We start from the raw sequence: 1153433 nt of genomic DNA, 5'->3' as shown, positions 1-1153433 counted from the left end.
TTGGGCCTGACAAACTGTAGATGGGATAATACAGTGACATGATAATGACATTTAAATTAAATTTCAGCTTGCTTTTAGCAGGCTATGCAGCTGCTGAGAGTAATAAGCTAATTTAAAAAGACAGTGCAAGCGTAAGTGTTTTAGTCATGAGAAAGGTTGCTGAGTATGCAAATGAATGATAAAATTAATTGAGATTTATTTGATAAGACATGACTGAGGAATTTATGATTTTACATGAAAGCCGCCTGATATAAAGTTCCCAGAATGTATATGTCATTATACCCTCTGTTTTTTGATGTTACCTGCCAAACATTTGCTAAATGTCTCGGGAACATTATACTGATGCAACTCATTGGATTACAAGGCCCTCAATAGCCTACTGTAGGTCTTTTGCTCCTTCACCCAAACTCAAACCTGATCACAAATATAGGATAAAAGTCAAGCATTTTTTTTTGGGGGGGAGCAATCCAGATGGACTTCATATCAAAACAATGCTGCTCTCTGATCAGCTTGTGCTCAATCTGATGCAACTTTTTGTCATTGCTTTTTGTTTGATTGTTCTGGTCTTCTTGGTATCTTAACTGATAATACCCAAGTTTAATATAGATACACTTTAAGCCCAGTGTATCTGTAAATGGGATTCGTAAATTACCAAGAATGCATATTATCTCTTCACCAATAATTTGATGAATATATTTCCAGTGGTGTCAGCTATAGCTCAGTTGGCAGCACTCACACCTCTGAACCAGGTCAAGTCCCATTCCAGAAGTTGTGAGAACAGTTTGTGCTGCCACTCAAAACCAGAGTCAGGAGTCACATGACACCAGTTTATAGTCCAACTGGTTTATTTGAAATCATAAACCTATGGAGCGAAGTCCCTTTGTCACCTGAGGAAGGAGCTACGTTCTGAAAGCTTGTGATTTCAAATAAACCTCTTGGATCATTACCTGGTGTCGTGTGACTTCTGTTTTTGTCCACCCCAGTCCAACACCAGCATCTCCACATCATGACTCAAAAGCAGTACCAAGGGAGTGCTACACTATCAGAGGTGCTATCTCTCAGGTAGACACAAGATATTGTAAAAACAATGACTGCAGATGCTGGAAACCAGATTCTGGATTAGTGGTGCTGGAAGAGCACAGCAGTTCAGGCAGCATCCAAGTAGCTTCGAAATCGACGTTTCGGGCAAAAGCCCTTCATCAGGAATAAAGGCAGTGAGCCTGAAGCATGCTTTATTCCTGATGAAGGGCTTTTGCCCGAAACGTCGATTTCGAAGCTACTTGGATGCTGCCTGAACTGCTGTGCTCTTCCAGCACCACTAATCCAGAACAAGATATTGTAATACTATTTTATAAAAATACAGGAGTAATTTTCCTTGCCAATGTTTATTTCTAAATCCACATCACCAAAACTGATTGTTTGACTTTTTTTTGCATTTCTGTTTTTGGGAGGATTCCATTTCCAAACTGTTTCCTATTTTGCAACAGTGACTAAACTACTTTATTGGTTGCTTTGGGATATCTTCTGGTCATGAAAGGTGCAATAAATTTCAACATTTTTTCCTTCTCTTTGTCAACCATTTTCCATGTTTAATGTTTTTAAACCTGCAGCATTGCTATTGAGGGATTCATAGCTGAACTGGCTTCAAGTCTGCTTATACTTATGCTTTTATACATTAGTAAATGAAAGATTTCACACAAGGTTGTTTCATTATATATCTATGTACAAGTTCCACAGTACAGGTTGATTTAGGATCCAAATACCACAATCGATTTTCAATAAAAGTTGCAACTGATCCAAAAACAATTCAGAACGAAGCATTGATTCCCAACAGAACAAAACAATATATATTTGTTTTGAATTTTTAGTGACTGATTAAACTAAGATACCTCCCATTCAGTAGGCAAAATCTTATTGGGGTATTAGTTTGATCCTAACTGCATGTTTTTAAATAGCAGAACAGATATACATTCATCAAGATTTATCAATGTCTGATTAACACAATTTAGTTTTAATTGGCTCTTAATTTATGTGAACAATCTTGAAGTATGACATAGAGGGAGCTCTTGATTTGTCTAAACTTGGTATAGTTTGGATGATTGATACGGTCTGACGTCACAACAAGTACTGTATTATTTTGGATAATTGGTAAATTCAGCAGCCTTGCTGGCTAATATTTGACTGGTGTCCAATTTTCTTTAGAATTACACCAATGGCCACCACGCAGTTGTATTGCAATCTGCCACCTTCATGCTAGGTCATCCTGATTGCTGTACTCCTGTTCTCTCATGTGAGGCAACATAATGGCTTGTCATTTCTGTGCTGTAAAGAGGTTTCCTTTTAGGGAGTAATCAGTTTGAACACGGCTGACGACAACATGTACAGCAAGTGGTGCCCACTTGCCTAATTAGTCCAGCACCATCATTTATCTATGCATCTGTTAACACTGTGCTCAAGGATGAGTATAAAGGTACTCGGATGAGAATTCAAAAATACAATTAAACTTTGTCTTTAAAAATAAAAAGGAATGTAGTATTTAATAGTAAGTCTGATTAGTGTTCAAGGTTACTAAAGTGATATAGAGTCAGAGAGTCATAGGAAAATGCAATTTAAAAATTTTCATCTTCTACCTACTGAGTGTCTGATCTCCATTTTGGGGGATACAAATCAAAGGAGAAACATACAGGCTGTAGTGGTACAACCATCACTGGCTAGGGAGCCAATACCAACATGGCCACAGTACTTCTGGGAATTCCTTTAGGATTAAGGCCTGAGTAGGGAGCATGCTCATTACGGTCAGGGTTCCCACCTTCACTGAGTCATATTTTCTGTGAGGTATCATGGTGCAGGGTGGAAATTGCATTGAAGAATTGCTGGCTAATCAGAGGGCTACTGCCAGTACTTCAGTGGAGCCTGACAAAGGATTTTTACTGGAATCTCTGGTGAGTAAGGTGGAATTGTAAGTTCCTGTCAATTGAAGAAGGGGTCACAATCAAGGGTGGATCAGTTTATATCCCAAGAGTTTTTTTTTGTATCAGCAGATCTCTCCATCTTTCCCCTATCTGCTCGGTTTGGGACAAATGTCAAGAAACAGGGCAGCTCCAGATCGACAGTGTTTTTTGTTGGGTGCACAACAGGCTTTGAAAGATAGTAGTACACAAAGGATGCTAACAAATTCTGGGGCATCTGCTGAATAGTAAGTTTCATTGGTTGACATATTGTCAGGTGTACCAAAGTACAGTGAAAAGCTTTGACAGCTTGTGGTAAGTCAGGGACAGAATGACATGTGTAGGACACCATGACATAGGGGAGGTAATTAATGCACTGAATTTGGAAGGATGTGATTTGGTGAGAACTTACTGGTCCTTGTGGCAAGAAAAGCCTTCCCAAAATGTTGATGCAGCTCAAACAGAGTCAAAGGTCAGCCACTTCCATGTCAACTCCATCCAAATTAGTGACGGCCACTACCTCCCGCATACAATATAGATGTCACTTTCTCTTACTTTAGTATATCTTGCAAACTGTCCTGATGCAGGCAAGGTATAAAGTTTTGACAAAATATTTCTCTTTTCAGCAATGCTCAACTTCCCTGATATGCCTCAGCCTTTTATTATATGGACTTATGTTTGCAAGTCCATGAAATGGATTCTAACTTTTTTTCTCACGGTACATGTACAAACCATAGCACCATATTTCCTGGGATTTTCTATGTAATTGCTGTTTCTTCTTCTTGTTCTTATTGTGTCAGATATTTTGGCGAAAGCAAACCCGTGAGTTTGAAATGTCTTAGAATATGGGAATAGATGATAAGCAAAAGCTAGAACCAGCAGAGCTGAATTGGTGGGGAAGAAACTTGGATGAAACAAGACACTAATTACGTCTGCCTGATTAAGCATCACTTCACGAAGCCTAGATTGATGTTGCTCAGCATTAGATATTTAAATTAGATGACTTACAGTGTGGAAACAGGCCCTACGGCCCAACAAGTCCATACCGACCTGCCGAAGAGCAACCCACCCAAACCCATTCCCCTACATTTACTCCTTCACCTAATACTATGGGCAATTTAGCGTGGCCAATTCACCTGACCTGCACATCTTTGGACTGTGGGAGGAAACCGGAGGAAACCCACGCAGACATGGGGAGAATGTGCAAACTCCACACAGACAGTTGCCCAAGGCGGAAATTGAATCCGGGTCTCTGGCGCTGTGAGGCAGAAGTGCTAACCATGCCACCCTCATAGTGAAGACCGAGAGTAAGAAAATTATACAAGGAGACACCAGGATGTGAATGTAGCTGACTGCCAGATCCCTTTGAAGAAGTCATGCAATTGAAGTATGAACCGATTAGACCCTGACTTCATTATCCCATGTTTTAATTGTCCAACAATCAACAGCCATGCTTTCAGATGTCTAGTGGTCCCAAAATTTTGGAATCTCTGCAGCTGTTTCTTCTCCTCGACCTGCCTTTATGACCGAACTTTTGGTCAACTAACTTAATATCTCCTTACTTGGCTTTGTACTGAATTTTGTTTGATATCATTCCTCTGATACACTTTGGGCTGCTCCTTTAAATACATTATAGAAATGCAATTTGTTGTTGTAATTCACAATCTCATAACTAATTACAATCTCAATCAGGTACACTGTTGAGGTTTGTCTCAACGCCCTTTTTTGGGCAATATTGCAAAGGTATTTTATTAATAGACTTATACAGCAGAGAAACAGACCCTTCAGTCCAACTCGTCCATGCTAATCAATTTTCCCAACCTAAACTAGTTCCATTTGGCCCATATCCTTCTAAACCTTTCCTATTCAAATGGCTATTTACATGTTGTAACTACCTGCATCCATCACTTCCTGTGACAGTTCATTCCTCATATGAACCACACTCTGTGTGAAAAAGTTACCCCCAGGTCCCTTTTCAATCTTTCTCCTTTCATCTTAAAAAAGATACCCTCTAGTTTTGAAATCCCTTACCCTACAGGAAAAGATCTTTGCTATTCACCTTATCTATGCCCCTTGTGATTTTATAAACCTCTATAAGGACACCTCTCAACTTCCTATGCTCCAGTGAAAAAATTTCAGTCTATCCAGCCTCTCTTTATAGCCTCAATCCCTCCCATTCCAGTAATATCCTTGTAAATCTTTTTCTTCACCCTCTCCAATTTAAACCTATTGTTCCTTTAATAAGGTGACTAGAACGATACACAATACTCAAAAAGTGGCCTCACTAACATCCTGTTTAACCGCAACAAGGTACCTTAAATCCTACAATAAGTTGTCTGAGAAATAAAGGCAAGTGTGCTGAATGCCTTCTTAACCCCCCTGTCTACCTGTGGCATAACTTCCAAAGAACTACATACCTGAACCTCGAGGTCTTTCTGTTCTATAACACTACCAAGTTCCCCACCGTTAACTGTATAAGTATCCAGTCGAGAGTGTGGTGTTGGAAAAGCTCAGCAGTTCTGGCAGCATTGGAGGAGCAGGAGAATCAACGATTCGGGCATAAGCCCTTCATCAGGAATTCTGGTGGGCGATTCAAATTTGATTCCTGATGAAGGGCTCATGCCCAAAACATTGATACTCCAGCTGTGTGACCGGCTGTGCTTTTCCAGCAACCTACTCTCGACTCTAATCTCCAACTTCTGCAGTCCTCACTTTCTACTGTATAAGTCCTACCCTTGTTCATCTTAGCAAAGTGCAACACCTGACATTTATCCAGTGTAAACTTCATCCGCTACTCCTCGGCCCATTGGCCCAATTGATCAAGATCCCTTTGTAATGTTAGATAACATTTTTTAAATATCCACTATACTCGCAATATTCGTGTCATCCACAAACTACTAACGACGTCTTCTAAGTTCTCACACAAATCATTTACATAAATGCCAAACAATAGTGGGTCCAGCACTGATCCCTGTGGAACACTGCTAGTCATAGGCCTGCTGTCCAAAAAAAGCCCTCCACCACCACCCTCAAGAACATTCAAGCCAGTTTTGTATTCAATTGGCATGCTCTCCTTCAATCCCATGTAATGTAACTTTACTAATTATCATCCCATGCAGAACATTGTCAAAGGCTTTACTAAAATCCACATAGAAAAAAACTTTTGGTGAAAATAAATTTACAGATAACATCTGATTAGCATGTTGCTGGGTGATTCAAAGATTGGGGGAGCTGCAGATAGCGAAGAGGGTTGCCAGAGGATACAGGCCTGAGAATTGTGTAAGGAAATGGCAGATGGAATTTAAACAGGACATACGTGAGGTGATACGTTTTGGAAGATCTAATGTGGGAGGGTAATATGAAGTAAGTGGCAGATTTCTCAGAAGCATTAGCAAAGAGAGAGATCTAGGTATGCAAATTTACAGTTCTCTGAAAGTAGCAACACAAGTGGATAAGGTGGTCAAGAAGGCATGCTCGCCTTCATCAGTCGGAGTATTGTGTATAAAAATTGGCAAGCCATGTTGGCAACTGTATGGAACTTTAGTTAGGCCATATATGGCACACAGTGTATAGTTCTGGTCACCATATGATCAGAGGATATGAACGCTTTGGAGATGGGACAGAAACAGCATACCAGGATGTTGCCTGGTATACAAAGTTATGAGGAAAGGTTAGACAAACTTGGTCTGTTTTCACTTGAAGGTTGAGGGGGCAAACTTAGAAAAGTACACAAAATTTTGAGAGGCATGGATACAATGGATAGTCAGAGTTTTTTTATCCTCTGGATAGAAATATCAATTACCAGGGTCCATTGGTTTAAGGTAAAAGGGAAAATTGAAAGAAGGTGCTGGAGGCAATTATTTTACACAGAGAGTAGTGAGTGCCTGAGGTGGGTGGTGGTAGAAGCAGATACAAGAGCAACATTTGAGACACACCTTGACAATGTATGAATAGGCAGGGAATAGAGAAATATGGACCATGTTGAGGCAAAAATGTTTTAGAAAGGCATTATGTGTCCGTACAAGCTTGGTGGACTAAAGGGCCTATTCCTGTGCTGTACTGTTCTTTGTTCCTTGAAACATGATTCTTTTGAACAAATGTTTATGGGCAAGTGAAGTTAATTGGTATCTTTGCTATCAATGGATAGGCACTCATGCAGTGTAAGGTCAGAACAGAAAGATACAAATTTAAACCTGTAGCCATTTGAAACATGATTTGGAGGAGCAGGTGTAGGACTAGGGTGGACAAAGTTAAAAAAATCACACAACACTATCAGGTTGTAGTCCGACAGGTTTATCTGGAATCACTAGCTTTCGAAGCACTGCTTCTTCATCAGGTGGTTGATGAAGAAAGCTAATGCTTCCAAATAAACCTGTTGGACGATAACCTGGTGGTGTGTCATTTGAAGCATGTTTAACTATTCTGTGTTGCATCATTAATTTGCACTCAGCTGTGCCTATGAATAGCTTATGATTTCTGCTAGCTCCCAGCCATGTACTTACAATTCAGAGAATATTTTGACGTAGTAGAGAACACCTTGTGATAGCACAGGTTGTTGCTGCACCTGGGCTTGAAAGCTCCTACCTTATTTCTCAACTTTCCCTTTCCAGCGCCTCGAACATTTGACTGAGTTGTGTCTTCATGTATTAGCATCAGCAAGTAATGTCTGTCAGCTATTGAAACAATGCAGATGGTTGCAGACAAGCAACAGCTCATTTGCATTCTTCTGTTCTCACACCTGGATGTGTATATATAAGTCATTAAAGTTAACAGGACAGGTAGAGGAAGCGATGGATTAAGCATTCAGCATTGGATGCTTCATAAATGGAGGCAGAGTACAAAACCAGGGCGTTTATGATGAACTTATATATGACACTAGTTAAACCTTAGCTTGACTATTGTGTACACTTCTGAATGGCCTCCTTCTGCACCATATCAATTTTATGATTCTGTGTTATGTGAAACAACATGCAGCAAAAAAAAATGTCATTGGACGTCATGTTTAGAATGCTGCAATTTCATATTGAACTGACTGCTCTGTGTATTTCGGCTCCAGAAACACATTTTCCAACAATAAAGCGAGAAGTATGGTATGTGACAAATGATTTCACTGCAAGAAATTACAAGATGATAACTTCAGAATCCTACTTTCATGAGCTTTGTTTCAACCAATACTTCTGATGTGTGAGTTTTGTATCTCTTCCTGGAGCCTTGCATCTCTTGTGCTTGGCTGTTCTCAAATGGAGGTTTGGCTTAGCTCAAACAATTAGCAGAAATTGAAAATAATGAGAGTGATTTCACAGAGAAGTGAAATTTAAGACAGAGAGGTGCAGTTCCCTTAGACTATAAGACCATAAGACATAGGTGCGGAAGTAAGGCCATTCAGCCCACCGAGTCCACTTCAACTCCACTTACCCGCATTCTCCCCGTAGCCCTTAATTCCTTGTGACATCAAGAATTTATCAATCTCTGCCTTGAAGACATTTAGCGTCCCAGCCTCCACTGCACTCTGCGGCAATGAATTCCACAGGCCCACCACTCTCTGGCTGAAGAAATGTGTCCGCATTTCTGTTCTGAATTTATCCCCTCTAATTCTAAGGCTGTGTCCACGGGTCCTGGTCTCCTCGCCTAATGGAAACAATTTCCTCGCGTCCACCCTCTCCAAGCCTTATTCTTATAACATGGAGATGTAAATTCCCCATTTTATTTTCATGCCAGTTTCTTTGCTAAATGTAATCAATTGAATCATTGTTTGTTTAAACATTTGAAAAAGATGGTTTCTATGAGGGTATATTGTGTTTGGAGAAGTTGTACAGGACTCTGTGTTGGGATAAGAGCAGTTGGACAATATTGGTATTTATCAAAGTGTTATAAATTTAAAAGTGGGGATTACACCAAATATTTAAATTTGCCATACCTTGTTTGAGATCTTGAAGATGAGAGATTGTGCATTCAGACAGGTTCCTGCACAAAAAGCAACGCTTTGTTGTATGAAATTTTCTTTATCATGCCACAGGTACACCACAATAACACTGGGCTGGTAAAAAGTCACAGCTGGCATATTGTATTTTCGATTGCAACTTTTAGTCTTGCTTGGGCCATCAAATGTCCCTATGACCTCACCAATCATCTTCAGTTAGATATTAGCCAACACAACATCTGCTTTTTTTTCTGACTCCATGTATCACATTGCTCTTCTCCACCATTGTCAAGTGTTATTTTAATCAGCATCACTGGGAATCACACTTTTAAAGGTAAAGTTGCCATTGTCCCAGAAGACCATAGGACGGCTAGCTCATTAGAGAGACATGACTGGTGATGAGTTTAACTTCAGGATCACCATATCACAAGCAAGGGACAAGTTGAGAAGGTTGGACCTTCACAGAGACCTCAGATGTTTTGGGAATTTCAACCCACACTGTTGATGTTACTGTGCATCCCAAACCAGCTATTCAATCGCCTGAGCTAATTGACCTTACCATACCTTTAAGTAGCCTCCTAATAACTCTTCTCGACAACTGTGCTTTCATAGACATCACAACCATTTATGCGCTATTACCATTTAGTGTCCACCCTTGCTTAGCTTTCTGCAAAGAACCCTTTTATATACATGAAAAATGAACAAATTATTGTGAATTGCCATTACCATGTATCAAAGCAGAACAGGAGTTGCCCAAAAACCAGATATTTGTTTGACTTGTGCTTATATCATGTTGTCCATGTGCAGGAAAATCTAGCAGTCAACATTTGACAATTGTGATCAGTTGTGAGGAGTGGGGATCAGGCGTAATTCATGCTGTCAGATTCAATCTGCAAATAAAGCGATATGTGATGTATAAACCTGGCAGCACAAACAGACCCAATATATAACATTGTAAAACTTGATTTGGATTTAAAGTGATGATATCAAAACTGTGGCTGTGAAAATGACAGAAGAATTGAGAAGCCATATCCAAATTGGTACACAAGTCAAATTATATTGGGTTCTTTCTGGAACACCCAATTACACCCCCTCAATCCCATCTTTCCAAATGCTGTCTCAAATTTGTTTCAACTCTGTAGTCCTCCTGATGTTACATTTCATGTATATAGGTGATCTAATAAGTTCTTTGGCACTTGAAACAACTTGGTGTGGAATGATGGAAGAAACGCTGCTGAAAATGTGTTGCTGGAAAAGTGCAGCAGGTCAAGCAGCATCCAAGGAGCAGGAGAATCGACGTTTCGGGCATAAGCCCTTCTTCAGGAAGGCATTACGTCCAAAACGTCGATTCTCCTGTTCTTTGGCTGCTGCCTGACCTGCTGCGCTTTTCCAGCAACACATTTTCAGCTCTGATCTCCAGCATCTGCAGTCCTCACTTTCTCCTCAACGATGGAAGAAAGCAAACTTTTCAGTCTGTTCACTCTGAACAAGGAAAAATAATTGGATTTATACAAAGAACCCCTTGCAGGGATCCAGCGTCATGACATTTTGGTGTCAACTTGACTAATTAGGTCAACAGAATAACTCCTGCCTGATCATTCTCTCAGCCAACAGATGCTAATCTGCTCTCATGATCTCAAGTGAACTACAGCTTTAGATTAATGGTCTATAGATTCTGAGCGGTATTTTTCTGGTGTGATTATAAGTTGATTTACACCAGCACTTGTGCTAATGATGAACAATCTCAAACCAGAGGCAATATTAGAAAGCTGACCTGTGGGTGATCACATAAAAAATTCAGAAGTCATGGTACAATTCATGTACTTTACATTATTGATGCCAGTGACACCCAGATATTGTCATTATAATTAAATTAGCATTTCTTTTAATCTTCCATAAGATTTGTTAATTTGCATAGAATGATCTTTGACTCGTTTTATTCATGCCACGGGAATAAGAGAGAAAAAATTCCTGACTGCACACAGGTGTTCTTGCTTTCAGAAGCTGAAAGAATAAATCACACTGCTTTTGAGGAGATCTTTCAGTGAATGTTTGCTGTATGTTTAATCAGTTTCTTCTTCTGCTTTCTTGTTTACATTTTCAATCTATTAGGTGCAAAGTCAAGATAATAATGAAGCTTCTTGTGTGTCTTGATGATTTTCAAGCCACTGCCAAAACGTCAAACAAAAATGTGTATTTCTTCAACATTTATACATTTTATATATTCTAGGTTTATTTCAAAATACAAAAAGGACATAACATTTAAGAATAAACAATGAAGTGGAGCAACTCAAGTCATTTGACGATATTTTAATTATACCTTGTGTCATGTCACACTGAGGTAGTGCCTCGGCAGTCAAGCACTCGTGCTCCTGAAGTCATCACAAGTGGGAAAAAATTTAGACAAATTATTCAAAGTCCCCAATGTACCTGACTGACAGGTTAACTCAGGTTAAAAGAAAGCACTCTTGAGGTTTTTGAACTTAACAAAAAAAAAACAGTTCATTATGAACACAGTCCTTAACCAATGGCAGTTAGGAAATATGAATTGCCAACTTATAATTGACTTAAACTTTACCCCTTTCCTCCTGCCAATTTGAACTTTGTTTTTGAAGAAAAGAAGGAACCTCAACTACATTTTAGTGTGGACAGTGTAAAACAAATTTCTTGCATGCAGTTTGGGTGGATGTCACTTTTTAAATCATGCAAAAGCATAGGCCATTCAGGAGTTTCAGATATCTTCAATTGACCTGTTTGAGACACCTCTGTTTCAGGTGGGACTTGAACCAGGGCCTCCTGGCCTTGGGCAGTGTAATACTTCAAACAAACTGATTAACTGTTAATGATTTACTTATTGTGGGTGGGCTGCCAAAATTGGCATCTGTCCACACTTTATTGTGAGTGTAAGTGCGGGATGGCTGGGAAGGTTTTGAGCTAGCTGTGTGACAGACTGAGTCTACCAAAAACACATCTGGAATACAAATGTAAAATCCAGTTGTTGCTTTTGCTGCCCATTAATGGCGGGTTTTACAGGAAGGCAAGAATCAATGGTCGTGAACAAAGTACACTGCGCCGCTAGTCACAACGAACATTGGTAATATAATACATCGCACTTGCTGTCATGTCATCTTAGATTCAGTTCTATGCAGAGCATATCTAGCTCTTCTAAGGAATACATTAATTTGATTATTAGTGATAAAGTTGAGATTAAAATAATTTCCATTATTGAAGGAATGATGTTCTTTTATCTCACTTCAGCACAATGATAATAAACCTACCCATGGTTTATACAATAAAGGTGACAAATCTGGCAATGATTTCAAATAAATTCATTACCAGGGAATGTTTCTATAGAAACATTTTTTCTCATAACTGAACATGATTCCATTATCGATTGACGTTACATCAATCTTGAATTGACTTGAGTGAATTGTTTGAATATTCACAATTCTAACCTTGAATTGTAATGCAAAACTTGAAGGCTTGGCACCTAATAGGTTAAAAAGCATTGATGTCAGAGTGTTAAGCTGGGAAGGGGACAATGCATAATTAAAAGTAGTACTAACAAACAGAAGATAGGAATAACAAAACCTTTGGAAACACAAAGGTCAAAAGCAGGTCAGCTGGATCAAATGATGCACAAGAAATGCAATGTGAATTAGTTCAGAGGCACACAGAATATCAGTTGGGTGGATTAATATGCTCGCAGAACAATATTAATGAGCTAATCCCTGTCAATAGTACAGGAATTTAAATCCATCACAGACATTGCAATAAATTCTGTTCATTCTGTAGCAGTGTCAAACAAATGGTGAAATGTAGCCAACACATCTCTTCTAAGTTTAGGGAAGAGACCTCTTATTGATCCAGTTATGTTGTGAGTGCATCCCTGGCAAAGCCAGTGTTTACTGCTCATTTAATATTTGCTCTTGAGAAGGTTAAAGCAAGTTGCCTTCTTCAACACTGTACTCCATGTGATGTAAATACCCTGGATAGTCCTGTTGCCGAAGGATTTTCAGGAATTTGATCTCACAATAACGTAGGAGGGCCAATATAGTTCCAAGTCTGCTTGGCATGTGATTTGGACAGGCACTTGGAGATGGTCATGATCCCATGCACTAACTGCACGTGTATTTTGAGATGGTGGAGGTCATGGTCTTGGAGGAGGAGTCTTGGTAAGTTTCTGCAGTGCATCTGTACCTGCTGCCACTGTGAATCAGGGTGAAGGGAGTGGAGCATGGCTGCTTTGACCGAGATGGTGTTGAACCCCTTGAGTATGTTGGAGCTAACTCATCTCGACAGGTAGGAAGTGTTCTATCACATTCCCAATTTCTACCTACAGACAGACTTTAGGGAGACAGGAGATGAGTAGCTTATCACTGAATTCTAGCCACTGACCAGGTTTCCCACTGTATTTACTTTCTTGATCCAGTTCTGGTGAATGGTGACACCCTTAGAATGCTGATGATGGGGATTCAGTGATGATAATCCCTTTCAATGTCACAGGGAAATGAGTAGATTCTGGAGTCATGTCCAACAGTTGTGTCCCAATGCTCTTTGCTTCCTTTCAGGCCAAATACAAATGATCAAAATTCATTTAAGAATAATTTCTGTCTGAGCTTGCCTTTAGTGACAAAAAGATAACTTTGACAACACGTAGTAAGACACAATATTCACGTCACTTGACCCAAAAGAGGATGACTTTGCTGTTCATGTTCCCACGATGATTTTAACCCATGTGGCTGTTTTTATTGTCTTATACAACACACGGAGAAGGAGAAGGAAACGTTCTTCTCTGATGTGTAGTAAAAATTCTGGCAGTGCTACTTCAGTGAACGGGAAATGAATGTTAATCAGAATTTAAATGTTGAGATGTTGGTCTAGCGCTAATGCATCACTAAATGGAGTGATTTTTTTGTGCTCTGATTCAGACAATTGCTTTTAGTACCAGTTTAGCAAGAAAGCTCATAAAATTGTGTCCCTTGTGTCATCTGAAAATGTTTGTATGTGTGCGTGTGAGATGAACATCTGCACCTCTTGAAGTAGAGCAATGTGTTGCTTTGGAATTTGAGGGTAGAAAGTACAGTCGATAATATTTTGCATCCTCTTGGGTGTAACTTGTCCACCCCAACAATGCAAGACATGGTCACTGTGAACTGCAGCCAATTTTTCACAGATGAGTATTTATTTTCCATTAACATCATTTTTATCGTGATAGTAAGTAAAAGTAACAATAATACTCTGAAATTAGTCTTCATTCTGTGAACTTATTGGAAAGAAGATTGGACATGAAAAGGTGAAAGGTTGGCTACTGATTTCCTGTAGGCCAAATTTGTGTTGCTGGTTTAGACCAATGTAATACCCTTGATGTACTCATACCCAAGTTTCCCTTTCTCTACTTGCTGACCTGTTTGTTTTAACATTGTCAAAATGATGGACAGAGCAATTTGGTATGTTGTTAATCTTTCATATGATAGCATCACACAGCATTTCTACTCCTTGGTCAGCATTCTCTAAAGACCTAATAAATTTACTCCTGCAATGTATTGTTTTTCCTAAAGGAAATAAGACAGAGATTTTGCCCAACAGCACTGTTGTCTTAATGCGCCTATAACACTAGTCACTCTCTTTAATCTTATAATCTACTTGGATAATGCAGCACACTTTCCATTTCTAATATAAAGGAGACAGTTACATTCTGGTGGCTGCCTATTTTACCAAATTTCCTTTTTGTGAGATGAAAGATGTAGTCGTGTAATGATTGTCGATGCATTGATCACCATTTTCGGTTCACAACAAATTGTATCCGACACCTTTATGCATTTCACTACGACACTCTCCCAAGCAAAGTGCAAGAAACACAAACACAAGGGTTCATAGCAAGATACTATATTATTGAGTCCAGCCAAGGTCATATGATATGGCAGTGAACAATGTCAAGATCTGCAAAGAAATAGATAACATTTTAGGATTGCATATCCTCAATCATTCATACAGGACGATGACTCAGATACTGGAGTGATGACTGAGATAGTGGCCATATCAGAAAATGGCCATTCATTAATGATCAATGATACACATCCATCTATGTGACTGCATACTACAGCATAAAGTAACACCACCAAGACATGGTAATTGTATAATTGTATCTCCTTGAATCCTACATTCACCAAGGCATTATCCAAATGTAAGGAGACAATGGGTGGACTTTTTCCAGCCCTCGCGTAGCAGTGGTGAAACATTTGAGGGAATATGCCAAGAATGTAAAATCAAATTTGCAGTGTCAACAAATTCGTCCAATTTTCCCCTGAAGATTTTAACAGCTAGATAAGAACCTCTTGAGGAAGCAAGAGGGACCAAATTTCCACAAGTTGGCATCTCATGATTTAGACACTTTAGGAGAATGGTCCAAGAAATGGCTGATGATATTCAATGTGAGCAAATGCGAGGTCTTGCACTTTGGGGAAAAAAAACACAGGCATGGACTATTTTATAAACGGTGAGAAAATTCATAAAGCCAAAGTACAAAGGGATCTGAGAGTGCTAGTACAGGATTCTGTTGCAATCTGCAGGACTTGCAGGTTGAGTCCGTGGTTAAGAAAGCAAATGTAATGTTGTCATTTATTTCAAGAGAGTTGGAATATAAAAGCAGTGAGGTGCTACTTAGACTTTATAAAGCTCTGGTTAGACTCCATTTAGAATACTGTGTCCAGTTTTGGACCCCCACACCTCAGGAAGGTCATATTGGCACTGGAGTCAGTGAAGATTCACATGGAATGATCCCTGGAATGGTTGGCCTAACAAACGATGAGTGGCTGAGGATCCTGTGATTGTATTCGTCAGAGTTCAGAAGGTTGAGGGGAGATCTAATAGATATGTACAAGACAATGCATGGCTTAGAAAGGGTGGATGCTGGAAAGTTGTTTCTGTTAGATGGGGAGACTAGGACCCGTAGGCACAGCCTTAGAATTAGAGTGGGTCAATTTAGAATGGCAATAAGGAGACATTTCTTCAGCCATAGAATGATGGGACTGTGGAATTCACTGCCACAGTGGATGCGGGGATGTTAAATGTCTTCAAGGCAGAGATTGATAAATTCTTAATCTTGCAAGGAATTAAGGGATATGGGGGAGTGCAGATAAGTGGCGTTGAAATGCCCATCAGCTATGATTGAATGACAAGAGTGCACCTGTTGGGCCATTTGGCCTTACTTCCACTCCTATTTCTATGGTTTTATGGTCTTATGGTCATACTTAGCTAATTTTACCTCATTTGTGTGATTCTCCAAGGTTCCTCCTCCCTGTGGACACTGCACTGATTCCAGTGGGTAACTTGTTCCACACGGCCCGCATTTGGTGCTGTAGTCTTCTTTGTTGGTCTTGAGGAAAAAGGACTTCCCTCCTTTTAAGACTTCCAGGTCCCTGCCTGTGAACTGAGGGTCACAGCGTCCTTCCTTTGCCACATCCTGGAGAATAGTAGTCAAACAATAGACTTGCAGTGGTATTTCCTGCTGAAGTGGTGTTCAGCTAGGACTTAAAATGATGCCTGCAGTATCACAGCAGAACTGCCCTGGCATCGGCAGGCACTTCTGTCTCTGCCACTACGCGATTCAACAAGAAGCCTGAATGCATGACACATGAGGTTTGCAGCAGTGAATTGTATGAGAACTGGTGCCATTATACATGGGGGACCCTCTTCCCACAAAATGAGGTAACTAAAAAAATGGGGAAATTCAGCTCAAAATACAATATGCTTGTTTCCTGGCATGGGTTACCATTCTTTAAATGAGAAAGGGGTAATGTTGTATTCTGGTACAAATTCTAGACAATATAGCCATGGTACCTTTAAGACAATTGCATGACATGAGACATTGCAGTATTAAAGTTCACCTTTGCCTTCAATAATGGCATCAGTATTATATTTTCAGTCATCCAGTTACGTGTGTGTGTCATGTACAGTCATATCATTCAAAGTACAGATTATATATGGAGACCGTGAGGCCTGCAGATGCTAGAGATCAGAGTCGAGAATGTGTTGCTGGAAAAGCACAGCAGGTCAGGCAGCATCCAAGGAGCAAGAAAATCAACGTTTCGGGCTGGAGCCCTAGAATATAAACGTAAGTCTGTAATCGTGTAACCCGGTTTATGTTGTTACAAATCTTCAAGGTACCTGTTTCAACAGAACTTGAAGGTGTAGGTTATGTGGACTAACTTACAGAAAACCATAAAGCACATCAATTAATAAATTACAAGGGTGTGAAGTCTTAATCCTTGATGAATTTAATAATATATATACACAGACTGATACCAATACCACTTCAGATCACATTCTAATTTATAGAGGTTTATAAAATCATGCGGAGCATGGATAGGATGAATAGACAAGGTCTTTTCCCTGGGGTGGGGGAGTCCAGAACTAGAGAGCATAGGTTTAGAATGTGAGGGGAAAGATATAAAAGGGACATTATGGGCAACTTTTGTACACAGAGGGTGGTGCATATATGGAATGAGATGCCAGAGGAAGTGGTGGAGGCTGATACAATTACAGCATTTGAAAGGCATCTAGGTAGGTATATGAATAGGAAGGGTTGAGAAGGATATGGACCAAGTTCTGGAAAATGGGACTAGATTAGGTTAGGATGTCTGGTCAACATGAACGAGTTGGATTGAAGAGTCTGTTTCTGTGCTGTACATTTCTATGACTCTATGACTCTATAACATCTCTTCACCAAGTCCCCATCTATAGCAAGCAGATTTCACACTAACTGTTGTTAATATATCACTGAATCCTTATAGTGTGCAAACAGGCCATACATCCCATTGACTCCACATCACTCCTCCAAAGAGCATTCCTCCCAGACCCCACTCCCCTACCATATCCCTGTCCCTCTGCATATCCCATGGCTAATCCACCTAGCCTGCATTTTGAAATATGAATGCAGTGGAAAAGTTATTTTAAATGATGCTTGATAATTTGCACCTGTTCAAGCTCTAATTACTTTGTGAATTAAGGAGATAGTTGACAGTTTGCGTCATAATTACATTTTTCAAATTATCTGCTTTTGCATTCATAGTCAAATTATAAGTTACTCTAGTAATCAAAGCTTTTGCACATTTAATCAATATAATGGAGCATCTGCACAAATATTTTTTACACTTAACATGACTAAACTATATTATTATTAAAGCAGTGGACTATGATTTGTTTATTGATGCAAACATGATTCAGAATCTGATTTCCATGTGTCATTTCCATATCTTGGATATGATTGTTAAAATTATAAATGAAACATGCCTTTGCTTTGTTTTTAATATGTTACATGAAGTATACAGGTTGAATTGTGAGCAAGATGCTAATTTACACAGTCGATCATCATCCCCTTCTACTTTATCAGCAAGTTAGCTACACCTGTGGTTTGTAAGGTTTCTTTTTGAGTGGCATTTGTCAAAGTATTTTTATGTGCATTTCCACCCCATTTTGTAGCAGACTCAGGGATGCCTAAAATAGGTATTTTGAAAGGTCTCATTACATATTTTAGTCTGAAGGACTTGTGGGTATCCCATTGTTCCTGCCAACTCCTTTCCCTGACATTGGAAAGATCTGGCAGATGGAGTACCTCTTATAGAAAACCATTAAGCACATCAGTGGATAAATTACAAGAGTATGATGTCTTGACTCTTGACGAATAATGTTAATATATGTGAAGTTATCCATTTTGGTAGGAATAACAGTAAAAAGGACTATTACTTGAATGGTAACAAATTGGAAATGCTGCTGTGCAGCGGGACCTGGGTGTCCTTGTGTATGAATCACAGAAGGCTGGTCTGCAGATGTGACAGGTAATTCAGAAGGCAAATGGAATTTTGTCCTTCATTCCTAAAGGGATTGAGTTTAAAAGCAGGGAGGTTATGTTACAGCTGTATAGGGTGGTAAGGCCACAGCTGGAGTACTATGTGCAGTTTTGATCTCCTCACTTGCGAAAGGATGTACTGGCACTAGAAGAGGGTGGGGTGCAGCAAGGGTTGACGAGGTTGATTCTGGAGATGAGGGGATTGGCGTATGAGGAGAGACCAGTAGACTAGGATTATATTCATTGGAATTTAGAAGAATGAGGGGGGATCTTATTGAAACATATAAAATTATGAAGGGAACAGATAAGATAGAAGTAGAGAGGATGTTTCCACTGGCAGGTGAAACTAGGACAAGAGGGCATAGCCTCAAAATTAGGAGGTAAAGATTTAGGACTGAATTGAGAAGGAACTTTTTCACCCAGAGGGTTGTGAATCTGTGGAATTCCATGCTGAGTGAAGTAGTTGAGGCTTTCTCATTTAACGGTTTTAAAGCTAAGATCAGATTTTTTTGAACAGCAAATGAATTAAGGGTAATAGTGAGAAGGCAGGGAAGTGGAACTGAGGCCTCAAAAAGATTAGCCATGATCTTATTGAATGGTGGAACGGGCTCAAAGGGCCAAATGGCCTACTCCTGCTCCTGGTTCTTATGTTCTTAATATTTGCTCCTGCAGCTGAGACATTCAACTGTATTTGGAGCGAAAATAATTTGTAGGACCTCTTTGTAACATGTTGTTTTCTCTTCCTTTCCTCTTCATTTTCCCTCAACTAACATAACAGATTTTTAATGTGATACTTTGGCATAAAACAGCTTAGTTTATTGGTTACCCATGATGAAATTATTGACATCAATGGAAATGAATGTTTGGTTGTTTCTCTGAATCGGGGCTCATTGGGCAATCCTGGTTCTAATGATTGGCCCTCATGAAAAATGCCCATCACCCAATGAAATTCATTTTTTGTGTGTGTGTGTGAGAGACTGTTGACTAATCCCTATTATTTATGTATAAAATTCCTTAGATGTCTGTTGTAATTTCAATGACACAACATAAGTAGGCCTGAACTAGGACACCTGACTCGTTACTTTTCTCCCTGATATTGAAGTGGTAAGTACAAGTTAAAGATATAAGCAGTAGGTCACATTGTAACTTCTGCTAACAGCCTAAAGCTGAAATGAAAATCTATCAGGAGCTTTTACAGATTCAGTGTCCACACTGTAGTATTTCTTGGCTAAAGGTCCCAATGCACTTTTGTTGCAGCCCTGTTGGGACTGCAGTATTACAATCGCAGTTACAGTGTGAGCTGCTGCTTAAGCTCTGCTTTGTGGTTATCATTGCAGTTTTACAGAGCAGATATGCTGGCAATTTGTTTCAGATCAGCTCCTGCTTTTTTTTTTCTCTCAACAATATGCAGTGTTGTGCAGACCCTGTATGGAGTTCTCCCTGCATGGCTATGGTTTGATCAGACTAGGGTTTCTCAGATTTTTTTTGCACCCAACTTCAGTTTCCACCAAGAAGCTCATTACATAGGCAGAAGTGGATACTGCAGATGCTAGAGATTAGAGTCAAGATTAGAGTGCTGCTGGAAAAACACAGCAGGTCAGGCAGCATCCGAAGGGCAGGAAAATTGACATTTCGGGCAAAAGCCGTTCATCATTACGTAGTTTGAAGCAGAAACTGACAGATATTTGTGATGGAGTTATTGCTTGTCTTCAGTGTTATTTCTGCCATGTTATCACTGTTCCTTCCGTCTGTTGCATGTAAATATACACATGCAATCAAATGGAAATATAATAGCTTGAAAGAAACTTACTGTGTTTTTCGGTTTCCACTGGAGTCCCGTTCAATATCTTTAATGGTGTTGTGTGAATATGTGTATGCAATTTAGGGAAAGTCTTGCCTCAACTCAAGTAGTAGTGAGTTAAAAACAGCAGAAAAAGTACATTTATTTTCTTCCCTCTGTATTAGATGTCAGTTCCAGTTTGAAAGGTCACCCAGCAGTTTGCTCATGAAGAGACACAGTTCAGAACACAGTGGAACGCATTGATAACTCATCTGTTTGTCTTTCTTTTTATTGTCCTCATTCATAGTTCAATGATTTAGTCGGTCTCCTCTTACAATGTAGTTAAAATTTGAATTCACAATGTGTAGCTTACTCTGACCATTCATTGTTAAATTTAATTTAAAAGTACAATGTTCCAAATTCAATTGCAAAACTGGTCATGGCAAACCTATACGTATTCTGGATCTGGAGTCGATCCTTTTATTTGGTAAATGGATTAGAACAGGCGGAGGCAGAAATGTAATTGGACTGAACTTTAGCTACCAATCGAGGTGATTCAAATTAAGAAATTTCCTAACTCAGGAGATCCACCTCAGTTGAAGGTCACCATCGCTTTCAGTTTTCACTTTGAGAAGACAGGTACAGGATACATGAGCAGATGTTACATGGTAGACAAGCCAAGCTGACTGGTTTGAAGGTCATCCCTCATTTCTTTGGAACTTTGCCCCAGCTGTTTTAGAAATGATTTTTCCCTCGAGCCCCCATACCAATCCTCCCCTTATAGGTGATGTAAGGTGCCTGACTTATATATACTAATGTAGGTTATTTTAGAGTTTGTATTTTGAACTTGTGATGATTGTGTTTTACTCTGAGTATAAGGGAGTTTAGTACTTAACTTGACAATGATTCTAGAGCCACGATTCAAAAGCAATATGTGACTGGGGCCCTCCTGGAGTGATAATATTTGTATTGTAGAAGTTTTATAATTGGAGATAACAGACAGAGAATGGCATTACTTTGCTTATGATTCTATCCTGCAATCTTAGAAAAGAAAATTCATTCTCAGAAGGATCACAAATTGATTTGTTTTTCTTCTATAGAAATATCCCTAGATTGGAAAGCTTGTGTGCAGTTTGCGACCTGGTTGGAGTCAGATGTAAGAATCATTTCTGCTGGACAAAGTAGTTAGTCAGAAAATTTAAAATTATATTAACTCAATGTAAGGGTTTTAGTGTGAACATTCCAGACCAGAAGTGTTTGATTAGAATCCTGAAGGGGTTACTTGAAGCTGACAAGATTTAAGCTCACTTACATAAAGAATCAAGTAAAAAGTTATAAAGTATAAAGCTATCAAGCTCTCAAGACTAGAGATAAAATAAACAGTTTAAACTATGAATGTGATAGGAAGAGAACTCTCTCTCTCTCTCTCTCTCTCTCTCTCTCTCTCTCTGCTAAAGTAGCTGCTGTAAAGTGATGTTGGATATTTGACGTGTATTTTCATAGATTCTTTAAAACTTGGGTAAAGCTTTATAATTACCAGCTCATATAACCCTTGGGGAACGTCATAAATTAATTCTACTCAGACTGCAGGTTTGAATGATAAGGTTTTGTTTCATACCTGAACCTAGCAATCAAAGCAGTCCAGCAAAGCTTTTTATTAACTGTAACAGTTTGAATCTGCTTTTTTCCCCCATTTTTAAGGGCTGAGGATATAAATAACTTTGGAGCATGACACTTAAAGAAACATCATTGAGCTTTCAAGAGCATTTACATCATGTCCATAAATTTCGAGTTCTGTAACGTGGGTTAATCGCTTAAGACAATGAAATTACTAACTATACGAACTGAGCACGAATTTCAACTGTCCCTGCTAAATTCAAAAACAGAAATTGCTGGAAAAGCTCAGCAGGTCTGGCAGCATCTGTGGAGAGAAATCAGAGTTAACGCTTCAGGGCGAGTGCCCCTTCCTCAGAATTCTCTGCTGAATTTACGTTTTGTACCTGTGTGGTTCTTGCCCTACCCCACCCCATCCACCTTTCAGAAAAAATAACGGCAGACCTCTACATCCAGGTTTTGCTCACCATTATTAAAGAAATTTAAAATCAGCCAGATTCAATAACAGTTTGTCCTTACTTCCATATTATTGATCAAGATGGATAAAACATTTTACTTTCAATATCTTATCTGCCAATAACAGTTAATCCATGAGAGTATTCAACCGAGAAGTGACTATACATTATTTTGTGTTGGATAATAAAGAAGATGATCAATGGTTGGGGCATTAAGTATAAGAGTCAGGAAGTGATGCTGCAACTTTATCGATGTTTGATTAGGTTGCACTTCACATTTTGCATTCAGTACTGGTTATCACACTCCAGGAATTGGGTGGAGGCTTTGGAGAGCATGAAGTAGAGGTTTAGCAGTTGCTATCTGGATTATAGGGTATGAGCTGTAAGGAGAGGCTAGACAAACCAAGGTTACTTTCTCTGGAGCAGCAGAGGCTGAGGGGAGACCTGATGAAAGTTTAAAAAAAATTGTGAGAGAGACGTAGATAGGATTGGCGGTTTGAATCTTTTTTCCAGAGTTGACATGTCTAATACGAGGGGTCTGCATTCCAAAAGTGAGAGTGGAAACGTCCCAAGGAGATGTTAGGGGCAACGTTTTTACACAGTGGTAGATGCCTGCAATGCACTGCCAGGGGTAGTGGAGGCAGATACAATAGGGATATTTGAGGGGCTTTTAGCTAAGCATATGGCAACGCAAGAATGGGGAGATATGGATCATGGGTAGGCAGAAGGGACTAGTTTAACTTGGTGTCATGTTCAGCACACCATTGTGGGCCAAAGGGCCAGTTCCTGTGCTGTACTGTTTGATGTTCTGTATGTTCTATGAAAGCAATAACATCACAGAAAATCTATAATGCCAATGGGAGATGTTGTGTAGGATGTTGGATGCAACCCCAATCAGTGAATGAAGAAGTACTTATACAGTTTATTAACATTCTGGTTGCTTGTTCTTTTGTACTTTGCCTCTTTTCTTTCCAAAAACATGATCTATTTGTAAAATTTCTAAAAGTGCTTTGCAAAACACTTTTACTTGAAAATTCAAAAGAAGCCATAAACTGCAAACTTGTTTCCATAGAGCATGTTTCCCTCTAAGGAAACAGTTGGTATACTCTTCATAGGAACAACATACGTTCAATGTCAGATAAATCATTTCATTGAAAATTACAAAATGTGCAATAGAAATAAACTTTGTCCGCAAAGGATGTTCAATTCTGAGGTGCCTTAATACATTTGTCAGCCCGAGGGCTTCTACAGTTTCCAAGCCCTCAAGTACAGTGACTGAAATGCTTTAGATAGTGACCTTTCCCTTGTCAATGTTCCCAAAAAAACATATTTTATTCATCCAATCTCTGAAGTTACATCATGAAACAATTCCACTTGATAATTGTACAATGTGCAACTAAATTCAACTTGTCTGCAGACATCATGTTCCACTCAATATGATTGTAATACTCTTCATATTTACAATATACATTCCATGTCAGGCATACAGCCCAAGGGCAGGTATTTCAAATTGAAAATTACTTTTGTAGGGATTCTACTGACATCTGCGGTGAACCCAACTCTTGTAAAACTCAAATAATGCAACTTACCTCTCTGACACATGGTTAATCTAGTTGTAAGAGCATAAGGAATTGGAGCACTTGTGGGCCATTCAGCCTCTCAAGCCTGGTTTGCTATCATTCGTAAAGTTATGACTGATCTACCAAAGGCCTCCACTCATGTTTTGTGCCAGTTCATCATTGCTGTCAAGTCCTTAATATTTCAAAAACCAACTGCCTTATTTTAATTACTTCTTGTGATCTAGCCTCCAAAACTCTGAGGCAGGGAATTCAATTTTTTTCAATACTCTCTGAGAGAAGACATACCTTCAGAACTCCATTTTGATTAGATGCGCCCTTATTCTGTAAATATGTCCTTCAATTCAAAATTTCCACACCCGTGAAAATGTTTTGTCAACACATACCATGTCAAGCCCCCTAAGAACCTTGTACATTTCACTAAGTTTACCCTGATTCGTCTAAACTTGAATGAATAAAGCTCCTATAATTGTGCTAAAATGAATATATGGAGGACAGATCTAGCAATTCAAAGATGATCACCCACAAGTTGGCATCTACTAAACCTGTGCTACACTTCTTCCAAGGCCCAATATATTCTTTCTAAGATACAGTGTCAGCGTCATGAACTTCGAACTCCAGCTGTGGTTGAACCATTGAATTATACTATTCTCGCAGCACCTTCCCCCCTTTATATGTTAATTGGCTTGTGAAGATCTTTGACTCAGAAATCATATGTTTGGGATCATGTATGTTTTCCTTAAGATGTCTGTAGAATTCATAATCATTCCTTAAGGGTATTTGAAAGGATATTTTTAGAGGTTGCATCAATTGTAATGGAATAAATTGTACCTTTCCTGGATAATAAAAGAAAATGCTATTTGTATGACCTTCCATCCTTGATCCATAAACAATATCAATGAAAGGGAGGTAAGTTAAGTTATGGTCATGCTACGGCTAGGTGCACAGGTGATTCTGCAGAACACGATAAAGCAGATAGAGACATGAAGAGGAACAAAGATAGTTCTTGCATGAGATTGATGTTTAATTTGTTCAAAGGGAAGCAGAAATTGTTGGAGGCAATTTGTAAGCTAGCATAAAATAGCCCAAAATCTTTGGATTAATACCTGCAGCAGTAAGATGAGGGTTTGAGAGGACATTCATTGCCAGCTTAAAGACTTGGATTGAGATTGGGGTGAAACCGATCAATGGATCTTCTTTCCGTGGGCCTAATAGGGTCAAAGCAGGAAGCTGTTGCCTACTATACAAAGCCCTGTCAATGTGATTAAATTCCTTTTTGCAATTAAACTTGCTACAAGACACCAGCACATGATTCTGCCCAGAATATTCTTAGAGTGGAGAAGATGGTTGACAAGACTGTTGAAGTCAAAATTAGCAAGGATGACAAAGGGTTAAAATAGAATGGAATAGAATTACCAGGGGTAGTGACTATGAAAGCTTATAAAAGCATTTTAACATGCAACAAAATTACAGTTAATGTTTTGTCCATCCATACTTAGCACAAAATTTCTTGATTATCTGAGAACATTAACTACATTTTGAATTTCCAGGCACAAAGTCTGTACTGAAACATGTGAGCTCATTTGTTAACTTATCTTTGCCATTCAATTGAAAGTAAACTCTCCTGGGGGATTCTGTTTTCTTATTCCATGGACTGTTTTTTGAACACCAGTTGTTTTTGTTTTGAAAAGACTTCTCCTAAGTATCTTCTTTAAATCAATCAATCATAGATCAGTCATGATTTGTCTTGGGAGCACCATTATTTGGGAATATCATGATCTTTGTAAGCAGAGCATTTGCGGGATTAGGAAAGCACCAAGTTTCATTTCAAGTGCGTCCTTTCTAATTGAATGACTGTATTCTGAGTTTTCCTCAATAGGATCTTGAGGTATCGTGTTACTCTCTGTCACAAACAATTAGCTTCATCAAAATTCAGCAAAATGCATCATTTTACACGCAATTGAATTTTGTCAGTCAATTCTTAATATTATTTGTCCTCTGGGAAAGAAATTAATAAGCAATTGCTTCACCTTCATTGCCCATGTGATAAAATAAAACATGTTATTGATCAATAGTAGTTATTTTTTGTATATTTTTGCTAAATTCTCCAATACTGTAATTAGAATTAAAATTAATTTTATGTTGAAATCAAAAGCTACTTTCATTAGATGAAAAAAACATGTTAAAGTTTAAAGCTGATTTTAATTTGAGCTGAATTTTAAAATTGTTCCTGTATAAGGACTTAATTTCTCAATCCTTACCCCAATCTCCTGCTCTACCCAGCTGCAGATTTTTTTTTATTTCGATAAGCCATAGTGTGAAACTGCATCAACAGGAATGTTGTGCTGTAGAACCCTAGAATTTTATACTTTGCTTATTGCTTTGTTGCTAAAATTATATCAGTGTATTCAAAACGTAGCAGTCCCTGTATTTTTGCAGCCTCATTGTAAAAATGCATTGTATAATAACAGTAATTTCTCTTTCCCCCCGTGCCCAGAGACTCTCTTCCCACTCAGTTACCAGTGACTTTCTTTCCACACTCCTCCCCAATTTCTCCTCGCCACCCCCTCCAGTTACAGGTACCAGACCTGGAAATAGAGAAGCAGCAAGTAGGGTGTGAGAGAGGCAAGGTAATGAGGTTGCCAGCATAGGAATAAGTATGGCAAAAGCATGGAGTCTGAGCTGCAAGTACGACTGTGAAATGGTTACTGAAAATGGCAGAAGTGATATAATGGCACTTTTAAAATTACATTCACCATTGCATTGGTGATGTTATAAACACGAAGCACTGGATAGATCAGTGTTAAGCAAGGTATTACTATGTAGTTGTGTTCAGACCATTATTCAGTGGTAATGAAAGATTTAAATTTTGTTACTGGCTTAATGCTAAAATGGATAACAATAATTGGAACATGACCAAGAGTCAGTCGTAATAATCATGCCCAAGGTGCGAATAGTCTCGTGTGTTAAAGCATAAAGTCATACAACATGGAAACAGACACTATAGTTCAAATCATCCACACCAACCAGACAACTCAATCTGACTGGCATTTGCCAACATTTGGCTCATATCCCTCTAAACTCCTCTCGTTTGTATACCCATCCAGATGCCTTTTAAATGTTATAATTGTACCCACCTCCACCACTTCCTCTGGCAGATCATTCCATACATGCACCACCCTTGCATGAACAAGTTACCCTTCAGGCCCTTTATTATTCTTTTCTCTCTTAATTAAACCGATAACCTCTAATTTTATACTTCCCCACCCTAGGAAAAAGACCTTGGCTATCCATCCTATCCATGCCCCTCATGATTTAATAAACTGCTGTCAGGTCACCCCTCAGCTTCCAACAGTTCAGAGAGAAAAGCCTCAACCTATTCAGCCTCTCCCTCTAATTCAAACCCTCCAGTCCAACTTATGTTACACCATCTATCCGGGTAAGACTTCAAATCATTTTCTTGAAATTTTTTCCCTCTGATTTTGGTAATTTTTGGCACGAAGCAGAGATTTTCAATTTAATCAATCCCTCAGTGGATTGAAAGTCATCCTGTGACCTGCTAGCTTGTCTTTCTTTCCTGTCAGATTTTTGCAAGTCATGTTGTCTGATTTCCTAATAGCTTTTTAAGTTTCATTTCCTTTCCTTCTGTCTCCTCTTTCCATTGCACTTTGCCGTTCATTCTTGTCAATTTTGTTTTTCTGTCTCTTACCTTTCATTTCTCTTTCTCTTCTTCCAAATCATACTTTTTAATTTCCAACTAAATCTTAGTTACTTCTAGCTGTGACATCTCAGAATCAGAAGGAGACAAACCTGCAATTAAGTGTTGGCTCATCCTAATGAAATCCTCCTTTTATTTCTACCTCAAAGGATCTGTGAACCCTCTCAGTTTACCGTGATTCGATGATTTCAAATAAATCACTGATCTATCTTCTGCTTCCATTAAACTCTGAGCAACACTCAGACATTTCAAAAATCCAATCTATCAAATAAAGTTCACCAGAATGCTTCTGCTTTACTTTCAAAAGCTCCACATAATTGTTTCATTTAAAGACACATAGATCCTTCTTCAACTCAATGAATTCAAATCCCAGTCAACAGCTTTGTTAAGATTCCAAATTGTACTACTGGACAACAGAGATCCCTAAATCATATAATTTGTTACAATGAACTCAGAACAGAAATTGACTCTCCTCTTTTAAGCTCTTTTTTGGACAGGTGCAGCAAATATTTATTTCCCACACGAACCATCACAAAATGTAGGTTGCTATAAAATCAAGGAGGCAATTACCAAGTCTTTTCTGGATGAAAGAAAGGAAGCGTTATTATCTACAAACCCCAAGAAAAAATAATAGATGTGCATCATCAAACAAACACATACCAATAATGCACTTAACAAAGGAACATTGATGGAGATAAAGAAAAATAAGATAATCTAGCTTATTCTAGCTTATTGGGTTGTTAGATTTTTAATCTAAGGACATTCTTGATTAATTGTTCCCTTGTACCTGCAGCAGAATCTGTAGATATTTCAAGTTCTTAGAAAATGCTTGTTTCCCCAATTTGATTTTTCACAAAGTACTGTTTGTGAGAGGATGAGAGAATTAGGCAGGGAGAAATAACACTTCCAGCTCTTTTCACAAACTCTTTTTCTCCCCTTTTTCTCTGCACTACTGCTCAAAAGCGACTGCTGAAATATAGTTCAGTGTTTATTCTAGAATCTAGCTCCACTGTCTTTCCAAGCTAGCTACCTGCAAGATGAGCCTTTCATCTCTAGTATGTGAAATTATCATACATGTGTTAATTAAACACAAGGTGCTGGTTTCTGGACACTGATTTAGTTGCCTGGTTTTCACATCTTCAGATAAAATGTTAATTTCATTGCCAGTATCTTAATTTATTTCACGTGTGTCGCACAAAGCTCACCTCAGTCGAAGGGGAAAGTGAGGACTGCAGATGCTGGAGATCAGAGATGAAGAGTGTGGTGTTGTAAAAGCACAGCAGTCAGGCAGCATCTGATGAAGGCTTATGCCCGAAATGTCGATTCTCCTGCTCCTCAGCTGTGCTTTTCCAGCATCACACTCTTCGACTCTTGCCTCAGTCTGTGTTCAGGTAACCATCGCCTCCATTTTTGGTCTTAGTTTTTGAAAAACAAAGAAACAATTTTCATCTGTGAAATCTTTCACATATAACAATTACATAATGGAAATTAAAATTGGATCGTTCATATTAGTCACCAGTATAACGCATTAAATTCTTATCTCAAAGTCATCACGATTAATGCCTCATTAATAGTCTAGTAGTTTTTTTTTGTAATCATTCCAATCTGTTCTACTATTTCAAGCATTTTATGTGAATTTTTAAAATTGTCCGAATGCAGCTGAGATTCACTGACAGAGTTACATTTGATTTGGCTTCCGAATCACCTTTGGTCATGCAGCGTTGATTCGCAATAACAGGGAGTCAATTGCACTGCTTTGCTCAATTAGCCGCATTTTCTGAATTTTTAATTCAGCTCTCCAACCAGATGAGGAGGAGATGCTGATTGCCTCTCGTGCCCATGGATGTTACTGCACAGTGTAATTCACCAGTGTTTCATCCAAGCTCCTCGATAAGAGCGAGCGTTAATAGCAAAGACTAATTACATCAAGGAGATGAAAATGAGAGATCATGTTGAAAATTCCGCTCTATCCAAAAAACATTAACAAGGATGATTGGAGCTTTAAAATCTTTTTAGCTTTAATCTCACTGCACACCTTCCGCTGTCACTGCTTACACTGAGAAATTGGCAACATTAATATTTTTTGGATTATCTATTTCCTTTTTCTGTTTACACACAAAAGCATTGGTTGAAATTTCCTGGCAGTAAATGTGAAATGGAGGGGATTACTCTGGAGTTAAACCTGAACAGTCTTCAGTTGGCATCGGTGTAGCAAGCTGATCAATCAGCAAATCATTTAGCTTTTTCACACCAACAGATATTAAATTTATGATGATGTTTGCTGCAGGAGTTCAATAAATAAATCAACACTGAATATGCCAATGCTAGAGGGAGCACAAAAGTGAAACTTCAATAATTGCACTGCACATAATAAGATCCAGCACAAGAGAGATTGGTCCAGTTTGTTCCTTTGACGACAGTGGTTAAACTTTATGAACATACTCAAAAAATTAAATAAGCTTTAATGAGTTTGATGTTCAGAGGTTGATCTAGGTATTAAATAAAATAAATGGTCTAGACAATTGTACTGGAATGATCCCCTCTTCCAGTTAACCTTCAACCTTTAGTTAGAAGCAACATAGGGAAGGCCAGTCTTTATTGCTTAGTTGCCTTGAGGATAAGAGACAACAGTTAGAATGAGAGTGAAGTTATGAGGTTGCAGTTTTCCTTCCCTGAAGGATCTTGCTGAGCCAGTTGTATTTTACCAAGATTCTATTAGCTTTTATGGTCCATTTCAATTTTATGGTCATGACCAATTTCCCAAATTACTGCAGCAGCAGTTAAACTCAGAATCTGTGCGTTGCTTGTTCAATACCATAGCAACTTGCCTCTAGTGTAGCAGTGCAGCCTTTGGCCATCTGAGGAACAGAGTTTGATGACACAAATCTAAAGCCTGGCTCCAAGCTCATGGTCCACAGGACAGAAGATGTTAACTTCTGTATATGTTGGAGACATGGAAAGTGTGTGCAGCTGACATCTCAAATCCTGAAAGAAATATCATCAAACTCCTGCCAATCCTATAACAGGATAAACATACCAATGTCACTGTCCTCCAGTGTCCTGCTTGTCTACTTTGGATTCCAGCATCTGCACTTTTTTTTTGTTTCTAACTGTCTTCTTTCAGGCCAACATCCTCGGGATAACATTACAGTTAAACAGTTGTAGTTAGGTTTTGGAGGCTGGGGGGTGGGGGAGTGGGTGGTATGGTGTGGGTGGACCACATTATCTGTATGCCAATAGGAAACTTCCAAAGCAAGTTCTCGACAGCAAGGTCCATCACAGCAAGTGGGAGGGCAGATAATGTGCTTCAAGGACATCCTCAAAACCTCCCTGGATATCTCCACTAATTCTTGCAAGGCTCTTGCTTATGACCACTCAAACTGGGGAAGAATGATCCATGAAGATTTCAAGCATCTCTCATCATCCAGGATGGAGGTCAAACATGGTGGGATCGTGTGAAACCCTGAACAACCCTCAGTTCTTCCATCAGTACATGTCCCATCTGTGACAAGCTGTGAAGATCCAATATTGGACAATAGCAATCTCAGAACCTAAGAGGGGAAGAAACACATTTTTGATCTTCAGTGACTGCCTAAGAAGAAAATGTCCATGTGTACTTGAGAACATTGACTTCGAAAGGTCAGAAATGCACTGTTGGAGTGATCCAGGGGAGTTAAGCATGGATGATTTTGGCACTCAGACTTGGACTCCATGAGGGTGTGGATCTCCTGTTTCACCCATGGTTTCCAGTTGGGGAACATTCAAATTAACTTCAGGACACGTAATAAAGTGTGTCGTGGTAGGGATATACTCAGTCCACTGAATCGAAGCAGTCCCAGGAAGCCCTTCTGTTGCCTCAGACCAACCCTGCACTACTTTCTGTACTGGGTGGTTCAAGCTTCAGTTTTTGCTTGTAAACCAGAAGGAGGAGCAGCACAGTGTTGTGATCTGATTACCAAAATGCAGGAGGCGGGGTGGAGCAATAGGCATCTGTAGTTTTCTAGCTGAAGAAGGGTCACTCAACCGATATGCTAACTCTGATTTCTCTACACAAATGCTGTCAGACCTGCCAAGCTTTTACAGCAATTTGTGTTTTTATTTCTAATTTACAATGTCCTCAGATCTTTTAGTTTTTATTTGGTTAAATAGCAATGGTCAGGGATGGTCTGACCTCTGCTGTAACAGGAGATGTGTTGCTGGTATTTCGGTAGTGTGATTGAAGTCACTGGCTATGATGAACAAGGCTTTGGGGTATTCTATCTCAAGACTGTTTGTAACATTGTATTCTGCATGTGTGCTCTTCACGTCTGCACGTGGTGAGATATAGACCACTGTCAGGGGAACGGAGGTGAACTTGTACGGCACATAGTAGGGGTGGCACTTCACTGAAAGATGTTCTAGGTCTCGGGAGGAGTAACTTGCCAGGGTCACCATATCTGAGCACCAGGTGGTGTTGATCAGGAAACAGAGCACACTACTAACCATCAAGGATGCATCACTCTGTGAAATCTGTTGATTGAATGCAGCAGCAGACTGACAGGTCAGATGTACATTTTCGTGATAATTGTGAGGTAAGGTGTGCGATCATTCATTAGAGTGTTGCTTTTAATCCAGCTGCATATGGATTTGGTCTGTGTCTATGAAGAGGCTTCATGATGACCTGACAACTACTTCTCTAGCATTGATGGTTTCTTTTCAAAAACAGAGCAAGAGAGAGAGACTTCCTGCAGCATAATGGGATCCTGATTTCACTGAGAAAGATTTTGCGAGGAAGCAAAGTAAATAGCTTTCCATTAGGTTTCATTCTCACTTTCTCAAAATTGATTTTGGTTTATAATTTCAATTTGGCAGTTTTTCGGAAGTCTTGGTTGAAGTTAAGTGTGTAAGATATCTCCCTAAAAAGAGGGAGGTGGTAAGATAGAAATTACCTCAGTGTAAGATTTAGTTTGAAAGATTCAGACCAGAAGAGTCTGATTGAAACCCAGAAAGGTTTGCCTGAGGTTCAGAAATCTAAGTTCAGCTGTCTGAAGAATCAGGTAAGAGGCTTTCAGATTCTTCAATCCAGGAAATGGAGTCACAGCGAAGTCAAACCTGTTGTGTTATCAAGAAGGGAATTCTCTCTAGTATTTGAGTATTGTAAAGGACTGCTGCTGCGATTAATGGATTGCTTTCTCATATTTAAAACATTAAATTTGTTTCATATGCAAATAGTATGGATCAATGTTCCATTGTTCTATCATCAGATCTCTCTCAGGTGTATTGCTTGGCTACATTTCAGCAAATACATCAGGGGAATTTTCCCAGATGTAATGGCCAATGTTTATTCCTGAACCATTGAGTCACGCAGTGTGGAAACAGACCCTTCAGTCCAACTAGGCCAGGCCAACCATGTTCCAAAAGTAAACGAGTCCCATTTGCCTGTGTTTAGCCCATATTCCTCCAAACCTTTCCTATTCATGTACTTATCCAAATGTGTTCTAAATGCTGTAACTGTACCTATCCTCACCACTTCCTCTGGTTGTTCATTCCACACATGAGCCACTCTGTGGAAAAACAAAATGCCCCTTTTGTCCTGTGTAAAACTTGCTCCTCCCACTTAAAAAAACTATGCCCTCTAGTTTTGAACTCCCCACTTCGAGGATAAGAAAACACCCTTGCTATTCAACTTTACCTTTGCCCCTCATGATTTTATAAACCTCTGTAAGGTCAGACCTCAACGTTCTACAGTCCAGTAAAAAATGTCCCAGCCTATCCGGCCAATTTTTGTAATTTAATCCCTCCATTCCTGGCAACATCCTAGTAAATCTTTCCCAAACCCCCTCCAGTTTAATAATTTCATGTCTATAGCAGAACAACCAGAACTGTACACAATAGTCCAGAAGAGGCTTCACCAACATCTTGTACAGTCTCAATGTGACAAGAGTGGTAAATGAAGGCAAGCGTGGTAAATATTTCCTTAACCACTCTGTCTACCTGTGACACAAATTTTAAACAATTATATACTTCAATCCCTAGTTCTCTCTATTCTACAACACTACTGAGAGTCCTGCTATTAATTGTAAAAGTGCTGCGTTTGTTTGTTTTAACAAAATGCAATATCTCATATTTATCTAAATTAAACTTAATCTGCCACTCCCTAGCTCATTGATCAATTGATCAAGATCTTTGTAATCTTGGATAACCTTCTTCACTGTCAACTATACCACCAATTTTAGTGTCACCCACAAACTTACTAACCCATGTATCCTATATTCTCATCCAAATTGTTTACGAAAATAACAAACAAAAGTGAACCCAATACTGATCACTGCAGAATACTGCTAGTCACAGGCCTTCAGTCCAAAAAAACAACCCTCCACCACCAGCCTGTATCTCCTACCACCATACCAATTCTGCATTCAATTGGCATGCTATCCCTGAAACTCATATAATTAACTTTACTAACTAGTCTGTTATACAGAACTTTGTCAAAGGCCTTACTAAAGTCCATATAAACAACGTCTACTGCTCTGTCCTCATCAACCTTTTTGTTACTTCCTCAAAAAAAACTCAATCAACTTTGTGAGACATAAGGACCTTGCTGACTATTCCTAACCGCTCCTTGCCTCTCCAAATGCATGGAAATCCTGTCTTTTAGAATCACCACATCACTAAAATAAATAATTTCATCCTCATCATTTGATGTTTGAAGAGCTTGCTATGTGCAAATTAATTGCTTTATATCCAACATTACAAAAGTGACTGCAATTCAGAAAGTACTTTTTTGGCTATAAAATGTATTTGCAATGCCTTCAATTCGGAAGGATGCTACATAAATGAAACTGTTTGTAATATACTAAATTTGTGATATTAAATTCAGCACTATGAATAATGGGGAGTTAGTTCACTTGAACATAGAACAATACAGCACAGAACAGGCCCTTCAGCCCACGATGTTGTGCCGACCATTAATCCTCATGTAAGGTAAACCTAATGTACGAACCCTCAAATTTCTATGACCATATGCATGTCCAGCAGTCTCTTAAATATCCCCAATGACCTCGCTTCCACAACTGCTGCTGGCAACGCATTCCATGCTCTCACAACTCTCTGCGTAAAGAACCCGCCTCTGACATCCCCTCTATACTTTCCGCCAAACAGTTTAAAACTATGACCCCTCATGTTAACAATTTCTGCCCTGGGAAAAAGCTTCTGGCTATCAACTCTATCTATGTCTCTCATTATCTTGTATACCTCAATTAGGTCCCCTCTCTTTTTTATTCTAATGAAAAAAGTCCGAGCTCAATCAACCTCTCTTCGTAAGATTAGCCCTCCATTCCAGGCAGCATCCTGGTAAACCTCCTCTGAACCATCTCCAAGGCATCCACATCTTTCCTATAATAGGGCGACCAGAACTGGACACAGTATTCCAAGTGCAGTCTAACCAAAGTTTTATAGAGCTGCAACAAGATCTCATGGCTCTTAAACTCAATCCCCCTGTTAATGAAAGCCAAAACACCATATGCTTTCTTAACAACCCTGTCCACCTGGGTGGCAATTTTAAGGGATCTATGTACCTGCACACCAATATCCCGCTGTTCCTCCACACTGCCAAGAATCCTGTCTTTAATCCTGTACTCAACTTTCAAGTTTGACCTTCCAAAATGCATCACTTCACATTTATCCAGTTTGAACTCCATCTGCCACCTCTCAGCCCATCTCTGCATCCTGTCAATGTCCCACTGCAGCCTACAACAGCCCTCTATACTGTCAACGACACCTCCAACCTTTGTGTCGTCTGCAAACTTGCTAACCCATCTTTCAATCTCCTCATCCAAGTCATTAATAAAAATTACAAAGAGTAGAGGCCCAAGAACAGAGCCCTGTGGAACACCACTCACCACTGACTTCCAGGTAGAATACTTTCCTTTCACTACCACTTGCTGTCTTCTATCAACCAGCCAATTCTGTATCCAGACAGCTAAATTTCCCTGTATCCCATTCCTCCTGACCTTCTGAATGAGTCCACCATGGGGAACCTTATCAAATGTCTTACTGAAATCCATATACACCACATCCACCGCTTGACCCTCATCAACTTGTCTAGTAACATCCTCAAATAACTCAATGAGATTTGTGAGGCATGACCTGCCCCTCACAAAGCCGTGCTTACTGCCTTTAATCAAGCCATGCTCTTCCAGGTGGTCATAAATCCTATCCCTCAGAATTCTTTCTAACAACTTGCAGATGACAGACGTGAGACTTACTGGTCTGTAATTGCCAGGGATTTCCCTATTTCCTTTCTTGAAGAGAGGAATTACATTTGCCTCCCTCCAGTCCTCAGGTATGACTCCGGTGGAGAGCGAGGATGCAAAGATCTTCGCAAGCGGCGAAGCAGTCACATTTCTCGCTTCCCAAAGCAGCCGAGGACAAATCTGGTCTGGCCCTGGCAACTTGTCAATCTTAATGTTTGTCAAAATTTTCAACACATCAGCTTCCTCAATCTCTATCTGTTCCAGCATGCTTACTTGCTCCTCAATGGTTTCATTCACTACAAGGTCCTTCTCTTTAGTAAAGACACAAGCAAAAAGCTCATTTTGGGCTTCCCCAACCTCCTCAGACTCTATACACAAGTTCTCTATGCTATCCCTGAATGGCCCTACTCTTTCTTTGATCATTCTCTTATTCCTTTGTGTAAAATGCCTTTGGATTCTTCCTAATCCTTCCTGCCAAGCCTTTTTCCTGCCCCCTTCTGGCTCTCCTCAGACCATTTTTGAGCTCCTTCCTCGCCTGCCTGTAATCCTCTCGAGCTGAGCAAGACCCTTGCTTCCTCCACCTTACGTAAGCTGCCTTCTTTCTTTTGATGAGAAGCTCCTCCGTTCTCGTCATTCAAGGTTCCTTTATCTTACCCCTTCTTGCCTGTCTCAGAGGAACACATTTGTGCATCACCCACAACAACTGTTCCTTAAACAGTCTCCACATGTCTATAGTGCCCTTTCCATGGAGCAATTGCTCCCAGTCCATGCTTACCAAATCATGTCTGATAGTATCATAGTTTCCTTTTCCCAAATTAAATATCCTCTCATTGTGCCTGCTTCTCTCCTCCTCCATAGCTATGTAGAATGTGAGGCAGTTGTGGTCACTATCACCAAAATGCTCTCCCACCGCAAGTTCTGACACCTGCCCTGGCTCATTGCCGAGCACCAAATCCAAAATGACCTCTCCCCTCGTCGGCCTGTCAACGTACTGAGTTAGGAAACCCTCCTGAACACACCTTACAAAAACAGCTCCATTCAACTCTTCTGCTCGAAGGAGGTTCCAATCAATATTGGGAAAGTTAAAGTCACCCATTACAACAACCCTACTACATCCACACTTTTCCAAAATCTGCCGACCTATGCTTTCTTCAATCTCCCTGCTGCTATTAGGGGGCCTGTAGTAAACCCCTAATGAGGTGACTGCTCCCATACTGTTCCTAATTTCCACCCATACTGACCCAGTAGGCAGACCCTCCTCGACAATGGTAACTTCTGTAGCTGTGATACCCTCTCTGATTAGCAGTGCTACACCCTGTCCTCTTTTCTCCCCCCTCCCTATTCTTTTTAAATGTTCTAAACCCTGGAACATCCAGCAACCATTCCTGCCCCTGAGAAACCCACGTCTCTGTTATGGCCACAACATCACAGCACCAGGTACTGATCCACACTCTAAGCTCATCACTTTTATTCCTGATACTCCTTGCATTAAAAGAAACACACTTTAACTGATCCCTTGGTTCTTTCCCAGAAAATTCCTTCCCACTGGCTGCGCTACCTCTTGCTATTGCCTCATCTCCATCAACTCTCACCACCGGTATGTAGCTCAGGTTCCCACCCCCCTGCCATACTGGTTTAAACCCTCCTGAACCACTCGAGCAAACCTTCCACCCAGGACATTGGTCCCTTTCCAGTTCAGGTACAATCTGTCCTTCATGTACAGGTCCCCCCTTCCCCAGAAGGCATCCCAATTATCTAAATAACTTCCCTCCTATACCAGCTGCGCTGCCATGTGTTAAACTGCGCCCGCTCCCTGTTCCACATGGCACCAGTAGTAAACCCGAGAACACTACTGTGTTCGTCGTGCTCTCCACCCTAACTCCCTGAAATCACTTTTTATATCCTCGATCCTTTTCCTGGCTATGTCATTGGTGCCAGTATGTAACACGATTTCTGGCTGTACGCCCTCCCCTTTTAGAATCTTATACACCCAATCAGAGACGTCCTGAACCTTGGCATCAGGGAGGCAACAAACCTTCCGGGAATCCCGATCCTGACCACAAAATCTCTTGGTTTGTTCAAAATGTAATTAAAATCTTAGATTTGTACAGTGATATTCACAACCTTACAATATCATCAGATAGCGAGTGAAATACTTTGGAAGTGAAGTAACTATGGGATGCCTTTACAAATATCAGATAATTCAGACAAAAATAAACAAAGATTTTCAAGGACTTCCAGGAACACAAATGTTTTTGAGCAGCTTTTCTTTCACACTGTTATCTTTCTTAAAATAGTTATTTTTTTAAATTCTCCTATTTGTAAAATAAGTACAGCATAACAAAAAAAGTTGGACTGTCTGTCAGGAGCTAAATTAAAACCTATGTTGAGGTTTTTTCAACTGTTACAAATATCTTGAGCTTCAAGCATGCTTTCCCAAATTTTTTTCTGCATGTGCAGTTATTATTCAGTCAGTCTTTTGTTAGACTCACTTAGAGTAGAGGTTTTGGGTGATGTATGATTGGAGTTCTTTGTCAGTGAGTCCATTTCTTAGTGCCCATCGGATCAAATTATCTTTAGTCTTGATTGAACTCCAACTGGAACATCGTACTCCATTAACAAGCAATCTGCCCTTTCCTTTGCAATCTACTACAGTTTGGTACATTAAGTGAAGCTTACTCGGACATGACTGTTCTGCCAGGCAACATGCATTAGCACCACGAGTTTAGAGTAAAAGTACTTTTCCTGGAAAATGGAACACTCAGCAATGTGTCATTGTTCACCTACTCCAACCTAAAAGGCTTGCTGATTTGTTGGAGAACAGTAAGAAGGTTTTTTTTTGCCAGGTTCAATAATTCAAGCTATCCTTTTTACTGTTTACTTCAATTGAATGTACTTCCATTTCTGATGTTGTCTAACAGATTTAAATATTTCCAAGTAACATGGCCCCTTTGCCCTTGTGCAGTACAAAAGTATTTTCTGCTCTTCCTTTGCCAAAGTTCTTTCTATTTTAACACAGATGCACTGACTGTAATGAAAATGGGCTTTTTGCAGTGTCTTCTGCTGAAACATAGCAAACGGAGAAATAGAAACTGGAGTAGGCTAATCAGCTTCTTCTAGCCTGCTCAACTATCCAATATGATCATGGCTGGTCATCCAACAAAGTCTCCAGATCCTACTTTCTCCCCATACCCTTTGATCCCTTTATCGTTAAGAGCTAAATGTCTAATTCCTTCTTGAAAACATTTCATATCTTAGCATGAACTATTTTCTGTGTCAGAGAATTCGACAGGTTCACAACTCTTTTGGTGAAGATATTTCTCCTCATATTGGTTCTAAATTAACTCCCTCATATCCTAGACCCCTGATTCCTGATTCCCCCTCAACACTTCCTGTGTTCTCCCTGTCTCATCCAGTTAGAGTGTCATAGATTTTTATGCGATCTCTCATTCTTCTAAGCACCAGTGAATATAGCCCTAATTGATCCAGCATCTCTTCCTTCTTCTGATAAATCAGTCTGGTAATTTTTTATTGCATTCTCTTCATAATTGGAACATTCTTCATCAGATTAGGAAATGAAAACCACACACAATACTCCAAGTGTGATCTCACAAAGACCCTGTACAATTGTAGCAAGACATTCCTGTTCCTAAGCTCAAATCCTCTCACTTTGCAAACCAAAGCACCATTTGTCATTTTCATCACCTCCTGCACCTGTATGCTTCCTTTCTGTGACTGGTGTACAAGGATGGTCAGATATTGCTGCATCATACCCTTTCCCAATCAATTGCTGTTCAAATAATAATCTGCCTTATTGTTTTTGCGACCAAAGTGGATGACGTCACATGTTCGGAAATTAGGTCTCTGGTCTCAAAATGTTAAATCTGCTTTCTCTCCGCAGATGCTGTTAGACGTGCTGGGTTTCTCCAGTAGTTTCTGTCTTTGTTTCTGCATCTTCCCTCTTGTCTGTTGTGCTACTCACTACTGTGATTAGATGCTATAAAACAGCTTCCACTTTGTGAGCATCAAGTCAGATTTTAGGGAGCGTTTTAAATTTTGTTTATTCTTAAAATTGAGATTGACAAATCAACCATGAAATCCTTCTGTTTAAACCAACCCCTCATGCAATGGTCCCCTCCTCTTCTAATTTGAAGTTTTTATTGCTTTATTACTCTTTCCCTGAACATTATTTAACCAAGCATTCTCAGAACAACTTGTGTATATGGCAGAATTTCACATTTGGGGCTGTGGACTCACTTGAGTATGTAATTTCTGAAGGGTTTGCCTCCATTTGATGAACTCATCTGGTTATCGATAGACCTGAAGTGGGACTTCCATGACCAGAATTTTGTTGGAGGTCTAACTGGGTTCAGATTGACAGCCATTGTAAGGGGCTGAGACCACAATGGGCAAGTGCTTTGAATAGGCAAGAAAGAGATTGGCTGTGGGAGAGGGAGGGAAAGTCTATAGTGAGCATGTCTTTCTCCTCTCACTTGTCTGCTACCATTCCATTGTGTAAAAGCTGCCACGCAGATCCAGGGATGGCTGGCCTCCTACTGCCCGTTAAATCTCAGCAGTGGAGGGATGATAACTTAAGGATCTTTATCAGGCCACAGATCGGCAGGCTACCTGATAGCTCCTCACCACTGGCAGAATTGGGATGTGTTAAATGGCAGAAGGTGATCAAGCAGTTAAGTAGTGGGCTTTGCATCCTTTGCATTTTATGTTGTCTTCCACCAGCCTATTTTACAAATCAGGTGATGTCTTCAGGAGTTGGAATGTGGGCTTGAGAATTTCCCCCCTAAACCTTCTGACATCTTCACCACCACCTTCTCCTTTATGACCCCTCCTTAAAATGTTGACCAAGGTTTTGAATCATGGTTCCTTCTTTATGTCTGTCCATTTGACCTAATGACTGAAGTGCTGTTTATTGTTGTAGATTATGGACCTTTGTTGGATGTCACTCTGGAAGGATCCTCAAAAATGTGAAGTTGTTTTATTGCTTAAAATAGATGAAGTGACTCAGTATTGAATTCAACAACTTAAATTCAGCATCACAGAACTTTTAAGCATGTGACAAAAATTTGAATTGATACATAATTAAGAGATTTTGAATTAAATCAGCCCAATTTGATATGAAACTCCTGCTTCACCAACATTTAACCTTCACTTTACCCATGGTGATGTTTTCAGAAAAAAAGAATTCCTGAGCGAATTCAATTTATTTAAATTTGAAGCTGCAGTAATTTGGTGATATATTAACTGGAATTAAGCAAATCATCATAAGTTAATAAATTCCTGGTCTTGATTCCCATGGTTATAATCCACTACAATTTTATACTGACCCACTCAGCAGATCCATCTTATAACTGCTTGATGTCTCTAAAGAATATTTGCAATTAATTATAGGGTTGCTTGTTTGGAACTGGCAGCACTATAATAAGTTTCAGTCTATAAAAATATGGTGGAGAAAGTGAGGACTGTAGATGATGGAGATCAGAGCTGAAAATGTGCTGCTGGAAAAGCGCAGCAGGTCAGGCAGCATCCAAGGAGCAAGAGAATCGACGTTTCGGGCATGAGCCCTTCTTCCGGATTCCTGAAGAAGGGCTCATGCCCGAAACGTCGATTCTCCTGCTCCTTGGATGCTGCCTGACCTGCTGCGCTTTTCCAGCAACACATTTTCAGCTATAAAAATATGATGAAAAGATGAGAAATATTTGCAATGTCATGATCAGATCACCAGTACTTTGTAAGCTGAATGTTGCAACTGGTGTTAAGTTGAATTGCTTCATATAATGCAAATTGTCAGAATGATATTAAGTGTGGATGATTGAGTTTTGAATTCCATCATCCTATTTGATACCAATGATTTAATGGACTAAATTTTTAAAAAGAGAACGAAAAACACCCACTACTGTCACAGACATTATAAGTGACTAAATTTCAAGATGAAAAACAACTAACTAAGCTAAAGTTAGCATTTTGTCCAAATGCACTGAAATCATCCAGCAGGTTCTGTCCTGCTTCCACCGATGGACGTGCGAAAAGGTCTTCATCTCCTATGTGCCTGTTTTTATTTGCGTCTTTGAAATTGCTAACATATTGAAATAGTCACATCATCTGTACTTATCAAGTTTACAGACAATTAACTTAACCATGGAAATACACAATTTGAATCTGTTGCTTGTGGCAGGGGAGAAGATGCACTTTTGAACTGCAGAACTGTAAGGTTACAGACCCCTTTTTTGGTCCATCAAAAAAGAAAAAAAAAATGCCTAGTAACAATAAGGTTTTAAAGTAAACATCAAAAGCTCAAAAGATACTGCAGTATTTGCTATGGCTGATGGTCTAAGGCACTGACTATACAACCATGATCTCAGGTAAAACCTTAAGTTTCAAAACATCCAAAACACACGAAATGTGTCAATTTTTAATACTAATCACTATTCCCTTGGCATCTGCATCCATGTCTGTTTATGAAACTGATCAATGGTGTATGTTTAGCTTCCTAATCAAATTATTTTTTTCTCATTGGTGTCAAAGTATAAAATTGCTGTTTCGTGAACTCAAGAAAATCAAGATGGTTCCTTACTACTAGAGTAGGAAATAATTAACTCCATTTCAATTTGAAGGAAGGAAAACCTCATGCCAAAAAGATCATTAATCTTTGGTCCAGCCAACCAGAGCAGAGAGTGCTGATTGATCCCTCATCTCCTGGATGCAACAAAATAAATTGTAAGGTTTAAAACCCTGAAACAGTAGCAGCAATCCAGTGGTACAGGGAGTTGATGTGGTGTTGGGGAATCACAAGGCGAGTGAGTGGTCAAAATTATGCCCCTTCATCTCTGGGACCTGATTTTTGCCCAGATGGAACAATAATTTATTTTCTCCTTCTTGTAATAACCTATTGCTGCCCTTCTCATCTCCTTGTCCATAGTTTTTAATCAGAATCAGAAGTTACAAGCATTGGCTTGGAAGGGAAATTTGCTTGGTTGAGCAGCAAGTGTTATTCTGGACTTGTAATAGTAGCAATGCTATGGTAGACTTGACAGTTTATGGTCATACTGGAGTAAGATCATGTCTACGCTCAGGTGACCACATTAATAGGCTTTATTGAATAGAGTTAAAAATCACACAACACCAGATTATAGCCCAACAGGTTTAATTGGAAGCACTAACTTTTGGAGTGCTGCTCCTTCATCAGGTTGTTGTCCACCTGATGAAGGAGCAGCGCTCAGAAAGCTAGTGCTTTCAATTAAAGCTGTTGGGCTATAATCTGGTATTGTGTAATTTTTAACTTTGTACACCCCAGTCCAACACCGGCATCTCCAGATGATTCAATATAACTCGTTACACGGGTAAGTAAGCAATAGACAATAGACAATAGACAATAGGTGCAGGAGTAGGCCATTCAGCCCTTCGAGCCTGCACCGCCATTCAATATGATCATGGCTGATCATTCCCAATCAGTATCCTGTTCCAGCCTTATCTCCATAACCCTTGACTCCACTATCTTTAAGAGCTCTATCCAATTCTTTCTTAAATGAATCCAGAGACTGGGTCTCCACTGCCCTCTGGAGCAGAGCATTCCACACAGCCACCACTCTCTGGGTGAAGTAGTTTCTCCTCATCTCTGTCCTAAATGGTCTACCCCGTATTTTTAAGTTGTGTCCTCTGGTTCGGCACTCCCCCATCAGCGGAAATATGTTTCCTCCTGCCAGAGTGTCCAATCCTTTCATAATCCTATACGTTTCAATCAGATCCCCTCTCAGTCTTCTAAACTCAAGGGTATACAAGCCCAGTCGCTTCAGTCTTTCAGTGTAAGGCAATTCTGCCATTCCAGGAATTGACCTTGTGAACCTACGCTGCACTCCCTCAATAGCCAGAATGTCTTTCCTCAAATTTGGAGACCAGAACTGTACACAGTACTCCAGGTGTGGTCTCACCAGGGCCCTGTACAGCTGCAGAAGCACCTCTTTGCTTCTATACTCAATTCCTCTTGTTATGAAGGCCAGCATGCTATTAGCCTTCTTCACTACCTGCTGTACCTGCATGCTTGCCTTCATTGACTGGTGGACAAGAACACCCAGATCTCTCTGAACAGCCCCTTTACCTAATTTGATACCATTGAGGTAGTAATCTGCCTTCCCGTTCTTGCCACCAAAGTGGATAACCAGACATTTATCCACATTAAACTGCATCTGCCATGCATCTGCCTACTCACCTAACCTGTCCAGGTCACCCTGTAATCTCCTAACATCCTCATCACATTTCACCCTACCACCCAGCTTTGTATCATCAGCAAATTTGCTAATGTTATTGCTGATACCATCTTCTATATCATTTACATATATTGTAAAAAGCTGCGGTCCCAGCACGGATCCCTGCGGTACCCCACTGGTCACTGCCTGCCATTCCGAAATGGAGCCGTTAATCACTACCATTTGTTTCCTATTAGCTAACCAATTCTCTATCCAATCTAGTACTTTGCCCCCAATACCGTGCGCCCTAATTTTACTCACTAACCTCTTGTGTGGGACTTTATCAAAAGCTTTCTGAAAGTCCAGGTACACTACATCCACTGGATCTCCCTCGTCCATCTTCCGAGTTACATCCTCAAAAAATTCAAGAAGATTAGTCAAGCATGATTTCCCCTTCATAAATCCATGCTGACTCTGTCCTATCCTGTTACTATTATCCAGATGTGCCGTAATTTCATCCTTTATAATAGACTCCAGCATCTTTCCCACCACTGAGGTCAGACTAACTGGTCTATAATTTCCTGCTTTCTCCCGCCCACCCTTCTTAAAAAGTGGCGCAACATTAGCCGCCCTCCAATCTTCAGGAACTGACCCAGATTCTATTGAACTCTGGAAAATAATCATGCTTTCTGGAATCATCAAGATGTAGGTTCCAGTCTCATTTGATCTGATATTCCTTAGCACCTATTAGAGTAATGGCACAGTTAACCCTTTAGTCCACAGTGACTTTGGTATCAAGAGGAATAACTACACTGTGAGTTTGCAAAGTATGATCACTAACTCAAGTCCTATTGCTTGCCAAGGCCAACAAAATTATGTCTGTATATGTTCCATGGTTTCCCAATGCTGTTTGTGTGTTAGTTTTGGGGATAAAAAAGAGTTTTTGTGGAATCTTAAGTGGTAACATAGTTCATCAAAATATGATCTGAGTTCTTAAATAAAATGTGATTGCTAAACAAAAAAATAATCAATTTCCAAATCTGTTTTACAAGGTTACTTCAATTGAGCTTTGCTACCCACAAAATAAAAGTAAAACTTTTTTTGGTGTTTCCTCGAGTTTGTATTTTAAGCCTGTTGTGCAGGCAAATATATTTCAAACACTTTCACTGTAATCGAATTGTAAAACAATTAATAATCTGAGTATGTTAGGAGAGACTTGAAAAAAGGGCACCACAATCAACCTCTATTGCAAGGTGCCATCCTATCTAACTCAGTTTTTTGATTCGATGTTATTTAACTGACATCCTAAGACATGTGTTTCAGTCAGATAAATCACACGATTTAGCTGCTTTGCTTTTTATCAAAAAATTATAAATTTATGTAAATATGATGGGTTACTGAGTACTGAGGAATATTAGCATTGGAATTTTGCTTTCATGTTTATCGGTACTAGAAATATGACTGGTTTATTCCTGGCTAAAGCAATTCAAGAATTTACTCCAGCGAGCCAGTGAAGTACAGTGAATGCTAGAGATTGAAAACAAAAACCTGAAGTGCTGGAGAATCTCAGCAGGTCTGGTAGCTTCTGTGGGAAGAGGAACAGAGTGAACATTTTGAGTTCGATATAGCCCTTTCTCACACTTGAAATGTTAACTCTGTTTCTCTTGCCACAGGTGCTACCAGACCTGCTGAATTTCTCCAGCACTTTCTTTTTTATCTCAGCTCAGTAAGTAGTTGCTTTGAATTATTTGGATTGAGTTTTAATCTGTAACTTGTTGCTTCATTAAAGTAATACATTGCCTGTAACCTCCTTGGGCTAAGTGCCGGAGATAAAGAAACTGTTTCCATCCCTGGTTCTTGTGAGTCTCTGCTCAAAGAGCTCCTGAATATGCTGTGCATGTCCGGAATAAAAATTCTCAGATAAATATTGATAACTCTTGCTTGTAAGATTACAACTTTAATTTCTTCTGATTTTTATTTATATTTACTCATAGGACATGGATGTCATTGGCTGGCCAGCATTTATTGATTGCTCCTAGTTACCCTTAAGAAGGTGGTGAGAAAAAAAGTGCTGGAAATCACAGCAGGTCAGGCAGCATCCATGGAGAGAGAGCAAGTTAATGTTTTGAGACTAGATGTCCCTTCATCAGAGCTGACGTGAAGTGTGGACGGGGCAGCATTCATGCTATAGTGGAGGTGGAGGGGTAGTTGAGGAATAGAGGTATCCTGGAAGGAATGGTCCCTGTGAAATGCATGCAGTGGAGTGAGGGGAAAAGGTGTCAGTTTGTGGCACTCTGTCTGAAATGTTGGATGATGATCCTTTGAATGCGGAGACTGGTTGGATGAAAAGTGAGGACAAGGGGACTCAATCACACCTGCCCTGCTGTGATTTCCACCATTTGTTTTTTGTTTTTTGTTTTCAGTACATATTCAAGCATCTTCAGTAATTTGCTCCTACATTGTGTTGAATCAATGGCACATCGCTTGTTGGAATGTCCATCCTTGAGAAAGTGGTAGTGAGCCCTTCTTGAAATGCTGCAGTCCCAATGCTGTCGATAGACCCACAAAGTTTTGTGAGTACCAGATGAGCCCTCCAGTGCTGAAGAAAATCAGTAGAAGTCATGGTGGTCACCTCTGAAGTGGACAAATAATTGATTCAATGATAAATATAGCAATTTAGTTAAATTGGGTGTTGATTTATTTTTAATATGGTCACAAAATAGATGAATATAAAAATAATCCAAGTGATCCAAACAAAAAATGTGTGAAGATTTTGAGGATATTAATGGTACCATGTTTCACTTGTTGTACTAATTGAAACGTTTTGGCTGTTTTCCATTTCCTTTGTGCAATGTATGTTTCTTTCTTTCCATGTTACCATCTGTTGAAGCACTTTCCTGTGTTTACATTTCTGAGATTTTTACACCGTACTTCCTCACAGTGTCATTTGTGACATTTTGCAAGGAAGGAAATGCCCTTGAGCGATCAGAAAGGTTAAGCAGTTTGCACTTCTTTGCTTGTTCCATTGACTGGAATTCTTTCCAACACTTGGTGCTGTTCCATTCTGTGAACAGAAACTCAAAAACAGAACAAAGATAATTAGGTGCATAGCTGGAGGTGTACCACCATAGTAAGGAACCCAGCTGAGTGACCAAACAGATAGATTTGCATAAACAAAGCAGATAATTATGATGACGATCTTTAAACCCAAAGGTATGATAAGTAACGGCGGAATATCCTATTGCCCAGTGTTGTTTTATGAAGTATTTGAAGGTTGTTTCATCTTAAAACAGAAACGTCTCGGAAGTACAATCCTAATTCATTTGGCCAAAGAACTGTTCACGGACAAAATGTACAAAAGTGTGAGTATTGGCAGAACGATTACTTGCAAAAGCTACCAGTCATTTTTTTTGTCAAGGTGCATTCATGTTAGGACTGAGCCCGAATACCGTTCCATTGTCCCTATCAAGAGATGTGTACACTTCTTAATCGTTCGAACTTCAGCCTGATCCAACCTTTCCTTGCATCTTCTCTCTTGTCTACAGAAAGCTTTGAACATGGGAGTTGGAGATAGTGGAATGTAGGAAAATTGAGGACAGTTAATATAAACAGAATGGTTCAATTTTATAAGGAAGGAAAGAAGAGAGTTGATGTATGCAAGTCTCTGAAAGTAGCAGGAGAAGTAGAGAAGGCTGTTAGAACATGTAAAAGATTCTTGACTTTATATATGGGGGCGTATAAGTTGTACTAAACCTTTTATAGGCATTGGTTTGGCTTTAACTGGGCTGCTGCAGCCAATTCTGGACAGCAGACTTCAGGGAGTATGTAATTGCCTTTATGCCAGTGCAGAGAAAATTTCATAAAATACTGAACATCAGTTTCTTGGAGTAATTGGAAAAACTGAGCATTGGCAAGTCGCCAATTAAGAGCGATTCTAGCTTGATAAACACCTCACTAATACCATATCTCACCTTATTAATATTCAACATCCTATCTTATTAAACCCACCAAGCTGGACATCAAGAATTCTCGACGTGGAAGTCAACATGATGGCTTCAGCTCTCTTCCATGTTGCTCAGCACAAAATAGGATCTTGGGGCTCAAGGTATGGGCACCAGCTGCTTGCACCCCTCGCCAACAGACATTGGCATCTGACATTTGCCAACTCCCTCATGGCCATCAAGACACCTCTTTGATACACCAGCAGGGTGCATAGGAAGCACAGACTTACATCACAGAGCGCACTGGCAATTAGCATTCAAAGGCTGCTGCAAGGACACTTTGTATTCAGGGACAGGCACTCAATTCATGGATTGGACCGGACTGCATCTCACAGTTGCTTGCTTGCTTTTCTAGCATTTGCTCACCTGGATTCTCAAAGCATTCATACCTTGCCTCACCAGTTTGCACCATCACACAACCAGGCAGTTAGCCTTGCTGGTCAGCTGTCCTCGGTCAAGGAAGCAAACATCATGCTTTGTGGCAAAAAGGCCACGTCAGTCTCTGACCTCACCCGCACCGTGTGCCTCCAGCTCACTCAAGCCGGCAGCTCTCTCATGGAGTCAGGTTTGATGGGGATCTGGCAATGCTTATGGGCTTCACTGGAAGGACTATCAGGAAAGAGGATTTGGGTGTGGAGGGCCTCACTGAAATGCAAAAGCTGGAAACCTTTCATCTCACTGGAAATGAAAACTACGCAATGGGAATGAAAATGGCTGCACCCTTGTAGTGGGCAGGGATATCTCCAAAACTGTGGGGGACATAGCTGCAGAACATACTGGTATGAGGACCTTTAGAGGGGAATAACAAATCCCTGGTTGGTCCAGATGTGCTGAGGAGACAAGTGAACCATCTTCAGCTTGAACTTCAGCGTGATGGTGGCAGGTAGAGGTAAAGGAGTTTGGAGTATCCTGTGAAGGGACTTTAGAGAGGCCTGTGAATGGGTGCATTCCTCATCTGACTGGGTGCCTCCGGGCAATGCCCTGTCTCCTTGTGATGAAGGGACCCCTGGAGTATGATCAGGTTCCCTGTGCCCCTCATATCATCCTCTGTCCTAAGGATCAATGGCTGGGGTGCTGGTGCGCAGGTTTGTGCTCCTCTCCAGCAGATCCTGAAGGGGCTGGACCTGGGTTTCCATGGCAACTACTCACTTGTCCATGGAGGAGGCAGATGGTTGCATGAGTTGCTGCACTGGGGCAACCTCTGAGCAATGAAGGCCTTTGTGTCCTCCATACTTGTTGCTACTTTTGTTCCTCCCTGGTATTGAGGATGAAGTCTTAGATTCTGGATTAGTGGTGCTGGAAGAGCACAGCAGTTCAGGCAGCATCCAAGTAGCTTCAAAATTGAAGTTTTTTGAGCAAAACCCATTCCTCGTTTACCTCTCTGAAGTCTTAGGTTGCTGACTCCACTGCTCCTCTCTTTCATTGGGCTGAGACCATGCCTGGTTTCCAATGTTCCTCCGAGTGCCAGTACTCTAAGGTGTTTCTTCCTAAGTCTGCTACTGAGCTGTTGCAGTTAGGTATTGTCCCAACTTGTGCTCCCAAACCTCCTAACCCTAAGATTCCTGATGAGGTGTCAGTATCTGAGCTGGAAGAGAGTGCGGGAGGGAGCATTGCAGATGCTTCCTCTGATACTTCTGTGCACTTATTGTCAGAGATCAAGGATGTGACTTGTGGTAGAACTGCAAATGGTGGATATCCAGTCAGTACCTGCATGACATAAGAAAGAGAAGGTGTTACAGCCAGTGGTTAGAAATGGTGTGCAATAAATGGCACTGACAATGGGGTTACAGTGTAATTGAAGAGTTTATGTTGCTCTGTTGGTGGAGAATGAATGTCTCATCATCCTTGAAAGAGTAGTCTTGGTTTTCTCTTGCGAGGATCCTTTTGGAACTGAGGGGTTTAATGTGTTGCTAATGGCTGTTAGTACTGCAGCAACAGATCAGCAGTTGTTCAGAGGGACTGAATAGCCATTGCAAGGGCCATGCAGAAATAGTGATGTGGAAGGTTGCAGAGGTTGAGGGAAGATGTTCAGGCAATAGTGAGAATGGTAGACCATGAGCTATGGTGGGAGGTGGTTACAGAGACTGGGATAGATTAAATGTGAGGTAGGTGAGCAAAGAGTTCCATGTTCACCTTGGCAGAGTGGTGACGGTCATTGACCTTTTGACACATGACTGACTGTTCCTCAGTACCTTAGAGACCACACTGACCTAGGTAGCAACCTTGGATCAAGCTTACCAAGGTGTGGCAGCATGGCCTACTCTGCTGGACCTCCAGGAAGAGCAACCTCTGCTGGAGAATCAGCGTGATATGTTCACCTTCTGCAGTGTGTTCACATACTGGTCAGCAATGGACAGGGCCGCTTCAGAATGCCACTGCTACAAGTATAGGTATGCAGCAGCTATTTGAATGTGGCACAGGCACCAGGTAACTTTCTCTGTAACTTTCAGGTACGACTGAGTGTCCCTGCCTCGAATGACCACATGATCGCATAAGGAGGCTGTCATGGAAGCTAAATGCATAATAAATAATGTAAGATACATAGGATTGTCTGAGAAAAGGCCCCAGGGTCTATGGAGGACAATCTTCCATGAAGCTCACAAAAATTGACACCACCAAAATCTGGGAAGGTTCAGTGATTTGTCTCCCCAGAAAGATGGCCTGACTGACAGAGCAGCACTCCTCAGTACTGCACTGGAGTAACAGCATAGATAATAATTTTAAGTCTTTGGAGTGGGACTTGACCCTACACAGTCAGGACAAACATGGAGCTGTTCACATTAAGCTGTGAACTAACTTTTCAAATTCTGGATCCTGGCTTTTGAAAACAGACGGGTAGGGGCTGGAGCATTCATAAAGATCCCATTAAGATCCAATTAATTCCATCTCTGCTGTGCAGGAAGATTTGAGCAGATTGAACAACTTGATTGGAGATCCTTTCAAAGTGAACCATTATTCTTTAATAATTATGACTTAAATCACCAACCCGAAAGAAAAGTTTAGGATATATTAACGGCCTATTCATAAAAAGGACAACAAGAAAATACATTGTCTGACAGATGCTTTTTACGATGGGATGTTGTTTAAATATCAGCCATATAAATAAGTTTGCTAAATATTTGTTTTCAACTTATTATTTTAGTGTAATACAAAGTGTTCAGCTAAAGGACAAATTACTCTAACAACTAATGGTTGGGCTGTTGAAATATAATTCAATATCATAAATAATTTTACCTTTTTTTTCCAATGGCCAATTCCTGCCTGTAATTTCTCATCATTTAACCTACAGATTAACAATAATTTTAACCAAAATGTTTTTCTTATTCATAGCCATTAAAGATGTTTGTTAGTTAAAAGCATTTTGGCACTAATTAATTTACAACTTGTCATAAGACTTGCTTCTGCTGACTTCCTAGTAACCCTTTCATAATCTTAGGACCACCCTCATGAGGATTGTTATGCTGAGACTTGTTATGACCAGGTGAGAATGGGGGGAATTACCTCCCCTCTCGTTAACTCTCTTGGTTAGGCACAAAATTATTTTTATTTCTTTTCAATGCATCTATTTTGCATTTGAACAAAAAATGCAATTAACTAGAACTCAATGATATAGTCAAGTTTTAGAATCTTCCTGAATGAAAGAAAGATAGACTTTCCTGCTACCATTCTCTTCCCTTTCAAAAAAACTGGAAGAATATCTCAGACAGACTGGAAAAATGTAACTGTCCTTCGACTCATTGAGGTGCGACATTGTTAACCTGAGACCATAGCTGTTTAATAGTTGACTTGCATCCTCATCAGTAATGGAAATAATAACACTGTAACACTAAACACAGGTGTTTTTTGTTTCAAAGTCAAAGTTGTACTGACAGAGAGAGAAGTCTACAAATTTTGAATCTTAAGTGTCTTTTGAGGTATTAGATTTTAAACCTGAGGCCGTGTTTGATTAAATAATTGTTGGCTTTCATCTGTAAAAGAATGTGTTGTGATTTTGAGTCTTTGATGAAGGATTAATTCATCAATTTCCTTTTTTTAATGACAAGGCATTGTTTTCTGATATGACGAGAGAAATAGGCAGGGAAAGAAAGTTATAGTTCTTTTCACAATTTTCTTTTTCTTTTTCTTTTTCTCTGTCCTACCGTACAAAAGCAAATGCTGAAATGTAGTTCAGTATGTACTCTTGAGTCCAGTTCCATTGTCTTTCCAAGGCTGGCTAATTAGCACGTGAATCTTTCAGCTCCAGTAAATGAAATAATCGTAAATAGGTGAATTAAACATGAATTTCTTGACATTGACTCACTTGCCTGGTTTTGATGCCTTCAGATAAAAGTGATAATTTTAATGCAAACAACTTTATTTTTTTCCACATGTATCACATGAGGGTTAATTTAAAGCTAATGCAGAGGTGACCACTGCAACCATTTTTAGTCCATAAGAGTGTACAACAATCAGTTGATGAAGATTAAAAACCAAACGTATCCACTTCGCATGATTGGAACACATTGATGTTGTAGAAATCTATTTTAAATTGTATTAATTATACTATAAAACCAGCAACTGTCAACTTCCGAATGTGCATGTACAATTGTTTCAAAGTTACAAATTAAAGTTTTATTTCTGGTTTCAATCTTCCATGGCTTTCCATCCTGATGACAGTAGCATTGCCACATTTACACTGCATCACTTTTATCAAAGTCCTGGAGAAATGGAAAACAAAAATATAGGAAGAGACCCTTTTCAGGATTAAATATCAGGAGATGTGTTAGTGGCTCAGTCTTCTTAAAAAAAAATATTTTCCCATGTTTGGTTTAAACAATAATAATTGATGTAAATTTGTGAGTCATGATTTTATAGATCAAATCATAGATTACATCAATGGGCCTTCTGTGAGACTGACAATGAAAGTAATGTCTATACATATTGAACAATGAACATAGAACAGTACAGAATAGTACAGGCCCTTTGGCCTTTGACGTTGTGCCGGCCTTTTATCCAACTCTCCGATCAGACTCATTGGATTAATGAGTATTGTAATCATGTTGTATCATTTGTTCACATGAGCCTTAGGAAGAGCAGGTAAGAGTCCTAAAAAAGCTCCATTGACTAACAATTTTTCTAGGATTACTTGCATACTCTTGACATGATGTTATTTTGTTCAACACACACGACTTAACTCCAGATAATACACAGGAACAATAACCTGCCACATCACTATACCAAGTGATGTGCTAACATTTTCCTTTGATGCAGTTTATACCATCAACTTGCTGTTCATTGCTCCTTCTGCATAAGAAACTATGGATATTGTCATGGCCTTCTCTTCCTATTCTCCTATCAGTACATCTTAGAGATAATTCCATTCAATCTTTGTATTCCCATCCTATCTGGCCTTTGGCCCAGTTCATTTCTGATCACTTCCTGTGAAGTGCTGTGAGTGATGTTTCTACTAACACCAGGTGCTGCCCTCAACCAGTGTGTGATCTTCTCCAGTGACTGCAGGGTTACTTCCATGGAGATGTTACAGGAGGAAATACTTATTAGCACTTGCCTCTCTATTTTCAGTTTATTTACTGACATATTGAAAATCATATCAAAAAGCATTGTGCATAATTTTATCTGAAGCATTGGTCCTCTAGAAATAAACAGGCCATACAAGCAAATAATCAAACTGATATACTTCTAACCCAAGCAGAAGTCTTGTTTTTTTGGTCTTTACTCAGCCTTTAATTTGAAGATTTTTTGAGAGAACCCAATGCTGTGCTTATGAAAGATGGTTGGCCTGCAAAACTATGATCATTTCAAGTTAGTTTTAAGTAAAATTCTGAGTTATTTTGGAGAAACAGCAGTTTTATGAAATATTCCGCTTTGCTTATTGATGAGAATTGTGCTGGCCAAATCATATATTCTCTGTCTACACTTCCCAACTATCTGTTTTTCCAGCTACATTGTTAGTTGTATCACGTACTTTCTGTAAACCTTTTTACAAATTTGCGCTTTGCAGGGATTCAAATTATGTCTTTGTTTTTATTATAGTTACTTCCAAAATGTTTAACAATAACTCTAACACTTTAAATTCTTCTTTAACATGCCCACTTCCTTAACATTTGGAGTGCCTTTAACAAATTAAACCTGTCAACATGCTTGTTTAATGTATTCCTTCATGGGATATGGCATAGCTGGGAGAAAGTGAGGACTGCAGATGCTGGAGATCAGAGTTATAGAGTCATAGAAATGTATAGCATGGAAACAGACCCTTCGGTCCAACTTATCCATGCCTACCAGATATCCCAACCCAATCTAGTCCCACCTGCCAGCACCCAGCCCATATCCCTCCAAACCCTTCCTATTCATATACCCATCCAGATGCCTCTTAAATGTTGCAATTGTACTAGCCTCCACCACTTCCTCTGGCAACTCATTCCATTCACGTACCACTCTCTGCATTAAAAAGTTCCCCCTTAGGTCTCTTTTATATCTCACCCTAAACCTATGCCCTCGAGTTCTGGATTCCCACACCCCAGGGAAAAAACTTTGTCTATTTATCCTCTCCAAGCCCCTCATGATTTTATAAACCTCTATAAAGTCACCCCTCAGCCTCCGATGCTCCAGGGAAAACAGTCCCAGCCTATTCAACCTCTCCCTATAGCTCAAATCTTCGAGCCCTGGCAACATTTTTGTAAATCTTTTCTGAACCCTTTCAAGTTTCACAACATCCTTCCGAGAGGAAGGAGACCAGAATTGCATGCAATATTCCAAAAGTGGCTGAACCAATGTCCTGTACAGCTGCAACATGACCTCCCAACTCCTGTACTCAATACTCTGACCAATAAAAAGAGTCGAGAGTATGGTGCTGGGAAAGCACAGTAGGTCAGGCAGCATCCGAGGAGTGGGAGAATCGACGTTTTGTGCATAAGCCCTTCACCAGGAAAGGCACAACTGGCCAAATAAGAATCTATTGCCCATCTCCAATTGCCTAGAGGATAATTTAGAGTAAACTATATTTCTGTTGGCCAGACCATGTAAGGATGGCAAATTTCTCTCACTAAAGGACATTAGTGAACCAGCTGATTGGTAGTGCCTACATGGTTGCCTACATGTGACGAGCTTTGTATTCCAGATTTTTTTACTGAAATCAAATTTCATCATCTGCCATGATGGGATTCAAGAAATTTCTCCAGAATTGAAACCAAGAGGAGGTGGTGGCATGTTGGCAATGTTAATAGACAAGTAATCCAAAAATTTAAACTGTTTTCTGGATTACTTGTCCATTAACACTGACAATAAGCCACCATGTCCCTTTAATTTCAATTGGCAATGGACCTAGTGAGTTCCCACATAGAGTTCACATGCCTTCTTTGCCCAACACCAGCTTGCACACTTAAAGACCTCAAAAAGATTGAGTGTGGGTGCAGGGTGACCCATTCGATGTTGTCCAAATCACAATAAAATTCCAAATAGGGAAATTAGGGATGATAGGCAGCGAGATAACCACTTGATGGATTTTACATACACCAGCACCTTGAAACAAACTAGTGGAAGAATGGAAAATCCTGCCTATTATGTCAATTTCTAACAAAAATGTTGGTCAATGTGATCAGTTTTAAGGAACATTTTAGGGAAAGCAGGTGAATGGAGTTTGTAAGGTTTACTGAAGGAAATCCAGAAATTAAACTTTAGCTGTCGAAGGCACAGTTGCAGTTTAATATCAGGGTGGCTGAAGAGGCCAGCATTAGAGGAGTACAGGTATCTTGGAGTGGTATGGGTCTGGAGATAATAACAGAGATGGAGAAGGGCAAGGCAATGGAGGGATTTGAAAACAAATTTGAGAATGTTCAAACTGAGCCAGAGCAAGTTCATCTTGGGCTGAGAGGTTAACTGCTCTTGGTGTCCATTTCGACATTGTCAGAGGTGTATCAAAACAGTCAGTGTTTTGGATGTAACAAAAGCACAGATAAAGCTTTTAGTAGCATGTGAGCTGTGGCTGGATTAGGGATATTAATGTTATGCAGTAGAAATTGGAGATCTTAGTGATGCTGTAGATACGTTTATCTTGGATAAGTTACGACACTGATATTATGAACAACCTGATTCAGACTTGGGGATAGTTAATACAGAGACTTTTGGAACTCTTGACAAAGGAGTAGAATTTATGACAGAAACTGAAGAAAGTAGTTTTTGTGCTCTCAATACCTCCTGTGCATATATTCCTGCTCCCTCCAGTACTTGATAGCAGGTATGCAATCTGTTAATTTAAAGGCAGTGAGGATGTGGAGGCAGGCAAAAGTAAGCTAGAAGAGATAGACAACCCTCTATCCAAAATCCTGAAATCCAAAAAGCTCCAAAAACCGAAGGGTTTTTTTGGTGAAGTTTTAATCTCATTAACAAGGTTGTTTGTCATGCAAACAGTTAACCCAACTTCACATCCACTCGACGTGTGTCACTCAGATGCCACCTGGGTGGGTATGGCCCAGCACTGGCAGGCCTCAATTCTGTCTCAGGGCCCATTACCCAGTGAGTCTGCTGTTCGGAAAGTTTTTTTAAAAAATTCACTGTTGAACTGTCACTTATTCCGAAATTCAAAAAACTCAGAATTCCAAAACCCAGCAGGTCCCAAGTGTTTCGGATACAGATCGTGTACCTGTGTAAGGTTCCATCAGTCTACATATTGAAACTGTTGTGTCTTAGAAAATGTAGCATATCAATCAGCATCAAGATGGTGCTAAGCATAGATCTTTGGGATGACACCAAAGACAACTGTGTGAGAATGGAAAGAGAAACTATTGTTGGCAATTCTCTTGCTGCAGTTGAATACATAAGAACAACCCAGACAGGTGCGATTGTACTCACCTGGACACAGTGGCGAACTGTTGGAGGAGAATGTTGGAACCAGCACTATCAATGACTGCAAATAGCACAAGAAAAATGTGGTGGAAGAGTTTGCCTGTGTCTCAGACATGTTGAAATGTCATTTGTGGATTTGATAAAAACCATTTCGATACTGTGGCAGGAAGAGAACCTGGCTGAAGGGATTTAACTGTAAGGTTCGGGGCTCAAACTTCATAGCTTAGAGAGGCAACAGGCAATGTTGAAGGCCTTGCTGGAGCATCTGTTTGCAAAGATGGAGTGGTAAAGTTTTTTTTTTCTTTGAGGAAAGGAGTGATGAAAAATGTAATATGGAGAGGGATAGAACCTCTTGTGATATAGCAATTATGTCAAATAGTGAGAGAGACTGGAAGTGACATTGGGTAGTGAATAGTTTAACACAAATAAGACCACAAGAAGTCAGTACCTTGAGGGTGAGTAAAATAATAGAGTAGAAAAAATATTGCTATTTTCAAAGGAGATTTTCCAGCTTGTTAAATGAAGTTTTTTTTTGTTTTTTATGCTTTAAAATGAATTTCGCGTGTTGGGAGCTATAAAATGCTTGTTCTGCAAGTTGTACTCTAGGCCTAGATTACAAAGGGATGTATTGAGTATGTAAGACCTGAAAGAGACGCTTCAATGTTTCTGTGATGTTTGCTTTGATAACTCAATACTCTTGGGCCCTCTGACAGAGATAACTGCCTATAGCCACGTCAGAAGTTCACAAATTTAACCACCGAGTTACAGATCATGCTGATCATGAAAAACTCTGTGATATGTCTGTGTCCAGTGTTGTCTATCAGTTTAACTGAATAATTGTACAGGAAAATCTAGTTGCAATTTGTTGCAGACGTTTTAAAACAAAATTGTTGATATACTTATGTTCATCTAAGATTGTTGCAGCCTTATCTTTATTATTTCTGTTCAATATTACTTGCAGTGAATTCAAGTTAGTAGTTCAGTCAAAAGCAAATGTCCTTTGAGCAATGAGTTTTCATCTGATCAGGGAAAAGTTGAATTATTTGCAAAGTGGTTTGTCAATAAATAAGCAATGAATTAGTCCTTTGAAATCCTATGTCACAAAATGGATAGGCTAATCTTAAGAATAAAGGATTTGATGGTCAAATAATATTATTGCTGGACTATTAATCTAGAGACCCAGGAAATGTTGAGGACAGTGGAATTTTAATTTGATAAAAATTTAGAATTAAGACTCTGATAATGACCATGAGATCGTTGTCAGAGAAAACCCATCTGGTTGACTGCTATCCTTTAGGCAAGGAAACTGCTATCTTTCCCTTGTCTGGCCTCCATGTGACTCCAGCCCCACAGCAATGTGGTTAATTTGTAACTGCTGTCTAGGCAATTAGGTATGGGCAATAAATGCTGGCATAGCCAGAGATGTGCACAAACCATGAATGATTTTTTAAAAAATGAATCAGCTTGTTTGGTTGCATGTTGGCCTTGTTACAGACATGTTTATCAGCTGGATTTCATTGCAATGGTTACAGCATTACCAGGGCATACTGTCTTGGTGGTCAGATAAAAACCGCACAAACACCAAGTTATAGGCCAACAGGTTTACTTGGAAGTACTCGCTTTTGGAGTGCTGCTCCTTCATCAGGTGGTTGTGGAGTATAAGATTGTAAGACACAGAATTAATAGCAAACTTTATCTGAGTCTTACAATCTTATACTCGACAACCACCTGATAAAGGAGCAGTGTTCTGAAAGCTATGCTTCCAATTAAACTTGTTGGACTATAACCTGGTGTTGTGTGATTTTTAACTTTGTACACTCCAGTCCAACACTGGCATCTCCAAAACATGTCTTGTTGTCATGTTAATGCCAGCTCTGTTGAATTTAATTTTCAATATGTGGATTGATTACCTCTTATAATAATATGTTAGCTAATTAATTAAAACAATAGAATATGACAGAGTAAAAATAACTGTTTCTGCTTTAATTGTGTTGGCATCATAGACAAATATCTTTATTCCATTAAAATTCCATGGCCAATGCTAGCTAAACCAGACATAGCTTGCTGGAATGGTAATCCTGACAAGGAAACCATTTGGAATTAATTTGAAGATTTTAAGTGGTGGAGCTGTAAATATTTCCTTGGCACCTTGGTCCATTGTGATTGACCTTGAGAAGAAACATTGCTGACACGCTGCCTTGGAAACAAATGATCTTTCCTTTAGTTTTAATAGATGGCAACCTTGTGTCGTTGCAGAAAGGCAATTTGGCTCACCTTCCTCTACCTGTTTTATGTATGATTCACAGAAATGACCTTTTCTCTCTTCTATAGTAAAGCAGAAAATACTGAGGGTGACACGTTATAGGAGAACCTTGTAGGACTCTGAGCAATGTTGGCTTTGGAAAGAGATCGAAAAAGGTTGTGTGAGAAGTCTCCTTTGGCCTTTCTCAATGTTAGGAGTCACAAGTCACATTTACCAACAGAATTCCAGAAAATGAGACAAGGTTCTTGCTTAAGGAATTACAAAGTGCCTTATAATGAGGATTATTGCTTATATACCACCCAAATTAACACCCAGTCTTGCTTCAGTAATTTGCACTTTCTTCATGCACCAATTGGAAATTAGTTGCAGAGAAATCCTACCATGAAGGCCAGCGTAGCTATCTATAATAAAGTTTGCTGCCAAAACTCCATGTTGGACACTCAGCGCAAATATCTCAGCTTATCATCCAGGGCAGCAGCTACGTGAACTTTATGTCTATGGACTTCGGCATATGATATATGGTAGCCGTGTGTGTGTGGTGTGTGTGTGTGGGTAAGAGATGGGGTTTGGTGATAGAGACTGAGAGAAGATGTTGCATACAATAGTCAGAGTGATAGAACATGAACTACGCTGGAAAGCGGATGCAATGGCAACTTGTGAACAATTCAATGTTGAGCAGAAATGAAGCAAAACAATGCACTTTCCAATTGGCTGGGCAATATGCCATTGAATTTCCATACACATAGACTTTGAAAGAGCAAAGAGCATTTATGTATGGGCTGATATCACGTTTTAACACTCAGAAGATCCATTGTGCGAACTCCACACAATTTCTCCAAAGTGGGCTATATTTAGGGGTGGCACAATGGTTAGGACTGCTGCCTCACAGCACCAGAGACCCGGGTTCAATTCCCACCTCAGGCAACTGTCTGTGTGGAGTTTGCACATTCTCCCCATGTCTGCGTGGGTTTCCTCTAGGTGCTCCAGTTTCCTCCCACAGTTCAAAAATGTGCAGGTTAGGTGAATTGGCCATGCTAAATTGTCCATAGTGTTAGGTGAAGGGGTAAATGTAGGGGAATGAGTCTGGGTGGGTTGCTCTTTGGAGGGTTGGTGTGAACTTGTTGAGCTGAAGGGCCTGTTTCCACACTGTAAGTAATCTATTCTAATCTATATTCACACTAAAGACAGAGCATCATGGCAAAGTATGGTTTGCTGTCATGAAAAATGTGGGGCTTTTCATATAGACATGTATATGCACACGGATACGCACATACTGACAAATGCACACCCACCAGCAGACATGCACACCCCTACCTACTTGTGGTCCACCACTCAAAGTGCCCTGCTCCTGTCTAAGTGATCATGGCCCAGGAACATTGCGCATTCATTCACATTTGATGCCCATCTGTGTTCAACAGATGACTGACCTGCTGCCCTCGTGACTGCTGAGAGATTCTGTGGCAGCAGCACTTACATGATGGGACCATCCCAAATCAGTCCTCCACATTTACCAACCCCTTCATCACATGTCCATGGCCTCCTGGTCCTTCATTTGTGATTTGTAAAATTCAGCCCAAAATTTTCATTCTTTATTTGCAGAATATGTCCTCTCGCAACACTTTGCTGCCAATCTCATATTTGTTACTTGGAACTTTTTAAAACAAAATTTTCTGTCCATTCATGTTAATATAATTAGAAACTGTACCAAATGCTCCAAATACATTCATATTAGTTCTTCTGAACATTAGTGTCACCTTGGATTCCAGTGCTAGACTGGAAGAACCTGTTCGCTTTGGCAACTGTCGGTGTTCAATATGGTCACCTTCAATATTTGATTTGCTCAGGCAGCCAGGTTATTCTCCCATAGCATCTTATTTAACCAAGTGTGTATTTGACACCTCAATGATCTTTTGTTTTGTACCTAAACAAAGGAAATGTCAGTTGAGTTTATTTTATGTTGATGCATGCCAAATGGAGTGTAGATTTAGATTACATGAAGCTCGCAATGAAATGTTCTGCATGCTACAGCTGATATTGCAAAGGATACGCATATTTGCCAGCCCTACTGAAAATAGCTGATATTAAACTACTTGCATGAAAATTAAAGGGAAAAGAATTTATCCCTTCTATAGAAAGGAAATCGTTGCAGAGTATGAGTGTTGTGATGGAAAAAAAAAATCACATTTCGGGAAGTTTTTTGGCTTACACTCATCAGTGCATTTTGCTAGAATAGCAATTCAAAGGTAAAACCAATGTTTATACTGTATGAGAAGAGACTGCTGATTGGTTGGCAAATGGACTTTGGCAGGGATATTCCCATGGAAATATGTGACCATTATTGCACTGAACTCAACAAAAAAAAGGTGGCCCCCATTTGCTGGTTCATTTCTCATTGTGATATCCTGCCAAATCAGTGGCAATTTATCTGGTCTAAAATTTAAACAAAGCCTGTTAACTGCTAATCTTCAATAATGGCTGCATTCTCCATGGCAATGTCTGTAAAAATTAGAGTCCACTTTCCAACCAATTAGCATACTCCTGGTAGTATAAATGTTGGTTTCCCCTTGCATTTGCATTCATGCAAAATATCCTGATCAGTGCAAGATGAAAAGCTTCATCAAGATGTGTTTTTATTTCTCAGCAGTACTCAAGTTGCTAAATATTTGAAAGCCCCCATGTTGTAGGCCAGGCCAGACCCCCTCAGAACTTTACAAGAAAGTCGCCTGGTGTACAGTAGATATTCCAGGAGTGATGCAATTGGTCCAACCATTTAGTTTTCAATAAAACAGAATTTATTTGCAAGCTTACCGAATGAAAAAGGAGCAAAAGAGAACAAAATACAGAATAACTTAACCTAACAGGTTATTCCTACTTAATGTTGCTATTTCAACTATTTGCAACATTCTCCATGAACAAGTTTGGGCAAAAAAGGAGAAAATGAAACACAGGGTCTTACAGGAGAGATGTCACAGAGATTCAGCATGGAACACCTTCTTCCATGGAGCTGTTTCTTTGATGACCTGCCTCAAAACTGACTGACTGCTTTCTCTGCACACCAGACTGCTCAAACCAAACCAAACCAAACCAAACCAGAGAAAAACTGAGCTAGGAGAACTGGCCACTCCTCTTTCATTGTTGAAGTGTTTTTTTTTAACTTCCCCAAATAGATCAACTCAGACATTTCAGAGCCTGTGTCTTTGTAACCTCCTGAAAAAAAATCAAGGAGAACCATAACCTTGTTTAAGGAGCAGCATCATCTCAACTTAGTAGATTTTTGTCTTCGTAATTACTGATTGTTACCATAAGAGTTTGTTGAGCAAGCACAAAATCCTTTAACAAAGGAATTGATGCTGAAGTCAAAATCAATTTGCCTGAAACTCTATTGTTACACAGGACCAGCATCATTGGGGTTAGGGGTTATCTCATCATTGGGTTAGGGGTTATCGCATCTTCTGGGAATGTTCCAACTTTTAAAAGTTAGAATTTGTGGTAATTGAACTACGTCAGAATGTAGATGGAAATCATTTAATGAAAGTTTTCAGTTACCCCCCTTTACTTGGTTTAGTTTAATTTAACACTCCCCTTCTTCTGACCTTGCCCTTCAAAATTCCATTACGTACTGACCTTGGATGATAATCTTTTTTTTTATTCTGTATGTGGTGAGCAGCACTCAGAACCTTTCACCGTTTATTTTTAACCTTACAATACATTATCCAGTACACTACCCTGTGCAAATAAAACACAAAGCCAGCTCCATGGAGTGAAGGACATATCTCCACAAGGTACCGAGATAAGAGAGACTAATGCATCAAGGTCTGAGTCAAGGCTATTTGAAAACATTTCAGTTCCATTCTTGTCTCCACTGTAAAGTGTCAACAGTCTTGCTGGCTTTTACTAAATCAGACATCTGCCTATTCGGTGTTACCGATTCACGGGATATAAATAAACTACTGACCCTTGACTTGCATTGCAATTTTTAGTTCTGCTTTGGGTGGGGGAAAGGAATCAATGAATAGGAGAAATGAGGACAGGATTAACTTTAGAATACGGTTTGAAAAATTATTCTCCTACCTTTGTGGGCACATTTTCCCAGAATGATATTGTTTGCTTTCTGTCTTTATCATTGGTTCCCTTGAGAAGTACTCAAGTCACTTTCTATTTTGAAAGAATTCTGTTGCTATTTGTACCTGAGTATATTAGGTGTAAGAATATAAGAACTAGGAGTGGCATAGAAAATTCAGCACTCCACCATTTCAAATGATGGTGGCTGATTTCATCACAGCCTCAATTCCAATAACTTGCCATTCCTTATGACTCTTCATTTCATTGCTAAATAACATCAGTCTGTCTCCTCCTGAAACTGACTCAATGTCCCCGCATCCACCGCACTTTGGGGTGGTGAGTTCCACAGATTCACAGCACTTGGGGAAATAATTTATCCTCATCCATATGTTAAATCGTCTACCCCTTACCCTAAACCTATAACCTCTCGTTCTAGATTGCCTCGCATGGGAAACATCCTCTCTCTGTCTGAAACAAAAAAACAGAAGTTGCTGGAAAAGTTCAGCAGCTCTGGCAGCATCCATGAAGAGAAATCAAAGTTAACTTTTAGGGTCTGAGGAAGGATCGCTGGACCCAAAATGTTAACTTTGATTTCTCTTCACAGATGCTGCCAAGCCTGCTGAACGTGCCAAACTTCCAGCAACTTCTGTTATTGTTTTGGATTTAAAGCATCTGCAGTTCTTTCATTTCCTTTCTATGTCTACTTCAGAGTCGATATCCACATCAGTGTTTTGCAGCATGTTTTCTTCTGATAAACTGGACCACCATTCAGTGATATATAGTATGTAAGCCTCTTGCTTGGCTGCACATGTAAGAGTGCGATATTCATAGAATCATGGAATCCCTACAATGCAGAATCAGGGCATTTAGCCCATTGAGTTTGCACCAACCTGCCAAAGAGCATCCTGCCCAACCCCCCCCTCCCCCCCCCCCCCCCCCCCACCCTTATTCTCTGTAATCCTGCATTTCCCATGACTAATCTACCTAACCTGTACATCTCTGAGCACTATGGGCACTTTAGAATGGCCAATCCGCCTAACCTGTATATCTATGGACTGTGAAAGGAAACTGGATCACTTGCAGGTGACCCACGCAGTCAAGGAGAGAATGTGCTAACTCCCCATGGACAGTCACCTGACAGTGGAATCAAACCTGGGTCCCTGGCGCTGTGAGCCACGGGCACCCATGTTATATGAACAAAGAGCAATTGCTGATGCAAATATGATAAACCACCCTCTACTTTGTGTGTTACCTTTTGTTTTTTCAAGGTATATTTTCTTTCAGCTTTTCATGATTTCTTCGAAGACAGGTTCTCTCCAATGGTTGCACTGAACTCACCAGCAAAAGATGAATGACTTAATTTCTTGCTCTGTGTCAGACGATGGGTAGCTCTGCTGGCTGAAAGATATCCATAGAGTACTAAAATTAGTTCAAATACGATACACAGTTTTATTTTGAATTATTTTTTCTTTGTCTCCCTCTGTGAAACTCAGCCAACGAAGGCAAAAACTTCTAATTCACAAATGAATAAAGCCCCACATGTTTTATCACAGCAAACTATACTTTCTCAATGATGCTCTGTCTTTGTGTAAATATAGCCCACATTTGGAGATCTAGTGTGGAGTTCGCATAATGGATCTCCTGAATGTTAAGAAGTAATATTAGCCCATATAGAAATGCTATTTGCATCAAAATATATGTGCATGGTAATTCAATGGCATATTGCCCAGCAGTTTGCAAAATGGTCCATTTCTGCTCAATGTTGAGTTGTTCAGAAATTGCATTATTTCTTTTTCAGTTTCAGCCAGTCAAATTATCTGAGAACACAAATATATATTGTTTTCTTGAGAGAAAGGGTCTGATTGCTTTACATTTTATAATGTTGGCGCTTGGCTTGCTGGGCACCAGGTCAACCATGTACACATTGCAGAGTCTGGAGCCAGTCATACTTCTTCGGATCTGCTTAAAGAGATGAAGTATGGCAGCAGATAAGGAAGTACAAATTGTGTCAGTATGAGTGGAAAGTTGTAGCTCTCTGAGAGCTCTGTGATTTTGTTGAGTTTACAGTTGGACCATCGATATTTGATTGCTGGCCAATGCAAATACACCTGGCGACCATGCAAATATACTGAGCCAACAATCAATTGATGTTGAGGAGAGGAGCAGTTGATGTTCAGGAATGAAGAAATCCCTTTTCTAGTTTTTGGGTCAAGGTTTGGCAATAATCCTGTCACATAGTCAAAGTGCCAAGGAAACACACCCTGCAAAAACAATATGATTGATGTGACATTGTATAACCATTTTCTAAACAATGTCATGCACATCCCAGAATGCTCAAATATAGTGTTATGCATATAATAAGAGGTTCTGGCATTTATTTCTATACCAATCTCTCTTTTGAAAGATAAAACACTTGTTAGAAAACTCGACTAGAGGTCTTGATCAGAAATTCCATCTCCCTTCTTGCAAATCCAATCTAACTACATGGGGTTACAGAAGTAGAATTAAAAAGATGCAGAATAACACATAAACACACTATTTAGCTCAGCCAAGTCAAAAATCCCACGACACCAGGTTATAGTCCAACAGATTTATTTGAAAGAACAAGCTTTTGGAGTGTTGCTCTTTCATCTGATAGCTAGTGGGTTAGGATACCTTTGTATCCATTGATTCTGTCCAACTCGGTACCTGGCAAAGGAGCAGTGCTCTGCATGGACTTTAACTTGGGGTCATGGGACTTTCAATTTCATCCAGAGTTTTGATCAGAGTGGTTCTGGGAAAGCACAGCAGGTCAAGCAGCATCCGAGGAGCAGGAAAATCGACGTTTCGGGCAAAAGCCCTTCCTCCGAGGAGCTTCTTGCTCCTCAGATGTTGCCTAACCTGCTGTGCTTTTCCAACACCATTCTGATCGATACTCTGGATTCCAGCATCTGCAATCCTCACTTTTGCCTCGTTGATTATAACCTTACTGCGAATCCTCTTGCAAGGATGCCTACCTTGAAGAAGTTTTCCTCCTCTCTCCACAAGAGTCTCAGTGAGTCTCTCTTTCACTGCAAACCCCAGGTCATCTCCTCTGCCCTGAAGCTCTTCAACCATGTACTGAAACAGACTCGCGACTAGACCCACATTTGCTTCCTCAGTGCCTGCCTCTGTAACCAACTGATCCCACTTGGATTTTGGACTACATTCAACCCAGCACAGTTCGGAACTGAACAGGACAACCAGTACAGACTACAGATTCAAAAACCACTAGAAACAGTTCTCCTTCTGGATCCTCTGCTCCACACTCACAGCAATGGGCCAGCACCTAACCTCTCTACAGTCGGCCCTGCCTCAGCTGAGGGCCACATTCTCTCAGAACTGCAAAGGACCCACTCTGTACTATAAATAATTCATATTCTCAACAAACAGTATTCAACACCACCTCAAACATCAAAAACTGAAGGTACAACAAACCTTTACACACCCACCTCCAAAACCAGCGCTCCTCAAACATTCCAGAAGATTCCCCCGGCCTCTGGAACTGCTCGGATGCCATTAGCCATGTGGCTGGCACAGCTACCATCCCCACGATGATCGATGACACCTCTTCCGCCACCATCATGGCCACTTCCACAGTCACTTCCGCCCCTCATGATTCCTCATGCACCACATGTGACATCATTTCCGCCCCCCCCGCCCCCCTGCATCATCACTGACGTCACCCGTTCAGCGACTTCCGCCCCCTCTACTGCCATGTTCACCACCACTCACCTGCCTTCTGCTGACACGGCCCCCCACAGATCCCACTGTCACCATCCCCGCCCCCTGAGGGGAACACCACCCTTCTCATGACTCCACCCCCATTACCCCCATTACCATCACTTTCTCACTTCTTGTCCTTGGAACCCACCACCTGCTTTCATGACCCCAAATTACTGACCACCCGATTTCTATTTGTGTTCCCATGTTAACTAACATTGCTCTGGTCCTCTCTCTTTAAGGGTTGTCCCTCTCTCTTGTAAATCATCATAACTCACCTCAAAAATAAAAAGTTCTTTGATCAATGTACTTGCAAATCATCGATCCATATCCAACCTATTTCTTGTTTGAAGTTTTTGAACCTGTTATCGCCTCCCAACCCACTGCTTATCTTTCCCAGAACTTCTTGTAAAACCCCTCTCATCAGATTGCTTGCCACAATACACAAGCCCTCATAATAAAATCACAGATATCATCCTCGATGACAGTGGCATGAGTAAACTATCAATGCATAAAATGTCTCAAGCTCTGTTCAGTCTTATAGTCACACCATTCTCCTCCAATGCCTCTCCATTGCTGTCTAGCTCAGTGGGACTGCTCTCATCCAATTCCATTCTTATCTATCTAAGTATAGCCAAAGTATCAATGGATTCCATTTTCAACACTGTATCATTACCTCTGGTGTCTCACCAAAATCTATCCTTGGCCCATTCCTACCTCATCTATATGCTCCCCCTCAGTGACATAATTTGAAAGTACATCATTAGTTGTCTTATATTTGCTGATGACACACAACTCCTCTTCCTGATTGTCATCTCTTCCATTCCTCCAAGTTGAGAATTGATCAGACTGCCTATCCATCATTCAGTACTGGTTGAGCAGAACTTTCCTTCAATTTAATATTGGCAAAACTGAAATATTGTTTCTTGTATCCACTTAAATGCCATTTCCTCGGTCTCGACTCTATCGCTCTCTCTGTCATTTTGAGTCTAAACTAATCTGTTTACAATTCTGCTGCAATTTTTGACCCAAGATGCATTTCTGACCACATTTTAAAGCCATTGCAAAAATCATTTATGTCTACCTCTATACCATTGTCTAACTTTGCTCTCGTTTCAGCACAGTTAGTGTTGAGATCCTCATTCATGTCTTTGATACCTCTATGCTTCAAAATTCCAATGCACCCCAGACTACTCTCCCACTTTCTACTCTCCGTAAACTTGTGATCAAAAATGCTTTTGTTGCTGTCTTATCTCACACTGAGTCCCATTTACTTCTTACTCCTATGATCTCTGACTTCGACTCTGGCTTTGATTTTAAACTTCACAAAGCCTTGACCTTGTCCTTCCCTATCTCTGTCATCTCATCCAGCCCCACAACTCTTCGTGCTTATCTGATTCCTACCACTGCAAAGTATTTGGACTTTTGAGCATCCTTAATTTTAATGGCTCCATCATTGGTGTCCGGAACTTCAGCTGCCAAGGATGAAAGCTCTGAAAGCCCTTCCCCAAACTGCCCTGGCCCTCTGTGTCACCTTTTATTTCCTTGAAGGCACTCATTAAAACCTAGTTCTATGATGAGGTCCTCTGACCTAATACCTTACCTATGGCGGGATGTCATATTTTGGTTTAAAATGCTCCTGTGAAGCTACTTGATATTTTTTAATACATTAATCATGCCATACAGATATAACTTGTTTTTGTTGCTGTTAATTGTGAACGCTATTGTCATAAGTCTATACTTCAACTTACTTCTTTCAAATGATATTTCAAAGCAACAAAGCAACAGATGGGAATTGACAAGGACAATGCTCCCTGATAGATTATAAAATATGGACTGAATTGTACCTCTAACTTTCGGATTCTGCTTTCTCCTCCAATAGGAATTGGTACACTTCAGCAAATGACTCACTTGAACCTTAAACAAGTTGAGCCAAGGAGAATATTCCTATTGCATTTTATCACTTTACTTGCTTATCTTATCAACAAATAATATCACACATCTCCCTGGAAACACATATCAATCCAGGAATTGCCAGATATTACTTTGTTTGAGAATAATTTGTTCAAATCGGCCTCCTGCCAATATGTTCTTTGATTAAAGTCTCCTGATTTTTCCAATTTTGTCTTCATTTCTGAAGTATTGCTCTAAGGATGCCAAACAGCTTCAGTGTCCCATAAGGTTTGCTGTTATTCGTGAATGAGGCTTGACTGTGATTGCTGGATGGTTCTTATGATCACAATAGGATTTCCACTAATTCCCAGTTTGCTTTTTGCCAGTATCTATATTTTCATTGCAAAGACTCAGTCCTTCAACTTACTGCAATATCACTGTGAAGACAGCCTGTGATTCAGATCTCATTTGTTATCAACATTCATCCATGGTATAAAGTGGCTGGTTAGTTCTGTGCTTCTGGAGGCTCACAGTCTTTCCACAATCATAACATGGTTGATGATGAAAAAGACAGAGCTTGTTGTTTGCATGTAGTGCCAAGGATTTGAACCACACTAAAGATTTAATTGTTGCTATGTCATAAAATGCAGAGAGTGAATGGTGTTGATTTGAACTTCTGTGCTCTCCAATCGGTTGAATCTACTTCAGGTCAGCATTTAAAAGCAGTCCCATTGACGTCAAATGACTGAGAAAGATTTATCTGTGAGTTGTGACCCTGCTGTTGTCATTGGGTCATTGCACGTGACATTGTGCCTTCATTCAGTAAATATTCATTCAAGAACCACAAAAAAGGTTCAGTGTTGGATTATAATTAACTGTAACTTATATGTATTAATAAATCACAGGAAATAATTTTTCGAAGTCTGAGTGATGAGGGCTGTGGCAAAATGTGTGACAGAATTGTTCTTAATTGTCGAGCTTGTTTGCAGAGTTTGGCAAGATAGAGTCAAATATGAATGTGACGCATTGGGTTGTTAACAAAGCATTTAATGAGCAATAATGCCCTTTAATTAGGAATGCATTGTAGTTTAATGAGAAACTTGACATCTCACTTTTTAAAAACGTAAAAAAATAGAATGACATGCTCCAAATGTTGGCATGGGCCTCACCAGACTTCGTGTCTAATGAGAAAACTCGACATGTTAAATGCAGAGCTGAGATTCCCAAGAGTATTTGAAGACCAGACTCTGCAATTTCTCCTGCTTCTGAATAGATGTCTGATATCTGAGAGTGGCTATGGCTGGAGAAATTGGAAGTGAATATGTTGGCATACTAGTTAAACTCTTGGAGAGGCTGTACAGCCGGAGATCTTTGGGGGAACTTGAGTCGCTGAGCAAGGTTTTAGATTAAGGCTCAAGATGGGATAGTCCTCAATTGGTAAGTTACTGGGTGAGAAGGGTTGAAATGGCTCCCTTCAGTATTCACCCAGTCTCTCTGTTTTTGCAACAGCATTCTTTTAAAAAAGGCATCTTTCCCTTATAGATATGTTTCTCCCAGAGCCAAGAAATTTATGTTTTGGAAGAACCCAACTGAACTCTGCTTTCATGAATAAATGAGAAAATGAGTTTATTAATTAGCGAACATGAGAAGAAATAATAATGTAACACACAAATACACAGAAATGCGAAGTCATCCAAAAAAAATAAAGGAAACATGAATCTGTCTTTCTGCAGGCTTCACGATGAGTACATAGTGGAACACTGAGAGTCGAGCAGTTGATCTCAAGATTATTAGCCTTGCAGGCTAGCCATAATCATTTGGTTTGGGTCCTTTCTGAACTGGCTACCTGGCATTTGGAATGATACAATCCTTTACCTGCAACACAGTAATGACAAGTGGATGGTTCTTTGGCTCTGACTTCCAAAGCGCACCAGCACTTGAACTCAGACTACAATACAGAAGCGTCTCAGCCCACCAACACACTCGAACAGTGTTGAAGCTCATTTATTTTTGAAGTAGAAAATGCAAATATGTCTCTTGCCCAGACTCCTGCCTTTTCTTCTACCCTGTTCAAAATCTGAGATACTCACCAGAGATAACAGTCAGTTTGCGGTGTGCTTCTTCTTTTGAGCCTTCAAGTGTGACATTCTAGAAATTCTTTCCTGACAGCCGCTGAAATTATATCCGCAGTCTTTTTAAAACTGCATCTGTTTTTTTAAAAAAACACACCAGTTGCAATTCAAAGTTCAGTACATTCATAGGTCATGACAACAGATGCAGACTTGCAACTTAGTCTTATGATTTCAAGATTTTGTTTTTATTATAGTTCTTCTACTCTCACATAAAGCAAGAACCAAAAAAAGTATTCAAATTAAATGAATGCTACTTTTATCCCCCCCCAGTCTGTTGCCTTTAAATCACTGATAAGTTCAAATGCAGTCTCTAGTGGAAATTTAGATTGATTGAACAGAAGATGGCACTGATGGTTATTGTTGCTTGTGATGGTTATAGCACACAAGATGGTTGTCCAAGTTAGTTTGGGATTTTACCTGCAATGATAAGATTTACAGATAAAGCTTTCTAGAGCCTTGTGTACCAGTTCCAGCTCAGACACAGTGATCAATATGCAAGCTGTACAACAGCCTCAGTCCAGTACGTGACTAGGAAATGGGATCAGCCCAGAGACAGATACTTTGCACATGGGAAGCAAAGTAGCCGCAAGTATTCAATTTTTAAAGATCATGAAAAATGGTGATGTCAATTGAAAAACACGATCCACTTATTGTTTGCTTTTTATAGTTGGCATTGCAAGTTGAAAAATTCAATCTCCATTTTGAAATTAAAGCGTATTGTTCACCAAGTTAGTAAGGCAGAAAAAAAAAGGAAGTGCAATAAAAAAGAAGGAATATTGAATCAATTACTAGAGAAAGATGAAAGACCGAGTGAGAAAGTTGCGACGGGAGTTAGAAAACCATACCCAGCAACTGGATTGAGGCAGTATACAATATGATAGACAAGTTAAACTTTGGGTTTAACAGTCACTCAGTTTATCTAAACCACCTGGGTTTGTAGTCACATAGAGACAGCATATTTCCCAGTGGGAAGATCAGCAAGTTACAATGAGCTTCTCTTGAGATTCTTCTGAACATTCAATTTTACAGCATTGCAACCTGAATACTGATGCATGACATAAATAATGGCGGAGGTGGAGTGGGTGGATAGTGGGAAAGGTTGTATAAAAAATGCATGTTCAGATTCAATGCAGGCAAAGTTTACTTTTCCTAGGGCCAACCTTTCATTTAGCTTCATTGAGTGGCGGTACCTCACTTTTATTTAAATCTATCATTAAGATAAAACTGAAAACTGTGGCAAAACAGAAATATTGTTTCTGATATCCACTTAAATGCCATTTCCTCGGTCCTGACTCTGTCGCTCTCTATGACATTTTGAATCTAAACCAATCTGTTTACAATTCTGCCACAATTTTTGACCCAAGATGCATTTCTGATCACGTAATTTGCCACCAGTTCAAGGAAGCAAAGAATATTTTGATGGCAAAATACTGATGAAAGTAAAAAGCAAAGGGTTAACAGTATACTGTGGTTAGTTTGAAAGCTGTTCAATAGACCCAGTTTGCATTTTATGCTGCATAGCAGCAGCAATCAAAACAGTACATTTACCACTTGGTATCATCAAGCAGCATTCCATCTCTCACTTAATTAGACTATTCCTAACTATGATGAGGTTTGTTATTTTCTGACACACAGTCTGTATTTTCCACCTTTTTAAAAAAAAATACTTTGTGACAGCCATTTATGCAGATATAATAAAATCCGAAAGAAATGTAGATGCTGTAAATCAGAAACAAAAACAGAAATTGCTGTAAAAACTCAGCAGCTCTGGCAGCATCTGTGAAGAGAATTCAGAATTAACGTTTCAGGTCTGGTGACCCTTTCTCAGAATTGTTCTGAAGAAAGATCACCAGACTCAAAATGTTAACTCTGATTTCTCTTCACTGATGTTGCCAGACCTGCTGAGCTTTTCCAGCAATTTGTACAGATATAATATTCTAAGAATGTAGCTGTGACTCAGTTGTTTGCACTGTTGCCTGTGTCAAAATTGTTTTCCCTTGTCAGCCAATCCAGAGTGAGAGATCATAGTTTTAGGCTAAGAGGTGGCAGATTTAACACAGGTGAAGAGGAATTACTTTTCAAAGGATTGTGAAACTCTGGAATTCACAATCCCTGAATGTGGTGATCGACAAGACACCAAGTAAATTTGAAAAGGAAATAACTGGATAAAATTTTAATTCATGTCTGGTTAAAGGGTTATCAGGAGCAGGCAGGAAATGTGAGTTGAGACCCAGGTGAGATCAGCCATATAGCAGAATCGAGGGGCTGAATTGCTTACTCCTGCTCCTGGTTCTTTTGTTCTCATAAGGTTTGGATTCCAGTTTCACTCCAGGGATTGGAGGTTGGGTAAAAGGCAGGATTGTGAAACAGGTCAGTGCATCATAATTTTGGGTCAAAGACGGGATACATCTCTGCATTGGGGGTGACATTTCCAGAGCTGAATCAACAGCAATGGAGGCTGCTCGCTCAGCGATGACAGGGGATCAACTTTGCACCATTAAATAAAAAAAAACAAGCGCTGCCAATACTTAACAGGTGTGACAGCATATTTGGAGAGAGAAAAGTGGAGTTAATGTTTCTGACTGTTGTAGTCCCCATGAACTTATTGGAGGAATTATCGCTCAAGGAGGCACCACATAACAGAGATTCCCTTGAGGAAAAATTGAGTTAATATTTTGACTGCTGACTATTGCTCTCATAATTAAAGGGCTACTTTTAAGCAGATTGAGGGATCAGTTGTCAGATTCCTCACAGAGTGCCAAGTACAGCAGGTGTCTGGAAGTGAAGTACCACAATTTGCCTGAGGAGCCCTCAAGGCATCTTGTCTTCACCCTCCAGAGCCACACTAGGGCTACATCTATCAGTAGGCAGCAGCTGCAGTCTATCACATCAATGAGATTTAGCTTCTCAGGGCTGACCTTGAGGTCCCCATGAATTTATTGGAGGAATTATCTCTCTAGAGGCACCAAATAACGGAGTACCCTTGAGGTACCCTCCTGCAGCAGCCATGCTAACCTCTGCTGGTTGGGCTGCTCTCCTTCCAAACTGTTAACCTTCTGTTTGGGCTTACCCACTGTCCTTAATGGATAGCGAACACAAAGGGAGCGTCCAGGAAAATTCCCTCTATGGTTGTTTTCAACATAAAAAAAATTACTTTTTGATCAAGCTCCTAGTCATGTGATCGAATACAGATCTCTGAATGTAAATATTTGTATGTGTTTTCTGACACTCCTAAGAAACCGATTAAGACAATTGATAGAATTAAAAAGGCTTGGTATGAGTTGTTTTTTTTTTGTAAAGCGATGCTTTCCTTTGTACCATTCAGCCTTCCTTTCTGTCATCCCTTTCTTTCCTGTCTACCTGTCTCATCTCTCAGTGAAGTTAGAGATATTTACCTGCTGTAAACTGAGGGCTTTGTTTCTGTAGCAGTGCTGCTTCACAGGAAAGGAAGATTAAACCTCCAAATGGTGATTCAAAAAAGGACTAGAGTTTTAAAGGTAATTTATTCACAATTACTTTGCATTGAATCTGACTTCTGATATAACACTTTGTTAACCTGAGATCTTGGGTTGAAATCAGCCCAACTAATTGGATAAAAATTCATCTTTCATGGAGCAGTCTCAATTTCAATTCAAGAAAGTTTGATACCGGAGCACAAAATTTCACACTGATTGGTATTAAACTGAGAACATTACTTCAAGAAGCCAGAAAGGTGACTAGATTGTCAAACCGAATTGTAATTTAGAAACATTTTTGTGAATGTTCTTCTGAATGTGGGCAGAGGATATGGTTCAGATTTAGCTAAAGGGCAGTGCCAAGTGGAAAGGGCTTTACATATCATGCAAATTATGATTTGGGTGTATTTAGTAACTGAAGGGAAACAAAAGAATCAATGACTGTGATGGAATACTCCTTATCTTCCTGGATGAGGACAGCTCCAAGAACCCTCAAGAAGTTATACATTAACTCAGGCAAAACAGCTTATCCACACATATTCTCTCCCTCCATCACCAGAGCACAGTTACAGCACTGTGTACCATCTACAAGATGTATTGCAGAAATTCACCATGGCTCATAAGAGAACATCTTCCAACTCCAAGACTACTCCCACCTGATAGACAAGAGCAGCAGATAATGGGCAGCAGATACATGGGAACGCTACCACCTGCAAGCTCTCCTCCAAGCTACTCACCATCTTGACTTGGAAGTATGTCAACATTCCTTCAGCGTCACTGGGTCAAAATCCTGGAAGTTCCTCACCAACAACATTGTGGGCAGACCTACATCAAATGGACTGCAGTGCTTCAAGAAGGCAACTCCCCAGCACATTCTCAAGGACAACTGGAGATGGTCAGTGTATGTTGGCTCAGTCAGTGATGCCCATCCCATGAATGAATGTATTGGGACTGAGTGTTGATTAACCCCCGAGACACCCAGAGTGATGGAGAAGATGGCTATAGAGATAGTTGATAAATTAGTAAACACTTTCCAAAATTCTTTCGGCTCTGGAATGTGTCCTGCAGATTGGTAGCTTATAAATATTATTCCACTATTTAAGAAAGGAACAAAGAAAACAAACAGGGAACTACAGATTCGTCAGCCTTGTGTCTGTAGTAGGAAAAATGCTATTGTAAAGTTCATTATTATAAGGACATGATAAATGGACATTTGTATGAAAAAAAATCTGAATGGGAATAAACAACATGGATTAATGAATGGAAAATCATAGTTGACAAACTTGTTGGGGTTTTTTTTAGGATGTTTCTAAGGAAAATTGATAAAGGATGATTGAACTATGTTTGAATTTTCAGAAGGCTTTCCTGATGTCTCCCACAGGAGATTGGTTAGCCAAGTTAAACTGTCTGGCATAAGAGATAATGCACATGCACAGATTAAGGATGGCCGAACAGAGAGAAAACAGAGACGGAATAAATGATTGACTGTCACATTGGCAGACTGCGAATAGTGAGGTACAGTAAGAAAATGCTCTCGGGCCCCTGAAAATCAATAATTTGAACTTGGGAACCAAATGCAATATTTTCAAATTTGCAGATGGTACAAAGCACAAATGAAATTGTGTTGAGAAAGATGTAAAATGTTTTCAGGTGGACTTGGATAGGCTTAGTGAATGTGTGTATCAATTGGAACTGGAAAAATGGTGGGTTATCTACATTGGCTGAAAAACCAGATGTAAATCTTAAAGGGTTGGAAAATGTAGATGAATCCTTGTCAATAAATCATGAAGATTAATACCCAAGCTAGTTGGAAAGTTTATGAGATATTAGCCTTTATCACAAAAGTAAAGGAGTGGTGAAGTCTTACTTAAGTTCTGTAGGAACTGGTTAGACTGCACCTGGAGTACGACACACAGTTTTGGTTTCTTTATCTCAGGAAAGATATTATTGCCATATAGGAAGTGCAATACAAGTTTAGACTTGTTGTCAGGTTGCTGGATCTGCACTGTGAACGCAGCTTGAACAAATTGGTAGTCATGATTTGGAGATGCCGGTGTTGGACTGGGGTGGACAAAGTTAAAAATCACACAGCACCAGGTTATAGTCCAACAGGTTTAATTGGAAGCACACTGGCTTTCGGAGCGACGCTCCTTCATCAGGTGATAGTGGAGGGCTCGTTCGTAACACAGAATTTATAACAAAAATTTGCAGTGTGATGTAACTGAAATTATACATTGAAAACTTGACTGTCTGTTAAGCCTTTCATCTGTTAGAATACAGTGATAGTTTCACTTCTTTCATGTGTAAATCACCATTGTTAACAGCTAACCCTCGAATGCAATTGTGCTAGTGTGCTTCCAATTAAACCTGTTGGACTATAACCTGGTGTTGTGTGATTTTTAACTTTGAACAAATTGGGCCTGTTTTCTCTGCAGTTTGAAGAATTCACGAAAACCTACAAGATACTAATGAGATAGGCAGGGTTGAATCAGGTAAGATGTTTCCACTGGTTGGGGAATCTAGGTCAGAGGTGCAGTTTCAAATAAGGAGGATGGCATTGAGGGTCTGAGATGAGCTTTTTATTACTCAAAGAGTGAAGACTCTTTGGAATTTTCAGATCCCTTTGGGCATTGTGGGTTTGCCTGCAACTCATGGGCTGCAGCAGTACAGGGGGAACAGCTCACCATCACCTTCTCGAGGGCAAGTAGGGATGGGCAAGGGACATCAGCCTGCCAGTGATACCTATGTTCCATGAGTGAATCCAGAACACTGTGGAAGCTCAATCTGTGAGTATGTTTAAAGAAGAGATTGAAAGATTTTCGCTTATTAATAGCTTGAAATGTAATATAGGGATAGCCAGGATATGGAGGTGTCGGTGTTGGACTGGGATGGATGAAGTTAAAAATCACACAACACCAGATTATAGTCCAACAGATTTATTTGGAAGTACAAGCTTTCAGACCACTGCTTCTTCATCAGGTAGCTACCCGATGAAGGAGCAGCGCTCCGAAAGCTTGTACTTCTCAGTAAACCGACTGGTTAATAACCTGGTGTTGTGTGATTTTTAACGATGTAAGAATCGTGACCATAAAAGGCTTCAAAGAGTTCAATTAGCCTTGAGTATATGAAATGATGAAAGAGGCTTGACAGGCTGAGTAACTGACTCCTTTTCCTATGTGGGTGCCTTTGATGGGGAAGTCGAATTTACTGCAGCGGCCTTTTTAACGTGTCAAACAATCATGGTGCTGAAGGATCTGAAATTTTAATTTAGTTACATTTTATAAAATTAGTTGTAATAACAGTATGACTGTCACATTTGGATTGGGAGAGTTGTTGATTGGTGTTGGCACTGGGTTACTGGAAGTCATAGAATCATACAGCATGGAAACAGACCTTTCAGTCTGACTTGTCCATGCTGAGCATGTTTCTCCAAACTAAACTTGCTTGCCCGCATTTGGCCCATATCCCTTTCTTCTTCATGTACAAGTCCAAATGTCTTTTAAATGTTGTAATTGTACCTGCATCTATCACTAACTCTAGCAGTCCATTCCACATAAAAACCACAATCTGCGTGAGAAAGTTGCCCCTTTTAAATCTTTCTCCTCTCACCTTAAAAATATGCCCTCTTGTTTTGAAATCTCCTACTCTCGGCAAAAGATATTTGCTATTCACCTTCTGCCAAGAAAAAACTTGCTTGAGCAAACTTAATTGGTTACAGAACAATCTAGAATGATTACAATGCGGTACACACTTGTGACAAATGGCAAACTGTTTTTTGAATGAGATTTCCAAAACTGCTTTCCTTGTGATATTTTCATGTTGCTTTTGATCTATTAGGTTTTTTGATAGAACAATAACATTATTTTCAAAGCATTCATTGTATGCTGGGAGCAATCGTGGCTTGTTAAGCCAACTGACCATGTCTTCAAATCCTCACCTTAGGAGTAGTACAGCAGGTTGGACATTGATTTAAACCTATACATTGATCGCAGATTAATTTCATTTTTCTTTAAATCATAGTTTTTTTTCTTGAGGATCCTTTGCTGAAATTTACAGATTGGATCTTGTGGTCAATCTCCTTTTCGATTCTAAGATAAAGAAAACAATTGATCTGTAGCAAGCAATGATGGTTTGAGATAGTTTTCTTTCAGGTAAGACTGGTGAAGTAACGTACTGAACTGCTGATTGCAAGCTACAACAATGAATATACTGTGTGTGAAAATGTGCAGTAAAGACGATTCAAGTTCTTCTGTTAAGTGTATCACTATTAATTTACACTTAAGACATATGACGAAGTATATTATCACTACTAACACATTAATCTGCTATCTTTATCACAGTCCTGTATTGTTGGTAGGTTTTGGCATTGTGTTCCTTATTTCTTAGCGACTTATTTTTGCATTTAGCATTCCACTCAGTTCTGACTTTTCTCCTCCATTGTCTGGATTCCTCCAATGTAATTACAACAATATCATCTCCAAAGCTTGCTCCAATCAACAGTGGAATGGCATATTCCCAGAGCGTCTCATTATTTTGTACTTATCTAAAAAAAGTGACAAGATTAGAAATCATTTTTCAAAGATTCATTATAATCATAATGAGCAATGATGTGAATATGGTTTAATGGGAACTATCTAAACCCATCCAGCTCTTATCTTCCCTCTTTGAATTGCAATCCATCCATTTCCTTCGAATAATCAGATTCCCTAGGTTTCATAGAATTAAAGTGGGAAAACTTGGAAATCACTTATACCAAAGCCACCATATTAAAAACTTAAAGCTTAAATAAGATTTTATTATTCTCTGCTTTTATTTCAGGTTGCACAGTTCTCTTCTTTGTCAAGGTGGTCTTAAACTCGTTGAAGGAATGTTCATGTCGAAAGTGAAGCATTTTCTTTCCTCTGGCATTGTCCAATCAATTGAGAATAGAGCAGCCACATTGCCAATGTTTTAAAGTAAAGGGCAAACTAAATGACTGTGAAAGTAATTGCTGCTTATTGTTGACTTGTATTTTTATGAACCAGAGAATAAAAGATGCACATAGAGGCCAGGGACCATAAACAAAGTTGAGTTCAGATGAAAAGATGCATTCCAGAAAAAGACTATGTTTCTTTTTCGGTTTGTAGAAGTCTTCATGAGCATCAGAGTTTGAAGGAAGACATAACCTGTTTTAGCCATCCAAGGCACCAACATAGGAAAAGGAGTCAGTTACTCAGCCTGTCAAGCCTCTTTCATCATTTCATATACTCAAGGCTAATTGAACTCTTTAAAGCCTTTTATGGTCACGATTCTTACATCGTTAAAAATCACACTACACCAGGTTATAATCCAGCAGGTTTACTTAGAAGTACAAGCTTTTGGAGCACTGCTCCTTCATCGGGTAGCTACCTGATGAAGAAGCAGTGGTCTGAAAGCTTGTACTTCCAAATAAATCTGTTGGACTATAATCTGGCTTGTACTTGCCCCAACAAAATTTCTCAAACTTAAACTTCGAGGAGCATTTTCACTGAATCAATGATATATTCAAATTCCCATGCATACCATTGCTTAAGTTTAGACTACATCATTTCACATTGTTTCCTTAAGGAAATAAATGGGGAAACCTCGCATTTCATCAAACTTCATTCAGCTCAAGTTTCAGCCTCAAGATGAATTTATTAATGTTATGATATGAGTCAGTTATCAGCTGACATCTCCTTTGCTTTCGAATCAATTCCCAAATGATAATATATTGTGAACTTTCATCACAGCATATGCAATTAAAAGCATCAACTAAAATACCTCAATTGGCTCAGACAATCAAACAACAGGTAATTAATTCAAATTACACTCTAATATTACTGGAGAAGTCAAATCTCAGGTTGAATCCTTGCCAGATAGACTATAAGTTTTAGTTTTGCAATTAGGTTATCACAGTTGGAAGTCCCTTAACATATTCAGACTAGGGATATGTTTATTTCACAAAATGAGAGAAAAACAACAAAGCTACATTTTGACAAAGTGGAACGATCTTATCATAAACAGGAAAGATTCAACTTTTCTCCTCTAACAATATCCTTTACAGGCACTCAACCCCACTGAAATGTCACTTCTTTGTTCGCTTTCAATTTTATTTTGCAGCTGACAAGGTTGCAAGCGTTTCCTTTTGGTGACTTGCAACACTCCCACCAAATATGATTCTGTCCTTTACTGTCTCTCTCTGAGACACACAACAAGCTAATTCATTAACTTCCCTTCACTGAACGCTAAGAAAAAACACAGGCTTTTTTTCAGTCCTGCCCACTTGGATGGCTAAAACAGGTTATGTCTTCCTTCAAACTCTGATGCTCATGAAGACTTCTACAAACCGAAAAAGAAACATTGTCTTTTTCTGGAATGCATCTTTTCATCTGAACTCAGCTCTGTTTGTGGTCCCTGGCCTCTATGTGCATCATTCATTCTCTGGTTCATAAAAATACAAGTCAACAATAAGCAGCAATTACTTTCACAGTCATTTAGTTTGCCCTTTACTTTAAAAAAAACCTTTACAGCATCGAAAAGCAAAAACTCATTTACCTCTGCTTTAGAATCAAGTTCCAGAACAATAATATATTGTAAACTTTCATCACAGTGTATGCAAATTAAAAGCATCAACAAAAATACCTGAATTGGCTCAGACAATCAAACAGCAGGTAATTAATTCAAATTACACTCCAGCACACAATTTCAATCTTATACTCCAGTGCAATGAACAAAGGCCCCATTAGCCTCTCAGAATGGATGGAATTATCAATTGGCATTACGTATTGTTATTTTTCCTCATGTAGTGGCAATATATATCCATTAACTAATATCACAAAAACAATAATGCCTCCTTGTATCTTGCAACTTTGGAGAATTATTAACTCCAAATTTCTTGCACCCACATCCACTTTCTTGTCTTTGCGATCTGTTTGTTCTTCACCAGGTGCATCCCTTGGTGACATTTATGCTTCCTGCCTGATCTAGTGCTCCTGTTAAACCCTACTAATATAAGGAAAACAACCAGGAGCTGGCTATGGGATTCCTTAAAGCGCACCCTGAGCTCTGTGTACCAATATCACCTAAAGTAAGTCATTAGCAGTGTCCAAAGCCAGCTCCTTGAGCTGTATAGAAACGATGGGATGAGACTCCATTTCTCAGCTTATCATTTTGTTCTTTCCCTCACTGGGGTTGCAAAGAGAATGTAGTAAAGGATGAAATCTGTCACAGTGATGTCATTGTCTATTGTGTTTTGTTTTGGACAAATGTAGGCAGATATAGCATGTCAAGGGAAAATGCAGAAATCCTCAATTCTGTTTTGCCCAGTTAAATTTGATCATTAACAATGAAAATGACAACAATAATAGTGGTTTAGCCATGCACTAAGCAATATGGTACAAAACACCTTATACCAAATACAGTGAAATCTTCGTCAACTTAATGCCAAGCACCATTCTTTAGATATATTTGCAGTTGAAGATTAGTATTCTGGTATGAACTCATCAGACTTAATACATCTACCAGATTTTTGAACAACAGTTGCGAACTTCTTTGACTATCAGGATGATTGTTGTGGAAGTTGATTCATTGAATCAAACCTGCCATTTGTTGGCTGTATACCCAGAGCACCATTTGATGCTGCCTTACTTTATCCATGATGAGGCTTGCTAAAGTGACTGTTTGATGCAAGGTGGTTGTCCTGATCAGTTAGGCTAACCCCAGTAAGACCTCCCGTCTCCATGAAATGTTGCTAGTCCTTAATTGATTGCAAAGTCTCATACTTTCTCTTATTTTTTTGCATATTTTCAACATAGTAACTGATAAGCAGTAGCCAAAGAAATAAAGTGCAGAGACTATCCAAACCTCACTCCCCCAACTCCCCTATTGTTTTCCCATTTGAACAACATAGGTTGTCCTGCCGTAATGCATGTTTCAGCACGGGTTGGCTGTAATGCAAGTGACGAATTGTGGATTTTGTTTGGAGAATACAAATTTTGTAATGAATGGGTACAACAATTTTCTTTTAGCAATCTTCTACAACGTGATTTTCTGCAGCAGTTTTCCGTAACACAATTTTCTACAGCACAAGGCTGCAGAGGAACACATTATAGCAGAACAACCTGTAAATGCACAGTAAATGCTGAAGTATGCTTGCAAACATCAGGAGAATTGAGATCACATACTGAGTGGCACTGCTTTTACGAATATTTAGTTTGTTAACCAAAATTGCAAGTGAGATGACCGCTCGACCAGTATTTGGTACCAGGATAGGGCTTTTTGAGGTAGTTCACTCCCACCAATCCTCCTTTGTCTTTGTCTTGGGCCTATTTCAGAATTAGTGGTAGAAGATACACCACCATGAAGTACCCACTGAAAAGGCACAATTCTTAGATAACAAGAAGGTTATTTTCATTATAGCAATAAGCGTAACTGTATTTGGTCAGGAAAAATTACTAGGACAATTAAAAACAAAACAAAACTGCTGCTGCTGAAGATCTGAAACAAAAACAGGAAGTGCCAGATAAGCCCAGGAGGTCTGACAGCATCGGTGAAGAGAAACAGAGCTTGCACTTCCAGTCTGATATGACTGCACAATGCTGCCAGATATGCTGAGTTTTTCAAGTACTTTGATTTTACTTATTATTACTAGGACCTTCAGCAACTTGTACAGATACGTCTCCCTTCAAAAGCAAGTCTGGAACTTCTTGTGTCCATCCAGTATGAACTGTGTATACATCAATGAAATGTAGATGCTATGTAAAGTGAACATTAAGTACTTCAGAACCATCCCCTTATGGAACTACTACCGTCAATGAAAAGATTCTAAGGAAGGGTGGAGGAATAAAACAAAGAATTAAATTTATGCATCTAGGGATAGGTAAAGGTCGTGAGATAACTAAACATCACTGGCAAGACCAGTATTTATTGTCCCATATGTAATTGTGTTTGAACTAAATGGCCAACTCGACCATTGTGCAGAGGAGAATTGAGAAACAACCATATTTCTGAGAGTCTGGAAAAACGTTACTGGTAGACTAAGTGAGGATTTCCTTCATTAAAGTGGGCATTAAGGACATTTTCAAGGACAATTGATGATAGTTTTGTGGTCCCATTTACTGAGAGTCATTTTCGATGACAGTTTATTTTTATTGATTTAGTTTAAATTTCACCAGCTGCCCAGGGTGGAATTTGAACTCGTCCTCAGTGCATTGGCCTGGATCACTGGAATACGAGTCTTGTGATATTCCTACTTCATCACTGTCTCCCCATAAATCAAAACAGAAAAAGCCAGAAATGACAGACAGGCATGATCTGTGGGAAGTCAGGATACTTCATGCCTAAATTCCCCTCCAGGACTGCAGGATATTTTACAGGTTTCAATGACTGCAAAATATTAGTCTTCAACTCAGTAGCCCGTTCACAGGTATCATTAATGAAATATAGAATTGACTCTTAAGTTTTGATGTTAAAGTGGAAGGAATATTGACATCTCAAAACAAATCATGTTCTGCTCAGTGGATCCCTTCCTTATCTATTTAATATCTCTTGAGAGTCTCTTGTGCCACTATTTGATCAAACAGCAAGTTAATACAAGAAACTAATGGATCTATCACTTTGATTTCATTTGAAGGAAAGTTCCTGAAAGGAATCATTAGCTCCATATGACTTTGTGGGAAGGAAGAATCATTGGAGATTCTCAATGTGGCTTCCCAGGCAGGTTAAATTATTTGAGCAATTTGGTAGAAGGTATCCCAATTGACAATGCATAGTGTCTTCTGAATCACAATGTACACAGTAAGCCACTTTATAACTCCGAATTACCAGAAAGATTTTGGGTCAGACAGGAAATTTGTTGCATTTTATAGCTTGAATGGCTGTTACTCATGGTAGGGATTCTGTGTGGGAATTTTGTATATTTAATGCCGAGAGAGAAAGATTCTTGGTCGGGGAATTCAAGGGCCACAGGGGAAATGCAGAAAAGTGGAAGTGAGGAATGTCAGATCAGTCAAGATCCTGTGGATTGGCAGAGCAGGCTGAAGAGGCCAAATTATGTACTCCTATTCTTATTTCGACTGGCCTTAAGATCTTATGGCAGATTGAAATCACTGGAGACCAACAGAGTTTCATGATCAGATTATTGCTGTTCATTATCTAGACTAAAATTCTATATGAAAGAATTGAAGACACTGTGAGTTTCTTAAATGATTGCAATCCTTGGAGTGTATGGGCACCGACAGTGCTATTAGGATGGAAATTCAAGGATTTGGGCCCACTGACATTAAAGGAACAGTGATATATTCCAATCAAGATGGTATGTGGATTGGAAGAGAACTTCCAATGTGCTGGTGTCCCCATGCATCTGCTGCCCTTGACCTTCAGCTGGGAGAAAGTTTGTAGAATTGGTTATACTTTCTTTTGTTTGCTTCTTTAAGGAGATTACATGGGGCTTGGTATATGAGGGGTGTCATAGTGGGGGAGAAGACGTTGATCAATCTTTGGCAAGTTTACATGGGTAGGGGCTGGGAGGATTTCCAAGCCCAGTATGATTGTTTGAATTTAGTTTTTGAAAAGTAATCATTATCAATCAGGAAAGTGAAGATAAGGCTGTTTCTTTGTCAGACAGCATCACATTTTAACAGATACCCTTCGGGGAAAGAAATTTGTCATTACCTACGTGGCCTGTTTATGACTCCTGTTACACGCAAACATGATTTGACTCTAAACTGTCTTCTGAAGTGGCCCAACAAGCCATCCAGTTGCATCAAATCAGAGATTTTTTTTTCTGTCTCTTTCCAGGGGAACTACAAGCGGAGATTAATTGCTGACTTTATTAGTGATTCACAGATCCTGAGAATTAAAAATAATATTATCTGCTGAGTATGCTTCATTTTCCATCCATCCGTTTTACATGTTATTTTGCCTATATCAGTACACAGAGCTTTTTGAATGTTCTTTCCACACTTTTCCATTGAAGATGTCAATGACTTCTGACCCCAGCAACATTTCTCACCAGTGGTAAAAACACCCGACAATTCACAGTTACAAATAGTGTAAATGATTTGCCACATTGTCAGTTTAATTATTTCACCCTGCATAGAAATGTTTCAAGTTTCAGACTATAGATGCAAATTTTTGTTTATAAAAATCAGAATATCAGTCCATTCACACAGCCTGGAGGTAGAAAGTAAGCTTGACCATTTAATTATCATGTTGCTTCTAAGCAGATGAGCTTCGCTGAGTTTGCCAAGTGAGATCACTTTCCAGAGCTCCATTTTACCTGCAGTATGTTACCACTGCACTGCAGCCACCATAATGCACTGTCACCTATGTATGTAGCAGTACACACACAACAAGAGAGAGAAATTGAGCACCTGTGAGGTCACTGTGATGGGATTTGTTCTTAACTACAAAGCTAGAATATTGTGATGACAAAAAGTAATGGTCTGATGTTTCCATTGACTGTGAAATTGCATTTGCTTGTATTCCTGCTTTTAAACTGACAGCAATGGAGCAATGCTCAGCAAAACAGGGAAAGCCAGATGTTACTGAGAGAGATTTCCCCATGAAGTGCACCGTCGAGGTCATCTCCAAACAGTGACCAGGCCAAAGTCACTGAACTGATGAGAAGTTATCTTTTACAGAATTAATCTTTCGATAGAATCCCTTGAAAAATATTCTACCTTTTTCAGTAACCTGTAAGTAGGTGTTTAATGGCATTCTATTCAAGGGATTGCTCATGATTTAGTAAACAACAATAAGTTTTGTATGGCCTCATTTCTGTAGAGATAAGAATGTTGGAGCCAAGAATGCTTTGAAATATTTGGGAAGGCAACTGGACTGTTAATGGAGAGACCCAGCTAATGTTCTGGGGACACAGGTTCAAATGCCGCCACAGCAGATGGTGAAATTTTAATTCAACAAAAATCTGGAGTTATGAGTCTAATGATGACCACGAAACCATTGTTGATTGTTGGAAAAACTCACCTGGTCCTTCAGAGAAGCAAACGGCCATCCTTACCTGATCTGGATTACATGTGACTCCAGACCCATAGCAATGTGGTTGACTCTTCACTGCCCTCGGCAATTAGGGGTGGGCAATAAATGCTGGCCTAGCCAATGTCTTCCCTTATCTTGTGGATGAATTTAAAAAACCCTAAATCTTGAGGAAATACATTCAGCGATGAATATTTCAGGCCTAGATGAGCTGATGTAGAGCAGGTGTTATGGCGATAGGGATCTTATTGATAACTTTATTTATGTTATTCAAAGTTCATCTCTGGCTCAGAGATGACACCAAGGATATTTACAGTTGGTCTCATGTCTCAAACAGTCTCTGAAGAAAGGGATGGAGTTGGGAAAAAGACTGCAGCAGTAACCAAACTCCTTGCTTAATTCAGGATATTTCTGCTTATCCAGAATTGGATGCCAAACATTTTGACAATTTACAGTCAGCCAAGAAAGACGCTGGTTAATTAGAACTGGGCGCAATCAGTGTAAATATTGAAGCGTATACTATTTTCATATGATGTGACCAAGGGTCAATACGTAGATGAGAAATAGAAGTGGGCCAAGCAATCATCCCTGGAAATCACCAGAATTAACAGTGCAAGAGTTGGAAGAAAAGCTATCGCAGTTGATTCTACTGCAATTACATGAGAATCGATTATGTCAGTTCCAGTTGGCAGGAGACATTGAAAAAATGATAGAAGCGGTGAATTGTATCAAAGTACGCAGACTGGCCAAGAGTCTTGAGGATAGAAAATTTTTCATGGAGGATGGCATTTGTAACTTGTGAAAAATTTCACTCATGGGACATGGTTAATGGCTGGGCCAGCATTTATTGTCCATCCCTAGTTGCCCTTGAGTAAGTGATGGCATGCTGCCTTCTTGAACTGCTGCAGCCCATGTCCTGTAGATAGACCCATAATGTTGTCAGGGAGGGAATTCCAAGATTTGGGCCTGCAATAGTGAAGGAATGGCAATATAATTTCAAGTAAGGATAGTGAGTGCCTTGGAGGGCAACGTGGTGACCCCATGTTTCTGCTGCTCTTGGTCCTTCTAGATGGAAGTGATTTGGAAGGTGCTGCTGTTTTGGTTCTGTAGCAGGGTTTGAAATCCCTGTGTGGTGTTCCAGGAAGAATGAGTACAATCCTGGGTGGTGAGAACATGGTTAACAACTTTAGAAAGGAAAGGAAAGCAAGAGATAAGGTGTTAATTTTCAAGAATGGCATGTTTTTGAGCAGAAGGGAAAAGACAATATACTGGAAGGGAAGGGTAAAGTTTCTGACAGAGAGTAATTAAAATGGTGTCCAAGAGGGTACATTGAGTTGTCAGTGGTTCATTGGGCTTGTGGGAGCATGACATGAATTTCATGGAGTATGTGAACTCTGAGAAGATGTGAGGTAGAAAGATAACTGTATGAAGCCAGGGTAGAGTAGGTAGAAACATCAGAGGATGCTTGTCCACTGATCTGGAGAAAGGCATGGAAGTGACTGTGTGGGCTGAGCAGTATTCTTAGGGACAAAGAAGTCTGAAACTCCTCCATGTCTTGGAAGTGAGGATACAGAGCCCAGGAAAAGATGGTTTCTAGCTGAAGAAACAAGCGAGAAATTATCATTGTTTTCTAAAATGGTCTTGTAATAATCAGAAGAATTGGCAGATGAGAGCAAGACCCATATTGAAATGGTCCAACAAGGTCTTACAGTGAATAGCTGAACACATCTGTTTGAGTCTATATCCATTGTAGTTAAGGGATTGAAGATGAGGGACTTAAAAGGGAGCAATCAATATGAGAGAAAATATTGGTTTTAATGGGAGCCAGGGCATAGATTATGGGAGAGTAATTGAACAGTATAATGATTACAGCAAGCCGATAACAAATAGAGTAAACAATTAGGATATTGACAGTACAGCTGTGAACTAATTTGGGGAACATGCCGTCAAAGAGCAGATACAGAAAGAAGTAAGGTTAGAGGTGGAAGAGGAATGCAAAGAAATGGTCAGAGGTAGCTTGATGTGATTGACATGATCAGTGAGCTATACCACATGCTAATTTGAGTGTCCATGAATATGGGTGGGAATATTGTATACGGGGATGCTGGGATTGCAGCAAACCCCAAGGAAAGAGAACACGACAAGATGAGACTTTGAGCTGTAGTGCAAAAGATTGCAAATGTTTCAAGAGCTGCATTGCAAGAACATAATTGGAAACTTGGATTCTGATTTCGATTGATAACACTGATTTTTGACAGAGTTAATTGATTAGATTTGTAAATGAGTGCTTATTCTCAATAAAGGCTACATCCTAAAGCTTTATTCTAATGACACAGCTGTCCCATTGGTACTTGTACATCCTCTCCTATCATTGTTGCTGGCATCAGAATGTGTTTAAATGTTAATTAGGCTGATTGGTTGGAGCTAGAGTTGGGTTATCACAAAGTAACAATTTCCTGTTGCATCCTCGGAGGGAGGCAGGAGCATTGTCAAACAGAAAGTTTGACAAAATGCCAGTTCTAATGCTCTAATAATAATGGTCCCTGTCAACTTTGATAAAGTTACAAATCAATCACAATATAGGCTTTAGCAACTTTCATTATAGATGAAGTGATTAAAAATTATTCTTAATTTGTGATACTTCAGCAAGAAAAAAGTGTGTTAAGCAATGATGATGAGTATTCAACTTAGAAAAGCAAATTCTTTTGCTTTGAAATCAAACCATCGTTTCTCTTGTATTTCACCAATTGAGGCAAAAAAAAAAGCTCAGAGTTGAGACAAGATGTATAAAGGTTTTTCACTTTTCATTTTACAGCCTTAAAAAATCTTGCACGTTTTAATGCCCACAGAAGATATTTGTCGTTTGATCATTTTTGCTGCATGGAATCAGACTCATCTCTCCCTGCAAAAGTTCAAATATACAATTACAAACAGCATAGGTTGTCCTTGATAGATATATTTTTCAATGTAGCAGCTATTAACATGACAATGCAAAGGTTAGTTTAAAATTGATCTTCTCAATCACTTTTTTTCCTGTTTGATATTTAAAGATGGGTTAACGTACATGTTTAAGTAATAATTGCTTCCTTTGCTATCTACTTTGGATGGTTACCATATAGACTATATGCTGATGAATAAAGAAAGAGAACCTAATTGTTGGTGCAAACTTTTAATTAGTTTGTTTGGTTTTCAGACCTTTTTCCCAATATCATTCCTATATTAATAACTAGATCATAGGTTCTTAACTCGAATATCTTGAATGAATCAAAATCTGAAATATTGTGTTGTACTATTTCTAAGTTAAAAACAAACCTTAACTTCAAATTGAAGATCATTTCCTGAGGGAGAATACTGTAAGTGGACAACATCATATTTTGTCATATTTGAAGAATAAAACAGGGGCAGCACCTTGGCTCAGTGGTTAGCACTGCTGTCTCACAGCACTAGGGACTTGGGTTCGATTCCATCCTCAGATGACTGTTTGTGTGGAGTTTGTACATTTTCCCCATATCTGTGTGGGTCTCCTCCAGGTGTTCCGTTTTCCTCCCACAGTCCAAAGATGTGCAGGTTAGGTGGATTGGCCATGCTAAATTGCCTATAGTGTCTGGGGATGTGCATGCTGGGTAGATTGATCATGGAAAATGCAGGGTTACAGGGATGGGTTTGGGTGGGATGCTCTTTGGAGAATCGGTGTGGATTCAATGGGCTGAATGGCCTGCTCTTAAACTGCAGGGATTCTAGGACAAAGGTAATATGTACTGGTGCACACACTTGGTGGAACTTAGCTTCAAGATGAACATTCTTGTGTTAGATCTTCAACTTCCTTTTTGTTGTTTCTTCCTTTAGATCAATTTGCTGATTCAGCTGTCTTTTTAAAGTTCCTTTCTGTTGTTTTGAAAGTGGTAGAAAAACAAATTCAGACAGTAACATGAGACAGTACCCAATCTTGATATGAGCTGCAGGGCAACTTATGATTTTTATCAAAAAGGATCAAGTGGATATGGTAATTTCTTGAAAATACATGCTTCTCTCACAAATTAAGTCAGTAACTCAAACCTTTTAATTGGCTGGCTCCCTGCTCCTGACTGTATAATAACTGTTTGAGGAATAGTTTCAGTAATTGATTTGTTTTCAAAATGGTAATACATTTATTAAAATGCAATGACTGTGCTTGTCCATATTTTGACCTGTTGTTTGCAGTCGATTTGCCTCAAACACAAACCTAGAGCAGCATTTGTCCTGCAGGGCCCAAGCAATGCGTCATTTGGAATTCACTGTCTGATCAGATGATGCATACAGTTTCAATAGTCGCCGTTAAAAGAAAATGAATTGAGATGTGAAGCGGTGAAAGAAAATGCAAGGAAATGGGGAAAAGCGGGAGAATTGAGGCAAACTGGATTGCTCTTTCTTGTGCTGTTCTCCGATTTTGTGACATAACATTGATTGTAAATGGTATCAGGCTAATGTTACTTCAGCATATATGCAGGGTATGTTAACTCTATCCCTTATCTGCAGCAATATCTTCTATAAATTCTGAGTAGTTGACTGATGTTTAAGTTTTTGTCGGAACTTCATTTGCCTACCTCAGCAATGACTGAGAGGAAGTACATGGCAGCATGAGATGATGAGGACTGAGACACAAGCCTGTTGGAGGATCTCACTATTACAGAATTGCAAACTCCCCATTCTGTTCATACTTCTTTCAATTCGTGCAATCATAGAATCCCTACAGTGTGGAAATAGACCATTTGGCTCAACAAGTCCTCACCGACTCTCTGAAGAGTATCCCTCCCAGACCCATTCCCCAACTTAATACTTTACATTTCCCCTGACTGATGCACCTAGCCTACATATCCCTGAACACTATTGGCAATTTAGCATGGCCAAGTCATCTAATCTGCACATCTTTGTACTGTGAAAGGAAACTGGAACACCCGGGGGAAACCCATACAGACACTGGGGAGAATGTGCTAACTCAACACAGACAGTTGCCCAAGGCTGGAATCAATCCCAGATCCTTGGCACTGTGAGGCAGCAGTGCTAACCAGGGAGTCATTATGTAAAAACCTGACCAGGCAGAAGTGCTTAGTCCTGAAAGGCTAATGGACTTACAACAGAAAGATGGGACAATAAAAGATATATGCACATTCAGAAAAGGAATCATAATCAGAAAAGAAATCGGCATATATTCCTGAGGGTTATTATCTTAAAGATAGAATCCTAAGACAAAAATGGAGACTAAGACAGTTTAGTAGAGAGGAGAAATGGGCGGAAGTGCACCAGACTGTGTTGCCAGTACCAGACAGACAGAAGGTGTTATGGGTAGCACATGAATTACCAATAGGAGGTCACCATGGTAGGAGGAAGACTCAGGCTAAGTTGCAAAATCATTTGCTTTCAATGTCTAATCACTTGCATAATCCATAAAGAAAATCTTTTTCACCTTCAAGGTTTAACTACATTTTACTGGCCAGAAAGAGCTAGATGATTGGGAGCGGGTCTCCCTTTTATAACTGTGGATCATCTGATGGATCTATCAGACCATAAAAAGTAGATCATTTAACCGATCGTGTCCGGTCTGACATTGGTTGAGATCATGGCTGATCTGATAATCCTTAAATCCACTTTCCTGGCTTCTGCCCTTAATCTTGATGCCCTAATTAATTAAAATTCTGTCTGTCTCAGCCTTGAATCTACATAACAATCCAGCCTCAACAGCCCTCTAAAGTAAAAAAATTCCACACGTTCACTATCATCTTCGAGAAAAAAAATGGTCTTCATCTGTGTCTTAAACAGGTGACCCCTTACTCTAACATTATGCCTTCTGGTCCTAGACTCTCTCACAAGGGGAAACATCTTTTCTGCACCTGCCCAGTCAAGAACATTATAGCAATGTACAAACCATTCGGCCCTCGATGTTGCATCAACCTGCAAAATCAATCTGAAGCCTATCTAATCTACACTATTCAATTTTCATCCTTATGTTTATCCAATGACTATTTAAGTTCCCTTAATGTTGCAGGCGGGGATTCCATGCCCTTACTACTCTCTGAGTAAAGAAACTACCTCTGACATCTGTCCTATATCTATTACCCCTCAATTTAAAGCTATGTCCCCTTGTGCAAGCCATCACCATCCCAAGGAAAAAGGCTCTCACTGTCCCCCCAATCTAATCCTCTGATCATCTTGTATGTCTTAATTAAGTAACCTCTCAACCTTCTTCTCTCTAATGAAAACAGCCTCAAGTCCCTCAGCCTTTCCTCATAAGACTTTCCCTCCATACCACACAACATCCTGGTAAATCTCCTCTGCAACCTTTCCAGTGTTTCCACATCATTCTTATAATGCAGTGATAGAACTATGCGCAATACTCCAAGTCCGGCCGCACCAGAGTTTCATACAGCAGCAACATGACCTCATGGCTCTGAAACTTAATCCCTCTATCAATAAAAGCTGACACACCGCATGCTTCCTTAACAACACTATCAACCTGGGTGGCAACTTTCAGGGATCTATGCACATGGACACTGAAATTTCTCTGCTAATCTACACAAGCTGGAATCTTACCATTAGCCCAGTACTCTGTATTCCTGTTACAACTTCCAAAGTGAATCACCTCACACTTTTCTGCATTAAACTCCATTTGCCACTACTCAGCCAAGCTCTGCAGCTTACCTATGTCACTCTGCAACCTACAACATCCTTCAGCACTGTCCACAACTCAACCGACCTTAATGTCGTCCAAAATTTACTAACCCATCCTTGTCCACCATCATCCAAGTCACTTACAAAAATGACAAACAGTGGCCCCAAAGCAGATCCTAATGGCACATCCTAGTAACTGAGCTCCAGGATGAACATTTGCCACCAACCACCACCCTCTGTCTTCTTTCAGTTAACCAATGGGCAATTCGTAAGTCCCTTAAGAATCCTGTATGTTTCAATGAGGTGTCCACTCATTCTTCTCAACTCCAGTGAATGCAAGTCCAAACTACTCAACTTTGTCCATGCCTGGGATCAGCCGAGTGAGCCTTCTCTGGCCTGCCTCCAATGCCGGCACACCATTCCTTAGTCAAGGAGCCCAGAACTATTCACAGTATTCCAACTGTGGTCTGACGAATGCTGTGTATAATTTTAGCAAGTTATTTTTAATTTGCGAATTCCACTACCTTTGAAACAAAAAACAATAAAGAGACAAATGTTTCAGTCCAAATTTATCATTTCCTCTTACTAAGGAGGTTTAAAGCAGGGATTTTACATCAAGCAAAGCCATTTTACATCTTTATATTTTCAATATGATATCTAGCACTGAGTACAACTGCTTTTCATTACATTTTCCAATCCTTTATGTCACTAATCTGGCTTTTTTGCCAATGCTTCAGAATTTATTTCATAAGACTTTCTGCCTTCCTTTTCCTTGTTTTATTGTCAAGAAACTCTGAAAATACTCAATCCCCCATGTGTGTTCTCAATCTGATAATTTTTTTCAAAGCAAGAATTAGTATGTTGTTTACAACAGACTTAAAGGCCAGCATTGAGCTAACACAAAAGGGAAGGGAACATTCCAGTGTTCAGTGCTTTAACTGTTCTGGATTTTAGCTGACTCTCAACTTGCTTGATGATTTACACCTGTGGATGGAGCTAGAGAGTTAAAATAATCTGAGAAGATTCCAGAAGGAATATGGGCTTTGAGCTGGTGAACACATGTTGAAATCTTATAAATTCTGAGATGTTTGAACATATTGTAAACACAGTTTTAGAACTGCAATTAAATTACTCTGAAATCAATGAAATCCAGCAATCAAATGAACGCTTCATCAGAATTCCTTGGGAAGGCAAAGGCAAGTGCAAAGATTCCTACTAAGAAATAGAAATGTAGAACAATACAGCGCAGAACAGTTCAGCTTCTCCACCTGTTGAACAATGCACGCCATGGAGTCAAACAGCATGGAAACAGACCCTTCAGTCCAAGTTGCTGACCAAGTTTGCCAAAGTAAAGTAATGCCACTTGCCTGCATTTGTCCCTTACCCTTTCCTATTCATGTACCTGTTCAAAAGTCTTTCAAATGTTATAAACGTACCTGCATCAATCACTTCCTCTGGCAGTTCATTCCATATTTGAACCACATTCTGTGTGAAAAAGTTGTCCCTTCAGACAATTTTATTTTTTTTTCTCCTCCGAGCTTAAAAATATACCACCTAGTTTTTAACACCCCCACCCTTGGGAAAAGACCTTTGATATTCACCCTATTTATGCCTCTCATGATGCTATAAACCTACATAAGGTCATCTCTCAGCCACTGACCCTCCAGTTAAAAAGGTCCCTGCCTCTACCTATAACTCAAATCCTCCTGTCCTGGTAACATCTTAAAACAATTTAATGAACCCGTTCCAAGTTAATAACAGCCTTGCTCAAGCACAGTTACCAGAACTGTACAGAGAACAGGCAGATGGAGATCAAGTGAGGTTAAGTTCTGGTTGTATTCAAGGAGGTAAGTGCCCAAATGCCCTGCTGTCCATTAATATTCAGATTTAGTAAAGACACTGAAAAGTGCCTATTTTGAACAGAAATGCAATATAAGTCAGGAAAGAAAGAAAAAAATGCCTTTTGAACAGGTTACAAATGCATTAATTGGGAGTGAGAAACATATAGATGTGTGAGGTTCATGATCAAAGTTAGCTGCCCCTTATAGATTAAAATCACACACCACCAGGTTATAGTCCAGCAGGTTTATTAGGAAGTGCAAGCTTTCAGAGCACTGCTCCTTCATCAAGTCGCTCCTATCGGAGCTGCGCTCTGTAAACTAGGGTTTCCAGATAAACCTGTCAGACTATAATCTGGGGTTGCGTGATTTTTAACTTTGTTCAGCCCAGTCCAACACCGGCACCTCCACACCATGCCCCTTAGAAAAGCATTGTGCTTCTAAAGATGAATGGAAACACTGGAAACAAGCTGGCAAAGCAATTCTTGGTTATGATAAAAAGTGTATTATTTATGGGTATTTTGAAAGACAGTTGGAGGCAATGAGGAATTTACAAGAGCAAGGGGATGTGACGAAAGGCAGTTATAGGAAGGGAGAAAAGTCACAGATACAGTCACATAGATGGGTTAACTCCAGGAAAGGTAAGAGAAGAAGGCAGGTAGTCCAGGAGTCTTCTCTGGCTATACCCATTTCAAACAAGTATGTTGTTTTGGAAAATATAGGGGGTGATGGATTCTCAGGGGAATGTAGTACAAACAGCCAAGCTCCTGGAATTGAGACTGACTCTAATACAATAAGGGGTACGTCAGATTCCAAGAGATCGATTGTGTTCAGGGACTCTCTCGAGAGATGTTTCTGTGGCCAGCAGCGAAACATCAGAATGGTGTGTTGCCTCCCTGGTGCCAGGATCAAGGATGTCTCTGAGAGGGTGCAGAATGTTCTCACAGGGGAGAGGGGCCAGCAGGAGGTCATCATACACGTTGGAACGAACGACATAGGAAGGAAAAAGGAATGAGATTCTGAAGAGAAAAAATAGAGAATTAGGCAGGAATTTAAAAAAGGAGATCCTTGAGAGTAGTTATATCTTGATTATTCCCGGTGCTGCGAGCTTGTGAGGGTAGGAATAGGAGGATGGAGCAGATGAATGCATGGCTGAGGTATATGGGAGAAGGATTTTGGATCATTGCAATCTCTTGGGTAAAAGTGACCTGAATTGGAAAGGGCCAAATATACTGGCAGGAAGATTTGCAAGAGCGGCTTGGGAAGATTTAAATTTCTAAGGTGGTGGGGGTGGGGTGGGAGTGGTGCAGGGTTGGGACCCAGCCACATAGTGAGGAAAGAGTTCAATCTGAGACTGGTACAGTTGAAAAAAGAAGCAAGTCAAACAGTCAGGGCAAGTTGGAACAAAGCAGACATCAAGGTAGGACTGATAAATTAAACCACATTTATTTCAATGCAAGGGGCCCAACAGGGAAGGCAGATGAACTCAGGGCATGGTTAGGAAAATGGGACTGGGATATCGTAGCAATTACAGAAACATGGCTCAGGATGGTCAGGACTAGCAGCTTAATGTTCCAGGATACAAATGCTACAGGAAGGATAGCAAGTGAGGCAAATGAGGAGGGGGTGTGGCGTATTTGATAAGGGATAGCATTACAGCTGTGCTGAGGGAGGATATTACGAGAAATACATCCAGGGAAGTTATTTGGGTTGAACCGTGAAATAAGAAAGAGATGATCATCTTATTGGGATTGTATTATAGACACCCTCATAGTCAATGTGAAATTGAGAAACAAATTTGTAAGGAGATCTGTTATCTATAAGAATAATAGGGTGGTTAAGGTTGAGAATATTAACTTTGCAAACATAGACTGGGACTGCCATTGCGTTTAGGGTTTAGATGGAGAGGAATTTGTTTAGCATGTACAAGAAACTTTTCTGATTTAGTCTTTGGATGTACCTACTAGAGAAGGTGCAAAACTTGACCTACTCTTGGGGAAATAAGGCAGGGCAGGTGACTGAGGTGTAAGTGAGGGACCACTTAAGGGCCAGCGACCATAATTCTATTAGATTTAAAATAGTGATGGAAAAAGATAGACCAGATCTAAAAGTTCTAAATTGGAGAAAGGCCAATTTTGATGGTATTAGGCAAGAACTTTCAAAAGCTGATTGGGGCAGATATTCACAGGTAAAGGGATAGCTGGAAAATGGGAAGCCTTCAGAAATTAGATAACGAGAATCCAGAGACAGTATATTCCTATTATGGTTGTAGGAAAGGCTAGTAGGCACAGAAAATGCTGGATGACTAAAGGAATTCAGGGTTAGGTTAAGAAAAAGAAGGAAACATATGTCAGGTATAGACAAGATGGATCAAGTGAATCCTTAGAAGAGTATAAAGGCTGTAGGAGTATACATAAGAGGGATATCAGGAGGGCAAAAAGGGGACATGTGATCGCTTTGGCAAATAAAATTAAGGAGAATCCAAAGTGTTTTTACAAATGCATTAAGGACAAAAGGGCCCCACAAAGATCAACAAGGCGGCCTTTGTGTGAAGCCACAGGAGATGGGGGAGATACTAAACGAGTATTTTGCATCAGGGTTTACTGTGGAAAAGGACATGGAAGATATAGAATGTAGGGAAATTGATGGTAACATTTTGAAAAATGTCCGGATGACAAAGGAGGGAGTGCTGGATATCTTGACACACACAAAGGTGGACAGATTCCCAAGACCTGATTAGGTGTACCCTAGAACTCTGTGGGAAGCTAGGGAAGTGATTGCTGGACCCCTTGCTGAGATATTTGTATCATCGATAGTCACAAGTGAGGTGCTGGAAGACTGGAGGTTGGCTAACATGGTGCCACTGTTTAAGAAAGTTGGTAAGGACAAGCCAGGGAACTATAGACCAGTGAGCCTGACCTCAGTGGTGGGCAAGTTGTTGGAGGGAATCTTGTGGGACAGGATATACGTGTATTTGGAAAGGCAAGGGATAGTCAACATGGCTTTGTGTGTGGGAAATCATGTCTCACAAACTTGATTGAGTTTTTTGAAGAAGTTACATAGAGGATTGATGAGGGCAGAGCAGTAGACGTGATCTGAATGGACTTCAGTAAGGCTTTCCACAAGGTGCCCCATGGGAGACTGGTTAGCAAGTTTAGATCTCATGGAATACAGGGAGAACTAGCTATTTAGACACAGAACTGGCTCAAAGGTAGAAGACAGAGGGTTTTGGTGGAGAGTTGTTTTTCAGACTGAAAGCCTGTGACCAGTGGAGTGCCACAAGAATCACTGCTGGGTCCACGACTTTTCATCATTTATATAAATGATTTGGATGTGAGCTTAAGAGGTATAGTTAGTAAATTTGCAGATGACGCCAAAATTGGAGGTGTAGTGGATAGTGAAGAAGGATACCTCAGATTACAATGGGATCTTGATCAGATAGGCCAATGGGCTGAGGAGTGGCAGATGGAATTTAATTTAGATAAATGTGAGGTGCTGCACTTTGGGAAAGCAAATCTTAGCAGGACTTATATATTTAATAGTAAGGTCCTAAGGAGTGTTGCTGACCAGAGACCTTAGAGTGCAGGTTCATAGCTCCTTGAAAGTGGAGTCACAGGTAGATAGGATAGTGAAGAAGGCGCTTGGTATGCTTTCCTTTATTGGTTAGAGTATTGTATACAGCAGTTGGAGGTCATGTTGCGGCTCTACAGGACATTAGTTCGGCCACTGTTGGAATATTGCATGCAATTCTGGTCTCCCTCCTATGAGAAGGATGTTGTGAAACTTGTGCAAGAGTTCACAAAAGATTTACAAAGGTATTGCTCGGGTTGGAGGATTTGAGTTATAGGGAGAGGCTGAGTAGGCTGGGGTTGTTTTCCCTGAAGCGTCAGAGGCTGAGGGGTGACCTTATAGAGGTTTATAAAATCATAAGGGGCATGGATAGGATAAATAGACATCGTCTCTTCCCTGAGGTGGGGGAGTCCAGAACTAGAGGGCATAGGTTTAGGGTGAGAGGAGAAAGATATAGACGAGACCTAAGGGGCAACTTTTTCACACAGAGTGTGGTACTTTTATGGAATGGGCTGCCATAGGAAGTGGTGGAGGCTAGTACAACTGCAACATTTAAAAGGCACCTAGATTGGTATGTGAATTGGAAGGGTTTGGAGAGATATGGGCTGGATGCTGACAGGTGGGACTAGATTGGGTTGGGATATCTGGTTGGAATGGCCGAGTTGGACCGAAGGGTCTAATTCCGTGCTGTATATCTCTATGACTCTGTATTAATGTCATTTTTCTCAAATTCTATTTCAAAATAGAAGTGGCTGTTAATTGCTCTAAGGGTTTTATTTAAAACAACAGATCAGAGAATCCTTCTGGACAGCGACTCAATTGAGCATTTGTCAGAGAGCAGGTGACATCAGATGTGTTCGTGGAAAGATGTTTACATTGTTCGGTTTTTAATAGAAAATGAAAACATTTTAACTCATTAGCTATATTCTGATTCAGATGAATCTGGGACTGAGCAAGATTTTCAAAGAAATTAGTTCAGAAAATAAAAAAGTCGAGTTCAGATGCAAGTTCATTTTCTCTGCTTGAAGGGCAGTTCAGAAAACTAGTCACACAAGCAAAAGGGTCTAGTTGGCAAAGTTTCTAAACCAGGAGAACTTCATTAGGAATTTGGAGGTCATTAGAACTGAGAAAGTTTAAGTTCTCATTTTTGTGAGAGGTTCATATTGGTCGACCTTGAGTAGACTTTTCTCCACAGTCCACTACATAGAACCTTTAAGGAGTCAGCTAAGAAGAATCTTAGAGTTGAAGTACAAATGTAATTTCTCTGGACTTGGAGTCGCTTTAATGGATCCTGTTGGGAATACTTTGAAACTTTGTTTTGCTGCATGATTTAAGAGAATTCTGTCTTCTTCATGTAAATAGCTTATTTGTTTTCATTTCTTCCTTTGTGTAATAAAAAATATCTGCAGCCTTGTGTGATTGTATCAGTGACTAAGGACCATGTTAAGTAACTGAACAAAATAATCTATTAAGCCAGGTTTCACTCTGGTATCTGACTTGTCCAGTGATACCATCAGATGATAGCATAATACGGTACCTATTTCATTGATAAAGTAATTTAGCATGGACAGCAATCCAATAGCAATGCCGCAATTCAAAAAAAACATTTGTCAGTATTGATTAGTGCAATCAATTTCATATGCAATGTTAATTGCATAGTTGTGGCTGGTTTAAACAAACAAAAAATAGTCCTTTTGAAAAGACTGACATTTTCTGAAAGACTTAAGTAATTGACCATCAGACTATGTCCATTACCCCAAAATTGAATCATTAAACAGTTTTACTCTTGTCACTTAGCATCCCTTTGACTATAATGAGTTCTGTGACATTTGAAGAAATCATTTAAAGGGCCCCTGAACTTTCAGATCATATTTCAGAGACCCAGCATGCAACTTGTTGATGTTTTAACACAATCATGTTATAGATCACAGTTTCTTCTTCAGTGCTTCTAATTAGGAAGATGAGAATTTGTGTTGATTATGCAGAAGCAGAAAGTATCTCCAACTATGCATGAACTGATAATCCAGAGCAAACTTTATCAGCAATAGCTACTGTTCCAGAACTCTCTGATGCTGTGATGCTGCCTTCTTGCGTATTTACAGAAACTTACTACTTCACCTAAGTTTCAGATGAATATCATCAGATACAAACCTGAAATATCATAAAAATAGGGATATTACTTCAAGTTGTATCTGATTTCACTTTGTATGATGCATGATATTGATACAGTGACGTTTGGCAGTTTGAGAACAATGTCCTTTTATTTCCTCTTTCCCATGTGTTTGAATGCAATCTGGATAATTGGGCTGAAAAATAGTTTCCAGATTGTTCTGTGAAACACATTCGGACAGCCTAAACTTGTTTCTTTCTGGGTATGGATCCCGAATTAAAAGTGCTCACATATATTGATGTTATTTGGTTTGACTTATTGTTGTCACATGTGCCGAAGGACAGTGAAAAGTTTGTTTTGCGAGCAGTACAGGCAAATCATAGCAAACAAGGATATGTACATCAGAGGGTGCTTAGACAGAGCAGGGCATACAAGGTTAAGACTGCACAGGAGCTGCACAAGAAGAAGACCAATATTAGATTTGAAATTAGGTCCATTCAGCAGTCTTGTATTAACAGAGAAGCTGCTGTTCTTGAATCTGTTGTGTATGTTCAAGTTTCTGTATCTTCTGCCTGATGGAAGAGGTTGGAAGAGAGTATTACCGGGGTGTGAAGAGTGTGAAGAGTCTTTGTACAGAGTGTAGATAGAGTCTGTAGATGGAAGGTTGGCTTTTGTGATGTTCTGGGCAGTGCACACAACTTTCTGTAGTTTTCTACGGTCCTGGGAAAGAGCAGTTACCGTACCAAGCTGTTATGCTCCTGGATAGAATGTTTTCTGTGGTGTAAAAGTTGGTTAGGGTCCTTATGGACATGCCAAATTTCCTAAGCCACCTGAGGAAGAAGAGGCATTGTTGTGCCTTCTTGATTATCGCATCTTCATGGGAAGTTCAGGTCAGATTATCAGTTATTGTCACTCCTAGGAACTTGGCACTCTCAACCCTGTCCACCTCAGCTCTGTTGATGTAGAGGAGCCTTCCTCCTCTCTTCCTGAAGTCCATGATCAGTGCTTTTGTTGAGCTTACATTGAGGGAGAGATTGTTACCATTTCATAAGGTGCATCTTCTCAAATTCTAAAGTGTGAGTCATGGTACAACGATAACCAAATATAGTATTTAACTATTCACCATTGTTAAACAGAGCTTGTTCTCACTATGCTATTGCCAATGTCCATCTATTTCACTGTTGGATGTATCGGTGGATTTCAGAAGTGATGAACTACAATCAATTCTTGCAGTTAAAGGCACACAGCTTTATTTGCTATACTTAAGTATTGAAGAGTATGCATCTGCAAATGTTAGGAAAATAAATATCTGTATCATTAAAATGTCTATTTTGAAAAGTGCTTCTGTGAAATGGGTGGAACACAACATTACTCTTATCAACGTTCTGGGGACAAAATTCTGTAACCACAGGGATCAGCACATCCTACATTCAACCATTACCATCAAGCCAGGAGATCAACCCTGGTTCAAACAAGAGTGCAGGAGCTTATGGCAGGAGCAGCACAATGTGTACCTAAAAAGGAGCGTTAACCTGGTAAAGCGACAATAGAGCACCACTTGTAAAGTGAAAGCAGCATGCCCGAAACAGGACCATGTGATTTCACAACCAGCAGATAGATTCTAAGCACTGTTGTCTTGTTACATTCAGTTATGAGTGGTGTTGGACAATTCAACATCTAACAGGATGTGATTACTCCACAAATGTCCTCATCGTCAATGACGGCCAAGTCCAGAATATCAGTCCAAAAGATGGAGCTGAAGAATTTGCAAACACTGTCAGCCAAAATTGCCAGATTGACTTGGCTGTCTTGGCTTCCCTCTGAATTCTACAGTATCATAGGTGCTAGTCTTAAATCATGTGCTATCAACAATAAATGGCTGTTGACACCAGATGCCTCAACAACTACTGTCCCTGACAGCGTTCCAGCAATAGTACTTAAGGCCTGCACTCCAAAGTTCATTGTGCTCCTCGCCAAGCTACTCTAGTACTGCTACATTTCAGGCTGTTCCAATAATTACAAGCTGCTATTGTGGAAAATGTCCAAGTATGTCCTGTCCACAAAAAGCAGGACAAATCCAAACAGGTAAATTGCCATCCTGTAAGGTTTTTCTTGATTGTCAGCAAAGTTATAGAAGGTGTCACTGACAATGTTACCAAGTAGCACCTACACAGTAATATAGAAACTTAGAAGATCATTACAGGAGTAGGGCATTCAACCACACAAGCCTGCTCTGCCATTCAATATAATCATAGCTGCTCATCAAGTTCAATACTTTTATTACACCCTTCACCCATATCCCTGGATCCCTTGAGCCACAAGAGCTCTATCTATCATCTTCTTGAAAACACATAATATTTTGCCGTCAGCCACTTTCAGTGGTTCCTGCTCAATTTGTGTTCTGCCAGTATCAATCAACCCTTGATCTCATTACAACCCTGGTCCAAATATTGACAAAAGAGCTGATTTCAAGTAGTCAGGTGAGAGTGACTGACCTTGACAACCCAGGTGGTATTTGACTGTGTATGGCACCAATGAGCAATTGAAATAAATGGGAATTGGAGCAAAAACTCTGGTTAATGAGCTCAAAGGAAAATGGCTGCTGTTTTGGGGGTCTAATCTTCTAAGTCCCAGGACATTGATGCAGCGTTCCACAGGTTAATGTCCTAGGTCCAACCATTTTGAGATATCCTTTCTGTCACAAAACCAGAAATGGTGATGTTTGTGGTGATTGTGCAGTGTTCAGCACCATCTGTGACTCCTCAGTTGCTGATGCAGACCATTTACATATGAAGCAACACCTGGTCAAAATACAGGCTTGGGCTACTGAGTAACAAATTTTGTTAGGCCACAGAAGTACAAGTCAATGTGCATCTCCTGTAGAGGGAGAACAACCAATTCCCTTGACTTTCAATGACATGACCATTACTTAATCACATGCCATCAACATTCTGGACATGATCATTGACCAGAACTGGACTGCACTCACCTTTCATTTTGAGTCTTGAATGTCATAAGAGGAGTTCAGAGGCTGGACAAGTAAATCCCCTCCCGAAGCCTGTCCACCATCTGCAAGGCATAAGTCAGGAGTGGGATGGAATACTCCTCTCTTACCTGGATATCTGCAACACTCAAGAAGCTCAGCACTAACCAGAACAAAATAGCATGTTTGATTGATACTCTCTCCACCACCTTCAACATTCATACTCAAGATCACAGATGTACAGTGACCGCAGTGTATGCCATCTTCAAGATGCATGGCAGTAATTCGCCAAGGGTCCTCCTTCACAGCCAGTGATGTCAAACACTTCAAGTGACAATGACAATAGATGCATGGGAGCATCATTCGGTCAAGATCCCTCCCTCATAGCACTGTGGGTGAAACCATACCCCACATCGATTTAATCCACAAAGACTGCAACAGTTCAAGAAGACAACTCAGCACCAACTTGTCAAGGGCAGTTAGGGATGAGCATTAAATGCTGGCATCGGCAGTGCCACCTACATTCTGTGAGCTAATAAATTTGGGGAGAAAAGGCCATCTAGCTATGACCCTTGAACAAAACTAAACGGAAACATGCTGGAGATGAAAATCATAATGAAAAAAATCTCCTAAAATGATTTCAAATCTTTAAGACATCTGCCCTTTCTCAATTGGTGCGTGTCTTTTAATATGCAGTTATTAAAAAAGGTACATTAAATTTGATAGAGATTCTTTAATGCTTTGCAAGATTGAGGTAATTACATCAAAGCAAATTTATGATCGGGATATCTTTTCAATTAACAGACTTAGATTTAACCCAAATTCAAAATCAGTTTTCAATGAATAATGTTGACTGGTGCCAGTTCTCCAGTTTGTGAAGCAGCGTTTATTCTGCCAGCCCAGTGAAGCATACAAACAGTACGATTTCTGGAAAAATATGCAATATTTCAAGCATCACATTATGTCCGCACAGAATGACTTTTATTCTGAAGTCTTTCAAGTAGCTCATGATGCTACATTCAATATATAGGAGAAAGTGAGGACTGCAGATCAGAGTTGAGAGTGGGGTGCTGGAAAAGCACAGCAGGTCAGGCAGCATTCAAGGAGCAGGTGAATCGACGTTTCAGGCACAAGCCCTTCATCAAGAATGAGGCTTGTGGGTTGGGAGTGCTGAGAAATAAATAGGATGGGGCTGGGTGGAATGCAATAGGTAGATGAAAGTGGGGGTGATAGGTCAGTAAGGACGGTGGAGCAGATAGATGGGAGAGAAGATGGACAAGTCAAGAGGACAGTGCCGAGTTGGAGGCTTGGGACTGGGATAAGGTGGGAGGGGAACTGAGGAAACTGGTGAAATCCACATTGATCCCATGTGGTTGCAGGGTCCCAAGGCACAAGATGAGGTGCTTTTCCTCCAGGCATTGGCTGGTTGGGGGTTGGCGATGGAGGAGGCCCAGGATCTGCATGTACTTGGTGGAGTGGGATGTGGAGTTGAAGTGAGGAAGAGTTCACTCTATTTGTAGTACGGATAGGTGGAGCCTTCCATAGATTTGGGCTGATAGGGTGGGTAAGCAGGAGAAGTAACAACAGCCAGCTCGATGATTTATGTCAAACAGTATGGCACTGGAAAAGCACAGCCGGTCAGGCAGCATCTGAGGAGCAGGAGAGTCAACGTTTCGAGCATAAGCCCTTCATCAGGAATCTCATTCCTGATGAAGAGCTTATGCTTGAAACATCAACTCTCCTGCTCCTTGGATGCTGCCTGACTGCTGTGCTTTTCCAGTGCCACGCATTTTAACTCTGATCCCAATCACCTGCAGTCCTCACTTTCTCTAAGCTCCTTGATTTATGTCAATCTTGTTGATAAAGAAATCCATGACTTTTGGTCAGCCTAAGAGAGAGTGAAAATTATAGAGCAGGGTTGTAGAGGGAAGAAACTCGAGGTTTCATTGTGTTTGCTCTCTGGAATGTTCTTGATGGGCAAACATGGTTTTGGATGTGGAGAGTGAGGTCCAATAGTGTTTGATGTTTTCCAGGAAGATCTGCTGACAGATGACAAACACCAGTTTGTGCATCCCTCAGACTCAAAATTAATAACAATGGAACCATACACATAAAAATATTATTAAACTGTGAAAACAAAAAAATGTTGGAGATCACAGTGGATTGGACAGCATCCATGGAGAGAAAGCAAGCTAACATCTTGAGTCTCGATGGCTCTTCACCTTCATTGTCCATCATCCACGCTACCTAATTAGATGCCCCTGTTCCCACTCTCTCCCTTCCATCATGAAATAATTGTAGGGGTCAGTTTATTATACAACAGCTCCCTGGTTCTGACAGTAAGCTTATGTCGTGAGATGTGGTGTGGTGAAAACACAAGGCAATGCTTCAGAGGCAAAGGAAATTCTGATTTTATTAAAACAAGCAAAATTGGGAATATACATAATCCCTACCAAGAAAACGAATGTTTAGTAATAAATATAATGCTCTGCATCAAGTGAATTGAGACTTGTTGTGACGGCTACAAATTACAGAGAGCGATTATATTACTGGGAGACAGGGGAAAAGAGAAAGAGTATGAACACGAATGCCAGAATCCTATCCCCTTCCCTGGGGAGTGCCCTGCACCGTCGGCCCTGAAACCCACCTTTCCTACCCTATCTCACTGAGGTGGGACAGTGGGTCTTGATGACATCATGCTCACCCCCGAAGTGGCTTCTGTTGGCTTGAGCAGTGGTGGATGTCTCTGGTGCTTCCCTGGGTCGGTGTCTCAGCTCTCCAGCCAATTCTCGTCAGTACGTGGAGGTTCATGGATGAGAAGATTGCTCGGTCTCCTTCTTTTCCTGAGTCTGTGACTAGCTGTGGCTGATTCTCGTGATGCTAGCTGTACCACTTGTTGAACAAACACCAAAGATCAGGGTTCCCCAGTTATACTGACTATCAGTTTCCCTTATCTCTCGTCAAATCTGGATTTGATCACTGAGCTGTTGTTTCTCCTCTCGGGGCAGAATGAGCTTCCTGAGTATTAAATGAGATGTGAATGGTTGTCTAATTTAGATTAGATTAGTTTAAATTCCCCACAAGATGGAAACAGGCCCTTCGACCCAACAAGTCCACACCTACCCTCCAAAGAATAACCCACCCAGACCCACTCCCTGATCCTATGTTTACCCCTGACTTGGCAATTTAGCACAGCCAATTCACCTAACCTGCACATCTTTGGACTGTGGGAGGAAACCAGAGCACCTGGAGAAAACCCACGCAGACACAGGGAGAATGTGCAAACTCTACTCAGACAGTTGCCTGAGCTGTGATGCAGCAGCGCTAGCCACTGAGCCACCATGCTGTCTCAAGGTAAGTGGGTTACCGATAGTTTTGAATGTCCATTATTTCTCTTCGATGGGTTGAGGTTAAGGTATTGCTGATAGTGTGATGGCCTTTCCATTCAAAGGCAAACAGGTTTGCATGTCGTACAATGGTGTAGAATGTTCAGTATTTCTGAGTCTGAGCAAATAATTAAAAGTTGAATGGTTTTGTAGTTTTGTAGGCTCCGGAATGTCTAATTTGTTTGCTCTGCAGGCTGCTGTTCATTGTTTTATAGCTAAGGCATTTAAGGGGGTCTTCCTTTAGCCTAACAAGCTTAACTCCTGTTCCAGACAGCTGCCCCTCGACTTGCACATTGCCTGGTCTGTCTCAGAGAGAGAGCTCAGTGACTCTGAGTTTAAATGTGAATTTCACAAACTCATGTCCAAAGTTCAGAGGGTTTTTAATTCAGGGTGTCTGATGGGAATGTTTGCCCCACCTTACACAATCCACCATTGTTTCCCGCTTACCCAATCTCCTGTTCCTCTGTAGATCAGATCAAGGTTAGTGAGCCCTGTTGATGGCTGGACTGGTCTGGACTAGACTAATGTGCTCTGGGACTCAGGCAATCGAGTTTTGGATCATCTTCAGTTTAGGTGATAACTGTGTGAGGCCAGTCAGAAGGGGATTTAAGCAGCCAATTCTGAAGATCATGAGGATATAGATGAGGGTTACAGCAGCTGATGAGTCAAGACAGGGGTAATGTAAGTTACTGGGAAGTGGGATCACATCTATTTCCTCTTATGCTGTCTCCAATCTCATCTTGTCCGTTAGTGATATCACTTGCTTCCCAACACTTGCTTCTCAGCAGCTGACCATTCAACCTCCCTTCCATATTTGCTGATGTTGCAAACCATCAAGTGGTTTGCCCTTTTCAACTCTGCTCCCATCAGCCCTCTCCTGAGGAGACGGTTGAACCAATGACAGAGACAGGTGCAAAGAGATGAGTTTAGAGGAATGTATAGGAGAATGAAAGAGAGACTGAGAGCTTCATGGAGCAAATTCCCAATCTTATGACAAGGGTCGTGGCAGGCATAGCTATTGATTTTGGAAAAGTGAAAATTGCAAATGTTCAAAATGACAGAATTAGGCAAGTGCAGGTCTCTCGCATGTTTATTGGTTTAGCAGAGAATGCACTGCAGGAAAGGGAAAGTTGACAAAGATTTCCAAACAAGAATGAATACTTCAAAATCGAGATGACCTCCTAGATGTTTATAAAATCATGAGGGGCATGGATAGGAAAAATAGACAAAGTCTTTTCCCTCAAATGGGGGAGTACAGAACTAGAGGGCATAGTTTGAGGATGAGAGGGGCAAGATATAAAAGCGACCTAAGGGGTAAATGTTTCATGAAGGGTGTGCGTGTATGGAATGAGCTACCAGAAGAAGTGGTGGAAGCTGGTTCAATTGCAACATTTAAAAGGCATCTGGATGAGTACATGAATAGGAAGAGTTAAAGGGATATGGGCCAAGTGCTGGTAAATGGGACTAGATTAAATTGGGATATCTGGTCGGCATGGACGAGTTGGTCTGAAGGGTAGATGCTGTACATCTCCATGACTCTGTGGCCAAAGTGGGAGCAGATCGAGGTTAGTGAGCCCTGTTGATGGCTGGACTGGTCTGGACTAGACTAATGTGCTCTGGGACTCCGGCAATCGAGTTTTGGATCATTTTCAGTTTAGGTAATAACTGTGTGACGCCAGTCAGAAGGGGATTTAAGCAGCCAAATCTGAAGGTGATGAGGACATAGATGAGGGTTACAGCAGCTGATGATTCAAGACAGGGGTAATGTAAGTTACTGGGAAGTGGGATCACATCCTAATGTGTGTTACATAAGATATAGTAATGAAGAGGTGAATTTTCATTGCTGCACTCATTCTACTGATGTCACAAACTGTCTGTGCATAGAAACAAGGAGTTTTATTTTAGCTTTTGAAGGGAGCATATGTCTCTGTACCAGATCTCTAAGGTCTGAGTCATCATGCCTGATCAAATGTGTTCTTATGCTAGAACAGACCTTCTGCTGTAGATACTCTATAGCAGTGCATCCTGTGCCATGAATTGTGAGGTAGGCCCAAGAAAAGGAAAGGCAAGGCAGGATTGTGGCAATGAACTCCCTCAAAAAAACTATTGCTGAGTACCATCTACTTGTCAAGGAGCAAATGCTACATGGTACAGGTTGGTCATCTGGGAAAATGTAGTTTTGTAAACAAATGATTGAAAATTCATTTTGGGGTCAAATATGATGTCAAAGATACTCACAGTCTGATTGACCTCTGACAGATTCCAGTGAGAGAGATGGAATCAATGGCTAGGGAATGGAGTTGAGATGAGGGCCAGTCTTCCTAAAATGCACTTGGAAAGAATTTCTCCAGTTCTGCTGTAGTCTGAGAATGTAGAGATTGGAGATTGACAGCTGCAGAAATTGAGAGTTCAAAAGAGCAGCTGTAAGTGAGGCGGGAGATAGTTTTTCTTTTCCCAGATGTGGACACAGAAGGCTTTCTGCATTTGAATCCTTGAGTAGTATTTTCACCACTAAATCAGGAATTTATGTCTTTAACTTGATACGAAGATTTGGGCTATTAATCTGTACTGTCATTCAGTACAGTATTGAATAGTTTATTTGGTATCATTCTTCAGACGATACGATGTCTGTGAGGGGTATGCAACCTGAACTGTTCTTTTTGCGATATATTATTTATTCGACAGGGATCATAGTGGCTTGCTTGGTTATGAACTCTAACCCTGCGATCCAAATGCTGATTATGTTTCATTAACATAAAACCCACATTAGCTAACATTGAATCGATTAAAAATGAAGCTTAAATAGATTGCAGGAGTCTAATTTTGTAACTGCTTTAAACTTGAGATGTTTTTAAATGACCTCACAGAAAGGATTTAGAATTCATTTTTAGGAAGAATGGTTGGCTTTGAATGCTGGACTTGATTATGTTGGTATAGGCACAGGTGAGAGTCTTTTCATTGGGCAAAGAGAGAGAAATTTTCACACAATTCCAAAGCAAACAAAGCTAAAAGTTGTCTCTGTCAAAAAAAAATTGTCAAGAGGTACAAAATACTGTGTCAATGCAACCTAATTCCTGGACCAAATAGAGTGATATACAATATATTTTGTTATCATACATGGCTGTTAGCTTGGAGCAGTAGTGACAATGACATGACTAACTTAATTTTCATGTGGAATTCAACACTATTGAAAATAACATGCACTTTTTAAGAATAATTTAAATGGCGAGCTACAAGGTATAAGGCAAGCTAAAGCCACTTCATGGTAATGGAAATAGACAGGAACATGAGAAATAGAGAATAAGCTAAAGCTACTGAAAAGACGATTCAAGAGAGGAAGCATAAGAACTTTGTACATCATAAAGATCACTTGAAATACACCCTTATGTGAAATTACGAAGGTTAAAAACAACCCAGTTTTATTCAAGTGGCAGTGGACAATATGGTGATGACTTTTATTTAGTTTCGATGGATAATCTGTCCTGGGTTGGGGAGCTGCTGTCAGCTACAATATCCTGCAAGGCAATACTCAAAGTGCGTCAAACTGCATTGGTGGTATTGCTGTGGTTTTGGTAAAAGTGCTTATCAAATGATATTTGGAGCTGTATTGGATGCAAAATCAATGAGTTCAGCAAAATATGTCCTCCTAGAAGAGAAGATTGAGAGAAGATTTGTTCAATAATTAAAATCCTTCAACAAACACAAATACCTTTGACAGCAATGTGCTCTCTTCACCACTACCAGAAGGACAAAAGTAGCAGGTCCCCAAGGGTGGAATCACACCTGGGACCTGGTTCTGTGAGGCAGCAATGCTAATCACTGAACGACCATACTGCCTATTTAAGCTGTCAAACAGACATAAACTATTTCATAAGATTTCAAATCATGAAATATGAAGCAGTAGAAATTTCTTAAAGTAACAAACTGAAAACACATGCTGCCAGATTGACTGACTGCAATGGTGAACGCCAAACAAGTAGACTGATGTTGGACTCAGGACACTAAATTTCAAAAAGACTGTGAGATTCACAAGTGACTCTCAATTCAGGTGACCCTGTAAACCTCCACAATTATCTAACTTTGCTCCCAATCTATACCCAATGTTCTTGCTTTGTTGACATGCTCAGGTTTCTACATCCTTCAATTCTTTTTTAGCATGTCAACTGAAAGAAAAGTTAAACCAAGGTACAAATTGTGGTTCAAACGAGCAGAAGTCTGGACCTAATGTATTTGACAATTTTGTTTTTAGTGTCTTTCAACTATTTTAGATATCTAAGAACCAAATGTTAATCTCAACTAAGAATTATTTCATTCCATTTGAGAGATCAAGTTCCATTTCAGCATATAGCTTTACGTAAATAGATTGAGTTAGTCATTCCAAACTATGGGTTAGATCGGATAAGTATAAATTAAACTTTGTTTTCCATATTGTGATTTACAAACTCAATAATGGAAAAAGAAATTGACACAATGTTGCATTTTACTCATAATAACAAAAGCAAATAAGTTAGTCCAGAGCATGAATGTTTTACAAGGAACAATTCATTATTGTTAAGGGGAACAGAAGTGGTAGGAAAGGAAAGCAGATGGATTAATATCCATCCACAAGCACGCTCTCAAAGTTATATATCACGTCAATTTTCTTTACTTGTATGCAAGTTAATTTTGGAACGGATGAGGAGGAATGAATGAGACAGGCTTTATGACACATATTAGTGTTCATTCATTTTTGTTGTCATGACAGGTCATTCTATAATAGTAATAAATAGTGTCATGATGGGTGGCTTTGTTTTGTTCTAGGTATGATAGATAACTCAGTTTTTTTATCCCCCCATGGCAGTTGTTTCACTGGTGCCATTCATTCAAGTCTTTGAGAAAAATTGTAAAGTTGAAGTTACTTCCACTTGATTTTGAAATGAACTAAAACTGAATCAACCTTTTCTTTTCTCAATCAGGAAGATTAACAAGGTGAACGTGATCTATGAAATGGGTTGGAGGAAATTGGCAACATCTCACCGTGCCTGAACTTTGTTGCACTGACCACGCAACAGTTCAAACTGATTTTCTCACTTCGCTGTCACTTCTACTTGGTTTGAAGTGAAAAATATTGATCGTATTTTCCAAACCAATGGAAAATAAAAAAAAAGTACAATGGCTAAATTAATTCTAAATCTGTTTTGCATGAAATTTATGTTGACATAAATATTTTTCACCCTCCTTGTCTCATGATGAGAGGTGCTATTGTTGATGGTGCAACATTTCTGGCCTTCTTTGAAGATTTAAGGCTCCTTTCTGTCATCCCTCTGTTTGCCATTTTGGCACAGTGCACCAAAAATCAACTCAGCTCCTCCTACTATCTTGCCACTCTATCAGATAGTAATGAACATGACATATTGACAGACAAGAGCAGCTGCATGCAAAGTTTCTATTCAGGTCTCCACCCATAGTACATTTAATAAAACTGTATCTGTTGTATTTCTGGTTTTCTTCAACAACAAATGGAATTGTGCAGCACAGAATGGGCCTTTTGGCTCACCACACCTGGGACAGATCTTTAAACTGCTATCCTTTTCATTCCAAGCCAAACTTCTTAGATAGCTGTGCAATATTCTTTTGTATCCAATGTAAATGAATTGTTCAGTTTATATTCCAACGTTGTGGTTAAAATAAACACACATGACGTGTGGAGTCATAGAAAATTCATAGAGATCCAATTGTCCTTTTCTGACCAATATATGAACAAAATATAAGGTTGCAAGGCCACACCACAAATTAGTATTGAGGCATATCATCTGTCGAGCCACAAAGCTCCATGATTCCTTCTGACTCTAACCCAGACATGAACTATTTATTTTCTCCTTTATCATCTATAATTGAATGTACTATGATGAGAAAGAGATAAAGGCTGTGATTGCAGTCTGTATTAACTGAACGCTAACTTCGTAGAATGAGTACTGTACGTTTGTCAGGGCTTGGCTTGAGAAAAACCCAGATTATCGCTCTTATAAGACATTTTAAAGAAAGTTCAGGATTTCCTCAGTTTCTGATAATGCTTTGAATTAAAGCTTAATCACACCTGCACTAACCACAGAATATGAAATAATACAGCCGCCAGAAAATAAGAGTTCATTCTTCTCCCAGGCTCTGGAGAATATCACCAAATCTATGGTTGATATTAGAAAATAAGTTATGAGGAGAAAGTATTGTGTGGAAGTAGAAGACAAAAATTCAATAGTCAATGTGTGGAAATGATAAATATTCTGGAGGCTAGTGAGTAATTGACCTTCCAGAACATTTTTGTGGATGCAGGCATTTAGTGGATGTAGACGAATTAGCTTGTTGCGAACAATTATTTCAAATATTATTTTCCTCTGGTATTCTATGTATTAATAATCACAACACCAGGTTATAGTCCAACAGGTTTAATTGGAAGCACACGAGCTTTCAGAGCGACGCTCCTTCATCAGGTGATAGTGGAGGGCTCAATCGTAACACAGAATTTATAGCAAAAATTTACATGTGTGATGAAACTGAAATTATACATTGAAAAACTGATTGTCTGTTAAGCCTTTCATCTGTTAGAATACAGTGATAGTTTCACTTCTTTCATGTGTAAATCACAAAAACTTTTTTTTAAGAAGTTGCACTCTCGCGTTAGCTGTTAACAATGGTGATAGCTAGACATTATGTTGAAGGTGTTGGCCCCGAGTTCTCTGTCTATGCCATGATGTTTAGATTGATTCTAATCTAAAAAGTGAGATAACAGAGTTTTACATAAATTCATGCAGTTTTTGAGCTCAGAGTTTGACATGAATGCATGCAGTTTTTGAGCAAAGTACAAAGTAACTCTGCAAGTACAAATTCACCCCTCAAAATGTATGTGTCCATGTGGGTCTTTGTGTGTGTGTGTCTGTCTGGGGTGGGGGTTGTGAGTGTGAGAAAGTTTGTGTGTGTGTGTGTGTGTGTGTGTGTGTGTGTGTGTGTGTGTGTGTGTAGTGAGTGCAGAGTGTCTTAAGTCTGTGAGGAGGTGTGTGTGTCTATAAGGGTGTGTGTGGATGTCTACGTGCGCATCTGTGTGTACCTGTGTCTGTGTGTATGTGAGAGTGTGTGTGTGTAGGAATATCTGTGTATGTGTGTGTAGTGCAATGGTGATCACCTATAATGTGACATGAACCCAAGGTCCTGTTTGAGGCCTTCCCTATGGGTACCGAACTTAGCTATCAGCCTCTGCTCGGCCGCTTTTATCTGCTGCCTGTCCCGAAGTCCACCTTGGAGGATGGTCACCCGAAGGTCCGAGGCTGAATGTCCTGGACCACTGAAGTGTTCCCCAACTGGGAGGGAACCCTCCTGCCTGTTGATTGTTGTGCGGTGCCCATTCATCCATTGTCGTAGCCTTTGCTCGGTTTCCCCAATGTACCATGCCTCCGGGCATCCTTGCCTGCAATGTACAAGATAGACAACGTTGGCCGAGTCACATGAGTTGAAAATGTGTTGCTGGAAAAGCGCAGCAGGTCAGGCAGCATCCTAGGAGCAGGAGAATCAGGAAGAAGGGCTCATGCCTGAAACATCGATTCTCCTGCTCCTTGGATGCTGCCTGACCTGCTGCGCTTTTCCAGCAACACATTTTCAGCTCTGATCTCCAGCATCTGCAGTCCTCACTTTCTCCGAGTCACATGAGTACCTGCCATGTACAAGGTGGGAGGTGTTCCCACGCGTAATAGTGGTCTCTATGTCCACAATCTGACACGTCTTGCAGCGTCCACCGTGACAGGGTTGTATGGAGTTGTCCTGAGAGCCAGGCAGTTTGCTATGAACAATGATCTGTTTGAGGTTTGGCGGTTGTTTAAAGGCAAGTAGTGGAGGTGTGGGGAAGGTCTCGGTGAGATGCTAATCCTCATTGATAATGTGTTGCAGGTCATGAAGAACATGGCGTAATTTTTCAGCTCCTGGGAAGTACTGAACAAGGAAGGGTATCCTGTCAGTTGCAGCACGTGTCTGTCTCCTGAGGAGGTCATTACGGTTCCTTGCTGTGGCACATCAGAACAGGTGGTCGATGAGTTGTACATCGTACTCCGTTCTTCTGAGGGCATCCTTGAGTACTTCCAGGTGTCCGTCATGTTCCTCCTCATCTGAGCAGATCCAATGTATGCGTAGGGCTTGTCCATAGGGAATGGCTGTTTTAATATGTTTTGGGTGGAAGCTGGAGAAGTGTAGCATTGTGAGGTTGTCTGTGGGTTTGCGGTAGAGGGTGGTACTGAGGTGTCCGTCCTTGATGGAGACGCATGTGTCCAAGAATGAGACAGACAGTCAAGAGTAGTCCATGGTGAGTTTGATGGTGGGTTGAAACTTGTTGATGTCACTGTGCAGTTTTATCAGTGACTCCTCGCCATGGGTCCAGAGGAAGAAAATGTCATCAATGTACCTGGTGTACAATGTTGGTTGGAGATCCTGCACAGAGAAGTCTTGATCCGACCAAATAACACACCCGAGAATTAAACACATTGATCAGAACTTTGGATCCAGTCCTTCCGAGTTCTCTACGCACCCTCATCCCACGTATTTCTCGTGTAGGCGACTTCTACCGCCTTCCAAAGGTACACAAAGCCAACACACCAGGACATTTCATCGTGTCTGGCAATGGGACCCTTTATGAGAATCTCTCTGGCTATGTGGAAGGCACCTTGAAACCTATTGTACTGGGGACCTCCAGCTTCTGTTGCAACACTACGGATGTCTTACAGAAGCTCAGCACCCATGGACCAGTCGAACCGGGAACATTACTCGTCACAATGGACGTTTCTGCACTCTACACCAGCATCCCCCACAATGATGGCATCGCGGCAACAGCCTCAGTACTCAACACCAACAACTGCCAGTCTCCAAACACCATCCTACAACTCATCCGCTTTATCCTCGATCATAACGTCTTCACCTTTGACAACCAGACACACGGAACAGCCATGGGGACCAAATTTGCACCCCAATATGCCAACATTTTTATGCACAGGTTCAAACAAGACTTCTTCTCTATGCAGGATCACCAACCAACATTGTACACCAGGTACATTGATGACATTTTCTTCCTCTGGACCCATGGTGAGGAGTCACTGATAAAACTCCACAGTGACATCAACAAGTTTCATCCCACCATCAAACTCACCATGGACTACTCTCGACTAACTGTCTCATTCTTGGACACATGCGTCTCCATCAAGGATGGACAGCTCAGCACCACACTCTACCGCAAACCCACAGACAACCTCACAATGCTACACTTCTCCAGCTTCCACCCAAAACATATTAAAACAGCCATTCCCTATGGACAAGCCCTACGCATACATTGGATCTGCTCAGATGAGGAGGAACATGACGGACACCTGGAAGTACTCAAGGATGCCCTCAGAAGAACGGAGTACGATGTACAACTCATCGACCACCAGTTCTGATGTGCCACAGCAAGGAACCGTAATTACCTCCTCAGGAGACAGACACGTGCTGCAACTGACAGGATACCCTTCCTTGTTCAGTACTTCCCAGGAGCTGAAAAATTACGCCATGTTCTTCGTGACCTGCAACACATTATCAATGAGGATTAGCATCTCACCGAGACCTTCCCCACACCTCCACTACTTGCCTTTAAACAACCGCCAAACCTCAAACAGATCATTGTTCGTAGCAAACTGCCTGGCTCTCAGGACCACTCCATACAACCCTGTCACGGTGGACGCTGCAAGACGTGTCAGATTGTGGACTTAGATACCACTATTACGTGTGGGAACACTTCCCACCTTGTACATGGCAGGTACTCATGTGACTCGGAGAAAGTGAGGACTGCAGATGCTGGAGATCAGAGCTGAAAATGTGTTGCTGGAAAAGCGCAGCAGGTCAGGCAGCATCCGAGGAGCAGGAGAATCGACGTTTCGGGCACGAGCCCTTCTTCCTGATTCTCCTGCTCCTTGGATGCTGCCTGACCTGCTGCGCTTTTCCAGCAACACATTTTCAACTCATGTGACTCGGCCAACGTTGTCTATCTTGTACATTGCAGGCAAGGATGCCCGGAGGCATGGTACATTGGGGAAACCGAGCAAAGGCTACAACAATGGATGAATGGGCACCGCACAACAATCAACAGGCAGGAGGGTTCCCTCCCAGTTGGGGAACACTTCAGTGGTCCAGGACATTCAGCCTCGGACCTTCGGGTGACCATCCTCCAAGGTGGACTTTGGGACAGGCAGCAGATAAAAGCGGCCGAGCAGAGGCTGGTAGCTAAGTTTGGTACCCATAGGGAAGGCCTCAACCAGGATCTTGGGTTCATGTCACATTACAGGTGATCACCATTGCACTACACACATACACAGATATTTCTACTCACACACACACACACACACACACTCACACTCACACGGACACAGGTACACACAGACGTGCACACAGACAGACACACACACACCCACACTCACACATGCACCTCCTCACAGACATAAGACACTCTGCACTCACTACACACACACACACACACACACACCCAGACAAAGACCCACATGCACACATATATTTTCTGGGGTGAATTTGTACTTGCTGAGTTACATTGCACTTTGCTCAAAAACTGCATGCATTCATGTAGAACTCTGTTATCTCACTTTTTAGATTAGAATCAATCTAAACATCATGGCATAGACAGAGAACACAGGGGGTTAACACCTTCAACATATTGTCTAGCTATTACCATTGTTAACAGCTAACGCGAGAGTGCAACTTTTTAAAAAAAAGTTTTTGTGATTTACACATGAAAGAAGTGAAACTATCACTGTATTCTAACAGATGAAAGGCTTAACAGACAATCAGTTTTTCAATGTATAATTTCAGTTTCATCACACATGTAAATTTTTGCTATAAATTCTGTGTTACGATCGAGCCCTCCACTATCACCTGATGAAGGAGCGTCACTCCGAAAGCTAGTGTGCTTCCAATTAAACCTGTTGGACTATAACCTGGTGTTGTGTGATTTTTAACTTTGTACACCCCAGTCCAACTCCGGCATCTCCAAATTATGTATTAATAGGTATTATTTTGATCTAAAGTGAAATATTAATATTTGCATCATTTGTATATTCCCTCATTTATTTTACATAGAAATGTCTCTTCCAACATTTTACCCTGTGGTCACCAAAGTGTGTGAGAGAGAGGGGGAGGGAGAGAAGAGTACTGTGCATAAAAAGGTTAACGTCTCCAACAATAACACAGCAGGCAGCTTTTCTCAGAGCATTTGGGTGTGAATCCCATATTGCCAATTTTGTCTTTGTCACTTGAATAGTTCACTCCTCGCACCAAGTGCTAGCAAGGCTGAGCGTTAGCAAGGTTTCATCTGCCAGATGGACAATGCTTTCATTTGAATTTTTGAATGAATTCACTAGCTTCATGCTGTAATTTATGTGCAGTGCAAGACTGGGATACAGTTAGGAGGAGGTTTTATTGTCATATGTACTGAAGTACAGGGATATTGGAGTACAGTGAAATGTTTACAATTCACCATTCACAGCACCATCTAGCTGCCTTGGTACAAAATCTTATGGTAAATAGCAGAAAAAAATAAAGAATTAAGTTAAACATTCAGCATTACAGTTCTTGTCGGTATAAAGTAGTAAATAAGAAATACAGTTAGAAGTTCAGCATTACAGTCTTCCTTCAGCCAAAGACCTGAAGTCACTTAACACTGGGTTTTCCCCATGAGGGTTCAATCTCTCTCCCACACTGGGCTCGATCTCTACCCCCACACTGGACTTGATCACTCCCCCAACCTGGGCTAGATCTCTCTCCCGCACTGGGCTCGATCACTCCCCCACCTTGGGCTTGATCTCTACCCTGCACTGGGCTCGATCACTCCCCCACCTTGGGCTTGATCTCTACCCTGCACTGGGCTCGATCACTCCCCCACCTTGGGCTTGATCTCTACCCTGCACTGGGCTCGATCACTCCCCCACCTTGGGCTTGATCTCTACCCTGCACTGGGCTCGATCACTCCCCCACCTTGGGCTTGATCTCTACCCCGCACTGGGTTCAATCTCTCTCTCCCCCATCCTGGGCTTGATCTCTACCCCACACTGGGCTCGATCTCTCTCTCCCCCACCCTGGGCTCGATCTCTCTCCCGCACTGGGCTCGATCTCTCCCCCACCCTGGGCTCGATCTCTCCCCCGCAATGGGCTCAATCTCTCCCCTGTACTGGGCTCGATCTCTCTACCACACTGAGCTGGATCTCTCCCCAACTCTGGGCTCGATCTGTCTCTCACACTGAGCTGGATCTCTCCCCAACACTGGGCTCGATTTCTTCCCCCCACCCTGGTTCGATCTCTCTCCCAACCCTGGGCCCAATCTTTCTCCTGCACTGCCCTTGATGTCTCCCCAACATTGGGCTCAATCTGTCTCATCCCCTGGACTTGATCTCTCCCCTACACTTGATCGCTCCCCTACACTGGGCTCAATCTCTCCCACCTGCCCTGGGCTCGATCTCTCTCCCACCTGGGCCTGATCTCTCCTGAACCCGAGGGTCAATGTCTCTCTCACCCTTGGTTCGATCGCTCCCCCGGCCCTGTGTTTGATCTCTCTTCTACTCGAGGCTTGATCTCTCTCTCTCTCGCCCACACTGGGCTCGATCTCTTCACGACACTGGGCTCGATCTCTCCACGACACCGGGCTCGATCTCTCTCCTGCACTGAGCTCGATCTCTCCCCCACCCTGGACTTGATCTCTCCCCCACCCTGGACTTGATCTCTCACCCACCTTGGCCATCTCACCAGCTGACGCGCCACAGCCCACCAGAGACTTGATCTGGGTGCCCAGCCACTTCTACGGTGCCACTGCTCAGCCAAGGAACAACATATTTCATTACCTTTGTTTAAAAAAGAATCATATTTGTGAAAAAAAAGAAAAACTTCTATCCTGTACATGAAGCTGGGAGAAGAGAAACTGATAAATTATTTCTATTAAGCAATTCTAAGTATTCACTGAACTAAAAAATTAATTTGTGGTATCCTTAGGCAAGTCAGCAAAGAGGCAGCCAAGGGAAATTGAATCTCTGAACTTGTCACTTGTTTCCTGCACACAAATGAAAAGTGCAACAACAACAACAACAACAACAACAGTAGCATCCTGTATCCTCCTTTATTTCTCCAGTATTTATTTCATTTCAGTGCTTCACTAGTGCTTCTTTTCTCTGAAATTTGACAAAAGGGGTGGATTATGCAATCAATTCTACAAGTAATTTAATTTTGACAAAATTCAACGCTGCTATTCTGCAATTTAATATTTTCCCCCACTGATTCCTTGTGACTGTTCTTCACTACCTCCCGCCCCACCCCCACCTTTCATCATTATTAACCAAAAAGCAACAATCGGTGACGAATTACATCATTCTTCTCTACTACCAAAGGCCACAATCTCATCCTTGTTCTCGTGCTGCAGAAACCTTTCTGCTCAGAGCTATGATTAAGTCTAACCTGGTAAGTTCAAGTAATAATCAGTCCTGAGCACCCTATTCACGATCATTCTTGCCTTCAACAATGGGACACTTCCCATCCACGAAGCACTGTCTTCAGTGCCCTAATTTAAAAACTTATGGAAGTCATTAGCTGAGGAAAGTGAATTCACTTGACCAGCAATCTTGGAATTCAAAGATGTGGCATTTCATTGGGAGGTGAGAGCACAATGATGAGAACTATTTGTCTCCTTCTTATAAATTGCTTGTAAAATAGCTGTTTCATTTTTGTCCATGACATCTTGCTGCAAAATGATTCTATTGCAATACATTCTCACCTAGCAACAGTGCTAGGAACAGGGACAAAGCGAAAAAGAAGGATTTGTTGACTTTTACTTCATGGAGGTGGAGAATGCAGTTATATGCAATTTGTCCCCCTAATATGTTGAAGAATTGGAGACATGCATTTCTCATTCCTCAATATTTCAGAACCAAAGATGCTCTATCGAGAACACATAAGCAATAATTTTCTGCAAATTTCTTTTCAAGTTATCTTTTCCTGCAGTTTTTCATTTGCCTTGTTGTCTCAGGCTGAATTTTGAAATCCATATGATCTTGACCAAATGCCCAATCTACATGTGTGAATAAAGACATGATTTCTGACAGGCTCCTTAAGAATGGGATGAATCCTGTCCAAACTAAATTTTGTATTCACCCAACAGTCACTATTTCCCTGGTAATGATCAGTGATGGCAGTCTAGATTGTTAATACAGGGTGGCATGGTGGTTCAGTGGTTCGCACTGCTGCCTCACAGTGCCAGGGCCCAGGAACAATTCCAGCCTCATGTGATTGTCTGTGTGGAGTTTGCACATTCTCCCTGTGTCTGCCTGGGTTTCCTCTGGGTGCTCCGGTTTCCATCCTCAATCCAAAGATGTGCCAGTTCGGTGAATTGGCCATGCTAAATTGCCCATAGTGTTCAGGGATGGGTTAGTTAGAGGTAAGATGTACAGTATTAGGGTAGGGGAGTGGGTTTGAGTGTGATACTTTTCAAAGGGCCTGTATCCACATTGTAGGGATTCTATGATTCTGTTTTCACATTTACACTAACCCAAGAATGTACAATTTTTAATTGGACACTATTGTAACAGACTATCTGAAAAAACACCTCCATTTTCTATCTCTCAATAACTTTACATCTTAGATTTGGAAAAAGAGTGTGAGAGCTATGTTATGTTTTTGTCACTTAATAGCAACTTAGTCATCCAGGTTTAAATAAAACCTCAAAAATATTTCTGCACTTTTTCGATAATATTTAAATGCACAGCACACTAAGAATATTACATGTGACTATTACATTCAAAGATATGTAATGGTTGAACTATTGAAAATCTTTTGAAACACTATTTTTGAGTGATTGGAATTTTCTTGGGAACATTTTCTATCATAACTCTGAGTGATCCATTTTATTGGCTTTTCAAATCACTGCTGTAAAATCAAGGGAGTTCAGTGGCAGGGAGTTGAAAAGATAAAAATAAACCAGAGAATGGGTCCTTGGGTTGGGAAATTCCAAATGTTTGTGAAAGTCAAGCAAGCTGAGAACTTGTTACTGGTTAATAAATGTGCTCCAAGCCAAAAAGAAGTGCATTGAGTACAAGAGTTGGGACGTCATGTTGCAGCTGTACAGAACATTGGATAGGCACTTTTGGAATACTGCATTCAAATCTCGTCTCCCTGCTGTTGGAAAGATGTTGTGAAACTTGAAAGGGTGCAAAAAAGATTTAGATTAGATTAGATTAGATTAGATTACTTACAGTGTGGAAACAGGCCCTTCGGCCCAACAAGTCCACACCGCCCTGCCGAAGCGTAACCCACCCATACCCCTACCCCTACATCTATATCTACCCCTTACCTAACACTACGGGCAATTTAGCATGGCCAATTCACCTGACCTGCACATCTTTGGACTGTGGGAGGAAACCGGAGCACCCGGAGGAAACCCACACAAACACGGGGAGAACGTGCAAACTCCACACAGTCAGTCGCCTGAGGCGGGAATTGAACCCGGGTCTCTGGCGCTGTGAGGCAGCAGTGCTAACCACTGTGCCACCGTGCCACCCACGGATGTTGCCTGGGTTGGAGAATTTGAGCTACAGGGAGAGGCTGAATAGGCTGGGGCTGTTTTCCCTGGAGCATCAGAAGTTGAGGGGTGCTCTTATAGAGGTTTATAAAATCATGAGGGGCATGGATAGGATAAATAACTCAAGTCTTTTTCTCAGGCTAGTGGAATTCAACACAAGAAGGTATAGGTTTAAGGTGACAGGGGAGAGATTTAAAAAGGACCTGGGGGTAACTTTTCACACAGAGTGTGGTGCATGTATAGAATAATCTGCAGAGGAAGTGGTGGAGTCTGGTACAATTATAACAGTTAAAAGGCATCTGGATGGAAATGAGAAAATCTTTAGAGGGATATGGACCAAATGCCAGTAAATAGGATTACATTAATTTAGGATATCTGGTTGGCATGGATGAGTTGGACCAAAGAGTCTGTTTCCGTGCTGAACAACTCTATGACACTTAAACAAAGCTTTGTCACACCTGGAGTGTACCTGCCTAGCGAGTCGTGGATTTGTAGTACAACAAGTATATACAACAGGTCTTCCACTTTGCATGGACTTGCAATTTTGCATTGGGGTTGCAGGTCAGGGTTGGGGAGAATTATGAACATAGTTGTTCTTTGATTTGTGTCCTTGGTTCGAGATGAGTAGTTCAGGCAGACTGTTGAGCTATTCACCAACTCAGTGAACTGTGACTGGGACAGTTTATTGTTTAAACATTAAGGACAACAGTGATTTTCAGTATCTGGCATTGTGCTTGCACTGATACAGATGTGTCACAGTGATGTAAATTGGATCTAATACATACTCATCAACATTGCCTCCTGATGCTCATGCAAACACTGTTGCTTGGTGAGAGAAACTAATCCCAAATGATATTTTTAGCTCACTGAGCACTATTTAAAAAGCCTGCATCATCCACATGATAGTAAGTTTAACATTTTCTATTGTTGTCAAGTGATGGCGTTTATTACAGTGAACACAGACCACTGTGGTTCCAAAGCAACATAATAATAATCAGGGCTGCATTAGCGTGCAGTTCCCAGTAAGAGCAGTGTACTCACTGACACAGTTTTGTTCTTCCTGCTGTCACATGACATGCATCTTAAATGCTTTCCTGAATTATCCCTTCAAGGGGGAATGATACAATATCAATACCCTTAGTTGGTCATTAAATTCTGAGGTGCCCATGACTGTTGGATGGACAAAAAAGCCAATTCCCTGCCACATACTTTGAGCAAAAGCGCTCATGCCAGAATGTGCAATGCTAAAAGGATCATCGTCTTCCAGAGAATGATTTGTATTGTGTGTGTATTATCTGCTAAAGGTCATTTCTATTTAGTTGTATCAAGAGCAAAAGTAGCTGCTCAATCCTGCTTTGTTTGAAATTGCAGCCTTTTAAGCCTTTCCTATTGGTTTCACTTGGATTTGTACTGATTCATATCTCAACACACCATTATGTTTATTTGAAACAATGAGGACAGGTTTTCTGCTGCAGCCTGATAAAATTTATGATGTGCTAAATGCAAGGAATTTAATGATATATTTTCTAAATAAGAACAGGAACAACTGATTGGACCCAATAAGTGCTACCTTTTCAAAACGAAGTCTTGCTAAATGTGTGAACCGAGTTGTCTGGTGAACATATATTGATGATGTCTTCAAGGCTTTACCCACCCTTCCTGTTGATCTGCTGCCATACTATGGGCTGTTGCCTTCAGGCAGGGTATTTGTACCCAATGAGGCAATGCCTTTGTTAGTTCCCATAACCAAAGAACTCGATGTGATTACCATCTAGTACTGAAAGTTTCGAAAGATGTTTATTACTGCTCCTGGTAATATCGACTCTTCTGCTCCTTGGATGCTGCGTGACCTGCTGTGCTTTTCCAGCATGACACATTTTGACTCTGGTATACGATATGACCAACGGCCTAAAACTAGGCCCAATATAAAGTTGGGAAAACAATTTCTGCAAGCAAGGCCTCACGGAATGCAAAGAGGCAAGGTTACTACAGGTCAAACAAGAACCAACCTAGTTCTGCCTTGCATATTGAACAGCAATGCTTGAAACTCATTAAGAGGCACTCAGCCAGACCAATAGAGAGAGACATTGTTTGTGTATTCCCCTGTTTCAGCCAGATCTCTTGGCACAATGGAGTAATTTATATCTTGGAAAGGGAATGGGTACATCTAGGATGACCTGGCCTAACTTCATTGGGCACTCTGCCCAGTTATCCCACTGGCTGAAGTCAGCAAACATTGCAGAAGCATTCCAAAAGAGGGGGTTAAGAAGGGTTACCTATCAGCCAGTCCCTCAGCAAATACTCGGCCGGTAAAGATTCCATGCAAGACTCGCCATCACACAGACAAGACCCTGACTACACCTGTAGATGGAGCTCAGTGAATTGAATCCAGCAGCTCAATCAAACTCACCAGAGTGTGTACTACATGGTTTTCAAGCAGTCAGCCTAGTTTGGAGAAAAAGTAATTTAATATGTTTGTGAGAGTTGTTTGTTTAACTTGTGAGTATTTTGATAAATTAAAGATTGAACCACAATTGTCTGTCTCATACAGTAAGAGCACTGAGGTAGATTCATTTTATGAGTAATAAATTGGTGAAAGTGTCTGTATAGAATATACTACAGGCAACAACATACAGAATACATAAATTACAGTCATAGCCCCTTCTCTGCCTGGGCTAATACTAACAGTACAGCAGGTCAGGCAGCATCCAAACAGCAGAAGTATCGACGTTTTGGGCATAAGCTCTTCTTCAGGAATCCATTCAGAAAGCCATTCCTGAAGAAGGGCTTATGCCCAAAACGTCGATTCTCCTGCTCCTTGGATGCTGCCTGACCTGCTGCGCTTTTCCAGCAACACATTTTTCAGGTCTAATCTCCAGCATCTGCATTTCTCACTTTTTCCTAATACTAACAGTAGTACAATTTCATCTTTGTGTCATATTTCAAGTGGCCGCAGTACACATGAGGCTAGATCTTTATAACCTTCGATCATGTGCTACGATATGATGATGAAATCATGAGCATGTCTGTTAACAGTGTACTGCATACTCACTGTGAGACACAGCACAGCAAAGCCCATTGTTGCTTTGTAAACATGAAATAACATTTGTGCTATCTACCTCCTTAACTCCCTATTTTCTAAGTTAACTTAGCTGTTTGCTAAAACAATCACAAAGGCTGAGCAAATTGCCACCTTAAGTTACCAATGAATTCTCTGTTCTATCAATTCTGTGAATGATTCATGATGTCATATTATGGTTGGTATGGGTAAGTGTTTTATTGTTGCAGTAATTGGAATGGATAACTGTTACTAGTCCTTTCAATAACTATGCTTTGGGTCTATGCTTGATGGTATGCAAGCACTTGTGTGATGTCTTTTTCTTCCTCCTGACAAAAATAAGAGAAGGGCAGAATTATCGAGGGGACTGAACAATCTGGGCTTTGACAAGAGATGTGGCAGCAGCACAGGAGAAGCCCAGTGAGGCCTATCTCAATATCAGGAAAATCTAACTGTATCTGTTAACTAATTTCCAGGCATTGAGGTGAGAATCTCAGTAGACAGAAGCAAGTTGTATATTAAGGAGAACTGTAGCTTGCGAATGACCTTTATTGCTCAGCCTACCTCATTAATAAACAGCTTTTTACCCAACCACATGCTGTGTGCAAATTAGTTGCCAAGAATTCTCAATATGGAGATCAAAATGAGTACCTCATAACTCCAGTTGATTGCTTGTTCCAAGTGACACCCACATTGGACATCTGTTATGCATCAGACCAAACCCCCTCAAAACAGATCAAGAAGATAGCGTAGACTCTAACTTTTATTTAAAGACAAGTATAAGATGCAGTGGTTCCAGATGTGATCTGATCACCCAAACTACAAGACTTTAGGCAAAACTCACTTTATTCTTACTTCACTTTTGAAATGCCAACACAAACCTGAAGAATTTGCATAACTTTAAAACTATTAAACTACTTAACAAAAGAATATATTATTTAGCTATATCAACTATATCAATAATCAACTGTTCCAATATAGCAGCATCCCATACACACATCCTTAGGAAAGGCAAATTCAGCAAAACAGATTTCCCTCACTTGCTATCTCCTGGAGTTCAGGAGAAAAGAACACCAGGAGAAACAATTTAGCAGAAGAAAGAGCTGCAACAAGAGAGAGCTGTATCTATCATCTTCAAACCCCAACTTCAACTGAGAGGAAAACTAAAACCCTAGGTCTGTGTGAGCCTGACTCTACCCACTTATGCTTCTTTTGTCTAAGTTTAAAAAAAAATACTCGGAGCTCAAACTCTTTGTCCACTGCTTCTGAAGCAGATATTTCAGCACCACTGACAAGACCTCTCTACAAGAGAAATAGCATAGAAGAAATCCTTCTTAAAGGCACATATTATCTCACACCAGGCATACAAATTTCAGGGTATACTCCAAGGGCACCAGCCACACACACCCCCACATCCATGAGTATTTGAATATGACATGTGCCAACCTCATGTCACATCTCCAATCAGCTTACAGTTTGCTTCTGTACTTCAGTCTGACACCTTATGGAGCAATGGCAAATAGTTTGTTATGTTGCAGCAAGGAGACTCTGCATCCAGCTAATGTACTGGACCAGGCTATGTCTCTGACTTGTTCACTCACTGTCTTAGAGCTCATTGACATTGAACCTAATCTGGATGCTTACAGCATCACTGACTTGCATTGTTGTGGCTTGCTCCCTTAGCTAGAGATTACCAGGCTCACAGTACTGTATTGCCTTCCCCTTTAGTGCAGATTCAAAGCCAGCAAGTCATTGTGTCAACAGTCCTCAGTCAAGTTAAAGGAGAGGGCCTTTGGACAGGGTATCCTGGCACAGTAAATCAAGGGAAACCTCCAATGCCAGCCTACGGGCTAGGAGACCGCCTGTCATTCACTCGGAATGGGCAGAGTCAGGATCCTTTCTATATAAAGGATGAGGAAACGTCTGTCTCACCATCTGTCTTAGACAAAAACAGAAAGTGCTGAATAACCTCCAATGAGTCTGGCAGCATCTGTGCAGAGAAAAACAATCACTGTTTCAAGTCCAGTGGCTCTTTGTTAGCATGTCACTTGTCGTGAATCTTGCTGTCCTATTGTGGGCTGTTTTCCTCCTCGAATAAAAAGGGAGATGAAAGTGGGTGGCACAGCTGTTACTTCTGGTACTGTCTCAAGCAAGTGAGCAGGCAGCACAGAGGGCATGCAGGGTGAGTGATATTTGGGGGCAAGGAGGAGTGTGGGGGTAGAGCGGTGCTGGTTTGGATAACAAGTGAGGAAAGGTTTTCCAGGCAATAGTGAAGGTGGTGGAGCTTGAGCCTTATAAGACCATAAGACATAGGAGTGGAAGTAAGGCCATTCGGCCCATCGAGTCCACTCCGCCATTCAATCATGGCTGATGCGCATTTCAGCTCCACTTGCCAGCGTTCTCCCCGTAGCCCTTAATTCCTCTAGACAACAAGAACCTATCAATCTCGGCCTTGAAGACATTTAGCGTCCCGGCTTCCACTGCACTCCGTGGCAATGAATTCCACAGGCCCACCACTCTCTGGCTGAAGAAATGTCTCCGCATTTCCGTTCTGAAATGACCCCCTCTAATTCTAAGGCTGTGTCCACGGGTCCTAGTCTCCTCGCCTAACAGAAACAATTTTCTAGCATCCACCTTTTCAAAGCCATGTATTATTTTGTACATCTCTATTAGATCTCCCCTTAATCTTCTAAACTCCAACGAATACAATCCCAGTATCCTCAGCCGTTCCTCATATGCTAGACCTGTCATTCCAGGGATCATCCGTGTGAATCTCCGCTGGACACGTTCCAGTGCCAGTATGTCCTTCCTGAGGTGTGGGGACCAAAACTGGACACAGTACTCCAAATGGGGCCTAACCAGAGCTTTATAAAGTCTTAGTAGTACATCTCTGCTTTTATATTCCAACCCTCTTGAGATAAGAGACAACATTGCATTCGCTTTCTTAATCACAGACTCAACCTGCATGTTTACCTTTAGAGAATCCTCGACTAGCACTCCCAGATCCCTTTGTGCTTTGGCTTTATTAAGTTTCTCACCATTTAGAAAGTAGTCCATTCCTATATTCTTTTTGCCAAAGTGCAAGACCTCGCACTTGCTCACGTTAAATTCCATCAGCCATTTCCTGGACCACTCTCCCAACCTGTCTAGATCCTTCTGTAGCCTCCCCACTTCCTCAGTACTACCTGCCTGTCTACCTAACTTTGTATCATCGGCAAACTTCGCTAGAATGCCCCCGGTTCCCTCATCCAAATCATTAATATATAATGCGAACAGCTGTGGTCCCAGCACCGAACCCTGCGGGACACCGCTCGTCACCGGCTGCCATTCTGAAAAAGAACCTTTTATCCCAACTCTCTGCCTTCTGTTAGATAGCCAATCCTCAATCCATCCCAGCAGCTCACCTCGAACACCATGGGCCCTCACCTTGCTCAGCAGTCTCCCGTGTGGCACCTTATCAAAGGCCTTTTGAAAGTCCAGATAGACCACATCCACTGGGTTCCCCTGGTCTAACCTACTTGTTACCTCTTCAAAAAATTCCAACAGGTTTGTCAGGCATGACCTCCCTTTACTAAATCCATGTTGACTTGTTCTAATCAGACTCTGCTCTTCCAAGAATTTAGAAACCTCATCCTTAATGATGGATTCTAGAATTTTACCAACAACCGAGGTTAAGCTGATTGGCCTATAATTTTCCATCTTTTGCCTTGATCCTTTCTTGAACAAGGGGGTTACTACAGCCATCTTCCAATCGTCCGGGACCTTTCCTGACTCCAGTGACTCTTGAAAGATCTCAACCAATGCCTCTGCTATTTCCTCAGCAACCTCTCTCAGAACTCTAGGGTGTATCCCATCGGGAGCAGGAGATTTATCAATTTTAAGACTTTTTAACTTTTCTAGCACTATCTCTTTCGTAATGGCAACCATACTCAACTCAGCCCCGTGACACCCTTTAATTTTTGGGATATTACTCCTGTCTTCCACTGTGAAAACTGACGCAAAGTACTTGTTAAGTTCTCCTGCTATTTCCTTATCTCCCATCACTAGGCTCCCTGCATCAGTTTGAAGTGGCCCAATGTCTACTTTTGCCTGTCGTTTGTTTCTTATGTACTGAAAGAAACTTTTACTATTATTTCTAATATTACTGGCTAGCCTACCTTCATATTTGATCCTCTCATTTCTTATTACACTCTTTGTTATCCTCTGTTTGCTTTTGTATCCTTCCCAATCTTCTGATGTCCCACTGTTCTTAGCCACTTTATAGGATCTCTCTTTTTCTTTAATACATTTCCTGACTTCCTTTGTCAGCCAAGGTTGTCTAATCCCTCCCCGGTTAATCTTTCTTTTCTTGGGAATGAACCTCTGTACAGTGTCCTCAATTATACCTACAAACTCCTGCCATTTTTGCTCTAGTGTCTTCCCGGTTAGCCTCTGCTTCCAGTCTATTTTAGTCAGTTCCTCTCTCATGCCCTCATAATTACCTTTATTCAACTGTAACACCATTACATCAGATTTCGCCTTCTCCCTTTCAAACTCCAGACTGAACTCTACCATATTATGGTCGCTACTTCCTAAGGGTTCCCTTACTTTAAGATCTTTTATAGAGTCTGGTTCATTGCAAAGCACTAGGTCCAGAATAGCCTGCTCCCTTGTGGGCTCCATGACAAGCTGTTCCAAAAAGCCATCCTGTAAGCATTCCATGAATTCCCTTTCTTTAGATCCACTAGCAACATTATTTACCCAGTCCACCTGCATATTGAAGTCACCCATGATCAATGTAACCTTGCCTTTCTGACATGCCTTCTCTATTTCCCGGTACATGTTGCGTCCCTGGTCCTGACCACTGTTAGGAGGTCTGTACACAACTCCAATTATGGTTTTTTTGCCTTTGTGGTTCCTCAATTCCACCCACACAGACTCCACATCATCCGACGCTATGTCATTCAATACCATAGATTTAATTTTGTTCTTAACTAACAAGGCAACCCCACCCCCTCTGCCCACCTCTCTGTCTTTTCGATAAGTCGAAAAACCATGGAGGTTTAACTGCCAGTCCTGACCCCCCTGTAACCAAGTCTCTGTGATGCCTACTACATCATAATCATTCACTATTATCTGTGCCATTAATTCATCGGCTTTGTTATGAATGCTACGAGCATTCAGGTAAAGTGCCTTAATGCTAACTTCCTTATTAGAGATGTTGTAAGTCATATGTCCTAAGTTATCCTTGCTTTTTTCTGCATTTTTCTGCCTTGGTAAGAAGTGGGTATAGTCGCAGAGTGTGAGTGTGAGGTATTGGAGAGAAGATGGTGGCCCTTACCCTGGTGGGGTGGAGAAGGACATTGATGTTCCACCCACACTGCTGTGCATTCCTCCAGTGGGCTGAAACTACTATAACCTAGGTCGCAAACCTCACACACCAGGTTGGTATGGTATGGTGTTGTTCCCTTCATGGCCAGTCCTGGTGTTCAGGGCTGTCCTGCCTTTGCACCGCCCATACACCAGCTCCTCTATTTCCCTGTCCAAAAAGGTAGGCTGCCAATTCTCCTCCTCTGTCATGTGCGGACCAAGTATACAGATGTGTCCATACTTTTCTGGGTCCACGACAGCCTTTTAAAGATGGTGCAGCCCAGTATGGAATGAGCTGCCAGAGAATGTGGTGGAGGCTGATACAATTGCAACATTTAAGAGGCATTTGGATGGGTATATGAATAGGAAGGGTTTGGAGGGATATGGGCCGTGCGCTGGCAGGTGGGACTAGATTGGGTTGGGATATCTGGTCGGCATGGACAGGTTGGACCAGGTTGCATCGTCCATGCTATACATCTCTATGACTCGATGACCAGGGATGCCAGTCCATTCCAGGATATCCAAGGAGTGGTGAGTTGTTCCAGGTGAGGGTAGAAACAGAATGGGACCAAGAATCGGTTGTGTGGGTGCCATGGGGAACTATTTAAGGAGTTTGGTTAAGTGTGGTAAGACATTTCACAAAGGGAAACACTGTATGAAACTTGAGAAAACTGACAATTAACATTAAAGATAATACAATTGAGCCCAAAAGGTTTGTTTAACGATGAAGCAATACCAGAGCCACTGTAGCTTGTAAGTTCTGGAGAGTGGCAGTCACAGTCAGAGTGACAGTCTGCTTCCTCATTGTTGCTTTGAGCTGAGCTCTGCTTTTCTGTCCAGAAATTCTGATCCAAGCTCCTTCAGAATGTGTGTAACTGAACTGAACTGAACAGGATGGAGACAAAACACACTTGTTTTTTCATGTCAGTAAATGCTGCATTCTGTGAAATAAATGTCTAGCAGGCCACAGCCAGCCACTTTGTCAGCATCTGTGAATGGGTAAGTACATAGGTATGTGTGGGAGTAAGGTGGCAATTAGTTAAGGTGTCAGGGAAGTGATGGAGTTCTTAGGATGGATGGGGGTCCCAGGGTTTGATGTCAGGTCTGGTGGAGGGAGTGATATTGAGTCCATGGGGGAAGATGAGGAGGTGTCAAGTTTTGTGATGGATGGGGACATTTGTCATTTTGTGGGCAGTGGGTATTTTTTGTTTTGGTGAATGTGCGTTGAGTTCAGCAAAGGGAAGGTTTGACATGTCTAGTGAGAGGAGTTTGTCAGCTCTGTGGAGGAGTTGACAGTCAGTTCCCAGGCATTCAGGCTGGCCAGAGGGTTTTCAGGATCCCAGCAAGGGGGATTGAATCTTATTGGTTTTGGGGTATGGTTGGAGGTTAGTAATAAGGGGACCGAGAGGTGATGTGGAACAAATCAGCGTCGAGGTTAGGGTTCTATTTATAAATGGGCAATTCCCATCTCCCACACTGACCTTCCGAAGAGTATCCTACCCAGACCCATTCCCTTACCCTAATACTCTGCATTTCCCCTGACTAATGCACCTAGTCATCTCCCACAAAACGTGACAGCACCACCTCACCTTCCTCCAGACCCTGATGTTAGACTATCTGACCATCACAACATCTGAGCCTTTGCTTCTTCTGAGCTTTGTTTAAAATAAAATAAATGCATACAATTATGAAAAACAGTAATCTCAATTGAATTGTCTTTCCACCTATTCCACAGTGCCTAGTTTGATTTCAGAAAGGCCGAGTTGCCTCTGTGAAATCTCTACCTCTGAAACCCGCAAGACAGTCTTAATATTGAATCCCTTGTCCTGAACAAGTGAACATTTCTGAAGAGTCACACAGGTTTGCAAACATGACTATAAGCACTTAAGGAAGGCATGCCTTATAACCACATAGATTCATAGCGTTGAGTCAGAATGTGTCACTTCTGTGAGAATACCGTAATGGATGTGCGCTCGTGTTCTTGAAAACCTGACTTAAAAGGGAAAATTGTATTGAAATCACGGGAGACTGTAAGACAATTTCTCTGTCCTGATGTAGTGTCGATTAGCTGAATCTTTTTATAGTTCCTTTTTATGGATCCATTGAGGATTTCAATTTACTGAAAGGATATTAGAGTGACCTTGCAGAGTAATCCAATTTAACTTAGTTGCTCATGGCTTATTTGCGAACAGATTCATAATTGCAGTGTAAAGGCTTACGATTTGCCTTTGGATTTCACCAGCTTATCAGTGTCATTCTTTGGCAATCAAAGGTTTTTTTCTTTATCAGCTTATCTTAGAGTTGATTAGGTTGGAATTTATAAATGTGATCATGCTCATCCAGGAGCAAACTGTTTCCCTTGGACTAAGAATTCCAGTTGTTTCTTCAATGTTGATGAAAAGTGCCACAGTGGCTCAGTGGTTAGCATTGCTGCCTCACAGCACCAGGAACCCAGGTTCGATTCCAGTCTCGGGCAACTGTCTGTGTTGAATTTGCACATTCCCCCCGTGTCTGCATGGGACATTCCAAAGATGTGTAGGTTAAGTGAATTGGCCATAATGAATTGCCCATCGTGTTCAGGGATATGTAGGCTAGGTGCATTAGTCAGGGGAAATGTCAAGTAATACGGTTAGGGAATCAGTCTGGAAGGGATACTTTTCAGAGGGTCAGTGTGGACTAGTTGGGGCCTGTTTCCCCACCTTAGGGATTATATGGTATTCTATAATAATCACTCCCCCGGCTGTTCAACAAATCCAAGTCGTGGACATTTCACAACTGTGATGGGATGAGAATAATAAATTGGCACAGGTATTATGTTGTCATTGTCAGTTGTGCTCTTAGGATCCAACAATGTATTAGGAAATGGAAAATAAAAGCATGGGAACCATACATTTCATCTCGTCCATGCACTTAAATTTGATTGTATCCTTAAGTAATTGAACATTTTGAAGGGCATAAGTAGTGTAATTTTCGATGACCTCATACTTGACTGCTCTTAGGATTTTGATGAAGCTTGCTGATTAAGGTTGAAGTTTCTGCAGGATGAGCTGATCAAATGATAAATTTGGACTAATAAAGCAATGGACCATTGACTGGATCACTTCAATTGAGCAACAAGTTTAGCACACTCTTGAACATTCACAGTCAAAGACAGGAACAGGGATTATCTCAATCTTTCAAATACATAGCTCAAACAGCTGTATTAATCATGGTGAGCCTCATGCCATTGGTGGTGGTCATCTGGTGTGCCTGGACAGCTTCATTCTTCTTGTGTTGATTGATGAATAAATCTTCATCATAGCCCTTGCTCAATGGACAGCCTGAATGACACAATGTTTTCTTCTGAATGATTCTGGGTGCAATGGAATTACTACCATCCCAGTATTGTAGGCAGGAAACACATGCATACACATCTAATGGGAAATCTGCCATACAGTATGTTGGCTGAGAATAATTAAATGATATGTTGTACCCAGGCCTGAAGCATACTGTCCTCACTCCAAGTTTGGGTTTAACTGAGTCACTAGCATTTGTGAATGATACTCAGAAATCAATAGATATGAAGCTGGAAAAGCACAGCAGGTCAGTCAATGTCTGAGGAGCAGGAGAGTCAATATTTCAGGCCAAAATCCTTTGTCAGGACACTCAGAAATCAAGCTGATAGACTAGTAAAACCAAAGGTTAAGTCCTTTACCTAAATGTGGATCTAGAAGCAGCAAGAGAGGAGCACCTGCACCTGAAGGATGTGATTGTAACTCTTGACAGTACGCTTTGAGCCAGTGTGCAGAAAACTCAATAAGGGAGTGGGCAGTAATTGACTTAATATTTGAAAATTAGCACAGAGTGTAAAAAATGATGGAGATAGTGGACCATAAGTTACTTAAGTCATTTAAGTGACTCTTGGATAGGCACATGGATGATAGTAAAATGAAGGATATGTAAGTTAGTTTCATCTTAGAGTAGGATAAAAGGTCAGCGCAATATCAAGGGTCGAAGGGTCTGTACTATGCTGTGCTGTTCTATGTTCTAAGTCGGTTAGATTCAGGATAGCTTTGGAAAAGTTTAAGGATGGACTGGGAATAAACGTTTTAAACTCTAGAAAGGCTAATTTTACTGTGATAAGATACAATTTGGCAGTAATGGACTGGAAGCAGCTAATTGCAAATAAAACTGTCATAAAAGTGGGAAACATTGAAGGAGGAAATGGTGGGAGCACAGGCCACTTTTGTTCTTCAAGGCAAAGAGTGGACAAAAGAACAGAGAACAAAGAAAATTACAGCACAGGAACAGGCCTTTCGGCCCTCCAATACTGCACCATTTCAGATCCTCTGTCTTACCTCTCGCCTATTTTCCAATGATCTGTATCCCTCTGCTCCCTGTCCATTCATGTATCTGTCTCGATACATTTTAAATGATGCTATCGTTCCCGTCTCTACCACCTCTGCTGGCAAAGCATTCCAGGTACCCACCACCCTCTGCGTAAAGAACTTTCCACCCACATTTTCCTTAAATTGTTTCCCTCTCATCTTGAACTCGTGCCCCCTAGTAATTGAGTGCCCCACTCTGGAAAAAGCATCTTGTTATCCACCCTGTCTCCACCTCTCATGATTTTGTAGACCTCAATCAGGTCCCCCCCAACCTCCATTTTTCTCATGAAATAATCCTAACCTTCTCAACCTCTCTTCATAGCTAGTGCCCTCCATACCAGGCAATATCCTGGTGAACCTCCTCTGCACCCTCTCCAAGGCATCCACATTCTTTTGGTAACCAGAACTGTACACAGTATTCCAAATGTGGCTGAACTAAAGTCCGATATAACTGTAACATGACCTGCCAAGTCTTGTAGTCAATACCCCGTCCGATGAAGGAAAGCATGCCGTATGCCTTCTTGACCACTTTGTTGACCTGTGTTACCATCTTTAGGGCAAAATGGACCTCAAAACCCAGATCTCTCTATACACCAGTTCTCCCCAGGGCTTTACCATTTACCATGTAGTTCGCTCTAGAATTGATTCTTCCAAAATGCATCACCTCGCATTTGACTGCATTGAACTCCATCTGCCATTTCTCCGCCCAACTCTCCAATCTATCTATATTCTGCTGTATTCTCTGAAAGTCCCCTTTACTATCTGCTACTCCACCAATCTTAGTGTCTTCTGCAAACTTGTTGATCAGACCACCTGTATTTTCCTCCATCATTTATGTATATCACAAAAAACAGTGATCCAAGTACGGATCCGTGTGGATCACCACTGGTCACGGTTCTCCACTTTGGGAAACTCCCTTCCACTACTGCTTTCTGTCTCCTCTTGAGGTAAAAACAATGACTGCAGATGCTGGAAAGCAAATACTGGATTAGTGGTGCTGGAAAGCACAGCAGTTCAGGCGGCATCCAACGAACAGCAAAATCGACGTTTCCTGATGAAGGGCTTTTGCCCGAAACGTCGATTTCTCTGCTCGTTGGATGCTGCCTGAACTGCTGTGATCTTCCAGCACCACTAATCTAGTATTCTGTCTCCTCTTGCCTAGCCATATATTTTTTTAATCCATCTAGCTAGTACACCCTGGACCCCATGCGACTTCATTTTCTCCATCAGCCTACATGGAGAACCTTATCAAATGCCTTACTGAAGTCCATATTTATGACATCTACAGCCTTTCCCTCATAAATCAACTTTGTCACTTCCTCAAAGAATTCTATGAATTGGTAAGACAGTACCTTCCCTGCACAAAACCACACTGCCTATCACTGAAAAGCCATTTTCTTCTGAATGTAAATAGATCCTATTCCTCAGTATCTTCTCCAGCAGCTTCTCTACCACTGATGTCAGGCTCACTGTTCTATAATTATCTAGATTTTCCTTGCTTCCCTTCTTAAAAAGGGGACTACATTAGCAATTCTCCAGTCCTCTGGAAATGGGTTCAAGGATGCAGCAAAGATATCTGTTCAGGCCCCAGCTATTTCCTCTCTCGCTTCCCTCAGTAACCTGGGATAGATCCCTTCCAAACCTAGGCACTTGTCCAACTTAATGCCTTTTAGGATACCCAACACTTCCTCCTTCCTTATGCCAACTTGACCTAGAATAATCAGACATCTATCCCTGCCATCAACATGCATCATGTCCCTCTTCTCAGTGAATACCAACGCAAAGGACTCATTAAGAATCTCACCCATTGTCTCTGAATCCACGCATAACTTTCCTCCTTTGTTCTTGGATGGGCCAACCCTTTCTCTCGTTACCCTCTTGATCCTTATCCACGAATAAAAGGCTTTGGGATTTTCCTTAAACCTGTTTGCTAAAGATATTTCAGCCCTCTTAATTCCTCACTTCAGATTGGTCCTACTTTCCTGATATTCTTCTAAAGCTTCATCTGTTTTCAGTCACCTAGACCTTATGTATGCTTCCTTTTTCCTTTTTGCTAGTCCCATAATTTCACCTGTTATCCATGGTTCCCTAATCTTGCCATTTGTATCCCTCATTTTCACAGGGACACATCTATCCTGCACTCTTGATCAACCTCTCTTTAAAAGCCTCTCACATCTCAAATGTGGACTTGCCCTTAAACAGTTGCTCCCAATTCACATTCCCCAGCTCCTGCCAAATTTTGCTATAGTTGGCCTTCACCCAATTTGGCACTCTTCCTTTAGGACTGCTCTCGTCTTTGTCCGTGAGTATTCTAAAACTTACGGAATTGTGAGCACTATTCCCAAAGTAATCCCCTACTGAATCTTCAACTACCTAGCCAGGTTCATTCCCCAACACCAGGTCCAGTAATGCCCCTTCCCGAGTTGGACTATTTACATACTGCTCCAGAAAACCTTCCTGAGTACTCCTTACAAATTCTGCTTCATTTAAACCTCTAACACTGAGTGACTCCCAGTCAATGTTGGGAAAATTAAAATCTCCCATCACCACCACCCTGTTGTTCCTACATCTTTTCATCATCTGTTTACATATTTGTACCTCTATCTCACACTCACTGTTGGGAGGCCTGTAGTACAGCCCCAACATTGTTACTGCACACTTCCTATTTCTGAACTCTGCCCATATTGCCTCACTGCTCAAGTCTTCCATAGTGCCCTTCTTCAGCACAGCTCTAATATCCTGTCTGACCAATAATACTATTCCTCTACCCCTTTTACCTCCCTCTCTATCTGGCCTGATGCATCGATATCCTGCATTGGAGAGCCCTGGATGTCAATGAGAAAAAGGCTACGAATAAGAAAACAAAAGGAAGTTTACGGCAGATACTGAGGGCTTAATACTACAGAGACCCTGGCAGATTATAAAAAGTGCAAGGAACTTGAGAAGGAAATTAGGAAAATAAGGAGCGTACAAGCAACTATTGGCAGGTTGACTAAAAGAAAAAAAAAGAGGTTTTTTTCAATTACAAAGCATATCTAAAGAACAAGAAGATTACCAGCAAATTGAGGGCCCATTCAGGGCCAAGCTGTAATCTGTGTGTGGATCCAGAAGACATGGACGCAGTCTTCAAAGAACACTTTGTGTTGGTCTTCACAATGGAAAAGGTCAACACCAGTATTGATATCAAGATGGAGGACTGTAAAGTATTCAATAAATCTAACAGAGAAAGAGAAGAGGTAGTAGAGGACTTACCAGCTTTAAAAGTGAATAAATCCACAGGCCTAAATGAGATGTTTCCACGCTCTTGATGGAGGCAAAGGAGGACTACCTGACAGTAATTTTCAAATCTTCTCTGGATGTAATTGAAGTGCAGAGGACGTGAGATCTGCTAAAGTTGTTCCATTATTTAAAAAGAAAATGGAGGAAGATTTCAACCAGAGCCTGACAGGATGATCAGCTTAGCTTTGGTAGTAGGACATAATCAGAAGGAATGCTGAGGGACAGAATGAATGTGCACTTGGAGAGACTGATTAATCATGGAGAGGTCCACATGAATTTGTTTTGTGAATGTCAAGTTTGATAAATTTGTCAAACATTTTGAGGAGTGTTGATCAAGGTCGGCACGTGCTGTGGTCGACATAGACTTTATCAAGGCTTTTGATATGGTCCCACATGGCAGACTGGTCAAGGAAGTAAGAACCCGTGTAATCCAAGGCAAAGAGGCATGATCGGACCAAAATTGACTGAGGGATATTTTTGTGTCTAGAAGTCTGTTTTCAGCTCCTTTTACCACTGCCTTTCACATACACCAGTCACCCACACCCTCCCCTCATCCAGATATCCTTTCCCATCTGTAATGTGCACACATGCATGCCAGCCCCTCTTTCAGCCTGACTGCCACTGTTTCCCTATTTTGACCTGATTGACAATGTTTTTCCAAACAGAATCTCCAGCTCACAGTCTATGTAACAGTTTGACAGGATCAGAAATGCAGTTAAGTTTGAAGCCGCTATTCATCTTCCCATTGCAGCGAAATGAATTCGTTCTTTTTTAACGCATGGTCAGGATTCGTCTTTGCCCGGATGTTTTTTTTCTCGTCTGCAATGGGTGCTGAAGCATCCCAGACTCTCACAAAGCTTGCTGCAATAAGTATCCCTAAAGTTAAAGGCACTTTGGGCTCACAATCTGCTCCTTTGTTGATTGGCAGCTCTGATCCACTGGGTCCAGGACTCTCCTATCAGAGTCTCCCTTCCACAGTTGCCATTGCTGTCTGAATGCAGGGGGAGTTTGTGATCCCAGCTGCTGTTTCTGTCACCCACACTTTGGGAACTGTTCCACTCCAGCTTAGATTATAAGTTAACACCTCACCGGACTTGCAACATGATTCCTCCGAGTCAGTACTTTTGAGAGTCAGCTTTTATTAGTTTTCTCGGATGTCTGGTTGGCTTTGCTGCCTGCATCCTCACCCATTTACCCTATTGTCCTCTGACCAACATTGGCCCCAATTAAGCAGAGCCTCAATTTTAAAATTTTTATCTTCTTTGTTTTAAAATCCATGACACCACCCTTGCTTATCTGTATAAGCTCCCCCAGCCTCAGATACCTGTCCTTCTGTATTTTTGAACTCCTGTGCACCTTGGTTTGTGCATCGCTCCATCTTTTGCTGCTTTGCCTTTTGCTGCCACTGCCTTAAACTCTGGATTTCCCTCTCTGAACCTTTGTGCATCTTTGGCTCTGTTTCCTATTTTAATGTGTTCTTTAAGACTTATAAATTTAATCAAGCTTTTGACCATCTGACCAAGAATCTTACTTTGTGGTGTGATGTTGCATTATGTCTTCTAATGTTTCTGAGAAGGACTTGAGCATATTATTTGGTTATTCTGGATCTTTAATACAAGTTGTTGTCACCAAAGACTCTTGAAAACTTGCCAAGCAGCATCTTTTAGATTGCAGATTATAACCAAGTGTGAGAAGCCCAGCAGGTTTTACAGTTATAGCATTTGCTTACTAAAATAGCAGGAGGTAGTATCATGCAGTAGCACATATTATTATTGATGCAACCCACAGTCTCATTCATAAATAACATAAATATAAATATCTTTCTGAATGACCAATGTTAATTTTGATTTTACTGCACATGGCAAGCTACAGGGGAAACCAGTTATCTAGTGAGATATTTTTGTAGTCATACAGCACAGAAACAGATCCTTTGGTCCAACTAGTCCATGCTGATGTATTGATCACAACCAAATATAGATGCCTTGAACAAAACATGATTTAGAAATGGTTTAATGATGAATCAACAAATGTTTGTTGGAAAAGTCCTGTTTGAATTATTTAACTTGACAGAAGAATTTTGTTCACATCTGTTTTCCTGGCTGAGGCACACTCTCTCCTTATTATGCTTCTCCACATTTTGTCTTTTCTGTGATTCATGCTTTTCTTTATTTTAAGACTATGTTATTAGAATTGTTCACCACGTCTTGTCAAACATGTGATGAGCTTTGTCTGACAATTTTAACAATATCATTCTGCCGCAGCTTGAGAAAATGTATGAAGTAAAACCATAATTCAAAGCATTATGGCTTGGCACAAAGCAATGCAGTGTTAAAGTCAAACCATTTATTACAAACTCATGGAGCACTGACCTTTGTTATACAGCATTTATCTAATCTAGGCTTTTGCTGCACTACTGAGTGTGCCACAACAGGCTCCAAAGAGAGGCTTATTCTAATTATGTTTGCAGTATTGAATTTCCATGGTACAATTATTCTATGCCTTAATGCCTGGATATCAATCGTGGCTGAGTGCTGCTTATCTTAATCCTGAGACTGAAGATCCTAGGCACAGGTCTCAGTCCAGAGAATTGATGACATAATCCAAGTTGCTACGTAAGATCAATGTTGGAAGAATGCAGCACTGTCGAGGGTGCTGTCATTTGGATGGGGCATTAAACTGAGGTCCATTTACTCTTTCAGCTGAATACACAATATTCCATAACACCACACAAACAAGAGCAACAAAGTTCTACTTAGTGTTCTGATAATAAATTATCATTCAGCTAATGTAGTTGAATATAGATGATCTGAGGTCATGGTTCTCTGGGTTATTTTTAGGACCCAGATTGCTTGCAATGTTCACTGACATCTCAACCGTGACTTCACTTCAAAGGCATTCAGTTGGCTGTCAAGCACTTTGAGTTGTTGTGGGACTTTGTAAGATGCTGAGTGAAATTTTACCTTACTGGAAGTTCCAGGCAGAAGGTGGGAAAGGCACTTAATTAGGTAGCATAATGGCTACCAACCTCCACTGCTTACTCTCCTCCACTGGAATTAATTATGGGATGGAAAATCCATTGTTGATCAATCCACCCCATATTAATGGCCCAATTAATACCTCGACCCTCCACCGCAATGCAGGAAGGGTTTGACACTAAAGTATGGATACTGAATGTCACCGTCCTGAACTTGCTTCTGACACAACTGCACCACATATGTTGCTTGCTCCAAGTCCTTCCTTGGGTTTACTCTCCTGGCATTAACCATAGCCTCCAAATAGCTCTGCTGGGTGCAGTGGATGGACTTGCACCCACTGTGAACAGAATTCCATTGGATGTCACGTTGGTCTTCATGGATCTGCTTGATTGTCAAATGAAATGGTAAACCTACCTTAAAAAAGACAGTAAGGGTATCTCACTGGGTCTCCAGTTGGCATGTGAGAACAACGCAACCAATGTATCAATTAAAATCCTTAAAGCTCTGAAAAATTAGAATCTCACATTTGTGCATGTCAGAAATGAAGACTCGCTCATGAGCACCTTCCAAGCCCACGACTACTTCCATTTAGAAGGATAAGGGCAGCAGATGCACTAAGTTCCTCTCCAAGCCACCCACCATTCTCTCAAGGAAATATATCGTTGTCCCTTCACTATCACTGGGTCAAAACCTGGAACTCCCTCCCTAACAGTACTGTGGGTCTACCTACAGCACTTGGACTACAGTGGTTCAAGAAGCAGCTCACCACCACCTTTTCAAGAGCCACAGGGATGGGCATTAAATGCTGGTCCAACTCATGAATGAATTAAAAGAAAGATCTTTAATAACCACAGATATAATTTAATTGTTTGCTGTTGTAATTACACATTGTCAGCTTTATTATGGGAAAAAATGCACAAGTACCTTCTATATTAAAGTAGATATTTGATGAAAAATCAGCTGTAAATAATGAGAATAAAGCAGTAATGCAAAAATCTGTTCACATTAATAAGACTGAATTCCAGTTCATGTACCATTTGGACTAAGACCTTGCATATACTTCAATACCTGTCTGTAGAAATGTAATGTCTAGATTGGGTATGTTTTACTGCTATTGTATAAAATCAGATCCTAATCCAGTTCACATGATGTGGGTGTAATATCATTTTTGTTTTTTTCCTGATGGTTGCTGTCAGCAAAATAAATTAAACCATTTGTATAACATGGAAAAATCATCAATCTACAAAGCAATTTTGTTAATTCATTTTGGAGATGTGGACATTACCGGGGCCATAATTTACTGTCCATCCCAAATCCCTTGTCGAGGGTGGTGAGGAACTGTCTTCTTGAATAGCTGCAGTCCATTTACGATCATCATCATTGTCATAGATGCCTTGTGTGGAACATGTTTTAATGTGGGACTGCCATTGCACACCAGACATACTTGGAAGAAAAACTTGCAGGTCATAATGTTTGCCATATAGTCCTTGTCTTTCTAGGTCATGATTTGGAGATGCCAGTGTTGGACTGGGGTGTGCAAAGTTAAAAATCACACAACACCAGGTTATAGTCCAACAGGTTTAATTGGAAGCTCTAGCTTTTGGAACGCCGCTCTTTCATCAGGTGGTCATCAGGACAACCACCTGATGAAGGAGCAGTGCTCCGAAAGCTAGTGCTTCCAATTAAACATGTTGGACTATAACCTGGTTTCATGTGATTTTTAATTTAGTCTTTCTAAGTGGTAGTGGTCATGATCTTGGAAACAGCCTTGGAAACAACCATCTCAGAAGCCTTAGTGAATTTCTGTTGTCCACCTTGTGGATAGTTCACATATCTGCTACAATGGTGGAAGGAATGAATGTTTATAGATGCAGTGACCATCAAGAGGGCTTCTTTGTCCTGCATGCTGTGAAACGTATTGCTGGAGCTTGACTCATCCAGGCAAATGGACTACTTTTCTTTATACAAAAGATTTAAACCTTGTTGTTGGTGGACAAGCTTTGAAGGTTCAGGAGATGGGTTACTTGCCATAAAATTCATTTTCTGTGACCAGAGCATTTATATGGGAGAAAGTGACCCATATAACCTTACTGTGAAGCCTGTTTCAAGGATGCTTGCCTTGAAGAAGTTCTCCTCCTCTCTGTACAAGGATCTCAGTAACTATCTCTCACACTGCATCCCCCAGGTCATCATCTCTGCCCTGAAGCTCTTCAGCCATGCCCCCCCTCCACACTCCTGGATCAACAAATTCAACATCCATTGTGACAGAGAACATTTCTTCTGCTGCCTCCACCTCCGTGCTTACTTTTTCCATCAGGACTCCTGCCCATCCTCGAAGGACCTCCAACACGCCCTATCCACGCGGACACCCGTGATGGTCTGTTACCTGCCCTTGATCTCCTCATCTTCAACTGCTGCCATGATATTGATTATCACCCACTGTTCATCCCTCTCACCCACTCCAACCTCTCACCCTCGCAACGCGTACCGCTCCACTCCCTTCGATCCAACCCCAACCTCACCATCAAACCAGCAGACAAGGGGGGCGCTATGGTAGTTTGGCACACCAACCTCTACACTGCTGAAGCCAGATGCCAACTTGCAGACATCTCCTTCTACTGCCCCCTCAACCACGACTTCACCTCCCATCACCAAATCAACATCTCCCAGACCATCCACAACCTCATCATCTCAGGGATCTCCCACCAACAGCCTTAAGCCTCTGCCAGGTTCTACCTCCTACCCAAAATCCACAAACCTAACTGCCCCGGTTGACACAGCATCTCCACCTGCTCCTGCCCCACAAACTTATCTCTGCATGCGTTGACACCATCCTGTCCCCCTTGGTCCAGGATCTCCCCACATACTTTCAGGATACCACTCATGGCCTCTACCTCCTCCATGACTTTCATTTCCCTTGCCTGGAACACCTCATCTTCACCATGGACATCCAGTCCTTGTACACGTCCATCCGCCATGACGAAGGCCTCCAAGTCCTCCTTTTCTTCCTCTCCTGCCACCCTAACCAGCACCCCTCCATCGACACACTCAATTGATTGGTGGAACTGGTCCTCACCCTCAACAATTTCTCCTTCCAATCCTCCCACTTCCTCCAGATGAAAGGGGTAGCCCTGGCCACCCTCATGGGTCCCAGCTATGCTTGTCTCCCTGTCAGTTACGTGGAACAGTCCATCTTCCGCAGCTGCACAGGCACCATTCCCCCCTTTTCCTCCACTACATCGATGACTGCATCAGCACCACCTCATGCTCTCACAAGGAGGTTGAACAGTTCATTAACTTCACCAAGACATTCCGTCCTGACCTCAAGTTCGCTTGGACCATCTTGGACACCTCCCTCCACTTCCTGGACCTCTACATTTCCATTTCTGATGACCAACTCAACTTCAAACCCACTAACTCCCACAGATACCTGGACTACACCTCCTCCCACCCTGTCTCCTGTAAAAATGTTATCCCTTATTCCCAATTCCTCTGCCTCTGCTGCATCTGCTCCCAGGAAGACCGATTCCAGTATAAAACATCCCAGAGGGCCTCTTTCTTCAAGGACGCAATTTCCATTTCCACATGGTCGACTATGCCCTCCAGCATATCTCTTCAACTTCCTGCACCTCTGCCCTTGAACTCCACCCTCCACTCACAACAAGGACAGAATCCCCTTGGTCCTCACCTTCCACTCCACCAACCTCCAGATACATCACATCATTCTCTGCCATTTCTGCCACTTATAAACAGGTATATATTTCTCTCCCACCTCTATCTGCATTCCGCAGAGATCATTCCTTCTGCAACTCCCTTGTTAGGTCCACACGCCCCCCCACCAATCACCCTACACACCCGGCACCTTCCCCTGCCACTAGAAGAAGTGCAAAACCTGTGCCCATATCTCCCCCCTCACCTCCATCCAAGGCCCCAAAAGATCGTTTCACATCCAGCAGAGATTTACCTGTACTTCCACACATGTCATCTACTGTATCCATTGCTCCTGATGTGATCTCCTCTACATTCGGGAAACAGGACGCCAGCTCGCGGAATGTTTCAGGGAACATCTCTGGGTCACATGCACCAAACAACCCCACCACCCTATGGCTGACCACTTCAACTACCCCTCCCACTCTGCCAATGACATGCAAGTTCTGGACCACCACCACCACCAAACTCTAGCCGCCCGTTGCCTGGAGTAAGAACGCCTCATCCTCGGCCTAGGGACCCTCCAACCACTAGGAATCAATGTCGATTCCACCAGTTTCCACATTTCCCTTTTCCCCACCTTGTCCCAGATCCAACCTTCCAACTCGACACTGCCCTCATGACGTGTCCTACCTGTCCATCTTCCTTCCCACCTATCTGCTGCACCCTCCCCTCTGACCTATCGCCATCATCATCCCTCCACCTTCATCTACCTATCGCATTCCCAGCTACCTTCACCCTAGCCCCTTCTATTTATTTCTCAGCCCCCTTGGGCCACCTCCTCATTCCTGGTGAAGAGCTTATGCTGGAATTGTTGACTCTCCTGCTCCTAGGATGCTGTCTGACCAGCTGTGCTTTTCCAGCACCACACATTTTGACAGAGTATTTATATGGATGGTCCAGTTCACTTTCTTCTCAATGGGAGCCAGCAAGGTTCTGATAATCGAGGAATTCAGCAATAATAACATCTTGAATGTGAAGGGGTGATGAATAGGTTCTCTGCTGTTGGAGATTTGAGGAGTTGCAGATGATCCTCAACATTGTTGAGGACATCCCCACTTCTGAGCTTACGATAGAGGGAAGGTATTGCTAAAGCAGCTGAAAATGGTTGGAACCAGAAATTCCCCTAAGGAACTCCTGCAATGATCAGAACATAAAACAAAGCAGGAATTGGCCATTCAGTTCCTCAAGCCTGCCCCAACATTCAACAGGATCATGGCTGGTCTGCCGCAGGTCTTGACTCCTCTTTTGTGCCAGCTCCTCAAAGCCTTTAACTCCCTGATATTTCAACAATCTGATTACTTCCTCTTTAAATCTTTCAATGATGTAAGTTGCGCAACTCTCTGTACTCAAGAATTACAAATATCCATGAACCTTTGACAGAACAAATTCCTTTATAGTTCAGTTTTAAATGAGTGTTCTCTTAGTCTCTGCCTCTACGCCTTTGTTCAAAAATGTTCCTATCTTTGTACCTCTATCATTGCCCGTGTTTAAATTGAGAACACTAATTGGAGAACCGAGTCTATCTTCCCCAAACTAAGTTTGGATTCTACCATACTGCATTTGTTATCATGAGAGGATCCTTAACTAAAGGATTTCTCTATAATTTTATCTCATTATATGGTACTAGATCTAAAACAGCTTGTTCCTAGATAGGTTCTACAATGTACTACCTGAAGAAACAATCTCTCATTGCATTCTACCGATTCAACTTACATGTTATTCTTGCTCATCTGATTTATCCAGTCAATCTGCAGATTACTATCACCCATGTAGATTGGAGTGCCTTCTTGCAGGACTCCATTATTGCCTGATTTGTCCATTGTCCTACAATGAGGATACTCTTTGGGGCCAAAGACAATTCCCACTCATGATTTATTTCTGTTGTTACTCCTTATTTCCAGGTAAGCTGATTCTACCTTAGCATCTATATCACTAACACCACTGCAGTGATACCTTCCTTTATTTTGAAAAGAACTATCCACTTCCTTCTACTCCTGCATATTGTGACAATGCTGTAGCTTTAAGGAGTTATTTTGCCCTGATTTATTTTAAGAGAGAGATTGAACGGGACGTGCCGAGCTGTATATTAAATACCATTTGAGCAAATAGCCTGGGAGCCCTTGGGATTGTTTTTAATGCAGCCTGGATAGGTGTAGCCACCTCTGTCAGATCAGGATTTCTGAATAGACAATAGACAATAAGTGCTGGAATAGGCCATTCTGTCCTTCGAGCCTGTACCACCATTCAATATGATCATGGCTGATCATCCTTAATCAGTATCCTGTTCCTGCCTTATCTTCATAACCCTTGATTCCACTATCCTTGAGAGCTCTATCCAACTCTTTCTTAAATGAATCCAGAGACTGGACCTTCACTGCCCTCTGGGGCAGAGCATTCCACACAGCCACCACTCTCTGGGTTCTCCTCATCTCTGTCCTAAATGGTCTACACCATATTTTTAAGCTGTGTCCTCTGGTTCGGCACTCACCGATCAGTGGAAGCATGTTTCCTGCCTCCAGAATGTCCAATCCTTTAATAATCAGCATCAGAAGCTATTGAGATCTAAAGAGAATTGGAAGCTTCAGTGAATGTCTCCTGACCACTACTCTCTCAGAATTTTCTCTTGATGTTTTTTCCCTCCTGGATTGGAGAACTGCATGTGAGAATCTGTGTCTGAATTTTCCTTTTTGCCAAGGGGTGTGTTTATGAGATGTTACTATATTGGAACAGTTAATTAGTAATAGTCTGTTAAGTTTCCAATAGAGTTGTTCATTCTAGATTTCTCTTTTCTTTGGCTGGATTTTAACTACGGTGTTTACATAAATTGTGTTTTGCTTAATGTTGAGTAGCTTGACCAGTTGCATTGCATCAGGGACAGACACTTTACATTTGCCTTCAAAATAAGAACAAGTTTGGGTGTAGGCTACCTTCTTAAAATATTTTGAGGGGTATTGTCTGGTCCATAACAATATTCTTCCAGAATGTCAAATACCCTTGAATATTGAGGAATATCCTGTCTTGGTCACAACCATATCTCAATAATAGCTGTCTCTCGTTATAATGTCCTGGAACTGAAATAACTGAAGCAATTCTGCCACAAGAATTATCCTGTAATAGTTTTTGTTAATCGTAGAACCTATATCCATTTAGTAGTCCTGTTGTGTGTTAAATTTGTGTGAGTTAGCGGAACCATGCAACATAAACAGTGGTCCTATTTGTCGAATTACTGATCTGTTTTATTTCCTGCATTTGCCTCATAAATACAACACAAAAACATTTTAATGGATCATTTTCACCAAAAAAAAGGTGTCAATCCAAATTTCCAACAGACTGGTAAAAAGGAAACATTGGAACTTCAAAATAATTGATAGATTTTTTTTTTCTGATGTTAGAACAAATATCTTCACTGCAGGGAAAATAAATTGCACGAGATTGCGTGAGCACAAAATACTGCTGTTGCAAACTTGGTGTACCTTCTGTTGAAATGTTTTTTTTGGTTTTGATTACATTTGGCCTTTATGCAACAAGGACATGACTTTCACAGTTTGCATTGCAAATGTTGGACTGAGCTGACACTAAGGTTATACATTTGTCACATGGTGTGCCTAAGGAACAAAATTTATTCATCTGATATCCCATCAGGACTACAGTTTGTTGAACGATGTGGAAGTGATTTTGGAATGTACTTAACTTTGCATAATGTCCTGTGTTTATACTGTGAAATAGAACTGAACGTAAAGGTCTTCAGTTGAAAAACAAATCTCAGTCGAACTCTTCAATTTATTTGGGCACAATACCTTGAGAGTGGCAGCAGTGCTGTTCAACAATAAATAGCTGCTTGTATTTATATAGCACTTCCTTTGTGTTGTCTTGATGCTGTTCAGTGAACTCACTTAAATCTAGTTAGCCAACAACAGAGTAGTGTGAGCTGCAATCTCAAAGTAAACAAGGGAGAAAATGGTTAACTATGATCTTGTTATATCAGAAGTGGTGGAAATGCTGTAATCCACCATAGCTGATCTCCTAACTGGACACTCAGAAGCTGATGGTAGGATTGCACAGAGTCAACGTGAATTTCTGAATGGACAATATGTATGACAAACCTGTTGGATTTGATTTGATTTATGATTGACACAAGTCCTGAGACACAGTGAAAAGCATCATTTTGCATGCTCACCAAACAAACATAGGTACATCAAGGTAAAATCCAGAGTTTGTTTTCAGCATGTAACTATCAGTATAGATTAGGGGAACCCTGTGGATATTTTATATTTGGATTTACAGGAAGCTTAGAAAGACAAAATATGCATGATTTTTATTGCGAGCATTTGAGTGCAGAAGTAAAAGATGTCTTGCTGCAATTGTATCCAGCCTTCCCGAGACTGCATCTGAGTATTGGTGTTATTTACCTGGGTCTCTTTACCTGGCAGTGGACATACTTGCCATAGAAGGAATGCAATAAATGCTGATTTCTGGAATGGCGGGGAAGATGAGACTGGGGTTATGTTCAGGAGAGTTTAGAAGAATGAGGGGTAATCTCATTGAGATGTACTAAACTCTTCCACAGCTCAACAGAGTTATGTAAGAAAGATGTTTCTCTTGGCCATGGTGTCTGGAACCAGAGACATGGTCTCATGAGAAAAGGTAGGCTATTTAGGACTGAGCTGAGGAGAAATATCTTCATTCAAAGGATGGTGAATCTTTGAAATCTTCTTCCCCAGAAGGCTGTAGATGCTCAGTCATTGAGGAAATTCATGACCGGTTTCAATAGTATTCTAGACATTCAAAATACCTCGGGATATTGAGGAAGTGTGAAGAAATGAAGTTCAGATGGAAGATAGGTCATTTTGGTCAATTAAATTGCAGAGTCAGCTCAAGTGGCCAAGTGGCCTACTCCTCCTGCTACTTGTTATGTTCCTAAAAGAATATCCTGGCTCATATTTTACGTAACCCAAAATGTATGTATATCTTATAATGAAGAGAATAACTGCAGACTGTCCAAAGATGAATAAATTATTCACCTGTGATTTTACTTACTAACAATGGTCAATGTTCAAAAGCATTCATTGACTACAGATCTTGAAAGAGGGCCTCTGAACATAAGGCTGTTCTTGAAAGTCCTGAATTTCCAACGTTACATCCTTGTTTATAACAAATGAAAAGAGATGGTTGTTCCACATACATACATATATCTATTGAGTTGAACATAACCAACAATCCAAAATAAAGATCACCTCATTTAAAAAAAAAACCTGATAGTTATTGAAAAGAAGTTTGTGTCCAGTTCTGGTCGCCCTACTATGGGAGGGTGCAAAGAAGGTTTACCAGGATGCTGCCTGGACTGGAGGGCTTGCCTTATGAAGGGAGGTTGAAAAAACTTGGACTTTTCTCTCTGGAGAGAAGGAGGAAGAGAGGAGACCTGATCGAGGTATATAAGATAATGAGAAGAATAGATGGAGTCAATAGCCAGAGACTTTTCCCCAGGGCAGGATTGACTGGTACGAGGGGTCATAATTTTAAGATATTAGGAGAAAGGTATAGAAGGGGTGTCAGAGGAAGGTTCTTTATGTAGAGAGTTGTGAATACATGGAATGCATTGCCAGTGGTGGTGGTGGAAGCAGAGTCATTAGAGACATTTCAGCGACTGCTGGACATACACATGGAGAGCAGTGAGTTGAGGGGTGCATAGGTTAAGTTATTTTATTTTACGTTAGGATTAACCCTCGACACAACATCGTGGGCCAAAGGGCCTGTTCTGTGTTGTACTTTTCTATGTTCTATGTTCTAGGTGCAGGTCCTGGTCCAGGTAGACAAACTGATGGGTCACATTTGGACTTTAGTAAATTCTAACCTAGGCTGCTCAAATTGAAGCTGAGAGAGAGAGATACTTTATTTGTGCTGAGAATTTATTGAATATATGAGTCCAACAGTTCTCTGGTCTGTTGAAGAGTCACCAGTCTTGAACTGTTAACTTTGTTTCTCGTTGCAGAGGTGCTGCTAGACCTGCTGAGTTTCTCCAGCCCTTTGTTTGTTTCAGCTCTCTTCCGCAGTCCCAGCTGTTCCTAGATACTTGTTTATAGATCCAGTCAGCAATTAACAGCTGTCACCTGATTCCCTTCGCAACATTAATCATTCTGTCAACACTGAGCATGTTGGTTAAAACAAATTCAGAGCTGTTATTGTACACCTCTGCACTAAGATTTGAGAGACCTAAGGGGTAACTTTTTTCACACAGAGGGTGGTATGTGTATGGAATGAACTGCTGGAGGAAGTGGTGGAGGCTGGTACGATTGCAATATTTAAAAGGCATTTGGATGGGTATATGAATAGTAAGGGTTTGGAGCGGTTTGGGACTAAATTGGGTTGGGACATCTGGTCAGCATGGATAGGTTGGACCAAAAGGTCTGTTTCCATGCTGTACATCTCTATGACTCTATGACTGTGAGTGACTGCAATCACGCAACAGACAATTCCTGGAAAAGTCTTTGCATTTAACCATGAAGAATGGATTTGCAATAAGTCAGACAATGAAGTAAACACATACCATGATCTGTATAGAAAACTGAAACTGTCCAGCAATTTCTTGAACTTTATGCTCATTTCATTTGGAATGTTCCTTTAAATCCTGCTATTTGCTTGAATTACAGCACTGCTTCTCTGGCATCACTTTCTTGTTGTCAAAGTGGATCATGTTGTACATTGTGTGAGACCCTACCTGCTTCATGAATGGAACAGCAGCAACCTATCCAGTGGAGTTTCCACAGCCATTGTGAACTCTGTGACATGCTAAACGTTTGTGTAATGATTTGGAGCTCAGATGCTAGTTGCATTGTTGTGGGTATGTTCGCCGAACTGGGAATTGGTTTGTAGACTTTTTGTCCATTTCTCGGCAACGTCCTCAGTGCTGTGGAACCTCCTGTGAGGCACTGCTGTACTATGTCATTTGGAATTTATTTGGTCTTGTTCCCACAGTTTCCGGATGCTGGTTCCGGTTGTTCTTTGCATTGGTCAGCATATTGGATCTAGGTCAATGCGTTGTTGATCGAGTCCGTGAATGAATGCCATGCATCTGGCTGTCCTCTGTTTGGCTTGTCCTATTATTGTGTTGTCCCAGTCAAATTTGTGGTCCTTGTTGTCTGTATAACTGTAGGGACAGCTGGTCATGGTGTTTAGTGGCTAGTTGATGTTCATGAATGCGGATTGCTAGTTGTCTCCATATAGGACAAACAGGAAGACAACTAGTGATCCACATTCATTAACATCAACTAGCCACTAAACACCACAACCAGTTGTCCCTAACAGCTATACACACAGATGACAAGGACAACATATTCGATTGGGACAACATAACAATAATAGGACAAGCCAAACGTAGGACAGCCAGAGAATTTCTAGAGGCACGGCAGACTCCATCAACAACACATTAACCAAAGCCCAATACACTGACCACTGCAACGTACAACTGGAAACAGCAAGATCAAAACCAAATAAATTCCAACTGACACAGTACAGCAGTGCTTCACAGGAGGCTCCACAGCAGAGGATGGCGCCTAGATAGGGGACAAAATGTCTGCCAACCAACTTCCCAGTTCTTCACCATGATCAGTAAAGTTCCTGTCACTCTTGATGATAATTGTAGTTGTGTTAGCCCTAGATTATGTTGATGTCCTAGACCACCCATACTATGCAAGTTGGAGCACATCACCTTCCCTGCCATCTTTATTCGGTGTTAAGTAATACAGAACTGCCTGGAAGGTGTAGTGTTCATTAAGTTTCAAGTTGTTAAAATTATGAAATGAGCAAATTGATACATTAGAAAATAAATCTCTGGAGGGACTTTGGAACATGAGTGCTTGGTTAAAGCTTATTTTGTAGCATTAGAAATAGCACAGAAGGAAGCTAGTTAACCTGTCATTCACATACTGGATGCTTGCAATGCTGATTTGCTTCGGCATACATGCCTCATTTTGTCTGAGCTGTTCATTGTCAACTCCCTTATAAAGTTATTCCTGATGCTATCCTACACCATCTTTTGAGATGGGATGTTTCTGATCCCATTAATTCTAAGTGAAAACATTTCTCCTTGTTACCCCACCAGATGTTAAATCTCTAACTTCTAGCTGTTCAGCCCTTTGGAATGTGGGTATTTTTCACACTTTAAACAATGATGGACACTTGCTTAGTCCAGAGCTTGATCGCAAATTTAATGCAATGAAAGCTGAATCCTATTCTGATCACAATTAGCTGCTGCTGCTGCTACAAAATTGATAATGATGCAAGTTAGTTGATAAGTTGACCTCTTACTGTGTAAAGACTCATTAACTAATGATGGGATGCATCTCTGTTGTCTTGTATTAGTCATTAACTGTAATATTTCCAACAGGAATATCTGTTTGTAATCTAATAAAAGGCAACATTGTTGAAGTGATAGTGGTTGGCTGTCTGGCCTATTTCTCCACTCACGGAGACAAAAAACAAAATAACTGCGTCGTTCCCACCGACACCCATTCCCCCCAAAATATCTCGCACTTTTGCTGATGTTACTCTGATTTTGAATGGTTAACATCTCGATTGTTCTCTTTATACAAGTGTACATTCTGGTTGATTGGCAGACGTTCAATTGTCCTCTGTTTCAAATGATAGCTCAAGCCTATCCTGCTTTAAGTACTCCTCATCTGATGATTGAGTATACCAGCAATATTTGTTCTTTTGCATCGGAGTCAAATATGTTAAGCTGGTAAATATTTCTGTTTCCATGAAACAAGAACAATGAAGCAGGTTTGCTGGGTATCACCTGAGTAAATGCCATAGTCTCAGGGTGAATTTTAAAATGGGATTTATTAAAACACATATTTATTTTGGAATAACAAAAAACTTCGAATGATATCGGCTCTATGATTCCATCATGCAATCATGCATATCACTATGGAAACAGTTCTCATTTGAAATTCTGAAATATGGGCTTCAGATTGTAGAATGCTGACATTAAGTATTGTCCTTTCTGATGAGGATCTATGCTTACTTTATGTGTCTGCAGTTTTTTATAACCATTTAACTTAGATCACTGTTAAAATTTAAGTTCATTTTGTAATTTATTGAAAGCATTCTGCTTTCAACTTCCTGTAGATAAATGAATAAATAAGCTACCTTTGTTTAATTCAATCCTAATTCTAAATTGGTATTTTGCAACAACTAAATGTTTCGGTCAGTAAAAGGTTACAGAATGCTTCTTGCCTCCATTAGTAAACTTGTGATGTTGTATGGTATAGAGGAAAGGAATGTGGTGTTAGAATTTCTATTGCTTTTAATATATACAAATCTACAAAATGAATCTAACGAATATTTCAGTATCCTTGCTATTTTTGATGATCATTTTCAGCAGCAATTGTGTGATCTCTTTCCCTTGAGACAGGAATGCAGTCAGGAGTATTCCGGACTTGTCAAATCTTATTCCAGAGAAACCGTTCTGGATAGTCTCATTTTCATTTCCGGGATGTTGATGGGAATGGGTGTAGAGCTGAAAATGTGTTGCTGGAAAAGCACAGCAGGTCAGGCACATCCAAGGAGCAGGAGAATCGACGTTTCGGGCATGAGCCCTTCTTCAGGGATGGGTGTAGGGATGGTTGCTGGGGGAGATGAGGTTAGGGAGAGTGTGTTAATATCAATCAAGCTCACCAAGATTGGTTGGAGGTAGGGACTAAGTTGACATATGTCATGCCATGGTGAATGGGTAGTGCGGTATTCAGTACATATGAAGTGTTCACTCATTATGCTTTGTGGCTTGAACCAAAGCACAAAGGTTGCTCGTGGTCGGCCTCAGACCTCTGGGGTTTGATGAGGCACAGAGTGAGAAGACCCCCTCATGTTCACATGTTGCCCATGCCTTAGATACGCCAACTCATGTTACCTCATGCACTACCTATATATCCATTACTTTTCATACCCCCTCTGCCAACCCTTACCTCTCCACCCAAGCTTCATGGCTCATTCCCATCTTAATACCAACTCAGGCCAAGCCTTGTCCGCCAGGCATCATTCCTTGCACTTACACCCTTCAGAGTATTGGCATGGGAAGTACTCAGGAGCCATGCTGAGATCAAATAAAATTAGCTTCTAAAGTGTCTAATGCAGGCTTTATTTTGATCGAAATCTCTCATTCATAAAAAATAGTGGGTGCTGGGTTTCAGGCCCTGCACTATTTTTGCAAAGTCACCATGAAAATCCCGTTCTAAGTTGGCATTGCAAGCCAAGTTACTCTTGACATCTTGCAGATACTTTTACCCAGTCAGAGCAATGGGAAGGAAATTTGATTTTGTGCATTGAAATGCCCAATTTTTAACTCTTTGATGTTCTCTAATATTTCCAAGATCTCCCATCCAAGATTTGTGCTTTTAAATTAAGTGTGTCAATACTGGGATATATTTCAAAAAGAGAAAATAAGAAACTTTGTGACTGAATCCCAATTTTCTTTTCGGACTGGATTTTATGTTCTTGAGAATGTTACTTAATGATCAACAAATTTATCCGTTATCCATGTCATGTAGGTCAGGACTGTCCCAGTTGACACTGCAAATCAATGTTGATCTGATGCACTACTGCTGGGGTTGTGTTTGTTCATTTTAAAAAATTACTTTATGGGATGTGGTCACTGTCACTGATGCACTGACATTACTACTGTGCTGATACCCCCCAGTGTGTTCGAGCAATTGACTTCAACTTCTAACCAGTCAATGAAGCTTGGCTACTGTTCTTAAAAGAAACCTTCCATTGAACAGCCTAGCAGTTCTTGATATAATGTCTTGTGCGTGAACCTTAAAACATAAGAGGACAACTAGCATCTGCAGACCAGTCCATTGGAAAGACTTTATCACCTTAAAGAAATAGAAAGTTGTTGAAATAACCTGAACCAGTAACATCCTATCATTTAATATTCATCGCCCCACTTCCAGTTGTTATAAGGAAACTGAGTAATGTAATGTTATCATAAACTCGAAAAATATGCAACTAGGACCTTCTGTGCTTTGGTTCTAACCACAAAACATAATGAAGTAATACTGTTCACACCCCATCCCTGTATCTAAAACCCCTCTATCCATTCACCATGGCTCCTCATACTCACATATGCCAAATTAACGCCTACTTCCACTCACCACCCTCTCCCTCTTCATCTAATATGTCAATTCACTCATATCGAGGATTCATATAGACCCTTTCACACATGAGAAAAAGAAGTTCCACATCTTAAAGATGATGTAAGCTAAATTGTATTTTGAAAGCATTCTGTTTCATAAAAAATACACTCTGACATTTCCAGACTGCTTGGGCATGTCTTGACACTTTGGACAATTCCACTATTTATGCTGGAAGAGAGTAGATTTTATCCCAGGATACTTTGCTTGGAGGAGTCGGCGGCACATGTCTTTGACATGAAATTTCCACAAATTTGAGCGCCTGCAATTTCTCAGTTGTGATAGCCTGTAGGTTTCTAGCCAAAAGCACTGGCTTGAAAGTTTCAAAACTGAACCCTTCTATTGAGATATCTTATTCCCTGAACCACCTTGTGTCCTCCTCCTATAAGATATATTTTCTTTTAAATTTGATTTGATTTATTATTGTCACATGTACCTAACGACAGTGAAAAGATTTGTTTTACTTGCAGTACAAGCAGATTATACCATACAAAGATCATAGGGTGATTGAACAGAGCAAGGAATACAAAGTTATGACTGCAAAGAAGATGCACAAATAACCAAGATCAACATTAAGTTTGAAATTTGTGCAGCCCATTCAGTAGTCTAATAACAGCGGGTAAGAAGCTGTTCTCAAATCTATTGGTCTATGTCTGTAAGTGTTTGTATCTTTTGCCTGATGGAAAAGGTTGGAAGAGATTATAACCCGGGTGGAAGGGATATTGATGTCAGTTGCATTTCGGAGACATTGAGAAGTGAAGATGTTGCTTTTAAACCTAAACCTGGTGTCTCCTAAATTGATTTTTTAAAAAGCTTCCTCACCCTGTATCCTTCTGAACTGAATACAAAACTAATGGCCTTACCTGTTTACTCACCTGTCATAAAACTGATAGAAGAAATATCTTCCCATTTCACCTGAAGAAGGGGCTTGGAAGTGGGACAAGGAATATTAAGCAATACGGCACTTCTAGTTCAGGTTATTTCAACAATCTCCTACTTCCCTACAGTGATAGATTCTTTCTGACAGACACGTCTGTAGATGCTGGTTGTCTTCTCATGTTTTGAGATTCATGCACAACAGACTTCAAATAAACATGTTGGACTGTAACCTGGTGTCGTCTGACTTCTAACTTTGTCCACTCTAGTCCAACACCGGCACTTACCCATCATGGTTCCCATTAACATGACAAGGGTTTGTAGTCACCTGCTTTCTGACAAAAATTCTGAATTTAGTTACTGCTCTGGAAGGACAGTGCCTTTATTTGTTTTTAAAAGAAAATCCGTCGCAAAAGTAATTAGCATCTATCTGCATCTATTTTGAAACGGAAATTCCAAAAATTAGATGAATTTTACACCTTTCACCACAACAGTTGATCAATAAATGTATACAAACTAAGTAAGTAGTCATAGCATTTACAATATGTTTCCCAAACAACAGGCTTTTTTAAAAAACTTCTCAGGTTTGTCTCTGAAATGTTTTTGCCGTCTTCACTCAACTGCTAATGGTTTCTGTTAATTTGTGAAACTGTGTTTATATCTTAACAGACCATGCATCTCTTAAGACTCGATAGTAACAGAGTAATGTGAAATGTGTGCAGGTACTAAACTAATTAATGGGACATTGATTGGATGTTGGCAGTATCAGGGAGCTTTACTTTACACTGCTAATCAAACACAAAGAGCAAGTACAAATACAAATTGGACAAAGCCCTGGGTTCAGACGATTTCCTCATTCTATCAGTGGATTTGATTTCCTCCCCATGCTTCAGTACAGGGACAAAGACCTATCAGATCTCCGTTCATAATTAGTGGAAGAATAAAGCTACAAGAAAAACAGCATCGAGAAGCTTAACTTGGCAGATTTCCACAAGGAAATGGAGTTGGATGTTAAAATAGACCTTATTCACAAAGACTTCAGGCTGAATTTTGCTATCTTTTTAGCCAAGTACTTTTTGGGTGAAATTTGTGTTGGATGTCCCTTTGTGGCCCGTGTTGACTTTTCTCGTGCAATGGACCACTCCAAGTCATTAATCTTCCAACTGTCTCTTTGGTACCCAGCTCATTGAATTGCATGAGTGCTCACCACTTCGAGGACTTCACAAGGTTCTTGCCACTGATATTTAAATGCCAACTCCACAACACTTTGGGCACTGCAGCCAGGGACTGCTCTTCATGGTGTGCTGCTCAATTGTTGTCACTAAGGAGCTGGCACGGACCGGCAAGTTTACCCCTCACTTTACAGACAGAGACATGGAGATGCTGGTGGATGGAATAGTTCAAATGGAGTTCCTCAGCATTTCCCCAACCATCTGCCTATTCATCAGGGACTTAATAGCTAACACTCACCGTAAACTGACTGAAGTCTTAAATGTCACCTCATCTCAGCGCCATGCAATAATACTGTTCCTGTATCAGTGCTGATCTCTCACCAACATTGAGTAGGACATGTAAAGTGCAGATTCTGGAAGGTAGCCTCACCTGAAAATGTCACATATATATTCATATGGCTCAGAAAACATTTATTCAGCAACAGATAACTTCAACGAGCACAGAAATAACAGTTTTGCACACATCGTAGACTGATGAGGGGCTGATTGTATATAACTGACAGAAAGTGACACAAAGAAAGGAACTTCAAACTTAGCTTCTCCATCTTGGAAATGGCTTTTAATGAGCACCGTCTGTCCTCTCATGCTCCATAGTGCATCGCTCTATTGCGGTCTCCTAGATCCTTCTCCTGGTCCATATGCTCATCCTCAGATGGTTGCTGTTGATCCCCCATTTCCCCTGTAGCCAAGATGTTCCCCCTCTTTCAGTTCCAGGGCACACCATTTCACAATGGCCCCACCAGAGCAAATCAGGCATCAAAGCCTCATCTTAAGGTGACCCAGTGTCTGTTCTACTATGATCGTTGTAAAAGCATGGCTGCACTGTACCTCATTGTGTGCCTGTCTGAGGTGTTATGAGCTGTTTTAGAGGGAGTAGCTCTTGTCTCCAAGCAGTCATCCCTGTATTGCTTGAGGATATTGGAAGAACACAATGATCTGAGAATATTCGAGTAAGCTAGAGTTACAGCAGCTGCCAGGTCATCTGTCATAGATTTCTAAAACCTGGCAGAGATAATATTGAAGATATAAGCCAAACACTGAAAGGAAGTTTTTTTTTTCTGTCAATAAGCTCCACAGTTTATTGATAGGTTGCTCTGAAAGTAAAATGGGTGCAATCTATAGCACCCTGCAGATAGAAGAAGCTCACAATGCTGGAGGATTCTACTGCCCAAGCTGTTTGAGATTCCTCATGGGGGAAAGATATAATTGAGCTTTGCTGGGGAGAAAATGCCAACAGTTCAATCTGGATGGATTAATGGGTCAAAGATTGGGAGATGTCATAATGGTCCCTAAATGGGCATTGGAGTGTGGGCTCCATGTCAGATGTGTGTCCACAGATTATCAGCTCATTGTTGGAACTCATTCAGGAATGTTCCTGACTTGTCTGAATCAGTGCATCTCCAATCATGCTGAAGCTTGACACCATCCAGGACAAAGCAGCTCACTTGATTGGCACCACATCCTGAAGCAACCAATCCCTTCACCTGAGGTTCAGTAGCAGGAGAAAGTGCTATCGACTGATGCACTGCTAAAATTTTCACCAAGACACATTCTAAACCCACAACCAACATAATCTAGAAGGACAAAGGCAGGAGATACATGGGAGCACAACCACCTTTAAGCTTCTCCCACCTCTAAGCCATTCAGCATCCTGTCTTATATATATTGTTGTTCCTTCACTGTCAAAATCCTAGAACTTCCTCGCTAACAGCATTGTTGGTGTACCAACCGCCACATGGACTGTAATGGTTCAAGAAGGCAGTTTACCACCACTTTCTCAAGGGCAACTAGGGTCAGGTAATAAATGCTGGCCCAGCCAGTGACACCCAGATCCTATGAATGAATGATTGAGTGAAAACAGATGACAGCATTTCAGTAATGGTACACGTGAGCCCATGATCAATAACTCTGAAGTGAACTGTTATACCTTTACCTAGTATGTTATAGAGCTTTTGCATGGAGATCAGTATCGTGCTCCATAAGGAGGCTTGAGTTATGTAACCTTGTCACAAGGTATGTTGCAGAAGCATAGTGCATTTGCTACATTAGGGGAGTGAGCTTCACACACTTATCACTGTGATTGCACTTTCTCTCAAAAAAACAACCTTGAACAGGCAAACCATGTTCCTGCCCACTTACAGTTACATGTGTAAGTGCGACAGCTCCAAATCATTGTCTGTCATTATCAAGAATAAAATGTAATTTAGAAATGGAAAATCCAGGTGAGGCTTTTCAGTTCATATCTGCATGGATTTGCTGATCTGATATGTCAGGGGACCAGTTGGTGCCAAGTCTGAAATGGTATTATTGCGTTCATAATTCTTAACCTGAATTAGTGCAAAAATGGCTTTGAGTGAAATCTAGTTTGATACCAGATGGGTGGTGGAAGCTGCATAATTAAACAATTTCCCCTCGCAAAACCTCACATGATAAAAGTTATACTCCATCCCTGATGGGGAAACTAGTAACTTGCTATGCCCACGTTCAGTGATTGTCATTTTCTATCTTTGTTCTGAAGTTGGGTTTTGTGTGAAGATAGCACAGTTTCAAGTTTGTGTCCTTATGAGCGACTTGAACCTTAGATGAAGCGTAATTGCCCCCATCCTTAATGTTCCTGTAGTTTTTCTGTTCATGCATTTCCTCTGAACTTTCAGCTCCTCCGGTTTCTGTCCAGCCCCTTTTTAACACTGTTAATTTTCCCAATTTGTTCTCTGATCCCATAGCTTTGAGAATTGCCAGACACTTGTTGGCCACACTCTCTCCTTATGTTGAGGTTAACGTGATTGCGACTCGAGAAAACTCCCACGGCTTTCCTTGTCCTCCTCCACTCTGAAATCTCACCCTTAATTCTTCAATTGCCCCTTTACAACTGCCCCAGAATACCACCTAATAGCTCCCCTGTTGGTTTTAATAGCCAAAACGTTAGGATTGACCAGAGCCTGGCCTCCATATGAACTAGATATATTAGCTCTGACTGAGAATGGCCCCAGTCTGTGAATGGCTATTTCCACAGCACCATGACTGCCAACTTCCAGTGTCCAGACTGGTTGCAATGACCTGAAGAATTTACTATTCAATCCTCAGATTATATGGACAATGATACTTTGTCTCTGATAGGACCAACTGCATGACTGACCATTGCCAGCCCCTTTGGACTGTGAGTCACCCCTTAACTGATTATGGTCGCACCCAAACTGATGAACGCCCTTCACTCCAGGAAGCAGTTATTCTCTTTGACTTTCAACCATGCCTATTTGCTTGCAATCCCTTGACAGTTCAACGTTGTTGTGAAAAGCTACCTTCCTCTCCCTGTGCACAAAAAGGCAATACAACCCACAGAAATTGACATTATTTAAGATAGGATTGAAAAATCTATGCACTAAATTCCAATGCAAATCAGAGATGCTGGCAGCCTGTAAGATACACCTAAAGAGTCTAAGTGCTAAAAAGCAATGCGAGACCAAGAGTCTGGTATCTTCTACCTCAGGACAGAGGTGAGCACTATGAAAGTAAGGTAAGAGCCTTAAGATGCTTGAGATGTGCTTCCATGTAAAGTTCTGAAAGTCTAAAATGGTTGTCATTTTTGGTTCTATATATGCCATAGCGATGTGTTGGGTTTTATAATCTCCACTTGTTTGGACAAAGGGTGAAAGATGACTGTGACAATGGAGCCCACAGATAAATAACAGTGACAGTGGAATTGTAAGAAGGCCCAAATAAGCAAAGGACAAACTGCTGTTGCCAGATATCCAGTGTGACTTCCACATCAACAATTGGTGCTGTCTAGTTTAACAGAGGAAAATTGGAAGCTGCATAGAAATGAGATGAGATTAGCTAATAAGGGGATGCAAATACATGGAAATAAAATAGTCACTGCGCATTAGCAAGGTTCAGATCTCGCTGTGTAAACCTATGCTAACTGCTGGTGTTTCTTGCTGATTTAGGGCCAAGTTTGTCAGCACTTTCTGGCAATATCCATGCAGCTTTGACTCTTATAATTCCACACTATTCCTCACTACTCATATCCTTGATCAGCTGTCCCTCAATCTGTTCCCATAAATTCTGATTGCTAACGATTCTGGACTGTGCTCAGCATCTCTCATAGCAATGGCAATGGCCTCTGAGAACCAGAGGTAGAAAACCTTACAAGGACAGGAGGTCCAAATATTTCTGACTTGAATATTCATTGTGTAAAATCTGTTCTTTGCAAATTCAAATATGCAACCTTGACTGGGATGACAATGACACAGGCCTTTGCAACATCTATATCATTTCCATATAATTTACATTTTAAGCAGTCTCTGAGATATATGTGTCTGTCTGAAGGTGGGAGCATGCCCTTTGTCTAATGTTGTACATTGGTTAAAAAAAAAATTGGAGGACAGCAGCAAGATAAATAGAAAAGAGAAGGGGTCATCTCATTGCTTAAAAATAAATCAAACATTGACTCCAAAGCGGGCTTGCCTTGGTGAGATTATAAAATGAATAGTTAAATCATACAGAATAGACCAGCATTACCCCTGGAGTGTGATGAGTTGACTTACTGTGGTCAGCAATAGAGTCATGTAATGTACAAGAGAACAGTAGAATCAGACATTTGACCGGTGCCTTTGCAACTTGGAGTACTTAGAGTAATGGACCAGGCTTTGTTTTCCTGTTTCTGAACAATAGCTCAATGTCAACATTACAGGGCAGTGGAACATGAATTCTTAAAAAAAAGAATTCCCACAGTTTAGAAATGGGTGATTTGGCCCAACAAGTCCATACTGACCCTCCGAAGAGTGTCTCATCTCCCTACTCTACAACTCTGCATTTCCCAGGGATAATCCACCTAACTGACACATTCCTGAACAATATGGGCGATTTTACATGGCCAATTCACCTGACTTGCACATCTTTGGACTGTGGGAGGAAACTGGAGCACCCAGAGGAAACCCACTCAGACACAGGAAGAATGTGCAACTCCACACAGACAGTCACCAGAGGCTGGAATCAAACCAGGTCCCTGCTGCTGTGAGGCAGCAGTGATAACCACTGAGCCCCAATCATATCAGGCTTGGAAACATTGACTCTGTTTTTCTCTTTCCATATATCGTGCCAGACCTGCTGCATTCTCCAGCATTTTTTTGTTTTTATTGCAAATTGCCAACATTCACAATATTTTGTTTTTTTCTATTGTAAGAATGTATTGTTTTCTTGAACAGATTAACTGGTAGCTGTGTTTTTAAAAAGACTTAGAATGTTTGTGGATGAAAAGGATGTCTTTTGTGACGTGCTGTAGATTCCTGATATAACCAGAAATGCGAACAAGAAAAATACATGAGAAGTCACACTGTCTCGGGGAGAGGGGTTCACATTACTGACCTTTTTATCAGAACTGTAAGAAAGTAAAAATGTAAGTTTTTTTTAAAAACCCAGTGCAGAGGCAAGAAGAAAGCAAAATAGGAGCAGAACTGAGCCATTTTGCCCCTTGAACCTGCTTCACTATTCAATCAGATTGTGACTGATCTGAGTGTGGTCTCAGTTTCACTTTTTCTGTCTGCACCCTATAAGCTGTACTTCCTTGCCTATATTAAAAAGCCTCATTCAACCTTGAACGATTTTAAGGTCACAGCCTTCATGTTTTCTGGGAAACAGACTTTCTCTCGTCGGAACCTTCTGAGTAAAAGAAAGGTGCTGTCCATCTCTGTCTGAAAAGAGAGACCACTTATTATTGAAGTGTGTTCTGTCATTTTAGTTTCCCTCACAAGTGGATACATCCTCCAGGTATCCACCCTATCCAGTTCCCTCAAGATCTTACAAGTTTCATTCCCCTGAAATTGATTGCATATTAGGCAAGCGTGTTCAACCTTTCTTGAAAAGACAAGCTCTTAGAAGAGCTTACTTTGGAAAAGAGGAGAGTAAAGACAAAAAGGTTGGTTTGGGTGGCATTATTACATTGCAAAACACAGCATGATGAAAGGCAAAATGGAATGGTAATTGAGAAGCAAAGAATCAAACTATGCATCTGGAGAAGCTGTACAGGGCTAAAGCAGAACCATGAATATTGCCTGTTTTCTGAAAATGGAGTTGAGAGTGTGTTGCTGGAAAAGCATAGCAGGTCAGGCAGCATCCGAGGAGCAGGAAAGTCGATGTTTCGGGCCGGAGTCCTTCATATTCCTGCTCCTCAGATGCTGCCTGACCTGCTGTGTTTTTCCAACAACACACTCTCAACTCTGATCTCCAGCATCTGCAGACCTCACTGTCTCCCAGTTTTCTGAGAATGGCAAGTTTCTATAAGTGGTTAAAAAAAATGTCATGGAAAGATCAGCACCAACTGTTCGTTGAACTTTATTGGAAGAACCTTGGAGGCTGAAGAGACCTAAATGGATATAGGTTACAGAATTAAAGCAACAAGCAGTCAGAAACTCAGTTGCAGCCTGAATAGATATATTCAGCAAAGTGTGGTCTGATACGGTGGAGGAGATTACATTGTGAGCAGGAAATGCATTATGCCCTGTTGAAACAAGGACAATTTCCTCTCCCTAGAACGGGGTTTGTTCCCAGCTGAGTACCCGTGCTACTTGTGTGAAGTCCAAAACAGCATTGAGGCATGACTAGTTTCTTGTAGTTCTTAACATTTAGTATTGTTGGTTCCCCACTCATTCATTTGACACCTAACATCTGCAACTGCATTAGTGATATTGAGATTCACATACACAGCACCTTTCAAACGGACAATCACTTGAACCTGACAAGGGCTGAAGATATATGGGAACACCACCATCTTCAAGTTCCTCTGCAAGCTACTCACCATGTTGACTTGGAAATATATGGATGTTCCAAAATCCTGCAATTCCCTCCTAACGGCATTGTGGGTCAACCAACAGCAGGTGGACTGCAGCGGTTCAAGAAGGCAGCTTACCACCACCTTCTCAAAAGAAGCTAGGAATGAGCAATAAATGCAGGTTAACCAGTGACACCCACATCCCACAAATGTGTGGGAAAGAAAAAAAAGTAATTTAATTTCCTGAAGTACCAATATGCTTTCTGATTAAGTGTGTTAAAATTCAACTTTTTAAGGAATGCCATTCTGTCATCAAGTGAAATTATGTTTCAGTTCATCAAACTGTAATTGAAAATTGTTGACTGTGAAATGTGTCATTGCCCCTCTAATAAGTAGCACAACTCTCAATTATTTGCTACAATGTTAGGTACAGGAAAATGCGTCGAAATCATTTACTGCGAAAGATGGTTTAATGATTAAAACTAAAATCTTGAATCATTGCTCCAAGCACTCAGTTTGTCTCCATCCAGTGAATGGCAGACAATTAATTTTTAAAAAGGAAATTATATTAGCTGTGTGGAAATGATTATTGAATGTAAGTTGTATAACAATTTAATAACTCCTGAAGTGTAGGTTATTAATAAATAAACTGGCAAGGAACAGCCTGAAATCCACAAAGTCAGAATTGAAGCAAATACATTTCTCAAGTAAATGCATGTAAAGAACACATGACCCATCATCTCCCTCCACTTGTATGTTGATAGAGTGAGATAACACACAATGAGGAGAGGGTCTTATGGAGCATAGACCTGTTGGATTGAATGACCTGTCTTGATAGGCCTCGTATGGTCATGACAATCTGCTGCAACAAATCAGAAATTGCGAGCAAAAAAAAACTTTCTGGTACCTGTGGAGAGAAAACAGAATCTCTTGGGTTGACTGACCCTTCTTCCGAACTGATTATAGCTGGAACAAAAATTGGTATGTGTGACAAAGATGGGGTGGGGTGAGGAGGAAGGAGTAGGAGCCGAGAGAGAGAGTGCGAGCGCGAGTGCTAACGTTATTGGCTTAAAATATCAGTGTAAGCTTTCAAATTAGATATTCATAAAAGATAGTTGTGAAAATATTATCATTTCAGGTCTGGTTTGCTTGACAATTTCTCTGAGATGAAGGGACTAAAAAACTTGAGGTCAAAACTCAAGAAATGTAATGGGTTCCATACTGGAATGGTTGGTTGCTTGTAAAAGTGCCTAGGTATCTAAGTCATCATGAATCATGCTGAATATTGTGTAGTCATTAGCAAACGTCTCCACTTCTGATTTTATGATGGACTCAAGGCCATCAATGAAGCAGCTGAAGATGGTTGGGCCAGGTCACTACCCTGGAGCTGACATGACTTACATCCAATAACCAAAACGATCTTCCAGCGTGCCAGGTATGACTCCAGCCAGCAGAGAGTTGATGCCCATTAACTCCAGTGTTGCTGGGGCTTCTTCATGTCACACTTGGTTAAATGCTGCCTTGTTGTTAAGGACAGCGGCTTTCACTTCAGCTCCTTTCACGATGTTTGAGGAGAGACTGTAAGGAGGTTAAGAGATGAGTGACTGTAGTGGAACCCAAACTGAGCATCAATGAGCAAGTTATTATCGAGTGAGTGATAGCTTTGTCAACAGCATCTTCCATCACCTTGCTGATGATTAAGAGTAAATTGTGGCAGTAATTGGTTTGGTTGGAGCTGTCTTGCACTTTGTGGAAGGATATACTTGGCCAGTTTTCCACATTGTGCTGGTGTTGAAGGTGTACTGGAGCAGTTTGGCTAGAATTGAACAAGATACAGATCCTAAACTTATAGTGAAATTGCTTGAATTTTGTCAGGGCCTGTACCTGACAATACAAAGTGCAATGCTGAATTTCTTTATTTATTTAAATGTAGTTGTCATGATCAATTGTTCCAATACTTTCTAACTAAATGCTGGTAAATTTTGTTTGTCAATTCTCCCTTGCAGTATGTGAATGTTATTTATAAATGTATGTCATTGTTGTTCTAATGCTCATTAAGATTCTGGAAAGAATCAAAACCATTCAAAATTCTATTGAAGAATGCAAGATTCACTTCATGTTGAATGCCCCTGAGGAGTGTAAATTTGTTCCATTTGTGAAAAAATTCTCTTTACGTCATAATAGGAGAAGGAAGAATCAAATCTGTTGAGGTTAATGTTTTAACTCTGATCTCAAACTGATGAATTTGAAAGTTCTGAGTGTAGTGCTGGAATGCTGCCTGACAGGCTGTGCTTTTCCAGCACCACACTCTCGACTGATCTCCAGTATCTGCAGTTCTCACTTTCTTCTCCCTGATAAATTTGAAAGACAGATACCAGACGTAAGCCCATTTACCATTTCAAGTTAATGTTGTACTCTCTTCATGAAAGAAACAAAACTCTGAGGAAATCATCAGGCTTCCTCACAAATTGAGCACTGAGCGTATTCCTCTCGTTGATTCTGAGTTCTAATTCTGCCAGGACAATTCGACTCACTCAATCTACCTTACTTTATTAAATCATCAGATCGATATGTAAAAATCTCCTCTGCTGATAAGAGTTTTTAACAACCTCTCCCTGCAGCATGCCATCCCTGTTTCAAGAGGGTCAACATCATCCCTGTTCCTAAGAGGGCTCATGCAGTATGTCTCAATGCCTACCATCCAGTGGCCTAACTTTGGTGGTCACGAAGTGCTTTAAAAGGCTGGTCATGGCATTAATCAACTCCAGCTTCCCCACTACTCTTGACCCACTCCGATTTGCCTATCAGACCAACAGATCCATGTCAGTTGCCATATCACTTGCCCTTCATTCCTCCCTAGAACATCTTGACACCAAGAACAGCTACGTAAGAATCCTATTCATTGAAGGCTGAACCGTAGTCAAACACTAACATTCCTTCCAGACAGATTACTAAACTTTGTGATTTCAGATGAAGCCCCACTCTGTGCAACTGGATCCTCAGTTTCCTGAACCACAGGCCACAATTGGTGAAGGTTGAGGACAATATTTCATCCTCACTAACACCCAATCCTGGAGCCCCCAGGGGTGTGTACTCATCCACTACTGTACTTACTGTATACCCATGACAATGTCACCAAATACCAGACTAGTGCAAGTTCACTGATGATACCCACTATAGTCAGTTGAATCTCAAATAGTGACAAAACAGACTACAGATGGGAAGTGAAAATGTGTTGCTAGAAAAGTGCAGCAGGTCAGGCAGCATCCAAGGAGCAGGAGAATTGACATTTCGGGCATGAGCCCTTCTTCAGGAAGGGCTCATGCCCGAAACGTTGATTCTCCTGCTCCTTGGATGCTACCTGACCTGCTGCGCTTTTCCAGCAACACATTTTCAGCTCTGATCTCCAGCATCTGCAGTCCTCACTTTCTCCCCTACAGAAGGGAGGCAGAAGACCTGGAAAAATGGTGCACTGAGAACAACCTAATTCTCAATGCCAGCAAAACCAAGGACTTTATTGACTTTCGCCAGAATGATACTCATGCCCCCTACCCATTAATAGCACAAAGGTGGAACGAGTGGAGAGTATCAAGGTGCTGGGAGTGGTCATCCACAACAAGTTTTCTTAGACTCTTCTTGTGAACGCACTGACTACAAAGGCCCAACAACTTCTCTTCTTCCTCAGGCAGCTGAGGAAATTTAGCATGATGGCAAATACCCTTGCCAATTTTTATAGATGTGCCATCGAGAGGATTCTGTCTAGATATATCACTACATGATATAGCAACTGAACCGTTCAAGGTCGGAGACTGTAACAGAGAGTGATGAACTTAGCCCGGACAATCACAAAGACCACCCTCCCATCTGTAGAATCCATCTACCAGGCCCGCTATCAAGGAAAGGCCACCAGCATTCTCAAAGATCCATCTCACCCTGGCAATGTTTTTCTACAACCTCTACCATTGGGGAGAAGGTACAGAAGCCTCAATGCATGCATCAGCCGGTTTCAAAACAGTTTCTACCCTACTGTTGTTAGAATACTGAATGGACTCAAACTCTTAACATTCACCTGTACCTGTGTTTTTGTTTTTGCCACTGTTAACCTATTATTTAGGTATCTATGCTACTTAACTCTGATTTGCCTATATTGTTCGCAAGACAAAGCTTGTCACTGTGCCTCGGTACATGTGAAAATAAAATCAATTCAATTCAATTTAATTAAATAAAAGATGTGGAGGGAAGAAGCCAAATTATTGTCATGACATAATTGTTCCTTGGTTCAATGCTGAACTAGATTAGATTAGATTACATTACTTACAGTGTGGAAACAGGCCCTTCGGCCCAACAAGTCCACACCGACCCTCCGAAGAGCAACCCACCCAGACCTACATTTACCCCTTCACCTATCACTACAGGCCAATTATCATGGCCAATTCACCTAACCTGCACATTTTTGGACTGTGGGAGGAAACCGGAGCACCTGGAGGAAACCCACGCAGACACGGGGGGAATATGCAAACTCCACACAGACAGTTGTCTGAGGCGGGAATTGAACCTGGGTCTCTGGCGCTGTGAGGCAGCAGTGCTGACCACTATGCCACCGTGCTGCCCTAATAAGAAACTGACAATCACCATATAGAGTCGTAGAGATGGGGGATTTTAATTTTCCAAAAGTAGACTAGAACTGTCATAGGGTTAAGGGCTTGAATGGGAAGGAATTTAAGTGTGTTCATTATTCAATATGTGGTGTAACTACTAGAGAAGGAAAAGTACTTGACCTTCTCTTGGGAAATAAGCAGGGCAAATGACTGAGGTGTGAGGGGAGGAGTGCTTTGGAGCAAAAGACAGTAATTCTATTATTTTTTAAATAGTTATGGAAAAGGATAGAACTGATAAAAAGGTTAAAGTTTGAAATTTGAGCAAGACTAATTTTGACAGTTTTGGACAGGAACTTTCACAAGTTGATTGGTGGAGACATTTCGCAGGTAAAGAAATGGTTGGAAAAGAAGAGGTCTTTAAAAATGAGATAACAAGAGTTCCGAGACAGTACATTCATGATTATGCGAGGAGCAAGCCTGGTAGGTGTAGGGAATGTTGGATGACTGGAGATTGAGGTTATGATCAAGAAAAGGAAGGAGGCACATGCAACGTATAGACAATTGGGATTAAGTGACTCCCTGGAGGAACTTAAGGGTAGTAGAATGTACTTATGAGAGGGCAGGAGGGCAAAAAAGGGACGTGAGATAGCTTTAGCAAATAGAGTTAAAAGAATCCAAAATACGTTCTATCAGTACCTTAAGGGTGAAAAAGTAACTACAGAAAGAATAGGGCTCCTCAAAGATCAATGTGGGCATCTTTGTGAGGTACCACAGGAGATGGGTGAGATACTAAATTAATGTTTCACATCAGTATTTACTATGGAGAAGAATATGGAATAAGTAATGTCTTGAAAAGATTTTATATTACTGAAGAGCTGGTGGTGAAGGTCTTCAAATACAAAAAGATAGATAAATCCCTGGGACCTGATCAAGTGTTTCCCAGAACTTTGTGCAAAGCTAGAGAATACATTGCTGGGCCCCTAACTGAAATATTTATGTCATCAGCAGTCACTGGTGAGGTTCTAGAAGACTGGCAGTTGACTAAAGTGGTGACATTATTTTAATAATTGAGGGAAAGCAAGGGAACTATAGACCGGTGAACCTGACACCAGTGGGGGTAAGTTATTAGAAAGAATTCTGACGAATAGGATTTATATGCATTTGGAAAGGCAAAAATTGATAGGGATAATCAACATGGCTTTGTGCATGGGAAATTGTGACTCACTGACTCGATTGAGATTTGTGAAGGAGTGACAAAGAAGATTAAAGGCGGAGATGTGTACATTGTTTTGCTGAAATCCATAGAGACAATCAAAAAGGATCTGCATGGTAGACTCGTTCGTCAGGTTTAATCATGTGGGATCCAGGAGGAGCTAGCCAATAGGCTAAAAAGTTGGTTTGAAGGTAGGAGACAGAGGCTGGCATAGAGGGTTGCTTTTTGGACTGGAGGCTTGTGACGAATGGTGTGCCAAAAGGATGAGTGCTAGATCCATTGCTTTTCATCATTTATATAAAAGATTTGAATGCAAATGTAGAAGGGGTGGTCAGTAAGTTTGCAGATGACACCAAAATAGTTGGTATAATGGACACTGAAGAACGTTACCTCAGAGTACAATGGGACCTTGAAAATATGGGGCAATGGGCCAAGGAGTAACAAATAGTGTTTAATTTAGATAAATGTGTGATGTTGCATTTTGGGAAGGCAAATCAGATGTTAACACAGGGTTAACTCTCCTGCTTAATTTAAGCCAGCAACATAAAAAAATTATCCCGTACAGTAATCTGTGAAAATGTAAGAGGCGAAGAAGCATTTAAAGTAAAAATTAACCCCTTTTTTCTGTTATGCTTTAAGAAATAAACTAACAACTATTTACAACTCCTTCCTTTAACCTATCTTTTACCTTCTTCTGCAACACTAGTCCAATAAAAACCCTGATTAAGATTTACAAATCTTATCTCAAAACCAGGCAGCTTTTGCTTCTTCTTTGTATTCAGTCTTTTCTTCTTCTTGGGGATTCTGATTCATAGGTTACTTATCGATAAAGGTACCTTTAAGAGAATTATTCTCTGTGAAGTTTGTAGATGTCATTGGCTTGGCAGTTCTCCTCCCAACCATTCAATTTTTCCCAGTCTTATACCCCCAAAGCAGCAGATTGTGTCATTGCCTTTTAAGATTGTCAATGTACTAAATTCAAACTTGATTGGAGTTTGTGTGTGTGTGTGTGTGTGTGTTTGTATGTGTGTGAGAAAGGGAGGGGGTGGGAGTATAATTTAAACTGAGTGGCTTAATTAAAATCTGTTTTTTGTATTCAGGCAACCAGCTACCCTCGCTAACCTAGTAGCTGGACTACATGTTACATTGTATCTTATTGATAACAATTGGTGCTGTCACTGCTTGCTTTTAACTCCCTTAAAGGTGCAGTACACCCACATCTTCATAACACAGGGCAGGACTTACATAATTAATAGTAGGGCCCTGGGAAGTGTTGCCAAACGAAGAGACCTTGAGATGCAAGTACATAGTTCACATGAAGTGGAATTGCAAATAGACAGGATAGTGAAGAAGGTATTTGGCATATTTGTGTGCATTGGTTAGTGCTTTGAGCATAGGAGTTGGAAGGTCATCTGGTGGCTGTACAGGACATTGGTGAGGCCACTTTTAGAATACTGCCTATAATTCTGGCCCCCTTTCTTTCAGAAAGATATTGCTAAATATGTGAGGGCATAGAAAAGATGCGAGGATGTTGCAAGGACTGGAGGGTTTGAGAGCTTGCAAAGAAAAAGGTATCAAAAATAGAATAAAATCTTCCATTGAGTCAGCAGAGATAATTGGTTAAGACTTTCTTGTAATGAAAATAATGGTAGAAAGGTCTAAATATTACTATTTTGCATGCTAATCTCACTTTTACTCGCCTGCTCCATAACTATCCCAATAAAACCATTAGAATTTTTTGCAGAACAGGTGGGTGGAATCCTCTCTCTCTGGTGGTGAGCCTGACAGCAGAAAGGATGTAAAGGAAGTGGGTTTACTTGGATGCCATTGACTTTCTGCTGCTGTCCAAATTAAGTTTAGACCAACATGAGGAAGAGCCTAGTTTTGGGGATGCTGGTGGTGTGTGGCTGTAAGCCAACTTTGAGCTGACCCCACAACCCATCTCTCCTTGGCACCTACTATGCAAACCCTCCAACACACATAATTTACTTTTTGCCTGTCCTTCCAGCAGCAGCCATAACCTGCAAAATTCTGCTGTTGAGCAGAAGAGCTTCCACCATCTGATTGGTTAGCCCAGTTCTTGATTAGTGAGACTTGCACCTTACGGTCTTGATTCCAGTGCAAATCCTAACAATGGCCTCACCGTTGCCAGTTTGATTTATAGTTTGGTCCATCTTGCTGAAAAGATGCAGCAGATCTCTCACTGGCTCTCCATTTAACAGGAGAGAATCCTGTTGCCTCCATGTGATTCTGCCCAATTTCAGACAGCAGAAGGGCCACACCCAACCAACAACTTCATTGATTGGAATTATGCTCAATTACCTTTTTAGCTGTTATTAGCAAATCAGTGTTTACATTTGTTCAATTAGGGATAAAAAAAATCCAGTTCGGTGATTGCTAAACAGTCTTTCTGCAGACCCAAAAACTTGGAATGATTGCTATCTGCACATCTACAAAAACAAACAAATATTATATCCACTCAAACTTTTTAAAAATATGTATTTCCAAGTCTTCCACATTTTACACTGGGTTCAATCAATTTAATTTGCAGAGTTGTCTTGTAACTAAGAAGTCAGGAGCATTTATTTTGTTTGATTCTCAACCCTGGATAGTATGTTAATTTTGTGAGAAAAAGTTTGTGATGTTTATAAAATCAATTTAAAGAATAACATAAAATGTTATTCTCTGCTCTTATCAGCGGGAAACAACTCACAAATAAATGTTGAAAGCATTTCATTGTATTTAATCTGACATCTTGAGAGAAATCATAATCTAAGCGTACTTAAATTAATATGTACTAAATTTAAAAATTGACAGTTTTATGGGTAGCAATCTCTCACAATGTTAATACAGGCTGTTAAATATAAAATATATGGAACACTTTCTGAAAATGTATTTCTTTAATTGTTTGAAATTAAATCTCTACTTAATAGTGGAATAATTCAATGTATTCAGGTAGACCAACAGCAATTTGTCTATTGAAGTAGACGAATATGGTATTTTGTGCATTAAAACAAGTAGGTAGTTGTCACAAGGTGCATTCTTTTTGAAAGATGGTCTCAATTACTTGGCATTCACAGAAAATGAAAGTCCTTCCTCTGAACTCTTCTCAAGTGCAAGTTGACTGAAGTGCTGGATTTGAAGTATGTTTCATGACCAAATTGATCATCAATTTGATCAGATGAAGAAGAGCAAAGCTTGTGCATTTGGATTTTGTTTTGTTTTTTTCCGAATGCCTTCTTGTGAAACTTGTTAGACACACTGCAACCTTCAGAATTACAGGAGGAAAGTTTATCATTATCTGCTACAGCTGGATGGTATCTCTGTGGCAGCTGATCCAGATGGTTCTGTGTCCCACTCTTGACACCTTGCAGTTACTTAGCCTGGCTTGGGAATTGATTCAAATGTTCTGAATTGCAATTGTGCATGTCTAACAGGATGCATTCTGAGCAGACCTCAGAGACCTGCCATCTCATGTAAGATTATTGGGGAAATAAAAAGATTTTCAGTGCAAGTTACTGGCTGCTTATACTGGGATTTGCACTTATCTTAAAGCTGATCAGATAAACCTTGTACTTAAAGCACAAATGTAATATAAGATTGAAGATATTGAGTTCCACAAAATACTGCAGTGGACACAATAATGTCAGTGTATCAACAAATATCTCATTCCATTTTTAAAAACTGGTTCTTTCACTCAAATGGACGAACACCACTTGTACTGATCTTCAAGCCATTAATTATATTTTTGCAAGGTCATCGAGGGGCGACCTTTTTACATCTCCCATATCAAAACTTTTCTTAAACTAAAAAACCTCTGTCAGTCATTCACAAATGCTTCCATTCTGGATTTAAAAATCTGATGTAATATTCCTGTATGTTATAACCTTATGGTTTTGGAAACTTATCTGTCAAATTAAATACTGAAAGACAAATAGAAAAGGGAAAGAAAGTTTGGATTAAGGGAGATTTGAAAAAAAAAGAAAGAAATGAACGCTTAAAATTTGCATTTTTAAAATCTCCTGCTAGCCATCACAATTTGAAAAAAATGGTTCCACTCTTCTGACAATTTGATTTTCAGTCCCAGAGCAATAAATTGGCAGTTCTTAACAAAGTATTTCAACTTGTAATTACTGACCCTGAATGTCTGCTAAATGTTTACTTCATTCTATCCTGCGGATACAACAGCTTCATGGTGCTCAAACCATGTAAATGGTGGGACAGCCAGCAAAATACTACACTCACAAAGGGAACGCTAAATTGCTGCATCTCGAACAGAAAGTTGTTTGGATATTTAATTACAGACCTGACCCTCACTGCATCACTTACACATGTATCTGATCATTAAATTGATAGCAAAATCTAATCTCAGGCTGACATTCCAGTGTTATAATGCTGCATTGTCCAGGGTGCCTTCATTGAGACAAAATGTTAATTCAAAGTGCAGTCTGACCTATTATAATTGTCAACTACGTTATGGCACTATTTGAATAGAAGTAGGGATTTCACTCAATCTCTTGACCAACATATGGCCTTTGATCAAGTTTTAAACAAATATTGTGCTTGCGCAATTCATTGTTGCTTGCAAGAGATTCATTTAAAGGCAATTCATTGGTTATTAAGTGCTTTTGGCCATATTAAGGGAGACAAACAGGAGGCTGGAAAATTACAACAAGCCAGGCAGCATCAGGAGGTGGAGAAGTCGACGTTTCAGGGATAACCCTCCTTCAGTCCTTCCAAATAAAACTGTTGGACTATAACCTGGTGTAGTGAGATTTTTAACTTTGTCCACACCAGTTCGACACCGACATCTTCACCTTTGGAGTTAATCATTGTCTTAGACTTGTGTGGCATTAAATGTTTCTTACCACTTATCAGCTAAGTCTGAATGTATCCAGGTCTTGTTGCAGGTGGGTATAGACTATTTCAGTAGCTGAGAAACTGTGGATGGCGTGAGTGTTGTGCAATGATGGATAAATATCTCCAGGAACTGCAACTAGCCTTCTAGGTGTTAGGTAAGATTATGATGTGCAGAGTATATTGCCCCATGGAACCCAATAAGTCACAATCTGATACATACTACAATGACCCAAAGTTTTTTGACTGCTACTGATCCATTGCATTATTTGGTATAGATGTGTTCTATTGCAGTGAGGTGAATATTAATTCTGTATGGTAGACTGTGCTTTGCAATCTTTGCAACCTAGTTATACTTAGCTTGATAACATTCTTACATTGACATTGTATTCTAAGCTCGAATGATTAACGTCCATGACAAAATTAAAGTTTGTGCTTCAAAGCAATAAATAGAGCTTAAAGGATGTGCATTTTAATTTTAAATATTTTTGCAATAGATTATGTGAAAAGGAATCAAATGGCAAATAAACAAGCTTTTAGATGCTCTTCTATGATTAGTCTGAGTGATCATTTCATAGTACTTTAACAATGCTATACCAAAGTAATGATCTGGATTTTAGTAACAGAATATAGAAATAGTGAGGCTATCAACTATATTAAAATGAAGTAAACCGAAAAAAATGACTGATGTTATCTCACAAGGGCAGTTAAATAAATTTTAGAGATTCTGTCCATTCACTTGGTTCCCCATGAGCTTTTTTACACCATTACCTCTCTGATAAACATGGCAATAAAACACACAACAAACATAATGTGTGATGCTGTGTCAGCAGTATGACAAAACTATGGCTTTAAGATGTGTATTTTGTCCAGTGTTTTTTTTTGAAGAGAAGTTTTAAGGCAGAAGTGATGAGCAGTCTATGTAGAGCCACTCGAGTAAACAGTTTGTGAGGCCTTAGAGTTTTATTTTAAACTTGGAACAATAGAAGCAGCCTGAATGGGTGTGGTCAAGCTCTTACAGAATCTGGGTTTATAGTTTTTAGTTTTCAGTTGCTGGGGGTCTCAGAAATATTTGAAAGCTGCAGTACATTTCTCCCTGCAACAGTCTCACTCAGTTTTCTCTTGATGACTTTTCCTCTCTTGGTTACAGCTAAAAGCTGGGGGTTCTCGTTCTATTGCTGGAGGGAGACAATCTGTTTTTCTCAATTTGTCTTTGTCAAGGGTATGCTTATGGCATGTTACTATGTTGAAACAATTCCTGTTTTGTAGTGAAATAATCTATCATTCTGTTAACTTAACCTTACAGAAAAAACCTATTCCAAATTCTTTTTTTTTAAACTATGGTATATGAATAAAGTTTGTTTTGCTTAACATTGAATTTTTTGACCAACTGAATTGTAGCTGGAACACAATGCCTGGTATTTATCATTAAAATAAGAAAAAAAAGGGTCTGGACTATCTTCTGAATATTTTGATGGGGTTTGGTCTCGTCCATAATAGCGGTTAAATGTTAAGTTCACCATAAGGTTAAGAGTTAGCTCATCAATATTAGATTAACTTAGATTCCCTACAATATGGAAATAGGCCCTTCGGCCCAACAAGTCCATACCGACCCTCCGAAGAGTAACCCACCCAAACCCATTCCCCTACCCTCTATTTACCCCTGACTAATGCACCTACCACTATGGGCAATTTAGCATGACCAGCTCACCTGGCCTGCACATCTTTGGATTGTGGGAGGAAACCAGAGCACCCAGATGAAACCCACGCAGACATGGGGAGAATGTGCAAACTCCACACAGACAGTCGCCTAAGTTGGGAATCAAACCCAGGTTCCTGGCGCTGTGAGGCAGCAGTGCTAACCACTGAGCCACTGTGCTGCCCTGGTGATATTTTTTTAAACAGAGTAATGTGTGTCAATTCTGCAAACCGACCTCTCAGGCCCTGATACTTTACATGTGGACTCTTGGGGCCACATATTCAATACTAAGGAGGATAACTCCAATGATGTTAGCTTGAGCTGGAAGATATTTCAGCTCACAAGATCCTCCTCAGATTAAAATGACCTGTTAGGTATAATTTACCATTGAGTTGCCTCACTGACCCCAGAGACAGATCTCAAGTGGCCACATAGGTGGATAAATAATGAGATAGCTTTGCTTTGGAATCTGTAATTTCCTCTGGCCCTAACCTGCGACACTCATTAATGTCCCATCATCCTTCATAGCCCCATGCTAATTTAAACCACATTCTGTCACTAAGCAATCTTTGTGCTAAATCTCCCCCACAACCGAAATCTCCCCTGCAACCTCCCGAAATCATTGATCAGGATCCAAAAATCTAATGCAGCTCTCACTCATACACATTTGATGGTGCAAGCAAAAACTCCCACTCAAGAAACACACAGTTTTTCAATTGAGTGGTTTTTCTCTCTTAAAAAATGAACAAACTTTAGCTGAGATTCCATATTAAAGAAAAATCCATGAAATGTTTTATTGACAGTTGAAAGAGGCTATGAACTCTGAATTCTCTGCTGACGTAATTGACATTTTGAACTTCAGTTGAGCAAAGGAGAAATATCAAAACTGCAGGAGCAGATGTTGATTATTTTTATCTGACATAGACCAAATAGCTGGTCAGTTAAAACAGTCCAGGAGAGTATGTTTTTCTTCTGACTCTCACTGACAGCTTATGCCTTTGTTTCCATGTTTAAAGGGTAAGGGATTTTAAAAGTACATCAGATCAAGACACTAAAACCTTATCCACACTTCAACAGCATTTACATCTACTGCTCATAGCTCCCACATAGTAAATTTAGACTCTTAACACTGCCAAAATGGGATTTGCTTGAACTCAGCATTAAAGTTCAAGCCCAGCTGAGTTTGGCTTATCCATCCCAATTGCTTCTTCCCACTCCACCCTCCCTCCCACAGCCAAACTGGGAAAAAAATTGGATCAGTCGGAAATGGAGGTAGAGTTTTGACATTCTGGTCCGGCCTGCCATTTCTAAAGGTCATAAAATCTTCCTGGCTCTGTGAAATTCTGAGAAAAAGTGAGGACTGCAGACACTGGAGATCAGAGTCGAGAGGGTGGTGCTGGAAAAGCACAGCAGGTCAGGCAGCATCCAAGGAGCAGGAGAATCAACATGTTGGGCATAAGACCTGATGAAGGGTTTATGATGCTGAAAATGTGTTCCTGGAAAAGCGCAGCAGGTCAGGCAGCATCCAAGGAGCAGGAGAATTGATGTTCCTGAAGAAGGGCTCATGCCCAAAACGTCGATTCTCCTGCTCCTTGGATGCTGCCTGACATGCTGCGCTTTTCCAGCAACACATTTTCAGCTCTGATCTCCAGCATCTGCAGTCCTCACTTTCTCCTAGAAGGGCTTATGATGTCCTGATGCATTACACTCTCGACTCTGTGAAAATCTGACCTTTTTTAAAAATTCAGTTGTGGGACATGGGCATCTCTGGTTCATCAGCATTAATTATCCATCCCTAGTTGCCCTTGAGAAGGTGGTGATCAGCATCCTTCCTGTACCACTGCAGTTCACATGCCTCAGGTTGACCCAGAATGCCCTGATGGAGAGAACTCTGACCATGTGATTGTGAAGGAATAGTGATATTCCTCCAAGTCAGGATGGTGAGTGGTTTGGAGGGGAACTTGAAGGGTGGTGATCCCATGGATCTGCTGCCCTTGTCCTTCTAAATGGATGTGTTCATGGGTTTTGAAGGTGCTGCCTAAGAGTCTTTGGTGAATTTCTGCAGTGCATCTCTTAGATAGTACACTACTGAGCATTGGTAGTGGAGTGTATGGGTACATGTGGACATAGTAACAATTGAGCAGACTACTTTATTTGGGATGTTGTCAAGCTTCTTGAGTTTTGTTGGAGTTGCAGTCATCCAGGCAAATAGGGAATATTCCATCACATTCATATCTTGAACTTTGTAGAGGTGAGCATGCTTTGGCAAGTCAAGCAGTGAGTTACTTCCATAGTATTCCTAGCCTCTGGTCTGTTCTTGTAATAGTTAATTAAATAATGTGGATTTCTAGCAACTGTAAATTGTTGCTCAGAAGTCCATGGAAAGCTATGCACTTAATGTGTAAGTGCTGTTCCTTCATGATAGATCCAAAATGTCTCATAGTCGTTCCTCCCTTGTACTTCATATGCATTGCCATCTTGTTTCCTAAGTGGCCAAGTATATATTTTTCCTTAGTTTTTTTATCATTCTTTTCTTCAGAAAACTACATTTGATTTTGAACCCTGTATTTTGTATGGATGCCGTTACAACTTTCAATTGAATGTTTGCAGAAAAGTCAGTCATTTCTCATTTGTAATATGTTGAAAATAAATATATTGGTACAGAAAATTTCTGTAGCTGGTATTTATATCTGAGAAGTTTTCCTTTGAACATCATGAACATTGAAGCATTCTTACAGCACTCTGGTGGATTTAGGTCTGTTAATGATGCACCTCATTTAAAAACTCAGAGTTTTAATTATCCTTTTGTTTTGAAAATTGTACCCCCCAAAAGCTGTGGGACAAAGATGCAAGAAAACATGGACGACACAATCCTACAGCCAAGATATATCAACATAGCTGATCATTTTCCTGTTTACTTAAATTTCACTTATACTAGTAGAGCTTAAAGCAAATGTCCCTATGTTTCAAAACTTATCCTCACCTTTGACAAACAAGTGCAAATGAGTGAGCAAGGTTGCTGGATGCAAACAATATATATAAAGTACATAATTTTGAGGATGCAAAGGTGCCACAGATGCATTCAGTCCTTGTGATTTGTTTCTCTTGACTGACTTTCAATGTTTCTGGACTTTCACTGAGAGATTGGATGGAAAATTATGGTGCCAGGGAAGAAAAGTAATTTATTGTGAAGGAATTTATATTTCAATGGACTGATTTTATCTGAGGCTTGACTTTAATTGAGTACACCATTGTTGATCACCATCCCATTATTTAGCCTCTCATTGCTGTTCAAAATCTCAGTTTTATTGATGACAAGAGTCTCCCTAAGGTCTAATCATGTTGAAGAAACATGGGCCTAAGTGTCAAGTGATGATTAAGTGAAGTGATAATGTAAAAAATAACCCGGTTGATTTATCTTTGCTTTTAAATTGTGTTTTAATAACAAATTTGAACTTTTGAGGTGATGTATTATCAGACATGAAACATAAGTATAATTGGAAAATTATATTGCTTCAAGATGTCGTGTTTCAGAGGTGCACCCATAAACACAATGTCCAAGCTGATCAGTGATGAATAATTTCTAACTTTCTTCAATATTAGTCTCTTCTGAGTGCTGACTTTCTAGACTGGATTTTCACCCAAATCTGATTATACAAGTTGAAATTTCAATGCTGTTTGTTCATGCCATGGGAGAAATTGATGTAAATCATTGTTCTAGAAGCACAGCTATGGAATGCAATCAGACTTGCTGCTCTTGTGTACAAATCAAAGGTAATCATAGGGCCAGCTGGGTGTCAAGTTGGGTTGGTTTAAAGGGCTATGTGGGTTCGCTATGACATTGTCTAAGCTGTTTTATTAAAGATTAATCCTCATGTCCTTTTCTCTCATGCCCTCTCACATCCCCCATCCACCTCACTCTGGTCGTGGAAAGCCTTAATAATAACATACAGATGGTTCATTTTGTAATGTCAAAAATAGCCATTGCATTTGTTGGACCTTTTTTTTTCCAAATCTCAATAACAGGCTGAGGATTTAAATAACTTTACAGCTTGAATTGTACTTTTCCCTCTCAATGATACAGGCAGGCATTCTCTTTATTTTTTAAAGGGCTGGAAGTTTAAATAACGTCATAGCTTGACAATTCTCCAGACTTTAACTGCTCTTCAAGAGCATCTATGACGACTCTTAGAATAAACTATCAATGGCACATTGAGGATTAAGGCTTTTGCCACTGTGAAAATATGCTCTTTCGCACTCAGTACTCGATTCAAATCACCTTGTTGAGTTTGTGTTTTCCTTTATGTGAATCACACGCTGCCCCTTTAACCCAACTGGAGCAAATTGAATCCATTGGAAATGAGTGATCAACTTGTGGATCTGGGTCCCATCATGTTTTGAGGGGTTTCCATGACTCTGAAATAATGCAGATCTATAGCTCAGCATTGACCTTCTGCAATATCAATTTGTTAATGTTCAGTACATCAATGTCACACATCTGTTTTCATTAGTTCTTCCTAACTTTTCTTCTTTGTAATTTATACAATATTGCATCCCAGAGATAATTTTTTTTGTCTTCCAAGTGGAGGTGGGAATTGGGTGTGAAATGCTGAACTTGTTTAGTTTTTGTTGTTAAAGCAACTCCTCCTGTGGTATCCAAACTGCACAGTATTTTTACGTAGGCCACACAACACATCTGACATCAGGGTCCCCATTGTGAGGGCTGCAGCTATTCAGCATTCAAGGTTTGTCCAAGCTCTATTATGTCTGCCAGTCTCAGCTATTCTTAGAAACAAGCTTTCCTCACATAAATAATTCCAAGTTATTCCCATTTCATGACCAGCATAATTTCCAAAGCTCTCATTTGAATGTGTTTAAATAACCTAAGCGGAGAATGAGCAGACAGATCACAAGGAAGTGTGAATGGAGAATGTGGATTGGATGGTGGCCATTAAAAATCAGAGACTTGACAGAAACGGGCCTTGATCCAAAAATACCCCTTTGAAAATGCAGACACTTCTGGTGCACCAGAAACCATTCTTGGAAAGAAAAAGCATACTTTAAGGAAGGTGACATTTTGTGTAGTGTAAATATTTAAGCCTTTAAATATGTTTAAAAATAATGAAGCACAGCTTTGAAGAGAGAAAATATGTCAGAAGACACTGGGCTAGGTTGGATACAAGTTAGGATGATAGGACTGATAACTTGCCAACAAAGGTGGGGTGTTAAATGCCTTTGAACAATAATTGAAAATTTCAGAGCAACAAGCTGACCTGTAAGACTCCATTGAACATTTGGTTTAATGATGCATTTGAGGTAGTTGGCTTGCTAAGCCTTATTTGCTAGCCGCTGTTTTGATTTTATGAAGCAGACAATCAAAGGCAATGTCTATAATTACAATTTTCTCTGCATGAACAAATTATAATCCACTGTTCTCCGAGATTCTTGCAGTGTGGAGAGAAAGGGGCATGAACTGGGAGCAAATCACTGCAGATGCTGCAATCTGTACTGAAAACAAAAAATGCTGGAAATCACAACAGGTCAGGCAGCATCCTGTTTTCAGTGCTGAACGGGTTTCTGATCATTCTGTGCCAGAGTGCTGGAGAAACAGAAAGCATGCAATATTGTGCTTTCCAAAGCATGTGGTCTGGACTGGACATGGACTGTTTCAGAAAGGTCCATTGTTATTTTATTGTACACTTGGCTATTTCTTCAGCATAAAATCAATGGGATTTGAGTGGTCCATTCAGCTTACACTCAACTGTGCTGAGAGTGCCTTTACATTTTTTTTGTCATTTGAGACTTTATTGATTGTAGAGGCACACAGCAAATTTATGATGCAGTATACCTCTACTGAAAGTTTGATAGTTGCAAATGAATCACACATTTCTAATTTAGCCAGCAGATGGTCTGTTTGTGAGCGATGAGCTGAAAGCGCCGATGAAGAATCCAAAAATTGGAACATCTTCTGTGGATTTGCCATCATTTAATGAGTCAACTTGATGAGGAGGGAAATTGGGTGATGTGCCTGGCTGGCTTCAAACTACATTTGGGAACAAAATAATGCTGGAATGAGGGAGTAGGAAGTATTTGACATTTACAATAAGAAAATGACTGCAATAGATATAATATCATGTACTCAACATTATCGGGCACATTGTCTTCTCTGATAACCTTGGGGTGGAGACCATGCTGGATTGTGTAAATCTCCAGTTTTCAGGGGAAAAAAATGGTTTGCTATAATTTAAAATTGAAATGCTTTAATCCAGGGAGTAGGAAGCCAAGGAAAACCAACTGACATGATTACAAAGCACAAAATAAAAACTGAAAGAACTATTGATGCTCTAAATCAGAAACAAAAATAGAAATTGCAGGAAAAACTGAGCAAGTCTGGCAGCTTCTGCAGAGAGAAATCAGAGCTAATATTTCAGGTCAAGTGACCAATTCTAAAGAAGGGTTCTGAGCTTTTCCAGCAATTTTAGTTTTTGTTTCTGGTTACAAAGCACCATGGCTTGATGGCTATATTGACTCAGATATTAATTCATTTCTCATGAACTGGATTTAATAACTCTGTCTCATTTCACTGTCATTCTCTCTTTCTTTCTTTCTCTCTCTCTGTCTCACATTTTTCTGTATCAGCACAACTTTGTTCAAAATGAGAAAAGTTCAATCAACAAACTGCTTTTAGGACAATGCTGGTTATTGAGAGAGTATCTATAGTATGGTAATATGCACAAAATAAGTTTTCATGCACTTACAATGGAGAGCAGGAACTTTGTACTGGGAGATGCGTTACTCTTAATTGCTACTGACCTTGAGGGGGTTTCACTTGATTAAAGTACACAGTCAGTCAAGCTGACTTGAATCTTTAAGTGGTTCAGTTTGAGCGAAGTTGGCAAGGAACAAGCTGAGTTAGTGGAAAGCTTTCTGACAAAAAGCTGCCCAGCTGATGTCTCTCATTTATGAAAAGAAAATACAGGGTTTCATCCTAAATTGAATACAATTGTTATTTTGAAAGTGTGATTTTAAAGACATCTAAAAATTGTGTTTCCTGAACAAGGTTTATGTGCAAAGCAGCCCAGAGATTCTTTTCAGAAATGACAGAAATGAGTTGGGCAGCTTGTTCTTAGAAAGCTTTCCATCAATTCAGCTTGTACTTTGCAGACATCTCACCAACTGAATCAGATAACCACTTTATCAAGCCAATGTATAAAACAGACTTGACAGCAAATTACACAATGAGATGATTTATGGGGTGAAAAGTCTTTAATTTCCACAGTGAAGTTTCCATGATTCTTTTTCTTTAATAAACCACTCCAGATAATTCCACAAAACTTGAAATGTATCTATTTTCCTTAAATTTTCAAAACTTAACTCCTTCAAACAACATTAAATATGAACTGCCTTTGTAACAATAGCATTAATGGCCTTGTTTTACTTATTGAAAGCTTGTATGTAACATAGTGACTGATACATGTCAAGCAGAAATGTTGTTTTATGTGACTGTTACTTTGAATCCCTCAAAGTCTGTGTGTGAAGCTCATACTTGAAAGTCTGTTATCATCATACTATTAAATAGCATTCTCAGTTTAGATTCCCCATTGTAATTACACTGGGTGAGGTTTCATTGGGGAGATTTTAAGTTAAATGTTGGAAATCAGCCAACTATCTTCATTTTGTTCCCAACTACATCATCTTTTTGATGGTTTAACCAGTGGGCCTAATTTAAATGTCAATAATGCAGTTTCTATCTGGAACAGGGTACTAACAGCTGGTCACGATCAATCACACACCACTTAATTGGTCAAATCAGCATCCTGCAGAATTTTTCTATAGGATGTGGACTTCGCTGATTGGGCCAGCATTTATTACCCATCCCTAGTTACTCTTGAAAAGATAGTGGCGAGCTTCTGCCTGGTATTGCTCCAATCCATTTGCAATAGGTAGATCCACTATACTGTGCAGGAGAGAGTTCCAGGGATCTTGACCCAGTGATGCTGAAGGAGCCAATATATTTCCAAGTCAGCATGGAGAGTGGGCAAACTTCAGATGGTAGTGTTTTCCCATGTCTGTTCTGGAGATCTTCAGGACAATGTCTGACTCCATTGTCAGCCATTTCTTAATGACCTACCTTTTGTTGTGAAACTGTTGTCTGTTAATGAAGTCAAGATCTGTTCCAAAGGCTGTTCCTCAGTTAATGACTCAGCTTGTGTGACCATATGTTTAGACACAGATTGATGAGTAAATGTTCGTGTCACACAGCTATAAGGCAGTCAGACAGGAAAGTCGAATCATCCTGTCTTGACACTCACTGGGATTTTATTGCTGAATCTTCCGCAGTCAAACTTTAGGAATCACCATTACTAGAAACTTAACTAGATGAGCCACATAGGTTCAATAACCACAAGAGCTATCAAAGATAGAGTATTCCATTGCAAGTTGCTCACCTCTTACCACCTGAAGCCAGCCAGCAACTCCCACATCCCATGAATTGATCTTAAAAATACTTAATTACTTTTATTTTTAGCAAGTTAACCTTTTATTTAAAAGGTCTGAAGTGACACCTTGGCTGGGACAGTTTTGTTAACTCTTGTCATCACAGATGCACATGTGAAAGGACATAAATATTTAGCTAGTTCATTATTGCTGTTGGAAACACACAGTCAAGGGATAACTCGCTATTCTGGTTTTGATTCAAATCTCAGGTGTCAGAGCAGAAAGGCTAGTTTGTTCACAATATATTAAGTGGAGGCAGCTAATGAAATTCCTTGCTGACTCCTTGACCTTCTATCTCACTTCTTTTATTTCCCTCGAACTTACTGATGCTTTTACGAATCTGAGGGCAAATAGAAGCAATAATAAAAATAGCTGCATAAACGAGTTTTTGAAGGTTTAAACTTGTTCTACTGTTGTTAGCCCTGTGTTATGAGAGACTCTCGTCATAGAAGCTACTAAATCATGTCTGAATGGAAATCAGTTCCACTTTACGTTGTGCATGGTTGGAATTATGCAACAATTCTGCAATGTAAACAAGGTCTCTTGCTTATCAACCATAGTGTTAGAGAATCAGAAGTTGTAGACCTGTAAATTTTGTCTCTGAACTATAGTCCAGTCTTGAATTGACCCAACTATGCTGAAAGTTCATGTTAATTGATAACTTCCTTAAAGATTGCTGGTTGTGTACTTGTTTTAAGAATAGGAGCCAAAGAAAAGGATGGCACAACTGCGAAGCATCCATGGTGAGTCCAAGCAGCAGAATGCAAGGTGAGGGATATGTGTGCAATTTAAAAAAAAATTCCTTCACAGGATGAGGCTAGACCAGCATTTATTGCCTACCTCTAATTGCCCAAAAGGCAGATAAGAATCAACCATATTGCTGTGGGTCTGGAGTCACATGTAGGCCAGACCAGGTAAGGATGGCAATTTCCTTCCCAAAAGGACATCAGTGAACCAGTTGAGTTTTTTTCTCGACAATCAACAATGGATTCATGATCATCATTAGACTGTTAATTCCAGACTTTCATTGAATTCGAATTCCACCATCTGCTTTGGTGAGATTTGAATCTACATTCCCGAATGTTACCTGAATTTCTGGATTAACAGTCCAATGATAATACCATTAGGCCATCACCTCCCCTGCTCTGTAACTATGTAGTATAAGTTTGCCTGTGAAGTAAATTGAACCTACGCTACTTAATAATGCAGTGTCCTGGTTAGTTAGCTCTTGAATCCACACTTCTCCCTTTTGAACTGAATATGAAATACTATCATGTTCTGACCAATGTCTTTGCAATGAGGTTATTGATTTTCCCTTTTCATTTCATTACTGGATCAACATGGACTCATCCCTGGTTGGCTTTAAAATCTACTGCTCTATAAAATTGTCCTGAATACACTCTATGAACACACTTTATAGGCTACTTTTGCCAGTCAGGTTCATTACTTAGGTTAAGGTAGATTAAAGTTGCTTGTGATTAATGCTGTACTTTTTCTACATGCCCCACACACATTTCTTCCTGTATGCTCGGTCCCACAGTCAAACAACTTTAGTTGGCTTGTAAACAAGTTGGAATCATTATTATTTTGCACATGCACCACACTGGACCAGGAGTTGATGCCAGTGATATAATTGTTGCTGCCTGCAATTCGCTCACTGCTGGTCAACCTGTCCTCCACTTCACTCGTTGCCCTGGACCCCCACTTACTGCTACCCTCATCTCACAGTTTTCCCTCTGCTTGTTCCTCCTGTAAAGGACTGAGGCAGTAAGTGGCACAGTGAGAGAAAGTTTGAACATGGGAAATAAGGCAGCGAGAAGTTCAAAAAGAGGATAGAGAAAGTGGAAGGTAAATGTGGTGGTAAGTGAGGTAGCACGAAGTTGGTAGTTGCAGTAAAGATTGACAGGTGATGCAGGAAGCTCCCTGCGGTGTTGTGGCAGTGACCTGACAGGCACTATGATTGCAAGTGCAGTGAGTTCTCACCCTGCAGTTGCAGCCCCAATTGCAACCATTTTTTTAAAAAGTCTAATACTCTTCAATATTCAACTTCTATTCTTGGTCACCTTGCAACCTTGCCTCTGTAATGGTTCATTTCTATCAGTATTAGCGACACATTCATTTTGTTGTGAATGCTGCTCTTTCAAATCAAAGCTTTTAATTCTGTCTTTCATTCTTTTTTGATTCTCTGACATAACGAGCTGGTGCATAGTTACGTTTGTACTCATTGTTGCTTCCTTCCACAGTCTAGTTATCATCTCCCAAATGTCTATTATCTTATTGTTTCATTTGGATTTAACCATATTTTCTCTCACATGGTTGTCCCCCATCGCTATCTAGTTTTAAACCATTTCTAATTCCTTTGTCAAATTATTCAGCAGGCCATTGGTTCCAACATGTTTCAGGTTAAGCTTATTCTGTTGGTACAGCTTCCACTTTCTCCAGCAAGGGTGGGAGTGCTTTGTGAATCAAAATCATTGCTCCCACACCAGGTTTTCAAACACATATCTTTCTCTTATACTGTTGACTATTTTGCTCATGACCCAGATAATAATCCAGAGATTATTACTTTTGAGGTTAATTCTAAAACTTCCTGAGCAGAAAGTTTTTCCTAGTCCTACCTGTGTCAACCATGAAAACTGGAACCTCTCCCTCCCATTGCAAGATCCAGAGCAGATGTCCTGGACCTTGCCAAATAGCAGGCCACACAGTCTTCTGGAATTGTACCTTTCGCTGCATAGAACTTACCCCTGATTATACTGACTTTTTTTCCTTTTAATTCAGTAATATTCTAAACTTCCATAGCCATGAAGGGTTCATCTGTTTCATAAAGTCACTTCTTCTCAATGGAATATACCTTGCTGAGCTTATGAAATGTCTTCTTAAGTATCTGCCAAAGCTTATAGATCTTTTAGATTAGGTTCCCCACAGTGTGGGGACAGGCCCTTCAGCCCAACAAGTCCACACTGACCCTCCGAAGAGTAACCTGCCCATGACCCATTCCCCTGACCACTAGGGGCAATTTAGCATGGCCAATTCACCTGGCCTGTACATCTTTGGACTTTGGGAGGAAACCAGAGCACCCGGAGAAAACCCACACAGACACAGGGAGATTGCGCAAACTTCACACAGACAGTCGCCTGAGGCTGGATTCGAACCTGGGTCCTTGACGCTGCAAAACAGCAGTGCTAACAACTGAGCCACTGTGCTGCCCAATCTACCACATCATCCTGCAACATATTACTCCAGTCAACTTCAGTGAAGTCTGTATTGTACCTTTGAAATTGCCTTTATATATGTTTTAAGACAAATTTCACACCCTGATTTCTAATCCACAAATTAAATGTGAAATCATTTATGTTGTGATAACTCCTCCCGAGAGATCCTTTTATTATGGATCATTAATTAATCCAAGCCTTTTATGCCTTATCTGGTCTAAAACTGTTCTCTGGCTAGTTACACAATGTATTGTTCTATGAAATGCCATGACCTACATGTTATGAACTATTACGGATAGAAGTACTTTGTCAATTTGATTTGTTTAATCTCTCTGAAGGTTTAAACCATTCACAATTATTGCACTACCTTTCTAATAAACCCAATTATCTCTTGATTTGTACTCTTTGCTGCATTGCACTTATTGATAGGAGATTTGTACAGTGCTCCTCCCAGTGACTTTTCCCAGTTGATACGGAGGAACCTCGATTATCCGAATGAGATGGGCAGGCACTATTTCATTCAGATAATTGATTACTTGAATAATCGATTTTATCTTAAACAAGTGAATCCATACAGATCGAACGCTGTGCTCTACTGGAGAATTTATTCAAATCTATAATATTAATGAGTCTGCTATTTAAACAAACTAATCTTTGCATTCTGCAAATTACAAGTTAAACTGAGAAGGACTTACCATCACAAAAATACTATATATGAAATCCCAGCATTAAACAAGGTTCAGAACAGCTTCTACAATCATAAGAGCATTTGCCAGTTTCCGCGAGCTCAGTGTCACGATAGAAAGACAGAAGCACTGCCTTGCACATCCGTTTACGTTTTCTGCCATTTTTTTTCATGAATGACCCTGTACTGGAAAACACTTACTTTTGCAAAGGGCTGTGTAAGCAACCCTTACCAAAAAAAATCCGATCACTGATGCTTGAGCTGCTCGTGTTTCTTTGATTTTGCTAGCGTTTTCACACGTTCTTTGACACGTACAGGGAAATCAAATACTGAACACTTGCCTCTTTGATGTAACGTTTTTGCAGGACATTCAAATCTTCTTCGGATAATCCGAAATTCGGATAATTTTTATTCAGATAATTGAAGTTCCTCTGTATTTCCGTCTTTGCCCTTCGTGATTCTATTTCTAAATTTTCTGAACCAACTGTGATCTCATCCTACATTAGCATAGCCATTCTGTCTCCTTTCATTTCAAAATGTCAAATATCCTTGAATATTCATCTTCCAGCCTTGGTTACCTTGCAACTACCTTCCTGGAATAGTGATCATACTTTTAGTGCAAATATCTTGTCCTGTGAGCAGCCAGATAATTATTTTTTTTTAAAACTCTCTTCACTACTCTGGCTCTATTTGTTCATGAACTAGTTTTATATGATCTTTTGCTTTCAGTGGCACTCTGTTTATTATTATCCATATCACCACCCTGTACTGTTAGCTTGACCTTTCTCTGAAGCCTTTCAAATTTTCCTTCACCTGAAAGATGTTCCCTCATCCCCGACTGCACAATATTTAGTTCAATTTGTCTTCCATAAATGTCCAGCAATTCTGCCAAAAATATTGATTTGTCATCCGTCATGGACGTGGAATGCAGTCATTTCTGAAATTGGCAATGGCAGTCATTGTCAGCGTAGCTGCAGATCCAAAGCTCAGCAAAAACTCCCTGCAAAAATTTAAGAAAAGATAATACTTCCACTGAGTATGTCACGGGTAAGTCTTGGGTCTGTCGTGGGTCAGTTTACTACAGTGAACTCCTGAACACACAGATTTTGTACACATTACTTAAACACACAAACAGTATCCACCAACTATTGTTTTTCCCATGTAAGAGGCACGGATAGTAAAAACAACTTGGGCTTCCATCTGATTTTGAGTGCTCCTGGGTAGTTGACTTTCATTCTTAAAAACTATTTCTGCAATCAGGTCCATATTATGTTCAGTTAAAGTGTAAAAGCATTAGTAGAGAAAATTATAGAACACACTTTTTAATCCACCTGAGACTGAGCTACTGACCTGAGTTGTGCCGATGTGGAGAAATGTCAAATGTGGATCTTTGTTGTTTCTTCTCTCAACAAGAAGCAAACATTAGAAAGAGCAATGTCAACCGACCATCATATATGTCCAATGATACTTTGAAACTGGCCTAAGTGTTTGGGCAAGTGCTATTAATTGGCTTTGTGGCAGGACCTGAAGAAATCCAGATGAAGAAACTTTGCGTTCTCTAAGTTAACAGTGAAAAAGCATGTTAATCAATAATCAATTATTTACCATTTCAAAACTTTCTTTGCACAAGTTCAAGAATGTATGCACCATATTTCTTAGTTAAAAATCACACAACACCAGGCTATAGTCCAACAGGTTTAACATCAGCTCCTCCAAACTGCATTTCTTAGCAATTTTGAAATAAAATGACTACAGTTACATTTAATTGCTGTATATTTAGTTGTGCCACAGAAAGGTGTCCATTTTTTTCTAGAGAGAACATTAATACTACAAGGTATTTATGATCAAATAAATGTGATGGCTTTTGTAAAAATTGAAAGTGCTCCTGGGAAGAGCAGGGATTAGAAATAAGGAGAACGAATCAATCACTGTGAAGTTAATTTCTCTACCCAGTATAATCTTGTGCTTGATAATCTTTGTGCAGATCAGTTTGACTCATGACATCCATCTAAACATGTATAAAAATACACCTGATTTACTTTCCTCTTTAAAGAAGTGGACTCATTCCAAATGCATAGAAATGTGTATGAATGTATAGGCTGCACAACAGTGGTTTGGGAAATAGATACTTGGTATTACACATTTAATGTCTTTGCAATCAATAGAAGTCCATTCCACATTGAATCTATAGTATCCTGATCCTTTTCTGTAAAGCTAGTTGCATTTGATTAACTTGGGGTATGCCAGTGATTGTCATCTGCACCGAATGTCCTATCAATGCAGAAATGGGAATTATCAGGGAAGACTGTACTGACACCACAGGAAATTCTGAAAGGACATAGTGGAGGTCTTGAAAATTATCTGGAATTTGATATGGTCAGCAAGAATAAGAAGACCATAAGTCATAGGAGCAGAATTAGACCATTTGGTCCATCGAGTCTGGTTGGCAATGAGTTCCACAGATTCACCATGTTCTGGCTGAAGAAATTCCTCCTCATCTCAGTTCTAAAGGGTCATCCCTTCATTCTGAAGCTGTGCCCTCAAGTCCACTTCTTTTCCACTATTGAAAACATCTTCTGTACTTCCATTCTACCCAGGCTTCTCAGCATTCTGTCATCCTTCTAAAATTCGTCAAGTATAAACCTAGCGTCCTCAACTGCTCTTCATATGACAAGCTCTCCATCCTGGGGATAATTCACCTGGACCTTCTCCAAGGCCAGTACATCCTTCCTTTGATGGGGGGCCAAAGCTGCTCTCAGTATTCCAAATGCAGCCTGACTAGAGTCTTGTATAGGCTCAGCAGTACCTCCTTGCTTTTGTATTCTAGTCCTCTTGAAAGGAATGCAACATTGCATTTGCCTTTCTAAGTGCCAACTGTGTGTGCGTGTTAACCTTAAGAGGATCCTGAACTAGGACTCTCAAACCCCTTTGAGCTTCGGATTTCTGGTGTTTTTCCCCATTTAGAAAATATCCTGTGCTTCTAATCTTCTTGCCAAAGTGCATAATCTCACATTTCACCACATTGTATTCCATCTGCTGCTTCTTTGTTCACTCTCCTAGTCTGCCTATGGCCTTCACTTCCTCAAATTTTCCTTAGCAGCCTCCCTACTTCTTTAACACCAACTGTCTCTCCACTTAGCTTTGTGCCATCCACAAATAATGCACTCATATCCCTACTCTCTGCCTTATACCTGTCAGCCCATCCTTTATGCATGCCAGAAAGAGGGAACCTAGCACTGCCCTGACACATTTCTCCAGGGGTTCTTCTTTGCTTTAAAGGTCAGCTTGTTTAAAATGCAAATGTTGAGTGGCAGGAACTAAGGGAGTGCTCAGCTGTTTGGAGAGAATATAGCGACATGCCTCCCTGACCCTCTAATATACAAGCACCCCTCTATCCCCCACAACTTCCCACCTGCCAGGTCCTCAATCCCATAATATTGCATATTATCCCAGCTTACTGATGAAGCTTACTTTGGGAATACAACAAGCTCTGACTTCACTTGGCTCATTGTTGCTTCTATTTGTTCTTTCGAGCCCGATAGATAGTAGGTGACTTGCAGATGAGGCCCAGCCAGTCCAAAGGCAACTGAGGGTTAAAGGGATCTGTTTCACTTTTTATTATTCATTCCTGAGGTGTGAGCATTACTGGTTCCACCAGCATTTTTTGCTCATTCCTAATCACCTCAACAAAGTGGTGGTGCGCTGCTTTTTTGAACCACAATAGTCCTTCGGGTGTCAGGACACCTATAGTGGAGTTTGAGATGGAGTTCCAGGATTTTGACCCAGCAACACTGAATGAACAATGATATACTTTCAAGTCCAGAGCTGTGTGGTTTGGAGGGGATCTTACAGATGCTGTCCCCATATATCTGGTGCCTTTGCTTGTCACGATGGCATAGGTCACAGATTTGGAAGGTGATGTTGGTAGAATCTTGATGGGTTGTTGCTGTGCAACTGACAGATGGTTCACACTGCACCACAGTGCAGAGAGTGAATGTTAGTGGTGGTGGACAGGGTGTCAATCAAAGAGGTGGCTCTGTTCTTGATGGTGTCAAGCTTCTCAAAGTGTAGACTTGCAAGACAACTTGATCAGATCGTAGCACTGTAATTGTTTCCAAGTGTCAATTTATGATACAATTGGATTATCAACTTCAGGATTGTTCTATTTTATTGGTGACGCATTGGACGGAATTTTGTTACCTCCATTTGAGGTATGTTCTGAGCAGATAGTGTAAAATGACATTCAGTTGAAATCCCTCTGTGTTTGGAGAGAAAGTAATTGAGATCAGTATAAGACAAATAAGAGCATTTAAATCTTTCTTGTTTTCTTTCTTGGGAGGAAAATCTGCCAGCATCCTTACCTGGGCTGGCCTCCAGATCCACAATCTTAATGGGCAATAAAAAGACAGCAATGCCCACAGGTGTTTCTACGTTATGTTAGCACCTTGCTAGGGTCACCAAGGTGAATATACAGTGGAAGAACTGCATTGAAACTGATCAGCCTGGAAGACTTCGATCACTTAACTGAAGAACTTTGATCATAGCCATTGAGAGGCTGATTTCAAAGCATTCCTCTGAAAGAATGTTTTCACAGCTTAAGAAATGATACTCGTTCAGCAGCAGCTGGTCTTTAGTGTGCCTGAGGAACAGTTTGTGTAGTTCCACCCAGATAGCTGGGAGTCAGGAACAGAAATCATATCATCATCAACAACTCCAGCAGCAGGACCCACACTCGCAGCGATGCCTGTTGTTTTCTTTAAAGCATATTGCCTTCCATAGCTCAGAAGGAAGGGACGCTGAGACCCAGCTGGAAAGAGTCTAAATGAATAACACAAGTTCGAAAAGCAAAGTAATCTCTTGACAATACTTGAGCTTAAGGAGGCTCAGGTTCTCACTGCAGCTCAATGCTCATAGCCACAGCTTCCTGGAAGGAGACTGCCTTCCCAGAGGAATTATTCTGAATGTATAACAAAGGCAGACAAGAGGGCCATCTTTCACTACCGTACTACCAGCTTCTCACTGTGTAGTGTACTCACTTCTTACAATGAGAAAAAACCAAGAGATTTGTATGGAGAGGAGAGAAGAACATCATTTGCTGAGGGTAAGTGAAATGTGGAGGTGCCTGTTGTGGACTAGGTTTGACTGTAAGGTCTAGGTGTAAGAATACAATGGTGTGAGGATGAGTGTTGTCAATTATAGTGTTTTTCTAAGAACAGCAACTGAGCTTTATTGTATTATTTTATGGGATGTGGGCATTGCTGTCTTTTTATTGTCCATTAATAAAGTTAAGATTGTGAGTCTGGAGTCACATACAGGCCAGCCAGGTTAGGATGGCAGCAGATTTTCTTCCCAAAAGGACACTAGCGAACCACATGGATTTTTTTTCCTTCTTGTCAAGTATTTCTTAGACCCTTAATTCAAGATCTTTATTGAAATCCTCAACTCAATTTCCACCATCTGCTGGGTCTCTAGATTAATAGTTGCTGATAATACCACTTGGCCTTTGCCTCAATATGTGGCTCAGTGGTTAGCACTGCTCCCTCACAGTGCCAGGGACCCAGGTTTGATTCCACCCTCAGTCAACTGTCTGTGTGGAATTTGCACATTCTCCCCATTTTTGTGTGGGTTTCCTGTGGTTGCTCCAGTTTCCTCCACAGTCCAAAGATATGCAGGTTAGGTGGATTGACCATGCTAAATTACCCAGAATGTGTCCAGGGATGTGCAGGCGATGTGGGTTAGCCCGTGGCAACCGCTGGGTTACAGGGATTGGATCTGGGTGGTATGGTCTTTGCAAAGGTGGTGTGGATTCATTGGGCCAAGTAGCCTGCTTCTACACTGTAGGGATTCTATGTCATAGTGACTTTAGATTACAGGGAGCCAGTGTCTATCAGTTTCCAGAAGATGCCCTCTCTCAACACTCCTTGTATATAGTTGTGTTTAATAAAATCTGTTCCTGTTCACTCACCTGAGTGCAGATTTGATCTTACTCCAAATCCGAGTGTCAGTTGTTCTCTGTTGAGTTTGGGATATGAAGTGTCTGCAGAGCAAAGAATGAGATAATCATCAAGGATTACTGTCCTGGTCAATATTATGCAGGAGTTTTCCCGAATGACCAGATTGAAGGAAAAGCAATGTTTCTACTGTCCTTGTCAGCTACTTACATCTACCCATCTACTTGGTTAGAGGGGTTGTCCTCTTCTTCTCCTTATTAAGACAGCTCACCTCAGTGTACCACCTCTAGAGGGGTAGCATTGATATGATGGTAATGTCACAGGGCTAGTAATCCAAAATCCCTGGTCTCACAGGTATAGCTACAACATTTAAAAGACATTTGGACAGGTATATTAGCAGGATGGGTTTTGAGCAATATGGACGATATGTAGGTAAATAGGACTAGTTGAATTTGGGAAACTTGATCAGTTGGACCGAGGAGTTGGTCTGTTTCCATGCTGTATGACTCTATAAATCCCACCGTGGCAGATAATGGAATTTGAATTCAGTAAAGATTTGGAATCAAAAGTTCACCAAATGATGACCACGGAACAACTATTGCTTGTTGTAAAAAAACATCTGGTTCACTTGTGACCATGAAGGGAAGGAAATCTGCTGATCTTTCCTTGATTGGCCAACACGTGACTCCAGATCCTCAACAATGTGGTTACTCTTAAACACTTTCAAAGCACGCAGATTGATGGGCAATTAGGGATGGAAAATAAATGCTGGCCTAGGCAACAAGGCTGATATCCCATGAACAACAAACAAAAAGGACGTGTTGATATAAGTGAGCCCCCTTTCCAGGTTTCTTCTTAATTCCCATGATTGCTGCAGCTTCAAAAATCTGAATGTAGAAAATCTTTTGATCGGAAATCTTTCTTTTATGGAATGGGTGTGACACTCTGCTCACTCTCCCTGAATGGTCTCGGAGCCTGGAGGCAAAATGTTGATTGGGCTGCCCTGGTAAATAGAAGTGTGGGGAGCACAAATCAGTCTGTGGGATTCCTGAACCGAAAACAACCGTGTGTACCTCCTATTATTTGTACCCATGCTCAGGGCGCCTCTCCTCTGCACTACGTAAAGGTCATTCTGCTCTGAAAATTACCAAATTAATTATCAACATGAGCAGTATTGGAAATTAAGTACAAAGCAAATGAGCCAGCCTTGTATAATTTAGTTTCCATTTATAAATAGTAACCATGTTAGAATGGCATTAACCAAGATGATACATTATGAGTTTTAATCATTTTAGAGATGAGAGATTTAGTCATCACTTTCTGGTGCAGTTATTTTTCCCCTCTGCTTTTAATTAATTGGAGATGGTGGAGTGACAATTTCAGTCGAGATCATGTGGCACTGTCCCTTTAGTTTATACCTCCTTTCTGCACGATAAGTATAATGCATTGTTTAGTCTTCTGTGATTTTCTTGTAATACACACATACTTTGTGAAATAATAATGGAATTTAAACTTGTTGGAGTTGCATCAACAATTTGATTTCCTGACTCCTGGGGCGGCACGGTGCCTCACAGCGCCAGGGACCTGGCTTCAATTCCTGCCTTGGGCAATTGTCTGTGTGGAGTTTGCACATTCTCCCCGTGTCTGCGTGGGTTTCCTCCAGGTGCTCCGGTTTCCTCCCACAATCCAAAGATGTGCAGGTTAGGTGAATTGGCCATGCTAAATTGCCCGTAGTGTTAGCTGAAAGGGTAAATGTATGGGGATGGGTCTGGGTAGGTGCTCTTCAGAGGGTCAGTGTAGACTTGTTGGACTGAAGGGCCTGTTTTCACACTGTAAGTAATCTAATCTTCTGAGTACTTTATTGCAGCTGCCTGCAGAATGGAACAGAGTCAAATCACATGGGGAGTCGTCTTCACTATCAAAGTTAAAAATCACACAACACCAGGTTATAGTCCAACAGGTTTGTTTGGGAGTACAAGCTTTCCGAGTGCTGCTCTTTCGTCAGTTAATTACTACCTGATGAAGGAGCAGCGCTCCGAAAGCTTGTACTTCCAGATAAAACTGTTGGACTATAATCAGGTGTTGTGTGATTTTTAACTTTGTCCACCCCAGTCCAACACTGCCACCTCCACAGTATCTTCAGTATCAAAGCGACATGCTTCCTCATGACTGACCAAAAGGTGCTTCAATAAGACTTCAGGGGAGCTTCTCAGAGCAGTTGTATTGTAGACATGAAGCTCAAGTATTGTGGGTCTATGTTTGCTTAACACAAATATACCAATTGCACAGCAGGATCAGTCAATTGTACATAGGTTCTGTTTATAAAGACATATTACAGGATTGCTCTTCAGGTCGATTTAGTGTAAAGATTCAGCAGCTGCTATTACAGGAAAACATAACCAAAATGCTCTTTCACTATGCACTTCAAGCAAGATTGTGCAATCTCTGGTCACATGTTCAGTATTTGGTCACTTGCTTACAAGCATATTTCCTCTTTAAGTGCTATCCCAACAACCAGGACTTGGAGTAAAATAGAGCTATTGGTTTGTGCAACTTTTCACTGAGAAAAATAACTTGAGCTATTTTTGATTTGATCAAACTAATGGGAGTCTAAAATGATTTAAATTGAGAGGCAGCATCATTTCTAATAAGGATGGGTGACATAAAAATGATTGTGATGTCATATTGGAAAAATAGTGGCCCATTGTACAGAGAACGGTCACAAAAATAACAACAGAATAAATGACAACTTTTTTTTTGTTGGTGGTTGAGGGATAAATAACAATGAGAGCATTAGATGAGCTTCTGTGCTTTTGAAATACTACCATGGGATTTTTTTTTAATATGTCAGTCGGAGAGGGCAGACAAAGTAGACAACCAGGAGGCTGGAAAAACACAGCAAGCCTGGCAGCATCAGGAGGTGGACAAGTCAATGTTTCGGGTTCAGGACTGGGGCTAGGGGTCAGGGGAGCTGCAGATAAAGGGGAAGGGAGGGAGGGTTTTGGGTGGGGAGAAAGGTGGAGTGGTTGTGATAGGCTGGTCAAAGCTTAGGTTTAATATGGTAAGGACTGTGACAACACAAAAAAATGTGAACAAGACTTCACAATAGGCCTGTAATCAACAAATGGGGTCAATCTAATTTCAAGAATTGTGTATATCTCAGGATGAAGAGTGCTACTTTTTTTTCCCAGAAAACACTTCTAAATTGAGAAAAGAAAGAGGGTTCATTACCTAATACCAAATCCAATGTGGCCTAGCCCATTGTTGGCTTGTCTATATATATATATATATATATATTGTCTATGGTGTCAGGAAACCATCTTGCACACATTGAACAAAAACTGACTCATCTAAAGTACTTGAACTGTCGTATTTCCAGTCAATATTTGGAAAGTTAAAGTCTCCCATAACAACTACCCTGTTACTCTCGCTCCTATCGAGGATCATCTTTGCTATTCTTTCCTCTACATATCTGTTGCTATTCAGAGGCCTATTGAAAACTCCAAACAGGTTAACCTCTCCTTTCCTCTTTCTAATCTCAGCCCAAACTACCTCAGTAGACGAGTCCTCAAATGTCCGTTCTGCCACAGTAATACTGTTCTTGACTAACAATGCCACATCTCCCCCTCTTTCACCACCTTCTCTGTTCTTACTGAAAAATCTAAATCCTGGAACCTGCAACAACTATTTCTGGTCCTGCTCTATCCATGTCTCTGAAATGGCCACACATCAAAATCCCATGCTGCAATTTCATCTACCTTATTCCAGATGCTCCTGGCATTGAAATAGGCACTCTTCAAACCAACTTCTTACTTGCCGGTGCCACCTTGTGACCTTGGAATCTTAGTTCTAACCTCACTACACTCAACCTCCTGTGTGCTCAAGCTACAACTTAGGTTGCCATCCCCTGCTGAATTAATTTAAACCCACCTGAAGAGCATTAGTAAATTTCACCCTGCCCCCCCAAGATATTGGTACCCCTCTGGTTCAGGTGAAGATCATCCAGTATGTAGAGATCCCACCTACCCCAGAAAGACCCCCAATTATCCAGGAATCCAAAATCCTCCCTCCTGCACCATCCCTGTAGCCACATGTTCAACTTCTCTCTCTCCTTATTCCTCACCTTACTAGCACATGACATGAGCAACAAACCAAAGCTAACAACCCTGTTCGTTCAAGCTCGAAGCTTCTACCCGAGCTCCCTGAATTACTGCCTTAGATCCCCATCTCTCTTCCTAACTATGTCATTGGTGCCTATGTGGACCACAACTTGGGGCTGCTCCCCCTCCCCCTCAAGGATACTGAAAACACGATCAGAGACATCACAAGCCCTGGCACCTGGGAGGCAGCACACCAACTGTGAGTTTCTTTCATGTATGTTACAGTGTTATTTTTGTTCGAAGCTATTAACTAATAAAATCACTTTCATTCATTCAAAAACACTTGGTTAAATTGCCTCCTCTAATAGCAGAAATTAATTTTCGCTTGGCAAAAGGGGTTAGCTTAAAGTGGTGTCTTCAAAGCAGACCATTTAGGGTTCATCATCAAGGATGAATTGCTAATGACAATTGAAGCAAAGTCCATGAAAAAAAGTCCATGACCAAGGTCTCCGATGGATAGAAGGCAGATTATACTAATAAATTTGCTTCATAATAAGGTGCATTTGTCGTCTTATATTAATTTTGATCAGACCTTAAAGAACCCATTGAGTAATTTCAACCGAAAAATGTAGGGGTCCCTGTGGGAGGGATCTTTCTTACCTTGTCACCAACCAAGGAGAAGCGTGCTGGTACAAAAAGAATAACAATTGGAATGGGCAGCAACTCAAATGCAGAGTGGGAGACAATTGACGGACAAGAGGTAATGCAGGAGTGGGAGTCAATGACAGTCAGCAGCATCCTGACTCAGGTGGGTGGACAATGGAGTACCAGATCAGGCATAGTTCGTTCAATGTGCCTGGGACTGTAGTGGATAAAGTGCGGAGATGAAGATTCAGAAAGATGAATTGAGTGAGTGGATACAAAGGTTGAAGCTGATGGTGAAGGGCTACCGCTGAAAATGTGTTGCTGGAAAAGCGCAGCAAGGAACAGGAGAATCGACGTTTCGGGGATAACCCCTTTTTTCTTGGTGAAGGGCTACCAAAAAGGAAATGTGATCATTTACAGTACACGAAGTGAAAGAGGCTGAAACTGAGCCTGAGACTGTGTTTGTGTGTTGTACCAACTGTTGTTGCCATTTCCTTTATTATTCTGGAAATAACTGTTACACAATGGAGCCGAAAAAGGCTGCCATCACATCAAATGGGCAATATAAATGTTTCCTCTGTACGGGACGGATTTCACCTTCAAGCGTTGTGTGGGCTTTTAAAGTAACAGATCCCATACACTTCAGGTGAGAAAAGACTGAGCACTCCATGCAGTGTGAACTTAGGGCATTAACCTGCCGCATCGACTACAAATGCTGATTCCCTCGCCCCCTCAGCCACACCATTCCACATCAGGAATCAATGCCAGTAATGCATAAGCAATTTATTGCTGCCTGGAATGATTCAACCGAGTTTCCAGAGTAGCAATCACATTTCAAATTTTCGCAGTCGGCTCATGATGCAGGAGCTACTCATTTCACACCTTGGACCATTAAACCTTGTATATTGCCAAGGATGGCTGGGCTATATACCCTCAGTGTTGTCATTGCAGCTGGACAGACATTTGCTTACATAGTCGATCATGAAAAGTGAGCTTGTATTAACAAGTATGTTTTTTTTTGCAATACAGTGTCACCTATGCTATCTATGCACCATTAGAGATCGTCTTTTATTTCCTCCTCACAGGTATCAGTGTAGTTCTGGGGTCCACAGCTGATGTGGTGGAAGCCTGCTCAGCAGTGAAAACTGTTCACTTGGAGTTTTGGTCATGCAGCTCCTATGGGTGGTAAATGCTTGTTTCCCTGTGTAGTCTCAGGTGTAGATCCAGAGGGCATAATCTCAGACTAAGGCCTTGTCCTTTTTTTTTTAGATTAGATTACTTACAGTGTGGAAACAGGCCGTTCGGCCCAACAAGTCCACACCACCCCGCCGAAGCGTAACCCACCCATACCCCTACATTTACCCCTTGCCTAACACTACGGGCAATTTAGCATGGCCAATTCACCTGACCTGCACATCTTTGGACTGTGGGAGGAAACCGGAGCACCCGGAGGAAACCCACGCAGACACGGGGAGAACGTGCAAACTCCACACAGTCAGTCGCCTGAGGCGGGAATTGAACCCGGGTCTCTGGAGCTGTGAGGCAGCAGTGCTAACCACTGTGCCACCGTGCCGCCCACCTGTTGGACAAAAGTGAGGATGAGGTTTTTTTTCTGAGAATAGTGAATCTGTAGAATTCCTTACCCCAGAGTGCGATCAAGGCTGGACCATTAAATATGTTCAAGGCTGAGACAAAACATTTTAATTAGTAAAGCAATAAAGGAAAATGGAGCTAAGGGAGGAAGGTGATGTTGAGGGTTATCAGATTAGCCATGATCTCACTGAATGTCGAAGCAAACTCAAGGGGATGAGTGGTCTACTTATACACATATGTCCAATGGTATGGATGAAGAACTTCATCAGAAACAGAAATTTGATGTATCGATGAAGAGGTTTAAGGAAGGAACTACAAAGATAAAAGATTTTCAAACTGAAGACACAATCACCAATTATGGAGGAATCAAAGTTGGAGATGATCAAGAGGCTAGTATTGAAGAAGTGCAGAAGGGCTTATGCCTGAAATGTCGATTCTCCTGCTCCTTGGATGCTGCCTTTTCCAGCAACACATTTTTCAGCTCTGATCTCCAGCATCTGCAGTCCTCACTTTCTCCTAGATATCTCAGAGGGCCAAACGGCTGGAGCTGATCACAAAGTTTACATTTTTCTTCCTCTAAAATGAGTTAAAACCATGTTTGAAATTCATTTGTGCTAGACCTAATGATATCTCTGAGGCCCTCATTAGTGAATTTCAGCCTTCATAAAGAAAAGCTCAGAAAACAGCTATCTGCTGGGAATGATGCCCAACGGGTCCAATTAACACAACATCTCACCAGATTAATGTTCAATAATTGGTACCGTAATGAAGTGATAGACTCCTTCAATATTATTTGTGGGAATAGGCTGGCTTCCAACTTTAGCTGATTCTTCCCTTCCTTAACTTCTCTGTTTGCACTTTCAATGATGGGCACTCTATTAGTGTTTATCGCATACCCATCAACTCCTGTCACTGACCATGACTACACTTCCTCATACACTACTTAGTCAAAGGAGAGACAATGGATGTGATCTGTTTGGATTTCCAGATGGCCTTTGACAAGATGCTACACTGGAGCCACTAAATAAGAGAAGAGCTCATGGTGTTATTGGCAGGTACTGGTCGGGATGAAAGATTGGCTGATAAGCAGGAGGCAGAGACTAGTGGGAAGGAGTCATTTTTAGAATGGAAGTTGGTGATTAGGGAATTCCATAGGGGTCCATAGAGGGACCACAGCTATTCATGTTATGCAATAATAATCTGGATGAAGGAACTGAGTAGCTAGGTTTGTCGGTGACAGTATGATAGATGAAGGGTCAGGTAGTGTTGCGGAATTGGGGAGGCTGCAGAAGGGCTTGAAAGGGTAAGAGAGTGGGCAAAGAAGTGGTAGATGGAATACAATGTGGGAAAGTATGAAATTATGCGCTTTAGTGGATAGAATAGAGGCGTAGACCATTTTTTGAATGGAGAAAGCCTTCAGAAATCTGAAGCACAAAGGGACTTGGAAGTGCTACTTGAGGATTTTCTTAAGGTTAATATGCAGGTTCATTTGGCAATTAGAAAGGCAAATACAATGTTAACATTCATTTCAAGAGGGTTAGAATACAAGAGCAAGGAGGCACTGGCTGGGGCTGTATAAGGCTCTAGTGAGACCGCACTGCATTTGTAATATTGTGAACAATTTTAGGCCCTGTATTAAACAAAGGATAGACAAACCGTGGTGGGGGGGGGGGGGGGAGGCGTGGGGAAGATGGGTGGGGCAGTGGTGGAGTGGAGGGTTGCGGATCTAGAAGAGGTTTACAAACATGATTCCGGGAATGAAGAGCTAGTCATAAGAGGCACAATTGAAGACTCTGGGTCTGTACTCAGTGGAGTTTAGAAGGATGAGGGGGCTTCTGATTGAAACTGAGAGGCCTGGATAGAGTGGACATGAAGCAAATGTTTCCACCAGCAGGAGAGATAAGGACAGCATCACAGTGAAAGTTCAACTCCTTAGAACTGAGATGAGGAGGAATTTCTTCAGCTAGAGGGTCGTTAATCTGTGAAATTCATTCCCTGAGAAGGCTGTGGTAAGGGAATCAAGGATTATGGGGAGAAGGCAGGAGAATGGGGTTGAAAAATATATCAACAGATTTCAAATGGTGGAGCAGCTTGTTGGGCCAAATGGCCTGATTCTGTTCCAATATCTTATGGCCTTATGGCCAATAAGGACTATCCTCTAATCTCCTAGTTTCTGTGTCTCGCTTGGAACTGTTCCATTGATATTACCCTCCTGACAATGTTTCTCACATTCCCTCCTTTTTCCTTAACTAAGGATTTACTCCCCTGTGGTAGGCAGAGCTTCAACGAGTCCAAACTATTTTCTATGCTTCTACCATCACACTTTCCCCTACTACAACAGAGTTCCTCTTGTCCTCAATTTCCACTCCATCAGCCTTGAAAGATCAGTTTTCCACCATTACTATAATCTCCAGCATAAACTTCAGCTTCCCTACACCAGTAAGCATTCTGAAGGAGCTGTTCCCTCTGTGACACCATATTCCACTTCTCTATCACTCCAGCACCTCATCCATCTTGCATGATTGTGTCCCATGCAAATCATAGGAGGTGTAACACATGCTCTTTTACTTCCTCCTTCCTCAATGTGCAAGGCTCCAAACACTCCTTCCAGCTGAAGCAGTGACTTGCTTGTTCTTCTTTCAATCTAGTCAACTTTATTTGCTCTCACAAAGCTGTCAACACTACATTGGAGAGATGAAAGAAAGACCAGATGATGCACCATCTTGCTCTCATGCTCAGGTTTCTGTCCTGGGTCTGCTGCATTATCCAACTGAAACCCAGTGCAAGCTGGACAACAGCATCTCATTTTCAACTTTACACACTTGTAGATTCAACATTGAGTTCAATAACTTCAGACCATGAATTCTGGCCACCATTTTGTAGCTAAACCCAAAGAAAAGCTGGAGGCAGAAGGAGATCAACACACAAATACAGGAGCTCTTGGATATATTGTATGAGAACACATAAATGCTCTAAAACTGAGAAGGCTGCATAAGTACATTAGAAATGATGAGTATTTCCCAGCTGATTGAACACTTGAAAAGGAATTCTGGAGAGAACTAAATCATCAGCATTGACATACCCGGGGGAGAGAGGGTTCATAGAAGGGTCCATCTTTTGATTCCAGCCTCGGGCAATTGTCTGTATGGAGTTTACACATTCTGCCTGCGTCTGCGTGGGTTTCCTCTGGGTGCTCCGGTTTTCTCCCACAGTCCAAAGATGTGCAGGTTAGGGTGAATTGGCCATGCTAAATTGTCCATAATGTTCAGGGCTGAGTGGGTTAGGTGCGTTAGTCAGGATAAACGTAGAGTAATAAGGTAAGGAAATTGGGCTGGGTGGGATACTCTTCGGAGAGTCAGAGTAGACTTGTTGGGCCGAAGAGTCTGTTTCGACGCTGTAAGAATGCTATGATTCTATGAGGTGTGCCTTGCCGATGATAATCATATCCATAAAAAAGATGAGTGAAGCCTGTTTACTGGATAGCATTCCCAACACATCCCACATGAACAGTACATTGTGGAGCTGTAGAGATATATTTGCCACACATATTAAAAGGAAATGCTTGTGGTTGTGTAAGACAAGCCTTTATTTTGGCTATTTAGATTTTATCTTTTGTTTTATTTGAAGCATCATTTGCCTGTTAATCAGTTTTCTGTTTACATTGGCTATGATCATTGTTAAAGTAAAAGTTACAAGAAGTGAAATCTTGGTTGCGATTTCTTCATTTGGGGATCAGTCAAATTTTTAACGTTTCCTCTGGTAATTTTGCTTGTCTTTTATTGTATGGATGACATGTAGGTTTCTGCCATGTAGATGGTCATAAAATAATGTCCTGTGTCCTCAGTCTGCCTCTAAGGTGAGCATAAAATATCCCATTGTGCTTTTTGAAAGAACAATGAGTTATTGCTCATCTCCTGGTTACTACCATATTACTGTTTATGGGAATTATTAGGAGTGGGTGAGGATGCATTACAATTTTTGATTTAGTTTTTAGCATCTCGCTACACACTTTAGCTAAACTTTCGAAACCAAATCTAAAATGAAGACAAGCTAACTCTAAGGTTTACTGGAATTAAAAAATGGAGTTGTTTAACTCCAACCTCGAAACAATAATAAAGTGCAATATCAGACACGCGCAACTACTGATCATAAGTTGGGAAAGACAGGGAGGTAAGGGAAGATGCATTTATGGATCTTAAGTCACTTGGGTTGTGACAAAGAAAAAGAAATACTGTTTAGTTGCTGTCTTGTTTTCTCCACAGTGGTGAAGCCAGAGATATCTCGGAATGCTCAGAGAATCGTTTTTGTTGTTGCAAGTTGCTTTTCACCAGCTAACTTCTGAGCTTGAAGGAGATTGAGAATTAGATGCTAGTAGACTTGCTGTTATCAGTCCAAGTTGCTTTATCTCTTCATTGTTGCTCAAAATAAGCTATAAAATATGGTTTGCTTCTATATTCCAAATCTAAACGCATTACCTCTTTCAAACTGAATACTCCACAGGTAATTATTCTTCTCTCGGTTATGTGAGGTTATCACACAAATGTGATTAAAATAAGAGGTGTAAATTTCTTGACCCCACATTCAGTTTCACTGAAATAGTAATTCAAAGGCAGGCAGTTTTATATAGTTGACACGACTTACCTGGTCTTGTTAGGTATTCACAGGCATTTTAGATCAACAGTGTCCTTTTTAAACCCATTTTTAGTTCATGAATGTCCCACGTGTTAAAGTCAAATTAAATATTAAAGAATCTATTTTCACTTTGGTCATAATGGAGTTTGCTTTTCATAATTTGCTGCTGTGTTTCCTACATTGCAACGGTATATAAATTTGGAAGGCAGTACATTGGCTGTAAAGAGCTTTGAGATGTTCTGAACTCAGGAGGCACTGTAATAATGAAAGCCTGTTTTAAAAAATAAATGAATCATATAAGAAATGGAAAATAATCTTTGCAGCATTCATGGCAGCATCCTTTGTTTGCTAAATATATTTTGATTCTAAATTGCAAACTGTACTTGTTCATTGCAGTACAGGATAAACAAAAATATTATTCCCACACATATAATGTTGAGGAAAAATGTTTGCTATCATCTTCAAATGCACCCAAGTGTGCTTGCAAGCACTTTTCACAGAGGGAGTTTGCATCTGAGGCTTACAAATGAAAGATATGGTCCCACGCTTTTGCTAACCCAGGAGGCAAGAAACAGTTTAAAAAGCAGTAATACTTGGAAGAACATACTGTTCCTCCATTATGACAAGGTGAGTCAGATCAGTATGTGCCATTCATATTTTTATTGTTGTTCTTTCTGGGTAATTAACTGGTCTCAGCTGAGATAACAGTTGCTATGCAAGAAACTGTATAAATTAGCCAAGGTTTCTCTGTTTTTCTATTCAGTATCTAGTGTTGGAAAGTGTTTGCATGGATGTCAATAATGGGCAAAGATAGTTTTAGTTTGGCCATGGTTCTTCCCCTGACTGAATAGTCAATCAAATATCACTCTTAAGTATATGCACGGAATGACCCTGGGATCAAGGCATTGCTGAATCTTGAATTTTGTTTCTGCTCAAGTCACTGCCTTCAAAATAAAATTTCTCAATAGACATCGTTGCTCAGTCCTTTGAGTATAGGAGTTGGGGCGTTATGTTGAGTTCGTACAGGACATTAGTGAGGCCTCTTCTGGAATACTGTGTCTGGTTCTGGTCACCCAGAATAGGCAAGATATTATCAAGCTGAGAAGGGTCAGAAGAGATTTACCAGGATGTTGCCAAATATGGAAGATTTGACTTATAAAGAAAGTCTGGATAGACTGGGACTTTTTTCACTGGAACGAAAGAGGTTGAGAGGTGACCTGATAGAAGTTTATAAAACAATGAGAGGTGTAGATAGATACAATTGATGGTGCTTGTCTTTTCCCTAAGATGGGGAGTTTCAAAATGAGGGGGCACATTTTTAAGGTGAGAGGGGAGAGATTTTAAAAAGGACATGAGGCTTTTTTTTTACAGAGAGTGCGGTTCATGTACGGAATGAACTTCCTGAGGAGGTGGTGGATGTGGGTACAATTATAATGTTTAAAAGGCATTGGGATGGAAATGTGTTTAGGAAAGGTTTGGAGGGATATGGGTCAGGCGAAGGCAGGTGTGACTAGTTTAGTTTGGGATTATGTTTGGCATTGGCTAGTTGGACCAAAAGGTCTGTTTCCATGCTGTATGACTCTACAACTCTATGTGTGTATACACGTTGGAAGAGAAATGGGGATATGCATGGTGGGTGGTGTTGGACTACCAGAAAAAAATGTCCTGAAGGAGACCTGGGTTGCTTCTGTAGTTGACTACATAGTTCACCATTTGCAAACCTGGAGGATACATGTGGCTGCACCTCAACTGTGTTCTGTACTCTTCTGCCATCTTCGCTTCCACTTCAAATCATCCCTTTGTGCTTTCGTGTGCAACTTCTCATTCTCTGTGCTATCAGCTTAAATTTCAACTTCCTTCACCTTTCTCTCTTCTTCTGTGATAAATTGTGGTCTTCACAGGCAACTGCTCTGGAATTAGCTATTTTGTTTGGTCGACAATCAATTTCAATGAAAGGATCAGCTGGAAGATGAGAATAGATTCTCTGATCTAAGGTCATGGTTATGAAGGACATCGTGAAAACTGGAATGTGTAACTATTCTAACATATCCCTTTGAAATCCAAATACACTTAAACTAATAACTAAAAGATTAAAATGTTTGAGAATAAAATCTCCAAATCCTTTATTATGATTTCTAATAATAGCCATCTCAGCCAAATGAATAACTTAAATTAATAAAAAAAATCTTTGATTTGCTGTAGTCTGGATTTATTCATTTAAGCTTTATATTGCCTCACTGTAGCCAATGGGATTGATCTTAACTTTGTGCAATAATGGGAAACTACTTTAATACCAATGAAAAAGAAATCAAGAGGAATGTAATATAAGCTGCTGATTCAATATAACCCTTTTTATACCTTCAGTGCATTCAGCCTTTTTTGGCCAAACAATAGCCTGTGCTTATCTTATAAACTTGTTTAGTTCTGTGCAGGGGATGAAATGGGGATTTTTTTGACACGTGACCAAAAATTCCAGGACTGCTCTCTACCCAACTCTTCGTCTTATTGGCATGCTATTAGCCGATTGTAAGAGGACACACTGAGAAATAGGTTGAAGATAAAATGGTTGTGTGCTGTAGGAGTGGAAAAGATAATGGTAAGGCCTTGGGTAGTGTTGTCGAACAGAGGGAGCTAGGGGTGCAGGTACCTTATTCTTTGAAGTTTGTGTCACGTACAGACAGGGTGGTTAAAAAGGCTTTTGGTAGGCTTGCCTTCAGTGCTCCGTCCTTTGATTATAGCATTTGGGAAGTCATGTTGAGGTTGTACAGGGCATTGGTGAGGCCTCTTCTGGAATACAGTTCCAATTCTGGTTGCCTAATTATAGGAAGGATATTATTAAGCTGAAGGGGGTTCAGAAGAGATTTACTCAAATGTTGTTGGGTGTGGAAGGCTTGAGTGATAAAGAAAGGCAGGATAGGCTGGGACTTGATTTGCTGGAGCATAGGAGGTTGACAGGTGATCTGATAGAAGTTTATAAAATACTGAGAGGTATAGATAAAGTTGATGGGAGTAGTCTTTTCCCTAGGATGGGGGGTTTCAAGACTCGGGGGCACATTTTTATGGTGGGGGGGGCGAGAGATTTAAGAAAGACATAAGAGGCAAATATTTTACACAGAGGGTGGTTCATGTGTGGAATGAGCTTCCTGAGGAATTGGTGGATGCAGGCACAATTACAATGTTTAAAAGACCTTTGGATAGGTACATGAATAGGAAAGGTAGAGAGGGATATGGGTTTAGGTGTAGGCAGTTGGGACTAGTTAAGTGTGGGATTATGTTCAGCATGGACTGGTTGGACTGAAGGGTTTATTTCTGTGCTGTATGGCTCTGAGAGTCTATGGTAAGGTGTGGAGGGCGATTGATCAGGACTGGTCTGACTGACAATGGTGGCAGATGGTGATCAGGAAGAAGAATATATGGAGAGAGCAGATGGAAGATGGAGGACGTCTGCATTTCTAGGGTGGGAAGATAATTGCAGGCAAGTTTGTTGAACTTTAATAGAATACACACTCCTCCTAGCTCACAAGCTGTGTAATAAAGGCACTTATCCTGTGGATCAGCCCTTCTCACCACCACCTATTGACCAAATATGAGGAAAGGGAGACAGTAGGAGAAAGAACTTATGCTTGAAATGTTGACTCTCCTGCTCCTCAGGTGCTGCCTGACCAGCTGTGCTTTTCAAGCACCACAATTTTTGACTGAAATATGAGGAAACCCAGACAAGATGAGTTTGAATAATACAGTCACTGTTGAAATGCATGCATGCACCTTCTTTAAAAGGATTTTTTTTGTGACTGAATTAGCTCCTGTATTGGCAATCTGTCCTGTTTTTGCCTGCTTTCAGTTTTGCAAAGGGCTCCTTCCTTTTTCAGATTTTTAAAAACTTTTTAAAGCCCCCCACCTGAACTGAGTGCATGTTTTTATGGTGTTTTGAATATACACAGAATAAATTTTATCGAGGTGTGATCATTGCCTAAGAATCAATTTGGTGATGATTTAGAGTTGTTGAATTCTGTGCTGGAGTGTCATTATTGTCTGGTCTTGTTATTCAGATTTGAAAATATCCTAATCATTTTAGTCACACATTGATCTATTGCCAACAAACTATATTTTGGGCTTTTGGCTGGTGTAAATGGTAAAGTGGTAGTATATTGTATATTATTTGGAGGATCATGCAGCCTTGATTGATTAATTTAATCTATTGATTTGATTTATTGTCCTGTGTACCTAACTACAGTGAAAAGCTTTAGTTGTGAGAATTACAGGCCAATCATAGTAAGCAAGGACATATGGGTCTTAGGGTTAAAAAAGCTTGGACAGAGTGAGCATACAGGCTACACTGCACAGAACACACACAAGACAAGTACTACATAAACAAGATCAATATTATTTGAAGTTAGTCAAATAACGGCAAGGAAGAAGCTGTTCTTGAACCTGCTGGTGTGTGTGTGTGTTCAAGCTTCTGTATCTTCTGCCTGAAAGAAGAGGTTGTGGAAGAGCATGACTGGGGTGGATGGGTCTTTGCTGACTTGGCAGCCTTTCCATGGCAGTGAGAGCTGTAAATGGCCCCCATGGATGGAAGGTCATTTTCTGAGATGGTCTGGCCTGTGCACACAACCTTCTGTAGTTTCTTGCAGTACTGGAAAGAGCAGTTGCCATACCAGGCAGTTATGCGCCCGTACAGTATACTTTCAATGGTGCATCTGTAGAAGTTGGTGAGGGTCCTTATGGACATGCCAAAGTTTCTAAGCCGTGTGAGGAAGAATAGGCATTGTTGTGCCTTCTTGACTATTGCATCTACATGGAAGGTCCAGGATAGGTCTGTCCTCCTTGGTGGGAAAAGTGTTGAGAAGGGGGTATTATCAAAATCATCTGTCACAAGGGAAGGGAAATTGGTAAACAGCTGCCTGCAAGGTTTGTACTTGCTTTGTGACATTTTGCCAGGAAAATTCAACGGTGTGTCTGGAGCTCGTAAGTGATGGGTATTTACCCTGGAGCTGCTTGTCTATTGTTATTGGCTGGTGTGGTCTCTGATTGTCAAAATACAAAAATGCCAAGTGATCTTATCTTTAAGGTGACTTCTAAATGTTGACATGCATCCCATATTGGGTGTAATGATCTTTGATGAGACATTGAGCAATCATGGATACCAGAATGTTTACCTGTTTCCGGTGGGAGCCTACTTTTTATATAACGTTTAGGGTCACACATTGTGCAAGATCATGAAATAATATAAGTATTACTATAAATGGTGTTGCAAGATGTAACAAATAGTCCTTAAAAAGACAATTATTGGCCTCTTAAGGAAACACTGTTAGAAATACAGTTGCACTGACTTTTGTGGGGCCAGGATACTGCTTAAGGTTTCTCTCAGCCCTTCAAAATTCTTGCCATCCATTTGAAATTTGTTTACAATTTTACCTCAACATTTCCATGGAGCTGAATTAGAAGACTGGTGAATAAAATGGTTCTGTCCTTAAGTAAGGACAACAATCAGATGGCATTTTGCCTGAAGTTTACATGAAGTGAAAATTTACTCCATGAAGAGAAATGATACTGTGCTATGTTATTGGCCGTCATGGTCAGGTTTGTATGGGAGGTGATTGTTATGTGCTAAGAATGCCCAGTTGACTTATATTAATGTTAAGGATATGATAGATTCTACTTTCTTTGGCTTGGTAAGACCATTAAGCTTTTTCCTGCATTGATTTCTGGATGTAGTCTTATCTAGCACTTATGATTATTTTCCAACTTTTGTTTCACTTGCTGTGAACAGAAATAAAGAAACCTGGGGAATCTTTATTACCCCATCAAAGCAATTACTCTGTGTATTCCACTTCTAGCAAGCATTGTTTTGTGTTGTTTAAAAGCCAGTTTCCCAGCCTCCAAAACGTGAGCAATTGAAAAGCTTGTGCTCCTATGCACTTCTACAGTGTATAACTTCTCATTTAACAACATGTAAGCTTCCATTAATTGCATTTTCATCTTTGAGACTTGCCAACAATATTAAATATTAAGCTATATTTAAAATTGCGCATGGGCTCAATGCACCAAGAATTAAGTGAGTGCACTTTATCCGTTGCCTGCTTATTGCTGCCTCAAGATTTTGATACCTTAGTAATGTCGGCAATATCCAGTCTAAAACTCAATTGGTCTCAACGCCAGAGTAAGAAAATTAAAAATTGAGGGAACGTGTTTAATGATAATTTTCATGAGAAGTTAGATGTGATATCTATAAAAGATAGAAAAACTCAAACTTGAGACATTGTGTTGAGAAGGTTTTGATGATCATTAAGCTGTCCGGTTAGCACTCAGCTTGCTGTGCCTTGGAAATAATTTATTTTGATTAAGATATCTCACATTGTCACACCGGTAACAAAATGGGAGTATAATTAGATTTCAATGATGCTTATTACATTAGTTTATTATTTGTTCCTGGGTCATTGTGGAATCACAGCAGGGCTTTAATTACTCACTTATCTCCAGGCAGAAGTAAAAATACTGTCTAAGGTGAATCCTGCACCCTGCAGCACACAGAGAGGCTGCAGTTATGACTGTCTATTCTCCCATTCCTCTCCCATATTATACTGTGCAATGATTTTTTTTTACATCTTTGGCTTCACATTTATCACATCATTTCTCTATACTCACTTTGTGTTTCAGAGCGCAGCAGATGACTAGCTTCAAAGGCTGTGAAATGTTACTCTGTAATTGGTTGTCCACAGAAATGTGAAAATAGCCAGGATAATTTGCACAATTTATTTTCCTCGTTCTTTCTGTTTTTCTATGTTCACTCCCAAAAAATCTCTTGACCCAGAGTGTGTATTGTTGTGTGTGACTTAAGATAGACACACAACTTTCTACCATGTTATGGCACTGAAGGTGTAGCGCTTTCTTCAGAAATGCTTTACTGCCTCCATACTGCAACAGTAGCAAGTTTTATATATATATTCATGCTTTCGTGTAGTGGAATGTCTGAAAATAATTCACAGTCAAACGCACCAGTTAATATCTGTGCCAGTCCAAGCCATTGTACTGAAAATGTACCAAGTGATAATGCAAACTGATTGAGGATTACAGTTAATGTTGAATGCATAACTCAGCATAACTGTCTCTCAGGTCATATTGCAATTGTAGTTCAAGACTTTCCTGACTTTGTGGGTTGGTTGTGCGAACAGGTATCAATCTATCTGCCACACAGAGGAGGCAGAAGTGTGATTGGACACAACTTTCACATGTACCTGAAGTTTTAATGATTAAAGCAAGGAATACCGTTGTCTTGTAACAAATGATGGGTAATTTTATAATGTAATGATTTGTGAAGTATTAATTCCACCAACTTCATTTTCAAATTTAAACGATAAAGTTTAAACCATTTATCAGTACATCATAAATTCAAAACATTTTGCAGTTGGCATGGTTTGTGAGTTGCATGATAAAATTATTTATACATAAAAAGAATTTTTTTGTCTGTTTAACAAGTGCTTGCTCAAATACACTTGATAGGTGTTACTGAATTGGCAGTCTGGAAGGGTTGAATTTCTGTGTGCCAAACCACTTGTTTATTGATGAGTTGGAACCTACAGGGACACAAGCTACTTACATTTCCAGAACGAGATACCATGGAAAATGTCGAACCTTGCCTACACACCACTGAGAAATCAACCCAGATAAGCATGATCTACTGAATCCCATCCTCATCCCCTATGTATGTTAGAGAGAGAGAGTTGCAGCCAATTAGTAGCTGTCTGGCAGGAAGGCAGTTCAGAAATATGTTAGCAATTTTTGAGAAGGTTTGTAGCTCAGGTTGATGATAAGTATGTAAGTTAGCTTGCTGGCTGGAAGGTTTGTTTTCAGGCGTTTTGTCACCATGTCTAGGTAATGTCATCAGTGAGCATCTCTGGTGAAGCGCTGGTGGTATGTCCCACCTCTCTATTTATAGGTCTTGGTTTCTTAAGGTGAGTGATTTCATTTCTGGTTCTTTTTTTTCAATGGAAGGTAGATGGAGTCTAAATCAATGTGTTTATTGATGGAGTTCAATAGTTAGAATGCCAGGCATCTAAGATTTCTCATGCCTGCTTTTGTTTCGCCTATCCTAGGATGTGTGTATGTTGTCCCAGTCAAAGAGATGTCTGTCTTTGTCTGTATTTGTGGAAACTTGTGATAGTGGGTCATGGCTTTTGGTGGCCAGTTGGTGTTCATGTGTATCCTGGTGGCTAGTTTCCTGCTTGTTTATCCGATGTAGTATTTTTTACAGTTCTTGCATGGTATGTTTCTCCATCTCTCATCCTTCCCCTTGCTCTCTTCCAGGCTTGCAGTCTGTAGCGGGACCAAATTCATTAGGTTTTTTTTATATGTCATGCCTTCGTAAGCTCTTCCAACTTGAGTAAAATCACCAACATGTTGACTGTTGTAAAATTGCTTTTGGTTCATTAATGCCCTTGGGGTAAAGAAGGAAATCTGTGATCCTTACCTGGTTTGTCCTGCATGTGATTCTCAGCAGTGTTGTTGATTCTTACCTGTCCTCTAGGCACTTAGGAATGGGTACTAAGTGGTGGACTAGCCAGCGGCACTCACATCCCATGAACAAATCATGAAAGAACTTATGGAAAAAGAAGAAAGTGCCACCTTTTAAACCAAGTCTTTGTCACAGGGGTCAGGTCTTGCCTCCTACCTTTGAACCACACTTGTTTAGATAGGTGAAAAAGACTCCCAGTACCTGAAAAGTCGCGTGGGCACTGTAAAATTATGGATGATTTGCTTGTTAATTTGTTCCTTAGAAACAGAAGATGGGCTGCTGATTTTGATGCTCATCCACTTTTATATGATTGGAGACGCTCATGGTGATATTGGGCTGGCTGGCCAATATTAGTCATGTTGGCATCAGTGTGAATTTTTTCCAAATTTGCAATTCATCTTCATGTTAATTAAGATCCACACAAAACAAGGCAGATTAAATATTTGTTTCCTTATCTATTAAACCCGATCCAAATATCCTCAGGAGAGTTGAAATCAGTATCATTGTTTAAGTCAACAGGCTATGTTCCTTTTAAAATAATATATTTGTTCAAACTCCAAAGCCTGAGAGTTGTTGGGGGTTGTTTGGAAGACTTGGCACATGCTGGCACTGGTGGCCTGTCCACGGGTAACTCTGGAGTCTGTTGGGACTCCTGCCTCACCAACCATAGTGCTCTGGTAAACCCTAGGAAAGTTCTTGGAACAGGCTACTGGGAAAGGTGACCATGTACTTTCAGTGCAGTAGAGTGAAGGGATACTGCAGTTTTCAACCAACAGAGATGAGATCTTAAACTGAAATCCCATCTGTCCAGGACTATAAAATTTTCCCTGGCACTAATTGAAAAAGACCAGAGTTCTCCTAATGTCGTGGTCAATTTTTTGGGACTCAGCCGACAACAAAACAGACTAGCTGGCCAAACATGCCTTTGCTGTCTTTATGTCCTTATTGTGGATATTTGGCTGGTATGTTACCAATGCAATGGTTACACTTCACTGATTTTGAAACACTTTGAGGTAGTCTGAAGTTTTAAAATGTAATGTATGAATGCAAGGTCTTTCTTCTTGCTGATCAGATGAAATTGTTTGGAGTATTCCTGCTACTGACCCAGCTATTATGAGCTAATTTAGCATTAGCCAGAGATGGATGCCAAGGCTTCATTGGCCTGTCTGATTTTTATAAACCACCAAATAAATATGCTGAGACATTGCAGACAGCCTGTGTCAAAAATATAATTTAATATGATTGACTTTTTCAGTGAATTCTCACAAATACTCTGAAATAAAACTCCAGAATGATAAATCCCTCCTGTGTTAAACTGTTTTGGTTGTTATATGTTCTGCTGACTGCATCCTTTTGATTATGCCAAGAAACATCATTCACATACACCCAGTAATTAGTTCCATTCTCCAGACTATATAATTAGTGTGCAATGTTTGCAAGGTGCATTATTATCAGTTTTTAATATGCAATTTAATATTAACTTGTCATAATGCTTTTTCCAGTCTTCAGTATGGGGAGGGTTTGAAGAAAGTGGGAGAGATTGAGAAAGTCAAGTGCTTTGACTTATGTGTCTCAGGGAGGGAGATTATAATTGATTTATACAAGCACTCGCTCAACAGCACCATCTTTGATGCACATCTCACCAACAAATCATTTTTATCGCTCAGTCCAATAGTCTCCCTCTGGCCTGACCCCCGTTGGTATTCCATGAAGGTTCAAGGAGTGCAGACTTTGATATATCTGATGGGCATCTGGCTTAATTGTCTTTTACAGATCTAGCTGGACCATATCCAGTCAGGTCTCTGCCCAAAATACCCATTATTCAAGGATCATTATTGAAAAGAAACAAAATACAACCCAGATTATATTCTCTCTGCTTCAAAGTGGCTCATGAAACACCTTGCTGCTGCCCTCTCCAGTAACACACTGGAAGGAAGCAGAGATTTTCAAAAGCATTAGTTGGAGACTTATCAAAAGCCTCATGGTTCACTGCACATAAATACATAAGGCTGATGATGAATAGATTATGTGCCATGGCTGAAGGTTATGTAAACTTTACCTCGAAGACAATAGGCAGAATAAATGGATACTCAGATTTTCATTCTGACTGGTTTCCAGATCTAAAGTCTGGTTGATTGCACCAACCTGACATCCCTTCAGGCTGTCTGTTCAAAGCCAGTGATTCATAGTTCAAAGTTCAAATACTCCAAATTGTTAGCATTAGCAATTTTATTTTTGCATAAATAAGATTGGTATGCTGCAATACTTGTGTAGCAGTATACAAGGCACAATTCAGTTTATATTACCCATTATTGTTCCTTTTTTAGCAGGCATGCCCTTAACTCAGACCTTCTATTCATGTCCTGTCTGGTGGCTTTAACGTCAATGAAAGTTGTTTCTCTGTTTTTCTTTCTGGAATCTCATATGCTGATGCAGCCCAGTAACAAAGGGACAACATGTTAGTGAAATCTAAATTTTATCATACACTTACCTGAATTTTAACATGACAATTAAGATCAAAGTAATAAAACTGTAGACAGGCAATCTTGATATTAAGTTGTAACCCAGTAAAGTATAAAATTGAAAAATAGTGTTGTAAAATGTAAATTTGATGGTATTTCAACATTTACTAAAGGTTCATGCATTGGCACAGATGAGAAAGAGCTAACACTGCATACAGCTCTAAGTTTCACGCTGTTCTCTTCCTCTTCCTCCCTTTTCGTTCAACGTTAGGTTTTATAGTATCAGGGCCATTTAAAACACTTCGCTTGCACAGAGTCATCAGAGAGTCCAAAGCTATCTACTTTTTTTATTTATCCAAACAGTAGCATTAATAAAAAGCTGCATGACATTTAACTCTTGCAATTCCTAATCCCTAAACTTAATCTTATAAACCCATAAACTTCTAGACCCCAGATAAACCAGAAGCATTCACAAATATGCAAGATTAAAATGTATCTGTGTTCAGCTGGTGTGAAAATTCCAGAAAACCTTCCCTCTGGACCGACATGATGCTTTAATGCTGTGGCAATCCAGAGCTCCCAGCAAGTTCTTATCTGAAGCCATTCCAAAGAATTAGATAGTGTGCAATAAAGGAGATCCTTTTAAAAATGCCAAATGACTATTCTGAGGAACCAGACCAGAAGATGCAAGAGCAGAGTTAGGGCGCTTACAGCTCATCAAGTCTGTTCGACCATTCAATGAGATCATGGTCAATCTGATAATTCTCAATTGCACTTTCCTATATATTCCCCATTATCCTTGATTCCCTTACTGGGTGAAAAGTTGAGTATCTTGGCATTGCATGTACTTCATAACCCAGCCCTCTGGTGATAAAGAATTCCACAGCATAACATGAGCAAAAGATCCCAATTTTCAAAATGTGTAAGAGGGCGAATTAAGATTTTCATTTGTGAGCAGTGGGACATGTGGTGCTGCAGGGCTCGGGTAGGGGTGGGTCTGGGTGAGATAGTCTTCAGAGGGTTGGTGAGAACTCAATGGGCTGAATGACCTGCTTCTATACTGTATGGATTCTATGACTCATTTGCATGGAACACTGTTTATTGACTGTCTCAATATTGCACCATCATACCTTATTAATATGCACTTTCCCATTCTTTCACCTAACAGATAGAAACTTGGAATTCCCGACCTATTGTTTATGAACTCTATCTTGGACATTGGTCACCAACATATCAGGGTACACTCCATGGGCAGTGACCATGCACAATCCCTATCCATTGACTTTCGCATCTGACACATACCAGCTGCGTTATATTCTTGTGGCATTTCTCTGAGCATCTTACGGTACAATCCAGTGCTTCATTGCTGTACTTTAGAGTTCATTGGCATCTCTCATTACAATGTTATTACAAGGGTGCTTTGCATGCAAGGATGTGTACCCAGCTCAGCTGGCATTGGACCAGGGTATACATTCGAGATCCTTGCTTGCTCTCTTACTGCTCATTCACTTTGTGCCTACTTCAGTATGACACCATTCCTGCCTTGCTTTGCCCTTTTAGCCAAAGCTAACAGGCACACAGTCCTTCAGCCTTGCCATTCCTTTTAATGTATATGTAAAGCCAGACAGCTTGGCATGGTTGTTTGCTATGATCAGTCAATGGGATTGATACGTTGCTATGCATCACTGTGCTACATCAATTTCATATTTGCACCTTGTGGTAGCCACAAGTGCAGTAAACACACTGCATGAGCTGCAACCAAATGACCATATCTCAATATCTAGTTCTCAGTCAATTGAAGGGAAGTATCCTTCAAGCAGTGAGCCCCTGCAGAGTCAGTTGAAGGTATTGTCTGATTTCAGTTCAGGGGCTTGGGCATGGTTAGTTAGCTGCTCAAGGTAATCATGGTCAGGAATCTCTGCCCTATTGTGAGCCATGTCCTCCTTGGAACGAGGCAACTGGAAGGATTAAGTGAGATAAAAATGGATGGCACAGCTGTTAGCATTGCTAGGGGGTGTGGTTTCCCAGGGGAGTCTATAGGAGGTGCAGAGCCATGCAGGTTTTAATGTCTGGGGATTTTGATGAGTGAGAGCAAGTGAATGAAGATGTTTATGTGCAATCGTAAGCATGGTAGTTCATGAACCTTGGTGGTTGGTTGGTACAATGTCAGACAGCATCCAAGGAGCAGGAGAATCGATGTTTTGGGCAAAAACTCTTCATCAGGAATGAAAGCCTACTCAGCCTTGCGGAGAAAATTTCTCCATAAAACGCAACAACAATGACACTTGGCAGATTTCCTGTAAATTTCTAGCTGATTTCCTTTTTTAAGGAGAGATGTAGATACTTTGGAAGTATTTCAGAGAGGTTTCAACAGACTAATACCTAGAAATGGGGAAATGGGAGCTTGTTTTACGAAGAAATTTTGGAATTCTTGGTTTGTGTCTGGTGGAGTTTAGCTGAGTGAGAGGTGACTTGACTGAAACACATAAGATCCTGAGGGATTGTGACAGGATAGGTGTGGAAATGATGTTTCCTCTTATGGGAGAACTTAGAACTGGGGGGGGGGGCACTGTTTAAAAATCAGCGCTTGCCCATTCAGTAAGCAGAAAAGAGGCGAAAAAAGACTCTGAGGGTTTTTCGTCTTCAGAACTCTCTTCTTGAAATATGGTGGAAATAGAGCCCTTGATTATTTTTAAGACAGAGCAGCTAAGTTACGGTTAATCAAGAATTTGAAAGGTTATGAGAGGGAGGCTGGATGTGGACTGAGGTTAAAAGTAGATTAACCATAATCCAATTGAATGCTGGAAAATATAGTTGCGTTCACCTGCTTCTTGATTGTACATCTGTATTACCTTCAATGTTCCTTTCCGAACTAACTCTACAACTTGCTGAGAAAAGCTTGAGAATCTCTAGTGACTATTTCTCTCAAATACTGTCAGTGACAGTTAATTATAGCTTGGCAAGTGTTATTGCAAACTAGACTTTAGGAAGAAACTGTTACCTTCAGAACAGCAGAGGCCAACTTCTATTTTCTGTCCACTAATTCCTTCTTACCTGCGCACAGTCTTGAATAAAACATAAACCTTATATATCATGCTGTGTCAGCAAGCAATTAAATCACAATGACAACTAAATAGCACCCAGCGTATTGAAGCTAAAGGTATCCTGTGAATAAATAACTTTTAACCTTCTGATGAAGTAAGAAGGAACTTAAAACTTTTGTCAGATGGTATTAAGCCAAATTCTAATTCAATGATATGTGTGTAAATAAAGATGTATGTTCACATTCTTACAATAATTGAGATGAAATTATGTCATGTGGGCCCACACCACAGCTCTCATTTTCTTAGAGTCATAGAATCCATACAGTATAGAAGCAGGTCATTCAGCCCATTGAGTTCTCACCAACCCTCTGAAGACTATCTCACCCAGACCCACACCTACCCTAGCCCTGCAACACCACATGTCCCATGGCTAATCCACCTGAACTGCATACCCATGGACACTATGGGCAGTTTAGCATGGCCAATCCACCTAATCTGAACCTAATTTGGACTGTGGGAGGAAACCACTACAGCCAGAGGAAGCCCCTGCAGACATGGGGAGAATGTGCAAACTCCACACAGGCAGTCACCCAAGGGTTTATTTGACCCAGCTCCTTGGTGCTGTGAGGCAGCAGTGCCACTGTGCCACCCAAAACCAAAATTTTGGAGGCACAAAACCTGGAAGTAAGATGATAATGAAGTGCCCCTTTTCAAGTTGAATATTTTCATTTTCCCACTTTCCTTTGGTTCTGGCTCCCATTATGTCCAATCCCTTTCATCACATGGGAAGAAAAATCCATAATGTTGACATTGGAATAGATTAGAAGGAATTGCATGGTCAAGAGAGGGAAAAAATTACTTTGGACAATTTGACGATTGACATGGTAGCCAACTTCTATCCTTATCACATATTTCGCCAACTTAGTTTTGAAGGAGTTATTCATTATTGGTCACCTGTAAGTCTGTTCCATTTATTAATTACTCAGGAGCGAGTGCAGAGACAGCATTTACTGAGGACTATGAACATTCTCAGCCTGGCAAACTTGTGAACAGTGTGTGCTCTTTGTGTATGTTTGATTCATAGCATTCAAGTGTCAAATGGTTTTTAAGGTCAAACTTTCCCTAATTTGGACATTAGAACAGTCCAACAGAAGAATATACAGTCTATGGCATGGCATTTTTATAATCAGAATGATGTTTTCACAATACAAATAATTTGACTGCATCTTGCAATGATAAATTAAGGGTAATAGATTTTTTTAGACTTGCTTGATATTGATGTTCACCTGAGCCCCAAAAGACTTGTATGTTATTCAAAAAAAAGTAATTGTGTTACAATGAAATCATAATCAGGCAAATTTGGATAACCCAAAACTCTGCTTGTGGCATCTATGTCCACTGGCAGATTAGGAAATTATGTTTGTCAGAAGAGGAACGTCTGGACAAATAACTGTGGATACACCAACCAATCAGTGTAGAGTTCCACGGCACTACAGCCCATATTCCTGAAACTCTGTGAAACCGTAGAAACTAATGACAAGGTCAGTGATACTCTATGCATGACTGGTCAATGACGTAATTGTGGAGACAATGTGTTCCTCTACAGAGAAGGTCAGTGATCCGAATGTATGCTGCCACCGAGCCCCCGCACCCAATCCCACACTGTTCGATAATCTGTTTCACCAGTTAAAACTGCAGAGCTTTAGATGCTCTAGGTTTTCAGACTGCAGAACCAAAAGCATACAAAACATGTTTAACCGCATTGATGACTTGGTGAATGAATCTACACTTATCCAGAAACAGCCTGCTAAGCAGTTAAAGGTTGTTTCCAGATGTAACGTCCAACATTGTTCGTTGCATTTACTGTATAAGGTCAGGCCATTTTAAATGGGAACAAAATGAAAATAAAGACATTCCTTACAAATTTACAGCTTCACTATGTTTTCATCTAGGATTTTGTTTTTGACTTGGAACAAAACTGGGTTATATAGGGACTGGCTATCTCAAATCTGTCCAACATCAATGGGTCTGTCTCCTGTCATTCAACTTATTATGATTCCATTGCTTACTTGAAAACTGTTGTTTTCATTCATATTAATACATACTTTTTAAATAGACCTTTACCTTTTCCTCACCTTCCACAGAAAAGAGTTTTAAAATGTAATGCCTATCTCTCTTCAATATCAAGTGTTCCAGCTCAATCTATTGCACTTTGGATACACTGGTTCAATAATTTACTTTAACTCCAGCCTCCACAGAGTACACCCTACTGCATGAACATGGTATTCAATTTATTACTCCAGTCGTAAATATGTCTTTTCTCTTGTGTTCATAAGGAATGGAGCTGGAAAAACTTCACAGCAATTTTTCAAATGACCAACATTTTTTTAGTCACCTAATCCTGCTTTCAAATTCAAGTTCAGATAAAGTGTTTTGAACCTTTATGCTCTGTTCATGAAATGATTTTCAGAAAATTTGAATGGATCACGACAAAGATGTGTAGAAAATATGGTTATACAATTCAACAAAAAAAAACGAGGGGAAAGCGTTTTAAATTCACAGTTCTAACCATATAATAATACTTCTGGACATTATAAACAAGAATTACAGGTATATTGTACCCACAGGAAGTTCCAAACCTGACTTGGTGAAATGAAGGAAAGGGTCCTCACAGTTTGGAAGTTGAGTGACCAAGGCAGTCATTCAGGGAGTGATGTTGGCAGACTTGTGGTTACAATCTTAATGGCTGAAGAAATTTTCTGGCACCTGAAGACCTCATGGGAAAACATAAGAAAAGTAATAACTGTTACTCAGAATGATGAAAAATGTAGCTGAGTACACTTGGCATGTGGAGATATATTGCATGATGGAAATAGTTAATTGTACTTACAGCAGCAGAAATTTTCATTTGGTTTGACTGAATAAGAGAGTTCAGGACTGAGGCATCATAAATTTCACTTAACATTTGGCAGTAAGAAGCACAGAATGAATTATATGCTGTAATGTTGAAAAAGTTTTGAAGAATTAAGACTCGAAGATATTTTCTGATGAACTTGTTCAGACATGGTTATCAAGTCCTACCTGCATCAGTGATAAGGACGCTACCACTGCACCACAAGAGCCCTGATTACGAGTTGAAATATACATCAGGCAAGAGGTAACTTGTGATCACCAAGATAATAATCAACTTTTCGCAAAATTACTGCACAAGTGTATTTGGATTATTTAACTCATTATGTCACAAGGATAATAGGCAGGAACTGTTCCCATGGTCTTTTAAACCTTGGAATATCTGGCTGAGAAATTACTGTTACATGGCTGTTTTAGATGAACGTTAAAAAGTGTGGTGTTGGAATAGCACAGCCAGTCAGGCATCATCTGAGGAGCATGAGAATCGACATTTCGAAGCATGAGATCTTCATCAGAAGTGTCTGAGATGAAAGGCTGATTCCTGCATTCTGTTGAGTTCACTGATTGTAACATAACAGGAAATCTCTCCAGTCACATGCACAGTAGTTGATTCTGTATCTTTGTGGTAATGAGGAGTATTGCTGTTTTGTTAGCATTATGCACATCCCAAAAACACACATGTTTATCAAAAAAGTGTCAGTTAACTATACAAATGCACTCAGTTTGTGTGGAAAAAGTGTGTAAGTTTTGTGAACTTACTGGAGGTCAGAGTAGAGGCCTAAAAGGAAAAGGCAGGTGATCAAGAACAGAAATTGGTCTTCAGCTTTGTGTTCCAGGTTGATCCCAAAGTGCTGGACAGTTTAAGCCCAACTGTGCTTGAGAAGACCCAACCAATTCTGATGAAGAATGTCTATACATGTAACATGCATTCAAATCTGCTTAAACTTAAGGATCGATGATGAATCCTGCACCAGCGTGGGAGAGAGTGAGAGTCTTGCTCAAAATGATGTCATTAGAGATGGAGAAAATAGCTTGCTTAACTCATAGAAAATAACATGAATTAGTCCTTAACTACTTAAATCTAAAGCAGTGGAGGAGCCTGTTGGTTAGTAAAAAGGCCTGGTCGCAGATGAGAAAGTTGAGGATAAAATCCTCGGTGCATTTTGAAATCGATATCCAACTCTCTGCTCAAAAGGCCAGACCTGAAAAGATATTTTCATTGTCAAAATTTCCAGTTTGCCCCTGAAAATGTAGTTCAAAGGGCTTTGCAGAGGAGCATTACTTGATTTGTGAACCTTCTTGACTTTACTTTGAAATTATATAGAATGGACTACACTTGTCATTTGGTGCTATTGTGCAATTGTGTGGTCTTTGCCTCAGGCTTGTAATGTGGTTTTAAGTTTTCAGCCACAGTTTAGTTTTCAGAACACTCTTGCTTTCTTTATTAATTTTATTTATTTTAGGAGAAGGTGGTATCGTGGTACTGTAATCCTGAGCTCCAAGTTCGGAGATCAAACATTAAAATCCTATTGTAGTAACTGGAGGGATTTGGATTCAGTTAATGAAGCCATGTTTCATAGTCACCAGGAAACTATCAACAATGATTATAAATCCTTATCTGATTCATTAATCTCATTTGGGAAGGGAAATCTGCCAGGCTGGTCTGAATATAACTCCATAGCTACAGCGACATGATAGGTCTTAATTGTCCTCTGAACTGGCTTAACTAATCAAGAGCACTTTAGGGATGGCCAACCAAGGCAAGACTTGCCAGGGATTAGCAAGAATCAATAACATATAACTTTTCTGACAGATATGTCCTTATTTCAACCATTTTTCATTAGTTTGCAGATATTTGCGTTTTCTTCTGTTGTATGGTTGTTTGGTCCTGAACCGATGCCCAGATTAAATATTTGGTGATTATTAAAATTATTTATGTTTCGAGAATGGGCAGCTAATTCCATTCTGGTAAGAGGGCTGTATTTCAGAAATGTAAAGGGAACCTTTTGCTCTTTTCCACAATTTACCATGTATCAAATGTGCTGAAATAACAAAGTCCCTACCAAAAGCCTTGAATTATTGGACATGGAAGGAGGGAAAGCTGGCTTCTGTCTATACACAGTTACACTTTCCTGAGTGGTAGTCAAGAACAGGTTACAAGCAGAAAAACCAAGCCGGAGAACCTTATTACCCATACTGCAGATTGGGGATTAGAATGAAAGATTGCAAAAACTAAAAGATTGGGAAGGCGACTGATAACGAAATCAAAGGAATTCACGTTATTTCCTGCATTTGCTGGTGTTAGATCCAAAGCAGTTACAAGGTCATGAAACTTCAGAAGAATTACCCTCACATTGTCCTGTTGAGCAGTCACTTGAAGTCTGGGTTGGCTCAGATGATTTAAGTGCATACTTTCTGGCTGCTCACAGGATGTTTCCTTTATGTCAAGCATCATTCAGTGAAATGTCAGACATAAATTAATGGGATCCATTCACTTCAAATAAAAAATGCTGGTCCTTTGAGAGCCTTCAATATAGCAAATTATCAGAGTTGAGGCAAAGGTGCAATGACATTGTTATTGGACTAACAATCTGAAAACCCAGGTAAAGTTATGTGAGCTTAGGTTTGAATCCCACCACAATAAATGGTGGAATCTGAATTCAGTTTGAACCTGGAATTAAAACTTAATGATGGGCATAAAACTACTGTTGATTATTGTGAGAACCCAGTTACTTCACAAATGACCTTTGGGGAAGGAACACTTGCCTTACCTGGTCTGGCCTACATGACCACAATTTTGGAGTTGACTCTTAAATGTCTGCTGACATGGTCTGAGAAGCCAATCAATTATATCAACCACTCAAAACAAAATGGAAAATGGGAAAGAAAGCAGTTGGACCACCTGGCATTGACCGAATCAATGAAAGCGATAACACCGAATGCAGCCCTGTCAATTCCTCCTTACTAACCTCTTGTGGCTAGTTCCAAAATTGGAACAGCTGTTTCTCAGATGCGTCAAGCAACAGGCTGACTAAGCCATACTCATGGAATCATATCTTACAGACAATGTACCAGACACTATCCCTGAGTATGTCCTGTCCAACAGACTCAGCAGAGGTGGGATACAGTCAGAAGAAATTGCCCTGGAAATCCCCAACGTTGACTCCAGACCCCAATGAGTATCATGGCATCAGATGGAATATATGCAAGTGAAATGTTTGCTGCTTACCAGTTGTCTCCCTGACTCTGCTTTCCTCCCACTCCACTTGAAGTATCAGTACTCCTCCATGTTGAAAACCACTTGGAGGAAGTACTGACAGAGCGAAGGGCACACGATATATTCTGGATGAGTGACTTTAATTTCCACCAGTAAGTGTGGTTCAGCAGCACTACTACTGATCAAGCTGGTCGAGACCTATAGGGCGGAAATGCTAGACTGGATCTGCAGTATGCGGTGTAGGAACATGCGAGAAGGAAAAATATCACTGACCTCATCCTCACCAGTCTGGCCTGTGGTAGATGCATCTATTCATAATAGTATCAGTAAGAGTGGCCACTGTATAATGCTTGTGAAGTCAAAGGCCCATCTTCACATTGAGGCTACCTCTACTTTGTGAGAGCACACAAACCTAAGAAATAGGAACAGGAGTAGGCCTTTCAGCTCCTTGAGCCTCCTCTGCCATTCAATAAGAACATGGCTGATCTGACATTCCTGCCTTTTACCACATAACCCTAGATTCTCCGACTGATCCAGAATCTATCTATCTCAGCCGATTTCAAGACTAGGGGGCGCATTTTTATGGTAAGAGGAGAAAGCTTTTGAAAAGATATGAGGAGCAAATCTTTTACAGAGAGGATGGTTCACATGTGAAATAAACTATCTGAGGAATGTGGTACAGTCACAAAGCTTAAAAGACATTTTGATAAGTACATGAATAGAATAAAATTGGAGGGCTTTGGGCCAGATGGGCCTAGTTAGTTTAGGATTATGTTCAGTATGGACTGGTTGGTCCAAAGGGTCTGTCTCCATGCTGTATGACATTATGACTCTGCCCCTCGTGCTCTCTGTGGCAAGAAGTTCCAAAGACACTCAACTCTTTCACAAGAAGAAATTCCTCCTTATCTCAATTTTAAATTGGTGCCCCTTATTCTGAGACATCTGGTCCTTGACTGTCCCATCCTCTCAGCATTTACCCTGTTAAGCCTCTTCAGAATTGTATATGTTTCAAAGATATGATTTTTGTGGTATCAACATCGTATCAAATGGGATAAATTTCAAATAAAGTCAGAAATCACATGATGCCGGCTTATAGTCCAACAGATTTATTTGAAATCACAAGCTTTCAGAGTGTAGCCCCTTCATCAGGTGAAGTGAGAATTTATGGGCAGAGAGAGAAAATAAGATCATACAAATGGTGCAAGTGGAGTGTCAAATAATAAGTCTGTGCAGGTGACTTTACATCGTTAGACATGATAGCTTTTGGAGAATGTTAAGTTGGTGCCGTTTGGTGAATGGGAGGTCAGACAGGACTGTATGTGAACAATTGATTGTGGAGGTGGAAAAAAAAATCATGGGTTAAAATTTGAGCTACATCAGATCTAAGGAAGAAATGGAGATGGGTGATTTTGGGATGGAAACAGGGCAGAATTTATTGCAGGGTATGGCAGTCTTTCCTGTTACTGGATTAGTGGTGCTGGAAGAGCACAGCAGTTCAGGCAGCATCCAACGAGCAGCGAAATCGACGTTTCGGGCAAAAGCCCTTCATCAGGAATAAAGGCAGTGAGCCTGAAGCGTGGAGAGATAAGCTAGGGGAGGGTGGGGGTGGGGAGAGAGTAGCATAGAGTACAATAGGTGAGTGGGGGAGGGGATGAAGGTGATAGGTCAAGGAGGAGAGGGTGGAGTGGATAGGTGGAAAAGAAGATAGGCAGGTCGGACAAGTCCGGACAAGTCAAGGAGACAGTTACTGAGCTGGAAGTTTGAAACTAGGATGAGGTGGGGGAAGGGGAAATGAGGAAGCTGTTGAAGTCCACATTGATGCCCTGGGGTTGAAGTGTTCTGAGGCAGAAGATGAGGCGTTCTTCCTCCAGGCGTCTGGTGGTGAGGGTGCGGCGGTGAAGGAGGCCCAGGACCTCCACGTCCTCGGCAGAGTGGGAGGGGGAGTTGAAATGTTGGGCCACGGGGTGGTTTGGTTGATTGGTGCGGGTGTCTCGGAGATGTTCCCTAAAGCGCTCTGCTAGGAGGCGCCCAGTCTCCCCAATGTAGAGGAGACCACTTCAGGAGCAACGGATACAATAAATGATATTAGTGGATGTGCAGGTGAAACTTTGATGGATGTGGAAGGCTCCTTTAGGGCCTTGGATAGAGGTGAAGGAGGAGGTGTGGGCACAGGTTTTACAGTTCCTGCGGTGGCAGGGGAAAGTGCCAGAATGGGAGGGTGGGTCTTTCCTGTTGTCTGGAAAGGAGGTGAGAACCCTCCATTTCCCATTTTTAGGGAGACAAGCTGTTTTAACTGTCAGTCTGGGCAGCACCTCATTGCTCGGCTGTGCCATTTGTAAGCTGTTGGAATTGCACCCACCCGAGGTCCAGGATTGCCAGCATCCTAGGCTGCAGATAGGTGATGGTGGGCGAGGGGCTCTGCATGGGTGTTCACATTGAGGGAGGTGTCTTGCTGCAGGGGACAGTTGGGTGGCTCTCAGCATTTACGTAACCTCCCCACTCCCATCCACACTTCCTGGCAGTGGATCCCTCAATTGTGTATTGTTGGACACCCAGAAGCAGCCCAGACAGGGATTACATTCTTGCTTTTTGCATGACTCCCATAAAGGATACTGCATAAATATCTGCAGTAATACGGCAGGGCTGTTAAACTGGCTGTAAATGATGGCTGAAGATAATGTCTTCCTAATATTGAGCAGGAAGAGGATTAACTCATTGAAGATAAATGTGGGTTGTAGGTTGAAAAGACACCAGTGGAAATTGAGGAGATGGTGACAATATTTTAATGTCACTGGACTATAACCCAGAGACCCAGGCAAATGCTTGGGGTACATTGTTTTAAATCATACCACAACAGTTATTAGAATTTAAAATTTAGTTAGTAAATCTGGAATATAAAGCTCATTTCACCATTGCTGACTTAGAAAACTATCATTACCACCAATGCTATTGAGATCAGGAAATCTGCCATCCTTAGCTGGTCTGGCTGATATGTGACTTTGGATCCACATCAATATGGTCGGCTCTTCCTGCCTTCTGAAATTGCTCAGAGTAATTGACCGACCGAACAACTCTGTGTTAGGACAAAACAAGAAAGGGGAGCAAAGACTGGCCTTGTTGGCAAAGCCAACTTGCACGAAAGAATAAATTAAAAATAAGTGATACTCAAACTCCAATTAAATCAGTAAAAGTAGAAGCAATCAAATCCTATTCCACTGAACTGGACGATGGGAGGAGAGGGTTTGGAGGAGGATGATTGGATTGGCCAGATAATATGCAGAAATTTTGGAGAAAACAGGTAATGATAATGTCTTTATTTACAGTTATGGAGAATGTGATTTCTGATGTTGGTGAGGAGGTTTTTCTCTGAGAAATTGGCTGTCAGCAGTAATAAATTGCACTGGATATTTTGTTTAGGATAGGGAAAATATACAGAGATTCATTTGGCACTGCAGTCAGTTCGAATGCAGGGATTTGGATGGTGCATGAAATAATTAAAAAAACACAGCTGTCATTTTGTCACTCACACAAGTGATGTGATGAATTGCAGGTTGCTGTGTATTGGTGATGTTGGTAGGAGCCTGGGGAAATGCCCTTTTTATTGAACAGTTCCACAGGGTCTCTAAGCCTGTCTGAACCAAAATACTTCACTTAATTTAACATCCCATCTGAAGCATGGTACCACCTACAATGTGCACTCAACTTTTGACCTGGCTGTCAAGCTGCTGACATTGAGGTCACTGTGCTCCCAGTTGAGCCAAGCTTTTATCAACAAAACAGATCGTTGTGTTGCAAGCAAATTGGTATGTACATTTTCCCCTGCAGCGAAAATCTTTTCAGTGCAACTTAATTGGTATTAATTCAGTACCTGAAAGCTGATTGTCGAAATCCATGAAGTGTCTATCAGAGTAACAGTTGCCTCTGTACAACTGCTGAAGATATCACATACACAGGTCTCCCTCACAGTGAGTTGTAAAATATGGGATATAAATTAGTTCATACCAGCTCCTGTATTCACCAAGCCTACCACCACTTTTTTTTTGTCTGTTCAAGGGAATTTGGGCTTTGCTGGCAAGGTCAGTATTTATTGCCCATCCTTAATTGCCCTTGAGAAATTGATGATAACTCATGCATTTGAATTGACGGTGTTGGTCTTAGACTGTGATGTACAAAGTTAAAGATCACACGACACCAGGTTATAGTCCAATAGGTTTAATTGGCAGCACTAGCTTTCGGAGCGCTGCTCCTTCATCAGGTGGTCTAACACCTTCAACATCTTATCTAGCTGACACCAACTGTTACAGTTAACCTGAGAATGTAACTTTTAAAACAAGTTTTGTGATTTAAATATGAAAGAAGTGAGACTGTCATGGTCATTCTAACAGATGAGAGACTTAACAAACAATCAAGGTATTTTTCAATATCTAATTTCAGTTACATCACACTGTAAACTTTTGCGATAAATTCTGTGTCTTACAATTCTGTACTCCATAACCACCTGATGAAGGAGCAGAGCTCCGAAAGCTAGTGATTCCAATTAAACCTGTTGGACTATAACCTGGTGTTGTGTGATTTATAATTTTATGCACTTGATGCCTTGCAATTCATATGTGCAGTGCCGTGGGAAGAGGAATTCTTGGATTTTCATCCAGCATCAGTGACGGAAGAAGGAAAATATCTTTCCAATTCTGCATTTGGGGATAAACTTGCAGATGGTAGAATTCTGATGCTGTCATTGACCCTTTGGGTGTGAGAGGCCATGGATCTGGAAGGTGCTGATGAAGAAGCTTTGGTCAGCGCCACAGATTATCATGTGAATGCAGCACACTACTGTGCGATGGTGGGTTGATCACTTGAGGTGCTTTTTCTTCCTGAATGGAGTTGACTTTCTTGAGTATTGTTGGAGCTGCCCCCATCCAGGGAAGTGCAGAGTATTCCATCACACTTTTAACTTGTGCCTTGTAGATGGTGGGGGAGTTTGGAGCTGAGTTAATTGCTTCAGAATTCCAAGCATGTAAATGCTTGAAGGATGGTAGCAAAAGGTTGATGAGCTGCAGGCACAAATAGCAACATTGGATTATGATGTTGTGTCAATACCAGAGATGACAACTTAAATGGCAGTGCTGAGTTCTAAACATTCTTGAATGAAGTGTCAGGCTGATGGTGAACCAAAGCAAATGAAGAAACCTGGAAAGGTTTCTTAGGGAATACTGAAGAGAAAGGATTAAGGAGAGAATCTATTCAGTTAGAGTTAAGAAGCAATTAAGGAATTACATTATTGCCATATTATAGGTATATTACATAGACCACATATTATTAGGAAAGATATAGAGGAGCAAGTTTGCAGGAAAACTATACAGAGGTAGAAAAGCTCGAGGTGATAATGGAGGTGTTTAATTATCCCAATATGCATTGGGATAGTTATAGCGTAAAAGAGCAAGGGCTGAATCTTACTTTTTTTGGCTGAGTGTAAGTTGTGTTAAGTATTTTGAGGGTCTATTGCTTCGAGGCCTAACAAGTTTTCTTACCATATCTTGCCAAATTGCCTCATTAAATAACCAGCCTGCCCCAATGGTGTTATTCTGGCCTGATTCCAACCACATCTAACTACACATTGTTCCCTGAGCAATTTGCCACTGCCAAATATCTCAGAATCTAATGGCATTCATGATGTTAATGCCATTTTTAAAAGTCTATTGTGCACCCGGACATTACCAGTCAGACAGGAGCTGCCTGGCACAATTCCTGACATTTGCCTTGAACATGGCAAACAAAAGAAATGTAACATTCCATTTAGTGGGTAGGGTCCTGGAGGACCTTATGGATGGGTTAGTGTTCTAGTCACAACACCAGAGCCTTGCAGCCTTGTCTTAGGTTGTCACCCAGTTCAGTGTTACCTCAACTGTCTGGATGAATGGACAGCGGTGTAGAAAAAAGGTCAATGACCTGCTCAGCTCTGCAAGCAGAAGTGCCACTATCCTCTCTCCAATATCTCACACTCACTGTTTCTCTTTCTCTCCTAATGTGCAAACATTCCATTAGTGCTAATGCTCTACGACTCTCCGTAACACTTGTGACAATTTGGTCACGCACCTAACCCCGACCCCTCCCAACACGCCAATACTACGAACCCTGCATGCCCACTGCACTACCTACTAACTGAGTCCCCATTTGCTTCAACAATTACAACAACAGTACCACCCATTTCCCTCTTCCATGATACCTATCTCTCTCTCTCTCTGTCTCAACACTGCAGAAAAACTGCTCCCCCATTTAGGTTGCCTGACATTTGGCTCTGAGGAGCTGACTGCCTCCATGTCTTAGGACTTTGCTGGAATCCCCGGATCTAAGGCTGTCTTGCTTGACTTGACGAAGGACGACTAACAACTATGGTAAGCTTCCTGGCCTGGTGTCTGTGCTAACTTTAAATGTGCTGTGACCCTCGTATCTCTGAGGTGTAAAACAGGAAAGGCAATGCAAGGTAGGGATGCTCTCTGTACCCTGATGGGTTCAGAGTGACTGAGTGCTGTGACAGCAAAGGAGTAGGCAGAAGATGGTGAGGTTAAATCAAGGGTGTGGTTTTAAATTGGTAACAGAGACCTGGACCACAAACCATTGCAGTTGTGTTCTGATGACTTAAAATATGGACTTGTATTCTGTGAAATCCATCAGCTGATTTAGTAGCTGTGGCCTTCATGGTCAGAAGCTACTTTAAAATGCAACAAAATATGACCTTAAATGAACCACAAGCATTACCTGCCACACACAGTCTGGCCAAGTTTCATAAAAGAGGCATGGATTAAATCAAAGACAGTCCGAGCTGAAAGGAACATTTTCCCCAAGGGAAATGAAAGCAGTCAGTTGGGCCCCATGGGAAGTTTCCAACCATCTCTCTGATTTGATTTGCACCAAGATCAGAATCTTCACATGTTGGAGATTAAATATTGGCAACAATTACCAACCTGATTTTCTTGTTGATTAGTTGAGCCAGCTGTGGAACTGAAACTGGAATTCTAAGGGTTTTTGAGATGTTTGGATCAGGGTTGGCTGTGCTTTAGCTAACCTGCCTGTGCACTTGTTTTTCCATTTCAATTTGGTGAAATGAGTGGAGAGTAGAGCATGTTAAATGCATTCTACTCCCTCTCCTTTAGCCAGTTAAACTATACACCCAGTAACAGCTACAAGTATTCCAATGTATGTCTCAAAGACGTGCTCATAAAAAGATATTCCAAGCTTTGGAAAGGGGACTTTCTTGTAATCGTCTTCACCTTTTGATTCTCCTGGTTTGTCAGAGGGTGATTGCAAATTGATGTCAATCACTAGTGATTCTGGGGCAGTTCAATGTTAGAAATTCAATTCCCGAAGGATTGTAATTGGGCCTGCCATAAGTCATTCCACTTCAGATGTCTGACAGCCAGCAAAAAAGAGAGATCTTTATTTATTTTGTCTGAAGTCTGTCGCAGAGATGAAATGATGATGATCTGAGTTATTTGTCCTGGCTTTTTAATCATTATATTGCCTTGGTCTTATACTTTGCTTGACACAATGAGCATGAAATATGGAACAATTAAACTGTAATCCAGAGTGAAGGCAATAAGGTTTGAAGTGTTTCAGTCTTTCTTGCAAACCTTCCATGGAATTTCACGAAGAGTGTGTTGTATCATAATAGGGAATGTTTTCTACCAAGTATAATTGGGTAACTACTCCAGTAAGCAGGTATGACATTAACAGGAGAGATATAGCGATGAAAGACTTGAGCTAACACCATCCTTTTGATTAACAAGACAATCAAAAATGTGTCAGTGTCAAAAAGTGTGGCGCTGGACCCTGATTTTTAGCATCTGCAGTCCTCACTTTCTCCAAAAATGTTTCAATGCCTCAGTTAGCAGCACTTTTGTTTCTGAATCAGGAGGTTTAGCTTGCATGTCCTACTCCAGGTAGCTGATCACCCAAATCTGGAAAATTCTAGTCCCCACTTGGAGATGCTGTCTTTCAGATGAAGCATTAAAGCAAGTCCCTGTCTACTGAAGGAGAGATATCCCTATCTTCTTGACCCGTCGATAAACATGTGTAAATTAAATGTGTTTGTCATTGCTTTACTACTGCTTATGACATATCATTCAAAAGCTGTTGTATTTTCTACATGGGAACAACTATTACATTCACAAGTACTTAATTGGCTCTAAATTGTGTTGGGATGAAGTAAAGATATAAAAGTCAATGCAAGTCTTTGTTTTCTTTTTGAAATGTCCCCACCACCTTGGAGATCCTAAAGTTATGTTCTCCAATGATTAACAATGGCCATGCTGATCCTTCTGTGAAAAATTATTTTGCTCTATTTATATCTGTCCTTATTTTCAACTGCAAGGATAACTCATGGTTTGGGAACTGATCAAATTGTTGATACAATTTATTATTGCATTCTTAGCCTTGCAATTATTATTAATATCTCTAAAAGAATTACTTTTAAAACAAAGACAAATTGTTTGGAGGACAGCTAAAATGAAAACCCTTGTGTTTAGAGAAGAACTGCACGGAGAAAGGTTTTTCACACATTATTAATCATTGCATTCTTGCCAACTGTTCTTTATGTTCTCTGGGCACCTCTCTTTCAGGATTTTCTTCCATCTTGAATGCACCTTTTGAGAGCAAGGGAAAAAACTGCTCTGATTCCTTTATGATGTATGAAAGCTCTTTTGCACAATGCATACTCAACGAATGTTAACAAAATAAGGCAAATTGTGTTTTATAAGTGTTATCTTTAATAGTGGAGAAAATAGTTTAGTTGTTCAAAAACTTCTTTATTTGACTCGATGTGGCCATCTGTAGTGAGATTTCTTTTGTGATGTGAAGATAATGCAATATTTTCCAGCCTTTGAATGCCAGATGGTTGCAAGAAGCATCTGTCCCCATTGAAGCAAAGGCACATGCATCTCCCTTGAGCTTCATTGAATGTCATGACCTTTTCTTGCAGGTTGACTGGAATGAATCTACCTTCTCCTGTCATCAGCAGTAAAAACTGGCTGCGGCTTCACTTTACGTCTGATAGTAATCACAAGCAAAAAGGCTTTAGCGCTCATTATCAAGGTAAGAACTTTTCATGTGTGAGTAAATATGGTGCTTTTCTTTTAGGTTAAACATAGTTTGAAACTATAAAATTAAACACACACTTTAATCACAAATGTCCTTCAGGAAGTTCCCTTCTTAAAGTGGGCAGCACAGTGGCACAGTGGTTAGCACTGCTGCCTCACAGCGGCAGAGACCAGGGTTCAATTCCTGCCTCAGTCAACTCTCTGTGTGGAGTTTGCACATTCTCCCCGTGTCTGCGTGGGTTTCCTCCGGGTGCTCTGGTTTCCTCCCACAGTCCAAAAATGTGCAGGTTCAGTGAATTGGCCATGCTAAATTGCCTGTAGTGTTAGGTGAAGGGGTAAATGTAGGGGAATGGGTCTGGGTGGTTTGCGCTTCGGCATGTCAGTGTGGACTTGTTGGGCCGAAGGGCCTGTTTCCACACTGTAAGTAATCTAATCTAATCTAGTGTTTATGATCTGAGCACAAAATGATATTGGAAGCATTAAAAAAAACTGTGCAACGTTAAAAAAATTCAATTAGCAGTGTTTCACTCGCATGAAATTTTATTCAGGCTTCTTCACATGAAAGAGCAAATTGATGCCTACTTTATTGCTGCTTATTTACACATTGTAATACCTGGAGGTGTGGTGCATCTAGTGTCAAATGAGGAATGTTCACATAATGACAGTGTACAGACAGTGACATTTTAAAATTTTATCAAATGTATCTCTACTCTGAAGTTCACCACTTTTGTGCTATTATGTGATCCCAAAAATCAAAAGCTGAGTGAAGGTGTAAGATGGTGCAGTGGTCGATTTTATCTTATTGAAAACCTAAAGAGGCCCAATTTGTCTTAAAACCTCTTCCTCTTATTGGTTACGTTCTTATCTAATCCTGCTGTTCTACATTAAATTTTTATACTTTCATTGGCTACTTGAATTTAATCCTCAGTTTTTCAAAAAGATTTCTATATAGCGGGTATTTGCTTGTGTACCTTTAAACAGACAAATGTTTTCAGAGTTTAAAGTGTATCTATTTATCAGTCAGAGTTTCTTACTGATATATTATCTGCTGAAACATTCAATTAGATTCCCCTAATATTAGTCAACATGCAAATCAGATGAAAAAATGCAAGGAAATACAAGTCTTTGGAGTCTGGTATAGCATGCTTTAAGTAAACAACACTCAGGGGTACTCTCTTCCCTCCCAGATGAGTCGTGCAAACCTAATGAGTTGGGGAAATGAGATTGTGACAGTGTTCTCTGTAGAGAATAACATATTTACTTAATTATGTTTAATGATTTAAGGTATTGATGAAATAAGCATTTCACAGTTTGAAATAGTGAGGAATTGATGTTAATTCACTCAAATATCATGAAGTCACTTGCACACAGTGAAAATTAGGTGCAGAGTACTATATTATAGTTTTCAAACTTTGGCACAAGCTTTGTAAATTACATAAGATTGCTTACAGTGTGGAAACAGGCCCTTCGGCCCAACAAGTCCACACCGCCCCGCCGAAGCACAACCCACCCATACCCCTACATTTACCCCTTACCTAACACTACGGGCAATTCACCTGACCTGCACATCTTTGGACTGTGGGAGGAAACCGGAGCACCTGGAAGAAACCCACGCAGACACAGGGAGGACGTGCAAACTCCACACAGTTAGTCGCCTGAGGCGGGAATTGAACCCGGGTCTCTGGCACTATGAGGCAGCAGTGCTAACCACTGTGACGCCCAGAATGTTCGATGCAATTAGTGTTTAAGCCAATTATAGTTCAAAGAGTCTTAAAATTAAGAAATGAGCCTAACATGTCTGTACTAATATCCTGTGCATTGTACTGTTCTTGAAATTTGGCTTCCTCCAGCTGGTTGGAATGTTCTCTGTGGTGTTGTTTCTTCCATTGTGCTCTGTCAAAATGCAAAAGCAATTATTGATGCAGATGTACCTGGAATCTACCACATGAAGCAACAATTGAAACATCTCTGGTTAATAGGTCCGACAAATTGACTTAATGACTTAACAGTTTTTTCCAATGTGAATACTCAACTGGCACCTTCTTTAACAGAGGTCACACGCCTGGATTTGCCAGTTGGGTAATGAATCTGTGAAAGTCTAATGAGAAACAACCAAAACCAACCACATTAATTTTCAATGTGTTAATGTTAAGCTTGATACAATGTTGATGATTTGTATTTGATATAATAACAAAAGCCTTCTTACTTTTGAAGAGCATGTAATGCTGATCACAGAGGAGCATTGTAACATTTTATACTTCATCAGCTAGTTCTTTGCCTGGGTGCAGGAAGTGCTTCATTGTACAAAAGACCAGAATTAGCTTTTATTGGAGGAAACCCTGTTTCCTCTGCATTACTAACCCTGAGTGATTTTACTCTAGCTTATATGCTGATCATGAATGTATATGTACACCTACTCTGGCTGATGAAGGGTTCTTCATTTTAAAAGGGAATTAACATTGCATTGCCACCTGCGCATTGATTTTTATCTGGTGGTTTGGGGTTTGGAAACTTATTAAAAATGTTCTAGGTTGGAAAATTCATGAACAAAATGGAAAGCCTGAGAGGAGTCTGTTGTCACACCTTCAAATGTTACTATTAAAGACAGCATCGTAACCTAGATGTGTTTTTAGTGCAGTGATTCATCTGTCCTTTAAAGGTAAAGGCCTGTATATGAACTGACCTCTGCATGCACACTCACTATACACTCAAGTGTGGCTCACGAACTGCATTGTAAACGCTAAATGTCATGATCATGGTAGCGCTTTAATCATCACCTGCTCATCAGGGACTGATGAGCTCTGTGAGCAGAATTTTATTGGGATCTGGCCAACACAGGCTATGGTGAGATTTGTGGCAGAATTGGATGAGAAGTCTGATGAGGCCTACCTTGGTCTGGATGTATCACTACCTGGTATGGCAACTGTACCATTCAAAATCGGAGATGGTTACAAAGAGTGATGAACTCGGCCCGGACAATCACAAAGGCCAATCTCCCATCTCCAGAATCCAACTGCAAGGCCCACTGTCAAGGAAAGGCCGCCAGCATTCTTCAAGACCCATCCCATTCTGGCAATGTTTTTCTACAACCTCTACCACTGGGGAGAAGGTACAGAAGCCTGAACACACGCACCAGCCCGTTTTGAAACAGTTCTTATCCTACTGTTGTTAGAATACTGAATGGACTCACAAACTCTTAACATTCGCCTGTACCTATGGTTTTGTTTTTGCTGCTGTTTACCTCTTATTTACTATCGATGCTACTTAACTCTGTGATCTGTCTGTATTGCTCATAAGACAAAGCTTTTCACTGTGCCACTGTGTGGTGGTGACTTGCTAATTCAGGGGAATCTTTAGCTTGTTAAATAACTTATTAATGGCACAACTCAGCTCATTAATACTCAACTTCCTATCTTACCAAATGCACCCAAACAAGCTCGTTATCAACAAATCTTGACATGGAAATCAGAGAGGGTACTTAGTGACTTCAGCTCATCATTGGACGTGAGGTGCTTCCACCTTGCTCAGCATCTCAGGGAATGATCCATGGATACCAGCCACATGCACCCCTTGTCCAGGGACATTGGCATCAGGTATTTACTGACCCTTCATGTCTATCATGGCATCATGTCTGATCTACTTAATGGTGCTTAGGAAGACTTGTATCACAGCACACACCAACAATGATTGCTGAAAGACTACAGCAGAGAGACTGTGCATGCAGGGACAGGCAGGATGGGTAATAAATGAGACACATTTGGTAAGAAGTGATTTTAAAAAAATTCTTGGCAAGAATCCCTCCAAAAAAAATCTCAACACAGCTTGCCCTTTGCCAGAGAAAACTAACAATTACTCCATGGGTTAATTTATTCACTTTCAGTAGAATTCACAACAAACCAACCAATTTCGGCGAGCAGAGTTTGCAGACCCACAGTAGACCAACTTCACAGCAGAGTCACATCATTGGAGACATGCACCCCAATGAATCTTTCAAGCTACACTGGTGTAAAATGACAAAAATATCATGTGACGGAGGGTCAGATATCCTGCAGAAAGTTATGTCAGATTTTCTTGAGTTCTAACTTTGAACAGTGGTTTATATTCTACGGTTAGCTCTTTGGGTTACTGGGAGTAATGGATAGAATGTCATGGGAGTAATTTTCTCCAGGACCACCTGTAAATTAACCCCATGACCAGCTGGGAGGAAGTTAGCCACTGAGTGATGACACATGACCAGGAGAAGGTCTCCAAACTGCACACGAATGGAATACATTTGCTAATTTAAATTCCATCTTCCAGATAAAAACATTGATCGCTGTGGCCAGTGAGAAAATGAAAATAAACAAGGCTTTTAAATGAAAATTAGTCTTATGGTTATGATTTGTGGTGGAAAGTTAGAGTGGACTAGAGGACTCTGGGATCATGTGAGAAACAAAGCTGCTCTTTATATAGACTCATAAGAGTCCAACTGATCCATGTCGACCAGATATCTCAACCTAATCTAGTCCCGCCTGCCAGCACCCAGCCCATATCCCTCCAACCCTTCTTATTCATATACCCATCCAGATGCCTTTTAAATATTGTAATTGTACTACTCTCCACCACTTCCTCTGGCAGCCTATTCTACACATGCACCACCCTCTGCCTGAAAAGGTTGCCCCTTAGGTGTTCTTTATATCTTTCCCCTCTCACCCTAAACCTTCTCGACTCCCCAACCTCAGGGAAAAAACCTTGTCTATTTACACAAGACTTTGTCTATTTACCCTGTCCATGCCCCTCATGATTTTATAAACCTCTATAAGGTCACCCCTCAGCCTCTGATGCTCCAGGGAAAACAGCCCTAGCCTATTCAACCTCTCCCTATAGCTCAAATCCTCCAACCCTGGCAATGTCCTTGTCTAACTTTTCTGAACCTTTTCAAGTTTCAGAACATCCTTCTGATAGGAAGGAGACCAGAATTGCAAGCAGTAATCAAAAAGTGGCCTATCCAATGTTCTTTACAGCTGCAACATGACCTCACAACTCCTGTACTCAATACTCAATGTCTCCTTCACTATCCTATCTACCTGTGACTCCACTTTCAAGGATTTATGAACCTGCACTCCAAGGTCTCTTTGTTTAGGAACACTCCCTAGGACCTTACCATTAAGTGTATAAGTCCTGCTAAGATTTGTTTTCCCAAAATGCAGCACCTCGCATTTATCTGAATTAAACTCCATCTGCCACTTCTCAGCCCATTGGATCATCTGATCAAGATCCCATTGTAATCTTCACTGTCCACTACACCTCCAATTTTGGTGTCATCCACGAACTTACTAACTATACCTCTTAAGTTCACATCCAAATCATTTATATAACTGATGAAAAGTAATGGACGTAGCACTGATCCTGTGGCACTCCACTGGTCACAGGCCTCCAATTTGAAAAACAACCCTCCATCATTACCCTCTGCCAGTTCTGTATCCAAATGGCTAGTTCTCCCTATATTCCATGTGTTGTAACCTTGCTAACCAGACTCTGATGGGGAACCTTGTCAAACACCTTACTGAAGTCCATATAGATCATGTCCACCACTCTGCCCTCAACAATCCTCTTTGTTATTTCTTCAAACAACTCAATCAAGTTTGTGAGACGTGATTTCCCATGCACAAAGTCATGTTGACATTCCTTAATCAGTCCTTGCCTTTCCAAATGCATGTACATCCTGTCCGTCAAGATTTCCTCCAATAACTTGCCCACCACTGACATCAGGTTCATGGTCTATAGTTCCCTGGTTTGTCCCTGCCACCTTTCTTAAATAGTGGCACCACGTTAGCCAAGCTCCAGTCTTCCGGCACCTCACCTGTGACTATCAATGATACAAATATCTCAGCAAGAGGCCCAGCAATCCCTTCTCTAGCTTTACACAGAGTTTAAGGGTACACATGATCAGGTCCTGGGGATTTATCCATCTTTATGCATTTCAAGACATTCAGCACTTCCTCCTCTGTAATATGGACATTCTGCAAGATGTCACCATCCATTCTGTATCTTCCATATCCTTTTTCACAGTAAATACTGATGCAAAATACTCGTTTAGTATCTCCCCCATTTTCTGCGGCTCCATACAAAGGACCTTACTGATCTTTGAGGGGCCCTATTCTCTCCCCAGTTACCCTTTTGTCCTTAGTGTATTTGTAAAAACCCATTGGATTCTCCTTAATGCTATTTGCCAAATTTATCTCATGTCCCCTTTTTGCCCTCCTCATTTCCCTCTTAAGTATACTGCTACTGCCTTTATACTCTTCTAAGGATTCACTCAATCTATCCTGTCTATACATGACATATGCTTCTTTCGTTTTCTTAACCAAACCCTCAATTTCTTTAGTCATCCTTCATTCCCTATACCTACCAGCCTTTCCTTTCACCCTAACAAGAGTATACTGTCTCGAGACTCTTGTTATCTCATTTCTGAAAGCTTCCCATTTTCCAGCCATCCCTTTCCCTGCGAACATCTGCCCCCAATTAGCTTTTGAAAGTTCTTACCTAATACCATCAAAATTGGTCTTTCTCCAATTTAGGAATTCAACTTTTAGATCTGGTCTAACTTTCCCCATCAGTATTCTAAAACTAATGGAAATATGGTCACTAGCCCCAAAGTGCTCCCCCACTGACTCCTCAGTCAACTGCTCTGTCTTATTTCTCAAGAGGAGGTCATGTTTTGCACCTTTTTTAGTAGGTACATCCACATACTGAATCATAAAATTTTCTTGTACGTGCTTAACAAATTCCTCTCCATCGAAACCGTTAACACAATGGCAGTCCCAGTCTATGTTTGTAAAGTTAAAATCCACTACCATAACCACCCTATTATTCTTACGGAAAACTGAGATCTTCATACAAATTTGTTTGTCAATTTCCCTTTGACTATTAGGGGGTCTGTAATACAACCCAAAAAGGTGATCATCCCTTTCTTATTAGTCAGTTCCACCCAAATAACTTTCCTGGATGTATTTCCAGGAATATCCTCCCTCAATTAAGCTGTAATGCTATCCCTTATCAAAAATGCCACTCCCCTTCCTCTCTTGCCTCCCTTTCTATCCTTTTTGTAGCATTTGTATCCTGGAACATTATGCTGCCAGTCCAGTTCACCGCTGAGCCAAATTTCTGTAATTGCTATGATATGTCAGTCCCATGTTACGAACCATGCTATGAGTTCACCTGCCTTCCCTGTTAGGTCCCTTGCATTGAAATAAATGCAAGTTTAATTTATTTGGTTTTAAAGTTTAAGTTATGTTGCTCTTTATGCTTGGCAGACATCTTTTCTATATTTCTTAATCAATTTGAGATTTTGTTTGATGAAATATACACAAGAGTAGGTTATTCAGCACCTCTGGCTTGTTCGGACAAATTACATCATTGTAGTATGGACATCCTCTTCATGTATCTGCTGCAGTTTCATATCCCTTGATTCTTTGCCCAACATGAAGTCTCAATAATGTTCTTTATAATTTATTAATTTTATAAATTAACACAGCACCTGCAAACCTTTGTTGAGAATCATCCAGATTTTCATTACTTTTCAAATGAAGCATGCACTCTCTAATTTTACTCTTGACTGATCTAGCTCTCATTTAATGATCAATTTAAGGTTGTCCCCTTGTGATTTTGGATTTTGGTGTTTGGTTTCTCTGAAAAGGACCATAAGATTTAGTTGCAAGAGTTTGCCATAAAGGGTGGCAGATGGTGGAATTTGAATTCATTAAAGATTTGGAATTTAGAGTCTCATGAAGATCGTGAAACCATCGTTACAGAAACCCACCTCCTCTAGGGAAAAAGCTCTGCTGACCTTACCTGGTCTGGCCTCCATGTGACTCAACCAGCTTTACCTGATCTGGTCTACGTGTGACTCCACCGGCCTTACCTGGTTTGGCCTACATATGACTCCACCGGCCTTCCCTGGTCTGGCCTACATGTGACTCCACCGGCCTTACCAGGTCTGGTCTACATGTGACTCCACCGGCCTTACCTGGTCTGGTCTAAATGTGACTCTACTGGCCTTATCTGGTCTGGTCTAAATGTGACTAGACAATAGACAATAGATGCAGGAGTAGGCCATTCTGCCCTTCGAGCCTGCACCGCCATTCAATATGATCATGGCTGATCATTCCTAATCAGTATCCTGTTACAGCCTTATCTCCATAACCCTTGACTCCACTATCTTTAAGAGCTCTATCCAATTCTTTCTTAAATGAATCCAGAGACTGGGCCTCCACTGGCCTCTGGGGCAGAGCATTCCACACAGCCACCACTCTCTGGGTGAAGTAGTTTCTCCTCATCTCTGTCCTAAATGGTCTACCCCGTATTTTTAAGTTGTGTCCTCTGGTTCGGCATTCCCCCATCAACGGAAATATGTTCACTCCTGCCAGAGTGTCCAGTCCTTTCATAATCCTATACGTTTCAATCAAATCCCCTCTCAGTCTTCTAAACTCAAGGGTATACAAGCCCAGTCGCTTCAGTCTTTCCGTGTAAGGCAATCCTGCCATTCCAGGAATTGACCTCGTGAACCTACGCTGCACTCCCTCAATAGCCAGAATGTCTTTCCTCAAATTTGGAGACCAGAACTGTACACAGTACTCCAGGTGTGGTCTCACCAGGGCCCTGTACAGCTGCAGAAGCACCTCTTTGCTTCTATACTCAATCCCTCTTGTTATGAAGGCCAGCATGCTATTAGCCTTCTTCACGACCTGCTGTACCTGCATGCTTGCCTTCATTGACTGGTGGACAAGAACACCTAGATCTCTCTGAACAGCCCCTTTACCTAATTTGATACCATTGAGGTAGTAATCTGCCTTCCTGTTCTTGCCACCAAAGTGGATAACCAGACATTTATCCACATTAAACTGCATCTGCCATGCATCTGCCCACTCACCTAACTTGTCCAGGTCACCCTGTAATCCCCTAACATCCTCATCACATTTCACCCTACCACCTAGCTTTGTGTCATCAGCAAATTTGCTAATGTTATTGCTGATACCATCTTCTATATCATTTACATATATTGTAAAAAGCTGCGGTCCCAGCACGGATCCCTGCAGTACCCCACTGGTCACTGCCTGCCATTCCGAAATGGAGCCGTTAATCACTACCCTTTGTTTCCTATTAGCCAACCAATTCTCTATCCAATCTAGTACTTTGCCCCCAATCCCGTGCGCCCTAATTTTACTCACTAACCTCTTGTGACTCTACCGGCCTTATCTGGTCTGGCCTACATGTGACTCCACCGGCCTTATCTGGTCTGGCCTACATGTGACTCCACCGGCCTTCCCTGGTCTGGCCTACATGTGACTCCACCGGCCTTACCCGGTCCGGTCTACATGTGACTCCACCGGCCTTACCCGGTCTGGTCTACATGTGACTCCACCGGCTTTATCTGGTCTGGCCTACATGTGACTCCAAACCTTTTGCAAATGGTTGACTCTTCACTGATGTCTGGGCAATTAGAGATGGGCAATAAATGCTGGCCAGGCCAGGAATGCCTAGCTCTCATGAATTTAAAAAAATCTAACCTATTGAGTCTGCTTGTTTAATGAGATCACAGCTGATCGGATAACCCTCAACTCCACAGATTCAGTACCCTCTATGAGAAGAAATTCCTCTCCATTTATGTTTTAAATAGGTGACCCAGTACTCTGAGATTATGCTCTCTGGTCCAAGACTTTGCCACAAAGGGAAACAAACTTTCAAATTCCAAGTCCCTGAAGAATCTTGAGTGTTCAATAAGGTCTCCTTTCATTCTTGCCAACTTCAATATGTACAGACCCAAACTCTCTCATACAACGTTCCCTCCATTGGATCAGCTTAGTTAATCTTCTCTGAACTACATCTAATGCTAGCAATGCTTTCCTTAGATATGATGTGGAGATGCCATTGTCTAACCTGAGATATCACCTCTTGTATTTTGATAAAACTTTTAACTAGCTAGGGACAAAGACTTGAAAGGAATCTGGATTTTGCATTTTAATTAGCAATCTACCTCCTCACTAATTAAAGGATTCAACAACGGCAGCTTATTTTCAAGTTTTTTAACTTTTTGCTTCTCAATACTTTGTCTTATACTTCCTTATCATACCATGCCTGAGGATGGAGCAGAGCTCTGAAAGCTTGCAATTCCAGATATAGCTGTTGGACTATAACCTTGTGTCCTTTGAGTTTTGTCCTTCCTTAAATAAGGAGACCATAACTGTTAATTGTACTCCAGCGAACAGTGGTCTGTTCGTGCTGTTTAAGTTGAGCATGTTCTGTAGTTTCAGCATTTAAAATACACCTTACGAAATCAATTTAAAATTTTTAAACATTCCAGTGGTCATCCTTCAGTGCCTCACTTTTAGGCAGTTTGTCCTCATAAATCAGTCTTTTAATTTCTCAGATTCTGGTGAACCTGAGCTGTATTTGTTGCCGATGTGTCTTCCCGGGTTTTGGTGGCCAAAGCTAAATGCGATATTTTGCTTATGTTTGGTAGCTGTTGTCTTTATAGAAACATGCTGGGTGTACTTCTTGCTCTGGCGAACAGTTCATATAAAACAGGCCTGACTGCCAAAATTGAAAGTGTCTCTTGCCAATGTGTCAGGGGACAGCAGAGCAGAGACTGCACATCCATCTGTAACCAGAAAGAAAATCATCCATCATGACTCCGAAGTATTCGCCTTGAAAATTAGGTTGAAGAAGCTGACAAAAACAGCGCTTAACATAGATATTAAAATGGAAACTACAGTAGGACATGAACCTGTGATAATTCATGGTGCAGGCACATTAAGCAATCCATCATTTTTTATTGCAAGGGGGAACCGAAAGTACACAAAAGTGTAGTTCCACGGCAGCCGTGAATTTAGAAATTATTCAACGCGCTGTGAGTTCTGAAGGTACAAGATTTATTTCCAAACAGTGTCTGTCAGGGGATATGCACCTCTGCAAGAAAAATCGTGCAATTGGACATTGTTTTGGGAGTAACTTTCAGCAGTTATTTAACCTCGAAGAATGACAGATATTTGAAGTATAAAAATAAGTGTAACTTTATTTTAGCGGAGATGTCAGCCCTTTGAGAAATGTGTTCATGTCTCCATTAAGATAATGGACAGGGAAAGTCATATGAATCCGTTATGAATAGACCTATTATTATTGTCAAGATTAATGTCCCGCCCACATTGTTGTGTTGACTCTGCTCGATAAGAATAATTTTATTTTACTGGAGATGAAGAACATTGCACACCATGATCATTTGTTTAAAAAATTGCAATGCACACAAATGTGAACTGCAGGAAAAGGTGAATTCTGCTAACTTGTAAAATTGAGATGGGGAGAAGTTCATTCACAGAATACCAGTCATAACCCTCTTGACACTCTTCCATCCTGCAATTTCTCCCTCTGTATCTTCATTTTTCTGATATTGATCATCACAAGTCATTTTTAAATTTCTTCAAGGACCTTGCAATCAAGGGAATAGTTCAGGCCTTCTCCCATTTTTGTTGCACAAGGACAGTTTTTCAGAAAGATTGTGCATTTTAAGACATTTTTCTTGATTAAAGAGTCTGTTTCGAGCTGAACTGATAATGATCGTGAAAAGGCTGAATGGGCAAAACATGGAAATAGAGAGAATATACTTCCATGGCCCAATCAGGAACAAAGTTCCATAAATAGATGAAATCATTATCGAACAGGGGTATGTGGAGATATTTCTCAGCCAAACTGGTTTGAAAGTGGAATGGTTGCAAAGAACTCATTAGGGTATATAGATTTGATGTCTTCAGGAACAAAGTACACAAAAGGAAAAAGAAAAGAAACATGCAGGACTGAGAAAATGTGAATAATTGGGAGGAGAGACATGCCTTTTTGTTTGGCAGTTGACTTATTCTGCGACTACTTTTATGTCCAATTGCATATGCAGGGTAATAGCCTGCGTGGCCACACTCATTGTCTGGTCCCCAACTGTATGTTTAAAATCTATCCTATTGACTCAATTTCTGTCTCCACAAATGTCACCTGATTTGCTGTGTGCTTTCAGCACTTTCAGTTTTTATTTTATCCTCGTCTATCATGTTGAGGTTATGCAAAACATTGGTGAGGGCTCTTCTGAAATGCTGTGTACAGTTTTGGTCACCCAGTTGTTGGAAAGATATTATTAATTTAGAGAGGGTTGAGAAGAAATTTACCAGGATGTCACTGGCTATGGAAGGTTTGAGATATAAAGAAAAGCTGGATAGGATGGGACATTTTTCACTGGAGCGTAGGAGGTTGAGAGGTGACCTTACAGAGGTTTATAAAATGATGTGAGATATAGATACGGTTGACGGTAGATTTTTGTTTTCTCTGGTTTCGGGGATTTTAAGATGGGGGGCACATTTTTAGGGTGAGAGCAGAGAGATTTAAAAAAGACATGAAGGACAAGTATTTTACAGAGAGGGTGGTTCATGTGTGGAATGATCTTTCTGAGAAAGTGATGGATGTGGGCACAGTTGTAACATTTAAAAGACATTTGGAAAAACATATAAATAAGAAAGCTCAGGAGAGATATGCGCCAGGAGCAGGCAGGTGGGGCTAGTTTAGTTTGGGATTATGTTCGGCGTGGCCTAGTTGGACTGAAGGGTCTGTTTCAGTGCTCAATGACTCTATGACTCCAAATAATCTCTTTTCATAAATTAAGCTGGGATGAAGTAGATTCTAGTTTTAATATCATTTGAGGACTCATTCAAAAGATTGGGAAATTTAGTTGATTTGAATTACTGAAGAATGCCTGGACATAGTTTTTTTTTAAAAAATATGAAGTTACTGAAAGGAAACTTGAAATTTGGTTTTTAAGAAAACATTGACTGGAAAATCAATTAAGCAAAATAAACAGCCAGACCCTTAAAGACTATAGGACTGCTTTACAGGTAAGTCATATATTTGGGTTTCTGGCTGTCTGGATATTTTCCTTCGGCTATTGTTTGGCAAAGGAAGTTGAAGTACAACCCACTAAGGCAGGAGTCATTCAAATCATCCTCTTCCACCTATTTTGGAGAAACCTCTTTGTGAATCTCCAGTGAAATGTGAAAAAAACTGATGCAGCAACTCTCCTGCTAAATTTCTGGAAGATTTCCTCTTGACATCTCCTGAACTGCTTCTGAAAACATCCCAGTGACAACATGTGATTAGTGAAAACAGGCTACATGCAGCAGGATGCCAGACCAAAAGCCATCTGGAGCATTTCATGTCTTAATCTTTTCACTTCAAGAAATATCACATTATTTGGCAAAATATTTTGTTTTTTAAATTGATAACTGCCGAGAAAGTTCCTTTACTTTTGCATTAACCAGTGTGTGCAATGTATGCTTGTTTGTTTATTAAAAAGACGTAATATGTATGCTATCGTATTTCAAATTGCACATTATTCAATGTTACTTCTATGTTGAGTAAATGTTGTTTTATCATAAATCATTAATTATGTTGTTTATTAATGAAAATGGTGGATGGATTTATTTTTATTTTCTAAAAGTGGTACTGAAACCTTAACAGGTAAATGGGTCAAAAACAGAAACATATATTGTGAACAGTGAAATTGTGGAATTAGTTTTTGATTAAATTTGGTCTCATTTGAATGATTAATGCATATAGCTTTTGCCCCTCCAAGGCTCTTTTGACCTCCCTGTTTCTAGTTTTTTCCCTCATTTAGAAACTATACTTGACTATCCTTTTTAGGCTTTACAATGGATGCTCTACATTAAAATTCTCCTGACACCCCAAAGTCTATTCACCATCAACAAGGCATAAGTCGGGAGTGTGATGGAATACTCCCCACACTTGCCTGGATAGATGCAGCTCCAACAACACTCAAGAAATTTGGCAGCATCCAGGACAAAGCTACCCACTTGGTTGACACTACATCTACTAACATTCAATCCCTCTACCACCAGTGTTCACTAACAGTAGTGTATACTATCTACAAGATGCATGGCAGAAATTCACCAAAAATCCTTAGAGAGCACCTTCCAAACCCACAACCACTTCCAGCGAGAAGGACAAAGGGAGCAGGTACAAGGGAACACCACCACCTGCAAGTTTCCCTCCAAGGCACTCACCATCCTGACTTGGAAATATACCTCCGTTCCTTCAGAGTCGTTGGGTCAAAATCCTGCAATTCCCTCCCTACCAGCATTGTGGGTTAATCCACAGCAAGTGGACTGCAGCGATTCAAGAAGGCAGCTTCCCACCACCTTCTCAAGGGCAAATAGGGATGGGTTATCAATGCTGGCCAGCCAGCAGCGCCCAAGTCCCACAAATGAATAAACTTTCTTTTAAAATGTTGCCACAGTTCTGCCCATTTACGTAATCTATCAATGTTCCTTTGTAATTTTGTGTTTCCATCCACATTGCTCATAATGTCATCTTTTTTTGTGTCATTCGTACATTTTGATATGTGACTTTCAATCCTATTACTTATATTGTTGATATATCCATTGAATGACTGCGGCCTCAATCTTTCAGAGTGGGACAATACTTCTCACATCCTTTCAATTATAGTGCTCTGTCCACTTAACTGTCACCACTGTGTGGCACCGCCACCATGTGAAATGGGACATACTTTGTAGAGATCTAGAAATGCAAAGCTGGGCATCCCTGAAGCACTATGGGCCATTAGCAGCAGCAGAATCTAAACATTGGACCTTGACATTCAAAGACACTACCATATCTGAAACCCCCATAATGAACATCCTCGGGGCTACCTTTGACTGGAAACTGAGATGAACTATCCATATAAACACTGTAGCTACAAGAACAGATCAGAGTCTTGAAATTCTGCAGCCAGCGATTCAACTCCTGTATCCCTAATTCCACTTTCTTTCAGGCACCAGTCTCAAATGATGAAAGACTTTTGATTTGCCTGAACGAGAGCAGCTCCTAAAAGAAGCTTGCACTATCCAAGACAAGACAACCCAATTCATTTTCACTCCATTCACCACCTTCAACTCACTCTCTCCACCACAAATACACAGTGGTTGCAGTGTATACCATCTACTGGATGCATTTCAGTAACTCACCACTGATCCTTTGACAGCATTTCCAAACCTGTAACCTCTACCATCTGAAGGAGGATGTCAAATACATGGGAAACTGCCTCTTCCCCTCCAAGTCACACATCATCCTGATTTGGAACGATATCACTGTTCCTTATTGTTGCTGAGTTAAAATCCTGGAACTCCCTTACTATCAGTACTGTGGGTCCCTACACTCAAGCACTGTAGCAATTTAAGATCACAGCTCATCACAACTGGCACGGTGGCTCAGTGGTTAGCACTGCTGCCTCATAGCACTAGGGACCCAGGTTCAACCCCAGCCTCGGGCAACTGTCTGTGTGGAGTTTGCACATTCTTTCCCTATCTGTTTGGGTTCCCTCCGGGTGCTCCAGTTTCTTCCCACAGTCCAACGATGCGCAGGTTCGGTGAATTGGCCATGCCTAATTGTCCATAGCGTTCAGGAGTATGTAGGTTAGGTTGGTCAGGGGTAAACGTAGAGAAATGAGTCTAGGTGGGTTACTCTTTGGAGGGTTGATGTGGACTTGTTGGGCCAACGGGCCTGTTTCCACAATGTAGAGATTCTAACCTTCTTCAGGACAGTTAGGGCTGGTAATTAATATTGACCCAGCCATTGAAATGCATAAACCCACAAAAAGCTTATTTCCTAACAAGGTCAATACTTTTTCTTCAGTTCTATGAAGTTCAACTTCATCGAACAGTCTTTTTTTCTGGGAAATTATCAAGTAGATACTTAACGATTAGTATCCACAACATTCCCTGTCCACTACTGAATACCTCCCTTTTTCACTCTCTGTTTTCTTTTCTGCGATAACCTTTAATATGGCACTATATCCAGTGCTGTCTGGAATGCTTAGAGTTGTGCAACTGAAGAAGTAGCACGATTTCTAACTACTGAATGGGTCTGCCTTCAAGCTCTCGTATGTCAATCTCTTAAATTTAAACAAAAAACCAAAAGGTTCTGAAGGTTTTCCAGCGCTGCAGAAGGGTCACTGGACCTGAAACATTAGCTAAACAGTCAGGACAGGCAGGGACAAGGTAGGACTAATAAATTAAACTGCATTTATTTCAATGCAAGGGGCCTAACAGGGAAGGCAGATCAACTCATGGCATGGTAGGTAACATGGGACTGACATATCATAGCAATTACAGAAGCATGGCTCAGGGTGAACTGAACTGGCAGCTTAATGTTCCAGGATAAATATACTACAGGAAAGATAGAAAGGGAGGCAAGAGAGGAGGGAGAGTGGTGTTTTTGATAAGGGATAGCATTACAGCTGTGCTGAGGGAGGATATTCCTGGAAATACATCCAGGGAAGTTATTTGGGTGGAACTGAGAAATACAACAGGGATGATCACCTTATTGGGATTGTATTATAGACCCTTTAATAGTCAAGGGAAATTGAGAAACAAACTTGTAAGGAGATTTCAGCTATCTGTAAGAATATATGGTGGTTATGGTAGGGGATTTTAACATTCCAAACATAGACTGGGACTGCCATAGTGTAAAGGGTTTAGATAGAGAGGAATTTGTTAAGTGCATACAAGGAAATGTTCTGATTCAGTATGCGGATGTACCTACTAGAGAAGGTGCAAAACTTGACCAATTCTTGGGAAATAAGGCAGGGCAGGTGTCTGAGGTGTCAGTGGGGGAGCACTATGGGGCCAGCGACCATAATTCTATTAGATTTAAAATAGTGATGGAAAAGGATAGACCAGATCTAAAAGTTGAAGTTCTAAATTGGAGAAAGGCCAATTTTGACAGTATTAGGCAAGAACTTTCAAAAGCTGATTAGGGGCACATGTTTGCAGGTAAAGGGACGGCTAGAAAATGGGAAGCCTTCAGAAATGAGATAACGAGAACCCAGAGAAAGTATATTCCTGTTCGGGTGAAAGGCAAGGCTGGTAGGGATAGGGAATGCTGGATGACTAAAGAAATTGAGGGTTTGGTTAAGAAAAAGAAGGAAGCATATGTCAGGTATAGACAGGATAGATCGAGTGAATCCTTAGAAGAGTATAAAGAAAGTAGGATTATACTTAAGAGGGAAATCAGGAGGGCAAAAAGGAGACATGAGATAGCTTTGGAAAATAGAATCAAGGACAATCCAAAGGGTTTTTACAAATACATTAAGGACAAAAGGGTAACTGGGGAGACAATAGGGTTCCTCAAAGATCAGCAAGGCAGCCTCTGTGAGGCGCCTCAGAAAATGGGGGAGATACTAAATGAGTATTTTGCATCTGTATTTACTGTGGAAAAGGAAATTGAAGATATAGAATGTAGGCAAATAGATTAGATTAGATTACTTACAGTGTGGAAACAGGCCCTTTGGCCGAACAATTCCACACTGACCCGCCGAAGCGCAACCCACCCAGACCCATTCCCCTACATTTACCCCTTCACCTAACACTATAGGCAATGGTGACATCTTGCAAAATGTCCATATTACAGAGGAGGAAGTGTGTTGAAATGAGTAAAGGTGGATAAATCCCCAGGACCTGATCAGGTGTACCCTAGAACTCCGTGGAAAGCTAGAGAAGTGATTTCTGGGCCACTTGCTGAGATATTTGTGCCGGAAGACTGAAGGTTGGCTAACGTGGTGCCACCGTTCAAGAAGGGTGGTAAGGACAAGCCAGGGAACTATAGACCAGTGATCCTGATGTTGGTGGTGGGCAAGTTGTTGGAGGGAATCCTGAGGGACAAGATGTACATATATTTGGAAAGGCAAGGACTGATTAGGGATGGTCAACATGGCTTGTGTGTGGAAAATCATGTCTCACAAACTTGATTGAGTTTTTTGAAGAAGTAACAAAGAGGATTAATGAGGGCAAAGTGGCAGATGTGATCTATATGAACTTCAGTAAGGTGTTCGACAAGGTTCCCCATGGGAGACTGGTTAGCAAGGTTAGATCTCATGGAATACAGGGAGAACTAGCCATTTTGATACAGAACTGGCTCAAAGGTAGAAGACAAAGGGTGGTGGTGGAGGGTTGTTTTTCAGACTGGAAACCTATGACCAGTGGAGTGCCACAAGGATCGGTGCTGGTTCCGTTACTTTTTGACATCTATATAAATGATTTGGATGCAAGCATAAGATGTACAGTTAGTAAGTTTGCAGATGACACCAGAATTGGAGGTGTAGTGGACAGCAAAGAAGGTTACCTCAGATTACAACAGGATCTTGACCAGATGGGCCAATGGGCTGAGAAGTGGCAGATGGAGTTTAACTCAGATAAATGCAAGGTGCTGCATTTTGGGAAAGCAAATCTTAGCAGGACTTATACACTTGATGGTAAGGTCCTAGGGAGTGTTGCTGAACAAAGAGACCTTGGAGTGCAGTTTCATAGCTCCTTGAAAGTGGAGTCGCAGGTAGATAGGATAGTGAAGAAGGCGTTTGGTATGCTTTCCTTTATTGGTCAGAGTATTGAGTACAGGAGTTGGGAGGTCATTGTGCGGTTGTACAGGACATTGGTTAGGCTATTGTTGGAATATTGCATGCAATCCTTCCTATCGGAAAGATGTTATGAAGCTTGAAAGGGTTCAGAGGAGATTTTAAAGGATGTTGCCAGGGCTAGAGGATTTTGTCTATGGGGAAAGGCTGAACAGGCTGTGGGTGTTTTCCCTGGAGCATAGGAGGCTGAGGGGTGACCTTATAGAGGTTTACAAAATTATGAGGGGCATGGATAGGGTGAATAGACAAAGTCTTTTCCCTCAGGTCAGGGAGTCCAGATCTAGAGGGCATAGGTTTAGGATAAGAGGGGAAAGATATAAAAGAGACCTACGGGCCAACTTCTTCACACAGAGGGTGCTGCATGAATGGAATGAGTTGCCAGAGTAAGTGTTGGTGGCTGGTACAATTACAACATTTAAGAGGCATTTGGATCGGTATATGAGTAGGAAGGGTTTGGAGGGATATGGGCCATGTGCTGGCAGGTGGGACTAGATTGGGTTGGGATATCTGGTTGGCATGGACGGGTTGGACTGAAGGGTCTATTTCCTTGCTGTATACATCTCTATGACTCTGAATTCAGCCAGTTTATCCAGCAACTTCTGTTTTTGTTTCGAAAATGTGAAATTAATTGTTTCAAAGCTGACCAACCTGAAAGTTTTCAAAGGAGAAATTGTTGCTGAGAATGGCTGAGGAATGAATCTTCAAATCTGTAACCTTGACAGAAATATTCTATTTACTACAGCTGGTACTGTTCAGAAGAAAATTTAAAGAATAGAATGATATCTAAGATAATTTTGTAGTTGAACTGAGAAAGTGATCATTCCTATTTTATCAAAATGTAAAATCATTGAGAAATGATTCAAGTGGTTTCAATGTTTGTTTTGCTTTAATTTTGGTTTGAGTATGTACTTACTAATGTTCCCCATTAACTGATTGGTGTTGCTCACTGGTATCATGAGTGGTTTTATTATAGATTATTACCAACATTATCAGCAATTTATAAGTTCCTTGATTTTGTGAGGCTGATGGAAATGCTGCAGAAAATTTATGGGCTAAATAAGCAGTGGTGAGACTAATTTTGGTTTGGGCTGTTAAGTCTCACAGCTGCTTTATATGGGTGGAAATTGAAAGCTTCGTAAATGGTAACATCCCTATCCCTGCACCAGGCGGCATGAGTTCAAGATTAGAGTAGTGCTCAAAACATCAAATTTCCTGCTCCTCGGATGCTGCCTGACCTGCTGTGTTTTTTTTTAGCTCTGCTCTAACCTTGACTCTAATCTCCAGCATCTGCTGTATCCACTTTTGCCCAGCATGTGTTCAAGTCCCACCTGCACAGAGGTGTGTAATAACATCTTTGAACAGGTTGATTAGAAAAATAGGTAAAGTCAAAAATCCTGTGGATACCAAAAATCAGAAACAAACACAGAGATTGTTGGAGAAACCCAACAGGTATGGCAGCTTCTGTGGAGAGAGTAGCAGAGTTAACATTTGAGGTTCAATATGACTCCTCTTCACAACTCTAAATAAGTGCCTGCCTTAACTTAGCAATCCTGCCATTCCACTATCACTTCATTCAGCCACCAGTTCCATTGAATGTAAGACTGCAAGAACAGCTAACAACTCAGCAGTGGTGACCTGAAAAGATGGGTACTATTGGAGTAGCTCCATCTCCAAATGGTTGAAATGCTGTCTGACTGATGTGACATAGCGGCAAGTAGTCAACTGTTGCTCCTATGCCAGGACCCAAGATCGCAGCTCAGGCAGGCTGTGGAAAGTAGTGCCTGAAGCTGTAGACTGATATAATTAATCAGAACATCAAATATCCTTGGAGGAAATGGCAGAATTTGAAAATACAAACTTTAAAAATTCCATTAACAAGTAGAATGCACGAATCCATTGTCCAAACATCTGATCTGTTGAATTTAGTCTCAGCAAGAACATGACAAAACAGTGATAGGACTTACACAATGAATGATAGGGCCATGGTAGTGTTGTAGAACCATGGCATCTAAGGGTTCAGGTACATAATACTTAGAAGTTTGCCTCACATATGGACAGGTGGTTAAGAAGATGTTTAGTATGCTTCCTTTCAGTGCTCTGTCCTTTGAGTAGTAGAGTTGAGAAGTCATGTTGCAGTTGTACAGGACATTGGTGAGGCCTCTTCTGGAGTATTTTGTCCAGTTCTGGCTATCCAGTTATAGGAAGGATATTCTCAAGCTGAAGGGGGTTCAGAGGAGATTTACCATGGTGTTGCCAGACATGGAAGGTTTGAGTTATGGCTAGATAGGCTGGGACATTTTTTCACTGGAGTGTAGAGATTGAGGGGTGACCTTTTAGAAACTTATAAACTCATGAGAGGTATAGATAGGGTAATGGTGACTTTTAGGAGAAAGTGAGGACTGCAGATGCTGGAGATCAGAGCTGAAATGGAGCTTCAAAGCTAAGGGGCATATATTTAAGGTGAGAGGAGAGAGATTTGAAAAAGATGTGAGGAACAAATATTTTACAGAAAGGGTGGTTTACGTGTGGAATGAACTTCCTGAGGAAGTGGTGGATGTCGCACAGTTACAACGTTTAAAAGACATTTGGATAGGTATATGAATAGGAAAGGTTTGGAGAGGTACGGGCCAGGAGCAGGCAGGACTGGTTGGACCGAAGGGTCTATTCCTGTGCTGTATAACTCTGTGACAAATTCTAAATTGAGAATGGCTGGACTCAAAATTCAAGGAACACCTGCTACAAATACAAAAATTGTTTTAATTTAGATCTCTCCATAACTTTACTATTCTTCAACTTCGTGCAAGAATCTTATGCCAGTCTGGAAGTTCTGGTTTAGCAGCATTCCCCATATTGTGAGAGAATTTCTCTTTTATTGCATTAAAATTAATCTCCTCACTCAGTTGAAGGGCAATGTGAAATTTAAGAAAAGGCAGCAGCATATGGAGCTGGAAGTCTTGGGCTTTGGCCTTTGGAAAAGTGATATCTCCAGTTCTTTTTTGTAGGGACTCCCAGCGGTATGGTTGTGATGTTTAATTGGAAACAAATGTACCCAAAAATCACCAGGCTGTCCCATCTCCTTGATGTGTTACACTGTGATATTCTCGTTCCATTGCTTCTCAGGTTTGCTTTTGTTCTTAGTACATATTGTCACAGGGGTGCATGACTAAAAAAAAATTGAAGGACAGGGTCATTGAAGAACAGCACTATTGAAATATTTCCAGACAGTGAGAGACTATTTGGCCCATCGTGCCAGCACTTGCTCCCTGAATGAGGATTTCACTTTGTGACGTTCTCCTAAATTCTCCCTGAAAAACTGAGCCTTTTCAAATAACAGTCTCGATTTCTTTTGAATGCCCTGATTGAACCTGCCTTCACTCCAATATGAAGCAATGTATTTCTGTCTCTCTGATCTCTTAATGCATGAAAAAGCTTTTTCCAAGACTGCTATTACTTCTTTTGTCAATTGTGCTTAATCTGTGCCCTCTTGTTCTCAAGCCTTTCAAGAATGGGAGCTGTTTCTCCCCACTCTGTCGACCCTTTATGATTTTGAATACCTCTATCAAATCTCCTTGCAACGTTTTCTTTTCCAGGGCCAACATTCCCAGGCCAATTCGATCTGAATTCAGAATTAAATTCCTCATCTCTGGAGCCATTATCATAAAACTCTTCATCATTCTTCTCATTGCTTTCACAACCTTCCTAAAGAACAGACTCCAGAACTCTATGAAACTCTCCAGCTGAGGTTGAGCTAGTGTCCAACATAATTCAACATTAACCTTTAACAGAGGCACCTTTAACATTAACAGAGGCACGCCATGCCTCTGTGAATAAAGCCCAGAATACACTATGCTTTATTGATTGCACTCTCAACCTGCTCTGCCACCTGGAAAGATTTATGGAATGACTTATCTCCTTTTGTTTCTGGTTAGAAGTACTTTAGACCATTTAAAAATATATTTATAATGCCACAGCCATAACATATTAAAAATTGCTTAATTCTTTTAAAATAAGGTGATGATGGGTCAGTACCCACTTGGCTGTGGGTGCAGGTCAGTTATTAAAACCTTACTTCTCTCTTCCAATCCCAAAATTTGCAAGCCGTTCATTGTTGACATTTGTATGCAACAATATTTCATTCTCATTGCAAACAACAGAGGAAACTAGAGAAGTAATTTGGTAGCATTTGATTAGAAATCCCATGAATAAGAGTGCAATTACACATTAATAAAGTAGTAATTACAGTATTAATTCATGCCAATACCTTTGTAATTACATTGCATCTCATTTTGATTGACTATGTTAGTTCCTGCTAATTAATGTATCAAAATGTCCATGTCCTTGTCTTATCATTAAATTGTACATTAAATGCATTACAGTATGTTATTACAACAAATGAATTATGTAATAAATATTCAAATAAATTAACTAGATACAAAGGGTTTAAAATGATTGATACTTTGTAAGAAAATGCATGAACTAATATTTCAATGCCTTGTAAAATGTATGAAATGCTGAAAAGCTGAAGGTTATTGAGAAGATAGCAGCTGACATAAAGGTGTTAAATGACATTACAAATTGTGGCAGTAAATTTTGAAAACATCTTTCAGATCTATTATAACATGGACCATTCGAAATTTGTTGCAGAGGTTATAATCCATTTTTTGTCATACTACAGACACTTGTCAATGTATTACCTATCCCCTCAATATAACGGTAATGATCATTGTAGGTCAAATGAGAAGGACTTACTATATTGAGAAACCCATTAATATAATGAACATATTTTAAAGCATGCGACCTGCATAACTAACCCGAATGTTTAAGTATTCTTGGTTTTTAATGACTAAATGCCATTTTAGTTATTACATCTTTGTGATTGCAGTACCAACCCAAGTTTGCTGTTGAATCAACACACTCTTAAGTGATTTAATTTTTTAAAAAAATTTTGAAGATCATGATCACATGAGAGTGAACATCTTCATTGTTGAGTTTGGCTATTTTTCGCATGTTTGGTATCCTGTATCACCATTACACACTCCCAAAAGTGTGTACACATGCAGACCAATTATTTGATCTGAAATACTATGCTACAGTGGCACAGTGGTGGTGTTTTTCCTCTGAGTCGGAGGCTTGGATTCACATCCCACTGGCTCCACAGGTATGTAATAGCATCACTGGACAGGTTGATTGCAAAGCACATTATATATAACCATGGTCTCAGGTCAACTGAAGCAGTGTAATTTTTTTTTTGTTTACAACAAGAGTCATGTATGTTCAAAACAAGGATACTAATTGACTTCCAATTCATTTAGAATTATGGTCAGTTTTACACTATATCCCAAGCTCCTGTTGAATAACAAAATTTAAGTTTTCTAAACTTAATTTACCTTGGACCCTTGCAACATTGAGACACTTTTCCAATCATTGAAGAAGTAGTGATTTTGTTTTATTACATATGTATCAATCATTTCTTACTAATGTACCCATTTACTAATTTATCAGTCTATTTGCTAAATGAGACATTTACAGTACAGTTCACTGCATAGCAGAATAATTATTATATTCAGTACTAAAGGAGTCAGTCCCAATGAAATTAATTGCTAGAGTAAAAATATGAATTAATTTTATAATTAATATGTTATCCATGTGCAGTTGGCAAATTATTCATGAAATTTCTGATGAGTCGTTACCAGTAACTTTTATAGACGAGAAAGTGTATTTGACACTTAACAGTAGTGTGAAACACAAGAAAGAGCATTCTCAAGGTTATATGTTCACCTATTTTATCAGATGGGAAGGTAGTGGTGATATCGCTGGACTAGTTCTGCTGATATAGGCTTGAAAGTGACCATGTCATAACTGGAATAGAGAGCTGACTTTATGTTAACCATGTGACCATTATTGTAAAGACCCACATGTTTAATGATGTCCCTCAGGGAAGATAAATCTGCCATTCTTACCTGATCAGGCCTACATTTGACTCCAGACGGACAGAACTCTTAACTGCGCTCCAGGCAATTAGAGATGAGCAATAAATGCTGGCTTGGCCAGCGACACCCACATCCTGGGAAAGAATAAAAATATGTGTATTTTTACAATTAATGCACTAATAGCTTGAGAGAATATATTTTCAGGTCAATTTCCAATGATCCCCGTCAAAAAACTGCCATCATGTCTCAAAATCCAAAGTATTCCTTCAGTACTGCGAGTGGAAGAGTCATTCAGATTCCTTTGATGAATTGATTTTGAGATTATGACTGACCAGCTTGGATGTTAATAGAGATCCCAATTTCTGAAATATCACTAACTGTTGAAGGGTCTTATATCTGCAGCTGAAATAAAACGTTCAAACAATGAGGGGTGGTTGGGATTTCCAATTATTGCTCAAATAGACAACATTAAGCTATTTCAGCTAAGGGCTTTGCACTCCCATTTTGGGTGAACATCTGCCTTTAATTTGCACTAAACCTGAGACCAGGTGGGAAACTTGAATTTAGTGCCATCACTGCCAAAGTACTCAAATCAGACTTCCTTATCAGCTCCAAAATGGAACTAAAATATTTCTCTTTTTGAGAGCACAGTTACTAAGATTTACAAAGGGGTGCTGTGCTACTGCAAATTGAACTCTGCTTCTGTATTTTTCATGTAACCACAGTACATGAATTTTTATGCTTCACAATAATTCACCAGAGGAATGGGAGACTTAGGAGATGAAAATAGAATTTTTCTTATTGCACAACAGGATGAACTTTACAGAAGCAAATAGATGCCCCACTCTCTGCATGTTTAATATATGGGTGTGATGACACCAGGTAGGAAATGTGAGAGGATATAGAGGGCATGTGGAAGTCCATACACTGCAATGCAAAAACTACGTAACAAACTGCTAAGATTGTTATAAATATTGATACAGTAGAACCAAATTATCCAAACAAGATCTCAAGATCCCATTAAAACAACAGTAGGCAACTCAGCTTTTGGTTATCAGTTAAAAGGCACGATGGTGTGCATTGCCAAATAACTAAGAAATGTTCAGATAGTCAGCACTCATAAATTACTGCATGTTTTTGGTTATTTGAATGATCAGTTATCCGAACAAAATACTGCCTGTCCATCACGTTCGGATAATCGAGGTGTGACTGTAGACTGTAATTAGTTTTTATGGCAAGCTCTGTTTTTTTGGGAGGCATCTGGGAAGGTTGTTGGGAATGAGTTATGCCAGGTGTATGGGGTATGCTATTCGAAGCATTTAAAAGCCTGAAAATTAGCCCATGAGTGCGTGGAGTGGCCCAAGTCTATGTTTGATTTTCTGGTGTAATACTGATGGGGACACAGTACAATTAAGGAGAGAATGAAAGGCAACATGGTGCCTCGGACTGATTAGCTTTTTTTCCTGTTGATAGCCCCCCCCTTATTTATCCTTCAGTGTACAATCCAGTACATATTATCGAGGCTATTCAACTGCATGTGCCCCAGTAAGTGAACCTTCTGTGCCAGTGGTAGTGGGGCAAGTGGAAAATTGCATTTCTAAAGCTACATATAAGTGGTCAGTTGGCCATTTGACTATACAGTGACAGAGAAAAAGGTAAATATTGACCCATATATTCTGATGACCCAGAGAACCATTCGAGCAGTGCAGACTGGAGTTGTGTTTTGGAAATAGGCAGCATCCCAGATGCAGCACACTGAGAATTTCCCAGAAAACTGATGATTTTGATGGACAATTCCCTGCACCTGGAAAACTCCAAAATAATCCAATGGCAGCACAGAATTTGGAGGTTCTGCTTCAGCTAAGCTAATAGTTATCTCAGAAAAATTAGGCAATTAAAAAACCCAGTCTAACTTCTGTGTGGCTATTAAGTTGGACCCTTCCCCACAATCATACCTCCCTGACCTATTGCACCCTTCAGACCTCTTAAAACAAGCTCCTTGACCAGCCTCTCACAACCCAAGACAGTTCCGCGTCACCCATCTGTCCCCAGGAAATCCTACATTCTATGGAGAACCGACACCCGCCTCCCACTGTCGGATCTGTTTCTCGGCTGTCAGTCCCACTCTCCCTGCCCCCTCAAATAGACCTGACTCCACCAACCTCTGAACTCAACTATCGCTCCCTTATCCTGTTGATGGATTAGACACTCCACCTCTCTCAAGCACGACTTCCCCAAGTTTAATTCAGATAAATGCGAGGTGTTGCATTTTGGTAAGACAAACCAGGGCAAAACTTAGACAGGTAGTTGTAGAGCACTGGGGAGCAATGTCAAACAAAGAAACCTCGGGACGCAGGCACATGGTTGTTCGAAAGCGGTGTCACAGACAGGGTGGTGAAGACAATATTTGGCATGCTTCCCTTCATCGGACAGTGCATTGAATACAGGAGATGAGATGTACAAAACCTTGGTAAGGCTATATTTGGATTATTGCATACAAGTCTGGTTGCTCTGTATTGAAAGAATGTTACCAAGACTGGAGGGTTTGAGTTGTAAGAAGATGCTGGACAGGCTGGGACTTCTTCAGCTTCCTATGTTCCAGAAAGTTGACCTTATGGAGGTTTATACAATCACAAAGGCCACAGATAAGGTGAGTAGACAAATTCTTTTCCCCAAAGTCGGGGAATCCAGAACTAGAGGGCATTTGTTTAAGGTGGGAGGGGAAAGATTTAAAAGGGACCTAAGAGGCAAATTTTTCACATACAGATGGTTTATATATGGAACAAGCTGCCAGAGGAAACAATAGAGGTCGGTGCAATCACAACGTTTAAAAGACATTTGGACAGGTACGTGGATCAGAAAAGTAGGGGGACATGGGCCAAATGCAGGCAAATGGGGAGAGTTCAGTCTAGGAAACTGGGTCAGCATAGAAAAATTGGGCTGAAGGGTCTATTTCCATGTTGTGTGACCGTATGACTCTGTGGATTGTGTGGTACCCTAAATCTACTCCTAGTTCATATGCTTAACCTTTCACAGCAGTTGTTGCAGTGGCTGGCTGTGCTGAGGATATTTAAATCATAGCCCACAGCACACACAGGAACTGCAAAAGGGCATTTCTGAAGGAGTTGGGATTGGGATTGCCAGCTTCAAGTGGAGATCAGTATTAACAGGGAAGAAACAGTGGAGTTGTAATCTGTCTGTGATTGCAATTCCTTGGAATGTCTCTTGTTTAATGTGTGCCCCCAACTTGTCTGCTTTTATCAATCTCAAGTTTGCAGGAAGTTGCCTTGAATCTGAGTTTCTGTGGCAGTCCAGTATTCAAGATCTGTCCCATAAATGCTGCAAATGATTTTAGAATTTGTGATGCCACTTGCTTAAGGTGACAGCTTCACACCCCTATTTACTTTAACTAAGGCTCATTCATTGTCTACAGCAACAGGACATTGTGAAGATAAAAGCAACATTTCAGTAACTGTATGGTCAATGTTTGAAATTGGCTGCTGAGGGCAAGGAAGGAGGCAGGTGGTTCATTCAAATGGAAATAAGACTGATTTTTCTCAGTAAGTGACACTGTGATACAGGATGTGAACAATTTCAGATGTGAAATGTGATAAACTGACTCCTTACCTGGTCTGGCCTACATGTGACTCCAGACCCACAGTGTGTGTTTGACTCTTAACTGCCCTCTGTCCAATTAGGAATGGGCAATAAATGCTGGGCCAAGCCAGTGGTGCCCTCATTCTGTGATTGAATGAATGACTAAATAATAAATAAATGTAAGATTTTCACTGTGTCTAACTAAGGTAAGACCCAAGTGTACATAGACAACAAACAAACTCCCAGAAGCTCGAAGAGCTGGGACCTTGCTTATTTGTTCTGAAGAAGGGTTATTCGACCCAAAACGTTAACTCTGATTTCTCTCCACAGATGCTGCCAGACCTGCTGAGGTTTTCCAGCAGTTTCTGTTTTTGTCCCTATTTAATTAAGTCCTGATCTGTTTGCAGCCTTCCAACTGTGGTTTTTTTTTCCTGCATATTAAGAATCCTGTAGATTTTCAGTCCCTATTCCTTCACATATAATCCTTTATATGGCCCATTCTTGGCAGGTTCAAAGTGGCCAAAGTTATATAGCACATTATTTTTTTAGATTAGATTACATTGTGGAAACAGGCCCTTCGGCCCAACAAGTCCACACCAACCCGCCAAAGCGCAACCCACCCAGACCCATTCCCCTACATTTACCCCTTCACCTAACACTATGGGCAATTTAGCGTGGCCAATCCACCTAACCTGCACATTTTTGGATTGTGGGAGGAAACCGGAGCACCCGGAGGAAACCCACACAGTCACGGGGAGAATGTGGAAACTCCACACAGAGAGTCGCCTGAGGCGGGAACATCATATTATACAACATCAACCTTATTTTGAAGCAAGCCTTCACCATGTGCTTGAAATAGTTTCTGCCATTGATAATCTTCACACATAGGAATTGGTCCAACCTATACAATTTGTTCTCCCCATCATAAAATTGAACAAAGTATATTGACAAATTATGAACATTGGACTGATTCCTATTTGTCAATGGTATCAAGGTTCAGTGAGCCACAAAGACTGACCAATGTAGAGAGGCAAGAATGATTGAGCGTGAAAGAGGCCAAGATATTTAGCATTGCATTTTTTTTTCCTCCAGAAGTTTCAAGCTTCAGCAGTTCTTCAAAATAATATTGATTTGTAATAGAAGGCTTTGTATAAGATTTGAAAGTATTCAAGTCACTGTTGGACATTGACATTTACTGGCATGGTGAAATAAGGAACTGAAGAATATTTTGCTACCTCTCTTCGATATCAAAGATGACAAGTGGAAGCTTGCCGAAAAGGTCTCCTCCATTGTTATCAATATTGACTCACCTGAAATTACTTTTTGCATTGATATTAGCAACAAAAGGATTGATTTTGGAAACTAAAATGGTAAACACAGTCTATCCAGACAGACTTTGACCTAATTATATACACTAATTTGGATACACTGCTGGTGCAGCCTTTGCAGACAAAGGCATTTGCCCACATCATGTGAAAAAATGATCACATCTGTACATCCTGCCATTAACAACCAATCAATATACACCGATGACGCAACACCCTTTCAAAACACACCTACACTTTGACTGAGGATTTGACCTTATCTCCTGCACTTTAAGATATGCTGCTGGCAGAGGTGCAATTATACCATCAGTTCTTCTACAACACGATCTTGCGTTCTTGTACAACCCCGTGATATAGAAAAATCGTGCTTTAGAAACACTGCTTAAAGTGTTATTGTTGTAATCACGTTATAGCCAACATACATTTCAGAAGTTCATGCTGTGGAAACAGTGTGCCCAGTTCGTCATTCGCGTGACAGCAAATTCGCGTTGACAGACCTCACGTTATAACAGAACAATCTGTACCTATGTTTCTCTGTACCTCGAGGAAGAAGACCTTATCTTCCACCTCGGAACTCTCTAACCCCAAGGCATAAATGTGGATTTCACCAGTTTCCTCATTTCCCATTCCCCCACCTTATTCTAGTTCCAATCTTCCAATTTGGCACCGCCCTTATGACCTGTCCTACCTGTCCATCTTCCTTCCCACCTATCAGCTCCACCCTCCTCTCCAACCTATCACCATTACCCCCACCTCCATCCACCTATTGCACTCTCAGCTATCTTCCCCCCTCACCAGCCCTGCCCTGCTCTCATTTATCTCAACACCCTCTTGGCTCACAGTCTCATTCTGATGAAGTGCTTTTGTCCAAAACGTCGATTCTCCAGTTCCTGAGATGCTGTGCTTTTCCAATACCACATGCTTAACTCTAATCTCCAGCATCTGCAGTCCTCACTTTCACCTATGTTAATCAGTCCAACTCCAAATTCAGGTGAAATACATTTTGTTAAAATCAGATTGATCTTTCATGTCACAGAATAGCTAGTATTATTATTCTGTTCTAAATTGCTTGTCACTAGTTGATTTTTTCATATAATTTTGCATAGCAGCATGTTTTCTGTCCAACAAGAAAGATGAGATGGGCTATGTTGACGTGTCAGTGGGAGAACGTATGGAGAATGGTCATTGCTGTGTCCAAAGATTAAGGGTGACTATGGGAAAGAATAATGAACAGTCCAGAGGAAGAATGATATTTGGGGTAAAGTCAACTTCTGTAGAGAGAAAAAAATGGTTCTGGGTCCTATAAACTGGAGTCAAGGATTGACAGGAATGACAACAGCTGAACAAAGGAGGTTTTCTTCAAAGAGAAGATGGTTTGGGAACTAACAGTATTCCCTCAAAAGGGAAAGATTGGGCAAGCAAGTCCAGAACTCCCTGGATAACCAAAGAGGTAAAAAATATGATAGAGAGGGAAAATGTGTGTTCATGGCAGATATCAGGTCTGAACTACAACTAAGAACCAGACTGAATATAAAACGTTAAGAAGGTCACAAACAAAACAAATAAGAGAAGCAAAAGAGGAGCATGAAAAGAGACTGGCACCTGATATAAAAGTAAATTCCAATGTCCTCTTTCGACATATGCATAGGAAAAGGTTAGTAAAACACGGAGTGGGGCCTCATGCCCGAAACATCGATTCTCCTGCTCTTTGGATGCTGCCTGATCTGCTGCGCTTTTCCAGCAACACATTTTCAGCTCTGATCTTCAGCATCTGCAGTCCTCACTTTCCCCATAAAAAGGATAGTAGCAACATGGATACAAAATTGGCAGAATGACAAGAATTGGAGAGTAATGGTCACTGGATACTTTTCAGCTGGGACAAGGTTTGCAGTGGAGTTTCCCAGGAGACAGCAGTGGGACCTTTGGTTGTCCTGACGTATACTTGAAATTACTTGAAGAGAACAATATCCTGTCATCAAGTCACCCTTTACTTACGCATGAGCAGTCCTCGACTATAGTATTGCCTCATATGGAGTCAAGCACGAAAATGCTTGTATCTCTGACACTCCTTTTTATGTCAGCCAGGGCCCCCTGATTGGACCAGAATTAACAGTCTCAATCAGGGAACCCATTCTATGAGGTTCAACTGGCTAACCTCATTTCAATCACTACATACTCATAATCTATCCATGCTGTAAGAAGCACAATTTCAAAAATGATATGATACTTGGCAATATTATATGAAATATGGAAACATTGTAAACTATGAGGAAGATAATGCAGAACTTCACAAGGATGCAGACAATTTGATGGAGTAGGTGGATCGGTCAGAGATGAAATCCAGTTTGGAGTAGTGTGTGGTGATCCATCCTAATGGGAAGAACATGGGTAAATAGTATAGAATAAAAGATACAGCTCTAAAGGCAGTTTTGGAGCAGAGAGACTTGAATATATTCATAGGTAAACCGTTAAAGGTGGCATGACAGGCTGAGGGAGCAGTTAATTAAGCGCACAATATCCTAGGTTTGATCAATAGAGATATAAAGTAAAAGAGCAAAAAAGTTTTATTGAGCTGATGTAAGACATTAGTTCAGCCTCAGCTGGAGTATAGCATCCAGCCCTGAAGATGTTGTTGAGAGTGCAGAAATCATTCCCAAGAATAGTTGCAGAGATGGGGAGTTTCAGTGATAGAGATGGATTGGTGAGGCTAGGATCTTGAAGAAGAAAAGATTGAGAGGAAATTTGTTGGAAGTATTCAAAATCATGAGAAGTCTGATGACGGTCACATGGGAGTAACTTTGACTCACAAAAGGATTGAGAATGAGAGAGCATAGATTTCAAACAATTATAAAAGGAGACAATAGTGGTATGAGGAATCATTTTCAAGCAGTGAATATGGAGTTTGGAATGCACTGCCCAGGAATGTCTTGAAGGTGGGTTTAACTAGAGAGTTCAGAGGGGAGTTAGATGGTTATTCTGTGGAGAAGATATGAGGAAGGCATTAAGTGGGATGTTCCTTTGAAGAGTTAGCATCAATGTAATGAACTGAATGACCTCCTTCTGCATGACTATAATTCGCTGTGATTCTGTGATAGGTATAAAAGGAAACAGTTAATCATTAGGATTTTTGACTTCGATTCCTCCTTCTTTGCCTTAGGCCCAATGAAATTTGCAGTCTCCACTACAAATTGCATTTCCCATTGCAACTGAGGCTCAACCAGATTGTTCACAAACTTGCTGCTATAATTGAGTCCAAGCTGAGCTTTTGACAAAAATTTTTTTATGATTTTTAACATGGTATTATCCACCTCCATAAAATAACTGCTTCCATTCCTGCCTCAGTTCATCAACTGCTTAATCATTCATCCATTCCCCTTGTTACCCCTCAACTTTGTTCCAACACAGTTCTGGTTCATCTTGCGCATCTTACATTCCTTAAACTTGAGGCCTCCAAAACTTTATTGCATATGTACAAATTTGCACCAAGTTCTGTTTAGCTATCACCTTTGTGTTCTTTGGTCTACATTGACTCTCAGTTTAACAACATGTGACTTAAGAATTCTTTGTAATTTTGAATCCTTGTGTGGTCCCACCAAGTTTTCATCAGTAACCTCCACCTGACTAACCTCAGCGTTAATGGTTTCACAATTGACAGCACTGCCTTCAGCCTTCAAGGTCTTAAACTCTGTAGGTCCCTCCATAAAATCTAAGCTCTTCTATTTTAAAATTTTACTGAAAAAAAAAATCTCCTTATGTGACTTGATTACCAATTTGTTTTCTTTAAATTCCTTTGAAGCATCTTGAGAAGCTTTACCACTTTAAAGGTGTTGTGTAAATGTGAGTTGTTTCTCAATTCCCTTCCTACCAACTTAGGTCATGTTTTCTTTCCTATAAATGTTTATTTTAAACATAGCTTTGATACAAGCTTAAACAGCCATTTAACACTACTTAAGATCGCTGAGTTTCAAGATTCACATGTAACATGTTGTCCTGAGAGCAGAGAAGATTGAGACGGGATATGAGTGAGATGTCTAAAATTATGAGGGGCACAGATAGAGGCGACAAGAAGGACCTTTTCCCCTTGTTGGAGGGATCAATGGCTCGGAGCACAGATTTAAAGTAAAGAGCAGAAGGTTTAGTGGAGATGTGATGAGAATCATTTTCACTCAGGTAGTGGTGAATCTGGAAGTCGCTACGTGTAAGAGAGTGAGAAGCAGAAACCCTCATATAATTTAAGAAGTATTCAGTTGTACATTTGCGATACTAAGATATACAAAGCTATGAACCAAATGCTGGAAAATGGGATTAGAATAATGTGCTGGTTGTTTTTGACCATCACAGATGTGATGGGAACAAGGATCTTTTTCTGTGCTGTATATCTATGTGCACACAGTGACTAAACTTAAGCCCAAAGTGATCACTAATGTCAATTGATCCAGTTGCTATAAATCACTTACATTGCCGACTGAGAAATCACTTTGAGATTTGTTCATTGGATACAAGTGTGTGCTGACATTTTGAAAATGTTATTGATTATTGTCATTGCTGTTGGTGTAGTTGAACTTTGGACATGCCAATTTGGAATGCAAAGGCCAGGAGACACATGAGAGTATAAACAACAGGAGTATGAGATGAAGTGCAAAAGATTACTCTCGGATTTAAAAACGTTCTGTCACATCATAGTTTTCTTTTCACTGACTGTAGTCTTTGAAGCAACTTGTAAGAGAAGTTCAGAAAAACACTAGGCAATCCAATAATCCAGATTCCAGTTACTCTGTCCCAAAAGATAGCCTGAGATAATAAGCTAAACATGACCTATAGTCCACTTTACCACCAAAATAACATGCCATAATATATAAATTATATATCTCAGAAACAATGCAAATAATTAATGGAATAGTTTGGGGTGGGGTGGGGTGGGTGGTGGGTATACAGAAAATATCAAGGAAGGAGAAAAAAGGAGATCAGAAGGCAGAAAAATGCAACAAAATTATAAACATGTTGAAAATTACAGTAAGCAGATTGATCAAAGCATGAAAAGTGATGAACAAGGCATTAAATTGTATGCACATCAATGTCTATAGTGCAACTGATCAGGTCAATGAATGATTGCTACATGAGACTATGATGTGATTATGTTAGCAGCTGCTTGGCTCAAACTAATCTAGGAATGTGTTAGCTTCAAAGCTTAATTTTGTTCTTTTGAATGAGCCCCAAAAATTTTCTATAATGTCAAAATGGCTGTTTTAGTGTACCAGTGTGCATGGGTCTTCACGTCCTGATGTTCCATGAAGCAGCATTAATGTCTGCTGTGACACTAAGGATCACAGACAAATGTTTATGATCTAATCTACTTTGGTCATAACCAAGTGGAACAAATTCAACATCCTGCCTCTGGTGTGGACCGGCTATAAGAAGGAAAAAGGAATCATCATAAACAAATGGCTTGAAAACATGAAACAGATTCCTCAGTAAGTATGTTCTTTTCGGCTATATAGAGATGGGCCAAACCTATTGGGAAATATTATTTACAAGTATAAACAAGTGTTGTTCCTCAGATCAGGGGCGGTACGGTGGCACAGTGGTTAGCACTGCTGCCTCACAGCGCCAGAGACCCGGGTTCAATTCCCGACTCAGGCGACTGACTATGTGGAGTTTGCACATTCTCCCCGTGTCTGCGTGGGTTTCCTCCGGGTGCTCCGGTTTCCTCCCACAGTCCAAAGATGTGCAGGTCAGGTGAATTGGCCATGCTAAATTGCCCGTAGTATTAGGTAAAAGGGGTAAATGTATGGGTGGGTTGCGCTTCGGTGGGTCGGTGTGGACCTGTTGGGCCGAAGGGTCTGTTTCCACACCGTAAGTAATCTAATCTTGCATCATGGGATGTTGACCCATCTCCATATTAGTCACACAGATGTAGAGAAAAACAGAAAACCACCATGCAGGTTTGTCTATTGGCTTCACATCAACAAGGAGATAAATTGATTGATACAATCATGCAAATGTGTCAACCTTAATAGTCCTCGCAGCATAATTCCAGAAAAAGATAAGCCTCACAAAATTCTTCCTGAATCAATGTCAAAGATTGATCCACACTACTTCAAGACCAAGGCAAAGGCGACACATATTAGTGAAAGGTTACTCAACTAAAGTTTCATTGTTCAGCTAAATCAAGGATAGATCCAATACCAAAGTCATTGACACACTTACTGCTGTCATCAGTGTGTTGGTGTTGCACACCAGATCATGTCATAAATCGTTTTCAGTAGATTCGCAAGCCATTCCAAGACATACAACTTTACCTGCAACTCTTACATCCAGTATACAAGTCTGTGCTTTCCTTCCATTTGATATGTTTCTGACCTTACCAGACGTATGTGATTCCTTATCGGAATGAAGCAAGAGAATGATGCAGGAATACGATTAATGAGCAATCACCTTAGCTTCATCCAGGTCATAACTTATGAGTGAAAAACAATAACACCAACATTTGGAATTATTGCTGAGAAAATGTGTTATGATCAAGGTTTATGCACAAAGCTGGAATAGAAGACATGTTTGAATTGCATATGATAGCCCGTTGGTAATCCATGATGGTGAACGCAATCCAGTTACATTGTCCATTTGCCAAACTATTACCTCGAGGTGTAAAGATGTGTGTGAGTGCATCTCTATTATTTTTCACTCCTTATTGTGTGCGTGATTCTTGTGAGCAAGAAGTCCTATTTTTTAGATTAGATCCCCTACAGTGTGGAAACAGGCCCTTCGGCCCAACCAGTCCACAGCGACCCTCTGGAGAGTAATCCACCCAGAGCCACTTCCCTCTGACTAATGCACCTTACACTATGGGCAATTTAGCATGGCCAATTCACCTGACCTGCACATCTTTGGACTGTGGGAGGAAACCGGAGTACCCGGAGGAAACCCACACAGACACGGGGAGAACGTGCAAACTCCACACAGTCAATCGCCTGAGGCTGGAAACGAGCCTGGGACCCTGTTGCTGTGAGGCAGCAGTGCTAACCACTGAACCACTGTGCTATTTGTTGAAAGAAAAGCTGATGGGGGGGTGGGGGCAGGAAATGTTGTGCTATTGCATGTATCTATGATCAGCCAAGCATGTACATTTATGACATTAAGTGAGGACATTAGTTCACCAGATAATGTTCTTGTATAAAGCCCTCAGCTCCATCTTGAATAGTTGTGACTGCACTTAGTAATCTATCAGGAAAGTCAGTCAACCAGCTTGAGCCCAAACAAGACCAATGCCTGTGATAGAGTTGAAATGTATTTAGTTAATCTATGAATAAACTTTGATACTTGTTCTCATTAAGAATCCAGTCTCAATGTTCAAGGTACCAGGGTTAACATCAGGACTTTCAAAAAAATGTATCATGGTGGCAGCTAACATATGGGCCAGCTGGTGGAAAGCCCATGTCACCTCTCTGAGGGTAACAGATGCTTTCCAGCGTCTGCAGTCATTGTTTTTACCCTGTTTTTGCCATTTAATAACAGTCAAGCACTTACATGATCAGTGTTGGGCATCTCATGAACCAAAGGCCCCATTGGGAATCCACCCCAAAAGCTGTGTGAACAAACAACAGACAGATAGCTGTACCAGCATGAGCTAATAATTCCAGGTAAATGTTTACAACAATCCAAAAGTTTCACAGTCGTTGTGACAGTAATTAACTTTTTATAACAGATTTATTTAAATCAATGCAGCCAAGCCTGAAATGAAGAATTTTCAGAAGACTAGCATAGAAACACAATATATTATAACTGGGATGATTTCTAAAATTTTCAATGTGTAGAGATCATGGAATTCACATACACAATCTTCAAGGAGGTAGGGCAATTTGATAAGTAATATAGATAATTTTTAACAACTTATAAAAGCAGGGGGATAATTTTAGCAATTGAATTGAATTGAATTTATTGTCACATGTACCAAGGCACAGTGAAAGCTTTGTCTTGTGAGCAATACAGGCAGATCACAGAGTTAAGTAGCATGGATAAGTAAATAATAGGTAAACAGCAGCAAACAAAAAGACACAGGTACAGGCGAATGTTATCAGAGGAGCTTCAAACCTGTGAGTTTAGATAAAACATAGTTATTAGTAATTATTAAAAGTATGCTATTAAGTTTCAAGAGTGTAAAATGATGGTAGGAAATAGGAAAATTAGATCTGCATGCAGGAGCTCACAACGAATCAACCATATCCAGTGCCATCTTGCATCCAAGACGTCTTTATAAATCATTGCATATGGTTTGCTGAAGTATTTTGAACAATTTTAAACAATACATTTCAGGGAAAGTGTAAATGCTATGGAAAGGATATGAAGAAGGTTTATCAAGGTGTTAGCGGGGATAATGGACCTCAGTTATCTGGACAGGTTGCAAACTTCAGCTTATTACCATTTGAAAAGAGAAGTTTCAGAGTCGACTACAGAGGTTTCCAAAGTGAGACAATTTGATGGATTAGATGGAGAAAAAACATCTCTCAGGCAACTGGTCACAGATTCAAACCATTGACAAAATGTCAAGACAGAAGATAAGAGGAAACCTTTCCCTAAAACAAGTTGTGATCTGAAAATGTGGAGAAAGCTAATTCAGTAAGTAATGTCCAAAATTATTTGGACTGATACTTAAGGATTGGGGACAGACAAGGTTAAGGACAAAATGTAACCATATGACACCAAAAACAAAAACGATCTTTCAAAACGCTAGCTCAGGTAAGGCAGAATAAATCACCTTCATTAATGATAGGTACTTCTATGCATCCATGTAGGTGTTTAGCTAAATGTCAGTCTGTACAAGATTTTGTCTTTTAGGTCAGGAAACAATGTTTGGTCAATTGAAGATCCCAACCTTGCACAGTGTGGGTAATGCTGAAAAGCAAAATTGTTAATTAATTTATGTTTTGCAGTCAGGGATAAGTCCCATCAAAAATAGACCTCCAAATCCTAAAAACTGCTTCCGTGACTTGAACATGATTCTTCATCGAGGCTTGGCTGACTTCTGTCTGTCTCATTCACGAAGCGGACAGATACGTTGATTTTGTTTTAAGGCAACGTTAAAACAAAATGAGGAAATAAGAGAGAGCAGAAACAAGTCAAAAATTGAATGTTGTGAAATAATTAGTCAGCTTTGCAAATGTGATACCATGCAGGAAAATTCCCCTGATATACAATCACATTCTCTTTTGCAAGTTGTTAAAGCAGATCTTTCAAAGTTTTGAGAACAACCCATAGCTCTTTCAAGCCACTTAATGTAAATGGCATTGGGGACTGAGTTTCAATAAATGTCAAATTAGCATTCGAAATTCATTGTTATGAAGCCTGCAGACACAATTACTATGTTGTATTCAAATTCTCTCTGGGTTCTCCTCCAGATTAGAAACTAATAAATATAATTTCAGAGGAGCTCTTTTAATCTAAAGTCTCGACCAAACAGCATCAGCTGAGACAATAATGGAAACTGTAACACAGTACAGCAGGCTAATGTCTACTCAAAGTATCATTTGCAAAGGTGATCATGCACTGTTCAAGAGATGTGGTGTGTTTTTGATCTAGGTAAGGGTTCTTCAGCAGGTGAGAGATGTCACTTCAATGGAATAGAAAATATTTTCCACTTTTGGGCTCAGTATTATTCAGTACTCTCATGCTGGTTACACTACCAATGGATGTGGCACAATACTTCCTTGTCTCAATTTACACATATCGCAACTCCAACTCAGTGGGCTTGTGGTTTTGTCACTCCAGATTTCCAGGCTGTGGTGGCATGGGTTCAAATCTCACCATGGCAAACGGTGAATTCAATAAAAACCTGGAATTAAAAAGCTAGCCTAATGGTGATCAATGTCAATTGTCATAAAAACAATCCAGCGTTTACACTTTTCAACCCTGATCTCCAGCATCTGCAGTCCTCACTTTCTACCTGTCATAAAAACCACCTGATTGATTGATTGATTAAAATCCTTCAGAGAAGGAAATCTCCTGTCCGAACCTGATCTGGCCTTCATATAATTCCAGACCCATAGCAACATAGTCCATTCTGAACTGCCCTCTGGGCGATTAGGGATAGGCAACAAATGTTGGTTTCGCTAGACAATATCCACCAAACAAAAAAAAGCAAGATATTTTCCATTTTCAACCTTAGCTTGTTATCCAACGCATAAAACCTCAAACTGGTGCCTATTAGTACCTCAGTTTATTCAGGTCTCTTACAATCTTTAGATGTATGAAACCTGCATTCACTCAATTCTCTGACAATATAATCATAACTGGAAGCTGAAGGAGTAATTACTGCTGTAATGCAGTACTATTCTTATAGGTTACCGTATAATCACTGTCGATAAACAAACATACATTGTGTTTTAAACAAACAGAAAGGTTACAGTTAATTGCTTGCTTTCACATTGGCTCATTTCCAAAGTTAAACATTACAACTCGACCGATATTGAATGGTAATGTTAATTTTAAATACCTCTGGGAAGCGGCCACAAATGGGCTTCTGTTTATACTGTTGTTATTCATGTATGCATCTCAAATATATACTCTGTCCCCTTTTGTTTTGATCTAGTCAATTTGTTTCTAGTAATACTTTTGAAAGATAATACAACTTAATGGAGAATGATTCATTAACATGCATTTCAGTTACATTGTTTGCTGTTCTTTAGCAAATGTTAATTTTTTTGAAAGTTTTGTTGAAAACAAACAAAGCCCAGAGGATTCATTTGGTTGTTTTTTGCAGGACAATTTGTTGAATATCTGCAAATGTATTAGAAAAAATTAAGGAATGTTGACAACCAGTTCCATCCAATACAAGTTGAGTTGCCACAAAGTTTTGTGCTAGTTTCAGAAACATTACACTGGAAGCAGAACTGATCCACAGACCTGATCACACTCATAGGCCAATTCCTTACTATTGTGAGGTTATATTGATAAGGTCCATTTCTGGGGCCTCTGAAGAGGCTTGTGATATTAAATCATTTTATGTGCAAGGAATACTAATAGGCATGTTTCAGAAAGCAGTGTGTTTGAGAACTAACAAGAGTATAATCTTTGGTAGACCTGGTAATGTACAATGAGGGTTTATATCATACACTTCACAGTGAAAGAGTCCCTGGGTAACATGATTGAATGTTGTGGTTCTGTTCGCCGAGCTGAGAATTTATGTTGCAGCCGTTTCGTCCCCTGTCTAGGTGACATCCTCCATGCATGGGAGCCTCCTGTGAAGCGCTTCTGTGTTGTTTCCTCCGGCATTCCAGCGAACAGAACCACAGCAACGAGCACCCGAGCTACCAATCTTCTCACAAACTTTGAACATGATTGAATTTCATATTTAGTTTGACGGAGGAAACAGTGGGTCTAAAACTAGTATTTTAAACCTAAATTCAAATAAATATAAAAACAGTAAGATACTTTGCAGGCATTTAAAAATGAAAAAAGTAAATAAAATGACAATTCATCCTCTAGAAAGAAATAATCTTAGGAATTAATTTTAAGAACTAACGGTGAAGGCCTTGTACAGATTGGCTCAGACTCTTACAGAGGTTTGAGTGATGTGGGCTATGATGATTGACAGGGATTAATACTTGTTAAAATCAGAACTCACCTCATTAATATTCAGACTCACAGTTGTTCTATCTCACCAAACAGGCTTAATATCAGGGAAGCAAGGAAATCAGAGCTGATACCTGGTCGATTTAGCTTGCTGCAAGCCACCTCCATTTTGCCTGCCATCAAAGTGAAGCTCAGAGCAAATTACATGTGCCTCAGCCAAACTCATTACTCCTCCATATTTGCTACTTTCAGCCAACATCTGCCAGCCTATTGGTACTTTTGACCATCTTGGTACTTCTCTTATTCACTGACTGTATGACTCCAAAGTACACACTTGCATTATATGTACACCAGCAACTGACATTGAAAGGCTGCAGCAGGGCCACTTTACACACAGGGGCAAGCACTCAGCTCGCACACAGGACTACGTTGTAGCTGAGGGACACGAGCTTGCATGCTCAGCAGGCTCCCTGCTTGCTCACAACATTCCTGTCTTGTCTTCCCATGTCATACCATGTCAATTAGTGCAGTCACAGAACAAGGCAGCTTATCTTGCTGCTAAGCAGTCCTCTGTCTAGGAGTTGTACATGTTGCTGTATGGCAATGTGCTATGTTAATCTCATACCCGCTCCAGGTCCCAGCAGTGTTCTTACATGTTCCGCAACTCTTATGTATCCAACTCTTAGAGAAATAATCATATATGAAGTCCTTCGAGACAGCCATCAGTCAGGGGATCCCATCACAGTCTTTGACAAGATTGAATGCAATTTGCAAAAATTGGGATCAACTAGGCAACTGTGCCCAAAAGTTCTACCTGCAACTCTCTTTGGGTCTTCCTCTGTAATCTTTTGAATTTTGTTTGTTATATCCAGTCAGGTTCATAATCCTGACAACAAAAATCATTTGGCACTAAATACTAAGTATTATCTTCCGCAGAGCTTATGTAAACAAAATCCAATTTCAACTTGTGCCTCGTTGCTGTTCACCTAGACACTGGTGTCCTAGAGACAGGAGAACTGCATTATTATATGGACAGTTAAAGAAACTTGAAAGCGTCAAATGACAGACTTGAAAGGCCATGTAGATAAATGTAGCACAAATAATGTGCTGTCAACAGAGGCATTCTGCAATTTCACAATGTATTACAAGGCTGTGACGTACTTTCTGTTTGAAAAATAATTGATTTGTTCTCATCACAAACTTGCCACTTGTACTGTCAGTTGAAAGTCAGATACCATTTCCTGTTTCTATATCTCTGATTATTCTTGCTGTCAATCACCACAAGTGAAAATGATCCAATTATGAGACTGGCTCTAAAGTTAGTTTTGAGGAATCTGAATCAAACAATGAATGAAACTTATTGACTTTTACGTGGACTTCAAAATGGCCAGCTGTTCCCAAAACAAAGTGAGAGAAAAAACATAAGAATGAGAAGACAGACTGAGAGAAAGGAATGGAAGAGGGAGAATGGTATTGTGTTCTGTTTTTGTAGAAATCCATCCCCTGTTCAAAAAAAGAGTGACAGTATGAAATGCTTGATTTCTGAAATGGTTAGAGATCTGCCAGTTCTAAATTGCAAGTGACAAGAGGCTTCAGATTATTCATTCAAAGCCGACTGAGGAAACCTCAAGATATTTTGGATATCTGAAAGTGCCTGACCTGTACCTGTGATGGTGAAAAGCTCTTTTGATCTTCATCTTATGAGTGAATTTCCTGCACATCTCCTTCCCCGTTTCCTATCTAGCAGGTATTAGCTCAGTATATATAGTAACATACTTCATTTTATTCTGCTGTGACAGAATCATTGAACTCCATCAGATGAGAAGAGACTGTGATGTTTTTTAAACAAAGAAAAACTCTTGGAATCGTTTCTTCTGCTATTGTGTGTTTGCCTTGGGTTAGCACCTTAAATCCACCCTTCATCGATTTATTTTGACAATCCTCCAAACTCCATTTTTATGCATTGTATCCCATCTAAAACTACATATCTTTAATCTGGAGCCTCTCAGTCCTGTTCTCCCTGCCTTTTCAAAGTCAAATTTAAAGGCTTCCATCCCCAATACGCAATAGCACAGTGGCTCCAGTGGTTAGCACTGCTGTCTCACAGAGCCAGGGACCCGGGTTTGATTCCGGCCTTGGGTGACTGTCTGTGTGGAGTTTGCACATTCTCCCCATGTCTGTGTGGGTTTCCTCCAGGTGCTCTGGATTCCTCCCACATTCCAAAACATGTGCAGGTTAGGTGAATTGGCTATGCTAAATTACCTGTAGAGTTAGGTGCATTAGTCAGGGGTAAATGTAGGGAAATGGGTCTGGGTAGGAGGGTCAGTGTGGACTTGTTGGGCTGAATGGCCTGTTTCCACACTGTAGGGAATCTAATCTAAAAATTCAGAACATTGGTTCTTCTTTGCACATCTCTCAATACACTTGATTTTTGATATCTCACCACTTCCTTTAACTTTTTCAGAATGGACCGATCATCATCTAACTACAATTGTTAATTACTCCTCCTTCCTGCACTCTAGCTCTGGTGGTAGACCTTTCATCTCTTCTTGTGTAACACTCTGGCCCTTTCTGCCTAAGTATCTTTGCTTGGTCATCTCTCTTTTTCTCTCTCTCTTCATCTATGTCCTCAAGTTTTTGGATCAGAGTGGTGCTGGAAAAGCACAACAGGTCAGGCAGCATCTGAGGAGCAGGAAAATCAATGTTTCATGCAAAAGCCCTTCATCTGGAATGTCCTCATCTATGTCCTCAAGTCTAGCTTTTGATTTCATTGTTGGCACTGCTCTGATCATATCTAATTGATTTTCTCCTCTCATCCTTCCTTAGTTTTGTTTGGTGTCTGAAAACTGCTTATACCGATATTTTCTTTTCAGCTTACTTTAAGGAAGGCTTAGATCCATCTAGCAACTTAAACAACCCTGAGAGTATAATTAATTTCCTTTTAATGTGTTGTCATTGTTGGTAAAAGGACAATAGTTGTTCTTTTAGTCATGGACAGAATTAGTAATCAAGATAGAATAAATGAGTTATCCTTCAATATGTCCAAGTCCAGAAGCCAGATAGTTGTTTACCCTGACATATTATACTGGCAGTATGCATCACAAAGTAGTCTCCTAAATTGTCTTTGATCAGTTGTGCGCATAAATAACTCACTCCTATCCCTCACCAAAACAAAAACATTCTTTTCAGCTTCTGTGTAGAAACTAAAACAGAATGAATACTTTGGCTTTGAAGCATAGACTATGATAAAAAGTTAATTATTCAGTGGTCTTTCATCTGCATCATTTATTCAAGATTCGGGCAGCATTTCTGCTCCTTCAGTTTGATTCATGTATGAGCTATTAAAGGCTGCATTAAATTAACTTATACAATTTTTGTCAAATTAAAATAAATCATATAAATTATAGAAAGTGAGAGAGCTTTGAAAAATTCATGATTTCAGTACTGTCACATGCCAAATCTGTAAATCCTTCAGTAGTTTGATTTAAAGCTTATTATCTACAATCAGGTAACTGCAGTGAAGACATTGCAGACACTCAGCAGATTATAGTTCTTCACTTGCAACAGCATAAAAGAAAGACCAGAAACTTCTACCCCCACCCCCAACATATATTTAACTGTTCATAAAGAAACACAGGACCATCCTGTTGTTTAAAATAATTGTAATTTGATATCTGCCCGTTGTTTGAAGAGGGAATTGAAACACTAGCCTGCTCGCAAATGTGTTTCTATATTTAATGGAATTTCTTAAGAGCGCTGAATACAGGAATGAGATTAAAACCAAACACATTGTATTTAAAATGGAATACCATATGCACATCCGCCTGTGTGTGGAAAAGACATGTATCTTTGGTTTCACACTAGGGCTTTACTAAGTAAAGGAATGAGTCACTCAAAGGCATAATTTCCTTCATTTGCTAATGTTAGTTAATTAAATCAAAAGCAAGGGTGTGAAATAAGAACTCTTATGACAAATCTATGGTGTTAAGAGATGTGTTGTGTCCTTTTTTAATGAAGAAAGTTTGATACAGAGGTGATAATTGGTCTGCTTAAGCCAATGAAATAAACAGCTTGTGAAGCCTTTTTTTTAAAATTGGAACAACAGAAGCAGCCTGAATGGGTGGGGGTAAGCTCCCACAGAAACTGGATTTTTAGGTTTGATGACTGAGATCTTTAAACTGGATGTGGAAGCTGTTATTCCTCTCTCTGTTAGAGCTAAACATTGGAAATTCTCTTCCTGCTGCTAGAATTGCATGTGAGATTATCTATTTTATTGCATTTGCCTTTGCCAAAGGTGTGTTTATGGGATGTTACTCTATTGGAACAGTTAACATTTAGTTGTTAAATAATCTATTATTCTGTTAAGTTTTTCAGCAGAGTTAAGTTATTCCAATTCTTTCTATTGTTGTATTTTAACTAAAGTGTACAAATTGAGTGTGGTAATTTGAGGTTGGTAATTTCAAGGCTGGTAATTTGACTAATTGAATTACATTTTAAATGCAAGCATGGCACTTGAGTTTAAAATAAGAAAAAGTTAAGGTCTTGGCTATTTTCTTCATAAATTTTAAGGGGGCTTGGTCTATTCCATAACACTCTATCACTTGTTTTTTCTAACATTATACAACATGAAAATATTCAAACATTATGAGGTTTAACGGCAAGTTGGATGCACAGGTTGACCTGACCAGTTTGTTTTTCAATGAAACCCTGTTATGAAGTAAACATTTGTCTATACGTCATATTTTTAATGGTGATGACATATGTAATTATATTTGAATGGTTTATGATTTTTTGCATTAAAGTCAGAAATATCTCCAGTTTAATCATATAGATAATTGTTTGGCCGGTTACCACTTCACTGCACTAGTGAAATGGGAAGTGCAAACTAATAATGTGAGAGAAAATTAAGTCCAATGAAGAGAAAAAATAATGTTACAAAGAGTTTCAGCAACTGGCAATCTGGACATAAATTGCTAAAAGTAATTTTTCAATAGATCATCTTGGAAAATATTCCTCACTGAGTCAAAATTCTCAAACTTCATTTCTAAAAGGACACTGGGTACATTTATGTTATATGGACTGGTTCAAGAAGATCGGGCTTGCAAATATCTCCTCAAGGAAACCAAGGAATGGACAGTATGTACTGGCTCTGTCAGTGATGCAAGCATCCAATGAATGAACGCAGTACTTTCTAGTCACTCGCTTGCTTATCTGTAAATGTAAAATCTGCCAATGAATTTTAACAGTACTGCAAAATGTTTCTTTAATTCTTTGTGTTAAAAATACTCTTTTGATATAATAGTATGTCAACTTATAACCACTGCAAATAGATTTATCACAAGTGACTATTTTTATGTAGAAATAAAGCATATTATTTACCAGTTTAAATGGTGTATAAATTTCAATTTCTAATAAAAATTTTTAAAAAAATTTTGTCTAGTGACTGTAAGCCCTGTTCATTAACAAGTCATATTGATTGCTGACAAACCAGTGAAACATAATCCACACTATTTAACAATGCCTCATTCAACGCCATAAAAATAGTATGATATAACATAAATTATAAAAAAGTGTAATAACATCATCCTTGAATATGAATGGTTTAATAGGACTGTTGCTGATTCTACCTAATCAGTTTACCTTTAACAGCTACACAACAAAGTTATTTTGCTAACGCTTTTTTAATCATGGTCAGATCTTGAAAATGCAATAGCTCCTTTAAATGATCGGCATGACGAGATTCATTTTGAGTTTTTAAAAAATAAATTTCTGGTTGCATTTCTGCATGAGCCTTTGGATTAATTGAATTTTGTATATGCAATGTTGGTACAGCAGAAGACAGACCTCAGAGTTAACATCATCTTCAGCTAAGCCACATCAGCGAGTGCATGAAGAAAAGCTACAATTTGGATCTGTGGTTTTCAGTTTTACCATGATCAGGCATTTTGCGCTAATATTCTGGATAGATTTACACCCAGAAATGTTGCTAACCGGTTCCAGCAACCTTTTGCTTTTTTTAAAATTCATCAATACTTGACTGAATGTGATTAGTGATATGATGTCACATTCCCTTTCCTGATTGTATTGGATTACAAATTGACTAACACCAGATGACATCAGCAGAAACAAAATAACTCATTTCATTCAAATTAAAGAATTTTGAATAAGCATAAAGTAAACAGATTCTCCATTTATAATTAAATTTTGCCCTTCAGATTCAGAACAATGTAAACATACTCTACTCTTGCTGTGTTAATTTTAAAGAGTGTTTATCAATCTAGATTGTGAAGATGTTCTCACTATCACACTCTAATGTCTGCGCACTTGAAAAATGATGTACTTTGTTAGTTTTCACATAAAGACTAACAACACCCAGCTCCACCTTACTATCATCCCATTTGATTCTTCTGCTGTTGTTAAATTACCACACAGCTTATTCACCATCCAGGATTGGATCTGCAGAAGCTTCCTTCAGTTTAATACCGAGAAAGTAAAGCCATCCACAACTTCACTCTTCCTGGAAACTTTCTGAGATTAACCAGATTGTTTCCAACTTGAAGATTCGAGATGACCTCCTGACCATGTAATTTCACCATTACTGAGAAAGCCTATTTCCAATTCTAGCACATTGTTCTATCCACCTTATCCATGGTAATTTCTACTAAAGTCCTCTTTTAAGCCTTTGTTACAGTTAGACTCGTCTATCCCAGTGCACTCCTGACTGGTCTCCCAATCTATACTCATCATAAACTTGAGGTGCTCCAAACTATTGTTGCTCGTACCTTACTTCCCACCGAGCACTATTCACCCATCACCCCTGCACTCACTCACCTTCATTTGGCTCCAATATCAATCACTTTGGGTTCAAAATTCTTGCTATTAATTTCAAATTCTATCATGGCCTCAACACTGCCCATCCCATCCTACCTTAGTTACCTGCCCTAGTCCGACACCTTCCACGTTAGTTCTAATTCTGATCTTGTAAAAAAAAAATTCTTGTAATGCGAATTGTCTGCAAGGCCAGCATTTGTTGCCCATCAAAAATTGTCTTTGAGAATGTTTTGGTGAGAGTCCCTGTGTGTTTTTGGCTGGTGAGGATCTAAGCTCTGGGATTTTCACCTTTCACCTCTCCAACTTTCTCCCTCATTTTTTCCGTTAAGGTTCTTCTTAAGACCTATCACTTCAATGAGGGTGTTATGCATCTCTCCTTACTTGATCTGAAGTGATTCATGTCTAATTTAGTTCAATAACACTCCTAAAAAAGGTTTAGGGATATTGTTTCATATTGTAGTTGCCATGTAAATAGAAGTCATTATTATGAAGTGCAAACAGTATATTTTTCTTGTGAATATCTCATGCAAATGTTCTTTTTTTTTGTAGTTAAAAAGTTGATTGAACTGAAGTCTCGGGGAGTAAAATTGCTACCCAGCAAAGATAATCAGAAGCCTTCAGTTTGTAAGTGACTCTGTTTTCTATCTTCAACAAACTAATTTAAAGGATGAATATTTTGCTTTTTATGAAAAGTGTAATAGGGGGTGCAAAAATATGTGAGATGTTACTGACCAGCAACACCAAAATGAGCAAGAAAGCTCAGTGGATCCTGGCACTGAAGTGGTCACCCAGTTGGCCTTTTTCCAGATAATTTTCTGAGGCTGACAGTTATTGTAAACCACAATGCCATTTCAGAAACTATGGTGCAGTAGAAACCTGGGGGCAGTGGGGATGGCCAGTAACTTCTCAGGACGAGGCTTGTGGTGAGAGGTGTGTCATAGGGTTGAAGAGCAACGTCACTGTCTTTCAGCAACCAGACCCTACTCTACATCCAAACCCTAGATTATTTTTAAATTGTGACACATTGAAGCCCCTATCCAACTCATTGGGCAGGCCATTCCATTTCCTGGTTGGAAACCGTGTTCTCAATGGAGTTTATAGCAGAAAATGGCACGAAGAGACCCCTCAACTTGTCATAGAATCCAAAGAGATGTGTAGCATGAAAACATACCCCTCGGTCTAGTTCATCTGCACTGATCAGATATCCTCAACAGTTCTAGTCCTATTTGCCAACATTTGGCACATATCCCTCTAAACTCTTCCTATTCATATACTCATCCAGATGTCTTTTAAATGTTGTAATTGGACTAGCCTCCACCACTTCCTCTGGCACCTCATTCCATACATGCACCACCATCTGTGTGAAAAAGTTGCCCCTCAGGCTGTTATTTGATAACTCAAGGGGTTTCAACTTGGGGCAGGATGGGAATGTGATCTTGGAGGGGAAGATTTTGTCCTAAGTCTATGTGTTTTTTTCTCTCTTCAATAAATTTTCAATTTTGATTTTCTACTGTGTCTATACTATGATGCTGTCAAGGGAAATTTGATGCTTTTATTGAAAGGTAAGGAAATGTGGTCCAAATGGTTTTCCTCATCCATATTTAGCTGAGGTCTTTATTGAGGATACAGATGGGAATCCAGTCCCCTGAGAGCTGTTGTCTATTGCTTCTATTGTCTTATTTATCCTCTATTAACATAATGTGTTCCGGTAATCTGTTAAGTAACTTTAAAAAACTTTCTTGCTTTCCTGCTGTTTATGTCTGACCTAAATCTACCACTTTGCTGATTTACTTGGTTGCCCTCAGCAATTGTTTTTCTTATGTGCAAATCTACCTGGTTACATCAGTTTCCAACAATATTTCCAAGGATGTGATCTTGAGGTCCAATTGTAAGCTATCTATGTTCTTAGCCTGTCTGGTCATCATTTCATCTTTGTAATCTATGGATTTCATTCTCTTGCTTTTCCCTCTCCCCTCTTCATTCCATTTTCACTGAGGATTTTTCTGTAATTTTGCTTCTTCCTATTTCTCTCTTTCATTTTTCTTTTCACATAATACTTAAGATGTCCAGTATCTCTGGTACCTCCAGCTGTGTCACTGGAAGATTTTGTTTTACTCCTTTGCTTTACGTACTAATAGCCCCAAGAACATTCTGTCACTTACTATAAACCTGTGCTGGATTCTGTTTGTTAGCATTGTAGGCCTGGATTGTTGCAGAATTAAGAGGACTCCTGTACCATTGAAAAATATGCAAGATAGGTTCAAGATTCCCACCCTTGTTCTCAGCACTGAATACTCTTGCTGGTGCAGGTGTTCATTTGCAGGTAGCAACCCTGCACCCAATACTTCTAACTTTATTGGAGCCATTACAGGAGTAGGCATTTCATAGCACCTGGCAATCTCTATGAAATCAGCCTCACTTTTGCATTGTATGTGGTCCATATCCTCCCAGGCAAACCACGAACCATTGTCAGCATGCTGACTGCCATGGATATCTTTAGGGGCCTACAGGCCTAACTCTATTCCATCAGTGCCTCCACTGAAGTAAAGATGAGTTACGATGAGGAGGTGCCAGTGTTGGACTGGGGTGGACAAAGTTAAAAAACACACAACACCAGGTTGCAGTCCAACAGGTTTATTTGGAAGCACTAGCTTTTGGAGCACTCCTCTATCATCAGGTAGCTGCCCCTTCATCAGACTAGCTAACTGATTATAACCTGGTGTTGTGTGATTTTTAACTTGAAAGATTAGTTGTAATATAGCCCTTTAAACTGAGGCAGAAATGTCAAGTCAAGAAATTTCCTGACTCAAGATTTCTTAAGATTTCCTGTCTCGGTCACAGAAATCCCATGTGCTTTAATGATGTTCAATTCCTTTTGAAGGTCAGCAGAGTCCTAACCAGTGACCCCATCAGCTGGTTGGTAGCATGACATTTGTGAGGGAACAAAGTGTGAACGACCTTCTCTAGTTACCTGTACTGTGTATGACCCAATTTTCCAAGAATAAGAAAAATAAATTTTTGAAATCCTAAAGCCAACATTTTTTAAAATTTATACAGAAAATATTACTTACTTTTCAAGGCTGGATTTTTTTATCCTGCTTCACCTGCAGATCTTGCCCAGTAATTCTCTAACAAATTCATGAATCAAGAACAGTATAACGGGGCTGAAAGAACTTTTGACGAGGACTCATCTACTGAGGTGATACAGGCTGAGGTTAGAAACAGGAGAGGAGAGGTCACACTGCTGGGAGTGTTTTGTAGGCCTCTGCAAAGTTCCAGGGATGTGGAGGAGCAAAAATGACAACTGGGTAGGAGTGAAAGGAAGAGGGTGGTCATTATGGGGTCTTTAACTTCCCCAAGATTGACTGGAAATGCTATAGCTCTAGTACATCAGATGGATCAGTTTTTGTCCAATGTATGCAGGAGGGTTACTTGACACAATATGTCGAAGGACCGGCAAGAGGGGAGACCACAATGGATCTGGTACTTAGTAAGGATCAAGGCCAGGTGTTCGATTTAGTGGTAGGTGAGCACTTTGGAGAGAGTGACCATCATTTAGTTATGTTTAGTTTAGTGATGGAAAGAGAAAGGTACTTGCCACAGGATAAGAGTTACAGATGGGGGAGCGGCAATTATAATGCAATTGGGCAAGACTTAGGAGATATAGAATGGAGAAGAAAAATGCACGGACAGGGTCAATCGAAATGTGGAGCTGGTTTAAGGAACAAATATTGTGTGTCCTTAATAGGTATGTCCCTGTCAGGCAGGGAGGAAGTGATAAGGTAAGGGGACCGCGGTTTACTAAAGAAATTATACCTCTTGTTAAGTGGAAGAGAGATTGATGTGATATCAAGATGAGATGGTTCAGATGAGGCGATGGAGAGTTACACATTAGCTAAGACGGATTTAAGGAGAGAGTTAAGAAGAGCAAGGAAGGGACGTGACATGAGCAGTCTTTAGCAGGTGGAATAAAAGGCAACCCTAAGGCTTTTTGTAGGTATGTGAGGAATAAAAGGATGATGAGGGTAGAAGTAGGGCCAGTCAAAGACAGAAGTGGAAGGTTGCATGTGGACCCTGTGGAGATTGGAGAGGTGCTAAATGAATATTTCTCATGTGTTTTCACTCGGGGAAAGGAGATTATTGTAGAGGAGAAGACTGAGATATGGGCTATTAGACTAGAAAGGATTGACATTAGTAAGGAGGAGGTGTTATGAATTCTAGAAGGTATGAAAGTAGATAAGTCCCCTGGGTCGGATGGGATTTCTCCAAGGATTCTCTGGGAAGCTAAGAAGGAGATGACAGAGCCTTTGGCCTTGGTCTTTGAGTTGTCATTGTCTACAGGTTTAGTACCAGAGGACTGGAGGATTACAAATGTTGTGCCCTTATTCAAGAAGGGCAGTAGAGATGACCCAGATAATTATAGACCAGTGAGCCTTCCGTCTGTTGTAGGAAAAGTTTTAGAAAGGATTATAAGAGATAGGATTTATAATCATCTAGCAAGCAACAATTTGACTGGAGATCATCAATATGGTTTCGTCAAGGGCAGATCGTGTCTCACAAACCTCATTGAAGTTTTGAGAAGGTGACCAAGCACATGGATGAGGATAGGGTAGTTGATGTTGTGTACATGGACTTCACTTAAAGCCTTTGATAATGTTCCACATGATAGGTTTTTGGAGAAAATGCAGAGGCATGGGATTGAGGGTGATTTAACAGTTTGGATTAGAAACTGGCTTTCTGTAAGAAGGCAGTGAGTGGTGGTTGATGGAAAATATTCAGTCTGAAGTCCAGTTACTAGTGGTGTGTCACAAGGATCTGTTTTCTGGCCACTGCTGTTTGTCATTTTCATAAATGACTTGGAGGCAGGCATAGGTGGATGGGTTAGTAAGTTTGCAGATGACACTAAAGTTGATGGATTGGTGGACGGTGTGGAAGAGTGTTGCAGGTTGCAGGGGGACTTGGATAAACTGCAGAATTGGGCTGAGAGGTGGCAAATAGAGTTCATTGCAGATACATGTGAGGTGATTCACTTTGAGAAAAATAACAGGAAGGCAGAATACTGGGTTTATGGAAGGATTCTTGGTAGTGCAGAGGTGCAGAGGGATCTTGGTGTCCATATACATAGATCCCTGAAGATTGCCACCCAGGTTGATAGTGCTGTTAAGAAGGCATACAGTGTGTTAGGTTTTATTGGTAGAGGGATTGATTCCAGAGCCGTGATGTCATGCTGCAACTGTACAAAACATTTGTGCGGTCTCACTTAGAATATTTTGTATAGTTCTGGTCACCCCATTACAGGAAGGATGTGGAAGCACTGGAAGAGGAGATTTATGAGGATGTTGCATGGTTTGGAGGGAAAGTCTTATGAGGAAAGACTGAGGGACTTGGGTCTGTTCTCATTGGAGAGAAGAAAGCCAAGGCAGAATTTAATAGAGACATACAAGATGATCAGTGGATTAGATAGGATAGACAGTGAGAGTCTTTTTCCTCGGATGATGACGTCGACTTGTATGAGGGAGCATAGCTGCAAATTCAGCCATGTTAGGGGCATTTAAACAATCCTTGGCCAAGCATATGGATGATGATGGGGGATGGGCTCACATTAGTTCACAGGTCGGCGCAAAATCCAGGCCGAAACACCTGTTCTGCACTGTATTGTTCTATGGTAAAATGTTCGAAACTCGAGGCATACAAATCATAACTATCCACTGACACTGTTGCCCCTTGTCCACTGTAAATATGCATGAGCTTGAGCTATATGGCAATTTTAAATCAATATGTGTCAAAACTCATTTTCATGCCCTTCACCATTTGTCTATCAGCAATCAACATGTGTTTGTATGATTTTCAGGTTCCAGTGTAAATACATCAGCAGCTGTTATTCTTGTAGATTGCTGAGGTGGCATTTGGATTTTGTTGTTTTCTACAGTTTCCAGTTATGATTGTGTTCATTATTTTTTCCTTTATAAGTTGAGTTGGTTTACTTTTTGCAAAGCCAATGGGCTTTTTATAATCTCCCTGTGTTTACATCATTCCAGATTTTTAACTTAAGTTAACGTTGTCCAAAGCTTTCACTGCTGAACGTATTTTCTGAAAACTGTAGTTTGCAACTATGTTTGTGAGAACTGAATGCTGGAAGCTGCAATTTTGAAGGACATAGTTTTTTTTTAAACTTAATTATTAACACTCTACTTATCTGTGCCTTGTGTCTTTCTGCTGGTAGCATTGTTGTTATTTAAAGTTCATATTTTACACTTAACTACATACAAGTGCAACATCACTCACTGTCTGGACAAGTTCAGTTGTATGACTATCCCACTTTACAATTCTGCAAAACATTGGCTTGCAACATGAATTGAACACCCACAGAGTAATCATCTTTGTTTTTGTTAAATCTTCAAAAATTGTCAGGCACAGGCCAAGCTGTGACACCATCGTATGAGCATTATAATTCATATTTGCAAGCCACATTACCAGAGTGTGTTGTAGTAATAAAAATAGACCTGTTGTTTTCTGCTTAGTACATCCTATACAATGTGCAGTTGTTGACACGCACATATTAAACATGAAGCCAACCAGCTGTACAAATTAGGGGAATGTTAAAAATTGATTGTGAAGTCAGTTTTAGATTAGATTCCCTACAGTGTGGAAACAGGGCCTTCACCCCAACCAGTCCACACCGACCCTCTGAAGAGTAACCCACCCAGACCCATTTCCCTCTGATTAATGCACCTAGCACTATGGGCAATTTAGCATGGCCAATTCACCTGACCTGCACATCTTTGTGACTGTGGGAGGAACCCCATACAGACACAGGGAGAATGTGCAAACTCCACACAGTTGCCCGAGGCTGGAATCGAACCTGGGACCCTGGTGCTGTGAGGCAGCAGTGCTACCCACTGTGCCACCCCCTTCTTAAATTGTTCTGCTTTAATTCCATTTAATTTTTTTTCAACTTAATAAAAGGCATTTTTTTTGTCCATCAGCTAATTCTTTTATGGTATATTAAATAAAGAAAAACAAATGCTGGAAAGACTCAGTAGGTCATGCAGCAGCTGCAGAGAGTGAAAGCGTGTTCATGTTTATAGCTGATTATGTTTTGTGGGCTGGTGTGCATGATACCCTGTATTTCACTTTCATCTCTGACTTCCTTATTTTCATGACATCAATCCGTTGTTGAAATCAAGTGATTTAATTATCTCTGGTAGTGTACACGTGAGAGTGTGGAAAATGTAATTGTAAATGTATTTTAACCTTGCTGTCAGCACATCTACTTGACATGGATTAATGATGCTGTCAAAATTGTGCGTGATGGAATATTACACTACCATGTGAAATTAAATTACTTTGAATCAGTAGTATGACCAACTAGTTTGAGTGCCCATAAAGGAATTCTTCTGATTTTGCAAGGGCAAATTTAACATTAAAATTTTGGTTAATGTATTACATATTAACATATATTACTTGCACGTGAGAGATTCATATAGCAAGTAAAAGCAGAATATTCTAATGAGAGAGTCAATAGTAAAGTAAATGCATCAAGATTAAACAAGAAATGAGTCATTAGATTCCCTACAGTATGGAAACAGGTCATTTGGCCCAACAAGTCCACACTGACCTTCCAAACAGTAACCCACCCCTGTACATTTACCTCTGACTTAAACACCTAATACTGTAGGCAATTTAGCATGGCCAATTCATCTGACCTGCACATCTTTGGATTGTGGGAGGAAACCGGAGCACCCTAAGGAAACCCAGACAGACACAGGGAGAATGTGCAAACTCCACACAGACAGTGGCCCAAGGCAGGAATCAAACCCAGGTCCTTCGTGCTATGAGGCAGCAGTGCTAACCACTGAGCCACTGTGCCACTCCAAATCATCATTTGGTTCACTAGTTAAAATTAGACCACCAAGCTGTTTTATTGCTGATAGGGTTTATTTGTAGTGATATCTTATTCATTAATCAATAGTTGTAGTTTGGAGGAATTGGAGGAAAGATCACTAAAAAAATTGGTATTTGTAAAGATTTCACATAAATGTATCTATTTTCTTTATAGTGACTCAAGCAGGAACAGCACAGGGTTATAATATGTGTCCTGACCCAGGAGTTCCTGAATGGGGGAAAAGAACAGGTGTGGATTTCAGGTAAGAAGCACTTGGATCAGCAGGTTTAATGTGTGCGTGTATTTATCATTTGAAATATCTAAGTGACCTTTTAGAACTCTTTTTGAAGTTTGCTTCAAATGCAAATTCCTTTCATTTCAGTCAAGGTATGAAGGATGCAAAAACAAGTAGAAAAGTAACATGTGAAAGATTATAGGTTGGATTTGGTGAATGATTGATTCACATTATTTCCACAACAATTTGATTTATATTTGATTTTAAAAACTCAAAAATACCACAGAAAATTTCACTCTTCGTGTTTGGCATCACTGTCATTTTTGTATGTTTAAAGATGTGTACAGGTGATGGTTTATAGTGTTTCAGGTTTTAAAAAATCTACTGGAGACATTTTCAGGACCAAATACTTAAAAATTAAGATGGAATCATTAATTTAAAAAAAAATTCCAATTGTTTTGCACTTAAACAATGCAAATTGTACCTGAGTATGAACAGAAACAGCTGTGGAAAATGTTTTCTCATTAATAGCCAAGGGTGATTTTCAAGACCATGAGGGAAGATCAGAATGTGTACAAACCTGTATCACCATCACAGACTTCCTAGTAGTCAGTTGTAGAGTTTTATTTTTAAGAGGCAACAGCAAAGGTTGATAAGGGCAAGGCTGTCCGTGTGATGTACATGGACTTCTAGAAAATATTTGATAGATATTTTCCAGGCCGAAGGATGGCTTCGTCATGGAGTTCCCCAGAGGTCAGAGTTGGGACACTTGCATTTCTTGAAATATATAAATTTTCTAGGCCATGCTGTGCAGAGTACAGTTTTAAAATTTGTGGATCACAGAAACTTTCTAAAAATTGTGAACCAGAAAGAGTAAAGTGTAGAACTTCAAAAAGATATTGAAAAGTTAGCAGAGTGAAAACGTGTGGTGCTGGAAAAGCACAGCTGGTCAGACAGCATCTGAGGAGCAAGACAGTCGACTTTTTGAGCATAAGCTCTTCATTGGGAAATCATACATTGCTGATGAAGAATTTATGCTCGAAATGTCGATTCTCCTGCTCCTCGGATGCTGTCCGACTTGCTGTGTTTTTCCAGCACCTCACTTTTTGACTCTGATCTCCAGCACCTACAGTCCTCACTTTCTCCAAGTTGGCAGAGTGTCCAGATAGGAGACAGATGAAGTTCAATGTGGAGAAATGAGTGGTGATGTTTTCATACAATTAAAATAAAGACACCGTATACAATAAATGGTACTATTCTGAAGTGTGTGCAAGGCAGAGTGACCTGGCTGCGTATGTGCATAAGTCATTAAATGAGGCAAGACAGAAAGAACTGTTTTAAAACTAAAATATACAGGAGGCTTCATTAATGAAGCCATAGAGTACAAGAGCAGTAACGTTATGCTGAACTTATGATGGACACTGTTTGACCTCAGCTGGTATATTGTATGCAGTTCTGAATGCAGCACTTCACGAAGGATGTGAATGCTTTGGAAATGGTGCAGAAGTGGTTCCCAAAAATGATTCCAGGGATGAGATACTTCAGTAATGAGGAAAGATTGGTGAAATTGAGAATGCATTCCTTAGAGAGGAAAAGGCTGAGGGTTCATTTATTCAAAGTTTCAACATAATGAAAGGTCCAGACAGAATGCAGGAGAGAAACTGTCCCCCTCTCACAGACAAATTGAGAACCAGAAATCAGAGTTTATAAGGGATTTCCAAATGAAGCAATTCCAAGATGGATAAAAGACATGTTCACACTGCAAGTGGTATGAGGTAAAAAAGTGTGATGTACATCGATGTTCTGTGTAAGAGCTTTTATAATCCTGAGTTTGGGTGACAGAAAGGGATAAGTTATTAGTAATGGTTTGAATTTCTTCTCATCAAAGATCTTGGTTGAGTTTTTTAATATTGTTATGCCCAAAGCACAAATCAGCCTGCAGTTGCACCTTTTTTAACGGCAACATATAAAATAGCTGTTGATGATATTAGGAGGCAATTGTTCAATGTAATTATGTTATATGGCAACTGTTAATGCTATTTTCGAGCAAACAGCAACTGGCCTTTGAAATAGACCAATAAATCTGTTAAAACAGAAGAGAAGAAAATGTGCTAAGCATGTGGCAAAATTGCCTACAATTACTTTCGAGTTTAAGTTCATAAGCTCACTCAAGAACTGTCATACAGTTGACTAATGTGGGAAGTAGAAATACAAAACTTAGTTAGTAGTGAAAGTTCTTCCAGTGTTCTGGAAGAAAAAGGTTTACTCAGCATACATTGTGCTCAGTTGAGCCAGGAGAGGATTGTTAATGACATTGAAACTATCAGCACATACATTTTTTTTGATGAACATTGTATGTAACAATAGGGAGGTGTTTACAAAATGCCGACAAGATCAAAGAACAAGAAACTAAGCCAGGGGATCCTGGAGAACCTGAGACCAAAATCATTGCCAAAAATATGGGAGGAAGTGAGAGGAGGACGAACTTCGATCAGAATCAGAGGAAATTAGAATTCAGACAGAGGAGTAAGTTGTTGGTTCAGAGGAGTTAAGAGAAGTAGGAAATCAGAAGGCCACAAACAGATTTAAAGTTAGGGATGAGAATGTAAGAGCTGAATTTTCATGCAGTTTGGTCTACTATGTAAATAGTCAGCGGAATCTGGATATGGAAGTCCATTCATCATTTCACGAAAAACAAGTTTTCTGGAAGTGGTTGGGCATGAGTTGCATGGCAGGAAATTTGAATTTAACAATTTCATTTGAAATTTGTCCCAAATTCAAGGAGACTCTATTTGCGCTGTTCCAAGAATTTTAACACAATGTGAAATGGCAATTTTATGGGTACACACTTGTGAAGGGTAGGCAAGATTTGTTTATGTGTGACGATTTGAAGTTACCTAACAGTCCAGGCCTTTGCAAACAGAACAATCAACAGGCTACAGCAGTGAGTTAGAGTAAAATGACAAACACCCTCTGATGGAATATGTTGACTGAAAAGCCATTTCTTGTAGCCTTGAAAGAAAATCCTTATGACATGTTATTGTAGTTTCAATAGAGTTCCTCACACTTCTAGCCCACTGCTTCAAAAAGTGTTTCATGAAAGCAAACAAATGTTGTGTCAGGGCTGGTTAAAGGCCCACTTTGCTACTTTAAAACTTCAACCCAGTGAGAGGCATAGTGGCTCACAATGCCAGGGACCCGGGTTTGATTTCACCTTGGGCATCTGTCTGTGTGGAGTTTGCAAATTCTCCCCATCTCTGTGTGGGCTTCCTCTGGGTGTTCCGGTTTCATCCCACAGTCCAAAGATGTGCAGGTTAGGTGGATTGGCCATGGGAAATGCAGGGTTACAAGGATAGGATAGGGGTGTGGGTCTGGTGGGACACCCTTTGGAAAGTCAAGTGTGGACAGGATGGGCTAAATGGCCTGCTTCTGCACTATAGGATTCCTATGATTTTATGAACCAGTTGTTCAACAGATTGTTAGATCTGCAAGGCTTCATTTCTCAACAACCCAAGAATGCCTCATCTGCACACAAGCCCTTTTGCCACTTTGATTTTTCCCATACCATCTCAACCACTGTGTCATTCTGGGGTGAAACGCGTGCTTGTGGGAATCTTTTCTATAGAACTTCTATTTCCGTTGGCCTGCAGAGTTTACTCAGTGCCAAAACTTTAGCCCAAACGTTGTAGCCAATGCTTGTTTATTTTTCCCTCAGATTTTATGTCAGCTTTGACCTAAGAAAGACAATTAATATTTGTGACATTGTGATCATGAAATTACAAAATAAAACTGGAAATATAAAGAAGTAATGAAATAACTTTTCATTGCTGATAAAAAAGCATATTTTGTCCAAGTTTTGTTTTGCAGTTATTAGGATAATTTGCAAAAACATTGCTGTAATGGGAAATGAAACACACAACCTTCTGACTAGCACAAGACAGATCCATAAGAGCCAGGTCTAAGAACAGAAGCTTCTTCTTGAGTAAAAGTAAAATACTGCAGAAGTTGGAAATCTGAAATTAAAAAATATAAATTTGCTGGAAAAGCTCAGCCAATCTGACAGTATCCATGGACAGAGAATCAGAGCCAATGGTTTGAGACCAGTCTAACTCTCTTTCTTTTGTCCCCTCCCATGACTGGAGCCAAGATGAGAAAGGTGGGAAAATATAGAGAAAATGACACATCATCATCTCAAAGTGGAGAAAACCTTTTTCGATTATCCGCTGAAGCCTTAAATGGCAACTTCAAAATTTTAGCAATGAGCAGTGACTATACATATCCATGTATTTGCATCTCATTAAAGCCTTATTTATGCATCAATGCTAGTTTGTCTCCTTTTCCCGAAGAGGGTCAATGGCACAAATTCCCAACTTTAGTGTCAGTGCCTGGTGCCTGTAGCTCACCAAATGCTTGTCAAGGTCACCATTCAACTTCTTCACTATAACATCCATGCACCCTCCAGGGTCACCATCCTCCTCCGACCCATCTCCCATATAAGTCATCATCCACAGACCACCAGCCTCAGCATATCATCATGTCACTCAGTTCAAGTCTGACACCACTTCACCTCTTTACTTTGGAACTTAGGGACATCAATCACTTGCATGCTTCTGCTAGGTTGCATTGCATACTGAGATATACACACACATCTCTTGCATCTCCACAGGGTGCATCTTATGTTTCTTAACATTCTTTCTGCTTATGTTTGAGGCTGCCTAATCTGCATCTACTTCATGTTGCTTTCTTTGCACACACACACTGACCCATAGGCTATTGACCTCTGTGTTGATTATGTTGATTTCTTAATGCATTACATCTTTAGTGCTCTGTGGCTTGCATTGCTTTTTAGCGCAGAGGTTGAGGGGTGTAACGTTTCTCACTTAAGAGCACTCATCAGTCAAGGAGGTGGCCAGGTACTACATCAATGCCAGACCGCACTATGTATCAGCAGTTTACATGGTGAGCATATTATGTAACCTTTGAGCAAATAGCAATATGTGAATTTTAAAAGCGGATTGTTAATGGGGTCAAGAAGTATACAATCAGGTGCTACAACCACTGTCAGATGCTTACACTACAGGGACTTGGGCTCCAACCACTGTCAGTCAAGAGGCTCAGCTGACTATACTACAGGGGTTTGGACACAGTCAGTCAGGCACTTGGACCTACCAGATTGTAGGGATCTACATATTTGCAGTCCAGTGATTGGGCCATGTCAAGTGTAAGCCATCCAAGGATTTTAGGTCATTAGGGGTGCTGTGAAGTTATAAATTCATGATGGGCCATTTCTTCTTGCAATGGATCAAAGGGAGAGATTGGATTTGAGATAAGAGGATGGAAGAGCAGTTCATCATTATTCATGAGCCGTAGGTAAGGTGTCTCCTCTGAGTGAGTTAGAAATGGTAAAAGGCAGGCTGAATTAAGAGTTTAGGAGAATGAGAAGGATCAAAGTTGTTGAGTAGTCATGTTGTATGCAGTAGTGAAAACTGTAGTCCATTGAGGTTTTGGTGAGAGGTTTGTGCAGTGGAAACATCTGAGTGAGCGGTAGATCTGTAAGTATGAGGTAGTAGAAAATCATTGACAATGTCATTGCAAAACAGAGCTCTGTGGATGTGTCCCGAAACAGTGCACAGAGCATTGTGTGTGTGTGTGTTTACACATTAATTGAGCTCTGTATAGACATACTTTGTAACGTGGGAACAGAAATAGGCTCATCTGTATTGTAAATTCCAAATATCTATCTTTGTGTCATATCTTTAATGTCTTTTATTAACAAAAATGTCACATATAAAAGAATCAAGTGATCTAATTGCCAGTTATGATGAAGAGTCCCTCCCTTTGTGGAGAAGTGTATTCTATTTTCACTCCTTAAGGACTGGCTGTAAATAATTCTTCAAGTTACAGACTTCCCCATGAGTGGATGTAACTTTTCTCTACTAACCTTGGCATTCCATTTACTGAAGTAACATTACTCAGATCAGCTAATTATCTGAAAATCCAGGAAATGAAATCTTCTTGCATAATCCCCTTTCCCCATCATCTAAATGTTGCAGATTAGTGGCTGGATTTTCATGTCTCCATCTATGCTCAAATGAAATTGGATGGAATTGAAAAATAGTGTGTGGACGATTTCAAAATTTCTACCTCTATTCCCATTTTGGATATGTGGCATTTTTAAGGGTACGTGCTGTACCATGGCCTTTGCCAGGTTCATTGTGTCGTTTTTCATGGAGCCAGGCCTGTTTCAGCAGGAAGAATGAAGCATAGCATCTCAGAAGATTTGTGATTTATGGAGGAGCCCAAAATCTGGAATTCAAAACTTTTTAACAGGTAAGTTTAATAGATGTCAATAACTGCATTTAAAGATAAATTAAGTATATATTTTTTAATACAATGATAAGCGCTGTAGGTTTGTTGAGTAAAGTTAAGTGAGTATTTAATTGACCAGCCTTGTGAAAGTGGAAAGATGTTCAGATGTAATACAGTACATTTTCCAATGAGTAAGATGCTGTTTTGAGTTGAAAAGTATTCGCAGTCAGATGTGACTCTGCAGTTTTCCCATGTGATTTAATCTGTTTAATTTACACCCCAGGCATCTGACCCCCTATTTTGAAGCTTGAGCAGATGATTGAGATCTTTCAAAGACCTCCAAAGGTTTTAGGTCTTCATTCAGAAAGTTTTGTTTGTATAGCTGTGCAGTGGACTCCAATTATAACTGCTGAACTGTGTTCCAAACTCCAGAAGGAGATTCAGCTCAAGAGGAATTGTTGGCACACCTGTCATGGTTTTTGCTTTTATCATATTGCTCCATGACCATTTAAAAGGATTGAGAGTAAGAGTTATATAGCACCGAAACAGGCACTTTCTTCTAAGTCGTCCACACTGAGCAGGTATCCAAATCTCATCTAGTTCCATTTGCCAGCACTTGGCCCATATCCCTCTGAACCCTTCCTATTCATATATCCATCCAGATGCCTTTTATATTCAGTAATTATACCAGCCTCTATCATCTCCTCTGGCAGCTCATTCCATACACATACAACTCCCTGCGTGAAAAAGTTGCCCCCTCAGGTCCCTATTAAATCTTTTCCCCCTCACCTTAACTCCGTGCCTTGTAGTTTTGGACTCCCTAACTGGGAAAAAGAACTTGGCTATTCACCCTATTCAGGCCCCTCTTAATTTTGTAAATCTCCACAAAGTCAATGCTCCAGAAAAAAACAACCTTCTTTTTAAATTCAGACTCTCCTTATCGCTCAAAACCTTCAATCCTAGTGACATCCTTCTAAATCTTTTCTGAGCCACATCAAGTTTAGCAGCATCTCTCCTAGAGCACTGAGGTCAGAATTGAATGCACAATTATAAAAGTGATCTCACTAGTGTCCCATACAACCACAATATGACATCCCAACTCCTTTACTCAGTGTACTGGCCAGTGAATGCAAAGGTGCCAAATGCCGCCTTCACCACTCTGTCTACCTGCAGGAACTGTGCACCTGCACTCCTGGGACGCTTTGTTCGGCAACACTCCCCAGAGCCTTACCATTAACTGTATCAGTCCTGGATGACCACTTATGAACATGATTTTTGAAAGACGATTAATTTTGACTGTTTCATGACAATCTTCCTAATGTTATTGTAGGGCTCATGATTACTATACAAAGTAGAAAGTGGTTGAGTGTGGTTAGGGGATGAGTAGGCTTGATGGAAAGAGAGTATATGGCCTAGTACATGGGAATGGGTATGGGAGGTGGTTGAGGGGGGCATGGATGACTCATGGGGCATTTGAAGTGGCATTATTGCACAGAGACGCAGTGATAGTTCATGATGAAGTAAGTGGGGTTTATAAAAGATGAAGGAATTATGGGAGGGCTAGGTTATCAGCTTCTCACACTTGGCTTACAATCTGGGTTAATTTTCCATGAAGCAGAGTTTTCAATTCAGCTTTCACTCTGTTCCTTGCGGAAGGTTTATGGATTATTCAAATACACAACTCAGTCCACTCCAAGCAAGACCTGTTCTCTCTTTTAACTTTACTGAATTACACAATTGGCCCCAGTTATCAGCTTAACTCCTGCTGTACTGATAGCTTTCCCTCTTCTCTTTAAACTAATGAAAAAAACAGACTTTTTCATATTCAAGATCTATTCCACAATACAACCCTCTGTACTCTCCTTTCTTTAAACAAACAATAAAATGACAAAATTTCACAAATTTTCATCACAAGTGTTTTTTTTGCTTCATGTTTTTATGACTCCTCAGATCATCAGCGATCCTTTTTCAAGGATTTCTGATAATTTCTTTAACTAATTGCACTTTCTGTGAGTCAGTTGGACAAAAGGTGCCTTGTATCTCTCCACTTCGTTTTGAAAATCTCATATTTCTAGCATTTCCTTTACTCTGGTAATTCCTCAGAATCCTTCTCAGCAATACCCTTTGTTAAAAGTACATTGTCCCAAAGAGCAGATCTGTTGACATAAAATTCTTGAAATAGATTCTGTCAGATTTTCTCTTGCATAGAATTTCATTATATTGGATAAACCCTGTGTCCATAGTTTCTGCGTACACCAATGTTTCAGCAGTTAAAGCATTATCAGCTGCCTTATTTTATTTCATTGGCTTCTGAGGCCAGCAGACAATGTTTATCATTCTTTCTCACCAAAGATATGATGAACCAATTGTTATCAAATAACCACCCAGAAAATTGACATATGCAGCATTGCTAAAAAAGGACTCACTTTGTTTCTTCAAACGTGAGTCTGCGTTTCCAAAATTTATTTTCTTTAAAACTAAATTTGTTCCCGATTTCACCAGCAGTGGTGTGCTTTGCCATAATAGTCAGCTCTAATATGTGACCACTCAAAACATTCTTAATCAGGCAGCGCCAGTCCAATAACTTTGCAATTTGGTTTGCTAAGTTTGTACAGTAAGATAGCTAGGTTGAATACTAGATTTTAAAACAGACAATTATTCACAAAATTACACCACGAAACGCAAAGAACAGAATAAAGAACCCATACAGAACTCAACCTATCCAGCTGGACTTAGTTATGCTGTTCCGAATACACACAATAGTCCCAAAAGTCAAACTCTCTTTAAAAACCAGTATCAACGGAACACATGCTAACAGTTGAAGGGCAGAAAAGACAGAGAGTTTCCACACAGCTCCCCGTTGAACTTGCCAGTTCAGACTGAACTAAAAACTGCTCAGATCATCTCAGCTAGCTAGAGAGCTGACCACCCCCCTCTCTTTATGCAGGTCACGTCTAAAGCGTGACCACTTTGGCCTGAAGTCTCATCTGTTTACATATCAACAAAAGGCCTCTCAAAATCCTTTTCATCTCTGATTGGAGTCCAGCCTGGTTTATTACTCCTCTGACAAAAATCAAGAACAGAGTCTCCTTGAGCCAAGGAACAGCTTTTAGAAAAAAAAGGAACTAGCTTTGTGACATATGTTACATCAAGCATAAGGTCCAGTCTAACTATACAATCAGGCTTCATAAATGGTCTGTCACTTCCCTGGGTGTAAAAGCGTCTTTCTTTCTCTTGTTGTCCTCTGGGGCAAATAACCTGACCTTGTATTTCTGCATCAGTTTACCCATCTTCTGTCAGCACTCCATCTGTCACTGTCTGGACCTCATGATTGAAGCATGAAATGCATGGTATCTCATCAGTTTATTTTATGACTTATGAAGATTCCTAATATGTGTAATCAGTGTGAATTAAACTTGAGATGTGCATTGCCATGCTGTAATATCACTGTAATTCCATCATGATCTAATATCTTAACCAGACTTTCCACTTTTTTTTTGCCTTTCTTTCTTTATAATGTACCATATGCCTGAATTAAAATGTATTTCTGTTGTTGTAAGGCTCACTAAATTTCCTCAGAAATTTCAGCATGAATGAATGCCTTTTTTTCTGCATTTGACTGGTCAGAAAATGCAGTGTTAATTGTATTCCCTTCCCAAGCCAGGGTACGATCATCATTGCCAAAGGAATTTTTGATTTTCTCCCAAAAACAAATTGATATAGACACTAAACCCCAACCATTTTCAGTGAGTTCTTCACATGGGCTGTCCATGCCAGGGTAGATGTTAATTTACAACTTGTAAATTTATAAGGTATCAGATTTAGCTGCGTGGTTACTTTCACACACTCCATTTCAAGAAGGATGACGTCACTAGTGTATTCATTCCAATAATGTTTCTGTTTGCAAGTATTTGCTCAACTTCATCATTGGCAAATTTTCTGCTGTCCAATTTCTAATTCAGAATTTAGCCTATATTCTCAGCCCATACCCTTTCCATTTATCCATTGCCTTGTCCACAATTATTCTTTTCTCTTTACTGTATATTTTTCCTTTACCAATACTTCAAGGCCAATTGCCCAAACTTGATTAAACTCTCGAACTAATAGGAGACTTAATATGAACTGAGGTGGTAATCAACTAGGCGAAAGTAAGGACTACAGGTGCTGAAGATTAGAGTCATGAGTGTGATGCTGGAAAAGCACAGCAGGTCAGGCAGCATCTGAGGAGCAGGAGAGTCAACGTTTTGGGCATAAGCCCTTCATCGGGAATTTGATTCTCCTGCTCCTCGGATACTGCCTGTCCTGCTGTGCTTTCCCAGCACTACACTCTGAACTGAGGTGGTGTCTACTGATTTTTTTAATGACAAGTATCACACATATTGCTGATCTCTTCTATATGTTTAACTTACCCATTGTATCCTACTGCTTCAACCTTATTAGATGTTTAATCTGTGAATTAATTGATAGACAAATTGCTGGTGCAGTTTTAAGCTGAATTGATTTTTATCCCCATTAAACTCTTATCTCCAGATGCCAATAATACTTGCTTAATATTTTGATCAGAGAATTTAGATCTTGTTAATGAATGTAATAATGTCCAGGTTGTGTCAACTGTAAACCCACCAACTTTGTAAAAACAATTGCCTTATCATATTCCGTGTCATGTTTTATTTCAGCTTTTTTCACAGACGGCTTGCTAAACATTAAAAATATTTCACTTGGCATGATATCTGTACTGACAAGGTGATTTACTCTAAACATTTTACTGGAAATGACTTTCTTTTCAGTGACTTCAATGTGTTGTCATCCCCCGTATGAAGCAGATGAAATGCTCAAATTCTTTCAGTTGATTTTAACATTTACGAGTTGGTGTTGCTGCTGCCTCACAATGCCAGGGGCCTGGTTTGATTCCAGCTTTGCGCATCTGTCTGTGTGGAATTTTCACATTCTTTCAGTGGCTGTCTGGGTTTCCTCCAGGTGCTCCGATTTCCTCCCACAGTCCAAAGATGTGCAGGTGAGGTGGATTGAAATGACAAATTGCCCATCGTGCCCAGGGATGTGCAGGCTAGCTGGGTTAGCCATGGGAAATGCAAGGTTGCAAGGTTAAGACGGGGGTGCGTCTGGATAGGATGCTCTTTCGAAGGTTGGTGTGGACTTGATGGGCTGAATGGCTTGCTTCTACATTATAGGAAAATTCTGATTCTATGAAACTCTCGGAAACCTTTTTTTAAACTAATCCACTGCATGCATCAAGACTGTGTAACTCAATGGGTCTGCAAAGTAAACATTCATTACTAATCTAAACTCATTGTTACTTACACAATGCCACTGCCAGATTAATATCACTATCTTCTCCTTCTCAACCTCCCATGTCATGTGCAGTTTCAAAACCTTTATTGTTCCAAATCAGGAAGTTTATTGCGGAATGGTATTTTGGAGTCACATATAAACAACCTGTTGACCATTCCCTGGCCATTCCTAAGATTCATTTTTCTCTAATAATTTCCAAGTTCCTGTTATCTACCATAATTGCCATAGGTATCTCTACCCACAATTCTTTTAGTTGTGAAACCCACTTTTGTTTAGACATCTCTGACCAAGTTCTATGTGGTGTGGCATTGCCAAAGCTATTGAATCCTCCAGTCTTTGTGTTGCTGACTGATCCCCTTAAGCCAAGAAAACTGATAGGTAATGAATATTTCCCAGGTTGTTTTCTTAAAGATTTCAGACACCTCTTCCCCAAGTACATCCTTCTTTCTGAAATGTCACTCCAGGTAACACAAGAATTCTATCCACATTTGACATTTGAGCACAGTCCAACGATGCAAAGACACACTGAGTTTGGGATCTCCAAATGTATTTTTTCAATCTTGCACAAAGTCTGATAAATTCTGTTATGTGATCTTCCATCCTGTTTGCTAAATTTATCAAGTCTGATCATCCCTTATTGCATTTACTATGTCATAATTTTCATAAATTCTGCCCATAAATGTAAGTAGGTTTGACAAAATCTTCCTCAGCATCCAATGCTTGGAAAAGTACATTACACTTGATCCTGTATCTAATTGAAAGTGACATTGCCAAGACCATAGCTTGTTTTATTTCCCTTTAATAAGTAAATAACCAGTGTCCATATCTCTACTTCAATGTTCCACTCACCATAAAGTTTTGTTTCGCAAAACATTAGCCAAGAACTAAAACACAAAATTTTACAGTTGGTTTTAGCCATTCTTCTCAAAAGTAACTGAAATTTACAACCTTTCATCTGAAAAGGTCTCGGTTTCCAAGCTTCACCTTTAGGTAACCATTCTCTGCTCCCAATGCCAACTTAGTTCCTGCAATAGAACTAAAGACTCCTTTTCCATGTGGATAAAATTTCTTAGTTACTCAGTCACATCCCCAGTACCACCTTTTTCCCACTTTATATTTACAGTGTTTCTTAATAAATCAAAAAGGTCCAGTCTGTAGCTTAACTCTTTCTATGTTCACAGAGATAAGTCTTCTAACTTGGCTGCCCTTGGGTTTTCACTCAGCTGTTTCAAAAGGCACTGGCCTTAGAGACTTGAGGCAATCCCCACCGTTCCATGATGGGAATGATGAGGGTGAGCACTGCCTGGCTGGAGACATCATTGCAATGTTGCATGTTGCAGCCCAACTCACGATCCCCAGTTCAACAAGAAAAATCTGGCTCCATATACCTTTCTGGTCAACTTATGGTGCACTCTGTTGAGGACAATTATATTCTCCTTAAAGATACTGCCCACAGCATTCGAGTTGTATTCTAACCTTTGGGAGTTATGTTACAATTACATCACTTCTTCAGATTGCCCTGGCTCACTTAGACTTCTATCTGATGTTTCACCATGTGCACGTCACATCAGTATGCTTGCCTGTAAAAGACACATAGGCCTGAATAATGAATATTCAGGCACCAAGACACAAGTACCAAAGTTCGGTCCATGAACCCATTGACCACCATTTTCTCCTGGGTTAAGAGGGACGGGTTCTAATATGCAAGCTGTCATTCATGAAGGCAACAACAAATGTATACTGCAACTGTCAGTTGGATGTCCAAACACACCTGATACACTTTAGATCAGGTAAGAGGTCTAAACTTAGTGGAATTTTTTGGAGAGTTCGGGATAGGTGAAAGTAGACATGAAAGTGTGTCAAAGGTAAATAAATTCAATGGAACTTTCAAGCTCACTGCAGCTGCTAAGGGAGCTGTCAAAGGGAGCGATCAAGAAAATGGCCAAGTAAGCTGTCAAGAGAGCTATGAAAGGTAGCTATTAAGAGAGCTGTAATGCTGTTGAGGCATGTACATTTCTACTGTTTAAATATATGAAAAATAGTCTGCAGTGCTTAAAACCTGCTTTCTCACTTTTTATTGACATGATTAGTGCTGTCAAATTGATTTTGCAATCTGTCATTATCACATTGGGGTGTCTGTCTATTTACATTTTGACTGACAACTGTAAATGCTTATCGAGTCACTAAAGAGGGATTATGAATACAAATACTTATTTTTATAAGGGATTAAAGGAAGTTAATTGTGGTATATTTTTAATAATAAATTCATTAATTGACACTTTACAACTTATTCAATCTTATGATGAATTCTATGCTCTGTTCATACTTGGAGAACTGACATGGATGACGTAAGGGTAAAGATAGTTTTAGGTGGTATAGCTTTCCATTGGGTATGAAAATCAGTTGAGGGAGTGCTACCACTAACTACAACTTCAGTGATACCCTTTTTCCATGATGGCCAACATTTTATCCTCCCTGGATGTTAAAACATGAAGGAATGTTTCTCCTCTTTGCATTTTTTCTTGCTACTGCCCATTGTAATGTCTTACTTGTCCTGCAAGGGAGAGGGATGTGGATCACTGAGTACCCTGTGATATGTATGGATGATGTACTTGTCCTGGTTAAAAATCAATCAGCACTGCCAAGGGGCTTGTGGTTGCATGCGTACAGCTGTGCTAATTCTATGAGATTGAAGTGAAACAAATAAATGTTTAAGATTTATTTTTTAGGTTCCCTTCAGTGATGGGGTGGCTCATCTTGGCTTCTGGAGGAAGGTATTGTCCTCTCTTGTACCAGAATTCCAGAGTTGTTATGGTGCAGGGGGTAATTCCATTCATTTTGTCTGCACTGACTCTTTGAGCACTTTAACTTGATGCTAATCTTCTGTCTTTCCACCAATAAGCCTGTGCACTGGGTGATTTTTAAAATAGAAAAAATGTCCTCTTCAGTGCCTCAGTTGGACATCATGGAAATCATTGAATTCATACTGTGTGGGAGCAGGCCATTGAGTCCATAACGACCCTCTGAAATGCAGCCCACTGAAATGCATCCCCCTCCCCAATCGCTGTAATCCCACTTTTTCCAGGGCTAATCCATCTAACCTATATATCCCAGGTCATTATGGGCAATTTAGCATTGCCTGTCCATCTAACCTGCAAAGCTTTGGACTGTGGGAGGAAATCAGAGCACTTGGAGGAAACCCACACACACACGGGGGGAATGTGCAAACTCCACACAGACAATCGCCTGAGGATGGAATCGAACCTGGATCCCAAGTGCTGTGAGGCAGCAGTGCTAACCACTGAACCACTGTGTCTCCACCATGCTTCCATTCCAGATGATAACTACTCAATGTTTACAAAGTCTTTTTGAACCTTACATTTGCTTCCTTTCAACAGACATGGGTGTTGTGGCCTCTGGTTCTCAATCATAGAATCATAGAGTCATAGAGATGTACAGCATGGAAACAGACCCTTCGGTCCAACCCATCCACACTGACCAGATATCCCAACCCAATCTAGTCCCACCTGCCAGCACCCGGCCCACATCCCTCCAAACCCTTCCTATTCATATACCCATCCAAATGCCTCTTAAATGTTGCAATTATACCAGCTTCCACCACATCCTCTGGCAGCTCATTCCATACATGTACCACCCTCTGCGTGAAAAAGTTGCCCCTTAGGTCTCTTTTATATCTTTCTCCTCTCACCCTAAACCTATGCCCTCTAGTTCTGGACTCCACCACCCCAGGGAAAAGACTTTGCCTATTTATCCTATCCATGCCCCTCATAATTTTGTAAACCTCTATAAGGTCACCCCTCAGCCTCCGATGCTCCAGGGAAAACAGCCCCAGCCTGTTCAGCCTCTCCCTGTAGCTCAGATCCCCCAACCCTGGCAACATCCTTGTAAATCTTTTCTGAACTCTTTCAAGTTTCGGAACATCTTTCCGATAGGAAAGAGACCAGAATTGCACGCAATATTCCAACAGTGGCCTAGCCAATGTCCTGTACAACCACAAATTGACCTCCCAACTCCTGTACTCAATACTCTGACCAATAAAGGAAAGCATACCAAACGTCTTCTTCACTATCCTATCTACCTGCAACTCCACTTTCAAGGAGCTATGAAACTGCACTCCAAGGTCTCTTTGTTCAGCAACACTCCCTAGGACCTTACCATTATGTGTATAAGTCCTGCTAAGATTTGCTTTCCCAAAATGCAGCACCTCGCATTTATCTGAGTTAAACTCCATCTGCCACTTCTCAGCCCATTGGCCCATCTGGTCCAGATCCTGTTGTAATCTGAGGTAACCCTCTTCGCTGTCCACTATACCTCCAATTTTGGTATCATCTGCAAACTTACTAACTGTACCTTTACGTTCGCATCCAAATCATTTATGTAAATGACAAAAAGTAGAGGGCCCAGCACCGATCCTTGTGGCACTCCACTGGTCATAGGCCTCCAGTCTGAAAAACAACCCTCTACCACCACCCTCTGTCTTCTACCTTTGAGCCAGTTCTGTATCCAAATGACTAGTTCTCCCTGTATTCCATGAGATCTAACCTTGCTAACCAGTCTCCCATGGGGAACCTTGTCGAACGCCTGACTGAAGTCCATCTCGATCACATCTACTGCCCTGACCTCATCAATCTTCTTTGTTACTTCTTCAAAAAACTCAATCAAGTTTGTGACACATGATTTCCCATGCACAAAGCCATGTTGACTATCCCGAATCAGTCCTTGCCTTTCCAAATCCATGTACATCCTGTCCCTCAGGATTCCCTCCAACAACTTGCCCACCACCGAGGTCAGGCTCACCGGTCTATAGTTCCCTGGCTTGTCATTACCACCCTTCTTAAACAGTGACACCACGTTTGCCAACCTCCAGTCTTTCAGCACTTCACCTGTGACTGTCAATGGTACAAATATCTCAGCAAGATGCCCAGCAATCGATTTACATATGGGAACAGTTTCTCACTGTCCACTCAGACCAGACTCTTCATCATTTTGTAAACTTGTATTAAATCTCCTCTTACCCTTCTCCTTGCCAATGAAAGCAGTCATAACTTGTTCAGTTTTTGCTTGTTACTAGTGTCACCTCCCTGGAACCATTCTCATTTGCACTCCAATGCATTCCTGTAACACGATGCCCAGGCTAAACTCTTTCACTCCAGATCAAAACCATGGACTTGTTGCCTAATAGTGCTGCCTTAAATGCTACTCCCACTCAGTCACAAACTCCACTCCCTTTCACCATTCTGAAGAGCTCCTGTCTCATTTGCTGCCACTTCTTCAACCTATTGAAATGGTGCTCATCATCCAAGTATCAGCCTGAATGTCAGCCTCCCAGAACTGATAGCTATGAGACAGGAGGCTGTAGCTTGTGTTTTGTTTTGCAGGAAACCCTGCCATGAGGATTGGCAAGGCTTAAAAGGTTCAGGCCTTTGTAGCTTTTCCGCTTTAATTGTTGCCTCCCTACTAAGTTTTGGGCCAGAGTAGCAACAGGCTATTTGGCAATAGATACATCACAGCTGAGCCCAAACCAGTCTTAACCTGATGTCCACCTACATACCAGAAAAGAGCATGATTTTGCTGTGTCTATTCCAAGCGCACTGAGGCCAATTCTAATACTGCAACAGTTAGCTAAATGAGATTAGTTAGTTTGCCATATACCCGGAAGCAAAGTGGGACGGATTGTGTTCTGGATGAAACAGCTACTGAACAGCTTTATGAATAGAATTAATGGAGACAACCTTCTGAAAGAATGTTTGAGCTGTTAGCAGAGACAAGTGATGGCAAGGAAGGCATTTAGTTCAATCTCAGAAAGCCAATCCAGAGAATTCATGGACTATAAAGTCTCAGACTGTTTGCTTACCGAAAAGACATTCTGCTGCCAGAAATATATTCAAACACGAAGTCGACAGATGGACTTTTTAAACTCCAGTGAGACCAGATGATACACACTGTGGAGCTGCTCTGCACAAAAAAAAAATCACTTGTTTGAAATCTGCCAAGTCCCTATTCATTTCCAGGAAAGAGATTGGTGAAGTTTATTGATCTATGTCCTTGAGTATCAATTGTATCCTTCTCCTTTTATTGATTAAACTTGCGTCTTATCTGCTGGTGATCGAAGGAATGGGACATATTCCTGTCTTTTCAAGGAAAACTAAAAATTCTGGATGAAAACATGTGAAGAGGGCATTAAGTCAACAATTGCAGCTTCTATTTTAAAATCAGTGATTTTAAAGCTGGAAGCAAAGTCGATAATTCATCTTCTCAAATAATCAGAAGGTGTCTATTTGGACTGGTTTTTATTGAACAACATGAGATGTACACGTCTCTGAGTTTGTGGGCTGAATTTTTCTGTTTTCCTGGGACTGAACCCCAACCCCAGGGCAGCATATTGTCACTGATGTCTAATTGAGAAGCCATCAGAGTACAACTGTGGAGACTGGCCTGTCCCAAGAGAGTTTTACTCAATAAAAGAACCTGCCGACAGGGCCCAGGGATCAGCGATGTGGGGTAGGATGGGGAGATCATGGTGCACTGATGGTGCAATCATCGCAGGGATAACCACTGTCACCAGGAGATCCCCTCCATCTGCCATTCAGGGCTCGCTAAGGATGGCATCCACCTCAGAACCCAAAGGGAAGCCGTCCTACATTTGTCTAGTGGTGTTTATATTCAAGTATAGACCTCCAGACATGGACAAAATGCCAGTGGGAGCAGTCAGTGATCCTTAATTGGGCAATTCCACCATAACAACTCACATCTGGCACCTTCACCCATCATATTACCAGACTATTGCCTCTCATTTAATTCATAATGAGGAGAAAGGAATTAACGTATTGAGCAAGTTGGGCCTAAGTCCATTGGAGTTTAGAAGAGTGAGAGATAATCTTATTGAAATTTATAAATCTGGAGGAGACCTAATGAGGGGATGACAGAGCTAGAGTTTGTTTTAAGAAAGAATTGGAGATGGAGGACATATTTACTTTCTCTCAGAGGATTGGTTGTGTGTGGAGTGCAGTGAAACCTGGGCCTTTGGATTTATTAAAAGACTGATTAGATCAAATTTTGATAGACAAGAGTGTTATCAGGAAAGCAGAGCTGAAACCATAACCAGATCAGCCATGATCTTCGATGAACAGTGGAGCAAGCTACAAAGGCTGCTTGCTTACCTCAGTCTGAAGTCTCGTATTTGAACCTGTTTCCAATAGGACAGGAAAATTCATTCCTGTGAACATGCTACTGTTCATTGCACACACAAAAAGTTTTCCTCCAATGACACTGTTGTTACATTATGCATGGCCTGGGAACATTGGGGAATTTTCCAACATTTCCAAGTTGTATTCTCAAAATACAAGTTTTAGCACGGTGGAGAATGGTCACGATCCTTGCTTCTAAGATAATTGTCTTCCAGAATTTTCTTTGACAGAAGGTTAAAAGATTGCTCATCTCCTGACATTAATGGGTCCACACAGAATGTTTATTTCCTATTGCACTTACAAAATGGCAGAAAAATTGCAGGACAGTAGTTTGCCATCGTTCATAAATGACTAAAGCAGTCAGCCTGGCTTTAGAGAAACAAAAACAGATGGGTGGACAATTGGTCAATGATAGGACTGTAATAGGTATCGAGCCACCAAAAAGTTCATTGCTCTAAAAATGTTTAATTGAAATGGTTAACTTGTCCCTTAAGTTATTCTCAAGTAACAAATTGCAGACTGGAATTATTCCTTAGACAGTTGACTAAGAAACTACAAAGTCATTTTTTAAAATTGTTTTTTTTTAATGAAGACCATTAGAAGTTGGATATGATTTGCAACATACTATTTGTTTCTTGTATGTGCAGAATAGGAATTAAATAGGGAAAGTCAATTCTTAACCAGGAGAACAAAAATTCAGAGAATTAGTGAAGATATAATTGAGTGATTACCATTGATTTCAATGTGCAGAATCATAAGTAGTTTCAGTGATGGTTACCTATACAGACTCGAATCATTTCTGCTCTACAATTATGATACGCCTTTCACTCCTGAAGATTGGGCACACGCTAAGGGGAGGGGAGGGGAGAGGCATTGATCTGTGAGTAAAAAATATAAGATTAAATGAAATAATGTTGCACCATCTAGTGCAAGATTATGAATAGAACACAGAAAGCCAAAGCGAATTTCAAAATAAGGAAAATTGTTAATAAAAAAAAGTCTGTTTATTGTTTGGAAGCATGATGACTGCACACATGCAACTCACACAGCAGTGCTGTGGGACTTTGAAGATGGCGTTACTTTGTCAGTGATAGTTTTATGATAACCCTGCCCGGTACACTGTGGGAGAACGTGAACAAAGGCTAAAAGCAAACATTGAATGGTCAGGACTTAGTTAGCAATATTCTCCCCTTCCTCCTTTTCCCATTCACTCAGCCAGCAAAGTAAAGTTTGGTTAACTGTTAAAATGTTACCCAGTTAAAGATGAACATACATGTAATTCTAGCTTTTTAAATGGGCCAGGTTCATAGAATCGTAGGGATATACAGCACAGAAACAGACCTTTTGGTTCAATTTGTCCATGCTGACCAGATATTCTAAATAAATTTAGTCCCATTTGCCAGCATTTGGCCCATATCCCTCTAAACCATTCCATTCATATAACCATCCAGATGCCTTTTAAATGCTGTAATTGTACCAGCCTCCACCACTTCCTCTGGCAGCTCATTCCCTACACACGCCACCCTCTGTGTGAAAAGGTTGCCCCTTAGATGCCTTTTAAACTTTTCCCCTCGCACCTTAAACCTATGCCCTCCAGTTTTTGACTCCCCCACCCTAGGGAAAGGACCTTGTCTATTTACTGTATCCATGTCCAAATGATTTTATAAACCTCTGTAAGGTCACCCCTTCGTCTCCGATGCTCCGGGAAAATATCCCCACTCTATTCAGTCTTTCCTGATACCTCAAACCCTCCAACCCTGGCAACATCCTCATTTTTTAACTGAGAAGCTTGTGCATTCCAGTTGTGAAGGTTTCACATTTTGATGATATTAAACGTAAAGGCTGTTCATTTATATTCATAAAGTTAATTTCAACTCTCCACTATGTGCTATTATGCGCAATTGTTGGACTTCAGTGATGGATATAGACTACACTTGTCTTCCATAAGGGGAGATGTTCTTTATCAGAACTAAATAGTGTTTTTGGTGGAAACTGTTGATTATGGAACCTGCATCATGAGGGAGTAGGGGCTAGTATCTCACTATTTTATCACAGCAAAGTGCATACACAGATGCACAATGCATGTTCTGTTTATAAATGGAGTATATTATACTATTTTTTCCAACTGAAGTGTTGAAGTAAGTTTCAAGTGAAAGTAATATGGTGAGGAAGAGATATTATCTTTCATCATTACATTCAAAAACAAGGTAGTTATAACATTTTTAACTACGTCTTTATGCTTTAGGAGGATTCCCACTCCGAGTGGTTCATTTTAAATGTAATCTAGTTAAAACAATAGTTGCTCCTTGCCCTGCCTCACTGCTTAGTCAAAATATTTAGCATTTGTAACTTTCCAGTCTGATGAAAGGTCTGAAGCATATACCTCTATTTGTTTCCATCAAATGCATCCTGTGCTGCTGAATATTTCCAGCATTTTCTGTTTGTGTTTCAAATTTCAAGTAATTGCAGTATTTTACCTCAATATTAATTTCAAATAGCATCAGGTCATTGAATTTTATGCTCAGCACAATGTCGTGGGCTGTGCTGTACTGTTCCATGTTCTATCCCTGTCAGAATGGAAAGTCATGGAGCTGAAATCAAGTCGCACCCATTACTAGGCAGCTGGTGTTCATTCCATTGATTTTCATCATCAGGATTTTGAAAATGGGCACCCTGAAGGTACACAGGGGCTGAGATCGAGAAAGTAATGTGCAAAATTTAGAATGTGATTTTCAATGGAAAAAGTAACAGAAAGTTCATGTAAACACGTACTTACACATTTAAAATCAGCCCTTAACCCTGCTTGAATCCAAATTGAGCTCAACACATGTTAAACTGACACAGAGCTTTAGTAAAACACAGATGCTGCACTCTATGAGAAGCAATTTCAATTGCAATACACAATACAATGAAATTGACAGACTGGGTAGATTGCATTGCAAGACAACTTGTGGATTTGAATCTAATAGAGGAGGTAAATTTGCAAAAGTAATAAGGAAGCTATAGTAATCTGTTGGCACATGTTGACATAGCGGAACAAGGTGGAAACCTGAAAAAATGCCAGTGGCCTAAAGTAATGTTGTTTACTGTGCACAATAGAGTATTGAGAAGGAACAGGAAAACTCATGTACCTAATTATAACAATACTTGATGTCATTGGGCTTGGAGCAAAACATTTGAACATCCATCTAATTGGAGTTTGAGTCAGGGACTACAGCTCATTGAAACTTTGTCTGAACTGCCTCACTACAAAATTCACAATCATATCTGTACTGACTAGAAGTGGAAGCAACCTATTGAGCAGAAAATGAGTTTTTGGAAACCCACCATCGAGCAGGGAAATAACTTAATGCTGTAAATTGATGAGTGAAAATTTCCAATCAGGTGTGTGTATATTGAAGTTTTAAACAACGAGAGAACAACATTTCCTTTTGTCAAAGTTTGTCCAAATATGACAGATTCCACACAGAATGTTTGCTTCCTAGCATACTTGCAAGATTGCAGAAGAATTGCAAGACATCAGTTTACCCATGGTCCATAAATTACTTCAGCAGTCCTGTAGGGAAACAAAAACAGATGGGTGGACAAGTGGTAAGTGGTGGGGCCATAATAATTAGCTCACCTCACAAAAGTTCATCTTTGAAAATGTTGAATTGAAAGGATTAACTTACTTTTTGAAGTTTGTTGTATCAGACACATGCGTCCACATTTAGAAAAAGAGAGTGAAATCAAAGAGTTCGAGAGCTGGATTCTCTGTTTCAAGGGGAAGTTGCTCAACTTGTGTGTCTGCATCCTGTGGGTTGAACTGAATATTGCTGATCTTCTTTCTTAGGCTTTGAAGCTAAAAGCTATTGGCCTGTGGTTTACGCAAACCAGGCTAATGTCAGGCTGCTGCACATGTGCGTGGCCTTTGACAATCTGATTCTCATCCCAGAGGAGGCAAGGGTCCCATTTAAATTAAGCTGCTATGAATCTGACATTGATAGACAATCTGTCATTGAATATTCACAACTTATAGATAACAAGAAGACTTTGAGGTCCACACTTCTGCCAGTGTTGAGGAAATGATCTAAACCTTGACTGAAATGTCTCAGCTCTGTTGCTTGGCGCAATGGAGAATGTTTCATGCTTCGGTCATGCCAGCTGTCACAATGAGAATACTGAGAAAAGGATTATCTTTTTTAAAAAGTCTCTCCTTAAAGTTGTAAGTTATAAACAATTGAATCCTTCCAGCAGATGACATAGCAGTATAACATGGTAACAAAGGTGAAATTGCATATCAGTGATTCTGTTATCTCTTATGTTGTGAAGAATTGACAGCTTCTTTCTATCCTCTTTAGACTGGGATCCAGTGTGCAGTTCTCATGTGATGACGGCTATGAATTGCAAGGGTCTAAAAGCATCACCTGTATGAGAATGTCTGACTTATTCGCAGCTTGGAGTGATCACAGACCATTCTGCCGAGGTGAGAAATTACTGACAGTTACTATGCTGCAACAGATGACTGGCTTTCACCTTCACAGTTGTTCAGCACCATTATTCTTCTTCTTTGCTTCATTCTGTGACTTGATGCGTCCTTCATGTCAACACATGATTGAGGGAGTGGGGACTGAGTGAAAAACTAATCATTTTGAGTAGATAGGTGGCCATAGGAAAATAACTGCAAAAGCGATTTTATTTCCAAAGTTGTCAAAAAATAGCATTTGAGCAAGTATGTTTGTGAATAGCTTCTAATTAGCTGTACTTAAATGTTATGACAATTTGCGTTATGTTTTGATGTTTGTCTAGATACTTTTGATAATTGTACACCCAAGCAACAAGATGCTAATACAAAAAACAATGATATGTTTTATTTTAGCTTTGACAGAATAGTATAATAGCCACAACTGTAACACACGCAAATAACATTTTGAAATTTAGATTGGATTACAGCATGGACACAGGCCCTTCAGCCCAACAAGTCCACACCGACCCACACCGACCCACACCCCTAACCTAACACTACGGGCAATTTAGCATGGCCAATTCACCTGACCTGCACATCTTTGGACTGTGGAAGGAAACTGGAGCACCCGGAGGAAACCCATGCAGACACGGGGAGAATGTGCAAACTCCACACAGTCAGTCGCCTGAGGCGGGAATTGAACCCAGGTCTCTGGCGCTGTGAGGCAACAGTGCTAACCACTGTGCCACCGTGCCGCCCAATATCCAAGGTCTTGTTTAGACACTGCATTTTGAGCAAGAGATGGAGGTAGTGTCTCTTTCATGAACCTTAGAATTATCCAATAATTTGAATTTTGCATCAAAGTGGAATTATAGTGCTCAAAAATAGATTAAGTTGCCACCTTGGATTAAGTGACATTGAAGTAAAAAGGACAGCAGGATACACAATTGATGATTGTTTGTCATGTGTATGTGTGAGTATGTAACATATATGCATGTATGTATTTGTAGCAACTGAATCTATGCCATATTTTTACAACAAAACAGTAACTTTCTCCCTGTGGAAAAACAAGACCTTGATTCATCCAATTTTCACATGAATGATATTAGAAGAAATGTATTCATTCACGGGATGAAGCTGTCACTGGCTAGGCCAACATTTATTGTCCATCTCAAAGGGTAGTTAAGAATCAAATACATTGTTGTGGATCTGGAGTCACACATAGTGGAGACCAGGTAAGGATGGCATTTGTTGAGAGTGTGTTGCTGGAAAAGCACACCAGGTCAGGCAAAATCCAAGGATCAGGAAAATCGACATTTCGGGCTGGAGCCCTTCATCAGGAATGAGGCTGGAAGCCTCGAGGATGGAGAAATAAATGGGAGGGAGGTGGGGCTGGGGAGAACCTTCTCGCTCAGCACCATCCTCATGACCTGCTCCACCTGTCAATCTTCCTTCCCACCTATGCACTCCACCCTCTTCTCTGACCTATCACCTTTATCTCACCTTCATCCACCTATTGCACTCTCAGCGACCTTCTCCCCATACCCACCACCCTCCCATTTATCTGAAACGTCGATTTTCCTGCAACTTGGATACTGCCTGACCTGCTGTGCATTTCCCGCAACATACTCTCAACTCTGATCTCCAGCATCTGCTCATCTCACTTTCTCCTAGTTGATTTCAACCTTACTGTAAAGCCTCTTCCAAGGATGCCCACCTTGAAGAAGTTCTCCTCCTATATCTACAAAGATCTCATTGAGTCCCTCTCTCACTGTACTCTCCAAGTCCTCTCTTCTGCCCTGAAGCTCTTCAACCGTGTCCTCAAGCAGACTCGCTACCACAGGCACATGTCCTGCCTCAGCACCTGCCTACGGAACCACATGATTCCACATGAACTCTGGACCACATTCAGACAAACCCAGTTTGGACCTGAACAGGATACCCAGTGCACATTACAAATCTGAAACCTTCAACAGCAATTCCAAAGCATGCTCAGCTATCTTCTCCCCAGCCCCACCCCCTTCCCATTTATCTCTCCATACCCGAGGCTCCCAGTCTCATTCCTGATGAAGATTCTAGCCCAAAATATAGATTTTCCTGTTCCTTGGATGCTGCCTGACCTGCTGTGCTTTTCCAGCAACACACTCTCAACTCTGACATCTAGCATCTGCAGACCTCACTGTCTCCTAAGGATGGCATTTTCCTACTCTGAAGAACAAGTGTGAACTGATGGGATTTTCCAACAATGGACAGTGGTCATTATTAGAGTCTTCATTACAGATTTTTGTTGAATTAAAAGTTCCACCACAGCAGGAAGAAGAAGGGTTACACCCAAAATGTCAACTTCTCCACCTCCTGATGCTGCCTGGCCTGCTGTGTTCTTCCAGCCTCCTGCTTGTCTACTATTTTTATTAATAGATTTGGTTCTGCCTATTGCAATAGCCACTTTGTTTGCTCTGATTCAATATATTAAAATCTGGATAGCAGGAATACGTGAAGGGAAACCAGCAAAATTGGAACGTGTTCAGTTTCTCTTTACCAAAGCCCCTCATCAAAGTTACTGACAGAGAAGAAATGGTAACTGACTTTAATTTTCTTTTACTGCCCACAATGAAATTTCCATTTTTTTTCTGTAAGTGATACTTGAAGTCTGTGAATAGACCAGGAGAGATTTGTTTTATTCACACCACAGGCGCTGATTCAGCTCATGTAGAGTACCTGGAGGGATAATCACAGATGGCCTCGTTTTTGGCAGGATGAAATGCAGCTACAAGTTGTAAAATTCACAAACCAACAGGAACATTAAGTTGAATTGGAAAAATGAAAATGGGGAAATTGCTTGTCAGTGAGATGAGAATGCAAATGTTGCTTGTTTCTTTTTTGGTACATGTCTATGCTTTTCAGCACCACTGTTCTAAAAGCCACTCTCTTTTGCACACAGACTGAAGCCTCCTCTTTGTCTTTCATTTTATTGAGCCTTATGGGTGAACTATATAGAACATGAAGCATTAGTGGTTTCTGTGGAGTGATTTTTGGGAGGATTCGATTATCATAACCATTTTTATTCAGCGCTGAGTGTACAATATTATAATTTTGTAATTAAACAATACAGAACTAGAAAAAAAAATCCATCTTGTCAGTTCCCAAGGGTAAAATCATATCCTTCCTTTGAGAACAACTACCGATGTGTTCAGTACTCAATGTAGAGTATGAGATTTGTTTTACTGGGTGGAAGTTCATGAGCTGCATACCAGTGATTTCCCTGGATCTGTTTTCTGCACAGCATTGCAGAATCACTTGTTCATACACTTCTATAACCTTTATGCACACTTCTCCAAATAAGCTAACTGTCCAGTTCAAGCTTTAACCTCCAAGCTTTAACCTTTAGACAGTCTGTGTTGCATAGATCCTCATCCCTATGTGAAGTAGATGAATTAAACTACTCATTTTCCCAGAATTGAATGGCCTGTTTCCACACAGTATGGATTCTATGATTCTAAGATTTTCAGAATTTTAGGTCAAAACATTTGGGCATGCAGTTTATCCCTATATCTTGGAGCTAACAAACTCTGATTTGGTTTCTGCTGATGTACCTGTGCTCCAGCGTAAACTTTTCCATCTTTAAAAACAATTCTATGTGTCGTTCGGATCTAAATTCAAGTGTTAGTTTAATTTGCCTCCTCTTTTCAATCTTGAAAATCTGATTGACTCTATCGTTATCACTGACTTTCTTGTAAGAAGTTATCACAAGTTAGAATTATACTACTTTACTCACTGGATCAGAAAAAGAACTCCCATCAAATCCCTCTAAATTAGTTCATATTTTGGGTGTTATTTGCCCTAGTACAAGGCTGCAGATGTAGTAATTGCTAAGAGGACAAAGATTTAATGAGATTGATGTCATCTTTTATTGTAGAAGTTGACACCATATTGCCATTGCTTTGGAAAATGTATCAATTCTGTTTTTTTTGCCAAGTTGCCAACTGGTTTAGTTGCACGTGGAATGTACTTCTTGTCTTTCAACAGAGATGAAATTTACCACAATTGAGTATATCTGACATTAATGATACCCTACAGTACAGTGGCATGGTGGTTCTGTGGTCAGCACTGCTATCTCCTAGTGCCGGGACCTGGGTTCAATTCCACCCCTGGGTGACCATATTTGTGTGGATTTTGCACATTCTCCCTTGGTCTCTGTTGGTTTCCTCTGGGTGCTCCGGATTCTTCCCACAGTCCAAAGATGTTCAGGTTAGGTGGATTGGCTGTGCTAAATTGCCCATGATGTCCAGGAATGTACAGACTAGGTGGGTTAGCCAAGGGGAATGCAGGGCTACAGGTATAGGGTCAGGGGAGTGCGTCTGGATGGGCCGCTCTTCGGAAGGTCGGTGTGGACTTGATGGGCTAAATGGCCTGTTTCCACACTGTTGTAAGGATTCCATGATATTTTTAATGGCATCAAGGCCTCCTACCAGCATCAATTGTTTTTCATGTATTTTTAGCACAAATTCTATTATTCTCAACTGTTTCTCCCTCTTTTGTTGCAGCTCGAGTATGCGGTGCCCACCTGAGTGGTCCCACTGGAGTTATTTCATCCCCTAATTTCCCTGTGCAATATGATAGTGATGCACACTGTGTGTGGGTGATCACTGCCTCTGATCCAGACAAGGTAAACTACTTCCTTTCCTTGCAATCAAGTTTACCATAGCTCTCAAATCTTAATTGCATCGTCCTTGTGCCCAATCCATTAACAATTCACATGAGAAGCTGCTTGATGACAGGCTGATATTCAGGATACATTTTGCCAGAAGGAATTATGTTTCCTTAAAATTTAGTGACAGTTTAAAAAGTTGAAGAAGATGTAAACAGCTTATAGTTGGTAGTGACAAAGTTAATTCAAAATTCCATTTAGTTTTTTGTTCTTGGAATATAAAGAAATGCAAAAACGATTTCCTTCCCCAAAGACCTTGCTTTCTCGATCCATTACTGTTGAGAACAATGACTTGCATTTTTATGAACCTTTCATGAGCTCAGAATGTTCTAAAGTGTTTTATAACCAATTATGTACTTTTTGATAAGTTCACTCACTGTTGGAATATTGGAAATGCAGCAGTCAATTCTACTCCAAGCTTTCCACTGGGAGCAATGACTCAAGACAGTGTTGGATTGGCAGGGGTAGGTTCAGCAGTGGGGGATGTCAAATCTGGTGGGATGGGGGGGGGGTGGTGTCAGGGGATGGGAGGGTGCGTCTGTAGATATGGAGGAAGTAATCAGTGTTCTCCGGAGGATCTGATCAACAGTGACCCAGGTGTCAAGCAGGTTTTTAATCCTCAAGCATCTTCTGAGTAACTCTGAACCAAATGCACACGAGAATCTCTGACTGTCGAGGACTTTTTCAAAGACTTCCAGAAACCAAATGCAGGGTAATTGCTCTGAAGAAGTTTCAGTTTCCCGGTTACTTAATGTGAAGCTAACTTTCTGCATGGTCCCAATGTGCAAAGCCAGTCTACATTGCTGCATCAGTATCTGACCATCCATATTAATAGCTACTGTATTCATAGCCAGCTAATCGATTTCAGTGGTTTTGGGTGAGGGAAAGTAGGGACAGGACAGTAGGGAGAACCTGTTACCTGTGCAACATTTCATGTTCATCTGAGAGGGCAGATAAGACTTTGTTTCACAAAACATTTGAAGAAACAGCACCTCCAACAGTACAGAACTGAAGTGACAGCCAAGATTATACATTTTCCTAAAGTGCATATTCATCTATAAATTCCAAATACAATTCACACATCATGATTGTAAATTATATCATCTAGACATTATGCTATTTTTTACCACAGCCTCTGTGTTTTGCCATTGTTCAAGCTCCTTTTCTCAGTCTGTAAGTATATTGACTGTGAGTGCGAAATTGTTTTATGACTATACAATTTGTTCAGAAATCTGTTAAGTGACAGTTAGTTGCTAATGGTACAGAGCTTGAATATTGCTGAAAAAGTACAGTTGTTGCATGCTGCTACTTTGCAGTATCAGCACCGATTGTGTTTACTGCTAATTGGATGCTGCCGTCAATCCAAAAAAGACCTCTACCTATCAATGAAATTATTAATTTAGTACCTGATTTTCATTGCCAGTTTTATACTCAGTACATAGACAATACATCACTTGGTACCAATCGGCATGGCTCTTTTCGTATTTGCAGCAGAGTAGATATTGACTGTACCTAACTTGCCTGGGCTTGCAAAACTCAAAACAATATCCAACATTCAGTGTAATGCTATGATTAAACAACATTAACAGAAAAATCCTGAATATGCTGTGAATGACACTACCGATTTGGCTGTTTGTAATTGTTAACAAGTCAGCCAGTACTTGCAAACTGAAAACACAGTGTCCGATATTAGGTGTGATTCTGAATTCAGACAATATTTGCTAAATAATCCCAAATGTGCTACAGATTTTACTGTTAAGCAATTACAGTGTAGTGCACTTGTGCATATTGGAAACCACATTTATTCATGCACAGTGCCCCGTTTTGTGCAGACTGAAAAAATATTTACACACATTGTGTCTATTTCATCTTAAAGAGTAGGGTTCGGCCACTCTCAGTTCATTACTTAAGGCACTGCCTTGCCTAACCAAAGTTAACTTGTCTGATTCAAACTTAACAAAGCATGGCAGTTAACCAACAGTCATTATCTAACATCATTCTCTACCAAGCTTTTGTCTGCCTGACTATTTGACTTGCTTCCCTTATCTAGTGTACTCACCTCAGTCTTTTGGTTTGCTCAGTATCACTTTGACTCCCCACTCTGATCCCCCCACACCTTCTCCCATTTTAAAGTCTCCCAAGTAGCGCTAGCAAGTCTCTCAGCAAGAATATTGATCCCCTTCCAATTCACGTGGAACCTGTCTCCCTTGTACAGGCTATTTCTACCCCTAAAGAGATCCCAAAGATCCAAAAATGTGAATCATTGCCCCCTGCACGAGCTCTTCAGCCATGCATTCATCTCCTCTATCCTCTTATCCCTACTGTCACTAGCATTTGACACCAGTAGTAATCCAGAAATGACCACCCTTGAGGCCCTACTTTTCAACCTCAAGCTTAGTTTCCTATATTCTCTTTGCAGAGCCTCATCCCTTTCCCAGGTATGTTGTTGGTGACCCCTGCTGGTCACACTCTCATTTCAGAATATTCTGCACCTCTCTGAGACATCCTCAACCCTGGTACCAGAGTGGCAACACACCATCCTTATGTCTCACAGATAGCTGCAGAAACATCTGTCTGTGCCCCTGACTGGAGAGTCCCCTATTATAATCATTTGCTTGGAACCTGACATACCAGTCACTACAGTGGACCCAGTCACAATACCAGAAACCTAGCTGTCAGCACTATACTCCCTGAGAGCTCACACTTCCCCCCCCCCCACCCCCACCCCCACTTCTCCCTCACTGTACAATATCCAAAACAGCATAGTTGTTTGAGTTGGGGATACCCACAGGAGATTCCTCCACCACCTGGTTACCTATTCTACCATTCATAACAGTCAACCATCTACCTGGGTGTATCATCAATTTTATATCTATTGAAACTGCCATCCATCACACCCTTGTGCACTTGTTAACTCCTCACTGCCTTTAACTGCTGCTCCAACTGATCCATGCAGTCCAATAGAGTTTGCAACCAAACATACTTACTGCAGACATGGTCTTTTGGAACAAACAAATTCTTCCTGATCTCCCACATCTGACAGGAAGAGCACATCACCTGACTAAAATCCATTTCTACCCCTTTAACAATCAACAGCCTCAGGAGTTATTGAAAAACAAACACAAAATGCAGCATTAGCACAGTCTTACTACTCAAAAACACTGCTCTGGGATAACGTACTACCAATCCTTAAAATTAAAAGACAGTCAAGAGACAGTACAAACATAGGAAAAAAAACCCTCACCTTACTGTTATAGATTTCCATTAATAGACATTAACATTTAGAAGTTTTCTAAGTCTTAAAAATCAAAAACTTAGCTGATTTTTATTCTTCATAGGATGTGGGCATCACTGGCTAGTCCAGCATTTATTATCCATCTCTAACTGCTCAGAGAGCAGCCAAGAGCCAATGTTATTGCTGAGAGTCGGGAAGTACAAGTAGGCCAGACCATGTAGGGATGGCAGATTTTATTCCCAAAAGGAAATAGTAAACAAGGTTTTCTTTTAATGATAGTAGACAATGTTTATGTGTTCGAGAGTGTGGTGTTGGAAAAGCACCACAGTCTGACCTGCTGTGCATTTCCAGTGCCACACTTTTCGACATTTATTCTGGTCTTGGCCAATGTTTCCACATAAACATTACCCATTCACTCCCTTCTCACCCATCGTCCCTCTCTCTCAACACACACTCTCACACACTCCCTCTTGTTTGTTTTGTACCATTAATTTTGTACCATTCCTTTCGATAGTGAAGCTATTTAAATCACTTCTTCACATCTTCCGTTAGATACAGTACTGAATTATCTGAAATGATCTGGATGAAATTGAGCTGTAAACAATCAAAAATGAAATAGGCATACACTATATTGACAGACAGTCTGTGGGGCATTTTTAAATATTTTTATTTTGTTCAACTAAACTGGTAGCTTTGTAGGGTTTTGACTTTAATGTAGCATTTGAATCACTTTGATCAATTACTGTGAAAATATTTTGTTGTCACTTTCATTGAACAAAATAAACTGTTCCTTTGTCACTGGCTTTAACTGCTGCTCCAACTGATCCATGTAGTCCAATAGAGTTTACAACCAAACACACTTCCTGTAGACATAGTCTCCAGGAACATTCAAATTCTTCTTGATCTCCCACATCTGGCAGGTTGTTTTTCACTGGCTACAAACTTCAGTTGTCGCTCGAAAGTTGTCTGCCTCTTTTTGAAATGTTCATTAATATCCATTAATCCATTAATCCACTTGCAAAAGTGATTTACTGGCAGTCCCATGGTTACAGTCAGTTTTCTAAGCTTTCTATCATCTCTATGATACAAGTGACCTACATATACCAATTAATTGGTATTACACAACACTGCAGAGCTATTTGTGCATTTTTAAAAAATGTTTCACATCCTGTCATTACCAATTTTGACAGAAACTATTTGAATTCACCTTGTTACTTTAGTTACACCAGGGAGTCCAATATCTCAACTTGGCAATATTCTTCATTACTGGAAACACAATGACTTCCTGTTTTATGATTAGTATGTGTACTATAACACTTTTTAATACATTATAAATTCATGAGATCTCATTAAGAATTATTTCAGATTTCCAAAATGTGTCTTATTTTGCTTAGGTTATAGTTTGATGACAAGATTTAGCATTTTCTGGTTAGTAATGCAAAACTTTCTCAGTTTTCTATTTGTCTCATGTTTTATTTTTAATTCTTTGTTGCTTAATATGTTAATGGGGAGGGAGGGCTGCAGATTCCTGAAATACTGAGGCCAGTTCTGGAGCTTATAGCTCATAAGGAGGCAAGGTTTGGCATCAAAAACTGAAGTTCCATTGATGGCAAAAGAAACAGAAGTTTAAGTAATGAAAAAGGGCTTATGGCAAATGCCAGATACATTGGTCATCCCAGTGTTTAAAAGATATTCATGATTTAAAGGTATACACTTAGGCCATATATTTTCAGTGCATTGTACATGTTTTTCATGCCTATTCACCCAAAATTGGCCAATTCAACACAATTTCAGGTTCAAATTATTTCTACGGCAAATGAACTTTCTGCAATCTTTTGTCCTTGCATGAAATACATTGCACTTGAGGCCAGCCCGACCAATACAACTGGGAATGACCATGATCAAATTAATTGTTGTTACAAATTTCTGTCCATTATGGCACTTTACTGGAGGCTCTTATTTTTTTTGATTTGAAAAACATTAATGGGTACATTGTAAAGGCTTTTAACGTTTTAAAATACATTTCCATTTATCTAAGGAACTGATGCCATTTGCAAATTAAACTGGTAAATTGTCTGTACAGATGTTTTTGAAAGTAATTTTCAGTTATTTGAAATTAAATTACTCAAAACATTTGAAGTCAACAATGAGTAAAAATGTGTTTTTCTTTATTTATGCAAATCATATTTTAAGCTCCACCAGTAGAGTTACACAAGACTTCAATATACTGAGGATTATGTGTTTATGTTAAAAAAAGGTACATTCTAAAGTACTTTGCAGTTGCACTAGTTAAGGCAGGGCTCGTTCTTTACTAATAAGCAAGGGAGTTGGAACAGAAACTGCATTAAAAAAAACTCACTTTAGAAAGTAAGCACAATTTTATTCATAGTCTATGCTTGGATTGCTACTTATGTGCCCAAAGCAGAAACTCCTGACCACAACAGATTAAATCAAAAACATTGGTCTCTGAGAATTATTTTTCGAGAGTAGTTCAGTATCATTTGTTCTTTACTTGATTGGCCTTTGCCTCTGGACCTCAGCTGCTTAATGAAGGGTAACACTGAACTGCAAAAAAGACAAATAATCTTTGTTAGAAAGTGATTAAGCAGATTATAATGTAACATCAGTGCTTTCACTTGACTGATACCTCATTAGATTCTGATTTGTTTCAACAAACTGAAGTCAAAATTTCAAAACAAGTCAGGGAAAAAAATAATTTGTAAAGATCAGTAAATACTGTTGAATCAGGCTCTCATTATACTGTCTGTCAGTGGAGGCTGAAGGCTGAAATTCATTAGCAGTTAGTACATGCTCCAGCAGTAATGCAGTCTTCCCTCAAGGAAAACTGGAGAGAGACAAGATCATACTATTCCAATGTTTGTTACTTGGTTGCTCCCTGACAAGTTTGTTGCCTTTAAAATTTCACAATTGAAGAGTTGTCTGGTGCCTTTAGAGGAAACATCTGTTAAATTACTGTTAAAGCACAACAACATTCTCCCTGCAGTCTGAACCCTTCATTTCGGTAGCAGGTATTGTAGGAGATCTTGTATTTTACACTCGGTATGTCATGTGAGTTAATGCATAGCTCACAGTGGTTTACAAGGCATTGACATGATTAGGGACTCAAATCTTCAACTGATCCACAAAATCAAGTCTCAAATGGTCAGTCACCATCACCAGAGATTTGGGAAGCTCTCAGAATATATCCTACTGGTCTATTAAGAAGGTATACCAGTGGAGATTTTCAAGTTGCTTCACCAGGTATAAGTTAGCATTGCCGATAAAATACACAGTTTAGAAGATGCTTGATTTTCATTTCCAATGAACAAATTATGATTAGTTGAAAATCAAGCTTGACAAAGTATTTGTGAATATATTCCTTAAATATGGAATAATATGAGGAGGGATGGAGAGAGTGTTCTTTAAGAAAATATTCCACTCTCACACCTGAGCTTTCAGCATTGTTCAAGTCCCACTCTCGTACTTGAGCAGAAATATCAAGGTTAACATTCCTTAATGTTGAAGGAATATTTCAGTGTCAGATGTGCCACCTGTCAGAAGAGATGTGAAACCAAGGCTCCCTCTACCTCCACAGGTAGATGTATGGGAGTTAGCTGTGCATGGTGTCCAGATTAATACCTACCCCTCAATCAAGATCACAAAAACAACTTCTCGTTATTGCATTGCAGTTTGTGGAGTTTTGCTGTGTGTAACATGGCTGCTCAATTTCTTGCATCATAATTGTATCTATACTTCAAAAGTAAAAGTACTTCCTTGGCCAGTGAAGTGTTATGAAAAATACGATATAAATATATTCAGTGGTTATGAAAAATGCTATATAAATATAAATACATTCTATTTCAAATGTTTTGGTGAATTTTCTTGATTATGAGTACCGAAAAACCTTAAGCACTTTCACTTTTGGCTGATAGTATCAATTTTAATAGCAAGCACGATATAGCATCTGACTGATTTGAGTAAACCATCCTCTCATGTTCCTCTGAAATTTATTAACCCTCTTCTCAGGTATCTTTGCAATAGTGTGCAGCTTGAGTTCACCACACAGCCAATCTTAGTGAACAAGGCAGCTGTGATAAAGTGAATATGTTGCATGAGAGCATACAGAAAACCACTTTGTCGAACAATCTGCCAGCTGTTCACGAAATAAATCAATGGATAACTGAATTAAGCATCATATATAGTCATGTCATTAGTGCATTACATGGATGGAAGCTGACTATTGTAAAGGGGCACAGCTGCACTAATTGAGTTGGCAAAGCTATCGTGGGTGGAATTCAGTCCGCGAAAGACTGATGTGATTGCCTTTGGATGAAACGAAGAATATTTTCTTAATGATGAAAAGATAGGTGAGTATTACAGAGGACCAGACGTTTGCATAGATTTGAGGTGTCGACATGCCCAGTCGCCAAAACCTAATACCAGGTACAAAATGGAATCAAAGCATTTCATGGAATGTTGACTTTTATTTCAGACTGTTTTGGACACAATACACAAGGACATACTGATGCTATGTTACATAACCATATATTTATATATAGACATGGGTAGGAGATGCAGGGGTACAATCTAACTCATCAAAATGTTCCAAACATTTACAGAGTTATGAGGGGAGTTTATATAAACTTCCAACCCTGAGATTGGAAGATTGAAGGAGGATGTAATTGAGCTGTTTAAAACAACAAGAGAATTCATTAGACCACACATAGAGAGCTATTTCCTTTTGTTGCAGAACCCTTGCTCAGCAGCTTAATGTGATCTGACTGGTGATGGGTAGATTCCGTGTAAAGTTCTCTCTGCCAGCCCTTTTGGAAATTAAATCTTTCCCAGAGGGATGAAATCTTGTGATGACATCTGGGACTGTGATTTTTAACTTCCACTTGATCACAAAGATGAATTGTTCATTTTCCTTGGTTTCATTGAATATGTTTTAGAGGGCTTTTTTAAAATTATAGGATTCTGAACAAGTGTTTGCTGTGATGGGTTATCACAGATGAAAAGGAAAACCTGGAGCAGCAGGCATATCTTAAGGGAATCAAAATCTGATTAGAGCATCACACTGGAAAGATTTCTTGGATGCTGTTTCTTGTACACCCTCTCCCCTTAAGAAGAGTTCCTCCTTTCAGTCCCTTTGTTCATTCTCCCCGTTGAGTTGCAAACACACAAGCTCTCAAACTGCAATCCACACACCTTACTGTAGACAGGTTACCAAAGTCTCTACTCTCCACATGAGAGTGAAGCAACACTCATTGCCAAATTCAGCAACTCAATGCAACACCTCCAAAAACCCTGCTCAAAATCCTTCCACAAAGCTTTCAATTGTGGAGGTCACTTATATAGAATCATAGAGTCATAGAGATGTACAGCATGGAAACAGACTCTTCAGTCCAACCTGTCCATGCTGACCAGATATCCCAACTCAATTTAGTCCCACCTGCCAGCACCTGGCCCATACCCCTCCAAACCCTTCCTATTCATATAACCATCCAAATGCCTTTTAAATGTTGCAATTGTACCAGCCTCCACCACTTCCTCTGGCAGCTCATTCCATCCACGCACCACCCTCTGCGTGAAAAGGTTGCCCTTTCGATTTGTTTCCCCTCTCACCCTAAACCTATGCCCTCCAGTTCTGGACTCCCCCACCCCAGGGAAAATACTTTGTCTGTTTATCCTATCCATGCCCCACATGATTTTATAAACCTCAGCCTCTGATGCTCCAGGGTAAACAGCCCCAGCCTGTTCAGCCTCTCCCTATAGCTAAAATCCTCCAACCCAGGCAACATCCTTTTAAAACTATTCTGAACCCTTTCAAGTTTCACAACATCTTTTTGATAGGAAGAAGTCCAGAATTGCACGCAATATTCCAGAAGTGGCCTAACCAATGACCTGTACAGCCACACATGACCTCCCAACTTCTGTACTCAATATTCTGATGAATAAAGGAAACTTGAGATAACTTCACATCTGAATATTAGATTATGCTGTTCCTTTGAGGAAGATCTCTCTTGCAGTTGAATGCATGTTTCACTTGAGGTGCTGAGCAAATGGGTTTGGTGGACCTCACAGTTCAAATTTGGAATATGAGTGACAGGTCAGCCCAAGTGGCTGCTCCTATCACACTATGGACAGTCAGGAAGCCTCTTGTGCAGCACCATACACTCGGCCATTAGCCATCTTCAGTCTATGACTACCCTGGGACTAACCAAGAGCATTGCAGCCCACTCTAGCTTGCAGTGCACAGATTCCAGCACCATTGTTTTTAACAAAAACAGGAAGTGCTGAGAATTCTCTGCAGGTTAGACAGTTTCTCTGAAGACAGAAACAAAGTTAAACTTTTTTTTGGAACTCAAGGCAGGGGGCGATTGATCCAAAACATTACGTTTAAGATCCAAATGTTTCCCCTAGAAGTTGGCCCAGGCGCATTTTGCTTTGTGATCTTTCAAACTTTTAGAAATCAAAACTTTTATCTGACCAGGTCCAACTTGATTCCAGCCTGAATGCCAGAATATGTCAAATACTCACTATATTAATTTTATCCTTATTAGACATTGTGGTGTAGCAAATGTAAGATGGTCTTTTAGTTCTTAGGTGAACTGCTTCAGGAACTGGTGCTGTTACTATACTAACATTTGGCACTAAAGCCAAGTACCAGGAAACTCATGGGCCATGTTTAACATTGATGACAATTTTAAAAAAAAATACTTTTGCTTCTGGCTACCATTGAAAATTCAGAGTATCTACTCATCTTTAAACTGGATTAGCATTGGGCTATTGATATCTCGCAAGCAGATATTTTCAGTTGTAAAATGCAGAGGGAGCAACAGGGCTTCAGAATGCAGTTTCTTGATTTGAATAGACTTAGTAATGAAACAAATAATTACAGTAGCTGTTATGTATTTCATATGTTATTTTCAGTGCCTTAAGAATAATTAGTTCATTAAATTCTTAATCAATCAGTAAAGTGATAAAATGTGTTGAAACACATTGCTGCAAGTTAGAATATTTTTACATTAAATATTTTTAATCTGTTATTTTTATCATGCTGTCAGATTGACTTTATACTATTAGAGAGCAGTACACTCCTACCAGGAACAAATAGATTGAAAAGATTAACCAGTAATGGAGGAAATACACCATGGAATCCAATGTCTTTGTGTTTGAAGGGCACTTAAAGGGAAATAAATCGATACTTGGAAAATAGAGTATTACCAAGAACAAGTGGATAATTTCATCGCATGCCAAGCAAAAAAGCACAGCAGGCTTGATGGACCAAATACCTATTCCTTTGTCATGGCTCATTTTTACGGTCAAACAATTACTGTTTACTTTGCACAGAATGATAACCCAATGCTTCACTTTCATTGAGTTCAATGTAGTTCTGGTGTCACTTGGGCAAAGCATCTAATTGCTTTCCTGTGCTTCATGATTTTTCAACTTTTTTGTTTGAAAACTGAAGCGTTAGTTATTATTTCTCTTTTCACTTTTAGCTGCCATCCATTTGTAATAATATTGCCTGTTATTATTCCTTCAGAAAAGAGAGTGAACTCCCCAGTTGCTGCTACTATTGCTGGTCTTGCTGTCTGTGTTTTTTGTTTATTGCAGCTCAGGAATTTCGAAGAAAAACTCCCAGTATTGATTTGTTTTCTGCAGACAGTTGTTAAATTACAGTGTTCCATTAAAGCAATCAGCCTTGCATTTGGGAACTGTAAAAAAATAAAAGTTTATTAGGCTTCAACACTGTTACTTTTTTTAATCCTCTATTGAGTCAGTGACAAGTTAAATTACTTTACAAACCATCTTAATGCTGTCCCCCACCCCAAGTTCATTTCAAAGCAAGAAAGCGTATGTTGCATCTTCAATAACAGCATCTTCCCTGTTTTTATTGGACTTCTGACTGGACCTCTCAAGTTTTAAATTTAAAGTTGATCTTGCTCTTCGTGCACCTTCTGTGCAACCATAAAACTATTATTTGCCCTGTTCTATTACTCTAATTCATTTTGTGTGATATGATCTACCTGTACCAAGTGCAAAACAAAACTTTTCACTGTACCTAGGTACATGTGACAATAATAAATCAAATCAAATCTATGTAAGGAAAAAAAAACCTTTGGACTGAATTTTACTAATAATCAGCTAAGTCTCAATTTCAGGGAGTTTTGCAAGCAGATATCTTTCTTAATTCTCATTATATATGTATCATTCCCCTACGGTACTGTGCTCTCAACAGCATTGAAACGACTCAGCCAGCTGGGACTTTTGGGATATGTGCCTTCGATTCCATATTTAAAGCCCAGCTGTGTACCAGTTCGAACACTGACAACCAAGAATAGCTCTTTACAGAAGGTGCAGTCCAAAGGAAATGGACAAGAAATGTTTTGGCAGGCACATAATTGACATAAGTGACACTTCATTACAAATCGAATCTCTCCATCTTTAAATTTTGCTTTTACATTCTCACCTTTCTGATTGACTGTCATAGTACATGGCTGCAAGAATGAAGCCTATATAGAGACCTCTCCTCCTTGGAATTGTCTCATTTTAGAATCCTCTTTGAAGGAATTCTGCTCTCTCCCCACCTCCCAGCACTGCATAATGTCTTTTCATTTCTCAATGTAGGAGCATTACATGTTGTAAAGCCTTCAAACAGTTGAAAATGTTAACTTTTATTGAACAATAGGAAATAATTTTTAAAAACCTGCGATTGCATATCGGAATAAACAGAGCTGCATGCCTTTCGAGAAACAACAATTTTACAATGAATGAATGAAGATCTTATCCAGGTTATATCAATTGGAATTTGGCTTCTTCTTCTTGATTCTGCACCATTTTATCATTCTAAACATGCTGTTCTTCCTGTTCAATGTCTTCGTTTTCCTCCTTAGAAGACTTGCTGCTGCTCTCCCAGCTCTTCAGCATCCACCACACCCTGTCTCAATCAGGGCTTTCTATAACATATCATTAATCCTTGTCTCCCAGAAACCATCAGAGTGTAAGGCATCCAGCCTTTGAGGTGAAGCATGAACCAGAGAGTTCTCAGCCAAACAGGCATCATGGCATCTTCTAGGATATCTGGTGCAGACCTTCTAAAACCTGGTATTGATATCACAGATGACTTGTACATTGGCTGAATAGAACCCTTTTCTGTTGGTGAAATCAGCTGGTTTATGAGATGACACACTCAACACGACGTGTATGCAGTCTGGAGCACCCTGCACCTTGGGAGAACCCAGCTATTCAGAAGCCACTTGGCACAATTCACTGCCTGGGCTACAGCAGGTTTCATCACAAGAAAATGAGATGAAGCTATGTGACCTGAAAAAGATCGCATTGAAAACAGCCATGATCCATTTGTGTGTTGAAGATTGAGAAGTCTCCTACATGTCCCTAGTGGATCCTTTGGGAAGTCAGTTGCATGAACATGCAGTTTTCACTTTAACAGCTGCTAGGATAGGATGGTCAAGACCCCATCCTCTTATTCTCACGCATTCTGCTCTAACAGTTGACACAGCTCTGTGATAATGATCTGGGATATCATCCATCTATGGCAATAATGTGCCATGTTCATTTCGAGGAAATGGCATTGAGGACAATAGACTCTGAACTTCCTGAACTTCCTGCATATCCTAAAGGAACTTTCAACTTCAATTTCTTCAAGTGGAGATCGTTCAACCGACATGGAGATTGATGCAGGTCCTTGGTATGCTGGACCAATTATTCCCCCTTAATTTTCTTTACCTCTTCTTTGCGCTGTGGCTTCAGATGTGAACACTCCTGTTGTGGCTGAATCCATTGGTCATGGTTCCAATGAACCAGTGTGGGAGTATTAGAAACAGAATAGCTACTTAGTAATGTAGGCTGTCAACATTTGCATTACACACAAATGACAGTATAGTACAGATACAGTGGGACACAGTGGTTTCCATGAAGGATGGCCATGGAATGCCTGTACAAAGAACTTGGGCATAGTGGACCTTGTACTAATTCATGTGCAACACAAACCATTCCACACAAATACAGCAGGGGGTTGTAAGTGCAGTAGGATCCCTGAAACTTTTGCCCCTCCATCTCCATCTCCCCATGTCACCCAACAATAGCAGCAGAGCATAAAGAATTTATTGATAAATACTTACGTTTCAAGTTGAGAGGGAATCAGTTCTATGGCCTTTTGCAGACTGTAGGATCTTGGATTGTCTCTGTGAATAGTGGTTTGCAGGAAACACTTTATCATAGTAAGGTATCCATCTGTTCAATGAATCATTGCTGAGAAAAAGCAACTTTGCTAAAAAGCAAGGCAGGACAGTAGTGCAGTGAGGTTTTAAATTCTGAATGAGGTAGCAGTATGAAAAAAGCAAGACCAAGTCGCAATACAGTAAGTATCCAAGTAAATACAAAGTGAGTGTGTGAGTGCTAGAAGAGCAAGCTAAGAGCCCCGACTTGCACCCTGTTTCAATGCACATAATTTCTTTGTGTGCAAAGTGCTGGCAAGTTGCATTACAATACAAGGTTTCAGTGCGCTCCAAAGTGAAGTGAGGTATGTGCTGATGATGTGGTGAGCCTGGTGCGTGTCTGAGGCCAGTTTCTGCTGGCAAAGAGTGCAGGCAGTCATTGCCCATGGAGTGTGCATGAGATGTTGGGGAATGTTGGTTGTCCAGGAGAGCAATCAGTGAGCTGGAGTTGCCAAATATCTGCTCAGACTTCCAAGTTGGGAGTTGATGCTGTTTTGTTTATCTTTAATGAATTCATGGGATGTGAGTATCTCTGACTGGGCCAGCATTTATTGCCCATGCTACGGTGTCATGGAGAAAGTGGTGATGAGCTGCCTTCTTAAAACACTGCTTTCACGTACTATAGATAGTACCACAATGCCTTTAGGAAGGGAGTTCTTCAATATTGACGCAGTGACACAAGGCATGGTGATATATTTCCAAATCAGGATGGTGAGTGGCTCGGAGGGGAACTTGCATGGGGTGGTGTTCCCATAGATCTGCTGTGATGGAAGTGATTGTGGATTTGAAAGCTGGTGTCTAAAGATCGGTGGTGAATTTCTGTTCCACTATCTGGTAAAATCACAAATTCCATGTGAATGAGGTGTGATTAGGTCACTAATGTTATTGTTTGCAATTGGCTAGAGTCACAGAGATGTACAGCATGGAAACAGACCCTTCAGTCCAACCCGTCCATGCCGACCAGTTATCTCAACCCAACCTAGTCCCACCTGACGGCACCCGGCCCATATCCCTCCAAACCCTTCCTATTCATATACCCATCCAAATGCCTCTTAAATATTGCAATTGTACCAGCCTGTACCACATCCTCTGGCAGCTCATTCCATACATGTACCACCCTCTGCGTGAAAAACTTCTCCCTTATGTCTCTTTTATATCTTTCCCCTCGGACCCTAAACCTATGCTCTCTAGTTCTGGATTCCCCAACCCCAGGGAAAAGACTTTGCCTATTTATCCTACCCATGCCCCTCATAATTTTGTAAACCTCTATAAGGTCACCCCTCAGCCTCCGATGCTCCAGGGAAAACACCCCCAGCCTGTTCAGCCTCTCCCTGTAGCTCAGATCCTCCAACCCTGGCAACATCCTTGTAAATCTTTTCTGAACCCTTTCAAGTTTCACAACATCTTTCCAATAGGAAGGAGACCAGAATTGAACGCAATATTCCAACAGTGGCCTAACCAATGTCCTGTACAACCGCAACATGACTTCCCAACTCCTGTATCAATACTCTGACCAATAAAGGAAGCATACCAAATGCCTCCTTCACTATCCTATCTACCTGCAACCCCATTTTCAAAGAGCTATGAACCTGCACGTCAAGGTCTCTTTGTTCAGCAACACTCCCTAGGACCTTACCATTAAGTGTGTACATCCTGCTAAGATTTGCTTTCCCAAAATGCAGCACCTCGCATTTATCTGAATTAAACTCCATCTGCCACTTCTCAACTGATTGACCTATCTGGTTGTAATCTGAGGTAACCCTCTTCGCTGTCCACTACACCTCCAATTTTGGTGTCGTCAGCAAACTTACTAACTGTACCTCTTACGCTCGCATCCAAATCATTTATGTAGATGACAAAAAGTAGAGGGCCCAGCACCGATCCTTGTGGCACTCCACTGGTCACAGCCGTCCAGTTTGAAAAACAACCCTCCAACGCCACCCTCTGTCTTCTACCTTTCAGCCAGTTCTGTATCCAAATGGCGAGTTCTCCCTGTATTCCATGAGATCTAACCTTGCTAATCAGTCTCCCATGGGGAACCTTGTCGAACGCCTTACTGAAGTCCATATAGATCACATCTACTGCTCTGTCCTCATCACTCTTCTTTTTTACTTCTTCAAAAAACTCAATCAAGTTTGTGAGACATGATTTCCCATACACAAAGCCATGTTGACTATCCCGAATCAGTCTGTGCCTTTCCAAATACATGTACATCCTGTGCCTCAGGATTCCCTCCAACAACTTGCCCACCACTGAGATCAGGCTCACTGGTGTATAGTTCCCTGGCTTGTCCTTACCACCCTTGTTAAGTAGTGGCACCACTTTTGCCAACCTCCAGTCTTCCGGCACCTCACCTGTGACTATCGATGATACCAATATCTCAGCAAGAGGCCCAGCAATCACGTGTCTAGTTTCCCACAGAATTCTCGGGTACACCTGATCAGGTCCTGGGGATTTATTAACCTTTAACCGTTTCAAGACATCCAGCACTTCCTCCTCTGTAATCTGGACATTTTGCAAGATGTCACCATCTATTTCCCTACATTCTATATCTTCCATATCCTTTTCCACAGTAAATACTGATGCAAAATATTCATTTAGTATTTCCCCCATTTTCTGTGGCTCCACAAAAAGGCCGCCTTGCTGATCTTTGAGGGGCCCTATTCTCTCCCTAGTTACCCTTTTGTCCTTAATATATTTGTAAAACCCCTTTGGATTCTCCTTAATTCTATTTGCCAAAGCTATCTCATGTCCCCGTTTTGCCCTCTTGATTTCCCTGTTAAGTATACTCTTACTTTCCTTACTCACTAATAAGATTCTCACGCTGCTGTTAAAATTTTGGGTGGTAAAATTAGACTTTTTTTTCCTACCATTCTGAATCTCAATTTCTTTTTGTTCCTTTGCCATAGCCTACATCATTCACAAACTGTGAAGATTGTGCCCATTCATTCCACAGTTGAACTTCTGTTAGTAATAATTTTATAAATGGTTTACAGCAAGGAGCTTTACTTTAATGGTTGCTTAGAGAGCTGAAAGGAGAGTATTCACAATTTAGCAGAACTCAAAACTGCCGATACAATTTAATAACCGGAAGGTGTAATATGTAGGTTTCTAGTTTACATATTTTTTCTTGTGGGCAGACTGTTTTATAGACTGCAGAAGTTGTCTTTGACTCTCAAGTGTGTCACTTGTGTGGATAAACTGAAAACCCCCTTTCTTTGCCACTTCCAAGGGTATACTCAGAGCAGGATCAGCTTGGAGAATCTCATTCTATTGACTCAGCCGAGGTCCTCCGCAAAAGAAAAAAATCTAGTCACAACTTGGAACAAATTGGCATTTAATTGCTAGTCTGGCTGAGAAAAATGTGAGGATTCCTGCTGTGGGGTCAGACAAAGATGTATTCTGGTGGTGCACAGATACACTTCTGTGATTTTGTTAATGTCTGGGCAGTGAAAGGGGAATCTTCATGCTGTCAAAGTTGGCAAAGCTGAATGCCAACAGCAGAGGCCAGAAACAGCAAACAGTTCCCTTTCCTAGCACTCATATGTTATGCTTTTATGATTCATCTATCCACTTGTACGTTAAAAGTTTCAGACTGCGTAATATTCATGGAACACATTGTAAAATTACTCATGCAAATTTTCTGAAAGCAAATCAAACAGTGAGGTTCCTGGCTCTCAGCCAGTCTGCAGTTTTATTCCAAGCCCTTTGAGCAATCACATTGGTTCCCCTTTCAGCGAAGTTTTCTTCCTGTTTATTCCTCTGATTCATTTCCAGTTACTTAATTAATTTAGCTTCCCTTTGGTGAACCTGTTTATTCTTATAAATATTGAAAATTAATGAGTGGGAATAGACCATGCTCTTCTGTCAACTCTACCCTGTACTGAGATGAAAGCCAGAGCACGATGGCTAAGCACCTGCTCCTCACAAGAGTAGGTGAGACCAACAGTCAGGGCCAGTGAGGGAAGAAACACTCTGAAAAATTTCTCTTTGACCTCTTTGGGCAACTGAAACCAGCCCAGGAGCAACCAAAACCAGACCCTCTTCTCTTGTTTTTCTACTAGAGCATTTCTTGCCAGTGCAGTTGATAGTCAGCTCTGAACATCTTACATTTCCATATCACTTTTTCTATCCTAAATGGGGTCACTTTTCCATTTCTCCCCCCAGCTTTCTCTCTTACTTTTCCTACATTACTGAGATGTAATTTGAAGTCTCACGTACAGTTGGTTTTGCCTTCAATTCTGCTATGCAGGATTGCCTGCTTCCTTTATCAGTCCCACAAAACTCTGTCCTGCTTCTCTCTTTTCCTTCTTTCTTCAACCTCCAAACATATTCCACTGGCTCTGTAATGCCATGATTTTATTCAACAAGTCAGCTCTTGTCTTTTATGCTGGTAAGTCTGTCCCCCCTATGCATGACGAATGGATCCAAGGAAACTGGATAACATCATCTACTAGGACATAATAAAAGATAAAACAAGAGTGGGAAAGACAGTGGGAGTTAAAAGACACGAGGATAAATGTCATGACCTTTTCTGATCCCAAGCATTGTCGCATGGTCATTACAAATTAACAAATCCCAGACATCTAGATTGCAAAACACTGACAAGTGGAATCAATGATAATTTCAGTTTCTGTGTTGGTTCAGTGAGTAGTGTTTCACTTCTGTATCAGAGAGGTCAGGTCCAACTTTACAGACATGAATGTATAATCCAGGTTGACACTACAGTGCAGTACTGAGGGAGTGCAGCACTGCCAGCAGTATCATGTTTAACTGTGAAGTTAACACAAGTTCGTCTACTGTATGAGGTGAATGTAAAATATACCCATGACACTTAGAAAACATAAGAAATGTCCTACTATCCTGACCAACAGTTTTCCCTCAACTAAAGTCATGAAACAAATTATTTCAGGATTTAGCTCAGAACTTCACTGTCCACCAATTGTTCCATTTTCTCATTGACAAATTTACAAGTGACTTCACTTCCACAAGATATTTGATTAACTTTAAAGCATAATGTGGAGGTGCTGGTGTTGGACTGGGATGGACAAATTCGGAACTCACATGACAACAGGTTATAGTCCAACAGTTTATTTGAAATCGCAAACTTTTAAGCGTTGCTCCTTCATCAGGTGGAGCATTCTGATATCATGTGACTTCTAGTTTTAAAACACTTCTGGGGTCCCTGAAAAAGTGAAAGATGCTTTGTTTTCATACTTTGGATGATTTTCTTCTCTTGTTCACATTGATGCATAAGTCTGTAACACTTCAATCCGACCTGTGATAATTCTTGTTCACCTTTTCTTGTTTTGTGAGTAGAGGTATTGCACTAAGTAACTCGAGTAATTATGAAAATCCTTAGTTATCTGAACTCATCACTGTAACGTTCAATGTTTTCCCATTACTGCTGTGTTTCAGAGAGGAACTCATTAAATACTTCAGTGAAACAAGGCCAATTGTGATCCAACTGCCAAATTTACTTGATAAATGTGAGCAAATATAATGTTTAATGAGAATTTGAATCTATATTGTAATACTTTTTGCAAAGAAACTATTCCATTTGATAGGCTAAATACAATTTTGTACTGTAATTGTTTTGAAATTGGTTGATATTAATTCAAGTCAGCAATCGTTTACTCACTGTTTTAAATATTTTCCTAATTAACCTGCTAAGAGATCTCCAGGTCTGACACATCTCCAGAGAAAGTGGGATGTTAATTCCAGATCTGTGTACTTCTGTCCCTGGTCATCTGCACAGGAAGAAAATCAATTGACCATCTCCCTATCCAGTTCTCTGTGCTAAGCCAAACTGCCAACTAAACCTACAACCACTCTTTGGCTTGAATACTGTGCATTTATTTAACTGATTTGAAACTCTAATTTGTAAGAGGTGGGATTTGGTGTTAACAATGCAGGTTTCTCCCACAAGTGGGACCACTGCATCACATCGGGAGGGAAGCCAAATATCATTTAAGGGCCCCAAAGCACTTTACTTTCCATTGCTGATAGCTTAGGGTTCTGAGTGGGTGCTGCTGCAGATAATGCTCCAAGGCCTACTGAAGGATTCCCACTGGATACATCTGAGTAGGGTCGATGGGAGTCACAGGGATGAGAGGCTAATTCTTGAAGGGAAGGGCAGAAGCCCCTCTCCGATGCTGGACACCTTGAATTGGATACTGAGTAACTAATAATGAGCTACCACATTCAATCGGCCACAGGAAAAGTTGTCACATTTATTGGGTCCAAGGATCATTGCTGCTGTTTAGTTCATTAATGAGAAACTGAAAGAACTGTGAATGCTAGAAATCAGAAACAGAAACTGGAATTGCGAGAAAATCTCTGCAGGTCTGACAGCATCTGTGGAGAGAAATCAGAGTTAACATTTCAGGTTCAATGATCTGTTCCAAAGAAGGGTCACTGGACCCAAAATATTAACTCTGATTTCTCTCCACAGATGCAGCCAGACCTGCTGAGATTTTCCAGCTCATTTATGAGTCTAGTTGGCATTCCATTGCTGGCAGGTGAGATTTCCACATCTAACTATTCCTATCTAAGGTTAATTTGAGCATTCCTGCTGATGCTGAGACCCAATGCAAGTATTCCTGCCAGACTCTTCAATAGTTCTGGAATCCTCTCTGCTCCCATGGTCTCCATTGAATTAGATTAGATTAGATTACTTACAGTGTGGAAACAGACCCTTCGGCCCAACAAGTCCACACCGCCCCATCGAAGTGCAACCCACCCATACCCCTACATTTACCCCTTACCTAACACTACGGGCAATTTAGCATGGCCAATTCACCTGACCTGCACATCTTTGGACTGTGGGAGGAAACGGGATCACCCAGAGGAAACCCACGCAGACATGGGGAGAACATGCAAACTCCACACAGTCAGTCACCTGAGGCGGGTATTGAACCCGGGTCTCTGGTGCTGTGAGGTAGCAGTGCTAACCACTGTGCCACTGTGCCGCCCACAAATTCTGCCTAATGAGTGCTGTTTGAAAGAATATTTTTCATGAACCTAATCTACATTCTAGTCTTTTTTTCTAGTCCATGCTGACCCTTTTCCCAAAGGGTCCCACTTGCCTGCATTTGACCCATATCCCTTCAAACTTTTCCTATTGAACTTACTCCACTCTGAGGATATGGGTTCAAATTCTGCAATGACAGCTTAAGAACTTTAAAATAAACGAATAAAATCTGGAATTAAAAAGTAATCTTGGTAATAGTTTCTGCTAAATTATCATGGTTTGTTGTCAAAGCCCATTTTATTCACTGATGCCATTTAGGGCAGACAATCTGCTACCCTTACCCAGCCTGGCCTATCTGTTCCTCCTGACCACTGCAATGTGGGTGACTCTTTCCTTCCCCCTGAAATAGCCTGACAAACCACCCAGGAAAGGGCAATTAGGGGTTGGTAACAAATGCTAGCCTATCAGCAATGCTCACATCCTATGAACCAACCAAAAAAAAATGTCCTACTTTCGGCTGAAAATCAGCCTTCTTTCCATTGATTCCATCTACAATTCCCGCTGTCTCGGGAGAGCAGCCAAGATAACCTAAGATCCTCCCACCCTGGTTATACTCTCTTCCAGTGGGCAGAACATACAAAACCCATGCCAACAGATTTAAGAATAGCTTCTTCCCCACTGTTATCAGATTTATGAATGGTGCTCTCATATATTAGAGTTGATCTTTCTCTGTTGCTTCTCTGTAGCTGTAACACTGTATTCTGCATTCTCTTCTACTAATCTGATGGTACTGATATCGATATGAATTTTCTGATTAGCACACAATGCAATACTTTTCACTGTATCTCTGTATATGTGACAATAATAATTCAAGTCTAATCAAAGTTAGAATGTAGGAAATCTATCTTAATCAACAAAAGCAAACAATTTTGTTTTCAAATAAGTCCTAATTTATTGGGAGAATTTTTTAAAATATTTTTTTCAAACTAATTTATTATTTAAGCTGACAATGCCAAACATCATCAGCTCATGATAAGAGTTTGGCATCAATTTCTTCAGAGTAGTAAATATTTCCTTCCCCTGAATCAAGATTTGCCTTTGTATAATTTAAAAAAATAATTGATTGCTGCTAGATATTTGATGATTGTTTTGTGAATCTTATCATGTTTGGAAATTAAGATATATTTTCAAGCTCTTTTAAAATTTCTTCATAGCTTTTTTGAATTGAGTTTCAGAATCAATCGTAGTCATGACCTAACAGTCTTCCCGAAATCTCCTGTTAAATCTACAAATTCAGTTGATGGATTTGAACAAAATGTCCTAAATACAGACTGATGCATTATACTTTCACAGCATTACCTCTCCAAGCAGAAGCCCAATCTTTCTTTCAATGCATCTTGTCAGGAACCAAAATATGAATATAGGTCAAGGAGGTTTTAAATGTTGTTGAGGTTTAGAAGCAATATGGATTTAAATTGTTGCAGCTCTAATCCAGTAGCTAGAAGAAGCTCAGAAAGCAATTAAATGTCCATGTCCTTCCATCAATTGTTCTATTTATTTTCATGACACTGGATTTGCCTAATTTTGAAACATACTGTATTTTCCTCCCACTATTATGCAGCAGCCTTATTTGGATGCAATAAGATTAAATAAATAGTTCTTTTAGATTTTGATGTTACGGATATCCAGATAAATGCTAAGCCTATGTAGTAGAATACACTTACTGAGCTTCAAAACTTACAGTTATGCAGTGAAATGTTAAATTACAACTGACATTCAATTCTAAATTCATAACTTGGCATCTTATGAAATATGCAAATGAAAGCAATAAACCTTGCATGCTTTAACTCCAGTTCATTTACAGCATAACTATTCACAGTATTGCCTATTTAGCAAGGTTAAATATTTAGTGGAATTGGATTAACATTGTTCAGAATGATGCAGATGAAAACATGTTTGAGTATCTGTATAGTTGTTTGCTTCCTAATTGTTTTTCATGTAAATTCCCTCCATACTTATATATTGCATTGTAAACCCAGAAAAAAGATCATAATTTTTAAAAAGACCCAGACATGGAATTTCTTTTAGAGTACATTTATGTTTTTTTCTGGCACAATTTGCCCAATGTCAGTAATTCCAGTGTAAAATATTCCAGAATTTTAAGTGCATATTGCACTCAGAATACTTCAAGTTCCTGCAATCTTTTGAATGAGTTTTGAAAACCTTGCCCTAGAAACAAGTCATAAATGAAGAAAACAGAAGTGTCACTGACTTCTGGTTCTGTCATTTTAAATTTCATCGTGCCACTGACAGAATACAGACAGGGACAAAATTACATAATTTGTGCTCGAGCTGCTGATTACATTTTAAAATGACAGTTTGCCCCCAGTGTTTGTTCTTTTTAAGATTGTATTGTCTTTGGTATTTCCTGCCATGCTTGAAGTAAATCCAATTTCTCTGAATATTAATTTGAACTGTGTCTGGCAATACACAAAAACCTGCTGTTCAATGCTTTCATACGATTGAAATGATGAAGAATTCAACTGATTGATATTTGAGCTTCGCCTGGTGACATTTTGGTCTTCCATGCTAGAAGTTAGCCCATTTCCTAATCGATTCCAGTTTACACACACTGTTTTCTTTCTCTGTCAAATAAATCTCAACTTGAAAACAACTTTGGTAGTTTTTACTTTGTTAGATTTTGTTGTATTCAGATAAATGCCATGGCAGTTATGACATAAGAGCAGCATCGCATTGTTGTCACCATAAAAAAAGTATGCACATCTAATTCTAAGTCAGTTTAATACTGAAACTTTGATGCATGAACATTTTCTCAATGGTTTGTGCAACTCTGGAGAACTATGTTGCTGAATTGCATAGCTTGACCATCAGTTTAAACAACCAACTTGAACAAGTTTCCTGAAAGCAGCAGTGCATCTCCACATTCCAAGCCTTAAATTTAGGTGCCTGAAGTTTCCAAATATTTCTGCAGATTCTTGAAGTTTTTTTTTAAATTACAGTTTTCTTTATTGGAACCTGAACCATAATTAAGTGCTGCCTATCTTTGAGCACCTGAAAAGTTTTGGTATCCAGCAGCCCCTCTATTTCTATTCAAAGTTATGAAGCTGAAATCATAACCTTCCCAATGCTTGTACCAATCATGGGCACGTACCAATCTTATTAATCATGGGCAAGGAAAGGAGCAACACAGGCATGAGGTGCTGAAAGTAAGGCATCACAAGAGGAGGTATTTTTCAAATGGAATCACTAATGCAGCAATGGAAAAGCTGGAAAATTGTATTCGGCTGCTTCTACTCTGCTAGCATTATTTTATTCAAGGAGTGGGAGGAAGTCTGTTCATACATGGATCACCAGAGTAACTGGGACAGCTCTGAGGAATTTTACAGCGAATAAGAAAATAATCTGGTAAGGGTATTAAAGATTATAAAGTAAACTTACACAATCCAGATTTTTACATTGGTAAAAGTGACATTCTGATACCAACTTTGCAAGCTGCACAAATTGATAATATGAGGTGTGCAAATTCATCCTGCACTGAAGTTATTAATTTCAGTGGCACTGTAAAACAGGTCATCACATATACAGACTGGCTACTGGCTATACTTTTCTTTCCATTTATATTCATATTGCCTGTTTTATGCTGTTGGCAGTGTTGGACAGAACAATGGAGGTCAGGATTTTTCAGTTGCATTTTGATCCGAAAGGCTAAACCAGTTTCTGTCCAAAAGCTGGTGGTGATAAAATGTCCTGAATCTCACCTTGAGAATTTGGAGTTCAAAATGCAGATTTAATTAAAATCCTCACTTCCTAAAACCCATTCAGCAAATTTTGATTGGTCCTATCAGACACGGTTTACCTTTTTGCTTTCATGAAAGGGAAGATTAAGCGCAGGGTTCACAATGAATCTGACATGAAAAGCATAGAGCATTGGAATATTAACACACTGTGCCACCCAGTGGTAGCTTGCAGATTAGTGCTTGGCTCATATTTTGAGTTTAAATTTTGGGGGAGTATTTGGAGTTGACTCTAAGGGGAGGCTCCAAACAATTTTCATGTGGCAGCTAACTTGAAACAATTTATTCAGCTACAGACAAAGAAATTATGGCACATGTGGCGATTATTGTAGGAATTGTAGTGATTGATATGTTGTGATTTGACATACCACAAACTCCTTTGTGATCCTACTGTTCATTGTATTTTATCATAGGTTAGCAACTGGGAAATTCGTCATAGTTAATAGAACAGTACAGTACTGAAATAGGGCCTTCGGTCCACGATGTCTGTTCCAACTATGATGCCATTATAATCTAATCCCATCTGCCTGCACATAAACTATATCCCTCCTTTGCCAGATTCTTCATGTCTCTGTTTAAATGCTACTGTTGTATCTGCTTCTACCACCTCCCTTGGCAGTGCATTCCAGGTACCTACCACTCTCCGTGCAAAACACGTACCTCACATCTCTCCTTTAAACTTACCCCCTCTCACCTTAAAACCTATGCACCTTAGTAATTGATACTTCCATCCAGAGAGAAAAAAAACTCTTCCTATCCATCTTATCCGTTATTTTATATACTTCTATCAGGTTGCCCCTCAACCTCAGATGGCATCATGAAAACAATCCAAGTTTGTTCAACCTCTCTTTTATCTAATGCACTCTAATCCAGGCAACATTCTGGTAAACGTCTTTTTCACCCTCTCCAAAGCCTCATATCCCTCTTCTAATGTTTAATTCTATGTTTGCTGACCTCAACCTGAAAAAAGGTCTCACTATTCTTGAGAGTTAAAGATTTGTGATAGATTTTCCTGCAATATTGCATGTATTTAATATTGTGGACCTCTTCAGGAAGAAAGCATTAGGCAGAGTCTAATACACACGATGTGGGAGGGCTGGCAAGAGACCTACATTTCCACATTTTGGCACCAAGTTGTACCTTTTGGGCATGTAACTGGGCAACAGCAGATCTTCTCTGGGATCAATGGTGGAACGCCCACTAAACTCCCCCGTTTTACTTGCAACTGTCATTACATGCAGGGCCACCACTGAGGCAGAGCCTGCAGCCAGTAATGCATCAATCCAAGGCTTAGAATCCTGAAAGAACCCAGGTGACATACAAGCGATGGCAGGATTTGTGTTGTTGGATATAGGGTTCATAGAGAAAGTGGTGGGAATGGTGGTGGAAGCCATCAACAACCCTGACAGTTTGCTTTCTGGGTTTCCACATGGCAAGTTCCCTAACTATCAATGGTTGAGGCATCAATTGGTGATGGGGCCATGGGTCTTCTCCGCTTAAACAGAGCAGTATCAGGAAGGCAGCCCAATTAAATGCCCCACTCCACTTCTGCAAACAAACCCACTTCGAGTGAGAGATTATTAAATTCCATTCTTTCTGCTCTGAAATCAAGCTATTAAAAACTTGTAATTATAGTTTGAGTTTAATCCAGCAGTCTTCAATCTGGTTTCATCCAGATTACATTGGTAGAGTGAGCACATGTTCAGAATGTGAATGTATGAAGAATTGCATAATGGAATACCATTGTTACAGACAGAGATGTTTCAGTCTTGCAACTGCTGTGAAAGATCTCTTTACTCTGTTTATGCGTTTTTAAAAACATTTCTTTTTCAAATATTTATCCATTCCTTTAGATTCTGTTTCCAAAACTAATTCTGGCAGGTGGTCAGGTCTGAGTAAATCTCTCCAAAAATAATAATATAATAGCAAGTTTCATTCTTTTTAGGACAATCTGAAAGTTATAGCCTCTAATGACCATTCATTGACAAATAAGAATGAATTGTTTTCTGATTTGCTTCACCAAAACCTGCCAAACTTTTTGAAAAGCACTCTAGCTCTTTGAATGTTCTTTGTTCTAAAGTCTAGAACCTCAAAACTCAAATCCAGCATATTTCAGAGTAACTCTGCTTCCGAACTCACTTGGTCCAAATGTGGAGAATAAACTGAATTCAAGAGGTGAGGTGAGGGTTCCATGCCATTGATATCAAGGTAACATTGGACTTGATTGTGGCATAAAGGAGTCCAAAATGGGTTAAAAAGACTGTCTATTGATTATAGATATCTCACACAATTGAAGATGGTTGTGGCTGTTGGAAACCAATCAACTTAATTCTAAGCTACAAGCGATAGTCAGGGTAGAGTCCTAGTCCAATGTCTTCAACAAGTTCATTCACAACTTTCCTTCCAATGTAGAATTGGAAGTGTGGACACTTGCTGATGATTCAGTAATTTGTATTGTTTTGTAACCCTTCAGATACTGAAGCAGGTATATCCACAAGTGACCTGAACTGCTGTGCTCTTCCAGCACCACTAATCCAGAATCTGGTTTCCAGCATCTGCAGTCATTGTTTTTACCATATCCACAAGTGACCAGATCTGAACAATTGCAAGTTTAAAATGATAAATAGCAAGTAATAATAGTGCCACAAATGTGTCATGCCTGTGTCATGTCACAAATGACTGTCACCAACAAGATATTCAATTGCATTCCCATCAACCAGTGCCCCACCGTTAATATTCTGGGGCTTACCACTGGCCAGACATTGGTTGGACTAGCTGTACAAATACTATGACTACAAGAGCAGATCAGAGTTTGAAAACTCAAAGGTGAGTAACTCATACCCTTACTACCCAAAACCTATCTAGCATTAAAAAAAGTCAGGAATATTCTCTATTTGTCCAGATGAGTGCAGCTCTGAAGAAATTCAAGCTTGACACCATTGAGGATAAGCCAACCCATTCAGTCACATATCGCCTTATACATTAATTCCATACATCTCTTGGACACAGCGACAGCAATTTTTGCCATCTGCAAAATGGACGACAGCAACTCAAGACTCTTTTGACACCCTCTTCCAAACCAGCAAATTTCACCAGATAGAAGGATGAGTGTAATGTCCATAAGGGAATACCAACCCTTCCAGTTCCATTCCAATCATACACCATCCTAACATGGAATTGTCAGAATCCTGAAATCACTTTTGGCCAGAATGGAGGAAGTTCCTACATCATATGGAATGCCGTGGTTCAACAAGGCGATAAGCCAAGGGCACTTAGGTATGGGCTATATGGCCTGACTAGCAATTTCTCATCCAAATGATATGTAAACTCCTTAGTATATATTTTCTGCATCTGTTCATAGCCTCAATCTTCCCAAAGCAACACAGCCAAAGGAAATACAATATTCTTACTACAGACTCTCTGATAATTTGCTTTTTTATTATCTGTTCACTTTGATAGTGATATTTATGAAATTGGGTGATTTATAAAATTACTCTGAACAAACTTTTCACTGTGGTCTGCCCCCTAAATATTTTGTCGCCTAAGTTGGTAATATCATGAGTCTTAATTTTATCAGTATTTTTCCATGTGGCATCAACTATAAGGGAACACCAATTTGTACATTAATTAGTGCTTTGTGAATAATGTACAAGTATACCTTGGTTCATCAAGTTATGAATGAACTGCAACAGGCATTATCAAGGAAAAGGATGGTTTGGTAACCTTTGCTAAAGACAAATTTGAAGAATACAAAACAGTGATATGATCAGAACAGCACTTGGAGTAGAAATAGCACAGTGCCAGCTAAGACATAGGACTCTGAAGTTTAAAAAACCTATGTACTGAGACCTCTCAGTACAAAATGACAGGTTGTTGACACTAAACAGCCATTTGTCAATCTACCAATGTAGAGATAGCGCAAGTCATCTTTGAGATCAAAATGTGGGAGTTCTTTATGTTGAACTACTGTCACAGCAAATAGATTCAGCTTGCTATTACTTACTGATTTGCTGTAAATCTGCAACACAAGACTTCAGTTTGAAAGATCAGGGCACATTTCTGTTAGATACTGTCCAGCTCTGCCCTGCTATTGAGAGGATTCTCTTTTTTTTGTCTGAGATAGTCTGCACTGTGACTGAAAATTCAAGGGCTGTGCAGTAGTTAAAAACAAGTAAATAGATGCATTTTTGTCAAAGAAAAACAAACTGTCAAGTGTTGTATTCCTGGCAGAGCGAAAATTCTTGAGATTTCAATATTTATGTTTATAACCTAATGTTCTACAATCATATTTGTTTTGCTTTCTGCTTGAATCTGTCCTGCATGCATTTCTCGTAACAGATTTTAACAAATACACTGTTGGCTTTCCTGCAAAAGCAATCTCATCTTTATGCCTTAGCTTTCTTGATTTCAGGTGAGCAGGCATGTCAGTCCCAGTTTTTCTCTTGTTTGTATACTCCTGAAGGAATTGAACCAATACAAGTGTTGGTCACCATTTCCATATTCTTGCCTAAATATGACTCTCCATCTCTTAATATAAATGAGTTAAACTTACCTGATGAACAAATATTTTCCTGTCAGGTTAGTACACTTCACTGTTGAACACACAAGTATAAATAGTCAATGAAGTATCACTGAGAATAATACTTCAACGTTCAACTTACACAAATCCAACGAGACTTTTCAAAACATGATGTGGGACTGGAACCCATTATTATCTGCACGCTTTTCAATCATGGGCAGTTGAGGCAACAGATCTGAGTCTTACACTGAGCAACAGCCTGGTTGATAACTTTGCATCTGATAGAATTCTAGACCTCCTATAGTGTACATAGAGGCCACTCTGTCCACTGAGGCTGCACCAACCTTCAAAGAGCATGCCCCCTACCCTATCCCTGTAACCCTGCATTTACCATGACTCAGCCATGTAGATTGCACTTAAATATATTAAAGGTTAAATCTAGCCCTCACTGGTATGTGAGTTCAGCTCAAAATATTACTCAACTGTAGGCAAAGCTTAATGATTGACTGAAATAAATATTTTCTTGTCAGGTTAGTAAACTTCACTGTTGATCACACAAGTTTAAACAGCAAATGAGGTGTCACTGAGAAGATGAACTAATACTCCAATGTTCAAGCTAATTAACATCATAAAATTGACCATGTAAATTACTCAATTTCTGCACTTGGGTGAGAGTACAGAGTTAGATATTTCTAGTAAAAGAAATTACATTGAAAATTGCAGTTTGAAATATTCCTCAAGAGGTTTCTTCCATGTAGCCGAGCTTCTTTATTTATAGCTTGGAAGAAGGGAGGGTGGATGTGTATGTGGATGTTGGAGGTCAGTCATCTCAGTCCCAGACCATCACTGCAAGAGTTCCTCAGGGTAGTTTCTGAGGACCATCCATCTTCAGTTACTTCATCAATGACCTTCCTTCCAGCTTAAGGTCAGAAGTGGGGAGGTTTTCTGACAATTGTGCAGTTATCACTACCATTTGTGACTCTTCTAATACTGAAATATTGATGACAATATGCTGCAAAAGCTGGACAATATCTGCATTTGGCAAGTAGTTGGTACCTTACAAGTGGCAAGCAATGACTATTTCCAACAGAAGAGAATCTAACTATTTCTCCTTGACATCAGTGACAAGAAGCTGACACAATCCTGGACAGTGCAGACACTTGATTGGCATCTGATTCCCCATATATAATGTTCACTCCCTCCACTAACAATGGACAGTGGCAGCAGTTGGACCATCTACAAGATGCACTGCTGCAACTCACCAAGGCTTGTTCGATGACACCGTCCAAGCCCGTGAATTTGACCACTTAAAAGAATAAAAGCAGCAGATATATAGGAACACTGCTTCTTGCACCTTCCTCTCCAAGCTACACACCATCTTGATTTGGAACAATATTGCTGTTCCTTCATCTGTTCCTTCCTAACAGTACTGTGGATGTTTCTACCACCCATAGGTTGCTTCTGTTCAAGAAGGCAGCTTATCACTGCCTTCTCGAGGGCAATTCAGGATGGGCAACAAATGCTGGCACAGCATGAATTAGACCTTGATGGACTTCTCATCTCATGTTGCCACAAACCTCATCCTCGCCCACGTTGCTCAAAGACCCATAAGATTCAACCCATATTTTGAGTTAGGAACAAAAAAAAATGCATTGTACATTCCAGTTGCCTCAGTGGATTTGGATAATGGACAACACAGAAACTGAATACTCATTTCATCTAGTCTGTGCCAATCCATTTGTGATTCAGATGACCACTGCTTCCCTCCCTCTTTCACTTAAACCTATGAGCATATAACCTTCTATTCACTTTCCTTCAGCTTTTTTAAAAAAAATCTAGCTTTGCTTGGAAAGCATCAATGCTGTTTGCCTCAACTACTCCTTTGTGAGATCACATTTCAAACAGAATTCATTTGATCCATCTCAAGCAATGCCATGAGTCCATTTATTATCACAGCGCACATGCCATATTTCAGGGCATCCTTGCAACTTACTTCATAATTTTAAATGAACAAAGTCTGACCTTTAGCTTTCATAACTTTTAACTAAGAACAGTCAGCATCTAATTGACCTGATCAGGGCAAGTAATATCCCTTTGTGGCCTTAAAGTGATATACAGTATTTTAATACTCATATGCAATTCAGAAGAACAATATCTTGCACATTATAGGATAAGTTGCATTTGTCCTTCTGAAACAGAAATTGACCTGATTTTCCACAACAGTACCTCAGATTTTCTAGATGATTGAAAAATATCAAATACTTCGCCACAACCTAAATTAAATAGCACAGTGTACATGTAGAAATGAAGACTAGGACATAAAATTAAGGTTGTATGACAAGTGCAGAAGGGACTCTTCAAATTGAGGCCGAGTAGTGAGTGCTGACGGATAACTTAAACATCAAGATTATCATATCCAACTTTTACTCTGTCGTCATGTAAGAAAGATACATCTGTATTCACACCTTACATGTGTTCACACAGTTCTCATACATATGCTCACAAAATCTTCTCTTTTTGGTAGTCCCTCAGGTTGGAAGATGGCTTGCTTCCACTCTGGGAGGGTTGCTTGTGCAATGGTTGAATAGTCCAGTCTTGGAGCCACAGACTCTCCCACACGTGGAGCAGGTGGTGTTTGAGACGGTGGATGGCTGGATGAGGTGCTCTCGATTCTCTGCACTCTTTCCTCTGCTTGTACTTGCCCTCCATGTGACTTAGTGATGCTTAAAGTGGTTGGCACTTTCGCAGATGCTTCCTTTCCACTTTTTACGTTCTAGGGCAGGCGGTTCTCACATGTCAATGGAGATGTTGCATTTGTTTAGGGAGGCTTTCAGGGTGTCGTTGGAGCAAAATACCCTCCAAGTGATCACTTACCAATATGGAGCTCAGAGTAGAACACTTGTTTCAGGAGTCTTGTGTCGAGTTTGTGGACTATAGCAGCGTTTCAATACTGATCAGGGACAGGACGGTCATATTGGTGCACTTATCCAGCAAGTGCATTTGCAGAATTTTGTGAAGGCATTACTGGTTTTAACTCCAGAGATTTGAGCTGTTTCCGACACATGGTCCATGTCCAGTCAGTCTACTGGAAACTGAATGAAAGTTTAGCTGGTCCTTCACTTTCACTGTAACACCAACTGTGCTGAGACTCATTCTCATTTTTCAGCCTGAGTTTGGCTTAATAGGCACAGTGCAGGGAACATTTTTAAGACTCAGCCCTCATTGTCCTGAATGCTGCTCTGGTCTCTAAGCAAGAAATGGATTTTAATACACCCATTAATCAAGGAACAAGGTTCATCAATAAAACCATTAACTGCATTTGCAAACTAGTTATAGTTAACCTTGAAGTAGTCAAATAATTGTGCAAGGCTACATGGTATTAAATGCATTTTTCTTTAATTAAGTTTTATTCTTTGTTGCTGTTTACAGACATGTGGCACACACCAGATGTGTGATAATTAAAGAATCAAGTGGGTACTCCCTAGATGGCAATAGTTTTCTCAAGGATCTGTAGTTTTATCGTATACAAATTGTAGATATATAGCTCCTATTTCAGAAATCAAGAGTGTTTTTATATATCTGCCTATCTTTGAAGGTGTTCAATTGGATGTTTCTCAACCTCTCAAGTATGTAGAGTAGAAATTAGCAACAAATATTAAACAAAAGTGATGAGAGCTGAGTGTTATGGAATAGAAATTAATGCAGTGCTCATCAATTTGCTCTAATTTTAGGACATCGACATAACCTTCTTTGACAGCATCCTTTCTGCTGGCAGCATCAATTTGTATGACCTGATAATTGAATGCAAAATCTGACTGGAAGAGTTATCATTTACACACTGCTTTTTGTTCATGTATTAAACTCAAGTACAATGACTAACATCTCGAGATTTTATTTTAAAAGGTGATTGAATATTTCTAAATTTCATACATTTTTAATAGAAAGAGTATTTTATAGAGTGTGATGTAATCTACTGACTGCTGGATTATATCCCAGTGACCTTTCTTTATTTGCTGTGTTCCAACCTGCTTTACCAATAAAATGTAGAGACTAGCCTTTTATCCCGAAGGCTTTTTATTCCCTATATAGTTCTGGAAAGGACCTTGACTGTTGATTGCTGTGACATTGCCAATGCCCCACATAGGTATCCATTGCTATTGCTGTAATGAACTTGCTCACAAGCCTGTTTGGGGACTTGTACAAATTGCTGGATCTTTGCATTCTGAGAGGGTGGGGGAATTGCAGAGATTTTGAGTCTGAAGGAGTGATTCAGAGGTTGTGAAAACAAAATAACAGGAGAGTAATCTTGCCCATGTGTTATTAATATGCAAATGCACAAAAGTCAAAGCTCATCAAGTTGAGGAATATAGTTTCTAAGTTTCAAAAATATGGGACAAAGGCCATCAGCAGCAAGCACCTCAGGACACAAGGAACTTCTCCAAAAATGGGGCAGTCCTGTCGGTATCCCAACTTGACAACTGAATTATTTAAAAATTATTTTAGCTAATTGCAGACTCTGACCTTGAAACCACTCAAGAATCAAGGCTACTTTCACTTGCAACTTGGCACAGTAAGTGTCCCATTCATTCACTTCATGAAAACAGTGGTGTCCAAAGAGATGGAAACTGAACTCAGAATTGTTGCCAACCAGATAACAAAATCATTGGACTGCTGGTTCCTAACAGTTAGCAGCGATGGCTGGTGAGAGATACGGCAAAGATGCAAGAGAGATTGGACTGTGTATCAGTTGTAGCAAGAGGTGAAAATACGTGGTAGGAGAGCAAGTCAGACTTCATTTTCTACACTGTTGCCAAACAGATTCTGGATTGAAGCCGTAGAAACTTAAGGAATTGTACAATGAGTGCAACTTTTTGAATAGTTGCTTCTTGTCTTGTGGTGTCTGTCCAGATTATTTATTCTGCTGAGGTTGTAAAAATAGCCACAAGGAGTAGCAATTGTGATGTAGATTAGCAACACAGAAACAAGGAGCAAGGGTGGCACATTCAGCCCTTCAAGCTTGATTCACCATTCTCGCTCATCTTGTCTCAATTCTATTATCTTGATGTCATTTATAAAGAAATCTACCATTTGAGCGTACAGGCTTTGTGGAGGAATGCAGATAATTCCAAGAATCATGACTTTGAATGAAGATATTCCTCCTCATCTCCATTGTAAATGACTTACTTGCCCATGTTCTGAAGCTGTGCCCCTTGGTTCCAGAGCTCTCAGCCAGGGGAGACATCACTCCTGTATCTCACCCCCGCCACCAACACCCCCCCCCCCCCCCCCCCGCCTAAACGAGAGGTTTAGGATGAGAGGGGAAAGGTTTAAAAGGTATTCAAGGGGCAATTCTTTCATGCAAAGTGTGGTGCATGTTTAGAATGAGCTGCCAGAGGAAGTGATGGAGGCTGGTACAATTACAGCATTTAAAAGGCATCTGGATGGGTTTAGATGGATATGGGCAAAGTGCTGGCAAATGGGACTGGATTAATTTAGGATATCCGGTGGGCATGGATGAGTTGGACTGAAGTGTCTGTTTCCGAGCTGTACATCTCTGTGACCCTATGGCTTTGTTCTACCTTGTTTGTAGTTCATTTTCTGAAATCTCAAGTGTATACAGTTAGTTCTCGACAATGTTTCTTGTTCCCTGTTGCAGAGGTACTCAGTGAAATTTTAACTCTTCAAAACCCATTACTTCTATAGTAACATTGGCCTGTTAGTGCGTTGCTGAATAAGGAATTGTGAATTCTGCATGCAGTCTAAATTGATACAATCACTGAAGCATCCCAGTTTAATCATTGTACCTTGCTGAGTGAACCCTTCCATCATTCTTGTGCTGTGGGTTATACAACTTCTGTCGCCCTTACTGCATGGCCAAAATGTATAACATCTTGCAGTCTGTTTTCACTTTCATCTGTATAGATATGCAGTATTTATTCCCCAATCGCTTCGTGCCTGTCAACTCTCAAGATAAATGTTGTGCCTAAGTTACTGAACACTGATGGTCTCCTGGTTGCACCTGATATATTTGCAAAGATAATGTGATACTTGCACAATATCAGATCAATAAAGTGAGGCAAGACTGCAAGATTAGGAAAAAAGGATGATTTTTTAAATGGGTACAACAGTCCATTGAACAAAACTGATTGGATAACAAAGTTTTCCTAATAATCTACTAATTTTTCACTTTTACAGCCTATTATGGGAAATGGCACATATGGCTAAGTGAGTTGTGGCAGGTTATTTATCCAACATGGCAAAATTGTTAATTGTTAATTAATTGTTTTCATATCTGATGTGTTTTCACTTTCTGTACACAGAGACTGAATTTACAGGAAGACACATGAAAGGAACTTTTTAAAAACATACTTTTGTTGGCTTCTGGCATGTAGAAACTAATGATTAGACAACAGTCATAATATGATACCTCAACAGATTTTAATGTTTGCAGCTGGTTGCTAAGCAACTTTTTTCCAGGTCCCTAGTACATTAAAATCTAACTGCAATTTTGAAAAAAGCAAGTTAATTACTGAATTAAAAGTGCTTTTTTAGAAGAACATTTCTCAATTTACTAATGAGTGAGTCATCAATGATTTTTGTTCATTTTGAATTGTGCCCTCTTCAGAAACAGCAAATTTTATATTCTGCCTGTTGAAGTGAAGTGAGCAATATGTTTTGTTTTGTTACCCTGCAGAGTTCCATGGACTGAGATTATAGGCCTCTAACAACTGCAGACAATGTCTTTGTGTGGTGTGATTCCAACCAGAGGAGAGCTTTTCCCTTGATTCCCAATTACAGTACCTCAATTATACGATGGGTACTGGATGCATCACTCGGTCAGATGCTGCCTTGATGTCAAGGCAGTCGCTTTGACCTCAGCACTTTTGTCCAGAAAAAGACCAAGTCTGCAAGGTGTGGAGCCAAGTGACCTTGGCAGAATCCAAACTGAGCATCCGTCTGAGCATCGGGTGCAGTTAAAATGTCTTTATGAATCTTATGTACTGAAATGTTCTTCGTCCTATCACACTGTGTGGTGTAGTTTCTTTGTTTACCGAGTCTATGATTCACAACAACAGAACTTTTAGTTTCTGCACAATGAAACATTGTGGACCCTGACTTTTAATCCTTTCTGACTGTCAGGCTACCTGGTGTTTGATCTGATGGTTGGTCATAAGCCTTTGACACCAGTTGTTTACTGGCTTGTTTTAATTGGAACTTGAAGTGAAGGAACACCTGTCAGTTAGTGCGCAAAACCTAGTCATTCTAGTTACCAGTTCTGAAGAAGTGGCATTGAACCTGAAACATTAACTCTGTTTCCCTCTTCACAGATCCTGACAGACCTGCTGAGTTTCTTCAGAATTTTCTGTCTCTATTTCATTTCAGTGAATGTTCCTTTGCACTGACACAATGATAAGAATTTTGAACTGCATTGAGTTGCAGAAACTGATGCTCTTAAATCAATGTTAATAAAGCTACATAATCAAGACATACACAATGCATACAGAAGTCAAGAACTCAGTCATGGTTTAAGTATTGCTAATAATTGATTTATTTCCATGCATTAATATTCAGATCAAAAATTCTTTAGCTTATGTACCTATGTAAGAATAAAATAAAGTAAAACCAATTCCAATCACCCCAAAATTACCCACAACTGTAAAATTCCAGTCATTTTCCAAGTTCTCACTAGCTTAATGTTCTATTTCTGGAGGTGACTTCAGTGTAGCAGGCCCAGAGGAGAGGTAGAGAGGACAGTGTTGCAAGGCACATCTCGATGCCCTTCCTGTCCATCTGGCATAAATTGTATCACAGGACATAAACTAGAGATACCCCACTTTGTCTGCTCCCCTGTTTTGAAGTAACCTCCTTTTTTTGCCCACAATGTAAGCTGCTGCTCCTTTCAAGTCAGCAGCCCTCTGATTTGGCTCCAATTTTGAGAGCCCAACTTCTATTCTTAATAGACAGCAGAGCTGTCCAAGATCAATAAAGAGTATCTCCTCGCCCCACCAACAGTCTCTATGCATGACTGTTAACACAAACAGAGTGGTGTAGGGAGGGAGGCATATGCTTTGGTACCTCAAGTGCAGTCTCCATCTCGGTTTCCTGTGGTTGCTTTTTCTTTGAGGATTCAATTGTTATTTAATGTCAACCATTCATGAACAGTTTTTCATCAATATTCAACTCAATACTAAATACTCCCTTTCATACCTATTAGGGGGCTGATAGTTTGTTGGTAATGTGCAGGTTATGTCCAGGTAATGGCACAGATTCAAATCCTTCCATGGTATTTGATGGATTGTAAAGTCAGTAAATTGATAAATGTAATGAAGGGATCTAGAATTAAAGGCTAATTTTAATAATAGTGAGCTGTAAACTCCCATTAAGCATCATAAAAACCCATCCTGCTCCCTCTGTTAGGGAAGGAATGCTTTATCTGGTCTGGCCCACATGTGACTTCAGACTGTCAGCATTGTGCTTGACTCTTGACTGCCTCCAGAAATGAGCTGACAACAATTCAACTGGACCAAACTATTTCAAAAATGTCAAAGCAACTGGACTGCTGTGGTTCAAGAAGGTGGATCACCACCACCAACTCAAGAACAACTATGGAGAGGCAACAAACATCGTCCTTGCCAATGATGGCCACGTCCCCTGGAATAACAACAGATGCAACATATATAATTATATAATATAATTACATTTTTTTCCCTGTGCCAGTACCAGATTCTCATTTGTATGCACTGTGCCAGCCATTCAATTTATGTTGAGATTTACTGTTCACCGAGAGCAATAATGTAGATTAAGAACATTTTTAAAAATAGGTTAAACTTAGACATGGCATTGCAATTAACCTTGTTGAAAATGGCTGCAAGGCACCACTCCTAGAACCTAATCAGACCTCTTCCCCTGGTCAGTTTTTGCGCTTTCAAGAAAGGTTTCTAATAATCTGTTAAACACAGATGTTCACCTTAAAATCAAATTAGTTTACATGAAATTGCCCAGGTGTTTCATTGTTCAATTTGTTGTGAATGATTCTGAAGCAGATCCTTATCTTTGAAGGCAATCTCAGGCACGGGGTTTAATCTGTTGAAAAAAAAATTGCATTCCTCATCATAACCTCACAAGCCCCAGTTTTTATACTGAACTCCGACAGGAAAATAGTAGCATTTCTTCTTCATGAGTCGTGAAAAACCTTGTGAATAATCCTGTTCCCTTTAAAGACTTAATAGAACAGAAACTGAATGGGTCCAATAAAGATCGGACAATCCACATGATCAAAGTATTATTCAGGCAGTAAAGACTCTGTGGAATTTTACAGCACAGATGGGAGCTATTTGACCCATTGTTTTCGTGCCTATTCACTGAAAGAGCTGTCTGCTTTGTCCCATACCCTTTTAAATTTATCAAATCAGCTTCGGATTCAGGATTGATTTTCTGTCATTTTAATACTGGGAAAAATAGGAAAGCCATCAACTGTAACATGATGGAGTATCCATTTAAAGTGGTGAGAATGTGCAGGGCGAATTGGGAGGAAAATTATTTACAGAAATATCCTGGAAGTTAATATTGAAACTCCGATTCATAATATCTGCTGTGTAGCTTTATTTTCTTACTTCTACAGATTGCTTTTTTAAACAAAATCAAATCTCCTCAGTGCAGTTCCCTGCCGCAAACTTAATTTTGATTTAATATTTATAGTGAGTTTCCGATAAAATTGATCAATATTTAGTGACATCTTGTTGGCTTTTTTGCTTGCTGGTTTGTGTATTTGATGACTTTGGTCTTAAGAGCCATAACATCTTTTGGATGCTTAAGTGAATTGAAGATAAGAAATGTAGGTTGTTTATCAGAGAGTTGGTGTGTACTGTGAGTCTATGTTTGATTTTTTGAAGGAACCTAAGCTCTATACAAATCCACATTTCACAAACCTTTGAAACATTACTGTGTAATTGCCAATTAATGACGTAATTTGAGCATTGCGTCGAGGGATAAAACAATAAATATCAATGTCTACAGCTAACTGAGAATGTCATATAAAATAAAACTGTTGTTTTAAAAATAGGGTAAAAATACCTTCCTCATAACTTTATTGAGCCGCAGACTTGTTATTCATAATTGTGTTCTACATAGAAGGGTATTAATAATAAAATAAATCTCACCAGATTTAATTTAGTCATGAACTAATTAAATCGACTATATTGAAGGCTTTGTGGTCAGAGGACACTGGCTTAATTCTGGGATAAATGGAATTGCAAGTGAAGGAACTTTAATTAATATTCTGGGAAACAGCTATCTGCTGACATTTTGGCAAAAGGCCAGGGAGAGACAGCCTCCCATTGAGATGTGCATGGATTGCTTCTGAGATCAATAGAGGGGCTGAAACTCTGGATCAGTGCACGCCGTCATGAGTATTGCTGGCTTATAGATGGCAGGTTTTAATATCTGTTTGCTGAGAGTCATTGAAGGTTTACAGTATTCAGCCTATCATGCCTGTTCCAGCTACCTCAAAGTGCAATCCACTTAGTACCACTTAATTGTTCTTTTATATTGTTATGAAATATTTGTCTTCATCAATTAAGTCATTAAAAATGCAACTATCTGTCGATTTTATTAGTAATCAGCTGCAAATTATTTCTCAACCAATGTCTTTCGTGGCATCACAAGAGTTTCTTTATTCACTGGCAATATGTATAGATATCAATAATGTGGAGTTTACATCACAGCTTATTTTCCTGAAGAATCTGTGATCCTAGTACTCTGCTCCTGTCCAGGCCAGGAATCCTGGAAGTTACTGCCTAGTATCATTACAAAGTCTCAGGAGCATCTCATTAACCCAAAGTCATGAAGTTTCCACCAGTATATGCTCTTTCTTCACCCCACTTTTTCAGAAATTATTTAAACCATTGGAAAGTCACGGAATTTTAAGTTTCGCTCAGTACAAGTGGAGCTTTTGCAACCTTTATTTGCTATTGAGTTCATATTTTGCCAGAGTTTCTGATGACAAACTGCTCCTGATTTCCTTGCTTAATTCTTGAAACTGGCCTCAACTGAGCACAAGACAGATTAACAGACAAGTTGCAGTTTGTCACCTACTGCTTTTCTGTGCTCTGAACCCTCCTTCTCCAGAGCCAATGATCAGTGCAATGCCACAAAAGGTTCTAACTTTTTCAAGAGGTATAATGGGGCTTTCGCAGTTAACAGATGACAGATACAGGTTAACAGCTCTGAACCTCGAATAGCAATTTTACACTTGTGCAGTGTTTAAATTAAACATCACCTGAGGCGATGGCAGCACAGTGGTGATGTCACTGGATGAACAATCCAGCGGCCTACACAAATAATCTGGGAATTTGAGTTCAAATCCCAGTTTGGCAGCTGGTTGAACTTCAATTCACTCAATCAATCAACCTGGAATATAAGCTGTTCTCTGTAATGCTGACTAAAATGATTATTGCTTTTTGTAAAAATCTATCTGCTTCAAAAGCATTTTTTTTAAGGGAAGGAAATTTGTCCTCTTTACCTCATTTGGCAGACTTGTGACTCCAGAGACACAACAAGCTGCCTTCAAAAACTGCCCAGCAAGCCACTTACTGCAAGGTTAATTACGGTTAGGCAACCTTACCCATGATGGCCACACCCCATCAAACTATAAAACACATCATCAAGTTTAGTTACTAGATTATTTTAAACTAAATTTTACAGCTTTTCTTGAAATTTCCAGCTTCTGGCTCCATCCAACCTGTATTTTGCAATCTTGGTTTGCTGTATGTTAAATTTATTAAACAGTATTTTGATTTTCGTGCTTTTCATTTCCAGGTTGGCTGTCTGTGAGAACTAATTAATGTGTTCAGTGGTTTGACCAACTTGATGACATTAGTGCAGCTCTGTGAGGGGGAGCCCCATTAATGAATGCTGAACCTACCCTACACAAGGGGAGTTCTTGCCAGAGAGACTTCTCAGTGAGGCTTTATTCAGATCTGTGTTTCCTTCATCACTGTTTGCAAATTCCAGGTTATTATGTTAAAAGCTAGCCCTCCACACAACACCGAATGCATCCTCAGATTGAATTAATGTCTTCGAGGTTTCAAGACAGTAATAGGAACTTCATAAAAGTCTTTGACTTTTTTTCAATTTATCAAGTAACACTGAAATAATTTGCAAATGGTTCTGTTCCTTAAAGTCATTTGCAGTTAATTAAAATTGGATTGCTCATATGTTGCATACCAGATGCTTTGATTAAAGTGATTTTGTTTTGGTTAAACTCATTCTGAGCTGCATGATCAAACTGCACCAATTTACCAGTCTTCACTGCAACAACGAATATTTTTTGAAAGCAAGATCCTTTTAAGATATCCTGAACTGCACTGGTTCCTCACAGGTTTCATGTTAGGCAAAGTGCAAATGAGTTGAGTGCAACATTGAGAGTGAAAAATCCTTTGCAAAGCTAATGCAATTTTGGCTCAATTTGTAATCAGAAAGTCAATAATGCAGTAAGCAGTTTTAGTAGATTGAAGGAATGGTTTTGAGCCCAGTCTTCACAGATAAGTCAACAATCCCTCTCAGTATATTTTAAAATCTCTTCACATATGTTCTGAAATATATGCGAGACATGACTACAATGCCACAACAGCCATTTCTTTAGAGCTCTATTGCTCAATAGTATTGAATCATCAACCTTTTGGTTATTGGCTAAGCACACTCTTAATTGTATTACAGAGACTGACTAAGTTATTTCAAATTTCATCACAATAGGATTTGAAACCAGATCCCCAGAATATTAGCCTGGGTGTTACTAGTGCAGAGATATTAACACTGTGTTACCTCTGACCTTAAGGGCACAGACCAAAATGAATTTGGAGCAGAATAATTTAATTCTTTGTCAAAATGTGCTTGATGCAAAATACCTTGGTCCTTGTGAATGAAAAGGAAATGAATGTTTAATTGAATAGTGTTTCACCAAATGGAACCTGCTCTCACACACTCATCTAGAAATCAGGCTCATGGAAAAATCGTAATTTTGTCTTATCCTTGTATGAACTAGCTTCACACCTAATGGTGGCATGGATGAGGATAGAGAAAAATGAAAAGGGATTGTGAAATTGGTGTCATTTAGTTTACAATGTCCACCACTTCTGGCATTATCCAAATTGATCGATATTGAATATCCAAACTTAATTCAAAGAAAATAGAATTCAATGTCCTGGGTTGATATTTAACCAAGCAGGAGAGTGCTGAATGGGGATCCAGTCCTCTTCCCTTGTGAAAGCCTATGCCAGGCTTTTCTAGCCTACCACCAATTGAGGGTTTAATTAGGCAATGATTGCCCATGTAGGGGCCTCATCCTAATGTCTTGCCAGAAACTAACAATGTGGAAATCATGAGCGGTCAACCTTGTGACTGGAATGGTCTCTCATCTAAAGGTAATCAGTGCATGATGAAGAGACCCTGCTTCAAGAATTGGGGGCGTGCAGGACACCTCATTGCCCTTGCTGCTGAACTTCACCACCCCATTTCCACCATCACTTGCTGCTGGCCAGGGCTCCAGTGGCAAAGCTAGTCCTAGGGCAGTTTGTACAAGTTCCAGCTGCTGCCTTCTCAGTGGTATTGTCATGCAATACAGCTGCTGACCTTTGATTGGTAGGCTACTCTTGGCATATGGGATTTCTACAAGGGGTCCTTGATCCCAGGGTTGGCACACCAGTGTCCAATTAAATGTCTCAAATGATACTCGATATGTGGACTTCCCCTGAAAGAAGTGAGATAGGACTCTCGCTAGCATTGCCGCTAGTGAATAGGACACCCATCACTTTCATAACATATTGCCTTTTGTGTCTAATCCCCTGGTGAGGAGAGCATCTTAGCAACCCTTGGCAGTTAATAAGACTGAATCTGCTCTGACTATTTTTCACCCTGCTGACAATTACTTTATTAACATGTCAACTATTGTCCTGACAGGTGATTAAGCTGACTTTTGATGCATTTGAATTGGAAAGAGGCTACGACACTTTAACGGTTGGGGATGGTGGGCAGCCTGGAGAACAGAAAACAGTACTTCATGTGTAAGTAATGTCTTTGATGAATACAGGATAAGAAGATGTAAAGTTTCCACTCAGTGTTCTTGTTTGCCAGACTTTGAAGAGATCCAATAATTCTTTTTTATCGGTGGAGGGCCTATAAAAGTTTTCAATTTACTAAAGAACTGATGGCAATACGCCAATATATTAGTAAATGGTTCCACATAGTTTTGTTTTACTGTCATTTTCAGTTGTTTAAAGTCAGTTTTTTTTCAGTTCTTTGATGGGATGTGGGCATCGCTGCCTGTGCCAGCATTTATCGCCCATTCCTGAGTTGGGAAGATGGTAGGACCACTGTAGTCCACATGCTGTCAGCAGACTCATGGTATTGTGATGGAGAGAGTTCCAGGAATTTGACACAATGACACTGAATGGACTGAAATGTTCACAAGCATTAGCCTGGAACTTTTTTTTGTGATAAACCAATGTTTAGTAGTACTAATAAAACTATTAGGTTACCACTCAAGTGTAACAAACAATATTCCTTCATGTTAGTATTCCCTTAAAAGAACTACACTCCAAAATATAGCCTAAGTGCACCGGTTCGTGGTGAATTTTAGATTTGTCAAATGCATATAAGTTTATATTTAAACTCAAGCAAAATGAAAGGATTGTGAGAGAAAACTGGGCAATTTGCACTGATTGTGTCCAAAGCAAAAATGTTTGAATTTAATATGTAGACTTGTTCTTCGTGAAGCACTTTCATGTGAAATATGTAGACTTGTGATGCTAATAATAATTAATTTTGGATCCTAGTGCTCTCCTAACAGAAAATGTAACTTGAGAAGAATGTTTTTATCCAAATATGGGAGGTCTTGGCATGAATCAGGAACTCCCCAAAACAATCTCAGCATCTCTCGGAGCCATGTTACCTTCTGGATAATCATTCTGTGGAACAAAGGGAGATTGAACAAGTTGGGAAAGGGATGTTTCACCAGGAGACCAGTTTGTTTTACTGCCTGACCTTTTAGGTGGATTGTGTGAACTGCTTACTTGCTCCAAATGGGTGCCCATATGGAAACAGCTCAGTATTTGAGCTAGCAGTGCATTCCATGGCTTCTGTGCAGGAGGGGGTCTACGAGAGTTTTCCATGGAAACATGGAATGGAGAAAGCATGGGTAGTGGTGGCCTAAAATATTTTTTGTGAGTATTCTGCTCATTCCAGCCACTAAAATATATAGATTTTTTTTAAATCAAAAGAACTGCAGATGCTGTAATTCAGAAACAAAGACATAAGTTGCTGGAAAAGTTCAGCAGGTCTGTTTTGGATTCTTTGTCTTTGATGCAACTTGCCACATAGTCACTCCTGTTCTGAGAGCAATGGCATGTCCACAATCGATGTTGCACTCAGTGGATTGTAAACATGGCTTCAAAGACAATAATAAGTGCAAGAGTATGAGGTTCCCAACTGAACCTCTAGCAGCACCAGTTGCCTGACTTTATGCTTGCTGTGAAGGGAGGCAAGAAGGGTAACACCATTGTTTTCATTTCAACTCCTGTTTTCTGCCAGTATCCAATTTCCTTTTCTGTGATTTTTTTTTAACTGAAGGGGATGATTTATCTTGTCAACAGTGGCACAGAGTTTTGAGAATGATGTCCAGGTGACTTACTTACTACGCTGAGGACAGCAAGCTAATGTCACCCTAATCTTTGAGAAGAGAAACATGTGAACATCCAATGTAAAGCTACTGTTTAATGACTACAATCTGTATCACTAAGAATTCAGTTGAGATCTTGGGAAGCACAAATGTTGAGTTATAGTCCAACAGGTTTATTTGGAAGCACTAGCTTTTCCGTGCTGCTTCTTCATCAGGTGGTTGACTGGAATGAGCTAACTAATCTGAAAGGAGCAGCGCTCAGAAAGCTGATGCTTCCAAATAAACCTGCTGGACTGTAACCTGGTGTTGTGTGATTTTTAACTTTGTCCACCCCAGTCCAACACCGGCATCTCCAAATCATGACAAACATTGAGAGAATACAAAAGGTGGCTGCTGATTTATTCACTTTTAGATAATGGCTTAATGAGTTCATCACATCATCTTCAACTTCACTTTTCAATTATACTTCACTTTATGACATTTAAGATGCCATCAGTACCTGAATTTGGTTTACTTTTCTGACATTTAGAATGAAGTGAGATTGTTCTAATCAGTTTTTTTTTTCTGATTTTCTCCCTGGCAGTTTGACAGGGACGAATATTCCTGACCTAATTGTGAGTGTGAGCAATCAGATGTGGCTCCAGTTCCAGACTGATGAAACCAACAGTTTGCTGGGTTTCAAGGCTGTATTTTCAGGTATTGTATACATTAATGAAAAATTAAGAAAAGAATACCATTCAAAGGGTAGCAAATGCTGCCTAAAACTGTGTATCATTAACTAAACAGAATCCTATGGTTCTGAAAAGAATCTGGATTAATGTAGTTTTTCAAACTCATCCTTTAGGAGCACCTCCCTTGCAACATCTGTCTTAACCATAAGCAGAGCTATGTTTTCAGGCAAATTAAAGTCTCATGGACAAGGCGTAGATGCGAGGCAAAAGAAAATGTGATGATAAGGAGGAATGAAAATGCAGTGAAAGGAGACATACAGCAAGTGTTTCAGAACACATTGGCTGCCTTTTGATAATATTTTAGTTCTCCATTTGTGACAGCCTGCGGGGGTCAAAGATATGAGGAAGAGCTGGTTGGGGGTTGGCATTTACCAACAAAAGGTTTGTAGTTGTCTGCAATTTGAATAGTGGTTGCAAAATCATCTTCTGTGGAGAATTTCCAGTCTTTGATAAAGGAGGGGTGTGCACTGATTGAAAATGTAAACATGTCAGCCTGAAGTCTAATGAAAAACCATTGCCCTTACAAAGAATAACTGCAGGAAAGAAAGGAACTGAAACATGATTTACAGGCTATATGTTAAAGAGATTTAAATATTTGTCGTTTGCAAAGAACATTTGCTATTCAGAATAATTTGAACCAGCTAAGTTGGGAGAAAAACAAATTCCAGACATAACTTAGAGTGGAGTAGAACTTACAGATATATTGCAGCTTAGAGACAAACAGTAACAAGATACCAATGAGAAAATCTCCAATAGGATGAAAATACATGGATGCTTTAAGCATCAGGAAGATGGATGTTGTTGTAACATATGGAGTACTATGTAATGGGAATACTGGAGAGCCACCTGACCCAATGGATAAACGATTCAGAGCCATAGTTTCTTACCTCCCCTCGATCTCTTCATTGAAAATTGCTGACGTGTTGTTGGCCATCTCAATTTCTTTGCTCCTCTCACCCACTCTAACCTGCCCCCCCTTTTGAAATTGCTGCAGTTTGCTGTCTTAGGTCCAACCCTAACTTTGTTATCAAAGCGGATGACAAATATGGTGCTGTTGTAGCCTGGCGCATTGATCTTTACCTTGCAGAGGCTCAACACTAGTTCACCCCAAGACCATGACCCTACATCTGAACAACAAGCCATTGTTGCCAGGACTGTCACCAACCTCATTACTTCCCGACATCATCCACCTACTGCCTCGAACCATATCATTTCTCATCCCGGGACAGCCCACTTCTACCTCCTTCCCAAAATCGACAAAGGAGAATACCTCAGTAGACCCATTGTATCAGTCTGTTCCTGCTCCACCGAGCTCACTTCCTCCTACCTTGACTCCACCCTCTCGCCACTTGTCCAGACCCTGCCCACCTACATCTGTGATTCCTCTGATGCCCTCCGCCATATTGACAACTTCCAGTTCCCTGGCCCTCACTACCTCCTGTTCACCATGGATGTCAAATCCCTTTATACCTCCATTTCCCACCAGGACGATTTGAGAGCTCTTGGCTTCTTTCACAACCAGAGGCCTGAACACTCCCTATCCACTACCACTCTCCTCCACTTGGCTGAACTTGTTCTTTCACTGAACAATTTCTCCTTTAATCCCTCTGACTTCTGTCAAGTCAAAGGAGTGGCTATGGGCACCTGCATGGGTCCCAGTTATGCCTACCTCTGTGTGACATGTGTGAAATAATCCTTATTCCAGTCTTATGTTGGCCCCCTACCATACTTCTTTTCTTAGTACATCAATGACTGCTTCAGTACTGCTTTATGCTTCTGCTAGGACCTTGACAACTTAATTCATTTTGCCTCCAATTTGCACCCCATCACATCATCCATTTCTGACACTTCCCGTCCATTCCTTGACCTCTCTGTCTCCATTTCGAAGAATAAACCATCGACTGCTATCCTCTACAAAGCCATTGACTCCCCTAGCTACCTTCATTACAGCTCTTCACAACTCATGTTCGGCAAGGACTCTATCCCATTCTCCCAGTTCCTTCAACTACGTCACATCTGTTCGGATGATGCCACATTCCAAAACAGTGCTGCTGACATGGCTTGCTTCTTCAATGACCGTGGTTTCCCACCCACTGTGGTTGATAGGGCCCTGAAATACATCCAACCTATCACCCGTACTTCCATCCGTGTCCCTTCCCATCACTCGCAACAGAGTGATCGGATTCCCGTTGTCCTCCCTTTTCATCTCACCAGCCTTCGCATTCAAAGGATCATTCCCTGCCATTTCAGACAACTCCAGCAGAATGCCGCCACCAAAACACATCTTTCCCTCACTCCCATTGTCTGCATTTCAGGGATTGTCCCCCTGGGACACCCCAGTCCACTCCACAACCACCGACACCACCTCCCCTGACCCACAGCACCTTTTTGTTTACCTGCAGAAGGTGCAAAACCTGCCCCTTCACCCCTCCCTGCTCACTATTCAAGGACCTAAACAATCTTTTCAAGTGAAGCAGCATTTCGCCTGTACCTCCTCCAATCTTGTGTATTGTATTCACTGCACCCAATTTGGCCTACTCTACATTGGAGAAACCAAATGCAGACTGGGTGACTGCTTTGCGGAACACCTCCAGTCTGTGCACAAGCCAGACCCTGATCTTCCCAAAGCCAGTGATTTTAACATAGTGTCCTGCTCGCATGCCCACTTGTCTGGCTTGGCATGCTGCAGTGTTCCAGTGAATCACGGCACAAAGTAAAGGAACAACACCTCATCTTCAGACGAGGCACTTTACAACTTTTTGGGATTAATGCTGAGCTCAACACCTTCAAATTGTGAGATTAGAGAGGTGCTGGAAAAGAACAGTAGCTCAGACAGCATCCGAGGAGCAGGAAAATTGATGTTTCGGGCAGGACCCCTTCATCAGGAACCCCTCCTGATGAAAGGCTCCTGCCCAAAATGTCGATTTTCCTGCTCCTCAAATGCTGCCTGACCTGCTGCACTTTTCCAGCACCACTCTAAGCTTGACTCTGATCTCCAGCATCTGCAGTCCTCACTTTCGCTTACCTTCAAATTGTGAACCATTTCTTCCCTTACTAATAGCTTTTTATCATATCCTCTCTCCCATTCCCCCATCCCAGAGAGAGTGTCTGTCTTTTCAATTCTGGCACAAGATACACCATTGTTCTGCCATTTTCACATTCCAATCACTTAATTTGAACTATCAACATATTTTCCCCACCAGCCCCCAACACCCACTAACCTGCACCCCTTACCCCCACCAACTATAGCATAAATGTTGTCTTCTCCACATTTCACTTCAGCTCTGATGAAAAGTCATCTCGACTCGAAATGTTAGCTTGCTGTCTCTCCATGGATGCCATCTGACTCACAGTGATCTCCAGCATTTGTTGTTTTCAGTACAGATTCCAGCATCTGCAGTGATTTGCTTCTGTAGAGTGATAGATTGTTCAGATGAGAAGAAGAGAAACAAATAGATTTTGTAGCTTCATATGTCAGAGTTACTTGGGAGATGAAGGATGTAATTTCTGTGTCAGGAGAGTTATACAGGAGTTACATTTGTTGGCTATTTGTAATATGTAAAGGACAAACTTAACATTTGAAGTGTGCTACACATCACCAGTTTATGATAAGCATGATGGTTCTCTGCATGAACAGATAAAAGCACAAAGGTTATTTTAATGGAGTCTTCAATCAACCAAATATAAATAGATGCTTTGGAGTCTTGAGTTAATAAGTATAATGCATGAATGTATGTCTCCTATGTGACTTACTGCATCATGGAAACATGAAAGGCCTTGCATAATAACTTGGAGACAATGAGTAACCCAGGTAACATCACAAAAAAAAATGGAAATGTGACATCTTTGAATAATGGCCACCGCAGAATGCTCACACTTTCTGTAACCTGGAACTCAAATTTACTGAACACCAAGTACTAATACAGTGATTTCAAAAGGCTAACTTAAAGGATTGAGGAAGTTGAAAAATGCCATTCAGCTCTATGACCTTGTTCCCCTCTCAGTGAGATACAGCACATCTGCATCCTAACGCCACATGGCTCTTGGATAAGTTTGGTTCAGAAGGACCCAATCAGTCTTTGTTTGATCGAGTATAAACTGCAGTTTTCAGACGACAGTCCCCAGTTCTGCCACACTTTATAAGTTACTTACTTGCACTCTTGACACATCTGACTCTAATTTTTAGACGATGTCCCCAAGGCCCCACCCCAACTAACAGAATCGTTTTCTCTATTCTCCCAGTCTTTGTCCCTCTATATATTGAAAACGTCAAGTCACCACATGATCTTCTAAATTACATTGAATACAATCCTACTTTTCGTACTCTATTTTCATAATTTGGTCTTTGGAATTCATTGTGATTAATGCTGCAATCCCCCAAAAGGCCAATGTACCCTTCCTAAGGAATCATTCCGAGAATCACTTTCAGTATTCAAGACATGGTTAAAACAGGGCTTTGTGTAACCAAAGCATGACTGCTTCCAGTCAATAATATGCTTTCAATTCCATGAGTTAAACTGCAGTTGACAGTCATTTATGAAGATTATCAAGAATCTTATGGAAGTCTAGATAAATAGCATTCAGAGACATTTCCCTATTCACTACTTCAATCATCTCCTCATAGAATTCAAGCAGACTCAGCCTGCATAATCTAATCTTTACAAATCCAACAAAACTGGATCTCTCTGATCAGCTTGCAAATATTTTAGATTTTTCATCACATTTTCCTTGGGAGAAAGTGAGGACTGCAGATGCTGAAGATTAGAGATGAGAGTGTGGTACTGGAAAAGCACAGCAGGTCAGGTAGCATCCGGGGAACAGGAGAGTCGATGTTTCGGGTATAAGCGCTTCATCAGAAACCTGATAAAGGACTTATGCCCGAAACATTGATTCTCCTGCTCCTCGGCTGCTGCGCTTTTCCAGCACCATACTCTCATTGCCTATACAATTTTTTTTTAAGTTTGCTTCCCTACAGTGTGGAAAGAGCCCATTTAGCCCAACAAGTGCATACCAACCCTCTCACAAGTAACCCACACAGACCCATTTCCCTCTGGATGATGCAGCTAACACTATGGGCAATTTAGCATGGCCAATCCACCTGACCTGCATGTCTTTGGATTGTGGGAGGAAGCCGGAGCAAACTCACGCAGACACAGAGAATGTGCAAATTCCACACAGACAGTTGTCTGAGGTTGGAATCGAACCCAGATCCCTGGCACTGTGAGGCTGCAGTGCTAACCACTAAGCAACCATGCCACCCATTTTTGTGACATTAGGTATTAGGCTGCGTGGTCAATAATCTCTTGTTTTTTTCTCTTTATCTCCATTCTTAAATTAAGATTTCTGTTCAGGTGAATTTTCAAGTTGTCTTGCTACTGTTGAAAGTGAGAGCATGTACCTTTTACTTTGTTTCCTGGCCTAGAGCTTCCTTTCATCAAATGAGCAGAGAACACATTATGTCCTGGCTTTGCCTGGGATCTTACTTTGTGTGATGACACAAAAATAAGTCCTTGCCTATTTTAAAGAGATTTGAACCTTGCTGGTGTATGAATGAAAGAATTCTGAGACTGACATTTGGTGCTCACGTTTTCTTGAATGTGTGTCATTTCTTTACAAACGCTGACTGCAACCACAAGATAAATGTCTAAGAAATACAAGAACAACAGCGTTAATTTTAATCAGTCACCAGGTATTTTAGCCAGACATGGATAATCCTTTGAAAACCAAACAGAAATTAAGCACTTAGTTAATTTTGGCCATTGGCTCAATTAGTCTGTTGTTATCACTGGAACATTGTTGATTTTCTGATCAGCCTATCCAGAAATGTTGTAAAGCACTTTGAGAGTAGGTGGGATTTGAATCTTAGCCCCACTACCGATTCTGATCTCGAGGTAGGAACACTACCGTTCTGCTGCATTAGCCTCCAACATCTGGAGATAATCTGTTTGTTTTATATAAACCTTTCCAAAAAGGAAGGGTTCTCATCTATGGTCCTAATTTCAATCTCTTTTTTTCCTTTCTTCAAAATAATAACAGAATGTCTTGGCTTTAGAATCAAATTCATTTTTAAAAAATACGTTATAAAGGGAAGAAAGTTTCAAATGAAAGGGTTATTTGATAGCAGAACAGGTGGTTTGATCCAAATGTCATGCCGTTAGTGGAAACTGATATCGATGATTTATTTAGTTCCAGTGATGCAACAGCGTAGTCAGAGGAACGCCTTCAACTTAGCCAAGCTCATAAATGAGAAATTGAACCAAAGTAATGTTACGAAACTCCACTGGATGTTTTCCCATTGTGCCCATTAATAATGCACATTGCATTATCCAGTACTACCCTTTCTTTATACATTGTTTCTGGGGGAAATGGTGTTTTCATTGTAATATTCACAAATCACGTAACAGATGTCGTTTTTAGTGTTCCATTGGGGAAGGAAAGCCTTGTTGCTAAGCCTGCTTTCCATAAAAAAAATCCGATGACCATTAAACATTTAAACACTATTAGGCTTTCTTTTCCTTTGATGTTTTTGAAGTCAAATGAGAAATGCAGTAACTTCTGTTTTATAAAGTTTGCTCTTGCAATGTGTGTGTTGCTGACACACACATTGACCATATCTAATTGCGCTGAGAAGCTTGTGGTGAGTGTTGTACAAGCTCACTGTTCTAAACGAGCCAACATTGATATTACATTAGCCCTCCCCAATTGCATGAAGTCACACCAATCTTTGGCTGGAGACAGGAATTCTTCCATATGGATTGCTGGTGGGCAAGCAATACTTTAAGTGAATTGAGCAGTGTTTAGGATTAATTTGACATTGGTCGACTGTAGCATTTTAATATGAACTCATTGACCCTGATTACTTGTGTGGGATTATTGAGGTCCTAGTTGTACCTGTATCCAGATGCTTGTAGATACAGGTAGTTTCTTTTCCTTTCCAGATCCTCCATCCAGGCCTCATTGCAGTGAGGTCTGTCCCATATTGAGTCAGTGTTTCCCAGATCAGATTTATTTCCTGCATGCTGACCATGTTTCAATGCTCCCCAGTATAAGGACGAGCTTTAAGACCACATTATAAACCTACAGCCTTGAACACATCAGCCTCTAAGGCTTGAATCAAGAGCAGGAAAGATGACAAGCTGGCGAATATCGGCAAGTGTCAGGATGTTTGTTGTGTTTGAGGATTGTAGCAGCACTCTCGCGTCTTGTCAATTCACTCCTGCTCAAATTTGGAAGTTTGACTTCCAGCGAACCCTTCACTGATGGTGCTTTCATTTCTATTCATTAGTTTGAAAACTTTTCCCTCCATTTGCCTGGAAGTTTTCATGCTAAAATGTTAAAGCAGATAATCACAAGAATAAATCAGGGAAGTAAAAGTGAACCATCTGGAGAAAATGAGGACTGCAGATGCTGGACATCAGAACCAAAAAGTGTGGTGCTGGAAAAGCACAGCAGGTCAGGCAGCATCTGAGGAGCAGGAGAGTTGACGGTTCAGGCATAAGCCCTTCATTAGAAATGTGAGGGTCGGGGGAGGTGGGAAGGGAGGCAGGGGGTGAGGGGGTAGGGTGGGAAGGGAGCTAAAAGATAAATAAGAAGGGGTGTGGGGCTGGGGGAAAGGTAGCTGGAAAGGCAATTGGCAGATGCAGTTGGGGGGGGTGATGTTGATAGGTCGGAGAAGGGGGTGGAGTGGATAGGTGGGAAGGAAGATGGACAGTTAGGACAGTTCAAGAGGGTGGTGCTGAGTTGGAGGGTCGGATTTGGGATGAGGTGGCGGGAAGGGAGATGCGGAAACTGGTGAAATTGAAGTTGATGCCATGTGTTTGGAGGGTCCCAAGGGAGAAGATGAGGTGTTCTTCCTCCAGGCATCGGGTAGATAGGATCCTCCAGTCTGCTTGAACTATTCAGTCAGATCATGGTTGATCATTTTGCGCTTCGAATTCCACCTTCCCATCTATCTTCAATAACCTCGGATTCTCCCATCAGACCTTTCGGAAAAGTAATTTATCATATTGCTTCGAGCATCTTTTAAGGCAGATATTCAAAGTTCTCAACCTTCAGAGAGAAAACAAAATTCTCCTCATCCTTGTCTTGAAAGGGTGATCCCTACATTTTCAATGGTGCAATGTACAAGGTTTGGTTATTTTTGTTTGTCTTCTGCTCCAGATGAATGGTGAAGCAATTTTTAAATATCTTCGCTGGAGGGCATCATATGGCTATTTAGGTTTGATTGACATTATTTGACAAAGTATCTGTTGCACCTAATGAGCTAACAGTCCTTAATTAAAAACTGATTTTCTCTGTTGCCTTGCTTCGGTGTCTAATAACAACAAAACAGACCAGAACCAATGTTAATAAAGAGAAGCAAATCAGACTTGTAATAGCAATTTGCATAGAAGTGGATTTTGTATGTACAATATTCAATTTCCAAAGAGCAGACCTTCAGCACAGTTGAAAACGATGTCGATTAAACCATGTATACAAGAATGGGAAGAGTACAGCTTATTTATATAAAATATAAAAGGTACAAGCTCAAGTGTAGATTTGAATAGAAATTCTGTACACAAATGTTATTGTGCTTGTTTGCAAAGATGTTGTGATATATGGAATGGCCATCTTTACAGTGGGGATGGAGGGTAGATAGACAGTAAATTGCAGATAGGTATCATTCTATCTGTGGGAAATTTCATCCAACCACAAAACAGATCAAATACCACCGCCAAAGTCTTATTTTGGTGGGTTACTTTCTTTGGTTAAATATGCTAGGTGGATGAAATCAAAAGTAGAAGACGCAATGCTCTGAATTCCAGTGACCATCACTGTTTTGCGTATCAAATCGCCCTCCTCGTAACCTAGGACACTATTTATCAAATTTCAACCTAAGTCGATACATATAGATTTTCAAACAAAGGTACCAAACTGTGTAATATGAAGGTTATTGAAACAGGATAGAAGTGGATTGTGGAATGATGTAACTAGACAGCACACTCTCAAGCTGCAGGCAGCATGCCACCCAGTGGTTTGTTTGCTTTAAACCACATCTATTTCTGTGCTGTTGATTGTAATGTTAATTAATGCAGGTAATTATATAGCTGCACATGCTCAGGGGGAAACCCAACTGCCAAGGAGCACAGATTATAACTAAGGCTACAGCAAAATGATCCTAATACTCAGTCTTTGGTTGTCCCAGAAAGCTAGTGGTAAAGGATAATACTGGTGCTAATCTTTATGCAGCTCTACAGAGTAATGCGTTATAAGCATATACCTCAATCAACCAGATCCCTGTTTCAGTATGTGTGCCACTTTTTAAACAGCTTGTATAGATATGTTGAGACACACCTCTGGGGCAAGTGGGATGTGAATCTGGACCTTTGGGCTTGGAGTGAAGAGACACTGACACTTTTTGTCTGAGCCTTAGAATTGTTACAGTGGAAATGAAATCATTTATAGTGTCTGTGGATATTGAATTAACATCATGACTCAGTGCTATTCTCTCTACCATTCACCATAATCTTGTGTAAATAATCATTTAAGGCCTTCTTGAATGCTGTGATTGAACCTGCCTCCACCACACTTCCAGGCAGAGCATTGTTGAACTAACCTACTTGCTGCATGTAAAGTTTTCTCTCACAGCACATTTGCTTCTTTTATAAATTACTTCAGATCTGTACATTCTCATTTTTAATCAATTTATGAATGAGAACAGTTTCTCCCTGTCTGCTCTGTCCAATTTCTCATGATTTTTAAATCTCCTTTTAGCCTTTTCTTCTCAATGGAAAACAGTCACAGCTTTACCAATTTATCTTTGTAATTGAGGTTTCCTGTGTGCAACCAATCATATAAATTTCTTCTGCACTCTCTCCAATGCTTTAAAATTTTCCAAACATGTAGTGCCCAGATATGTGAACAGCACTGCAGCTGAGGTCTTACACAAGTCCAGCAGTGCCGCCATGTCCCCCATTAATATAATCTAGAATGCTCTCCTTCATGAATCACTCTATCCAACTGTTTCAACCTATGCACATACATTGTGAGGTCACTTTGCTCCAGTATATCTCTTTGAGACAGTCCCCTTAATTTGTATCGTCCATCACTGTTCATTTTGCCAAAACATTTTCACACTTCTCTGCATTGAACTTCATCTGCCAAATATCCACCCACTTGATCAACTTGTCAAAGTCATTTCAAAGTTCGACACATGGAAGAAGCAGCCCCTTACAATTTTTGGCACCAACCCCACTCCTCTCACTGCTCTCACCAGTCTGAGCTCTCAGTACTGTTCAAGCACCTGAATGGGATCTGAGGAGAATACGTTTGGGAAACATTATTATGCACCATCTTCCTGAAAGCATGCAATGTTTCTAAGTTTTGAATTATCCACAAACTTGAAAATTGTTCCACGCACTCCAAGATCCCAATCATGAACGTATTTTAGGAAAAACATAGGTCCCAATATCAATTCCTGAGGATCTCCACTACAAACTATCTTCTAATCTGAAAAGTATCTTCTAGTATCCATCTTCTAGTATCCATCATCCTCTGTTCCAATAACTCAGCTAATGTTGTACCCACTACCACTGCCCATGTTATTCCATAAGTGATAATTTTTCTCACAAAACCTTGTTGTGCAGCACTGTATCAAATGCACTTTAGAAGTCCATGTACACCACATCAGCAAGCTTCCCCTCATCAATTTTCTCAGATACCTCTTCAGAACTATCATGCATTAGGCAGGCATGATCTGCACATAACAAATTCATTCTGAATCAACCCAAATTTTCCTTTTAATTTTAATTCCATCCTGAAGAGTTTTTTTTTTAAGTATCCTCACCGCTGAAGATTGCAATTGCTGGACTTTTATTTAGAACCTACTTTGAACATGGCCGAATGTTTGCAATTCCACAGTTCTTTGGCACATCTTCCAATCCTAGGGTAGTGAGAAAGATTATTGCCAGGGTCTCTACAATTCCACTGTCACTTTCTTCAATATCCTTGGATGCATCCTAGCTAGTCCAGGTATCTTTCCAACTCTCGGGGTCAGCAGATTATCTGATAGCACAGCAGGTCAGGCAGCATCCGAGGAACAGGAAGATCGATGTTTCAGGCAAAAGCCCTTCATCAGGAATGATGAAGGGCCTTTTGCCCAAAACGTTGATTTTCCTGTTCCTCAGATGCTGCCTGACCTGCTGTGTTTTGCCAGCACCACACTCTCGACTCTAATCTCCAGCATCTGCAGTCCTCACTTTGCCTAGCTTATCTGATTGTCCTCCTTATCAATTTTAAAACCTTCCAGTGGTTGAGTTGCCTCATCTTAATCATGATTACATCTTCCTTGGTAGAGGCAGAGGATGGCCTTCATTTAATATCTCAGCCATGCCCTGGCCCCATGTATATTTCTAACCTTTGGTCCTTAGTTGGGCCTCTCCATACATTATTTATGTGCCAAAAGAAGGTTTCCCCTCCCTTTATATTGGTTGCCAGTCTTTTAATATATTCCCTCTGTGCTTCACTTGTTTGTCTTTTTGCTTGCCCTCTGAACATTTTGAATGCTGTTTGTTCTTCCCATCTGATGCCTGTCATCAGTACACTTTTTCTTCTTTATCTTAACCTCTATCTCCTTTGTCACCACAGAAGCTCAGGATTTATTTGTTCTATCTTTCTCGTTGGAGGGAATATACCTTGAACTTCCCTGAACCATTTGCTTTTCAAAGACAGCCCATTGTTTAGCTGACAATCTTTCTGACCAACCAGTGGCTCCAGTCTATTTGGTTCAGCTTCATTCCTGCCTCTTTGAAATTAGTTCTCTACTAGTTATATTCTTAGTCTAGATAATCATTACCTACCAATATCCTAAACCTTATGGTACGAAAACCATTATCCTCTGTCTGTTACCCCACTGACACTTGATCTATTTGTCCCACATCATTCCCAACAACCATACCTACCTGTGCCCCTTTTCTTGCTTGTCTGGACACACGCTGTTGGAGAAAGTTTGGCTGAACACAATCTAATCTGCCCTTAAGACTACCAGTATCCCAATCTGTTAGTGGGTAATTGACAACTTCCAATATAACTGCTGTGCAATGTAATTTCCCAACAGATTTATTCCTTGACCTCTATCCCACTAATTGGTGCTTTATAGACTACTGAAACCAATGCGTTCATTCTAAAAGATGAGAGAGTTAACAAACAATCCAGATCTTTTTCAACATATAATTTCAGTTCCATCACACTGTAAACCTTTGCTATAAATTCTGTGTCTTATGATCTTATACTCCACATCCACCTGATGAAGGAGCAGCAATCTGAAAGCTAGTGCTTCCAAATAAACCTGTTGGACTATAACCTGGTGTTGTGTGATTTTTAACTTTGTCCACCCCAGTCTGACACCAGCATCTCCAAATCACAACAACCAATGCTATTGTACCCTTCCTAGTCCATAGGTCTAGCTAAATTGATTCTGCTCTCAAACCCTCCCAAACATCCTCTTTCTTCAAGCTTGCAATGCTGTCCTGAGTAATTCTGCTTAGCCTCCTCCCTTTCTTCCAAGGCCATTTGTCCTGAATATCTTATAACCAGAAATATTTAATACCTTGTCCTTTCCTTCCTTCTACCAGATCTCTGTCATTACTATAATATCAAAATTTCACATAACTAAAGTTTATTGATATATAATTAATTATAAACTAAAGATTAAATATTTTGGTATGCTCTTGGACAGAGCATTGAGTATAGGAGTTGGGAGGTCACGTTGTGGCTGTACAGGACATTGGTTAGGCCAATTTTGGAATATTGTGTGCAATTCTGGTCTCCCTCCTATCGGAAGGATGTTGTGAAACTTGAAAGGGTTCAGAAAAGATTTACAAGGATGTTGCCAGGATTGGAGGATTTGAACTATAAGAAGAGGTTGAATAGGCTAGGGCTGTTTTCCCTGGAGTGTCCTAGGCTAAGGGGTGACCTTATAGAGGTTTATAAAATCATGAAGGGCATGGATAGAGAATGATGGTGTCGGACTGGGGTGTACAAAGTTAAAAATCGTACAACACCAGGTTATAGTCCAACAGGTTTATTTGGAAACACAAGTTTTCGGAGCGCTGCTCCTTCATCAGGTGGATAGGGTAAATAGACAAGGTCTTTTCCTTGGAGTGAGGAAATCCAGAAATAGAGGGCATCGGTTTAGGGTGAAAGGAGAAAAATTTAAAAAGCACCTCAGGGACAGCTTTTCCACATAGAGGGTAGTGTGTGTATGGAATGAGTTGCCAGAGGAAGTGGTGGAGGCTGGTACAATTGCAACAGCTAAAAGGCATTTGGATGGGTATGTGAATAGGGAGAGTTTAGAGGGAAATGGGCTAAGTACTGGCAAATGGGACGTGATTAGGTTAGGATTCCTGGATGAGTTGGAACACAGGTTCTGTTTCTGTGCTGTATATCTCTGTGATAAACATCCAGTTTTCTTGAGATAGCACTCATTGATTTTTTTTTCCCTTCAAACTGAGAGTTGTCATGCAGCTTTTCAAGTTCTGGTCTCCTGGATGCGGACCAACGTAGAGAAGGTAAAAGGGTAAAATATAAACACAGCCCGCTCACCAAGGTCTCTTACTGATAAAACTCAGTGTTTGCACTTGATGCATTTTTTAAAAATTCATTTTCAATTTGACCTGCTCAGGTATATTATGAAGCACCTCCAGGCAGGTGGCTCTTGAACCTGAATCTTCTGGGTCAGAGATAGGGACACCACCATTGCTTTATAAGATTCCATTTATGCAATTGAAGCCTTCCACCCATATGTCTTAAACATGCTAATATACAGCAGTTTCAGCTCTTGTTATTAGTGATAGTGTGCCCACCTCTGAGCCAGGTGGTCCAGGTTCAAGTCCCTGCTCCAGACATGTGTAACTACATCCCTGAACAGGTTGATCGGAATATAGCCATAATTAACAGTCTGCAGGTCAGAGTGCAGGAGTTCAGAAAGATCTCAATAAACTGATGATATTAGACTATCTTTAGGACATGGAGAAATATGACAGGAGTTTGCTCTCCTTGGAAATATCCATTATAGCTATATATTACTTTAAAGGTATTAAATTAACTCAAATGTCAAATTCCATAATTAATTAAAACTGAGGTACAGTTTTTCAAGAATATGATTTTAGCAGCAAAGTGAAATCAAAAATCTTGTAATGGATGGAATATAAAATTAAGACAGTAAATATTCAAAGTTTGAGACAGCACCTGTGGCGATAATCAGAGATAAACATTTCAGATGAATAGCAGACACTTTTAAAAGTTTAGCCAGACTGAATTAAGAAACAAAATCTAGGGATTTAAGGCTATAATGTAATTCAGACATTTAGCTTCTTCTTAATTCATAAGACTAAAATGTCAGTGGTTTCTGAAAAGGCTTTGAATTCATCAATTCAAATAGGATCTCATGCTCTTGCTCTTCTGTATTTATTGTATAAGTCTTATTGCAAAAAATGCATCAACTCAGGAAATGGAGGACTTTGTGAAGACATCATTGCAAAATAAAAGGCATTACATTAAAGACACAAATACATAACGAGGGAATTATTTTTAAATCTATGCTATAAATGCATTAAAAACTGAGTAGAAATTGGTCAATTCAAGGTGGAGCCATATTTGTTTATATATTTGAAAACGAACGTATTCTGAAATTTATTTTACAAAGAACGATTATCTTTACCTAATTAATGAATGTGCTTTCTACATATACTCCTTAGCTGGACATTGTTCTGCTCCCAAATTTATACTCATTCCATTTTCTAATCTAAGGAGTTTAATGAAATCACATGAGAAGTGCCACTTATCACAGCAGGGACAGGGCTGACTGGCATTATGAGAAAACTGTGGTTATTGTTCTGCAAATCATAATTTAAGTTGAAGAACATGTTTTGTTTTGTTACATGTAATACAGCACTGAACTATGTTATTACTGTTCTGATGTCACGAGAAGGCATTGATAGAAAAAGTAAAAAAAATGCTTGAATTAACTGGAACATAATCTGTCAATTGTCAGAACTGAACACATTGATAATTGGCTGGTCCTGAATTTAGGTGACACTGTCAATCGACTGGTGCTCTCAATCTTCAGCATTATTTAACTGCTGTTCTAGTTTAATAGTGTTGTTGGTGGTTTGGGGAATATTGTGGAGGAGGAAAATTAAAAGCAAATCAATTTATGCTTGCTGAATTGCAGATGTGAATTCCCAAACTGTCGAGAGCTGAGTTCAGTAGGTTCATTGAGGAATGATCTTTGTGGGTGAAAGGGAATGGAGCAGACCAAAGCTAGAGCATTCAGGCAAGTTTGAGAGAGCATGGAATCAGAATGGAGATACTTGAGGCAGTCTGAGAGGAAGCTGAGTAGAGTGGAGCAGTTAACAAGTAGACCAATGATAGGCTATGGGCACTTTCAGCATTCGCAACATTCTGGAGTGGGCCAAGCATAATAGATTAGATCATTACAGATTGGAACATTTGGAGTGTGGTGATAGAAAATGAGGAGCCAAGTGAATAAAATCCGAGTGAGATCTCGGTGTGTGGATGTAAGGAGCCAATGTAAACAGCTTTCTTGACTGTACTTTCAATTTGAGGGTGTTTCACACAATAGTGAGATAGCATTCTGTTTACTAAAATCATGCTGGTCTCTGTAATAATCAGCAAACTGTCTCAGTGATCATATATCATATTCCATCAAGTACTTTTCAATAACTTCCTTACTACCAAAGTCAAACTCATGGGGCTCTAAATTGCAGAGCCTGATAAGTATGTTATTCTGAAAGGAGTTAGCGAGGAGTAGTGTTCTCCTTAAAGGTGCTGAGAACAGATATTCTTTGCAGGTCCCAGAAAAAAAAAGCAAATGTTTCCCTGAACAAACAGATTTTAACATAAACAGTCACTGAAATTCTGCATTGCAACCATGTAACCAATAACATCATTTTGCCCAGGCATTGACTGCCATTAAGTAGTTATGATGCAGACTCTGAGGCTGGTCTATTTTTTTAGATTAGATTAATTTCCTACAGTGTGGAAACAGGCCCTTCGGCCCAACAAGTCCACACCAACCCTCCGAAGAGCAACCCACCCAGACCCATTCCCCTACATTTACCCCTGACTAATGCACCTAACACTACAAGCAATTTAGCATGGCCAATTCACCTAACCTGCACATCTTTGGACTGTGGGAGGAAACCAGAGCACCCACAGGGAGAATGTGCAAACTCCACACAGACAGTTGCCTGAGGCGGGAATTGAACACAGGTCCCTGGCGCTGTGAGGCAGCAGTGCTAACCACTGAGCCACCATGCCACCCACTACCAAAAGAAATTATTGATGGCAACCTATGTCTTCCTTTTTTCTACAAGTTACCAACCTCCAATTAATTACTTAAATATTTTCTAATGAGTCTGTTCAGTGATGTTATTACACATCTTTTGGGGCTGGTGGGACTTAAGCCTAAGCCCCACTGTACCACAAGAACCCTGTTAATTATATACACCTGGTTGTGCTTTCAATGTTATTGTTGAGATACAGAACCAGGAAACCAGTTTTGTCCTCTTATTTTGGTGATTTCCCCCAAAATAGTTTATATTGATTACGAAGAATGTATGAATACTTGATGTTTAGCTCAATTACTGACATTGAAATTACTTAACACAGAGGATCAAATGAACAAGATATAGGTAACATAAAACTTCTGTGGTAGACCTCCCTCTTTGAATTTGTACAGCTTACGCACACATGTTGAGAAGAGTAAGTGAAATGTCAATGGGCAAGATATAACAGAATTATTGACTGACGTGCTTTTAGAATATGAAATTTGTTTGTGCACTGTATATCTACCATGTCCTGTACTTGACTAGCCGAAACAGACAGTGAATCATAGAAATTATAACGAGACAAATGGTCACTTAGTATTGAACGGGAATTTCAGTACGTTGAGCCATGCATCCAAAATTGCTTTTACGAAAACCCATAATTTGATTTTCAAAAGCACATTCAAATTTTCTCATTTGATTATTTATTTTTAGAGAGGAACTAAAGTTATGATGCCTTTAAATAAGTTGAGAGACCTTAAATACTGATGCAATCCACTTTCCCAATTCCAATTTCCTCTCAATTTTTGATTCAGAAAATTGCTTTCCTGATGTCTTAGCTGATGCCTCTCCCTCAAACAACCTCACCCAAGCAGATTTACTGGAGATTTCTGCCATTTACTGTTCATGGGTGCTTGCACTGCTTGAATCATTTTCCACATTTGCTTATGTAATGCTATTGTCTACACTTTAAACATATTTCATTGGGTCTAATGTACTCTGGGATGTCTTGTGTCATGAATCATACTTGAGAACTGTATATTCTTGGTTTTATTTCATTTAAACACTTCAGGGAGTGATATTATAGATAAAACTTGAATAAAACATAATTTCTCCTGTCCCTCAAAGTAGAACAAGTAAAAGTTAAAAGATTAATTCACCATTGGCTATAAATATATTCTACTAAATGCAATATAGAGTCATAGAATCATACAGCATGGAAACAGACCTTCAGTCCAGCCAGTCCATGCAGAATGTAAACCCAAACTAAACTAGTCCCATCTGCCTGCTCCTGGCCTGTATCCCTCCAAACCTTTCCTATTCATGTACTTATCCAAATATCTTTTAAATGTTGTAATTATACTCATATCCACCACTTCCTCAACACGTTCATTTCAAACATGAGCCACCCTCTGTGTAAAAATAAATTGGCCTATATGCCTTTTTAAAATCTGTCTTCTCACCTTAAAATATGCTCCCTAGTCTTAAAATCCTCCATCTGAGGGAAAACGCACCTACCATTCATCCTATCTATACCCCACATGATTTTATAAACATTTATAAGGTCACGTCTCAACCTCTTGTGCTTCAGTAAAGAACCTCTGGCCTCAAAACACGAATTCACTTTTTCCCTCCACAGATGCTGCCAGACCTGATGAATATTTTGAGTATTTTCTGTGGTTTTTTTAGATTTCCAGTATCTGCAAAATTTTGCTTCTGTTTGAGGTTAATACGTTTGCTGACAGCAAAATGATTTGTTTAACTTCTTGAAGTTAAAAACTACTTCGAACTTTATTCAACTTTAATATATTTGACATATAATATTTTTGTAGACCTATGATAATAATGTTCCATTTTGTTTTTGCTCATAAGTAAAAATTGTCTTTGCACCCTTTAGTTAAAACAAAATCAAAATGAGAGCCAAGCAGTTTGACCTGCTATCACTTGATTTTCTAAAGTTCGGGTTTCCTCATTGAAAATGTTCACTGAAGTTGGAAATGGGGACTTCTATGAAACCTATAGCGGAGTGGGGCAGGAAGCCTTCAGCTTGATCTCCCCACTTGAAATTAGCTGCACTGAATTTTCTGAACCCAAACTATACTTTTCCACATTCCATTGTGGAGGAACAATAATAGAGCACACCACTGGGACATGTGCATAGAGAGAAAATTGGCTGGCAGCAGGTATCTGATTGCTTTGTGCACTTGTGGCCTAGTGTAGGTGCCAAAGGACATCACTCTAACGACAATTCTCTGGTCCCTGGGCTGCTGAACAGTTTGTGGGTGTGGAGAATGCAGTGGGAGAAGCATTGTAGCTGATGGAAAAGAAAGCTCTGTGTTTCTATCTCTCTGCAGTCAAAGTATCTAGGGGGACGTTGGGATTTTGAAACTCAGTGCTTGTAAGGTGGTAGAGATGGAACCCCTCACTTAAGTATTTAAATGTGTGCTTGGCATACAAGACTGTGGGCCAAGTGCTGGTAAGTGGGATTAGGATAGTTAGACGGTTAGAGTCATAGAGGCGTACAGCACGGAAACAGGTCCAACTCATCCAAAGCCAACCAGATATCCTAAATTAATCTGATCCTATTTGGCAACACTTGGTCCATATCCCTCTAAACCCTTCCTATCCAGCTGCCTTTTAAATGCTGTAATTGTACCAGCCTCCACCACTTCCTCTGGCAGCTCATTTCATAAACGGAATTCCCTCTGCATGAAAACATTGCCCCTTAGGTCCCTTTTAAAACTTTCCCCTCTCATCCGAAATGTATGTCCTCCAGTTCTGGACTCCCCTTACCCACAGAAAAGACCTTATCTATTTACCCTAATCATGCCCCTCATGATTCTATAAACCTCTATAAGGTCACCCCTCGGCCTCCAACATTCCAGGGAAAACATCCCCAGCCTATTCAGCCTCTCCCTACAGCTCACATTCTCCAACCCTGGCAACATCCTTATAAATCTTTCCTGAACCCTTTCAAGCTTCACATCCTTCCTACAATTGACTGAAGGGTTGAAGAGCATTTTTCTGTGCTGCAGATCACTGTGACTCTGATTAGGTTATCTTATTGAACTCTGTGGACTGATGTTCTTGAATTGTGTTTCCAGTATTTTTTTGTCTGTATGTCTGTATAAGGTTTCAAAAGGCAATCTCAGGTCAGAAAAAACTATGAACTAAGATTTATTTATTTGCAATAAACAGGAATTCATTTGAAATACAGGGACCTGGTTAGTGTTTATGTCAATAAGATTTCATTAGATAGGTAAATTGGATACTTTGCGTACTCTGATTATATCGTTGTGTTTGTGGCAACCCCAAGAGTAGTGGTGCTCACCAATTACACCCCTTCCCAAGTACTTTGTAAGGCGAGTTTGAACAAATCATAATGCTCTTGGACAAACTTTGCCACAAATTCAGCCCTCCAACACTTTGCTAGGAAGCTTAGGGACACCCACAACTTGCATGAGTCTGCCAGATTACTTTGCAAGCAGGAACATGCATCACATGTATCGAGACAGGATGCCTGATTTGGTTCTTAGTATACTTTCTAAGCACTCACTGACATTGCATATACTTGGAGACTACCAGCCTTTGTAGCCTGCATTGCTTTACACCACAGAGAACGAGGCATGGAGCTTGTCACAGTGAGAAACATTGAATGGGTGGGCATATTGCTGTGTAAAATCAGGATATTTCTACTCTGCTCAAGAGTTAGCAATTGAGTACCATCACAGGAGCACCTCAGTTTAGCAACAACTACATACTGCTGTGCTCATGGCCGATATGCACTGATGCTCTCCACACTGTTTACTTTTCCCAATCTAACCTGTCCCACTCCAGGCCACTAGTGAGTTCATCAATGAGTGCAATGGCCAATTAATTGGAGGTGGGCAGTTTGCAGACTGTTGCACTGCCCCTTAGCTACCCACTCTCCTGGCTCCTCAATCCACCCATCAACCCCAAGCTCTTGTTACGAAGTTGCACTATTTTCTAGAGACATCATAAGGCTGATACCCCACTAAGCAAAGAAAGTGTTTGGTATGCTTTCCTTTCTTGGTCAGAGCATTGAGTATAGGTGCTAGGAGGTCATGTTGCACTGTACAGGACATTGGTTAGGCCACTGTTGGAATACTGTGTGCAATTCTGGTCTCCCTCCTGTAGGAAGGATGATGTGAAACTTGAAAGAGTTCAAAAAATATTTTCAAGGATGTTGCCAGAGTTGGAGGGTTTGAGCTATAGGGAGAGGCTGAATAGGCTGGGGCTGTTTTCCCTGAAGGGTCAGAGGCTGAGAGGTGACCTTATAGAGATTTATAAAATCATGCGGGGCATGGATAGGGTAAATAGACAAGGTCTTTTCCCTGGGTTGGGGGAGTCCAGAACTGGGGGGGCATAGGTTTAGGGTGAGAGAGGAAAGATTTAAGTAGGTACCTAAGGGGCAACGTTTTCATGCAAAGAGTGGTGCATGTATGGAATGAACTGCCAGAGGAAGTGGTGGAGGTTGGTACAATTGCATCATTTAAAAAACATCTGGATGCATACATGAGTAGGCAGGGTTTAGAAGGATATTCACCAATTGATGGCAAATGGGTCTCGATTAATTTAGGATACCTGGTTGGCATGGACAATTCAGACTGATGGGTCTGCTTCTATGCTGTACAGCTCCTATGACTTTATGACTGTACATCTGAAAACATAGGGATATAGGAACATGAGAAACAGGAGCAGGCGTAGGTCAGTTCGCCCATTATTTCTTCTCCATCATTGAATACTAAGCACCAATCAATTAATTTTCAACTCAAAGCCATTTTCCATGTTATTCCATTTCCCTCAATTCCTTTAATAGCTAGAAATCTGTTGATCTCTCTCTTCAATCCATCCAATGATTGGTCTTTCACAGTTCTCTGGGGCAGTGAATTATAAATATTCATAACATGCTGTTTGAAAAAAAATCCTCTTTATTCTCAGGCTTAAATAGCCTGCCCTTTATTGTGAGATAGGCATCACTGTCTGGCCAGCATTTATTGCTTGTCCCCGGTTGCCCTTGAGAAGGTGGTGATGAACTGTCTTCTTGAAACACTGTAGTTCACATGTGGACCCATAATCTGGGGGATTCAGGATTTTGACTCTCAGACAGTGAGGGAACAACAATATATTTCCAAGTCAGGATGATGAGTGCCTTGGAGGGGCACTTACAGGTGGTGATGTTCCCATTTATTTGCTGCCCTTGTCCTTCTAGTTGGAAGTGGTTGTGGGTTTGGAATTTAGGCAGGGAATGGATGCTTGTGAATGTGGTGCCAATTTAGTGGGCTGATATATCCTGGATGGTGTCAAGCTTCTTAGTTGAGTGTGTCAAAATCTCAAGAGCATTTTGTTGGAGCTGCACCCATCCAGGCAAGTGGGGAGTATTCCATTACACTCTTAACATGTACCTTGTAAGTGGTGGGCAGGCTTTGAGAGGTGAATTACTGGCTGCAGTATTCTTGTGGTTATTGATTAGATTACTTACAGTATGGAAACAGGCCCTTTGGCCCAACAAGTCCATACCGACCCTCCGAAGAGCAACCCACCCAGACCCATTCCCCTACATTTACCCCTGCACCTAACACTATGGGCAATTTAGCATGGCCAATTTACCTAACCTGCACATCTTTGGAATGTGGGAGGAAACCGGAGAACCAGGAAGAAACCCACACAGATATGGGGAGAATGTGCACATTCCACACAGACAGTTGCCTGAGGCAGGAATTGAATCTGGGTTTCTGGCGCTATGAGGCAGCAGTGCTAACCACTGTGCCCCCATGTAATCTGTAATGTGGTGAGTCAAGTTCAGTTCCTGGTTAATGATAACCCTCAGGATGTTGATCGTGGGCTGGGTGTTAGTAACACTATTGAATATCAAGGTGTGATGGTTAGATTGTCTCTTGTTGGAGATGGCCATTGCTTTGCATTTGTCTGATATGAATGTTACTTGTCATTTGTAATCCCAAGACTTGATTTTGTTCATATCTTGTTGCATTGAACATTCCCAAGACATTGTAATTTCAACTTTTTGTTTGTGATAAACAAAATCCAATTCCACAAATTACCAATCTTCACTCTAGTCAAGAATACTGTTTAAAGCAATTCATTTTGAAACTAATTTGTGTGAGAATCACAGATTGTACCAAAAGTGGAAACACTGTAATTGTACGCTCAACAGCATAAACAGAAACTTCAGTATCTGAAGAGAAGATTGTGATGATACTATGGCTTTAAGAGGGGTATTTTCTCACTTTTTTTTAATGAAGTAAGATTGAGGAAGAGGTACAGAGCAGTCTGCTCAAAACCAATAAAGTAAATAGCTTGCGAGGCCTTGAGTTGTTTTAAAAGTTTGATAAGGTAACGATTTTCTTTTCCTTTTGTCGTCTGCTGGTAAGTAGTGTGACTAATAAAAAAAATGGTTTTTCATTTCTCTATTACTTGGGTATTCTAGTTGGACTAGAATATGGCAGTAAAAAGAATTTTAAAAATGGCAGGAGATCCCAAATGCGTTATGCTTCTCTTGCAAAAGTTTAAGAGAAATGTGCATGGAAAGTTCTTTATGCAGACGGGGGTAGGCACCTGGAATGTGTTGCCAGCGGAGGTGGTAGAGGCAGACACGATAGTGTCTTTTAAGATGTATCTAGATAGATACATGAATGGTGCAGGCTTAGAGAGCTGAAGGGCCTCTTCTTGTTCTTGTTCTTGTTCTTATACTTTTTTTTGTGCTTTGTTCTAATAGAAGCAGCCTGACTGGGTGGGGTCAAGTTCCCATGGAAGCAGGATTTTTAGTTTTAAACTTTAATAGCTGTTGCTGTGGTCTTGAAGCTGGGTTTGGACGTTCTTATTCCTCCTACTGTTACAGCTAAAAACTGGAGTTCTCTGCCTGCTGTGAGAATTGGATGTGAGGCAATCTATTTTATTGAATTTACCTTTGCCTTGAGTGTGTTATGAGATGTTACTATATTGGAACATTAAATTAGTTGTAGTTAATATATGTATATTATTTTGTTTAGCATTTTGCTTGAGTTACAATTAAGCTATTTTCTTTTATTTTTATTTTCTTCGTATTTTAATTATAGTATATGAAGAAAGTGAGTTTTGTTTCAAACTTGGTCGTTTGTCTAATCCAATTGTATCTGCAACACTTACCTTTAAAATAAGAAAATGTCAGTGTTGAGATTATTTTCTCAACATATTTTGAGGAGGTTTGGGCTGGTCCATAACAACATTGTGGAACCATTGGCAAACATCCAGATTCTGTCCTTATGATCGAGGGTAGGTCATTGATGATATATCTGAAGATGGTTGAGCCTACCCTGTGCGATTCCTGCAGAGCCGTTCTGGACCTGAGATAACCGACATCCAGTAGCCACAACCATCTTCCTGTCTGCAAGATATGATTCCAACCAGTGGAGAGTTTGCCTGTGATACCCATTGACTCCAATTTTGTGAGAGCTCCCTGATAAAGCACTCAGGTTAATGCAGTCTTCATGTCCATCAAGATTTTGCCCTTCCAACCAGTTCCTCCATATGCAGGAAAATCATCCTTCCAACATCCACCCTGAACTATCAATGTGACCACCTCTCATACCTCTATACTCTAGAGAACACATGCCCATTTGCTTCAATGTTTCTTTACAATTAAAACCACCATCCCAGGAACCACTTTGGTGAGCTTTTGATATGGTCATTCTCTGGCAAGTATGTCTTTCCTTAGATCAAGAGATCAGAGCTGTCCAGTCTCACCAAGGTTCTTTCCAACTGCAGCCAGAAATCTTCATTATCTAAAGATAAATATACTTCTTGCTTTTTTTGAGAGCTGTTGTGGTATATGGTATTATTCAACTCTCACTTGCTCAAGAGGTGTGTCATGACATATCTGAACAGGTTATTTAAAAATATCTCCATTTGCCTTTTTAATTGCTTGCTTCACCTGTATTTTCACTTTCAGTGACTGATGAACAAAGAAACACAGATCCCTCTGGACATCAAAACTTTCTAATTTACAAAATACTCTGCACTTTTTGTCCTTACGACGTGGGTACTTTCACATTTTCTGCATTATATTATATCTCCTATATTTCTGTCCTCTCATTGAGCCTGTTTAAATATATCCTTCGAGTATTTTTATATCGATCTCACAATGCCCATGTCCACCTAATTTTGTGTCATTAGCAAACGTATAAATATTAAAAGTGGTTCCTCATTTCCATATTATGATTCAGGCTGGGGACAATTGGGGCCTAACCACTGATCCTTGTGCTACCTACTAGTCACAGCCTGTAAATGACTTTTGGAAAATATGAAACTTAATTTCTGAATGTATTTGGGATATATCAGTAAATTCTTTAAAACATTTAATTAAATCAAGACCATTCAATTATGTCTATTGTGTCTTTGTGCCCAAAAGGTACAAGTTAATGCTGGAACTCCCTCAAAATCTGACGAATTGGTACAAGTAGTGGAAACATTCAGTGATGATTAATCAGCTCAGGAGATGCGATCTCTTTTATAGATTGGTTGTGGAGAAGATCACAGAAATTTACACTGAATGCACTTAAATTTACGCTTAAATCCTGCACTTAACAAAACCTCATGATATGAAACACAAAATCGAGGCCATTTACTCTTGGGATAAAATGCTTCTGCAAGATGACAGATGTTCAAGCTTTCAGCACAATGAACGCTGACCTGAATCACATTGTGTTCACTCTTCTCAAGATTGTCATGGGAAAGATACATAAGACTGATAGTGATTGGACACAGGGCTGCAAGGGACCTTTGCAACTGTTGCTGTGCCAAACATGAAAGAATTATTTTCTTCACCGACAGCGGTGGCCCAGATTGCAAAAGCCATTAGATCAAAGAATTTTCTGTATAGTTTCCCCTTCAAATATAAATAATGGGATCAGCTTCAATATGTCCATTGTTGAAACCAGGCTTTATTTCTGTAAAAGTTCTTGTCTCCTTCACTGCCTCTGAAATCTCCTGGCTTCTCTCCTGCACTCATCTAGCTGAAGGCTGAATGCAGACTTTCCCCTCTGTATTTCTGTTATTTCATCCTGTTGTTTCCCCCATGTTACCTGGTTCTCTCTCTCCCATTCTGGCCTTTTCCACATTGTTTGCTCCCACCTCGCACAAAACCAATAGCAGCTATGCCATCTGTCACTTAGACCTCTGTACCTCTTCCTGTTCCTTTATCATTGTTCTTCAAAGCTAATTCTTTGACCAAGTATGTGGACACCTCAGCTAATCAGTTTTTGTCTTGATATCCACTTCCGTCTAATGATACAAAATTGAAGCTTTCTGTTGTTTTAAACAAACAACTGTTGCATGAAAGTCCTGTTTATTTTCTGAAAATGAAAGGTTTTCAAATTTACTCAGCCAGATTCTGAAACTTTTTGAACTGCAGTGATTTATTATTTTTGCAAAATTCAGGTCTTTTTTGGATTCCTTAAAGGTTAATGGGCATTGCCAGCATGTAATACCCATCCATCACTGCCCTTGAGAGGTGGCCATTGTGAGCCACTGTAGTGTACATCCACCCACAGTGTTCCAGAAAGGAAGTTATCACATAGTCTATATCTCAAAGAGCAGAGATAACTGGCCAGTTAGTTTCTGTTTCTGTAGTATTAATTGAGGGAGGAACTCAGTGCTTTGAATCTTCACTGTATTCTTGGAAACCCAGAAGTGGCAGCTCATGTGAAGTGACTTGGGGCATTTTACAACAGTACACTGAAAAAGCAAACTTGTCCTTTATGAATGACTCAGCTAAAATGGTAAGAGTAACTCAAATAACAATCCAAACGTCCAGCTCTTGTTCAGGTATCATATAGGCCTTTGTGTCAGAAGGTAGCAAGTTCATGTCCCACTCTGTATCCAAATTATTTAATGCACCATCAGCTCTTAAGTTCCATCAGAATTGCTTGCTATTTAAACAAAGTTGATTCTCATTAATAAAATTACTACTGTGGAATTGTACTGTTGTGCAACTTCTAATATCTTTGGCAGTGCTACATACAATAGACTAAACTGCAATAACAGGATTCTGCCTTTTATCAGTCATACAATGTTGCATTGGTTTCTGCTGAGGGTGGTGATTAGTTTTAAGTCAGGCACTGATTTAAAGGCACAATGATTGATTTGTGAAATGAAAATAATAAGAGTTCACAAAATTGTTGAACTATCTAATAAAAAAAGCCGAGATGGTCCTCCTGAAGATTGCAGTAATTCAGTGGAGAATAAACAGATTATGAAGGCAGTGCCAGCAAATATAACATATAAATTAATATTTACAGCTTCTGCAATTACATCGAGAGTAAAATTTAGAATTTAAAGCAAAGGAGGAGGACATTTGGCCCATCATGCCTGTACCAGCATATCTTACTATTTCTGATTTTAAAAAAAGACTATTAGGCCAAACAGTATAATAGGTAAACATTGATATTAACCACAAATACATAGAAATTATGTAATTATTAATCTAAAGAAATGAATGCAGCAGTGACTGATTCTTCAATCATTACTAAAAGGGATTGACTAAGCAGCGGAATTATTTGTAAATATCCCGCAATCTCAAAGTCAATATTCTTCCCATGAAGAATTAATGGATATCACTTCTTCCATTTTCTAAGCAAAAAAAAGAATGTACTTTTATTGAATCCATTTTTGTATTTATGACTGAAAAATTTTATTAAATGATCATGTTTTCAACTTTCACTTTGAGGAAAAATGGAGTAGTGAGGATAACCATAGACCTGCTATCATCTTCTCAACAAAAGGCTGCATAGTTACTGTGGGAACAGGGGGCTCAACTTGAGACATACTGATAGCAAGCAAAAAATCTGCACACCTGAAAACAAAGAGCAATTGGACTAATTATGGGCAAATATTCTGTCTCAGCATTTTTAGACAGAATGCGAGAGAGAGAAAAGTCTCACCGATACAAAAGATTGCTTCTGGTGTGGTTAATAGAGAGAAGGTTATGAGTCATAGAATCCCTACAGTGTGGAAACAGGCCCTTCGGTCCAACAAACCCATACCAACCCTCCAAAGAGTAACTGACCCAGACCCACTCCCCTACTACTCTACATTTTACCCCAGACTAATGCACCTCATGGACACATCCCCAGACACTATGGAGCAACTTAACTCGGCCAATCTACCTCACCTGTACATCATTGGACTGTGGGAGAAAACCAGAGCACCTGGAGGAAACCCACGCAGACACGGGGAGAATGTGTAAACTCCACACAGACAGTCACCTGAGACTGGAATCAGACCTGGCTCCCTGGTGCTGTGAAGCAGTAGTGCTGACCACTGAGCCACTGTGCTGTCCATCTGTGAGTTTCCAAACTTAAGAAAGAAGAAAAGGCAGTCTGTGGTAAAAGAGTAACTTTCTAGTCTCTCAACTTAAATAATCATTCCCCACTGCTCTACAAATCATCACAAAATGTGTAAATGAATAAGAAACCTAAGGACACCACCAAAATGATTGAATCGCCTCGTTGTCTGCCACCCAGGACAAAAGCAAACCACAACAGGTTTCTTCACTGGCAGTAAAAATAACTATTTATTATAATAGAATTAATTTAAACAAGAGCAGTGAAAAGAAAGGATTCTAATTTATGCACCTTTAAGCTGTATCTTCCAAATCTCTACCCCAACTCATACATGTGCATAATTAAAACAGACAAGAAAGAGAGTTTTAAGTATCCATGGGGATCTTCACGCTATTGTGAATATTAAGTGTTACAACTGGATGCAGAACTATAAGGGTTTCATAAATTCTTGGAGCTGTACAGCATAGAACTAAACCCTTTGGTCCAACTTGTCCATGCCAACTACATTTCCTAAATTAATCTCGTCCCATTTGCCAGCATTTGGCCCATATCCCTCTAAACCCTTCCTATTCATATACCCTTCCAGATGACTTTAAAAGGTTGTAATTGTACGAGTCTCCACCATTTCCTCTGGCAGCTCATTCCATACATGCACCACCCTCTGCGTGAAAAAATTGTCCCTTAGCTCCTTGCGAATCCAGATCTCCAGCACTTTTTTTTTAGCTTCTACAGAAGGATCTTGTCAGTGCATCCAAGGGAGTTAGCTTGTATGTGCCTATTAGCTCACATATCTGGTTGTATTATCAAAGCCTCAGCAGCACTCATGGATGTAAGAAATGAAAAAAAAACATTGAGACTATCAACCTTTTCCAAATACCTACGTCTCTTCAATGACTTTGAATACTTATTTTCAACTCTATCCTGCCGTTCAAATTTATCTATGCCTTGACTAATTAAAAATACAGGTTTTACAATGCATTTATGAGGTCAGCATTTATTGTTTTAACTTATTCCTTACATCAATACCACTAACTAGAAATAATTTACAGTTATCATGCTTTTCTCAGCAAGTGCTCTTACTTTTATGTGGCTCTGACTAGCCAAAATGTGTCCTCACTTCCACCTTGTTGAATTTCTTTGTTATGGTAAAATGTCGGCCATATTTCATTCCTGAGTGCAATTTATTTTGTTTTATTAGTGAGACCGGATTTTGAGTTTAACGTCTGTTTTCTCAGCTGAACCATCCAAAGTCTGAAGCTGTGATACTGCCTATGTTTGAATCTTTCACTAACTTCTGTCTTTTACTAAGTTAGTTTTGATTCCCTGCAATCAGTGGATTTGTTCTTGCATTCCAATGTTCTGTTTGGTCCACTAGTTGCCAGAAGGGATTAAGCAGGAGCAGCGATGATTGTTTCTGTAAAGTGGGAGATTTGGATAATTGTGTAAAAGAGCAGGTTTAATGAAGACAGTTCACCAGCAAGACAGAATGATTCAATCCAGCGGTTTTAGGGAAAATTAGGACCAGTGCAGATTTGATGAGATCATGACCTGATTGCTTCATGTAATGTAACATGATTCTATGACATGCTTCAGGTTTGTCCAAGTAGACTTAAAACCTGACACACCTGAAGTTCTAATCATAGGATAGCAAGGATTTCCCTGAATCAGTTTTTTTTTGCGAGATTCTTACCATCATCCTGGGATCAATTAGGATAAGCATGTCCTGCTGGTTATGAGAACCAGCCAGACATTATTGGATCTCAGTATTTTCAAGTAATTGAGAAAGGTTGCCTTTTCCATTTTTAAATACTAGCCATTTATTCTGATTCAAGATGCAATGTCAGGTTTCTCTTATTCTTTTTATGAATAGACCTGGTTTGGCTTCATATAGTCACGCATAAAGTTAAAGTTAAATTCCTTGTTGCAATTGACAATATTTTGCACGTCACTTATATTCATGAGCTGAAATCAAGCCAATTCTTTGTGAATGAAGTTGTAATATATTCAGAAGGCCAGATGTCTTGCTATAACGAGAACAGCTAGCAATTTGAAAGTCTTATCCTGATGTTATCACCAACTGTTTCTAACCCACTGAGATTTTCTGTTTGAAGGGGAGAGAAGGAGAGAGAGAGAGACCATATTTTAATAGATGATGAGTGTGCGCTTGTGACACATCTCGAAAAAGTGCTTAACTTTGGATATTGTGGGTAACGAAAGAGAATAATTTTACTGACGTATATCCATTTTTAGATTGGGTCTAACAAATGAAGGTGCAAATTTTAGATCATGCTAAATTAGTCACAGTTGTGTGTTCTTCAACATAAAATACATTTCCTCCTTTTTAATATCCTATTTTCAGAAATAGAACAGGGAACCTGCAGTGATCCTGGGACGCCAGCTTATGGAAAGCGGGAGGGTACAAGTTTCCTTCATGGTGACATTTTGAGATTTGAATGCTTGCCTGCTTTTGAACTTGTTGGCCAAAAGACTATCACCTGCCAGAAGAATAACCAATGGTCAGCGAAGAAACCCAGCTGTGTGTGTAAGTAGTCTGAAATTGTCATTCTTTGTGTGTTCTCGTTCTTAAAATATTTATGCATGACCTCACTGGGGTGTCTTGGAGTTTAGAATGTCAGTCTTGTGTCCTGCCTTCCAATAAAAGGTTCATTCACCAGCCTTTGTTGGATTGTCAGAAAGGAGAGGGGAATTTGTGCTGTGCTATTAAAGAATGGTCAAGTTAATGAGCAACTGACCAGATATAAATTTAATTTAATTTTATGGACATTTTTGATCTGCTAGTTAGGGTGCATGATAAGCATGATAACATGTCGGAGTTTTTTTTGCAGTTGGCAGGTGAGCTTCATGAGGAGTGTATTCAATCTTCCATAAAGTTGACTATCTTTTTCTCATAAAGAAAGTAAAGAGGTTGCAAAAGAAAATGACTACTTGCAAAAACACTGATTCTGTAGCATTTACTTCAAGATCAAACTGGAGGCAGTTCTGCACTGAAGAAAGCCATCAGAGAATTATGATGGATTGATTCACAAAAAGACAGTTGAGATTATGAGTACAGTAGCATGGATGTTATGCTTATAAAGCTCTGACTAGGGCTAGAGGATTACATTCGGCTTTGGTCTTCACACCTTAGCAAGACTATGAGATCCTCAAGGATGATATAGGAGGAACCTATCAGTATAGTTCCAGGGATAAGCAAGTTTAACTACAATCTTAATGTGGAGAACTATATAAAAAAAGAATTTGAGGAGCGATTTGATGGAGGTGAATATAGTCAAAAGAGATTAAGGCATGAAGTCAAAGAAAAGCTATGTCTATTAATTGACCATACAAGGACAAGGAGACACAGATTTATGGTTTTGTGCAAGAGATGCATGGGAAGTGTGAGGATGAACATTTATCTGCAGTGAGTGTTCATGATCTGGAAGTCATTTCCTGCAAATGTGGTGGAAGAGAAGATGACAATAGGTTTTAAGAGGAGATCATACAGGCACTTGGAATTAAATTTGCAGGCCTTAGGGATAGAATAAGAGCCAGGGAATGAGGCTGATTGGATTTCTGGAAGGAAATTCACTGTGAATGTCATGGTCGGAATGGTTTTCTGTTGTGTCTTTGTGACTCTATGACATTATAAACTGGAGGATATGATGCAAACCTTTTCCCTGATTCCTAAATTGACGTTCCTGCTCTCGGAGTATGCAATATACAACAGAGTGCAAGATTAAGACTGTGCAAGAATCCTCAAGGAAAGAGATGGTCACAAACCTCTCAGCCTGCCACAACTGGCAATAATCACTTGCAATTCGCTCAACTTGTCCTCAAGGATAATTGCTCATTGGCTTCAGCATTACAAAAGCATAGGTGCATCTTATATGTGGTGAAAAGACAAGTCTTGATACAAGTGTTGGTACAAGTCTTGACAGGTGTTACATTTGAAGTTATACTGTATTTGGAAAATTAGGGTAGTTTCCACTGTTGTATATCACTCAGTTCCTGCACACAGTCTTGCATTTTTTACACCTGTCAGTTGAAATGCCTTCATATGAATTACTCGTTACATTCTATGTGATGTGCTTAAAATGACCAGTTTTCCATTTTAGTGGAGTTGCTATGTAATTCAATTGGTTTTCAGAGGCATTAAGGCTACTGGGGTTGGAGCCAGAAAGACTTCGGAACGAACTCAGAAAATGGCTGCAGTGTTGGTGATAGTGATCAATAAGGAACACTATGTCATCTGGACATTGGTATTAGATAGGCAGATTGATAATGCAACACACAGAATCAATGGCAGAGATATGGAGCTGAATGCCTTGAATATACAAGAAACAGCTAACCTAATGATTTTGGAGGATGCTCATGATAACCAAGAAGCATAGCAATGGTATTCATCGTGTTTAACTAGATTGAGGTATATGGAACTAATGCTGTCGTAGTAAGTGAAATCATTAAAATGGATTCACCAAGAAGAAAGACATCTAAGGTTGTTGACTAGAGGTAATTGAGCAAATTAATCCTTTGCATTAGCAGTTTGTGACTGACTAGGAAAGGAATTCTGGGTCACTGGGTACTAGTGAAGGAGCAGGAGTGCTGTTCGGGGCAGGGATGGTTTTCTTTCTCTGAACGGAAAGAAAATGAATGTCTAGATGTGATCAGTGGGATGTATTTGTAGAACAGATGAAGAAATGTTTGGAGTTAGGACTGTTAGCAGTTGTGACCTGGGAGATGCTACGATGTTGTTTAACTCCAAGTGGTCTTGGAATTAAAGGGTGAACAACAGTTGTGTTGGATTAGCATTACTGCCTCACAATGTTAGGGTTGCAGGTTCAATTCCATTCTTGGGTGACTGTCTGTGTGAACTTTTGCACATTCCTCCCAAGTCTGTGTGAGTTTCTTCCAGGTGCTCCAGTTTCCTCCCACAGTCCAAAGATGTGCAGGTTAGGTGGGTTAGCCACACTAAATTTCCCATAGTGTCCAGGGATGTAGGTGGATTAGTCATGGGAATTGGAAGGTTACAGTGATAGGATGGGGGTGGGGGGAGCGGGTCTCAGTGGAATGCTCTTTGTAGGCCGGCTTCCACATTATACGAATTCTATGAACTGATGATCTATAAAGCAACTTACCCTGAACAGCAGACTCTGAAATGTAAGTACTTCATATGAAATAGAAAATTGTCACAACATATTTACTTCTAGTGTGGTTTCTTCCTGTTCAAAGTCACTGGCTGCCACCGTCATCTCACTTCAGCTGACTGAACATTTCAGTGTACATGACAATAAAAATTTTAATCCAATCAATCCTTGGCTTAGTAGTTTGCTATTTAGTAAATGGCAGCTCAGATCCTCAATTGTTTTTTGAAAATGCACACGTATTCTCCAAAGTCTCATTATGCATTCATTTAAGTGCCCTTTGTAGTTCAGTGCTAAATTACTGTAATATTTTATTTTATTTTCCAGTCTCATGTTTCTTCAATTTTACAACTCCATCTGGCATTCTGCTATCCCCCAATTACCCAGAGGATTATGGCAACCATATGCATTGTGTATGGCTGATTATTGCAAAGCCAGAAAGCAGGATTCATCTGGCCTTCAACGATTTTGATGTTGAGCCGCAGTTTGACTACGTATCTGTGAAAGACGGGTTAAATCCTGAATCGCCTGTTTTGGGAACTTTTTCTGGAAACAAAATCCCTTCTCCTTTGACCAGCAGTGGCCATGTATCACGTTTAGAATTCCTTACAGACCACTCCACAGCTGCTCGAGGATTTAACATCACTTTCACAAGTAAGTCAGAGTGATCCATCTTTTCTCTTATCCTTCAGGCACCGCATTTGAGCACGTAACATGAAAATCTATTTGAGTAATCTATCACAACAGGTATCTGAGAATATCAACGTTCATCAAAACAAAGCAATCAATACCTTTGCCCTTCAGATATTGTGGAGAGAAGTCATTGGATGGTTTAACACGCAAGCATGCAGAACATGTTAATGTTGCAAATAAAGTCTTAACAACAATGGGGAGGTGGCAAGGGAGCCAGGGCAGTCAGAAATAGTCAAATAATCTAACAAGGCTGAGACAATAAAGTTTTAATTTATTTAAAGGAAAGATTCATTATCAGTGTGTAATTTAGTTTCTCGCTGACAACTGGACTCATCAGCAGGCTGACTCCTATGGGTGGGATATAGATGTCTATGCCCCGTTCTTTATTTAAATATCTGCAAAACGATTTTGGAGACTGAAAGCTAATCGGTGCATTTTCTGTCTGGTCTGTGACCAAAGAGAATATTTCCGTGCAATTGACCTGCCTTGCTGTCTTCGTTGTTGCTCATATTGTGTTAAGATTGTGTAAGGAGGGGGTGAATCAGTTCCTCTCTCTGGAATCTCCTCAGCTGGCCACATGGGCGGCACGGTGGCACAGTGGTTAGCACTGCTGCCTCACAGCGCCAGAGACCCGGGTTCAATTCCTGCCTCAGGCGACTAACTGTGTGGAGTTTGCACGTCCTCCCCCTGTGTGCGTGGGTTTCCTCCGGGTGCTCCGGTTTCCTCCCATAGTCCAAAGATGTGCAGGTCAGGTGAATTGACCATGCTAAATTGCCCGTAGTGTTAGGTAAGGGGTAAATGTAGGGGTATGGGTGGGTGGCGCTTCGGCGGGGCGGTGTGGACTTGTTGGGCCGAAGGGCCTGTTTCCACACTGTAAGTAATCTAATCTAATCTAATCTAACAAGGATTTGTGTTACTTTAAGCACTTTCCAGTGCTATACCACTTTCCAGTGAAAACATAGTTAACTAGTACACTGGAAGCAATTTTTTGAGTTTTTTCTTTGAATGAAAGGAAGACCAATTGTATTATCTGCTACTTCTGAGGAAAAATAATGAAGATATAATATCAAGCATGTATCCATACAGATACAACATTAAAATGAATAGTGTCTGACATGAAAGGAATTTAAAAGGAATGTACACTTTAAAGTCTTTATGGAGCCCTTAAGATAAAAAGCTTTCAATGTGAGACCACAGTCATTTACAAATAGGTCATGTATCCTCAACAGTCACAAATTGTCCTTTATGCTTATAGTGTTCTGATGTTTCTTTTCAGTTTGTGTTGTAGGGCGTTTGAGATGGATAGCAGGCAGAAAATAAAGTGTGGAGTAAATGGGTCTCTAAATGCAGCGATTAGTGGGGTACCACAGGATTTGGTACTAGGACCCCGGTGGTTCACATTATATGTTAATGAATAACACGAGGGAATTAAATGTACCCTCTCCAAATTTACAGATGACTCAAAGCTATGTGGAAACATGAGCTGTGAGGAGGATGCACAGATATTGTAGTGCGATTTGGACAGGCTGAGTGAGTGAGCAAATGCATGGAAAATACAATATAATGTGGATAACTGTGAGGTTATCCACTTTGGTGTCAAAAATAGGGAGGCAGATTATTATTTGAATGGTTATAAATTGAGAGAGAGGAATGTTCAGTGAGACTTGGTGGCCCCATTCACTGAAAATACGTGTGTAGGTTCAGCAAGCAATAAAGAAGGTAAACTGTATGTTGGACTTCATAGCAAGAGATTTGTGTACAAGAACAAGGATGTCTTGCTGCAGTAATACAGGACATTGGTAAGACCATACCTGAAATACTTTGTACAGTTTTGGTCTCCTTCTCTGAAGAAGAGAGCAGGAGTGCAGTGAAAGTTTTAGTAGGAGGAGAGATTGAGTTGGTTAGGATTGTACTCACTGGAGCTTAAAAGATTGAAGGGGAATCTCATAGCAATATACAAAATTCTTCTAACAGGTTAGATGGAGGAAGGATATTCTGATTGGTGGGAGAGTCCAGAACCAGGGGTTATAGTTTAAGGATCAGGGGTCAGTCTTTTGGGACTGAGATGAGGAGAAGTTGCTTCGCTAAGATAGTGCTGTGCCTTTGGAAGTCATTATCACAGAAAATGGCAGAGACCAAAGCATTCTGTGTTTTCAAGAAGGAGATAGGTGTAGCTCTTGTGGCTGACGGATTTAAGGGATATGGGGAGAGGGTGACATTAAGGTATTGAGCTCGATGATCAGCCATGATCATAATGAATGGCAGAGCAGGCTCAAATGGTCAAGTGTCCTACTTCTGCTCCTATCATCTATGTTTCAGTCTTTCTGTGTTATCAACAGGTGCTTTTGCCTTCAAGAGACTTTTCGAGCAAAGTCTCTTTAATTCATTCCAGTCACAAAGCCATCTCCTCCAGTCTGCCAAAATCAGCCCTTTGAAATGCAGCTGGTTTGCATTTTCTGATGTTTGAGTTTCTTGTTTCCAAGTTAGATGATTGTAATTGATGATTTTCATCTCCAAAAGCTGAAATTTATCATACAAGTGTCGGAGATGAAGCTTTCCTTATGCCTGACTAGGTAGACTAGTTCCTGTTTTTGTGGTAAAGGATGTTTGTTTTGGTTCACATTAATCCATTTGTTCCATGTGGCTACCTGATAGTTATGGCCATTTAAAATCAGGGCCAAAACATTGAATGATTTCAAGAAGGTGTTGGAAGTAACTAAAAGAATCAGAGGTTATGGGATAAAAACAGAAACAGGCTATTGCCTTAGATGTCAAGAGTAGAGTGGTGCTGGAAAAGCACAGGAGATCAGGCAGCATCCAAGGAGTAGGAAAATGCTGCCTGAACTGCTGTGCTTTTCCAGCACCACTCGAATCTTGTCTCTGATCTCCAGCATCTGCAGTCCTCACTTTCGCCTATTGCCTTGGATGATCAGCTGTGATCATAATGGATGGACAGAGTAGGCCTGAAGGGCTGAATGGCCTACTGCTGCTCCTGTTTTTGTTTCCATAAAGGCTTTCTTAGTCCCCTGAGGTCCCACATGTTAAAATCAGATGATGGATTTAAAAATCTAATCATTCATGTTTTATCTGGCCAAAAGATCCCACTGAGTTTCCACTCTCTTCAAACTGATGTCAGTAAAGTGGTAATTCACTGGCAATCAAAAGAAGGGCATGCATGCTATTCCTGATTTTCTGGCTGATGTTTATTCCTGATTTAATATCACACAAGCAGATCATCTGGTTAGTTTCATTTGCTGTTTCTGAGAGGTTGCTTGCACAAATCCAGCAGTGACTGCATGTCCAAAGACCTTCACTGTCTCCAAAGTACTTTGAGATATACAGCGATTGTAATAATTGTGATGTGAATACACCTTTTTGTATAATCTAATGTTAGCGTGGGAAATGCAGGTGATCAAGCTCAAGTAGAAAAAGTCCACAGGCTGCTATGGCAGACTGTCGAAGAGCCAGTCTTGTTCAGTGATCAATATTGAAAGGAACCCTTGAGCAGAGTGTGCGACTTGTATCCATGTGAAAGTGACATGTACTCCTCCACAAAGACCTGAAAGAAGCAAGCTCATGGATTTGAGCATGCAAATACCATTGATTTCATAAGAAAATTTGTCATTTACAAAAAAGAATCATATTTGCATTAGGTAATAAATGAGATTTTGAATGTCATGAAGAGGACCTATCACTAAAGAGGTATATGACAACGCCAAATCTATAATATTTTATATATCATGTTGTGATCAGAGCATACATTAAAGTTATTTAATTTCCATCTGTGAAAGTTGAAAAGCTTTGTAATTCTTCAATTCCTCATTGGTATGTGTTAGATTAGACATTGTGGTAGATTGCCATGTTCCCACTGAGGAAAATTCATCTTGACAGTTACTCAAAGCTGCAGTCAGAGAATGTGGTGGGCACTTCTTAATTGAGCTGTGATTAAGCCAGAGGGCTTGATATACTTTTTCACTTCCTTGCTGTTGGTACTAACAGGTGATCTCACAGATCCCGTGTAAGCTTTGAAAAAGGTAAGTCGATCAACAACAATCCAGGAATGGTGAAGGTTTATGCCAGTGAAGCGTCTGCTGGGTCTTAGTGTGTAAATATAGCATGTGATATTGTGCAGAGCCAAATAATTCACGTAGGTTGAGATTTGTGCTCGGGTAACTGATCTCAGTTTACGACAGGCCCATACAAGGAAAGGGAATATTAACCATAATTTCACATCTAATTGCTAGAAATTGAAGTGGGTGCAGGATTGAGATCAGCTGTGATGCTTTCCAGGCTTAAGTTAGCTGCCAACTCTCATCTCTGCAAGCTGTCAAGTAAAAATAACAAAATTACTGGCGAATTGTTGGGAACTCAGGGCCAAGCCTCATCAAAATACCTCAGACTTTCAGAGAGGTGGTGAAACCTGTGACAGGAGGAGTGAAAAACAAGCAAAACAGACCCAAAGTGAAGCAGAGAAAAATAAATTCTCAAAATACTTAGCAGCTTTGACAGAATTTGTGGACAGAGAAATGCAGTTAATGTTTTAGGTTGATGATCTTTCATCAATGTGTTATATTGCTATTTTTCAAGTTTGTTAATCAATAGAAGTATAAGCAAAATAATAGAGAGAATGCTGCAATCGTTTGAATCTGCAGACTGATTAAAATAGAAGAAATAGATCAGATTGTGTGACATGGAATTTCCCCGACAGTAATGAGTGATCAGGAATTTATGCTAACTGACTCTATTAGGAATATATGTTATCTTCTGGCAAAAGAAGGTTCAGGGACAGAAACAGTTAGACCAAAGTGTGCAGATGTAACTCTGTTCCCATTTTAAAAACATATATTCCATCCTTCATTTGATATTTCTAGTCCTCCAACCATTCTTCCCCACCACCTCGAACCTTTATCTTTGATATTTAACACTTTGTGTTGCACTTTATCAAATGGTTGTTGGAATCCAACTACATCTTTTGGTTAATCCTGACCCACTTTACAAGTTACATTTCAAAAATGCCAATAAATTTATCATGTAGGATTTCCCTTTCATAAAACCATTTTGACTTTGTGCAAAAGTGCTGTATTTTTTGAAATGCCTTGTTAGGATCTCTTTAACAGCAGGTTCCATGCTTCCAGATGACTGAGGTCAGATTGAAACATCTGTGGATTTGTCTTTTTTACCCTCTCCTTTCTTTGTGGAATACTGGTGCAACATTTGTGAACTTCAAATTTGTTCTAGAATTCTTAGAATTCTGGAAAATCATAGCCAGTGCATCTACAATCTCTCAAAATGTTTCATTTTAGAATCCAGAAAGTAGGCCATCAGATGCTGAAGCTGTGTGGATTTCCAACTATTGTTTCTCATGGGGTTCCCGCAAGGCTGGGGTGATTACCTTTAGATTTCAAAGTCACATTTAGGTTTGGCAAGGTTTTCCACCTGGATGATGTGAAACCTCCCATTTTTCCAGGTTGGGAATCAACACAGGCACAACGACTTGCTTGTTTACTCTTCCCATTGAGACAACTATTGACTTGTTGATGTAACTCACTAAATTTGAAATACATGGTTAAAATTACAAAACACCAGGTTTTAGTCCAACAGGTTTATTTGCAAGTACTAGCTTTTGGAGTACTGCTCCTTCTTCAGTTAACTAGTGGAGTAGGATCATAGGATGCAGAATTTATAGCAAAAGATCCAAGTATCATACACTGGTGCGATATATTGAACAAACCTGAATTGTTTTTGAGTCTTTCATCTTTTAGAATGGCTTGCAGGTTTGCTTGCAGGTTTCAATTCATGAATATGCAAATCCCAATACTTCTTTCAAGCCACGTCCCTGAGATGACTTAATCCATAGACAGTGTAGATCAATGACTGGGGGCTGGGATGTTTTCCTTGTGGTTTCAGTTAGACCGCAAGCTAATGCCAAAACAGGTTGAGTGTTTTTCATTACAGAAGGAACTAAAAACTCTCAAAGTTTCATTTGTTTTGCCTTAATTTAGTTTATGATGTTACCAAATCTAATTCAGAGCTGGGGACCTTTTCAGAATGCTGCAGATACTGGGCAACTGATCATCAGAAATGTTGACTTTCTTGGTCATTCCTGTGGAGTCAGCTGTGTCAGGCTTTCCACATGGTCCTGACCTACAAATCTAGTTTACATTTTGACAAGAATTACTGTCCTATTGTAAGGTCTAGGCCAGTGTAGGACTTGTGACGATGCTGTTCCTTTATCAAGGTGATGTTGTCCTTGGCTTTTTTTTTCAGAGAGGTTGTAAAAGACACAACCTTTGAAAAGTTTGGATGGGTTTTAGGGCCAGTTTGATTATAACTAACAGATACTGTCTCAGGCAAAAGGCTTTCAAGTTTAAAAAAACTTGAACAATGAAAGGAAGGTTGCCTGTTCTCCCAGCTCAGCTTTTCTCCAGTCTGTTTTGGTTTTAGCACAGTAATGTTGTGAAAGCTACTGGACCCAAGGAAGCAGGGCTAGGCTGATCCTCCTCTCTCTCTGACTTCACTCCTGTAAGACCCTGCGTTTGATTTTACCATTTGTGCCAAGGCGTGTTTATGGGGATTATTGCAAGAATTAGGAACAGCATCATTGATTTGGTATAATTTGTTGGGTTTTTGGAGAGGTTAAATAATTCAATATTCTGTTCTCTTTTGATTTGGAGATGCCTGTGTTGGACTGGGGAATACAAAGTTAAAAATCACACAACACCAAGTTATTGTCCAAAAGGTTTATTTGGAAGCACTAGCTTTCAGATTGCTATAAATTCTGTGTCTTACAATTTTATTCTCTACAACCACCTGATGAAGGAGCAGCACTCCAAAAGCTAGTGCATCCAAATAAACCTGTTGGAACTGTAACTTGGTGTTGTGTGATTTTTAACTCTGCTCTCTTTTGTTTGTGCTTCATTCAGTAAACTTGTAAATAAATTCTATTTTGTTTAAAACTAAGTGGGTTGACCAGCTGCATCACTCTTGGACTATCCACATTACACGTGCTTAAATAAACTAGCAATCCTAGGGTCGGGGTCACTTTCTTGAAATGTATTGAGGGGGTCTGGCCTGGTCCATTACAGACTGCTGTCACGGCTAATGTAGCCTATGGCCCTGAGCGCACATGAATCTCACGATTAATTTGATTCTCTCTGTGCAATTAGTATCCAGTCACTGAAAGCAAGAAAATATTAAGTTGCTTGCTCATTTATGCTGGTAGTTAAAATGAGTTGTAACAGATGGTGAAATCAATGACTGAAGGAAGATGTCAAACTACAAATAAAGTAGAAAAATAAGAGGAAAATAAAGAAAAATAATCAGGAATTCTGGTTGCCAAAGACACCAAAATAGTCTAATTGAGTTTCCTGTAAAAATATGTTCAAAAGGAAATTATAGCTTTATGCTGAGTATGGTTTTCTCAAGTGTTCTTCTGATGAATCTGTTAAAAATAACTTTTTTTTCTGTAATTTGGTGGCAGTGCCACTCTCAAAAGAGTTCATATAAAGCTGTAAAAGGAATCATCTCTCTGACATAAGAACTGTGAGCTATTTACGATTTTGTTTCTGTTGAGTCATAATAAACTTTAGTCCAAAGTTAAGTAAATTAAAAGCAGAAATCTACCATACATCAGCACTCTTTCTCCTCCCTCCCTTTTCCTTCCCTCCTTTGCCTTTCCCTGTCCCCTCCCAAATGCTCATCCAATTATCTTTCCATCACATTGTCCTTCTACTAGAAGTAGGTTTGCATGTTGAGCATACCTACATCCAGAACCTCAACCTGAGCTACAAATCTTCTCAAAACTCACTAATTGCCCTTCTTCATTGCAGTTGGTCTTGACTATTTGTGCTAATTTGAGTTTTCTCTTCAAACACGATCTCCAAGCCTTTGTGGACTGATAATGAAATGATTCAGTGAAGAAGAAAATGAGTGCTGTCCACTGCTGAAATATTAATGGAAGTGACTCTTCTTTCAGCACTTTGGGTCAGACCACCATTATTCATATGGATCTTGTAATAGTTTCTAAGATGATCTCTCCTGATACCTTGAAGTATGTTCTATTTCTACTGGAATGTCGTATTCAGTATTGTTTGTGGTTATTAACTACCACAAATCCTTCTTTTTCTTGGACATATCTGGTGAGCAGTTGTATAGCATCTACAGAAAAGAAACTGTCCTTAGATAACAGAAAGATTTATTACATGATCGCAATAAATATAACTGCATTTGGCTAGGCATAATTACCCTAACCTTGGAGAGCTGACACAGTTACATCTGCTCCCACTGAAAGCTGGAGTCAAACACCTTTTCTCTGAAAACAGACTGAGAGTGACATGAGGAGAGTGAGTGATGCCAATGTAACTTGGACATTAACCTCTTCAGAGCTATTAATTTATACACCGATTGGCAAGTGAAGTACTTCTTAATGGGAATGAAATGTTTTGTACTGAAAGGCCATAAAATTTAAATAAGATTCAAAGAATGTTATAATAAGAAAACAACGAATTAGTGACATAGAAAATAGAAAGTAGTTGAGTGAATACAGTTTTAGCAGTTCCCCAGAGATGTAAGAATATAAAATTAAACATGAATCAAAAATGCATTACCAAGTTTGGCAATTTGAATTCCATTAAAATTTTTAAGCATAAAATGAGTGCATCAACACATGATGGTTACCCTTTGAGTTTGAAGTAGATAATAGATACAGAGTTATGCAGCACTGAAACAGACCCTCTGGGCCAACCAGTCCACATCAACCATAATCCTAAACTAAACGAGTCCCACCTGCCTGCCCTTGGCCCATATCCCTCCAAACGTTTCTTATTCATGTACTTATCCAAACGTATTTTAAACATTGTAACTGTACCCACATCCACCAGTTCCTCTGGAAATTCATTCCACACACAAACCACTTTTTGAGTAAAACACAAGTTACCCTTCATGGCTTTTCTAAATCTTTCTCTTCTCACCTTAAAAATTGTCTTGAAATCCCTCAACCTAGGGAAAAGACACCTGCCATTCACCGTATCTATATCCCTCAGGATTTTATAAAACTCTGCAAGGTCCCCTCTCAGCCTTGTCTTCACTGATGACAAATGCAGAGATAGTTACCTAGCTCCAGGCTAGATACACAGAATTGGAAACATTTAGGAAATTGGAACTTCCATGTTGTGGCGTGGACATGCTGCCCTCCAACAATGTTCACAGACAGCAATGAGATGTTGACATCAACCCTTTTCAAAAGTGACAAGTGAATTCCTCCTTCTGTTGATTTTTCCAGCTCCTTAGCCTTGATGCTGCACCACTTCAGTCTCCACTTGAGCATGTCATTGGAGCATTTGCGTAGCTGACATTGTCTTCTTTTATCAGCAAGTTAAAGATAAATACTTTAAAAGTAATAGCACATTTCAATGTTGTGAAACTTAGAGTTCTGCCAATCAATTGAATGCAACCTAACTTAAGCTTTTAAGGGCCGCTTAGAAGTTTGTCTGCCAGCAGTACAAATCATCAAATATTCACTTCTGACAGTTATTAATGTCTAAACAGATGTCTGAGACATAATAAAACAAGGAACATGTTAAATAAAGGTCAACAGGTTCAGAATGGACTCTTGTGGTGCAGTGGTATTGTCCCTATCCCTGGACTAAGAGACCTGGATTCAAGTCCCACCTGCTCCAGAGGAAATTTATGTTAAAATAAAAGAGGTTATGAATGCTTATATAAGTATTTGGAGTTAGTAATCAGTGGGGTGAGGGTTTTATGGTGTGTGGTTAACTCAAGCAAAGCTTTCAATAAAAATTGTGGGCATAGACTCTGTTTGCATACAGCTATCTCCTAGTGAACTACAGTGGTAGCAGGGAATGATCTGTCAAATCTGTTTCAGGGTATAACTATCTACTTCTGTTTTCTGAATATTAGTGTAATCACCAGTGAAAGAATGAAGTTACAATGTAGACCTGGGTGACTTCTTTCGCAAAGAGGAAACCAGGTATTGCCTTAGAATCGATGTCCCCATACAGAAGCAGTGTAGAGGGCAAAGATTTTTCAGAAACGGAGCCTGATGACTTGGACATGGAATAAGGATTGGAGAGTCAATTTTCATGAATTTGTGGATAAATGTACGCTGTGAGCATAATGTTGGAAGCACTTAAAATAAAATAAAAATCCTTGTAAAGCATTCCTTTCCAGGACCATTTGCTGTAATCAAAGTACAGCCTCAAAAAAAGATGCAGTGACTTTGCAAACTAAAGTAAAGTAAAGGTATTGAACAGCTCAGTTTACTGGGCACCTAAACCAGGCTCGATAGCAGTTTTGAACTATCAGAGTTGTGTTCAGTTATGAAAATTCCCAATGCAAAAAACATTACTCTGGTGAACAAAATACTGAAACAATTAAAAATGGTGAACTGTGTTTTGAAATCTCCATAATTAAGAGACGTCAAGAACACAAAGGTTGTTATTTTGATTGATGCTTTTTATGCAAATCTCTGTGACCATTCTCAAGTAGTGGACAGATTTTAATTATTCTTGTAATAGTGAAAGGTAAATATTGACATTTATCATGGGAAGCAAAAAAAAGATCAGAAGTGTACTAAGATGTATCCTTAACATCAGAACTGCTCACTCTCAGTGAAGGAGGAGATAGGATATTTTTTTTCTGAGCAAAACTGTTGAAGAAATTCTAAAAATTGATTCAGCAACATTACACATTGAGTGCTACATTGATAAGTCACGATCTGATAATGTATATTCCATAAAATGTGTAAATGAGAAAAGACTGAAGATTTCTTTTGCCATTTTGAGCCAGGAAGCCTGGGTTCAGGTCCAAACATGCTCCATTATAAAGAGTGGCACCGTGGCTGGCAAAGTGGTGAGCACAGATGCCTCGTAGGATCCCGAGTTTGATGCCAGCCTAGGGTGACTGTCTGTGTGAAGTTTGCACATTGTCACCATGTCTGCATGAGATTCTGCCCGGTGCTCCAGTTCCTCCCACAGTTTAAAGGTGTGCATGATGTGGAGGACCAGTGTTGGACTGAGGTGGATAAAGTTAAAAATCACACAACACCAGATTATTGTCTAACATGTTTATTTGGAAGCATTAGTTTATGGCGCTGCTCCTTCATTAGGTGGCTGTGGAGCAGGAGCATAAGGCACAGAATGTACAGCAAAAGATGACAGTGTCACGCAACTGAAGTGATATATTGAACAAACCTAGATTGCAGTTAAGTTTTTCATCTTTTAGAATATGTTGCAGTTCTCAGTTCATGAATATGTAGATCCCAGAACTTCTTAGAAGTCATATTCTCGAGATAACTTAAGGTTGTATAAAAAAAAAGTGACATCTCAGCTCAGACAGTGCATTAAAGGTGTGAGGTTAAAGTCTGTCTCTGTCCCAATCTTGAGTCAGGCTGGTTCTATTTCCAAAGTGGAATTTATAAAATATTACATGGATTGACTGCCTGCAGGTTGTGTGTTTTTTGAGCAAAATAGAATGCATTTGCAAATATAATTCTGCAAATGCAAATTCACCCCATAGACCTGAGTGTGTGCATGAGTGTGTGTGTGTGTATGCGTGAGAGAGAGAGTGTGTGCATGTGAGTGTGAGTGCATGTGAGAGAGTGTGTGTTTGCGTGTGTGCATGCTTGGTAAAGTGTGTGAGAGTGTGATGGGGCTTAACCCTGGATGTGAGAGAGAGAGAGAGAGAGGGAGAGAGTGTGTGAGAGAGAAAAAGAGTGTATAGTGTAGTGGGGTCACCTATAGTGTGACATGAATCCAAGGTCCCACTTGAGGACATCCTCGGTGGTACTAAACTTGGCTATCAGCCTCTGCTAAGCCACTCTGAGTTGTTGCTTATTCCAAAGGCTGCCTTGGAGGATGGTCACCCGAAGATCTGAGGCTGAATGTCCCTGACACTGAAGTGTTCCCCATCACCCCTGCCTGGGAATTGTTGCGCAGTGTCCATTCATCCGTTATCATAGCATCTGCTTGGTCTCGCCAATGTACCATGCCTTGGGGCAACCTTGCCTGCAGTGTATGATGTGCATGTTAGGTGGGTTAGCCATGTAAGGTGCAAGATTGTGGGTCTGGGTGGGATGCTGTTCAGAGAGTTCTGCAGATCCAATGGGTCAACCAGCCTCCTTCTGCACTGTGGAAAATCTGAGATTTTAAAACCAGTGCTAGAAAATGGACAAATCTCTAATTTTAAATAGGCAGATGGCAGCAACAGCCATCTATCCAACTGTTCTACAAAAAAAAGTATGCTTGAGGACACTGTTGGTCATACTGGAAAGATTACAATTAGAAATTTAAGGAAGAAGAAAAATCGGAATATAATATGTAATTTTGTATATTTTGTGTATATCTTAAAAATTAAAAGAAAACAGGAATCTGTTTTCATGTAATAAGGTCGGAGTGGATGCCTGAGACCTAACGAAGAAAGGGAACAAGTAATGGGTATATTAATTAAAGGTTAATTTTGTCTGTATTGGCTGTATAAATATTTGGAGCTCATAATCAGTGGGCTGTGCATTTTATGAAGAAGGTTGACTGAAATAGAATTCTCATTAATCGCATGGACTCTGTTTAAATACAGCTTTCGTTCAGTGTATAACACTGATTATTGAAATTTAGATGTAAACAACAAATTCCATTTGTCATATCAGATTCCAATTCAGTCAAATGGGACAATACAATATTGGAGTTACCAGTGAAATTACTAAGAATATTGTGATCAGCTGGGAAGGAATCTGGAATGATATGGATGATCCCTTATTTGATATGTTTAGGACCTCCTTAAATACAGGGATTGATGGCACAAGATAGCTAATGCAATTCTGGTGTTGAAAAAAAGAATGACTTATGAAGCAAGAAATTATTGGTACATTATTCTAATGAGAGATTCAAACAAATGCGTAGCAATACTTTATCGGACATAATCAATTTTGATCTATAGAGAAGCTCCAAGGAGTAATCACTATGATTTTGAGAAGCAATTGCATACTTTCAACCAAGTCACTGGAATCATTGAGAAGCTAATGACTTCACTAAGGTCTATGCAACAGATATAATTTACGTTCTCATAACATTATCGATGCTTCAGACAAAGATATAGATTAACCAGTCACTGAACAGAAGTGAAACCTAAGCAGGCTGTAGAAAGCTCTGAATGATAATTGGAGAGATTCCCCAGAAGAAAGTGACAAATGGAGTGCTGGAACTGCCTATTCAAATCTCTTTCTGTTTGCATCAGTCTATGTTCAAGGATAATGTGGGTGCTAGTTTGTAATTTATGATTTAAATGAAGCTGTGTGACCACTTGGTAAGTGTAAGCAAGATTGATAATATTCAAAGAAACAAGTCAAAAAGATAAACAAAGGAACTGCACATGGAAGTTAATTCAGGTCACTATAAGTAAAGCATGCGTGATGATTAGCCATAATATTATTATTTGGGAAGTTGGATTTGAAAGTAGACCAAAATGGTTTTAGACCAATGAAGGCATTCTTTGAAAACAACAAGTCATTTTGAACAGAGAGCTCAGTACAGCATTTCCAAAAAAGCATGTAACTTAAGCTAAATGACGATATAAGTTACCTCGCCAGATAATTACTGAAGTGTTTCCAAAGTGGAGGTTCGATGACATTGAAAGACAGGCTGCAGACACAAGTAAGTTCAGTTCAGAAGAGAATAGATGCATACATCATGTTATACTTTGCGGTTTTCAGTCCATCAGAATAGGAAAGAAGTTTTTACTTGTTTTAACAGTCTGATTGACTGGGGTGGAAGAAGTCCTGAGCTTTCCTTAAGATTGAGTAAGAAAGATAGGTGTATTGTCAATGTCTGTATGTTTCTGACAGTGATGGACAGAATTGTATCTGATAAATGTGCAAAAAAATTGCCAAAAGGGAACCTTATCAGTTGAGTACAAAATTTTAACGCGAAGATAGGAATGATACTTCACTGCAGTTGAGTGTCTATAGAGGATATTGTTAAGCAAAAGGGCTGATTTTTTTTGCTGTCTATGATTTGGTTTTTCAAAATTGGATTTGTTTTATTTCTTTGTTTCTTCTGGATAATAAACTGTATATTTTTTTTCTAAATGTATATTTGGCAAGCACTTATAACTATGTTAAATGACTAGTCACATGGTGTCCAAATTATGGAAAAGAAACTCTTGTTGTCTGTCAAGCCAGATCTCACCCTTCATTTGACATGTCCAATAATACCACAGACTTGGATCAAAGCACATGAAAATATGAAATACGTACTCATTTGATCAATATATGGAAAAGATCTGGTAACAATTATGGAGAATTGAATGAGTATGCTAGACTCTAAACTGGGCTCATTAATGCCTACTTAGCAAATGCTACGAGTGTTCTTAGAGTTTCAGAATGGCGTTGATGGGACTGGTGCATATTTGTGAAGTATATTGTGCCAGAAGCCAATTGTACATCTTTATTTCCTAGTAAACATATCTGTAAACCGTTTTATGTTCAATTAAAGAACCCACATCATTGTATCACCAACAAAAAACAGAAATTGCTGGGGAAACTCAGCAGGTCTGGCAGCATCTGTGGAGAGAGTTGTTGTGCAACCCCACTTTATAAAAAAATCATGCTTTAGGAACAACACTTAGTGTTGGTGCTGTAATCGCGTTATAGCCAACACACACATTAAAAGTTCATGTTGTAGAATCAATGTCCCCAATTTGTCAATCGTATTACAGCAAATTTGTGCTAACAAAATGTGAGTTGTAACAGAATCACTTGTACTTTGCTTTATTTCTTACTTGACCAGTTCGTTGTGTGTGATAGGTCCATTTACATCTAAGGAAAATGTGCCCACTTAAAATTATAATAGTAATTGCCTTAATGTATGGAGATCATCTTCCGATGATCTTAATTGTTTAGAATTGAGTATTAGGAGTTCTGTGTTGCATAGCTGAGATATTGGATGTTAGTTTACTCAATGGAATGAAGATGTTTGATAAAGCTTCACTTTACTTTCAGGAACTTTTTACTCCTGGTATGTTTCACAAGAAATTACTTATTTTTGAAAGAATTTAGGTGGATGATCTAGTAGAAAGAATTATGCTTGATAAAATAAATTACCATTTCTATCTCCACACACAACCATTTATCTTCTGCCTATTACTGAGGACATGTTTACTCAGACTTGATTAGTTTCCAAGTCCAGAGATGCATAAGATAGACAAGGCACTCTATTTTTTCTTGTCCGTAGCCACTGTTCCTGCTTCACTCCTGTTGACCAGCCCAGAATCAGTTCATCTTGTGTCACTCTCTTCTTCCATGTTCAGTAAGACTCCATTGAGGTTGGGTTTCCCACTATGGTGGATTGTTCAGAAATGATTTCCAGATTTCATAGAAATGTCACACAATTTTTAAGTTTCCTAAGAAAGTTGTTGCTTTCTTAGCAACATTTACTTGCATTGTTGGTATTTTTAGCTGTTTTGAAGCTCAAAATCATCACCTTATGCTCCTAAACTGTATTAAATGTTGACCATTGTTTGTATTTCATTAGCATTCCGACACAATGAATGTCCTGATCCTGGAGTGCCAGTGAATGGGAGACGCTTTGGAGAAAGTCTGCAGCTGGGAAGTACTGTATCCTTTCTGTGTGAGGAAGGATTTCTGAAGACACATGGATCAGAAACAATCTCCTGTATCCTGAAAGATGGAAATGTGGTCTGGAATAATGCTGTGCCAAGATGTGAAGGTGACTATTTTAAATCTGTTGCTGAGTCCAGTGAAAGTTTACAGAGCAATGATATTCATGGAGCCCAGTTTGAGTTTGTGATTATTGTAAATGCCCAACTAGCATTGTTCCTAAATGAGTGCAGTGGTAGTGCCTGTACTTTTAATCAGAAGGCCAAGGTTCAAGCCCACCTGCTACCGAACGTGTGGAATAACATCTTTGAACAGTTTGATTGGAAAATGTCTCTCATTACATGCTCACCTTATCTGAAAAAAGCATTAATAACAGCTTTTAATGGATGAGGTATACTTTTGTCATTTTACTTTTGTGAAATTTTATCCTTGAATCAGTTAATTAAAAACTCACTGAAAAAGTTCAAGACTGGAAGCCAGGAAATTTATAGGAGATTCAGATTTGTCACTGTTCACTGTTATTTTTATATAAAAACCCCAAAATATCAGCATCTTTGTGCAAAATGCAAAATGATAAATAATTTTGTAATATGGGAACCATAACGTCATCTCTGTGCTCCTCCAAAGTCACATGTGCATTGTATTTTTGTACCTACAACATGGTACCTACTAGTTATTACAAATGATCTCCACAACTGTAGAGTTGAGTTCAACTTGATTCACCATTGATTATTTCTAACATATGTGATGAGAAAGAAACAATAATGTGTATACAATGAAACTCTACAGTGATTTTTTTTTAAAACAGCAAATCTGTCAGTGAAGCAGGAGGAGCTGGCTAATGGAGCATTACTAACTGAGCATTTGATCAAGTGGAGGATATAGTGATATTTAAATTAACTATGCTGGTGCTCATGTTTTGATAAAAAGAGATTGCGATCACAGAATAGTTTTCTCAATGTGCTGAAAACTCATGTTATTTAATCAGGTTGCTGAAATGTGATGTTATTTAATCAGTATTGTGAAGGCAACTTGACAATGCATGCATACATTATACTACAACATATATTCCACATGTTTGTGCCCTCGGTCAACTATCCTCAGCTGCTTTATGATAAGGTCCAGGAGTGTGGATGTTCACTGATGCCTGCACAGTGCACAACACCTATCACAATTCTCCATATAATAAAGCAGACCATGAATGTATGCAGCAAGGGAATGCTGATAAATAGCAAGTAACATTTGTATCACCCAAGCGTCAGGTAAAGAGGAGAGAGGTAAGCCATTTTCCTTTGGCACACAATAGCATTACCACTGTCAAAACTGCACCATCCTATCCTGGTGTCATTATTGACCAGAAAATTCACTGGCCAGCCACGTAAATATATTGGCTGAAAGAGCAGATTAGAACCTGAGCAATCTGTGTTAACTTATTCGCATCCTGAATTACCACAGCCTTTGCTTCATCCACAACAACAGGCTCTGAAGCTGGTTGCTTATGCTCCAGTTACTTGAATAAGAGCAGTTTCTACAACAATCAAATTCAATTCAATATTGGACAACGCACCCCATCCATCACCCAATCCATGCATTAACCCTGTGTATTGCTGTTGCCATGTGATTGCAGTATGTAGGATTACAAGATGCACTGCAGCAAAAGATGAGAAGAGGCGATGGCCCAGTGGTATTATTGCTGGACTGTTAATTCAGAAACCCAGATAATTCTGCATTAAATCCCATCATGGCAAATGGCAGGATTAAAAAGAAAAATTCAATTTCAAAATTAATCTGGAATTAAGAGTCTACAGATGATTGTCAAAAAAAGCCATCTGGTTCAGCTGGCAAATGGGACTAGATTAATTTAGGATACCTGGACAGGTTGGACCAAAGGATCTGTTTCCATTCTGTGTATCTCTATGACTCGAACGTCCTTGAGGGAAGGAGACTGTTATTTTTACATGGTCATCCTTGCCTACTCCAGACCCACAGCAATGCGGTTGACTTTTAACAGCCCTTCTAAGTTGGAATGGGCAATGAATGCTGCCTAGTTTGTGACACCCTCATCCCATGAATGAATTTTTAAAAATTCACTAAAGCTTCTTCACCAACATCTTCCTAATGTTGTGCTCTGAAGGAGTGGAGATGCTGACACCCCCAAATCCAAATCGTATATTTTCCAGGAAACTGTGCCTCACTGGGTAGTGCCTTGGAAACCAAGTCTCACAATTCTTTCTAGGTATCTAGAATTCTCCAGTTTACCCAATTTAAGACATAAGCTGACAGAAACATGTTTAAAAAGAATCCTAGCTGCAGATAAAAAATACGAACTGTTGACAAATCTCTAAACAAATTATAAAAATCCCTATCCACCCACATGTGCCTGCACGCTCACATGCACACACTCACTCTCTCACACATACACTCTCTCTCACACACACTTCCACTCTCACACACACATACTCTCATACACACACACACATTCTCATACATACACACACACTACCTCTCACATATCCACACTTACTGTCTCTCTCACATACACACACACTCTCACTCTCTCTCTCTCTCACACACATACACACATTCTCTCTCACACACACACACATTCTCTCTCACACACACACATTCTCTCTCACATACATCCTCACTCTCGCACACACACTGTCTCTCTCACATGCAAACACACATACATATACACTCTCTCACTTGCTCGCTCTCTCTCTCTCACATGCAAATACACATACACTCTCTCTCTCACACACACACATTCTCTTTCTCTCTCTCTAACTCACTCACTGACAGAAAAGCTACACGGGTGTTATGAGCAGAGAGATAGATTGAGAAGGCAGTTCAGTGGTCTCTGTCCACGGGGTTTGCTGAGATGATCTTTTAATTGATCAGAACATTTCTTAAGGTCCTTTGCTGGAGGCACAAGATGACAGGTTTACACTTATAAAGATCGCAACATATTAATCACAACTCACAGCTTACAGTAAGTGATGAGGATAAATAAACTCGCTGGCTTCAGGCCTGAGATGCCTTTTAACTAAAGAACAAAAACAACTTCTTCCCTTCCAGAGGTCTGACAGCTTCTAACCTGAACATTCATACCCCCAAGCAAGACCTACCTACAATCCAATCATAAAATTGTTGGCAAGTCAGACAGCTTGTTATTTATAACTAGTCAGCATTTCACAGACCAATCAGCTACATGTTGTTGACCGAAGTTCCATTCATACAGCAACCTGAGTTCCAGCTTGTCTGTAAGTAGATTTTCTCCACTGCTTGAACTAACAGCTATATAAGTAGGACTTATAATATGTAGCAGGTAAATTGCTTTTAAAATTGAATTAATCCTTCAATAATCCTCGGATTTTAAAACTGTTCTTGTTCCCATTTCAGTCCACGATCAAAAATATAGAAAAATTAAAAGACATGATCTGCACAAAATATACTTGTGACAAAATCTTGCAACTCCCTCTCTAACAGTATTGTGAGTGTGACCACTGCCACTTCAGTGCATTTAAACATAGATAATAAATACGCATTTTGCCAGTGAAATCAATGCCCCAGGAATGAATTTTCAAAAGGCAAAAATAAAACTACAATCTGGTGACTGCGAGATTGCTGCAAATTAACTGGAATGGATTTTTACATCATTTAAATTGGTATACTGAATAATATTAAACAAATGAGCTATATGCATTTCTCAGCAATGCTCCTACTGTTCTTTTGAGTTAAACAACAGAAAATTAGAACTGAAATTTTCACTCCAGGTAGTAAGTGATGAGAGATGATTTATCCATTCACAAACATTGTAAGATTGAGATAATGGAAGTTTTGTTGATTCAAAATCATTGTAAGTGGTCTCTATTGAATTCTTACCAAGAAATAATTGCAATTCATGGAATAAATTACAGCATTGACTTGCACGAAAGCAGTTGCTTATAAAATGACTCCAGTTGAATTCATGAACAGCTATGATGTTAATATCAGCAAAATGGCCAGTAGTTTGAAGGATTGTATACATTTTCAGGCATCCTAAAAAGGACTGACTATGAAGCACATTACACTTCAGAAATACAAAGCTGATCAGACTGTACTGCTTCACATGTTGAGCAACATTGATGTATTCAACTGAGCTACCAGGCTTTAGGCATTAGACGACTTATCTTCTGGCAGCACCCTGTTAGCTTACTTGGAGAAAGTGAGGACTGCAGACGCTGGAGGTCAGAGTCAAAAAGTGTAGTGCTGGTAAAGCACTGAAGGTCAGGCAGCATCCGAGGAGCAGGAGAATCGATGTTTTGGGCATTAGGCCTTCACCAGAAATGGGTAAAGAGTATTTATGCATGTTAAATGTTAAATGTTAAGCCATCAGCATTTAACTGGTAGTCCAATGGTAGATATAATCTAGATGAGGATCTAAAACTCAACAATATTCCTTCGGAATGGTTTCACAGTATGGCGAATCTTGTATTTGATGGTTAAATGAGTTTCATGAAGCAAAAGTGATTGGGTAACATAATTGGGCAACCAGGAATGTGTAGCTATGACATTCTTGACTAATCAAGTAGTCTAAATGTGATTTCTTGCACTGCAAGCATTGGACATCATTGTCTGGTTGCAATTAGTACTGGTGGTGGGCTATTGTGGCACAATGGCAGTGTCCCTTTCTCTGGACCAGGAGGTCCAGATTCAAAGTCCTACCTGCCCAGACGTATGTCATCACATGTTCAAGCAAGTTGATTATAAAATACTTCTACTGCTCATTGTGAGAATATATGCACTGGGAGAGTTCTCATGGTGCAGTGGTAGTGTTCCTCCTTCAGAGCCAGGATGCCTGGGTTCAAGTGTTAAATGCTCCAGATCTGTGCAATAACATTTCTGAGCATGTAGATAAAAATAAATGCAGAATGTATGGGCTTATTTTGATGAGGGATTTTAAAATGATTTGATTTTGGTCTACAATCCTAATTGGCTGAAGTGAGGTCACTTGCAGTGAGAGTTCAGGTTCAAACATTTCTGTGTAATACATATCTTGTGAAGCAAGTGAACACCAGTCTTGTATATTTTATATGAAAAAATACAATTATAAATTATCATCTATTAATAAATTTCTATGGTTCTTTGTTATCAGTTACTTCTATGTCTTCCCACTCATATCATACAAAGTACTGCAGCCATTCTTAGTAATTGCATGAATGAAGTTGAAAGGTTGTAAACTAACAGGTAGTAATCAATGGTAGACTGGATTCTGCTGATACTAAGAATTATTTTATACAGTGCTCCCTGATAGCTACACTGTCAAAGAGCAACCTAAATTTACCTGTACACTCGAGCATAAAAGTAAATGAAGAATACTTATATTCAAAGAATCATGGAATCCCTATAGTGTGGAAACAGGCCCTTCAGCCCAACTAGTCCACACTGACCTTCCAAAGAGTAATTCACCCAGATCATTCCCCTACCCTATTATCTTATATTTACTCCTAACTAATGCACCAACCTACACATTGCTGAACACTATGGACAATTTAGCCCTTGGCCAATTCACCTAACTTGCACATCTTTGGACTATGAGAGGAAACCGGAGCACCCAGAGGAAACCTACACAGACACATGGAGAATATGCAAACTACACACGGACAGGTCCCTGAAGCTGGAATCGAACCTGGGTCCCACCTGCATAATCGCTGATTTAGATTATACCAGTTTAGAATAAATGCAGACAACAGCTTACTCCAGTTTCTGTGCTCTAGATACAGCTTACTGTGTATTAAAATTCAAGCTGCATCTCAAAAATAAGTGATAGAATCTAGAATTCTAATTGAACCACCTCAATGTGATATCCCAAGCTGAATGCCATTCTGTATTTGTTTCCTCACAGCGCCTTGTGGAGGTCACCTTACTGCTCCAACTGGCATGATATTATCTCCAGGATGGCCAGGATTTTACAAGGATTCCCTGAACTGTGTGTGGGTGATTGAAGCTCAACCAGGATATCCCATAAAAATAACATTTGACAGGTATTTTTGAACATTTTGCATGTAACCATGTTTGAATGCATTCAGTATAATGTGGGTTATGGTAGAATGGTAGTTAATAATCCAAGTAATGTGATTTCAACTCAATACCAAAATGTAGATTTTTAATTTAGTTTCAAAGATCTGGAATGTAAGCAGATGATACCAAGTAGTGGTGAAGTTATGCAAATGTTATAAACATCCAAATAGGTGGCTAATGACCTTTGGGGGTAAAAATTGTTATATTTACATGCAGTGCGAACAATGTGCAATCCAGTTTGATTGACTCTTAACTGTAGTGGCCAAACAAGTCAACACAATCTCTGTGGCCAATGAAGATTGAACAATAAATGCCAACCTTGCCATCTATGTTCACATCCTGAAAATCACTTTTTGAAATTAAAAAACTTCAATCTTTACTTAAATTGACACTGCTTTTGTAATCAGAATAACGTCCATAAAGTTATGATACAGACCTGGATTTGCAGATTCACGACACTTCACAGAACTGCAACCAAACCTAACGGGAAGTGAACCAGAAGTTGAGATTTTTATTCTGATATGGTTAGTTCCTCACAGAATAGATTCTCTCTGGGTGCGGAGGCCACTGGATCCAGAGGCAGGCTGGATAGACGGCTTGTCTTGGTGCATTGTCGGTATAATGACATTTAATAACAGGAAATGCAATTAACCCAAAGAAACCACTAATTATCTTAGTTTACACCACTTGATACCCCCTACACTTACCATGTTCCATTAATGCTGACTCATATCATCATGTGCCCTGTACCCATCCAGCCTCAAACTAGCAGTGACCATTAACACTTCCATAGATCATGCCACAGTCTTTATCAAGGTGATGTACACCTGTTCTACTGCAAATTGCACCTTCAGGTCTGTGCAAGGTTCCCAAAAATGTTTTAAAAATACCTTCATACTAAAGCAGTTCCCGATTTCCTGATTTGCCATCAAGGATAAATTATGTATCGCCAGGTGGTTATCCACTGAAGATTTGTCCATACAGAACTCCAGCCCGGATGCAGAGGAGGTAATACAGCAGCAGCCATATGACAACTCAAGTGACAATTGACCAGATAGGACTACTGAAGATGCATAGGTGGAATCCTCTAATATACCTCAGCAAAGGTCTTGTGTATCAAGATGATGTTCTGCATTTTGCAAAATTTGATGTTACAAATGGGAGAAGCTTTAAACAGAAAGGACAAAGTCACATCTAAAGATAAAAGTTTGCATGGATTGGCTGACTTGGTGGACTGTGGTGAAGACATCAAGACAATGTTACAGTGAGATGTGCATAAGGGAAATTTGAGAATCACTAATACCAACATTGAGGCATTCAAGAGGTGATTGGATGATTATCTGGACAATACTGGTTTGCAGGAAAATTGGGAAAAGGCAGAAGATTGGCACAAGATAACAGCCGGTGTTGGCATAAAGGGCCAAATAGCCTCCTTCTGTGTCCTATCTTAATATTATGTGTTACAGTCTCCTTGCAGGAAAATATCAGGTCATTAATCTAATTTTGACACTGCAGCCATATATATATTTATTATATAAGGGCCATGCCACAGATATTCAGGTCCTCTGCTTTATTGCATCATGCCATTTGCATCTCACAAGCCAGCCTCCTCTTTCAAACTTGAGGGAAAAGGACTGCCAGGAGGAACATTTCCATGGAGGCATCAGAAAATCCTGGAACAACTCTTGTAGTGCCTCCTCCATTTCCTGATCTCCTCAGTTGCAAGGACTTTCTGTCAGTTTCCTCCGGGACTTCTGGCTTTAAAACTATTATTGTCTGCTTTTGAGCAATATTGTCAGCCTCGTCCAATCCAATACGTTTTCTGCACCTTTGCTCACGTCAACTAACTGGCTGGCTCTGATTGCTGGCTGCCAATTTGAATAACCCCAAAAATATCATAGGTGCTGTGCTGCCTAGTGTATGCCTTGATGTCAGAGATTTACCTCTGCCACTAAAATCCAGTTCATACTTTTATATCAGCGTTTCTCATCTTTAACCCTTTCCTTGTTTCCTGGTTAATTGATAAGTGAAAAGAAAGAGATAGTTTCTAGATTACTGACAAGATGAAAGTTTATCGGTTGTAGACAGAAATGTGGTTTACAGTTAGGTCTGCCATGACCTCATTGAATGGTTGTGTAGGCTCAAAGGGCTGAACAGCCAATTGCTTCTTGTATGTTTGTATGTATCTGAGAGATGAGGTTGATTTACCTTCCCTATATTTATAATGGAAATATTTCATTAGTAGTGCTCCACTCGTCCTGTCATTCATACAAATAATTAAATCAGAAAATCTTGAAACATACTACCATGGCAACACCATCCTTTAAAATCAAACATCTATCAGTACAAGCGTCATTATTCAATTGCATAACGTACGAAAATTAATGCATGGAATTTTAAGTGGTTCGACTTGTGAATACATTACCAACTCCATGAGAAGAAAATGTATTTTTTTCCCCACTAAAAGCAGTTTTTAAATAGCTATTAAATAAAAGCTTCATCACTTTTAATATGTACCCCAGACAAGCTGTCGCTTGAATTTTAACATTATAGCAGCCAATTATCTCAACATTTTCTTGTTGAAAGCTGCTTTGCTCTTTATGACCTCTCATTCTGACTCAATAGTACATCTTCACAAACGGTTTCAACACCACTACGTTCTCATCAATTTACATTAATGCAGACTCTTGCAAGTATTTACCGAAAATCTACAGGATAGAATTCTTGTATAGGTCAAGGAGTCTATTGAAGCCTATTTTGCAAGCATTTCTTATGGAAGTGTCAATGTTACCAACCACAATTGCCCATTACAATCATCTACAAATGTACATTGTGAAGCTGCAATGTTAGACATCAGGACTTTAATGATTGATTATCTGTCATGTCAGTCAGTAATATTGCATTATCTTTCTCTCCACAATCACACAAAATGCTTCCTGAGACAAAAAAAAATACATTTCCTCTGTAACAGAAATTTTCACTGTCAAATCTAATGTTTTAAATAAGATTAAATTGGCAGCTATCAGATTTCATAAAATTATGCTTACATTTGTCCATTGATTTATAGTTAGTGTGTTCCAGTTATTTCATTTGTTTGAATTTAAAGTTCTTACACATACTGGGCTTGAGAGTTATAATTCTGCTCACTTTGTATTTCTGTTAACTGGGCACAGCTTGAGTCATCTGATAACTTGTCACCTTTTAAAGCTGTATTAGCAGCTTTCCATGAACTGAATTATTTGAATATTTTTATTAACTTCCAAAATATTTGTTTCTCAAATTTAACAGAAGCAAGGTAAGAGGACAAATTTCAAAGTATTTTTTGGACAGAAATGCATGTGGGTGGGAGATTTGTAGGGATAGGGAGAAAAACACGAGCTGCTTGACAAATCTCAGCCAAGTTTTTGAGCATTAAGATGAAGGAGCATTGATATATTCATCTTAATTTGAGCATTTTAAAGTTAAACTTTGAAGTTAATAGAAAGGCGACATAACCTTTTTTATGATAGAAAGTCCCATGCCCTCTTCATTCATCTTCACTGTCAGTTTCTCTTTATTTCCTCTGAAATCTGTAATACAGGGGGTTAACAATTATTATCCTTTTTTTAAAGCACATAAAGTAGTGTCAGAGATCGTGTACCTCGAATGTGACAGGGGTGGTTTGGTTATAATTCCTTAACAATGTGCCTTGTTGTAATAGCACCCTCTTGTGTCTATTACTATATACGTATGTACCAGAATAAACCAGTTTAATTTGGGGTGATTCTCCATATGCTGCATGGTGCTTTAGTCAGTCCTTGTAAGGATATCACATTTGATGACGAGGCAGGAATATAGATTTGGCTAGCCAAACTAATATTGGCTTGAGTGCAGTGCCGGAAAAGCACAGCAGGTCAGGCAGCATCTGAGGAGCAGTAGAATCAACATTTCAGGCGTAAGCCCTTCATTAGGAAGGGCTTATGCCCGAAACGTCGATTCTCCTGCTCCTCAGATGCTGCCTGACCTGCTGAGCTTTTCCAGCACTACTCTCTGGACTCTGAGGTCCAGCATCTGTAGTCCTCACTTTCTCCTAATCTTGTTTTGCACAAGTTTGCTGCAAAGCCAGTAGAGGAGTGAGTTTTTTTTGTGCTGAGAAATAGTTTTTAAAATTCAGTCTTCCGAGAAAGGCTGTTTGTGCATGTGGATGGATTGACCTTTAAAAATAGGTGCATCAACAGTTATTACTAGGTGACTGGAAGAGACATTTGGTGCACATGTGCTAATATAAGGTCATGCTCATAATATCCTGATAATCTGGCTGTTAATCAATCAGTGGGTGAAAGGAAAAGGAAAATATTCCTGACCAAATGCTGGCCCATAAATGTATGCGATATTCAAGTATTCAGTTGCCCATGTTGAACAAAGAGACAAGTCATGTCAGGCATTGCATGCTCTTTGTCTTATTATCTGGTTATCTTTGGCTGTTTGTCTGGTTATCAACTGGGAGACTTAGCTTGCTGCCACCCATCCACCTTTCGATGCTGAAGGGCTTTTAAGGGCCTTTCTAATAGGGCGACCAACAGTTTTTCATCTGTTTTTGTGAGACTTTTGAGGCCAAGAATGCAATCAGAAAACCTCTTCCATGCCCACGTGTCTGAGAACGCCCCCTTTTCAATAATTGCAAAGAAGCTACATGGAACTAATAATGTTCGAGGGAAATAACAATCACTGCAAATAGTTGTCAAATGGCAATAGATTGATGAATGGCCAGTTGAGATCCATACAATACGAAGATCATGGATGTCCAGTTAAAATTCACAGGCCAGCATAATCCAAGTACCATGCCCAGAAGTCATGAACAGAGAGATTATTTTAGTAACAAAATATATCTTGTTAAAATTCAGCTTGCTTTAAAACTGGACTTGTGGATCGAAAATGGCTGCTGTCAAACAGAGAGTGGGCAAGTTAGCTGCTTGTGAAAATTTCCAGCAATTACTTGGAGTGGCACAGTGGCTCAATGGTTCGCACTGCTGCCTCTCAGGGCCAGGGACTGAGTGACAGTCTGTCTGGAATTTGCATGTCCTCCCTGTGACTGTGTGGGTTTCTGATAGGTGCTATGGCTTCCTCCCACAGTACAAGGATACACAGATTAGGAGGAATAGCCATGCTAAATTACCCATACTGTCCGGGGATATTCAGGCTAGATCGATGAACCATGGTAAATGCGAGGTTATGAGGATTTGGGTTGGGCAGTGGGTGGCTAGGTTTGGGTGGGATGCTTTTGCAGGGTCAGTACAGACTTGATAGGCCAAATGGCCTTGTTCCAAATGCCCACTCCTCTACTGGATGCTGTGATTCTGTGAATTCTATGTCTGATAAAAAAACAAACTTTTAAAAAATTAATTCCCTGGGTGTGGGCATCGCTGGCTCGGCCAGCATTTATTGTCCATCCCTAGTTACTGTTGAGAAGGTTGTGATGAGCTGCATATGCAAACTGCTGGTGTCCATTTTCTGTAGCTAGGCACACAATGCTGTTAGGAAGGGAGTTTCAGGATTTAGACCTCGTAACAATGAAGGAATAGTGATACATTTCCAAGTGAGGATAGTGAGTGGTTTGGAAGGGAACTGCAAGTGGTGATGTTCTCAGCTTACACAAATTGATCTGTGGCACTTTCAACTGCAGTCTATCTATTCATGAGCAGAGTGAATGAAGAAAGTTGAGAAAAATCATTGTGCAGCAATACTTCCAATGAAGCTTTAAATTCTGCTTAGAAGCAATATTCACTGCAAGGTGGTGTGATCACCAAATTTCTTTGTGTGTTTAATGAAAGTAGCCACCCACAGCAAGGATGTAAGACCAATATATAATCAAAGGAATGCCAGATCAATTTTCTGCAGACTGATTCCAGAGATTTATGCTCTAAGGGAGAAAATAGAGCAAAAGCTGACAAAACTGAAGGAAGTCATTATGGCAAAAAAAATGAATAGGTTAATTGGTGTTTACCCATAGTGGTAGTACATAAGATCACAAGAACTAGGAGCAGGAGTAGGCCTTTGAGCCTGCTCTGCCATTCCATAAGATCATGGCTGATCTTTTTGTGGACTCAGATCCACTTACCCAGGATCTCAACATATCTGTTAATTCCTTTACTGTTTAAAAAAAAAGACATAAGCTTTAAAATTGTTTACTGAAGTAGTGTCAGCTACTTCAATGGGCAAGGAATTCCAGGGATTAACAATACTCTGGGTGGTGAAGTTCCTCCTCAATTCAGTCCTATATCTGCTCCCTCTAATCTTGAGGCTATGCCCTCTTGTCCTAGTTTCACTTGCCAGTGGAAGCATCCTTTCTATTTCTATTTTATCTATTCCCTTCATAATTCTATATGTTTCTATAAGATTCTCCCTCAATCTTCTGAATTCCAATGAATATCATCCCAATCTACTTAGTCTCTCCTCATAAACCAACCCTCTCAACTCCGGAATCACCCTAGTGAACCTCCTCTACGTCTGTTTCACTGCCCGTACATCCCTTCCAAAGTATGGAGAGCAAAACTGTCCACACTTCTTCGGTGTGGCCTCAAAAGTACCAAAGATAAATTATAGTATAGCATGATGTGGGATTAAAGAAGTAACAGTAAATTAAGTATTAGTACATAATTCAAAATTTTCCAAATGTTGACCATCTCTTTGCTGTTGTCAGAAGGTCAGATCTTTTTCAAAATTATATCTGACAAGTGAATATCTAGAATTTGAATTAGATTATGTGTCAAATCCATATTTGACTATTAATCCTATTATTTCAGCTTCATGGACTGCCATTTAGTGTTTCCGCAACTGAGTGATTGTTTTCAAGGTGTAACGAACTGAAGTTTGCAAGGAATTCAGGAAGTAGCATGTTACTTGGATGGCAAACTTATTTCAGCTCCAGCAGGGTGGCACAGTGGCTGAAGTGGTTAGCACTGCTGCCTTACAGCACCAGGGTTCCAGGTTCATTTCCAGCCTTGGGTGACTGTCTGTGTTGAGTTTGCACATTCTCCCCATATCTGCATGGGTTTCATCTGGGTGCTCCAGTTTCCTCCCACAGTCCAAAGATGTTAGGGTCAGGTGAATTGGCCATGTTAAGTTGCCCATAGTGTTAGATGCATTAGTCAGAGGGGAATGGGTCTGGGAGGGTTACTCTTCAGAGGGTCAGTGTGGACTTGTTGGGTCGAAGGGCCTGTTTCCACACTATAGGGAATCGAATCAAATAATCTAACAGGGCAGATCCATGATGACAGCCTGAAGAACGTGCCCCAAAGTTTGCAACAACATGGAGTTTGAGCAAAGACTGTCAATTGTGAAATGTTTTAAAATACTGTGGAGTATTTGGGCCATGGCATCAACAAAAATTGGTTACATACTATCCCGGTGTCCGATTTGAGCAATAAGAAATGCACCATAGCCTCAGAATATTGCTGATTTCAGATTAATATTATTATAGTATATTAATACCAAATTTGGTAACTATATTGTATCCATTGAATGAATCTTTGAAGAAGAACCTCAGTTTTATTCAGAAGAGTTTTCAAATTTATTGACCATGAATGCTTAAGACATTCTAGAGTTCCAATCTATCATCTGCTTTGAATGGAGAATCAGGCTGCACATGACTATTTGTGAAGAGTACAATGATTGAACAAATGCCTGATACAAACTGAAAGAATTTTCAGGTGTCGTTGAATCACAAACTGTCAACTGATTTGTTTATTTGTCGTAACACACACCATGTCATTACCGGCAGCTGAATTGTTTCTTAGAAAACAACCTCCAGTGAGGTTTTCATTGCTGGAAGCACATTTAGCAAAGTCAGTCAATGTATAACAATCCAAGCAGTAAGAACTGATAGGGGTAGGATGACAGAAAAGAAGCCTAAACCAGAAGATTAGGTGTAAAATTAATCATGAATGCTTGAATAAACTGCCAGGGAGAGTTGTAAAAAAAAGTCATTGTCCTCACACATATTATGTCAAGATGTTTCGTAGTGGAAGGGTTGAGCTTGTACTAACAAATGGCCTTTTACCTTGAATGGATGAAGAATCAGAATTTTTGGGAAGAACAAAATTAGTCGAATAAATTGGGGTAGAATAGAGAATAGTTATTCAACAGGACATTGTGGGAAGTTAAGGAAGAAACTGTGAGGCCCCTAGCAGAAATACTTTTAACATCTGTAACCACAGGTGAGATGCCAGAGGACTAGAGGATGGCTAATGTCATGTCTTTATTTGTGAAAGACTACAAGGTCAAGCCTGAGAACTATAGACCCGTCAGCTAGACATCGGTGGTGTGTACGTTGTTTGAGGTGATTCTAAAAGTTAAGATTTACATGCATTCGGAGAGCTAAGAACTGATTAGGGATAGTCAGCATAGTTTTGTGGGAGGGAAAACATTATTGAGGTTTTTGAGGAAGTATCCGAAAAAAATTGATGAAGGCATAAAGGTAGATGTTTAAGATGTTTCCGCACAGTAGACTAATTAGTAAAGATAGATCACATAGGATTTAGAATGAATTGGATACAAAATTGGCTTGACTGACAGAGACAAAGGGTGGTGATGGAGGGTTGTTTTCTGGACTGGAGGCCTCTGACCAGCAGTGTTCCACATGGAGCTGTAGTGGGTTCACTTTTGTTTGTCATTTATATGAATGATTTGAATGATGATATGGAGGCACAGTCAGTAAGTTTGCAGATGACATCAAAATTGGTGGTATAGTGGACAGTGAAGAAGGTTATCTAAAATTACTAGGAGGTCTTTGATCAGTTGGGTCAATGAGTTGAGAGTGGCTGATGGAGTTTAATTTAGATAAATGTGAGGTGCTGCATTTTGGTAAGGCAAATCAGGGCAGGACTTATATAGTTAATAGAAGGGTCATGGGAAGTTTTGTCAAACAGAGAGACCTTAGGGTGCAAGTATATAGTTCCTTGAAAGGGGTGTCACAGGTAGGATGGTGAAAAAGGAATTTGGCATGGTGCCTTTATTGGTTAGAGCAGTGAGTACAGGAGTTGGGACATCATATCACAACAGTCCAAGGCATTAGGAAGGCCACATTTGAAGTACTGTGTACAATTTTAATTGCCCTGCTAAAGGAAGTGTGTTATTAAGCTGGAAAGGGCGCAAAAACGATTTACAAAGATGCTACCAAGACTGGAGAGTTTGAGTTTTAAGGAGAGATAAAGTAAATAGCCATGGTCATTTTTCCCAGGGTGAGGGAGCCTAAAACTAAAGGGCATAGATTTAAGGTAAGAAGGGAAAGATTTCAAAGCGACCTGAATGGCGATGTTTTCATACAGAGGGTGGTACATATGTGGAACAAGCTGCCAGGGGAAGAAATAGAGGTGAGTACAATTACAACATTTGGACAGGTACATGGATGGGAAATATTTAGAGGAGAAGAGTCAAATGCAGACAAATGGCACTAGTTCAGTTCAGGAAACCAGCTCAATATGAATGAGTTGGCCCAAAGGGTTTGTTTCTAAGCTGTATGGCTCAAAATCAGACCTCATTACAGGAAATGTCTCCTCAGCCTCAGTCTAAAGTGAAAAACAGGGAAAATACACAGGTTGCACAATGTTTAAAGTTCAAACTTATCTATTAAGGAGTTGGCAGTGGGGTTAGCAGGGTATGGGGGAGGTGTAACAGCACTCCGTTGTGACCATTTTGTATATATGTACATACCAGAATAAACTGGTTTGTAGGAGGTTGAATCTCCATATACAAGATGTTATTTGAGCGTATCTACAAATTTTTTAAACTCGTAAATAGTGTACATAGCCAATCAACATTTATTAATTTAAAATTACTTGGTTTCTATCTCTCTTTTATCGATAACATACAGACCCCTTGCTTTAATGCAAACCCTATCTTTCCTTTCCTGGCTTGCAATACATATTAACTTGATCAGCTGTCCCATCCTCTCCAACTTTTTTTTTGTTGCCATCTGCTGTTATGTCTGGCCAGCTGTTTTTTTTTGTGGATTATTGCTCATGTGCAATTTCAAATGTGAAGCTTCAGCTCTCTGCTATGTATCATCAACCCTTTCGAACAGGGAAATGCACACACTTCACAAAGTAATTACTGTCCAACACATCTCAGAATTAAAACAAACGTAAATCAGTAGAAACAAGACTATTCTTTTCTTGAAAAAGCAGTATGTCTTAAGCTTATAATAAATTACAGAAGTTTCCTATCTTCTATTCCTATAACCAACAGTTCACTAAGATGTTAAACAGCAAAAATGCTTTTACTTTACTGAAGCTAATTTATATTAAATATCCATATAAATGTAAGTTTACATTCTATATACAATCCATGTAATATGACATTATAAAATGTTGTTTGAATGGAAGAGCACACTCCTCACCAGCACATGACAGTATGTGTTGGAAGTCTATATTAAAGTGGTGCTGGAAAAGCACAACAGGCAGGCAGCATCCGAGGAGCAGGAAAATCGATGTTTCGGGCAAAGGCCCTTCATCGGGACTGAAGGTATGTGGCCAAGGGAGAGTTGTCTTAACTACATCATGTCAGATGTTCTGGGAAACAAAAACATCCATGATCTTAATGCTCTTCGCTCTGGTTTCATGCAGTGTATTATATTATTATTCTTGCTAGTGGAGTGTGCTCAATAAGGATGAAAGTAAGGTTGAGAACACCATTTGATTGACCATGCACTCACTATACAGTGAATATGTCCTTGACCTCAATGGCCAAGTTCTGCAGGTTGGATGATATACAATTGTTATTTCTTGATGCACACTGATTAGACAATAAAATTAAATTTGAGGAATATATCAGTGTTCTGTGCTAGCACAGCTATGAAAGATTATTAGGAAAAGATTGCTACCTCACTTGAGTTTCTGACCATAGGTGGGTTTAAAAAAAGCACTTCCTGACCCTGTAAAGATGATTATTCACTGTCAGGAGCAACTTATCCACCATCTAATAGGGAGTCTCTAGAACTTTAAACATTGAGAAAAGCTCCTCAAATAGACCTCTTCAGTTTTAGCCAAGGAAAGGCAAACAATGATTCTACATTTTATGAAGAATCTAAAACAACTTCAAGGTCACTGATTAAATGAAAGACATTAGGAGATAAAGATAATAACTATCTATTGAACATGAAGCATACTGTTTACCTGATTGGTTAGCTCAGTTAGTTAACCCATGGATGGCTAGTTTGTGATGTGGCACTATTTGGAACCCACAGTGTGGGTTCAATTCCCATATTGGCTGAGGTCATCATGAAGAACTTGCATTCTCAACCTCTTCCCGCACCTGAGGAGTAGTGACCCTCAGGCTAAACCACAATCAATCATCTCTATCTCATGAAAGAGCAGCCCTATGGTCTGGTAAGACTTTGGTGACTTTATTTTTATAACTGTGGAAGTGTCGTCAAACATAACGTCATACAGCTATAAAATGTCTTTAAAATCATTAGTTTTGTTTATGTACTCACTCTCTGGAGAAAAATAGTACAAATTCTGAAAAAAAAATGTTTATTAGAACATTGTTTGTACCATGTTTTGTGTGTACCATATTCTAGTACTAACCTACGAATAATAATTGCGATCTCTCCTCTTTTTCAGGTTTAAAACTGAAGTAAATTACGACACCTTGGAAGTCCGAGATGGAAAATCCTACTCCTCACCACTGTTAGGTCTCTATCATGGTACTCAAGTGCCTCAGTTTCTGATCAGTACCAGCAACTATCTTTACCTCCTGTTCTCTACTGACAAAAGCCACTCAGATATTGGGTTCCAAATTCGGTTTGAAAGTAAGTTGCTTAGAATTTTGTCACACGACTTCAAATCCTAACTGGTGATGTCATTATGCCTTGCAAACTCTCTTCAGTTTTCTTCAGTAATGATTGGTCATCAAATGAGTAGTCTTTACAGACCTAAATGATCAATCAACACTTTACATTTTCTGTGTGAACGTTGCCTTAATCATGGAATGGAATTATAGAATGGTTACAACATCAGAAGAGGTCATTCAGCCCATCGTGCTTATGCTGGCATGCTGAAGGAATGACTCATCTGCCCCAGTGTCCTCCTTTTCTCTCCAAGGACTTGCCATGTTTCCTTTCTTTTTCAGACAATCATCCAATGCCCAAATGAAAGCTTCAGTGAAATCTGTCTGGACCACTCATTGAGCAAAAAAGTTTCTCCTCATGTCTCCATTGATTCTTTTGCCAATTATTTTAAATTTGTGCCCTCCTTCCACTAATGGGAAATGCTTATCCAAATCTACTCTTTACAGATCCCTCATTATATCTCTCAGTCTTCCTCTTCCCAAGGAGAATAGCCACAACTTCTCAAATCTTTCCCCAAAGCTGAAGTTTTTCTTTAGAGGATTATCTCTTATGAATTGTCTCTGCAGAATGAGGCGTGGGTTGGGATATCTGATCGGCATGGATGGGTTGGACCGAAGAGTCTGTTTCCATACTGTACATCTCTATGACTCTATAAGATAGAAGCAGGGAGGTTGTTTCTACTGGCGGGTGAAACTAGAACTGGGGGACATAGCCTCAAAATAAGGGGGAGCAAATTTTGGACTGAGTTGAGGAGGAACCTCTTCACCCAAAAGGTTTTGATTCTTGGAATTCCCTGCCCAGGTTACCTCTTTGAATGTTTGTAAGGCAAAGGTAGATAGATTTTTGAACAGTAAAGGAAGTAAGGGTTATGGTGAATGGGTGGGTAAGTGTAGCTAAGGCCATGGAAAGATCAGCCATGATCCTACTGAATGGCGGAACAGGCTTGAGGGGCCAGACGGCCTCCTCCTGCTCCGAGTTCACATATTCTTATTTTTTCTCTAATGTCTTCATATTCTTCTGAAGTGTTGTGGCAACCCAGGATTTCATGCAGATTTAACATAACTTTCTTGCTTTTGAACTCTGTGCCCCTATTTATAAAGCTCACTTGTTCTACTCCCTTTTCAATGTCACACAATGTGCACTTAATAAATCCATGCCAACATTCCTTAATTAACCCATATTTTGAATAGTGATTATTTTTGTCTAGAATTAGCTTCCCGATCACTCTCGTTAAATTGATCACCTGTTGTTGGCAGCTTATTGCTATACCCTTTTTTGAAGAATGGGATAGTGTTTGCAATTCCCCAGTCCTCTGGCACCAGCTCTGAGTCTTAAGTCTAAGCACTCTCTCTTCCTTCAGCATCCTTGGATGCAACTGGTTTGGTTGTGATGTCTTATTAACTCTGGTACAGACAGCCGATCCAATAAGGAGAAAGTGAGGACTGCAGATGCTGGAGATCAGAGCTGAAAAAGCGCAGCAGATCAGGCAGCATCAAAGGAGCAGGAGAATCGACGTTTCGGGCTTATGCCCGAAACATCGATTCTCCTGCTCCTTTGATGCTGCCTGACCTGCTGCGCTTTTCCAGCAACACATTTTTCAGCCTATCCAATAACATGACCTTATCAATTTTAAAGCCTGAATTTCTTCCTCTCTCACCAGGATCTGGACAGCATCTTCTATTTTGTAAAGAAAGATGCACTATTCACTTAATACTTGAGTCATACTCTTGCACCCATCGGTAAATTCTCCTTTTAATCTCTTACTGGCCCATTCTTAATCTGAACAGTTTATTTTAACTATGTCTATTTATGTAGAAGACTTCTGTGTTTACTTTTATGTTAACTTCCAGTCTCCACTCATGATTTCTCTTTATTTCTATTGTTTATTTATTTGATACCCTTGAATGTTTTACTTTTTACTTCTTTCTCAGAAAGAGTCTCCACAGCCACCTGATGAAGGAGCGGCACTCCAAAAGCTAGTGCTTCCAATTAAACCTGTTGGATGATAACCTACGGCTGTATGATTTTTAACTTTGTACACTCCAGTCCAACACCAGCATCTCCAAATCATCACTTACTACGATTTGAATGGGAGAGTTTTCTTGGAGAAACTCCAGTAGGTCTGGCAGCATCTATGAGGAGAAAAGAGTATTTACATTTCAAGTCCAGAACAGTTCTGAAGAAGGGTCACTGGAGTGAAAACTCTGTTCACTCATCACAGATGCTGCCAGACCTGCTGAATATTTCCAGGAATTTCTACTTCTATTTGTTTCAGAATTCCAGCATTGACAGTTCTTGCTTTATTATATTACATTTGGGAGAGTTTCTTAGTTGATGACCTTGCAAAAGACAATGCTGATCCATTACAATACTTTGCTCTTAAGAGAGAACCGATATAATGGAAGTCAATGGCACAACCCTTGGAAAAATATGGATGGGAGTGTATAGGCGGACAGGCAATGAAATGTTGACTGTTGGGGCAAAACAACGGTTTCCCAGGCTTTTAAATGTAATTATATGTCTAGAAGCAATTTTGTTTTGCTATTTGAGCTGATGATGTGGGAAACACTGATACCCTGTGAAGGTGATATTAGTTTCTGCTTGCTGTTGTTATTAGATTACGACATGGGTCAATATAATTTTGGCATTGCATGCAGTCTCACCCATCTCAGCAGGGATGGTGGACTCTATTGCCTGAAGGACATTGGTGAGCCAATTAGTTTTTCATGTCAATTGAGCAACATTTGGGACCACAGATCTACAATGCTTTGGTCAAGTTGCCCTCATAAAAAATGTAATTTTCCAGTCTCCAGATTAGAGCTATTTAAGACTGATGACCTCGAGATTGCTACTCTAATATCATATGGAATATGACCTGTACCAGATTACCGGGTCATAGAACTCAACTTCACCAATGACTTTCTCCAAATGAAACTGTTCCTGCTGAAAATGTTCATGTAAAACAATAGCCATCTTGTTTTATTTTGTAAGCAAGGTGAGCCATATAGTTGTACATGTAGCTGTTCTCTCTTTTTGTAGACTTTAAAGAGAGCTACCAAAGGTCATAGTTTGCTTCATGGCTAATTGGCTTATGTCCATAGGTCACAACCCAATCAAAATGAGTTAACCAAGTCACTGGAAGCATAGATAAATCAGTTTCACTTCTTGATTACTGTTTGGGCAAAGAAGTACTTCTTTTAAAACAAAAACAAAAGAACTGCAAATGCTGGAAATCAGAAACGAAAACAAAGATTGCAGGGAAAACTCAGCAGGTCTGGCAGCATCGGTTTTGAAGAAGCATCCCTGAACCTGAACTGTTAACTCTGATTTCTCTGCACAGATGCTGTCAGACCTGCTGAGTTTTTCCAGAAAGTTTTGCTTTTGAAAGAGATAGATTTGTATAATTGTCTAAAGACAGTTTTAAAATCACTACTACCGTGTCTAAAATCATAAGAGAACTGTAATACAAAAGTATTCATATTTACTGAAGGATCACATTGTTACTGTTATTTACTGCATCACATTGTTGTATACTGCCAGGTCCCTTGTGATTACAAAGTGCTTGTGCAAGGTTTTAGAAAACAATGTCACATGCATTCAAACTAATAAAGTTGAATCCCGTGGAATAAAAGGGACAATGACAGCAAGGATATGAAGTAACAGCAAGCAGAAAGTAGCAGCAGATAGTTGTTTTTCTGGTTGGAGAAAGATATACCTTCATTTCCCCAGGGGCTGGTACTAGGGCCACTGTTTTCACTGATCTATATTAATAATTTAGACTTTGGCGTATGGGGCAAAAATTTTCATATGAAACAAAATTGCATGTGTCCTGCATCTAAATGAGAATGAAGAAGTGAGAATTCATATCTTAATCATCCTTTCTGAGTGGGATATTTTCAGGGGTTAACATTCTTGAATACAATGTTTGACAGAGCTAATGCAAAATTTCCTTCTAGATTCTGGGCTGGGTAATCTGGGGAATCCCCTGTCACCCACCTTGGTAACAAGCTTGAGAACCAGAGGTCACCAATTTAAAGTAACAGGAAAAACAAGGTAAAGTGAGGAAACTTTTTATACACATTGAGTGAGAAGGATCTGTAAAGCAATGCTTGAGTATGGCGGAGACAGCTTCAAGTGGAGTTTTCAGAAGGGAATTGGAAATGCACCTCAGAGAGAAAGAAACTCAGTGGACTATGTGGAATGGAGTGGCGAGTTGGATTTGCAGTATTGCTCTTGTAGAAATGTGATGGGGGAGCACAGTGTACAGAATGTTCTCATTCTGTCTTAAAGTCGTTTCATAAATCTGTGCAGTGTCTGCCAGTCTTCACAGTTCAAGTGCTATATGAAACATGCAGAAACTTGCCTGACTTGTTCTCTCTGCAGCTATCACCTTGAATACTTGATGTCGGTTGTCATCTTGTACTGTGTGTGACAAGGGGCATGTGTTTGGCCAGTGCTGATTAACTTGTATTTGTCCTTTCGATGAACTGCCTCGCAAAAATAATAATAATGTGCAGTGCCAGGTTTCATAATCCCCTAACATCATAGTGCCACTAGCCATATCAGTCTATTCACCTCTCATGAATGTCAAAATTATGAAGGTTAAAATGAGCAACACTACTTAATTAAAAAATAAAATTAAAATGTATGAAATAGGCAATGACTACACAATATTGCCTGGAGTGAAGTAAGAGACTGATTTGTTTCCACTTTTTAAAAAATTCTTCGATCCAATAAGGATTTTGATAAACTGGAATATTATATTTTTTCTTGAATGCAAACGTTTATGGAACAAACTCCAAACTAGCAAATTTCATTGTCAACTTTCCAATTCATAGTCAAATTAGTGAATCATTCCCTATAGCTGTACAGATATTTTAATATAATGAAATCTCAGTTTTCACTATTAGTTTTATAAACCCGCACTGCATTTCAAAGAAATAGTACTGTTTTAGTATACAACAATAATGTAATCTCTCCTAACATTGCTCTGCAATTATATATTATCTTGCTGAAGGACAGCCCTGCATAGCTTAAAATGCTGCAACAAAAAACAATCACTGTTACATGTTGATATGCCATGAATGTTGATTATTTCACTGCTGTTTATTACATATTCACACTTTATGCCATCTTCTTAATTGAATCACATTTAAAAGCCAGCTTGCATGATATCTATTTCAAACCCTATGTGTGTACTTTAAATTTGGTCACATGACTTTTTAAAATTCAAATATAATGGAAGAAGATTATCATTTTCATGAGTGTGAATAGAACAAAAGATAGTTCTGCGAGCTGATGAAATCCATCTGATCAACATTACAAAATCTAATGTATTAATTTATGATATTCTGCTGGTGTTGAATTATTTTCAAGCAAAGATGGTGGGTAAAACTCCGAGGAGTTGACCTCGGTGGTAGGCAAGTTGTTGGAAGGAATCCTGAGGGACAGGATGTACATGTATTTGGAAAGGCAAGGACTGATTTGGGATAGTCAACATGGCTTTGTGCATGGGAAATCATGTCTCACAAACTTGATAGAGTTTTTTGAAGAAGTAACAACGAGGATTGATGAGGGCAGAGCAGTAGATGTGATCTATATGGACTTCAGTAAGGTGTCCGACAAAGTTCCCCATGGGAGACTGATTAGCAAGTTTAGATCTCATGGAATACAGGGAGAACTAGCCATTTGGATACAGAACTGGCTCAAACGTAGAAGAAGAGGGTGGTGGTGGAGGGTTGTTTTTCAGACTGGAGGCCAGTGACCAGTGGAGTGCCACAAGGATCGGTGCTGGGCCCTCTACTTTTTGTCATTTACATAAATGATTTGGATGCGAGCATAAGAGGTACAGTTAGTAAGTTTGCAGATGACACCAAAATTGGAGGTGTAATGGACAGCGAAGAGGGTTACTTCAGATTACAACAGGATCTGGACCAGATGGGCCAATGGGCTGAGAAGTGGCAGATGGAGTTTAATTCAGATAAATGCGAGGTGCTGCATTTTGAGAAAGCAAATCTTAGCAGGACATATATACTTAATGGTAAGGTCCTAGGAGTGTTGCTGAACAAAGAGACCTTGGAGTGCAGGTTCATAGTTCCTTGAAAGTGGAGTTGCAGGTAGATAGAATAGTGAAGAAGGCATTTGGTATGCTTTCCTTTATTGGTCAGAGTATTGAGTACAGGAGTTGGGAGGTCATGCTGTGGCTATACAGGACATTGGTTAGGCCACTGTTGGAATATTGCGTGTAATTCTGGACTCCTTCCTATCGGAAAGATGTTGTGAAACTTGAAAGGTTTCAGAAAAGATTTACAAGGATGTTTCCAGGGTTGGAGGATCTGAGCTAAAGGGAGAGGCTGAACAGGCTGGGGCTGTTTTCCCTGGAGCGTAGGAGGCTGAGGGGTGACCTTATAGAGGGTTACAAAATTATGAGGGGCATGGGTTGGATAAATAGACAAAGTCTTTTCCCTGGGGTGGGGGAGTCCAGAACTAGAGGGCATAGGTTTAGGGTGAGAGGGAAAGATATAAAAGAGACATAAGAGGCAACATTTTCACGCAGAGGGTGGTACGTGAATGGAATGAGCTGCCAGAGGATGTGGTGGAGGCTGGTACAATTGCAACATTTAAGAGGCGTTTGGATGGATATGTGAATTGGAAGGGTTTGGAGGGATATGGGCCGGGTGCTGGCAGGTGGGACTAGATTGGGTTGGGATATCTGGTCGGCATGGACGGGTTGGACCGAAGAGTCTGTTTCCATGCTGTACATCTCTATGACTCTAAGACCTTGTTTTGGTCCTTATCAACTTAGACTGTAATGAAATGCTGGCATTTTGTTCATAACTAGGATTGTGTCTGACACAAATTATGTGAGTACCTGAATAGTTTTAATTACTGGTAAGTTCAAATTCCTTGCTAATTTGCTTTTAATTCTGGTTCATTGATTATATTTTCAGCTGTGAAACTGCAATCTGATTCTTGCTTGGATCCTGGAATTCCTGTAAATGGTCAACGCAATGGAAATCTCTTGTATGTTGGATCTTCTGTCTCTTTTAGTTGTGATCCAGGCTACACCCTAAGTGATGATGAAGCTCTTGTCTGTGAACCCAATTACCAATGGAGCCGTGCTTTGCCTAGTTGTGAAGGTATTTCTCCAATTGTCATAGATATCCTGCTGGAGTGGATCAAAATCTGAGAGACCACTCCAATGAACTGCTGTATCAGCTACTTCTGGTTCTTAGAGAAGGAGGGAATGCAAATTAAATGAGAAGGTGGTTACTTGCCATCTAATTTCATCACCTGCAAATTTGATTGAATGGTGATATTGATGCCATAATTATAGTTAGGTGTAGATGGGACTCTTCTGTCACTCATTTTATAAAGCACCTCATTAGCTAGTATTGGGACTAAAGAAGAAAATCTGGGCAATGTGGCTGACAGGAAATTTGAATTTTGATGACTTTTGTCAAAATACTGTTGAAAGATAAGAAATAGGGGTATAATGATGTTATATGAGTTCACAGTCTTTAACTTACTGAGCAGAAATGTGAACCTTTCTACTGATGGGAAGCGAAGTTTGTGGATATTCTCCATTGTTCTTGAACATTGCTTTGAGCAGTTGTTTATAGCACTGACATGTGTAGGGGCATAGCACTGCACCCCATTCTACTTTTGATGAGACAGTTGCTGTTATGGACAGGAAGGAACTTCGTGAGGTTGATTTCCACATTGTGGTAAAATATGTTTGCTGGCACCATAATAGCAAAGGGCACACTCAATACACATGCAATTGCCGTGCCTGGGGTGTCACTGCCAATGATGTAGTGACTAGTTTCCAAAATATTGAGCAATGCAAACATATTTTACAAAGCGGCAATTTTTTAAAAAATTAAGCTGTTTCTACAGAGCTTTGAATCTTGGGTGATCTTACCTTGAAAGCCTTGTCGGCTTCCTATTGACATCAATACCTCTGACATCGTATGTCAGTGCAGTGGCTGGAGATGCAGTGAAAATTACTATCTGAAATTTGGTTCAATTCACATGACATTAGCTATCCATAAATTGATTAATATGTTGAGTATTTTTGATAGCTTTGTCATTGACAAATAAAATATTTTTGAAGACCTTCTTTTATGTCTTACATAAAGGTTCAGAAATAAAGAGTGGATATTAATGTGCTTGTGATATCAAAATATGAAGATTTTAGTGAAATGTACAGTGTGAATTTGAGTTGAATTACCTTGTAATTTTGCTACCATTACTAATTTGTATCAAAATGCCAATAAATTATCTTCAAAATATGCTTAGCCTTTGTCGGAAACCCTTTCACAGGAAGTGTAAACTTGCACATAAGTGGGGTTTTACTAAAATCTTGGCTTGGTACATGTGAGGCTATTGTTTAAATACAGCAATAAACTGTATACTCACTATTTTGACATTGTCGGCAATGCAGAACATTACTAAAGCTTTGAGGTTTAGTAATTATTGAATGTTGTGACTCTAACTTCTTTGATTTTTAGCTTTGTGTGGAGGTTACATCCGTGGATCAGGTGGAACCATCCTCTCTCCTGGGTTTCCTGATTTTTACCGAAACTCATTGAACTGTACCTGGACTGTGGAAACATCACATGGCAAAGGTAAGAGTTAAGTATCAGAGCTTCTTACAGAAGGTGTGAGTAAATCTTTTTTTAAAAATCTCCTGTTATTGTATAAACCAACCACCCTGCAGGGTACTGAGGTAAGAAATGACTGGGAGGCACAAATAATTGAATGTTTAGCTTGATACAATTGATTTTTCTTTTAATTTTAGACAGTTTCATGCCTCCTTCCAAATAATGGGCACTAGATTTGTTCGCTGTTGGGCTGCTTATATTAGCAGGAGTAATTAGTCATCTATTTTATCGAAAGTACATTGCCCACAACTCTATTAAAGGAGCATTCAGTGATTTTTTTTTGCCTGCTGTGATCTCTCACCAAACGCAGACTTATAAAAACATTTTTACATTGATGCATTACCTTCTACTGTGAATTGTACTTCATGAAGTAGAAAGCAATTTTCTCAATGAATAAATGACTCAGTCTGAGTGACCTGAATGCACAGCTGATCCCAGATTTCCACCAGGTCTCTGTTTCATACTTCAAAGTGGGAAACTGTATTTCTTCCCTTTTAAACCATGGGATATACCTTTTCCAGTTTTCATTTGAGTAGCATCAGGAAGATAAGGGATGTAGTGTCGTGATAGAAATGTCACTGGACTCTATGACATTCTGAGGAACTCTCAATCTCCTATACTCCAGTGAAAAAAGTCCCAGCGTATCGAAGCCTTTCTTTATAACTCAAATCTCCGCACCCAGCAACATCCTAGTAAATTTCTTCTGAACCTGTTCCAGCTGGATAATATCCTTATAGAAGTTTATAAAATAATGAGAGGTATTGACAAGGATGGTGCATTTTCAACCCTATGGGGTACATTTTTAAGACATGAGGAGAGAGATTTTAAAAAGACATGAGAGTCAATTTTTTTATACAGAGGGCGGTTCATGTGTGGAATGAACTTCCTGAGGAAGTGGTAGATCTGGGTAAAATTACAATGTTAAAAAGACATTTGGTTAGAAATATGAAAAGAAAAGATATGGAGAGATATAAGCCAGGGACAGGCAAGTGGGTCTAGTTCAGTTTGGATTATGTTTGGCATAGACTGTTTGGACTCTATGACATGGATTAGTATCCCACCATTGCTGTTGATAAAATTTTAATTCAATTAAAAACAAAACCATCTCAATAGCGATCATGTGACAACTGTTGATTGTTCAAAAACCCCATCTGGGTTCACAAATGTTCTTCAGAGAAGGAAGTCTGTCATCCTTACCTGGCCTAATCAACATATGACTCCAGATCCAAAGCAATGTGATTGACTCTTAACTGCCTTCTGGGCAATTAGGGATGGGCAATAAATGCTGGCCAGTGACCCCCATCCCAGTAATCACGAATAGCAGAGGAGAGATGGTGCTTTATTGATTTTTTTAAATTGCTAGAAAGGGTATAAATGGTTATACTAACAACCTTCCTGTTTTAATACTTATGTTCTCTTAATTAAAATATTGAGTTGGGGAAGGAGCCTCATCCCCTGGCCAACCAGATGCTGGCAAATCTGCTGTGGCAATTTTCAGGAACCCATTTCGGAATTGCATTCAGGTGCTTGCCTGACTGTCGTCAGGATTCTCAAGGCCTTGAGAATAAGGATTCCATCTCCAAACGTTTTTGGTCAATCTGATAGCTGCAGGCCCATCAATCCTGGCAGCAGAGAAGCTGCTGGCATTGAAGAAGCCCACGCTGAAGAGTGGTCCAGGCAGTGCAGATAACTCAGGTATTAAAGCAAAATGCTGTTGATACTGAAAATCTGAAACTAACACAGAGAACACTGGAGAAACTCAGTTGCTCTGGTAGCATCTATGTAAAGAAATAACGTTAATGTTTCAACTCTGGCATGAATCTTCTTCAGAGGAAACCCCCGTTTCTCATCACTCTGACCCTCTCCAAATCCCAGGAAGCCATCTCTCCACTTCCATAAATCACCAGTCATTCTGTTGGTACACCAGTGATTGTTCTTCTAGAGCAGCGACTGCATTCTTCATGTGCTGCCAAGTCTATGAATCACTAATCTCTGATTTGCCAGCAGCTGTCACTGGATGGAACATTCAGTTTTAACTCCAAGTGAAGGCCTCACCAATACCTGATTGGCATTAGATTCTATGCATCTTCCCTGGAAGAGGCAGTATGGGTCCATCACTGGCTCTCCATGTTGCTGATGAGACCCATGATATCTCAACAAAATCCTGTCCCTTATCATTATGTTCTTATGGATTGTACAAATGCTATGCACCAAAAGCATGAGTTTCCATGTAATTTCATATCAGCTGTTATGATCCAGTTGGCAGAGTGATTGTGTCTCTCCACCCTGCAGGCGCTCTGCCTCTATTCCTGATGAAGGGCTTTTGCCCGAAACGTCGATTTTCCTGCTCCTCGGATACTGCCTGAAATGCTGTACTTTTCCAGCACCACTCTAATCCAGAGAGTGAACCTATTCCTTTCCTTATCTCACTCTTCGACTGGTCACAACAAAGTTTAAATTTAGAAAAAGTAAGATTGCCAGTTATACATATACGTGGCTGCACAGAGTTCAGTATCAGAAAATAGGTCAGACCAATTCATTACAAAGAATGCTTTTATTGCAAGCAAAACTTACTTGAACAACGTAAATATAATTGACAAAAAGTTTTTCAACTGTGTAAGTAAACGCAACTATCCTTCTGGAAAAAAGTAACAGGTTCATGCACATGTACATTTGCACACTACACACCCATCTCTAACTCTTGGGGTCAAAAATATCTACCAATCATCTTAATATTACTTTGGTCAAGCAAAATCTGAAAGAAATAATCAATCACAGATTGGCCCAAATACTGTAGATACCAAATCATTTTAGATATGAGCTTTTGGTACTGGGGTGTCTTCTTGGATCAGTTATGACTGGGTGAATTCACTTTTCTGAAGCCAGGGGTAGAGATTTCAAGTTTTGCTTAGGAACTCTCAACTTGTGATGATAGGGTCTTCTGAGGGATTTGCAATTCTCAAATTTTGAGAGAAGTTACAATGAAGGAGAGAGGCAACAGCTTTTACTCCTGAGACAAGTTACCTCAGATTCTGTGTCCAAGACTGGTATCTCTTTTTTTTAAACCAATAAGTGTGTCATAAGATCTCTCTTTACTATAGCAGACTCTTCACTTTCATCCAAACAGCTGATTCTTGCAAATGCAACAGTGTTGCCAGTGTAGTTTGTTTTTATTTGCAAAGTGTTCTTTGTTAAAAAAATACATTATATATATATAGATAGTATATGCATCCAATTAATTATATCATAGATAAATATGTCTAGTCAATTATAACCTAAATCTTCATAATTGCACCTTGTAATCCTATTCTCAACTGGCAGATCATGGTCATGTTATTAAGATGTCCTCAAGTGGGATTCAAAGTTCAGCCTTTCGAATATGAATGTAGCAACTAGACAACTTGTATTGATTGACATTTTGGGAGAGACCAGTGGTCTTTTTCTTTGCGGCAACATTTAAGAGAGAACATAAATGTTCTATGTTGTGGTTCTGTTCGCCGAGCTGGGAATTTGTGTTGCAGACGTTTCGTCCCCTGTCTAGGTGACATCCTCAGTGCTTGGGAGCCTCCTGTGAAGCGCTTCTGTGATCTTTCCTCCGGCATTTATAGTGGTTTGAATCTGCCGCTTCTGATTGTCAACTGGAAGCGGCAGATTCAAACCACTATAAATGCCAGAGGAAAGATCACAGAAGCACTTCACAGGAGGCTCCCAAGCACTGAGGATGTCACCTAGACAGGGGACGAAATGTCTGCAACACAAATTCCCAGCTCGGCAAACAGAACCACAGCAACGAGCACCCGAGCTACAAATCTTCTCACAAACTTTGAATAAATGTTCTATCAAAATGCCAACGATTCCCTTCATACATCAAGAACATTCCATGTACACACTTCCAGACCTATTTTAGAGGAACTTCTGCAAATTTACCTGTTTCCTAAGAGAGCCCTAGAACTGAGTAACATGTATTATAGTATTTTACTAGTTCTTTGGGAAGAACAACCAACATTCAACAAGTTTTATTTTTCAGTTAATGGAGTATGTTGGAAGTTTATTGTGCTGCCTGAGATGGTATGGTTCAAATTGAATGGAGCTAGAAATGTTTCAGAATGAAGTAAAAATGTCTTCCAGGAGCATTGAATTCAACGTGAAAAATCATTCCAAGCACAAAACTAGTGACATCACTGCATCAGTCATAAATCCTAATTGCAATGAGAACAACAATTAGCTGGAAATGAAAGTAATACCATTCGCTGAAAGTCTACACTATGTTAACAATTCAGCAGAACTCTACAGCAACATAGAAGCAGGAGGAGACCCCTCAGTGTGTCAAGCCTATTCCCTAATTTAGTCAGTGTACCGTACCTCAACACGGTAGGTTCTGAAAGATACAGGATCCTTTGGAGACAGAAAAGGATGGAAAGAATCAACTCTGAATGCACCCAGTCCATTGCATTGAGTGAAAAAGTTGCTGTAAATAATTGTGCAAATGAGTCTTGGAGTAAAATGAGTTCATTGCCACAAAACTTAGCTTTCTTGTCGATTCATTTCATATTCAATAATTTTTTTTGTTTCTGGATTGAGAGTCATTCAGCTTCCAATTCTGTTAATGTTTGCACCACTTTGGTCAAAGTTGGCTTCGTAAATCGTGCAGTCTAATATTTTTATTCATTCAAGGGTGTAAGTGGCAAAGCCAACATTCATTGCCCGTTCCGAATTGAGAAGACTCTGAACAGTATACAATTTTTAACATTGCTCTCATTTGTCATGAATTTAAGATAATCACTACTCCAATGGATTTACCAATAAGCTGGCCCAATAAATTCTCATGGCAATAACTTTCTGGACATTTGACATTGCATAATTTATATTGCCTTGAAAAAGCTGCAGTATTGCACATAGAATTTTGCAACAACATTCTTCAATTAAAGAAAAGTGAATTTGTTTTTCACAAATTGTTTGTGTCACCTTTAGCAATAGTAGCGAAAACTCATTTTCATTTCCACTTTATTTAGTCTGTGTATAAAAATGAATACAAATTCAAAGCATTGTAGTATTGAAGCACATCAGTTGTGAATTATTCATGAAATGTTCAAAGATCGAACAGGGATTATACTCATTTTTCTGACACATGAACCAGAAAAGTCGGGTCAAGGAGAGCTGCTACCATTCAGAAATGCCTGACTGAAACGTGGCTTCCTTTCTGATTGACATTGCACAGTATGGGTCACAAAGAAGTCAAAGATAATGCAGTGTGTATTACTGACTCCACAAGTGAAACAGTTTGTCATTTCTATGTCTTCTGAGAAGTGTATTAAAATTGAAAATATTGTACTGCTGTGAACAATTTGCTTCAACAGCCTCCTAGTTCTGTGATCACTAAATCCAAAAATGTGCAGGTCAGGTGAATTGGCCGTGCTTAATTGCCCATCGTGTTAGGTGCAGGGGTAAACATAGGGAATGGGTCTGGGTGGGTGCGCTTCGGCAGGTTGGTGTGAACTTGTTGGGCCAAAGGGCCTGTTTCCACGCTGTAAGTAGTCTAATCTAATCTAATCTAATATAATCTAAAGATGTAAATGAAGTTCCAGTATATGGAGCAATAATTCTCTACCAATTCAAAATTTTATATTTTTTCTCTAAACTATCTGCAGAGCTGTTGAATGCCACAATTATTAATAATAAAATAAATCCAAGGATTAAATAAACTAAAGCATCAGCTTTCTAAAAAAAATACAAAATTTAGGGTTAACTGTTTAAAAATGCAAGAATTTTAGATCTCAAATGGCATGTCTGTATTATTCTAATCTGCATTGTATACAATACAATTTAACTATTCATTTCTAGTAATTTGGCACTTTAGGGCTATCTGAATATTAGTTTTCTGTAAATAACATCATTGAGACCTAACATAATTATTGCACTGAAAAGAAAATGACAATCAAACTGCAACACAAAATAAAACAAATAATTTTAAACATAGCTTAATTTGTTTGTGTTGCAAGATTCTCCACAGATGTAGAAATTACTGTATAAATTGGATTAAAATGAGCAATTATCAAAAAGTACAATCTATGTTTCTGGATGGGATAATGGCCCATCAAGGATCCTAATGGTTCTTCAACTGTCAGATGCTCATTTCAATTCATAAATATGTTGGAAATCCTTTCCATGTCAATATATAATCAGATTTTTCTTTCACATATGTTTTAGTTTGACATTATGAAATGCCTCTGTGGCTTATCCCATGTTCCTGTCATTTGTAGAAGTGATTTAATGCACAGCACTATGACATTGTTTAAATAATTTGCCAGTTGTGCTCTAATTAGATGTTCCTCTGCATTTTGCAAGGAAAAATCTGAAGTTGATGTTAGATAATGAAGAGAAAGAAGAGTCTGGCATAAGTGTCCAAACCATTTTCATTTCAGGTTAATGAGCAGTGCACAGCAAGATCAATGTATTCTGAACAATTTCTTCTGTCACTAAATGAAATATTTGAATAAAAAAAAGCATTTCAAAAATGATTGGCAATTGCTTGAGAATTTAAGTTGTGTAAGTCAACCAGGAAAGGGAATGGATCCTTTCCTGAATATTGTATCGGTATGGCCAGTTGCCACTGTTTTGATGTTTGTTTTCGCCATTAATTTGCTTATTTTCTGATCTTGATTGATGGCTAGTATGAAACATACGTGGCTGGTTCTTTCAGTAAAGTTAAACTATAGTAACATTGATAGCAAACTCTTCTTAGCATTTGGCTGCTAAATATTTTTATTCAATCTATTTAGACACATCACGATACACCTATGGCACAGGTGAGATTTGAATCTGCACCTTCTGGCTCAGAGGTGGGGCACTACCACAGTTGGCACAGTGGCTCAGTGGTTAGCACTGCTGCCTCACAGCACCGGGGACCTGGGTTTGATTCCCACCTTGGGCAACTGTCTGTGTGGCGTTCGCACATTCTCTCCATGTCTGTGTGGGTTTCCTCCCACAATCCAAAGGTGTGCAGGTTAGGTGACTTGGCCATACTAAATTGCCCGTAGTGTTAGCTGCATTAGTTAGGGGTAAATACAGGGTAGGGGAATGGGTCTGGGCAGGTTACTCTCTGGAGGGTTGATGTGGACTTGTTGGGTCGAAGGGCCTGTTTCCATAATGTAGGGAGTTTCATTTAAATATCTTCTAATTCAGTTTTGATTGTGGAATTTTCAAAATTACATTTGTTAGTATAAATTCCCATTAATTGTCAAACATAAAGATATTTATTTGTCAATCGTGGGAGTCAGTGGCTGATGTCTGCCACAATAGTTATGACAAAAAAAAGACTGACCAAAGATAGACTAGATTTATTCTCTGTGTTGGAAATAGTTGAGATATTGGTGTGATTTCCTTGTGACATTTCAAGTGTTCTGATCCCGTTTATGTGATTATGCCACCTTGTATCAGTTTTGATGTCTGAGGTTCAGCACTGATTGTCGCCATGCTGGTTGTAATTATTTGTATTCCTTTACTTCTTAAAGATTAGACTGTAATATAAGTTGTATCAAATCGACGCATTAAACTCGTTGAACCTTGCGACATATGATCTCACCTGATTGCAGGACTGTTGCTCAGTTTCATTCATAAACTTTTGCAAGCTAAACTTAGATGTTGCAGAAAACAAATGTTATTAGATTGTATTCTGATCTTACATTTGGCTGTCAGAAACAGTCGTTTGGTCTTCAACACTCTCTTTGTTCAGTATCGTGTATGCTTCAGACCTCCTGACATTCTGTTTTATTTATTTGCAACTATGATTTCAGGAATTCAGTTCACCTTTCATACTTTTCACTTGGAGAGTCCCCACGACTATTTGCTGATCACTGAAAATGGAAGCTTTGCTCATCCTTTGAAAAGACTCACAGGATCTAACCTGCCACCTTCAGTCAGTGCTGGACTCTTTGGGAATTATACAACACAGATCCGATTCATCTCAGACTTTTCCATGTCGTATGAGGGTTTCAACATAACCTTCACAGGTATAACACACTTTATGTTTCTTCCTGTAGATATATAAGCGTTTCTCGGTTGACCAATTTGAAAGTAAATGTGGTAAAGTGCCGATCGGAGTGCATAGACCTGGGAATATTTCCCAAGCATGTCCAAATTGTGTATCATACCATTCACCAGAAAAGGAAAATTCTGTCTTTGTTCTGCCTAATAAATATTTTGGTGACTCAAGCTCAGAACAGCACCCTTTATTACATCAGTCTTACTATGCCCCTTCTATAATTTCTATAACAATCATTCTTATGAGTGGAATTGCAAATTTGAAATGAATTGTGTAGCACAGTACGGTGAGCCTTTATCCACTCAGGATTGCTGAAGGCCATTTAGTTAATTTCATGTAGAACTCTTTCAGGAAGAAAATAGGCATTCAACAGTTGCCTACATCTGAACACAGGCTCCAAATTGAAAGCAGAGAGCAAGCTGTAACAGTAAGTTCCTAAAAGAAATTAAATAGTTAGTTACCTTTTCTAAACATATTGAACTATTTAAGTTAAAGTTTCTTTTCTGGAGTACTTTTGGTTTGAACAGTTTGATAGCCACATTCCTATACTACATAAATCTTCAATTTTCTTATTATGTACCTGCCACCTGCCAATTCACTCATTCTGCTCAAACTGGTTTCAACATAACAATCATCTTCTTCCCATAAATGGTGACCCATTTTGTTCTTTTATCTAGAATATGACTTGGAGCCTTGTGATAATCCGGGTATCCCGCCATTCAGCAGCAGAACTGGGCGTCGATTTGGAGTTGGAGACTCCCTTACGTTTTCATGTTTTCCGGGGTATAGACTGGAAGGTGCGTTCCGGATAACTTGCCTTGGAGGTAGACGGCGTGTGTGGAGTTCGCCTCTTCCAAGGTGTGTTGGTAGGTGGTCGTGAGCTTTCATTTCACTTGGGTTGAAATTTCAACACTAGTTTGGAGCTGTGCAAAGACCTAAACCAATGCATTTAGTGTACAAACAGCATGTTTTGAATTGCTATAATGATTAATAAAAGATACAACAGTAAGACCAGAGAGTGCCCACAATTGTCCGTTCCTTGCCTATCCTCTGGCTAAAGGGTGAAATCTTTTCAAAGCCAAGAGTTTCTGCTGTGGTGCTTCATGTATTAGAACAGGACAATTCTTGGAAGAAGATATGAATGTAGGATTTTCTTTCTTTTCTGCTACTGTACTGCCTCATTATTAAGACACTGTGATTCCATGAACGATGCAATTTGATGGACAAGTTGTCTCCATTTTGAATGACTGGGAGCAAACTCCTCTCAGTTGTTAATGCCAATTTTTGCCAAGTTTTAAGGAATGCTTCAGGATGATTTTGGAGTCTTATACTTTGTTCTTCCCTGGACATTTAGAAAATCAAGAGATGACAGAAACAGTTGGAAAGAACCATGGTTTTTTGCCATTTGGACACAGCCTCAAATACTTTGAAGAAGATTTTGCAGGAGTTTTGCCCAAATGCTGGTGGAATGGCTTCAGGAGTGACACTAGTGTTTATCAAACATCCCATTGAATCCAGAGGATATACCCAGAGAACAATTGCGAATGAGATTTTTTTGCCAGCTCTTTTGTATGCCACTAATACTGAGTTCAGGCCTCACAACAGTACAGGAGTGTACTGATGACAGTTATTCTGCGCATTTGAACTTCTCTTGATATGCAAACGTCATTGTTGCTAAAGATCTCATCCAAAGTTTACAGCTGTTAGCTCAGCAAATATAATACTTGAGCTCCTTGACAATGATGGATTTTCTATAGAGCTGGTTGGCAAGGTATTGTAAATACTTCATATATTCTAGAGTCTAATCTGCAATATATTTGGAAAGTGGAATATCTGGTTGACTAATAAGAAATTTATTTTGTCTAAATTTCTGGACAATCTGAGTTTCCTGTATGCAAATTGAAGAGATTGAGAGTGGCTTGCAAACCTGGTGAAGAACAGGGAATGGCATTGCAGTCACTTGTTATCCCAGATCATATTTGTCAATGGTAGTCAGTTTGCTTTGGGCATGGAGGCAACTGGTGTTCAAGAGCTTTTCATCTGTTTAATCACACCAGAAAGTGATGTGCAAAGTCATTGACAGGTAAATTATAGATTAGATTCCCTACAGCTTGGAAACATGCCCTTCAGTCCACACCAACCCTCCGAAGAGTAACCCATCCAGACTCTCATTTTCCGTCATTTACCCTTGACTAACACACCTAACACTATGGGCAGTTTATCATGGTCAATTCACCTAACCTGCACATCTTTTGGAATGTGAGAGGAAATCAGCGCACCCGGAGGAAACTCATGCAAACACGGGAGAATGTGCAAACTATAAACAGGCAGTCGCCCGAGGCCAGAATCGAACTCGGGTCCCTGGTGCTGTGAGGCAGCAGTGCTAACTATTGAGCCACTGGGCCACCCCAGGGATGGATAAGTTATCATCTAGCCTTACTTTTATTTTTATTTTTCCATGCAATGTGAGCGTTACGAGCTCATGTGTCTTGCCTAACTCCACGTCGCCTTGAACTATGTGAATTTCAGAGAGCAGTTAAGAATCAACCACATGATTGTGGACCTAGACTCTCACATCAGCCACATAAGGTTGGAATGGAAAATTGTCTTTGCATCATTGAACCAATAGGTTTTTTCCAATAATCAATTATTGTTTCATGGCCTCCATACTGAAACTAACTCTCAATTCTAGACATTGTTAACTGAATTTATATCCACCAGCTGTCATGGTGGGATTTGAACGCAGATTTATATTTGGCCATCAGCCTAGACTACTACTTGTCACTATCAATACCAGTACTCGCACTCTCACCCCTGCTGCTGGTTATTGAAACTATCTCTGGTTAGGAACAATGTGTTGTTGCACTTGCCTGTGGGTGCTCGAATGCAGCATTGCATTGTTGAATTTCTCACGTCAGGCTCAACTTGCACTATCCAGTGTTTTTGTAGATGCTTGGTTGTGAAAGGAATAGTAAAGGTAATGACTGGAAAGTTGTCAGAAATAACTCAGCAGATAGAGAGGATGAACTGCTACATTGAATGATGTTTTGACTCTGGTCAAGCACCAGTTAAAGACTGCATATCCTCTCCCATCTCAACTGGGGGCGGCATGATACAGGCAACGTAATGAATCAATGAGAAAATGTTATTTTAATATTGAGAAAAAAATGCTATTGTTTTATTCTTTGCACGCTCCTTACTAAAAGATATATGTTGTTCTGAATGTTCATGATAATACAAAAAAAAGGATACAATGAAAATTACCAGAAAGCTATATGAACAATATTTATAACCACAAGTGCCAGTTTTACTAAGACCCTGAAATGGGCAAACATGAAAAATAAATACTTGCTCAGTCCTTGTTAATTAACTTTGAAGATCTTTTAAAGGATTGAATTGAGAAGTGCAAGCTGACTGGCTGGAGGAAGGTAACAAAAGACTGTTTTCAGAACTATTATTCAAAACAGTCACCAGTAGTGATATTTGAGCAAGGGAAGATGATTATTAACCTGTGATAAAAGTCAAATTATTGCAGGAAAACAGAAAAAAGTAGTCTCTCAGTCAAAGACATATTTGATTCTGATGAAAAGCAATGCTTGAAATGTTAACTTCACTTCTCTCAGTTAAGTTTAAGTCTCTCCTTAGTGGATTGAACACCAATATCTTAAGTTTTATGACTATGCTAGCAAAGCAAATTGTCGGGACTTATGCTGGCACAGTTTCGACATTAGCCAGTCATGGTGAATTTTGCAGTGTCCATATGAATAAAATAGGTTGGGTTTTGTATGAAACATATTCAGCACACCTGGACAAACGGGTTATATACTTCAGACCAAATTAGGATGTTTAGTATATTCCTACTGATAGCTATTTAAACTCGAAATCAAGGAGGGAGGAGAGGTGATAGGAAAAGCTTCAAATACACAAAATGAAAAAAAAATACACTTCTAAGTGTTGAAATGTTTACTGCATGCTCTACTTCAAAAATGATTTTCTGCTTCTGTGAAATGAAATTTGATCTTTTTTTAACATGCGAAGGCAATTTTCATGCAACCTCTTGTGTTCTATATCCATTAATTAGTTTTCTTGATTCAATTTTTCAGGTCCATTCAACTGAATGGAACTGGTGTGAACATGTCATTGTGTGATGTGATTTCTTTGGGATTCCAGTTGTTGAGATTAACTGACAAGTGTCTGGGAAACACTACTTCAACTCATTCTCACAAAATGCATTTTACTGTATTTAATACTATTCAGATTTATCTGTTCTTCTACTTCCATAATGGGATAAACACCAGAACAAACTGCTGCACTAATGAGCAATTTGAGTATTTTGTGTGAAATTCGCTAAGTGGAATGTACAACTCAAAGTGTTAACCCAGCACTAAAACACATCTTTTAATTTGAGCAGAAATCAGGATTATGCTTGTTTGATTCCAAAAAATCATTGTCTTTACTGTAGTCTGGTTGAAAAGGAGCTTCATCTCTATCCCCTGTTTTCTAATCCAAAGTTATTGCCACCATAAATACACAACACTCTTCACTTAAGAAAGTGGAATTCTTTCTAGTCATTCCTATAGATTAGATTAGATTACATTACTTACAGTGTGGAAACAGGCCCTTCAGCCCAACAAGTCCACACCGCCCCGCCGAAGCGTAACCCACCCATACCCCTACATCTACATTTACCCCTAACCTAACACTATGGGCAATTTAGCATGGCCAATTCACCTGGCCTGCACATCTTTGGACTGTGGGAGGAAACCGGAGCACCCGGAGGAAACCCACGCAGACACGGGGAGAACGTGCAAACTCCACACAGTCAGTCGCCTGAGGCGGGAATTGAACCCGGGTCTCAGGCGCTGTGAGGCAGCAGTGCTAACCACTGTGCCACCGTGCCGCCCTATAGAGGTTGTCAATGCTGCAAGTTTAAGAGCAGAAATTCACACTGAACTCAATGAAACAGCCTGGCTAAGCTGATGTTAATTCCATTCTGTCTTTCTCTCTGTTTTCTTGGCAAAACATGACAGTGTTGTTTAAGAGCAACAGCTTCCCGATGGTGAAAAGCAAATACAAATTTCCCACAACATATTTAGTTTTTACTTATTCAGTCATGGGATGTGGATATCACTGTCTGGCTAACATTTATTGCCCATCCCTAGCTGCCTTGAGAAAGGTAATGGTGAGCTCCTACCTTGAACCAGTGCAGTCCACATGGACAATGAGTGATAGCTTTATTTCAGCCAGGCATCTTCACTGTTCTGATGTCACCACGACACCAATTAGATTCCAGTACTGAAAACAAACAGGAAAGTGTTACCAAGATTTGCAGGGATAAATGAATAATCATTTACTATTGTATTGTGGCACTGATTTAAACTGAGATAGACCTGTATGTTTAAGATAGCTACATTACATCACGACGTGCGATGTCCCAGTATAAAGGTACCTGAGTCATCTTCAGTGATGAAGATTGTTTCAATATAATGGAGTCAATGTAGTCAGTTATCTCTATGTGCTTGTATGTACAATGACATCAAGAAGAATAAAATCCAGATAGTGTAAGTCTGTGATATAGCCTTATAGATATTTAGTGTTGGAACTCTGACTCAGGAGAAACCCTGGCTGGACTTGGTTTTTACTCTGCAGTGTAACTTACAGAAAGTGACAAAATGGCAACAATTTCCTCTTAAGCTAACACATACAAGAGGGGGGAAAAGCATTCACTAATGACTTAAGTGTCTTGCCACTCACTGAAGCATATAATACATTTCTGCTAACACCCATTATTAAGACTATTATCCTGTATTACATTGGTTAGAGACCATTTTTGTTTTTATTTACTCACCGTCCATGTGGACTGCAGTGGTTCAAGGTAGCAGTTCACCATTACCTTCTCAAGGCAGCTAGGGATGGGCAGTGAATGTTGGCCAGCCAGTGAAACCCATATCCCATGGGCAGTGAATGTTGGCCAGCCAGTGAAACCCACATCCCATGATTGAACAAATAAAAGCAAAATATGTCTTCCAGCCTGTCTATCCTGTATTACATTGACTGTTTGATTCATAGAATTGATTTGAATGTTAGGATCCCTACAGTGTGGAAACAGGCCATTTAGCCCAACAAGTCCACACCCACTCTTTAAAGAGAAACCCATTCCTCTATCCTATATTCTTACTGACTAATGCACCTAATCTACACATCCCTATACACTATGAGCAATTTAGCATAGCCAATTCACCTAACCTGAACATCTTTGGATTGTGGGAGGAAACCGGAGCACCCGGAGGAAGCCCACACAGACACAGGGAGAATGTGCAAACTCCGTACAGTCACCGAGGCTGGGATTGAACCTGGGTCCTTGGCACTGTGAGGCAGCAGTGCTAACCACCGAGCCATCACACCACCCTTGTTAGACTGCATCAAGTGCATTAAAGAAATCACTATTATGGCACAAATTTTTCCATTGTTTAGACTGTTGCTATGTCATGTCTTGGGTCCTCTGAAATTGACTGCTAAGTCTGGAGCCCACATATGTACAGTTAAATGCAGGAAACCAAAAGTGGCTATCAGTGCTCCAATGCTTTCCCATATGGTGCACAATTGAAGTTTTCCTTGTTTGCATACTGAATGGATGAGAGCTTGCTATTTTCTATTAGTTTCACATAAGCTCACCTAAAAATTACACCTTGTTGCAACAAGTCTAACCAGGTTCTGGACAACATAATACGGTTATAATGGCTGACAAAGTCATCGCTTGCCATGGAAAACTAATTTTACATTTGCATAACTTTTTAAATTATACTAAAATTAAGACTTTTCAAAATAAGTATTTAAAGAAAAAGGAAAAGTTAAGAAAAAAAGTTATATGTGCATCTTTTTAGTGGAAAAAGCCAGTATAAACTTGACACAATTCTTGCTTGGTGGTATCATAGTAAATCTGTTTTCTTCCCAGCTTTTTGACCATGACTGTAAAGAAATTACTTCATTTCAAGCAACTGTGTTTTTCTTCTTACCAAATTTTTTAAATTATTGCTGTTTACTGAAGGAACAATATAAGACAGCTATGAAATTGTAAAGATTGAATGTATCCCTTCTAATTTTCTCTGCTCCACTATTTTGTCCATTTATTATATAACATGAATGGCAGGGTTTGAGAGAAATTTATTTTTTGTGTGTCTCTTATTTGAGGCTTGTTCTGACTGTTTTTATAGTGCTGTAGCTTCCCGTCTTTACCTTGCTTTTGTTTGGAACATGACTTGGAGATGCTGGTGTTGGACTGGGGTGGACAAAGTTAAAAATCACACAATAGCATTTTATAGTCCAACAGATTTATTTGGAAACACTAGCTTTCGGAACACTGCTCCTTCACACCTAATGAAGGAGCAGTGCTCTGAAAGCTCATACTTCCAAATAAACCTGTTGGACTATAACCTGATGTTGTGTGATTTTTAACTTTATTTGGAACAAGTCAGGAAAAAGGAAATGTTTGCAGAACCATATGGCATTTATGAATCCATGGGTTACAACAACTTAATAAACCAAGATGTTTGTAAAAGACCAAAAATAATGATGATGAAATGACAATAATGTTAAAATTCCAAAGAAAAAGAAGTGATTATTTCAGTTGGACTAAGTCAAAAAGTGTTAACTTTTTTCATTACAGAAGTTTATCATTTCAGGTGTTGCTGCCACTTTCAGGAAAATAGATATGTGGAATGAGAAGATCCATTCTTAGTCTTTCAGCAGAATGTCAGTCCAGACAATCTATACACCTTTACCCAATGAGTTCCTCTTCCTTAACTTAAAATTACATCCGTTACAGTTTGGACTGAAGCTTAAACAACAAATCTTTATCATTTTGTACTAATCAATAGTCATTGCACCTGATAACAAATTATTCCTCAAGTCGGCTGATCTCAGGAGAGATAAAGCTTCTTTTCCTCAATTTGAGGAGCCTGTCCTCTGAATGTATCATTCCTTTGCAGCTCAGAAAATTACTATCATTGTATGGAAGCAACCAGGTCATATAACACCTCACTTTTAATCATTATAGCTCTATTCATCTGCCTTTGAAGAACATGTCTTGTCTTCTTAGCCTTGGGTATAACCCTGATTTTCTTTACTGCATTTATCTTAGATTGTAAGATGTACTGTTCTCGGATGATGACTGAGTGTTTCAGTTGCATCAGAAATGCTTCAGTAAGAGCTAATAGAATTAAGCACAAGAAATTGTTAATTGACCGCCATTTATTAATTATACTCAAGCCCTTAATTATTTAATGGGACTAGCGGAACACAGTCTATAATTAACTGGAACATTTTGCAACTGAAAGAAGCCATCAGTTATACAGTAGAGCACACACTGCAGCACAGTTTATTGTTATATACTTAACTGTATTTGTGATAAATATATTCTGTATGTTTGGTACAAATTAACTGAACAAATAGCCTTTTATGTATTTACAGTATTGGAGCATTTCAATGCTCGAAATAAGCATCCTGGAAAACAGTGTAACCTTCTAATGGAAGCTCATCAAGCTGAAATATTACTTCTTGCTTCTCTCTCTTTTCATGGCCACTCCCTGACATGCTGAGTATTTTCTGTTCATATTTTAGACTTTTTTTTGCCTTGGTTCCTGGTTTCTTTTTCTGAAGGGACTGTCTGCTAAAAAAAAGTGCTTCAAAATTTCCTTTTGCAGGTTGTTGTGAAGAGGTTTCAAAATGGGGAAAAACGTGATGGTTTCTTCTGTTCCCAGTAATGATCTCTGCTGGTTGAAACTGAACCTCGGGAGGATATATTTGTATCATTGATAGCCACAGGTCAAGTGTTGAAAGACTGGAGGGTGGCTAATTTGGTGCCATTATTTAAGAAAGGTGGTAAGGAAAAGGGAACTACAGACCAGTGAGCCTGACATCATTGATGAATAATTTGTTGGATGGGATTCTGAAGGACAGGATTTCTATGTTTTTGGAAAGACAAGGACAGATTAGGAATAGTCAACATGGCTTTGAGGGTGGGAAAACATGTCTCACTAAATTGATTGAGTTTTTTGAAGAAGTGACAAAGAACGTTGATGAAGTCAGAGCGGTAGATACTATCAATATGGACTTCAGCAAGGCGCTCGACAAGGTTCCTCATGATAGACTGGTTAGATCAAATGGAATCCAGAGAGAGCTAGCCAATTGCATACAAAATTGGCTTCAAGATAGGAGATGTGGGTGGTGGTAGAGGATTGTTTGTTTTTGGACTGGAGGCCTGTGATCAATGATGTGCCACAAGGATTGATGCTGGGTCCATTGCTTTTCATCATTTATACAAATGATTTGGACATGAATATAGGAGGTATAATTAGTAAGTTTGCAGATGACACCAAAGTTGGTGGCATAGTGGACAGTGAAGACATTTACCTCAGAGTGCAATGAAATTTTGGGACAGTGGGCCGAAGAGTGGCAATAGAGCTTAATTTAGACAAATGTGAGGTATTGCATTTTCATAAGGTAAATCCAGGCAGGGCTTATACACTTAATGGTAGGATGTTGGGGAGTGTTGCTAAAAAAAAGACACTTAGAGTTGCAGATGCATAGTTCCTTGAAAGTGGAGTCACAGGTAGACAGGATGGTGAAGAAGTGTTTGGCATGCTTGCCTACACTGAGTGCATTGAGTATTAGTGAGGCCACCTTTAGAAAATTGCATATATTTCTGATCTCCCTGTTATAGAAAAGATGTTGAACTTGAGAAAGTTCAGAAAAGATTTGCAAGGGTGTTGCTGGGATTGGAAAGTTTGATCCTACCTCCATCTGGGTTTGATCTATGGGGAGAGATTGAATAAACTGTGGCTTTTTTCCCTGGAGTATCAGAGGCTGAGAAGAGACATGAAAGGGTTTCATAAAACCAAAAAGAGCATGGATCAAGCAAATAACTAAGGTCTTTTATCTCAGAGTAGTTAAGTCTAAAACTACAAGGCAGAAGTTTAAGGTGAAATGGGCAAGATTTAAAAGGGACCTGAGGGATAACTTTTTCACATAGAAAAGGTGGTGCTTGTATGGAATGAGCTGCCAAAGGAAGTGCTGGAATGGGAACAACTATGACATTTAAAAGGCTTCTGGATGGGTTCATGAGTAGAAAGAGTTTACAAGGATGTGGGCCAAATGCTGGCATATGGGATTAGATCAGTCTAGAATATTTGATCAGCATGGACAAATTAGACCGAAGGATGGCATATGAGGATGGCATTCAATGAAATACAAACTTGAAAGAAAGAGGTATAAGTGTATTGTAAATAGAATTTACTTTTAAGGTTTAAAGTTGGCATATTACTTTTACCTACGTATACACATAAGAATTAGGAGCAGGTTTTGGCCATTTGGACCCTCTTGTCTGCTTCTCTTTTAAATTAAAATCATGGCTGATCTGATTGTGGCTTCAATTCCACATTCCAGACCATCATGAAAATCATTGACTCCTTTGTTCAATAAGGATCTTTCTCCCTCTGGCTTGGTATTCAATGTTCAATGTTCCCACATCTACCACTCTCTGTTGAAGAGAATTTCAAAGATTCATGACCCTCTGAATCTCAATTTTCATGGACCAGGCCAGGCCCCCTCAAAACATTTCGAGAAAGTAGCCCAAACCCTAACTTTGATCGTGTTTTAAGCAGGTGTATGCGGATGTTCTGGGAGGGATGCAGCCGGTCAAATCACTTAGTTTTAAACAAAACAGAATTTATTTATAAGATCACGGAATGAAACACGAACAAAAGAGAACAGGATACAGAATAACTTGACCTCTCCAAAAACCCATCAGACTATACCAACTTAATGACGCGGTTCCAAATACTTGCAACAATCCCCATAAACACCCCTTAGCACAAAAGTAAAAACAAACATGGGGTCTTACACGAGAAAAGTCAGAGAGAGAGGAGGATCGGGCTGGACCTGTTTCTTTGGATCCAACAGCTTTTTTAATACTATTGCTAAAAACCAAACCAAACTAGAGAAAAGCTGACCTGAGAGAACTGGCCACTCCCCTTTCATTTTACAAGTGTTATTTTTCAAACCTTGAAAGCCTGTTGCCTGAGGCAGTATCTGTTAGCTATAAGCAAACTGACCCTAAAACACTTCAACTTAGACTTTTCTGAGTCTGTGTCTTTTGCAATATCTCTGACAAAAAAAAACAAGGACAACTTAACCTTGGTAAAGGAGCAGCATCGTCAAACCATTAAATGGGAGACCCATTTATATGCTGCTCTATAGACCTGTTGAGTGATGATCCTCAACATGAGGATGAAATGTTTTCCCCATCTTTGTTTTTTATGTATGTAAGAACCATGCTTGATCAGATGCAGCATAGTTCCATTAACTCTGTATTCAATAACTGTTTTGCACTAAAATGAAAAGAGCACATATTGGCTACCATTTTGTTTTCAAGTGCAATCCTTGGCAACATCACTAAAGGGCCAGTATGCATCACCTTGACAACAGACATTTAAAGATGCTTGATGACAATGCCAATACTGAAAGCTGGACACCTGCTAACTACTTTAGATTCCACACACCCCATCACTCAGATTGATCTCTTTACCATTAGCAAAAATGAAGCCAGTGTATAGCTAACAAATAGGATTAGCTGCATGTCCACCATTCTGTGCAGATGAAAGGATGCTGACAACATAATTGCAGTCCTGACTGTAAGTACCAACTTGTGCAAGTTCATCATTTCACCTTGTGTCTTTTTTTTAAAACAGTGTGGGATGGTCAACACAAAATTACAATCCTCACTGTAAATCCAAAAATCTTTCTGCTACTCCCCAATTTTCACTCAAACTCTCCCGAAGAAGTTGAATGCAGTGGTACTGTTGCCTGAACATTGTCAGCAAAATGCTGATTCCTCTTGAAAGAGAACACAGCAGTTTATTGGATTGTGTTCCAATAAAGGATTATTTTGATATAACAAAGGAGTTGGGAAGAGTTGCATTTGAGGATTCTGTTTTGAAGCAAAATATATTTGCAAAAGATTTATTTAAAGTAAGACACTCAGATAAAAAGTAGTTAAAATGATCATTTTCCCTGGAGTATAAATAATATGCAGCTCATTAGCTCATCTCAGCCATGCTTGAAGACACCCATCTATCGTCTTGGCAGCTCCCTAGCCCCCAGATGCTTAATATGCTTTGTCCGGTATCTGTTTTACAGTCAGTTTGTCAATAGAAAGAGATAAACAGTAGAGACAAAGACATGTGTAGTTAGTTTTATTTTTAAATAGGTGCAAGTCTTCAAAGGCAGCTGGATCTAGTTTAGGCTGGAAGAAAAAGCAGTTTCATTCACTTGCTTCAGCATTAAAAAACACTTTTTGGGGGAAGGACTTCATTTCTTTTGCCTAGGGTTAGAATCTTTTCATCTGTTTTGTCCTTGTGATCTTTCTCAGGTATTAGAGGGAAATAACAGGAGTAGGCCATTCAGCCACTAAAACATGTGCAACCATTCCATAAAATTATGGTCCCAGCTCTATATGTTCCCCAATGTCACATATTGATTAATAATTTGATCAACAGAATTTGAAGAATCTCAGAATGAAAGCTTTCACACATGATTGAGGGCCGAAGGGCCTGTACTGCACTGTAATGTTCTATCACATTGGATATATGTTGCAGGACATGCCATTCAGCCCAACCAATCCATGCTTCTGTTTATGCTTCAATTGAATCTCCTCCCATGTTTTCATCATAGTACAGGGGTTAGGATGTCATGCTGTGTCTATACAGGATATTGGTGAGGGTGTAATTAAACTTGTGAAGGTGCAGAAAAGATTTACAAGGATGTTACCAGGACTGGAGAGTTTGAGCTATAGGGAGAGGCTGAATAGACTGGAGCTTGTTTCCCTGGAGTGACGGAAGCTGAGGGGTGACCTTATAGAGCTTTATTAAAACATGAATTAAAAGCCAAGGCCTTTTTACTCTGGTAGGAAGTTTCTTTCTTTTAGAATGGACATAAAGAAGCTCAGTGGTAACTAGATGGAATTCACTGCCACAGAAGGCTGTGGAGGCCAGGTCGTTGAGTATATTTGAGACCGAGATAAATAAGTTCTTGATTGTCAAAGAGATCACAGGTTATGGGGAGAAAGTGGGAGAATGGGGTTGAGAAACCTATCAGCCATTATTGAATGGTGGAGCAGACTTGATGGGTTGAATGGCCTAATTTCTGCTCCTTTGTCTTATGGTCTTATGGAGTCCAAAACTAGAGGATATAGATTTAAGGTGATGGGGAAAGATTCAAAAGGGACCTGAGGGGTAACCTTTTCATGCACAGGGTGATGCACGTATGTAACGAGCTGCCAGAGGATGTGTTGGAGGTGGGTACAATTACATCATTTAAAAGGCATTTGGATACATATATGAATAGGAAGGGTTTGGAGGGATATGGGCCAAATGGTGACAAATGGGATTAGGCCAGACTAGGTCTGATCAGTGCAGCTAAATTGAAGAGTCTGTTTCCATGCTGTATCACTATCCAAATCTGCCGTTGTAACCATCTCTCCCTCAAAAATTTATTTTGTTTCTCTTTCAGTGCATCACCATCTCTGCGGGAGCAAGTTCAACATTCTCACCTCTGTTTGGTCTAAGAAGTTAATTCTTTTGAATTTTTTTACTGGATTTCTTGGGGACTGTTTGATACTGGTGACCTTTAGTTCTGCTTTAGCCAAAAGGGGAAACATTTAGGATATCTTTCACCATTTTAATGATCTTTATTAGGTTATTTTTCTTACTTTTTTTAAAAATAAGAGACCTAGATTATCATTAGCTTCCAAATGTGACAAGAGTTAGGAAAGAAAATACATTGTTGAACCATTCAAGTTCATGCACCCACAGTTAAAACAATGCAGAATCAGGTTTCATGTACTATCTCAAGTCACAATCCAGTAGGTCACATTTCACATTTTCATAATATAGGGCATGCTTGCAATTCTTGTACTCATTCTAACTTCAAACAATACATTCAATGCAAACCACCCCAGAATCATAGTGTGTTCAAATAGACATGCCATGACATATAACTGTTAACACTGAGACAAAGAAATAGACCGTTTGTATCTTCACTCTTAAAATTCAGACTCTAATTCTTGGGCTACTTATCCTACTTTAGATTAGATTAGATTTCCTACAGTGTGGAAACAGGCCATTTGGTCCAACAAGTCCACACCGACTCTCCGAAGAGGAACCCACCCACATCCGTTCCCCTACCCTATATTTACCCCTGACTAATCCACATAAAATTATGGGCAATTTAGCACAGCCAATTCACCTGACCTGCACATCTTTGGATTGTGGGAGGAAACCAAAGTGGAGTACCCAGAGGAAGCCCACACAGGCACAGGGAAAATGTGCGAATTCCACACAGGCAGTTGCCTGAAGCAGGAATTGAACCCGGTCCCTGGTGCTGTGAGGCAACAGTGCTAACCACTGAGCTACCGTGCCTGTCAATGGAAATAGTTTTCTCTCTCTACCCTAATGTTCCCTTTCATATCTTGAAAAGTTTAATTAAATCACTCTTTAATCTTAAAAAAAATTCCTAGAGAATTAAATTCTAGTGTCTGTCTGTCTGCCTGTCTCTCTCTCTCTCTCTTTCTCTCTCTCTCTCTAAAAAGGGGGACCCCAGTAATCCCTGCTTTCTGTTGGAGGACAAATGGCTGGATTTTTATAACATTTTGTAAGCCCCAACAACCACTAGTATCCCAAGGATATTGCAGCAGTCTGAGTTTCTGTGGCAGTATGACTTGAGCCTGAAATTCCAGTGTACTACTGAAACATTGAATCCCCTTCTGCTTGTGAATGGTGGATGCTGAGATATCAATTCTTTAAATGCTGCATTGTGGTTGGACCCGCGAGTATTTTTGTGTTAGTCACAACTTCCACACGAGGAGAACTGGGCTCCTAACTCCGTACAACATATTGCGTTAAGTTGCTGCTGAATCTTTCTGTTGTTTCTGGCAATCCTGTCAATACATCAATTATTTCAACACGCAAAGCTATACCTCTTTTACTACAGATCACTCCAACAAATCCTCATTCAAGTCCTTTGCAGAACCAGTGTGTAGTTAACCTCTGATAAGTTGTCACCTGTGCCACCTTTCTCCACATGTTTTGGCTGGAAGCCATCCATGCCCTGTATTTCACCATTTGCAGGTTGCATTACATGCAGATATCCTTTAAAGTATGCTTGATGTCAGGTTCTGATGAAATAGTTTGAATGGGAGAGTTAGTCATAATATCACCTGCTTTTTCAGGTCTTGTGCTAATGCCACAGCCTGGTCAGATTGGGTGACTGAAATGATAAGGACACCAGAGTGACAATATATGAATATGATACAAGAGGTGCAGGTTTATATTATTTTCAGGTTGTAAATGTGAATAGATTGTGAGATTGTGGGACAGTAGGATGTGAAAGAAAAAATTTAAACTCATGATACTAGCCCTGCTGTTGGCTAAAACTTTAGCAATGGTTGCTGCAATGACTGTCTCTTCTATCAAGGTTAAGTTGGCAGCTATGTCCATCTCACTCCCGTTAGCTCCTGCTGCCTCCAGTTATATGCCATCTAGTAAGAAGGAAAAACCAGTGTCAATGGCATGATGTGGCTGCAATGATTACGGAGGCCTTGATGTGGAGGTGCCAGTGTTGGACGGGGTGGGGGGGGTGTACAAGGTCAGAAATCACACAACACCAGGTCGTGGTCCAACAAGTTTAGTCAAAATCACAAGCTTTCAGAGCACTGCTCCTTCATCAAATGAAGTCAGTTACTCCGAAAACTTATGATTTCAAATAAATGTGTTGAACTATCTCACCTGGTGACGCTTGACTTCTGACCTTGATTAAGGAGGGAGCAGTGTGCGTGAAGAGTTAGATATAAGACTTAACAGTACTGAGGGTGTGAACATGAGGTGAAGATTTAAATATTGTGTATGAATTGTACTCAGTAGAGATTTTGGTAAGACAGTTATGGGAAGTAATGCATAAAGCACTCAATGAGGATTGATGTGCAAGTGATGGAATGTGACATTTGAAGATGAATTCACTTGACCAAACATGTCAGGTTTTAAGCTTTTTTCTACTAAAATCCAGGTCTTCAGAGTTAGGTTGCTGGCATCATACACAATAGCAAGCTGCTGCCATTCTCCTTGCCCAATTTCTTTGGCTCCCGATAAACAGATGGACCTGTCTCTCTTCCTGTCCACCACCTCCAACAAGATACCTAAATCAGTTCAGAGAGCCTTGGTAGTGTGTTCTGTCTTCCAGTGTGCCATAATTCAGTGCTTCCCTTGTTCTCACAATACTTTACAAGCAGTTGCAACATGTGCTCCAGTCAGAACGTACCACTACTTTAAAAAATGCAGGCCGAACTTTAAATGGGGCTTCATCCGAATTGCCTGTGCTGAGGTACACAGTCACATTAACATGTTTGCTGCTGGACATACACATATGTCATACATATCAGCCAGCAGCCTGAGATCTGTGCAATGCTCATAGTGGCAGTGATGAGAGCTTGTTAATTATGCATTGCAAATCCCATGCCTGTTTTCAGACAGAGTCCAATTTTTCCAACTATTGTTTTTGATTTCGCAGAATGCATAGATTCATGAGAATACAAGCTGCACAACCTTTTCACCTCCTGTACCTCTGAAAAATGGGGGCTACCTTTCGCATAGCATTTCAAAGAGCACACTTAGCAGCGCAGAGTTCAGCCTCATTGACAGTTTGGCAGGACCACACCAGGTGAGGCTACAGAGCAAGCTAGATTCAATGGCTGAAGCAGTGGGAGGAGATGTACACTTCCCAGACATGGTGGAAAGGTGGGAGAGTGAAGTTGGTGAACGGTGAGTCCTGGGATCTAATCCTGAAGTGAATCTGATCTTTGATCCCCTGACAGCTCCATCCTGCCGATGGCCATGGTTGTAATGGTGAGAGCTCTAATGAAGGGGGCACAATTTGAGTGAGTTAAGAGCCTTCCTGCTTCTCTTAGCTCACTGGCGGTCCCCTCCCCCCTCCTCCTCAAGGCTGACCTTGCCTTCCTGTAGCTGCCAGGTTTACCATGGGTAGATTTAAACTGGCACAACAAGTTAAACTGTGGCTTCCAACTTCATTGATACATTCAAGTCACCATCCTGCTCACTAACAACAGGCTAATTGTCCCCCCACCCCATTCTCCCCTTGTGAAATCTAGAGGTTGATGAGTTGGAGGTAGCGCTCAGAATTTTTGTCCATTTAACTCCTGATTTACTCACAATTCCATCCACTCACACTTGTTGAAATACGCCCACAGTAGCAGTGCAGGAAGAGACCTTCTAGCTGTTGTTTCAGAATTTCACCAATAATTTCTGTTCTGAGGCTATCATTGTTGAATTCAATGCTTTATTGGAAATGGGAATCACTTGTAGTGTTCACTGAGAAAGAGGCCGATTTGGAGAGTTAATTAGCAGTGATGCTGAAATGGGTGCAGCAGATGCTGCATTGCTTTTCTTGTGACAATATATAAACAGTGAATAAAGTCATCAGTTCAACTCAAACAATTCCATTTCCAAAAATGAATGATTTTCCTCCTTCCTCCCATTTAGCTTGTAAGATCCTAACTTTGATAATCAGCACATATAAATTCAGGGTTAACTTAAACTAAATCAGTCAACTTCCTCAAGATTTCCGAAACTGGTGGGTTCTGATCTATCAATCAGGATTTCAGTGAATTGTATGAGGAGACAGTGTTACTCTTTATTAGCATCTGGCAAGAACGCCTAAGGCCAACTGGAATGAGGCAACAGATGATGGTCATCTGTCAATGAGGCTAATTGTGTGAGAACTTCACTGAGTGTCTGAGCTGAGCTGAGCCTTATGTTGTTTTGTTGGATTGGGTGTTTTGCCACAAGGCCCTCTTGAATTTTCTTGCCCTATCCACTTCATAGATATCAGCCTAAAGACAGACAGCCTTTGCACAGCCGCCATCTTTGAAAGGCTGATGTACACTTGGACCAGGGTTGGCAATCTGTCCTTGCCACAGCCAGTCAACATCATGCTCCGAACCTACACTGCTCATTGCACATAATCGGTATGGCTGACAGTCCTTCCCCATTCTCTCACGTTCATCTCTGTTTAACTACTATGCCACACATTTTACCAGTCCATAGCTACAACACATCTGAACTCGTTCAGTCAGACCTCGATAAGCATCTGCCTGTATGCGGAGAACGCGTAACCGATGGTTTTGAATTATGATACTTGAAATAAAACTCTAACCACAAAATTAAATGCCTGGACTCTGATGAAATAAATTTAACCTCTTGTATTTAATGGGTAATAGGATAGTTAAAAGGGGAACATCAGTGGAAATACATTACTAAATATTTTAATAATGCAAAGAAACTATCTTGGGAAAATAATATGCAATTATTAACAATACATCTTGTGATGCAAGGTGTATGATATAAATGTATCGAATTAATGACATGTAGGCACTTTTTTCTGTGTATGTGTATGTTTAACTTGCCAGTGTTTCTGGAGCCATGTTTTATTTTTCTTAAATGGTATGAGAAAAAGAACCACTGGGGTGATAATAGGAAGGGTTTTTTTTGTATTAGGGGAGTTTTATGAGTGAGCAGAATAAATTTGGAAGAATATTGGCTTGTCTTCCCCTTAGAGGGCTCAACACTGTTTTGTTTGCTTTAAGGAAAAAAACCAGGACTTGGGAAGCTTCTGTTTTTCTGTTTGCAGAAATTCCGATGCATGTTAGGTTTAGGAAACAGCTTCTCTTGAAGAAAGTATTGGTTTAGAACTACAAAGAAAATGGTTACTGCATTGTAATGAATTTAATTTGAAAACTACAGACTTGCAAGTGTCTGATTACAGCCCTGAAAGGATTATTCAAGGTTGAGAAAGTTTACATTCAGTTGCATGACTATTCAAGGAAGAGACTACTAAATTCTCAAAACTGGGAATGGAAGGAAACAGTTAAGTTAAACCTGATGATGTGATAAAGAAGCAAACTCTCTCTCATACTGAAGAACTCTAAAGTAATATTTGAGTACTCGAAAGTGGTGGTATTGGGATAGATGAGATTGTATTTTCACTGTGTGTTCAAAAATCTCTCATTGTTATATGCGAATAGCATAGTTTGTTCTCTAATTATCTTTTCTTTTGTGTTCTCAACTTCTGTTTTATTGTTAATATCAATTCTGCAGCATTTCAGTATTTCAGTGAAAGACCAGTACATCAAATTAAAATAAACAAAGTATGATCTATCAAGCCAGATATCAGTCTGGAATCTGAGGTGTCCCACAATAACATCAGTGGGAATCCTAACAATCCATGATAAATGTGATGATATAATGTAGGAAGCATGTCTCAGTTAAATGGCTGCAAGAAATTTGTGAGTTTACTTAGCAATCTTTGACTCTGCTGTCCATGTTGATGTCAGTTCTGCTATCGCCATTATCACTAGTGCAGCATATCTCAATGTTAAATGTAATCTATATCTAGCTGAAGGCACTTATTATGTGGAACTAGACCTCCTCCACTTCCAAAACCACTTCTCCATTATCACATTTCACCTCCTTCATCACAAAGACAAAATGCTCCATAGTCAGACTTCTTCCTTTCTTTCCACAGCAAACTGATCTGTTGTCAACTATATTCTTTTCCATAACATGCACAGTCTGTCATCCTGTCGAGTGGCTTTCCCTCCATCATTCACAATTGTCTTCCCCCATTTTCAATTATCATCTCTTCCATCATTGAGACAGTCAGTTCCCGATACCATCCACCTGCTCTTCCATCTGTATAACAGCCAGTATAAATTTGCAGTTACTCTGTTTGGCCAGAACACATATATATGGGCAATCAATCCACAAACTTAACACTGACAGAATGCTAGAGCCCACGACAAATCACAAGAGAAATGTAACCAACTTGCATACTGTTGGACATTACTAATTTTTTTTGACATATGTTAAGTATTTCCCTGGATTTTGCACCTCTGTCAAAAAACTATTCTGCAAACAATGATACCATGGAATAGAATATGCATCCATTACTGAAGGGACATTGCTGATCAACTTGATGTTATTGGAGTGAATCTCATACCCTTCCATTTGGTGCAGACATTGTTCCCAATATGCCAAGTTATCTCTTTCCTTACTAACAGATTGATGAAAAGTAGACCAATCTTTTTAAAGCATTGTCAAGCAAGAAATTAGTTATAGAAATCAGAATAATGTTCACACAACAAAAATTCCCAGTCATCATAGACTCACCTCACCTTTGAAAGCTAAACTCTAAATAAAATCAAGCAGCTTCTAGACTACTCCATAATTGTAGACACTCCACACTTAATAATAAAGTTGATCATTACACTTCTTTCATTGCAATGCTTCTACCTGGTGTTCTGTTTCTGTTTTATGCCTGACATTCAATCATGACTTTCAAAGTGAAGCAATGCAATGTTTCCAGTTTACAGATCTCGAACAGCCAGAAAGATATTGGGTCAAACTTATACTATACTTGAGTTTGCTGCCTGACTAAGTTGTGTCTATTTTCACAGATTTCTATTATGATGCCCTTTAATTAATTCACTTTCAGAGAACACATTTCCCTACAGGTTTAAGGTTCATGTGGATGAGCAACCAGCAACTAATCCCTGTAACTATGGGATAGTTATCGCATCGGTATTGTTATTTGAAAGGTACTTTGAGAGTCCCTGGTAGATGCAGCTGAGTTTGTTGCATGTGGTTTATGCCATTTTCTTGCAAGAAAGAAAGCCCAGCTCATAAAGCCCAATCTAAATTTAGTTCATTTTGATTGATGCTAAGCCATGATGATTTTCACCCAGCCACATTTGTTCCATGCTGTACTTCAACAGATAGAGAATCATGCTAAGGTATCTCATGAATTCAATTAGAAAAATGCAGCATAGTCATTTAGATTTGGAAAGTCCATTTGTTACTAATAGTGATCAACCAGACATTGTCAGTTTCAGGATATAAATTAACCCCGTGTACATGGTGCCAGATTGCATGTTTAAGTCTGTACTTGGCCTATCTGTCAGATCTCAGTCCCATTGTTCAGCTCATGATTGCATGCTTAGATCTGTATTTACATCAACAGTTGTCTTCAGTTTTTCAGATCAGAAGTATGTGTTTAGAGTTATACTTGCCTCCAATCAACACATGGTATCGAGCAGACAATGCAGGTCATTTTGCCAGAAAGATATGTGGGAGTTGAAGACATACCCACATAGAGCAGACCACGCATGGTGAATGATGCACAGGAATGGGTCCACTTGCACCAACATGTAGGGTTCACAGGTTAAGCTTGGTGTAAATGTTGACCCTTGGTTTTGAAAGAAGTTTTTGAAGATTCAGATGTTGCCATATACCCCATGATATACAGAACTTGTTTATTTCTCACATTTCTACTTCTGTAAAGAATTTTTTTTTAAAAACTAGAATCTTAGATGTCTTCGAACTTAAGTACCAAATGTTTCCTTTGGTTCTCTATTTTAGCTGAATGCGGGGCATCTGTAACTGGAAATGAAGGCATTCTTCTTTCACCCAATTACCCAGCTGATTACAGCAACAACCATGAATGCATCTATTCCATTCAAACACAGCCAGGCAAAGGAATACATTTGAAATCAAGAACGTTCAGACTCCAGGAAGGAGATATTCTGAAGGTAAGAACAGCACTGTGCAATGTGACAGGTTAAGGAGCACAAAAATCTTTTGAAACTTTGCTCTCTGCACAGTGTGACATTTCAATGTCTTGCTTGTGTACAGTGAAAACTGATGCTTTCAAAAACTGCTAATTAAGTGATTGCTGCTTTGCAATTTGATGTAATTAGGTAGAGAATGGACCCTTTTGTAAAAGATACAGTCAAGTGAAGTCAGCTTAAAGGAATCTCTATTTAAGGATGATTTGATTGCTTTATACCAATGATCTCCGACAGCATAAAAAAGCCAGAAGTGTTAAGATAACAAAATCCTATCAGACTACAAGTTGAAGAGAAACACCAGGGAGCTGAAACTAGAGAAGCTGAATGCACAAAAATCTTAAAGAAGTGGGAATTAGGCAATGGATCTTGGCAATCGGTCACACAGAAGCAGCTGGGCAACAAGCTACAGAGACATTCATGTCATTGCACTCAGCTGTGGAAGAGCTACAAGAGGCTTGGAAGTTAACAGGAACAATACACAAAAGATACTTGCTCATGATGTCCGAAGATATCTTGGTACAATCATCACTTCCATGTGCAAAAGGAACAGCCTGAATTTTTCATGCTGGTGGAATATTGAGGATAATTTGTGTCATCACAAAGAATATAACACAAAACAATGAAGTTGTAAGTCTATTGAATTCAGCTAAAGTCTTTGAAGTACTCGAATATGTCAATTACTTAGTGAAGTTAATGCATTGGTGAAAAATTGAACTTCTTCAGTCTTTTGCAACCATTGCTAATGGGAAGTGTTAACTTCGGATGAATCATGCAGGCTGGATGCAAAGGAGAATTCCTCCTCCTGTGTTATAGCAATGCAGTGCAACCTAACCTTAAAAGAAGGAATTTGAATTGATGAAACATCTTTCAGAATCTGAGGATGTCCCAAAGCACTTTACAGCCAATCAAGTCTTTTATCAACACTTCTAGAGCCAACAGTCCGGGAATGTGATTTGTCTGAGATTTGTGTGAGAGTTTCTGTCTCAAAGGTGGGGGGGTCCACACAGCCAACCATAAAACCACCCAATGCAGTAGTCTAGGGCAGTGTGTTGCTTGAGGTAAAAGCATGCAAATTTTCATCTTTATACTGAATGTATGATATTAAGAATAATGAAAATGGAGAAGTTCTGAGGTGCTCCTTTAGATGTAGAAGGACTTTGTGTTTGCTTGCTTCCAAAACCGTTATTCTGGTCCATATCAGTGACAGTGGCCATTTCAGTTGAGACCACCTGGATCAAGGATGTGTTTATACAGTCAGCTAAACCAATGTTTCAAAATTAATGATATCTAAAAAATTTCTGGTAGCAGGAGAAGTAAAGTTTCATGTTAAATCTTGCATCAGATATGATGTTGCATTCACACAGCTATTACATTATTCATTATATGTGAAGAACTCACCCTCAACTGAAATGATCTCGTCTTTTTCAACAAACTGCAACTGGCATTTGATTTAGCAAGCCCCCACCAGGGACACCATGTGAAGAATATTTTCAATACCAACAAAAATTGCATGAAAACTTTTAGTTGTTTGTCTGAAAAGCCACAAGATTTGTTTTTCCCTTTGATCAAAAACTGTGTGCTTTCTAATAGTTGCCAAGTATGAAGAGTAGATTCTTCCTGCACCCTCCATTGTACATGTCTCACAGTATTTTTAATATGGGAATATACATAAGACATAGTAACTAAAGCCTCAGACTCAAAACATGAATAGCATGGGGCAACCTTCACCATGGGTAATAGATTTGGCTAAAACGACTTTGACAAATGTACCAATTTCTATTTTTCACTGCAGAATTTTAACTAATAATTTCATTGCTTTTTATATGACATAGTTTGCAGGACAATCCATGCCAAAAAAAAAATTCAGCATATGTGATGTAGTGAAGTATTTTGAACAGTTTCAGTAGAACAGGACACTGAATAAATATTATAATGTTATGTTTACATCAGACTTCACACACAATAGTACTTGGATTTATTCAATGGCCGATTCTACTGAAACTGCTCAGAACACGTTCTGGCCGCTGGGAGTTCCAGAAGTGATGATAGCCAACAATTTGTCCTGATCCACCCATGTTGACGTGATGGTCAGGAGAGCACAACAATGTCTCTACTTCCTCAGGAGGCTCAGGAATTTTTGATGTCCGCAAAGACTCTTACCAATTTTTATAGATGCATCATGGAAAGCATCTTATGTGGATGCATCACAGTGTGGTATGAAAACTGCTGTTTGCAAGATCGCAAAAAAACTACAGCGAGTTGTGAACACAGCCCAGTCCATCCACAAACCAGCCTTCCATCCATTGACTCCATCTACACTTCCCATTGCCTCGGGAAAGCAACCAATATTATCAAAGGCCCCTCCCACCCTGGTTATACTCTGTTCCACCCTCTTGCACTGGGCAGAAGATAAAAAACTTTGAATGCACCTAAAATTAGATTCATGAACAGCTTCTTCCCCACTGTTATCAGACTTTTGAATTGGCCTCTCAAATGTTCATGTTGATCTCTCTCTCTCTGCACCTTTCCTGTGGCTGTAACACTGTATTCTGCGGTCTGTTCTGCCACCTTGATGCACTTTGTATGGTACGAGCTACCTGTAGAACATGCAAAACAACACTTTCCACTGTGTCTTCGTACATGTGACATCTCTAAATTAATCAATCAATTAATCCATTGTACTGACTACTTATAAGCAGATTGATAATTTACAAGCAATGTATATTCAAGGAAAGTACATAATTTAATGAAAGTGCTGTCATTGTGGATTGAGTTGTATTCTCTATCCTGATATTAGGGGTTTGAATTAACCCCTGACTGGCAAATCTCTCTGACTTCTGATTATAAGAACAACTGAAATGGGCTGAGATTGATTCAATCCACTTCTAGGTTGACATGTTCCACAGCATATAATATTTTACAACATATCACTTAAAGATGAAAATTGGTATGTAACTATTCCATTTTACTCCCATTGATTATAAAGCAGGCACATTACTAAGAGTTAAGGTGTTGCGACTAGCTCACTCATTCCTGGCAACCTGTCAGAAGATTGTAGTTTCAAACCCTGAACCATTCATCCGAGTTTATAATCTAGATTAATTCTTCAGCCTGCCAAAGTTCAAAACAAACGTTTCTTTCATTTGAGATATTGAACTATGGTCTCAACTGCCCTCTAGATAAAAGATTGTGAATGACGTGTGGTGGCAGTGGAGTAGAATGCTCCAGCCAGAGGTCCTCCACTCTGCCTGTTCTTTTTTCTCTTTTGTTTCTCTCTCTTTCCTGTCTTCTCTCGCTTCTTTCATTCTCGGGCACCTGGTCCCAGCTTCTGAAGCAGGGACGCCGGTGACCAGCCCAAAGTGGGGATGCCAGTAGCCTAGTGGGGAGCATGGTGCCAATGGTCCAGTGAGGAGTGTGGTGCCAGTGGCCCAGTGCAGAGCAGTGGTAGCGGCCTGATTCTGGAGAATGGCAGACATGGCCAAGCATGGGAGCGGGGATACCTTCTCGCACAAGGGTACACTACAGTCCAGTTAAAATGTAGACATCAGGTTCACCAGGAACAATAAGGAGTCATTTGCAATGTTTTCTTGAGCAAAAACAAAAGATCAATTTCTTCCCTGCTAACCCAGAGAAAAATAATAATCTTGCAATGTCAGGCCCACACAAATGCATGCAAATTTAAAAGGGGAAAGGATCCTGTACAAAAAGTAAGATAAAGAACATATGGTTCAAAGCTTCATTGGCTATCCTTGAAATGTAAAGTTTTGAAACCATGGTTGGTTAGTGGTCTTGCTACGAATATTGTGGATACATGCTCTTTTCAATTTATATTGTCCCTTGACAGGCAGACAAAAAGAGAACTTTCTTTCAATTATCTAGTCACAACCCCATCTTCCTTCTCTGCCAAAAGCTGTTCCCTGAACTAGAAGCTGATCTGTGTATTCCAGTGTCTGGATTCCTTGTTTCCAAGCTTTATAATTGCAGGTGATATATTCTGTCTCTTACACTTAAAACTAATTAAACAGGTGCAAGTCAAAAATAGGAGATGCATTTCTTCACAACTGATTGCATGACTCAGTGTCTTTTGTTAAAAATGCTAATTTTGTTTCCAACAATTTTGTTTTTTTCCTTTTTGCTTTTATTAAGCTGAGCTTTCCAATGTGACTAACTAATTGATGGATTCATATTGAGTCTGTTTATAATTTTCCTATCTAAAATCATGACTTTCACTCCATGAAAGTTCTAGGCATTAAAATCAGAGATGATGGAAATTAAAAATATATGGTAATTATTTTTGTCCACTCTGGTGTCAAAAGTTAAAAGATGTTGGATCTGCAGAGATGAACACAATTCCAAAGTAGACAATAGAACACAGCAACATACTAAGGTAGCACTTCTAATGTAATAAAGAATGCAAGACATCTCAGATGGATCTAACTAATTATTTAATGAATGTGAACTGGCCAGGAAGGCCAGCATTTATTGCCCATCCCTAATTATCCTCAAATTGAATGAGTTCCTAATTTAATTTCAGGTGGCAATTAAGAATCATACCCTCTTGTGCATCTAGAATCATGTGAATCATAGACCAATGATATGGCTGATTTACCTTCTCTGAAGGGCATTAGTGAAACAGATGGGTTTTTATGGCAACTGGCAAGAGTTTCCTAGTCATTATCAATACTAACTTTGATAATTCCAGATTTATTAATTGAATGGTCACCATCTAGCAGGGTGTGATTCTTCAGAGTATTAGTCTGGATCTTGGGATTATTAATGTAGTGACAATACTACTATGCTACCCAAACACATTGCAAAGTCCAGGACTACATGCTGAGGGACATATTAAACTTGGGGCAGCTGCCGCCAAGTTTAAGTGGGGTAAGGCCTCTATCTAAGGTCTTTCTGTCAAAGTACAGTAAGGGTCTGTTCAGTTACTGGACTGTCCCGATGACCCAAATACATATAAACAGTTGCTAATACCTAACATAATTAAGAAATGCCTTTAAATTAATTGTAACTATCAAGAAAGTCAAATCTCAATCTGTTTTCATCTCTGAGTGCAAAAAGTGTATAGATCCTAATTGCTTCAGTAACTATGTATGTACATAAAGAGTTCTTTTTAAAGAATAAAGAGTATTTATGAAAAAAGTGTACACACCAAGGGCCAGAGGATAACATTAGATCATGTGACAAAATGCTCGATCAAAGTGGGAAGTTCTAAGGAATGTCATAAAGGAGGAACTTGAGGTAGTGAGCTAGCTGTACAGTTGTGCAGGTCCAGAATTGGGACTTTATACATAGCCATCTGTGGTGGAGTGATTTAATGTAAGGGCTACACAAGAAACTAGAATTGAAGGAAGAAGGGAACCTTTAAAGATTGCTGAGAAGGAGGATATTGCAGAGATGTGGAGGAACAAAGTAATGGAATGATTTGAAAACAAGCATGAGAATTTTAAGATCAAGATATTACGTGACTGGAAGCCACTGTAGGTCAGTGGCAAGGAGCTGATGGGGAAATTGGACTTGAAGTGAGCCAAATCATGGGCAGCAAGGTTTTGAGTGACCACAAGTTTCTGAAGGTTAGAATGTGGGAGAAAAGGCAGCAGTGCATTGGAATAGTCCAATCCCAAGATCACATCAAAACTTTCTAAGTCAGATTTCGCTGAGTATGATTTTAAACTGCAGTGGTACTATCGTAAGGTAAACCACTTTTCAAAATTGGATTAAGACGTATTACTTCAGTAACAAAATCTCATGTATAACTCTGAAACTATGTCAAGTGTGCAATGTTGGTTTCCAATTACTTTGCAAGAGCAGAGGTGTTGTATGAATGAGTCATAGAGTCATAGAAATGTACAGCACTGAAACAGGCCCTTTGGTCCAACTCATCCATGTGGATCAGATATCCGAAATTAATCTAGCCCCATTTGCCACCACTTGGCCCATATCCCGTTCAAACCTTCCTGTTCATATACCCATCCAGATGCCTTTTAAATGTTGTAATTATACCAGCCTCCACCACTTCCTTTGGCAGTTCGCCCCATGTACACAGCACCCTCTGTGTGAAGAAGTTGGTCCCTAGGCCCCTTTTAAATCTTTCCCCTCTCAACTGAAACCTATGCACTCTAGTTTTGGATTCCCCTATCCTGGGAAAAAGACCTTGAGTATTCACTCTATCCATGCAGCCCCCTCCCGCCATCCACCATGATTTTATAAACTGTATAAGGTTACTCTCAGCTTCTGAGCCTCCAGAAATACTAGCCCCAGGCTATTCAGCCTCTCCCTATAACTCAAACTTTCCAACCTGGCAACATCCTTGTAAATCTTTTCTGAACCCTTTCAAGTTTAACATCTTTCCTACAGCAAGGAGTATCCCACAGTATCGAAAAGTGGCCCAATCATTGCCGTCAACAGCCGCAACCTGACCTCTCAGTTCCTATACTCAATTCACTGAATAATAAAAGCAAACGTAACAAAAGCCTTCTTCACTATCTTGTCTACCTGCATTTGGCAGATTCAATTCCTGGAAGAACTTCTGTCATAAATCTAATTGTAACATCGTCAACATTGGTCAATGTGCCAGATATGAGATTCAGGAGATATCATCTGGGCCATAGTAGACATTATTTGGATTGCAGCTAAAGCTTCAATCCAGTTTAACCAATTGTCCTCTGATTGTCACCTTTGTGATGTGAGGGGAAGATTTTTTCCATATAATTTGTGCAATGATGCTGTAAACTGATTTGCTCAATTTAGATGTTGGCCTAAGAAGTAAATTGTATACTGTGATATGCTTTCTTGCATCTTTCAATAATGTTGCTTTTCTTGGATTACTAGATTTTTGATGGTAAGGACAGTTCCTCTCGTTTACTTGGTACCTTCACTGGATCACAGATGCTCAATATCGTTTTGAACAGTACTTCAAACAGCATGTGGCTTGAGTTCATCACAAATGCAGAGAACACCAGCAAAGGCTTTGAGCTCCTTTTCTCCAGTAAGTGTCAGATTAACCATGGTCAAGGAACTGTGTTAAATTGGGCTGTGCAGGTTCAAGTGATTGTAAAGATAATTCTTGTGTCGTTGTGATAATGTGTTAGTTTCAGATAGTGAATGTTATTGATCCTTTGAAGCAATGAATCTACAGTTCTTAATACAGCGGGTTTTCTATCTTTGGATGATTATTGAGGTGAAAGATGTCAACGCTGGGAAATTGAACTTTTCATTTTTAGCTCTCAATGTTATGATGTACTCTCCAGTCAAGCAATGCAGGGACATGTCAAATACCAACTCATTCTGCTATGTTTCAGCATTATGCTTCACTGTTTCATGTCTGAACACTTGGGTCCAACATGAGACAGAAGATCAGACATGGATCAGATATGGTGAAGAAAATGTTCAGAAGAAGCTTCGCCGGACCTGAAATGTTAACTCTGCTTTCTGACTACAGATACTTTCAGATTTGGTTCTTCAGCAATTTCTGTTTTTGCTTCAAATTCCCAGCATCTACAGTTATTTTTGTTTATTTTAATAAGCTACAGTGTGTTGGTTACCTGTCATACGGCCAGCATATATTCAACTCAATTTGATTGGACTGACAATCAGATGGCGTTGATAATGAACAGCAGCTGAGATGTTGTCCATTTTGCACTCGTGCCCAAGATGAATTTCCACCCATAATCACTGAAAATATTGTTGTCCAGAATTTTTAATCAAAATGTTAAAACATTGAATATATCCGATAAAGGATTTCAAACCCTTTTGGAGTACTCCAGAGAGGTGAAAGGTGGAATTTCCTGCTTGCTTGTGATTTTGAACATCAAGTTTAAATTTTCTGTTCCACTGTTCGATAGCTGGGTTTTCCATTGTGAAGTAAAATGGACTTAACCAGAAAGCTCTCCTGAAACCCTTCATCAACAGTGTTGTATAAGGTGGTGCTGAAAAAAAGAGAAACAAGTTGAAATAGAGAAGATTCAGAGTTGGTTTGGTTTTATTCTTGTTGGAGATCTTAGATCGGATGGTGAGGTTATGTTAATCTTTCGATTAGGACAGTCTTCTGTACCTGTGGTTTGCAACGGGCAGGAGGGAGTGGATTTCAGTCCATCCAAAACTAACTTTGGAGTCAATGGACAATTGAGGTGGGTCTGTCACAAGACCTGCAAGATCATCTAAGTATCTTTGTCCTGTTTACAACCCATTATTTATCGTAAAAATAAAATAATGAAATGCTTACATTATTCCTTGCACAACCACCGGATATCTCAAAGTGCTTAAATAAAAGTTGTAACGTAGGAAATGTGACAGACAATTTGTGCAGTGCAAATTCCCACAAACAATGACCTGCGAATCTGTATTAAGGATAGTACTTGGTCAGGACCCAGGGATGAATCTGCTGCTACTTTTAGAAATTGCATCTTCCGATTTCTTGTGTTCACTGCCACAGACAGACAAGACTGAAAACCTGGATGAAACTCTCAGTATATTTATCTATATTTGCCATATAAGTTACAAACAGTAGATAAAGTTAAAAGGGAAATATGAAATATTTTGTGGGAGATTGAGTCATAATACCAATGAGTTTAATTAATCTCAGTTTTCCTCTAATGAGACCATTGACTGATTAGAGATAGTCAACATGGCTTTATGTGTGGGAAATTATGTCTCACAAACTTGATTGCGTTTTTTGAAGAAGTAACAAAGAGGATTGATGAGGGCAGAGTGGTAGATGTGATCTATATGGACTTCAGTAAGGCATTCAACAAGGTTACCCATGGGAGACTGATGAGCACGGTTAGATCTCATGGAATACAGGGAGAACTCACCACTTGGATACAGAACTGGCTCAAAGGTAGAAGACAGAGGATGGTGGTAGAGGGTTGTTTTTCAGACTGGAGGCCTGTGACCAATGGAGTGTCACAAGGATCGGTGCTGGGTCCACTACTTTTCATCATTTATATAAATGATTTGGATGTGAGCACAAGAGGTATAGTTAGTAAGTTTGCTGATTACACCAAAATCAGAGGTGTAGTGTACAGCGAAGAAGGTTACCTCAGACTACAATGGGATCTTAATCAGATGAGCCAATGGGCTGAGAAGTGGCAGATGGAGTTTAATTTAGATAAATGTGAGGTGCTGCATTTTGGGAAAACAAATCTTAGCAGGACTTATAAACTTAACGGTAAGTCCTAGGGAATGTTGCTGAACAAAGAGACCTTGGAGTGCAGGTTGTTAGCTACTTGAAAGTGGAGTTGCAGTTAACTAGGATAGTGAGGAAGGCATTTGGTATGCTTTCCTTTATTGGTCAGAGTATTGAGTACAAGATTTGGGAGGTCATGTTGCAGCTGTACAGGACATCAGAAAGATGTTGTGAAACTTGAAAGGGTTCAGAAAAGATTTACAATGACGTTGCCACATTTGGAGGATTTGAACTATAGGGAGAGGTTGAATACACTAGGGCTATTTTCCCTGGTGCATCGGAGGCTGAGCGGTGACCGTATAGAGATTCATAAAATCATAAGGGGCATGGATAGAATAAGTAGACAAAGTCTTTTCCCTGTGGTGAGGGCATCCAGAACTAGAGGGCATAGGTTTAGGGTGAGAGGAAAAAGATATGAAAAAGACCTAAGGGGCAACTTTTTTACTCAGAGGGTGGTACATGTATGGAATGAGCTGCCAGAGGAAGTGGTGGAAGCTGGTACGATTCCAACATTTCAAAAGGCATCTGGATGTGTATACGAATAGTAAGTTCCTGTATCCTACTTGCTGATTTCCATTTTGAGGATATGCTGATTGTATTGGAATCATGGGTAGTGCCATTGTAAACTTTGCATTTTTTTAAATTGGTTCTTAATTGACTTTTGAGCACCTTTCAAACGTTCAGCTTCAGTATTCATCATGTACAAGAAGCCAGGTATTTATAGTTAAATGCAACAGTTAGTCATGGCAAGTGGTGTTTAATCCATTATCCCTTCTGTTCCACGTGAACAAATTCCAATTATGGTAGCAACCCTTTGAGTCAACTGATTCACTTCTTAGAACTTGGGAATATTTTGTAAAATTGGACTTATAATGTATACTGACAGTGTTATCTTTGTGGTTATTAACTGTAGATCATTACTGGATCAACTTGGAGAGATAATGTCATGGTAGTTAGACCAGCAAAAGGAACATTGTATTTGTCACAGTTAATTTACACAAGCCAAAAGCTAATTTTTTTTTCCCTTCAGATGTTACATTTTTAACACGAAATAATTTCCAATTTTTTTAATAGGTTTTGAATTGATCAGGTGTGAAGATCCAGGGACCCCACAGTTTGGCTTTAAGATCCAGGATGAGGGACACTTTGCTGGAACCACTGTTGTTTTTGATTGTAATCCAGGGTATACACTACGTGGGAACTCTGTACTCACCTGCTTAACTGGAGATCGCAGGGCCTGGGACAATATGCTGCCTTCCTGTGTAGGTATGAAACCACATTTTCACAAACTATTCTCTAAAAGCAGGTTACATTTTGGCTGCATAATTGTTTTACTGTTCTGATTTTACATTCTTTTCCATTCCCCAAGCTACAATTTTATGCTTAAGAAAATGACGAAGTCTTTTGGTGAAAGGAGTTAGATTGTATAAACTTCAAAGCACTGTTTCCTTGTATCCTCATTTAAGAGCTGAATTTGGTAATGCTCTGGGTATGACACCCATGAACTAAATACGCAAGATGGAATCTTCCATTTTCTTTTCACATCTTGTTCACATGCTTGCCAAGACACCCTTGCTGACTCTCCAGACAAATGCCTGCCATCACTTCAAGTCAGGCAGTATTGAGGGCAGTAGTGGGCATTCCTCAGAAATCAAGTCCCCAGTTGCGGAGGACCCACTCAATGAGACCTGCCAGCCAATCAGAGGCTGGCGGTTTTAGCATTCAGTATCACCACGGAGAGCACCGTGACTGCTGCTGGAACAAGGTTGTCAGGGAAGTGTTTTGTGCTGAAGAGTGTCTGGGTCATGAGGAGATTAGAAACAAGGCCAGGGCAGATAGCTCTCAGCACTCACCTTCCCTAATCCTGTGTACAGTTCAGGAATTCCCCCATACCTGCCACTGATAGGCTACCTGCCCTGGTTTACCATCTTCACTGATGGGCTGCCTGACATTTGTCTCACTTGAGCTGAAATTAAAGCAGCCCATGTGAGAGTTGTCCCTTATTGAATTGGTCACTTAAGGACCTCAATTGGCAGGGTGGAAAGATCAAACATGGGTTTTCCCATCCAGAACTTAATTCAGGTGAAGGCGAGGTGGGGGCAGGGTTCTAGTACAACACCATCCATCTCATTAATGTACCTTCCCACCTCATTGCCTCAGAAACTGGAGGATTCTGTCCACTGATACATTTTGTGGCTGTAACTTTATACATTGACAGTAGGTATCGTATTCCTATTTAATTTGCCTAGCTGTAGTGTTGGCTCCAGCTCCTTGGACATCAGAAACCCTATTGGATTTTTAAAATCCTTGTCTGAAAAGAGTCTTTAATCTTTGACCTTTTGTGGAAAGTGGTGGCAAACATACACTTCCCAAATTTATACAGGAAAAGTGGAGTAACACAACCAACACTAAGACATTTTACTATTAAAAATGTTTCTGGATATATATTTCTGTTTAGTAGAAAATAAATTAGAAGTGCAATTGTAAAATTCTCATTTTTCCAATGTCATGTGAGGGGGAGTGTTTATCCTGCCTCATTTTTATACTGGCTATTGAAAATATCACTTAAAAATGTTCAGAACTGTTGGATTTTTCACAGTTTGCTTTTGTGTATTGACATCTCCCCCTCTGAGATTTTTAACCAATCTGTTCAAATGTAATACACATCTGGAACAGCTGAGTCTTTCTCATCCAGAGGTAGGAGCACTGCCACCAGACCACAAGAGGCCTTTTTTTTCTTCAATAGTAATCTTAAGTGAGAAGTGTAACAAATTATAATTTAGATTCTGGATGATTGCAGAATGATTACAGAAGTATGAAGATCTACAGTTTGGAAGAAAAAAATTGAGTCAAGGTAGTAGGTGTTAATTGATGACATTTTCAACTACCTAGGGTGCACCCATCTGAGGGGGTAGACTAGACATTACTTTAAAGGGTTTTCTGAAAAATGACATGTTTGACAGTGCAGCTCTCCCTCACTACTGTTACAGATCAATGGAATGAGGGGAGCAAGGGAGTCACTTCACGGGAACCAGCTCTAGTACAGATAAACATCTGATTCATTGCCCGGTGGCTCAGTGGTTAGCACTGCTGCCTCATAGCACCAAGGTCCCAGGTTTAATTCCAGCCTTGGGTGACTGTCTGTATCGAGTTTGCACATTCTCCCTGTGTCTGCATGGGTTTTCTCCGGATGCTCTGGACTGGAGCACGCAGACATGGGGAGAATGTGCAAACTCCACACAGAAAGTCACCCGAGGCCTGAATTGAACCTGGGACCCTGATGCTGTGAGGCAGCAGTGCTAACCACTGAGCCACCGTGCCACCCTGCCACCCTTAATTCATCCAGTACAATCCCATTAGACTTTAAAAACATGTTTAACTCTGCATCATTGTTTTAATTTCTCATTTAATCTTGTTGAATTATTAGTCAGTGCCAACCTGGTAAGACTCTTTCAAAAACAATTACCTTGTTACCTGACAGCAAAAGAAACAAGAGTACGAGAAAGTCTATGGGCACTCAAACCTGCTGTGCTGTCCAGTAAGACCAAGGCTGACCTTTGACCTCAGCTTCATCTTCTTGTCCAATTAAAATATCCTTTCATTCACTTAAAGTCTAAGACTCCATTTATTACAGTCTTGAAAATGCTCAATGACTGAACATGAACATCTGGAGTTGAGAATTCATAACCATCTGAGAAAGCTATATCTTTAGTTTAGCCTTTATTCGGTCTAAGTTCCTCAATTCTGGAGTCTTCAGACAGGGGAAACACCATCTTAGCATCCACCCTGACTGAAGTTTCAGAATTATAATAAAACTGTCAAATAGTAACTAACAGCTTCAAAGCTATATAACAGTTGCATCTGGATTTTCTTACTATCTGGGAAAAATGTGGGAGTTGAGATTGCTGTCTTCTGTCAATTGTAGCTGACTTTCTTCTTTAATATTAGAGTGGTACTGGAAAAGCACAGCAGGTCAGGCAACATCCGAGGAGCAGGAAAATCGACGTTTCGGGCAGATGCCCTTCATCAGGAAGAAGGCTGGGAGCCTCTGGGGTGGAGAGATAAATAGAAGGGGGTGGGGCTGGGGAGAAGGTAGCTTAGATTGCAATAGGTGGATGGAGGTGGGGATAAAGTTGATAGGTCGGAGAGGGGGGTGGAACAGATAGGTGGGAAGGAAGATTGGCAGGTAGGACAGGTCATGAGGATGGTGCTGAGCTGGAAGGTTGGAACTGGGGCAAGGTGGAAGGAGGGGAAATGAGGAAACTGGTAAAGTCCACATTGATGCCCTGTGGTTGAAGTGTTACAAGGGGGAAGATGAGGCATTCTTCCTCCAGGCATCAGGTGGTGAGGGAGTGGCGATGGAGGTGGCCCAGGACCTGCATGTCCTTGGCAGAATGGGAGGGGGAGTTGAAATGTTCAGCCATGGGGCGGTGAGATTGATTGGTGCGGGTGTCCCGGAGAAGGCATCCAGTCTCCCCAGTGTTGTATTTAACCTTTCTTCTTTAATATCCTTATTTCTGAGTTCAGAGGTCTTCTAATTCACTGATGAGTCTTCACTGTGTTTCTGGATATTACTCTCATGTTACTTCTATGCTTCCAAGGCAGCCCACATTACCATTGCATATTGTGAAAATTCAGAATGAGCAAGGAACAGGTAAAATGAAAGGATCTCAAACCTCTCACTTGCTTACCTTTTCCTATTGCTGTCTCACCCAAGGGTAATCTCATTTTTAAAACCAAAGGATGATCTGTGATTTCTGTGCTGTTGTTCCTTTTCTTGCAAAGTGATGATTCAACAGGTCCAGTTGAATCTGTGGAAATCATTGCTACGCAAGGCTGTGGAAGCCAAATCACTGAGTGTATTTAAGATAGAAATAGATAATTTCTTGATTAGGAAGGGGATTGAAGGTTACTGGGAGGAGGCAGGAGGATGGGGTTTAGACACATATTAGCCATGATCGAATAGTGGAGCAGACTTGGTGGGCCAAAGGGCCTAATTCTACTCCAATATCTTGTGGTTTAATGGTCCTCTTGTGTGCAGTGGACAACAGACTGAAGGCTGAGAGGCTAGACCATGGTCAGAGGCTACAATATTGCATTGTAGCTTTTGTAATAAGTAACTAATTTACTTCATTGGAGATGTGATGATCTAAAACAAGTTACTAAATTAACTTTAGCTCATTATTTCACTGGTCCCTCTGATCATGCTGAGCTACATCATTCCATGTTAGATATTCATGCAAGGAGAGCATATTCCTCCTTTTCTGAAGCCATGAAATGAACTCAAAGAAATTATGAAAATTGAAGTTGTGTTGGTGCAGACCATCTTCCTTTGATAGAATGCAAGTAAATGTCAGTTTTTATTTTTGGAAAATAGAACAAATATTTGACAGTTTTGAAGGGCAACTCAGAATGACTGCTGAAGAAAATGAAACTAATTGTTTCTCTATTAGAACAGGAATTATACATGCAAGATTTATAATTATAATTTAGCAGCTCCATATTTCACTCATGTTTTCTGCAGCTCCTCCCTATTGTAACTTCTAATATCAGCCTTCACTTTTTTGCATGAATCATTCAAACATTGTTTTCTCACTCTATAAATATTGCCAGCTGAATGTGGAGGTCACATCATCGGAGAAACTTCCGGAAGAATCTTTTCACCTGGGTACCCAGCGCCATATGACCACAATCTTCACTGCACCTGGTCTGTGGAAGCAGATCCTGGCAGTACAATCGGGTAAGAAAACCATTCAGTTAACGACAAAGAAATCTTAGTTAAAAATTACTCCGTGGGCATATAATTAAAAAGCTTGTATACATTTTCTAGGTTGTTTCAGCTTTGAAAGCTGCAGTTAGGTATAAATATTAGCCCTCATTTATGGTAACATTAAATGTGATTAGCATGTAAATTGTTACATGAAGCAGATGTACATTATCCCTTGAAGTTGTGATTAACTGAATAACTTTCAGTTGAAAGACGTTCAACCGGCAATTCCCAGAAAACAAAAGCACCACATCCAACCATCCGTTAAGTATTGATTAGATATACATTTGGGCTGCATTTGCTGTCAAATTGTATGGGATTAACCACTCTGAAAATGATACACAAGTTTGCACTGAAAACCCTTTTCAATCTGAGCGATCCAGTGGTGACAGGCAGAGATACAGTGGAGAAAGATGAGATACAAATTAGGATGGCAGTTTCTTACACCAAGTGTGGGAGAAATTCCTCCTTTGGGAAGATCACTCCCATTCTATGCAATTTTGAGCGTGATGTATGATGGAAAGAGGTAGAGAAGACTGAAGTGAATTATAATTTTGTTTTGTTAGTATTGATAACTTGTTTGTATTGATAACTTGATAAATTCCACCATTGGAATTCATTTTTAATTAATTGATGAAAGATATAAACTTCTGCTTCCATCTGAAATACATTGTTTTATTTACAATTGTACAATTGGGTATAATTGCAGACTTGACCCATGAAAATGCTATTGCAAAAAGAATTGGCTAAATGAATATTTGCAGGTTTGAAGAAGAAAATAGAGAGTAAATGCACCATAATGGGACATTAATGTTTTGTAATACATCTAACTTAATTATTTCATACATTCATGAGGGAGATGAGGAAAAGTATGTCATTCAGCTCCTTAAGCTTGTTTTTGTTTTCACGAAGAACATTTCTGCGTTGCACATAAGTTCCACTTTCCTGCCTTTGCTCTAAATATCTTTATCTCAACATATGATTGGTCTTATTTCTTGTAAGCTTCGATTGTCACTGCATTTTCTGCCTTTTGAGTTAGAGAGGTACAAAGTTTTACTGATAAGGGAAAGCTTATCTGCCTGCGAAGTAAATTTTCGTTATCTATCTATAGACGCAGTACAAGTACACAATCTGTTATCCAAAACACTCAGGACCAGCTGATTTTCGAAATTCGGAATTTTTCAAATTTCGGAACAAGTGGTAGTTTGACGGTGGAATTTAATAAAATCTTACCAAACAGAAACTCACTATGAGTAATGTGGGCCCTGAGACAGAATTGAGGCCTGCCAATGCTGGGCCACGCCCAACCATGTCATATCTGAGTGACACGCATCGAGTGGGTGTGGGAGTTGGGTTAACTGTTTGCAAGCCAAACAACCTTGTTAATGAGATAGAAATTTCACGAAGAAACCTTTGGATTTTGGAGCTTTTTGTATTTCCGGATTTTGGATAATGTCTACCTGCACTGAGAAAGATTAGCATTTCTGTAGTGCCATTTATTAATCATAGCATCACAGGCTGTTGTTCTAAACATATGGGGAGGCAGCAGTGTAGTTGTAATATCATGGGACTAATATTATAGAGACCCAGAGTAATATTATGGGCACATGACAGAAGGTGAAATTTTAATTCAGTAATAATCTAGAATGTAACCAGAGTTGATTGACTTTTAAAAAAAACATCTGAGTTGACTAATGTCCTTTGAGGAAGGAAATGTGCCATCCTGATGTGGTTTTGTCTACATGTGACTCCAGACCCACAGCATTTGATTGATTCTGAAATGGCCGAGTGTCCCCCAGCGTTCAAAGGCAATCAAGGGTGTGCAATAAATGCTGGCCCAGCTAATGGCTTCAGAACTCCATGAACAATTGAAGCAAATGTGTTTTGAAGTGTGGTCACTATTGCCAATTAGGAAGTGTAGCAGCCAATTTGTGTAAAGCAAGCTGTCACAATGTGATAAAGACAGGGTAATTCATTCAAGTGACGTGGAATAAGCACTGATTTGGAAATTGGATGCCTCTTCTGCTCTTCTTCAAAACAGTAGCATGACATATTTTACATATACCTTTGAATGCAGGCTGTACCTCAGTATAGCATCCTATTTAAAAGACAGCACCAGAGGGTATTCCACTTCCTTTAAGTGACAACCTCCATTTTCATATTATAGAGTCATACAGTCATAGAGATATATAGCATGGAAACAGACCCTTCGCTCCAACTCGTCCATACCGACCAGATATCCCAACCCAATCTAGTCCCACCTGCCAGCACCTGACCCATATCCCTCCAAACACTTCCTATTTATCTATCCATTCAGATGCCTTTGAAATTTTGCAATTGTACTAGCCTCCATCACTTCCTCTGGCAGCTCATTCCATATACGTACCACCCTCTGCGTGAAAAAGTTGCCGCTTAGGTCTATTTTGAATCTTGCCCCTCTCTCCCTAAAACTATGCCCCACCTCAGGGAAAAGACTTTGTCTATTTATCCAATCCATGCCCCTCATGATTTTGTAAACTTCAATAAGGTCACCTCTCAGCCTACAACTCTCCAGGGAAAACAGCCCTAGCCTATTCAACCTCTCCCTATGGCTCAAATCCTCCAACCCTGGCAACATCCTTGTAAATCTTTTCTGAACCCTTTCAAATTTCACAACAGCTTTCCAATAGGAAGGAGATCAGAATTGCACGCAATATTCCAACAGTGGCCTATCCAATGTCTTGTACAGTCACAACATGACCTCCCAATTCCTTTACTCAATACTCTGACCAATAAAGGAAAGCATACCAAACACCTTCTTCACTATCCTAGCTACCTGCGACTCCACCTTCAAAGAGCTATGAACCTGCACTCCAAGGTCTTTTCGTTCAGCAACGCTCCCAAGGACCTTACCATTAAGTATATATGTCCTGCTAAGATTTGCTTTCTCAAAATGCAGCACCTCGCATTTATCTGAATTAAACTCCATCTGCCACTTCTCAGCCCATTGGCTCATCTGATCAAGATCACATTGTAATCTGAGGTAATTTTCTTCGCTGTCCACTACACCTCCAATTTTGGTGTCATCTGCACACATACTAACTATACCTCTTATGCCCACATCCAAAACATTTATATAAATGATGAGAAGTAGTGGACCCAGCACCAATCCTTATGGCCCTCCACTGGTCACAGGCCTCAAGTCTGATAAACAGCCCTCCACCACTACCCTCTGTCTTCTACCTTTCAGCCAGTTCTGTATCCAAATGGCTAGTACTCTCTGTATTCTGTGAGATCTAACCTTGCTAACCAGTCTCCCATGGGGAACCTTGTCGAACGCCTTACTGAAGTCCATATAGATCACATCTACTGCTCTGCCCTCATCGTTCCTCTTTGTTTCTTCTTCAAAATCAAGTTTGTGAGACAAGATTTCCCAAACACAAAGCCACGTTGACTATCCCTAATCAGTCCATGTCTTTCCAAATACATGTAACATCCTGTCCCTCAGGATTCCCTCCCACAACTTGCTCACCACTGACATCAGGCTCACCGATCTGTAGTTCCCTGGCTTGTCCTTACCACCCTTCTTAAACAGTGGCACCACGTTAGCCAACCTCCAGTCTTCCGGCACCTCACCTGTGACTATCAATGATACAAATATCTCAGTGAGAGGTGCAACAATCACTTCCCTAGCCTCCAACAGAGTTCTAGGGTACACCTGATCAGGTCCTGGGGATTTATCCACTTTTATGCGTTTCAAGACATCCAGCACTTCTTCCTCTGTAATATGGACATTTTTCAACATGTCACCATCTATTTCCCTACATTCTATATCTTCCTTGTCCTTTTCCACAGTACACATTGATGCAAAATACTCATGTAGTATCTCCCCCATTTCCTGCAGTTCCACACAAAGGCCACCCTGCTGATCTTTGAGGGGCCCTATTCTCTGCCTAGTTACCCTTTTGTCCTTAATGTATTTGTAAAAACGCTTTGGATTCTTCTTAACTCTATTTGCCCTTTTTGCCCTCCTGATTTCTCTCTTAAGTATACTCCTACTGCCTTTATACTCTTCTAAGGATTCACTCGATCTATCCTGTCTACATCTGACATATGCCTCCTTCTTTTTCTTCACCAAACCCTGAATTTCTTTAGTCATCCAGCATTCCCTACACCTACCAGCCTTTCCTTTCACACTAACAGGGATATACTTTCTCTGGATTCTCGTTATCTCATTCCTGAAGGCTTCCCATTTTCCAACCGTCCCTTTACATCTGCGATCAATCAGCCTTTGAAAGTTCTTGCCTAATACCATCAAGTTGGCCTTCCTCCAATTTAGAAATTCACCTTTTAGATCTGGTCTATCCTTTTCCATCACTATTTTAAAACTAATAGAATTATGGTCGCTGGCCCCAAAGTGGTCCCCCACTGACACCTCAGTCACCTGTCCTGCCTTATTTCCCAAGAGTAGGTCAATTTTTGCACCTTCTCTAGTAGGTACATCCATATACTGAATCAGAAACCTTCCTTGTGCACACTTAACAAATTCTTCTCCATCTAAACCCTTAGCACTATGGCAGTCCCAGTCTATGATTTGGAAAGTTAAAATTCACTTCCTTAACCACCCTATTATTCCTACAGATATCTGAGATCTCCTTACAAATTTATTTCTTAATTTTCCTCTGACTATTAGGGGGTGTATATACAATCCCAATATGGTGATTATCACTTTCTTAACTCTCAGTTCCACCCAAATAACTTCCCTGGATGTATTTCCAGGAATACCCTTCCTCAGTACAGTTGTAATGTTATCCCTTATCAAAAACACCACTCCCCCTTCTCTCTTGACTCCCTTTCTATCCTTCTTGCAGCATCTGTGTCCTGGAACATTAAGCTGCCAGTCCTGTCCATCCTTGAACCATGTTTCTGCAATTGCTATGATATCCCAGTCCCATGTTCCTAACCGTGCCCTGAGTTCATCTGCCTTCCCTGATAGGCCTCTTGCTTTGAAATAAATGCAGTTTAATTTATCAGTCCTACTTGTTATCTGCTTTATCCCTGCCTACCCTGACTGTTTGTCTTGCCTTTGTTCTCAACTGTACCAGTCTCAGATTGATCTCTTTCCCCACTGTCTCCCTCCATCCCACCCCGCCAACTTACTAGTTTAAATCCTTCCGAGCAGCTCTAGCAAATCTCCCTGCCAGTATATTAGTCCTCTTCCAATTCAGGTGCAATCCATCCATCTTGTACAGGTCACTTCTACCCCAAAACAGCTTCCAGTGATCCAAATGTGTGAATCCTTCTCCCATACACCAGCTCCTCAGCCATGCATTAATCTGCTCTACCCTCCTATTCCTGCCCTCACTAGCTTATAGCACTGGATGTATCCAGATATTACTACTCTTGAGGACCTTTTTAAATTCCTGCCTAACTCTCTGTAATCTCCCTTCAGAATCTCAACCTTTTCCCTTCCTATGTCGTTGGTTCCAATGTGTACAATGACCTCCTACTGGTCCCTCTCCTCCTTGAGACCTTCTCTGAGATATCCTTGATCCTGGCTCCAGGGAAGCAACACACCATTCTGATTTTTGGTTGCTGGCCACAGAAATGTCTGTCTGTACCTCAGACTAGAGAATCCCCTAAGACAGTCGATCACTTGGAATCTGACGTACCTCTCTTTACATTAGAGCCAGTCTCAATACCAGAAACTTGGCTGTTCATGCTACGTTCCCCTGAGAATTCATCACCCCCTACATTTTCCAAAACAGCATACTTGTTTGAAATGGGGATAGCCACAGAAGGCTCCTGCACTAGCTGTCTACCTCTCTTACCTTTCCTGGAGTTAACCCCTCTTTGTGACTGTATGTGAAACTCCCCCCCTTCCTATCCCATCCGTCACATCCCCTTGCCCTTGTAAATTCATTATTGCCTCTAACTGCCTCTCCAACCAATCCATTCGATCTGATCGGATTCGCAACTAATGGCATTTATTGCAGATCTAATCATCAGTATTCTGTAAACTCTCCCTAAACTCCCACATCCGACAAGAAGAGCATATCGCTCTATGAAGGGCTTCTTTCAATCTACAGTACCAGAAAATTGCACTGTCTTATTCTTCTGCAAAACACTGCTCCAGTTTAAATTAATACTTATGGCTTATATTTTAAATTTAATCAAGAGACATAGCACAATAAAACATAATCAAGAAAGAACCCACTCTACGCACGATTGCAGACTTATTTTGAGGCCACGCTTAAAATATCCACTTACCTGTTGCTGTGCTGTGACCTCTCCCAACAGGTTCCTCCAAGATCAGTTGTGAATTTCACTGTTTTTTTAAATTTTCCCTGATGCACTCCAATGTCCAGCGATGGATGAATTCAAACAGCAAAGGCAGTAACTGCTAACCCTGTCAGTTAACAATATGGGTTTCTTTCTTTCTCTCTCTCTCACTCTCTCTCTCTCTCTCTTTCTCTTTCTCCACCGTGTGCTTCTTTTGTCTGTTCTTCTGCCTTTTAAAAGTGCTGTTTTGACTTTTTTCTCCAAAGTTCCAAAATAATGCAACAACATATAAAACAGTAATTGCTGCTCCTGGAATTTGAGGAAATCACCTCCAGCACCTAAAATACCTCAGAAAAGGAGCAACTGTTACAGCCAGAAATTTTTCCCATCCTCCATCTTGGATTACATGTCCAACACTGAGCAGATGGGTGAGAGAAGAATAGAAGTTAACAGATCAGAAAAGTCTTCAAAAAGGCTGAACTTTCAACTTGGTCACCTCAGCTTTGGCAATAATCAAGATGGTCATAATACACACCTGATATTATCGATTCATTTTTCTGAATATCTTGTCGTGACTAACCCCTCTTCACATTAGGCATGTATGAAAACCTTTGATTTTTTTTTCTCTGATAATGATCTTTGTTGCAATCCAGAAAGGTTGTTAGTGTCACTTACAACTAACAGGATGATCGTGATGTGCATCGAAATAATCCAGTGGAGGGTGATCATCATAGGATCCGGCCATTCAGCCCATAGAGTCCACAAAGAGCATCCCACCCTGTCCCAGCATTTCCCATGGCTGATCCATTTCGCCTGCACACTATGGGCCATTGGCATGGCAAATCCACCTGACCTGCACATCTTTTGGACTATAGGAGGAAACAGGAGCATCCAAAGGAAATTCACTCAGACATGGGAAGAATGTGCAAACTCTACACAGAGAGTCACCCGAGGGTGGGATTGAACCTGGATCCCTGGCATTGTGAGGCAACAGCACTAACCACTGAGCCACTGTGGTGCCTGCAATACTGAGATTGGTCTTCTGAATGGGATTAATTAAAGCATTTGTTTCACCATGCATGTGTATTAAGAATCTCTCCAGGCTTAGTGCAATGAAAATTCATTAAAAAATTAATGAGATACATACAACTGAGTCAATAGACATGCAAAGAAGCAATTTAAGTATGCTGGTGAAAACATGGTTTAAAACTCTTTTCGACAAGAGCACTCTTCGAAAGAATAAGAGGAGGATTTGTTGACTCTCTGACTCTTCAACACAATTGGGGCTGAGATAATTATGCAGACCATTTAATATGCAATTAATTGTTGCTTTCCAAGTTTGTAGGTAATTTATATTCTTCCCCTCTACTCTAAGCTGTGCATGAATCCCTTGTTACCAGGCGGGGAGTTCATCATTGAAATGGCTATGGGAAGAGTATGAAGCTATGAAACAATTTTTAACTCCATATCTCCATTTAGATATGGAGTTCCATAACATAAAAATGCACTTGGCTTGAAAAGGGCAATAATGAATATACTCAACTCATCAGAGAGCATTGTTCTTGACCAAATCACAAAGTAGGTTCTGAGATAGATGGTCGTGCTGGGAAAATTGGAGGCCCAATAATTTCTGAATTCCCTTTCTCGTGCATGACTTAGCTCTCGTAGCACAGAGCTAATGCCAGGTCATTGTCAATCAGCTGACTAACCTATCTTGCCCCATTATCAACTGGAATTTTTTTTTGTCACAAGCAAACAAAAGGACTGGGAATGTTCAGGAGTACTTGAAACAGACCAAAACATCTTGAAGTTGTGCAATACAACACTTTAATCCCTCATCCGTGTTAACTCTGTCATTCTCCACATTTCAGTAATTGATCTAAAAATGTACCACACTTAGAGTCATAGAGATGTACAACATGGAAACAGACCCTTTGGTCCAACTCGTCCATGCCGACCAGATATCCCAACCCAATCTAGTTCCGCCTGCTAACACTTGGCCCATATCCCTCCAAACCCTTTTTATTCATATACCCATCCAGATGCCTTTTAAATGTTGCAATTGTACCAGCCGCCACCACTTCCTCTGTCAGCTTATTCCATACACGTACCGCCCTCGGTGTTAAGATGTTGCCCCTTAGGTCCTTTCTATATCTTTCCCCTCCCACCCTAAACCTATGCTCTCTAGTTCTGGACTCTCCCATCCAAGGGAAAAGACTTTGTCTGTTTATCCTCATAGTTTTATAAACCTTTATAAGGTCAGCCTCTGACGTTCCAGGGAAAACAGCCCCAATCTGTTCAACCTCTCCCTATAGCTCAAATCCTCCAACCCTGGCAACATCCTTGTAAATCTTCTCTGAACCCTTTCAAGTTTCACAACATACTTCCAATAGGAAGGAGACCAGAATTGCATGCAATATTCCAACAAGTGACCTTACCAATGTCCAGTACAGCCACAACATGACCTCCAAACTGTTGTACTCAATACTCTGACCAATAAAGGAAAGCATACCAAATGCCTTCTTCACTATCCTAGCTACCTGCAACTCCACTTTTGAGGAGGTATGAACCTACACTCCAAGGTGGCTGTTCAGCAACACTCCCTCGGACCTTACCATTATGTGTATAAGTCTTGCTAAGATTTGCTTTCCCAAAATGCAGCACCTCGCATTTATCCAAATCAAACTCCACCTGCTAATCCTCAGCCCATTGGCCCATTCGATCAAGATCCCCTTGTAATCTGAGGTAACCTTCTTCGCTATCCACTACACCTCCGATTTTAGTGTCATCTGCAAACTTACTAACGATACCTCTTATGCTCACATCCAAATCACTAATATAAATGATGAAAAGTAGTGGACCCAGCACCGATCCTTGTGGCACTCCACTGGTCACAGGCCTCCAGTCTGAAAAACAATCCTCTGCTACCACCCTCTGTCTTCTACCTTTGAACCAATTCTGTATCTAAATGGTTAGTTCTCCCTGTATTCCATGAGATCTAGTCTTGCTCACCAGTCTCCCATGGGGAATCGATAGATTATCAAATTTATCCTCAGCAAATGTTGTCTTTTGAATATGCTTGGTCACTTAGTTTTAGGTATGCAAAAGTGAGGACTGCAGATGCTGGAAACCAGAGTTTAGATCAGAGTGGTGCTGGAAAAGCACAGCAGGTCAGGCAGCATCTGAGGTGCAGGAAAATCGACGTTTTGGGCAAAAGCCCTTTGTCAGGAATAATCCTGAATATTCCAGAATATTCCTGATGAAGGGCTTTTGCCCGAAAGTATTGATTTTCCTGCTCCTTGGATGCTGCCTAACCTGCTATTCTTTTCCAGCACCACTCTGATCGAAACACCTATTTTTAGGTTGCAAGCCTGACGAGCATTTCAAATTCCATTGCTGGATTGTAACATTTGAATATCGCAATCAGTTTGATTGATAGCTCAGGGGTTTGTTAAAATCTTCAACTGCCTGACAGTGAGATGGGAGGCAACCACAGTACACTCATCAAATCAAGAAAGAATCCTGATTGTTAGGTGGTGATGCCATGCTGTGGTAGAGTGCTGACTCATGCAGTGCTGCAAGGCCTGCAGGCCACCCATTCGGCACACTGTTGTGCCTCAGATGTTGCAGTACAGAAGAAGTGCCAGCGGAAACCACAGGAGGAAATAAAGCAACCAGTTTGTCTCAAGTCTCTCTCTCTCTCTCTGGAGCATCACTGTCCAAAACCAGTCTCTCCACTTGGTGCATGCAAAGTGTCAAATGCAGTAAATAAGATGAATGAAAACAATGTGATCGATCATGTTTATTCAGATTTGTGAAGAACTTTATATCTCATGGTTAATTTATATTGCAAATAGTCTTTACATCAATCATAACAAGACAGGTTTTTATTCAGTGGTGAATTCATTTGTAATAATAAACCACTTACAGGTGAGACTTTGAAACAGAGCTAAATAGTAAATGAATAAGAGAGCAGACAATGGTTTCATAAGAAAGGTTGTTTTATTTTTCAAGTTGCGCTTAATCCAATGGGAGAGAATGTATTTTTGTTTGAGTATTACAATTTTATTTATCCAACTCGCCGCTCTAAACAATTTTGGTAGTAATTTGTCTTTCACAGTACATTTGATCCAATGCCTCACAAAAATTCATGTTTGAAAGTACTTAGAGAATCCAAAGCTCGATTTCTGGTCGATCCCATATTTTCCGATGAGAATCTGAGTCACGGGATGGTTTCAGGTGGCCTTTATTGCAGCTTTATTTTGGGTACAGCTTTGTTACTCCAGAGTAATAAGGCACAGAAAAAACTTCAGAATATCTTAACTTATACCGTTTAAACTTATCGCGGAATCCCATCCCCCGCACCATCCCCCCTTTGTTTACTATTGGTCAGCAGTGCTGAATTATCCTGTTGTAGTGGATCTCTGATACAGTATCTTCTACAGTTCAGGCTTGCCTCAGCAATTTACTTGCTGTCATGTACACAGTTTTAACTGTTGACATTCGCTAACCCGAAGGAAGTAATGCTCCACTCAGCAATTTCAATGTATTTTCAAAGACGTTAATCATGTCATTGAACAACAAAAAGATGTACAGCCTTGTGGTCCACTTCCTAGGTTTCCATGGTTTCATGATGTTACCAGATTCTCTTATTTCCTTGTAATGATATGGGGGCTACTTTTGCTGTCTGAGAATGGTTTGCTCTCATAATTTTATTTGAAACATTTCCCCTAATGCTTTTAGTGCTAGGTGAATCTATAACTACTTCAGAATCTAAGTCTATGATTACCTGAAGAATCTTAACTAAAAAAACTGAAGAATCTTAGTGTTGTAACAGATTGATTGAGTAATTCAAGAGCACTGAGTAGTGTGAAATGTTCTTATCTATGTCTTATGCGTAAATAGCTGTAGCTATATATTTTATCTCAGTTCAGTAACCTAGTGTCTATAGAGCTCTATTGTTCTACTGTCACCCATGTTCTGCTGCATTAGCCACCTTTGCAAACTGTATCCACAATTCATGAGAAAATGGCTTGTTATATCAAATGTAGACAGTATATGAATGTGTTTGCATCTAATATTATCAGTGGTGAAATCAGAAAGATTGGATTGGAATAAAAAGCTTTTACTACAGGGATTTCGATTCCCATAGGTCTGGGCCATTGGATTTTAATCCATTGGCCACTTTTTAGAAGTGTGTGGGATCACCAACAAAACATGGGATATCCTGATTGCAACTTGCACCTGCCACTCAATTGGTTCATACGTAAAGAATGGGTTTTTGGGTGGCAACTTCAGGAGAAAAAAGCTTTTTGTTTTTATAATGAGCTATAAAATTTTTATGTCCTTATGCATGTTGTCTGCAATGAAGGTCACTCCAGACGATGTTTCCACACCTTGACCAGTTTGATTAATCTGCTCCCAAACATGTTAATGCATATGAAGAAGAACATAATCATAGCTGCAACTTGCATTTAACACTTGTAAACCTCATACCTGTGAGGTAGCAATGCAAGTAGCTTTAAAATTGTCTTGCCGTGCTTATAAATGTAAATTTACTCAAGGGTCAATGTTGCAGCAAGTGCTTGGCAATTTCATTCTGTAGACTCAGCATTGAACATTCTTTGTGTTTATGTTCACCCTCAAGATAGCTGTTAGATCCTGCTTTTCTTTGTGATCACCTTTACTCTTGTGCTTTGTCCTCCAACTTCTCATAAGAGCTTATGGAGGCTGAAAAAAAAAACCCACTGAGCTGATTTCTACCAATATACCATATTTGTGCTGTCACACACAATCCCCAGCCTGTTTAATCTCCAGAAGAAAATAAATCAAAAAGTAACATATCCAGCAAGATGATCTCTCTGAAAATTCCTCCCAGAACTCCAAAGGTAATCAAGTCACAGTCAGGATATTAATTTCATATCAAAGTCCCTGTTATTCACTTGTGACTGGTTGCATTTCAGATGATATTCCCATAGTCCCAACAGGAATGCAACCATCATAAACCAGAGTTGATTATTCATGCCTTTACTCCCTCTCAGAGCCAGCCATCAGTTCTTTTCTTAATCAGGTAGTTCCCAATCCTGTTATCAAGGACATTAATGATGAGAATGTTGTTGTAGGGAGTAAAAAAGTATCAGTATATTTTCCTGACTTCATACTTGATATGTCCCTGCACCAATTTTAACACTCCAGAACTGCAAATATCTGGCAGATATTGATAGAATTTCATATATTTTCAAAGTTTCTACATCATACAGTAAATCCAGCTTCCATTTTATTGTGGGACAAATGAATAAGTCATACACATCACCTCCCCCCCCCCCCCCACCCCATAAGAAACTGGAGCTGAATCTTCTCAGGCCCTGAGTGATGGTCATGTTGTCACAGCCTCCTTTGTTGCTCAAACTACGTGGCAAGGTTCAGGTTCACTCCAGGAGTGGCAAGTCCCCAATTGATGCTCTTTATTACTAGTTAAAAGTTAAATGATCTTATTTAGCTGGCCATACAGCTGTCAGAAAAACTCGAGAATGGGGCTTCTTGATGGGTTCAACTGCCACTTGTTCCAAACAACCTCCATGTCTGACATTTTTCTGGCATGCTCCAATGGAACGGACACCCCATATCCACAGAAATTAACATTCGACATGTGACACTCTCTATGAACACTTATGGCCTATCTCTGATCCACTTACAGAACAATTCTATACTTCACTGATTCACCTTGGGATGTACAAACTACTATTATTACAATATTTTGGCAAGGATTCTGTGCTCAGGGTCGAGAGCGTGGTGCTGGAAAAGCACAGTAGGTCAGGCAGCATCTGAGGAGCAGGAGGATTGTGATTTCGGGCAAAAGCCCTTCGTCAGGAATGAGGCCTCACTCTCGACTCTGATCTCCAGGATCTGCAGTCCTCACTTTCTCCTAAACTGTGCTCAGGGGCATGCATTTAACTTGTGGACTGGACCTTTGGGCTCTGCACTCACTCAACCTGATCAATTTTGATTAACAGTCCCTCGATATGACTGAAATCTGACATATTTGCAACTCCCTCACTAACAATGGCAGTGGTTCCCCTAATTGCTTGGACAGGACCGACCGCAAAATCTCCTCACACCATACTGAGTGATTCCCCTGCAAGTGGATGACTGACTCTGACAAAGCCTCTCAACTATGCCCATGCCTGATGGTCCCAGAACTCCCTGATAGATGAGTGCTCCCCCCTTGACTGGACAGAGGGCCAAGTCCTACCCAATTTGTGCTATGGCCATTTGGTTGAATTTGTGCCAGAGGCAGCTGGCACATGCTCTAGTCTTACATTGCCCTCTTATAGTGCCATTCACCAAAATGGTCCTCCTGTTCAAGCCAATTAAATATTTCCAAGCAGCCCCTCTCCCTATCCACACAAAAGAGAACCCTCAAATGCCACAAGTGACAGCTTTTACATCTGGCTGACATTCAATGCATTAACAGCTTGGCATAGCAAGGCAACGCATGGCTGGGGTGAGTATGAAGGTTGTTGAGAGCCAGGTGAGCTGCCCTGAGACGCAGTCTGGTCTCCTTCATGAGCTGGGTCCCTGACCATGGACACAAAGTGTCATTACAACAGCCTTCACAATAATGGTTGCCACTGTGCCCTACAGTGCATGTTCTGTGCCTCGTGAGCGGCCTGTTTGTGTATCAAAGCAAGCTGAAGGTGGTTGCAAGGATTTTGCAGATTCGAGAAGTCTGTATCCTTGACAAAGGGAATGCTTGGTTGGTCCAGGTTGATCAGGGCCTGAGATGCTGTTGTCCAGTGTCCAACATGAGGTTGCTTGGCTCAAGTGGTATGCTGAATATGCTGGCCATATTTCCTGATTTTCTTCACAATTCTTTTTCTGATTTTAAAACCATAAGACATAGGAGCAGAAATTAGGCCTATAATCCCATTCAGTCTGCTCTGCCATTCAATCATGGCTGATAAATTTCTCAACCCTATTCTCCCACTTCCTCCCCATAACCTTTGATCCCCTCGATACTGAAGAAACTTTCTATCTCGGTCTTAAATATACTCAATAAGCTGGCCTCCCCAGCCTCCTGTGGCAATGAATTAAGTTTTATTATCAAATTTTCCTGATGTGAAAATGGTTGGTGAGTTTTCTAAGATGGGTGTCAGAGTATCAATGAGTCGAGTTGAGGGTAACAGAAAGTTTAACATGTATTAATCCTTGTCAATTAGTATCTCCCTGTTACCGATTGAGAATCTTGGTGTGCAGTTAGTGAAGAGCGGGAAAGGTGGAGTAAGATGGTGTCAGTGTTGAGATGGGCCTCACTGCACACGTTACTCAAGTCTTCCACACATCTCACACAGAACCCTATAAAATTCCACCCTCAGTTTCTGCTTTTACCTTTACATTGGATAGAACATAGAACATAGAACATAGAAAAATACAGCGCAGTATAGGCCCTTTGGCCCTCGATGTTGCGCCGATCCAAGCCCACCTAACCTACACTAGCCCACTATCCTCCATATGCCTATCCAATGTCCATTTAAATGCCCAAAAAGAGGGAGAGTCCACCACTGCTACTGGATATACTTATGTTTTGCATCATAATGGTGAGAATCAGTGGAAGCAAGAGGATCTGAAAGTGTGGCACCATAACAACCCATCTTTTGACATACACATTTTTACCCTGACAGAAAATATTTGTTTTATGTTCATTTTTATGTCCTGACATCAGCAGATGGTTTTTGCAGAAATTTTGAGTGCAAGGTAATGTCGGCAAGATCATTGTAGAAATGGGCATAAATTTCACCACATTCAAAGAGCACATTCACACTGGACTCAAAATGTTAACTCTGTTTCTCTCCACAAGTCTTATCAAACTTGCTGACTTTCTCCAGCACTTTGTATTATTTTCTGATCTCCAGCAACCACAGTATTTTGCTTTTACAATATAAATTTTGACAGATCAAGGATGTTCCAGGGATGCTGTTTGAATTTGCATCACCTGTAATAATGTAGCAGCTGAGCTAGCACACATTGACCATAGATCCAGCTGTGTCAGGATTGAAAGAAATGATCAGGAGAAGTACACATTCACAAGTGGATCGAGGCCAGAGTTCTGCACCTGAACAATTAATTTACACTTTGGAGAGCTTTGGATTTATTTTAACAAGTTTAAAACAAGAAACTAGAAAGATTTGAGGAAGGCCCACCCTTTGTCATGTTGGAGTGACGTTGTACTTGATGGGAGGTGCAGTAATGTGAGTCTCTCAACTGAAGCAATCACGCACACCTCATACTTTAGCGCCCTCAGCAGTTCAATCAGTAAATTGACTCTGAAGCTGCACCCTCACTTCAGTGAACTGGAACTACATTTCACACAATGGAAGTGGCAGCATACCTGCATTCTTACTGCAAAACTCAGAACATGTATAGGTATGCATCTATGCATCTTCAATCAGAGACTTAGTATAGTTGATTCTCAACAAATGTAAGTCTGTCCTATGGGATTATGCTCAATAGGATTGAATTGATGAATGATAACTTCTCATCTCTGTCAAATTCATCTAATTAATAGGTCTCCTCTCTATGGTTGTGTTAAAAATATTTTTGGCAACGAAGGGGGAGGAGAGAGAATCTGAAGGTAGAATTATGAATTATAAAATGGACATAAACTTATATTCTTACTGAACTATGGAGTAAAATTGGTGCATGTTTATTCATGTGAACACATTCATATGTGGTTATGTACTGCTATACAGTGCAGCATAGCTGGTGCTAAGTGATATTGAACATTGACTCCACCTGATTCAAAAAGTATGGCGCTGGAAAAGCACAGCAGGTCAGGACCATGCAGAGTCACTTAGGAAAAAAATGGTGACTACAGATGCTGGAGAGTCTGAGTCGAAAAGTGTGGCACTGGAAAATAACAGCCACTCTGACTCTCCAGGATCTGCAGTCCTCACTTTGTCCTAGTACCTGACCTGCTGTGCTTTTTCAGCGCCACACTTTTTGACTCTGACTTTCCATCATCTGCAGTCCTCACTTTCTCCAAGTTGACTCTGTATGGTCCACTTCATACAAATTCGCAGCTTCAGCTGAACTGTTGGGATAGTAGTGACTGCAGAGAAGATGAGGAGTGATGAACAATGATGTAAGGTAAGTGAGCTTCTCTGCAGTGAAGGAGGGGGTAAAATGCTGAGGGTGAGTGAATGCTGCTCCCTCTTCTGAGCCTCCTCGAAGCAATTTGTTCATGGGCTCTTGAATATTAAAATATTTTTCTTTTAGTTGAAAAGTACTCAGCCAACTTTTGCTCTGAAGGCAGGAGGTGAGACTAATTGATCTCTTGTTTATGCGTATCAGGTATAGCAACATCAAGTGAGGCAATATATGTGAAATAAGAATGTTCAAAACATGCTGTCCAAAGTTGTACAATTTCTGCTTAGCTTTCCAAAAGCAACATCTTCTTGTCAGCCTCACTATTGAAATAAATCCAATGGTCTGATTTTCTTATGGATTTGAATTGAACTCACCTTAGAGCATCAAGATTTGCTGAAGTCCTTGAATGGACATTGCCATTTGATAAACTGTCTTCACCAGTTAATTTTTGTGACCTTTTGCACTGAAGATTGCTGAAAATTATTTTTCTTATGGAATCGAGCTCTATGAGCATTTGAGGCCATGTGGAATGGGGCTGTTTATTGTGTCTTAGGGTCATTGTGTGTGTATAGCCTAAAGAGACATGCTCATGATACCATCCCTGTAAGGTAGCATGTAAACTGAGAGCATAAAGCTGACATACTCCATCTCACCTCAACTACTTAAAGCATAGCAGTCTACTGGAAGTACTTTCCTCTGTTGTAACCTATAGTCTAGGACTAACCCAGACACTCATTTGCCTAAGGAATGTAATGCTTTTACATGATAGTCATTTGTAACAAATGTCTGTTAGAACCTTCAACACCACAATATCTATATCCAGTTTATATTATGGAAGATACACATTACTGCATGGGGACAAATTCACACTGGACAAGCAACAATGTATATCATCAAATAATTCATTTGAAATATAGTTAATGATGACTGTAGAGTCTGAAGTAGAATGTGTAAATTAGAGTAAAGAATAACCCATTAAATGAGGTACAAAAAGGGAAATGTAAAGGGAAAGCAAATTTAGAATACAGAGAAAGAAGGACTTTTTTTGTGATTCAAAAGACATCGCTGGCTCGGCCAGCATTTATTGCCCATCTCAAATGGAAAAGATAAATGTAAACTTTCTTTGTAATATCTCCAACACCAATGAAAATCCGAAGAAAGGAGACTCCATAAAAGTATTAGTTAATTTTCAGGGTCAGAAAAAATGCATTTTTTTTTTCATTTCTTTAAAATATGCGCTGAAATAGATAAGTCCTTACTTTCCATGCTGAATTTAGTCCAAGTCTACTCTGTAAGTATGGGAATCTTGCACACATTAAGTTTTTGAGTGGGAAACCAGGTAGCAAAATGAAGCCAATGGTAGATTGATGCATTTCCAGCAACAATTTTCAGATTTCTGCATTCATGAGCTTCAGTGTTAGATTTATTTACAGGATTACACATGCCCGCCTTCCTTCCTCACCAACATCCCAAACCCTAATAATATTCCTTTCTAAGTGCTCAAGTTACTCAATGTTTTTGCATGTGTATCTTTAAAGCTGATAAAGTAATTAACACTTCATTAACATTCACTTATTTTAATTGAGAAAGTTTAGTAAATCCTTTGAACTGTTACAGCCCTTCTAAGGATGTGGTGTTAGTTACTGCTGTTAGATCTTTTTCACATTAAAACAGTTTCCAATTAGAAGTGCAGATTCTCATTCTTCATTTTTCTTTTTGTGTCTGCTTTTCCTTTCTGCCTTTGTCTCCCTCTTTTAATATAACCTTTCATTCTTTTTACATTTATTTATCTATCTGATTCAATGTTGGAATCACTAACTTTAATTTACACTTGTTTCCTTTTAATGTTAATCTGACAGTTGTTCATGGACCTGAACCAACTCTGGTTTCATTTTTACTCAGGTTCTAATCCCTTATTTCCATCACCGCTCTTTTTTTTCAGCCATTCTAGTTTAAAGCACAGAAAAGTAAGAAGTTGCTGTAATAAATTATTACTGAAGTCTGGATTTTACTGTCAGCTATGACAGTGTGTATGATTTTCAGGCAGATTCTGAAACTGATGAATCATAAACAACCACTATTTTCAGAACAGCAAAAAGTACCAATGGGCACAAGTTTAATTGATAGAATACTGCAGTGGGGCTGTAAATTTCCTCATTATCGCTCTCTGCAGTTGACAGCAAAATTATTATCGCCACCTCCCCAGATTGCTGTTATAAATGACTCTGTTGTTGTGCTTGGATTCAGCTCACGCTTATACTTTCAATCCTTTCGCACTCCTGTTGCTCCAAATCCATGATGCTCTTTTTCCTGTTGCCTTTTCCTGGTTGTGTGCATATTGTGTGGGCTGTTAGTTATCCGACATTGAATGACAGACGAGAATACATTATAGCCCAAAACAACTTTGTATACAGCAATGTCCAATTAACGGTTATGTCACAGACTGACTGACTATCCTGCTTCGTGGAAAACATATGTTGCTGATTCTACACTGGGGGTGATTGCTAGGAATACGTTACAGGGCATCTTATGTGTGATGTGATGAGGCATTAAATTAACATGAAAAAATTAATGTAACTTTTAATGTGCCAAGAGAAGCTGAAATGCTCCTCCCAGGCCCATAATACAGCATTGCTGAGCACCATGATAAGGCACCCCCTGCTGTTCACCTTTGATCCACTGCCAGGGAATCAGCTGAGGCCAGAGCTAGGCAAACAGGACTAAAACTCTTGGAGGGCGATCTTCCTGTAAGAACAGAATAGGCACGAGCTTGGCTTCTACAGATTTTAGCTTTAAGTATCTTTACTCAGGAACCAACTCTGAGTTAAGAAGAAGAAATTGCCACCTTTTTGATTTACTCTTTGTAGTGAGGGAGGAAGATATGAAAATTTGCATCAGTGTCCTTAAATGTTTGACTATGACTTGAGGTTAGGAGAAAGTGAGGACTGCAAATGCTGGAGATCAGAGTCGAGAATGTGGTGCTGGAAAATCATAGAAGGTTCGACAGCATCCAAGGAACAGGAGAGTCAACGTTTCGGGGCTAAGCCCTTCATCAATTCCTGATGAAACGTCGATTCTCCTGCTTCTTGGATACTGCCTGACCCACTGTGCTTTTCCTGCACCACACTCTCGACTAAGACTCTGAGGTTGCTGACTACAGAATTAAGCTGGAGTATAGCCCCACCCCTCAAGATTGGGGGCTAGTGATCTTTCTGAGATGTTGGAGCTTAAGAAATAATTATATTTGTTGAATGAAACACAAAGTTAAAAGACGAAAGAGAAGTACAAATATTATTGTTGAGTCACTACACTTGAAACATTAACTCTGCTTTCTTTCCATAAATGCTGCCAGATTTGCAGAGTTTCTCCAGGTTTTTTTTGTCTTTGTTTTACATTATTGTAAAATGGCTGACATCTGATAGCACAGACTCATCTACTGGATTTTTTTTCACTTCGGACAATTCATTCCTTTCCCCTTTTAACAGATTTGTAAAGTAAAGGCATTACTGTTTGAGAATTAAATTCATTGATTTTTGCTGCATAATATTCATCATTTAATGTTCCATACAGAATTGTGCATAGATTAGATTACTTAAAGTATGGAAATAGGCCCTTTGGCCCAACAAGCCTACACTGACCCTCCGAAGAGCAACCCACCCATACGCATTCCCCTACATTTACCCTTTCACCTAACACTACAGGCAATTTAGCATGGCCAATTCACCTAACCTGCACATTTTTAGACTGTGGGAGGAAACCCACGCAGACACGGGGAGAATGTGCAAACTCCACACAGACAGTTGCCTGAGGTGGGAATTGATCCCGGGTTTCTGGCACTGTGAGACAGCAGTGCTAACCACTGTGCCACCGTGCCACCCACTTCCAAGGGTATCTGAAATTATCTGTGTTGGAAACTTCTGGGGGTAAATCATTAGAGTGTCTTCTTCAAACCTATTAACATGTTTTTTTCTTTGTTCAATCATGGCATGTGGGAATCACTGATTAGGCCAGTATTTATTATCCAGAGAGCTGTTAAGAATCAACTGTATTGTCATATATCTAGAGTCACATGCAAGCCAGACCAGGGAAGCATGACAGTTTCCTTCCCTAAACTTAGTGAGCCAGATGTTTTTTTTCCAAAAATCAGCAATGGTTCCATAATCATCAGTAGATCCTTCATTTGTGATTTTTTTGAAATTGAATTTAAATTCCATCATCTACAATGGCAGGATTTGAACCTGGGTCCCCAGAGCAATACTTGGGTTGAATAAAAAGTCTAATGTCAACACTACCAGGCCATCAGCTTTCCCTCAAAGACCCAAAGCAAAGATGACCAAGCAAAGATTACACGAGTCAAATACTGACTCTTTTTAAACACCATTTCCTGCACTCAGCTGGAATAGCAAGTAATTGTTGCTTTCAGACCTGTCGTTTCTCAACCATTTTGCCAGCTGGTGCAATACCAAATTAGCAACAAGAATTATCAGGTGAGACTCTCTGGGCTCATCATTATTAAAGTGTAAACTCATCAACAACATCTGGTGTCCACAAATGCACTATTAAATGTGAAAATCAGGAAGATGCTGAGTGATTTGCAATGCGTTTCTACAAACTTAATTATACTGGTACCTCAGCAAGAGGCTTGGAAATACATGAAGGGCACGAATTTAACATTTTGGCTTCCATCATGTGGTTTTGATGCCTGAGTCTTTCATGGATTAAAATGAATTGAAAACAAAGAAAGACACTGACTTAAGATCACCCAGAAATCACCTGACCACAGGGTGAACTAGCTCATGACACTATTGGTAAACAAGAACTACAATTTACCACATTGTTAGAATGGCTGAAACCAATCCCTCAAATCTATATCCCCTGTTGGATCTGCATGTTTCTGGAATCCCTACAGTGTGGAAACAGGCCATTCAGCCCAACGAGTGCACACAGACCCTCCAAAGAACACCCCACCCAGATCCAGTCTCCTAACCTATAATCCTGCATTGTCCATGGCTAACCCACACAGATCCAATCCCCTAACCTATAATCCTGCATTGTCCATGGTTAACCCACCCAGATCCAGCCCTCTAACCTGGAAACCTGCATTTTCTATGGCTAACTCACCCAAATCCAACCCTGGAGGCTCCCTGCCTCCATTCCTATGAATAGCTTTTGCCCAAAACGTCAATTTTCCTGCTCCTCGGATGCAGCCTGACCTGCTGTGCTTTTCTAGCACCACTCTGATCTAAACTCTCGTTTCCAGCATCTGCCGTCCTCACTTTTGTCTAGATCCAACCCCAAACTTATAACCTTGCATTTTCCATGGCTAATCCACCTAACCTGCACATCTTTGGACTGTGGGAGGAAACTGGAGCACTTATCAGAAACCCAAGCAGACACAGGGACAATGTGAAAATTCCACACAGCCAGTCACCCGAGGGTGGAATTGAAACTGGGTCTCTGGTATTGTGATATAGCAGTGCTGACCACTGAGCCACCGTGCCAACCACTACTGGGATGAAGTTACATACAGATTTACCAGTTGCAGTAGAACAATGAAACCAGATGGGAATACACAAAGAATTTTATTTTTGGCTGCTTCTTTTGGGCAGAGAAGGATGATGAATTTGAAAAACTGTACAACTGGAAGGCTTGTGCTTTCTCTCTCTCTCTGTCTCGGAAGGCAACACCTGGAGCAAAGCAAATCTAAGAAACATCCAATCTGTAACTCCATCCAGTGGAGCTTCCCTCCATATTCCTACTAATTTCTTTTTTGCCAGGATTTCTTGATGGACAGTTGGTGAGATGCTGTCTTGATGTCAAGGGCAGTCATTTTCATCTTCCCTGCTTGAGTTTACCTCTTGTAATGAGTGTAGACACAGGAAGACTTGGGATGTATTTCATTACTGTTTTCAGTCATCCAGCAGTGAATGAGTGATACAATGTGGTGTACCTTTATGTGGTAATTAATATCCTTTGTTTACTCTCAATCACCTGTGTGTGTTTGGACAAGGTAACACATCAAGCACTATCCACTAAAAAGCCATCTAGCCTCTTTTTGACGATTAGCAATTTACATAGCATCAAATCTTTGATGCACTTTCTGGCTATTTTCTGAACTTTTTTTTAATCATTCATGGGATATGAGCATTACTGGCTGGGCGACATTTATTGCCTATACTATCTGCTCTTGAGAATATGGTGGTAAGCTGCCTTCTTTAGCCACTGCAGTCCATCTGCTTTGGGTTGGCCCACAATGCCATCAGGGAGAGAATTTCAGGATGTTGACCCAGTGATAGTGAAGGAACAGTGACATATTTCCAAGTCAGGATGGCGAGTGGCTTGGAGTGGAAAACTCACACAAAACGCAGGATAAACCAGCATTTCAACTCGAGGCCCAATGTTAAGCACTGTAGAGAAACTTTAGCATCAAGGAGGCATTAAAAAGAGCCCCTATTGGTATTATTCCATAATCCTTCTCACTTATTTATTTGGTAATCTGTATTTGCTTCTTCTGTTCTATATAAGGGTAGTGTCAAAACATATCTGTATGTTTATTCTCTTGAAAAGAGAAAGCTATGGGATGACCAAATAGAAGCCTTCAAAATTATATTCAATTTTGCTGAAATGGATGCAGAGTTAATTGACAAGTTTAAAACTGGAGTCATTGATACAACATAGTCACCAAACAATCAAAATAGAGAAGTTAGAAGATTCTGCTTGTCCCAGAGAATAATAAGAAGCTGGAAGTCCCGATCATAGGCAGTCATTGAGGCAAATAGTATTGATGCACTTAAAGTGAAGCTCAGTGCGCATATTTGAAAGAAGAGATTCAAAAATATTGCTCTTAACATTAGATGAGGAATGACTGGAAAAGACTGGAGTGGAATATGATTCTTGCAAAGATATTTATTCTAAGTAACAAAATTTATTATCAATGAGTAAAATGCCAAACTATTTGTTCTGCCTGCCTCATCTGCTAGTCAACATCTCACAAGCTGCAGTTCCTTACTTGAGAAAGAAAGATTTATATAGTAGATGTGCTGCAGAATCTGTGTCATGTCTTCAGCATGTTTATCAATTGTACTGTCCTATACTCCATGTTCCAGAATGTTTGCCATGAATACTAATTCTGTTATTATATTTGAAAGATTGACTTTTTGTTTTATTGTAGTCATTCTCAATTCTAAATTTCCTATTGATTTTAGCTATTTGTAACACGCTTTAATTTCTTGGGATTTTGCCTATTTTCCTTGAGTTTGATAGCTTCACCTCAATGGACACATCTTGTGGGATCTTCGTCACAACAAATCAATAACCAACAATTCATGGTGGACCATGCAAGTACAATCAACTAATATATCCTTGTACAAAGAGATAAGAGTAGGAGACTTCTCAGTCCTGTACCATGTGCTCAAAGGACATAGGACATCCATTGCAAAATTTTTGCTTGGTGTAGTTATTTTTAATTGATAAGAGTTAAAGAATGCTTGATGAACCTTTCGAGGTGCAAGTGAAATAGGCTCTTCAAATGAATGTTGAAGGAGAATTGACAGCATGTACAATTTAAATTAATCTGTTTTTTCATTCCCACTTTGATGAACAGTTCAGATACTGTGAATGTTATTTATTTATTGGTGCAAGCAACAATATTTCCTTGTCACGGGGTTGCAGAAAACACATTTTCATGATTATGTTCCTGATATCTTGGTGGAATTGTTGACATTATTGAATATTTCAATGCTAACACAATGCCATTCACCTGTGATGCTTCCTTTAAAATCTCAAAAAAGTTACCAAACCACTGTTGATGGGCATGGAGAATCTTTATGAACCAGGCCAAACCTCATCAAAATAAATCAAGAAGAATAACTTTATCTAACTTTTATCTTATTTAAAGGCAAACGTAAGGCTCAGTGTTCCTGATGTGCTTTGATTGATCTGCTACTAGGCTTTAAGTTAAACGCACTTTCTTCTTACAATACAGTTAAAATACAAACAAAATATATAAAGAATATCTGGTTGGCATGGATGAGTTGAACTGAAAGGTCTGTTTCCAATGTTGTGCAGAAAACATAATGACAATTGAAATGACTATTCACTGTTTTTCAATGCATGTTGTTACAATCATCTGAAAAGTGAATGACCCTTTTCTTTTTAACCCCCTTCTTAGGCAGTTTTCACTAATATTTTAAAATCTGTTTTATTGCATAGCCATCCTACTTCATCAAACTTGTTTAACCAAATATAAACTGAAGGCCTGCCAATTCTCTTGTGAAAGAATGAAAGAGATAAGAGTTATGTTGTCTATTAAATATAAGAAAACATGACATCAGTCACGTACATACAAGGACACTATACACTCTGTCAATATACAGTGAATTAGCTAATGATAATAGGATGTGTTGACAAAGATTTTTAAACAAACAGATCTTCAGTCGTAAAAGTTGCATTCACTACAGAACAATAAAAGTGTCCATCATCCAGACCTATCATCAATTATTAATAGTAGAAACTGTAAGTATTTGAAGCCTCTTTTCTTGTATGAATAAACATTGATCCATTCTGTCCATTTCACAATGAGCCAGAGCTGTCAATCAAACAAAGATTTTCCCATTGCACAGACGGTTCAAAGCTCTAATAGATGCCTGGGCATCCATTGGTGACCAACTACAATTCTTTCGGTGAAATTGTAATAGGGTGATAAATGATTAGCTTCTGCTAAGTTGATTCAGTTGTAACTTTAAAGTCATGTATGCTGTCTTTATTTCTTTACTATTTTGATTTTCTACTATTATTTCTAGTTAGACAGCAAAATTTGCAGTGTAGGAGTTTCTCTGTTGCACAGGTTGAGAAGTTGCCAGGTAATGACTGTGGTACTAATGTACCACCACGTATACTGGCTTTATAAACAAGTCTCCTGGTGTCTAAAGTAAAAAAAGGACATTACAAGCAATGGGGCCTGTATTGTAAAACTAGAATCTGCTGATACAAACTTAGGAAATGGTGCCTCACTAGAAAACACTTTTCCTTGTATGATGCTGTCAAAAGATGCACAGGTTAGGTGGATTGGCCATGTAAATTGTCCATAGTGTTTAGGGGTGCATAGGCCATGCGGGTTTGCCAAGGTAAATGCAGACTCCTCAGAGGATCGGTGCAGATTCAATCGGCCAAATTGTCCCTGTTCCACCATGAAGGGATTCTATGATCCATTATAGCTCTCTGAATTTAAGAGATTCTGATGTTGAAACTATCTTTTACTATCTTAGGTTTGTAAATTCCCTTAACTTCAATGTATTCTTTAAAATGGGTCATGCGATTTAATAATTAACTGCGCTGGTATATCGCAGCAACAGGATGAGACTATCTGAACCATCAAGACTTCTCCATCACATTGTCATCCACACCTATTACCTTTCCTGCTCAATTTGAAACCTATTCTCTACATTCTATAATTCACCTACTTTCTCACTGTATTCACCTTTGCTTAGACATTTCAATTGACTTTGCATTCATGGACTTACATATTAGTGCATTCCACATTTGTTTGGGCCTTTGTCATGAAAAAAATATTTCTTGTTTTATTTTGTAATATAATTCTCATTGTGTAGTTTCTAGTAGAGGTCTGCCATAATATGAAGGGAATTACATCTGTTGATACTGAACTTTGAATGTCAAAAGTTAACATTTTCACAAGTTAGGCGTGTTCGGATATATACTTAATGTTTGTATTCAACCTTATTGTAAAACAGAGAAGAGAATGTGTGATGTGTAAGAGGAAATATTTGGGATTGATGAGAAGAGAACAGCTGCTTTAATTGCTTGAAATAGTTTTGTTGTACTAAAGGTGCTGTTCACTATTTCAGCACAGATTTAAAAAATCATTTGGCATATATGTTGATGATGAAATACCTATCCAATTCAACCACAAGCTTGAACCTTTTCCCCATATCCCTGCAAGTTAATGCTCTTCAATTACCTATTCAATTGTCCATTCAAGCTTAGTTCAAAGTCTGATTGCAACACCAGATCAAGTATATGTCCCAGCTCTCATCTCTGCTATCATCAATTTTGATGCCATGCTGAGTGTTTCAGTTTGGGCAGACTGCGAGGAGAAGCCAATGTCAAGAACTGTCTAATGTTTTAGACTTCAAAGTAGCACTATTTATTATACATTAATACCAAATGCTGCTATACGTGATAATCAGTGATGCACCAGTCTTTGATTTAGGGTACATAAGAAAAGGTCTAAATTATCTTCTTTTTATATTTATGTCCATATGGTCTTAAGACATTCTAAAGTTCCATCCAGTGTAATATAGTTTAAGCTGGTCTAGTGGAATTTGTTCTAACTCTTCCCATACTGTGCTATTTATGCTCAGTGAGGTGTAGCTCTGTGACTTCATCACAATGTTGCTCCAGCGGCCTTTACATAAAATTAAAAATTATGTGGGGGGATTGGAGGAGAGAATAAACTTCATATTTAAATTCTTTTAACAACTATTTTAATTCCAATTCATCATCCACTTCAGAGGAAAAGATGTGTCTACTGAAATCATTAAAATCAATACTGTTTCTTTTGGATATTTTCACATTTGATTTTTCTTTTCCTCCTTTCCATAATCCTCTAAAGACACCACAGTTTCACCGGTAGCGGAGAGAGAGAGAGAGAGAGAGAGAGAGAGACAAAGTGCATAGGAATAGAGACATAGCAGGAATTAATTGCGGGCAGTCAAGCAAAACCGGCTTGCAAGTTTTTGAAAGGCTGAGCAGAAATGTAAAGAGCATTAAGAATAAGACTGACAGATTTTAATATGGTAGTTAAAATGGACACTAGGAAAAACATGGCAGGAGTCAAATGTCCCTGACGACTATGTACTCAGGAGGGATCGAGGAACAGGGAGAAAAGAACAGATGTCATGGCAACAATAGTGTTTAAGAACAATGGCTGGGATTCTGTCAAGAGACTGTTGGAAACTAGGACAGTTGGAGAATCACTGGAAAAATATGTCAGATTCAGTGGGGAGTGGAGGTGGTCAGTGATCCAACAGAGTCGAAAGGAGTGGCGCTGGAAAAAGCACAGCTGGTCAGGCAGCTTCTGAGGAGCAGAAGAGTCAACATTTCAGGCCTAATGCCTGAAACATCGGCTCTCCTGCTCCTCAGATGCTGCCTGACCAGCTGTGCTTTTTCCAACGCCACACTTTTCAATTGACTCTCCAGTATCTGCAGTCGTAGCTTTCTCCTAGTGATCCAACAGAATCAAGGACCTTTCAGGCACTTAAATGGTCATCATAAGATCTTCCTTGCAGTCCCCAGCAGCAACTTCTCATGTTGCCAGCACCAGCAAGAATGGCAGTAACTTGTGACAGTGCACCCACCAGAGACCTAAGATCATCCAGATCATAGAGTATGGGTAGACGTGTTTGAGTTAAGGGTAGAGTGATGCTTTTCTTGATGCCGGGTGGAACAGAGTGCTTGATTATATGGGACCTCCACTGGGACCCTGCAATGAAATTCGATTGTGGTGGGCTCAGAGATAGTGATTGTGAATTGGCCCATTAATAAGCCTAATCGCCATCACACCATTAACTGACAGGAACCCCACTGCTCTGCACAATTACCTGGGAAGTGTCTGTTGTCACTGGACAACCAAGCATCTCTTGCGATTAAGTGTGCACAGGCACCATGAATCCTATCATGAGGGACTGCCATAATCCACTCCAATGGTTCTGTTCTTCAGAGGTATGACTTAATAAAGGGCTCTAGGACTGAATCTATTTATCTTGAGTTCAGCAACCAGGAAAGGACATGTCACATTGTTGAATGTTTGTTATAGATCCCCAAATGTTAAGAAGGAAGAAGCAGACAAATTTTGAGGAAAATTTCAGAGAAACGTAAAAATAGAGCAGAATTGCAGACACTTTCCTTGCTCTAATATGGACTGTTGGGGATGGTATATCGAGAAGGAAGGGCATGGAAGGTGAAGAATTTCTAAAATATGAATCAGGAAACTTTCTTAATTTGTATATTTCCAGCCCAATGAGGAAGGAAGATTAGCTGGATTGAGCACAGAGGATTGAATTAGGACAAGTGTATATTTCAATGGGAAAACATCTGAGCAGTAGCAGCTATTATATAACTTTGGTCTTGAATTGATCCTAAAGGTAACGGAAGGCAGTTTACACTATTTGTATGATATAGATGGCTCTCTGGGACAAACTGGGATGGTGTAATTAGAGTGATCTGTACCTCCGAGATAGAAAAACAACTGCTTCTTTCCACTTTTGCTGCTAATATGATGAAAGTAGAACTGAACAATCTGTCAAAATTTGTTTGGGTAATGCTGTGCGATTGTGAGACTTTTCATTATGAACTCAAAAGAAAAATGGTTGTTGAATAAGGACTGACTTTAAAAGAAAAGCATTCTTGAAGACAGCGCTCTCGGTCATCAAATTCTTCAAGATACATGCTAACAATACCTATAAATTCTTACTCATTATTCAGAAAAGGCCAGAAAGGTTTTCAAATAATCCCTAAAAATGAAACACTAAGAAACTAGGAAAAAAATGGGCTGTCAGGTGAATTACAATATTTGCTGCAGTGTTGCTGTCGATACATTACAAAGATTTTTTGATGTAAAGCAGATTTAAATTTGACAAATCCTTCTGAATGGAACATACTTTCTTACATGGTCACATTAATAGATCATTTAGTTCCATTTGTTTATGCTATTTATCAAACTATTCTTGCTTTGAAATAATTTCACTTTCATATTTAAGCATCCTGGTTTTCTAATTGAATACCATTATTCTGTCTCTACTATTATTTTTTGGAAGCGGAATAGAATTTATTGTGATTGATGATGAGGCTTCCTCTTTGCTGCAAAAATGCAGTGAAATTTTGGTGATGCGAAATCTAATGAAACACAACTCCGGTTGAGTCAAAGTCATCAGATGTCCCCACTGACAGAGGAGCTAATCCCAAAGCATGATGTCACAGTAAGACAATTTTCAGCAGTGGTAGCTTAGATTTAGTGACACATTTGTAAGCTTGTCATGTTGCTGTGCTGAGTAATCAGTTAGACCCCACAAGAGCACAAAATGATGGAGTACAGGGCAAGCCAACATTTGGCAGTGCAATCTCCCTGTGAAAGGATGTGCAAATCCTATGAGTATGACTTAACCTGTGAGAAGGTTAAAAGTGTTGTCAGTCAGGCAGAAGGTAAAGTTGACACCGCAAGTGAAAAACTATGATGTGAAGTGGAAATTGCAAAGAAGTGAGAGATTCCAAATTCCTCAACCATTCTAAAACACAAAGCAAGTAACTTGGTAGAATATGACAAGGGACAGACTGATTCAGGGCAAGGGGCAGTGATGGTTCAGCAGTTACAGAAACATTAACAGATTATTATCTCCAAAATGTATTGTCTTTCCCAAGACCTGAGCAGGTATGCAGCAAGAGACATTTTTCATGTGGCTGAAAAAAGACTGATTTACAGTCTTTTGTGAGATTATTCTTTGATGTTTAAGTGTGCAATATGTAGCATTGGAACCAGAACAAAGGATGTGTCCCAGGTATGATCGACACCAACATCAATGGTAGTGGGAAGTAGCCATTTCTTGTGAGAGGAAAGTCCAGGAAACCACATTGTTTTGTGGATGTTAAGACAGTACCAGTGCAGTACCATGCTAACAAAACCACCTGCATGACCCCCAGCATCTTTAGGCATGCATCAGGAAATTGGACCAAACATACAGAAACAAAAGAAGGGGAAGATAATCATCATTACAGAGAATTGGCCTCCAGAGCATCAAGCTATTGTCCTTGCTTCTCAGCATCATGGTCAAGTTTCAGCGAACAGATCGGTGGCTTAGGAAACTGAGAAAGTTTTAACAGCAGCTGATTCGTCTACTTATCAAAGCTGTTGATATTAAGCAGGAGTACAACCCAACTGTTTTTGAGACAGAGTCAACTCCCAACATGTTTTAATGTATTTTACAAAGTCAGGCCACACAGGTGTGAACAACATGAATGAAGACAAATTGGCTGCTCTACTGTATTTACATTGAGCCAAAGAGCGCACTTCTAGGCTAATTGGGTTACATAGGGCTGTGTCGCCATCTCTAAGCTCTGTCTAATGTGAATTTGAGAGTAGATCCCTTGGAAGGTGATTCATCAGGATATTGTTTTATATCATTTTCCAAACAGGTCCCACAATTAAAACTACCTCCCGTGAACCACCTGATGCAAATGGTTGGATATGTAAAATTACATTGAATTTATGGGAAGCTTAACTGGTATAATTAGCAATTCTTTTTTCTAGCTCTGCTGATGGTAATACCCACTGACTACACCAGAAATACCCTTTGTATATTTTGGCATTTTTATGTGTGGCAAAGAGTAAGCGACATGTGGTGTTTCTCTTAAAAATTGTGATTAAATCATCGGCAGTAAATTGAAATGTCCAGTTTGGAGTTTAAAAGTGTCAGTTGTATTTCATTCCTGGGGTGACTATGTACTGCTAACCTGAAGAAATATGCAATTGAAGAGTGTTGAGTTGCGAAAGCTAGGGAAGCAATCTGTGACCACATTGTGTACTGAATTATTTGTGTACTGCATAGTAGATCAGTAAATCCACTGAGCTAATATCTCATTTCACTTCTTGTTTCATTGTTTAGCATCCATTTTCTAGTCTTTCACACGGAGGCTGTTCATGATGTTCTGAAGGTTTGGGATGGGCCGCTGGAGAGTGGCATTCTGCTGAGGGAGATGAGTGGCTCCACACTGCCTCCTGATACCCAGAGCACGTTTAACTCCATCACACTGCAGTTTGACACAGACTTCTTCACAAGCAAGCAGGGCTTCGCCATTCAGTTCACAAGTAGGTGCCAATTTATTGAGCTTATCAGGACCATCACTGAACCCAGAGGCACTCCTGCTAGGGGTAGTTGAAATATTGCCTGGAAGGTTGTGCAAAACTTTCACCTGCACATTAAATTTATTTTTGTGGTCAGGCAAATTGTAAATGGACTCTGAAGGAACAGGGTTCAGAGCTCTTTCATGTTAATATTTTATAGATTCTTATTATGTGGTTATTTTCAACTTAGCCTGCTTTTTGCTCTAAATATTTCTTTGTTTTAAATTAGTTTTAAGGACAGTATTCATTAATTGAAAATAAAAGCCAGTTGATATTAGAATTAGAAACTTGAATTTTAAATGTATCTCTTTAAAATGCTGCAAATTATACCTGAAAGGGTTTATGTTTTCTGTTTGATTCAATAATCATAATAACCAGGTTGATTCAGATTAACTGCTTTCATTTCCTCATTTTATGAGAAGCAAGAAATCTACTTTTGCAGCCTTTAATGAAAAGCTCTGCTGACTCTTTAAGCAGCATTGATTTGCAATTGCACAACTCATATTTTATTTAGTGGTTTATAGTGTATGTTTTATGTAACTTCAGATTATTTAGCTGTGTAAAAGTTTGTTGGTGATACTTTGAATAGCCATTAACATTTGCTTTCTGGTTTTCATTGGTATTTACAAATGTAGGAACGCGATGGCCATTTGGCCCATTGAAACACATCCTTCCAAGTGGGCGCGTGCTTCCCATTTTGGGAACCAACATTAAGTGAAAGTTGGTGATAGGTCCACATCACATCCAAAGATCTGCAGGTTAGGTGGATTGGCCATGCTAGAAATTGCCCTGTCGTGTGCAGGTTAGGTGGATTGGCCATGCTAGAAATTGCCCTATCATGTGCAGGTTAGGTGGATTGGTCATGCTAGAAATTGCCCTGTCGTGTGCAGGTTAGGTGGATTGGCCATGCGAGAAATTGCCCTGTCGTGTGCAGGTTAGGTGGATTGGCCATGCGAGAAATTGCCCTGCAGTGTGCAGGTTGGGTGGATTGGTCATGTTAGAAGCTGCCCTGTGGTGTGTATATTATTTGAGTTAGACATGGGTGAAGAAAAAAATCTTCATGTGGTATTACAGGAATGGGGTAGGGGTGTGGGTCTGTGCAGGATGCGCTTCAGAGGGTCAGAGCAGACGCAATGGGCCAAATGACTTCTTTCGCCACTGTAAGGATTCCAAGAAATTCTTTGTGACAGTATTGATTATCATTTGGAAAGATGCATGTTTCCATTGGGCAGTCAGCCCATATTTGTTAAAGGAGGGCATGTAAGATCAACTAAGGGAGTACATATATGGCTAGCTTCAGGTGTTTGAGGAAATAATAATGAGTACTGATTGGATAGTGCATTTGATGTATTCCACATCAATTTTTAGCAAGTCCTTTGATAAACATGGCAGATTGGCTAGAAATGTAAACACCCATAGGATGCTAGGGAAATGACAAGTTGGATTTAAAATTATCTCCGCAGCAAGGCCATAATACATGGGGGCAGAAATTAGGCCATTTTACCCATCAAGTCTGCCCCGCCATTCAATCATGGCTGATAAGTTTTTCAAACCCATTTTCCCACTTTCTCCCCGTAGCTTTTGATTCTCTTGACAAGGTTATGGACAGGCCGGACTCCCTCAAAACATTTCAAGAAGGTAGTCCAGACACTAACTTTTCTTGTTGTTTTAAGCAGGTGTGAAGTGGATATCCCAGGAGTGATGCAGCTGGCCCAGCCATTCAGTTTTAAACAAATCAGAATTTATTTACAGGCTACTGAATGAAACATGAACAGAAGATAACTGAATTTAGAATAACTTAACCCATCTAAAAACCTGATTGACCCTATCGCAAGCTAGTGATGCTGTTCCAAATATCTGCAACATTCCCATAAACACGCCCTTGACAAAAAAGGTAAAATCAAACACAAGTTCTGACAGGAGAGATGTCAGAGAGAGAGAGAGAGAGAGGATCAGCGTGGAGCAGCCTCAAAACTGCTTGCTCAAACCAAACAAAACCAAACCCCGAACTGGAGAACTGGCCACTCCCCTTTCATTGTGCAAATATTTTAAGTGAAAGACTTAAATGCATTCTCAAGTAAATATTTCCAGACATATCGGAATATCTGCCTTTACAACCCCTCTGAAAGAAAAGGACAACATAACCTTGTCAAACTAACAGCATCATCACAGCAATTATCTGTCTCTGTTTTAAATATACTCAATGACTTGGCCTCCGCCGCCTTCTGTGGCAATGATTTCACAGATTCACTACTCTCTGGCTGAAGAAGGTTCCCCTTATCTCTGTTCTGAAAGGTCTTCCCTTTACTCTAAGGTTGTATCCTCAAGTACTCATCTCTCCTGCACAACATCTTCCCAACGTCCACTCTGTTCAGCCTATTCAGCATTCTGAAAGTTTCAATCACATCCCCCCTCATCCTTCTAAACTCTATCGCGTCTAGTCCCAGAGTCCCTAAACATTCCTCATATTGATAAGCTTTTCATTCCTGGGATCATTCTCATGAACCTCCTCTGGACCCACTCCAGGGCCACTACATCTTTCCTAAGGTATGGTCCCAAAATTGCTCGCAATATTGTAATATGGTCTGACCAGAGTCTTATAGAGCCTCAGAAATACATCCCTGTTTTTAAATTCCAGTCCTCTTGAGATGAATGACAACATTGTATTTGCCTTCCTAACTACTGACTCAATCTGCACATTTACCTTAAGAAAAACCTGGACTCGAACTCTCAAGTTCCTTTGCATTTCAGACTTCTGAACTTTCTCCCCCTTTAGAAAATCATCAAAGCCTCCATTCTTCATACCAAAGTTCATGACCTCTCAGGTTCCCAAAAGGGAAACCAAAAGGAAATGTTTAAATCTTGGAATGTTGGCTGGAAGGCTGGAGTGCTGCATGGTCCCTTACCTTTTCTTGTGGTAGTCCTCAATGACTTAGTCTTAAATGTAGGGGACAGAATTAAGAAAATGATCCAAAAACTGACCATATGATTGATAGTGAGAATGACTGATCTAGACTGCAGGAAGCCATCAATGGACTGGTCAATTAGAATGAAAAATCACAAACAGAATTCGATCCAGAGAAGCAGAACGTAATGCATCTGAAAGGACAAGAATAGAGTTAGGGAAGGGAAGACACAGTCTAGGGGAGGTCCCTAGGAAAAGTGGAGCAACGTAATGACATTAGAATTCATATTCACTGATCCCTGGATTAATGGGACAAGTGGGTAAGATAGCTGAAATAACATACTGGAATATTTCCCTTTCACATTTTATAATTCTATAACATGTTTGCATGAAGTCGAGAGAGGAATTTGATGAGAATATTGCTAAGAGTGGAGAATTTTAGCTGTGAGGGACTATGTTACAAACTGACATTCTTTAAAGCAAAAGAGAGTGAGGGGAGATTTATTTGAGGCGTGTAGCATTAAGAATGACTTAAATAGTGCCATAGGAGGACCCATATTCCTGAGCAGAAAGCTCAATAACCAGCAGATATGGATTTAGTGTAAATGATAAAGGATTACATGGAGTTGAGGAGAAGTGCTTTTCACCTGAAGAACGTTGAGAGTCTGGAAAACTGTTTGTAAAAATGAGAGATGCAGAAAATGTATTGCATTTAGAAGTACTTGAAAATGTAATTTAAACACATACAAGGCTACAGAACAGAAGAAATTGGGGTGGAAAATGACATTGTTATTTTTCAGCAGCCGTGGGTGCAATGGGCTGAATAGCTTCAATCACATTGTTTAAATTTCACTGATTCTGTGATTAGCTAAATACTGTCTCGGTGAATTCTTGCTGTCAGGCCCAAGGTAATATTAAGCTCTAGGACAAACTATTGCTCCAGTAAGATTTTCAACAGACAGTGTGTACTGCTGTCAGAGCTGAGCTTTTGTGTATTGCAGTTTGGTCTGCACATCTTCTGCCAGTTGCAGATGCTCTGCCTTCTCCCCAGTTTAAAGACAGGTTTTGGTTTATAGTGCTGTACAGCACAAACATAAGTGGGCCCTTAATGTTCAACAACTGAGTGAATGGTTCGAATTCAAGTCAAAAGCTGTGAAGTTCTTCTCTTTTCATTGTGGTGTTTCTGAAGCAGTTTCAATTTGTATATAATTATTATTTTATTCAGTGTTTTGCAAGCCCTCACTGAAGAGCTGATAATTATGGTAATAACCTGGTGCTTGTGGAGGATAAGCTAATTTTGCAGAATCTGAATCTGGGAGTAGCAATAATTTAGTTTTAAAATTCAAAAAGGAATATTAACCTATTTGGTGCACAGGATCAGGATGTAATTAGTTGAAATGTTTTATCAAACACTAGTGTCTGTCAGAATTATTCCAGGTGACACAATTACGAATATGGTAAGCTCGTGATTGCACTTTTCAGGGAAGCTTTTCACAATTTGTACAATAAATCAATCATCATGAAGTCACGTACTGAGTTGACGAAACAGCTATAGTCTTTGCCTGACCCTGGGAAGGGATAATGAAAGCAAGAATACAGAACATGTGAGAAGATTACAATTTTCCTCACCTACATCTTTGCAGATTTCATTCAGAATAATTGATCCAGTTCAGTTGGACCTGAATTTGCCTGAGGTAAAAACAATGACTGCAGATGCTGGAAAGCAACTCCTGGATTAGTGGTGCTGGAAGAGCACAGCAGTTCAGGCAGCATCCAACAAGCAGCGAAATCGACGTTTCGGGCAAAAGCCTTTCATCAGGAATAAAGGCAGTGAGCCTGAAGCATGGAGAGATAAGCTAGAGGAGGGTGGGGGTGGGGAGAAAGTAGCATAGAGTACAATGGGTGAGAGGGGGAGGAGATGAAGGTGACAGGTCAAGGAGGAGAGGGTGGAGTGGATAGGTGGAAAAGGAGATAGGCAGGTCGGACAAGTCCGGACAAGTCAAGGAGACAGTGCTGAGCTGTAAGTTTGAAACTAGGATGAGGTGGGGGAAGGGGAAATGAGGAAGCTGTTGAAGTCCACATTGATGCCCTGGGGTTGAAGTGTTCCGAGGCGGAAGATGAGGCATTCTTCCTCCAGGCATCTGGTGGTGAGGGAGCGGCGGTGAAGGAGGCCCAGGACCTCCATGTCCTCGGCAGAGTGGGAGGGGGAGTTGAAATGTTGGGCCACGGGGCGGTTTGGTTGATTGGTGCGTGTGTCTCGGAGATGTTACCTAAAGCGCTCTGCTAGGAGGCGCCCGGTCTCCCCAATGTAGAGGAGACCACATTGGGAGCAACGGATACAATAAATGATATTAGTCGATGTGCAGGTAAAACTTTGATGGATGTCGAAGGCTCCTTTCGGGCCTTGGATAGAGGTGACGGAGGAGGTGTGGGCACAGGTTTTACAGTTCCTGCGGTGGCAGGGGAAAGTGCCAAAATGGGAGGGTGGGTCGTAGGGGGGTGTGGACCTGACCAGGTAGTCGCGGTTGGAACAGTCTTTGCGGAAGGTGGAAAGGGATGGGGAGGGAAATATATCCCTGGTGGTGGGGTCTTTTTGGAAGTGGCGGAAATGTCGGCGGATGATTTGGTTTATGCGAAGGTTTGTAGGGTGGAAGGTGAGCACTAGGGGCGTTCTGTCCTAGTTACGGTTGGAGGGGTGGGGTTTGAGGGCAGAGGTGCGGGATGTGGACGAGATGCGTTGGAGGGCATCTTTAACCACGTGGGAAGGGAAATTGCGGTCTCTAAAGAAGGAGGCCATCTGGTGTGTTCTATGGTGGAACTGGTCCTCCTGGGAGCAGATACGGCGGAGGCGGAGAAATTGGGAATACGGGATGGCATTTTTGCAAGAGATAGGGTAGGAAGAGGTGTAATCCAGGTAGCTGTGGGAGTCGGTGGGTTTGTAAAAAAGGTCAGTGTCAAGTCGGTCATCACTAATGGAGATGGAGAGGTCCAGGAAGGGGAGGGAGGTGTCAGAGATGGTCCAGGTAAATTTAAGGTCAGGGTGGAATGTGTTGGTGAAGTTGATGAATTGCTCAACCTCCTCGCGGGAGCACGAGGTGGCGCCAATGCAGTCATCAATGTAGCGGAGGAAGAGGTGTGGAGTGGTGCCGGTGTAATTACGGAAGATCAACTGTTCTACATAGCCAACAAAGAGACAGGCATAGTTGGTGGACTCCCACAGCACATTCTCCCCATGTCTGCATAGGTTTCCTCTGGGTGCTTCAGCTTCCTTCCACAATCCAAAGATGTGGAAGTTAGGTGAACTGGCCATGCTAATTAGCCCATAGTGTTAGGTGCATTAATCAGAGGGAAATGGGTCTGGGTGGGTTACTCTTCGGAGGGTTGGTGTGGACTTGTTGGGCCGGAGGGCCTGTTTCCACACTGTAGGGAATCTAAACTAATCTATTCCCTCACCTGAGGTCTGGTGGCCCTCAGGTTAAATCACCACCAGTCGTTCCTCTCTCATAAGAGAGCAGCCCCTATGGTCTGGTAAGACTATCACAGCAACAACAATACTGCTAGTTTCCGGAAGTCAGAAATGAACATAGAAAATTCTGTAAGTGTTCAGCAGGTCAGGCAGCATCTTTGGAAAAACAAAGTCACTGAACAACAAGTAATGGTCTCCCATGTGGCGGGTTTGATGGTAGGTGAGGACAATTCCAACTTCTCACCACTACTCCAATTAAGTCATTGGTTGGAAGGCTCAGGCTAGCCCTTCCTGTCTTATCACTAATTAAAGTCTTTAAGTGGGAAATTAATAACCATTTAAGGATTTCATCCCAGGAGCAGGAGACCTGCCATATGGAAAGTCTGAAAAGTAAACCCTGCTGTGATTGCATGTGGGCCTCCACAGGATCCCCTGTCCAAAGGGACTTAGTGTCTGACTGAGGGACGTGATGTCTAGAAGGGGGCACTGAGATCACACCCGTACCCTTGTTGCCAACTCCATCCTACAGCTCCCCTGTCTATCCCCACACCTCCCTCTCCATGTCCCAGCAAATCCCCCCAACCATCATTTACCCAGACCAGCTCCTCAGCGATTTTGGGCCTTAGTTGAGTGAAGTACAGGCAACAACCCCCGCTTCCCTGCAGGTATGTTTCAACTCATGCCCACCATCTCTTTGAGGGCACATCTTCAGTCAGAGTTCCCAATCCCACGGAGACCCCATTCCTGTCCAGTAAAGTGCCTTTTTTTGCAAATAATTCAACAGCCCTCCCCAAAGGAGATGATTCTGGGCTCTCACTAGTTTTCCACCCAGTGGGAAAGACTCTATTTTCCTCCATTAAGTATCACCCACAATTTCTATTTGATGATCTTTCATCAGAATTGGAAAAGATTGGAGATGTAATAGATTTTCAACAATTACAGAATAGGGTGGAGGTGAGTATAGAACAAAAAGGGAAGTCTGGGAATAACACGTCAGGCAGTAGAGATTCAATAACAAACAGGATGGTGTTGCAAGGCAAAAGGGGATAAGTAAAGATAGAGAAAGATGGGCGTAGAAGAAGTGAATGGAGTAATGGCAATAGGTGCTATCTTAAAAAGATGTTGATGCGGTGATTGTAACTGTGAAACTGTTAAACTCTGTGTAGAATCTGGAAGATTGTCAAATGCTTAATTGAGGAATGAGGTGCTGACTCTTGAACTGAAGTTCAGGTTCTTTGGAACAGTATGTGAGGCCAAGGACAGAGATAACAAATTGGCAGAGGATGAGATTGTAAATGAAAGGCAACAAGGAGCTCAAAACCCTGCTTGCAGTTTGAAAGGTTCCACAGCTAATGTTGAATTTGCTGCATCCCCAATAGCAAGATAGCCAAATGCTGACAATACATTTTTACCAAGATGGAACTCATATTAGAAAATAATAGAACAAGTGGGTGATTTCTTAGCCTTTTGTGTAGACAGCTTCATAGTACTGCATTACAAACAGATTAAACCTTTAATCTTAAAAAAAACAATCCATTTAGTTCTGCCCTTTGACATTCTCATTTCCAAGTAGAGATGTTTAATGAAACTTCTTTTAAAAACTAATATCCCATGTCTTCAAGGAAGAAAGGGGTCGCATGGTGGTTAGCACTGCTGCCTAGGCATCCGAGTTTGATTCCAGCCTCGGACAAGTGTGTATGTGGAGTTTCTACATTCTCCCCGTGTCTGTGTGGGTTTCCTCTGGGTGCTCCGGTTCCTTCCCACAATCCAAACATGTGCAGGTCAGGTGAATTGGCCATGTTAAATTGCCCATAGTGTTCAGGGATTTGTAGGTTAGGTGAATTAGTCAGAAATAAATGTAGAGTAATGAGGAGTGGATTTGGGTGGGGTGCTCTTCAGAGGGTCGGTGTAGACTTGTTGCGCCGAAGGGCCTGTTTCCACACGATAGGGATTCTGTGATTCTATGAATGCTGCAAAAGTTGGCATTTTTTTCAAAGGTGGAACAATAATTCTACCACTGCAAAAATAAGCGCCTCACAAGTAACATTTTATTTCAAACTATCTGTAACAATGGGATAGTATGTCTGGTGGGACAGTTTTGATGGACTAAATGGCCTACTCCTGTTCCTTTGCTCCCACGTCATCTGTCATACTGGGGACCCAATATTGAATACAGGCCAGTTTAATGGATTGCGGAAGGATCCATTATCTAGGTTAGAAGTTCGGCACAATATCGTGGGCCGAAGGGCCTGTTCTGTGCTGTATTGTTCTATGTTCTATGTTCTATGTTCTATGTTCTATGTTCTATGATCCCATCTGGCTAGTTTGTCATGCAACTTATTGTAATAAGGTCATTCCAAGGATAAAGAAAGAATCATAACCAAAGAGTCATACAGCTTGGAAACAGAGCCTTTGGTCCAACCAGTCCATGCCAAACATAATCCCAACTAAACTCGTCCTACCTGCTACACCCTCCAAATCTTTTATATACGTGTGCTTATCCAGATGTCTTTTAAAAGTTGCATTTGTACCCATGTCCACCTCTGTCCTCTTACTTTTGAGAAACAGCCTTTATTTGCCATTTACGGTTTACACATAAGAGAGTAGGGTACAGAATTCCTGGAAGTCTGCAGGCTCCACACTGATTCCAAGAGTCCCTCTTGTCAGTATGCAACATTGATGGTGTATGCCATTCATTAGCCTAAAGGGACTTACCCATTATCTGACACTTAGGATGTGGTGAACTCTAATTGGAGGCAAGATGAAAGGAAGTGAACTGATTGCTTTCAGTAGTGTAAGACGTTGTGAACCTTGATTATTTGAAAGTAGCTACATGCAGTGCGATAAAAATTGTTAAAAAGTTTTGGTTCTGTGTGAGCAAGTTAAATCTTTTAGCAGTATTTAAAATTGTACATTTGCAGTGCAAGAGGAAATGATGAATAGGAAGTAGAACAACAGAAAGCATTTAAGGGAGAATGAGTCTGAAGAATCACTAACACCAGGTTGTGCTCCTCAAAAGCCTGTGTTCCCCACTGGAAACAAGACCTTTTGAAATTGCACTGCAATTGCACCAATGGTGGGACATTTATTCGTTTCAAAATATGATGACTATAAAATGTTATTGATCACATTTAACGACAAGAATATGTTTGTGCTCAGATACCTAGTATTACAACACTGTTGATAATAATCTGCCATTTTTTCACGACTTTCTTAGTGTTGGAAATGATGAATAGTGAGAGAAATCTTTTGCTGCCTGTCATCGACTAATGTTCTGTCTTGAATGTGGTCTCAGGAGCTTACGAGTCAATGTTCACCTTTCAATGGTATTCAGTAGTGTTTCCACCGTAGCAAGTGTACCTGCTTCTGTTGAATAGATATCATATTTAAAGCCAGATTTATAATGCACTCAGACAGGATGGATAATTAAGAATTATATTGCCTGAAATTGTTTACCTTTGACAATTTAATGGGCTCCTGTCCCCATACATCCCTCCGGTGAGGGACAGAACATGATTTAATGGCCACTGTGGTGGCCACATTTTTAGATGTTGTTAGTAGGAGCTTCCAGACAGATGAAGAAATTCTCTCCTCCACCTCCTGATATCAGCAAAAACCAGAAAAAGATAATTCCACTCCTGTAACAGCAAGGCAACCATAGACAACACGAGTGGAACAATCAAGTAAAGCTCAATGGTGTAGGAGGGGAGGAAAAAGACCCCTTTAAGAATACATTTGAACATCAAAATTTCTTTGCGGTTAAATCATCAGGAGAGTAGTTTTGGGGAGTTGCTCATCCAGATTGTGTAGGAGGTGAATTAGTTAACTGGGGTGATATGATTCAGTAAGTACTTGTTGATGATATTCTCATAATTGGTTACTCATCAACCAAATGGCAAACCCATTTTTGTGAAAACTATACCCCTTTAAAATGATTAAAAAGGTGTTTTGAAGCAGCTGTGTTGATAAACTAAAGTAAGTACATCCTGTTTCAGTGAATGTTCAATAAATAAAAGAACTGGAGCATTTTGGATAGTTTCCAGTCCAAATGACAGGTCTGCTTTGTGAATTTCTTGTCAAATTGTTGCATCGCTACAAGCTAAGTCACGCCTGAAGCACAGAGGAAGCAAACCAAAGCAATCATTAAATTCACAGTTGTGTGATAAGTGAGACAGCCCCTTACCAAAAAAAAGTGTACATAATCATTTTTATTGTGTTCCTGACAATGCGCTTGCATTAGGTATGCCAGCTGTGTTTGAATTCAAAGATGGACCATGTATAGCACTCGTATTTACATATCTGTGAAATTTAGCCAATGGGGCAAGAACTGAATAGTGGCTTTAAAAATCCATGAGTCACTCTGACAATGTAGAGACTTGGGAAGAACAAGCCACAACATGACATTGTGTATATATAATACAGTTCTCATGGGCACAGAGTGAGACATGGAAGGCATTTGAACTGAGCAGAATCCCATGTTCATGGAATGCCCTGCCAGTAGCAGTAGTGGACTCTCCCTCTTTATGGGTATTTAAGCGGGCATTGGATAGGTATATGGAGGATAGTGGGTTAGTGTAGGTTAGGTGGGCTTTGATCGGCGCAACATCGAGGGCCGAAGGGCCTGTACTGCGCTGTAATGTTCTATGTTCTATGTTCTATGTTCTAAAATTAAAATTCTCCTGTTTCAGAGCTGACATAAGACCATAAGATCAAAAGACATAGGAGCAGAAATTAGGCCATTCAGCCCATCAAGTCATTCAATCATGGCTGAAAAGTTTCTCAAACCCATTCTCCCACCTTTTCCCCATAACCCTTCATCCCCTTGACAACCAAAAGCCCATCTATCTCAGTTTAAATATACTCAGTGACCTGGCCTCCACAGCCTTCTGTGGTAATGAATTCCATAGATTCACCACTGTCTGGCTGAAGAAGTTTCTCCTTATCTCTGTGCTGAAGGATCTTCCTAAGGCTGTGCCCTCAGGTCCTAGCCTCTCCTACCAAGGGAAACATCTTCCCAACATCTACTCTGTTCAGACCATTCAGTATTCTGTTTCAATTAGATCCCCCCTCAACCTTCTACACTCCATCGGGTAGAGACCCAGAGTCCACAAAAGTTCCTCATATTTTCAGCCTTTCATTCCTGGGACCATTCTCGTGAACCTCCTCTGAACCTCCTCCAGAGCCTGTACATCCTTTCAGATTTATAAGGCCCAAAATTATGCACAATACTGCAAATGTGGACTGACCAGTGCATTATAGCACCTCAGAAGTACATTCCTGCATTTATTTTCAATTCCTCTCAAAATAAATGCCTACATTATATTTGCCTTCCTAATTTCTAACTCAACCTGCAAGTTTACATTGACAAAGTCCTGGACTAGAACTTCCAAGATTCTTTGCATTTCAACCTTCTGAATTTTCTCCCTATTTAGAAAATAGTCCTTGCCTCTATTCTTCCTACCAAAGCTTATGACCTCACACTTTCTCATGTTGTACACCATCTGCCACTTCTTTGCCCACTCTCCTAACCTGTCCAAATCTTTCTGCAGCCTTCCCAACCCCTCAATGTCCCTCTATCTATCTTTGTATCATCTGTAAACTTAGCCAGAATGCCCTCAGTTCCTTCATCCAGATCATTAATGTATAAAGTGAAAAGTTGTGATCCCAACACTGACCCTTGTAGAATGCTACTTGTCACCAGCTGCCATCCTGAGAAAGACCCTTTTATCCCCACTCTGAGCTATCTGCCAGAGAGCCAAGCTTTGATCCATGCTAGCACCTTGCCTATAAAACCTTGCCTCTATCTTGCTCAGGAGCCTCCTGCCCGGCACCTTGTCAAAGGTCTTGATGAAGTCCAAGTAGGTAATAAGTAGATATCTTATTCCTTCCACTATAACACCTGCCTTTTTGTTACCTTGATCTGCCATAAATTTTCCACAGAAAGCCATATACAGGAAGACTTGAAATATTTATATATATGTGAGTGCATTCAGTACTTCCAGGGTTGAAAGACAGTCATTTGGCAATTCTTCTAAACCCCACCATTTCTAACAGAAGAAAGATATAATGATCAGGTCAGGAAACACAATAATTTCCAAATTACTCTCTAATGCATACAGTGTGCCAACTTGAATTATTTTACCATGTCATAATCTTGCAACTTTCTACTTTCTGACATTGTGGAATAATTTCGCCACAGGGACTGCACTAGTTCAAGAAAGCAGCTTGCCACTTCCTTTTTGAGGGTGATTAGAGTTGGGTGAGAAGACTGGCCTTACTGATGCCCATAAGCCAGGAATAAATCGGAAAAATATTTTAAACTTTAAATAATCTCATGCAAACTCCTATAGTCTTGTCACAACCATCTCAGTCAACTGCTTTTGTCACACTTGCATACCTGCAAGATATATTTTTGTTTCATATCAAATTACAATTAAAAAATGTGTTCTACCCCATTATGAACCACAGGTATGTTAAGCACCTCAAGGTATCTCAATGTACTAGTCCTGTGCACTCCCACATATTAAAACATAGTAAAAGCAGTTATCAAAATCAATAGTTGAAATATGAGGACAGACATGTATGGTAAGCATGCTTCTTGGAACTTGCAGTAGTGTGCGTTAAAGAGGATCCACAACTTCGTTGACTATGATTTTTAACTATTGTGTACCGTTACAGTTTCCAGAGCTACTTCGTGCAATGACCCTGGGGTTCCTCAGAATGGCACTCGAAGTGGAGACAGCAGAGAGCCACAAGATTCAATTGTGTTTCAATGTGACCCTGGATATGCCCTACAAGGAACAGCTACCATCACGTGTGTCCAGATTGACAATAGATTCTTCTGGCAGCCTGATCCGCCCACATGCATAGGTATTGATTTTCCTGTCTCTTAGCTAAGTAGACGCTGTGCTTTTCAGACTGTTTGGAGCATGTTTTAAAGACTATTTTTAACACAGTACTTGAAATTGATTACTGAAAAGGCTCCATAAGGTAACTAAACAGCAGTTCTATTTTTAAACTAACACTGTATTTCATCAAGCTGTTTCTTGTTTGAAGAAACTTATCTAATAATAAAGCCAATAACTTGAAATGATCTTGAAAAAATCAACACAAATATTAAAAGGGATACTATTCTGCGAAGGAAGCTGCATCTATTAACTGATTGTTCTTATCAAGCAAACTGTTCAATGGTAATGATCAAATCGTATGTTTGATCTCATTTAGTGAGCTTTCTTGTTAATAACATCCTTGTTAAATTTCAGGTATCAAATTGCGATTGATTTAGGAAATAACCTATTCTTCTCTTTCTCTAATTGGTGCCTGTCATCTGTCCAGTCCTCCCACTGTTGTGGATTATACTTCTCACCAACCTCCATGTTAATATTGATACTGCTAATGGGAATTCGCACCTTGCTGTTTGCCTGTCAGCTAGGAGTCAATAGTTTCTTCACCTCAGGGAGTGATTTGCCAATCTTCATTTGCTTCACTTTAAAGATTGGATTAGCTTTGATCTTGTTAGCATGGTTAATTTATTCATTAGCTTGTGTACTTAATTGTAAAATTAGGAAGTTAAGAAACTTCGAGATTCGCAAAGACAGACCATTCAGTCCAACAAATTGTTCTTTCATTGAAGCTTTTTACTCCCATCCTATTGACTGCATTTTACTGTATCATGAATGATATTGGTTTGCTTCCATCTAGGAATGAATTATGTTCTACCAGTCTTAAATGTGGATGGGAATGCTTCCCAAATTCATAGTAATCCCACAACTAAAATGGAGCAATGCAGCAGGAGCACAAGAAGTGTCCATTTGAAAATATTTGAAGAGCTCAATTCTAAGACATGTATCTCGTTAGTTGAATTATGATTGTCTGTCCCAACTGATTTTGGTATTACATAGTCATGCTATTTAATGATGCCATCTCGTACATCGCCAGTATTGATACTTTTGCTTGTCATACTCCGAGGCCAAATCAGTTTGGGAATGCTGAATCCTTTTATTCACGTCCGACATTAGTGGTAATGAGTTTTGAGAAGATTTGTAGCTCAGGTTGAGGTTCTGGATGTAGGTTTGTTCGCTGAGCTGAAAGGTTTGTTTTCTGATGTTTCATCACCATGCTAGGTAACATTATCAGTGAGCCTCCGGATGAAGCACTGGTGGCATGGCCCACTTTCTATTTTTGAGTTTAGGTTTTGTTGGGTTGGTGATGTCATTTCCTGTGGTAACGCCATTTGTGGTTCTTTTTCTCAGGAGGTGGTAAATGGCATTCCAACCAGAACTCTATCAACAAACACATTGACTTGGATCACATTTACCAAACCCTGAGAAAAAAAGCTAGAAATGGCATCACCACAGGAAATGATGTCACCAACCTAAGGAAACTTAAAGGCATAAATAGAAAGCGGGCTATGCCACCAGTGCTTCATCCGGAGGCTCACTGACAATGTTACCTAGTATGGTGACAAAACATCTGAAAACGAACCTTCCAGCTCAGCGAGCAAAGTTACACCATTAGCAGTAACAGTTGACTGGCCACTTGATTAAATCTGACACTAGTTCTGCATCTGAGAAATATTAATCAGAAAGCAGAAAATAAAACAATGGTGTTCCTTAACGATAGGGAATTCTCATCATACCAACAATGTATGTACAAATGATTTAAATGTAAAGAAGGATTAATTTGCCTTTGCCTACTTAATTGAGTAGAAAAACTTTATTTTTTTACAAAACAAAACAAGAACTGTTTAAAAAATATAGATTTCACATAATCCTTCTTTTCAACTACATAAAGCGCTAAATTGCTGGGTGGGAAGAAATGGCATAAACCAAGATTCCATGGAATGGAGAGAGACAATTGGCATCAGCATGAAAGTGCATCATGACTTGTTTTGTATTTTTGTGGGCACTATTACCTTGTTCATTGGCATCAACTTTTTTTTCTTGCAATCTTTTAGGAACTGTTTCATTACTTTTAATCAAAAATGATCAATATAATTTTCAGATTTCTTTGTTTAGATTTTGGTTTAAGTTCATAAGCTCATGGAAGTTCCTGTGCCATGCAGGAAATAATTTATGAATAATTCATTTTGTTGAATTCTGGATTTAAATCCTCTACTTCACAACATCTTTCCGACAGGAAGGACACCAGATTTGCATCCAATATTCCAACAGTGGCCTAATCAATGTCCTGTACAGCTGCAACATGACCTCCCAACTCCTGTACTCAATACTCTGACCAATAAAGGAAAGCATACCAAACACTTTGTTCACTATCCTATCGACCTGTGACTCCACTTTCAAGGAGCTATGAACCTGCACTCCAAGGTCTCTTTGTTCAGCAACACTCCCTAGGACCTTACCATTAAGTGTATAAGTCCTGCTAAGATTTGCTTTCCCAAAATGCAGCACCTCACATTTATCTGAATTAAACTCCATTTGCCACTTCTCAGCCCATTGGCCATTCTGGTCAAAATCCTATTGTAATCTGAGGTAACCTTCTTCACTCTCCACTACACCTCCAATTTTGGTGTCATGTACAAACTTAATAACTGTACCTCTTATGCTCACATCCAAATCATTTACGTAAATGACAAAAAGTAGAGGATCCAGCACTGAACCTTGTGGCACTCCACTGGTCACAAGCCTCCAGTCTGAAAACAACCCTCCACCACCACCGTCTGTCTTCTACCTTTGAGCCAGTTCTGTATAAATGGCTAGTTCTCCCTGTATTCCATAAGATCTAACCTTGCTAATCAGCCTCCCATGGGGAACCTTATCAAACACCTTACTGAAGTCCATATAGAACATATTTACCACTCTGCCCTCATCAATCTTCGTTGTTACTTCTTCAAAAAACTCAATAAAGTTTGTGAGACATGATTTCCCACACACAAGCCATGTTGACTATCCCTAATCAGTCCTTGCCTTTCCAAATACATGTACATCCTGTCCCTCAGGATTCCCTCCAACAACTTGCCCACCACCGACGTCAGACTCACTGGTCTATAGATACCTGGCTTGTCCTTCTTAAACAATGGCACCACGTTAGCCAACCTCCAGTCTTCCGGTATCACACCTGTGTCTATCGATGATACAAATATCTCAGCAAGAGGCCCAGCAATCACTTCTCTAGCTTCCCACAGAGTTATAGGGTACACCTGATCAGGTCCTGTGGATTTATCCACCTTTACGCATTTCAAGGCATCCAGCATTTCCTCCTCTGTAATACGGACATTTTTCAAGGTGTCACCATCTATTTCCCTACAGTCTGTATCTTCCATATCCTTTTCCGCAGTAAATGCTGCTGCAAAATACTCGTTTAGTATCTCCCCCGTTTTCTGCGGCGCCACACAAAGGCCGCCTTGCTGATCTTTAAGGGGCCTTATTCTCTCCCTAGTTACCCTTTTGTCCTTAATATATTTGTAAATACCCTTTAGATTCTCCTTAATTTTATTTGCCAAAGCTATCTCATGTACCATTTTTGCTCTCTTGATTTCCCTCTTAAGTATATTCCTACTGCCTTTATACTCTTCTAAGGATTCACTCGATCTAGCCTGTCTTTGCCTTACATATGTTTCCTTCTTTTTCTTAACCAAACCCTGAATTTCTTTAGTCATCCAGCATTCCCTATAGTAACCAGCCTTTCCTTTCACCTGAACAGGAATATACTGTCTGTAGACTCTCGTTATCTCATTTCTGAAGGCTTCACATTTTCCAGCCGTCCCTTTACCTGTGAACATCTGCCCCCAATCAGCTTTTGAAAGTTTTGGCCTAATCCCATCGAAATTGGCATTTCTCCAATTTAGAACTTCAACTTTTAGATATGATCTATCCTTTTCCATCACTATTTTAAATCTAATACAACTATGGTCACTGGCCCCAAAGTGCTCCCCCATTGACATCTCAGTCACGTGCCCTGCCTTATTTCACAAGAGTAGATTAAGTTTTGCACCTTCTCTGGTAGGTACGTCCACATACTGAATCAGATAATTTTCTTGCACACACTTAACAAATTCCTCTCCATCTAAACCCTTAACACTATGGCAGTCCCAATCTATGTTTGGAAAGTTAAAATCCCCTACCATAACCACCCTATTATTCTTACAGATTGGTGAGATCTTCTTATAAGTTTGTTTCTCAACTTCCCTCTATTAGGGGGTCTATAATACAATCCCAATAAGGTGATCATCCCTTTCTTATTTCTCAGTTCCACTCAAATAACTTCCCTAGGTATATTTCCAGGAATATCCTCCCTCCGCACAGCTGTAATGCTATCCCTTAACAAAAACGCTACTCCCCCTCCTCTCTTGCCTCCCTTTCTATCCTTCCTGTAGCAGTTGTATCCTGGAACAATTAAGCTGCCAGTCCTGCCCATCCCTGAGCCATGTTTCTGTAATTGCTATGATATCCCAGTCCAATGTTCCTAACCATGCCCTGAGCTCATCTGCCTTCCCTGTTAGGCCCCTTGCATTGAAATAAATGCAGTTTAATTTATTAGTCCTTGTCCCTGCCTGCCCTGGTTGTTTGACTTGCTCTGTTCTCAACTATAGCAGTCTCAGATTGATCTATTTCTTCACTATCTCCCTCCGTCCCACCACCCCCCCCCCCCCACCTTATTCGTTTAAATCCTCCCGAGCAGCTCGAGCAAATCTCCCTGCCAGTATATTTGTCCCCTTCCGATTTAGGTGCAATCCATCCTTCTTGTACAGGTCACTTCTACCCCAAAAGATATTCCAATGATCTAAAAATGTGAATCCTTCTCCCATACACCAGCTCCTCAGCCATGCATTCATCTGTTCTATCCACTTATTCCTGCCCTCACTAGCTCGTAGCTCCTGGAGTAATCCAAATATTACTACTCTCGAGGACTTCCTTTTTGAATTCCTGCCTAAATCTCTGTAATCTCCCTTCTGAATCTCAACATTTTCCCTTCCTATGTCGTTGATTCCAATGTGGACAATGACCTCTTGCTGGCCCCTCTCCCCCTTGAGAACATTCAGCACTCTCTCTGAGACATCTTTGATCCTGACATCAGGGAAGCAACACACCATTCTGATTTTTTGCTGTTGGCCACAGAAATGTCTGTCTACCTTGCACAAGTGAATCCCCGAACACAACTAATCTCTTGGAACCCGACGTACCCAAATTGCATTAGAGCCAGTCTCAAAACCAGAAACTTGGTTGTTCATGCTACATTCACCTGAGAACCCATCACTCCCTATATTTTTCAAAATAGCATATCTGTTTGAAATGGGTATAGCCACAGAACACACCTGCACTAGGTGCCTATCTCTTTTAACTTTCCTGGAGTTAATCCATCTATGTGACTGGTTCTGAGACTCCCCCCCCCCCACTTTTTATGACTGCCATCCATCACATACTGTTGCTGTTGCAAATTCCTCATTGCTTCTAACTGTCTCTCCAACCGATCCATTTGATCTGATAAGATTCGCAACCAACAGTATTTATTGCAGATATAATCTGCAGTAACCCTTAAACTCTCTTTAAACTCCCACATCTGACAAGAAGCACATATCGCTCTACTAAAGGCCATTTTACTCCTTCACAATCTACAGACCCAGAAAATAACACTGTCTTATGCCTCTATAAAATACTGCCTCAGGTTAAATTAATAGTTATGGCTTATATTTTAAGTTTAATCAAGAGACATATCTCAAAAAACATATAATCAATGAAGAACCCACTCTACTCACTGCTGCAGACTTTCTGTAGGCCACCTAAAACAAGTAACCTATCTGATACTGTGCTGTGAACTTCACCAAAAGAGTTTCTCCAAGACCACTTATGAATTTCACTGTTTGTTAATTTTCCCAGACACACTCCGATGTCCAGTGATCTGAATTCAAACAGCAAAGGCAGTGTCAGTTTCTTTCTCTCTCTCTCTCTCTCCTGCACTGACCTCACCATGTGCTTCCTTTGTCTGTTCTTCTCTCTTTTAAAACTGCTCTTGTTTTGACTTTTTTTTCCAAAGTTTCAAAACAATGCAACAGCATATAAAACAGTAACTGCTACTCCTGGAATTCAAGGAAATCACCTCCAACACCTAAACTACCTCAAAAAAAGGAGCAGCTGTCACAGCCAGAAACGTTTCCCGTCCTCCATCTTGGATTACCCAGACCCACCTACTTGCCAGTTAAAAGGCAAAATTGTTATGAATAAATGTCATGTAAGAATTTACTTACATAAATCCATTGGCTAATTTTAATGAAATGATATCAGTGCATTACTTCCATTTGATCAGACTCCTCCACCAAGACATCATAAAATGCAAACGTCTTGATTCTGATATTCCTTGCATATTCCTTTGGAGATAACATCTCCCGTAGTTTCTGTTTTCACTCCACCCTGTCAACCTGGGAGCATCCCAATCATCGTTCTTCAGTCACCAGCTCAAGCCTAATTTACATGCTGTTCTTTGGCAGCTTTATTCGTTTCCACATACATCTCAATGCCACTATGGTCTATTTCACTGCACCTTTCTTGACTATTCTTGCATGGTCACACTTGGCTCATTTCAAATCGTGTAAGAGCTACAGTTTCTTACAAATAAAGATTGGGAGAACTGGATCTCTCATCTATAGCTCCCATTGAAAAGAGTATAGTTTCACTACTGACTTCCATTCTTTACTCCAGCAAATGTCTCATGCTAAACCAATGTGTTTGTAACCTTGTGTGCTACACGGACCTGAACTGAACCCCAAAAGCTATTTCCCGCATGTCATAATGAATACCTATTTCTATCTCTAACATTTTGATTATCTTGACCCCTAATGAAACTCTCAACAATCCCTTTTTGACCTCCAAACTTGCATATTCCAACATTTTCCTGGTGGTACTCCCATTCATACACACTAACATTGCAGTTTAGCCAGGGCTCTGCTTTCATTATTCTATCTCACACCCTCCTACTTACCCAAATTCTTTTCTAGTTCATTTTGTTTTTCAATGTTGTTCAAAGCGTCAAACTGAAAATGTTCCCTCTGATGTTCAAATCCTTAATCTATCAGTGTCAGCTGTCATTCAGTTGATAACAATGTCAGCTCCTAAATAGATAGTAGTAGATTCAAATTCCAATCCAAAACTTAGCACAAATATCAAGACTGATACCCAATGTTGGAGGTGCAATCTTTAAGACTTCACACAATGGTCACCCTGCAAGATAGGAAGGATCCCATGGCACTGTTTTGATGAAGAGCAGAGGAATTATCTCTGGTGCCCTGGATAATTTTTATCCTTCAATCATCATACAAAAAAATTCTCATTATCACATTTTTGCTTGTATTTTCCATTTCTTAGTTAACAAAGTGAATAGTACCTGAAACTATACTTGTGATTCTGTTGGAAAAAAAGACATCAATAGACTACAAAGCTAAAGACCCAACAATTCTGCAGCTGCAGCATATTACTTCCATACTGAGCTGTACCAGTGTAAATCCTCATCAGTTTGGGATTCCCAGGTGTGCTAATCCCACTTTGCTACAAAGAATCTTTGGGTGCTGGTGCAGAGACATCTGCTCCCTCAAAAGCTAGAGTAGAAGGCCTTGACCCCACTCTTCGACTGTGTATGACATTAGTACAATGGTTGGAGCCAATATAAATGAACAATAACCCATTTTTCACTGTTTCCTTATGCAACAAAATCAATTTGACATAGTTTAAGGAACAAAAACTGTGCAATTATATGCTCAATGCAGTCAGCATGTGAAAAAGGTGAAAAGGAACAGATTTGCAAGTAAATTCCTTCAGACCGCCCTTTCTTTGCCACCCATCCTGTAATCACTGCATCGCTTACCCTAGTTTTACACGCTAGAACTCTACTTCCCACCCACCCAACACCCTACTAACCTGGCACACTGGCACCTATCCAGTTTATCTAACAAGCTACCTCACTGGCACCCTAGCCTCTCTTACCATACGGATTTATCATTTGACAGCAACTGATAAAAGTGGTTATCAGTACCTTTAAATTTCAGAATATAGTGTTCGCCTGGCTCTTCCAGACTATGAGAGAACTGTCAGAATAGAAAAATGGATCCACATTTCTGAGAGTGCAGTTTCAGAAAGAAAGGCTGCAGTGGCAATCTGCAAGAGATTACTACTCCTCCAAAATCCAGTCCATATTTACAATATATCACTGTCCAAAAGCTTCACAAATTATTGTGCAAACAAAAGGGATTATCAGAATGAAGACAGCACAGAAGGAAGCCATAAATAAGATATTATCAACCATACCATTGTTGCACAATGAGTTGTCAAATGTTTCTTACTGTTTCTTGCAAATTGGTTGTTCGAGGTCGGTCACCTCAGCTCCAGAACATGTCTGCAGCAGTTCCTCAGTTTGGTATCCTACGCCCAACCATCTTCAGCTGCATCATCAATGACCTTTCCTCCATCATAAAGTCAGAAGTGGGGATGTTTGCCGATGATTGCTCAGTGTTCAGCACCATTTGAAACTCCACAGGCACTGAAGCAGTCCGTGTCTCAATGCAACAAGATCTGGACAATATCCAGGCATGGGCTGACAAGTGGCAAGTAACATCCACGCCACACAAATGCCAGGCTATGATCTTCATCAACAAGAGACAATCTTACCACCACCCCTTGATATTCAACGGTGTTACTGTCGCTGAATCCCCTCTAAACAGAGGAACCTCGATTACCCAGCATTTGATTATCTGAATATCAGATTATCCAATAAGATTGCAAGATCCCGATGCTCAGCTAAACTATGTTAAACTGGCATTCAATTATCCAAAATTTGTTTAAGCAAACAAAATACTCCCTGCCCACATCCTTTGGACAATTGAAGTTCCCTTTGTATACTTAAACACAGTGCGAAAAGGACAGGTCAGAGGCTAGGAATATAGTGGCCGGTAACTCACCTCCGACTCCTAAAAGCCTGTCCACCATGTATAAAGCACAAATCAGGAATGTAAAGGAATACTCCCCACTTGTCTGGATGAGTGCAGACCCAATGACATTCAAGACATTTGACCCCGCGGAGAAAGTGAGGATTACAGATGCTGGAGAATCCAAGTCGAAAAGGATAGCACTGGAAAAGCACAGTAGGTCAGGCAGCATCTAAGGAGCAAGAGAGTCAATGTTTTGAGCATAAGCCCTTCATCAGGAATGTGGAGGGGAAGGAGAATGAGAGATAAATAGTGGGGCGGGGCTGGGATTGAAGGTAAGTGGGAAAGTGATAGGTGGATGCAGGTGGGGGTTAATTGTGATAGGTCGGTGGGGAAAGTGGACCAGATAGGTGGGAAGGAAGATGGACAGGTAGGACAGGTCAAGAGGGCAGTGCTGAGTTGGAGAGTTGGATCTGTGATTTAGAAAGTCGATATTGATGCCGTGTCCCAAGGTGGAAGGTGAGGCATTCTTCCTCCAGTTGGCGCGTGGCTTTGAGTTGGCAGTGGAGGAGACCCAGGACTTGCATTTCCTTGATGGAGATGGGGAGCAGGGAGTTGAAGTGGTCAGCCACAGGACAGTGGGGTTGTTTGGTGGGCGTGTCCAGGACAAAGCAGCCCACTTGATTGCCATTATATCCACTCCCTCCACCACCGACACTCAGTAGCAGCAGTGTGTACTATGTACAAGATCCTTAGACAGTATCTTCCAAACCCACAACTACATCTATCCAGAGGACAAGCGCATCAACTACATGGAAACACCACCATCTTCAAGTTTCTCTCCAAGCCACTCACCATCCTGACTTGGAAATTTATTCCCGTTCCTTCACTGTTGCTGGGTCAAAATCCTGGAATTCCCTCCCGAATGGCAATGTGAGTCAGCCCAGAGCAGGTGGACTGCAGCAGTTCGACAAAGCAGTTCACCACCACCACCTTCTGAAGGGCAACTAAAGATCGGCAATAAATGCTGGCCCAGCCAGTGATGCCCACATCCCACAAAATGAATAAATAAAAAGAATGCATCAAACCACTTTGGCTTGACTTTATACTACTTACTATCTTCTGAGAAAGTGGTAGCCAACTCGTGATCACTAGAGCATCATATACAAGAACTGGAGGGACAGTTCTCATCCCTTGTCCTATTGTTCCACTCAGAGAACACACAAGGTTTTGTGTCATTGGAGATGTGATCGAAGTTATATACAAGACATAGTTGTTAAGAGAAATGCATGACTTACACAATGAACCAAGTTGGGAAGAATAGGTGTGCTGCATCATGTCCATTTTCATTGCATACAGAGTAACTACTCATCTTCCCTGAAACAGGGTGTCATGCTGGATATTAAGATCATTTATAAAATAGAAGAATGGAATCACAAAGCTTGCTACTGCTGTTTGCTGGATGGTCAATCATTCAAGATAAGGTCTTCAGAATTTGAAGCCTTTCATTTCTTGCATTATGTGGCTTAATATCCCACATCCAGTGTTTGACAGTCAGTAGGTTTTCGATCATCTTGACTGTCACTGATTTTCAACTGCAGCTTGTCCTTCAAGCTAAAAAACAAATACATTCTCTTTGTGTTAGCGGCAAGTTGCATCCATTTTCCTGGCAGATAAATAGCAGATAGCTGAACTCTCGTGAACCTCGTTTTTAGCTTTTCTTGGGAGTGTGATGAAATGGTTTCTTTCTTCTTCAAATAATTTCTAACAACTCATCATCTATATTCACAGTCACTGGCCGACCACAAGTTAATTTGGTGAAGTCTTATGAGCCCAACCTTCACTAGCTGTGCAATAATAACAAAGTGCTGAAAAACTCAGTAGGTCTGGTCAATCCTGTGGAACAAGAAACAGAGACAGTGGGCAGAATCGCAAAGGGTCCTGAACAACATGGGCCATGGCAGGAAATCTAGGATAATAACATGAGAAGTTGGGAGAGGCTTTTCTGCACAGTGTATTGAGAGCAACATGTCACATTTTCTGAGTTTCAGGCATTGAACTCACGAGGATCTCGCTTGTGAGCAGCAAGTGGCAAACGAATAGGGATTATTGCTTGTAAGCAGCCCCTCGACACCATCAATTTCTGACATGAACTTGGTGTCAGAGGAATTCAGCTCGCAGCTTGCTTCTCCAGGCTGCAAACGTGGGCACATGGCAACAATGTCTCAGGGCAACTGCCATCCTCAATCCACCTATCCACAAAAAAATGCCAGCTTCTCAAAACCCTCATGGCACCCCACCTACAAACATTCAGGATGCTGCTACAGTTTGGATACCTGCATTAAAATGCTGGCACATGGTATAGGCACCCAGCTCTCACTCTGGACCAGGCTGCTTATAAAGGCTGTTTGCTCGCTCTATTAGTGCTCCCTCATCCTGAGCCGAACTGGATTTTCACAGCATCCATGCCTTGTCATTTTGCCTCCCAGTCAGAGCCACTGGCTCACACTATATCTGGCTTGATTTGATGTTTAGTACAACAGTCAGAGGCAGGAGACTTACCATGATTGTCATTAGTCCTCAGTCAGGTCAAGGGGATCTAAGCACACTAAGTCAAGGGCCTCCAAAACTACTTCAGAGGTGTGGACTTGCTCAATTGGCCACTCAGGATGGTCAGGGCAGGTTCCTCTCATGGGGGTGAGGAACTGAATATTGGGTAGCACTCCATGCAACTGGCTTTTTTCTACCCTGTTGTGGGTTGTTTTTTTTCTCAGACTGAAAGGAAGCACTGAGGGAGGAGAAATGGGGACAAGGCTGCTGTTAGTGTGAATGCTGCTGGGGGAAAACTAGTGAGGTGTCCCAAGTGAGGGAATAGGCAATACAGAAGCCATGCAGGGATAGATGGAGGAGGTGAGTGCACATGAGGGAAGATGTTACATGTAATAGTGAGAGTGCTAGAACATGAGCTTGATTGAGAGGTTGGTGCAGTAACAGAGGGGAAGTGTATGTAAGGTAGCAGGGAGAAGGATGTGGCGTCTACCCTGCCTTCTCTGCTGAGCATTCCCACAGATGGCTGAATCCATATTGACTTGGGTGGCATCCACAAACAAGGCTGGTAGGGTCTTATCGTGTGGGGTGCTGGGGTTAAAGAGTGTCCCTGTTCAGTATCACTCCATCCACCAGGTCCACCAAGTTCCTGTCTGCAAAGTAGGGAGCCAAGTTCCCCTTATCTGTCATGTCCAGGGCAAAAGTCAAGAACCATGCAGGACAGTTCTGACTGTGTATCAGGAGATGCACTATGTCCTTTTTAAGATGATACAGTCAGCATGAATGCCAGTCTCTTCTCGCATACCCAATGAGTTACAAGTTTTTCCAGATACAGCAAGATTATAGAATTGTGCTAGCACCCGGTGATAGGGTCACTGGTAGATAGTTAATGAGGTGAGTTTTGGAGAATATGGTGGAAAGTGTCACGAGGCCTGATGGAGAAAAACTGTCTCATGAAACTCAATGAAATTGACACTCAGTAAAATACAGTAAACCCAAAGTTTCTACTCCAAAATGACTGTTCAGTCACTACCTTGAAACTTTTGCTGTAATTAATGTTTGAATTAACAGGCAGATGATGGCAAAAAAAAGTAGCTGGTGCTTTAAACTGATTATCATCAACGCTACTGGCACATGTACTCTTCATTGTCCTTCAAGCCAAAGGTGTCCATATTCATCATCCTGGGTGTATGCTGTGGTTCTGGTGGGTACATAGGTGACTACATAGATCAGCCTCTATTCAGAGAGCCTTCTGCAAATGAGACAGGATCTGGAAAATGACTGAATGTTGAAGAAGTTGTTGATTCAGGATTTCCTTTCCTTGTGCTTTATCTCTGCATCGGCTACGCACATGCTTTTGAAGGAGGGCAAACTTCTATGTTATTGTGCAAGTGCAGTGATGCTGTGTGAACATCCCACTGTCAAAGGCAGTATCCAAACTCCTAAGTGAAGCCATCCTTGTAGTGCTTCCTTTGACCACCATGTGAAAGCAACCCAGACTCAATTCATCTGTTAAGGATTTGCTTTAGTGATTGAGTGTCAGGCACTCTGGCCACCAGACCAACTCAGCTGTGACTGTTACAATGTGGTGAGGATGTTTGGCAGGCCAGCTCAGGTAAACACCTCCATGCCTAATATTCAGCCCTGCCATCTGAGTTTCTGAAGGTGGATCAACTGAAAGTGGTTGAGCTTCTTGGCGTGAAGCTAGTACAGAGGCATAGAACAGAGAAAGAAGGACGATTCTCTAGATGCATGTAGTTTAATAAGCAGACCTGTTGGTTTCTTCTGAAGCACTGCCTTTTGGATGGGCACACCTCTGCGGTTGCTTATAAACTATGTCTTGAGTTTTGTCTGATCTGAGTGCATTTCTTAGAGAGTTGCAGGGCTCTCTACCTTTTCAGAACTTTGTTGCAACTGCAAAATCTAACCCTGTTTTGCTGAATAATTTCTGCTTCAAGTTATTAAAGCTCTGAGCAGAATTGTACTCAAGGGCCTCTGAATCTCAGTGTTAGACTTCAGTGGGCTTTAGAAGCTGAACTCTGCGTGAGGAACAGCTATACAATGAGAATTTCCTCTGAGTGGCCAATTAATGGCCACCAAGCAGTCTTGCTGTCCATTCAAAGATGGCAAACAGGCAGGCTCCCACAGCTGGAGGGATAATCAATATTTTTTCAGCTTGAAATCAGCAGCAGGATGCCATGACAGTTAAATAATGGAGAGAGTACTTTAAAATGGAGATTCTTCAACCTCTTCAGTCTTTAAACTCGAAGTGGTTGTTGCATTCGGATCACAGCTGCTGGGATTCCCTTTTAGAGGGGGTGACCTTTGTCTCCTGCTGCATCCAGACCAGGCAAGGAGAGAAATCTATTCCTATTTAGAGCATTGAACCTTTCCTTGGTCTGTCCTTGGGAGACAACCTCCAGGAATCTAAACTGACCCCTGCTACTTCTGAAACCCAGAGATTGACTGGAATACCTCTCTAGATTCCATTACTAGGCAACAATAGGTTTTTAATTTGGTAACTGTGGGCGGCACGGTGGCACAGTGGTTAGTACTGCTGCCTCACAGCGCCAGAGACGCTGTTCCTGCCTCAGGCGACTGACTGTGCGCAGTTTGCATATTTCCCCCGTGTCTGCGTGGGTTTCCTCCGGGTGCTCCAGTTTCCTCCCACAGTCTAAAAATGTGCAGGTTAGGTGAATTGGCCATGCTAAATTTCCTGTAGTGTTAGGTGCAGAGGTAAATGTAGGGGAATGGGTCTGGGTGGGTGCGCGTCGGTGTGGACTTGTTGGGCCGAAGGGCCTGTTTCCACACTGTAAGTAATCTAATCTAATCTAATCAAACTGGTTAGCCACCACTTGCCAGCAGATCGTCCCACTGTCCTCCCACCTAATCCATCCTGTGGGAAAATAGCCCACATTTGATTGAACTTGGAAATTGGCATTCAGGCTACTAGTAAGAAATTGTTTGCATTCCCACTTACATTTCGCCCTCCTGGCCCAGGCTAAAGTTCCATCCCTTTTCAGAATCCTGATTTGGAGATGCCGGCGTTGGACTGGGGTGTACAAAGTTAAAATTCACACAACACCAGGTTAAATTGGAAGCACACTAGCTTACATAATCCTGTTTCATCAAACGTTCAAACAGTTTCTTAAGATTGCAGTTAGCAAATGTTTTTTGTTTGCGTTTTCAGTTTCAAAAGCTCGGTTGCTGTCACAGCCCTTGATGACATACAAAAACAATTTTGCTCATTTACTAAGCTTATCAAATGCATGCACTGTCTTCGCTTTAATTGCTCTTGAAGAGATGATGGTGAGTCACCGCGTCAAATTCCTGCTTTCCTTATTATCAAGGAATGCCCATAGTGTTGTTAGAAAGGGAGTTCCAGCATTTTGACCCAGGAACTGTGAAAGAATGGCAAACTAAGTAAAAACAAATACAAAAAAGTGTGAAATAAGCTGAAATTTGGAAGATTAAATTTGATAGTTTTATTTTTGTTCTGTGAGACTTCAAGGGAGAGATTAATGCTGGTTCAGTAGATTTGCCAAACAAATGAGAGTGACCAAGTTTACTTGTGGAACAGACTGATGGGCTGAATGGTATACTTTTGTTCTTAATTTCCTATCTCCATGATAGGAAACTTTAAAGATGATAATAGGGGTAACTGTGTTAGGTACAATACAGAATAAAACATAATTCTGATCCTTGTCATTTTGCACATTTTATGTAAAACTCTAATCATTTTTAACGTTGATTAATAGTTGTAAAATTTTAATATTAATATTTGTGATATTAATTGCTTGCAAATCTTGAATCTCCTTGGCTTAGGACTTCATCGTAGGGTGGATCGATAGGTATTTGCTATTATGTTGATCATAAAATCTATTTTTTACTCCACCTGAACGTCCGTGATATTTAATAGTTAAAAAAAACTTGGCATGTTACAGTGCTTTCAGCAGAAGCACCATCAGTCACAGTTTTCAGCTTCGAAGTAATTTGTTATCTTTAGTTCAGCTCAGTCCCTGTGACCTGCAGTTTTGTTTTGTTCACTCCTTTATCCGATGTGCTGCAGCATCTTTATTTATATCGTCAAGGGGAGGGTTGATTCTGTGCCTAAGAACAAGACTACTTTCAGATAACTGGCTGCCTCAGACACTGCTCAGTGTTACTGCTGCATGCAGTTATGACGACATTTAGCCTATATACCCTATGGCACCGTTCCAAGAGTCAATATGTAAATTGGCTTTCAGCTGTTTTCATGCAGCAATTTATCTAATTGCACCAATAGTCAGGCATAGGTCAGTCAGGAATATTTCAGATTTGGTCACTTATAATACTTTATTCACTGACGCCCACAGCAGGCTGTATTGACCTGAACATGAAAAGTGCCATGACAGCACCAGTGCAACATTTTCTCATCCCTCCCAGTCTTGTGAATGAGACTGACAATTTAGTAGCACTTAATGCAAAAGTGAGAGTGGATTTATGCCGTGGGGCACAGAGGAAATGGATTGGGATTGCTTGGGTTCATTTTAGTTAACATCTGTAGCCGTCCAAGCTTTTCATCCAATAACCCTTGGATGAGAATGAAGTCAGCGATCGGAGGCAAGCAGACAGTGTCTCTAGCTGTCTGTTAGAATCTGCAATCGTTAGGAAATGGGAATTGCTTGTCAACTTGCTTGCACAGATGTGTCAGATTAAATTGTTGAATGTCATTAATTTGCTCATGTTGATTGAATTTGAATAATGATTGCTTACCCTCATATGTAAGAAATGAGCAAGCTGAGTTTTTTGGCAAGTAAAATTATCATTGGGAGATATGTTATTTTCAGGAGTGGAAAAATGTTTTATAGATTCCTTTACATATTCCAATGAATGCAATATATGGATATCATTGAAATGATTTCAAGATAAGCAATTGAGAGCATGATTGAATAGATTCCTGCTCCCTCCATGTGAACAGAGGAATGGCATATCCAAAACGGACTCAGATAACCTCAAGTTGATTTTGATATCTTTGCCAGACTTTGAGACAATTTAATTTTTTTGAAGAAGTATGTTTTGTTTTCATTCCAAAATGACTTACCCCTTGCCTCACTCAACTGTCACTCAAATGTGTCTCAATCTATCTAAATTAATATGTCTTGTCACTGCATCATTATTCTATAAAAGTAAACACCCTTTACTAAGTGGCAAGGTGCTATTTTTGTTCACTTATTTTCAGCCAAATTGATAGAATTATGTTTCTTGTCCACTAACTGTCGGGATCATTGATCAAATTCAACTCGTAGACTTTACTGAGTTAACAATATATAATATAACCATAATTTGACACAAAATTGGATGCCTCAGTCTGAGACTTCATGATGTCTGATGTGTCAAGAGGATATATATTAAATACTGCAGGAAAGAAGTTGTAAAGAGTAATCAAAGGACTTTATACTCGCATTTAGCCTACTCCTCCTGGCCTGGGGTAAACAAAATGTAAAATGTTCAGAAAGAGAATGTATCCTTTTTTAAAGTAATGTTTTAATAGAATTTGGCTTTGGGATTGGTCAGATCATGCAAATCCCAACCACTGATGGTAATTAAATATATAGATTGGAATAAAGATTGACCAGACCCAGTGTTTCTTTGAGGCTCAACATATTGAAGAAATAAGTCACAGAGGTGTCTGTATTGATTCCTGGCCTGTGCTGAATTATCTGATTGTAGGAATGACAGCAGAACAAATGTTCCAGTCAGTCTCAGTGACTAACCCCACCACCCGTGACTTCCCTATCCACACAAGCAAACAGTCCTGATAAGAATACTACTGAAGCAAAGGAGGTGCCAGTCATTGGCAGGATAATTGTATGGTAAAGAACTCATGACTTCAGCACAGGACAGGTGGGGAGATAACTGGTGACATGGAAGAAAAGTGTATGTTAAAAAATCCTGGTTGGAGTTCCCTTCACTTCAAATTATGTTTCCCCCAGGCTACAAGACCATAGGGTTGTTTTCTCTGAGGCAATTTTTGGTGGTTTAACCTGAAGGTCACCACGCATAAGGTCAAGGGAGAAGTTGAGCAGGACAGTCCTTCATGGTAACCTCAGCTGATGCAGAAATTGACCCCACACTGTTGGAATTGCTGTAAATTGCAAACCAACTGTCCAGCTAACTGACCCCCATGACTGAATCCACTTAAAAAGCAATTCTTCAGCTTTTAACTATGTTGGAATCATGACAAAGTCTGGAAGGGGCTATATATAAGTAAGTTCCTTCTTTCTATACATAAAGGGACTAAACTATGTGTTCTTAAATAATTATTAACAAAGTTTTTGCTGGAATTGTCCAGACAAGTAGAGTTTTGCTGTCAGGAGAGAAGGATGATGTCTGCCCTCTAGAAGCCCGAGAACAATCCTTGCATTGGTCTCAAAAGACTCATGATACCACAGTGAATTAACCATAGCTTACATTTCTGGCACTTAGACAGTAATTCAGGGCACCAAAAGGTCTGAGTGCAAAGTAACACCAGGAAGCAAGAAGGTACAAATGGTGGCAATGAGAAATTAATATGTTTACTCCACAAAGTAGATGACAGCCATTTGCTGGTTTATTTTCCAATACTTTGACTAATCAGAGTCAAACTGTCTTAAACAACTTAAAGAAAGTTTAGTTATTAACTGTCAATTGTCATTAACTTAAGCATTCTCCATGACAACATCTTCACCAATGAGCCCACTTACCAACCAATCAGAACTGTCCTCTCCGACGGTCTGACTGTTGATATTGCTCAATATTGGTGGTTTTTGTTAAATGTTTTGATGAATACAACATGAAAAACATTGACATAATGTGTCTTTTTTCAGCAAACCCCAGTTCTATACTTTCGAATGACTATTTATCAATCTAAATGTGTATCATCATGCTCTAGTATATTATGAACTTTCAGACAATTATTTTTTTTAAATTGGGAGGACAGACTATTAAAATAGTCACTTCATATCATGTGATCTCTGATATTTGAGCTTTAGTCGGTCCTAATTATCAAGAAAATGCTCAACTACATATGGGCATTCACAAACATCTGGCAAATTAAGGCATTCCTTTGCTTGAGGATGGGTGAACACAGGAAAGACTATATCATTTCCAGCTGGCATATCTCTCTTTCTATCACCCTGGAAAAAAAAACATTAAAACTCAGTGGGTAAAAGATGGATGTAAATGGACCCAACTGGCAAAACTCAGGTCTGGATACATCTGTGGGAAGAAAGCACAGTTAATGTTTTGAGTCCATTGACTCTTAATCAATGGAACCAAAACTGACAGACTACTCCTTGGGAAAAAGGATATTGAAGTTTGAAAATGATATAGTGAGGGAACCAGTTTGTCACCTGCTGCCAGAAAAGAGATTTGTTTTATTTGTTTGTGTTGTGTAGGTATCATTGACTGGGTCAGCATTTATTGTCCACTTTTAATTACCTTGGTGAAGCGGGTTGGGGGTGATGATTATCGCTGGACTGTTAATCCAGAGACCCTGGTAATGTTCTGGGGACCTTGGTTTGAATCTTGCCATAACAGATAATGGAATTTAAAATCAATAGAAAAAGAAATTCAGGATTAAGAGACTAATGATGACCATGAATCAATTATCAGGAAAAAAAAACACAACTGGATCACTAATATCCTTTTTGGAAGGAAACTGCCATCCTTTTCTGGTCTGGTCTACATGTGACTCCAGAGCGAAAGCAATGTGGTTGACTCTTAACATGGGCAATTAAGGATGAGCAATAAATGCTGGCCAGGCCAGTGTTTCCCACAACCCATGAATGAATATATAATATAGGTTATGGAAGCTGCCTTCTTGAGCCAGTATATTTCGTGGGATCTAGGGACACTCACAAGGCTGTTTGAAAGGGTGTTATAGAGTCATAGAGTCATACAGATATACAGCACTGAAACAGACCCTTCAGTCCAACCTGCCCATGCCGACCAGATATCCCAACCCAATCTAGTCCCATCTGCCAGCACCCGGCCCATATCCCTCCAAACCATTTCTATTCATCTAACCATCAAGATGTCTCTTAAATGTTGCGATTGTACCAGCCTCCACCACTTCTTCTGGCAGCTCATTCCATACACTTACCACCCTCTGCGTGAAAAAGTTGCCCCTTAAGTCCCTTTTATATCTTTCCCCTCCTGCCCTAAAGCTATGCCCTCTACTTTTGGACTCTCCCACCTCAGGGAAAAGACTTTGTCTATTTACCATAGCCATGCCCCTCATAATTTTGTAAACCTCTATAAGGTCACCCCTCAGCCTCCGACACTCCAGGGAAAACAGCCCCAGCCTGTTCAGCTGCTCCCTACAGCTCAAATCCTCCAATCCTGGCAACATCCTTGTAAATCTTTTCTGAAACCTTTCAAGTTTCACAACATCTTTCTGATAGGAAGGAGATCAGAATTAAATGCAATATTCCAACAAGTGGCCTAATCAATGACCTGTACAGCTGCAACATGACCTCCCAACTCCTGTACGCAATACTCTGACCAATAAAGGAAAGCATTCCAAATGCCTTCTTCACTACTCTATCTACCTGCGACTCCACTTTCAAGGAGCTATGAACCTGCACTCCAAGGTCTCTTTGTTCATCATCACTCCCTAGGACCTTACCATTAAGTGTATAAGTCCTGCTAAGATTTGCTTTCCCAAAGTGCAGCACCTCGCATTTATCTGAATTAAACGCCATCTGCCACTTCTCAGCTCATTGACCCATCTGGTCAAGATCCTGTTGGTAATTGAGGTAAACTTCTTTGCTGTTCACTACACCTCCAATTTTGGTGTCATCTGCAAACTTACCAACGCTACCTCTTATGCTCACATTCAAAACATTTCTATAAATGATTAAAGGTAATGGACCCAGCACCGATCCTTGTAGCACTCCACTGGTCACAGGCCTCCAGTCTGAAAAACAACCCTCAACCACTACCCCCTGTCTTCTACCTTTGAGCCAGTTCTGTATCCAGTTGGCTAGTTCTCCTTGTATTCCATTAGATCTAACTTGCTGAAGAATCTCCCATGAGGAACCTTGTTGAACACCTTCCTGAAATCCATATAGATCACATCTACTGTTGTGCCCTCATCAATCCTCTTTGTTACTTCTTCAAAAAACTCAATCTAGCTTGTGAGACATGATATCCCATACACAAAACCATGTTGACTATCCCTAATCAGTCCTTGTCTTTCCAAATACATGTACATCCTGTCCCTCAGGATTCCCTCCAACAACTTGCCCACCACCGATGTCAGGCTCACTGGTCTATAATTCCCTGGCTTGTCCTTACCAACTTTCTTAAACAGTGGCACCATGTTGGCCAACCTCCAGTCTTCCAGCACCTCACCTGTGACTATTGATGATACAAATATCTCAGTAAGAGGCCCAGCAATCACTTCCCTAGCTTCCAACAGAATTCTAGGGTAAACCTGATTAGGTCCTGTGGATTTATCCACTTCTATACGTTTCAAGACATTCAGCATTTCCTCCTGTGTAATATGGACATTTTTCAAGATGTCACTATCTATACCTTCCATGTCCTTTTCCACAATTGACTCTGATGCAAAATACTCGTTTAGTATCTCCCCCATTTACTGCAGCTCCACACAAAGGCCACCTTGCTGATCTTTGAGGGGCCCTATTCTCTCCCGAGTTACCCTTTTGTCCTTAATATATTTGTAAAAAAACACTTTGCATTATCTTAACTCTCTTTGCCTGCCAAAGCTATCTCATGTCCCCTTTTTGCCCTCCTTAAGTATACGCCAGCTGCCTTTATATTCTTTTAAGGATTCGCTCGATCTATCCTGTCTGTATCTGACATATGCATCCATCTTTTTCTTAACCAAACCCTCAATTTCTTTAGTCATCCAGCATTCCCTATACCTACCAGCCTTTCCTTTCACCCTGACAGGAATATACTTTCTCTGGACTCTCGTTATCTCATTTCTGAAGGCTTCCCATTTTCCAGTCGTCCCTTTACCTGTGAACATCTGCCCCCAGTCAGCTTTTGAAAGCTTTAGCCGAATACCATCAAAATTGGCCTTTCTCCAATTTAGAACTTCAACTTTTAGATCTGGTCTATCGTTTTCCATCACTATTTTAAAACTAATAGAATTATGGTCACTGGCACAAAGTGCACCCCCACTGACACCTGCCCTGCCTTATTTCCCAAGAGTAGGTAAAGTCTTGCACCTTCTCTAGTTGGTACATCCACATAGTGAATCAGATAATTTTCTTGTACACACTGAACAAATTTTTTTCCATCTAAACCCTTAACACTATGGCAGTCCAAGTCTATGTTTGGAAAGTTAAAATCCCCTTCCATAACCACCATTCTTACAGATAACTGAGATCTCCTTACAAATTTGTTTCTCAATTTCCCTCTGACTATTAGGGGGTCTATAATACAATCCCAGTAATGTGATCATCTCTTTCTTATTTCTCAGTTCCACCCAAATAACTTCCCTGGATGTATTTCCAGGAATATCCTCCCTCAGTACAGCAGTAATGCTATCCCTTATCAAAAACATTACTCCCCCTTCTCTCTTGCCTCTCTTTCTATCCTTCCTGTAGCATTTGTATCCTGGAACATTAAGCTGCCAGTCCTGCCCATCCCTGAGCCATGTTTCTGTAATTGCAATGATATCCCAGTCCCATGTTCCTAACCATGCCCTGAGTTCATCTGCCTTCCTTGCTGGGCCTCTTGCATTGAAATAAATGCAGTTTAATTTATCAGTCCTACCTTGTTCTCTGCTTTGTCCCTCCCTGCCCTGACCATTTGACTCGTTTCTGTTCTCAACAGTACCAGTCTCAGATTGATCTCTTTCCTCGCTATCTCCCTAGATCCCACCACCCTACCTTACTAGTTTAAATCTTTCTGAGCAGCTCTAGCAAATCTCCCTGCCAGTATATTGGTCCCCTTCCAATTTAGGCGCAATCCACTTCTACCCCCAAAGAGATTCCAAAGATCCAAAAATGTGAATCTTTCTCGAATACACCAGCTCCTCAGCCATGCATTCATCTGCTCTATCCTCCAATTCCTACCCTCACTAGCTTGTAGGACTGGGAACAATCCAGATATTATGAGGACCTCCTTTTTTAAATTCCTGCCTAACTCTTTATATTCTCCATTCAGAATCTCAACCTTTTCCCTTTCTATGTCATTGGTTCCAATGTGGACAATGACCTCCTGCTGGCCCCTCTCCCCTTGGAAAACATTCTGCACTCTCTCTCAGACATCTTTGATCCTGGCACCAAGGAAACAACATACCATTCTGATTTTTTGCTGCTGGCCACAGAAACGTCTGTCTGTACCTCAGTTTAAGGAATTTTGCCCAGCAATATTGAAGGAATAGTGATATAATTTCAAATCAAGAGGAAGTATAGCTTGAAGGTGATCAAAAAGTTGTTGAATTAGTGTCAAACCATCAAGTAAACAAGATAATTCACAGCATAGTTTGAAATTTAAAGGTCGCAATAGATTAAAGGATTTTCCCAACCAGTTTCTACTTCAAGTTCACCTGAGAATCAACCTCCTAGAATTCAACAATAAGAAGTTTAAGCCTGCTGAGAATTCTTTGTTCAAAAAAGTCTCACTTCAACTGTAAGACATGCATTTCATCTAAGAAACAGCTATGAAAGGGATTGTGAGCTATAAGGTGTAACAGTACAGTATCCTCAGCTGTGTCTAAGCTTTTGAGAAAGTGTAATTGTGTGTATGTGAGGTGAATGAATAAGTCAGTGAAGCATTGCATGATTTCAGGGTGCGTGAGAATAAATAGGTTTTTTTCTACTCATTAGAAGCTTGCTTTTGGTGGCGAGTGTTTATTCATTGAAATTTGGTTTATTGAGCGATGAGATATATTGGTAGTAGGTGTTTCAAATTCAAAAGAAGAATTCTTCTGCTGCTGGTAGGCAGGGTTTGTTGTTTGAAAATTTCATAATTGGATGATTTGCTAAAATTGTTGGGTTTTCAAAAATGAAAATAAAGAGGGATCTTGTCTGGTGGTTGGTGACTTTTGGGCAGGAAAAGGTGTTTGTGTTAAGTTGAAGAATTACGTTAAAACTCTTGTAAATCTCAAAATCACTTTCCGCCTAAGTCAACGTATACATTTTAGTCAGTTGAACACCCCTCCTTTCTAAATTCCCCAAAATAACAAAATATCTTCTCAGTTTCTATCCTGTGAAGTGCCTTCAAAATCCAAAAAAGGGAGACTGGATTTGAAACGCTAAGTCTAATTTCTCTTGACAGAGACTGGCAAACCTACAGGGTTTGCTCCCGCGAGGAGGTTAAGCAATTCATCAACTTCACCAACACATTCCACCCCGACCTTAAATTTACCTGGACCATCTCTGACACCTCGTTCCCCTCCTGGACCTCTCCATCTCCATTAATGACGACTGACTTGACACCGACATTTTTTACAAACCCACCAATTCCCACAGCTACCTGGATTCCACCTCTTCCCATCCTACCTCCTGCAAAAATGTCATCCCGTATTCCCAATTCCTCCACCTCCACCGTAACTACTCCCAGGAGGACCAGTTCCACCACAGAACACACCAGATGGCCTCCTTCTTTAGAGACCGCAATTTCCCTTCCCACATGGTTAAAGATGCGTTCCAACGCATCTTGTCCACATTCCACACCTCGCCCTCAAACCCCACCCCTCCAACCGTAACAAGGACAGAACCCCCTGGTGCTCACCTTCCACCCTACCAACCTTCGCATAAACCACATCATCCAACGACATTTCCGTCACCTCCAAACTGATCCCACCACCAGGAATATATTTCCCACCCCGTCCCTATCTGCTTTCCGCAAAGACCATTCCCTCCGTGACTACCTGGCCAGGTCCACGCCCCCCAACAACCCACCCTCTTGTCCTGGCACCTTCCCCTGCAGGAATTGCAAAACGTGCACCCACACCACCTCCCTCACCTCTATCCAAGGCCGCAAATGAGCCTTCCACATCCATCAATGTTTTACCTGCACATCCACCAATATCATTTATTGTATCTTTTGCTCCCGATGCCGTCTCCTCTACATTGGGGAGACTGGGCGCCTCCTAGCAGAATGCTTTAGGTAAAATCTCTGGGACACCCGCACCAATTAACCACACCGCCCTGTGGCCCAACATTTCAACTCCCCCTCCCACTCTGCCGAGGACATGGAGGTGCTGGGCCTCCTTCACCGCCGCTCCCTCACCACCCAACGCCTGGAGGAAGAACGCCTCATCTTCCACCTCAGAACACTTCAACCCGAGGGCATCAATGTGGACTTCAACAGTTTCCTCATTTCCCCTTCCCCCACCTCACCCCAGGTCCAAACTTCCAGCTCAGTACTGTCTCCATGACTTGTCCTATCTGCCTATCTTCCTTCCCACCTATCCACTCCACCCACCTCTCTGACCTATCACCTTCATCCCCACCCCATTCACCCATTGTACTCTTTGCTACCTTCCCCCACCCTCCTCCCTGACCTATCACCTCCATCCCCACCCCCATTCACCGATTGTAATCTATGCTACTTTCTCCCCACCCCCACCCCCCTCTCATTTATCTCTCCACTCTGCAGGCACTCTGCCTGTATTCCTGATTAAGGGCTTTTGACCGAAATGTAAATTTTCCTGCCCCTCGGATGCTGCCTGAGCTGCTGTGCTTTTCCAGCACCACTCTAATCTAGAATCTGTTTTCCAGCATCTGCAATCCTTGTTTTTATCTATCAATTTTTTCCATCAATTTCTGTTTTTGTTTTTAAATTTTCAGCATTGTTTGTTTTTAAATTTTTGCTTTATTTCAGTGTTCCCCTCAGAGTCTTTGATGTTCACTTAAGAAGCCCACTCATTCTTTTGAAGTCCAACGAGTAAATGTGCACTGCTGTCTCATATATGCACACAATTGCACGCACACACTCGCAAACACACACATAGACGTACACAAATTTTAATACCTCCTGTCTTTCCCTTGCTTAATATTGACAGTTTAACGACAGACGTCTTAAAGATATTTCAAAGAGAAATGAAATAGAGAGGTCACTTTCATCAAGAAGTTTCCTCAATCACAGCTTTACAAGAGTTTCAGAAACAAATTTGACACATTTTGTCAGAGCCATATTTCTGTTTGGAACATTATTGACAAAAGCACACAAATGATAAAATCTAAAGGCAGCAGAAAGGCCCATAGATCTCTCCTTTTTTGTGATGACTAATATTTTATCCTGGGTTTCTAATCTTGAAAGGAGACTTCAGATAAAATAGATACACAAGCAACCGATGGGCAATGGTGATGTTGACATTTTAGTGTGATGGCAGAACTGTACCGAAAATATTATTGTATAGACCTATTAATTCCTGGCATGCTAACTGTAGAATGTTTACCAATAGTGTGATAGTCTTTCTGGATAGGTAACTGGTAAAGAAATCCAAGAAAATAATAGAATAGAATAAGCCCCCAAAATTGCATGGCAATTTTCACTGAATTGTCACTAGCTCTGCTGGAATGCATTAGAAAAGTGTTGGGATCCCGTCACATTGTTTTTTGTTGTTTTAAAAGTTGCAAGTGCCACAATCCAATTATGTTCCCTTGAGGTGCATACTTTTTTTTGAGGGAAATTCCAATTGGCCTGGCTCTGTTAGGACTTGGTGTGCCTCATGAATCTGAAACAGTAGACATGTTAAGGTTTTCTGGCCTTCAGATGGGTGAGTTGGCCTTCAGGTGAAGTCAGGTCCAGACCAAAGAAATGTCCCTGACACCCAAAGGTTTATCATCAATAGATTAATGGACAGCCGACAATATGGATGAAGGGGGAGATCACTTGGCTCTATGTCCTCAGACACTAAGCAAATTTGTGAAGCCAACTTCATTAGGTATGAGCCGCTCAATTTGTCTCAACAATAGACCCAGTGTCTGTTATAAGGAGGAGTCCTGGGTGACTGCAGAGAACCCTAATATTTTAATGGGTGGCCCAAGCATATATGTCAATAAAATCTCCAAGGCCCAGAAGGCAATTGAAGCTAGTGGAATTAACTGTGTACCAGTGAAGAGTCATTGTCTTTCAAAATCGTGGAAGAGAAAGATGGCTAGTGTTTAAGAAAAGTGGAGAAATAATCTTAGAACAAATAGGTTGTCAGCTGTTCTTGGACCTCTCTACCTTTGATAGATTTAGTCCAAAGCAGAATGGTATGAATCATTTCTTTAAACATTTTACTTTTAACCCAACAGAATGAGAAGAAAATGTTATTTCTTCAATTCAGCACAATCTAATTCACAATTTTCTCTCATTTTCCCAGCTCCTTGTGGAGGAAACCTGACTGGGCCAACAGGAATCATCCTTTCTCCCTTTTACCCTGAGCCTTATCCTCATGGCAAGGAATGTGACTGGAAAGTAACTGTGTCACCCGACTATGTCATTTCTCTGACGTTCCTAAGGTAAGCTCGGCATGAAAATGAAGTTATTGAAGGGAATTGTACAGCTACTTGGAGGAACAAGATTATTGACAAACTATGTAAGAATAAGCACAACTGCTCTTTGCAAGCATCAGTCTAAATACAACAGGGGTTAAATGGCCTTGTTACATATTTTTCCATTGGTCTGATTACATTATCTGTAGAACATTACAATTTCAGTGTAATAAACCTTGAGAATAAAATGCTACAAATTAAGTGCAATTCATTGTTCTCTGCCAGTTTATAGTTGTCACTGAGTACATTCAAAACAGATTGAAATCCAGGACAATTCAGTGTGAAAAGTCCCTGACATAATTTGTATTGAGAGTGGGAAAGTTTGGAGATTTGTGTGTCGAAGCAATCTCCTCCCCAGCATTATATACTATACACTGTTGGGCATTGGGGCACAATTTGAATTCAATGGACCATAGACTCAGCAAGGATATGTTTGAAGTCATTGAGTTTGATATTTCAACATCACTATAACATTCAGCGGCACATTGGCTCAGTGGTCAGCACTGCTGTCTCACAGTGCAAGTTACCTGTGTTCGATTCCAGTCTTGGGTGGCTGTCTGTGTGGAGTTTGCGTATTCTCCTTGTGTCTGCATAGGTTTCCTCTGGGTGCTTCAGTTTCCTTCCACTGTCCAAAGGTGAGCAGGTTGGGTGGAGTGCTAAATTGTCCCGTAGTGTCCAAGGATGTGCAAGCGAGGTGGATTAGCCATGGGAAATGCAGGATTAGGTTAGATTGCTTACAGTGTGGAAACAGGCCCTTTGGCCCAACAAGTCCACACCGACCCTCCGAAGAGCAACCCACCCAGACCCATTCCCCTACATTTTCCCCTTCACCTAAAACTACGGGCAATTTAGCATGGCCAATTCACCTAATCTGCACATTTTTGGACTCTGGGAGGAAACCAGAGCACCCAGAGGAAACCCACGCAGACATGGGGAGAATGTGCAAACTCCACACAGACATCTGCCTGAGGCAGGAATTAAACCCGGGTCTCTGGCACTATGAGGCAGCAGTGCTAACCACTGTGCCACCGTGCCGCCCACTGGGATATAATTGGGAGTGGGAGTTTGGTCTGGATGGGATGTTCTTCAAAGGGCTCGCGTGGACTCGATGGGCCACACGGTTGCTTACACACTGTCAGGTTTCTATCCTTCTAAAATGATTGTCTTGAACATGATACAACACCCGACACAATGGGTGAAGAAAAAGCATGTGTTCTAGTGGAAATAATTTCTGATGTCTGGGGACCTGTGTGCTGTGCTAAAGAGGGAGTGTGAAGATTCAAGCCAGTCAAATGTTTATGCTTAATGTTCACATTCAAAGATCAGGAGATGGAAGTGACATCCAGCCAGATCCCCAGGGCCCTTATTTGTGCAACTCTAATTGTCATTTGCATGTGCCTTCAAAATAGAATCTTACAGCCCTGAAGAAGCCCATCAGTCTCGTACTGGCTCTGCAGGAGCTATCTAATTCATTGCTCTCTGTAAAGATCAAATGGAAAGGGTTTAGGTTTTCATCCTTCCAAATGGAATGTTTGTGTGGATAAAATCAAGTTAATAATAGATGAAAATTGTGTGTGCAATCAGTTCTGAGGAGAAAAGTTACCAGCTCCATGAACGGCTAAATGTCACAGGAAATCCCTGTATTACCAACAGTGTTAAATCTAATGTGGCTCAGCAAATATAAAAGAATGATGTTCACTTGCACATGTTCGACTAATGCTCAGGCATACAGAACAGTTTTTTAAAAATATCTTTAATCATTAAAGCTGTTTCACACTGGTCTTGCAACAGGCTAATTAGGAATCGGAAGAGTAGAAGCTGTGTGGCAGCTGGAGGGTGGCATTGTGACCTTTCATCAATGGGGATTCACATCCTGGGACTGATGAAGATGCCACGGACATTATCTCCTGCTGAAACTTTGCTAAAAGAACTGTGCTGTGTTGATTTGAGCAGTGTGACAAGACAGCAATTATTGCAGCCCCATGAGCTCTGAGCAGTATGGAATATATTAGACACTAATATCAATATTTTACCATTTTCTGTGCAAATCAGTGGGAGATAAACAACAGGTCTTAAGAATTTTTTTTTTGCTCATTAATATGCTTCACATCTTGTAATACTTTGAGGACTGAAGCAGGATTTTGCATGAAATGAAATGTGTAGTAAAAAAGTAAGTGAACTTACCCAAAGAAGATTTTGCTTGTAAATTTGTAATCAATATATCTGTTTTATTATGCAATGTAAGTGTCACTCACTGGGCTAGCAGGTACTGTCCATCCCTAAATGCCCTGGGGAAGATGAAGGTGAATTGATGCCTTGAACTACCACAATCCAAGGGGTGTAGGAACACCAATAGTACTTGATGTAGGTTTGCTCACTGAGCTGGAAGGTTCATTTTCAGATGTTTCATCACCATACTTTTTAACATCATCAGTGAGCCTCCAGATGAAGCACTGGTGGCATGGCCTGCTTTCTATTTAAGTGTTTACGTTTCCTTGGCTCGGTCATGTAATTTCCTGTGGTGATATCAGTTCCTGTACATTTTCTCAGGAAATAGTAAATGGGATCCACTTGATAACTAATAGTGCTGTTAGAGAGGGACTTCTTGAAAATTCATTTTGCCATGTCAAATATCAATGTCTTCTTAAAGTACACCCTCTGTAATTATTTATTACATGGAGGTCTTGTGACACAGTGGGTAGCATTTATGCCTCTGAGCCAGACGCTCTGGGTTCAAGTCCCACTCCAACATGTGATGTCCACGGAAGCTATGTTCACCATGTCCTCAGAGAGGTTGATCTGTAAATCCCTCCAATAAACCAAAGGCAGGCAATAAGTGCAGAAGATCTCCTGATCAGCCATGCTTGATGTGGACTGGCACGTCTCAAGCTATAGCCTCAGGTAATAGTCTGGTGTCCTGTTGCAGGAACAAAAACAAGCCACAGCAACAGACATAAGTACGTGCTCTGTCTGCCTCATGCAGCACTGGATGTGAAGGAACAACAGCAATGTTATATATTACCAACAATATTGGCATCACGACTGTTACTGAAAATGATTGTGTTTGACACATGTAATTTTCCCAGAACAGAATTCTTTCATAACCACTCCTTGGTGACAATTGACAGGTAAACAAAATTCTGCAGTTTTTCTTTTTTACAACAGTATTCAAAAGGCTCAGTCAGTTTTGCACATCAAAGTATCATAGAATCCCTACAGTGTTGAAGCAGGCCATTTGGCCTACACTGACCCTCTGAAGAGCACGCTACCCAGACCCACCTCCCTACCCTATCCCTGTAACCCTGCATTTCCCATGGCTAATCCATCTGGCCTGCGCATCCCTGGACACTATGAGCAATTTAGTATGGTTAATCCACCAAACCTGTACATCTTTGGACTGTGGGAGGAAATCAGCACAAACCCACACAGACACAGAGAAAATGTGCAAACTCCATACAGACAGTCGCCCAAGAATGGATTTGAACCTGGATTCTTGGTGCTGTGAGGCAGCAATACTAATCACTTAACCACCATGCCACCCTGACATCCCTATCTCTAAAGATAGACATCCTAGTGACTTTTTATGACTCTGTCTTACTGCTCTTTCTTGTCACTTTGCCTCATCTGTCCTCCTATATTTTCCCTTTTTTTTCTCCCATTAATAAATTTGTTTCATTTTCTGTGCTTCTCTTTCTTCTTCCTTGAGGTAGCTCATGTGTTTCACTGTGCTACTTTTACCCCAGCCAACTGGGCTCTGCAACGTTCACTTGTGCCTCATTTCCCACTTAGGGAATTTCACAGACGTTAGCATTGAATATCAATATCATAGGATCACCATCACAATGGACCATGTAGGACTCTGGATCCTTGTGGGATTACACCATTGATTTTTATTTCCTTACAGTTAGTGTATTCTTCAGCAAGGACACTATCAGATAATGTCTAATTCCCTTTACTCCACCACTCTTACTATGATCTGCCTGCACTCCTCACCAACAAAGCTTTTCACTGTGCGTCAGTACATATGACAAATCAATCAGTCCAACTTCAAGAGGCAATTTCAGTTCGAATAGCAATGACAGAGGCTTGAGATTTGTTACTTTAGACAGAGTGAAGGAAAGCCTGAGAAGAATGTGGAATTATTTTGAAAAATAAGAAAAATATATGACCCAACAAAGTCAAATTCTTTATACAATAGTAAAGCGGAGCATTAAGTAAGATATGTGGTGACAGGAGAAACAGCTTTCTTATATCGTGGTATTGAAACAAGATCCCTGTGTTATTCCATCACAGAGGAAAAAAATTCTATGCTCTTGGGCCATGAAGCAGAGTTGAAAGTGTTTTGCTTGAATAAGTTTGGAAAGTTATATTGAATCGTGTTCCTCTTCTGTGCTTGCAGCTTCAGTGTGGAGCCCGGCTATGATTTCCTTCATATCTATGACGGACCAGATTCTCTCAGTTCTCTGATTGGCAGCTTTCAGGGCTCACAGGTGCCTGACAAAATCGAGAGCAGCAGCAACAACCTTTTCCTGGCCTTTCGCAGTGACGCCTCAGTCAGCATGACAGGATTTGCTCTTCAGTATACCGGTAACTCATCTTCCTCTGAGCAGATCATTCTGTGGGCATTAATTAACAAGAAAGTGTTGCTCACCAAAGCCTCAGGGACACACCTTTCATATATAGTTCTGATGTGCCCAACCATGCATGTATTCATTTACTGGAACAGAAAAAACGTGAGATTCTTATTTAAAAATTTGATTTGTTCTGTTGCCATCTGTTGTTCTGATGATACTGCAATATTCTAGGCTATGAATAGCTGATTGGCTGGTTCTCAACAAAACTGTGTGAGGGTGGATCATGATGCTTATAAGGGAAGCTGCTTGACAAGTGTGTTAATGGTTGGCTGGAATGGGGAACGGGCTTGGCTGTGCTCTGACCTGGTATATAGAGAGGAAAGGAACAAACAAAACTCAGAAAGTAAGCAACCCACATGGTGTGATGGGGGTTGGTCTGCTGCCTCTCTCACCCAATGGCGAACTTTACTCAGAGGACAGAGTCTATGCCACCAGGGCCATTGTCTACTCAGCAGTATAGACCAAAGCCCTCCAGCCTATTTCACTGCCAGTCCAATTAGAAAGCCCAACAAATCAACAGTCTGAGCTGTGTCACTGTTAACACTGGCCATTTGTGAAGCACCAAGACATGGTGTGTGAATCTCCTCTCTTGTGCTATCACATCCTTCCTGAAGTGGAAATCAGAACTGCACACAGGAATCCGGCTATGACCTATCTAATATTGTATAGAGATCCGTCATAAGCTCTTTGCCCTTATATTCAAAGCATCTACTAACAAATACAAATGTTTCACATGCCTTCTTAACCATCTTATCCACCTGTCTTCTTGTCTTCAGGGATCTGTGGGCATATACCCTCATATTCATCTGATCCTCTGTACCTCCTAGGGTCTAACCATTCATCACACACTCCCTTGTTTTGTTAGAGCTCCCAAAATGAATGACATCATGATTTTCATGATTCACTTTAATTTACTATTGTTCTGTCCAGCTGACCAGTCCAGCTATGTCATCCTGCAATCTAAGGCTTTCCTCCTCATTATTTACGACACCACCAATTTCCATAGCATCGAGTCGGAACAAAAAGTCTGTTGCCCTGCTGTACAGCTCTATGACTCTATGACCTATGAACTCACTGATCCCCTATTCCTATCTCGATCTGCATGGCAAACAGAAGAGGCCCAGCACCAAACCATGCAGTATGCCACTGGATAAAAGCTTCAAATCTCAAAAGTAGCTTTTAATTGGCACCTCTCCCTCCTGCTGCTAAGGCAGTTTGCTTACCAAAGAATCTATCCAGCTCTGCCATAAAAAAAAATTCTGCTTCCATCTCCTTTTCAGGAATTGAGAATTCCAAAGACTCATAACTCTGAGAGAATAAAACTCACCTCATTTCTGTTTCGAATGGGCGATGCTTGATTTAAACAGAGACCCCTAGTCCATGAGAGGAATCATTCACTTCACACCTGGACTGCTCCGGATCTTTTTGGTACTGAGATCCTAAGACCCCTCAAAAAATACTAAAAAAAATCCAAAAGTAAAATAAAGTGCTGGATTTAGCTCAATTGCTAGATATTGCCTAATCCTTCCCCTAATTTGCAGGTTTATGTGTATGTTTCCCCCCAAGTCAGAAAGATACAATTTCATGTCCCAGTTTAGAGACTTGAGTACAAGGATCTAAACTGATGCTTTACCACGTCAGGATCTTGGGTCTTTCACTGGATTTGTTAACCTTGTCTGCTCCCTATTGGTCAATATAAAATCTCCCATGGCAATATTGTGAAGAAGTTATGGAGATTCCTGGTCAATATCTATCCCTCAATATAAAATAGACCAAAGGATTTGGTCGTTCTTACAAAGCTACATTTCCTCCATTTCAACAGTAACAACACTTCAACAGCCCAACCTTAGCTAAAAATTGCTTCGGGATTTCTTGTGAAGATAAAAGAGGCTTTGGAAATGCAAATCTTTCTTTTCTCTTTTTTTACTATAATAACAGAACACAACTCATAATTTGTTGAATTTAAGTGACTCAATTGTGTTTTCATAAAACATTACATTAAATAAACATGGGCTTGTTACTGTGAGGAAACTACTGAGGGAAATTAAACTATGGATGAGATTCCAAAAATGCTTGAAACCATTCTCTGACTAACTGTCTTACAAACGAATGCCAGTGTAATGATGATCTAGGGATTGTCAGGAAATGTGGGTTAAGGACTTTGTTGCAGTGTGTAAGACTGTATTTACATTCAGTGTTAGATTTTAATTTTAACAAAAAAGAATTAAACACAGTTTAATGGGTAAAGTCATAACATTCATTGCTAAAGAAGCACAAACAAAATGTATCTTCAGATAAGCTGGAGTAATTTATTAATTTAGGGAATCACCAGTTTGAAGACTGTGGGTAAAGACAAAACGGAAAGAGAGTACAAAGAGGGGAGCTGGTGAATGGGGAGAACAACAAGGGGAAGTATGGGGGGTGAGAGGTACAAGAGGTGACTTTGGAGTTTTTACATTCCTTTTTATCACAGTCTTAATGTAAACATCCAGCCAAAACTGTGGGCCACCCTGGACTTTGCAAGGTTTGATGCTTATCCTTACACAAAACTAAAATACTGCAGATGCTGGAAATCTGAACTCAAACTGAGAAATACTGGAAATACTCAGCAGGTGTGGATAAAGGAACAAATTTATCAATTCAAGTCAATAATCTTTCATCAGAATGACAAAATGTCAGTGCACAGGTTGTTAGCCCTATTTCTGTCTGCAGAGAATTCTCCAGACAATTCTAAAGGGTGTACAAGGGACAATAGGGACCTGGGTGTATACATGCATAGCTCAATGATGGTGGGAGGACAAGTGGAGAGAGCAGCTGAGGAAACATATATCATCCTAGATGTTATTAATAGCTCTTTATTAATATAGTTCATGAACAAAGCAGTTATGTTAAACTTTGAGAGTATTGCATCCAGTTCTGGGAGCCACAATTGAGGAAAAATGTGAAGCTCTTATGGACAACACAGGAATGATTCATGAAAACTCCAAAGTCACCTGTCGTACCTCTCACCCCCATACTTTCTGGCATGAGGAACTTCTGCTATGTAGATTGAGGGGTTCTGTGGTGAAGAGAAGGTTGAGAAATTTGATTAAAACAATTTTTTTTTAGGTTAGGGTTTGAATGTACTTCCTGAGATTTTGGTGGAAGCAAATCCAATTGAGTCATTTAAGAGGGGATTGGGTTACTATCTGAAAAGGAAAATATGGATGGCTGCAGGGGGCAGGCCAGCACATTGCCCTGGATAAATTATTCCTTCAGAGAGTCCCTTGATGTGTTGGGAGCTGTCAGAGTAGTGTCCCTATCTCTGAGCCAGGAGACCTGGGTTTAAGTCCCACTTTCTCCATGGGTGTGTAATAACATACCTATGCAGACTAATTAGGAAAATACCTCAATTTGATGTGTCTTAGAATCCCTGAATGGATCTCTGAAGAGCTACCCCCCCAGACTCAACCACCGCCCCCATCCCCATAACCCCACATTTAAAATGGCTAATCCACCCAGCCTGCACACCCCTGGACACTACAGGGCAATGTAGCCTGGCAAATCCACCTAGCCTGCACAGTCTTTGGACTGTGGGAGGGAACTGGAGCACCTGAAGGAAGCCCACGCAGACAACAAGGAGAATGTGCAAACTCCAGACGGGCAATCGTCTGAGGCTGGAATCAAACCCGTGTCCCTGGTGCTGTGAGGGAAATGTGCTAACCACTGAGCCATCATGCTACCTGTGTCAAATACCCTTCTTTTGTGCAGTAACCATCCTCTCATATAGAATGTATTTTCCACAGTCGATTAGACAACTAAATGTTAGCAATTTTTAAAAGAAGTGAAATCTTGATGCAGAACTGTTTGGTGTCCAATCCTGTTTAAATCCCTTCGTACCATGACACTGCTCCCAGACATATTTGTATGACCATCTCAATACAAGGCCAAAGATAGACATGTGACAGGTCTATCCATAGCACATGCTGAGAAAATTACCCCTGTATCATAACTCTCCCTTGGGAGGTAAGTAAATGGCATGTTGAACAGTACAGAGTCAACTGAGCCTTAACCTGGTATTTATTGTCCAGCTGGTTTAAGATTAAGTTAAGAAGCTGCAATTCAAAAGGAAAATAATACAGATGCTGAAAACTTGAAATAAACAGAAATTGCTGAATCTACTCAGCATGTCAGATAGCATCTGTGCAGAGAAGCAGATGTAATAGTTCCTGCCCATCAAGAGAATCCTGTGTTGCTTCTTTTTTTTAATTCATTCATGAGATTAGGTATTGCTGGCCAGACCAGCATTTATTGCCCAGCCCTAATTGCCCAGAGGGCAGTTAAGAGTTAACCACTTTGCTATGGGTCTGGAGTCACATGCACACCAGGTAAGGATGGCAGTTTTCTTCCCTAAAGGACATTAGTGGACCAGACAGGTTTTTCCTGACAATGAACAATGATTTCAAGGTGATCATTGGACTCCTAATTCCAGATATTTATTGAATTTAAATTGCATTATTTGCCGTGGCGGATTTGAATCCATTTCCACAGAATGTTACCATCTCTGGATTAGTAGTGTAGTGATAATGCCACTAGGCCATTGCCTCCCTTTCTTTTAGAAGGACCCCTGTATTGTGCCCCTCAGGCATTCATGCAGCCAGCTCAGGACTTTCCCTGGGATCAAGGACCAGCGACAGAAAATCCCGAAGGAAAAAACAGTGAAACCGGTGAATGAGACACACTGATTAGACTCATCTTGTGTCCTTCTAAATGGGGCTCCAGCATCACCCATGCTTTTATTTTCAAGTTTTTTTTAAATGTTTTTCCACCTGGAGGCCATACCCACCAAGAGCTGCCAGCCTCCTAAAGGAGGGCAGTGAAAGTAGCAAGGCTGTCCCCAAGCATTCCTCTCCTAGACTTGATGTGGAGGTGTCAGTGTTGGACTGGATTGGATAAAGTTAGGACTTACACAACACCAGTTTATAGTCCAACAGGTTTATTTGGAAGTACAAGCTTTTGGAGCACTGCTCCTTCGTCAGATAAAATATCCCTTTACCTCTGAACTCACTTCACAAGAAGCCATAAAATCCTGTGCAACATTTCAAAGCAATGTTCTGTCTGGCAGTTACTACGCAGTATACCTTGGAGAGATGTGCTTGTGATGTCATCACTGCCCATCGTATGTGACCTGAGGTCATAAAGCTCTCAGACTCCATCTTGACTGGGTTTACTTGAAGTATGATATGCTCGTGGTAGCAGCCTTCTGTTTATGGCTGAATACCTTAGTATTAGTCCGGACATTGAAGTGCCTGTGCTTATATATATTCTTTTAAATCTTTCTGAATGATGTGACCTATCTGGTGTCCTTAAGTTCAACAAATTAACACAAGCATTGTCTCATCAGGTACAAATATCCAGCTAGATGCAAAGCCTACACTTAATCAAGAACCCTTCGATAGAACTCTTGAAACAGCTATAGTTTCCTTTTCTATTCATTTTTTGTTTCCTTTTTGCTCTTATTTCTGATTATCACAAAGTGGTTGGGCTGAGACAGTGGTTAAGGAGTCTTGTGCTGAACCCTTGACACTGCCACCTTCAAGTTGGTCAATTATTCTTTACTCCTTCAAAAATGGCTGATTCAGTCCAGGATGCTTCAACCCCAAGTGCGGCACTGCCTTGATTTCCAGCATTAACTTAACATTGTAGCAGAACCCTTTGATAGTCATTGCAGACTTCCTGCGGAACAGTTTGAAGATAAATGTGTGTCAGCTTCGGAGACCATAGTTATTTCCATAAGTAAACAGACAATGTTTATTTATGCCTGAGTATAACCTGAACTGTTCTTATATCAGCATCTGTAAACTACTTTGCTTGAATACTTACTTGCAATTAACAAACGTGGAAATGACTTTACTGGAAAGCACTTTCGCACACATGAAAAAGTAAAACCCTTCCTTCAGGTCAAGTACATTTGTGAGTTTGCTGCACTTCACTAATCATGGAAATGCACTGTTAATATTGGGTTTCATAATACAATTTGGACTGAAGGAATCATTAAACACAATGATAAGATTTCATTAAACATTTTTCACAGTTTAACCATTCAATTTTGTTTATAGATATGAAGAAAATGACTCTGTCCTGAAGGTAAATGCTCGTTGTCTCTTGCATCTCAGCACCTAGTCATTTGTATTCCTAACCCCTAGAGTTTGGAGTTCGATATTGATGCTTCCATTTTCCAGATACAAAGTGGGTGCCCACTAAGCAATTTAACAGGCCTGGGCCTTTATCTGATTTGTACAGGCATTTGGATTACAAATAAATTGGCCGAGTGCTTTGATTAGGCAATAAAGCCCTGGATTCCTGATCAGCCTTTCTCTTCGGCATCCACTTCACTGGGATGATTGACCAACTCCAGTTACTCTATTCCTGATGGGGAGCTTATGCCCGAAATGTCGATTCTCCTGCTCCTTGGATGCTGCCTGACCTGCTGTGCTTTTCCAGTGCCACACTTTTTGACTCTGATCTCCAGCATCTGCAGTCCTCACTTTCTCCAACTCTAGTTACTGTCTGCCACCCAACTGCAAGTAAAAATGATACAACAGCTCCACGGTGCTTACTTTCTCTGACTGTTCTTCTGGAAGACACAAGAAGATTATTAGAATGAGCCATTGACAGCACAAACCTTTGAAAAATATCCCACTGTTTAAGTTATTATATGGAAGGCTGGCTATAATAAGGTCTTCCAGACAGTAGGTCTTAAACTGTTAGACATTTTCCAGATTGTTGGCACACTAAAGGGGAATACTCAAACACTCAGTGAAAGAGGCTGATGGCAGAACTTGAGGTTAGAGATACTGGAGACCACCAAAGGAGGTGAGACCATGAAAAGCTTTGTAATTGCGGACAATATTTGAATTTGATCAGTTGGCTATGAGGCTTATCTGTGTGTGAATGTATTTATAGATGTGGGTACAGTTCTAAAGAATATTTTCTTGCCCATTAAGTGCTTTTGTGCATCCTGAAATTGTGGAAGTGTGATGGAAGTATGTGCCTTTGTGTTATTTGCTCTGAATTTTCTGCCATCTCTCCAAACCACCTGGCTGCCACCCTCAGACTGAGAGACATACAAGGAAATTGTGTTTTTGTCAGGTGTTTGAATGCAAACCACTGCTTTGCAATTCAAAAATGTATTGTTAGGTGGACTTGTTTAGTTTTAGTTCTTAATGCTGTCATCTCACTTACAGCTAAAGTCAATGTGGTGAGTTTGTCATCAACAAAACGTAATGCAATTAACTTTTGTTGGCAAGTAAAGAGCACATTAATTAACAATTTTAATGCACCTTTTGTTGTTAAAGAGAACCCCAGAGAATCTTGCTTTGATCCTGGAACCATCAAGAATGGGACAAGGGTGGGAACACACCTAAAGCTTGGATCCACAGTGACATTTTACTGTGACAGTGGCTATGAAATCGTCGGTTATTCAACTCTGACTTGCATCATGGGAACAGATGGAAAACCTTCCTGGAACAAACCTGTTCCATCCTGTTCAGGTAACTGCATCAACATGTGGTAAAGTTCAAACCAGTTCAAGTTGTACATCTACAAACTGCCATTTCCTTACTATACAGAAAAGTTTTTTTTATGGGCGTCATGTTTCATCCTGTCCATTCCATTTCAAAATATATTTTCTTTCTGATTTTGCAAAGGCCAACATGGCATATACCATTCAATACCAAGGTACCTCAGCAGCTCTACTGTTTACGAATTTTGCTTTAAATGGATCTTTTGAAGGTACATCAAAGCAGCGCTGTTTCCTTCAATTTCTATTTTTTTCTCACAATTAATATATCCTTATCAACTCTCTGAATGGCATGTTTGGTAATGAGATTTCAATCACAAGAGAGATCTTGGATGATTTCAATCACAAGAGAGATCTTGGATGACTTTCTGCCTTCACCACATGGATGGTAGTTGTAGTGTTATTATATTTTTGAAATGCAATTTGCCTATATTGTTCTCTTATAGCTACCATTCAACATAACATTGATAGATGGAGCTGTAGGAAAAAGAAAAAAAAAGCATGGCGTAATTTCTTAAGAAAAGATCCATATTGTTTGTTCACACAGTTCTGCGTGCTGCTTGATCTACTTTAGCTGTTGCCAAATCTCCACAATAATCAAGAATCAGTAATCTTATGGAATATATCTTTTGCACTTGTTATCCAAGTTTCCATTCTGTGTTAACAAAACAAGATGTGTTCTAAAATGGACAGGTAATCCACTCTGCCAGATTTCCACTCATGTGAATGCAAAGAATTGTTGGTTTTATTTTGTGTGCATCTGTTTCACAGGTTGTTACTACAGCAGAGAACAGGTTGGTAATGTTCAGCAATCGTGCCTTTTGATTCAGAAGTGTATGATGCAATCAAAAATTATTTTAAAAGAGCAATTGGTGAACAATGTTGATTAGCTGGAAGCCCCTTGTAAGCTTGAGAAAGAAACCCATGAGCAATGAACAATGATTGTACAATGCATCTATTATCACTATCTTACATAAAAAATAATTATGAAAGTTCAAACAGTAACTACCAGAAAACCAATCAGTTACATCACTTATGGCATCTATTTATTACACAGTTATCAATGGCTACAATATTTTCTGAGCTTTTTAATGATGACAATTTGCATATCGCATAATGGATGAACTCATATCCAAAAGCCTGTCACATTCCTGCAATGAATTTGTTCTCCAGGTTACTCCTTTCAGGGTTTTAAGGCTAGAATTGAAATGCTTCCCCAAATTCCACTTTGGAAACTGGGATTATTGGGAAACTCTATTATCCCCCACCGTCTCTGCTAGCCCCATCGCCTAATAAAGAGGCAAATCAAAATGCATACTTTCCAGAGATTTCTCATTTTGCATTTTTATTTAACTGATTTGAATGATTTGGCATTTAGTTTTGCTCTGTTATTGGCTGAAGCATCTAACATTTATACAGTGTTTTTTCTCAATTTTTATTTCATTTAAGTTGAGTTACCCTGTCATGAGGAATAGGGCATTTGTTAATACAATATTTTTAGCTTGGATTTTGTAAGATGCTGCAAGATGCTCCAGTAATTAGAGAAGAATATCCTCTGGCACACTCCATGAAACACCACAGAAGAGCAGGCTATTATATTGAGAGGTTTCTGAGTTGTGAATATAAATAGCATGAAAATAAAAATGAATATCACTTTCCATTAATTTTAACCTGTCATTTTACACTGATTTCTTACGTCAACTTGTTTATTAGGCACCAACATAATTTAATTGGTTTCATGATCTAAATTTTAATCTGCCCATTCTGCCTGAATATGATGTTTGAAAGATAAGATCGGACGTTGTTATTATATTTATTAAGAAACATAATTGTTCTTTTAACTCTGGTTTCTTAACAAATAGTATGATGATCTGGATTAATTTAGAATTAATTTTGGCACTTAGTGAGTATATGAAGCTAGAAATAACTATGATAATAGATAAATGTTTTAAAGCTTACATATGCCACTGTTCTGTCTCTGCTTTGTGCTGATTCATTTCAAAGTAAGCAGACTAATCCATAGGAACAAGATCAGTTAATCTCTCCAACCTATTCATTGAGATCATAGCTAATCTCTGATCTAATTTTATATACATACATGGCCTCGTGTCCCTTAATATAGGAACCTTATGTTAAAAATTAACCATGGATCTAGTTTGCATCAATTACCATTTTCTATGGTAATTCTAAAGCTTTAGAGTGATTGGACATGTGTCATGCTGCGACATAGAACATAGAACATTACAGCGCAGTACAGGCCCTTCGATATGTGAGAAATGTCAATTATTTGCCAAGCTATCAGGGAAAGCATGCAAGGATGAGTGAAAACTGTCAATTAGTAGTTGAGTTTTAGCCAGCGCGTTTCATTTTAAAAAAACTTGAGCTCAAATTAATACTTCTTTTCATCTTAATCAACGTGTGTGCATTGAAACCATTAACTCTTCAAGCATTGCTATGTTTTGCTGAAACTCGAGGAGGAATATATGTCAAGTGATGAAAAAAGCTGTGGTGACAATATCAGGAAGTTATCTTTCTCAGAAAAATCGGTGGCATTGGTTCTTGAGCTGCAAAACAGCAGGGGTTCCCTGGAAGTAGGGCAACCTGGGGAATATCACATGCCTTTGAAGCAGGAGCTCTTGGCAACTATATTGCTTTTTAGATCCATTACAAGTTGACATAATGAATTCCCACAGACTACCACATTTTGGATCACTTGTAGTTATGAATATTAGAATTATGAATTATGAGTTACAAATTCATAATGTCTGTCAGTCAAAGAGACAATCCATCGCCCCATGTTGGATAGTATAATTGTTGCATTTCATGTTATTTTTGTAATTGGTTTTCCTCTTTATTTTCCAGCACCATGTGGAGGTCAATACTCTGTATCAGAGGGTGTCATTTTGTCTCCAAACTACCCAAAGAACTACACTGGTGGACAGACATGTTTATATTCTATCATTGTGCCTAAGAACTATGGTATGGACCATTCTCATTGAAATAGCCTTGCCTGAGCTAATTGATTCCTCATTAACTATCTAAAAGTACATTTCCATTGCAAGGTTCCTGTTCCATATTCGACAAAGTTGGCCTGCTGACAGGATGCATTTTCACTACAGTGTTTCTGTTCTTGTCTGTTATTAAGCGACCATTTACATTTTCTCTTATCTTCTCATTTAACTGTTAAATTAGCTTTGGGTTCATAAAAAAACTCATCAGTGATGTGAGTCATGCTTTAACCTGTATTATTTGCATCCTTTGAACTAACCACTTTATCCTTTCCTTAGTCCTTGTACAGACACAGAAGTTATTAGAAAATTGTTGAGGATTGTTAATAAAATTAGTCTAGACTTTTGGTTTTGCATTTGTTGGCATGCCTTGTTCTAAATTAGTCTGATTGTAAACTAATACTGAGAGGTTTGCAAATGTCACAGGTTATGAAATAGAACTGTGCTAATTAATATTTGCTTTATAATCTTGTAACCTCACTTTGATTAATTAGCGTGTTTTTCTTTTTCCTCTTCAGTGGTATTTGGCCAGTTTACATACTTCCAAACAGCACTGAATGATGTGGTGGAAGTGCACGATGGCCCGACCCAACATTCGCGACTCCTCAGCTCACTCTCTGGCTCCCACACAGGTATCCCCAAATCGCACGCAAACAAAGTAACTCTGGTAGAACAACAGTATACTATATTTCATTAAGTGAAATGTGTAAAGTGGCAAAAGGTAGCAACTATTGCAGAGTTCGAACAAGCCCTGTGCAAAGTATTGTACCCTTGCAGTTTCAATAACGTGGTGCAATGTGAATGAGAAATGTCATATCAGCACAGTGTGTGACCTGTGCAATATCTGTGCAGTGAGAGTGATTGTTACAATATCAGTGCAGTGGAAGTGATTACAAATCAAATGTTGTGATAGCAGGTCAGTGCAATGTTAATAACATGGGTATAATCTCACTGCTGCATGAATGATGTTTCTTGGTGGTAAAGTGGGAGAAAAGCTCCATTAGTTTTCATCATCACTTGCTTCTTTATAACAAACAGTAAATTAATTGATTTATAATTGATCCATAATTAGCATTTTCATGACAATATAAATTAGTAAAAGTCAGAGGTAAATTGAGTGTCTAGTTAACGCACTTTCTTGTGTTTGCTGACACAGGTTAAGTTTCTGTAGTAGGAGACAGTATAAAGTGTGTGAAATCTGATCTATAAAACCATTAAATAACATCACAGATTGTGAAAGTAAAGCTTCATGGATACAGTTGTCTGAATGCTGGAACTCCTCTGCTAAGCTTGCTGGCGAGCATTTTCAGACCTGTTACTTTGTGACAGACCGCAGCACAACTGAAAGTTGAAAACAATCTGTGTATCAGTGTGCCATCCTCCAAAAGGACATTATCTTAATCATCATTGTGTCCAATAAGGAAGATTGCTGTCATTAGAGGAAATTGCCTGTGATCGAATTGAAGACATACTGTTAGAATCCAAAGTATGGATGGTATGGATAGTTGATTGGGGGCCAGTACTATATGTGCAGTTACTGGCAGCAGCAATGCGTGTTATGTGAGACAGTTCTCTTGATTGGTTTTGATACCATCCGCCTATAGAATTTAAGTACACCAATCTTTTAAAGTCTTTTTCAAGGAAAGGTTCCTGCCGATGGTGAACTTTCAGAGTCATGCATAGCTGCATACTCAACCTGAACACAGGTCAAGTTCCTAATAAAGTCTGTACCAAAATTGTCATATGATAACGCAAAGCTAAAGAGGAATGTAAGCTGTGAAGAGAGTGCAAAGAGATACAGACAAATTAAGTCAGGCAGCACAGGAGGACCAATAGAATCTGATATCAGGAGGTATGAGCTAATTACATCAATGAGAAGAATAGAAAAACAGAATATCTTTTAAACAGCATGAAACTTCTACCAGTTGGAAGTTCTGACAGACCTAGATGTACTCACCCAAAAGACGTAAAATACTAGCATTCGGGAGTAGCAAATATTTAAGAAGGCAACTAGTTGACTATCATTGTAAGAAGATTGGATTACAACAATCCGTAGTCTCACTGCAATTGGACTTTGCTGAGACCAGCTGAGAGGACTGTCTATCTGGTCCAGTCTGCAAGCTGTGCGCAAAGCTGCAGCTTTTCAGTGCCAGTTACTGGCACACCCTGCAGTGTAAGTCTGTGCTTCCAGATTATCCTGCCAGTGAACAGTAGAAGTGCCAGAACGGTTATGATGGGTTGAAGCAAGCTGGATGTCACTGTCACTGGAGGAGGAGTGCATACAGATGGTGCCCTTTGACATTCTCCTAGCTGCTGTTTAATCACAGAACTCATGCAAGTTGTTTGGAGCAATCTGCGAGATACTCATTCTAGTTTTCTTGTCAAGTTTTTCCAGCAGCTAGCTTGATTGGCAAGTCAGTATGGTGGAAGGCTGAATATTAATAAGGAGTTGTGATGTTAACAAAGCATTTAACAAGCGCTACTCCCCATCAATTGGCATTTAACTGCTAACTCGCGTGAAGTTTGCCAAATAGCATGTGAAAAGCATAAAAATTAGAGTAAGATCAACTTTACCTCAAGATGTGCTCTGCTGGACTCCTGTCCTCGTGCTGCTACACATCTCAACACAGCTCATATTGCTCAAAGCCTTCGAAAATCCATTCAAGCACACACACAATAAAAGTACAAAGCTTTAAAAGATGGTCTTCTTCAGGACAACAGGGATGAGAAAGGAATATGTGGTATCTTGGAGGTATAAGGTATCTGTATAAGGTACCTGAGTCAGTTAGTGGTGATTGAGGTTGGTATTGGCTGAGTATTGCAGATGTGATTTATGTTTCTCCCATCGTGTTATCAAGAGTTACTTTGTCCTCTGGAGCAGGAACAAGGAAGGAACACATCCTCCAGATCTGCAGTTACAAATCTATCTGCAGTACTCTGACAAAGCACTTATCAATAATTGGACACATTTGTATATTCTCATATCTGGGAATTGTTTCAATGTTGGATAATTGTAGGCAAGTCCTTCATTTCCAATATGTGAAATTTAAGCAGGTATAAATTAAAAACAGGAAATATTACTTCACATCTTCACAATGACTGGTTCCAGTCTCCTTTGATGAAAGGGCTAGTTTCAGTTCAGACGATTTCATTCCACAGCTGTCAGGACATCCTTTAATTACTTGGCGTCCTACCTTACTTTTTCAGCCCATGCTCTCTGTTATTCTTTGTATTGAAAGTCTCTGGTATTGAAATCAGGTGATGGTATTTGAAAATTTATATTGCTTAATTTCTAACCATCATGCCATGGCATTGATACAAATTATTGTTTGCAAGTTGGTACCTTTGTACCAAAGTTAGCGTTGTAATTCACCGTTCTCATTTGAGTACATGTGACAATAAAGTCAATTCATTCATTCAGTTCAGTTCTGGTAAATGGAATGCTTTCTCTTTGTTAGTACAGATATATGATTGTAACTTGAAGCAATTTTGGCTCAGATATAAATGAGGTGGCTCAGAATAAAGCATGTTTGAATGATGGCATAAGGTACTGTAACCAAGCCTCAGTATCACACCATTACTAACTCAATCTGAGTATAACTAGTTCAAAATAGCCTCATTTGTTATGTTGTCAATTTGTATTGATTAATGGATTACTTTTTGGACTGAACAACGCATATTCATTGGAACAGGTGTAAGAATACCAAAGTTCACCTCATGTAGATTAATTGTGGCTGTTAAAAGAAAAGAAATCTTATATAGGTTTATAAAATTATGAAGGGCCTATATAATGTGGAAAGCCAAGTTTTTTTTTTCTCCAGGGTAGCAAAGTCCAATATCAGAGGGCATAGGTTTGATGTGAGGGGAAAAGATTTGAAAGGACATGAGGGGCAACATTTTCACATGTAGGGTGGTGTGTGACGGAATGAGCTACTAGAAGAAGTGGAGGAGGCTGGTGCAATCACCACATTTAAAAGGCATCTGGATGAGTATGTGAATAGCAAGAGTTTAGTGGGATATGACCAAATGCTAGCAAATGTGACTAGATCAGTTTAGGATATCTGGTTGGCATGGACGAGTTGGACCGAAGAGTCTGTTTCTGCGCTGTATAATGCAATAACTCTAAAACTTTGATTCAAACAGTCTATGTGAAGTTCTTGTGTTGAAAAGGGAAGGTTTGTATAAATGTGCCATGATTAACCTTGACCAGTTTGCAGTCACCTTTTACAAGTCAGGTGCATTATATAGTGAGATAAACAAAGGGGACGAGCTAGGGGAAGATTAAACACAAATTTATTGAACACTTTATCAAGGAAAAACAATACTTATCAGTGTCTACTGATGTGCTTTAATGAAAGCCTATTAAACTCTATTAATCTTTTCAGTAAGTCTTGAAGTAAACATTGTCTCACCTACTCAAGCGATCTACCTCTGACACATGCTTCTGAGGATATACCCTATCCATAGGTGTCTAGCAATGTATTTGAACTGTTTGTCTGAAAGGACTGGTTAATACCTGTTCATTAAGACTGGGAAAGGCTTTTCCATTGTCTCTGAGGGTTGGCTGATGTTTCAGGATCTGCAGGTGTCGATTTGGACTTCCCCTTTCATCTCGGGCTGGTTGTGGTCTTCAGCTTGTCTCACCGCAGTGGTCTCCGAGTCTGGTCATCCTGATGAGGTTCACCATGATGTACAAGGAGCTGGAGATGCTGTGCAGCTCAGCTGCTGGTCAAAGGTGCTCCCTGGAGACGCTGTTGAAGAAAGTTCAAAAGCAGAGAGAGCTGGGGTTCCAGATTTCCCCTTTTATCCCCTTCAATTCAGGCTTCTCAAAGCTTCTGTGGCCTGTGTCCAATACTGGCATCAGGCTGGGGCAAGAAGATCTAATGAGGTGTCAGCTTTACATGTTTGGAGGTCGCAGAACATAGTTTTTAACCTTCAACTGTCAAGTGCTGTCCTTGTCACATTCTGCCTCTAGCCTCCCACTGAGCTGGGTGCCACACATCTGTGTAACATTCTTCTAACAAAGCAGGTTCACTGGAGGTAGAGACAGTGGTTCATTCTAGAACACTGTGGCCATTTGCACCTGGCCAGGCAATTCCAGGCTTGTCTGGTTTGATGGGAGGTTGATCGTCCAAGACCTGGCGACATGAAAGCTATGTTTCACCTCTGCAGTTGGCAAATTGTAGAGTCTGGCTCGGTTCAAACCTGCCTTCCACATTTTGAGTTATTTTGATTTATGCTCGTGAACAAAGTATCTGAATTTCTGTAAAAATCCTGGAGGTCATGCATCACCTAGAATAGAAATAGTTACATATTCAGCCAGATACATTTTGCATTATAGCTGCAAAATGTTTAATCACAAATCTTCCTTTATGACTTATTCCATTTTTTAAGCAAACTCCCTCTGCTGGTACATGTATATATAGTAGTGCAATTTTTAATATGCTATATCCATCCCTGAATCAAAATTATTCAAGAAAAAATGTGACAATATGTTTAATGTACTGTGTAATCCTGTCTCTGAGAAATGCTGGGATGTTTAATCCTGATATTCCCTTATTCATATTTTGCCTCCAGTTGGCTGTGTTGACCATGTTTTATAAGGCCCACCCAGCTGCTTTTTGTTGATATTTGTGTATATACCTACACCTCATGGCCTTGTCATAACTGCTATGCCAGCCAAGTTGAATTTATTTCATCCCCCTCGCTTACGTATCTCATATGCTCCCAATCACCATCAAGGCTCTTTAAAGCCCCGATGCCAAACTCAGTGCCAACTTATATCATCCATCTGCCACCCTTTGGCTTCCCTCTTCGTTCCAATTCAGTTATTATTTGCCATGGGCATGAATCAGGAAGCATCCTGGTAGATAATTAAATTACCAGGCACTTGGTGGGACCACAATTGGAAAATAAAGTGACATCATAAATACAAAGCAAATATCTAAAACATTGAAATTGCCTCAAGTCTTCTCTTATGTAAATAGCCTTTTCATTCAAATGCTTAATATGTCAACAAACATTTTCATTCATGAAGCTGTTGGAGCTGTTTCATCAATGGCCTCCACCTGTGAAACTGATAGCTTGGGATGTCAGTCATATAACACTATAAATTACAATGTAATCTGCATGATCAGGCACTCTTTTGACTCCACATGATTTTTGTCCAATTTCTTGACAACTTAATCCCAATTGGTTTATGAATTTGTTAGTATAAGCATGCTTTTTCACAATCACAAAGGTTATGGCACCCTCCATCAAAGAATATCTGACCTCTCCCAACCTTTCAACTCAGAACCACCCTCATGACCTGTTCTACCTGTCCATCTTCCTTCCCACTTAACCACTCCACCCTCCTCTCTGACCTATCACCTTTACCCCCATCTCCATCTACCTATCGCACTCACAGCTACCTTCACCCCCAGCCCTTCCCCCTCCCATTTATCTGTCCACTCCCTCAGCTCACAAGCCTCATTCCTGATTAAGGGTTCTTGCCTGAAATGTTGATTTTGCTGCTCCTCAGATGCTGCCTGGCCTGCTGTGCTTTTCTAGCACCACATTCTCATCTCATCCAAACAGTGCCTTACTTTCATCAAGTGGACCAGAACCAAAGAGTTATCTTGCCTCGCTAAATTGCAGAAATATAAAGTATCCCTTCAGCTCTCACCATTAATCCTCACCTTCATCCTCTCACATTCACTATTCCTCACCCATAATTCTTCTGACCTCATTACCAACTTCTTACCTGTTTTGGCATACATCCCTTTCCCCCTTCAACTACCATGCCAAGTCATTTAGGATTCACAAGTCCCCATGTACCTTGGAAGCACAATGGAAAAATAAATCAAGTACCATTACTTAACATTTCTATATTACACACTGCACTGTATTAAGAAAAGCACTCTCATTCATGAATGCACATCTTGATACTTGTTGACACATTTAGACATGTCAACATATGTTGACAGGTTTTGACAAGGTGGGTGGTTTCAAGGATTGTATGTACACTTTATACACAATCTTCTCTTTGGGGAGAACCTGTGTCTTTGTCCAATTGATATGTGACCTCACCCCTCCCTTCCCCTAAATGATCACTGACTACTGCTCTCAAAATGTTCTGGGGTCACATCCACAGAGGTACCTCAGCTCTTCAAAGACCCTGGCCATCCAAAAGAAATGCATTGGAAATAGACCTGCTGTTAGCTGATCTAATTCCCACTCTTTAGGGTCCATGCATGAGGGACTCCAAAGGTTGATTTCAGTTGAAGAAACTGATCAATTTGTTGCCTTTGGAAGCTGTGTATGTATGAACTATGGACTGTCCTCAATCCTGTCCCCACAAAAATTGAACATCCTGGGTTTGGGGGCAGGACTTAGGCTTCCCAATGTCTTCCTGCATTTTGACATGGAGGAGACACTTTCCACCAGGCTGAAAATCAGACTGTTGATTTTATGGCGAATTGTTGAGTCCTGATAGCCAGACATGAACCTCACGATTTCTGATCTTTAGTTCAAGCCATGATCCAAGATTAAATATCAATGTATTAAACTGTAGCAGGCAAGTTCATGGCCCGGTTATTCAAATATTGGACCCAAATTCAACAGTGCTAATAAATAAGCAGTTTCAAACAAGTTCCATTCTACAGACATCAATGCAATGCAGGCTGGCTCAACTGAATACATCTGTTCCTCTCCACATAAATGCTAACCTCGAAATAAAGCAATTCCAGTCCAACAATTTCTCGAAGGCTGATGCGATCCCAAAAAGCCAACAGCTTAAAAAAACTCTGAATATCAATCTATGCCATGTGAAGATAAGGAGTTGGAGACAGTTTAGCAGGGTACCTACTTGCCAAAAGCTAAGCCGCAGATGCTTTTCACTCACTTTCTATTTTGCTATACAGAATTACTGTTTGCAGCAGTGATGATTCAGAAATATCTGAATAAGAATATAGGTGCCAAAGGCCTGTGATTTATTTTCCATTACCCTACCTCAGTTTCACAGAGCAGTTTGATTACCTGTTTTGATGCATTATTGACATTTTAGAGCACAATTAGGTGTGCAAGTCGATGAGCTTGGTGTATTAGATGCTGTACTTAGCATAAAATGTGGAGAATGTTTAGCTCTGTCAAATTGACAACTCCCATCATACATTAATAACTCCAAATGCATTTGCAAAAACAGACTTGTCCTTCAAATGGATGAAAGAAATAAACAAATTATTCCATTAGCCTCAAAGGTCATTTCCATTGCAGTGCCAAAAACTAAGAGGTGAAAGAATCACTGATCCTTTTCACACCAGGTCTGATTTTGCAGTAGCAGTTCACCAGTCAAGTCTACTGGTTTTACTTTGCTGTCCCCAGCATATTCTCTGTCTCTTAGAGAGTCAAAGATTAGTTATACTTGTAACTTGTTTGTGAATCAAGCAATCTGAGTCAAGTGAGTGACAGAAAATGAGAATAGATTGGATTTCCCAGCTGCCAATATTGCTTTCACAAGGAAATTGCCTGCATCAGGCAAGTTATTGACAGTGAGTGGGAGAAACAAAATGAGTGAAAGATTTGGGGAAAAAAATGATTGAAATGATACACATCAGAAACCAGAGTTGACTTTTTTCATTTTATGATCTTAATTGCCTTCAGACTACCAGAGGCATAACGCCAAGATGTAGTCAATAATAACACATCATGAATAAAATGTTATCATTGCAGAAATGTTGCACCCTGCAGGATTACTGGGAGGACTGTTTTATGGGGCTGAAACTGCCCATAAATGGCTGAAATGTCAATTTCAGAGAGTTTCGTGGAGTATATGTCTCTGTGAGCTCTAATGAGTTATCTCACATAATTATCCAGTGCTCACCTCATTTAAGAATGCAGTATGCCTTTACAACACCACTCTTGTGCTAACCTAGGCTCACCAGTAACAGAAGTGTTCACCACCACTGGTCTTTCCAGCCACAGTGCGCCATTTTGAAAGCCCAAGATGCACACTGCCAACTATGAATAGCTGTTCATAGTGGACGTCATTAGAGGGAAATTAAAAAAGAAAGCTTCTGAGGATGCACAGGTGACACATCTTTGGAAATAGAATATTGCATTTGTAAATATCTCAGAACTTTAAATCCTCATCTCTCTAATCAATTGTAATTGTAGCTACAACTGTAAGAATGAAGCCACAGACACTATCTCTCCTCAACCCTGTTACTGTTTCCCTAATGTCCATCATAGCATAACATCTTGGCATTGTTGATGGCGGGAAACTCAAGGGTTGTGAAGTCCTCAAGCAATTGTTAAAGTAAATGTCTACTGTACAGCAGGAAAAGTAAAGAATGAAAAAGCCGCATTTGGTTCTGGAACTAAATAGGGGTTGCTTATCTTTCGAACAACAGCAGATTTACGTTCAATGAATGATGACTTTACCCAACTCAATCTGTTGAAAGCAGGTGTTAGTGAAGTCCTGTCTAGCTTGTGCTCGAAGCTATGCTACTCTATCGTGGTGAAGGTAATGTTCCTCCTGTTGTCTCCATTTCCCCCTTCTAAGATTGCTGCTGCTTAGCCAGCTCTTCGTCAATCACATCCCCACTTAGCCTTCTCCAGTTATGCAAAGCACAGCATACTACCATAAGACCATCAGATATAGGAGCAGAATTAGGCCATTCAGCCCATCGAATCTGCTCCATCGTTCAATCATGGCTGATGTGTTTCTTAACCCCATTTTCTGCCTTCTCCCCTTGCGCCTTAAACCACTTACCAATCAATAACCAATCCATCTCTGTCTTAAATACACTCAATGACATATCCTCTACAGTCCCCTGCAGCAACGAGTTCTACAGATTACAGTAAACAGCCTCAAGCTGAAGAAATTCTTCATCATCTCTAAACAGTTGGAGTCCCTTCACTCTGAGGCAGTGCCCTCAGGTCCTCATCTCTCCTATTACAAGAAATATCTTCTCATCATCCACTCTATCCAGGCCTTTCAGAATCCAGTAAGTTTCAAGCAGAGCCTCGCCCCACCATCCCTCACCCCATCCTTCTAAACTCCATTGACTACAGACCAGAGTCCTCAACTGCTCCTCCTAAGACAAACCTTTCATTCCCAGGATCTTTCCTGTATACCTGCTCTGGACCCCTTTCAAACCAGCACATCCTTCCTTAGAAACAGGACCTAAAACTGCTCACCATATTCCAAATGTGGTTTGAACAGAGCCTTTCGCAGTCTTGGCTGTTCATCTCTGTTCTTGTATTCCAGGCCTCCAGGGAAAGTTGACATTGCATTTGTCTTCCTAACTGCCATCTGAACTGATTTTAAGAAAATCCTGAACTAGGACTCCTAAAATCCATTGTGTTTCATATTTCTAAAGCCTGCCCCATTTTGAAAATTGTCTATGCTTCTGTTATTCCTACTGAAGTGCAAAACCTCATACTTTGCCACATTGTACTCCGTGTGCCCACTCTCCTAGCATTGCAAGTCCTTCTGCAGCTTCCCTGGTTCCTCAACAGTACCTGGCCCTTTGCCTATCTTTGCATTGTCTGCAAGATTAGCAACAATGCCCTCAGTTCCTTTGTCCAGATTGTTAATGTATAAAGTGGACAGCTATGGTCCCAACATGGACCCCTGCAGAACTTCCCTTATCACCAGCTGCCATCCTGAAAAAGGCCCCCTTATGCCTACCCTCTGCCATCTGTCCGTCAGTCAATCCTCTATCCATCCCAGTACCTTGCCCCTACCACCATGAGCTCTTATGTTATTTCGCAGCATCCTGTGTGGCACTTTGTCAAGGACCTTCTGGAAATTCAAATAGATCATGACCAATGACTTTCTTTTGTCTCACTTGCTCATTACCTCCTCAAAGAATTCTAATGAATTTGTGAGGCATGACCTTCCCTTGACAAAGCTGTGCAGACTCAGCCCTGTTTTATCATGCACTTCCGAATACTCTGTAATCTCATAGAGTCATGCAGTCATATAGCATGCAAACAGACTTTTCAGTCCAACCAGTCCATGCTGAACACAATCCCTAACTAAACTAGTCCCATCTACTGCTCCTGGCCCATATCACTCAAAATCTTTCCTATTCATGTACTTATCCAAATGTCATTTAAATATTGTAATTGTACCCACGTCCACCACAATGACCAAGCTCACGCCTACAGTTTCTGCTTTCTGCCTCTATCTATTCTTAACCAGGAATGTTCTTTTAGCCATTTCCTTTGGAAATAGGCAAAGTCTTTTCCTTTGGGTCGGGGAGTCCAGAACTAGAGGGCATAGGTTTAGGGTGAGAGAGGAAAGATATAGAAGAAACCTAAGGGGCAACTTTTTTGCACAGAAGGTGGTACATGTATGGAATGAGCTGCTAGAGGAAGTGGTGGAGGCTGGTACAATTGCAACATTTAAGAGGTAATTGGATGGGTATATGATTAGGGAGGGTTTGGAGGGATATGGGCTGGGTGCTGGCAGGTGGGACTAGATTGGGTTGGGATATCTGGTCGGCATGGACAGGTTGGACTGAAGGGTTTGTTTCCGTGCAGTACATCTCTATGACTATGAGTTTATGACTTCGGTGTTTCCTGAAAGATCACCACTAATGCTTCCTCTGCTGATATTATGTGGCACGGAGTGCCTGAACTGTACTACAAGGACCCTTCAGACCAATCCAAACTTCAGAATCTCGTTCTCAGGATATATATTGTCTGTTCCACAGTGGTGCTGGGAGAAGAATAGATTCAATATCTCCTGAATATCAAACTCAATTTGTGTGATACAATCCTAACTAGCAGCTGACAGATATAATTTCACAAACACCAAATGATCCTAATCCCTCATTGAATGATGTATGCTCAAAATGTATGGTAGGAAACAGAAAACATGTTCAGTTGGAAATGTAGGTTGCATTTTTCTGATGGTTTTCACCTGTGTTGCTTGATTTGTTCGGATGAACAAGTGAATCTGTGGTTTGGAAGTTGAAAATAGAATTATGACTGTGCTTTATTGGCTTTGTTCTGTACAAAACATTGCTGATTTGAAAACGTGAAATAAAATACCGGACCCATTAAGAATTGGGGTCTATTTTTCCAATTGGCCTTTACCGACTACCCAAGCAAATGTTCACAAAGAAAGGATAAAACCTGCAGGGAACTGGAAGGTTTTTCAGTTCATTGCTTGCTACTTGCTGGTTTGAGTCACTCACTTATGTTTCCTACTGCGTTGATCTTTGTACTTTTTCAAATTCTTTCCTCCTTTGTTGCAGGGGAATCTTTGCCACTGGCCACCTCCAATCAAGTTTTAATGAAGTTCAGTGCCAAGAGTCACGCAACAGCCAAAGGCTTTCACTTTGTCTATCAAGGTAAGTTTTCTGATCTCATTGCAGAAGCATCTTGTTCAATATTTTTTTTTATTTAAAGGGTAGTTACTGTGATACAAAAACTTTTCTTTGTGAAAAACATGCCTACAAAAGGGCCAGCAGTTCTGGAAAGATTATTAGTCTGTGAATTTATTGAAAGTGATGGCCTTATTACCTAATATCTTTTAAAATTAGATTTAATATTATCCAATGTTTTATAGACTGTTTTGATTTTGGCATTAAGTTTCTATTCCATCTCTGATTCATAATCATAGAGTCATAGTGTCATACAGGGCAGAAACAGCCCCCTTGGTCCAACCAGTCCATGCCGAACATAAACCCAAACTAAACTAGTCCCACCTGACTGCTCCTGACTCATGTCCTTCCAAATCTTTCTTATCCATGTAATTATCCAAATAACTTTTAAATGTTGGAATTGTACCCACATCCATCACTTCCTCAGGACGTTCATTCCACATGGGAACCACCCTCTGTTTAAACCTTTGCCCGTCATAAATGATTTAAAATCTTTCTCCTCTTTTTAAGTACCTGAGAATCTTTCCAGTTGTTGACCGTAAGGATTCATATACTTCTTTTGAAGCATTTCATGGATCAAGCAACATGTTCTTCACCATGAACTTATCAGTATATCTAAAGTGTGTGTGTGTGTGTGTGTGTGTGTGTACAAAGATGAGAGGAGGACATCATGTATTCATTTAATTCTCCTGGGAAAGCAGCAGTGACCCTCTGCATTAACCTACTGCAGTTCAGGTGGGGATGGCATTCCCACAATTCTGTTCAATTCACAATTTCAGGATCTTGACCCAACAACAATGGAGTAATGACAGTACCAGTGCATATCAGAATAGGTTATAACTTGACTATGAAGGGTATAATATCCCTATAATTTTGCTATTTTCCTCTAAAGTATTTGAGGTCATGGTGCTGATAGTGCAGCGGAAGTCAGTTTTGTGAGATGCTGAAACATCTCACATCCGCAGTTTCTTTGTGGTGGAGAGAGTGGATACTGAGTTCAGTGAAGATGCAACCAATCAAATGATTGACTGTATCATGCTTGGTGTCCACATTCTTCAGTGGAATTGTCACATTATTCTTCCTGGCGATTTTCACATGTGAGATGTCTCCATGATACACAGCTAAACTTTGACTGCTGACACACATAAAGAATATGAAGGCTTTCTCAGTCAGCTCAGGTCTTATTCCAGCCTGACATCTATGCTTGCTGTGGCCCATCTGCTGTGGGTTGGCCCACCATGCCCTTAGGGAGGGAATTCTAGAATTTTGACCCAGCGACAGTCATCTGTTTCCAGGATGGTGAATGACTTGAATGGAAACTTGTAGGTGGTGGTGTTCCCATGTATCTGCTGCTCTTCTTTGAGCTGAAATAGTCATTGGTTTGGATGGTGTTGCCCCAGGCTATTTGGTAAATTTCTACAGTGCATCTTGTAGAGAGTAGATATTGCTGCTACTAAGTGTCAGTGGTGAAGGGAATGGAGTCTTGTGGATGTAGTGCCTATTTAGCCGGCTGCTTTGTCCTGGATGATGTCAAGCTCCTTGAGTGTTGTTGGAGCTGCAGTCATCCAGGCCAGTGGGGAATACTCCATCACACTCCTGACCTGTGCTTAATCGATTCTGGACAGGTTTTGGGGAGTCAGGAGGTGAATTACTTTTTGTGGTATTCCTAGTCTCTGACCTGCTCTTGGAGTCCTCTGTTTGGGTGGTGGGTCCAGTTGCGGTTCTGGTTAATGATAACCACAATGATGTTGATAGTGGGGGATTCAGCGATGGTAACACCATTGAATGTCAAGGGATGGTGGTTAGACTGTCTCTTATTGGTGATATTCATAGCCTGGAATTTGTGTTGCATGAATGTTACTTGCCATTTGTCAATCCAAGCCTGAATATTGCCCAGAGCTTGTTGCATTTGAACATGGATTGCTTCAGTTTTTGATGAGTCATGAATGGTTCTGAGTATTGTACAATCATCAGCAAACATCCAACTTATGATGGAGGGAAAATCATTGAAAAAGCGGGTAAATATGCTTGATCCGAGGATGCTAACCTGAGGATATCCTGCAGAGATGTTCTGGAGCTGAGATGACTGACCTCCAACAACCACAACCATCATCCTATGTGCCAGCTATGTCTCCGACCATTGGAGAGTTTTTCCCTGATGCCCATTGATTCCAGTTTCACCATGGTTCCTTGATGCCGCACTCGATCAAATGCAGCCTTGATGTCAAGGGGTGTTTTAACTCTCACCTTACCTCTGGAATTTAGCCTTTTTATCCATGTTTGAATCAAGGCTGTGATGAGGTCAGGAACTGAGTGGTCCTGCCAAAACCCAAATGGGAAATCAGTGAGCTGCTTGATAGCTCTACTAATGACACCTTCTATCACTCTATTGATGATCAAGATAAACTGATAGCTACTTTAGATTTGTCCTTTTTTTTAGGTATAGGGCATATCTGGGTACTTTTCCACATCGTTGGGTAGATGTCAGAGTTATAACTGTACTGGAACAGCTTGGCTAGGTGTGTGGCAAGTTCCGGAGCATAAGTCTTCAGTACAATTGCTAGAATGTTGTCAAGGCTCATAACTTTTGCAGTCTCCAGTGCCTCCAAACGTTTCTTGAGATGACATGGAGTGAATCGAATTGGCTGAAGACTGGTATCTGTAATGCTGGGGACCACTGGCGGAGGCTACAGTCAACACACCCCCTCCCCCCAAACCTTTTATGGGCTCATAGTCTATATGTGTGTGTATTTGATGTCATGTTTTATCAGTTTTGGTGTACATTGGTAATACAACTCCACTTTCCTTCACCTAAAAAAACCTTGAATTAGCTTTTTTCTTTCTGATCTGGTTGACTGACTTTAAGTTTGATTGCTACATTTGATAAAAGGAGAAAAGAAAAACATTACTGTGACTGATCAAGGTGGGGCCTTAAAAGAAGGGGAGCCTTGCTCACCTGGCCATCAGGAATTGCTCATCAGGAATTCCTGATGAAGGGCTTTTGCCTGAAACGTCGATTTCGAAGCTACTTGGATGCTGCCTGAACTGCTGTGCTCTTCCAGCACTACTAATCCAGAATCTGATTTCCAGCATCTGCAGTCATTGTTTTTACCGAGTTTAGAAGGGAGCTCGGTGAGCTCACTCAGCTGATGGAGAAAAATACCAACAGCGTCAGTTAATTCCTTCACCGGCTGAGGCTACATTGAAGGACTCCCCTTGTCAACCTTTACCATTGCAAGAGCAGCTCGATGGTCCAGTAAGATTGTGGTGACTTTACCTTTTATGTACAGTTTAGTGACCTGAAAATCATGTCCAAATGTGCTGCACTGGATCTGGATGCTAATCAGATGGAAGTTGGGAACATTGGTAATTTCCCAGTAAAGTCCAGGATAGTATTCCAATGGAAGAATACAGACATTCATTTGCAACGTGAAGCTTGACCATTTGCCTATTATTGTTAAGTTATTCTGTTGCCATTTCAACAAATGATGCTGGTAACTAAATTGTTAAGAAAATATTGGAAGAACTCAACAGGTCCAATGACATCTACAGAGAGAGAAACAAAATTAAAAATTCCACAACTTGCACCAGAATGGGGAACAATTCAAGATGTGATGGCTTTTAAGCAAGTGCAGAGGCAGGAAAAAGGAAAAGAGTTGAAGAAAAATGGGAAGTTGTGTGATAGGGTGGAAGCTAGGAGCAGATACTTGATGGCAAAAGGCAAGAAGGGATTGAGATGAAACAAATAAACAGAAAATGTATTGAGGACCTTGTTGTAGGATACCTTTAAGGGATGAATCTTAAACCAATATGTATCACCAGACAGAATGTAACCTCTATACTCAGACAGTCATCAGGCACATGCTAAGAACAGCCTACAAGACCAGACATATTAATTCAGTTTTCAGATAATGTTATGGTTACTTACATCACTTCAAATAAAATTCCTGGCTAACTTGAATTACTAAGCACTTATGTGATTGGTGTGCTTATGCAAGATAGAAAGAAATGACAAAGACAGGCCGGGAAGAAGAAGACAATTGAGGCTGATTGAGTTATGAAGCTGGAAATTGCAGATTGATGGCCAGAGATTGTAAAATTGGTTCAAAAGAAAGTTTTGAGGACCTATATCTGAATTGTAGCAAAAGGGAAGGATTGTCATCAAAGGTAGAGATAATATAAATGTTCTGATGGGCATTACAGGGTCAAAGTTGAAAGTTGACAAGTACTGAAACCTGAATGCTGAAAGGTATTTGCCATATGGTATCACTGCCACAGAAAAGAGAAGGGGTAGCTCTGTTAAATTAAAGATGGGGTAAATTCAGTTGTGAAAGATCAAAATGCAGAATCAGTCTGAATTGAGATAAGTAATAGTCAATAAGATGCCTTCTTGGGATATATGAGAATAGAAGAAATAAGAGCAAGAGTAGGCCTTTTGACCCCTGAAGCCTGACTTCATACTCAAGAAGATTATGGCTAACCTGCTCCAGGCCTCAATTCCTCTTTTTGTGCCAGCTTAACATCACCGTCAACTTCGCTATCACAGAGTCATAGAGATGTACAGCACGGAAACAAACTCTTTGATCCAACTGGTTCATGCTGACCAGATATCCCAACCCAATCTAGTCCCACCTGCCAGCATCTGGCCCATATCCCTCCAAACCCTTCATATTCATATACTCATACAGATACCTTTTAAATGTTTCAATTTTACCAGCCTCCACCACTTCCTCTGGTAGCTGATTCCATACATGTACCACCTTCTGCGTGAAAAAGTTGCCACTTAGGTCCTGTTTATATCTTTCCCCTCTCACCCAAAACCTATACCCTCTAGCTCTGGACTCCCCGACCCAAGGGAAAAGACTTCACCGATTTATCCGATCCATGCCCCTCATGATTTTATAAACATCTATAAGATCATTGCTCAGCTTCCGACGCTCCAGGGAAAACAGCCCCAGCCTATTCAAACTCTCCTGATACCTCAAATTCTCCAACCCTGGCAACATCCTTGTAAATCTTTTTTGAACCCTTTCAAGTTTCACAACATCTTTCCGATGGGAAGGAGACCAGAATTGCACACAATATTCCAGAAGTGGCCTAACCAATGTCCTGTATAGCCGCAACATGACCTCCCAACTCCTGTACTCAATACTCTGACCAATAAAGGAAAACATACCAAACGCCTTCTTCACTATCCTATCTACCTGCGACTCTACTTTCAAAGAGCTATGAACCTGCACTCCAAGGTCTCTTTGTTCAGCAACACTCCCTAGGACTTACCATTAAGTGTGTAAGTCCTGCTAAGGTGTGCTTTCCCAAAATGCAGCACCTCGCATTTATCTAAATTAAACTCCATATGTCACTCTTCAGTCCATTGGCCCATCTGATCTGTAATCTGAGGTATCCTTCTTCGCTGTCCACTACACCTCCAATTTTGGTGTCATCTGCAAGCTTACTAAATATACCTCCTATATTCACAACCAAATCATTTATATAAATGATGAAAAGTAGTGGAACCAGCACCGATCCTTGTGGCACTCCACTGGTCACAGGCCTCTAGTCTGACAAACAACCCTCCACCACTACTCTCTGTCTTCTACCTTTCAGCTAGTTCTGTACCACATGGCTAGTTCTCCCTGTATTCCATGAGATCTAACCTTGCTAACCAGCCTCCCATGGGGAACCTTATCGAATTGCTTACTGAAGTCGATATAGATCATATCTATTACTCTACCCTCATCAATTCTCTTTGTTACTTCTTCAAAAAAACTCAATCAATTTTGTGAGACAAGATTTCCCATGCACAAAGCCATGTTGACTATCCTAATAAGTCCTTGTTTTTCCAAATACATGTACATCCTGTCCCTCAGGATTCCCTCCAACAACTTGCCCACCGATATCAGGCTCACTGGTCTATAGTTCCCTGGCTTGTCCTTACCACCTTTCTTAACTAGTGACACCACATTAACCAACCTCCAAGCTTTTGGCACTTCATCTAACTATTGATGATACAAATATCTCAGCAAAGGGCCCAGCAATCACTTCCCTAGCATCCTACAGAGTTCTAGGATACACCTGATCAGGTCCTGGGGATTTATCCACTTTTATGCATTTCAAGACATCCAGCACTTCCTTCTCTGAAATATAGGCATTTTTCAAGACATCACCATCTATTTCCTGACATTCTATATCTTCCATGTCCTTTTCCACAGTAAACACTGATGATGTAAAATACTTGTTTAGTATCTCCCCATCTCCTGCGGCTCCACACAAAGGCCGCCTTGCTGATCTTTGAGGGCCCTATTGTCTCCCTAGTTATCCTTTTGTCCTTAATGTATTTATAAAATCCCTTTGGATTCTGCTTAACTCTATTTGCCAAAACTGTCTCATGTCCCCTTTTTGTCCTGATTTCCCTCATAAGTATGCTCCTACTGCCTTTATACTCTAAGGGTTCACTGGAACTATCCTGTCTATACCTGATATATACCTTCTTCTTTTTCTTAACCAAACCCTGAATTTCTTTAGTCATCCAGCATTCCCTATACTTACCAGTCTTTCCTTTCACCCTAACAGGAATATACTGTCTGAGGACTCTCGTTATCTCATTTCTGAAGGCTTTCAATTTTCCAGCCGTACCTTTACCTGCGAACATCTGCCCCAAATCTGCTTTTGCAAGTTCTTGCCTAATACCGTCAAAATTGGCCTTTCTCCAATTTAGAATTTCAACTTTTAGATCTGGCCTATGTTTTTCCATCACTACTTTAAAACTAATAGAATTATGGTCGCTGGCCCCAAAGTTCTCTCCCACTGACACCTGAGTCACCTGCCCTGCCTTATTTCCCAAGAGTAGGTCAAGTTTTGCACCTTCTCTAGTAGGTACACCCACATGCTGAATCAGATAATCTTCTTGTACACTATGAACAAATTCCTCTCCATCTAAACCCTTAACACTATGACAGTCCCTGTCTATGTTTGGAAAGTTAAAATCCCCTACCAAAACCACCCTGTTTTTCTTACAGATAACTGAGATCTCCTTCCAAGTTTGTTTCTCAATTTCCCTCTGACTATTAGGGGGTCTATAATACAATCCCGATAATGTGATCATTCCTTTCTTATTTCTCAGTTCCACCCAAATAACTTTCCTGGATGTATTTAGAGGAATATCCTCCCTCTGTACAGCTGCAATGCTATCCCTTATCAAAAACACCAGTCCCCCTCCTCTCTTGCTTCCCTTTCTGTCATTTCTATATTGCTTATAAGTTATCAGTCCAAACCATCCCTGAGCCACGTTTCTGTAATTACTAAGATATCCAAGCCCCATGTCCCAAGTTCATCTGCCTTCCCTGTTAGGCATCTTGCATTGAAATAAATTCAGTTTAATTTATTAGTCCTACCTTGTTCTCTGCTTTGTCCCTGCCTTACCTGACTGTTTGATTTGCTTCTTTTCTCAACTGTACCAGTCTCAGATTGATCTCTTTTCTTACTATCTCCCTGGGTCTTACACCCCCCCGCCACCTAACCCCCACCCTAGCTGTTTAAATCCTCCCAAGCAGCTCTAGCAAATCTCCTTGCCAGTATATTAGTCCCCTTCCAATTCAGGTGCAATCTATCCTCCTTCTATAGGTCACATCTACCCCAGAAGAGATTCCAATGATCCAAAAATGTGAATCCTTCTCCCATACACTAGCTCCTCAGCCATGTATTCATCTGCTCTATCCTCCTATTCCTGCCCTCACTAGCTCATAGCACCAGGAGGAAATCCAGATATTACTACTCTGCCTAACTCTCTGTATTATCCCTTCAGAATCTCATCTTTTTCCCTTCCTATGTAGTTGGTTCCAATGCGTACAATGATCTCTCCTGGGCCCTCTCCCCTTTGAGAACATTCTGCACCCTCTCTGAGACATCCTTGATCCCAGCACCAGGGAAGCAACACACCATTCTGATTTTTCCCTGCTGGCCACAGAAAAGTCGATCTATACCTTGCACTAGAGAGACCCCTAACACAGTCGATCTCTTCGAACCCGACGTACCCCTCATTAGAGCCAGTCTCAATACCAGAAACTTGGCTGTTCTTGCTACATTCCCCTCAGAATCCATCACACCCTACGTTTTCCAAAACAGCATACTTGTTTGAAATGGGGATAGCCACAGAAGACTCCTGCACTACCTGCCTACTTCTCTTACCTTTCCTGGAGTTAACCCATCTATGTGACTGTATCTGTGACTTTTCTCCCTTCCTGTAACTGCCATCTATCATACACCTTGCTCTTGCAAACTTGTCATTGCCTCTAACTGTAGCTCCAACTGATCTATTCAATCTAATAGGATTTGCAGCCAATGGCATTAATTGCAGACATAATTTTCAGTAACACATAAACTCTCCCTAAACTCTCACATCCAACAAGAAGAGCAAAAAACTCTTCTAAGGGCCATTTTTGCTTCTTCCAATCTACAGTCCCAGAAAAAACACCATCTTATTCCTCTGCAAAACAAGGTTGCAGGCTAACTTATGGCTTTTTAAAAAAAGTTTAATGAAGAGACATTTATTCAAATGAAACATATAATCAAGAAAGAACCCTTTCTATTCACTATTGTAGATTTACAGCAAGACTATCCTTATCTGTTGCTGTGCTGTGACCTATCCCAAACAGGTTCCTCCAAGATCAGTTGTGAATTTCACAGTTTGTTAATTTTCCCAGATGCACTGCGATGTTCAGCGATACATGAATTCAAACAGCAAAGGGCAGTAACTGTGCAGGTTCATGCTGTGTCAGTTAGCAATGTGGGTTTTTCTCTCTCTCTCTCTCTCTCTCTCTCTCTCTCTCCTGCACTGACCTGACCATGTGCTACCTTTGTCTATCCTTCTCCCTTTTAAAAGTGCTGTTGTTTTGACTATTTCATCAATCAAAAATCTCTCCGCCTCCCCTTTTTAAATACTTTCTGCAGTCTAGGTTTAAGATTAGTGATCTGGAATAGTTTTATAGGTGCCCTAATGTTGCTACACTGTCGGACAAGATGTACAGTGAGTGATAAATGGGACATTGAAAAGATGTCTCACGATAATCATGAGTGACTTTCATCTGTATGTAGATTGGGAGGATCAGATCGACAAAAGGATCCTGAAAAATGAATTCATATATGTCTGTGGGGCAATTTTCCTCCAGCAGAATGATCTCAAGCCAAATAAGCAGCAGACTCTCCTAGACTTGGTCATGTACAATGAGACAGGATCAAACAATAACCTCATGGTAAAGAACCCTGGAGGTGACAGTGATCATCACGTGATAGAATTTCATATCCAGTTAGATTGGGAGAAGCATGGGACCCTGGCTGATGTTTTCACTTTAAGTAAAGGTAACTGAGAGTAAGAAGGCAGATCTTGCTACTGTGTACTGGGAAAGCAGTTTAAAAGGTAGGTCAGTCAAATTGTGGTGACAGATTTTTCAGTAGATATGTAATAACTCTCAGCAAAGCTATATCCCAGTGAGAAAGGGAGGTTGTTTGAGAAGGAGGTATCATCTATGCCGAAATGAGAATAATTTTAAATGGAAAGAGACACAGTACAAATCTGCAAAGATTATGTTTTGGTTTCAGGGTTTGGAACCAGAAAAGAATGACTCAAAAATGAATAAAGGTGCAAAATGCAGAGTATGAGAAAAGCAAATAATAAGTTTCAACAAGCATTTGAAAAGGAAAAGAGTAAATGAACTTAGTGTGTGTCCTCTAGAGTGTCAGTTTGAGAAATGGATCATGGTAAAGGAGACTGTGTCTGTTATCACAGAAAGCTGCCCTGTAATAATTGCAAATCAAGAGGTGAAGTGGGGGCAGGAACTTAAATCAACCACCACTATCAGAGTCAAGGTCCTCAGAAAACTCTGAGATCTTAAAGCTCAAATTCCCAGATGGGCTGCATCTTTATGTTTGAAAAGAAATAGGAACATAGATCATAGCTGGGCCCACACTTCTTGAGATTTGGAATGGTCTCAGCAAATTGTAAAATAGTCAATGTCATACATTTATCCAAGAAGGGAGAGATGCAGAAAGCAGGAAACTGTGAGCCAGTTGGCCTGGCATCAGTCATAGGGAAGATGATAGAATCCATTTCTAAGAAGCTTATGGCAGGAGACAATGAGATCAGGCAGAGCCAAACTTAGCTTCACGAAAATAAAATAATGTTTAACTTATCTAATAGAGTCTTTTGATGAAGTAATATTGATGGTTCCTCGAGTGGAATGGGAACATGTGGTGTGTTTTGATTTACAAAACTTATTGATCAAGTACCACATCAAAGATTGCTGTGTAAGATGCTGATCATTGTATAATGATAAAGGTAGTTAACAGCGAGCAAAGGGGAGGGATAATTGGGTCCTTTTCAGGTTGGCAAGCTGTAAAAATTAAAGAGCCACAAAGATCAGTGTTCGGGTCTCAACTACATGTAATCTATCTCAATGATTTTAATGGTCCATTGAATGTATGGTAATTGAATTTGCTGCTGATACCAGGACAGGTGGAAAAGTAAGTTGTTTAAGTGCAAATAGAGAATCTGCAAAAACAAAAAGAATGGGGAAGTTAGTGGGGGGAAATTTGGCAGATAGAGTATAAAGTGGGGTGATATGATCTTGTATATTTTTGCAGAAAGAACAGAAAACAAAAGTTTATTATTTAGATAGAATGAGATTGCAAGATTTGGTGGTGCAAAAGGATCTGGAGATCTTAGCTCATGAATCATAAAAAGTGGAACCTCGATTATCCGATGGGCGGGCACTATTTTGTTCGGATAATCAATTATTTGGTTGATCGATTAAATGCCTTTCCTCTGGGGCTCAGAGTTTTTAAAGTCTGCTCCTCATTCAGGAGACTGCAGCAGCACACAGCATGTAAGACCCCGCCCCCAACCCTGTGCAACACTGCCCCCCCCCCGCACCAAACACACCCACACCCCCAAATCCATGCAACACCTCCCCCATCCCCAACACTTGCCCCCACCTCCAACCCTATGCAACACCGCCCCATGCCCCCAACCCTGTGCAGCACCCCCCTCGCACTCAAACCCACACCCCCACCCCCAACCCCGTGCAACAACCCCCTTCTGCTCAACCATACACCCCAGCCCCTATCCCCATGCAACATCCCCCTTGCATTCAACCCCAGCCCCCACCCCCATCCCCGTGCAACCCAACTCCCACCCCCAACCCCGTGCAAATCCTCCCTCATGCTCAACCCTACACCCCAGCCCCCATCCCCGTGCAACATCCCCCTCGCACTCAACCCCACCCCACCGCCCCCATCCCCATGCAACACCGCCCACCCGCACCCAACTCCGTGCAACACCCCCAATGCCCTCAACTCTGCCCCCATCCCCATGCAACACCCTTCTTGCACTCAACTCCACACCCCCATCCCCAACCCCGTGCAACACCCCCCTCGCATTCAACCCCATCCCCACGCAACACCGCCCACCTGCCCACAATCCTGTGTATCACCCGCCTCGTGCTCAACCCCACAACCCTGCCCCAATCCCGTGCAACACCTCCCCACACCCCCAACCCCGTGCAACCCCACCCTCCTGCACCCAGCCTCGTGTCATACCTCGCCTGCCCCATCCCCGCTTCCCCCGCCCCCATCCCCATGCAACAACCCCCTTACCCTCAACCCCCCCGCCCCATCCCCATGCAACGACCGCCTCGCTATCAACCCCCGCCATCCCACCCCCAATCCCGTGCAACACCTCCCCCACACCAAATCCCGCCCCCAACCTCGTGCAACACACCCCTCACACTCAACCCCGCCCCCCAATCCTGTCTAACACCGCACCCCTGCCCCAAACCCCATCCAACACCCCCCCCCGCCCCAAACCCCATCAAACACACCCTCCCACCCACCCCCAACCCCATACACACCCGACCCCCGTTCTGGTGCAGCTGCACTGGTCACCAACAACAAGATTGCTGCAGTTGCCTTTGTGGGGTAAGTCTCCAAATAGCACACACATGCAGCCACAGCCACACACTTAACTTTTGACTGCAACTTTTTGACAGGTTCCACGTTCCTGTCCTGTACATGACAATGTTGGAGAGATTATGTGGGGAATGGGGGTTTAGGGTACACCCCTATGTAGAACTCCGGGGAGAGAGAGAGGGCAGGAAGTCAGTCATTTGGAGTCGGTGCCTGTGTAATCACTGTAAACAAAAAACACAATCACTGTTGGAAACACGTCTTTGATGTGATGTTTCCATCGGGACCTCGAGATCTCCTTCAGTTAATCGGATTTTCGGATAATTGGTATTCGGAAAATCGATGTTCCTCTGCATACATGTACAAGTGATTTGACAAGCAATGGGAATGTTGTCATTTATTGCATGGGGAATGGAATATAAAGGGGAAGCTTTACTGTCGCTGTGCAGGACAATGTCTGAAGTATTATGAACCATTTTAATTTCCTTATTTGAACAAAGATAAGCTTGTTTCAGTAGCAATTTGGAGAATTTCCTTCAAATTATCCCTGGGATGAAGTGCTTATCTTAGAAAGAAATGTGAAACACATGTGGCCTCAGAGTTTAGAAACATGAGAGATGATCTTGTTCAGACACACAAGATCTTGAGGGGACCAGCAGGATGTTTTCTCTTGAAAGACAGATTAAAACAAAAAGGACAGTCTTTAGAGAATGAGCAATCTCTTTATTAAAACAGAAAAGGATTTTTTCACTCAAAGGCCAGCAGTATGTGGCATTCTCTTTCCCAAAAAGTAATGGGGCTTGGATATTTAAATTTATTTAACGTTGGGTTAGACAGATGTTTTGAGATACCAGAGAGTAAAGAGCTATGGGGACAGGAAACTGAATGTGGGACTACAAATAGGTTAGTCATGATCGTATTGAAGGGTGGAGTAGAATCCAAGGGCCAAATGGCCTACTCCTGCTCCTGTATCCTCCATTCCTTGGGTCTCTTTGGAATGCTGAAAGCAGAGGTCAAGCTGTATGCAGTTTTGAAGTTGGCAGATGAATGTCGAGGTCATGGAGGTGGAAATGAGAGCCCCATCATGATTTTGGCAGAGAAGTGGCATGAATAGTGTCAGTAAATGGAATTGACACAGTTAAGTGTTACCTTGTACACAGTGTGGGTCGATTGCAAAATGGGTTTCTGCAGAGGGCCATTGTTCAATTTGCAACCATAACCTCGAACTTCGATTACCATTTTAATTCTCCACCTCACTCCCACTCTGACCTCGGTCCTTGACCTTTTGTGTTGTTTAGTGAAGCTCAGTATAATCTCAAGGAAGACCTCACCATCCATCGATTTGAAACTTCACAGCTTCTACACTCAAACCGGTTCAACATCTTCAGATCTTAACCTCTGACCTTTTCTTCAGGCAGCAGTTTTTAGTAATGATTCTAATTCCAATTCAAACCATCCTTCAGCCCTGTTGTTTCTTTACAAATCCTATCTCCTTTCACCTTGTTCCATTGTCACTGTTGTCATTAATCTCTCTCGCCTTCCACCTTACAACAGAACTTTCCATTTGTCCTTTCCCCCTCTATTTGTTCCCTGTCAATATTACTTGCATAAAAGCCATTATACTTCTGACATTTTCTATTTCTGACAAAAGGTCATCACCCTGAAACACTTGAAGTATTTCTCACAACGAATGTGACCAGAACTGCTGCTTTTATTCCAGATTGTCAGCATTCGCTGTGTTCTGCTTTGGTGTTTGTGTGAGCATTACCATTGCTCAGACATGGCTGAGGACAGCATCAAACCTGACCTATCAAAAGCCGTTAATGTGCATGAGTGTGTTCTCATCCATTCATTACTGGCTTAACAAGGGGCAAAATGACATATCTAACAGGAGTACCATTTGACTGAAGCACATTGGATATGAGGTTCGTCTGGTTGAATGTGCAATGTGGCCTCAGTTAGTTGGAAGATTTGCCTTCTGGAAGTGTTATAATTAATCAGAGCCTGCTTTTTTTTTTAACAACGTGAGCCTTGCCAGCACATGAGAGGCATTGATGAATGGATGAAGACTGTGGGAAAAAATACTTTGTATAGGTAGAATGAGATTTATTATGCAAAAATAAGACAAGGTCAAAGTTGAAATCAATAAAAGTTAAAATATAAAAGAGAGAGAACAGAAGGAAAGGCAAGACGGAGCAGCGGTATAAATTGCAGGGTAGATTTTGACTTGTCGGTGTGTGAGTGCATCAGTCAGCTACTCTGTACAGCAGTCAAAAGTACTGCAATCCTGTTGACACGTGGAGTTTTAGATAATGTTGGTGGTATGCTATTTTAAGGTAGAGGGATGACCAGATTCTTGGTTCTTAGAGTTTGTTTACATCATGCTAACTATACACATTCCAATTCAGCATAAGATCTAAACTGTTACTTCTTCTCTACACTGTGATCTGCATGTGATCATAGCATCACCAATGATGTAGCCTCTTCCTATAAACATGTGCTCCCACACGAGTTAACCCTTTATGCTCCACCTGAGGTTGAAAAGAAGGCTTTTTTTATTTATGGAACTTCAGCTGGTCACATGAAACCATTGGTATATTTTCTAGATAACTGTTGCTGGTGCCCAATGGTATTTTCATCCCCCCACTATGTGGCACAGGGTAAGAGTTTTTTGAGGTGGTTGGCAGCTGCCAGTCCTCCTTTGTGACCAGTGATAAAGGATACACCACTATAGACTATGTATAGAATTGCTGTACATACATAAAGGAGGTTTAATTATGATAGCAATAAGCAGTTGGTCAGGTATAATTACTATAATCTCAGGGAGCTGGTACAGAACATCTAACTTTGAAAGCTAGAGTAGAACCCTTGTCTCCACCCACAGACTGTGCATTACATAAGTAGAATGAGTGAAGTCAATATAAGCATGAGCCCCTTCAGAATCAATAACTTATACAACAAAGGCAGCTCATTCATTTGGGACCACAGACATGTTGGTGAACTGTGAGACTATGTTGAGGCTGAGGTGAATGATAAGCATTAACTAGGGGTAATCTGCAGTATTTTTTTGTATTTCCATGCTGAATTTGTTGTTTTTTCTATGTGCACAAGAAGAATGTTGTGCCCTTTGTTTTTATTTTGCATAACACTGATGAAATCAGATAAACACCTTAATATCACATAGAATCCCGACAGTGTGAAACAGGCCATTAGGCCCAACAAGTTCAAAATAACCCTCCGAAGAATCTGCTCAGACCCATTCCCTGAATCTTTTACTTGGACTAATGCACAAAACCCACACATCCCTGAATACTTTGAGGCTATTTAGCCTGGCCAATTCTTTGGATTATGGGAGGAAATCAGAGAACCCGGAGGAAACCCGCAAACACTCAGGGAGAATGTGCAAACTCCTCACAGGCAGTTGCCGGAGGCTGGAATTGAAACTGGGTCCCTGGCGCTGTGAGGCAGCAGTGCTAACCACCGAGCCACCGTGTCGCCCTACTCCCCTCTCTTCGTATCTCAATTTGATTTATAAATACCGTCTGTGTTGGGGACACTTCAGCCATAGTGATAGGTCTGTGTGACACTGTCATTGCCTCAACAGCAAGAATAGGATGGTCAATAATTCTCTTCCATTTTCAAGTACTGCTTTTGACCAGGAGGCCTCAAAATTTACCATTTTGGTGTTAACTAGATTTTTATTTGGAGATTAGGTCGTCTGGAATTCTGAAAAGCTTTATCACTCCTGTTCTTGTTTGCTTCAAAATGCGCAATCTGAAAATTCAGAATCAAGAATTTTGAAGAAGTTGTTGGCAGGTATAAAAATGTAATCAAACAGAGAAAAACGTCATTAGGTCCCATCAGTATTTCCAGATTCTAAACTTCTGAACATCACCTCCTGCTGTCCCCACTTCCTGTTTGATCAACCTCACTGACAGTTTGCTCACAGATTGTGGTTGACAGTTTGTGCTAATTTATACTGGACTGTATGCTGTTTTCTGCAAAACATTACTAACATTCATCAGGAAACTAGGTCTAGCCTGACTAAAGCTCACTTCATACGAAATCCTTAAAACTGGTACAAGAAGTAAACTGTAACCAGGAATGGGCTTGAGTCTAAGCTCCAAGGAGGAAAAGCAAATAGAACACAATATTAATTTAATTACATGTTGGCTACATTTCCTCTCCTGTATTCTGCTTTTTCACTGTATATGTACAGGCATGCCACTTTAATTAAGTTCAGTTTTCAGGTGTCTCAATTGAGTATAAATAGTCTGTCATCTCCTTTGAAACATTTCTTCCTTGTTTTTTTTTTGAGCCTCGATTCCTCACTTTGTGCCTGTTCAGTGATTAACCTGAAAATTGAATTTGAATTATTCCATTCATTAACCTACAGCGGTACCCCGGACAAGTGCCACACAATGTAGCTCGATACCTGAGCCAAGGTATGGCAGAAGAATAGGAAATGACTTTGCTGTGGGCGCCGTTATCCGCTTTGAATGCAATCCAGGTTACGCTCTCCAAGGTTCCCAGAACATAGAATGCCTAGCTGTACCTGATGCCTTGGCACAGTGGAATGACTCCGCACCAACTTGTTCAGGTAAGTGAACCAAACCAACTCCTCAAGCCTCTCTTCAGTGACGAAACTTGACAGAGGTGGCGCAGGACAACCAGTGGAATTTTCACTGATTTGTACAAAGTTATCACAAACTGACGATCAGAAACGATTAATTGTGAATTTTATTCCAGTCACTAAAGGCCCAAACATTTCTAATGATAGTGACGCTAGAAAGCCTGGATTGGTAGGTGAACACTGCTGAATTGCTGTTACAGGAGTTATGTGTCTGTTTGAAAAAGAAAACAAGTGACCCTGTGCTGCCTGTCTCTGTGGTAGAATCTTTGGCTTTGGTTTAGAATAGACAGAGTTTCTGTTACAGTTACACCTTGAAGTAATCCATGAAACTAACCTTGAGGATGCAGTGAATTCTCCAATTTGAATAATGTCTGCATCTACTGTCTTTTCAAGAGTAACACTCCACCAGTAGCACAGTGAGGGTATTCACTGAGAAAATAAGCTGTGCAGATTGGGAAGGGCCTGCTGCCCAAACTAAATTAGTCGAGCCCAGCCACATTAGCAACATTGGTGCTACAGCCCCTTTGTCTACGTAGTCTCTCTCTCTCTTTCTGTCTCTCTCCCAACCACCCTCCAACCACCTCCACAATCTGGGCTGCACCAATCCATTTGCACCTTTACACACATCCCCCCCCTGCCACCACCAACCCTGTCATCAGCATATATACCATGCTTCTCGAACTGCTGTCAGTTCTGATGAAGGGGCACTGTTAATATTAATTCTGTTTTCTCTGCACAGATGCTACCGGACCTGCTGAGTTTCTCCAGGAATTGCTGTTTTTGTACGTTTCAAAATTACAGCTCAACCTTAGCAAATCAACAAAGCTGAAGTATACCTTTCACTGAGATTAACTTCTTTCAACAACCCCTCACTCTACATATCTTCTCAAATTTCTGCACAACAAAGATGAGATAATAAAAATAAGCTTCTTAACATGCCCATACCAGCTCCTTAAGGTAATAGTAAATGTACCTGCAGAAATTTAAAATATTTTGAAACTGTTCAGGTATGTTTTGACACCGCATCAGCACAAGTGGGACTCCAAGCAAGGCCCCTTGGCTCAGTAGTAGGGATATATCATGGCACCTATAAGCTTGGCTGTTTTCAGGCTTGAGTTTGGAGCTGACCCTGTTGCTGTGTGCCATTCACACAGGTCAGTTAACTCCCAGCTTCACTGACTGAGGTAAGTCGGAAGCAAAGTCTCTGCACTTCCTGGATTGTTGAACCTCAGTTCAGGGAGATCTCTGTAGTTGACACCATCTCACCGGCGGCCATCAGTAACTGAACCAAAAATCATTGTATCCCTACACCATCCAAACAGGCTGTTCAACTCATTGAGTCTACACTGACTCTCCAAAGAGCATCTCACCCAGACCTGCTCCACAATCCTACATTTTTCTGGACACTGTGGCAATTTAGCATGGCCAATCCACTGAACCTGCACATCTTTGGACTGTGGGAGGAAACCAAAGCACTCAGGGGAAGCCCACATAGACAGGTGGAGAGAGCACAAACTTCACACAGACAGTTACCTAAGGGTGGAATCGAACTCCGGTCCCTGGCACTGTGAGGCAGTAGTGCTAACCTGAAACGCTACGCTGCCACACTCAGGAGGGAACTGCCCTCGAAGTCCTCATCATTACAACTCAGCCAGTGCAGTGATCACTGGGCCTAAGACACTCATACACCTTCCATTGGGTCTCGGACAGGTCTTGCTCCACGGGTTTTCCCTTAGGATCTTGCCAGACCCAACATTCATCTGGCTCTTATCTCAAGAGGGTTGGAATATAAAAGCAGAGATGTACTACTAAGACTTTATAAAGCTCTGGTTAGGCCCCATTTGGAGTACTGTGTCCAGTTTTGGTCCCCACACCTCAGGAAGGACATACTGGCACTGGAACGTGTCCAGCGGAGATTCACACGGATGATCCCGGAATGACAGGTCTAGCATATGAGGAACGGCTGAGGATACTGGGATTGTATTCGTTGGAGTTTAGAAGATTAAGGGGAGATCTAATAGAGACGTACAAAATAATACATGGCTTTGAAAAGGTGGATGCTAGAAAACTGTTTCTGTTAGGCGAGGAGACTAGGACCCGTGGACACAGCCTTAGAATTAGAGGGGGTCATTTCAGAACGGAAATGCGGAGACATTTCTTCAGCCAGAGAGTGGTGGGCCTGTGGAATTCATTGCCACGGAGTGCAGTGGAAGCCGGGATGCTAAATGTCTTCAAGGCCGAGATTGATAGGTTCTTGTTGTCTAGAGGAATTAAGGGCTACGGGGAGAACGCTGGCAAGTGGAGCTGAAATGTGCATCAGCCATGATTGAATGGCGGAGTGGACTCGATGGGCCGAATGGCCTTACTTCCACTCCTATGTCTTATGGTCTTATGGTCTTATGGCTGTCCCAACCACTCCAGCCACCACTGTTATCCTGAATGTCAACCCGAATTCCTCCTTCTACCCTGCAGGGCTGAAGGGCTGATCAGCAGTGAAGGTAACATCCACCACATGTGCATTGATGTTAGTACTCCAGCTGACCATGTTGTCTGCCATCCTCCTCTACTTTTCTTGTGTGAAACATGTTACACGTGTGACATGTTACCCATGTATTTTTGTTTTATGCAAATGATGTAAGTGAACGTTTGAACAATGAGGATGGGTAAACTTTGAATGGATTTACATTTTGGAAGTGGATAGTTCCTAGCCATGATGTATGTCCCTGAAAAGTTGCAGATTAAGCAGTAACAAGTCTGTCATGGGCCTTATTATAGAAAAATTAATTGATATTCAACACCAGTTACAAAAACAAAGCAGAACACTCACACAATGCAGGAAAGTTGTGATGGCCTGCTTCAGCTATGAGGCACTGTGGGCCATCGACAGCAATCTGCAACCTCATAGCAAGGCTTACCCCCCTCCCCCCCCCCCCCCCCCCCCCACTTTACCATTACCATCAAGCCAGGTGATCAACCCAGGTTGAATGGAGAGTACAGGAAGGTGTGCCAGGAGCAGCACTGAGCAAATGTGAAAATGAGGTGTCAACCTGGTGATGCTACCAAGCAGGATTACTTGCATGCTGGGTCCTCTTTTGTTTGTCGTTTATATAAGTGATTTGGATGAGAATATTGAAGGCATGGTTTGTAAGTTTTGGGGACGACACCAAAAAAGGTGACATAATAGACAGCGAAAAAGGTTTTCTAAGATCACAGATGGATCTTGATCAAATGAGTCAATGGACTGAAAGATGGCACATGGCGTTCAATCTGGATAAATGCAAGGTATTACATTGTGATACAACAAACAAGGGTAGGGCTTACACAATTAATGGTAGAGCCTTGGTGATGTTGTAGAATGGAGGGACCAAGGAGTGCGGGTACATAACTCTTTAAAGTTTGAACCACAGAAAGACAGGGTGGTTAAAAAAAAACGAAGGCTTGCCTTCACGGGTTTTGAAAAGATTTGTAGCTCGGGTTGAGTTTCTGGATATAAGTTTGCTTGCTGAGCTGGAAGATCTGCCTTCACTTTTAATTTTTTTGAGTATAGGAGTTGGGAGGTAATATTGAGGTTGGACAGGACATCGGTGAGGGCTCTTCTGGAATACTGTGTCCACAGTTCTGGTGGCCCAATTATTGGAAGGATATTATTAAAGCTGGAAAGAGTTCAGAAGAGATTTCCCAGGATGTTGCCGGGTATGGAAGGTTTGAGTTATAAAGAAAGTCTGAACAGGCTGGGACTTTTTTTTTGCTGGAGCATAGGAAGTTGAGAGGCAATCTGATAGAAGTTTATAAAATAATGAGAGGTATGGACAGAGTTAAAGGTAGTAGTCTTTTCCCTAGGATGTGGAATTTCAAGACCACAGGGCTCATTTTTAAGGAGAGAGATTTTTTTTAAAAATGAGGCAATTTTTTTTACACTAAACGTAGTTTGTGTGTGGAATGAACTTCCTGAGAAAGTGGTGGATATGTGTACAATTACAACATTTAAAAAGACATTTGGATAGCTACATGAATTGGAAACATGGGCCAGGAGCAGATGGGACTAGTTTAGTTTGGGATAATGTTCGGCATGGATTGGTTAGACCAGAAGGTCTGTTTCTATGCCGAATGACTCTCGGACTCTATGATAGACAGACGTAAGCGATCCCAGAATGAACGGATCCTATCTAAGCTCTGCAGTCCTGCCTCATCTAGTTGTGAATGGTGGTGGGCAATTAAATAACTCACTTTTGGAGGTAGCTCCCCAATTATCCCCATCCTCTACAATGGAAGAGCAAAATACATCAGTGCAAAAGGTAAGGCTGAAGCATTCACTGCAATCTTCAGCCAGAAATGCCTAATGGATGATCCCTCTCAGCCTCCTCCAGTGGTGCCCATCATCACAGATGCCAATTCAAATAACTCCAGATGACACTAAAAAAATAGTTGGAGGCATTGGGTAGTCCAAAGGTTGTGCATTCTGACAAAATTCCGGCCATAGTACTGGAGACCAGTGCACCAGAACTTGCCGCACCCCTAGCCAAGCACTTCCAGTACTGTTACAACACTAGCATCTACCCAACAATGTGGAAAATTGCTCAGGTATGTCCTGTACACAAAAAGCAGGACAAATGCAACCCAGCCAATTACTGCCCAATCAGTCTACTCTTGATCATCAGTAAAAGAATGGAAGGTGTCATTAACAGTACCATCCAACTGCACTTGCTCAGTAATAACCTGCTCAGTGATGCCCAGATTGAGTTCTGCCAGGGCCTTTCAGCTCCTGGCCTCATTACGGTCATGGTTCAAACATGGACAAAAATAGCTGAATTCCAGAGGTGAGGTGAGAGTGATAGCCCTGATATCGAGGAGCCCTAACAAAACTAGAATCAATGGGAATCAGAGCAAACTCTCCAATGATTGGAGTCATACCTGGCACATAGGAAGATGGTTGCAGTTGTTCGAGGTCTGTCATCTCAACTCCAGTACATCTCTTCAGGAGTTCTCAGGGTAGTGTCCGAGGCCCAACCATCCTTAACTACTTCATCAATGATTCCCTTCACCAGGTCAGAAGTGAGGATGTTCACTGATGATTGCACACTGTTCAACACCATCTACGACTCCTCAGTTACTGAAGCAGTCCATGTTCAAGTGGAACCAGACCTGACCAATATTCAGACTTGGTCTGAGAAGTCATGTGTAATATTTGCATGATACAAATTCCAGGTTATGACTGTCTGCAATGAGAAACAATCTAACCCCGACCTCTTGACACGCAATGGTGTTACGATCACTGGGGGTTACCATGCAACAACCTGGGGTTACCATTGATCAGAAACTCAACTAGATTCACCATGTGAATAAAAATAGCTCCAAGAGCTGGTCAGAAGCTTGGAATACTGCAGCAAGTAACTCACTTCCTGACTCCCAAACATGTCCACCATCTACATGGCACAAGTCAGGAGTGTGATTGGACACTCCCCTGTTGCTTGGATGTGTGCAACTTCAACAACACTTAAGAAGCTTAACATCATTGACCTGGTGGCTCAGTGGTTAGCGCTGCTGCCTCACAGCACCAGGGACCCAGTTTCGATTCCACCCTCGGACCATTGTCTGTGTGGAGTTTGCACGTTCTCCCAGTGTCTGTGTGGGTTTTCTCCAGGTGCTCTGGTTTCCAATCCAAAGATGTGCAGATCAAGTGAATTGGCCATGCAAAATTGCCCATGGTGTTAGGTGCTTTAGTCAGGGGTAAATGTAGGGGAGTGGGTCTGAGTGGGTTACTCTTTGGAGGTTCGGTGTGGACTTGTTGGGCCAAATGACCTGTTTTCACACAGTAGGGAATCTAATCTGACCTGTCGGGAATCTAATCTAATGATGAAGGACAAAGCAGCCTGCTTGATTGGCATCATATCCATGAGAATCCACTCACTCCACCACTACGGCAGTCTGTACTATCTACAAGATGCACTGCAGAAATTCACCAAAGATCCTCAGACAGCATCTTCCAACCACTTCCATCTGGAAGGACAACCGCAGCATAAAAAATGGGCACACCACCACCTGCAAGTTCCCCTCCAAGCAACTCACCACCCTGACTGAAGAGTATATCACTGTTTGTTCACTGTTATTGGGTCAATACCTTGAAATTCCTTCCCTAATGACATTGTGAGTCTGCCTACAGCATATGGACAGCAGTGGTTCAAGAAGGCAGCTCATCAGCACATTCTGAAGGGGGAAATTAGCTAGCTAGCCAGCCAGTGACACCTATATTCCACAAGTGAATATACAAACAAAATCCCCAGTTTATTGCTCCCAGTAAATCATAACCAGTGCAAAAGAGGTTGGCTGATAAAATCAGGTGCAAAATTATTTCTGGTTGAATTTCCTAGCACGTACCAGTTATTCTAGTTTGAGGCAGGTTGCAGGTACTTCTGCCTTCAACTGATGTTTCGTTGGAAGTGTGCATGAGCTTTCTGTTCTCCCTTTCTTTCCTCCATATTATTACGACACTGGGTAAATTGTCCTGCTTAATTTAAACCAGCAACACAGAAAAGATTTATCCCATGCCATAATCTGTAAAAATTCAAGTAGCCAAGAACTATGTAAAATAAAAATTAACAACTTTATTTCTTAAAATATAACAGTGAATAATTAACTAACAATTATTTACAATTCCTTCCTTAAACCTATCTTTTACCCTCCCTTCTATAATACTGTCTGTTAAAATGCCCAATTAAGTTTTATAGAAAAAATCCAAATTTTAAAACCAGCCAGCAGTCAAATCTTTTCTTTACCTTCCTCAGTAGATTGGCTCTCCAGGTCAGTGTTGAGGGGTTTTTTCTGTGCAAATTCCTTCTCTACATAGATACCTCTCAGAGAGTTCTGACTTGCAGTCTACAGCTGTTGGTCTGATGGCAATTCTCCTCCCAACTGTTCAATTTTCCCAAGTCTTATACCCCAAAGCAATGGATTGTGTCATTGGCTTTTAAGATTGTCAATTTACTCAATTCAAACTTGATTGGAATTTGGTATTTTTGGGGGTATAATTTAAACTGATTGGCCTAATTCAAATCTGTTTTGTCATTTCCAGGCAACTAGCTACCCCAGTAGGTGGAGCACATGTTACATTTTGTCTTATTAAGAACATTTGGTGCTGTCACATTGATTATTCAGAGAGTTGACAACAAATCAATTGTGATATTTCATCTTTAGCATCTATTAATTGTTAGAATTTCTATCTCCCAAAGTGTTTCTGCCAGATGTTGGGAAAATCCCAAAATATTTATTTTGTAATTTGTCAGTCAGTGCTAGGCTCCCCAGAAATATAATTCTGTTTCCATTTAAAGGAACCTGGATTACCTCCTTCACGTCTATTCGCACATAAATAGCATAGCCTCTTTCAGAAAATGGTTTTATTCATAACTTAAGTAAAATAACTGATAATTTTCATGAGAAGGCTAAAAACAATAAAAAGATTGAAGTAAGTTACCTTAAAACATTACTGCTGTTGACATTTGATACAAGCAACTTGAGTGAAATTTATAGAACAGTGAAGCTAGAAAATATAAAGAACCCAAGAGAAATATCAAGAAGGAACAGTGAGAATTAATCAACAAACCCGTGTTGTGTCTGTGAAGTTATATATTTTTGTGTGCTCATTCATTCTTGCCTGGTTGACTTCGCTTTCTTTGGGGCATAGTGTCAATTTCACTGAGAAATTATATTCATTGTCATCATGCTTCCTCTATTCTGACTGGGAATGGATGGCCAGTGCTAAGGTCTTTGAGTTACACTCAACTATTTTGTTCATTGCTGAAGTGATTTTCTGATTCGAGCGATAACATAATGACACTTAAAACTTCTATTTTTACTTATAATTAGTGTTCATGTTTTGCCATCCAAGCTAGTAGGTTGCAGAAGAGATTTTTTTCAACATAGTTGCTGTGATCTGAAAGTGTGCTGCAAGAAGACTATCCACAAATATACTAAAAAAGGCAAAAAGAACTGCATTCTGGGAAAAGTTGCATATGGATAATTGGAAAAACTTTTCAAGGGGCAGATATGGATGAGCAAATGGCCAATTCTATGAATAGCTTTCTGTGTCCACTGAGAAGACCAAGATTATGATTTCAAACCTAGTAGGCCACTTTTCTGTCTAACCTAAGGCCTGTATTAGTTACACTTTTCTCAACTTGAAGTTGTACTTACTCCATCTGTGGTAAGCATATTGACTTCCTAATTAAGAATAATTAGTTTAAGTATGATCGCAAACTGCACCAATTTGAATAGTGTGCCGGTATTACACATACTTCGAGGTTCAGCGTGGTCCATAGAGAATGAAAACAGCTGTCAGAACTCCAGTTTTAGAATTACCTATTAACCACTTTAATCCTTTGCCCTCCCTATTCTTAGCATGGTCTCTTAATTCTTTATTTCTCTACTCTGTATGAAATCTCCAGGAGTCTGGCATTCACTAAAAGCAACATGAAGTTAGTCTTACTACTATCCTTTCAATTGGGGTGTCTTGTTCTATTCTCCCTTCAATCGTGGTAGTGCAAGGAGAAACCTTGCAGAACCCTTGCAGTCAAATATCTGTCTGTTCTCATTGTGTAGTCGGCATAGTTTTAAGCAATGATATCTGAAAATCAGAGAGAATTTTGCTTCACAGCCCTCTAAAGTTTGAACTTTACACATTTTAAGAATATTTCAGCAGAAAATATCTACCATGAATGTTGACCTTTTTTACAGGCTGAGATTCCCAGATGATCAGAGAAGTTGAATGAAATAGCTTAATATATGTGCAGTATTGAACAGGTACTATTTTTACCAAAAACCAGACAGTTTAATTTTTTTTTTGTTTTCTCATGTATACATTGCAACTGAAGAGACGTTTTTGTTTTAAACAACAAGTACTTCCCTATGATGTTTGGGTTAAGGAGAAAGATCAATTTCAGGAACATGTAATTTGTGCACCGTCTCCAGCTCATGAACTTCAACCTGGTCAGAAAATGCACCAAAGGGCAGAAACCAGAGCTCAGCAAGTTGCAAATGATTGAAACTGATTGACCTCCACTGAGACAGTGATTCAGTATCTCCTCAAAAATACCGTTCTAAATTTCTTGGCTTCAAATTGCTATGTACTTACAAAAAGAAAATCACGATTACTGTAGGAGACTTTGCCTGCCAGCATAAAAACTCAGAAATTATCTCAAATCTCTTCTGCAAATAGAAAGAAGACCATTATGTTATGTTACAGTTACAAATAAATTGAGAAGAGAGAATGCGGGAGTATCGTAAATCCCGACAGTGTGGAAGCAGGCTATTCAGCCCATTGAGTCCATACCAACTCTCCCATAACCACCCCATCCCTGTGACCCTGCATTTTCCATGCCTAACCCATCTAGCCTACATATCTCTGGACACTGTGGACAATTTAGCATGGCCAATCCACCAAACTTGCACATTATTGGACTGTGCGAGGAAACCAATGCACCAGGAGGAAGCTCTCACTGATGCACGGAGAATGTGCAAGCTCCACACAGAGTGTCACCCAAAGCTGGAATCGAACCTGGTTACCTGATGCTATGAGGTTCTACTGTGCTACCCTAAATCACATCTAAATTATGTATATATTTTTAAAAGTTATTTTTGTTGGTAAGTTGACTTTTTGAGCCGCTGCAATCTTTGGATTATTGGGCTATCTGTAATGAATGGAGTTCCAGGACTTAATCCAGCATCATGAAGGATATAGTTCCATGTCTGAGATAGTGTGGCTCGATGGGGAATTTGCAGCTGGGCTTTCCCCTCCATGAGTTACCCTTGACCTTCCAATTCTTTGCAATCAGAGGTCTGGCAGGTGGTATTGAAGGAGTGTTGAGTTTGATTTATTGTTATGACATGTCCCAATATACAGTGAGAAGTTTTGTTTAGTGTGCTATACAGGCAGATGGCACCATTCTAAGTGCATCAGGGTGGCAGAACAGAGTGCAGTATACAGTGTTACAGCCACAGAGAAGGTGCGGAGAGAGAGAGATCAACATTAACATTGGAGAGGTCCATTCAAACACCTGATAACAGCCAGGAAGAATCTGTTCTTGAGTCGATTCGTACATGTGTTCAAACTTTTATATCTTCTCTCTGATGGAAGAGGATGAAAGAGAGTCCTTGTAGTCATGTCAAATTTCCTTCATTTCCTAGGAAATAGTGGTGGTGGTTTACTTGCTTGACCGTCGTGGTGATATGGATGGACCAGGACAGATTGTTCGGAATCATCACTTCCAGGAAGTTGATGCTCTCAACCATCTCCACGTCAGAACCAATGGTGCAGACAGGGATGTGCCCTAGACTTTGCTGCCTGAAGTCCATGATCAGTCCTTTTGTTTTTCTGACACTGATGGAGAGATTGTTGTCTTTGCACCATGCTACTAAACACTCAATCTTTCCTGTGTTCTACCTCATCCTTATTTGATATTCGACCTACAATGGTGGTGTTGCCAGCAAATTTGCAAATGGGTGGAATTTGGCCATATAGTCATGATGGAGTAGAGGGCTGAGTTTGCAGCCAAGTGGGGCACTGGTTTTGAGGATTATGGTGGAGGAGGTGTTGTCGACTATGCTGGGTTGCTATAGTTTATCTTATATATCTAAATATACGCACTTCTGCCATTTCTATTGTGGTAGAAGGAATCTGTGGACTGCCACAATTCAAGGAAAATGGTTCACTGTCAAATTGTCGAAGGCATTTGGAGCTGACAAAAAAAATGTGGCCTTGACTGCATTGTTTACATCCAAAGAATAAGAAAATGGAATATTTGATTTCATAGGAAGTGTCAGAATCCATTGCATGAAATACATTTCTGAAGGTCACCCATGTCAAATCAGTGAGGTGAAAGGATACATATTGACTTTATTTTCTTCATTTGGACAAATTGTATACTATTGTAGACATTTTGGTTCTCTGATTCTTTGAGCTGGAAAGTTTTTCTTAGAATATCTGCTTGTTCAGGAATTTATGACAAATCACACAAAGTCTAGCTGTGTACAAAGACATTAAGTCTCTTTCAACAAAGTTCATGCATTGTTCTCATTCAGTCTTAATGAAGCCAGTTTATCATTTTCTTTTCAGTACCTTGTGGAGGAAATCTCACTGAACGAAAGGGCACAATTCTTTCACCGGGCTTTCCCGATCCTTATCAGAACAGCCTGAACTGTTTATGGAAAATCACAGTCCCTGAAGGAGCTGGCATACAGGTATTCATATTTGTACAAAAGGCAAATGACAATTGATTTCAAATGTACCATCGAGAATCTGCCCACTGTGTAAAAACATACAAGTTATCACAATTAGAGGACTGATGTGGAATACCCTGTTAAGTGTTCACTGAATATTATGAAGTACCTACAATATAGAGATATACCATTCAGCATACCAAGTTGATGCCTGTGTTTCGGCTCCATATGACATACCTTTCTTCACCGAAACCCTATCAATATTCCTTGCTGTTTATCTTTCCTCTTTTCTGTTCTTTTGTTTTTGCTCGCCCTAGAATGCATCTATTTTATTTGACTCAATTAATCTCTGTGGTAGCAATTCTCACATTCCAATCCCTCTCAGGGTATAGAATCATAGAATTCCTGCAGTGTGGAAACAGGCCATTTGGCCGAACAAGTCCACACCGACCCTCCAAGGAGTATCCTACCCATACCCAAACCCATACCCTCTTGCTCTATACTTCCCCTGGCTAATGCTCCTAGCTGACACATCCCTAAATACTGTGGGCAATTTTCCATGGCTAATTCACCTAACCTGCACATCTTTGGATTGTGGGAGGAAACTGGAGCACCCAGAGGAAACAGAAATGGGGAGAATGTGCAAACTCCACACAGACAGTCGGCCAAGGCTAGAATCAAACCCAGGTCCCTTGCACTGTGAGGCAGCAGTGCTAACCACTGAGCCATTGTGCTGCCCTTGTTTATCTTGGATTCTCTGTGAAATTTATTGGTGATTATTCTATGTTTATAGCCTCTGAAAAGAAATTTCTGGAATTATTCAGACAGCATCTGTGGAGGGAGAAATAAAGCTTGCATTTTAGGTCAACAGTTTTTGTCAAAACCTGAAGACGTTAAAAGTGCAACAGTTTTTAAGCATGTAGAGAGGCAAGGGAATGGAGGTGAGAGGGAAAGGGAAACTCTGTGGTAGGGTGGAAGCCAGGGATATTTCTTGCTGTTGTCACAAACTTGAATACAGGCATCCCTAGGTAGTAAATAGGTTCTGTGATGGAGTCTGTTTATAAATGAATTTGTACGTAAGTTGGAATACAATGCAGATCAATATGAAGCAGCTGTTCCTAAGTACAAGAAATGTTCATGTGTCAGGTCCTTAAAATATCATCCCTATAAAATTGCTTTCATAAGTACAAGCTTTTGTAAGTTGGAAATGTTTAAATCGCAGTCCCTGTGTATATCATTAACTTTGCTTCCTATGTCCACCCATCCCTCACTTTCATGTTGTCCATTTCAAACCCTTCCCTTTCCAACCTCAAACTCTGTCTTCATTTCTGTATGTATGAAAATGAATACGATTCGCTAAATCCCCAATATGTCCAGTACTTGCTGCTTTTATTTCAGATTTCCACTATTTTTAATATTTTGCTATTGTGTTAGCCTTATGGCCCCTTGTTTTGATTTCAGCTATTAATGAAAATAACTCTCAGATCCTTTCATAATATGAAACACCTTTATCACATCATTGCTCAGTCTTTGTTTCTTCTGAGAATGGAGCCCCAGCTTGTTCAATCTTTTTTGATAGGAATAATCTCAGTTCTGTAGTCATTGGATTCTTCCACTCGTGCTCTAGTTTCTCAGAAATCTTAAATTGTTCATATCACTCAAAATGTGCTATGAAGTTTCTATACAAGTCTAACATTAATTATCTGTTTTTCTGTCCTGCCCCATCTCAAACTTATCCCCAGTGGCTAGTTTTTTTTTTAACTGACTATATTAATTTCCATTGTTCCTTTCTTGTGAGTTGTACCTATACCCCTGAGTTTCTGTTCCTCTACCCCAATTAGATATTTAATTTTCAAGAAGTATGTGGTCTTATTCCTCCTATAAAAATGTTTAAATGTTCATTTTCAACTATTTTTGTCAACTAAATGCCCACCCAGTTGTGGAGACTTGCTCACTCATGTCAGAGATTTCCTTCTGCTAATACCAGTTTGATGGCATTTCTAAATTATAAACTTGTACTTCTGATTACCGAATCCAGAATGTTTATATAAATGGTGAAAATCAGTGATCCCAATTAAAAATTCTTATCGAGTACAACACTATTTACCCCTGACTAATGCAGCTAACCTACATGTCCCTGAACATTATGAGAAATTGAGCACAGCCAATTCACCTGACCTGCACATCTTTGGATTGTGGGAGGAAACCAGAGCACCCGGAAGAAACCCACGCAAACACGGGGAGAATGTGCAAACCCCACATAGACAGTCGCCTGAGGCTGGAATTGAACCCATGTCCCTGGTGCAGTGAGGCAGCAGTGCTAACCACTGAGCCACTGTGCCAACCAGTATTGGCATTATTCTCAATATATGTAGGCTCTAGAGCTTTTTAAAGCCTATATCTTCACCATATTGTTATCACAGAGGGGACTTGTAATGTATCAGGAGTTCAATGTTGACTATGGATAGCTCAGGCTATAATAAATGACTCAATAGATTCTAGAAGGTAAATGTGACAAATTTTGGTCTATAGCTGTTGTTGTCCCGAATTCAATATCAAACTGCTTCCCTTAAAATATAAGGCCATTTCTGATCATTGGTGTTTTCAGAAACAAAAAAAACAGAAATTGCTGGAAAAACACAGCAGGTCTGGCAGCACCAGTGACCCTCCTTCTGAACAGAAATGTTTACTGATGTCTCTCCACAAATGCTGTTGGACTGTTGAGTTTTTCCAGCAACTTCTATTTTTGTTTCTGATTTCCAGCATCTGCTATTCATTCATTTTGTTTTTATTTGGTGATTTCAGATTGCCCAGCTTGAAATCATTCTTTATAATTCAGGAATGTCTGTACCAATGCTGTAAAATTTCATAGATAATTCCAAATATTGCATGCAACAATGCAGGTGGCAGAAGCATTCATTTGTCTATATTTTGAATCATAAATGAAGGTCCTTTAATTCACCAGATCAAAAGTAAATGTTCAGTTCTTCACCATTCCATGAGAGTACTCCCTGCGCAGTGATATCTACACATTGCCTACCTGGTTGACATTGACAAACCCAACTGCCTCTAGCACCCCCTCCCTACCCAAACCCCCAGTAAATAAAGTCAACAGCTTAATACCTGTGCACCTTAAAAATGTAATCTGTAAAGTCCATTTTAAAGTAAACAAAAAATAATTTATTTTTAATGGCCATTATATTACTTAGTGATACGAAATGCAAGGCAACATGAAATAAAGATTGCTGAAATGTAATAATGCAAAAAAAAATGCAGTGTGCATTATGAGAAGGAACTGGATGTTTTTGTGTGAGCATTTGATGCCAATATGTGGCTGGGTAGTTGGCTACCTCTATCCTCCCGTACTTCATGGGTCTACGGAATATATTTTGTCTAAAGTAATTGAAGTATATTGAGGTAATCTACCTGTCTTGAACCAGTGAGGTTTATTGTGTGACAGCAGTCTGAGTCAAGGTTACAAGAGTAAGATAGACTTGATTAATAAGACTTTATTGAGATCTTGCATAACACTTCCTTGAAATCCTGAGCTGTCCAGTAGTATCTCCACATTGAAGTCTTTTAATGCCGTGAATGCTTCCAAGACGCATTCTCAGGTTTGCTGTTCACTGATGTGAAGGAATGTGTTTCAATCATGTTTCTTCTTCTTTGCAACAGCCTCCTGAAAGCAGCAACTCCTGGTAGAATTCCATTGGAATTGCTGACCCTCCAATACTTTACCATGTGACTACTAAGCATGACTGAGGTTTAACAGCAAGTACTGCAGTGGCATTCAACATCCAAGGCATCACATGTCAGTCCAGTGTTGTCCTTTCCTGACATCAATTCTTTCTAGCAGATGTTATTCATTTGCAGTGAAGGTACAAATTTTGATGATGTCCTGCACCACCATCCTACTCTCCCCCCATCAGTCCAGCATATGTCCATCTCAGCTCGCAGCTGGTGAGGTTATGTTTTGTAGTCTTTCAGTTTTCAGAGCATGAGAGTGCAGAACTCAGCTCTATACAGGAGATTGGACTTGAAACTTCTCATTCTTCATGGCAGTTCAAGGAAAACCTAACAAAATTACACATTGCCATGAATATTACCCATGTGGACATTATTGGAGTTTGAGCTTTTGGATTAAGTCAATTGACCTGCAGCCTCTGTCATGACCACAGTTTTTAACCCCTGAGTACCTAAGGGAACTTCAAACTTTAATCGCTACTTTCTTTTTGATATAGTCAAAGTGGCTGTAAATGTAAATTCTGTGGCTTTCATGAGTGAGAGACCTTGGAATGTTACACTTTGGAAAGGTTCAATGGCAGAAACTTCAAAGTGAGTAAGTGGAGTACAAACAGAACGCTATTATCCTGGGCGCTGTCTCAGAGCGTGAACATGATTTTTTAAAAAAGTAGTCTTGGCAGAGATATGCTTTTGTTTTCCCCTTTCAAGAATACACATGGACACTGTGCAACCGTGCTCCAATCTGTTATCCTAGCATGTGGACTCAGGAGCTCTGATGCTCACAGCTCTGAGAATGACCAATGAACATCCTTGACTCAAATTTAAGGAAAGAAAAGGTGAAGGCCATCTCTGACCAATGAGTCAATGAGCCACCAAGCCAAAGGAAACAGGATCCGAGAATTTCCATGAACCAAGGATCCCAGCATCAACTGCTTAATGTCAACATTCTAATATCTATTCTTCACAACAACACAGAAACTGGCTAGTATATCTTTTTTTTAAACGTTTATTTTTATTTTTGACCCATTTATTATTCCTACAAAGGGGCATCCATCTGGCAACCATAAGCCAGGGTTTGAATGTCAGGCATTCTGCTTGGAAAATTCCTCACACATTTCAGTTGATGAGGCTAATTAGTGATCATTAATTGCTGATTTAAGAGTTTCAACAGACATCGGGGCAAGAGGGTTGTCTGAGAACTTTCTCACACCAAATCTAGTTGGTGCAGGGGTGGAAGGGTAGCAGGGTCTCCAGCAGAGTAACCTCCTGCCTCATCAAATTCTTCACTCCTGCCTCCAAACTCACCTGGAGGCAGCAATTAATCTAATGAGGAGCCACCAGACTCAAAATGTTAACTCTGCTTTCTTCCCAGTGATGCTGCCAGACCTGCTGAGTTTCACCAGCAATTTCTATTTTTGATTCAATCCCACATTTGCCTCTGGATATTCAGCCACAAATGTTGGGGCTATTATAGGGTGGTGACTGTGGTAGATAAGGATATTGTTGTTGAAACCGGTAGCTTTGATTTCAAAGTATGAGTTCATGTGTCAGAACGGTGTCAACCCTTATTTATGAACCGTGCTCTAAGATGTCAGAGTGCATGACACACAGGAGAAATCAATTGCATCTCATACAGGAGGAAATGTGAGACAGACTGGGATGAGAGATGAGCAAACATAATTTTAAGTTGAGGGATTTCTAGGAAGCTTTGTGAAACGGGAATGTAGTAAGGAGTGGATTTAGAAGAGACAGTGCAGAGGTATTGGCTTAAAGATGAAGCACAGACTGCAGGAAATGAGCAGTATTGGTTATATTATGAGTTTCACTTGTGAAGATTCACAGGATTGATGTCTGTTCTGTAATTAGATTTCTCCACGTGGGTGTCTATTGAACTCTGGTTAAGTAATAATAACTGAACAGGATTTCTATTCATTCAGTTCCTATTAGTCATTTATTACATTTATTATTTAACAGTGTATGATTGTTGAGATTAATTGAGTGTAAATGTCATAAATCTGCTTTCTACAAATTACATTGAAACGTATATAACGAATCTGTCCATTAAGTCTACAGTAGAAACCAAAAACCACACAGTGCAGAACTTTAAAGGTTGGATGTTATTTTTTAAAACTGATCCTTTTAAATTTAGTTGCTGTTTGAATATTCAGCTATAGGAGCCATTTTTGCCTTGAGAACAATTTATTAAAATTAACCATTAATATAGACACAGTGATTGCAAGTAATCTGCCAGATGACAATGTAAATCATTTTAGCCAGGCATGTGATTGTATAGAATATGTTTGGGGGTGTCAAATGTAATGGATTGCCAAGCAGACAAAATCAATAGGCAGAGTAAGCACAATACAATTTATTAAATGATTTCCATACTTAGTTACAATTATACAATGTGTTTCCTAATAAACTCTGTAAGATGTAACTTGTGAAACAGCTTACCAAACCTCAAGCACAATTGCAGTCTTAAAATATGATGTTGATCTCAACATGAATTAATATTCCAAGCCTCAGTGGAATAGGGCATTTTATTGAAAATTTAAAGGGTGACAGATGGACCAGATATCTTGGACTCTGGACGATTCTTTTCACATCCTCACAGCGTGAAACAGAAGGTAATCTATTCCAGCACAGTTACAGATACTGTATCACCAGCTCTTTGATCAGAGGATGCATTGTTAATTTCCTGTTTACACCAACTACCATGTGTAGTGGGAATACTGATGGCATTACTCACAATGCATTTTCTTGTTTATTTCGTGGCTGCATACTCTGCTCCTTGAGAAAAGCTGTCAATGGCTGAGAACCAAGGTCAATGCTAATCTATGCTGGCAGGCCATTGAGCATTGTCCAGGTGAAATATGATAAAGAGAACCTGGTGGGAAGGATTTCATGTTGGACATTGATTTAATTAGCAGGAGAGTACTATCAGGTTATTCTTGGAAGCTGCATGTGGTCCTCCCTACTGACTTGACCCCATTCCTTCAGGTTTTGGAAAATACATCTTCATAAAGTGTTCCTGCATGGCAGAAGAGGTTGGTCTGTTCCAAATGTGAACTTCCTCTTGTATGCTCTAATAATCTGTAATAAGCAAAGTTTCAGTCAACTCAACTGGTCCGATGTTTCCTTTTCTTGTGGTAGTCATCCACATGGCTCTTTTGAATAAAAGAAACAATTTAATGCCATCATCATGACTGAATATCAATCAGTCTTATGCTGCTTAGAACGTGAGCAGAGGATATTCAAATTCCCTCTATAAAGACCCGTTTCTACTTTGTAAATCTTATCTGATATACCGATTTAACTGAGATGCATATACTAAAATATGACTAGCTAATTTAAAATTAATATCATACTTAATTACTGTTTCAGATTCAAGTTGTCAGCTTTGCTACTGAGCATAACTGGGATTCACTGGAGGTTTTTGATGGTGGTGATATTACAGCAACAATGCTTGGCAGTTTCTCAGGTAATTTCGTCTTATCATTGAGGTTCCAATATTGGCGATAATCATGTTCTTTTTTGAAGTGGATTTAGCACATAGCCCATGCTGTTCATTAATATTCTCAAAAGATCTGGCAGAAAGCATCGACATGCATTTTGCTCACACACTCTACATTTATGGCACATCTTCTGTCCTCTTGGCTCCAATACCTGAAGGTAAACTTCCTGGACTTCTTGAAATAGTTTTAAAAAGTATCCATCAAAATGCACAAAGCTAATCAAGGCTGTGATGTTAATGTGAAAGAAAGTGAATAGATCTGTAATTGAAAATGAAATTCAAGTTTTTAAGAATGGATATCAAATATTCAGAAAGATGGAGAGAAGAAGTGAGGGTGGGTCAAAGCAGATATTGTCAGGACAGGTATGGATGAATAATCTTTTAGGGATCAAAGACTGCTTAAGAACAATTTCCCTTTGACTTGAAACATGGGGTAGCATGTTAAGTTATGTTGAAGTACTTTGTGAAAGCGTTAAATTCGATTAACTAAGTAACTTTTGATGGTAAGGATAATACAGATTCTTGCCTTTAAACGTCAGCTAAATATTAGTGTTCAAAGGTTTCAGGTCTAAAATATGACACCTTCAGTCTTGCTATCATATTTATGATGTTCCTCTGCTTACAGTGATTGTTCTGCAGATAATGGTGGAGGTCACATTTCATCTGTGATCCTACATTATCTATTCCAGTACAGCAACATACCCACAAAGCTGTTGTGAAGGGCATTAACAGTTAAGATTATAAAATGCCTCTGGTAGTTTGTGACATTGAGTGCTTTAAGTATCCAAAACATTCCAAATAGCTGCAAATATCATTTTATTACATTTGATGTATTGGTTTTATTCCAGGCTCACATGAAATAATTGTTGATGACTACCTATAAATTATTAATCATTTGATGAATATGTTTTCGTTTTGGCACTGAAATGAAATGTAGTGTAAAATATTTAATTTCAGCCCTGGAGGATAATCTGAAGCTCTGTTGAAATCTACGATAACTTTGAAGATGACTTTTGCAGATATTTGATGATAAAAATTGTTTACATTATATCTGCACAGAATTTCAACGCTCTTTAGACTGGTAATGTTACACTGAGAAAAAGGCTTTGCAGCTAATGGAGTCTCAATATTGTAACATTGATGTAAAATTCCCGTTTTGTAGGTTAACAGAAGGTGACTTGTAAAATGAAATGTTTGGCTATTTTCTGAATCAGTGAATCCAGGGTCCTGTGGTGAGGGTTTATGTCCACATTCATTATCTTAGCAAGTGCTGTCAGAAGAGAAACATTTGAGTATAGGCTTCACAGTCTGCTTCAGAAAAAGGGAAGGAGGGAGAAGCAGTTGACTGCAGAACCACCTGTGCAAGGTGCTCTTAGTAGCTGTGTGTCAAGGATGTATTTACAAAAGTCCACAATTGTGATACCTCCTGACTCTCAGACGAATACTTCATCGACAATGAAAAACTGAGAAATATCGTGAGGAGGGGTTAAGAAGTGAAAAAATACCTAAGTTAGATGCTTGTTTAATTTTATGCATTTTTTGAAGTAAAGATTTTGCTGAAAATTGACTAACAAATATGCACAATCTTGATTATTTGCATGACTTTAATTTATTTAGAGTCAAGTGTCATAGAGATGTGCAGCACGGAAAGAGACCCTTCGGTCCAACTCGTCCATGCTGACCAGATATCCTAACCTAATCTAGTCCCATTTGGCAGCACTTGCCCTATATCTCTTTAAACTCTTCCTATTCATATACCTAATTGAATGTTGCAATTGTACCAGCCTCCACCACTTCCTCTGGCAACTCATTCCATAAAGTACCACTCTGCATGAAAAAGTTGCCCCATTTAAATTTTTCCCCTCTCACCCAAAACCTATTCCCTTTAGTTCTGGACTCAGCCACCTCAGGGAAAAGACCTTCTATATTTGCTCTATCTTTGCCTCTCATGATTTTATAAACTTCTATAAGCTCATGCCTCAGCCTCTGACACTGTGCCTGTTTTATCGGATTCTGTCCTGTAATGATATAAAACTACAATCTATTTGCACCATTAACCTTTTTGCATTGGTTTAATCCTGAAGATGATTTATTCTCAAGAATTTACCCGTGGGCAGTATTCAGGTGACAGCAGTTTCTTTGTCAGATGAAGAGCCAGCAAAAACCACACATTACCACTTTTAAGGAAGATCCATTGCATTCTTCGGGCACTTTCCCCCAAGTCCCTCCTTCCTACCTTTTATCTTAGCCTGCTTGGCACACCCTCCTCATGCCCGAAACATCGATTCTCCTGTACCTTTGATGCTGCCTGGCCTGCTGCGCTTTTCCAGCAACACATTTTTAAGTATTGGGCCCTTCTCTGGGATCAATGATCCCAAGGAAGGGCATCCCATATGCCAAGAGCTGCCAACCAATCAGAGGCCAGCAGTTGTGTTGAGCAGCAGTGCCAACAGGGAGATGGTGGTTCCTGCAAACGTGACAGTCATTTGCCACCCAGGACCACTGTTGGATTCTAGGCCACAGGTGAATTTTAACAATGTGCTATTGTGGGGTGTGGGTCATGGTGGAGGGTGGAAAGCATGTTTGCCACCCCCAGAGGGAGTGGGTGACTCTTATCAAGTCCACACCTTTCCCTGATCCCGCCTTCTTGATGTTGGATCCTCTTGAACTGAGGGGCATTCCATCCCCAATGAGTCCATTCACTTCCTTCCGTGGGTTTGGTTATTGCACTCCCCACTTGGTAAACACCATCACATCTGTCATTGCCCACTCCTTGCCCAATGCTCGGGGCTTTCTGTCATGAAATTAAATAGAGCGGAGGCGAGGAAGTGCAGATACCCTGCCCACCACCTTCCCACCTGATGTATTGGCTCCACCATCCAACTCACCATGGAGGTGGACATTACTCTCATTTACCCAGAAGGAAGAAACAATAATAATGACCAGTGAACTGATCAATTGTATTGGAGCTGCATTGTGAAGTGTACGTAATGAGTTTGATCACAGGTTTTACTGTTTTTTTTCCTGCGGGGTCTGCTGCTGGCATGCTGAAAGAATTCAAACTGAGTCAGTATCTTAATCACCTCTCCCTGCCTTCCTTCCCACCTGGGCAAACTCCTGTACTGAAGCTCCATCCTAATGCAGAACCTGAGGCTGATTGCCAGGGGGTTATTGTTGCAACCTTATGCCATGTTGCATTGGCATGTTATAGCATTACCCTACAGAATTATTCTGTTTATTTAGAGTGATATTAATTCATGCACTTTTGAGTGAACTTCAATAGACTTGAATATCCGAACCAGCAAAGTCGGTTACCTGAGGTGTGCGAGTCTGTTTTACGTGGCAAATTAGCTCCATTCAATTTCTGATGCAGCTCTAAAAAGAATTTTGAATTGGTGTAAAGTCTTGAATGGATGTTACCAAATCTCAAATGTAGAAACAAATGAGCTCCTTATTGTTTTTAGAGTCGAGTAGCTTTTATTTGTCATTTCTACCACATACAACTGATACAGTAAAACCGAGACCGAGTTCCTCTAGGACCGAAAGTGCTACATGGACAACACAAACTACACAGTCGTACACTGCATAAAGTGCATAAGAAGTGCAAAGCACGTAAGTTACAGTGTAACAGAAGAAAGATAGATCATGGACATTCTTAGAGCAGCAATACAAAACAATTTCAGATGGGAAAGAACCGATTTTACTGTGTTAAGGAGACCGACGGCTTGGGGGAAGAAGCTGTTGCACAGTCTGGCCGTGTGAGACCGTATGCTCCGGTATCTTCTGCCAGATGGCAGGAGGGAGACAAGTTTGAGTGAGGGGTATGTGGGGTCTTCCGCAATGCTCTTCGCTTTTCAGATGCAGCCTTTCGGGACCAATGTACAAAGTTTGCTGAATTGCACTTTGTTAAACTGACTTTCAGTGCAGGTTATAATGGCCATTCTGAAGCAATCTGCTAAAGGTGATCTCTTCTGATTATTTTCTCTGACTCATATCTTACAGGCACCACAGTCCCCGCTTTGTTGAACAGCAGCTCCAATCAACTTTATTTGCATTTCTATTCTGACATCAGTGTGTCTGCAGCTGGGTTCCATCTGGAATACAAAAGTAAGCATTATAAGCAGAGACTAACAGCTTAAACAAATCAAAAACACAATAGGCAAACACTAGATCCCCATAAGCATAATTCCTAAACCTGATGTCTCTTGACTCTCTTGATGGATGTCATGGGCTCTTTACAGCATCACTTGGTGCCAGCATCTTTCAGTAGTTTGTCTTCTTGGTACTGGTGGCATCCTACATAACTTAGTGCTATCCTTTATTATTGGCTTGCTCCATGTTTTATTGTAGATAAAGAATCAGAAAGCAAAGCCTGGATCATAGACAAAACAGTGGATTTCAAAAATATTATTTGTTTTGAGGGTTTACCAGCTGGCTGCTATTTTTATCAAAGAGTTCCTGGATTTTCTTACTCTTAACCTTCCTTGTAATTAAATGATGCCAACCAGGTTTATGGTATTACTTTCCCTGTCCAAAAATGGAAATGGTTTTCTCCTTTTCATTTACCATTAAAACTTATGCAATTTAACCAGACAGCTTCTCGCAGTGACATTGATCGTGCACACAATATAAAATGAATGACACTGTGGCAGATTCCTCTCCTTATTCATGAACAATGTGGTCACCCTGGGTTTAAGTGACCTTTAAATAAACATTCAAGAATTACTGCTGAGTATTTTACATAAGCTGCATCTCTGAGCAAATGTATTCCTGGAGGGGCACTGCCATCCATATTTTGAGCAAAGCAGCTTTCAGAATTGAGCTCTCCTCATTAATCAAGCTGTGTGTGTTGAATAAATTTATTACGATTTTATTAAGTTCTAAAACTAATGAGAAAAGAATGGCTGTGGAAGTGTAGAAATTTTAGATGGCACGAGCTATTGAACAAGCAGATTGACAAGTGAGAAAACAAACAGACTTAGATGTGATGACTATGCCTCAGTTTGTTTACAATTTCTGGTTTACAAATAAAAGTGAGTGAGGGTAGAGACTACAGATTTCAGCTCATCAGGTGAAATCTTATTCAGAATTTTTGTTCACATTTGGAAGTCCAATTTTTGACTCTCAGATTAGTAAATTTGGATTAATTGAAAAGTACAGTGAATTTTTATCAGTATATACAATCTCTCAGTTGTACATGTGGTAATAGAAAAAAACATAAGTGATGGGCAGGCAATTTCAGGGGCGACTCCCCATGTGCTCCCAGCAATGAAAGACCCCATACACCAAGCATAAATCAAGTACTTAAATGTGATCTGCAAAGTTTCTTATCAATTCAGTGAGGAGCCTCATTACTGAAGGCCCAACCAGACGATCAATCTCAGGGAGTTGATGAGTGTCTATGGAGGCCCAGGATACAAAACCAAAATGTTTTAGTCAGAGACCATGAAGAAAAATAATTTAGTAAAACTATATTCTCTCAATTTCCTGTTTTAATCATCATTGAAAACAAATGGTTAACAATGCTGGACTTTTGAGTTGGCTCCTATTAACACAGTTAAGGAACATTCTGCAAGTTAAAGTCAACTTGTCCACTAGCACCACCTTAAACTCTTTAAGATTCGATTCCCAACAGTATGGGAACAAGTCCCAACAAGTCCACACTGACCCTCCGAAGACCAACCCATCCTTACCCACTCCCCTACATTTACCCCTGACTAATGCACCTAACACTATGGGCAATTTAGCATGGTCAATTCACCTGACCTTTAACTCACAACTATTGTGATGATAAGCTGTCTCAAGATATCCAGTTTCCTGAGAAAACCACGACACAAAGGAATTACAAATTATTATTGTTTGATCCCAAATTAGCCAACGAGATGGCCAGTCAGCATCTCTTCATCTCACAATAGTCATTTTGATGAAGGTGATCAAAGTCCTTCTTCCTCTCATGGCTTAGCAAAACCCATCCTGCTGCAGGACTGGGCCCTGAGCTTGTTGATTTGTTGAAATATATAATTTTAACTTCTGACTCTGGTAACTATCTTAAACTCATAAGATGAGCAATTCCTCTGTCTCCCCAGTGCCACCGTCTTTCCTGTTTCAAAAAACTACCATCACTTTTGAAAAAAGCCAAAAGATTGCAGGTACTGGAAGTCTGAAACAAACACGTGTTTTGACTCCAGTATGACTCTGTATAGCTCTGAAGAGGAGTCGTAATGGACTTGAAACATTAACTGTCTCTCCACAGATGCTGCCAAACCTGCTCAGTTTCTCCAGCATTCTCTGTGTTTGTACCACATTTTGAATGTTTTTTTTTGCATAAACTCTGCCTTGGATTTCTTCTTGAAGGATTTTGCTTCTAAAATTGAAATGAGAAAAAAAAAGGGTTTAGGGAACAATCTACAGCCCACTTCACCAAGGGTCGGGCTAAAAAGGAATTTTAAAAAATCCAACAGCATCTTGCTGTGATAGACTTAATACAGAAAATCATAATTTAATTTCAATTCAACTCCTTGTCCAAAGACCAGCTTCTAAAGGTTTTTTTTTCCCTTCAATTAAATACTAATTTGTTCTCAATTATCAATATTATTCAGGGGTAGGGATGATTACTGAATTTCAACTTGCAAAACCAGCAAACCTTGCTGAGATTTATTGGGGGGTGTCTGACAAATGGTAGAATGCAGCTCACAAAAGTAACTCAATCCCTTTTGTGCTTCTTTAAATAATTAGCAAATAATTAGCACCCTGTAGCGCTTGTCTTTTATTTGACCGCAAGACTAAAATGGGCTTGGTAAAATCCGACTAACAACCCTGAATTAAAGGATCTGCAGTTCTAAAAGTTAGTAACTGTATGTAGGGGCAGATTTTGTTTCTGCTGTTATTAAGTTTCATGATTAAAGTAGCATTTCTACCCTCTACCAGGATTGGTGAATGGGAAGGAGTGTGATTTTTTTTTAAAAAGGACATAAAATAGTAGGTTGATCTTAGGCACCCATTGGATGGTTGGCAGAGTGACTGGGCAAAGGGCTTGGTGTGAGACGGTGAAAATGGCACTGTGCCTAGCACCAGGTGGTGACCACCCTTATTAATGAGTATGCTACCTTGAAAATCTGGGAACAGATGCAGGATAGTATGATACACTTTAAAGAGTTTGTCACTGTACGACTAACTGACAAAATACCATGTGTTGGATAGATAGCCAAAAGCTGTGTGCTACATTGTGTTGCTTGTCCATCTGTTCCACATTTACAGCTTACTGTTGCCAATTTTCTCATATACTTACAGCTCTCTCATAGCATTGTATGCATAACCACACCACAGTAAGGAACACACTCAAATGTAAGGTACAATCAAAAGTCTTGTGGCCCTTGCATTTACCAAGAGCATCACACCACATCCACTGTAACATAATCTAGCTGCAATATGCTGACTGAATCAAAGTTAGGGAACAGGTTGGTCACATGCGTGTCATTATTATATAATATGTCAACTTCAGATAGTAATTTTTGAAAGTAATTTTTGCTTAAATGGCATGATGTCACGCTGACGGAATAATCTCAACCCCTGCCACTAGATTTTGTTGCAGGGTAAGTACAAAACTACTCTGGGGGGTTTCTGGTCTCATAGTATAGAGTCATCAAGGCTTCTCTCAACTTTCTAAATCCATTTCCCACAGTTATCACCAATGCAGCATTCAAAGTAGTAAGGACAGGCCTTTCTTTGGGATTTTCAATTACATCCTTCCATTGAAGGAGTGTGGGCCATCTCTGAAGGGACAAGAAAAATGTGACTTTGCCTCACATGTTGGGCAGATTTTAATCCCTCCTTTAATTCATGTATGGGCACACTGGAGTGGTTTAATCAATTAGGAAGATGTTGGATGGGGACCCCTACCAGCTCCCTGTTTCTGAGCCAGTTAAAAGTGAATCAAAAAGGGTCAGCCCTTACACCCCTCCTTGTATCTGTCACCTCCTCCAGTCCTTACATCCCTCCCTGCACTGTCACCTCCCCCAGTCCTTAAACCTCTCCCAGCTCTGTCACCTCCCCCAGCCCTTACACCTCTCCCAGCTTCTGTCACCTCCTCCAGCCCTTACACACCTCCCTGTCTCTGTAACTTCCTCCAACCTTAACATCCCTCCCTATCTCTGTCACTTCCTCCAGCCTTTAAACCCCTCCCTATCTCTGTAACCTCCTCCAGCCACAACTCACCTTTCCATCACTGTTATCTCCTCCAGTCCCTAATATTTTGTACCAAGTTACTTTTGTACCTGAGATGTTGCTGGAAATAGTGACATTGTACACTTTGCACTGTACTCGTGTACTTCGATACTCGAGTACACGTGACAATAAAATCTAATTCTACTTCTAATAAGCAGTTGAATATTTTAGTGACTCAAACCTTGAGTGGGACACATCATGAAGGTTGGATAGTTCTTAACTCCATTCCGTTCCATTTAACTTTGTCTGTGAATATGGAACATCAATCAAAAGTCACCTGAAATCTCTTTCTTCCCACACTTCCTAATAAACGTACCTGTCAGAAGGACACAGCTGTGCTTGGTATCTGTATGGTACTTGCATGCCATCTACTGCATCCAAACTCTTGATGCCCCAACAGTTATTCTGTGCCCTGTAGAATTAAAGGAGAAACAACCTGAAAACAGCACGTGAAAAGCAAATTATTTTTCTTTCAATTCCTATCTTTTTTTGAGTAAATGCATATTTGTTTAAAAAAAATTAAAACCTGATCTTTGATTAAGTATTTATAATAGCTTGAGTTCTAAAATCATGAATAGCTGATTCACTACTCAATCACATAATACTGATAAACTTGTCTGTTGCTGTGACTGGACCATTGAGACTTTGTTCATTGTCCTGCCGTACTCTCTCCTTTACTAACACTGTAAATGTTTTACTGAATCGAATTTCACTTTATCTTTTATACACAGAGGAGCAATGTGAATAAAATTCTCTGCCAAGTATCTGCAACATATGTTGTCATGCAGAGAGAGAGAGAGAGAGAGACAGCTGGCAGCATTTCACATGGGAAACAGCATTACATTGCCTTCATCCAGTACATTGTGGCTACTAATCCCACAATGGCAATGAGAACTCCATTTTTTCATTTGTGCAATATTACACTTATCAATGCCATTAATACAGTTTCCTCCAAAATCACAAATGCTTCCTAAGCCTTTGCATCTCAACATTAATGTTAGTTTGATACTTAATTTCCCAATAGTTATGATGTGAGAAGAGAGTTGAAGAAAATTAATAGGAAGTGGTTGAAAAGAATTTAGCAGAAATTCTGATGTAGAACACATGATAATCAAGCAAAGTATTTGTGCAATGCCTGTAATCATGTCAAAACTGCCATGTTCATTGTACCATTTAACCCTCACTGTTCCATCGACTTTCCTTTTTATTATATCACACAATCGCAATTCTTGGTATCTTCCATTTATCCATGAACGAAGATAATAAAACTGATTGTTCAAGCCTCTTCCCACTGAATGAAACATGCCAGAGCTGATGGTCATGAATATAATAGTAAATGTTGAAATCAGAGTGCTTTATGTGGATGGTATTGTCACCAGTATATAATGTAGGGACCCAGGTGAATGCTCTGGTGGCTGAGGTACAAATCATTCCATGTAAACTGGTGCAATTAAAATTTGATGAATAAAATCTGGAATCGAACACTAATGATCAGTAAAGGTGATGGTTAAGCTGTCATTGGTTGTTGTAAAAACCAGTGTTCTTCAGAAAAATAAATTTGCTGTCCTTACCTCCAGATCCACAGCAACGTGGCTGACTTTTAATTGTCCTTTGAAATTCCCGAGAAAACCATTTGGTTCAGTTAGGGATGAACAACGAATGCTCGCCATGCCAGTGACAGTTGAGGTTAAAATGAGGAATCATTTCGTGACACTGGTTATGCTGCCATAATATACTGGAACCTAGATTGACCAATATGACATGGAATTACTGCATCAAACAGGGACTAGAACTGTGGTAGCTGTGCGAGCATTTTGTAAATAGTTGATATTTTTGGAACAGACATCTCCTTCAATAATTGTTCTCTTGTTCTTTTTTGCAGCTGTAGGGTTGACCAGTTGCCCAGAACCATTGGTCCCTGCTAATAGTGTGAAGACTGGTGAGAGATATCTAATTAATGATGTTGTGTCCTTTCGATGTGAACCAGGTTATCAATTGCAGGTAATTACTCAATGTGGTAATGCAGAGAGGATTATGGGGCAGATATTAATACCTAATGCGGTTAACAAGATGCTAAATACCCAGGCGTTCAAGGTGACAAGACAAACCAATTGATTGTATTTAAATATAAATGGACAGTCAGCCAGGAAGATGCTGGGATATATGAAGTCCAATTGGTTGAAATAAAAAACTTAACAAGCAGGTGTACGGCTGCATGTTGCCTACAAAGTATTTAACTTGTCTATGAAATTATTAACAGAGGATGGTTGAATCAAAATGAAGATTTTGGGTGTGATCCCCATCCCTGTTTTCTGAATACCTCCTAAAACTTTATTACTGATGGGCAAAGGAGGTCGCCATGTGGATCTGGGTTACTCCTTTACCAAGTGGAAAATAATGTATAGTCGGTTCTGGTATATCATGATAGTTCTGTTCTTGTTTGATATCGCGTTATAAGAAAATTGTGTAGTTGGCACACCTTTTAAACTAATGGGGCCAAAATCACTTTATAGCCAATACAGATAAAGAAAGTTTGCGTTCTACAAATAACGTCTAAATTCTTTCATCATGTTGAAGCCAATTCGCATTGAAGAAACATGTGTTTTCGCAAAACCGACTGTATTGCCTTTGTCATTTTGCAACCATACAGAAGCAATTAAAACCTGAAGATTTAGAAAATACAAAAGGTGTCAGACATATTAATTTTCATGGATAAAATTTATCAAGAAGATGATTTGCTAACTGCTTATGAGAACTGGTCAGATTTTGACAAATTTGGAAACATGGAAGAGAAATAATGGAATTCAGTAGATTGTAATGAAAACAGATATTGCTGGAAAAGCTCATCAGATCTGGCAGCATCTGTAGAGAGAAATCAGAGTTATGTTTTGAATCGATTGACCCTTTCTGATTTACAGCATCTGCAGTTCTTTCAGTTTTTTATTCAATAGATTGTACACAAGACTATGGAGCTATCATTTGAAAATTCCCAATTTGTGCTGGCGTTTAAGTTATTGCACTGTGACAAAATATTAAATATGGTCAAACTATTAATTTTGATAGGCATTAAATTTGCAGATCAACACACTGCTGGAAGAAATATCAGAAACACTTTTAAAGATAACTCCTTAGAAATATTCCTTTCCAGCAGTATTTGTAGGCAAAAGAGTGTGGCAGAAAATGGAAATTTCAGTATCAACAGACTGATGAAGTCATACAGATACAGGTCAGAAGCATCAGTTCAAAATTAGAACTGGAACTAAAATAAATGAAGACAGAAATAATTTTAATAATTTTCAGAAGCATGAACCCCAAAAATGCCTGGGGTGTAGTCAATTGATGTTTCAGGTGCAACCATCACTCCTTAAAATATTCAAAATCATATTGCAGATCTTTAGAAAGTAAACATGAAACAGAAGATAGACATATGGATCAAAGAAAGGGCATTGAATCAGTCACAAGAAGTTTCAGCTGAGTGATAAATGTATTGGTTGCAGAGTTTTTCAGTTTTGCAGCATTTGACATTAGATGCACATTTCCAGTGTATGAATTACACTGGCTAAAGTGCTACCTGTTACTCTCTCAGTATTTATGTTCAAAATGAAGTGAAGGAATTTGAGAGTTAAGCTGGCTTCAGATTTGGGAATGACAGCACACTCCAATTGTCTAAAAAAAGAGTAGTCATTCTTTGTAAAAGACTAAAATAAGTCAAATAATTAATTATGTTAACACATCTTATGCTCACATCCAAATCATTTATACAAATGATGAAAAGGAGTGGACCCAGAACTGATCCTTGTGGCACTCCACTGGTCACAGGCCTCCAGTCTGAAAAACAACCCTCCACCATCACCCTCTGACTTCTACCTTTGAGCCAGTTCTGGATCCAAATGGCTAGTTCTCCCTGTATTCCATGAGATCTAACCTTGCTAACCAGTGTCCCATGGGGAACCTTGTCGAATGCCTCACATCTACCACTTTGCCCTCATCAATCCTCTTTATTACTTCTTTAAAAAAATTCAATCAAGTTTGTGAGACATGATTTCCCAAGCATACAGCTATGTTAACTATTCTTAAACGGTCCTTGTCTTTCCAAATACATGTACATCCTGTCCTTCAGGATTCCTTCCAACAACTTGCCCACCACTGATGTCAGGCTCACTAGTCTAAAGTTCCTTGGCTTGTCCTTACCACCTTTCTTAAACAGTGGCACCACGTTGGCCAACCTCCAGTCTTCTGGCACCTAACCTGTGACTATCGATGATACAAATATCTCAGTAAGAGGCCCAGCAATCACTTCCCTCCCTTCCCATTGAGTTCTAGGGACACCTGATCATATCCTGGGGATTTATCCACTTTTATGCATTTCAAGACATCCAGCACTGCCTCCTCTGTAATATTCACATTTTTCAAGGTGTCACCATCTATTTCCCTACATTCTATATCTTCCATCTCCTTTTCCACAGTAAATACTGAGGCAGAATACTTGTTTGGTACCTCCCCCATTTACAAGGATGTTGCCAGGGTTAGAGGATTTGACCTATAGGGAAACGTTGAATAGCCTGGAGCTGTTTTCCCTGGAGCGTCGGAGGCTGAGGGGTCACCTTATAGATGTTTATAAAATCATGAGGGGAATGGATAGGATAAATAACTAAAGTATTTTCCTTGGGGTAGGGGAGTCCAGAACTAGAGGGCATAGGTTTAGGATGAGAGGGGAAAGATATAGAAGAGACCCAAGGGGCAACTTTTTCACACAGAGGGTGGTGCGTGTATAGAATAAGCTGTCAGAGGAAGTGGTGGAGGCTAGTACAATTGCAGCATTTAAAAGGCATCTGGATGGGTATATGAATATGGAGCGTTTGGAGGGATATGGGCCGGGTGCTGGCAGATGTGACTAGATTAGGTTGGGATATCTGGTCAGCATGGACGAGTTAGACTGAAGGGTCTGTTTCCGTGCTATAAATCTCTAGACTCTATATATAGTATCCAGTGAACCATTGGTCTTAAATAAGTCACTGATGAAAAAAACACAGATGCAATTGAAAACAATTACATTGTTCTATTTAGAAGTTCTGTGAACTTACAGTTTGCCAATTGGTACATTACTGTATTCCTTTTAAAAGGCTAAAACATTTTGTGAAAAATGAAAGACTGGGAGATGGAGAGTAATTAGCTTATAAAAGAGATCAGAGACAGATGTAAAACTTGCAGTAAATACCAAAGGACACTATCATATACTTAAGCAAGTCTGTTATCAGAAAGAGATTTCAATGAGGTAATGACTATGCATTTAAAGATGTGGATTCAAGAAAAATAAATTTAATTTTGTATACTTGGCAAACAGATTTTGCCAGTCAACATTAATGCAGAGCAAAGATGAGGAAACATTAGGTACGATAATGTAAAAATAAATGGGAATCAGACTTGAAGCAGTAGCAAAGTTTCTTGCTGACTACCTGATGAAGGGGCAATACTCTGAAAGCTAGTGCTTCCAAATAAACCTGTTAGACTATAACCTGGTATTGTGTGATTTTTAACTTTATGTACACTAGTCCAACACCGACTCCTCCAAATCAATTATAAACAGAACAGGGAAGGTAATTGGGAAAAATAAAAACTGACTGATTGCACAGGATCAGGGGCAGGAGGTTCCGTTCATGGATTGGTGATGTGAAGTCAAAAGATAGAGCAGGAAAATGAGCTGTGAGCTCAAATAATGGGTCCTGGAGTGAACATGCACCAAGAAAAAGTCTCAAACTGTGGAAAAGAATATTTTTAATAGAAGGGACGGTTAAACTGTAGCAGTCCAGAAAGATCTCGAAGGTTCCAATGAGGTTAAGAAAAATAGTACAGATAAAGAATACCACCAGGACCAGAAGCCAATGCAATTGTGAAGTCTTGAAGGCTGTGGACAAATTAGAAGACAAATTAATAAAATGAGACAAACAGTAAGAATTGCAAAACTGAAGAGAATTTTGGAGTGTACACAAAGGTTTCAAATCAGGGACAACTGGGCCTAACACATTGATGGAGAGCATAGAAAAGGCACTTCCTAACTGAACATAGAATTGAAGAAAAACTGGGAGACCAAGATGTCATCAGAATCATGCACAGCAGGAAAAGCACTTTTGAAGACTTTCTTGGCTTTGTGGGTGTGAAAAACATGGGGATGTAAATCAGTTAATAGTAAAACTGCTCCTAAGCAAAGAAATTTTTCATCCTCAAAAAGAGGCAGCTAAAGCAGTGAGGTCATGATGGAGGTTAAAGAAATATGTTTCTAGCCTAAATTATGCCTCTTGAGTTTGGTATTGCTTAGTAAGCTCTGTCATCTTAAAATTGGGTTATGTCCAGGCAAAAACAGACCCTGCGATGCTTTACTGGTACTGTTGGGAGAAACCTTCAGTCATTTTATGTAGATAGTTTTTTTTAGTGGGATAGCAATAGAGAATTTAAAAGTTTTGCCATGAATTGGCTTAAGGCAGAATTTGAAATTGGAAGTCAGTCTTCTGGAGCTTTTAATTATATAGGATTAGATAATTGACAACGTTGGGAGAAACTTTACTTAAATAATGTTTAGAGGATCCCAACAAATTGGACTTGATCTTCTCAAAAGGAGATCTGTACAGCTAAGGAAGAAGCAGAGCAGTTGAAAAGTTTAATTGGGCAATTAAACTGATCATGCACATAGCTAGACCAAATGCATGCTATGATATAGTAGAATTAAGCACCATGTTGAAATACACGACTGTTGGGGAAGTGCTGAAGGCAAATAAGATATTAAAGAAGTTAAGCTTAAGGCATTCACACTTAGATTTCAGCTGAGGGTGTCCTCGAAGTGAAATCAGACTGTTTCAGTGATGCCTCACATGGTAATTGTCAAAATGTTTTATAAATGCAGCAGAATTTATTATATTTTTTGTGAGAAGGTCATGACAAATGTCTTTGAACCTTGGATTTGAAAAAAAGACTAAAAGGAGTAATTAAAAGCATCTTCGTTGTAGAATTAATTGTGCTGGCGAAGCAACAACTATGTGTTTATTTAGTATTTTGAAAAAGTTACAACATAAGGGTCAATTGGGGAAAAATATGCCTTTAGTATGCAATATTGGTAATTAGTCACCAACAACAATGTTCATTTGCTGGAAGGTGTCACAGAAAATATTTTAAAGGATTGATCTTGTGAGTGTAAAAAATACATTGGAAATAAAGCAAGTTTCACAAACAAAAGGGTTGATGCAAGTAATCAGAAATTGGTTTGTTTTGCAAAAGGAAATACTTGCTTTGAAAGAAATTGTTGGATGTCCTTGAACCAAAATCTGATTGAAAATTTTCAACATGGTTGGAATATGAAATTAAAGCTTACATAATGCTACATGTATTATAAAATCATTTTGTACATTTTATTATGAATTGTTTTCTTGTCAGTAAAGGAGAGAAATTTGTTACGATCTAATTTTGATAATTGAATGCTAAATACTTTAGAGTTTAAGGAAGCATGGCAAACAAATATGTGAAATAATTAATTGTATTTAAGTGTAACTTTGTCAAAAAGCATTTAACCTCTAGTGTGTAATACAGAATGAACCCTTGCATATTTCACATGAATTGTAGTTAACAAAGATCAATTGTTCTGTTTATTCTTATAGGGGCACTCACATATTTCCTGTATGCCTGGAACAGTCCGCCGATGGAACTATCCACCACCACTGTGCATTGGTATGTATCCACTAATAGTTACACAATGGTTTCAATGATGTACCTTGTATGCATGATTGAATTTATTATTTGCACCTTGCCTCTGGCTTTAAAGGAAGATAAAGTGAGGACTGCAGGTGCTGGGGATCAGAGTCAAAAAGAGTGGTGCTGGAAAAGCACAGCTGATCAGGCAGCATCTGAGGAGCAGATGCTCAAAACGTCAACGCTCATGCTCCTCAGATGCTGCCTGATCAGTTGTGCTTTTCCAGCACCACATTTTTTGACTCTAGTTTTAAAATCTAGTTACACAAGGAGTGTCATATATCACTAGAAATTTGAATCCTAAATTAATTAGTAGCACTCTTGCCTTCAAGTCAGTTGGTTGTAGGTTCAAGTATTTTCATCAAACTGGTATTTCAGTGTTGCAGTCTGAAAGGCTATGTGCTTTTTAGGTGAAAAGTGATTTTCAGGACATTCCATATAAATAATCCCATAGTATTGCCTAAGAAAGACCAACACTTAATGTTTAATGCTTCTCCCTTTGTTTTACCCGATCAGTTAGCTCATTCTTGGTTCTGTGGGCCTTACTTGTTATTGAATTGGTGGCAATACTTGAACAAAAGTGTAACCATCCTTCTGCCTCCTCCTCCAGCAGCTCCGCTCCCCCCACCCCCAACCCCCCACACCCCCAGCCAAGTTTGAATGGGTGCAATGCAGTCAATGGCTCTTCGCAGTACAATCTTACTTGAGCATCTAATTGAGGCGTCAGGATGGGTATAAGAACAGGAAGGGTTTGGGGGGAATATGGGTTGGGTGCTGGCAGGGGACACTAGATTGGATTGGGATATCTGATCAGCATAGACATCTCTATGACTCTATAAACATTGAGTCTTCTGATTTTGTTGGTTCTTGTTTCCTTTACATTTTACTTTTTGTTTGGTTGTATATCAGAAGGGTGGTATAAAGTCATGATTCTAATTTGGAATACAAGTGCAGATATGAATTGCCTTCTGTACTGTAGCAGTTCTGTGATCATGGCTGCACATTTAATTCCAATCTCTCCAGCAAATGCTTTGTTCACAACATTGGGGTGAGTTACTGCTGAAGAAGGACAATTCTTTGAATCATTGAATCCTTACAGTGTGGAAGCAGGCCATTTACCATCAAGTACCTCTGAAGTGCATCCCACCCAGACTCACCTCCACTACCCTATCCCTGTAACCCTGCATTTCCCATGGTTAATCCACCCAGCCTGCACATCCCTGGACATTACTGATAATTTAGCATGGCCAGTCCACTTAACCTGCACTTCTTTGGACTCTGGGAGGAAATCGGATTACCTGGAGGAAACTCACGCAGGCATGGGGAGAATGTGCAAATTCCACATAGATGGTTGGCCGAGGATGAAATTGAACAGGCGCTCAAAGTTTGTGAGAAGATTTGTAGCACGGGTGCTCGTTGTGGTTCTGTTCGCCAAGCTGGGAATTTGTGTTGCAGACGTTTCGTCCCCTGTCTAGGTGACATCCTCAGTGCTTGGGAATTCCTGTGAAGCACTTGTGTCTGCAACACAAAACATCACAGAAGCGCTTCACAGGAGGCTCCCAAGCACTGAGGATGTCACCTAGACAGGGGACGAAACGTCTGCAACACAAATTCCCAGCTCGGTGAACAGAACCACAAGAACAGGCGCTGTGAGGCAGCAGTACTAACCACTGAGCCGGGCTGATGCACCAGTATTAAGGGTAAAAATATTTGCTAAAGCACCAAAATGTTATTGATCTCACTTATAACTTGCAATTAATTAATCTGCAGAAATTCAGAGTTGATTTTTTTTAAATGGGTGCTTTAGTAGAAGAGTAAAAGCAGTTGATGGCAGTCACTTGAAGAAACAGTGAAGAGAAATAGTCTGGGCTCTAATAAAATAAAACATTTTATTGTGGTCTCATTGTGTGACTGAAGAGCTAAGAAATATGCAGTGAACAGCAAGCAAAAACTACATGATTCAGAAAGTGTCTGTGTCAAAGACGTGTGTTTAATAATCCCAGTCTGCCTCTGAGGTAAACCAATACATTAAAGTCTCAAATAATGGGTGAATTCAAATCCAATATTGTTTTGTGTATATGCTAGTAAAAGGCAGAAGGAGACATTATTTCAAGACTATCAGAGATCAGGATGATTCTGTAAATCCCTCTCAAATTTATACAAAATCCAATCATATTGTAGAATTTTGAGAGGGATTTACAGAAAATTGTTGAAGATCAGAACTATTAGTTTTCATAAGCTTCTCCAAGTTTGCATGCTTTACAGATAACATGAGTCCAGGAGATACAGTATACAATACTTTGCTTTTAACCTTAAGCTGGCACATTCCCTCTAGATATACAAAGACAAAGGTTACTTGGCACAAAGAAGAAAGGCTTTTCAGGACCCTTTATGCTTCTTTAAGTGGTGAATACCTATTTCACCTGAACACTGAAAGTGAAGAAGAGAATTGACCTTCTTTTGGTTGAACTCTAGAGACGGATCGAATCTTTATTGTAGAGTTTGGAGTCAGGTATTTTCTCACTCTTCCAATCCAGTCTTTGCCCTGGCTGCTGGGATTTTCATTACATCAGAGGCAAAGATAAAGGCAAGCTAATATTGAGGACAGATTAAGAGGCTTCAATTCTCAGAGTCATAGGTCCAGTTCAGAGGAAAGTCTTGTAATGCACAGCTCTTACCACCAACCCTCCACTCCTCCACCCCCGTCATCCGTCTTAAAATCTTTTCAAACCACCCCCATCACCCTACCTTACTTACACACTTTGATGGCTCTTAAACCACTCCTTAAGATCCCACCTCTCTCCCATCTTATCCCACTTATTCTCCACTCCTTCAACTCCCCACACACTCCCCCATGCCTTTTCATGCCTCCTCTCTCACCCAATTCAGATGCTGAGTTGTTCTATAAAAATGTAGTGAAAACCATTGGGAGAGTTTTAACGATTAGGGCAATGTACTCCTTACCACACAATGCAGAAAAATTATTTCTTCATTGAATGCTTTCTTCTCATGTATCTGAAGAGATTTCCATCTACAAATTCCATCTTTTGTGTAATGGTTTACAAGTAGCAATCTGACAATCACAATATTTCATAGTCACTTACCTTTTCTGGTTATAACATAGTTGTAATCTTCTTTAGTATAATAACTTGGACTACAGCATTTCAAGTTGAAAAGGGAACAATAACATTTTTACTTGTGATATAGATTCTTCCCACGTTTAATCTATGGATCATGTCTCTACATACCTCCTCTTACTCAGTGTAAGTTTAAAAAGGCATCCATAGTGTGGCTACTTCACTGGAAATAGCTAAAACTTTGAAATAAAAGTTTCTATAATGCTGTGAGCAACCTCAAAACCACAACATGTGTACGTGCCAACCCAAGTCTCGCAACCCCCCCCCCGCCCCAAACCCCACCATTTGTCCCCTACTGAAAATACCCAGAATCACAAATGGGAGTGGCACTATGGATCTTTACTCTGCGTGGTGTTTGGTTTTCCATCTTAATTGGTTATGCAAAATCCAACTGGAGCTCTCTGATTCTCAATTGAGATTGATGAGGGAAGGGTGCAGATGTCATTTTCATATACTTTAGTAAGGTGTTTGATAAGGTTCCCCATGCTAAGATGATGAAGAAGGTGAAGTCGCATGGGGTCCAGAGTATGCTAGCTAGATGGATAGAGAACTGGTTGGGCAACAGGAGATAGAGAGGAGTAGTGGAAGGGAGTTTCTCAAAATGGAGACCTGTGACCAATGGTGTCCCACAGGGATCCATGCTGGGACCACTGTTGTTTGTGATGTACATAAATGATTTGGAGGAAGGTGCAGGTCACTTCATTAGTAAGTTTGCAGATGACACTAAGATTCGTGGAGGAGCAAATAGTGGAAAGGACTGTCAGAGAATACAGCAGAATATAGACAGGTTGGAGAGTTGAGCAGAGAAATGGCAGATGGAGTTCAATCCGAACAAATGTGTGGTGATGCATTTTCGGAGATGCAATCCCAGAGCGAACTAGAAAGTAAATGGAAAAGTCCTGGGAAAATTGATGTACAGAGACATCTGGGTATTCTGGTCCATTGTTCCCTGAAGGTGGCAACGCAGGTCAGTAGAATGGTCAAGAAGGCATATGGCATGCTTTCCTTCATTGGACGGGGTATTGAGTACAAGAGTTGGCAGGTCATGTTACAGTTGTATAAGACTTTGGTACTGCATACAGTTCTGCGTGCCACATTACCAAAAGGATGGGGATGCTTTGGAGAGGGTGCAGAGGAGGTTCACCAGGATGTTGCCAGGTATGGAGGGTGCTAGCTATGAAGAGAGGTCAAGTAGGATTATTTTCATTGGAAAGAAGGAGGTTGAGGGGGAAACCTGATTGAAGCCGACAAAATCATGAGAGGTGTAGACAAAGTGGATGGCAAGAAACTTTTTCCCAGAGTGGAGTGCTCAATTACTAGGGGTCATGAGTTCAAAGTGAGAGGGGAAAAGTTTAGGGGAGGTATACGTGGAAATTTCTTCATGCAGAGGGTGGTAGTGGACTGGAATGCATTCCCAACGGAGGTGGTAGGAGCAGGAACGATCGCGTCATTCGAGATGTATCGAGACAGATACACGAATGGGCAGGGAGCAAAGGGATACAGATCCTTAGAAAATAGGTGACAGGTTTAGATAGAGGATCTGGATTGGCACAGGCTTGGAGGGCTGAAGGGCCTGTTTTTATGCTGTAATGATCTTTGTTCTTTGTACAGACACATTATTTCATGGTCACTTTATTTTGCGGAAGCTGTGAGTGAAAGCTGGTAGACTATTATTCTAATCCAGACTCTTTAATCCAATAACATAATTTCCTTGAAGTTCACAATATTTCACAATGTACCTCGACATGTTTTCAATGAGAATCAGTGTTTACATTCTAACAATGTTCCAAATATAACTCTTTCATTTACGGCTTGAGTCCTTGAGCCTGCCCACATCCGTTCTGCTTATTCATGATCAAAATGACCAATCATCCATACTTGTAGCAGCTCTGGCTGACCAGCTTGTTGCCACCCTTCCTAAAATGCAATATCTCAGTTAATGGCATTCCTCAGATCAATTGGAAAGACCAGTGTTCAGATCATTTCAGCCAAATTCCAGTGGCTCACTAGAATTATTACAGACATTCTTTCAAACAAGTCAATGATGCAGCATCTAGGACTGAAATAGGGTAAGGAGTCACATTCTAAAGGAATGGAGAAAAGTATGTTCTTCAATTCGATATATGGATAGTCGAGAACTTTAACTTTAAAACGACTCAACGAAGGGAGGAGGTGAAAGATAAACAGTGGAAGATTTGGCTTTGAACATTATTCTTTCAACTTAGGCAATTTTGTCAAATTCGCTGCTAAATCCTGTCCCCTTTGCTAATTCTTAGAAACCAATGTAGATAAGTTTTGACAAGGTCAATACAAAGCATCAAACTGTTTGGTTTTCTGTTGCTTGTCCATCACACTCAGCAGAAGAGATTGGATAATTAAGACATGTGATGTTAGAACTTAAGAGTAGGAGTAGATCATTCATACCTTCAAGTCTGCTTCACTGTTCCAGGTCAAGTGTAAGTTTCTATACCAAGACTGTTTTCCTACACCACCCCTTATCTTTTGGTGTCATTAATATCTAGCAATCTATTGATCTGTCTTCAACATAGAAAAGGAAAGACCAGACCTAAAAGTTGAAGTTCTAAATTGAAGGAAGGCTAATTTTGATGGTATAAGGCAAGAACTTTCAAAAGCTGATTGGGGCAGATGTTTGCAGGTAAAGGGATGGCTAGAAAATGGGAAGCCTTCAGAAATGAGATAATGAGAGTCTAGAGATAGTATATTCCTGTTAGGGTGAAAGGAAAGGCTGGTAGGTGTAGGGAAAACTGGATGACTAGAGAAATTGAGAGTTTTGGTTCAGACAAAGAAGGAAGCATATGGACAGGAGAGATTGAGTGAATCCTTAGAAGAGTATAAAGGCAGTAAGAATATACTTAAGAAGGAAATCAGGAGGGCAAAAAGGGGACATGAGATAGTTTTGACAAAGGGCTTTTACAAATATATTAAGGGCAAAAGGGTAACTCGGGACTGAATAGGGCCGCTCAAAGATCAGCCTTTGTGTGGAGCTGCAGGAGATGGGGGAGATACTAAGCGAGTATTGTGCATCAGTGTTTACTGAGAAGAAGGACATGGAAGATATAGAATGTAGGGAAATAGATGGTAACATCTTGAAAAATGTCCATATTACAGAAGAGGAAGTGCTGGATGTCCTGAAATGCATAAAGTTGGATAAATCCCCAGGAGCTGATCAGGTATAGCCTAGAATTCTATGGGAAGTTAGGGAAGTGATTGCTGGGCCCCTTGCTGAGATAATTGTGTCATCAATAGTCACAAGTGAGGTGCCTTAAGACTAGAGATTGGCTAACATAGTATCACTATCTCAGAAGGGTGGTAAGGACTGGTCAGGGAACTATAGACCTGTGAACCTGACATTGGTCATGGACAGATTGTCGAAGGGAATCCTGAGGGACAAGATTTACATATATTTGGAAAGGCAAGGACGAATTAGGGATAGTCAACATGGCTTTTTGAGTGTGAAATCATGTCTCACAAACTTGATTGAGTTTTTGAAGAAGTAACAAAGAGGATTGATAAGGGCAGAGTGATAGACGTGACCTATATGGACTTCAGTAAGGCGTTCGACAAGGATCCCCATAGGAGTTGGTTAGCAAGGTTAGAACTCACAGAATACAGGGAGAGTTAGCCATTAGGATACAGAACTGGTTCAAAGGGTGAGCACAGAGGGTGATAGTGGAGGGTTGTTTGTCAGACTGCAGGCTTGTGACCAGTGGAGTGCCACAAGGATCGGTGCTGTGTCCAGTACTTTTCGTCATTTATACAAATGATCTGGATATGAACATAGGAGGTATCGTTAGTAAACTTGCAGATGACACCAAAATTAGAGGTGTAGTGGACAGCGAAGAGGGTTACCTTAGATTATAACAGGATCTTGATCAGATGGGCCAATGGGCTGAGGAGTGACAGATGGAACTTAATTTAGATAAATGCGAGGTGTTGTATTTTGGTAAAACAAATTTTAGCAAGATCGATACACTTAATGGTAAGGTCCTAGGGAGTGTTGCTGAACAAAGAGATCTTGGAGTGCAGGTTCATAACTCCTTGAAAGTAGAGTCGCAAGTAGATAGGATAGTAAAGAAGACGTTTGGTATGCTTTCCTTTATTGGTCAGAGCATTAAGTATAGAAGTTGGGAGGTCATATTGTGAATATACAGGACGTTGTTTAGGCCACTTTTAGAATGTTGCGTGCAATTCTGGTCTCCTTCCTATTGGAAGGATGTTGTGAAACTTGTAAGGGTTCAGAAAAGATTTGCAAGGATGTTGCCAGGGTTGGAGGATTTGAGCTACAGGGAGAGGCTGAATAGACTGGGGCTGTTTTCTCTGGAGTGTCAGAGGCTGAGTGACCTTATAGAGGTTTTAAAATCATGAAGGACATGGATAGGGTAAATAGACAAGGTCTTTTCTCTGGGGTGGGAGAGTCCAGAACTAGAGGACAAGATATAAAAGAGACCTGAAGAGCAACTTTTTCATGCAGGGGGTGGTGCTTGTATGGAATGAGCTGCCAGAGGGAAGTGGTGGAGGCTGGTGCAATTGCAATATTTAAAAGGCATCTGGATGGACGCATGAATAGGAAGGGTTTAGAGGGATATAGGCCGGGTGCTGGCAAGTGCGACTAGATTAGGTTGGGATATTTGGTTGGCATGGACAAGTTGGACCGAAGAATCTGTTTCCGTGCTGTACATCTCTATGATCTATTATCTAATTATATCCTTTCCTTTGTAAGGCGCAAAAAATACATACTATACTCCAAGACAGTCTCGCCAAAGTTGCTTTGTCACAGAAGCACGAGATCTTTACTCCTATAATCAAATTCTTTTGCAATAAAAGCCCAAGTACTATTTGTCTTCCAGATTGCTTGCTGAACCTATGTGCTAGCTTTTAGTGAATTCTGAACAGGGAAACCCAGACCCCTTGCACAAGCAACAATTTACAATTTCTTATTTAAGAAATACTATGCATGTGTATTCCGCCCACTAAAGTGGATTTTCTCACATTTATCCACATAATATACCATCTACATTGTTCTTCCTCACTCAGACAGCTTGTGTTATCTCCCATGGTGAGGCCTTTTTGCGTCATCCTCACAAGACACATTCCACATACTTTTGTGTCATTCGCAAACTTTGAAATATTACATTTGGTCCCCACATTCAATTCATTGTACAGATAACAAACAGCTAGGATTCAAGCAGTAGTCCTGGTGACACCCCACTGGTCTCTTAACAGAAAATGAAGTATTTGTTCCAGGTCTGTTTTCTTTCTGTAAATCTACCCTACTTTCTAAAATAGTGGAGCTACACGTGCAAGGCTTTCTTTTGCAGGCACTTTTTCAGGATCTGTAGAATGTAGAATCTGTAGAATCAGCTATCTCTATAGTCAACTTTTCCAACACTCTGCAATATAGGTAATTGACTCATGGGGCAGCTTTCACTGTCATCAATTTATCTAATGCTGCGTTTTTAAAAAGGCTATTTTCCTTCAGTTCTGCATTCTGACTAGTTGCTTGTTTCTCTTTTATTTTTGGGAGATTTTGTGTATCTTCCTCAATGAAAACAGGCAGAAAATAATTGTTTAGCTTTTTTGTCTCTTCTCTGGTTTCCTTGTAAATTTTCCTGTGCTTGTAATGGACCTACATTTATCCTTGCTAACCTTTTCCTCTATAAATATTGATGAAGCTTTAACAGTTTGTTTTCTGTTTCTTGCTCGTTTGCATTTACTTTATCAGTTTCTTGGTCCTCCTAAATTGCCTCCAATCCTCAGGCTTGCTATTTATTTTGGCAACTTCATAAGTCTCCCCCTTTGTTCCAATACAAATTTTAACTCCTTTTGTTAACCCCAATTGATTTATTTTTCCTTTTGAGTATTTGTGCCTTAAAGTGATGTATGTTTGTTGTAAAACATTTGTTTAATTCTTTAAATATTAACCATTGCATGACCACATTTAATGTGTTGCTCCAATCCATGGCAACCAACTTATCCCTGTCCCTTCATCGGTTCCTTTGCCCATTCACCTAAGCTTCAACACCTACCACCTCCCCCTCCACCAATTCAACTTCTTGTTCAAAGATATCACTAGGAGCCCTGATTCTGTACATAAATGAACTGCCTTTAAAGCAAATACAGCAGCCAAAGTGAAACGCTAGCTTCCCCTCAGGGCTAAACAGTGTTGCTGCTGGTGCAAGTAAAACAACTAACAGTTCTTACAAGTTATAGTGATGCATTTATTTATATATGCTGAAGCTAAAGGCAAGATTTACCTCCCTCATTTTAATATACATAAATAGTCATGGTTTCTGCCAGCGATTATTTGTTGAATTTTACAAAGCAATGTATTCTCTGGTCGCCTCGCCTTTCCCAGCTAAAATGACAGAGAGCCCAACGGGGGAATCACATATTTCCCTGCCTGCCATTTAGCAAAGGCAAGCAGCATTGAATCAGACTTTGGCCAGGTACACAGGACTCTCACTAGGTGCCCAGCTGACATCCTGTGGCAAGGACATGGGTAGGAAGATGTTTGAAAGACCAGTGGTGGAAATGCTAACCTAAGGGAGGTTAAGACCTTCAGGTTCCATCCAGTGGGCACAGGGAAGGATGTCCCACTCTGCCTGATACTAATCTCACAGGGAGACCAGCCAGACTGGTTGCTTGGCATGGGTATTTCGTACCAGTTAAATCACAGCAGTGGCAAGTTGTGGTCCTTAAGTGATGGTTACCAGCCTTCACAGAATCACAGAATTGTTATAGCACTGATGGAGGCCCATTATACCTGCTCTAGTAGTATTTCCTCATGTCAACCTAGTGCCTTTATCCACATCCTTCCACACCATTTCAATCTGAATGCCTCAATTGAACGTGTCCCCATCATATTTCCAGGCATTGCATTCCATACCCAAACTACTCACTGTGTGAAAAACGGAATTATCAGAGTTTGTTTCCACTTCAGGGATTGGGCTGTGGTCAGTTTTGCAGGTCAAGTTTAATCAATCTGGGATTACAAGTGCACCATTTAGGGTGCTATTGAGACATCAGTCTCAAGTTTTTCCTGCATTGAGGCAAAAAGAGGTAATGAGTATGATTGAAGTGGATGCAAAAGCAGTTAGTGGAGACACTGGAGAGATGATGAGGTATTCCCAGTGAGTGAGCAGGAAGTGCAGAGGACAGGGAATGTTTGTGGATTGAGTGGATGAGGTGGCAAGAGCTGTTGAATGGACATGATGTCTGTAATAATAAGGGCTGTAGTCTGAGAGTCTTGGTAGAGACATGTCCAGTAACAGTGTTTGAACAAGTAATAGCCTTGTGTGTGTGAGGTCACAGAGAAGGTGGAACCGAGGATCATTGATAACTTTCTACATTACTGAGCATCACATTTCATTCACTACATGGGGCTTGAGGAAAAAAACTGTCCACCTTTCATCCATTGAGTCTACCAACACCTCCAGTTCCCTGCGAAACAGGAGCAAGTCTCCCTTTCCTCTCGGCCACATGTCGAGTTTCGATAACCATGGTATGAGGGGTAGTTCCTGGCTTGTAGCACTGTTGGAGATGAACTTGGCTTGTGGCACCAGTGACGTGAAAACTGGGAGATGCGATAGACATCTTTACCGCCTGTGTGCCTATTTACTGGGGTTTCAATGCGAAATGTTGAATAAAGAATTACTCAAGAATAAAGCATCAATAACAGGAGGGCAGATAGAAAACCAAAGTTGGCTAGTGAATGATGTGGTTCCTCCTCACTGCTTACCCATTGACACTGGGGAGAATTTGCTTGGTCTCCTCCCCTTGGTCCTTGGCAATCTCCTGCATTTCCTCCTAATAGCAGTGTACCCTGTGATGGTTTAATATATTGCAATCTGTATGAATAAAGAGATTACTTTTTGTATTTCAATTTTCCGTTATTGATGGTGGGCTGTCTTATTGAACAGTGATGGATGGCAAAGTCCTGTTATCGAATCACATCATTTACAAATGGTGACATGAGATAAATATAAAGAAAGAATAAAATTGAATTAATTTTTTTTTCAAGGATGGATGTGTAGCTGAGTACCAAAACATCAGCACGATGAATGTTTTTCAGTGAGTAGTGCTGAAATCATGTTCACTAATTCAGATATTCAAGGCAGTGGGAGAAGGGGTGACATATTTATCTAAACAAAAAAAGACAAATGCAGGCACAGGATAGTTTTTAGGTTGGTGCTTCTACCTTCAAAGACACATTACCACTGACATGATTCAGAATTGGATTAAATGCATATAGCTTTATAAAACCATTACATATCTGATGGGCTATAAGAGACAATTATGTCTCATCCTCTGACCTAGCAAAACCACCAGAAATGGAGTAATAATCTTGCATGCTAAAGGACTTGTGCTTTATTTTTTAAATGAATAATTGTGTATTAACTAAAGTTTAAAATTTCCTTTGGAATTTAAATCCTGTTTACACCCTAAACTAGAGTTAGTGAACAGATTCATAACAAACAAAGATTGTGCATAAGACGTTTCTGAATTAATTAAAATTGAGATTATCCCTCGCTGTCCCAAATGGATAAATAGTGGAGTTTACCAACTTCTTTGTGGAGGAGAATGTATGATGACAGGATGGAGGGAGGATGCTTTCTCAGCTGAAAGGCTGCTCCTCAGTTTTGGGTACTCAGTGTGATGCAGGATCCAGGTGAATGTTCCATCCATTGGTGGCATATAGAAGAAATAGCAGAAATTGTTCTTTCCTCATCTGTTTTGTACATGCAGCATTTTGGTGTGCTTGTTCAAACTCTGCAGCACCTCTTAGATTCTGCAGGTTGTATTTTGTTTGTGACAACTTTCAGATCAATTTTAAGGTTGCTCCGCAATAACTTAGCCGAAGGATTTGTCAACCTGTTATGATGTAAGTTTTATGATTTATATGTATTCTAATACCGTATATACTCAAGGAATAGTTAATCTCGTCAAACCAAACATCTATATTTGGCCAAAAAATCTGGAATTTTCCATATATCTCATGGAAAAGTTAACCCTAGCTCTTCACAGAAAACAGATCAACATTTATGAGTCAGTATAGCAGCCATTGCACTCTGATCCAGTTTCCAGTCTGCCAGTTATCCTGCTCTGCTCCGGGTCTTCCAGTCTGCCTGCTGTCGCGCACTGCTGTCTGTTTTCAGAATTACTACAATTTGTTGTATTTTTTCTTTATTTGTTTAAAAATCAATTGGGCTTCTGCTAATGATACAATATGAATTTTGACGGGCATGAATTTCAGCCACTCAAAAGTAGGAGCCATGTCATAGTCAACCACTTAAATTTAACCTTAAAAAGTAGTCAACAACATTCAACTATTATTTGCCTATATATGGTATCTTTTATTTTGGAGTTTGGATTTTGAACTAGTGGCATCTGAATTTTGCTTTGTAGGAGAGATTTAACAGTATTTCTGGAGCTGTGATTTAACAAAATGAAGCAGTATGAAAGGGAGTTGCAGGGGTGAAAATGAGGATTTGTTTGCAATGTGAGACTATTACAATGGGCAGAGTGAATATTGAGAAACATTAGCTGCTTGCTTTCTGTTTCGAAGGATCAGGATTTTTTTTAATTATGGGAAAACCCATAGATTGGACGTGTTTGTTTGTCAGTTTACAAAAGTCTTGGATGAAGTTGGATGTATGAGTAGAGCTCGATAAAGTAGCCAGTTCAGAAAACTAGGTTACCATCAGACTCAGGTTTGGAAGTGCTGGTGTTGGACTGTTGTGTACAAAGTTAAAAATCGCACAATGCCAGGTTATAGTCCAACAGGTTTATTTGGAAGCATTAGCTTTCAGATCTCTGCTCCTTCATCAGGCTCCACAACCACCTGATGAGAAGAAAATGCTTCCAAATAAACCTGTTGGACTCTAACCTGGTATTCTGTGACTTTAAACCAGTTGAAGGAGTTTAGTTTGAAAATTCCACACCAAAGTTTTCAGTTAGAAGCTTCAAGGGGTGCTGGAAATTGAAAGAGTCTGAGCTCAGTGTTATGACTAACCAAGGAACTGTCTTATCAATCTCCCAAGGTCAGGAATCAAAAGGAACCTATAGATATGATAGATAAATGAACTCCATCTGGTAGTTGAATATGCTAAATAATGGTGTTGGGATTTTACTGTGTTTCAAAATCATTAAGATTATATTATATGAAAATAATTTAATTCATTTTCTTTTATCTTCTTTATGTTACAGATATACTTCTGTTTTTTTTGTTAAAACAAATCAGCAGTAATAAATCTCTGCGATTTATTGAAAGATCACCCTGTTAAATTAAAAACAATCTATTAAGCCAGATATCAGTGTGCAATCAGTCAGGATGGCTCACTGGTTAGCATTGCTGCCTCACAGCGCCAGGGGTGTGGGACTGCATGGGTTTACTCTCACAGTCTAATAATGTGCACCAATGGTCTATTGGTTTGGTAGATTAGCCATGGGGTATTCGGGGTTACAGGGATAGGGTTGGGACTGGATCGAGATGGGATGCTCTTCAGAAGGTCGATGTGGACTCAATGGGTTGAAAGGCCTGCTTCCACACTGAGGGATTTTGTTCCTCTGACTTGTCCAATGTTAACATCAGCTAAGATCTCTGTCTGTCAATCCCACTGTGACAGATGGTGAATTTTGGACTTAATCAACTCTAAAATTAAAAGATGCCATATTAATGACCATATGACCACTGTTGCTTGTCATAAAAGCTCACCAGATGCCCTAATCTGCCAACTTTCCCTGGTCTGACCTACATATAACTTGAGGCCAGTGACATCATTGTTGATTCTTAAATAATCAATTAAGATCCAATGAATGAACAGTAACTTTAAAATCTCAGTAAATACAAATGGGATGAAGGTCTTGTGATTACTAATTGCAGTGAAAAGAAAGTGCTCGTTAGAAACTTGTCCACCTCTGAAACACATGCTAACACTTTTTTATTAACATTGGGAAGGTGAGAATTTTTTTGCCCCTTCCATTCTACTTCTGAGCGTAAATATAATGATTCTCAGGGTAGAACTCGATTGGTGTCACAATCTGGTAAGAAGGTAGTGACGCAGTTTTATAATCTATGAATTTAAGGCCCAAGGCTGTCTTTGAATTTAGGCCTTAATAACTCATTTGAAGGTTTTCCTTGTTCCTTTGATTTGAAGGTGAAAAATAAAGCAGACGAAGCCTGTGGTGCTGTAGTGGTTCCAAGGGCTGAGGGTGGTAAGAGACCATTGATCTGGATTACACGAAGCCAGAGGATCATTCACATTTCTTTTGGTTTCACAATTATATTTCAGCATTTTTTTAAAAGTTTACCTCTTGTTAATGCTGATGCCTTATGCACAGAGCAGGCTGTCTCAATAGCTTCAATATCCAGTCTCACACGGGGGGTTAAAACGAGACATCTGGTCCCTCATGAACGCATTCAAGAGGCTTAATGCCTGTTTTATGTAGTCACCAGCATAATGTTGCGGGTTAGGCAAAAATGAGGACTGCAGATGCTGGAGATTAGAGTCGAGAGTGTAGTACTGGAAAAGCACCGCAGGTCAGGCAGCATCTGACGAGCAGGAGAATTGACGTTTCAGGCAAAAGCCCTTTATCAGGAATGAGACTGTGAGCCGAAGGGGTGGTGAATTAATGGGAGGGGTGGTGCAGAGGAGGAGGGGGGCTGCTGAGGGTAAGGTGGCTGAGAGTGCGATAGGCAGCTGGAGATGGGGGTAATGGTGGTAGGTCAGGGAGGAGGCTGGAGCGGATAGGTGGGAAGGAAAATGGACAGGTAGGAGAGATCATAAGGGCGGTGCCGAGTTGGAGGATTGAACCTGGAATAAGGGGAGGGGAGGGGAAGTGAGGAAATTGGTAAAATCCACATTGATTTCATGGGTTGGAGGGTCCCGAGGCAGAAGATGAGGCATTGTTCCTCCAGGCATCAGGTGCTTAAGGAGTGGCAATGGAGGAGGCCCAGGACCTGTAACTGGCAGAGTGGGAGGGGGATTTGAAGTGTTTGCCCATGGGGTGGTGGGGTTGGTTGGGCGGGTGTCCTGGAGATGCTTTCTGGAGCGCTCTGTGGCTAGGTCCAATCCAAACTTAAGCGTTTTAATGATTTGGGAGTTTGCCCTTATGCCCATTATAAGTCAGTAAAATACAAAGTAACACGATCAAGTTTCAGCCTCTTCTTTCCTTTGTTCTGTACAGTAGACAAGTGGTTTCACTTAATAATATTTGATTTTTATGCACGTTTTGAATTTTATTCCAGCACAATGTGGAGGGACTTCCATGGATACCAGTGATGTGATCCTGAGTCCAGGTTTTCCAGGAAATTATCCCAGTTACATGGATTGTGTTTGGAGAATTTCGTTAGAGGTTGGATATGGTAAGTTGCATGGTGAACCAAAAGGAAAGCTACATCTAATTTGCCGTCATTGAGTAGTGTTGCTTTTGGACATAGTGATATGTCTCCTGAATTTCAACATCGGGGCATAGAGATATACAGCAGAGAAACAGACCCTTGAGTCCAACTCACCTATGCAAAATATATGAAATAAAATTAGTAAAGAATCATACAACACCAAGTTATAGTCCAATAGGTTTATTTGGAAGCACTAGCTTTCAGAGCACCGTTCCTGCATCAGATGGTTGTGGAGGTGAAGATCATGCTCACAGAATTTATAGCCAAGGGAGTCCAGTGTCATGGAAATGTGATCCAGTAAACAATCTTAGATTAAAACTTTCAATTTTATAATGAGATATATCTCAAGTTAGCTCAGGTTTTTAAAAAAACAGGTGTGAAGTCTGTCTCTGTCCCAATGCTATGTCAAACTGATAAACCCTCTGTATAGTTTTACAGAGTTTTACGTGGATTCATGCAGTTTTTAAGCCAAATACAATGTGATTCTGCAAAAACGAATTCACCCCATAAGCTTTTATGTGTGCGCATGTAGGAACAACAGATTGAGTGTGTGCGTGTGGGTATGTGGGTGTGTGTGCACGTGATAGATTGTGCATGTATATATGTGCGTGTGTAAGCTTGGTAAAGTGTGTGAGTGTGTGTGGTGGGGTATGTGTGAGAGGGTGCGTGTATTGGTTTGAGTGGGGGGGGTGTATATGTGTGCATATGACAGAGAGAGTGTGTGTGTGTGTGTGAGAGAGAGAGAGACAGAGTGTATCTTGCAGTGGGGTCACCTGTAGTATGCCATGAACCCAAGGTCCTGTTCAGGCCAGTCCCATGATACCAGACTTTGTGATCAGCTTCTGCTCAGCCACTCCCAGGAAGTACTTGACAACAAAGGATCCTCTGTTAATTGCAGCCCGTGCCTGTCTCCTGAGGAGGTCATTACGGTTTCTCGATGTGGCATGTCAGAACTGGTGATTGCTGAGCTGAGCATCATATCCTGTTCTCATGAGGGCATCCTTGAGCACCTTCAGGTGTCCGTCACATTCCTGCTCATCCAAACACATCCTGTGTATGTGTACGGGTTGTCCGTAGGGGATGGCTGTTTGAATATGTTTTGGGTGGAAGCTAGAGAAGTGTAGCACCCTGAGGTGCGATGCTCAACTCATTGACTGCCAGTTCTGTCTTGCCCCAGCGAGAAACCATAATGACCTCCTCAGGAGATAGAGACATGCTGCAACCGACAGGGTACCCTTCATTGTCCAGTACTTCCAGGAGCAGAACGACGACACCATGTTCTTTGCAGCCTGCAACACATTATCGATGAAGATGGTCACCTCACCAAGACTTTCCCTATGCCTCCACTTCTCACCTTTAAACAACCACCAAACCTCAAACAGATCATCGTTCATTGCAAACTGCCCAGCTTTCAGGACAACAACACCATACAATCCTGCCACAGCAGCAGCTGCAAGACATGTCAGAGTTTTGGGACACCTCTCACTATGTACGTGGTGAGTACTCGTGTGATTTGGCCATCTTGGTCTGTTTCATACACTGCAGGCAAGGATGCCCTGAGGCATGGTACATTAATGAGACCAAGCAGATGGCACGGCAACGGATGAATGGACACTGCTCAACAATCACCAGGCAGGAGTGTTCCCTCTCAGTTGGGGAACACTTCAGTGGTCCGGGCACAAACTTGATTGAGTTTTTTGAAGAAGTAACAAAGAGGATTGATGAGGGCAGAGTGGTAGATGTGATCTATATGGACTTCAGTAAGGCATTCGACAAGGTTCCCCATGGGAGACTAGGTAGCAAGGTTAGATCTCACGGAATACAGGGAGAACTAGCCATTTGGATACAGAACTGGCTCAAAGGTAGAAGGCAGAGGTTGGTGGTGGAGGGTTGATTTTCAGACTGGAGACCTGTGACCAGTGGAGTGCTACAAGAATCGGTGCTAGGTCCACCACTTTTCATCATTCATATAAATGATTTGGATGTGAGCTTAAGAGGTATCGTTAGTAAGTTTGCAGATGACACCAAAATTGGAGGTGTAGTGGACAGTAAAGAAGATACCTCATATTACAACGCGATCTTAATCAGATGGGCCAATTGGCTGAGAAGTAGCAGATGGAGTGTAATTTAGATAAATGCGAGGTGCAGCATTTTGGGAAAGCAAATCTTAGCAGGACTTACACACTTAATGGTAAGGTCCTAGGTCTCCTTCCTATCAGAAAGATGTTGTGAAATTTGAAAAGGTTCAGAAAAGATTTGCAAAGATGTTGCCAGGGTTGGAGGATTTGAGCTATAAGGAGAGGTTGAACTGGTTGGGGCTGTTTTCCCTGGAGCGTTGGAAGCTGAGGGGTGATCTTATAGAGGTTTATAAAATTATGAGGGGCATAGATAGACAAATAGACAAATTCTTTTCCCTGGGGTGGGGGAGTCCAGAACTCGAGGGCATAGGTTTAGGGTGAGAGGGGAAAGATATAAAAGAGACCTAAGGGGCAGCTTTTTCATGCAGAGGGTGGTGCGTTTATAGATTGAGCTGCCAGAGAGAGTAGTGGAGGCTAGTATAATTGCAACATTTAAAAGGTATGTGGTTGGGTATATGAATCGGGAAGGGTTTGGAGGGATATGGGCTGGGTGCAGGCAGTTGGGACTAGATTGGGTTGGGATATCTGGTCAGCATGGATCAGTTGGACCGAAGGGTCTGTTTTCGTGCAGTACATCTCTATGACTTTATGGCATTTAGCCTTGGACCTTCGGGTGACCATCCTCCAAAGCGGACTTTGGGACAAACAACAACACAGAATGTCTGAGCAGAAGCTGATAGCAAAGTTTGGTACCCAAGAGGATGGCCTCAACTGGGACATTGGGTTCAATTCACACTACAGGTGACCCCACTGCACTATACACTCTTTCTCTCTCTCTCTCTCTCTCTCTCTCACACGCATGCACATGCGCCCACACACATACACACACACACACATACACACATACACACACACACACACATACACACACACACACATACACACACACACACTCTCTCTCTCTCTCTCTCTCTCTCTCTCTCTCTCTCTCATAGACAGACTCTCTCTCATAGACAGACTCACACTTTACCAAGCTTACACACGCACACTCTATCACATGTACTCTCACCCACACGCACACACTCAATCTGTCGTTCCTACATGCGCACACATAAAAGCTTATGGGGTGAATTTGTTTTTGCAGAATCACATTTTATTTGGCTCAAAAACTGCATGAATCTACGTAAAACTGTAAAACCACAGAGGGTTTGTCAGTCTGACATAGCATTGGGACACAGACAGACTTCACACCTGTTTTTTTTTAAAAGCCTGAGCTAACTTGAGAATGTAATTTGAAAAAAATTCTGGGATTGACATATCAAAGAACAGAAACCAGCATATCCCATTATAAAAGATGATTTTTAAAAAATCTAAGATTGTTTACTGTGTCATATCTCTATGACATTGGACTCCTTTGGCTATAAACTCTGTGAATATGATCTTAACCTCCACAATCACCTGATGAAGGAACGGTGCTCTGAATGCTAGTCCTTCCAAATAAACCTGTTGGACTATAACCTGGTGTTGTATGATTTTTAAATTTGTAACCCCAGTGCACCTCCAAGTTTTAAATAAATGTAGTCCCATTTGCCAGCATTGGGTCCATATCCCCCAAACCCTTCCTATTCATATATCCATCCAGATGCCTTTTAAATGTTGTAATTGTACTAGCCTCCCCCACTTCCCCTGGCAGTTCATTCCATCCATACAACGCCCTCTGCATGAAAAAATGCCCTTTAGATCCCTTATAAATCTTTCCCATTTCATCTTAAATTTATGTCCTCTAGTTATGGACTCCCCCACCCTGGGGAAAAGACCTTGTATATTTACCCTATCCATGCCCCTCATGATTTTATGAACCTCTACGAGGTCACCCCTCAGCCTCTGATGCTTCAGGAAAAATAACCCCTTTCTATTGAGCCTCTCCCGATAGACTGAACAAGATTCTATGTTGTCATTGTGCTGTGTGTCTCTTTAAGTTTCAGTTGGGTAGTGGAGGCATTGCTGATTTTCTTTTGCTAATTTATCTTAATGCACTTGATGAGTTCAATGCCAAAAAATGAAACATGAGTCATGATCAGATTACAAATTGTCACTGCACCCAATAATTCCCATGTCAACACAGGTGAAAGAAAGTTTCACTCTTTATTGTGCTGGAATATATTTATATAGTAACATCTTCATGTTGCATATAGTTTAGGCAAATTAATGATTATTCAACAATCGTAAAATGTATCAAAGTATCAGAAACATTCAATGCTGGAATCCTTTCATCACACAAGTTTACACTATTGATGGAGTTGGATAGATAACTAAGCAAAAATGAAGCCAAGGCCCATAGAACAGTTTGGACATGGGTGATCAAATCAAATGGTCGAGAATTTTCTAAGAATACAAGATTGTCTCAATCCTTTTGCGATTGTGAGACTTCTGCTAAATATCATCATTTAAGTTGACAAGTTTGCGAATTTGTAATTAATTCTTTCAAAGGGTTCAGGGAAGATTTTTTCTCAAAAAAAACCTTCATTTCCAGTGGCTTCCTTCTATTAGAAATGACACTGATGGCATTGTAAAATCCAATCCATGGTTTGATGTTCCATGGAGCTGACAGTTATACTTGACCCTCCCTAGAGTTTGTTGGTGATGCAAATATAGTTCGGACAGGATGGATGCACTTTGCTGATTAAACTGACTGAGAACATTTGCCACTTCAGCTCCACCTGAAGCTCAAAGCTCTATTTCAGGCATATTTGTGATGGATTATGCGATGAGTGCATGACTCTGCATGACCAATGACACTGATTTGAGAAGAAGCTCAAGTGCCATCTAAAAAACAAAAAGTGCTGGATAAAATCAGCCTGTCTGGCAGTATCTGTGGAGAGAGAAATAGTTAACATTTCGAGTCTCGGTATGATGATTCTTCAAAAGTGAAAGCAGTTAAGAAGTTGTGGTTTTTATGCTGTGGACAGACATGTAAGAGAAGTGAGTGGAACAGATGAGTGAGTGTGCCTGAAGCAAAACATAAAGGAGTGTTAATGATGGTAATGGAGTGATAGAAATGTAAACTAGGTGAAATTAATAAGTGTGGACAAGTGAAAATAGGCGTGTTTTCCTAAAAAACAAAGTCAAAAAGACAAAACAAAACATAGCAAAAGGTGAGGTAGGGAGGATGGGTGAAGGGGAGGCAGTGTTATAACAGAAGACACACTCTGAAGTTGCTTAACTCAACGCTGAGCCCCAGAGGCCGGAAAGTACCAAAATGACTTGTCTTCCTCCAGCTTGTGTTGAGCTTCACTAGAGCCCTGGAGCAGACTCAACACTTGCTCCTGAGCTAACATTCCCAATCTGGACCTGCCACAAATTTTAAACAGCTGAACACCCTAATTCTAAGCAGCTCTGCTATCTAATCTGTCTAATTTGATTTGCAACCTATTGATTTAGTCTAGCTTAATCATTCCAAACAGATTTAAATATCATGCACAAATGATTATATCCCAAGATATTGAAAATTAATTCTGTGAAATGCTTCTAGCTGATTTCTCTTCATTTCCCATTCAGAACCAAGTCGTCATCTTAAATGTGCCTTGAATTAATTTTGTTGTGTTAATGTTAGCGGTTAGAGTGTTGCATGCTTGCTACTTTATTTCATCACGTAAGTTCTGTCTCACAGAAATTCCTATTAGATAGGTCGAACCCAAATGAGAACTTGAGATCTATCTGTTGGCAATATATTACTAGAAAGGACAGAAATGGTCACATTGTGACTTGTTCAAAATTTCTGTGTTTAACAGTAATCTGGACACCGCAAAATAATCTATGTTCAGATCTTCTGTTTTGTTCAAATGGTAAATTTCAATTGTTGTCTGAACATAGGAATTGATCTTCATTGGTTATGATCTGACAAATGCATGATATGTTAAAAGTGTCATTCTGTCATATTAGCACCATGATTTAGATAGGTTTTATCTTTCTCACCAGTGGTAGCAATCATCTGCACAGCCTGTATAACCATGTCCCATTCTAGAACTTGAGCACATTAGCCAGGCTGAAACATCCGTGCAAAATGAAGAAAGCACCACACTGTCAGAAGAATTTTGCACCAAGGTCTAACTCTAGGGTGGACATAAAAGACCCATTGGCACCATTTGAAGAGAAACAGATTTTCCCTGGTTTGTTGATCAACATTCAGCCCTCAACCAGCATTGGAAAAACAAACTAGTTGGTTGTTTCCAACTTTATTCTTTGTAAAATGTTGCTTTGAATGTGACTGTTGTATTCACTCATCAAACAACAGTAACTATATTTAAGTAAGTCATTGAATCTTTTAGACCGCCTGAAGACAGGATGTCCTTTCCATACAACTGGAAAAATACTCTTTTGTTCAGATCTGTGGAGTATGTGCTCCAGTCGAAAGGTTTTGATCTAAAATGTACACATTTGTTCAGTTAACACGATCTCTAAATCTCAAGGCAGACTCAAGTTTGACTTTCAAGGGAATTTTTCATGTGGATAGATTGACAGTTTCGCCTATGACACAAATACCGTATATACTCGAGTAATAGTCGATCTCATATAAAAGTCAACCCTCTATTTTTGGCCAAACAATCTGGAATTTTCTACACATCTTGTGGAAAACGACGATCCTAGTTCTTCACAGCTAACAGATCAACATTGATGAGTCAGTATGCCAGCCATCATATTCTGCTCCAGCTTTCCAGTTTGCCCGTATTCCACTCTGCTCCCAGTCTTCCAGTCCGCTGACTTTAGTGCTACGCTCCAGGTTTTCAGAATTACCATAATTTGTCTTTTTTTATTCATTTAGATATCAATTGGGCTTCTGCTAATTTTGGTATAATTTGGGCTTAAATTTCAACATTTCAAAAGTAGTATCCATGTAATAGTCGACTCCATAAATTTAACCTTAAAAAGTAGTCAAAAAGTTTGACTATTACTCAAATATATATGGTATGCCAACGTGTCTATCCCAGCTGTTTTCCATATGAGTGGCTAGCTATTTGACCAGACTAACTTAGTAACTGAGCTCACTGAACCCCATTATATATCTTGTGCTTGTATTTGTTCCATCATGATAAATTGATAGACAATATAATTGTACGTCAGAATTAATAACAAGTTTGTTATTCAAATCCAAGTTATCAGATCTGAACAGAAAAGCAACTTCCTGCTGTGGTTTATATTTAAATTTTCTACTCATCATATCTGCTGAGCTCAAACCAAATATCACACATTGACAGATTGAAAGAACAACACCTGGTCTGTGTTAAATGAGAAGTTGAAAATGTATAATTTAGTAAAATACTTCACATTTTGGCATCCTAATTGAAGTGATTGATTTGACTACAGAACTCTCTGCCCCAAATCGAACTAGCGGTGCAAATTAGAATTAGAATTCATTTTCTGTTTGTTGCAGTCATGTGACACTGTGTGGAAAGGTAAATAAGAAAACCTTTGACATCCCTGCGTAAACACATCAGAAGGTGACCAAACGGGCATGTAGTGAAGTGAACGGCAAAGCTAAAACAGCTTAAGAGCTATTTTAATGATAAATTCCTGGAACCCCAAAATGGATTGGTATACAGACTGTAATCTACAGATATTCAGCACCTGAGATTATAAGATCTGCACGAGGTGTGGGAGACGATCAACTCTGTAAAACAAAGCTGTCTGCTTGGTTTCAGTGATTTAAATGAACCAGAGGGATAAAATAGTGGATCTATTCAAGTAATTTAATTGCCACACTTGAGAATGTGGAAGATAGAGAGTTGTTAAATGAGAAGGGGATGTACTAAGCAAAGCAATAAAACATGGGGTGGCACAGTAATTAGCATTGTTACCTCTCAATGTTAGGGACCCAGGTCCAATTCCAGCCTTGGGCGACTGTACGGAGCTTGTAAATTCTCCCCCTCTCTGTGTGGGTTTCCTCCGGGTGCTTCAGTTTCCTCCCCCAGTACAAAGGCTTGCAGGCTAGGTGGATTGGCTATGCTAAATTGCCCATAGTGTCCAGGGATGTGTAGGTTTGGTCGTTTAGCGATGGGGAGTGCAGGGTTACAGGAATGGGGTTGCAAGGGGTTTGAGTCTGAGTGGGATCTGCCAGAATTTTTTCGAGGAGGTAATGAGCAGATTAAACCAAGGAGAGCCAATGGATGTTATCTACCTGGATGTCAAAAAGGCCTTTGACAAGATACTGCATAGGAGGTCACTGAGTAAGATAAGGGTTAATGCTGTCACAGGCAAGGTGCTAGCATAGGTTCTAGATAGAAGTTTGGCTGTCTGGCAGAAAGCAGGGAGTGGGGATAAAAGGGTTCTTCTCAGGATGGCAGCCGGTGACAAGTGGTGTTCTGCAAGGCTCACTGTTGGGACCATAGCTTTTCACTTTCTACATTAACAATCTAGATGAAGGAACTGAGGGCATTGTGGCTAGGTTTGCAGATGATACAAAGATAGGTAGAGGGACAGGTAGCATTGAGGAGGCAGGAGGCTGCAGAAGGAGTTGGACAGATTATGAGAGTGGGCAAAGAAGTGGCAGATGGAATACAATGTGGGAAAGTGTGAGGTCATGCACTTCAGTTGGAAGAATGGAAGCCTGGACTATTTTCTAAATGGGGAGAAAATTAAGAAGTCTGAAGTGCAAAGAGACTTAGAAGTTCTCATCTAAGATTCTCTCAAGGTAAATTTGCAGGTTGAGTCAGTAGTTAGGAAGGCAAATGCAATGTTGGCAGGGATGCGTATCTAAGGCTCTATAAGGCTCTGGTCAGACCACATTCGGAGTATTGTGCACAGTTTTGGGGCCCATACCTCAGGAACGATGTACTGGCCATGGAGCAGATTTAGAGTAGGTTCACAAGAATAGTCCCAGGAATGAAAAGCTTAACATATGGAGAATGTTTGAGGTCTCTGGGTTTATACTCAATGGAGTTTAGAAGGAGGAGGGGGAATTGAATTGAAACGTATAGAATACTGATTGATCTGGACGAATTAGATGTTGGCAAGAGCTTTCCATTGGAAGGACCCAAGTGTATAGCCTTAGAGTAAAGGGAAGACCTTTTAGGACAGAGATAAGGAGAAACGTCTTCAGCCAGAGAATGGTGATTCAATGGAATTCATCACCACAGAAGATTGTGGAGGCTAGGTCATTGAGTATATTTAAGTGAGAGAGATAGCTTCTTGAGTATCAAGGGGATCAAGGATTACAGGAAGAAAACAGAGGAATGGGATTGAGAAACTTAACAGCCATGACTGAATGGCAGAGCAGACTTGATGGGCTGAATGGCCTAATTTCTGCTCCTATCTCTTATGGTCTAAAGAATGCTGTTCGAGGGGGTTGGTGAGGACTTGTTGGGTTGAATGGCCTGTTCCTACACTGTAGGGATTTATCTATGGAATGTCCATCCTTGAGAAAATGGCTGTTTCTGTTCAAAGGACAGATCATTTACAGATGCAAGGAAGAGGTTCCTTTCTAACAAAGTTTACTAGTTTGGAACTCTTTTCTTGTCCCCTCAAAAGATGAAAGACTGCCAGGTCATTGAGAACATTCAATCAGAGATTTGTGTTCCTTCTCAAGGAATGAAGAGTAAGAGCAGGATAATAGGAATGAGATGCATATCAGCCATGATCCAAATCAGTGATGGAGCTTGCCTGTGGGCTGAATAATCTTCTCCTATCTCTTAGGTTGTTAACGTCTGAAATACCGACCCCCAGCATCTCACTATTCAACTTAGATTCCAACAAAAATCTAAACTTGTCTTTGGGTTGTGTTGCATCTGGCATTTCTTGCTTTCTCAGTTTCTTTTGTCGTTTGCTTCTCTTATCTGTAATCTGTTTTAGCAAAGTATCAATTGACATTTCACAAAATACTTCCACATATTTAAATCTAAAATTTCAGCTGTCATACTGACTTACTGATGACAATTGCTGGAGACAATGTAAGAGCAGCAACTGAAAAGAGCAAGAAGCAGCAACAATAGCACATTAAAAGTGTATGTGACATTTTTTTTGTTGGGAAAGAAAAAGTGCTATACGTTGTGTTCATTGAAACATCACAAGTAGGCAAGCTTGGTGATGTGTTTTGATATAATTGAAGCCATTCAGTTCCCTGTTTTTGATTAACAAAGGAAGATTTAACAAACAATTTTTCACAGACTGATGCCTCATCAGAGAGGTTTTTGTATGTGAATCACTTTGCTGAATTTTAACATATTCTCAAAAGCTTGTAGAGTGTTTTTGAGAATTGTCTGCCTACAAAGTAATGTTTACAATGCTTTATTTGTTCACATGTACCCCCTGCTCTGATACAGTTATTGATCTGTTTCAACAAATGAAAACTAATTAGTGCTGCTAGGGAGACGGTAAAATAAAACAAAAGTGGCCTTAAGAGTAAGTCCTTCCAGTTTTCCTTTTTTATGCTGTCGGCTGTCTGTGCTACCGCATGAACCAAAACCTTCATGGCTATTATTCACACGTGATTTGGGTGGAGAGATAAATGAGAGGGGGATGGGATTGGCGAGGAGGTAGTTGAGAATGCAATAGGTGGATGGAGGTGAGGGTAAAGGTGATAGGTCGGAAAGGAGGGTGGAGCGGATAGGTGGGAAGGAAGATTGACAGGTGGGACAGGTCATGAGGGCAGTGCTGAGCTGGAAGGTTGGAACTGGGGTAAGGTGGGGGGAGGGAAAATGAGGAAACTGATGCCCTGTGGTTGAACTGTTCCAAGGCGGAAGGTAAGGCGTTCTTCCTCCAGGTGTTGGGTGGTGAGGGTGTGACAATGGAGGAGGCCCAGGATCTGCTTATCCTCAGCAGAGTGGGAGGGGGAGTTGAAATGTTCGGCCACGGGGTGGTGAGGTTGATTGGTGCGGGTTTCCCAGAGATGTTCTCTAAAGCGTTCTGCGAGAAGGCTTCCAGTCTCCCCAGTGTAGAGGAGACCGCATCGGGAGCAATGGATACAATAAATGATGTGTGGAAGTGCAGATGAAACTTTGAGGGATGTGGAAGGCTCCTTTGGGGCCTTGGACAGAGGTGAGGGAGGAGGTGTCCAGACCAGTCACAAAGTATCCAAAGTGATATTAGGAAAAGTTCAAATAAGATAGTCTAGAGAAAATGACATGGTTTATTTGAAGAGCAAGAATGAACAGGGTTACAAGAGAGACAACAAGAGAATAGCACTAGGTGTAAGGCTCATGTGGAGAGATGCCTAGAGCAGGAGTAGGTAATTCAGCTCCTCAATTCTGCTCCATCTTTTGATACAATCGTGACCGATCTCATCTCAACCATATCTCCACCTCCCTGCCTGCTCTCCATGACCCTTCAACCATTATTAAAAACCTGTCTATCTCCTCCTTTAATTTGCTCAATGCTCCAGCATCCTCCACTGTCTGGGATAGTGAATTCCACAGATTCGACAACCCTTTGGGAGAAGCACTTTCTCCTCATCTCATTCTAAATCTGCAAGCCCTCATCCTAAAACTATTATCTCTTGTTCTAGATTGCTGCACATGCGGAGACATCCTTTCTAGGTCGACTTTATCAATCCCCTTTAGCATGCTTTATGCTTCATGTAGATTTCCTTTCATTGTTCTGAACTCTGGACAGAAGAGGCCTGAACTGCTCAATCTCTCTTTGTAAGACAAACCCCTCATGACAAACTGAATAGCCTCCTCCTATGCTGTAATAATCCTGTGATTGTGGAAAGAAGTGTCAGACTTCTGTCATGAACTGGTGAGACCTGTTGTTAAGTATCAAGACCCATTGAAGTTTTGAGACTTTGAATATATTTTTATGGATGTGGATACTTTTCTCGAAAGAATGTTGTTTGCAATGTAGAACTTTAAGTGTCAGAACTATTTTTCTGTTGTGTGAATTGGAATTTGTGGATACCAGTTGAGTTCAAGTTGTAGTTCAAGGGGAAAAAGGTGGTCAGTGGAAGCTAGTACTAACTTGTTCTGAGGGGCTATGACGAGGAATGGGTGGAGGGTCATAGAGCAGCATAGGAGTTGAGGGGCCATTGTGATGGGAAAAGGAGCGTAGGATAGTGTATGAGGAAGGAAGGGCTGTAGGAGATGGGTGGAATCATTAGCTGGTATGGATTTGCAGGAATGGCCAGCATAGTAGAATAGTGGGTCGCACTGCTGCCTCACAGTGCAAGGGACCTGGGCCAAATGCAAGCAAATGCGACTAGTTTAGTTGAGGAAACCATGGATAAGTTGGGCCAAACAGTCTGTTTCCATGCTGTATGGCTGTATGGCTCTAGAAACCCAGCTTTGGTTCCAACCTTGGGCAACTGTGTGGTGTTTGCACGGTCTCCTTGTCTGCATGAGTTTCTGCTAGGTGCTCTGGTTTTCTGCTTGGTCCAAAGACTTGCTGATTCATGCTAAATTGCCCATTGTGTCCAGGGATGTGCGATCTAGGTGGATTAGCCATGGTAAATGCACAGTCCTGGAGACAGAATGGGGCGCTCGGTCTGAGTGGGATGCTGTTTGGAGGGTCGATGCAGACTTGATCGGCCGAATGGCCTCTATCTGCACTCTAGCGATTCAATGTATGTGGCATGGGAATGAGAGGGTGAGGTGTGGGGGCTGGAGAAATGGTTTTGGTTTTGTTGTTCAATGTTTAAGTTTTGCACACAGTGCTGGAGCACTGAGGGAGGCTTTCAGTCCAACCTGCTTTGAACCCAGCAGCATCCTCCACTCTTCTTGGCTCCTCTGGTCCAACCTCTAATCCAGGCTGCGTCTCCCCGCTGCCCCTCCAGGGAAACAAAGATGTGAAAAGTGCAAACAACCATTTCTAAAGGTCAGGTCCACAGAACCAGGAAATCTGCTGCCACTGCACATCTGGCTGGGAACAGAAGCAAGGGCTTTAATGTCAGACTTTGACATATAATCACAATAGTGAGTGTCATTTACAGGTTTTATTATGTTGTTGTACAATCACTGACCACTGTAGTTTAAATAGCCTGTGCTTGCTTCATGATCACTTCATGAATCAACTGTTTCGTTCTGAAAGATAAAATGAGACTGATTTACAAGTCACCTTTGAAGCAGGTGTTTCATAGAACTACTGAAAGGAAGGCAGTTTGTTTTGCTAATGCACAAGTGAGCCATCTGTGTGAACTTTGTGTGAGTTTCAGATATTTAAGTACTTGTTATGAGGAAGCAATATGTTGCTTTTCTGAGAATAGGGTTGCCACTCATTATTGAGGATCTACTCTGTTTTTGTCTTTGATCTTGAAATCATTGGAACTGACTTTGTGCAAACAAATTTGAAAATATTCCATTTTCCACTTTCACTTGATGAAAGCAGTTCTTATTAATGTATATCAACACACACAGCATTTATTTAAAATAGAACTCTCCTTAGTTCTGAGACAGATCCTGACAGTTTTAACTTCATGTATTATTTTTAGGAGCATATATTGAATTTCGGAACTTTTCTACTGAACCTAACCACGATTTTGTCGAAATTCGGAATGGACCACATGATACAAGTACAGTGATCGGCAGATTCAGTGGAGCTAAGCTGCCACCTTTTCTGATGTCAACCTCTCATGAGACAACCATATACTTCCACAGTGACCATTCGGAAAACAAACAAGGCTTTGAGCTTATGTACCAAGGTAAGGATTCTGAAGATAACAGAAGGTTAAGTGTATCATTGAAATATTACAATGCCACATCAGATAAGACAAGAACTGGGCAAGAGTCACTGCACTTTTTATTCCTAATCCAAGTTTCTAACAGGTGGCTGGATGTGTTGTCTCAGGAAGATTGGCGCCCTTTTATGTTCAATGCAAATCAGTTGGTCAAGGACTATCTTTGATGACAGTATATTCCAAGCCAGAGCTGAATCATATTTCAATTCCGGCAAAGCCCAATGTTTTGTTACTTTGGATGAGGAAGATTGTAAGGAAAAGCAGCATCACATCAGATTGTGGGACATGGTTATGTTTGTGTCCCTTCTTATAATCATAGAAAACTACATTACTTGTACATTTCATGAACATTTCCTGAACATACTTTCAAGACATAAACAGAGACAAGCATTTAATAAGAAGAATTTCCAAACCACATTATTGAGTGACTGCAATGACAAACCCTGAAAATGAACGTTTTATGAATTTTTAAGGCATCAATGTTAAAATCATGATTTTTTTTTAAAAATCCATATATCACGAAAACAATCGCGTTCAGTTTTTTTAATATCTGGGACCAAATAAACTTCCTAACAATGACTTGGATAAAGGGACGATAAGTATGTTTGCTGAAATTGCTATGACGCAAAGACAAGTAGGAAGGTGTCGTGTTTCATGGTTATTGACCTGTGATCTGCATTTGATTGTGTTGACCTATTCACTAATCTTTATATTTACATTGGATTGCTTAAGTCTTTAAGTGGAGTTAGAAGAGTCAAGTGGTTGACTCCACAGATAGTATGTTCTGTAAAGACACCTAAGTGTGAAATGTTCATAAATTCAAAGATGCTTAAGCTTTCACAAATCTACTCTTCAGATTTAGAACTAGAATTATCTCTGCACTGCTCCAAGATTTTGTAAGGTAAACAGCAACTTAATCCAAAAATTATGTGGAATTTGAATTTGGTCAAAAGACAAGCTGTTATGCAAAGGATACAGATAGGCAATGCAGGCAGGCAAACATTTTGCAGATGGAGTATTATGTGCGAAAATGTGAACTTGTGTACGTTGACATGAAGAATAAAATATCTGTGTATTGTTTAAAACGAGAGAAATTGCAAAATTCTCAGGTATACAGGGATCTGTATGGCCTGATGTGAGTCACAAAAGCATTAGAATGTAGATGTTGCAAAAGATTGGATGACACATTGAATGTTGCCATTTATTGCAAAGGAAATAAAAGTAGGGAAGCTTTGCAAAAGTTGCCGAGGGTGTTGGTGATACCACATCAGGAATATTATCTATGGTTTTGGTCTCCTTACTTAAGGAAGGATCGAACTCCATGAGAAATAGTTCTGATAAGGTTCATTTGACTGATTCCAGGAATAAGTGAGTTACCTTATGAGAAAAGGTTGGACAGTTTGAAGGTGCACCAATTTGTGTTTAATAAATAAGAGGTAACCTTATCCAAATGCATGGGGGAAGTTGACAAGATAGATCTGGAAAGTATCTTCCCTTACTGGAGTTGAATAAAACTAGAAGTCAAGAGTTTTAGAAGATGGAGTCTCTCACTTAAAGACAGCAATGGGGAGAAATTGTTCTTTGAGAGATTAATTTGTCTGTGGAATTCTCTTCCTCAGAATCAAGTACATGCCAGGTCATTGATTTTTTTTTAAGGCAGAGTATGATAGATTCTGATTTGGCAGGAGAGTGAAAGTGTATTGGAGATAGACAGGAAAATAGAGTTGAGGTCATAAGCAGATGAGGCATGCTCTCACTGAATGGCAGAGTAAGCTGAAGGGGTCTATAGCTTCCTCCTGCTCTTAATTTGGATATATGTTAAGATGATTTACTTTTCTTTTGCAGCTAATATCGCAAATATTTGAATTTGTCTCCTATCATTGGCAATTAGCTGTGAGTGAATGCAATGCAAAGAATCCATGCTGTGATTTGGAAATTGCTTCAATGGGAATTTACAAATCCATTGCATGTTCTGAATTAATGCACTGGTATTCCAGCTTTCTGCTCTGCTTCAACTATTTTACTACTGACTTAAGGCACGTATTAGACAAATGTGATGTCAAATTAGCAATTGTAAGGAAAGGGTCCAGTCAAAGGGTTCATATAAAATATGACTCATATTTTGAATTTGATTGTACAGGTATATCAATTCATGCATATATTGTTGCTTTTATGCAGTATTTGTTTTGAATTCCAATACTTTATAGCACTTTTGCATCTGGCTTTCACTCTGGGAGCAGAAAGGCTTGTGGATTGATCACAGCAATTTTACTGAGAGAGTATTTACTGTTACTTATTGTGTGATCTTTCATCCAGCATCTATTCCATTGCTAGGGAATATTTCTCATGACTTAGGCCCAATGCAGTTTCTGTACGGAAAGCAAACAGGACATCCAGAGTAAGAGGGTACAATGTTGGTATTCTATCGAGATGATGGAAACCAAAGTATCTCAGAAAGATCAGTTAATTTAACTCAGCCGAGACTTCATGGATTAGCCTTCATAGTAAGTCACTTTGGGCACAAATGGGATATCCGACACATAGTAAAAATGGGGAGTTTGTGTCATATGAACTGACACGCAAGTTTTCCAATACAATTTTCTTTTGCTTGTGAACTGAATTCTAATGTCATCGAGGCACTGCAGACTGTTTTATGAACTTCACTGGATGGGGAGTTTGGGAAAGGTATATATGTGTGTTTGTATTGTTTTTATTGTTAGATAATAAACTACAGTACAAGCTTAAACCTCACAGGGGCTGTTTTATATCTGTTAAAATGTCTGAGGATTGACCTTGGGCTGTCGGCATCTTAACCCTTTTACTGCTTAGTAGCTGACTAGATTCTCCATGCATTGCCTGACAAAGGCCTTTTTTCTAGGGGGACATAGATTAGCTGGCAATCATATGGCATTACAAATGTATTTATGCAGTTTAGTAGAAAAATAATCTTAAGTCATAAAATCTCCTGTCTATCACAAGATTGTGTTCTCTGAAAAAAAAAACAAACAGTTGAATTTTTCCTCCTGAAAGGTTTGAAGAGCTTATCATAGGAGGTAACTAAATTTTTAATGGAAGAGGCATTCTCGCTGTTGATGGAGAGGTCATGCACTCTGTTAAAATGCTGTGACGCAAAGAGTGCATGTGTACAAAGAGAACTCAGCATCATTGATATACAGCAGCTCTCCTCAAAGTTGCCATGGCAAGGACTGTGCATTCTCGAAAACTTCTTCAGATTTTTGTGTTAAAACAAAAGTACAAAGTAGACAAACAGAGGGTGTCTCTCGCTCCTAGTGCCAGAGTTTCCTGGATCCCCACACCCATTCCTGCCACCAGCCTTTGTCCTTGCTCTCATGAGGGAGGGGTAACTTTGCTTCATTAGCCCCAGCCTCTCCAGCCCCCCTTGTCAATGCTGCTGGTCCTAATGTTGATATCACTGCGCATGGAATGTGATGATGTTGATGCATGTACAGACATGCCCTGCAGCCTGCCTTGTCACAGCTAGTTGATATCACAGGCTGTATATGCACATGCACATTGGCCATTTTTATTTTACAGAGGGGAGGCAATGGCCTCATGGCATTATTGCTGGATTGTTGATCCAGAGTCCCAAGTAACGTTCTGGAGACCCAAATTCAAGAGACCTGGGGGGAAGGAACTTGTGCATGAAACACAAAAAGCTAGTTCACAGGTGCAGCTGGTAATCAGGAAGGTGAATGGAATGGGATTATTTCAAGAAATTTGGAATATAAGAGTAAGAATATCTTACTGCAACTGTACAAGGTGCTGATGAGACAATATATGGAGTACTGTGAGTAGTTTTGGATCCCTTATTTAAGGAAAGATGTTAGTGTATTGGAGACAGTCATGGAAGGTTCATTAGGATGATTCCCATGTGGAAGGTTTGCCTTATGAGCAAAGGGTCTAGGGGTGATCTCCAAGAAACATACAGGATTCTTAATGGGTTTGAGAGGATGATTTCCTGCGCAGGAGAGTCGAGGACAAGAGGGAATAGTCTCAGAATGAAGGGGCACCAATTTAAGACTGGGATGAAAAGGATGTCATCTCTCAGACATTTGTCAGGCTTTGGAACTCCTTGCCACAAGAGCTACTGGGGAAGAGACCTTGTGTATATTTAAGGCACAAGGATAGATCCTTGATCAGGAGGGGAATCAAGGGTTATGGGGCAAGGGTAGGAAAGTGACAGTGACAAATATCAGATCAATCATGACACTATTGAATGGTGGAACAGGCTCTCTGAGCTGAATAGCCTACCCCTATTACTGTTTCTTATGGTCTTATGGAAGTTGAATCAAATGGCAAATTGAGAAAATGGAAACATAGCTTTTTCGTACATCTCCCTCATTGCTGTTTGAATGTACTAGATTTCTGGTTCACTAACGAGACACATTTGGGAGAGGAACAGTCTTTAAAAGTAAGACTTAGCAACTATTTAAGTACTCAGGTTACTGCACTGAGTCATTCAGCAAATATATAGCCAAGGAATGAGAGAATTACCCATGGGACATCATTTACAGTTGGGAATGGGCCATGTTCTGGCTCAATCTACAGTCTAATAATTTATCAGCACTCATTATACCATCACGAAGAACAAAATGCTTAATTATCACTGACACTTATGGAACCATATCCCAACTTGAGTCATTGACATTGGGACCCAGGAGAAAATTAAAATGAACGCAGTCTTATTCAACTATTTAAAAAATCCCAACACAACATTAAGCGGAAATATTTAACCTCTATGATAATAAAGCAAATACTTCACTGTAATGTTGAGAGATTTGGAAAGCAAGCCATGAGATGGGGGTCACAGAGAGAAAGAGAATCATCGCTATACGGAGTGGGTGAGATATTTGTTCAGTTCTTCTCTTACTGTCTCAGAAGTTAAAATGGTAAAAAGAAATACAGAGGAAGAGAATGCAAAGTGGACTCATTAGAAACAACTTGATTTTTTTTCTTGTGAATCACTTTAAACAGGAATCATTACAAGGCTGTGAAGAATTTTATATTTGTTCTTGCATCAAATAATTGGATTTTATTGCCATCCTTTTGAGATGAAATGGGAAGCTACAGGAGCTGGCGGTGCTGATGTTGTATGGTGTAATGATACTGGAGAGCAGAACTATACTGAATGTAGGCCATAAACTGAGGAGCCTATTGATGGGGTTTCCTTGTTCATGAACTCAGATGGTCTTCTTAGAATCCTGGAGCTGTGTTATCTTGCTTATATGTTTGCAGAAAGTCAGCCATCCAGATTCAACCTTCAGTTATTTCATGCAAAATTTTAAATGGGCAAGTTAGAATATGGATTTAATTCTTGGGGTAGAAAGACAAGCCAGATTTCTTTTTCAGACAGAGTGAGAAATCACAGTTACTCTTGGGAGAAGTGGTAGACAATTTTGTGTGCTTTAACTGAGCTGGTCTGCAATTTATATTTTTTTGGTGAAGAACTCTTCCTGCTATGAGTAGATTCTGAATTATATAAATATGTATGATCCTCTTTAACAAGCTTCATAAGAGCTATGTGCTTCAACATAATTTTTTGCTTCTTTTCTCTGTACAATGATAGATTGTCAACTCGTAATGGATGAATAGTGTGCACACTTGCACCATTTTGTCACAGTGCCAAGACAACTTTCCAGCTGCTCTAAGTTCATGAAAACATAAGAAATAGCAGAAGGAATATGTTGCTTGGCTATTTGTAAACACCCCACGATAAAGTATTGATAGTCTTTGACCTCAACTTCATTTTTGTACATTGTTCCCATTTCTTTCAATAATCTTAACATCTGAAAATCTGTGAATGGGTTTTCTTATATGCTTACTGATTGTGTATTTGTGACTCTCTGGAAGAGAGAATTCCAATGATTTGTAATCCTGTGATTGTCTCCTTTTTTTCTCTTAAATGGTGAACCATTTAATCTGAGATTGGGGCCTAGTTCTTTCTGTGGACCCAGGAAAACCTGATCTGTATATTTTTCCATGTTCTGACTTGAACTCCATGTGACTTTGCCAGGATTTTGTGTCTTTTCAGCTCCATGCTGCATTTTGAGAACCACTGTGGAGTACAGCAAGAATGCGGTGGGGATGCCATATAAAGCAGTGAAAATTGATTTAACTGTCACTGAAAAATCCTGTGACACTCTTATAAAATACTTGTGCAATCACATTGCCAGAGATACTGCAAAGATGTCTCAATTGAAAAACAATTTATCTTTTAATTCCCATTGCAATGTTTAATGAAACAGTCATGTATTCTGAAACCACATCAAATTCAGAAAAGATGTCATCATTCTTTTGGGTCAACAAATGACAGGTTTTTTTTGTTTTGGAACTCAGCCAAGCATTCACAACTATCAAAACATTATCTCCAAAACTCTAAAGTTTAGAATTACAAGAACATATTATGTCTTCCACACTTCACAGCATCTTGACAACCAATCAATAGAGAGGATCCGAAGCTTGGATTTTTATTAAAGGCTTCCAAAGTAAGAGGTATTTGTTCACAGCCAGAGCTATTATAACTTTAAATCCGAGTGCCAACATGGCAAGGAGAGATTTTTGATTATGCTATGAAGTTTTTTTGCTTCTGAATAAAATCTGTCACACTCAGTCATTCTTCTACTGCAAGGTTATCAATTAATCCATTGTTTTCCTTTCCCTTCATTCATTGGTTATGAGTGTTGTTAACACAGCCAGCATTTATGACCCATCCTAAATACCCTCAGGAAGATGGTAAACTGCTTTCATGAAGCACTGCAGTCCCTGGGATGTAGGTGCACTCAGAGTGCTTTTAGGAGGGGGGTTTCAGTATCTTGACTCCATGAAAGTGCAACTGTGAAAATGGAGCAGTGTTGTAGTTCAGGGAACTTGCCATTGGTGTCATTCTCATGCATCTGCTGCCTCACGCTTCTAAGTGGTAGATATTGTGTACTTGCCGAGTGCTGTGAAAGATGCTTGGTGAAGTGTCTCAGTGCATCTTCTCGATGGTATTGACTCTGTGGGCTGAATTTTATCAGCTCAGTGTCATTTTTGAAGAGTTCCCATGAAGGGTTTTATCTGTCAGCACTAGTGAGTTTTCTTTCACTACCTTCCCTTGCTTGCAGCATTATCTCTCCAGTATTGTCTCCCCATGGCTCCCTGTATTGTCAGAGTTGCCACAGCCAGAAGTACTGGCCGTCAGTGGCATCACCTGAGATACCTGACACAATTGCCTTCCGTGAAGTCCAGCCATGCATCCAGTCAAATACCAGTTCTGCAGATGCCCAGCATTGATCCTGTCAATTACCTGAACCATGTCAAACAGAGGAAAATTAACACCCAGCTTTGCTGATGTAGAGGCCCCTGTGTTCAGGAGGAGATGCATTGGACAATTATGGCTAGAGCGTGCCTGGTCACTTCAGACATTGTTTAGAAGAGTTAGAGGTGACTTAATTGTCATAGTGTAGAGGACAAGCTCTTGGGATGCATTCAAAATAGTATGTTTTATATCAATGTACTAAAGAATCATCGGGGTAGCAAGTTGTCTTTGATCCAGTTTAATGCAGAAAATGCAATGGGTCCTGACAATATTCATGCAATGGTACTGAAGACTTATGCTCCAGAAAGAGATGTGTTCCTAGCCGAGGTCTACTAGTGCAGCAACAACACTGGGACTACCTGCTGATGTGAAAATCCGCCCACAATTCTTGTCCACAAAAAGTAAGAAAAACCCAAACAATTATCATAATCTCGGTTCACGCGAGACCATCTAAAAGGAATTAAGCTTCTTGAGTGTTAGAACATAGAACATAGAACATTACAGCGCAGTACAGGCCCTTTGGCCCTCGATGTTGTGCCACCCTGTCATACTAATCTGAAGCCCATCCCACCTACACTATTCCATGTACGTCCATATGCCTGTCCAATAACGGCATAAATGCACTTAAACTTGGCGAATCTACTACCGTTGCAGGCAAAGCATTCCATACCCTTACTACTCTGAGTAAAGAAACTACCTCTGACATCTATCTTATACCCATCTCCCCTCACTTTAAAGTTGTGTCCCCTCATGTTTGCCGTCACCATACTTGGAAAAAGGCTCTCCCTGTCCACCCTATCTAACCCTCTGATTATCTTGTATGTCTCTATTAAGTCACCTCTCAACCTTGTCTCTAACGAGAACAGCCTCAAGGCCCTCAGCCTTTCCTCATAAGACATTCCTTCCATACCAGGCAACATCCTAGTAAATCTCCTCTGCACTCTTTCCAAAGCTTCCATATCCTTCTTATAATGCAGTGACCAGAACTGTACACAATGCTCCAAGTGTGGCTGTACCAGAGCTTTGTATAGCTACAGCATAACCTCCTGGTTCTGGAACTCAATCCCTCTATTAATAAAGGCCAAAACACTGTATGCCTTCTTAACAACCCTGTCAATCTGGGTGGCAACTTTCAGGGATCTGTGCACATGGATACCGAGATCTCTCTGCGCATCTGCACTCCCAAGAATCTTACCATTAGCCCAGTACTTTGCATTCTGATGACTCCGTCCAAAGTGTATCACCTCACACTTGTCCACATTAAACTCCATTTGACACCTCTCAGCCCAGCTCTGCATCCTATGTCTCTCTGCAACCTACTACATCCTTTGTCACTATCCACAACTCCACTGACCTTAGTGTCATCCGCAAATTTACTAGCCCACCCTTCTAAGCCTTCTTCCAGGTCATTTATAAAAATGACGGAACAGCAGTGGACCCAATGCCGACCCTTGCGGTACGCCGCTAGTAACTGGACACCAAGATAAACATGTTCCATCAACTACAACCCTCTGTTTTCTTTCAGCAAGCCAATTACTGATCCAAACTGCTTTGTCTCCCACAATCCCATTCCTCTGCATTTTGTATAATAGCCTACTGTGGGGAACCTTATTGAATGCCTTGCTGAAATCCATATACACCACATCAACCGGTTTACTCTCATCTACCTGTTTGGTCACTTTGTCAAAAAACTCAATAGGATTTGTTAGGCACGACCTACCCTTCACAAAACCGTGATGATTGTCCCTGATCAGATTATTCTTTTCTAGATGGTTATAAATCCTATCTCTTATAAACTTTTCCAATACTTTACCAACAACTGAAGTGAGACTCACTGGTCTGTAATTACCAGGGCTGTCTCTACTCCTTGTTTTGAAAAGGGAACCACATTTGCTATCCTCCAGTCCTCAGGCACTATTCGTGTAGACAATGATGATTTGAAGATCAATGCCAAAGGCTCAGCAATCTCCTCCCTGGCTTCCCAGAGGATCCTCGGATAGATCCCATCCGGCTCAGGAGCCTTGTCTATTTTCACACTCTGCAGTATTTCTAATACGTCTTCCTTGTGAACCTCAATCTCTTCTAGTCTAGATTCAAGTATCTCTGCCTCTTCCTCACCAACATTTTCATTTTATATAGTGAACACTGTTGAAAAATATTCATTTAGTCCTTCCCCTATCTCCTCTGACTCCACACACAACTTCCCACTATTATCCTTGATTGGTCCTAATTTAACTCTGGTCATTCTTTTATTGTTGTTGGTAGTTCACCCAATCATAAATATATAATACTGTTACAGCACAGGAGGAAGCCATTCAACCCTTCATGTTTGCACCAGCTGTCTGAATGAACATCTCACCCAGTGTCAGTCTCCAGCATTCCCATCCGGACAACTGGAGACTATACCATCAGACTTGGATCTTTCAGGTGGCAGATAGTTATTGGACAGGCATGTGACACGTTACTCACCATGTAATCCCTTCTCTTGTAGCCACAGTATTGATATTGCTGGGTCATGTTCAATTTCTGGGTAATGGATGTTTAATAGTCGGGGTCTCAGTGATTTTTAAGTGCAATTGAATGTCAGAGGACATAGTTAGATTATCCTTTGCTGGAGATGGTTGTTGTCCAGCACTTGAGTGATGTGGATGTTGCTTGGCATCTCAGCCAAAGCCTGGATGTTGCCCAGGTTTTGTTGCATATGGACACAGGTTCTGTCAGTATCTGATGAATTATGAATGCGTAATCATCAGTGGACATTCCCATCTCTATCTTTATGATGAAGGAAAGGTCATTCATGAAGCAGCCGAAGAGGTTCATGAGAACACCACCCAGAGAAACTACAGCAGTGATGCCCTGGATCTGAGATAATTGATGCCCAAACAACCACAACATTTTGCAAGATTTGACTCTTAGCAGAAGTATTTTCCCCAGGGTTCTAATTGAGTCAAATTTTGAGGGTGCTACTTGACACCACTCACAGTCAAATGCTGCCGTGGTTTCAGAGGCATTCACCCTCATGTCAACCGTTGTTTTCAGCTCATTTGTCTATGGTTGGACCAAGACTAACACAGTTGGGAGCTGAATGCCCTTGGCAGAACCCACATTTAGTGTCAGTGAGCACAAACACTGTGAAGGCATCAGGGCCCTTAGCTGCCAGTTTACCAGCCAGCAAGGGTCCTGAATTACCTTCTTTTGTAAAGCTGACTGGATCATCTGCCACTGGGATTATGGACTCAACAGGCTTCATTTCTGTTCCGCTTTAGAGACTGGTTGCTCTACTGAGTGGCAACACTCAGGGAGATGGAAGCTACTGTTAATACATCAAACACCTGAGGCTTTGAACTATTGTTAGATACTCAGGCCAAGTGTCAGTGATGCTGTAAGGTCATCACAGGGTTGGGCGTTAGGAAAGGGAGGGATGAGGTAATTGGCAACAAACTTTGAAGGGTCTCTCCCCTTGTTTTCCCAAAGCCAGATATCACATTCAGGATCATGGTGGTGGTGGGATAAGACCATAAAATATAGGAGCAGAATTAGGCCATTCAGCCTATTGAATCTGCTCCACCATTTGATCATAGCTGATATGTTTCTCAAACCCATTCTCTTGCCTTACCCCCAAAAAACCATTGGCCCCCTTACTAAACAAAAACCTACTTACCTCTGACTTAAATGCGCTCAATGATTTGGTCTCCTCAGTCTTCTGCGTCAATGAGTTCCACAGATTCTCTACCCTCTGGCTGAAGAAATTCCTTCTCATCTCAGTTATATAGAACATAGAACATAGAACATAGAACAGTACAGCACAGAACAGGCCCTTCAGCCCACGATGTTGTGCCGACCATTGATCCTTATGTAAGGTAAACCTAATGTACGAACCCTCAAATTTCTGTGACCATATGCATGTCCAGCAGTCTCTTAAATATCCCCAATGACCTCGCTTCCACAACTGCTGCTGGCAATGCATTCCATGCTCTCACAACTCTCTGTGTAAAGAACCCACCCTTAACATCCCCTCTATACTTTCTGACAAACAGCTTAAAACTATGACCCCTCATGTTAACAAACTCTGCCCTGGGAAAAAAGTTGCTGGCTCTCAACTCTATCTATGCCTCTCATTATCTTGTATACCTCAGTTAGGTCCCCTCTCTTCCTTCTTTTTTCCAATGAAAAACGTCCGAGCTCAATCAACCTCTCTTCATAAGATAAGCCATCTGGTCCAGGCAGCATCCTGGTAAACCTCCTCTGAACCCTCACCAAAGCATCCACATCTTTCCTATACTAGGGTGACCAGAACTGGACACAGTATTCCAAGTGCAGTCTAACCAAAGTTTTATAGAGCTGCAACAAGATCTCACGGCTCTTAAACTCAGTCCCCCTGTTAATGAAAGCCAAAACACCATATGCTTTTTTAACAACCCTGTCCACCTGGATGGCAATTTTAAGGGATCTATGTACCTGCACACCAAGATCCCTCTGTTCCTCCACACTGCCAAGAATCCTGTCTTTAATCCTGTACTCAACTTTCAAATTCGACCTTCCAAAACACATCACTTCGCATTTATCCAGGTTGAACTCCATCTGCCACCTCTCAGCCCATCTCTGCATCCCGTCAATGTCCCGCTGCAGCCTACAACAGCCCTCTATACTGTCAATGACACCTCCAACCTTTGTGTCGTCTGCAAACTTGCTAACCCATCCTTCAATCTCCTCATCCAAGTCATTAATAAAAATTACAAAGAGTAGAGGCCCAAGAACAGAGCCCTGTGGAACACCACTCACCATTCTGACCTCCAGGCAGAATGTTTTCCTTCAACTACCACTCACTGTCTTCTATCAACCAGCCAATCCTGTATCCAGACAGCCAAATTTCCTTGTATCCCGTTCCTCCTGACCTTCTGAACGAGCCTACCATGGGGAACCTTATCAAATGCTTTACTGAAGTTATAGAGTCATAGAGTTATAGAGACGTACAGCACAGAAACAGAACCTTCGGTCCAACTCGTCTGTGCTGACCCAGATATCCTAAACTAATCAATCCCATTTGCCAGCCCATTTCCCTCTAAACCCTTCCTATCCATGTCGCCCATCCACTTGCCTTTTAAATGTTGTCACTATATCAGCCTCCACCACTTCCCCTGGGTAGCTCCCACACACACCACCCCTCTGCATGAAAAGGTTCCCCGTCAGGTCCCTTTCCCTCTCTCACCTTAAATGTATGTCCCTCTAGTTCTGGACTCCCCCATCCCTGGGGAAAAAACATTGTCTATTCACCTATCCATGCCCCCTTATGATTTTATAAATGTCTAGTTCTGGATTCCCCCATCCCAGGGGGAAAAGATCTTGTCTATTCACCCTATCCGTGCCCCTCATAATTTTCTAAACCTCTTTAAGGTCACCCCTCAGCCTCTGACACTCCAGGAAAAACAGCTCCAGCCGTTCCAGCCTCTCCCTGTTCTAAAGTGTCGTGCCTTCACTCTGAGACTGTGTCCTTGGATCCCAGTCTCTCCTGCTAGTACAATCATGTTTTCCATGTCCACTCTTGTAAGGCCTTTTAGTTTCAACCTTCATCCTCCTCTTCAATCCTCCAAAACTCCATCGAGTACAGATCCAGAGAACTCAACCACTCCTCATTTGCCAAGCCATTCATCCTCAGGATTACTCTTGTAAACATCCCTTTGACGCCCTCCAATGCTGACGCATCTTTCCTTAGATTCAAGGACCAAAACTGTTCATAATATTCCAAATGCGGCCTGACCAGAGCTTTTTACAGTCTTAGCAATACATCTTTGTTCTTGTATTCAAGCCTTCTTGAGATCCTAAATTGCATTTGCCTTCTTAATTACCATCTGAACCTGCATGTTCGCTTTGAGAGATTCCTGAGTTATGATACTGAAGTTCTCCGTGCTTCAATTTCTTAAGCTTTCCCCATTTAGAAAATAGTATGTGCTTCCATTCCTCCAAACAAAGTGAGTAACCTCACACTTTCCCAGGTGGGGATGTTCAGTGGAAGTTCAACTAAAGAATCTACATACAGTTCTTCAAACCAGATTCTTTGCAAGTTCCGCAGTGATATGGCAAATGGAGGTCTCTTTGTTTTAAACTTTTATGGTGAGTGGGTATATGTATGTTTTTCCAATTTTTTTCCCCCAATTAAGGGCAGTATGGAGGCTCAGTGGTTAGCACTGCTGTCTCACAGCACCAGGGAGCTGGGTTTGTTATGTTCTGGGCCTCTCTTAATAAACACAAATAACATATGACAGATCATTCTGCTATAAAGCGACAGCTGTATTCCTCTGCAGCCTTGTGCTATCGAAAATCATGCTATTTAAAGCTGCTATAGAAAATCACGTGATAGAAGGTTGTGAATAGAAAATCATTATACCCGTTCAGCAGAAAGTTCACATCATCCAAACAATGTCCTCGATTTGTCAATCACATTATAGCCAATTTGCACTGACAAAATGTGTGTTGCAGCAGAATTGAAAATGTGAGGGGCTGGAGAATGCACAGCAGGTCAGGCAGCATCTGAGGAGCAAGAGATTGACATTTCGGGCATAACCCATCTTCAGGACTGAAGTTATCGCAAAATGACCTGTATTTCCTTCCCCCTATATCTACTTAAGGGCTTCAATTGGCAGTGGAGCAGGAAAACCATCCATGGTATTCCCATCACAAACTTTATTGAATGGGAGGCAGGGAAGTGGTGAGATATCCATCTCGCAAGCTTATTTAATAAATGCCTCTTACCATTAGAAAGGGCACAGGTTTCTGCCTAGTGTTGGACCATGAAGTGTAATCAAGTGTTTTTTTGTTTTATTCACTCATGGAATGTGGGTGTCACTGGCTGGCCAGCATTTATTGCCCATTCCTAGTTTCCCTTGAGAAAATAGTGGTGAGCTGTCTTCTTGAACCGCTGCAGTCTATGTCTAATTTAAAACATGTAATGAAAGACGTACATCAATATTTGTAACCAATGAATAATCTCCAGTCTTTTGTGATTTACAATTTGTATTGTTGCATTTAAACTAATCTTTGTATATTCTTTTGAAAATTGAAACTGCCTAATTGTTATCTTCAATTCATTTCAGTAATTTTTCTCCATTATGCTCAACCATTAGACCTTATGAAAAATATATTTAAATAATAGAAGCTGATGGAAGTATACTAGAACTTTCACCAATTTCCTTTCAGCTTATGAGTTGCACGAATGTCCTGATCCTCGACCGTTTGCCAATGGCATTGTCACAGAATCTGGTTACAATGTTGGACAATCCATTTCATTTGAGTGTTTGCCAGGCTATGAACTTATCGGCCACTCTGTTCTGATCTGTCAGCATGGAATTGACAGAAACTGGGATCACCCTATACCAAGATGTGAAGGTATGATTCTCCCCTTTTATTGATATCAATGATGTTTTATAAATTGCTTCTTATGCCATTTGTTAGCAGCTGGATATAGAATAACTAATAGCTGTTATTTTACATTTGATGCAGAGAGCCATGGAGTTCACTCAATTTATTTTTCAAGATATCTGAGCATATGTTAGAATATTTTACAGTCAGATCTTTGTTCTTAATATTGCATAATAATGCATTTTTCCTCAATTGTTACTATTTTTGTCTTAAGCTGGTGAACTTGGTGTAGTCATTCTAACATTAAAGCCATGATGAAGGCTGTGTAACATCACCTGGCATACTCTGTGTTAGTATCAGTATCAGGTATTTTGGATAATTAATAACTTTCCTTTCATGGAATAGAATGTATGTACTTTTTTTATGAAAGATTGGGAACACTATAGTGTACATACTATATGCAAGGTTATTCACAAAGTCATGTAGAAGGAGGCAGTTCAGCCCAATATGTTTACGTTGGCTCTCCAAATGAGCAGTATGATTTAATGTCAACCTACCACCTTTTCCCCATATTCAACATCGATATAACTCATCGGAGTAGCATGTTGGAAGTCCTACTGTTCCGGGAGTTGTCATAAAAGTTAATAACTTTAAAATAAATATATAAAATTCCCCAACTCATCTCATTGTCAGACACAGATTGATAGAAAGCATGGGTGAGAATGCTGTAATGAACATGAATTGCTATTTTTTACAAGTAATCATCCTTTGGCTACAGGTAAACAATTATGAACCATCAGCGTGTGACTCTACAAATTAAAACATTCATCCCCTTAGACACATACACACATGGCGCACGCACGGACACTTACTCACACTCACACAGACACACAATGAGTGAACATAGAACATAGAACATAGAACAATACAGCGCAGTACAGGCCCTTCGGCCCTCGATGTTGCGCCGATCAAAGCCCACCTAACCGACACTAACCCACTATCCTCCATATACCTATCCAATGCCCGCTTAAATACCCATAAAGAGGGAGAGTCCACTACTGCTACTGGCAGGGCATTCCATGAACTTACGACTCGCTGAGTGAAGAACCTACCCCTAACATCAGTCCTATATCTACCCCCCCTTAATTTAAAGCTATGCCCCCTTGTAATAGCTGACTCCATACGTGGAAAAAGGTTCTCACTGTCAACCCTATCTAACCCCCTAATCATCTTGTACACCTCTATCAAATCACCCCTAAACCTTCTTTTCTCCAAAGAAAACAACCCCAAGTGCCTCAGCCTTTCCTCATAGGATCTTCCTACCATACCAGGCAACATCCTGGTAAACTTCCTCTGCACCCGTTCCAGTGCCTCCACATCCTTCCTATAGTATGGCGACCAAAACTGCACACAATATTCCAGAAGCGGCCGCACCAGAGTCTTATACAACTGCAGCATGACCTCAGGACTCCGGAACTCAATTCCTCTACCAATAAAAGCCAGTACGCCATATGCCTTCTTCACTGCACTATTTACCTGGGTGGCAACTTTCAGAGATCTGTGTACATGGACACCAAGATCCCTCTGCTCTTCCACACTACCAAGTAGTCTACCATTAGCCCAGTAATCCATCTTTTTATTACTCTTACCAAAGTGAATCACTTCACACTTAGCTACATTGAACTCCATTTGCCACCTTTCTGCCCAGCTCTGCAGCTTCTCTATATCCCGCTGTAACCTGCCATATCCTTCCTCACTGAAGTAAAGTTGAAAGGCATTCCATTGATTCCTATTCATGAGTTACTAAGGTAACCATCATGACTCTTATACCAGTCGGAATGTTGCTTTTCGGTCAACGTTTTCTCATGGTGCCTCCACTGGTTTGCAAGCAATACAGGCACATGTTTCATGAATTAAATATCTCTGAATTATCAGTTAAAAGTTACATCTTGCAACAACTGTTGAAGGAAAGATGATTTGGTTTTCTTCAATTCTTTTTATTATGGAGAATGGAGAGACAGTCCCTGTGCTGGTGGAGATAAAAGCATTTCTCTCACTATTTTTTCTCAGTTCTAAGTTTTTCAGTTAATTGAGAACCAATGACATAATTGTTGGCAGACAAAAGACGTTTGTCATCAAAAAGCGGCCAATTGTTCATGGACCAATCAACTTCTCGTTGCCACCCAGCAGCATCTGTGTGTATACAGAACCCCTCAGCTTGAATCCATCTGCAACTACTTAATTAATGCTTGTTCAAACAGCTATTTACACGATACTTGCCATGAGTGCTAGATTACTTGCTTTTCATAACTTTCAAAAGTCCTTTCATAATTTCTTTCTCATTTTGGTCCATGATTTAAAAAAACACAAAAACTACAAAGACACAGTCTAAATTTCTGTGAGTGAGCCATTTTTAAATATCATTAATTTTAATGCTGTGAATTTATAAAGTATACTTTACAAATTGAGATGATGGAATAAAATGGAAAAAAACATTCTTTCATCAGAAATTATTTATTGTCTCCCATATTAATGCATTATTTCTTTTATTTTAGAGACTTAGAATGCTAAGTTACTCATTGCTGTAGATCAATTTGTACGACATGTAATGATTAATTGATTCTCATATTGCCACCTTAACATTGTGATAAGTTAGTGCTGCGTGCAAAAAATTCAAAGTGGCTATCACTAATGCATTTAAAAATCCCTGCGTTTGCTTTCTAAAACAATTAAAACAGTTATTTAAAACAGTTATTTATGCTAACCAGGTTTGATGCTCATGTTGTCATCCTAAAGAGAGTTGTCTTCCTAATTTCAGTTCCCTGTGGAGGCAACATCACCACTTACAATGGCACAATCTACTCTCCTGGCTATCCAAATGAATATCCAAACTCTCAGGATTGCACATGGCTTGTGACAGTGCCTGTGGGCTATGGGATTTACGTCAACTTAACTGTGCTGCAAACTGAACCTGGCAATGACTTCATTACTATATGGTATGAATTTCTGTTCTATTTGCACATTTCACCATCCACACTGATCCTTTGCTGCCCAGTACACTGAAAATCCTCACTGGTTAGGATGGCCACCCAGCAACACAGCAATTGAATGTTGACATTACTTTGCTGGAAACAAAAACGAAAATGATTTGAGGCAGATAATGCTCCACTGACCACGAATATTTTGGAAATCAAAGAAGTAGATGATGCCAAAATTGCAGGTAATCTCACTGACTATGGACCAATAGAGAATTCGGTGCTCAAAGCACCAGCCCAAACCTCATCCTATTCCAAGTACATCCATCTACTTGAAATTCATTCCACTTTTCTCAATTTTATAGCGCCCTCCCCACACCACTGTCAATCTATAAGATCTATTTATACAACCTCTGACTCACTGATTTAAAACTTATTTTTATGAGAGTTTGTTAGGCTTACATGATAGTTCATTCTTTTCTGTAATTTAATCACCATTGTCCCTCCATTTTTCCTCTTTGTCCCTGGCCCTGCTCCTCTTTAACAACTGTTTTGTTTGTTACATTCCTGGCTCAGATGAAAGGCAATCAACTTGAAACATGCACTCAACCTTCCTGTCCTAACTGATGTTGCTTGTCCTGCTCAGCTTTCTTTGAAAGCTGTCTGTTTCTCGCACTGGCACAAGGCTACAAAGCCGAAGGTTGGTGTAGGGTAGATTTAACTTGAAGATCAAGTGAGTGTGTGCTAATCAGGTCCTTGAATTTTGTATCAGCCACTTGACTTCAATGGAAGGTGTCCACCTGTGTGAACTTGGAGCAAGGGCATCATTTATTCATTATGCTTTGAACAAAAGACAACTTCATAGATTTCAGAAGAGTTTTCTCACCTCATTTAACCATTGGAAATGTTCATTGGGAGGGAGGAAAAGAGCAGACATTGTTATGAAGCATAAATATCATAAAATCCAGTGCACTGATCTAGGAGCTGTTTCACTTGCATCTTTTTTTGGTTAACTGTATCAGGATCACATCAATGCCCAAGTCCTTTACTCAATATTGAAAGTCATAATGACCTTCAGGAAGACACAAAATATGCATTGGAGCAGGATGAGGTAAATCTTCTAATTTTTCTTTCTGTTTCAAAATTGCCTTCAATTGCCAAGGCCCAAGCTTCAGAAGTTTCTCTTTAAAACCTCTCTGTTTCTAAATCACCTCCCTGAAGACACAGAAGTGTTAGAGAAAAGACTGGCTGTCAAATTTTCTTTGACAATGCCACTGTTAAGTTAATTCATTTTTGCAGTATTAAAGGTGCTATGTATGTACAAACTATTGTTGTTGTAAGTCAGATGACAGCTGAATAGTGAAATAGGCAGACAACTTAGTTTGGTTTATAAATACCTTCAATTCTAAAGGAGAAGAATTGAGGCATATTAGAAGAAATTGGAACAATAGGCTCAATTTATCAAAAGCAATGGGTGAATTTAGGCCCAAATCCTATACCTGAGAAAAATCATGTGAACGAATTCCCTCCTCATCAGACAGTTGGAACTGAATTAAAACACAAAAATTCATCTTGTACTGCTATGACTTGATAACACTTCATAGAAGAAATGCCAGCCTCCTTTATTTTTTATTTATTTCTGTGCCCCCTATTTCTCATAATTCATCTAAAGTTTCACTATCTACTTTCAGGGATGGAGCTCAGCAAAGTGCACCTCAGCTGGGCGTGTTCAGTGGAAGCTCAACTAAAGAATCCACATACAGTTCTTCAAACCAGATTCTTTGCAAGTTCCGCAGTGATATGGCAAATGGAGGTCTCTTTGTTTTAAACTTTTATGGTGAGTGGGTATATGTATTTTTTTCCTTTTTTTTACCCTGTTAAGGGCAGCACAGTGGCTCAGTGGTTAGCACTGCTGTCTCACAGCACCAGGGACCTGGGTTCAGTTCTAGCCTTGGGTAACTGTCTGTGTGGATTTTGCACATTCTCCCTGTGTATGTGTGGGTTTCCTCCAGATGCTGCAGTTTCCTCCTACAGTCTGAACATGTGCAGGTGAGGTGGATTAGCCATCAGAAATATAGGGTTACAGGAATAAGGTAGTAGGATGGGTTCAGGTGGAATGCACTTTGGAGGGTCAGTGCAGACTCGATGGGTGGAATGGCCTGCTTCACATTGTAGGAATTCTATGATTTAATGATTTTGCTCTCAGTACTACAGATCCATGCTATGTTGTAATGCAATGATTAGAGACTTGTGCTTCCAAGTATTCAGCTGTACCTACACTTTGCTCATTCCTATAACACTCGCAAAGGTTTTTCACTTTTTATCTTTGTTCCGACATGGCCCCTGATAGGACTGATAGGACTGCATGTGAAAATTGCAGTTTATAATAAGGGTAACAAAACCCTACTATTCAACATTTAAGTGGTGAAGGAGCACTGCTGGACAAAATAACTCTCCTTTGATAATGATGATTCTTAAACTGTTGAAGGTGCCATTCCCTCTTTAAAAATACGGTGTAGAAGATTTCAACTTCAAAATGATGTTTGAGCAAATGGTTTTAGTTTGAGATGTTGTCCAATCATTCAGAGAAATGTTTTTGATGTCTTTTTGTTTGCATCTATAAAGCTGGTATCACTGCCACATTCCATCAATAATAGTATGAGAGAGCATTTTGATTGTACAGTTCCACTAAGATACAGCTCCGGGTAGCAATGTTTGCATTGCATGTCTTTGATTTTTCTTATATTACATTATATGCCTGCATTATGAACTCTGGGCTTTACTGCACATTTGCTGACATTTCTTGCATTCATGGGTAAAATTGGACATTTGAGTGCTAAAATAATTTAATTCTCCTTTTAGCAATTAAAAAAAATTGGTATAGATAAAGCACTCTTTCTTTTCGGAGGATCAATAAAACTTTAACTGTGAATATTCTGTAAAGCTGGGTAATTTGTAAAAAGCATGATACCAGCTGAGAGATATTAGCTCTTCAATCAGTAGTAAGCCTCAGCAAGACATTATCCATCACTTTTTCTAATCATGTTATCTTTGAGAAATGCAAATCTTTTGGATGAGAAAAGTGTATTAACTCAATAGTTTTATTTAACTTGCCATCTGAATTCCATTCTGATTGGGTGAGTGACAAGAGTATGGCCCTAATTCCCATTGCTCTCAAACCTTAGTGAGTATCCATTGAATCAACATGACATTCCATTTATCACTCCACTTGTACGTTACCCAAGCTGCCAGGTTAGCATAGAACTATGACCAGTTTTGCACATTACTACTGGAAACTGCATTTAACCCTTCCAAACTCATTTGATTTGGAATTCTCAATGATGCCTACTTTGTTTGAAAAAGTGAGAAAAAGGTAAGTGCAACAGGCGTATCTCGCTCCTCTTAGGACATGCCAAATTGCTTTAAACCCAAGAATCTGTGCAAGAATATCACACCATGAACCTGACTGACGACATTAAATTTGTTGCCCGCATAATTCTTTCACACTCAGACTATTTCGCACATGTTAGCCAGTCATGAAATCACATCCTGGACACTTTTGAATCCTGTGAACATTTGCACATATGGGTGAGCATATGGGTGGATATGGTCAGTCCGTGCTTGCTGCAACCAGCTGGCAGGATATACTGTTTGACATAGACTGCAAGTCTTTGTTTCATAAAACTGATACTCATAGCATCCCACCAGCACTAATGTTCATATATTGCATTTTGATGATAAGCAGAACTTTTTTTTTGATTTGCATATTTTCTTACACATTGCATATATGTAAGTGTTTGCCAAATTTGATTTCAGTGCTGCATGTAAAAATGTCCTTGCATGTCTTTATGGACTCCACCCTGCACTCAAATCTATCTTTAAAATGGAGCAATCAGTTGAGCCCCTTTTCCTTGATTTCCTTGTCAAAACATCAGCCAGTGGTTCTCTAATACGACCCATGCAAGTCCACTTTGCAAAGTATCTGTGTTGAGATTCCTATGATGGTAAATAGGATTGGAGGCATTTCTTCACTTGCAGGCTGAATGCTAAAAAAAGTGTGCATTTAAAAAGTCCTGCGAAATTGGCTACCCTGAAGAGATCATTTACTGAATATAGCTCAAACTCATAAATGGGTCTAATGCTGTCAGTTTTGGTCTGAAAAGCTTCCTTAGATTACTCTAGAATGGGAAAGAATCTGAAATGATCAAGCACAAGGTGAAGTTCACTTTTTTGCAAGGTTTGTGATGCAAGTTCACTGTTTCAAGCTGCTATCCTACAGTAGCAACACAGGTGGTATTGGTCACTTAACAGCATGCTGTCAGCAAGCCAAACACATGTTCTGTTAAACACGCAAATTTGTTCATGTACTACATGAATTTCAATGCCAGTGTGCTGCTAGATATGTTGCACAGCCCAGAGACTGGTATCTAACTGTATCAAATAGCATATCACTTTGGCCGTTCACAATAAGCATGCTACTGACCATGTTCAGAGAGCTGAGAGGTCAAACCATGTTCAAGCAGCTTGTGTTTGCAAAATTCTCAACACAGTGGCCAATATTAGCTGTAATTCCACAACTGGGCACTTTGTACTGTGTGTCCAAAGAATTATGCTGACAACCAATGTAGGATTAGGGGAAAGTGAGTACTGCAGATGCTGGAGATTAGAGTCAAGAGTGTGGTGCTGGAAAAAGCACAGCCGGTCAGGCAGCATCTGAGGAGCAGGAAAATCAATGTTTCGGGCAAAAGGCCCTCATCAGAAATGAGGAACCAGTTTAGGATTGTCTGTCAGGCTCGCCAGTGTGGCACAGATGCACAGACTGGGAACTACATATATTACACTTTGTCAAATACTGTGTTGAGGTCTGTATGCAATAAGTGTTTGGCCCTTTACTGTCCATTTGGCATGTCATTTCCCTCAACAAGATCAAGGATATTTTAACATGATTATCTCATTGTTAAACTCACAATCTGAGCATCATGATCTGTCAGTTTGAATGAATTGCATTAGTTGAGCATGAATATAAAATTCCCTTGGTACTGCCATTTTAACCCTAAAGTGTTGCCATCTTTTTGGACTTGTCACCTGGTTCCAGGGCCTAGCTAGAAACTTCCATTCTCTCAACTGCCTACATTTTTGTATCACTGAGCAGATTAATCGAGTCAGTAAAATAAGAAAGTGAAATGACCATATTGATGAGAATCAACTCTGTTCTTCTCTCCCTTATTAATTCATCAAACTAATGAATTACACTTTTATCTGTAAATTTTCTTTAAATAAAATATACCTTTCATTCATCTTTTGTGTGAAGTTGAAACAGCAATCTTCCATCAATTTTTACTTTCTGGGTCTGAAGACTGCAAGGATGAGCCTCAGTAACAAACTGTTTTCTCACTGACGCTGTCCTGTAATTTCCCTGGGCTCTGTTAAAATATAATTGTGTTGGATATGTCAAATACCTAAAAAGAGTAGCTTTGCCTAAGCAGTACAGCATTTGAAGTATGACTGTTAATTTAATTCAGCATCTCCACTGGGAGAAAAGCGAGAACCTTAAAAGCTGCTTTGAACATTGAGAGTAATAATGTGACTGTAATACACTCCACATCGTGCTCCCATAATGAATTCAGTTTCCAAACTGCGTGCCATCTCTGAGCTCACCTATGCAGCATGGAAATTAGCCACTTAATGACAAGCATACAACTCATTATAGATGGTAGACAAGAGCTTAGTTAGGATGAGATGGCTGCTATTATTCTCCCAACTAAAAAGTGGGGTCATAGCTCACCCATAGTAATGAGCTTCATTTGTCTTCATCTTTCAACACCTACAACTGTGTTGTTTAGGCCTCACCATTATACATTGCTGATGGCATTCATTTTGCCTGCTGTTGGTTTAATCACCTGACTCAGTGAATTTTGTTCAAGCTGAAATGATAATTTGGAATAAAAGATAGTAAAATTGAAATAATTCATCAGTTAAAACAGAATACATAAAGCTGATAGACTAACACATCCATTTGATTGGTTTTTTGCTGCAGTTACTTAATATGATGATGGTACATTGGAAATGACTGAGTGCTGCGCTGGGTTTGAATATAATTCTTTCATCTTTGGGACTTAAATATGAAATGGAGTCTGTCTGACAGGTTAATAGCCCCCTCTTTCTGATGTGTGTAACACACCCAAACAAAATGAATTCAGGCAGAGTCAACTTAGTTCCTGGAGGGTATGAATCTTGAGCTCAAACTGCTGGTAATTAGCTACTAACTGGCAATAAATTGGCTGCCTCATTCAGACAGGGCATGAGGATGGCTGGTGCAGAAAGTGTAAAGATCACACTGGTGCAGCAAGGGGTGCTTTCCAAGATTTGCTTGAAATGTAGAATTGGGAAAATTTTAAAAGTAAGTTTAATGATAATTTTAACTACTTCTGTGGCTGATCAAACATCACTTTTTTTTTTGCTGCATTTGAGTCCCAAGACTAAAGGATTATTCTTGGAAATGGTCATTCTTTCAGAATGCAAATGAAATTATAGCAAAGCTTCAAAATAAATAAGTACTTCAGATGATACAATGAATCTTTGCCAGTGTTCACACATATAATAACCAGCTACTGGCATTTCTGCTGTTGCTCCATTTTATGTTAGAGCAAAGATATGCACATTTGAAATGCTAATAGTGCTGTTGCTTCATGTAAAATAATTTAAAAGTTATTATTATTTGTGATGCTTTTGGGTTTTTTTCCATGTCTTCCTTGGCATGGTTTATTGATCTTCTGAGAATTAAATATCGGTAAAAGCAATGAGAATAGCTTTGGCAAAATGTTGGTAAGATCCTATTCAGACATGGTTATGTTACCAATTCTTAAACACAAAGGTACCAAACATTCTGCGAAATTTACATTTTGTAATCTTATCAAAATTCTGATTTTTGTCATGGCAGACAGGCAGAAAATGTAGGAAGACATCAGGAATCCCAAGTCCCCTAATCTTGGCATTTCTCACCTTTGTGGCATGCACTGTAGTTTGCAGGTCCTGGAGGCAATTGGTAATTTTACAAGATCAGCTGCCTCCACGAGAATCAGATTTTGGAATTTCTCATGTCAAAAACCTGGCATGTGAAGTTTGGACCAGCTAAGAGCAAATCTGTTCTCAATACATTTCAGTTGGATAGCCAGGATCCCCTTTTAGACAGCTGAGTTGTTCCTGCAGACATAAAGTCACAAGACTCTTTGGGGATAGGGTGTCAGGGTGTCAGGGGTCCTTTGGGAGTTGGAGGACAGGTATCCTTTGGATGGAGACGTCAGAGATCCGAGAGGGAGGTGGGGAGGAACGGTTCAGGTGCCCGTCAAAGCTGTTAACTATGGCGAGGATTTTGACTATAAGGTGTGTAAATAGAATAGTGAAATTTGTCAAGATCTATCAAGAAGTATCAACAGATCTTGATCTGGTGAAGTGTCAAAATGTCCATTTATGAACGAAAGTGTTTTTTTTCTCAGTAGAGTGTGTTCTGCAATATAGAAATTTAAGGAAAAGAACTATTTTTTTCTCCTATGTGCATGTACTTGTGGTACTCAAGTTGGCATAGTAGGTGAGGGGCTGAAAATGTGTTGCTGGAAAAGCGCAGCAGGTCAGGCAGCATCCAAGGAGCAGGAGAATTGATGTTTCGGGCATGAGCCCTTGTCAATTCTCCTGCTCCTTGGATGCTGCCTGACCTGCTCCGCTTTTCCAGCAACACATTTTCAGCTCTGATCTCCAACATCTGCAGTCCTCACTTTCTCATTGTAGGTGAGGGGGAAAGGGTGTACGATAGGAGACACTAAGTTGGTGTCGAAGAAGACGAACTGTGGAGATTGGATAATGGGTGTTTCCTGGTGTATTGAAGCTAAGGAGGTGTGTGATGGGGCTTGAGAGGGTTGGAGGATTGTTGTATATTTCTCCTCTTCAGGAAAAATAAGGAATAGGAAGTCCCAAATTCCAACTAAGTATTGAACAGCAAGATGAGATTTTCACTAATGAGCAGCAAGGGGACTGTTTGTGTAAATTAGCATGTATTAGCATCCTTATTGTTATGCAATCTCGTCTTATTGATCTGCAGTTTCCCATTCTCCCACCTGCCATATAGAAACAAGACAACTCCTCTACTAATGATGTTTTGAATTAATTTTGATAAGTTTCCATCGACTGTTTAATTTTTGTTCTTGTTACAGTGCACCACCACAATCAAACTTGTTTAAGATTAATTTTAAAATTGTAGGAGTGAGTGATGATAACCTCCTGACATGAAAGTCAGAGCAATAACCTAACGAATTCAGCCTAGCTCACTGCTTGCTCGTCTGGGCCTCCAGTTTGGGCACCGGACACCTGCACCTCTGGGTGTTTTTCATTGGCAGTGACCTCTCGCAGCCCCTGTTCACCACGATCTCCAAGCCCCTGTTCATAAAGCGTGGTGCCAATTTCCCTCTGTCTGACATGAATGTGACAATTCACCATGCCCATTGAGAACCCGTGCCAAATGGAGACGTCAAAGTATTAGATGGGGTCCAAGCATGATGGACAGTGAAAGTCTCTTAACTTCACTGCTAATTCTGTTTTTCTGAAAAGTTCACTTACAACCGCACTGAGTACAGTCATGTGATTTCTCATCAGTAATTCACGCATCATTGCATCTTTCAAGATAGTTGTCCAGGTTTTCTAGTTGAATTGTCGATAAAATGAAGATATTTTTGTCCAAACAATTAAATGGTGCGTCTCCAGCCATTAAATGCTCTGTGTGGCTTTCATCAACATATTATCGATACAGACTGAAGGGATGTCTTTCATTGTTGGGGACTAAGGTGAGGTACTTGGGAGCTTGATAAGTTGTGTAGACCTGCCATCCCTCCTCCATGGGGTTAGAATATATACCGTGATGTCAATCAGTGTTAGTCATCTGATAGAGGTTGAAATTACTTGTGACTGCTTCAAAAATCTGCCTTTCTAAGAATTCAACTCCTGATTCCAGCCAATAAATATTAAAATTTAACATTACATATAAGCATATCTGAACATTGCTGACCAATGCCTCCCCTTCGACTATAATAAGTGCTAGCTTTCGTCACCTTCCGTGATGGTGAGTAACAAACCATTTCTGTTTTAAGCAGTATGTTAATCAGAATGTTAACCTGCATGCTCTACAAAGCAATATCATAACAAACACATCCTAGAGACCCTAGTTTACTTGCACTGATTTTGAACCATCAATATCGATTCAGCAATATAAGAATTATCCTGAAGTGCTTCAAACAGCTTGACCAAGTATGAAAACCGTGATTATAACTCAGAAAGGAAGAAATTAGATCATTTTAATCATGTTCAGTTGTCATCCAAATGTTTATACTTCATCAAACATGGAATCAAAGCCAGAGAAGTCAGCTTCACTCTTGACAGGATGAGGGACAGTCAGAGGTAGGCTTTCTTTAGCATTTTTCCTCATGTTGCTCAAACTAGTCGCTTGCTAAGTTTCCACTGCAATAAAGTCTATTCATCACAATAATCATACACACAATAGGTTTCCTCATTGTTAATTGTACCTTGATCTTACTGTTGTAGTGATTCACTTGCATATCTCTGAATCACTTCAACTAGATATTCCAAATAGTTCTTTGTTTCATTTTCCGAATATGGAACTGATTAAGAGGTTGCACTCCATGGTTTGTTTGGATAGGAAACTGACTGCCTCAGATTTGAGGATGTCATGAGCCTGCAACACAAACCCTCCAGCTAAGGCCTAAATCTCAGAGGCACTGAAAGAGAAGTCAGAAACCCTCATTCATTTCACATGATCTGAGTCAAATTTAACTTTAGCAGTCACACAAAATTGGCAAGGATGAGGCATTTGACTGTTTTATATCGCATCTGATTCTTCATTTTCCTTTGAAGAAGGTTGTGAGTTCCTTCCCAAAAGCTCTCCTCCTCGCTCCCCTCTATTAAGATGCTATTTAAAATGAAGCTCTTTTGAGTAAGCCTTCAGTGAGCTGTTCTAATATCTCCTTCAGCCTCCTGCCCACTCTTCGTATATTGCACTTCTGTAAAACATCTTTGAACTTTTGAACTGCATATCAATGTTTTATGTATGATTGATGTTTTATTTAGGTGGAACAATTGATTGTAAGAAAATAAGTGGGTTTTGATGATGAAACTCTAACTTGAAGTGAGTCATATTGCCTTCCTAGACCACTCATTTGAATCCTATTGTATGCTGCTCTATTTAAGGAGCTCATAGAACACTTGTATATTGCTCAGACTTCAGATCATACTTCTCTTTGCATTTCCTTTATATTTGTCCCACTATTCCTTAACTTATTTTCTTGATATTTTCCTCCAACTTGACTCCCTTGTCTTTCTGACAACTGATGTGTCTTTGTAAATGGTTATTGATGCTGCCATAGTCCACTTAGAACTATCCAAGACTCCCCTTGCACCTTATTCTCACTTTGTAGGCAATAAATTGATTTGACATTTCAGTAAAGACTGAGGGGGCATCATGTCCCAAGAAACTTTCTCTCTTACTGCAGCTGCAAAAATCCAGTTGATAATGTCAAAGGCAAATTGAGTAAAAGGACAAGTGTATGATATTGAAGAGAAAAGAAGGGAGCATGTTGAATGGTAATCATTTGGACTTTTAAAAAATCAAATGCAAATTTAATGTAAAGCAAATCGCACGGTACTCAAAAATTGTGGGCATGTTTCTTTCTAAAGCACTTAACTAATGCTAAAATGAAGTAATTCCAAAATATTTTGTCCATTTCTATGCTAAAGAACAGCTTAAACTTTGAGTGAATGAGATGCGGTAATTGTAACTGTAACGTCAAATGTTGTCGTTTTCATTGCAGCATATCAGCTGAGGAAATGTCGCCCTCCTGTCTCTGTACCAAATGCTGAAATATTCACTGAAGATGAAGAGTTTGAAATTGGTAATTCTGTGATCTATTTTTAATGTCAATTATCAGGAGGGATTGTAGTAAAGACCCATCTGGTTCATCAATTCCCTTTAAGCAAGAAAATCTGCCATCCTTACCTTGTCTGGCCTGTGTGTGATACCAGATTCATGGCAATGTGTTTGATTCTTAAATGGCTTCTGAAATAGCCTAACTAGCCACTCAATAGTAATTAGGGGTGAGCAAGCAATGCCTGCCTTGCCAATGATATCCACATCCCACACAAGAACTTTAGGCTGCAGTGCTTAATGTTTCTTCATTTAGTTGCTTGTTTCTGGAGATTGTGGTCCCAAGATTAGATTAGATTACTTACAGTGTGGAAACAGGCCCTTCGACTCAACAATTTCACACCGCCCCGCCGAAGCGCAACCCACCCATACCCCTGCATTTACCCCTTCCCTAACACTACGGGCAATTCAGCATGGCCAATTCACCTGACCTGCACATCTTTGGACTGTGGGAGGAAACCGGAGCACCCGGAGGAAACCCACGCAGACACGGGGAGAACGTGCAAACTCCACACAGTCAGTTGCCTGAGGCGGGAATTGAACCCGGGTTTCTGGCACTGTGAGGCAGCAGTGCTAACCACTGTGCCACCGTGCCGCCCACCAAGGGCCTATAGACTTTCAATCTCTGTATAAAAGCCTGAAGAACAAGGCGATGAAGCCCATCAGAGGACACCTACTCTGAGGAGAAATGTTGAGGTTTCCTCAGGAATTTTGGTAGTGTCCCTATCAGCCCTTTGCAGGGGCACAAAAGTGCCACAGAAAATTTAATAATGGTTTTCAGGGTTCAAGACAGGATTCCACAGGTGAGATTTAGGTTTGGTCCCTAATAAATCTCAATGTCTCATTTCCGTGTCTCAGAACAGAAATTCCCAGCCTTAGATTCAGTCTACCTTGCCTTTGAAATGTAATGATTCCATTGTCTGTACACTTCCAAAGGTGGGATCAGAAATTGTAAAAAGTACTTTGGTTTCCCTCGAGATCTGAGTTCCCTCTGCTGCTTTGCATGCCTCGATTATACGAGGCTTGCAACTTCTGGTTGCCAGGTTGCTTGGTCCTGTCACCTTTATTAAAGCTGCCACAGATCTGATTGCTTTTGTCCAAGCCCCTGGCTTCCCATGTCCATTTTCCCAGCACGGTCTCCTCTGTCTTATGGCCTACAGCCTTCAGTGTCTAGTTACTGCTAGCTTTGTCCAGACTGCTTGACCCTATTAACATGCTGTACCCCCAGCTCCCCCTCCTCCTCTCCCCTCCTTCAGCCCCCTATGATCTGATTCATCCCAACCTCTGTTGTGTGACTTTTGATTTCTCATGTTTGATTTTCTATCTCCTCACAGCCTCCCCTCCCTGATTGAGCCCCATCTTCCATGCCCGGTCTTCCCTTTCTGGTTGCTCCCACCACAACCTCCCCTTTCTGATTTACCTATTTGTTGAAGGACAGGTCCTCATGTTTCTGTTTGTAACAGGATACCCCACAATTACTCCCATCTCTTCAGACCAGCCCCTGCTTTACTTAACCCCTCGCTTTGCTCAATGGCAATACTGGGATGAGAACTCCCAAAAATGAGACTGAGAGGAATTTGATTTGCGAGTCCACAACCTACCATATGCAAACGATGCCATCCCCAACATTGCCTGGGTGATAGTCTGGGAGGTTGAAGACAGCTGACATTTGGGTCTGTTGAAAAAAATCGAGAAACGTTAGCATTCAGAAAAATCGACAAGAATTTCTGAGGTATTCTCAACTGTATTTGCTTTGTTTATGTGCTTGTCCTTAACTCTGCTCTTGTATACATCAAGGTGACATTATCAAGTACCAGTGCCTCCCTGGGTTTACTCTGATTGGAAATGAAATATTAACGTGTCGTTTAGGAACACACCTGCAGTTTGAAGGACCTCCTCCATCATGTGAAGGTAACTTCAGAGAAGATATAATTGAATATCAGTAAATACTGCAGCAGGAGCTAATTGTAGGTGCAGATCAATTAGACATCAACTGTGATGTTTCATCACAGGAAGTGATACTTTGATTCTCATTCCTTCTTTTTTGTAAATTGTGCTTTTAATTTATCAATTTTTGTTGTTTGTTTTGTCTGTGGGAGCAGCCACAATTGAATAACTCAGTGACTCACACCTGAGGCTCTTGCACAGCATCCCCGTGGTTTTACATGCTCTCTCACCATAGGCTGTTCCATCCAATGATCTAAATGTGTGTCATTAATTTATAATGAGAAAGGAACTGGAATGCCAGTCAAATCGTGTGAAATCATGTACAGGTCAAAATAGACTCTGTAATAAGACTGAAAGCACCATTACTGACAGCATGAACAAATGTATCTGGGTGAATGCATAGCAGGAATAGTGATATAATTGCTAATTGTGAAAAGAATAACTAAGTATGTATATTGTAGTGCCAATCTTCACACATAACAGCATTTACTGGCCAGTATATAGCGCTATATAGCAGGATTAAGGATAATTGTATCCAGAAAGTTACAGAGCATGATTATGCGGGGAATGTATCAGGTCTGTCTCAAACTGAACTAACAGGGGCATGTATCTCAGGCTTTTTAAGTTTGTTGTGGTAAACTGTAGCTGAAAATGTGTTGCTGGAAAAGTGCAGCAGGTCAGACAGCGTCCAAGGAGCAGGAGAATCGATGTTTCGGGCATCAGCCCTTCTTCAGGAATGAGGAAAGTGTGTCCAGCAGGCTAAGATAAAAGGTAGGGCGGAGGGACTTGGGGGAGGGGCGTTGGAAATGCGATAGGTGGAAGGAGGTCAAGGTGAGGGTGATAGGCCGGAGTAGGGGTGGGGGCAGAGAGGTCAGGAAGAAGATTGCAGGTTAGGAAGGCGGTTCATAAACGAGTTCGAGGGATTTGACTGAGACAAGGTGGGGGGAGGGGAAATGAGGAAACTGGAGAAATCCGAGTTCATCCCTTGTGGTTGGAGGGTTCCTAGGCGGAAGATAAGGCACTCTTCCTCCAACCGTCGTGTTGCTATGGTCTGGCGATGGAGGAGTCCAAGGACCTGCATGTCCTTGGTGGAGTGGGAGGGGGAGTTGAAGTGTTGAGCCACGGGGTGGTTGGGTTAGTCGGTCCGGGTGTCCCAGAGGTGTTCTCTGAAACGTTCCGCAAGTAGGTGGCCTGTCTCCCCAATATAGAGGAGGCCACATCGGGTGCAGCAGATGCAGTCAATGATGTGTGTGGAGGTGAAGGTGAATTTGTGGTGGATATTGAAGGATTCCTTGGGGCCTTGGAGGGAAGTAAAGGGGGAGGTGTGGGCGCAAGTTTTGCATTTCTTGCAGTTGCAGGGGAAGGTGCCGGGAGTGGAGGTTGGGTTGATGGGGGATGTGGACCTGACGAGGGATCACGGAAGGAGTGGTCTTTTCGGAACGCTGATAGGGAAGGGGAAGGAAATATATCCCTGGTGGTGGGGTCTGTTTGGAGGTGGCAGAAATGACGACGGATGATACAATGTATATGGAGGTTGGTGGGGTGGTAGGTGAGGACCAGTGGGGTTCTGTCCTGGTGGCGATTGGAGGGGCGGGGCTCAAGGGTGGAGGAGATGCAGTGGAGGGCATCGTCGATCACGTCTGGGGGAAATTGCGGTCTTTGAAGAAGGAGGCCATCTGGGTTGTACAGTATTGGAACTGGTCCTCCTGGGAGCAGATACGGCAGAGACGAAGGAATTGGAAATATGGGATGGCGTTTTTACAGGGGGCAGGATGGGAGGAGATGTAGTCTAGGTAGCTGTGGGAGTCGGTCGGTTAAGAGTAAGTGTCCGTGTTGATTCGGTCGGCCGAGTTAGAAATGTAAAGGTCTAGGAAGGGGAGGGAGGAATCTGAGACGGTCCAGGTGAATTTGAGGTCGGGGTGGAAGGTGTTGGTAAAGTTGATGAACTGTTCAACCTCCTCGTGGGAGCACGAGGTAGCGCCGATGCAGTCATCGATGTAACTGCAGAAGATGGACTGTTCCACATATCCTACGAAGAGGCAGGCATAGCTGGGACCCATGCGGGTACCCATGACTACTCCTTTGGTTAGGAGGAAGTGGGAGGATTGGAAAGAGAAGTTGTTCAGGGTGAGGACCAGTTCAGTCAGTCGAAGGAGGGTGTCAGTGGAAGGGTACTGGTTGGTACGGCGGGAAAAGAAGAAGCGGAGGGCTTTGAGTCCTTCGTGATGGGGGATGGAGGTGTACAGGGACTGGATGATGGGGGATGGAGGTTTACAGGGACTGGATGTGGTAACCTGTAGGCATTGGTCATCCATTTCTGTTTCTAAATATTCAAGTTGGTTACATATTGGGATTATTCATGCGTGAATATGATTGTAGATTATTTGTGATTTAGATTTCGTATGTATGAAAAAGACAACTTTGAAAGGGTGTTTCATCTTGTTTAACATCACACTGAGCTTTATTCACCTGCAAATTGATTTTTTGTTTAGTTATTCAAACTGTAAAACCACTTTGAGCCTACTGCTTTTATGCAAGTTATCGCTCCAAAATATTTCAAAACACCATTGTGAAGAGCTACTTTCTTACTTTAAAGTCACAGGTACATGCGTAGGGATGAACAAAAGAACCAAAAGTGTCCCTCCCCTTTGACACAACCAAAGCCAACAGTCCACAGGGATTGTGGTGTGCCTGGTGATGCGTTGAAGAGAAATCAATGTTTCACTGCACAACATCGTCACCTATTGCCAGGAAAGTAGAAATGCATTGAGGAAAAATATCTTAAGCTGAACAGAAATGAGAAACCTCTGTCAAGGGAGATTTGACAAGGTCTCTTTATTTCTCTCCATTCTCTTCATTAAGGCAGTCAAAAGAAGGAAATAAGATGCACAAACCTGGATGGAAATAAAAGGAGCATAAATGCAGCCAGATATCCATTTAAAAATGAAGAGACGGACAGCAACTTTTTTTTTGTAAATATATTTATTAGCAATTTTTTTTAGCTTCACCAAAATTATTGAAAAATACAATCAATAACAAATAAGGAGCTACTTTTAATGTTGCTTCCTAGAGGATATAGGGATAGTGTACAGTACATTAACTTATGAAACACAATTGAGACCCATTGGCAGTAAGAATTCAGAATAAAATTAATCAGAGCCATCCCGGTTTGGTTCCTTAAAGGCTGAATTTCAAGAAGCTCCTTTGCTCACTGCTAAAAATAACAGTTCAGTATGGCAAGACAGAATGCAATTGGAAATGGGGTAATTTACATTGATGTAATGAAGGATAAAAGTACTTGATTGAAAAAGAGTGGATGTCTGACTATAATTTAAGACATGTATTTGTTGACTATATGGATTAAAATAGAGGTAAGCAAGGTGGGATAATTCAACCCACACTGTCTGGTCTGGGCTGCAAGACACATTCTCAGACTGATCCAAGAATTAGAACCTTACATTTAACTAACTTATTATCTGGCCCCAATGACCCTGGTGGAAAAATCAGCTTCATTGTTATCGACACTCAGGCTCAGTCAAGTGGTTATGCAACAAACTGATCAACCATGGTAAAGAGGGTAGCGTTTATCTTTCAGTAACCATTCATGTAAGGCGTATGGCACTTGAAATAAAGCAGAAACTTGAGAGTCCTCAAGGATATAAGCATCATGTTAGCTTCCATAATATTTTAAGACCCCAATATGTCTTAGAACTAACCAGATGCATAAGACTTCAGCGCAGCTGTCATCTTGACACTACACGGTTAGGAATGGAAACCAACACCTTCAGGTTTAGGTCCAGCTTCAACAGTTGCCATATTTGATTAGATTAGATTACTTACAGCGTGGAAACAGGTCCTTCGGCCCAACAAGTCTACACCGACTCTCCGAAGAGCAACCCACCCACACCCATTCCCTACATTTACCTTCACCTAACACTACAGCAATTTAGCATGGCCAATTCACCTAACCTGCACATCTTTGGACTGTAGGAGGAAAGCGGAGCACCCAGAGGAAACCCACGCAGACACGGAGAATGTGCAAACTCCACACAGACAGTTGCCAAGGTGGGAATTGAACCCGGGTCTCTGGCACTGTGAGGCAGCAGTGCTAACCACTGAACCACTGTGCCGCCCATTTCTGTGACAATGTTCCAGGACATCCTCTGCCTGTGGCAACATTGTGACTTACTCATCTGGAGGAAATGGCATCTGATGGATTTTGTGCCTCCTCCCCACCTGGGAAAAAGTGAGGACTGCAGATCCTGGAGATCAGAGCTTAAAAATATGTTGCTGGAAAAGCGCAGCAGGTCAGGCAGCATCAAAGGAACTGGAGAAGGGCTTATGCCCGAAACGTCAATTCTCCTGTTCCTTTGATGCTGCCTGATGTGCTGCGCTTTTCCAGCAACACATTTTTAAGCTCCACCGCACCCTCCCAGTTGTGGGGTCCCTCAGCTGCAACTTCATGTGAAGGATTCTCGGAAACTACTGGAGGTTGCTGCTAGTCCCTGGCTTGCTGGCTAACCTATTGCTCCTCAATTTCTCTGTGCAAAAGGCACTCAAGTAAGGTACTGCATACCTCTGCATACTTTGACACTGTCCTGTCCCCCTTAGTCCAAGAACTCCCTACCTACGTGCGGGACACCACCCACGCCCTCCACCTCCTCCATGATTTTCGCTTCCCCAACGCCTTATCTTCACGATGGACTTCCAGTCCCTATACACTTCCATCCCCCATCACGAAGGCCTCCAAGCCCTCCGCTTCTTCCTCTCCCGCCGACCCAACCAGTACCCTTCCACTGACACCCTCCTTGGACTGACTGAAATGGTCCTCACTCTTAACAACTTCTCCTTCCAATCCTCCCACTTCCTCCAAACCAAAGGAGTAGCCATGGGCCCCAGCTATGCCTGCCTCTTCGTCAGATATGTGAAACAGTCCATCTTCCGCAGCTACACTGGCACCACCCCCCACCTTTTCCTCCGCTACATCGATGATTGTATTGGTGCTACCTCATGCTCCCATGAGGAGGTTGAACAGTTCATCCACTTTACTAACACTTTCCACCCGACCTCAAATTTACCTGGATCGTCTCAGACTCCTCCCTCCCCTTCCTAGACCTCTCCATTTCTATCTCGGATGACCGACTCAACACAAACATTTACTACAAACCGACCGACTCCCACAGCTACCTAGATTACACCTCCTCCCACCCTGTCCCCTGTAAAAATGCCATCCCATATTCCCAATTCCTTCGCCTCTGCCGCATCTGCTCCCAGGAGGACCAATTCCAATACCAAACTACCCAAATGGCCTCCTTCTTCAAAGACCGCCATTTCCCCTCCGACGTGGTCGACGATGCTCTCCACTGCATCTCGTCCACTTCCCGCACCTCTGCCCTTGAACCCCGCCCCTCCAATTGCCACCAGGACAAAACCCCACTGGTCCTCACCTTCCACCCCACCAATCTCCGGATACATCATATCATCCTCCATCATTTCCGCCACCTCCAGACAGACCCCACCACCAGGGATATATTTCCCTCCCCACCCCTATCAGTGTTCCGGAGAGACCAATCCCTCCGCGACTCCCTCGTCAGGTCCACAACCTCCACTCCCGGCACCTTCCCCTGCAACCGCAAGAAGTGCAAAACGTGCGCCACACCTCCCCCCTCACGTCCCTCCAAGGCCCCAATGGATCCTTCCAAATCCATCGCAAATTCACCTGCACCTCCACACACATCATTTACTGTATTCGCTGCATCCAATGTGGTCTCCTCTACATTGAGGAGACAGGCCGCCTACTTGCAGAATGGTTCAGGGAACACCTCTGGGACACCTGCATCAACCAATCCAACCGCCCCGTGGCTGAACACTTGAACTCCCCCTCCCACTCTGCCAAGGACATGTAGGTCCTTGGCCTCCTCCATCACCAGACCCTGACCACACGACGCCTGGAGGAAGAGCTCCTCATCTTCTGCCGAGGAACCCTCCATCCACACGGGATGAATGTAGATTTCTCCAGCTTCCTCATTTCCCCTCCCCCCACCTTATCTCAGTCCCAACCCCTGGATTCAGGACCGCCCTCTTGAACTGCAATCTTCTTCCCGACCTCTCTGCCCCCACCCCTCTTCGGCCTATCACCCTCACCCTCACATCCTTCCACCAATCGTATTCCCAGCGCCCCTCCCCCAAATTCCCTCCCACCTACCTTTTATCTCAGCCCGCTTGGCACACTAGCCTCATTCATGAAGAAGGGCTTATGCCCGAAACGTCGATTCTCTTGCTCCTCGGATGCTGCCTGGCCTGCTGTGTTTTTCCAGCACCACATTTTTCAACTAAGGTGCTGCACAGAATGCTACATAATGAGATAACTGTCCAATATGTCAGAGGTGGTGTATTAACATGGATAGGCAATTAGCTAACTAACAGAACATAGAGTCAGGATAAAGTACAGGTCCTCGATAATATTCTGTAACTAGTGGAGTGCCACTAGTGCTGGGGCCACAATTATTTATAATAAATATTAATGACTTGGATGATGGGTGTGAATGCTCGTCATACTTGCAGGTGACACAAAAATTGGTGGGAAGGACAAGGGCTAAAGGGAATGCAAATGGTTTGATCTTAGGTTATTTGCTAAGTCCAAATTGCATCAAGTGTTTTGAAGGGATTTTTCACCAGGAAGCTGAGCATGTTTTCTCCTCCTCCTTAACAAACTTGCCTCCTTAACTACCCACCGTCCACACATAATGTGTCTCACATCTGATTTGCACCCCACCTAATTACTTGACACTCACTGCATCTCCGCTAAAACGTTGGCACCCACACCCATACCACCTTTAAAAGCCCACTGTTCACTTGCACAAGGATTGACTTTCTAAAGCTGCCTTGCTAATTATGGCTGGTGTCTGGAAATGTAGGAGAACAGAAAGATAGTACCGTGATTTTCTGACAAAGACCTGGAAGGTCTCAAGGAAAGGTATCCATCTCCTGGAGGGACAGCAGAGGGCGCCACACCACCAGATCCTGCCAGGGTGATGCCTTCTCTGGGGTGTGAAAGATAGGCCAGCAAAACAGGAAAAAGGTCAATAACTTCTCTACTCCAGCAGGGTAGCTCCCATTCTCTTCTCTGTGTCACCTCAAGCTCACTCTATCTGCCACTGCACACGTCTCTCCCCAAGACTAATGGTTTGCCACTCTCACCAATGCATGTAACACCTTCTCTCATTTGCTGTCTCCATTGCTCCAATCTCCCCTGTCACTAACCTTTCCTGCCCTCTGTGCAACCTCCTCATTCCTTCAGTACACCTCACCACCTTTCCCCCAGACACGCCAGCATGGCAGCTGGGCCATGCACCTTCACCCTGTCTGTCCCCTTTGCCCTTGGAAGTTCAAGCTAAAGAGGGTCAATTTGGATTGGTATGGTAGACTGCCCCCTTAGTCATGGGCACCTCCATGGACCTCAGTGAGAATTACTCACCAAAGAATGCTTGCTGCACAGGCCACATAAGGTGGTGCAGGTGTGAGATTAGTATAGCACACTGCTTTTCTATGAGATATGCACCCCCTGGTCCTGAGGACTGTTTAGAACAAGCCAAGCTGTCTGTTGTTAAGACTGTGGTAATTGTCATGACAAGGCAAGGCAGAGATGCCGTGGGCATGCAGGTAGGTGTTAAGTGAGTGAGCGTCCCTTTCCAGTGACAGTCCATCAATGCTAGTTGCTAATATACCTGCAATGCAAGTCTGCCCTGTCATGGTGCACTGTCAAGATCATCATGATGGGCTTGCAGATGCTGGATGCCAATATCACTTGAGGAGGAGTGAGTGCAGCTGGTGCCCATTAATCATGCCCTGGGCTGGGGCTTAATGGCAGCCAACATTTGAAGCAGATGTCAATCTGAGTCCTCCAAACACACAATCTGGTTTCCTTGTCAAGTTCTTCTGATGACTAGCTTGTTGGGTGAGCTGAGCACAATGGGTGGATGAATATTCATGAGACAAGTTGTGGCGTTAATGTGGCATTTAACGAGCATTAATCCTCATGAAATGGTATCTTGCCACTACCTAGTGTAAATCTTGCCACACTGCTTGTGAAAAGCATAAGAGATGTCTGACCCTCACAATCCTAGCTTGTGACCTCTCCTTGGAGAATGGAGCCTGAGGTTTACACCAGGGATCCAATTGATTTCTGCCAGCTGAGCAACCCAGGATCAGCCATCACCACATCCACAAACTAGACCTATACTCTTTTTCTCAACAGTCCACTGGAGGCACAGTTTAAACTAAGTATCTTTGCCCCATCTCTTTGAGAAAGAGCTTGAGTGTGAGAATGTACAGAAAGGAAAGAGATGAACAGACTAAAAGAGCTGTCAGGGTCAAGAAGAAGTTGCAGGGATGAGAAAATTACTTTGATCAAGACCAAAAAAAAAGAGTCCTGAGGAGAACTGAAAAATACATTCCAAAGATGACTTATGCTCTTTATTTCAATGCAGAGGGTTTTTAGAATATGGCATGTAGAAGTTGGAGCAGAATCCACGATAGCTTTGAGAATTGAACTTTGTAAATAATTGAAGAAGAAAAATGAGATGAGGTCTGGAGAAAGGACAGAGGAGAGGTGCTAACTGGGTAAATCTTTTCAAGAACTAGCATGAGATAACCTTCCTCAGTGCTGCAAAATACTATGAACCCATGAAAAATAGGTCTTCAATCTCTATTTAGGATAGTGACAAGAAAAAAATATATAAAATGAGTAAAGTGATTCATGAAGGTCACAGGTCTCCATTTTACAGCTTCTCTGTGGGAACACTTCATATGATGTAAAAGTGCCCTGAGACACATTTGGTGTGAGGTCAGGCAGCGTTGAACAAATAGTTAGTGAGCAATTTGAAATGTATCATTATAAATAAAGCATTGGTGCTCGCATACTCCACTAAACACACAGTCCATTTGCCCAGTAACAAACTGTCAATGCCACAATTTAGTTGAAGGGAGCATATTTATTTGTGCTGCAGTATGTATTTTGTATAGTTGCTGCTGACTGTGCAGTATTTGTAGCAGCCTCGGAATAAAGCACATACAAGATGACATTAATGTGGCTGATCTGTGGTGCAGAGTGAACTTGAGCTCACTTAAAGTTTATAAATTGAAAAGGCTGTTTGGATGTGATTAGCACTATAGTAGCACAGGTACCTGAAACTGTCAGAAATGATTGCCCTTGACTTGAAAATAGACTGACAACTATTATACATAAAGCAGAAATAAAGTGTGATGGTATACTTATGTTATATTCACATCAGCACTTTACTGCACCACAACATAGAATTATATTTTCTGGATTACTGTGTGATTGCTGCACACGTCTTATTTTGTTTATATTTCTTGCTCCACTTTTTCCTGCCAAAAAGCTACCATTCCTTCACTAACCTTGCAACAAATAGCTTAAAATTTAAACAAAAATTTGCATTTATCATGCCCCATTCATGACCTCGGGACATCTCAAATTACTTTATAAGCAATTACTCTTTTTTTCTGAAGTGTATTTACTGTTGTAAGCTAGAAAAACAGTAAAAGCATGAAGTCCATCATAAAAGATTTAATAGCAGAGCATTTGGAAGGCAGTTTTAGGATTGGAAAGACCAACATAGATTTACCAAAGGGAGATTATGTTTGACAAATCGACTGAAATCTTTTGAGAATGCAATTAGTAGCATTGATAAGGAGGAGTCATTGTTTGGACTTTCATAAGGCTTTTGGAAAGGCCCTACATAAGAGATTAACATGTAAAATTAAAGCACATAGCACTGGGGATAGTGTGTGTTTAGACAGCTGCTTGGCAGAAGAAAAAGATAGTGTAGGAATGAACGGTTCTTTTTCCACAGAATTCAGTGCTTACACCCAGCTGCTCATAATATATGTTGATGAGATCGATGAGTGTACTAAATATAATATCTCTAAGTTACAGATGACACAAAGCTGGGTGGGGTGGTGAACTTTACTGTGATTTGAATGAGTTGAATAAGTGGGAAAATGAGTCATTGAGTCTACAGGACAAAAAAATGCCCTTCGGTTCATTATGTTCACACCAGTCAAAAACAAACCCCCAATTAACTATCCTAATCCTATTTCCCAGCACTTAGCCATAGGCTTGTGTGCCTTGCGGTCAAAGTGCACATCTAAAAACTTCTTAAATGTTATGAGGGTTTCTACCGCTACCACCTTGATGGGCAGTGAGTTCCAGATTCCTACCACACTCTGGGGGAAATCGATTGTTTCTCACATCCTCTCTAAACCTTCTGCCACTTACCTTATATCTATGCCCTTTGGTTATTGGGAAAAGCTTCTTCCTATCTACTCTGTCTATGTCCCTTGTGACTTTATACATCTCAATCATATCCCCTCTCAATCTCCTCTCCTCGAAGGAAAACAAGTCTGGCCAATCTCTCTTGATAACTGAAATGTTCCAGCCCAGTTAACCTACCGGGTTAATTTCCTTTGCATCCTGTCACATTTTTCCTATAACGTGGATTCTAGAACAGTGCACAATACTCTAGCTGTAATCTAATTACGCAGTTCCAGTGTAACCTCCCTGCTCTTAAACTCTATGCTCCAGCTGATAGAGAGCAGTATATTTTATGCCTTCTTAACCATTTTATCCTCCTGTCCTGGTACTTAAGAGTACCAGGTGTACATGCATACCAAGGTCCCTGTGATCCTCAGTGCTCCCCAAGGTCTTACTGTTCATCAGGACATTGTTTGTCCTGCCCAAGTATAACACCTCAGATTTATCAGGATCGAATTCCACTTACCACTGATTAGCCCATGTGACCAGCCCATCTCTATCCTCTTGTAGTCTAAGTTTATCTCCTCACTATTTATTACCCCAACAATATTTTGTATGGTCTTATAAACCCATCTATATTCAAGACTAAATCATTTATATAAACTGCAAACAGCAAGGGCCCAATGCTCATCCCTTTAAGGTCCCCCTGCACACAGATTTCTAGTTGGAAAAATGCCCCTCAACCAATTGTGGAGCCAATTTTCCTACTTTCCTTGGCTCCCATGAGCTCTTATCTTTGCTTTTAGTCCACCATGCAGGAATTTATCAAAACTCTTGCTGAAGTCCAAGTTAGACTGCATCAAAAACATTGCCCTCAAGTGGTCAGACATGACCACCCATTAACAAAATCATGCTGACTGTTCTTGCTTAATCCTTGCCTCTCCTAGTGCAGATTAGTTCTGTCCTTCAGAATTGCTCCCAATAGTTTCCCCACCACTGAGGTTATACTGACTGGCTTGTAATTTTCTGTTTTGTCTCTTGCTCCTATCTTGAATAACGGTACCACATTGGCTCCACGGGCATCTTTCCTATGGCCAAAAAGAAACTAAAAGCACCCCCATTACTTCCTCCTTTTCCTTACTCAACAACCTGGGATATCTTTAGTCTGGCGCTGGAGATATATCTTCTGCATGACATATGAAATATAATGTGGATAACTGTGAGGTTATCCACTTTGGTTGCTAAAACAGGAAGGCAGATTGTCAGCTAACAGGTGATAGTTTGGGGAATGGAAGAGGTACAACAAGACCTGCATGTTCTGGTAAACCAATCACTGAAAGAAAGCGTGCAGATGTAGCAGGCAGTGAAGAACTCAGATGGTATTTTAACATTCATCAAGAGAGAGATTTGAACACATAGAATCATAGAAAAGAGGAGAAGGAGTAGGCCATTTGGCCCTTCAAACCTGCTGAGCCTTTTGTTATTACCATGAATAATCATCCAATTCAATAGCCCATTCATGCGAGAGAAAGGAACAGGAGCAGGGATGATTTGCTACAGTGGTTACTCACAGTTTCTTGGTGAGACCACACCCTGTGGTGTTGCATGCAGTTTTGGGCATCTTATCTAAGAAAGGATATTCTGGCTCTGGGCAGAGTGAAACTAAGGGGTTTACCAGATAAATTCTGGGATGACAGAACTGATGTATGAAGTGAAACTGGATCAAGTGCATTCATTGAAACATAGAAGAATGAGGGGAAGACCTAATAGAAACCTATCAAATTCTCACAGGACTAGACAGGCCAAATATAGGAAGGGTGTTCTCAATGACTGAGGAGTCCAGAGGCAGGAGGTCACAGTTTAAGCATACAGCATAGCTCATTCAGAACTGAGATGAGGAGAATTTTTTTCAACGAGAGAGTGATGAGCCTGTGGAATTCTCTGCCACAGAAAGAAGTTCAGACCTAAATATTGAATGTTTTCAAGAGGAGCTCGATATAGTTGTTAGGACTAAAGGGATCAAAAGGTATTGGGAGAAATAGGAACTTCGAGATTTTTTTTACTGAGTTGGGTGATCAGCTTTGATCATAGTGAATAGTGACTCAGTAGTGTGACTAAAGTGTATCAGAATCGCTTGGAGTTGAGTCCAAAGCATTAGTTGGAAGTGAAAACCAAATGTAGGATTTAAGCAATGAGCACCGATTTCCATAGCATTGTTTTCCTTGATTTCTGGACTCCTCCATTCAAATATAATGAATGAAAAGCTTTTAAAAATTCCCACCTGATAGACAATATGAGGTGTTTAAGTTATCAAACACTAATATAACTTTTCACCATTTATAGAGCACTGATAGTCAATGGATAATTATTAAGTATTGACATTAATTTTTATATCAGAAACTATAATGTTCTGACAGAACTTTATGTGTAAAAGTCTCACATCATTTACAATAAAAAAAATGATGTGAGGTCTGGAGCATTTTCTATGTGATTCCAAGGAATGTCCTCAAACAGTCTGATTGCTGTCTCTGCACATTTAGTGGAGTGTTCAATCAGTATTGTACTTTACCACAATGACATCCAGTGTTAGTTTTATGTACAATTGTTGCAGTAAATTAGAGGTACATCTGTTCCTCAGTGCAAGGACATCAAGTTCTAAGGATTGTTTAGTTACACTCATGTGAAAAATACCATTTGAAAATGTTTCTTCAGCAATGTTCTCTTTCTCAGATTTGAGGTCCAATGACGATGTGATGAAATTATGTCCGTAACTGACATTTTGGTTCTGTAACTTTCAGCACATTGCCCAATGAATGAAATGCACACAGATTCCTCAGGAGTCATCTTGAGTCAAGGCTTCCCAGGAAATTATCCACATTTTCAGACCTGTTCATGGATTATTAAGGTGGATCCAGGCTTCAACATCACACTTCTAATTGATTTCTTCCAGAGTGAAAAGCAGTTTGATGAACTGGAAATATTTGATGGTACATTTAAATTATTTATGAAATATTAATATTTATGTTGACTCACTCTAGAAGTAGTATATATGTATGCTTTTATAACAGTAGCATGTTCAGGACAAACTCCAATTTGAAATGTAGTTGTATGTCCTCTTTTGACTCTCTGTCACTCCATTCAAATGCCTGAACCTTGATAGGTAACACTGCTCAACTGTTCAACTAACAGGAGACGTGCTCGTGATATTTCATCCTCATCTTATTCATGTTCATACCCATGCATTCAGAAATGCGAGGGACCCTAGTCATTCTTTTCTTATTCCTGCCCAGGAAGAGACTAATTGCTATCCTTCTGCACCACCTTGCTGAGTCTTAACAAACTCAGTAGAGGGACATAGCAGCAGGAGTAGACCATTCAGCCCCTCAAGTCTTCTAGATCATGATTGCTAATCATATGGATCAGATATCAATCTTGAGGTTTTCTCGTCATTATGAACTCTTATCTTTTTCTGTAATTTATTTCCTCTCAGCTCTCCAACGGAGTTTGATTGGTTTTCCACAAAGTACTATACGATCAAATATTGTCTGAGGATTTAAATCCAAACTTATATTTTCTTTACTATGTGTCCTTATGTTGGTGTTGCTTGGGTTGATTTGGTTGCATATATTCCTGAAGGAGCATACTTCCTCCTTTTATCCAGGCAGCTGATGGCAGGTAATGTGGTAAAAAGTAATTTTTTTTGTCATTGAAAATGCTTCTAACACAAACTCAGTATTTATACTATGCAAGTCAACATTTGAGCAGTGGATTATGCTCAATCAGTTATCCACTGACCTAGATGCAGTATTGATCATGAAACTTTTTCATGTGGGTTTTTGGTTTCAATTCAGATCAGATTGACTGACTGTTGATCATCCTAACTGAAATGGATCTCAACTCTCTCATTTTAGATCACACAGATAGGAATATCACTAAAACTAATATTAACCATTGGGCCACCGTGCCACCCCACATCCCTGGACATTATGGACAATTTAGTACGGCCAATCCAGCTCACCTGCAGAAGTTTGGACTGTGGGAGGAAACCGGAGCAAACCCACAAAGACACGGGGAGAATGTGCAAACTCCATACAAACAGTCGCCCGAGGGTAGAGTCAAACCTGGCTCCCTGGTGCTGTGAGGCAGCAGTGCTAAACACTGAGTCACTGTACTGCCCTGGGTCTTGTAGGTTTTGTTTTAGGTGATGGAATAGTTTAACATAAAAGATTTCAACATTACTGAAAATTGAAGGGAGTTTTTCTTGAACGATGCAGATTTGATGTAATATATTTGCAACAAGAAAACAAAAATGTGTTGGTCAATACATAGTAGGTGATCAGCCATAGTCCTGAAGATGTGTGTTGGGAATTATTGGAAGTTCCAGTGCAGTGATTGGGAAGGAATTGCTTGGGAAGCTTAAACTTTCACTTGCATCCAGAATCTCTGGGAAAAGTGTCTAGCAGTGAGTTAGAGAAGGAGGTTTCGTACAGTTCTGACACAGTTACCTGCATGTTTACCCAGGAAATGTTAGGCAGGCAAAAACTAACCCTGGGTAGCTGTACACTGATCCTTCCACCTGCCTCTCAGATGAAGCTCCAACTCTCCCTGACACAAACTTGCCACCAGTTAGCCAAACAACGTAACCATGTTTCTTATCCACATTCATTCTATCAGAGAGCTATTCAGTCTTTTAATGAACTTATCAAAATACTGCAGCTTGTGACACAAAATGGTGGTGTGGTTTCCCCTCACTAACTTGCACTATGAAAATGAGTACACTTTGCCTTTCTAGGAACAAGGGAATAGGAATGGGTTGTTAACCCCTTAAGTCTGCTCTAACTTGCTGGATCATGGCTGATCGTCCAGCACAATACTCCTACATTATCCCCGTATCCTTTGATGTCATTTCTATATGGAAATCTTTCAAGCTGAGCTTCCACAAGCCCCTGGTAGGGAGTTTCAATTATCTACTACTCATTGCTTTTGAAAGACATCTAGTTCAGAAGTCCAAGTCAAACATTTCGAACTCAGTGAAATTTCTGTAAAACACAGAGAGTGTAGTGGCAAGTTTTAGCTGGTGTATATTTTTCAAAGCTTCCTTTATTAACATGTAACCAGTTTGGGGCCTGTTTTAGCCCTCCCATTTACAGCAGCTTGAGTTGTATTGTATTTTCTTAATTGTACTTGAAATGGTATGGTGCAAAGTTAATTAACCATCTAAAGTTGCTTCATGATATTAAAAGCCACATGCTTGTGCACCCTTACTCAAATATTTATTAATGTTTTGTTATCTTCAGGGGCCACAAGTCAAAACCCACTGCTGATCTCTCTTAGTGGCAACTACACATCTCCAATAACTGTTGTCAGCTCGGGCAATAAGGTATACCTCCGCTGGTCAACTGACCATGCCACCAGTCGGAAAGGCTTTAAGATCCATTATTCAGGTTAGTAAACCTGTGAAGGTCCTCCACTAGACTTGCCAGTTACTCAAATGTCTCCCTTGGGTTTTACTTGAACCATGAATTGGAAGACAGAGATCCAATGAAAGGAATGTCTCATCGTTAAAGACCGACATATATTCTTAAAGCTTCTGTATTTTCTCTGACTTTGTGTTGCTGGACTGCCATTTCTTCACTGCCATTTACAGTCAAAGTCATGGTTTTCACCGTATTTCTGATGAAGATGTGACACAGTGATAGGAAGCCCAGAATGTTTAGCAGCCAAGTTCTTCTAACACATTATTTTTACTAAATTGCAGTCAATTAAATTTCTCAATTTCAGTCTAAGAAGTAATAGGTGCCTCAAATGACATTTAAGTTCACTTAATCTGTTTTTGGTGATAACGGTTAAAATAGGGAATGGAAGGAATTACTCCCTGTTCTCCTTCGTTTAATGCTAGCAGACATTCAAAACCCACCCAAACATAGCAAAGAGCCAAAGTTTGACATTTAATCTCAAAGGCAGCACTTTCAACAAGGCAACACTTTTCTCGTCCTGTTCTGAAAAGCCGATCTTGTGGTCAAGCCCTGGAATAATGCTTTAAACTGCAATAACAGCTCAAATCTGGTTCATTTTCTTAAAATTCTTTGGGATATAGGCATCACTGGCACTCACAGCATTTGTTGCCCATCCCAAATTGCTGTTGACCTTGTGGTTTGCTGGGCCAGTTCAGATTGCAGTTAAGAGTCAACCACATTGCTGTGGATATGGAGTCATGTGTAGGCCAATTCAGGTAAGAATGGTAGATTTCATTTCCTAAAGGGCATCAGTGAACTGGGTGGGTTTTACAACAAAGAATGCTCAATGTCATGGTCCAGGTATTAATTCCAGGTTTTATGAATTGAATTTCAATACCATCAGTTGTCATCATTGAGTTTAGTGGCAGTAAGATAAAGCTGCCATAGCCCAGCGGACCATGGGGCTGTACTCTCATCAGAGGAACACAATTTAGAGGTTTAACTTCAGAGTCATCATGCCTCAGGCAATGGTGAAGTTGAGAAGTTGGAACCTTCATGGTGACCTCAGCTGGTACAGCAATTGAACCTGGTGCTGCTGGCATCACTACGTATCCAGCTGTGCAGCTAATTGAGCTAACCAACTCTACCACCAAAGCCACCGAGTTGGTGGAATTTTTCAAAATCCCTTGCTGTTTATGTTAAATACTTTGACAAAACTCAACATCCATTCTCTAACAAGCTTCAATCCACAGGAGAAAATTGGATGTCAGAAAACACTGGTTGTCTGTATATTTTATCTCCTCCTAATTTCCAACGCTGGACTTCCATTGAAATTGGGATCCACATTTGGGGCCTATATACTGCAGACATTTGCTTTTTGCAGAATGCCTGACCAGGAAACTCTCCCACTTTAACAAACTGTCTTGAGGCATATTGGAAGATTCACAGCTGACAATCAATCTATTTGGCTGCATGATGGATGCACCTTTCACAGCCAATGCGTTCAGGCATGGACTCGATCCCAGGGCCACAAGACCTCCCAATCAACACTGTCTGTTGGAAAATTAATAGTAAGGTAAAAACAATGACTGCAGATGCTGGAAACCAGATTCTGGATTAGTGGTGCTGGAAGAGCACAGCAGTTCAGGCAGCATCCAAGTAGCTTCGAAATCAACGTTTCGGGCAAAAACCCTTCATCAGGAATAAAGGGAGTGAGCCTGAAGCATGGCGAGATAAGCTGGAGGAGGGTGGGGTGGGGAGAAAGTAGCATAGAGTACAATGGGTGAGTGGGGGAGGGGATGAAGGTGATAGGTCAAGGAGGAGAGGGTGGAGTGGATGGGTGGAAAAGAAGATAGGCAGGTAGGACAAGTCTGGAGCTTCAGGGCAGAGGAAATGACCTGGGAGTTGCAGTGGGAGAGGGACTCCCTGAGATTCTTGTAGAGAGAGGAGGAAAACTTCTTCAAGGCAGGCATCCTTGCAAGAGGATTCGCAGTAGGGTTAAAATCAATGAGGTAAAAACATCGATTTCGAAGCTACTTGGATGCTGCCTGAACTGCTGTGCTCTTCCAGCACCACTAATCCAGAATCTGGTTTCCAGCATCTGCAGTCATTGTTTTTACCTCATTGATTTTAACCCTACTGCGAATTCTCTTGCAAGGATGCCTGCCTTGAAGAAGTTTTCCTCCTCTCTCTACAAGAATCTCAGGGAGTCCCTCTCCTACTGCAACTCCCAGGTCATTTCCTCTGCCCTGAAGCTCCGGACTTGTCCTACCTGCCTATCTTCTTTTCCACCTATCCACTCCACCCTCTCCTCCTTGACCTATCACCTTCATCCCCTCCCCCACTCACCCATTGTACTCTATGCTACTTTCTCCCCATCCCCACCCTCCTCCAGTTTATCTCTCCAGGAAAATTAATAGTATCAGACTGTAACAGTGGCTGTCATAAGGAAGCAAAAGACAACACTGGAACACTTGTGTTATCTTGTCATCGAGGTATTTTGTCTGGAGAGAACAGAGGAGCTTTTTTCTGTACCTCACCGATCTTGCATCCATTAGAGATGTTCTTTTTGTTAAAAATAAGCAAATATAAATTCTCTCAGTTCTGAGGTATTTTACCTTCATTAGCAAACAGCATTTCTGGTATGCATCCCTGCCAAAGGAAAAGTTTAAATTACAGAACAGAGTGTTCCAGTCTTTGCTTTCCCCATTTTATTCTTTGCTGATCTGGAATAGGTACTTTGCTCAAGATGTAAATTCCTTGTGGCTGAGCAAATCCAGATAAAATCCAAGTGGGTGTAATCAACTGACTCGAATTGGCGTGTGACTTGGCTGCTGCCTCCTAATTAAACGTGTCTTAATTTGCTGCCTTTTCAGTTGCTAATAATCAAATTCTGAGCAAAAGAGGTAGCATGGACATTTTCTGTTCATTGCTTCATTCTGCAACAAATTACCTGGTTTGTAATTAAATAAGTTGAAAAGCCTCCATTCAGAAAGTGTACGAGATCTGCAAACCTGACCAGTAATCCTTTGACTGAATCACCATTGGCAGCAACTGTGAGGAGATAACAATCCTTGCATTGAGGTTAGCTTGCTTTTCCTCATGTTTAAAGGCACATTGTCAAAGGTCTATCCATGCTGTTTATAAGTTGCTTGTTGGGAATGCTCCCTCCAGGCTCTTTATAATGCCATTCACAAACTATGATGAGAATAAGATGTGTCCCTTGACATTCCCAGTTCTTCCTCCCCCATCCATCAATTTGCAAGCAGGCATACAGGGCAGTATGGCTGCTTCATTTGAAACAGAGATCACTTCATGTCAATGATAGGAGTGCCAACTTACCTTGCTAAATTGTCAGGTTCTTGACATTGTGATGCCACTTTTCAGTCACTCTTGCTCCAGTTTCCTTATTTTAACAAGCTTTTAGATTTGTAACAGGTTTCAATGTTTCAGCTTAAAGGTGAAGATCCAGGCTGTGGCTGAGGTTTCCAGCAGTGCGAACAGTAAGAAAATGGTGTGTTTTCATCAGTCTTTCTTGTCAAAAAGTATTTTGCCTTGGCATTCAGGAGGCACATGGAGAAACTGCAAAAAGGCAATGATATGCAATAGAGAACCAGATAGATTGGGAAAAGCTGAGAAATGGATTGCAAAATCAATCGATCAGCATATTAGTGCATATTAGTGACAACTGAAGTGACAATGCATGATATTTCCCAATCCTATTAACAACCTTGTGAAATCTGCAGTCTTCGAGTAATAATTTGACAAGTTAACTGACATGGCTTCTGCATACAGCTTAATGTCTCAATAGTGAGTGTCTTGGCAGACTCCAGATGGGAAGTTTAAACTGTCTTCCTTCTCACCTAACCAGGTCAAAGGGACTTAAGGAAATTTTTCTTTCAATCTTGCTGCATGGGGAACCTACAACAAATACTCTCTACTCAAGAAGGCAGTGTTAACTGTCCAAGGAAAGAGAATGCTTATTAATAGACAATATTATGAGTAATCTGCTAATAAGCTAAAGTTGCCATAGTGTTATGAAACTGTAGGGTTGCTGATTGGTGGTGGTTTAACCAAAGGGTCATCATGTTTCAGGTCAAGGGAAATATTGAGAAGGAGAGTGCTTCATGGTAATCTCTGCCAGTATTGGAATTAAACCGAGACTGTTGGCATCACTCTGCCATCTAATCAATTGAGCTAACTGACCCCTGCTAATAAGTCCATTCATGGAATAATAGAGTCCTACAGTACAGAAACATGCCCATCGACCCAACTTGTTGAAGAGAAATGCAATTCCACAATAAAAGAAGAAATACGACATTGGTGTTGGTAATTTGTGAATCCTAAATTGGCCAAGAGGGGATCCCAGATTCGATAGTTGTGACCAAAAAGAAAGATGGAGAAATGATTCCTAAATGGAGAAGGAAACCAAATGAAAAACACACTTAAAATGCCTTAGTGAAAAATTTATGCTTTCATTTATTTTAATAGTAAAATTAACTAGTTGAATAACTTGGTTGTAGAGTGATTGAGCTTAGAGTCATAGAGATGTACAGCATGGAAACAGACCCTTTGGTCCAACCCGTCCATGCCGACCAGATATCCCAAACCAATCTAGTCTCACCTGCCAGCACCTGGCCCATATCCCTCCAAACCCTTCCTATTCATATACCCATCCAGATGCCTCTTAAATGTTGCAATTGTACCAGCTTCCACCACTTCCTTTGGCAGCTCATTCCATACATGTACCACCTTCTGTGTGAAAAAGTTGCCCCTGAGGTCTCTGTTATATCTTTCCTCTCTCACCCAACCCCAGGGAGAAGACTTTGTCTATTTATCCTATCCATGCCCGTCATAATTTTATAAACCTCTATAAGGTCACCCCTCAGCCTCCGACGCTCCAGGAAAAACAGCCCCAGCCTGTTCAGCCTCTCCCTATAGCTCAGATCCTCCAACCCTGGCAACATCCTTGTAAATCTATTTTGAGCCCTTTCAAGTTCCACAACATATTTCTGATAGGAAGGAGAGCAGAATTGCACACAATATTCCAACAGCGGCCTAACCAATGTCCTGTACAGCCATAACATGACTTCCCAACTCCGGTACTCAATACTCTGACCAATAAAGGAAAGCATGCCAAACGCCTTCTTCACTATTCTATCTACATGCGACTCCACTTTGAAGGAGCTATGAACCTGTACTCCAAGGTCTCTTTGTTCAGCAACACTCCCTAGGACCTTACCATTAAGTGTATAAGTCCTGCTAAGATTTGCTTTCCCAAAATGCAGCACCTCGCATTTATCTGAATTAACTCCATCTGCCACTTCTCAGCCCATTGGCCCATCTGGTCCAGATCCTGTTGTAATCTGAGGTAACCCTTTTCACTGTCTACTACACCTCCAGTTTTGTTGTCATCTGCAAACCTACTAACTGTACCTCTTATGCTCACATCCAAATCATTTCTGTAAATGGCAAAAAGTAGAGGGCCCAGCACCGATCCTTGTGGTACTCCACTAGTCACAGGTCTCCAGTCTGAAAAACAACCCTCCACCACCAACCTCTGTCTTCTACCTTTGAGCCAGTTCTGTATCCAAATGGCTAGTTCTCCCTGTATTCCATGAGTTCTAACCTTGCTAATCAGTCTCCCATGGGGAACCTTGTCGAGCGCCTTATTGAAGAGCATATAGATCACATCTACTGCTCTGCCCTCATCAATCTTCTTTGTTACTTCTTCAAAAAACTCAATCATGTTTGTGAGACATGATTTCCCACGCACAAAGCCATGTTGACTATCCCGAATCAGTCCTTGCCTTTCCAAATACATGTACAACTTGTCCCTCAGGATTCCCTCCAACAACTTGCCCACCACCGAGGTCAGGCTCATCAGTCTATAGTTCCCTGGCTTGTCTTTACCACCTTTCTTAAACTGTGGCACCATGTTTGCCAACCTCAAGTCTTCCGGCACCTCACCTGTGACAATCGATGATACAAATATCTCAGCAAGAGGGCCAACAATCACATCTCTAGCTTCCCACACAGTTCTCGGGTACCCCTGATCAGATCCTGGGGATTTATCCACCTTTAACCGTTTCAAGACATCCAGCACTTCCTCCTCTGTAATCTGGACATTTTGCAAGATGTCACCACAGTCTGTATCTTCCATATCCTTTTCCACAGTAAATACTGATGCAAAATATTCATTTAGCATCTCCGCCATTTTCTGTGGCTCCACACAAAGGCTGCCTTGCTGATCTTTGAGAGGCCCTATTCTCTCCCTAGTTACCCTTTTGTCCTTAATGTATTTGTAAAAACCCTTTGGATTTTCCTTAATTCTATTTGCCAAAGCTATCTCATGTCCGCGTTTTGCCCTCCTGATTTCCCTCTTAAGTATACTCCTACTGCCTTTATACTCTTCTAAGGATTCACTTGATCTATCCTGTCTATACCTGATATATGCTTCCTTCTTTTTCTTGACCAAACTCTCAATTTCTTTAGTCATCCAGCATTCCCTATACCTACCAGCCTCCCCTTTCACCCGAACAGGAATATACTTTCTTTGGGCTCTCATTATCTCATTTCTGAAGGCTCCCCATTTTCCAGCCGTCCCTTTACCTGTGAACATCTGCCTCCAACCAGCTTTCAAAAGTTCTTGCCTAATACCGTCAAAATTGGCCTTTCTCCAATTTAGAACTTCAACTTTTAAATCTGGTCTATCCTTTTCCATCATTACGGTCGCTGGCCCCAAAGTGCTCCCCCACTGACACCTCAGTCACCTGCCCTGCCTTATTTCCCAAGAGTAGGTCAAATTTTGCACCTTCTAACGTAGGTACATCCACATACTGAATCAGAAAATTGTCTTGAGTTATAACTGAACAGCGTAACGCTTCCCATTGGCCTAGATGACATTGATGAGTCACAACTGCCTGTAAGTGAGTTGCTGAGTACAGAGAAATTAAAAAAAACTGTAGATGCTGAAAATTTGAAATAAAATCCTGAAGAAGCATTTCTGAAGAAGACTCAAATTGGAATCGAAATGTTAACTTTTTGTTTCTCTCTCCAAAAATGCTGCCAGACCTACAGAGTTTCTCCAGCATTTTCTCTATTAATGTCTCAGTACAGTACATTTCATTCACTATTCCATCATCATTGAGTTGAATCAGATGTGAATAAATTAATATATCTTTCCTCTTCCAAACTTGTTGCTCACCACGTGAATTTGTTTCACTGATATCCGTGTTTTAGATACCAGTGTAATTATTCTGTGCTAAAATCTAAAACTGTCATAAGCACCAGAACAAAGCCATTAATCCAGTATATTAGTGCATGAAGCATTGTTGGGTGAGGGTCTGAGACAGGCTACTTCTGGTCAATAGTAATTGTAATAATTCTGTATTACAATGTCACGGCTGATATAACAAGCTCCTTAAATACAGTGCAATACTTTTTTGACATTCACTGATGCTTTAGGCAATAGCAACAAAACAGAATATGAATAGCATCAAAGGCTTGTGTGTATTGGAGTTCACTGAAAGCCATTTCAGAAACAAGCAATTGCAGGACATCATAGATGTGTTCAGACTATCAAAGTAGCAACTTGTATTTAGGTTTTGCCTTTTATTGAGAAAATATTATGTGGTGTTTCATGGGTGAGGAGTAGATTATGCATATGTGGAAGGAAGTGACTGAACATATCATTGAGATAAAGTATTTTAAGAAGGCTTTTAAAATTAGCTGTAAAGTGGCAAGGCAAAAGGAGGATAGGGAGGGATTTCCACAATGTAAGGTTAGGCTGAATCTCAGCAAGGTTCTGAAACCAACACTGGAGTGAGAGACTGCTGAACACAGCACTTAGGCATGGTGGAATTTTGTCGTCAAGGATATAGAAACAAAGTCCAGTTGGAGTTCCTTTGAGCTTTTTGCATGTTCTCTGTTTTTCAGTGTCAGAAGATCACTAGACCCAAAACATTGACTCTGCTTTCTCCCCACAGATGCTGCCAGACCTGCTGAGTTTCTCCAGCAATGTCTGTTTTGCCTCAGGTATAATGCTGGTTTAGGTCAGGTTTAGGTCCACACTGCCTTGCAGTCAATGTTCAACATCTGAGATGTCTACCCTGCATTGATGTGAGGGTCCAAGCCATCGAAACTGAATACCTGTGTCAGAGGAAGAGCAAGAAGAAAGTATCAGTTTAATCATCAATACAGTAGTGATCCTTTAATACTGACTCAGAGGAATAGATGAAGTCAATTTGAGCAGATATTCATTTTGGATGAATAGAAGATTAAGTAGCAACTATCAAACTCTACCACAACCATGGTCTTTTCAGGCATCATCATGACAACAATCCCAACAGGCAGTTCGGCTAACTTATAAAAGAGCAGCTTATGCACACTTTGTTTCTCATTTAAATACTTAGATGGGATTAATATCTTTTAGACTTCTGATTTTGACTAATGACCAAGCTATTGAGACTTTGAAATGTTATTGAAAAAGGGCATTATGGTGTGGCTGTCTGTTTTTTGTTTTTCACCTTCTAGAATTTTGTGTCTTTTCGACGTACATGTGAGTTGGGAAGGCTATCAAGCGTTGGATTTCTTAAGGATATTTTATCGTGTTTTCTGTCCATAATAAGATTACAGACTGTAGATAAAGAATGATGAAGGGCTTTTGCCCGAAACGTCGATTTCGAAGCTACTTGGATGCTGCCTGAACTGCTGTGCTCTTCCAGCATCAATAATCCAGAATGTAGATAAAGAATTCCAAGCCCCATAGCACAAGATTTCATATCAGAGAGACCACTTGGTTGAACTGAGCTGAAGCAGAAACAGAAAATGCTGGAGAAACGCAGCAAGTCCGGCATTGTCTTTGGTTAGCGTTTTGAGTCCATTACAACTTCTTAAGAATTCAAGAGGCATATCAGACTCGAAACACTAACTCTGCTGCCAAACCTGCTGAGTTCCTCGTGCATTTTCTGCTTTTATTTCAGATTCCCGGCACTCTCAGTAATTTGGTTTTATTACCAGAAGCAAGTTGTTTGTATGAAGTGCTGAAGTGATTGCAAGCTGACTACATGGCAGTACCTGAGGGGAAGTGCTTGCACGGGCTATTTTCTATAAAAAAGCAAGGTAAATTGCGCCATCTGTTGCAAGAAGGCATGTTGCCAACTTACACCCGTGTGGTGTCACTATCTTACTTCAACTTGCATCTCCTTTAGGCTACATGCAGGTCAGTGGGAACATCAGATTAAATGCCGAAAGTAAGAAACTGATTTATTGTTGAGCATGGCATGCAATTTCACTTTTCTTTATTATACACCCATGGAGCAATTTCTGCTCCCGGAGTCAGTGCCTTTCTGGATGTTTTTCCACTTAATATGGAATGTGAGCATCGCTGGCTGGGTCAGTACAAATTGCCTGTCCCTAGTTGCTCTTGAGAAAGTACTGGTGAGCTCCCTTCTTGAACTATTGCAGTCCATGTGCTGTAAGTAGGCCCACAATGCTTTAAGGAGGGAATTCCAGGATTTTGACCCACTGACACTGAAGGAATTGTGATATATTTTGAAATCTGGAATGTGTCTGGCTTGGAGGTGAACTTTGAAACTGGTATGAGTTCCCATGTATCTGCTGCACATGTCCTTCGAGATGGTAATTATCATGAGTTTAGGAGGTGCTGCCTAAGGATCTTGGCTGAATTTCTGAATTGCGATCTTATCAATAGTACACTCCTGTTATTGAGTGTCAGTGGTGGAAGGAGTGGAGGGTTTTAGATACGATACTAATCAAACAGACTTGGAGCTGTCAAGCTTCTTGAGTTGAAGCTGCACTCATGCAGGCTAGTGAGGAATGTTCCATCACATTCCTGCCTTGGGCCTTGTTGGTAGTCCACAGACTGTGGAGAGTCAGGAGGTGAGTTACTGCAGAATTCCTAGCCTCTGGTCTGCTCTTGCAGCCACTGCTCATATGGCTAGTCCAGCTCAGTTTCTGGTCAATGTTAAACCTCAGGATGATGTTGTGGGGGATTCTGTGATGGCAATGATTACCAGATACTGTTAAATGCATTTTCCAATGTAAACAAGTCCATATTTGAATGGGGGATATGCGCTTGGAAAAATAAATAGGGACCCAGTCTTGTGATCTGATTAGCTACAACTCAGAACATGGAGAGGGTCGAGAGCACTTAAAATATTGTTGATGACACGGGAAAGGGGTTGTCTGTAATGTGCATTGGAAGTGTGGATAAAGATCCCAACTTGCAGCTCATGTTGAAGCTTGATGGCTTCTCAAATTCCTGTTCCAAGCTGAAAGCTCGAGACCACTGCTATATTCATTCCTCTGGATTGCCACTTCCAAAAGCATTAAATTGTGCAGTGAAATTTGTGAACTTAGTTACTTAGTATGCAGCTTCCTCAACTATATTTGCAGGATTCTTTGTCTAGGATTGATCTTCCTGATCTCGCTTTCTCAGGGACACAAAGAGATCCTTTAAGATCACAGCACATAGATAGATGCCAATCAGGCTTTTGAGTCTCAACTAACTCTCTGCAAATCAACGGACTCATTCTTCCTAGGAGAAAGTGAGGAGTGTGGATGTTGGAGAATCAGAGTCGAGAGTTTGGTGTTGGAAAAGTCAGCAGGCCAGGCAGCATCCGAGGAGCAGGAGAATTGACATTTCGGACATCAGCCCTTCGTCAATCTTTCTATCCCATCCTTTTCCGTAATGCTGCATTTTATTCCTTTTATCTGATCCTATTTTTCAATGCCACAATGAAGTCTGCCTTCTTCACAGCCAGCACGTTTCTGATTCTAAACAGACCTTGCATGAAAAGCAACTCCTGCTGCAGTCTCTTGGTATTTTGTTGATCACCTTCAATCTGTGTCCCATAATATTTTGGCACTTTTGCCAGTGGGACTACAACCCCGCCCCTGTTATTAATGTATTAAATGTCTTAATACATTTGTCCTGCAGCAGTGATTTCCTCATGCCCGGGAATGTTCTTCAAAACAAGCTGAAAGTTTGAGCAATATAGTAGCATGTGGGGGAGGAAAACTCTACACAAGATTTCGATGCAGCTTATTTGCGGCAAAAACATTACACTTCATTCAACAGCAACAAACTTTGTTTAAAAAGCAAAGAAAGTAACCAATCTTATGTGAACACATGGGTATGGAGTGTCATAGAACTCAGCATGGTTCCTGATTCACATTAGTTAGATGCTGGCATGCTTTTTCATAACTGTAACAAAAGGATCTTAGTTGACATCAGTATCATGCACCAGACGATCAGCTATCCAGCGATTCAAGGGAGGTCAAAGGTGGGCTGTCATCATTTTCATGCTGTGGGAGTGATGAATCTTTTAACTGACATGAATTTTGAAAATGGGCTTGAAGGAAAGATTGACATATCACTTGAGATCTTAGAAGGGTGTTCACCTTAACATCTTCCACCATCACCTTAAAATGCTTAAATGTAATTTTTCCGGTATTTAAAAATACACAGCACCACTTGGCCTGAATAATACATGCGACTGCGTATGTTTGCTTGATGTTCCTGCTCGCATGTATTAGAAACTTGTCCAAAAGTGTCTTCCTCAACTAACTTTACTGACAGAAGATTAACAGGTCGTGTATCACTCGCTATGTATGAAATTTTGCCTGTGTGCATGATGGGAGCCACATTTCGTTCAAAAGACAACAGCAACACAAAACACATAAATTGTAATTGAAGTGCTCTTAAGACATTTAATACATTAATAAGTTACTGTGAAAATGATGGAGTTGACAAAAATAAAAAAACGCATCATAAATTAATTCAGTCATTTTGAAATGAGTTGTAATGATGAACATAGTTTTTAAGTAAGCAATGGTATGTCAAAATGTGAATGCATATACTATCACTGTAGTAACTGAATTTTTAATTGGATAAGAATCTATTTTGATTTAAACTTGTTGCCTTTTTCTGGGATGCAATAAGCTTCAACTTGATTTACCTTTAGACTGATTAAATGTAATTACCTCAGAATTCTCAGTTTGATTTAATTACATTATTGTAGTTCAGTGATGCTGATTACTGTCGAAAGAAGAAAGACACTCAGACACAAAAAAAGGTAGCTGGTTATTGATTTTTGAATGTGGTTGAAAATTGATGAGCAAGTTGTCAGACTTTGCACTTCTTCAGAAAGGGGCAGCGTTGCCATGGTGAGTAATATGGCATGATGTTGCTATGGTAAAGTATTTGGTGCAATAGCATCATTTTACTGATGGTATCTGGGTGCTGCAGATTATTTTTGCATCCCTATTTTAGTGAAAACGTAATGATTCACATATTGGGATTTGATTAGTTATTCAGCAAACTTATTTTTTCATGCCAGCTGACACACGAAGTGTATCTGTCTGAAAGAATGGCCACACAAATGCCACCATGGCACCTTTGGGGGTTTTAGTACTGGGTCATTGAATGTGTTTGCAAATATGTTCTTTCTTTGTCACCAGCCCCTTACTGTAGCCCACCAAGCCCACCAAGGCATGGCATGGTCCACACTCAAACTGGAGGCCTACCTGGCAGCAAGGTGCAATTCAGCTGTGATCCGGGTTATCGGCTGATTGGACAGGTTGTTGCAACATGCTCTCGGTCCCCACAAGGCTGGTATAACTGGAATACTATTCCTCCTCTTTGTCAAGGTAAGAAAATTATCCCATTTAAGAACTCTGCATGTGTCTTGAACACTACCTTCACTTTTCCTTGAATCATTGAATCCCTACAGTGTGGAAACAGGCCATTTGGCCCAACACGTCAACACCAACCCTCCGAAGAGTAATCCACCCTGACCCATTCCCCAACCCCATTACTCTACATTTACCCCTGGCTAATGCACCTAACCTATACTTCCCTGGACACTATGGGCAATTTAGTATGGCCAATTCACCTAACCTGCACATCTTTGGACTTTTGGAAATCAATAGTTGAAAGGAGATTGGAAATAAAAGCAAGGAAATCTACCATGATCTGATTCTAGTTTTTGTGGAGATTTTAATCCACTGCCAGAGAAGAATATATCAGAGAGGCCTTCAAAGAATTCTGTTTTCTCTGTTCAGTGCAAAACCGAAAACACAACACACAACAGCTTTGTGTTGCCTTTATGGACGTTCTGGGGTGACTTGGACATATCGGATGGTGTGCTGGTCTTGCTAAAGTGATGCCATGTTCAAGTAACCCAGAGGTCTCTTCAAGATAGGCCTAAAAATAAAATTTCCTACTGGTCTGCACAAATAAGTGGCGATACTCAAATGTAATTTATTTGTGAGCTGTACAGGACCTTGGTGAGGCCATTTAGGAATATTGCGTTCAATTCTGGTCTCCCTGCTGTCGGAAAGATGTGAAATTTGAAAGCATTCAGAAAAGATTTACATGGCTATTACTGAGATCGGAGAGTTTGTGCAAAAGGGAGAGACTGAATAGGTTGGAGCGTTTTCCCCTGGAGCATCAGAGGCTTGTACAGATTTATAAAATCATGAGGGACATGGATAGGGTGAATAGACAAGATCTTTTTCCCAGGATAGAGGAGTCCAAAACAGGAAGGTGTAAGTTTAAGGTGAGAGGGGAAAAATTACAAAGGGACTTGAGGGGCTACATTTTCATGCTGAGGGTGGTGTGTGTATGGAATGAGCTGCCAGAGGAAGTGGTGGAGGCTGGTTCAATTACAACATTTAAATGGCATTTGGATGGATATGTGATTAGGGAGGGTTTAGAGTGATATGGGCCAAATGCAGGCAAATGGGACTAAATCAGTTTGGGATATCTGATCAGGATGGAGAAGTTAGACCGAAGGGCCTACTCCTGTGTAGTATAACTCTATAACTGGAATAAGCCCAATGGCGTCTCAAGTAATGTGATTCAGTCATAGAAAAAGCATAGAAAATATATCCAAATGAAGTTGGAGACTATGATGTTACACACACTTCTTTTTCTGTCCTTCAACTCGTTCAAAACTTTGCATATTAAATATAAATGTGTTTGAGACAAATCAGAAGAGATTCGAAAAGTAAAGCAAATTTGATCATTTGCTGTAAAGGACTGCTGGTCAGGTGATAAACATAGGTGTTCATAAGTATTAGTGTACCCAATGTTATGAGTACAATGTGATCAGCCTCTCAAAATTAATGCAGTTGATTGAAATGTGCCAAGTGGAGATACAGCCAGTTTGATGGGCATTCAGGCAAGCTAGATAAAATGCAATAGATGACTTGAAGCATAAAGTTTGGGTTTTCACTTGTGCTTAAGATTCTGTGGTCCTCCTCTATATTTGATTTGATTTCATGCAGATTAAACAGTTAGTTGAGTGGAACTGATGTCAAAACTCCAGGCCAATCATTTATAAATAGCTTTATGGTGTTTCAAATAAAACTTTATTGAAGTCTGATTTTAACAGAGAATTGAAGGGCTATGTTTTTCTTCAAATTGCTTTTTTGTCACTGTTTTACTCATGATGTGATGTGGTGCATACAGATATGAATTGAAATGCATTGGAGTTTGGTTATTTTTATTTGTTTGTTCAATTTATTCCTGCATTTTCCACTTTAATGCTTTCCATGCCTCGAGCTTTTTAGTCCCCTCATGTCAAGTGTTGTTTACAGCCACAAGCTTTTTCAAGTGCCACTTTGGAGTGGATGAGTTATCACACAAAGGTGTGTGTCTCTCTCTCAAAGTGCATAGCCTTATTGCTATGTCTACTTCCATAAATGAAACTGAGACCTCAACTTGTACAAAAATGGTAAGTTGCTCAGCTGTATTTTACCACAGGGTGTGGCAATGTGCTGTGATGCACAATAGTGTAACTGTTGCTGTCTCCTTTCATGTTAAAGCAGCAATGTTTATATTGGTGAATCTATCAAACAAAGCTGTCACTTGTTCTTTTTCAGCCATTTCTTGTGGCGTTCCAAAAGCCCCAGAGAATGGGACAGTCTTTGGGAGAGAGTACACACTTGGAACAAGGGCCATATATCAGTGTAATGAAGGATATAGGTTGCAATCTGGTGAACTATCAACTGCCGTCTGCCAGGAAAATGGAAAATGGAGCAACAATAATTACCCTCCACTGTGTGTGCGTAAGTGTGCCATTAGGAGTTCTGTTTCACGGCTCTGAAAAGAAATCATTACATGAGTGAAGGAATACAGATTGACCTGCTTCTAGAGATTCCCAGTGGTCCAATTCATTAGACTTTCAACAGATGGTAATACTGTCCCATGGGTTGCTTGTCTCTATGTCTCTGCTTCTCTCTCTGGTTACTCCAATGGTGTTGGTCAGATGAAGCTTTCATAATATTCTGCCTTTTAGACCTGTGGATCTAAGGTAGATATCTAAATGTTTCTAAACACTGTAAAATTGGGAACTATGGAAACACAGGAGTGTAAGGTTCCAAGTGCAGAATCATGAAAAGGCAGTGGTCAGTCACAAAAAAAATGCAATTAAAACTGTTCCTTTAATGTTGGCTTTTATTTTAAGAGTGCTAGAATTCAAAAGCTTGCATGTTATGCAACATTTACATGCATTTCATGGTAAGACCCATTTTGCATCCAAAATTCATTTTGAGTGGGAATGCTATATTGGCCTCAAAGAGAGTCAATGCAATTTCAATAAAATGAGACCAGGATGAAGAGTAATAAATAATGAAGAAATTCCAATAGATTTCCTTCTACTGAAGGTTAACAGGTATTCCCATTGACATGTTTAAGATGATTTTAAAAATCAACAAGGCTGAGAGGGATTTTGGCTCTGCTGAGATCTGAACCAAGCACCTAAGATTAGAGAAATCACTGCTTTGTGCAGAAAGCACTAGAAATCTGAAACTGTCTGAATCTATCTGCACTCCCACATTGCCATCCTGCCCCTGCCTCTGCCCCACCCCAAATAATATCTGTTTAGAATCGAGCTATTTAACACTTCAAAACTGAGATTGGAAAGGTTTTGTTAGGTCAGTGTATTAGGGTTACTATGGCAAATGGATGAAGGTGTAATACGGATTAGGCACAATCCATTTAAATAATGGAACACACTGAAGAGACAGAATCAGCTACTCCTGTTTCTGTGCTTTCCTGCTCATTCCCCATTCTCTTTGTGAGCACTTTTCTAACCCAACTATCTGATTTTTGATTAAAATAATGTATGGGTTATGCTTCAACAAAGGTTTTATGGCTGAAAATTTCACATTACAGCTAATCTATTTAAAGATTTTTTTCCTTAGCCTCGCATTTAATTTTTTTTTGTGGTTCTCTGAAATTTGTAACCTTTCATTACCATTTTACTTCCTCAATGGAAAAGAAAGACTCAGAATTATTCAGCACAGATGGGCACATTTCACTCCATTCTGTATCTGTCAGGTCTTTGAAAGAGCTGTCCAATTATTCTCACTGGCCTGATCTTTGTCTGTAATCCTGCAATTTCTTCCTTTTACAAGGACATATTTAGAATGAAAGCTACTACTGAATCTACTTCTACCACCTTTTTCAACAGTGCATTCCATTCTCAAGAACGTTTAATGTAGAAAGTAATGATTATTTTCATTTCTTTTTCCCCTGGGCTTTTGCCATTATTTTAAATTTTTATCCTTTTGTTACTATGAGTTGAAACGGTTTATCCCCAGCTACGCTCCCCGATCATAATTTTCGATATATTTATCAAATCTCCCTTTGGTTTTGTTCTTCATTTAGTTGTGGGTACAGCAGTTTTTTTCAATATGCATTTATTCCAGGAGTCACCTCTTATATATCAACATTTCTTGCCACACATTTTAACAAATGCAGGATCCACTCCAGTTAGGCTGCTAGTTTATCTTGAAATAATAGAGTCTGTCCTACATAGGTCGCAAAAGTGAATTTATTGTGAATCAACATATTTTAAATTGGTAAACATAGAGCTGCTTTTACTGAGAGCATTGACAAACCCAAGAAAATAATTGTTGAATAAATGAAAAACATTTCTGCATTGCTGCCATGAGTTCCGAATTAATGTTTTAAGGAATTTTAAGTAATTTTTTTTTATTGATTCATAGTTTGCGAGCAAACTATCATTTGTTAAGTGGGCTCATTTAAGAATGTCTTGTTAAGAGTTTGTCTGATATTTTTCAGGCAAAATCATGACAGAAAGAATGAACGTGCTTCTAATTCTGTATGTGCTTTTCATGTCCCGTAACGCCCCAAAGTGTTTCATAGGTAATGGATTATAATCAATATTTTTAAGTCGGGAAACTCCACAGCCAACAACTTTATCAAAATAAAAAGTGTCAGCATTCAGCATCTAGGTCAGGGGAAGCAGGCATCAAAAGAACTCTGTCTGCTCTTCTGCTTCCACATGGGTTGATGATAACAGAATTCAGCATTCTTATTTGCAATTCCCATGTTCCACACCACAATTCCACAATCCCTCCAAAACGTAGTCAATGGTTATAATAAATAGTAAGAGATATGTGTTGCTATTCCTCCTCCTTAGGAACTGAGGTGATATGGTTCCCACATTGATGAAAGCTGAGGGGAATCGTTCATGCAAGCACATGTGGTGTGTATTTATGTGTGGGCAGCATAGGTCGAATTAAAAGAAAATACAAGTAAAATCAATAGATTGCAAGATCACCTCATTTTATTACAAATCATTTCAGAGTCTTGTCAATAACTCTTGAAATGAGTAAGAGAAGGTTAGTTCTTATCTGTGATTGGTCAAAATGATAACTGATCAGAAAATTTCAACTCAGTAGGCAATGATGTAATAAACTGCTATTGATCATTGTTTATTACCTGTCCTTACAGCTGTGACATGTCCTGATGTTAATAGTGTCCGTGTAGAGCATGGGGACTGGAAGCTATTATATGGAAACCCAAATCAATATGGAGCTCAAGTCATTATCATTTGTGATCCAGGATATTACCTGCAAGGACAGAGGGTCATCAATTGTCAGGCTAATGGTACTTGGAGTGGAGGAGAGCTGAAGCCCAGCTGTAAAAGTAAGTATGTCATCCTGTACTAACACGCAGGTTAATATTGTAAAATATTAGACATGAACTGATTATCAAATATTCTTGCCAGAAGGAGAGCTGTTTCCTCTCAGTTGCTCATGGGTCTGTTTATAGGCAGAACACATTTGAAATTGTTTCTTTGTTGATATTTATGACTGAACCATTAATTGTTTTAGGCATATCAGTGCTAAATATTGAAATAAAAAAAAAGCCCTTGAGGCTTATAAAGCAGAGAACAACTTAAACAAGAAATCAGGAGGCTAGAAGGGGCCCTAAAATGTCCTTGGCAAGTAGCATTAATGAGAATTTGAAGGAATTTTATATGTACATTAGGAGCAAGAAGGTAGCGAGGGAAAGGGTAGGTTTACTCAAGGACAAAAGAGGCAATTTATGCATATAGCCAGAGGAAGCGGATGAGATTCTTGATGAGTACTTTGCATCTGTATTCATCAGGGGAGAGACACGAGTAATAGTGAGACTAGGGAGGGGTATGTTAGCATTCTGGGTCATGCTGATATTAAGAAGGAGGAGCTTTTGAGTTTCTTAAAAACAAATGGTAGACAAGTCACTAAGACCTGTTGGGGTCTATCCCCGGATACTGAAGGCGGCAAGGGAGGAGATTGCTGGAACTTTGACAGAGATCTTTGTATTCACTTTAGCCACAGGCAAGGTCTCAGAAGGCTGGCGAATAACCGATGTTGTTCTTCTGTTTAAGAAGAGCAACAGGCATAAACTCGGAAATTATAGGCCATAAATTCTTGCATCAGTGGAGGGGAAATTATTGGAGAAGATTCTTGGTGGCAGGATTTACTCACATTTAGGGAAGAATGGACATATTACTGATAGTGTGGTTTTATGCAGTGAGATCTTGTCTGACAAATTTGATTGAGCTTTCTGTGGAACTAACAAAGATGATTGATGAGAGTAAGGTAGTAGATGCTGTCTCCCTGGACTCTACTAAATTATTTGACAAGGTCCCTTATGGTAGCTTGTTCCAGAAGATTCAGTCACATGGGATCCATGGTGAGTTGGCAAGTTGGAAACAAGATTGACTTGGTCATAAAAGGCAGAGGCTAGTTGTGGAATATATTTTTCTGACTGGAGGCATGTGAAAATTGGCATTCTGCAAAGATCTATGCTGGGACCTCTGTGCTTTTAATTTATATACAGAAATGATCTAGATGAAAATATAGGTGATCTGCCTAGTAGGTTTGCAGACAGCATGATAATTGGTGGAGTACTGGATCATGAAATCGTTTATCAAAGGAGATATCAGGCTGTAGATCAGTTGAAAAGTTCAATGGAGAAAGGGTAGATGGTGTTTGATCCAGACAAGTGTGAGGTCATACATCTTGGGAAGTCAAATGCATGAGAAGAGTATACAGTAAATAGCAGGACCCTCAGGAGCATGGATATACAGAGGTATTTTGGGATACAAGCCCAGAGCTCAATGAAAGTGACAACAAAAGTAGATAATGTGAGCCAGAAGGCAGAGAGTATGCTTGCCTTCATCATTCAGGGCATTGAGTATAAAAATTGGCAAGTCATGTTGCAACTGTTTAAAACATTAATTCCGACATTTGGAATGTTGTGTACTGTTCTGGTCACCACACAATCGGAAGGATGTGGAGGCTTTGGAGAGGCTGCAGAAGAGGTTTACCATGATATTGCCTGGATTGGAGTATATTAGCTGTAAGGAGGGGTTGGACAAACTTCTACAGTTTTCACTAGAGCATCAGAGGATGAGGGATGACCTGATAGAAGTATGTAAAAATTATGAGAAGCATGGACAGGGTGGATAGCCAGAGTCTTTTTCCCAGGGTACAAATGTCAAATGTTCGGGGATATAGGCTTAAGGTGAGAGGGGAAAAGTTTAAAGGAAATGTGTGAGGCAAGCTTTTACACAGAGGGTGATATGTGCCTGGTACATGCTGCCAAAGTAGGTGGTATAAGCAGATACAATAGTAACATTTGAGAAGCATTTCTACAGGCATGCAAACAGGCAAGGAATAAGGATCATGTCCAGGCAGATAGGTTTGTTTAGAATGGCTTCATAGTTGGCAAAAGCATGTTGGACCGAAGGGCTTGTCCCTGTGCTGTATTGTTCTATGTTCTGTTGGGAAATATTATTGTAAATCCTTTGATTAGCCAAGTGCATCAATATATCGCCTCCTGTTGTGTTAGGTAATCCAGCATAAAAGGTTGATGTGTACTATCTGCTGGCTTATTTTAGCTCAGTTGCAATAGAGCACTACAGTTGGGTTTAGCTTCCATGGATTAAGGAGGGAAAAGATAGCCAAATTTCATTGCTTACTTGCCTTCCTGTATGTGTGTGTTGATTGCCTCCACAGACAAGAGTCATAGAGCTACATAGCATGGAAACAAATCCTTCAGTTCAACTCATCCATGCCGAGTAGATATCCTGAATTAATCTAGTCCTATTTGCCAGCACCTGGCCCATATCCCTCTAAACCCTTCCTATTCATATACCCATCCAGATGCCTTTTAAATGTTATAACTGTACCAACCCCCACTACTTCCTCTGGCAGCTCATTCCATACACGCACTACCCTTGGCAAAAAAGTTGTCCGTTGAGTCCCTTTTAGATCTTTTCCCTCTCACCCTAATCCTATGCCCTCTAGTTTTGGACTCCCCTACCCTGGAGATTTTATAACCATCCATAACATCACCCCTCAGCCTGCGATGCTCCAGGGAAAATAGTCCCAAACTAATCAGCCTTTCCCTGTAGCTCAAATCCTCAAATCCTGGCAATATCCTTATAAATCTAGTCTGAACTTTTTCAAGTTTCACATCTTTCCAGTTTCACAACACCTTTCCTAAATGAGGACAACCAAAATAGAATGCAGTATTCCAAAATTGGCCGAACTAATGTCCTGTCCCACATGATCTCCTGACTCCTCTACCCAATGCACTGACCAATAAAAGTAAGTATACCAAATGCCTTCTTCATTACCCTGCAACTAATAAGCTGAATAGGGTGAGGACAATGGCCTTAATATTTGCAAGGAAGCAGGGAGTGCAGGAAAATGGGGGTAGGTGTCTGCAGGCTAGAATTCAGGAAATTCAAAGAGGACAGAGGTCCTGTCAAATTTAGTGCCAGGATTTCATTTGCATCTTTGTTTTGTTTCTTTACCAGCTGGGAACCAGCCAGATTCAGAGACTGGAGACAATCCCAGGAAACTGGTAAAAATTGGATATTGGTGGGTCAATGGAGGGAATAAACTCTGGGTTACATCAGTGAGGATGGGGAGAAAGGTTATTTTGGATTTGTAGCTTCTGTAGCTTTTTGTTCAATCATGATTGAAAATCTCAGTAAATCGAGGTAGCAAAGCTGACAAATGCTGTTTTACTTTAACAACAGATGAATATGATTCATTTACTTTGAAATGTCAAACTGATTCAAAGGAAATTATTTACAGATGGAGTACCTTAGCTTATTGACCAGACTTCTATTGATTTTGACTTTTGCAAGGCCAGATTCAGACAATTTTCTCATCTAATTCCATCTTCATGTCATCAGTATACCCCTTCAAACGCATTGGAAATAAATCCACAAAGATAAAAACAGGATATTAAAATTAGTTCTAACTCTTCGTAGTTGTGCAATTCACTCTTGCATATCCATTTATTATCCACTTCTCCATTCCATATCAAAATGAAAGGTTATTGTCAGGCTGAAGTTATGGGTGTGTAGATGACTCCAATAAATGCATGATAATGCAAGATTGTATCTTGTTTTGAAATTTTCTGTTCCATTTTTGTGGATTTGTTAATTCACTCACAATTATCAAGCTAAAGGATGTGTTAAACAGTATGAGGAGAAAATCTACTAACCCAGTTTGTTATTATTGAAGCAGTTCACCCTATATGTGTCAGAGCTGTCATGGATAGCAGACATTTACCTGATTTGGATGTCTTTTTGCCTTTAAGTTTGCAAAATGCCATTAGGGTCACGACCATTTAAGCATCTCTTAAGCGAGTATTCAAAATAAATCACCCACCCATTCAACATCCTGGCAGCAATCTGGTAGAGCAGATCAACTGGCAGTGCCTCAGTGTAAAAGCTCTTATCCTTATAAACACTTTCAACTAAACCTCAACATGTCCTATAACCTCAAGGAATCTCTGTGCTCCTCTGACATTGTTCTTTCTGCACACCAAACTGCAATTGCTCATTTTGTTGAAGCGTTGTATTCAGTTATTTAGACCATAGATGCTCTACACATTCCTGCCTGCTTCTTTACTCTGATAGTCTAATGCTTCTGTCAAAAGGCGTACCATATCATTTGCTTTTCTAATTAATTTGTGAACCTATGTGTGCAAAGTCACCCAGGATGTACTAACTATCAGGATTTCTCACCAGTTAAACCATGTAGCTTTTCTATTTTTGTACTAAATAAATAACTTCAAATTTGTATTGTATTCCATATTCCATCTGCTGTCTCTTCTCCACACATGTAACCTCTTTACATCCTTTTGCAGTCTCCTTGTGTCTCTTGACTGCTTACTTTCCCTACTAACTTGGTATAAAACAGTATATGGGGTTATATTTGTTTCCTTCTAAACGATAGGGACTATTTTGTTTCCATCATCACTTTAGCCACATGTTGTAAAATCCTAGGATTCAGGCCATCATGCAGAACAATGAACAGCCTATAGACACAAACGATTCTCAGATGCTATTTCCTTACTCATACTAATTTATTTTAGTTCCTCATTCTCACTAGTCCTGTTTCCAAACTACCTCTGGTGTTTTGTATCATGAAGTCAACAGAAAATATTTTGTTTCCCTATGCCAATTTCTTATTCATTGTTATAATTTACCTACTCTCATGTTTAAGGTTCCCGTGTTATTTTTGCTGATCCCTTCCTTTTTGATAACTGTAGAAGCTTCTTTCATCCATAATTTCATCTTTTTGAAGTTTGCTCATCTTATTTTCTTCTTCTTAGCCTCTGCTGATCTCTCAAACCTTCCCAATGCTGGGGTTTTCTCTTAGCTGTGGTAACTTTCCAAGTTTCTTCATTCAACATAGTCTATCTTTAAACACTTTTTATTATTTGGATCATATTGGATCAAGTTTATGAAATGGCAAGAGAAAGGGGAGAAGCCATCTTCAAGGGTGTGCTTTTCAATATAAGAGTCTCCCTACTAAAGATGGCACTTTCCCTTCCCAGCAACTTGTTATGACTGTGAAGTGGGCTTCCTGTAGGCGAGTCAGCTTCCAGCTGATTTCCCTTCCAAAGGGAAAGCCATCCATTCCCTTCCTCTCAATTTTCAGCCACTGTGTTCATTATTGAAACAGTTACTATTATTTCCTTGTCTTCATATTTATGTTGGAAACACAAGAACAACTGCAACGACATGACAAAATCTGTATTAATTGAAAATGTCTTGCATTGAGCAACACGTGAACAATGCAGATAGCAAGTAAAACAGGGGCTTTTTGGGAACTGAAGGGCCTCCAAGGAAGCATGTCGTACAATGGAATTTTGAAGTAAAGTTAATCATTAGTGGAAAATTTTATAAGATCATAGCACTTAGGAGCAGAAATGGGCCAGTCAATCCATTGAGTCTGCTGTGCTATTCAGTGAGCTAATGGCTGACCTAGTGACTTTAACTACTTGCCTGCCTTATCGCCTGCCTTGATTTCCTCGCTGATAGACAGATTTTCAATTGCATCCTTGAATACACTTCATGATCCAACCTTTATAGCCCTCTGCGGTAAAGAATTCCACAGATGCACTACCCTCTGAGAGAAGTGATTCCTCCTTATTTCTGTCCTAATGGGGACCTCTTAAAAACCTGAGATTATAACTCTGGTCTGAGACTCTCTGATAACTTGTCTGCTTCTGGCTATTCAAGAATCTTGTTTTTTTCAGTATTCAACCGAACAAGGCAAGTGCACAGCACTTCAGAACACAATAATTAGTTAACATCATGGATAGGTCCACTCCGACAGATTCTCTCAATGGAAGCCAGGTTTTGTGTTAGTCATCTTTGAATAGCTCTGACAGCCAATTCCCTAACAGATAGAATGATAATAATTGGACAAAGCAAAGAAAAGTGTTCTTTCACTCAGGAGGCAAAGAGCATGTTGTGAGATATCCAATAGGTTTACTGACCCATAAACCTTGTTTCTGCCACTCTCCTCTGAAAAGTTCTAGACCTTAAGCAGCATTCTTTTTGGGAAAACTTTCATTTGGATGAACAGAAATTCTAAGTAATGTTTGATTTGCAAACCTTTAAACATGACTGTGCCTAAATTCTAACTGACCAGAAAGTGGTTGTCGGAAAGCAAGTCTTTCAAATAGGATGAATTGTTAAAATTAATTGGTCATTCTTTTTTTGTAATTCTTCAGTCATCTCATGTGGTGAACTGCCATTTCCTCCAAATGGCAATAAAATTGGAACATTAACAGTATATGGAGCGACTGCCATCTTTTCCTGCAATACCGGATACACAATGGTAGGATCCCGGGTACGGGAATGTCAGGCCAACGGGCTGTGGAGCGGAATGGAAGTGAAATGCCTTGGTTTGTATTTGATTGTATTAACATACCAGTGTAGAAACCTCTTTGCCTTGTCAGCTGTGAAGTTTTGCTTATTTTAATTTGCTTGTCTTTACCTGTAACAATTTTAGTTACAGAGAGTTTTCAAGAAATACCAGTGAATCGTTGCTTATTCATTGTTTCTGAAAGTTTGCAATTAAGTGTGAACATTAAACAAAGATGTACTGGTAATGAATTCCAAGAAGATCAAGTTGAGAAGGTTCCCATCTGTAGTTTTGAAAGTTTCCCTTCTGATTTGTCATTGTATTCATGCAATGTGATCATTCAGATACAGTATTTGGGATTAATCCTTTTTAAACCAGCTGCCCACTAAACCAGCTGTTTTAATTTTATAGACAAGTGCCCAAATTAGCCTTTCTGAGTTATCGCATTAGACTTGAAAGTACTAAAACCCATCAGTGTGCCCAACACAAAGTCTCTCCATATAAATTACTTAAAGGCTGCTTATTGTATTGTCGTTTTTGTATTCTGTCCTGGAGTTGGAATCGATCAAGTCATAAATGTTACTGATTGCAGCATTTTCTTTGCTTCAGCTGGTCACTGTGGGATGCCTAAGCCCATTGTCAATGGTCAAATAATTGGAGAAAATTTCAATTATCGTGGGACAGTGGTGTACCAGTGCAGCCCAGGTTTTCGCTTGATTGGAACTTCAGTCCGAATTTGTCAGCAGGACCATCAGTGGTCAGGCAGATCACCTGTATGTGTGCGTAAGTATTGCTTCGGAATGTGATTTAATAATCAATGAAGGGAAGCCAAGTGCCTCAGGTGAAGCTGTTTTGTTTCTCTTTCTTTACAATGCGCCAATATATCTTCAAAACTGTCTTACTTTCCTTCATTCAATTACTTAGCTCACTTGGGTAACTGAGACTTTTCTTTTGCATAAGCTATGCAGAGCTTGATTATTGATGTTGAGTCAATCATAATAATACAAATAAAGACAGTTAGATAGGGGCTTGCAGAAGAAAGGTGTTGAGGGATCAGGATACTGGAGCAGTGCTATGCTTTGCATTCAGTAAATTGTGGCTATTGCACCATTACAAGTTACATTCAGTTTGCAAGGAGTTAATTCCCAGAAAGGTATGTTGCCTAGGAAGTAGGATTAGGACCACTGATTGGGGGTACCAGACAATCCAGGGTGAATCTTCTTGCAGGGCACTCATTGTTGCACTACTGCTCATGCTATTCTCATTTACACCACGTACCACATCCAGCTGCACATTTCTGGCTGGTATTTTCTGAAACTGGTCTTTTTAGAAATGCATAGTGTACCTGAAATAGGCCAAGGCTGGAACGTGGAACTAATGAAGATTTCACGTAGTTTTCTTTTGGTGGTATAGACCCGATGGGCCAAACGGCCTCTTCTGTACTGTATGAATTTATGACTCGATACTTCCTGCTTTGTAGTGCAGGATCATGAGGGGAAGCAGAGCCACACTCCTTTGTTATAGCTGAGGGGTTGAGTCATGAGGTCAGACTTGGAGGGATCAAAATGTCAGGGGGAGTCAGAGGTTTGGAGAGGAATTAGGATTTGAAGAGTCAGAGGTATGGGTGTAAGGGATGAGTTATATAGTGACATGGGGCTTTAGACATAGTTGCAACTATCCAACATTTCCTTGGTAATGGTACAGGTCTCAGGATTTCTCCTAAGTCTTTGACTCCAACTCAGTGTTCAGGTATTTGCACAAGATTCAACACAGCTAGAGAATTGCCCTTTGGGAGTTTAAACTTCCTGAGCAATTCCCACAGTCAGTCCCTGAGGATGTCCAAGGGCTGTCTGTACATACCTTTGGCTTTCCTGGGAGACTGAAAGATCTCCACCTATGGAATTTTCTTGTGCCAAATTTAGCTCATGCTAAAGAGTTAAAATAACAACCCAACTGCAACTTTCAATATGTATCTTTGAGGGTACAGAGGTCAAAATTATGGGTAGACTGGAATATCCAGACCAGAGTAATTATCAGCATGATGTATTCCCACATGAATGAGAGGCAATGGCAAAAGGATCATTGGCATAATCAGAGATGTCAGTATCTGTAATTGTGGACTAAAGGCATCCATTCAGGTGTTTGGCTTCTCATCCTCCACCAGTGTTTTAATACAGGTTCCACATCATTTTTTCTTTTAAATATTCTTTTAGGGTTGTCACCATTACTGACTGGACCAGGATTTAGTACCTATCCCTAATTACCTTTGAGAAGGCTGTGATGAGCTGCCTTCTTGAGCTGTTGCAATCCATGGGGGCTAGATGTGCCCATCGTGCTGCTTTAAGGCAGTTCCAGGATTTTAACCCAGTGGTAGTGAGGGGACAGTGATATAGCTCTAAGTTGAGAAGGTGTGTGGCTTGGAGGGGAACTTACAAATGGTGGTGTGCCCATGCATCTTCTACTCTTGTGCTTCTACATAATAAATGTCACAGATTTGGAAGTTGCTGTTGAAGGAGCCTTCATGAGTTGATGCAGTGCATTTTGTAGACAGTAAACAGCGCTGTAGTATGTTAAGGGCTTGATGGGTTTTAACTGCCTTGATTCTTTAGGATGGATTTTATATTGATGTCCAATGACATGCTAATTTATAACATGGAAAAGCAGAAAGCAATACACGTAAATTGAATAATCTTTTCGCAGTTGACAAGTCCACATGCACATTTCTAACATTTGGTTAACAGCCATGCTCATTTTAAACAATAGCTCAATCCTTTGCAATAAATAGAAAGTGTCTCACTGGTGCTGGTGAGTTTTTAAGAGTTCTTTCATTCTTGCTAAAGACAGTCATAACTCACACTAGTAGAGCTTTTGAGTTATGAATCGTTCTGCATTGTGCAAGTATAGAACCAATTTACTGTTACCAGTCAAATTCAACGCACTGGGAATGAACAACTAATTGACTAATGGTTGGTACTGCATAGTTTATACTGAAGAAGTAGTGACATTTCACTTCCAGTCAATGTGAACTAATCTGTTGTTCTAATGTTAACTCTTGTTGAGTTTATATGAATCATGTACTGAGTTTGTTTATATAGGGAACTGTGTGCTTTGAGTATGGCTCTGTGCACTCAATTTCAAGCAGAAGGGTTTCCGAATTAATTCCGCACAGACAAAAAAAATGACAGTGTTCCCAAATTCCCCAAAAGTATTCCAGCTATTTGTAGCCCCACATGGGAATACAGCTCCTTAAATTACCTCACAACAGCAACAAGTAAACTATTCCCTGGCATCCGAGGTAATATCTTTAGTGGCATTGGGTGTTCATCATTATTTTGGTTAGAGATGGATCTTTCATTCACCTCTATTTAGCACTTGACATATTTTCTGAAAATTGTATAACTTGTACAACAATTATCATTGAGTATTGATTTGTGCCACATCTTAGTTTTAAATCCAGCAAGTTTATATGGGTTTGACACTATGAATCTATGATTTTCCAAGAGCATGTTCCCGTCAAGAAATTTGCCATGTGATATATATTTCAAGAAAGTCAGTGACACTCTTAGATATTCAACATTCTTTCGTTAGATTTTCTGTTGTGTATATTGATGCCCACCTCTTATATCTGTGTACTTACCTGATTTTAATTTCAGACAAAGAATTATAAAATGTTTTGAATTTATCCATGGAAAAAGGGTATTCAGAATCTTAGAGCTTCACTGGAATATATTACTGATCGATTATATATTACCAAATAATTGTTGTTTTGTTTTTTTCTCACAGCTATTACATGTGGACACCCTGGTAATCCAGGTAACGGCGTAACACATGGAACACAGTTTAACCTGAATGACATTGTTCGGTTCACCTGTAACCCAGGATATACACTTCATGGGACTGTTAACTCCCAATGTCAATCTAATGGACAATGGAGCAACTCACTTCCGACTTGTCAAGGTATGAAGTATGACTTTTGTGCAGTTTTAACACTTCTTCAGTGATGTCAAACAGGGTAGAAAGGACCTTCACATTTTCTTACTTTCCTACAGTGGTCAATTGTTCAGATCCCGCACATATTGAAAATGGTAGTCGTCGGGTGCAAATAAACATCGCACAAAGATTCAGTTACGGTAGTACCGTGTCGTATGAATGTAATCCCAGATACTACCTGTTGGGATCAGATGTTTTGACGTGTCAAGGAGATGGTTCCTGGGATCGATCTCTCCCAAAGTGTTTGTGTAAGTGATTATAGTGCAATAAACATTCAGAAATGAAGAGTCTATTTATTATCAAATTTTTAATCAAGTTATCAATGCCAGATACAAAACCTTTTCTAACAGAAATTGGTAAGTTATTTCAATATATTTCAAATATCAAATAATCATCAATACTTTGCATTTTCCATGGTTTTTTTTGTTTGCAATCACAAACCACCACAGTCAAAAATATACATAACCCAGTCATCCGGAGAACTTTGATTCAGTACAAATCTTGGTCAGCTAAGGAAAAGGGGAGACAATGTCATGTGCACGTTTTCCACTTAGAAAATTCAAAGGTAGTATCATTGCGCTGGTCATCCATGAGAACAAAAAAGTATTGAATGCAGTGTTACTTTATGACTGAAGGAACTCATAAAATTCTGTAAAGAAAAGCTGCAATTAACCCAAAAAAAACTTGCCTGCGATTTCCTTTGAAAAAAAAATTGTTGATGAAATTCCTGTATGGTAGTTAGTTTATGTCGCAATTTTCGATCTCTTCACTAAAAAAAATTGTTTAAAAAGTGTCCCCTTTTTGAGGAATGGAGCTTGAATCCTGGCCAGTATAGTGATGAGTGGAAGAGAATGAAGTTGTGTCATGATTGCTATGTTGACAAGAAGGCTGTTTCAGGAACAGTGACAGAAATTGCTGGCAAACCTTCATCAGAACCTGATGAAGAGTCACTGGAGTAAAAACATCAACTCCACTTTCTTCCCACAGATGCTGCCAGACTGCTGGGTTTCGCCAGCAATTTCTGTTTTTGTTTCAGATCTCCAGCATCAGTAGTCCTTTGTTTCATTTTAGGATGTTTCAGACCCCTGACAGCCAATCTGAAGGTCCTTCAATGTTTTTGGTGTGCTGGGCATGCTCTGGTTGTCATTCAGATGCCACAAAAGCTAATCTGGAGTGCTCGGGTACAAACTGTGATGGGAACAGCCTCTGGAACGGAAGTGTGGAATTATTCAGTCCCCTGTGATTCATTTGCAATGACTTGCAGTTGGAATATTATGTCACATACGTGTAGTAACCTCTCTATCCCATAGATTTTTATGATGATTGCTGACCATGCAGTGTAATACAGATGCATTGGATAGTTTATTTTGTTTAGCTTATGTTTACCCACAGACTTCACAGAGTCATGTGGCACAATAAAACTTTTGAATTAAATTCCATAGCTTGACCTTGGAAATTACCTGTTCATAGGACAAACCCTGTCTTTGTTTAAAGCCAGTCATGGCACAAGCCTAGTCCACTGCAACTTTCAGGCCAAATTAAGACCAGTAACCGAAGCAAGACTGCCCTTTGATGAACATCGCTCTATATATTATAAGCAGTGCTAGAATGGTAACCTCCTGGGTAACTATAGGCTGAGTAGCTCAACATCTATTGTTGGAAAAGTTTTGAAGTCAATTATTAAGGAAGTAATAGCAGCACATTTGGAAAATCATAATCTAAGCAAGTAGAGTCAGCCTGGCTTCCTGAAAGGGAAATTGTGTCTGACTGATTTATGAGAGCTTTTCACTAAAGTGCCAATCAGAGAGGTTAGAGGGGATGCAATAGATATGTTATATTTGGACTTTCAGAAGGTATTCAACAAGGTACCGCACAAAAGGTTAAGTCAGAAGAGCCCATGATGTTGGAGGTAACATATTGATGTGGATATACATTTGGCTAGTGGGCAAGAAACAATGAGTGGGAACAAGGAGTTCTTTTTCGGGTTGGCGACCCTGACCAATGGGGTTCCTCAGGGATCAGCTTTGGGACAGCATCTGTTTACAATATATATTAATGGCTTGGAGGAAAGAAGTGTATGTACTCTAGCCAAATTTGCATTTGACACAAAAATAGTGGGAAAGTCAGGTTGTGAGAGAGATACAAACAGTTTGCAGAGAGATATTGATAGTGAGTGAGCAAAAAGTTGGCAAATGCAGCATAACGTGGGAAAATGTGGAGTTGTTTAGTTTGGAAGGGAGAAAAAAAAGAACAGAATATGATTTAAATGAAGAAAAATTGCCAAAATGTGCAATATACCTAGACACAGAAAACTAGTACACTGGTGCAGCAAGTCATCAGAAAGGTGAATGGAATACCGGCCCCTATTTCAAGGGGGTTGGAGTATAGGAGTAGGGAAGCCTTACTGTACAGGTGCTGGTGAGACCACATCTGGAGTACTTGGAGATGTTATGGTTCCCTTTACTTAAGGAAGAATATTATTTCCTTGGTGGCAGGTCAGAGAAGGTTCACAAGGAAGCTGTGACAGAAGTTTTGTCTTGTGAACAAAGGCTAAACAGGTTGGGACTGTGCTTACTTAAGTTTGGAAGAATGAGAGGTGATCTCTTTGAAACATATAGGATCATTAAGGGGCTGAGAACATGTTTCCCCTCATGGAAGAGTCTGGGACCAGAGGGCATAGTTTCATGACAAAGGAACACCAATTTAAGACTGAGTTGAGGAGGAATCTCTTCTCTCAGAGGGTTCTGAATCTTTGGAACTCTTTGCCACAGAGAGCAGTGGGGACAGAGTTCTTGTGTATATTTAAGACTGATAGAGAGATTCTTGATCATTATGGAATAAAGCTTTATGGGGAAATTGCAGGAAAGTGGACTGGACTGCAGGAATATTGTATCAACCATGATCCTAATCAATGATGGAGCAGGTTAAAGGGGCTGAATAGCCTTCTCCTGTTTCTATTTCTTATGATCTTGTAGAGTTGAAAATTTACATCACAATAATCAATGGGTCAAGATTTTCTCTTGCTGTTTACAGAAGGCTTTTGAACTCTGAGATATTTGAAGTGTTTTGTGGACATAACAAGGAGCATTCACCCCATGAAAATAACTACAATCAAGGTTCACCTATAATGGTCCTAGGCTGAACGCAGACCATTGTACATTTAATCATCTGTAGTAAATCTAGTTTGCCTACAAGTCATTACGTTTTATTTTGACAAGTACAAAAGCTTTTTCTGGTGGATATTGATCTCCAAACTGCATTTAACCAGGTGTGGCATCAAGGAGCTTGACCACGAAGACAGTACTTGACCACCTTCTTGGGGCAAGTGGGGACGAGCAATAGATGCTGACCCGACCAGCAATGCCCTTGTCCCATCAGTGAATAAAAAGATCTTGTTGCAAGTTGTAAAGTGCCCTCAATTATTTCTTCCTAACTTGGAAGTTGAGGAGATTGTAATCCTTCATGCCTATTGGGGCTACATTTGCTATCCTTGCATCTGTTGGGTGCACCTATAATAGAATACACTCCACTGTCTGCATTATTATAGATATAGCATGCTCCATCTTGTGTTTCATCTTAGCTTTGTATTGTTTGATTTTTAAGGATATTTTCAGAATGCAAATGAAATGCTTGTTTTCTCCCTCACTACTTTCTCTGTTAGTGGTAACATGTGGTCATCCCGGAATTCCACCTGGTGCAGAACTGTACGGTGACCAGTTTACAGTTGGCTCCACTGTGCGGTATTACTGTGAAAGAAATCGCCGCTTGGTTGGAAATGCCACTCGTATCTGCCAGCTGGATGGGCATTGGAGTGGATCGTTACCACATTGCTCAGGTAAACGTTCTTATGTTATTATATTGGGTTCAAAACATACCAGGTAAGACAAGCTGTGATCTTTGCTTGGATGTATTTAATGTTAAATGGAGGGACTGATATATTTAACGTCTTTGATGTCTTAACAACAATTATTGCACTGACATAGTACCATCAACATAGTGAATAATCCCAAGGCACTTTTATAGTGGTGTTATCAGACAAAATTTGACACCAAGTGACATGAAGGGATTAGAAAAGTAATCAAATCTTTCATCAAAGTGATACTTAGTGGCAGGGGGTATTGATTTAAAAGCGGAATTGTGGAGAGAGGATATTCCAGGGCATAGACTTGAGACAATGAACAAAGGAACAGTGAAAGAATTTGGAGATGCACCAGAGGCCAGAATTAAAGAATTGTCTTGGCCTGGAGCAGGTTATGATCGAGAAAATCAGATATAGGAAGATCTGATTGAACCTCAAACAGTTGGACATGGGGTAAAGACATAAAGAAGAGGAAAAATTACTCCACATACAAACTGAAGCAGACCATGGTGAAACGGTTAATGAGTTGTATTATGAATCCCTGAGATATAATCTCTGATGAATGGATGCTCTGGTTTCTAGAATTATGTATCAAGGCTATACTGTGTAATGTATAATGTGCTTCATTTCTAGTTATCTAGCTAGTGCCTGGAGTGTAAAGAGGGCATCAAATGACAAAAGAAAAATGTTGTACTTAATATGGCAAGAGAAGTAAAGGAAAATGAGTTTTTCAATTATCAAGAGAGAAAAGATAAGAGATGGAGTAGGTTACTGGAGGTAAGATCAGGTAAGGTCTCATACCTATTTAGACAGAATGAAAAGGTTTCAGAAAGTGTTCTGCCAAAAAGAGAGGTCACTTTTGTTGATCTGAAAAGAGAACTAGATGCAACTGCAAAAGTTCAATCCACATGGTTACCTTGGTTGTTGAACAGCAGTATAAATATAAGAGTGCAGATATTTCAATGGCATGGAAATTAACAATGAGCTGCTGGTATTAGTTATTGCTATTCCACTGTAAGTGACTGTGACCGCAGGAAGCACCATTTGTGCATTTTAGTTTGTAAATCCTAATGATGCATTCTGTGATTTTGTCCTTTTGAGATAGACTTTGATATAGACACCCTCTGCTGAAAATGTGTTGCTGGAAAAGCACAGCAGGTCAGGCAGCATCCAAGGAGCAGGAGAATCGACGTTTCGGGCATGAGCCCTTCATCAGGAATGAGGAGATTGTGCCAAGCAGGCTAAGATAAAAAATAGGGAGGAGGGACTTAGGGGAGGGGCATTGGAAATGTGATAAGTGGAAGGAGGTTAAGGTGAAGGTGATAGGCCGGAGTGGGGGTGGGGGCGGAGAAATCAGGAAGAAGATTGCAGGTTAGGAAGGTAGTGCTGAGTTCAAGGGTTGGGACTGAGACAAGGTGGGGGGAGGGGAATTGAGGAAACTGGAGAAATCTGAGTTCATCCCTTGTGGTTGGAGGATTTCCTAGGCGGAAGATGAGGCGCTCTTCCTCCAGCCGTCGTGTAGCTATGGTCTGGCGATGGAGGAGTCCAAGGACCTGCACAATCGCCACCAGGACAGAACCCCATTGGTCCTCACCTACCACCCCACCAACTTCCATATACATCATATCATCTGTCGTAATTTCCACCACCTCCAAACGGAGCCCACCACCAGGGATATATTTCCCTCCCCTCCCCTATCAGCGTTCCGAAAAGACCACTCCCTCTGTGACTCCCTTGTCAGGTCCACACCCCCCACCAACCCAACGTCCACTCCCGGCACCTTCCCCTGCAACCGCAAGAAATGCAAAACTTGCGCCCACACCTCCCCCCTTACTTCCGTCCAAGGCCCCAAGGGATCCTTCCATATCCGCCACAACTTCACCTGCACCTCCACACACATCATTAACTGCATCCGCTGCACCTGACGTGGCCTCCTCTATATTGGGGAGACAGGCCATCTACTTGCGGAACGTTTCAGAGAACACCTCTGGGACACCCAGACCAACCAACCCAACCACCCCGTGGCTCAACACTTCAACTCCCCCTCCCACTCCACCAAGCACATGAGGGGTGGGGCTCAAGGGCAGAGGAGCAGGAAGTGGAGGCGATGCGGTGGAGAGCATCGTCAATCACGTCTGGGGTGGAAATTGCGGTCATTGAAGAAGGAGGCCATCTGGGTTGTTCGGTATTGGAACTCGTCCTTACCCTCTGCCGTCAAATCTTCTCCAAAGAAAGTTAATAAAACGTGGATTAGTGAAGGGAGTAAATATCATGGTGCAGAGTCGAGGCAATGATGCTAAAGGAACAATGAAAGAAATTTAAAATGCACAAGAAGCCAGAATCAAAGAAACACGTATGTTTCATAGTCAGTGTGACCAAAACAATTATTTAAATTCTAGATTTTATTAACTGCATTTAAATTTCCCCTATTTGCAGTGATATTACCATTACGCCAGCATCTCCCTTGAGGTAATATTTATTATGGTTGATGTACAGCCCAGTTCAAATGAACTGATGTCAGTAATAACAAGCTTATTACATCTGAACTATGGCTATAGTACCAAATGGGAGTAAGGCTATAGAAAGGGAACTAACACAGCTGGATTTTGGTCCTATCTGACGAATCTGCTCCCCAGTATCTTTATTATCGGGATTCAAATTGCACCACGGCAGATGATGAAACCTGGATTCAATAAAATCTAGATTTTATGCTGTCCTTCCTTGGTCTGGCTGACATGTGTCTCCAGACACGCAGTAATGTGGTTGACTCGTAAATGTCCTTTCCCAGAGAACCAATCAGCTCCAAGGCAAATAGGGATGGGCAGCAAATGTTGGCCTGGTCAACATCAGCTACTTTCCATGAAAGAGTAATGTCAAAAAAAGTATGGCTTGTACTTTGTCCATTACGAACAAATTTAAAATTCTGAAATCTTGATGTTGTGTCCTCATATCCAGCATAGTACCTACGGCCTGTCAGATGCCTGAGTAGTATTTAATTCAGTGGGTCCTACCAAAAAGGGACAGCTGTGGCCTCCCACTAGCTTTTCAATTGCCAGCTGCAATCTCCAATACCTCTATTAAATTCAGACCATTGCTGAATTTCTCAATAAAGCAAGCATGTGTTATGTGAGGTAACTAGTACAAAATTATGTTTCTTTCAAAATTTCAATTATTTGTTCATAATGGAATATTTATGAACAAAATCAGGCTGCTAAATTGTAATGTTTCTGTGATTAGGGCTCGTGGAAAACACATGCTTTTGTTTGTTGAGATTGTATTCTCCGCAGAGTCGTTTGGAATAATTACGAGCGAGGGAATAACTGCCAGCATATTGTGCATACTGATTTTATTTCATTTGCATTTGTTGATCAATAGCTTTAACTTGTGAAAATCTTAAAGCAAGATCTAAGACAAGCCTGCTCATAAAGGAACAGATTGCTAAATAATTGTGAACGTTAACCACAACGTTCTGATTTTATTTTCTACTTCTCCCAAAGCCCTGAGTTTTCCTTTGTTGTAAACAAAAATTCCATGTTGCAAGAAGTACAGCATCTCAACAGTTTTGCCTCAATAAGTTGGCATTTTGTTTTGCTTTGAGAGTTTCCATGTCTCTCAGTTTTTCATTTCTTCTTTGCCTTTGACAGAAACTTGTACATTGCCATTGCAGGACAAGTGAGCAGATTACAAATTTAAACTGGTGTAAACTATTAGGATAAATGGGAATGATTTTTTTCAATCTTTTGAGCTTACATGACACGAGGAGGGTGACAGTAGCATGAGGCAGAAGTTGGAGGGCTTGGCTCAGGGGATAATTCTGGGGGATGAGAGTGTCTCTCCAAAAAGTACATGATGACATGTGGAAGGTCAGTGCAGATGATCTTAACTGGGATTGATAGAAAGGAAGGAACATGGGTGCTAACAGTGGGACAGAATAGGTACTCACATTGGCAGGATCTGATCTGTGGTGTCCCATAGGCTCTGCTTTGGGGCTTCAATTATTCAGTTCATTTAATAATAACTTGGATAATGGCAAAGACAATCACAAAGACAAAAAGTGAAGACCTTTTCGAACTGGGATAAGGAAAAACGTCTTCAGCCAGGTGAATCTATGCATTTCATTGCCACACAGGCTGTGGAGGCCAAGTCATTGAGTATATTTAAGACTGAGATAGATAGGTTCTTGAGTATCAAGGCTTACGGAGAGAAAGCAGGAGAATGGGATTGAGATAATTACCAGCCAGGATTGAATGACGGAGCAAACTCAATGGACTGAATGCCCTAACTTCTGATCCTCTGTTTTATATCTAAATTTGATGATGACACAAAGTTAGTTGGCACTGTAGATAGTGTATATGACAGTATAAAACTACAAAGGGACAATGATCGATGAGGTGAATGGACAAAACTGTGGTAAATGGCGTTCAACCTGAGTAAATATGAGGTTATCCGTCTCAAACTGAAAAGGGATAGATCAGGGAATTTCCAGATTGTATGAAGTTATACAATTATGCAAAACCCTGATTAGACTTCACTTGAAAAACTCTGAGCAAATCTGGGCACCACACCTTCGGAAGGTCATATTGGCACTGGAGGGAGTACAATATTGGTCTACAAGATTGATACCTGGACTTTAGGGATTAAGTTATGAAGAAAGATTATACAAATTAGGCAGCATATATGTGGAAAGAAAGCAGAGTTAATATTTCAGGTCTGGTGACCCTTCTTACGGTCAGTGGACCGAAAACATTAATTGTGCTTTCTCTCTCAGATGCTACCAGACCTGTTGCATTTATCCAACAATGTTTCTGATTTCCAACATCCACAGTCCTTTGTTTCTGATTTCTAACATCCACATTCCTTGTTTATTATATAAATTAGGCCTGTTTTCTCTAAAATTTAGAAATGTAAGGGGTGATCTGTTGAAAGTTTTCAAGGCATTAAAAGGGAAAAAAAACAGGGTCAATAAAGATAAATTGTTTCCACTGGTTGGGAATTCTAGAACAAGGGAGTCTATAAGTTAGGGCCAAACTGTTCAGGAGAGATGTTAGGAAATACTTCTACACTCAAAGAATGGTGTATGTTTGGAACTTTCTTCCATAAATGAAAGTGAATGCCAGATAAATTGTTAACATTAAATCTGAGATAATTCCATTTTTGTTAAGCAATGGTATTTAGGGATTTGGACCAAGTATGGATATATGAAGTTAGGTCATAGATTAGCCACAATCTCAGTGAATGGGAAGCTCGAGGGGCCGAATAGCCTACTGTTTTTCATATGTTCCTTTTTAAAATCTTGTTCTGAGATTATTCTCTTTGGTCCCATACTCTCCTGCAAGAGAAAATAGCCTTTCTGCATCAATCCTGTCTATTCACCTAAGAATTTTGTATGTTTCAATGAAGTCACTCCCCATTCTTCTATACTCCAGTGAGTACAGGCCCAAGGCACTCAAATTTTCCTCATAAGTCAGTCCCTCCATACCTACTATCAGCTGAGTGAATCTTCTCTGGACTGCCTTCAATGCCAGAATATTTTTTTCTTAGATAAGGATCCAATTCAATTCACAGTATTCCAGCTGTGGTCTAACTAATGCATTGTATAGTTTTAGTGAAACCTCCCTATTTTTATGTTCCATTCCCTTTGAAACAAAAGCCAACATTCCATTTGTCTTCCCTATATAACCCACTGAATTTAGATGCTCAGTTTCCCCAAATCCTGTTCAGTGGCTTTCTGCAGTTTTTTTTTCCCATTTAAATAATAGCTCCTCTATTTGTCTTCCCAAAGTGCATAGCCTCACATTTTCCCACATTATATTCCACCTGCCAATTTTTTTGCCAATTCATTCAACCTACAGACTCTGAGTATCATCCTCCCCACTTGCCTTTCCACCTCTTTTTGTGCCATCTGCAAACTGTGGTACATTCACTTTCTCCATCCAAGTCATTGGCATATATTCTGAATAATTGTGGCCCCAGCACTGGTCCCTGTGAATTACAGGTTACCACTCTTTATACCAACTTCCATGAGTTGATCAGTCCTCTGCCCATGCTCGTATATTACATCCAACACCATGGGCTCTTATTGAATAGCCTGATGTGTGATACCTTAACGAATGTCTTTTAAAAATCCAAGTGTCTTACACCCATGGCTTGCCTTTTATATGCCCTGCTTGTTACTTCCTCAAAGAATTCTAGTAAATTTGTTAGGCATTATTCCTCCTTCACGAAGTGATGTTGACTCTGCTTGATCATGTTATGTATTTCTAAATGTTCTGCTGTTATATATTTTACAACGGATTCTAATATTTTTTTCAAAAACAGATATTAAGCTAGATGGCCTGTCATTACCTATTTGTTTTTTAATCTCCTGCCTTGCATAAATAAAGTTGTGACATTGACATGTTTCCATCTGTGATCTGGAACTCCAAATCCTCGATCATGCTATTGCAATCAGATTGCAGAGTAATCTATTCTCTCCTCATGAGTCAGGTGCCATTATACAGGCTTTATTTTCAAAGGCTTTATTTCCAGATCACCATGCTGAGCCAGTTTGCACAGGTTTGTACAGGACATGACGTTGCATGTTGCACTGGGGTTTGTCTGTCATCTTATGTTCATCTGATGTTCTCCTTCTGCAGTTCTCACTTCAACAGTCACAAACGGGTCTTGCCTATCGGCTTGATTAACCAACTTGTTGCATGATGTACAGTGATTCTTCAGGATCTTTTGCTGTTGTCTCTCTAATGGGTGTCTATTCCTGCTTGCTATGTTTCCATTGCACACAATGGTATGTCTGAAAATAATTCCATTTCTAGGAGTGAGAACCCTTTTTCTCCTGACTCTGGGACATTGAGTAAGTTGAGAACCTTGAGTGGCCTTAAATTGATCAACTTACAATCCTTAATTGCTGGAGAACCTTGAGTGGCCTTAAATTGATCAACTTACAATCCTTAATTGCTGGTGTGCTGAAAAAGTTACCGATGGACCATGTCACTCATCTTTTATTGCAAAAGAAAGGTCTTGGAGAGAACCTCAGCCCGTCTTCACCACCTCCAGGGAGGGAAAAATTGTGCCTTATAGGAAATATTTCACAGTCACTAATATTTCAGAGTGTACATATACGATGGAGTTTAACTCTTGAAGAATGGTTGAGTGTCCCACTGAGTTGGGAATGCATGTAATGAAGGTTCTGCCAGCTTCCTTACTCCTCTAAATTATGTCTGGCTATAAAACACCAAGATGGGACTTGAACCTAGCCCCCATTGGCTCAGAGCTCGGCAACAGTACTACTGCACCATAAGAGTCCTCTGACTATTTAAGGCTTACCTGAGGATCTAAGTTCTGGTGGTGTTTTTCCAGCATCACATTTTTCAACTCTGGTGGTATTTAACCTTGTCTGGTGAGCAAGCCTGTGACCTGGTGGGGATTTCCTCCAATTTTGCCCATGACAAACAAACAGAACTGCTGAAGACATGAGTTGCTCACAATTGAAGATACCCACTTGCTTAAAGCTAACTTCTTCCTTTACCTTTGCTGGGGCCTCTCCAACTTGCCGTGGCTTTCCTGCCTCATGTAAGTATGCCTTGCAGCCAGCAGCTCCTTCAGTGTTAATACTGGCCACTGCTCCTGTCAGTACTGCCAGTCTGACATTCTGCAGCAGTTCTTGCAGGACCCCAGGTAAGTGCCCAATTAGTAATAAATCAAAATGAGGCTTAGAATGCTGCAATAAGGTTGTCACCTCTTCTCTGGCTTCTATGCTAGTCAACATCTTAGTTGACTATGAGATATATATATTGTATTGACTCTCAAGTAATGTTTATTGATTATATTTCAGATCATTATTCTGTGCGCAATCTAGGATACAATATAATTCTCTTGAAAATTTTATGTAAATATTTCCAAGAAAATTGCAATTTAACATGCTAATACCTCCCAGTTACATTACACGTAGCTGTTAGCTGTCATGCTATAAAGTGACATCTGACAGCAATTCCAATATTAAATTTAAAAAAAGACGTGTCACACCAATACGTGATACTCAGTTATCTTTCCCAACAAATCTTGACAAATGGTTGTTGTCAGTAATTGAAATTTCTCATGCCCAAATTAAAGTCTTAAAAAAACTTGATTATCATTTTAAATCCACAATAATAAGATTACATTTAATCACCGGATTATCATTTTAGCACCAGCAATGGCATTTTTACTTTAAGGCCTCAGCAGCTTTAAACACCAAGACTTCATCTGGATGTGTGTCACTTCATGTCTGTCTGCATTAGTCTTACCCTAATTCTGATTTATAGCATTTCCTTGCATAGAGTTGTATGTCAACAGGCAGGTGAAAATAGAAGGTTGCACTGTGTGGAGATAGAGGATTTTCTTGTTGTTTTCAAAAGGTTTTGAATGAAGTTGCAGATTTATTTTCAAAGGTTTTGCTTTTGACAAATTATGAATTTATGTAAATAGCTGACAGTTGTGCTTTTCTAAGAGGAAGAATGTTTGTGAAATGTAGTACGTATTGAATTGTACCTATCTCTTTGCTATTCTTTTCAAATATCTTTGTTGCTATAAAAATACTGTGCAAACAGTGGATTTTTCTGTGTTCTGTGAGGTAATTTTATGTTAGTGGAAATTTACATTTCATAAACACTGTAAGTCAGCAAGCACTAGTAATGCATTAAATCCTCTGCTTCTCCAATCTTGACACATACTGGAAATACTAGGAATGTTAGGAAATTGCATGATCACAACTTGTGATTTTTGGTCCGTTAATTGAAAAATAAATAATTTTTATACTTAAAAGCACAACCAAAGTTAGGAGCTTGCTGACCATGAGGAAAGTGGTGTGAGGTATACCATAGGATGCAAAAGGGGATCGATTATGGAAATATACAGGAGCTCAGTCTTTAGGGTATGGTTGTGACCTTACTGGTAATTGTTTTCTTCACCTGTACCTCTATTCGTCTGCTGAATTTTCCATCCCAATATGACCTTTTGTCATATTGAATAATGCCATATTTTCCACCCAATTTCTTCAGAACTGAAATTCTTCAGTTCTAACACATCTCTAAGACTTCAACATGTTATACCTTGTCACAAATCCCAAAGTATATGCTGTGCTTATGCTTGATCTCCTTAAATATCATGTCAATAAAGTTGTTGTTCAAAACATAGCATTGTACATAGTAATAGGAGCAGGCCACTCAGTACCTATGAGGAGAAAGTGAGGACTGCAGATGCTGGAGATCAGAGCTGAAAATGTGTTGTTGGAAAAGCGCAGCAGGTCAGGCAGCATCCGAGGAGCAGGAGAATCGATGTTTCGGGCATAAGCTCTTCTTCAAGAATGAAGAAGGGCTGATGCCCGATACATCGATTCTCCTGCTCCTCGGATGCTGCCTGGCCTGCTGTGTTTTTCCAGCACCACATTTTTCAACTGGAGTATAGCAAACTCTATAAATCCTTGCAGTATCCAACCAGGAATAGCATGTCATCCGGAGAATGATACATTTAATCCAGCTCTCTGCTTTCTGTTTGTTAAGTGGTTCTCAATCTGTACTTATGTTATTTTCCCTAATCCCACGTGCTGTATTTGTATTTACTGACCTCCCGTTTGGGATCTTATCAAATGCCTTTTGAAAATCCAAGTGAACCAATGTATCAGTGCTACAAGTAATATCCTCAGAAGCTGCAAGTTTGTCAAACATGACTTTTCTTTTGTTAATTCACATTGACCCTGCCCAATGTTACCATTCTTTTCTAACCATCCCGTTATATTCTTGATAATAGATTGTAACATTTTTAATATTATGTTTGTCAAACTGAATTGTCTATAGTTTTCCATTCTCCCTCTTCATCCTTTATTTCCTAGTGCAGTTACAATTGTTTTCCACTTTATAGAAAAGTTTCTAGAATTTTGAAAGGTAATCACCAATGAATCCAGTAACTCTGTAGCCACGTCTTCCAACACTCTGGAATGAAAGTCATCTGGTTCAGGGAAATTCTCAACCTTCCATCCAATTAACATTTCAAGTAAGAGATCTTTGCAATACTAATTTATCTTGGATCCTCTATTTTGTAAGTCCCTTGGTCAATTAGTATTTCTGTGAGATTTTCCGTATTTTCTTCTGTGAAAACTGTTGCAAAAATAATTGTACCTATCATTGCCATTTCTCAACTATCAATTATCCTGTCCCCATCTGAAATGGGACTGTATTTGTCTTAGATAATCTTTTCCTGTTTTCTGTAACTAATGTTCACAGGACACCTTTGTGTACCTCAGTAGTTCACTTTCTTTTTTTTCCCTTTATTGTCCAACTTATTGGTCCTCCTTTGTTGGCTTCTAAGTTATTCCCAGTCATCAAGCTTCATACTTTTTATGGCATCCTTATAAATGACTTCCTATGATCTGATGCAGTCTTTACCTTTGATTGGTGAGCATGTTTGATTTACCTTACCCTTTTGGCATTGTGTCTGAAAGGAATGTAAATCTCTTGTCGACTGCGTAGTATTTCTTCAAATTCTAGCTATTGCCGGTCTATCATCAAACCTTTTTGTGTACTAGACCACCCCATAGTAAACTTGTCCTCTTACCCTGATAATTTCCTTTCTTCAGATTTTTATCTTAGTTTCAAAATCAGTCAAACTTGATGCAAAAGGTGACTATTAATTAGATCTTTCTCATTATACAACACCAAATGCATTTATAGCGGTCTATCATCAAACCTTTTTGTGTACTAGACCACCCCATAGTAAACTTGTCCTCTTACCCTGATAATTTCCTTTCTTCAGATTTTTATCTTAGTTTCAAATCAGTCAAACTTGATGCAAAAGGTGACTATTAATTAGATCTTTCTCATTATACAACACCAAATGCAAAATAGCTTTTCAGTTTCTTGCTGCAGAAACACAACCAGGACACAATCCAGGCATTTAACAACCCCCTCCCCCCCTCCACCGATGTGACCTATTTTTATTGTATTAGCTATATAATGTGCATCTCTAATTCCTCAATGTTATCACTGAATAAGTCAGATCCCAGAATAAAGTCTGGCTTGGTAAATCAAACAAGATCCTTACCAAACTTTGAATTGATTTTTTTTTGTCTCTCTTGTCATAAACCCCACAATATACTCCAAATGCCATTTACACTCCAAGAGGCTGACATTGCCTTAATGTCATGGTTCTAGAAAAACTAACAGAGTTAATTTTTAAACCTTTTCAGAAAATTAGACCAACACTTGTTTGCCAACTGTTTAAAATCCAAAGTCCTAAAAATGATATTTATGTGTGTGCATATAAATTATATACCTTTTATCAGGCCTACATTTGGCTTAATGCAACCAGATGACTGGCACTACCTCCCTAAATAAAACAATATTTATCTTGCGTCCTTCCGATCATTAAACATCTCAAGGACCCTCAGAAAAATGTTGTCAAAAGAAATTTAACGCAGGTCATGAGGTATTAGGGCAGATCATCAAAAGCATGGCCAAGGACATCAGCTGGCAATGACAGGCACAGAAAGGTCTTTAAGCATATGTGTTGCTGACAGCACCAGACCGGGTAAGAGGGGAAGGCAGACGAGTTGTTTGATGCTGATGAACTAGACTGTCCCTATCCCTCTCCTGATGAAGGGCTTTTGCCCGAAACGTAGATTTTACTGCTCCTCGGATGCTGCCTAAACTGCTGTGCTTTTCCAGCACCACTCTAATGTAGACTCTGGTTTCCAGCATCTGCAGTCATTGTTTTTACCTACCCCTCTCCAGCACTGTCTGCAGATTGATCTCCTCAGCCATCATCCCCTTTCTGTGGTCTCTCCGCCACTCAAGTCTCAAGAAGTTCCATGCTGTTGTGGTTCTGTTCGCCGAGCTGGGAATTTGTCTTGCAAACGTTTCGTCCCCTGTCTAGGTGACATCCTCAGTGCTTGGGAGCCTCCTGTGAAGCGCTTCTGTGCTGTTTCTTCCGGCATTTATAGTGGCCTGTCTCTGCCGCTTCCGGTTGTCAGTTCGAGTTGTCCGCTGTAGTGGCCGGTATATTGGGTCCAGGTCGATGTCTTTGTTTGATAGAGTCTGTGGTTGAGTGCCATGCCTCTAGGAATTCCCTGGCTGTTCTCTGTTTGGCTTGCCATATAATGGTAGTGTTGTCCCAGTCGAATTCATGTTGCTTGTCGTCTGTGTGTGTGGCTACTAAGGATAGCTACTAACTTTGTGTCATCATCAAATTTGTGCATTAATCAGTTTACTTGGTGGGCCCACTCTTTCTGTTATTAAATTTGAAGGTGAGATAATAGCAGCCCATGCCAGAACAGTCCCTGAAGTGGTCAGTAACTGGTGGTAGGGCAGGATTGTGAAGCTTGGACCTTCCCCCGCAGATCTTAATTCAAGTGGAGGCAGGAAGGCAGCAGGATTTTGAGATGACAGCATTCTGCTGATGAAGAGTCTTTCCCATCTCCAAGCCTACCACTACAGGACTGGAAGATTCCACTCATTGACACAAACTCGAATTCTGATCATCATATCACGATACTCCTTTCGCCAGATTACTCCTTGAATTTATGCATTGTCCCTCATTCCAGTTCCAGCTAATTGCTTCACACTCTGGGCTCAATTTAATTCCCCAGCCAATAGATTGACTCTCTGACGAAGATCTCCAGGCATCTTTAAACAGCACCATGAGACAACGATGAATAACATTATAATTATAACTATAAAGAATGATTTCAAATTCATGATCTCATCTCATCATTGATATTACATTTCATCTTTACATTCTGTCTGCTACAATTCTGGTTGTCTTTTTCATTGGCTATCCAGGTGTGATTGAACACTCTTATAGTTGAAAACAAATTCTTACTTATGTTTGATATTCTTTGCATTGCATTGCAGATAATAATCTTGGATACTGTGGTGACCCAGGACTCCCAGCACATGGCATTCGTTTGGGCAAGGATTTCCGAGTGAAGAACATACTTCGATTCACATGTGAAGCTGGTTATGTTCTTAAAGGATCTTCGGAACGTATCTGCCAATCAGATGGAACCTGGACTGGGGTCCAGCCAGAATGTGAAGGTACATGATTCATTGGGTTCTCGAACAAGACAGCTAAGGAGCTGGCATAGAAGGTCATGCAAAAGAGGTCTTACCAATGTTTGAGCAAGTAGTGCATGCTTGACAAGTTTTTATTAAGTTATTTAATAATTAGCCAAGTTTTTCTAGCATTGTGTGCTTCACAAAGTTATTAGTTGCCCTGCCAATTGTCTTGATAGTTAGTTGAGTTAACCAATAAATTGTATACCACCTCTTGCTATCACTAATCAAAAGCTAACCAGTGCATCTGTTACAAGATATTAAGGCTGTAGATATGATTTATTTTCTGAATTTATATTAACTTGCATTGAATATGGGATGAACATTAATCAATGAAAATGTAATAAACTGAAGTTTCCCTTTCACCTATTTTTATCCAGAGAGCATCACTGTTTTATATTCCTAAAAGACTACATTTCACCAACATCAGGGTTCTGTATATCTGTTCTTTTTTAGGTAATCCATTATTAAAATAAATGTTTTCAAAAAATCCAAACTTCTGCAAGCTAGGATTTACCTTTTGGTCGATATTTTATGGTCAGATTATTTGCACTATGATTGTCGAGGAATTTATAAAAGGACAACTTAAGAGAGTTTGATCAGCGATAATGTTTAAATGGAATTAATTAAAGATTTAGCTAAAAGGATTGATTAAATTGTTTCTTTAATCAATCCCTCTTTAGCAAATCTATAAAGAAAAGTTGATTAAAAATATGGCTGAAGGGAGACTGATTAAAGCATAATTAGGGAGGGATGATGACCAAAGATGGCTCATTAAAAGGATGGTTGCAGAGTTACTGATTAAGGGGATGATCTCAGTCTAATGAATTAATGTGGAACCCAGCCCTGTAATCTGGTTATTTATTGTTTGACACATTACTGGTCCCAATAGAGAAGATAAACTGAAAGATTGCCTGCTGCAGATTTGATGCTAAATTTCATTTCAGCTCAAGTGTGAAAATAATGGACAATGGAAATTACCTGAACTCAGATGGATCTCTTCAGAGATTATAGTGTTGAATAAGGGTTTCATATTTCGCACTTCATCCGATCTGTCTTCGCCACCAGCATTTGCATGCAAAGGAAGAGTGAGAATTGCCTGTTTCACTCTCACTCTGGGTATTATGAATACATCTTCAGTGCAACTCAGAAGGACTTTGTGTTAACCTTTCTGAGATCGTTTTAAATAGTCCATATAACAAAATGTCTGAAGCATATGCAAATGTGTTAGTATCACAATAAAAGTACACTGGTTTGTGCACTAGGCTTTCTTTTTGTTGTTATCAGAAGTGTACCATCTCTATTATTGTTGAAGCGTTGTGAATGCTGCTGTGATATTGATCGGTTCATATACAAGCTAAGTATTGGCATGGAATATGTGTCAGACAGGTTTAGGAGACCACATGGTCTTGCATTTGGCAATCGGGAAATTAGGAGAGTAAAATATAGTCTCCAATTCAAGAGGAGAAATGGGAAAGCAATCGGCAAAATAGTCTCCCAATAGGAAACAGACCAAATATAGTAAAAGACATAGATATTAAATGTGTACTTTAATAAAATGAGCTGCACTTATCAGGTGAAGTTGAACATATTGAATATCATATGAATTTATGTGAATTTAACTCAATTGATGAGCAGATCAAAAATACAGACTTTGTAGCTCAGAGAGTAGTTGAAATGTTCAAGAAAGCACTGAATACACACAGGGGTAAGCAACGAGGTTCAGGCCTCTGGCACGGAGCCTGTCCCCGTTGCTCAGAAGGGAAGGGCAGAGAAAGGTAGAGCAATAGTTATTGGGGACTCAATAGTGAGGGGCACAGATAGGCGGTTTTGCGGGGGCGACAGAGACTCACGTTTGGTATGTTGCCTCCCAGGTGCAAGGGTACGTGATGACTCTGATTGTGTTTTCCGGGTCCTTAAGGGGGAGGGGGAGCAGCCCCAGGTCGTGGTCCACGTTGGCACCAACGACATAGGTAGGAAGAGGGGTGAGGATGTTAGGCAGGCTTTCAGGGAGCTAGGTTGGAAGCTCAGAGCTAGAACGAACAGAGTTGTTGTCTCTGGTCTGTTACCCATGCCACGTGATAGAGAGTCGAGGAATAGGGAGAGAGAATAGTTAAATGCGTGGCTACAGGGATGGTGTAGGAGGGAGGGATTCCTGTTTCTGGACAACTGGGGTTCTTTCTGGGGAAGGTGAGACCTCTATAAACAGGATGGTCTACACCTGAACCTGAGGGGCACCAGTATCCTTGGGGGGAGGTTGGCTAGTGCTCTTTGGGAGGGTTTAAACTAGCTCTGCAGGGGCATGGGAACCTGGACTGTAGCTTTAGGGTACAGGACCTTGAGTGTAGGGAGGTTAGGAACAAGGCATCGATCTCGAAGGAGGGTGCCGGTAAACAGGAAGGTGGCTATAAGTGTGTATACTTCAATGCCAGAAGTATAAGAAATAAGGTAAGAGAACTTGCAGCGTGGGTTGGTACCTGGGACTTTGATGTTGTGGCCATTACAGAGACGTGGGAAGAACAGGGACAGGAATGGCTATTGCAGGTTCCAGGGTTTAAATGTTTTAGTAGGGTCAGAGGTGGGGGTAAAAGAGGGGGAGGTGCGGCATTGCTTGTCAAGGATAGTATTACAACAGTAGAAAGGGTGATGGAGGAAGACTTGCCATCTGAGGTAGTTTGGGCTGAGGTTAGAAATAGGAAAGGTGAGGTCACCCTATTAGGAGTTTTCTACAGGCCTCCTAATAGTCCAAGAGACGTAGAGGAAAGTATTGCAAGGATGATTCAGGAGAAGAGTGAAAGTAATAGGGTGGTTGTTATGGGGGACTTTAACTTCCCAGATATTGACTGGGAAAGCTACAGCTCAAGTTTGTTAGATGGGTCGGTGTTTGCCCAATGTGTGCAGGAGGGTTTCCTGACACAATATGTAGACAGGCCAACAAGAGGTGAGGCCATACTGGATTTGGTTCTAGGTAATGAACCAGGCCAGGTGTTAGACTCGGAGGTAGGTGAGCACTTCGGGGGATAGTGACCACAACTCGGTGACTTTTACTCTAGTGATGGAGAGGGATAAGTGTGCACTGCAGGGCAGGAGTTATAGCTGGGGGCAGGGAAATTATGATGCGGTGAGGCATGACTTAGGATGCGTGGATTGGAAAAATAGGCTTCAAGGGAAGGACACAAATGATATGTGGAGATTGTTCAAGGAGCAGTTGTTGGGTGTCCTTGATAAGTATGTACCAGTCAGGCAGGGAGGAAAGGGTCTTGTGAGGGAGCCGTGGTTTAATAAGGAATTGGAATCCCTTGTAAAAGGGAAGAGGGCGGCCTATGTAAAGATGAGGCGTGAAGGTTCAGTTGGGGCGATTGAGAGTTATAAGGTAGCCAGGAAGGATCTGAAGAGAGAGCTAAGAGCAGCAAGAAGGGGACATGAAAAGTCCTTGGTTGGTAGGATTAGGGAAAACCCTAAGGCTTTCTATAGGTATGTCAGGAATAAAAGGATGACTAGGGTAGGTATCGGTCCAGTCAAGGATAGTAGTGGAAAGTTGTGCTTGGAGGCAGAGGAGATTGGAGAGACACTAAATCAATACTTTTCATCAGTATTCACTCAGGAACAGGACGTTGTTGCTGATGTGAATATTGAGTCACAAGTGATTAGAATGGATGGCTTTGAGGTATGTAGGGAAGAGGTCCGGGGAATAGTGGAAAGGGTGAAAATAGATAAGTCCCCTGGGCCTGATGGCATTTATCCTAGGATCCTCTGGGAAGCTAGGGAGGAGATAGCGGAGCCATTGGCCTTGATTTTTATGTCGTCGTTGTCTACAGGAATAGTGCCAGAGGACTGGAGGATAGCGAATGTGGTCCCCTTGTTCAAGAAGGGGAGTAGGGACAGCCCTAGTAACTATAGGCCAGTGAGTCTCACTTCTGTTGTGGGCAAAGTCTTAGAGAGAATTGTAAGGGATAGGATTTATGAACATCTGGATAGGAATAATGTGATCAAGGATAGTCAGCATGGTTTTGTGAAGGGCAGGTCATGCCTCACAAACCTTATTGAGTTCTTTGAGAAGGTGACTAAGGACATGGACGAGGGTAAAGCAGTAGATGTGGTGTATATGGATTTTAGCAAGGCGTTCGATAAGGTACCCCATGGTAGGCTACTGCAAACATTACGGAGGTATGGCATTGAGGGTGCATTAGAGGTTTGGATTAGGAATTGGCTGGCTGGAAGGAGACAGAGGGTAGTAGTTGATGGTAAAGGTTCATCTTGGAGTGCAGTTACTAGCGGTGTTCCACAAGGATCTGTTTTGGGACCATTGCTGTTTGTCATTTTTATAAATGACCTGGAGGAGGGGCTTGAAGGCTGGGTGAGCAAGTTTGTGGATGATACGAAAGTCGGGGGAGTGGTGGACAGCGAAGAAGGATGTGGCAGGTTACAGCGGGATATAGATAAGTTGCAGAGCTGGGCAGAAAGGTGGTAAATGGAGTTCAATGTAGCTAAGTGTGAAGTCATTCACTTTGGTAGGAGTAACAAGAATATGGATTACTGGGCTAATGGTAGGCTACTTGGTAGTGTGGATGAGCAGAGGGATCTTGGTGTCCATGTACACAGATCTCTGAAAGTTGCCACCCAGGTAAATAGTGCTGTGAAGAAGGCATATGGCGTACTGGGCTTTATTGGTAGAGGAATTGAGTTCCAGAGTCCTGAGGTCATGTTGCAGTTGTATAAGACTCTGGTGCGGCCTTATCTGGAGTATTTTGTACAGTTTTGGTCGCCATACTATAGGAAGGATGTGGAGGCACTGGAACAGGTGCAGAGGAGGTTTACCAGGATGTTGCCTGGCATGGTAGGAAGATCGTATGAGGAGAGGCTGAGGCACTTGGGGCTGTTCTCATTGGAGAAAAGAAGGTTTAGGGGTGATTTGATAGAGGTGTACAAGATGATTAGGGGTTTAGATAGGGTTGACAGTGAGAACCTTTTTCAGCGTATGGAGTCAGCTGTTACTAGGGGACACAGCTTTAAATTAAGGGGAGGTTGGTATAGGACAGATGTTAGGGGTAGATTCTTTACTCAGCAGGTTGTGAGTTCATGGAATGCCCTGCCAGTATCAGTGGTGAACTCTCCCTCTTTATGGTCATTCAAGCGGGCATTGGATAAGCATATGGAGGTTATTGGGCTAGTGTAGGTTAGGTAGGCTTCGGTCGGTGCAACATCGAGGGCCGAAGGGCCTGTACTGTGCTGTATTTTTCTATGTTCTATGTTCTATGTTCTAAAACAGTGGTACCTTTCATGAAATTAAACAAACAAATTGAACACAGTAGTTTGCAAAAAAAAATGGGAAGTTCCTCTGAAATATGTATGCAATCACTATGCAACTGTCTGTAAATTCCAGCAGAATAATGATGAAGCAGAAAGCAGTGAAACAATAAATAGAATTGAAAGACCCGTACTTGGAATTTGAGTTTGAAAAATGACTTTATTCCGATGGTATCATTCAGGATGACCAAGAACAATGTTGCTAATATTGACAACAATCCTTGCACCTCAGTGACCATATTTATACAACTGCCGGAAAGTGGAGTGCCTTTAGTAAGTGTTGAATTTTAATTTAAGTTTTATAGAATTCTTCAAAATCTGCACGTGGGTGAAAGTTTGAAAGGTAAAATGATAAAATCATGAAAAAGCCTCATTTTCTAAATGATGTGGTGTATTCAGAACAAATTATTCTGTACAAAGAAACAAGAACCTTATTCATTTCTAAACCACAGGAAAAAGATGCATCTACACAGAAAGATATGCCTCACCAAAACAAACAGAAGTGTTCTATAAATAAATCTGGGATGAATGAAACTTGAGTGATAAGAAGCTGCTGTTACAAGACAAGATCCAAGAAAATACCCATTCCCTCCAAAGATATCAGATCAACAACTTCATGAGAATACTGTGTATTTAATGAGTTTAAGAAAATGGACGTAGGTTTGCTTGCTGAGCTGGAAGGTTCATTTCCAGACATTTTGTCACCACACTAGGTAACATCATCAGTGAGCCTCCAGGTAAAGCACTGCTGGTATGGTTCACTTTTTATTTGTGTTTAGGTTTACTTGGGTTGATGACATCATATCCTGGGGTGATGTCATTTCTTGTTCCCTTTCTCAGGTGATGGCAAATAGGTTCGAATTCAGTGTGGTTGTTGAGTTCCAGTTGGAATGCCATGCTTCTTGCAATTCTTGCGTGTATCTCTATTTGGCTTGTCCAAGGATGGATGTGTTGTCCCAGTCAAAGTGGTGTCCTTCCTCATCTGTGTTGAAACACACTAGTGAGAGTGGGTCATGTCTTTTTGTGGCTAGTTGATGTTCATGTATCCTGGTGGCTAATTTTCTGCTTATAACATGTAGAGAAAAAGTGGGCCATACCACCAGTGCTTCATCCAGAGGCTCACTGATGAAGTTGCCTCGCATGGTGATGAAACGCCTGAAAATGAACTTTCCGGTTCAGTGAGCAAACCGACATCCAGAACCTCAACCTGAGCTACAAATCTTCTCAAAATTCGGTTTAAGAAAGTGTTAAAAAGGAAGTGAATCCATGACCTCCTTATTCTCTTTTTGAAGTATATGGTAAGATGCTGTGTTAATACATCATTTGGACCAAAGCTAGGGGAGTACTCTGATGTACTTGCATGTGAAGTCAAGCCAATAATCCTGCAGAATTGTCTCTGAAGTCTAGTAGCGGCATCCATAATGAATAAAATATTGAGCTGTTCTTTCGAACACTCTTTCAAAAGAATAATTTTTAAACACAAGGTCATTTTTTGAACTTAATTGCAACACAGAATCTATCCTGTAGAACATATCAAATAATTAATTTATTTTTAGTGCTCTATAAATCTAAAATCAGGAAAGTCTAAATATTAATTTTGTCCGGTACTTACCTCGTCTCACTGAGACATGTGACTGCCACTACTTGAAGTCTGTTGTAGTTTGAAACTGCTAAGAATATACAGTTCATCAAAAGAGAGGCCAGTACAGTACTTGGATTTGATTATCTTCATTTGCAAGAGTACTGTCTCACAGAAAAATATAAGTCAAATTAAGCTTTCATTTTAAAAGTACAGGATGATAGGAGTGTTTTTTTTTTCTGTTCATGCTTTTATTTTCTGTTCCCAAAAATCACTGTTCCTTGATTTGATTCTCAGCTCAATATCATTTTGCACAGTAATTATCTCCCTATCACATGCATATTCCTGCTTTGTAAATAAAACACCTGATAGAATTTGGCAGCCAACCCACCAGTGTCTTTCCAAAGGAATGGATTTGAGACAAACATGATGATTTGTTTCAACACATCAACTTCTGGAGTGCATCTATTGAATTCCTCTTCTAAGCTCGTCAGGTGTCCCCAGGTGTTTTCTGGGTGGAACCATTTTAAATAGTGTTTTCTCCAAACTCAGGAAGTATTGCTGCATTTTGTTTTTTTAACTGGTAGGATCGCAGACCAAGTTTCAATCTTAATGCATTCACAGCGTTGGTCACATGTGCTAAATGTCTGTCCTTACCCTGCAGTTCATAGTTCAGCTTGTTTAATTCAGGCTTTGTGTCTGTAAGGAAGTCTGAAGTCAATCAACCATGCATTGTCTGACAGCTTACTGCACACTTCATTCCTTGATTTTAGAAAAGTGACAATTTCAGGCAGCATGATCTGAAAATACTTGCAGGACCTGCTCTCAACTAACCCCCTTGTATCTGCATGAAGGATTAGTTCAGCCGTCGGCAGCATTGAGTTTGTCAAGTTAGAATTTTACAAAGTGGTACTGAAGGGCTTTTTCTCTAATCAAGTTTATAATCCAAACAATTTACACGACATGATAGATGTCTGTAATTTTGCTCGTGGATGCTTGCTGGTGCTAATTTACAAAAGTCGGGAAATCAGGATCATTTTTCCCAACTGCAACGAAGCCTGCATTTGTGCCAAGCCTCACTGGTGTACCATCAGATGTGACAGAAACCAGTTTCTTGACTAGAATGTTGCTGTCAAGCACCTTTTGAATTTTCTCTGATATCTTACCCCATATTCTCTCTTTAGGGGGCAAAGGGTGAGTTTAATCATTATATCCTTAAAAGCCATGTATGCAAAAACAATCAACTGGGCTGTGCTGATTATGTCAGTGGATTCTAGTGGATTATATTGAGAAGCCTTCAGTCCTTCAGGGTCTGTTGTAGCTTCTGATAGATGTCGTTGGACAAAGATTCCACTTATCTTGCTACCAGAGAAGCATCATGTGACATGTTCTGGACTGTCATTGTTGTGTCTTCTTTATTCTTAAAGTCTTTGAACAGACTTAGTGGCCTCAGTCACTGCTTCTTTAATTTTTCACCATCTGTGAAAGATATCTTGTGATTTGCTACAAGATGGAAAATGCAATACAGCTGTTAAGATTTGTTGCTGGTCGAGATTAAAATGACTTTTGAGCTTTCAAAGTGACCTTCAGCTATCACCATTTCTTTTTAGGAAGCATGCTGTTCAAGATAAGAGTGTCCTTGAGTTTCCTGTACATCGAATTGTTCCTAATTCCTCTTTTTAACGATTTGTATATTTTGGGGATATATATGTGAAACAGTTTCACTTTTACAGTTGTGAACAGAAATTCATTCTCCCACTCCACGTGGAAGTTGTACATTGGGGTTTCTTTCTGTGTGCTCTAGGTTCATCTTTCATCATTTTTGCTGTATCTGGCAGCTCATGGCATCACTCTGCCATTGGCCACCGGTGCAAGCAGGCAGCAGAGTTACAGGACAGTGAGCCGGCTCCTGCCCAGAGCCCATCCACTCCTGTCTGCATTCCTTCTTTATTTTGCTTTTGCTTTTGCTTCTGCTCCTTTCTTTTGCCATCCTTTACCATCTTCTTTTCTGAGGCGGGTTGGTCACCAGCACCGCCACGGCGGTGAGAGTGGGCTGCATACACATCAACCGATGTGGTTTCACCTGGTGATCGGGGGAGGTTACAGTGGAGATATTCTCCCGGTGATCAGGGAGGGGTGACAGTGAGGACATTCTCCCAGTGATCGGGGGTGGGGGGGGAGGGGAGAAGTTGTGGTGACACTGAGGACATTCTCCCAGTGATTGGTGATGGTGAGGACATTCTCCCGGTGATCGGGGATGGTGAGGACATTCTCACGGTGATTGTGGACAATAAGGACATTCTCCCAGTGATCAGGGATGGTGAGGACATTCTTCTGGTAATTAGAGATGCTGAGAACATTCTCCTGGTGATCGGGGATGGTGAGGACATTCTCACGGTGATTGTGGATGCTGAGGACATTCTCCCGGTGATCGGGGACAATAAGGACATTCCCCCGGTGATTGGGGGCGGTGAGGGCATTCTCCCGGTGATTGGTGATGGTGAGGACATTCTCCTGGTGATTGGGGGTGGTGAGGACATTCTCCCGGTGATCGGGGACAATGAGGACATTCTCCCGGTGATTGGTAATGGTGAGGACATTCTCCCGGTGATCGGGGATGGTGAGGGCATTCTCCTGGTGATCGGGCACAATGAGGACATTCTCCCGGTGATCAGGGACAATGAGGACATTCTCCCTGTGATCTGTGATGGTGAGGGCATTCTCCCGGTGATCGGTGGCAGTGACGGTGAGGAAAGAACATTCTCCCATTGATAGGGAGCAGTGAGGACATTCTCCTGGTGATCGGGGGTGCGGTGACGGTGAGGACACTTTCCCAGTAATTGGGGATGGTGACATTGAGGACATTCTACCTGTGATGAGGGGGAGGTAATGGTGAGGACATTCTCCCCATGATCAGGACCGGTGATGGTGAGGACATTCTCCTGGTGATTAGGGGGCAGTCGGTGAGGATATTCTCCCTGTGATCAGAGGGCGGTGATGGTGAGGACATTCTCCTGGTGATCAGGGGGCAGTCGGTGAGGATATTCTCCCTGTGATCAGAGGGCGGTGATGGTGAGGATGTTCTCCTGGTTATTGGGGCGGTGATGGTGAGGATATTCTCCTGGTGATCAGGGGGTAGTGACAGTGAGGAGAGGACATTCGCGTGGTGATGGGGGTGAGTGAGGACATTCTCCCGGTGGTCAGGGGTGTGGTGACAGTGAGGATATTCTCCCTGTGATGGAGGGCGGTGACAGTGAGGAGAGGACATTCTCCAGTTGATCGGGCACGGTGCAGACATTCCCCCGGTGATGGGGGTTAGTGAGGGCATTCTGTCAGTGAATAAGGGCACGGTGACGGTGAGGACACTTACCCAGTGAGCGGGCATGGTGATGTTTAGGACATTCTCCCTGTGATCGGGGCGGAGATGGTGAGAACATTCTCCCGGTGATCGGGGGCGCAGTGACGGTGAGGGCATTATCCTGGTGATTGGGGGCGCTGACCGTGAGGATATTCTCCCTTTGTTCAGGGGCAGTGACAGTGAGGAGAAGACATATTCTCCCGGTGATGGGGAGCAGTGAGGATATTCTCCCGGTGATCAGTGACAGTGAGGAGAGGACATTCTCACAGTGATCGGGTATGCTGAGGACATTCTCCCAGTGATCAGAGACGGTGAGGACATTCTCCCGGTGATCGGGAATGGTAAGGACATTCTCCGGGTGATTGGGGATGCTGAGGACATTCTCCCAGTGATGGGGGATGGTGAGGACATTCTACCGGTGATCAGGGACGGTGAGGACATTCTCCTGGTGATTAGGGGGCGGTGACAGTGAAGATGTTCTCCTGGTGTTTGGGGCGTGGTGATGGTGAGGATGTTCTCCTGGTGATCAGGGGCGGTGACGGTGAGGATGTTCCCCTGGTGTTCAGGGTGGAGAGATGGTGAAGATATTCTCCCGGTGATTAGGGGTGGTGACGGTGAGGATATTCTCCCTGTGATTAGGGGTGGGGTGGGGTTGAGGATATTCTCCCAGTGATTGGGGGGTGGTGACGGTGGGGATTTTCTCCCTGTGCTTGGGGTTGGTGATGGTGAGGATATTCTCCCTGTGATCAGGTAGGGGGGGCGGTGATATTCTCCCTGTGATTGGGGGCGGTGACGGTGAGGATATTCTCACTGTGATCGGTGGCGGTGACAGTGAGGATATTCTCCCTGTGATCGGGTGTGGTGATGGTGAGGATATTCTCCCTGTGATGGGGGGCCAGTGACGGTGAGGATATTCTCCCTGTGATCGGGGGTGGTGACGGTGAGGACACTGTCCTGGTGTTCGGGGGGGGGGGGGGGGGTGGGGGGAGGGATTGTGGTGGCTGCAAGGGTGTCCTCTCGCTGTTCGGTGTCTGTGGTAGTGGCAGCGAGTGTATTCTCCCATCGCTCAAGGCTGACAGCAGCAGCAGCATAGCTCCTCCAGTGATCGTGCATGGCAGCACCGACAGCAACGGACTCATCAAGGTGGCGGTGCCGGCAAGGGGGCATCTGCAGCCAAGGCAGGATTCGTGGCCTGGTAACGGAGCCATAGGCTCTCGGTTGCAGGGCGAGTGTGGGTTCGGTGGCATCAGTGAAGAGATAGCGCCTGAAGTTGGGTAATGCCTACATTGGTGGGTCTGGTTAAGGTAGCGGGGGTCTCCCTTGAGGACAGGTGCTGACATGGGCGGGGTCAGAAAGACTGATATTCTGAACTTTTTACCTCTTTATTTTCCTAATTTATTCCTATGAGCTATTATGCTGGACTATTTATTACTTTACTTTTCTATTTTTTTTTGTTTCCTAAGAATTTGATCTTATGTATCCTCACCTTGATACCTTTGTACCTAAGATGGCGCTGTAATGAGGTGACTGAATACATGTGACAATAAAGCCAATTCAATTCAATTTAATTCATTGTAGGGAGGCCTCTGAATCTGCATCTCTCAAACATTCAGAACATTCCCCTGGCTTTCCAATGTGGCATCACAGGAGGTGAATTCTAACATCATGATTTACTTTTCTCAAGCCCCATTGGTTTACATTGTTCAAATATTGGACATGGGCCATAGCAGTGTTCCCCTTAATTTTTCTTTGTCCTGCATGGAAGCATTAGATAAACAACAGAATAGACTAAAACTGCACGTTTACAGGTAAGACTCTGAGTGAATCCCACCATCATAGTTCATGAAATTAAATTAAAGTGTGGAATGAAAACCTGGATGGTTGGAAATCATGTCACCACTTATCCAAGAACATTACATCACAGGAACAGGCCCTTCAGCTCTCCATGTCTGTGCCGACACATTTTGCCCTTCCATACAAAAACTGTCTTCACTTACAGGATCTGTATCGCTCTGTCACCCTCCTTTTCATGTATTCCTCATTGTTTTCAAAATGTATTTGTTTCACTAATAGGTAAGGAACTCTGCCAAGCTTATCTGGTCTGCCTGACAAGGGACTTCAGATCCATGATGATGTGGCTAACTCTTAATTGTCCTATTAAGGATGGACAATAAATGCTGGCCTAACAGAGACACTGATAAGAATGAATAAAAATAAAATTGTGTCACGATAAAGCATTTTGCCTTGCACCATCCCACCTTTGGTCATTTAATCTGACATGGCTTTCACTTATCCCAGAATCTCCCTTCTTTTCTTTCCTCACCTCCCCCCCTTTTTTTTGACTCTGTACTTGCTGCATTTCTGAATGAGGGTCATCATCTGAAACATTGGACTGAATTTAGCGACAAGTAGCTCAGCAGCCCTGATCTTCTTGGTGGCAGCCACTGAAGAAGCCACTTCCAGGACTCCATCCAGTTAAGGAGCTGAAAGGACCAAGAGACACAGTAGAGGGTCCATACCCCACTGACCAGCTTGCAACCCCACTGGGAGAAGTGGACAAGTTGAGCTGTGGAAAGGGATGTGAGATTGCCTTAAGATCAAGGAGTCCCCAGTAGAATTATGAAGTTGTGAAGACTAAATGAGTGAATAGCTGCCAAGTCATCAGGGTGAAGGAGGTTCCTCTGTACAGGATGGTCTGTAGCCACAGCTATAAGATAGCTGATCCCTGTGGTTCAATGCAGGAGATAAAAAGACAATGTCAGTAGATCCCCAGCCTGCTATATGGAGGCTGTGTGATTCCCACTTTGCTCCTGGTCTAGTCTCCAAGTCTGTCCCCACAGAACTGTGGGAATTCAGCCTATTAACCCTGCTTCATTCCCCAGAAATGCTGTCTAACCTGCTGCTGCTTCATCATTTTCAGTTTTCATTACTGAAGAACAATGAGAGCAGTCTTTTCACCTCTGACACCAAGATTGAACCCCAACCATTTGAATGACTTTAAGTTCCCATTTGGCAATGCTAATTCCCTAGTCTCAAACTTTTAGCGAATCTTCAGCACAAGTCTGCCCAGAAGTTGGCACCATGCATCTAGTTAAAGGTTAGTTATCCATCCTCTTGCTGAAATAAACAATGACCTTGAAACCATTCAATTATTTGTAGCATTTTCATCTGCCATCCAAATGTGTGAAATCAAATAGCGATCCATAAATTGTTCTACGTTTTATACAACGGTGATGAAAGAAAAAGCATTGGCCAATATAGAACTGAACATGTGAACACATAAAATAAATTATTATTTAGTCCATTGCCCTATATGCTCCCTTCAGCACTTACTCTTTTCCCCAGCAGAACACAGTAACCTCACTATGTACCATCTGCGAGATGCACTGCTGCGTCCCATCAATGCACCACTAGGTGTCCCTTAGAACATAGAACATTACAACGCAGTACAGGCCCTTCGGTCCTCGATGTTGCGCTGACCTGTGAAATCAATTTGAAGCCCATCTAACCTACACTATTTCATTCTCGTCCATATGCTTATCCAATGACCATTTAAATGCCCTTAAAGTTGGTTGCAGGCAGTGCGTTTCATGCCCCTCCCTATCTCTGAGTAAATAAACTACCTCTGACATCTGTCCAATATCTATCACCCTCAATTTAAAGTTATGTTCCCTCATCCAAGGAAAAAGGCTCTCACTGTGCAGCCTATGTAACACTTTGATTATCTTATTCTCAATTAAGTCACCTCTCAACCTTCTCTCTAATGAGCCTTCCAAACCCATGACTTTGATCACTTAGAAGGAGAGGTGCAACATATGTAAGGGAACACCAATACCTGCAACCTCCCCCCAAAGCCACATGTCCTGATTTGGAACTTTATTAATGTTCTTTCACTATTGCTGGGCCAACATTCTGGAACTCACTTTTTAACAACACTGTGGCTAAACCTCCATGACAGCGATGACAGTAGTTGTAAGGTGATTAAGAAGAGGGCAATAAGTGTTATCAGTGATACTCATATCCTGTGAAAGAATAACTAAAGACTACATTAACTGCCATGAACATCCTGCTGTAAAATGTATTGCATTTTTTCAATTGTTAATTTACTTAAATGCATTCATTAAGATTTGGAGCAGCCCTTGTTGGACTGGGGTGGACAAAGTTAAAAATCACACAACACCAGGTTACAGTGCAACAGGTTTATTCAGAAGCACTAGCTTTTGGAGCACTGCTCCTTCATCAGGTGGTTGCGATGAAGGGGCAGCGCTCCCAAAAGCTATGCTTCCAAATAAAATTGTTGGACTATAACCTGGTGTTGTGTGATCTTTAACTCTGCATTCATTAAGTTAATTGATTCATAAACATAGGGAGCAGCTTTGTATTATTTAACTATAGTCAATTAATTATGCCAAACTTTGGCATTACTCAAACCCACAACCACCATGCTGTTAAAAGGGAAGTGCAGTAGGAACAAGGGAACATAATCACCTCCAGAGACAAAAACAATTGCAGATGTTGGAAGCCAAGGTAGACGAACAGGAGGCTAGAAGAACACAGGCAGCATCAGGAGGTGGAGAAGACAAAGTTTCAGGGTATCACCCTCAAAGTTGACTTTCAAGTCTCACACCGTCCTAATTTGGAACTAACCTGCTATTCCTTCATCATTGTCAGGTCAAAATCCCAGAACTTGCTACTTAATGGTATTGTGGCAGTATAACAGTCAACAGACAAGCATCAAAAACAGAAATTTCTGGAATCAGCAGGTCTGGCAGCACCTGTGGAGAGAAGTCAGAGTTACCATTTCAGGGCCAGTGGTCTGTAGTTCTTTCATTTTGTTACTTAAAACATCAACACCTAAATAGGAGTCATTTATAGTGTCTGATATGCAATAACCATTAGCTATGTGTGTTTGTATCAGTTTCTGAAGATGCTCGTTATAGGACCTTAACTTTGCTGTTTACTTCTCATAGAAGTAGCCATTCTGACTTTCAGGTTCATACGTTGCAGATGTGATCTAAAATGTTCTCAGTTATCTATTTAGGAATTATGCAAGATACTCAGTTACTGGGCATTTCCAGAAACTGCTGGAATTGAAAGGAGATTTGGAGCTTGTGTCTCTTCATCTATAATGCTCAGCAAGTCTTGTGTTAACAATCCTCTGGGTCTTGCTTCATGGCCTGTCTGCCTCATTGCCAGAGTCAGCAGCAGCAACTGATTCTATTTTCAGCACAAGGTCACTTGGTTATACTGGCAGATTGACACATTTCTTTGGCTGAATTATCGGTGGGTTCTGTTCCCATTTCACCTTGAATCAGAGATCCAGGTAACTGACTAAAGTTGGATCCCTCAACTGTTCTCTGTGACTGAAGGTTTTACAAAGCTTTTTTCAAACAGGTCAGTCACTTTCCCTCAAAAGGTGTCATGTTTTCAAATACATTAATCCAGTTTTTTTTTATTGGTATACTGCATCCTGTTGTCCATTTTTTTTAAGCCAGCCTGTATATGTATTACACAGTCGGAAAATTTCAATCTTACAAACACACTCACTGGGCTATGTTGGCATCTGTGCTTTCACCATGTGGACTGTAGGAAAAGGAAAAGGCTAACCAACACTTTCAAGGAAAACTTGAGAATGACAATAAGTGTTGTCCTTGCCAATGGCACTCAACCCAAAACTGAATATTTCACTTAAAAAGGTGACATTGTCCTCCATGAGTCAATATGTTTCAGTTTGAAGATGACAAATCAAGCCATCTGCCACAGACTCTAGTGACAGACCAGAATTCCTCTTGCAGTGAGTTAAATTTGTTTTCTCTGTATTTGGACTATTTTGTTCAAGCTGCTTATTTAAGCCTGGTTACCAAACACTTAGCAAAATTGGTTTTCCATATTTTCTGATTCTCCCACTCTCCTCTTCAGCATCTCAAAATTTATTGCTGTATAAATCTCTAAATGAGTCACCTTGAAAAGAATTTAATCCTAAACCATTATTTTTTTTTCTTTTGTGGATTAATTTAATAAGCTTTGATTCTTCTGGCCATCTCTGCATACAGCCCATGTCTTTTTGAAATGGTATTTGATCAACCTGTGCTTTGCATTATTTTGTTGTAGCTGAAATACTTTGAAAGATTTCACCTGTCACTACGTTTCCCTCTGTCTGAAATCTTTGATCTGTTCTGGAATACCCTGAACTTGTGACAATCTATGTGCAAAGAGTTGATTTTCCATTCATGTATGCAATCTTTTGCAGCAATCCTCTCACATTCAGGTGAAACTGTTTTATTCTCTGAGGTAGTTCACTGGTCTTGTTTTGACCCAGAGAGGTTTGAATAAAATATATCCCAACTTAGGATGGAAAGATTTTATAATGAGATATTCATAAAAATTCTGACCCCCCACTGTCTTCTACTAAGCACCCAGCTGATGTGTTTTCTCATGAGGCATTTGCCTCTGAAACCTAATAATCTTCCTGCAATTCGCTCCAAAGTGTGAGGACCCGAAAACTTAAAGCACGAAGGCCAGAAATCACCTCAATAGCATTTATTTTCAACTTGCACAGAATAAAATGTGTTAATTCGGTGAGGTGCGGACAAAATAATACACTATATGTCCAATGAGATTCCATGTAACCCTTGTACTACTGTGCTCCTCATCTTTATGCTAAACAGCCTAAGCAATACAGCATAGAAATGTATTTGCCTAACTGCACCCAATGGAGCTATGTTTAAGCTTTGAGGGTGCAATCATTCCAATAGGACCATTGCTTCATGTCTGTTTAATCAATGTGCAGGACTGTAGCATTTATTAATCCATTCATGTGTTTTGACAAGCCAGTATTCATTATCCATTGCTATTTGCCCTTTGGATGGTAGTGCCACTACCCTCCACATGTACATCTTGTACAACTGTAGGCCTAATACCGAATATATTCCGCTATGTTCCGAATTATGGGGCCATCGTTATTATCCATCAATTTTCTCTTTTCACCTCTGCACCTGTGGTATTGTTCAAAGATTTTCGAGGTTTCTTCTAAATTTAATATTGGCATACGGGAAATGACTTGCTCTGGTAAAGCGGTAAAGAGATGCCTGCATCTCCCCGTCAAGCCAGGGTGTTGAACATCAGCACCTTGTGATGCCAAGCGTTTGTCAGCCTTCAGAAAACTGGAAGCCAATGAGCCCATTCTGTACGAAGAAATCAATAACAAATTTAACTTTTGTCTGAAAAGATCCCCACAGAAGATTGATTATCTGCTCCATTGCAGTTGTAAGTACATCCCTTAAACCATATGCGGCTTGCTGTTCAACCTCAGGGGTTCTGCTTAACTGAACAATCTACCAGTATCTATCATGTAAACTCATTAGCTGTGTGTTGGGGAGATGAATATTTGAAATCTTTTTCGACAGCAGGAATTTGCAGATACGTGGTACCATTGAGAAATTTGTGAAGACTTATGTGAAACAAGGGTTGAGGAAATCTGTCAAAAGCTGTTTGCAGCACGTAGAAAGATTAGAGAACCAACTGATCCATGAAAACCTATTTACTTCAGTTGGTAGCTGTGGAGTAAGATATTAAGTATGTGTGAAAGCTGGCATGGAATAGATTTCACTTTGAATCCTGGCACAAGTGGTTCTATGACATTGGTACTAATGACAACAATCTTAATTTTTTCTCTAAATTTGCACCTCCTCTTTCCCGTCTGACAGCTGGCAATCACTTAGGCACATGGTCAGATTTAGCCACTAACACCAAAGATGTTCTTCCAGTGAATATTTGGCCACGTCTACAAGAGAAGGCAGCAGGAGTTAATAAGGCGTCAAACTCAATATCTTTGGTTTCTTGAATGTATGCCCAAGGCTAGAGCTTTCTATGTGGCCAGCTTGAATTAAACAAGTAGCCTTGTATGTCAGAGTCTTGTTTTATGTTGTTGCTGCCACCAACAGTTTTCCTTCCATTCAGCTAAATTTGAAAGGAAACGTAAATTGTTGCTTTAGGATTGACGGTGTTAATTAAATCCCTTTTCTGGTCAATTTCAGCAACTGAGCCGCACTTGCTTCTCTCTGTTGGTTATAAGGTGCTAAACAAAATCAGTTTGGCACAAGCAGTCAGGTTCCTAGTGTGCACAAGTCAACATTCCAAAACTGGCCATTTATTCTGCACTAATTAGCATTGTTCTGGCAATCTCAGCCAGACAAACTGCAAGGCTGACAGGTGTATGAAGCTAGAGTGTCACAACGCTGCTGGAGAGGGCTTTTACTTGGACCAGAGCAGAAGAAATTTCACTCTGCTTCATATTATTGTTGATGCTTGCATCCAAATTGCAAAGTGTTTTATCAGTAATGGTGACATCCCTCACCTTCAGTAGCATGGAAGAAACACCAAAAGAGAAAAGAAACCAATTCCTTCGTTTGTATCAGATGTTAACTATTGCAGGACATCTTCTTTGTTGCATATCCTTTGTTTTGCTGCTATGCACAGGGTTATGTTAATTTAAACCAATGGTTTTCAAACTATAGCACACAGCAAGTTAAATCTGAATTAATTATTCAAAATCAAAGGGGAAATTATCAGGGAAGCGATAAACATACTTGTGATTAAAAACTATTGCCTGCAGCTTCATCACAAGAGGGTCTTAAATCCTTTGTACTAATGTGAAGCCAGAATTGAAAATCATTAACCAGGTTAATTTCATCTCACTAATGATGTGACAGTTTTAGTCAAGAGTCTGTACTCCCAAACTCCCAGACAGGTCCCTCTGCTCCCAGACTCCCTGACAGGATTCTAGTGTTCCACAAATTCACAGACAAGTCTCTCTGCTCCCTGGACAGTACTTACTGCTCCCAAACTCCCAGATAAGATCCACTGCTCCTGAACTCTCAATCAGGAGCTACAGCTCTTGAACTCCCAGTCACGATTTCAATGCTCCCGAATTCATGTTGTATTATATCTCTCAATTAAATATTTGCATACCTTTTAAGGAACATACTCCTGATATAATTGCTGTACCATAGCATGTGACAAGAGAGTATAACGTTCTCATATTCCACATTAGTTGAAGCATGACATTCTAATGGAAGCATGCTACTCAGTTATATTCTAATGTTTGTGTCTAACAGTTAGCTGCAATGGACATGTGTTGGATTCTTCAATGTTACCATTACCATACTGCGTTTCTTATGTTACAAGGGATAACAAAAGCATTGCAATGCCGAATCTTCTGCTGGAGGCAAATTCACATCACCTCCCAGCTAAGACTCACTACTGTCTAACTACTAAATGTCTGAATGAATGTGAGCCAACCAATGAATTCTCTTAGGCTTGATGTCAGAGCTCCCTTGTATCACATTTATTAACAAGCAGACAAGTCCAGATGAACTGTTCCCCAGTACTTACCCATTGTAGTCTATGTCCAACATTGTGTTTGCCTTTGCAGACCTTTTCCTTTGCTGTCCTTATACCTCACTATGTTTATCTTTCACAGACCTTGTCCCTCATGGTGGTTTTCTCTTTTCTCCTTGGCCTCCAAGTTTTCGCCCCCTCTATGTTTTTCAATCGAGAAGTTCATTCCATATAGTGTGTCCCTTTCCACTTACTGCCAATTTAAATGGGCATCTTGAAATCAGTGATTCCAAGATAAGTCATGTTGTGGTTCACTTCAAAATGAGAGTTTAGGTTTTTAAAAATTAGTTCATTCTTCCAGCTCTTCCTCAATGTTTTTTCACAGTTGTGCTGAGAATCAACCTCTTGCCTTGATTTAAATAGTAAAATTGCTCCAATAATCTGACTGTTCCATGAGTTGTTGCGACATAAATGTCCACAAAATCCCAGTCAGACCATCAAAACACAACTGACTGACTGACTGCTACCCAGAACAAAAGCAATCCATTCTAGATTTATTTCAACTGCAAAAATTACTCAATTTATTATGATGTGGAGGAGCAGGCGTTGGACTGGGGTGGACAAAGTTAAACATCACACAATACCAGGTTATGGTCGAAAAGTTTATTTAGAAGTACTAGCTTTCAAAGCACTGCTTCTTCATCAGTGTTGTGTGATTTTCAACTTAATTTTTATTATAGCACACTTAACTTCAAAAACTGCAGTCAGAGGAAGGATTTCTAGTTTATGCAACTTAAGCTATATGCCTTGAAACGCCCAAACACACACATGATTAGTTGGGAGATGGGTGATGGGCAAATGGGTGGAAAAAGTATACAAACAGGGGAAATAAAATTTTGAAGTCCAAACTTCCAGGTGACAAGGTGGAAAGTTCATTTTTCTCTCCCTGGCCTTTTGATTTTTGCAATGATAAGATGTTATTCTCTGTAACATGGCAGTCGTCATATGATTTGATGGTTGTTTGTTGATCAGCCTCTTAGTATGAATATTTTCTTTAAAACTATCTGGGATTTTCTTTTTTTTACCATATGGTAAGTGAGAAAGAATGGTGTCTACAGCCGAGATGTTTCCACTCTCTCCTTGTCTTGCCACTTAGAGCTTTTTAACATGCTGCAGCCCGACCAATCAGAGAGCTGTTGCTGGGCAGAATGTGCAGAAATCAAAAGGTTCCTCATGGTGCTCAGTCTTGATTTTCCCCCACCCCTTTTTTGCTTCCATTTAAGTCACAGCTCAAATGCACAACACACTTTTTAAAATTCAAGTTGGAAAGCATTCTTATTTTTCAGTTAAGGTTGTGTGATATGAACATCACCTTAGAGTCTGAAAAAGAAAACTATTGGGTCTCTTACAATCTTTATGGGCTGATTTACAAATAAAAGTTTCTAGTCTACTCCTCTGTCAGCAAAATGATGTTTTATAGTAAGCCAGTCATTGCACGTGCGCAATTAATTTGTTTGGAGCAATATATCCCCAAATATAATAATCATCATAGACTAATAATCCTCAGAGACAGCAGATTTGTTCTTTGCACTTTTTAGTCTCTGTACTGCTAAAGTAGTTGGGTCAGCAAAGATAGCTGGGAGGCAGTGACAGTTAGAGTAGGAAAATTGCCTGCTATAATATTGAGCAGTCATAATTACATGATATTTTTGTAATGTAGCATTTGGTGCATGTGTGGCAGAGTGAGGGACTCAATCAAGAAGAATAAACAACTTAATCTCTTTTTTCTGAGGAAGCAGGCAGAGAGTTAATTCATTCACAATTGTTTTTCAAAGAAGCCTGGGGCTGGAGATTATAAAAGTAATTAGAAGATGCAATAGGTAAATGTGTCAGTTCCATTTATCAAAAGAGATTTCATCTTCGTTCACAAGGGTACTTCAGAAATGTGAGCAAAATAATTCATTGAAATCTGTCAGACAGTGGCTGTTTGCTGTTTATAGGCTTCATGTGTATGTATGTGTGTGAGAGAGAAAGACACATAGACAGAGAGAGATTCAGGAATGTGGCATTCCAATAGCATAGAGAAAGATTAGAATACATAAGACCACAAATAAATCACTCTTTCTGGTGACAGCACCATTTAAATGTGACAAAGAGTTGAGGGAGGAAAGGTTTCAAGCGTACAGCAACAATAACAACCAAGCTTCTGACCCCAGATACTCTAACTGAAAGAGAAAGGGTATCTGATGAAAGGTTAAGTTTGTCAGGGTTGGCATTATAATTTGGATCTGTTTTATTGATGCAACATTTGGTACATTTTCACGCATTTACAGAAAAATACTAATCGAGGACTGGGCACTGCTCTTATTTAATGTTGACAAAATTGCTTTGTCAATGGTATGAGACAAGATTAATGAACATTCTATAAATTTAACACAAATGAAGCAATCTGATCTTGAGTGAGAGACTCTGAGCATGAGAATTGGAAAGACTTCATCTAATTCCTTTCTGTGACTGAAATAAATCAATGGACAAATCTCTTTTCCTAACAAGAAAATAATTGGTCAAGACAGGCTGAGGCAAGTTATAATTGTAAATGGCACTGGATAAAAATACACGGTCAACCAGAATCCATGCAGTGCAGGAAGGGGCCATTTGGCCCATCAATCTCACCAACTCTCTGAAGACATTCTCACCCCGTATGGAGTTTTTAACCATAGCTAATCCACCTAGTTTGCATGTACCTAGATGTTATGGGACAATGTAGCACAGCCAATCGATCTATCCTGCACATCTTTGGACTGTGGGAGGAAACCGGAGCAACCGGTGGAAACCCACACAGACACAGGGGGAAAATGAAAACTCCACACAGACAGTCACCCGAGGCTGGAATCGAACCCGGGTCCATGTGAGGCAGCAGTGCTAACCACTGTGCCACCTTGCCAGCCTTGTTTAATGTCAGTGTGCCCTTTTATTTAAAGTGTAATTTTTGCCTTCTTATTACTTTCCAAAGATGTCTTTGGCTGATCCTTCAGAATCTAGGAGACCAATTCAATCATGTCTGATAGTTGGCTTGAGATTCAGAATAGAGAATTAAAAGCGACTTCCAGAGGTCTGTTTCTGACATTGAAGTATGAATCCATTTTTGTCATTTTAAAACATAGAACATTACAGCACAGTACAGGTTTTTCGACCCTTGATGTTACGCCAAACTGTGGAACCAATTTGAAGCATATCTATCCTACACTATTCAATTTTCATTTATATGTTTATCCAATGATCATTTAAATGCCCTTAAAGTGGGCAAGTTTACTACTGATGCAGATAGTGCGACAGTGCAGGGGACAACATTTGCTATCCTCCAGTCTTCTGACACTATTCTTGTAGACAATGATGATATAAAGATCAAAGCCAAAGGCTCTGCAATCTCCTCCCTGGCTTCCCAGAGAATCCTAGGATAAATCCCATCTGGCCCGTGAGACATCTATTTTCACACTCTCCAGAGTTGCTAACACCTCTTCCTTGTGAACCTCAATCCCATCTAGTCTAGTAGCCTGTATCTCATTATTCTCCTTGACAACATTGTCTTTTTCCATTGTGAATACTGACAAAGAATATTCATTTAGCACTTCCCCTATCTCCTTGGACTCCACATACAACTTCCCTCTACTATCGTTGATTGGTAATAATCTTTTTCTAGTCATTAATTTATTCCTGATATACCAATAGAAAGCTTTAGGGTTTCCTACCTGCCAACGACTTTTCATGTCCCCTCCTGGCTCTTCTTAGCTCTCTCTTTAGGCGTTTCCTGGCTAACTTGTAACTCTCAAGTGCCCTAACTGGGCCTTCACATCTCATCCTAACATAAGCCTTCTTCTTCCTCTTGACAAGAGATTCAACTTCTTTAGTAAACCACAGCTCCCTTGCTAGATCACTACCTCCCTGCCTGACAGGTACATAATTATCAAGTACATGCAATAGCTGTTCCTTGAATGAGCTCCACATTTCATTGTGCCCATCCCTTGCAGTTTCCTTCCCCATCCTATGCATCCTAAATCTTGCCTAATTGCATCATAATTACCTTTCCCCCAGCAATAACCCTTGCCTTGCATTATATACCTATCCCTTTCCATCGCTAAAGTAAACATAACCAAATTGTGGTGACTATCGCCATCATGCTCACCTACCTCCAAATCTAACAACTGCCCAGGTTCATTACCTAGTACTAAATCCAATGTGGCCTCACCCATTGTTGGCTTGTTACATACTGTGTCAGGAAGTCATCCTGCACACATTGAACAAAAACTGACCCATCTAAAGTACTCAATCTATAGTATTCCCAGTCAATATTTGGAAAGTTAAAGTCCTCCATAACAACTACCCTGTCTACATATCTGGAACCATTCGAAGGCCGATAGAAAACCCCCAACAGGGTAACCTCTCCTTTCCTGTTTCTAACCCCAACCCATACTACTTCAGTGGACGAGTCCTCAAATGTCCTTTCTCTACCGTAATACTGTTATTTAATGTAATACTATTTTCTTTCATGATTGACAGCTGTGTCCTGTGGAAATCCTGGAACACCACGTAATGCTAGGATAGTGTACAGCAACAAACTGGTCTTTTCAAGTTCCATAACCTACGCATGTAGGGAAGGCTACTATTCAACTGGCTTGCTAACTAGACACTGTACTGTGAATGGAACATGGACCAGTGTTCCTCCGCAATGCACAGGTCAGTTTTGTATTTTCATTATCTCTTTTGTATGGCACATATCAAAGTTGAACCTAATATTGTCAAGCTGCAAACACATAGACCCATTTCATTTTACAGGTGTAACATAGTATGTTTTAGACCCTCTTTTCTTCAAGTAAAAAGGGAGAACAAAGCCTGGGAATCATATCCAACATTTGCAATATTTTTTCCTGCAGGCAAAATCTTGGCGATCTGAATCAAAAATTCTTATTGTGTATTGGGAAAGGAAATTAGTACGATTCATAAATGATGTAGCAGTAATTGGATTACCCCAATAATATGCTGTAAAAGTGACACTGAGGAGGGAGGAAAATGAAATATTGGATCAAAAATACTTTTTCAAATTATGTGCACAGGATGGTAAATTGTTATTTGTAAATAGATTTTTGTCCTTTGCTACAGTTTTCCTTGAGTTTTGCAATCAAACCCATCACAACTTTCAGTTCAATTTATTCCAACAAACCTTATTTACTTTGTGTAGGCCTTGAAAACTTCTCTTGTTCTTAATTTCCCTAAAAGAAGAGAGAGACATATGATTTAGGAGCAGGACCCTTCATCCGACCCTTCAAGGTTGCTGTGCCATTCAGTAATATCATAGCTCATCTAGTTGGAGGTCTCAACTCCACTTCTTGTCTGCCCCCACAACACTTGTCTGTCCTGTTTTAAAACAATGTATCTGACTTACAGTCATAGAGGCATAGAGATATACAGCACAGAAACGGACCCTTCGGTCCAACTCATCCATGCCAACCAGATATCCCAACCTAGGAGAAAGTGAGGACTGTAGATGCTGGAGATCAGAGCTAAAAATGTGTTGCTGCAAAAGCGCAACAGGTCAGGCAGCATCCAAGAAGTAGGAGAATCGACATTTCAGGCATGAGCCCTTCTTCAGATTCCTGAAGAAGGGCTCATGCCCGAAACGTCGATTCTCCTGCTCCTTGGATGCTGCCTGACCTGCTGCGCTTTTCCAGCAACACATTTTCGGCTCAGATATCCCAACCTAATCTAGTCCCATTTGCCAACACTTGGCCCATAACCCTCTCAACCCTTCCTATTCATTTACCCATCCAGATGCCTTTTAAATGCTGTAATTGTACCAGTCTCTTCCACTTCCTCTGGTAGCTTATACCATACACACAGCACCCTTTGAATGAAAAAGTTATCCCTTGGTCCCTTTTAAATCTTACCCCTGTCACCCTAGACTTATGCCTTCTTGTTCTGGATTCCTCCACCCCAGGGAAAAGACCTTGCCTATTTGCCCTATCACTGCCACTCATGATTTTATTAACTTCTATAAGATCACCCCTCAGCCTCTGAGTGAAAACAGCCCCAGCCTATTCAGTCTCTCTGTATAGCTCAAATCCTCCAGCCCTGGCAACATCCTTGTAAATCTTCTCTTGGTCTTCAGTCAGGTCAGTGTTCTTGCCTCTACTGTTTTATGGTGAAGAAAGACTTTTTGAAAGAAAGAAAACTTCTCTTAAAAGTGAGGACTTTTATTCCTAAACTGTGTGCCCTAGTACTGGTACCTCCAACAAAGGGAAGTATCATCTCAGGATCCACCCTATCCAGTCCCTTTAGGATCTTATATTTTTCAACAAGATCACCCATCAGTTTATTAAATTTCCAATGGATAAAAGATCCAACCCTTCAATGTTTCTTTATAGGAGTGAGCTGAATGTTCTGTGAACTGGTCCAAATGCAATGCTATACTATTTTATTAAATAAGAAGGCCTTTTTTTCACACTGTCCACCAGATGTTGTCTTATAAAGACCCTAAACAGCTAGAGTAAAATTTTCAGACTTTGATTTTACATTTTCCTTGCAATAAACACCAACATTTAAATTGCCTTCCTAATTATGTGTTGCACCTGCAAACTAGCTTCTTTTGTGAAAACCAGGACTCTAGGATCTCTTTCTAATCCAGTATTCTGCAGTCTCTCTCTCTCTCTCTCTCTCTCTCTCTATTTAAGTTAGGGTATTACATTTCTATCTTCCTGTCAAGGTTGCCAATTACATATTTTTTCTTGCATTAAACTTCATGTGCCAATTTTTTTTGCCCACTGACTTAGTTAATCTTTATCCTTTTGCGGACTTTCTACTTGGTCTAACAACTTACTGACTTATCTGTCTTGGTATCATCAGCAAATACCATACACCCAGTCCCCATGACTGAGACATTGGCATAGATTGTAATTATTTGAGGTCCCAACCTTGACCCTTGTGGCGCTCCACTCCTTACATCTGATGAGCCTGAAGAAGATTTATCCCAATTCTTTGCTTCTCGTTAACTGACTGTTTGCTAAGCCATGCAAATATGTTCCCCCTTAATCTATGAGTTGATATTTTGTGAAGTTGCCTTGATATTACTGAAGGTAGGACTTTTAGGAATGGCCATTACATCGCATATTTATTCCTATCTTTGTTAACAATTTGTCCATTTTGTTATGAATGCTACCTGCATTCAGATGCATAACTTCAAAGTCTGTGTTTTGACCCTTTTTGTCTGGTGGTTCATTCTTACATTTGTACCTACTGTTCCCACCTGCCACACTCCAGTTATCATTAACCGAATTAATGTGCTGCACTTTGATTTAACACATCTCCTCTCACATGATCCCTTCCCTTGTATTTAGTTTAATGCCCTATTTATCACCCTAGTAGTACAATTCATATGAATATAGGTCCTAGCGTGGTTCAGATGAAACCCGTCCCAATGGCACAACTTCCACTTTGCCCCGAACAAGTGCCAGTTATCCATTTATTCAATCCCATTTCTTCCAAACCAATCTTGGAGACATGTATTCAGCTCTTTAATCTGACCTATCCTGTGCCTATTTATCTGTAGCTCGGATACTAGCCCAGAGATTGTTAGCTTCGAGGTTCTTCTTTCTAACTTAGTTCCATTGCCTCATAATTCCAGAATTCACATTTAATTTATACTCTTTTAGATCATATAGGATAGAAGAGGAGCATTGAAATAAATTTTAAAAATATTTTCCTAGCTCCTTAAGCTTCCTCTGGTTTTCCATGAAATCTAAGCTGAGAGTATGCACTCGCATGCTCCCCTTTTCTTCCAGTGACTGAGTATGAACTGACCATCGAGAACACAAATACACATAAAGGTGTGTCTTTCTAGGACAGCATGACTGGCTTTTGAAATTTACTTTGTACTAGCCAAGAAATATTCTGGAAGCTTATGTCACAAAAGCAATGCAGTTATAGTGCACTATATCTCAACCTGGATATAGGTAAAATGAAAGTACATTGTATTTTTGGTACTCAGCTGTCTTGTTTCTTACAGTGATAAATTGTGGTGACCCTGGATTACCAGCAAATGGAATCAGACTGGGCTCTGACTTCACTTATAACAAGACAGTTGTTTTCCAGTGCATGCCAGGCTACACAATGGATCCTTTGAGATATTCTTCTCTCATCTGCACCAGGGACAGAACTTGGAATGGAACCAGGCCAACCTGCAGATGTAAGTCAATCAATTTATGATGATGGACAAACTAGACAGGAATGTCAATTGACTTGTGATTTTAATTCCGTATTTTAATAAGATCACACTTTTGCTTCCAGATCTAACATTCTTATTTTTAATAAAACAAGGAAATGACTATTGATTTAACCTGGATGTGGCACTTTGTTAAAACTTGTGGTTTAAAGAATTGTTTTAGTTCTGTGGTCAAAGTAATTGTCAGAGGCTACAGTATCTTTTCAAATTTGTCTGATGTTTATTTTACCCTTGGCTAGTAAAAACATCATCTGCTATGTTTCTGGTTGTATACAAAAGCATACAGGGTATTTATTTGTTCAGCATCTGTGTCGTTATACAATTTAGAAATAACTCTATACCTCAAGAATTTTTTAGGATGGCCAGTTTTGTTTTCTATAGATGTTCTATTTTTCAAATTAAATCTTCCTCACTCTACTATTTCTGAAGATATACGTTCCTAATCTGGTCAGATATTTTAGCATCCTTAAAGATTTTCATTCTGAGATATTAGTCTGTCGACACCTCGCTGCAGTATTGCATGGTTTTTTGTATAATTTATGATTGTAATGGAGGTTTTCTCACACTTTGTAGCTATGATGGAGGTTATCTGATGCTTCAGAGCTTCACTATAAATCCGACTTTATTTTCCATGCTTTCAGAGAAAAAATAGAATTGCCCAACGCTTATCATTTTAAATGACTTTGTTAGCGATTGTCTGGTTGTCCACTCCTAAAATATGTGGGTTTTCTCTCATGGGTCGTTTAGGTGGGTTTTCCAGTCCTGCCTTGTACTGCCTTAGCTGTCAAGGCCCTAGCCTTTGGAATTTCTTCCCTAAACCTTGTGACCACTGTCTCCTCTTTTTAAGATGTTTCTTAAAACCTACATTGTTGACCCAGTTTTTGGTTATCTGTCTGAATATCTCTTTGTGTGGCTTGATGCCAAATTTTATTTGACAATGCTGTGAAGAGCATTTTGGAACTTTTTTCGACATTAATAGCACTATGTCATATTGTTGAAGACTATCACCATGAACTGGAAACGGGTAATTAATAACTTCCAAAATTGTTTTTTTTTGACTTTCCAAATTGCAATGAAGTATTTTGCATTTTTTAAAATTATTGTGGAGTCTGTGCTGGAGACAGATGAAATTTGCATTTTTGTATATTCATTTCATCAGGGAATGCTGCATCAAATAATTTTGCCTTTGGCAGTTTTATGATCAGCATCTGTTGTGCTCCTTGCAGAGCCTCTGCCCATTTGCAGTGTTTATGAAGCAGTTTCACTGGAAAAAAACTGTCCAGGTACCCCTATTTAGTGACTACAGTACATTGGCATTTCCAAGCGTAAATTTTCTTTATTCTCTGATTATTTGTGCAAAAAAATCTGTGTTTGCTGATGAGCTTCTGCTGAGATTTGTTCACGGTCCCCTATTCTGTTTACAATGCAATTATATTAGCAGGAAGATTTAAAAATTTGCAAATGAATCCAATGAAATGCTGATAGGCTTGGTAATATAATTAGAGAGTGATTGAGAATGTTAAACATGACCTGAATGAAATAAACAAATAGTGAGAGTTTCATTATTGTATATCTTAGATTGCAGAATTCAAAAAGTAAAACAGTTGGATGTAACTGGTGAGCTTTGTGGTAAACATTCAGTTAATCTGAAGTTATTCGGCACAATGCCAATGATAGCTCACAAATGCATATGGCTATAAGTCAAGTTAGCTAATGTTCTGTAAATAAGGCTTGATTATGTGCAATTTCAATAAAGTTATCTTCAAAAGGAAATTGATACATTAAAGAGGATTTGGTGATGAGATGATTCCGGGATTTAGAGGTTGTAACTAGGATCATTGAATGGAAGGAATTCTAATATTGAAGAAGGTTGTTTGGCTTATACTAATTTATAAACCCAAGCTTTCTATTCTAAACCCTTTTTTTGCTGCCTTTCCTACGATAGATTTGATTTTGAAAGTCCTTGTCTAATTCTCCCTCAATTTTGTTTTAAGGGCATGAGCTTCACCTTCAGTGGGTGGGGTAGAATCTTATCCAAAGGGACAGTGTTCCCTCAGTGACTGTCACTTTAAATGATATTGTGTTACTAATGGCTGAATGATATAGAGTACAAATGTTACCTAACTGAAGCAGTTGGAGTCTCTCATGATCACTGCTCTTTTGCAGCAATCACATGCCAACCTCCTCCGAGAATCCTCAATGGAATTGTAGTGGGAACAGACTTCAGTTGGGGGGCCAGCATCAGCTACACATGTACTGAGGGATACCAGCTGTCATTACCTGCTGTACTTACCTGCGAAGGAAATGGGACTTGGACTGGGGAGATCCCACAGTGCTTTCGTAAGTGTATCACATGAGAGAGCTGCACTTACCAGCAATATCAGACGATGTATTTAACTTGGATATGTAAATATATATGACAGAACCTGATAAAGAAAATGTTACAGATGGTATAATTGCAACTAATTGTGGTGTGCCTTCATGTAAACCAGTGTGTGAGTTCCTAGCAGGTTTGGCTGCCAGAGTGTCTATCACCTAACACCATCTTCATTCTCACACAGACAAGGAAAGCAAAGTACTGTGGGTGCTGTTGGTCTGAAATAAAAAGGAATGAGTGCCGAAGAAGTTTAGCAGGTCTGGCAGCATGAGTGGAGATAGAAATAGACTTAAAATTTTGAGTCCAATACAATTTTTCTTTTTTTTTGAAAAAAAAATCAGACAACAGTGTTTAATCCTCTTTTCTTAAACCAAAGTCAAGTCTGAAAATAAAGAACTTGCTCTGATAGAAAAATCTTTCACGATATCAGAATGTTCCAGAGCAGTTTACAATGAATGAAATGCTTTGGAAATATAGTCACTGTCAGAAACACAGTGGCCAACATGAACATAGTAACGTCCTATGAACAATAATTTAGTCAAACGACCAAAAGATGTACTTTTGTGAGATTGACAGATAGATTATTGGCCAGCAGATCACCCCACTTTTTTTTGTGAATAATGACGTGGAATATTAAGTTGAGGACACCCAGCCTTGGTTTAAATTGTCATTAAAAGGGTGACATATCCAACAGAGTAGTGGGGTCTTAGTACAGCTTTGTATCGGCCTTGATTGATATGTGTCATGACTGTTGAATATTCGACTCAGTATTACCACTGAGCCACATAGTGCATGAGTTAAAGCAAAAAAATGTCTGCTTTATGCCAAATGAATAATATACATTAATCACAGCCTCAAGATATCAATCCTTACCACAGCACTGCAACATTTCAACTTACATGTGACTTTCTAAACAAAACTTCAAATTCATTCTAATTGATGCAAAACTGAGCAATGAACCAGAACCATTAAGAATTGGGTAGAAACTGCAGATATTTTCTACTGGCCCCATTGTTCATCCACAGTCTTAGCTTTGGTATGGTACCAGCTGATTGCACAACTGGACAAGTCAGATTCCAAAAAGAAGGCAGGTTTGGGAGATATGTATTTTTGTAAATAATTAATGTAGCGGTTAGTCACTGAAATATATTCATGAGGCTGCAGGTTTTATTTAACAACAGAACAGAAGTTTGTTTCACAAGATTAACTTACAAAAAGGCTTTCTATATATAGAAGAGAATTAAAATGATTTTAAAGCACTTGTTAGCTGACACCATCTATCACAGCGACTCAAGTCTGAAATACGTCAATCCTGAGCTCAACCCTTTAAACTTCTACCTGCCTGACTCCTTTTAGTTTCTTTGCCATGAGCTGTAATGCAAATTTAGTGAACGATTTCCCAGACTTCTGACGTGAACTTTTCACTCCTGCCCTCCCCTCCTGCTGACCATCCACCTCTGACCAAACCATGTTCAGGATTGATGGAGGCTGCTTCCTGAAATAGGGCCGGATGTCTAATCTCTGTTTAATTTTCAGTCCTCCTGCCAGATTTCAATGGGAATGCACTGAAAGATGATGAATTTGGTTTTTGGGCTTTGCATACCTGATTGTTAATTTTAGTACCGAAAATTTGTAATTTTCTATGATTCAACAATACAGTTAATGTTTAAATAACATGTACCCTTCTTGTACTGACCAAGGTTAAAAGCTGGCCAGTTTGGAAGAGGACATTTGAAAGGATAGGTTTCACTGAGATAATATTGTACCAAAATGACATTGTGTGAATCAGGCAAGATTCCTATAGTTCATAAGGGAGCTACCTGTGTACAACTTACTGCCTTGTTTCCTACATAACAGCAGTTACCCTACTTCAAAAGTATGCTATTGCCTTTAACCTGCTTTGAGATGCCCAGAGGTCATGAAAGACCACCATATAAATTTAGGTTTGTCATGTTTGTCCTGCCCACCCTCTACAACCCCTTAACTCACTAACAACTGAAAATCTGTACAGCTCCTCCTTAAATTTACTCAGTTTCCCAGCATCCTCCACACTCTCGGGTCGTGAATTTCACGGATGCACAAGCTTTTCAGAGAAGGAATTGCTCCTTGTAATGATGACCCTTTGTTCTCTGCTTTCTTCTGGGAACAGCATCTGTCTAAATTATGTAATTGCACCAGCTTTGCTTTGCAGCTGTAAAATCTTTCATTGTTCACTCTGTGCCAACCTATTCAGTGTGTTCTTATTTTGCCCATGAAGGCAATTGTTGTTACCTTGCATGATAACAAGCTCAGGGCCGAAGCAGATTCCAAGACTACTGCTGTATGTTAACTGCACTTGAGTAGTTATATACAATGTCACATGATTCTTCAAAAATTTACACTCCAATCTGCATACCTGATTGTTAATTTTAATACCGAAAATTTGTCATTTTCTATGATTCAACCAGACAGTTAATGTCTAAATAACATTTACCCTTCTTGTACTAACCAAGGTTAAAAGCTGGCCAGATTGGGAAAGGACATGAGACAGGCTATCACCTCTTCTTTTAAGGGTTCAACTTTTGCCACGTATTCCTTTGCTCAAAAACTGCATAAATCCATGTAGGATTCTGAAAGTTCCACTTTAGAAATAAAACTGACTCCACATTGGGACAGACGTTCACACCTTTAATACATTGTCTGAGTTAACACCTATTTTTAGATAAACTGAAGCCACCTTGAGAAGGTAACTTAAAAGGAGTTCTCAAATTTACATATTAAAGAACCGAAACCAGCATATCCCACCCTAAAAGATGCAAAATTTAGTCTAAGTTTGTTTAATATATCATTATAACTCCGTGACACTGTAACTTCTTTTCCTATCAATTCTGTCTTCTGGTCCTTCTCCACAACCAACTGACGAAGAGGCAGTGCCTCAAAAGCTAGTGCTTCCAAATAAACCTGTTCGACTATAACCTGGTGTTGTGTGATTTTTAACATATCCCGAGAGTAACATTCGCATAGCTGCACCCCAAAATAACCAATTCATGTCACGATCAGGAACAACTACAATATAGAGAACCATCAAATAAAACTAAGTGATTTTTAGGAGCATGTGCCAAAATATCTGTACACTTCACTGTGGCCACAATTTACTCAGGATAGTTAATGATTAAGTAAGCCAAGGCCCAAAAGAGAAATGGTCCAGTCACCGAAGCTTATTGCTTTCCTTTTGGCCCTCATTCATTTCTGACTATTTGGGATATTTGTGTAGTTTTTCTCATTGCAGTAAAAGGTGCAATGAGAAAAAGGAGTGTCAGCAAGACAGCATTCCTAACTTTTGAATGTCTGTTCGTCTGTGTGTGTGTGTGTGTGTGTGTGTGTGTGTGTGTGTGTGTGTGTGTGTGTGTGTGTGACATAACCAGCTGACAACACTTAATCTCATGGTGGGAAGAAATGCTGCCACCTTTCTTGGTGGGAATGACACTGAGCCATCCACCTCCTCCCCGTCCCCTGTGCCACCACCAAGATGTAGAACATAGCTTAAGAACTAGGAGCTTGAGCAGGCAATTCCACCCCTTGAACCTGCTCCACCATTTGATATGATCATGGCTGATCTCAACTCAGAAACCCGGAGTAAGTGAGGACTGCAGATGCTGGAGATCAGAGTCAAAAAGTATGGCACTGGATAAGCACAGCAGGTCAGGCAGCGTCCAAAAAGCAGGAGACTCAACGTTTCGGGCATAAGCCCGATTCAGCCTCAACTCCACTTCCCTGCCCAGTCTCCATAATCCTTCAAGCCATTATTAATTAGAAGTCTTTCTATCTCCTCCTTAAATTTACTCAACATCTCAGTATCCACAATTTTCTGGGGTCATGAATTCCACAGATTCACAACTGTTTGAGAGAAGTGATTTCTCCTCCTCTCTGTTTTAAACCTGCTACCCCTTGCCCTACGATTATGACCTCTCATTCCAGGTTGCCCCACGATAGGAGACATCCTTTCTATGGATATTTTACCAATCCTCTTTATATACCTCAATTACATCTCCACTTATTCTTTCAAACTCCTGAGAGTATAGGACCAAACTGCACAATCTCTCTTTATAAGACAAAACCCTCATCTCTGGAATCAATTCTTTGAACTTCCTCTGAATTGCTTCCAATGAAACTGCAACCCTTCTCAAGTAAGGTGACCAAAATTGTGCGCAATACTCCAGATGCAGTTTCAATGTTATTGTGGATTCTCAAAGCAGATACCAATGCTGGTGAGTGAAAGAGAATTACTTTTGGATCAAGTACATATCAGCTAGCCTGTGTACATGGGAATGATAGATGACAACATGAAACATACCTTGAAAAATACTGGGCAGAAATCAGTCATAGGTGTCTCGCATTTACTGATCTAAAGGTTAAAGGTTGCCTACAGCAATTTAGTTTTGTTGGTTAAGTGTTGCTTATTGATTTCAAATCATGTTAATTAAGTTCAGGAGCAAAATTCTTCCACATGAATCTAGCTTCCCTGTAGTAATGTGACCTGCATGAAGGATTTTAGAAACATAAGAGACACAAAGCCACAAATGTTTTCGAAGGGAGAGTGCAGATAGCCAAGAATAATTCCAGTGTTTCCACCTGGCCATCTTTACAAAAGAGCTTTGTTTATTTTGCTAAACCAACAGCCCCATTTTTCAACATGCAGTTTCCCCACTCAACTGCCATCCCCAGATTTGGACCTCGAATTAACATCATATGGAACTAATTCCAAACATCGGAATGGGATCAGGACTAATAAATGAGTGGCTCATGAATGGAGCAATGGAATGGATTTACAGAATGTTTTAAGACAGTTATCCGTTTGAAAGGATAATGCAGAAAGCCTTCATGGTAGGATTCTGATGAGTAGAAAACCGATTTCCCTGGAGGGTCATTGAGCCTTGGGAGAAGATGACCGAGTTAGGAGTGTGTCAAAATTAAATCTTTTTGTTTGATTTGATTTGGTGTAACCCATTTATCCCATACTTAAAAACTTACAGTTACAGTCGAAACCATAATTAAATTAATGTTGTTCAACTTATTCTAAAAATTGTTGTAATTTTCTTTTTTGTTCAATTGTCCCTGAGTAAATTTGCTCAAGAGAGGGATGTAGGCACATATTTGAAATCTAAACATGCTGTGCAATGAGTTATATGTTCCGGCCGAACTGAGCTGACAATCGTTTGAATGTAACAAGCATCAATAAGTTGTATGACACCTATTTGTACAGGTCAAACTATCCAATTCAAGAACTGAATTGACAGTTTTCAAAGAGATTACCCACACCAGTTAGCCTCCATGGTTCCAACATAGTGGAAAATAATAACTGTGTCCTTAGCATAGCTCAATGGTGGTGTTTATTGTTTTATTGTCAGAATATGATTAGTATAAATTATTGTAAGTATATATGTATATCATATTATTGTTGCACCTGTTGACCTGTACTTTCATTTATTTGGTTGTTGATGTGTACTGTGCTTTTAAGCCAAAGACAGAATTTAACTTCAAGGGCAACACATGATAGCCAAAGAAACATGCAAGGAAGTCCTATATTTATTATCCTCAGCTCACATTCTGAAAGATGTTTAGATCTTAGCTAATGAATATTTAGGAGACCATTGGGAGCTAAGACACGTGTGGAAGCAACATAACGTGTGAAAGCCAAAGTATATGGATTAATGTATGAAAACATGACCCAAGGGGATCTCACTGGCATGAGTAGAAGGTAAATCAGAAAACTTAGTTGATGTTAAGCTAAAATGTTAGAGTAAATAGGATCATCTCAAACTGGCAGAATCAAACTTTGAATTTTAACCAAGAACTTCACACACATCGTGATCAGCTGACAGAATGGGCCCCTAATTAATGCAGTAAATCAATAATGTATAAACATTTTAAAACCATTTGGTTGCCTGAAGGAAAGCTGAAGGTTTTCAGAATGGGGGAGCCGTAGTATGTTGAATTCCTATCTCCTTCGAGCTTGCAATCTAATAATGCCACAGTGCAACCCTTAACATTATTAAGGATGCCTATTATGGCCTTGATGTGAGGCAATGAAGCATGTGATCACAGATTATTAGTTCCTTACAAAACAATTAGTTTAAATTGCAAATGTGCACTCCAGCAAAAGTTCCACGTTAGGATTAGTCCCCTCTTAAATACATGTCACCTACTGCTTGATTGTCTGCTCCCTTTATTAAGCTCAACGTGCATGTTTAAGACTGATGGAACAACATATTTCTTTCCCAGCTATCGCCTAATAGTATTCTTGTGTATAAATTTAAAGATCAACATGGATATTTTGAGTATTGATTTTTGTCTTCATCTGTCATTTGACTGTTCCAGCTGTGTTTTGTGGAGACCCAGGAATCCCAGCACAAGGAAGGCGAGAAGATCGAGGGTTTACATACAAATCTGCTGTTTTCTTCACCTGCAACCCACCACTGATACTTGTGGGATCGTCTAGGAGGTTTTGCCAATCTGATGGCACCTGGAGTGGAACACAACCAACCTGTTTAGGTAAATGACAAAAAGTATATGTCTGTCCACATTCATTTCAGTCAAAGACTCATCTGGGAGACCAAACTTTGCCTGGTCTATGTTGTTACAACTATGGAATCTGCAGGAACAGGTTGTCCAATGCAATCGCCAATAATATTCTATAATATTTAAACATTGGATGTTGATATGAATCCTATTCATTTTCTTTTTTAGTGCCTCTTACCTGTAAGTCCCTTATTGCCAAAAAGGTGTTTAGGAAACAAATGTTTTCTAATGTTGAGTTCCTGAAGCAACCTTGCTCATGTGATCATCTTTTACACCTTGCTTACCCACTCCCCAATTCCACCTCAAGCCTCATTGTCTTCTCTCAATCATGTCTGATGGCCATTGATTCAATAGGCAGGAACAGTACAAGGAGACAATGTTGTTTGATTCTTCAGGTTCCTCACTCCTACCCTGCTCCATTCACCCTGCCACCCTCAATATACCAATGCTAATTATATGAGGTATATACCAACGACCACTATTCCAAGAGACAATGTTGTAAGATAGTGATCCCTTAACCCACTGCTCTGCTGAGACTTTACAGTTGCAATTCACTTCAGTTTCCTTGCAAAATCCAAATTTATCAGCTCCTAGCATAATAATGAAAAACTATTGTGTTTTGTTTTTATATTACTTATTTATTTAAACTTCAAATCGCATATTAATCACAATGTCTGTTTCTCTCAAGATTCAACACATACCACTTGCGTTGACCCAGGGGTGCCCACTTTTGGAATACAGAACAATTCTGAAGGTTACCAGGTGTGTGGTACTGTGTTACACTTACACCAAAGGAATGTCATACAGTATTTACCAATGCCAGCTTAGGTGCTTGACCTCACTATTACTTCCTGGTTTGGTGACAGCGTACAAAGATGGAGAATTATGGTTGTGCTATTCAGAAAGAGAATATCATAAAGTCTGGAGTAGAATCAACCTGTACAAATAATTGATCCTAAGTGTTTCTCTGCAAACTTTCTATTCGCTGATAGACTTAACTTGAGACTCCATACATTGGCTGGCCTGCATTGTTGGTGTTATGCTGTTTGAATTTGTGATAAAGAGTTAAAATGATAAAGAGTACTTGGTTATGATGCAGAACAACACAATGTGTTTTTATTTCATCTTTAACATATAAATATACCAAGGATTTTGTTTTTGTTCATTAGTGAAATCTGAGTATCCATGTCAACTCCTGATTGCCTTTGAGAAGGCGATGTTCCTTCAACCACTGCAATCTGAGTAGTTTGGGCATGTGTAAAGTTCTTTGGGCCAGGATTTTGACCTCGTGACAGTCAAGAAATGGCAATATAATTCCAAGACAGGATGGCAATTGACTTGCAAGTGATGGTGCTCCCATAGTCATATTAGTTATAAGGTGGAAGAGGTCATGGATTGTGTGTTGGTGATTGAGGGAGTGATGGGAAGATGTTGTTTGCAGAGCACTGCTTCAGTGGTGTTGAGCAGACACACATACTTCACCATGGCAAACAGTAACCAATAGCATAAGGCTTTGCTCATTGATATCATTGAAGCATGCTGTGCACATCACACAAGATCAGCATTGCATGGCCCTGTCTGCCCACACAAAATTGAGGTAGTCAAATAACATCACTTGGAGGGAGGCACTTCAAGAACAATTTTTTTCTGCCTATTTTCTTAAGGTAGTCTGTGAGGTATTTAATCAAACAGGGTTTTAAAATGATGAATATTTTACAGCTAAAGCGTCAGTTATTTTGTCCTTTATTTGCAGACAAGACTGCTATGGATTGCTAGAATATTCAGATTTTATTTCACTGTCTAGTACTATGCTAGGACATTACATTTCTTATTCTTTCTCTGTGCATGATCCACAAAAGTAGTATTTAATTGCCTCCCCTAGTTGTCCTTGAGATGATAATGGTAGAACCAACTTCTTTAGCTACTGCAGTGCATGTGGTGAAGCTGTTTTCTTTGTAGTGGTTTAATACTGTTTCACTTCAGAAGGCAATTTCAAGTCTACCAAGTTGAATTAGTGCTGGAGTCATAACCCCTTACTGGAGGGGTTGTGATTCCAGCACTGGACTGCTGGAGTCAAACCAGGTCCAGCCCAAATAGCAATGGCACACAACAATCTGGATGATATTCCACTTAACATTGTACACATTTATTAGCTATCAAACAACAGAATGCACCAACAATGACACTAGTTACTTGGAAGTCCTGCAAGTTAGAGTCTATCTCAGGTGGCCAATCCAGCTAGAGCTGTCTAAGCACAAGAGCAAACTGCAAACTGTTGTAGCTATTGTAGCAATTTGTTTCTGATATCTTTTCTTACATCTCTTTCTTGTTGTGTCTATGTGTCATATAAAATAGATGTTTTTTTTGACCCAATTCATTATATCTCTGTCCTATTCAAAGTTGTACACTCCAAGCCCCAATTTCAAGGTCATGCCTGAATAGACAGAGTCAGTAATCTGAGCTGCTTATCTCAAACACCCTCATCTATCTTTGATGCTGAATAAAGGAGGCATCTTTATGGTCATCCAAATAATGGAGGCACAGTTCTCTCTGAACTCCAAAACTATTTAAGATCATTTTGCAGACTTTAATAAATCTGTGTTTCGATTGAATTTCCCAGCCTGCCTTCCTGTTCTCAAACCTATGATTCTTCAATCAGGCTAGAGTTTCATCTTTCATGTTCCATGCCACCACCATGAAAAACAACTCTTCCTAGCTGACATTTATTGATATGAAAGAAAAGAACAATTTCATGATTTGAAATTGTCAATATAAGATGAAAGTAAATATTGCCTTGGCTAACAAGTTTTAACCAGCTACCAATGGTGTGCTACCATTCATAAAGTACATGTGTGAATCAATTGTGTTTTTTTTAACCATTCAGTGTTTCCATAGTAACTGCCAGCTTTTGAACATCCAAATTTTTTTCGACCAAATTGAAATTCTCAAGCTGTTGGATGTAAATTTTCATTTTTTTGCTCATTAACCTAGTGTTCTGGAACACGGTCCAGCCCTGTCTGTTTGGCTGATAGATTCTCATCACATGAAATACTGATGAATAATTATTCCTAATTCCTTCAATTTTCCCAATCCTCACTCACTCTGTCTCTGAAAAAAATCTACTCTTTACAGTTTTATAAAATCTTTTCAAAGTCTCCAGTGCCTCCCCGTAGCCAAACCTAAGACTGAAATCGAAACTCCTCTCTTTCACTCCTTCCAAGTTTCTTCCAAACCCCATCAACTGCATACTTTATTTTCACCTACATCTTTCAAGCTTCAGTTCCATCAGTTGCTATGACTGTTGAACTAAGCTATTTCATACCTGTTCACCACTGGATATTTGCAATGCAAGTAAAGCAGCCCACTTGATTAGGACCCCACCAACAAGCTTCAACATTTACTTTGTCCACCACCAGCTCACACTGGCAGCAGTGAGTACTACACACAAGATGCACTGCAGCAAGTCACCAAGACACCTTTGACAGCATCTTCCAAATCTATGACCTCTGCCATCTTCAAGAGCAAGAGTAGCAGATGCATGGGGCATATCACCACCTGCAGGCTCCCTTCCAAGCCACATATCATCCTGGTTTGGAACAATATTGCCATCCCTTTGCCTTTGCTGGGACTGAAACCTGACACTTTCTCTTAACAGCACTGTAGATAACTATGATGTTCTATATGGGTTCAGAAATGTCAGTCACCATCACCTTCTTGAGCACTTAGGAATTGGTAACTATTCTGACCTTGCCAGTGATGGTCTCAAACCACAATGTGATACAAAGCTACTGGCTAGGTTCCACAAGGTCACAGTGCTGACTTACACTTCACACCAGCTCAGGCCTTCACTGGATGCTATTTGAGTAATCATCTGTAATTATACCTCTTTGCCAATCCTGCTGTCCTCCCACTTAGAATACTGTTCCCTAACTCCTCAGCCTCACCAGTGGTAGCAAATTGTTTTGTCATTATGGTCATGCCTGCAGAAATCCTTACTCTACATAATTTTGCCCCAGTATCTCCCTTCCTGCTTTTAGTCACTTTCATTCACCTGTTCAGATATCCTAAGGCACACATCTAAGGTACGTAGGATTTGAACCCTGGTCTTCTACCTCAGAAATAGGAACTCTGCCACAGTGAAACAAGAAACCTTCCCTGTCTTTCTGTTTTCAAATTCATCCTGAGTACCTATCCAGGATTTGTGATGTGCTTTCACCCCTACCCCCTACTGATATCACATATATATTTTCGTAGGATCTTAGAATCCCTATACAGTGGAAGCAGGTCATTCGACCATTAATTCCACATTAACCCTTGAAGAGCAGACCCACCCAGACCCTTACCCTATCCCTGTAATGCTGCATTTCCCATTGCTAATCCACCTAGCCTGTCCATTCCCGAACAATACAGGGAATTTAGCTTGGCAAACCCACATGACCTGCACATTCTTGGACAGTTTAGGGAAACCAGAGCACCCAGAGGAAAACCACATGGAGAAGGTGCAAACTCCACACAGACAGTCAGTCGAGGGTGGAATCAAACCTGAGCACCTGGCGCCGTGAGGCAACAATGCTCACCACTTGCCCACAGTGCTGGCAAATTTTATATTCTCCTGTTTGGTGTCCACCACTTCCTGGTGTGCAGTAATTTTGAACATTATATTCCATAAATTATGCAACATCAGTGCAAGTGAACTGGTGCACCATTCCTAGCCCAGATGTAAGATTCATGACATCCCATGACTTTACGACATATCTGCCACTCGCATCACTAAGTGAAAATGAATTTTATTTTTATTCCACATATCTGTTGACATGTTTTGCAAAAGGCCAGTGGAAGTGATTTTACCATATCTTGTATTCCGAACAGATGGCGAGTCGAGCTGCATGAAAACAGCACATTTAAATCATGACAAGGATTGTCATAAGGTGCTCACCAGGGATGGAAGGCTTCCTATGCATGTGATCTTTATTAAGGAAACTTACTTGTACTTTCTTGGGAGTTGATCTTGGCAATAGTTTTATTGTGGTTACACCAAATCTAAGTGTAACAGGCAGGGAAAGAAATGCTAATAACTTCCCTACAGTGATGATGCCCTTTAAGAACAGTTTAATTGTAAGCAAAAATTTAGGATTAAAGAACTCAAAGTATGCCATTGGTTTAGGATGCGATAGAGCCTTGGTATTTGACGGCTTTCACTGGAACAAATATTTCTCACTATTCCTGGAGATTGAAATAATAAGGATGCAAAATGTTCAATTATGCCATTAAAAATGTGCATTTCTAAATCAGACAGAATTTTGAAACATCCATGCGTCATCTAGTTTATTAACATAAATTTGTTCATTCTGAGACAGGTTGGAAGTACAGTGGGGTTCAAGTGCCAGAAAGGTTATCTTCTTCTTGGATCGACCACACGCACATGTGTTACCAATCTTACCTGGAGTGGTACTCAGCCAGAATGCATTTGTAAGTCTATTTTTTGCGGGGTCCTGGTTAAGTCTCAGCATTCAGTGGACTTGTTCTAAGTTCACACCCACTTGAAGTAATAATTTACTATCAGCGAATGAGAAGCCAATTAGTTGATGCATACTACTTGTACATGCAGGGTATCATCAGCTGGTGCTGGAGTGTCTGAAAACATGGACAGTTCCTTCCACTTAGCAGATAACATTTGTGATTGCTGCCAAATTATCAGCCCAAAAATTCAGGAGTCCACCCATTTTTTTTCTTGAGTGGCAGTGAAAAGGGACCGCATTTTGATAACCCTCTCACTGTCAGAAAGCACCTCATTTCTAGCTGTAAACAATAGTAATGTATGTATGTGTCTTGTGAAATTAACCTCTGTGGTTGCTGGTGCACAGTATGACATGAAGAAAATAGGTTGACATTTCCAAGTGTGAGCTTTCTCATGACCGAACGTGCTCCACAGCCTCCACCATGGAATGTGCCTATGCTGAAGCCAAAACCAGCATCCGCAGTAATTTGCTTTTGTATAATGTGCCTATGCTTTTCTCTTGTGCTGCTGCTGGGCGTGGGCACGTACTTTCATGCCAGTTTGGTATGATGGTACAGGAAAAGTTCTCCACCAGAAGTTCTGACATTTTCTCTTAAAAGAGTGACACACAGTAAATGGAAGAATGAATGAATGAATGATTTATCATCACGTTTATTTTGCAGTGAAATGCAATAAAATGCAGTGAAAAGCGCTCATTTGTTGCCATTATCCAGTGCCATTTTGATAATTTAAGAATAAGAGTAAATAAAAAATTATAGTTTAAGGAGAAGTACATCTACATACAAGTTCTGAGCCTGCTCAGAAAAACCATTACCTCACCATACCCAATTAATATCAAAGTTGCCAATCCTCAGGTGCCATCATTGACCTCTGGCCCGATTCACCTTTGCCAACGCCCACGCTGTACACATGAGCGAATGTATAAGTGAGAGTTCGAGTTGATGCTCTTTCATGTTTTTGACTGAGATATTTTTTCTCAGGTGCATGTGGAGAGTTTTTCTTTAGCAAGGGAGCCCATCTCGTGAAATTAACACATAGTCATTGTGAATAATACCCAATTTCTTCTTAACAGAAGTCAGATTTTGTTGTCCTGTATTTTCAGAGATGCTGAGAGCTACAAATGATCAACAAGTTAAATGTGTTTGGTGTGTCATTACTGGAGAAATCTTGTGCCTGTAGACAATTCCAGGAGGCTGTGACTGTTTTGTACTCTGCTTGATCGTTGATGTACAGGCAGCTTAAACAACTTATTGGAATGTGTTGTAAAATTCTGAAGTTTTGATTAAGTTGCTAACTGAAACTGAATCTAATAATGTCCAATTCATGTGCTATTATTTTCTATCATGGACTTTAAGAATCATCAATTACCCATGTTTGTTTTTCAGCACACCACTGCAGACAGCCTGAGATTCCTCCTCATGTGAATGTGGAATCGATCGACCTGCCTTCACTGGGATACACTTTGATTTACACATGTCAGCCTGGCTTCTACCTTACTGGAGGGTCAGAGCATCGAACCTGCAGGCCTGATGGAAGCTGGACAGGAAAACAGCCTCTCTGTTATGGTAAACCCCATGCAACGGCCTGTTTGCTCTATCTATAGCTTGCACATGAATATAGGCAGAGTACAGTATGTCAAAGAAGTAACCTCACTGTTTCATTTCATTGAATGGAGAATTATGATTGCCATTCATTGGCATTTATTTCCATTTTTAAATATTTCCTTTACATGAATATTAATTTCAGTAGGGAGAGTGTTTTGTCTGAAGTATTGATAGGATAATCAGTGTTGGTGAAAAGTTAACTGCTGAGATTTAGCAATGCATTCTGTTGCAGTATTGTATGTTAATTCCATTCCGTCTGAAGTCTCAGGTGCACTTACACTGAAACAGGTGTTAGTTTGCTTTTGTCTTGATGCTATCAGAATTGTATAACAGCAGCCTAAATCCACACAGAGGACCTAACTCTCTTACTGGGAGAGGGAGCATCTTGTTCCACTTTACTCCAGCCAAATAGGCTCCTGAATACATTTTGCACTGCTATGATCATTGTTGTCTGCTTCGAAAGATAATTAATTCCACAAAATCAGTTTCTCTGAATAGCATGATCTGTGCTTGTTACTGAAACAAATATATTGAAAGGAAAGAAGACATTTTTAATATTTTTAAATAAATAATTGTTTTTTATTGAATAGTATTGAAGAAAAGATGCTCCCTTTATTTATAGCTTAATGAGATTAACTACTAACTATTAACCACAAAAATCGTCAAGGATATCATTAAAACTTGATCTTTATTTTAAGAAAATTCAGTGAATGATCTGCAGAATCTGTGCTGTGTATTTATAATGTCTGTCCAATTTTCCTCCTTGTATTACTTCTGCAAAGCAAGGAGAAACTCTACCAGATAGATTTATTCCTCAAGACTGGGGTTTACTTCTTCACTTCCACCCAATTCCACTGCCTCTTACTCCTCAGCCTTACACCACAGAATATTCTGAAGTCCCTCTCTACATTTCTAAGACCTATTGCCTCCTCTCCAAATTCTATTCTGGCCAACTTCCATGTATTCAACTGCCTAGCGACGTTAACACTTCCCCCTCCAAAGGTGACTGCATTTGCTCCTCTAGATCGCTGTCTTCAACCCTTCATTTAAAAATAAAAATTCCCTCAAATCTTTTGTTGCCACAGGATGAAAATTGGAACTTCAATTTCCAATTCTCAGGGCTTCAATTGTGACATTGTCACCCAGACAAACTGTAACTTGGTGTAATCTGTGCATTCTACCAACAGAAAAATATTGGAACTTATTGGCAAACTGCAAATATATCTGAATAAGATGGATTGAAAGCTTGATACTGTGGTAAAAGAAGTAACGCATATTTATATATTTAATTATCTCAAGAGCAAAATCCTTTGCAGTCAATGTAGTCATCCCAAAGTTTAGTTATTGAAATAATGGAGGCAAACTGAGCGATTGATTTGTGCAGAGCAAGTCTTCAAATATGGCAGTGAAATAAATGACCACATATATGGGTTATTGAATAAAAACTGAAAGAACTGCAGATGCTGTAAATTGAAAACAGAAACAGAAGTTGCTGGAAAAGATTAACAGTTCTGGCAGCATCTGTGAAGAGAGATCAGAGTTAATGTATTGGGTCTGGTGACCCTTCCTTGAAGGATGAATGCAGTGCCACAGGTAGTATTCTTTCCATTTGAAAGTTCTTACAGGACTCAGTTTTGCATTCCACTCAATGTTTGCTATGTCTAACTATGTAGCACTCTGGCACTGTACTATTACAGTGGCACACAGTAATAATGCCTTTGCAGTGGGACTCAAATCTACATTCACCTGCTTCAAAAGCAAAAGTGCAACCACTAAACCAAACAAAGAAGTCCTCACCTTTACAACACTAAGCTTATTTTGTAAAGTGATGGTGGTAATCATTTTTCTCAATGTAAGGACATGGGACATGGCTGTGCAAAGGTATATGGCAACAGAAGGTCACATAATACATTGCACATGCATTTGTCTCCCCAGTCCCCTGAAATTAACTTTTCTTGTCTTAATTGTTGAGTGTGTTCATAACCAGCAAAGGAATGCCCAGTCATAAGACTGCGAAAATACAAAATGGGCAACTACCCAATTAAACTAATTGTCATGGAATAAAATGTGACACCAAGGCCAGTAAATTGACTGAATCTCACTCAAAGATAAAAATCTCACAACACCAGGTTATAGTCCAACAGGTTTATTTGGAAGCACCAGCTTTCAGAGTGCTGCTCCTTCATTAGGTGGTTGTGGAGAACCATTCTGATGAAGGAGTGGTGCTCTGAAAGATAGTGCTTCCAAATAAACCTGTTGGACCACAACCTGGTGTTGTGTGATTTTTATCTTTGTCCACCACAGTCGAACAACGGCACCTCCAACTCCCTCAAAGATGGAATACTTATCATTGGAACCAATTTAATTTTAATATTTAATTGAGGTTATTCAAAGAGATGGTCTACATAAAATTGGGGCTGTAATGTCATAAAATCATAAAATCACACAGCACGGAAACAGACCCTTTGATCCAATTCATCCGCAAAGACCAGACATCCAAATCTGACCTAGTCCCATTTGCCAGTACTTGACCCATATCCCTCTAAACCCTTCCTATTCATATTCCCATCCAGATGTCTTTTAAATGTTGTAATTTTACTCACCTCGACCATTTACTCTGGCAGTTCATTCCACACATGCAACAAGGGCAGGACCTATACAGTTAATGTCCTCAGATTTTTGCTTTATTGCATCAGAGATTAATATAGAAATGTGTGGTTAACATAAATGAAGAATTGACATCCATTCATAACCCATGGTGTGTAGTTTGGGAGGGCCAACAGGTGAAGAGTTAATATTGGCATAATATGTAGGTGTGTTGGCTCATATCAATCCTTGCTTAAAAATGTGAACCAACTGTGGCATGCCATTTTTATTTATATTTTCCCCTGTGTTACTCCTGGAGAGTTTGTGATTTGAAGACATTGATACCTTGTCAGTTGCAGAATCAGCAATCTGGCTTTGGCAGGAGAAAATAAAGTCACAGTTTGCTGAGGGCAAATACAGAGAGCTGACTGAGATTTTATGCTTTCCAACTTGACATAAAATATTATTGCAATTCCTCTGTAATCTGATAGGTTCTAAGCATCCATGAATTTCCCAATTGTTTTACCTTCCAGTCTAGGTTATCCTGGCCCCTTACTGAAACAAATTGTGTTATATAAACATCTGCTTTTGACAACCAAGTGTCCTATCCTGATCTTGATGAGCGCAGGCAGAAATTCACTTTCTCCATATATGTAACAGTGTCACCAATTGATAGAAGGGGCAGGAGTTTCTTATGTATCTCAAAGTCTCAATATCAAGAACCCATTGGGAATCCTGAACCCATACCTCGTGAGAGTCAAACCAAGGGATATATTTTCTCATAGGCGTCCTTCCAATTGGTGGCATCCAACCTCGCTGTCAGCCCAAAAACAGAATCAGAGGCTCTAGAAACTTGGCAGCTGGAATAAAAGCTGCAAAGACAGCTGGGGGAAAACTCAAAATGAAGGTTCTATCATCAGTGATGTGCAAGGGGGCTAGTTTACTCAGATAGAAATGAAATTTCAGAGCGGCCCAGCAAACATTGTGTGATCAGTCCAGTGTTGGCCAACAGATGTGGCCTTTGTTGGTGCAGTCTCCTCTTTGATGGGTGGACCCTCTTGTTTGGATTGTCTCATAATACCAAAGAGAGGGCATCTGTCTTTAGATGGTAGCTGCTGTATATGGCACAGAGTTGCCCTTAACTGGGGACTGTGTAATTTCATTTCTGTCCACTTTGTTGAGTAGGCAGTTGATTTGAATTTCTGACCCATCTTGGGAAACATCTGCATGACAGGATGGGGTCAAGGAGCTGTGCCCCATCCCCCTAACACAAGGCTGTGAATTTTGTTTTTAACCTAAAGTGCTATAAGTTGTAGGCGGCACGGTGACACAGTGGTTAGCACTGCTGCCTCACAGCGCCAGAGACCCAGGTTCAATTCCCGCCTCTCTGTGTGGAGTTTGCACATTCTCCCCGTGTCTGCGTGGGTTTCCTCCGGGTGCTCCGATTTCCTCCCACAATCCAAAAATGTGCAGGTTAGGTGAATTGGCCAGCCTAAAATGACCGTAGTATTAGATGTCGGGGAATGGGTCTGGGTGGGTGGTGGGTCAGTATGTTTTGTTGGGCCGAAGGGCCTGTTTCTACACTGTAAGTAATCTAATCTAATCTAATCATAAACTGTGATGTCTGACACTTAGTTCTAGCTATCTAATGCAAACTGCACATGATCCAGCCTTCAAGGTAAATTGCTGTTACTTCTCCATGTTGCATGAAAATACATGATTTCTCTTCCTAACAGCACTGCAGTTGTACTTATACCACATGAATGGCAGTCATTCAAAGGGTCAGCCACTGCTTTCTGCTCAAGAGCATTTAGGGATGGACAACAAATCACACCACCCATGGAAGAGTATAATTTTACTGTTAGAAATGGTCATTGTTCTTTGTGACCTGCTAATGTGTAACATTAATAACATAGTTGCAAGGTTACAGGCTGTGAGTAAATCTAGCAGCTTGACTGCAACCTGTGGTCCAACCACATTTTAAAGTGCTGCACACTGCATGGAACAATTGAACAATTGCAAATCAGTGCCAATAAACTCATTTTAATGAAGCCCTCAAGATCGAATGTTCTTCATATCTGGGGTTTTTTTTGGAAACTATTATCTTCTGCTCGTTGTAGGTAAGGCATTACAACGTGCAACTTGGTCGGCATCTAATCTTTGTATTTTTGTCTACTCCTTCACAAGCACACGATTATTTTTCAGTCTAGTGTAGCTTGTCAGTGATTTTTGATGAGCACATCACTGTCCATGGTTAAATGCCAGTGGATACTAAATTGCCTTCATTAATAAAGGTCCGAGTGATTTGTTCTTGGATATTAAGGTGGTAAAGTCTTTAATCTTACATGTGGCTTAAACAACTGCATATTTGTGATATCATCCTCTTTAATCTCCAATACTATCTTTTTGATGCCATCAGCAGTACACCAGAGAGCAGCCTGCGGCAATTCTCTGTCAAAATTCTTTCTGTGGAGCAATGAGGGCCTTGAAGTTTATGATATAAGCTTTGCACTGAATTATTCATTGGTAGACTCATCGGGGGCTGACTTACTTTACTTTCACCTAGGATATTTTGTTATTAACAAACATAACTTGTTCTCTTGGATTTGTTTAGCAGATACCAGGCCAAGTGGGAGACCAATTGGAACAGTCAAGGAAATTCCAAGTACCAAACTTTCAGGTGGGTTCACAACAGGAATACAAACTAGAATGTTAAAGCCTTCAAAGACCTCGTTCTTTAGTGAAAGACTGCTTCTAATCCTATTTTTTATCGTTGTTGCAGTTCCACCTAATGTCTTTGCTCAGAATTCCCTCTGGAAAGGCTCTTATGAGTACCTTGGGAAGAGGCAGCCAGTGATGTTAACAATTAATAGTTTTAATCTATCAACCAGTCAAGTTAAGGCAACTCTTCTCGATCAGAGTGGAGTAGAGCTTAGATTGAAGGGTAAGTAATGTAAAACTGCTGAGAGTTGTACAGCAAAGTTTTTTATGTTGTAGTAAATAATGTTTACAAGCCAACTCGTTTGTGTAACAAAGTTGTGTGTCCGTTCTTTATTAGCACAAGTAACATCACAAGGCATCTTTAATGCAACAAATAATGTACAGGATTTTTAGCCCTTGATAACTTTCCCAGCGCCATTCTGCAGCACATCATTTCCCCGAGACAGGATTTTGTGGCGGAGCTTCCCACCCATAAGTGACGGATAGCCAAATAACAGGTTGTTAATCCCATCTCAGGCTCATTATCAGAGACCCACTGGAATTCTTCCGTCAGCCTGCATGCCCTTGCGGTGCAAAGGAAGCAGCCAGTTGCCTGGAAGTGTCAGACCAGGGGAGCACACAGACTGTATTGAGACCTTTCCTTGTTTTATGGCTTCAGCTACAGTTAAAACAAAATAAATAAACTGCTGGAAATCTGAAGCAAAAACAAATTGCTGAGAAAATGCAGCAGGTCTGAATAAGGGTCACTGAATGTGAAATTTTAACTGTTTTCTCTCTGCAGATGCTGCCAGACCTGTTGAGCTTTTCCAGCAATTCCTGTTTTTGTTTCAGCTGCAGCTACCCCGGGAAGTGGCTGTAATGGTGGCCACTGGCTAAGTCAATTTCTGATTTAGCGATTGAAACATTTGAGACATAGTGCTTCCATCATAAGGCACTCTCTTCTCTATCTCTTGTTTGTTCTCTCTCACGTCCATAATAGTAAGTTGCAGCTTTTCCTGAGCTGGAGAGCATTAAATTGATTAACCGAATCAAGGATGGCTCAAAGGCTTCATCTTCTCTCCGGAATTAAGCAGTCAATGACCAATCAATGTCCTTTAATTGGACAGAGATCCAGCCCTTTAGCTACGACTTGCCCACTTTGAGGATAATCACTATCAGGTTTTAGATTAGATTAGATTACTTACAGTGTGGAAACAAGCCCTTCGGCCCAACAAGTCCACACCAACCCGCCGAAGCACAACCCACCCAGACCCATTCCCCTACACTTACCCCTTCACCTAACACTAGGGGCAATTTAGCATGGCCAATTCACCTAATCTGCACATTTTTGGATTGTGGGAGGAAACCGGAGCACCCGGAGGAAACCCACGCAGACACGGGGAGAATGTGCAAACTCCACACAGAGAGTTGTCTGAGGCAGGAATTGAACCCAGGTCTCTGGTGCTGTGAGGCAGCAGTGCTAACCACTGTGCCACCGTTCCGCCCACAAGGTGATTGGTTCCCACCCAGTATGAGATTCTGACCACCCCCACCTTCCACCATATGATATTGATGTCAAGGTCCCAAACCAAAACCCATTATCCCTCCCAGCGTAACTCATCATAACTACCTGAGCTTTCTTTCTCACGAAATCTCAAACATTTCCGGTACAAATTGAATAAAACCTTAAATTTCAAAGTGAATGATGGCAGTTTTTAATTTGTTCAAATTGATGTTCAGACTCAGGTACAATTTTTTTACAATGTATTTTCACTAAGTTGAACTAATATTTATAGACTCCATATCTAAATGGTAATCTGTAGAAAGAATGGTGATCTACGTCAGTTATGCATCAGAGATGGCCTTGTTTATTCCCCAGTACTTAGCTCAAGCAGAAACATGTGAGTGAGTGGGTTGATGTTTACAATCTCGATGATGAAATGTTTCCCTTCAATGCATAAAAATTTAGTACAAGAAAATGTTAAGTTCAGGAGATGGAGGGAAAAATAAAATGCTGTTTACTGTTTTTTTTTCATAACCTATCCTCAGGGTACATGTGTCAAATGTATCCATTTGCAACTTTAGCTTTTCTTTGTTGGCAGTTACAATGTGAATGTGATTGAATATGCACATTGATTCAATTAATGCCTAAAAAATACTAATAGGCATATAGACTACATGTCAGTTAATGTAGAAAATTGGCTATGCCTGTGTTTTATGTTGCCAACAAAGAACCATTTCGCTTCACTATCCACCTGAAAAGCAAGCCTGAAAATGAAGTTTCATTCATTGAGATTTATCCCTGGTAATCCAGTGGCTGACAATATGAGATATATGGCCACCACCACCACTTCCAACAGAGAGAAGTGAATCACAAAATATACATTGATTCAGAAAGTCCAAAATCTTCTGTACAATCATTCTTACTTCAACTTCAGCTGAATTTTTCTCACACTCGCAAAATTGTAGAAGTACGTTACAGCCTTAGCATTTCAATTCCACAATCTTGGGGCTTTGCATTCTGAATTTGAACTACTTCATCATTTGCTCCACAAAGAACCCCCGTCTGTTTCCAAGCCTAGTCCCATCTTGCATAGTGGGCCAAGACATTTTCCTTTATTTTTTAAGTATAAAATCCAGCATGTGTGACTAATCCCACTGCATGTTTACTTGATGGAAACCTAATAAAAATAAAGTGAATTATTAAATAACTCTCATCTAATTGCGGATGTGTTTATATCTGTCAGGTTTCTACAAAAAGGAAGAGCATCACCTTCTTCTTGAACTATATACAATCCGTGGTCCTGTTGAAATGTTTGTGCACAAGTTTAAGAATGACAACCTGGCTCTGGATGGCTATGTAAGTAGTGATGGGTGTCAGTCTCCAAATGTCACAGTTAAATTTTACAGCTAAGTACTTGAGATATGTTGGACTGAAAATAGCAAAGTGGCATTGACTTAGAAAATTAATGGTGCTGTGTGTCAGCACCATGGAACACTTATGGTCTAGAGGAATTGAACACATAGAATATAACAGTGTTACTATGCATAATTAAGGCCCAAAATTTAAATCCATTTTTATCTACTCGGTACCTTAGTAGAAGTTCTTATCGAGCCATTCAGTAGGACATCCAATGTATCAATAAAGAACATTACAGTGTGTTTATACTGATAATATCAATCAGGTAAATCTGTGCTTCTGCTACTTCATGATGATATGATTAGAAAATACTTTGGATAAAATTCTCTTGAGATATTTCAGACAGCTTTGGTGTTACAGCTTAGTATCAAATTGATCCACATATTTAAGAGAATATCAGCAATTATTGGATTGATACAATGGGTTTCCAAGGAATACATGCAGTATAAAATCATGAGGGCCATAGTTCTCCAAATCCCCATGGTTTTAATTATGGATTAGAATATATACCATACTTATACTCTATCTGCATATGTTACAGTAAAGAACAGAGTTTTCTGGGTTCCTGCACTGACACCAGATCCCAGATAAAAAGCACTGTGGTTGACTCTTAAGAAGACACTCAGATCAATGGACAGTTAAAGATGGGGGCAATAAATGCTGATCCAGCCTGCGGTGCCTGCATTACATGAATCAAACAAGGAAACTCAAACTGAACATCTGGCGAAAGTCACATCCTTCAAAAATAAAAATGATCTTTTCAGTTGGCATATGTGAAAGAATATGACTTTTTCTTGCTATGCTACTCCTGGAAGCAAACGTTCAACATCTTAAAAAAAGTTATATACATTGGATCCGAGAGAACCCTCTAATCCCACTGTCAGCAGGAGCTCAGTGGATAGAGCTCAGTGGATAGCATTCACCTCTTGGTCCGGAGATTTTAATTTCAAGTCCCAGTCCAGAGCTCTCAATCCAATATAGTGCTGAGGCAGTGTTTGCATTGTTGGTGTCCCATCTTTCTGGTGAGATTTTAAACTAATGTCCTTTCTATGTAGTTACATGAATTCTACACTCAAGAGGAAATGTTCATATGTTTTATTAAATATAGGAGATTCTGTGGAACACTTAGAGAAGCAGGCTCTGTTAATGTGGTTTGGCATCACAATGACATCTACTAATGCAGCAATATGTAAAGAGCCACACACAACTCTGCCGACCAAATAAATGTTCTGCTTAGGAATAACATACTGAGCTTCTGTGATTTCCTCCATGGCAGTGAAGTGTAGCTTGCATCTTCCCTTTAATTCAATCCCAAAGCTGAATGGAGAATGATCTAAGTTTTTGTTTCTTTAACCCGTATCATGTACCTCCACAAATATCAGTGCATACTTCCCTTTATCCGATTTAAAATCAATGTTCTTATCATTGACTGCAATATCCACATATCAGAATTCATCTTGCATGTCTGACAATCAAATGAGTTGAAGTGCTGCCATGGGTATGCTGCATTCCCCAGGAAGAGGATTTCCTGCCCCTCCATGACTCCTGTTGCTAGGACACCTACAGTTTGCTGTGTCTATGTTTAATTTTCTGTGCAGCTGCTACAGCTGTAACATGATCTCTGTCTTTGCACTTATAATCCCCTACTGAGAAGCTACCAGTGGGGTTCCTTAACAGCATCAACTGCTCTCAATTATTTTACACATTTTCTACTGATGAAGTTTTTGAGTGCCCACTTCTTCCCTATTTCCATAAATACTTTGATTTACTGGAATGGTTTACTCACTGTAGCCGACTGATTGTTTTTTGGTTTGTGCCACTTCCCAAATCGTGTATATCCTCACACCTTTTTTGAGCTTTCTTGCAGGCTTTCCCTTCTGTTTGCTGTTTAGGTAGGACTTGAAGTCTGTCACTTACTGTTCCTTGTCACAACTGAGCTTCTCTTAAGATATTTCCCCTCTTCTGGATTGCTGGGCTGGTCTCATGGTTTCCTTGTAACACTGTCCTGTCACTCGGCTTTACTGTACACTTTGTGCCACTCCCCTGTGATTCTGTAGATTGGTACATTGGTAAATATGGATTTCTAAAAGGGTAATTGTCTCTAAAAGACTTGCTAGAGTTTTTTTTGAAAAGGTAAAAGAAAGGCTCTAAGGATAACCATGTTGATTTGCTCTGCATGGATTTACAGTTTGATACAGTTCCACTCAACAAACTGGGTCAAAAGTTACTGGTCATGGTGTAAAAGGCACAGGAGCAATGTAGATGCAAGATTGTCTAAGTGATAGGAAACAGTGTAATGGCCAATGGCTATTTTTTGTGCTGGAGGAAGTTTTGCAGTAGGGCTCCCCAGGTGTCTGTACTAGAGCTATTGCTTTTCATGATTTATATTAAGTATCTGGATCTAGGTGTGCTAGGGACAATTGCAAATTTTGTGGATGACACTGAAACTTAGAAGAATTCTAAACTGTGAGAAGGTCAGTATAGAACTCTAGAAAGGTATAGACAAGTTGGTGGAGTGCGCAGACAAGTGGCAGATGAGTTTCAATGCAGAGAAGTAAGAGGTGATGTACTTTGGAAGGAAGAACGTGAAAGACAGTATTAAAAAAAAGGTGTACTATTCTAAACGGGGTGCTGGAGCAGAGAGACATGGGTATAAATGCACACAGTTCATTGAAAATGCCAGGACAAGGAGAGAGAAAGTACTAAATAAAACATACAGTGCCCTCAGTGTTTTCAATTGCTGCATAGAATACAAGATTTAGGAGGTGATGCTGAAATTATGTAAGACAATTGTTAGACCACAGCTGGAGTAATGTATGCAGTTTTAGGTGCCCACATTATAGGAAAGATATGAATGCACTGGAGTGAGTGCAGAAACAATTGCGAAGCATGGTTCCAGGAATGAGAAACTTCAGTTATGATGATAGATTTGACAAGTTGGTACTGTGCACCTTGGAGAGAAGGATGCTCAGATGAGATTTGAGAGAGGTTTTTTTAAAATCATGAGCAGGCTCAATAGATTAGAGAGGCAAAGTTGTTTTCACTCAGAAGGGAACAAGAACCAGAAGGCATAGATGTAAAATGATGAACGAAAAAAAAAGGGATGATGTGAGAAAAACATCTTTTCACACAGTGAGTAGTTAGGGTATGGAATGTGCTGTGGTGGAAGCAGGTTTAATTGAAGCATTAAAGAAATCATTGGAAGATTATATGGATAGAAATATTGTGCAAAGGGAGAAAGCAGGAGATTGATACTAGATGATGATGCTCATTTGAAGAGCTAGTGAAGGTACAATAGGCTGAATGATGTCCTTCTGCACTGTGATGCTTCTGCGATTTATGAAATTACATTCTGCAAAAAAAGCTTTAAATGTGCCTATTAGTGTACACATGCTTACAACAAAAGTAAGCTCTTAGAGACTAGTAAAGGGACAACAATTGGCAAAGCATACCATGCTGATTGATCTAAAGAATGCTGTTCAGCCTTTATAGTATAAGGGGTTAATCAGACTGTACACATCATTTTAGGAAGTGACGTGATGTCACATGATATCACTCCTCATTCAACTCGATGAGAAGATGTAACCCCCAGTACCAGTACGAAGGTGTTTTCCAACAAAGTTACCTCAGTGGACTCTATAGATGCTCCATATTAGCATAACAACAATACTAGGAATACTATAGATTCCAACGTGATGCCGTTTAAATCAACACAACAAAATTTTGATTTGTGTACTTCAAATGAGTACTTTTTTTGTACTAGTTTGGTTGGTCTCAGATAAACAGCACAACCTAATGGAATCATAGAGAAACAGTCAGGACTAGAAATGTAGTTACCTTTTCATGGGACACAGGGTGTTCTCAGTTTAATGCTTCCACCAGTCAAGACTTATTACCAGTTTGAGGGTTTTTTTATGTTACTGTCCCTGGTATGTGATCATTGCAAGGAAGACCAGCATTTATCAGCCATTCCTAATTAATCCCAAGTGCTCCAAAGAATACTTATTCTGTCTGTACATATGGTCCAGGAATGAACAGGGTATTTTAGGTTCAACCATTAATACTGATTGCAGACTTACAGCAATATGGATGATTCATAACTACCTTCTGAAAACTGCTCCAGTAAGTCATTCAGATCAAATGACAATTATGGATAGGCAATAAGTGCTGATCCAACCAGTCACACCCACATCACAAGAACAAATTTTAAAAAATCAAACTGAACATGTGAAATTCATAATCTTCAAGAATATAAATGCTCATTTCAGTTGACATGCATGAAAGAATTAATTTTGATTCGTTGAGTGACACCGTTGGTCTATTTATCATTGGCCACAGGTCAACACAGCAACATCTGTGACATAGGCAAATGTTTGCAACCCTGGGAAGTAGGCCTGGATTAAGGGTGCAAATGATGGACAAATGGAAATCTTGTTACAGTGAGGACTAATTACAGAAAATAAATTCATGGCCACCTTCCCTAATTATCCTGTGTGTAATAGATATTTGCAAGATTGCTGACCTCATTAATTATCACACAGGTTTCAGCAGAGGCTTCAGGCAGCACATTCGTGTACCAAGGATTTGTACAAGGCAAAGACTTCGGACAGTTTGGTCTCCAAAGAATAGGTAAAGCTTCTTTCTTCTCAACTAATAGATTTCATCATTCTGGATCATTCTGCTAAAGGACTTATCAATGCCAGCTGTCATGAAGATTATTTTTTCTCCTGGACATGATTTCATTGGTTCTTAAACTTCATAGTAGTTTCAATTCTTCCAACTTAAATTCAGCAGAAGGAACTGTCTCACTGTCTGTTTCAGTCCTGAATGCTGTTCCATGTACCATACTAAAGGCACAACAGCAAATCACAAGAGCCTCTGGGGATTTGAGGCTGGAATGGGTTATATTCTGGCTTCTCATTCTGACAGGGATCCTTGATCACCAGGAGTTCGTCAGAAATATGAGACATGCACAAATGATGCTCCAACCATTAGTTTTAAATGGTTAGAAAAGTCACTCACAATGTATGCCCAAACCCTTGATCCGTGCTCTCAAAAAACACTGCTCCCAGCCAAGAACTCAAAGTAGGAAAAGACAGTGCCTTAATAGTGTTTACTTAAATGGGACTTGATAGATAGCTATGAGCAGAAGAACTGACAACCATAATAATACATCTCTTCAATGGGAATTTGGAGGTTGTGTGATCTGTCCTGTCAACTGCTTCTGTCGACTTTGAAACAGATAGTGTCCCACAATATACTGCTGTAATCCACAATACCCATTTCAAAACCGATAGGATTAACTTGTATTTTTGTGAATAGCCATCTCTAAACATGATCAAAAGAAATCCATTTTCAAGTTAAGGAAGCCTAGTGAGGAAATCTGACACTCAAGGATGTTTCACAAAAGAGTGGCCTATGAGATCCCTGGAGATGATAGTGCTGAAGGATTCTTGGCAATAAAATTAGCCACAGCAAGTTAAGCTGACTGTGTTTTTTTTCATCATCTTCTACATGCAGGATTTTATGAAGTAAATTGGCTTCATTTGTGTCAGCCACAGTTCAATTGGTAGCACTATCACCTAAGTCAAGGTTGTTAGTTTAAGTCCAATTTCTTTAAGCATCAATCTAAACTAAGGCCTGAACCTTTGATCCCAGCTCCTCAAACCTGATCCAAGAAAAGTCCCCTGGGTATTTCAACCTATGACCCAAGCATGGGGTGTAATGGGAGTCATCCCCTCGCCTTCAAAAATGACAGGACCAAGTACAGGGGCAGTACTTGTAGATTCAGATCATCAACACCATTTTGTCTAAGACAGAAGCTGTCTCCTGTTCAGGGTTGGCTAACAGTTAGTATGTCAGGATACATTAAAAGTCATTTTCATCACTATTATAGCATGTGACCTGAGGGTATAAAGATATCAGACTTCATCTTAGCTCGGGCTGACATATCGATGGAAGCAAGCTACTCTTTGTACCTAATAGCTTGATGTTGGCCCAGACAAAGATGTGCTTGTAAATGTAATTTTTATATATATATTACTGAGCTGAAATAAATATGGATTGGATCTTTAAGGAGCACTTTGCCTACTTCTGAGTCTCTTGTATTGCAAGGAACTGCCACATCAGGTAAAGATACTCTTCTGGAAGCAATATGCACATCATCTCTATCTCAGCAAAACCAATTCCAGAAGCTGAAGGCTCCCTTCATCCTCACAGAAATTGAGGCCTAACAGTTAAATGCTGCACTGTCAGTCATGTCACTTTTTAGATGAGATGTTCACCAAGACTTTCTTCTGACATCCCAGCTGAATCTCAAAGATGGCATGCCATTATTTGGAGAAGATTAAGGGCATTATCCCTGGTGTCTTGGCCAATACATGTTGGTCTTACATGAGCAACAATAAAGTGGTGTAGTTTTTCCTTATCACATTGCTGTCTATGGGAGTTTGCTAGGCAGACATTAGTTGCTACATTACAACAGTGACAACACTTGAAATGTGTATCATCGTCCAAAAAGTACTTTGGAATAGCCAGTTGTCATGAAAGGTCCTAATTCAAAGTTTTTTCAATGTAAGATGTAACCTTGAAAAATCCATCATGGAGCAAGACTCGAAATGGGTGATTTTCATTTTCCTCTGTGAGGATTATATAATATATCACAACCCCAGAGAAATACACAGCAAATATTTTCCATCTTGGAAATATAAGCTTTGGAGTATAAAAGAATTTTCTTTATTCACATGAAACAGAAGACTGTCAATCTGAAATAATAAAATACTGGAAAATCGCAGCAATCAGGCAACATTTGTGGACAATTAAAGAGTGAATATTTCATGTTGATGACCTTTTTATGAAATATGATGCAGATTTTACATTTGTGGCAATGGATGCATGGCCAGTTTTACACAATGCTTGTTCTGAAGAAAGGTCACTGGAATATTTAATTCTGTATTCTGTCCACTGATGCTGCCAGACTTGCTGAGTTTCTCCAGCAATTTTTTTTTGTTTGTTTCCAACCTCCAGTGTCTGTAGTTCTTTGTTTTATTTTTGCATCCTGCTCAATTTACTTGATAAAATCATGAGGGGCATGGATATGATAAATAGGCAAAGTCCTTTCCCTGGGCTATGGAGTCCTGAACTAGAGGGCATAGGATTAGAGTGAGAGGGGAGAGAAATAAAAGGGACCGAAGGAGCAACGTTTTCACACAGAGCGTGGTGCATATATGGAATGGGCTGGCAGAGGATTTAAAAGGCATCTGGATGGTTATATGAATAAGAAGGGTTTAGAGGGATATGGGCCAAGTGCTCGCAAATGGGATTAGTTTGCGCTAGGATATCTGGTCAGCATGGAGTTGGACCAAAGGGTCTGATTCTGTGCTGTACATCTCTATGACTCTATGACTGTTTCAGGGCAGTGCAAGCAGACTGTTAAATCTCTATCACCTGTTTTGCACTCGCCTCCAAGACACCTTTATTCCCTCTTAAAAGTGCTCCCTGACAAATCTGCCTTTTCTATTTGGTGAATTCTTGTGACATAATTTCTATTTAACATTTAACATTCTCACGCTTAAACATTGCACCTGATATATTAGACCAGAATTTGCTGTGAATATAATGGTTTAATGAATGGCCCCTCATTGTCTCTTATGCATAAACTATACCACAACTTGAAAGGAGATCAGATACATCCTTTTCTGTAACTATCAAAACCTCCTGTCTGAGTTGAATTGATCCACCATAACCTATGAAAAATGGCATTTCACCATTTACATCATTACTCAAATGCACCAAATCACATGAAATTGTTATATTTCTGGAGTAGATTTGTAATATCCCACACGTAATCTTTTTAACAATGCTTATGACTGCCTGTCAACCACTTGGGTCCCCAAATGTGAAGTTAAAAACATGGACTCTCATTCCTTGCTTTTCACTGACATTTCAAATTGTCCTTTTTGTTCTTACTTACCTTCTGCCTCACTTTTCTATCCTTTTAGTTTCAATTTGTTTCCTTTCTTTCTCTTCCTGAGCTGTTTTGACGTTGAATTCACCCAAGCTACCGTTCATTCTCACAGGAATGTGCCATTCTTGAGCTCTTATCCACTGCCGTTTGAAAAACCCCCACATGTCTGATGTAGATTTACCCTCATGAGTATCTTAAAACTCTCAGTATTATGGTCAATACCCACAAAATGCTGCCCACTGAAACTTCGCCCACCTGGCTGGAGTCATTTCCCAAAACCAGGTCCAGTTTCACCCCTTCCCAGGTTGAACTGTTTACATATGGTCGGTATAGATTCTGCCACATCCACACCTCGTGCATAAAGTGAGTCCCAGTCATAAGGGAAATTAAAATCACCCACCGTAACAACCCTGCTGTTTTTGCATCTTTCCAAAAGCTGTCAACATATTCTCTCCTCCATTTCCTGCTGTCTGTTGGGAGGCCTGATGTAGATCCTCAGCACTGTGATTTCACCTTTTCTATTCCTGAGTTCTGCCCATATTGTCCCACTGCACAAATCCTCTGATGTAGCCTCCCTCAGTACAGATATGAGATACTCCATTATCAGTAATGCAAACCCCCCCTCCCCCCCCCCCCACCCCTTTTACATCCCCTTCTATCACACCTGAAACATCAAAATCCTGGCACAGTCAGCTGCCAGTCCTGTGCCTCTTTCAGCCAAGTCTCTGGAATCGCAATAATATCACTGTTCCAAGTACTAACCAAAGCTCTAAATTCAACTACCTTGCCCATTACCTTGCATTGAAACAACGGCATTTCAGACAACCTCTTTGTTCTTCTTGGCAACATTTCCCAGCCTGTTCTTGTTCTTAGTAGCATTTGCCTTGATTTCTACCTCTTCCTCAGTTTCTGTATCTACTGCCCTACTCCTCTGGTTCCCATCTCCCCCGCCTCACTCATTTAAATCCTCCCTAACAACTCTACCAAGTACTCCCCCAAGGACATCAGTCCTGATCCTGCCCAGGTATAACCCGTCCAGCTTGTACGAGTCCCACCTTTCCCAGAACAGGTCCCAATGCCCCACGAGTCTAAAACCCTCCCCCTCACACCATTTTTACTGCCACATGGTTATCCTATATATCTTGCTGTTTCTACTCTGACTACCTCATGGCACTGGTAGTAATCCTAAGATAGTTACCTTTGAGGTCCTACATTTCAACTTTTTAATTCTCTCCAATCTGCTTTTGGGACCGCATCTTCTTTTTTTCCCGATCTCATTAGGACCAACATATATTTCAACCACTGGCTGTTCACCCTCCCCATCCAGAATGTCCTACAACTGCTCCAAGACAGCCTGGACCCGAGCACAGGGAGGCAGTACACCATCCTGGACTATTGTTTGCCACCACAAAAATGCCTGTGTATTCCCCTTACAATTGAATCCCCTTTAACTACAGCATTTCTATGCCTATTTGTCCCTTCCACTGCAACACACGTAATCATGGTGCCATGAATTTGGCTGTTGCTGTTATCTGCTGAGAGGTTTTTCCCCTCAACAGTATCCAAAGCAGTATATTAGTTTTGCAGGGGAACAGTCACAGTAGATTCCTGCACTGCCTGCTTAGTCCCCTGCTCTGCCTGGAAGCCACCCATTCCCTTTCCTGCCTGTAGAGTCTGAGTCCATGGTGTGACCACCTCTGTGTACGTGCTATCCATGATACTCTCCGCCTCCCGAATGCTCTACATTGTCCCCAGATGCCGTGTCCCCAGACACCGTGTCCCCAGACGCTGTTCCAACTCTGAAACTTGGGTTTCTTGAAGCTGCAGCTGGAAACACATCTTGCACGCATGCAGGCCCCGGGCATGAGAAATGTGCCCGGCTTCCCACATTGAACCAGCGGAGCAAACCAGGAGTTGGAGTGCTCCTGCCATGCCTTACCCCTTTAGCATAATTAATTCTCACAATGTCAAATATTTTTAAAACCAAATTGAATCTCCTTTCTACTTCCTAAGGCCCTACCATTCAATATGTACTCCCTTGCCTCCGAAAGTCCTCACTCATTTCAATGTTAAATTCAATGTGCTATTGGTCTATCCAACTGACCAACCTGTTGGTATCATTGTGTAGTCTAAAGCTTTCCTCCTCACTATGTTTACTCCAATAATTTTTGTGTCATCCTTGAATTTATTGAATAAACCTCCGATATTCATATCTGGATTATTAATGTGCACAACATACAGCAAGAGACACAGCACTAATCTTTGTGGTACACTCCTGGACACAGCCTTCCAGTCAGAAAAATGATCTTTGACCATCACCTCTTGCCACTAAGCCAATTTTGGATCCAACTTGTTAAATTGCCTTAAATCCTTTCTTAACCAGTCTCCCACATGGACCGTTCTCTCCCCAATGTAATTTGGCAATTTAAAAACAGGGATAAACTGTTTGACCATCATTATAAAAGGAAAATGCTCTTCATAGGATGGCCTGTGACCACACTGTTGACCTCTAATCCCAACCACTTCTTAAGGAAAGGAGTTAAAGATGGCACCTATTGTCTGCCAAATCTGTCTCCAAATCTGAGCTGGGCTTTAGTCTTCGCAGGGTTCTTGTCTAATGTATTTTTAAAGCCCTGTCTACAGCCCTAGATATGTGATTCATCAGGACTGTGGTCCCAGCATGATGCAAGTAGAAAGCATCCCATTGGAACACCTCCCTTCTTCCCCAGTACTGGTGTCAATGTCCATGAGTTTGATCCCACTTCTCCCACCCCAATCCTTCCTTTCACAGGAAAGAGGCAGAGGCCATCAATGTAACCAAGAAATGGGAGAGGGTGTTCAGAAGAAACTTTGTTACCCTGAGAGAGTTCAGAACTCGCTCATAGTCAGTAGTTTAAACCAGTAGTACCAACGCATTTAAAGGGAAGCTCGAAAAGTATATCAGAGAGAAAGGGGACAGATGGGGTTGGACTGAGTAGTAAATATCTGTGTCATTACCATGATATAGTTACTTAACATTAACTCCTGTTTAAAAAGAGGAAATGGGTGATCGGACTTTGAGACAAAAAGGAGAAGAAAAATTTATTTTCTTGCTTTGGAAATCTCCCAAAAAGAAATAAAATCTTAAGAATTGGGACTCTACATTTCTAATGAATCATGTTCTGTGCTCACAAGATTGATTTACACCATTAACTCTTATTACAAGACTAAAAAGGATGCTGAGACTTCTAATGACATGCCTTAACTTTCCGTGGTGAATTTAATGTGGAAATGCATCAAGTTCCTTTAAAAACAGAGAGGCTGTGAATGAGATATGGAACAAGGCAACCCAGTGAGCAATTTATAGATATTCACACATGACAGCACCTTGTCATTTGCCTGAAATTCTACAGTTTGCACAGAAAACAACAGAGTGTCATTTGCTTTGCCATGTTTTTAAAAGTCAAGTGAAAAATGCAGAAAATGTACTGCAACAAATGGTCTACAATTTCTACATTGCAGCTTTCAGCAATTTTGATCAGCAGTTGCTGATCACAAAATCTTCTCCTGCAATATGCATGATGGTAGCAAACAGGGCTGAATGAATACCACTGTACTTGTCAGAAATAGAGAGGAAAGTCAGCAGCTTGTGACCTGACCTTTTGAGGCTCCGCAGGAAGCTGTTACTTTGTGTTTGAGGTCTGGAGATTTATCAGGTTATTATGGAATATGAGTTTAAGCAGTAATAAGGGGATTTGTCAATTATGCAGCTCTGTAGTATTTATGGGGAGTTTATCATTATATTATTATTATATTACTCCAGTAAGCTTCAAAAAATATCAGTAGAGATCAGTAAACAAAGTTAAGTTGCTGCTCACACAAACCTGGGTTTGCTGAGTGAAAGTGCCCTCATCGAGTTCATGGTTTCTTTCTGCAGTTGTATTTTAAGCTCCATTCTTGAATATGTCAATTGTTTTCTATCTCATTCAGATCTGCACATGCTGGAAGCTGGCACGGACTCAATAGGGCACCACTTTAGCACTAGCAGCAGCTCAGTGGCTGTTGCCATCCTCGTGCCTTTCTTTGCCCTGATAACGGCAGGATTTATATTGTATCTCTACAAACACAGGTGAGTCCTGCACTGGCAGGGGCAAGTCAGCCAAGCGCTCCAGTTTGACCAGGTTTGCCCTGATTTTCGTTCTAACCATGTAAGCTTTTAGACTTGTTAACTTGGGGGAGCTATAATGTCGATGCCTGTTTGTGTTTCCTGTCATGTGATATTTTACTGTGAAGCATTAATGGAGTTGTTTCCTCAGCACTGAATCCCTGAGGTAGTATTGAAGAACTGCTGATCTCTACTGTAATCCTTAAAGTGTGTTCAGCCCAGTTATTCGACTTTATATTTTACAGAATGATAATATGTATCACTTTCTTCATTTTTTGACCTTGCTAATGCCATTTAAATATATTTTTGCCCTTCTTCAGGTCTCTTTATACAGGTTTCTTTGAGATATGCATAGATGATGTCCTGAGTGTCTCCTAGTACTGTTGTTATTATAAGTGACATTATTATAAGTTGTTATTATAAGTCAGTTAACAAATTCTTTCCACATCAGATGTTTCTTTCATGCGCGAATACACTCAACCTTGAAGAGAAATTGCCACCAGCTTTTCTTGTAAAATAGAGACCAACAGCTTACGTGGCACGGTGGCTCAGTGGTTAGCACTGCTGCCTCAGAGCGCCAGGAACTTGGGTTTGATTCCAGCCTCAGGCAACTGTCTGTGTGGAGTTTGCACATTCTCCCCTTGTCTGTGTGGGTTTCCTCCAGGTGCTCCAGTTTCCTCCCACAATCCAAAGATGTGCAGGGTAGGTGGATTGTCCATGCTAAATTGCCCATAGTGTCCAGGGTGGATTAGCCAGGGAAATGTAGGGGGTGCTCTTTGGAGGAGCTATGTGGACTCAATGGGTCAAATGGCCTACTTCCACACTGAAGGAATTCTTTGATTTTGTGGTACCTGTTTCAAATGCCTGGAGTTCCAATGTCTCAGGAAAAGAACTGCAAGTTGTCACTGTTTCTGACATTATCCTGTTTGGGGAAATGAGGGTGACAGATGTAGGAGACAGTGCGACACTGTTGCAGTGAATGAGAGGCCACACGTGTTTTGATCTTGCTAGCAGTGTGTGCAGCCCCTGAAAGAATTTTTAAAATGTAATCTGAGGTTGAGGAGAACAAGGTACTAGAGTATGGATGTGAACATGCTGGATTTGACCCGAGCTAACTTGCAAAAAGGATGTTGACAGATGTTTATTTCAGCACCAGTTCTCATCAGCAAAAGCATTTTAAATGTCAGGTCATCTATTTTATTTAAAGAATTGCATAGCAGGGGTGACATTTAATAGCATGTCCCCACCGCGCCCCCCACTCCCTCCCAGGAAGTGGAGGGGATGGGGAAAGGTCACAGAGCTGGCTAATTTGTGCATCTTATTCCCAATACACACAGCACATCAGATTCCTTCTGCGTGCCACTGAGCATGCTGATTGCACTGTCGACTGGCGACAGTTTCAAAGCAACTTCAAAATCATGCAAGTCTTGCAGCAGTGGTAGATAGCCTCCCCTCTTTGAAACCGTCAGACACCTCTTAAACGGAAGGTGCATTGTGGCTTGAACAGGAGCTGGAAGTCAATCTGCCATTGATTCTGACTCATCTGGATTTTCCGATAGCTGGCTAATCATTTCTGTAGCGTTGATGGGAGCTGTGCATGGGAGCCCTATGTAAATTGCAAAATGGCAACTCTGAGGGAATTGCCTGGGAAATTGAAGATTCCGCTGGGTTATTCCCAGAACCCTCTGAAAACAGCCATTCATTTCAGAGAATTCTGAAGGTTTTGCAACAATTACAAATTACTCAGGAAAAGTTAGAATATTAAATAACCAGTTTAATTCCTGAGTAACTATTGAATTGACATCCCAACTTAGCATACACAATGCAAAACAAGACAACGCACATGCATACGCACACGCACATACACACTGACCCGTCCCTCCCTGGGACCTGACATTCCCCCTTCCCCTCTCCCGCTAAGACCTGATCTTCCATCCCCTCGTGGCAAACTTGACCCTCCCTCACCACCAACTCTGCAGCTCCCAACCCACCCTTCCCCCAGTTAGCGACAGCCACCCTCACCTGCTTGGACCTACCCTAAATACTTTGTCACTTCCCTTATTCTTTTTCTAATTTGTGGCCTGGCACCCTTCCATCCCAGCACGCAGACCTCAACAGACTCCTTAAGTACTTATTCTTTCACAGAATCTGTCAAAGTGGCTTTCTGTAATGTTGGACCTTCACGTCATAGAATATAGGAATTGACTGTGTGAGAAACAGCGTGTTTCCATTCTCCTGACTGTTCTGCAATGTAAAGGAGCTGTCACAATAACATTGTGTCATGCATTTCTGAAAGAGCCCGAATTGAAATCTCTGGTCTCAAATGCAGTGCTCTATCATTACATTAAAGAAGTGAAAAGGCATGTGATTGCCATTTCTCAGAATGTCCAGCGCAACAGTGGAGAGCTGACTCCAACACCTTCTGACGCTGTGAGCTGTAAATAAGAGGAGACATGTTCTATCTGTAGAGAGACAAATCTACCCCTTCCCCAACCCCTTAACTCAGACAAAATTTCAGAATGCATAGGACCAGTGCTTTGCTGACACTCAGTGTCTGGAGTTAAGCTCTGAAGTCCTGATTTCACTGAATACAGTGACACAAATAGTTCAGTGATCTCCTACAAATGATCAAGGTCAGCAAACACAACATCAAATGCTATATCCCACCAGTTAGACCAACAACTGAACATGATGCTCAATGCACCGTATCCCTATCACTCACTCACCAACAGTCTCTGTGTATCAGGACTCATACCAAAGAATTATATCTTTTCCTTAGCTATACATGCTGAGTGTTGCGACAAGCTTCACACTTTACAGCTCGCAGTTTGCCCATATTAATAGCTGTTCAATCATGACAGCCACATCACCCAAAATGTTTGCGCCATGAGTATGTAAAATTATAAGAGATATGGATAATCAAGGTATTTTCCCGTGGTGGAAATGTCAAATATTAGGGGGTATAGGTTTAAGGTGAGAGGTGGAAAGTTTAAAGATGTGCGAGGCAAGTTATTTGTAGGTCCCTGGAAAAAATTAGAGGACACAGTTTAAGATGAGAGGGGAAAGATTTAAAAAGATCTGAGGGTTACTTTTTCGCAAAGAGTGTGGTGCATGTATAGAACCACAGGAAGTGGTGGAGGCTGGTGCAACTACAACATTTAAAAGGCATCTGGATGTATATACAAATAGGAAGGGTTTAGAGGGATATGAGCCAAATGCTGGCAAACAGGATGGGATTGGGATGTCTGGTTAGTGAAAATGAGTTGGAATATATGGTCTGTTTCTGTGCTGCATAACTCTCTGACACAATTACACTGTCAAACAGGCATGGTGTGCCACAACTTGGGCTTGCCAACTGATCACTGCTGCCATTTCAGTCAATCATATCCTTTTTAAAGCCTTTTTGAGTTGATGAATGTCTGGGGGATTAAAATTAAATGATTAAAGTTGAATTTGACAGCTTTCACTTTAATAGTAACAATAGCCAAGAGGAGCAACCTGGTAAGACTGTGATGGAAGTGCGAGAGTACAGTCACTCAAAATCTTTCTTGCAGCCACCAGCTCAGCTTGTCATACTGTGTATAATTTGATGACAATTTGGAAGTTAGACATCATAGAGTGATACACTAGGTATTAGTGACCTGCAGACAGGCCAGGGAACAACAGCAGCATAGGTGCCAGTGCAGAGCCAGGCAAGGCTATGTGTTTGCATTCTGCTTTAGAGGACTCCAAGAACTTCAATAAAACAGGCTATAAAAGAAGGCTAGTGGAGACATACAATAAGAATTCTTCAGGTGTTTGCTGGATCATCTTCTCAGCATAGAGGAACCCTGCACCAACCTTACACTGACATTTGTAGAGAGCTTGGAGCCCATCTTTTCTTGCATAGACTGGTGGCCACCCCATTAACAACATTGTCCACTTGGCTATGACGTGACATCTGACAACCATTATCTCAGTTTCCATTACAGCACAAGCTGAAGTATCTTAATGCCAGTGTCTACAGTGTGGAAGCTCAGGTTTTGTCACACAAGGGGCGGCTGATTGCTACACAAGTTGGAACATTTAAGGAGCATTCAGACAAATACATGAGTGGGCAGAGAACGAGGGATACAAACTGTGTCGAGGCAAAAGGCTTTTAAATTTCAAAAGGCATCATGTATTGGTGCAGGCTTGGTGGGCCAAAAGGCCTGATTCCCTGCTGTATTGTTCGTTGTTTGGTTAGCTGTCTTTGAATTGAGAGCCTAAGTTGAAGATCGAGTGTGAGATGGTGCAAATATCTCCAACTCGATCCTGCAGGTTCATCACAATAATCGTGTTCGAAGCCACAGGCAATGCCATCCTTGCTTTATTGCGAGGCTTGGCTTGTATTATAGAATCATAGAATCCCTACACTGTGGAAGCAGGCCATTTGGCCCATCAAGTCCACACCTATTCTCCGAAGAGCTTCTCTCCCAGATCTACTCCCCTACCTTTTCTCTGTAACCCTGCAATTCCTGCACGTTCCTGGACACTATGAGCAGTTTAGCATGGCCAATCCATCTAACTTATAGCTGCTACAAGTGACAGATTTCATTGCGATCCTCATTACTGAAGCGCAGAACTCAGACACTTTGTCAATCACTGAGGTTCAGGTCGGAGAATTGCTCCCTGAACCCCCCAGATGGATACGACTTCCTGTTGAGAGCTCTTTGTCCCCTCTTCCTCCTCCACTTTTTCTAACACCTTGTCATACCCTCTGTTATAGAGTTACAGCATCCTATAGCACAGAGATGGGCCCTTTGGCCCAAACTGGTTCTTGCTGACCAAAATGTCCATCCACAATAACCCCATTTCCCTGCACTTGACCCATATCCTTCTAAACCTTACCTATCCAGGTATTTGTCCAAATGCCTTTTAAATGTTTTAATGTACCCACCTCGACCACTTCCACTGGCAGCTCATTCCATATGCATATCACCCTCTAGGTACACAAAGTTGCCCTTCAGGTTCTCTTTTATTCTTTCCTCTTTAACTTAAACTGATGCCCTCTAGTCCTTGATTCTCCAACCCTAGGAAAAAGGCTGAGCGCACTTACCCTATCCACACTTCTCTTGATCTTATACTCTTCTTTAGGATTCCCCCTCCGTCTCCTATGCTCTGTTGTCTCTGGAAATTTCCTTGCCCCTGGTTTATTATATTTATTAGATTTATTTTATGGTACAAGGTTGAACAGATTGAACTTAGATCTATATCAGAAGAATGAGAGCTGACCTTATTGGACGATAGAAGACCTTGAGGTGACTTGATGTGACGGATACTGGGTAAATGTTTTCTCTTGCGGGGGAACTAGGAGACACAATGTCAACATAAGAGGTCTCCCTTTTAAGATGGAGATCTCTCCATGAGATCTCTCTTTCCCCAGAAAGCACAGGAGCTGGGTCATTGATTTTTATTCATGAATTTATTGATAGATAAGGGAGACAGGAGTTATGGGACCAGGTATAGGGGCTACACTTGGATTAGGCATGGTTTTATTGAATTGCAGAACAGGCTCAATGGGCCAAATGGCCTCCTACTCTTAAATCCTGTGTTCCTGTGTGTTTTCCTGGGCAAGGCTGAGATTAGAAGTAGGCAGTTGCTAAAAATAGCACCACAAATTTTAAAAAATGACATAGCCATGGCAATGTAGCACTGATCACCCATAAAAGATGCTCCCAGCATGAAGGGTACTCTCTCACCAAGACAGCATTGGATTTTATTTAGTTTGCATATTACACTCCATACTCTCCCAAATGTTGGCTGTGTTCAGGTGCTTTCCTGTTCCTTTTGCTGCTGCAATATCAGTCTGAGCAGGTATTTTTAGTTGAATGTTGGAGCTACCCTTCAAATGGTCATTACCAGACAGAAGCGCTATCACATGCTGTTTGTACATTGAAATGAGGTAATGCTCTTCACTTCTGGTAGCAATTATAACAGCATGCACAAAATTTAACATCTGCATGAGCTATGCTGCATAAAATGGCTGCACTTCAATGCACAATTAGTTTATCTGCCAGCTTTGGCCCACCGAACCAAGATCATTTTAGATGTGAGTAGACATGAAAGAAATCAACAGCCAAATCTACCTCTGGTAGATGCTTTGTAGTTAACATCACATGTTTTCAAACATTGTATTCTTATTCGAACGTCCTGATGGATTTGGTAAGCTTTTCTGAAATGTGTTTTTTCGCTTGTGATCAGAGAATATTACAGTATAGGAACAGCCCTTTGACCCACCATGCCTGTGCTGATACACTGTGCCTTTGTAAACTAAAATCTTTTGTCTCTATCTGGTCCATAACCCTTTATTCCCTGCCTATTCATAATCTGTCAAGATGCCTTTTAAACATTCCTATGCTATCTATCTCCACCACCCTCTCTGGCAAAGTATTCTGGGCATGTTACACCCTTTGTGTAAAAAAACTTGCCTCACAATATACTTTCAACTTAGCCCTTTCTGCATTCAACATATGTACCCAAATAATTTACACTTATACCTGAGAAGAAAGAGTCTGACTATCCATCTTATCCACGGCTCTCATAATTTTGTAAATTTCTGTCGGGTTGCCCTCATCCTTTTATGTTCAAGTGAAAACAAACCAAATTTGTCCAATTCTTTCTCCAATCGCTAATACCTTCCAAACCAGGCAACATTCTGGTAAACGATTTCTGTACCCTCTTCAAAACCTCCACGTCATTTTGGTAGTGTGGAACTTGAACTGTACACAGTACTCCAAACATGGCCAAATTAAAGTTCTATTCAGCTGCAGCATGACTTGCTAATTTTCATAAACTATGCCACAAGAGATGAAGGCAAACATGCCATATGCCTTCTTGACCACCTTATCCACTTCTTCCTTTATATTTTTGTGTGAGAAATAGCAGGATTTTGGCACTGTCAAACAGGATCAGACTGGTAGGTTTAGGGCATGTGAGGGTAGAATGGTCGTGTAAGTGGACTAATAAACCAGCGGCCGAGAGTAATGCTCTGGAGATACAGGTCCACATCTCACCAGAATGGCCTTAATAGAATTTAAATTTAATTAACATTATATTTAATATAAATTTGATTAATTAATCTGAAATGAAAAGTTTGACAAAACCATTGTCACTTGTTATAAAACCCCATCTGGTTCACATAAGTTGTTTGCGGAAGGCTGTCTGCTATCCTTACCTGGTCCGATACATTTGCTAATATGAGGCTATATTAGCCACTTCTAAACATATTTAAGTACATGGATGATATACAGTGGAAATAATTAAGTCAATGCGAATCAAGAGAAATTGGTTTGACTCATTTTAGGATGTATTTTACCATTCCTGTTGCATTTCAAGCACAGTTGCAAATATTTAGCAGATAAGCAGTAAATTCCTGCTCAGTCCACGGATGCGATGCTTTCTGTATCTGTTGGAGTTTTGTATATCAGAAGTGTTTGTAGCTAGAATTCTTGGTACAAAGCTGAGGAGTTGGCTTCGATTCTGTAAAAGGATTGGGATTGACTGTGTTCTGTATTTCTTTCAGGAAAAGGCCAAAAGTACCATTCAACGGTTTTGCAGGCCATGAAAATACAAATGGTCGAGCAACTTTTGAAAATCCCATGTACGATCGAAATGTTCAATCCTCTGACATTGTGGCCAATGAGATTGAAGTGACAGTGAGCACTGTATGCACGGCAGTATAGCACTTACTTTTGAACAAACCACTGGTAAGTAGTGGAGGTGAATATGATACACTGTTAAATTGTTTTAAAATAATGAATTCCCTGCCTTTTGTAATTTCACTGATTTCTGGTAGGTGTTCTCCACTGTCTTTATAGAGACCTATCTGTTGAGAGTTATGCAACATAGTGAGCCAAAGGATTTCCCATTCACAAGTATTTCAGTTATGCAGATTGCACTGTTGCAACTGATTGGGTTTCAGGGTACCAGAATGTGGGAGACTTGTGTCCACAATTACTCAGATGATGAGTTCTTGATTTTAGGTTAGCTATAACTTAATCAAGTGAAAAGTAGGCTTGGGTATAGTTGTCAGGTCTGACCCAGGCAAAGAGAAAGAAATATGCAAGTTTTGTTTTGGAGTTCGCTTATTAAAACAAAATAACGCCTTTGAAACCAGTATTCAGATCCAAGCAAGTTGAAAGTCTCACCCTCTATTTGTTCTTGGGTACAAACAAGCTTTCTCAAATAGTTTTCATGATAACAGCCTTGACACAGCATGTAGAATTCATTATAATAAAATGAAAAAGTGACCATCTGAGACGTAAGTTTAGGTAAATCATTTAATTGAATGAGTTCAGGGTTTCAAGGGTAGGTATTTATTCTGGATGATTGTTTTGTTGATTACTCATAAGGATTCCAATGGGTTTTCAGATGAAAGTAGCTAAGCCACTGGATGTAGTTTTCCAAGCAGGGTGCTGTTTGGACAGACTATTTTTAGGTCAGCTTTTCCAACCCCTTCTCTGAGTGGGGTGAGAAAGGTGGATCCCAAAGACAGCTGCTTAGTCATGAAGAAAGCTGCCAAAGTACTCCGCTGTTCCAATTCCAAGAATGAAACAGCAGAGTCAAACTCCACCCACTTATGTGACAGTCTGAAGCCAGGGACCTCCAAATGTTATAACTCTGTCCCTATGCCAACCGTCAATCACCATAGGGCTTGTATTGTGTGTGGAAGGTTGAATTCCTCGAGGTAGATGCTTTGTGCAGGATACCTCTTAACATAGGAATGCTATTGTGCATCAGCAAAGACATGGGGATCTTTGACAGAAGTTGCAAGGGAACCTTGAACATTGAGTATTTTGATTTGAGTTATTATTGTCACAATTACCTAGATACAGTGAAAAAATATTGTTTTGCATGCAGTACAGGCAGATCATACCATACAAAGTCCATTAGGGTAATAAGTCAGAGCAAAAAATACAATGTTCTGGCTGAGAAGAAGGTACGCAAAGAGCGAGGTTGCAGCATTGATTCATGTGAGTATCTTACGCCTGGATTGCCTTTGAATCTTGTTTTAGATGGTGCTTTGTCTGGTTCCTCCCCTCTGACCTGACCATTAGCGTGGCCCTGTCAGGTGTGGAGAACTCCTTACAGCATCACTGTTAGGATTAATGGAACACCCCAGCACCTCTGCCACAACAACCCACAGAAACAGCAGGCAAAGGACAACTGAGAGAAGAAAGGATGTGAGAACACGTGGAACTGGAATTCACTACCAAGAGTGAATTTGTCGTCCGACTCTCTGAGCTCCCTCTTGGCATCAATAATCACGTCACGATTGTCCGTCTACAACTTGCCACAAACCAGCAGGCAATAATCATGAATGCCTATTCCTCAACGCTGAGTCCAAAGAAGGTTTCTACTCCACCCTGAACCTCAGCCATACTCATCCACATCTCTAAGGAAGATAAAGTTATCCTCCTTGGGCACTTCAATGCCAGGATTGGAAAGGATGCTCAATTCTGGAAAGGAACCATTGGAAAGGAAGGAGTCAGGAATTGCAACCCCAATGGGACTCTTCTGCTCAGCAAATGATCCTGAAGCCGAAAGGATGTCTTTATTATCAAAGCAATGACAAGTGTATCCAACTCTAGACACAGAACCCATGACCAGAATAACCATACTCACTAATAAGTGATTGACAATGATAAAGTGTTGAATACAAGATTATTATCTACATTTGAATGTGGTCTGTGTGTAATTGATTAACAATTAACAAAAACAGAAAAGCATTCTGTTGCACACTCCAACACTAATAAGCTTTACCTTAACATTCACAAATTGCAACTTTCTTTTGAGAAAACAATGAAACAAATTGACAATACTATTGTGTGAAATCCAACAGAGAATCCTCTATTAAAATTTAGTTTACCTCATGCCAACTTACCAAATTGCTTGGCACCCCAGTAAAATGCTAGAGTTTAAAGAATAAGCAGTGCTTTCACAATTTTTAAATTATTTTCTACAACTCGTTAATTTTTATTGCTGCTTTATGCATTTTTTTTGTTGTGAATCACCTGTCAAGTAAATTGGATTTCCTGTCTTATCTCTGAGTTATTCAAATTCAACACATTGTGCTTCCTCAGTACAGCAAAAATGCATCCCAATGTTGCACGATTTTTATCTTTGCATAGAGTTTAACAAATCCGGAAAACAAAATAACCAATAATATAGAATGCAGCATTCTCAGGTATTACAGAATAACAAGAATTATAATGATGGCATGAATCACTTTTGATCAAATTTTAATGTCTGATTTTAAGATAACTATAATGTTAAGTAAGGCAAATATGAAATCTACATGATTGGGAGTTGGAAATAAACATTTTATAATGGTGTCATATCTGCTGTAAGAGCAGGTATTTTCAACAACAGCTATCCATTGGTAACTAAAATTGGAACAAACTATGGTCAAACCATAGTTATCGAATAAAACCTCTGACGAAAAGATGTTTGAGGATTGGACTTCTTTAGTTTATTAGACCAGACTCTGAAATAAACTCTTTCCATTTGATCCAAATGTGATGGTTTTCGTGGCAGAAGGCATTGTTGCTCATGGTTCAGTCAGGGAAACCCTACACTTGACAATCTCCCAAAGTTTCTGCTGCAAATCCCCTCCTGGAAATTAAGTCTGAATAGGGATTGGAACATTCAAAGGAAACTTTTTATTTCTTATTTCAATATCATTTTCAACAAATTGATTTTAAAGCATGCAAAACATGGTGAATGCTTGTATTGACTCACAGCCAAAGAAGCATGCCATGAAGATCAGTCACCCCCACATTTAGAGCATTTCACAATTAATCATCACCTGCTCCATTACTTTATAATTTCTGTGTATGCAACTTAGAGCAAGGAAATCTGTGAAATTTGGGTTTTGAATAACACTCACTGGTAAAATCGGTGAGTTATGCTCCCAAAGAATTTGGAAAGTTTCATTATGGTGTAAAAAAGACTAAAATATTTAGACATGTTAGATCATAATGTGTAATATGCGCATGAAAGAAAGTTTATGAAAACCGTTTTACTATGTTTTTTTTTGGCTGTTGCAAACACTTTCATGTTTGCCTTCCTGAAGAAAATAGAAGTTTGGGATTAGTTTAATCTGGGTACAAGGAGTTCAACTGACTTCCATAAAATAAAAATAAATTAAAATCAAAGTACTGTGGTTGTTTGAAATCTGAAATAAACACAGAAAGCACTAAAGAAACTCAGCATGTCTGGCCAGCAGCTGCAGAGAGAAACAGAGTTAATATTTTGAGTCTGGTATGACTTCTTCTAAAGAGCCTGCTCAACTTCTTCTGCATTCTCTGTATTTGTTCCATAAATCACCTGACTTTATTTCGGCAGATCTGGCACCATTAATAAATGCGAGCCTTATTTCCAATTCTCAATCATCCAGAATTGAATGACAACTGTTAAAAGTTTCTTTGACTGATTTACATCTGCCCAAATATCTGTTTTCTCTCTCTTTACAGAATGCTGAAGTCCAGAATCACTTCATCAGATTCTACTTGACTGCTTTTCTTCAAAGATGTAGTGACTGTGGAGAAGCTACTAAGGATGCTGCCCTTTACATTACTTCTATTATGAAGAGTCAGCTAGTCAGGGATGCCAAGATACTTTGTCAGAAATCACCAGTTAGAAACCATTTTCTTACTGTTGTAGTCCACACTGTACATTGGGGATAATGAACGAAACACATTATTGAGTTCTAGCCCTCAAAATCCAATGACTCCAAGTAAATATCTCCATTCTGGATGATGTTTTGGCAAAGGACAAGTCAAACAATAAAGCCCACCCTCTAGCAAGGATCTACATTTTTGACTTGGTTCTCACAAGAATCTATTTAAATAACAAGGCATAATCATACACAATAACCAACAAGAAAAAAAACATGTGGTTGTAAGCTTTTAAGTGAATTGTTGGTTCTGAAAGGGGTAAAATGTACCATGGGTTCTCCCTTGTTGCTATTTCTGATCTTCACCAGGCCATGAGCCAATTACCTTTCCTTCAGTGACTTCACATTGTTGAGTTATATTCACGAATGTGAATAGAGACATCAGTATCTTCTAAATTTAGCGATCCTTTTAATCTTCAGTTGTCATACTTTAAACTCTACAGGATTCATTACAATCTCCTGAAAATTGTACTAAAGGTATGCATGATTTTAAAGTTTCAAGGCATGTTCATTACAGCCTTAATTCTGTGGTTTTGCACATTTAACATAACTTTGATTACTGTTATGCATCATATTGTGACACTTTATCAATTATTTACTCATGTTTGGACACTCATGACAATATTGCAATGGTAGTAGATGGCTTAAATTTGAACCCGGTTCTAGCAGATTGGTTATAAGCTCAATTCTTGTTATGGAATCTCTGACATTCCTCTCTCCAAAAAGCACTTTAATTTTCCTGCAGTAGACAGCAAAGTAAAATAGTAGCCTTATTATTGACACCTAACAGCCCAGAATTCAGTGGTAGTTATACCCCAAGAGCAAAGCTGTTAAGGTGTCAAAATAGAGTACAGTAGCTTCTGTAAGATAAATCTATCATGAAAGATGAAAGGAATCCCATTCCCATGGGAATGCAGTACATTAAGGGTCCATTCCGGTGAGAACGTATTGGAGTTCATGTTGATGAGAAATTCAACACCAACCCACCACAAGGTAGGGTGTTAAATTCTGCCCCTGGTGCTAGTTAAGAACATTTAAATCATTGTTGGAGCAGATAGATATAGCAGATATCAACAGTAACAAAGTTCATCAATCTAGCACTTTTAACGTAGTAAAGATTTCTGAAAAGGTGTGATTTTTAAAACACTCCAAGGCACCCGAAGGAGAATTATCAAGCAGTGATTGACGCTGAAAGGGGAGATTAGTCGAGTGAAGAAAAGGTTAGTCAGCACTGTAGGTTTCAAAGAACATCTTACAAGAAGAAGATGGAGAGGCAGGGTAGTTTAGACAGGGAAGTTCAAGCTGTGATCAGCTGTCAACCGAAAAATTAAAGGTGCAGCAATTAAACCTAGAGATGTGCTAGGTGCCAGAATTGGCGAGTGTTAAGATCTCAAAGTATTTTAAGTTGCATGAAGCTTCAGATAGGGTCCTTTTTGAAGTTAATGAATATTTCAGATCCTGTTATCTTGGTACAATATTAGTGTACTTTATAGGAGACAACAGGCTGCTACCCACTGACTGGAGAGCAGGCTAAATCCCGTCTAATTGAGGAAAATCCCACTGACTAATGAGGTACTTAGACAATGATCTAAACAATAGTTTTCCTTCTCTGGGATCAGCAACCCTGGGACAGAAGTCCTGCCTGCCAAGAGCTGCCAACCAACAGGCTGCTGCCTGGATGACCTCCACCTGAGACTGATGATCATGTCTCGATTCCATGTCATAGGTGAGTGATAGTGAGTGGGGGTTCATGGGGAGGATGGACAAATGAGTGGGGCGAGAAAACTAGGCAGAAAGACCAGAGAAGTAGCTCTCAACAGGTCCCCTCATTCCTGATGCTCGATCCCTGAACGCCTTTGAACAAGGACAGAGGAGCCTACAAGCAACCTTCCACCAATTTGCTTGTCATGGTCCCCAAATGGTGAGTCACCCTCTAAGTTAGTAACAGAGGGATAAGATTCTGAATTGTCCACTTAAGGGCTTCAACTGACCATTGGGGATGAAGGCTGCCCACAAGCCTTCCACCATGGACTTAATCAGCAAGGGAGATCAGTAGTCAAAAGGGTCACTCCCATTTTCCAGCCTCTCTCACAAACAAATGCCCTCTCAACACCAACCCACCACAAGGTAGGGTGTTAAATTCTGCCCCTGGTGCTAGTTAAGAACATTTAAATCATATCATACTTTGTACGGAATGTAGTTTATTACAGAAAAATAATATATACTGCAGATACTGGAAAGCTGAAATAAAAATGCAAAGTGCTTATGGGAGATGTAGCAGGAAGTCTGCTCTAAAGTAGACTCATACCAGACTTGAAACGTTAACTCTGTTTCTGTCGGACAGATACTATCTGAGTTTCTCCAGCACTGTCTTTTTTTCATTTGCATTGACTGAGTCTATGTCTAAGATGCATTAACAAAAAGTTACTCTGTGGATAACCATGGCTGTCTCATAGACTCAGAATATAAAGAATGTGGGATGTACACTTGCATGTCATCTTTACGAGTTTTCTGAAATGATTCAGTTGTATTTTACAGCAAAGGTCAGTTTTTAATTGTGCGGTCATTCTGCCAATATTGCCTTCTGGTATTTCAGTGTTTCTGTCAGTGTGGAAGTCCTTTCATTACTCAGATGTCAGGTCTATCTGGAGATGTGATTTGATAGTTGTTACAGCATCACCACATGGTGTCAAGCCAATCTGAAATTGGACAAAGTGAGGCTGTAAGCACATAAATAAATGAAAAATCAAAACAGTTCGAAGGAAAGAAATCAGGAGGCAGAAAATAAAACTGACAGAAGAGAGTATGGTGGGGTCTTTGCTGAGGGAGCAATTGACAATTTGGCCACAGTATGTCCTGAAAATTATGCTAGTTTTCTGAAATGAAGTTATGGTTCAAGTTTACATTGAAATTTATTTCCATAATACAGAAATACCTTTTATGAAACAATGCAATCTACCGTTTTTTAAAATGTTTTTTCTCTTCCACCCTTGCATTAAAAGTATTCAGTGGTTAAGTACAACTTGTAACCAGAGAGGTGCGGTTTTATTATTACATTGGAAAATGGGTTTATAACAAAAGGAAGCATTTTAAGCAATGTCTGATGCACCAACTGTCAAAGACGCAATTTTAAGTAAAAGCCACTTTTTAAAAAGTACCCAAGCTTATGCCAGTTTCATTGGCGTACACCAGTCAGTTCTTTAGTAAATTCAATATTTTAAAATACTTAGAAATTTTGATAATGTAGCTGCAACTGTCCATGAATCCAAAAAAAAGCCATTACTTTCTCAAGCGTTTCCTTGAAGAGGCAGAAACAGAAATGAATGGTAATTGACATGGTTAAGTCTGGATTAACATTTGATTTTTTTTCAAACTGGAGTCAAAGATTGTGGAAACTTGATTGGTATGTGACATGACTTCCTTGTGAAATTTCACAACCCTTTTCAGTGAATGTTTACCTAGCCAGATCTCTACCCCAGCTATAACCGTAAGAAGGTGTAAGCAATGTGACTGCTGTTTTTCTTAGAAACATTATCCACTGTGAATGTACTAGAAGGGATAATAAGATGTACTTATGTTCCCTACTTCCCTTTAGCAGTGTGTAACACAATACAGAACAGGATACATACATGAAATTCAAGCAGGAACTTTATTTTTCTGGCAGAATTCATAACATCCTGTTTATAGAAGATAATGTCTGAAGACACCTTCAAAAAGCTCTTGAACGCATGTGCAAAAGTCTTTTTTTTATTATTTGCTATCTAGGCTAGCATTTATTGCCATCCGTAATTACCCAGCCAGTAGTTAAGAGTCAACCACATTGCTACATGTCTGGAGTCACATGTAGACTCCAGACCAGGTAGGGGCACTGGTGAACCAGATGGGTTTTTTCCAATGGTCATCATCAGACTTTTAATTCCAGATTTTTCTTTATTGAATTCAAATTCCACCATCTTCCGTGGTAGGATTCAAACTCGGGACCCAGGAACCTTACCTAGTTGCTGGATTAACGGTCCAACAAAACCACACTGTATTCGCATTGCCCCTGCCAGCATTTTCAGTGATGTCATTCCATCACATTCACTTCTATTCACTGTGCTTATTTGGGCACCACCATGTATATTTTTACTGGCTGAGACTTCCAAAAGTGTGGATGCGCAGATTTTCCCACAGGCATAAATGTGAACCTTGCAGAGGTGTCAGGAAACACAATCTCTATGGACATGTGGCACCTTTTGAAGCATTATCACTGTTATATATATTTTAAAAATACTGTAATCAAACTACATACTGAAAAGCAATGACCAAATAATCTGCTTGAGGTATTCCTGAGAAATGAACATTGTCCAGGAGAATGTGTCAATCCTTCTTCAAAAATAATGTGATGGGATATTTCATCTCCACCTGGAAGGTCAGTTTGAGGCAGACATAAATATAATCTAAAATACATCATATTTGAGAGTCAGTCAATATTACATGCTCAAATCCTAGTGAATTGGAGCTTAAACCTGCCTTCTGAGTCAGAGACAAAATGGATACAACTGAACCAAATCTGAGACCTCAAGTCAGTGATTTGTAGGAGAGCTTGCCCCTGGTACTAGAGAACTTACTTCACAGTTTATTATTGATTGCAATCTGTAAGTAAAGGATGTCATTATTTCACAATACCTATAAATATTGGAAAATTGAGCTCCCATTTCTAATGAATGTGTTGGAGAAACCAAGAAAAAGTACCCTTGGGTGCAACAGCTTTAAAGTATTTGAAAACATTATTGAACTTAAATGTAGTCTCCCCTGCATAACATGTTAGTGGATCATAAATCTCTGTGCACGATCAAAGATGTTTTTCTGTTACAAATCTACCAGGTTGTTGAGGCAGCTAAAAGAACATGGTTTCATTCATCAACGATGTGTCAGTTATTGTCATTCCTGATAATTGTAATACTAGAGATTCAAGATGCACTTTTTCAAAAGTAGGTAATTTTGTTCTACATCTTGTCTGGTTCAACTCATAAATATTGAACTGCCTTGATGGCATTGTGATTGCACCATTGTAGAATCATGTCACAGTTAACTTTCTAAAAGCTTTGCTATTGAATAAGAGCATGTGAAAACTAGAATGCACAAGCAAGACAGGAGTCAGATAATTCTGTGAAAAATTTAGCAATCCTGAAAATCTATTGATGGCATAATCTGTATACAAATGGACAAATGTGCTGGCAGTTGCTATACAGACAATTGGAAGGCAAAGTTCGTTTTTTGAGGACTAACAGATTCAGTAGTTTATTATTCGACATCTTTCTGCATTTCTCATTCATATCACAAAGTGGCAATATGTTGTCTCATTTTTTATTTAAATGTATTTAGTTTGTATGAAAAAATGGATATGGGCCTTGTTACTTATCATCATGGAAGACCATGACATGCAATGTCTATATGCAATGGGCGGCACGGTGGCACAGTGGTTAGCACTGCTGCCTCACAGCGCCAGAGACCCGGGTTCAATTCCCGCCTCAGGCGACTCTCTGTGTGGAGTTTGCACTTTCTCCCCGTGTCTGCGTGGGTTTCCTCCGGGTGCTCCGGTTTCCTCCCACACTCCAAAGATGTGCAGGTCAGGTGAATTGGCCATACTAAATTGCCCGTAGTGTTAGGTAAGGGGTAGATGTAGGGGTATGGGTGGGTTGCGCTTCGGCGGGGCGGTGTGGACTTGTTGGGCCGAAGGGCCTGTTTCCACACTGTAAGTAATCTAATCTAATCCCTGTTGTGGCACGATTATAGGCACGGTTTTATTTGCTTGGTCAATTCGTTTTGCTAAAAGTAGATTTCACTGTAGGAAAACAATTGGACTATGCCACTGAGGAAAGAGTCGCATTGATCTATGGCATTTGTATTTATATTCTGTGTTGGGAAGTAGAAACCAATTCCAAAATGAGTACTCAAATCTCCTTTAATTACCATATACTTGTAGTGTAGTAGAGGATACACTGAGATGATGTGAAGAATCTTTTAAGAATTATGTAAATCTAATAATTCTCAAAGCAAGGTCAGGGTTTTCTCTTGCTATAACATTTTTAGTCCGTGGAAAAGATCTGAGAGTCTGTGGTATGGAGACTTCTTAACATGAAGGAAAACTGAAAACTGAAAAAAATGTCATCAGAAAATTGCTTCACAAAATATTTCCAATAATGGGATCATAAGCTGTAACAAACAAAGTTTATGTTGACTTCTTCATTGAAAAACATTTTAATTGACCTAATCTCAGTAGCTTAGAAACTGGAATTCGTGATATCGCTTTATGAGTGTAAAACACGCTTATTGGAGTCAGCTTATGGACCAAGCTTGTGTGCTAGAAATATATGAGCCCCTATATTTGGTCAGTTCATTTTGCCGGCATCTAGACCAACCATGTAAAACAGGTCTTAGGTCCTTTGCGTGTGATCCAATGCATATTGTAGGATATCTTTTGGAAGTTTTCCAGAATGGAACAGTTACCAAACCCAAACGTCTCATGTAGATGCAGGCGAAATAGCAGCACAAGTGACCCTATAGAACTACTGTGGTTATAATTGTAGCTTGATCTATTAACACTTACCTGGGCTGCTGCCGTGCTACCTTCAGTTCATGCTGTGGTCATGTGAGGTGCTTTTGAAGCTGCTGGCAGCTTGACCAGATGAAACAGATAAGCCCCAACATTTTAAATTAATATAAAGCCACTCAGCTTTGATTAAAGAAAGAGCCCCATCACCATTTTATAACTCAAAACTAGCAGAGCTAGTTTCTATTTCCTCCAGTGTATCAAAACTTAAAATCTACACTGAAAGAGGCAAGTGCAACATTTTGTCGGTTCAGTTCATGAAGACAGTATGGATCCTGGTAATGTTCTCTTATTTTGAAATATTTCTTCCTTTATTGTCATTCACCAAGAGTCAGTGATTTGCTCTTTGACCCATTAAATATAATTTAAATAATCTACAATTCAATTTGTATTGGTCGTGCTTTGTTGCAAAGCCCTTATAATTTACTTGACTCCCCTTTTCACGAAAAATTTTTATCTTCAAAAATCTGTTTATATTCCTTTTTATCAAAAAATTTCAAAGCATTTCAATGCTGATCACAGCAGCACTGATCCTGAAAAATTTTGCATTAATAACATGGCAGTTATCAAAGTTTATTTCTTACAGACTTTTTTTCAGTTCAATTTTCAGTTCACTTACAGAGCTTTGTTGTAGGAATCTTTCAGGTTCTTAACTTCATCAGATGAATAATTCTTTGAAGTTTGACGGAGTGCTTAAGAAGACATTTAGCATACTTGCCTTCATTGCTTAGTCCTTTGAGCGTAGGGGTTGGGAAGTTACATTGAGGTTGTACAGGACATTGGTAAAGCATCTTCTGGAATACTATGTCCGGTTCTGGTCGCCCTATTATTGAAAGGATATTATTAAATTGGAGAGGGTTCAGAAGAGATTTACCAGGATGAAGCCAGCTATGGAGGTTTGAGTTATAAAGAAAGGCTCAATAGGCTAGGATGTTTTTCCACTGGAACATAGGAGATTGAGAGGTGACACTATAACAGTTTATAAAGTCATGAGGGGTATATATCGGATTAATGATGGGCATCTTTTCCCTCAGATGGTTCATTTCATGACTGGGGGCATATTTTTAAGGTGAGAGGAGAGAGATTTAGAAGGATATGAAGGGCAAATGTTTTCTACATATGTGTGGAATGAACTTCCTATGGCTGTGGGTGCAGTTACAATGTTTAAAAGACGCTTAGGTAAGCATGTGAATAGGAGGGATATGGGCCAGGAGCAGGCAGGTGGGACTAGTTCAATTTGAGATTATGTTCTACATGGACTGGTTGGACCGATGGGTCTGTTTCTGTGCTGCATGACTCTATGACCCTATAAAATAAGATTTAATTAATTTATGATCAATTAATATTGGTGTGAATATTGGTGAAAAGTGCGAAGGAGTTTTTTAAAAATTCATTCACAGCAAGTGGATATTGCTGGCTTGGCCAGTATTAATGGCCCATCTCCAATAGCCCAGAGGACAATTAGGAGTCAGCCATATTGCTGTGGGTCTGTAGTCCCATGTAGGTCAGACCAGGTAAAGACAACAGATTTCCTTCTCTGAAGGACGTTGGTTGGAGAACGATATTATTCTTCTGTTCTTTCTACAGTCTCCATACATTTAATTGATGAGACGCAGTACCAGATTTCTGCTACTGAGTTTGCCAGTCACTGTTTCTCTACCATTTACTTTACTGAGAAGGATTGGAGAATCAACAAGAACAGATACAGAAAACCTGAGGCAACTTCTAACATAAATTAATTCAGAAATGTTACTGCATTATTGAAACCTTGTGGTCAAGTGTAAAAATAACTCTAATCTCTGTTCTAGTCCTTTATTTTTCCTATACATCTACATCCATGGATCTAGCAAAAATCTATAGATCATTTCCACAATTTTGTAGGTTTGTGCCACACTTTGGTTGAAATTTTATTTCTATGACTCTTTCTCTATTCTCTCTGATCTGTCTTTTCCTTTTTCTCTTGTGTAGATCGCAGAAGTTGCATTTGTAGATGACACACTAAGGCATGAACATTGTACAATGCAGATTTCTTTGATGTTTCCAGGCTAGAGAAAAAGTGGGCAGGTGGATGATTTTAGAAAGGAGAAAATCAATATCTTCCAAATTGCTGATAATTTTAGAAAAGGAGAAAAGCACAGCAGAAATATTTTATCTGCATGTTTGAAAAACATCAAACAATATTCAAATAAAGGCAAAGTACTGCAGATGCTGGAAATCTGAAACAAACATGGGTCTGGCAGCGTATGTGGAGAATGAAACAGAGTTAATATTTTGAATCCAGTATGAGTCTGCTTCAGTTTACATTTGAACATAAAGTAGGCCATTCAGCTCCTCTGTGGCCTCACTTTATGTACCTGCTTATACCTCCTTAATACCTTTGCTTAACAAAAACAAATCTATCTCAGACTCAAAATGTTAACTCTTTGTCTCTCCACAAATGCTGCTAGACCTGTTGAGATTTTCCAGCATTTTCTATATTTGCATCAAATGATATTGTATTTTATTCAGTTACAAAGGTAGAACAATAAATTTCTTATTTCATGGGGAAATATCATCCAAAGTCAAATCAAAGTAATATGATGATTAAGATGCATAGTTCTGGACAGACATAACATACTTGTGATTTGGATTTTATAAGACATTTTCACATAAAATTAAACCAGTTTCAGAAAGAAATTCACCTAAAATATTTCTCTTTATGCAAAGAAAGTATTGAAGTTGGCTATTCGTTGCTTAAGATGCTGAAGTTCAATGACCATAACCAAATCCCTTTGAGTTTCTAATAACAATTATAGTGCTAGGAAGGTGTTGGCTATGAGATCATACCTCCACAAGAGGATGAGGGAAACTAAGTGGTAAAGCCATCTTTGAAATCCCAGCAACCTGTTCAGAAAAGACACCGTAGAATCTAGGGGCCATGTCACCTGATCCCCAGGCCATGTTTGATTCATCACATGGGAAAAGCCAAGTGAAGAAATGGAGGCTGTTTATCACAGCTCATTACACTCACAGTCAATCATCTCACTTGATCATTTGTTAAAGCAGATTTGTGCTACTTAATAATTACAATGTAAGCAAAATGTAGGTTTGTAACGGTTAATTTAACCGAACAACAGCCTGTCTTCAACCAAAACATGTAGAAGTCATGGGGCAAATTCCAGGACAAAAGTTTAAGGACATGCAAACAGAACTACTTTCAGATTTTGAGATACATTATTGTTTCGAAGATCTGCAACAAAAGTACAGTTTGGAAATGTGGCAGATCTATGTATGTTTCAATTTACAGTGGTCATGCAATTAATTATGCGTATTTAAATTTAGTCTTAATCTTTTCAAGTTAAAATTACACTTTTGCAACTGATGAGAGTCAGTGCTAATAGTTAACGTTGTTTCAGATTGTTTCCTTTCAATATACTTAGGTGTCCCAGAGACTGTATTGCATTGTGTAGTGTGAGACATTGTGAAACTTGAAAGAGTCCAGAAAAGATTTACAAGCATGTTGCCAGAGTTGGAGGATTTGAGCTATCGGGAGAGGCTGAACAGGCTGAGGCTGTTTTCCCTGGAGCGTCTCAGGCTGAGAGGTGACCTTATAGAGGTTTACAAAATTATGAGGGGCATGGATAGGGTAAATAGGCAAAGTCTTTCCCCTGGGGTCGGGGAGTCCAGAACTAGAGGGCATATGTTTAGGGTGAGAGGGGAAAGATATAAAAGAGACCTCAGGGGCAACTTTTTCACACAGAGGGTGGTACGTGTATGGAATGAGCTGCCAGAGGAAGTGGTGGAGGCTAGTACAATTGCAACATTTAAGAGGCATTTGGATGGGTATATGAATACGAAGGGTTTGGAGGGATATGGGCTGGGTGCTGGCAGGTGGGACTAGATTGGGTTGGAATATCTGGTCGGCATGGACAGGTTGGACCAAAGGGTCTGTATCCGTGCTGTACATCTCTATGACTCTATGTTGGAATTGACTTCTTGTCAGTTCAACACCTGAGAAAGTAATCCAGCCAACAGGCATTAGGATCATCAATTTCACCAAAGTTTGTCACATCACAGTTCCGCAGGTAACATTTCCAAACTAGAGGGATAAAGAGCAGGGAGCAAATTAAAAGGACTCCATAAAAGTATGCAATCCAGTAGACTTCATAATTTTAAAGTGCATATACTCTGTGTTGTGGAATAAAAAGCTTTCCTTCCCCCTCTGAAAGGCAGTTTGCAGCAAGCATGGTAGTAGGGTAAGCTTAAATTGTCACGGACTAAGTCGAAACACTGTGAGTAAACATGACTGCTACCCGCCACTCCACTTTAAATCGTAAAGCGTTGAACATTTTTCATTTCCGGATTGAGTTGTTGTGATTAGTTCTGACCAGGTAGGCTACTAGACTTGTGCAATCAAAATATGTTTCAGAACATTTAACAATTGTCATAGGTGGCAGTTTAAACATGTATCATTGAGTGTAAGTTTGGCAAAATCTTTGATTTTTAAATTATCTTTCCCTCTTTTCGGTGTGTCGCCAGATGGAAAGCTGTCAACATTTTCATCATGAGATTTTCAGTGTTTGTGCAATGCAGTGTGAGGTGAGACTTAATGAACTGGGGCACTATGAACTTTCACAATCTCTTACATTTGGTTGGTTGACGCAAGTTTAGCTTTATATGGGATGTATTAGGGGAGTGACTCAACCTCTGAGTCAGTGCCAGGCTTTAGTTAGCTGAACCTCTTCACTCTACTCAGTTTATTAACAGCAGTCTAACAATTAACTACAAGAAGGGAAATATAGGTAACTGCGGAGAACCTAGAACCGTGGCTACAATGTGAGTCTACCACCATTTTCTTTTCAAAAATAAATGAAGCGGCTTTTTCACAATAGCTTTCATAGAGTCAACTTGAAACCATTCAAAAATTACTTTCTTGTAAAAATAGCATCATCATGTAAAATGGCACCAGATCTCAGACAGTCTAGACATGCTGCTAACGAGACATATGACTGATGATGACCTTTCATTTATTGAGCAGTTTACAGTAGCTTCTCCTCAAAAATATACATAGGTATACTTTGACTTGCTTCAACACAGGATATTTATTTATATCAGATTTCTTCTGCAAGAAACCCTTTCTTCCACTGAATCACATGCATCAAATTTGCATTGCGTGGAACGAACCTTTTTTTTTGTACAGAGATATATTTTTATGCAAAAAAAAATTTGTACAGAAAAATCAAGGACAAGATCTAAATGTTTTTCATTATTGTAGTGAATGAGTGTTGAAATCGGCTTTTATAAAAAAAAGTAGTATAAAAATTGTAAAATATACTGTTTCTGTAGAGATGTGTAAATATGTATTATACCACTGTGTCAACTTGTCTTTATGACCACTCTGCTATATAAATATTATATATATGTACTTTATCTGTCTGTATATGATGCTTTGCATTGTGTTTCATCTTAGTATACTTTCCTGAATTTGAAAACTATTTTAACTTTTTGAATAAAAGTTTTCACAATGAACTTCTGTGCCTGCTCATGTGTATCTTTATTGAATAGAAAACTTCATCAACACCAGTTCGAAGTCAGTTACAAATACCATCATAATGTTTGTTTTATGCTTAATTATGAGTGAAATTTGGCCAATCTGTTAACAGCCGTCAAAAAGTGAAAATAACTAAAGACTGAAATTTATTTAATGTCTTTCCTGATCACAAGGCATCTTGAAACATTTGTAACAAAGGAATTTTTTTTTTGAATTGTGCTTGCTGTTACAGGAAACATGACAGCCAATTTGAACACAGGAAGCTCCCACTAGCAGCATTGTGATCATGCCAAGATAAGCAGTTTCTGTAATATTAATTGAAGGATAGATATTGGCCAGGGCACTGAAGATGATCCCATTACTCTTAGAAATATAGAATCCCAATCGTGTAGAAAGAGGACATGCGGCTCTTGGAGTCCGCACCAACCCTCCAAAAAGCATCCCTATCAGACCAAGCCTACCACCTTCTTTCCATTACTCAATATTTACCCTGGCTAATCTACCTAGCCTACACACCCCTAGACATATCAGGCAATTTAACATGGTCAATCCACCCAATCTGCACATCTTTGGACTGTGGAAGGAAAATGCTGCGGGATCTTTTTCATCCACTTGTCTACAAAGAATACAACTGATATCTAGTTTTTATTGGCATTTTTACTGGTCATATTTTCCTAAACATCAATATCCAGTTACGTTCCAATGAACTCTTAAAACATGGCTAGCAACATAACATAGACAGGTTATCTCTATTCATGCCTGAAATTAAAAATCACACAACACCAGGTTATAGTCCAACGGGTTAATTGGAAGCACACTAGCTTCCAATTAAACCTGTTGGACTATAACCTGGTGTTGTGTGATTTTTAACTTTGTACACCCCAGTCCAACACCGGCATCTCCAAATCATGCCTGAAATGATTTAGAGAAATTGTTAGCTAATGCTGGGGAAGAAAATGCAATTTTTGTATTTCCATGCCATGGGTGTCAATCACCAAATCAGACACTACATAGATCAATGCAGCAATTAAATACACTGGATGCAGTTGAACCACTTGGACTATTGCAGACTTGACTAATGCTCAGTGAGAAGTCAATTAAAACCACAATGTTCTTCATTAAACTGTCACATCTCAGTAGCAAGTAGGTATCAGAACTCTGAAACACAGCACAAATATGAATTATTAGAGGCTGCATGAGATTTGTCTGTACATTTCAGATACATAATTGGGAAAATTAGTTTTCTGAACTTCCCAAAGAAGTTGAAAACTTTGAATGAATGCTTTTACAAGCTGTTCCATAGCAACTTAAGTAGTGGTGCAAAGGATTTCTGAACTGCCTTAAATTAATAAACAGTGTTGAGATTTATTGCTTGGAACACATAATTTTTCTAGTTAAAAACATGTAGGTATTGCCTGCAAGAATTTGTGACAAGATTCATTTAAGGATTTCCTGAGTGTGACTATTATTAAGTAAAATGATTAAATAAGGACTTCAAATAGTCAAACAGATGGTAAAAGTTTGTGATTTTCACAGGAAAACTTACTAACAGGTTTCATGTTGCAATTATTGGGAAACTCCTTACCCGTTATGCGAGGAGATCACGTTATTTTATAAAATTCTCTTATTCAGAACTGTTAAATGGAACTTGGAATATTACAATTTGGGAATGTCACTATGCATGCTTAGTTTCATAATAGTATTTGGGATAAACAGGTCAGAATTAGTATTAAATGCATTCAAATTGAACCGTTACCTTGACCTTGCTTGTTGTTTTGGCATTAGCTATATATTTAAATTAAGTGCAACCATGGCAATGCATCCTCAATTGATGCCAGATGCATCAGTGAACATGTGGTCGAGTATTCAACGAGACTTAAGATAAATTCCAGTTTTGTTTTATTCATGCATTCTTGCTCTGACAAGATTTCAAATTCACATTTATCATTAAAAAAACTCTCTCACCAACAGCTGATGAAACAGTAATCAAGCTATTATAGGGGAAATCCGAAACAAAAACAAAAATTGCTGGTGAAACCAGCAAGCCTGGCACAACCTGCAGGAAGAAAGCAGAGTAAACATTTCAAATTCTGTGACACTTCATCAGAATTGTTTGTAGCTAAAACAAAGTAGAATTTATTTTGGAGATGTAGTTGGGGAGGGCAGGAGAAGGGGCGAGATGGACCCCAGAGACAGCGATATTAAATGGGTAAGTAAACAAGTAGTTTATGGGTAACAGGCCAGAGCAGAAGAAAAGCATATCCTCATATACTCGCTGTTCACAATGTGGTCTCCTCTGCGTTGGGGAGACAAAATGTAGACTGGGTGACTGCTTTGCAGAATACACATTCTAATCATAAAAGTGACCTCAAGCTTCCAGCTGTCTGCTACTTCAGCACACAACCGTGTTCCCACGTCTCTAGAATTCAACATCGAGTTCAATAACTTGTATGGTTTTTACCCAGCTCATGTCGGGTCATGTTTAGACATGGCTTGATTTTTCACATAGTCATCCATTCTCACCTAATCCCAGGCCTATATCATTTTATATGGGTCCCTTTCATTGCAGATCACCCATTCTCTTCTAATCTCAGTTTTTCTTATCATTCACTCACCTTTTCTTTTGTCTTGGCCTACTTTCCATAATCTCCTTGTTCATCTACCCCTTTCAAATCTCTATCACTTTCTCTCTCTTTCTCCGGGCTCTGCTGGCTGAGTTTCACCAGCATTTTCTATTTTTACTTCAAATCTCTGGCATTTGCAGTTCTTTGCATTGCTGTAGGGGAAATCCTATAATATATAAACACAAGGTAAGTGAGGCTAATGAGTTGCAAAAGAGATTCTCTTCAGTATTCATTTTTCAGGTGACAAGAAGGTCCCTGACAGTAGTAATATTTGGATTACCCACGGTGCTATGAGCTAGTGAGGGCAGGAGGGTAGAGTCGATGAATGCATGGCTGAGGAGATAATGCAGTGGAGAAGGGTTCACATTTTGGGATCTTTGGAATCTGTTGTGAGATAGCAGTGACTTATATAAGAAGGACGGATTACACCTGAATTGGAAGTGGACTAATATATTGGCAGGGAGATTTCCTAGAGCTGCTTGGGAGGATTTAAGCTAGTGAGGTGGGAGGTTGGGACCCAGGGAGATAGTGAAGCAAGAGATCTGCTTGAGACTGGTACAATTGGGAAAAGAAGCGAGTCAACCAGTCAGGACAGAGAGAAACAAAGCAGAGAATGGGGTAGATTAAATTGCATTTATTTCAATGCAAGAGGCCAAACAGGGAAGGCAGATGAGCTCAGGGCATGATTAGAAACATGAGGCTGGGATATCATAGCAATTATATAGACATGGCTCAGAGATGGACAGGACTGGAAGTTTAATGTTCCAGGATACAAATGCTACAAGAAGAATAGAAAGGGAGGCAAGAGAGGAGGGGGAGTGGCATTTTTGATAAGGGATAGCATTACAGCTGTACTAAAGGAGGATATTCCAAGGAATACATCTAAGGACATTATTTGAGTGGAACTGAGAAATAAGAAAGGGATGATTACCTTTTTAGGATTGTACAGCAGACCCCCAAATAGTCAGTGGGAAATTGAGAAATAAACTTGTAATGAGATCTCAGTTATCTGTAAGAATAATAGGGTGGTAATGGTCGGGAATTTTAACTTTCCAAACATAGACTGGGACTGCCATAGTGTTAAGGGTTTATATGGAGAAGAATTTGTTAAGTGTGTACAAGAAAATTTTCTGATTCAGTATGTGGATGTACTTACTGGACAAGGTGCAAAACATGACCTCCTTTTGGGAAATACGGCAGGGCAAGTGACTGAGTGATCAGTGGGGGAGCACTTTAGGGCCAGTGACCAAAATTCTGTTAGTTTTAAAATAGTGATTGAAAAGAATAGGTAGGATCTAAATGTTAATGTTCTAAATTGGAGGAAGGCCAATTTTGACATTATTAAGAAAGGACTTTCAAAAGTTGATTGGGGGCAGATGTTCTCAGGTAAAGGAAGGGCTAGAAAATGGGAAGCCTTCAAAAATGAGATAACGAGAGTCCAGAGACAGTATGTTCCTGTTAGGCTGAAATGCAAGGCTGGTAAGTGTAGGGAATGCTGGATGACTAAAGAAATTGAGATTTTGATCAAGAGGAAAGTGGAAGCATAGGTCAGATGTAGACAGCAGACATTGAGTGAATCCTCAGAAGAGTATAAAGGCAGTAAGCATACACTTAAGAGGGAAATCAAAAAGGAGGCATGAAATAGCTTTGGCAAATAGAGGTAAGGAGAATCCAAAGGAATTTTATAATTCATTAAGGACAAAGAATAGGGCCCCTCAAAGATCAACAAGGCAGCCTATGCATGGAATTGCAGGAGAAGGGGGAGATACTAGAGAAGTATTTTGTATCAGTGTTTACTGTGGAGAAGGATATGGAAGATATAGAGTGTGGGAAAATAGATGCCGACATCTTTAAAAATGTTCATATTACAGAGGAGGAGGTGCTGGATGTTTTAAAATGTATAAAGATAGATAAATCCCCAGGACCTGATCAGGAATATCCTAGAACTCTGTGGGAAGCTAGGGAAGTGATTGCTGGGTCCCTTTCTGAGATATTTGTATCATCGATAGTCACAGGTGAGTTGCTAGAAAACTGGAGGTTGGCAAACGTGGTGCCACGATTTAAGAAAGGTAGTAAGGAAAAGCCAGGGAGTTATACACTGGTGAGCCTGACATCAGTGGTGGGCAAGTTGTTGGAAGAAATCCTGAGGCATAGGATTTAAATGTATTTGGATAGATAAGGACTAATTAGGGATAGTCAACATGGCTTTGTGGATGGGAAATCATGTCTCACAAACTTGATTGAGTTTTTTGAAGAAGTAACGAAAAGGATTGATGAGGGCAGAGCGGTGGACATGATCTACATGGACTTCAGTAATGTGTTCAACAAGATTTCTCATGGTAGACTGGTTAGCAAGGTTAGATCACATAGAATAAAGGGAGAACTAGCCATTTGGATACAGAACTGGCTCGAAGGTTGAAGACAGAGTGTGGTGGTGGAGGCTTGCTTTTCAGATTAGAGGCCTGTGACCAGTGGTGTGCCTCAAGGATCGATGCTGAGTTCACAGCTTTTCACCATTTATATGAATGATTTGGATGTGAGCATAAGAAGTATAGTTAGTATGGGTTTGCAGATGACACCAAAATTAGTGCTGTGGACAGCAAAGAAGGTTACCTCAGAGTACAACAGAATCTTGATCAGATTGGCCAATGAGCTAATGAGTGGCAGATTGGGTTTAATTTAGATAAACATTAGGTGCTGCATTTTTGGAAAGGCAGATCAGGGCAGGACTTATACACTTAATGGTAAGGTCTTAGGGAGTGTTGCTGAACAAAGAGACTTTGGAGTGCAGGTTCATAGCTCATTGAAAGTGGAGTCGCAGGTAGATAGGATCATGAGGAAAGTGTTTAGTTTGTTTTCCTTTATTGATCAGAGCACTGAGTATAGGAGTTGGGGGGTCATGTTGCAGCTGTATAGGACATTGGTCCAGCCATTTTTGGTATATTTTGCGCAATTCTGGTCTCCCTCCTACAGGAATGATGTTGTGAAACTTGAAAGGGTTCAAAAAAGATTTACAAGGATGTTGCCACAGTTGAAGGGTTTGATCTATAGAGAGAGGCTGAATAGGCTAGGGCTGTTTTCCCTGGAACATCAGAGGCTGAGGGGTGACCTTATAGAGGTTTATAAAATCATGAGGTATGGATAAAGTAAATAGATGACGTCTTTTCCTTAGGTTGAAGGAGTCCAGAACTAGAGGGCATAGGTTTAAGTAGAGAGGGGAAAGATTTATAAGGGACATATGGGACAACTTTTCCATGCAGCTGGTGGTGCGTGTATGGAATGAGCTGCCAGAGGAAGTGGTGGAGTCTGGTCCAAATGTGTATTTAAAAGGCAGCTGGATGGGTACATGAATAGGAAGGGTTTAGAGGGATATAGGCCAAGTGCTGGCAAATGGGACTAGATTAATTTAGGATATCTAGTCGGCATGGATGAGTTGAACTGAAGGGTCTGTTTCCATGCTATACCTCTCTATGACTATGCCTCTAAGAAGTAATCTGTCACTTTTGATGGATTTCCCTGCGATCTTCAAGACCCTGACATCAGGACCAAATGGATATTCCAAGCCTACACCTGCCAGTAGCAAGACCTGTGGCATGATCTTCCATGAGGTGCTGTTTTAATCCCACCATCCTATTGAGGAAGGTCGATGTGCTGAATCAATCAGCCAGTCAGCACCTACGAAGTTGGTAAGGATACGAAGTTGGTTTGTCAGGATGACAGGTTGCATTGTTGTTTTGGGTGTCAAATGGTCTGTTTGGTTCTAATCTTTTGTTTGGGCTGGAAGAAAATGCCCTCTACAGGAGTGACTGTGGCCATGGTTTGCTACCTTTCATTCACACAATACTGTCCTTGGGGCATAGACGTATTGATTGTGATAGGCCCTCAGCCTGCAACAGGGAAAGTGTTATCCACTGAGCTGATGGTCTCTGTATACAGCAGGGGGACTTCTCTGTCAGTGAGATATGTCCAACGTGGCTGTAAATTTGCCCGTAACAGGGGTTATAACTATCCTAATTGCAATCAGCTTCTGTGGGGCAGACAATGATCCTTTAATGACTGCATACTGGGAATTTTCCCCAGCAACAGTGAGGTACTGGGGAGTTGTATAAGTTTAGCTTATTTTCTTCCCAATGATTCCCATAACCTCATCTCCATGGAGTTAGGAAAATCCAGCATGTGTTGAGCTGTACTTTCAGGAAACGGCATCATTTGTGCATTTCCATTGCTGATGCCCTGAGATCTAAAGGGGACAAGAGTATTCTTTATTCATTAGTCTGAATATCCTAATTTCAAATTACATTGAAACTGCTCTGCTGTGAACATTAATGAAAGAAGCAATACTTCAGATATTTGTTCATAACAGATGGACTAGTTTAATTATGGTGCATCGACTTTGACTAAATATGAAAAACAACCAACAAAACATAAATTTTAACCAGGCAATGGAATGACAGAAGTTAATGGAAATTCATAATAAGTTGAAGCTAATGCATACAATTAAATCATTTTATCTTGCTGTCTGAAAATGGAACAGATTGTTCCCTGACATTTGTAAGATCATTGTCTGAACAGAATGTAGATCACACTCTATTTCACTTTCTGGTAGCAAATTTTGCAGACCTCATCTTTTGTTCCCTGATTACAAAACATAATGAGGTTTGGAGAGAGTTCACCCTAGCTTGTGATTCTTGATGTGAGTCACAGCAGTATTGAAGTTTGCCACTAATCAGAACATTATCACCTTGTTACTTTATTGGAAATTGGATAGTATAGTGGTTCAGTAGTTCGCACTGCTGCCTCACAGCACCAGGGACCCAGATTTGATTCCACCCTTGGGTGACTGTTTATGTGGAGTTCGCACATTCTCCACGTGTCTGTGTAGGTTTCCTCTGGGTGCTCTGGTTTCCCGCCACAGTCCAAAGAGATGCAGGTTAACTGGGTTAGCCATGGGCAATGCAGGATTACAGGGAAAGAGTAGGGGGATGGTTCTGGGTGGGATACTCTTTGGAGGGTCGGTGTGGACTTGGGCTGAAGGGCCTGTTTCCACACTGTGGAGATTCTGTGATTTCTGACATTACAAGAGTGACGAGATGTCGAAAATGCTTGATTGGCTGTAAAGCACTTTGGGACATCCTATAGTCATGAAAGCTTGCTAAGAACTGCAAGTCCTTTTCCCTTTCAATCATTCAGATTTTATGGTCTTGTGTGCCCAAGCACAAGAATACAGTGAAACCATAGAGTTGTCACTCTCTGATGCCACCCATGAATTCAACAGTTCAAATTAAAAGCAAGTAAGGAAGTTAAAGTAAAAGAAACAAAATGCAAAGAAAATGTCCAGACCACCCTCGTCGCTGCCGCTGCCATGAATCTTAAGCCAGGTTCACCAACGCTGTTTGCACTGGACTCTCTAATGCCGCAGTGCTGCTGCTGATACCACTGCCTTGAATCCTGCATCTCACTGCCGTCAGTGCCAGACTCACCAACATCAAAGTTGCCAAGCTCTGATGCCATCTTGGAATCAGTTGAAGTATCAAATTCCACAATTTTCCTGAACAAATACAGGAGTTTAACCCTTTGAACCAACGTTGACATCAGAGCCACCATCAATGCTGCTGCCCCAAGTCCTGTGCTGGGCTCACCAATGTTAAAGTCGCCATGCTCCGATATCACCTCTCACCGCTGGGTGCCCACTCACTGCCATCGCCAATGGGGCAAAAGTTAAGAGAGAACTGTAAAGAAAATAAAGAAAACAAGGAAAGTGAAGAAAAAGAGAAATGAACAAAAGAAATCAGCAGACATGCAGAAGCCAGAATGCTACTATTCTGCCATCGTTGCCATCCTAACTGCTCTATCGAACTGCATGCATGAATAATGGACACTTTGGTTAGGCATTGGATAGCGCTAGCTGGCTTTGCATCGGATTCATGCAACATTATTAAGAGCTGAAAACAATTTTAAAAATATTTTAAATTGGTCCTATATAGAAATAATGATTTATAACATTGCACTGTAGTTTTTGATCTAGACTTAGGCAACTGATTCCTGTTATGAACCAAGCCAGAGATCTGCAAAACATTTCCAGAAAGTAGCCCAGACCCTAACTTTTCTAGATGTTTTGAGCAGGTACATAGTGGATATTCCAGGAGTGATGCAGCCCGGTGGCACGGTGGCTCAGTGGTTAGTACTGCTGCCTCACAGCACCAGGGACCCAGGTTCAATTCCAGCCTCGGGCGACTGTCTGTGTGGAGTTTGCACATTCTCCCCATGTCTACGTGGGTTTCCTTCTGGTGCTCCCACAGTCCAAAGATGTGCAGGTCAGGTAAATTAGCCATGTTAAATTCTCCATAGTGTTAGGTGCACTAGTCAGAGGGAAATGAGTCTGGGTGGGTTACTCTTCGGAGGGTCAGTGTGGACATGTTGGGCCAAAAGGCCTGTATCCACACTGTAGGAAAATCTAATCAAAACTTCCCCATTTAATAAAAAATAGAATTTATTTACATAGTACGGGATGCAACACAAACAAAAGAGAACAGAATACCAAATAACATAACCTATCCGAAACTGAACAGACTATCCCAAGTTCCTGCTACACTCCCCACAAACACCACTTGACAAAAAAAACGTAAGATCAAACACAGGGTCTGACAGAAGAGGTGCCACAGAGAGATTCAGTATGAAATACCTTCTTCCCTGTAGCTGTTTCTTTGACCAGCAGCCTCAAAAAATAGGCAGACTGCTTGCTAAAACCAAATCAGAGAAAAGCTGAGCTGGGAGAACTGGCCACTCCCTTTTCATTGTACAAGGGTTTGTTTAAAAACTGAAAAGCTTCTTCAAGTAGATAAACCCAGAACTCTGGAATCTATGCATTTACGAGCCCTTCAATAAAAAAAACCAAGGACAACGTAAACTTGTTTAAGGAGTGGCATCACCAAGTTCCTTACTCATCAAAGTATAACAGTCATTGATTAAATTTTGGATTAGTGGTGCTGAAGAGCACAGCAGTTCAGGCAGCATCCGAGGAGCAGCAAAATCGATGTTTCGGGCAAAAGCAAAATTTGGTTTCCAGCATCAGCAGTCATTGTTTAAATACTATGCATTAATTCTTGATCAGACTTTCACAAAATGTTTGCTAATTCATCCTGTCAGTTTGTTAAATCAAATCCCGAAAGAGTTCATTTGCATTGTGACAACTAACACTCTGAAGCAGGTAAAGAGACAGTATGTTCCTGTTAGAGCAAAGGGCAAAACTGGTAGGTTTAGGGAATGCTGGATAATTAGAGAAGTTGAGGTTTTGATCAAGAATAAGATAGAAACATATGTCAGGTACAGACAGCAGGGATCAAGTGAATCCCTAAAAGAGCATAAAGACCCATCGGAGTATACTTAAGAAGGAAATCAGGAGGGAAAAAAGGGGACATGTGATAACTTGACAAATGGGGCGAAGGAAAATCCAAAGGGATTCTACAAATATATTAAGGACACATGGGTAACAAGGGAGAGAATAGGCCCCCTTAAAGATCAGCAAGGCTGCCTCTGTATGGAACCACAGGAGATGGGGGCGACACTAAATGAGTATTTTGCATCAGTGTTTACTGTGGAGAAGGACATGGACGATATTGAATGCGTGGAAATAAATGCTGACATCTTGAAAAATGTCCATATCAAAGAAGAGAAGGTACTGGATGTCTTAAAATGTATAAAAGTGGATACATCCATGGGACCTGATCATGTGTACCCTAGAACTCCCTGGAAAGCTAGGGAAGTGATTGTTGGACCCCTTGCTGAGATATCTGTATCATCAATAAGCATAGGTGAGGTGCTTCAGGATTAGAGGTTGGCTAATGTGGTTCCACTATTTAAGAAAGATTAGATTACTTACAGATTAGATTAGTTTACTTACAGTGTGGAAACAGGCCCTTTGGCCCAACAAGTCCACACCACCCCGCCGAAGCGCAACCCACCCATACCCCTACATCTACCCCTTACCTAACACTACGGGCAATTTAGCCTGGCCAATTCACCTGACCTGCACATCTTTTGAAGTGTGGGAGGAAACCGGAGCACCCAGAGGAAACCCACGCAGACACGGGGAGAACGTGCAAGCTCCACACAGAGAGTCACCTGAGGCAGGAATTGAACCCGGGTCTCTGGCACTGTGAGGCAGCAGTGCTAACCACTGGTGGTACAGAAAAACCAGGGAACTGTAGACTGGTGAGCCTGACATCTGTGGTGGGTAAGTTGTTGGAGGAAATCCTGAGGGACAGGACTTACATGTATTTGGAAAGGCAAGGACTGATTAGGGATAGTCAACATGGTTTTGTGCATGGGATATCATGTCTCATGGACTTGACTGAGTTTTTTGAAGAAGTAACAAAGAGGATTAATGATGGCAGAAGGATGGACGTGATCTATATGGACTTCAGTAAGGCATTCAACATGGTTCCTCATGGTAGACTGGTTGGCAAAGTTAGATCACATGGGATACAGGAAGACCTAGCCATTTGGATACAGAACTGGCTCGAGGGTAGAAAACAGATGGTGGTGGCAGAGGGTTCTTTTCAGATTGGAGGCCTGTGACCAGCAGTGTGCCATAAGGATTAGTGCTGGGTCCACTGCTTTTTGTCATTTGTGTAATTGGTTTGGATGTGAACATAGGAGATATGGTTAGTAAGTTTGCAGATGACACCAAAATTGGAGGAGTGGTAAACAGTGAAGAAGATTACCTCAGAGTACCTCAAATGGGCCAACAGACCAAGGAGTGGCAGATAGAGTTTAATTTAGATAAATGTGGAGAAAAGCATGGAAAATACAGAATGTGGGGAAATAGATGCCAGCATCTTTTAAAATGTTCGTATTACAGAGGAAGAGGTGCAGGTGTTTTAAAATGCTTAAGCGTGGATAAGTGCCCAGGACCTGATCAGGCATACCCTAGAACTCCATGGGAAACGAGGAAAGTGATTACTGGGCCCTTGCTGAAATATTTGTATCATTGATAGTCACAGGTGAGGTGCTGGAAGACTGGAAGCTGGCTAAAGTGGTGTCACTACTTAAGAAAGGTGGTAAGGAAAAGCCAGGGAACCATAGACTGGTGAACCAGTCGGTGGTGGGTAAGTTGTTGGAGGGAATCCAGAGGGATAGGATTTACATATATTTGGATAGGTAAGGACTGCTTAGGGATGGTCAACATGACAAGGGAAATCATGTCTCACAAACTTGGTTGAGTTTTTTGAAGAAGTAATGAAAAGAATTGATGAGAGCAGAGCGGTGGACGTGATCTATATGGACTTCAATAAGGTATTCGACATGGTAGACTGGTTAGCAAGGTTAGGTCACATGGAATAGAGGGAAAACTAGCCATTTCGATACAGAACTGGCTCGAAAGTAGAAGACAGAGGGTAGTGGTGGAGGGTTGCTTTTCAGACTGCAGGCTTGTGACCAGCGGTGTGCGACAAGGATCGGTGCTGGGTTCACTGCTTTTCATCATTTATATAAATGATTTGGATGTAAACATAGGAGGTATAGTTAATAATTTTGCAGATGATACCAAAATTAGAAGTGTAGTGGACAGCGAAGAAGGTTACCTCAGAGTACAATGGGATCTTGACCAGATTTGCCAATGGGCTGAGGAGTGGCAGATGGAGTTTAATTTAGATAAATGTGAGGTGCTGCATTTTGGAAAGCCAAATCAGGGCAGGATTTATACACTTAATAATAAGGACCTGAGGTATATTACTGAACAAAGAGACCTGGGAGTGCAGGTTCATAATTCCTTGAGCATCAGAGGCTGAGGGGTGATCTTATAGAAGTTTACAAAATCATGAGAGGCATGGATAGGGTAAATAGACAAGATCTTTGCCCAGGGTTTGGAGAGTCCAAAACTAGAGGGCACAGGTTTAGGGTGAGAAGAGAAAAATTTAAAAAGGACCTAAGGGGCATCTTTTTCATGCAGGGGGTAGTGCGTGTGTGGAGTGAGCTGCCAGAGGAAGTGGTGAGGGCTGGTCCAATTACAACATCCAAAAGACATCTGGATGGGTACATAAATAGGAGGGGTTTAGAGGGATATGGGCCAAACGCTAGCAAATGGGATCGGAATTACATAGAATTTATGGTCAGTATAGGCATATTGGGCTGAAGGGTCTCTTTCCATGCTGTATATCTCTATGATTCTGTTTAGCAGAAACAACTTTGTAGATGCTCTTTTGAATTGAGCTGTCTGTAAAGGTACAACCTTTAGGAAAAATATCACCATTGGGAAGGCAGAGTGTACTTTTTTTTATCAGAATCCTTGCTGGGTCTTGTTCCAAGAGCAATTTATCAAGTAAGAAATAGTATTAACAAACAGCTTGACTTCTGTACCATTACTTCTCAACAGAGATGAATGATTCCTTTACTCGAAGAGGAGAGGGAAAATGCTTTTCTCTTTTCTATGATATGTGATAGGTTGGACAGACATGAGTTGGAAAAATGGGACTCGTCAGTCTATGAATTACTCAAAGGTACAGGCAGATTACATCCTCGCTTGTTCTTCTGCCTTTCTTTGATCCTATGGGATTGTCAGCCTGGCTGGGTTACTGAGATAAATTCACATTGAGATTGTGGCTCCAACTGAACTTCCAACTTAATTACTATGTATAGTAACAGGCTGCATTTAATGCACTCCATTGTTGTTGTTAATTTGATTGCACTTATTATCAGTCAGAGCTAACTAACTGTGTTTTCTTCCTACAAAATAGAAGAATAGACATTTGAATGTTAACACATAGTACAGTGAATGTTTCTCAATAAATAACTATTGCAGTGTTATTGCAAAAATTACATTTGAACACCTAAAATTTTTTTTAGTCAAAATTCAATTCTGATGTTCATCTTCCATTTCTTTGCTTGGTTGTTGTATCTTTCCTACTTTCTCTTGACACAAACGCAGAACAAAATAAGAATAACCTTAGAAAATATAACCTGTAAGCAGTCTGAAGACTTGAATCAATAAAGGTTACAGCACAGATCAGGATGATCAATCAATGTATTTATGTTAGTGTTCTCCTCCAAATGAGCTAATGAGGTGAATTCCATTGACTATTTTACTTGCCTGTTTCTCATTGCTTTAACATTTTTCTTTATCAATATGAAATTCACTTTTCAGATCATTCATGGATTTTGTCTCCACCGCAGTTGAGAGAGGAGAGATGCAAAATAGTTCAGAGGAGCAATTTGATGAGTGTCTGGAATGGGTTGCCAGAAGTAATGGTGGAAGCAATACAATTTCGTCATGAAGAAACATGAGGCAGTGACATGTATGGGAGAGATATGGAGAAATACAGACTAAACCCAGGCAAGTGAGACCAGTTTAATTGTGAAAACTGGGCGGTATGGGCAGGCTGGGCTAAAGGGTCTGTTTCCATGCTGTGGACTTCTGTGACATCTATGACTCTATAACAGTGTCTAGCACAGGATTCTAACTCTGTGCTTTCCATGAATAATTATTTGATTTCACCACTTTCCTTATTTTTGGCATTACATTAAATTTATCCTTTCACTAGAATCTCGAAAGCTAATGAAGTAATGGAAAACATTTTCATCTCCACTCCCAACCCTTCCCCCTTCTATAAAACTCGGTATGTTAGGTTCCAGCAGGAAATAAGACGTTTTAAGTTTGCCCATTCCTCGGACAGAGTTTAATTGAGGCCATGGGGATCTCACCTTTTGGTTGGAGAACTGCTGAAAGCCTCAGCATTGGCAGCTAAATTTAATGCAAATCAGGCAGAGTAACAAGAGTCAATAGAAGGATGGCAGGCAGGACTGACATGGGGATCAGGAGAGAGTGGGGCAACAATTAGGCTGGCAAATAGTTAGGCAGGGGTGGCGAATGGAACCAGTGAGGTCTTGGGAGGCAGAGAGCATGTGTAGGCAACATCCTAACTGTCAGTAGACAATAGGGATGCTGAGTCGACATGTGCAATGTTTCTGTGCAGCAGCAGGAACACTGTATGCAGACAAAAAACAGTGCCAAAGTGGAACAATTCCAGTAACTCTGGGATCTTTCGTGCCTAGCTCACCATAAACATGACATCAAAATAAAGAGTATATTCCAAAGTTCCCAATTAACAACTGGACAATTGCTGAGAAATAAACTCTGAACAGACTTTCAGAGTGGCAGCAGATAAGTAAAGGGCCTTAGGAAACCAAGTGATAACTATGTTTATAATGAGATTGACAGTTTCACTGACAAGTAGGACATTATACCTGAGGATATTAATTCACATTTAATTGCAGGGACTAAGTGAGTTGTATGAAGGAACATATTAGTTGGTCCTCTTATCTAAGCAGAGATATACTGGCATTGGAGGGAGTCCAGCAAAGGTTCATGAGGGTGATCCCAGGTATGGAGGGGTTTTCTTATAACGAGAGGTTACGTAGTTGGGTTTGTATTCATAGAAGTTTCGAAGAATTAGAAGCAATCTTATTGAAACATTTAAGATTCAGAGAAGCTGTTTCCCCTCCTTGGAGTCTCTAGGACAGGTGCCACAATTTTAGAGGATGGAGTTAGGTCGAGACAAGGAGGAATTTCTTATTTCAGATGAGAATGTATCGACGGAATTCCCTACCACAGAAGGCTATCAAGTCTGGGCAGCTTGGTTTATTCAAAGCTGAGATGTAGAGATTTTTCATCAGAAAGGAAATCAAGTGGTTATGGTGAGAAGGCAGGAAGTGGAGTTGAGGATTGTCAGATCAGCCTCGATCTTCCTACTGAAAAGTGAGCAGATGGGCTGAAGAGCCTAATCTGCTCTTATGGCTTAAGATATGGTAACACTATTTAAGGTTGTAGGGCTGAAGAAAGTTACAGAGGTGGGGAAAAGTGATTGCACGAGGCAATTAAAAATAAGGTCTGTAATTTGAAAATTGTTTTTGTTTCTAACCCAGAAGTTGTTGAGTCTTGGTGATTGCTGAACTAGAATTGGTGCAAATTAGGATCTGGGGAGAACAGCATGTGGAGGGTAGAATATGGAGATTCCCCAGTTATTTCAAGGTACCAAAGTCATGGATGAGTGTTTAAGCAGCAGAAGAATCAAGGTCAGAGAGGGGTGATGTTGCAGAGGCTGCAGAGGTGGAGGTCGACGGGTTAGTGATGTGGTAAGAGATAACATGTTGGTATTGCTGCAAGATTTGCTAATTTAGGAACTTCTTTTCAAATTCCACTGTGGGACTACCTACACCTAACGAACTGTGGCAGTTTAAGATGGCAACTCACCACCTTCTCAAGGGCAATTAGGAATGGGTATTAAATGGAGACCCAGCCGACATTACATAAATGAGTTTTATAAAAGTAGTGATATGGTTCAGTAAACCTTATCAGGATCCAAGTATATGTTAAGGTTGCATGCTTCAGCTTCACAAATTGTTCACGGAATGGGATAGAATTGACAGCGAGGGAACAGTGATTGGGGTTGGGACCAAAACAAATAACTTAGTCCTTAGTACTAGCTGAACATGTATGGTCCTTTTGTCATTTGCTGTTAGATTGGCAATGTGACAAATCAACAGTGGAGATTTGGGAGAGGTGGCAGTGTGGTAGAATTTGGATGTCATCATACAAGTGGGACTTAATGTTTCTGGAGGATACCACAGGAGGATAAATATTAGCATCAACAGTTGGGGAAATGCCAGACTGACAGGCTTTCAAAGATTTCAAAGTTGCTCAATATAGCCAATTATTTTTCAAAAGCATGCTTCAAGAAGAATCCAACATTGATGATGGAAATATTTTCTGGAAAAATTCACTCTGCTGCTAAGTTCCTCTCTCTGCCTGCCTTGAAGAGGTTTTCCTCCTCTCTCGCCCGAAACGTCGATTTCACTGCTCCTTGGATGCTGCCTGAACTGCTGTGCTCTTCCAGCACCACTAATCCAGAATCTGGTTTCCAGCATCTGCAGTCATTGTTTTTACCTTGCTAAGTTGTGTTATATTAATTTCATTCCCTATAAAGAAGGTAAAGCTGGGCAATGCAATTAGTTCAGATAATGCACGCAGTTTGGACAGCTATTTAAACCAAGTGATGCAGTCAGTTCAGATGGGTTCATGACACTGTGAAAAGAGGGCTCTGATGCAAAGAGAGGTCTTCAAGAAAAAATACAAGTTTTGCACAACATATATTGCGACTGAGTGACACACAGACTATATAAGCTTGAGAAATTGGAAGCTATGTCAATGCAAGTTAAACCTTTTGCATGAACAGAAATTATCAAAACAAGAACTTGATAAAAATAATGAGATAAATATATCAGTGGAGGATATGGGTGAAGGAATCTTAGTCAAACAGAAACCTAAATCCAGACTGGATTCATCAATGGTGATTCTATCTTTGTATTCCTGATAACATTATTAATGAGCTGATCAACTTTAAGACTACAGCAATTGAGGTTTTGAATCTGACTTAAGAATAGTAACATCTAAAAGAATGAATTTAGTAATTGTGTAATTTCTTGAGCACAAATCAGTTACCTATTGGTCTTAGAAGTAATGTATTTCCCACCCCAATCCAAAAAAAAGCAGATCCATTTCTGTGTCTGAAGAAAGAAGTTTTGTTGAAGATTTTTGTGTTGCAGTCATCAGGACAATTGGCAAGATTGATTGAAATAAAGGAAAAATCAGTTGTACTGTATGAGAGGAGAGTGCTGATTGGTTGGTAAGTGGATTTTGGTTGAGGTGCTGCCATTGAAAATGCACTAGTTAATGATGACCGACTGTTTGGTGCCAACTTTTTTTCCTGGTTGTCTCATTAATTGTTGAGGGCAATGCCTTGACTAAATGGCTCAGCTTGCCTGATCCAAAATGAAAACAAACCGTTTAACACCGTGTGGGGTTGCCTTCAATAGTTGTTCAGTCCTTAACTCACATTTGAGTCAGGTGAGTCTGAAATAATTTCCTGATACATTCGAGTTCATTTTGTACACTTCAAGTCCAATGTGTATCATCTGAATTATCCTCAGCAATGTCCTAATCCATTAGTTTTGTATTTTGTTATTAAATTGCAATACATCTGAAGTGGAAAACACTTTAAAAGTACCAAGAAGGAAATGAATGGCAGTGCACCTATTAAAAACTTTTAATAGCTGAACATTATAAGTATACTGCAGCATAATCACACTGTCAAATCATATTACTTTGTCTTTTAGTACCTCTTACTACATTATGTTCATTAGAAACTTTACTGGCTCACCCTCCGGTTAATAACTGGGTGAATCAACCAGCTGAGAACTGCACAATGGAAAGCGACTGACAACTATCTTCACGAAATAAGATGTTAAAAGCTTTTTATGATTAACAGGCAAAGGAGAACATCCACTTGAAGCAGCACTGGCCTAATTAGAAACGTCAAGTAGGTGCACTAAACGAAAGTGGTTTGAATAATCTTGGGGCTGTTGAACGTAATCCTCTTCAGTTGTAATCTGGAATCAGAAGGTTCTTTCACGTGATGAAACTGTGAGCAACAAGCAGGATCAAGCTTTAAGATTTACCCCTTAAAATAAGAGAATTAAATTAATTTTGATTATCCTTAAAAGTAAAGCTTCACAAGCTCAATGTTACTTATAAAGGTCAAATAATGGTAACTTGAACAAACAAAAATCCATTGGTCTGGAATTTCCGATGATTAGACTGTTGTTATTCCAGTCGGGATGGAGTTGTGCGTGTGGACCTTGCAGAATTTGCATCATATCAGATTCTGAAGAAATTGCTCTAGGAAATTGAAGATTCAGCTGGGAAGTTCCTCTATCCTGGACCCTCCAAAAGTCTCCATTTAACGGGAAAAATGCAGATTGTTATGCTGAAGTTAAATAAATAACTAAATAAATAAATAACAGGAAAAGACTAATCCTTGAACAATTATTCATCTGATTCCATACTTCACTCACACAAACCCGATTAAACTCCCCCAAATCACTTATACTCGAGACCGGGGGAAACTCAAGGATTTTTATGCATTCTCTACCATTAACTCTTTTAGAAGCATGACTCTATACATCCAAGAACCACTGTGGATAGTGTTGGGAGGGAGGAAGGCCATAAGGTATTAAGTCATAGCAATGTACAGCATAGAAACAAACCCTTTGGTCCGATTCACTTGTGCCAATCAGATATCCTAAATTAATCTAGTCCCATTTGCCAGCACTCAGCCCATATCCCTCTAAACCCTTTCTATTCATACATTCATCCAGATGCTGTAATTGTACCAGCCTCCACCACTTCCTCCAGCAGCTCATTCCATACACGCACCACCCTCTGCATGTAAACATTGTCCTTTAGGTCTCTTTTAAATCTCTCCCCTCTCACCCTTAACTTATGCCATCTAGTTTTGTACCCCCCCCTATCCTGGCAAAAACACCTTGTCTACTTTACCCATGTATGCCCCTCATAATCTTATAAACTTTTATAAGGTCACCCCTTAGGTTAACCTATTCACTCTCTCCCTCTAACCTAACCTCGGCAATACCCTTGTAAATCTTTTCTGACCTGTTTCAAGTTTCGCAACATCTTTCCGATAGCAGGGAGTCGAGAATTGCACACAATATTCCAAAAGTGGCCCAACCAATGTCTGTAGAGCTGCAACATGACCTCCCAACCCCTATACTCAATGCACTGCCCAATAAAGACCAAGAGTTCCTTTGACACCGCTGGCAAGGAACAATGAACCTCCACCTCAATGTATTTTTGTTCAGCAATACTCCCCAGGACCTTACCATTAAATCTATAATTCCTGCCTGATTTGCCCTCCCAAAGCGCAGCACTCACATTTCGCACAATTTAACTCTTCAGCTCATTTGCCCATCTGATCAAGATCCTGTTGAACTCTGAAGTAACCTTTTAGCTGTCTACAGCACCAGCTATTTTAGTGTCATCTACAAACTTATGGACTATATCTCCTATATTCACATCCAAATTATTTATATAAATAACAAAAAGCAGTGAACTCAGCACTAATCCTTGTGGCACACCACTGGTCACAGGCCTCAAGTCTGAAAAGCAACCCTTTACCACCACCCTCTGTCTCTGACCATCGAGCCAATAGGTAGTTCTCCCTGTTTTGCATGTGATCTAACCTTGCTAACCAATCTGCTATGCGGAACCTTGTCGAACATCTAATTGAAGTCCATGTTGACAACGTCCCCCACTCCATCTTCATCAATCCTCTTTGCCACTTCTTTAAGAAACACAGTCAAGTTAGTGAGACATGATTTTGAATGCACAAGGTCATGTTGACTACTCTTAATCAGTCCTTGCCTTTCCAAATACACATAAATCCCATCCTTCTGAATTCCCTCCAACAACTTACCACCACTGAAATCAGGCTCACTGGCCTATTGTTCCCTGGCTTTTGCTTAATACTTTTCTTAAATAATGGCACCACGTTAGCTAACCTCCAGTCTTCCAGCACCTCACCTGTTACTACTCTTGATACAAATATCTCAGCAAGGGGTCCAGCAATCACTTCCCTAGCTTCTCACAGAGTTCTAGGATACACCTGAGGATTTATCCAATTTTATGTATTTTAAAACAACCAGCGTTTGCTCCTGAGTAATATGACATTTTTCAAGACATCACTATTTATTTCCCCAATTCTCTAGCTTCCATATCTTTATCCATGATAAACACTGATTCTTATTTATGAAATAATAGTTGGCTTTCAAGTTGTTGTTCGGCATCACAGAGATGTAGAAATTGGTTGCAGTGTTACACAGACAGCCATATTAAAACCAAACTCAAGCCCAAATCCTTTTAGACAAAATCTAATAAACATTTTTAACAGAAATTGGGTAAGTCTTTAATGAAGTTAAAATTGCTTTTGCATCTTATTTTTATTTTTCCTTATATAACATTTGACATTGTAATTATATATTCTAATCATTCCAAAGGAAAAAGATCAAAATTGTTAACTCTGATCTTTTACTATAAATTCTGAGTTCTGTGACCTACTCCACTATTACCTGATGAAGGGGCAGTGCTCCGAAAGTTGTACTTTCAAATATATCTGTTGGACTATAACCTGGTGTTGTGTGAATGTTAGCTTTATTTTGAAAGGTATTTTGAGTCATTTTGCTGTTTCATTTCCTTCCTTTTACTTGTACATTTTGCTGACCACTCATTCATGATTAATTGCTTCCTCACATCATTCGTCATTTTCCACCAGTTCTTCCTTATTTGACCAATATTCTGTCCAATTGTTTCGCAGTGATTTGTCACTATTTAATGAACACAAATTAGAATCATAAAAACATACAGCATGAGAGCAGGAGTAGGTCGTTCAGCACTTCCGGCCTGTTCCCCCATTCCTTATGGTCATGGCTGATCATCCACCTGTTCCCACTTTTCCCCACTATCCTTAGATCCCTTTAGCCCCAAGTTCTCTCTCCAACTTGTTCTTGAAATCATACAATGTTTTGGCATCAACTACTTTTTCTGGTTGTGAATTCCATGTAGGGGTGAAGAAATTTCTCCCTGTTTCATTCCTAAATGATTTTCCTCTGGTGATCTGTGACTGTGATCCCTGGTTCTGGAGTCCCCCACTTGGGAGCATCATTCCTGCATCATCCCACTGTTCGCATTTTATCGGTTTCTATGAGATCCCACTGCCATCCACCTGCAACCCCATTCTTCTGAATTCCAATGAATATAATGCTAACTGATTCAACCTCTCCTCATATGTCAGTCCTGTCATGCCAGAAATCGGTCTTGTAAAACTTTGCTGCACTCCCTGCATAGCAAGAACATCCTTCCTTAATGTGGACCAACCAACTGGAAGTAACATTTGCATGGAAATGTTCTATAACGTTTGAGAATCACTCTTAACTAATTTCTTTAGTTGCAAGTTTGGATAATTAATATGTATAGAGATGTTACAAGCTCTCTCTTGTTTGCAGAAACATAATGACTGCTTTGATATAAAGCATCATACTCATCAGGCGATGAAGGATCAGTGCTCCGAGAGCTTGTAATTTCAAATAAACCTGTTGGACTATAACCTGGTGTCATGTGACTTCTGACTTTATTGTACTGTTTGTTGAAGTGTGTTTTCATTAGTCAAAAATGTAAAAAGTGTTTGCATTGGACAGATTAATACATCAGATATTAAAACCGAGTCATAATGCACTTGCTCAGCAATTGAGATCATAATTCAGCCTCTACCTGAGTTTATATGATTTGTTTGGCTTGTTCAATCTAGCTCTTTCATTACCCCTCCATGTTGCATTGTGGTGGTTGCTATATTGCAATTCATGCTTCATTTAGATACTTCAGTTTCTTTACCATCCTCTTGAGCACCAGGAAATTTTTTATTATTTAATCCCTCCTGCCTTCCATCCTCTCTCAGACCTGTTACGTCTCCACCTTTCTTCAATTCAATTCCCATCTCAACCTAAAACATTATTTCTCCACACAGATCCTGCCTGACCTGAATATTTTCAGCATTATTCATTGTTATTTCTTCAAGTCATCAGCACTATTAAACACTGTCCCTGATCGGTGCATGCTTTTGTAACATGATGATTATTCAGTCTTTATTAGTCAATCTGTAACTAATATTTGAATAGATTTGGTTTACATAACTACCTCTTTTGAAATATGTTTGTTTTGATGTACTAAGTTGGAGGAGACATGTATCACTTGTAAGCAACACATTATCACATTCTGAGAAAGTGTCACTCGACGCAAAACTCTGATTTGTCTCAACAGATGTTGCTAGACCTGCTGAGCTTTTCCAGCAATTTCTGGTTTTGTTTCTGATTTACAACACCTGCAGTTCTTTTAGTTTTTACATCACCACAAAGAATGAATCTGTTCTGGTATAGACATATTCAACAGGCTGAATATTCTCTTTCCACACAGTAGGGATACTACGATTCTACGATATAAGGAAGTTTCATCAAGCACTTTTTTCTTTGAAGTCAGTACCTCTTTAAAATCAAAGCAGTTTAAGATGCAGCCTTCTCTCTTCTTTTCTCTCTCTCAGAATTGGTAATGACAGTCACATCAAGATCACCAACAAATTTTTAATGCGTAGAGAATTATCACAATAAAAATGAGGTTTTGCCTGACTCCAGCAGGGCTTTTACAATGCCGTGACAGCATATCACAGCCTCAATATTGATTTTGCAGCAATCTAACATTTCAGTCTATACTTGGAGAGACTCAGCTCCAATATATAATAATGTCATATCAATAGCCAGAGTGATTCCCTCCGATAGTTTCCAATACCAAAGTGTACTGGAAAGCATGATTTTTTTCAGGGATTGTGTCTGTGAAACTCAGTAAGTATAACAGAAAGAAAACATCAGAAGGGCAATGGTATTTTCATAATATAAGCATTTCACTGAAGACTCATAACTAAAATAGAAGCTCAGAAGCAAGGACAAAGTTTTCAGTTGAACAATGAATCAACAATATGAAAGAAAACAGGGAATAGATTCAAATGGAGCAATGTTACGACAGTGATGGGCAACTTAGATAGTCTAGCCAATGACATTTTACACTAGAAATACAGAAACATAGACAATAGGAGCAGGAGTAGGCCATTTGGCCTTTGCTTCTGCTTCACTTTCATTTTAACCATGTTTGATCATCCAATTTAGCACCCCATTCCCACTTTCACCCCATACCCTTTGATTCCTTTAGTCCTAAGAACTACATCTATCTTGAAAGCATTCAATGCTTTGGCCTCAACCAGTTGTGACAGAGAATTACACAGGCTCACCCACTCTCTGGGTGAAGAAATTTCTCCTCATCTCAGTCCTAAATTGCCTACCTGCATCCTTAGACTGTGACTCCTGGTTCTGGACTCCCCCGTCATCAGATTATCCTTCCTGCTTTTATCCTGTCTAGTCCTGTTAGAATTTGAAGGTTTCTATGAGATCCCCTCTCATTCTTCTAAACAATGATTATAGCCTACACTGATTGAATCTTTCTTCATCCTGCCATCTCAGGAGTCAGCACTTAACCTCTGTTGCACTCCCTCCATCACCAAAACATCTTCCTTGGATAATAAGGAGACCAAACCTGCAGACAATAATCCATATGTAGTCTTGTCAAGGTGGTGTGCAAATGCTGCAAGATAGCTCTGCTCCTATGCTCAATTCCTTTCACTGCAAAGATCAATATACCACTTAGTTTCTTCACTACCTATTCCACCTGCATGCTTAATTTCAGTGACTGGTTACCAGGATACCCAGGAATTGATGCAACTCTCTCTTTCCCAGTTTATTGTCATTCCAATAATAATCCACCATTTACTTTTTACAACCAAACTACAGAAACTCCCACTTATCCACATTATACTTCATCTGCCATCATTTGCCCACACACTCAACTGGCCCAAATCACACTGAAGCATCTCTGCATCCTCTGCACAGTACACCCTCCTACCCCAGCTTTGTGTCATTGCAAACTTGGAAATATTACATGTAGTTCCATCATCTAAATCATGAATATATATATTTTGTGAATAGCTCATTAACCCACTGTGCTCACTGTTTGAAATATAGCACAATGGCAACCATAAGACCATAAGACTTAGAAGTAGACTTCGGCCATTTGACCCATTGTGTCTGCTTCACCATTCAATCATGACTAATATTGAACAACTCCAATCGCCTGCCTTGTCCCTGTATCTCTTGCTCCCCATACCAATTAAGACTATCTATCTCAGTCTTAAATGCACTCAATAATTTGGCCTTCACAGCTTTTTAGGGCAATGATTTCCACAGATTAACCACCCTCTGGTTAAAGAAATTCTTCCTCATCTAAGTTCTAAACAGTTGTGTCTTCACTCTGAGGGTGTTTTCTCAGGTCTAGACTTTCCTGCGAGTGGAATCATATTTTCCACATCCACTCTATCCAGGCCTCTCAGTGTTCTGTAAGTTTCAATCAAATCCCCCGTCATCCTTCTAAACTCCATCAAGTACTGACACAGAATCCTTGACCACTCCTCATATATCAAGTCTCTAATTAACAGATTCATTTTCCAATGGCCTAATGTCCACGTTACCGCTATTTTACCTTTCAGATATCTAAAAAAAACTTGCAATCTTTTTGTTTTATATTGCTAACTACCTTACTCTCATGTTTCATCTTCTATCCCCTTATTGCTTTTTAGTTATTTTTCTTATAACTATTTAAAAATTTTCTCATTCTTACAAATTCCCAAGGATTGCTCAGTTCTGTCTATTGCATGTTGGTTATGCTGTTTTGTGAGTAAGTGTTGTAACTTCACCAGGCTGACACTTCATTTTTAGGTATGCCTGGCACTGCTTCTGCCATGTTCACTTACAACCTTCATTGAACCATTACTGATCTTCCAGCCTGCTGGTACAGTGCAAAATTTGCCAGGCCATGAGGTTACAGATTGTCATTGAACATATTCTGCTGCTGCTGTTGGCCCACAGGCTTCAACTCTGCCTAGGTTTGACTCCCGAACTCTGTTCAAAATCTGCCCCATTCAGCTTGATGGTGCTATCACACAACAGAATGAAGGTCTCCTCAATTGAAGGAAGGATTCTGCTTATGCAGTAACTGTGTGGTGATCACTCCCACCAATGCTGTTTAGACTAGATGCATCTGGCAGAGTTGAGGATGAGGTCAAATAGATTTTTCTCTTTTGTTGATTGTCTCACCATCACCTCAAATCGAGTCTAGCAGCTATCAGACTTGAACAGCTCAGTGAACTCCTGCTGTCTGCTAAGATTATACATGCTCTGCTCAGATGTGCTGCCATTCAGTAGTGTCCATAGAACTGGCCATGCAACAATAATTTGAATGAGAATGAAGATTGTGTGCTGCCACATCCAAAACAATGAGTTCAGCCAAATCAATACCTGCTCCTGTGACCTTTGTGTCTCTTTGTGAATCATCTCATATTTTAGAGCACTTTAATCTTACTTGCTTGAAAACTCACTTTGCAATTATTTTTAAAGTTTATTTCAACTTTCTTTCCTTGGATGTTTTTGTCTGCATCTGTTTTGGCCATTTCACATGTTTCATGTATTTGTGTCCTTTTTCATTCCTTGTGGAATATTTATCCAAGTGAATCATCATCCCCCATTATTCTGCCCACTTAACTATTTTGTCAACATGTTTCTGTGAAATCTGAGCTTGAGACACCGACAACACCTCAACCACAATTACTTACAACATCAAGAATGATCACAATTCAAGAGTTATTATACTGGTCAAAGAAACAGAAATAAATGACAGGTGAAAAGAGCCTTTAAATCCCACTGGACAGCACTCATTTATTTCCAATCCTTCACTTCATCTGAAGTCTTCACACTCAAAAATAAAACATGTTCTGTGGTCTTGGCACATGGTGGATCAGATCTCACTGATCATTTCTGTGATCAATCATCCAACTTCCATCTTGTTAAGTCTCTTGACATGAGTTCAAGCTAATTTTTTTTTTATCGAGAAACACCATGACTTGAGTTATTTTTTAACCTTTTTAAGTCTTATTCCATCACCCAACATTTCTTTCACTGAGGTTGAAATTTCTTACAATTTCTTTCCAGCTTTTTCTTGCCCGACTACAGGAGATTGAATGTCTGTCTTCTATCAAGCTTCAGGGCTGTGCTAGTACTGAAGTTTATGTTGGAGATACGTGAAAATTATACCTGCCCTGATTTGACTTGATTTATTTTTGTCCTATTGTCATTGAGGGCATCATTGAACTGAGTTAGGTAGTCCCGCGTATGAAGGATTTTTATAATAGATGTAAGTGGGAAGTGGACGTCACTGGATAGGCCAGTCTTCAGGCACTTATAGTTGAAGGGAATTCATGCCATTTTGCAAATGCACAAATCTCTTTCTCTGTTGCTGAGAGTTCGGTCAGACCCCTTCCTTGGCGTACTTTTGATTTGATTTAATTTATTATTGCCACATGTGGCTGGGTACAGTGAAAAGTTTTATTTTTGCGTGCAGTACAGGCAGATCATACCGTACAGAGTGGATTGGAGTAATGGAACTGAGCAGGGAATACAATGTTATGGCTGCAGAGAGTGAGATCGTCATTAAATTTAAAATTTGAGACGTCCATTCAGAATAATAACAGCTGTTCTTGGATCTATGTATACGTGTATGTAAACTTTTATATCTTCTGCCTGATAGAAGAGGGTGGAAGAGAATAGAATCGGGGAGGGAGGGCTCTTTGATTATGTTGGATGCTTTCCCAAGGCAGCGGGAACAATAGATAGCTTGTGTGATGGTTTGGGCCGTGTTCACAATTCCCTGTACATTACTTCACAAATATATTGTACAGCATGAGGATTGAGATGCATTTGAATCTTCCCTCCTCTTGAATGAAGTGTCTGTACTCAGCATCTTCTTTACTAACAGTCATTCTTCATTACCATCCTGAATTTCTAGCTGAATCTCTATCGCCCTCTCCCTCTCTGTCTCTCATGAATTTGAACCTTAACTTGGTCACATCTTCATATGATTAATAAACCCTAGTGTTTTGTCCAACTTATTATTGATGTTTGCATGAGCATGTACCTGAAAGTACAAGTTGGGAGCAGGGGTTGGCCACGTGACATGTCAAGCCTGCTCATGGCTCACCAGACTGTAGCCCAAGCACCACATTGCCATCTTTCCCCAAAACCCTTCCCTCCTTTGCTTCCCAAGAATCCATCCAATTCAAAATATTCAAAGACGTTGCTTCCACTGCCTTTTGAGAAAGTGATTTCCAAAGGCTCAAAGCCCCATCAAAGGGAAAAGAAATGCTCTTAATCACTGTCTAAGATGGGTTATCCCTTATTTTTTAAATTATGACCCTTAGTTCAAGAAGAGGGAAGCATCCTGTCCACGTCCATCTTGTCAAGCTTGACCAAGGGGTCTTTCATATTTCTGTCAAGTTTGGGTGGCACAGTGGTTGGCACTGCTGCCTCACAGCGCCAGAGATCCAGGTTCAATTCCTGCCTCAGGCAACTGTCTGTGTGGAGTTTGCACATTCTCTCTGTGTCTGTGTCAGCTTCCTTCGGGTGCTCCGGTTTCCTCCCACAGTCCAAAGATGTGCAGGTTATGTGAATTGGCCATGCGAAATTGCCTGTCGTGTTAGCTGAAGGGGTAAATGTAGGGAAATGGGTTTGTGTGGGTTGCTCTTCGGAGGGTCGGGTGGATTTGTTGGGCCGAAGGGCCTGTTTCCACACTGTAAGTAATTTAATCTAATCAGTCAAGTTGCCACTTCCTCTTCTATACTCCAACAATTATGTGGAGGTGCCGGTGTTGGATTGGAGTGGACAGAGTTAAAAATCACACAACACCAGGTTATAGTCCAACAGGTTTATTTGGAAGCACTACCTTTCACAGCTCTACACCTCATCAGGTAGCTGTGGAGCAGGATCATAAGATACATATCATCGCCCAGCAGGTGCAAGCTGAGTCTTTCCAATTTTTCCTTATTATATAACATGCTCATTTCAGGAATTAGTGTGGTAAGCTGTCTCTGAACTAATGCATTCACATCTATTTTTTTAAAACAAAGAGTCTAATACTGCACACAGTAATCCAGTTGTGGTCTCAACAATGGCCTGCATGACTGAAATATAACCTCCCTACTTTAGTATTCAATTCAATTCCTCACAATAGATGACAGAATTCTATTAGCTTTCCTAATTACTTGATGTACCTTCCTAATAGCTTTTTTTTAAATTCATGCACTCATGCATCTCATGCATCCCAGAGTCTGTAATCTGTCACCATGTAGATAGCATGTTTTATTTTACTCTTCCTGACAAAATGGAGGTTTTAAATTTCTCACATCATGCTCCATTTGCCAGATCTTTGCCCACTCATTTAGCTCAGGTTTACCTCTTTATAACTTATTTTCCTAACTATCTTTTTGATATCACCAGATCTAGCAACTTATCCTTCAGTAACTTCACACAAGTCACTTGGGGTAAATTTTGAAAAGTTTGAGGCCCCAGCACCAATTCTTGTCACACACTATTTGTTACATCTTGCCAACCAGAACGGATCGATCTGTGAAGCAGGAACAAATTTCTGGAATGGTGCAGCAGGTTTGGTAACATCTGTGAAGAGAAATCAGAGGTAGCGTTAGCGAAACGCTACCTCTGATTTCTCTCCAAGATGATGCCAGACCTGCTGCACTTTTCCAGCAATTTCTGTTTTCATTCCTGATTTACAGCATCCACAGTTATTTCAGTTTTTATTAAGATGTATTTATGTCTGTTCTATGTTTTCTACTATCAGGCCAATCTTTTATTCAATTAAATATATTACCCATTAGCCACAGCACATGATACTTTTTCAAAGAACTCCAAGGAATTGCTTTACAAAATCATATTGGCCATTCCTGATTAACTTGAACTTTTCTAAGTGCTCTGTTATAAGTTATTTAATAAGAGCTTTTAACATTTTCCCTATGACAGATATTAAACTAACTGACCAATCATTTCCTATTTTTCTTTCTCCCTTTATATTTGAAAAATAGAATTACCTTCACTACATTTAAATTAAATGAAGCCTTCACTAGATCAAGGACATTTCCAAAAATTAGATCCAACTCATCAATTATCTCATGAGCCGATTCATCTAAGATCCTGGGATTCAGTCCATCAGGTCCTGGGGACTCAGCTGCCATAACTCCTATTTGTTCAGTACCACTTCCCTGGTGGCTGTAATTGTTTTTAGTTCCTTCCTCCTATCCAATTCTTGAATTGAATCAATTTCTAGGATGATGTTTTTTTTTGTCCACAGTAAAGATCAATGCAAAATACCCATTTGGTTCATCTTATTTTTCATCACTATGTCTACAGACAAACTTTCTGTATAACCAATGTTCACTTCATTGATATAAAGCAAAATCAAAAATTGCTTGAAATCTCAGAAGGTCTCGCAGCATCTGTGGAGAGAATCTGAGTTAACGGTTAGGGTCCAGTGACCCTTTGTTAAAACGGACGGTGAACAAGAAGAAAGATTAGAATGGAAATCCTCTTAGAGAGAGGAACAGAACTTCTTTAGGGTGGGTATACGTTAAAGAGATGAAGCAGTGAGTTCAACACTAAACCAAAACAAAGAACTGTGGATGTTGAAAATCTGACACAAAATCAGATATTCCTGGAGAAACTCAGCAGGTCTAGCAGCATCTGTGGAGAGAAAGGAGAGTTAATGTTTCAGTTGCAGTGACACTTCTTCAGAACAGACTCTCTTCCTTTTAAATATCTATAGAAACTCATACTATCTGTTTCTACAGTACTCACTAGCTTTTTCTTTTGCTCTAACATTTCCTTCCTTTCTAATCATGTAGTTACTTATGGTTGAAATTTCGTTAATTTTCGGAGTGCTTGGAATATTTTAGTCACTTCACAATTGAATTTAATGCCATATTCTCTCCTGACTTCAAATTGAGGAATTGTTAAATCTTTGAAGATTCTTTATTATCACCAAGCTCCAATAAATGAATTAGTTCTTTCTTCAATATAAGCTGTTTCAAATGACTTCAAACACTGATCGGATATAACACCATCTGCCACTACTGATCTTCTTATTTTCGTTTTTGGCTTTACAAACGACAGAAATATGATTCCTGTATATTGCTGAGTATATATTTAAGCAAAAATAGATAGTAATTACATTATGGACATACAGCCCCACTTTGCATTGGACCCATCTGCTGATCACATAAACAAAAGGGAGGAGAGACTGCTGAAGTACTCAACAGATCTAAAAAAAACATCAAACAGCTCGGGTCTGCATTGAAGATCTTTGCATCTGTGAATCTGTGCAGCTTTCGTGAATGCCATATTCATGAACCTGAACTCAGCTGGTCTATTGTAGAGTGGTACCTGATCGCAATCTGTACTTTTCCACTGAACCACTGGAGGTGTCAGATTTCTTCTACCACCATCGCCTTCCAGAGGTTGCACTCAGGCATTCAGACCTAGCAGAATTCCCGGAACCCATGTTTACTTTTAAAAATAATAAAAGTTGTCTTATTCTCAATGAACTTGTGCATTTAGCATTTAAAAATCTGCCAAGCATGTTGAATTTTGCCTTGAGTTTCTCTGAATGCTCAATGATGGCAATTAGTGCAAAAATAGAAACATAGATGCTGAGCACATCAACTCACGATTTAACATATTTTTGATCAAATGCATGTTTTGAATTTTGAGTACTTGTTAAGGGAAACAAGCAGAATAATTGCAGAACCTATCTTGTACCCTGTTTCAAACCCTATCACTTGACTGTTCAGTAACAATTCCAAATAATCACCGTTGAGTCTGAATTTGTTATATAATTGAGTGCATGTTTTTTCCGTCCCTCATTCATGCTGACCAGTTGTACATCACAAACATTTATTCTTTCCTGTGTTGTCTCCCATCCATGGTATGTTGTATCGTTTGAAAGTAATACAATGTGGAATATTACCTATTCTCCTAAAACTATTATGAATATGGAGGTTGAAGTAAAGCATACCAGTCCTAAAATTGCAGTGCTAAATATTCACCCATTGATAAATGGGTTTGCTAGCCCAGTTTCTAGGCAATGGAATGTGCAAAGTCTTGGTAATAGCTGAAGGGACAAAATAAATTAAAATAATTAATCAAAATGAAATCTCTCACTAGAGACTTCAATGATGTTGAGAGAAAACAAATTCTAAATACGTGTACTTAACCTGAGGTGAATGGATGCTGTAGTGATTCTTCAGATCTCTGCCTAGAGGCAGATCTAACCAATAGCACTGCAACCACAGCATCAGGTAGGATGAGGAAGGGGGTCTGGATCCACCTCAGCCAGAATGGGGACCATAACTTATGCCATTGGCACTGATTTGATTCACACCAGCCGTCCAGCTAAATAAACTGATCAACTCCCACAGAGTCCAAGTTGCTACGGCAACATGCACTTTTACATGCCTGTTGTAGTCCCAGAGATAATGATGATACAGAAATACTAATGGGCCAAAGAGGATCCAATATTCATTCTGTCATATGGCTGACCAGGGGCTACGCCTGATCTTATTGCCTGCCAGTGGAATATATTGGAAAGATTTACAGGTTGATAGCGAACTTGCTTGGCCAGGTTATAAATGTAACTTTCTTGGGTCTCCAAGTCCTGGCCTGGAACATGAACCCATAGCTTAGTGTTCAGAGACAAGACACTGAGCCACAAGAGTATAACACAGGATGATGGCAATTCTAACCTGTGCTTTCTTGATTAATGTTCCTACTATATTTTCCATCCATGTGCAGAATCGATTTCATTTAATGCATCGGGATGTATATAATGCACAGATGCGTGCCCTGGGCGGAAACAAGAGTATCTTTACATAAAAGAACATAATATATGAGTTTTACAACATGACCATACATATGGTCAAAGAACAAAAACCACCCTCTACCATTGACTTGCTTATCCACAAATGACCACATTTGTCTTGAATTAAATTTTAAATTTACCATTGCAGCATTTCAACTCAGGACTTCGTGGATTGAGGTTCAATATCATAGCCACTGCATGATCCATAGATGAGAGAGATATTTGCTAGTTTGTATTGTAGTTTGTATTTTAGTCATTTACTGAAGGAAAGTGGAATCAGTTGTGATGGATTATGAAAGTCCACCATCTCTTGTTTCAACTTGACAAGGTCAAAATAGAATGTGATAAAGAGGGTGGCCTTTTTGCATTGATGTGGAAAAGGCTTTTTTTTTAACCTGTTGAGTATTTTCTTTATTTAAAACCATGAAGAAAATATCTCAATCTATTCTTCACATCAACAATTAAAATTAGCTAAAGGAGCTCCATGAATTTGGAGAGAGGTTAGTGTTTGGGAATGCAAAAGTAAAAATCAGATAGACACAGAGCTGAATTTCTGCTCTCATGTCACATGCTCAAAACTGGAGCAGAAGTAGACCACTCAACCCTTCAAGCCTTTTTTCCATTCAATCAGGTTATGATTAATCTGTTTGTGTTCTATATTTTACATTTCCCAACCACTCCGAATAAACTTCGGCTCTCTTGCCTACAGGATTTTACTTCTCTCTGACAGGGAAAATATTTAATAGCTGTCTTTTGAAGCAATGTGTAACAAAGACGAACTGTCCTCTGAGAGAAAGTAAGTTTTCCTCATCTCTGTTCTAACGCTAACACTGTGCCCCCTAGTTCTGCACAAACCCACAGCAGGAAGCAATCTTTCCATTTTCACCTTATTCAGACCATTCAGGATCTTAAATCAAGTCAGCCCTCACTCTCCTGAACTTTGGTAGAAATACGCCAAGCCTACCCCATCTCTCCTTATGAGACAATTCACTCATTCCAGTTTTCAATCAATTAACCCTCCTCTGAACTGCTTCCAAAGTTTTACAAATTTCCTTAAGTAAGAAGAGCAAAACTGCATGCAGTTTTTAAGATGTGGTTGCACCAATGCTCCCTATAACTGCAGCATAACATCCTTACTCTGAAAGTACAGAGTCTCTTTTTGACACCTTAAGTTTAATCCAGGAGAAGGTGCCCTTGACATTGAACTTTTCCAATCACTGTGTTTGGGAACTTTTTGAATTGGGCCTGGCACTCCCACAACAAGTGCAGAGGCTATCGGGTAGGTAGAGGTAATCTCCTGTGGCACTATCCAGCGAGGCTATTTGGGTAGAACTCAGGAATAAGAAAGGTGCAATCACTATGATGAGGTTATATGGTAGGCCTCCTAACAATCAGTGGGAAGTAGAGGAACAGAAATGTAGGCAGATCATGTACAGATGTAACAATAACAGAGTTTTGTAGTGGGTGTATTTTACTTCCCTGATATTGACTGGGACTTGCTTCGTGCCGGGGCTTAGATGGGACAAAATTTGTTAGGTACATCCAGGAGGGTTTCTTGAAATAACATGTAGATAGTTCAAATAGGAAAGGGGATTACTGGACCTGGTATTGGGGATTGAGCCTGGCCAAGTGATTGACGTTTCAGTAGGGAGCATTTTGAAAATAGTGATCATAATTCCATAAGTTTTAAAATTGTCGTGGATAAGGATAAGACTGGTCCTCAGGTGAAAATGCTAAATTGATGGAAGGCTAATTATGACAGTATTAGGAAGGAGCTGAAAAAATTAGATTATGAGTGACTGTTTGAGGGTAAATCCACATTTGCCATGTGGGAGTCTTTTAAAAGCCAGTTGATCAGAGTTCAGGCCCAAGAAGTTCCTGCAAGAATCAAAGATAAGCACGGCAAGATTCAGTAGTCTGAGTTGACAAGAAACATTGAACGTTTTGTTGAGAAGAAAAATAAAGTATATGTAACGTTTAGAAAACTGAAATCAGACATGACTCTTGAAGAAAATAAAGGAAGCAGGAAAGAACATAATCAAGGAATTAGGAGGGCTAAAAGTGGCGGTGAAAGGTCCTTGGCAGGTAGGATGAAGGAGAATCCCTTGACATATCATATGTTTATTAGAAGCAGCAGAGCTGCTAGGAGAAGGGTAGGTCTACACAAGAACAAATGATAAACTTATGTGTGGAATCAATGAGGTATTTAATAAACAGTTCATATTGCCATTCACCAAGGAGAAGGTCACGGATGAAAGTAAAATTAAGGAGGGGAATGTGGATATTCTAGGGCATGTCAATATTAAGAAAGAAGTGTTGGGTGTTTGAAAAAATATTAAAGTAGGTAAGTCCCCAGTGCCTGATAAGATCTATCCCAGAATTCTGAGGGAAGCAAGGGAGGAGATTGTGGGGGTTGTGACAGAGATCATCATATTGTCTTTAGACACAGGCAAAGTCCCAGAAGATTGGAAAATTGCTTGATTTGTTCTTTTGTTTAAGTAGAGGAACAGGGATAATCGAGGAACCTATAGGCCAGTGAGCTTTACATTAGTGGTAAGGAAATATTAGCGAAGATACTTAGGGACAGAACTTATATTTGGAAGTAAATGGCCTTATTAAGGATAGTCAGCATGGATTTGTGTAGAGGTGATCTTATCTTACAAATCTGATTGAATTTTTTTGAGGAAGTGATGAAGTTGATTGATAAGGGTAGGTCAGTGGATGTTGTCTACATGGACTTTACTAAAGCATTTGATAAGGTCCTTCATATTAGGCTCGTCCAAATGATTCAGTCACATGGAATTCACAGTGAGTTGGTATGTTGGATACAAAATTGGTTTGGTCATTGGGTAATTTTGGGGGGATGTTTTTCTGACTGGAGGTCTGTGGCCAATTGTGTTCCACAAAGATCAGTGCTGGGACTTCTGTTATTTTCAATAGATAGATATATATACATATGTAAATAATTTGGTTAAAAAGTAGGTGGACTGATTGTTAAATTGGTGGATGATATAAAAATTGGTGGAGTTATGGATAATGTGAAAAGTTATCAAAGGATAAAGCAGGATATAGTTGGAAAGTTGGTGGTGAAATGGCAAATGGAGTTTAATCTGGATAAGTGTGAGGTGATGTATTTTGAGAGGTCAAATGCAAGAGGAAAGTATACAGTAAATGGGCAGGACCCTTTGGAGCACTGATATACAGAGGGATTGAGGGTGCAACACATAGCTCCCTGAACGTAGCAACATAAATGGATAAGGTGGGAAAAGAAGCATACAACCTGTATTGCATCTGTATTAGACCACATTTGGAGTATTGTGTGCAGTTCGGGTCATCACACTATAGGAAGGATGTGGAGGTATTGGACAGGGTGCAAAAGAGGTTTACAAGGATGTTTCCTGGATTGGAGTGTATTAGCTATAAAATGAGATTGGACAAATTTGGATTGCTTTCGCTGCAGTGTTGGAGGCTGAGGAGCATCTGATAAAAATTAATAAGACTATGAGAAGCATGGATAGGGTGAATTGTTGGTATCTTTTCCCCAAAGTGGAAATCTCTCAATGACTAGGGAGCATAGGTATAAGGCGAGAGGGGAAAAGTATAAAGGAGATGGGCAAGGTGAGTTTTTTTACACAGAGGGTGGTAGGTCCTGGGAGACCCCCATGCTGGGAGACCCCCATGCTGGGAGACCCCCACAATGGGAGACTGCCCCACTGGGAGACCCCCACACTGGGAGACTGCCCCACTGGGAGACCCCCACGCTGGGAGACCCCCACACTGGGAGACTGCCCCACTGGGAGACCCCCACGCTGGGAGACCCCCACACTGGGAGGCCCCAACCAGGGAGACTGCCCAACAGGCAGGAGGCCTATACCACCAATCCAGGCTATAGGAAAACACCTTGTCATACAGTCTGGGCTGGGCGACAACACTATTTGACGAAGTTATTAAAAGAAGATAAGAGACCAGAATTAATGGAAACATTAAAAAAAGCATAGAAAGAAGAAAAAAGGTGAAATGAATTGAATAGAAGAACTGCAGGCTCCTGAATTAGTTTAGAATGGCATCGTGGTCAGCTAAGACATGGTGAGCCAAAGGGCCTGTTCCTGTTCTGTACTGTTATATTCTCTATGTTCCATAGCTATAATTTGCTCCACCAGTTGAGTGCACCAAATTTAATTTAGTAAACACTAGATTGGCTCTGTAGACACAAATTTAATCAACATTGTTGTAAAAACACATAATTGAAAGAAACATGCAAAATGGCAGCACTGTCATCTACTTTTCAAAAAGCAAAATTGACATTAATATAGAACAAAGTTGTCTCTTTGGTATGGATTCATTTTTATTCTGGTACATAAGTGTTTGATTATTAACCAGACATTTGGGAAATTCCATTAGTGTCCGCTTATCATTCCCTACCACCTTCCTGATGCGATGATGTAGAGAAGATCGAAAGCTGCAGAGGATAACTTGCTGTTACTCAGAAAATGACTTGCTAAGTAAAGACAGTTTGATTGACAGTTTTTTTAAAAAAGTCATTTTGTTGGAATCGCCTGCTTCAATTGCCAGGAGACAACTGAAGTAACGAATGGTGGAGGAGAAGATGATTGATGATAGTCCACAAGGACTTGGGATGATTGAAAAGACAGATCGAATCAATATTTGAACCCATGTAAGTCATTTAAGTAGATGAGACACCAAGTGTCCCATTCTGGTGGGTAATTCCTTTATTATGACCTCTTGGGAATTATATGACAGGATTATCTTCTCCTGTTTTGAAACCCCTGTAGCTTCTCAATGTCTTTAGTTCAGTGTAATTTTGACACCACGTCAAATTGCTATTAGCATCATTTTGATATTGTTGCGGGACGAAAATAGCTTATGAATAAGTAAAAGGCAAGCATCTTCCTTCAAATTCTATCCCTTTGTATGCTGAAGTTAATGATTTATGCTGATGTGTGATTCCATTGATCCCAAGTGCCCTCTAATTATAAGGAAATCTGGAATTAGTCTAATGGCGACTGTGCCACCACCTTCTCTCAGCTACCTCACACTGATACAGCCACCATTTCCAATTACTCTGCCATGAATTTCACTAAAGCTCAAAGGCTACAAATCTCATTATTGCATGTGTCATGTCCACTCACTGTTTCTCACCTACCTCAACCTCCCAAACTATGAACCCTTCCTGGTCTCTGCTATTCCTATTCATTCACTGGATGTACCTCACCACCTCTCCTACTCCTGCATCACCAGGAGCTGTTCTTCCTGCCACTTCTATCGTATTCAATCATATTCGATCTATCCCCTTTACAGGAAAATTGTCTGACTCTCTTGATTGATATCTCCACAGTACCCAGGTGGCTGTACTGGTTGCACTTGACCTGGAGGATTGATCATTGTCCCATCAATGGACTGTAAGGGCATAGAATCCCAGACCAAGCACCTGACTGACCATTGCCCATCCCATCGACTGGAATTGGGTGAGCTTCTTGACTGGTAGTATCTCTTGACTGACTGTAGTTCCCCTTGATCCCATTAAGGAATCTCTTTTTTGACCTTCACACAAGGATTTTAATACAGCCTATGTTTACCCTATTGACAGTCCAATACTCCCAATCATGACAAGCTGCCTGCCTCATGTTCTTCATTAAAAACAAATCAAGCCAAATGCTGGTAGCCTCCAAGTAAGTGCCAAGTGAGAGCACAGATGCATTTGGTGTAGATGCATGTCCTTACACACAAAGTGATCTGGCAGAAGAATGCAAGGTGTGGTGTTCCCAAGCTCCTAAATCAAGTCTTGAAGGGTTGAAGTGGTATAAGAGTTGGACTGACAGCAGGCAAGAGCATGCAATGAGACAGGAGGCTTGTGCATGCCAACTTGTGTGGATGAAAAGTAGAAGGGAATGATGTCCAAGGAGCAGGCAGGGACATTGTGGGGAGGAGAGGGTTGAATAAAGGCAGAGCTGAGTTGCAGCCACTGGGTATATGTTCTGACGTACAAGTCAAGATTTTGTGCTATCTTGTTTCTTGGGGAAGACAGGAAAAATGGAATTGGCAGGAGGGAGACCTTGTGCTAATAATAAGCTATAAATGCATGGAGATAAGAGTGTCACTGCTCAACAGTGAAATTTTGAAGTCACTTTTTAAACGCAAGCCAAAAAGTGAAATGTTTTTCTTGATACTGAGAGTACAATATTCCATAGAATCTCTACAGTGTGGAAGCAGGCCATTTGGCCCATCAAGACCACACTGACCCTCCAACAGCATCCCACCCAGAACCCAACCCCCATGGCCTATCCCTGCTAACCCACCTAGTCTACACATTCCTGAACACTGTGAGCAATTTAATATGACCAGTCCACCTAATCTGCACATTATTTGTACTCTGGAAGGAAACCAGAGCACCTGGAGCAAACCCACACAGACATGGAGAGAATGTGTAAACTTTCACTCAGCCTGAGGGTGGAAGCGAACCAGTGTTCCTGGCTCTGTGAGGCAGCAGTGCTAACCACAGTGCCATTGTACCCATGGTTTAAGTATGGTGCCCACGCCATGAACTTCATCAGACCCTGACATTGACAAGTACCTCTGCTGCTGTTGAATGCAGGATTTGATGGGACTGGCAGTATGGAGGCATGATTCATACTTAAGCAGTGGAAAATTGTGTGAGCAAAGCTGCCAAGATTCATGGTGTGAAACCTTTGATGAGATTGATACAGCCAAAATAAGGGAAACATCAGCCCTATTGTCCTACGTAAGCCCATTCTTAATGATCCATGCCAGTGTTTAAGCTCCTCTTTTCCAGTTACCTCTTCCCAATCCAATGTGTATTTCTTTATTCCCTTTATTCTGATGTTTAGAGCAACCTTCTCCTTAAATAAATTAATAATATCTGCTTCAGCCATTCCATGGGTATATGGGGTTCACTTCTCATCATGCTCTGTGCAAAAAAAAATTCTAATCCACTCCTACCTTTATTTTAAACTCCCCCCACCCCACCCCCATACATCTCCCATTCTAATTCCTCAACCCCACCTCCCCTCACCCCACCCCTGGTGCTCTGAAATCACCAACCAGTAGAAACAATATCTCCACAATCACCATGTTCAAGTAATCAATGTTTTCAACTCTGTCCCTATTTTTTCTTGGAGAAAAGTGTCCCAATCCATGCAAACATTTCTGAAAGTTGCAGCCTCTCAATTCCAGTAATACCTTTATAAATCTCTTCTGAACTCTCTTTAATATCCTTTTGTAGTCTGAAGATCAGAATTGCATGCTGTACTTCAATTATTGCCTAACCATAAATTTCACATTACTTCCCTGCTTTTAAATTCTATTCCTCTGGTCATGAAACTCAACAGTTTGTACATTTTACGGCCTTATCAGCTCCTTGCTACTTTTAGCTATTTGTGTATTTTGATCTCAAATCTCCTTGAGTCCATTTAATTTGATTTAAAGTGATCTTCTTATCTCTCCAACCAAAATGAACCATCTTTTATTTGTTATATGAAATATTGTTTGTCATTTATTCACCTACTCTGAAAATCTTGAAAAAAGCTTATTGCTTTTTGGGATAGTCTCCTGCATTATTAGCAATAGCATAAATTGGGCAAACTTGTAAACTTTAAAACTCAAACCTCTCTTTTCAGAGTTCAAAATCATTTACGTGCATAATTGACTGTCATGAACTAAGTCTTCTCATGCTTCCTATCTCAACTTTCTCAGCTATCTCAACATGTTGTTGAACAAAATGAGGAGAAACAATTGAGCATGGCATGAGTGCAAAACGTACTCTGGATGAAGGGCTTAAGTGTCCAGCACTGAATAGCTCAGCAGCATCACTACTGACCAAGGCGACTGAGTCCTATAGGATATAGCTTCTGGATTAAGTCTGCAAGAGGTGATGATGAAACCAAGAAGGTGGAAAAGCATTGTCACCAACCCATCTGCCACACATGCAATTGCCCACAATGTTATTGGCTAGAGTAACCACAGTACAGTCCTTCTGGAGATGAAATCCCATCTTCACATTGAGAATACCTTCCATCATGTTGTGTGGCCTTATTACTGTGCTGAATGGCATTGACTTCAAACAAATCCAGCATCTCAAACCTGTGTATCTACAAGGTTTTGTGGGTCATCAGCAGTAGAGGAATTGTACACCAACACAATCTGCACAATCTCATGGCATGTCATATTCGCACTCTACCTTTATCTTCAAGCCATAGAATTAACCCTGGTTCAAAGAAGAGTTCAGGAGGGCATGCCAGGAGCAACACGAGGTATAACTAAAAAAAAGTGAGGTGTCAACCTGGTGAAGCAGCAAAACAGAAGAATTGTCAAACAGCAAGTGAAAGATCTAAGCAGTTCTACAACAAACCAATCAGATCTAAACTTTACAGTTCTGTTACATTCAGTCATAAGTAGTGGTGGAAAATTATACAACTCACTGGAGGAGGAAGCTCCACAAATATTTCCATTCTTAATGAGCCCAGCACACCAGTGAGCAATTAGGTTGAAGCAATCAGGCCAACTTTTCGGTAGAAGTGCTGAGTGGGTGATCTAACTCAGTATCCTTCCAAGGTCCCCAGCATCTCAGATGCCATACAATTCAGTCAACTTGATTAACTCCACTAGATTTCAAGAAATGATTGAAGACACCAGATGTTGCAAGACCTGACAACATTCTAGCAATTATACTGGGAGATTTACGCTCAGAATTTGCTGCACTCCCTCACCAAGTTGTTCCAGTACAATTAGAGCGCTGACATCTACCTAATAATGTGGAAAATTACCCAGGTATACACAAAATGCAGGCCAGATCCAACCCAGCCAATTACAACCCCATCAATATAAGTCTCGATCATCAGTAAAAGAATGGAAGGGGTCATCAAAGTGCACTCACGCAGTAATAACCTGCTCACTGTTGCCCAGTTTGAGTTCTGTCCGGGTCACTCAAATCTTGCTTTTTTTTTGTTTCAAAAATATACGCTTTTCATAAAACATCTCCTTGTATATACATTATCACACATGTAGTTAGGTTCTGTACAGTTGTATATCAAGTTAACAAACAAAATGTTTTGGACTTTTACTCTATCCACAAAACCAAAGATCTCTTTTATACAAGCAATACTAACTTTTACACATATTTGAGACATTGGGAAGGTTCGATAACTAAACAAAACCCCATATACCTTCAGCACGAAGATCTCAGACAGTGGTTTTTCCCCACTGTGCCTTGGCTGCAGCTGCCCTGATCTTTAGTGCATCCCACAGCCCGTAGTCCTGGATCTTCAAACGTGCCAGTCTACTACACTCGGTCAGGGTCAACCCCTTGTTCTGGAAGACCAACAAGTTTTAGGCAGACTAAAGCGTGTCTCATTAAATTGCTGGTCCCAGTTGATATTTGTTTTGGTGTATATCCCAGGCAACAGACCTTCGAGCACAGACCACTTCACGGGGCTGTTAGGGCAGAACTTCGACAAAAACCACTGCAGCTTTCTCCAGACTTCCTTTGCAAAGACACATTCCAGCAGGAGATGTGTGACAGTCTCTAACCGTCCTTGCAGCTGCTTCAAGGGTGACATGCAATGGCACAGACTGACGGGGCATACCTAGAGGATCTGACAAGTAGTGCCCTTCTCATCACCAACCAAGCGATGTCTTGGTGCTTGTTGGGAAGTTCTGGTGATGAGGCATTCTGCCAAATGACTTTGACAGTCTGCTCAGGGAACCACGTGACAGGGTCCACCCTCTCCTTTTCCCAGAGAGTCTCGAGGATGGTGCATGCTGACCATCTCCTGATGGACATGTGGTCAAAGGTGTTTTTGTTCACAAATTTCTCTACAAAGGACAGGTGATACCCCTTTATCACAGCCTAAGTTCAAACATGGACAAAAGCACTGAATTCCAGAGGTGATATCAAGACCACCTCCAGGCTATCTCTGCAAGAGCTCCTCAGGTTACTGTCTTCAGCCAAATGAACTTCAACTGTTTCATCAATGACCTCCATTCTGTTATAAGGTCAGTCTGCTCATTATTAGACAATATTCTATATTATGCATGACACCACAGGCATTGATGCACCTATGTCCAAATGCAACAAGCTCTGGACAGTATCCAAGTTTATGTTGGCAAATAGCAATTAATATTCACAATACACAAGTGCCAAGCAATGACAGAATCTCACTTTTGCCCTTGATATTCAATCCCGTTATCACCTCTCTCAACATCCTGAAGATTACTATTAGCCAGAAAATGAACTAGACTGATCATGTAAATACAGTGACTACAAGAGCATGTCAGAAGCAGAGCATCCTTCAGGGAGTGACTCACCTCTTGGCTCCCCAAACCCTACTTGTTATCTACAGAATGCTCCTTGCTAGATTAAATTAGCTCAGCTCCAACACTACTGAAGAAGCTTGTCACCATCCAGGATTAAAGTAGCCCATTGATGGGCTTCACATCCTGTCAGTTCTGCATGAAGCAGCAAAGCGCTTTAAGGCAAAGCAGAGATGCTTTGACTGTCTCAGAAAGCGCAAAGTCAATGAGCACTAAGGAACCAAGTTATGAACCCATACTTGCTTCTTATGCAAATGAATAAGAAGGGTGCATGTGCCTGTGCACAGAACAACCTGGTAGGGGCATTGCAATGGAAAGAATCAGTGTGCTGCAGAGGACAGTTGTTAAATGCAAAGGGGTCTTATGAGTGAGACCAAGATTGAACATGATGAGGTGATGAGACTGATGTTGTACTGATGATGCTGTCCTCCTGGATGAATGTTGGAGGTGGATACTGCCCACGGAGTGTGCCATGTGATGTTGGTGAATGCAGATGAACGGGAGAAGCAACCAGTGAACTGTATCCTCCAGCGAACTGCTCTGACTTCCAAGTCGGAAATTAATGTGGCCTAGTTTCTCAACAATGCCTGGGAGAATCATGCAATGCATATAAATCAGTGAGATTTGCTTATAATGAGATGCAAATACATGGAAGCCAAGTCCTTGCTGCTTGTTACTGAGGTTCTGATCCAGCTGAGGTCATGACATGAATTGAAAACATTTCTGCAGTTGCCAAAATGGTCAAATAGATACCCTATCTATATCATGCTTTAAATAGTAAAAGAATCTTTTAATCACACCCACACGCAGAGAAAGAAACAAACTTTTCTGCAAAGACTGGATTTTTTGAAAGACAACACACTTTGGCTAAAGGAAGATGAGAATGACCTGTGAGGAAGCCCCGTATGAAAATCTCTGAAAATAACATCATTAAAATGCAGGGAAATTCAACCCATTACATCTCTTTTAGAAATCAATGATTATTGTTTTACATTCTTCATCTCCAGATCTTTTGTTATCTCATCCTTATGCAAAACCTCTGGCATCTCTGTAACCATTGGCACTAAACTAACTAGTCTGCAGGTACCTGAATTAATTTGTTCATACTTTTTGAAGATAAGGATTTTATTTACTAATCACCAGTCTTTTGGCACAATTCCTTTTCCTTGTATATTTCCATGGATTGATACTGGTGCCTTTGCTATTGCAAGTCTCTTTCAATATCTGTGGTTTCAATCAATTTGGATCCAGAGCATTTTGGTCCCTACAAGCACAGAGAATGCTGGAGAAACTCAACATATCTGGTAGCATCTATGGAGAGAGAAGCAGATCGATCTCAATCCAATCAGACTTAAAACGTTAACTTGGTTTCTGTCATCGCAGGTGCTGCCAGACTTGCTGTGTTTTGCCAGTATTTTTTGTGTTTGTCTCAGATTTCCAGCAGCTGTGGTATATTACTTTTACTTTACCTCTTATTTTCTCTTACCACACCATCTTAAATTAACATCTATTGAGTCCACTTAATGTCCTCCTTTCTCAAGTATTTATTCCGATCTCTTTCAATTGTCTGCAATGCATTTTAGCAGTTCGCTCCAATGGCATCATTTTTCTTGAACAAGTTGTTTCCTGGTATCTAACCTTACTCTGCCTTTTGTCTGTGCCTTAATGTCTAGTATCACTAACCATTTTAAATAATGTATCTGATTGAACTGGTAACTATATGTATGGTCACCTTGAATCTTTCCAAAGCAACTATTCCTAATTGTTGAAGCCCTCTCTCACAAGAGTGCTCTAAAATTTTTAATAAATCTGATCATATTTTTTCACAGGTTATTATAATACCCTATGTATGAATATATGCACACTTATGGGGTTAAAAGTAGTTCCTTATACTTTATACTTTACAGTGTTTGATCTGCTAACATCAACTGATACCTCAGCACATCATACATGACATGGTAGTGCCCCAGATTATCTCAATTAACTTCAGTAATTCGTGGTGTCGATGGTAGTCATGATTTGGAGACGCCGATGTTGAACTGGGGTGTACAAAGTTAAAAATCAAGCAAAGCCAGGTTATAGTCCAACTGATTTATTTGGAGGCACTAACTTTCAGAGCACTGCTCCTTCATCAGCCAACCATCGGATGAGGGAGCAGCACTCAGAAAACTAGTTCTTCCAAATAAACCAGTTAGACTATAACCTGGTGTTGTGTGATTTTTAACTCAAATTACTTGCAATTTATTGATTGTTGACTACACACGCATTTTTGTGTCAGCTGTGAATTGAAACATGTTTCCGCTTCAGTTTTCCTCTCAATTGTTAATGATCAACCATGGTCTCAATACAAAGATCTGAAGAAACTTGAAATCCAACATAAAATGAAAAGATTCCTTCTTTTCCTCCATTTTCACCAACATCTTCAATAAACTGGCTGTGGTAATCAACATAAGGACTTGGTGCTGTTGCATGATGGGCCTGCAAAGTTCAATCTAGATTCTAGTGTGCAAAGAATTAGCATATTCACCAGGCATTCCTTTATCCATTACTTGAACATAATATTAGCTCAATTAGAGTTAGGTTTATTGTCACTAATACTAATTTTGGTGGACAGGGTAGGGATGTATCTATTAAAATTTAAACTAGAATGGTCATCGGTTTCATCAGTTAATAGCAATACCAATAATTCTTGGCTAGTGCCTTTCAGCAATGCAACTGCTTGAAACAATACATTTTGAAATAGTTTTAAAAACATATAGCAATATGAAAGGTTCTGCAATTTCTTCAGTACCAGTATAAATATGGAAGAGAGATGTTTCACAGAGAAGGTGCCCAGAGATTTTTTTTTGTAGCCTGAGAGTCTGAGATACTCTGTTCTTCCCTGTAGCAGATGGATCAAAATATTAAATAATAAATGATATCTTTTCTTCAGCAAGAAGATCAGAAGGAGAAGCAGCTTTATTAACATTCAAAACTGCCTCTGGTCCAATGCACCCATCTTCCATTTTAACATACATTTATATTTTCAATTATAGTGACCCAGATTTCTTGTTGTTCTGGTTCCTCCTGCGTGCATCAAATACTGCTTTACCTACTGGAGCTGACGGAGTTTAACCTTTCAGGCACAGATGGAGTCAGATAAAATTGCGTTAGCTGCTTCATTAACAGATCTATGATCTAAAGTGATTTGTACCTGACTGATCAAATGTATTATGCTCAGAACTCCAAACGTTATTGTGTTTCTGCCCATTTTTTTTCAAAAAGCCCCTCATAAACAATCATGATGATATTTATCTTTTTACATTGACTATTCAAGTGTTCTCATTGAGGTGCACAATCTTGCAGCCACTGTATGTGTTGATTGCATGGCGCTTACAGGAAAGGAGCCGATCAATTTTGAAGGAAATGCAGATTGGATGATTCCTGAACCACTTACAATTCGCTCAGATGGATAACTTTTCTTATCAGCTTGCATAATGCGCTTTAAGACCAGGGTACAATGCAGTACAAGACATTTCAGCCTTATCATGGAATAGCTTGTGGAGGAATAATGTGGCATAAAATAGGCACTGGATACACTGATCACCAGCCTGCAGGTCATTCACTTTTGCCCAGTATGTCTTTACTGTCATACCTTTGGTCAAATGTGTAGCTATTAGAGCAGTAATGAAAGATGAGATTGAAGTCGCCTTGCTTTGGTGGAATTCATAGTTGGATTTACTCGATCACAACCTGCAGTAACCGATCTAATCGTTGAGTGTCTAATTTCATTTCAGCGTGGCATGTAACTGCTTGGTATTGATTGATACTCTGCCTTCCTGTCACTCAGCAGGCTTCTGTTTGTTTATCCAAATCTGTCCAGCAATCACTTAGTGAATTAAGGAAGAAGCAAATCTGATGAGATCAGATATTTGAGTAGCAAGATCCCAAAGGCAATGGGGGACTAGTGCAGATGCTGAAAATCTGAAATAAAAACAGAAAATCCTGCAAACTCTCAGTAGACCAGGCAGCATTTGGGAAGTGAAACAGAGTTTCAAATAAATAACTTATCAGTCTGCTTGTACCAGATGCATTAACTCTTTTATAGAGACATAGAATCTTGCAGTGTGGAAGCAGGCCACCAAATCCATACTGACCCTTTCAAAAGCATCCCACCCAGACCCACCCATCCCTGCATTCCCCATGGCTAACTCACCTAACCTGCACATCTTGGACACAATGGTCAATTTAGCATGGCCAATCCACTAACCTGCACATCTTTAGACTGTGGGAGGAAGCTAGAGCATCTGAAGGAAGCCCACATAGACAATATGCAAGCTTCACATGGAAAGCTGGGGTTGAACCCAGGTCCCTGGTGCGGTGAAACAGCAGTGCTACCCATTGAGCCACCATGATGCTCTCTGCTTGACAGATTCTTCCAAATCGAGACTACAAATGTTATTGGCACGCAGGTATGGTATTATAGTGAAACAAAAACAGAAACTGCTTGCAAAACTCTGCAAGTCTAGTAGTATCCGTGGGGCAAAAGCACAGTTAATGTTTCATGTCCAGTGACTCTTCATCAAGTGGTGTAGTGGTTAGGTCCAGTGAAGATACTTGGGCAGCACGGTGGCTGGGCAGCACGGTGGCACAGTGGTTAGCACTGCTACCTCACAGCGCCAGAGATCTGGGTTCAATTCCCGCTTCAGGCGACTCTCTGTGTGGAGTTTGCATGTTCTCCCCGTGTCTGCGTGGGTTTCCTCCCACACTCCAAAGATGTGCAGGTCAGGTGAATTGGCCATGCTAAATTGCCCATAGTGTTAGGTAAGGGGTAGATGTAGGGGTATGGGTGGGTTGTGCTTCAGCGGGTGCGGTGTGGACTTGTTGGGCCGAAGGGTCTGTTTCCACACTGTAAGTAATCTAATCTAATCTTAATGGGACTTACATATTAATTGACATTGTCCTCTGAGACACACTTGGTAATTGAAAAGTCAAGCAATCTGCACATATTTAATTTAAAAAATTGTAATAAAACGCTTTATCACTTCACCTATTTTAAAAGAAACTCAAATGATACATATAAAATTTGTATAATACAGAGACAATTTTGTTTAAATATAAGGCAGATTCAGTTAGCTATGGAAATCAGTCAGCAGTGACTTACCACATCTCATCAATAGGAATACAAATCTGAGTTCAATGGTTTTGTTTACATGAGGGCTGTAGCATAGCAATCAGAATGAGAGAGATGACAGGAGGGAGATTTATGAGCAAAGCCTGAGTTAAAAACATTATGATTCATTCATTTTACAGATGAGGCTATGTCAAAATAAGTCGCATAATTTTAAGAGGTGAAGGAGACTTGAAACCAGTATAGAGTTGTCATAATGTTCTTTATCATTGCCAGAGTGAACCCGTACATGGGTCTGCTAGCTGCCCCTCCATGTTCTGTAATTGGGAGTTAAATTGAAGCTGACAGCCACTGTTTAATAACTGAATAGCTATACTATTGTCTTATGCAGATGGGCTAGTTGTGGAGTCTGAACAACATGGACTATGATGAGAAAGTTGAGAAAACTGGGTGAGATGTCCAGCAAGGACCTTGTTAATGTCGACAGAATAAAATTCCCATTTTCCAACCAAGAATTGTCAGAGAAGAAGAGGTTCTCACTAGTGAGCAGCAAGATGGCCACTTGCATGGAATGGTACTCATTAACACCCTTATTATTGCTTAATATTGATATGTAGTTTCCCATTCTTCCACCAGTTAGATAGAAACTAGATGCAGAATTGCCAACCTAAAAGTCAGAGTGGTCCAACTCACAGATTGCTCCTGACTTCCATCTTAGACCCCAAGAACCAACACCTCAGGCCACACTTCTTGGGCATTGGCCGCATGCATCCCCCACCCATCTTCAGAGATTGGCATCAGACATGTACCAACTTTATCACATGTTCATGGCACATTTCCAGTAAGCTTAAGGTGAGTTCTGCACTTTAACAATACATTTTACAGCACACTGGCACCTTTCATTCTAATGCAGCTGCCAGAACACTTTGCTCTCAGCGACTGGCATCAGACATAAAACATGGAATATAGAATATAGAACAGTACAGGCCCTTCGGCCCTCAATGTTATAAAAACCATTTATCCTACTCGAAGATCAAACTAACCTACATACCTTTCATTTTACTATCATCCATGTGCCAATCCAAGAGTCACTTAAATCCAAGATACTTAAACATATCTAACTCTACTACCACCACTGACAGTGCATTCCACGCACCCACCACCTCTGACATCTCCCCTAAACCTTCCTCCAATCACCTTAAAATTATGCTCCTTGTGATAGCCATTTCTGCCCTGGGAAAAGGTCTCTGACTATTCACTCTATCTATGCCTCTCATCATCTTGTACATCTCTATCAATACTCCTCTCACCCTTCAAGTCACTCCAATGTGAAAAGCCTTAGCTCCCTCAACCTTTCTCCATAAGTCATGCCCTCCACTCCAGGCAGCATCCTGGTAAATCTCCTCTTCCACCATCTTTAAAGCTTCCACAAGCTTCCTATAATTAGGTGACCAGAACTGAACACAATAACTAGTCTAACCAGGACTCTATAGTACTGCAGCATGACCTCACAGTTCTTAAACTCAATTCCCCTACTAAAGAAAACCAACACTTCATGCGCCTTCTTTATGCCCGAAACGTCGACTCTTCTGCTCCTTGGATGCTGCCTGACCTGCTGTGCTTTTCCAGCAACACATTTTTCAGCTATCAACCTGGGTGGCAACTTTGAGGGATCTATGGGCGTGGAAACCAAGATCCCTCTGTTCCTCACACTGCCAAGAATCCTGCCTTTAACCCTATATTCTGCTATCAATTTTGACCTTCCAAAATGAATTACTTCACACTTTTCCAGGTTGAACTCCATCTGCCACTTATCAGCCCAATTCTGTATCCTATCAATGTCCCGTTGCAATCTACAACAGCCCTCCACACTATCCACCATACCACCAACCTTCATGTCATTGGCAAACTAATTAACCTTCCTTGTTACTTCCTCATCCAAGTCATTTATAAAATCACAAAGACCAGAGGTCTTAGAACAGATCCTTGTGGAGCACCACTGGTCAGCAAGCTCCAGGCTGAATACTTTCCATCTACCACCACCCTGTCTTCTATGGGCCAGCCAATTCTGTATCCAGACAATCAAATTTCCCCGTATCCCATTCCTGCTTACTTTCTGAATGAGCATAAGATGGCGAACGTTATCAAATGACTTGCTAAAATCCATGTACGCCACATCCACTGCTCAATCTTTATCAATGAGTTTTGTCACATCCTCAAATAATTCAATAAGGTTTGTGAGGCATGAACTGCCCCTCACAAAGCCATGCTGACTATCCCCAATCAAACCATGGATCAGACACATTGGATCAAGGAACCTCACCTGCTCTTTTAGTGTTCGCTCACTTTAAGCCTTTTTGGATGATCACGATGTATCTGCCTTGTCTTGCCTTTTTGTGCTTTGTCTCTCAGCCAGATCTAGCAGACTCACAATAACTCATGTTAACACCTTCTCTTCTAGTGCATACACAAAGCCAGGCAGCTTGACATGGTAGCTGGTGATCAGTCAAGGGGGTGGTCATCTTGCTATGCAGTACCATCCTTCATCAATGTCATACCTGCACCATGTGCCAGCAGCTTACATGGCCAACACACAGAAAGTGGTTCAGACAAATGATCATGTTTCAAAGTCTAAGAGGAATATCCTGAGTGAAATCAAGGCAGACACCCTGCAGGAGAAATTGCTAACATTTTTCTGGTACACAGCACAGATGATGCTTTTGGGAAATGTCAGGTGACAAAATGAGGCTACATCAGGTGAGGGGGTGCCATAGAGGTAGTTTATTCGGTAGTCTTGATAAGACGTGGAGATAAATCTTGTGGCTCCCACTAGATTAAGTCAAGGGCATCTTCCAAAATCAATCCAAAGACTTGGGCATTGTCAGGTGTCTACTCAGGGCAGTCACATTCAGGATCCTCTCCTTGTCCACCACACGTCTGGGTGAATACAGTCCTAGGGGACTGTGCAACGATTATTGTGGAGAATGCAAGGAGGGAATGCAAGAGACAAAGGGTGCCCTATTACCCAAAAGTGGGGAGGGGGATGCAGAGAAGACTGGGTGATCCAAAAAGCAGGTGAGTTGAATATAAGGATGATGATCGGTGGGACTCAAGATGCAAGGTGAGTATGCAGAACTGTATCCAAGGCTACAGTGGGCTTCTTGGCAGTTTTAGAGTATTTTTGACTGTGACTACCACCCTGACCTTCTCTGGGGACCGGTGAGGATTAGTAAGATGTAATATTGAAGTTTAAGGGGAAGAGAGAAAAGCTAAAGGTGAAGTTCAAGATGGTAAGTCTCCACATAGAGAGGTGGGTGAAAATGGGGTGTCCAGGCAATGGATGATACAATGGGCCATGGAGACTGGGGTGCTTCCTGATGACCAGGTGGTTTGTTCACCACAAACAATGTTTTCTGCCACCGCTTCTGTCCACTGGACATGGACTGTAATGGAGCAGACAGTAGGGCTGCTGAAAATACAGTTCTGCTGCTTTGACCAGATTGGGGAGGTGCCCTTAAGTATAGTCCAGATACATCCCCACTGTCCTGACATGCGGTGCTGTCTATAATACAATGCAGCAATGTACTGGATGTTGAGAAATGGGTGGAATTCAGGTTGTCTCCCGAAGAGAAGGATGAGGAAATTGAGCTGGCGGAATATCTCCCTGTGAATCACAAAGCTCAGCTGCATCTGGTGCTGCAAGTCAGATAGAACCTGAATGATAACCAGTTCCAGTAGATGAGAGCTAGGTCAGCAGACAATCACGGAATATAAAATAATCATTGATCATTATGCCAACATTTGGTTTGTGTTATGGAAGTGAAGTGCAGCCTTAACTGTTTTTTGTTGTGTTCGCTTTTGCTGATTTTTAAAAAAAAGCTGATCTCTAGAATTATTCATGTAGGTGCCTGTATGTGATGTTTCCACTACTGAACATGAAAAGATGCTGATCTACAAAGGAGAATGAGAACAGGGTGGGAGTTTAGAGCGGATGTAGCTATGAGCTGGTAAATTGCATGACCCAGTGGTTATACAGCATTTTGGGTGAGGGAGAGGCGTAGTACACACAAGGGATTGTCAACTGTGTTGGTTATGTGACATGAGCAGTGTGTCTTTGTGGCTATTGTGCCACCACATTATTAGTGAGGGGGATAGCCAAATTGCTAACGTTTCTCTGGTACACAGCACAGATGGCACAGGTACCTGTGATGCTTTTGGGAAATGTCAAGTGATAAAATGGGGCTACATCGAGTGAGGGGGTGCCATAGAGGTAGTTTATTAGGTAGTTTTGATAAGATGTGGAGAGAAATCTCGAGAGGTCTCAGAAAGAGAAACTTTCATGAAACTCAACAAAACTTACACTCAGCCAAGAAAACACAGGATTTAGCTGTATGTGCTGTAACCCCAAGCTTATGTTAATTGTTATCAGATCAGGTAGCCATAGCAATGCCAGAAGGAATCTTGTAATTTTGGGTTGGAGGGGGAGGGAAACAAAGAACAAAATCCTTCAGCTGACACCAATTCACTGACACCTACTGGAGACACATGGTATAACAGATCATCAGGTGAAAACATGATTGAACTTTGTTGTTTTGAATTTCTGGTTGAGATTCACTGCCTTGGCTGTAATACTTGCTCCAATGACCAGTCAAGGTGATGAAAGAGAGTAGTGCTACCAAGGAGCTCAATGCAAACTGTTGCCTTCAAGAGCTGAAATAAAAAGAAATGACAGCTAATCGGTCTTTAAATTATTTTATTTAAACAGTAAGTGGGGATAATACCTTCTGGGAGCCAGTCGATCAGTGCTGAGGCTGATGCCATTAGCACAATCCATGCATCCCACTCAGTGCATCTCTGCTGATGTTAATTAGCTGTCTGTTAATGCTGAGTTCAGTAATCCCATTGGTACTCACTGTGTAAATAGAACAAGACTGAAAAAGATCCAAACAATTCCTTGCCGGTTTAAATTGATAGGAAAACAAACTCTTTAAAAAAGGGTTTTGATGTGAAGAATTCTTTAAGCTGTGAACAATATGGAGATGACAGGAAACTGTGGCATCAATGTTTAATTTTCAATCTAAATTTCACTCTACTGCTGACTTTCAAAGTTTCTGCATGAATTCCAAAGTTTGTCCCTGGTGATTGTTGAATTTAAATTCTTTAGCTCTCACCACAATGTTTTAGTTGGAGGAGCTTTGAGGTATTTTTAACCTCATTTTTTTCCTATTCAGCATTTTCCTCACTTTCGATCTGTGAAAATTATTTTGTAATTGACCGAAACTGCACCAGCAGTATATCTAATGACACATTGCTACGAGTCCAACAGTGAATAGCTTATTTACAATTATCTTTTCAACCATATATTGCATGGGTAGGGTCAATGACTGCCTTGCGCAGCTTAATTGTTGAATTTTTATTTTATTGCAGCTTTACTAGATGATACTGTAAGTCGCTCAGTTTAATTGCTGAAGTTTTAGTTTACTGTAACTTTACTGGACGAAATAATAAGTAGATTTGCCTCACTATGTAGCAGGGCTACCACAGCTGTCGAAAGTTTCAGTGTTTACAGAGAAAGGTATAAGGGCGATAACAGAATACAGGGAGGAGGTTTGTTGTTCATCAGGCTCAACCTTCCTGGAAAGAGGATTTATGTAAATATAGTCGTGAATGGTTGGTTTGAAAGTGTCTGAACCAGCAACATTTGTTTAAGCCATTTATACGAGACTTCTCCTTAAATCACAGTCAACATGGCCCACCTTCAATCAGATGCACAGGGAGTTCCCGGCCTGTAAGTTTGTAACCAAGGTATGTAATGTTTTTGAAGATACAAGTGAGCTGATATAAAAGATACTGTGTGTGCTAGTGAGAGGATGCCATTATCATCAAGGATAAAGTGAAAAATCACACAAAACGAGGTTATCGTCCAACAGGTTTATTTGGAAGCACTAGCTTTCAGAGTGGTGCTCCTTCATCAGGTCCTCTGCAGATCATGACTGGAATTTCGGAACTTTTAAAAGGTCTCTGAGTTGATCAGTGCTTCCAGTCATGGGGAACTGTGGTTGTGGTTTCTAATAGCACAGCAATCTTGAAAATGGAACTGAGGCAAAAAGAAAGATTGCAGAGGATGAAGGCAGAGGTCCATGAGCTCCCTTGTACATGCTGTGTCCACCTTAGATCTTCAGAAAGCATTTTGCTGGCCAGAACCTCATCCAGGAGCAGTGCGCTCAGCAGTTTTCCTTCATCAATGTGTCTGTCATCTCCTTGCTTCAAACCTGAAGCCTCAGGTCAGGGTGGCAATGCTGCTGCTATGAGGTGCAAGACTAATGGTCATGTTCATTTTCTTGAAGACTCCAAAAGGTTAAATCTCCAACCAAGGTCAGATCAACTAAATCTGTCAGCAACATAGAGGGTCCCCATCCCAACCCAAAGGATATCTCCATTACAAACCTTCCTCTGGCCCAAAAAAGCCCATTAACTGTAACTAAACCTCACTAGTTTTCCAACCACATGGCTGTCCCTTATATTCCCAGAATCATAGGATCCCTACAGTGTGGAAATGGCCATTTGAGTCCACATTCTCATGGGCGGCACGGTGGCACAGTGGTTAGCACTGCTGCCTCACAGCGCTAGAGATCTGGGTTCAATTCCCGCCTCAGGCGACAGTGTGGAGTTTGCACGTTCTCCCCATGTCTGTGTGGGTTTCCTCCGGGTGCTCCGGTTTCCTCCCACACTCCAAAGATGTGCAGGTTAGGTTAAATGGCCATGCTAAATTGCCCGTAGTGTTAGGCAAGGGGTGATGTAGGGGTATGGGTGGGTTGTGCTTGGGCGGGTGCGGTGTGGACTTGTTGGGCCGAAGGGCCTGTTTCCACACTGTAAGTAATCTGATGCTGTAAGTAATCTAATGCACACTGACCCTCAGAGTAGCATCCCACCCAGACCCACCCCATTCCTGGAACTCTGCATTTCCCATGGCTAATTCATCTAGCCTGCACATCTTTGGACTGTAGGAAGAAACCAACACAGACATGGGGAGAATTTGCAAACTCCCCATAGTCATCAGAGGGTAGAATCAAACCCAGATCCCTGATACTATGAGGCAGCAGTGTTAACCAGTGAGCCACTGTGCAAGCCTGTTCTATAACATTTTTTGAACAAGCTATTTGTATTTTTCCAGTCCTGCACCAGAACCCCCTAAAATCTAGGTATGATTGAAAAATAATTGTCAGGATCTTGGCAAATTTCATTCTCACTTCCCTCAATGTTTTTGGATGCACTTCATCTGGTGCCTTGTAGAAACTGTGAAATTAGGAACATGCGTAGACTATTCAAGTAACCCTTGGAGCCTGCTGTGCTGCATACAATGACTGATCATCCAACTCAGGACCCTGCTCATACTTTTGTCCCATACCCTTTGATCCTTTTCACCTGGCTGGCTTTGTGTTATGTTGCCTCTGACTGTGTCACAATGAAAGCTGAGACATTGGCCATTAGATGCTGCATTAAGGCTGAGTCTACACATGTTCTAACAGAGATGACAACCCCTTCTATGCTGATAGTGATGGGCTTTAGCCTTTGTGTTGAAGTTGGAACTTCCTTTTTGTTCACAATGATGCCAATCTTTCCGTCAGCCTTCCCAGTGCTTGTCAGTGTGTTCAAAATCGTTAGTGTTTGTAATAGTTGAATGTGTGTGGAAACTAGAAATGTAGATATGAAGATTCCAGCAATGTAGCCATGTATAACAACATGGTCAATGTTGATATTGAATTTGAGTCTGGATTGCTAGAGATTAGTGATGGGCACATGATGAGGGTGTGCTGAATTAAAGATAGTCTGGGGTTAATATCTCAATTCAGAGGAAGTATTAATTCAAGATGCATTCACTTGATCTCTCAAGAGAGGCCATTGAGCTTTTTTTGATACTGTGTCAGTCTCTGAGGCCAGACATCTGGATTTTACCTTCACAGCTATATGATCTGACTGCCCTCACAAATGTGTGTCTGTCTGACACCCCCCAATCAATAAAGAAAGATACCCTACCTCATCGTTTCTATCCTCTCCACAATGGAGCACAATCCTGTGTTAGAGAACCCTGGAGTCTTTCTCTCTGGCCTCGTTGCTTCTATGGTTTGTTCCTGCTTACATTGGCTTTTCCAGCTTCTTTCAGTGCCTGTGTCAACCAGACCACACATCCCTGAGAAGAGGTGCAGGCTGGCTTTAAGAACTGAAACCATTCCTTTGGTATTGATCTCATAAAGACCTGGGACCTTTGTGGATTATGCAACTGTTTGGCGCTTTGGGTAACAAGGGCTACATTCCACAATTATGAAAAGGAGAAGGTTAGCATGCTGCTTGCACCACTCCCATTGGGTACAAAGTAATATTGTAACACAACCACTACAACAGCTAACACACCTTGCTCATCTGTTTTCATTTCTCCCAGCTTAAATTTTAATTGGAGATTAGCTGCAGTGATAATGCACACTTTGCATCACTCCAAAATCAAACTGTTTTGCAGAAAAGCAACCCACATTGTAAAACTGTCCTATTAGTCACTGCAGATTTAAAACGGTTTATAAATTCAATTTTATGTGGTGTGTATAAAGGGATCTGTTGGCAATAATAAAGTCATAACCATCAATCATGCTTTTACACTCTAGTGCTCATTTAGATGTGAAGCAAAGCTGATGACTCAAAGAATCACCAGTAATGATAATATCCATGGTATTCCCACATTTATTCTTTATCATTTCCCAAGTATTAATCTAGGAGTGATAGGAAATGGAAAAAAAAATCCTCAGCTGTATTCTCATGAAAGTTCAGTTCTCTGCTCATGAATTACCACTGTATAGATATCCCACTGCTCTCCTTCAGCAGTTTTGATATATTTCTTCCCTGCTTGGTTGAAGCTATGATCAATTATGTTTTGTATTTTGCAGTGAGCTCGGGAATTGTGTTTGTCCTTCATTGAAATCATATCAGTTAAGCACTCATTATGTCAGACTAACAAAAGATGGGAACATATCCCAGGCTTGTTGTTGGCTGTGTCTGTGAGTGTTATTTAAAACAATTTCTTTTCACAAGATTTCTGGAAACGTACTTGAATTCTTTTAATCACCTTCACTCCTTGAGTCCTTTTCACTACTTGTGAGCCTGGGATCTAATTGAAACTAGATCGTATAGTCAATGGGGTGGCATGGCTCACTGGTTAGCACTGCTGCCTCACAGTGCCAGGGACCCAAATATGATTCCTGCCTTGGGCGACTGTCTGTGTAGAGTTTGCACATTCTCCCCACGTCTGCATGGGTTTCCCCTGGGTGCTCCAGTTTCCTCCCACAGTTCAAAGATGTGCAGTTTAGGTGAATTGGCCATGCTAAATTGCCCATAATATTAGGTGCATGAGTCGGGGTAAATATAGGGTTGGGGAATGGGTCTGCGTCGGTTACTGTTTGGAGGGTCAGTGTGGACTTGGTGGGCCAAATGACCTGTTTCCGTACCATAGGGAATTTAATCTAAAAAGGCATCCTGTAAACGTAATTATTTCTGTATATAATTCCAGAGGCACAATGATCCAAGCAATAACGATCTTTGAGGAGACAGTCTGATCACCTCCCATTAATATTGCTGAATGTCTCATCATCAACATCTGAGGGGAAGTAAAGCCCCAGCATTACTCCCATCCTTCCTGTGCATTGCCACTTTGCCTGGCTTGAGCTTTAGAGTGATGCTGTGAGGAGTTCTCAATTCCTCGCAAGGCTATCCATGATGGTAAGGTCAGAGGTGAGGGACCAGACAGAAAATATTCATGTGATATCAATGACTGAAATGGCAGATGAAGGCTGCACAGTAGGGAGATCCACAAGGGAAGTTCCATTGTCACTGGAACTGAATCGACATTCTGTCATGAACTGTGTCTCTGCTGATGTGTGACAGCATTCCCTCGTTGAAAAGATGTCCCATATAAGGCATCTAACTTAAAGCTCCAGCATTCATTATTTAATTGAGAATCAGATCTGCTGTTTTTCTTCTGCATGACTGAAGCTCAGCAATTTATTGCTCAATTTTGTTTCAAAGTTTTGTTTGCGATTGTGTTCTTATTAAAGGTATACCTTAATTGGCATTGCTTATACTAAAGTTGTCAATATTGCACATCAGTTATGGGCCAGATTTAACTGTGATACAGAATCTAATGTGAGTGATATTTATATTTTTCCTTGCATGGTATCTTGCTGAATACATAAGCTGAGAATGGTAGTGAGATAAACAGAACGTCTGGAACCTAAGAGAACAGAGTGGACTATTATGTGTTTTTTTTTAGTCAATCAGCTTGATGGGTTGTGAAACTACAAGTGCATCTAGGGAAAAGCAAGCAAATGAGAGTGAATTAATTCATTTTCAAATCAGGCACATGAAAACAATTGAGAAAAATAAATCAGATTACGAAAAAAATCAGTAAATGAAAATAGCAAAAACAAATGAAAATTTTTGGCACAACTTAACATTTTTTTAAAAATCTACAACAATGTGTACAAGATAGAATGAGATTCTCCATTATCTTAGTTAATTTTCAGATATTAATGTCTTTTAATATATTCATTCACAGAATGCGAGTGTCACTGGCTAGACCAATATTTAAATGCCCATTACAGAGCGCACTTAAGACTCAACCGCAACACTGAGTTTGGAATCAAATGGAGGTTAGGCCAATTGAGGACAGCAGACAGTTTCCTTTGCCAAAGGACATCAGTGATAGGTTTTAAATGACAATGATCAATTTCTAAATTTTCAACCCTTTTTTTCAAATTGAGTTTACACTTGGAGGGATTCAAAGCCATAATTCTCAGAGCATTAACCTGGAGTTTTAAATTGCTAGTGTAGTGATAATACCACACTGTCACAAACACTTTTCACATGAAGTGAGTACTTATATTTGAATAACAAATGTTAACTTTTTACATGGAGTTTAATTCAGTCTATCACTCTAATACACCAACTTTATGCTGCTCAATGCACTGCTATGATGAATCAAATTGCAGGTTGTCTTGATCATGAAGCTAATGATGGAGTGATACAGCTGAAACAAACAATTTTGGATAATCATGTTTCATTATACAACTATCAATTGTCTAATGTTAGTTCATCATTTCTTCATATATAACACAGTGCAATTAGCCTCACCATTATTTTAGCACAAAAATCTAACCTTGTACATTTACATTGTGAATATATTGGCTTTCATTAGCTTGAAGGTTGCAATTTACATCAGATTAATACCAACATTAAAAATAATTTTCAGTTTTAAGAAGGCTTGATATTTTCATTTTTTGTGAAGGATGACACTGTATTTTATCATTAAAACTTGAAGCTGAAGCTCAAGTTGCTTGGTGAAAGAAATGTTTTGATGTGGCTCATTTTCTCAGCTTTTACTCAAAGGAAGACAATTGGATTTTCTTGGTTTTTTATTATAATTGTAAAAGTGCTGATAGATGATCATCTAATGAAATGTATGGGTTTCCTAATATTCAACTAATTTTTATATTGTGCATATTGAATTACATCCTGAATTACATAAGGTTGAATTTAATTGCTTTTATGTGAATTATTTTTAACCATGTCCATCTTTCGTTTTCTCTAATTTCAGATTTTCTTCTCAGACATAATTCACCAGGTAAATCTATTGATACGACCGGATAATGAAAATAGTTAAAAAGGAATATATTTTGAGGTTGTAATTCAAGTTAGAATGCAGATAAGACCATATGATATTAGGCATAGAAACAGATGTAGATAATTCAGCCCATTCAGTCTGCTCTGTCATTCAACGAGATCATGGTTAATGACACCAAAATTGGAGGACAGGCGAAGAATGTTACCTCAAAGTAGAATGGAGTCTTGATCAGATGGGCCATTGAGTTGAGGAGTGGCAGATGGAGTTTAATTTAGATAGTACTGTATTTGGAAAGGCAAATTAGAGCAGGACTTATACACTTAATGATAAGGTCCTGGGGAGTGTTGCTGAACAAACCGTGGAGAGCAAGTTCAGAAAATGGAGTCACAGGTAGTGAAGAAAGTTTTTGATATGCTTTCCTTTATTGGTCAGAGCATTGAGAATAGGAGTTGGGAAGTCATGTTGCGGCTGTACAGAACATTGGTTTGGCCACTTTTGTAAAATGCTGTGCATTTCTGGTCTCCAAGATGCAGTGAAACTTGAAAGGGTTCAGAAAAGATTTACAAGGACGTTGCCAGGGTTGGAGCACTTGAGCTATAGGGAGAGGCTGAACAGGCTAGGGCTGTTTTCCCTGGAGTGTTGGAGGCTGAGGGGTGACCTTATGGAGGTTTATAAAATCATGAGGGGCATGGATAGGGAAAATAGACAAGGTGTTTTCCCTGGGGTGGGAGAGTCCAGAACTAGAGGGCACAGATTGAGGGTGAGAGAGGAAAAATATAAAAGGGACCTAAGGGACAACTTTTTCACACAGAGGGTGGTGTATGCATGGAATGAGCTGCCAGAGGAAGTGTTGGAGGCTGTTACAATTACAACATCTAAAACGCATCTGGATGGGTATATGAATAGGAAGGGTTTGGAGGGATATGGGCCAAGTGCTGGCAAATGGGACTAGATTAGGTTCGGATATCTGGTTGGCATGGATGAATTGGACCGAAGGGTCTGTTTCTGTGCTGTATATCTCTGTGACATTTTGACTCTATGACATAGGCTGGTCTCTATGAAATCATTTAAAGTCTATATACACACACACACACACACAAACATACACACATACACACACAAACACACACACACTCACAAACACAAACATACACACATACACACACACAAACACACAAACACACAAACATACACACACAAACACACACACACACATACACACACAAACACACACACACACACAAACACAAACACACATACACACACACACACACACACACACACACAAACACACACGTCATGACATCCACATGTTGCCAGATACAGGACTGAGACAGATATTCCTTGAAGTGAGATTTGCTGTTAGGGTTAGTTTAAACTAACTTGTCAGCAGGATGGGAAACCTACCATTAGCCCAAATTGGAAGGGAGCTAAATGGTAACAGAAAATGGAAAAACTGCAAGGGAGACTATGCAACAACAGAAACAAAGCTAAGCACTGAGTATGCCTCATTTTCAGAATGGTGTCAAAAAGATAAAGTTATCTAAATCCGAATGTATACAACAAAATAGGTGATCTAAAGGCACAAATTCAGGTAAACAGTTATGGTATAATTGCCAGGACAGAAACGTGGCTGTATGTTGACCAGGACTGGGAAGTGAATGTTTGATATTTAGGAAGGATGGACAAGGAGAAAAGATGGTGGAGCTGGTCTGATGATGCAAGATGGAGCTAACATAGTAAGGTAGGATCTCAAATTAGAAGAACAATGTATGGAATCTGTTCGGGTGAACTAAGAAAAATCAAAGGGCAATAGACAATGTTTAGAGTTAGTTATAGGCCACCAAATTGTAATGGTGGTGTGGAATATGATATAATTCAAAGATATTTGTAGCATTTCCAATACAATTGTCATGGGTAACTTCAACCTGCATGGACACTGGATAAAATAATTAAGTGGTGAAACTGTAAAAGATGAGATTCTATACTGAAAACAACAAATGCGAGAGATTACAGTGGGTCAGAAAGCAACCATGGAGAAAGAGCAATGCAACATTTCAAGTCTAGATGACTCTTCATCTGAGCACTGATTTGTCTTAGGGAATGGTTTTCTAGAGCAGCATGTTGAAGAGCCAACTAGAGGGCAGGCCAAGTTGGATCTTGCATTATTTAATGATAAATTAATTAATAATGAATAATCTTGCTGTAAAAGCACTTCTAGAAATGAGTGACCAAAATATGATCAAATTTTACATTATGTTTGAAAGTGAGATAGTTCAATTTGGAACAAGGGTGTTAAATAGGGAACATATGACAGCATGAAGATCAAGTTAGCTGAGTGAGATTGGGACATTACTGCACATTGGCAACGTATAGTGTTTGACAAAGCTTATATGGTTTGTAATGTTCTTTCAAGGTTCAATCATTCAAGATTAAAAGAGAAAGCTTATAAAGTGGCCAGAAATTATCAGATTTGGAACTATTAAAAAAAACAGCAAAAGATAATCAAAAATCTGATAAGGAAAAGAATAGAATATGAGTGCAGTTTAGTAAAAAAAAAGCTTTAAAAATGTACTGTAAAAGATTCTATGGGTATGTGAAAAGGAAACATTTGATTAACTTGTGTGTTGGTCCTTTAAAAGTTGTCAAGAAATTTTCCAATGAGGCTTAGAGAAATAGCAGAAAATTTAGTGATTACATTGTGTTTGCTTTCACTGACAAAAATCTTCTAGAATGAGAAGTCCAAGTAACTAGAGAGAATGAGAATTTGAAGGTTTAATATTAGTAAGAAGGTTATACTGCCTGTAAGTTGACAAGTCCCTGGGATGTGATAGTCTTCATATTAGAGTGTTGAAGAATGTGGCTGTAGAAATGTGTTGGCAAGCATTTTCCAAACTTTCATAGATTCTGGATTGATTTCTGCAGTTGGAAAGCTTGCAAATATCACGCCATTGTTTAAGAAAGGAGCAAGGGTAGAAAAAATTAGGGAATGTCTGACCATTACATCAATAGTAGGTAAAATTTTAAAATCTATCACAGAGGACAAGAAAAAATGGATACTTGGTAAAAATTATCTGATTTGACATGGACAACATGCATTCACAAATGGAAAGTCATGTTTGACAAATCGTTTGGAGTTTTTTTGAGTATGTCATAATCAAAATCAATAAATAGAAGTTGATAGATGTGGTTTGTTTAGGTTCTCAGCTTTTGATATCGCCCTTCCTCCCAACCACATGATATAGAAAGTAATGTACTGGCATGAGTTAAGGATTGGCTAACAGTAAGACAATAGAGAGTCAGAACAAATGGTTCATTCTCCAATTTACAAGCTGTGGCTAGTGGTATGCCACAAAGGAAACCAAAAATAATATTTCCAAATTTGTCAGTGATACAAACCTAAACCAGAATGTATGGTGTGTAAACAATTCAAAAGGAATTGATGGCATAGTGGTATTATCATTAGTCTATTCGTCTGGCGACCCAGGTAATTATGAACCGAGACCTGGGTTCATATCCTGCCATGGTGGACTTTGAATTTAATAAAAATCTGGAATTAGAAGTCTAATGACTTTTGATTAATTAGATGATCATCATCTGCTGATGACCATGAGACAATTGTTGATTATCAGGAAAAACCCATCTGGTTCACTCGTGTCTTTTAGGGAAACTTCCATCCTTACCTGCTCTGGCAACACTAGACCCACAGCAATGTGATTAACTCTCAACTGCCCTCTGGACAATTAGGGATGGAGCAATGAATGCCAGCGATGCCCACATCTTGTGAATCAGTTTTTTTAGAATGTCAAACACTTTCAGGATAACTTGGTTAGGTTTAGTGATTGGGCAAGATCATGGCAGTTGAAAGGTAACATGAAAAAAATATGAGGCAGAGAAACCTTTGGTTGATAAAGACAGATGTATGGAGTATTTCTTAAATGCTGAGAGGCGGGAAAATGTAAATGAGCAAAGGTACCTGGGTCTCCTTTTCAATGAATATGAAGGCTAAATTGTAGGGGTAGCAAGCTAGTCAGGCAAATAGAAATGGGCAGTACATTCTAGCTTGGCCAATGCCACCCACATCCCATGAATGAATAAATAAAAATAAACCTTTCTTACACTAGGGTTTCCAAGAAATTAATGTGATATAATTGATGTGGAGATCATAGAGTCATAGAGATGTACAGCATGGAAACAGACCCTTCGGTCCATGCCGACCACATATCCCAACCCAATCTAGTCTCACCTGCCAGCACCCGGCCAATATCCCTCCAAACCCTTCCTATTCATATATCAATCCAAATGCCTTTTAAATGTTGCAATTATACCAGCCTCCACCACTTCCTCTGGCAGCTCATTCCATACACGTACCACCCTCTGCGTGAAAAAGTTGCCCCTGAGGTCTTTTTTATATCTTTCTCCTCTCTTCCCAAACCTATGCCCTCTAGTTCTGGACTCCCCGACCCCAGGGAAAAGACTTTGCCTATTTATCCTATCCATGCTCCTCATAATTTTGTAAACCTCTATAAGGTCACCCTTCAGCCTCCGATGCTCCAGGGAAAACAACCCCAGCTTGTTCAGCCTCTCCCTATAGCTCAAATCCTCCAACACTGGCAACATCCTTGTAAACCTTTTCTGAACCCTTTCAAGTTTCACAACATCTTTCCAATAGGAAGGAGACCAGAACTGCATGCAATATTCCAACAGTGGCCTAACCAATGTCCTGTATAGCTGCAACATGACCTCCCAATGCCTGTACCAATAGAGGAAAGCATACCAAACGCCATCTTCACTAACCTATCTACCTACGACTCCACTTTCAAGGAGGTGCCAGTGTTGGACTTCAGTGGGCAAAATTAAAAATCACACAACACCAGGTTTTAGTCCACCAGGTTTATTTGGAAAAGCACAACCAGTCAGGCAGCATCCAAGAAGCAGGAGAATTGACATTTTGGGCATAAGCCTTTCATTCCTGACGAAGGGCTTTTGCTCGAAATGTTGATTCTCCTGCTCTTCGGTTGCTTCCTGACAGACTGTGCTTTTCCAGCACCACACTCTTCGACTCTGATCTCCAGCATCTTCAGACCTCACTTTCTCCAGGTTTATTCGGAAATACTTTCATCAGGTAGTTATGGAGCAGGATCATAAGACACAGAATTTATAGCAAAAGATTACATTGTCATGCGACTGATGGTAAATTAAGTGGATTTATATAGATGCTAAGAACAATTGTGACCATCATGGCCACTGACAGTGTTGTGCTAAAGAATAAGGTTGGCTGCAAGTCACTTTGTAGCACATGATGCATTTCAGTTCTAGTATCCCTTGGACTCATTGCGAGTGTGTTTTTCCCATGTGTTGAAATAAGTTGAGTGTTTAATCTCTAACTATACTGTGACAGCAACAATATCAAGCTCCTCCATTTCAAATTTTATTCAAACAGCCATCAGCTGCCCAGATAACTCAAACTCCCTTGTCGCATTATCAAACCTTCAGAAATGCATATTTAATTTTTGCTTTATTATTCAATTCCACCATCTAACATTTAACCAATCAGCAATGTTCCATTTTTCTTCTCAGTGTGTTTTCAGTCTCCCTCTTATTTTTCTAGGTGTTTTCTGCTATCCTTTTCCTATTGCTCTGTCGCTATTTGTGCATGAGTCATGTGTATTATCTTTCCAAATACGACAAATGTGTCTAAGTCTGAAATTATTAACTGATCTGTTCTTTGCACAGATACTGAATATTTCTAGTATGTTGTTTTGATTTGATTTCCAACAATTGTATTTTAGCTTTTTTATTCCTCAAGAATGGGTTTGTCATTTTAAAGTAATAGCTTCTATAGACTGCAACCTTGATAGGTTGCTTGTACTTTTCAGAATTGCAGATAAATTCTCTTAAAAACACATAAAATGAAAATGAAGCGTGTCAACACAGAATCAAATGGAATGAAATCAATTGATACACACTGCTGAGCCCAGTTTTGTGGTGGAGAAGATTAAGATAAAAACTAGCATTGATAACTTCCTTTTAAATAAAGCATCACCATTTTCAGTTACAAACCTGTGAATTGTTATTATTTCATGGAATGAGACATTATCTGCAGTTAAGCAGCATTCTTACCTCAGGCATATTCAGAAGTTTTCAATAGGAGGTTTCTGACTGGGATGGTCCCACTTGTGTGTGAGCAGACTTGCTCACTGCAAATTGCTCACAATCACAAGCATGAACTATATAATACTTGTAATAAGGAGAAGTCAAGACAATACAATGAAATTAAAATTAGTGTCAACAATGATGACAATGACACTGGCACTGTTTATTGTAACTATCCATATGGCTTACTAATGTCAAGTAAAATCTACCATTCTTACTGCCTGGTCGAGATCAAAGGTTAAAGTAAATATTTTTGGGGTGCTCTTTTGGAGAGTTCTGGATGGCTGCTTTTTCATTTACAGGGTCTCTTATTCCCTTCTCACGAAGTCTTTGATTTGAAAATGTGTAGTCAGAAAGGAATATTATCTTCTATAAATGTGTTTACATATCTGCGCTTTTGAACTCACAGAGCAGAATTAGAAGAATTCATCAAAATCCTAAATAATTAACGTGCAACACAGAAGGACAGCTTACATTTCTTAAGCATGACAGTACTGAATTTGGACAAGGCAACAGGTATAAGATGGCAACAAAAGTAAATTTTACAAAAACTGATGCATACGTGATTAAAAGTACATTTATTTGTAAAAAGATTTATTGCCTGTGACTTCAAATTTTCCTGGCTCCCACTTTTCTAGGTACCTTGGCCTTCTCAATCCCACCCTCTTTGCAGTCACTGGCTTCTCTCCCACTCCCTACCTTTGCAGCCACTTGCTTTCCTCCTCTCCCCTTTCTAGTTGTTGAATTATTGCCTCACCTGAGAGACATTTGGTTGTACCAGCCTTGTTGAAGAAGCACCAGGTTCAAAATTTTTCAGTTCCATGTTTTGGGGCTGGCAACATTTTCTTGATTGGTTGACTTGTGATTCACTTTCCCCTGTTATTTCAACCATTCATCTTCCTACATATATAAAATAAAATATATTTTGAGTTCTGAGCTACATGTGTTTCCAGAGCCACAGCTACTGTTTGCCCTTTGTCATGGCCTAGCAAGCAACTCAATTCAAGGGTAATTAGGGATAGATAAAAACTGCTCGCCTTGCTAGTGACACCACATCCCATAAAGAATTTCTTTTGAAAAAGGTGATTGACACATTCTTTATTGGCCAAGTAAAGCTTTCAAAGAATCATTATATTACCTGAAAAAACCCAAATTTAAACCCACAATTAAGAATCCAAGGACAAGATTTGCTAGCTTAAGGTACTGACTGGTTTCAAATTTTTATTGATGGTGAAATCTTCCACAAAAGTCAACGCATTTGTGATTCTGTGGTTCTCACATTTCTGCAGGAGGATAACTGAACTCCCTTGCTTTGTTATGGAAATTAATTTTGACAAAGACTGAACAAGGAATATCCCAAATATGGGAAGTAAAGATTGTTATAATCTGCCCATTAAAAATGCAGTGTCTCACATCAATGACATGATCAGCAGCAACATTCTTTGTAATCTCTCCACCTCATCTCAATTCTATTTTACATATTCTCAGCATTGACATTCTCTGTTCAGTGATTACTTAGTTTGGAATGTTCCCAAATTAAGTCCTATAACATCCATCAAGGCAAAGTCTTTTATCCTCAAAGCTTGTTAGTTTGATTCTCAAAATGGAATGCACAGATTTTTACATGCATGTTTGTTTAACGTGTCATTGACAGTGATCTATCAAACATCCATGCGTGTTCTGACAAAAATTTTGATTTTGATATATTTCTCTTTTATTTTAATGCAGCCCTTAGATCTCTGGAGATGAATGACAGTGTCTTCAAGCTGTCTGCATCATTAAAGAAGCCATTATGCAAGTGAATTTTCAAAGTAAATGAAGCATTAAATTCTATTCCATTCCTTCCTGTATCTGATGAACAAGTTCAGTTGGGTCACGTGTTTGAATAATTCTTCTATGTTTTAGTAAAAGATTTTAAAAGTGTCAATCATATTTACTTTAGTTGATGTACCTATGGCATAAAAGAGCATGGGTTTCTCAATGTGCTCAACACAAATAACTTACCCCATTTTAAAATTAATCTATTTATCTCCTGGCATCAACTTTGGTCTTCCTGGCTGAAAGTGAAGCCAAAGTTACTTCACCCACAAATCATTTAGAGCTGTTTTTCATTCAGATAATGAGATGAATAATTATCTTCAGGTGATTTATCACTCAATATTTTAATTTCCCCAATTCTTTCTATGCAATTGGCTCAGGCATATCTGAGACAAATGATCAGAGACCTTTCCCATGTCTATTATAAGAGGCAACCGAACAAATGTATTAACTAATGTTAACATTCAGAGCAGTCTGCATTCCCCCATGCAAAATTGTTCCCCCAAGAGAGTAAGAAATAATTCTGTCAATCCCCCCACCAACTGTACTCCTTGTGCCTTGCTGATATCTCAGATTAACAATCTGTCACTGCTTTATGATCACAAGTGAAGAAAGGTAAACCAGCTGAGGTAATGAAAGGTACATTGCCTGTAACGATGAGCCAGCAATACTGAGTACTGTCAGAAATTAAATGGAAATCAAAACAGGAACATCCTCCAAATCGATTCAATCAACTTTCAGCAGTTAATAAGCTACAAACCAGCAGAATGTTGATTCAGCGAGATGATAAACAGTTCAACAGGGACAAAACCATAGTGTAGAGTGACCACTATCTCAGGTAGTCACTCATTCTCAATATAATGGTCCATCTGAATAATGGTACCTTTAATAGCACATCACTCCCTCAGTGTTAAGTTGGACTGGACAGCTGGCTCAAGATCCCTGGAATGGATCTAGAGCACACAACCCTCTGAAACTGAGTCAAGAGTGCTATCAACTGAGCCATAATTAACATATCAATGTTAATGTATTATGGAATGCTATTTTGCATGCTGGTTTTATTTTGTCATTCCATTGAGCTGACAATCTCAGAACCATATTCTTGTGAGGTGGTGCCAGGTGGAAGTGAATAGCTGATCCTTGAGGGAAAATCAAACAGTAAGTCATCTTCAGTCTGCTTAGGTAGGTCTCCAAAAATCTAAAGCAAAAGAATGTTGATTGGAGTCCTGATGTCACAGAACACAAGAGAAAGAAACACAGAGCTTATTTTCTCTGCATTAACACTGCACTTGCAGTTTACCTGCTTAAGAATGAGTGGATTGGTTGTTAATTTCTCTTGCCTGGCATGCAAAGAACTTTATTTTGCAGAACCTATTCTGAACAAAACATCATGAATTAATTTCAAGAAGATGCTCAGTCTGAAATATCTAAAAGGCTCAAGAGACACATTCATTTGGTAAATGCATCAGACTATGTGACCTACATAGTCCTTAGTGTTAATGCAAAAACAATCAACAACGTTCCTATATTCTGACAAATTTAATTTTCTATCACCCCAATGCAACTGAAAAAATGAACAAGGTTGAACAGTGTTTATTTCCACTCACAACAGCTGCCTGCTTCTTTTGGCCATTGGTTGAACTCATCCAGCATAGATTATAATCAAATTGTATGGCCCCAGTGAAAACTCTTTTTACTGTTGATTTACAGTGGTCATGCAAATCATCAACTGAAATTAATAAAATAATCCAACAAAAAAAATTTCAGAGGAAATGTTAACTCCAATTCTCTCCACAGATGCTGCCAGACCTGCTGAGCTTTTCCAGCAATTTCTACTTTTGTCAACAATAAAAAGTGTTGTTTCTTTAGATGTCTTACAGCTTCCCTTTTTTGATATCCTATGTCTGCCCTTGGACTTAGAACGAGAACAGGCATTGCAAAACTCAGTCTTCACTGATGACATTCTAAACTATTGTCCGCTGGAATGAGACAAAGGCATCATGAATGAAGTAGCCATTTTTGTTTAGACTACAAATAGTAACACCACTATCCCAAGCCAGAATGAAGATAATTGTACAATTCACCCATGACTCATACTTGGAAACCATGTTGTTGTGAGTGTCTGGAACTGAATTTTATGTACATGCATTTGAGTGATATAATGATCCTCCACTCACTGAAATTAAAGATGACTCTATCGAGAGATTTTGCTGCAGTTTCAGGCATGAGATCTATTTGGTTGAAAGCATAAAGATTTTTAAAATATTTGGCTGTGTGTTGAATAAATAGACTTTGTGTACTAAGAAAACAGACCGTTTCCTGTGCATTCTTCAGTCAGCCCTGCTCCTGACGCATTCTGACTGGACTGAAACAATAGTGCCAGTGTTCACTTTGTGGCTTTCTGTCTATCTTTCAAGAGTGTGACTTACCTCCATTCAGCGAGGTTCAGTTTTCAAACTGGATGGTAGGCACATCCAGATCATATGGTGCAGAATATAATTTTGCACATCTACTTGTATCCATAGTATTTGACTTGAAATTGAAATAAACCTGTGTCCCAAAGTTGAACCCAAATATTGTTAAGCAAGCCATTACTATAGCCAAATATTATTTCACATGAAAAATTGTATAGTCCCAGGACTGAAGTGTAAATTATGTACTCTCATCCCTCTGAGTGTCATTTAAAATTTTCTTTTTGAGTGCTTCTATTCTAACTGTTATTTTTTGCAAAACATGATCTTTGACGATCCTCGTTCCTTACAACTGAGTTAGAACAGTTGTGCAAGTGCCTTATGGAGCAAGGAGAGAAGATCACAGCTTGGTAGAAGCCTGAACTCTAGCCATTTGAATGCTAGAAACATCTGTAGAGTAGATTGACTAACATTAGGTGGTAGAGTTCATGAAATAATCTTTCAATAATATGACAGTAAGGTCAGAGCCTGTCATATTACATATGGATGCATGTGTTGTATTTAGTCTTTGTATGTTTAAATTAGATTCCCTGTACTGTGGGAACAGGCCCTTCAGCCCAACAGCCCTCCGAAGTGCAACCCCCCCCCCTACATTTACCGCTGACTAATCCACCTAACACTACGGGCAATTTAGATGACCTAACCTGCACATCTTTGGACTGGGGGAGGAAACACATGCAGACGCAGGGAGAATGTGCAAACTCCACACAAACAGTTGCCTGAGGCGGGAATTGAACCCGGGTCTCTGGCACTGTGAGGCAGCAGTGCTAACCACTGAGCCACTGTGCCGCCCTAAGGCATGTTATGAAGAAGCTCAAACTCAAAGATATTTCTTGATTTTGTATTCTCCTTGACTGATCTGTCTTGAACCCAAAATCACATGTGATCATAAAGCTACACAACTGAGAAGATTGCAAACATTATCATGTTATTTTTGTAGCAGTCACTGAATCAAAAGGTAAGAGCATGGAATCAAGATATTGATTATCCCATGACAAAATTATTAACTCAACTTCATCCAGAGGACATGAATGCTTAAAATTAATGAATTACATTTTCATGCAGTAAGTCTTCATACAATACAATAGGAGTAGCAATAGGACTCAAAAGCTCATTGTCCAGAAAGTAAAGAGTGGATGAAAGAATTAATGTATTGGTGCTACACAAATCAGGAGAATGCAGTTCATGCATGAATGTAGTTCACATCCTACAATGCAGTAATCATGAATACGTGCCTTAAAGGTAAAATGACACAGTGACACTGAGATATAACACACAATTCCCCTTTTTACAAAGACAAAAACATATTCCATACAAATAAATGTGGTTGTACCTCTGTCCCTATTGCCAATTTGATAATTATATAAATAGGTAACATAGAATTTACAAGACAAACATTTCAATTGTTGTCATGATTTGGAGATGCCGGTATTGGACTGGGGTGTACAAAGTTAAAAATCACACAACACCAGATTATAGTCCAATGGGTTTAATAGGAAGCACTAGCTTTCAGAGCGACGCTTCTTCATCAGTTCTGTTGGACTATAACCTGGTGTTGTGTGATTTTTAAATTTCGATTGTTCATTTAATGCTTTGGAAATTTAATAATTCACTCTGATTTGCTGATCTTTTAACGATGTAGAGCATTAGACATTGTTCTCTATTGTTTGTCTTGCTGCTGGTTGCTGTCATTCAGCATCACTGCACAATCTTCATCATTACACTATTTTTCCACACTCTCTTCATGCGCGATTGGTATGTTGTTCATTGGTCTGAGTTAGCTTCTGGTCCTTCACAATGTCGCACCATGACCAGAAATATCTTTGTGTAATCAGGGTTCTTTGCATATTTTAGAAACCTTTGCTGGTTTCTAAGTATTTACATTTTGTACTCCTGTACCGTGAGACCATGTGAACCATAAGATGTAGAAGCAGAAGTAGGTCATTTGGCTCATTGGGTCTGCTCTGCCATTCAGTGAGATCATGGCTGGTTTGATAGTCCTCAAGTCCACTTTTCTGCCTTTTCCTCAAAACTCTTCATTCCTTTACTGAATAAAAATCTGTCTCTCTCAGCCTTGAATATACCTAATAACCCAGTCTTAACAACCTTCTACAGTGAAGGATTCCATATATTGACTTCTAGCTGAGAGTAAAAAATGCTCCTCACCTCCAACTTAAATGGCCAATGCCTTACTCTGAGATCATGCCTTCTTCCACAAGGGGAAACAACCTCTCCACATTCGCCCTCTTGAATCCCTTATGAATCTTATTTATTTCAAAAAGATGATCTCTCATTTTCCTAAATTCCAACATGTTCAAGGCCAACCTACTTAGCCTCTTCTTCTAAGAACATCCTCCATACCCAAAATTAACAAAGCGGGCCTTTTCTTGCTTGCCTCTAATGCCAGTATATCTCTCCTTAGATAAGGGCACCAAACCTGTTCTTATTGTTCCAGGTGCAGTCAGCCAAATGCCTTTTATAATTTTAGCAAGACCTACCTATTTCTGTACTCCCTTCCATTTGGAATAAAGGTCAATGGTCCATTTGCCTTCCCAAATACTCATCGAATTTTTGAATGGCCTGCTTGTGTTTCTTCTATGTTTCTATGTAAAGCTTGGTCATCTCCTCGGAATTGCCTCTTGCTTTGGTGACTCTGAACCTCAATGATGAGCATGTGTTGGCACCTTCCTAATACTTCCCTTCCTGCTGGCATTGTGGTTTTGTACTATCTTGCTGACTCACCTGTGTCCTGTACATATGCCTAAAGTTCCCTATTACCACATGCCTTACCTATATTAAGAAAAGCTGAACAGTATTTAGGTGCATGTGCCAAACCACATCTGTTACAAATTTTGTTGATTTAGTGTGCTCTCCTGCCCATAGCAACAGTATTGCTGTACATAAAGCATGTAATAGTTGTTATCTGGCATTATGGCTTCATATTTCTGTTCATCCTCATGTAATGAATCAATTGTATGGCACTTTTCCTAAAGATCAATCCTAAAGGCCCCATTTGTTGTAGACGAGGTGACTAAAACTCAGTGAGCAGAACTGACCTATTCCTCTTCAGGAATGTTACTCTCATGTTGCGGCATCTTCTGATAAATTAGTCAATAGATCCTTGGGATTGCTATCTGCTTGACATTCGTTGGAGTCTGCTAACCCTGAAGTTAATTCCTACCATGAGCTGGTCTTCAAAACCTTCCACATTTTGTTGATTGCCATGGAAAGATCAGATTCTGTGAAATCCATTCTCGCCAATATCAAACAAGGTGTTTAGAGCTTTCTTTCTTGGGATCATCATTTGCCAGGTCTATAAAGTAGAACAACATATGTTGGTTGAATAGTTGTAATTCAGTAAGTATGTCATCGGATGCCTAACCCATAAATATGTTTCTACTATCCATGATTCCATTTTATTGCCTTTACATTGTGGCATCTGACACCATTGAGCCCCAGACATCATAATAGATGCATGAATAGGCCATTTGGCCCATTGGGCCTGCTCCTCCATTCATTAAGATCGTGGCTGATCTATCCATCATCTCAGTTCCTCCTATCTGAATTATCCCTATAATCCTTAATTCCCTTGCCATGCAAAAACTCATCCAACTGTGTCTTGAATATATTTAATGAAGCTGTCTCTACTGCTTCCTTGGGCAGAGAATTCCATAGGTTCACTACCCTCTGGGAAAAGAAGTTCCTCCTCATTCTGTCCTAAATCTGCACCCCCTAATCTTGAGGCTATGTCCCCTAGTTCTAGTCTCATCCACCAGTGGAACCAACTTTCCTGCCTCTATCTTATCTATCCCTTTCATAAATGTATATCTTTCTATAAGATCCCTTTCATTCTTTTAAATTCTAGCGAGTACAGTCCCATGCAGCTCAACATCTTCTTATCTCCAGAATCAACCTGTTGAACCTCCTCTGCACTACTTCCAAAACCAGTATATCCTTCCTCAGGTAAGGAGACCAGAACTGCACATATTACTCCAGATGTGGTCTCTCTAACACCTTGATCAATTGCAGCAGAACCTCCCTGTTCTTAAATTCAATCCGTCTAGCAATGAAAGCCAATGTTCCCTTTGCCTTCCTGATTACCCATTGCACCTGCAAATTAACTTTTAGCAATTTATGTATGAGCACTCCTAAGTCCCTCTGCACAACAGCATGCTGCAATCTTCCACCATTTAAATAATACACTGACCTACTATTTTTACTTCCACATTGGATAACCTCACATTTACCAACATTGTACTCCATCTGCCAGACTCTTGTCCACTCACTTAACCTATCTAAATCTCTCTGCAGACCCTGCACATCCTTTGCAGAGTTTGCCATTCCACTCAATTTAGTGTCATCAGCAAACTTGTGGACATTACACTCGGTGTCCTCTTCCAAATCATTTTTCTATATATATCATGAACAGTTGCGGGCCCAACACCGACCCCTGTGGCAACCTGCTCACCACCAATTTCCAACCAGAAAAATACCCATTTATCCCAACTCTCTGCTTTCTATTGGTTAACCAGTCCTCTGGATTTGAGTAGAGTAGCTTTTTTTACTTGTCATTTCTACCATATACAACTGATACAGTAAAAACGAGACTGAGTTCCTCCAGGACCGAGGGTGCTGCATGGACAGCACAAGCTACACAATTGTACACAGCATAAAGTGCATAAGAAGTGCAAAACATGCAAGTTACAATGTGATAGAAGAATGATAAATAATAGACATTTTTTTCCAGTAGCAACTACTGCCTCACAGCATCGGAGACCTGGGTTCAATTCCCACTTCAGGCAACTGTCTGTGTGGAGTTTGCATATTCTCCCCGTGTCTGCGTGGGTTTCCTCCGGGTGCTTAGGTTTCCTCCCATAGTCTAAAGATGTGCATGTTAGGTGAATTGGCCATGCTAAATTGCCCATAGTGTTAGGTGTAGGGGAATGGGTCTGGGTGGGTTGCTCCTCGGAGGGTTGGTGTGGACTTGTTGGGCTGAAGGGCCTGTTTCCACACTGTAAGTAATCTAATCTAATCTAATCAAGTCAAAATCATGCAAAGAATTTCGGATGGGAAAGAGTGCAATCATACTGTGTTAAGGAGCCTCATGGCTTGGGGGACGAAACGGTTGCACAGTCTGGCCGTAAGAGACCAACTGCTCCGGTATCCTCTGCCAGATGGCAGGAGGGAGAACAGTTTGAGTGAAGAGTGTGTGGGGTCTTCCGCACTGCTTGGCCTTTCGGATGCAGCATGTGGTGTAAATGTCTGTAATGGAGGAAAGAGTGACCGCGATGATCTGCTCAGCTGTCCTCAGTATCCAGTGTAGGATATCCATGCTAGTACATACCCTGCAACTCCATGCATTCTTATCTTATGGGGATGAATAGTTTATGCGGTACATTATCGAATGCATTCTGGAAATCCATGTATACAATATTCACCTGTCCCCTACATCTACCATGCTTGTTACATCCTCAACGAACACCAGTAAATTTGTCAAACACTACCTTCCCTTCCTGAATCCATGCTACATCTACCTGATGGAACCCTTTCCATCCAGATATCTCATTATTTCTTCTTTAATGATAGCCTCCAACATTTTCTCGACTACAGATGTTAAGCTAACTGACCTATGGTAACCTGCCTTTGCCTATACCCTTTTCTAAACAGTGGCATGACCTTCGCTGTCTTCCAATCTGCCAGGGACTTGCCCAGAGTCCAGTGATGCATCTACTATCACTCCCACCATTTCTTTAAATACCTGGGGATGTATTCCATCAGGAGTAGGGGATTTATCTACCTTTAGGTCTCAAGTTTGCTCAACATTACCCTTTTATTGATAGCAATTGAATTGAGGTCCTCACCTCTCATTGTATCCTTAACATCATTCTTTGTCAAGTTTGACACATCTTCCATTGTGAAGACTGACACAAAATAGTTATTCAAGGCCTCGGCCATTTCAGCATTACCGAATATTAATTCCCTTTTCTCATTCTGCAATGGACCTATGTCCACTTTAGCCACGATTTTCCATTTTATATATTTATAAAATGCAGCACCTCACATTTATCTATATTAAACTCCATCAACATGTTTTTATATTCTGTGCTAGTTTGCATTCATAACCTATCTTTCCTTGCTTTATTGCTTGCTTTGTGGTTCTTTGTTGCTTTTCAAATTTCTCCCAATCTTCCTGTTTCTCACTATTCTTGGATACTTTGTAAACCTGAGCTTTTAATTGGATGCATTCCTTTATTTCCTCGGTTTCTACCCTTGCTATCCTTGATTTTGACCAAAATATACTTTCCTTGAGTACTTTGAAAAATCTCTTTGAAAGTCCTTCACTGTTCCTCAACTGTTCCAACCATGTAACTTGTGTTCCCTGTCTAATTTAGTCATTCACTTCCTCATCCCATTATAGTTTCCCTAATTTAAGCATAAAACCCCGGTTTTTGATGACACTATTACATTTTGAGTTAGTGTAAATTCAAACTGCTCCTTCTTTAAGAACAAAAACTTTGCAGCTTTGGCTGTGAGATAGTTTTACTTATAGGCGACCACCAGGAAGACTGCATTCAAGACTTGCAGGTTTCTGTACTGTAGAAGCCCCTGCTCAAGAGTGCATTCAAGCCTGTCTTCATAATTAAGGCAACCTTAGAAATTTAATTGTTCTTAAAAGATCTTATATCCTAATCAAAAATAAGTTAGCTTTATTGATTGGTGGTTAATGTTCTATCTGCAGATGTATGCAACTGTCTAACTCATAGAAACTGATACTACTTAATGATGAGAAACTCCTCTTTGACTGGATTTGTTTGTTGTTCAAAGATTTTGTCACATTGGACTTCAATTAGTTTTCTAGCTATCTACCATCAAGATATTGGATTCTTTCCTTCGTGATCATTGCAGCAACCATGGTGTGAGTTTACATGCAATAGGATATTTAGTTTTTTGATGTAATGCTAATATCATACCCCTTAGCATAAGAAACTGGGGCACGTACTTAGTGATATTGAAAAATTCATCATTGCTTTTCATCATTTTATAAATGATTTGGATGTGAACACAGAAGGTACAGTTAGTAAGTTTGCAGATGTCACCAAAATTGGAGGTTTGGTGGATAGTGAAGAAGGTTATCTCAGAGTACAAAGAGATTTTGATCAGATGAGCCAATGGACTGAGGAGTGGCAGATGGAGTTTAATATAGATAAATGTGAGGTGCTGCATTTTGGAAAGGCAAATCAGAGCAGGACTTCTACACTTAATGCTAAGGCCCTGGGGAGTGTTGCTGAACAAAGAGACCTTGGAGTGCAGGTTCATGGTTCCTTGAAGGTGGAGTCTCAGATAGGATAGCTAAGAAGGCATTTGGTATGCTTTCCTTTATTGGTCAGAGTATTGAGTATATGATTTGGGAGGTCATGTTGTGGCTGTACAGGACATTGGTTAGGCCACTTTTGAAATATTGTGTGCAATTCTGGTCTCCTTCCTATCAGAAAGAGGTTGTGAAACTTGAAAGGGTTCAGAAAAGATTTGCAAGAATATTGTCAGGGTTGGAGGATATGAGCTATAGGGTGAGGCTGAGCAGACTGGGGTTGTTTTGCCTGGAGCATGGGAAGCTGTAGGGTAACTTTAGAGAGGTTCATAAAATCATGAGGGACATGGATAGGATAAATAGACAAGGTCTTTTCTCTGGTGTGGCAAAGTTCAGAACTCGAGGGCATAGGTTTAGGGTGAGAGGGGAAAAATTTAAAAGGGACCATAGGGGCAACCTTTTCATACAGATGGTGGTGCATGTATGGAATGAGCTACCAGAAGAAGTGGTGGAGGTTGGTACAATTGCAACATTTAAAAGGCATCTGGATGGGTATATGAATAGGAAGAGTTTAGAGTGATATGGGCCAAGAGCTGATAAATGGGACTAGATTAATTTAGGGTATCTGGTCAGCATAGACAAGTTGGACTGAAGGGGCTGTTTCCAAGCTGTACATCTGACTCTATATGCAACACAACTAATCAAAAGCTACAACTATTACATTCCTCAGGCGAAAAGGTGACTAGACTACTAAATACAGTATTATGCCATGCTTCAAATGATCTGAGGTAGGATGGAATATGAGACAAACCTTCAGGTCATAAGCTATAATGCAGTGATGATATCATGAGACTATTTCTTAAACGTATACTGACCATAAGACATAATACATCCTTATCCACATTGAAAAAGAAACAAGATAATGTGCTTCTCTTGTATAAAGCATCAAGTATTTCTATGTTAAATACACTGTAAAGGTTAATTAATAAATATTCTTGCATTGAATGAATGCAACAGGAACATCTCTTTGTTTTGAAATAAAAGAGTCTTCGACAGTTTACAACTTACACTTAACTGAATCCAGCAATGTCCACATAACAATAATTCTTTCCGGTTCAATGCTTTCCGTTGGAATCAAATAAAAATGGACGACTGAGGAGAGATGTGTTCCCTTACTTCTAAATGAAGTGGATTGTGAAGATAATTGCTTCAGGATGCCTTCCCTTCTTTTTCCATTTACCACTCTGATACTAATATAAGTGACAAGACTTTAAGGTTTTTCATCATTTTGTGGAGAGTTTAGGGAATTATGCTCATTGCTGGGCTTGAAGTATTCTTCGCACACCTTCACTCATCTGAAGTGAACCCTGAAGTGATGACTATGCTGTGATTCTATTCTTCTTGATGGCTTGATGCATGCTGACAATGGAGTTCAATGGCAATCCAGAGGTTTTGTGACATGGAAACAAATAATGTCTTGTGCGCTGAAAATCAGAGCTGAATACAATTTCTGTATGAAGCATTCTAATTAGCACTGCCAAAACGAGAGAAATGCCAATAAAAAGTGAATCAAATATCAAAAATATTTGTTTTGAAAACAAGTAGTAAACCCAACTGAAAAGTTTGTGTGACTCCAGGTGAGATTATTCATGAAGAACTAAGTCTAATTGGAATGTAATATTTTCTGCCTTTTGGCAGAAAACAAACAAACACACAACCATGATAAGGATGTGCAGATGGATTGCATGGCAAAACTTTCCCTCTGTTCTTCATACTGTGCTATTTTTCGTGCTCTGTCATAGTCCACCCTCAGGCACCAGTAGTTTGTGTCTATAGTTGGATCCATTATGATAAACATGTTTTGCACTTGTAGACACTACAATATTCAATGACAGGTACATAAAAGAGAAATGAACAGTGACAGTCTGAATTAAAGACAAAAAATGCTGGAAGTGCAAAGCAGGTTAATCAAGTCCTCATTTATATTTACAGCATGACCTTTCAAGGGAACACAATACCCTCATGATGATATAAGAAGGAATAAATTGGGATTAAACTTTGTAACTCGGATTTTACCTAATAGTGCTTTGAGGTTAGTATCTTCCTGCTTCAGTGGAAATGGATCTTGAGGTAACAGAGCTCAAAAACGTTTTCAGGCAGGTCGTGGAGACTGCATTGACCCTCTGAAGAGCTGTGATGTAACAGTGCCACTGTGCCACTGTGCTGCCCTGGTAGGAAATCAGTGGAGCCTTCAACCTCTTTTTTTTAAATGAACTATTTCCTATGTCTTTCCTTAATCCCAGCTAAACCCAAATGTAATTTTACAATTTTAGATGCTTTGTAAAGCTATCACCATCTCCCCTGGTGGGGATAATTGGCAATTATGTATATCTCAGGTACTGCAACTGGCTGTCCTTCCAGCACACACTCATTATCCCAATTGGATGTTGAACACAGAACTGATCTGTTAGCTGGCTGCCCGAGGAAAGATGGTGAAGGAAATGGAGGAAATAAAATGGGAAGTAGAGCTGTTATCGCTGATGATATAAATGATATAGTGACTCTGATGTCAGCGGAAAATGGTAGAATAGAAAGATAAAAACATGTCATGATTCTTGTAGAACACTGTACCAAAGAGCTGTATGATATATATCATAATGTAAATAAAGAGCTCACAGGATTACTTTGACTGACAGAGATTTTCACTAAGTTAAGGACATGATTCAGAGCAGATGAAATTTATCCAGTGCGTGAACTCTCTCACAGTGCAGTAACAATCCAACACCCAAGAGAACCATGAAACTGTAGAGTTGTAAAGAAAACATTACATAGGTTTGAGTCTGTGGAAGTAGCACAATCTACATATAATAGTTGCAACAGTCCATAGTATAGTTACCATGGAGTTCTACAAACTAGGTGGGACTTGAACAGCATTGAGATTGGGAAGCAAAAATATTCCTAATATCTAGAAGATTCTGCTCTGAGAGTCCTACATACAATAGATGCCACCTGAAAATAATTCTTACATGACTCAGGCATCAATTCCTGATTGAAATAACATTTAATTCAGAGCTCCCCTCAATGAAAGCAAAGATAGAATATAACACAATAGGTCAGACACAAAAATCAAAAAGAATCCTGCTTCACTATTAAGACAAGATTATTACAAGTGGATTCAGAAGACTTAATGGCACTGAACAAAATATAGCAGGGTATTTTCCTAGTGTGTTGTCCAGCACTCAACTCTCAGTTAACAGCTTGACCTATCATTTGTTACTTGTGGGCACTTGATCTTGGCTGCCTGTGTAGCTTAAATAACTAATGTGGCTGCACTTCAAAAAGTAAGTCATTGATTGTGGAGAATGTTTTGATTTCTGAAGAACAGAATGGTACTAAACTTGTTTATTCTTACCATCTAGTATAATACTCCATTACTGAGGGATTACAATACTGTTCAAGATATCATATTTGAATGAAACCTTAAGCCAGCATTTCAAGACAAAAACAATGTGAACGTGAAGTACTTGAAGCATTCTTATAATAAGGTGAGTCCTTGCAAAATCTGAGGCGTTTTCTTAGCATATTATTAAGAAGGAAATTGGATTACTATCATTCACACTTGAAATGTTCTCAAAGTTCTTAACATTCAAAAAGCATACTCCTCATACTTACCTAAGTTGGTCTTGGGATATGAAGTCAGGTGTAACACGGTACCTGGTTATAGTCCACAGGATTGTTTCAAATCACAAGTTTTTGAAGCACTGGTCCTTCATCAGTCACTTCACCTGACTAAGGAGCGGTGCTCCAAAAGCTTGTTGGACTATAACCTGGTGTCATGTGACTTCTGTCTTTGTCCACCCCAGTCCAGTGCCAGCACTTACACATGTGACGAATCACAATGATGAGACCGTACATGGTCCCTATCCCTGGTTGTACTCAAATGGCAATGATCAGTCTCTTCTTGAAATGGAGTAATTTTGGGATCTTGGTGATTCCATGATGATGATTTATTTTAAAAGATCCATAAGTATTAAAGTAAAGAGCTTCTTCTGATGTTTCCTAAATAGTATCAATGCATTACATTTTCATCCTGACAAATCATAATTTTATATTAAGATTGCATAGACAAATGTCTTTATACTTAATGAAATGAAATATATTATTCTTAAATTTGCCCAAAGCCTTGTACATTTCTGTTCAAAGTAGTGACCTGACAATGTCTGATTACAGCCTATGAGAACAGGTCAATGGTAAGATTCCAGTTTGAATGTAAAATAATTTTTATCATGCCTAACTGCAGCTTAATATCAATCCATAACACAGAAACTGAGCAAGATCATGACATGATTTCCTGTGAAATTTGAAGCATTCCCCAGCAAAATCTGAACTGTGCAGTTTTGCTTATCTTTGTGTAGAATTCCGAAATCAAGTTCTGAAATAAACCAATATTGGCCTTTGTTTGACCTGTACGAAATAAGTCCACTTTCAAAATGAATCCTCTTTCCAGTACAGATTAGTTAGCTGTACTTCTCTTGTCCTACAATATCTAACTAGAAAAGCACTTTCTGATCGCAATATATTCAGGTTTAGAACTATATGTAACAATCAGCTTACATGATCTGGTGTCTTTACTCAACTGTGGCAATGCATTCCTGGCATTCTGCCGGGAATGTTTATAATATGTGACAGTGTACCGTCACATTGTTTGTCTACTCTGTTACAGCACAATAGTAAATATTCACCCTATTTGTAGCATTCACATTATCTTTAGATATCAATGTAACTTGTAGTTTGTAATTTAAAATTAAATTAAAATTTGAAACCAACAAGGAGCTCAGTTTTGACCTGGCCTTCACCTAATCCTGAAAATCCAGAAACTTAATGCCCATTACCTTACCAGGACTGTTATCAAGAGTGACTGTTCTGGGGTCATGCTCACAAATTGGTTTTCTGCTTGGGAAGCTGTTTCCTCAAGGGAGTGTGGTCAGAGCCAAGTTAGTGGCATAATGACTGACTCAGCTGTACAGGATTCTTTATTTAGGGGAACAGACAGGCCTTTCTGTAATTGTAGACCTGGCTCCAGAATGGTGATAGAGAGTTTGTAGGACAGTCTTCTTGGGGTAACAGCCAGTGGTCATGACTTGGGTAGGATGGGGGGATATGGTTCTGCAATCAGAGATTAGGGAGCTAGGTAAAAAAAGTAGCAAGCAGGATGTAATAATCAAATGTAATAATCTCCAAATTACTCCCAGTGCCATGTGTAAGTGAGTACAGAAGTAATAGAATATAGCAGATGAATATAGCAGATTTTTCCATGGTTGGAAAGATAGTGCAAAAGTGAGGCCCTTAAGTTATCAGGACACTGGGATAGGCTCTGAGAAATATGGCACCTGGAGGGCAGTACCTAACCAGAAAACAGAACCCCAAGTTTTTGCAGTGCATTTTGCTGGTGCTGCCGGGCAGACTTTAAATTAACTTGACAGGGATGTGGTGACCAAGTGAGAATATTAAAGTACCAAAATGCACAAATCATTTGGAGAGATGGGTAGCACTTGTATTGAGAACAGTAGGTCAATAGGTAAAGTTGGAGAAAATAGTAAAGTCTAAATCAGGGTATGAATACAAGGAATGAGGAGTTACAGAAGTAGGTTGCCATGTGGAAATATGGTGTAATGGCACAAGAACAGGTGGGACTCAATGTTAAATATTTCTGGTACGGGTGTTCAGAAAAGATAGAAAAAGAAGGAAAGAAGAAGAGGTGGCATTATTGGTAAAGGAGACATTGCAGTTCTGAAGAAAGAGAACATCCCACATGGTTCAAGAACAGAACCAATCTGGCTAGAGATAAGGAACAAAGAGAGTGCAATTATTCTTTCCATAGATACACAATTGACCAATTACTCACATTTGTGATAATAAGTGTGCACCTAATATTTTAGTATTTGCCAAGTGATAGACCATCAAATTGTTTAGTTATATGTAAATAAATTAGATATGCTGGTCTATAAAGCTGTAGATCTGGTAATTCTGACACTTTAAGATATGTTTATTCATGTCAAATAAGGATATGCTAAATCCAGTAAGCAGATCACTGGTTCGGTAATAGTGTGGTTCACATTCTGTGAGGACAGCACGTAGGAAAGCTCAGCGAGAAATTCCCAGACAAAGGTACATTGCGCATTTAGAACAGGTCACTGGCACTTCTGAGTTTGCAGTATGAGAATTGTAACTTACCAACTCAGAAATTCCAGAGCAATTGCAGCAAAACCACTGGGTACTAGGAGTTCTGACAATGTTGTTAAGAATACTAAGAGAGACAGTTGCTACATTAAGCCTGAAAGTGTAGTAACCTTTGAATCAAAATTAAAAATTAATGCATCATAGCACTAAGTGTTGCAAGTTAGAAACACATTTCAAGCATAAAATGATGCTATGAATAATAATAAAGACTTATGATAATAATTGTGCAGGGAAAGTCTTGTTTTCTGAATGACTTGTATTGTTGAAGTGCGATCAAGCTAATTAGAAGAATATAACCGGGCTCATGAATAACAATTCAGAAAGACAACATCAACCCATTCCTGAAATCCAAGCTCATAGGTCTCTGAAAAGATTTACCTTGTTAGTCAGCCTTTAGAACATTGGAATAGATGTGAACCATTCAGCCACTTGGAATTGTTCTATCTTGGACCCATTGTGAATAAGCCCTATTACAAAGAGAATTATCCTTAATCATTCATGAGATGTGGTATCTCTGGCAATAATCTCTAATTTTCCTTGAACGGGTGGTAGGGAGCTACTGCCTTGAAATGCCGCAACCAATGAAGTGAAGGTAAACTTACCATGCAGTTGTGGATAGACACCGCAATCTTGATTTAGTAACTGTACAGAACAGTTCCAAGATGGCATCAAAGTGGTCTTTGAGAATTGCTACTGGGCAACTAGTAGTATTTTTAAAATTCGTTCAGGAATGAGAGCAGGAAAAGTATGATCGAGTTGAATGCCAGAGCAGGTTATATGAGCTGAAAGGCCTTCTTGACCTCTTACGGTCATTGATTGGACTTCTTGAGAATGAACTTATGGAAAGTGACTGTCCTGAATGTAGACTGGCCATGTACTCAGATCATGTTCGCACATGCAGGCAGGAGTAAATCTTCACATCTTCAACCTCTCCATGCTGCAATCTGAAATCTTCACCTGCTTCAAGAAGACCATAGAGTCATAGAGATGTACAGCGTGGAAACAGACCCTTCGGTCCAACCCGGCCATGCCGACCAGATATCCCAACCCAATCTAGTCCCACCTGCCAGCACCCAGCCCATATCCCTCCAAACCCTTCCTATTCATATACCCATCCAAATGCCTTTTAAATGTTGCAATTGTACCAGCCTCCACCACTTCCTCTGGCAGCTCATTCCATACATGCACCACCTTCTGCGTGGAAAAGTTGCCCCTTAGGTCCCTTTTATATCTTTCCCCTCTCACCCTAAACCTATGCCCTCTAGTTCTGGACTTCCCCACCCCAGGGAAAAGACTTTGTCTATTTATCATATCCATGCCTCTCATAATTTTGTAAACCTCTATAAGGTCACCCCTCAGCCTCCGATGCTCCAAGGAAAACAAGGCCTGTTCAGCCTCTCCCTATAGCTCAAATCCTCCAACCCTGGCAATATCCTTGTAAATCTTTTCTGAACCCTTTCAAGTTTCACAACATCTTTCCGATAGGAAGGAGACCAGAATTTCACACAAGACCACTATCATCCCTGTGCCAAGAAAAACCATGCAGTGTGCCTAAATGACTACCGCCCAGTGGCTCTGAATTTCATAATTATGAACTGCTTCTAAAGGTCAGTCATGGTTCAAATCAACTTCAACCTCCCAGACTGCCTTGATCCTTTGCAATTTACCTATCATCACAATACATCCACAGCAGACACCATCTCCTTGGCCTTCTACTCATCCCTGGGAATATCTGGATAACAAGGATACCTACATTAGGCACCTACTTATTGATTATAGTTTCACTTTCAACACTACAATTCCAAACAAACTCACCAATAAACTCTTCCCTGTGTCATTGGATCCTAGACTTACTGATCTTTCGACTACAATCAGTAAGCATAGTTATAACACCTCCTCCACAATAATCCTCAACATCATTAGCTCGCAAGACTATATACTCAACCTTCTGTTATACTACTTATACACTCACAACAGTGTGGCCAAATTCCACCCAGTTTGCTGATGTCACCACAGTTTTAGAACTGAATCTATACAGTATGGAAGAAGACCTTTTGACTCATTGAGTCAACACCAACCCTCTGAAGAGCATTCCACTCAGACCCACCCCTCTAGCCCTTGGGCAGATCTCAAACAATGTGACAAAATATAGGAAAGTGATTGAGTGCTTAGCGGCATGGTGTAAAGAAAACAATCTATCTATCAATATCAACAAAATGTCGGACTGGTCACTGACTTCAGGAGGCAGAGTGGAGGGCATGGCCCTAGCTGTATCAATGGAGATGGTTGAGAGCGTCAAGTTCATGGAAGTGATGATCACCAACAATCTGTCCTAGACCACCTATGTCAAAGCAATGGTCAAGAAAGCACAACAATGTCTCTATTTCCTCAGGAGGCTAAGGAAATTCAGCATGTCCACAAGGACTCTTACCAATGTTGATAGGTACACCATAAAAAAACATCCTATCTGGATGCATCATAGTGTGGTTTGGTAAATGTTCTTTTCCAAGACTGCAAGAAACTACGGAGAGTAGCGAACACAGACCTGTCCATCACACAAACCAGCGTTCCATCCATTGACTCTACCTATACTTCCCACTGCCTTGGGAAAGCAACCAACATAATCAAAGATTCCTTCCACTCTGGCTATACTCTCTTCCACCCACTTCTGATGGGCAGAAGAATTAAAAGTTTGAATACACGTCTGATTAGATTCAAGAACAGCTTCTTCATTGCTGTTACCAGACTTCTGAATGGAAATCTAAAATTTTAACTTAACTGTTGATTTTGTCATCTGTGCACTTTCTCTTCATTCTGTTCTATGCACTTTGTATGATATAATCTGCCTGTACCGCATGCAAAACAACATTTTTCACTGTTCCGAGGGACATGTGACAATAATAAATCAAATTAAATTAAATCAAACCACTGGTTGGTCCACCATCCCCAGTTGCCCTTGAAAAGATGGTGAGCTTCCTTGAATAGCCACAGTTCTTTTTGTGTAGGTACGCTCACATAGATGCTAGAGAGGGAACTCCAGGTTTTTAATACAATAAAGTGTCAGAGTTGAACCTCTCAAGGAGTTTTTTGGAGGAAAGATGGTGCAGCTCAATTGCTTTTACCTTAACAAAGCAGCTGATGGGTGAGTAAAATGAATTTTTTTTCTAGTCTTTTATGTAAAAGTGAAGACTTTATTTGTGTTCAGATTTCCAATCGATTTTTCTCTTATTCTTAAAAATAGCTTGCTAAATGTAAGGTGTATGTGCTTCAAAGCAAATTACAATAAAGCGTTAAGAATGCAGATCCTTAAAGTGTAAATCGTAGGGATACCAGAATTATTTAATTAATAACTTGTATAATCTATGTCAGGGATTGTGAACAGGAGGTGTGTCTCAGCTGCAGCACATCGGAGCTATTGGACACAAAGGTGGCATGTCTGGAACAAGTTGAACAACTTTGCATCCAACTGATCCAGGGTATGGAGGCATTTTCTTATGAGAGCAGAGATATTGAGTAGGCTAGGTTTTTATTTATTGACATTTAGAAAAATAAGATAATTTATTGAAACATTAAAGTTCATTAGGCAACTACACCTGGTAGAAGCAGTGAGGTTGTTTCCCCTTGTGGGAGAGTCTAGACATCAACTCAGAGTAAGGGGTCACCTGTTTAAGGCAGAGATTAGGAGAATTCACATGGTAGTGAATTTGTGAAATTCTTTATGATAGCAGCTGTAGAAGTTGGATCATTAAATATAGTCATGGCTGAAATAGACAGATTTTTGATCAGTAAGGAAATGAAGGGAAATGCTTGCCATTTCAATAACTGCCTTGCTCTCATGCTAACATTTCTGTCCTGAGTCTGCAGCCATGTTCCAATGAATCATAACACAAGCTCCAGGAACAACAGCTCAATTTTTGCTTAGGCACTTTATAGCTTTGGGGTTTCAACACTGAATCCAATAACTTCCGAAACTAAGTGCATGATGTCTGCTCTCCATCTTTGTTGCATTCTGCCCTCCAATGACCCCACAATTGATGGATTTATGTCTTGTTTACTCTTCTCTTATTCATTCATTCATTCACCTTCTATTTTTTTCTCTCACGATCATTAACTCTTCTGTCTTTTGCACTGGGCTATTCTCTCTCAAAAGAATATATTTAAAAAAGTGTTTTCCAACACCTTTCATTTCTAAAAATGCATCATGCTAGTTTTGAAATGTTAGCTCAAATTCTCTCTCCATAGATGCTGCTAGACCTGTTGAGTTTCTTCAGCTTTTCTGTGTTTGATTCAGATTTCCAGCCCCCACAGTAATTTGTCTTTAGTATAAGGGAATCAAGGATTATAGGATAAGGAGTTGAAGTTTACCAGATCAGTCATTCAATGGCAGAGCAGACCTAATGACCTCCCTCGGCTCCTTAATCTAACATTTATGCCTATAACTTCCTTGGGATCTCTTTTATTTTTCCTTTGATGCAAACCCTGCTTAAGTATGCAATGGATCTGATGCACTTGTGAAGGCAGAAGTCTGGATAATCAGCTTGCAACTGAATGTCCATGACTCACTCTGGTAAGGATCCTCATTAAAAACAGACCCATTGTTGAGAATCAGTAATTTTCCATCATTTCTCAATTTCTATACGTTGAATTAGATCATGGCCCTTTCAATCTAAAACCTTTGTGTGGAATTGCACAATTGCTGGATTTGATGGCCATTTTATTTTTGATCATGACTGCTTGATCTTGCTGTCTTTTCAGTTACAGTGATTTTCCATCCATTATCAATGGCAAATGGACCTGTGTGCTGACTTCAAATATACATGAGTGGTGATCAAATCAAGATTCCTGCTGGAATATGCATTTATAAATCACCTTTTATGATTAATTTTAGAGTAACATCTAACATCATTTTACATCAGTGAAAGACTTTCTGTGACTGTACAACAACAACCTAAAATCTTCTCCCAAGCAGTGAATCTTATAGTTAATTTTTGCCTGTTCTGTTAGGAATGACCATTACTAACTGTTGTCACTTATAAACATGCCACTAAACATACAATAAGTTGTTGCAACTGAGATAACATTGCCTTTTCTGTCAGACACTGGAATAGAAATCAATGTTCAAAAGCAAATTCAGTCGCACATTCTCACTTTCATCGCAAGTTAAAGTTCTTAAAGTTCTTGAGCAAAACATGTTCTGAATTCCTTGTGAATTCCAAAAACAAATTTCTATCAATGGGAGAATGAATGATTATGTGATTCTGTGCAGATTTCAATGCGGTTTGAAAGGGATGATCAAGGAACTTTGCCTCCTCAAGCAATGTGATCACAAGAAGCAGCTCGTGGTTAATTATTGAATATTATTGGCAGTGTCAGCCTTGATTCAGGTAGTGCTCCCAACTTCTGAGTTTGATTGTTGTGGGTTTGAGGCTTGTGTACATATTCTGGAGTGACAGTCGAGCGTCTGACTGAATAAGCTGCCATATTTTGGATGAAATATTAAGCTGAGGCCCCACTGTCTTCTATCTCTAAGAAGACAAGGGCAGTTCTCTCTGACATTTTAATCCCTCCGCCAGCAGCATGAGAAGAAATTAAACTCATTCCTCCTTGTTGAACTGTGCTGCATTTAGCTACTGAGATTCCTAGTGCACGCTGGGGCAACACGGTGGCTCAGTGGTTAGCATTGCTGCCTCACAGCACCAGGGACCTGAATTCTAGCTTTGGGTGCCTGTCTGTATGGAGTTTGCACATTCTCCCCATGTCTGCGTGCAGTTCCTCTCACAATCCAATGACGTGCAGTTGGGTGAATTGGCCATAGTGTTCAGGGATGCGTAGGTTAGGCGCATTAGTCAGGGAGAAAGTGAGGACTGCAGATGCTGGAGATCAGAGCTGAAAACATGTTGTTGGAAAAGCGCAGCAGGTCAGGCAGCATCCAAGGAGCAGGAGAATCGACGTTTCGGGCATGAGCCCTTCTTTCCTGAAGAAGGGCTCATGCCCGAAACGTCGATTGTCCTGCTCCTTGGATGCTGCCTGACCTGCTGCGCTTTTCCAGCAACACATTTTCAGCATTAGTCAGGGGTAAATATAAGGGAATGGGTCTGGGTGGGATACTCTTTGGTGAGTTGCTGTGGACTTGTTGGGCTGAAGGGCCTGTTTCCACCGTGTAGGGATTCTATTAATTGTACTTCAAAAGTACTGAGCAACATTTTGGGCTGAATTTTATGGTGTTTTGTCTAAGTGTCAATTTTGTTAAGTTTCAGGGAGGGCTTCTCTTCCTGAGGCCCATCACATTTCATGTTGTATTGTCCTGAACCTTTCTCATTAGCTGCCTACTACACTACGATGGTGCCCCTCTTCCTGATTCTAGCTCCATTCGCTGTACCCAAAAGAATATGCCACTTACTGATATCCTTTAGTGGACCAGATTTCTGTCTCCCACACAATTATTAACCACCAGCTGAATACCTAACATTCTTGAGTTTTGTCCTTCCCCAGCACAACAACCGTAAACACACGCTATTCATGGTACCTCACTGACATGACTGACAATTTCTCATACATGTTGCTCCATTTTCTTGTTCCAGTCATTGTCCAACCACTGGGTGACACAGCTTACTTATCCTTAGCCATATCCCATTCTACCGCCCTCTCTAAATCACTGCTATCTGTACCCCAGTGCAGAGCAGCACCTTTTCATTGTCCATTGGGCGACCATCAGAGCCAATAACTGGGACAACTCTGAAAATGAGGTTTTATTTACAGCACAAACAAAACAATTAGTAACTCTAGCTTATCTCTCCACACTTCAGGATCTCTGCCTTTATTCCTGATGAAGGTCTTTTGCCCGAAACGTTGATTTTACTGCTCCTCGGATGCTGCCTGAACTACTGTGCTCTTCCAGCACCACCAATCCAGAATCTGGTTTCCAGCATCTACAGTCATTGTTTTTACCTAGTTGATTTTAACCCTACTGCGAATCCTCTTGCAAGGATGCCTGCCTTGAAGAAGTTTTCCTCCTCTCTCTACAAGAATCTCAGGGAGTCCCTTTCCCACTGACTCTATGCTACTTTCTCCCCACCCCCCACCCTCCTCTAGCTTATCTCTCCACGCTTCAGGCTCTCTGCCTTTATTCCTGATGAAGGGCTTTTGCCCGAAACATCGATTTTACTGCTCCTCAGATGCTGCCAGAACTGCTGTGCTCTTCCAGCACCACTAATCCAGAACTTAGTAACTGCAGTCTGCTTCCACAGTGAAGAACAAAAATGCTGGCCAGATCACCAGCAACGATGTTACAGTCTGTAATTATCTGCTGTACCCAGCTCTCATCTACTGGAAGGGAGTGTCAGTCAAATTCTGTCTGGCTTGATGTTGCTGGATCCTGCCATTCACAAGGAGGGCTTTGTGAATCCTCAATGTCTCTCTTCCCTTCTCGGAAGACTGCTGCTGTTCTCCCAGTTCCTCAGCGAGCAATATATTGCCTCATTGCCTGCTCCGATCAAACAGAGCACAATACGCTAGGATGATACAGCATTGTCTGTCTGCAATATATGGCAGAGGCAACCCCTCCCCTAGGCCGATAAGCAGAGAAACCACATCCCTCCAATCCATAACTTTCATGCCTTCCCATTCTGTCCTGCTTACCACCCCAACCTTGACATCCGCCCCATCACTGAACTTGACTTCACCTCAACATATGCTACTGCTTCCCTACAGCTTTGATTGTCCACAACACCCATCATTACAGAGCACCCTTTCCCTCCTAATGCCCCCTTTCCCCTCCTTATCACTCACTGTACTGATCCCAAGGACTGTCTGCTCTGCACCGCCCCCTCACTGAGAAATAGATAGCCCCCTCCAGGAAATTATTGACCAGATCCCTGACCACTTTGATCGAGGCCCCCTGCCTGATGGTAGGCAAATACTTTAACAGCCTGCAATGGCCCTGGGCCATGACACAGATGAGAGGGGGATTTATCACCTGACTATGGCTGCCCCAATAGATGAAGGGCTTATACCCGAAACATCGATTCTCCTGCTCCTCAGATGCTGCCTGACCTGCTGTGCTTTTCCAGTACCTCACTCTCAACTCTGATCACCAGCATCTGCAGTCCTCAATTTCTCTTATTTGATTTTAACAAATACTATTGAAATGCCTAAGTGTTCTGTGAGGGACCACTTGTGTTTGCAGAGAGTTGGCTTGGAAATTGGGGTCCCCTTTCAAGCTGTATACTTTTTGTATTCTATATTTAGTATTTTCTGTATAGCATGAGACCTTATGTAATTATGTTACAGGAGGAAGTAACCTTTTAAAGGCATAATCTGGGTCTGCGTGGGTTTCCTCTGGGAGCTCCAGTTTCCTGCCACAGTCCAAAGATGTGCAGATCAGGTGAATTGGCCATGCTAAGTTGCCCATAGCATTAGGTAAATTAGTCAGGGGAATGGGTCTAGGTGGGTTACTCTTCAGTGGGCAGTATGGTGGCTCAGTGATTAGCACTGCTGCCTCACAGCACCAGGGACCTGGGTTCAATTCCCACCTTGGGCAACTGTCTGTGTGGAGTTTGCACATTCTCCCCATGTCTGCGTGGGTTTCCTCTGGGTGCTTTGGTTTCCTCTCCCAATCCAAAAGGTATGCAGGTCAGGTGAATTGGCCATGCTAAATTGCCCACAGTGTTAGAATCATTAGTCAGAGGTAAATATAGGGTCGGGAATGTGTCTGGCTGGGTTACTCTTTGGAGTGTTGATGTGGACTTGAGGGGCCGAAGGGCCTGTTTCCATACTGTGGAAATCTAAAGTAAAAGATTTTAAAACAGTGGGTTCAAGTCTCTCCTGTTCTGGAAGTATGGCATAGCAAGTCTGAACAAGTTCATTAAAGAAACGTAAACAGAAGATTTAGCAGATGCCACACTACCATGTTATGAATGCAGTGTTTTGGAAAATAAGGAACTTTGATCTTAGAAGGAATAAAAACTGATGACTTAACTGTTGCCAGTTCTGAAGAAGGGTCACTTGACTCAAAACATTAACTTTGCTTTCTGTCCATGGATGCTGCCAGATCTGATGAGATTCTCCAGCAAATTTCTGTTTTTGTTTCAAATGGTAAGGGGGAATGGTCATATATAGCTGTCCCACAGTCATTGGTCTCAAAGATTGACACAACATAAGTTACCTGTTCCTAGATATAAAGTATATCATCAAATGCTCATGGGCAGAGTGTGATCCTCATGCCTTAGAGGCAGCAGCCCTTTTCAGAGAGTGTCTTCTCCAAATGGAAGACAGACCAGAGGAGAAAGGAAACCCAAAGTACTATACCATCTCAGTTGGAGAGGAGGGTGCTGCCTTCACAACTTTAATAAGACTGACACAGTCTGTGTCAACAGCCTGTTGGTTCTCTGACATCAGTGAAGCATCTGCAATTGTCGTGATTGTGAAGTTTCTTTGTTAAAGTACATGAACTGCTGCTTCTTACCAAACTGACTAAATTTTCTAAAAATTGTTACAAATGGACAACTGCTTGCCTAAGGCAATTGCAACCATAAACTCCTCAAGATCAACTGATACAACTTGGCATAATTGTTGTCAGAAGCACTTTGTGACTTCTTTCTGTTAAAATAAAACCCCAATTTTAATGTATTTTCTTTACCAGAATAGTTTTTTTTCATGTGAAACTACAGATTACCTCAGGTTATCTGGAATATTCTTTGCCATGATATTTCACAATTGAAAACAGTTGGCTCTCATTTATCTGTGCAATTCAGTAAGGGTTTCTAAAAGCAGAATCTGATCCCTCTTCATAACTAATAAAACAAAAAACCTGTTTATCAACACAATTCTTGATATATCATATTTAGAAAAAAGCTAGCTGTCTTTCATCAGACTTCACTGCAGTTTAAACTAAATCATTTTTTATTCTGGCTCATTTGATTCACTTGAATACCTTCGGCATGCACTAATTTCTGGTATTTCTAGCAACCTCAAAAGACCTAAGCCTTGGCAACAAAGTGAGCATCTAATTCATCAATGAACATGCTCTTACTTCACATGTATTCCTAGCGAAGAACATTGAGTAACATTCATAAATTGGAAGTGAAGAAGCCTTTGTCCTTGAAACCAAATGATGCAGAACCAAACTGTAATCATAGCCCACCATACCATTTCATTCAGCACGGGGCTAGAAACTGGCCCGGAGCCAACCCAGCCATCTATGAGAAATGTTAGAAGCTGGTTATCAGAAAGATTTCAGAAGGGCACTTAAAATAAATCAAAGTAATCAGATAGAATCAATATATGAAAGGGGAGCCATGTTTAACTAATTTATTGGAATTCATTGATAAAGTTACACAGGCTGTGGATAAAGGGATGTGCTGCAGTTCGGTTTTGAGAAGGCATTCAATTAAGTGCCACACCAAAGATTTTTTTTTGTGGAAAATAGAAGCTCATAGTGTGGAGATTGGCTTATGACATGGATAGATGATTGGCTAGCTACTGGAAACATAAGGTTGGCAAGATGTAGTGGGTAGTATGCCACAAGGCTCAGTGCTGGTGCCTTACCTGTTTACAATTTATGTAAATGACTTGGATGAAGGATGGAAAGTATGGTTGTTAAATTTGCTGATAACACAAAAATAGACAGAAAAGTAGTTGTGAAGAGGACATAAGGAGGCTACAAGTTTAATAGAGTGTGCAAGGATCCTGCAAAATAAGTTTAATGCATTGCAAATGTGAACTGGTCCATTTTAACAGGGATATTAAGAAAAAAATAGATTACCTACATGGTCAGAGATTGCAGAGAACTCTAGGATGCAGAGGGATATGGTTCCCCAGGGCATAAATTGTAAATGGCTGGCATATGACACAACCCAAAATTAGGAAAGCTGATAGAATGTTATATGTTATTCTGAGGGGAATTAAATAGAAAAGTAGGAAAGTTATGGTTCAGTTGTGCAGGTACAGGTTTGATGTGGATTTAACATGATTAACCATGATCTTATCAAATGGCAGAGCAGGTTTGAAGGGTAGAATGGCCTGCTTCCGCCCCTTATTCTTACGTTCATTTGTATACTCATGGTTTGCATATTTCTCACTGGCTAATTTTCCTGTAGAGAAGCCTTATTATACATGCCCGAATTGCTATGTTGTATCCTGTTTGTCCATGTGCAATACGAGTTTCTAACTTGTGTGCGCGCACACGCGTGTGTGTGTATATATGTGTGTGTGTGTGTTTAAGGTCTGCTCGCAACTTCCAAGTGACTCATTCCTGCACTCAGTATGAAATTGTGGGATTGGGGAAACATTACACATAATTCTTCATTCTCCTAACCTGCACTAAAGCCTGCACTAAAGTGGAATTCTATTCTTGCCAGACTATATTTATTATAATAATCATTTCCCAGAACAGCCCAATGTGAATGAATGAAGCAGTCGGAGCTACAGTCAGGAGCAGCAGGAAGAGCATGTCGGCAGTATGGTGTCTCTGATCTGAGATGTTGATGGAGTAGGGAAAGTCTTTGTTAGTGTAATGGAGGAGCTTAGACAGAGAGAGATTGCTTTGTTAACAGAAAAAAAAATGGCCTGGTTAGTATGTTAAATGTAGATCAAGCCAAAAATAATTTATATTCTTTAACCATTTTTCCATATCCAATCAATCATGATGTAAAAAGTACTGAAAAGCAAAGCAAAATGCAGCATTTTAATGTAATGCAAAATTTAATACAAGCATCTGTTTTTTTTTCTGATGAAGCATGCCTTTAGGCTCCTTAGACATATACGTGAACAGCAAACAATTGAAGTTCATCTATTGACCTAGTATAGTCATTTTTTCCTCTTTAGTGCAGAATAAGACCACCTAAGTTTAGTGCCCAGATTCAACTTACCTACTTATTCACAAATCGGCGATCAAAACTGAGGTCTTTTTTATGACTCAGCTGCTCACTGCTGTGGCCAGCTGGGGTATGAGTGAGTCTGTTCTACGTACACTGTGTTCAGGCCTCCTTGGGATGGTGATTTGTAAAGTCCTGTCATTGATGAATTGGAATGGCAGGTCAGATTTATAACCTAATCATTCACACAATAGTCCTAAATTCATTATTAATCTGAATCTGCCAGAGGTTGCCTCAGGAAGCATAATGTAGATGTCCAAAAATTATTATGGTTCTTTTATACTTCATTTGGATTGAGCATGTGAATCAGGCATTGCTTGTGGATATGATTTAGTTGCAAAGGGAAGGAAACAATAAGAAAATAGGGAATAAATTCAGGCAAAGTTCATAAACATAAAAAGGCTAAATAATCACAATTAAATTGTTTTCTGTGAATGTTCAAAGCAGTTGGAATAAATTGCTGGAAATGGAAACACCTGCAATGAAAACAAATAATGTTGTCAGCGAGATTATACACATATGGGGTCATTCCAGAGAATCAGTTCAATATTTGGGAATGCAGGGTGATTTGGAAAGATGAAGATGACTGGAGAGAAGGAGAGAGAATTTTCTGTGTTTATCTGAGCTCACAGCAATACAGATCTTGGATTTCACATGAGACAGTTGGGTGGGTGCATTGGATACCAGTTTAATGTGTGTTGCATCCAACAAAGATTGGGACTTTTATTCATTCGTGGATGTTGCAGGCGAGCCCCAGCATTTATTGCCTCTCCCTAGTTGCCCTTGACACAGTGATGGTGAGTTGCCATTTTGAATCACTGCAGTTCACTGGGGGTTCTGCCACTGCTTCAATAAACCTCCAATGGATCCCACCCAAAAGTTGAAAAGATTCTTATTTGGCTGTGGGTATGTGTATGTATCTGACAGCAGTACAGGACCGAATTGAAAGCTATTCAGTCAGGGCCTTGTTAATTATTGGCTGAGATCAGAAGTGAAGAGAAGAGCTTGTCCAAAGTCAGCAGTTGAGTTATGAGGGAGGATCTGTTAATATTTAGGAAGGGGTTATCCCAGTACATGGAAGACTTGAGGCTTTCTTGGTTCAATGCTGCAGTCTTACTCCTGCAGCTCACAAGGAGACATAAAATAAAATTGTTTGGTCTTTCACTCAAAACAATCCTATGGCTAGCATCTTGATCTTCCGGTATGGGTGTGGCCTCATGATAAAAGGAGCATAAATCTTTGTTGCAGTGAGCCGAGGAGTTTAGAAAGACCTGATTCACCACTCCATAGTTGCTCAAAACATGGTAGAGATGTTCACCTGTGAGGGGCTAAGAGAGGCTATTGGAGTCATAGAGTCATAGGATTATACACCACGGAAGCTGGTCCTTTGGTCCAACTCATCTATGCCGACCAGATTTCCTAAACTGAACTAATCCTATTTGTCATTGGACTGTCTAGCCCATATCCCTCTAAACATTTCCTTTCCACATATCTGTTCAAATGTCTTGTAAATGTTGTAATTGTAGCTGCCTCTACCACTTCCTCTGGCTGTTCCACGTACAGACCACCCTTGATGTTAAAAAGTAGCACCTCCGGTTCTTTTTAACCCTTTCTCTCTTCATCTCAAACCTACAGCCTCTCGTTATGCACCGGGGAAAAGACCTTGGCTATTCACCTTATCCAAACCCTCACAATTTTAAAAACCTCTGTAAGGTTACCCCTCAGTCTTCCACATTTGGTTTCTAAAATGGCAGCACTGGCATCAAAGTTGAGTAAGTGAATGGCCACATTGTCATTACGCTTTCGCACCTTTATCAGGTAGGAGTAATCAAAACTGAGCCATCGCCAGAGCAGCAAAAATCTCAAAGTGGTCTGGTCAAAGTTAAGCTAGTGACAAAGGTCAAGGTTCTATAGAACTGGAAGAAATAACAGATATCTGTGGACTGGGGCAGCAGAGCAGTTGGTTAAACACACTGAGGTAGTCTGCTATAGTTCAAACCTTGCTATTCCCAGAGTCGTACCAATTTTTTTTTTAAATTGCACAGTCTCCCAAATTTATCTGACTTTCAAATCAAGGTTTACAGAAAGTGGGGATAAGGTTTCTGTGCTCAATGACAATGATTATTTATTACAAATAATTCAACAATGGTTACAGACAAACAGGGCAGCACGGTGGCACAGTGGTTAGCACTGCTGCCTCACAGCGCTAGAGACCTGGGTTCAATTCCCGCCTCAGGTGACTGACTGTGTGGAGTTTGCACGTTCTCCCCGTGTCTGCGTGGGTTTCCTCCGAGTGCTCCGGTTTCCTCCCACAGTCCAAAGATGTGCAGGTTAGGTGAATTGGCCATGCTAAATTGCCTGTAGTGTTAGGTAAGGGGTAGATGTAGGGGTATGGGTGGGTTGCACTTCGGCGGGGCGGTGTGGACTTGTTGGGCCGAATGGCCTGTTTCCACACTGTAAGTAATCTAATCTAATCTAAATAAAGATATAAATCATTGGTATATCACACTGCTAACTAAACTCAAATCTCCTATAACCCCTACTTGCACATAGATGCACGCACGAGCAAACAAACAGGGAACATCGATTATTGTTGAAAGTAGAAAATCTGAAAAACCGGTGTCTTTGCTTAGTGATTCTGAAGTTCAGATGATTTTTTTTGACCTGGCAGGGCCCGTGGAAGCTTCTATTGGTTTGTAAGAAGTACAGTGTGACTGATTCATTTGGAACATGTCTCTGATTGATCAGTTTAAAAGTCACAACTCGCATCAACTGTAGGAAAAGTAATTAATTTTCAGGCAGCTTCTGGGCTGGGAGAAGAGATATAAACTACCCCCCACCCCCCTCTCTCTCTTTCTCTTTCTCTTCCTCTCTCCCTATGTCTCTGTAACTTGTTTCCAGCTTCAAGCTGCTCAGCCATCTAAAAGATAATCAGACAACTGTTATTGAGCAGAAAGTCCCTCTCATTGATAATCATCACTAGTCCACAGGTCATTCAACTTCTTGTTGCCAATGAAAGCTGCATCAATGCACTTCCTCAGATTGTCAGCAATCTGAACGTCAACAATTCTTTTTCATTTCAGTCCTGAATTTTTAAATATACAAAAACAGATGCCATTCCTGAAGTTAATGTTCCTGTACTAGTATCCAGAAGCCCAGGATAATGTACAGGAGACATGCGTTCAAACGGCACCACAACAGATGCTGAAATGTTATTCCAATTAAATTCTGTAATAAAATGCTGACTGAATGTATCCGTTGTCAATCGTTATAAAAATCCATTTGGTTCAACTCATTTATTATAGTGTGGAAACAGGCCATTTGGCCCAACAAATCAACATCAACCCACCAAAGAGCATCCCATATAGACTCAATCCCCCAATTCTATCCCTGCTGCATTCCATGGCTAATCCACCTAACCTACATATCACTGGACACTATGGGCAATTTAGCATGGCCAATCCACCTGTAGACTGTGGGAGGAAGACTGTGGGAGGAAGACCTGTAGACTAGAGCACCCAGCAAAAAATGTGAGAACATGAAAGCTCCACACAGACAGTTGCCCAAGCTGGAATTGAACCCAGGTCACTGGCGCTGTGAGACAACAATGCTAACCACTGAGTCATCTTGCCCTTTATGGAAGGAAACTTATCTGCCTGGTTTACATGTGGCCGCAGGTTCACAGCAATGTGATTCCCCCTAACTGCCATTTGGCCATTAAATCTAGTCAACTGTGTCAATGTCCGATGAATGATTTTTAAAACTAAAAATATGAAGTGAATCTTATCACTGCTGCCTGGCCAGTCATGTCTGTTGCTAAAGCCCTCTCTGATTATTACTGCTCGCTGAGTTAAGGCAGTAATACATTGCGATCTACATTGGGCTGGTCACCACAATTATTGGGTGAAGGCCAAATGATGATCTTCTTTGAAATAGTGCCAGGTAAGACCAGCTGGGAGCTGTGTTTATCCAAAATGTTTTGGAATTGCACAGAGCTCAGGAACACAAGCTGTGACAATTACATCCATTGGCTCCAACACAGGCAGCATGTGAACTTTGTGCTGACTGCTAACTTAAATGCTTGTCATATGCAGCCAGTGCAGGGTGTGCTGCTGAGTGGTTCTATGCTTGAAATGGCGGTACAAGATTCTGAGGTGGTTATAGTCTGTATAAAACTGGGCTTCAGGTCTTAAAGGGGTGATACATTTTAGCTGGGACAGGTGCTGAGATCAAGCTAAAAGTGATTTCGAAGTGAGGATCACTCCATCGTGGCAAAATATGGCTGGAAACTAGAACAAAGATTATCCATCCCTTCACTGGAGGTCTAAGTACAGGATGTGCAGAGGAGAGTTGTCATCTGTACACAGAGTGATCAGGAGGCCCTCGAGATAAACTTTGTGAAGGTAGTGGGACTAGACAGCTATGGCGTTCAAAGCCAGGACTCTAACCCTGAGGACCTGGAAGCAATAACTCAAGCAGAATTATCAAACACCGAATGTATCTTCTAATGACTTTTCCCACAGCTTGCCCACAACGTTTTTTTATTCATTCAGGTGATGTGAGCATTGCTGGAAATGTCAGCATGTACTGCCTATGCCAAATTTCCCTTGAGAAGGTGGTGATGAGTCATCTCCCTGAATTGTTGCAAACTGTGCTGTGATTCTACTCTCACAGTGCTGTCAGGAATGTAGGACCAGAATTCTGATTCGTATTCAACCATGACAACCACAAGACAGAAATCTTTTGCACAACACGCACAGATACGCTTCCATGTTTCTTGTTCGAGAACGGCACCTTTGTAACAGAGGAAGACTGGAATTCTCTTCTCAAGCTGCTGCTCTCTAGCAAGACAGAAAGAAACATGCTCTCCTCCTTTGGATTGGTCTCTTCCTTTTTGCATTAGTGGATGGTAATGTGCAAAATGTTGCAAATTTTACTTGCCCCAACCTGGAAGGAGCCAGACACATGAAGGATTCTGGCCATGGTCACCTTTATTGCTGTTGGTGATGTTGCAGTTATGGCACAGCCTCAGCAATGATGCACTTAATGAAGCAAATGACTGACAAGTCTCACTGAGGTTCAGATAGCAGCGATTCGTCCTGAATGCGCTGGGATTGATGGCATCCTGATGAGTGTTCTTGTCACCCTCCTCCCTCTTGTAGCAGCGTGTTCAGCTGAGTGGTGCCTGCTCATTCAGAAAATAAGAACGAGCCCATTGAGCCCATCTGGCCCATTGAGCCTGGTCTACCATTCAATAAGATCATGGCTGATCTTTTCATGGGCTCATCTCACCTTACCCATTTGCTCACCATAACCTTTAATTCCTTTTCTGTTCAAAAATCTACCTTTGCCTTAAAGACATTCAATGAGGTAGCCTCACCTGCTTCAATGGTCAGGGAATTCCATGGAGTCACAACCTTCTGGGTGAAGAAGTTTCTCCTCAATTCAGTCCCGCTCCCCCTTATTTTGAGACTATGCACCGTAGCTCTAGTTTCACCCACCAGTGGAACCAACCTCCCTGTTTCTATCTTATCTATTCCCTCATAATTTTATCTGCTTTTATAAGATCCCCCTCATTCTTCTAAATTCCAGTGAATATAATCCCAGTCTACTCAATCTCTCCTCATTAGCCAGCCATCTCAACCCCAAGTTGAATCTACTGAATCTTCTCTGCATTCCCTCCAGTTAGAGAAAACATCTTTCTCTAACTAAAACTGTGCAGCGTAATCCAGGTATGGCCTCACCATCACCCTATACAGCTGCAGCATAACCTCCCTTTGTTGTTAAACTCCATCCCTCGAGCAATGAAGGACAATATTCCATTTGTCTTCTTAATTACCTGCTGCTACAAACTAACCTCTTGTGATTCATGCCCAAGGTCACCCAGGTCCCTCTGCACAGCAGCATGCTGCAATTTTTCACCATTCAAATTATAGTCCATTTTGCTGTCATTCCTACCAAAATGCCTCACATTTACCAACATTGTGCTCCATCTACAAGACACTTGTCCACTGGTTTAACCTATCTGTATCCTTCTGCTGACTTCCAGTGCCCTCTGCACACTTTGCCAGGCCGCACATCTTAGTGTCATCTTTGACACACTACACTTGGTTCCTAACTCCAAATTATTGATGTAAATTGTAAATAATTGCAGTCCCAACACTGAACCCTGAGGCACTTTACTAGCCACCGATCACCAACCAGAAAAACACCCATTTGTCCCCGCTCTTTGCTTATTAGTTACATGCATTCTTATCATTCAGCAGCTTTTTGCGCAGCACTTTGTTGAATGCCTTCTGGAAATCTAAATACACCATATCCTCTGGTTCCACATTGTCCACCACACTCATAGTGTTCTCAAAGAATTCCAGTAAACTAGTTAGACATGACTTGCCTTTCATGAAGCCATGCTGTGTCTGCCCAATGGGACAATGTTTATCCAAATATCTCGCTATTTCTTCCTTGATGAGAGATTCAAGCATTTTCCCCATTACAGAAGTTAAGCTAACAGGCCGATAGTTACCCAACTTTTGTCTACCTCCTTTTTTAAACAGGGGTGTCACATTGTTTTCCAATCTGCCAGAACTGCCCCAGAGTCCAGGGAATTTGGTAAATTACCACAAATGCCTTTGCTATTTGCCCCACTATCTCTTTAGCTCCCTGGGATGCATTCCATCAGCTCCAGGAGACTTTCTACCTCTGGCCCAAATAACTTTGCCAACACTACTTCTCTAATGATAATGTTCATTTCTAAGTCCTCACCTACCATAGCATCCTTGTCATAAATTATTGGCACGTTATTTGTGTATTCCATTGTGAAGAGCAAGACCAAACACCTGTTCAATGTTCATTTCCTATTATTAAAATACTCCTTGTCCTTTAAGATTATTAGGTTCCATACAGTATGGAAACAAGCTCTTCAGCCCAACCAGTCCACACCAACCCTCCGAAGAGTAACCCACCCAGACCCATTTCCCTCTGACTAATGCACCTAGCACCAAGGGCAATTTAGCATGGCCAATTCACCTGACCAGTGGGAGGAACCCACACAGACAAGAGAGAACGTGCAAACGCCACACAGACAGTAACCCGAGGCTGGAATCGAACCTAGGACCCTGCTGCTGTGAGGCAACAGTGCTAACCACTGAGCCACTATACCACCTATAAAGGACCTTAACCACTCTTTCCATTCAAATATTTGCAGAAACGTTTGCTATCTGTTTTTATATTCTGAACGAGCTTACTTTCATAATCTATTTTAGCTTTCTTTATCACTTTTTTCGTGGATTTGTGTTGATCTTTGCCACTTTGTATGCAGTAGCTTTCAATTTTGTACCCTCCTTTACTTCCTTAGTTATTCTGGCATGATTATCCCGTTTCCTACACTGGGATATACTGTTGTTAAGCACTGTGAAAAATTGCTTTGAACATCTTCCACTGTTCCTCAATTATCCCCCCACATATTCTTTGCTCCCACTTTACCTTATCCAAGTCATCCCTCATCCCATTATAGTCTCCTTTATTTATTCACAAGACACTGGTATTCTCCATTTTATGCTGTAATCCAAAGGACATACGTACTACTGGCCTCATGTCAGGGAGCAGTTGAGGATCAAGAGAACAAAATCATGAAATCCATTCACAAATGCTGAGGCTCCCTCTGTAGACATTAGCATTTGAATAACCATAGATAGCACCAAAATCTTTGACAATTGCAGCAACAACTAGTGAAAATTAATCATCAGCTAACCTGCAAGTGGTTAATGATCTCTTCAAATAGTATTGATGGGGGTCCATCCTGCTACTGAATGCAAGTTCAGCTGTGCAAGGAACAAGTGGGTGTTAGTTGGATTATTGAGTGACATCAACTTAGCATTCCGTGCTGAGTAAAGCTGCAATCTACTGACTCTGCATACTTCCAGTGCACGATTCCTGACAACATGCTAAAGTCCTCGAAAGAATCAATCAGGTTCAGCCCACACTGTGTGTGTGTGTGTGCACCATAGACACCATGTTGGCAGTGTCCATGAGAGACAAGACAGGTTTCAAGGAGCTACATTTCTGCAGAAGACTCCAGAGTGGAGCCTTACAAAACAAAAGCATCACATAACAAATGAGCAAAAACTGCTTTATTGGGCATGGAGACAGTCTCTTGAAATTTATTGATTTATTATAAGGCTTGCTCACAATTAACACGACTGATTGTTTAGTTCAGTTGGAGATTTAATGTTTTCAGGCAGTTTGCTGCTCACTAAATGCTAATGCTACTTCAATAACAGTTACCTTTTTATTCTATTTCATGAATTTTTGACATTATACACACATCCATAAGGCTAATTTTTGAGAAGATGTCAAAATGAATCAGACACCTATAATTAAGCGATTACTCAGATTTCTAATGGGGATTAACGTGAGGTTACCATGGTTGCATTTTTCAAGTTGAACAGTTATTAAACATCCATTACAATTGCTGGCAGTATCAGGGAATCATTATTGATATTTTGTTCTCACAAAATGTTCCACAGACCTTGCAGAAATGTTTCACTATTAGACATTACAGGCACCCAGTGTTTCTGATCAAAAGCTGAAGTAAGTTAATCTGTGCAGGCACCTTCCACAAATAAGACATTTAATATAACAAAAAAAAAGAAAGCATTGCAAAAGAAAGTGAGGATGATGCTGTTAAATACTGAAGGCGATTTGGATGGAACAAATGTCATTTGAAGAAACAAAAAGCTTATAAGGTTAGATTACTTACAGTGTGGAAACAGGCCCTTCGGCCTAACAAGTCCACACTGACCCGCCAAAGCGCAACCCACCCAGACCCATTCCCCTACATTTACCCCTTCACCTAACACTATGGGCAATTTAGCATGGCCAATTCACCTAATCTGCAAGGAGGAAACCAGAGCATCCAGAAGAAACCCACGCAGACACGGGGAGAATATGCAAACTCCACATAGAGAGTCGCCTGAGGCAGGAATTGAACCCAGGTCTCTGGCGCTGTGCCACAGCAGTGCTAACCGCTGTACCAACATGCCAGCCATAACGATGAGAACTATTAAAAAGAAAAGAAAGCTCATCTAAGCCACATGTTGTGGTCCAGATGTCCTTTGATTTTTGCAAAGAAAAGGTCATTGTGTGAAAGAATATTCCTGTCAAAATGTTCAGAAAGGATGTGCGTGATTAAAATCAATCCCCAGGGGCATTGTACATACACATTACTTCTGGCATCAGTCTCGAGGGTAGCCATAGGATTCTTTCTTATTCTCAGCTTGGATTGGTTGAGGGTGGATTGTTTGCATCCATTCACAAGTACAGGATCATCCCTACTTTGCAAATTTTAAGCTTTTTGGTGATGACTTAATGGTATTATCTCAGTTAATCCAGAGAGGGGGAAAAAGAGGGATGACTGTCTGTTGCATTCGGGAGACCTTTGCCTTTGTACTGTACACATACCCAGGAACCAACCAAACAGTTGTTGACATGCTATTGACTCCTGACCTCTACAACCAGTACTGATTGAACAAAGCAGTCTCTGGCTGAACTCTGTCCCCAGCCACTCAATACTCAACTCTATCAACTTCAGGGAACATTTCCTTGATGAAGTAGACAATAAGCCAAATCAAGTAATTTAGTTGGACATGCTCATTAAAAGTGTTATATAGATCTTTTGGGCTACAGTTGGTGAATAACAATTGAAAGAACTGCGGTTGTTGTAAATTAGAAACAAAAACAAAATTTGCTGGAAAAGCTCAGCAGGTCTGGCAGCATCTGTGGAGAGAAATCAAAGTTAACTTCTCGGGTCGAGTGACCCTCCCTCAGAATGGGTCAATTGCTGAGTTTTTCCCACAATTTCTGTTTTTGTTACATTTGGTGAATGCTGTTGGTCACCATAACTTGATTACCCAGAGTTCAGAATAAATTTGTTTATGTGCCTGCAAGTTTTTTGGATTGGATGAAGGCTGAGAAAATTGATGTTTCCCTTTGATGAAGGATCTGGCTAGAGAGTTTTGATAGTGGATCACTCAAAATCAGTCAGGGGAGTACTAGGTATGTGTGACATCTCTTTATTTGGCATGTGGATACGAGCATAAGAGGTACAGTTAGTAAGTTTGCAGATGACACCAAAAGTGGATGTGTAGTAGACAGCGAAGAGGGTTACCTCAGATTACAACCAGATGGGCCAATGGGCTGAGAAGTGGCAGATGGAGTTTAATTCAGAAAAATGCAAGGTGCTGCATTTTGGGAAAGCAAATCTTAGCAGGACTTATACACTTAATGGTAAGGTCCTAGGGAGTGTTGCTGAACAAAGAGACCTTGGAGAGCAGGTTCATAGTTCCTTGAAAGTGGAGTCGCAGGTAGATCGGATAGTGAAGAAGACATTTGGTATGCTTTCCTTTATTGGTCAGAGTATTGAGTACAGGAGTGGGGAGGTCATGTTGCGGCTGTACAGGACATTGGTTAGGCCACTGTTGGAATATTGTGTGCAATTCTGGTCTCCTTCCTATCAGAAAGATGTTGTGAAACTTGAAAGGGTTCAGAAAAAATATAAAAGGATGTTGCCAGGATTGGAGGATCTGAGCTACAGGGAGAGGCTGAACAGGCTGGGGTTGTTTTCCTGGAGCGTCGGAGGCTGAGGGGTGTCCTTATAGAGGTTTACAAAATTATGAGAGGCATGGATAGCATAAATAGGCAAAGTCTTTTCCCTGGGGTCGGGGAGTCCAGAACTAGAGGGCATAGGTTTAGGGTGAGAGGGAAAGATATAAAAGAGACCTAAGGGGCAACTTTTTCACGCAGAGGGTGATACGTGTATGGAATGAGCTGCCAGAGGATGTGGTGGAGGCTGGTATAATTGCAACATTTAAGAGGCATTTGGATGGGTGTATGAATAGGAAGGGTTTGGAGGGATATGGGCCGGGTGCTGGCAGATGGGACTAGATTGGGTTGGGATATCTGGTTGGCATGGATGGGTTGGACCGAAGGGTCTGTTTCCATGCTGTACATCTAGAACATAGAACATAGAACATAGAACATAGAACAGTACAGCACAGAACAGGCCCTTCAGCCCACAATGTTGTGCCGACCACTGATCCTCATGTATGTACCCTCAAATTTCTGTGACCATACGCATGTCCAGTAGACTCTTAAATGTCCCCAATGACCTTGCTTCCACAACTGCTGCTAGCAACGCATTCCATGTTCTCACAACTTTCTGTGTAAAGAACCCTCCTCTGACATCCCCTCTATACTTTCCTTCAACCAGCTTAAAACTATGACCCCTCGTGTTAGTCATTTCTGCCTTGGGAAATAGTCTCTGGCTATCGACTCTATCTATGACTCTCATTATCTTGTATACCTCAATTAGGTCCCCTCTCATCCTCTTTTTCTCCAATGAAAAAAGTCCGAGCTCAGTCAACCTCTCTTCATAAGATAAGCCCTCCAGTCCAGGCAGCATCCTGGTAAACCTCCTCTGAACCCTCTCCAAAGCATCCACATCTTTCCTATAATAGGGTGACCAGAACTGGACGCAGTATTCAAAGTGCGGTCTAACCAAAATTTTATAGAGCTGCAACAAGGTCTCACGACTCTTAAACTCAATCCCCCTGTTAACGAAAGCCAAAACACCATATGCTTTCTTAACAACCCTGTCCACTTGGGTGGCCATTTTAAGGGATCTATGTACCTGCACACCAAGATCCCTCTGTTCTTCCACACTGCCAAGAATCCTATCCTTAATCCTGTACTCAGCTTTCAAATTCGACCTTTCCATAATGCATCACCTTGCATTTATCCATCTGCCACCTTTCAGCCCATCTCTGCATCCTGCCAATGTCCCGCTGCAGCCTACAACAGCCCTCTATACTGTCAAAGACACCTCCAACCTTTGTGTCGTCTACAAACTTGCTGACCCATCCTTCAATCCCCTCATCCAAGTCATTAGTAAACATTACAAAAAGTAGAGGCCCAAGGACAGAGCCCTGTGGAACACCACTCACCACTGACTTCCAGGCAGAATATTTTCCTTCTACTACCACTCACTGTCTTCTGTTGGTCAGTCAATTCTGTATCCAGACAGCTAAGTTCCCCTGTATCCCATTCCTCCTGACCTTCTGAGTGATCCTACCATGGGGAACCTTATCAAATGCCTTGCTGAAGTCCATATACACCACATCCATAGCTCGACCCTCATCAACTTTTCTAGTCACATCCTCAAAGAACTCAATAAGGTTTGTGAGGCATGACTATGATTCTATGACTCTATGTCAACTTCTTTACATTGAAAGTGCTGAATTGTAAGTTGTAACTTCCACTCTCTGGCCAGTGGTCATCCTGTCTACATTATGTTTGTGCATGGACTTGCTAGCTCCCTGTAAGCTGCTGCTGTTGTTGGAGGTTGCTATTACTATCCTCCTTAAGTGTAGGAAACCTCAGGGCCTGCTTGGTCTAATGTCGGGGTCTAGACAAAATAAAAACACTTTGTCGACTAAGAAGAATTGTCTCTTGTAGTTAGCAACTAGTTGAAGGTTATATTAATATGACAGACATTGTTATAAAGACTATAAATTCTGACTGATTATGAACTGATCTCCCCACACATAGAACATTGAACATAGAGCATTATAGCGCAGTACAGGCCCTTTGGCCCTCAATGTTGTGCCAACCTGTGAAACCAATTAATTTAAAAGTCCTCAGTGTTAATGAACTCACTGCTGTTGTAGGCAGGGCATTCCACACCCTTACTATTCTGAGTAAAGAACCTACATCTGACATCTGTCCTATATCCATCAGCCCTCAATTTAAAGCTATGTCCCCTCATGCAAGCCACCACCCTCCAAGGAAAAAGGCTCTTACTGTCCACCCTATCTAATTCTCTGATCATCTTGTATGCCTCCATGAAGCCACCTCTTAACCTTCTTCTGTCTAATGAAAACAGCCTTAATCCCTCAGCCTTTCATCAAAAGACCATCCTTCCATACATCCTGGTAAATTGCCTCTGCACCTTGTCCAATGCTTCCACATCGTTCCTATAATATGTCCAAAAGACATCTTCATAGTGGACAGTGTTTAGCTGCTCCTCAGTATTTACCTTCTCATAGGGTTCTTCCAAATGTCTTATTTCATTAGAATTGTATTTACTGTTACCTGGTATTCACACAAATATCCCAGAATGCTTTTTCTGCAGACTTAGAAGACAAATGGCTTGCTGGATTGAAGATCACTGATTTTGCTTCTCTTCCCAACAGCCTGGAATCTAGTGTTTTCAAACTCCCCATGGAGTTCATCTTAATTTCATTGGTGGTGCATAATTAGCCTTTAATGGTATAAAGGAATCCTGCCATTCCTTTGAATGACTAAGTTTCTCAAAACTGTAAGCTCTTCTGCTCATAAATCCACTTGACACCACGTGGTGGATGGTGCCTATACTTATGGTATCAACTATTTTGGGCCACTTCACACACATACGACAACTCTTCTTTACATTCTCCAATATCATGCAGCAAGGATAAAGCTCCTCTTGCATCTTCATTCTCACCCCCTTCAGCGTTTGGAAGCAGCAAACCTTTCTACATTGCGATAGTATGCAGAATGCTGCAAGCTCCGTTGATTCTGGAGACTCTGTATTTGCCCAGACATGTAAAATGAGAATGCAAAATGCCTACAGTCTGTGGAACAATTCTTGTCACACCCACGGGACTCATTATATCTGTTCTCCCACTCTGTTTGCAGAAGTCATCGTGGAGTGCTAAATTATTCTACCAGGAGACACCCTTGATCATAAATCAATGGGCCAGTTATATGACTTTGAGTTATAAGGTTGTTTGTGTGGATTGATGCGTGAAAGAAATACCGTTGACAACTTCGTGGACTGCAAGGTAACCCATTTAGCACTTAATATGTGTTAATCAAATGAAACTCATAATGGGCATTTGGCACGTGTGAGATTTCAGAGCCACAATCTTTAATTACACCTTTCACCTGTAGGAGATCTGCCAGTCTGTAGTATTGGATAGCTTGTTTATCTGATTTAATTTAGAAGGAAATGGACTGAGATGAAGCAAATATTCCTACTTCTTTATGCTGCAGTGACAAGCTGATCCCTGGATACTGCCTGGATGAAATCAGTGGCAAACACATTCAACACCGTTACGATTTGACTGATGATACACAATGTTTTTACATCTTTGGCATTGAGAAGCATTTAGCCCTGGATTCTTTGAGGCATCTTCTGCAGTGCCCCATGGTCAGGGATTCCAATGGCCCAGTGTGCTGGTCTACTTCTACCGCAGCTTCAGCGATGATGTAGGTACTTGAGGCAACTTCTGTGGCATCTTTGGCAGCGTGGGACTCCAATGGCCCGAGATTCTGTGGTTTCAATGTTGGCTTTCTGTGGCAGTGGAGAATGTGGCTGCTGTCTTTTTCTCAATCTTGGGAATCTAATGAACCGTGAATTGAACAGTGGTGGACTTTGTTTAATTATTTTCATGCATGATTTCTGTTATTAACATAGGTGCCAAAGTATGGCGACTTAAACACTTATCACAGCATTTCTTGTAAAAATACAAATTGCAATAAATTACTATTCCATTCTGTAAGACACAGGAGCAGAACATCAAGTCTGCCCTTTCAGTTATATTATGACTGACCTGATAATGCTCAATTCCACTTTTCTACCTTTACCCCATAACTCTTGATCCCTATACTGTTCATATATCTTTCTATCTCACTCTTGAATGTCCTTATTGACCAAGCCTTGGCAGCCCTCTGTGGTAAAGAATTCTACAGACTGACCACCCACTGAGAGAAAAATTTTTTAGTACCTCTGTTTTAAGTGGGCAGCTCCTTACACTGAGATTATGTCCTTTGTTCCTAGACTCTCCCATAAGGGGAAGCAAGTTCTCAGCATTTATCCTGTCAAGATACCTAAGGGTCTTGTCTGTTTCCATAATAGCTTCTCTCCTTCTAAATTCAACTGAGTACAGGTCCAACCTACTCAACCTCTCTTCATAGAAAAATCTTTCTGATCGGCAGCAGCGGCTCAGTAGTTAGCACTGCCACCTCACAGCGCCAGGGACCGGGTTTGAGTCTAGCTTTGGGTGACTGTCTGTGTGGAGTTTACACATTCTCCCTGTGTCTACATGGGTTTCCTCCTGGGTGCTCTGGTTTCCTCCCACAATCCAAAGATGTTCAGATTAGGTGGACTGGCCATGCGAAATTATCTCATAGTGTCCAGGGATGTGTGGGTTAGCCATGTAAAAAATGCCATGCAGGATTCTGAGGATGGGATGGGTCTGGGTAGAATGCTCTTTGGAGGGTCAGTACAGACTCAATGAGCGAAATGGGCTCTTTCTGCACTGAAAGGATTCCTTGACATTCTAGTCAATAAACTAATAAAGGAATTCTCAGACTGTAAATATAATTACATGTTTGAAGCAGATGTTTTCTGTGACCCTCATTTTATTGTTTTCCAATTGGGTATTTTTTCAAATAATCGTCAGTCACTTCTTCAAAACATGAAAATGAAAGAGTTGCCATTGGCAAATCCAATGCACAACTGGGCTTTCTGAGAGCTGACAAGATGTACTGAGTGAAGTGCTGACATAATCTCCATGCCTGACTAAGTAGTAGACTATTAATAATTTTACACAAGGTACTGCTACAGGGTAATACAACTTTCAGCTCTGATATAAATTGCCTCCTCAGTGCCATATCTACAGCAAAGTATCACTATACTGTTAATACCACATTATAAACAGTGGTGGTTTCAACTGCAGCAGAGTCTAAAAGGGAAACTTTGGGGACAGGCAGCAATAAACATTTACATGTTCATCTACCCCATCTGACTGTTGCTATTAAGACTCTCTTACTCTATAATTGATATTAAAAGGGATTTTGGTGAGGCATGATGCAGCAGAAGTCTTTACTTACATGTCTGAGGTAAACCTTCAACTCCCTATTGTACTCAGTTTAATGTTACCAACATTGACTTTAATTTGGACAAAATCCCAAGCTGTTATTTTTCCATAATGAAGAATATTACTGATAAAACAGCAGAAATCCAATGCATGGTATTTATTAAATTTCAGCTGTCATACTACCATGGAGCACAGAAGTGAAAAGAAAACAAAATCCTTATGTGTAGATCTTTAAAAATCTATAAAAATTGATACATGCTCCATTTATTGATGAGGATCATCAATCCTTCTCATCACTGTGGCCAGACAGGCTGCTCAAAATGATAAATTTATAATGAGTTTGATGAAGTGGACAAGGACTCAAGCATGCTGGGAAATGGAAGCCAGTCTTGACCAAAGTAACTGTGTCAACTAATATGCCGCAGAAACCAGACAGACTGCAGCTACCGACAGATAGTTTGCAAACAAACCTGGTAGCTGCAGACCCTACGATACACATCCAAATTTGGGTTTGAATAGAGGTAATGGAATGTCATCCTCAGAACGATCAGAAATATTGACATATGTACCAGACACAGAGGCATCTCGTACCCTTATTTGGAGAAGGCTACATGCATCCAGCACCTCCAGTAATGGAGGCCTAAGGACCACTCTGCCATGAACAGCCAACACCTGGATAGGTGTGATCAATCAGGGCAATCAAGCCTGATTGATCTATTGAAGGCCACTCAAGATCCTCCCAAAGGGTTGCAAAGACTTTGGAGTATAAGACTCGATGTGACATCACCCTCAGGGGTGGTAACTCGAGCGTTAACTCGAGCGGTAACCACCAAAAGACAAGAGATCTCTGAAACCATGGGAAGAAGCCCAAATGATATCACCATGTGGAGCCTGGCCAAGTTCTATTGTGGTGGTACATGATCACCAAAATTAAGTTACAGCAAAAGATAGATTTTTAGTGTTTAATCATTAGTTCATAGTGTATTTGTTGTTCTAATATTAATTGCGTCAAATAAGCAAATAATATTGTTTTGCTGTTGTTAAGAATCAACTCACAGTTCTTTTGCTAGATATAAGAATTCAAACACACTGTGAGGCAGGCGCAACATCACCCTGAGAACCAGTAGAAAAATAATTTCTGTTTTAAAGTTGCCAGTACATAAGTATATATACTGACTCAAATATCTTTTAATTGGTTGTAGTGAAAATGGACAGTATAGCAAGGCCTCCATAAGACAAATTAAAATTGCCAGTATATATCTGTAAAGGAGTAATGATTTTATGAGTGCAGTGTAAAATCTGACTTTCCATTCCACTCATACATCCATAACCTGCTTGGTTAAACATTTGTAATTGCTTCTATCTACTCATGATTCAGCAGGAGGTCTTTTAACTCAGTGGTCATGTTTCTGCCTAAGCTCTGGATTTCAGTATGCTGCAAGGTAGGATGGTAATAAAAGGTGCATTCATAACATGGGCAAATAGGTTGATTACCAACCACAAAATCCTTCCAATAGACAAATGGCTAAGATAGCAGCAGGAGTGTGTCATGATTGATGTGACATTGCCTTTAAACAATAACCTCTAGTGATAGACTGGTGACCCGTCCCATGAAAAACTGGCCAAATTAATAAATATAAGCACATGTGCAGTATGCCTCATGAGTCACTGGACATGGAGAAATCTCTAAGATTCATCATTCAACATATGTAGATCAGATATAAAATTATTTTGCAGATTCTTTGCAGCTGAATTGTTAACTTATGTTTAACACCAATCTCACATCAATGCCACTTCATTCTAGCTTGGTTGCTAGAACAAATCCCAAAATGGAAAAGATGTAAATGCAATAGAACACAATCACTCCGACATTTCAAAAGTGACTGGATTTCAAAAACTGCTATCATTGGCTGTAATGGGCTTACTAATATCCTGAATGCTGGCAAAAAACACTGTTGAAATACAAGACTCTATTTCTTTTGAATGCGTTCATAATTGTACAAACAGTAACATATAATAATGGATACATTTCTTAAACTGTGGCATGCTTGTTAGTAAACACTGCTTTTTAATGAACTCATTAGTTACCCCTCACAACAATTATTATGCCACAATGTTCAGTTCAAAAATATACTGTATGCAGCAAATGTTTAACAATGGCATTTGGCATTCCATAATGCAGGAAAAAGGGCAGCTAGTTTTGAGTCAGGGAACTACACTATTGCAATGATTCAGATAGTCTCTGACTGAGGTAGAGCCCCAGTTCATGAAGTCATACCTTTGAATGCAGCACCCATAATTTCTGCTTGCCAAGGGTAACTCGTATGAAGTCTTTGATGTGGGATTATGAATATGAATATTTGTTTTCAAAAAGGGACAATTAATTGAAGGAAATTAAATGTATTGAATACATTTTTAATCAATGACAGTGGTTCTTTTTTTGGTTGTGAATTCAGCAACACAGATTGTTTCACCTCAGCATGGATATTGAGATCGACCCAACATGGGTATCACATCAGTTGGTACGGATGGTGCAATGGCAAAAGGTAGTGTGTAGCATCATGTTTCCATGAGGATTAGAAAAGTCTATGGGTGATGGATAGAGTGGCATAGGTGCTATAAAGGGTCATGTGGAATGGATAAAAGGGTATATGTGGAATGGATAAAAGGGTATATTTTTCCTCAAGGAGAGCCAGGGTGGTGGGTGGAATGACAGAAGCTGGTATCGAAGGAATGAGGGATCATGGAGGTGGGTAGATCGATATAGCTTGCTTTGCAGTTTGAGGCTGGCATAAATAGGACACAAGAGGTATGAATAGTGAGGTTTAGAGAGCAATGTATTGCTCTATTCTTTTCCTTGCAAGTCTCAGAACACCGAGGTTTACCTTCAGACAACCCCCTCCATATCTGATAGCCCCTGTGACTGCCTTGGACTGTTAGTGGAGTAAGCAGGCCTAACTCCTGTTAACTGCTCCTGGAATGAAAATTAAAATATCCAGGCAGCTTCCCCTGAGTCATCTCTGTGGTCATTGACGTTTCCCTCACTTGGCAATGAAACCTCAGACCAAAAGGTGGGAATTTAATTTAGGAGTTTTCTGATGCCAACTTTGAGTATGAAAACCCATGAGTGGTCTTGATGGGTGGATGTTGAATGGATGTTTCCTTTTGTGGGAGACTCTAGGACTAGGTGTCATGTTTAAAAATAAGGAGGCACCCATTTCAAACAGATTGGAAAACAATTTTCACAGAGTGTTGTGAGTCTTTGAGTCCTTTCCTCAAAAAAATAATGGATGCAGTATATTTAAATCCCTTTAAGGGGGAGTTGATAGATTCTTGATTACCGAGGGGAATGAAAGATTATCTGAGATGTGCAGGAACATGGAGTTGAGGTTAAAATCAGATCAGCCATGATCTTACTGAATGGCAGAGTGGACTCAAAAGGTCGAGTGGCTTACTTTTAGTCCTTGTTTGTATGTTCTTATGAAAGAGGGTCTTGTAACATAATGGTAATGTCTCTATCTTGGTGTCAGAAAGTTTGGCTTCAAGTCTCACCTGTCCTGGAAATATTCATACCATGTGCGGAAAAGTTGATAATTTTTTAAAAAACATAGGAAGGATGCTGTCCAGGAATATTGTCCTGGCTATTTCCTCCTATGTTCATTTACAGTTATTTAATACTTTATTAGAGTCATAGATCTGTACAGCATGGAGACAAATTCTTCAATCCAACCCATCCATGCTGACCAGATATCCTTAATTAATCTAGTCCCATTTGACTGCTCTTGGCCCATATCCCTCTAAACCCTTCATGTACCCAACCGGAAGCCTTTTAAATGTTGAAATTGTATCAGGCTCCAATACTCCCTCTAGCAGCTCATTCCATACATGCACCAACCTCTGCATGGAAATGTTGCCTCTTTGGTCCCTTTTAAATCCTGCCTGTTTACCTTAAACTCATGCCCTTGAGTTTTGGACTCCCTCACCCCAGGGAAACCACCTTGTCTATTTACCCTACCCATACCTCTCATGGTTTTCTAAACCTCTATAAGTTCATCCTTCAGCCTCTGACACTCCAGGGAAAAGTTTGTTTTGTTGCTGGTTTAATGTCTGGAGCTGGTTCTGAGATCTTTTGTTATCTGGTAATATCCTAAATAGGCTTAAAGTTTTAGCCTAACAACTGTGTAAATGAATTTATTGACAATTTTAAATTGATGACCCCTGATCTCTAACTGCCTGACCTGAAGAAAGGTTCTTCACTGGCTACTTGATCAAATCTCCTATTATATTGTGAATATTTCTATCTCATCATTTCTCAGCCTTCTCCAGCAGGAATGGTCTCAGTGTTGCAAGCCTTTTCCAGTATTTATAGTCTCCCTGCACATCCTGCTGTTGAAGGAGCTATAGTGTTCCTTTTAAATGGTACATTCTGTGGTCTTAGTGCCCTAGCCGTGGGAATGCTTGTGCTGATAGAGAAGGTTGCTTTGTCTTGGATGATGTCTAGTCTCTTTGATGTTGTAGCTGCATGCAATCATGCAAGTGGAGATAATTCCACATAATTGGTGAGCAAGCATTGGGGAGTAAGGAAAAGATTCATGTGCCACAGAACACTCAACTTCAAACCTACTCTCATAACAACAGTATTTATGTGACCGGTCGAGTTAAGTTTCTGGCATTGAGAAACCCCATATTGTTGATGGTCACGTATTTTTCAATGCTGATTTCCATTTCCCCATAAGGTCAGGTGGTTGGAAAGTCTTTTGCTGGAGATGTTCAATATGTGGCAGGCATGTTACTTGCCACTTATTAGTTATCCTGGTCTTGCTGCCTTTGGCCACTGCTTCATTATCTGACTCACTGCTTAATTATTTAAGCTGTAAATAGAAAAATCTTGGAATTGGTCAGCAAGTTTAGGGGAGTCATGAAGTGAGTTACCTGCCTCCTAATTCGCAATATCTAACCTGTTCTCATAGTCCCAGTATTCATATGGCTGGTCCAGTTCAGTGTTTGGTCATTGGTAATTCACTGGTATGTTGATAGTGCAGATTCTACAATAGTAAAGCCATTTAATGTCACAAACGGTAGAAAAATCTGGCCTCTTATCAACCAACAGCCTACTCTCAAACATTGACGGATTGTTGGAAAATGGTACCAAGCAGCACTTACACAGCACATCAACTCACTCCCTGATGCTCAGTTTAGGTTCTGTCAGGACCACGGAGCTCCAGATCTTATAAAAACCCTGGTTCATACGATAATAAAACAGCTGTATTTCAGATATCAAGGCAACACTTGATCACATATCGCATCAAACAGCCCCAATTGCTCCACCGACTTTAGAGTCATTGAAAATTATATGGAAATTCCAATACTGGCTAGAATTATACCTTCGACAAAGGAAAATAGTTTATGTTGGAAGACAATCACCTCAATTCAAACATGAAGGAAAATTGTATTAGGATGGAGATCATGAATTCAGTCTGGTGTATGCAGGTACCAGCAACATAGACAGGACAATGAAAGTGATCTGTAAGGCCAGTATTAAGACCAAAGTGACTAATTAAAAAGCAAAATCTAAAGTTTTTTTAGTACCTAAGACGGAAGTGAATTGTCATATGGCAAATAAGATTAGACAAATCAACACTTGGGCAAGATAGATTCTGGTTTGTTTGGGTTGGACACCAATACTGGGAAAAGTGGGATTGTAGGAGTGGTCCACACCTGAACTGTGGTGGGACCTGGTGTTCTAGCATGGTGTATTACTGGGGAAGTAGAGAGGGCTTTTACCTAAATGGTGGGGAAAAGGAATGAAATTTGGAAAGATGGTGTAAATCAAAGTGTAGAGACTAGGTAAGGGAGAAATATAGTAATATAGTAAATGATAATCAGACAATGATAGGAATGGATAGAGAGTACATATCTAAGAGAAAAGCAACAAATCAACAAGAGATTGCAAAAATAATAAAAAGCCAAATCTATCAAATTTAGAGAGCTTTGGGATACATAAGAATAAATATGAAATAAAGAGGAATATAACCCTAACACTAATATGAGAACTGAGTATCAGACAAAGGCAGGAAGGGCAGTAATGAAAAAATTCAAGGGATAGATCAACAATCAAGACGAGATGCATTTATGGGGACATAGCTACAGGGTGGCATAGATTTTGACATGAATATTGAAGGATATAAGTCAGCAAGCTGGGAAAAAGTGAAAAGTGGTATTAGTACAGTAGAGATGATCTAAGTTTAAGAAGCCAATGCAAAGCAACTTGGATCAAGATGACAAATGATAAAGGCAAGAAGTTACCTTTAACAGTAACAGTAGCACAGAATGGGATGGAAGAAATAATGGGAGTTTATGAGTAAAGTACACCAATAACCTTGGGGGATTTCAATTGACACAGAAACAGGAAAGATCAGATACGCAAACACACCCTAGAAGAGGAATTGGTAGAATGTTTCCAGGATTGTTTCCTCAAACAGTACGTTTGGATTAACTAGAGAGCACAATGTATTAAACCTGGTATTGTGCAATGAGATAAACCCTTCCAAGTGAAGAGTTGTCTGGACACAGCATTACATTAAGATTGAATCATAGAATCCTTACAACGCAGAAAGATGTAATTTAGTCCACTATGCCTTCACCAACTCTTTGAAGATCATCCCACTCTATCTCAATAAGATCGCATTTACACAGCTTATCCACCTAGCCTGCACATTCCTGGTCACTGGGGGGCAATTTAGCATGGCTAACCCACCTAACTTGCACACCCTTAGACTATGAGAGGAAGTTGGAGCAATCGACAGGCACCCACACAGACACATGGACATGTGCAAACTCCACACAGACTGTCACCCTTGGGTGGAATCAATCTCAAGTCCTGGCTCTATGAAAGAGCAATGTTAACCGCTGTGCCACAATGCCCTGATTTCACATTTGAATTGAGGGAGAGAGGAGTGGGTTTACAATTTGTATTTAAACTTAAATACTGTAATTATAAGGGCATGAAAGTAGATCTAGCTAAGGTGAAATGGCAAATTAGGTGCAGGGATAAATTTACAGTTGCAGAAATTTAAGGAAAACACAGTACAGGCATAGTCCAATGAGGAAGACAAATACCAATGGGAAGACTCACTATCCGTGGTTAACTACACATGAACTGCAGATTTAAGAGCAGAAGTAAACTATTCAATGTCTTTATCCTCTTTGCCATTCAATCAAATCATGGTAAGAGCCAAAAAAACTGCAAATGCTGCAATCCAAAATAGACAAGCAGGAGGCTGGAAGAACACAGCAAGCCAGGCAGCATCAGGAGGCTGCAAGAACACAGCAATCCAGGAAGCATCAAGAGGTAGAGCAGTCAATTTTTTGGGTGAATCCTGAAGAAGGGTTACATCCAAAATGTTGACTTCTCCATCTCCTGGTACTGCCTGGCTTGCTGTGTTCTTCTCGCCTCCTCCATGTCTGCAATCAATCAAATCATGGCTAATCTGTGTGTTTTGGATTGCATACTTATGTTGACCCTAATAATCTTATTTTGATAATCTGCTAATGAGAAAGTATCAGATGTACCTTAAAAATATATTTCATGACCACAATGTGAGGCAGAGTTCCAGAACCATCTGAGAGAAAAGATCTCCTCATCTGTATCCTAAAACTAAATCCCTTAGGTCTAGAGTGGGCAGGGAACAAGGGGATTCAACTTGTTCCCCTTGCCCACTCACCAGGACACACACACAAGAATGCCATACTTCAAACGATTGCAACAATTTACACAGCAGCCGAGAGGGGGTGCTGATGGGCACGGGAGCGCCACGCTGATCAACTGACGTGTTGCCATGGAGAAAGGCACGGGGGACACTGCGCCAAGCCCCCGGGTTACTCTGGAAGAAGGGACAAGACACAAGCGGATTTGATTTATCAACACGGTGGCTCAGTGGTTAACACTGCCATCTCGCAGTGCCAAGGACCCGGGTTCGATTACAGCCTTGGGTAACTGTCTGTGTGGAGTTTTCACGTTTTCCCTTTGTCTACGCGGGTTTCCTACGGGTGCTCTGGTTTCCTCCCGCAGTCCAAAGCTGTGCAGGTCAGGTGGATTGGCCATGCCAATTAGGTGTTAGGTGCATGTGTCAGGGGTAAATGTAGGGGAGTCAGTCCAGGTGGGTTACTCTTCAGAGGGTCGGTGTGGACTTGTTGGGCCGAAGGGCCTGTTTCCATACTGTAGGGAATCTAATCTTAAAAAAAGGGTACTTGCAAAATGAAACATCCTTTCAATGCTCATCTTGTGTAGACTGTTCAGGGTCTAATCCGCATCAGTCAAGTCACCCCTCACTCTGCTAAACTCCAATGGGAACATATGCAACCTGCCCATCCTATTAGATATAATGTGTCACATGGATCTGTGCTGGAGCCTCAATGTGTGTGTGTGTGTGTGTGTGTGTGTGTAGGTTAAGTGAGTGGCAAAAATCTGTCAAACATAATATAATGTGGGCAAATTGTCCATTTTGACAGCAACAATAAAAGAGAAGTATGTTCCATGAATTCTGATAGATTGAAAAATTCTGTGATGCAAAGGTTTTCCAGTACATTAATTGCAAAAGGCTACAATACAGGCACAGCAAGTAATGAGGAAAGCTAATAGAATTTTACCGCTTATTGTAAGGCAAAATTATTACAAAAGTGGGTAAGTTATGTTTCATTTATGTAGGACACTGGTGAGACCACACTTCAAGTACAGTATGCAATATTAGTTTCTTTATTTAAGAAAGGATGTAAATGTGTTGAAAGCAGCTCAGAGAAGCCTACTGGACTAACACCTGGATATGTGAGATGTTTGAGGAGAAAGTGATAAACATGCTAAGTTTGGATTCCCTGGACTTTAGAAGAGAAAGGTGTTTAAGGTCTGAAACATATCAAATGTTGAGGAAGCTTGATAGATACGGAAAGGACATTTCCTCTCCTGGGATCTTATGGATCACTGTTTAAAAATAAGGGGTAATGCATTTAAGAACGAGATTCAGAGATATATTTTTCTCCAGCAGTAGAAAAAGCCTTTGCCTGCAACATTCTACCCACAAATATTGTAACTGCTGCCATGTGGATTTTTCAAAAGGTAGCCAGTGTCTGTGTCCCACCTCGTGCCTCATTCTGCACCACTGCTTAGCTGTCAAATTCATTACTATGCCAATGAGATTATTCACAATTGAAAACTGTTTACAGTCAGTAATGTGGGTGCAAGGTGGTATTGGGGCATGGAAGTGGACAGGAGAACAGGTTTCCAATCCAGAATTAAAAACATGGCCCTTAGTGTCCATACCTGGCACTCATTCTATTTTTAAGTGAATGTTTCCACCTAGTGGTAAAATAATGTGCAAAGCATCAATCCAAATATGATTCTTGACCTAGTTTAAGGAATTGGGTCTCTTTTTTCAGTGAGCTATTATTATATTTCTCAAAAATATTGGCAGAGTGCAATATATGGAATAAAGATATTTGCTACTTTGCTACATTGCATAAACATTGGACAACAGACAGGAAACAGAAATCATCATTAATTAGCCTGCAATTGCTCTATTTTTGTTACCAAAAGGCTGTAGCAGATATTCAAAATACTTTGATGAAGTAGGTCTCATAAAGAAGCTGAACAGGAATTTGAAAGTAAAAAACAAAATGCTGGCAATATAGAGCAGGTCAGGTACCATCTGTGAAGGGACAAATAAAATTAATTTCTCATGTCTCTTGCCTTTTTTCAGATATGTGAAAGGATAAAGGTAATTAATTTTAAGGAATTAAAAGGGGAAATTTGGAAATAAAGGTCAAATGGGTGCTAGCATGATATAAATATTGTTCTGCAAAGCCAGATGAAGTGATAATGAGACAAGAGAAGACTAATGGATGAGAAATCCCTCCATCTTGGAGTCTACATCTAAGGGTTCTGAAAGAGATGTCTGCAGAGGTAGTGAATTTTCTGGCGATAATTTTCCAAAGAAACATTGAACATTTCAAATTAGCAAAGTAACATTGTTACTGAAGAAAACAGGAAACCATACATCAGTAAACGTAATGTTAGTCATTGGGAAAGTATTGAACATTATTACTGAGGAAGTCTTGACAGCATACTTTAAAAATACAGTTTGTTTCAGACAAATCAACATATTTTATAAATTTACTTGAATCGTTATGGTGGTAACTAATTTTGTAGGTAAAAGAAGACAAGTAGATTGAGTGTGCTTGGATTTATGTAAAGTATTCAATTAAGTGCCACACAAAAGTTGAAAACACAAAGTCAGGTCTCATGGAATTGGGTGATATATTAGCAAGGACAGAGGATTAATTAACAAGAATCAGAGAATGAGGTTAACTAGGGCATTTTCAAATTTCAGGTTTGACAGTAATATGGGGAACTGTGAGGTTATTCAATTATCCATGAAAATGCAAAATCTACATACAGTGTTGTACACCTCCCTAAAATTTGAATAAAACAACTATTCTCTACTGTTCGCTTCTTCCTGTCAATAGTCAATATTGTATCCATATTATCTCTACCCTTTTAATCTCACAGTCTTCAACATTGCTATGAGATTTTTTTTTAATTCATTCATGAGACATGAGAATCAATGAAGAGGCTAACAATTATATCCCATTCTAAACTGGCCCTTCTTGAAGTGTTACAGTACACAGGTATAATCAAAATTCTGGCTAAGTTCTAAGCATTTGTCACAGTGAAGGAACAATAATATATCTCCAAGTTGTTAGAACACTCGCTGATTTTTCAATATTTTTATATTTATTCTTTTCCCAATTTTGAATTGCGAGCTGTACATGACTTACAGAATTTGGGAGAGCTGATGGTAAAAGGAAAAGAACAGACAAGCTATGTTTGCTTGTGAGGCTTCGAGGTAATTATAGGTTAAGCTTTAGTTAAAAATGTTCTAACAGACACTTCAATCTTAGGTAGACCATTATAATTAACCAGATAGCAAAATTTGGCTAGTATTGATGTCAGTAGCTGGGATTTGGTTCTGGCAAGTGTGGAACAGATCTGCTGTTCAAACAGATGGCAGTAGTTGAATGATAATTGGAGCCTCAGGAAGAGTTGATCATTATATCAGGGCAGCCCAGAACTATCTGAGAGATAGTTCTAGGCTGTTATTGAGATAAAATGAGGATTTGAAATCACCCTGCCTGATCTGATGCACTAATCTCTGGAAGTACAAAGAGCAAAAAGCTGATCCAAAAGTATTGCTGCCTTTGTCTGGGTGAACTGAGAAAGTGATTCTGATCAACATTTCAGAAGAACAGCCAAGGAGTCTATATCTATACCTGTGAAATAACACATCATGAAAGCCATTTAAGCAATCTGGTCAGCTTTGCTATTTTCTTTCATTTAACCCTTAGCTGTGTTTGTTTGTCTGTTTGTCTTTTCTGTGAATGGGGACTGAAAACAAATGTTTCAAGTTTAAAGCATTGACACTAAAACACAGCTTACCATGTTGTTTATGTTTCTCTCTGCTAAAGTTATTGTGTAGTTAATGAAGAGTTAAGTCTTTTGTTTAAGACATAAAACCAGTATCTGGAAATTAATTATTCGCAAAGTCTGGGATTGTGTATTCAAAAATGTGGTTAGGAACCATTGGGGTGTCTATTTGTGAATGTTTGCTTTAAATACCAAGGTAGAAAGAATGATTTGGTTCAGCTGCCTGCCTCCATTTCGTAACAAAATCAAGATGTTCTTTATCTTTGAGTGGAACTTACAGTATTTCCATACATCCACTGCCCTTGTGTTTTTAGATTGTAAAGATTACAAGAATAGGTGCTGTCAAATGAGCCATGGTCAGTTAGCATAATGCATCTTGTAGTTGGTTCATACCAAGCTACTCTGTGGTGGTAATAGATGAGGTGAATATTTAAGGTGATGAATAGACTAATGATGAGTTGTTTCATTTTGACTGGTAGCAAATTTCTTGAGTGTTGTTAAAGCTATACTCATCCAGCAAGTGCAGAGTATTTGATCATATTCTTGTGTCTTCGAAATAGTGAACAGGATTTGGCCACACAGAAGCTAAGATAGTCACGGCAGAATTCATCCCCTCTGCCCTGCTTTTGAAGGCAAAGCGTTTATATGGCTGGTTCAACTACATTTCTAGTCAATGACAACCTCTCCCTCCAGGATGTTTATGATGGAGGATTCAGTGATGGTAATGCTATTGAATGCCAGGGTGGGGGTTTGGGAGGTCTTGATTTCTCCTGTGAATTGATTTGAATTCAATAGCATTCAATTGAATTGAATCGAATTGAATTTATTGTCATGTGAAAAGCTTTGTCATGCGAACAATACAGGCAGATCACAGTTAAGTAGCATAGCTAGTAAATAATAGGTAAACAGCGGCAAAAGCAAAAACACAGGTAAAGGTGATTGTTAAGAGTTTGTGAGTCCATTCAGTATTCTAACAACAGTAGGGTAGAAACTGTTGTGAAACCGGCTGGTGCATGTGTTCAGGCTTCTGTACCTTCTCCCCGATGGTAGAGGTTGTGCGAGAGATTTAGTTATTAAACACCTTTTAAAAGTCCACATCCACAATATGAACTCCACTTGCCTCCTTAATCCTTTGCATTTCTTCATCACAGAACACAATCATTACACATTTTAACAAAAAAAACCATTAGTAAATAAGTACTGGCTTTAATGAATTAGTCTTGATTTCCCAAATGCTAACTAGATTTTCTCAGGTTTACTAATTCAAGGTTGCTTCCAACAATTGCTATCAGGCTGACTTGCCTACCATTCTGAGGGTTATGCCTCTCCTCTTTCTAAGTATTTAATGTTTTCAATCCCACAACCAAGCAACATCTTTCCCCTACCTGTGATCATTGGAAGCTTGCAGGTGAAACTTCTTCAATTTTAAATTTTAATTCTCTTAGCAATGCAGGATTGAAACCTTCTGAACCTGATGATTTTTTTTTACTTTAAATAATGTCAACCTTTTAAGTCCCTCCACTTTAAATGTTTTTTAAATTTATCTATTCTTTTGTACAACCACTTCCTTCATGGTGATGTTCTCCTCTTCCAAGAACACAGGAGGAGTGAGTCATGAGGAAACATTGGAGAATTTGGAGTTCTTCAGGTTTGAAAAAGATAAAAAGTATTGAGGGCAAATTAAAGATAAAAGGATAAATATATTTCATTAATTCAGTTAAATTCTAACTGTGCGTATGAAAGACACTGTTTCAAATTGACAAAGACAATTGTTCTTCATGAAAAGAATAATCAACACTTCAAATCAATTTTTCAATAGTTAAATTGAACCAAAACTTCAAATTCATTTACAAATGTCAGGGGAGGGTTCAATGATGGTTTTCTCCCCAAGGAAGGTGAGATTAGTTGGATGAATAGCTTTCATGATTTACATCTAGGTCATGATCTGTTATCATGACTCAACATGATGACCGTCCCCTCTCCTCAAGTGAAGACACTAAAAACATTTCATTTCTGTTGAGTAAGCCACTGGAAACATTGGCAGAATGTTTTATTAAGTTATAATTTGAGTGACTTGAACTTTTTTTTTACTCTATCTATTGCTCCAATTTCACAGTTCAGTCACCCAGTGACTGAAGACATAAAATTATCTTTCTGCTATTAATCTTTGGAGCAGACAGGCAACAAGCCTTTTGTGAATTCATAATTTCTTCAAAAGATGCCTTTTAATATAACTGTTTGGTGAACCTTGGGAGATGATGTTTCCAGTCATTGGGGGCAAAAGATAACCATTTACCTCAGGGTTACACCTTGTGCTGATTTTCCAGAAACAACTTTCAACCGGTACAGTAGAAGGCATGTGAACAGAAGAAAGTCTTCAACTTAAAGGACTCCTTCTAACAAACTGGACTTAAATATATCGTATCACGGTGCTGCCAGACAGGCAGAATGCAAACCTTTATTTACTTGGCTGCAGATACTCATCGTCTTTAATCTTCACAATAGGCAAGCAACTTCTTTAGCTGACATGGGACTTATGATGAAGTATGGAGGATATTTATTGGGAAACATGCAAATTGGTATTCCTCCCAGTCCTAAGCCACATCCAATGAGGCAAACTTCATCACCAGATATGTAATGCTGTGAATTACGGAAGGGTTTTAACTCTGTGCTTTTGCTCACACAAGCTAATTTCACACTCCAGAGAAGAAATTTTGTTCCAGCTGATGGAGCTGGAATCATATTTCAAACATTAAAGAACTCTGTGTATCTTCCAATTCTTAAAGCCAAAAAAGAGCAGTCTATTAGATTCCCTACAGTGTGGAAACAGGCCCTTCGGCCCAACCGACCCTACAGAGAGAAACTCACCCAGACCCATTCTTCTCTGACTAATGCAGCTAACACTATGGGCAATTTAGCATGGCCAATTCACCTGACCTGCACATCTTTGGACTGTGGGAGGAAACCTACACAGACACTGGCAGAATGTACAAACTCCAAACAGACAGTGACCTGAGCTGAAATCGAACCTTGGACTCTGGGGCTGTGAGGCAGCAGTGCTAACCACTGAGCCACCATGCCACTTTATTTAGCATATTGCCACAATTCTTTGTGGAAACAGACTGAAAAGACTGGCTCTGTGTGGTCTTACTAGTTGCCAGGCAGCATCCTAGTACAGCAAAAAATGATACCCATATTTGGTGGTTGTGACTGAGCTGCAATGTTTAATATAGATCTGTTTAATAAAAATGTTGCCTTCCTGATGAGAGTTTGCTGGAGCTGTACAGAACTTTGGTTAGGCCACAGATGGAGGACTGTGTGCAGTTCTGGTCACCACCCAAGAAGAAGGATGTAAATGCACTGAAACAAGTTCAAAGGAAATTGACCAAGATATTGCCTGGGATAGTGCATTTCAGCAATGAGGAGAGGCTGGATAAACTCGGGTTGTTTTCTTTGGAGCAGAGGAGATTTGGGGGGTTAGAGATGTATAAAATTATGAGAGGCATGGACAGGATGAATAGAAAACACCTGTTCCCCTTAGTCCAAGAGTCAGTTGCAAGGGGGCATAATTTTAAAGTGAAAGACAGGAGGTAGAGAGGAGATTTGAGAAAAATGCTTTTTCATCCAAAGTGTGGTGGGAATCTGGAATGCACTGTTTGAGAGATGGGACACTTGCAACTTTTTAAAAGTGCTTGGATGGTCACTTTATAGTGTCAAAACAGTCAAGGTCCTGAGCCTAGTGCAGTAAAGTGGGACTTGTGAGGGAACAGACTTGATGGGCCGAAGGGCTCTTCTGAACTGTACAATTCTATGATTCTATGAACAAGAGCCAGTCTCTGATCTTGTGGCTCTTAAATGCTCTCTGAAGTTTAGATTAGATTACTTGCAGTGTGGAAACAGGCCCTTCGGCCCAACAAGTCCACACCGCCCCGCCGAAGCGCAACCCACCCATACCCCTACATCTATCCCTTACCTAACACTACGGGCAATTTAGCATGGCCAATTCACCTGACCTGCACATCTTTGGACTGTGGGAGGAAACCGGAGCACCCGGAGGAAACCCACGCAGACACGGGGAGAATGTGCAAACTCCACACAGTCAGTCGCCTGAGGCGGGAATTGAACCCAGGTCTCTGGCGCTGTTGTTGTTCGACAAGCCATTCAATTCAAGGGCAATTATGATTGGGCAACAAATAACTGTTAGACCAGTGACACCCACCCTCCGTGAAACAGTCTAAAAAATTCAAGGAGCTGACAATGTACTTCTCAAGGGCTGATTAAATAGCAGCACTGTTGTCAGTGCATGGTAGAATCACCAAGGAAACCTGGGACTGATGAGCAGTGGACCATAAAGCCAGATCAGTTACATTTTTTACTTGCTTCCTAATAGGTCTGGAGAAGTGGAATAATATTTCCAGAGACTGTTGTTGTCACCAGACCTCACGTCATTGACAGCGTGTTCAGATGGGAATCACTGCTGTTGCATTTTAAGGAGACTTGGCAGAGGAATAAAACAACAATTTGCATTTGCTTTAATGTTGCAAAATGGCCTCAGGAACTTCACAAATGCTTCAGCATTCATGACTCACATCAGGAGGTACTTGGAGCAGCACCCAAAGGCTTGCCTAAAGGTTTCCATCAACGTAGGATCTTCAAGCAAGATGGGAAGTTTTGGACACTGGAGTTCTAGAGGTTGACAGTTTAAGATCTTTTCACCTGAAGGCATGGCCATCAATATTGTAATAATTAAATTTGGGATTGGGCCAGAGGCTGGAATTGGAGGGGCACAGATATCTTGAAGGATTGCAAAGCTGAGGAAATTGAGAGATGTGGGGTAGGTGGAGGTGAAACCATGAAAAGATTTAAAAACAAGAATGAGAATTTTAAGTCAAGCACTAATCCACTGAAAGCCAATGTAAGTAAGCTACCACAGAGGAGATGGATGAAAGAGCTTTAGTTTATAGGGAGTGCAAGTTGGGAGGCTGACCAGGACATTGTTAGACATGCAAGTCCTGGGCCTCCTCCACTGCCAAACCCTAGCCACCTGACACCTGGAGAAAGGACGCCTCATCTTCCACCTTGGGATCCTCCAACCACATGGCATCAACTTCAATTTCACCAGTTTCCTCAACTCCCCTTCCCCCACCTCATCCCAGATACAACCCTCCAACTTGGCACCACCCTTTTGAACTGTCCTACCTGTCCATCTTCCTTCCCAACTATCCGCTCCACCCTCCACTTCAACCTATCAACATCACCTGCACCTCCCTATTGCTTTCCCAGCTACCTTCCCCCCCAGCCTCAGTTCCCCCCTTCCTATTTATTTCTCAGCCCTCTTCTCCACACCTCTCCTACACCACCCCCCTCTCTGCCCCACATTCCTGATGAAGGACTCATGCCCGAAACATCGATTCTCCTGCTTGGCAGATGCTGCCTGACATGTGCTTTTCCAGCATCACACTTTTCGACTCTGATCTCCAGCAACTGCAGTCCTCACTTTCTCCACTTTATTGTAATAGATATGTAGAAGTAAACAAAGCAGACATGAGGATTTCAGCACCAGCTGAGTTGAAGTAGACGCTATTAGAAATGATCAAATAGCCCAGGACTCACAACAGCGAGCTTGACACTCACTAGCTGTTAAAATTGGATTTTGTTAACTCTATAATTATTGACTTTGCTCAAATTCCTTTCCTTTAATCAATTTTGAATGGACAAAATGCTGCTTATTTTTGCAGCAGATGACAGAAATTAATCCAATGAATCCCATATGTTATTGTTCTGGGACATGATGCAGTCAGTTTTTTCCACAGTGAATACAGTGTGAAATAGAGAATCTGGATGATTGATAGCAATGTCATTTCTTTGAATATAACTACTCACAGATGCTTCACTGAAATACTTTCATGCGCTTCAAATGTGAATGAGAAAAGACAGTGCTTGCAATAAGTACACAAAGCACAAAACCTGCCTTGATATTCTGCTGCTCTCGAAAATGTTCAGAGCACTCATCAGGTCAGACAGCATCTGGGGAGAGAATCTCCAGTCGGGATTAACATTTCACATTCATGACAAAAATTTTAATAAATGTTTAATGCTTTCATAATTAAAAAGGTGGTTTTATTTCAGATTTCTGCTATTTTCAGCTTTATTTACTCTTTTCTTCTCTGTTAATCCATTGGTGGCATTTGGTAAAACTGGCTTTTTGATAATATAAGCAACTGAGATCTAATAGATATCCTGCAAACATCATTCAAACCGATGCAACGTCTTATATTGAGCGCAAAGTTTTCATGAGTTGAAAATCTGACAAAAACATATCCTACAATTCAGTATGAACCCAAAGTTGGAAGTACAGGTTTAAACCAGTTAGGAACTAAAGAGGAAATCAACAGAAAGCCATGGGCTCAAAATGGAGTGGAGAATCAATGGAAACTTTGACTGTTGACTCACACAATTTAATGAATAAAGAAAAACAAAGTAGAGAAGTGACAAAAGCAAAATTGGAAGAAGCTGCTGAATATTTAGCAATGCTTGGCAATGCACTACAAGGCTCCATATTTTCACTGAGTCATTTCTGATTAGGATTAAGGAACAGAAAGCCTGTCTGGGCACTTTACTCTTGCCCTCAATGGCACCATTATTGGTGTGAGCAGTTTATATCCGTACCCCGAGTTTACTCCTTCAATAGGAATGAGTGATTCATGAAACCTCAAAGAATATTCAAACCGTGGAGGAAGCCCAGTTTCTAATAGGGAATGACAATAACAACAAACCATCAACTGGTGGAATTATTTCACTGTCAGACAGTGCATGCTGACATCTTCCTCATCAAAAGATGCTGGCACAAAGTAATCATTCGGAATGTAATCCAAAAAAAGTAATCACTTTTTTTTCTGAACATAATTGTACAAGGTTTTTTTGTTGATCCCATACTCTTTCACACTTCATTTTGTCTGTAAATATCGCTTCAATTGGGCACAGGAAATATCACCAATATGCTCATAGCAAATACCAATGAGCTGAAGCAAGAAACATTCATTCATCTGGTCAAAGCAAGTATTTCCTCAAATGGGCACAGGGTTAGTACCAATCAAAGGGAAGAATTTTCCTTTGGAGTTGAAAAGTTTTGTCGAGTGAGATTCATGGTACATGGTCCACCATAACTCAGAGTAACTTCTCTTATACTTTCTCACCTAGCCTTAGTCTTCATTTACTTAATAAAGAGTCATCTTTGCAACAATTTCTCAGGAAATTGCGTAGTTGGACAGATGAATGTGGATGATATTGTTCCTGGCCCTTCCTGCTTTCTATCTTCATATTTAAAGGCCAGCTGCGCATCATTCTAGATGCTGCAAGCCAGGAACTTGTCCTCATACTAACGTACTCAAATATTATTACCAAACATGTCCCCCAAAGGAAAGGAAAGCTCACTGTCTGCTTCATGGACAGAGGCCAAGAGGTGATGTTGGATAGGGGGATGGAGGGAAGGGCAGTTCTTTTTCCAGCTGATTGCCACAAGAGGCCATGTCACCTTTTAATCCCTTGCAAGAGGCGCAGGGCAACTGGCTGAGACTTACAAAGTCTCTGACATATTGGTTAAGATCTACAGCTATTGATGAAGGGAAATAAATTGCTTTCTTTAGAGTTTTTTTTGAGTTCTGACCAAACATCCATACTCACAAGTTGTTCAGCTGCCGAGGGGCTAATCACACAGTTTTGGCAGGTAGAAGGCCCTTGTCATCAACAATTAGTCATTTCTACAAAAGGCAATCAGCTACGTGTTACTGACCGAGTCTCCCTTCATATTCCCCCTCTGGCTCTAGCTTGTATGTAATAACTACCTCCACTGTTTGAACAAGCAGCCATGTAAACAGCATTTATAATGAGTGCCAGTAACCTGCTTCTAAAAAGTACAGTAATCGTTCAGCAATCCTTATCATTTTTTTCTTCTTAGAACAGTCTTTTCCCCATCTCAGCCCACAATAAAGAAGAAAAGTAAGGAGATGCAAATCAAGCTGGTCCCACCTGCCTGTCTCTGGCCCATATCCCTTAATTTTAAAGCATGATGCAAGCAGTGTAGCCTTTAGCAACATAATGGTCTGAACAAACTACTATCCTACATAAAATTATTTTCAAAGTACTTTTCTACTTTTTCCTGAAGTATACAAGAAAATCTCTAAGAAGGTTCAGCAAGTATTTATTAGAGTTAACTCTATGAGAAATGATCAGAGACACACTCAAGATATTTGCTCCCTTCCTGACATTTGTTTTTCTGTTTACCCCAAACTTCATGAAAGCTAAAGGTCTGCTGTAAAACCATTCTACCTTTGTTATACACTTCTCTAATTTCTAAATTTTTAAAACAAACCACTGCTACTACAAACTATGATTGGGATGGAGGGTAACCTCTAACTTTTGGTAATGTATAAATCCTTTCCTATTTCTTAAATCTAACTATTAAGACTGCATTGTCTGCTAATAATCTGTTATTATGTTCTTTTTTATTACTAAAGTGACTTAATTCCATAATAAAATCATGGTTGATAATTGCTGAACAATTGATGGAATATCTAAAGAAAAGATATAACTACCGAAGAAAAGTCCCAGTGAAAATCCATCCCCTGTCACTGCAGGGTATAAATTTACTGAAGGTATTTAGTCGCCTTTCTTTAAATGTTCCAGAATATACAACATTCCCTGCCTCTGAGTCAGAAGGTTATGACCTGAAGTCTCACTCTTACTCCTGGGTACATTGTTGAGACTGACATGATTGAAGGAGCTGCTATAGATTGTGTGAATAACATGGATCTTTTCCCCAGGGTGGTGGAATTCAAAACGAGGAGGCATATTTTTAAGGTAGGAGGAGAAAAATTTTAAAACAACACGAGGGGCAAATTTTTAAACTGAGACTGATTCATATCTGGAACGAACTGCTAGAGGAAGTGATGGATGCAGGTACATTTACAGCCTTAAAAAGACATACATGAATAGGAAAGATTTAGTGGAATATGGGACAGAAACAGGCAAGTGGGACCAGCTTGATTTGGAAATATGATTGGTGTGGACTAGTTGGATTGGAGGGTCTGTTTCTCTCCTGTATTTCTGTATGACTGCATGACTCTATAATGGCTTGCCCTTATTGTTTCAGGAAATTAGCTGCTTTCCAAATTTGTCCTTTGCAATAGGAAAATACCTTTGACAGTAGGAAAGAGAAATAGGTCTCATAGAGTTAACTCTAATAAATACTTGCTGAGCCTTCTTAGAGATTTTCTTGTATACTTCAGGAAAAAATAGAAAAGTACTTTGAAACTAATTTTATATCGGATAATAATTTGTTCAGACCATTATGTTGCTAAAGGCTACACTGCTTGCATCATGCTTTAAAATTAAGAAAGGAAAATTATTCCACTTATCACAACAAATTGCTCTGAAACCTGCACAGGTTTGATAACTTCAGAATAAAATGTGCTTTTCTGCTGTTGAAGTCATGCTCTCATCACAGTCGGCAAATTTATTGCTAATCACTACCTTTCCTGAGAAGATAGGGGTAGAGAGGTTTCCAAGTGTCAGGAAATGGGCCTCGTATTGCAGCGCATGCAGCCTTTGGTTTGCTTTGCCTACCACAGTATTTGGTCCAGTTCAACTCCGGGGTAATGCTCCTATCTCCTTAGGTTCTTGCTACTGAAAGACTCTGCAATCGTGGAACCACTGAAGGTCAAGGGGTTAATCTGGGCTTTCTCTTTATAGGTATGGTAGTTGTCTGCATCTTGACCCTATATAATGCCTTAGTCAAAAATGCCCTTAGAAACTCATCACTGAAATTTAAGTAAACTGTACAACATCTCAAAGCTGTTTCTTTATTCAATTTGTTTGTGCTGATCTTATCAGGTACCTTGACTGAATGCTAGAGACTCGTGGATAAGAATGTGCTGAAAAATGTGCTGCTGGAAAAGCGCAGCAGGTCAGGCAGCATCCAAGGAGCAGGAGAATCGACGTTTCGGGCATAAGCCCTTCTTCAGGAATGAGGAAGGTGTGCCAAGCAGGCTAAGATAAAAGGTAGGGAGGAGGGACTTGGGGGAAGGGCGTTGGGAATGCGATAGGTGGAAGGAGGTTAAGGTGAGGGTGATAGGCCAGAGAGGCGGTGGGGGCGGAGAGTTTGAGAAGAAGATTGCAGGTCAAAAAGGCGGTGCTGAGTCCGAGGGTTGGAACTGAGGTTCGTGGATAATACAGTTTTCATATTTTTGTGTAGAAATGTAATTTTTTTTGTACTTAACATTAGTTAGCATTTGGGTGAAATTAATAATTCAAATTCTGAATCTTCAAGTCTTAACCGTGGTATCCATTGGAAGAGAACTTTGGCTTACTTAATGAAGGTGCTGCTGAAACTGACTGCTCTGAGGAACATGTAAGCGAGTCCCTACCTCTGGGCTCAGAGGCCTGAATTCAAGTCTCATGCATTGGAGAGGAGTGTAATATCATCTTTGAACAGGTTGATTAGAAAGAAGGAACACATAAATAAAGTCAGGACAAATCTTGGAAAAGCCCAGTATCAGGTCCTCCTTACTCCATAACAGATTGCTTATAAATATCCATAAACACAATCCACACTAGAATCTGGAAGTTTATGATTCAGGGAGTCACGACAGAAGTGTAAAGAGATTGTCCATTGCATTTATTTATTTTCTTTGGCCTCGAAGAATTGTCTCTCACTGCGCTAAAGGAGAAGAAACAAGTTATTTCATAATTGGTAAGTCACTGGTTAGGCTTACTCTATTGCTAATGTTTATTCAAGTGGGAGAAGCAGAAAGAAATGCATTGATATTAGAGGGCCAATGTAGTCAAAGGGATTAACATCCTGCTCTGCTGAAAGCTGCATGAATCCATATGGCTTGTTATCTGCCAAGTATAAGGTTTGGGGAACCCAAAACTGGAGGTCACCGTTTTAAGGTGAGAGCAGAAAGGTTTAAAAGGGACCTAAGGGGTAGAGGATGTATGGGATGGGCTGCCAGGGAGGTGGTGGAGGCTGGTACAATTACAACATTTGAAAGGTATCTGGATGACTATTTGAACAGGAAGGGTTCAGATGAATATTGGCCAAACACTGGCAAATAGGATTAGATTAATTTAGGCTATCTGCTTGGTATGGATGAATTAGACTGAGAGTGTGTTTCCATGCTGTATACCTCTATAACAATATCTGCTCAGGGCTAGAGGAACCAGCTATTGGAGTAGAAGGATTTTATTGTTGTACTCGAGTTATAGAGTCATAGAGATATACAGCATGGGAACAGACCCTTCAGTCCAACTCATTTATGCTGACCACATATCATATGAAGAGATTAGATATCCAAACCAAATATAGATGTATTTACTAGCACTTATATCCCTGTAATCCCTCTTAAGCTCATATCCCTCTCAACCCTTCCTGTTCATACACCCATCCAGATGTCACTTAAATGTTGTAATTGTACTGGCCTCTATCAATTCCTCTGGAAGTTCATTCCAAATGCACATCACCCTCTGTGTGAAAAAGTTGCCCATCAGGTCCCTTTTACATTTTTTCCCTCTCACCCTAAACCTCTGCCCTCTAGTTCTGGACTCTCCCCCCTGCCAACTCCCCCTCCACCCAGGGAAAATACCTTGTCCAATTACCATATTCCTGCTCCTCATGATTTTATAAATCTCTATAAGGCCACCCCTCAGCCTAGTCACAAAGGCAAAAATGGAGGTTCTCCAGACTTAGTATGAGGAGCTACACATCAAATTCAGAAACAGGTTGCAATCTCTAGATTATTACCTAAGACATGTACAAATTGGCAGAGGGTAAGTCCAATTCAAGGTCGGGATATGTGGTTTACAGACTTGTGTGGGAGAAGTGGCTTCCAGTTTGTGGAACACTGCCACCGGTATGGGGAAAATGGGATCTGTACCAATGGGGCTGTCTCGAGCTGAACCATATTTGGACCAATATTCTTAAGTACAGTACAACTAGGAAAATAGAGAGGATTTAAAAGTAAATAGTGACGGCAAGAGATCAAATTTGGAAGGAGTCATGAATGAAAGAATAGAAGCATGGAAAAACTGAAAGGAATTAATACAGTAAGATAATAAACAGAGCATTGCAGGAAGAGATTGAGTGTAAAAATTTAGGAGTAAATCAACAGATGTGACCAGATATTACAAAATGAATAAAAACACGAAAATAAAGATTTTGTATCTGAATGCATGCAGCATTCAAAACAAAACAGATAAACTGAGAACACAAACAGAAATAACTAAGTACAGTATAATGGCTTTACAGAGACGTGGCTGCAGGTTAACATTGACTGCCTTTTGAAATATCACGCAACTGAATATTTAAGAAGGAGACAGGGAAAGGTGCAGGAATGGCTTTGTCAGTTTCTGATGATCCCAGTACAAGACAGAGAGATGACCTAAACTCAAGAAACCAGATGTATAAATGTTTTGGATGAGAAATTATAAATGTAAGAAGTCACTTTTGGGAATCATGTGCAGGGTCCCTAATGGTAATCACATGGTAGGATGGAAAAGGAAGAAATGACAGGAGTTATTCAAAAAGGCATGAGTATAAACATCAAATATTTTAGCCTAAATATAGACTGAAGAATTCAGATGAGCAAAGATAGCCCAGAATGCAGAACTCTACTCCCTAATATAAAATGAAACTTTTGTTGTGTAATGTACATTTCAATAAGTTGATGTATTTAAGGAGATATGACAATGACTTCCTTCAGAAGACTAAATGTCAGGCATAATATGAGACTTCATTGTGATGGATATGAGGGCTGAAGATTTCCTTCAATAAAATTCTGGTATCTTTCTGATCTTCTTCTGGGTAGCATGGTGGCTCAGTGGTTAGTGCTGCTGCCTCATAGCACCAGGGAGCTGGATTCAATTCCACCCGTGGGTGAATGTCCATGTGAAGTTTGCACATTCTCCCCATGTCTGTGTGGGTTTCCTTCAGGTGCTTTGGTTTCCTTCTGCAGGTTAGGTGGATTGGCCATGCTAAATTGCCCATAGCATCTAAGTGGATTAGCCATGGGAAATAAAAGGTTACAGGGATAGGAGAAGGGTTGGATCTGAATGGGATGCTCTTTAGAGGGTTGGTGTGCCCATGAAGGGCTGAATGACCTGCTTCCATACTATAGGGATTCCATAATTCTTTCGAACAGATTATTAGCGCATACAAGCATCACAGTATCTAGAGTCATTGAGGACTTGGTTTAAATCCAAAGAGAGCACTGCAGGAGACAGAAATGATGACATTGTCCACAACGCAGTGAGAACAGCAAACTCCAGCAACTGCAAAACAGCATCCAGAAGAAACAGCAGCTGACAATCCACCAAGGAGGTGGATGAGAATGATGAGTCCCCACAGGTACAGGTCTCACTATTATTTTCTACAAGCCTCAGAAAAACTGTGCAGGTAAAGACTAAGGAGATCCCACTCCACCTACTCCAAACTCTGACATAGTCACCAAGGCTTATGTTTGGAAGGACTGGCTGCTTATATAATCCTAGACCCTACCAGGATCAAAGGTGCCCTGAGTTTTCATGCCACATTAAAACAGCAATGAGGACTTGTGTGGCATTTTCCAATCCTCTTCCACCCATAAATGCACTAATTTCATTTTTTCCAGCTCACAGCTGATCGCACTGATCCACACCTCTCAACCCCCTCTGATAAACACCCATCGCTGGCTTCCCCCGGATACAGGGTGCATCATTTGCTCTATTACCAACTGCAGAGTTCATCAACAGAAAAGGCTTCCAATTTGTCAATGTCCAAAATTATATGTGACCGGCAGTGCCAAAGTTTGGAGCATGATCCAAGAAAAGCAGATTCGGTGACTTTTACATACTGGAAAATTCACAGGTTTCTGCCTCCTATCTGGGTCTATGGGCCATACATGGATGCCAGCTGGTAGATGAGGGTGACTCCTTTCAAATATGACTGGCATCTTTTTGAAACCCTCAGGTTAATATGGAATGGAGATAAACTACTTCTCATGCTTCCACTATGCCTTCGTGGAACAGACCAGAGGACTTCTTAATATGCGATTTTAATGCCTGGACTGCTCAAGTGGGGATTTTCAGACCAGCACAGAAAGGTGTGCTGTATCATGGTAGGATACTGTCCTCTTCACAACTGGAGCTGAGAAAGGGGAATATTCTGGACAAAGAGGAAACGTGGCTTCGATGATACTCTTTGGAGTATAAAGAATCAGGACATTTAGGAGGAGATCCATTCAAGGCAAAATAACAGAGAAATATAATGCATCAATGAGTACAAAGTTGGTGAGAACCTCATTGAAACATTCTTTCAGGATAATGAGATGGTTTTGGATTCCTTTAATTGTTTGTGATTCTATAGATAATGTGACAAAGAGCCCCTGTTGAGCACAAAGGACATGTGGCTCCCATTATTTTTGCAGTTATTTGCCATTTCTGTTGTTGAATAAATGTCCAGTTATCTATCTGATTGTTTGCCTGAAATCTTGGGGTGATTCCATTTTAAAGTATGCTACATGTCGAACTGACCATTAAAGAAAAAACAGCTTTCAGTGAGAGGAAGAACTATTATCACATGATTCTAAGTTTAGGTAGCACTTAAGGCTGCTATTAAGATGTTGTATTCAAATGTTGTCATGTGACTTTTTTATGATCGTCAACAGAGTGAGAATCTCTTTATGACCTTTCTAGCATCAGTAACTCTGCAATTTTTCAAACTGGGCATGGACTGCTAAGTTGCCCTAAAATGCTGAAACATCCTATAAGTTGGAATTGAACCTGCAAGAGGGTTCACTTGTTTTTGGCAGACCTCTGCAATACAAAGTGGAGTGGGCATTAGGATTACCCATTATAGGTCTCCCAGTCTTGAATGGTAGTTGGCTCCCTTGAACAGCTCACTTGAATGAACCTTTCCCTGCAGAGACACATGGAATCATCACTGAGAGCGTGCTCTCACTCACAAGGTGGGTGGAAGCATAAATGTTATATTCAGGTCAGCCCAGGCCCAAGCATAATCCCTCTACACTATCTTTAGCCTCATTGTTGTCCACATTAAAGTGCAACATCTTGGCATCTTGGCAGTCATCAATGCCACGGTTAAGGATCCTTGATGCCTGAAGCTATCTGCAATCAAGCGGTTGTTTGCTTGTGAGAGATGAGCAATGCTTGGTGAATACAAATTATTTTATCACTTGGATGACTGAAGAATCTGCTCATCTCTCATGAGTGCAATTTAACCAGGTCCAACAACAAAACTGATACAAGAGCAGAAATTCTAAAAGTACAAGTGAGGATATATTTACAAAAGTGCAAGATTATTTCCAATAAACACAGAGCATACTAGAGAAACTCAGCAGGTCTGGCAGCATCTATGAAGAGAGAAACAGAGGTAACATTTCAAATGTGGTATGAATCTTCTTTAGGATTTATAATCTTCTCTATATCTTCTTTATAATTTATTTATAATTGTGACATTGTTGCCACCAACATGTACTTAATGCATTAAATCTAGCACTGTACTGATAACTTTGCTCGGTTTACTAACTGCCACTGTTGTTCTTATTATTCATACTTTGGACAATTTGACCAATTTATGATTAAAAACCCTTTACGCAAGCGCTCTAGCCAGTGACGAAAATTGTGGCGCTGAAAAAGCACAGCAGGTCAGGCAGTACCCAAGGAGCAGGCGAGTTGATATTTTGGGCATTAGCCCTTCACCAGGAATGTGGAGGGGGAAGGGGGCTGAGAGATAAATAGAAGGGTGGAGGTGGGGCTGGGGGGAGAAGGTTACTGAGAAGGAAATAGGTGGATGCTGGTTGTGGGTTGTAGTGTTAGGTCAGTGGGGAGGGTAAAGCAAATAGGTGGAAAGGAAGATGAACAGGTAGGACAGGTCAAGAGGATGGTGCAAAGTTGGTGAGTTGGATCTGGGATTAGGTGGGGAAAGGGCGATTTGGAAACTGGTGAAGTCGATGTTGATGCCATGTGTTGAAGGGTCCCAAGGCAGCAGATGTTCTTCTTCCAGGTATTGGATGGCTTGGATTTGGCAGTGGAGGAGGCCCAGGACTTGCAAGTCCTTGGGGAGTGGGAGGGGTGTTGAAGTGGTCGGCCACAGGGGGATGGGGTTATTTGGTGCGTGTGTCCCAGAGATGTTCCCTGAAATGTTCCATGAGTTGGCGAGCTGTCTCCCCGATATAGAGGAGACCACATCAAGAGCAACAAACACAGTAGAAGAGGTCAGTAAATGTGAGGAAAATCTTTGCCAGATGTGAAAAGATCCTCTGGGCTCTTGAATGGAGGTGAGGGGGGAGATGTGGTCACAGGTTTTACACCACTTGCTGCAGTAAGGGAATGTGCAGGGTGTGGAGGGTGGGTTGGTGATGGGTGTGGACCTAACAAGGGAGTCATGGAGAGAACACAAATAGGGATGGGGAGGGAAATATTGTATGACTGTGCTTTCCTGCTCCTTGGATGCTGCCTCACCTGCTGTGCCTTTCCCAGTGCCACACTTTTCGACTCTGACTCCCCAGCATTTGCAGTCCTCACTTTCTCCTAGCTCTTGTCAGTGAGGCAGATAAAGGCACACACAATTCAGTTTGTGGCTCAACTCCTTCTTATTAGGAAAATATTCCTTACTCAAACATCATGTGAGCATTTCCCCAGAATATTTACCCTCTATCTAGCTCTACCCATTTGTGAAAGGATCCACGTGTTTGACATGGGCTGTTGGAACCTCTTTCCTCTCTGACATCTGCCTGGATCTCTTCTACAATGCTGGATCTTGCGGGTCAGGGCAGATTTCTCCTGGGTCTATTTGGGTTGCCGCACGGTTTTCTACTGTGACTGTGGGTGTAGGTCTTCACTGCGAGTCTTCCTTGAGTCTTCACTGATGGGTGGCTAGCAGCTGTGTGTTTTTTTTTGTCTCCAAATCCCACCCAGACCTTTCAAAATATTCTGTGGCCTTTGGCCAATGAGGTCATGAGTTGGGTTTAAATTATCCAATGGGTTGATGCCAACACCCTGTTGCCATGCTAGGAGGTGTAAAGTGCACATACTCAGGCAGTCAAGATGCCAGAAAGTCTGATCAACATTTCTCCCTCAGATTGGTTGTCATTGGTTCCTCTTATAACCTCTTTGATTTTGGTTTTCACTGTCCTCTGTTGTTGATAGCTGCTGTTTAATTTCATTTGGCCCAGTTTTTTCTGGCAGGAGGAGCTTTGCCGCTGCTGCCATCACCAGTCCTGAATGCCGGGAGGACATCCCCGCTGCTGCCACTGCCTCTGATGCCACCTCCAATTGCGGTGAGGAGCTGCCATTGCCCACAGGGCCCGTTCTAGCTGTCACGCGGCCAAACCCATCACAAAAGGCTCCAAAGAAAAGAAAACCGAAAGAAAGAAATGGAAAGAAAGAGAACAGAAGTAAAAAGGAAGGAAAAAATGAAAAAAATGCATGTAAGACCGAATGAACCTAGGCGTGAGCCCACATTCAGCCCTGTTTCTCTGCCACCATCTTGAAACTCACTGATAAGAAAGTCACGATGATATCACAGAGCTGTGATTACAAATATAGTTTAACCCTTACCTAATAATAAAATCAGAACCAGTTGTGCATATATTTACCATGTACACCAGTATTTAGACTATGTACAGTATAATAAATTTGAAGTTGAAGCTTTTAGCTTGTCTTGTCCTTTCAGTTTTAGAACCACAATCTTCATAACAACAAAGATGTAGCAACAACTTCAAACAATTAAGAATGCCACAAGAAAACATAATGACTATCACCCAAGGATTTAGAAATCCTAACAATATTCTTCTACATCAAGAAAATAATCACCAATGTTTATCAACAAGCAAGCAATGTAACATGATTCACTGATATCAATCTTTCCATCGCAAGAGTTTAAGTTTTCAGGTCCGTTTGGTAGATCTTTAGTTAAGATGTGAAAAATACAATTTATCTACTTTCAAACAGCCTCTGAACTGGATATCAAATTAAATGTAGAAGAAATCAGCATATTCTGTACAACATCGAAAGCACATTAGGTTACACATTACAAAAGGCACATATCAAACAGAAGACAGCCCACTCATCTGAACAAGAGATAGATGTGACAATATCGACATGAAATCCTAACGGGGTGGGTTCAGTTGCATGGAAAATTGTGACAAAAGGTAAAGGGCAAGGCCTCAGCAGAGGTTATTAAAGTTTCCAGAACAAGGGATAAGACAGAGAGTATGCTCAGGAATCCAATTTCAGTCAGAGCAGATAATGGGACAAACATGAGAAGGGAGACAGTCGACACAGGACTGAGGGTATGGTTCTTATATGCATCCAATATACGAGAAGAGGTAAATGAGCTTGTAGCACTGATTGAAATTAGAGGGTATGAAGTTGTGGGTACTACAGAGACATGACTGTAAGGGAATCAGGGATGGGAACTAAATATCCAAGGAGACAGTCCTATGGATAGGACAGGCAGATGGGCAGTGAAGATGTGGTTACCTTGTTAGTGAAAAATGAAATCAAATTGATGGCAAAAAGACATATAGAGTTGAAAAGCATATAATCTGTGTGTGTAGAGGTGAGGAACAACAAAAGAATGAAATCCCTGATGGGAGCCAGGTTCAGGCCTCCTAGCGGTATGGTGGCACAGTGGTTAGCACTGCTGCCTCACAGCACCGGAGACCCGCGTTCAATTCCCGCCTCTGGTAACTATCTGTGTGGAGTTTACGCGTTCTCCCCGTGTCTGTGTGGGTTTCCTCCGGGTGCTCCGGTTTCTTCCCGCAGTCCAAACATGTGCAGGTTAGGTGAATTGGCCATACTAAATTGCCCGTAGTGTTAGGTGAAAGGGTAAATGTAGGGGAACGGGTCTGGGTGGGTTGCTCTTCGGAGGGTCGGTGTGGACTTGTTGGGCCGAAGGGCCTGTTTCTACACTAAGTCATCTAATCTAATCAAAGCAGTAGTCAGGATGTGGGGCAGAAAATAAATCAGGAGGGAAAACAGCCTCAATCTCTCCTGAAAGCTCCAACTCTGGCAACATCCTTGTAAATCTTTACTGAACCCTTTCAGGTTTCACAACATCCTTCTGATAGGAAGGAGACCAGAATTGCACACAATATTCCAAAAGTGATCGAAACAATGTCCTGTACAGCTGCAACATGACCTCCCAAATCCTTTACTCAAATTCCCTGACGAATAAAGGAAAGCATACCAAACACCTTCTTCAGTATACTATCTACCTAGACTCTGATTTCAAGGAATTATGAACCTGCACTCCAAAGTCTCTTTGTTCGGCAACACTCCCTAGGGTCTTACCAATAAGTAAGTAAGTCCAGCTAAGATTTACTTTTCCAAAATGCAGCACCTCGCATTTATCTAAAGTAAATTCCATCTGCCACTTCTCAGCCCATTGGCCCATCTGATCAAGATCCCATTGTACTCTGAGGTAATCTTCTTCGCTGTCCATTACACTTCCAATTTTGGTATCATCTGTAAACTTACTAACTATACCTCCTAAGTTCACATCTAAATCATTTATATAAATGATGAAAAGCAGTGGACCCAGCACCGATCCTTGTGGCACACCGACTGGTCACAGATCTCCAGTCTGAAAAGCAACCCACTACCACCACCCTCTGTCTTCTACCTTCGAGCCAGTTCTGCATCCAAATGGTGAGTTCTCCCTGCATTTTATGAGATCTAACCTTGCTAACCAGTCTCCCATGAGGAATATTGTTGAACACCTTACTGAAATCCGTTTTGATCTCGTCTACTGCTCTGACATCATCAATCCTCTTTGGCAATTTTTTCACACAGAGGGTGGTGCCTGTATGGAATGAGCTGCCAGAGGAAGTGATAGACGCTGGTGCAATTACAACATTTAAAAAGCATCTGAATTGGGTATATGAATAGGAAGGGTTCAGAGGGATATGGGCCAAGTGCTGGCAAATGGGATTAGATTAGGTTTGGATATCTGGTAGGCATGGACGAGTTGGACCAAAATGTCTGTTCCCTTGCTGTACATCTCCATAACTCTATGGCTCTATGAATACAAAAGGCATTTAAGAAAGGCACTCTTAAAATAATCCCAGGGGACTTTAATGCGCAGGTGGGCTTGAAAAATCAGGTTGGTAGCGGATCCCACAGAAAAAAAATTGTGGAATGCCCATAAGATTTCTTTTTGGATCAGTTTGTGGTAGATGCCATGAAGAAACAAGCAAGTCTGGATTCAGTGATGTCTAATGTGGCAGACTTGATTAAGGAGTGAAAGGTGAAAGAACCTCTCGGGAACAGAATAGTATGACAGAATTCAGCCTGCAGTTTAAGAGGGAGAAGCTGGAGCCAGATGTAATGGTATTAGAATTGAGTAAAGGTAACTATGAAGACATGAGGAAGGAGCTGGCCAGAGTTGATTGGAAGGGGATCCTAGTAGGAAAGATGGTGGAGCAACAATGGCAGGAGTTTAATTTGGGAGGCATGGCAAAAATTCATCCCAAGGAAGAATAAATACATATAGGGATGAATGAGATAACCAGGGCTGACAACATTAAAGCAAAAGAAAAAAACATAAAATATGGTGATGAAAAAGCATAAAATATGGAAGCCAGAGGATTGGGAAGCCTTTAAAAACTAGCAGAGGGTAACTGAAAAAAACAATATGAGTGGAGAAGAACAAATATGAGTAAGCTAGCCAGTGATATAAAATACTGAAAACATTTTTTGTTGATAAATGAAAGGTTAGACAGAGGCAAAAATGAATACTGGACTGCTGGAAAATGAGGTTGGGCAAGGCGTACTGGGGAACAAAGAAATGGCAGGGGAACATGCATTAGTCTTACCAGTGGAAGGTATCAGCAGCACAACAGAATTTCAAGAGAGTCTGGACATAGAGGTGAATGTAGTAGCCATTACTAAGGAGACGGTGCTGGGGTAGCTGAAAGGTCTGAAGGTGAATAAATCAGTCAGAGCAAATAGACTACACCTCAGAGTTTTGAAGGAGACAATTGAGGAGATGGTGGAGGTATTGGTGATCATCTATCAAGAATCCCTGGAGTCAAGGAGGGTCCCAGAGGACTGAAAAATGGCTAATATAACACTCCTGTTTAAGAAGGGAGGGAAACTACAGGCCAGTAAACCTGACCTTAAGCATTAGTAAGAGTCGATTATTAAGGATGAGATAACAGTGTATTTAAAAGTGCATGGAAAAAGAGTTGAGTTACCACAGCTTCGTCAAGGGGAGGCCACGTCTAACAAATCTGCTAGGATTCTTTAAGGAGGTAACAAGCAAACTTGACAAAAGATAGCCAGTGGGCATAATCTGCAGAGAAACCTCGATTATCCAGCATTTGATTTATCTGAATTTTGGATTATCTCAACAAGATCGCAAGGCCCTGATGCTTGGCTAAACTGTGTTATCCGGCATTCAATTATCTGAACATTCGATTACCTGAACAAAATACTCCCCACCCGTGTCATTTGGATAATCGAGGTTCCTCTGTATTTGGATTTCCAGAAGATCTCTGACTAGGTGTGAACAGGAGGCGACTAAATAAGCTAAGAGCCTATGGTGTGAGGGGCGAAGTACAAGGATAGAGGAGTGGCTAACTGGCAGAAGGCAGCGAGTAGGGATAAATGGGTCTTTTTGAAGATGCCAACTGGTGATTAACGGAGGTCCGCAGTGCTGGGGCCACAACTATTCATGTCATATGGTAATGATTGGATGAAGGAATTGGGGGCATTGTTGCCAAGTTTGCAGATGACACAAAGTTAGATAGAGAGACAAGTATTTTTGAGGAAGTTGCAAGGCTGCAGAAAGACTTGGACAGTCTAGGAGAGTGGGCAGAGAAGTGGCAGATGGAATACAATTTGGACAAATGTGAGGTGGTGGACTTTGGTAGGAAGAATAGAGTCAAAGATTATTTTCTAAATTGAGAAAGGCTTTGGAAATCTGAAGCATAAAGGGACTTTGGGATTCTAGTTCAGGATTCGCTTAAGGTTAACATGCAGACTCATTTGGCAGTTAGGAAGGCAAATGTAATGTTAGCATTCATTTCAAGAGGGCTAGAATACAGGAGCAGAGATGTAGAGCAGAGGTTGTTTAAGCCTCTGGTCAGGCCACGTTTAGAATATTGTGAGCAGTTTCGGACCCTGTGTCTAAGGAAGAATGTATTAAAGCATTGAAGGGCATCGATAGGAGCTTTACAAGAATGATCCTGGTGATGAAGGGTTTGTCATATGAGAAGCAGTTGAGGACTCTGGGTCTGTACTCAATGGAGTTTAGAAGGATGAGGAGAAATCTCACTGAAACTTAGAGAATACTGAGCGGCCTGGATAGAGTGGACATGGAGAAGATGTTTCTACTAGCAGGAGAGACTAAGACCAAGGGAAAAGCCTCAGAGTGAAGGTGCGACCCTTCAGAAATGAGATGAGGAGCAAGTTCTTTAGCCGGAGGGTGGTCAATCTTACCACAGAGGGCTGTGGAGGCTAAGTCACTGAGTGAATTTGAGACAGAGATAGGTGGGCTCTTGATTAGTAAGGGGATCAAGGGTTACAGGGAGATGGCAGGAGAATGGGGTTGAGAAATGTATCAGCCATATCAAATTTCAGAGAGACTTGATGGGCTGACTGGTCTAATTCTGCTCCTATATCTTATGATGATCTGGTCTGAGCAGAATATTAGTTTAGTATCTCATAGTTCCAAAACTGTACATTAGTAAAGACAAAACATCCAGCCTTTGACTAACTCATTCTAGCAACAGAGGCACAAGAAACAAATCATGTTGTTCCCAATCTGGCATGTACATTCACGCCTTGGAACAGAACTTTGAAGGATATGTGAATACTGTAAGGCCTGTCATCCTTTAGAAGTGTATGTTGTAATTAAAAGGTCAATATGCACGTAGGTCATTCATCATCATGACACTTCCACTACACAGCCCAATGAAATGAGAGCCATTCTTATTTCATTACAATGGATATAAAACAAGAAAAACACTCACCCACGCATTTACTATTCTAGCCACAGCCAGTATTATAGTTTCAGTTTCAACCAGTTTCTTTAAGTCCTCAACAGGGCATTTGCAAGTTAGGTCTGATTTCTTGGCAATTTGGGTGATTTTTGGATCGTTGTGTTAAAGATGCAAACTCCAACTGAATGATTCATCTTAATCTTGCGGGCAGAGGTGATAAAGCTGGCAAACGTGCTAATTACTGAATCTTTCAGTCAGGAAAAAATGTAGTAGTGTTCCGAACAAGAGTGTGTGAACCATATAAAATATATGGTGCAGTGGCCTGTAAAGTGTAGCCAAAAGGTTTGGGGAGCTGAATAATCTGAGGAACTCTGTTGAAACCAATTGAGAAATCTGCTTGTTTTTTATTCCCCCAAAAGGCTGTGCCATGCCAACATAGTAAAGCAGTACCACCACTGAGGAGGTGATAGTGGATGATGATAGCAATGGGAATAAAGCAGAGAGAGACATGGATGAGACCCATATTGAATCCTCTACTAACCAGCTAACCGATGCAGAAATATTTCAAACAAGACTCATTATTCACCCACCGAGGTGCAAGATAGTGAGGAGACTCAATGAGGCATTGAGCTATCAAAACTGTACTTAAGGGTTTATGCAGAGACAAACCAGGCTGCACCAGCCTAACTCTTCATGACACAGATGTGAGAGAAAGGCCTCCATTAAAGCAACATTCCCATCACTGGGCCCAGAAAAGCTCACACAAGATCAGGAGCAGATTAATAACTACATGCTGATGCACTAACTAATAGAGACCAGCAGTAGGAGCTGGAGCTTCCCAGTTGTGCTCATGACCAGGCCTCTTATGCTCTATGTTGACTACAGAAGAGAATGCAGTGATCAGACATGACACCTACCCAATACCCTAGATGGACGATTGTATATATGGGATCAGTAAAGCAGTCTACATTACAAAGATCACGTGACACAAGAGCTTCTAGCAGGTTGCTTTGACTCCTTGCATGAATAAAATTGCCATGTTCTTAGCTCTGAGCACTCTGATAGGTCTAGGTGCTGCAAGATTGACTTGATAATGAAGGCACAGCATGTGAACACTTCATGGTCAAATCTGGATGAGCTGATTAGTCTATGCTCAATTTCTGATTTGTTTCTTTAAAAGCAAAGTTCATTTACTGACATCACTTCTTATCATGTCTTAATTCATCCATTCATATGTTTGTAAGATCAACTTTATTTTATGACAACTCATTCCTCTAGTTTACCTATTTAATAGATTTCTAACAAAATGAGATGGCACCAGAACAGCAATGGTTTGTGGCTTATAGTATGTAGTATCATCTTCCACTGATTAACCATCGTTCCAAGTGATACATCTAAAATGATCAAAACAAGTTCAAGACTCACTGAGGACACTAATTGCAATGGTTAATGCACACATACATGCCTGTTACAAGCCTTGTTATAAACTCAATCATTTTGAAATGTAAGCTTCATCTTTGAGTATAAGCTATGCTTACTTTGAAACCCAAAGTTTACATTAGCCTGAACCATAAAACAATGAATCTTATTTTTGACCTGTCAAATAACTTTCTTCTAACAGAACCACTTTAACAACTAACTGTGACTAAACAGAATATATTTTATTTCCTCACTTGTTTGATCAAATCGAAATTCTGTATTATTGAAAAAGAACTCAATTTTACATCCTGGATTGCAATTAACCGAATGGTAATCCACATAACATCAACTTCACCACCTTCTTCAATATTTTCTGTTATCCCACTGACCTATACCCTCCACCAACTAATGGTTAAAGAGAAATTCACTTAGAAATCTCTCCATCCCCTTCCCACTAATTGCTACTCATTTCTCTTTTCTGAAGATTGGGGAAAAAAATCAGCTAAAAAATGTAGCTGTTGTAGCATAAACAGATCCCTTTGCTAGTTTGGGACTCTTGACAGGGACCTCTTTTTACAATGTGTGGGTTGATACACCTTCATCGTGGGCAGCATGTTGGCTCAGTGGTTAGCACTGCTGCTTCACAGAGCCAGGGACCCACGTTTGATTCCAGCCTCAGGCGACTGACTCTCTGGAGTTTGCACATTCTTGCTGTGTCTGTGTGTGTTTTCTCCGGGTGCTCTGGTTTCCTCCCACAGTACAAAGATGTGCAGGTTAGGTGAATTGGCCATGCTAAATTGCCCATAGTGTTCTGGGATATGTAGGTTAGATGCATTGGGCAGGGTTAAAGATAGAGTAAGGGGTTTAGGTGGGAGATTCTTCAGGGGATCGTTGTGGACTTGTTGGGCCGAAGGGCTTGTTTCCACACTGTAGAGATTCTAATGTGCTGCTGCAGACTCTGTATCAGGAGCAAGAAATCACAACACAGGTAGCCCCCACCGGGCCCCTGCCACCTGTTGTTTGTCTTTAAAGAAACATATAGATGTTCAATCAAAAACGAAGCAGTCAGGACACATTCAAAACTGAATGATCAAGCCGGACTGGGACATTCAGGGTACTAAGCCATTACTGCTTGGTCGGGGGCAAGCTAGGAGGAGGAGTAGGCCATTCAGCCTTTCAAGCCTGCTCTTCCATTCAATATTGTTATGGCCGATCATGTATCTCAATGCCATAGTCCCACTTTCGTCCTATATCCCTTGATGCCTCAAAAGTCTCAATATTCATCTATCCCTTTATTGAATATATTCAGTGACCTTTCTTCTACAGTCTTCTGTGGTAGAGAGTTCCGCAGATTCGCTACAGTGACTTTCAAAGCAATTTTTCAAAGTGCTCATCAAAAGTGTATACCAGTGAAAAGGAAGGACTACAGGAAAAGGGGTAATCTGCAATGGGTGTCTAAGGAAATAAGGAAGGCTATCAAATTGAAAGAGAAGGTATACAAAGTGGCTAAGATCAACAGGAAACTTGAAGACTGGGAAAGCTTTAAAGATCATTAGAAAGCCACAAAAAGATCTACGAAGAAAAGTAAAACAGATTCTGAGAAAAAAAACTAGCTCAGAATATAAAGACAGATAGCAAAACTTTCTATAAATATTTAAAACAAAAAAGAGCGGCTAAAGTAAACATTGGTCCTTTAGAGGATCAGAAGGGGGATTTAGTCATGGGATGTGAGGAAATGGCCAAAGCATTGAATACATATTTTGTGTTGGTCTTCATAGTGGAGGACACAAATAACGTGCTGGTAATTCACAAGGAGACGAAGGTAGGCAATGACCTGGAAACAATCATTATAAAGAAAGAGGTAGTGTTGGACAAGCTAATGGACCTAAGGATAGACAAGTCTCCTAGCCGTGATGAAATGCATCCCAGGGTACTAAAAGAGATGACGGGAGGAAATAACAAATACACTGATGGTAATTTTCCAAAATTCATTGGACTCTGGAGCAGTTCCAGCAGATTGGAAAACAGCAAATGTGATGCCACTGATTCAAAGGGAGGTAGACAAAAGATGGGGAATTATAGACTGGTTAGCTTAATTTGTGGGGAAAATGCTTGAGTCTACTATTAAGGAAGAAATAACAAGACATCTGGCTAGAAATTGTTCAGTTGGGCACATGCACCCTGGCTTCATAAAGGGCATGTCATGCTGAACTAATCTTTTGGAACTCTATGAAGACATTACAAACACAGTGGACAACAGGGACCCAGTAAACGTGGTATATCTAAATTTCCAAAAGGCATTTGACAAGATGCCGCACAAAAGGCTGTTGCATAACATAAGGGTGCATGGTGTTACGGGCAATACATTAGCATGAATAGAGGATTGGTTAACCAACAAGAAACATAGAGTGGGATAAATGAGTGTTTTTCTGGTTGGCAATCAGTGACAAGTGGTGTGCCTCAGGGATCAGTGTCGGGATTCATAATTTACATCGATGATTTGGGGCCTACATGCAGTGTGTCAAGGTTTGGGGATGATACTAAGATGAGTAGAAATGCAAAGTGTGCAAAGGACTGTGAAACTACAAAGGGACATAGATAGTTTAATTGAGTGGGCAAAGGTCTGGCAGACGGAGTACAATGTTAATAAATGTGAAGTCATTCATTTTGGTAGGAATAACAGTAAAAAGGACTATTACTTGAATGATAAGAAATTACAGCATGCTGCTGTGCAGAGGGACCTGAGTGTCCTTGTACATGAATCACAGAAGGTCAGTCTGTAGGCGCAACAGGTAATTGAGAAGACAAATGGAATTGTGTCCTTTATTCCTAAAGGGATTAAATTTAAAAGCAGAGAAGTAATGTATCAGCTGTATTGGGTGCTGGTCAGGCCACACTTGGAGTTCTGTGTGCAGATTTTGTCTTCTTACTTGAGAAAGGATGCACTGACACCAGGGAGGTTCACTAGGTTGATTCTGGAGTTGAGGAGATTGGCTTATGAGGAGTGACTGATAGACTGGGATTGTATTCATTGGAATTTAGAAGGGAATGGATCTCAATGAAACATATAAAATTAAGATGGGAATAGAAGAGAAAAGTAGAGAGGATGTTTCCACTGGTGCGTGAAACTAGAACAAGAGGGTATAGCCGCAAACTTAGGGGGAGCAGATTTAGGACTGAATTGACAAGGAACTTCTTCACCTGGAGGGTTGTGAATCTGTGAAATTCCCTGCCCAGTGAAGTGGTTGAGGCTTTCTCAGTAAACGTTTTTAAAGCTAAGGTAGATAATGTTTTGAACAGTAAAGGAATTAAAGGTTTTAGTGAGAGGGCAGATTAGTAGAGCTGAGGCCATGAAAATATCAGCCATGATCTTATTGAATGGAGAGCAGCTTTGAAGGGCCAGACGGCCTATTCCTGCTCTTAGTTCTTATGTTCTTATGTACATATTTGAGTGAAGAATATTTCCCACATCTCTTTTGTAAATGGTCTACCCTGTATTCTAAGACTTTATCTGTTGGTTTTGGAACAATTCTGCATTCTAAAGAAGTTGTTTATTGAAAAGATTTTTTTTAAAAATCAGTTGATTATCAAAAAGCGATTCTGACTTTGGTTTCTGGGAGAGAATTTTTCTTATTTCCCAATTGAGCTTTTTCATCACTTGATACATCAGAAAATAATTTTCCCAATGACAGATTTACCATAATCTTCTTTAAAAATAACAGTCACGACTTCACAACTGATGAGTATGATATCTGTTAGCCCTGTCAGAAGTGGGAAGTCAACCACATCACTGTGAAACTCTCGCGCTGTCAGATCTGACACCCTCTTGTTCCCATTTCTGCCAATCTATCTTTAAAAAGAAGACAGTCTAGTGGCAGCCAGATGATCAAAATTGTTCAGACATGCTCTGACCTTGAAAAGGCTGAAAGCTGTTTTGCAAGGTGGTTGTCACAAAAATGACCTCTTAAAATTGAGGGCAATTTTTTTTCTCTTGTATTTAGTAGAGCAGAAGTCAGAGATTATAATAATACTTTTCACAAGTTCTTGCACATGACCAGTGGAGGGAGATACATTGCCCTGCTTCATTTTTATAGTCTATAAATTCCTACCCAAGGCACTCACTCATGGCTATTTGGTGGTGAGGTGTTTTCAGGTTAAATTTTTCACTTCTGATAAATTCCGTCATTTAGTTCACCAGATGTTCAATTTATTTTGACAACTGGTTCTTTCCTATCCTTGCTGATATTTAGTTTTATTTTTAAAAATTAGGATTCACGAGAACTCTCCATTAAACGTCTGACCAAATCTACACCTGAAATGTATCTAATCCATATTTTACCAATAGGTGATATCATGCCATCTGGTTTTTATACTTTATGTGACACATATTTAATGTTTGTCAAATGTTGTTTAAGTATTCCATTGCCAAGTGATTTATCAATGACAGACTGAAAATGTATTAAAATAGAAGCTCTCACCTTCCTTGGAGATTAGCTTGATTGACCCAACATTGACTTCTTATCAAACTGCTTTCTTTTCAGTTATTGTTTCGGAAACATCTGGTGTCGAAGATATTGTGGCCTATAGTCTTGAAGTACATGAAAATTCAAGTGTTAGACAGAAGTTCATGCCAAAGTTGCTTCTCACCATTATAACTCATTTACAATAGTTTGGCTGCTTCCATCAGTTGTCAGCCAGTGGGAAAAAAAGAACTGACAAAAATCTCAAACTCCCTTCAGAATGATATCCATTGCTGTTGATTCACACAGCAGCATTTGACAAAATTCTTGGAGAATCCAGGGCATTCGGTCTTTAGTTGACAATTTTTTTACCTGGCAACTTTCTCTTCTCTGATAACCTTTGTTCTGTCTGTCCTGTCTAAAGGTCCTCTTGATCTCTCAGTTCATTCATTCTTTTAACTCCTGTGTACCTTGTGACTGCCTTGCCTTTTCTTTATCTTGGTAGTGTCTGGTGCTTCTGAGTGACTGGCACTGAACACAAATTATTTCTATTTTTTAACCTATTTTAATGTTTGTTTTACTTAAACATTAATTGTTTTGATTTGTGTAATCTAGAATATCCCAAATATTACCTGTATTTGGTATGATACCTCATTATCTTTAAAATTGGATAACACTGAATACAATGCTTAAATAAAACCATAACATGTTCCTTTTTCAAATTAAATAGCAAATATATCTCTCTTAAACTAAATTCTCAAATTTTTGTTCATGAGTAAAATAGTAATTTGCTTTGTTTAAAGTGTCTATACTCAGGCGATGAAATGGATTGACAGAGCAATAGTGTTTAAAAGTAAGATAGGAAACATACCACATTTATCTTGAGAAAATTGAGCATTTCTGATTGATGCTGATCTCTACTGTGCCTCTTACCCTCAATGAAGAAAGCTGGATCATCTATCAGGGGCAGCACCTGGTGTACTGAAAAATGAGGTGATAATCGGGTTGAAGTGACAACACAGGACAACTTGCATGCAAAAATGCATATGCTGCAAGTGATTCAGATCAGATCTAAACTCTAAAGTCCTGCCACATCCAATTGTGAATGATGATGGACAATTGAACAACTCACTGAAGGAGGAGGTTTTGTAAATGCCACCATCCTCAAGGATAGGGGAGCCCAATACACCAGTGCAAAAGATAATACTAAAACATTTATGAGAATCTTCAGCAAGAAGAGTCAAGTTTCCAATCCATCTCCATCTTATCTGAAGGTCCCCAGCATCACAGTTGCCAAGCTTGAGCCAATTAGACTCATGCCACCTGGTATCGAGAAGCATCTGAAGGCACTGGATAGGGCAAAGACAACATTCTGGCAAATAACACTAAGATTTGTGTTCTAGAAGTTTCCACACACTACTAGCTAAGTGTTCCAGTAGAACTACAGTACTAGCATCCACTTGGCAATGTGAAACATTACCCAAATCTATCCTGCACACAAGAAGCAGGACAAATCCAAGTCAGCCAATTACCACCCCATCAGTCTACACTCAATCATTTTTTTAGATTAGATTCCTTACAGTGTGGAAACAGGCCCTTCGACCCAACAAGTCCACACCAACCCTCTGAAGAGCGACACACTCAGACCTATTCCCCTACATTTACCCCTTCACCTGACACTATGGGCAATTTAGTACGGCCAATTCACCTGACCTGTACATGTTTGGACTGTGGGAGGAAACCCACACAGACACGGGGAGAATGTGCAAACTACACACAGGCAGTTGCCTGAGGCTGAAATTGAACCCAGGTCTCTGGTGCTGTGAGGCAGCAGTGCTAACCACTGTGCCACCGTGCCACCCCATCTGTAGGTGTCATCAATGGTTTTGTCAAGCAGCCCTTGCCTAACAGTAACCTGCTCCTTATGCTCAGTTTAAGATCCTCCAAGGCCACTCAGGTCCTGTCTCTATCAGATCCTTGGTTCAAACATGGACAAAAGAGTTGAATGCCAGGGGTGAGGTAACAGTGAATACCTTTGACATCAAACCCATATTGGACTGTGTGTGGCATCAAGGAGCCTAAGCAAAACAAGAGTCAATGGGAATCTGGAGAAACTCCACTGGTTGGAATCATACATGGTAAATGGGAAGGTGGTCATACTTGTTGGAAGTTTGTCATGCCAGCTTCAGGATATTTTTGCAAGAGTTTCTCAGAGTAGTGCCCGAGACAAATCATTTTCTGCTGCTATATTAGTGACCGAACCTCCATGTCGAGATGTTCACAGATGATTGCACAATGTTCAGTACCATTGTTACATCTCAAACATTGAAGCAGTCCACATTCAAAAGCAACAAAATTGGGCAACATTCAGGATTGGACTGACAAGTGGTAAGCAACATTAATGCCAAGCAAGTGCTGAACAATGACCATCTCCAACAAAAAAAAATCTAACCATCTGTCCTTGACATTCAATGGCATTATCATGGCTGAACCAGCCATTTTCAACAACCTGGGGGCTACCATTGATCAGAAACTGAACACTAATGCCATGACTACAAATTCAGGATCACAGGCTGGGAATCCTGTAGCAGGTTACGCAACTCCTGACTCCACAAAAGCCTGTCCACTATCTACAAGACACAAGTCAGGAGTGTGATAGAATATTCCCCACTTGTCTGGAGGAATGAAGCTCAACATCAGAAGCTTGACAGCATCCACAACAAGGCAGTGCCCTTGAATGGTCCCAATCCCATAAACATTCACTTCTTCCCTCATCAATACAACGTAACAGTGTGTACCATCTGCAAGATACACTGCAGAATTCAGGATTTTAACCCAACAAAACTGAAGGAACACTGATGTATTTCCAAGTTAGGTTCGTGAGTGGCTTGAAGAAGAAATAGCAGGTGGTGCTGTTCCCCTGTATTTACTGCCCTTGTCCTTCTTGATGGTGCTTGGAGAACTTCTGCAGTGCATCTTGCAGATGGCACATACTGCTACATTGTATTGGTGGTGGAGGGAGTGAATATTTATGGAAGTGAGACCATTCAAGTGGACTGCCTTGTTGTGGATGCTGTCAAGCTTCTGATGTTGAGCTGTATTCCTCCAGACAAAGGGGGGAGTATTCTATCACATTCCTGACTTGGGTCTTGTAGATAGTGGACAGAGTTTTGTGGAGTCAGGAGTTGAGTTACTTGCTGCAGGAATCCCAGCCTGACCTGCACTTGTAGTCATGGCAATGATCGAGTATCCCCTATTAATGAACACACCTTCTCAATACCTAATCTGGCAAAACCTCTCAGTATCTTGAATGTTTCAATATTCTTCATTCTTCTAAACTCTGATAAATAAAGGCCTAACCTGTTTAGCCTTCATTTTGGGGATCAGCCTGATAAGTTTCTTTGATCTGCCTCCAAAGCCAGTGCATCATTATTTAAATATGCAACCCAAAACTGTACCCAGTGGTCCCCAGGTGAGAGCTCACCAATACCAGATACAGTTGTGACAAGACTTCCCTATTTTTAAACTCTAACCTCTTTACACCAAAAGCCAAACCTGCACTTGCTGTCTTAATTACTTGCTGCACTTGCAAACCAATGTTTTACATTTCATGCACATTTCACCCGAATCCCACTCTGGCACTTTTTTTGATTTTCTTTGCAGTCAAGTAATAGTTTGCATTTTGATTTTCCTACCTCAATCTTTCCTACATTAAATTCCTCCTACCAAGTTTTTGGTGGGTGTGTTGAGTTGAATCCTAGTTTAAGATGGAATATAACACACAAACAAATGTGACAAGTAGCAAGTATCAAGCAAAAAGAAATAAATAATTAGCTGTTCTGGCTTATGTACAAGAACAGCTATTTATTTCTTTCTTTTTTTTGTCTTGGTAGCTCCGTCTTCATGACATCTCAAACTAACGAAGAATCTTAGCATGGAGTAACCGTTAGGAGTTTCTCTCAACCATTGACTCCACTGACGTCTTCCAAAGCCAGATACATTTTACTCCTTTTCAAGAGTGGACCTGCATGGATCACTGAGAAAGGATTCAGCCCTTTAAAATTTACTCAAGTTAAGTCCATCAAAAGTTTCTAAAAAACAAATAATACTCATGGAGATCATGCATAAATATCAATGTTCTGGTCTTCAGTAAGTGTTTGGTTCCAGGGGTTTTATGTTATGCTCAGAATAGATTCAGAATTCTTTGTTGCAGCCAATTAAAATGCAAAGGCCAAATGTTCTCCACTTTGTTGACATCAGGCTGGTAATTAGGAGAGTTAAGTGAATGGAAGAAAGAACCAAAAGACCTGAAGATTCTTTTCTTAACTGCCCCAAAGTACTTCAAATATCAATACCAGAAAAAAACTTAATATTGAGGCACATTGGACACATTGTAGCAAATTGATTAAGACAACAAGTTTTTTTAAGTATATTTTTATTAAAAAGAATCTTTTTTTCTTTTGAACATTACAACAAATACAAAACCAAGCAATTCAAAACAATATTAAAAAAACAAAACCGCTAATTACATAAATAAGTGCTAATTAATTACTAAGCTATAAAAGGAAAATCTTAACAATAATAATAACTGTAACACAGCTCAGCAAAACAAAGCAAGAACCCTTGATCCTTGAGCGCAAAAGTTTAAGCATATTCATATGTTCATAGTTCCTCCCCTCTGGATAGCAAACCCATTACCTAGAACAGCCGTGGCTATATAAAGGCTCTTATTAATATGGTGGACAAATTTGTACTCAGGGAGTCCAAAAAGGGCTGCCACATCTTATAGAAATTCTCAGTTTTATGGTGCATCATACTCGTGAGAAGGTCCAAGAGGATGTGCTCCATAACTAGCTTACACCAGCCTCCCAGCCCCAGGATTGTCTGACATCCACCCTAATAAAATGTTCTTTCTGACACAAAAAATGAGGGTACTGAAAAGACTTTTTTGTGTGCATACAATGAACGTGAATTAACAAAGCCAAGAAGAAGAGATACTGGGTCCATCTCCACCTCCATCCCCAAGGCCTTCTGTATTTCACCTAGCACAACTCTCCAGTGTGCCCGCTGTCTGTGGCAGGACCAAAGACAATGAGTAAGCGTGCCCACGCTCACTTTACATTTCGGACACATTGGAGATGCTCCCGCTTTAATTTATCGATACAGTCTGAGGCCAGATGGACCCTTTGGGGAATCTTTAATTGCAGGGGGTGAGTCCTGTTGCAAATCGAGACCCTTCTTGCATTTTCCCAGATATCCTCCTATACTTCAGAAGAGATCTCAGCATCCAACTCCCTCTCCCATATCCTATAAAGGCATTCGGTCACGTCCAAGTGACGCTCTCCCAACAGATGATAAGTGTTGCTAACAGATAATGTACCCTCAGCACTCAACACCCTCTTCTCCATGTCGGACCTATAACGATCAGTTAGAAGTGTGGTCTCTTTTTGTATGAAGCTTCTAATTTGAAAGAAACAAAAGAGGTCCCTACCGGGCAATTCATATTTCTGAGCCTACTGGTCAAAAGACATCAGTATGTGCCCTTCGAATAAATCGCCCAGACAAGACACACCCTTAGCTGCCCATAGTTTAACACCGAGTCCATTATCCCTGGCTGAAAGTCTGGCATACCAACTATGTGTGTCCAAAATGATGTTTTGGCAATATTGCCCTCACCGCATTGCCTTCCGCATCTTGACAATATTGATGACTATTGGGCTATAGCAATATTCCTTAACTGTTCTAAATTTTTCTAAAAACAGCATGCTAATAAGGGGGCATCTTGCCAGAGATGCTTCGATGTCCAATCAAAGTGAGTGAGGGTCTCCCTGGGCCCAGTCATTCATGTAAGATAGCAACGAGCTTAACTGATAATCTTTGATATCTGGGAGGCCCACTTGTCCCAGTCTGTAAGGTAACTGCAATTTAGTCAATTTAATTATGGGCCACTTGTAATGCTAGACAAAAGAACTAACCCAGCTGTTCAGTCTTCCAAATATTTGCTCAGTAAAAAGCAGAGGAAGTACTCACATAAGATAGAACAGATGCGGTAGAATGTTTATTTTAATGAGGGCTCTCTGAAATAACCAAGAGATGGGAAGATTTCCTGAAGAAGGGCTCATGCCCAAAACATCAATTCTCCTGCTCCTTGGATGCTGCCTGACCTGCTGCGGTTTTCCTGCAACACATTTTCAGCAAGATATGGGAAGTGCCTACCATTTATGATGGTCCTGCTTGATTCTGTTGGATAAATGATCAAATTTGGCTTCAAATAGCCAATCAAAAATGGGAGTAACATATATAACTAAATAGAGAAACTCTCCCGCGACCATCTAAAGGGGAACTAAGATCCGCCCTCAGGATCAGGCACTCCCGGGAGACAACCCATGACATGGTCTCTTATTTTGCAAAGTTGATCTTATAACCCAAGAATCCCCCAAACAGATTGATGCATTGCATCAGGTGTGTCCCCAAGACCATTAGGTTTGATAAGAAGACTAGAATGTTATCCGCATACAGTGCGATTTCATGTAACATGATCCCCTCAGGTGCGGTTATATTGGGATCCCTGCATATTGCCTCCACCAGCAGTTCGATCACCAGTGTGAAAAGTGATGGTGACAAGGGACAGCCCTGTCAACTGCCCCTATAGATATTGAAATTGCTTGATAGTACGCCATTGGTGAGGACTGCAGCAAGAGGATCCCTTTCCAAAGCCTCCACCACCTGATGAAGGTCTCTCCCAGGCCAAACTGCTTCAAAGTATGAAAAAGATATGGCCACTTGACCCTGTCAAATGCCTTTTCCACATCTAAGGAAATCACTAATCCCTGTACCGATGGCTATTGACATACTTGGATCATGTTAAGTAATCTCCTGACATTATCCATCGATCTATGACCTTTTATGAACCCCGTCTGGTTGTCCTTAATGATGGAGGGCAGTACAGTTTCTAGCCTTACTGCCAGAGTCTTGGATAGAATTTTGAAGTTGACAATCAGAAGTGAAATGGGCCTATAGGAAGCAGAGTCCTCCAGGACCTTCCCTTTTATAAGAATGAGAGAGATGTTCACCTCTCTTCGAGCTGGTGGGAGGACGCCACAACTATGTGAGTAATTAAACATACTAACCATCAGACCTGCCAATATACTTACAAATTCCTTTTGAACTCACTGGGAAGTCTGACAGGATCCGGCGCCTTCCCATTCTGGAGCTGCCTCACAGCCTCCTGCACCTCTTGCTTTGATAACAGGGTATTGAGGAAAGACTCTTGTTCAGGGGTCACTGTTGGAAGGCCCAAATTCTTTAAAAATTTGGCTTTTTGACACAAGTCAGCAAGTCCACAAAGTTCTTTGCTTTCTCTGATGAATTGAACAAATGTATAGATCCATTATGATTGATCTAAAGCACCGGTGAACATCTTCAACAATACTGGATCCCAAGCTCTCTTAATCTTCTCTTGACGCCATCGTAGGACTTTCTTTTCCGGACCACTACTGCTGAGAAGTCTTGCAAAAAACATGACCCCGGAGCCACCACATACCAACACCTTTGAGTCCCTCCCCTGGGTTCTAGAGGCTTCCATGACCCTCTACTTGTCCTTATAATGATGGAACCTTACCAGAACAGGGTATGGGTAACCTGGCTTTCATGCTGTGATCCAGTGGGCTCTCTCAACTGTTATTCTTCCCTTCTCAGCCTCTAAACCAAAGAATTCTGGGAACCTCTTCTTGAAGAATAGCACTGGTCGCTCACCTTCTGGCCCCTCTGGTATGCCAACAACATGCAGGTTCTTTCTTCTACCCCTATTTTCGAGATCATCCACCAGATCCAACAGACCACAGACCTGTGTTTCCAGGGCTTCAATCTGCCTCTTGGAGGAGTTTGACTCTGCCTCTACCCCGCAGCCTGGCGCTCAGGTTCATCGGTCCTTTTTCCCAGGTCTTGCAGCATAGCAGATACAGGAGTCAGATTCTCTTCAATTTTTTCCTGGATTTTCCTCCTCAGGACGTCATGAGATTCGGCCAGCTCCTCAACCAGGGTCTCGTGAGTAAGCAAGCCCACTGCTTCAGAGGGCTGGGCCGTGGCTCTGGCCCCAGGTGAGCTTCCTCCTTTCTTTGGCATTCTCCAGCTGCAAAAACAAAGGTAACTGAGATTTTTCAGGTTTCCAACTCCTTTACTGTGATTTTATACACGGTAAAGTGTTTTGGATGGGTTCTGGCTCTGTTGGATTGTGGAGCCCAGCAAATGCAATCCTGCAGGATGCTGCCATCTTGGATCCCAGGCAACATGTTTTAAGAGGTGGTTGAAAGACAAAATGGTTTGGGAAGGGTCTTTGAGAGCTTGGACCTGAACTGAAAAAAATTCACCATAAGTGATGGAACAAAGGAAATCAGGAGTGCATAACACTCATGAATTCACAAATTTCACAGGGATGTGGAACTTGGTTACAGGAATTGGATGGAGGGTGATGTGAATCTATGGGAAATTTCAACACAAGGGGTAAGTTCGCACATCACTTATTTTTATTCATTATGTGAGAGAAGAGTGATTGTTTTCAGGAGTAGAATCCAAATAATTTTTAAATATTTAAGTAAATAGTACACATTATTGAGATTTGACATAAAAATATGTTGTAAAGCTATAACAAGTTTGTCCATTTTTGCCATTCAGGAAAAAAGCTGTGTAATTTTAAAATATCAGTCAAAGAAGTAGTTGCATGCTTCATCAAGATTTACTGCAATCCAAGAAATATGCTTAAAATTCAAATCTGAAAAAATACAAATGTCCAAACAAAGACTTCTTCAAGCATAGCTGTACTCTCCAGTAGATCTTCATGAACTACTGACTAACACTGGCCAGAATCAAGCTGTGTCTAAACTATATTTTAAACTAACTATATAGCAAACAATAAATGCACCTAAACATGAAATGTTCTCACACACTAATGGTTGTTGTGGAGGTGACCTGACACTTGCTGCAATCAAAGCAATTTTATTCATCTCAGTGAATTAAAGGTGATCAGAACAGATTAAATCACACTGTTGAAAGCAATTATGAAAGCACTTAAGAACAGGATTTAATAAAGCAAAGTGCATTTATTTGCAATTTTTTACTGTTCGAAACTTGTGGAATTTATGGCACATTTCATGTTAATACATCCAATTCTGTTTAGAATTGTTCCCTGTTCAGAAATGATCATCCGTGCCATGTAGTCTTTTGGTATTTAGTTTCTGACAGTGTACGAACTCATTACCATATTGAAGAAGTGATATGGGATAAGGTGGATAAAGTCAGAACTTAAACGACACCAGGTCATAGTCCAACAGGTTTATTTGAAGATACTTCTAAAGTTTATTTTCCTACTGTTATCTTAAAGAAAATAGTCTAATAATGAAATACTTGTCAGCGATTGATTAACTCTGAATGCTGTATAAACATTTTAAATCTTGTTAAGAAGTCTGCTGTGCCCCAATTTGAAGGAGGGGATTTAGCAGATGTTCAGAAAATGTGCTTTTGAACTTCTTGCTTTCTATTGATTTGGAACAAACCATGCTAACTGGCCTCTTGATAAGGATTTGTCTGTTTGCCAGAAAGTTTTTTCTCAGCATTGTAAAACACAGTAATGATACAAAAGGTTGTCTCATATACTTCAGCAAGATTTAATACTGTTGATGATATGTTCTATCTGTTTCCTGACTATTCAAATATAGCGGGCCTCATCTGTATGATCTTTTACAATACTATTAACTACGTCACGTTAATGATAATGCACTAATAATCAATTTCTTGTTGACTCCATCGGTTAAATCACTTAAATCAATAAAACACATTGTAAGTTTTGAAACAGACCTGACAGCAAATCACCTAATTTCTACTTGCACATCTTATAAAACCATAGTAGATTAACTGATTGGTAAGGTCTCAACATTGAAGATATGCAACACATGGCTTTCCTGAAGGGGTAATTTCTTAAGTTTCATACTGCACAAGGTACATTCTTGTAGGCAGCTATATTTGTCCAGATTGGCAGCAGCCAAGGCTTAATCATGGTCCAAATGATAACTTTGCCATGTCCACGAGACTTTATGGATTTCATGATATCTTCTGAAAATAACGTGGAAAATTACAGGTTTTTCATGATTCACAGAAAGTTGATATGTAAGAACAGCAAGCAATTAGAAAGCAATGAGTATGTTGCATAGTAAAAAGAGTAAAAGATTAAAGTTGTTTTTCTGTAAAAATTGGGGTATTGCTGAATCCAGATCTGGAGCTCTGTGCCTGGTGTTAACCCTTTACCTAAAGAAGGATGCCTTTGTCATAAAGGAAGCACAACAAATATTCACGAGACTGATCCCTAATGACTGATGAGGGAAATGTCCTATGAAGAGAGATTGAGGAGAGTAGAGGAATATTTCCTCTAGATATTAGGAAGATTTGAGATGAACCTCATTGGAACTGTATCAAACTGGAAGGACTTTGACAGGGTTGATGCAAAGAGTGAGTTTTCCCCGCCTGGGGTGAATCAATTGAGGCTGAATTCACAGAATAAACAACTGGCCATTTGGGATTAAGATGAAAAGAAAATTCTTCATGGTTATGAATCTTTGTAATTCTCTAACCTAGAGGGCTGCGGATGTTTAGTTATTGAGTATACGGAAGACACAAAATTGTTAAATTTATGTGCACTAGGAGAATCAAGAGTTATGGAGAAAATACAGGAATGGAGAATTGAGGTTGAAAACCAGCTCCGAGTTTATTGAAGGGGAAAATAATCGATTCATCCACTTTTTTTTGTTCTTATGTAAATGTATAACATTGTGGGCTATATTATCTTGGAAAATGAATGTGTAGGATGCGGCAAGACTTCATGACAAGATTAAACTGTAAGCTTTTTTCTGCCAATTAACATTCCCTTTCTCCTTTTGCTGAAAGCATTGACCTAGTTGTTTGATAATGCTGTGTTTGTTTTAATGGTGTTCAAGCTCTGGTGGAAATACTCAGATGTTCATGGAGGCTGTTAAGGAATTAATCCAATTATTGCAGAATATGAAGTGCTAAAATAACACAATAACATAAGTGTAAATAATTTAAAATAGTTCAGGCAGAAGTTGAATCTTTATCAAAAGCAAAATGGTAAACAATTTTGTACAAAGGCTTTGAAAAAGATTGGAAACTGCTTGCAGATACCAAAACTGCAAAAATCCTCGAGAATAATAAAATGTGCAAGAGTCAACTTTAAAAGAGAAAATAGGAGAGCTAAATGGAATAATGAAGTATAATAAAGGATAATCCTAAGTTTCCTTACAGGTACATTAAGGGTAAAAGGATAACAAGGGAAAGACCATTAAGGACCACATTAAGGTCTAGAGGATGCAGGTAGGGTTCTAAATTAATACTTTATGTCAACATTCATTAGTGAGAGGGATGCTGTGGGTATAAAAATTAGGGAGAAAGACCGTGATTCAATTAAATAAATCAGCATAGATAGAGAGGAGGTTCTGAGTAGTATGACAGGCTTAAAAGTAGATAAATCCAAGGCTGGATGAAATGGACCCCACATTGTTGAGTGAGGCAAGACAGGAAAAAAAACTAAAAACCAAAAGAACTGTGGATGATGTAAATCAAAAGCAAAAGCAGAAATTGCTGGAAAAGCTCAGCAGGTCTGGCAGCATCTGTGGAGAAATTGTGGGTGGCACGGTGGCACAGTGGTTAGCACTTCTGCCTCACAGCGCCAGAGACCCGGGTTCAATTCCCGCCTCAGGCTGACTATGTGGAGTTTGCACATTCTCCCCATGTCTGCGTGGGTTTCCTCCGGGTGCTCCGGTTTCCTCCCACAGTCCAAAACAATGTGCAGGTTAGGGCGAATTGGCCACACTAAATTGCCCGTAGTGTTAGATGCAGGGGTATATGTAGGGGAATGGGTATGGGTGGGTGTGCTTCGGCGGGTCGGTGTGGACTTGTTGGGCCGGAGGGCCTGTTTCCACACTGTAAGTAATCTAAAACAAAAGTCAGAGTTCGTGTCTCAGATTGAGTGACCTTTCCTTAGAACTGGTAGCTAGGAAAATGTTGGTTTATGTACAGAATATAGGGTGGAGGAAGGGAGTAAGGAGTAAACAATACGTGGGTATAGAGCCCAAAGAGAGAGAAGAGCAGATGGACAGACAAAGAAATGGATAATGATCTGGCTTGGAGGATGAATAGCTAATAATGGGGACTGTTAGTGGCTAACAATGGTTGGTGTGTGATAGCAGATTATGAGATTCCTGATGAAGGGCTTATGCTTGAAGCATCGATTCTCCTGCTCCCTGGATGCTGCCTGACTGGCTGTGCTTTTCCAGCACCACACTCTTTGACTCCGATCTCCAGCTTCTGCAGTGCTCACTTTCTCCTACGTGAAAGCAAGGACTGGTGTGGGGGTAAGGACATGGGAGACCTCAAGTCATGAGGATCTGTGAGTTCTGAGGAAGGATCACTAATCCCGAAACATTAACTCTGATTTCTCTCCGCAGATCCTGCCAAACCTACTGAGGAAATATTTGGGGAACCTGTAAAAATTGTCAATGTTTCTCTGGCCACAGAAGAGGTGGCCCTTACGTGGCCATTGAAGCCTTCATCAGAGGAAGAGTTTCTTCTTGTCTACCCTATCACACCGATTATGATTTTATACATCTCAATCATGACCCCCTCCTCCCCCCCAACACATTAATCTCCTCTGCTCGAAGGAAAACAACACCAGTCTGTTGGTTGCCCCTTGAATTGGTGACATTCCAAAGTCTGATGAGTGCAAAATGATAAGTGAGACCAAATGTGATCCATTTATATTAGATATGCATTAAACTGTCCTCTAAGTAAACATTTAATTCTACCAGAAGCATTCCAGAATAATTCTTAGCTCCCAAGGGCTTCCTCTCTCAGCCTGCAAATGTTTAACTTCTGAACTGTTTTAGATGCAGTGGATTTTCATGGAGATGTTTCCCTCTACCTAAAGCTAACCAGATCTTCCAGCCTCATTTCAACTCTTTACAAATAGGACTTTTCCAAACTAAGCATTGGTCCCCACCTGTGTGGTGAACTGTGGAAGCATTTGACCTCCAGTTGTTCTGTTTCCCAAACCAACTAAGTTGTCTATGAATTTCAGAGATATCTTGGGAAAGCCTAAACATCACAATGGTGTCATCTGTACACTTCCCAATTCAAATCTCATCACCATGGCAACATGAATCACATAGGCCTCACATCCAAGTAGAAATGCTATTTACTTATACTTGAGTCCTCAACTTCTTTTATCTTGGGAGTAAGTAGATACCTTAAAACACAATAGGCTCATTCCTTCTCAGAGGCTTTGGCAACCATCCTCTCTTTCACAGGATGTTATCATAGTTTCAACAGCTAACATCTTGCATCTTCTTCCAGTAAAATATTCTGCTTTCCCTTTAATCTGACAGACCACCAGGGCGATAGTGTCCAGACAGCTGTGTACTGCAAATCCACAGATTCCCATAAGTACCTGGACTACACCTCCTCCCATCCAGTACCCTGCACGATCTCCATCCTGTTCTCCCAATTCCTCCGCCTTTGGCCCATCTTCTCGGATAAGGAGACATTCCACTCTCAAGCATCCCAGATGTCTACCTAATTTAAACATCCCTCCATTCCCTGTTCAACTGCTCTAACCCCACCCCCCCATCTAAACACAATAAAGACAGAGTTCTCCTTATCCTCACCTACCATCCCACCAATCTCTGCATCATCCTTAAACACTTCCGCCAACTCCAACTAGACCCACCACAAAGAACATCTTCCCCTCCCTACCTCTCTTTCCCTTCCGCAAGGACTATTCCCTTTGATAGCCCTTGGTTTGCACCATTCTCCCCACCAATCCCCCACCCCGAACGCCCAGGTTCTTTACCCTGCAACTGGAAAAGATGCAAAACCTGCCAGTACCCCAACATCCCCCTCACCTCCACCCAGGGCCCCAAACAGTCCTTCCAACCCAGTTTACTGCATCTAGTGTTCACAATGTGGTCTTCTCTACACTGGGGAGACCAAGCGTAAACTTAAGGAACAGTACACTAAGCATCTCAGCTGGGCCTGCAGGGGCCAACTGGACCTCCCAGTCACCACCCATTTAAATTCCCCTTCCCACTCCCTTTCTGACATGACCATCCTTGGCCTCCTCCATTGTCCCAACGAACCAAACCGTAAACTGGAGGAACAACAACTCATCTTCCACCTGGGCAGCCTGCAGCCTGGAGGGCTCAACACTGAGTTCTCCAATTTCAAATAATCGCCCTTTCCATCCGCCAACTCCCTTCCCAGCTCCTCTGTCTCCTTTCAACTCCTCCCTGCCACCAGCTGGATTCATTCCTCCCATTGACCAACCAGATCATACCCTCTAATTGTTTTCACCTATCCCTAATTTCCCACCCTGTCCCCACCACCTCCTTTATCTGCAACTCCCACTACACCCACCCCCAGTTCTGAAAAAGTTTCACCTGAAACGTTGACATCTCTACCTCCTGATGCTGCCTGCCTTGCTGTATTCTTCCACCCTCCTGCCTGTCTACTTTGATTCCAGCGTCTGCAGGTTTTTTTGTCTCTAAACAAGGCTTGCTATTAGGCAGACTTTAGAATATAACTCTCTTTATTTACATAAATTAAAGATAAAGTTCCAAAGAATAACAATCTTATAAATATCATAATTGCAACTATGTTGCAAAAGGAATGGTTGACAAATGAACTATGAACCGGCTCAAACTCCTTGTTCAGCATAAGTGGAATTTTGAAGACATTGCAATTTTACCAGGCATTTTTGGACAGTGTAAAACAAAATGTGAGTGCTTGTATTTACATTTGTATGCGACACACATCACTTTTTTTTTATTGCTTAGCCATGTCGAATTTTTTTTATGACCTGTTGCAGCTCTTCTGTACTCTGCTGATGATCAATATTCTCGACCAAAATGGAAACATTTCTCACTTTTTAACATGAGCTCCCTGGTGAAATGTTTTCTTGCCTCGCAGACACTTGATGCTAATGGGATGAAGTATCTGCCTCTAACCTAAATAGCAAGTGCCCTTTAAAACCTATGCCTGTGGTTAACTTATTCCAAACTTTGCCACTAAGTAATAAAGCTACTTTGTAATTGATCATGTATTCTTTATGTCCTGAACAATTCCCATGGCAACATCAATGTCTGCAGCTTAAAATTTGTTTGATGTCTTTAAGTGGACATATCTCGTTATTTGTATTATCACAGCTCTGTTGTTTCTTATTTAGTTTATAAGAATAGAAGATTTTGAGCAACGAAGTGACATGACAAATTAAAAACATGTACTTTTACCACTGAGACTGGACTGGAAACTCTGGTTCACGTTAAGTACAAATTTATGGGGTAAACATCAACTTACTGTGCAATGGCACAGTGGTTAGCGCTACTGCCTCACAGCACCAGGGACCCAGGTTCAATCCACAACCTTTGGTAACTGTCTATATGGAGTTTGCATGTTCTCTCCATGTTTGTGTGGGTTTTCACCAGGTACTCCCATTTCCTCCCACAGTTGGTCTTTTTCTTATAAATTCTGTGCTCTTATGTACCCTGCCCGCCAAGCTACCTGATGAAGAAGCAGCGCTCTGAAAGCTTGTATTTTCAAATAAACCTGTTGGACCATAACCTGGTGTCACATGACTTCTGAATTTGTCCACCCCAGTCCAACACTGGCACCTCCACATCACAGTCCAAAGATGTGCAGTTTCGGTCGATTAGTTATAGTCAATGTGGGATTGTGGTGACTGGCTGGGATACCTTTCAGAGGTTTGGTATAGACTCAGTGGTCAGAGTGGCCTGTTTCCACAATGTAGGGATTCTACGATTATTCTTAAAATCAGCATTTGATATCAGTGTTGTAGACTATCACGTTACAAAGTCCAGAATGACATGTACTGAGGGATACCGTTACCATGAAGGTAGTGTAGAAAGATCAGTATCTTGGGACGTTCTGCCAAAGTATAGTAAGGATCCATTCAGTTGTCAGACCCTTTTGGTGCTTCAAAATGAATATAAGTAGTTTCTGTATATACTTGAGTAAAAGTCAATCTCATGTAAAAGTTGACCCCATATTTTTGGCCAAAAAATCTGGAATTTTCCACATATCTCATGTAAACGTCAACGCTAATTCTTCACAGATAACCAATCAACATTTTTGAGTCAAGGTATTATCCTGGTGAGGAAATGAGTTTTCTTTTCATGCTTTTATGTGTTTGATGTCCGATACACACCAATGTAGTGCGAAAGTTTAAGCTGCATCAGGTCAGAGTCAGGTGACAACCTCCCTTTGTGTGCAACTCAGCTGAGCTCAGTTCCCTGTAGTGCTTGTGGAATACTGTCATATTACTGTAATTCACTGTGTTTTTCTTTTCTTTATTCGTTTAGAGATCAATTGGGCTTTTGCTAATAACGCTAATGATATTTTGGACTGTAGCATGAAGTTCAGCCCCTCAAAAGTAGTATCATGTAACAGTCGACCCTATAAATTTACCATTAAAATTTCATTTTTACACGAGTATATACAGTACCTGCGTAAGTAGAAAATGCTTTTGTTTTTTACAACTGTAGAGAAGCTCTGAGAGAAGTCAGAATTCCAATACTTTGTTTCTCTTTTCTCTGCAAATAATGTACAAAACTGATTTAGGACCTTTGACTGGACTTACAGATGATTTCTATGGATAAAATATATATTTGAAATAAAAGAAGATGTCAGTCTCACACAGAAAAGTTATGAGTCTTGTTAATGTCAGACATGGATTTAAGTATAGGCTCAATTGAAGACGCTCTTGTGAGTTCAGCTTCAGGCATAATGCTTAAGGAAAGAAAGAGGGATGTTAGCTTCTTTTCAAACCTGCCCCAAGAGCTTTGGATCGTGCCGGTGGTGATGATGGTCAAGAGGAGGTGGTAATGGCAGTGATAGTTCACTTGGATACTTGACAAGAATGTGGTGCAGATTAATATCATGGCATGGGTCATTTGGTTATGGTAGTTAATGAAGGTATGACATGTTATTTTGCCTTACACTTCATGTGGAATGAAGTTCCTCAAACTCCATGTCTATGATTACGGCTAAATTCTTTGTGTGAAAATGAGGCGTTCCATGCCCCAGCTATAACTTTACCTTGCACAAATACAGCCAAAGTTTTTATGAAAAGATTTGCAAGGAGATCCTTTACAAACCTTGATATCCTTCCCTTCAATAAACATTTATCTCCAGTAATCATACATTCTGCATATTCAGGACTGGATCATGGAGCCAATAAGACTTTGAAGCTATATTTCCTCAAATTTTCTGACAGTCAGTTTGCACAATGTGATCACAGGTCAACTTCAGAAAAATATTACGGAATTAAGGAACTGTATCCTGTTAAATGAAATACCCATAACACGTATAATTGGCTCAGAATTCACTACAATACCAAAATTGATATTGAACATCAAAATGTTAGGCCATTGTGTTCCTTAAACCTTGAATGGCAAATTTGAGCCACAAGTTATTGAAAGGACAATGAGAATAAACCGTAGTGAGCATTCAAGAGAGGAATGTGCCTGATTCCTGTTATTCACCTAAGATGGACTGGAGGATTGCTAACATGGTCCCATTATTAAAAGAGTGAAGAAGGGTTAGACTAGAAAATTGCAGGCTAGCCAGTCTGACCTCATGGCAAGGAAATTATTAGAAATAATTCTGAGGGACAGAATATATTAGCACTTGGAGAGACACAGATTATTTAGGGATAGTCAGCATAGATTTATTCAGGGAAGGTCATGTTCGGCAAACTTTATTAACTTTTTTTAGGACGTAATCAGGAATCTCAGGAATGTGGTCCCCTTGTTCAAGAAGGGGAGCAGGGATAGCCCCTGAGTAACTATAGGCCAGTGAGTCTCACTTCTGTTGTGGGCAAAGTCTTAGAGAGAATTGTAAGGGATAGGATTTATGAACATCTGGATAGGAATAAGGTGATCAAGGATAGTCAGCATGGTTTTGTGAAGGGCAGGTCATGCCTCACAAACCGTATTGAATTCTTTGAGAAGGTGACTAAGGAAGTGGACGAGGGTAAAGCAGTAGATGTGGTGTATATGGATTTTAGCAAGGTGTTCGATAAGGTACCCCATGGCAGGCTAATGCAAAAACTACGGAGGTATGGCATTGAGGGTGCATTAGAGGTTTGGATTAGGAATTGGCTGGCTGGAAGGAGACAGAGGGTAGTAGTTGATGGTATAGGTTCATCTTGGAGCGCAGTTACTAGCGGTTTCCACAAGGATCTGTTTTGGGACCATTGCTGTTTGTCATTTTTATAAATGACCTGGAGGAGGGGCTTGAAGGCTGGGTGAGCAAGTTTGCGGATGACATGAAAGTCGGTGGAGTTGTGGACAGCGAAGAAGGATGTGGCAGGTTACAGCGCGATATCGATAAGTTGCAGAGCTGGGCAGAAAGGTGGCAATTGGAGTTCAATGTAGCTAAGTGTGAAGTCATTCACTTTGGTAGGAGTAACAAGAAGATGGATTACTGGGCTAATGGTAGACTACTTGGTAGTGTGGATGAGCAGAGGGATCTTGGTGTCCATGTTCACAGATCTTTGAAAGTTGCCACCCAGGTAAATAGTGCTGTGAAGAAGGCATATGGTGTAATGGGCTTTATTGGTAGAGGAATTGAGTTCCGGAGTCCTGAGGTCATGTTGCAGTTGTATAAGACTCTGGTGCGGCCTCATCTGGAGTATTGTGTGCAGTTTTGGTCGCCATACTATAGAAAGGATGTGGAGGCATTGGAACGAGTACAGAGGAGGTTTACCAGGATGTTGCCTGGCATGGTAGGAAGATCGTATGAGGAAAGGCTGAGGCACTTGGGACTTTTCGCATTGGAGAAAAGAAGGTTTCGGGGAGATTTGATAGAGGTGTACAAGATGATTAGGGGTTTAGATAGGGTTGACAGTGAGAACCTTTTTCTGGGTATGGAGTCAGCTGTTACTAGGGGACACAGCTTTAAATTAAGGGGTGGTAGGTATAGGACAGATGTTAGGGGTAGATTCTTTACTCAGTGGGTTGTGAGTTCATGGAATGCCCTGCCAGTAGCAGTGGTGGACTCTCCCTCTTTATGGTCATTTAAGCGGGCATTGGACAAGCATATGGAGGTTATTGGGCTAGTGTAGGTTAGGTAGGCTTCGGTCGGCGCAACATCGAGGGCCGAAGGGCCTGTACTGCGCTGTATTTTTCTATGTTCTATGTTCTATGTTAAGGAGGGTGATGCATTTGATGTGATCCGTATTGATGAAAACAACACTTTTTTAAAAATCAGATTCCTTAAGCCAGATTGGTCAAGAAAGTAACAGCCAGGGGATCTAACGCAAACTGATACATTGGATTCAAATTTACCAAGTGACAGAAAGCAGAGTGTAATGGAAATGATTCTGTGACCATAAGTCTGTTTTCTGCAGGGCTCAGTGCTGTTTGTGGTGTATATTAAAGATGTATATTGCAATGCATAACATATAACCAAGAAGTTCACAGATAACATGAAAATTTATAGGTTGGTAAATAAGAAGGTGGATATCCTTAAACTACAGGAGGCTATCAACGGATTGGAAAGGTGGGACAGAACAGTGGCAAATAGAATTCAGCCTGGTACACCGTTAGGACCTTGGTGTGCATATCCACAGATTCTTGAAGAGAAGCTAGTTAAGGTGGTTAAGAACATTTGGCTGAGACATAGAATACAAGAACTCAGAAATTATGCTGGAAGTGTATAAAATACTGGTTCAGCCATGTCTGGAGTACTGTGTGCAGTTAAAAGTGGGATGTGATTGTGTGAGAGAAGGTGCAGAGAAGATTCACGAGGCAGAAGATGTTGCCTCAGTTAGAGGACTTGAAGAAAGCTTGCGCAGGATGATTTGCTTTCCTGGAGCAGCAAAGGTTGAGAGGCAACTTAAAAGAGCTGAACAAAATTATGTGGGGGATAGATAGGGGAATAGGAAGACTCTTTTCCAATTAGTTGAGGGGTCACTAACAAGGGACATTAATTTATGGTAGGACATAGGAAGCTAAAAAGACAGTTAAATAGAATTGTTTTTCGCTCAGAGTCTGGTAGAAATCTGAAAATTATGGCTTGAAAGGGTGGTTGAGTCAGAATCTCTTGTAACATTTAAGCAGAGTTTAGATATTCACCTGTGTTGTTATATGCTCCCGGACTATGGTCAAAGACATGCAAAATGGGATTAGTGTAGTTAGATTATTGTTGACCAGCATGAACACATCGGGCTGAGTGACTTTTCTCTTGCTGTTGATGAGTCTGTGTGCAATGAGTTCGCTTACAGGATAGAGCAACAGATTGTTCTACAATAGCACATTTAGCAGCAGTGCTTCCAAACCAATAAAATGACGATGAGTTGCAGTCTATATGGGCAGAGTGTTTAATTTGATTGATGAGGTTGTTGCAAAATCATTAAATTAGTATATAAATAATATATATGCACACGGTTCCTTCCTGAGCCACATGAAATCCCTGAGCATATTTCATTACTGGCTGCAGTTCATAGTTGGTGCACAAGATCAATAAACATTGATATAAAAATAATATTAGTCAGGTCGAAATCAGTACTCGGCTGGTTGTCAAAACATCTGTGTCATTATTTGATTGAGCTTTAAGATTTCAATTAAGTTCCTAAGACAGGTCAATAAAAATGTTCCCCTCAGGCATCCTGAAAAGTATCTTGATTGATTTTGAGCACTCCAGAACCATTCTCTGATGGTCTAAGTGACTGTGGAGATCACAGTGGCATTAATTCAGCCAACTCCACCTGACCATTGATATAATTGAGGGAGTGGAGATGCTAATTAGCAGTTCAAATTGTTTCAGCAAGATATGCTGTGAAGCAGGACATTCAGTTGCAGGAAATAATGGTACGGTTGAAGTAATGCCGTAAGTAACACATTCCAAATTTCCTTCTATTTCTGCACTGGAATAATTGCCTATCTGGTAAATGTAACAATGCAATGCAGCAAATTACCACAAATCCCAGCTCGCATTTAGTTCCATGTGAGTTTCTAGGAATCTGTTATGAAATATAATTTTTTAAAAGGCTTGGTTTTTGTTTTATGTTTCCAACGTGTGCTGAGAGCTCCAGTGAAATACTAAAGGAATATGAAATTCCAGACAGTATGTGGTTTTCTATTGCTAATTCACATAGCTTCATATTTCACCTTTGGAAAAAAAGGGGTTGCATTTAAACTGCAGTTAAAAGACTGCTGAATGAAAGGGAAACTGTAAAGGTAAAATATGTCTCTACCTATGGCCACTGGGGAGGTTTAATGCCATTTCTCAGGAAGTAAGAAGACTATTATTTCTTGAAATGTCTAGCGGTGCAGGAGATTGGTTTCAACTATTAATCTGGACAGAGATAAAGCCAGAAGTTTCGACTTGATTGCATTGGTTTCTTTGGTATAATTCACTGAATATCAGCATTACCCCCTGGACTAGTTGCAGACTTTTTTAAGTACTAATTGCATTCAGTGCAACTCAAGTTTGTCCGTTCATCTGCAATGCTTTTAAAGTGTTACACAAGAAGCTGGCCTTGTCCACAAAATTGGGCCTGCACCCAGGGTAAATCACAACTGAGAGTTGGCACTAATTGTGCTCATTCGGAGGCCATTCACAAGGCTTTGAAAATTAATCTGGATCCTTTGACAACACACCAACTAAGGGGTCTGTGTTAAAAGAGGTTCTACGTAAGTCCAAGGACTTATGGTCACTTTCTATTATTATTCTGGACTTCTTAAACTATGTTCCCATGATAACCTTTTTTGTCACTCTGTGACAACACTTAGTCTCTGGGTACCCTGTCCTTAAGAAGGCACTGAGAGGTGCCATTGCAAACTTCTCACTGCACTCATTTCAGTGCATGTGACAATAAATTCTATTCTGTTCTAACTGACTGTTGTAGCTCAATTTGGCAAGAAAATTATTTTCTTACATATATCTTTCTTCTAAAACTTATTTTAAGTAACATAAAATGGCATTACTCAAAGATGGTAGACAGTGAGATTCAAAATGCTTATTTAATAATTAATATAATTTTAGTCATGTTAAAAAAAACTTTACCATATTACAACTCTTACATATGTCAGAGTATTTTTTAAGCAAATTACCATTTCTTAAAATAAATGTATGTTTTAAGACATTGCCAGGCCACTGTCGGGTACACATTATAGATTCTATATTTGTTGATAGATAAATGAATTTTAGCAAGAAGGGGAAAAATAATTTTCAAAACAGGCACAATTTGGGATGCAATTTGTACTAGAATTGCTAATTGCACCCAAGGCTAAAAATCTATCCCAAAGTATTTTACGTTTCTGAAGGTGTTGTTCGACTTTGTTGAGTCAATACTGGTCTTCATTACAGGAAATAAAACAGAAACATTATAAATCCTACATACAGCATGTAGAGCATTATCTGACTCTGCCAGTAATTTTGTACTCTACTGTATATGTATGCTCATTATTAACTCATATCTGAGACTGGATTCTGAAGAAGCTTAAGTTGCTTCTAGCAGGCTGAAAGCAGACTGATGCTATCAAGTGATTGAACATGTTGGCGCCATCAATGAATTCTTCTCTTTTGTTAGAATTCACTGAGCAGAACTAAACAATCTTGGACACACATAATAAGAAAATCATAAAGGAAGACACAATGATTTCATGACCACAGGATGTTCCAAAGCACTTTCCAGCCAAGGCAGTACTTTTGAAACATAGTCACTGTTGGAATGTAGGCAGCAATCACTTTGTACAACAGAACTTACTTATTGTTGAAAAAAAGAGAGACATATTATCTGTTATTTATTGGGCACCCAGCAAGACAAACAGAAATTTTCAAATGACCACAATAGTTTATACAACAGGAGAAAATATTGCTGATTGTTTTTAAGCCAACGCTGATTAGTTTGACACATAATGATGCAACATTTTATGTGAATTTCAGTGCTGGAATGATGCCAGATACAATGGCTACAAATTGCATTGATTTGTTGATTGCCTCTTATGAAGAAGTATGCTGTTTAATTCAGAGTAGAAACTGTTTTTGGAATAAGCCCAAATAATCCAAAAATTGAAAGAAAACATCTACTATTGGATCTGATTCTGGGATTGGGCACTATTTACTGTCTTAATAGATACACTCAGAACCAATTTAACATTATCAGTCACACTTATAACATTTTATTTATGTTTACCAGAGGCAACATAGATCCATATCGAGGGACTTGTTCTCTACAAATAAAAGGAACATGTTTAAGATTTCTGCCTTTTTTGAATGACCAGAAGCTTGAGGAATCTTCTTCATTGCTTTTTCTGCGGCGATTAGATAAATGTGAGGTGCTGCATTTTGGAAAAACAAATCTTAGTGGGACTTACACACTTAATGGTAAGGTCCTAGGAAGTGTTGCTAAACAGAGAGAGACCTTGGAGTGCAAGTTCATAGTTCCTTGAAAGCAGCATCGCAGGAAGGTAGGATAGTGAAGAAGGCATTTCACATGTATTCTTTATTGGTCAGAGCATTCAGTACTGGAGTTGGGAGGTCATATTGCAGCTGTACAGGACATTGGTTAGGCCACGTTTGGAATATTGCATGCAAATCTGGTCTCCTTCCTATGGGAAGGATGTTGTGAAACTTGAAAGGGTTCAGAAAAGACTCACAAGGATGTTGCCAGGGTTGGAGGATTTGAGCTACAGGGAGAGGTTGATTAGGCTAGGGCTGTTTTCCCTGGAGAGTCGGAGGCTGAGGGGTGACCTTATAAAGGTTTATAAAATTATGAGAGGCATGGATAGGGTAAATAGACAAAGTCTCTTCCCTGGATGGGAGAGTCCAGCACTAGAGGCCATAGGTTTAGTGTGAGAGGGGAAAGATATAAAAGAGACCTAAGGGGCAACTTTTTCATGCAGAGGGTGGTACGTGTATGGAATGAGCTGTCAGAGGAAGTGATGGAGGCAAGTACAACTGCAACATTTAATAGGCATCTGGATGGGTATATGAATAGGATATGGGCCAGGTGCTGGCAGGTGGGACTAGATTGGGTTGGGATATCTGGTTGGCATGGATGAATTGGACCGAAGGGTCTGTTTCCATGTTGTACATCTCTATGACTCTATAACTCCTCAGATAATTGAACAACCAAACAGCACACTTTCCTTCTGTAACACAAATTGTTCTGGTCTTTTGAAATTTGGCATTCTTATATTTAGTCTGATGAATGCATACTGTAAAGTTTCAGCAATGTGTTTCACTTTAAAGTATTAGCATACAGAACAACATAGCCAACTCACAATGAGTAATTCAATAGTAGTCTAATAAGCTCCAATAAGCTCTTTCTATGAAACTACTCGAAGATAAATGACATTCAGGGCATTTGATTAACTTTCTTGATCCTCTTCCAAATCGTGTTGTGGAAACTTTTATATCCACTTGAGGAACCACACTAGATTTCAGTTTAATAAAGTCAGTCTGTCCAACTCAGCAGCAACTCCACTGGACTAGACATTTGCCTCCATGTCTCTGGAGTGAGAGTTGCACCCATAACATTCTAAGGTAGTAATAAGAACAAGAAAAACTATATGATTAACAGACACCAACTGAACCATAGTTGGTGTCATCAGGCCTTCCATATGATATCCCTCAGTATTTCTCTGTTTGGTGGTCAGCATTCAGCCACTCAAAACAACTTTGAAACGTTCTGAATGTAGGTTTGCTTGCTGAGCTGGAAGGTTCATTTACAGACGTTTCAACACCATACTTTGTAACATTATCAGTGAGCCTCTGGATGAAGCACTGGTGTTTTGGCCCACTTTCTATTTATATGTTTATGTTTGCTTGGGTTGGTGATGTCATTTTCCATGAGTTGTCATTTCCTGTTCTTTTTCTCAGTGGGTGGTAAATGGGATCCAAGTCAATGTGTTTGTTGATAGAGTTCCGGTTGGAATGCCATGCTTCTAGGAATTCTCATGCATGTCTCTGTTTGGTTTGTCCTAGGATGGATATGTTGTCCCAGTCAAAGTGGTTTCCTTCCTCATCCATATGTAAGGATACCAGTGAGAGTGGATCATGTTGTTTTGTGGCTAGTTGATGTTCATGTATCCTGGTGGCTAGTTTTCCACCTGTTTGTCCAATGTAGTGTTTGTTACAGTTCTTGCAAGGTATTTTGAAAATGACATTAGTTTTGCTTGTTGTCTGGATAGGATCTTTCAAGTTCATTTGCTGCTGTTTTAGTATGTTGATGGTTTTTGTGGTGGCCCACAGATTCTGGAAGTTCTCTGTTACCAAAAAAGAGCGCAAGGTCCCAGTAGATGACATTAGTTTTGCTTGTTGTCTGTATAGGATCTTTTAAGTTCATCAGCTGCTTTTTAGTGTGTTGGTGGGTTTGTGGGCTACCATGATGTCAAGAGGTCTGAGTAGTCTGGCAGTCATTTCCAAGATGTCTTTGATGTAGGGGAGAGTAGCTAGGGCTTCACGCATCCATACGTCAAGGCCACTTCTTTTTTGGGATTTCAGGAGACATTGATCTCAGTGGGTATGGATCAGAGGGTTGGTTGATCTTGGACGTCTTTCAGGTTGGTGTCCAAGAGGGGAACCAAGCACCAAAGCTGAGCTTAATTTTGTTACTCTGACTGAGTCTCATCCACCAAACAGAGAAATACTGAGGGATATCATATGGAAGGCCTGATGACATTAAGACGCAACAGAAGTCTATGGAATTAAGGGTTCCAGCAGTGGTGGTTGTCCCTCCTGAGAGCTGCTAGCTGATTAGAACCCAGCAACTCCTCAATGCTGAAGAAAGGCTTCAGCATTGGTTTTCCTGAAGAAGGGCTGATGCCCGAAACGTCGATACTCCTGTTCCTTGGATGCTGCCTGACCTGCTGCACTTTTCCAGCAACACATTTTCAGCTCTTATACTCCAGCATCTGCAGTCCTCACTAACTCCTCAATGCTGTCAACTCCAGTCCAAAGATAAGTGAGGGGAGGGATAGGGATCACAATGTGATGGAGGGGATGGCAGAAGGTTGGAAAGGACATCAGAGTTGAGGACAGGAGGATTGTCAATGGTTGTTCTCTTCCCACTATTGGGTTTTTCAATCAGGCAAACATGTCTTCATGTCAAAGGTACCATCACCGTATTCCCACTCATGCAAAGCAAGGTCACTAGCAAGCCATAAATGGTTTAGACTCAATGGCATGAGGTTTCCAATGATTTTATGACAGACTGCTTCTCAGAGTGGGTTAGGAAACTAAAATAATCACCTCTAACCATGTCTAAAATTTCCACTAAGCAAGTTCTTAATTTTTTTTTGACTGTTCAGTCTCTCCTGCTAAGAAGCACAATGAAGTCACATTTGGGAAATTAATAGTTTCTGTTTAACATAAATTTTTTAATTAAAGATTAACTGATTGATTTAAATTTCTGAGTGAATAATGAACATTGAAAATGTATATTATTCGGTTACAATTTTTGTACATTCTCAACAGCCTGATCCAGGAATTAAAGTTTTTGATAGGGAAGATGGGAAGGGGGTCAGGGTTGATCAAAGAAGAGGAGATGGTTGGAAGGAGGGATATTGGTTCAGAGATGGATATATGGATCAGATCAGGTTTGTCTGTTGTTCTTGGGAGAAGATCAGGAAACTTACTGAATAGAGAGAGGTGAGTGTCCTTATCGTGGTTGGAATCGCTGGTCCAGACAGTGGGAATTGGAGGCTTTGGTTATGTGGATCTAGGGAAGGTGGGGAGTGGATGTTTCAGCCAGGAGTTGGTCTGGTTGTTTATGGTGATTGGTGTGCAGTGAGGATTCCATCAAGCTGCAGGTGGGACCTAATGGTTTGATGTGGATGCAGAAGGCTCTTGTCTTGTTCCCAATTATGAAGGTTCATCAGGCAGTTCCCTGGACTGAGAGGCTAAAAACACTTTCCTCTTGAAACCACCAATTTTCAACCTCAAGGACACTGTTGGAATTCAATCCACTTGAAAAACCACTGACAGAAGTTCAAGATGAAAACCTAATACCAGCTCTTAGTAATTCTCAGAAATCAGTCAGACCAGTTGAAATGTAACAGCCCAATTGGCCAAACAGCAACAGCATTTGTACCAGCTCAATGTAATCCTTGTCCAGTTTACAAATGAATACATAAAGCTGCTGCTAGTTTTTGTAATAACTGTGTTTATGCACTTTTTGAATGGGGCCAGCTTTTGTCTACAGAGATTGCTTAGCTTCTTTCAAAATACAGAAAACATTACAATTATAGAAATTGCAATACGGCGCCGAACTCTCAGCACCGTCTTTGATGAGCTACAATTGCACATTTTTTGCACTCAGTAACATACAAAAAGGTTATCAGGGGAGAAATTTTGCTGTGTTTGTTGCTTTGCAGTGTTTCACTACCATTTTCAAAAAGTCTTTCTAACTTAATTTACACTATAAAATCTATTTGGGACAGCTAATGAAATGGGACATTATGTATTTGCTCAGTGTCCCTGTTGTATGCAGCATCCCCTCCTTGGGACCGTTGAATTCACTTTTGAAATCAGTTCAAAGAGAAAATAAAGTAAACACATGCTGAAATGATATTGTTTAGCTTGAATGTTTAGAAATAAATTTGTGTTCATATTTTGCTTTAATAGTTTAACTCATGTAAGGTAATTCAGCTGAATGCAATGCAGCAACCTTTCTTGAAATATAAAGGGAATAGTAAGGACTGGAGATGCTGGATGTCAGAGTCGATAAAAAGTGGAGCTGGAAAGGCATTGCAGGCCAGGCAGCATCGGAGGGGCAGGAAAGTTGATATTTTAAGCCAGGACCCTTTATCAGGACTTTATCACTTTCTGAGGTGTTTTGCAGTGATTGAATGACTGTACATCTCATACTAATGCAGAGATAATTCTAAATTTCAACATTTATTTGAAACTCTGCAGAATTTTTACTCTGCCTGCAGTCCTAGTTAAGAAGCTGCCCAATATTGAATCGCTATAAATCCAACTTGTTGCAGCGGGCTGATTGTTATTCCATACGTATGATGCAATGATCTCAAAATCACCCCACATATGGTACCCAAGTTTGGTAAGGCTTATGTATTACATATGTCCACCCATACACAACTACTCCACCCAGTCAAACAATTCTTTCTTTCCTCATTTCCAATATTTCACGACAAATAAGCAAGTTCTGTTAATTGAAAATGGGAGGGTTTGACCTTTTTCTTTAAATGTTCTGGTTGTTTTGAACTATGGTCCTGGTTACTTACAGGGGGACCGAGGAGATTAAACCTCAGTTATTGGAGATATCAGGACAACCTAGGAGAGTGGGCAACCATCACCTCAAGATGAACTATCTGCGGTGGTCAACTACAACACAGTTAAAATCAACTATGTTTGATCCAGTTAGGTTTCACTTTATTGTTCTAGAGTCCTAAAATGCCGAGTCTCACTCCTGAATGTGCAGTTCTTGCTGTAAATTTTTAACTGTGGATTTTATAGAAGGTGAATAAAATTCAATAGCCTTGTTGTAGAAATCAAAGAGAGCTAACTTCAGTAGCTCCCAAAAATAGATGCATTTTTGTTTGAGTTGATTGAATGTTTTGAAGAAGCGACGAAGAAGATTGATGAAGACAGAGCAGTAGATGTTATTGTTACGGCCTTTAGCAAGGCATTTGACAAGGTTCTGCATGGTTGACTGGTTATCAATGTTAGATTATGTGTAATACAGGAGAGCTAGTCAATTAGATACAAAATAGGCTTGAAGGTAGGAGACAGAGGATGGTGGTGGAGGATTGTTTTTCAGACTGGAGACTTGTAACCAGTGGTGTGTCACAAGGATCGGTTCTAAGTCCACCATTTTTAGTCGTCTATATCAATGGGTTAGATGTGGATATAGGAGACATGATTAGTAAGTTTACAAATGACACCAAAATTAATGGTCTAATTGACAGCGAAGAAGGGACTTTGATCAGATAGGCCAATGGGCTGAGGATTGGCAGATGGAGTTTAATTTAGATAAATGTGAGTTGTATCATTTTGGTAAGGCAAATTCAGGCAGGACTTATACAGTTAAAGCTGGATCCTGGAGAGTGTTGCTGAACAAAGAGACAAAGGGGTGCAGGTACATAGTTCCTTGCAAGTGGAATTGCAAGCAGACAGGGTGGTGAAGAAGACATTTGGTATGCTTGCCTTCAGTGGTCACTGCAGTGAGTACAGGAATTGGGAGGTCATGTTGTGGCTGTATGGGACATTGGTTAGGCTGCTTTGAAATGTTGCATTCAATTCTAGCCTAATAGAAAAGATATTATTAGACTTGAAAGGGTTCAGAAAAGATTTGCAAGGATGTTGCTGGAATTGGAAGGTTTGAGCTATCAGGAGAGGCTGAGAGGTGACCTGATAGAGATTTCCAAAATCATGAGGGGTATGGATAGGGTGAAGAGCTAAGATCTTTTTCCCAGGGTAGGGGAATTGAAAACTAGTGGGCACAGGTTTAAGATGAGCGGGGCAATGTTTTCACACAGAAAGTGGTGCGTGTATGGAATAAACTGCCAGAGGAGATGGTGGAGGTGGTTTAAAGGCCATCTGGGTTGGTACATGAATAGGACAGGTTTAAAGGGATACAGGCCAAATGCTGACAAGTGAGACTATGTCAGTTTAGGATATCTGGTCGGCATAGAAAAGTTGGGCCAAAAGGTCTGTTTCTGTGCCGTATAATTCTGTGACTCTGTGATTACAGGGCAAGATTAATACACAAGCCAATTGACTTTAAAGCAAACAGCATGACAACTTTGTATAATCTACTCCTTTGCATACCACCGTAGTTTGAAGGTACAACACCAGTTAAAACGAGCCTTACAGAGGGGGTGCATCACATCTGGAATGAGTGTTGGATTAATGACTCTGATCTGGAAACAGCTGGCATAAAATAAGAGAAAGGGGGCTCCAAGTTTTTCAGATACTGTAATGAATGTCTTGGCGCAAGAGATGCAATTATCACTTGGAATAATATGGGTTAGAAATTGACAGTCAGGACTTAATGAAATTCTTCGTTGAAACAATGAAGACTATTGATGAAGACTGTGCAATTAATCTTCAAAATATTCAGCTTCAAAAGGCATTTGAAAAATTGCTACATAATAAACTTTTAACAAAACTAACATCATAGTTACTGTATTGTTCATTAATTTATGTTTTAAATGATAGATCAATGCAGTTTATTTTGCATCAAAAAGCACTCTGAAATAATGAACTACATCCAAACACTGACTCAAAAAATAATTGTTTCTAATAAATTCCAAATACGTATAGGAACACAATCTAATTATTTTCAAACCTCTGCAGAAAATTTCATTTATTTTCTTTTTAATTTTATTTTAATGTCAACTTTTGATTTAAAATGTCAATTTTTGCTTGTTAATGCTCCTGTGAAATACCTTGGGGCATTTCACTGTGTTAAACACACCTTACAAATACAATCTATATTTGTTTACACTGCAAAATGTTTGGCCATTAGAAATAACAGCATAATTTGCATCTGGCCAGTTAATAGCTTCCCGTGTAACTGACCTGCCTCTTAATAAACAAGATGGACTGTTAGTGAATTGCTGCAAAGGTTTGGGCAGAAACTTTCAGCTCCATGTGTGATTTGTTAGGTAGTTACAGAGGTACTGGGTGGAATTACACTGCCTTTATTTTTCCATCAGCAATTGGCATAATTTCTTGGCTTTGACTCCAATGGTTATTCAGGTCCACCCACCTAAGACATGGCAGCAGGAGTAGGCCATTCATCCTATCGAGTCTGCTCCAACATTCAATTACATCATGGTTGATCTGGTAATCTTCAACTTCAATACCCTTAATTCCCTTACTGATTAAACATTGATCTACTCTGCCTTGAATACATTTAATGCTGCAGCCTTAAAACTCTCTGTGCTAAAGAATTCCACAGATTCATAACTCTCAGAGAAGAAATTTCTAATTGTCTATGTCTTAAATGTGTGATCTCTTATTCTGAGAATATATTTTCTGGTCTTAAATACTCCCACAAGTGGAAATAATCATTCCCCATCTACCCTGTTAATAAAGCAGCTTCTCATTTTTCTATATTCCAACAAATACAGGCCCAATCCACTCAACTGCTCCTCGTTAGACAGACTTGCCAAATCTGGTATTAGCCGAGTGAACTGACTCTGGTCTGTTATCACTGGGGCTCCAAACTGTTCACAGTATCTCACTGTGATCCAACTAAGTAGTTTTATTGTATAATATCAGCAAAACCTCCCCATTTTTATATTCCATTATCTTTGAAGTAAAGGCCAATAGTCCATTTGCCTTCTCTACTACCTTCTTAACTTGGATGCCAGCTTTTTGTGATTCTCAAATCCTTTTATCCCGAATCTTCCTTTAGTCTTTCTCCTCCTAAATAATATTCAACTCCTCTATTCTTCCTGCCAAAGTGCAAAACCTCAGATTATATTCCATCTGCTATGTTTTGCCCACATACTTAATTGTCTGCCTCCACCCCCCCCCCCCACAATGTTTGCCATCTCTCACCACTTACTTTCCCATCTATTTTTGTGTCATCTTCAAATTTTGCTACAGTACATCACTTTCCTCTTCAAAGTCATTAAAAAATGTTGTCAATAATTATGGCTCCAGAACTGATCCATGTGGTACACCAGATTGACATCTCAAAATGGTCCCCTCATCCCAACACTGTATTTTGGATATTTTTTACATCAGCCTGTTCACAACACACCTCTAGAACAGGCGGACCTTGAAGATGGACTTCTGGCTCAAAGGTAGAGACACTACCACTGCATCACAATAGCCCCCACTGTCTATTGTCTATTAGCTAATATTCTATTTATGCTAACATACAATCTGCTCAATTGGTGCTTTGCACTGCAGAGTGACATAAACAGCATGGGCACAATACTTCCACTGGCTGAGGATACCATGGAGAGCATGCTTTCTCAACCTCTTCCTCACACCTAATGTGTGATGGCCCTCATATTAGACTATAACCAGTCAACTATCTTTAATAAGACAGCAGCCTTCTGGGAGGATTATGGTGACTTTGCTTTTTTAAAAGCCTGCAGCACCATGGGCTCTTACTAGAGTTATATGTGCTACCTTATCAAAACCTGAACAATCTTGCCAGAGCCCTTTTTCTTAATTAACTGCTACTGGGACCTTGCACTCTTTTTTGGTAACAGGGAACTTCTAGAATCTGTGGGCTACCACAAAAACCCACCAACATACTAAAACAGCAGCTAATGAACTTGAAAGATCCTACACGGACAACAAGCAAAACTAATGTCATTTACAAAATACCTTGCAAGAACTGTAACAAACACTACATTGGACAAACAGGCCACCAGGATACATGAACATCAACTAGCCAAAACAACATGACCCACTCTCACTATTATCCTCACATATAGATGAGGAAGGACACCAGTTCGACTGGGACAACACATCCATCCTAGGACAAACTAAACAGAGACACGCACGAGAATTCCTAGAAGCATGGCATTCCAACCGGAACTCTATCAACAAATTCATTGACTTGGATTCCATTTACCACCCACTGAGAAAAAGAACAGGAAATGATATTGCCATAGGAAATGATGTCACCACATGAAATGACATCACTAACCCAAGGAAACTCAAACATAAAAATAGAAAGTGGGCTACACCACCAGTGCTTCATTCGAAGGCTCACTGAAGATGTTACCTAGTATGGCGATGAAACATCGGAAAACAAACGTTCCAGCTCAGCGAGCAAACCTACATTCAAATGGTTCTGACAGACACTAACATTTGCAGTATTTTGGCAGTGCTAGCATACAACTTCACAATTCTCATTGCAAAGCCAACAGTAATATGACCATGAAATGATGACTGTCACTTTAACCATTGAAATTGACATCATTGCATTGTGCTGTGCAGTTTTTTGATGAGTGCTAACAGGCAATATAAATAGTAATTAGTTATTGAATAGGTAGTGTACGAGGTGCTTAGGTATTTAATAAGCCTCCATGCAACTATTCCTTGTAGTGTCTCCAACCCCTTTATCAAGATGATGTCTTGCACCACACACGGTCAAGGTCAATGTTTTTACCTAAGAACCCATTTGGTTTACCTTTCAGCTTCATGATTGTGCTTCCTCATTGAACACCTAGCAGGAATGGTCAGGGGAAAGTGTAAGTTACCAGAAGATCTCAAAGACAAAGATATGGCAGAACATACTGTAGTTGGGTAGTCAAAATGTTTGTGGCAGGGAAATGATCTATTAGCAGAGGTAATTTGTAGACAAGTCCTGCTGTTGAACAGAATAAGGCAAGCAAGTATGTCTGTGTTTGTCTCTGTGTCTGTGTGTGTGTGTTTGTGTGTGTGTCTGTGTGTGCGTTCTACAGAACTCTTATTGGAATCATACACTTGAATGCTGTCATCCAATGCATTATCTACCTTTGTATTGTATTGATCAGTTTGAACCATGTAATTGTTTCTTTGTTTCATATTAATTAATGTAAGTTGGTTGTGTAAGAGTCATGTGTTCTGTTTATCTTATGATGGTGGAATGGAACACTGAAGGAAAAATGGTATCATGACTGCAGAACTCCATTGTTGGTTTGAGACAAGGAAGGTAGTGTAGGAAATTTGAATGATGGGAGAAATACTGGAGAAAGCATTGGGCCACAGAGGGGTTGATGAGCTGGAAACTGTATTACAAGTCTTGAGAAAATGGCATTAAATTAACGAGGAAAGGAAATTTAGCCAACAACACAGCCACAATATTTATCACAGGTACAGCATTCACGTATAATTTGGATTTCGTTTCTCTTGAAGTAATCCCCTTCAGACTTTTCTCACTATCAAGCAGGACCCTGAGTTAAAAGGAGACCAAATTGTAAGAGTCTACCTGATAAGCATTGTGGAACAATTAGAAAAATATGACAGAAATCCTGCTGTATCATCTACCCTGGTTGATCGAACAGGGCTATGAAAATTTGGTCAGGTCTCAGCCTTGTAAAGTACAGCTAGATTTCACAAATTGATTTTTAAACTGTGCTGAAGCTTGGAGAGAAAAGAGGCTCATTGTGGGTGACCATACAAATTCCTCCTCCATTCCAGCATTGAAAAATAAGGGTGTTAGAAATAGTACCCCCAGACAGCTGCCTGTGCTTGTTCAAGTGCAATCTTGTGCTTCCAGTCAATAGAGAATTCAACTTTAAACAGCATAGTGATTTATAATATAAAAAAGACAAGTATGTGGGCCAAAAACGTGAGTCATAGTAATAAAGAGGTATGAAGAAAGACTTTGAAACAAACTTGTTGTTGCTGTGAATAGAATGTTTTCACCCACTCCAAAGACACACATAGAGATCTATTGATGAACTAGCTGCCTGAGATGGACCATAAGTCATGGGATTTCCAAGTAACTGATGTCATTGTGGATATGTATTAGTGCTTAATGTCATGAAGATCTGCCATAGTTATTGGAATGTTATCCAATGGTGTGTGCTCCTGATAATTGAGCCATAACTTTTTGACAAAATCAAGAGTCTTGCAGAAGGCAATATATGATGATGAATGTCTTTCTAGGAGTTCTTTTTTTGTTAGCTGACAGATGAGAGAAAGACATGAGGCCAACTAGAGCAACACCAGTTAGGGCAAAAGAAAGGGTCAAAAGAGGGAGGAAGGCAAAGTGCTGTCTCTCTTGTGTGAAGTTTGGGGCACACTTGAGAGTTTGAAATGAAATCAGGCAAAGACAAGGCAAGGCCAAGAATTGTCTTCAAGCTTAGGCTTTTGTAGAACTCTATTTATTGCATGTCAACATATATAGCCATATATGGTCATCTGAGCTATACATTGGTGAGATTGTTCTTTAAACTCTAATGATCTCCTATCTTGAACCTATTTGCTCTCCATACCACCAAATCAACACACAATGTAGTATTGATTTCAGTGGGAAGCTGATCCATGGACTTATTGTTGGATTTCTGCAGAGTACTGAAGCTCTTTCGCACCTGCATACACAAACTATCCTTCCACCTCTGGATCCCCTCTCCCAGGAGCTCCAATATTTGAAGTGGATTCTCCTTTCATCCCAAAGTCATCCTACAATGTGCGATTATGGAAAAGCCCATGCACTTCACACCTTTTGTGATACGAATGCAAGTCAATATATATTACTACATTAATGTTGGACTTAATCATACTGATGTGCTGTCTTAGAGGGCCATTGTTCAGTATTGGGGAGCTCTTGACAATGTCACCTGCAAACATGGTGTCAGCATCTATGTTATTCCAATGACCACTCCATCATTTGGCTTGTGTGTTTGCTCTCACAATACTACAACTGCCTATCTGACATCAAGACTGGACATCTCAGGACTACCTTCTATTCAACGGCAAAAAGACCACAACCATTTCACCAACCAAGCTTGTCAGGTTACTAACATAGACAAATATTAACTCAATCAGAACTATGTATTCCTTGCTCTATTAGAATTTTGAGCTTTACCCTTTAGACATCTAGTTCAGCATCCTAGAACTGATCTGGCTTTCTTACATAAAAACATATTAGATGTTCGATATTAATCCTTTAAGTGAGCATTAACTCACTATGATTCAGAATGTGCCATTACTTGTCCAACACTTAGTGACCTCGGGAGTCATACAATGTAATTCCACTTCACTTTCTGTGATGTAATTTCCTCAACTTGGCAAAAGTGAATGAATGAACACAGTGCAGTGGAATGTTTTTCTGAGGTTTTCTGGTTAGCAGCATGCTTCTGCTGATAACTACTGGAAACCATATGGAAAAGGCCTTTTTCTTATTCTCGTTAGCATTTTGAATCACATTACATGTAAGACTGGAAAAAATTACAGGCATCTGTCAGGTTACAGTTTGCACTATAAACTGTTAGAATTACTTAACAGTCTTGAGATTGATGAATAACAGTATAGCTGAAGAATAGATTACATTAATTAATGTAACAGAATAATTTTTCACACTCTAACACTGAACCTTTTAAACAAGATACTTTGCATGCAGTTGACTAAAGATCCATCATGGAATCTATTGCTTACTAGTAAATAATTTCTTCAATGGAACAGGAAAGTGCCATTAACATCCTCAGTCCTGATCTAACATTTAATTTGATCATTCATGACAAATATCTTCACTCCATCTATCCACCTTGTTTCCTTTGGTAGCACTTTATTATCCTTGCTTAAAAAAGATCTATCGATCTCCAGTTTTAAATTTTCAGTCTTCAGCAGATACAGCTTTTTGACAGAGAGTCTTAGTTGTTCAAAAAATGCTTCAAATCCTTCCGAGACAATATTGAAACAATGCTATTTTTGTATTTAAAAACTCTCATTCAATTGTAGCTGCAAATTGAAATAAAAATGTTAAAATAAAACATCAGAAAAACATCCATTCTAACACACTTTGACTAACTCAAGGAGAGCCAACATGTTGCAAAAACATGACACAGTTAGCATTTGCATATTAAGATCATCCTAAATGATTTTTATTAGATTAGATTCCCTACAGTGTGGAAACAGGCCCTTCGGCCCATCAAGTCCACACCGACCGTCCAACGGGTAACCCACCCAGACACATTTCCCTCTGACTAACGCACCTAACCTATGGGCAATTTAGCGTCGCCAATTCACCTGACCTGCACATCTTTGGACTGTGGGAGGAAACCGGAGCACCCGGAGGAAACCCACGCAGACATGGGGAGAATGTGCTAACTCCACACAGACAGTCGCCCGAGGCTGGAATCGATACACCAATTGGCCCTTCCTTGGTACATTTTCAGCCAATTTGGGTTATTTTCTGCAAGCAAACCAAAGTTTAACTCTTCTAAAATGATCAGCCGGGCTGAAATGTTGAAATATTTTTAGTCCACCTCCAAAATCCTCTCTCAGCAAGACTCATTGGCTCCTTATTCCCCAGTACATCAATATTAAAATTCTTTGAAATTCCTTCATGATTTTGATTCAATCCCCTTTTCTGTACTGCATCATTAGTCACCAGCACTCTGGAATTGTTTTTCTAAATCCAGTAACCTCATATCATCTCTATTCACCCACAAAAGCCTCCTTAAAGCTGACTTCTCTCTGCCTTTGGCCACCTCTCTAATCCACCTACATACTATCATTATTTATCAGTCTCTCATTGCGAAGTTCCATGGAACATTTTGTATTTTTTTTGTTCATTGATAGGAATCAGGTATCGCTGGATAGACCATAATTTATTCCCATTCTATTTGCCCTTTAGAAGTCGGTGACGAAGCTGCCCTTTTTTGAACTATTGCAGTCCATGTTGTGTTTAGGCAAATATTAATAGATTTTGACCCAGTGGTAGTTAATATTGTTCCAAATTGGTATGCTGTAGGATATGGGGGGTAACTTTCACGTGGGGATGTTCCCATGTATCTGTTATTCTTGAACTTCTTGCTCGCAAAGGTTGTGGGTTTGGAAGACACTGTGTAATGAGCTTTGATGAGTTGTTGCAGTGTTCTTGTTAAGGGTACACGTTGCTGCTACAGTGCATTGGAATTAAAGGGAATGTACATTGATAGTGTCAGATGGGGGTGCCAATTAAACAATCTTCTTTATCATACATGTTGTTGGTGGAGCTGAATACATCCAGGAAAGTGAAGATCATTCCATTACATTCTTGACTTGTGCCTTGGAAATGATTGATAGGCTTTGAGGAGTCAGGAGGTAATTTACTAGCTGCAGACTTGCCGCCTCTGACCCACACTTGGATAATGATGCAAAAGTGTGTACACTGTATTATCGTGGCCAAGCATGGATCTATTCAAACTGGCAAGTGTATCTTGAGAGAAGTGGAGATGTTATGTTCAACAGGTAAAATTTTGTTTGGTTGTTCCACTTTTAAGAATGGAAAGCGCTGAGCAATTATTTACAGTCTCCTTCCTGTGAATGTCAATACATGGCAATTGCATTGAACAGATGCATTTTTGATTTTATTTAATCATAGCATGAATGTCACTGGCATGATCAGGATTTATTGCCACTCTTAGTTGCTATTGAGAAGGTGATATTAAGCTACCTGTAGATGCATTGTCAAAACCAGGCATGTCCTCAAATTGGTCCATGCATCTAACTTGTTTGTAGTCCTCTTTGAAGTTAAGGGATTGATTTTTTTTAGAAAAAGAACCACCAACAAAGCTTTAATTTTAAACAAGATAAAGATTTTGTTTTGTTGCAAAACTGTTTCTGTAGTTACCCTAGTAAAAGCTATGTTGTTACCAAAAGATGCATAACAAACATTAAAAGTAGGTAAGGATAAAATATACTCCTAAAGATGAGAATAATTTAACTTAATTTAGTTGGCATCACTCGACGCTCCCCTACTGAGGCTCCTGCCAACTAGAGCATCAACTAATATACCCATATTTATTTATCCATTTATTCAGGCTTCCTCTCCCTGGGGCCCCCAGGCCACTAAATTGTACTTGTATAATTTTGTAGAAAATAAAAACCTTTTTCAATAAAAGAAGATTAAAGTAAGATCAGTACCTAAGATCATTGCAGACATGTTGCTTGTTCTGAAGTGAAGTGGGGGTGAACTTGAGCTCCAATTTAGCAACTTCAGTAGTTGAATAATTGGTATTTGATTTTGCAGGTGGACTCAGTAGATTAGCAGGATTTGGGAGATAGAGACAGAGACAGAAGTTTCCTGTCCCTTGTTATTTCTGTGGTTTGGATACTTGCAGATTGCCTGGACTTGTTTGGCTTAACAGCAGTTGAAATCTGTACGCCTTTCTCCTAATGTTCCCTTTGTCTGAGAACCCTCTTTCTGGAGTGCGTCAATATTATTCTTGTGGTCATTTGCACAAAATAATTGCTCACAACCTTTCTCATCCAAATTAAAACTTAAAAAGGTTGATGAACAAAAATTGTTATACCATGCTGCAATATTAGGTGTTGGACTGGCCTAGGCCTTAGGTACAGATCCAATTCATTGTCTTTTAGTTGAGATCATTAACATTTTTTAACTTGTATTAGACGTGGCTTTCATTATCAGTATGTTTCTGGTGAGTTACATATGAACAAGAGGAGGCCATTTGGTCTCTTGAGTCTGCTCTGCCAGTCAATGAGATCACAGTTGATCTGTTTGTGTTTCAAATTTCACATTCCCACCTACCGCCAATTAGGTGATGTGCTGAAGGTTGAGGGAGTGAAGGTTAAAGATGGTGAATATGGTCCCAATCTAGAAAACTGCTTTGTCATGGATGTGATAAAAGCTTCTCGAGTGTTCCTGCAGAGGCATTCATCTGGACAAGTAGAGAGATTCTTAATTTGAGCCCTGTAGTTAGTGGTAAGGCCCTGGGGAGTCATCTGAGTGACACAACAGGATAAACTGTCCCTGACTTGCTCTCTCTGGTAGCTACTGTATTTATGTGGCTGTTTCAGTGAAGTCTGTTGTCAAAGGTGGTCTCCAAGTTGCCAATGGAGTAGGCATTCCTAAATGGTATTGCTGCTGTAATCAAGGGGAGATGGTTTCACTGTCTTTTATTGGAGAAGTCAAAATCTAGCACTTGAGTTATGAGAATGCTAGCACGAGGGGGCATAGCTTCAAAGTGAGGCGTGATAGATATAAGATATTTATTAAAAGCAGTTTCTTTACTCAGAGAGTAGTAGGGCTGTGGAATGCACTGCCTGTAACAGTTGTAGACTCACCAACTTTACAAGCATTTAAATGGTCATTGGATAGGCATATGGATGAGAATGGTTAGATCAGCTTCAGATTAGTTTCATAGGGCGGCACAACATCAAGGGCCGAAGGGTCTGTACTGCGCTGTAATGTTCTATGTTCTATGGTTACTTGATACTTACCAATGCTCGCCTGGCCATTTTTCCAGAATACCCTCCAAAGGAGCTTTGTTAATAAAGGAATTTTGAATGGACCTGTGCAATCATTGGTAAACATATGCATTTCTGATAAATGAAAGGAATAACACTGAAGCAGGAGGAGATAGTTTGGCTGAGGACTTTATCCTGAGATAAGTGACCTCTTGTGTGCAGTGGTAGTGTCCATACCCTTGGACTAGGAGGAACAAATTCAGGACCCATCTGGTCCGGAGCTGTGTAATAAAATCTCTGAACAGGTTGATTAGAAAATATCATTATCCTGATAACCCTCGTGCTACAGTGATGGTGTCCCTACCTACATAATAACTGTAATCACTAAATAGGTTCAGAAGAAAATATTTACGCTGAGGAACTCCTTTAGTAGTGTCCTGTAACTGAGATGATTGACCCCTACCAACCAGAACCATCTTCCTTTGTGTTGGATATCACTCCAACAAATGTGGAGATGCCTTTGACTTGAGTGTTATTTGGGTTGATGGATATAGTAGTGCTAGGCTAAATGTTTCTTGACGTCAAGATCAATCACATGTAGGATTCAGTTCTTCTGTCCATGTTTGAACCTAGGATGTAATCATGTTTGGCCCTGATTAGCCTCGGTGGAAGTCAAACTGGGTTTCAACAAGACAGTTATTGCTACACAAGTGCAGCTTGGTTGCTAATGACACCTTCCGCTGATTTGATGATTGAGAATAGACTGTCATTTAGTAACTGATCAGCTGGACTGTTCCTGTTTTCTCTTTCATCTTGTTGAGCAGTACCAGTACTGTCATCATACAGTTCGACTGAAGGCATAGCAGCTGCTTCAGGAGCGTACATGGTCAGCTCCAGCTGAAATATTGCCTGAGGTTGTCACCTTTGTGATTTACGATGCCCGAAAACCAATCTGATTCATTCCACATGATCTGAAAACAGCTAAGACTACTTTGTGTCATGAAGGAGGCCAAACTGGATTATCTACTGTACAGTCCAGGCTGAAGATGGTTGAAAATATTTCTTTCTCTTTGGCGCTTATTGCTGGACCCCATAATCTTGAAGAATGATTATGTTTTATGGACACGCTTGCTCTCCTGTTAATTGTTCAATTGTTCACAACTAGATGCATCATGAACTGTCCAGCTTTGTGAGCTGTTGATTGTGGGATAGTTTAGCACGCACAGAATCCTGTGTTTGTAGTTTCATCAGGTTAGCACATCACTTCAAGGTACATTTCATGCTACTCCCAGCATGCTTTTCCATATGCCTCACTGAACCTGCATTGCTGCCTGGCTTGAAGGTCATGCTAGAATATTAATATGCTGAGCCACAAGGTCACAAACTCAGTTGGAATACAATTCTGCTGCTGCTGCTTCTTTTCTTTTATTATCGACAAAGGATTATCCAGTTGTACTGAACTCTTCAAAATTATTTTGTTACTGCTTTTAATTGCATGCAAAGATTATCCTAAATCTGAAATGTTTCCTGAAATTATTACATGCTGCTTGTCACCACTTGGCAGATTCATGTAAAAAGTGCCTGTGTATAACCTGGGGCTCTGAACACAGCACCATTTAATCTGAGTGAAAAGTATTCACTAAACAATAGCAAATAGCTAAAATTATTCAGTTAACAGGAATGAGTACAGAGTGTTTACATAGAGTTTAATGAGTAACATGGCTCTTAATAATTTAACAGCACACCATAGGCCCAAACAAATAATCTACTTGCTCAAGTCAACTGACAGACTTTAAATCATGCAATTTTGGATGAATTATTTTGTACTCATTAAAGTGAAAAATTTCAAATGCCAAGAATTGACTTTTTTTTCAAGGAAAATATTCACTGTTAGATTAGATTACCTACAGCGTGGGAACAGGCCCTTCAGCCCAACAAGTCCACACCAACCCACCCAGACCCATTCCCCTACACCTAACACTATGGGCAATTTAGCATGGCCAATTCACCTAACCTGCACATCTTTTGGACTCTGGTAGGAAACCCACACCGACACAGAGAGAATATGCAAACTCCACACAGACAGTCACCCAAGGTAGGAATTGAACTCAGGTCTCTGGTGCTGTGAGGTAGCAGTGCCAACCACCGTGCCACTGTGCCACCCACAAATCAAATGCTCTCAGATTAGGAATAACAAATGCTGAATGCAGAACTAAGCTCTCTCTTCACAAGTTCATTACCTGTCTCAGTCCATCCAGATTAGGAATAACAAATGCTGAATGCAGAACTAAGCTCTCTCTTCACAAGTTCATTACCTGTCTCAGTCCATCCCTTCAGTTGGTTCAGGTATAAGAGGATGGCAATTCATCTGGTCTTATACCATTACTGTACTTTTAGCTGGTCTGCCCATCAGGTAGCAGGTGACTTTTGAATCAGTATGCTAAGGTTTGCATAGAAGATTCATTTTAAAGAGACATGCACCTAAAGTAACTTCACAATTATTTTAGCATATGAAGTAATCCTGCTGCTCTGTTCATGATAGACAGAATTGTGATGAAACTGTAACTTTTTTTATGTCATTGTCCAATACCTTGTGATCTTCACCTCCAGCAATGTCCCACCCAAGGGCTTAAATGCCAACTCTGGCACTTGGAATGGCATGGAACCCCACCTGAAATCATAAATATGGAATTTTATGAATAAGGTCTTGTCTATGAATATTGCACAGAGGAGGTGATCCATATAACTTGTCCGAATAAGGGTCCCTGGACTCAATGTTAACTGTTTTCTGTTCACAGATGCTGCCAGACCTGCTGCATTTCTCCAGGAATTTATGTTCTTGTTTCAAATTTCCAGCAATTATGGTGCTTTGTTTTATTTCAGTTGGTGTTTATAGTCATGTGACCCTTTGTCAGCATTATTAACAAGTTATTTTCACCGCTGCAATTTTTTCAATAATAGATAAATGAACAGTGTTCAAAAGAAGCTTTTTTTGAAGACCCAATGAATTTCATCCAAAGCAAAATACTGCAGATGCTGGATTTTTAAAGTGAAAAACAAAAGCTGGAAGGGGTCAGGCAGCATCAACAAAGAGCATTAACTTCTCCCGTCAATGGGAGAAAGTGACGACTGCAGATGCTGGAGATCAGAGTCAAAGAGTGTGGTGCTGGAAAAGTACAACCAGTCAGGCAGCACCCGAGGAGCAGGAGAGTTGACATTTTAAGCATCAGGTCTTCATGAACAGCTTATGCTCGAAACATTGACTCTCCTGTTCCTCGGATGCTGCCTGACTGACCAGGCATTTCTAGCACCAGACTCTTTGACTCCTCACATCAATGGCCTTTCATCAATGTCTCACATTTGACAGAGGCACAAGGCACTGATAATGATCAGTGGGGTTTGTGTTTTGCCTTTTCTTTAATGTAGCTTCCTTTCCCTTTAATATTTAGATCATAATCATTGGATGAATAAAGTTGCCTTAGTCCTAGCAGGTCACTGGAAAAAGACAACTGGTGATGAAATTTATCCAAGGGCCAGCATACCTGAGACAATAAGCAAGGTTGTGAAGTTGAGACTCTCATAGTGACCTCAGTGGTTAACACTGCTGCCTCACAGTGCCAGGGACCCAGGTTTGATTCCAGCCTTGGCTGACTGTGTGAAGCTTGCACATTTTCCCTATGACTGCATGGGTTTCCTCCCACTGTCCAAAAATGTGCAAGTTAGGTGAATTGGCCATGCGAAATTGCCCATGGTGTTTCGGGATATGTTGGTTAGGTGCATTAGTCAGGGGTAAATGTGGAATAATAGGGCAAGGGAATGGGTCTGGGTGGGTGACTCTCAGGAGGGTTGGTGTGAACTCGTTGGGCAGAAGGGACGGTTTCCACACTGTAGGAATTCTAAAATTCAGATGGTATGGGAAATGAACCCATGCTGTTGGTGTTACTCTGCATTGCAAGCCAGTTATCCAGTTAACCACCCCCATCCCCAGTTAAACAATAGAAGGCCTAGAAAGGTCTTGCTCAGAAGCAGGAAACATTGAGAGCTAAAACACCAATGAGTGTCAGAGTTAGGAAAATACAACCAGCTTGTGGGACATCAAACTCTCAAGTAACTATCTCATTCCAAAGGCTAGGATGTTCAATTGACTTGCTATATAATTTTAGGATTTGTACCATAATTTTGTTTTCTCTAAAGCTCTAAAAAGTCATAAAGTCATAGAGTCATGCAGTGTGGAAACAAATAGGATCACTCAAAGATCAGCAAGGCGGCCTTTGTGTGGAGCCACAGAAAATGGGGAGATACTAAATGAATATTTTGCACCAGTATTTACTGTGGAAAAGGATATGGAAGATGTAGATTGTAGGGAAATAGATGGTGACATCTTGCAAAATGTCCAGATTACAGAGGAGGAAGTGCTGGATGTCTTGAAAAAGGTGGATAAATCCCCAGGACCTGATCAGGTGTACCCGAAAACTCTGTGGGAAGCTAGAGAAGTGATTGCTGGGCCTCTTGCTGAGATATTTGTATCATCAATAGTCACAGGTGAGGTGCCGGGAGACTGGAGGTTGGCAAAGGTGGTGCCACTGTTTAAGAAGGGCAGTAAAGACAAGCCAGGGGACTATAGACCAGTGAGCCTGACCTCAGTGGTGGGCAAGTTGTTGGAGGGAATCCTGAGTGATAGGATGGACAAGTATTTGGAAAGGCAAGGACTGATTCGGGATAGTCAATATGGCTTTGTGCGTGGGAAATCATGTCTCACAAACTTGATTGAGTCTTTTGAAGAAGTAACAAAGAAGATTGATGAGGGAAGAGCAGTAGACGTGATCTATACGGACATCAATAAGGCGTTCAACAAGGTTCCCCATAGGAGACTGATTAGCAAGCTTAGAATACAGGGAGAACTAGCCATTTGGATACAGAACTAGCTCAAAGGTAGAAGACAGAGGCTGGTGGTGGAGGGTTGTTTATCAGGCTGGAGGCCTGTGACCAGTGGAGTACCACAAGGATCGGTGCTGGGTCCTCTACTTTTTGTCATTTACATAAATGATTTGGATGAGAGCATAAGAAGTACAGTTAGTAAGTTTGCAGATGACACCAAAATTGGAGGTGTAGTGGACAGCGAAGAGGGTTACCTCAGATTACAACAGGATCTGGACCAGATGGGCCAATGGGCTGAGAAGTGGCAGATGGAGTTTAATTCAGATAAATGCGAGGTGCTACATTTTGGGAAAGCAAATCTTAGCAGGATGTACACACTTAATGGTAAGGTCCTAGGGAGTGTTGCTGAACAAAGAGACTTTGGAGTGCAGGTTCATAGCTCCTTGAAAGTGGACTCACAGCTAGATAGTATAGTGAAGAAGGCATTTGGTATGCTTTCCTTTATCGGTCAGAGTATTGAGTACAGGGGTTGGGAGGTCATTTTGTGGTTGTACAGAACATTGGTTAGGCCACTGTTGGAATATTGCGTGCAATTCTGGCCTCCTTCGTATCGGAAAGACATTGTGAAACTTGAAAGGGTTCAGAAAAGACTTACAAGGATGTTGCCAGGGTTGCAGGATTTGAGCCATGGGGAGAGGCTGAACCGGCTGGGCCTGTTTTCCCTGGACCGTCGGAAGCTGAGGGGTGACCTTATAGAGGTTTACAAAATTATGAGGGGCATGGATAGGATAAATAGACAAAGTCTTCGCCCTGGGATTGGGGAGTCCAGAACTAAAGTCAAAGGTTCAGAGTGAGAGGGGAAAGATATAAGAGACCTAAGGGGCACCTTTTTCACACAGAGGGTGGTACATGTATGGAATGAACTGCCAGAGGAAGTGGTGGAGGCCAGTACAATTGCAACATTTAAGAGGCATTTGGATGGGTATATGAATAGGGAGGGTTTGGAGGGATATGGGCCGGGTACTGGCAGGTGGGATTAGTTTGGGTTGGGATATCTGGTCGGCATGGACGGGTTGGACCGAAGGGTCTGTTTCCATTCCGTACATCTCTATGACTCTAGTTCCACTTACCTGCATTTGGCCCACATCTCTCTGAACTATTTCTGTTCATGCATTTCTCCAGTTGTCTTTTCATTGTTGTAACTGTACCTGCATCCACCACTTCCTCTGCAGTTCATTCCACACACGAGCCACTCTCTGTATAAAAACGTTAACTCTCATGTCATTTTTAAAACTTTCTCCTCTCACCTTAAAAATATACTCTCTATTTTTGAACTCTCTTACCCCATGGAAAAGATCTTTGCTATTCACCTTATCAATGCCTCTCATGATTTTATAAACCTCTATAAAGTCACCCCTCAACCTCCTATGCGCCAGTGAAAGAAGTCCCAGCCTATCCAGCCTATTTTAATGTCTCAAAGATTCCATTCCCATTAACATCCTGGTTAATCTTTTCCAATTAAAAAATATTCTTCCTTTAACAGGGCATCAAGAACTGTACACAGTACTCCAGAAGAGGACTCATCAATGACCTGTAAAATCTCAACATGATGTCCCAATTCCCATACCCAAAAGTCTGAGCAATGGAGGCAAGCATGCTAAATGCCTTCTTAGCCACCCTGTCAAACTGTGACACAACCCAGGGCCCTACCATTAATTACATAAGTCCTGCCCTTAGTTTTTTTACCAAAATGTAATACTGTGCATTTATTCATTTAAACACCATGACCTCAGCCAATTATAGAACATAGAACATAGAAGAATACAGCGCAGTACAGGCCCTTCGGCCCTCGATATTGCGCCGATCAAAGCCCACCTAACCTACACTAACCCACTATCCTCCATATACCTATCCAATGCCCGCTTAAATGCCCATAAAGAGGGAGAGTCCACCACTGCTACTGGCAGGGCATTCCATGAACTTACGACTCGCTGAGTGAAGAACCTACCCCTAACATCAGTCCTATATCTACCCCCCCTTAATTTAAAGCTATGCCCCCTTGTAATAGCTGACTCCATACGTGGAAAAAGGTTCTCACTGTCAACCCTATCTAACCCCCTAATCATCTTGTACACCCTATCTAACCCCCTAATCATCTTGTACACAGATCTCTTTATAATTGATCAAGATCTCTTTATAACCTTAGATAATCTTCTCCACTGTCCACTATACCACCTATTTTGGTGTCGTCCACATACTTACTAACCATGCTGCTATTCTACAGCTGATATTTAACAGGGTTCTGCTTCACTGAGGAAGGAGTATTTTATGAAACTAGTCTATTGGCTTGCTACAGCTTCAATGTCACTTACCTGCCCTTGCACAATCAAACTCTTCATAGGTCCTCTGAGGAAAAGGCTGTAATTATCTCAATATGATTGATATATGGAAGAGAGTGAGAAGGAACTCAGAAAACTGTCAGTGCTGCAGCCTTAGGAGACTCAATAGATTGAGATCTAGGATAAAAAATGAAAAGATAAAATTCTTGAATTGCTGAAAAGACAGGCATTTCAAACAGAATGTATTCACACTTTAAACTAATTGTTCACACTTTGACATCAGTAAAATTTGCTGAGGATTTTGCAATTCTGTAACAATGGCTCTACTCATTAAATTCTAACACTTATGGGGTGAGATTGTTCTGAAAATCCCTCTGCACATGCAAGAAGTCACCATCCATTCATTAGGTGTCAATGGCTGGGGTCCATAACTCCCTGAAGGGTTAAAAACTTTCTGACTTATCCATTACTTCATATTGTTCCTAGGTTCAGATGATGCTGCAAAGCTGGAATTCCACCTCACTCTTAGCCATTGAGTTGAGTAGACATCCTTCGAGTTTATGGACTCAAGATCACTGAATATGTTCAATGATTGAGTTGATTTTAATTTCATTCTTTCAAAATTTTAATCTAATGTTTGCCTGTTAAAACATTTTAGTTGTTTTATTTTAAGTGAAGTTTTAATCCTGTGATTCAAACAACCTTCAGAAATCACCTCTCTCTCCCTGAATTGGTGGCATTGAGAAATTACCCTTGGACCTTCTTACCCAACACTTAATTATTGAGGTGGTGAGAGGTATCTCCCCAGGACCAACTCCTATAATCCTTTGCCTTTCCTGCCACCTCCAAGGAGGGCATACCAATGTCTGCATCTTCATATTTTTTCTTCCTGAGTGTGTCTGAAAGTAATTATGGTGACATTATCAACATTAATCCCTCAGTCAACATCCCTCTAGAAGTATATATTATCAATAATCTCATTGCTATCTGTGAATGACTTGATATGCTTAAAGTGCCAGTCGTGTTTTCTTGCATTACAGCATTGGATGTGAAGAGTTTCATTATATGGTTAGAGCACTACATGCACAATATGATGTATTTTTCTTCTTACTCTATACATGATTCTGTGAGAAATTATCAAGTAGCAACTTCCACGTTAAAGGATATGCTACATTGTAGGAATGTGTACTCCAACAGTAGAATGCATCCTATGTATATATTTCAGAATTTGTAGTCAGGAGTAATGTTCACCATTCATTAGACATGAATCTTCCCATAGACTTTTTCTGGGCTTTTGAGTAGCAACTTATGATCGTTGGAGATTCTTTTGTACTTGGCTGTCTTTGCAGAGGAGATATGATGTGTACAGGGGGTAAGCACAGCGACACGGTGGCACAGTGGTTGGCACTGCTGCCTCACGGTGCCAGAGACCCAGGTTCAATTCCTGCCTCAGTGCGATTCTCTGTGTGGAGTTTGCATATTCTCCCCGTGTCTGCGTGGGTTTCGTCCCCCAATCCAAAAATGTGCAGGTTAGGTGAATTGGCCATGCTAAATTGCCCGTAGTGTTAGGTGTAGGGGAATGGGTCTGGGTGGGTTGCACTTCAGCGGGTCGGTGTGGACTTGTTGGGCCGAAGGGCCTGTTTCCACACTGTAAGTAATCAAAACAACAGCACTTGTTTGTATTTATTCATAGGATGTGGACATCAATGGTTAAGTTGGCATTTATTGCCCATTCCTAATTTCACTGGAACTGAGCATCTCACTTGGCCAGTCCAGAAGGCAATCACGTTGGGTCACATGAGGATCTGGAGTCACATGTTAGGCAGATTCTCTTCCCCAAAGGACATTTGAGAATCAGATTTTTTTTATTGCAAGTGACGGTGGTTGCACACTCGTAATCAAGCCAGATTTTTTTTTATTAAATTCAAATTTCATCATCTGTAATGCTGGGATTTGAACCTATTTCCCCTGAACATCAGTTTGCAGGGCTTCTGGATTACTCATCTAGTGTCAGTACTTGCTGAATTTACACAATGACTGTCCATTAACCATGTCACAAAGTTGTATGATAAGTAACTGTGTAAGTGCCATTTTAACAACAGAATGTAATGATAATTCACCTCTGAAAGGCCTAAAAGGGAACAGTTGAAATGGTTCAATCTAATTCCTGCAAGAATTCAATGGGTGTTTGACATTTTAAATTTGTCAGCTTAAATATTTTTATATTTCTTCTATTCTTGCTTTCTATCTCTTTGTTTCTCTTACAAAAATTTTCTTTATCTTTCTTCCCCCTCTTTCTGATTTTGACTTCTTTAGTGTTCTCTTCGAATATTTCTTACTTAAGGATAGAGAAAGACATTTCATTTATTATGGTGATATAAACTGCAAGTCTGAGAGTTTTGGGATTCTGCTTTTGAGGTGTTCAGTCATAATTCACTGATGGAATCTTTGCATTTCTGGCCTCACAGCCAAGCAAGTAGATCAAATGTCTGAATCTATGATTTATATTTGGTACTGAGAAGGTTATCATTGCAACAATGCAATTATCTGTAGGGTAAAACTGATTTGTCTCAAAATGATCTAATCCCAGCCTCACATTCTCTATTAGTGAGGAAACTATCCAAAATTTGGCAATGGTAGGGAGTGTCAATATCAAATGATCAAAAACAATATCGCTGTGAAACCTGTCACTGTGTGTCAGTCAGAGCATATCACATCTTCATTGGAAGTGGATGAGTGAACCCACATATACTGCTTAACAAAAGCTGCACCTATGTGATTGAGGTGTCTGTTTCAGCATCTCCAGGCAAATTCAAATTATAACAATCATTTCTTTGATTCAACCATGGACAAAAGAGCTGAACCCCAAAGGTGGTGAGATTGACTGCCCATAATACCAAGGCCACACTTTACCAAATGTAGCCTCAAGGAGGTCTGGATAAACTACAATCAGTCAGAATTGGAGGGGTAGGGGAGAAAAATGAGGCAGCTCTCCCCAATGGCTGAAGTCACACCTAGATCAAAAGAAGTTGGTTGTTGTTAGATGTCAGTCAACTCAGCTCCATGGCGTCACTGTAAGAGTTCTTAATTGTAGTGTCCTAGGACAACTGTCTTTAACTGTTACATCAGTGGCCTTCCCACCATCATAAGGTCAAAATGGCAATGTTTGCTGATGAATTTCCAATGTTCAGTGCCATTTATGACTTTAGATACTGAAGTCATTCATGTCCAAACACCGCAAGACCTGGAAATATCCAAGCTGACAAGTGACAAGCAACATTTGTGCCCGGTAATGAACATGTCTAACAAGGGAGGATTTTGACATTTGATGGCATTGCCATCGTTTAATTCCCCCACTATCAACATCCTTGGGATTCCTATTTACCATAAACTGAACTATATTCACCAAGTAAATACAATGGCTAGAATAGCAGATCACAGAACATAGAACATAGAACAGTACAGCACAGAACAGGCCCTTCAGCCCACAATGTTGTGCCGACCACTGATCCTCAATTATGCACTCTCAAATTTCTGTGACCATATGCATGTCCAGTAGACTCTTAAATGTCCCCAATCACCTTGCTTCCACAACTGCTGCTAGCAACACATTCCATGCTCTCATAACTCTCTGTGTAAAAAACCCACCTCTGACATCCCCTCTATACTTTCCTCCAACCAGCTTAAAACTATGACCCCTCGTGTTAGTCATTTCTGCCCTGGGAAATAGTCTCTGGCTATCAACTCTATCTATGCCTCTCATTATCTTGTATACCTCAATTAGGTCCCCTCTCCTCCTCCTTTTCTCCAATAAAAACGTCCGAGCCCAGTAATCTAATCTCTCTTCATAAGATAAGCCCTCCAGTCCAGGCAGCATCCTGGTAAACCTCCTTTGAACCCTTGTAGATTAGATTACTTACAGTGTGGAAACAGGCCCTTCTGCCCAACAAGTCCACACCGTCCCGCCGAAGCGCAACCCACCCATACCCCTACATCTACCCCTTACCTAACTCTACGGGCAATTTAGCATGGCCAATTCACCTGACCTGCACATCTTTGGACTGTGGGAGGAAACTGGAGCACCCAGAGGAAACCCACGCAGACACGGGGAGAACATGCAAACTCCACACAGTCAGTCGCCTGAGGCGGGAATTGAACCCGGGTCTCTGGCGCTGTGAGGCAGCAGTGCTAACCACCGTGCCGCCCACAAAAGCACCCCCAAAGCATCCACATCTTTTCTATAATAGGGCGACCAGAGCTGAACGCAGTATTCCAAGTGCAGTCTAACCAAAGATTTATAGAGCTGCAACAAGATCTCATGACTCTTAAACTCAATCCCCCTGTTAATGAAAGCCAAAACACCATATGCTTTCTTAACAACCCTGTCGACTTGCCTGGCCATTTTAAGGGATCTATGTACCTGCACACCAAGATCCCTCTGTTCCTCCACGCTGCCAAGAATCCTATCCTTAATCCTGTACTCAGCTTTCAAATTCGACCTTCCAAAAAGCATCATCTCGCATTTATCCAGGTTGAACTCCATCTGCCACCTCTCAGCCCATCTCTGCATCCTGTCAATGTCCCGCTGCAGCCTACAACAGCCCTCTATACTGTCAACGACACCTCCAACCTTTGTGTCATCTGCAAACTTGCTGACCAATCCCTCAATCCCCTCATCCAAATCATTAGTAAAAATTACAAACAGTAGAGGCCCAAGGACAGAGCCCTGTGGAACACCACTCCCCACTGACTTCCAGGCAGAATATTTTCCTTCTACTACCACTCGCTGTCTGCTGTTGGCCAGCCAATTCTGTATCCAGACAGCTAAGTTCCCCTGTATTCCATCCCTCCTGACCTTCTGGATGAGCCTACCATGGAGAACCTTATCAAATGCCTTGCTGAAGTCCATATACACCACATCGACAGCTCGACCCTCATCAACTTTTCTAGTCACATCCTCAAAGAACTCGATAAGGTTTGTGAGGCATGACCTGACCCTCACAAAGCCATGCTGACTGCCTTTAATCAAGCCATGTTCTTCCAGATGGTCATAAATCCTATCCCTCAGAATCTTTTCTAACACCTTGCAGATGACAGACGTGAGACTTACTGGTCTGTAATTGCCGGGGATTTCCCTATTTCCTTCCTTGAAGAGAGGAATTACATTTGCCTCTCTCCAGTCCTCAGGTATGACTCCAGTGGAGAGCGAGGATGAAAAGATCTTCGCAAGTGGCAAAGCAATTGCATTTCTCATTTCCCAAAGCAGCAGAGGACAAATCTGGTCCAGGCCTGGCGACTTGTCAATCTTAATGTTTGACAAAATTTTCAGCACATCAGCTTCCTCTATCTCTATCTGTTCCAGCATGCATACCTGCTCTTCAAAGGTTTCATTCACTACAAAGTTAATTTCTTTCATAAAGACAGAAGCAAAAAACTCATTTAGGGCTTCCCCTACCTCCTCAGACTCCACACACAAGTTCACTATGCTATCCCTGATCGGCCCTACTCTTTCTTTGACCATTCTGTTATTCCTCACATAAGTGTAAAATGCCTTTGTGTTCTCCCTAATCCGTTCTGCCAAGCCTTTCTTGTGCCCCCTCCTGGCTCTCCTCAGACCATTTTTCAGCTCCTTCCTCGCCTGCCTGTAATCCTCTAGAGCTGAGCTTGACCCTAGCTTCCTCCACCTTATGTAAGCTACCTTTTTCTTTTTGATGAGAAGCTCCACCGCTCTCGTCATCCAAGGTTGCTTTATCTTACCCCTTCTTGCCTGTCTCAGAGGGACATATTTATTCATCACTTGCAACAACTGTTCCTTAAACAGTCTCTACATGTCTATAGTGCCTTTACCATGGAACAATTGCTCCCAATCCATGCTTCCTAACTCATGTCTAATCGCATCATAGTTTCCGCTTCCCCAATTAAATATCCTCCCATTTTGCCTAAGCCTTTCCTTCTCCATAGCTATGTAGAATGTGAGGCAGTTGTGGTCACTATCACCAAAATGCTCTCTCACTACAAGATCTGATACCTGCCCTGGCTCGTTTCCGAGCACCAAGTCTAGAATGGCCTCTCCCCTCGTCGGCCTGTCAATGTACTGAATTAGGAAACCCTCCTGAACACACCTTACAAAAACAGCTCCATTCAAATCTTCTGCTCGAAGGCAAAGAATTATGCAGTAGGTAGTTCGCTTCCTGACTCGCAAACTCTTGTCAGCCATCTTTAAGACACAAGTCAGGAGTGTGATGGAATTTTGCCCACTTGCCTGGATGCGGACAACTCCAACAACTTTCAGGCACCTCAACACCACCCAGGACAAAACAGCCCGCTTTATTGACACCACATCCACAACCATTCACTCCCTCTGCCGCTGATTGCACAATGGCAAGGGTGTGTACCATTTACAAGATGCACTGCAGAAATCCTGCAAGGATCCTTAGACATCACCTTCCAAACCCATAAATACTCCCATCTAGAAAAACAAAGGCAGCAGATACAAGTGCTGGTACGATTGCAACATTTATAAGGCATCTGGATGGATACATGAACACAAAGGATTTAGACGGATATGGGCCAAATACTGACAAATGGGACTAGATTAATTTAGGATCTGGCTGGCATGGACAAGGTGCACCAGAGGGTTTGTTTTCATGCTGTACATCTCTATGACACTATGCGAACACCATTTGCAAGTAACTCTTCAAGCAAATTACCACCCTGACTTGGAATTGTGTTGCTATTCCTTCAGTGTCACTGGGTCAAAATCCTGGAATTCCCTCCCTAACAGTTATGTAAGTGTACCTATACCAAATGAACTGCAATGAATCAAGAAGGCAGCTCATCACCATTTTCTCAGGAGCAACTAATTCTGGGAAATAATTTTTGGCCCATCCTGTGATGCCATATTCTATGGATGAATAAATCTGCAATTAGGACCAAAATTGTGCACTTTAAAAAAAATGAGTTTCAAGCGCAGACATGTCTCATTGGGACAGTACCCATTTCTCTCCTTTCTCCACCCTTTCGTCCAAAAAAAATCCCACACCGCAGATCCTACTATTCACTAAAATAACCTCGATTCCCAGTTGATCTCACAATGACAATACCAGCTCACAGATCCAACAAAGTTTGCTCCTAAAATTGCTTTGCATTGTGGGATATGGAATAAAGTTTAGCCAATACCACATGCCATCAGATACCCAATTTGGCTCATTAGCTATCCAATTCAAGAAACATCACAGTACAGAACAAGAGAAATTAATCAATTGTATATGGTCACAGCTAAAAATGTCAAGTCAGAGTTATACACATTCTATTTTGAATTCACATCTACATTGACACTTTTTAACAAATTCAAATAATAAAGCATTGACCTAAAGGTGACATTTCGTTAGAGCTTCCATTATAGTCAGCATTTCATTAAACGTTAATTTTAAGATGGCTACTTGATGAGCAGCGAGTTTATTGTCAGAATTACATTGCACTTACTTTTACACAGTTAATGATATTAAGAATTTAAGTAGCCATTATAAAACTGACAGAGTATTTAAATTATTTATCACCAGCAGACACTAATGCATTATTTCATTGCAACCAAAGCTGCAACAGCTCCACCTGATCTCGATGTATGACTGCAATTGTACATTTACCAATGGATGTTTCAGTTATTTGAGTTCTTGCACCACTTGCAAGTACTTACAAGTATTAATTTTGCCATTTGTGGAATATTGCTCTGTGTAAATCAGCCATTGTGTTTCTTACCTTATCTCAAAAGTATATTCATGTCTTCTGTTGTCCATTCATGGTCACGAGCTACCCCAGCATTTATTGCCCAACCATTACCACTCAGAGGACAGTTAAGAGTCAAGTATATTACTGTGTATTTGCAGTCAAACCTGGGCCAAATGAGGGAAGGAGAGCAGCTTCCTTCCCTAAAAGACATTAGTGAACCAAATAGGTATTCTGACAATTGACAATGGATTTATGGCTCTCATTTAGCCTTTTATTTCCAGATTTTTGTTGAATTCTAATTGCACTATCTAATCTTGGAGGGATTTAAACCCGGCTCCACAGAACATTACCTGGGATACTGGATTAAAAACCCAGTGATAATACCATGAGGCCGGAACATTAAAGTGCCTTGAGATGTTCTGAGAGCTTTAAAGGCCCGATATTATTACAAGTTTTTTCCATCGATTTAACTTAACACCTCTGTAAAACTTACAACTTCAATTCTGGAGAAAGACCACTGAACCCAAAATATTAACTCTAACTTCTCTCTGCAAATGCTGCCAGACCTGCTGAGGTTTTTCAGCAATATCTGTGTTTGCTTCAGATTTCCAGCATCTGCAGTGCTTTTGGGGTTTTTTTAAACAACTTTAGTTCTTTATTCTATATATCTGCTGCTTTTGTGCCTCATCTTGTTGTAACCTACCTCTTCTAAACAGTTAGGCTACTGTAAAAAGAGCAAGTGGCTATCCTCTGTTGAATTTTGTAGGGACAAAGAGATCATTTTTTTGTGCAGCTTAACTTCACCAATTAAACCTCATTAGGTCTAGGTTTATAAGTCAGAGACAGTGAGGATTGCCAACGTTGGAAATCAGAGTTGAAAACTGTGGCACTGGAAAAGCACAGCAGGTTAGGCAGCATCCAAGGTGCAGGAGAGTCGACATTTCAGGCATAAACCCTTCATCAGGAAAGTGGGACGGAAGGGGGCTGACAGATAAATAGAAGGGCAGGGGTGGGGTTGGGGAGAAGGTAGCTGGGAAGGTGATAGGGAGATGGAGGTGGGGGGTGGTGATAGTGAGAGGTTGGAGAGGAGGGTGGAGTGGACAGAAAAGAAAGAAGATGGACGGGTGGAACTTCCACCTTGGGACCCTCTAACCATATGGCATCAACACTGGTTTCACCAGTTTCCTTATTTCCCCTCCCCCCACCTCATCCCAGATCCAAATTGGTACTGCCCTCTTGAACTGTCCCACCTGTCCATCTTTCTTCCAACCTATCTGCTCCACCCTCCCTTCTGATCTATCACCATCATCCCCCACTTCCATCGCCTTCCCAGCTACCTCCCACCCAGCCCCATGTCCACCTTCCTATTTATCTCTCAGCCCCCTTCACCCCGACATTCCTGATGAAGGGCGTATGCCCAAAACATCGATTCTCCTGTTTCTCGCTTGCTGCTTGACCTGCTGTGCATTTGCAGCACCACACTTTTCGACTTAAATTTAGAAATGTCCAATTAAAAAGGAAAGAGTTGGTGGTGTCCCTGTTGATGTGTCTATCAAAGTCAATAGGTATTGATTCCCATCGAAATCAGCATTTTCCAAACATTATTTACCCATAACTATACAAGAGTATGTCCGTTCATGTTTCATTAATCAGTCTCTCAAGCCTTTGAAGCTTCTTCTCATCCTGGTCTTAAATATTCAACTCCTTCTGCTGAGAATATGACTCCTTGTTCTGGTTCATTCATTCAGTCATAGCAACAATTTCTTGCCAACAATGCCATTAAACCCTCTAAAAATTTAATACATTTTAAACCTGGGAATGCTAAACTTGGTCTGAATAACTTGGAGGTGGTGGAATGTGAGACATTAAGGAACATAAACAGGAACAGGGAAGAGGATAAACCAAAATGTAGCAATTCCCAGCATACTTATGTTGCGTGAGAGGTAATGAGCATGCTGGAAAGGTTTAGAATATTGCCAGCAGAGATGTGATGGAGAGACAACCACAGCAGTCTGAATTAAATCAGCACCATCTGGTGGATTTGTAAATCTAATTCACCACTTACAAGAGCTGTATGTTTTAGAGGGGAAGCAAAGTGCTTTCCTCTGGATTTGTTCCAGTTTAATTTCTCTGTTAATCCAGAAGGATTTGTTAAAATAATCACATTTCAAGGGCTTTTCTGTAGCCTTATTGGTTTTTATTTACTCAAATGAAAAGCAGGCTGACCCATGCTAAGAGAAACATGTCCTGTTAAATTCAGCATCCAAACAATGTTCAAACTCTGAAATCTGCTGACAGGACCCTTTAAATAATACATAAGCTTGACACTCTCAAATACAGTTCAAAGAGGAATTGCAAAAAATGCTGCCACAAAACGAAATCCTTAGCACAACAATCTGTGCAGTCATTCTTATGAACCACTCCTGAAGACACAAACTGAATGAAGAATCCTTAATTGTAACAATAATCATGTGTTTTTTTTTCTGATAAAAATAAGATTGTTTTCTCTCATTTGGTGAAGATGGCAGCAAAAGCTGGAGGAGATTCCCCATCAGTTTGAGAAGGTCAAACTATATGACAAGTTATGAATATCTCTCAATGGATATGAACAAGGTAATTCAATTTGAGTAAACTGGGTGCCTTTCAGCAACAATCACTGTGTGAAGGAAGAGGGACATTAAATGCTAAAAGTTATTCAAATAAATATTTACTACTCAAAACAATTCCATACAGCTTACTTCTAACATAAATGCTTAAACCATTTTTGAAATATAACCAACAAATTGCTGCCAGTGGTTTTAGCTAAATACTTGATTGTTTCATATATCATTTCTCTACTATTTTCATCCCAATACTAAGCCATTTGCCTAAGTTGACATTGATCATGAGGACTTATTCTTAAGAGGGATTCTAAATGTAAAAGTCTGACTACAAAACCTTATTTAAAAGGAATTAAATTGGAAGTCTCTCTTTTAATGTTATTAAGTGGCATTCAATCCAACACCTGTAAGTGGTAACAATACTGGGAGACTGTTTCTTCTTATCTTTGATTCATATTCATGCACATTGGTTATTATATCTGCCCAAACCCCAGAAAATTGTAATCATAGGAGAAATTAATGGAAGTGAAGAAACAATATGGTTGTGTGATAATGGTGACCTTCAGATGTAACAAAAGCCTAGTTCTTGCTTATCACCACCATGCACAAATTACAACATCCAAGGTAAAGGATAATAAAATTGTGTTTAGGATTCATTAGAATACTGAGAGATATTGAAAATTTTATTCCCTCATGCTGCATGATTGTGATAAGGGTGGACCCACAGTAATATGGAAGCATGCAGTGAGAAGATCTAGCTACAATTGAGTGCCAACAATGACAGATGGATGTTGCATGAATATCACTGAAGATAAAATACCCAACTAATTTTCAAATAATAAGCAATCAGTTTGAAGCCATCCAGATCCAACAGAAATGAGTCTTTTGTGAATCTGTGTGTACAGAATAAATGAATTGAAAGCAACATGTAAAGGATGGGTATATTTATAGATAATGCATGTTGTGAATATGCACCGTAAAATGTGTGCTGAGCATCTATAAAAATAACATAAACGTTTGCTATCTGTGTATAGATTATGTATGATGACCAGTATAGAATATGTATAGTGCCAGTGGGCATATAGATGTTATTTAGGTGCCTGTGGATATATTACGTGTTTACCTGTGGAGAAAACATGATGGCTCTTTGTGTATAAATCTCACGCCATGTAGCAGGTGCAATAGCTTCCTAAGTGTTGATCATTTGGATTGGCGTCTGTGCGTAGACCATGTGTGGTAGATTTATGTGTCAACAAAAACGTGTCACTGAAGAGATTATAGTCTAATGGCTGACTCCAAGCACTAAGCATTATTCACTGACAGAACATACCTATAATTTACAACATTGGTTTAGGATTACTGGTAGAGGAGCAGGTAGGCTGTCTGTCAGAGATACTGATCAGAGAATGATTTTTTAAAATTGTTTTTGTCTGGCTTCCAAATTCATGGATAGGATACATATATTATTCCCAAACACTACACTCTAAACAATCCCATAATCAAGGCATCTGTTCAAAGCTCTATAGTCTTGCCATGCCCCACCATGACGGGTGGTGGACAAACAATCAATGGGCGGAGGAGAATCCATGAATATTATCATCTTCAATGACAAGGAAAGCCAGCATGAACGCATAAGTTAAGGCTTTCAAGGAATTTGTAATCATTTTCAGTTAGAATTGTCAAGTGGATGCCAACTTATCCATTTATATCCAGTAAAAGACCAATAACAATTCTTGTTTAAAGTGCACATAGTTTGAAATCCTGAGTATTTATTAATAGAGCCACAAGATTCCACAGATTTTAAACAAGTTAATTAAATTTCACTTTGGCATTTGGAAAATGAAAACAATTACTCACATATTTACTCTAACATCAATAAGTAGCATGAGGTAAATGTGGATTAACAGACAAAGTGTGGTCGAATATCAAATGGTCAATACAGTTCAGACAGATCCCACAGTTGCCACAGCAACCAATCCAGATGTTAGCGACACTGCCTGTTTCACAAAAGTTTCCAATTCTTAACTGGTAAAGATCTAGTCTTAGAAATACCTCAGTATCGTTTCTACTTCAGCCTGAGGGCCTTCCTGCTTCTTTCTACCTGCAAGTAGTTACCTGACAACAGGACACAAACTTCAAAAACTTCAGAGATTGCACACCACCAATCCTGAGACTGTGTTCCACTGGATTCAACAGGATACACCCCAGTTACACAGAGCAGACAAAAATAAACAGCTTATCTAGGCTGGCACTATCCTCAGGTTTCTTGAATCTCCTGTCTTTCTCAGCCGCACCAAACAGATATAGCTTGTGATTTTTGTTTGTCTCCCTCCCCCACACCCTGACTCTCAGCTGTGCTGAGCTGCTATCTTTCCCCTGCGCCAGCTTCCTTTCAGCTCCATGAACTAATAAATACCCCAGGGCGTCCAAACACCAACTACCCATTAACATGGAGTCAGTTAACAGCACCACATTATCTGCATGAAATCTCTTTCCCTGCTCCTGACTAAAACTGACTGCTCCCTGAATTCTCCTCTTCACCGACTCTTGAACTGTCTTTAGTAGCCTTTGAAAATGATCCTGGAGTCCTGCCCTAATTACAAGGTAGAATCCAATGCAACTAATATTGGAACACCCTCCCTGAATGTCGCAATTCTCCAGCTAATATCCTCGGCACAACTGCCAACTTCAGAACACATACAGGCACACAGGTGCAGAGAAGTGGATTTTATCTCAGCAATAGTGTTTTATGCGGCATATGTGTTGAATAACAAGTCAACACCTTCTCAAGAGCAACAGCTAGGGATGGATAATAAGTACTTATTATGCCAGAATTGCCCATCCCATTACTAAGTTGTAAAAAATTAAGGTCTATCTACAAGAAGCATGTTTAATCCTGATGAATGAGACTTGACAACAAACATTCATCTGGCTTCCTGCCTACCTAATATATGCCTGAAACACAAAATTTATCCAATGTGTGAAATCTTCCCAGATCATGAATGAGTCAATTGGGAAAATATGACGAGATTGAAAGACATGAAATTTTGACGTTGAGCAAAATATTTGCACAATGAAATTGAAAATAGCTGCCATCACACAATGGAGTCAGTGGAGTTAATGTTTCATTCTCCAAGGGAACACTTTTGTGTGATGTGAGGTATAAAAGAACAGTAGCATTAAACAGAATCCAATACAATGTGGGTGAAAGACATCAGTCATCACAAAATGCTATGCGTGGACCTCAGGTAGAGTGACCTGTTTCGTCAGCCAAAAATCCTGGCTCCAAGCACTCTTGACTACATCACACATCATTGCTATCCCAGTAACCATCCTACTAATGGCTGTGAGGCACAAGCAATGTCTTGCAGCCGGAAAGGTTGACCCTCGTTGCCAAAGAAGCAATCACCTTCTGTAGCGTTTGAAAAGGGGTTGGCCAAATGGATCTTGTTGCGTATGAGATTCCTGATTGGGATTGTTAACCTGGGCCAATCAGGGAGGCCTGGCTGACAGATATAAACAGGAATGTGGCAGTGCTTGTCACTGGCCACTCGGCTGTTTTTCATATCTTCCTGGTGGTGGAAATTGAATAAAGATTCGTGCACTTTGTGTCTTTCACTGTGTTTCACACCTGCGCACACACACGCACCATGGGTGCTGGGGAAAAAATAAGCACTACCGCACTTAGGCGGTAGTGTGGGGGTTAAATTAGAGGGAAAAAAAAAAGAAAAAAAAAATATATAAAAAATAAACAGGGAATTAAGGAAAGAAAGAGAAAAATAAACAGGAATGTCAGAGAGTCTCCTCACTTCAGGGACTGGCACTATGCTAGCTGGTCAGAGTCCAAGTACTGTAAGGACCTGGTAATGGATACAGGCTTCGATGCAGTTATTTCATCTTCCGAGATCACATAGTTACAGCAGGTGCAGGAGTTGCTGAGTTCACCCCTTAGACAATAAAACAGGCATGCCATTATTTATTTATTTGTGGGATGTACAATGTTGGCTGGGCCAGCATTCATTGCCCATCCCTAACTGCCTTGGAGAAGGTGGTGGTGAGTTGCCTTGCTGAACTGCTGCAGTCCACTTGCTTGAATTGACCGACAACGCCCTTAGGGAGAGAACTTCAGGATTCCACTTGCTGCCCTTGTCCTTCTAGAGGATATATCCTTTATGCAATGCCACCTACTCACAGTGGATCCTCTCCTGCCTGGGGCTGAGAGGGTGGCCAATCTCCAGTTGTCCTCTGAGTGCCAGTGGCCTGGGGCATTTCCACCTTAGCCAGCTATGGTGATATAGACAAAAAAACTGCAGATGTTGGAATCCAAAGTAGACAAGCAGGAGGCTAGAAGAACACAGTAAGCCAGGCAGCACCAGGAAGTGAGAAGACGTTTCAGGTATAACCCTTCTTCAGGACTATGACAATGGTTGGTCACCAAAATCTGTTCTTGATTTCAGTCTGACTGGCATGACCACTAAGTGTCAGGATCTGAATTGGTGGCGGGTGAAGTTTGGCCGCTGAAGGATCTGTGGTGTTTTCCTCAGAGGCGGGGAATGAGGTCATGTCTTGTAATGCTGCTCTTTTTCGGGCAGAGATTGTTCAGTTGCCACTGGTATCTGAGGAAGACTAAAGAGAGAATGAGTTTCTAAATTGGAGCTATGTTGACAATACCTTCACAGTGACAGTAATGGGACTTGACACAGCACAGCAGCACAGCACTTGACAATGACTTTTATGGGGTAGCCAGGACATGGACATTTCAACATCAGTACACGAGAATTCTCTATCCTCACCTGTTAAAGCAAGGATCCTCACCTCGTAGGGGTAAAGAAGTCAGATAGTGAGAAGTCCATGAGCCATCTTGGGCCATTTTCTCCTGGTATGAGACAAAGCAAAGGATTGAGTGAGATGAAAGTGGCTTTCACAGCTGTTGGCGCTGGCCCATGCAGAGGAAAGGTGTTGATGCTCCCCCTAGTGAATGAGTAAGTGAGCACAGGGCATATTGGGTGGATAGTCTGGGGGCATTAGGATGGGTCAGATCAAGTTAAGAGAGATGTTGCACTAAGTAATGAGAGTGATACACCAGGAACCTTAGTGGGAGATGAATGCAGTCACAGAGTTAGAGTGAGGCATGAGGTTGCAGAGAAAAAATGATGGCATTTATCCCCAATTATATTGCTGAGTGTTTCTCTAGACCATAGACACCACACCCACCCTTTTGGTAACTTTGAATCAGGCCGGCATGGATCAGTAGTGTGACAGTCCTGATGAAAGAGAATGGCTCTTGTCTGCATTACTAGGACCTCCAGGCTCCCTGTTGGCAAAGTGCGATGCTAATTGCCTTCCTGAACCATTTCTAGGGCAATTCTTCAATTATGGGAACCGTGAGCAGCAGATCTGTACTGATAAAACTTGATTTGATGCACAGCTACATTTTAAAATGATGCTGCCATCAGGAATCCAAGGAGCTCCCAGCAGTGGCAAGTATTTAGAGAATCATAGAGTCACACAGCACAGAAACAGACCCTTTATTCCAAACAGTCCATGTCAAACATAATCCCAAACTAAACTAGTCTCATCTGCCTGCTCCTGGCCCTTATCCCTCAAAACATTTCCAACTCAAGTACTTATGCAAATGTCTTTTACATGTGTGACTGAGCACTCATCTACCATTTCCTCAGGAAATTCATTCCACAGGAATTCAAACCACCCTCTGAGTAAAGAGAAATTGCCTCCATGTCTTTTGTTAAATCTCTGTCCTCTCACCTTAAAGATAGGCCCCCAAGTCTTGAGATCTCCATCCTAGGGGAAAGACACCTATCATTAACCCTGTCTATACCCCTAATGATTTCATAAATCTCTATAAGGTTACCTCTCAACCTCCTATGGTCCAGTGAAAAAAATCCCAGCCTATCCAGCCTTCCTTTATAACTCAAACCTTCCACAACTGGCAACATCCTGGTCAATCTCTTCTGAATCATCTCCAGCTTAACAATATCCTTTCTATAAGGCAACCAGAACCAGACACAGTACTCCAGAAGAGGTCTCACTAAAGTATAAGGTAGTGCAATCCAGGGGCTAAGTTGACACAGTCCATAGCCAATGAGTGGGCAGTGGAGAGTAGTGTGAACAAACATGCTAGAGCCCATGGAAAGAAACTCTCCATGAAAACCCCTGAAATTGACAGATAGCCGATTTCTTTTAAAATTCAGACTAATGTTCTGACTCTAAACAAATATCAAATGTCCAATTAGTGCTGAAATATTTGACAACAGGAATTGACTCCACTGAGACGATGGTCATTATCTAGAGGGACAGACATAAGACAATTGGCAAAAGGTCAGGAAAGGAGATGAGATTAAGCATTTTGCACAGTTATTTGTAAACATCCAGAATGCATCATCAGAAAGGGTAGTGGACTAGCATTCAATAGTAACTTTCAAAGGCAATTAAATTATTCAAAGTTTGTGAGAAGATTTGTAGCTCGGGTGCTCGTTGTTGTGGTTCTGTTCGCCGAGCTGGCAATTTGTGTTGCAGACGTTTCGTCCCCTGTCTCGGTGACATCCTCAGTGCTTGGGAACTTCTTGTGAAGCGCTTCTGTGATGTTTCCTCCGGCATTTATAGTGGTTTGAATCTGCCGCTTCCGGTTGTCAGTTCCAGCTGTCCGTTGCAGTGGTCGGTATATTGGGTCCAGGTTGATATGCTTATTGATTGAATCTGTGGATGAGTGCCATGCCTCTAGGAATTCCCTGTCTGTTCTCTCTTTGGCTTGTCCTATAATAGTATTGTTGTCCCAGTCGAACTCATGTTGCTTGTCATCTGCGTGTGTGTTTGAGCTGTCTGTGGGAGAGGTTTCTAACCCAGGTGTGTGTTGTGGTGTCCTCTCTGTTGTGTGTTAGTTTAGCCATTTTTTCTTTTAGTGCCGTTTTTTCATACACGCAGATGACAAGCAACATGAGTTCGACTGGGACAACAATACTATTATAGGACAAGCCAAACAGGGAACAGCCAGGGAATTCCTAGAGGCATGGCACTCATCCACAGATTCAATCAATAAGCACATCGACCTGGACCCAATATACTGACCACTGCAACGGACAGCTGGAACTGACAACCAGAAGTGACAGATTCAAACCATTACAAATGCCGGAGGGAAGATCATAGAAGCACTTCACAGGAGGCTCCCAAGCACTGAGTATGTCACCTAGACAGGGGACGAAACGTCTGCAACACAAATTCCCAGCTCGGCGAACAGAACCACAGCAATTAAATTATGAAAAGCAAAATTAGTACTGTAGGGAAGAGGTATGGGAGTGAGACAAATTAAATAGCTCTTGCAAAGATCTGGCACAAGCACACAAATAGATGCCTCTGTGCTGTAAGATTTGGATGAGTTGCTGTAGCATGTGGTGAAATTTGCAATTTACTGTTGTTTCATTCAAATTATTCAGATGTAACTGTGCATAATGGCAACAAATGTGACTGATAATAGCCTGTCATTGGCATTGTACAGAAAACCAGAAAGCTGAATGCTTCCTATGAATTAAATTCTTTTTGATTCAGTATGAAATCCTACACCATGAAATACCTTTCGTGGTATGTGAATTTGGAAACTCTGAATCAAAGAATAATTAGATTGCATCCTCTGTGCTATTTGTTCTGTATGATATGCTAAGCATTTGACCAACTCTGGATCAACAGACATCCAAGCACCGCTGTCACAGGAATGTAATGTTGTTTTACTGATGTAAAATGATACGATTGAGGACCATTAAATTATCCACAATGCCAACAGCTAATCTACAGCTTCCATACTTTGCTGTGCATCTCGTCCATCTTTGAAGGGATGTGGAACTTTCTCTCACTGATATGCTGTTGTGTTCCAAGTCTTGCTCTAACTTGAGTGCACATAAAGTGATAAACAAAGATCTACTCATGCCTAATGGAAAACCTTAGTGCAATTACAGCCATCTTTATTTTGTGAAAGCATGCTTCAAGAATTGACCTCACCGGTTGTGCAAATTCTTCTTCTGAAGAAGAATCAGCTCAATTCTTTCTGGTGTGTTTCAGATATCTCACTGCCCAGTATGTTAGTCCTCTTTACCTACACCGCTGTCTGTCAAACTAACTGTTGCTGACAACTATTCTGTCCATACCCCATGGCATTTCCATTTGTTCTGCTGAGCATATAGACTGAATAACTCATAATGCAGTTTAATCAAAAAATAGTTGAGTAATAAAAGAATGAATAATAATTCTTTGTAACAGATTAATTGTAAAACAATCCCTAGTGGCAACAGCAGGTTTTTATATTGTGCAATTTAGAAAAATACAGTCACTGTGCAATTTAATGTACTTCATTAATTTGTCTGGAATACAGTCTTTGAGCAATAAGTGTGCACCATAAGTGAGTGCGCTTATTTAAGCAATTATGAATGACAAGTATTATTTACTTGCTACCATTACTGACTTGGGAATGTCTCTGGTTCTGAGACCTACTGCTGAGTACATTTCTAGGAACATAGGAACAGGAATAGGCTGTCAGCTTGTCAACCTTGCTTCACCATTTAATAAAATCATAGCTGAGCAAACACATCAATGCCACCCCCACCCACATAATCTCTAAAACCCTGTGTATAATTGATTATCAAAATGTATCGATTTCTAAATACATTCAAAAACTGGGCTTCCACAGATTCACCACCCTCTATATAAAACAATTTCCCTCATCTCAGTCTCAAATAGCATCCTGCCTATTTTTAAATAGTGCTCCCTGGTTCTCAACTCCATGTACAGGAAAATATCTTTCCTGCATTTATGTTGTCTGTCCATTTAAGTAATTTGTAGGTTTCAATGAGATCGCCTCTCATTCTTCAAAACTCTAGAGAATTCAGGCCAAACCAGCCTAGTCCTGCCATCCCGGGAGCAATTCTGGTAAACCATCATTGCACTCCACCTCTGGCAACACCAAATTTTCTGGAGACCAGAAGTGCACATAGTATTCCAGGTGCAGTCTAACCAAGCTCCTATATAATTGAAGCAAGGCTTCACTTCTCCTCTACTCAGATCCTCTTGCAATAAAAGTTAATATTCTAGTAAGCTTTCCAATATCTTTCCGCAACTGCCTGTTAGCCTTCAATAACTTATTGACAAGGACACCTGGGTCCCTTTGCTTTTCTATACATTTCAACCTCTCACAATTTAAGAAATGCTCAGCACGTTTATTATTTGTACTAAAATAGATAACCACTTATTTTTCCACATTATATTTCATCTATTATGTTCTCGTCCAATCATTAAACCCTCCTGAAAATGTTTTATATCTTCTTCAAAACGCACATTCCTGCTTAGTTTTGTATACTGTGCAATGTAGGAAATATTATACTTAGTCCATAACATTGATATATATTGTAAACAGTTGCGCCCTTGTGGTAGTCCACTCATCACAATCTGCTAATATGAGAATGACCCATTTATTCCTACTCTGTTTTCAGTTTGATAGCCAATCCTTAATCCATCCCAGTATATTAACTCCTTTACCAGCTGCTTCAATTTTACTAACTAACTTCCCGTGGGACCTTTATTAAAAGCTTTCTGAAAATCCAAAATTGCCACATGTATATCTTTTACCAATTTTGTTTGTAATACCCTCAAAAAATTAAAGCAAGCTTGTCAAAAATGATTTTGTTTTCACGAATCCATTCTGACTATGTCCAATCATTTTATTCCACAGCTTTAGTGCACAATTGGTTGACCTAGTCTATATATCGATTGACATCACCTATGATTAACTGTGTTGCAAACACTACAAACTTTTCTCATCTCCAGATAAATACCATGTCCCACACTATCATTACTATTTGGCTGCCATAAATATCTCCAACTGAAAATGTGTTGCTGGAAATGCGCAGCAGGTCAGACAGCATCCAAGGAACAGGAGAATCGACATTTCAGGCATAAGATGCCCGAAACGTCGATTCTCCTGTTCCTTGGATGCTGGCTGACCTGCTGCGTTTTTCCAGCAGCACATTTTCAGCTCTGATCCCCAGCATCTGCAGTCCTCACTTTCTCCATAAATATCTCCAAGCAATGTTTGCTGCCTCTCGCTTTCTCTTAGTTCCATCCCCACAAATTCTGCACATTGCAATTCTAATCTGAGATCTCTTTCACTAATGTCTGATTCCATCTTGTATTATCAACACAACTCGACCTCCTTTTTCTTCTTGTTTTTCCTTTTTAAATATTGAGTTAAATATTCAGTTCTCAGTTCTGGCTACTATATAGACATGCTTTTGTAAAGACAATTAGTTCATAACTATTTTCATCTATTTGCACCTTTGGATCATCCATCTTGTTGCAAATGGTTTTAGCTTATCCCAGTTTGACATGGGAAATCCATTCTTATTGCAAATGAATTTCAAAGTGAATATTGACATTGATTTACGATCATCAGGTGTGATTGACAGTCCACCTACTCCACAATTTCCATTGTGATTGGGATGTTTGGAATCACCTCTTCAAAATGGGTACTGGGGATTATTATGGCAGATTTTCATCTCCTCTGCAGTGGAGATAGAAAATTATAACATGATCAAAATGGCAGAGTGGTGTTAGCTGCATTGTTTCTCTTGGTATCTGGACCAGTGTCTTTTAACTATGGCCTTGAATTGAATAGCGTAAAAGTCCATGGAAATGGATTAGCAGCTCTATTTCCGCAAAAAACCAAGGTCCTACTGTATTAATGTGCCTGCAGAGTAACTTTGAAGTACAACTCAAAAGTATACACAAGACATGCTGCAGCAATTGGTTCTTGGCTTTAAGCAACATAACCAATAATTTGTAACATTATTGGGCACTTCGAAACAAATTGGTGAATAGGTGTACAGCTGATATTTTGGGATAATGGGGCTTGATTCAACGTTTTTGCAGCCTCATGTCAAAATTACTTCTCCTTCTTCCCCGACCCACAATTTCCCCTGTCTCCTTCCAACTTGAGCTCTGCTGTGGCCCTTTCAGATGGCCCACATTTCCAAGTTTACAAGTTGTTCCCTGCCTATTAAAGATATTCACGCCGTTTCCTTCAGGCAGTCTCTGGATTCACATCAAAAGGAAATAACCATGGAAAGCTCCCTGCTGTAAAGTAAATTTAAAGGTTTTCTCTGAGTTATTTTAAAAACACATTTATTGGAAAGTTAGATTAACTCGTAAATGGAGGAGGGGGTTAAAAAGATGAGAATTTTAATGTCTACTTATTTGAAATATAATTATTTTTCTGGTATAGTCTTTATCACCTATCAGCTAATAATAAAGAAAGAAAATTAGTCTTGATACTTGAGCTATTTTATTGCAACTATAAGTTCTTTCAGTGTTGTAGGATGAAGCCAAGAATTTCCAGCAGCACCTCGTGCAGAACAGTGATTGTCTTTGAACTATTTGCAGAAAAGAGTACATATTAATGAATCTCTACCAATAAGACCTAAGTATAAATAGTTATGAGATGCACAATCCATTCTGTACAACATCTTAAGATTTTGATATGTGTCATTGGAAGGAAGTGGACATGATTTTAAAAGTAGTATTGTAGAAGCATTGAAAGCTGCACTTTGATTAAAGATTTACTTTGGTATTACTTTTGATGTAATACTGAAAGTATTTCATTCTGGAGGCAAAATTCTCTATCATAATTAAATTTGAATGCATGAAAACATTTTTGTGTGTCTGACTTAAGGCAGCAGATATTTATTAGCACTATTTACTCAGTGAGAATCTGGGTCTTTAAGGTTGGTTTGCATTCTGTGGAGTAGACCTCAAATAAAACAGAAGCTGAACAGAACAGGGGACAGAAATTGAAACGGTGTAAGTAAATGTAGAAAAGAAACTGACTCACCCAGCTTATGAGGAAGCAAGAACAAACAGGTTTTGGAATAATGAATGGACTCACAAACTCTTAACATTCGCCTGTGCCTGTGTTTTTGTTTTTGCCGCTGTTTATCTATTATTTACTATCGATGCCACTTACTCTGTGATCTGCCTGTATTGCTCACAAGACAAAGCTTTTTACTGTGCCTGGCACACGTGACAATAAATTCAATTCACTTCAATTTAATCTAAAACATTCAGTAAAAGGATCTATGTTAATTGATATTTGTGGGCGGCATGGTGGCACAGTGGTTAGCACTGCTGCCTCACAGCGCCAGAGACCCGGGTTCAATTCCCGCCTCAGGCGACTGACTGTGTAGAGTTTGCACGTTCTCCCCGTGTCTGCGTGGGTTTCCTCCGTGTGCTCCGGTTTCCTCCCACAGTCCAAAAATGTGCAGGTCAGGTAAATTGGCCATGCTAAATTGCCCGTAGTGTTAGGTAAGGAGTAAATGTAGGGGTATGGGTGGGTTGCGCTTCGGCGGGGCGGTGTGGACTTGTTGGGCCGAAGGGCCTGTTTCTACACTGTAAGTAATCTAATCTAAAAACACAGATTACAAGAATGAAATGTGCACAAAGGGTGGTAGATATTTTTAAATTTCTTCCATAAATGGCTATGAATGCTGGATCAGTTGGTCATTTTAAACCTGAGATAGTTTGTTTTATTAAGCAGAAGTATTAAGGGGAATGCACCAAATGTTGCAGATCAGCCATGATCTCATTGAATGATGGAAAAAGTTTGAGGGCCTGAAAGGCGTCCTCCTGTTCCGATGTTTCTGTCAGTACAAGATGGACAGTAGAAGTTGATGCACTCAATGGTGATGGGATAGAGGATAAAACTAAAAACTGAGAATTGGTGGTTGCAAATGTTTTTGTTACTTGACAGTAACAATGGGGGCTTTGCTAATTCCAGACTGAGTAGAGCAGGTTCTGCAGATGTGTGACATTTGTAGTGAAGCCAATGCTATGGTACTTGGGATGCTGCTGTTGACTGGACATCAATTATCTCTGAGAAGAAAGGAGTTGAAATTCCTTCTGAGGAAACCATAGTTCTGAAAGATGTTATGACTGACTGTAATTGACAAAATGTAAGCAAACTACTCAACCAATTTGTAGGATTGGCATTAGCACTACCTGGCATTCAGTGTGCAATTTGCAATTGATATCTGACTACAATTTGCCTATTAATTAAAGTTTAACTCTTATTAATTCTGAATGTTAGAGTACAGGATAGATAGTATTCTGTATTTGTTTTGTTGACTCGTGTATATTGAAACTATTTCTGTTTTACATTATACAGCATTGTGTCTTCATTATTTTTGTGAAAAAAAATCAGATTTCATATGTCTATTTTAAAAAATGGTTACTGGTTTCTACTAATTTTATGACAAAATGAAAAATAACATTCGATTTTTCCAACACCAAACATAGCAGAGTAGAAATGTTGGGCACATACTGTAACAGAGCAAGACTACAGAGACAAGATCCTAATCTTCATATCCTAATCAATTCCTTCATAAGAGTATACAAGTTGGTAGGTAGTCTCTTTATGAAATTAGATAACTCACTAAATTAAGTTCAAATAGAAGATGATAGTGCACAAAACTAAATCCTGAATAAAATCAGATACTTATTGTCAGGGTATTAAAACTGCAGTCAGTGTTTCAATTTGTGTGTTCTCTGCCACTGATGAGTCAACTCATATGGGGAGTTCAGGTTATCAAGGTTAACAAATCAACTGTAGGTGACCTGAATCAATCAACCAGATATTAACTTCTTTTAGTATTTCCATATGGAGGTGAAGAAGGACATTTTGGAGAAAAACGTATGGCTTCTGAGAGTAAACATTGCTGGTTTTTTGAGTGCTTGCTCCAAAACAAGTTCCATATAACTAAAACATACTTAATTGCAACTTTGAGAAAGGAATTTTGTGAAGTGTAATGATTTATTTATTGTTTTGTTTTGTGGCTGGCAGTGTCTGTTCATTCATCTAGCGCAGAGATTTTCACAGATTTCTTCTCCTTAAAGACCAATTAAAGATGCCCAGAATATCTGAGTCTTGGCTGCCTGCATGGTTGAGCAATGAGTTCAGTTCTTGCATGAGTATTATAGGGTACAATTGAAAACATTTAGATCCTGCCAAAATGACTGGCTGTGGGATGGGTAAAGACATTGTGAAGGAGTGCACTTGGCCATTGGTGTCAGGATTGTTTAGTTATGGTATTATATATCTTGTTAAGAAAGCTAGTCCTGTCTTTAGAATTGAAACAAAGTGTAGAATCTTCAGTTTTTGTCAAGGATCTCACAAATTTCTCAAAATGTAACTAATTGATGAAGATAGGGCGGCACATTGATGTGGACTTTAGTCAGGCCTTTGACAAGATCCCTCGTGGCAGGCCGATGCATGGGATCCATAGTGAACTGGTAAGATGGATACATAACTGGCTTAGTCATAGAAAATAGTGAGTAGTGTTGGAAGGGCGTTTTATCAACTGGCGATCTGTGAGCCAGTGTTGCTCCATAGGGATCAATGCTGGGACCCCTGTTGTTTGTGATCTACATATAAATGGTTTGGAGGAGAATATAGGTGGCCTTATTAGTTAGCTTGCAGGTGACACAAAGACTGGGACAGCTCAAGATAGTGAGGAAGATTGTCAGAGGAAACAGCAAGGCAAAGATAGGTTGGAGACTTGGGCAGAGAAATGGTGGATTGAGTTTAACCCAGACAAATATGACATGCTGCAGTTTGGAAGGTCTATAGCAGGCAGGAAGTACACAGTAAATGGCAGAACCCTTAGTAGCATAAACATACAGAGAAATCCAGGTGTGCAGGTACACACTTCCTTGAAAATGGCAATCACAAGTAATATGGTGATAAAGAAGGCATATGGCATGCTTGCCTTCATCAATTGGTGAATAGAATATAAAACTGACAGGTTATTTTTCAGCTGTATATAACTCTAGTTAGGCCACTTTTAGAAAATTGAATACACTTCAGATAGTCACACTACAAGAAGAATGTGGAAGCTTTGGAGAGGGTACAGAAACAGTTTACCAGAATGTTGTCTGGTTTGGAGGGTGTAAGCTATGAGGAGAGATTGGACAAACCTGGTCTGTTTTCACTTGAATGTTGAAGGATGAGGGGCAGCTAGTAGAAGTTTACAAAATTATGAGAGGCATGGTAGAATTAATAGTCAGAGTCTTTTTCCCAGGGTAGAAATGTCAATCACATGGATTTAAGGAAAAAAGGGTTAATTTTAAGGAAAATGCGAGAGGCATGTTTTTTAGACAGACAGTGGTAAGTATCTAGAATGCACTGCCAGAAGAAGTAATGGAGGCAGTGACAATAGCATCATTTAAGAAACATCTTGACAGATATATGAATAGGCAGGGAATAGAGGGATACAGACCATGTAGAGGCAAAATGTGGACTGAAGGGCCTGTTGCTGTGCCAAACTGTTCTTTGTTCTTTAATGGTCCCAAGTTCCAACAGGGCAGAAAGATAATATAAACCGTTTTAGTTTTGCCAGTGAAAGTGTGTTTCTGGCACACCACCACCCTTCTCCATTCGGTTGCCTTACTACCTCTAGATCTGATATTGAGTCATAGAGTCATAGAGATGTACAGCATGGAAACAGACCCTTCGGTCCAACCCATCCATGCCGACCAGATATCCCAAGTCAAACTAGTCCCACCTGCCAGCGCCTAGCCCATATCCCTCCAAACCCTTCCTATTCATATACCCATCCAAATGCCCCTTAAATGTTGGAATTGTACCAGCCTCCACCACATCTTCTGACAGCTCATTCCAGACACGTACCACCCTCTGCATGAAAAAGTTGCCCCTTAGGTCTCTTTTATATATTTCCCCTCTCACCCTATACCTATGCCCTCTAGTTCTGGACTCCACCACCCCAGGGAAAAGACTTTGTCTATTTATCCTATCCATGCCCCTCATAATTTTGTAAACCTCTATAAGGTCACCCCTCAGCCTCCAATGCTCCAGGGAAAACAGCCCCAGCCTGTTCAGCCTCTCCCTGTAGCTCAGATCCTCCAACCCTAGCAACATCCTTGTAAATCTTTCCTGAACCCTTTCAAGTTTCACAACATCTTCAGGACCAGAAGTTTCTACCTAAGGTGTCTTAAATGGCTCCCTATCCAAGTAACTTCAGAAAGACACATGACTTTCCCTGTGGAATCAAACTGCAGCCAATATGTAGAAAATTACACTGTGTTGTTTCAGGAATCAATCATCAAAGGTCATTAAATAAGTCCAGGATTCCAGGACCTTACACTGAACCCGCCAAAGGTAAGAAAACTCATCTGTTGAACTAGTAACTGAAAGATCAATACAAGGAATTCAAATACAATTGACTGATTTAATTTTCATCTCTTTTGGATGAAAATTTTTATTCTTATTTTGAACCACATGTACATTTTTTACCTTCGGGTTTTAGTGCTGGCTATATTGAAACATATGATAATTATGAATGGGCTAACACCAAGGTTTTACAAATATTTAGTTCATGGTCCATTTGAGAAAACATAACCAGAACATCGGGTCTTTAATGGTTTCTGTAATACACTAGCTAATCAGAGAGGGCAGGTGGGATGGCGTGTTTAATCTGCCCTAAGAAAGATTCTTAATCAAAGCTTCAACAACCTTTGAGTCTGCAGCATCCACAGGAAGAAGACCTGAGAAAGCTACTTCCCAGACCTTTTATCTGGAGTTCCTGCTGCTAGGTTTAAGGGATAATAGTGAAATGAGTATGTATTAGGACCAGAGGAGCATACCACCTCCTCAAACAGGCAACTATAAATGGAAATGACCTCGGAAGTTGGCAGCAGAAATGTGGTTGTTCCAGCATGGAGATGGGGCACCAACAGTTTCAGGGCTTCAATAAGAATGAATGACGTAGTGAATGGCAAGTTCCACACACTGATGTTCCCAACACTCTTGAGCACAGCACTCCTTACAATAACATGCCTTACAACTCTATTCATTCTTCTCTCTCCAGCCACCATATATGACTAGACAATACTCATGCTCATGCTAAGTCTATTACCTTACATATCTATCCACAGGAGCTATTTCTGAGATTCACCACTCTCTGCTTTCTCTCCTTGTGGAAGATAGCATATAACCTCAAGAAGAACCAGAGATCTGGACAGAAAAGGGTAATGCTTCAGGGAAAATGGCACATTCGACAGTCAATAGGAATGTGTGCTCTCCAGTCCACTGGGAAAGAGATTTTGTCCAGAGAGCTGCAGATGTCACTTGCTTTGAAAACCTGAGCCTCTGGAAACACTGGTATTAACAGAGTAGTGGGAGTTGCTCTAATGCCATAACTGGGGATGGGTCTTGCCTCCTTCAATCCAGTTCTCTCTGTCCATCTTTCTGCTGTATGAAAGGATTGTTGGTGAGGTGAAGGCAATCTCTACTGTTGCCAGTCTTGCTCTTGCTGTTGCTGGTGCTGTTGAAGTCCTACAAACCTAAAATGGTTTATAATGTCATAACAGTTGATTTTGCTTTATCTTTGTAGCACACTCTGACTCAACAGAAAGTACAGGTAAAAATCAAAATTGATCCAATGGCAGATATATTTTCAAATATTGTATTAGGAAGTGTTTAGACTCAAATGTAAATGCAGGTAATCATGACGCCTGAAATAATAGGGAACATAAGTAATCTCTTCTTAAAATCATGTTTGAAATTGAAAATAAGTAACTTGATAATTGTTGAGAGGAACTCTTTTCCCTTGTGAATGATGAGAAGTAAGAAGTGCCTGAATGAGAACTGGAGGTGACAGCATTCATGTCCATTTAATAAAATTTTGTTGTGACTGAGTGCAGGCACTTCAAGTTGATCAGAGCGACAGCAACTTCACACATTCATATCACAGTTCAGTTCCACTTCAGTGGCTACTTGACAAGTGAATTATTCTGTTACATGAATGCCAATTGAAAGCTGAAGCACATTTTCTGTCCTGATCCATGTTACTGACGTCCGTTAACTCAATAATTGCAACTTTACACATTTTTTAAGGGTTTTCTTCTTACCCAGATTATATGCTTCGCCACATTTTCAGTAAAGGTTGCAGCCTGTGCTTGAGTCACTTAAGCGTTTCGGCACTTTGGTTTTAAGTAATTTATATTTTCCCGGGCTCAGCTTCTATTTGTCAGACCATGGAGGTTTTGATAACTATGGAGAGACAAAAAAAGCTTATTTCTGCAGGATGAAATTTAAGTAGCATTTGGTGGGTGCTGCCATTAGGACCAAATGTCCTCCCTCCCCAAAAGATGGACAACCAAAGTGTGGTATGATGGACGGAGTCTAGGAAAATGGTTAATTGAAAGGCTGCCATCAGGAGTGGCCCAAACCCTAAATCACAAGGTCAGGAATTGTCAGATTATACAAAACATCAGAGTTTGAGCCACACAGAGTCCTTGAGATTGGGAAAGTCAGCAAAGGTTACCTGAGAAAGTGCAAGATCAACAATAAATTTGAACACAAAGACAAGAATTATGAATCTGAAGTTTTTGGGCACAATCTAAGCCAGTGACCGATTAGAAAAACTATAATAATATTGAAGTCAGGGAGTAAGAGAAGAAAGTGAAGGTTCTTTGAAAGATCCTGCCTGACTTGCTGAGTATTTCCACCATTCTCTGTTTTTATTTATGTCAATAAGCTACTAAGCTATTGAGCAATTAGCATAGCATCTGCAGATTTTTGGATGAGCTGATAATTTAGGAGAGAGGATGATGAAAGACCGTATAAAAATTGGAAATTTCAAACTTTAAGGTGACAAAGGCATGGGGCTTCTGGAGACAGGTTGGCTAAGTTAGGGCAGAGGTGAAAATAAGTGCTGTGATGAATATATTGAATTTGGCACCCAGCTGAGCTTTCAATAAAACATTGAGATTTTGAACAGTTTTCTTCAATCTTAGACTATGGTTGTAAATGGGGATGTAGTGAGTGACAAACATATCGAGTTCACGGTGACACCAAGAATGCCAGCTTTGGTCTTCTCAGTATTTAACTGCTGCTAATGCAGATCATCCAGGAGTGAATATCGGACAAATAATCTGCTAACAGAGGTGGTAGAGGAACCTAGAATGACCATGGAAGTGTAGAGCTGGGTACGTTCAGGGGGTATGAGGTATGTGACTTATCTGATGTCAGATGATGCCACCAAAGGGTATTGTGAGGATGAGGAAGATGGAGGGGGCTACCAAATGTAATGCTGTGGGACAGAATGGCAAATTTCCTGAGGAATATCCAACAATACTCCAATTGGTTGTTTTTCAAAAGTATTTACAGGTATTTAAACATTTACTTGTGTGTGCATGGGAGGCGTACATATCCAAAAGTGGCAATAAAGCTCATTTTTCTATCACAGGAACAAAAGTTATGTCAAGTTATATCTTGTTATATCAAGTTTACAGATAGCAAGTTGCAAACAACTGTTCCTACAAATAATACTTTCCGATCAAAATGTTACACTTTTCTCACTCCTATCTTTGCCCAGTCATTTTTGCATAATGCACATATCACGTTGATATACATGACTATATTATCCATTAACATTTAAACTAATACATATGATTATATTATCTAATCATATTAATAATTGTTAGAAACTGCCAACACTACTTTGTTTTTTACCAGTAAACCTTCACTGTCTTCTTTCCCCTGTTGTTCCTTGGCAAATGGATGGCTAGGCCAATTACAGTGTCGAATACATTGAGGGTTCTCCAATGATATGACATTAACATTTCTCGGTAGGTGCATCTTAATCACTGAAACCCATTGTTTATTCATTCTTTCCAAACCATAACCCACAACCTGACCAATTGCATAATTGCATTGCGATTGACCTAAGCTAAACATGACTTGCGGGTGATAGACATTGGATGCAGTCACCTCCCACTGTCTCTTGACTGACTCCTTAAGTTGGAGAAAGTGAGGACTGCAGATGCTGGAGACCAGAGTTGAAAAATGTGGTGCTGGAAAAACACAGCAGGCCAGGCAGCATCCAAGGAGCAGGACTCCTTAAGTTGTCAATTATCAACAGATCCATCTTCTTCATTAAGTTTGTTATTGTGACTTGGTTCAGATAAATATTCTTTGCTCCTTTGTTAAAGGGAGAAAGGTTATCAGTGTAATCTGACCTCAGTGATTGATGTTTAGAATTCATGTCTCAATCATAGTATAATTGGTGAAGTTCCAATCAAATCAGACAGTTTTTTTCATTAACAGTTTGTCTTCCTCTGGTTTGATTCCTCTGTGCAGTTTATGTTCTTTATATATCTTAACACAGAAGACCAGAAAAAATGTTAATTTCTACAAATTGTTTAAAGTCAATTAAATCAATTCTAATACAAAGTTTGCTATCAGTCCTTTAGCATACTGAATTCCTTTAAGGAAGCTGACAAGATTGGGAACATATTGTCTTGACAATCTTAGACTTTATGCTACAGTTAAAATTCTAACTTCCCAACATTGTGTCTTTTATTATGCTGTAAGTTGAGTTAAAACAGGGAAATTTGGTTCGTCCATGGGATATCACTCCTTACAGCGATTAAATTACTTGTTGTGATTGTCACACAAGATGTATCCCTGGCTGGGGCACTTGTGTTCTGATTTAACAGTTTTTATTTTCTTGCAAATTACTTTGTTGTTGGTTTAGATAAATCTTCATCCAGCTGACCATTAGCAAGTAACTCACTTTAACATTCAACATATGGTGAAATAATTAGAGTAGTTAAACAGCACTGCCAATTTGAAACTAAAATGTATCTTTTTTGTCTGCATTTTTTTTCTTAAACTGCCCATCCTTCCCTTAAAGAGTCTTCAAACTTTGTGTACTTGTGAAACCAAGCTTCCTGAATTTGCTTGGGTTTTTGAGCTTCTGGTCCCACTCGAAGTTCACTGATACATCCCGGGTCCTGGTTGGGGTTCACCAGCACATTCAGGTCCCACACAGCTCCTGTGCCGTAGCAGACAAAGGTTTCACCCAGGTCTGATGCACTAATTAAACTTCCTGTGGGTTATATGGCCTCTGAATGGAATCTGAGTCCCAAGTCCAAGGTTTGAATCAGCGTATTGGGTCTCCATTCTAGCAGGAGAAATTATCAGTGAGTGGAGCAAAATAAATACTCATAAGTCATTGTTCACATTCACAGAGTTCCAAGTCATAGCACCACTATAGGGTAAAATACTTACTTCCTCCTAGACCAGACATGACTAAGATACCCTTGTCTTATGTTAGAGGTGATAATGTAAGTAGAGTCAGATCAGTAAAACACAATGTTGGAGATAAATGCACACCATGGTAGAAGTGGTGGTCATCTATAAAATGATTTAATATTTTGGTGACAGATATTTGGAAACATAATTGAAGACCAACTGGACAGCAACACTGGAAACAGAGAATTCTATCACATCATATCACATCATCACCTACTATCCATACTCAAATAGTCTAGCAAACATAGGGTATATCTATTAAACCAATGATCAAGCAACAAAGCAAGATTTTACATTGCACTATTGCATTTTAATGCAACACTAATAGAGAAGGAATTACTATTCCCAGCACAACTGATGCTTCGGAAGCAGCTATGACCAGCAAAATGTATTTAGTCATTCCAAGAATCAGGACTTTTTTCTTTAAAGACAGAAGAAAATGAAACACATGCATATTGAAAGAGTAAGTTGGGAACTACCACTAAAATATATTGGTTAAAGCATGTGAATAAGAAATACAAATGTTTGAATACAAGCAAAGGTTTCTAGAATATGCAATCGGTTCAGTCACACAAAGTCTTTGCAAAGTCTGTTTACAAGAAGAAGTTAGATATCATTCTTAAAGCAAAAGGGATCAAAGGGTATGGAGAAAAAGCGGGAACAGGGTACTCATTGGAATGATCAACCACAAACATGCTGAATGCTGGAGAAGGCTTGAAGGATTGAACAACCTACTCTTGCTCCTATTTTGTATGTTTCTATGGTCATGATGCTGCACTGCAAAAGAACAGAGTTCAACTCAGAACAATGTACAGCACTTCAATAGATTGAGGAAGAAAAGTCGAATGAACGTGATAGTATAATGACATTGGGTGATGACAACCAGCAGCAAGATGACCAAGTTATTAAATAAATGCAACTGAATATTATGTTTACCTCTTCAGACAAGTCAAACCTCCAAACTGTTATATGAACATTTGTAATATTACTCTCAGTGAAATCTGTTTGGATATAATGATTAAATTGATAATGCCTATGTTGTAGCTTATATATCTGTTTGAAATAGTTTTTAAAAAATATTTGATAAAGGGGGTGTTGTGTTATGTCTTATAGTCAGTATGTCTTGAAAAGAAATATTCATGAAACCATCGTGGTCTCACCGCAAGTGATCTGAAGGTATAAAGATCTCATTCTCTGTTTTACCTTGGTTCACTTGAAGTATGATATTCTGTGAGATGCAAGCTGTTTTTGTAACCTGATAGAGTGATACAAGTTCAAGCAGTTACTTGCCTGAGGAATGTAAAGTTTATAATTCTCAGTTCGTTGTGATATATATTTGCTGCATTCTTCCACACTACATTATTCATGCCCAGTTTCCTATGTTATGGAAGAAAACATTAATGTGGCATCATCAGGAGAATTATCCTGCTGGGGGCAACCATTGTTGAAGGCACTAATCCACATTAACTTTTCCATGAGGGATGCCTGGGTCCCACTGAATAGAATGTTCCAAAGGTAGTGTCATCAGACCCATCCATTATAATACCAGGCATATGTAGGAACTTTACGTATTGTCAAATCTGACATTTGTGTACCAATTACTTGATGTAATTGCATATAAACTGTTCAGATTGATGAACATTTGCAACTGCAACTTGGGAGCCATAGTAAATCATGGTGAAAGCAAGGCCATGCCCTTTGAAATGGTGTGAACTAACCCTTTGTCCTCCCCGTTGTCAGGTCAGACTACCTGAAGCTGCTGACGACCTAAGGGGAAGGGTCTAGAACATGCACTAAACACTGGAAGGAGTGTGTATTCATGGTAAAAATGTGGAAGGGTCACTCCGTCTCCATTGTGGCCATGAACAGGGTATTTAGTTATGAGGCAGTGTTGTTGCTGTACATGGTGCAGGTGTGGACCATATCACATTCCTGTGACATGATGATCATGCAGACAGTAAGGATGCTGGAAGAACACAGCAATCCAGGCAGCATCAGGAGGTGGAGAAGTCAACATTTCGGGTGTAACTGTTCTTCAGGACTCTCCACCTCCTGATGCTGCCTGGTTTGCTGTGTTCTTTCAGCCTCCTGTCTGTCTACTTTGGATTCCAGCATCTGCAGATTTTTTTGTCTCTAATGATGATCATGCAGGCCATACTCCACTTTATTTGGAGATAAACAACGGACCATATCCTCAGTGACACAATGTAGAAACCAGTAGGTAAAGCAAGGGTGGAATGAACCCAGGGCACTGACATATACTTACTGATGGACAATGTCACAAGACTAGTAAGAGCTGATTGGGTCTGTATAGTCTGTTGCAACAATAATTTATACCATGCTACTAGTGTGAGTACTGAATAGGTGAGTGTAAGGTGGATTCAGATGATACTACCTCTCCAAGAGTGGGAGTGGCAGTAGGACTGATTGCTTAAGGCTCTCTCCATGAGGAATGCCATGGCCATGTGCCCCTTGTCACTACGAAAGAAAGTCCACTAGACAACTGCGCAGTCAATTCCAGGGATATCCTTCATTTCACCAGGAAACATGTTCATTATTTATATAACATCAGAGTTTTGTTCTGGTCAATTACCATCAACATGGCTACGATATCTCTCAATCTGCAAACCAATACCACCTGCAGCTGTGATCCCAGAGAGTAGGACATCAGGCACATTGCAGGATAACGGTAAACAAATTAGGAACCTTCCGCTCACATCAGAAGAATAATAACCGTGTAACTTCAAACTATGTGAAAACAGACTGCACACTGCAGATAAGCTGATGCATTGCTCATCCTCTAATCATTGCCCTTTGCCACTGAGACCCCACATCCTAGGAGTTTTAATTTTCACAGTTTTTCAATTGATTTTTGCAATTAGGCTGCTTCAGTACTCAAATAAATGCAGAGGATGTTAATCTCAGTGCATTTGTATCGAAGGACTTCATATCATATCTCATCATGGCCCCTTTGACAGCACCTTCCAAACATGTGACCTCTACCACTTAGAAAGACATGGGCAGCAGATATATGGGAGCACCTCCACCTGCAAGTTCCTTCCCAAGCTATGCATAATCCTGACTTGCAAATATGTACAGCTGTTCCTTCAGTGTTGCTGGGTCAAAATTCTTGAACTCCCTTCCTTGACAGCACAGTGGGTATCTCTATACCTCAAGGACTGCAGCAGTTCAAAAAGAGCTCAGTGTCACCCCCTCAAAGTTAGATAGGGATGAGAAATAATCGCTACAAGTATAATTTTAGGAGGAAGGCAATTACAAAGCATACATCAGCTGCAAAATAAATTTCTGTTGTAATTTAATGTCTATTTTTAGCTCAAATTCTGAAAAATCTCCATTTAGAAATTTTTATTTGGCTTGGTTATTTGCACTGTGTTTAGAATTGTAACGAAATTAAACTTTTTTACTACACTTTAAATATATATATTGCATGGATTTTAAATCTAGCAATAAATCTCACAGTTGACCATTCAAAGCCCTCAGTCTGAACTGTGGCTTGTTTGAATAATGTATCAGTGGAAGGTCCCAGTAATAGTCCTCCAGCAAAATAATGCCCTTTCTCCTCTGTATTTCCATTTAGGATGCAAAAAACATTCTTTGTTAGAAACCAACACAGAGAGAAAAAAGCATTGATGTCCTCACAACATATGAAGAGAAAACAGTGACACAGCACCACCTAAAGGGACAAACTGATTGTGTTGGATATTTTGTTTTGCTCACGTACAATGTTTAAGTCAAAGCAATGAATAAGCCTCAGTAGCATTTGCACATATTTCCCTCAAAGTAATAGTTGCATAGCTGAGTGGGACGACGAGGAGTCGAGGTGGGGGGTGGTGGTGGGAGGGGTCCAGAGCCTCAGAAGCAAAATCATTGCATTTCTTCTCCAAGTAGAGCTGATATCTAATAGGGACAGAAATGCATTCTGAAATGCAGGCGAAAATCAGCATTTCATCTTGGAGAGGGCTTCTCAAACTGGTATGATGACCCCTTTTAGAGCTGCAGGTATAGCTCATTCTGTCATAAAACAAAGAACTGAGCACTCTGAAGATCTGAAACGATTAAAATAAATGGCTGGAGAAACTCAGCAGATCTGGCAGCATCTGACAATTCTGAAGAAGGGTCACAAGACTCGAAACATTAACTCTGGTTTCACTCCACGGAAACCTGCTGGGTTTCTCCAGCAATTTTTGTCTTTGGTTTAGGTCATTCTGTACCTGGAAGGCCTTGCCTGAAACAGTTGAGCTGCAGCCCAGCAATGCTCTAAGATTCTAAGTTTTTACCTGAGTGGATACCTCCTGTTCATTGCAAAGAAGTAAAAACCCGGAAGGAAGAAAAAAAAAGAGAATAAAAATGTAATACTTGAAAATTAAAATAAAAGTCATATTGGGTCTCCATTTTGTATTATACAAGACAAGTCAAACCATTATGAGATATTCACCAGGTTTATTAATTTTCTATTGTCTTCCCCAGAGTTTTTACAATGTATCCAAGAGATCCAGTGGCTGCCTGGAATTTTAAACAGAGTAGACCTTAAATAGCTACCAGGGCTCAGAAGTGGAAGCCACTTTGCAGTTCATCAGTGTCTACTCAATTGCTTTTCATTTGGTAGCTTGCTTTCATAGAATCATAGAATCCCTACAGTGTGGAAACAGGCCTTTCGGCCCAACAAGTCCACACCGATCCTCCGAAGAGTAACCCACCCAGACCCATTCCCCTACCCTATTATCCTATATTCACCCTTAACTAATGCACCTAACTTACACATCCCTGAACACTACAGACAATTTAACATGGCCAATTCACCAAACCTGAACATCTTTGGATTATGGGAGGAAACCCACGCACACACAGGAAGTAAGTGCAAACTCTACATAGCTGCCCAAGGCTAGAATCGAACCTGGTGCCTGGCACTGTGAGGCAGCAGTGCTAACCACTGAGCCACTGAGCCACCATGCCACCCTGATGTCCATTGTATATTTGCTGGTCACATGTACTTGGGCTGTATACCAGGATCATCAGTCGTGTCATCAGCCTTCTCATCCAATAAAGAGACAGGCTGCCACATCAAAACTGTACCCAGAACTGGATGCTCTACAATACAATGTATATACAATCCATGGTGCTCAGCACCACAAGGAAGCCTTCAGTCCTTGTGAAGTTAAATGGCAACTCAACGTACTTCTTTCTGACAAGAGAAGTTGAAACATAACTGGCTTCAGTGCGATCTCTTGAGCAACATCTTCTGGCAGACTGACATGTTACAAATATCTCCAGCCCCATCCTGGAAGGAATCAGACCAATAATAATTTATCATCACAGTTACCATCACAGTCACTGGCACTTTTCCAATGGTTTTTCACTTAAACCACAGTAAACCTGTGGATAAACCCAACCACATTTACACAGGGCTAATGACAGAAGCTCCGGTTACTTTTCGGTTTCCAGCATCATTTCAAGATCATGTCAACTTACATTTCTTACCGCATAGCACATTCCATTGTTTAGTTAACATCTGATTGAGTTGCTGAGTGTTCCATTTCATGATAGAGTTCTCGACCAATGGCTTGAATTTACATAACTCTTTTAACTTGAAAATCATTGCGACATCTTATTCAAATTTTGCTAAGGAAGGAGTATGGTGAGCCAGCAATCTGGAAAGTCCTGACGACAGGCTTGACTACAGAAAGGTATTTAAGGAGAAGGAAGTGGAGATTTAAAAAGAGAATCCCACTTAAATATCTTCTTCCTGTTAAGCCCTGTAAAAAGAATTTTTTTTCACAATAGTGCTTTGATGGTTTGAAGATTAGATTATCGAATCTATCAGCATTGTAACCATCCATCTAAAATGATAGACACTTGCGTGCTGAAATTATAGCCTGTAATATTACGTGCAAATATGTTAACATATTCATTTGAAATAATTTTGTCTGCTATCTTAATAATCTCTTCAGTGTGAGTCGGTTACCACTTTTATTGAAATAATAGACTTTTTTATACAAAGCTGCGAGCATCTGCAGTCTGCACCTTCTCCTAGCCATTGATACAGCTGAGTGAAAGGATCCTTGCAGTTAACAATTATATTAAATCTTACCTTTCCAATGGAAGCTAGGTATGTGGTAGGTAAACTATCATTTAACCTCTCTAGAGAGACCAGGACCTGACTTCATGCTCACTAATACAGACAAACGTTCAATTTATCTGCACCCAAATAGAATAATTGATATATTGCTGGACATTGGAGTGCATCTGGGAAAATTAACAAAGAGTGAAATTCACATCTGATCTTGGAGGAATCTGCTGAGGAGAGGTCATAGTACAGAGACAGAGAAGTAAATAGTTTATGTGTGGCCTTAATGTAAGTCTGCAGTAGAGTGAGTAAGTAGAGTGGGTTCTTTCTTGATTATATGTTTTATTGAGATATGTCTCTTGTTTAAACTTAAAAATATAAGCATTAAGTTAGCCTGGAGTAGTGTTTTGTACAGGAATAAGAGAGTGCTATTTTCTGGGTCTGTAGATGGGAAGAAGTAAAAATGGCCCTTAGTAGAGTGACTTGCTCTTCTTGTGGGAGTTTAGGGAGGGTTTATGTGTTACTGAGGGTTATACCTGCAATAAATGCCATTGGTCGAATTCCATCAGATCGAATGGATTGGTTGGAGCGACAGTTAGAGGCAATGAGGAATTTACAAGATCAAGGGGGTGTGATGGAAGGCAGTTATAGGAAGGGGGAAAAGTCACAGATACAGTTAACTCCAGGAAAGGTAAGAGAGGTAGGCAGATAGTGTAGGAGTCTTCTGTGGCAATCTCCATTTCAAACAAGTATGCTGTTTTAGAAAATGTAAGGAGTGATGGATTCTCAGGGGAATGTAGCACGAACAGCCAAATTTCTAGTATTGAGACTGACTCTAATGTAATGAAGGGTACGCTGGATTCCAAGAGATTGATTGTGTTAGGGAACTCTCCAGTCCAAAACATAGATAGACATTTCTGTGGCCAGCAGTGAAAAATCAGAATGGTGTGTTACCTCCTTGGTGCTAGAGTCAAGGAAGTGTCAGAGAGGGTGCAGAATGTTCTCAAGAGGGAGAGGGCCTAGCAGGAGATCATTGTACACACTGGAACCGACAACATAGGAAGGAAAAAGGATGAGATTCTGAAGGGAGAATATAGAGAGTTAGGCAGGAATTTAAAAAGGAGGTCCTCGAGAGTACTAATATCTGTATTACACCCAGTGCTACGAGCTAGTGAGCGTAGTAATAGGAAGATAAAGCAGGTGAATGCATGGCTGAGGAGCTGGTGTGTGGGAGAAGGATTCACATTTTTGGATCATTAGAATCTCTTTTGGGGTAGAAGTGACCTGTTCAAGAAGGATGGTTTGCTCCTGAATTGGAAGGGGCCAAATATACTGGCAGGGAGATTTGCTAGAGCTGCTCAGGAGGATTTAAACTAGTAAGGTTGGGGGAGGTAGGGGTGAGGTGGGACCCAGGGAGATAGTGAGGAAAGAGATCAATCTGAGACTGGTACAGTTGAGAACAGAAGCGAGTCTGTCAGGGCAGGCAAGGACAAAGCAGAGAACAAGATAGGACCAATAAATAAAACTGCATTTATTTCAATGAAAGAGGCCTAACAGGGAAGGCAGATGAACTCAGGGCATGGTTAGGAACATGGGACTGGGATATCATAGCAATTACAGAAACATGGCTCAGGGATGGGCAGGACTGGCAGCTTAATGTTCCAGGAGACAAATGCTACAGGAAGGACAGAAAGGGAGGCAAGGGGAGTGGTGTTTTTGATGAGGGATAACATTACAGATGTACTGAGGGAGGATATTCCTGGAAATACATCCAGAGAAGTTATTTGAGTGGAACTGAGAAATAAAAACAGGATGGTCACCTTATTGGGCTTGTATTATAGACCCCCTAATAGTCAGAGGGAAATTGAGAAACAAATTTGTAAGGAGATCTCAGTTATCTTTAAGAATAATAAGGTGGTTATGGTAGAGGATTTTAACTTTCCAAACATAGACTTGGACTGCCATAGTGTTAACGGTTAGATGAAGAGGAATTTGTGAGTAAGTGAGTTAAGTGAGTACAAGACAATTTCCTGATTCAGTATGTGGATGTACCTACTCGAGATGGTGCAAAACTTGACCTACTCTTGGGAAATAAGGAAGAGCAAGTGACTGAGGTGTCAGTGGGGAGCACTTTGGGAAGAGTGACCATAATTCTATTAGTTTTAAAGCAGTGATGGAAGAAGATAGACCAGACATAAAAGTTAAAGTTCTAAATTGGAGAAAGGCAAAATTTGACCATATTAGGCACAAACTTTCAAAAGCTGTTTGGGGGCAGATGTTCGCAGGTAAATGGGCGGCTGCAAAATGGGAAGCCTTCAAAATGAGATAACAAGAGTCCAGAGACAGTATATTCCTGCTGGGGTGAAAGGAAAAGGGCTTTTGCCGGAAACGTCGATTTTCCTGCTCCTCTGATGCTACTGAACTGCTGTGCTTTTCCAGCACCACTCTACTCCAGAGGGTGAAAGGAAAGGCTGGTAGATATAGGGAATACTGGATGACTAAAGAAATTAAGGGTTTGGTTAAGAAAAAGAAAGAAGAATATTTCAGGTATAGATAGGATTGATCGAGTGAATCCTTAGAAGAGTATAAAGGCAGTAGGAGTATACTTAAGAGGGAAATCAGGAGGGCAAAAAGGGAATATGAGATAGCTTTGGCAAAGAAAGTTAAGGAGAATCCAAAGGGTTTTTATAAATACATTAAGGATAAAAGGGTAACTAGGGAAAGAATAGGGCTCCTCAAAGATCAGCAAGGTGGCCTTTGTGTGGAGCTGCAGGAGATGGGGGAGATATTAAATGAGTATTTTGCATCAGTGTTTACTGTGGAAAAGGACATGGAAGATATGGGATAGAGGAAAATAGATGGTGACATCTTGAAAAATGCCCATATAACAGAGGAGGGAGTACTGGATGTCTTGAAAAGCATAAAAGTGGATAAATCCCCAGGACCTGATCAGGTGTACCTAGAGCTCTGTGGGAAGCTAGGGAAGTGATTGCTGGACCTTTTGCAGAGATATTTGTATTATTGATAGTCACAGGTGAGGTGCTCAAAGACTGGAGGTTGGCAAGCATTGTACCACTATTTAAGAAAGGTGGCAAGGTCAAACCAGGGAACTATAGACTGGTGAGCCTGATGTTGGTGGTGTGCCAGTTGTTCGAGGGAATCCTGAGGGACAAGATGTACATGTATTTGGAAAGGTAAGGACTGATTCGGGATAGTCAACATGGCTTTGTGCGTGGGAAATCATGCCTCACAAACATGATTGAGTTTTTTGAAGAAGTAACAAAGAAGATTGATGAGAGCAGAGCAGTAGCTATGATCTATATGGACTTCAGTAAGGTGTTCGACAACTTTCCCCACGGGCGACTAGTTAGCAAGGTTAAATCTCATGGAATACAGGGAGAACTAGCCATTTGGATACAAAACTAGTTCAAAGGTAGAAGACAGAGGGTGGTGGGGGAATGTTGTTTTTCAGACTGGAGACCTGGGACCAGTGGAGTGCCATAAGGATCAGTGCTGGGTCTTCTACTTTTCGTCATTTATATAAATGATTTAGATGCGAGCATAAGAGGTATAGTTAGTAACTTGGCAGATGACACCGAAATTGGAGGTGTCGTGGACAGCGAAGAAGCTTATCTCAGATTACAACAGGATCTTGATCAGATAGGGAAATGGGCTGAGGAGTGGCAGATGGAGCTTAATTTAGAAAGTGAGTTTAAATGAGAGGTGCTGCGTTTTGGGAAAGCAAATCTTAGCAGGACTTATACACTTAATGGTAAGGTCCTCGGGAGCGTTGTTGAACAAAGAGACCTTGGAGTGCAGTTTCAAAGCTCCTTGAAAGTGGAGTCGCAGGTAGATAGGATAGTGAAGAAGGCGTTTGGTATGCTTTCCTTTATTGGTCAGAATATTGAGTACAGGAGTTGGGAGATCATGTTGCGGCTGTACAGGACATTGGTTAGGCCACTTTTGGAATATTACATGCAATTCTGGTCTCCTTCCTATCAGAAGGATGTTGTGAAACTTGAAAACGTTCAGAAAAGGTTGACAAGGATGTTGCCAGGGTTGGAGGTTTTGAGCTATAGGGAGAGGCTGAAAAGGCTGGAGGCTGAGGGGTGACCTTATAGAGGTTTATAAAATAATGAGGAGCATGGATGGGGTAAATAGACAAAGTCTTTTCCCTGGGGTGGGGGAGTTCAGAACTAAAGGGTTTAGGGTGAGAGGGGAAAGATATAAAAGAGACCTAAGGGGCAACTTTTTTACACAGAAGGTTGTGCGTGTATGAAATGAGCTGCCAGAGGAAGTGGTGGAGGCTGGTACAATTGTAACATTTAAAAGGCATCTGGATGGGTATATGAATAGGGAGGGTGCTGACAGGTGGGACTAAATTGGGTTGGGATATCTGGTCAGCATGGACGAGTTGGACCGAAGGGTCTGTTTCCCTGCTGTACATCTCTATGACTCTATGATTCTAATTAATTGGAGATTGGAGCAAGTCAACTAACAATGGGAATAAATTCCATCTTCACCTATCTGCTCATTTGTTCTCTACCAACAACACCCACTCGCCCCACCCACTAGCATAAATGACACCTTTTCCTAACCACTCTGAACTCTGAAGAAGCGTCGCTGGACTTGAAATATTAGCTCTGTTTTCTGTCCACAGATGCTGTCAGACCGACTGAGTGTCTCAAGCAACTTCTATTTTTGTTTCAAAGTTACAACTTAGCTGACTTAAATCTTTGATTTAAGGATTTAATGATCCCTGATGAAGGGCTTGTACCCAAAATGTCGATTCTCCTGCTCCTCAGATGCTGCCTGACCTGCTGTGCTTTTCCAGCACCACACTCTTGACTCTGACCTCCAACATCCGCAGTCTCCACTTTCTCCCTCTCCTGACTTAAATCTTCACCTATTCCTGTTTCTCTCAGAACTAAACTTAACATCTAATATAAGACAGTAGAGCACAGAAACAGGCCCTTTGGCCCATCATGTCTGTACCGACCAAGATACTATTCTAAGCTAATAAGACCATTGGATGTAGGAGCAGAATTGGACCATAAATATTGCATTAAATGCTAAACAGGACTTTTGTCTTCGCAGAATGACAAATTGAAACTGATAGAAATGACTTTACTTGTCATCTCTGACGCAAAGAGAAATTTCTCCCTTATTTATTTACAAGGTTAATTGAAAATAGTATCCCAGAGATCAAAGATTAATACTTGGGAGATTACTGTTTATTGGGCACTAGCAATGTAATCCATTTGCTTCCTTGACATTTACTCCTCTTATATTTTGTTTTTCACTGTCAAATCCTTTTTTTTTGACAAAGCAAATAATATCATCTCTGCTAAATAATGCAAGGAATGGAATACCACTTATGTCGAAGACAATTTTTATTTACCAAAGATTTCTAATTAATGGTTGAGGTTACGGTGAAGGACTCTCCTTCTCAACTTGTCCCCTCGTCTAACCACCACCAACCACATCTCACTAATGTCAGCATTGGATTATTGTGACTTTACCCTTATTTGCAGAGAGATTATCATCAGCGTAATGCTCTGCTTGTCGTCAAGAAAGTGTAATGGCCATGATTTTTGCAGATGAATTGGTGTGGAAATTCAGATTGGCAGAGGTGTAATTTTATGATACTCGTTGGTATCCATTTTGGCAGCCTGGCTCTGCCCCAAAGCCATTTCTGGGTCCATTGATTTGGAAAAGGAATAGCAAGCAGCAGGGAATGGGAAATTGAGATACTTCAGTGGTCTATTGAAATTCCTCTCATGCACTAACAGGAACTTTCCCATCAGTTGATCCTCACATTGCAGGCCGATTCAACAAGACAGACTTCCGGTGTGTGTGTGTGTGTGTGTGTTAACACGCATTTATCATGGATGTTGGTTATCCAATGTAGGAGCTGAGCTATAGGGAGAGGCTGAATAGGCTGGGGCTGTTTTCCCTGGAGTGTCGGAGGCTGAGGGGTGACCTTGTAGAGTTTTATAAAATCATGATGGATGTGGATAGGATAAATAGACAAGGTCTTTTCCGTGGGTGGGGAACTAGACAGCACCAGTTTAGGATGAGAGGGAAAAGATTTGAAAAGGACTTAATGGTCAACTTCTTCATGCAGAGGTTGGTGCATGTATGGAATAAGCCGCCAGAGGAAGCGATGGAAGCTGGTACAATTACAACATTTAAAAGACATTTGGATGGATCTATGAATAGGAAGGTTTAGAGGGATATGGGCCAAATGCTGACAAAGATATCTGGTCAGCATGGTCAAGTAGGGCCGAATTGTCTGTTTCTGTGCAATACATGGCTATGACTCTATGACTCTAATTATTTGAGAGCATCAGTAGTCACTTTTAAATTGATTTTTAACCTTTTCTTCACTGGATATCTCCATTGTGAGATATACTCCCTCTGTCAAATGGTATTGTATGAGGGAAATCATGTCTCACAAACTTGATTGAGTTTTTTGAGAAAGCAACCAACAAGAACTGATGTGGGCAGGGCAGTAGATGTTGTTTACTTGGACTTTAGCAAAGCCTTTGATAAGGTTCTACATGGTAGAGTAACCAGTAAAGTTAGATCATGTGGGATTCAGGGTGAGCTTGTCAGTTGGATACAAAATTGTCTTAACTGTGGGAGACAAATAGTAGGGGTGGAGGGTTGGTTTCTGGACTAGAGGCTATGACCAGTGATGTTCTACATAGACAAAAAGAGTCATTGCTAGAAAGGCTTAGCAGGTCTGGCAGCATCTGTGGAGAAAAAGCAGGGTTAACGTTCTGAGACAAGTGACCCTTCCTCAGAACTGTTCCGTGAGGTCTCTTGATTCTGATTTCTCTCCACAGATGCTGCCAGACCCGCTGAGCTTTTCCAGCAATTTTTGTTTTTGTATCTGATTTCCAGCATCTGCAGTTCTTTTGTGTTTTATTTGTTGCTCTACAGAGATCGGTACTGGGTCCACTTTTGTTGGTCATTCATATAAATGGTTTGGATGAGAATGTAGGAGGTATGGTTACTAAGTTTGTGGCTATCACCAAAATTGGTGATATAGTGGATAGCGAAGTCATTTATCTAAGATTCTAAATAGATCTTGATCAATTGGGTCAATGGGCTGAGGAGTGACGGATGGAGTTTAATCTGACAAATGCAAGATATTACATTTTGGTAAAACAAACAAGGGCAGGACTTACACAATTAATGGAAGGGCCCTGCGTAGTGTTGTAGAGCAGAGAGACCCAGAGGTTCAGACATAATTCTTTGAAATTTGTGTCACAGGTAGACAGGGTGATTAAGAAGGAGTTGAGAGTGTGTTTGCTGGAAAAGCACAGCCGGTCAGGCAGCATCCGAGGAGCAGGAAAAGCTCTGCTACTCTGATCACCAGAATCTGCAGACCTCACTGTCTCCTGATTAAAAAGGAGCTTAGCATGCTTGCCTTCATTGTTCAGACCTTTGTGTATAGGAGTTGGGACGTCATGTTGAGGTTGTACAGGACATTGGTGAGGCCTCATCTGGAGTACAATGTACAGTTCTAATTGCTCTGCTCTCAGAAGGGTATCATTGAACTGGAGAGTTTCAGAAAAGATTTATCAGAATGTTGTTAGGAAGGAAGGTTTGATTTATAAGGAGAGGCTGGATAGGCTGGGACTTTTAATTGGAGCACAGGAGGTTAAAGGGTGACCTTATGGAAGTTTATAGAATAATTGAGTGGCAGAGATAAGGTAAATAGCAAGGGTCTTTTTCCTCAGGTGAGAGACTTCAAAACTAAGGGCATATTTTTAAGATGAAAGTAGAAATATTTAAAAAGGACATGTGGACAGCATTTTTACACAGAGAGTGGTTCATATGTGGAATGAACTCCCACAGGAAGTGATGGAGTTCCATTACTTGAAAGGTCACTTGACTCACAACATTAACTCTGCTTTCTCTCCACAAATGCTTCCAGACCTGCTGAGTATTTCCAACAATTTCTGTTTTTGGTCCCTGTAGAACATCACTGGTCATAGCCTCTAGTGAAAAAACAGATATACTTACAACATTTAAAATACATTTGGATAAGTACATGAATAGAAAAGGTTTGGAGGGATATAGCCAAAAACAGGCAATTAGAATGAATTTAGTTTGGAAACATGGTTGGCATGGACTGATTGGACCATTGGTCTGTTTCCATGTTGTATGACTCTATGAGCTCTATCTCATTGCTCTCTTGTCAGTCAGTGGGGTTGCCAATCTGTCATTATTGGACGGATTCCCATTGGCCCTCCAAATTACAGTCTCAACCAGCATCCTGTAATTGAATGGTGCACATGTGCCCTACCCAAAAATCACCAATTCTACAAAAATTGATGTTGAGTTGCTCCTGACACAATGCAAGGGTTGGGAACCTCAACTGACCTTGATGTTGTGATCCTGACCCAAACAGACAAAATGTGCCCAATAATGCAGTTGAGGATAAAAGTAACGTATGGCACCCCTGCCCCCCTTTCATTTCTGCACTACTTCCTCCTTCTGTCACATGGGAGCTTGGAAAGAATGGGTCAAGTGAAAGTATGGCCCATCCTTTATATCAACATCCACACAGTTTCTTCAAGGGGTAGGTCCTTGCAACTACAAAGGCAGCAGCTGCAGAGGACTTGAGCAGAAATGGTTAGGACAGCTTTAGAGAAGAGAAGAGTGAGGGGGTCTGCTGACAAAAAGCCTATCTCCTTGACAGGGAATGTGGGTCAAGGGACAGTATGAAGAGCAGTATCTCAGCAGTATCCAGGCAGTGAGCTACTAACCACCGCAGCCTCCTGACACCTGCTGGACCCGACCTAAGGATTAGATCCTGCCAATGGCAGAGAAAAAAACATCATTACCTTCAGCTTTACCAGGAAATACCTCCTGGATATCTGAGTCTGTTGCATTAAGTCAGGTCAAGGGTGCATTATTTGCTGCAGCCAGATGACAAATCGCTTTTTGGAAGAAGGAAATCTGTCAGAATAGGGTTCACTGCCATTTTTCTAATCAACCTGTTCAGAGACATTATTATGCACCTCTGGAGCAGGTGGAACTTGAATACAGGCCCTCCTGGTTCTGAGGTAAGGACACTATCACTGCCTCAAAAAGGGCCATAGGGTCCACTGCTATTGCTGACTTCTGCAAGGCACTAGGCGTGATGTCTCATAACTAGCCAAGAACATTTATCAATGGGAAAGACAGGCATTTAGTTAGTGTGTTATTTATATGTGATCACATGACATTTGTGCAAATCTCTGCTTGACTCCCAGGAAGCTGCCATAATAAGATATTCTACAATTTTCCAAATGGAATTCGTTTCAAAGGATGATTGTTTGTGGGATAATGCACTTATTCCTTTTTTTCCCTAGCAGTTGCTGCTTCTACAAAAGCTCACCATTGCTGAGCAGAACAGATATAACAATATTTGTTTCCTGTGCATACCACTGGGGTGATGAACTTGAGATTCAAGGCTTGGCGTATAGATGAGCCCTGACCTTTTCCCAGGCAGACTCTCACATTTTTGTTTGTGTCATGCTGGATCGTTCAGAACACAGCACATTCGCACAACCAGGAGGGTTGAAACCACAGAAAGGCAAACAAGAGTGGAGCGTTGAAACTGCTGACAATTCACAGGATGCACTGGTACCTCAATGCTCAACCAGCTCTTTCTCTTCCCTATTTCACTGAAACCAAGCCATCTGTCCCAGATAGCCCGACCAGTAAAATACACAAACCAGGCATTTTGCAACCTTCAGCCAACTTCCACATTGAGAGTATATTGCTGACTCATAAGCAGCTCTGCAGAGCAAAGTGCCAAAAGTGGAGGCACATTTTTAACATGCTAAGGGTCCAACTGTCAAGTGTTGAGGCATTGCCTGTTTCAGACAAACTGCTACTTTTAGTATAGAAGGTGGAATATTATAATGTACATTGGACATTTTGGGTCAGAACTAGCATCTGTGCAGTGCAGAGCAGTTCCACAGGCAATGGAAGAGAAGTGTCCCAGAAAAGGTAAGTAAGCAATTATTTCCCAGGGCCTTAAAGAAGCAGACTCCAGCACCCACATCAATAACTTGGGCATCTACCATCTGGGGATCCCCTTCCTCCACAATTGTAAGTATTTAGTGCTTAAAACTTACACCCTGACACATCAAGCAAGTTGGGGCAAAATGAGAACAGAGCTTCAAAGTTAAAGTGCAGGTGGGAGGGGGTGCTGCTTGAATGGGCAGCCAATCAAACGTCAAAATAGATCACAAAAGAGACTTCAATCCCATCAGGCAAACCCAGGACAGAGCAATAAAAAACCTGCATCACTATTTAAAATCACAATTCTCCTTCTATTCCAAAAATGCAAATAGAATTAAAATCCAAATGCAATGTCATACACATCAACTGGCAATGTTGAAAGAGAGAGCTTTTCTGTCACATCCAGTACTATAAATTCAAAGGCAGGACATGGTTAAATAAAGACCAAACCTTCTTCTACCTGGGTCCACTATGGGTTTTATCCACAAGATCAAAAGAAAGATTTACTTAATTTTCAAAGTTTTAACTGTCAGCACAGAGAAAGGAATTCCATGTGTTAAATTTAAGTTAGGTTTGAGCCCAACAAACAGAATATTTCTTTAAATACCATTTAAACGGATCACCAATGCATTGAGAATTTCCACAGTTAAATTTTAATTAGGTGAACTACATTGTAATCATCAGAAATGCTCTGTTGTGTTTTTAATTAGTTCAAGTGTTTAATTTGGTAGTTTGTATTCATGCAGCAGAGTAATGTGAAATTTACATCAAGCTAAATGAGGCTCCTGGTACTATGACTGTGAGTGAGCCTGTTATGTAAAGTGCCAAGTACCTAATGTGCTGCACCCAGCAATCTCACAGAATGTTTAAAAATCAGTTTAATAAAATTATTTTAATTAATTAATTTAAATCAAAACAGATCTTAAAGATCCTTTTAACAAGGCTACAAACGCTACCTCCATCAATGTGACTCAATTCAGACAATGATGCAGCTGAGACAAAAACCATTGTACTTTCACAGGTTCTTTGAGCTGACAATTAATCGAGCTCCCTACTTTCATTCATGTGGATCTGCTTTGTTTTCCTTATCAAATATATATGCAATTTCCTTTAGGTAGTTCTGTTCAATTTCCTACCAGTACTTTTTAATTCGGCATATTCAACAGCATAACAACTTGCCATATGCAGTTTTAAGTATTTTCATCAATCCATCATCCCTTCTAAACAGGAACTAATGAGTTCCACTGTCTGATACATATTATAGTCTCTCAATATAGGTTTGCTCGCTGAGCTGGAAGGTTTACTTTCGGACGTTTCATCACCATACTAGGTAACATCTTCAGTGAGCCTCCAGATGAAGGGCTTCGCTGGAGGCTCACTAATGGGGTTAACTAGTATGGTAACGAAACGTCTGAAAACAAACCTTCCAGCTCAGCGAGCAAACCTACATCCAGAATTTCAACCTGAGCTACAAACCTTCTCAAAACTCACTAATACTGTAGTCTTTTGCATAGCAACAAAAACAATGTAAGGTATGGAAGATATCTTGAAAAGAGATTCTTGCCATCTGTTATCATTTTAAAACAAAAGCTATTGTCTCACAAATCTGTACCTTTTAAAGAGGCTATTGTATTGTGTTGGAGTGAGACAGAACATCATGGAGTTGAAAAACAGTGAATCATTTATCTCAGCTCGCCACATGATTGTGCATAACTCTCAGTTCTCTTTATGTGGCGAGCAGAGAACATACTTTGCGGGGGAAAAAAAGCAAAACAAAGGGGTTATGCTCCTGGAACACCCACTGAGCAAAAAATTACAAAAGCAAGTTCATGTTCTCCCACTGCCCCACCCTATGTTTTTTTGTTTAAACAGCTGGTGTGGCACTTTGAGAGCAGTGATAAGAGGAAGAGGAAAGAGCTTAGCTCACAAACAACCCAAAACAACTTCAGGAAGGTGTAAGCTCATCAACAGTACAAAACAACACCAGGAAGGTGTAACCTTTATTTTGGAAGCATGTTTTGTCAGACAGGAAAGTGGGATGTTTTGCTAAAACGGCACTACGTCCCAGAATTAGAAAGTTGGGTCTGTGGCCACAATCACAACCATAGGTTTTTACTGCTAATTGCACTGTGTCAGACACTCTCACAAAAGAGGAACAAAAATAAGGAGAGTCATTGTCAGTCAGTACATTTGCACAATTCCATTCCAAACAGCCCATAAGGCTAGTATTTAAGCTCTGACCATATAACATACTTCCCTTAAGCATCATCACTAAAAACAGTCATTTTCATATTGCTGTTATAGAAGCTGCTATGCTTTAATTGACTCCCTTATTAATGACATGACAACATTGACCACACATCAGAAATACTTGCAACTAAGCTCTTCAGCACACTTTGAGGTTATGAATGTGTCTTGCTTTTTCTGGTCTCATTTTATTCATGTCAGTGTTTGTCGCTGAGAGAACTGCAGGGGGCGCACTCACCTCACCCCCAGCTCTGTCATTAAGATGCAATGTTTTGAATCAAATGATATGAAAACAACAAATGCTGGAGATCACAGCAGGTCAGGCAGCATCAGATTCCAACATCTGCAGTAATTTGCCCCTGAATCAAATGGTATGTTTTGTTAACCCATTTCAATTGGATCCATAGGGATAAGATGTCAAATTTTGAAACTGGAATGGGCTCTGCATCATAGGGCAATCAGAAGAGTGGTGAACTGCTTGGCAAGAGGTGAGGAGAAGAGGGTGAGGATTGGGTCAGTGAAGGGAGCACAGGTGGCAAGCAGGGTAGCGAGGGGAGGGGGAAACAAGTAGGGAGTAGAGCAGAGAAAGAAGGGAGAAGTGAAATGGTAAAGAAAATGAAGAAGGAAGTGGGATGTGGGCATTGAGGGAAATGTCAAATCCTGTAAAATGTGGGGCAGTGAAAGAAATGCAGAGCAGGGTGACAAGTAGAGTGTTGAGAGGATGGGACAGGAGGGCAGTGGGGGGAGGGGAGAATGGAAGGGGCAGGGAGAGGCAACTTTTTCCAGTTCAGGTTCCGACTTCCACTTCTGGTGAAGTGTGGCCACACAATGATCACGTCAACAGCACCAACGCCTGTCCAAGTGCATTGGCATGAGGTAAACCTGACACATATTCAGGCAGTGGTAGGCCTTGCCAGGAGTCAAAGATCGTGGGATGAAAGTTCCACTGGCCAAGGTAATCAGAGGCTAGCAGCTCTTCATTGCATGGCAGGGTTTGTTTGTTGGGCACCCCGCATGGTAAGTCCACTGCCCACCTCTGTTGCAATGAGACCCTTAATTCAGAAGGTCCAAGCTGGGATTTCTCATCACAGATTTAATGTGGCATTCGCAAGAAAGTATTGGATATTCACCCACTATTACCTGCTGAATAAATACCCTCCTGCCAGGTAGCTGCTAGACTTGCCTGGGGTACGGCAAAATCCCATCCTCTGAATTATTGGTGTATTTTCTACCAACACACCTGATCAAAGTCAGATTGCAAAATATTTCAGTTCAAAAATCTTGCCTTTCAATGGCAGGCTTGTGCTATGAGTGTCCCTTGTGGAGTTGCAATGGCAGGAAATGCAGCTGTAAGTGTCTGACTGCCATTTAAGCCGGCACCCATCCCCAAGGGTGGAACATGGGGTGCTTGTTGGCTCTGCAGCCAGAGAGGAAGGCCTCTGGGTCACCTCCATTAAAGAGCATTTGAAATGTATCGCATATTCAGTAACACCTTAAAATGGGTGTGCAAATCACAATGTGCAATTAAATGCACATCTTCCAAACTCAGTTGCTGCCTGTCCATTTCAATAATTGAGTGACTGCATGCCTGAGGAGAGTGTGCAAAATATCATGAGCGCTCACTCAGTTCAGGCCAGCCTGTATTTCTTAATAGCAAGGTGTATTGTGGCTGGATGTTACCCAATATGTCCAAACTTCCAGGACAATCCAATGCTGAATGCTTTTCTTATGAACACCAAATGGTTAGTAAGTTTGCAGATGACACCAAAGTACATTGGACGGCAGAGAAGGTTACCTCAGAGTACAATGGAACCTTGATCAGATGAGCTGATAGGCTGCGGAGTGGCAGATGGAATATAATTTAGATAAATGTAAAAATTTGCATTTTTGTAGGGGAAATCAGTCCAGGACTTACTCATTTAATGGCAAAGTCTGAGGGAGAGTTTCTGAACAAAGAGACCTTGGAGTGCAGTTTCATAGTTCGTTAAAAGTGGAGTTACAGGTAGACAGGGTAGTGAAGAAGGTCTTTGACATGTTTGCCTTTATTGGTCAATACACTGAATATAGGAATGGGGAGGGCATGTTGTGGCTGTACAGGCTATTGGTTGGGCCATTTTTGGAATATTGTGTGCAATTCTGAGCTCTCTGCTATAGGAAGGATGTTGTGAAACTTGAAGGGATTCAGAAAATATTAAGAAGGATTTTGCAGGGGTTGAGGGATTTGAGCTATACAGAAATGTTGACTAGGCTGGTGCTATTTTCCCTGGAGCATCAGAGGCTAAGGGGTGACCTTGTAGAGGTTTATAAGATCATGAGGGACATGGATAAGGTAAATAGAAGGTCTTTTCCCTAAGGTAAGGGAGTCCAAAACTAAAGGGCATATGTTTAAGATGAAAGGGCAAAGATTTAAAAGGGATCTAAGGGGCAACGTTTTAATGCAAAAAGTGGTGTCTGTATGGAATGAACTGTCAGAGGAAGTGGTGGAGGCTGGTAAATTACAACATTTAAAAGGTATCTGGGTGGGTAAATGAAAAGGAAAGGTTTAAAGGAATATGGGCCAAATGTTCGCAAATGGGAAGAAATCAATTTAGGATATCTGGTCAACATGGATGAGTTGGACCTAAGGGTCTGTTTCCATGCTGTACATCTTTATGACTCCATGATCAAACTCTGCCACGTGTTCAGTGTGGAAATGATTTAATATCTATTTAGGAACTGATTAACCAAACAGAAAGAAGCTTCTGGAGGTTGAAAGACTCTTGAGAAACATTTGATTAAAAGCTTCAGAGCATTAATTACCACTTTGATTAAAAACTAAAACAAGCTTCTGACTTTGAGATCAAATACCTGCATCCAGAAAGCAAATTTCCACACTCTTTCATATAAGCCAGGGTGTGCTGTTCACTATCTGGCGTCGGGCCAGTGTCTGGGATAACGAGTAACCAGTTTAAATTAGGGTTGGGCTTTCCTCAGGAATGTCTGGGATAACCTCTGGGATTAATTTGCAAAATTTCAGACATACTGCCATGGGCCTGTAAAATGTTCCTTCATGCAAATAAAGTGACTGCAGAACTGAACAGATTTTTGAAAACATTTGTGCCGATAATGAAATTACATCATCTTTCTCATGTGCACTTGATAAATGCATTATTTTAGTCATGATTACAGTAACAAGCTTCACTCCCTCCACACCCTGTATACCTCTCAACTTATTTTGTACAAGGTATCTATACAAAGCTATGGAAAAATCTCGCTTCCAGGTCCATTAAAATGCATATCTTAATTCCTAATTTCTCTTTGCTTTTAACTCTGAAAGGTATTCTCACTCTTACTAGTTAAGCAATAAATGCCTCCACCTAGGTTCGTAGGAACGAGTCATTGGACTAAGGGGTTGGTTATAATGGTGATGAGTCAAGCTTTATCCTGAATCCACAGCAGCATTTGTAGGAAGGAATGGTTTTTAATGAGTCATCATCTACCACCCTTCTTTTATCAGTGTTTAAAAAAAAGCATCGCATCTGGATGTGTCATAGTTTGGTATGGCAACTGCTCTTTCCAAGACTGGTAGAAATTACAGAGTCATGAACACAGCCCAGTCTATCCACAAACCAGCCTCCTATCCATTGAATCAATCTATACTACCCATTGCCTCACACAGAGGAGCCTCCCATCCATTAACACCATCTATACTTCCCACTGCCTCAAGACTGCAGCCAACTTAATCAAAGACCTGTCCCACCCTGGTCATATTCTCTTCCACCCTCTTCCATCGAGCAGAAGTTATAAAAGTTTGAATATGCATATGAACAGATTCAAGAACAGCTTCTTCCCCGCTGTTATCAGACTTCTGAACAGACGTCTCAATGTTAATGTTGATCTCTCTTTCTGTACCTTCTCTGTGTCTGTAACACTGTATTCTGCGCTCTGTTCTGCTACCCTGATGTACTTTGTATGGTACAATCTACCTGTATAATATGCAGAACAACACTTTTCACAATATCTCAGTACACGTGACAACAGCAAATCAATCGATCAATCGATCGATCCAGTAGCAGCGAGCTTCAATGTCCATAAGTGAGGAGCATTGCAAATCAAATCGTGTGGGGGACAGGAAGTTAAAGCACTGCTGTTAGTTCAGCAGATAGAAAATTCAAATTAAATATTTATAGGGCTTGTGGACAGGCAATCATTCTTGCAAGCCAGAAGTATCATTCTTGCTGTCTGTGGAACGTTTGGGAATTACATCTGTTGCCACCTCCTGTCCATCTATTGATCACGATCACTTGGTATGTGTGAGCAACAGTTCAGTGAGGCCTCGCTGCAAATTGTGTCCAGGCCATTGAGAAAGGCCCAAGCAAACCAGCAGGAGACCCTCCCAGTCTGATCAAGTGACATGGAAGGAGGTTTAACACCCATGGAGCCCACTCTGGTACCTGGGTACATTGCAGAAAAAGGGTGAACTGCTCCACCAGTGAGAGTGGCACCATGTAGTCAATTGAAAGTGATGCAAATGAGGGGACCAAGCTGTTCAAGTGTCTGGGTGAAGAGTGCTATCTGACAGGAGTTTGGGTTGTAGGTTTCGCTATAAGATGGAACGTGTGGATTGAATATGTGCGAACCACCTCATGTTGTGAATTCTGTGCCCCTTCCAGGACAATGTGGGTACCAAAGACATACTGACTCTGCTCCTTGCATGTTCCTAAGTTGCTCACAAACCTACAGAGTAGCAATCAATCAATCATTCTGTCTGTCTACAGGAGAATACTGTTCAGAATGGGTGAGTGCATTCCAAGATAGAAGGAGGGGTCTCTGATATCAGAATCCTGACCCCAGCTGAGAAGGAGGTTACATACGTTTTCTCTGAGAGAAGAAAAACCTTCCTCATCTCTGTCTTAATTGGATGGCTTTTTACTCTGAGATTACATCCTCTGGTCCTAGACTCTCCCACAAGGGAAAACAACCTCTCCATATCTACCCAGTCAAGCCCCCTAAGAAATACATCGATGTTTCAGTAAGGTCCCCTCTCATGCTTCTAAACTCCAATGAGTACAGGCCCAATCTACTCAATCTCTCCTCCTTAGACAATCACTCCATGCCTGGAATTAACCTGCTGAAACTTCTCTGAATTGCTCCCAATGTCAGTATATCATTTCCTGGATAGATTCCAAAACTACTTACAGTATTCCATCTGTGGTCTGACCAATGCTTTGTGTGGCTTTTGCAAGACCTCCCCATTTTTATGCTCCATTCCCTTTGAAATAAGTACCAAAGCTCTGTTTGCCTTCCCTATTGTCCACTGAATTTGCATACTAGCTTTCTGTGACACATGCAAGAGTACCTCAAAAACCTTGTGCTCTACAGCTTTCTACAGTCTTTCTCCATTTAAATAATATACAGCTCGTCTATTTTTGTTGCCAAAGGGCATAACAGATTCAATATAACTCACAGTGCACTAGGTTCTGTACTCCATCATGGACGCAGTGCACCAATGGCAATGCATGAGCAGAACGAGGCATTCCAATCTGCATCCAGGAGTCACCGCCCTGTCACTAGGCTGTTTACAATGTTCCTGCTTCTCCACTTTAAAGGCTTCAACCACTACACAGTAGTGAGAGGAACCACTACACAGTAAAACTGCTTTCTGCTGGGTGGATCGGACATCTCTAGGGGATGGTGGAAGTGATAACCAGAGGTTGAGTAATGGCCTTATGTTGCAGAAAGTGCTTTTGAAACTGGAATTTTGAGCATGATAAGTCTGCAACACAGACTTTATTGCTATTCTATCAACAAAATATGACATTTTGTCCACAAATTTCTACCGAGCAGCTGAGAAGGACATAAATGTGCAAGGAAACCTAATCAGTTCCCGAGTTGAGATATCTCTCCATTTTAAGCTTGCCTCCACACTTCGTCTCATAAAAACCAAAGTTCCATCTAAAATGGTAGCAGTTTTGCTTTAATACTTACTCTTACTTCAGGAAAAAGTTTTCTCTGTTAATGAAATTGTAAACGACTTTATAAAACAAAACACACTGAGGATTATTTAATGTTAAGTTTAAAAAAGAATATTGAACCATAGTTTCCTCATTCGTGAAGCCACAGAAGAAGCAGACGGGGAGTTGGAGCAGATACAAAATAATGAGCATGAGTTAAATGAATCTAACATAATTGAAGTGCTCGAATCATTATAGTAAGCTCACACAAGATTACATGTCATGAAATTACTCCTGCAGCCCATTACATTTTTATAACTTTCGCTGAACATTTTTTGCATAATGAATTTTGTAATTTTTACCTGACATCAAATTTATTCTAAGCTACATAATAAACCAGTAGCAGAAGGTTATAAGCATGAGATCTTCATAAGAGGTGATATAGCATTTGCAACATATTGTTCCAGACATCACTCACAATTAATTGCACAATGTCTCTATTTACCATTATATTGAAATGAATCACCTACAATTTTCCTTCTATAAAATGTTTGTATTTTATTCTTATACATCTGACCCAGAAATGTTTGGTGGGCAAGGTTTATTGCCCATTTTACTTGGCTAAACTATCAGTAAGTTTCAAACGTCAGATCCACAATGAATCCTCTGTAACATACTTGTGCGTTGTTACTAAGATGCTTCCAATTGGTTTGAATTGCTGTTGAATTTCTGTTACTGTGCACAACAAACAGTCAGCAAACATTGACCACAGGAACGTCAGTTGCATCGACATGAACACAAGCTGGGTAATTAAATAGAAAGGATTGGCCAAAGGTTAATTGGAACCAGCAGCAACAGCATGTCACTCACTATCATCTCACACAGTAGCACCTCTTCCTGTCTTTACATGAGAAAACAAGCCATATCAAGGCAGAGCAAGTCTCTACAAGTGGAGAAGTGCAGGGCATTCCGTTCTTCACTTTAAGAAAATCTTTGCCCTGGTAGGGGAGGACTGGGACTGCTTTTGTGGGGATACTGAAAAATCCATGTCCCACCAAATCAAGTGAGCACCATTTTCATTCCACTGCAACCCTCACACTAACCACACAATCACTTTCACTGCACACTACTTGTAATTAATGACAATGACAACTTCTCTCTTTTGACTTGCAGGCAGTTTAAGCATGCGTATTACTGTGGGGAGATGTCCAAATCTTCCAAAAGCTATCTCCTCAACCTCTTGGGACAAGAGGCTTCATAGGAAGCATCAGGAAGACGTCCCTTGCATTGCCCACTAGCCCAGATAATGACACATTAGTGGGAACATTAGCCTTAGAGAGTGTGGTGGTCACAATATAGTGAGTACATCATTGCAGCGGCTTGGTAGCTGGCTGGGAAAGAGATATCCCTGGCCACTGATGCTCAGAGGACTGCCTGAGAGCAAGAACCTGCACAGCCCACAACAGGACAGGACATTGTGGTGTTAGCAATCAGAGACTTCATCCAAAAAGCACAGGGTGGAACAGGTACAGCAGACAGACATGTGGATTTAAAACAAACCAAAACATAAATTGCAGGAGAAACTCAGCAGGTCTGGCAGCATCTGTGGAGAGAAATCAGAGTTAACAGTGACCCTTCTTCAGAAATAATTTGAAACATTAATCCTGTTTTCTCTTCATAGATGCTGCCAGACCTGCTGAGTTTCTCCAGCAATTTCTGTTTTTGCGTGTTTTAGAACATAGTGTCAGAGCGTCATGGAGTTGTACAGTGCAGAAACTGACCCTTTGCTCCAACTTGCCCATGCTGACCAGATATCCTCAATTAATCTAGTCCTATTCGCCAGCATTTGGCCCGTATCCCTCTAAATCCTTCCTATTCATATACCCATAGAGATACCTTTGAAATGTTGTAATTGTACCAGGCTGCACCACTTCCTCTGGCAGCTCATTCTGTTCATGCACCACCCTCTCCAGCATCTGCAGGTTTTTGTTTGATTTTAGGAATATGGGTGCAACGGCTCTCATAGCCAAGAGATTGTAGCAGTGCAGCAAATCATGTGACCATCTGCCTCCATGGTCAGGTTGGCAGCTGCCAAGGAGAGCCTGAACCAGCATCCTCAGGGTGTCCTAGAAAGGTGCACCCTCTCACACTCCATTGGTCCAACCCGTGAGCTAGGTCCCTGTTCTTGCACACAAAGTGTTCCTCCGGAAGCCTTTCAATGAAACTAGAGCAAGTGCAGTAAAGGATCACCTGGGAAGAAAGGATTGTCCTATGAGGAGTTGCTCGATTCTCTAGGGTTCAGAAGAATGAGAACTGACCTAATTGAAACATACATTTTTTTTTTACAAGGCCCTCCAGAGTTGATGTAAGCAATGTAGCAGCTGATGGAACCTAAATACAGTGAATTTTAAAAATCTGGAATTGAAATCTAGAATGGGTGGCATGGTGGCTCAGTGGATAGCACTGCTGCATCACAGTGCCAGGGATCTGGGTTCAATTCCAACTTCGGGTGACTGTCTGTGTGGAGTTTGCACATTCTCCCTGTGTCTGTATGAGTTTCCTTCAGGTGTCCCAGTTTCCTCTCTCAGTCAAAAGAGGTGGATTGGCCATGGTAAATTGCACATAGTGTTCAGGAATGTGTAGGTTAGGTGCATAGGCATGGGAAATGCAAGGTTACAGGGATGGGGTGGTTCTGAGTGGGATGCTCTTTGGAGGGTTGGTGTGGAGTGTAGGAGCTGAATGGACTACTTCTTCACTGTAGGATTATATTATTCTAATCTATGAAAGTTATTAAATGAACGTAGATTGTTATATAAACCCACCTGGTACACAAATGTTCATTTGACAAGGACATCTGCCCTCTACCTCATTTGACCTCCACATGACTCCAGACCCACAACAATGTGGTTGACTCTTAACTACCCTCAAAAAGCAGTTAGGTATGTGCGGAAAATTTTACCCTTGCCAGCATTACCACATTATTAATTAATTTTACAAAAGAACTGGGGACAGCACTCTCGAACAAGATGTAGGTCATTTACGACTGAGATATTTCTTCACTCAGATGGTGGTGAATCTTGGGAATTATCTACCTTAAAGGTTATGGAGGGTCAGTCATTAAGTATAGCCAAGACAGAGATGAATTGATTCCTGAATATTAAAGACAGTGAGGAGATGGAATAGTATTGGCAGGTAACACTGAGGCAGAATATCGGCAATGATCTATTGAATAGGCCAGGAAGCTTGGACAGATAGCCTACACTTGATCCAATTTCTGATCTTGCTCTGTCATAAAAACTGAAATATATTACGTGATTGTTATACTTGTACAATACTAATGTTTACACTTGAAAGTATTCAGTAAAGTTGATAAATGGGTAATGGTCAGAAATAATAGCTGGTAATCAGGACCACGAGAGGCTGACAAGGATTGACTGTGGTAACAGCCCATGCGATGACAAGACCTGGTGTGTATGGGTTGGGGTAAGGATGGCTGGACCTGAAACGTTTTCTCTCAACAGATCTGCTGAGTTTTCCAGAAATTTCGAATTTTATTTCTGATTTCCAGCCTCTGCAATACTTTTTTTCAGTTTAGTGTATAGCTTACTGGAATTGTTCTATTTCCTCTATAAAATACAGAAGTAATATTAGCTATCTGCCAGATTTCAATTCTACCTTTTTCCATTATTTCCTTTTCTAATGATTTCTTTTATATATATGCAGTAGTGTCTAAGGTATCTCTTCCTGAACTTCTTTCAATAAAAATGGGTGCAATCTATTTGCTCCAGGAATATGGTTCTATCTAGGTTTGAATAGTTTGTCAATTATCTTGCTCTTTTCAGTATTCAATGTCTTTGTACATTTTTGGATTTATCTTCCAATGACTTGTCCACTTCATTAGTCAGAAGAGAAAGTGAGGACTGCAGGTGCTGGAGATCAGAGCTGAAAATGTGTTGCTGGAAAAGCGCAGCAGGTCAGGCAGCATCCAAGGAGCAGGAGAATCGACGTTTCGGGCATGATTCCTGAAGAAGGGCTCATGCCTGAAACGTCGATTCTCCTGCTCCTTGGATGCTGCCTGACCTGCTGTGCTTTTCCAGCAACACATTTTCAGCACTTCATTAGTCACCCTAGTTATTACTGAAACAAAGAATTTATGTAATATTTCTGTCATCTTGCTATCACCAATTAATTTTGGGCAGAATCTACCCTCTTTCCATGTTCAATTTCTTTCAATGTATTAATGGATTATTTTTTTCTTGCATTCCTTTTTAATTTTCTTTGTAGTCCCGTTTTGCTTTTGTCATTGTTTCAGGTATATCTTCCCTGAATTCTTTGTTTCCTATTATTATATTGTCCTGTTGTGTTTTTTTTCACATAGTAGACCAAAAGTATCATTATTTTTCCTTTTTTAGCAGTAGTTCATTTTTAAAATTATAAAAACATGACATCTCGGTTTTATTTTTGATAGATTCAGCTTGATTTCAACTTAATCAGTAAATTAATTATCTGAATGCATAACTTGTTTACATATTTATTTCAAACGATCATTTGATTTAGTTTAAATTACACACTAAATTAAATCATTAGTTCAATTATGCACTAAATTAAGCATTTAGGACAGTTACACAGAGCAATTAATTTTGGGCAGAATCTACCCTCCCTCCATGTTCAAATTCTCAGCACAATTATACTTTGAAATATTTCATTTCCTAGTGTTCCATGGCCCCTTCTTCTTCAGTTATATTACTTTCTCAGACACAAAATTTGTTCAGATTTTGGTATATATTCATTACAATGATCAGCCCCTTTTTATCAGTGCTTAAGTTTCCTGTTCAGCTACTTGCAACAAATTCATGAGATGCTCCCCTCAGTAGTTTCTTACTCATGGTTTAATGCAGCAAGAATGACAGCCCATTTCAGCAGTGTGATAACAACCAGCTAATTTATACAATTTGATTTTATTTTTATTGTATTTCTGTGATGAATGTTGTTGGTCAAGGCATGTATTTCAGCATCTGCAGTCATTGTTTTTGCCCTTTCAGCCAAAAGACTAAGGTTGGCTCTCACTGTCTTCACATAATTTTATTAAATCACAGACAGCTGTTTCGGAGAGCAATGGGACCTTATTGAAAGGCTTCATCTGAGCAACATCACAAAACTTCCACAGTACTTGCTTTAGCCAAGATGTTACAATCCTATCTGAAGCAAGATTTAAACCCACAACCTTATATCTAAAAGGTTTCAGTGTAATCTCTGAGGGTGGCACAGTGGTTAGCACTGATGCCTCACAGTGTCAGGGACTTGGGATCAATTCCAACCTTGGATGACTGTCTGTGTGGAGTTTGCACATTCTCCCTGTGTCTGCGTGGGTTTTCTCCAGGTGCTCCGGTTTCTTCCTACAGTCCAAAGATATGCAGGTCAGGTGAATTGGCCATGCTAAATTGTCCATAGTGTTAGGAGCACTAGTCAGAGGGAGTTGGGTCTGGGTGGGTTATTGTTCAGAGGGTCAGTGTGGACTTGTTGGGCCGAAGGGCCTGTTTCCACACTGTAGGAATCTAATCTAATCTAATCATTGCTAACAGAAATCACTAACACTGTGACATGCAAGGAGCCAATTTCAACTCACCGCACTATTATCCCATTATCCAATCTCATTATCAGGAGTTGAGTATGTGAGAGTGAGTTAGTGGGAGGCAACTCATCAGAAGCAGAACGGGAAATCAACTGGGGAATGGTGGCCAAGATACTTTCATAATTTGCTGGAAGCAATGACTAGGTGGGGAACTGTAGCAAACTGAACCTCCAACCTCATGACCATCAGGTACAAATACCTTGCTGGATATAAAATCTCACAACATGGTGACAGAGGTGAATCACAATATCAAATTCACTGCACAAACCATTATTTGTATGAAGCCAATAATCTCTTTTCAATTGGAATTATAAAGTTTCTAGAAAATGTGATGACATTTATCAGTTTCTATAAACTAAATCACTTGCACAGACTTGGTGGCTGTTTTTGTCCTGTCTTATTTTATAACTGCTTATAATATATTATCTCTGTCATACTTAGCAGAAAGGTGTTTCTTCAGGTCTTTCTTGATATGAAATGCCAAAGATTTGTATTAATGAGTCGTGAATTATGTAGAATTATTACTGGATGGTAACATTGCAGAGGACATAACAGAGCATTAAAGGGTAAAACTGGAGTTCATAATGACAACTCTACTAAGAATAATTTACTATACTCCAAGCATTGACCTCTGCATATTTTCTTTATACAGCAAATTTAAGATCTCAATTTACTTTATTCATTTTCCTTAACTGGAAATATTACAGGGTAATGTATATAACAAAATTATTGGAGGTTTATGAAATAAACAATTAAAATATGGTAAAGCAAAGCTGGAAAGTATCTGCTATGGTTGATGCAAGCTCTACTCTGCACCAAATTAAACCAAGACTCTCTATTTTATCTCTGTATTCAAATTATAGCTATACCATAGCACTGGAAATCATAATTTTAAATCATAGCTGTTTCTGCAAAGAGTTGTCCTTTGTGTTAAAATCTGTGGTTTGAGTTAACATATAATTTAAATCGAAAAGCATTACATGTAAATGCCACATCTCTGCTGTGTCTGCTATGGTTGGTAGAAAGTGATGCTTAACTGGTGTGTCATGTTTCACAAAGGGAGCTAGTATGGAAAATTGTAAGCAGCATTGTTCCTAATTTATGCCAATGATGTGTTGGACACCATCCTGTCTGCAATTTTCTTGCATTATACACTGTTCTCAGTATTGAGGAAATTTTTTTGTCACAGCCAGAGGGCATAAACAGAAATCTCAAAGAAAACTGCTATCCCTTATAATTTTTTTTGTTTAAAATTCAGTAGCTTTTTAAAAATGAATGACCTAGCTAGACTCAGTTTCTGAGGCTGATCACATGATCATATTTCCAGAAATTTCTGAATCCCTGGCATTATATAGACATCAAGCTAGACATGCACAAAGGACTTGGAGATGGGCTGTCCATATCTAGTCAGCTGTGGACAGACAGAAAACATCAGGACCCATTATACTAAGCTGAACACTAATGTTTTTCCAGTATCATTATCTGGCAATAGAAGCCCTGATGCGGGAGATAAAGCTGCATTGTTAGCTTAATGACCTTCCAAGTAGCTCACCACGATGGGCCACAGCACCTGAAACAGCTGCCTTTGTCACAAATCAGCACTTGTTAAATTGTTTAAAGATACAATTCTTGGATTCCACGTCAGTTGCTGGTTGACCTCCAGAGGGAGAATGGGATTCCAGACTGAGTTGGCAGACACTCGGTCTCTGTTTTTGTCTGTCATTTGCTGCCTGCAAAAAGAAAAATAATTATTGGGCCTGGCTCACCAAGAAGACCATTATTGGTCACTGTACCCTGGCAATCTGTAAGTGACATGAGCTGTTTTTTAATATAACTGGATTATCAAAAGCCATAGTTTGTAACTTGTCTCTGCTCCTGACCTGTCTTCCTTAATTTGCTGACTAGATAAGTGGTGGATGAAATTATGAAGTAATTCTCACATATTTTTGAATGTTTTGTAATGCACCTTGTCTTTTAAAAAAAAAGCTTTTTGTTGTGATACTATTTCAAAAGTTGGAATCTGAAAACAAGGGTTTGAGGAAGACCTTTCAGTGAAGATGCAAGGTAAAAGGGAAAGGAGTCTAAAAAATAATATCTTGATGTCTTGGATATAAAAGGGAAAATGGACTATAATTTAAGCCAACAGTGTGGTCCTGGAAAAGCACAGCAGATCAGGCAGCATCAGAAGAGCAGGAAAATCGAAGGTTCAGGCAAAAGCCCTTCATCAGGAATGAGGCTAGTGGACTCGGGGGTGGAGAGATAAATGGGAGGGGAGTGGGGCTGGGGGAAAGGTACTGAGAGGTAGATACGGTAAAGGTGATAGGGAGGGTGGAGTGGATAGATGGGAAGGAAGATGGACAGGTGGGACAGGTCATGAGGATGGTGTTGAGCTGGAAGGTTGGAACTGGAGTAAGGTGGTGGGGGGGGAGAGAAAAATGAGGAAACTGGTGAAATCCACATTAATGCCATGGAATTGGAGGGTCCTGAAGCGGAAGATGAGGTGTTCTTCCTCCAGGTGTCGGGTGGTAAAGGAATAGCAATGGAGAAGGCCCAGGACCTGCATGTCCTTGCCAGAGTGGGAGGTGGAGTTAAAGTGTTTGTCCACGGGGCAGTGGGTTGATTGGTGCAAGTGCAAGTGTCCCAGAGATGTTCTCTGAAGCATCTGCGAGTAGGCATCCTGTCTCCCCAATGTAGAGGAGACAGCATCAGGAGGAACTGATATAGTAAATGATATGTGTGGAAGTGCAAGTGAAACTTTGGATGTGGAAGGCTCCTTTGGGGGCCTTGGAAGGCGGTGGGGAGGGTCAGGTGTGGGGGGCAGGTTTTGCAATTCCTGCGGCAGCCAGGGTAGGTGTCAGGAGGGAAGGGTGGGTTGTTAGGGGGCATGGACAAAACGAGGTAGTTGCAGAGGGAACGGTATTTATGGAAAGCAGATAGAGGTGGGGAGGGAAATATAACTCTGGTGGTGGGGTCGGTTTGTAGGTGGCAGAAATGGTGAAGGATGATGCGATGTATACGGAAGTTGGTGGGGTGGAAGATGAGGACCAGAGGGGTTCTGTCCCTGTTGCAATTGGAGGGGTGGGGTTTGAGGGCAGAGGTCCGGGATGTGGATAAGATGCGTTGGAAGGCATCACTGACCACATGGGAGGGGAAATTGTGGTCTTTAAAGAAGGAGGCCATCCTGGTGTGTTCTGTGGTGGAATTGGTCCTCCTGGGAACAGATGTGGCAAAGGTGCATATAATTTAAGGTAAGCCTATTCCCCTTTTGATCATGTTATTTGATAGAAAATGTCTGTTTCAAATGACCCTTAAACTGAATGTACTGAATCATACCATTGAAAAAAAAAGTAGTCCATCTCAAGGATCAAAATCTCACTCACAGATTATTGCATAACTGCAACATGGAATTGATAACCTCTAAGGGCTGAATTTTCACCCCCTCCCCAGGCTATCAAATGGAAAACAATAATAAGCTGCACTTTTTGGTATCTAGTACATTCCATGTTGTTGTGAAAATGCAGGCTGGGACCTAATTCCAGGTCCCCCAGCCTCATTCTCAAGGTTTCCATTTTTTAACAGTGCCATTTAAGATTGTATAAGTTGGTTTGTATCATTGGGGTCTGCACTCCCAACATGCCTTGCTGCTTTGCCAGGATAGGCATGGTCTAGCCAACTCCCACTTCCCAGTATTCATGCGATGGATCAGTGTTGACAGGGCTTACAATTTATGACTCCCTATGGCAACCGTTGTAGAGGCTGTTGTATTAATGTTGACAGATTATTTAGATTGACTTTGAGTTTAGGCCTTGTCTGCAGCATTATTTATTGTTGAAAAGCCCAAGGCCTAACACCAGTTGCAAGACTGGCACAAAATCCTCAGACAATAAACTTGAGGTGATGTTTAAAGCAAAGAGGGAGAGGAGCATAGTCCGTAGATGAGACAGTAGCAGAAGAGGTGCCCATAGACACTCTGTACCATGGATTGAGATAGCAGCCAAGGTTGATCCAAAGCTCCAGGATGCAGTGTTCAGCAAACTTGTCCACACTAAGCAGTCAGGATTGGCCTCTGATTTGATTTGAATTTGATTTGATTTGATTTACTATTGTCATATATACCTAGGTACAGTGAAAAGTGTTGTTTTGCATGCAATACAGGCAGATGTGACCGCGCATTCTTCAGTTAATAGATTGAGAGCACTATCAGATGCAGGTTACTCCTGAACATAGAAGGGAATGAGCCCAGGAAAATATTGACTCTTCAAAATAACAGAGCCATAGTACTGCTATTATATCATTATATAATATGTTTTGTTTAATATGCATCATCTAATGACTAGGGGTTAATGAGATTGCTTATAGATGATATTAGCCCTTTATCTTTCTCTTTTATTGTTCTGAACAGGAGAAAAAAAATCATATAATGACCAGAAAAGAGAGGTAGAGTACCATATTCCAGAGGATGATGCCAATCTAATACCAAGCAATAAAAATCCTGTACAAGGAGGTGGAGAGGCTGGTTCAGCCCATCATGAAGTATCGGAGGCTGAGGGGTTACCTTATAGAAGTTTATAAGATCATGAGGGGCATTGATAGGATAAATAGACAAGGTCTGTTCCTTGGGATGGGTTAGTCCAGAAATATAGGCATAGGGTTAAAGTGAGAGGAGAAATATTTAAGAGGGATCGATGGGGTAACTTTTTCACGCAGATGGTGCTGCGTTTATGGAATGAGTACCAGAAGGTGTTGTGGAGGCTGGTACAATTACAGCATTTAAAAGGCGTCTGGATGAGTATATGAATAGGAAGGGTTTCGCGGGATATGGGCCAAGTGCTGGCAAATCGGATTAATTTAGGATATCTGTTCAGCATGGATGAGTTGGACTGAAGGGTCTGTTTCCGTGCTGTACATCTCTCTGTCTCTATGACAGCAAAATAGCTTTTCTTTACATTAAATATAGTTTAAGTAATGTATCCATGACAATGCTCAGTGAGTCTTATGCTTTGACACCTAGCAGAAACCTGGGGGATACGGTGGGTCTGTAGTTATGTGACTGAGTAATCCAGAACCTCAGGCTGAGCATATGTTTAAATTACCCCATATCTGTTAGAATTAAATTCAATGAATAATTTTGTACGAGAAAGTTGTTAATGATGATCATGAAACCATTGAACCAATCTGGTGGAGCTCTTGTGGCACAGAGGTAGTGTTCCTAACTTTGGGTCAGACGGCTTGTGTACAAGTCCCACCTGCTCTTATTGCTGTGCTTAAAAAGGCTGATGAACAATATAGGCCATGTGTCCTTATGTGTATGCCTGAGGTTCTGGATTAATCAGTCACATAACTACAGACCCACCGTATCCCCCAGGTTTCCGCTAGGTGTCAAAGCATAAGACTCACTGATCAAATCTGCACCAACCCTCCCAAGCACATCCCACCCAATCCCCATCACCCCTTTATTTAACATGTTTAATCCACCTAACCTGCACATCTTTAGACTGTCTGAGGAAGGTAGAGCAACTAGCAGAAACCCGTGCAGACACCGGGAAAACATTCAAATTACACAGTTTCCCAAGCCTAGGTCCCTGTGCTGTGAGGCCATAGTGTTAACCATGGTGCCGCTTAGCTTGAGCTCTTTGGGAAAACTTTTCTTTTCTTAACCTAAAATCAAAAGTTTTATTCCAAAAGCCTCAATACAGTGTGTTTACAGGTCTGTTTAGAACCATTCGGACCCTACGAAAAAGAAGTTCATTTGACCTGAACAGGCCTAAGTGATTAGTGTAGTAACAAATAGACAAAGAATAGCAACTGCAAAGATAATGGGAAAAGAAAGGTTTACAGATACCATCAACTTTCTGATAACTGTAATGTGAATTCGTTTCCCAGCAGCCTGGGGTACAATTACCTTGAATTAAATGAATATTTTAGTTTTGGTTGTGAGATGACGAGTAAAAGATCTTAGAGGGCAAGGTCAGTGTATCCAAATACTGAAAATATCTTTCAGCTGAAAAATTATTGTTCCCAATGTTTTTGGGTAAAAGACTCCCAACCTGAATCAAAAACCCATCTGGTTCACTAGCATCCTTTGAGGGAAGGAAATCCGTTGTCCATACCTGGTCTGGCTGACATGTGACTCCAGATTGACCAGCAATTTCGCTGACTCCTAACTGGCCTCCGAAATGACCCAGCAAGCCACTCAGATCAAGGGCAATTAGGGATGGGTTTGCCTGTGATGCCCACATCTCATGAAGAAATAAATAAAACAATTAAAATAGTATGAAGCCTCTCCCCCAATGTAAACATCTGTGACAGTAGATGCACACTGCTTAAAAGTTCTGGGCATACCAAGATTGAATAATCATGGACATTTGAAGCTCAGATTCCTGTTTACCACAGGCAGGATTCACCAAGAGGAGTGCAAAACCAAATTTATCCTGTGTACTTACTGCACTACCTGTTCATTGTTAAGAATACGGTCTCAGTTATTCACATTTCCAGTTTCTGGAACAGTTGGAGGTGAATAACCCAAGGCTACAGTAACAATAACAAGAAGCCAAACCTTCTGCAGCAATTTAAGAGCAGTCATTTATCTCTTTTTAAGTTATCATTGCATGTGATTCAGCATTCAGGATTTCAAATGCCTTCCAAATTGTTGACAGAATCAGCAGAATTTGTTGTGTTCAACTTTTCCTGTCTCTGGCAGATAAGTTTGTGTGAAGTATGGCAGAAGTGAGTACTACAGGTGCTGGAGATTAGAGTCAAGAGTGTGGTGCTGGAAAATCACAGCAGTTCAGGCAGCATGCGAGGAGCAGGAGAGTTGGCGTTTCGGGCAAAAGTCCTTCATCAGGAGTGAGTGAAGTAAGTCTGGTGGAAAAGTCCACCATTGTCTTAGTGAATGAAATAACTTTCGTGTATAATGAGTCTTTCATATTCTTAGGTTGGCCAAAGTGCTCCACAATCATGTAAAGGATTTTTGAAGGATCATCATTATTGAACTCTGAGCCAATTTGCTGACAATGATGTCCCACACAAAGAAATGAAATTAATGACCAGATAACCTGTTTTGACTGATGTTAGTTGTTGAATTAATGCTGATCAGGACACACTGCTGGTCTTCCTCAAATATGGCCATGGGACCATTTACACCCATTTGAGTAGATCAAGCTTCAAGTTAATGTCTTATCCAAGAGAGAGTACCTAAGCATTGAAGTATCTGGTTAAATTGGCTCGAGAATCAAATCTCTAAGTAGGCCTTGAGTCTACAGGTGATTGAGTCCAGGAAGCTATTGCTGACACCAAATAAGATGAACACAATGTTTGATGGAAGCTCTAAAAGATTTCATTAAAATTCAGATATTTTGTGAAATATAAGAATTCTTTGAAAGAGTCATTCCCACACTTCTTTATTATCGAATGGATTGGTGATGGAACATACCCTCCAATATCAAAATCACTGTTCTCTAATAATACAAAACTGCAACATGAAAGGAGTGTTAACTAATACCTTTCAAAAGAAAGGTATTTGCTTGCAGGTGTCAGTGAGATGGGTACACCTGATAGTTGTGAAGAGTCTATCCACACTGAGATATTGTGTTATAGACTATATTTATTAATTCACTCACCAGCTCATTATATTCATTAATATCGGGTTCCTGTTCATTCATTTATAACCCTTTGCTAATCTGTTAATTACAACAACATGGTTTCATTCATACATTTGTAAAATCGTGGTTCTGTGGTATTCAATTTTTAAAACCACCCTTTCAAAACTATTACTGCATTTCCACACCTTACCAGCCCTTGCTACAAGTAGTGTTTACCTCTGAACAAGTGCAGCATACAGAACAATCCCATCCTCACCAAGTCTCCACAAAAATTTATAATATTAATCAGCCCTTACCAACCATCTCCTGAATGGACCTGAATAGATTAAGTACCTGTTAAATATCTTTTAACTGGGTCATTGTCCCTTTAAGAAACTAACTGACAAAACAGCATTTCCATTAAATTGCATGAATGAATGAAACTCATACCGCCAAATAGTAAATAAATCTCACAACCCAGCTGCAGTATTCAGTTTAATAGCATTTACAATTTTTAATTGATTTGGAGCATATAGGCCTAGCATTTTTACTAATATTTACTAACTTAAAAGACAAAAGGACTAATACCTCCTAATTATGCAAGCAGACTTGACAGACCCAATCTGAAACGTTGATTTTCCTGCTCCTTGGATGCTGCCTGACCTGCTGTGCAATTCCAGCACCACTGTAATCTTGACTTTAAGCTCCAGCACTGCAGTCCTCACTTTCACCTATCCCATCAGAAGAGGCAGCCAGCACTTAGCACATGTTTTACCCTAACTCCTGTCTCCCAGGACAGAAGCACTTCAAACTTTTGTGTACCATAGATAAAACAATGTAGCACCATAGTAATGGAATTTTATTATATGTAAGAACTGTACTTTGGGATTTTATTACCAGCTCAAACTTGTGCAGTGATTGCTGAATAGAAGAGCTGAAAATGTGTTGCTGGAAAAGTGCAGCAGGTCAGGCAGCATCCAAGGAGCAGGAGAATCGACGTTTTGGGCATGAGCCCTTCTTCAGGAAACATCATGCCTGAAACATCGATTCTCCTGCTCCTTGGATGCTGCCTGACCTGCTGCGCTTTTCCAGCAACACATTTTCAGCTCTGATCTCCAGCATCTGCAGTCCTCACTTTCTCCTTGATGAATAGAAGAGGCTATCTTCATCACACACTGATTTTGGTCATTATTTGAACATGATCCCACACATACCGTCCGTTATCAAAATCATTATTCTCTAATCATGCAAAATTGCAGATGAAAACAGTGTTAAATAATACCTTTCAGAACGAAGGTATTTGTTTTCAGGTATCCGTGAGATGGGCACACAAGATAATTGTGAAAAGTCTATCCACATACTCCCACTTTCTAGATAAGACAGCCAACCCTCTCTAGGTTCACATGAGACTTTGTTCCGGAGTTCATGCTTGGAACAAGCCTGTCTCAAGTCACAACTCATTTACTTGCGCTTGACGATGGCATCTCCCAAACAGTAACACCCTTGGCAGTCACGTTACCCATCCAGAAAGCTGATCCTGCTAAGCACTCTCTCTCAATATTTTGTGTAACCTTAAATGGCTCTATAAATACTCATGTTTTGAGCCAGAGTATCATTGCTCCAATCAAATAAGACTGTATCTCAAGCGATTTAATTCATTCCTGCAGTGTGAGTGTCACTGACAAGACCAATATTTATTGCCCACTGTTGGGGGAGGGGTGGTGAGCTGCCTTCGCAAGCAATTGCAGACCATGTGATGTAGGTGCACCCACTGGAATAAGGAAAGGAGCTCAATCCAAAAACAATGCAGGGTCAACAAAAGAAACCTCAAATCAGATGGTGTGAGATCTGGGGTGGGGGGAGGTGGGGGAGCTTGAAGGTAATGAGTTCCCAAGCAGTTGCTGTTCTTTTCCTTGTAGGCAGTAGAAGTTCTAAGTTTAGAGGATGGTGTCAAAGGACCCTTTGTGAGGTTGATGTACTGGTCTTGAGGAGGCACACTTCTGTCATTGTACATCCATTGTAGAAGGAATGTGTTGAATATGTAAGTAATGCCAATCAAATGGACAGCATTGTCCTGGATGCTGGTCAGCTGCTTGGATGTTGTTGGAGTTGCACCCATCCATGCAAGTAGAAAGCATTCCATCAAGGGAGAGTCAGGAAGTGACTTACTCTTGCCTCAGAAACCCTAAAATCTGAGCTGCTTTTGTAGCCACAGTACAAATCCTGTTCAGTTTCTGCTCGGTTGTAGCTCTCAGGATGTGGATGGTAGGGGATTCAGTGATGGTAACGTCATTGACTGAGAAGGAGAAATGGATAGATCCTTTTTCCTTAGAGGTACTTATTGCTTGGGCCTTGTGCAGTGTGACTGTCACCTCTGAAGGTGGAATTTGTGTGGTTCAGCTATATCCTAGACTCTATCCTAAATTCCAGGGATTGTGTCATTGTGGGCGGCACGGTGGCACAGTGGTTAGCACTGATGCCTCACAGCGCCAGAGACCCGGGTTCAATTCCCGCCTCAGGCGACTCTCTGTGTGGAGTTTGCACATTCTCCCCGTGTCTGCGTGGGTTTCCTCCGGGTGCTCCGGTTTCCTCCCACACTCCAAAGATGTGCAGGTTAGGTGAATTGGCCATGCTAAATTGCCTGTAGTATTAGGTAAGGGGTAGATGTAGGGGTATGGGTGGGTTGCGCTTCGGCGGGGCGGTGTGGACTTGTTGGGCCGAACGGCCTGTTTCCACACTGTAAGTAGTCTGATCTAATCTTAACCAACAACGGGAGACTTCTGACTGTTTGAAACTCCACACAAGCTCCTGAACGTTTGCCTCCACCATCCCTCCACATTTTATTGTGACACTCACTTTCCTTTATTGGTCAGAATATTGAGAATAGGAGTTGGGAGGTCATGTTGTGATAGTATGGGCTATTGGTTAGGCCACTTTTGGAACATTGCGTGCAATTCTGGTCTCCTTCCCATTGGAAGGATGTTGTGAAACTTGAAAGGGTTCAGAAAAGATTTACAGGCATGTTGCCAGGATTGGAGGATTTGAGCTATAGGGAGAGGCTGAATAGGCCTGGGCTGTTTTCCATGGAGTGTCGGAGGCTGAGGGATGGTCTTATTAAGGTTTATTAAATCATGAGGGGTGTGAATAAAGTAACTAGACAAGGTCTTTTCCGTGGGGTGGGGGAGTCCAGAAATAGAGAGCATAGGTTTAGAATGAGATAGAAAAGATTTAAGAGACCTAAGGGGCAAAGTTTTCACAGAGTTTGGTGCGTGTATGGAATGAGCTGCCAGAGGAAGTGATGGAAACTAGTACAATTACAATATTTAATAGGATCTGGATGGGTATATGAATAGGAAGAGTTTACAGGGATATGGGCCAAGTGCTGGCCCATGGGATTAGATTAACATAGGGTATCTGGTCAGCATGAGCGGGTTGGACCAAAGGATCTATTTCCATGCTGTACATCTCTATGACTAAGACTCTATTCCCAAGTCTTTAAGATTAACTTCATCTGTGCTTTGTAATGTAATTTTCCTCTTTATTTGAGTTTGTATCTGGAGTTATGAATAAAATTATGCAGATGAGTTCCATTCCCAATAGATTTGCAGAGAGGCTTAAAAGCAATGCACATCAAAGGAGAATGCATTCCCATGAATGGAAACCAATAGCATCTGGCCTAGTGGTTGCTGTTGCCCAAGTAGATGCAATGCCTTTCACACAGATGCAGACAATAGCTATGTAAAAAAGATCATAACAATTGATGCCATTCAAAATTGCATTATCTGACCTGAAAGAACCTTTCCACGCCAGTGTTCAAATTGATATGAAGAACGTTTTTTTTACTTTCTTCTTGCTGTCAACAACTATTTTATGTTATTTAGTTAAAAATCTGGATATTTAATGCAAAAACGTTATATCAGATATTTGTTTGTCACAGATTGCACAGGTTGAAAGCCTGGGCAGGAAGGGGCTAATTTTACAAATAGATCTCCAGTACAGAGGATCCCACACTAGGGATAAAAATCCACTGGCATGGACCTTGCAAGTTTTTACCTTTAAAATTTAATGAACCTGACACTCTGGCCCATCCCCACCCTCTTTCCACCTACATTCCCCTACTGTGAAAGCCAACCACCTCCCTCCACTATCTAGGCTTGACCTCCAGCATTCCACTCCCACTCCCTCCCCCAACACCCCTTCACCTCACCCCCTCCCCTTCCATCCCCTACTCTGTCGCCCACTCCGCTCCACCTAATCTAAATCCACTGTCATTGACCACGTCCACTTGTCACATTGTATTCTGGTAACCTACCCACCTTATACATTACCCAACTGTCAAACTACCACTACCCACTTGGCTCCCAGCTTGCTACTTATTTTGCACAGTATCCACTTAGCACCCTGCTGATCCAGCACCCTACCCACACATCACACTAGCCTCACCCTTGCCTGATATACTTATCACTTCATGGCAGCTGCCAAAGGTGCCGAACCTTTAAATCCAAATGATTATATAAAATTGATAAATCTCCTGGCCCCGATGGGATACACCCTAGAGTTCTGAGAGAGGTGGCTGAGGAAATAGCAGAGGCATTGGTTGAGATCTTTCAAGAGTCACTGGAGTCAGGAAAGGTCCCGGATGATTGGAAGATGGCTGTTGTAACCCCCTTGTTCAAGAAAGGATCAAGGCAAAAGATGGAAAATTATAGGCCAATCAGCTTAACCTCGGTTGTTGGTAAAATTCTAGAATCCATCATTAAGGATGAGGTTTCTAAATTCTTGGAAGAGCAGAGTCTGATTAGAACAAGTCAACATGGATTTAGTAAAGGGAGGTCATGCCTGACAAACCTGTTGGAATTTTTTGAAGAGGTAACAAGTAGGTTAGACCAGAGAAACCCAGTGGATGTGGTATATCTGGACTTTCAAAAGGCCTTTGATAAGGTGCCACACGGGAGGCTGCTGAGCAAGGTGAGGGCCCATGGTGTTCGAGGTGAGCTGCTGGGATGGATTGAGGATTGGCTGTCTAACAGAAGGCAGAGAGTTGGGATAAAAGGTTCTTTTTCAGAATGGCAGCCGGTGACGAGCAGTGTCCCGCAGGGTTCGGTGCTGGGGCCACAGCTGTTCGCATTATATATTAATGATTTGGATGAGGGAACCGGGGGCATTCTAGCGAAGTTTGCCGATGATACGAAGTTAGGTGGACAGGCAGGTAGTACTGAGGAAGTGGGGAGGCTACAGAAGGATCTAGACAGGTTGGGAGAGTGGTCCAGGAAATGGCTGATGAAGTTCAATGTGAGCAAGTGCGAGGTCTTGCACTTTGGCAAAAAGAATAAAAGCATGGACTACTTTCTAAATGGTGAGAAAATTAATAAAGCCAAAGCACAAAGGGATCTGGGAGTGCTAGTCGAGGATTCTCTAAAGGTAAACATGCAGGTTGAGTCCGTGATTAAGAAAGCGAATGCAATGTTGTCTCTTATCTCAAGAGGGTTGGAATATAAAAGCAGAGATGTACTACTAAGACTTTATAAAGCTCTGGTTAGGCCCCATTTGGAGTACTGTGTCCAGTTTTGGTCCCCACACCTCAGGAAGGACATACTGGCACTGGAACGTGTCCAGCGGAGATTCACACGGATGATCCCTGGAATGACAGGTCTAGCATATGAGGAACGGCTGAGGATACTGGGATTGTATTTGTTGGAGTTTAGAAGATTAAGGGGAGACTTAATAGAGACATACAAAATAATACATGGCTTGGAAAAGGTGGATGCTAGGAAACTGTTTCCGTTAGACGAGGAGACTAGGACCCGTGGACACAGCCTTAGAATTAGAGGGGGTCATTTCAGAACAGAAATGCGGAGACATTTCTTCAGCCAGAGAGTGGTGGGCCTGTGGAATTCATTGCCACGAAGTGCAGTGGAAGCCGGGACGCTAAATGTCTTCAAGGCCGAGATTGATAGATTCTTGTTGTCTCGAGGAATTAAGGGCTACGGGGAGAACGCTGGTAAGTGGAGCTGAAATGCGCATCAGCCATGATTGAATGGCGGAGTGGACTCGATGGGCCGAATGGCCTTACTTCCACTCCTATGTCTTATGGTCTTATGGTCTTATGGTGTTATGGACTCGATGACTGCTACATGAAAAGGGGCATGGTTGCCTTCCTCCAATTATTCTGTACTACAAAGGACCCTGCCAGAGTGGAAATACAATGTCAAATGTCTGAAGGAGCCTGTATCAGAATCCCCTGTAACAAATGCCGCATTCTTCTGAACAGAGGAGCAACATGCTTGTGATTGCCACTCCTTGGGTTGGAAAATCCAACCCCATTCTCTCTTGGAGCTGAGGTAATCTGTGTTACAAATATGTTTCAATTGCTATTAGTAAAAAAAACCTAAAGTTTACAATCACAAAAATAAACGCTGCTTATGGTATATTTTAGTTGTATTATCACTTGTTCACCTTACGCATTCCTGAACTATAAATCAGCCACTAAATAACTGGACTGTCACATAGTTTCATGGTTGGATGACAAGCCCCAAACCTGACTGCATCAAAACTGTTGACAATAGATGGTTGATAAAGCGCAAACATCTAATACTGATGCGGGCATGGTGCTTTTTTAGAGAGAATGAAGGTATAAAATGATTGTGCTTTAATGATCAGGAAAATAATTGAGTAGCAGTGTGTTTAAAAACAAAATTTGACTACAGAACCGTGGTCATATTTTAATTCTGATCGATTTTGAAATATCCTGGAAGTGTGAAAGTTGCTAAAAGGCATTTTTAAACAGCAGACGTGCAATTAACAGATGCCAACTTTATAAGCCCTTTGTTGTCCTGGGAGAAGATTCTTAATGTATTTAGAAAAAATATGAGATTAATTTTGCAGAGACTCAACTATAGAAAGCTAAAAGGTAAAAACAATGACTGCAGATGCTGAAAACCAAATACTAGATTAGTGGTGCTGGAAGAGCACAGCAGTTCAGGCAGCAACCAACAAGCAGCGAAATCGACGTTACGGGCAAAAGCCCTTCATCAGGAATAAAGGCAGTGAGCCTGAAGCGTGGAGAGATAAGCTAGAGGAGGTGGGGGTGGGGAGAAAGTAGCATAGAGTACAATGGGTGAGTGGGGGAGGAGATGAAGGTGATAGGTCAAGGAGGAGAGGGTGGAGTGGATAGGTGGAAAAGAAGATAGGCAGGTCGGACAAGTCCGGACAGGTCAAGGAGACAGTTAATGAGCTGGAAGTTTGAAACTAGGATGAGGTGGGGGAAGGGGAAATGAGGAAGCTGTTAAAGTCCACATTGATGCCCTGGGGTTGAAGTGTTCCGAGGCGGAAGATGAGGCGTTCTTCCTCCAGGCGTCTGGTGGTGAGGGAGCGGCGGTGAAGGAGGCCCAGAGCCTCCATGTCCTCGGCAGAGTGGGAGGGGGAGTTGAAATGTTGGGCCACGGGGCGGTTTGGTTGATTGGTGCGGGTGTCTCGGAGATGTTCCCTAAAGCGCTCTGCTAGGAGGCGCCCAGTCTCCCCAATGTAGAGGAGACCACATCGGGAGCAACGGATACAATAAATGATATTAGTGGATGTGCAGGTGAAACTTTGATGGATGTGGAAGGATCCTTTAGGGCCTTGGATAGAGGTGAGGGAGGAGGTGTAGGCACAGGTTTTACAGTCCCATTTACAGAATGGGAGGGTGGGTCATAGGGGGGTGTGGACCTGACCAGGTAGTCACGGAGGGAACGGTCTTTGCGGAAGGCGGAAAGGGGTGGGGAGGGAAATATATCCATGGTGGTGGGGTCTTTTTGGAGGTGGCGGAAATGTCGGCGGATGATTTAGTTGATGCGAAGGTTTGTAGGGTGGAAGGTGAGCACCAGGGGCGTTCTGTCCTTGTTACGGTTGGAGGGGTGGGGTCTGAGGGCGGAGGTGCGGGATGTGGATGAGATGCGTTGGAGGGCATCTTTAACCACGTGGGAAGGGAAATTGCGGTCTCTAAAGAAGGAGGCCATCTGGTGTGTCCTATGGTGGAACTGGCCCTCTTGGGAGCAGATACGGCGGAGGCAGAGAAATTGGGAATACGGGATGGCTTTTTGCAAGAGATTAGGTGGGAAGAGGTGTAATCCAGGTAGCTATGGGAGTCGGTGGGTTTGTAAAAAATGTCAGTGTCAAGTCGGTCGTCACTAATGGAGATGGAGAGGTCCAGGAAGGGGAGCGAGGTGTCAGAGATAGTCCAGGTAAATTTAAGGTCAGGGTGGAATGTGTTGGTGAAGTTGATGAATTGCTCAACCTCCTCGCGGAAGCACGAGGTGGCGCCAATGCAGTCATCAATGTAGCGGAGGAAGAGGTGGGGAGTGGTGCCGGTGTAATTACGGAAGATCAACTGTTCTACATAGCCAACAAAGAGACAGGCATAGCTGGGGCCCATATGTGTGCCCATGGCTACGCCTTTGGTCTGGAGGAAGTGGGAGGATTCAAAGGAGAAATTGTTAAGGGTGAGGACCAGTTCGGCCAAACGAATGAGAGTGTCAGTGGAAGGGTACTGTTGGGGACGTCTGGAGAGGAAAAAACGGAGGGCTTGGAGGCCCTGGTCATGGCGAATGGAGGTGTAGAGGGATTGGATATCCATGGTGAAGATAAGGTGTTGGGGGCCGGGGAAACGGAAGTCTTGGAGGAGATGGAGGGCTTGGGTGGTGTCTCGAACGTATGTGGGGAGTTCCTGGACTAGGGGGGATAGGACAGTGTCAAGGTAGGTAGAGATGAGTTCAGTTGGGCAGGAGCATGCTGAGACAATGGGTCGGCCAGGGTGGTCAGGCTTGTGGATCTTGGGAAGGAGGTAGAACCGGGCAGTGCGGGGTTCCCGGACTATGAGGTTGGAAGCTTTGGGTGGGAGATCTCCTGAGGTGATGAGGTTCTGTATGGTCTGGGAGATGATGGTTTTGTGATGGGGGGTGGGGTCATGGTCGAGGGAGCAGTAGGAAGAGGTGTCCTCGAGTTGGCGTTTGGCTTCAGCGGTGTAGAGGTCAGTGCGCCAGACTACCACTGCGCCCCCTTTATCCGCTGGCTTAATGGTGAGGTTGGGATTGGAGCAGAGGGATTGGAAGGCTACGCATTGTGAGGGTGAGAGGTTGGAGTGGGGGAGGGGGGACGACAGGTTGAGGCGGTTAATGTCCCGGCGGCAGTTGGAAATGAAGAGGTCGAGGGCAGGTAATAGGCCAGCGCGGGGTGTCCAGGTGGATGCAGTGTGTTGGAGGTGGGCGAAGGGGTCCTCGGAAGGTGGGTGGGAGTCCTGATTGTGAAAGTAAGCTCGGAGGTGGAGGCGACGGAAGAATTGTTCGATGTCACGTCGTGTATTAAATTCATTGATGCGTGGACGGAGGGGGATGAAGGTGAGTCCTTTGCTGAGGACTGATTGCTCATCCTCAGTGAGTGGGAGGTCTGGAGGGATGGTGAAAACCCGGCAGGGCCGGGAGCTGGGATCTGGTGTGGGTGTGGAGCTGGGAGTGGGGTCGGAGCCAGTACCTGGAGTGGGTGTGATGGTGGGGGGAATGGGGGTGGAGGCATGAGCTGGGGTAATGTTGCCCTCGGGGTTCTGGGGTGTGGGGATAGTGACAGTGGGGTCTGTGGGGGGCGTGTCAGCAGAATGCAGGTGAGTGGTGCTAGTGGAGGCGGAAGTGGTGGTGATTATGGCAGTAGGGGTGGCGGAAGTCACTGAGCATGTGGCATCAGCGATGATGTGAGGGCCCGAAGTGGCTATGGGAGTGGCCATGATGTGGGCAGAAGTGACATCATCACTCAGCGTGGGGGTGGTAGCTGCGTCAGCCACATGGCTAATGGCGTTTCCAAGGCCAGGGGAATCTTCTGGAATGTTTGAGGAGCGCTGGTTATGGAGGTGGGTGGATAAAAGTTTGTTGTACTTACAGTTTTTGATGTTTGAGATGGAATTGAAATACTGTTTGTTGAGAGTATGAATTCTCCTGAGGATGTAGTACAGAGTGGGTCCTTTGCAATTCTGAGAGAGTGTGGCCTTCAGCTGAACAGGGCTGACTGTAGAGAGGTTAGGTGCCGGCGCATTGCTGCAAGCGTGGAGCGGAGGATCTTGAAGGAGAACATTGCTGGTGTTTTTGAATCTGTAGTCTGTACTGTTTGTCCTGTTCGGGTCCGAACTCTGCTGGTTTAAAGGTGGTCTGGAGTCCGTGTGGGATGAGTTGGTTACGGAGGCATGCACTGAGGAAGCAAATGTGGCTGTGGTACCGAGTTTGTTTCACAACATGGTTGAAGAGCTTCACTGTCCTATCCCCCCTAGTCCAGGAACTCCCCACATACGTTCGAGACACCACCCACGCCCTCTACCTCCTCCAAGACCTCCGTTTCCCCAGCCCCCAACGCCTTATCTTCACCATGGATATCCAATCCCTCTACACCTCCATTCGCCATGACCAGGGCCTCCAAGCCCTCCGTTTTTTTCCTCTCCAGACGTCCCCAACAGTACCCTTCCACTGACACTCTCATTCGTTTGGCCGAACTGGTCCTCACCCTTAACAATTTCTCCTTTGAATCCTCCCACTTCCTCCAGACCAAAGGCGTAGCCATGGGCACACATATGGGCCCCAGCTATGCCTGTCTCTTTGTTGGCTATGTAGAACAGTTGATCTTCCGTAATTACACCGGCACCACTCCCCACCTCTTCCTCCGCTACATTGATGACTGCATTGGCGCCACCTCGTGCTTCCGCGAGGAGGTTGAGCAATTCATCAACTTCACCAACACATTCCACCCTGACCTTAAATTTACCTGGACTATCTCTGACACCTCGCTCCCCTTCCTGGACCTCTCCATCTCCATTTGTGACGACCGACTTGACACTGACATTTTTTACAAACCCACTGACTCCCATAGCTACCTGGATTACACCTCTTCCCACCCTATCTCTTGCAAAAATGCCATCCCGTATTCCCAATTTCTCCGCCTCCGCCGTATCTGCTCCCAGGAGGACCAGTTCCACCATAGGACACACCAGATGGCCTCCTTCTTTAGAGACCGCAATTTCCCTTCCCACATGGTTAAAGATGCCCTCCAACGCATCTCGTCCACATCCCGCACCTCCGCCCTCAGACCCCACCCCTCCAACCGTAACAAGGACAGAACGCCCCTGGTGCTCACCTTCCACCCTACAAACCTTCGCATCAACCAAATCATCCGCCGACATTTCCGCCACCTCCAAAAAGACCCCACCACCAGGGATATATTTCCCTCCCCACCCCTTTCCGCCTTCCGCAAAGACCGTTCCCTCCGTGACTACCTGGTCAGGTCCACACCCCCCTATGACCCACCCTCCCATTCTGGCACTTTCCCCTGCCACCACAGGAACTGTAAAACCTGTGCCCACACCTCCTCCCTCACCTCTATCCAAGGCCCTAAAGGAGCCTTCCATATCCATCAAAGTTTCACCTGCACATCCACTAATATCATTTATTGTATCCGTTGCTCCCGATGTGGTCTCCTCTACATTGGGGAGACTGGGCGCCTCCTAGCAGAGCGCTTTAGGGAACATCTCCGAGACACCCGCACCAATCAACCAAACCGCCCCGTGGCCCAACATTTCAACTCCCCCTCCCACTCTGCCGAGGACATGGAGGCTCTGGGCCTCCTTCACCGCCGCTCCCTCACCACCAGACGCCTGGAGGAAGAACGCCTCATCTTCCGCCTCGGAACACTTCAACCCCAGGGCATCAATGTGGACTTCAACAGCTTCCTCATTTCCCCTTCCCCCACCTCATCCTAGTTTCAAACTTCCAGCTCATTAATTGTCTCCTTGACCTGTCTGGACTTGTCCGACCTGCCTATCTTCTTATCCACCTATCCATTCCACCCTCTCCTCCTTGACCTATCACCTTCATCTCCTCCCCCACTCACCCATTGTACTCTATGCTACTTTCTCCCCACCCCTACCCTCCTCTAGCTTATCTCTCCATGCTTCAGGCTCACTGCCTTTATTCCTGATGAAGGGCTTTTGCCCGTAACGTCGATTTCGCTGCTTGTTGGATGCTGCCTGAACTGCTGTGCTCTTCCAGCACCACTAATCCAATGTATAGAAAGCTAAAGCATATTTTATCATATGGAACTGCATTACCTTCAATTTACCACCAATGCATAAATTGTTGAGATTTAGAGTCAAGCAGGTGCATGTACATGGTGGAGCAGAGGAACAGAAGGCAAATGAATTTATTATGTTCAAATTGTGAACTTAATATCAAAGTCTACATAGCTGCTAACAGATGTAAGAAATGTCAATGAAATTGGGAGACCGTGCTCTAAGCCCCAGAATCAGAAGACTGTGTGTGTTCTTACTAAAAATTTGAGCACTTCATTCCTGATGAAAGGCTCTTGCCTGAAATGCGATTCTCCGGCTCTTTGAATGCTGCCTGACCTGCTGTGCTTTTCAGCACCACACTCTCGATTCAGATCAACAATCTAGTTCAACGCTGAGGGAGTGCAGCTTTGTCCAAGTGCTATTTTGAAATGAGAATGTAAATGAGAATCCTGTCTGTTGTCTTCAGCTAGAAAATATAAAAATACTCATAATGCTCATATCAAAGAAGGACAGGGTGCCCTCCAAGCATGTTGGCCAATATTTGTTCCTCAACCATGATCACAAAAACATGATTAGACCAGTATTGCATTCCTGTTTAGGGGAATTTGTTGTGTACACAAATAGGCTGCTGGGTTTTGTACACTACCACAGTGATTATATTTAAAAAGAGCTTAATTGTGCAGATACTGAGAATATCCTGAAGTTGTGAAAGGTCCTATACAGTTTATAAGTCTTTTATTTGGTTGTTTGGTGATGTGCCTTTGTGAAGTGTGTAATACGGTGCCATGAGCTTGAGAAGAAAGAAATGTCCAGCTTGAGTTTGCAGTGAAGCGGTCACTGCATAATTTAAATATTACATGACAGTATGTACGTTTTCTCTGTTGCTACCGGCTGAGGCCAATAGCTGCATTTCTGTTTCCAGCTAGGCAGAAAAACAATTATAGTTTCCAGATCTTGCTCAGCTGGTACTTTAAAAAGCTTGCCTGGAAGAGAGTCAAGTGTAATTCTGGATATAGGTGTAGGCATTGCTCTTTTCCAAATAAAAATGTAAATATTTGGAAAGTAAGGAGAAAAGGAGTTCTCACTTTCTAAATATTTAAACTGAGGGTGATTTGGGTTTGCAAAGGCTCCTGTACATTTACCAGATAATGAGTACTTTCCAAACCAGGTTTGGTATTGCACTATTTACAGTGCATGCAATATGTAATCAGCACGCTGTAAGATTACCACTTCAAGGAGGGTGGGGTCACAGTCTACCTTGCTCCAGAGACCCCAACATTGGACTCACATGACCATTTGGTAAAGTTTCTTCACATTGATGCTAAACTTTGAATATTAAGGCACCTTTTTAAGTTTTGGGTAGTGTTGAAAGTGGGCAAAAGTGAGGACTGCAGCTGCTGGAGATTAGAGTCAAGAATGTGGTGCTGGAAAAGCACAGCAGGTCAGGCAGCATCCGAGGAGCAGGAGAATTGGGATTTCAGGCAAAAGCCCTTCATCAGAAATCATGAAGGCCCTCAATCCTGATGAAGGGCTTTTGCCTGAAATGTAGATTCTTCTAGTCCTCAGATGGTACCTGACCTGCTATGCTTTTCCAGCACCACACTCTCAACTCTAAGTCGAAAGTGCTTAACCCTTTTTACTGATATTCAGAAATGATCCAAAACTGAATGGAAACAGTGCTCGAACTCCTAATTAAGGCCCAAGAACCAAGTAAACCAAAATGTAAGCAATGAGCTCCACATGTCTCATGTAAATATCAAGCACGCAAACTGAGATGTTTTAATGTGATAGCATTATGACTGCACAGTTAACAACAGGATTTTAAAATATATTTAACAGAATGATGGGGAATATTGTCAATTAATGGACTTCTACCCTTGTTGAAGAAATTCACCAAAAGTACGACAGCATCTTCCAAACCCACAACCACTTCCATCTAGAAGGACATGGGCAGCAGATACATGGGAACACGAGTGCCTGCATGTTCCCCTCCAAACCACTCACCATTCTGACTTATAAATACATCATCGTTCCTTCACTAGGACTGGGTCAAAATTCTAGAATTCCCTCTCTAAGGACGTTGTAAGTCAATGCACATCAGGCGGACTGCAATGGTTTAAGAAGGCAGCTCGCTACCACCTTCTCACAGGCAAGTAGAGATGAGTCATAATTGCTGGCCAGCCAGCGAAGCCCTCTAGTGAATAAAAAATCACGCTCATTCAGTAGCCTCATTTGGTGAATACTTTATGAAAACAAGACTATATGCCAAAAAGATTAAAAACATGCAGGACCTTGATAAGGAATGATGCCTTGCACTTTATCATGGTAACAAAAGGGAACAAGATCTAGATTTTTAAAAAACTCCAAAATTGCAATTTATAGTCGATTCTAGGAAATCCAATATGTTTGTCCTATGCCATCAAAAATACCTTCACATTCAACCAGATGTATTTTTCTATTTCCTGACTTCTCATACAAAATCTTTGAAGGCGCAATGCCTGAAACACAAGTATTACAAAAGTGCAGTATGGACAAGTACAGGCACGAAGATGAGTCCATTACTTCTGTTTACTTATTTGACCCACCCAAATCCCTGCCTTGAAGTTCGCATAGTTACAGCATTGCTTTCCAAAGTTTGGCTTTTGTTATTATACTCTGCAGACAATCACCAGCAACCAATTCTTCTGTGACAAGTAATTGATAACTCAAAGGTAATTAAACACACCCATATGCAGAATTCTTACAGCGAAGGGGACATGATGCAAACTGAACTAGGTAACAGGGCTGTAATGTCTGTTTATATTACACTCAGCTGCAGAGACTCCACATTCTGAAGCTTCCTCACTGAACTTGCATAGTTTTCTAACTATTTCACCTCCTCTGAGAAGATTAATATAACTATTTTTTGACCAAGCATTTGGTCTTTATCCTAACAACCCTTTACAGAAATCAGTATGAAGTTTTGCATTGTACTGATCCTAACATCATTGTTTTTCTTTGATAGGATGTGGATGTCATTGTCCAGGCCAGCATTTGTTATCCATCTGTAATCATTCTTGAACAGAATGGTCTGATTGGCTACTTCAGATGGCAGTAAGAAGTACTACATTATTGTAGGGCTGGTCACTTGTAGGTAAGTTTAAGGTCATTAGGGAACCAGATGGGTTTTTACAACAATCAGTGATAGTTTTTCAGGCAGTGTTACTCAGATTGTCCATCAATTTCAGATTTAAATTCCCCAGCCATTATTATAGTTTTGAACCCATGTGTCCAGAGCATTCACGTGTACTTCTGGATTACTGGTCCAATGACATTGCCACTATGCTGTTGTCTCCTTATTATTTAGAAACATAAGAAAATAGGAGTGGGCTATTCAACCACTCAAGTCTGTTCCACCATTCCATGAGATCATGGATAGACAATAGACAAGAGGTGCAGGAGTAGGCCATTCTGCCCTTCAAGCCTGCACCACCATTCAATATGATCATGGCTGATCATCCTTAATCAGAATCCTGTTCCTGCCTTATCTCCATAACCCTTGATTCCACTATCCTTGAGAGCTCTATCCAACTCTTTCTTAAATGAATCCAGAGACTGGGCCTCCACTGCCCTCTGGGGCAGAGCATTCCACACAGCCACCACTCTTTGGGTGAAGAAGTTTCTCCTCATCTGTCCTAAATGGTCTACCCCGTATTTTAAGCTGTGTCCTCTGGTTCGGCACTCGCCCATCAGCGGAAACATGTTTCCTGCCTCCCAGAGTGTCCAATCCTTTAATAATCTTATATGTCTCAATCAGATCCCCTCTTGTCTTCTAAACTCAAGGGTATACAAGCCCAGTCTCTCCAGTCTTTCAGTGTAAGGTAATCCCGCCATTCCAGGAATTGACCTCGTGAACCTACGCTGCACTCCCTCAATAGCCAGAATGTCTTTCCTCAAATTTGGAGACCAGAACTGCAAACAGTACTCCAGGTGTGGTCTCACCAGGGCCCTGTACAGCTGCAGAAGAACCTCTTTGCTTCTGTACTCAATCCCTCTTGTTATGAAGGCCAGCATGCTATTAGCTGCCTTCACTACCTGTTGTACCTGCATGCTTACCTCCATTGACTGGTGTACAAGAACACCCAGATCTCTCTGAACTGCCCTTTTACCTAAATTGATTGTATTTAGGTAGTAATCTGCCTTCCTGTTCTTGCCACCAAAGTGGATAACCATACATTTATCCACATTAAACGGTATATGCCATGCATCTGACCTCTCACCTAACTTGTCCAGGTCACCCTGTAATCTCCTAACATTCTCATCACATTTCACCCTGGCACCCAGCTTTGTATCATCAGCAAATTTGCTAATGTTATTGCTAATGCCATCTTCTACATCATTAACATATATTGTAAAAAGCTGCGGTCCCAGTACTGATCCCTGCGGTACCCCACTGGTCACTGCCTGCCATTCTGAAATGGAGCCGTTTATCACTACTCTTTGTTTCCTGCCAGCCAACCAACTTTCAATCCAAGTCAGTACTTTGCCCCCAATACCATGCGCCCTAATTTCGCTCACTAACCTCCTATGTGGGACTTTATCAAAAGCTTTCTGAAAGTCCAGGTACACTACATCCACTGGATCTCCCCCATCCATCTTCAGAGTTACATCCTCAAAAAAATTCCAGAAGATTAGTCAAGCATGATTTCCCCTTCATAAATCCATGCTGACTCTGACCTATCCTGTTACTACTATCCAGATGTGTCGTAATTTCATTACTTATAATGGATTCCAGCATCTTTCCCACCACTGAGGTCAGACTAACTGGTCTATAATTTCCTGTTTTCTCTCTCCCACCTTTCTTAAAAAGTGGTACAACATTAGCCACCCTCCAATCCGCAGGAATCTATCAAACTCTGGAAAATAATCACCAACACATCCATGATTTCTCGAGCCACCTCCTTCAGTACCCTGGGATGTAGACCATCAGGCCCCAGGGACTTATCAACCTTCAGGCCTAACAGTCTCTCCAACACCAATTCCTGGCAAATATAAATTCCCTTAAGTTCAGGTCCTTCAGCCACTGTTAACTCAGGGAGATTGCTTATGTCTTCCCCAGTGAACACAGATCTGAAGTACCAGTTCAAATCTTCTGCCATTTCTTTGTTCCCCGTAATATATTCGCCTGTTTCTGTCTTCAAGGGCCCAATTTTAGTCTTAACCATTTTTTTGCCTTTCCCATACCTAAAAAAAAGTTTACTATCCTCCTCTACATTATTGGCCAGTTTACCTTTGTACCTCATTTTTTCTCTGCATATTTACTTCTTAGTAATCCTCTGTTGTTCTTTTAAAAGCTTCCCAGTCCTCCGTTTTCTGACTTATCTTTGCTATGTCTCTTTTAACTTTATATGTTTCTTAACTTCCCTTGTCAGCCACGACCACCCATGCCGCCTCCCAGGATCGATCTTCTTCTTTGGAATGAACTGATCCTGCAACTTCTGCATTATACACAGAAATATCTGTCATTGTTCCTCCAATGTCATCCCTGTTAAGGTATTGCACCATTGAAATTTGGCCAGCTCCTCCCTCATAGCTTCATAGTTCCCTTTATTCAACAGAAATATTGTCACTTCCGATTGTACCCTCTCCCTCTCAAATTGCAGATTGAAGCTTATTGTGTTATGGTCACCAGTTCCCAATGGCTCCTTCACTTTGAGGTCCCTGACCAATTCTGGTTCGTTGCACAATACCAGATCCAGAATTGCCTTCTCCTGAGTCGGCTCCAGCACCAGCTGTTCTAAGAATCCATCTGAGGCACTCCACAAAGTCTCTTTCTTGATGTCCAATACCATCCTGATTCTCCCAGTCTACCTGCATGTTGAAATCCCCCATAACAACTGTAGTAACATCTTTGCGACAGGCCAATTTCAGCTCCTGATTTAACTTACATCCAACATCCAGACTACTGTTTGGGGGCCTGTAGATGACTCCCAAGAGGGTCTTTTTACCCTTAGTATTTCGCAGCTCTATCCACACTGACTCTACATCCCCTGATTCTAGGTCCCCCCGCGCAAGGGACTGAATATCATCCCTTACCAACATGGCCACCCCACCTCCTCTGCCCATCGGTCTGTCCTTACGATAGCACGTGTAGCCTTGAATATTCATTTCCCAGACCCTGTCCACTTGAAGCCACGTCTCAGTTATCCCCACAATATCGTATCTGCCAATTTCCAAAAGAGCCTCAAGCCCATCCATCTTATTTCTAATGCTTCATGCATTCATGTATAGTGTTTTTAATTTGTTACTGCCCTCATCCTTCCCATCAACTCCTATTTCACTCAACCTTACAGCATGATCCCATTCTGAGTTTTCTGCCTCATTGATACAGTTGTCTTTCTTGACTTCCCTTGTTCTAAGTTTCCCTCCAATTTCCTTCTTAAACATTCAGTTTGTCCCCTTCCCCCCCCCCCCCCCCCGCAACTTAGTTTAAACGTAGCTGTGTTGCAGTAGCAAACCTGCCTGCCAGAATGCTGGTCCCTAACCTATTCAGGTGCAAACCGTCTCTCTTGTAGAATTTATGCTTACCACAAAACATATCCCAGTGATCCAAGAATTTAAATCCTTGCTTCCTGCATCAGTTCCCCAACCACACGTTCAAGTCCATTATCTCCCTGTTTCTGGCCTCACCCGCCCAAGGAACTGGAAGCAAACTGGAAATAACCACCTTGGACGTCCTGCTTTTCAGCCTTCTTCCTAGTTCTCCGAAGTCCCGCTGTAGTATGTTCCTCCTCTTCTTCCCGACGTCATTTGTGCCGACATGTACCACCACCTCTGGCTCTTCACCCTCGTCCTTGAGGACTTCCTGCACTCTGTCTGTGATGTCTTTCACCCTGGCACCAGGAAGGCAACACACCATCCTTAAGTCCCGTCTGCTGCCACAAAAACCTCGGTCAGTTCCTCTCACTATGGAGTCCCCTATTACCTCGGCTCTGTGCGATGTCTTACTCTTCCGCTCTGTCTCCACACCAAATTTTGATTGACAGACCTGGCCGCCTTGCGGACTGGCAGTGTCATCTGTCTCTACTGTTTCCAAAGATTCAACTTGTTCCTGACAAGTACTTCCCCAGGGTCTCTTGCACCTGACTCCTCTCTGCCTTCCTCATCGTCTGTTCTCTTCTGCTCTCTTCTGGTACGATTGGTGTAATAACCTCGCTGAAGGTCTTGTCCAGAAAGATCTCGTTCTCTCGGGTGAGCCTAACGTCCTCGAGTTCTTTCATCAGTGCTGCAATATGCTCTGTCAGCATATCTGGGGCCTAACTCCAAATCCCTGTATTTTGGGCCATTTCCCTTAATACATTTAGTTAATAAAAAGAAATCAAAGGTTTAAATTTAACAACTGATCCAGCATGCACAGTCTTTTATGGAAGGGAATTCCAAACATCTATAACCCCTTATGTGTAGAAGTACTTCCTAAGTGGGTGGCACGGTGGCTAGCACTGCTGCCTCACAGCGCCAGAGATCCGGGTTCAATTCCCGCCTCAGGCGACTAACTGTGTGGAGTTTGCACATTCTCCCCGTGTCTGTGTGGGTTTCCTCCGGGTGCTCTGGTTTCCTCCCACAGTCCAAAGATGTGCAGGTCAGGTGAATTGGCCATGCTAAATTGCCCGTAGTGTTAGGTAAGGGTGGGTTGCGCTTCGGCGGGGCGGTGTGGACTTGTTGGGCCGAAGGGCCTGTTTCCACACTCTAAGTAATCTAAAAAACATCTCTCCTGAACAATCTGGTCTTATTTCTCAGACTATACTCCCTAGTTCTAGAATCCCCAACCAGTGGAAATAGTTTATCTAATATTTTGTTTCCTGTCCATATCTACATGGAATCCCTACAGTGTGGAAACAGGCCACTCCTTCAAAGAGCAACCCATCCAGACCCACTCCCTACCCTATCACCCTGCATTTCCCATGACTAATCCACCTAGCCTGCACATCCCTGGACACTATGGGCAATTTAGCACAGCCAATCCATCAAACCTGTACAATTTGGACTGTGAAAGGAAACCAGAGCACCATGCAGACACAGGGAGAATGTGTAACCTCCACACAGTCACCCGAGGATAGAATCAAACACAGGTCCATGGTTCTGTGAGGCATGCCACCTTGAAGACTTCGATCACATCACCCCTTTAACTCTCTATATTCTCGACAAAACAGGCCTAATTTGCATAACCTTTCTGCATAACTTAACACCTGAAGTCCAGGTATCATTCTTGTAAACCTATGCTGTATTCCCTCCAATGCCATTACATCCTCCCTAAGATGTAGTGCCAAGATCTGCTCATAGTACTCCCAGGGAGGTGTAAGCAAGGTTTTGTCTAACTGCGGCAGAATGTCTGCATCCTCATACACCAGCCCTCTAAATATAAAGACCAGCATTCTGTTAACTTTCATGATTATTTTCTGCACCTGTTTGTGGCATTTTGAAGATCTCTGCACCTGGATTTCCAAGTGTCTTAGACTGTGTCTCTTGTATTTCACTTCACATCATCTCGAAAGCACCCTTCATCGGTCTAAAGTGGATAACTTCACACTTGCTTATTTTATTTCAACCTAACACCTAAATTCTTCAACACAAGAATTTAGAACGCGAATTTAGTGGGAAAGCAAATGTTGAGAATGCTGGGAATCTCAAATTGCTGGAAACGCTCAGCAGGTCAGACAGCATCTGTGGACAGAGAAACAGGTCAAATGTTTCAGATTGATCAGTATTCTTCAGGTCTGCTGAAAGGTCATGAGACAGAATTGAGCATAATTTTTATTGTCAATAATAGTTCAATTTCATGAAAATAAGTCATGCAAAGCTACATTATGGCCCAGAGGTCTCCAGATAGACAGATGTCACAACACACTGGATTTCAGCCAATTGAAACATTCAATGACATGCCACACCCCTTGTGGTCCACGACAAAGGGAGACAAGTAAGAATTTTAAACAAGGCTCCACCTGCTTTGATTGGTTATCTCGAGTGCATGCAATTTAACATTAATGTCAACAATTATTATCAGGAAAGGAGGTGTGCATTTCGCAAGTCTCCTGCTTAGTTTTCACTTGGTTTATGTCAAACAGGAAGTTCAAATTTGATCATTTCAAAATTCATGGGGTAGTCACTCTGTCACCACTGAGTTGTATACAGTTTGTCTGCTGAGCTTCCTGCATGAAACTGTGCCTACACTTGATACCTGCAGAGATTGTGAAAGGTCCGATCGGTGTAAGCTTGTTTGTTCAGTCTGTGCTAAATCCTTATCCTGATCCTGAAATTAATGAATACATTTTGTGCTCACAGTATAGTATCTGGATGTTTTTTCCCTTTCATTCAGTCTTTTAGGATTGAGGGTGATATATTTCCACTCCAGGTTAATAGGCTCTGCACTGACTGACCAATCCAATGTGTGAACCGTAGACTCTGCTACACGTGTGGAAAAATATTTTTAGGGTTAGGGTTGATTTGTGTACTCCTGTCTATTCCTGATGAAGTCTCTTGATGTGTCCATTGCCTGCCCAAATGAATCTTTTCCATTTTCAATAACCACAATCCAGGGTCTCATATGTCGTCAATTTGTTTGCATTTTCTTCGCATTAATCCCAAGCATTTCCACTTCTGGGAATCTCTACTGTAGCCATGTTCTGTTTAGAGCAGTTGCTGCAGGGATCTGGTTTCAGGAATATAAATAGCATGTCCTGCCCAGAGTAGCAGGTTTTGACTGATGGATGCTTGAGAGAGGATGCTGCCATTTGACAGAGTCTTCTGCTATTGAGTTTGGAGGATCTTGTGAAGGCACTGTTGGTGGTACATCTCCAGCACTTTGAGTTATTTAGGATAGGTTGACCACATCTCTGAAGCATTTATGTACATACCACCATCAAGTCTTGGTAAACCACGATCTTACCTCTTCAGTTTAAGATCCTGGCTCTCAAGACTATTTTCATCAGTCAATTAAAAACTGTTTGGAACATTGAAGATGAACTTTGTGTATATCTGCCATAGTCAAGTGGAATCTCCTAAAGTGGTCCACATTTTCAAGGATTTGGATGGGAAACTAGGATGTAACAGTATGGATGGTGCATTTGGGTGTTGCCACTACACAGCCTGATTTTTCAATCCATTCTAATAAGTGGGTGCTGTCTTTCTGCTACAAAACGTGTTTCATTAACACAAATTCACTACAATGCAATTGACAAATTGGGAACGCTGTTTCTAAAGTGCAAACTTTTAAGCTGTGTGTTGTCTGTAACGTAATTACATCGCCAACACTTTAAGTGCTGTTTCTAAAGTGTGATTTTTCTATAAGACAGGGATGCACAAGAACACAACCATCGCATTACAGAAGAACTGACTGTGTATGCTTTTAGAACATCAAAACCGTGCCTATGGAATTCATTATCAGAGAAAGTGGTCTTGTGCAAAACATTTTGCGTTTTCAAGAAAGAGATAGATATAAGATGATCATATTGAATGGTGGAGTAGGCTCAAAGCATCGAATAGAAGCAAATGTACGCCATATTTCTATGTCACTCCACCCACACCTTCAAAATTTTAATGTGAGAAAACAATTTAACAATGCCCTGGTTACATTTGGAAATTATCCATTGAAAGGTAACCTGTCACTCTTCTCCAATCTGTTCTATCTGTGACTCCACTTCCACACCAATCAGGATGATTCTTGGCTATGGTTTGAAGTGACCAAGAAGCTTGTTCAGTTGCATCACATGAGGGCAGTAAGAGACACCAGCTTTGCTAGCAGTAGTCATATCCTGAGAATAAATTTTAAAAAGCAAAGGCTGTCGTCTGTTCAATTTACACATTTTGTTTCAATTGGGAGTTGCAGTACTGCAGAGACACACTTCCAATAGAGTGGCTGGTGATTCAAGAGGAAGTTGCTATTGTTCGTACTGATGTTGGTTCCTATTCGTTCAATTCAAGAGGTCAGGGTAGAGCAATGTGTACAGTTGTATAAAGATCTTTTAGTGGTCATATACCAATCAAACCTTGGTGAAATGGAATCTGTTTCAGTTGATAGTCATAGAGATGTATAACACAGAAACAGATTCTTTGGTCCAAGTCGTCTATGCCAACCAAATATCCTAACTGATCTCTTCCCATTTGCCAGCACTCAGCCCGTATCCCCCTAAACCCTTCCTATTCATACACCCATCCAAATATCTTTTAAATGTTGTAATTGTACCTACCTCCACCACATCTTATGGCAGCTCATTCCATACATGCACCACCCTCTGAGTAAAAAAACTTGCCCCTGAGGTTCTACTTAAATCTTTTTGCTCTCACCTTAACCTGTGCACTCTAGTTTTGGACTTCCCTACCCTGGCTTTTCACCCTATCCATGCCCCTCATGATTTTATAAACCTCTGTAAGGTCACTCCTTAGTCTCCAACACTCCAAGCAGAACAACCCCAGCCTATTCCGCCTCTTCCAATAGCTTAAACCCCGCAACCCCGGCAATATCCTTGTAAATCTTTTCTGAAGCCTTTCAAGTTGCACAACATCTTTCCTATAGCAGGGAGACCAGAACTGAATGCAGTATTCCAAAAGTTGTCTAATCAATGACCTGTACAGCTGCAACATGACCTCCCAACTCCTATATTCAATGCACTGACCAATAAAGGTAGGTGTAACAAATGCCGCCTTCACTATCCTATCTACCTGCAACTCCACCTTCAAGGAACTATGAACCTGCACTCCAAGGTCTCTTTGCTTGACAACACTCTCCAAGACCACTAAATGTGTAAGCCCTGCCCTGATTTGCCTTTCCAAAATGCAGCACCTCACATCTATCTAAATTAATTTCCATCTGCCACTCCTCAGCCCATTGGCCCTTCTGATCAAGATCTCGTTATACTCTGAGGTATGATGAATACTCCTGAGTGGTTTGAATGTGGTCTGATTGCCAAACATGTGCAATCACACCTCCCTGAACCGTGGGAATTCAACCAGCGGAGGAAATGTGAGGAAACTTTCATTTTCGTCTACATGAAGACATGTGAGTACCAGCCACTGCATAGATGGCATTTGTCAACTGGCAGGTGCCTGTATGGAGAGAAGCATGAGCGATTCTATCTCACCAGCAGATCCCTGCAAGGAATCTGAAGTGAAGAACTTAATTGCCGTTGTTCCTTTTGAAAGCCCACATGGGCCGCTTCGAAAGAAATCCTTTTGTTTTCTGGGAGGCTGCAAAAACTAGTCATGAAAGTCTGAGCCTCTTGAAGCACTGTGATCAGTCACGTCCAGGATGTTAATCCTGTGCCTGTAAATCCCTTGTAGGGTGTATCACCTCCTGTGAGCTGGAGCACTGTGACTGTTCCTACAGAGTGCCAGGTGATTCAAGAGGTGCTGTTTCTGCTGGTGCTGGTTCCTGTCCTTCCATTTTCTTGGAATGGAGCTGTGTATATAGCTGGCATCCTGCTGTAATGCTGGAAGCTGGAAAATGCACTTCAAAGTAAAAAAAAATCACAGGAATAGAAATGAGTTCCAAGATATTCAAAATCACTTCCAATGCAGTAAAGGTACACTTTCAAAACACATCCTGTAAACAAAGCCTTACACTTATTGCCAGGGAACAGCTGATCTAGCTGGTATTAAAAGCCTCTCTTGCCTGTCACTTGTTCAGCCCCAGCAATCCTTACTGTCCCCTTTTCTCATCTGGACAGGAAGCCTGGAAAATCTTTGCACCCAAAGTTAACTCTGGCTCTTTTGTGACACTTTTCCTAACAAACATGTTTGGGTTAAATGCAAACGTCAGTGGTTTCCTGCCAGTTTCCCAACAAGGGACAGTTTCTGGTGTGGTGGCTCAGTGGTTAGCACTGCTGCCTCACAGCACCAGGGTTCCAGGTTCTATTCCAGCCTCGGGTGACTATCTCTATGGAGTTTGCACATTCTACCTGTGTCTGTGTGGGTTTCCTCTGGGTGCTCCAGTGTCCTTCCACAGACCAAAGATGTGCAGGTTAGGTGAATTGGCCATTCTAAATTGCCCATAGTGTTAGGTGCATCAGTCAGAAGGAAATGGGACTGAGTAGGTTACTCTTCGGAAGGTCGATGTGAACTTGTTGGGCCGAAGGACCTGTTTCCTCATTGTAGGGAATCTAATCTCTAGGTACAAAGCTGCCCACCCTGGCTGGCTAAACACATCTGTTAGAATTGCTTGCTTTCAATAGTACAGAACCTGACTTGTGCTAAATGTTTCCTATCTGATGAGCACCAATTATTGACAAGATTCCTGTCTAATATATATCATGTGGCCAAAAGAAATTGGTTTACTTTTGACCTCTTTTAAATTATCTCACACCTTTTGCTAGCCCAAAATAACCAGAGGATTGGCCAATATCGGATAGCAGCTGAGTAGTATCTTCTCTGGAAAAAGGGATTGCTGTGATTTAATTAAAGTATTTCCTCTTCAGTTTCAACTGCAGTTATAGTCATGGAATTCTAACTTTCTCTCTGCTTTTTATTTCCACACGGCTGTGCTGTCATGCTCAAAGCTTGCCCCACCCAGAACTCTGAGTCAGGACAACGCAAAATAAACTGATCCCTCCTCAGAAGGAGGTATTACACACTGCCACATAAAATCGAAGTTTGACAGACTCTCAAAGTTGAACTGTTGGAGCACGACGTGTGCTACTTCTTGCAGGTATGTTTTTCCTCATATGTCAAATTACATTTCAAATGTTTCAAACTAACTATGCAAAAGTCCACAAAGCAAATGCTGAAATATGAGATTTCACAACTCAGATTTGTGGATTAGCCTTTTGCTAAAAAGCTGAAGCAGTTTGCAGTTATACTGTTCTTAATCAAAAATAGTACAGTCTATCTAAATTTAATTATTTGTTTAAATGAGGGTACATGATTGATATGTTGATTCAGCACTCAGCATTTAAATTCAAAAAATGTAGTAGTCTGTGAACAGAGCATGTCGCAACAGCAGGGTTTGCTACCGTACTTGTTCCTTTCCAAATAATCATATCAAATGCATTTGAAAGATCATATATGTATGTAAGAAAAGCTAATGCGTATTTGGTTGTATATGATGCTTGTGCAATAAGAACTAGAGAATTTAAATCATTAGCCCCATTAGAAAATGAATGTGGTTTGCATGTATGGAGACCACCTCTCATTTATAAAACTAATGGATTGAATTATTGTCAATCAATGTTCTTCTGATTTGAACCTGGAATCCTGTTAAATGCGTTACCCTCGAAATTGTATAAAAGTTTTGTTCTATCTTAATAATTGATCCCTATTCGGATATCAACAATGACTGGTTGAAGAGATTTCTCAGCTGAGTAACCCTCGTGTCATCATGTGCCAACACATTTATGGTCTTTCCTTTTATTCCGCCTGCAGCGCTGACTAATGTTTTCTACAGGCACAACAGGAACTGATTTTGGTTAGATTTTGCCAAAGGCAGTCAGATGTGTTTTTAAAAAATGTACTTCAAGTGAATCTTGCTTTGCTGTTTGCAGAGGGTACAGCAAACTGTGAGGCAGAACTGGAGAGACTGTCAAAAGGCATGCATGACCTCAGGAAATGGTCAGATATGTGGCAAATACAATTCAATACAAGAGCATCTACTCTGTGAAAAAGAACTAGGATTAAAAATGTGCATTAAATGGTCATTTGTGATGACACAAAAATAGGTGACAGTGTAGGCAATAACATGAAATTACAAAAGGATATTGATAGACTAAGTGAATGGGCAAACTATGGACTTCAATGCAAGCAAGTGTGAGGTTACACATTTTGGACTGATAAAGGGTAGATCACGGTGCTTTCCAGATGGTATGAATTTAAATAGAATGGCTGTCCAAAGACACTTGGTGTTTCACGTGCATAGATCTTTAAAATGTCACAAATAGGCACAGAAAATAATTATGAAAGTAAATGAATGTTAGCCTTTGTATTTAAGGAGGATTGGAGTACAAGGATGCAGAAGTGATGCTGCAGTTATACAAAACCCTTGGAATTTATGAGCAGGTCTGGGCTCCACACTTTAAGAAGGATATTTGGCCTGAGAGGAAGTACAATGTATGTTCAAAGAATGACACCTGGACATCAGGAATTAAGTTATTAGGAAAGATTATACAAATTAGGCCTGTTTTCTCTAGAATGTAAAAGGTTAAGAGGTGATCTGATCTGATTGAGGTCTTCAACATATTAACAGGAAAAGACCAGGTAGATAAGGATAAATTATTTCCACTGGCTAGGGATTTAAAACCAGTGGGCATAGTCTGAGAATTAGGACCAGACTGCTTGGAAGAGATGTAAGGATGCACTGATGTTATGCGAGATGGTAGAATCAACATTTTTGGCCCCGTGACCAGTCTTCAGATCTGAAGAAGGGTAACTGGATCCCAAATGTTCACTTTGTTTCTCTCTCCACAGATGCTGCCAGACCTGCTGAGTTTCTCCAGCAATTTCAATTTTTGTTCATATTTCCAGCATCTGCAGTGCTTTGTTTTTGTCTTTAATAGATACATTTTTGTTCGGCAAAGGGATATTGGTCAAGGGTGGATATAGGGAGGCCGTGGGGCAGTCATGATTTATTGAATGGTGGAACAGGCTTGCGGGGCTGAATGGGCTACTCCTGTTCTTTTGTAATAGAGAAGAGAAATGTAAGAGTAGAAACATCAGAGGCAGAATTTTCTCAATCCCTCAGCAATGTGGACTATGGCAAGAAATCTGGGCGAATTGTGTGAGATGTCCAGCCTTTCCCAACATCTGGAAGATGAAATTGCATTTTCCAACAGACTTCCCAACGGTGGAATGAGTTTCTCGCTTGTGGGCTATGAACAAGGCTTATTGCTAGTTATCACCTTTCCAACCATTGAAGTTCACCTCATTAACATGCAGGTTGCTATTCTACCAGATGTTGGATAGAAACTAGACACCAAGAATTCCAAACACGAAAGTCAGTGTGAGTACCTGGTGACTCCAGCTCAGTATTTGATCCTCCAGACCATCACCTTGGACGCCAACATCTCAGGGGGTGCTCCAGGGGGAGTGACCTTAAATTTATGCCATGTCCACAGACATTAGTATTGGATATGTGTAAACCTCACCTTATCCTTATGACACATCTCGGACCTACAGATCGTTGCACTTTGGAGTGTACCAACATTTTTCAATGCAATGTGCATGCATGACAGGCACTCCGCTCATGGATTGGACCAGGTTGCATCTCAGGACTAAACAAAACAAAGAACTGCATAGGCTGGAAAATTGAAACAAGAACAGAAATTGCTGCAGAAACTCAGCAGGTCTGGCATCATCTGTGGAGAGAAAATGCAGTTAATACTATGAATCCAGTGACCCTTTTTCAGACACTTCAAGCCAAATCCAAGTGTGCCAAATTTCAAACAATTACAACAATTTAACCACATCAGAAACGATGCTGATTTATTTTCAAATTGACTCTGATTCACTGAGATATTGTAAGGGAATAAAGCAATGGGGAATTTGAGGTCCCCAAGCTCCAGGGCAATTTGGAACTATTCCTCGTTTGCAGAGAATGAATCCCTGCACATGAATGCACACCGTTCGTCATCTGTTTAAAAAACTTGAGATGCTTAACCTACAGAACAAATTGCAGTGATTGTAATGACATCACCAGGTGGACCTCATAGAATATGAAATCCCTGATTGGGAACTCATCAGGGATCCCCCACTGACAGATAAAAACAAGATTGTCTGACACACTCTGAGTTGTCTCTGAGGAAGCTGGATCAGTGTTGAGGACTTCCCATGTGTAAATAAACAATGACTTGGTGTCAGGACTCCAGCCTTTGTGGAGTTGTTTCCCAATGGACCAACTAGAAGCTGGAAAGTGTGATTAGGCTAGATAATAGTCCGTTCTGCTATAATATGTGCTTCTTCAATAAAATTGGCTTTAATGCGATGAGAGAATTTAAACTATTATTCACAGAATGTGAACTTTCCTTAACTTTATTGGCTATAACGCGATTCTGGCCCCATTTATTTAAATAGCATGGCTATTGTGCAATTTTCTCATAACACGAGATCACACAACTGAACTATTGTGTTATATCAGAACTGACTATATTTTCATAAGACCATTAGATAAGGGAGCAGAATCAGGCCACTTGAATCAAGTCTTTCTGTCATTTGATCACAGCTAATATGCTTCTCAACACCATTCTTCTGCCTTTTCCCATAGTCCTTGATGCCCTTATTAATCAATAACCTATCTGCCTTTCTCCTAAGTATACTCATTGCTGCAGAAGGCTGTGGAGGCCAAGACAATGATTAACCAACTTTAGCTGAAGAAATTCTTCCTCATTTCAGTTCTAAAACATCACCTTCACTTTGAGGCTATACCTTCAGGTCCTAGTCTCTCCTTCTCTCGGAAACATCTTCTCCATCTCCACTCTATCCAGGCTTCTCATTCTGTAAGTTTCAGTGAGATCCCCCTTGATCTTTCTGAACTCCATTGAGTACTGACCCAGAGTTCTCAACCACTCCTCATATAAAAAGCCCCTCAGCCCTGGGATCGTTCTAGTAAACCACTTCTGGACCCCTTCCAATGCAAGCACATCCTTCTTTAGATACTGGTTCAACAAACTCAAAATGAGGTCTGGCCAGAACCTTATACAGCTACAGCAGTATATCCTTGGTCTTGTATTCTGGGGCTTTCAAGTGGCTCAACTACAATGGCCAAATGGCCTCACTCTGTACCATAATGTATCTATTCTGTTCACCTTAACCACATTGTGTTATAGTCTGTTCCACAATCTAAACATCTAGATTAATAAATTTATTGCTTTGGAATTGCTGATTGGGTTTATTAGTGATTACCTTAAATTTATGCCCCAAAGAGAAAATGATTCCTCTATGTCTGCAGAATCAAACTTCTTTATGACCCTAAAGATTCCAAACAACTGACTCCATTGCCTTCTCTTTTCTAAACAAAATAAAATGCTACATGGAGGATTTTAAAAATGAAATCCTGAATCTGAGGGTAAAATGGATTGAGACAAAGGTTACAATCATCTGGTCTCTCTGGTGGTGAGCTTTGAGGTGGAAAGGGCATGTAATTAGACAGGATGATGGGGTATTCACACAATGCCGCTTCTCATCGCCAATAATTTAACACAAGTGGGGAACAGCCATGCACCATCTCTCCTGCATGCACACACACTTGCAAGTCTATTGGGTGAATTTGTATTTGCAGATACATTCTATTTTGCTCAAAAGTGCACCATCTGCACATTGACATTGATGCTAGTCAATACATGTAATACTTTGTAAATTCCATTTTAGAAATAGAACCAGTCTGACTCAAGATTGGGATACAGACAGTGTCTGACCTCACACCTTCAATGTATTGTCTGAGCTGAGATGTCACCTTTTGTTATAAAACCTTAACTTCTCTCAGAAAGGTGACTAACAAGGAATTCTGCGATTTACATATTAATGAACCAAAACCTGCATTCTAAAAGATGAAAAACTTAACAATCCATGTTTGTTGAAATATCACTGTATGACACTGTAATCTTTTGCTATAAATTCTGTGTCTTATAATCTTATAGTCCACAACCACCTGATGAAGAAGCAGTGCTCCGAAAGCTAGTGCTTCCAAATAAACCTTTTGGGCTATAACTTGGTGTTGTGTGATTTTTATCTTTGCCCACCCCAGTCCAACATTTGGCTCCTCCACCTCATTGCACCATTGGTAGTGGGATGGGAATTTAACCAATTGAGGCATTTAAGTGGCCAGTTACTGAATTGATGAAGGGTCCCATTCCTCAGCTCTGGTATTCACCTGATGTGTGCATTCTTGTTAAATCTGTGGCAGCAACTTGTCACTCCCAGTGCTGGTGGTGATGAGAGTCTGCGGGAGGGAATCTCAGCTGAAATACTTGACTCTGGATTGAGAGGACCCTTGAAAGCCACTGCTATTGCTGTTGAATCCCATCCATCCCTTTTTCCTGTAACCCACACAGCCTCCCCACCATCCCATCTCATCAAACCTCACCTCTACCATCACATTTTTTAGCTGTGGCCTAAATAATTCTGCAATCTTAGGAGTCTAGTACCTATCTTTCCAGCAGCAATATTGCCAGTCAACAACAGGCTTCAATTGGTAGGCAAGACATAGAACATAGAACATAGAAAAATACAGCGCAGTACAGGCCCTTTGGCCCTCGATGTTGTGCCAACCGAAGCCTTCCTAACCTACACTAGCCCAATAACCTCCATATGCTTATCCAATGCCCACTTGAATGACCATAAAGAGGGAGAGTCCACCACTGATACTGGCAGGGCATTCCATGAACTCACAACCCGCTGAGTAAAGAATCTACCCCTAACATCTGTCCTATACCAACCTCCCCTTAATTTAAAGCTGTGTCCCCTAGTAACAGCTGACTCCATACGCGGAAAAAGGTTCTCACTGTCAACCCTATCTAAACCCCTAATCATCTTGTACACCTCTATCAAATCTCCCCTAAACCTTCTTTTCTCCAATGAGAACAGCCCCAAGTGCCTCAGCCTTTCCTCATACAATCTTCCTACCGTGCCAGGCAACATCCTGGTAAACCTCCTCTGCACCTGTTCCAGTGCCTCCACATCCTTCCTATAGTATGGCGACCTTTGCCCCCAAGGTCTTGATTCCAGGTAAAGCCTTGAAGTGACCTCTTCACTGCCTAATTGTCACGTAGTTTCCTGGGCCTTGCTAAAAAGAGGTAGCCTGAGTCTGGCTCTCCACCTAGACTCCACCCCACCCTCATCCTTCAACAAGATCCCACCCCAAGGTTCATAGGCAATGTGGGGCAAGTCTAAAGCACATCAGACCTTATTGATACTGTGTTAACTCTTGCTTACATTTTGATTTTAAAAAATCAATATTAATGTAGGAATCAAGGCCACACCAGAAGCAAATTGCAAGTCATTCTGATGATTACATTTCCTCTTAAGTAATATTTTCCAAGTGCTTTTGTTCTTTATCCAACTCAACACAATCTCCTCATAAACTCCATTAATTGGTGCTTTCAGCCAGAGGTTTTTACATTTTTTTGAACAGGGCTTTCTGCTTCATGTGGTAAAGTCAATTTTGAAAAGAAATAAAATGCCATTAATTCCAAGAGGAGTTATCTTCTTTTAAATAATTACATTTAGAACTTTATTAAGTAATTCCTGAAATTCCAAGTATATTCCTATTACTGGACAGACTCTCTAAAAATTTAATTATTCCTTAAACAATTCCAACAGATTAATGAGGTAGACCATACTATCTCAGTCCAAGATGACTTCAAAGTCTCTTGCTGGCGTTCAGTGAAATGCCTTTCAGCATTTATTGTGACTATACTGTTATCCCATGTGCAAATCGAGATATATGTCTTACTCGCTAAGGTAAGCCTGGACTCTGAAGCCAATGGAATTCAAAATCAGAAGAGATGGAACTTGGGTTACTGATTTACCATTGCTTGTTTTACATTATTAGAAGTCAAAATCCAGCTACAGCTATTGATGGAGATGCTACAATACTAACCATAGTGCCACTTCATTTGTCATTTAGTTCCTGGAAATCATATCCAATTTGACCAAAGTACTTTGTGGCATTTAAGACAGGATTCTGTAATCAAATGCTCCCAACAGGAAGCGGTGGTCCCAGGAAATCCACTTTGGGGAAATGTCAGGAAAGCAGGCAATAATTTTCTGTGTATTGAACTTAATGGAGATGAAATCATTGGTCACACACCAACAATTCCACAAAATATTTCTGCTCCAAAATTGCTTTTGCACTTTGGTAATTCTGCATTGTTAAATCATCACTCATTCCTTTGCATTTCTTCATGGAAAATAATGTATTCTGTAGTATACGAACTTAAACTTGTGACAGTCTAAACATTATAGCTGCAATTTGTTTATCAAACTCATCCCTCAAAGACTAATTCAGTCTTTACTATGCTGTGTGTAAATAACATTAACAACAGTGCTTTGGTCTATTTACCTGCTCCCCCACATGTCTCTAAAATGTATGAGTCTATTTAACCTTTGGATCTGTTCATTGGTCATGTCACAAATATAAGTAGAGACATAACTTTGAAAATGTTCTTCCAGATCCCACCTGGGCAATAATCATAGATTCCTTACAGTTTGGAAACAGGCCATTTGGCCCAGCAAGTTAACACCAACCTTCCAAAGACCATCCCATCTAAATCCAACTCCATACCCTGCATTTCCCATTGCTAATCCATCTAGCCTACAAATAGACCTTGGACAACTTAGCACAGCCAATCCTCCAAAATGTGGGAGGAAACCCATGCAGACACAGGGAGAATGTACAAACTCCACACAGACCCAAGGCTGGAATCAAATCTGGGTCCCTGGCTTTGTGAGGCAGTAGTGCTAACCACTGTGCCAACCCACATTACAATTGGAATGAAATGTCAGTTTAAAAAAACAGAGTCTTTGTGTTATCAGAGACATTGTAAATCCCAATACAACCAAATGTTGCACTCTACAGCTGCCTTGTAATATCTTTAGTCATGGTTTATCCATCAAGACACAAAGCTTTTATGTGTAAATATATCATAAACTTCTTCTATTTGCAATGTTCCCACCCTTCTGTGGCTAGTTCTGAGCTGAATTTAAAGGCAGTATATTTATAGGCACTTAGGGACTCTTATGGTGCAGTGGTAGTATCCCTGTTTCTGAGCCAGAAACCCTGAGCTCATGTCCCACTAGCTCCAAAAGTGTGTCATAATACATCTAAACAAGTTGAATTTAAATATCTATTTCTGGGCACTTACAGTCATAGAGCCATAGAGATGTTTAGCATGGAAACAGACCCTTCGGTCCAACTCGTCCAGGCCGACCAGGTATCCCAACCCAATCTAGTCCCACCTGCCAGCACCCTGCCCATATCCCTCCCAACCCTTCCTATTCATATACCCATCCAGATGCCTCTTAAATGTTGCAATTGTACCAGCCTCCACTACTTCCTCTGGCAGCTCATTCCATACATGTACCATCCTCTGCGTTAAAAAGTTGCCCTTAGGTCTCTTTTATATCTTTCCTCTCTCACCCTAAACCTATGCCATCTAGTTCTGGACTGCTCCACCCCAAGGAAAAGACTTTGACTATTCATCCTATCTATGTCCCTCATGATTTTATAAACCTGTATAAGATCACTCCTCAGCCCTTGGGATAGATTTTTTTCTTTTGACATGTCAAAACCAGGGTGGTATGTTTAATAGGTGTCAAAGTGTGGTTCTAGGCAAGCACAACCAGTCAGGCAGCATCCGAGGAGCAGGAGAGTCGACGTTTCCAGCATAGCTCTTCATCAGGAATGTGGGGCATATCTAACAATATGTTTAACATCTTCCTGATGAAGAGCTTATGCTTGAAAATGTCAACTCTCCCACTCCTCTGATGCTGTCTTACTGGTTGTGCTTTTCCAACACCACATTTTTTGACTCTGATCTCCAGCATCTGCAGTCCTCACTTTCTCCCAGATGTTTAATGGGTGGTCAGTCACTCTGCCAGTCTTCTGAGAGTTCCTTTTGTACATCTTCATCTAATTACAAACTTCAATTTGATTTTGATTAAGTGGGAGACAGATTCAATGTCAGAAATTAGCAGTCTCTTGCTGTAATAAAACACCAATGTAATGGCTGTCTCTGAAAAGCACCAAACCATTGGAAACATTAGTGACATACAAAAACAGAAACCTTTTCATGTGTACCCCTTCAAAAGGAGAGATAAGGAGGCTGAGTGAAGAAAAGCTTTTTAAAATTCAAGTTAATACTACAATGTTGCTCTAAGAGATTTGTCAATCAAATTCTTATCAGGGCAACACTGAGAAGACAGCTGCCTTATAATTGCTTTCCCTTCACATACATGAATTAGCACACTCCATGGGAAACGGTAAATAGATTAGTCTTCTACAGGATGCAACTTTGCTGAAGCATTACCAAGTTTTAAAATTAACTAATTTGCTGTCTTTCCATCTGCAATGGTTTTAAAGTTGGTATGTATCCATTAATATTTGATTATGCTTTGCTTCCTTTCAGGTATAAAATTGCGAACTTTCTGACACAATGAATTGGGCTTTCCTTCAAGGCCTACTCAGTGGGGTGAATAAATATTCCACAGGATTTGGCCGGATATGGTTGTCCGTCCTCTTCCTCTTCCGAGTCTTGGTTTATGTGGTGGCGGCAGAAAGAGTTTGGGGAGACGATCAAAAAGACTTTGAATGCAATGTCAAGCAACCTGGTTGTGAAAATGTCTGCTTCGATTACTACTTCCCCGTCTCCCACATCCGACTGTGGGCTCTGCAGCTCATCTTTGTCTCCACTCCATCCCTGCTGGTGGTCATGCATGTCGCTTACAGAGAAGAAAGGGAGAGGAAGAACAAGCTGAAAAATGGGGAGACTTGTCACACTCTTTACAGTGACACAGGGAAAAAGATAGGAGGACTGTGGTGGACTTACGTTATCAGCCTTGTATTTAAAGCAGGGATTGATAGTGGGTTTCTGTACATTCTTTACAGCATCTATAAAGATTTTGAATTGCCTCGCCTTGTTAAATGCGAACTAGCCCCTTGCCCGAACACTGTGGATTGCTTCATAGCCAGACCGACTGAGAAAACCATCTTCACTATTTTTATGGTTGTTACTGCAGCCTTGTGTGTTCTTATAAATGTCTGTGAGTTTACATACCTTGTAAGTAAGAGAATTGTGTCCAGTTGCTGTTCCTCAGGCAGACGAAAGCGCACAAGTCAATCCACAAGGGCCTCAACTGCCTTATTTGAAAAGCCATCCAGTGCAAACTTCAGTCCAGAAGATAAGTCATTTGCTGGAAATCAAAGTCCAAATGTTGTCATTCATTTGAAGTCCTGAAATTTCCAAGTCAAAAGTTATTTCCATTTGAATGTACTGAACTAATTATGTACAGAACTTCTTGCAAAGTATTTTTCTCCATCTAATGAATACTTAGACTCAACAAGCAATCCTTGAGCTGGCCCCATTTTGTATGATGATAAAGCTTCTCTATTAAGCTTTAAGTCACTTATAGAAGGTCTTCACATTATCCAGTCTATCTCCAGTCTCTGGTTCAAGGACTTCCTGTATCTAGTTTGCAGGTACAGTGATATTACTTGACGTCAGATTAAATTCAATCTGGCCTTATTTTGGTTTCATCAGTCAATCCATGCTAGCTATTAAGGATTCCAATAAAAAGATTCATAAATAAAACTATCGAATGTTAAGGAGAGTAAGACGGAAGATCATGCAAAATCTTTTCAATTAAGTGTAAAGTTTACGGGACAGAGTTAGCAGTGGAGACCATTGAAGCAATTACATCATCAAAGTAAGAGAGAAATACAAAGCAATGACCACCTCCACCAAGGAAGTATCTAAGAATCTAACCAACATGCCCATGGCACCCAAAATCACCACTGATCTCTCCACTAACATCCTTGGGGAGTCGGCATGGACTAGAAATTCGCCTGGACCAGTCACATAAATGACATGGCAACACAAGCAGGTCAGACACTTGGAGTTCACAAACACAGTCTGTCTCCTTCATGATAGCATGCTATAACAGTACTGTGCAATGTCTCCACTAATGAGCAATTACTCCTGTCAAAATAGGCACCAAAAAGGACTTGCCATCAATGCTTTTTGTGATTTTTTTTAATGCCGTAATGCTATAGCTCATGTCTGATAGGCTTCCCCAACATCTGTCGACAGTGAGTTGCACTGATGGCAAGCTCTTTGACATTACTAACTAAAGTCAAAGCTGAGATACCACATCGGCAATAGAATTACAACATACTGGTGATATCCAAGTTAGTTCTCACCCTGAAGGACAACTTCAACAGCTTGTTTATGTATTCGCCAAAATCTACAACAGCATGAAACTACTGGAAGACCAAAGTCTACTACCAATACTCATCATATCCAACAACTTCAAATAAGATTGGTTGGGGATGTGCAGGAAAATCTATCCTCACTTCCCATATCTTGGAAACTTTCTATCTCAAAAAGCAAATGGTGTTGAAGAGGCACAACACCAAATCCACAGGCTCAATGAACCTTTTCCATATTGTGATATCAGTCATGATATTAAACTCAGAATCTGTCACACAGTAATTCTTCAGTGCTTCTTCATAATGCCACACCTTGGAAAGTCATAGATGCCATATCAAGACCAAGAACAGCATCGTTAACATGACTTTCACAACATAATTCTGTAAAACTGAGATTACCCAAGCTTTTAGCAGCACTCCTGATTGTTAGAAGCACTCCCTGAACATTTCACTGCTACAAGATCTTTCATTGATGTTTTAATATGTTAACATGGATAGAATACTAACTCCACCTACCCATCCCCCCCAGCATCCTAAAGCTTTGCGAGGTAGCCCCTCAGCAGCTGGTTGTGTTATTGTTTAAGTCTGAATCCAATGGCAAATTTTAGATTTCTTTTACTGTGCCAAATGGTTTCCAGCTCTTGGTGTCATTTGACACTGCAAATTGAAAGCATGTGATGCTACTTATAAATCAAAAACAGTTGTAATTTTCTTGATCTAGGTTTGCAACTGATTTACCACCCGAGCAATTACTCACTCCTTTTCATAGGACATTGGAGTGAAACATTGCATTAAAGTCAATTGTTGTACCTCACCCTGTCTTCTGTCAGTAAACACCTTCCATTAAGATTAAACAAATCAGCACTGAACAGAACGTTTAGCACTAGTTAGGCAGCTGGGCATATTTATTTATCGAATCTTTAGAACAGTGTGGTGCTATAACAGCAATACTTTGTGTCATGAATGCATGGAGAAAGAGAAAATCAGACTATTTGCAGTAATTATGGGCTCAAGAACGTGCAACCATAGACACAGGATAAAATTCAAGTGGTTTAGAACAGAAAACAGGAGAAATTCCTAAGTAGTGAGTATTTGGAGTTAATATCCAAGTTTTTTGTTCATGCCAAAATTAAAGATTAACTTAAGTAGGTGGATGATGGAAAAAGAATTCAGAAATATGGAAACAGGGTGAACAAACTAATATATAGCATTCAGTAAATAGAACTACTTACTTGCGTGGAGGGTAATTGTTGACATGGACTTGCTTCCATGCTGTAATTTTTTTTAACCACTTCAATGCTTTATATTTGTATTTATGCATTCAAAATGCTTGGGATTCTTCAGCATTACTTTTAAATATTAATACAAGTGATGAAATAACGCATTGTAAATAGTATGGATCAGTAATACTTGGTTTTACATTTTATTCCATCAGTTATTGAATGCAATATCACATAACTCAGTCAGAACTTTTGAATATATTTAATCAATTAAACATTCCATTGATTACAGATTGTCAATAATGCTTTATTGACTGTGATGACCCATAATGGTTAGCTAAGTGGCACAAAAAATTGGAAATTTGTATCTTGTACCTTTAACATCCAGGTGTTATAATATATGCATAACATGTGCCAAAGGTAGTAATGTAGTCCCTTTTAGCACAGATATTCATTGTATTGAGGGGAATAAATCAGCTTGAATCTAATGCCTTATATTTCAGTATGAAGTGGATTGTCTGAAGAATATGGCAAAGACTTCCGAAGTTACAATAAACCACCTCCATTGAATATTATTCTGGTGCCAACTTCCTGATTTTTGAGCTTTTATTGAGACCTGTCCTTTAGAAAAAAATGATTAACTTTTTACTGAAGCGAAGTCATTGCAGTGTGAATAGGAATGCTCTATTTTTCTTCACATTGCCCACAACAAATACTGGCCGTATATTCTTTGGGCAACTAGTTTCCTCATATGAATGGCATCAACCAAAACTAATGGTATTTTTGCACATTAAACGGGGCACTCTCATGGGGAATTAGCATGCAAACTTACTGTAGTCAACTGAGCAAAATAATAAGAGCATAATGATTGATAAAGTTTTCATTTCACAGAGGGTTATTTCACTGAAATCTGATGGCTTGCAGGGAAAGGCTGCAAACAGGCTTGTTCTTACCTGTAACAGGAACTGAATCTGAGCTAAAAGAAATCCCTTTCAATGGTGCATTCTTCCTTTGTTTACTGTACTCGAAAATGATTTAATTTATTAAAGATGCCAATCTTTTTCGAAGCTTTGTGTTGCAATATTTTGTGTATGCTGCATTAAAGGCCAAGATATATATGTCTTTCTTATTATAACTATATAATGAACCAGCCAGTATTTTAAACTGGGCTGCTATTAAAGTTATGAGTAAACTGGGGTCAGTATTTCAGGGTTTTGTGAATTATGTTCACATAGACAAAAGCTAGTGTCACAAAGTCATTGCACAGCTAACAACTTTAAAAAGCACTGCACTGCACTGCAGTTTACTGATGTTTGTATTCCAGTGGCAAGTTGAAGGACAAATTTTGAAATTAATCATTGATTTTTTTTCCATTAAGAGACAACTGCAAGTAATTACACAGCACAGTCCTATCATAGATCAATATAATTCAGTCCTTTTCCTGATTTTCTGGATTTGCACATCAGTTGCCAAGAATAAGCAGGCAGCTGAAGGATATAGGCAATGGTCAGTCAGTTGGGAAAATGTGGTGAGATTAGAAAATCAAAGTTAAAAATGACCAGCTGAAGGAGCAGCGGTCCGAAAGCTAGTGCTGCCAAATAAACCTGTTGGACTCTAACCTGGTGTTGTGTGATTTTTAACTTTGTACACCCCAGTCCAAACACCAGTGTCTCCAAGTCATCAGAAAATCAAGATTCTTGACATTGGGAAAAATAACGTCTGATTTTGGATACGAGGTTCAAACAGCATGACTAGAATCCCACCATGGAGTAACAAGAAATCAATTTGCCCATATTAGTTTATCATTATTATCTATTCTTGCCTCGTTTGTAATTCTCCCAAGCAATGGAGAAAAACTAGACAACAACAATTTTCAATATCAAAGTCAGCTGTTGACTAGCAGTCCCAGCTCTCAATTGGCTTCTTCATCTTGGGCAGCAATCCCCGGCATAGAATGAAAGAATAGTGGAAGCAGATTATTCGGCCCAACCCTCTGAAGAACATCCCACCCAAACCCACCCCATCTCTGTAACCCTGGATTTCCCATGGCCAATCCACCTAACCTGCACATCTTTGAACTGTGGGAGGAAACCCACACATGCACAGGGAGAATGTGCAAACTCTACATAAACAGTCACCCGAGGGTGGAACCTAGCCCAGGTCTCTGTGCTGTGAAGCAGCAGCGCTAACCACTGAGTCACCATGCTGCCCTATATCTCAGGGCATATTCCATGGCAGCAACACTTGTACCCCCATCAATGGAGGATACCATCAGAGATGCACAGGTCTCATCACATCAAGGCATTAGTTTGACTCACTTTGAACACAGTTTTCCACTTCAATGCTGGGCCTTGAAAGGAACTGACACCTTGCTTTGCAAAGGTTGCTGCCAGTCCACTTTGTGCACAGGAACAGGCATCCATCTGAGAGACGGGAGCAGGATCCATCTCAAGACTCCTTGCTTTCACTTATGGCATTCATTCACTCTTTCCTAGTTGGATACTTGCAGCAACTCTGACTTGCCTTGCCCTCTTTTTTTGCACATTATTGTTTCATTCAGAACATATAGC

At 40.4% G+C, this 1153433-nt stretch overlaps 2 protein-coding genes across 2 annotated transcripts; both read left to right on the top strand.

The window, feature by feature from the left end:
• The first annotated feature begins 236435 nt into the window (after positions 1 to 236435).
• Positions 236436 to 838930, top strand: csmd2 (CUB and Sushi multiple domains 2). Its single transcript, XM_072548527.1, has 66 exons — positions 236436 to 236542; positions 284841 to 284915; positions 292351 to 292438; positions 315579 to 315703; positions 320227 to 320348; positions 363133 to 363236; positions 365433 to 365545; positions 395628 to 395810; positions 398737 to 399063; positions 414645 to 414839; positions 420618 to 420756; positions 432394 to 432581; positions 439571 to 439759; positions 441134 to 441250; positions 449080 to 449295; positions 450005 to 450193; positions 470867 to 471036; positions 477916 to 478072; positions 481346 to 481537; positions 485885 to 486011; positions 517121 to 517323; positions 530409 to 530600; positions 557471 to 557609; positions 562042 to 562229; positions 569614 to 569808; positions 572700 to 572816; positions 573364 to 573477; positions 585097 to 585192; positions 601580 to 601783; positions 612921 to 613045; positions 620153 to 620249; positions 624285 to 624389; positions 630388 to 630506; positions 636152 to 636221; positions 651648 to 651764; positions 665292 to 665501; positions 680050 to 680238; positions 683030 to 683207; positions 684878 to 685023; positions 694058 to 694138; positions 695968 to 696081; positions 709192 to 709380; positions 711691 to 711837; positions 724336 to 724524; positions 726763 to 726948; positions 729644 to 729838; positions 736232 to 736405; positions 736975 to 737148; positions 740149 to 740322; positions 740415 to 740603; positions 744017 to 744190; positions 757096 to 757278; positions 781437 to 781613; positions 784936 to 785115; positions 787318 to 787491; positions 793886 to 794059; positions 794775 to 794848; positions 799444 to 799555; positions 800990 to 801169; positions 806409 to 806474; positions 806577 to 806738; positions 809242 to 809354; positions 813956 to 814043; positions 821350 to 821488; positions 829068 to 829251; positions 833020 to 838930. The coding sequence occupies exons 1-65, from the start codon at positions 236440 to 236442 to the stop codon at positions 829225 to 829227; spliced, it is 9891 nt and encodes a 3296-aa protein (XP_072404628.1). The 5' UTR covers positions 236436 to 236439; the 3' UTR covers positions 829228 to 829251; positions 833020 to 838930.
• Positions 838931 to 1111884: 272954 nt separating this feature from the next.
• On the top strand, positions 1111885 to 1151924 carry LOC140453646 (gap junction beta-4 protein-like). The gene is made up of 4 exons (XM_072548526.1): positions 1111885 to 1111962; positions 1127771 to 1127899; positions 1138293 to 1138441; positions 1147845 to 1151924. Exon 4 carries the CDS (start codon positions 1147872 to 1147874, stop codon positions 1148670 to 1148672), a length of 801 nt encoding a protein of 266 aa, XP_072404627.1. The 5' UTR covers positions 1111885 to 1111962; positions 1127771 to 1127899; positions 1138293 to 1138441; positions 1147845 to 1147871; the 3' UTR covers positions 1148673 to 1151924.
• The last annotated feature ends 1509 nt before the right edge of the window (positions 1151925 to 1153433 follow it).

The sequence above is a fragment of the Chiloscyllium punctatum genome, chromosome 27, assembly GCF_047496795.1.
Source record: "Chiloscyllium punctatum isolate Juve2018m chromosome 27, sChiPun1.3, whole genome shotgun sequence".
In the NCBI taxonomy this organism is placed as follows: domain Eukaryota; kingdom Metazoa; phylum Chordata; class Chondrichthyes; order Orectolobiformes; family Hemiscylliidae; genus Chiloscyllium; species Chiloscyllium punctatum.
This window is presented reverse-complemented; position numbering and strand designations above follow the sequence as displayed.

Excerpts from the sequence above, each read along its gene's own strand:
- LOC140453646 (XM_072548526.1), top strand. The coding sequence starts at position 1,147,872 with ATGAATTGGGCTTTCCTTCAAGGCCTACTCAGTGGGGTGAATAAATAT.
- csmd2 (XM_072548527.1), top strand. The coding sequence starts at position 236,440 with ATGAATCTACCTTCTCCTGTCATCAGCAGTAAAAACTGGCTGCGGCTT. Across the intron at positions 740,604-744,016 it reads ATCTCTCCCAAAGTGTTTGT|TGGTAACATGTGGTCATCCC; the intron begins GTAAGTGATTAT and ends TTTCTCTGTTAG. Across the intron at positions 785,116-787,317 it reads AACCAGGCCAACCTGCAGAT|CAATCACATGCCAACCTCCT; the intron begins GTAAGTCAATCA and ends GCTCTTTTGCAG.